This window comes from Hemicordylus capensis, chromosome 5, assembly GCF_027244095.1.
Source record: "Hemicordylus capensis ecotype Gifberg chromosome 5, rHemCap1.1.pri, whole genome shotgun sequence".
Taxonomy (NCBI): domain Eukaryota; kingdom Metazoa; phylum Chordata; class Lepidosauria; order Squamata; family Cordylidae; genus Hemicordylus; species Hemicordylus capensis.
Window position 1 is genome coordinate 26,379,931 of NC_069661.1, and position 1,105,426 is coordinate 27,485,356.

Below are 1,105,426 nucleotides of genomic sequence, written 5' to 3' on the forward strand. Positions count from 1 at the left end.
GGCTGGGCAAGGAAGCCGATCTGGAGAGTGGCACAGAGTACTGAACACAGCCTTGTGTGGTGACCTGCGGACAGTAAATTGCCCATAAAGCTGATGGTAATTCCAAGGTAGCTGGTGCATAGAGAGCACAAAGATCACAAGGAGCACACTGGATCATGTGAATGGGAGTTCTTATACCCAGATACATATCCTCAGGGCACATTCCGATTGGCCTTTTTTGTCAGATAGGTATGTTGGGTGGGACCAGCAAGGATCCTGTTGTTGTTGATCTTTCTTCCTGAGTGTAACAATATGGGAATTGCCGAGGTATGCCAAGGCTTTTGTTATGGAAGCAGAGTGTAAAGACATGAGAAGCAATATTTGCATAGATGAAAAAGTCTAGTAATTTGATCAGTATGTTTAATGGGTGTGTCTTTTAGGTCTGTAGGCTGGCTCAAACTCTTTTGTGAGGGGAGAGATTTACCTTATCTGTGTTCTTTCCTGTGAAACTAATTGTCACATTAGCTGCCTGCTATCCTTTTTGCAAAAGGTGGGGCAACTGACCCACTGTCACTAAGAGACCTGTCCTCATGTGCTATAAACAGAGATCTCACAATGCTGTGAGGCTCCTGAGCATATACAGAGTGAGATTGCCAAGCCTGGAGACTCAAACACAAACATGTGGGCTCCTGGGAGCCAACAGAAAAGCTTTGCTAGTAACAGGTCCTCCAGGGTTTTAAAACTATTTTTAAATTGTTTTAAATGGGTTTTTTTTTTAAAAATTGTTTTGGTTTTTTATTGTTTTGTAGGTTTTCTCACTAGGTTTACTGGTGCATACTAGCAACTAAATTTGTAATGATATACAGAGGTCATTCATATGACCAGGCGGCAGGCGGTGCATGGAGGCTTGTTTTACTCACTTTCCTTCCAGCTGACCAAGTTCATGTTTTGGGAGCGCAGACTGTGCTCCCATAAGAGCAGGTGCATGGTGCAATGTGCAGCTCCGGAGGCTAGTACAATGCCTCTGGGAATCCCACAATGCACCGTGCGGCACGTGTGATGTGTTGGGGGATTCCGCCAAGAGACAAGCACTCTAAGCACCTGTCTCTGTGTGCTGCCAGATTTGAAACAGTCCATGCTTGCACTTGAGCAGGTAGTCCCGGTGAAGGGAGCTCTCACTCCCTTAACCTTGGCTAACAGCCGGGCTAAAAAGCTGGGCTAGATGGTGCAGCCCTACTAAAATCAAGCCCAGTTCCGGAGGTTCTCACACGCTGCCTAACCCAGGCTGGGCTTCCCTAGCCTGGGTTAGGCTGCGCGGGAGAACAGCCTCACAGTGGAATAGCCAGAGGTGCTCTTACACCTGGATTTCAGGGCTGAAGTCCAGGGCCTCCACATCCCCTGGGGGCCCCCCAAATCCTCTTTAGTCTGACCTGAGTGGTGTGGTTTGTGCCCTCAAGAGCCCTCATGTTAAAAAATGATGCTTAACTTGCAGCAGGGGGGCCTCCAAAGGCTTTTTGGTCCAGGCTCCAAAATTACCTAGGTGCACCTCTGACAATAGCAGATGCATGACAACAGCAGTGGGTATTACTTTATTTCACGTCACAGTTCCATACATGAAGCTACACATTAAGTTTTCTTGCCTACAAGCCTTTCCCCTTCACATAAATAAAAGAAGCAGATCTGTGTCCTCGTTCCACTGCACTGTATTCCTTTGAACTGAATGGGACAGCCATGTGCACAAGAACACCAAGTATACACTGAGTTTCCAATGGGTTCTGGTTTGTGGGTGTTGCTTAATTAGAGCCAGATCTAAAATCCACTTAGCTAGGATGATGGGGTTTTAGGCATTCGATGTGTGGTTCAAGCTAGGAGCTGTTTCATTGTAGCTGAATGTCATAAATGTGAGAGAATAAGTAATTGGAGATCTGATCAATGGAGAGGGGAACAAGGAGGTTGAGAGCCAAGTCAAGAATATCAGAGTTCAGAGTTTGTGGACTTCAGAAAAAGATTACAGGCTCTACGACAGACTGAAAAGTGAGAGCAGTTCTATTTGGAAGTCACAAAAAGGGTAGCAGAGTTTCTAAAATTTGGCAGAGTTTTCCTCAAAATTCACATGCTGTGCAGCCCCTTTCCATATGGGGCTGGATATGCACATCAAAACAACAAGAAGGTTCAAACAGCTGCAAGTAAAACAACAAGAGGAATCAAACAGGTTCAATAAACATGCAGGAATGAAATTAAAAACAGATGGGGGGGGTCATTTCCTGAACACTGTTTGAAATTCTCTGAACATGGTGTTGCTCTTTAACAGGAAATTGCTCTCGCATGGCCTCTCACCTGAGCACCTATTATTTTTAGGATTAGAAAATGCAAAAGATACCATTAAACAACTGGTTTGGAAGCGAATTTCAAATATATATCGACCTCTCAGAGAAGCCTTAAGATCTTCTCCAGCAGCTTACTTATTTTCACTCACTTACTCCAAGTATTGATGGGCTTTTCCTAGGGCACGTAATCAATACCCTCCCCTCGGTGCTTCTGGAGGACAGATATTGCAAGATTCTGGTCTCTCCATGCGATTCAGGTGAGGTTGAGACAACTGCTCATGTTCTTTTACAATGTATGTTTTATTCCGATTCACGGTCAAGGTTGATTCAGCCCTTATTTTATTTTAGACAAATTTTATGTTCAGTGTTGGTTAGGTGATAAAGACTCTAATGTCACATATCAATTTGCAAAATTTTGTTTTAGAGCTACAAGGGCCCACCGTAGTCTTGCAACTCCTCCAAGATTTTGACCAAATTGGTCATGAGAAGTTAGACGTACTATGTATGTATTTCTTATTTTAGTATCTTACTACTGATATTGATTTTTCTGTTGATGTTGATATTTTGTTGACTGTAGAACTGCTTCATTATTCTGCTCTGTGACCGTAATAAAGTGTAAGTAAGTTCTTTAACAGGAATATGGTGCCAATAGAAATAAGGCAAAGACCAAATGAGAAGCTGACCATTTGGAGAAAGAATTCATCATAAAAGCTGTTCTATAGTTGTATAATTCCTCCCTTACTCTTGTGAAGGAAAAATCCTCACCAGTTTGTCACCTGTAGAATCTTCTGCAGCCAGCAGGTGGCACTTTAGTACTACTGCTTCATTATTTTCTATATATATATGTCTTAAAATTTATAATATTTTTATAGCTTTAGAATAGATCCAAATTTATTAACTTCTTTTTTTAAGGGTATAATTTAAAGCATATTCTCCTTAAATACAAACTCTTGAGATGCATTGCATCAGTTTTCTCTATATTAACTTGTTCTGTTTCTTTATAACAAATGGAGAGGATAGTTTGTATTTCTTTCATGTTTATAAGTCTTTCTTTAAAAAATAAATGGAAAAGAGGAAAAGAACACAACATCAGAAAGGACAAGAGGAAATAGAAAACAATTTTCACCTTAAAAGCAGATTGTTTTTAAAATTGCTACAATTAGGAACATAGGAAGCTGCCATATACTGAGTCAGACCCTTGGTCCATCTAGCTCAGTATTGTCTACACAGACTGGCAGTGACTTCTCCAAGGTTGCAGGCAGGAATCTCTCTCAGCCCTATCTTAGAGATGCCAGGGAGAGAACTTGGAACCTGGATGCTCTTTCCAGAGCGGCTCCATCCCCTGAGGGGAATATCTTACAGTGCTAGTCTCCCATTCATATGCAACCAGGGTGGACCCTGCTTAGCTAAGGGGACAAGTCATGCTTGCTACCACAAGACCAGCTCTCCTCTCCTGAGAGCTGATGCAATTTAATCTCTTACGGTGGACTTGACTCTTCACTTTCAGAGTTTATAAACTGCTTATAAACTAAGCAAGCAAATCAATGCTTAGTAATTAAAATATATAGCTATATATCTTTATATGCGGACTTTGCCACGGCCATGCAAGTGACATGAAGAAGTCCCTTGAGCAGCAGATTCCAGAGAGGAGTGTCATTCTTAGGAATGTAGGCAGCTGCCTTATGCTGAGTCAGACCATTGGTCCTTCTAGTTCAGTATTGTCTACACTGACTGGCAGCAGCTTCTCTGAGGTTTCAGGCAGGAGTCTCTCCCAGCCCTATCTTGAGATGCCAGGGACTGAACTTGGGAACTTCAGCATTCAGAGCAGATGCTCTACCACTGAGCTATAGGCTCCATGCCCCTCCATCGGCCTCCCACTTTCCTCTTCATAAGCCATTTTAACAATAATGGGCCCAGAGTACAAAGACTCATGATACAATATTTGTTTTATATTAGCTAGTTTTAAAAAAACCCTTGCCGGTTTAAGACCAGAGTTAAATCTATCTTATTTTGGCTCAAGCTCCACAAAGCCGGAAAACTGGCCCATAATCCAAAGACTGCTTCGAACACTGGTAATTCCTATCCTAAAATCAGTTTTAGAAATTGTGCTAGTTCTGTGTGAAACATATTGTAACATACCAAGATTCTACTGGTTCATAAATTGCTTTGTTGTGTGCAGTGTCCACACTCTGGAAATGCACAGCTAATTATTAAATCCTAAGGCACATGAACACGCAACATGGGAACATAGGGAACTGCCTTATACCAAGTCAGACCATTGGTCCATCTAGCTCAGTATTGTCTTCACAGACTGGCAGCGGCTTCTCCAAGGATGCAGGCAGGAATCTCTCTCAGCCCTATCTTGGAGATGCCAGAGAGGGAACTTGGGACCTTCTGCATGCAAGCATTCAGGTGCTCTTTCCAGAGCAGCCCTGCCCAATCCCCTGAGGGGAATATCTTATGGTGCTAACACATGCAGTCTCCCATTCAAATGCAAACCAGAGTGGACCCTGCTTAGGAAAGAGGGCAATTCATGCTTTGAATGTATTGTTGTGAGCCACCCCAAGCAGTAATTATAGTGTACTGGAGGGGAGGGGTATACATATTTTTAGATAGATAGATAGATAGATAGATAGATAGATAGATAGATAGATAGATAGATGCTTGCTACCACAAGACTAGCTTTAAAGGGAATTTTTGTGCAAAAGCACAATCACACAATTCTGCAAATCAATTATTAGTGCAACCGTGCAATTGACATATGCATTGGGTTGTTATACATCATGATCAACAGCCTCATTTGAATATATGAAGCTCCCCTATACAGAATCAGACCATTGGTCCATCTAGGTCAGTATAATCTATACTGATTGGCAGTGGCTCTGCAGGATTACAAAGAGGGATCTTACCCTACCTGGAGATGCCAGAGACTGAACCTTCTACATACAAAGCATGCACTAGCCTCTACCCTGCAATACATGCCCTCCCCGTGTTCTCAGCATCATGCAAAGTCTCATTTCCTTCACAGATCAGTGTGGCTTCCTGAAGCAGCATATCCAATGTTTATCCCAGGGGTGTAGCTACGGGAGAGGGGGCCCATGCTCATCCCTCTCTCTGGTGGCCCCCCAGAGTGAGGGAGGTAATGCAGAAAATAGGGAGGGATGGAGCTAGAGGGCCCTCAGGAGCTGGGGGGCGTGTTCTTTGAACCCTTTCGCTCAATTATAGCTACGTCCTTGGTTTATCTGGAAGGATGTGTGTCACTGAATTCAATAGGATTTGTTCCTAGGACTGCATAGGACTGCAGCCTTACAGTCAAATTTTCTGCAAAGAAACCCCAGTGGTTGACATCCTAATGTTGTGCACTAGGACACTGCACCAGCAAAAGGACATTGTACTAGCACAAGAATGTTGCACAGGTGAGGTCCACTAAATCTGGAGCTTCCATGCCATACTAGTATGGTGCTATCACAAATATGCTTGGGTTTACACAACAGCTGTACAACCTGAGGTATGACTTGTCTGTTTTAAAGCGAGTTTTTGTGCAGGAGCAAAACAGCACAATTCTGCATATCAGTTCTTAACACAACTATGCAATCTTCTTGTGCTATTGCGACTTTGTGAGTCAGGATAGGAGAGCTGATCTTGTGGTAGCAAGCATGACTTGTCCCCATAGCTAAGCAGGGTCTGCCCTGGTTGCATCTGAATGGGAGACTTGATGTGTGAGCGTTGTAAGATATTCTCCTTAGGGGATGAAGCTGCTCTGGGAAGAGCAGAAGGTTTCAAGTTCCCTCACTGGCTTCTCCAAGATAGGGCTGAGAGAGATTCCTGCCTGCAGCCTTGGAGAAGCCGCTGCCAGTCTGTGAAGACAATACTGAGCTAGATAGACCAATGGTCTGACTCAGTATGTGGCAGTTCCCTATGTTCCTATGATATCGGCCCTGGATTTCAATGGGTGACATCCAGACCAAGTTACTCGAAAGTACTACTCAGGAGCTGCTCTCAAGGATTACTTTTTTGCAACAGGACTTGATTTCCATTGAGTACTGGTTTAGTCAGAATGTCAGTCAGATACTATAAACATGGCTAACTGTACAGAATAGGGCTCTGTGAAAATGCCCACAGTGGGGTTTTTTTTTTCCCTTCAGAGAAGTCAGTCTAAGCACAGAATGATACTTAGAAAGTCCATTAAAATTAACAGGATTTAGATCCAAATAAATGTGTTTAGGACTGGGGTGACTAATCTCTTAAAAGCTTAAAGGCATGGCTGGTTTTTAAGCCTGGATGAAGCCATTTTCTTAAATTCCAATTTTAATATTTGTATTGTTTTAACTGTTTAACAGTTATGTACTGTCTTTACATTTATTGTAAACCACACTGAGATTATTTTGATGAAAGGTGATTATCTATCTATCTATCTATCTATCTATCTATCTATACAGCTTTAAAGGGAGATTAGACAAATTCATGGTGGATAGGTCTAGGGACATCTGTTCACCTATATTCACCTATTTGGAACCACCATGTTCAATTTACTCCATGTTCAATTTACTGAATACCAGCTGTTAGAGGGAAGAACAGTGGTAGATTGTCAAATCCTGTTTCTGGGCTTCCATGAGGCATTTGATTTGGACACTGGGGCCAAGAAATTGCTGGTTTGGATGGACCTGTGATTTGGTCCAGCAGGGCTCTGATAACCAGGAGATGTATATGAGGTTGTGATTATTTAAGGAGTGAAAAGCAGCCCACTACACATGCTCAGAGGCACCCTCCTTCTTCAAGCAAGAATTCAGGTCTGGGAAAAGGCGATCCATTTATTTCTTTGTTTTCAAATATACATGCCACCTTTCCACCAAAAAGGCTCTCAAGACATCAAGCAACAATAGTAAAATACTAAATATAACTCAGTTCAATCAGCAGCCATTCTAAATTCTAAATTTTACTTTTGTTTTTATCTGGTTGTGAACTGCCCAGAGACATAAGTTTGGGGGGGTATAGAAATACGTTAAATATATAAATAAATACATACATACATACATACAAACAAACTGAATTGCAATTCAAGAATAAAACAGCAGCGTAGCAGAGATCTGGCCCACAAAAGCAAGTAGCTTACAGTAATTTATCAGAGGTTCACTCAGGGCTTTTTAAAAAGTGCAACCAGACACAAAACATGCAGTTCTGTAAGGGACGGGGAGTATGGTGTGTAGTTCAAAGTTTTATTGTTGCATGATGTAAAAAGTGACTGATATGGGAAATGTAAAGTGAGTCATCCAGGCTTCTCTAGAACTCGGGCACTGATCAGGTGCACTCATTTCCCCTCCCTTGCCAATGACACTTCCCACAGGCTACACTGCTACTCCCAACAGAGTCTTCATCAATGAATATTTCTACAATGGTGCTATCAAATTCCCGGTTCAGAGGATTCCGCCCTGCCCCGCACTCTGTGTAGGCTTCTAAGTGTCATGGAATGTGACTCTCAGCAAAAAAGTATACATGCACAGACATGCACAGGTATGTGCTGTAGTGATGTGTGCTACACACATGAATTGCACTCACATAATGTTGTGCAGTTCTGAATTTTCCTTTTAAAAAGTCTCTGGTTCATTTAAGTCAAAGAAAGTGATCTTCTTCCCCACCTTCTTAAGGGTGAATAAGGATGAAGCCAAATGGGTATCAACAAAGAGGAAATTCGAAAACCTGGGTGCAGCTACTGAAAAGACCCTGTCTCAAGTATACACAAACTTCACCTCAGTTGGTGGGGGATCATGGATCAAGGCTTCCTCCAATGACCCCTGAGAACAGGCAGTAATATGGAGAGAGGCAGCCCTTCAGGTATCCTGAACCCAAACCACAAAGAACTCTAAAGATCACAGTCAGCACCTTGAATCAGGCTCAGAAGCAAATCAGTATGGGAGTGCACAGACCGTTTGGTGTGGTCTGGCCCGAATTTGGACCTAATTCAGACCAAACCACGGGTATGTGAACTGGTTCAGTAAGTTTGATGAAGCAGCTCGAACCAATTCGAAGTGGTTCACAACTGAACCGCTCAAACCAGCCTGGTTCATGGTGGTCCGGTTCACAATCAAACTAGTTCTGCACATCCCTAATCAGAAGTTAATACTGATCAAACAAGACTAGAATAATATGCTTTGAATAATGCATCCAATAGAGGCCTGGTACACAAGTGGTATTTGCAAATGTTGGTATTGCAAAGGGATGCTGTTTCGCAGCTCTGATAGTAAATAACGTCCTGGATAAAACTACTGAAAAAATTCTCAAGATGAAGATAGTTTGTCACGGGACAGGATCACATGACAAGCTTTTTAGTTTCTGCAGACAGTGAAATGAACTATTCAAAGCATAAAAATCAGAGGCTGAGGCAGCTTTGTGGGTTGCAGCAATGCAAGTTTTCTTTTTGTTCTACAATTTTCCTTTAAGGAAATAATTTTGAAAGCATGTTTACATGGGAAGCAAGTTCAATTGAAATCAGTGGGTTTACAAACAGGCATGTTGATAGAATTACTATCTTTTAAACTGCTAAATTATGGACAGACCAGTCATTCACAGTTTCAGTGGGGCACAACAGGCAGGACCTCAAAACATTTATTGTATCTCTGTCATTATTGTGGATATTGTAATTTTGTTTTAATTCAAAAATAACCCCTTGTTATCAATATTATTGCGACAGCTATCTTGAAGGCTGTGTGTTTTTAAAGCAGGATATAAAAAACTTAACACAAGTAAACAAATAAATAATCTACACTCAAATCTATTTTCAGGGCAGGCCTGCGTATTTCCTCAAAATAACCTAAAGTAGAAATAAATTTTAAACTGCTTAATTTGTTTTAATTGTATGAGATTGTTTCTGCTTTTTATTTTGTGAAATTTTAACTGTTTTATATTTGTTCTGTTTTAAATTTTGTACTAGAGATGCACATCTCAGGCCATATAAAAATATGATGGATAAATACATAAATAAAGCACATGCTGCCGTTCTTTGTTGCTTCTAAAGAAGCACATTTGTCTCAATCTTTTTTTAAAAAACCAAAAAACTTAAGGCCTGAATGACTGGTGTTTGTTCAGACACACATTTTATCATTTTTTAAAAAATCAAAAACAAAATGGACAAACTCCATCATGGTTTGTCTTCTTGTTAAGGTCAGAGCTCCTGAAATAAGAGCTGTCTGCGCCCATTGGATGGATAGGTGACCATCCTCTGCGGTTTATTTCGTACTCCATTATTCCCCCCCCCCCCCGTTTATTTACACTGTTCATTTTAGAGAGTAAGTCTGCAAGCAGGCTCTTGGCCTTGTTAATTCGTGTTTATACAGCGCTTTGTTTCCTAGAAGCTTAAGAAAGGAATAACTTTTATTCTTACTATTATTGTCAGTAAGGCTCCATATAGGCTACAAGCCTTAAGCATGTCTCTCTCTCTCTCTTGTCTCCCTCCCTCCCTCCTTCCCTCCCTCTCTCTCTCTCTCTCAAGTGCCAACTTGAGGTCCTTCTAGCATTGACAATGATACCCCTCCGCCGTCGCTGGTGGCTGCTCTCTTTCCCTCTCTCTTTCTGCCCGTCTCCCTCCGCGCGGGGTGATGATTTCCAGGGCGACCCGGCAAGTGCTGCTGCTATGCAGACTGCCTCGCGCTGGAAGCCAGCCCTGCGTCCCATGGTGCGCGCCCTTCTCCAAAGAGGAAGCCAAGCGTGGCGAATGGGACACAGACTGCCATTGTCCCCGCGACATTTTAATAACCTGCACCTACAATATTCAACCTGTTGTTTGCACAGGGGACAACCCTGCGACACAAAAACCCCACCCGAGGGGGCGGCAGGCAAAGCGCCTCGACAGAGACCCGGCGCTCCCAGGCGCCACCGCCCCGGCGCTTCTCCTCAGCCAAAGGGCTCCCGCGCGGCGTGGGCGAGCAGGAGGCGGCAGCAGCAGCAGTAGCTGCGGCCGGCTGAGAGGGAATGCGGCGCTTTCCCTCACCAAATGGCTGGGCGTTTTGCCCGGGAGAGCTCTCGAGGGCGCCTCCTGCCTCCACAACGCGTGGGAACAACCAGGGTCTCTTCCCTGCCATTCTTACAGGAAACAAACAACTATATTTGGGCCGAGGAACTTTTTGCAGGATTCATTGGATGGTTGGACCACAATGCAATGGGGCGCCTTGTTCGCCCCTCGTTGCTAGATTTTGCTCATGATCAAAATTCCATCCTCCGCCTGCATAAGAATTTCTTTGGTGCATCTTTGTCAGGACAAGAAATGACTCATCTCTGGGTCCGGTGGAGCCATTTGCTCCACGAAAATCAAGATCATCGGCGTTATGGTTAAGAATAGGCCATGTGTCTGATATGTCATGTTCACGTGTTTTTGCGGTATGTTTTATCTTTGAAGTTGATATTTGGCTAGGAATCGCATTTCCATTTACCATGTTCTAGCCAATATTAGCTTCTTTTATTTTACATGATGTAATATACTGCAATTTCTGTCATCTATAGAGAGGGACAGAGTGTGCGCACAAAATTTCCTTCTTGGTTTAATAGGAAGATTACAGGAATAAGAAGGCTAGGGTTGAATTAAAATACACACACACTGTGTAGACCAGGGATTCTTAACGCTGGGTCCCCAGATGTTACTGGGTTTCAACTCCCATAATCCTCAACCAAAGGCCACTGGGACTGGGGATTATGGGAGTTGAAGTCCAATAACTTATGGGGACCCAGTGTTGAGAATCCCTGGTGGAGACAGTGTTCTTTCTAACCGGGATTCCCAGATGTTGTTGACTACAACTCCCAGAATCCCCAGCTGCAATGGCTTTTGCTTGGGGATTATAGGAGTTGTAGTAACATCTGGGGATCCCTGTTCAAGGGAACACTGACTGTAGGTACAACATGCATACACAAGTGTGTACACACAGACACACACTATAGGCACAAGTGTCTAGTACAATCTTCACCATAGTTCAGGGCAGGGGCGTAACTACTATTAGGCAAGGGGAGGCGGCTGCATGGGGGCCCCCACGCCTTAAGGGGCCCCCCCAGAGGCAAGTCACATGTGAAGTGTGTGTGTGTGTGTATCAGTGAGGGGCCCATTTTAAAATTTTGTCTCTGGGCCCACTCCAGCCTTGTTACGCCCCTGGTTCAGGGGGTTCCTAGCCTTGGATCCTCAGGTGCTGTTGGACTACAGCTCCAGTCAAGGTCACTCTGGCCAGGGAATGATGGGAACTGTAGTCCAATAAGAGTTGGGAACCCCACCATAGTTCAACAGCTGCACACACCTGATCACCCAGATGTTACCGACTGGAAGTGAGAGGAGGAGGAGGAGATTTATATACCACATTTCGATAAAGGTTCTCAAAGTGGTTTACACAGTAATGTGAATATTAAATAAATAAGATGGTTTTCTGTCCAAAAAGGGCTCACAATCTAAAAAGAAACATAAGGTAGACTTCAGCAGCAACAACCACTGCAGGGATGCTGTGCTGGAACTGAATGGGGACAGTTGCTCTCCCTCTGCTAAATAGAAGAGGCTAAGCACTTTAAAAGGTGCCTCCTTGCTCAGCATGGGTTAGCAACTTGGAAATTGCCTCTTTGGGACTGAAGGAGGAAGCATAATGCAGTCTGGAAGTGGGGAGAAATCTATTATGCTCCATGGATTTTAGAGTCTACTTGAGATGTGTGAACGTAGGAAGCTGCCTACTACTATTGAGTCAGACCATTGGTCCATCTAGCTCAATACCTGTATTGTCTACACAGACTGGCAGCGGCTTCTCCAAGGATGCGGGCAGGAGTCTCTCTCAGTCCTCTGTGGAGATGCCTGGGAGGGAAATTTGAGCCTTCTACAGGCAAGTGTGCAGCTATTTTGAAACTGGCAAAATTAGGCTCTACTACCTGCTTGTTTCCAGAGAAATGTCATCCCTTAAAAAAAAAAACAACTTTCCCCCTGCCTTTCTACAAGGAGCTCAGGGAAGCATACATGGTCCTCTCCTTTATCCTCACAACAGTTCTATAAGGTAGGGTAAGAAACAGGGATTGGCCCAAGATCACCCAGTAAAAGTTATGGTTGAGTGGGGATTTGAATCTCAGTTTCCAAAGTCTACAGTAAATCCAACACACTAATCAGTGAGTATACCACACTATATCCAGGGGTGGGGACATCATTTCTTCCCCTCCTAACAAAATTTCTCTGAGACTACAACATTTCTCTGAGACTACAAACACTGGTCCGGCTTCTGGGCCAGGAGGTAATATGTGTAGCCCTATTTACATGTTATGTTCAACGCACATACAATTTGTGTGCAGCGTATGCCTATATAGAGCTATATACACAGATCTTCGCAAGTTACGTTGAATGCACATACAGCAGTACACTTCCTATCTGTAGCCTGCATTTGAGGGAACTGTACCCAGGTTTACTTTTAAAACAAGCACATGCACAGTCATTTACACATGTACATGTGTACAAACACCTGAATGCACATACAACATAATGTAGGACTGACATTTTCCACGATATAAACTCCTTGGTCATGTGTACTTCTCCTATTCCCTTACAAGCATGGATGACACAGGCCAACCCAAATGAAAAAACATGCTGGAATGAATAAACCAGTCCTCAAGGTACCACTCTTTGCTTTCATTTTTATTATATTCTAGTTCCTCTCTCTTTCTTCTCTACTGGAGGGGAGGCAATCATTAATTTCTTTTAAAAGTGCCAAGCGGGAGTGGGTGCACTCTGTTCTCTCTTAGTACCCATGGAGCTGCACACAGGAGACCAACAGAACACCAACAGGAGTAGCCTTTCTTAATACTGTATCTCTGCAGGGAAGTGCTGCTCCTATTGGATTTCTGCCTGGTGCTGTTAAAAGCATAGAAGCCCTGCCTGGGGAAAAATGTGGCAAACCTAGTGCAAGAATATGGCTGGCTAGCAACCAGCCACACTGTTTAACCTGAAAACCACACTTGCTAATTTCAAATGCAATTATTCTGACCCAGAGGCGTAACTAGGGAAAACGGCGCCCGGGGCAAGCACTGAAATTGCGCCCCCCACCACCGCTCCCCCAGCATACATCTGACTGTCAATACTGCCAATCTTTAGTTGCCAATGCACATTATTCTGTATGTAGTGGGGTAGGTTTAATGGGAAGTAACCTTTAGTGATGCTATAGGCTCAGGAACCAGAAAGTGATCTAGATACTGTTTTCAATAATTACCATTTAGGAATGTCTCTGAAGGCATTTGCTATTCACATGGAGGATTTCTCTTCCCTCCCCTAATCATTTCCTTACAATAGAGGGAGATGGAAGGGAAAGTGACTGCAGAATCAGGCCCCAAGTATCTGTATTCTGGCAAGAAGACACACAGCCAACCTTTCAGTTAATTCCATGCATAATGAAGGGTGGGGAGAGGAAGCCAAGGCAAGGTTTGGTTGTCTGACCTACTTTGTAGGGTTGAAATAATGGCTCACCTTCTGTGCAGCTTTTGTATGAAGGAACAGAGCAGCATGTCTGCAGAAATGTTACCGAGCAGGAAAACAAGCAGAGGGAGAGCAATTTTTGCTACTATGTCTTTGGCTTCAAAAATATATGCCTGAGGGTTGCACAGCTCTCAGGGACATATTTCTGAAGCCAAAAAGTACTTTTGGAGGAAGGAGAGAGCAGCAAAACTGCCTCCCACTCAGCAAGCACTGTCTGTTTGGCAGTGCTCTAGGCTGAGCTCCAAGACAGCATTTCTGCACACACATTCTTGCTTTACACCTCACTAATGCTCAGAATGTGACCTAATAAAAATGCAAAGTAAATTGAAAATGCTGGCTTTGACCTCTATTGATCAGAGTCCTACATGGCCTGAGATGTATCTGAAGGATTTCCTGCTGCCCTACTGTTAAGATCTTCATCAGAGGCCTGACTCTGGGTGTCCCACCTTCCACTGGGTAGTTGCTAGAGAGAGATGTGGAAGGAGTTGCATAAATGGGCACCACAACAGAGAAGCTGCATCATAAAGTCAGACCATTGGTCCATCTAGCTCATTATTGTCAACAGTGACTGGCAGTGACTTCTCCAAGGTTTTAGGCAGGAATCTCTCCCAGCCCTTCCTGGAGAAGTCAGGTAAGGCATCTTCTGGTACCTTCTGCATGCAAGCAGATGCTTTACAACTAAGCTATGGCCCCATCCCCTATAGGGAATGTCTTATAGCAGACAGCACTCATGGCCTAACCTACCTCACCAGGTTGTTGTGGGGCTAAACATAACCATGTACACTGCTGTGAGCTCCTCAGAGGAAAAGCGGGATATAAATGTAAAAATAAATAAATAAATGTCATCGCCCATTCAAATGCAAATCAGGATGAGCTCTGCTTAGCAACAGCAACATTTCATGCTTGCTATGGCAAGACCAGCTCTCCTGCCTGCAAGACCAGAGCTCTCCTCCCCTTCAAATGCCTATTTATGCAACTCAGGAGGGTGCAATTGAATACTTAGCTTTAATTTGTCTATTACTCATATCCTGCTCTTCTTAAATGGGTCTTCATTGCAGTCTCCCACCCGGGAAATTAGTGCCTTAGTTTAACAATGTAATAGCATGATCAACATAATCTTCCATCAGATCATTATCTAAAGAAATTTTACTTCCAAGAAAGGTGGGTTTACTTCCAAGAAAGGTTAGAGAAATTTCTAGATTATGTGTGTAAGATGACATTTAGCATATTTTAGCTAAACAGATGAAGGATAAAATTCTGTTAAATCAGTGTGATTTGATTTAGTCCATTCCTCTAAATTATTTATTTTATTTATCATATTTTAATACCACCTAATAAGTACATCTCTACATTAGATTAATAACTTTAATAGCCTTATTTCCAGAGTGGTAGTCCATGTCAGTCTGTAGCAGCAAAAACAACAAAAAGTGTTGTCCTAAACTTTAGGATTATTGAAAGTTTTTTCCTAACCAAGGAAAAAGACAAGTTCACATATTTAGGATCAGGTTGATCAACAAGTAACATTTCTATTTAATTTAAGAGCAGGAGCTGGATCCTGGCATGATTAAAAGGAACAGATTATATAAATAACATACAGTATGTTCATATCACTTGTTCTTAGCTTTTGCTAAGAGCTTTCAGTGCCGCGTTGATAATAAAGCTCTAACTTAATTTTTTTACTGCTGAAGTCCTAAATTCAATGCATGGAATAAATTGTTCCAGTATCATTAACCTTAATGCACTGAAATGGCTAAAATCTAACTGCTTAAATGCACTATGCATCAGACTACTGTGCTAATTTATCAAAAAGAAAAAACCACAACTGATAGAATTCATTCTAGCATTAATGTGGATCGTCAGGCTTGTTTGCTTTTCTCCAAACGTAATGCAACACCTCACTAATACTTCTCAACTATTTGCTTCTTTACAGCTTGATCCAGAATCTGATGATGCGAAACCATTTATTTAGATTTAGATAAATCAAAGTTCTGCTTCAGCCAGTGAGACAAGAATACAGTAGACAGGATCACAATTTACAACAGATAGAATCATGCCTGGATCCAGCCCCTGTCCTTAAATTCTTTAGAAACGTGCTTGCTGCTCACCCAAATCCCAAATATGTGAACTTGTCTCACAAGTAAACATGCTTAGGATAAGGATATACTAACAGTAAAGCAAAATCAACAGTTTAATTCATTGTGTCTTTTCTTTCTTTGACTCCTTTGTTAAGTCCTGATTCACTTTAATTCTGTGCAAAATATATCTTGAAGCTTTCAGACATTCTTGCTATTATACAGTGACTGTTCTTGAGTGGTGTGCTTATATTTCCGATTCCTGTGAACTTCTCTCTACAGCAGGGTGTACCCTGAATCACATCAAAAGAGCCAAGACCAACAAAAGAGAAAAGAAACTCAAGTAGGCTTGAACATACAAAGAGAGGGGGAAAGAGAAGAGAAAAGGCCCAGACAGTGTTGAATACCAAATGAATTCAGCCAACCCCAGGAGTTCTTCATCACTTACATTTATCTTGTTCTGTGAGAGCAGAGCTAAACCTGGCCCCAAAACGAGCCACCTACTGCCTTTGACTTTGACTTCTACAATGTATGTGCCGACAGAAAAGGATATATGTCTGTACGGATCAGGGCCAAATCCTATGTAGTCCAGCATCCTGTTTCATACAGTGACCCACCAGATGCCTCTGGGAAGCCCACAGGCAAGAGGTGAGGGCATGTCCTCTCTCTTTCTGTTGCTCCCCTGCAACTGGAATTTAGAGGCATCTTGCCTCTGAGGGTGGAGGTAGCCTTTAGCCACCAGGCTAGTAGCCATTGATAGATCTGTCCTCCATGGATTTGTCTAAGCCCCTTTTAAAGCCATCCAAACTAGTGACTACATCCTGTGGCAGAGAATTCCAGAGATTAATTATGTCCTGTGTGAAAAAGTACTTCCTTTAGTTGGTCCTAAATTTTGTGGCCTTCAGTTTCATGGGATGACCCCTGGTTCTAGTGTTGTGAGAGAAGGAGAAGAATGTCTCTCTGTCCATTCTCTCTAAAGTAAAGTTGTGCCCTTGAGTTGGTGTCAACTCCTGGCGACCACAGAGCCATGTGGTTTTCTTTGGCAGAATGCAGGATGGGTTTTCCATTGCTGATGCCATACATAATTTTATTAACCTCTATCATGACTTCCTGCAGTCTCCTCTTTTCCAATCTAATGAAGGTGCTCCTGAGCATCTTGGTTGCCCATTTCTGCACCTTTTCCAGCTCTACAATGACCTTCTTAAGATTTGGTGACCAGAACTGTATGCAGTATGTCAAATGTGGCCACATCATAGATTTGTTTAAGGGCATTATAATATCAGCCACCTAATGGCACTGCGAGGAAGCAACTTGCCTAGAGAGCAGGAGGCTGTTGGTTCGAATCCCTGCTGGTGTGTTTCCCAGAATATGGGAAATTCCTATATCGGGCAGCAGCAATATCGGAAGGTGCTGAAAGGCATCATCTCATACTGCATAGGAGAAGGCAATGGTAAACCCCTCCTGTAGTCTACCAAGAAAACCACATGGTTCTGTGGCAGCCAGGAGTCGACACCGACTCGATGGCACAACCAGGGCCATCCCTAAGTGGTTGCGGGGCTGGGGATGAGTCAGCATTTGTGGGGCCTCCTTAACATTTCATATGATTACAGAGTCATACTGACCGATGGCATGCAATGTAAATAGTGTGAGTGAGTGAGGTTTTTGGATATGTCCAAACAGCCTGGACACATAGTGCATTTCTAAGAAAAAAGTTCAAAGCACAACACATGCCCCTTGCTTCACAATTCTCACTCAGAACTTGGGAATTACAAACCTTCTGGACTGCAACATTGAGCACAGCACATTTACAAATGCATTCCTCCTCCTCCCTCTTTCTCTCATTCCCTCCCACCACCACCACCACCACCACCTTGCCCTGCCGCTACCTTTGAATCAGGGGCGTATCTAGGGTGGGGCAGGCAGGACACGTGCCCTGGGCGCCACTTGAAGGGGGGCGCCATTTTTTAAAATTAAAAAAAAAATTTAAAATGGCCACCAAAAACAAAATGGCCACCGTGCATGCTCAAATGGCCTCTGTGAGTCCCTAGGCCATGCCAGGCCTCGCAGAGGCCATTTGAGCATGAGTGGAGGCCATTTTGTTTTCAGCCATTTTTTAAAAAAAATATTTTTTTAAATGGCCACCGCACATGCTCAAATGGTCCCTGCGAGGCCCTAGAGGCCAGAGGGGGGAGGGGAACCTTTGCAGACCCCCTCATGGCCTTTAGGAAGCCCCTCGAAGGGGCTACAGGTGAATTGTGTGTTTTTTTAAATTAATATAATATAAGTCACTGTACACATATTCAGATTGGCACTATGTACAGAGAATCAGGGCTTGTGAATACTGAGCTGAAGCTTATGAGCTAGGATTGTATTCATTTGCTCTTACTTTGCTTCTTGTGATAAGTGAGTTAAATATGATGTCTTAATAATATGGCTATTAATGGTGAGTTTGTCTTTGAATCAGTGTGAAATCCTTAGTTTTAAGGCGCACTGGGAGTTTCTTGCTCTCTTTCCCTCATTTTAACTGTCTGAAATACTAGAATATATTCCAAGCAGTGACGCAGTTTACTCTGCATATCCTTTAATTATTTTCAGAGTATCTGGGAAAAGTCAAATTCTCCATTTATTTTTAAAACTTATGTAATAGTGATGCTACAGTGCATAGTAGAGAATTAGATAGGCACTTCTGTTTAGTTTTCCAAGTATAACTCCACATAGTATTTGGGTATTTCATGAACTCCAGCATACTGAAATTTGTAGTTTTCCAGCATTTTTTGGTCTGGCTATGTCCACTGCCATATAGTTTTTGAAATATTAAAAGATTAACAAGCTTGACTTGTATTTTTCAGCTGATATTATGGTAAATTTATCTGAAAGATGGGTGTCAGATGTTTGGACAGGGGGAGCAATTTCAGTGCTTGCCCTAGGCGCTATTGTCCCTAGATACGCCTCTGCTTTGAATGCACTACTTTTTGCACCAAAATACACGAAGGGAAAGATTTTATTTTATTTTATTTTATTTTTAAGAAGAAATTCTGAACATAGCTATGGATACCAGATTTTTCCTGGACAATTCTGCCACTCTTCCTTCTTCCTCTCTCCCTTGCCGAGGTGTTGCAAAAAGCATATGTAACTATAGTGTATGTCTATACACTACAGTGTGTAGTGCGTCTACACTACAGAAGGAAAAGCTACCAATTTGATTTCGAACAGGAGAGCAGAAAAAGATGCAGAAAAAGAAAGAAAGTTTTTTATATATGAGCAACTGTTACAAGCACAAAGCAAATAAAATAGTAAGTAGAAACATGTTGAGAAAAAAAAATCTTATATTTTGCTATTTAAGCCATTTTAAGAACTTTATTGTTAAAAATTACAAATATTTTAATAAGGGTGGGGGGACCACACTCACTGACCAGATTAGAGCGAAAAGCAACACAACAACCAGCACATGGTAAATCAAGGCAGGAACAAAAACCCATTTTGTTAGAGCATTTTCCCCCTCTCTTATTCTTTATAAAGTTTTTACTTTTGCACTGATTAATTTCCTCACAAGAAGGTATATTGTTGGGATGAGGAGGGTTTTTCTTACAAGTTTGTGCTATAACAATTTTGACTTGTACTTTGAAAATGATTTTTTGAAAAAAGTTAAAAATCTCTCTCTCTCTCTCTCTCTCTCTCTCTCTCTCTCTCTCTCTCTCTCTCTTCTCTCTCTCTCTCTCTCTCACACACACACGGACGGAAGAAACACATGCACACAAATTGAAATTTTCAGTGAGGCTGGAGCTTCTCTCACTAATGCACACATGGTGAATGGGGGAAATAAACACAGCAGCTTCACACACAAACAAAACAACCAGTCAGATTAGTGTTGGGTTTTTTAATGTTTTACTTTCCTGGAGGGAGACAAGACCAGCTACTTTCCTTCCACCTTCCCATTGCAGTTGAGCTCCTCAGTACATCTACAGCTGTAGCTGCCACGCCAGACGTCACACGGCTGCCTGGGCTGAGCGAGCGGAGAGGCAGGCTGCGTGCTCGCCACTTACTTCGAGACACACACGCACCAGTACAGTATGGCATGGTGGGGTTGCTGCGACTGCCATGCTGAGCGGCGCCACCACACAAGGCTGCCTGCTGCTGAGTGAGCACCGAGAGGCAGGCCGCTCGGAGTCCCCCACCCTACAGATCCGTAGCCAGCTGATGGCATGGTGTGCACCTGCCACACCAAAAAATCCTCTTTCCTCCCCAGCCTTACTGACTGTTTTCACTGCACATTTTATAACCTGCCTCCCTTGACTTCTGCAATCCTGCCCCCAAAATTTTGAAGCTGGCTACAGGCCTGCCACCCTCCCCGCCCAAGACAGAATACATCATGGTGAGGTGCTGATACTGTGTGAGGCTGCCTCGGCCATGCGGAGTGAGCGCCAGGAGGAGAGGGGAGCCCCCACCATCTCCAAATCAGTATCTCCACACCAGGAGATACCATCTCCAGACCAGGCGGCAGTGCATGAGGCTTACTGCTGAGCGAGCAAGCGGAGGAGAGGCAGGCTTGCCTCTTGCTCGGACACTGGTGTGCTGCAGTGCCGCCACTGCTGCTGCCCCTGCAGGGCCTGTCCAGGTGCAGGTCCCGGGGCAAGGGCCCCAGCTGCCCCGCCCTAAGGATGGGCATGGGCACAACCTTTCCTCAGCCACCTTATGGTGTAGTGGGGAAGCCATGCCCCAGCCATGCCCCCTGTGTCTGACATCAGATGCAGGGGGCATGGTTTCGCTCACAAATGGGGCACAAGCAAATTCTGGTCAGCGCCACATTCACAGCACAGCCGGGAGTGACTCTCCCTGCTTTAAAAGGCAGGGAGACACATTCTCAGCCAGGCCGGCAAACTGGCGCTTGCTAAGCTTCTCAAAAAATGGAGCCGTGCGGGAATTGGGGAAGGGAGAAGAAGGTGAGATTCTTGAGGTGAGAGAATTTAACCAGAGACCTTAATCAGTCTAACAAAGGGGGAGTAAAGTAAAGAAAGCATAGTCAGAGAGGGAATGCCCTTACTACTGGCTCTCTCTACCCCAATGACCTTAGTGGTCAATAACGGTACTGGTGCTAAGAGTCGATGACATGCAGGATCTGCATCTCCAACACCCCTTCTCATTGTCTCAGTTAGTGTCCCTGCTAACTGAGCAAAGATGCGCTTTTTTAAAGTGGTGATTCTCTTTATTTAGCAGGGGGAGAGCAACCGGGTATGGCCATATCCATCCCCAGCACAGCATCCCTCCAGTTGCTGTTACGGGTGTCTATCTTATGTTTCTTTTTAAGATTGTGAGCCCCTTGGGGACAGGTCATCATTTTATTTATCTATCTTTCTATCTATCTATCTATCTATCTATCTATCCATCCATCTATCTATTTATCTCTCTGTAAAAAGCTTTGGAAACTTTGGTTGAAGAGTGGTATATAAATATTCATCATATTTGTATTTATGCACCAATCTACAACTCCCATTTTCTCTCCAGGAATCTGGTAACGGCCTTTTGGTAGTGGCTTGGACAGCTACCATCTGCAGGGGCTTAGCCATCATTGGGTGACCGGATTCAAAGAGCCCTCAGGGGCCATGCCTCGCGGCCACAACACATACCCCGCATCTGATGTCAGATGCGGGGGGGGGCTGGTTTCGCTCCCGAATGGGGCCGTGCAGGCCCATTTTTGCTTTTCTCTGCCCTCCGCAGTGATCTTTCTGCCATATTCCAGGCTTATTGAGGTTTTTATAATTCAAATAAGGCTCAGTTATACAGGTTTTAAATCAGATGAAGGACAAAACTGGAATGGGGAAATTTACAATTACATTAAATTATATAAAATAACACATTTATAATAATAAATATATAAAAATTAACAGATTTTATTCATCTGTTCTTACGTGGACCAGTAAGTGGTGTGGGCCAGGATGGAAATATCTATTGCAGAACACTGTGCTTGAATTACTTATATTACCTAATAATAATAATAATAATAATAATAATAATAATAATTCAATTTCTATACCACCCTTCCAAAAATGGCTCAGGGCAGTTTACACAGAGAAATAATAAATACTAACGGGGATTTGAACTGACAACCTCTGGCTTGCTAATCAAGTCATTTCCCCACTGCGCCATCATTCATTCATTCAATTCATTCATTCAATTTCTATACCTCCTTTCCAAAAATGGCTCAGGGTGGTTTACACAGAGAAATAATAAATAAATAAGATGGATCCCTGTCCCCAAAGGGCTCACAATCTAAAAAAGAAACATAAGATAGATACCAGCAACAGTCACTGGAGAAACTGTGCTGGGGGTGGATAGGGCCAGTTACTCTCCCCTGCTAAATAAAGAGAATCACCACATTAAAAGGTGCCTCTTTGCCCAGTTAGCAGGGGATTGCTCAGTTAGCAGGGGAAGATATAGTTACCTATATCATTTTTTGTCATGGTAGAATGGGTTTTCGCCTCTTTAAATTACATAATTGTTGGATGATCAATTGGTTTAACATATTGAACTCTCCATGGACTTTTTAGGAGGTAACTAAGTTATATGGTGTAACGAGAAGGTAGCCAGCACTGAGAAGAGAGTCAATATGGAGCGATTATTGTGATCTGCCTAAGACCTTGCTGCATGGATTTGCCACAGAGCTCTATGTTTATTTTTTCTTTCCTCTTTTTCCATGTATTAGTTTAACACCACTAATGGAGTTTGCATTTATTGTTAATATTGCTAATAACGTTTAGCACTGAAACTCTGTACTTTTGTCCAATTCCTTCATCTGTTACTCACACTATGAAATTAATATTGGAGTGAGAGCTTTTTACTGGGGAAGCTTGAAGCAGAAGCTTTCTTATGTTCCTTCTTTATTAGAATAAATATCTTAAAGACACTGAATTTTGTCATTGTAGAATGGGTTCTCGTCTATTTGAATTACATAATGGTTGGAATATCAATCGGTTCAGGGGGAGTTTTCCTTGAAAGGTTTAAAATCCTTTACTGAAAGTTAGATTCAGGTTTAGACTTTCCAAGCCTGCTATTCTAATAATATATTAACAATATATATACAAATATATATAATATACAATTGCTATTATTGTTTCTTTCTTATGTATGTGGATCTTTTTTGCTGTTGTTGATGGATAAGATCTGTTTGTATGGTTTTGTGGGACTCTCAGAGATGTAGCCTTTTCTGTTTCTATAATACTAATAAAAGCATTTTTTAAAAAAAACAAAACAGTTACTTGCCTTCAATCAGATTTACAGTTGCCCCACTATCAACAATTCCCATAGATATTTTCAGCATCATTGTCAGCAGATTCAAAAGTTTCAAAAATTGCTCCAAACCCTTTTTCTGTTCTTTTCTTTGAATCCCTGTTAGCCCTGTTTTTCTGGTTTGGGGAGAATGACTTGTCCCCTCTGCTAAGCAGGGTTCACCTTGATTGATTATGAATGGGAAACTACATGTGTGAGCACTGTAAGATATTCCCCTTGTGGGATGGAGCTGCTCTGGGAAGAGCATCTAGGCAGAAGGTTCCAAGTTCCTTCCTCAGCATCTCCAAGATAGGGCTGAGAAATTTCTGCCTGCAACCTTGGAGAAGCTGCTGCCAGTCTGTATAAATAATACTGAGCTAGATTGACCAATGATCTGGCTTGGTATATGGCAGCTTCCTATGTTCCTATGGATGATGATATGTTCAAATTAATCCCTCTTGGAATTCCTTTCCCTGTTTTGGTTTTGTTTCCTAACCCGATCAATAGGGGGAAGAAAAGTAGAAGCCAATTATGTGAATTCAGTGCTGGAGGACCATGATATTTTGCTGTCTGGAAACCAAATAATGCCCTCTCTTTTTCATTTTGTGCCCACGTTCATGTGCCCACCATCTTGGATCGGGGTGTATGTCATCATTACCAACTGCACCATTGAAGTGTCCCTGTGTGTCACTCACTACAGCTGTTCCAAATTTGGTTCAAATCGGTTAGACAGTCCTCAAATTAGTGCACTTGTGCCTCAAAGGTTTATGCATCTGCCATCTTGGATTGGGGTGGGTGATATCATCACAAACTACACCATTGGGGCAGCCCTATGTGTCCATACAGCTGTAGCAAATTTGGTTCAAATTGGTTAGAATGTTAACAAGTTAGTGCACTTGTGCCTCCAAAGTTTGTGTGTCCACCATTTTGAACTGGGGTGGATGACATCATCACAATCTTTGCCTTTGAGGTGTCCCTATGTGTCCCTACAGCTGTTGCAAATTTGGTTCAAAATGGTTAAGCAGTTCACAAGTTAGCCCACTTGCACCTCAAAAGTTTACACATCCCCCATCTTGGTTTGGGGTGGATGACATCCTCACAAACTATGCTGTTGCGGTATCCCTATGTGTCACTCACTACAGCTGTACCAAATTTGGTTTAAATTAGTTAGACAGTCCACAAATTAGCCCACTTGGCCTCAGATGTTCATGCGGCCACCATCTTGAATTGGAGTGGATGACATCATCACACACCACACCCTTTGGGCATCCCTATGCGTCTCTACAGCTGTAGCAAATTTGCTTCAAATTGGTTAGGCGGTTAGTCCTCAAGTTAGCCCATTTGTGCCACAAATGTTTACGTATCCGCCATCTTGGATTGGAGTCGATGACATCATCACAAACTATGCCATTGAGGTGTCCCTATGTGTTCCTACAACTGTACCCAATTTGGTTCATATTGGTCCAGGCATTGTGAAGTTGATGGTGTGGGGACACACGGACACACACACAGAATGCTGGGTCATCTCATAAGCCTACTGGAAAGTAGGCTAACAAATAAAAAGATTAAAATCTTACAAATATTTAAAATTTAAAACAATGTTAAAACTATTAAAAACCATCAAACTATTAAAACAGTGAAGCTCTTCTCACAATCCTTGAGCAGAGCTTCTGTCAGGTCTGTGGGGAGAGTGGGCTTAGCCCGCTCTCCCCACAGATGAGCAGCCGTTTGTAGCTGGGCGGCCAGATTGGCCAACCACATGGCTGCCAGCTCCATCACGGAGCCAGCGGGGGCTGCGAGAATCAGAGGCTGCACAGCCCCTGGAAGTTCCACGATGCCCCAAGCAAGTGTCCAGAGAGACTCCTGAGCCCAGGAGCAGGGGTGTAGCTAGGGGCGAGGGGGTCCGTGTTCATCCCTCTCTCGGGCGGCCCCCCAGAGTGAGGGAGACAATGAAGAAAATAGGGAGGGATGGAACTGGAGGGCCCTCAGGAGATGGGGGCCCATGTTCTTTGAACCCTTTCATTCAATTATAGCTACGCCCCTGCCCAGGAGGCTGCTTGCAGGCCAAGAGTCTACTCACATGTCACCACACGCCATAGCAACACACAAGCAACCAAATGAGATTAACGGAGTGCCTGCTCCATTAACCTCATTTAACGGGAGGGGAGATTAGGCGGGCTAGTCACCTTGGGAGCCTGCAAGCCCAGTGGTTCCCACATTCCCTGGAAAGCGGGCTAACCTCCCTTAGCCCGCTTTCCAGTGATCTTGCGAATCGCCTCAGTATCTAATTACTGATACTGGTTCTTGACAAATAGCTATCCATCCTGTTCCCTTCTTTCCTTCAAATCTCTCCCCCTTTTGAATTGAAAAGGGAGGAAGGGGGTGAGAAATAGCAACATGGTGCCACTTCACCTTTCACCCTCAGCAAGGCCTTTGGAGGGTGGCGGTGCTGTGTGGGCTACTGGGCTACCCAGGAGCGTAGCTATAATAGGGCAAGGGGAGACAGTTGTCTGGGGGCCCACTGCCTTGGGGGGGGCCCCCAGAGGCAAGTCACATGACTGATTCCCCCCAGCTGCACACCCGCCCGGGCTTCCTTCAGTTGTATTCATCCTCCAAAATTGATGTGGGTGTTAAGACCTGGAGCTACCAGAACAGCATGTCTTTCTCTAGTACCATTAAATGACTTGCATCGTCCACAGTTTACAAAACCTTTTTTTAAATCCCCTGCTAACTTGGCAAAGAGGCACCTTTTACCATGGTGATCCTCTTTATTTAGCAGGGGGAGAGTAACTGGCCCTATCCACCCCCAGCACAGTACCTCCAGAGACTGTTGCTGGTGTCTATCTTGTGTTTCTTTTTAGAATGTGAGCCCTTTGGGGACAGGGAGCCATCTTCTTTATTTATTATTTCTCTGTGTAAACTTCCCTGAGCCATTTTTGGAAGGGCAGTATAGAAATTGAAATAATAATAATAATAATAATAATAATAATAATAATAATAATAATAATAGGCTGTGGCAGAAAAGGACCAAAATAATCCCAGTGGTAATTGGCACCCTGGGTGCAGTTCCAAAAGACCTTGAAGAGCACCTCAACACCATAGGGGCCACAGAAATCACCATCAGCCAATTACAAAAAGCAGCTTTACTGGGAACAGCCTATATTCTGCAACGATATCTATAACAACAGCAACAACATTGACAATAAAATTCAGCCATCCCAGGTCCTTGGGAAGGACTCGATGTCTGGATAAAACAAACCAGTCAATAACACCTGTCTGACTGGGTAAACAAGAAATAATTTACCGTAGGATAATGTTCTATTGTGGCACATGTGGGGGAGAGAGAGAGAGATTTTCAGCCTCATTTAAGATTTCTTTACTTCATGAGCTGAGCTTCAGTGGGGGGGGGGGGCATTTTAAAATCTTGTCTCTGGGCCCACTCCAACCTTGCTACGCCCCTGGGGCTACCCCTGAGAACTGGCTGACAGTCTGCCACCTGAAGTGGCCTGCTTCACCCTGCCTCATGGTAGAGCCAGCCAGCCTTGTGTGAATTGCACAGCCTGAACTGGTCCAGTGCCAGTTCCTGCCATCTGAGTAGGCTGATGGGATTATGCTTGGGAATGCTGTTCTTACATGCAGGATTGAATGTATGTTGCAATTCTGTGCAAATCCATACTTGAGCTGTTGTTTCTGGGAACCAAATCAAATGTTATTAGACTATTGTGGTCTACTATTGTTGTTTTTTCAAAGTTTCTTGTTTCAAAAATATGTTTAAGCAATACAGTGACACTGACTAGTGAAATCTCACAAATTTGTGTTGTGTTGCGTTTTGTTGAGTGTTTTCAATTTTTAACACAGGCTTTTTTGTAAGTCTATTCTCTATTCACCTCCCCACCACTACCGTGTCCCATACAAGAGCTCTAATTTTCCCACAACAGGTGTCTCTGAACCCCGCTTTCTATGAGACCCCTTTTTTTCCTATTCACTCCTCAAAATTATTTTTCTCTGCACCTCATAACAATGACTCTCTTCTCTTTATTTATTTCTGGGCCGCCACCAGTCTGTGTCCACCATTTGCTACTCCCATTTTGTTTCCCACCCAGAGGTAACCTTGCAGTACCATTTCTCTCTGCACCACACAGCATCTTGTTATTCCTCTACACTCCCATCTCTCAGCTACTCCCCTCGTTTCCCTCCCCACGTCTCTTTGCCACCCTCTTTCTCCTTCTGGGCCTCTCTGCGCCATCTCAGCTTCTCCCCTACTTTTTTGTTTTCCAGAACCTACAGTCCTCTCCGCATCCCAGTCTCTCCATTCTGCACTCTCACTAACTATTTCAGTATCTCTCTGGCTCTGTTGCTGGCCCCTCAACCTCATCCCACCTTCACTGAGTTCAGTAGTAGCCCACACAATAACTCTCCCAACACAGTGAGGGAGCCACAGTGCAGTGTGGCTGGACAGCTCCACAGTATGGTACAGTGTGACATCATGGTAGACAGGACAACTGAAAGGCATAGAATGTGGGGTGGTGGAAATCTCAGTTGGTGACTGTTGCAAGGAGAGAAGAAGCTGAAGAGACAACCTGAGGGAGAAGAGGAGTGAAAAAGGAGAAGGGGCAAATAGACCCGATACCAGAAGGTGAGAGCAGAAGCAAAGCAGCAACAGGAACCAAAAGACTGAAAGAACTGTAACAGAAATGGCTGACTAGCAACAGTTAATTGACATGAGGCAGTTGTCTGGGACCTCGTAGTGGTGGTATTTATTCATTGTTATCATTTTTAATTAACCATTCGTGTTAAATGATTTAAAGGTAAATAATTAAGGCAAGATATATTGTTCGTATTCAGTCAACTCAAGAGATTGCCAATCTGCTCCTCTTTACCCATAGCTGAGAACTGTGTGCCTTGCACATTTCCATTGTGGATGGGCTTAGGAGGGTGTTACATGAGTCCCACAAAATGCTCACCCCCAAAAACTGCATATTTGGAGTTCCTTCACAAGGCTCTAATAGCCCAGGAAGATGGTTGGAGTCCTTATATTATTATTGTGCTGTCCTTGCCTAGTACTTGCTGAGCTTATAGTGTGCAGGCTTTATATTGTACCAGTCTGATTCAGCACTCGCTGAATTTTAGGATCCTTGCAAACAGTGCTGGGCTGAGTGCAAACTGGGATGATCTGGGGAGATGCTGCTTCCTACTTTCTAAAGCAAGAATGCATATTCAGGATCATTTAACACACTGTTCCTTAACTGCTAAAGGGATCCCGAGTACACGCCCTTTATAAATGTATTTTTTTTAGTGGTGGGCCATGATAAGTGGTATTAAAAAGCAACAACTATACAAGACTGAAGTGAGTCCACAAAAGATCTGAAATAGGTTTTACAGTGGTGCCTGACTACCAAATACCAAATCTCTGGCTTGACCATTTGGATAAAAGCGCTATGACCCATTGTGCATTGTTATCAATGTTAAAAACAATTCCTTTGATTGCCAGGGAGTTGGATTGTGAGCAGAGTTCCCTGCGACAGATGTTGTTGACTACAACTCCAAATGTTGTTGACTACATCTCCCATAATCCCCAGCCAGAAAAGCCATTGCAGCTGGGGATGATGGAAGTCATGGTCAACAACATCTGGAAATCCCTTTTACAGGGAATATTGATTGTGACTAAAGGGTGGAATCCAGGATTAAAGGAGCAGAATCGGGACAGAAATCAGAAAGCCATGAGCTGAAGAAGTCTGCTGTTGAGCTGAAGTCATTGTGTGAACATGTAACTAGTTGTAGGAAGCTGTAAAATTAATGAAGAATAGAGCTATAGTAACGCCCTTCTTGCTATTTTTTCTGATAGCCACTTGCAAAGCTTTCAACAAGGATTTCATGGTCATACTTGCCAACACCATCCAAAATGGTGCATATCATTCCAATTTGATGGATGGCTATTATTTTTCACACATGCCCATTAAAATGGACCATTAAAATTGACCAAAATGGGGGCACCACTGGGAAATTCTGCACAAGTAACAGTCCCATTCTGGGCATGTTTACTCAGAACTACAGTCTATTGTGTTGAACAGGGCTTGCTTCCAGGTAAGTGAAGGCTTACAGGCTGCCGGCCTGTGAACTATCGACACAAGTCTGCAGAAGAAGAAAAGAGAAAGAAATGTGTTAATGGAGCGATTAAGTCAGGGTTTCTTAACCTTGGGTCCCCAGATGTTGTTGGACTACAATCTCCATCATCCCCAGCATGGCCTTTGTGACTGGGGATGATCAAAGTTGTTGTCCAACAACATCTGGGGACCCAGGGTTAAGAAACTCTGCACTAAGTAAAGTGGGGTGACTGTATGCTCCTTATATAACAAAGTGGTGTCATTATTGTAAGGAAATGAGGGTGTGCAGGGAAGACTTCTGTAGGATCTACAGCCCAGTCCTATGTGTCCTCACTCAGGAGTTAAATTCTATTTTGTGTTCAATTGGCTTACTCCTGAGTAAGCATTCATAGGCTTGTAAAAACATTGAAAGCCACACCCATAACCCAGCAGAGCAAAATACTACTACTACTACTAAAAGTAAAATTGTGCTGTCAAGTCGGTGTCGACTCCTGGTGACCACAGAGCCCTGTGGTTGTCTTAGGTAGAATACAGGAGGGGTTGACCATTGCCATCTCCCGTGCAGTATGAGATGATGCCTTTCAGCACCTTCCTATATCACTGCTGCCCGATATAGGTGTTTTCCATAGTCTGGGAAACATATCGGCGATGATTTGAACCAGCAACCTCTTGCTCACTAGGCAAGTTACTTCCCCACTGTGCCATTAGGTGGCTCACTACTACTACTACTACTACTACTACTACTACTTTTATATACTGCTTTTCAACAACAAGAACAGTTCTCAAACAGATTTACATAGAAAAAGATAATAATTAAACATTCCCTGTCCCCAAAGGGTCCACAGTCTAAAAGGAAACACAAAGTAGAAAACAGTAACAGCCCCTGCAGGGATATTGTGCAGAGGCTAAATAGGACAAGATTTTTTTATTGAACCAGCAAACTACCAAAGCATACAGTACGTTGCCAAAGCACAATTATATACAAAGTGGTTGTTTGTACATCATATATCTACAAAGATTTACACACAAGGATTTGGAAACCCACAAGGTTATGAGGTATATGCAGGTAGTACTGTAAGTCGGGGGTGGGGGATTACAAGGCACATCAGGTTACGGAGGGGGGTTTACGTCCAACGTCCATTTCCATAATTTGTCCCATTGCTGTTTAGAAGAGATACTCTTGACTTTTTGCACATAACCATACAAATAGGGCTAGTTGCTCTCCCTCTGCATAGTAAAAAGAGAATCACTACTTTGAAGAGTCCCTCTTTGCCCAGTCCGCTGGGAAAACCAGAATAATAAAAGATTTGAACTTCAAATTCTGGATGTATTTTATGGGGAGAAATCCTGCTGATCTCACGAGATCTCCTTTAGGAATTCAGGATCAGTTTGTCCCATTCGCTAAAACAATCAGTTAACATCACTCATGTTCCATTTTCCCTGTGCTGTAGGGTGGACATTCAAGATTCAGTATCTTTTCATGCTTGGCACATTCGTAAAAAGGGATGTGACTGCAATATGCTCAGATCTTCAAACATGGGCATTGGTTACCACTCTGAACAGGAGTGTAGGCGGACGACTAACAGTAGCAGAGCGTGGTCCTTTGACGGGCTTATTCAGAAGTAAGTCCCGTTGCCTTCAGGGGGACTACTAACAGCGAAAGCCACCTTAAGTGGTGCAGCAGGAAATGCTTGATTAACAAGCAGAAGGTTGCCGGTTGGAATCCCCGCTGGTATGTTTCCCAGACTATGGGAAACACCTATATCAGGCAGCAGCAATATAGGAAGATGCTGAAAGGCATCATCTCACACTGTGCGAGAGGAGGCAATGGTAAACCCCTTCTGCATTCTACCAAAAGACAACCACGGGGTTCTGTGGGCGCCAGGAGTCGAAGTCGACTTGATGGCACACTTTACCTTTACTAACAGTGCAGTCTAAGCACGTTCATCATTGTGCTCAGTGTCGTTTCTTCTGGCAGGATCCCCGCCCTAATAATAACCTTGTGCATGTTTGCTTGGCAGTGGCACAAACGGGGCTTATTCCCAGCGGAATAAGTCAGGGGACACTTCCTGGCCCTGTGCAGAAGCAACCAAGCCCGAGCTCTGTCAGGCGAACCTCAGTGGGGCTCATCCAGCATTCCGACGCCATCCCCAGGCAAGCAGGCAGGCAGGCAGGCAGCTATCTATGGGCTGCGTGCCCGAAGCGCCCCGTTGTCTTTGCCGCAGAACCAGCTCCATCTCTTGCCCAAACCAGCTGACCGGCCGGGAGGGACCCAGAGAGCTCGGTTTTCAGTCCCCGGAGGGCCCCTCACTTTCCCGCACGCGCCGCGGCTCCCTTTCCAACGCCCAGCCGGTCCAGAGGCGCACTCTCTACTCTCGCGCCCTGCCCAAGGAAGCACGCCGGAGAAAGCAAGCGCTGGCTGCTGCCGCTGCCGCTGCCGCCGCCTTTCAGCCTGACGGGACTTTCTGGCAAGAAGGGGAAGGCGAAGGGCAGCAGAGGAAAGAAGCCGGCTCCTTGAGTTCCGGATGAGGACTTTCTCTCAGGTGCTCCTTCAGAGACATCAAGCCAGCTGCCCAGCAGCAGTGGCACCTTAGGGCTTCACGCCACCACTCCGCTTGGTTTCGCCACGGCGCGCTTCATCTCCTCCCGTCAAGAGAAGAGCGGCAGGGGTTCCGTCAAGCCTAAGGCGGGGGCGGGGGCAGCTCCAGAATGGGTGGCAAGCAAGCGCCCCCCTCCTCTGAGAAGTTGCGCCCCCGGCCCCGACTCCCCCGGCCAATTTCCGTTCCAGAAGTCTAACCTGTGGGGCCCAGCTCGCCCACCCCACCCACAAATGCAATTTGCCTCTTCGGTCCCCCGCCCCTGGTGCCACCACTGGCCGAGCCACTGAAAGTTGTAAAGTGTCCGACCTCTCGCCACGGGGCGGGACGCTTGACGCACAGCAGACGCTCTGTGAAGCCAAGCCTCTTTGGGTCGAGATCAGGCGTCTCTCCGTCCGGTGGGACACCGACACTTTCGCTTTCACACACGCACGTCAAGATTTCAGGGCTGCTCTAAAGTTTCTCCGTCAAGCGTTCTGACCGAGACCACGTCCCACTTTGCTTAGGGGACCCTGGAGACTTGCGCGCGGACGGCTCCATTTCTATACACACGCGCACGCTCGTGCGCTTTTTCTTTCCTCACACAATTTGGCACACTTCTAACGCGTCGCACACCCTTCCTGGGGCGCTTCTTGCCTACAGGTATACATAACCTCCCCCATGTAAGTGAGACCCTGCCTACTACACAACCAACCAACCCCCCCACCGCCTTAAGTGAGTGGTATCCGAAGTATCTCGTCTTGAGATACTCCTCTGTTCCTGTTTTTTGTGTAAATTTCCTTTCCCTCCCCACTCCCACCACCACCGCCCCGCCGCTTTCTGTCTCCCCCACCCTCCGCTCGAGTACCGGCCAAAAGAAAAGCCCAAACAAACACCCAGCCTTCACTCTTTTGCCCATTGGCTCCCTGCACGCGACAAGCCCCGCGCGCTCCAATAGCTGAGCCGACACGCGACTGGCGCGAGGAGGGCGGGAGGTGGAGGGTGGGACGCAGGGGAGGGGTGTGTGTGGAGGAGGAGGCGGAAAGGGTGGGGGACCCCGGCGCGTGCCGCTTTTTAAAGGGGGCGCAGCGCCCTCCGCAACCGGAGAAGCCTGGTTGCAAGCGGGCCGTGTGTGAGAGTGCGTGGGTACAGAAATAGCTCTATAGGCATATTTTATGAGCGCGCGGAGGGGGGGTGGAATCAGCACCCGAACAGCAGTTATCAGGGATAGGGTGGGGCGAAAGGCGCGCGTGCAGCAGCAGTCCAGAGAGCGCCGTGGGCCGCTCCAGCAGACCTCGCTGCCACCATGAGCCACCTGCGCGCGATGACTGCGCCCAGCGAATGGAGCGAAGGCAGCAGGGATTTGGGTCCGCAGCAGCAGTTAGAGGAGAGCCTGCTGCTGGGACAGGAGCCGGCAGGTCGTCGCAGCGCTTTCTCCTCAGCCTGGCTGGGCATATGCTGCCCCGGCCGTGTCAACGCTTCCCCAAGGTACCTGCTCTCGGGAGCAGCCGAGGGGGATGAGGAGGAGGAAGAAGAAGAGGACGAGGACGAGGACGAGGACGAGGAGGAGGAGCTTTTGGAGGCAGGCGCAGCCGAGCACCTGGGCAGCGGCAGCAGCCGGAGCCCAAGCGGCGGGTCAGGGAAGCTGTGCGGGCTGCAGCAGCACCGCCACCGCCGCCACCACCACTTCCAGACCGGCGGCGTCCCTTGCGAGGCGCCGCAGCGGCCCCGCGCGTCCTGCCCCGGGGTCGGCAGCGGGGATCTGCTGCGCCCGGCGTCTCAGGTGAGCGGCGTGCAGAAGCAGAGGCGCCTGGCGGCCAACGCCCGCGAGCGGCGGCGAATGCACGGGCTGAACCATGCTTTCGACCAGCTGCGCAATGTTATCCCTTCGTTCAACAACGACAAGAAACTCTCCAAGTACGAGACGCTGCAGATGGCGCAGATCTACATCAGTGCCCTGGCCGAGCTGCTGCACAGCCCGCCACCTGCCGACAGCGCCCCCTGCGGCAAGGGCGCTCCCCAGCCAGCCAGTCAGAGCTACGACCGCGCGTCTTGTACCCCGCCTGTAGGGGGCACTCTACAGCAGCAGCCAAGAGCCCAGTCTTTAGGACACTGCAGGACGCGTTTTCCCCCAGAGCAGCCGGCGGGGGGCGGAGGGAGTTACTCGGTGCAACTGGACCCGCTGCATTTCCCCTCCTTCACGGAAGGCGCCCTCCTGGGACAGAAAGCCCCCTCCCCAGCTCAGCTCCTGCAGCCCTCAGGTCAGCAGCAGCACGAACGGAGGAAACCCTCCCCGCCCGCCCACCGCAGTGATGGAGAATTCTCGCCCCGATCCCACTACAGTGACTCTGATGAGGCCAGCTAGGCATATCACCTGGCAGAACAGAGGAGGGAGGGAGGGGTGGGAGCCGTGGCCCGTCAGACCTAAGCTTAGGTGGGCGGGGGGAGCTGCTTGTTGGCGAGCGGTGAAAGAAGCTATTTATGTGAACAGGGCGGAATCCCGGCCAAAGCCCAGTGGGGACCTGGACTTGTGGTGTTGCAGACCCCGATCAACGGACATCACCAGCGTTAAAAAGCCCGTCTTGGGTAGCCTGCTGGGGAAACTCCAGTTCACTTGAACACAGCTTCTCTCTCTATAAGTAGCCATGAAACTTCGCTGGTCTAGAACGGTAGAAAAAGCTTTGAATCCTGATTTCTCATGGACTCTTTGATTTAAAGCGCATCTCCTCGGAAGCAAGTCCCTTTACTCACAAAAGAACTTGTTTCCGATAGCGTGTGTTTAGAATTGTAGCATCTAAGGGACTCGCTAGAGAGCATCTTGGGAGCAAATCTAAACCTTATTCGTTTTTTTTCCTCTCTGCTCGAATCAGTTGCATTTCGATAACAATACAGGTGACTGTAAAATAGATCTCGGGTTACAGCCGCTGGAAAGGTAGGCGCAGATCCCGCCCAGGGCCCAAGTTAAGCACCACTGTAAAAGTGCTTAACTTTGCCTGGAGCGTTCCGCTAGATATACTGGGCGCTATTCCCACTGAGTTCAATCGGAAGTACGTATGCTTACTCAGGCGCCGAGAAAACTCCTAGCCTAGAGGACTCCTTTCCACAACGCTGCAGTTCTAGGGTTGCTTGCAATCCTTATGCACACTTACCTGCAAGAAAAGCCCCATCGGCCACAATGGAGCTCATTTCCGAATAAACATGCCTATGCCTACTACGGTGGGGCTGTAAGCGTGGTTGAGACCGTTACCACCACCCTACTTAGGAGTAAAATCTATTAAGATCTATTAAGGCAAATTTAGGTAGGGTCGAGTTTGCCAGAACTTGATCTTTAAACAGAAGCGTGTTAAACTCAGTCTCTCGGAAATAGATATTGTTGTTTTCGATAGATCTGCAGTGCCGTTCAGAAAAGTATGGTGGGCACTAAAAATCGTGTTACTGTCAGAGATCGGATAGAGTTTCACTTATTCATTCCTTCTCAGCATTTCACTGGAACTTAGTTGTAGACCAGAACTTGGTTGTAGACCAGGCCAGGCATAGATCACCTCATTTTGTGGGGATAATTTCAAGGCTGTAGTCCTCAAAATGCCTGTCCTGGGTTAATCCCATAACCTACACTGAAGCAATCTGGAAATAAGCAGCGCCGCTTGAGGACTGTGGCCTTAGATATGATGGTCAGAGTTCAGTCGTCGGTTTCGTTACATTCGTCCGACTTTCTGAACTGCGAGTCCTGAGTTCGTAGGTCTCTAGGTGGGTTTGTGCTCTTTTATCCTCATTACATTTACCGGCAGCAAAGCCCTCTTGAGAATGAACGTACTTCCAAGTAAGTGTGCTAAGGAGCGGTAGTTTTCCTTGGACTTCCATGGCCCTCATTTCTATTTCGCTGCCTCATTGACCTCCTAGTCCGTCAGCCAGAATCTATTCATAAGCGTGTTTGGCTCTGGCTAGGCGAAGAGTTTCCCTTAGAGCCCTGGGCATCATCTTCCGAAATGCCGATTTGCTATCCAAATTCAGGACATTGAAGCGACACGGGGAAGATGGGGAGAAGATTCTTTTACATGGTGATGCTTTTTCCGCCTCCCTGTGCTGTAAATAGGGGAAGGGGTTGTTTCTCCCCTCTTCACTTTCTTCCAAGTAGGCTTCTTTTTGTAGGTGGGATTGATTCGGCGCAAGCACTTTATAAGCCGCCTGTTGGGGACGGAGACGCGGCTCCAAAAGAGAAAAGCGCCACTCTGCCAATTGGATTATTATACCAATGTTGAACTCAGCCATGTCTATAATCTTTAGCATTAAACTCATTTGCAAACAGAGGGAGGGGGGATATTTTTGTTCTTTCTTGTCGTGTCAAACTTATGTCCGTTTCCTTTTCCTTTTGTGATGTTTTAGGTCAGGAGGGTTATTTATTATTGAGTGTTTGCTACTCGTTCTGCTTTTATCTTTTTAAAAATAACCTTTTTACACGAACCGTTTATTTTAGCAAAGCCAACTGCCATTGTTTATGTAACTTTTTTTTTGAGAGAGAGATCAAATAAAAAAGTTTTAAATTATAGGTTTTGTTGAATTAGTCCCTCTTTTAAACAAAACAAAACAAAACAACTACCGAAATGGGTTCAGGTAGAAGTCCCATGCACACGTGGGAGCGAACTTCAGGGAAAGGAGGAAGATTTGCTTTCGAGTAAACATTCATAAGGTCGGGCTACACAACGCTAATTAAAATGAATGATACTCTAACATGATCCCTTCGTGTATTAAATAATATATCCCCTACACGCCGATGAAGCAGTGTTACCAATTAGTATTGATGGAGAGGTGGGACAGTGTCTTGCAAATGTGCCGGTCGAAATGCTCTCGGGAAGGAATTCTGCGGACATCACAGGGATTTTTAGATTTCACAGACTGTGCTCCAGAACGATCGGGCCAGTTCGTTTTACTCCCGAGCAAGTGGCTCAGCGGTGCAGATTCGTCCAAAGTATTTGAGGAGTTCCCGCCTCTTTTTATTGGAAACAGCCCCGCAAACCTAATAACCCATATCTCCCCCACAAACGTGTATACCTCTCCACCCACTTTAAAAAACAACCACCACCCAAACACCAAAAGTGTGGAGTTGGTCCTCCAGCTTTCGCTCTCTCTGTGTGCATCCCTGAGCGGCTTCCGGGTCTTAGACACAAACTCATTCACCCGAGAGGCTCCTTTTCACCGCCCTGTTGTGAATCCAGAGACCTGCGAAACAGGCACGTTCTGTTTCCACCTCCTAAACTAACCACATTAATCTGCAAATGTGTTTCACTTTTGCCGACTTCCACAGACCGGACCTGTTGGCCCTCCTTTCTCCGCTGAAAAGCATTGTGTTTGGAGCGAGCGGGCTGATAGGAAAGGACGGTTTCATCTGTGACAGCAAATCCCCCTAGACATCCATGAGACGGGAATGGAGGGGCGGGAGAACGTCCCATAAATTCCCCTGCAACCGGAGTTCATTCATTTCTTAGGGACATAGCAAGCTGCTCCATACCGAGTCAGATCATTAGTCCCTCTAACTCATTAAGTATTATCTGCAGGGACTAGCAGCTAGTCTTTCTCAGCCCTACCTGGAGGGAAGTCAGGGAGGGACTGAACCGAGGACCTTCTGCGTGCAAAGCAGATGCTGTGCTCCTGAGTTAGGACCCCCATTGCGGAAACCCCGCGTGGGTCCTCTACTTGCTGATTAGAAAGAATACTAAGCGCTACGAACGTAGTCAGCAAGGTGTTTATACTGGACGCAAGTCCATATTTTCAACGATCGTGAAACGATTAGGTTTTTCCAAGAGGGAGTTGGTCCTTCTTAAGCAAACTTCCTGGAGATTGCATGAGAAACCCACCACAATCACCACCGCTTCGCTGGAAGCGTCATTCGCTGCAGTCTTCTCCAAAACTCACTAGTATTTACTCTCGTGGGAATATGAGAATCGAAAGGCTTGACGGCATCGGCTGAGATGATCACCGAGCTCCGTGTCTAACTACCCTGAATTTAAACACGCGCATTTATTATTGAAATCAGGGATTGGTTGACATGCCTTAAACTAACAGCTGTACAGCGTGATCCCCAGCGCCCGGCGCGTTTTCTGACACCGCCTTTGTCTAGTCTGCTGTGGGAAGGCTTGATATGACCCTCACAAGACCGAGCTTCGCCCTTTAGCCTGTTTTCCATGCCAGGGCTTCGCTCGGAACTTCGGAAGCCTGCAAAGTCATAACTGAGAGGAGTATCTCTGAGCATAAGCAGAGGTCATGCGTCATCATAAACCGCTCAGAGACGCAAGTTTGGGGCGGTATAGAAATATTTTACATAATAAAATAAAATAAAATAAAATATCATCACCGAGTAACCACAAACAAGGATGTGCACAATGAAATACCCTAAAATACTTCGGTAACCGGGTTTGGGGGAGCCTGTTGTCTTCCAGCGGTTACTGCCCAGTCCGCAAAAGAAAAGAAAAAAGAAAAGAAAAAGAATGAAAACCAGAGGGATGTTTGTATTTTCCATTAGGCCTCCTCAGAAGTTAGATTAGTATGCCATACACGTCCAAAGTAATTCTAACCTTATCCTGGCTCGGAAATCGACAATGAGCAACTTGACCTGCTCTGCCCAAAGTCAGCGGGGCTGACAGTAGGCAGCAGTCGAAGAGCATTCTCTGGTAAACCAGAGAATCTACACGCAAACTTTTATGAGTACATATATATTACTGGCATCTCACCATGCAATCCAACAGACCACCACTAAGTGCTTTGCCCTCCAGGCAGCAGGATTTATTGCGAGTCTGAAGTTTTCCAAAAAGAACCGAGGCAAAAGTGGATTCTTTTAAATCCCATATTAATCGAATGTACAATGAAAAACCCGAATCGTGTGTGAAGTGTGCCTTAGGGACTTTTACACACAGCAGGCTTTATCGCAAGTTTACTGCGAGGCTTTACTGCGAACTAGAAGTTGTCCCCAAAACTGACATAAATAGTGGATTTTTTTACCCCATATAAATCGGGCTACATTTTAACGCCAAGTGAAAAACCCAAATTGTGTGTGAACTGCTCCCCAATAACTCGCAGGGACTTGGGGTAAATCTGGCCGATATGTGAATCTCCCTTCATTCCGAGGAGATGCTTGTTAAGGCTCTAAAAGCCCCCTGTGAAAAAATTCAGGTGAAAAAAAGGGGAAATCACATTCTTCCCTTGTTTACTCCTCGTCTCTCCCCTTTCTCTCTTTTGTGTCGAATTTCAGAAGGGAAGTTTCTCGGGACAGGAGCATGCCTCTTTATACTTTGTGACGTGGCATGCACATTATGAAAAGAAAGTTCCCCCATTCCATCTGGTGTTACATCTCAGAAAGGACTTGGATGGAGCTCTCTGCCTCCACTGTTCTGTGAGGCAGGCAGCCGGTACTTTACATTTCTTAGGCTGGAGGAGTGAGGAGCACTGGCAACCCCGGTTAAACTGGAAAAGAAAAATCAAGTCACTGTTTTGGCGCTGTTTACTGTTCGACCCACAAACCTCAGAGACATGAAGCCGCGTTTCTTGTTGTAAAGTTGGCGCTATTAAAGCGGTACCCCAGTGTAACACCTTCACTTGGGAGCAAGTGATTTTTATTTTTTATTTTTTTTTAGCAAGCACGACTTGTCCCCTTAGCTAAGCAGGGTCCACCCTGGTTGCATATGAATGGGAGACTAGAAGTGTGAGCACTGTAAGATATTCTCCTTAGGGGATGGAGCTGGTCCGGGAAGAGCAGAAGGTTTCAAGTTCCCTCCCTGGCTTCTCCAAGATACAGCTGAGAGAGATTCCTGCCTGCAATCTTGGAGAAGCCGCCAACAGTGTGTGAAGACAATACTGAACTAGATAGACCAATGGTCTGACTCAGTATATAGCAGCTTCCTATATGTTCCTATGTTCCAAGTCCCATTCATTCAGTAGGACTTGCTTCCCAATAAAAGGGAATAGGCATGCGTGACAGCAATCTCAAACCAAGATGGTATAAAAACACTGTAAAGTCGCTTAAACCGGATTAAACCCATTTTAGGCTTCAGGCTCACCTATCCGTGTCGCTAAAGGGCGGATACTTAAGTTCCGGTGTAGGAGGACTTGTGACGGGTGTCCAGTGATGAGTACAGTTACCGGTACAGTGGGAATTTAGTCCTACTGCTGGCTGACATCCAGACTAAGTTACTAAATAAGCAGCTGCAGCATTGCTCAGGAGTTACTCTAAAACAGGGATCCCCAACCTTGGGTCCCCAGGTGTCGTTGGACTACAACTCCTATCACCCCCAGCCACAATGGTCAAGGATGATGGGAGCTGAAGTCCAACCACGTCTGGAGACCTCAGGCTCGGAGTCTCTGCGCCAAATGACGACTACATTTCACCCTGCAGGAGGAGGAGGAGTGTCCTCTCCGGAGCAGACACAGCTACCGTGTTTAATGGGATTGCCTGCCAGGGCAAAGTGAAAGGGATCGCCGCCTTCGGGTCACCCCCTCGCCTGCTCGACGTCTCTCCTTTCTTGGGCCGGTTTGCAAACCCCCCGGGGCAGGCTGGCAATCAAGCAAAGAGCCCGTCCAGGGGGGCTCGCTGCTCGCGCCTCCTGCTGCTGATAGGCGGCCGCCCCCGCCGCAGCCCGCGCAGGAACCGAGCAGGTGAGCGTGTCACTTTCCCGTCCCGAAACAAAGCACCTGCCCCCTTGATAACCTTTTGCCCCCGCCGGGTTTGCCGGGCCCGAGATAAACATCGGGCATCTTCGGGTTACTCGGAGCCCCCGCCGGAGCTGCCGGCTGCTTGCAGGCTGAGCCAAGCCACGCCACGCCACCCCACCGCGGGTTTGTTGACCGAGCTGCTGCGGGTGGGGACGCGGGTGAAAAGTTCAGCAGGACGGTCAGTTAGCACTGCAGGGCTGGCGCTGACTCGCTCTTGGGCCCAGACACCTGCCAGCCCAGCCTAAACACAGGGCCGGCTCAGGCTGCGATCCTTCACCAGCGACTGGGAAGGAAGCCTCAGGGGACGGTCGCTCTGGGTCGGCTTTCCTTCTCAGTCAACACGCAGAGGATCGACCTGCAAGGTCGCAATCCTGAGCGCTCTTGCCCGGGAGTAAGCTGCTCCGCCGTTGCGTCGGGGGACTGACATCCTTCGGAGACAACGCCATGCTGATATCCCCGGGGTACTCGGGAGGCTCTCTTTGGAAGGATCAGACATTTGCTTGAATACAGAGATTATTTGTTTTAGTCTTAGTCATTTAAAAAAAAATGCTAAGTGTGAGTGAAAAGTATGTCACTCTGGCAGGAAAAGCGCTGGGATAGGCTGCAGGTCGGTTGAATATGGAGGGCGTGAAAGAACCGAAAGGGCTAAAACTAGAGGGCTTGCAAGTGTGCTAGGCTTAGTTTAAGAGGGGCTATACAACGGATTTAATTTCGCCCCTGTTCCATGGTTTTAAAGATGCTGGATTTGTTCCTGCTCCGTCCAAACCTCCCCTGATGTTGAGAATCAGACAAGAGCAAGAATCTTTTTTTTAAAGCCCACCATTGCGACCAATGGTGTGGTTTTTATAAGGGGCGAAGGCAATCAGGATGTCCTATCCTAAATTCTCTATGAACATAACTCCTCTCTTTATCTCAGGAATACTTACTCAGAAGTAAATAAGCTATATTAATTTCAATGGAAGATAAATTTGAAATTCACTGCCATCGGTGGTGTTAAATCAAGAAGTGTTTGGTATAAGGGGATATTGCGGTGATTCTCTCTATCCTACCGAAATCAACATCTTTGCGCCTCCATAGTGGTTTGACAGTCTGGAACCTGAATCCATATCAAATTTGTTTGACGCTCATATAATTTCAGAGGAATTTATTCCACCACCACCCCTTGCTCACCCTTATGCTTGAAGATCCTTTGCTGGATACTTACAGGCTGCTGTCTCTAGCCACAGGTTATGTTCAACAGTGTACAGTCGCTTAGTGTTTTACGAAGGCTGCAGTGGTATACAAATTTACTTGGGAATAAATGCCACTGAATAACGTGAATATGTGTGGATATTAACGTGTGAGCATACCTTCCTATTTGTACCATGCATTTGAAGGACCTGTACCCAAGGTTCACTTTTAAAATCAACACAAGTACAGTATTTCACACAAAAACAAGTACAACTGTACGCTGCTACAGGACATGCACCATACTGTTATCTGAACAGGGCTTCGGTCTCTTCGACTCCTCATCAGCAGTCTGTACCAAGAACACAAATACAGCGCATCTGCTTTCATTGATCTCTGGATACCCTCTCTACATCCTCTTCTTAATGTGAAAACTGGGCGACACAACCAGAGAGTGTAACTATTGCATTGAAAGCAAAATTGTTTAACACTTCCTCTGTCTCAAATGGAAAGTGTGGTGCATGCCCATGCAGATGGGCACCCCAGCTAACTGAGCAAAGAGGCACCTTTTAAAAGTGGTGGTTCTCTTTATTGAGCAGGAGGAGAGCAATTGGCCCTATCCACCCCTCGCACAACATCCCTCCAGTGGCTGTTGCTGGTGTCTCTCTTACTTTAGATTGTGAGCCCTTTGGGGACAGGAAGCCACTTTTATTTATTTATATGTACACCCCTTTGTACATATACAAATGTATACACCTCTGTATACAGCGCCTTGAGACCTTTGTTGAAAAGCAGTATATAAATATTCATCATATTCTTATTGCATTTATGTCCAATGGGTCTTACTCCCGAATAAGTCTGCACAGGGGTGTAGCCTTAGAAGCGCTGACAATGGCTGGGCGCTTCCTTGCGTCGAGGTCGTAAGTCCCCTCTTGCAATTGATTGGAATGGCACGGGACTGCATTTTTATTGCGCTTGTAAACCTCCTCCTGAAGTTTATTGCCTGAAGGCTGGAAGGCTTAGATTGTCTAAGCCAATCTATCTATCAGTCCTCGGCACACTTGCCCGGGAGCAAGCCCCACCGAACATTGTGACACCTCACTTTGGAGCCAACATGCGTAAGGACTGCACAGTTACATTGTAAGCTCCTTGGTGGCAGGGACCTGGGGCTCTTGCTCCATTGGGTTGATAGCTTATACAAGTTGATGCTGGCGTGTTAGGGAGCTTGGATTAAGACGTCCAAGGTCCTGCTGCTGGTGCAGTTAGCATCCAGCCTTAACAGGCTGCACAATGTATGGTCGAGATCCGCAGCTGAGAAGGGACCCATACATTTGTCGTCCCCTCACCACCTCACCCCTTCTCTCAAAAGCCCGGAGCGGGAGAGAAAGCCCGGCCCATTTCCATCCTCAGGTTCTTCTGCTCCGGCGTTTGCATAACAACCGCTTGGCAGCCCCCCGCCCGCCCCCTTGCGCCCCATTAACAAGCTGTAACGCGGAGCTGCAGGTTGCTCTAATCTCATTAATATTTTGGAAACGTGAATACTGAGCGTTGGAGGCCGCTCATTCGCCATATGCCGGGCCACTCCCGCTATGCTGGCTGGTTCCTTTCTCTCCATTATTAGCAATTAGCTTCCACCTTCCCAAGTCAGCTCCAAGTATCCAAGAGACTGGGCGAAGGAATCAGTTATGTGCGTGCGCGAGCGAAGCATGCTTAATGGCTGCCCAGCCAAACAAAGAGAGGGCACCGCGCGGCTTTAATCAGTCATTGGCACCTCCTCCTCCCGAGCGCATCAGCTGGGAGGCAGCTCCCGGGAAATCAATGGGATGGGAAGCCCCTCCAAGGACCTCGCTGGGCTGGAGTGACATTTACCGGAGCTATTTGGCCGAGGGCTGCTCCAGGCACGACCCAGCCAAATGTACGGGCCCTTTGGCTCTTCAGTGGGAGAAAGTTAAGCACGTCCCCCAAACTTCTGTTTGTCGACTGAACGGCCGGCTTTTAATCACGCTGACACAAAGCAAGCCTCCTGTCTTTTCAGACAATTTACTTCCCAAAACGCACGTGCACGACTGAGGCCTTAACTGTACTGGAGCCGGGCCAGATCGTGCCTTTACTTCCCAAGTAACCGCTCAGCAACATGTATGTTTACTCTGCAATCAGTTCTACTGCCTTTAATTACTTGACTTTACGTTACTTCCCGGTAAATGTGCACAGGATCGCAATCTTAAGTAATGGAACTCAGAACAGCCTTCCTGGGAAGGAAGTTCTCCCTAAACCAATAGGACTAGGGCTGGATTCTTTGCACGCTTGCTTGGAAATCAGTGGGACTTACTCCACAGTAAGTACTGGATCGGATTGCAAATTGAATTATGACTCTGCCGGGGTGAGTCCAGAGGGCAAGCACTCTCGGTAAAAATAATTGCCCCCCCCAAGTGCCCACACGTCTTTTCCAGACAATCAACGCGGGTCACAACCCCCCCAGCACAAGGGGCACTTTGCCACTTCTGTGCCCCCCTCCTCGTTTTCTTTCTGGTGCCTTCACTTGGTTGCAGTGTTTTCCCGAGAACGGGGTTCAAGGCTTTCACGTGTGGCACTTCCACACAGAGGTGCATCTAGGTAATTTTGGAGCCGGGACCTAAAGGCCTTTGGAGACCCCCTCCCTCCCCTGCAAATTAAGCATCACCATGCTCACCCCGGCATAGACTAAAGGGGATCGGGCGGGCAGGGGCTGTGTAGGCCCCGGGCTTCAGACCGAAAGTCCAGGGGTAAGACTGCCTCTGCTTCGAGGTCCTGTCCGCGTTCTATCACTCCTGCACATTTGCAAATGGTGCCCGATTTCTAAATGTTGCCTTGCTTTTTAGACAAACAGATCGTGTTAACATTTTGGCCGAGAGGAACTGATGCATCGGAGTGTGAAATGAGGCAGGGAAGCTTTGTATTGGCGTATAACACACCGTGGTTTCATTGATCCGCACACGTTTCTGTGGTTGCAGCTAAGGGGAACATTTCTGGGGGTCTTTTTAGATCTTGGTGGGTGGGGGAAGTCAGTCTTTCATGGAGGAATTCTTCGGCGTTCATTCTATCCACTAAAAGTCCTGATCGTCAGCGTGATTCACAAGCTATTTAAGTCTGCACGAAATATTTTTACCTCTTTTTGCTCCATGATCTGATTCAAGCCTAAATCCAGTTAAATCGGATCGCGTGGTTTTTATTTTGTTTTACAGAAGCCATTTATTTGAAAGTTGTTTTGTCTGAATCAACTTTATTTCCAAGTCAGGCTGCAATTCTGTTGAAAACCTGCCTGGGAGCAAGCACCATTGAACACAATTGGATTTCTACTTCCAAATAGATATAAGTTGCGTCACAAAAAGGAGGGGTATTCATTCCAGGACATTGCTTGAACACCTTATAATGAGTCCTCTATCGCTATTTTAAGATCCTGGTAAACTGACTTGAGCTCATTTTCAATCTCACCCAAGTGCCAGTGCTCTGTTTAAAGGAGTTTCTCAGTCCATGTGGCTTTTTAAAAAAACCTGGATTGTGATGGGATCCAGACCACCTCCAACAGCCCTACTGGATTCCTACTGAGTTACTCCTTACACTGGAGCCCTATCCAGACATTATGTTGTGCCTGCCCTGTGTGCATGACTGTCCCATTTTAAAAGCGAGAGTGGGTATAGGCCCCTTCAAATGCAGGATCTGTATCTATTCTACAGATAGAAAGTGTACTTGTATTTAACATATCACGTGAATAACTCTAACTGCATACAGAGCTGCACCAGTGGTCCCTCTAATTTTTTTCTTCTCTGTGTGGAATGAGTTTTGTTCTGGGCAGCAGTATCAGGGCAGTGTGTGCACACATGCATTCAGAGCGGGGTCTTCCTAATCCAATCTGAGTGGGATCTAAAATTAACTAAGTGGAAATCAAAAAGCTTGTGAGTGCATGCAGGTGTGCATGCCTTAGAGGGAACAGTGATCTGTACCTGTGTACACTGTACACAGATTGCATGAACACAGGCGTGAATAGGGCTTAGACTGTAGAGAGAACTCTTAAGTGTGGATATACATGTCCTAGGCTTCCCAGAGGCATCTGGTTGGCCACTGTGGGAGACAAGACATTGGCCAACATGGACCTTTGATCTCATCCAGAAGGACTCTTGTGTTTTTAAATATGGATCAATTATTCCGCCTTTGCTACCTTTCCACTGACTCGGATGGGGCTATTCTGTTACAAGTTAAATTCATGGAGAACTGGTCCATCAGTGGCTACTAGTCTAATACTATAGGCCACGTCCAGTTGTAGGGGAGCAACAGCAGGAGAGAGGGCATAGGAACATAGAAAGCTGCCATATCCTGAGTCAGACCACAGGTCCATCTAGCTCAGTATTGTCTTCACAGACTGGCAGCGGCTTCTCCAAGGCTGCAGGCAGGAATCTCTCTCAGCCCAACCTCCTGCAAAAAAACCTGGGCCTCACTTTTCGCTCTGCATTGGCGCAAGTCAGCATGGGGCATAGCATGGTGGGGGAAAGGATATTTCAATGGTAATATCACACAAGTATTAAAAAGAGAACACCCGGACTACTTGAGAGATTTGTTATTCACACTTTAAAAATGGAAGGTTGAACCAGATCTATTTAAAGGATCCTCCTCAGTTAAGCAGCTAAGGAAAACAATTTATGGAGAGATTCTAGAAGTGGGTTTCTTAAAACCTGATTTAGAACGTTGATGCTACAAACACCACACTTCATAATACTTGTTGCAACCCGATCACCCTATCGATCACCCTATAGCTCTCTTTAAGGAGAAAAAAGTCCCTTTCCATTTATGGGAAACAAGGTGGCGCTTATACCATCAAGTACTACCACTTAAGGCGGCTAAGCCATGGCTCCCAGAGGACCAGCAAGAGTGCCCTAAAATTACTTGCAAACAGAAAGCTAGTGAGTAGGTAAAACATTCAGGGAAACCCATTCACATTTCTTAAAAGAGTGTGTGGTAGCCAAAAGAGTGTGGCAGGGAGTAAGCAAGCTGCTAGAGTGGCCTGATTTGGAAAAACAGACTTGGGAAGAACTAACCTCGGGTTTGAGCGATAGAACCTCCTTTCGAGGTCCCAGAAAGAAACCTTCAAGGAAACGGGACGGAACGGGTGCCCTCATACTAGGGAATTGGAACGTTCCCCTTCTCGTAATCAGATTAGTAAACCTGTATGTCATTTATGCAATGCTCCTGCATAGGAATAGGGAGGGAAGACACGACCAAGAGGTTCACGCAGATGAGACAGTAAATCTCTTCTGGAAAAGTTTGTATGGTTATGTGCAAAAAGACAAGAGTATCTCTTCTAAACAGCAATGGGACAAATTGTGGAAATGGACGTTGGACGTAAACCCCCCCCCCAGATTACCTGATGTGCCTTGAAATCCCCCACCCCCGAGTTACAGTACTACCTGCATATACTTCATAACCTTGTGGGTTTCCAAATCCTTGTGTGTAAATCTTTGTAGATATATCATGTACAAACAACCACTTTGTATATAATTGTGCTTTGGCAACGTACTGTATGCTTTGGTAGTTTGTTGGTTCAATTAAAAAAATCTTGTCCTATAAAAAAATAAAATCTTGTCCTATCTTGGAGAAGCCAGGGAGGGAACTTGAAACCTTCTGCTCTTCCCAGAGCGGCTCCATTCCCTGAGGGGAATATCCTACAGTGTTCACACATCAAGTCTCCCATTCACATGCAAGCAGGGTACACCCTGCTTAGCTAAGGGGACAAGTTGTGCTTGCTACCACAAGACGAGCTCTCCTCATCTTCATCCCCACAAGAGCCCTGTGAGGCAGTTTAGACTGAGAGAAAAGCATCTGGCCCAGAATCAGCTGGGAGCTTCATGGCTGGATGGGGATTTTAACTCGGGTCTCTGTGGCCCTAGTCCAACACACTAAGCACTCCACCATGCTGGCTGCAAGGGGAAAGAAGCCTCCATCATCAAACCATCTCTTTAAAAAACTATTGCCTGCCTCCATGTCTTCACAACCAATGGGGATCCATCACAAAATGTTGCAATGTATTCCCAGACCAAAGAGAAGCAGCCTCATCCAAGACCCCAAAAGAAGCAGACTCATCCCTCAGGCGCGCCCTCAGCTCTTGCCTGTGAGCTTCCCAGAGGTATCTGGTTGGCCACAGGATACTGGACTAGATGGGCCTTGGGCCTGATCTAGCAGGTAAGAAGATAATGTTTTGAAAAATGAATATCTACCCTCTCTTGGCAATGCCTTTTCCAGTCTTCTGGGGCCCCAGCAGAACCCGTTCTGGGAGGTAAAGTCATTTCCTCTCATCACAGATGTAGGGAGGTGTGTGTGTTCTTACAAGTATAGCTCCTTGTAAGAAACAATTTGTATATGTCCAGACACACATTCTTCTGCATCTCATCATGTATTCAGGGATGGGCCTTGGTTTAAATTTGCATCCAAATTTACTCAGAAGGAAGCTCTCCTGCCCCCTAATTAAATAGCACCCCCGCTAACTTGGCAAAGAGGCACCTTCCAATGTGGTGATTCTCTTTATTTAGCAGGGGGAGAGTAACTGGCCCTATCCAGCCCCAGCACAGCATCTCTCCAGTGGCTGTTTGCCGGTGTCTGTCTTATGTTTCTTTTAGATTGTGAGCCCTTTGAGGACAGAGAGCCATCTTATTTATTTATTATTTCTCTGTGTAAACCGCCCTAAGCCATTTTGAAAGGGCAGTATAAGAATCAAATAAATAAACAAACCTACCTACCTACATGGGATTGTTTGCAGCAAATTCATATTGAATTCAACCCTCCTCTCTAGTGTAACAGAATGAGGCCTTGGAATGCTGAGTGGACTGCACCATTTCGGACTACAGGTTGAGGGGGGAAATCACATTTTGAACATCTCCCCTCCATTAAAAACTCCCTGCAAGGAGAGAACCAGCACAGTTATCTCACTGGGTTAGAAACCCCCCACACACACCTGTTAGTTTTCTATTTGCAGGGAGGCTCTCCCCCACTTTAAAAACAGCAGGTATTCAAAAGCGGTCTCCACTTGCAGCCTAGTAAAACAAAAGTGTGCCATCAAGTCAATTTTGACTCCTGGCACACACAGAGCCTGTGGTTTTCTTTGGTAGAATACAGGAGCGGTTTACCATTGCCTCCTCTCACTCAATATGAGATGATGCCTTTCAGCATCTTCCTGTATCGGTGCTGCCCAATCATAGAGGTGTTTGCCATAGTCTGGGAAACATACCAGTGGGTATTCGAACTGGCAATTCTGTTTATTAGTCAAACCTAGTAGTACAGTAGTTCTCTGCAGTGATTCCAAACTCAATGGGCCTTTTCTGAGGAAACATACATAGGATCTGGCCACGAATCTTGTCCAGACACCACCATTCTAAACATATTTGCAACGAGCCTAAAAACGTTCACCATCCACTGCAGCATTTCAGCCCGCTCCTGTACAACCTAAACAGCAGTTCCAAATGAGTTTCGGACTAGTTTTCACGGGTCAATGAAATCCACATGCACAGGCACATTCCTCTGGATATTAAGCAGAGCCCAGGGTTCGAGATCGCTTTGCAATACGTCCTGCAATCCAGCGGCATCTGATGGGCCACTGTGTGAAACAGGATGCTGGACTGGACTAGATGGGCCTGACCCAGCAGGGCTGTTCTTGTGTTCCTTCCTATCCTGACCGTACTTACTCCGGTGTAACAATATGACCTTATTTCTGAGTAATTATGAACCAGATCAGGCTGCAGAATTTATTTAGGATTAGAACCACGTATCTTAACGGATCGGGAACGAGCCCCGCTAATTTCAGTAGAACTTGCTTCCAAAAAAAAGAATCGCAGCCTCAGTCTAGGTACTAATTAAAAGTTGGTATGCTACCTCGTTTTGAAAAGGCACCCGACTAATTAGCTTTGTGGGACACCCCTGAACAGCGACAAAAACAAATTTAAACATAAACGACAAAATGTCACCTCTCTTTCCGGATCCTGCCCCACCCTTGTCAATTCCGGCGAAGTTTCGCAACGTGTATGTGTGATTTTCATTTGCTTAGCTGGTCGGTTAAAAGCGCAATACTACTGAACACTTAAATACGGCTTTTTAAGGCTTCAATCCAACGCACGCGGATCTTTAATAAGCACCACACTGGACACAGTGGGACCATGTTGCAGCCCAGTAAACAAGGGAGGGGGCAGCCGCCCCCTCAGACAAGTAGTTTGTTTGCCCTTCATCAACCTCCCTATTATTCCCCCCCCCCCCCCATCTAATATGTTGGACACAGCGGGCCCATCCATAAATGCACTTTGTCCCTCCCCCCCCTTCAAATTTTTTCATGGTGCCGCCACAGCGAGTAGACATGCATAAGAAAGGGCTGCCAGGAGGCGGTGGGTGAATTTACCCCCAGCTAGTAAATTTTATTTGCTTTAGAAACCCGAAATGAAGTAGGTGCTACTGCCACCATTCCTGGATGGTCGCTTTTCCTCCAAGTCAGAGAGGAAAGGGTTAAGTCAGATTCAAGGGTTAAGGCGGCGGCTGGGGGGTGGGGAGGGTTCGCTGCTCTGCGCGAGCGCTTCTTAATTAGGGCTGCCCAGGTGACAATGGGTGCGCGCGCGCGCCTGGTCGCGCGAGGGGCGGCTTGGCAGCGGCTCCCGGCCGCCGAGGCTGGGCGTCTGGAGCGGAGCACGCGCTGTCAGCTGGTGAGCGGAGGGGCTATTCAGGCAGCCCCTCGGGGAGCGGCAGCGGCGCATTGAACGGCCTCCCCATCATCCTCTTCATCATCACCCACCCCCGCGGCCCAGCGGAGCACAACAGTCAGCATTAGTCAAGCCCTCCAGGAGCCCCACAGCAGCCAGGCGGAGGCTGGCCTCCTCCCAGGAACCGGCAGCACGCGAGGGCACCGGCAGCGCGCCCAGTGCTGAAGGGGGAAGTCGAAAACAAAGGAGGGGGGAGGAGGGGGGGAGGGAGAGGACCCTCTCGCACGCATAGTTTCCTCCGGGAGAAAGCGCAGGGAAAAGGTGCACGCGCGCCAATGTGCCTTGTTGGAGCTCGCCACTTAAAAGTTCTCTTCCGTGCCTCGGAATCGTGGCCTGGGATCAGTCCTGGATTTAGGCACCAGCTAAGCAAGCAACAGCTCAGGGCAGGGGCTGCACAACTCAAATGACCTGGTGGCCAGAACCATCCACAACTTGGTGTGCAGGGGCCCAAGGTCAATGTTTAAAGCATATTATTACATTAAAATTGAAATTTTATTAGTTACTTGTGGATCCATTCCCCCTGTCAATGGACCCATAGTTTTAACCAAGGATAGTGGCCAGAGAATAGGTCCTGTCCCTGTGCAATCAGTGGGGCTCCTGGAGTGCATGCCAGCCCCAAACAAATGCCAAGTCCTCTCCTCTCCCTAAATCGTTGTTGCTTTCAGGCTGCAATGCTAGGCATGCTTACATGGGAGTAGGCCTCACTGGGCATATTTCTGTGCATGGAGCATATTTCTGAGAAAGCATGCACAGGATGAGGCGATAAGGCAGTTTCCAGCACCTGTGTTGCTGCAGGATACCTGGGGGCCAGTAAAATAGTCCCTGCAGGCAGAATCCAGCCCCCGGGCCTTACGTTCGTTGTGCAGGCCTGGCTTAGGGCCTCACATGATGAGGGGCCTCTGAATAAAGAATAAACAAAAAAGACTAAATTTCTGTATTTTCATTGAAAGGTATTTCTAATGCATATACCCTTATTGTAAGATAAACTAATAACATTACAAAAACAGTTTTCATTGCATCTTTTTGAAGTTAAAAAAGAGAGGCTTATTTCTATTTTCATTGCCCTTTTTGTTAGTATAATATGTTTTTGTAATGCCATGGGGCCTTTTAAGCTTGACATAGTTTACGGCCTCAGCAAGTCATAATCCAGCCCTGCTTCGGATGGTAGAGCTCTGGACTGGACTATTTGAGAGAAGAGTGGGGAGTGCTTCTTGGTGACAAACAAATTATTATTATTACATTTATATCCCGCTCTTCCTCCAAGGAGCCCAGAGTGGTGTACTACATACTTCAGATCTCCTCACAACAACCCTGTGAAGCAGGTTAGGCTGAGAGAGAAGTGACTGCCCAGAGTCACCCAGCAAGTCTCATGGCTGAATGGGGATTTGAACTCAGGTCTCCCCAGTCCTAGTCCAGCACTCTAACCACCACACCACGCTGGCTCTCTCACTCAAATCACTCAGATGCCAGTCCCAAGACATACTGAACACACACACACACACACACACACACACACACACACACACACTTTTAACACAACCGACTACCTGCTGTGGTGGTGTTTTTAAATGCAGGGAGTTCTTTGGAGAGCGTTCAGAAACATGATTTCCCTCCTCCTTCACCTGCTGTCTGCTCCAGAATTCTGCAACACCAGTCTACCAAATAGTTATGTATAATAGGCAGAAGAGTTCAAAGGGAGGATGTTTCAAGGAGTGCGCCTGTGTTCGATCATTCTTGGGAAACAACCTAATAAATTATAACTTTTAGAATAGTTCATAAAGTGGTGTAGGGGTTCAATATTGAGGTTACACACATTTTCCAGTAAATGCTCAGGAAGAGGCTTGAGCAACCTTGGGTTACAAAAAACTGTTTGCTTCCACATTACAAAGGGTGGGGAAAGGAGGAGAGAAAGGTCTTTTCTCCAGCAAGCATGCAATCCAGATTTGGGGAGAAGACTGCAGATAAGGGAAGAAATGGTAAAGAAGAAATGGATGTGAGCCAAAGCATACTGGCAGCTTAAACAACGCTGTTCAGAAGAGAGTGCTACTGAATTTAATGGGACTCATTCCCAAGTAAGTGTGATAGACCTGCAATCTTAGGCTTATCAGTTGGGGGATGAAGACAAAAAGGTCATTCACACAATCGAAAACTGTGTTCTGCCTGGGTTGGGGAGCTGTCTGTGCTCCCAATTTTCGGTTGTGTGGAAGCAAGGTAGGAGGAAAACCTGGGCAGAAGTGATTGTGTGGAAGCAAGTTGGGAGGATAGGGTAGGTTTTGCTCCTACCTTGCTTCCACACAATCACTTTTACCCAGGTTTTTCTCCTATCACACAAACGAAAACTGGGAGCACACACACAGGCAGCTCCCAAACCCGGGTAGAACAATTTTCAATTGTGTGAATGACCTCAATGTGTAATAACAACTCAGGCCTAACTTCTTGGTTGCAAACCAGACAGCTATCACTATCGTTCCATTTCACAAGTTGAGGGAGGGGAGACATCCCTTGGCTACTGTTCAATTCCCCTAAACTGTTTAAAAGAAAGATGAAAGTGAAACAAATTAGTTTTCAAGCATCTTGTGTATGTGCCTGGCTTACCTGCCTTGGAGTGGAGTGGAAATGCTTATTTCCTGAAGGTGTGATGATCATCAATACAGTGGTGATCAATAATCCTACTGAAATGGACTGGAGAGGCACATTATTATGTGGTCCGGCTATCCTTGACTGCTCTAACTAGAAGGACTAGGCCCAAAGTGATAACGAATAAATTTGAGGCAGAAGCCCCCAAATTGTCCTGACATTCCACTAAGAAAAATCAACCTTGCAGTGGAGTCCATTTGTAAACTGTAATGCCAGAAATTCGCAGACGTGCCACCTTATTGCCCCAACTTTATCCTATGATGTTAGTAAAGTATTGGGGGGAAACAAGATTTCCCCAAGATCCCACTCAATGTTCCCTCTAACAGGGATTTCCAGATGTTGTTGGCTACAACACCCACAATCCCCACCTGAAATGGCTTTTGCTTGAGGATTATGGGAGTTGTAGTCAACAACATCTGGGAATCCCTGTTAGAAGGAACACTGATCCCACTGTATAGGCCAGGCCTGCTCAACTTTGGCCCTTATGCAGATGTTGGCCTACAGCTCCCATAATCCTTGGCTATTGGCTACTGTGGCAGGAGATTATGGGAGCTGTAGTCAGAAAAACAGCTGGGGCGGTCTAAGTTGAGCAGCCCTGATATAGGCCTTTGTTAGAGATGAGAGTGCAATGAATTAATTTATCCATTGACAGCTTGGCATTGGGTGGTTGAAACCAGATTTCAGTTACTATGTTTGGTTTTGGCAGCAGTAAGCTTATACTCTGTACATGGTCAAAGGCAGGGTCTCCTTTGGGTCTGAGCTTTAGCATTCAAAATAGGCTGCCACTCATCACTGGAAGGAAAACCATCTTTCTTTTCTTTTCTTTTCTTTTCTTTTCTTTTCTTTTCTTTTCTTTCCTTCCTTCCTTCCTTCCTTCCTTCCTTCCTTCCTTCCTTCCTTCCTTCCTTCTTTCTTTTATCATTTCAAGTTTCTTTAGAATTTTTATCTGTATTTTAAACTCTTTTAATTATGTTAATGTTTTAAATGTTGTGTTTTTAGATCGTGAACCACCCAGGGACTTGTGTATGAGACAGTATAAATATGTGTCAAATAAAAATAAATAATATAATGTAATATAATATATTAGTAATATAGTAATACATGCAGAGTACATTTTATTTCCCTCCTTGGAGTTACCACATCCTTCTTCTATATTTCTTTTGATTAGGATACACAGCAATGGCTCAAGGTCTCTGTGCACCAGTGGAAGGGTGACAAATGCCAGCTCCTTCCCCTCTTTCTCTTTTTTAAAGTAGGCAGAAGACATCTTGCCACCTTGCTGGTGCCCCAGTAATCTGTTCCCTGAGGCAATTGTCTTTCCTTGACTCATGAAAGGGCTGCCCCTGAGTATACAGGACTTCCAGTCAGAACTCATGGTTTATAGGTAGTTATAGTTATCTCAGCACCTTTCCCCCTGAGATATTAACAAGAACTCCAGGATTCTGTATGTAGTGGCAGGTGTGTGTGTGTGTGTGTGTGTGTGTGTGTGTATCTGCCTACTCTTGAGCTAATTTGTTGGCTTATTGGCTATAATAATTTATATACATATAGCACAAGGTCTGTAATAAGCTACATTTGCTTTCAGTTGTCAGATGCAGCAGAGCAGGTGAAACTCACAAACAAATATGCATGATTACCCAAAGAAGAAGTGTCTGAATATAGCAAAGTTGGGTGTAGAAACAGCCCAGATCTGTACCTTGTGTTCTTGCAATCACAAGCATGCTGGTTTAAAAGTTAACCATGATCAGTGAGCCCACGGAGCTGCTTGTGAGAATGCAGAATTTTGGGGCAAGTCTCATCAAACCACTCCAGTTAACCAGCATTTAGCTGAGATAGATAACTAGGACTGAGTCCTAGTTATATATCCTGGTTAAATGCTAGTTAATTGGAGCAGTTTGGCCAGGATTGCTCTGAAATTCAATGCTCACAATCAGCTCTTTGGGCTCACTGATCTTGATTAACTTTTTCACCAGGATCCTTGTGATTGTGAGAAGACTTAGACAAACATATTTGGATTAAAGACTGATGGTGGTTTCCCACAATTGACAGGTAAATGGGAAACTTGCAAATTCTGCATCCACAGTTCAAATATAAAACCTACACTCTGCAACAGTCTGCATTCAGTTTGTAAACAATTATCTTCTATTTTCTGTGTTGTGTTGACATTAACCAACAATGGATTCCCCTTGCTTGTGAAAACAGTCTACATTCCACATAAAACTAAATCACTTGAGTTTACCAGGTTAACCGGTTCTTATCCACTGGGTTGTGGACTGGCTTGGGTGACTGCTAATCATTCAGGTGTGTGTGTGCCTGTGTGTGCCACTGTGGGGGGGAGGCGTTAAGAGTTTTATTGGCCGGTTAATCTGCTGTAGATCAATGAAACTGTGCACCATCCCATCTGGCTGATCTATCTATATTCAAGAGGGGAGAACTTCTGTTTGAAGTCAAAATTCCTCCCCTAGAGATCATGCTGGGTAATTTAACCTCTTTGCAAACATACACACAGGAGGCACAATGGCTCTTAACGCTCATCTCAAGCATTATTATCCCGAAGCTAGCTAAAAGTTTAACAGTTCAACAGCGCTAATTCCTCTTCTGAAATAATAATTAGAAAAGGCTCTCCACTGTAATAGTACAAAATTCCTTTATAATAATTGTGAGAGATTGAAACAAAGAACAGTGAGAGCCACTGAAACTGAGTTTGCAACAAGCAGGTGCCCACTTGGGATTAATTCATCTAAGGTTTAAACTGTGTTTTCTGGTTCTGTGTAGTGGAGAGGAAGAAGAAGAAGAAAGAGGGAATTATATAAAATTTTAGTACAGTTGTTACATTCTAGCTCATAAAGAGCAGAAATTGCCAACAAAACAAATAAATGAATTAAATCTCTTGGTGGATAATAAAAATATAAATTATATATTTTTTATATTTACGCAGCTTCCAAATCAGGTGTGGAGCCAGCTGAACAGTGGCTCCACTCGGCAGCCCCTCTAGTTATGCCTTGTGCACATGACATCACGTGCATGGGGGCTTGGCTCAGGCTCCAGAAGAGCCCCAAGCGAACTCCCCCTGCCCATGCCTGGGCTTCGGAGAGCCCTGAGTGAGCTCTCCCCTGTCCTTTTCAGGCAGTGCTTGCTGCCTGACAGCATGTATTGCTGCCTGACAGCATGTAGGGAAATACATGCTGTCAGGCAGCAAGCACTGCCTGAAATGAAAAGGGGAGAACTTGCTCGGGCTCTCCGGAGCCTGAGCCACCCCCTGTGTGCATAACAAACGCAATGAGGTGAGGTGGGTGGTACTAGGCAGAGGGCCTTTTCAGCAGTGGCACACTGTTTATGGAATAGCCTCCCCAGTGAGGCTCACCTGGCACCGTCACTATGTTCTTTTAGACACCAGGTGGAGGACTTTTTGTTCACCAAGGCTTTAAAAAAATCTGTTATGTTTTTAGCTGTATTTTATTGTTGCTTCTGTGTGTTTTTAACGAGGCTGTGCACATGAGTAGCCCAACCCAGGCTAGGGCAGACCAACCTGAATTGAGGCTAATCCCGGCGCTGCCTCTGCTGCAAGCCTGACTTTCAACCCCAGCCCTTAACCGGGGTTAGAGGGTGCAAATGCACCCTCAGTCCAAGGGCTGGGGCTGTGTGTGTGCTCGGGCTGCATGTAGCCTGAGTGCACACAGAGTTGGGCACCTAGAGCGCTCGACTTGCGGGGGATTCCACCAATGCATCACATTCATTGTGTGATGCATTATGGGATATCTCGAGGCCAGGACGCTATTTCCGAGTCTCCAGAACTCCACACTGGCAGGCACAGCATTGATTGTGTGGGCGTGTGGGCGTCATGTCCCACACATGGACCTTGCTCATCTGGGGAGAAGGTAAGCTGGATCTTGCCTCCCCCCCACCCGCCGTGTCCTCCCCGTCTGCACACGATAGTCGTGTGCATGATCTTAATTCATTGTATAGTTTATTCTACAGTTGTTTTATTGTTTTACTCTGTGAGCTTCCCAGAGAACAATTGCTTTGGGATAGCTAAATAAAATAAGTTGTTATGTTAACAATATTTACTGTCGTTTATTTTAGTGATAAAATACTTTTGCATAATCTGCACTGCCCAGCCACTGGACACTAAATGAATCTTGTTCTGTGTGCTAATGCTGATAAAATCCTAGCTATTTCATATACCTTTGCCTTAAGTAAGGTGCCTCAGAGATGTTGCCTTTTAAGAAGGAAAGGTTTTGCCCAGGAGGATAGAAGAAGATAGACACCACTTCAGAACTGGTCACACTGCTTCTTTCAAGCACCAGGGGTATTAAATAATGACTAAATCTTCTAGATGTAATTTAGCAGCATATCACCATTAGCCAAATGTGAACCTGACAGTGGTAAGGAGCCAGCAATAATGTTCCAGTAGAAAACAACCCCATTATTGATAATATCCGGTGATACAAGTACTTACATGTTTTTCTCTGAAACTTGCATAACGTTTCACTAGTACAACTTATCTATATCTTCAGAGTTATTATCTGGGACAGACATTTGGGGTGTGTACCACTTAGATGGAATGCTTGAATGCTCTCTCTGTTGAAAAATTCAACAACCCTTACTGAATGACATAAAAGATTAGCATATTGGGGCATGGCCTAGACGATAACCTCTTCCCCTGATGTGCTGGGATGTATGCATGAGTGTACTCAAACATGCACAGTTCAAAAATGGTACAGTCTCAGATGCTTGTATCACCTTTATTATTAAAGTGTCATTAGACTCTAATGACCAATTTATATATTTAGAGGAATGAAGGTAAAGCTTTTCTTGAACTTTAGCATTTCAGGACGCAGCCGTGAAAATCTGCAACAGGTATGAATGAAAAATGTTTGAATTTTTTCTTTCTCTCTCCCTGCACATATAGACATATTAAGGAAAAAGACTAGGCTGAGCCTTCCATGATAGATTTGCACATGCAAGGAGATTTTTCAGCAGGGGAACATGCAAATGCCCTCTTCCATCTGCAGATTGAAACAGAAGAGTGCAGGAAAAGCTTCATCACTCGATTCTTCTGAATGTATAAACTGGCTTTCGGAATAGTGACCAACTTGAGTGGAATATATTTTAGCCCTCCAGACTATTTCCCCCTTCAGGTTCTCCCCTTCCTTATCCATGTTTTCATTCCTGTCCACTTTTAGCATTGGTGATAGTATAGCTAAGAGAACCTTCGCACACATGGTCTCCTAGCTGTCTGGTACTAAAGGTAAAGTGTGTCATCGAATTGGTGTCGACTCCTGGTGACCACAGAGCCTTGTGGTCGTCTTTGGTAGAAAACAGGAGGAGTTTACCATTGCCATCTCCCACACAGTATGAGATGATACCTTTCAGCATCTTCCTATATCGCTGCTGCCCGATACAGGTGCTTCCCATAGTCTGGGAAACATACCAGTGAGGATTCGAACCTGCAACTTCTGGCTTGCTAGTCAAGTCATTTCCCCGCTGTGCCATTAAGTGGCTACATCCTTCAAAATGCTGGAGTCTCTATACTCGCAACACAGTTTAAAATCTTGGCTCTGCTGGAATCAACAGGAAGACCAGCTCAGTTTTCCTGTTAATTAGAGTGGGGTGTGTGTGGATAGAGATATACTGTATAGAGATACAGCTATGGATAGAGATAAGCTGCTTCAAACTCTGCTTCTTTTGTTTTTCCCATTCCACCCTGCATTGACATTTATGGAAGCAAGCATGTATGGCTCCCGAAGGCCCAGTCACAAGCCTAGCCTATTAACTCCCACCCCACCACCGTCCTCCAAGATCTTATCTAGCGTCAATATTTTTACACTGCAGGATGAGGAACCGTGCTCACTTCCTGCTTCGAGGGAGGGAACATCATAAAGCAATTAGATAAGCCATGGTGAACAGACCTGATCACTGGGGATGGGGGCATTAACATATTCAATGGAAGGCCCAATGTGGGGCTAATGACAGATCATAATTAGCAGCACAGCAAAGTCTGAAAGAGAGAAAAAGCAGTTTCTACAGACCACCATCAAGAAGAAGAAGAATGTCTAAGAGAGAGACTAATTTCCATGGAGCAAAATGTTCAGAGGCAATTATAATTCCACAAAAAGAACAGAAACAGAGTTATTTAGATGATCCACACAGTCCCCTTAGCTTGATAGAGCTCTGCATGCAGTAGAGCAGGAGCAGTGCTAGAGCTAGTTATTCCTAGGCACACTGCAAAAATAAGGAATTTGCAAATGTGGACCCTGATACTTTTATCAGGTGATCTCCTGCTTGGTGATTATGGTTTAACTTCATTTGCCTGAATCTCCCGGAGGGTGTCTAGAACGCTGAATAAGGAAAATAAAATAGAAAGGTCAGAATTAGCTTGTGTAATTTTTTCTTTACTGTGTCAAAAGCCATATTTTGCTGACCAGTCACATACAAACAAAAAGGAAAAGATTTCACTGAAATATGTGGACTTCAGATCTATATGTTATTTGGTAGGATTCAAAGTAACCAGGATTTTTCATGTGGACAATACATATCAGGTGGTATAACGATATGATAGATAGACAGATAGATAGATAGATAGATAGATAGATAGATAGATAGATAGATAGATAGATAGATAGATTTCTTTGTCACTCTATACTACAATTATTTTAAACACACTGGTCCATTGTATGTCATACACATTTGTCCATTCTCATTTTGTGTCTTACTTAGAGACTGAAGTTGCAGACATGCAAACAAAAGAAGCATGTGTGCAGCAGCTGCTTGTGTACAGAGGGCAGCAATTTTTGCCAATCTCTCCTTCCCACAGAAGTGCTCGGTGCCACCTGAAATTATGTCCTTGAGGGCTGCATGATCCCCAGGGACATAATTTGAGTGGCACACAACTTCGTAGTCTGTAGCCTTAGAATATCTGCCAATGTCTGTTGATTCTTCCTAATTTTCCTTAAAAAAATTGTGAGGATCCAGATAATCCTAGCAACATAGGAAGCTGCCTAATGGGAGCTTCAGAACATTGGGCCACCTAGCTCAGTATTAGCTGTACAGACTGGCAGAGGCTTCTCCAAGGTTACAGGCAGGAGTCTCCCTCAGCCCTATCTTGGAGATGCCAGGGAGGAAACTTGGAACCTTTTGCATTCATTTCAGATGCTTTTTTCAGAGCAGCCCCATTCCCTAAGGGGAATGTCTTACAGTGCTCACACATGTAGTCTCCTATTCAAATGCAAACTAGGGTGGACACTGCTTAGCAAAGGGGACAATTTATACTTGCTACCACAAGACCAGCTCTCCACCCATAGACCAGCTCTCCTCCCATGCACATGGACCTAGAGAGCAATATTTTATATTGTTTTTATTTTATTTTTCAATCTGTATACTGCTTGGAGATTTCTAAATCTAAATTTCTATTTATAGAAATACAATAAATCATCACCATCTCTGGAACCTATGAGATTATCTCTCAAAAAGTTGTTCTTTAGACATATCTTGTCCAACTTTCAAATAATAGATGCTTGGCGAACATGAAAAACAAAAAAATTAAGAAGGCAGTCCTTTGGTGTTGCTACTGGAGTGTTCCAGCAATTAATTTGTGTTTTTAGCTTAACACACCCTGCCATAAATGTTTTATTTACATTTTATGGTTACTGAACCTCATAGCATTTACACTTACCTAATAATAATTCGTTAACCACACAGGGGCAGGTGTTCTCAAGGATGTGATGCATCAACAAGTGAAAATCTAAACTGATTTAGGAATTGTCATAAAAAAAACACATGAGGGTAGAACGGAGCTAATAAAACTGTTAGATTCGCACTCATTGAGCTGCCTGAATTTCTGGTTTGCCAAATTATACCTGGTGGGGCCATAAAAGGCAGGGCAAACAGTAACATTTAACTGAATTCTGCATCTGCAAAGGTATGGATTTAAAGCATAGATAATAAAGTCTGCTCATATTCATTCAGGCACATGAATGTTTTGTGCTGATGGTTTTCGTAACGAATTCTACATGTTGGGCTATATACTCACCTGCTTTTTCATGTTCTTAACTGGGGGAAGTTTCTCATAGGGGGGACGTGTTCCCCAATCTCCTGCTCCCACAGCAACCTTCTGTTGCATCCCACCCTGCTCCAGAAGGTCTCGCAACTCACAGAAATAGATTTTTGGAGGTTGTAGGGGGTTGCTGTGCGGGTAAAAGGGCAGGGAATTTCCCATGTGGGAACTCCCTTCTGCATGTACTAGGGCCAGGATACAATTTGCTCTTTCTAAGTGTTGGAGAATATTATATTACTAAACACGTATTAGTGAAAATAGTGTATGCAACAAGAGCAACTAATTAATAATATCTGGAAAGTCTTTTTGCTTTTTGTTTTGCATACTGCTGAACAGGGTTGAATTCAGTGGTAGATGTAGCTATTAGAAAAGAATGTTTAAATACTTGTGTCAAGGATCCCCTGATGGGCCACAGGCCGCCGCAAGAGATCCAGCTAGCACTCGGGAACCTACCCTCCCAGTGTGGCTGGTGCTGGTCCCTCCTGGCCATGATGCAGCCCTGGAGGTGGCTGCTTGCCCTGGCCAGGGAGCATCTGCCTGGCCCCCACAGGACAGCAGCACACTAGGGGAAGATGGTGAGTCATTGAAGGGGCGGGGGGGGGGAACCCATGCTAGATCTCAGCCTGAGTTCTCACAAGACTTGCCCCACCTGCCAAGGGTTATATAAACCAGAGCTGGCCAGTGATGAGGGGCCAGTCCAGGAGGAGAGCTGCTGGGAGAAGGCTCCCTTGGAGAGCTGGAGGCAAAAGTTCCTTGGGGCAGTCTGTGAAAGGAACAGATTGCCAGAAGGTGGAGTAGCACTCCCACAGTGGCCATAATTCTGAGGCTATCTAGAACCCTCTACACAGGAGGAGGTGGAACCTTACAACTTGGTTACTGGAATGAAACACTCAATAGATGACCGGTAGGGGGATCAAGCATATGTAATGCATATTGGGGCAAAAAAAACCCCAACTTTAATTTTAATTCCAAACCATCCTGAGCCATTTTGGAAGGCTAAAAATCCTGAGCCATTTTGGAAGGATAAAATCCTTTTGGAAGGATAAAATCCATCCTGAGCCATTTTGGAAGGATAAAAATCAAATAATAATTTAAAAAACCAAACAAACTTAAAATATACACTGATTGGGTCTGAGGTGTTGGTGACTGACCAGGAGAGGGATCTTGGGGTCATGGTGCACAGCTCATTGAACATGTCAACTCAATGTGTGGCAGTTGTGAAAAAGTCCAATTCCATGGTAGGGATAATTAGGAAGGAGACTGAAAATGTTAATATTATAATGCCCTTATACAAATCTATAGTGTGGCTACACTTAGAGTACTGAGTACAGTTCTGGTCACTGTATCTTAAGAAGAACATTGCAGAACTGGAAAAGGTGCAGAAGAGGGCAACTAAGATAATATTTAGTATTAGTTTTTCAGTGTTTTGAATTGTAAGCTGCTTGGAGGGTTTGGTACAGAAGGCAGAATGGTCTTCTGAATGAATTAATAATAAATTCTAAAAAGAAAACAAAGACTTTCCTGACTTTAAATCAATGGTAGTCAAATGGGAGGTCTCAAACTTGGGTCCAAAAGCCATTGTGTCTGGGGATAGTGGGAGATGTAGTCTAGCAATATCTGGGTACCCAAGTCTGAGAACCCCTCTGTTAAGACTTCAGTCCAACAATACACATACAGTAAAGACAAAGTGTGCTGTCAAGTTGGTGTTGACTCTATAGAAACATAGGAAGCTGCCTTTTACAAGGTCAGACCATTGGTCTATCTAACTCAGTATTAACTACACAGACTGGCAGCAGCTCCAAGTTTATATGCAGGAGTCTCTCCCTGCCTTATCTGGAGATGCCAGGGAGGCAACTTGGAACCTTCTGCATGCAAACATGCAGGTGCTCTTCCCAGAGCGGCCCTAGCCCTTGAGGGGAATATATTACAGTGCTCACATATGTAGATTCCCATTCACATGAAAACCAGGATGGATGCTTAGTAAAGGGGACAATTCATCCTTGCTAGCACAAGACCAGCTCTCCCCCCATGACCTACCTTTGAATAAGCTTCATTAAACACAATGGAATGAAATTCTAAGTAAACATAAAATTGAGCTGCATGTCCATTTAAATCCAAGTATTTGAACTACACCATCTGAAATCTGTATGTTTGGAATGTTGGTTCCTTTGGTTGAACTCTCTGAATCAGCTTTTTGACATAAAGTCTTCTAAAGGACACCTAAGTCCATATCCCCCCTGGGCTATTTCTACCCATATCATGCTTAATTTTGCAATGGGCTGCTCAAAGTTTTTACCTACAGCAGTAATGAAGAATTTCAGAAATGGATACAAATGGGTGGAAATATATTTCCAATTCATCAGCGTCAGAGTTCTGCATTTTGGTTCAATTTGAACTACAACTTGGTTCAATTTGAACTAAGTGTGGTTAGTTTATATTCCATGAAAACCATTCAGAGACTTTAGCAACATCCACTATAAAATTACAGTTACAGTTCTGGAGTATAATAAATAGGAAGCACACGACAGGGTGTGTGTGCTTTACTGCTTGTACAACACGCCTTGGTAGTTCAGCCCGAGATAAAGCCAGGTCCTGTTATAGCAATATAAAACACATCTGTAGCAAGTCACTAGTATTATAAAATGACTTTTAATGACTGCTGTAAAATATGTATACTGTCCTTTGGAAACTTGATTTGTGTGTCCTTAAACCCTATATGAGAGAATTTTAAAAACTTAAATAATTTAGTTGTCAAGATCGCAATACTGAAAGTTTGCTAAGTGTGCCAATATCATTTTTTGCATATATTAAGGGTTTGCTATGTATATGACAATGTGAGTTTAGCAAGAGGAACCAAAGCTAAAATTAATACATGAGAATCTAAAAGTTAAAGTGATAATTGGAACAAGCTTACCCAGGGAGGCAACAGATTTTAATTTTGTGGGATGTATGATCAAAATAGTACTTTTAAGAGCAAGAGTGATTTAAATCTGTACCTCAGATTATTGAAAATGCTCATTTTTCTCTGCTTCACCTTTACTCAAGGAAGGACGTTCTCTCAGTTCATCCAGCCTCTGTAAGCATCCACATATTAAATTCAATAATCATCATTTTCAAATTTGCATTTTCTCTACATCTCTCTTACTGTAAGGACTGGTTTGTCAATTATCTATAAGGCAAAAGCATTTTAAACATTTCATTATCTCTCCACATACCCTTGGCATTTTACAATACAGACAGGCGCTGCAGTTGCATTTACAAGTTAAATAAAAGTAGACGAACTTTAAGGGCACATCCTATTGACTTTTCTAAAACATCAACAAAACTGATTGTGAGTGTTCTTGATGGCTTGCTTCATAAAATCTTAGTGCTGCATGCTGTACGTGAGCAATGCCAGTCTTCAAGATCCTCCCTTTCACCCCTACATTGTTAATTCTGACCTATACGCTCTAAATCGAAGAAGAAGGCAGTCTATATCCAAATGAACTTTTGCTACCAATTCCTTTCCAATGTGTAAGTGATACTAGAACATGCCACGCAGCTACTGGAATGGGAGGAGGGGCAGGGGAGAGAGAAGCCTAGAAAATGGCATCGCAGGTGAGAGGAGATGGTGAACCTGGGATGGGCAGAGCTACAACTGCAAGTTATCAGTCATCCATTATTCATTCTGTAAACAATGAAAGGAGTGCAGAAGCAGCCAGACTTGCGTTAGTAGAGGATTAGGTGGTTGAATAATAAAGATGTGGAAAATGACATGAAACAAAATTGGACATTATTCAGAAATGGACAGAGGCTCTACTAAAATGGATAAAAAGGCAGTAATTATTCATCACTTTCATTAAGTTAATTGACTACTGTGCTTTGTGAAAGCTTTTTCCTGCAAGCCTGCCCAGCTAAGGAATTGACCACAGTAATTTTTTTTAATGAAGCTTTTTCAAGAAAACTACATAGCTCTGTGGTGGCCAAGAGTTGACACTGACTCAGTGGCACAATCTTTCATTTCCACACACACCCGCCTCCCCCAAGTTCTTCTGCTCAAGGCCAAGCATGTCCTTCACTGGAGGGGAGAGTGGAAGGATTTTCTTGTCCAATAGGATAAGAAATTAGGGAGGATTATTATTACTGGCAGGGGTTAGACTTGATGTCTCATAACATCCTTCCCAACATTATTGCCTGGTTCAGACACTTAGACAGATGCCTTCTTGTGGTGGAGCATACTCCCTCCTTTCTGCCATGCAAATTACATCACATACAACATGGATGTTCCACACAGACACTCAACTGGATGGTCTCTGCATCTGAGTGGTTCTCCCCTATTTTGTGTGTAGGTAGAATTGTGCCAGTTGAGTATCCTTGGGATTAGGCAGAGTGGCTGAATCATACATGATGCTATCGGCTTAGGGGAGGGGAAAGTTACAGTTACTCTTCCACTGCAAAATGACCACCAAAGTAGGTATCTGAAACTAGCCTAACTATTCTACAACTGGAAATCAAAGCATGTTTGTGTGCCGAGTGCTGTACTGGTTTTCAGAACACACATTTTCAATTGCTTTGGAGGGAAAGCTTGGTTTGAAGTTTATTGTCCCAGCTGCTGGCCATTTCAGAAGATGTCAACAAATACAAAACTATCACAATTGAAATAAAATATCACTTGTTCCAGTAGATCAATGAAGTAGCCAATCACACTCATTTCTAGAAACTGGCTTCAATCCTTGCCCCTTGGGGGCTGTTTTGATGGCAGCACTGCAACTTTCAAATGCCCCCTTCTTGGAGAAATGTGACAGGCTTCCTCCTTGCTCACTTTCAAGTGATGATTCAAAGCAGTGGGTGATATCCAAAGGCTATCAGGGAATATTTGGGTTATAAGGGAATATTTGGATGCATCTAACCCATTCTTATTTTGTAAAAAATTTCCTGCTGATATGTTATCAGTTGGCAATGGTGTTGCTTTAAATCAGGCCTGCTCAACTTGGGCCCTCCAGCTCTTTTTGGACTACAACTCCCAGAATCCCCAGCCACAGGGGCCAACAACCAGGGATTGTGGGAGTTGTAGGCCAACATCTGTAGGAGGGCTGAAGTTGAGCAGCCCTGCTTTAAATGCTGCTTTAAAAAACAAATGTATTCATCATTTATTTTAAAATTTTATTTTTGCAGTTGACTTGGATTTTCCCCAGGAAGGGCAGAATCTAAACCTCAAAACAAATAAACAAATAAAAATTAAACAAACTTTTCCTTACATGGTGGTATGAGGAGGTAAGGCCTGAGAATTTTCATGCACAGGGACTGGCTGTAGACATTTTGCTGCTCAGAGTGGAGTATCACGTGATGGTCCCTTCTGTCCCTTCCCTTTCTCTTTCTTTCAAATTCCTGTTTACTTCCTTCTTTCAAAGGTCTCCTCTTCCTTTCCCTTCCCTCCTCTTCCCTCCTCTTCCCATTAAATTGTTTTTCCATCCTTTTTATCTGCTTAGGGAAACAAACACAACGCTAAGGATTTCCATTTAATTTTCTATATATATATTTATAAGAATATGAAGCAATGTCACTGCCAAGTGAGTACATAAGCAAATGACAAATTTTTCAAAATCTGTTGCCAGAAGCAGTCTGCTTTAACCTTACTTCGTTGCAAGGCCTGTCATGCGCATAGAAGCTCACCATAAACCACGTAGGCCGAGCTGTATGTTTTGGTCTGATTCCTGGGTGCAGTGCACCTGCAGAGTCCCAGCATGCAGTGGTGCAGCCATGCCATGTGCATTCATGGCCTGATACACGGTGGCAGGGCTTCTTTGCCCCATTTTGCCCTATATCTAGTGTTCTGAGCTCTTGATCACCATCATTTACACCTGGACTACAGGCAAATATATAAGTGGTGCTGTTCCAAGGGCTGCAAACCATTGGCTCCCCAGTTGCATTGTTGGACACACTACTTGCTATGGTCCATTGGGATCTGCACCAGTGGCAGTACCAGAAAAAATACTAGGGCAGAAAAAAGGCAAATGCATTTCTGGAAGGGTCAAGTGTCTCATGTTAGATTTTGGAAAGAAAATAATGGTATATTTTTCATTGACACTCTCATACTAGGCATACTTTATCTGGAGAAGGTCCTATTGATCTTAATGGAGATTAAAATCCTCTTCTCCACCCCAATTCCAGCATCATCCGATGAAAGTGAGCCAATGGAGAAGTGTTCTTTATATATATTGAGAGATGATAAGAAATAAAAGTACTCTGAGTATGCAAAAAGTGCCTCTCCTTCAAGCAACGGCAGGGTTCCAGAAATGGGACAATGCAGGAGGTAAGCCACTTGTGATGGAGGCAGTCCTTTCAGATGGAGGCCAGATGGAGGCACAGATGGAGGCAAAGATGGAGGCAAGGTGAGGCAGTTGCCACAGGCTGCAAGTTATTGGGGCATCAGCAGGGCAGCAAGATGCCCTCTGCTGCCACTGGAGCAATTCTTTGGGACTGATCTGACCCTTGGAAATCTTGCAAGAAGTGCCTCTCCTCACACTCCTTGCAAAACTTGAAAGACACACCAGGAAAGAAAAGGTTGCTGTCAACCTCCCCACCCCCCTGCACCACTTTCAAAGCTTGCAAGGGTCCATTTTGAAAGGGGTCTACCCCCCACCATGGGTCATGGGGCAGGGCAGCATTTGGTGCCCTCACTTCAAGCATCACAATACCTTGAGCCATCCTTGACTTGTGGTACTTGCTCTCCGTTGCCTCCATGTGCTGCCTATGAGCTGGAGATCCTTTGATCAGCCCATGGTCCCTAGAACAGCACAACCTTCTTCTAGAAACTGTACCCTTCCCCACCAACATAGATGGCAGCATTAGATAGAAAGATGGTCTCTTCTTTCAACAGCAGCCAAGTCAACTCAAGCTACTTTCTGTGTGATGTACTTATGACTTCCACCAAGAAGTTCAGTGTTTTGATTACTAGGCCAGTAATCAGTCCTTGGTAAAATGGGCCAAAGTAATTGATTTCTAACCCTTTCATATAGTGGACAGTCCAACAAGTACTGGGTCAAGAAGTCTTCTCCAGGCTATAACCCTGCTTTCCATTTATATATGGGAATAAATGTACATCTTTCTATTGGCACCTCAGCCTACTTTCATGTTTATAGTTACTTCCTGCTGATAAATGATAATCATTCATGATGTTTTTGGTCCCGTTTCCAACTGGGCACAATTTCAAGAGCCATAAACACCATCTAGAAATGCCAGAACTAATGAGGAAAGACTGCTCTGCCCTAGACATATCTTATCTACATTTGTTGTGCAAATAAGCCATTCATATCTATTGTAGTTTTCAAAAGTACACAGAATGGAGTAGTTCTATGGGGTCAGCCAGTCTACTCTGAAACATGTTGGTTGAGGACAGCAGACATAAGTTATTAAGTCCTAATCTGGACATTGTTTAACAAAGGCAAAGGTATATTTGCTTGGAATATATAAAGTAATAACAGAGATGGACAATTTATGGCCAAGATAAAGTAGAGTAAAACCAAGACTAGTTCCTGGAAGAGTTGAAATCTAGCAAATGGTAGCTGACATGATGAGGAAAATTACTCAAAGTAGTCCCATTGACATTAAAAGGATAGCTTAAGTAGGCCCAGTGCAGACAGCTGTCTGTCTCAGGAGCAGAACACAGCTGGAAGGGGGCTGCCTCTCACCTGCAGCACACCACATGCTCGTGGGCAACCAGGTGCTAAATAATTCATTGACAACCTGATTCTGGGTCAGGGTTTTGTACATAGCAGAGCAGGTCCCCTGCTGGGATCTATTGAAAGTCAGCCCTCAATAGTATTGCCTCACTTTTCCTTTTAATTTCAATGGGATAACTTTGAATAATTTTCATCATCATGTCAGCCAACTGTTGACCTAATGGAACAGTAGGCTTTTTAATTCCTGTCTCATAAAACAAGTATTCAGGGCAACCCATTTAAACCAATTAACAGTAGGTTCAGAGTGACAATAGGAAGTATTTCTTCACACCATATGTAACTAACTTTATAGAATTCACTACCACAAGATAGTGTGATGCTACCACTAGTGTGATGCTAGCCACTAGCTTACAGTAGATTCTTTTTTTTAGGGATTCGAGAAATTAACAGAAAATAGAACTACCAACACATTAGTTTTGATAACCAAATGGAACCTTGGGTAAGGATTGAAGCTCAATCTGTTTTGAATACGGAAGGCCCCTGATGTCCCCAGTGAGGGCTGGGAAATACCCACCTGAACTCCTGGAAAACTGCTGCCAGGTAGTGTAGACAATAGTGAGCTGGTTGGACCAATGGACTGACCTGGTATAGGGCAGCATCCTACATGTACAGGCAGTGTGCTTGTGGATGTCAGTAATGGCCAACACAGAAGCATTTGCAACTTCATGCCCTGCTTTGTGTGTCCAGATGCATCTAGCTAGTCCCTGTTGTAAGAAAAGTGCAAGACTGTGGATCTTTGGTTTGATCCAGCAAAGTTATTCCTATATATTTTACCATTTATATCCTGCCTTTCCAACTCCAGACGTAAATGCTTGTGTCTATTTCTAATGTCACATTCTGTGCTTTTACACCATGGCCCTAACTAAGCCCCCTTAAGTCAATTCCAGTGAAATCAGATGTATTTACTATCAATAGATATGTTGAGGTTAAGAGTACCAAGGAGCCGTAACACAGTCATAGGAGAACCAGTAGCATAACAGAATGCTTTCCTTTAAATAGCCTTTAATTAGGCTCCAACTAACGTTGTTCTATGTGGTTGCTAACAGTCGACACCAACTCGACAGCACTCACTTACTCATTCACTCAATCAATATTGCCCAAAGGGTTCCGCAGCTCTCAGGGACATATTTTCAGATGGCACAGAGGGCTTCCTGGGAAAGGAGAGAGCATAAAAAATTGCTGCTTCCCCACTGCATTGATGCAGTTAATTAGGAACTTCTGTGTGTCCTTGCTCTGGAAATCAGCCACTTCTGCTAATAATAACAACAGTGATATGGCACTTATAGAGGCGAGTCTCATGATCAGTGAGACTCGACAGAAGGGGGTTTGTGGGGAGAGCGGAACAAAAGAGAACTGCAGTCCTGATTAAAGAATGGAAAAGCATATAGTTCCCCAGAACTATGCAATAACCTCTGTATTATAATGAAAAGTTATAGGTTGTGTTATATTGTAAATATACAGCTTATACAATGGATTACAAATGAGCTATGTAGCAAGTAAAACAAGCTACTTGGCTTAGCCCACACTCTCCCCGCAGACAATCAGAAGGCAGCCCTGGGTGGCCGGATTGGCTGCCCACACGACTGCCAGCTCCGTCACGGAGTCAGTGGGGGCTGAGGGGATCAGGGGCCACGCAGTGCCTGGAAGTTCCAGGATGCCCCGTGTGTGTATGGGCCATCCTGGAGAGACCCCTGAGCCCAGGAGGCTGCTTGCAGCCTCCCGGCTGGGGGTCTCCTCATGTGTCACCGCACGCCACAGCAACACATGAGCAAAAAGACGAGGCTGACGGAGTGCTCACTCTGTTAACCTCGGCTAAGGGGAGGGGTATTTAGAGCGGTTAGCTTCCGGGAGCCGCGGGGCACCCGTTGCAGCACACAATCTCCCCAAAGCCGGCTAGGCTCCCTTAGCCCGCTTTTGGGCAAACATGAGAATCGCCTCATAGCGTTTAACATGTTGCACATACATTATCTCAATAAGCCTTACAACAGTCCTGTCAGGTAGGCAAGTATTTGTTATTGCCACAGTACAGATAGGAGCTGAGTCTGAGCAAGAGTGGCTTGCCCAAGATAACTATAGTGAGTTCACAGCAGAAACAAGATTTGAAAAAGAGACTTCTTTGGTGATCTGTCCGTTAGCCACCATGAAGATGCACTAAAGTGAAGCTGGCTATTTTGAAGCCCTGATACATATGCATATTCTTAACACGTTGTAAAGTGAAAATACACAAGCAGAACATAGGGCGTGAGTTCGAAGCCTAATATAGCTATAATTTTGTTTGCAAGTGGTATGGATTTTTCTTACAGAGACACAGTCTTCGTCTTGCATTTTTTATTGCATTGCTGAATAGAGCTTGCTCAAAGTGAAGCCATTTACTGTCCCTCCCTTTATAATGAATCAATGTGAATTCATTCTCTCTGTCCCCCTGTTGGGATGAGTGCCCCCTGCCCCCCATTATCATCACAGGCTAACATTAGGGATAAATTTTGTTCCTTGAATCTTCATGCGGTGTGCATATAAAGGTTTTGCTGCAGGAGCTTTGTCAGCGCTCGCCGCTATCAGAAAGGGCGGCTGGATAACGTGACACACATTTTACTTTCACCAAGCTTGTTATAGCAGCTCTGAATTTTTCATGAGTGCTTCAGTAACCTGTAGCTGAAGCTCTGGGGGTTTCCACCACAAAGAGGTGGATCAGCTTAGCTCTCACTTCCCATCTGGCACCGGGTGACAGGGACAGTCAAGAGACTGCAGGAAACCTGAAGAGCAAGAAAAAGAAAGTTGATGTGGGACATCCATTGTGATGCATGAAAAGCTAAAAATGTGCTCTTGTATGGGCATGGATTCTGAGACACTTGTTTATGGCTGGCTTCAAGTTAATACTCATTTGACTTTAGAGTTGTCAGAGCAGCTGACACTTATGGAGATAATGCATCATATAAGCACTAGCCTCTGCTTCTGCCAAGCCCAGAGTCTCAGCTCAGGATTCACTTTGAAGTTAGTAATACCTGAAATTCGTCACCTCTCTGCTACTTAGAATAATGTTTGTTCAGCTGCTCGCTGTAACTGGGCTACTGGTGTGTACTTACAAACTGGAGTCACAGCATTGTGACTTTACAAGTATGCAACAGGAAGGGCAAAGATCGCATCAGCAAAGCCCTGTGCTGGGCCACTGCCCCCATTGGACCCTGGGACCCTGGGCCCTCTCTAACTTTATTGGGCAGCAATGAGTGTGTGGACTGCAGTAGCCCACCACCGTCAGAGAGTGAGAAGAAGAAGAGCTGCTGCCGCCAAGTCCTTCAGCTGCAATGTTCTCCTGTCCCAGTGGCCAATGGACATTCTCCCAAAGGTCCCTGCTGCTCCCTTCCCCATAGGCCAATCAGAGCACTCCCCAGACCTGTGATGACATCAGAGCCTCTGGGGGATGCTTCCATTAGAAGATAGGGGCCAACAATAATAGGGTGGTGGCATACAACCCCTGCTAACTTGGCAAAGAGGCACCTTTTAATGTGGCAATTCTCTTTATTTAGCAGGGGGAGAGTAATTGGCCCTATCCACCCCCAGCATAGTACTTCCAGTGACTGATGCTGGTGTCTGTCTTATGTTTCTTTTAGATTGTGAGCCCTTTGGGGACAGGGATCCATCTTATCTTATTTATTTATTATTTCTCTATGTAAACTGATAACAATACATCTATTGGCTGATTCACCACTGTCACCACAAAGGGGATGGCTGTGTGGATGGGCATGAGTCTTCAGGTCTATGCCTGACCTGGCCCACTTATGGCACCAGCCTGGAATGGTATGGTATGGTATGGTATGGTATGGTATGGTATTACATAATTATATTTTAATTGTAATTTGCTTTCTGATGTACATCCATTTAGATATCACTCATGGACCATGAACATGGTTCCAACCCTCCCCACTCCCGAAAGCTTCAAGTTTTGTGTTCGTTCAGGGTAGGCAACGTGTGGCCCTCCAGATGTGACTGAACTACAGCTGCCATCATCATCCAACATCTGGAGAGCGGCTCATTGCCTAATTCTGTAGGGATATTCAAAATTTTCAAGCATTCACATGTCTCCATTTTCAAGAATATCAAAGTTCAAATGTTTGTCATGAAACAATACTATACATTTATATTTTATAGAAGGAGAGCATCCTTAAGTGTATGGAGCTGATTTCTACTGTAATGTTTAGCACTGCAGCCTTTGGTCTTTTAACAGGTTAGCTGAAATGATTAACGTTCACTCAACAGATAAGTCCACGGAAAAGGCATTCCCAAATAATCAGATGAATTTTTAATGTTGATTTTGGAAATATATTACCGCAGATGGCAGGAACCATCTTAGAAAAGGTGGCCAGTTGCCTTCACTTTCACAGAGGAAGGAATACCTCCTCTGAGGCAGTACCTACTCTGATGTATACATGCATCATTTAAAGCAGAGGTGGCCATCCTGAGGTTCTTCTGTTGTGGTTGGACTATCTGCAACTCCCATAATCCCCAGTCACAACAGGTAAATGATGGCCATTGTAAATGATCATCTCCAGCAACATCTGGAGAGCCTGAGATTGCCCACATCTTCTTTAGATGGTGCACATATATATGTCACAGAAAATGCTGTCTCAGAAACAAGGGAAGAGTTTGTTTTTCTACAAAATACATGTTTTAGTCATATGCAGATTTATGCAGACTCATTTAATTAAGATAATATGATGCTTTTAATCAGGTGTCACCTCCTATATAGCTTTGAATTGCAGCTCTGACAATGAAAACTGGCACACCCCTCACCACTTAAAACTGACCCCTACCAATTAAACGACTAGAACTGTTTCAGTGACTTGTCCCTGTTCATCTGAGACCTCATGTTGTGCCTAAGTCAGTACAGCCTTGAGGGCATGACTAGAGCAATTCTTGCAGCAAAGAAGCCACAAGGGACAGCCACATCTTAAGGAGGTTAGTTTAATCAAATGTAATATCCCATTAGGGCAAGTAGAAACAAAACCCAACAGATGGCGTGCTAAAACCAGACAAGAACAGCCCTGAACATATGGATACTTGAAACTCTTCTCATCACTTGAGGGGAAAAAGCAGACATTCTGTCCAGGCAACCCAAGTTTGTTTCTGGAGATGAAATAATATTTCTCTGATTAAAGGTTTCAGGGAAATCCTGTTGTTTTATGCTCATACAAATCACATTCTCCCAGAGGTAGTGCACACCCAGAATAACTGGTCCTGGGGCGAGTGAGGCATGGATGCGAACCTGCAACATGTACATGCCAAATTCTCACGGCTGGTAAATTCTCCGATTCTCTCATATAGGCTGCTCCTGCTCAGACAATATTGAGTTTAAAAAGGCTTGCTGGCTGCTGGCATCCAGCATTGCATGACTCTGTGTGTTTTTTTTCCTTCCTTCCCCACCCCCCACTTCCTCCACTAGCAGCATTTAGTGGCTGAATGTGCTGCACTATGTTAGGATCAAGCCAAGTACAAGGTCAATGAGATGTTGCAACAGCACCTGGATTTTACCTGTCTTTCCTCCCAGCAGGGCTAACAGCAGTCTGGAGGACACTTTCCACTGGGGAAATCGTACAGGAAGAAATGATTAAATCCTACCCCCTAGTGTCAACCTACCCTGCTCCCCTTGTGGCTGTTTTTAAGCTCAGGAAAAGATGCTGGGAGATCCAACCATGGATCTTCCTTCCATCTTTTGTCCAACTGGCTCCAAATTTGCAATCCTGTGCAGACTTAACTGGAGTAAAGGGACTTGCTTCTGCAAAAATGGGATAGGCTGCAATTTTCTGTCGATTGGGACCAGATACTTTTACATAAAGAAACAATGCTGATTCTTTTCGAACAATCTTGATCTTTGTTACTGCCAGAACTCTTTTATTTTTAATAAGCAAATCTTAATAAATCTTCCCTTTAAAGAAAACTATAGCATGAGTCGTAAAAATAGCCAAGTCAAATAGTGGTATTCTGAAGGGCCAAATTAAAACCAAAAAAAGGGCACAAACCTGGAATGCAGCACACACACTATATGAGTTCAAGACATTTAATCACACAATCCTATTGTGTGATCTCTTTGCAGTTAGGTGTTAAGTTTAAATGGGCAAGGCCAAGTTCAGTCTTTGTCTTCTGAGGTCAGCAGACATCAATTGTTGGCCATAAATCCCTCTTTTATGGGGCAGCAGTTGATTTGCCCACACACACAGGGGATAGCTTCTGAACTTTGGCAACCCTAGATGGGAGGAGCTTTTCACAGCCCTAGCACATGGGAAGAAATGTACATACCTCCTCTTTCTTTAACATGTATGCATTGTTAACATAAGTATGCCCCATGTACATATCTGCATGGACTGTAGTACTAAGGATTAGTTTTTAGATTGTGAATGTCTTGAGGGCAGGCAATCGTTTTCTCATTCCTTCTGCTATGAGCACTGTTTCTGTTGAAAAATAATACATACATATTTTTATAACTACAACAAAAGAGCCAAACTAAATGTGGCATGGGAGACATATGATGATCTCCCAATATCCTTTTTGAAAGCAGCCATAAAGAGCCATTTGGATTACGGTCATGGCCCTGTGGGAAGGGCAGGTCAATCTTCCTTGCCATACCATTTCACCAACTTAAATCTTCCCTGAAGCTGCTACTGACCATGGACAGAGGAAAAGGTAGGCTCATGCCTTCCCCCCTTCTGCAGCAAATAGCAGTTTTTAATCAGGGCAATGGCAATTTTAAGTCGGGGAAACAGTACAGGAAGGAAAGGGTTAACCCCTCCTCCCCAAGTGCCTTGACTGCAGTCTAAACTGCCTCCTTCATGACTGCTTTTAGCCAACAAAAAATATATTGGGTGGATTCAGACAACTGCCGGAAAGGAAGTTTGGTTCCCGGGGAGCACACACTTTGGGCATGAGCAGCCACCTTTGATCATTTCCATGTCTTCCAAACCTGGAAATGTTGGGTGGCCAAGGAACACTTCCCACCATCACGCAACATCTGTAACCAGCATTTGAAGTTGGGAGGGTACAGAGATGTTGTGTTGGGTGCAGATGTGTTGGGTGCAGATGTTGGATGAAGATGTTAGGTACAGAGAGAAGTTCTGTTCAGTCAGCAACATTTCTGGGTTCAAATGGCACAGAAATGACGGAAGTAGCTGCTCACAACGAGGGCATGTGCTCCCTAGGAACCAGTGATTCCTGCCAACTTACTTCGTGTGGTCCTTTGAACCGGCCCACTGGGACATCTGGTCATCATGGATTTTCCTTGTCACATCTAATTTGGACCTGAAATTGATAAAATTTTAAGGTCATGATCCAGGCAAAGTTAAGCACCATTAAATCCCATTGATTCCAATTAGAGAAACTTAAGCACATGCTTATATCCCCCCATTAAAATCAATAGGACAAGACTGCTTAACTATGGTTCGATCATGCCCTAAACATTCATGTTTTATCTTAGAATCTGCTGAATCTGATTCCACACATAACTGTTTAAACTGGCATAGTAGACTTCAGGCTTCCCCATGAAATGTAACTGCCAAGATTTTTATTCAAGACTTGGGATTGGACTCCTAAACCATCAAACAAAAGTTAGCATTAAAAGTGCTGCTTTGTTAGGAGTTTCTTTGGTCATCTGTGGACTCAACATTTTGGACACAAAAATAGGATGCTCTACACACTCCTTGCAACTACTTCAGCTAATTACATTTTCTTCAGGGCTTTGCAAAGCTTTGGTGGCTGACTCAGTTCAAATGGAATTTGGTCTGTTTCAACCATCAAAGCTTCAATTCTCTCTCCTGCCCATGCCTGGTAAGTAACTACACGGCTGGGGAAGTATCTACAACAATATGCCTGAGTACCTACACGGCTGAAGAAGGATAGCATAGGAACATAGGAAAGTGCCTTTATACCAAGACAGACCATTGGTCCATCTAGCTCAGCATTGTCTACTCTACACAGTCTGGAACTGGCTTCTCCAAGGTTGCAGGCAGGAATCTCTCTCAGCCCTATTTGGAGATGCCAGGGAAGAAACTTGGAACCTTCTGCTCTTCCCAGAGCTGCCCCATCCCCTAAGGGGAATATCTTAAAGTGCTCACATGTCATTTCCAATTGAAATGCAAATCAGCATGGACCCTGCTTAGCAAAGAGAACAATTTATGCTTACTACCACAAGACCAGCTCTCCTCCCAATGTGAAGGACAAATGGAACAGGTTTGCTTCCAAATCTATTTGGCCAATTCAACCCCTCCTCTCACACCTTGCCATCCTTCCCCAACCATGCAGGCAGGCATGGGCAGGAGAGAGGATGGCTCTCTTTTCATCTTTCCCCCCAGGCAGCAAAGAGAGCAGCATTTTCCACAGCTTCACTTTTAAAATTAAGACTTTTGTTTTCTTTCCCTGCTGCGCAGAGAAAGAGCAGGATTCTTTGGGAAGTGTGGTCTTTTCCAGGGTTGCTGCAATGGGGGCAAAGTGAAGCAGAACCTGCCTGCCCCTGCCGAAGCAGCTGATCAAATCAACCCTGCCCACAAAGTGTCACAGTATCATCTGAATTTAAGCAGCACTGCTTTGCCCAGCCCTATTATAAATAATTCTCAAGAGCAAAAGGTAGCCATAGAGATGGTTCTACCTTGTGTAAGAACAGTTTGACACTGTCACATTCTAAACACTTGAATGAACTATGTAGCAACAATTTACTCCTATGCTTATTTCCAATCTAATCATCACAGTGCTTGCCCATTACTTTTTTGCTGCCTGAAGTGGGCCACCAAATGCTGCCCCCCCCCACTTTTCCTGTTAAAATCACACCCTCTACCTTTTCCCTTTCAAAGACTTCCCGCTTCCTTCCCTTTTCTGTTTGGAAGGAAAGGGACAGCAGTGTGGTGCCATTTCACCTTCCATCCTCTGTAGGCCATCCATGGGGCGTGTGGGTGGGTTCCTGATGCCCCCAAGGTCTGGCTCACATTTTTCTGCCTGAAGCAGACCACTGTCCCTGGCTTCATGGTAGGGCTGGCCCCGAATCAACAGTGATTATATGATTTTTCTAAAATCCTTAACATCAAATAATATTTAAAAAATCATCACTTTGAAATGTGCTTCTTTGTCTAATTAGTGGGAAAATTTAGGGAATTTACCAGGGTTATACATGGTGCTAGCACTGTACACTTTTTAAAGACCCCAAACCCCCTACACTCCTGTGGCTTCTGATCTGGTAAATCCACATCCCAATCTGCTCCAAATCATCTTACATAACCACAGGCAGAGAATAGATGCTTTCCTACAGAGTTGTTGCTAGCTGTCAGATACATATTTAATGTGGTTTCATTATATCCTATAAATGTTGGCATTAGAATAATCTCCCCAGGGGATTCTGTGAAAAAGAGAAGGAGAAAATGATGAACGCCCTTAGCACACATCCCCACAACTTCATGATAAAAGCCAGCATTTCCCCATACAACACCTGTTGCTGTAGCAGGGTTAATTACCTTTCATTGTCGTCAACTGCCTGAAATATTTATTACCCTGCCTGTTAATTTCCCCCAAATCTGAAAATGACACCCACAAAAACAACCCACTCTACTAGTTTCAGTTTTTCAGTTCCTGTTCTTAGTTTTAAGGTATGCGTCTCGGAGCATGTTTACCTTAACAACAGAAATTCAGCTGGGTTAGTTAAAATCGGTGGGAAATGTGTCTTTGCTGGAAAAGAGATCAATAACCTAACAGCAAAATGTTACAACACAGTTTTGCAGATATCCAGCCCTATTCTTTACTCAAAGCCATCTATCTATCTATCTATCTATCTATCTATCTATCTATCTATCTATCTATCTAAAAATATTTCTCTACCGCCCAAAACTTGCATCAATATATGCAGTTGCCTGTCTTGTGGTCGGACTGGGCTGCTGAGACCGTATTATCCTCATGCTGCAGATGCTGTACTGGCTTTCTGTTCACTTCTGGACCTTGTTCAAAGGATGGTGGACTGACCTTTAAAGTCTGCATGGTCTAAATGCAACTTACCTTGTCTGTATCCATATGAGCTCTCTCACCTATGCTCTGTATTCTTCATTAAAGGAAATGTGATCCATGGTAATTAGGAGAAGGCAGTACTTGCATTTTGTCTGTCCTGTTCAAGGAAGCTCATCTTGGTCCATCGCTGCAGCAGGGGTGTAGCTATAATTGAGCAGATGGGTTCAAAGAACCTGGGCCCCTGAGCTCTTGAGGGCCCCCCAGCTCCACCCCTTCCTATTTTCTTCATTATCTCGCTCACTCCAAGGGGCTACGGGGGACAGGGGCAAACATGGGCCCCCTCTCCCCTAACTGTGCCCTTGCACTTCAGGTCTTTTCAAGCCCGGCTAAAGATACCTTTGTTTAGAAGGGCATTTGCTCTTTGTTCAGTTTAATGAGAATTGTTCTGATCTTCTAAAATATTTATAAACTTATTGTTAGAGATCCACAAATCTAGACTTTGGTCACTAGCCAGCCATTATTTGTGGTCACCACCAGTCCCGGAGAGCTGGTCTTGTGGTAGCAAGCATGACGTGTCCTCTTAGCTAAGCAGGGTCCACCCTAGTTGCATATGAATGGGAGACTAGAAGTGTGAGCACTGTAAGATATTCCCCTCAGGGGATGGAGCCGCTCTGGGAAGAGCAGAAGGTTCCAAGTTCCCTCCCTGGTTTCTCCAAGATAGGGCTGAGAGAGATTCTTACCTGCAACCTTGGAGAAGCCGCTGCCAGTCTGCGAAGACAATACTGAGCTAGATGGACCAAGGGTCTGACTCAGTATATGGCAGCTTCCTGTGTTCCTATGTTCTTCCCTTGGAACCATTTCTGGTGCACCGGCCTAGGGTTTAGGAGAGAAGCAGGTCTTCTGTCATATGCTGATGGTAAGAAAGAGTGGAAGCCTTCTTCTACTCATCCAAAAGGATCCTTCCTGTTTCTTACCCACTCGAAATTAATAGTGGAAATGATACCTCTGCTGAAGAGATCTGTGCTGGATGTCCTGCTCGCCGGAGGGCTGGAGCACTTGCCATTGGCGAGCTGGCAAATGGATTGGCAATAAGATGCCTGCTTATTGTAGCAGCCACTAGCCATGTTAGAGATAGTATTTACTTATTTTATTTATTTATTTAACGTATTTGTATACTGCCCCAAACCAAGGTCTCAGGGCAGTTCACAACAAAGCAATAAACGAAACATTACAATCAATTAAATTCTAAAAACAATTTAAAACAATTAAATAAGTCAGTCTAAAATTTAAAAAGTTAAAAAGCCTGGGTAAAAAGATGTTAGTATTATATTCACATTTAGTATTATATTCTTATTTTGACCAGCTGAAGTGCCCATCAGAAATAATGGACAAGAAATACATTTCAGAACATTTTAGACTGTTTCAGTCTTCCCTATAGATCTGCTCTGGAGTAAGAGGCCTCGAGAGAAAGTGACTGCCCTCTCTCCTAGCCTAGCTCTACCCCAAGCCTCTACCCTGCTGCAGGACTGTGTCTCCCTCCCTCTGCTTTGCTGCAGGTAGCAGAGGCATATAGGTTACAAGAGTCCACTGCCCCGAGGTGGCTGCATGTCTCTTACCTACCTTTCCAGTAAGTTTATGAAATCACCCAGAATTCCACGTGTGACCGTCCATTTGCCCCCCGCCCATCAGCTTCGCAATGCCTGGACCAATATGAACCAAATTGGGTACAGTTGTAGGGACACATTGGAACACCTTAACAACATAGTTTGAGAAGATATCATCCACCCCAATTCAAGACGGCAGATGCTCAAAACTTTGAGGCTCAAGTGGGCTAACTTGTCAATCTCCTAACTGATTTGAACCAAATTTGGAACAGTTGTAGTGAGTGACACACAGGGCCACATCAATGGCACAGTTTGTGATGATGTCATCCACCCTGATTCAAGATGGTGGATGCATAAATGTTTGAGGAGCAAGTGGGCTAACTTGTGGACCATCTAAACAATTTGAACCAAATTTGCTACAGGTGTAGTGATACATAGGGACACCTCCAACCTATAGTTTGTGATGGTGTCATCCACCCCAATTCAAGATGGTGGACACAAGAATGCAAGTGGACTAACCTTTGAACTGCCTAACCAATTTTGGACCAAATTTAGTCCACTTGTAGGGATAGTGAAAGGCAGATTAATTCTTACTAGAAGAACTTGGTTTTCCCCCTTATGGATCGCAGAGGGGCTGTAGCTCAGCTATAGAGCATATGCCCTGCCGGCAGAAGGTCCCAGGTTCAGTCTTTGGTGTCTCCAGGTATGGCTGGCATCTCCAAACCTTGGAGAGCTACCAGTTGGTGTAGACAATGCTGAACCAGACGGGCCAATGATCTCCGGACTCAGTACAAGTTACGTTCAAATAAGCTGCCCCTGTGTTTACAGTTCATTGGACACAAGTTGTAGAGAACATTTTCAATAACTGGTACAAAGGGAAAAAATAATGCATTCACTTATTTTTTTTTAATTATTGCAAAGAGAACTCTCAAGGGCCTGTTAAATCACTGTTGAAACATCTTTTAGTAACGGCCAAAATCATAGTAGCTCATCATAGGAAAGTTGCATCCACCCCAGCAATCATGGAATGGTTAATTACAATATTACTTGAGATGGATAATTTGACAGATAAAGGCCAACAAAAGTGGTTTGTTCATCCAATATGTTTAGCTTAGGTGTTTGTGTGGAATTTATTGGAGTATAAGACTGAAAAGGCATATGTTTTGTTTGTTATGATAATAGAATACTTTTCATCAGAGTAAAGAAACAGAAAACACTCCAGTTTTTCCCTTGTTATCAGTGACACTATGTTAAAATAAAACGTTTGAGTGCATTATAAGTTTAAATTTTTGCTCAGATTGTAGGTAGTTGGATTTTCCAGTCTTTAAAAACAGAAGATGATTTCTTTTTTAAAAAAATATGAGATGTCAATCAGCTAGATGGTTATTCATGGATCTGTGTCATATCTATGTCTAATGAGAATCTGACTGACAGTAGAGTTTGTTACTGAGGGGGCAGGGGTCAGCATCTCACTGGCAGCTTAACAATAGATATTTTTTTAAGGCACACATACAGCAACATAAATGTATTGCGCAACTTTGAAATCAAGCAACACAAACCAAAGCAACATTTCAAGATGCAATTTTACATGAAACACCTTGCAGCTAAAAACCTCTCCGTTGTGTTAGTCCTTTTGTTGAACATATACTATGATGATGGCGATTAAAGTACTTTTGAGATTTGAGGTTACTTTTGAGATCAACACAATTAGGATCAGCTGGGTATGGTCTTACAATGTGGTTGTAGGCAAACTGCTTCCCCCCCCCGCCCCCTCAGTCTCTCCACAATATGAAGATAATAATATTTAGCTTACAAGTTTGTGGTAAGGATAATAAGGACATTCATTGAAATGAATAGACAGACAGACAGACAGACAGACAGATAGATAGATAGATAGATAGATAGATAGATAGATAGATAGTATTCATAGTGCTATATAAAGGCTAAGTACTGATACGAATATTTACATGCCACATTTCAACAAAAGTTCTCAAAGTGGTTTACATAGAAAAAGAAAGAAATGATCGCTAAATAAATAAATAAATAAATAAGATGGTCCCATGCTGAAAAAAGTTCACAATCTGAAAAGAAACATAAAGTAGACACCAGCAGCTACTGGAGGGATGCTGTGCTGGGTCTCAGAAGAGCCATTTGCTCTCCCCCTTCTAAATAAAAGAGAATCACCACTTTAAAAGGTGTATGACTGATTAGAATAAACAACCCAGGTTACAAGAATGAAAGCAAGGGCCAGTCCATCCATTGCTATTTCTCAGCCAGAAGCCAGGATACTCCTTTTTCCTGGCATGAATATGAAACCCTGTGTTAGAAGACGTAACACACAAAAATGCCCTGAGCAACCAAGAGAAGTCAACATGTTCTATCCTGCACCTTTTCTGAACCAACAGTTACCAGAGTCTGTGGGTTTGTTATGCTCATAGACAATTGAGCTAAAAGTGAATAAATAGACTGTGAGGGTCATAATACCACGAGGCTCCGTTAGAGCAGTAGGTAACATGAATTCCAGACTTGAGGGCTTCCTGCTGAGGAAGAATGCTCTAGTCCCAGCTTGTCCAAATTTAAATATGGGGTCTGTCGACAAGAGCAACTCTTCTTTTTGTTGTCAGTTTCACTGCATCCCCTGCCCCCTCCATCGATGTTGTGTGTGATCCTTCCCTGCCTCTCATTTTAATTCAGTGATGCTCAAGAGGCAAGGCCTATTGTGTGTCTGAGGCCTTCTTTTGCTTCAGGAAATGCATAACTAGCTACCTCCAGGGCTGCCATTGCTGCCATATCATCTAGTTCATTTCTTTTTAAACCCAAGTGCAATTTGATTTGCTAGAAGAATCTATATTTTTATAGTCAAACTTAGGTGAACTTGCTATGTATGGAGGCAGGACAATGGGAGAGTTCTCCAACTGAGGAAGACAATGAGGTTGTTCACACAAGCAGCCAAGCCTAGGCTGCCCATGTGAAGGCCTGGGATCGAGCCTGGTCCCAGCACTGCTTCGGCCCTGGGTTTTAATCTGGGTTTAAGTGTGTGAGTATGCCCTTAACCCCAGGTTCAGAGTCATGGTGATAAGTTAGCACTTAGCTAACTAAATATACTCAGAGAAATAACTTTACTCAAATAGCAACTACCCTTGCTAACTGAGTAAAAAGGCACCTTTAAAAGTGGTGAACCTCTTCCATTTATCATGGGGAGAGCAACTGGTCCTATCCAACCCCAGCACAGCACTCCTTCCAAGGCTGATGCTGGTGTTATCGTGCGTTTCTTTTTAGATTGTGAGGCCTTTGGGGACAGGGGAGCATCTTATTATTATTTATTTCTCTTTGAAAACCACTGTGAAGCTTTCTGTTGAAAATCCATATATAAATGTTTGGAGTCATAGAGAACAGCAAGCGAGAGGGAGACTGTGCATGAACCATTGTGCCAACATGCAAAGAGGCTGGCTTGGCAGCTAGCTGGCTGCCCTGCCTCAAGCCAAGAGGTGAAGTTGCTGGCCTGGCTGGGGAGCGCAGGCTGGGTGAGCCGTAGGGGAGGAGGCCTGTGTGTGTGGTAAACCTAACCAGGAGATGGATTTACGGTTTAGAAGCCAGGGCCTTGAGAACTCAGCACCTAGACAGCAGACTGAGCAGACATACAGCTCACCCGGTCATCAGCTTCATAGTGGTGAGCTGCATTTATTCTCAAATTCTCCAATTTTTAATCAAAATATGTGTTTATAATACCAATACACATATGCAAATTGGATGCAAAGTGGAGACTTTTTTTGGTGGAAAGCATCCTCCATTTCTACTTGTTTGATGATGGATATTGACTTTTTTCACCATATGGACCTGGCAGCCCTAGTGCCAACCCTCCAGTCTGCACGTGACTCTGGAAGCAATCCCAGAGATTTTAATGACTTGATATTGCAAAAAATATTGCAAAAGATATCCAGAAATAGCTTCAATTAGGGCCATTACCTCTACATACTATGTTCTCCTTTGTACACTGTTCTGCATGTGGGAATTTGCTGCCACCTGACCAGCTAACTAACTAACTAACTAACCAACTAACTCACAAACTCTCTCTCTCACACACACAGACACACAAGCTCACACACTCACACACCCTGTCTCAGATCAGGCCCTTAAATGATTTCACCTGTAAGATTATGTTTTGTTTTATCTATCACGATGGCATAAATGTTTACCGTTGGCCACTTAACAGAATCTTCTTCTTTTTTCCTTCAAAAAAGCTTATTTTAGTTTCTAAGTCACTCTGTTATTAATCTAAATCTCAGAATTTGAATCTTTGACTCATTTGTTCACCATGCAGGACGGGGGGAAATGTAAAAGGTTGCTGTACTATCATGTTTTCTTCCATCTTTCACTCATCTTTCAAAACTCTAACGTGAATGGGATTTTCCCCCTCCCAAAGCCTCTCTCGGTTTAAATGCTTGTTGTCTCTAATGCTGATCATGTTTCTGAGAAATTACTTTATGTAAAAGATTGAGCAAGATAAAGTTGCCACATTCCGTTTTATCTTTTTGGTTGAATTATTAGAGCTTAAAGTTGTGGTGACAAGATTGCTGCCCTCTAATAGGCCTTGTTGCCATGGAACCAGCCTTTCTAAAAAGAACAAGGCCTATGGCCACCAAGGTCCTTTTTAATATTATCTTCCTGCTTGGCCAACACACAAATCCTTAGTCAGAGATAGCAAAACTTAGCAGAGTATACATGGTAACACTTGCTGACAGTGCAGGCCTTTGAAAAAACAAAAGGCGAGGAAACTAATACGGCTGAACACCAAAGTGCATCACACAAATGACAAGTAAAGAGTCTTCTACACAAGAAGCGCTTTGTGACTATACTCCCAGTCTTGTCTCTTCTGAGGTTTGTGGAGAGCTGGGGAGAAAGAGAGAAAGACTATTTTCATGCAAAAGGGTAAGTACTGCAATTGAGAGTGTTGATTCTGTTAACACTCTTCCTTCTGCTAAGGAAGGGAAATCCTATTTAAACTAGGCAATGGAGTGCCTAATGCCTGCGGTTATATAACTGCATTAAAGTATGGGAAATTCATGTTGCCATGCCAGGCAAGTAGTATGTAATCAGGCTCTGCTCACAACCCACTCAAGAAGAGGGAGCTGGAATGATGCCAGTCTGGTGGTTCTCCACTGGGGCAAAACTGTGAAGGAAAGTTCTGCATTCACCGGAGTGTGTGAGAGAAGTCTCAGTCCTGAAGTTCATAAGGAGATTTAATATGATTTTACTTCACCCATGATCAGCTAGATTTTATGCTCCAACCATCCTTCCTTTTTACTATAATTTGGCCCCAAAAGCTCCACAAAGTTATTAAATATACTATACTATATAATAGGAGCTCCCAAAGCTCCACAAATATATTAAAATACATAACGTTGATTACAACATCAACAAAAGAAAAAGCTTCACTCAATCATGCAAACAAGAATTCCAGGGCCATATTTTCAGGTAACAGCCATAAAACAATTTACGGCAAAAAGCAGATATCAAAATCGCTAGGCCTACTTATTGTTTGTTTGTTTATTACGCTTCTGTACCACCCTTTCCAAAGGCTCTGAGCGGTGCACAAGTGAAATACAACATACACCATTTAAAACCAGTTAAAATAACATAAAAACACCAATTAAAATAAGTTAAAACAGTGTAAAAACCAATCTAAAACAGTTCAGAGCCATTTAAAAACCAATTTAAAATACTTAAAAATAATTTTAAAACCTCGGAGGACCAGGCCAAAGTAGGTTCTTAGGGCTCTCTTGAAGGCCAGCAGTGAGCTCAGCCTACGGATATCTTTCATATCTGCCGGGAGTGCATTCCACAGCCCAGGTGTAGCTACAGAGAAGGCCCGGCTCCGAGTTGCAGCCAGACGTACCGGTGGTAACTGGAGACGGAACTCTCTGGATGTCCTCAACGTGAGATGGGGTTCATACAGAAGAAGGAGCTATCTGAGGTAACCCGGACCTAAGCCATTTCGGGCTTCAAAGTGATAACCGGCACTTTATATTTTGCCCAGAAACATACAGGTGAAACTCGGAAAATTAGAATATTGTGCAAAAGTCCATTAATTTCAGTAATGCAAATTAAAAGGTGAAACTGATATATGAGACAGACGCATTACATGCAAAGTGAGATAAGTCAAGCCTTAATTTGTTATAATTGTGATGATCATGGCGTACAGCTCATGAAAACCCCAAATCCACAATCTCAGAAAATTAGAATATTACATGGAACCAAGAAGACAAGGACTGAAGAATAGAATAATATCGGACCTCTGAAAAGTATAAGCATGCATATGTATTCAGTACTTGGTTTGGGCCCCTTTTGCAGCAATTACTGCCTCAATGCGGCATGGCATGGATGCTATCAGCCTGTGGCACTGATGAGGTGTTATGGAAGACCAGGATGCTTCATTAGCGGCCTTCAGCAATTCTGCATTGTTTGGTCTCATGTCTCTCATCCTTCTCTTGGCAATGCCCCATAGATTCTCTATGGGGTCAGGTCAGGCGAGCTTGCTGGCCAATCAAGCACAGTACACTGTATACTTTTCAGAGGTCCGATATTGTTCTATTCTTCAATCCTTGTCTTCTTGGTTCCATGTAATATTCTAATTTTCTGAGACTGTGGATTTGGGGTTTTCATGAGCTGTACGCCATGATCATCACAATTATAACAAATTAAGGCTTGACTTATCTCGCTTTGCATGTAATGCGTCTGTCTCATATATCAGTTTCACCTTTTAATTTGCATTACTGAAATTAATGGACTTTTGCACGATATTCTAATTTTCCGAGTTTCACCTGTATTGGCAGCCAATGCAGCTGTTTGAGAACAGGTATAATATGGTCTCTCTGGGTTGCCCCAGTAGTCTGGCTGCCTCATTTTAAACTAACTGAAGTTTCAGGGGCAGAGCCACCATTGAGCAAACAGGTTCAAAGAACCCAGGCCACCTCATGCCCCAGCCACGTCCCCTGCATCTGACGTCAGACACAGTGATGTTTTTCTATTACACTTTTAATCAAATGGGAAAAATGCCTTTGTGGCCTTTACAGCAGTGGAAGACAGAAGGCCTGTTCACACAATAATCGACATCAGGCATTCTACCCTGGTTTTCATGGTTGTGTGAACTCACAAAAATCCCTCTAACCCAGGTTGCTCAAAGCAAGATAGCCCAGCTTTTCTACCCTGCTCTTAACCAAGATAGAAGGAGAAAAGAGCTCTCCTACCTGGCTTTCCTGGTCATTTTGATTCCCTTATGTTTTGTATTGAACCACTGGGACCCAGAAAGCCTGGAAACAATAGAAAGCTGTGGCTACAGGGGCTGCTGTCCATGGATGTGCCACTCTACAAAGCATACTTCATGGCAGGGGTGTAACTATAATAGAACAAGGGGAGACAGTTGTCTGGGGGGCATCCCCCCACTGCCTTGGGGGGCCCCCAGAGGCAAGTCACATGACTGACTCCTCCAGCCACACACCTGCCCAGGCTTCCTTCAGTTGTATTCATCCTCTGAAATTGATGTGAGTGTGAAGACCTGGAGCTACCAGGACAGCATGTCTTTCTCTGGTACCATTAAATGACTTGCATCACCAACAATTTACAAAACCTTTTAAAAAATAATTTAGGATGATGTTCTATTGTGGCACATAGGTTCAGACTCATTTAAGATTTCTTTACTTCATGAGCTGAGCTTCAGTGAGGAGGGGGCCCATTTTAAAATCTTGTCTCTGGGCCCACTCCAACCTTGCTACACCCCTGCTTCATGGTCTTATAACTGCAGTGGCTTCGGCATGGCTGCGTCCGCCTCCTGCTCCTTTGTGGCCAGTCAGATGGCAGCTGCTGGTGGAATAAGGCTTTCTAGTCTACTGGCAGTGCAAAGCATGCTGGAAATGCCAGCATTAAGGACATTTCATGCCTTTGGAGGACATTCTATGTGTTTATTTATTTATTTAATCAATCAAGTAATTAATTAATATGCCACCTGACCCCAAAGGCTCTAGGCGGTTCACAAAAAGAAATACAATAATAAGAAGAAAATAAAACAAACTATTAAAAACAGAAATTTAAAACACCCAGAGATTGCTAAAAGCCTGGCTGAAAAAAAAAAATTTCTTAAGGGTAGACACAGAGGAAGCCAGATTTTAGCTTCTGATTTCAGTAATGGACACCTCACTTGGCTTACTTGTGTGTTTCTTGTGTTTGCTGACTCAGAGGCTTGAGTCATCTGCTGCTACTGGAGTAGGAGAGCTCTCTAACCCTCCAGCCCATCCCCAAATGCTCATGTGAACAGGCCTAGTGTATGGCATAGTAGATAAATATAGCATACAGCCAGTGGTGAAGAGCCTTCTGCAATGTGTAACAATGGAGGTGGATGAGGGGCTCAGTAGTGAACTTTGGCATCAACATGGGAGTGTTACAAGCATGTACTGTTAAAGAGTACCATTAGAGAGTATGCCAGATTGTGCCATTTGAGAGAATGCCAGATTCTGCCAAGTTCTTGCCATAACGCATTTGTTATGATCCTGATTCTGACCTGCCTTAGAATTCTCACAAATAAAATTAAAACCATAGCAGGCCATTTGGATATATGTGCTCGTTAATGAGCAGATAACCACAAGGCAGTGGCAACACTTGGTGTGCAGAGGAGCTGAAGAACGATATGATGACTCTCCACATCTGTGGGTAGACAGTCAGTAGTCTCTGGCCATACTGCTGAGGCAGCAGTGGGGACATGCAAACACAAACTAAGCCAGCAAGCCATGCAGCAGTGGCAGGTGCATTCCTAGCTCAAGTGTGGGGAGGGAAGAAGAGGTATCCCTTAGTAGGGCAAGAGGGGGAAATGAACAGCATGTCCCAGAGCTGAGAAAGGGTGGTCACTGTTGACAATAGGATGGTGCCTGTGGTGATGAGGGCCCATCACTTGTGCAGAGAGCTCTGAAATGGCCCGGAAATGGCCCAACCTGTCATTTGGGTGGCAAGTGGGCTCAGGGAAGAAGCTCTTGCTGCCACCTCTACCTCCCCTGCCTTGGTCTCCCCTCACCTCCGCGAGTGCCCACATCCTGCTAGCTGCCCCCCGTCTCTGCTACCATCCCCACCACACAGCAGCAGTTGAAAAAAGTTTCTAAAAAAGATTTTAACTTGCTCCCGACCTCCCGAATTTGCTGCCTCTCATAATTTGCCACTATAGGCAAATGACTATCTTGCCTATGCATTAATCCGCCCGATCATGACATATAGGGAGGGAGAGGTTCACCCTTTTTCCTTGTACCATTTTCCCACTAAAAATCAACCCCTCAATGTTACTATTTACCCTCAAAGCTACTATTTACTAAGACATGGGGCAACAGGGAGAAAGGGTAAAATACAGGCCTCTGTTCCTGTTCACATTTGACCTTGACACAGATAGGTGTAGTTCCTCTACTCTGCATCTCCATGGGGCAATCTCTACTGGTTGCCATTCAAATGAAATTGGAAATAAGACATGTCAATCAAACTGCATTGGATCTTGGACCCCTTGCGCCTGACCCTTGCATACTCCTTTGTGTCCTAAGGAGGAAGTGTCTTTAAAACAGCAAGAGACAGTCACAGCAGTTTAAAAACTGATTTAAGGTTGTAGTATTGATATTCCTGGCTGTTGCATCTCTAGCAGATACACTTGCCTCAACTTTAGGATACAACCACACCAAAATGGGATCCCCAGTATGTAATCTCTAGCATGTTTATTTTTTTGTTATTTGCATGTGTATTCAACAAAATTAAATTACATATTGCATATTACATGGATGCTTTCATTGCTACTAATTCAGTCTACACAATGTACCCGGAATTAAGGATTCTGTAGCAGTCTGGACAAATATGTAGGGAGTTAAATGGCTTGCTTTTCTGTTTAATGGTGGGTCTTTTGGTCTTGCTGGGCTGCTCAACATGAGGCTGAGTTAGTCTGTCGCAGGATCTTCTTTCAAGATAAGGACAGAGCAATTTGTTTTCTTTCACTAGAATATCGGCTAAGACATTCCTTACCAGAATCAGATCCTACTGTGTTCTTTTGTTGACGGCATAAAAATTAGAGTCTGACAATTCTTGTCTTTTAAATGTATTTTAATCATAACAACAAATGAAGTTTGACCTGAGGTAAGATCTAAGAATCAGTGCTAACCACAGTTGTTAAAAACATCAAGAATAATAATAGTATAACTGGATACTAGTAAGTCTTCCCCCACCCCACCCCCAGCTGATGCAGAGATAAATCAGTTTATGAATGGAATGTTTCCAACTTTCCTTTGCCAGGCAACATCACTGAATGTTTCTTAAGTTACTTATGTCTGTAGTCCCCGTACCCCTATATTTTTGTTCCCAAAACAGGAGACCTCCCAGAACTCAGGAAGACATATAATTCTACAGTAAGAAAACTGCCAAACCGGGATACTGTTTTATAGCTGCTTCCCTCATACACACACGGAAATCTTATGTATATTTAACTCAAGGTTTATTGAGCAACAACTCAATTTTCTCCTTTTCCTTTCTCTCCCTTCCCCCCTTCACTCTCTATAGGATCCCACCCTGGGACAAATATACAAACAAACAAAGAAAACTGCAAAAATTATTGGATAGAATACAACAGATACCTTGTGATGTGCACTTGTGTGAGTAAGAACTAGGTAGTGTTGTGAGGAGCTAGTGCAATGAGAGAAGTTGTGTGCACTTTAGGAGTTTGTGGAGCTGCACTAAGTTGCAGTGCTTTGCGATGCTGGGCGATCGTGAGTGGATGTATTGCACAAGGCATTGGAAAAAGTGTTGTGCAACTTGTCAACATCTTCCACTAGAAGTTCTGATGTTCCTTTTCTTACACAAAGTCATTGAGCTATGTCCTTGCACAGCAGCGTCATGCCAGCTTGGCCATGTGAAGTCATGTGTCAGCTATCATACCTGCATGCAGTCTTCTAACCCACTTGTTAATGAGTGGAAGTATAGCTGTATCATCTCATACAGATACATCTCATGATAACTGACATCTCATACATCTCTTGATAACGGACATATGAATGTTATTGGAGTGTATACTTGGTCAACCGTTTTTGAATAGGAGATGCTTCCACTTCCATGCCAAAGGGATCTTTCGGGTGGCATGGGTGGGCTTCTTCTCATGCAACTGGACTTTGGACTGTACAGCTATGCAGTCTCTGTCAATAACATGTGGTCTGATTGTGATTTCTCCCAAAGGATTCTAGAACTTCAGCAGAATGGACAACATGGATCTACTGAAGCATACTGTAAGTGGTGGCCAAAGATTTGGACTATCGTACAATATTGTATTTGGACTATACAGAAGTTGCACACAGTTCTTAAGTGTGCAACTTCTCTCATTGCGCTAGAGCGATGGATGTCAGTGAGTATGGAAGTAAGTGAGTATCTCAGGAACTAGGCTAGATATGAGTCTTTCTCCTTGACATTCTGTGTTCAAGGACTTTTGTTTTAGTGGTGGAGCAGTCTTGTTACTTCCTACTTGAAGTATTGTTTACTTCTTCATCTGCTGTCTGTGAGAACTAGGCCTCAGTCAGACTCAGACACCCTTTAGATGTGCACTTACCAGCATGGTTGCTGCTGCTGCAGTCTCCATATCAATAAGAGAATGTCTAAAGGTTCATCAATCCACTTTGGTTGCTGTTAGGTAATCACCAGCAACCACCAAGCAACAAGGCCAGCTATAGATCAAATGGCACCCCAGATTAAGAGCAACTTTGGCTTCCCCTCCAACTTTTCAATATCTTATTTTTATTGCATGTGTTTCACAAAATGGATGCGTGCAAATTTATTGACTGACATGCTGACTAAATGATTCAACAAAAGTCCAATTTAAATGAATAGGATAAGTTAGTCATATCTAACACGTCCTATTCATTTCATTGGGACTTCTCTTGAGTAATTTAGTCAGCATGTCAGCTATTGTCATCCTTGATGGATAGCTCATGTGTGCAAACAAATAGCGCATCCATCATCGAGGGCAATACATCCATCTGGAAATCCAATGCATCCATCTGGAAATCTGTATGTATGCATACATAGGAACATAGGAAACTGCCTTCTACTGAGTCAGACCATTGGTCCACCTAGCTCAGTATTGTCTATAGAGACTGGCAGCAGCTTCTCCAAGATTGCAGGCAGGAGTCTCTCTCAGCCCTGTCTTGGACATGCCAGGGAGGGAACTTGGGACCTAGAAGCTCTTCCCAGAGCAGCCCCATCCCCAGAGGGAAATATCCTAGTACTCACATATCTCCCATTCAAATGCAAACCAGGGCAGACCCTGCTTATCAAAGTGGTCAATTCATGCTTGCTACCACAACCAGCTCTCCTCCCGTGTATAAGCAAATGTATACGCACATAAAAACAAAATTGTTTCCCCTAATCTTAAAGAAGCATTTACATCCTAAGAACAACTGAATGTCTGTTACCACCCCACAAACCTGATGTTCCAAGCAGTCACATCATTTGCCTAAACCTAGATCTGGTCTTGCCTGTCAACCTGCCTCCCAGGCACCGCTTGGGTAGGTCCTAACCCGTGTTCCCTGTAACAGGAATTCCCAGGTGTGGTTGACTATAGCTCCCATAATCTCCAGCTGCAATGACCTTTGGCTAAGGATTATGGGAGCTTAGTCAACAACATATGGGAATCACTGTTACAGGGAACACTGGCCCTAACCTAACAGCAGCCCCTGTGAGCAAATAGCTTTGGAAGTTCTCTTAGTGGCGTGGAAGTAGCCACAAGAACAGCAGCAGCGCTCACAAGTGAGCATTTATAGGGGGCATTACAGGTTCAGGGTCCTCATGTAAACACAATGTAAGAGCCAAACAGCTACACACGTCAGCCGAACAGTTACAGCCCCCACATGACACAACACAGCACCCTTGAGAATAATAGTTACCACTAACTGGTTTCACAGGTCTCCTGTGCAAGTCCATTTTCATGTGTTTCTACTCAGCTGCGGCAAACTAGGAAAAGGAACAATATCCCTCTATATAAAGTAGAGTATCCTGCCATTGTTCCATGCATAGCCTGCTGATAAACATGAGATGGCAAAGTCATCTTCATTAGACGGAATTTAATAGCGAATCAAAGTTCTAGAGAGAATGGACTGATCTAAACTTTAGCCTCCCTTGAGTCCTGCTGAAAGATTAGAGGGAAGGAGCAGGGTCCTGGTAAATTGAATGTCTCAGATTGTTTTTCCACGAATAGTTACTTTTGTTATAACCCCCGGAGTGCCACCCAGTTCTAAACCTTTGGGAAAAGAGGTTCAAATGGGGGCGGGGGAGAAACACCACACAGGTTAGTTAGCAGAAGAGTTCTGCCCAGTTTCTCAGTTCAAAAATCTCTATGAGAAACTGAGAAGTCTATTAGGATTAGATGATATTACAATTTATTTATTTCTACGCTGCTTTATAAGGGGGGAAATCCATTCAAAGTTGTTAACAAGCTGTAAATAAACAATTGTCAGTTTTAAAAAAAACCCATAAGCAATCAAAAGGAAAACAAAAACTTAGGGTTGGAGTCAAAGATTTTCTTTCTCCAGTAGAAGGAGGTTTCCTCCAAGTAAAGCTCCTTCTGTTGGAAGGAGGACATCTTTGGATCTGACCCATTATTTGAAATACACAATCTGCAGGTCACAGCTATCAACCCAAATACATTAGAATCAGAACTGTGCCTTCTGGAAGGAAATTCAGCACTTGTGCTGCTGCTGCTGCTGCTGCTGCAAATAATTGACCTGAGTCTCTCAGTTCAGAAAGATGACCAGATTGTATGTTTCATATATCTCCATCTTCTTCTCCTTCTTTTCCTTCTCCTCCTCCTCCTCCTCCTGTTATTATTATTATTGGTGGCTGACATACTGCAAATTGGCATTTTAGTGTAATGTTGTGTTTGTACAATTGTGCAACAGTGCTCTTGTACATAAAATTGTGCAAATGTAGTTAAGAACATAGGAACATAGGAAGCTGCCTTATACCAAGTCAGACCCTTGGTCCATCTAGCTCAGTATTGTCTACACAGACTGGCAGCGGCTTCTCCAAGGTTGCAGGCAGGAATCTCTTCCACACCCTACCTAGAGATAACAGATAAGGCATCTCCTGGGGCCTTCTGCATGCAAGCATGCAGGTGCTCTTCTCAGAGTGGCCCATCTTCCAGTGCTCACGTATACAGTCTCTCATTCAAATGCAAAATGAGGGTGGACCCTGCTTCGCAAAGGGGACAATTTGTGCTTGCTACCACAAGACCAATTTTGTAGATGCAAAATTGTACAGATGTAGCACCCATTGGAAATAATGGTAACTATTATATAACTATGTATGCACAATTCTAATATTTGTGAAAGAGTGCTCTTGCAGAATAGTACCAACACAATATTACACCATCATTCTAAATAGTATGCCAGCCACTATATCTATCTATCTATCTATCTATCTATCTATCTATCTATCTATCTATCTATTATATATATATATATATATATATATATATATATATATATATATATATATATATATATATCAGCTCTCGCTAGAGTTCTCCTGATTGGGCAGTGGGAATTTAATACGCAGATAGGGAAGAGAAGCCAGTGAGAGCAGAAGCACCACGGTGACTGGGCAGTGCAAATTCCATATGCATATAGGGAGTAGAAGCCTGTGATGGTTAAGGTCAGTTGGAATGCAGCTGTTACTGGCTGGAAGATGTTCTTGATTGTAGAGGAGAGGGATCTATATATATAAAAGGATAGGGGGCAGGGGTCTGCAAAGAGGGGGGTCGTGAGGGAGGAAAGAGCCCCTTCAGGAGAAGGAGACTGCCATTGTGTGAATTAGATAAGGAAAGAAGATCTGTTAACTCAGGAAGGGAGAGAGAGAGAGAGAAAAAGAGAGAGAGAGAAAACGAAAAAAAGAAGGGAAGGGAAGAAAGACTGAAGGGAAGAGCGAGTGGAGGAGAGAGAAAGAGAGAAATGGAGGGGATGAGAGAAAGAAGGAAGGCCTGAGCCTGTCAGTGGCCTGAGGGGAACGAGCAGCCACGGCAAGTACCTACTGGCAGCAAGAAAAAGCCCAGACTACCACTGCTGCTGTTTGGGCCTACCAAGGCCAATGGCGGAGGGAGGCAGGCAGGCAAGGGATGGGCCTGGGCCTGTCAGCGGCCTCAGGGGAACGAGCGGCAATGGCAGTGGCAGCAGCGAGGAAGGGCCCGGAGCGGGGCTTGGGTGAAGTGGGGAGATCTCTGGGGATAGGAGGCTGCAGCTTGGCTAATAGCCGCCACCAAGAGGGGTGAGCAGAGTGCAATCAAGGGATGGAGGAGTGACCAAGAGGGGAGACGGGGCGGAAGCAACGGGATGTAGGAGGAGGAGCAGGAGTGTGGTTCAGGTGAGGGTGGAGAAGAGATCTCTGAGGTGAGGGGGGCTCTGGCGGGGGGTAAGTAATGGGAGTAATCCAGTACTAGTGCACAGATGCTCTGTGTGAGTTAAGCTAGTTATTATTATTTATTCATTTCTTTATCTTCTGCTTTTTTAAAGTTCTCAAAGCAGTTTACATAGCAAAAGAAATGAGAAAATGATACCCTGTCCCAAGAAATGCAAGGATGATGCCAGCAACAGCCATTGGGAAGGATGCTTTACTGGGACTGACAGTTGCTGCCCCCCACCCCACTACTTAAAAGAGGCACCACTTTCAAATGTGCCTCTTTGCCCATTAGCAGCGATTTGTGTATATAGTCACAGAGTTCATCTGTACAGACTATCCCATTCTTTCAGTGGAAGGGGCCATTCCATAAAACATATGTATTAGAGTGGAAATATATTTTCCAGTGCTCTTGCTTACAGTCTTTCTATAACCTTCTGGGCATCATTCAAGGTGCTGATTTTGACACATAAAATCCTACTGCCTGCATACCTCAAGGTGTAGTGGTTAGAGTGCTGGACTAGGACCAGGGAGACCCGAGTTCAAACCCTCATTCAGCCATGATACTTGCTGGGTGACTCTGGGCCAGTCACTTCTCTCTCAGCCTAACTTACTTCACAAGGATGTTGTGAAGAGAAACTTAAGTATGTAGTGCACTGCTCTGGGCTCCTTGGAGGAAAAGCGGGATATAAATGTAATAAATAAATAAATCATAATAATACTCGCCATCATCTCAGAGATCATTCATCTCAGAGATCAGCCTCCACTGCTTTCATCAAAACGACACTACAGGCTATTTTGTTGATGAACCTGGTAACTCTGGCAGTTAGAGAGTGGTTAGAATGTGGTACTAGGAACAGGGAGGCAGAATTCAAGTTCCCACTCAGCTGTGATTTTGGGCCAGATCTCACAGCTTATTCTACCCCACAGGGTTGTTGTGAGGGGGGTGGGAAATAATACGTGCACACTGCCCCAAGCTCCTTGGAGAAAAGATGGGATTAAAATGTAATAAATACATGCACATCACCACTGTTCATAGGGAATGATGTGAGAATCAAGTAATATATATGATGTCCTGACCACCATGATACTTCTTCAGAAAAGTATCATGTCCACACATATGACCCAATCACATATTACTGTATGCTGTCAGATGAGCACAGCCCCACATCCCATCACATGTACAGAACTGCAAGAATCGCCACTATGTGAACTGACCAAAAGGATGCACAATGAGACATTTTCGGAGACTGTCTCCTCTGAAGATCCGACAAAGTCTGAACCTGAGCATCTTTTTCAGACTTTATGAGATCTTGCTTGTGACTGGAAGAACCTTATTTTCTCATACTGTCAGGCCAAAGCAATACTTTGTCTAACAAACTTTTTTTTTTTTTTTAAGTTAAAGCTGCTGACTGGAGTTTGTCATAATTCCTTGTTCTTAAAATGTTTTTAAAGGCTCTTTATTTTAGAAAGAAGAGCCTTCAACAGAAAAAGAAATCCCTTTCTGCTGCTAAAGTTAAAAGCTATAGCCGAAGAGGAGGAGTGTCTTTGGAGATTGTACTTGTCAGTACCTATACAGCAGCATCTGACACAGTTAACATACCTACAAAAGAAAAAACAAAATGTGTTAGATGATCTTTCTAATCTAGTGCTGTCTCCATACAGCGACCAACCATTTGCTGCTTGCCTTTTATTCCAGCCTGCACTGAATGAATTCGCCCATTGAAAAGAGATGATGGGAGCTCAGCATATCAAAGCCTTGTTATCACTATCAGCTGGGTTGTGCCGAGCATCTTTATTCTTTTGTTGATGCCTGAAAGTGTGTTATGCAGCCGTGATAAAATTGCTACAAAGAACCTTAAACATAAGCTGCATATGCCTTCTTTAGTGATGGGCGAGATCTCCCCATCTCAATTTGTAATTGGCTCGGTCTTTCTTAGCTTTCTCAGAGAACTCTTAGAGAAAGCTCCAGGGAGAGATCCGAGAGCTTTCCCCAAGTTTGCAGTGTTGGCATATGCACTCTGATGGTGCCTCATGTCTGTGCATTACGTGCACTGCCCTCTGGGATTTGTAGTTTGGGTTCTAGTTTGCTTTTGTGGGGTGCATGTACAGTCTCCCATGGATGAGGCAAATAAGTGATGTGAAAGAGGAAACAAGGAAGACAAGGTAAAAATAATAAGTTTGCAGTTGGAAGGGATCTTGGAGCTCTTCGTATCCAGCCCACCACTCAGTGAAATGGTCACACATCCCTGACAGATGGTTATCCAGAATATTATTTGGAAACCTCCAGAAAAGGAAAGCCAACCGCTTTATGAGGCAGACTCTTCGACTGTCAAACAGCCTAAATCTACTTGTCATTTCAACCCACTGGTTCCAGTCCTGTCATCAGCAACTTAGAACAAGTCCACTCTTCTTTTCTGTGTCAACCCTTCAGATATTGTAAACTGCTATCAGGTCAGCTGCTAGAATTCTTTTTTCCAGGTTAAACATACCCAGCATCTTCAACCATTCCTCATAAGAAAGAGAAGATCATCTTCCTTGGATTCTCCCCCTACACTAAAAATGTGCTTTCCTTTCTGAGATTTGTATGCCTCCTTCTCAGGTTATCTCTTAGAATTTCTTCATTTTTAAGGGGACATTTGGCACTGTTTCTCATATGCATTGGCACAAAACCTCAATCGGCTCAGTTATGGAACACCTTGCCTCAAGCAGCACATCACCCCTTCTCTCTCTTGGCTTTTCATCATTAGGCTAAAACCTTTCTTTTTAACCAGGCATTTGATCTCTAGAAAGCTACTTTCTCTGTTAGCAATGGCTTTAAAGCAATTTCATCTCTCACTCTCCTGTTTTATTGATGCTTGCTTAATTGTTTTAATGCAATTATGCATTTTTAACTATTGTATTGTTGCAAGCTGCCTTGAGCAATATGCTCGAAAGACAGAGTAGAACATTTCTTGGACAGTGCAGGGGTTGGACTAGAGGACCTCCAAGGTCCCTTCCAACCCTAACATCCAATGATTCAATGAAATCCTTAATTAATTAATAAAAACTGGGTGCCTGTGCATAAGGGTGATTCTCAAGGCCACTGTTGTTTGGCTGCTGTTTTGAAGGGCCCCCTAAAGCTGGCCGATGGCCATGTTCCTCCCCCTCGCCTGCTTTTACTCATCGTGCCAAGTTCCAGGATGAATTTAGTCAAAATGCCTTGCTAAAAAGGTCAAGGGATGGAGAGGAGATCATGTTATCGTAGACCAGGTTACATCTCACAAAAAGACCTTTAGCTTACAGAGAGTCAAAATGCAGTCACCTGGGAGAGACTCGAGCCAAACCTTTTGGAAGAAGAGGGCAGGCTGGGCACAATTGGAAGGAGAGCATCAGCACACAAAGTGAACTAGGAGGGACAATTGGGACAGGAGTAGGGCGAGAGTTCATAAACCGACCAATGACTCTGAATTCTGATCAAGAAGACCACTTGAAAGGCGGACTTGGGGAATTCACTAAACCCCTGCCTCATGATGACTAGTTTGAGCCCACTGGCTTCTCACACTACTTGGACTCTGGGCCAGCAACTTGTGTTTACTGACGTGTTTCAGATTAATTAATTAGTATTTGTTTCCTTAAGCATTTTGGCTGAAATTTTAACCTAGGATAAAGTATGCTCATGGGAAGCCAAATTCAGCAAGGCGCACAAACTGATAAAGCCCTAAGAGCCCCAAACTTAATGCTAATACATCTTAAACAAGCGGGTGCATATCTTATGAAGAGAAACATTGGTATACTGAAAATCATAGCATGATTCCAAGGCCCCTGATATACATGCAAACATCCCAACACACACACTCCATGGACGCAACCATGTATACCTGAGGACAGCCTCTGACCTGGGTATGCAATAGGGATGTGTACGGACTGCGGTTCGAATCATGGTTCAAGAACCTTTTGGGAAATTTGTTTGGAACTTTAAGAAAAAGGAGAGCAGGTCCTTACCCCGTTCAGCTTCCTGCTAGGGCAGCGCACATCCCAATAACCCTCCCCACCACAATCATGGAGCCAACACACATGGCATCCGCACATGCACAGGTGCCATTTGCATGGTCAGCATGGTTTCAGTCCTGACGCACATAAATTATCAGGGTTACCAGATGCATCCACGTGGTTGTTAAAGATGATGGAATGCCATCCACATTGCTGGGAAATGCCAGGATAACACCGGTGTATGCATGCAACTTAATAGCTGAGTAGGGATTTGAACCTGGGTTTTCCATATCAAAACCCAACCACACTAGTATATGTGCTCAGAACCCAAGTATTTGTGGGAGAGGGCCGGGCCCCTCTCATTTTGCTGGGCCCCAGGGTTCCTGTACAATGGCAAAATCTAATGTCTATCATTATTGTAAAAGAGTTAAGTATATATCTTGACTCGCTAGGTTCTGCCCTAACATTCAGAACACTCTTCATTGCAATCATCTCTATAGTTTGTGCAGTATGATATTGGCAAAACCTAGCATGTCTCAAAAAGTTTTGTCTGGTGGAGACTCAGAGGCAGGCCTTCTATGTAGCTGCTCCTGGGCTGTGGAATGCACTCCCAGCAGAAATCCGTAATCTGAGGCCATTATTGGCCTTCAGGAGAGAGCCCTATCAGTTTGGCCTGGCCTTCCAGGGTTTTAAAACTGTTTTAAAACCTTAAAGGTTTGGCCTGGTTTTCCAGGGTTTTACAAACTGTTTTAATTGTTTTAATAATGGTTTTATGTTGTTTTTACAGTTTTTGATTTTAATAGTTAATTGATTTTAGTTTGTTTTAATGTAAACTGCCCTGAACCATTTTTGGAAGGGTGTTATAGAAATCCAATCCAATCCAATCCAATCAATCAATCAATCAATCCTCATATGTTTTCTAATCAATGTCAAAACCTAGATAGCTATAAGGATTTTCTAGGTTTTGCCATTGCTTTTCTCATTTACTATGTTTTGACATCTGCAAACACAACAAACTGGTTTTTGACATAAATTAGTAAATAACATTTAATATTATTTTCATAAAACCAATTGTTTTAGCATATAATGTTACTGTTTGTTTTAACTTTGCTTTGGCTAAATTTGGTGACTTGGGTGTTCAGTAAGTGGTGCTCAGTTTGGTATTGATAACACATGGCAGGCTATTTAATTCTCTACTTGTTCTTTATGGGCATTTCTGTTTTTTTATAAAGTTTATAAGACTTTTATATAAGTATGACTAAAAAGTCAAATTGGGGATGAAAGAGTTAATATTAAAGGAAATTGTTGCATCCATTTATTCAATACTACTAAAACAATAAGAATAAAACCTAGCAACTCAGCTTGTTAGGTTTTTCCATTCTAACACAATGCATGCATCTTCAGCTATTCAATTATAAACCATGCCTTAATTTTAATAAAAAGTGACTGTTTAGCCCCAAAATCAATCAAGTATCAAATTGAGGTATTCATTTGAGGGCAATATGAGGGTTGCTCCTAGCTGAGCTTATTCTGACCAGCTCCCAGAAACCTCTCTGTTTACAGCTGCATCTCCAGGCTTGGATATTGCACTTTTATCTATGCTCAGGAGTTGCACTGCAATGTGAGCTCCCAGTTTATGTTATACATGGGGACAAGTCACTTAATTGGCAGTGAACTGGTTGCCCCTAGATTTGGGCTGCAAGTATCACAATGCAAAGGGGATTAGCTTCACACCCCCTCTCCCTATGTGGGGGGCCTGGCTAATCAGACTCTAGAACTAGCTATTGCGAATTATCTGGCATCCAAAGTCATTTTGGACTTAGGATGAACTCTAAGACTCCCCTCATCCTCTTCCCTGCAGGGAAGAGCCGCTCCTGGGCTGTGCTGCAAAGGCAGTGCCAGCCTTAGTTTAACTGCCAAAGGGGCCCCTTCAACAGTTAAACTTCAACTCCTGAATGGAGCCTCAAGGCTCCGTTCGGGAGCCAGACCACGCCAGACCAGGGGCGTGGCTTTCCTCTGCGTCTGACGTCAGTCGCGAGGGCGGGACTATCGGGATGCCCGCCACGGCCGCACACGGGCCGCCGGCGGGCTGGCTACGCCCCTGATTGGGGCACTACCACCTGACCCACTGTGGCATTCCTAGGAGGCACTCACAGGCAGAAATGGGCACTGACTGTCCCCATTGTGCCATAGGGTGGATGCAGCACACATCAACAACAACAGCAGAGCTTTGCAAAGAACAAGGTTTGCAACGGTCACGCACATCCATTGTGTCCCCCTGCCTAGAAATGCAATTGATCTACACACAACAGTGTGAAACAACAACAATGAAATGCACTGCCCCACGCACCCCCTCCAAATGCAGGGTAACAGCAGCAGCCAGCAACAAGCAAGCAAGCAAGTGTGATATCACAGTTGCTGCAGACTAGGGCCAACACCAGCATCAAATGTGCCCTGCCCTCCCTCTCCCAAGCATTTCATCAACACTTCACACACAATTTGGGTTTTTCATTGGGCATTAAGAGCATGGCCTGATTTATATCTGGGGTTTTAAAAATCCACTTTTTGCATCGGTTTTTTAAGGTAACTTTGAACTTGTACTAAAGCCTCGCAGAGTACCTGCAGTAAAGTCTGCTGTCTGGGAAAGCTCTAGGTAACATAAAGTCAGGTTTCACCTTGACCATGATGGCAAAAATAACAATAAAATAATGCCTGTGAGAGGGAGGAACACCCTTCCTCCCTCTCCATTTCAAGGCTCAGCCGGTTTTCCTCCCATCCCTTCAGCCCGTCTCCTTCATGAGGAGGTCGGCGGTCCTGTTTTCTCTGCCTGCTCGGCCACTCACAATGGCGCTGCCTCCATCCTCTTCCTCGACGTCCCTCCTCCCCGCCAGCTCTCATCCTCCTTGCAAGGAGCCCTGTGGCCCATTTCCACTGCCTGCTTGGCCATCTTCAGCAGCTCGCAATGGTGCTTCCTCCTCCTCCTCCGTCTCCCTCTCTCCCTCCTTGCCAGCTCTCACAACTCCTGGCAGCTGCTTGTGAACTCTCACGAGAGCTGCCACACACAGGATTAGCCACGGGTACGCCTTAGAGAATTATATATACAGATCATGATTTGTCTCAAAACTAGCTAGAAGAGAGTTATCAGGTGTTGCCATTGTATAGAAATCGGGTCCAGGGGAACCCAGTGCAGGCTGCACATCCATTTACAATTAGGGGGGAAATGGAGACAAAAAATGCTTGAGGCTGTTTATACAGGAAACTCCAGGATTTGTAGATTGAGAAACAATGTGGCACATTATACGATGTTGCAGTGATGGGAAGGATTTGAGGGAAGGCTAGGCCTCACTTAGACCAACCACTGGAAGGGTGGGCCTTTCCTATAAGGGGACAAGCCCAGGAAATTCAAAACAGAAGGACCAATACAGAGGACTGGTGGGAACTACACACATAGCCACCTACTGAACAAGAGAAAGCTTTATTCTGTTAGTTAGTTCTGTCCCAGGCATGCCCCGAGGAAGCAGCTGGCTGAGAGCTGCTGGGGAAATGGGAAGGCTGCAGCCTGTGAGTAATAAGTTAGGACCAGTTCAATTAAACGTGTGAGGGAAGTTATTTCCCGTTACTGTATTGCTTAAAATCTGAGTTGTCTGGTTAATGAAAATTCTTTCTCTTACAATCTGTGTTATGAAGAGAGAATTATTGTTATTGCATACTGTTGTTTTTCTTTTAATCTAATAACAGTTGGTGCTGTGTGCTACTCTTCATTATGGGTCTGCCTTAGTCACAAGCCTTGGGAGGCCTAGGACTGCTCAGCCCTTCTAGGGAGGGTTTTGCCACTTTAACCTCCCCCAAGAAACTAATGTGGAAAGAGTGGTTTGTTCCACAATAAAATAAAGTGGATGGTGGCAGCCTACTGTGAATCTCTTGCAGTCAAGGATTCACTCCAGTGAACTCCTGCCCTCCAGCTCTGTTAGGAGTCATGACAGATGTGCTCTCTAAAGAACTCCATGGCACTAATGTCTTCTATGAAGGCACATCTCACCAACATAGGAAGCTGCCATATAGTGACTCAGACCATTGCTCCATCTAGCTCAGTATTCTCTACACAGACTGGCAGCGGCTTCTCCAAGGTTGCAAACAGGAGTCTTTCTCAGCCTTGTCTTGGAGATGCCAGGGAGGGAACATGGAACTATCTGCATGCAAGCCCGCAGATGCTCTTCCCTGAGCAGGACCATCCCTTAAGGAGACCATCATACAGTACTCACTTGTCTCCCATTCATATGCAAACCAGGCCCAACCCTGCTTAGCAAAGCAGACAATTCGTGCTTGCTAATGCAAGACCATTTCTCTGTGTAAACTGCCCTGAGCCATTTTTGGAAGGGTGGTATAGAAATAAATAAATATGTTGAGTTTTGGCTGAGACGCGAGAGAGCCTTTTCTCCTTTCTCCTAAAGAAAGAGTAATGTCCTTAGTAGCGTGGTTCATTATGCACCCTCTCTGTTTGCTTTCCACAGCAGGGTAAAGACCTTTCTTTTTTAACTGGTAATTGACCGGCCAAGTGTATGGATCTTGCTCTGCAACATGACAACGGTACTGCCACCCTTTCCCTCCTCTCTTTAGCCTACTTTTCTTATGGGAACCTATTTGGACCAAATTTGGTACACATAGGAACATCTCAATGGCATAGTTTGTGAAGATGTCAACCACCCCAGTTCAAGATGGTGGACACATGAACATTTGAGGCTGAAGTGGGACAACTTGTGAGGATGTTAATTATTCACTATAATTAAGATTATTGTTAAAAAAAAGTAGGCAGGTTAGTTCTTACCGGAACAACTTGTTTATATTGTTTTTGCAATGTTACATTTTAATCCTACATTTTATTGTTAGCTGCCTTGAGCACTTTTTAATGGGAAGGTGGAGTTATCTATCTATCTACCTATCTATCTACATTCCTGCTGACATTTCCTGCATGTAGGCAGGAGGAGCCAACAGTCTATGGCAGCAACTGGCAGAAGAGGAAAAGGCAAGTATCACAAAAATAAGGAACTGAGAACCCAAGGAGCAGTGGGAACCAGCATTGCTGAAAGGATTTACAGACCCAGAACACTAGGGAGTAAATGTGTTAGGCCTCTGGTGTACAAAGTGCATGGGGAAACTGACATTAGGTACCATGGACAGAGAACAGAGTTACGAGGTCATTGGTCACACATGTGTAATTAATATGCATCCATGCCACATGCTGCCATATCGAATTAGAGATACGAATCAGGCAGCCATGAATCTCAGGTGCTTAAAGCGAATTAAAAGAAGTGAAAGGAGACTGATCAATCCTCCAGTTTTTCAAAGAAGTCACGGCCTACTTGTTAGGGCTGTGCTTTGGAGAGTCGGGAGCCACATGGCCCCTATCACCTCTTTGGAACCCGGTGAAGGAGGTCCACTCCCTGCATGCCTGCATTCCTGAACAGAGCTCCAAAGAGCTCGGGGGGGGGGGGACTGCCCCTCCCAGTGTTTCTCATGTGCACCTTCTGCCATGTGCCATCCAAGCTGTTGCAGGGGAAGTTGTGGGTTCTGCACCATGGGGAAACTTAACACTTGAGAAAACTACCAGCACACCCTGTGCACCTCTCCTGCTGCACCCCTTGCACCATCCCAGACATCATGGGGGCAATGCAGGTTCTGCTTCCTGCACAGGAAACCCCCACCAGACCAGAAGCATGCAATATTGTGAGAAGAGGGGCATGCAGGGAGCAACTGGCTGACATACTGCACAGCGAGCCACCCCTCCAAGAGTGATGCAGGCTTGCTGCTTCCATGCTAGCCAAGAGCCAGCTAATGATGCAGCTTCCAAAGCTTCCTCTGAAGCTGCATGTGGTCGCTGCTGCACAGTTGCTGCCATTGGGAATAAGAAGTTTTGGAAGTATGGAGCAGCCTCCACCTTTGGAAGCTGCATCACAGTGAGCCCACATCCTTCTTGGAGGGGTGGCTCACTGTGCAGTATGTCAGCCTCTGTTTCTATGTGCTTCCAAAGGGGTAGTATGGATTATTTGGCTTTGGACACATAAAAGCACAGCCCTACTTCTTATTCTTCTTTCAAGCCAGGTAAGGAATCGTAGAGGGGAACAAGCTATTTCAAGTTGGTTCTATAATCTGTGCCCAAAGAAACAACACCTTGGGCAGCACTTGTACTTCTGTTAAATCAAACTCCTGCTGGACTATGCTTGACCTGAACAAGAAACTTTTCTTTCTTTCTGTAACCCAGCTTAAGAAATAATATCACTGGGACCTTCTGGAATATAATAAACCCCACAATATATTAATTTTTAAAACACCAACCATGTTCAGAGGACAATTACCGGTGGCCCTGCTATGCTGCAAGAGTTCTCAGCTCAGGGAATGTGCATGTAAACATCCTCCGTTAGAGTTTCAGAACAAGAAATGAAAACCTAAAAGGGTAAAAATGAAAATTTGTCCTGTTTGCTGCAGTGAAACCAGGGAGTTATAAAGGACCCTCCAAACAATATTGAGTTTAGGGCAGCACAATCACATCACAAAAGATTTACCTTCACTCTGCAAATTCAATCTAAGGCAATAACAGTCTATTAGAAGTGGAGCAATACAACGTCAAAGGAATATTTAAAAGAACTAGACAGAACCTTTACATCAAAGCAATTGAGTTAGCCTTCCCCAAAGAAAGCACTCATGAGACAACTCCTGGTTTTTTCAAGAGTGACACTAATCGTACCAAAAGTTATACTTAATGCACATTTAAAATATATCTAGCCTACAGCAGTTTCACTTCTAGCCCCATTGAAATACATGGGAACAATGAGGTTTGCAGAGGACAAAACCATGGTGGATTGTGCTCTAAAATCACAGATGCTAGCTACAAATGGAATTCCAGGACAGCTCTTGCATGGGCACAATAATGTCAGTAAATGTGGAATATTCAAGTATGTATTTTGTGGAAATGTTTTTGAAACGTGACATTGAATAATTGAAACATACAGTCTCTTGCCTGGTTTGTTTAGCAACTTGTTTTAGAAAAACAAAAGAAATGGGAACAACCAAAGACATAAACGATTATGAGGACTTGGATGATAGAAGCTAATAAGCTTCTTCACACAATCTCCTTAAGAGTGTAGGACAAGCGTCTTACCTATCTTTGGGAGCTGCGCACATGCTCCCAGTTTTTGGCCCTGTGTGAGATACACGCTAGGTTAGAGGAAGAGGAAGTGATCATATGGGAGGCGGGCTCAGGCTCTAATGGCATCATGCAGCACTTTTACCCTGCATATTATCCATGTCTCTCTTTGTTCCCCACCAGAACCAGGGAGGGGCAGGCCTTTTGTGGCCCTGCAGGGGTCTTGCATGCTCTGTCAGGAGCCAGATCCCTGACCATCCTTTCCAGTTGACTGGTATCCAAAGGGAAGAAGATCAGGGGCGGATTAATCTTTTTGCCACCTGTAGGCAAAAAGGATTTGCCGCCCTGGCTGGAGGACTTGAGGTGCGGTTAGGGCAGGTTAAATCTTTTTAAAAAACGTTTTTCAACTGCTGTTGCATGGCAGGGATGGTAGCAGAGATGAGGGGGGCAGCCGGTGGGGTGTGGGCACTTGCGGAGGTGAGGGGAGACTGAGGGGGGGAGGGGGAGGCAAGAGCTTCTTCCCTGAGTCCGCCTGCCACCTAAATGACAGGTTGGGCCATTTCAGGGCTCTCTGTCGCCTCTCATAATTTGCTGCTGTAGGCAAGTGACTATCTTGCCTATGTGTTAATCTGCCCCTGAGGAAGAGACCCACATAATTTGCTCCATCTGTGTGGTTATGCATGCAACCATTGCAAACCCATCCACTGCAACCAAGTATTTTGCAGCAATTAGGTAAGTTTTGTGGATGCAGCAGACAGACTGCACAGCAGAGAAGAGCCTGTGGACGGGCTGCTTCCGGGCGTGCACTCATTTGACAGGGAGGAAGGGAGCTGGAAGGAGCTCTCCCTCGCTCCAATTCCTCCATGCAGCGGAAGCTGCCTGCCTTAAGGTAAAACAGGGAAACTTCCTCCCCCGCCCCTCTCAGTCACCCCATTCTGCCACGCAGGGGCATTTTAATGTAAAGTCCAAGGGGGGGGACTTGCCTCTCGTCTCCCGGCGCTTCCCACAGCCGTTGCTGTGAGGCCTTCACTGGTCTTTATTTCACCGCTGCGGCAGCATTTAGAAGTAAAAAGGGGGGCTTTGTCTTCACCATCCCTACCCTTCTTGCTGCAGCGGTGGGGCGGCAAGAGGCTTAATCTCCCAGCAGCGGCAGTTTTACAATTTTTTTTTAAAAAAAAGAATTAAAAGTTCAAAACAAAAGAAAAAACTTCTCCCCCCTCCCAAGATCTGCCGCTCCTCCAGGATTCGCCACCGTAGGCAATTGCCTCCATGGCCTCTGCCATAAGCCGCCATTGTATGTGGCTCTACCACTGAGCACTGGCCCCTCCCCTAAACTATAGAAAAACACTAATAATGGAAAAGATCACAAATAATGGATCACAAGTAATGGACAAGATCACCTTCAGGTTGTTATTTTCTTTTCTTTTTAAATGCAGCATGGCTGCTGCTTCATCCTTTCCATCTACTAGTCAACGGTCATCTGAAGAACTGATCTTCAATCAGATTTCGTCTGGAGAGAACTGACAGGCAACCTCTATCCCTTCAGACATAATAAACTCATAATTTCAGCATAACAGTATGGTTGTCCATTTAACAAAAGTACTTCCAAAAAGCATACATGCCCCAATATGCCAAGACAAAGATACCAAGATGCAGATATTTAGAAGAATGCACCATAAGGAAGACTTTAAAACCAACCAGCCATCCCAACACCCTCATCACATCACCCACTGCTTGCTGGCACATTTGCAGACTGGTGTAATTGTAGACGCCTTATGCCATTGTGAGGCCCAAGAGGAATTATTGCACACCCCCATTTCAGGTGAATTTGATGCCAAGTAATGGCATAGGCTGGCTTGGTAGCAAACTACCTTCAAATCAAAGGCAATGCAGTGCAGCCCATAGGATTGGGTTAACTGCAAAATGGCTCTTGCTGAAATCCCTAGGTGATACCTGACACATTCAAGCACTAACACTGCCCGACTCAGGTACAGAAGATAAGCAAAGAGTCACACAGTGGTTCCTTTGCCTTTGGCCCAAGAAGCAAGTTTAAAAGCACCAGGAGGCTGTCCTGCACCGCGGGTGGAATGCTTAAATGTCAGATCGGCATTGTTAAGACTCTCTCTGTATGCATAGCAACTATCATGTGTACAGCTGAGAATAGGGCATACTTCATGAAGAGAAGTAGGGAATAATAGGCAGTATCCTGTTTTACCCCATTCCCAGGTGGTGTTGTAAAAAAATCCTTTAGCAATTAAAATGTTATTGACATTTGCTGACCTAGGGATCGTATCGCTCCGAATCAAGAGTAAATATACAAAATGTTTGGGTGAAATAGCTAAATTTTCAGTACAAGTGCCGGGCAGTTAAAGTGTCTCACTCCTTCAAAATGAAGACCAAATACTCCTTCAGATTCAAAAGCAGTATTGAGGGAAGTACACATATTTTAAGTTTGATCTTCCATGATACTTTCTGTAGGACTGTGTGAACCATGCTTTGTCCCAGGCAAAGGGAACACGCCTGTGGAGGGCAGGTTGCCCCCTGAAGGTTGAAGTAGGCCCTGGGACAAGGAGTGAAGATGGGCCCCTGGGCTCGCTGCCTCTTCCTTCCCAGATTATCATCTTTTATCCACTTGGGTTGATAGGCCAGCTGTGATCTTATCCAGAGGGAGGTATCTTGGCCACAGTTACCCATGCTCTGGTAACCTCCTGTTTAGATTAATGCAATGTGTTGTATGTGGGGCTGCCTTTGAAAATGGTCTGAAAACGGTGTGGTGTTTTGATGAACCGCACCAGTGCTTCATCAGCTGCTCTGGCTCCCAATCCATTTCCAGGCCCAATTCAAAGTGCTGATTTAACCTTTAAAACCCTGAACATTTGGGGACTAGATTACCTGAGAGATTGCCTTGGACCATATATTCCTTCCAGGGCCTTGAGACCCTCTTCGAAGGCCATGCTCCAGGTGCCCCTGCCAAATGGGGTGAAGGGGATGGCCACCAGGTCTAGATGTTGAAAAAAGTCAATTTCCATCACCAAAAAGGTAGAAATAGAGGATGCTTTTCACACCAAAACCAAAAACAGCCACCATAATAAACTTTGCATAAAATCTGCATATGTGTATTGCTATTATATATGTATATTTTGATAAAAACTGGAGAATTTGAGAATAAATGCAGCTCACCACTGTGAAGCTGATGACCAGGTGAGCTGTATGTCTGCTCAGTCTGCTGTCTAGGTACTGAGTCCTCAAGGGCCCAGCTTCTTCACCGTAAATTCATCTCCTGGTAAGGTTTACCACACACATAGTCCTCCTCCTCCATGGGTCACCCAGCCAGCTCTCCCCAGCCAGGCCAGCAACTTCACCTCTTGGCTCGAGGCAGGGCAGCCAGCTAGCTGCCAAGCCAGCCTCTTTGCATGCTGGCACAGTGGGGCATGCACTGCATGGTCTCTCCCACTCGCTTGCTGTTCTCTACGACTACAAACATTTATATATGGCTTTTCAACAAAAGGCTTCACAGTTGTTTTGCAAAGAAAAATAAATAATAAGATGCTCCCTGTCCCCAAAGGGATCACAATCTAAAAAGAAATGCAAGGTAACACCAACATCAGCCTTTGAAGAGATGCTGTGCTGAGGTTGGATAAGGCCAGTTGCTCTCCCCATGAGAAAAAGGAGAGATTGACCACTTTAAATGGTACCTTTTTACTCAATTAGCAGGGGGAGCTACTTATTGAGTAAAGTTAGCTGACTGCAAATGTCTTCCTGCCACCATTGCCATCACATGAAGGAAGCAAGGTGCACCTGCCAGGCCCACCTGTATCATGTGGTTCTGCAACCTGCCACTGAAGCAGAACCTCCCCTTTTGGCTTCCCCATTGGATGGATGGTCAGTAGGAAGGGGAAGGAGACAGAAGACGAGAAGCTGTTCATGAAAGCAAAGTATTCTGAGCAAACAAAATGTTCCATCTGCTACCCAGAATGTCAGACACCACAACTCCAAAAAAGAAGAAAGAAAGAAAGAAAGAAAGAAAGAAAGAAAGAAAGAAAGAAAGAAAGAAAGAAAGAAAGAAAGAAAGAGAGGGTCATTTGGTCCCCCAAATAGTCACATGTTCTTTATAAATGCCTCTAGTTGGCAACCCTACCAGCGAGAGGGCCTTTTCAGTGGTGGCAGCTAATGGCACAGTGGGGAAATGGCTTGACTAGCAAGCCAGAAGTTGCTGGTTCGAATCCCCACTGGCATGTTTCCCAGACTAAGAGAAACACCTATATTAGGCAGCAGCGATAAAGGAAGATGCTGAAAGGCATCAGATCCTATGTATGTTTCTTTGAAAAAGGCCCACTGAGTCTGGAATCACTGCAGAGAACTACTGTACTACTAGGCTTGACTAACAAACAGAAGGCTGCCGGTTTGAATACCCACTGGTATGTTTCCCAGACTATGGCAAACACCTCTATGATTGGGCAGCAGCGATATAGGAAGATGCTGAAAGGCATCATCTCATACTGTGCACATAACCGCTCCTGTATTCTACCAAAGACAACCACAGGGCTCTGTGGGCGCCAGGACTCGACACTGACTTGATGGCACATTTTACCTTTACCCTATTTATGGATCAGCCTCCCCAGAGAGGCTCACCTGGCCTGTCCCATCGTTCTTTAGACACGAGGTGAAGACTTTTCTGTTCACCCAGGCCTTTTAAAATAGATTATTTTACAAGTTTTTTTAAAAAAAAATTGCATTTCCCCATATTTTTTTTCTAAATTTTGTTTTATCTTTTAAAATAGTATGTTTTATTGTTTTACTTTCTGAGCTGCCAAGAGAATAATTTGTTATGGGGCAGCTAACAAATAAAGTTGTTGTTGTTGTTGGTACTCTTCCCACCCCACGCCATTGCAGAAGAAACTATATGGACAGAGTGGAAAACAAAACGTTCTCGGCAAGCCCTTTCTCTCACTCCTATGCAGATAATAGCACACACTCTCCACACTCCATTCAGGAGCCAGCAACTTGCCAATGAGTCAGGGAGGTGGTGAGGAGGGGGGAATGAAAAGTGGACTGTTTCCTAGCCAGTGGGCACCGCTTCCCTTATGGGACCAGAAACCCACCACCACCACTTGCTCAGGTATAGCTACATCCCTGCCCCTGAAATCTGAAGCCAGCCCTGTTAGTTGATTTGCTATATTTTTTTAACTCTCCCTTAACTGTCACTTTCAGAGGGTTGCCCTTGTTTGCTACCTTTGTTTTGCATAATCCCACTCTGTCCCCATCCACCAAAGTCAGGAGGTGGCCATTTTGTGTCTGGTAAAACTCCCAGAGTCGAAATTGACTTGACGGCACCCTTTACCTTTAGAAGAGAAAGAGGAGGGAGTGCTGGTGGCCTGTGTCATGTAGCAGCTGCCTATTTGGATGCACACCTGAGCCCTATTCACATGTTTGGTTCAATACTCATATAACAAGTGTAGATAGTACAGCTCTGTACACTGGTACAGTTAATCACATCTTACATTGAATGCAGGTACGTCAAATTCCTATCTGTACCACATATTTGAGGGGCCAGCAACCAGGTTTACATTTAAAACGAATAGAGTTACAGTCATTCATACAAATACATGTAGAAGTGTACAAATCTCTACACTTGTATACAGTGCCGGCTCAAGGGGTTGTGGCGTCCCTGGCCAAAATACTCCCCCAACAGACTATTTCGCCAGGTGACCCCGAGTTCAAGTATTATGAGAAGGCGGCGGGGGGGATCTCTCTCGAGTCACTTTCTACATGCTGACTGCCTTTTCTACATTTTTTTTTTTTTTAAAAATCTCTTTTGAAATTGGGTGACCAGAACAATGCACAGCAGCTGAAATGCAACCACACCATAGATTAATATAAGGGCATTCCAATACTGGCCAACTTATTATCAACCCTTTTAAATGTGTGTGCAAAGTGTGCACGCCCACAAGCCCCGCCCCCTGCACTTGATGTCAGACGCAGGGGGCAGGGCCAGTACCGGGGGCAGGGCCCATCAGCTCCTCAGCGCTTCCCAGTCCGTGGTTTGTGGGATCACTGACTGCAGGCTACTTTCCCTGCCTCCCGAGGAGGTGGGCGGGTGGCGGGGGAGCAGCTCCTGGTCATCAATTCCATGAACAGCTGACTGGGAAGTGCTGAGGAGCTGGTAGGTCTTCAGCTGGTGGGTCCGATCAGATTCAGGTGCAGTGCCACTGCCCAGGAGAGGGTCCATTTGGTCGGACCCTCTCCCATCCCTCCTCAGTCAGCATTTCATTGAAACACTGGCTGGGGAGAAGAGGGGCATGCACTCCCACTCACAGCCTGCTGGGTGCAGGAGGGAGCAAATGGGCGTCCTGGCTGTGGGCATGCTGTGGATCTTTTTGGTGCCCATTGGCCAGGGCCATTTTGGCCACTGCCTGAAGCTGGCTCTTGCTTGTATAACATCATGTCTGAACAGCACTCTTCTGTGCGTTTGCATAGGCCAATGGTAGGAGAATGCTGGGCATCTTAATGTCCCAGTCCCCACCCCCCCCACCAGCTGCATTTGAATCAACTTTCCCCAGGGAGATAGTACAAAGCTAGCTGATTGCCCTCTGGGGTAAGCAGGATTCCCCCCCCCCAACCCAAATGGGCCTGGGGACATTGGGAGATTTCACCAGTTCTACATGGTTGGTGGTTGGGGGGAAGCATGTCAGGCCAAATCAACTCCTTTAATTTGAGACACAGTTTGGTCACAGCAGCAGAGTGGTGTGGTAACTGGGAGGTTTAGGGGAACTGGTAGGCATTCTGAGGCATCGGCTGGGAAAGGGGTTTTCCTAGACCAGCCTCTCAAGGCCGGTTGGTTTGAGGGGGAGGGACTGAGCCCCTTGACTGTCTGACTCATCTGCTTCTCAGGGTCCTAGAGTGGTGGTGGTGGTGAAGAGAGTGTGAATCCCTCAAGACACTTCAGCAGGTGTGGCTACGAAATATGGCAACCAGGACAGCTACTGATCCCAGGCACAGAACAAAGGTGGACTTGCCCTGAGAGTTGGACTATAGCATTGGATGTCCATTAATTATTTATACGACAACACATAGTAAGTAAGTATCTGCACCAGGCTGGGTTTAGTATAACTAGGTTAGTTATCTCATGGCAGATCTTTGGATATTAATTAATAAAGTTGTGGTCCTTATTGATTCCATACAAGTATCTTGGTATTTAATTTTTAATAATTATTTTAATACTTTGTTGATATTTTGTTAACTATTTGAATGCTGATAGCAGAAGGTGGTATATGATATAGAAGTATATGAATACATGAGAAAACATACAAATAATCGAGAAATTCATTTATCATACCCGAATATTTAAGAAATCCTATAGCATAGCACAGTCATTTATCAGTGCAGGGTAATAGGGATGGTAACTAGGAGTGTGCATGAATCAAATTCTATGTTTCTATTCAAAGTTGAATCAAACCGCAGAACCATATAATTGATTTGTTGAGAACAGCTAGCCCTGGCTGTCTCGATGAATCATCCTCAAATCACCCAAATCGATTTGAGTGATTCGAGTGCCATTTTTTAGGCCTATTTTGCTGGGGAAATGGGCCTCAAAATGATGCTTTCTTTCTGGGAAGAGCTGGTCTACCAACTGGGGTCAGCAGTTAGACCAGTCTTCTGAGGCAGACAGTCATGGGAAGTCCAGAGTGGAGGGCTGGTCTACCCACCGACCCCAATTGGTAGTCCAGCTCTCCCCAGAAAAACAGGAGAGCTGGTCTTTTGATTAGGATTGGCAGGTAGACAAGCCCTCTGCTCTGGACTTCACAAATCAACCCTCTTCAGAGGACACGTCTACCCGGACAGACCAGTCCTCCGGGGTGGGCAAGTATGCTAAGTCTGGAGCGGAGGGCTAATCTACCTGCTGACCCCAATCGGTAGACCAGCCCTTCCTGGGAAAAACAGGCTTAAATGGCACTGTTTTTCAGGGAGAGCTGGTCTATCAATTGGGGTTAGTGGGTAGACCATCCCTCTGCTCTAGACTTGGCACATCTCCCCACCTTGGAGGAGGGGTCTACCCACTGACCCCAATTTGTAGACCAGCTCTCTCTTGAAAAAAAGCACAATTCTGAGGCCCATTTTTCCAACAAAATGGACTCAAAATGGTGTTCAAAGCAGCCGAATCAATTATGGTCAAATTGGGGGTGATTCACTTTGACCCCAAATTGGGCCCTCTATTTTGAGGGAGATTCAATTCGAGGCTGAATCTGCAAGTTGTCCCCAATTTGACCTGATTGGATTCGACCTCGAATTGAATTGCACACCTCGCATTGCAGACCCACCTGCGTAGCTACAGGGATTTACACACTCAAGCTGCTGCAGAGGCAAATCAGAATAAAAGGTTCTGAATACAATACAACAGTCTGTTCTGTTCCTACTAACTCCTGTGCAATTGCAGGTTGAAGCAATATTTGCATTATTCTTGAAGTTTCATCACAACCTACAACTGCATAGGAGACAGTAGGAGTAGAACAGTCCCACCTCTGCAGCAATGTGGGCGTGCTTTTTAAACCCTGCAGCTGCACAGGCAGATCTGCTACCATCCTTGTTGCATATTATATGAGCCAATGCCAAATAAAGTCAATTTCTTTGAATTCCATCTGTAAGAGTGCCATGTTCCTTTGTTGCTCAGAACAGGAATTTGTTTATTAATGGGAGCATCAACCTTGTAGACTTCTCTTCTGTGAGAGACTTGTGGGACTCATCTTTTTGGAGGTCTGAGGAGACGCTTTGTTTTCCAACAATTTTTTGTGTGAATTTCTGTTCATCTGTCTTTTAGTTGATGTAGATTATGGATGTTAGTTCCTGGGCTCTGGAACTCTCTGCTGCCAGAGGCTCGTTTTCCCTTCTCTGATGATTTTTTGCCATCTCTTGAAGAACTTGCTTTTCCATCAGATACTTGACCTGCCACTTTGATTTTTTAAAAATCGATTCTCTGGATTTTAGTTTTATTATGAAACATCTGCTGTCTTTCACTTTAAATTGTTTTGCTATGCTGTTTTGTTTTGAAATATTGTAAGCTGCTTTGGGTGGTTGTTTTTTTTTTAAAGGAAAGGATAAATGTAGAGCTCTGCTGCTTTTCCATTGTTTTAAAAAAATGTTATTTTTAGATGTTTATCATTTTGATGGCATTTCTGTTGTGAGTTAATTAATTTTATTTATTTACTTTTTGTTAGATATTTATAGTGCCTTTCATTAAAGCAATCTCAAAGTGGTTTACAAAACCTTTTAAACTATAAAAGAGTTACAGAAAAAATATTAAATCGGAATATAAAAATACATGAAAATGAAAAGTTTTTTTAAAAACCATACACAATGAAACCATAAAATACAGAGCAGCAGTAACAAAAAAAACCCTCATATAAAAGCCTGGGTAAAAAGCCAAGATTTCACTTGCTTTCTAAAAACTGTGATGCCAAGTTGCCTTGGATGCAAAGTAAGAACGTAAAAGGAGTCCAACAGCATCATACCAAAGGTTTAACTAGCATTCTGTCATATTTATCTGAATAGAAGACTACTCTAAATTTAAGATGACCCCCTTAAAAATGTTATATTTGTATTTACCCCAAAGGAAGAAAACTCTGAAATCTGAAGACAACTCCTCTTACCTCCTTCCTCCAGTTTCTAACATCAAAGAATTTAGGAAAAAACCTAGTCTTGGATTCAGATAAATAGGGTATTTCTCACAATTACCAACCACACGTGTCAGAAGTGCAGAGGCAGGGCTTGAAGGGTACAGCTCTCCCTACTATTGCCCCCGGCAGCTGGTACTGACTGAACATGGAGGCTCCACATACTAATAACTAAAGGCCACTGGTGGACCTCTGTGAATATGTCAAATCCCCTTTTAAGGACATCTAAACAGGTGTCCATCACCACATCTTGTGGCACTGAGTTCCATGAATTAATTACGCATCATATAAAGAAGGTTTCCCTTTTGTCCATCCTGAATCTACTGACATTCATTCATTGCATGACCTTATGTTGTAGTATGATGAGAGAAGGAGAAATCCTCTCTACCTGCTTTGTCTATGAAGTGGAAATGCAGGTTATTTTCTAAATGTGCATGTGTGCATGCGTGCGTTTGCGCGTGTGAAATTCAGCTTCATGAAGTTTGATATTCAGTTCTGTTTATGGGTTTAAATTTGCTGTGCTTGTTTCTCTTTCTAAAGTGCTATGGAATAAAGCTATAGCTTCGGCTGATGGTTTGTGACATGCAGGTACGCATCTTGGGAACATAGATTGGAGCTGATAACGGGCAACTTTAGAGGGTCTTAAAAGCTCCTAAAGAAACTAGCAGGGCCCATTAGATTTTCTGTCATGCATATGATGAGAAAAATACACCAGCAGAAAATCTGTTTGATTGTCCTGCTGTGACAGCAGCGACTATTGTGCCGGGGAGCTTTTTGGATGGGAGCTCTACCTTGGTGTTTATGCTCTGCTGGCTACAAGTTTCAGGGACAGCATCCAGACAGAAAGGGCTTTGTGGTGGGCTGTTGCAGTACAACATGCACCTCAGCAGTTTGACAAGAAGGGAAAGCTTCAATAAAAGGAGTTTGACCTGGTCCCGTTTCTCATTTCAGCTCAAAGCATTCGCTGCCCCACACAAAGCTCAGCCCAAATGGCTGGTGGAGGAATGACATTTAAGCCTATCTGCAGCACCAGTGTGTGCTTCGGACAAAATTCAATTTGTGGGTGATTTCAACACTCAGCTGCACCTTAAGGCAGCCACATTTTCCTCTTTATCTTGGCTTAAGAAGAAGCAATGGCAGCTTCCTTCCCAGGACAAATGCCAACTTCAGAAGGCTGATTTTCTCTAGGACGATGGCATGATTAGATTATCTTCCTGCAACTGAAATCTTAAAAGTAGAGGGGAACTGTAAGTGTCAACCACCAAATTGGGAGTTCCTAGGGGCTCCTGACTGGGGTATTTTTATTTCGATCTTGCCACTAAACAAGATGGTGGCCAGTCAACCTATTACTACCACCAATTTTCAACTCAAATGTTTGCAGTCCGATACAGACTACATACACAGTCCATGGGAACATCTCCTAGGGAAGCCTGACAGGGGCATTTTAATTTTGAACCACCATCTTGAAACAAGATGATGGCCACTCAACATATTAGCACTACTCCTCATTATAGTTAAATCTAATCTAAACTGGTTATAGATGGAGACTCGTTCCACAACCTCTCTGTTGAACATTGTAACATTCATCATGTTGAAAGAAGTGTAAAGTAGGTTCTGTTAGTTCTTGTTTACATACATTTAATGGGTCTTTATAATGTCTTATTGTAGTTGAGTAATGCACCCCCAGAACTATCTGATGGAGGATATTACATAAGTAGAAATTATCACTGTTGTTGTTACTGTTGAGCTGATTTGAAAGCAAGCAGACAGCTTTTCCTTGGATAGAAGATGCCATTCTATGTTCATCTCAAAGGAGTAACTGCTGTCTTGAAACTCATATTGCATACAGATTATACAAAGAGCACCATTTTGTACAATGCTGATAGTCAGTTCCTTTTGGAGCAAGGGAGAGGAGGGCATGATACACCTGTTAAACATCACAAAACAACAACATCGCACCAGACTGAGTACAAGGAAGCAGCACAATATTGAATCCAACTGGAACAGCCGAGGAAACTTAAGCAGGTAAAATGGAATTACCTCAGCTGGAAGGTTGCCAAGACCCCAGGTTAATTGCAGCTCTAATCATTCCAAAGTGCAAGGGGATATGTAATAAGCAAATGTGGCCAAGTAGAGAGCAAAATAAAACTTTTCTTTAAAGGACTGAAACCAGGTTAAGCTCTTCTGTTTCAAGACTATGTTAGAAATGAATTCAGCCGAGAACTGCAAATTTGGAATGAATTTCTATCTCATAAGGCACTTCAAGCTGTCAAGCATCAAATACCAATAACATGCCAACTATCAAATACTATCAAATACTATTGCATGCCACTTATCCAGCACAGTCAAAATACTATAAATTATTGCATGTCAGCTTTGAAAACTGTCAAACAAAAAATACTATTGCATGCCATCTATCAAATATTTGTCAACTGGCATGCCAACAGTCAAATACTGGCAGGTATCAGCTCTCAAATACTGTTAGATATAATGCTGAAAGAAAATATCATCAGACATTAGATTCCAAACACAGACCCTGAATATTTAAATCTTGGAAATATATTACAACAAAATCTGCAAAGGAGAATTTTGAGGACTAATTTGGAAAGCAAGCTAGTTTGCATGCCTGAGGGGCTGCATGATCATCAGTCCTTGAAACAGTATGCTACTTCAACTAATTAATCAATTAATCAATTAATTGTTTGCTGTAATTCTGTGCTCTCCCTTATTCAGTAATATAGTCGGGGTGATTATAAATTGCAGTGTTTTTTCTTGTTAAGATAAACCCCTTCCAGAAATAATTAACTTAATGAAACATTGCATTGATTTATTACTTCTTAAAAATTGAGTTTACATGTCATTTCACAGTGGAGAGAACACCAAACAAGTTATGTTTTGAGTATCCAACTTTACCTTTTCAATGTATAGTTCAATGTACTGTTACATAATCCTCCTAATACCTTGTCTTAAAATCATTTGCCTGAAAGTACAAGAATTCTTATTTACTGCTAAGGAAAATGTGGAAACTGAGGGGAAGATGGTATCAGCGACTTTTCCCATTCTCAATGTGATTTACAGGCACGTTGAAACGAAAGCAATTCCACCCCCCCTGCAATATTATTTGTGCACAAGGGACTGGAAATAATATCCAGACCTCCAAACAGTGTAAGATCGGCTAGACGTACATTTCATTTGAAACTTTTCTCCCCTGCTTCGCCATGTCTGCTGTGAAACTGCTGTCTGTGTTGAAGAGCCCTTCCAGGGGGTGGTGACAGCTCTCTGTAGAAAACAGTATCTGAAAGGGCTACATGACAGGGGTTCTGTCTGACATGGACCTTAGCAGCATGGAATAGGCTGAGGGAATGGCTGAAAAAGAGAGTCTGACCAGGCAGGACAGAGCCAGTGAGCTGCTATTCTTCTCAGATCCATGACAGCAGTGTTGTTAGAAATGTGGGCTAACAAACAACTAATTTCTCTTTCCTGTCATCAGATTAGCTTATTATTCATTTGTCCATTTGTTTAGAGAGTGTCAGACATATACATGGCATTTTACAAAACATGAGGGGACAGCTCCTTGCCCTGAGGAGCCTGCAATCTCAGTATGGACACAGACAACAGAGGAAATGGAGTAAACAGGTAAGAAATTAATCTGCAGTTACATGCATTTGAGTCTATTACTTACTTAGTTACTGTATTTTCTCAGCGGTAGTTCCCCTATGAGCAGGGGTGTCGCTATAATTAAGCGGATGGGTTCAAAGAACCTGGGCCCCCAGCTCCAGAGGACCCCCATCTCCACCCACCATTATCTCCCTCACTCCATGGGGCCACTAGGGAGAGGGATGAACATGGGCCCCCTCTCCCCTAGTTATGCCCCTGCCTATGAGGCACAGTGAGGCGACGGCCTCAGGTGATGAGTATGCCATAGGACAGACAGTGAGACAGGCAGCCCTCCCCCCACTATTGGGGTGATCAGTCAACCTGCTGCTGTTGCCCTAGCCCAGGGATTCTCAACGTTGGGTCCCCAGAGGTTATTGGACTTCAATTCCCATAATCCCCAGCCCCAGTGGCCTTCAGTTGGGGATTATGGGAGTTGAAGTCCAATAACATCTGGGGACCCAACGTTGAGAATCCCTGCCCTAGCCTCACCCCCACTGGCTTAGCCCATTCTCCCCACAGACGAGCAGTCACTCGTAGCTGAGTGGCTGGATTGGCCACCCACATGGCTGCCGGCTCCGTCACGAAGCCAGCAGGGGCTGTGGGGATCGGGGGCCCGGGAGTCCCAGGATGCCCCGTGCAAGCACGTGGGGCATTTTTGAGAGATCCCCAAGCCCAGGAGGCTGCTTGCTGCCTCCTGGGGGGGGTCTCCTCATGTGTTGCCGCATTGCGGAGCCGTGCTACAGCAGCACACGAGCAACCAAACAAGGTTAGTGGAGCGCGAGCTCTGCTAACCTCATTTAAGGGGAGGGGTACTTTAGGTGGTCTGCTGCCGGTAGCTGAGCTGTGCAGCTCCCGTGGCGGCAGACAACCAGGAGAAATTGAGCTAGGCTCACTTAGCCTGATTTCTCCTGGTCGTGTGAATAGCTTCAAGATCTAGGGCATTACTGGGGGGCAGTGGCAGTCACCAGAAGGAGCTCTGCTGCTCTTCTTAAACTTAAGCATAGCTTTTTAAAGAGCATAGCTTCTAAAGAAGTCTGTCCGTGTTTCCAAGCACAGGATCATAGGTCATCAGTGCTGGCCTTAACAAATTGGGGAGAGCAGATTTGGAATCACCACCACTCCACTCTGCTGCTGTTGCTGGCACTTTTCTAGCCAGCCTAACTTTATGGGCGACACCACTGCTGCCCAACTCTGTGGGCAGAAATGCCTCTTCCCCTCCCCCTCTCCTCTTCCACTTCCTCTCACAGCTCCATGGCTGCTGCGGCTGGGCACGGGTGCGCTTTTACTTACCCTATACCTGGCAGGAAAGAGCAAAGACAGCATAGCAGGCATGGCCAGCTAAGGAGATCGGGATGAATGTGCATGTGGTGGGGGAGTCAGGGTGAAGTATCTGCACCCTGCTTCAGGCACCAAAAAAGTGTCTTGGATGGACCCTGCATTTCATCTCCAGCTTAAGTGAGAGACATGGCCGCATTTGCCCATAACGGGAAATGAGTGAACGGGGCAGAGGTTGGGTTTCATGTACGAATGCATGCAACCTTGGCCCCATTGAAAAAGTAACCTGAGGTTTCTCTCCCCAAACTCCTATTTGAACCTTCAATCTGTAGAGAGTTTCACTGCTCCTATGTGAGGCTTGCTTCCAGCTGTGGTACACCCAAATTATGAATTGCAGGCTGCACTTGCTGTAACTGAAGTTAATGGAGGAAGATTCTCTCTCTCTCCAGCTGAGAGTGATTGCCAGGACCAGAAGGAAGCCTGTGCAGCCAGTTCTTCCTCCTCTCTGCAGTCTCGCAGACTGCTGTTCGGATGCTGCCTGTTAACGTCTGAAGGGAGACAGGTCAGCCTGTGGGGGGTGGGAAGGGGAGAGCCATGGGTCCAATAGACCCGAGATTCTGTGTTACATATGAATGTGGCCAAAGAATCAGAAACCCTGAAATTAGCCTTACGGACTTGTCCAAACCCTTACTTACCTCAAAATTATAGTGGGACAACCCTATGGATATCTATTCAGTAGTGAGCCCATTGACGTCAGTGGAACTTATGTCCTGTGAACTGGGCATAGGATTGCCACCTTGCTGCCTGAGCCTATGCAGTATGCGGTGCACCAAAATTCTAGCACTTACATTTATATACCGCTTTATAGCCGGAGCTCTCTAAGCGGTTTACAATGATTTAGCATATTGCCCCCAACATTCTGGGTACCAAAATTCTACTGATTACTTTCCCCTTCATCAGTTATTGACACACAGCTGAACATGCGATTGGACTCAATTGAAAAGCAGCAGTGTGGTGGGTAGAGTTTTGGACTAGGACAAAGAGACCCAAATTCAAATCTCTCTAGTTGGTCATGAAACTCACTGGGTGCCTCTGGGCCAGTCACTCTCAGCCTAACCTACCTCCCAGGATTTTTGTGAGGATAAACATAAGCATGGACACTGCTCTGAGCTCCTTAGAGGAAGAGTGGGATATAAACGTAAAAAATAAAACAAAGTAAGTCTACCTGAAGGCCAGATCAGAGAATACCTCTTCGTGATCTGACCCATATGCATGGAAGGGTGCAAGAGCGTGCCTGCCCTTGCCATCCACTTAACATGCCTGCCCTGCTTCCAACACCCACAAATGTCCACATAGGGCTGTAATATCAAAATATGGCCTACACACATAATATCTAATTAGTGTAGGTCAATTTTGCATCATCGATTTCCTGCACTTTAATATGCATCAAGGGCTTTTATCTTCCTTTAACAACAATGCATTGCAGAATTATTAGATGAGTCAAATCTCAAAAGTATTCTCTGTGTGTGTGTGAGAGAGAGAGAGAGCAAGAGAGAGCACAAAAGAACATAGTTATAAAAACACCGTAATGGTTATAAACCCAGAACTAAATAAAAATTCAATGTGTGGGGAATGTGTGTGTCTTCACATACCATGGCAGTAAGTAGATCTAATAAAATGGTTACGTTTTATTGCAGAAGGCATGTCAAATGCCGTATACAATCCACAGCCAATAATTACATTTTCGTGTAAGTGGCTTTTAAGAGACAGACACAACAAATAATAAATGGTTTTATCTGAGAGGAAAAACAAGTATTTTTATCAAGCTGAAAGGGGTGCAATGAATTTAGGAGACCTCACATACACCGATAACACAATAAATTAGGAGGATTAATGGAATTGTGGCCTACAGTAGTAACCTGCAGTGATAGAATGCCTATTTTAGGGAAGCCGATAATACAGTTTATCATGGACTCCATGGGAATTCCCACAATATATTAGTTGTGGTGTAACAATAAAGCGTGCACAGTAAGGGGTATGTCTCTTTTGACACACATTCTCTTCCCACACTTATTTTACCAGGGAAACAACTCTGGTGCAGTTTAATTAAACTCCACTGCAATGAATTAGCCCGGGTCCTGGCCCTCTGACAGCAAGGAGTTTGGCAGTACCCCAGGGGGCTGTCCTTCGGTGACACTCTGGACTGCAGAAGACTAGGGGATGGGAATGAAGGGTCTCTTCAGTGACATTCACCATGCAAGCCCATAGCTGTCCATCACCAAGTCAAAGAAAGCTCCTAACCTAGTTTTCAGTCTACTTCATTTGCCTGCATTTACACATAACTTAGGAGGAGGAGGGGGGAAGAGGTATTTACATGACCTCATTTTCCAAGCAAGTCTCATTCTCATGCATCAGTGGTCTAATTACCTGATTTGTTAAACGGTAACTAGTTTGTATCGGTCTGGTTCAAAATCAGAATACTTGTGTGTCGTGGTTTTGAGACTTTGTGCTGAGTCATTTGTAGGTGAACTCCTCTTACTTGCTGCCGCTACACACCTCAGGCCTTTGTGTGCAGAAATAAAGGAGGCCAGCATAAAAATGCAATGATCTTTCATGGATAATAAGGGAGGGGATGGTGCTAGCAGGGGAGGTGATTGGACACAGAAGACTGGTATTCACCTTTGTTCAACCATCAATCACAACGCATGGCCTTGAAGAAGTCAGAGAGTGGCATCATTGGGCATTTGCTAAGGGGCACACCCTTGCAGAGGGCCCATTGCCAAACCCTGGAGCCCCTTGGCCCTGCTGGCCCTCCTCCTTGCTGTTGCTGCCTATCCACCTACTTTCCTTGCATGAGTGCACAGTGGAAGAAGGAGAACCAACCTCCACTCTCCTGTCTTCTCTCACTGGCTGATGGTGGAAATGGGCCCAAGAGAGTGGGCATTGCTAATAGTTGTAAGACATTGATGGGCCACTTGGCGGGGGCACTGAGGGCATCTTGCCCAGTGTCCAAAATCTGAGGTAGCACTGTGGCAAATCTCTGGCAGAGCTGGAGGACTGTTCAGGTGACACAATAAAAGCCAAACCTCTCATTCCCAGAGTTTGGTGGTGAGCTCAACTTCCAGTGGGGGGCGGGGGGGGGGGGGGCGGGGGCAGCGGTCAGCTGACTGTGGGTGAGCTTCCCCAGCCTTTTTTACAATTCCAGACCCAACATCTGTAACCAAGATCTGATATCAAGTACAGATGTTGGGTCTGAAACTATACATAGGGCTAGAGAAGCTGAGATTGGTGGCTTCAGACACCACAACCAGTGTTGGTTTATCCCAGACACACACCAGGTTGGCCTTGCCGCTGAACTGCAGAGAGATTTGGCTTTCATTTTGTCATCTGAATGCCCCTCCCCACTCTCTATCTCAGGTTTGCCAATGGAATATTGTTAGAAAGAACATAAAAAAATAAAAAACGAAGAGTACCTTGCATGTTGAAAAGAAACATAAAGAAATCATTCATTCATTCATTCATTCATTGTAAAAAAAAAAATAACCTGGTTTTTTAATTCTAACAAGGAATGCCAAAAGCATTCAATAAAAACTGAAATAGTGATACCACTTACCATCATGCAATAAAAAAAAAGCATAAACCACATAGAGATGACACAGCACAAAACTTAAAATACGAGCAGGTTAAAGATCTGCTGGAATACAAACATTTTCAGTGAATGATAGAACTCTGTAATAGATGCGACCAAACAGATCTCATGAAGGAAGGGGTTCCATGAATTATGAACAACAGAAAGAGGTTTCTGGGTAAGCCACTGTTTCTGTCCCTCTTTCCAAGCACAGGTAGGATGTGCACAAATCAATTTCTGCAATTTCATTCGAGGTTGAATTGAATTGCAGACCCTTTAACTGATTTGTCAAAAAGCCTCAATGAATCACCCCAATTCAACCTGGATTGGTTCAGGTGAATCAGGTGCCATTCTGAGGTCCATTTTGCTGAAAAAGTGGCCTCAAAATGTCAGGGAGAGCTGGTCTACCAATTGGGATCAGTGTAGACCAGCTCTCCAAGGTGGACTGACGCACTGTCGGGAGTGGAGGGTTGGTCTACCAATTTGGATTGGTAAGTAGACCAATCCTGTACTCTGGACTTAATGTGTCTGCCTGCCTCAGAGAACTGGTCTACAACTGCTCTCCCTGTCATTTTGAGGCCCATTTCCCCAGCAAAACAGGCCTCAAAATGGTGCCTGAATCAATTCATGTTGACTCGGGTGTGATTCTATTCCACCACAGATTTGGCCCCTTTTTTCAGGGTGATTTGATTCAGTCTGAATCATTGAATCATCCCCAATTTGACTTGAATCAATTCGTGGTCGAATCATTTTGCACATCCGTAAGTAGAGGACCACAATTAATCAAGGCTCTCCTTCATGTGTTGCTTCATGTGACAAATTGGCAGGTTTTGAACCACCATTCTCCCCCACACATTCACCTCCACTGCAGCCAGAAGCATCATAGTGCTGTTGGCACCACTCTAGCCAGTTCAGCTCTATGGGTGACACCACTCTAGCCAGCTATATGGGCAGAAATCCCTCCCCTCTGGACCTCTTCCACTTTCTCTCCCTCCTTCATTGCTGAGCATTGACGCCTATTTAAGAGCTTGGTCTTGAAGGAGCAGGTGCTGAAGCAACTTTGTTGTAAAGATTTCCTGTCTGCTACTGAGTTCTTGCCTTGACTCCCTAGTTCTTGACTGACCGCTTGTCTGAGTTCATCTTTGCCTGCTCTTGTATACTCTCTCTGGCTACTGACCCATTGCTTTTTTGGGTGTGGGCAAGAACATGCTTCTTGCCCACTCCTATTGGACTGCCTACCAGTACTGACCTTTGCTTGTTGCCTAATCCTACGGACTTCTTTCCAGCTTTGACCCTTGGCCTGATGACTACGATTTCACAGACCTGCGCTACCCTGATCGGCTCATCACTACTTACCAAACACGACAACCCGTCTGCACAGGGGCGTAGCAAGGTTGGAGTTGGCCCAAAGACAAAATCCCCCCCCCTCACTGAAGCTCAGCTCATGAAGTAAAGACATCTTAAATGAGGCTGAATAGTGGCAACCAAAAGCAAAAAAATTTTTTTAAGGTTTTGTAAACTGTGGACGACGCAAGTCATTTAATGGTACTAGAGAAAGGCATGCTGTTCTGGTAGCTCCAGGTCTTAACACCCACATCAATTTTGGAGGATGAATACAACTGAAGGAAGTCCGGGTGAGTGTGCGGCTGGGTGAATCAGTCATATGACTTGCCTCTGGGGGGGCCCCCCAAGGCAGTGGGCCCCCAGACAACTGTCTCCCCTTACTCTATTATAGTTACGCCCCTGTGTCTGCACTTTAAAACCCTGATGTGGCATGCCTAGAAGGTGAAGCAGAGCCATATGATGAGGAAAAGCAGTGTGCATGGGTGGATGAAGGCGGAGGTGGGGCTGGCCTGGTCCTCTGATGCTAGTGCAGGGTGGGACAGTAAGGCTTCACTGAATACAAGTGAGGCAGCACCTGCAGGTGGTGGAAGATGGGGGCAAGAAGCCTTCACTGGCTGTCCCCTGGTGCAGCCAGTGCTGCCTCACCTCGCCTCATAGGTGAGCTGCCCCTGTGTATATATGAATATAAAATCATTGGAGCGCTGGATAGATGGACAGTTTCATTTTCTATACAAATATAGTTTGATTAAAAGGCAAATGTGCATACTCCTGATATTAAAGTAATTCTTGAAAGACTGCTTAATTAAAGGGGGGGGGACATAATACATTTTAAAGGGTTTGTAACATATAACCCAGGATGCATGAATGACACGTATGCAAATATGAAGATAGATTTTCAAACAGACAATACACTCCCCTACTCCCCAGAGCAGAACCTTACAAAATGTTGCCAATAAAAACAGTAGCCTCTTCCATTATTTATAGATGTATCTATCTGATGCTTTTCATTAATTCATGAGAATGTGTAGGATGATCAAATGAGAATGTAAGGAAACAACTGCATTGCAGGCAACCAGCTGTTGCTATACTCAACAGACTACTGTCTGGAAAGCATACACACACACACACACACACACTCTTAATACATGCACAATATGAAACATCAAAGAAATAATTAGATAATAGCAATTAGATCTCCAATCATTTGGCCCTACTGGAAATAAGCCACGCATTGGAGATGCCAGACATGGTACCTTAGTGACTGGTAGGTTGTGTCGCCACATCCCCATCGGCCAACGGACCTGAAAAATGACAGACCCATTAGGTGTCATGTAAAGCATCTGACCTTGCTCTCCCAGCACTTGATCTCTGCACTTCAACTGGCCATTTGTCACTATCCTACAGAGACAGAACTCAGGTGGTTTAGTCTGAGTCGATGCAATCTTAGGCCAAGAACTGAGCCCTTACACACACAAAAACCAACCCTGAAATTTTCCTCCTCGTCTCAAAGGAGAGAATAAGGGATGAATTTGCCAATGGCCAGGTTAATGTAATCAGTGACTCCGACAGCAAAAGCCGGGGTGGAAGGGAGGGGGAGTAATTGCCTTTGAAATCAGAAAACTAGAAGGAACTGTAGCTGGATCCCAAAGGGCATGCTGGTCTATTCTAATTCAAATTCCCCATGTCTATAGCTGTCTTGAAAGTAAAGGGAGAATCTTGTGTCAATCTATTTCCACTGCTCTATTCTTCTTCTTACACAGGTAATGCAGAGGTCAAAGATTTTCAGGTGGAATAAACATATCAAGTGTCAGCAACCATAGCTACTGATCGACAAGTACAATGGTTCTCTCAGCTTCAGAAGAAAGAAGAAAACTGCTCTAACTGAGCAATGTATGCGAGGCAGAAGTTGAACTACTTTTTGTGGAGCAATGTAAAATATGTCCATAACAACAAATGTATATTCTCTCTCTCTCTCTCTCTCTCTCTCTCTCTCTCTCTCTCTCTCACACACACACACACACACACACACACACACACACACACACACACACATTGTGCTTGAAATTTGTTTCACTGTGATGCCAACAAAATAATGAGATCATTCACACCATCAAAAACTGTGTTCTACCCGGGTTTGGGAGCTGTGACTGCTCCCAATCTTCAGTTGTGTGGAAGCAAGGTAGGAGGGAAATTTGGGTAGCTTTTCCTCTTACCTTGCTTCCACATAATTACTTCTACCCAGGTTTTCCTCCTACCTTGTTTCCACACAACCAAAAATTGGGAGCACACACAGCTTCCAAACCTGGGTAAAAGGCAGGTTTCAATTGTGTGAATGACCTCAATGGCTACCATTAAAAACACAGGTTTTGCCTCTGTTTTACCCCCACAGTAATTCATAGGGAAGGCAACAGACTTGCCTATGTGTAAGTTGCCTATGTGTAACTGCAAACTTGCCTATGTGTAACTGCAAACAGGATTGCATCCTTGAGTTTTAGAACCATCTACAGATTTTTCAAGGAGACTATGGGGCTATTCTGATGATCAGCAAAAATCAGGCTAGCCTCCGCTAGCCCGATTTTTGCTGATCATGAGAACCAGCGGGCTCGCAGCCGAGCCCGGTGGTTCTGGAGCGGCTAACCCGCTCTGGAACCCCTGGTAAAAATAGGTTTGCGGAGCAAACGCTCCACAAACCTGCTTTTTACAATCACGAGTAGCCGCGGTGTGCCTTCGCGCCGTGCCTACTCATGAGTAGACACCCAGCCGGGAGGCAATAAGCTTGCGCAGGGCATACTGGGGGTTGCGCGGGCTGCGCGGCCCCCGAGCTCCCCAGGCCCCGTCGGCTCCATCTCGGAGCTGGCAGTCATGTGGGCAGCCGATCTGGCTGCCCAGGGCTCCCTCTCCGCTCGTTAGTGGGGAGAGCGGGCTTAGCCCGTTCTCCCCACTTACCCGAAGAAACCGGGTCTCACGGATCGTGAGACCCGGCTCGATGCCTTTTAGCATCTTCCTACATCGCTGCTGCCTGATATAGATGTTTCCCATAGTCTGGGAAACATACCAGTGGGGATTCGAACCAGCACCCTCTGGCTTGCTAGTGAAGTCATTTCCCCACTACGCCATTAGGTGGCTTAGTTTATTTAATTCACAGAGAAGGCATACATTGCAGTGCTGGAAAAAGTGAGTGCAGAGGAAACGGAGACCTGAAGGAAATAAAAGAGGGAAGGGAAAATGCATCACAGCATAGCAGGTTGTTTCTGCAGAGGGGAGAGCTAATCCTTGCAAATGTGTGCCCCTTTCTCTTCTTGAAAGGTGCATGTGTGGACTGCTGTGTTTGAAAATGCTAAGTGGGGGCACACTGCCCTTGTAAGCTATTTTACAAATTGAGGTATTTTTAAAGTTCACTAATCCTACTCATTCTTGTTTGGGAATATCTTTTTCCCCCAAGAAAGGATGCATAAGATTGTGCTGCAAATGGCCCAGGCCCAGGATTGTGTTATGTTGAAGAGTTATGTTGCTTGACAGTAGTGATGTCATGGATACTATCCAATAGGGGCCCATAACACTCGCACACTGTAGTGTATGCTGCACTAATTGCTGCCTTTGAGGCACTAGCATTTTCTAACAGTTTGAGTCCTGGGAAATGTGTGATTTCCCTCCAAGATAAATGCAGTCCATAATGACTAACATTTGATCAGTCCACCTGCAGCTGCTATTTGCCAAGCGTGGTGGGTGGGTGCAGGGGGAGAAGCTCCCTTTGGTATCAGTGGAAACTTTCTTTCTTTTTGTGAACGGCAGCTGAGGGCATGAAGTTGATCTGGATTGGGACTGCAAAGAGGAGAGGGTTAAAGCACCTTCTACCACAGTCCTGATCCACAGGGGCCCAATTCAAATACAAATCAGCAACCTTCATTATAAATGACACACTGATTATACTAGTCATGGTGGACTCACTGGAGAGATGATATACGGCTGTTCTTGATATCAATTTTTACATCCCTTTTATTATAGTGTGGCCATTGTGTTTGTCGCAGATCTGTATCTGAATGGAAAGTTTCCCAAATGCAGCAACTCAAGTTTATGGATTCAGCTGGTCTCAGTTGCACCAATGTGCATTGCCACCTATTAGAATCATTCACATGACCAAAAACTGGCTGTGCACACTCCCGATTTGTGGAGAGTGATCATGTGGTAGGGGGAGCTAAGTAGGATGGACCTACCCCCATTCTGTCCCCAGCATATTATTGAGGATGGACAGAAATCTTTTCTACCCAGGTCTGGACTCCCCCATGATCACTCTCCCCTTCTTCTACCTTGCTTTTTAAGTTCACATGACCGCAGATCAGGAGTGTGCGCAGGAATCCTGCCCTGCCTGCTGGCTTCTCCGACCCTGTTTCAGGCTATGCAAACAAGCCTATTGTTTCACTTCCCATGAGACATACATGTTCCTTTCCTCTCCAGCAGGAGCAGCCCTTCAATGTGTCACAGTGAGGCAACTGCCTCAAATTATTGGGGCACCAGGGAGAGGGCAAGATGCTCTCCTGCCCCTGCTTTAAAATAAAGAGGGGAGGAGGGTTCACATGGGGTCAACATTTAGCACCCTGGCTCAGATGCACAGAGATTTTGAGCTGCCACATATCCCTTTCTTGGAGGGTTTATTTACCAGGGCAGTCTCCACTAACTACAGTTGAAATCTTAACTAAAACTTATTTTGGTTTGAGGGTAAATGAGATGTGATTATTTTATTATTTATTTATTTATTTATTTATTTATTTATTTATTTATACAGTCAGACAGGTATTATTGACTGGTTTGTTTTATCCAGACATCAAGTCCTTCCCAAGGACCTGGGATGCCAGAATTTTATTGTCAATGTTGTTGCTGTTGTTATAGATATCGTTGCAGAATATAGGCTGTTCCCAGTAAAGCTGCTTTTTGTAATTGGCTGATGGTGATTTCTGTGGCCCCTATGGTGTTGAGGTGCTCTTCAAGGTGTTTTGGAACTGCACCCAGGGCGCCAATGACCACTGGGATTATTTGGGTCTTTTTCTGCCACAGCCTTTCAATTTCAATTTGTAGATCTTTGTATTTGGTGGTTTTTTTCTATTTCTTCTTCTTCTATTCTGCTATCCCCTGGTATTGCTATGTCAATTATTTTGACTTGTTGTTGTTGTTAAAAATATTTATACCCCACCCCTCCAGTGCACTACTGCTCAGCGCAGCTTACAAAAGCATTACTCTTGGCATTGCAGTAAACTCTTCTGGCCACTAGAGACATGATGAGATGTGAATAAGTCTGTCTTGGTCAGAGTAAGTTAAAACAGTTCAGTTTTTGTTGAAGGCTAGTGCCTGCAGTGCCCTGGGGAAAGGACGATTATCAAGCCAGAGGTTGCCGGTTCGAATCCCTGTTGGTATTTTTCCCAGACTATGGGAAACACCTATATAGGGTAGCAGCGTATAGGAAGGTGCTGAAAGGCGTCATCCCTCCTGTATTCTACCAAAGACGAACACAGAGTTCTGTGGTCGCCAGGAGTCAAAACTGACTCGACAGCACACATTTCCTTAGTGCCTGTCTAGGTATGTTGTTCAATGGCTCTCTCGGTTTATGTAGTTTCTTAATAAATATATATTGGTTTTTTGAACTCAACCTAATGTCTCCTCAAGTTAGTGCACTTGCGCCTCAAAAGTTCACATGTCCACCATCTTGGATTGGGGTGATGACATCATCACAATTTATGCCACTGAGGTGTCCCAATGTGTCCCTACAGCTGTTCAAATTGGTTAAGCAGTTCACAAGTTAGCCCACTTATGCCTCCAAAGGTTATGTGTCTGCCATCTTGAACTGGTGTGGATAACATCATAACAAACTATGGCATTGAGCTGTCTGTGTGTGTTACTCACTGCAATTGTACCTAATTTGGTTCATATGGGTTAGGCAGTCCAAACGTTAGCCCACCTGCACTTCAGATGTTCATGTGGCTGCCATTTTGAATTGGAGTGGATTACATCATCACACACCACGCCATTAGGGCATTCCTATGTGTCCCTACAGCTGTAGCAAATTTGGTTCAGATCGGTTAAGCGGTTCACAAGTTAGCCCACTAGTGCCTCAAACGTTTACAGGTCCACCATCTTGAATCGGTGTGGATGACATCACCACAAATTATGCCATTGAGGTGTCCCTGTGTGTCACTCACTCCAACTGTATATAATCTGGTTTAAATTGGTTAGACAGTCTTCAAAATAGTCCTCTTGTGCCTCAGATGTTTATGCGGCCACCATCTTGAATTGGAGTGGATGACCTCATCACATACCACACCATTTGGGCATCCCTATGTGTCCCTACAACTGTAGCAAATTTGGTTCAAATCGATTAGGTGGTTCACAAGTTAGCCTACTTGTGGTCTAATGTGTCCGTCATCTTGGATCAGGGTGGATGAAAAAATCATCACAAACTATGCCGTTGAGGTGCCCCTATGTGTCCCTACAACTGTACCCAATTTGGTTCATATTGGTCCAGGCATTGCGAAGTTGATATGGGGGACACACACACAGACACCCACACAAAATGCTGGGTGATCTCATAAGCCTACTGGAAAGTAGGCTAAAAAAATTAATAAAATTTAAGAAGTTAAAAGACCTGACTAAAACCACAATTATTTATTTGTTTATTTTTTGTTTGTTTGTTTATTCCATTCCTATACCACCCTTCCAAAAATGGCTCAGGGCGGTTTACACAGAGATATAATAAATAAATAAGATGGTTCCCTGTCCGCAAAGGGCTCACAATCTAAAAAGAAACATAAGATAGACACCAGCAACAGTCACTGGAGGTACTGTGCTGTGGGTGGATAGGGCCAGTTACTCTCCCCCTGCTAAATAAAGAGAATCACCATGTTAAAAGGTACCTCTTTGCCAAGTTAGCAGGGATGCTAAAATTAATAACTTTTAATTTCAATTTTAAAAAATATTGTCATCAATAAAAAGTGATGCACTATGCAACCTATCAAATATAAGCAGCAGATAAAATAGCAAAAAGCCTCTCTAAAAAGATGTGTCTTCAGTTGTTCTTTAAAAACACTCTTTGTTTAGTTATAACACTTAAATCTCCATTTTGCAATATCAATCATATTTTAATACCACCTGTTATGTAATGTACATCTCTAGGGAGTGTAGAAAATTTAAAACAATATAAAGCAGAGTAAATAAAGTAAAAACAATCTCATATAATAAAAACAAATTAAACCATTTAAAATTAAAATTACCCTCTTTGCATAAGAGGATAGCTTCTGGGTTGAGTCTTCAGTTTTACAAAAGTTCTCATTTATCATACTGAGAAGATGTAGAGGCAGAGGCTACTGCTTAGAGGTATTGAAGTCCAGAGGTGCACATGTAGAGGCAGAGGCTACTGCTTAGAGGTTACTGAAGTCCAGAGGTGCACCTAGGTAATTTTGGAGCCTGGACCTAAAGGTTTTTGGAGGCAGGGGCTCCCACCACCACCCACACATACAGTATTTGTAATATAATTACATCACCTGGGACAGACTAAAAAGGATTTGGGGGCCCCCAGGGGTGTGTGGAGGCCCTGGGCGGTCCAGGGGTATGAGCACCTCTGCTGAAGTCATCTGCTTTTATGACCAATGTGACATATACCCCTGCTAACTGGGCAAAGAGGCACCTTTTAATGTGGTGATTCTCTTTATTGAGCAGGGGGAGAGTAACTGGCCCCATCCACCCCCAGCACAGTACTTCCAGTGACTGTTGCTGGTGTCTATCTTGTCTTTCTTTTTAGATTGTGAGCCCTTTACGGACAGGGATTCATCTTATTTATTTATTATTTCTCTGTGTAAACTGCCCTGAGCCGTTTTTGAAGGGTGGTATAGAAATCAAATAAATTAATACTAATACTAATACTAATACTAATACTAATACTAATACACAGCACTTAGCTGCAGCTATTCCAGCTGTACTTTAGAGAGCTCTTACTTTGGAGAAAACAGACTTCACTGCAGATTGAATCATGCATGACATTTCTCATGCAAGCACCTTCGTGAGTTCAGTCTATCATCCAGGGGTGACATGTGAACCAGGTTAATACAATGTGCAAGTCCAGAATTCCAGTATTTGAACTGGGCTGCAAAAGGCAATTTGCCAGAGCCCTCTAAAGAAAGAAATCTGGTGCCTCTGTCGAAAGGACTGCAGAATAAATCACATTTATCTGCAAAGCATAGGAGGCACTCTCAGGTGAGACCTGCTGAAAAGGATGGAGAAAAGGTTCAAGGAAATCAACTGCATTAGGTTACCATTACCATGACAAAGTACCCAGAGATCTAAGGTTCGTTTAGACTGAACATTTTTGTGATGAGACAATAAAGACGTATACAGTTTCCAACTTCACTTTGCAAAATTATCTTTGGTCTTGTTTGTCTAACCCAAAACTAATCATGAACATATATGCGTCTTTCAAATTTCTTGTTTTACTGTGGTTTGCTGCTCCACAGAAAACATATAGCAGGCTAAATGAAACGTGTTTAAGCTTCTTAGGTTACAAACCTGTAACATGCAATGGGAATGCATGGCTTTAAACTGGTCTGATATGAGAATCCAACATTGAATTTTTGCAGCTCTCCAGTTTGCGGTTCAATGTAATATCTAACTGGCTAGAACAGGGGCTACACAACTTTGGGTCTACAGCTGTTGGACTACAATTCCCATCATCCCTTATTGACTGCTGTGGCTGGGGATGATAGGAGTTATAGTCCAACAACAGTTGGAGCCTCAGAGTTGTTCAGTCCTGGGCTAGAATGTACATTGTGTGTTTTCTAGCCTACCTAAATGACATACAGATGTGTACAAAAAGCACATGAGCTGTAAATGTGCTTTAGAGAGAGATTTGACACATTCATATATTTTTATTTTTATTTTTACATTTTATATCCTGCTCTTCCTCCAAGGAGCCCAGAGCGGTGTATTACATACTTAAGTTTCTCCTCACAACAACCCTGTGAAGTAGGTTAGGCTGAGAGAGAAGTGACTGGCCCAGAGTCACCCAGCAAGTATCATGGCTGAATGGGGATTTGAACTCAGGTCTCCCTGACCCTAGTCCAGCACTCTAACCACTACACCTTGCTGGCTCTACACCACATTTATAAAGGATAGGTCTGCCAAGCTATTAACCATAGCCATAGCTGAGCCTCCAGCATCAGAGGCACTATACCCCTGATAACTAGTTCCTGGAAAGCAACAGTCAGAGAGGGCTATTGTCTTCAAGTCTTGGTTGTGGACTAGAGGCACCTGGCAGTCTACTGTTGGAAGAAAGAAAGAAAAAAGAACTGACACAACCCTATCTGTAAACAGGGGTGCACCAAGGTAATTTGGGCTCCTGGATTGCCCAGCCGCAAGCCTCCCCCCCATGTGAGGCCCCCCCAAACCTCCTTGGGTGGCCCACCCTACCCCACCCAAGCTCCGCTTTAAAAACAAACAAACAAAAAAACCCTTTACGAGGGGTGGCTGCAGGGGGAAGTGGAGTAGTACTCTTCACCCCCTCCCCCAGCAGAAGAAATCATCACAAGCCCGTGATGTCATGGGCTCGTGACGATCTCCTCTGCACAGGTACGCCTTGCGGATGCAGGGTGGCTGCCGGAGGCTCCCCTAGATCTTGGAGGACCGGACTGGGTCCCCAAGGTCCAGGGGTTAGTGCGCCTCTGTCTGTAAATGATGAAAAAGATCTTCCAATTCAGAGAAGCAGCAGCTTCTTTTAATAGCAGGCACAATTTAAAATATATATCTTTCACATTTAAGCATTTTTATTGCTAAATTTGTAAACAAATGCCTTTCCTCCTGTGCATTTTGGGGACAGGGCAGCATAAGCAAAGCCACCTTGGGACTTGGGAGAGCACTCCCGGTCAAAATAAGTGCTTCCCCATCTCTGGCTACCTTCAAGAAAGCAGCAAGCTCTTAAGACACACCCGTTTCACCCGGCTTTTAGCTAAATTTTAAACTGTTTAAAACTGCTTTCATTGTATGGTTGGTTGTTTTAATTACCTGTTTTATTTAAAAGTTATATCAACGGCCTCTCTCTCTCTCTTTCTGGAGTAGCTGCAACTGAACAAGGAAGGGAGATGAATGTCCCTGAGCTTGTGTGGGATGGGCCCCCCACCCACTGGATGACAGTTTACATAGGAAGCTGCCATTTACTGAGTCAGACCACTGGTCCATCTAGCTCAGTATTGTCTACACAGACTGGCAGCGGCTTCTCCAAGGGTGCAGGCAGGAATCTCTCTCAGCCCTATCTTGGAGATGCCAGAGAGGGAACTTGGAACTTAGATGCTCTTCCCAGAGCGGCTTCATCCCCTGAGGGGAATATCTTGCAGTGCTCACACATCAAGTCTCCCATTCAGATGCAACCAGGGCAGACCCTGCTTAGCTATGGGGACAAGTCATGCTTGCTACCACAAGACCAGCTCTTTGCTCTTCCCTGCCCACCTCTCTGAAGAAGGCTGCCAACAGGGGGGCAGGCAGGAGGCAACCTTCACTTTTTGTCCCAGAGCCCACTCCAACCTTGCTACATCCCAGATACATAGATCTCTCTCCCTCCCTCCCTCCCTCCCTCTCTCATGGTATATAAATATGAAAAAAGTTATTTAAAAGTATATTTGTACCCTGTTTTAAAAAACCTGTTACATTACAAAGGACTTCTAAATCTATGAAGGGCTTTGGTAAGAGTTAGTCAGTATAGTTAGCTCTATACCTAGTGAGGTATGTCACACAGCTGTGGATATGGTTGTTGTTACTTAAACTACAGGCACAAATAAATACCTCTATTTCCCGAGAGACAAATCTGAAGACATGGACTCCTAATTACCTGTCACATCTGAAACAGGTAGGCTGCTGCAGCGTCAAATACTCTGTACGAGCTCTGGGGATTTGTTGGAGTGTGCTGGAAGTGTTTCCATGCTCCAGATCTTAAAGACATCTCTTTCCCACCTGCTTGGCTTGTTCCAGTTCTCCTCTGCTGGTGCTTTCTGCTCATGGCTGAATTAAGCAGGCCCAAATGTCAAGCTCAGTCCTTCTCAGTTAAGGTTTCACTTCACTAACATTCCGAGAGATTTCTGCTCCGGGCTGAATAACATGTCTTTTTTTTTTTTTTTAAAGAAAACTAGAGAATTGTACGCTGAAGTGTTAAAAGCCATGAAGCATTTGAACTAACCCCTACAATGATGAATAAAACAAACTGCTTTCTTGGTTTCATTTGTAGAAATAAACAGATAGATTGGCGTAGAATTTATTTTATTTTATTTTATTGTTACATTTATATACCGCCTTTCATTAAAAACAATCTCAAGGCGGTTTACAAAAGTTAAAAAACATACAATTAAAATGACAATAAGAATAATTAAGCTAAAAATATAAAACCAATCTAATTTAAAATCTATAAAATACAAACATAAAAACTATATGCAAGTAAAACACATAAAAGCAGCAATAAAACAATCATGTAAAGGCCTGGATAAAAAGTCAAGATTTAACAATCTTGGCAAAATAGTTGGCAAAAGAGTTGCCAACTTTTTAAATCAACCATGCTCTTGTGCATTGAACTGTGACTTCCATCAGGGGCAAACCGCACGCAACGTTAAGAATGTGCATAACACTGACATGCTTGTATTTTCCTAAGTGAAGAGCAGCTGAGTTGGGACCATGCTGTGAGCGAGGGTTGGCATCCTCAAGGGTGGGCAATCTGGGCGGATGCTCAGGGTGCCTACCTGAAGGGAATGCTGAGCTCAGCTGTTCACTTTGTTAAGTGTACTAGGGCAAGGTTTCTTAACATTGGGCCCCCAGATGTTGTTGGACTACAACTCCCAGAATCCTTAGCTGCAATGGCTTTTGCTTGGGGATTCTGGGAGTTGTAGTCCAAGAACATCTGGGGGCCCAAGGTTAAGAAACCCTGTACTAGGGGTGTAGCTATAATTGAGCAGATGGGTTCAAAGAACCCAGGCCCCCCAGCTCTTGAGGGCCCCCCCAGCTCCACATCTCCACATTTTCTTCATTATCTCCCTCACTCCAGGGAGAGGAGTGAACACGGACCCCCCTCTTCCCTAGCTACGCCCTTGAAGTATACTATCTTCAGTGAAGCTGCAGAAGGCCTGTGAGATTTCAATAGGATCCCAGAACTGGAGTAGGACAACACAGCCAGCAAGACAGCAAATTATTGAGAAGTAGCCGCCACTACTACTACTACTACTGAATATTTATATACTGCTTTTCAACCAAAGTTCTTAAAGCGGTTACATAGAAAAATAAATAATACATAAATAAGATAGTCCCTTGTCCCCAAAGGGCTCAAAACCTAAAGAGAAACATAAGGCAGATACCAGCCACAGCCAGTGGACGGATGCTGTGCTGGGGTTGGATAGGGCCACACACCCCGCCACCGCTAAATATAAGAGAATCTTTTAAAAGGTTCTTTTTTGCTCAGTTAGCAAGATTGCTCTGGGCCCTTTTCTTGGGCACTGGGCAAGCAAGCACAGCTTCCAAAGCTGGGTGGGACACTTGTCCTACCCAGTTGACCATTGTGAGAACCAGGCTTATGTGTTTCACATGGAAAGCATGTATTTGTAGGGGAAAGCATGAAACCTTTATGCAGATTATCAGTCTGACAACTGTGCACATGCAGATACTGTACTTATATGATGAGGTCAATAGATAGATGTACGCAAGCTGCAAAGCTGTGGTCAACCCCAGCTTCCCAAGAGATATATACATCTGCATGTGCCATTGTCAAGCATGCTATAGACATGTGGATATCTATACACCTGGAAATTATTTTCATATAGAAAAAGAGAATATATCAAGGTGTCCATAGGAACATTATGATTTAGGTTATGCACTAACTTGGATGTTATTTTAAAAGATAAAGTAAGACTCTTGTTTGAAAGCTAGCTTTTATGAAAAGTTCTGGAAGTAACAACATTGTTAGAAATTTCCCCCCAAAAAGTCCTAGCAAGACAGGGACTCCCTAGCAAGGGAAGCGTCCAGTGTGTAGCAATATCTGCAAAAGAACATAAGTCGAAAATTTTAAAAGTTAGATCATGTCTCATGTATGTGTTTCAGGAGAGGGAGGTTTGGTTTGGTTTTGAACACAGGGAGCATTCAAACATGTGATCCTCCCACCTGCATTCCAAAGTGGAATAGTCCTGGGATGGCTTTACCACATGTTTTTTCTGAGATTGCCTCTAAGCGGAATATATGGGAAAGCACAGCTGTGCTTGCTTACAGTGTCCAATCTTGCATCTCTTATCTCAGTAGCTGAAATCTTTGAGCACTATGCTGATTGGAAGCAATGTAGGTAGAAAGGGTTAGGGTGAGGGTTAATTAGTTTTCTTCTCCTGATCACTTATCATACCGAGCCCACCAGAACACACAGGCATGCATTTTTATCTCAACAGACTATGACCAATGGGTGGCCTATATGACTTCTTTGACTAGCCATTCCATGTTATGAAATCCTCTGTTATCTTAAGTATTGATCCAGAGTTCATTTTTACTTACTAACATCATGAAGATGTGTGAGAGAGAACCCAGGGGGAAACAGACACTGATTGACAGCCAGACTTACAAAGTGCTTGCCCAGATTGTATTTTCAAAGCACATACAACAGGATCTCTACTCACATTTCCAAAGAGTTCTGTCCTTGTGTTGGCATTTAAAGTGATCGTATGGGCAGTCATGAAAATCTGCACATGCTTACAGATGTGCAGAGAGGAGAGAGGAGAGCTGGTCTTGTGGTAGCAAGCATGACTTGCCCCCTTAGCTATGCAGGGTCAACCCTGGTTACATTTGAATGGGAGACTACATGTGAGCACTGTAAGATATTCCCCTTAGGGAATGGAGCTGCTCTGGAAAGAGCAGAAGGTTCTAAGTTCCCTCCCTGGCATCTCCAAGATAGGGCTGAGAGGGACTACTGCCTGCAACCTTGGTGAAGCTGCTGCCAGTCTGTGTAGACAATACTGAGCTAGATGGACCAGTGGTCTGACTCAGTATATGGCAGCTTCTTATGTTCCTAAAATATCTATATGTGTGTATATGTATGATCTATATATCTATATGTGTGATCTTCTGTGTGATCCCCACCGCACATTAAGGTCATCTGAGGAGGTTCGTCTCCAGTTACCACCAGCTCGTCTGGTGGCGACTCAGAGGCGGGCCTTCTCTATAGCTGCTCCGGGGCTGTGGAATGCACTCCCTGCGGAAATCTATAATTTGAATTCTCTATTAGCCTTCAGGAGAGCCCTTAAAACGTATTTGTTTGGCCTGGCTTTCCAGGATTTTTAAATTCTAACCCAATTTTGGGGCCTTTAATTACTGTAAATTGTTTAATTGCTGTTTTAAAATGTTTTTAAATTGTTAATTGTTGTTATATTGTTTTTAATTGTTTTTAGCTCTTTATTGTTTTAGTGGTTTGTTTTAATTGTAAACCGCCCTGAGCCATTTTGGAAGGGCGGTATATAAATCAAATAAATAGAATGAATAAATAAATATAACATATCATGTGAATAGCCCTTAATGTCAGATTTGTGAATCCTATGTATGGCCATAGTGCAGCTATAAGAACAAACCCGAGGCATAATTGTTGGCATTTGCTTTTGTCCAATTACGGAGCATGCCTTTGGCCACTGTAGTTGGAGATGATGGGAGCTGTAGTCCAAAAGGCATCTGGGAACCGCTGCTTTAACACACACATAGGACCTGCAGCAAGATCTTGAAGACCCTAAGAGGAACATTTCCATTCAAAGCTCAGGCCAGCTTGGAACAGAAGCTTTGTAGTCCTTTTCAGTCCTCAACAGGAAGGGAGAGAAGGAAATTTCAGGAGGGAGGGACACCTTTTTTCTTTCACCCTCCCTTGAGCCCTCCCGTGCTCAGCCCTACAGTGCTAGAGGATCAGGCCTGGGGGTGGTTGCCAGCTACAAACCTGAACATTTTATTGTTTATGTGGTGGGTAGGTTCTGTAGAGTAAGAAAGTGAAAAGGTGTTCTTTTTCCTTTCCTTCTTCCATGCTGCCCAATTAATTGATTTTCAACATTTTAAATAATTTAAATTGCAAATAGTATAAACACTCACTAACTGAACTTTTTATAGGTACTTGTTTTTAAAATTATTTGAAATTTTAAAAACTTGCTGCCCAGTTATTCACCTTTGCACAGTTGTTAGTCAATCTCAATATTTTAATTGATTACTCTGATTATTAGACTAAATGTTGCAGCCTTACTGGAAAGCCAGCCCAAACCCATCTTAAAACTCTTCCGCAGCATGACACTGCTACTACCATGTGTCTTACTACCTGAAAACTCTTAAATGTCTGAACTCTAGGCTTAAGAGTCTGTAATTAAGTTATCTTCCCTACCTTTATAATTATTATTTAAACATATGTATATGCCAGTTTTCAACAAAAGTTCTCAAAGTGGTTGATGTAGAAAAACATTAATAATGTGATTCCCTATTAACAGGGCAAAGACTCACATTTTTAACGTGGTGATTCTCTTTATTTAGCAGGGGGGGGAGTAACTGGCCCTACCCACCCCCGGCACAGCATCCCTCCAGTGACTGTTGCTGGTGTCTATCGTGTTTCTTTTTAGATTGTGAACCCTTTGAGGACAGGGATCCATCTTATTTATTTATTATTTCTCTATGTAAACTGCTTTGGGAACTTTTGTTGAAAAGTGGTATATAAATTGTTGTTGTTGTTGTTCCAACAGGGCTCACAGTCTAAAGAGAAACACATGACAGACATCAGCAGGAGCCACTGGAGGGATGCTATGCTGGGGATGGATGGGGACAGCTGCTCTCTCCCTGCTAAATATAAATGCCAGCATTTTAAAAGGTGAGTTTTTGCCCACTTAGTATGAGTTAGAGCATTAGAAAAGCCTCCTTTTCATATTAGAGTTAGTGAATTTAGCACCAAAGTCTAATAAAAGAAAGCTGTTATAAACAATAAAATGTCCAGAATTGTACACTCCTGTGTACTATCTTGAGAGTTTGGTTTGGAATAACTCATGCAGCTAAACAAACCCTAAGTACGAAAAACCCTTTGAACATCTGTGCTAGTTCACCATCAACTCTTACAGGAGATTTTTCTAAGGACCTAATGTTCTTGGTTAGCAGGGACATGCATCTCAGTTGCCTTTCCCATAATATATGTTAGGTTGAGTTTCCAAACGCATTCAACCATGTGATATTTAGCACTGGTTCATTTATATCAGATGAAGTGTGACTGGAAATACAGCTCCATCTTCTAAAAAGGACAGAGTCCTCTCTGATCTATATTCCAAAAGCAAAACAGACAGGCACATTATTTTTTAGTGCCTACATGTCATCACAGCCCTCCTTTTACTTCTGCTTCCTAAGGAAAGGCTAACGTAAGGACAATTGCTAAAGATGCAATCATAATATCCTTATACTAAGGAAATCCAGACTCACGGCTACTCGTAGGAGAAATACATGACAGATCCATTGTTCTCTAGTAGCAGGATATTGTCCTAGCATAAAAACACATACAAAGTTTGAAGGCTTTGAATATTTAAGGCAGGACACTAGTGGCTCATCCCAGTGGGAACCACCGAAAAGGGGAACCTGATTAAATTTAATGTCATTGTCACTTTTTTTCCCCATTGCTAAGAATTATATAGGTAGCCATAGCTACCGCACTGTTCAGACACCATGACCACAATATTCTCCCTCAGAGGTTGGCGTCAAGGTCTGAATTGTTCATTCAAAGAATGTAAATTCATTACGAGATGTTATTCTTATCAATTAAAAGATGTATCAGTATCTGATATTATATATTTATGGGTGGGGAAAAGAGGGTATCACTGTGCTTAAATCAGGAAACAAACTTGTTTTTTATAGTAGGAAGGCTTACTAAAACATTGTTTTCTTTTTGCAAAACATACAAGTAACTGTGTAAATGTTCTTTCAAGTCATGTTACCACTTCAAATCAAGCTGTTTGCTCTTATTTGCCTATCAACAGTGTCTTCTGTGAGCCAATAAACTTCAAAAATTCAAACATTATAATTCCACTTTGAACCAGCAACATATACAGCACCAGATCAAAATTAAAGTAGCAAGTTAGGTGGAAATTGTTATCCACTAATCTCAGCATTAAATAATTTCCTTGCAATTCCAATAATCAAAACATCTTAAACTAAATCCTAGCATTTCCATCCCAAAAACATTATTTGGTATGTGGGTAGGTAAAAATATCTCTATCGTAATACCTGATTATACATATTTGAAATCTTTTCCAAAGTTTTGAATTTGAAAAAATGTTGCTGTGTTTCTTACATATTTTCACTTCATAAAATATTTGCTATAAAACCAAGTGACTACAAAGGACATAACAATGGACATAACAGATCAGAGTAAATTCCCAGCTACAACAAAATTGCTCCATCTCAGAATACAACTATTCTTTAGATGGATAGACTAATAGACTAATTTCTATCCAAAACAACTTGGGCAAGCATGCCTCATTTACCACTTACTGAGACACATGAATAAAGAAATGTCTTTATTGTCCAAAGGTGGCACCATTGGAGAGGAAAACAGAGAACGAATGATGGCTCTGAGCATAAAACATCTCTGCTTTCCTCTCCAATAGCAACAAGTATAGAACTAGACATTAAATACCGATTCATACTTTATGTGACAGACAAAGCTGTCTTCCAACAGCCACATCGTCTCCTACTACATGTTTCCCAATGACACCCATTACATTTGAAAGGGAGACCTATGCCTGTAAATGTATAGCAGACATTTGCCAAGGATCTGCAGCAGTTCTGGTTCCCAGAGCACACATCCATCTTTGTCTGTTTACAGACATTTCTCATTTCCAGGTATTTTCAGACAATGGGTGGATTCTAATGAAGCTGGAGGAAGAGGAAAGCGTGGATTTGTGATGCACACATGCTCCAATGTCTGGGTCTTTAAGAAGTGGGAACATTCAGCAATGTTGGGCTGGCACTGTGCCAGCCTGACATTTAACAGAGATCAGCAGCCCTAGATCAAATCCTAGATTACTGATCTCCATTCATGTCAAATTGGAGCAGTGCTGAATTTCAGCGGTATCAGATTGGCATTGCACCAACCCAATATTTAGTGGAGATCCCCAGATGAAATCCAAGATTACTGATGCCTGTTGAATGTGAAGCTGGAGTCGTGCCAACCCAACATCGCCAAACATTTCCAGGTTCTTACAACCGGAAATTGGAAGCACGTACACCTTGCAAATCTCCCCTTTCCCATTCCTCTGGCATCTCATGATAGGTCATGAGAACCCACCTAATATGAGGTTTACTAGGAGATAAGTGATAATTTCTGCTGGTTAAAGTGAGGATAAGTGGCAATCCCTGCTTATTAAAGTGTGAACTGTCTTTTAGAAAACATAGGTGCTATTATATTTTTAATGTTTTATTAAATGTTAACAGTTCTGGCATTTTGGTAGATGTTTGTACATTTCAATGTGTTGTTATTATTGGCTTGGATCCAAAGTTGGATCCTTTCATGAATGGAAAAACAGCTGTGATCACAACAGACTTCTTCCACTCACAGAGGGACCCCTTCTGCAAATTCAGCTCTCCTGTTCATGGAAGAAGCCTTCACAAGCAGAGGGGCAAATTTGGATCCATTGCTATTATATCTTTTCAGCACACTTTCCCATAAAATTTTTGTATGTTTTGAAACAACCAACAATACAGCAAGAAGTGGCTATAAAGATGATTAAGCAGGTAAGACTAGAGCATTCTTCAGCATCAACAAATTCCTTGAGACTCGTTTAAAATCCCTCAAATCAGTGGGGCTGATGCCCAACAGAGAGAGCCACCCTTGGCAATATAGTGGATCTAAAGAATACACTATACATATCCATTATGAGAATAAGCATGGACAGATGAAAAGAAATAAAGATCTTGTTTTGAGCCACATCAAATGAGCCACATGATTGCACTGACTAATCACAGAAATGGCACCCTCTGTGCAAAACTTGAGTTGGTACCCACAACTTCTCCTTCACTTAGAAGGTAGTTGGTTCATACCCCAATTTTAAGCACAGATGCTTAGAACCAAATTCTGTTAATTTCAGTTATTATTATTAATTCGATTTCTATACCGACCTTCCAAAAATGGCTCAGGGCGGTTTACACAGAGAAATAATAAACAAATAAGATGGTTCCCTGTCCCCAAAGGGCTCACATTCTAAAAAAATCACAAGACAGACACCAGCAACAGTCACTGGGGGTACTGTGCTGGCGACGGTGGACAGGGGGTGGATAGTTGAATGTTCTACGTGGGTGTGTTTAGGATTGCTTAGTTCCATGGGCTTCAAAGGTCATTGACACCTTGGTCTCATCAGAAATTTACTTAAGAACATAAGAACAGCCCTGCTGGATCAGGCCCAAGGCCCATCTAGTTCAGCCTCCTATTTCACACAGTGACCCACCAGATGCCACTGAAAGCCACTGGCAGGAGTTGAGGGCATGCACTCTCTCCTGCTGTTACTCCCCTGCAACTGGTACTCAGAGGCATCCTGCCTTTGAGGTTGGAGGTGGCCTATAGCCCTCCGACTAGTAGCCATTGATAGACCTCTCCTCCATGAAGTTATCCAAACCCCTCTTAAAGCCTTCCAGGTCATTTGCTTATTTTATGTATGTACTTATTTTATGTATCTATTTCTTACATTTATACAGCAATCTCTAACTAGATGTGTTTGAACAAGTATTTGGAGTGTGTGTGGAGGAACTGTTCGGATGAAGAGCAGCCCAGCACAATAAAGGGACATGCTGGGAGTGCATTGCAATGGCCTCCTGGGTCACAATAGATGCACTTTCAGTGCCACCCCTTCCTAATCACGTGTGCTGGGCTCTGTGTCATCTGTACCAGCCATCTGATGTGCTGACTTTGGGAAACGTAGTTTCCTCCCTGTTGGAGTGGCTAAAAAGAAAAGAAAAGAAAAAAAGCAGCCATGCTATTTCCAGTGTGGAGGGAAGTATTCTGGTTTATTCTCTAATCCAGTCTTAACATGACTTAAGGGGAAGTTGTCCATCACAGATTAAGAGGCCTAATGGAAAAAGGAAGTGGTTTGGGGGACCCCTTCAACAGGGACCAAGGGGAGCCTTGGAGGAGGACCCTGTGGCCAGAAGAACCCCCACTGTAGAGCCACAGATTCCTCCCCTACTCCACCCCACCCCTTCACAGCGCAAGCGAATATCGGAAGACACTACACCTGGGGGAGACCATATTCTGGAGATCCTAGGCCCAGTCCCAGAAGGGGAACCACCATAATCTCTGCCAGAAATTTTATTTTTTATTTATTTTGTTTATTAGATTTATATACCACCCTTCCAAAATGGCTCAGGGCGGTTTACAACACGATAAAAACAATTAAAACAAGTTAACTGTTAAAATCAGACTATAAAAACAGAATAAAACCAATTAAATAATTCAAACAGCTAAAAACCCTGGAAAATCAGGGCAGCAATGTAAAACAATTTAAAACAGTTTGTCAGTCATTTAAAAACCCTGGAAGGCCAGGCCAAACATTACTGTCCTGAAGGACAGTAATGATCTCAAATTGCGGATTTCTGCCGGGAGTGCATTCCACAGCCCAGGAACAGCTACAGAGAAGGCCCGCCTCTGAATCGCCCTCAGGCAAACAGGTGGTAACTGGAGACAGACCTCCTTGGATGACCTTAATGTGCAGTGGGGATCATGCAGAAGGCACTCTCAAAGATAACTCAGACCTAAGCCATTCAGGGCTTTAAAGATAATAACCATCACTTTGTATTTGGCCTGGAAACATATCAGTAGCCAGTGTAACTGTTTCAAAATAGGCATAATATGGCCTCTGTGGGTTGCCCCAGAAACCAATCTGGCTGCCGCCTTTTGAACTAACTGAAGTTTCTGAACTACGTACAAAGGTAGCCCCACGTAGAGCGCATTGCAATAGTCGAGCCTGGAGGTCACCAGCTGATGCACCACTGTTTTGAGGTTATCCTCTTCAAGGAATGGGTGCAGTTGTCGCGAATCAGCCAAAGCTGATAGAAAGCACTCCTGGCCATAGCCTCCACTTGAGATACCAGAGTGAGGCCTGGGTCCAGGAGTACTCCCAAGCTGCGCACCTACGCCTTCTGGGGGAGTGTAAACCCATCCAGCACAGGAAGATCCAACTCACCCCTCAGATTCTGAGCCCCCACAATGAGCACCTCCGTCTTGCTTCGATTCAGCTTCAATTTGTTATCCCTCATCCAGCCCATTACTGCCTGTAGGCAGGCATTTAGGGAATGAGTGCCATTTCCTGAGAATGAAAAGGAGAAGTAGATTTGGGTGTCATCAGCATACTGATAACACCCAGCACCAAAACTCCTGATTACCTGACCCAGCGGTTTCATGTAGATGTTAAAAAGCATTGGTGACAGAATGGAGCCCTGAGGGACTCCATATAACAGCTCCCGTTTTGAGGAGCAACTGTCACCAAGCTCCACCATCTGGAATCTACCCGAGAGATAGGAACGGAACCACTGCAAAGCAGTGCCCCCATCCCCAACTCCCCCAGGCGATCCAGAAGGATATCATGGTCGATGGTATCGAACGCCACCAAGAGATCCAGAAGAACCAGCAGAGTCACACTCCCTCTGTCGATTCCCCGGTAAAGGTCATCCATCAGGCCGACCAAGGCTGTCTCAACCCCATAGTCGGCTCTAAAGCCAGTTTGAAATGGGTCTATTTAATCAGTTTCCTCCAAGACTGCCTGAAGCTGGTCAGCCACCACCCTCTCAATCACCTTGACCAACCAAGGGAGATTGGAGATTGGCCTGTAACTGTCCATCACTAAGGGGCTCATGGAAGGCTTCTTTAGGGGTGGTCTAACCAATGCCTCCTTCAGACAAGGGTGCACCCTACCCTCCCTCGGCGATGCATTTATGATATTAATTAGGCCATCTCCAACAATCTCCCTGCTAGATAGAAGCAACCAAATCGGGCAAGGATCCAGAGAACAGGTGGTAGGCCGCACCGCCCCAAGCAGTTTGTCCACATCCTCAGGAGTCACAGATTGAAACTGATCCAAGCTAATACTGCAAGAGGGATCGCTGGACACCTCTCCATAGACCCTGCAAAAATAGTGGAGTCCAAGTCAGCCCGAATACAGGAGATCTTGTTTGCAAAACAACTGTCTATCTCGGGTTTAGATGCAGCAGTGGCGTTTAGATGCAGTTTAGATGCAGTAGAGTGCTTGACCAGCAACCCTACAGACTGGTTCGGGAGGGGCCTCCTTGGTCTAGGGAAACAAGAGTACACACAGCTGTGGAGGATGAGACTGAGTAGCACCAGGAAGAGGGCAGAGGCCTTTCTCAACCCCATTTAAGCACCACAGTTGCAGCCAGCCATTGCTATTGCAACAGCCCTGTTGCACACTCTAGACCCATTTTGATACCGTCATGATTAAACTATGGGCTACAGCTGTCATGGCCTGCCATGGCATTCTCCCATGAGTGAGACAGTACAAAAGAAGACAAGTGTTAGGGCCAAGCAAGCTTCCGAGGGCATTCTACAACATTTGGGGCAATTATCCTGGCAGATCCTACTCTTGCATCCATAAAAGCTTGGGAGTGTTCCTGGATCCAAAACTCTCTCTGGTTTCTTAGGCTGAGGCAGTGGACAGGAGCACTTTTTATCAGCTTCCACTGATACGTCAGCGACACCCATTTCTGAAGGGTTTTTGTTGTTGTTGTTTTAAATTTATACCAACCAAAACTTACGTCTCTGGGTGGTTTACAATAAAACAAAATAGAAGACAACAGAAAAAGTTAACACATTCATTAAAATAAAATAAATAACAAAAAGTTAAAACATCACAATTTAAAATTTAAAATGACCTTAAGACAGTAGTACATATGTGAGTAACCTACAGGCTTGACTACTGTAATGTACTGTATGTGGGGCGGCCTTTGTACATAGTCTGGAAACTACAACTGGTACAGAATGTAGCAGCCGGGTTGGTCTCTGGGACAACCCGAAGGGATCATATAACACCAATTCTGAAAGAATTGCACTGGCTGCCAATACGTTTCCAAGCGAAATACAAAATGCTGGTCATCTCCTATAAAGCCTTTAATGGCTTAGGTCCAGGGTACTTAAGAGAACACCTTCTTTGTCATAAATCCTGCCAGTGTTCCCTCTAACAGGGACTTCCAGATGTTGTTGACTACAACTCCCATAAGCCCCAAGCAAAGGCCATTGCAGCTGGGGATTCTGGGAGTTTTCGTTAGCAATATCTGGGAATCCCTGTTAGAGGGAACACTGAACCCTGCCGCCTATTCAGATCATCTGGGGAGCTCCGGCTACAGTTGCTGCTGGGGCAGAGCCATCATTGGGCAAATGGGTTCAAAGAACCCGGGCCGCCATCGACTCCAGACATGTGGGCCCAGACACCCCCTGCATCTGACGTCTGCCCCCTGCATCTGCGTTCGAGTCTGGCGGGCGAGGCACAGCCCCAGATACACCCCCTGCATCTGACACCAGAGGCAGGGGGAGTTATTTCACTCCCAGATGGGGCCGCATGGACATTTGGAACCAAAATTGTCCCACGCTGCATTGGCAGCACAGCTGGAGTGACTCTCCCTGCCTTTTAAATATAGGGAGAGCCGCTCCTGGCCTCGCTGCCAATGCAGCAGGGCCTATCTCCCTCTCAAATGGGGCAACACATCTGATGTCAGACGTGGGGTGTGTGGCTAGCCGATCCCCTGCATCCGATGGCAGACATAGGGGGCTGGGCCAGGGGCCTGCAGCTCCAGCTGAACACAGGCCACCACCAGCCTCCCTTCACCACTGGTTGTTGCTGTCTCATCTGGTGGTGACTCAGGGCCAGGCCTTCTCTGTGACTGCCTATCAAAATAAGAGCTTCTCCATCTCTGATTGCTTTTTAAAAGACCCTTAAGAAACACCTGTTTCCCCAGGCTTTTAATTAAAATTAATTTTAATTTTAAGTTTGTTTCTGTGAAATTGTTTCATAAAAGTTTGCTATAAAACCAAGTGACTTTCTCTTCATAACAATGGACATAACAGATCAAATTCGCAGCCAGGGGAGTATCTAGGGTGGGGCAGGCAGGGTACGTGCCCTGGGCACCACTTGAAGGGGGCACCATTTTGTAAAATTAAAAAAAAAAGTTTTAAAGGCTGCCGAAAACAAAATGGACACCGCGTATGCTCAAATGGCCTCTGTGAGGCCCTAGGCCATGCCAGGCCTTGCAGAAGCCATTTTAGCATGCACGGTGGCAATTTTGTTTTCAGCTGCCTTTTTTAAAAAAAAAAGATTATTTTAAAAAATGGCCACCGCACATGCTCAAATGGTCCCTGCGAGGCCCTAGAGGCCAGCGGGGTGAGGGGGGACCTTTGCAAACACACCCCCATGGCATTTAGGAAGCCCCCCAAAGGGGCTACAGGTAAAACTTTTTTTTTAAAAAAAAAATTAATATAAGACACTGTACACATATTCAGTTTGGCACTATGTACAGAGAATCAGGGCTTGTGAATACTGAGCTCAAGTTTATGAGCTAGGGTTGTATTCATTTGCTCTTACTTTGCTTCTTGTGATAAGTGAGTTAAATGTGATGTCTTAATAATATGGCTATTAATGGTGAGTTTGTCTTTAAATCAGTGTGAAATCCTTAGTATTACGGCCCACTGGGAGTTTCTTGCTCTCTTTCTCTCATTTTAACTGTCTTTCTGAAAAACTAGAATATATATAGTTTATGGGAAAAGTCAAATTCTCCATTGATTTTTTAAAACTTATGTAATGGTGATGCTACAATGCATAGTAGAGAATTAGACAGGCACTTCTGTTTAGTTTTCCAAGTATACCTCCACATAGTATTTGGGTATTTCATGAGCCCCAGCATACTGAAATTTGAAATCAGGGGCAGGACCTGAGAGATCTTAACATTTGAATAAAAGAAGTTATTAGGGTTGGATGGAACCTTGATAATGCAGAAGCCTTTATATCAAAACAATTTACTCCACAGATAGATAGAGAATCTGGAACAAATATGAATCCCTGCAACTCTGTCTGGCTGCTTTACAGCTAGAAAATGTCAATCAGGAAGCTAGCTTGCTGAGTCAGAACATTGGACCATCCAGCCCATTACTATCTCTGAGGTTTCAGGCAGCAGTCTTTCCCAGCTCTACCTGGAAATGCCAGGAATCAAACCTGGAACCTTCTGCATGCAAAGCCAATGCTCTGCCACTGAGCTACAGCCAGTTCCTTGATGACTACAATAAAGCAACAAACATGATTAAGAAAATAAGCTTCAAGGGAGCTCTCAATGTAACCCTCACCTTAGCCAAGTCATGGGTCTAGCGTCCATTGGACAAGGGGGGACAGGTCTGGAGGGTCAGAGGGCCCACAAGGCTCAGGGTGTGCCCTGCCACTGACGCCCTTTCTGCGCTGGGCACTGGCACCCTGCAGCTAGGGCGCATGGAGCTTTGCACCCACGCAATGGGAAGAAGCACGCTGGGGTGTAATGACCCCGCAGCTCCGAAATCACTCCTTCCAGAGGGGAAGAGAGGGCCGATAGATGCAGTCAGACAGGAACAGAGATGAAACGTAGTCCAAACGTTGCACAAGGTCAGCACCGAGACTTCCACAGACGTCAGGATCTGGGTGGGACTCAGCTGTGTGCTGAGAGTCCTGCCCATCACAGCAGCTGTGCCTTGTCAGGGAGATGCAGCCAGGCCAGAGCTGGGACACCTGTTCCTTCTGGCCAGTCTCTCCAACCTGCGGCATTTCTCCCTTTGAGCCTGTACTCTGGCCACAAGTTGCTGCCAGGGATCTGGGGCAGGCACCTCAACTTCAGAGGCCTCAGAGACTTTATCAGGAGGAGGAAGGGAAGGAGACAGAAGGGCCTACAAGCCTGCCAACTCCGGCTCTGCTGAGTCAACCGGAGTTTCAACCTGCTGCCCTTGCTCTGGGTCTTCATCTGAGGAATCCTCCTCCACGAACCCCATTGGGGTCATCACATCGGGCTTCCTTTCTCCTTCCTCCATGCTTCCTGCTCCCAGCAGACCGCCCCCACCTCTTCTCCACCCCCTGGCTGCCATGCAGGAGGCACCGGAGGAGGGGCTGCCTGGCCCCGATCCACCACTGTCCTTGGTAGAGGACGGAGACTCCCAGCGGCCCCGCACCTGGCTCGGCTCCACACCATCGAACCGGTGCTGCTGCTGGCAACGGTAGCGGCCACCTTCCTGCACAGAAAAGCTCACCAAATGGTGAGTTCAAGAAGGTTTTTTGGGGGGGCTGGGGGTTAAGTTGCCCCACGCCTTGGGTCTGATGTCACACATGGGGCAGGCTTGGGGCTCTGGAGTGCGTGCTTGCTTTGTGTGTGTGATGGAGGCCCCCTGGCTGAACTTTGTCCCCTGGCCTCTGGGAACCCCGCTACGCCCCTGAGCCATGTATTCTGGGATGGGGGTGGATGCGAGCCACACTCTCTCAGCCTTACTCCTTCCAGGGTCTGCCATATGAGAATAAAAAAGCTGGCATATCTTGCAGGGGTGCTGTGAAAATTACTGAAATAATGTATGCAGAATTCTTGAGAAAACACATGTTATCAGTGCTAACTGTTATTATCCCATTGCCCATTGTGGCAAGAACACGGGTGCCAGTGCTCCTGGCAGTTTCATTCCCACTTGATGGGCATACTGGCATTCTAATCATAGGCAGCAGTGCCCAAGGGAATAAATCAGTAAACTGGCAAGCATTTCAAAGGAAGGGTTAAGAAGCACTCAGCATGGGTTTTTCAGGAACAAATCATGCCAAACTAGAAGATGAGGGAGCAGGTGCTATAAAGCGATGTGCCAGGGCCTATATAACAATAGAATGTGGAGTTGGAGGAGAGCTGGTCTTGTGGCAGCAAGTATGAATTGCCTCCTTAGCTCAGCAGGATCTGCCCTGGTTGCATTTGGATGGGAGACTAGAAGTGTGAGCGCTGTAAGAGATTCCCCTCAGGGGATGGAGCCGCTCTGGGAAAAGCAGAAGGTTCCACGTTCCCTCCCTGGCAGCATCTCCAAGATAGGGCTGAGAGAGATTCCTGCCTGCAACCTTGGAGAAGCCACTGCCAGTCTGTGTAGACAATGCTGAGCTAGAGAGACTAATGGCCTAACTCAGTATAAGGCAGCTTCCTAAGGAAGGGACCCAGGAGGTCCTCTAGTCCTGCTCAGTGCACGGAACTTACTTAAGAGCCAAAACTTCCGATATGCAGAATCTTCTTTATAATCCCAAGCACACAGAGTGACTAGCTGTAGTCACTCAGTCGTGAGGGGAATGCACTCAGTGCATGCTCAGCGGCATTGTTTATATTAGTCTGTATCTTCTAGGCAAGCATATTAGCATTCAAAACAGCTCCCAAGACTGAGTGCTGGTTCAAATCAATCTCTGGAAGGGACAAGTCTTGTCCACATGACCCTAATGAGGGTAGGAGAGCCAGGTGCACTCCCTAACAGTGGTCATGTAAATTCAAAGATGAAGCGGGGGGAGGAGGAGGGGGGGAGTGAATGTGTGGAAGCTGAATAGAATGGTGTTTTGCCCACCCTCCCTCCATAAAATGATCGGGGCAGAATGTGGGCTGGCCATGCCCATCCTATCTCCCTACCCACCTCCCACATGATTACTCTCCACTCCTCCTATCATGACCTTTGAATTCACATGACCACCTATCAGGAACATGGGCTGGGCCAGGGGCGTAGCTAGGGGAGAGGGGGCCTGTGTTCATCCCTCTCTCTGGCGGCTCCCCAGAGTGAGGGAGACAATGAAGGAAATAGGGAGGGATGGAGCTGGAGGGCCCTCAGGAGCTGGGGGGTCGTGTTCTTTGAACCCTTTTGCTCAATTATAGCTACGACCCTGGGCTGGGCACTCCTCCTACTTTGATTAGAATCGTGTGAACAAGCCTACAATGTTGGAGCTGACTTGATAGATGTATGTTTGTTTGTTTGTTTGTAATATTTCTGTACCTCCCAAAACTTGCGTCTCTGGGCGGTTTGCCATTAAAATAATTTAAAACACTGAAATTATTTAAAACCCAGTATTAAAATTTTAAAACTATAAATCTAATTAAAAGCCTGGGTGAATAAATGTGTTTTCAGTGCCTTTTTAAAAGTTGCCAGAGATGGGGAGGCTCTTATTTCAACAGGGAACACATTCCAGAGTCCAGGGGCAGGCAAGCAATGGGGAAGACCCATTCCCAAATAGCTGTAAGACGAGTTGGCGGCAACCACAGACGAACCTCTCCAGATGTTGAGATAGATGTTTACTACATCTCTATTTCATATGTAGAAATCTGCCTATGTCCTCAGACTGGTCTCTTCTGTCAATAGGAACATAGGAAACTGCCATATACTGAGTCAGACCATTGGTCTATCTAGCTCAGTATTGTCTTTACAGACTGGCAGTGGCTACTCCAAGGTGGCAGGCAGGAGTCTCTCTCAGCCCTATCTTGGAGATGCCAGACAGGGACTTGGGACCTTCTGTCCTTCCCAGAGCAGCCCTATCTCCTAAGGGGAATATCTTACAGTGTTCAGACATGTAGTCTCCCATTCATATGCAACCAGGGCAGACCCTGCTTAGCTAAGGGGACAAGTCATGCTTGCTACCACAAGACCAGCTCTCCTCTCCCAATGACATAGCAGCCGATACAACAGCCAGGACTTTCAGCCAGGCCCCAAAGTTATGGAATCCCCTCCTTGAGATTTCTCAGGCTCCCCGTCTTCCCACTTTGAGGCTGAAGCTTACCACTAGGCCTTAAAACTAGGCTGTACTCCCTATCCCCTCGCTGCTGAGTTTAAAGTGGGTGCTGGTTGACAGGGGAGGCTGCTTGCTGGCAGCTTGTTCCTGTAACCTCAAGCTGGAGCAAAAAGGAGGCTGCCAGCAAGCCACTGCACATCCATTTCTCCTTGCCTCCCCCCTCCTCCTTTCCCTTCTCTCCTTCCTCTGTCAACCCCCGAAGTTCCCCTACTCCCTTTTCTACCCCTCCACATCTCCTTGCCTGGTGGGAAGGACGGTGGTGGTCAGGGCCGGACGGGGGCATTGGGAGGGCAGTGGAATGTATGTGGGGAGGGCTCATTTGGAGCAGAATGGATAAATAAGGGTGGAGCACAGGGGCGCCCCGGGAATATGCCCTGTTGCCTTGTGGGCCAGTCCGAGCCTGGTGGTGGTAGCAGCCACCAATCCTCAGGGACATCCAGCCAGACGACCATATTTACCCAAACCCAAGAGAAAGTTTCCCCCCAGTTCTTTCCTATTAAATGGGGGGTGGGGGTCGTCTTAAACTCAGGATCCTCTTTCTTTTCCATAAATAACCTGTATTTCGCCTCTGTCTTTTAAGGCATCGTCAAAGAGTTGCCTTCTATTCAGGTGAATGTGGTATTAAGTGGTGTGTGCATCTGTGTATGTGTGGCTTTTGTTTGTTTTAAATTATTATGTACCGAAATACGTAATAAGCCACCTTGAGGATCACTCAGAATTAGGATTCCTGGGTATAGATTTTAATATTCTTTAGCATGAAACAAATACAGTCCTGGTTAGTAAGCTCCTCTCAAACTCTTTAAGATCACTGGAAACGATGCTTCTCTCTAAGCCAATACCTGCATAAAGTTCCCGAAAGCTTACATCGCTGCTCTTCTGTGCAAAGGAAGCCTGGCATCTAGTGGACATTTAGCAGCTGTGTCACAATCCTGCTCTTGCAGAAAACAACTGGAAAGCCACGCAGAGCAGGAGGAAAGCAACATCACTTAGGAATGCAAATGTTTCTAATGTGATTTCAAAAAGCATGCCGTTGAGCTTTCAGTGTGCTGTAAAGACCCCTGCCCTTGCTGGTATTAGGTCCTGCAGATCCTTCTGTTGTTCCATGGTAATCACAGGGCTGCTTGAAGAACTAGTGTGGTGCAACAGTGACAGAGAGAAAGTGACTGACCCAAGGACATCCAGTCAGCTTTATTGCTGAATGGGGCCACACTAACTGCCAACCATCCTGTTACACGTTGCTCCATTGAAAGCAGAGATAGATAACAACAGTTTCACATGATGAATTTGTTCCTGATCTATACCACTTCAAAGAGCAGGTGTGCGAATCATATGAATGCTCACTTCACAAACAAAGTCCTTCCTGCAAATACAAACCTACCTTGTCGGGGAGGAAAATAGGCCAGCAAAATGTGCAGAAAATATAATGTCATTTCTTAATCTCAACAAACTGTGCTATCATAATTGATCTGCCTGCATCTAAGAGTTTTTGCAAAATAAAAGAGACATCGCTAAATGGGAATTACACTGCATGGTTCTACAACAGAAATCTGAGTCACTAACTTTCTCCCCCTAGTGGGCATTAAAAAGTATATTTTCAAAGATAACTTGAAAACCCAGTTCTACTATACAAGGGATATACGAGGCAAGGTTTCCACTGACCCAGCAAGATTATTGGGCTCAAGATTTGTCAGAAAAATACCTTTTATATAAAATTTGGTGGGCAAAGCAAAGTTTAGGGAAATTATTAAAGAATAGGCCAAAGGGTACAGGAGTAGGTCAGCTCTCTTGCATGGTCACTAGTGACAGAGAACAAGCTTATCCCCACTCCAATGGTATTTTCAAGTGCATTTTTCCATTGTGTTCCATATAAGTGAATGGGTGCCATTTACTCCTATGGATAAAAGTAGAAATTATTGCCCTTGGGCATACTGATGTGAGCAAACCAAGACAGAACATAGCAGGGCAGGGTAGGAGCGGGGAGATGCACTGAAACCCACAGATTTCTTGCATAACACAAAGCCTTATTCCATATTGATAAGAACATTGCTATCGCAGCAACAATAAATGTCATCAGCTTGGAGAGGAACATGGGAAGCTGCCTTTTATGGAGTCAGACCATTGGTCCATCTAGCTCAGTACTGTTTACACTGACTGGCAGCAACTTCTCCAAGGTTGGAGGCAGGAATCTGTCTCAGCCCTATAAAAAAAAATCTTGTCCTATAAAAAAATCTTGTCCTATCTTGGAGAAGCCAGAGTGAGAACTTGAACCCTTCTGCTCTTCCCAGAGTGGCTCCATCCCCTGAGGGGAATATCTTACAGTGCTCACATGTAGTCTCCCATTCAAATGCAAACCCAGGTACTCTACCTGGAGATGCCAGTGATTGATCCAAGAACCTTCTACATGCAAAGCAGATGCTCTTCCACAGAGCTATGGCCCCATTCAAAACCACCCTTCTGCGAGAGCAGAGGTTCCCAACCTAGGGTCTTCAGATGCAGTTGGACTATAATTTGTCATTTCCCACCCGCTGTATTAGAGCAGGAGTTCCCAACTTGGGGTACTCCAGATGTTGCTACTGCTACTATGGATATTGATATCTCGCTCTTCAACCAAAGTTCTCAAAGTGGTTTACAACCCCTCCCCCCCACAAAAACATCAATAAGATGGCCACCTGTCCCCAAAGCGCTCACAATCTAAAAAGAAGCATAAGGCAGATACAAGCAACAGCCACTGGAGGGACACTGTGTTGGGGATGGATAGGGCCAGTTGCTCTCCCCCTGCTAATTATAAGAGATTGAATCACCACTTTAAAAGGTAGGTCTCTTTGCTCCGTTGCTGAACTACAACTCCCATCATCCCCAGCCACAATATGTTATAGCCAGGGATGATGGAAGTTGTAGTTCAGTAACATCTGGAGTACAACAGGTTGGGAACCCCTGTTCTAATACAGCCCCTGTACTAGAGGAAAGCCTTTTTTAATTTATAGAACAGCTGCTAGTGACTTAGATTTGTGTTGTCAGAAAAGTGACCTCAAATCCAGAGATTATTTTAAGTCTTTCAGAAGCTCTTTTCAAGATCTTTTTACAGTACAACAGAATTTATATGCCACACACAATGGCATTTACTTTACATTCTTCACAGTTTTTGGAATCAGTGTACATGACAGAAAGTTTCATGCAGGGCTGTCCTTAGGGCATGGCAAGCAGGGTGACCGCCCCGAGCCCCACTCTTTTAATTGATTTGCCCCGGGCCCCACATCCTGCCAGGGCTCTCCAAGGACAGCCCTGATTTCACGTACAAAGTTTCCTCCCAAACTTTGTCACTTTGAGTATACTTAGCAGCCATGGGATAAGGAGACAGGTTCATGTGTGGATCGGTAACTGGTTGAAGGAGAGGAAACAAAGGGTATGAATAAATGGACAGTTTTCACAACGGAGAGAAGTAAGAAGTGGGGTCCCCCAAGGATCTGTACTTGGACCAGTGCTCTTTAACTTGTTCATAAATGATCTAGAAGTTGGGTAAGCAGCAAAGTGACCACATTTGTAGATGACACTAAACTATTTAGGGTCATGAAATCCAAAAGAGATTGTGAGGAGCTCCAGAAGGATCTCTCCTAACTGGGAGAGTGGGCAACAAATGTCAAATGTGGTTCACATATACACTGATGGGGTCTGAACTGTTAGTGACAGACCAGGAGAGGGATCTTGGGGTCGTGGTGGACAGCTCATTGAAAGTGTCTACTCGGGATGCGGCAGGTGTGAAAAAGGCCAATTCCATGCTAGGGTTCATTAGGAAGGGGATTGAAAATAAAAATGCTAATATTATAATGCCCTTATACAAATCTATGATGCGGCCACATCTGGAGTACTATGTCACTGTATCTGGTCACCGTATCTTAATCAGTTCTGGTCACCATATCTTAAGAAGGAATCGTAGAACTGGAAAAGGTGCAGAAAAGGGCAATCAAGATTATCAGGAGCCTGGAGCACCTTCCTTATGAGGCAAGGGCAACTTTTTAGTTTGGAAAAGAGGTAACTACAGGGAGACATGATAGAGGTGTATAAAATTATGCATGGAGTAGAGAGAGTGGACACCAGAGAAATTTTTCTCCCTCTCTCACAACAATAGAACCAGGAGTCAGCCATGAAACTGAAGGCCAGGAAATGTAGGACCAACAAAAGGAAGTACCTTTTCACACAGCGCATAATTAATCTATGGAATTCTCTGCCATGGGATGTGGTGATGGCCACTAGCTTGGATGGCTTTAAAAGGGGCTCACACAAATTCATTGGTTAGGTCTATTAATGGCTACTAGTCTGGTGACTATAGGCCACCTCTGGCCTAAAATACCAGTTGCAGAGGAGCAATAGCAAGAGAGAGGGCATGCCCTCACCTCTTGCCTGTGGGCGTCTCATAGTTGTCAGGTGGGTCATTGTGGGAAAGAGGATGCTGGACTAGATAGACCTTCAGCCTGATCCAGCAGGGCTGTTCTTATGTTCTTAAGAGCTGCAGCTGTAAATTGTTATTTGAACTTGACCCTCCCCAGCTATAGTCCAATACTCTAAGGACTATACCATACTGTCTACTGTATGTATTCGGTTTCTTGTACTATAATACAACACTCAATACATTACGCAGAAGCACTCTCCATCCACACAGTTGTTTGAATCCACAACATTTTGAATATCTACAGCGCACACGTGCACAATATTTATTGATTGCACTTATATCCCGTCAAGGCTGTCTTTAGCTTCTGTGGAGCCCAGGGTGAGAACAGTATGTGTGGTTCCCCCAGGTGGATCAGTATTGTTCCAGCCCTGCCAGAACCAGGGCACCTTCCAGACTAGACCCTACAACAGGGTCAGGATGTATCTTGGAAGTGTGCTTCCACACTTCCTGCGTCATGACACTGCAGTCCCTACGCAGACAGCAGGGTGCCGTTCACATTTCCAATGCTTTGTTGCGAATTTAATCGCTGCAATGTAGAGCAAGGATGTCGTGCATCTGGCGTGAAAAAGTTGCTGGGTTTTTGGGTTGTTAGCTGCTGCGAGACTGCTCCCCCTGCTGTTTACATTCCAAATGCGAATTGCTGAACGGAGGCATTTTGCTGCTGTTCCAGCAACTAGTCTGGAAAGCGCTCAGTTTCTGTGGTTGGGCTGCAGCATTGGGGTGCATGGCCCTGGGCAACTTCCCCCCCCCCCAGCCTCCTTCTTCAGACAGGCCTCAGTTGTGCCCTGTGCAGTTACGCGATTAGCTGGAATTCCAGCAGATGTTTTGCCTGCTAAAAACACAGGCAAATTGAGGAACAGACCTGGAGATATTATTTTAATACCTCTGGCATGTTCCTCTGGCATGTTCTTCTGACTAAATGTGCATTATAACAAGATAAGCAGTTCATCAAAAACTTGAGGCTAGTTCAGGCTAGTAAACATTCATTTTGTAGAACATTAAGAATGAAAAGGGATGTTATTATATCACTAGGTGCGGTTCCTTGGGTGGATAAAAAGAAAGTGTTGGTCTTTGTTGGTACTACAAGCCACACAGGCAACTAGTCTAACTTAATGGAAAGCAGAAAAGTCTTATTCTGTTTACTGGACTGATTCCACCATTAAAGTCTGTATTATTCTTGCTACAAATTGCAAAATAATTTGAAGGCAGCCATTTAGGCAGTATCCTCACTAGATACTGGATAGTATCCAGTATGTCTGGGTTGGGCACTATAAGGTCCACACAGAAATAAGGAAACTGACCCTGGAAAATGCGGGAATGTTTTTGTCCCATAACATCCTGAAGAAGCTAACTTTGATATTGTGCAGCTTGCACTGATCTTGGCATGGTCATTCTCAGCTCTGGAAATCAATGGAAGATCAGCTCTGCCTGAAGCATATTGCAGGGATCAGATATGCTGAAACATAACCCATCTAATCCCTCAAATTAGATCTGTCTAAGGGCTTAGATTTGATCTGCTTAAGCACCACACATTACATTTTAAAGATATATGCCGAAGGCAGGGGTTCTCAAACGTGGGTCCCCAGATGTTGTTGGGCTAGATCTGACATCATCGCCAGCTACAATGACTGAAGGCCACAGTGGGGAGGAGTCATAGTCCAACAATATCTGGGGACATGTCTAAGGACCCCGGCCTAAGATTTTTAATGGGCACAAAATGGAAACATAAAGTGTGACTTGGACAAACAGTTGCAATAAGGGAGTTAAGATTGGCTGGGGTTCCCCACTGAGTAAATAATCATTGACAAACCTGGGTTTGTGGTTGTGTTACACATGAAATCAAAATGCATCTACATGTGTCCTTGGAAAGCACCACATCAGGTTGTTGTTGTTGTTGTTGTTTTGTTTACATTTCTATCCTGCTCTTCCTCCAAGAACTGCACCATACTATCCTTGGAGCCCAGAGCAGTGTGCATGGTTATCTTTCTCCTCACAACAACCCCGTGAGGTAGGTTAGGCTGAGAGAGATGTGACTGGCCCAGAGTCACCCAGTGAGTTTCATGGCTGAGTGGGGATTTGAACTCAGGTCTCCCCAGTCCTGGTCCAACACTCTAACCACTACACCACAGTGGCTCTAATCTAACACTGAATATATCGTTTCACCCTCCTTATTTCTCTGGGCAGAAGGATATTACAGGGCCGCCTTACTACACCACATTCCTCCTTGTGAGAAGCTAGGGGGACTTTAATAATGGTGTTCACCCTGATTTGCTTGTCTCTGCCACCTCTCGTTAGTAGGACATAAGGTGTGTGTGTGGGGGGGGGGACATTTGGATCAGGCCCATGGCACGGGGTAGGATTAAAGCCCCTTACCCCTACCAAACTTTAAATTACCTGCAAGGTTGCCAAGCTTACCTCTATGCTATTCTTTCTAACCAAAGGAGATTTCTGGTTATTGACAGAATGTGGTGATGGCCACTAGTCTGGTGGCACCTGTACCAGACTAATAGCCATCTATAGGGAACCTCCACCCTCAGAGGCAAGATACCACTAAATACCAGTTGCAGGGGAGCAAAGGCAGGAGAGGGGGCAAGCCCTCACCCCCTGACTGTGAGCTTCTTGGAGGCATCTGGTGGGCCACTGTGTGAAACAGAAGGCTGGACTAGATAGGCTTTGAGCCTGATCCAGCAGGGTTGTTCTTATGTGCTTATTTCCTTTTGTAAATCAAATAAATAAATAAATAAATAAATAATAGCAATTTTCCACAGGAAGCAAAAGGAACACTCTTGAAATTAAAAAGACAAGATGGAACTGGGGCGCGAATTCAACTTGAGGCCTCACTCTGCATTCATCAAGTGCTAACTTCAAAACACTGTGGAAGTTTATGATTAAGGTGAGGTGTGGTTGCTATAGCAACCTCATTCACAGTGCACAGAGTTGCTCACCACTTCGCCAACTACAGATGTGTGAACTAGTTTAAACATCTTTGTATTTTTTTTAAATTGGCAATCAAGTATGAGCCCATCTGCCACTGACAGCTTGTCTTGTTGCTCACAATTTATAGCGCTACAAATACCTCCCACCGATTCTATACAAGATTTGGAAGCAGGTCCTGACGTGTGCTTTGAGATTGGGTAGAAACCCCTGTGCTGCAGTTTACTACTCTCCCACACTAACTGGATTCAGAGCAGTTTCAAAACTCTCAAATAAGATGCTTCTTCTCATCTTAGACACAGGTGCGTCAAAACGTACTGCCTAACTCCACAGAAACACTATTAACAGGAGTGTAGCTTCCATTGGACAAGGGGAGATTATTGCACCTGGGCCCACAGGGTTTGAGAGGCCCCCAAGCATGGGCGTAGGGTCCATTGGACAAGGGTGCCCTGCAGCTGGGGCACGCACGCTATTTCTGAGTGTGATGGGAAGAGAACAAGTGCACTGAGGCTGGACTTCCTTTCTCCCCACGCTTCCTCCTCCCAGGCAGTGGACCGCCTCTCACTGCCCTCAACGCTCCTGGCCGCTGCAGCCATGCTGACCAGCCCCGATCCGCTGCCCCCGGCAGAGGATGGACACCCCTTGCGGCCCCATGCCTGTCCTGGCTGCTGGTCACCCTCCCACTGGTGGTGTTGCTGCTGGTCACCCTCCCACTCTGCACAGAAGGTGAGCCAGTGGAGGGGAAGGCTTGTGGTGGGAGGGTTAGGTTGCCCTGCCCCTTACATCTGATGTCAGATGCAGGGGGAGTGGCTTGGGCACTGGTAGACCCCATTGCTCTGATTTGTCCCCTGGCCACTAGAAACCTTGCGACACCCCTGACTATTAAACAAAGAAAGAAACAATATTTGGAAGAGTGTGTTACTATTATTATCATGGAGTGTGGACATGGTTTTCCTTTAGATTGGGGTTCCCAGCATTGGGTCCCCAGATGTTGCTGGACTACAACTCCCATCACCCCCAACCACAATGGTCAAAGGCTCGAAACCCCTGCTTTAGATCACCATACTGATCTCCAGGAAGACCCTTGTATTGTTGGGTCCCATCATAGGGTGCAGGCATAATGCAGTTGAAAACAGGTTAACAGCAACAGTTGAAGCCCGCTGATGTTCAGGTCTCTTTCACAAGCACTTATACCATGCTGCCCAAACTGAACTTGTATCTCCACTTGCAACGAACCACCAGTTTAAATTATTTGTAGAGTGCAACTTATATCAAATGAAGCACAGGTACAGGCCAGCCATTCTAGTCCAGGTAGGGTGACTAGAGGATAGGGCTCTGGTACCTTTAAAAGTTTGCAAAGCAGGAAAGTATGGTGGAAACAACTTTTCTTACCCAAGAGATATATTGGTTGATTAAGTGCCATCAAGTCGGTGTCGACTCTTAGTGACCACATAGATAGATTCTCTCCAGGATGATATGTCTTCAACTTGGCCTTTAAAGTCTCTCAGTGGTGCATTCATTGCTGTCATAATTGAGTCCATCCACCTTGCTGATGGTCATCCTCTTCTTCTCTTTCCTTTAACTTTTCCCAGCATTATGGACTTCTCAAGGGAACTGGGTTGTTTGAAGAATCTGTTAGCAATGAAGAGATCATTGGCTTGGCAGAAACTAAGAAGTCATTTTCCTGCTTCATTTCTGTTTCCTAGGCCATAGAGTCCAACTGTGTTTCCCCCTAACCATTTCCAACTTTGGCATTCCAGTCTACAACCACCATCAGCACATCTTGCTTCCATGTTCTGTCAATTTCAGACTGAACTTGAGCATAAAACCCATCAACTTCCTCTTCTTCTGCATCAGTTGTTGTGGCACAGACTTGAAAAACTGTCATGCTAAAGGGTTGTCCATGAAATCTGATTGATATTAGTCGGTAACTGACCGCATTGTACCCAAGTACTGTCATTGCTTTATCCTTCCTGACTATGAAAGCAACACCGTTCCTTCTTTGTTTTTCATGTCCTGGGTAGTAAACAGTATTATTTTCTGACTGAAAGTGTCCAATTCCAATCCATTTAATTCACTGATGCCCAAGATGTCAATCTGTAGTTGATTCATTTCATCTTTCACTGTGTCAAGCTTTCCCATATTCATGCTTCTTACATTGCACGTTCCCATTGTAATTCTGTCTTTGGAGCTTCAGATTTTCTTTTGCCGCATGGCAACATCATCTGCTAAATATCCAAAACGCTTTAATCTAACCGCGTCATAAACACCGTTGGTACTCTGAGAGATCATCAGCTCTTCCTCAGTAGCACGTTGAGTACCATCAGACCTGAGGGGCCCATCTTCCAGTACTACATCAACAATCATTCTATTTTGTCTATCCATATGGTTTTCTTGGTAAAATACAGGAGTGGTTTACCATTGCCTTCTCCCACACAGTATGAAAAGATGCCTTTGTCATTGTCACTGAAGTGATCATCCACCTCCAGCACCTTTTTATATCGCTGCTACCCAATATAGGTGCCTGCTTGCTTTAGCTGGGCAGCTGGGATGACCTTCGCACTTTGGGTGACCCTACTGGGAGTATACCTCCTGGTGTATTTCGCTCATCGATAACTTAACAGCCCATGTGATCAGAAATGGTGGGCATGTAGAGCAACCATTTGGATGAACAGCTCACCACCACCACAAAGAGATGTTCTGAGAGGGCATCAGGACATCAGCTCTTGGCACATTCCCTTTCTAATCACATGGGGCAGTAAGGTACCATCTGAACCAGCCCATATTGGATTTTGCAAGCTTAGAAGTCACTATGACAGCTTTTTAGAAGAAAGGCAGGGTAAACATTTCTTAAATAAACTAAATATGTTATATTGTCTGTCCACCGTAGGACCAAAGGACCAAGAGTTAAACTTGGAACTGTGAACTGAAATATTACCTTTGCCACAGATTCACCATAAGTCTTAGGGAAACATTTGGTTTCAGACTGTCATAAATCTGTTAGCTCGGCTAACCCAACAGGATTTACAACCCTCTTCAGCACTCCCCCGCCCCCTGTGAGTTAACAGAAAGTAGCAGCGAAGCTGCAAGAAGGAAAACAAAAGGCTTACAAAGAGAATAGTTGAATCAAGTCCCCTGAACTGAACTAGGTACCCTGCTCTAACAATAACTGAGTAATAACTGAAAAGAAAACACAGAGCAAGGAATGAAAAGAACGGACACCAGAACAAGGAATTAATGGAACAAAGCAGGAAAGCACAAACAAGGGCAAACTGGAACTTGGAAAAGTTGGGAATTCAAAATCGAACAGTCTGTGGTCAGCGAAAGTTGCTAACAGCATCTGAGCAATTGACAGACTGCTAAATATATAGGGCTCAAGAGAACCAGCAGCCAATCAGACTTCCCTGAGTCAGCACTTCTGCTTCCTCTCTTGTGATCTCCTGCGCCTGCGTGACTCCCACTGAGCTTTCCTCTTGAGATGTCTTCTCAAGACAGGTGAAATCCCAGCCTCCTCCTCCTCAGGATTCATGTCTGGCAGCTGTTCTGAACTAGGTGGCCAGATCTGACTTTAAAAAAGCCAAATTCTGGCTTACGGCCCATTTGACCTATGAGTATACCCCTTAGGTTCTGGCAACTCTGGTTCTGAATCCTCAGCTCCAGAGTCTGGTCTCCCTGCCAAATCCTGTTGCTGTGCCTCTGAGCCCTCACTAGCGGGCGAATCCTCCCGTTCTTGCTTTGACTCTTCTGAGTCAGAAGTCTGAGCCATGACACAGACTCTCATCTGAAAAATAAGAGCAACTAGCTTAACCTGAACTGAGCATCTGCACGCTAGTACCCTCAACCCCTGCCACAGCCCCCCTCACCTCAGAGATCTCTCCACCCTCACCTGAGCCGTACTCCTGTTCCTCCTCCTCCATCCCATTGCTTCCATCCCCCCTCAACCCTCTTGGTCACTCCTCCATCCCTTTACTCCACCCCTGACCTATTGGCCAAGCTGCAGCCCCCTATCCCCAGAGACCTCCCCACCCTCACCCAAGCTCTGCTCCTCCCAGCAGCAGCAGCAGCAGCAGATCCAGCCCTTCCCTCCCAGGCTGCCTGCCTCCCTCCGCCAATGGCTTTGGTAGCCCCAAACAGCAGCAGTGGTTGACTGGGTCCTTCATTGCTGCCAATAGGTGCTGCCATGGCTGCTCTTTCCCCTCAGGCTGCTGACAGGCTCGAGCCCGTCCCTCGCCCTTCCTTCTTTCTCTCTTCCGCTCCCTTCTTTTTCTCTCTCTCTCCTCCACTTGCTCTTCCCCTCTGTCTTTCTTTCCCTCCATTCTTTTTTCTTTCTTTCTCTTTTTCTCTCTCCCTTCCTGAGTCAACAGATCTTGTTCATCTTGTTTCCTCATCTAATCCACACAATGGCTGCCCCTGTTCACCTGCTTAACTTGTATGGATTTCAAAAGCACCCAGTCCATACAGGGTGGGGGATTGGATCCTAGCCACCTACAACCAGTGTGCTGGGAGGCCCCAGTTCAAATCCCCACTCAGCCATGAAACTCACTGGGTGACTCTGGGCCAGTTACTTATCTCTCAGCCTAAGGCACCTCACAGGGTTGTTGTGTGGATAAACAGAACCCTGTTCACCACTCTGGGCTCTTTGGAAGAAAAGTGGGATAAAAATGCAAAGAAAGAAAGTGCACTGGTTTTAGTGGTTTGTGGACTTCTTTGAGAAAATGGCAGTAACTGGTGCATCTTCCAGGATAATATGCCAAACATGTATGCTGATTTCTATGCTCCCTCCACCTTCCGATTTCCTTGCTCCCATTTTTAGGATATCCCTTCTACTCCTAGATATTGGATTTTCAACCATACAGCAGCAGCACTACCAGCAAAACTCTTAACCACCTCTCAGTTCTCTACAAAGTAAGCTTTTGGCTGGTACACCCTACTCCTCCAGTGGGTTCTCTGCCTGCTTTCTTTGCCAGGAAGTCATCTTAGATCATAATGTTTATAATACTAATAACTGCGAGCAATTAAACAGCCTTTACAAATTATAAACATTGTAAAAACACTAATCCATCAACCACAGCTTTTTCCAAACTTCCACTAAGAGTGTTGTCTTAATATCTAACGTGCTTTGCCTTGTTCATATTCCATATTTGTGTTTTCTTAGTTTAATCTTCCCATTTGTCCTGTTTTCCTCATTTTCTTCACCCTCTGCCTACTGTGTTCTGACATCCTGCCTCCTTTCTTCAGAGCTTCGGGCTCCTCTGGGTGGTACAGAATACTCAGGCTCTCTGCTTTTCCATCTGGTGGGAGAAGAACAATGTGGCAACTTGGCAGGAGCAACTGAAGGATTAACTTTCTCACCTCCTACTCTACACATCTTCTTCACCCATACTAGAACGCAATCAAAAGCTCAGTCCTCCATGATCTTGTAGGGCAACCCAGCCAGCCCCAGCCCCAAAGTGGAGTAAGGCCATGGCATGTGGGAGGGGGATCTAACCCTTCCTACCTGCCCCACATCCCTGATCCAAGTCACCCCATCCAAAACTGACATCAGCTGTGTATTGGTGTGTGAGTGGGTGGGCAGAGGTGAACCTGTGGGTGAGGGTGTGTGATTTAAACTGGGGAACCAGTTCTGAAGCAAAGGGTTAACCCCCTGTGCTGCAACCCCAGGACAAATTGTACCCTCTGCTGCTTTTTATATACGGGGGGGGGGGCGGGATTAGGAGTTCCAATCTTAGACCCCCTTCATGATGTCTACTTTGGCCCTTCCATGAGCAAACAAAACAATTTTGCTATGAGGTTCCCTGCTGCTGTAGTCTGCCATGCTGCTCCCCACACAACCTGTTACTAGCTCCATCCAGGTGCAAAAATATTTGAAGCCATAAACTGGAAACTTCCCTTATTCATTCATTTATTCGAGTTTTATACCACCTAACAAAAATTACAGTATCTCAGTGGTTTACAATAAATAAGCCATTCAATACCAAAGTTAAAGCAACCAATTCAAATAGCTGCACACAATTAAAACAATTAAAACAACATCAAAATGCCTTGAAGGACAGCAGAGAGGGCAAACCTCATATATTTGTATTTGTATATTCATATTCATATAACCATATTCCTAATATGTATTGGAAGGTGGAATGCTATATTGTGCTTTGTTCTCATGACAAATTATGATTTGTACATGGGCAGAGTTACCAGATGTACCACCTATGTACATAGGGCTTTACAAAATTTGTAAACAGATTCTGCGTTTCCATTACCTGCATTTTTATCCTGTGCTTCCTCCAAGGAGCTCAGGGTAGCATACGTGGCCCCTTCCTACCTCACAATAACGTTGAAAGCGAGGTTAGGCTGAGCTATTGCAACTGGCCAAGCACTCTTAATGACCGCCATGGGAGCGAAGAGCACTAGAATCTGGATCTATCCAATTTAAGTCCAATATCCACAGCATCCGAAGTCCGACTCTACATTACACGGGCATTTTCCAACCCTAGAGTTAATAACTGCTTCTTTCCCCACTTTCCTGTACTGCCTGCATTAAACTTCAACATATCCTATTTTGTTTTGTATTATGTTGTAGCTGTCACTTTTACCTAAGGAACAACATTAAAATATTTTCTTTTTCCAGTCCAAGGAATAGAAGACATGAGTCCCAGCATGCTTCTCTCTTTTTATGATCCATTCAGAATACATGTGCCTGCTTTATTTTAGAGAAAGGTGGTTGGTCAGAGACATTCTCACAGTTCACTTTTTCCCTACTGTCTCTGATGGAATCTCTGATTCATGAGTAAAAGACGTTACATTTGATCATGCGGAGCAGCCCTGAGTTCCTTTAGAACTGGAGATGCCAGGAACTGAACCAGAGACCAGCATTTGTACTTCTAGTTCTATCCTCCCCTCCCACAAACCTCCAAAAGTCCATCACTATTCTTAGATGGCAAATTTAGCTTTAAATGTGCTAGGGCAAGAAATCTGCATGGGTGGACACCAGTTCACCTCCCACTCTACACAAAGCTGGCTTGGGCATTTTATTATGGAAAGGAGCAATATACAAGAACAATGCTTTTTCAGAAGTTCATTGCCTCAAAATGTGGTGAGGGCCACTAGTTTAAATGGCCTGAAAAGGAGATTAGACCCATTCATGGAGGAAAGGTCTTCTATTGGTGGCTATTAGTCTTGATGGAACCTCCATGTTCAGTGGCAGGATACCACTGAATATCTGATGTTTGTTTGTTTGTTGTTTGATTGATTTCTATAATGCCCTTCCAAACATGACTCAAGGCGGTTTACACAGAGAAATAATAAATAAATAAGATGGATCCCTGTCCCCAAAGGGCTCACAATCTAAAAAGAAACATCAGATAGACACCAGCAACAGTCACTGGAGGTACTGTGCTGGGGGTGGATAGGGCTAGTTACTCTCCCCGCTAGTTACTCTCCCCCTGCTAAATAAAGCAAATCACCACATTAAAAGGTGCCTCTTTGCCAAGTTAGCAGGGATTAGTTAGCTGCTTGCATGGGGGGGGGCAACATCTGGAAAGGGCTGCCTTTATACCCTGTTAGAGGGCTTAGCAGAGGCATCTGGTTGGCCATTGTGAGAAGCAGGATGCTGGATTAAATGAATCATTGTTTTGATCCAGCACAGCTCTTCTTAGGTTCTTATTAGCCATAGTTAAGATGGAACAGCCATATTCAGTGGCAATCACTATTTTCTGTAAGAGTTATTCTCAGATGTCACTGACTACAACTCCCACCATCCCCAGCTGCAAAGGCTTTGGGGGATTATGGGAGTTGTAGTCAACATCTGGAAATCCCTCTTATAGGGAACACTGGTAGCATCTACCTTTGAATACCAGTCACTGGCTGGGAAGCAACAGCAGGAGGAGGGAGCTATTACCTTCAAGTACTGATTGTGGCCATTGAGTGAAGCAGGATGCTGGACCAGATGGAACTTTTGGCCTGACTCTTCCTACATTGGTGGCCATTATAGCTAAGTGGAATCTTCAGGACCAGAGGCAGTGTAGCTTTGAATATTCAAAGGTGGAACACAGACAGCAGGTGAGGGCAGTTGTTGGTGGGTTTCCCAGAGGCATCTGGCCTGTTGGAAACAACATACTGGACTAAATGGACTTTGGTCTGATCCTACAGGGTTCTTTTTAAGTTCTCATCAGCTGCAATAATTAAGAATGGCACCTCCATGTTCCTTTTAGTCTGAATCAGCAGACCTCATCCCACATTCTTAGCTGGCTTTAAAAGGGAATTAAGACAAATTCATGGAGGAAAGGTCTAGCGCTGGTTACTTGTTATGATGGCTATGTGGAACTTCCATGTTCAGAGGCAGTATACCTCTGAATATCAGTTGCTGAGGTGGCAACAGCAGAAGAAGGCTGGTTCGCCATGATGAGAAGCAGGATATATTGGGCTAGGAGGGCTTTTGGTCTGATCCCATAGGAACATAGGAAGCTGCCATATACTGAGTCAGACCATTGGTCTATCTAGCTCAGTATTGTCTTCACAGACTGGCAGCAGCTTCTCCAAGATTGCAGGCAGGAATCTCTCTCAGCCCTATCTGCCAGGGAGGGAACTTGGAACCTTCTTCTCTTCCCAGAGTGACTCCATCACCTAAGGGGAATATATTGCAGTGCTCACACTTCTAGTCTCCCATTCATATGCAACCAGGGTAGACCCTGCTTACTTAAGGCGACAAGTCATGCTTGCTACCACAAGACCAGCTTTCCTCCTCATAAAGGGCAGAGATGGCCCACTATGGCTCTCCAGCTACTGCTGGACTACAGTTCCCATAATCCTGAGCAGTGTGCCTGGGGATTATGGGAGTTGTTGTTCAACAACCGGAGCGCCCAGATTAGATATTTCTCTAGCAGGGCTTTTCTTCTCTATTCGCAGCAACAACCCTTGCCACTTAATAATGTCCACTGCTCAGAACATCCTGTCCACTCTCCCGTCCCATCCAAACCATTGAAAGGCCCATTTCAACCCCATCGGTTTCTTCCTTATGGGCTCCAGCGTGCCTTTAAAGACCCTGCCTCACAACAAATGTAGCATAATTAAATAATCTCTTCATCAGCGTTTTCGTTGCGGTACAATTGAGCTTGCTCCAACGCAAAAGCCCCACTACACCAGCCGGCAGGTCGCGCAGGCGCATTGCAGGCGCGTGGGGTTGGGGGGAAGAGCCTGAAGTCTTATCTGCTGTCCGCGAGCGCGGGCACGCGCACGTTGTGTTTGGCTGCACGCGCGCGCATATCCAAACCAGGCAGGAGGTGGGCAGCGGCTTAGTGTGTAGTAGAGGGAGGGCCAGGAAGGGGGTGGAGGGGAAAAAGCCGGGAAAAAGAGGATGCTGGGAGAAAAAAGCCAGTGAGGTCATCACTCGGCGCCCCCCTCTTTTGGTGCAAGCCGTCTCTGTGGCAATTGATTTCTTTTATTTTTTTACACACACCCCCGTTGCGCTTGGAGGGGCTGTGAGGCTGACGTCGCTTTTCTCTGCCGTCAGATCCCCCGCTCGGCCTGGCACACGCCCGGCTCTGCCGTCGCCGCTGGCCGGTGTCGGCGCTCTGAAGGCTCGCGCGCCTCCTCGGAGTGGGGGCGGGGTAAGGAAGGGAGGAAGAGGGGGGAGGGGAAAAAGCGGCGCCGGTTCCCCTCCCCCTCGCCCTCTTTGTCTCTCTCCGGCGCTTTGCTCTAGCCGCGGCGCAGGGGAGAGCGGACTGTGGTGGTCGAGGCCCATGTAGAAGAAGTTTTGTCGGGAGGGGGCGGGTGTGTGCGTGTGCGTGTGTGCGCGCGCGAGCGAGCGAGAAAAAGACGGACGGACGAAGGGTGGGGGTGGGATGGAAGAGGCAGGCCACAAGGTGATGGAGGACCAGGAAGTGAGGGAAGATGGTGGAAGGGAGATCTCGTGTGTGGAGGAGACTGAGGAGGTGGGGATTTGTGGGCATAGTGGGGAGGGGGTGTGTGGTGATGGGGGGGATGACTTGCCAGTAGGCTCCCCGAGGCGTGGTGATAATTGCGTGGCTAATGGAGAGAGGAGGAGGCACTGCGGGGGGGGGCGGACTTCACAGGGTGCGCGCGCGCGTGTGTGAGATAGATTGGGGGGCGCTATTTTTCTTTTCCTACACTGCTCCGTGTTCTCTCCAGTCTAGTTACTGGCAAGTTGTATGCAGGTTGTCGAAATGAGGTGGTTGTGGGGAAGAATATAATAGAAGAGACCTGCCCATACACTTGCTTGGCTTTATTTTATGCCGAATGTGTAGCTTGCCCCTTTCCAGCAGCTGCACCGGGCAACAATGCTACAACTTCCCTCTGATCAATAGTGGGAAATGCCTATTAAAATAAGTGCATTGAAGTTATTCCGTGGCTGCTGAAGTCCAGCAATTAAAAGGCAACTCAGACTAGAAGGTTCTACCGTTGTTGTTTTTGTTTTGCTGTTCCGCATTAGTGGGTCTGTTGGAGATATGGCTGTGGGGCAGTTGCCAAGAATGGCTGTATCCATATTGCAAGGACAGGTGCAAAAACTGTGTAGTCAAATGGATGCTGATCTTCAATATTTTGAAGTAACATAGTGGTGGAAATGATTGCTAAGAGGTGTAGTAGTGCAAGACATTTAAAGTTCCATCATTCACAACTAGCAGCTTCAATGAACAAAAACCATCATAGCCAATGAATATGCCATAGTGCTCTTCGTTCATGCTCCCACTCTGCATTATACACCATTGCACTGTGTTCTACACTAGTTGAAGCCTACAAAGTTATATTGGCAATCTTCTGTAGGATCTATTGCAATAATCTAGATATGACTTTACAGAAAGTCCCCCAAACGAATGTTGACTAGGTCTGTGGCTAAGGTAAAGTGTGCCATCAAGTCGATTTTTACTCCTGGCACCCACAGAGCCCTCTGGTTTTCTTTTGGTACAATACAGGAGGGGTTTACCATTGCCTCCAGTATGAGATGATGCCTTTCAGCGTATTTCTATATCGCTGCTGCCTAATATAGTACCAGTGGGGATTGGCTACTTCGTCAGAAATTGATGAAAAATAGGCCCTGCCACTACTGTAGCCTACAGTTCAAGAGGCATTGGCCAGATCTAGGAGATCCAAAACTGCATACCTGAGTGATATGGGAAAGTTTAGAGTGTATGGTGAAAAATCAAGGATTCCATAGCATTCTGTAGCATATATAAAAAATAGCACATTTCTGCTGAGCCAGAGCCTATTTCATCAGATGCATGAATTGTTTTCCTCAGTCAGGATACATATAAACTTACAAACATGCACACTGATATAGATAGAAGAAGGCTACATAGACATATAGTATTTGAAGAGGCTTCAAATTATTCCAGAAGTGGAATCCACTCCGTGTGGATGTGATAACGCTCAAGATATTGATATGCTGCATTACCTTTTTTAAATTGTTAGTTCCTGTCTGAGTACAGGGATAGATCTCTCTCTTTTATTTATGTACTAATAATATGTTCCCCGTATTATATCATAGTATTTTATCATTCCTGTAGCAGGATGACGATATATTTTTTTAAGTCACTCAGGTAGCTAAATTTGTTCATGCTGCTGAAAAGCTGACGAAAACTCTCATGGCTACCTGAAGAAAACTCTCCTGGCTACCTGACATTGATAACTTTGTAATCATTTTAATTGTTTTATATCAAATGAAGAACTTCATTTTTCGTTCTTGTAACTTTTTTAAATTGACAAATGATCATGCAATAAAGGTCATTCATTCATTCATACACATGTACAGGATATGTACACTTCTATCTATTCTAGTGTGTAATATATAATTTCCTGACTGAGGATAAGACTTTGTCAGGATTCTACAGAATCTCTTGCTGGGGATCATCCGTCCCTACTCTGGCAAGTAGAAGGAATAGTATAGTCAGTGAACTTATGATGAAGCTCAGTAGGCAGGCTTTAAAGTCTACTTAGATCTTTAGCACAAATACTAAAAATGCACAAATCTTGCCAAATCACTTTGAAGGAGCTTTTGAGGGGTGGGACCAGTTATCTTTGCTAATCGGAGCTAGCAGGGATTCTCTCAATCTCTTTGATGGAGCTTCTAGCTCAGAACTGAGTCTTTAGAAGAATAGCCTTTAGAAATGGTAGCGATTCTTTGCATGATCATTTAGCTCATTTGAAATTCAGGAGTTACATTACAGGTGATAAAAGAGCCTTGGTTAAGAAAATTTCTGTTAGTTTGACAGGCTGAGCCTATGCATGCTTGCTTAAAAGTAAGCCCCACTGATTTCAGTTAAAGTTACTTTCAGCTAAGTGTGCTGCTGTATTGCAATTTTAGAAGAATGTTATTTATTTATTTATTTATATTTGTATACCACACGCTACCGAAGTCTATAGGTAGTTTATAACAATAAAGGGGTCAAGGAGTCAAAAGAATCATAAGGAGTCAAAGTTGTTACAGTCAGAAGCAGTGGGAAGGATGGTTATAATCCCAGCTGCACAACTCTGGCCTTCCAGCTATTGCTGGACTACAACTTCCAGCATCCTGAACTGCTGGCCACTGTGATGCTTCACTGTGATGGGAGCTGGAGGGCTGAAGTTGTGCAGCCCTATTATAATTTATTCTCCTTTTTAAACATGGATCTTTACTTAGAAAAATAAAACAGAACTCTTTGTGCAATTCTGTGAATCCTAAATAAAAAATAAAGCCTTTGTTGGTAGAGAGTTCTAGTGTTCTAGCTTGCGGTGGGGGAGGGGGATGCCTGTTTCTAACAGACTCTAGCCTATGAGAATTCAAGCAACAGCAACAAAGTAGTTTCATCTTTAAGGTGCCATCTTGCTTTTTGAAATATTGCCAATTTTTTGGTAATAAAATATCTTGGGCACGAATCAAAATAAAATAAAATTTTATTTTTATTAGACAAAATCCACACTTCCCACCATCTTGGGTCTTGCACCAGAAAATCTAGATGGTGTATAAACTTTTAATAACATTATATAGATATATTTGTAGGTGTGGGGAGGAGCAACCTTATAAATTAGAAATGAAAAAAAAAACCCTGGCAAAAACTGAAATAACAGATTAGGAGAAACAGATTAGGAGGATGAGGTAGAACCTTGTATGACTTCACAAAGAAGGACTCAAAAATAGGATGAGCAGCCATCAAATCAAATATCTTTATTTCGGTCAGTGACCAGCATGATGAGCAGCCATCACTGCTGTCTCAGATGGCTCCCCTCAAGGACTGAAACTTGATATTGTTCTTTGCCTGACATGTGCCTCACCATCTTACAAGTCAGCTGTATCAAAGGCCAGAGAAATAAATAATGGGATTAATTTGTATAAATTACTTAGGAGTGATTGTCAAGCAAAGCTGCAAGCATTAGCCTATGCTAGCATTTATAAGGGTATAAATAGTAAATATCAAACAAGAGATGTGCTGACTGAGTACTGCAACTAGAAGTTCCTGAGATAAGGGCCTTCTTTCATAGTCTGTAATGGATCTTCAACTTTTACCCTGCTGCTTTCTTCCCAGATACTCTTGATTTATATGGTGCTATAACCACCTCCAAGGATTATAAAGCTGAATTCCATAAACTGTGAAGTGAAGGGCTGAAATCATGAGCTTGTTTAATCTGGACCGCTTTCGCTTTGAAAAAAAAGCCAATGAAGAGAAAGTTCCTTCTCCCAGCCTTCCTGCAGACCAAGAGGAGGCTACTGCTTCTGCTTATTTGGATGCTGTAGATCAAGTTCCTGCAGGTCCTTTGGTTTCAGAAGACCAAGCTGCTTCTGTTAGGGAAGATGACGAGCTTACTGATCATAGCAGCAGGCCTGCCACTCCAGCATCAGATGTTGCTACTGATCATAGCAGCAGGCCAGCCACTCCAGCATCTGATGTATCAGAGAAAACTGGTGAGTTGTTTTTTTGTTTTTTGTTTTAATAAGCAAGTAGAAAGTTGGTATACATCCAGCTTTGGTTTAGTTTTTATTGTCTGCATGCCTGTAATCTATAATAGCTTCCATAAGGATCTCTGGGCTTTTACATTTAAAAGTACTCTCTCTCTCTCTTTTTTTTTTGGCTATAGCAAAATCCTACTTGTAAATGTGTAAACATCATAAAATGGGGGGTGGGGGGAGCCTAAACAGTGAAACGTATTTTGTGGCTTTATGCAATGATGATAATTATTTAGGTTTGATTTGGCAATTGTATACAAAATTCTTGTCTGTGTGTTACAGCTCCAAGACATACAACTGTGTATTTTCCATTCTAATTGAATAGCTTGAGAGGTCTAGAAAGTAGGCTTGTGCTATTGGGTACTACTAGAGTGTCTGATATGCATTTCCTCCCTGCACCATGCAGAAGCGGATGCTCCCGCGCAACCTGTGCCAGGTAGTAGGTACTTGCAGCAGTACAGGGGGAGGATCTTCTTTAAGGGAAGCAGTACCTGCGTACAGGAGGCTAGGTGGAGGCTAGGAGGGTGCATGGGGAAGTTGGAAAGGTACCAGGGAGGCCAAGGAGTGTGAGAATGCCTGGGAATAGGGGAACCAGTTCTGTGCACACCCTGGAGGTGGGAGGGGGTCTTTTTAAGGCATGGGAAGGCTGTTCTTACCTCCCCCAACATGCTTCCCCATCGGGTGCTGCATTAAAAATCCACAACTTGGCGTGCAGGGCCAGAGTCAATTTTAGCACATTACATTAAAATTAAACATATAATTAGGTACTTGTGGATCTATTCCCCCTGTCAATGGACCCATAGTTTTAACCAAAAAATAGTGGCCAGAAAATAGGTCCTGTACCTGCTCAGTCATTGAGGTCCCTGGAGTGCAAGCCAGCCCAAAATAAATGCCAACGCCTCTCCTCTCCCTAAACAGTCATTGCTTTCAGGCTACAATCCTAGGCATGCTTTCCTGGGAGTAAGCCTTGCTAGGAACACCATGGAACATATTAATGAAAAAAACATGCACAGGATGGCACTTTAAGGCAGTTTCCAGCTCCTGTGTTGCTACAGGATACCTGGGAGCCAGTTAATTAGCCCCCGCGGGCCGAATCCGGCCCCCGGGCCTTATGTTGTGCAGGCCTGTTCTAGATGCAAAATGTATGATGCTAAAGACATTTTGGAAGACTGGACTGATTTAAGAATTTGAAAAATGCTTGTGGGTTGATGCTAATAAGTTATCTGCAAACAATTATTTTGAAAGTTCATTGTAATACTGTCTGCATTGTGATTTATTGAAACAATCAGACAGAAATGCAAGCCATTTAGCTTTTTTGATATTTTGTATGTTTAAGAATAAGCATCTAGTAGCTACCAAGTTGCCATTACTACACAGGGGTCCACAGTGATTGACTGAACTTGGTCACAAAAGGTAAAAAAAAAGTGGTCTCCTCTACTTCTCCAGGTGGCTCCACAAAGCAGGGGCCAAGGAAACCCCACTTCTCCCTTTTCCATAGGAAAGGGAGGTGCAGAGTTAGCCTGTCTGGTGCCTGCCCAGAGAAATCTCTCAGAGAAATCTCAGCAAGCAGGGGCCAAGGAAGCTCCCCTTCTGCAAAACAGGGAGATAGAAAGTTTGCCTGTGGTTTAGCTGAGGCATTCCAAGCACTGCAGCTGAGCCATGAATCCCACTCTGCCCTGCCTTCCACTCCCCAGCTAAAAAAGGATGCTGGGCATTGCTGACCTAACCTTGTGCTAGTGGGACACTCCAGATATTGTGGTGGCAAAGCGGCCAAAGACCCTGCCACACTCTTTGGCTCAGAAGCTGGAAGAAGTATGGGGGGCTTGCTGGCCTGCCTCTGCACCAATGAAGCACTCTGACCAAAGCTGTCTTGGCACTCCTTCCAGCTTTGGAGCTGGAAAGAATTCTGGAAGCTTTCTGAGCTGCCTCTGCACCAGTGAAGCTTGTCTGGAGTGTGTCAGCAGTGCAGTGGCCATGCCATTCTTAGCCAACATTTGGTCTGGGGAGGGGAGTCAGTGTACATTTGCAAGTTGATACCTGCCTACTTCTGCTGCTCCAAAGCTGGGAGGAAGACTGAAGTTTGCTTATCCGAGAAGGTAGCAATACACTTGCCTGGAAGAGGCAGTGAGCAGAAATGTGGACCCTGTTTTTTTGTACTCTTTGATTTTACATTTGTATCTAGGTTTGTGAGCCACTGTATTAGACCGTGAATAATGCAGTTTTCTTCCCCTGCAGACAGTGTTCCCTCTAACAGGGATCCCCAGATGTTGTTCACTACAACTCCCAGAATTCCCAGCTGCAGTGGCCTTTGGCTAGGGATTCTGCATGTTGTAGTCAACAATGTCTGGGAATCCCTGCTTGTCTAACCTAGTCATGCTCTAAGGAGAAAAATATGGAAAAACCTCTATAAAATATGGAAAACCTTTACCTGCATGGAATTACTATTAACATGAGAGAGCAAACCATTTCCTATTATCTCGGTGGATATATGTCCTTTTTGTAGATTAAAATATATGTCTACAAATTATAAAAATATGCAATGGAACTTTCTGAATGGCTGCTGAGAAATGGATTTAAAGCAGTTTCCATAGAAACTGTAAGATTTCTCTCTCTCTTTTGCCCAGCAACTAATCTCTTCTCAGCAGTTGTTTAAACAGACTACTCTGCTAACAGATGAGGGTTCTTCTGGTATGCTCTTGTTTAATAAATACTATGATGAGGGGAATAATACATTGTGAGACAATAGGTTGGTTGAAGAAGACCACCTTTTCTCCATAACCTAAGTGCTTTATTAGCTGCATTTGCTCATATTAATGCCTTATTTCTCTTGTCTATTGTCTCCCCACCATTACTAAAATCTAGACCTTGGATCGGGGCCCTGCTTTTTTGTCTATTCATGAACATTATTTTATTATTTCCACAGGGACCGATGGGTGTATGTAGCCTTTTGAATTTAAGATGATTCCAGAACTCTGACACTGGACTTACCTAAGTGTTCTCGTGGCTAGTGATTGCTCCATGGCTATGTATATCATAGTGCTTGTGATTTTGTTGTTTCTCTAGTGGAAAATTGCACCTCCCTTCTCAGAGTTCCCTGCCTCTCTTAAGAGAGTTCTCTCAGTGTTTGTCAGATCAGAGACTCTGTTGGACAGCTGACTTGGTGTCTTGGTTATAGAAATTGGGCAGAAATTGGGAGAATGTTGGGCAGCAGACTTGGATGGGTTCACACAACATGCCTACCAGGAGCGCGTACTGCCATTTCCAGACATCGCCACACCTTTACTGGGAGCAGATTGTGTGAAGCTGCACTATGTGTTGCAATCCATTCTGGGGTGTGTGTGTGTGTGTGTGTGTGTGTGTGTGACAAAGGAATCAAGTTAAAAATTCATCTAAAAAGGAATGAAAAGTACTGAACTTTACCTGCCATTTGGCTGGAGACAATAGCTTTTAAGAAAGCCGAAGGTGATAGGATAGAGTTGTCATTTAGTACAGTGTTCCACTCATTTTGTGACAGTTGTCACTGATCAAATGGGTTTTGCAAAACCTGTGAACAGATATAATAGTGATGCCTTTAATAAATCATATCATAGTGCCTTTAATAAAAGTAAAGTTTGTTTCTACCCTCAGATAACTGTCTCTACTTGCACTATGTATGTGCCAGTCAGATTGCACCAATCATTTGCCATAGTTAAGACTACCAAATCCACCTGTGCATCCAGTAGTGCAGTGGATGGCTGCTGAATGCATCAAAATGTGTCAGTTGATCTTCAGTGCTTTGCTAATCAATTCTGAACCAGTTTGCATGCTGGAAAGCAAATGTATGAAAGTGGCTGAGGAAGACATGATGCATATACTCACTTTTTTTTTCTTGCTCTAGGAGCAGTGTTCTCTTTTTTCCCCATCTGTGTGCAGAATGAGTTTTGTTCTGGGCAGGAGTATCAAGGCATTGTGTGCGCACATGTATTCAAAGTGGGAGCTTCCTGATTCAACCTGAGCGGGATCTAAAATTAACTGAGCAGACATCAAAAAACTTGTGAGTGCAGGCACATACGCATGCCTTAGAGGAAACACTGTCAAGGAGCCACCACCTCTAGTGTCCTTACTTTCCCTCAGACAGTATCTGTTGCACAGTGTGGGTGGGACTTCCTGCAGTACCCTAATTACATACAGGCTGTTATGGCAAGTCAGTGACTGTAAGGGCAAGGACTAAATTGTTCAGGGTTGCATTAAGAATAAAGAGTGCTTCAAAATAGGAAGAGTGACTGTTTAAAATAAGATGATTAAGTATGGAATATTGCAGTCTTTCAAGCAAAAGAAAGTGATCTTTATGATCTGTGTAGTCTTAAATATGAGAACCTATTTATTCAAATACCTTTGATAGGGGCACGTGAGATACCTTGCAATACACAACACAATTTATTGGAGAAGAGATCTTAGAGAGCGCCATAACTTGTAGTATTCAGATTAAATGTAGTTTGCTCTCTGGTATGTGCTTGGAAAACTGAATTTTGACTCGAGTTAGAAAGGTTATCTTTCTACTCTGGATACTTCAGCCTGTGAAATCTTCAGTATCTAGTGTCTACTCAAAAAGGGCACTCCAAAATCTGAGAGAATCCCTTTCTCCTCTATAAGAAGTTTGTTTGTTTTTTTAATTTTTGTTTTTTGAGTGTTGACTACTTGTTTGGCGATCTCCAGATAGTTTCTAAATGGCTCATAGAAAAGAATTGCAGCAGCGTGCTTTCCCATTCTGGATACAGCTAGATGACCCCCCCAAAAGTGCAAAAGATTTGGCTAGAATCATACAAGATGTTTTACATCTACTAGGCCTGTATAAAGGATTATGGCTTTGGCATGGGGCCAGCTGCTCTGACTGCTTATCTACATGCAAAGTGCTCTTCTGCACAGGCATGCTCTAGTGACATTGTGGAAAGCACCTAGGGTGCATTCTAAACCACCACCACACTTTCCACATAGAGCTCTAGGGGCCATGCAACTGATTGCAACCCCCTCCTACCTGCCTCCTACCTGTGGTTGGCGCTCTGTGTATAGTTTGGGAGCTGAAAGTTTGATAGGCCTAATTAATATAGCATCCCTCTGAATAACCAAAGTAGTCTTCATTTTCAAACACATGCATTTAGGGAGTTTGGATCTCTGGTGCAGTGTTTTTTATTATCGTTTTCTGCAAAGAATAGATTAGGGATGTGCTCGAAATGCGATTCTGTCTCCGAATCACGGAACAATCCCTTAAAATTGAAGGCTTACCCAGCCTCTTTAACGCAGAGGAGAACAGGTCCATCCCTGCTCTTCTTTTCACCACCACTCCCTCTAGTTATCAGTACATGTCGGCAGTGCTTTCCCCCAGCATCCTGCACATGACATTGGCACGCACATGGCTGCCATGTATGCGCAGATGCTATGTACGTGCTGGTGGCAAGCGCAGGTTGCTGGGGGAGAGCACCTCTGCGAGCACTGATAACTGGAGGGAGTGGTGGCGAGAGGAGGAGGAGCGGGGTGGACCTGCTCTCTGCATTAAAGGGGCTGGGCAAGACCTCAATTTTAAAGGGATTGTGCTGTGATTCGGAAACCCAATCACGTTTCGGCACATCTCTAGGATAGATGATCCAATTTAAAATGCCATAATAGTTATCTTGTATTGAATATTTTACAATTAAGCCAGAAAAATATAACCAAGCTCTAAATGTTGCTTTATTGCCAGTTAGACTTACATAGTTAATGGCTGCCATTTAAAATGTGGCTTTCTGTATTTTCTGCAAACATTGTAAAGGCTATTAGATGGATGTCAAAAGCCGGAATTTACAGTTGAATAGACAAACCATGTTTATATACAATATGTGTTTATGGCTTATCACTGTGGGAGTGATCTAGCACTAGAGTTGTGCACAAACCACAGTTCGAGCACAGTTCGGGATTGCAGTTTGGGAGCGTTAAGAAAGAGGTGAGCAGCTCCTTACCTGCTCTTTGCTGCCCTATGTAGCTTCCTGCTGGGACAGCGTGTGTCCCCAAAAGCCCCGCATGGCGCCAGCACACATGCCATCCACATATACATGGGCACACCATTTGCATGGTTAGCAATACCATGCTGACCACGCAAATGGCACCTGTGCATTCGCAGACACCATGTTCATGCTGGCACCGCACGGGGCTTTTGGGGACATGTACTGCACCAGCAGGAAGCTGCATGGGGCGGCGGAGAGCAAGTAAGGAGTTGCTCTCCTCTTTCTTAAAACTCCCCATATGCAATCCTGAAGTGTCCTCGAACTGTGGGTCAAACCGTGTTTTGTGCACAGCCCTATCTAGCACAGGATTATTTATTAATCTTCAGTCTAATGAGATTTTATCAATAGAAAGTTTGCTTTGGGTATTTATCCTGCTTTCAGTCAAAAAGACTGCAAGACTGGTGTTCAAAATTTTTTTAAATCGTGAAATGCAGAGATCAAATAAAAACAGATTGGTCAGAAAGTATTAAAGAGACACAGGAGTGCCCTTTTAGTTAAGGCAAGTAGCAAAAAAATTGTACTGCCTCAAAATTATTTTACTTGTAAATGTGACAGCTGTTGAGCTAATAACTTGAAACTTGGTACATGTGATCTATATGGTGCAGTCTACAAATGTGCCTAATTTCAAGATGATCTGATGATAAAATGCCACCGCTACAGCAAGTTACAAAATGCTGAAAATGAACACTTTGATCGTTTTTTGCCCAGGTGTATCATACATTTCTTTTGAATTTTGATGAAAATAACTGATGTAATCTGTTCAGCCTTGTCTAGGAAGACAATCCTTTGTGATTTGATTAGCAGCGGTTCAAGGTTTTCCTGCCACATTAAAGTCTGTGGCTAGCAAGGGCTGGCAAAGTTATACGGAGCCTGACAAAAAAGCCAAAGTTTAAAGTACTCTGGGACTGGCAGCAGGAGACATGTAATGGAGTCTATTGCAAGTGCAGTGCCTATTCTATTATTTATGGAAGGTGAACTCTCAGAGAAGGGTGGAAGGGGAGACATGGAAGACAGTTGGGGAAAGCCACGTAGGCTTTAGATTGCTTTAGTTAGAGCAATGTTGGGGAGAAGCAATGTGTGGGCTTGCTTCTGAATAAGCCTTCCCAGAATTGCTGCTTCCTTTTCTCCCTCCAGCCCCCCCGCCCGCCGTCTATCTGTCTGTCAGGTAGAGAGTGACTCCCTCTCACTTCTCTCAGTGGATAGAATCCTGTTGCCCATTCCCCACTGTCAGAATGCTGACAGGAAAACTGCATTTGATTTCTGCTATGGAGTGGGGCACTTTAATTACACCATTTTATAGAAAAACACCAAGGTAATGTGAGCTAAATTTAGCCTAGTTGCTGCCTATCTACAAAGCTCAATGTATCTCACAGTTCTCAGCTCACTCCTATCTCTCTCCTATCATCTAGACCTTGTTGGGCGTGTGGAATCTTTGTTTTTACAGTGAGGAAACTCCATAGGTCAGTGCACTATCTTTTAGGTGAGGGCCACTTTAGTCCTCTTTGCAAATGTCACATGATCACTAATGATGTGTGCAATGTCATAAATTGTACTTTCTTAAAATTGCCTTTGCACACACATGGACACCATGGGGCATCTTTGCTGGTGCCAGATACTCCATCTTCCCCATCTTCTTTTGGGAAGAGTCCCATATAGGTCTTTGTGGCTGCATGGAGGGCAAGTTTAAGCAAGCACAATTGCTGACATGACACAACATCATTACTGATCACATGACATGTCTGTTAAGGCATCATCTTAGTTTCCAATTTCCCGCTTTGTGGAGCTTAATCCAAAATGAGATTAAATAACTGCTAAGGAGCAGTTATGCCAAGCAGGAAGATATATACTCTCCCCATTACAGAAGAGATGAGTCAGTGATGTAGGCTCAGAGATGTACCCATTGAAACTATTGATAGGATTATTGGAGAGCCCGCCTCCACATGGATATTCTTTCATGCGCGTGCATACTATGATTATCACCACAAACAGCCTTACTTGCAAAAGGCACCCCCCCCCCCCCCATTGTCACACCCAGGAAGGAAGGATCAGAAACAATGCATTGCAAACAGGCCTGTCCCAGCCCTTCTACTCAGCAAAGCATGACAATAGGAATTGCCCCCAAGGCACGTTTTGGGATAAAAGTATCCCCAGTTGCATGACCCAGTGTGTTCCTTGTGCCTCTCACTTGGGACTCATTGCAACCTTCGTGCTCCCTTGTGCTTTACACTTGAGACTCCATCGGATGCTCCAGCCAATGCTACAAGTGCTCCTTTGGTCTTGCCACCTGGGACTCCACTGCAAACAGCACTTCCTTGTGCTTCGCTCGGGATTCTATCCAGCCCACCTTCATGTTCCTTCGTATGCTATGCTGGGGACCCCTCTGAGCATTCCATATGCTCTCTTGCAACCCACAAAAGCTTGCGGTCACTATTTGGATCGGTCCTTGTGCCAATCCACCCAGCTTGCCTCGCACCTATAGGAAGCTGGAACCACAGAGAAGCCATTCTCATGGGCATCCATCCTTATACTAATCCTTGCAACCCTTCTGCTTTCCACCTTGCTGTCCCCGAAGGATGTGAGTCTCCAGTTGCTCAAAGCCCTGTTGCCTAGAGACAGGTACAGTATAGCGGTTGTCCGGCTCTCAGGACCCTAATCTATAACTTATTTTCAAACTTTCCCTTTCTCCCTCTCTTAGCATCTTTCTCTTGCCTGCCTGGGGGATTTACACAATTAGACCTTTAAGCTAAAAGGCCTGTCAGTTTCATTAACACAGCAGTGGCACTTCCTTGGATGACAGACCAGGGCAGAGTTCCCTCTTGGGAGACACTTGCTAGAGCTAATCTACTGAGTGACCAAAGAAGTGCCATTGCTGTGCGCCCATGGTTTTGTGAACACTGGAGGATCCAGCTGGCTTTCAGCTCCTGTCCCCCATCTGCCTCCCCATGCCTCGGAGAAATCAGAGCAGTTCTCGACAGTCTCTCTTCTTTCTGAACTGTAGATTAGTGTGCAAGCTGACTACAAGGAATTAAACGAGAAAGCCATGACATGGCATCCTTTGCTTGATTCCCACTTATGTGAATGAGAGTGTTCAGCAGTTCTGCTACAAAGAGCAAATACTTAGTGAAAATAACTTGGATCCTGAAATTAGTCTCAAACACAAAACACAGGTTTGAAAAGTGAGCAAGCTCATCCTCATGTAAAAGGTAAATGTGCTTTATTTGTCTCTACATGATCTTGTCAATGGCTAACATCCTGACTAACACAGTGTGTGTGGGCTCCTAACATAAATGAAGCATCAGCCCCCTGCACTGGTCTACCATGCTTCCAACGCGTGGGCACGCTTCTACTCTTGTGCAAGAGTGTAAATACATTTTAGGAGCTTTCCTGTACTCCAGGAACACTGTGCTAGACTGGAAACATTTTGCTTGATCCTCAGCAACATTTTTCTGGTCTACACATCATAAGAAAGCCCTGCTGGAGCAGGTTCAATGCCTGTCTAGTCCAGCATCCTGTTTCACACAGTGGCCCACCAGATGACTCTGGGAAGCCCACAGGTGAGAGGTGAGGGCACACTCCCTCTTGTGCTGTTGCTCCCCTGCAGCTAGTATTTAGTGGCATCTTGCCTCTGAGGCTGGAGGTGGCCTAGAGCCACCAGACTAGTAGCTATTTCTAGACCTGTCCTCCATGAATTTGTCTAAGCCCCTTTTAAAGCCATCCTAGCTAGTGGCCATCACCACATCCATAGATTAATCATTCACTGTGTGAAAAAGTACTTCCGTTTGTTGGTCCTGAAATTCCTGGCCATCAGTTTCATGTAATGACCTCCGGTTCTGGTGTTGTAAAAGAGGGAGAATTCCCCCCCCCCCACTTCTCTTCTCCATGCATAATTTTATATACCTCTATCATGTCTCCCTGTAGTCACCTCTTTTCCAGACTAAAAAGCCTCAGATGCTGTGTCCTTGCCTCATAAGGGAGGTGTTCCAGGTCTCTGATCATCTTGGTTGCCCTCTTCTGCAGTTCTACAATATCCTTCTTAAAATACGGCAACCAGAACCATCATTAGTCAGGATGTCAGCCACAGTGTTCCCTCTAACAAGGATTCCCAGATGTTGTTTTCTACAACTCCCAGAATCCCCAGCTGCAATGGCTTTTGCTTGGGAATTATAGGAGTTGCAGTGAACAATAACTGGGGATCTCTATTAGAGGGAACAGTGTTCAGCCAGTAGTTTTAAACGTACGTGTGTGTGTGTCTGGCATTTAGTTTTATATATAATTTTAGGGGGTCACAGTATCAAAAGGTTTGAGAACCTCTGTTTTAAGTAGAGCAGATAGCTGTGTGCTAGCTGTATATTTCTAATTCAAAATCTACTCAATCCACTTAGCAAGTTCATTCTTGATTCTCATCCCCCTATTCCAATAAATCTGTCCTGTTGTATGCCCCTACTGTCATTTGGAGGTTTCGCTAACTCCAACTCAAGGGGCACGTTACCCCTCCGAGTTTCAAAGGTCACACTGTGTTGTAGTTTCCAGTGTCAGTAACTTGCTTGAGGTTATAAAGGCTCAAGATTTATTGAGGTTTCCATCAAACACCTCTTGAGTACTTTCTCATAAACTTCTGTCAAGCAGCAATCTCATTCTGCAGCTGCTTTTCTCCTGTGTGTGCTGCCATCTTTCCTATTCAGCTCTTATGCCTCCAGGGTTAGAATATTTCTGGTCGAGAAAGGGGTCATAGATTGTTCCTCATTTTGTTTTGGTTGTAAATTTTATTTATTTATTCGATTTTTATAGTGCCTTTCATCAAAACAGTCTCCAGGCAGTTTACAAAACATTTAAAACAATATAAAACTATTGAACAGTTACACAATAAAAATTAAATTGGAATATAAAAATATAAATTTAATTAAAAGTTTTTAAAAAACCATTCACATGAAACCATGAAATATAGAGCAGCAGCAACAAAAATAACTCTCATATAAAAGCCTGTGTAAAAAGCCCATATTTCACTTGCTTCCTAAAAACTATGATGGAGACTGAGGAGTGAATGCCCACCAGGAAAGAATTGCAAAGTCTGGGGGCAATAACTGAGAAGGCCCTATCTTGCCTGCATGACTGCTGAGCCTCCCTCATTGTTGGCACATGGAGTAGAGCCCTGTCCAACGACCTTGTCAAGTGGGCAGAAACCCTTGGGAGCAAGCAGTCCCTCGGATATCCAGAGTAGGAGTGTGCATGGTTCGGTCCGGGCACTATGTTAAGGACCGCCAGACCGGTTCAGAGGTCCGGCAGGGTGGGGGCATGTAGCTTTAAGGGGGTGGTGGTAGTACCACGCTGGTGCGTTTTAAAATCTTCCTGGGGCGGCAGAGTTCCTCCCTGCCGCCCCTGCCCCCGTCGTTGTTCTTCAAAGCTCTCAATGGAGTCCAGCTAGTGGCGCGCACGCGCCCTGCGCGGCGCGTGCGTGTCTCCGCTGCTGGCGTGCGTGCGTCGTGTGATGTCACGCAGGGCACATGCACGCCGCTAGCTGGACTCCGTTGAGAGCTTTGAAGAACAACGACGGGGGCAGGGGCGGCAGGGAGGAACTCTGCCACCCCAAGAAGATTTTTAATAGCACTAGCACCGGAGGGGGAAGAGCGGCGGGGGGGGGTAAGTACTATCACCACCCCCTTAAAGCTACATGCCCCTCAGTGCCGGACCACGCCTCCGTGGTTCCGTGCACATCCCTAATCCAGAGCCCAAACGGTTAAGGGCTTTAAAGGTCAAAACCAGCATCTTGAATTGGACCTGGCAACATTGGCAGCCATTGTAGTGCTTTCAAAATGGGTGTGATATGATCCCAGTGGACAGCTCTGGATAAAATCCTAGTTGCTGCATTTTGCACTAGCGGAAGTTTCCGAATATTTTTCAATGGCAGCCCCACATAGAGCACGTCACAATAATCCAGCTGTGTCATGACTAAGGTATGGGTAACTGTAGCCAGATCTGCCTTGTCGAGAAAGGGATGCAGCTGGTGCTAAAGTTGTGCAAGGGCATCCCTGGCCACTGCCTTCACCTGAGCTTCCAAAAGCAGAACCGAGTCCAGCAATTCCCCCAAGTTGCACACGTGCTATTTCAAGGGGAGTGCAACCCCATCCAGAACTAGTTGCAAGAAGCCCCAACTTCACGTGTACACTGATGGGGTCTGAGCTGTCAGTGACTGACCAGGATTGGGATCCTGGGGTTGTGGTGGACAGCTCGTTGAAAGTGTCGACTCAGTGTGTGGCGGCTGTGAAAAAGGCCCCCCAGTCTAATTTCTGAACCTACACATGGTTATGATTTCAGCCCATGCCTGCTCAAACTTTGCTCTGCAGTCATGGAGTTTAGAGACTTGAATTTGTTTAAGTAAGTTGGCATTTTTAAATGCTAGAATTCATACCAGGTTTTTAAATTTTTCAACCTTTGTGTATTACCTTTTATGCATATTTCAAAGGTGGTGTACGTACATTTAAACAATTTAAAAATTAAATACATTATGATATATTGGTTAATTGAGCAATTTAAAAGGAGAAAATGGCAGTAAAAGCAAACTTCCAATTAAATCCTGTGTACATCTTGAATGTATGGTTAAAGAGCCCTACTTGGAAGTTTCTTTCAGCACGGCCATTTCTGATGAAATGTCAGGTATAATAAGATGTGTATACTGTATGTGTAATATATTTCTTCTTTCTCCTTCAAAATGATTTTAAAGATGACTCCAGTGTCCCAGAAACCCCTGAAGCAAAGAGGACAACAAAAATTTCTTTTTCAAAATATCGGAAAGAAGTTATTGAATTGTCATCAGATAGTGAAGAGGAAGAAGTACCACCAAAATGCTCCCAAGAGAAGCAACCCACTGTTCCCACAAAGCAACCCACTGTTCCCACAAAGCAACCCACTGTTCCCCGAAAGGATGTAATTATAATGTAAGCCATTATAACTCCATAGTGGAGTGCATGCTTGTGTATAAATTTGACAGACTAGAATTCCTAGTTGTATCTGATGCTCAAAAGGCAATTATAAAGTAGGTGTTTCTGACCGTTTGTCTTACAAGGGTATATTGTGTTTGTCTTGTTTTTAAAGTATAAAAACCAACAAAGTGTTGTTGGCCAGTCGCATACAGTGCAGTGATGCATGGGTGGTCTGAAACTCTACTCCCTATGTTGTAGAACAAGGCTGATCTGGATCAAGATGTGTCGAGATCCATATGAATGGGTAATGCGCCTGCACAGGACCCACGCAATAACACTCTGCAGCTCGTCACGGAGACCAAGCCCCACCTTCGCACCTTCAGTGTGTTATTTAAAGGCGGGCTGGGTGCCATATTCTTCAGTTCTTTTCCGACCGCCGTTGTGTGCAGTCCTCAAGGTGTCGCTCCTCAGACTAGTTCTTCTTGTGAGTTTTATCTAAAACAAAAAAGGACTGATTATTGGCTTTGACTAGGAACCGAATTTTAATGACTACTCTGGTGTTATCTGTATATTGGAATGGCTTCCGGAATTTGCTGGCATTAATTGGACTATTTGGAACGGACTTTGACGACAATTTGGATCACATGGAGACGGCTGAGGAGAAACGGACCTGCCAAAGATGCACTGGCTGTAATGCCAAGCTCCCTTTGGAGGACCTGCATGACTTGTTTAATCCGTTTGGAAGAAAAACACAATGTCTCCTCCTGCAAGATTTGCCTGTAATTCTCGAAACAAATGAGAAAAAAACGGGCTTCGTACCACCATTTACTACGAGCTGCTAAATCCCTCTATGTTGGGAGAACCCCGCCCTTCAGCTTTGACATCAGCTGCAAAGGCATCTACATTGATCCAGAAACCTTAGACTCCGAGTGCATTAGCCTCATACTGAATCCCTAAACTTTTGTTGAAGACTACACGTTTGACATTGGAGGGATTGAAAACTAAATGACATTTGGAATTGGAGGATTCTCTGCCCTCCCATAGATCAAAAAAGCCTAAGACGGTGGACCTCACAAAAGAAAGGACACTGTCTCCCTCCTGTCTGCAAACACCCAGAAGCGTTCGCCAGCCTTCGACATCAAAGGGATTGGATCTAGCGACTACTGAATCTGTCAATGTCGAACGTGTAGACACCTAGACCACGGCATCTAGGACTTGATCTCTCTCACTGGCACCAATGCCGACAGATTCTCCGCCGACATCGACACTGGAACTACGACATTGAGAGGTTCATTCGCTACTGACACAAACTCCTACGGATCGATGTTGAGAGGTGCCGTTGATGTTGACACACGCCCCTTTGACTCCGATAGCTCAACCTCCCATTTCGACTCTGAATATACCTGTTTTGTCAGCTTCCAGACTGGTGACCCTCGATATCCTATCGACATACCGACCGTCGATATCGAAGAGGAGGATAGGGAGGTGGCCCTGGATACAACAACAGCTCATACTTTGCTGTCTATCTTAGACTCTACTACCACTCAGCGTCAAGTTTCAAGGGCTTTCCGCAGACATCGACAACAGGAACACCAAAGGAAACAGTCACACAGCAGCTGGCTTTGCTCACTCATCTGCAGCAGGGGATGCCCTCGCTTCCTCACCGTTGGGGACAGTATCCCCTGAATTACCTTACAATTTCCAAGAAAATCAGTCTTGGGGCCAGTCACAAGCTTCCATTCGTACAGTTCCATCGATACAGACACCCCTGACTTCTTCAAAGGCCACGCAAACAATTTCGGCTGTAGTCTCCCAAGAGTCAGCCACACAAACCGCATGTGACAGTGTGCATGTCTGGACTCAGACACCGATTCCATGGACTACCGAGACACAGACTGGTTTCTCCCTCTCAGTCTGTCAGATCGCCATGGATCTTCGGATTCGGAATCCAACCCTGATGACCCAGATAGTAGGGTGGACCCTCCTGTTGATGTGGCCCCATTGACGCACGTCTCCCCTAATGAGGAGATGAAAGTGTACCATTGGCATGTGCGTGATATGTCAAAAGCACTGGGTCTTGACCTTAAGTCAGAAATGTCTACCATCGATGACCCTGTGTGCAATTTCATGGTCAGGACAGAGGCTGCTGAACCTGTGGCCCTTCCTATGCTCCCAGTCATCACAAGAGCAGCTAAATGTGCATGGGAGGTGATCCACATGTCCACTCCCACTTCCAAAAGACTAGAAAGACGGTACAGGGTATAGACTAAGGACAATGAATATCTCCTGAAACACCCAGTACCCAATTCGTTCGTAATCGACTGTGCCACGTCCTATAGTTCAAAAAACTGGATACAGACACACAATCTTGGCAAATAAAGAGGGGAGGAAATTGGACATCCTCGGAAGAAAACTTTATTCCAGCTCTTGTTTGTTGGTCAAGATCGCAAATTATTCGGCCTTTACCGCAAAGTACACACATGGGCTGTGGGAGGACTTGTATAATTCCATAGACATCCTCTCCCCACAGGAACTCAAGAAAAGGTTTCAAGAAATCCTGGATAAGTCAAAGTCACTTACCAGGCAGCAGCTGAGTACGGCCAAACATTTGGCCGAATCTGAATTGTTCATTAACAGCAGCAATCTCATTGTGTCGGCATGCATCCTTGGACTAAGGACAATGAATATCTCCTGAAATATTCGTTCCGCTCCACTAATTGGCCTGGGGATATGAAGGAGAAAATAGCAGGTTTACCTTCTGATGGAAAAGATTTATTCAGTGAGACCACAGGCTCCACTATGGAGCAGATGAAAAAGTCTAAATTCACAGCCAAGACTTTTATCTCTACACCTGCCTCTTCCTATGGCTGCAAATACCACCAATATTCCAGACAGAAAACCACGTACAAAGAACGGCGAGATTTTAGGAGGCAATATCAGCCCTACAAATGCCCTTTCCAGGGCAAGGGGAAACAGATTCAAGGCCAGCATACTAAACAACCTGAGCCTCAGAAGCACCTTTGAGGCTCCAGACCACCCATTGCTTCACTCGGATCTTCCTTCTCTTCCACCATCAGGGGCCATAAGGATACAGGATACCTTCTGTATCCTGGTGATGCCATGGTGGCCAAGGCAACCATGGTTTCCAGAGGTACTCAGGCTGGAACCACTACCAAAGATTACCGCAGGTAGTGGATCTCTTAACTCTGGACAAAGGCAAGATACTGCACCCAGATGTTCTGTTGCTCTGCCTAACAGCATAGCGGATCGACTCCTGAACAAAATTCTTCTTAACCAGAAGAAATATTCTACCAGGTGCAATTACAGGAGCAGCAACTGGCTTCGTTTTAAAGGACACAAGGTTTCCAGCTTAACCATGCCACTATCAGGGATGTGCTTCTCTACCTTATAGATCTGGAGTCTCAAGGTTTGGCCAATGTGTCTCTCAAAGTGCATTTGGCTGCATTATCCTCAAGACATCCAGGTTACGAAGAGAAAACTCTTTTTTCGCACCCAAAAAGTAAGGCTTTCCTAAAGGGCTCTTTAAACCTGTACCCACTGGTTCACACACCTATTGAGCCCTGGAGTATATCTCTGGTCCTTACATCTTTGACTGAGGCCCCCTTTGAACCTATGAGCTCTGCCTCCATCAAGCTGGTGACTCTGAAAATGGCTTTCCTGTTGACTATCACTACAGCCAAACAAATAAGTGAATTAACAGCATAAAGGATAGATTTACCATACACGAGAATCTATCCGAACAAAGTCTTGATGTGTATGGACCCAGATTTTCTACCAAAATTAGTGTCCAACTTCCACCTCAACCAGGACATTGTCCTACCAACGTTCTTCAGAGATCCTTCAACTCCATTAGAATGTGCAATCCACTCCTTTGATGTACAAAGAGCACTGTTGTACTGCCTACTAAGGTTTTCAGTACTAAGGACTTCAGGTCCACCAAACGCCTATTTGTAGCATACAAAGTCTCTTTGAGTGGCTCCTGTATTTCTAGACAGAGATTGTCCAGTTGGCTGGTTGGTGGTACTCATCCTACTGACATACAACTAACAGAACATTCAGCCACCAGAAGCAATTAAGGCCCATTCTACTTGTGCCTACACTTCTTCAGCTGCAAACCTATCAGGGTAACCTTCATGGACATCTGTAAAGCAGCAGCTTGGCCCACTGAGTTACCTTTTGTCAAGCATTACACTATAGATGCATACTCTGCTACAGAGGCGAGCTTCAGGAGAAATGTTTTGAAGCAGGTGTTAACAATAGCTACTACTGCACCCTCCTCCTTTGGGCAGCTAGCTAAACACCCATTCTTATGGATCACAATAGATCTTGATCCAGATAAACAGGTTGCTCACCTGTAACTATTGATCTGGTAGAGATCCATCAATATCCATAAGATCCTCCCGGACCACCCCTCTGCAGTAATGCTGCGCTATGTGTTTTGAGTGTACAAGCTATTTTTCTTTGATGATAAACTCACCTGATTCCGGATGATTGTTTTCCATGGCGGTCATCCAAGAACAGAAGAACTTGGCGCCTAGCCCACCTTTGAATAGCACGCCGAAGGCGTGGAGGTGGGGCTTGGTCACTGCGATGAGCTGCGGCATGTTACCGAGTGGGTCCTGCGCAGGCACATTACCCATTCTTATGGATACCAACGGATCTCTACCAGATTAATAGTTACAGGTGAGCAACCTGTTTTTCCACTCTGACTTAAAATTGTCAACCACAGATGCGCAATGCTGCCATCATTCATGGAGGCAGTATCTCACAATTGTGGTTGTGCAATTTCAATTTAGAGTGGAACAATTCTGCTACACAACACAGTGGGTGGTCTGTTAGACACATGCAGTGACGTGGGCAGTTTTGAGCTGCCTGCCATTCACTGAGCTGTATTTGGGTGAGTAATACTGAGAGCCACTGAATTCAGTGTGGTACTTGGTCACATCCCTGCTCATCCATGTAGGCACTTGGTGATTATGGGTAGCTCCATCACGTTAGAATTTGCAACCTGTTTTTTAAAGTCCCCATTATTTGCAATCCTGTATGTGAAGCTCAATCCTATCCTTGCTCCATGAGTACAGTGCCACTCAAGATGCCCAAAATGGCAGATAACTGTTTCTGGTGCTTGATATATTCCCATTCCAGAAAAGGTGCACAAAGACTGCTATTGGTCAGTTTAGCTCACTACTGCCTACTCTGGCTATGGCTCTTCAAGCTTTCAGGTAGACATCTTGCCAAGGTTCTGATGCCTGAGAGCCTTTTAACTAGAGATCTGGTGATTTAATTCTTGGCCTAATAAGTGTAAAGCTTGTGTTACTAAGCTATAGTCTCTCCCCTTGTCTTTTTCCTTGCATGCAATGCTGCTTGCCTTTGACTCCAGGAAACTCCTGGGTAAAGCTGGCATGAATCTTATTCTGTGCACTCACTACTTCTCCCTCATCCCCAGAGAAGAAAGAACAAAGAACATTTCCTATAGCTATTTGGAATCTAGGAATGACAGCATCCTGAGAAAATACTGGCTGTAGCAAGGATTCACTGGAGAGGCAAGCACAATCAGTGCTCCTCACTGCTCCCTGTTTGGTTGTCCTGTGGTTCGGTGGATGCCAGGCATAAAGTTATTTTGAGGAATTCATGTACCACACTTCCTTGCATACACAAGTCAATGCTACCCACAAAAATGTGTTTGAGATAATGCTTTTTGGGTGTATCTTGTGCATTTTATGTCTTGCCCAGCCCTTCCAAATCCAGCCCATTCTTCTTGCTATATGCTCAATTTTGTCACCCCAAGATGTAGGCCATGAGCACAGAATGCTGGCAGAGTGACAGGACTATCAGTATTGGCGGGCGGGGGTATCATCATGTAAAGTTCTTAATTGCAGCAATATATTGCATCCCTCATAAACCTCATATGTTGAAAGCAAAGTGCTGAATGTAAGATACTGAAACTATTGTCAATCATCCATCTTAAAATCTTGCATAATTAGAGACGCACATATTCCCAGACCTTATTTTTTAAATGGCTACCTTGTTAGCTGCATAAAACCATTCTGGGGAGACGGGATCTTTAAATGATAAATCGAGCATCTTAACATTGTTTTCATAGAGCTTAATTTTGTGTGTGCTAATATATTTTATGTTCTTTAATTACCCAGCATCTTAAAAAAAAGAGATATTATAAATGCCAGCAATTTGGTAATTAGATGCGTATGTTGAAATGCCCTCAAGTAGTCAGTTTTATAACAGATAATGTCTTGTGAGTTAATTTTTTGGATAATGGAATGGATTTTAAAATTACATTTTATCTTTGCAATTAATGCAAGTATTTAATCCTTTTTTCCTAAGGCAAACTGACAAGGATTTAAATACCTTTTCTTAAACACCTCTCCCACATTTTGATGTGTCTTGTGTTTAGGTGTCACAAACGCAATGAATCTCTTGCTTAAACATGTAAACTATCTATTGTTGGGAGGGGACTGTTGTTCCTCTGTGTTGATAATTTTATTATAGGTTTAAGTGTCTTGTCTTAAATTTTTCTTTGTCATCTTAATGTATTTAGGATCTTTCCCCTTCTGAATAAGAGTCAGTTATCCTAGGCTTTGTAAATGACATTTATCTATGCTGGGCAAGAATTTCTTCCAGCTAGGGACTTTTTTGTAAATTGGATGAGAATTAGTTTCTTTTAACATTCTACGACTTGCTTGTATTGGTATATATTGAGAGATGAGCTCGTAATATTTGTGGATTTAATTTGCAGTGCTGAACAATTCCTAGTAAAATATAACCCTGTTCTGTTTTATTTCTGTTGGTTTATTGTGTTTATATTCCATAGCTACTAAGGGCCCGTTGCTGGGCTCCAAGTACTTCTCTACTGCCTCTTTGTGTGGTAGTAACGGAGCAACTCTCTCAGGAGCCAGCCATATAGGATAGCAGTTTGTGGAGAGCTGCCTGAAACAATAAGAAAACATGGGGATATTAATGATAGTCTTCTGGTCTCCTACTGTTAATCCAGGTCAACAGTACTGTTAATCCAGGTTCCATGCTGTGCCCTCCATAGGAGGGAACATAGGAAGCTGCCTTATACTGAGTCTGACCATTTGTCCATCTAGTCCCTCTAGTATTGTCTACACTGACTGACAGCGGCTCTCCAAGATTTCAGGCAGGAGTCTTTCCCAGCCCTACCTAGAGATGCCTGGGATCTTCTGCGTGCAAAGTAGATGCTCTACCACTGAGCTATGGTCCCATCTCCTAAAGGGAATATCTTACAGCAGACAGAACTCACATGTAGTCAGTCATCCAAATGCAAACCAAGATGAACCCAGCTTAGCAAAGGGGACTATTCATGCTTGCTACTGCAAGACTGGCTCTATAGTGCTAGACAGGACTCACATATATGTCCTCCTCCCCTCATATCTCTCTCTATAGATATAGATACAATAAATTAAATTTAGGAATTATTGTTGCTTTTGAGCTTCACAGATAATTAATATGGGCGGATTAGATCTCTGTAAAGTCAAGATGCTCTCCACATTATCTCATGCATAGTCAAGAGGGCTAGGATACACATTATTTAAAACCATTGGTCCAGAAAGGGCACAATACAACCACATCTTTCTATGTTTTGACAAAATGTTGGGGATCTCTTCGATTCAGTGTTTGCTAACGAGCATTGTCTGCAGACTTCCCCCTTTGCTCACATGGCCCTTTTTTATGGTGCAGTCGACAAGGAAGAGAGGCAGAAGATCACAAATGAAGACAATTGCTTGTCTTTTCAGTTTTTTAAAAATGCTGTTACATTCATCATCATTACATTCATCTACTTCTAGCATCTTTCATAGTGAGCAGTTGGGGTATGGGGGTACCACAATATAGATTCTGGCAGCTCCTCTAGAAACTACCTTGACTCGGAAAAGGCTGAAAACCAGGTTTCCCTAACTTAAAAGAAACTGTTATATCTGTCCAGCATACAATTCTAGAAAATAGTCAAAATAGGTTTCTCCAGGCATAGGGCATATCTCCTGCTAACTGAGCAAGGAGGTGCCTTTTAAAAGTGGTGATTCTCTTTGTTTAGCAGGGGGAGAGCAACTGGCCCTATCCATCCCCAGCACAGCATCCCTCCAGTGGCTGTTGCTGATGCCTATCTTATGTTTCTTTTTAAGGTTGTGAGCCCTTTGGGGTCAGGGAGCCATTTTGATTACTTACTTATTTATTTGTTTGTTTATATCTATGTAAACCGCTTTGAGAACTCGTTTTTTAAAAGCGGTATATAAATATTCATTGTATTCATAGCATATAAACTACTCCTATATCTGTTAAAAGTTTATGATAAAGATAAGAATTGAGAACCTTCTTCCCCAATATCTGAACAGTTGAAATGTCAGTTGGTTTCTATAAGTTATATTTTGTGCTACAACATTAAACTAAAATGGTCTTTATTTTTGTCTTCATTCATGACAGCTCAGAACCTTCTGATAGTGAACAGGATGAAGATGAACCATCAAAATCCAAACATAGAAATGGTTCAGCCCGGACATCAAATGCAGTAGTGGAAGAGGAAGAGGAGGAGGATGAGGAGGATGATCTAAATTATTGCAAACTCCAAACACTAAAGGAACTGTTTCCACAAAAAAGTGACCAAGAGTTGTTAAAAGTACAGTAATATAACTTTGGTTTACACTTGTTATTACATTTTAAGGGGGCATCTATATATATTATTATAATAATTATAATATGCATATGAACATTATTATTATTATTATTATTTCTTGTTTACACAGTCAGACAGTTGTTATTGACAGGTTTGTTTTATCCAGACATTGAGTCCTTCCCAAGGACCTCATTATGATGATGATGATGATGATGATGATGATGATGATGATGATTATATAAATATATGCATTTTGTACATTTGGAGACAAATCTCATTTACAAAAATATTGCAGTAGGTATGAAGTATGGTTTATTCAGTTTGCTCAAGCAACAAGTGACTTCTTGAAGTAGGCCACTAACAAAAGAACACACACTTTGTCACTAGCATAGCACAGCGGCTAAGACTGAGCAGTAAACCAAAAAGTCCCATGTTAAAATCTTGACCTTTGTTTGAACTCAAAGTGATCTTGGGAAAGCCACCTTCTTATCCCGATATTATTATTTATTATTTTATATTTTTTACACTTCTTTTCTGCTCTTCCTCTGAGGAGCTCAGAGTACATGGTTATTTTTATCCTCACAACAGCCCTGTGAGGTAGGTTAGGCTGAGAGATACATGACTGGCCCATATTCACACAGTGAGTTTCATGGTTGAATGGGGATTTGAACTCAGGTATTCCTGGTCCTAGTCCAACACTCTAATCACTACACTATGCTGGCTGAAGACTTACTGCCGACTTGCCTTATGTAGCTGTTGCCAGGATTGTTGAGGTAATTCATGTAGAGCTCATTGAATACTCAGAAATGAGAATATAGGTGCTAACTGTTGATTGTCAGGGCTGTTGGTAGGAAAAAGGCAGAGTACAGTATTAGGCACAGAAAGAAAGTATTGATTTTTTAAAAATAACATTTTTCTCTCAAGTCTGTGAAGTTATGCTTGAATATGTTAGGAACAGCACCTATTGATATTCCAGAATTCAGAGAGATAGGTGAATAAGACTTCCAGTAGTTGGAGGCTGAACTTCAATGCCTTGAACAGTTCCTTTCCCCTTCCCATATCTAGAAATCTTAATAAATCAAATAAATTTGCTTGTTTGTTTTTTAAATAATATATAAGGATTGCAAAATTCAGGTTTTCTTGGTGCAGAATTTGAACACAGTGAAAAATATATTTGCAAGTACTGAGGCATAGGATTACACTGTAAATTCTTCAAAGTAGTGTTAAAATTGTTCTAACAAATTCAATGACTACTACTTATTGGCTATCTTGTGTCTTCTCTGTCTCTCTAGCTGATAGAATCAACTGATACAATGGATGGAGCTATAGCTGCTGGCCTGAAGTTGTTTCAGGAAGGTATACAGTCAATTTCTATTAACTCTTCTATATTCACATTTTATTTTACCTTTGCTTTATGCAATTCTTTCTCGGACCCCTCTAGGCCTTCACAGAGTGCTTTGCTCCTTGGCTCTTTTTTGCCACAAATACACCCTAGAAATTAATTGTAGTAAAATCCTAGCTTTTGCAAAACGTCCAAAGACCTTGAATTGGTCTTTGAATGGGCATAAGTTGGAACAAGTTAAGACCTTTAAATACCTAGATGTTCCGGGCCTCTACAAGACATAGTGCACATCTGCAATATGTCACTCAAAATGCACGAAAATCGCCAGCAGCTATTCAATCCTGTTTTCATCAGGGGGGTGCTCAATTTGTCCCAGCAACACTTAAATTATTTTTAGCTAAATCCTGCCCTCAGATGTTGTATGGATCGCAGTTGGGTTCATATGCTAATTTTGCAGCTTTGGTGGTCATTCAGACAAAGTTTTTAAGATCTATTTTGCAGACCCCTAGATGCATCCCAAACGTGATCGTGAGGCTGGAAGTTGGTATTCCTAGAGTGGAGGCCTGGGTGTGGCTTTCCATTTACCCTTATGGGTAGTTTTAACTCTTGCTGGAAATCATCAATTTTTTGTAAACTAAGCCTTTATGGCTTTAGCTTAGATGTCCTGCTGAAGATGGGATTCATCCATGCAAGATTGGCACTAAAACAACGGATCTTTGATATGGAGGTGCAAATTGATCAGTCTTTAATCCCCAATGAAGTTTTTGGGGGGCTACAGCCCTATAACAATAAACCTGCAAATTATTTAGATAAACTTACAATTGCTAAATACCGCAGGATGTTCACGTTGGCCCGATTTAATGTATTACGTTCGGTTGATTTGGAGGGTAGGTTCAGAAGGATTCCTAAAGAACAGAGACTGTGCCTGAGTGATTCTGGAGATCGGAAATCGATTTTTCACGTTTTACTTTACTGTTCCCTTTACAGGGACTTTCGTCAACATTTTATTGCTTCACTATTGGTTGATTATCCAGAGCATACAGACATATTTTATGTTAATTACTTGCTTTCTGATCAAGAGGAAGTGATAACGACTAATGTCACAAAGTTCTGTGTGGTGGCTAGGAAAGTTAGGCATCAGATAGTAGACTAGCTCATGTAACTTGGAATTTCTTTGGGACAGTATACCAAACTACTGTAAGCACTGTTGGTTTTTATTCGTACATATGTTTTGAATTCTGGTCTTTGACAGTGCATTCTCTACTAAAGTCATATGTTCTAGGTTCGAACTCTGGCATCTCCGGGAAGGGCTGAGAGAGACACCTGCCTGAAACCTTGAAGAGCCGCCAGTATAGATAGTATTGAGCCAGATGGACCTATGGTCTGACTTGGTATTAGGCAGCTCTCTATGTTTATATGTTCCTAACATCCTCCCAAAAGATATTTGGCTAAACAGCACAATAGTAAAATGAAATACTAGGAACTGCCAGACCTCAATTTATTATAAGTGCTATATGGAACATGGGTATGTAAGTGCCCTAGGCTATCTTTCCTTATAAACGTTTTCTGAATAAATTCCCCATGTTCTGGCTTAAGATTTTGGCACAAGATTCTTTCCCACTCTTCTAGAAATGTCTTTTGTGTATGAAAAAGCAGAGCAACCCAAAAAGCTTGTGTCCATCCTTCCTGTGTTGTGCTATGATTGTAATAATAATGGAGAACTCTTATGGATTATTTTCTGTGTGTCCTCATTAATATAAGAAATTGAATTACAGAGAAAGTTATTTACTCTCGGGGCAGCTCACAACATTAACAAGTTTTTCTAGTAAGAACTAATCAGCCTACTTTCCTTTCACTGTCTCTACAACTAGACTAAATTTGGTTCAAATCAAGGTCCACAAGTTAGATTTCTTGCACCTCAAATGTCCATGCGTTTGCCATCTTGGGTCAGGGTGGATGACATCATCACAAACTACACCATTGGAACATCCCTATGTGTCCCTACAGCTGTAGCAAATTTGGTTCAAATCAGTTAGACTGTCCACAAGTTAGTGCATTTGTGCCTCAAAAGTTTACGTGTCTACCATATTGAATCAGTGTGGATGACACCATCACAAACTATGCCGTTGAGGTGTCCAGTGTGTGTCATTCACTGCAACTGACACAATTTGATTTAAATTATTAATAAAATATATACAATGTAAAATAAAAGACTAATAAAGTTAAACAAGTTAAAAGACCAAGCTAAGCCACATATAAATGACATTCTTAGCCTACTTTCCAGTAGGCTTATGAGATCTCGCAACATTGATTGATTGTGTGTGTGTCTGCCTGCCTGTCTCCCCCTGCCCCATCAACTTAGCAACACCTGGACCAATATGCACCAAATCTGGTACAGTTGTAGGGACACCTCAATGGTGTAGTTTGTTATGATGTCATCCACCCCAATCCAAGATGGCGAACATGTAAACTTTTGAGGCACAAGTGGGCTAACTTGTGAACCACCTAACCTGTTTGAACCAAATTTGCTACAGCTGTAGGAACACATATTGATGCCCAAATGGCGTGGTGTGTAATGATGTCATCCACTCTTAAGATGGCAGCTGCCTGAACATCTGAGGTGCAAGCAGGCTAATTTGTGGACAGTCCAACCCATTTAAACCAAATTGGGTACCGTTGCAGTGAGTGACACACAGGGACACCTCAACGGCGTAGTTTGTGATGTCATCCACTCCGATTCAAGATGGCGGACGCAAAAACTTTGGAGGCACAAGTGGGCAAACTTCTTAACCACTTAATTAATTTGAACCAAAATTGCTTCAGCTGTAGGGGCACATAGGGATACCTCATTGGTGTAGTTTGTGATGATGTCATCCACCTCAATCCAAGATGATGGTCACATGAATGAGGCGCAAGCTGGCTAATCTGTGGATTGTCTAACCCCTTTGAACCAAATTGGGTACAGTTTTAGTGAGTGACACACAGGGACACCTCAGTGTCCCTGTGTGTCACTCAATAGTTTGTGATGATTTCATCCACACTGATTCAAGATGGCAGACCCGTAAACTTTGGAGGCACAAGTGGGCTAATTGACCACCATCACCACTCCATTAGGTTTCGAAAGTGCCGTGTGTTTGGGGTTAGAGTGAGGTGGAAATTACTCTACCATAACAAACCAAATCCCCAAAGCATGGTGGTGCTGCAATCTCCAGTACTCAAAACAATGAGATCATGCAGTCAACTCCCTTGCATGTTGAACTTAAAACGTTCTTAACTTTAACTGGATTCCACTCTGAGTTTGCTGTTTGATCACTTAATCAAAACCATTATTTAAAAGGCCACTTTGATAAATTGCCAAAAATAAACTAAACTGCCTAAAATAATTTTGACATTATAGCTTCTAGTTGATTTTTAAATACCTCTTTTTTTAAAAGGTGAGTCTCGAAAGAGAAAACTTGAGGAAAGCAGCAGCAGTGGTCCTGAAGAAAATGATGACCAGAGTACAAAAAAGAAAAAACTTGATCCTGTAAGTAGCTGGTCATACTCTCCTTTCATACAAGAGTCCAACGGCTTTTCTTGAATAGATCCTTTGGGAGTTTATGGCTGTTCAGCTTCCATGTGAATTTTGTGAGACAGCTGGAGCAACTGTGGAAATCAAATATTTGGTAGTCTGGTCCTAAACACATCCTACCCTTTTATTCATTCAGTTTTGCAGCCATATCACCAAGTAAAGTGATAATTGAAATTTGGCAGCTCCAACTTTTTAAGCCTTTTTGCATCGCCTGACTGAACCTGCTAGAATATTGTTGTATTTGAAGACAGAGTTTCCAAACCTCAAGCGTCTTGACAAAATCTTGATGACATTAATATTTGAACTGCTAGCAAACTTTACTGGTATACTTTATACCGGAGATATTTTATAGGCAAATATTTTATTTATTTATTTTATTTTATTTTTACATTTCTATACCGCCTTTCGTTAAAAGAAAACCCCAAGGCGGTTTACAAAAATTAAAACATACAATAAAAAGCAATAAAAACATCAAGCAATAAAAACATAACACAAGCATAAAAACAATACAACAGATAAAAACACACAGAAGCAGCAGTAAAAAATGATTATGTAAAAGCCTGGGTAAAAAGCCAAGTCTTTAAAAGCTTTCTAAAAGCCGTGATGGAGTCTGAGGAACGAATGGCCACTGGGAGAGCATTCCAGAGTCTAGGAGCAGCAACAGAGAAGGCCCTGTCCCGAGTGCACGACAGCCGGGCCTCCCTCATTGTCGGCACCCGGAGCAGGGCCCCCTCAGATGTCCTCGTCAAGCAGGCAGCAACCCTTGGGAGCAGGCGGTCCCTCAAAAACCCCGGGCCCAAACCGTTTAGGGCTTTAAAGGTCAAAAACCAGCACCTTGAATTGGACCCGGAAACGAACCGGCAGCCAGTGCAGCTCTTTCAAAATGGGGGTGATATGGTCCCAACGGGCAGCTCCAGATAAAACCCTCGCTGCCGCGTTTTGCACTAGCTGCAGTTTCCAGATATTCTTCAAGGGCAGCCCCACGTAGAGCGCATTGCAGTAATCCAGCCGCGACGTGACTAAGGCGTGGGTAACCGTGGCCAGATCTGCCTTCTCGAGAAAGGGACGCAGCTGGCGCACCAGCCGAAGCCATGCAAAGGCACCCCTGGCCACCGCCTCCACCTGAGCTTCCAAAAGCAGAGCCGGGTCCAGTAGTATCCCCAAGCTGCGTACTTGCTCCTTCAAGGGGAGTGCAACCCCATCCAGAACCGGTAAAGTCTCCTCATCTCGATTGGCTTTCCTACTTACCAACAGTACCTCCGTCTTATCCGGATTCAATTTCAGTTTGTTAGCCCACATCCAACCCATCACGGCCTCCAGCCCCCGATTCAGGACATCCACCGCCTCCCTAGGATCAGATGACAAGGAGAGATAGAGCTGAGTGTCATCCACATATTGCTGACAACTCAGTCCAAGTCCCCGGATGACCTCTCCCAGCAGCTTCATGTAGATGTTAAACAGCATGGGGGACAAGACCAATCCCTGCGGGACCCCACAGGCCAACGGCCACGGGGCTGAGCAGTAGTCACCCAGCACCACCTTCTGGACCCTCCCCCCAAGAAAGGACCGGAACCACTGCAACGCAGTGCCTCCGATCCCCATACTCGAGAGGCGGCCCAGAAGGATACCATGGTCGATGGTATCGAACGCCGCCAAGAGGTCCAGCAGAACCAATAAGGACGCACTCCCCCTGTCTAGTTCCCGGCGTAGGTCATCCACTAGAGCGACCAAGGCAGTCTCAGTCCCATACCCGGGGCGGAAGCCAGATTGAAAAGGGTCCAGATAATCCGTATCATCCAAGACCCTCTGCAGCTGGGACGCCACCACACGCTCCATCACCTTGCCCAAAAAGGGAAGGTTAGACACAGGTCTATAATTATCCAGGTTGGAGGGATCAAGGGAGGGCTTTTTTAATAGTGGTCTTACCACCGCCTCCTTGAGGCACGATGGCATCCTGCCCTCCCTTAATGAAGCATTAACGATCACCTCCAGCCATCTGCCTGTCCCCTCCCTGGCAGCTTTTATTAGCCATGAAAGGCAAGGGTCAAGAGCGCACGAAGTCACCCGCACACTGCCCAGGATCTTGTCCACATCCTCAGGCCGCACCAACCGAAAAGAATCCAACACAACGGGACCAGATGGTACCAGAGGCACGTCTGCTGGAACTGCCAAAACTCTGGAGTCCAGGTCAGCACGGATGCAAGCAACTTTATCTGCAAAGCGACAGGCAAACCGATCACAAAGAGCTGTAGACGACTCCTCCCCCATTGTCTGGGGGGATGTGTGGAGTAAGGTTTTTACCACATGAAACAGCTCTGTTTGTCTGCACTGAGCAGACGCAATGGAGGCGGAGAAAAAGCATTTCTTCGCCGCCCCCACCACCACGGCATACTCCCTAAAATGGGCTCTAGCCCGTGTTCTGTCGGATTCGTGGCGACTCTTCCTCCAGCGTCGTTCTAGCCGTCGTCCGAGTTGCTTCATCGCCCTAAGCTCCGAGGAAAACCAAGGAGCAGATCAGGCTCCACCAAGCCGGAGAGGGCGTTTGGGGGCAACCGTGTTAACAGCCCGGGCCATCTCTCCATTCCAGAGACCAACCAAGGCCTCGACAGGTTCACCAGCTCTGGACACTGAAAACTCCTCGAGGGCCGTCTGAAATCCAAGCGGATCCATAAGCCTCCGGGGGCGGACCATCTTAATCGGCCCACCACCCCTGCAGAGGGCAGACGGAGCAGTCAAACTAAACCCCACCAGGTGATGATCTGTCCATGACAAAGGAGTGATCTTAAATTCCCCCACCTCCAGATCATTTATTTCCCGGTCTGCAAAAACCAGATCTAGAGTGTGTCCCGCCACGTGGGTAGGGCCCGTTACCAATTGAGACAGGCCCATGAGGCCATGAAATCCTGAGCTGCACCCACTAGGGGGGCCTCAGCGTGGACATTAAAATCCCCCCAAACAATAAGCCTGGGGGAACCCAAAGCCACCTCTGAGACCACCCCCGCCAGCTCAGGTAGGGAGACTGAAGTGCAGCGGGGTGGTCGGTACACCAGCAGAATCCCCAGCCTATCTCGGAGGCCCACCCTCAAGGACAAACACTCGAAATTCTGAGATGGCCTGACCGGGCACCTGGAAACGGGAAGAGTCTCTCGAAAGATGACTGCAACGCCTCCTCCCTGACCCTCAAGGCGGGGATGCTGCACGATCTGGAAACCTGGAGGGCAGAGCTGAGAGAGACCAACCCCGCCCAGCGCATCTAACCAGGTCTCCGTCACACATACCAGGTCAGCACGCTCATCCACAATCAAATTGTGGATGAGAGAGGTTTTAGCATTAACTGACCTGGCATTCAGCAGCAGCACCCTAATCCTCGAGGGAGTGTTCTCAGAGCTCCCTAGGGTCAGAGGGTTGGGAGAAGGGCCGGAAAAAGGAACAGGCCTCAATTGCCTGGACCGTTTTCCCCTGTAACGGCCTGCCCAACTCCCACTGCCATACCTCCCTCTGCCCGCTACACATGATATTACCACCCCCACTCCAGACCCACTTTTTTGCTCTCCCAGACACATCTCCCCAGACTAACCCACCACAGCTTCTTGGCTTAATAAAAACCCAAACCAGACTTGTACATCTCCTGCTAGCTTCTTAATTGCATGGAGAAGGATCCTCAGCGCAGAAGGGGAGAGATCTTCCGGGCCCTGGGCAGCTCGCCCCACGGCTGAGAGCCACAAGGACGAGAGCCCTTATGTTCTTGCCCTTCGGCTCGCGCCCTTGGGCCAGCCTGCCCTATAGAGCAGCAGAGCTCCAACACAGCAACAGCCCTGGAGATGTTACACACCTGGAGGAGAGGTGGGGCAGAAGCAAAAGGCAGCAAAGCAGTCAGTGCCCCACCCAAGCTGTTCCCTTTTTCCTTCTCCCCCCAAGCCCTTGGGCCAGCCTGCCCTATATAGCAGCAGAGCCCCAGCACAGCAACAGCCCTGGAGATGTTACTCACCTGGAGGAGAGGTGGGGCAGAAGCAAAAGACAGCAAAGCAGTCAGTGCCCCACCCAAGCTGTTCCCTTCTTCCTTCTTCTCCCCCAGGCAATTTTCTTCCCAGGCAATTTTCATTGCTGATCCAGGCAACTGCAGATTCCAAAACTTCCAAAGAAGAGTCATATCTAGGCTTTTGTCAGGATTTGTATAAATGATTGCAGAAGACCTTGCAATGGTAACATGAAGAGTAGTGGGAGGCATTATTGCTTCCCTCAGAGTTAAATTCTTTCATTTTGGATTTTACTCTGTGTACCAAAATTAAGTGGCTGACATCCTGACTAACAAAGTAGGCATTTCAGAGACTCGCCAGGAGCCCTCACACAAGTCCCTACCCCCACCCCGTATGCGCTCTGTTGTTCCAGAGTCCTTATTGTCCAGAGGCACCCTACAAGCTAATAAAAATATTGCTGACCCTCAGAGATGTGCTTCTGATCCTGCAGAGCACTTCCAGACTGCAGGAAGTGCACTGAACGCTACGAGCTCTGGTACAACAGCACACACATGGGGGACTGGGTGAGTTGTGTGAGGGCTCGCAACATGACCCTGCAATCCCCTGAAGCACTCCTACTTCATTAGTCAGGATTTCAGTCAGTCTTCCTAACTTCTTAATGGAATCTAAAATAGATATATATATCTTTTCTGAACCATAGTTGCAAAATCCTGAAAATCAGTGGGAAAAACGTGAACACCTGGTAAGCAAATTGCATCAAGAATTTCCCAGCTTGGATAAAGAGGTATGTTGTGTTTTTGTGTTAGCACAAAATATCTGTGATTTGTAATCATCACACAAAAACCAAAAGTAGTCTAAATCTAGCCACAATTACTAGTTTCCTCTCTCTTGAATAATAATTTTGGGTTTTCGAGTCTAGTGACTCGGTTTTACCACTTTAGGCACACAAACTGCCACCTTGATGAGGGATGCATAGCATGTATTCCTCTCCTGCCTTTGATCACTAGGCACCTGGGGAGAGATTAGAATGTAACCATACCATTGCCTTTTGATTTACTCACTTTGCTATGCTAAGTCAGCAATCCTATACATGCTTATTTGGGAATAAGCTCCATTGAACTCCATGGTTATCATCCTGACTAACACATAGGTACTGCATGCAAAGCACCTCTGTCACATTTAAATATGCCCTCAGGGACATATTTATGGGTGCTGAGCAGTGTTCCCTCTAACAGGGATTTCCAGATTTCCACAACTCCCAGAAAGCCCAGCTGCAATGGCTTTTGCTTGGGGATTCTGGTCAGCAACATCTGGCAATCCCTGTTAGAGGGACCACTGGTGCTGAGTGCTTTGGGGGAAGGAGAGATGAGGGAAAATCACCCCCACCTGTGCAGCAGGATTCTGGATTACTAAATGCTGTGGAGGCACTTTGTACATAGTACCTCCACGTGGTTAACGAGGATGTTGACCACCGGGATTTGTTTTCAAATATATGTGTAGATATGCTTTGTATGTTGCGTCCCATCATGTTAGACCTTTCTTCCTCTTGGGCTTCCATAACATTTTTATTAAGCTATATTAATAATGCAATAATTATTATTGTGTAGTTTGTTCAGTGGTAAGCTGTATTTGGAGGATGAATTGTTGAGAAAGCATCATGGCTTATATGTTCAGAACTGAAATATTTGAGCAGTCAAGTGGAAGATTCAATGAACTGTCATTCCATGTTACAAATTAGAACCAAAAACTATTGTCAAGATAAGCTATGTAAACAAGTGCAGTGTAGCATTCTGGAATTTGCAAGATCAGATTTTGCAAAGCACAATTTTTGGGGTCTGAAGTACTATCAGATTTATTTCTTTAGCTTTTTATAATTTTCAGTTTTAATTTGAATCTAATAATTGTGGCTTTTAATCTGACTTTTTAAATTTAGTTTTATTACTTTTATTGTATCTGTGTCTGTCTTATTGTTGTGAGCCGCCCCGAGCAGTAGTGCACTGGAGGGGTGGGGTATAAATATTTTAAATAAATGCATAATTTTTTTGATAGACGTTAAAGAGTAGTTTTGTATTGGGTAATTGTAGAGTGTGTGCGTGCGTGTGCATGCATGTGTATTCTCGGTGTAACTGTAAATATGAAGGTTCACAAAGTGTCTCTTTTTAATAAGCATAGATTACAGTTTGTATATCTTTTTGATAATATCCTGCCACTCTTAGGTTATGCATTCTGTGATTATATAGGATTTTTTTGTGAATTTTTCTCAATTAGGAACTGAGAGATGTGCTTCGGGAACACAACTGGATATTTCAGGAAGCTCTGGAGTCTCTAAAAGTATTTATGGAAGACCAAGAGGGTAAAGACAGACTTAGCATTATTTCATATTCTTTGACAGGCAGTTATAATTAACCTAAGAAGTGCAAATCTTTATTATCTGTCCTAATATGCTGCCTTCTGTCCTGGTCAATTGCATATTTTATTGCAAGCTATTTATGGAAATAGTTTCAAATGTGGAAAAACTGATTATATTAGATGTTAATGTGAAAATGTATATTTACCCTTAAACATCAGGGATTTTAAGGAAAGGATGATTAAAAACAGAGGCATTTTATTACTTATATTTCTATCCTGCCTTTCCTCCAAGGAGCTCAGGGTGGTGTACATAGATCTCCTCCCCACCCCCATTTTAACTTTACAATTACCCTGTGAATTGTTAGCCTGAAGAATAGAGATTGGCCCATGGTTGCCCAGTGAGATTCACGGTTAAGTGGGATTTGTACCTGGGTCTTCCCACTCCTAGTCCGACACTCTAACCACTAAATGAGAGCTGTATGTCTAATTTTGTCAGACTTTTGTAATACACTCTTTTACATGCAGTTCCTCACCTTTTCTATTATTGTCTGGAATCCAAAAACCCCTGTGGCTAATCCCTAACCCCTTGGAAGGAACCAGGATAGATTGTACCTCGTTTGAGGGGGGGAAAGAAACGATAACACTTTGTGTTTATGTTCTGCAACTCCAAGTTCCAGGTCAGGCTTAGTCTTAAGGAAATTGTGTCCTATAGTGTTTCATCCACTGCCCCCTTTGTAATTCTTCTTAATTCCACCACAATCCCAAGATACCTCTCTTGGTCAGTCACCGACAGCTCAGATCCCATCAGCGTATACTTGGGGTTTTTCTTCCCAATGTGCATCACTTTACACTTTCCAACACTGAACTGCATTTGCCATTTTGTCGCCACTCCCCCAGTTTGGAGAGATCCTTTTGGAGCTCCTCACAATCTCTTTTGGATTTCACTACCCTAAATAGTTTGGTATCATTTGGAAATTTGGCCACCTTGCTGCTTACCCCAACTTCTAGATCATTTTTATGAATGAATTAAAAAACACCAGTACGAGTACAGATCCCTGGGGGACCCCACTTCTTACTTCCCTCAATTGTGAAAACTCCATTTATCCTTACCCTCTGTTTCCTGTCCTTCAACCAGTTAGCTATCCACACATGTACTAGTCCCCTTATCTTTGCTAATGTAATCTTTATGTCTAAATGCGTGGACCAGAACCATTTCCTTCCATTTTTGTGGGAAAGGAGCATAAAGATGGATTACAGAATATCGTTTCCATATGTGTTATAGACCACTCACTTTTCTCAATATCTCTGCAAACAGTTTGTAGACTGTTTGTTGGGGTAAATAGTACTCCAAAAAAACTACAACTGTATTTGTCTGATTTTGGGTTAACAAGCATCCTGAGTTACCCACATTATTTAAAAACCTGAGAGTTTGCATTAAGCATGACACTAACTGCAGAGTTTAAAAAAAAAAAAAAACACCTTATTTGACTTCATCATGTTATAGGAAGGAGCAAAATAACAAAGAAGCTTCAGTATTAATGGAATTACTAGTACAATACTAGAAAAGATATTGTGTATTCAGCCAGTGTTCTCTCTAATTTTTTTTTCTGTGTGCGGTATGAGTCTTGTTCTGGGCAGCAGGATCAAGGCAATGTGAGCACACATGCATTCAGAGTGGGTCCTTCCTGATTCAATCTGAGCAGGATCTAAAATTAACTGAGCTGACATAAAAATCCGTATGAGCGTGCACACATGTGCATGCCTTAGCGGGAACACTGTCTTCAGCCTCTGTATTTTTTTCCTGCAAAGAATGTAAGGTACCTGTTCTGGTCTACACATTTATAGACATAAAGAGTTATTATATGATTAAAACAGAACTTGATTCTCCCCCCAACCCCCATGGGGTGTAATCCACCTAGTTCTTTCTGAGGATTAAAGCCCTTCTATGAAGGAGACTCACTAATTTTTGTTTCTTGCCTCACCAAAAACATGACCCTCACCAAAAACATGACCCTCAAAAGTGTTGTATAGGGTTGCTCTGAGATAGCACAAGAAATCCCTGTGCATGAGTGGAAGTACCCTTGCAGTGGTTTCTCTGGATCCCGTTCATTCTCTGTCTGTCTTTGTCTGTTCTTCGAGGAGATGTTAAAGACGATGCAGCAGTGTTAGGCATTATACATATCTGAACACGCTCCCTCCATCTATTAATGTATATTTATTTGTTTGTTCTATTTCGATACCGCCTTCCAAAAATAGCTCAGGGCAGTTTACATTAAAACAAAGCAATTAATAGGAATTAACAGTTAAAAACAGACTATAAAACACCATAAAGCAATTAACCTGGACCTAAGCCGTTCAGGGCTTTAAAGGTAATAACCAGCACTTTGTATTTTGCCCAGAGACATATCGGCAGCCAGTGCAATTGTTTCAAAACACGCATAATATGGTCTCTCCGGGTTGCCCCAGAAACCAGTCTGGCTGCTGCATTTTGAATTAACTGAAGTTTCCGAACTAAGTACAAAGGCAGCCCCACGTAGACTGCATTGCAGTAGTCAAGCCTGGAGGTTACCAGCTGATGCACCACTGTTTTGAGGTCGTCCTCTTCAAGGAACTGATGCAGCTGTCGAATCAGCCGAAGCTGATAGAAAGCACTCCTGGCCATAGCCTCCACCTGAGATATCAGGGTGAGGCTTGGGTCCAGGAGTACTCCCAAGCTACATACCTGCTCCTTCTGGGGGAGTTGTAACCCCATCTAGCACAGGAAGATCTAACTCACCCCTCAGATTCTGAACCCCTACAATGAGCACCTCTGTCTTGCTTGGATTCAGTTTCAATTTCTTATCCCTCATCCAGCCAGTTACTGCCCATAGGCAGGCATTTAGGGGATGAATATCATTTCCTTATGATGTAGATGAAAAGGAGAAGTTGATTTGGGTGTCGTCAGCATAGTGATAACACCAGGACCAAATCTCCTGATGACCTCACCCAGCGGTTTCATGTAGATATTAAAAAGCATTGGTGACAGAATGGAGCCCTAAGGGACTCCATATAACAACCCCTGTTTTGAGAAGCAACTGTCACCAAGCTCCACCATCTGGAGCTCCTTACAGAGAGATAGGAGCAGAACCATTGCAAAGCAGTGCCCCCTATCCCCAACTCCCTCAGGTGATCCAGAAGGAAATCATGGAAGGCTGTCTGAATCCCATAGCACGCTCTAAATCCAGTTTGAAATGGGTCTAGATAATCAATTTCCTCCAAAACTGCCTGGAGCTGGTTGGCCACCACCCTCTCAATCACCTTGCCCAACCAAGGGATATTGGAAATTGGCCTATAACTATCCATCGCTAAAGGGTCCAGGAAAGGCTTCTTGAGAAGCGGTCTAACCATTGCCTCCTTCAAACATGGAGGCACCGTACCCTACCTCAGTGATGCATTTATGATATTAACTAGGCCACCTCCAACAATCTCCCTGCTAGATAGAAGCAGCCAAGTCGGGCAATGATCCAGAGAACAATTGGTAGGTCATACCACCCCAAGCAGCTTGTCCATATCCTCAGGATGTTTGCAACTTTCTTGCTGTCACCATTCATTGCTACTGTTACTACAGCAAGAGTACTAGTACTGCTAAAATGTTTTAGATTGCAAACTTTTTTTGGCAGGAATCTTGTCTATTCTTAGTAAAGTGTTTCATATAGATTCAGGTGGTTAATACTGTGCTGCCAAAACAGATGCAAGACTATTCCTATCCTCCCTTTTTTGCTTGTTAATACCGTATTTACCTGAATCAAAGACTAGGTTTTGTCAAAGTTCTTTGATGATACGAATCGGGGTTTGTCTTAAATTCAGAGCCCTCTTCCTTTTGGGTGAATACAGTTATAACCTGTATGTAATAGTAGTCTTCTATCTGGGTAAATACAGGTAGGTACTTCTTTGGACAGATGCATTATTTTCTAAATACCTAGCTGAATCTTTATGTGAATTTTTGCGACCATTTAAGTAGTAAATTGCATGTCTTCTCTGCATAAACCACCATCAGCTTCTCTGTAACAGCAACAAAATTTTGCTTCCTTTGTTTTGTGTATTTAATTTTTTTTAGAAAATAAAACATCAATTGCTGGTGGGGCGTGGGGGCATAGATTCCAGCCTTGTTTTTTTAAATCCTGCATGTACTTTAAAATGACAAATCACCTGAGACATTTGGATTATTTTGTTTTCAGAGTTAAACATTACAAAAATGTTAATATGCTAGGAAGATTAAACATTGCGTGACATGCTGATTCTCTGTGCATTTTATGTGATTCCTACAAATAAATGTGTAGGCAGTTGCAACCCTAGGTTGTTACCTAAAGAGGGACATGCAGGGACTCTCAGAGGGGGCTCCTGAAGTTCCCCCAAGATTTTAGAAGCTGCTGCTTTCACAAAATCACTCTGAAGCCCTTTGGCTCACAGCCATTAGTGTTGCCTAGCTAAAATTGTTTGTAGTGGATAATAGCGTGCCTCCTGTTTTTCTCTATCTGTTAGTCCAGTTGCTAGCCTTTATGAAGCAGAACCTGTGTTTATTGGATGAATGTCTAAAGTGCAATAGGTAGAACTGGAAAAGGTGCTGAAGAGGGCAACCAAGATGAGTAGGGGCCTGGAGCACCTTCTTTACGAGGCAAGGCTACAAGATCTGGGACTTTTTGGTTTAGAAAAAAGGTGACTAAGGGGAGACATAATAAAGGTCTATAAAATTATGCATGGTGTGGACACACTGGATAGAGAGAGAGTCTTCCACCCACTCTCTTGCAACACTAGAATCAGAGGTCGTCCCATGAAACTGATTGCTGTGAAGTTTAGGATTGACAAAAGGAAGTACTTTTTCAGACAGCGCATAATCAATCTGTGGAATTCTCTGCTACGGCATGTGGTGATGGCCACCAACTTGTGTGGTGTTAAAAGGGGCTTAGACACATTCATGGAGGAGATGAATGAGTACTAGTCTTGGCCATCTCCAGGCTCAGAAACAGGATGCCAATGAATACCAATTGCAGGGCAGCAACAGCAGGACAGAGGGCATGCCTTCACCTCTTGCCCATAGGTTTCCATGAGGCATCCAGTGGGCCACTGTGTGAAACAGAATGCGGGACTGGATGGGCTTTGGGCCTGATTCAACAGGAGTGTTCTTATTTTCTCATGTTTCTAAGGGTACACTGACTGAGAAATGAGTGGACGGAGAACAGATTGTCTTGTATGTAAGTGGTTAAAAATTAACCACCTTCTGAAGCATTTATAACAAAATAAATTATCATTTGCTTCGTTAAATAGTGAGGCTGTTCATACAAGCAACCAGGCCCAGGCTTGGGCAACCCAGCCTGGGCTTGAATGCCCGTGTGAAGCACCGGGATCGAGTTTGGCCCCAAGCCCGGGAATTTACCCCTGGCTTTAAGGATGCAAGTGCACCCTTAACTCCAGGTTGGGGGGGGGTGCTTCAGGTGGTGCACGTGCACACACACACACACACACACACACACACACACAGCTTGGCAGCAAGAGTGCCCGATTGAGAAGATTCCTCAATGCACCGTGCTCCTGGTGCTGTGCTTTGAGGGATGCCAGAGGACTTTCTCCTCCAGTTCTTGCTCAGGCACTCGCCGTGGCACCACTCATGTGCTGCAGTGAGTGGCAGAGCAAATGGGAGGGAGACCATGTATGGGGAGGCTGGCTCTTGCCTGCCTCACCGCCAGGCTTCCCCCTACCCCGGTGGGGAATCTGCTTCCTCACAGTTGTCTTTCTAAAATGAAATACTTAGCACACCTAAATATTTAGGCCAAATAGCTGCTTAAGCACACAAATAAACTTAAATTAGATCAGCAGATCTTTTTTTGTGGTTTCTCTTTGAAAAACTGGCAACCCCCTGCCACCCCACCCCAATGCTATTTCACAAATTCCTGCCAGTTTTATAAGGAGTTTGTCATGTGGTATAGGAAGCTGGTGTCTGATAATCTAAATCCCTGTAGGCTTGGATCCTGTCCTTCATATTTTGTAGTATTAAGTACTGTTTCATCTGCAAATATGGAAACTCCATTAACATCTATTCCAAATATTGTTAGATTGATGTAGTTGCTGTAACACAGTGGTGGGCATGTCACAAATATGCATTACCTGTAGCAAAACTAACTTCCTGGACTGAGAGAAATGTGCAGTTACAGTCGTGCTAATATTCATTTACCTCTGCATTCCGTTTACCTCTGTAAAGAGTGTCTTTGATATCCACTCATTGTAACAATTCGTGAATTGCTAAGCTGATTTCCCTTGATATGGCTAAAATAAGAGCCATACTCTGAAAAGACATGTATTGTTCTACAATAGAGAGCTGAAAATAGAACACACATGAATAAGGTGTTCACTGACCTACTGAACGTTTCTCAATACTACAATGTCTTTAAAAAGTAGGAAGTGCTTTGATGACTTGTGCACAAAGATGTTGTACTGTTGCTGAACTGCTATGTGGTCATTGCATTAATACAGATTTAGGTATGAACATGCGAAATAACTTTTTATGATTAAATTGTACATGTCCTTGAAGACAAAACATTTAAAAAACTTAGTATTTAAAAAGCAAAGACTAATTAATGCTTCAGTTTAACTAGGTAAGACTTTTACAGGGGACATGGAGAGCAAATATCTTTTTCTGGTTTTGGAGCTTAAGTCCCATCCTTTTTATACTTTGAATAATCTTTAGCCTTTTAAGTGGGATTGCACAGTTTTCTATTTGTGATTATGTTTTGTGTATGTTCACAAAGAAATGGAAGTTTTTTTCCAGCAGATAGGCATCAGTACAGTTTTTCCCTACTCCTGACCTTCTGTTTGTAAGCTCTCCGTATCTTTTATGTTGTACACACAGATACACAATATCCTTCCAAAAGTGAAGTTTCAAATGGAAAAGGCGTCTCTGTAAATAACACCAGCTATCACCAGAATGACACTAATGTGAAGCTGAAACAGAAATCTTCCACAAAATCTCAGAACGGCTTCAGAAAAAAAGATAAAAAGAAAAAAATCTGGAGTACTAAAAAAGACTCGCAAGATTCAGAATTTGAGTCTGCTTCAGAAGCTGGTAGCTCCCTTGATGAGGACTACAGCAGTGGCAATGAAGTGATGGAGGATGGTTACAGGGCTAAAATACTGAGCTTCCTGCAAGATGCTTCCCTGGGTGAACTCACCTTGATCCCACAGTGTTCTCAGAAAAAGGCTCAGAGGATAATAGAACTCCGTCCTTTTAATAGTTGGGAAGCTCTGGTAAGTCTGCATTCATGATTTCTTTTTTAATATCCACAGCATATAATATAGTCAAGGATATCTTAAATCCAAGAAGGCATAGATGGGTGGCCTTTTCCTGATTAGGCTAAAACACTATGCTCCTTCTGAGCCAATAGCATTTCAAATAGTGTCAGATGACCTAATTTTGAATGAATTAAGGGGTGATTTTGCTGGAAAACCCAAGCTGATTGGCTGGCAATACTGTCACTCACTCTTGAGCACTGAAACTTGGTTCATTTCACTGCAGATAAAGAATTTAGAGCTTTCATTTGGGAAGCTGTTGTTTGCTAGCCTGTTCTGCTCTGCTGTAGCTGGAAAACCATGCAGAAGGCAGGAAAGTGGCAGAATTTTTTCTGCAACTACTTCATAGAATCAGCAATCGACTTTCAGGGTTGCTCCATGATTGAAGATGCCAGGATGGATATTTTAAGCGTCACCATTTGAAGAAACTGTTCTTTGATTTATTTTTGTTACTATGCCTTCTTCAAAGCATTCTACTCTGTGTTAACCCTGGTTTTGCTAACTAAGCACCGTGGCCATTTTATGGAGTGCTGTAGCTTTTTATTTTCAAAAGCAAAGCATTAGAAAGCCTTAAGATATGATTGGAAAGAGAGACCGTAGCTATTGGTGAGTACTTGGAGCATTGTCTCCAACTTCTGTGCTCTTTGTTTTTCAACTGTTTTCCATAATTGTGTGCTTCAAGCTATATGTGTACCAGAACAATGAAAAGCATCTAGATTAAGCACTGTGACTTTCTGATTAGAAATGGTAAAAAAGTATTTGAAGGGAAATTTATAGCGTTACAAGTTGTTTATACTGTTTACTTTTTTTGGTTTATGTGGTTTTAGAGAAATAGCAGGGGCCATTTAACTTTTATCCAGATAGCTATTGTGATGAGCATGTATTGCTAAAGTATTGTTTTTTTGAAAAACAAAACAAACAGTGGGAGGGAGGTTGCATTTCTTGCATTAATTCTTCTAAAAAATCAATTCTTTTTTTAAGAGAGCACTTTTGTACATTTTAATCATACTGTGCTACTTATGTATGTAGCCATTTCATCGTGTTATACCATAAGATGACTTGGTCAGGTTTTTGAAAGGAAAAAATATTATTTGTGTATATTTAAAAGAGTGTACGTGAAAAACGCCTGTACAGCTTTACAGGTACGCTGCTGTAGAGACGGTTTTGCCTGAAGCCTTTGACTTCGAACAGAACATCTGCCCCTTTCTGAACATGTTGAGCTTTGCCTGAACGAATTCTTTGCAAAAGTATTTGCTAAAGGGCTGCCATTCTCCGAAATGATTCCATAAAATTTAATTGTGTGGGCCTGTTTGGATTGAAAATCCCTTTCATAAAAGGCGCCTTTGTCAGCACCTAAAGATCTACATAGTTGCTGTAATTACATGTCCGCAGTATTAATAAAATGCTGCAAATCAGAGTGCTTGCGCTTCTAAATATGTGTGGCAGATTGTCCAGCAATCCAATGTTTTGCTACTATGTAGTAAGATGGCATTTTATGTTTTTTTAAAGTCTTATTTTGGTGAAAGAAATAAGGGTGCAGGGGGGTGGGGGAGTTCTAGTCTGTTTTCTATAAAAGGCATCTTAGAAAGCTTTGTTTTAACAGATTCTCATATATAGTAGAAGACTAAAAATAGCCAAAAGTTCAAGGAATCTTATAAACAGCCCCAAATGTTAAGAGGTCATGCATGCCAAACCAGGGTTGGAGGAGAGCTAATTTCATCCACCCAGGGCCACAATTCTGCGATCAATAGCTTTTCAGTATGAATAGTGAGTGCAGTTATATGATAAAAGCTGTCTACAAAACCTTCTGGGAAACAGGATCTCTAAAATTGGCTATAATGTCAAATATGTTAACTTATAGAAGCTGTTCATGCAGGTAGGCATATTTAATTTATTTCATATAGTTAATAGAAAATTGCCCCAGTGATTAACTACTTTAAAGTATTTTATGTTCATTTCCCTTGTGTTTTCTTTTGAGGGGAGGAAAAGCGTGACCAGAGATTTCTCAAGGGACATTGATGCTAAGGATAGAGCAGTTGGAGCCTTATATGAGCATAAAACTGGACCTAACCCTGACTAGGTTTACATAAATGCATGAAGGTCAAAGCAAAAGTGCCAACTATGAAATGTTAACAGTAGTTTAGTTATTACTTTCACCCTGTGTATCTGGGTAGGCCTTTTCAGAACTAACTGATAGAATGTTGAACATAATGCGCAGTGTAGCATGGGCAGTTCCACAATGCCCACACTGCTGCATGGGTCAAAAACACTGCTAGCAGTGTCACAGCTACCTCCTGCTGTGACTAAAACATTGTGCAATGCCCAATGAAAACAATGGACATTGCCCTGCGCAGCTATCCTGGTGGTGGTGGTGGTGTTTTTCTTGTTTACACAGTCAGACAGGTATTATTGACTGGTTTGTTTTACCCAGACATCGAGTCCTTCCCAAGGACTTGGGATGGCTGAATCAATGTTGTTGCTGTTATTATAGATATCGTCGCAGAATATAGGCTGTTCCCAGTAAGGTTGCTTTTTGTAATTGGCTGATGGTGATTTCTGTGGCCCCTATGGTGTTGAGGTACTCTTCAAGGTCTTTTGGAATTGCACCTAGGGCACCAATTACCACTAGGATTATTTTGGTCTTTTTCTGCCACAGCCTTTCAATTTGAATTTGTAGATCTTTGTATTTGGTGATTTTTTTCTATTTCTTTTTCTTCTATTCTGCTATCCCCTGGTATTGCTATGTCGATTATTTTAACTTGTTTTTCTTTCTTCTCGACTACAATTATATCTGTTGTATTATGTGGCAGATGTTTGTCTGTTCGTAGTTGGAAGTCCCATAATATTTTTGCATCTTCATTTTCTACAACTTTTTCAATTTTATGGTCCCACCAATTCTTGGTTCCAGGTAGCTTGTATTTTTTGCAGATGTTCCAGTGTATCATCCCTGCTACCTTGTCATGCCTTTGTTTGTAGTCAGTCTGTGCGATCTTCTTACAACAGCTGATTAGGTGGTCCATGGTTTCATCTACTTCTTTACAAAGGCGGCACTTTCTGTTTGTTGTTGATTTTTCTACTTTTGCTCTTATTGCATTTGTTCTTAGTGCCTGTTCTTGTGCAGCCAGTATTAAACCCTCTGTTTCTTTCTTCAAGTTGCCATTCTTGGTGAGCCATTTCCAGGTCTTGGTGATGTCTGATTTTCCACTTATATTGTGCCAATATTGACCATGCAGTGGCTTCTTTTTCCATTTTTCTGCTTGGTTCTTGACTTGTTCTTTCTTGTAGGCCTGCTTTCTTTCATTGGTGTTGAATAGTTTTGCGTTATTGACCATTTGAAGTGCATCTTCTTCACTGTCCTTGATATATTCTTCAAGGCCTCTCTTCTCCTCCTCTACTGTTTGATGGACTTGCAGCATTCCTCTTCCACCTGAGCTGCGAGGGAGGTATAGCCTATCGACATCACTGCGGGGGTGCAGAGCATGATTGATGGTCATGATTTTCCTGGTCTTACGATCTTGTGTCTCTAGCTCTGCCTGGGTCCAGTCTATTATTCCTGCAATGTGTCTGATAACAGGTATAGCCCAGGTGTTTATGGCTTGTATGGTGTTCCTGCCATTGAGTTTGGACTTTAGGATTTTTCTAACTCTCCTGATGTATATTCACTTCCAATTTTTCTTTTAACTTCAGGTGTGCAGTGTTATCAGCCTGGAGAATGCCCAAGTATTTGTAATGTTCTTTCTCTTCCAGGTTCTTGATCTTGCTTCCACTGGGCAGTTCTATTCAGATAGATAGATAGATAGATAGATAGATCTTTATTGTCATTGTCCTCTGCAGAACGAGATTGAAAAGAGATTCCTTCTGTTTTTGTTATTTTTCCTCTGTTCATTATTAATGCAGCACACTTGTCTAGTCCAAACTCCATTGCTATATCGCTACTGAATATACGGACAGTGTTTTTTTATTTTTTTTATTATTATTATTATTATTATTATTATTATTATTATTATTATTATTATACATTTTATATCCTGCTCTTCCTCCAAGGAGCCCAGAGCAGTGTACTACATAGTTAGGTTTCTCCTCACAACAACCCTGTGAAGTAGGTTAGGCTGAGAGAGAGGTGACTGACCCAGAGTCACCCAGCAAGTATCATGGCTGAATGGGGATTTGAACACGGGTCTCCCCAGTCCTAGTTCAGCACTCTAACCACTGCACCACGCTGGCTGGTAATGTTTAAGTCACAGTGGAACAGGGCTGTTCCATGTGTTTGCGCACAGTGCTATGGGCAGTGCTGAACCACCCACTTTACACTGCGCAGAATGTGAGCCACTATGTGATACCGTTTTTGTAAAGGAAGGCGCATGCAGGAGTCAACTTTTAATAGTTACCCAATGACCGCAGGGTAAAATAAAGGAATACATGAAGCTATTAAATTTTGAAAGAGTTCAAATCTGGTAGGACAAATGTAATTTGGTTAAGGTGAGGGTTTGCTCAACAGACTTCTGAAATACACATGGTTCAGTCTAGCTACAGTTGGGCAGGCTCTGCAACTGGCAGAGTACCTGCTTTGCATCACAAGATCCCGGGTTCAGTTTCCCGCCATTCCAATTACAGAAAGAAACTCTGATAGCAGACCTAGGAAAGGCCTTTGCCTCAGTCCTGTTGTCCTTTGGACTAAACAGTAATAGGCTAGATAGACCAGTAGATAGACTCGATATGAAGTAGCTTTATATGTTCATAGTTAAAACTCTCAGGCAAAGGGGTTTAAAAATGTCTCCATTTGGCTAGATAGCAGCCATACTTTATTGGATGGAACAACCAGTCTAAACCTGAACTGCTTATGTACAAACTAGGTATATCCTATTCGTGAGGCTCTGGTTAGAAAACAGCTGAAGGTACTTCTTGTTGCAACTTGGAAACAGACGTTAGCAATCTGACATGAAACAAAATGGGTGGTTTTTATAGCAGATGGCTGCACTTCAGGTGCATTATTTAAAGATTACAAGTTTTATCTTCATGCCAACCTGAGCTTTAGGCATTTAGAATAATTATTGGGATTTTCTAATCTCTTTGTGGTTTTAAAAGCCAACACATAGTGGTTAGTTCACTGTGGGTTAACATGAACATTACTTTGTAAACGTTTTGAGCTTTTCCTTAACCAAAACTACCGAGTCAAACCTATACCTAGTTCTTCTAATAAATATGATGAAATACATTCATTTTCCAATGTTGTGTGTTGCTTAATAATGAATTTTGCCTTGGTAAAGGAATTAGTCAACATTTTAACAGATTAAGTAGTATAAATCCCCATTATTGTCCCTCTCAGAGCAGGAAAAGGTCTTCAGTTAGGAAGCTACACATAGAACAGAGATTGTACTGTTGAGGAAATCATTTCTTCTTTTCAAGCCAGCATTGACATCACATGTCTGAACATTCCTTGATTCTTAAACTGTGGGCACATGCCATCAAACTGTATATGCAGACTGTCCTCCAATCTTGACCACATTTAAGGATTGCATTGGTACGAACTCAGTCACCATAGCTGTTGTTGCAGACCAGGTTTTGCTTTTAAAACCAGCTTGAAACCCTGGTTAAGAATGAACTGTTTCCCACATTAATTATAATTAATGTTGGTTCCAGTTATAATCCTGAAGTATTTGAAGATGGGGGAAGGGCCCATGCCTAACTTGTCCCTTTTAAATTGCATTAGGACTTATTTGAACAGTTTTCCTCATCATGGAGGCCAAAGTGAGATTAATGAAAAAGTAATAGCTTAAAACTGAATGTATGACCCTTCTATGAAAACATAAAATCCTACTTTCCTTTGTAAAGAGAAAATATATCCACCTTTTATGCTCTAATAGTTTATGTACTTGTATCATGACTTGATACCGGGTGTCAGGCAAAGATGGCAAATCAATACAGGTGTCCATCTGGGTAACCTATTTCATGTTTAGTAACGATCTGATCCCTGTAACTGGCTCAAAATCTGTGCTCAAAATCTGTACTCAAATTTGATTACTCATTACCAGTTAAAGACCATGGGTGTGTTTCTTCCATAATACAGAGAGCATTGATCTGCCTAGTAGTGATGTGTGTGGAGGCACATGCATGGCAGAGAAGTTAGATGACAAAGAAAAAGGGACAAATAAAAACTAAGGCTGGCTCAGATCCCGACTACCAAAGAGGAAATGGAATGGAGAGGGTTGTGCACAGTGAGGAGGGTAAATCTTGCAATTCCTACCTTGCCCTCAGATTGCCCTGTACGTGGTAGAAATATGTCTGAGGATCACACAGTCCTCAGGGAAGTAATTAATTAGGTGTGTCACAGAGTTCTTCCAGGGGAAGGAGCGATGAGAGGGTCAAATGTCACCCATCACCTCTTCCCGTGCAAACTCTCTGTGACACAGAAGTATGTCTTTGAGGGCTGGGTGACTCTCAGGGACATATTTCTACAGGGCAATCTGTACAGGGGAAGGTAGTAACTCCAAAATTTGCCATCTCCACTGTGTGCTGGGAAACACGGAACTGGGACCAGCCCTCCAAAGTAGTTGTACAGTTCATATTACATGCCTGCTTTGATAGTCTGGATCTGAGCAATTGCAAAGAAGCACCACCTTCTGGTGTTGATACCAACTTCAATCTGTGTACATACACCTTTCATGGCAAGACCCTACTTGGGAGTATTTTAAAGAAATCTCTTCTTTGGGTAATAAAGGAAAACGTGGCAAATGTCAAGTGCAGTTAGAATTAAAGAACATTATATCCTAGCTGTGTCTTCCACAAATGCAAGGCCCTTCTGTAGCCAGGGGCAATTTTCACTGATCCCCACTTATCTCTCCCCACTTGTGCTGTGTCTTTGGGGGGGGGGGATTCCCCAACCCTTTTAGGGGACTGGAGCATGACAGGGGGTGGGGAGAACTTGTTTGAATTTTCTTCCAATTGCAGAGATTAGAATACAATTTAGGTGTATGTTTAATTTAAATTGGCATCTCAGAATGTGATTCCCCCACCGACAACCTGACAAAGTTCAGTTCTGTCACCTCATTCTGTTGCATGTATAGACTAAGCCATGCTTTTCTTACAAAATAAAGTAATATTAAAGAAGAGTTCCTTTTTAACTTATGACAACTTTTCTGGGATGAACTTAATAAGCATTAAGCCAAGCCCTAATTGTGAAGTTACATCCTGGCAAAGTAAAGCAAAAGGCCTGTTAATCTCATGAATAGTATATAAAATAGTCTTCTATAGAAATCAAGTAATAGATGCTATCTCATGCCCATTTGCAATCGTGGGCCGAACAAAAGACTCTGACAGCCTTGGGATTAGAAAATTATTGCTTATTTTGAATTCTCTCTTGCCTGTCTTTGAATCACTTCCATGTTTAGACAAGTGAAGTGGGTGGTTCTTTGGTGCTGTAGGCAGTCTTAAAACTGCGGCCAGATTTCTGACAAGTATTGTCCATGTTGATTACCTTTGCTTTGAAAGGGCATCTCTCTCCCATTCATCCAATGTATGGAGGGCAAAAAACTTGAAGGTGCGCTGTCTGTCTTTGGAAATGATGGCTTAGCACAGTGTTCTTCCTTGTGAAGGCCAGGGGCCAGTGGCAGCTCCCAGCAGCCTTAATTGCAGCTCCCGGGCAAATTGTTTATTGGGCCTGTGTGACGCTTTGGACAAAACTGAACATTCTGCACAGTTCCCCTGGCACCATGCGGAGATGACCATTTCTTCGGCACAGTGCTGCACTTTGCCCAGTGCGCCTTCAAGAAAAACAAAGCCCTCTTGAGCCTCTGCACCCTCTTGGAAAGTGTGTGCAGAGTGCTGGGAACTGTAGCTGTTACCAGTGCTTTCTCCTAGAGCTCGAGAGAGAGGACCCCATCTCTTAAAGGGCCCTCCCAGTATTGAGAAAAGTGCAGTACTGTGCCGAGGTCAGTACCAAGTACCCAGTACCGAGGTCATTAAAGGTTCCCCCCCCCTCAAGTTATGCTTGCTTGAATAATAGTGAAGATCACTCATTTAGCAACTAGCAGCCTTCTGCCACAGTGCTACGCTGCCACCAGCACATCGGGAGTAATCCCCTAAGAATGATCTGTGGTTCCTGATTTTTCTGTATTTATTTATTTATTTATTTATTTAACATGTTTTTATACCGCCCAAAACTTAGGTCTCTGGGCTCATTTCACTGCTAACCGATGATGCAGTATTGAGTAGCTCTGAATATCTAGTAGTGCAATACAAAAGCTGTGTAGATTCAGAAATCAAGTATCCCTCTTCTTTAAATATGTAGGTCGAATGACATTTGTCTATTTCTTGTAACTGCTTAAGAATTTTATGCTTCTGTGTATAAAAATTATCACTTTGTTGCCTGCAGTTCATACATGCAAAATAGATAGAAGCCAATTATCTATATCTCTCAACTACCTGAACAAAATCCAGAATGTTTTCAACTCCAATAGTGCCCTCTGTTGTTAGAACATGACAGTTCATTTACCATGCAGTGACCCAGATACGGTATTTAAAAACTACATGGTGTCGAAAGAGTTATTATATGGTACTTGGTGTGAGTCTAGTTTACCCTAGGAAGGCATGTACACTTCCCTGACCAGCTTGTATATTTTGTGTGTGCCAGGATGCAGAGGCTATATACGATTACACTCATATTTGAATGAGGGGAAAACCAATCTGACACTCCCCACCACCACCACCCTTCTGTCTCCCCCTGCACCCCCCCCGTACTTTCCTCTCACATCTTCAAGCGGCCAAGATTTCAATCTTTTTGTGTTTGCTAATTTATGGAGGTGTTCAGTATAAGTAAGTTGCTTCCATTCACTCCTGTGATGAGAAAGTAAAGTCTGTACATGAACAACAAAATCTGAATTTCATGTATTGCAGCCTACATGAATTTGCACAATACACATGTATTGCTGCATACATGAATTTCATGTATTGCAGAGTGGTCCACCCTCGAACATAAGAACAGCCCTGCTGGATCAGGCCCAAGGCCCATCCATTCCAGTATCCTGCCTCACACAGTGGCCCACCAGATGCCTCCGAGAAGCCCAGAGGCAGGGGGCAAGGTCCTGCCCTCTCCCCTGCTGTTGCTACCCTGCAACTGGCATTCCCCTGCGACTGCTGATGAGGATCTCCTAGAGGTGGTGTCTCCAAGGATCACTTCCATATACAGAGGGTCACTTCATTCCTTTCCTTCAGGCATTTTGCTACAATGTAATCTTTTAACTGAATGTACTGAAAAGAAAAATAGAAGAATGACTTAGGAAGCTGAGGCACCAAGCTACATCTGTTTCCTTCAGGCTTGGTTGGATTTTTTCCTTCTTATATTCAGAGCTGGTAGCTAATTTTTTTCCTTTCCTCTTATAGTTCACAAAAATGTGCAAGACCAATGGTTTGTCAGAAGATATAATATGGAACTGCAAAATATTGCTGAGAGAGAGAGATGTGGTGCTAAAACTGATGAACAAATGTGAAGAGATTTCAAATAAACTGACAAAGCAAGTGACGAGGATCACCAAAGATGGTGAAGGTGGATGGAACATTGACCAACCCTCCATTCTGAATCAAAGGTTGGCAGAATTGCTCTTTAGGAGAGATATGTCCAGAAAAGGGTAGGGTTGAGTTCCGATAATGAACTAAACCATGGTTTTTATTATTATGAGCTCGCTGTGATGAGCTTTTGGCTTACACACTCGACCATCCCCCCTTGCTCCTTTGTATTTGAAGGAGGTGATTGAAAGTCCCCACTTCTTCCTTTGAATGGATTGCAGTTTTCCATTTTATGCAAACTCTGGTTTATTCTAACTGTGGCTAGTTCTAGAGTCAGCAAACATGGTTTATTTCATCCTGGTTTGTTTGTTAGCCACACTTAGAGCCAGTTCAGATGTCATGCAGGATCTTCGTTAAAGTGGAGCTCTTCACACTGTCTCTGAGTTTCAGGTGTGTGCTTCCCCCATCTCCACATGAGCATCTGCTTCCTGTCTAGGTTAAAATAAATCAAGATTGGTCTTGATGGCTGAACCAACCAATCTTGGTTTATTCTGGCTTACATTTCAAATCCAGGGCTCAAAGATCTCCACATATTTGAAGTAAGTAGGCTAGAATAAGCCGAGATTCGTCAGTTCAGATGTCACAGCTAATCTCAGTTTAGTTTAGCCTAGATAGAAAGTAGATGCTTATGTGGGTATGGGAGAGGGGAAGCACATGCCCAAGGTTGAGAAATGTTTTATGGAGCTTGGTTTTTACTCTGATTCCGTCTGATGTCTAAACTGGCCTTGAGAATCTCCTGAAATAAGCGAGTTCATACATATGGGGAAACTGCAAATTATTCAAAAGCAAAAATGAAATGCAGAGGAGGAGAGAGGAGTGGAGGAATGTGTGAGCCTGAAGCTTGCTATGGCTTATTCATGCTCAGACACTGGGCCATGGTGTATTAGTTGCTAGAAGCATAATTCCAAGTCCTAAATGAGGAAACTACCTTTTGAAAAGTGACTGCCACCCAGAAACATTGACGTGCCTGTTCCCAAGGGAAAACTCATGAGCAGCAAATCTTAGGTAGTGATTTAGGCTTGCATTCTTTTTCTTAGAAGTATTTATTTATATTGAAATTGAAATGTCTATCATTGCTTTTTGTTTGCCTTCAGAAATACTGAATTACATGCTATGCAGAATAATGCAGATGGTGCCAGCCCTGCCTACAGCTTTTGTGGGCTCTAAAACACACAATGATATTTCTGTGCAAGAGAGCAGTATAATAACTGTTGTGTCCTGTGTAATCTCATGTTGTGTGTGATTTCCTTTCTTCCCAATGGAAATTGTGTGTGACGTGCAGTTGCTCAAGAGGCAGCAGTCCCATTACAGCACTCTTGCACAGCAGCATCGCCGTGTGTTTTGAGACTCCTACACTGGCATGGGGAGGTCTAGCACCCACCTGCATTATGCTGCAGAGCATGTGAGCCACTACGTGGAGTTACTAGAGTCTTTAAGTAAACTTGCAGAAATCCATGTTTTATTAACCTCAAGCATATTCCAGAGAATGGCTTAGCAGCTAAAAAGCAATGCTACACATTCTGAATTAACACCCATGTTAATGTCATTGTTTTCTGCAGCAGACTCTTTTAAAGTTTAGAAATAATACATGCATATGCATGTACATGTGTCTTTAAATCACCAGGTGGAAACCTGATTAGCACAGGTTTCCCTGATGCATGTACATACATGCACTCCATATTTTATTTGTTTGCTACAGGAAGAAAGGGCAGTAACACTGGTGTTGCCCATGGCAATTGTAACATATAGCAGTGCCTAAGTATTGGTTGTCTGATAGATTTACAATGTCTGAAGTTTAAGATCCCAAACTTCCTTATGCTGTTCCCTCCTTTTCTCCAAAATGTGTGCATGGTGTGGTAAGAGCTTCTTATATTTATTTATTATTTCTCTGTGTAAACTGCCCTGAGCCATTTTTGGAAGGGCGGTATAGAAATTGAATGAATGAATAAATGAATGAACAAATAGGCTTAGTTGCTTGAATAGCTGTTTTTCCATTCAATTTAAAAGAGGTTTCTACTAATTGGACTGGTGAACATCAAAAAACATTTAGTTAGTTAGTTATTTAAAATATCTATACTCCACCGCTCCAGTGCACTGCTGCTCGGGGCAGCTCACAACAATAAGATAGACACAGATGTACACTTATTTAATGGCGTTGACAGGATTTGGAAGATGAGTTATTTCTGATTCTGCTGAATAATGGCTTGTGAAACAAAAATAAGTGGTGCTATATTTGGGGCTTTTAAAGCCATTCGTCAACCTCTTAAAGAAATGTTTGAGGGCTTGTCTTGCAATATATTCTTCAAGACTGAAATACCAGCATGCCTCAATACTTGAAATATGTCAAAAGAGACTCAGATGGTATTTCAGTCTTTTAAAGTAGATACATCCAGTGCTTCATCTTCCAGAATGAGGCTACAGATCTGCCTCTGGAATCAGTGCTATTGTCCACAGTTTTATCCAAATCAAACCCCTTTGAAACAAAACATACAATTTAAGTTGGTATCCTTGGAAAGAAAAACCACGAGCCCGATCTTAAAGAGCTACAGTGCAAAGCACAGTATTTAGGAGGAGGTATATGAGCAGCTAACATTATGTTGCAGAAACATTGTGATTGACATCCAGGCGAACCAAGTGCTGGTGTTGGTAATGCTGCATGTACACTACAGAAAATTAGCAATTTTCATTTATCTGCCCTTCCGTCTGAAGCCAACTGTGACTCCCAAATATATGTCCCAAAGGGTTGTGTGACCCACCCACCCCCAGCCCCCGGGATGTATTTTCAGAATTCACAGTTGGCTTCAGAGGCAAGGGCAGGTTGACGAAAACCACCCCTTCTGTGTAGTGTTCATAGTGTCACCCCCACTAGCACTTGGTTAGTAATAGCGACCAAATAGTTAATATTAAACTGCTTTTACTCTTAAACTGTAGAAATGTTGTGCCAGACTGTTGCCTTGTTCAAAAAGTCAAGCCAGTGATTTCTAAAGCTTGTTGCATTCCTAGCTGCCATGTACCAAAGCATTCAGATCAAAATTCAGTTCCTTCTTCTGCACTCTGATATTGAGAATGTTGAAGCTTTGCTAAGTTTGTATGTGCTAGGTGTCATTGATAGGTTTGCTGGTGAAAGCACAACTATTCAGGGCTCAACTTGATTGGTCCTGAGTAGTAATATTGACAAACACAACCTTGAAATGGACGAAGCCCAAACTCAGCAAGCCTCTTGGCTCCCAAGCAATTGCTCCCATTCTTCCATCATCCCATATGTTTAGTACAGCAGTGCCCAAATGTAGAAGGGACTTCAGTATTTATTCTGTTGTATGATAGTTGACACATCGGCATCAGAAATTTGCATTATACAGCAGAATAGATAATATAACTCTTAGAGCATAACAGCTTCCCATTTCTTAAATTACTTGGTCCTATGAAACGTGATTGTAATGTTTTTTTATATTGAGCTAGCATTGTACAAATGACTTACGACATAATGCAGCCAGAGTTGAGCAGAGTAGAATCCCATTGGCTTCAATGGGAAGTGCATTCTACAATCTCTTCCACTGAAAGCTTTAACACAGCACAACGTAAGTTTGTGGCTGAAGCTTTGTGATATGTTTGGCAAACTGCTGCTTACTAGTGGTGTGTGGAAATCAAAGGTTTTAAGAGTTGTCATATGTCTTAAAGGTGTACTCTTTTCTTCTGTTGTCAGCATGGAACTCAAGCCATATCAGAAGATTGGTTTGAATTGGCTAGCACTGTTACATAAGCATTCACTGAATGGTATTTTAGCTGATGAAATGGTAAGTTGAAATATTCTCTCTATGAACCAAACTGTAGGGAATCTTCAGCCTTCTGGCACAGTTTGCTCACTTTGCACCCCTCCCCCTGCCAGTATTTCAGGGACAGCAATTTGACTCAATAGCAGATGGGAAGACAGTTTCCTTCTAGTAGATTTTCATGTGTTTGTTTCCGCTACTCAGTAACGGAATGAGGTGTTTTGAAGAAATTTGCTAAGGGACCATTGTTCAGCTATTCATCAGTTCGAGTAACTGGGCCAGCAAAAATGAATGAGCAGGTGGTGATGGCAACAATCTTGCATCAGCAGGGCTAAGCTGAACTGGGCACCAGAGGAAGATCCTTCTGCTTCTCTAAATGGGAAGAGGGAGAAAATTCAGGGAACCCCAGCAGTGAATTGTATTTGAGCTTCCAAAATATTAAAGGGAGGGTGGCACGCAAGCAGGCATGAGTGAGTGAATAGCAGCTACCTGTCAAGGCTTGAGGACCAAGGCAGTGAGAGGGGATGGGGTAAGTCAGTAAGAACAGCTGGCTGATCAAACATTCTAGCTAAGGAGAAACATTATGCCAATAAGAAATGAAATGCCTTTCAGTGCCTGAAAGGGTATTAAGTATTCAAAGAATTGTAAGACTTTTGTAGTGCATTCTTTGCTGGTTGTAAAAAGGAAACTCCCCCTATACTGTTCATTTTTTTCAGTCTTAAAACCGGAAATAAGTTGACAAATAATCAGTGAAGTGTTAATTTAAAACATCATTATTGTTTAATAATTGAATTTTAAATTACTCAAATTTTCACCCAGGGCTTAGGAAAAACCATTCAAGCAATTGCATTTCTGGCGTATCTTTATCAACTGGGTGATGTAGGTCCACATTTGATTGTAGTGCCAGCTTCAACAATCGGTAAGGAACTTATTGCATAATTTTTTTTTTAAAAAAAAAATCTGGTTTGCTGTGTTGCATGTATATATTCCCCTTCCACAGAAAGGACTTGAGGCAGCACAGGTATACACATGGGACTTAACCCATTTTATCTTCTAAATCCCTGTGAGGCAAGTTAGATGAAGACATAATGGCCTACATTCAGACTAGTGCAGATGCTAGTGTAAGGATGTAGTGCAGTGACATTGCACAATGAAAGGAACCTCTATTCCAGACTTGTTCTTTCGCCCTTGGAAGTTGTTGAATGTTGTGCAGCAGATTGCACATATCCTGGAGAAGGTCTTCTGCTAATAATTGCATGACATCATGGAGCACTGCAACTAGAAGCAGTGATAGAAGCACACATGTCGGTCTGGATGTGGACCACTAACCAGCACTCACTAATTTTCATGGCTGAGCAGGATTTGAACTCATGTCTTCTCAGCCCAGAATTACTCTATCCACTGCACCAGACTTTCAAAATAATTTAGATTTGTAATTTAGTGAAAAGAGAATTGGACTAATAATTAATTCATCCCGGAGAGAATTGTTTAATTGGTTTTATTCTATTTTTATTGTTTTGATTTTAACTGTTAACTAGTTTTAATTGTTTTTACCTTGTAAACTGCCCTGAGCCACTTTGGATGGAAGGTATATAAATCGAATAAATAAATACATGTAAAGTGCTTCTATAACTTGAAATGCTTCTCTTTAATAGATAACTGGATAAGAGAAGTCAATCTGTGGTGTCCTGATCTCCAAGTCTTATTTTATTATGGTAAGTAATGTTCTGTTTTAGGATGAAACATTTATAGCTGGCATACACTTAATGTGCTTTTTAAAAAAAATGTAACCTAAATATTTTAAATTGTGAACTGCAGTAAAGTTAATGAGAACTTTATAAGAGTGTTCTAGAATTGCAGCAAAAAACTTTGCTGACCTTGTACTTCTTCTTAGGTTCTCAAGAAGATAGGAGGCATCTCAGAATGGATATCCATAATAAAATTGTAGATTTTAACGTGATCGTGACGACGTAAGTGCAAGTACTCTGACATTTAGCCGCCTCTTGTTCCCTAATAAGGCACTTTTTTCCAGCCCTCCCATCTGAAGTTGAATGTTTGTAATCAGTTGTGAACATTCTGTCATGCTCTAGTGCACACCTGCTCAACTTCAGCCCTCCTGCAGATGTTGACCTACAACTCCCATAATCCCTGGCAATTGGCCACTTTGTCTGGGGATTATGGGAGTTGATGTCCAAAAACAGATGGACGGGGGTGGGTGGGTGCAAATTAAACCCACCTCTAGCACTGATTACAGGTATGCAATTTTCTACTTGTGGGGGCTGGATCCAGTGGTGCCCTTCCTTCCATATGAATAAAATACCTTTTCATGGGAAGACTATTTCATAACCTGCTTCAGTGGTGTTGGGGGGTGGGGAGTGGAACTAAATCCACATTGTTCATCCATTTGCACAAGAGCTTGTGCAAGCATGAGAACTGCTATAAAACCTGCCTTTTACAGCATTAATCATACTTCCTCTTGCATAAGTATTTGCAGAACACCGCTAGAGATTATTTTTTCCTTCTGCTCTTTGTTCTTTTGAACCAGCCTAGGTTTAAGTAGCAGTACTAGTTGCACCTTAATAAGTATGAGGTGCAGGCCACCAGGGTGAAAAGTGTATCACTGTGTTATTAGAACTTTCTTTCCTGGCCCTTGTGGATGTTAGCATGTACTGTGTTTATAAGTAATATATGCTTTCTAATATATTTGATTTTGCATTGTGAGCCACCTTGGTCACCTCTGTGGAAAGGCAAGATAAATATAAAATACCATATAAATTTTTTAAAATGCTTACATTTTTCTCCTTTTATAGATATAACTGTGCAATTAGTAGTCCAGAAGATCGTAGTCTGTTTCGCCGGATGAAACTTAATTATGCAATCTTTGATGAAGGTCATATGTTAAAAAACATGGGTTCTGTGCGCTATCAACACCTGATGACAATTAATGTAAGACTTTGCCCCATTACTCTTGGCACTTTCTCTCAAAACTTTTTCCTCTTTTAATTAACTTATAGAATCTATCATTGCTTTAAATTGTTTTTGTTTTTCATCTGTTTTATTGTAAACCACCGAGAGACATGAGTTTTGGGTGGCATACAAATATGCTAAATAAAATAAATGTTTTAAAGTTTTTGTTAAAACACTTTGTCAAAATGAAATTGGTAATCATAAGTTGTATTCTGGTTCCGGTTTTATAAAAGAAGTTGAATTTGTATAGATGTAGCTGAAAACTTGTCTGTACAATCTAAAAGGAGTTGAGGATTGGTGTTTGCTTGGAAACAAGTTTGAAGTCTAAATTGGTTACTTGATCAACAGGTCACTCAGTCAGGCATTACTTTTACAACTGCATCTTTAACCTAAAACACAGGTAGCTTCAGGTGTGAGAACAGCAACAAGTTGAATTGTGTTTAATGCTTTGATCTCTCTTCTTCCTCGTCTCATTGAAAATGGAATAGAATGTCTCCTGGTAGAAAGATGTGGAAATTCTAGTTCAGAATATACAGAAAAGCCTTGAAGCTGCTACTGTCTTTTCTTCCTCTCTGAAGCAAATACTTGATTGCAATACAAGTACAGTGAGGGAAATAAGTATTTGATCCCCTGCTGATTTTGTCCGTTTGCCCTCTGACACAGAAATGACCAGGCTATAATTGGAATGGTAGGTTTATTGTAGCTGTGAGAGACAGAATAACAACAAACAAACCCTCAAAAGCCCAGTGCCCAAAAGTCAGCGATGGATTTGCATTGTAGTGAGGGAAATAAGTATTCGATCCCCTATCAACCAGCAAGATTTCAGGCTCCCAGGTGTCTTTTCACTATATGCAGGTAACGAGCTGAGATGAGGAACACCCTCTGTAAGGGAGTGCTCCTAATCCCAGCTTGTTACAGTACCTGTATAAAAGACACCTGTCCATAGAAGCAAGCAGTCACTCAGCTTCCAAACTCACCACCATGCCCAAGACCAAAGAGCTGTCGAAGGATGTCAGGGACAAGGTTGTAGACCTGCACAAGGCTGGACTGGGCTACAAGACTATCGCCAAGCAGCTTGGTGAGAAGGTGACTACAGTTGGCACGATAACTCGTAAATGGAAGAAACACAAAATAACTGTCAATCTCCCTCGGTCTGGGGTTCTATGCAAGATCTCACCTCGTGGAGTTGCAATGATCATGAGAACGGTGACAAAGCAGCCCAGAACTACACGGGGGGAACTTGTCAATGATCTCAGGGCAGCTGGAACCATAGTCACCAAGAAAACAATTGGTAACACACTACACCATGAAGGACTGAAATCTTGCAGTGCCCGCAAGGTCCCCCTGCTCAAGGCAGCACATGTACAGGCCCGTCTGCAGTTTGCCAATGCACATCTGAATGATCCAGAGGAGAACTGGGCGAAAGTGTTGTGGTCAGATGAGACCAAAATCGAGCTCTTTGGCATCAACTCAACTCGCCGTGTGTGGAGGAGGAGGAATGCTGCCTATGAGCCCAAGAACACCATCCCCGCCGTCAAACGTGGAGGTGGACACATTATGCTTTGGGGGTGTTTTTCTGCTAAGGGGACAGGACACCTTCACCGCATCGAAGGGACGATGGACGGGACCATGTACCGTCAGATCTTGGGTGAGCACCTCCTTCCCTCAGCCAGGGCATTGAGAATGGGTTGTGGATGGGTATTCCAGCATGACAATGACCCAAAACACACAGCCAAGGCAACAAAGGAGTGGCTCAAGAAGAAGCACATGAAGGTCCTGGAGTGGCCGAGCCAGTCTCCAGACCTTAATCCCATAGAAAATCTGTGGAGGGAGCTGAAGGTTCGGGTTGCCAAACATCAGCCTCGAAACCTTTCTGACTTGGAGAGGATCTGCAAAGAGGAGTGGGACAACATCCCTCCTGGGTTGTGTGCAAACCTGGTGGCCAACTACAAGAAACGTCTGACCTCTGTGATTGCCAACAAGGGTTTTGCCACCAAGTACTAAGACATCTTTTGTGAAGGGATCGAATACTTATTTCCCTCACTACAATGCAAATCCATCGCTGACTTTTGGGCACTGGGCTTTTGAGGGTTTGTTTGTTGTTATTCTGTCTCTCACAGCTACAATAAACCTACCATTCCAATTATAGCCTGGTCATTTCTGTGTCAGAGGGCAAATGGACAAAATCAGCAGAGGATCAAATACTTATTTCCCTCACTGTATACATAACAGCTGACATCCTCACTAATGAAGCACCAGAACAACAGGAGACGCACTGGTGCTTCTGAATAGTTCTGCTAACCCAGCTACACTGCTGGTTCAACAGTGAGGACAAATTTTGATAACCTCCCTTTCTCCAGGGAGTATTCTATGACAGCCAAAAATATGTTCCTGTGGGTCAGGCAGCCCTCAGAGACTTATATTTTTGGGTAACAGAGGGCTTCCAGGGAAAGGGGAGGTCACTGAAATCGCCCCCTCCCAATTCTAGCACCAGTGTAGCATTAGTTTGGAACTCCTCAGACGCACTGGTACTACTTAGGGTATGGAGGTTGCAGAGAAGCTAAATTAGTTCTTTGCATCCGTCTCCACAGCAGAGGTTATTGAGCACATACCTGTTCCTGAAACAGGCTTTTCGGGGATGGAGGCTAAAGAACAGAGTCGGATAGAAGTGACAAGAGATGATGTTCTAAACTGTCTGGAAAAACTGAAAACTAGCACATTGCCAGGGCCAGATGGCATCCATCCAAGAGTCCTCAAAGAACTCAAATGTGAAATTGCCAACCTCCTTGCTAAAATATAGAACTTATCCCTGCAATCAGGCTCTGTACTGGAGAACTGGAAAGCAGCAAATGTAACACCAATTTACAAAAAGGGATCCAGGGGTGATCCAGGAAATTACAGGCTGGTTAACTTAACATCCATTCCAGGCAAATGGATGGAAAGCATCCTCAAAGATAAAATTGTAAAGCACAAAGAACAGGCCCTGCTGGGAGAAAACCAGCATGGCTTCTGCAAAGGTAAATCTTGCCTCACATACCTTTTGGAGTTCTTTGAGAGAGTCAAAAAGTGTGTGGATAAGGGTGGTCCTGTTGACATAGTATACCTGAACTTCCAAAAAGCTTTCAACAAAGTTCCTCATCAAAGACTCCTGAGGAAAATTAGCAGTCATGGGATAAGGGGACAAGTCCATGTGTGGATTGCAAACTGGTTAAAAGACAGGAAACAGAGGGTAGGTATAAATGGAGAGTTTTCACAATGGAGGGAAGTAAGAAGTGGCATCCCCCAGGGATCTGTACTGGGACTGGTGCTTTTTAATTTATTCATAAATGGTCTAGAAGTAGGGGGAAGCAGCAAGGTGGCCACATTTGCAGATGATACCAAACTATTTAGGGTAGTGAAATCCAAAACAGATTGTGAGGAGCTCCAAAAGGATATCTCCAAACTGAGTGAGTGGGCGACAAAGTGGCAAATGCGGTTCAGTGTTGTGGCAAGTGATGCGCACTGGGATGAAAAACCCCAACTTCAGGTATACGCTGATGGGATCTGAGCTGTCGGTGACTGACCAGGAGAGGGATCTTGGGTCGTGGTGGACAGCTCATTGAAAGTGTCGACTCAGTTTGTGGCAGGCAGCTGTGGAAAAGGCCAGTTCCATTCTAGGGATCATTAGGTATGGGATTGAAAATAAAACTGCTAATATAAATAATTCCCTTGTACAAAACGGTGGTGTGGCCACACCTGGAGTACTGTGTACAATTCTGGTCACCACATCTAAAAAAGGACATTGTAGAACTCAAAAAGGTGCAGAAGAGGGCATCCAAGATGATCAGGGGCCTAGAACACCTTTCTTATGAGGCAAGGCTACAACACCTGGGGCTGTTTAGTTTAGAAAAAAGACTACTGTGGGGAGACATGATAGAGGTCTATAAAATCATGCATGGAGTGGAGAAAGTGGATAGAGAGAAATTCTTCTCCCTCTCACGTAACACTAGAACCAGGGGTCATCCCATTAAATTGATTGCTGGGAAACCTAGGACCAACAAACGGAAGTACTTTTTCACACAATGCATAATCAACTTGTGGAATTCTCTGCCACAAGATGTGACAGCCAACAACCTGGATGGCTTTAAGAGGGGTTTGGATAACTTCATGGAGGAGAGGTCTATCATCAGCTACTAAGTGGAGTGCTATAGGCCACCTCCAGCCTCAAAGGCAGGATGCCTCTGAGTACCAGTTGCAGGGGAGTAACAGCAGGAGAGGGCGTGACCTCAACTCCTCCTGCCTGTGGCTTCCAGCGGCATCTGGTGGGCCACTGTGTGAAACAGGATGCTGGACTAGATGGTCCGTGGGCCTAATCCAGCAGGGCTGTTCTTATGTACACTAGTTCATCATTAAGATCTAGCCACTGTCCTCCAGTAACATTAAAGGATTAAATTCCTTAGCAGTGAGAGGATTCTCCTGTTGCAGAATCAGTTTTGTTTAGTAACTGTGATGATCTAATTTTATTACAACTGATGGTTGTCATAACCTTTTGTTTTGTAATGAAAATAGGCAAGAAGTCGCTTGCTGCTAACAGGAACTCCGGTTCAAAACAATCTTTTAGAACTCATGTCTCTGTTGAATTTTGTCATGCCACATATGTTCAGTAGTAGCACCAGTGAAATTCGGAGGATGTTCTCTTCCAAAGCAGTGAGTATATTTTTTCAATAAACTTTTACTGCTCAGAAATGTAGATTAAATTTATGTCCTCACTACTTTCTTTTCTTTTAAACTTTTCAACGCTGGAAACTATTCTATATCTTTATCCTCTGACAACCCCAAGATTGCTTGACAAAAGTCACCACTAAGTCTTCAAATTTATAACTCCAGAATAGTCTCATGTTTGGGTAATGACACTATAGTATAGTAAATATTTTGGAAATCACAACTATTTAGCCCAGTATAGAGAATGTCTTGGGTTGGAACATTCAGACTGAGAACAATTCTCTTCCTTTGAAGTAAATGATAAAACTCTCTCTGATGTTCAGTCCAATTTGATTGTGTCCTCACTGTGAAACACATTATATGTTTAAAAATTTTCCTTCCTAGAAAGCCAGTGAAGAACATAGTATATATGAAAAGGAGAGAATTGCACATGCCAAGCAGATAATAAAACCATTCATTCTGAGAAGAGTAAAAGAAGAGGTATGTCCTCTTTTTTTATTGTAATCTGTACAACTTCTTCTAGAATGCACTATTAACTATAATAACTTAGAAACACTTCTCTTCAGTATTATTTGCTTCCAGGCAAGTTGTGTTAGAATCCAGGTGTAAGTTCATACTTGAAATCATTTGCAAATAATTTAAATTTAAATTTGGCCTACCAGGTCCTTAAACAGCTACCTCCCAAAAAGGATATTATTGAATGCTGTGAAATGACTGAGAAACAGGAACGACTCTACCAAGCTCTCTTCAGCTCCTTAAAGAAATCTATTGACAGTCAAGGTATGCAGGTGTTTTCCATTGTCCCCCAGTGTCTCATGTAGAAATACTGAGCTCCATTGGATTTGTAGATAAATCACTATAAAAACTAGTCCTGAAAACTCTTGCAGATAATAGTCTAATCCATGAGTAAGTTTCATGCTGTAACATTTCGTTTGATCTGTTTCTGGTCATAGAAAAGAATACAGAAATGGGAAATGTCATGATGCAGCTAAGAAAAATGGCCAATCATCCTCTTTTACATCGCCAGTATTATACATCTGAGAAACTTAAGGTGATGTCAAAACTCATGCTGAAGGTAAGAAGATTGATTTTTAAGAAGGCAGTTGCCTCTTGTTTACTTTAATGCTGTTTTGAATAAACTTGTAATTTCACAGTGTAGCAGCTCTTCAGCTGTGCCTCCCCAAAATTAAGTTAGTTATGACATTTAAAGTCTGCAACCATCTGTAAATGGATATGGCCTTTCTTTGGAAAAGATTATTGGAATTGTAAATAGATCATTGATTTGTGGAATGAAATAAGATAAAAGGCCTTCAAATCTGTGAAATGTGCACAGGTGGTATTAACTACAATGAATGAATGGGAATCCATGGAGAGTGATCACACAGAGCCACACAGATAAACATATTGTTTTATCTAGGTAAATTAAATAGAATATATATCACCACCCCGCAAAAATATGCAAGTACTAGCAACACTTAGACATCATTAACCAAAATGCAACCAAATGAAGCCTTTCTCACTTTCCCCCTCAGTCCCCATGAACTTTAATAAAACTATTAATAGACCTATTTAATCAAATCTTAAGATGTTTGCAAAGTGAGGCAATTATTCAGCCCTCTAAGATTGCAATCCTGTGCATACAGTACTTACTTGGGTGTGAGTCCCATTTGAACACAGTGATCCTTACTTCTCTGCTGCTGGATGAGGACATCTCCTGGTCAAGTCATTGGATCTTCAGGCACAAGGACTTAGAGTTCACACTGCAGACCCTTGACAATCACAGTTTCCTAGTAAACATGGCAAAAAGTCATCTTCATCCATCCTGGCAGCTTCTCCACCTGGGGGTCATCATAGACACCACTCTGGACCACCTCTTCCTCTCTCAGGAACATGTACTGAAGCTGCAATATGTTATTCAATCATTCCAACATTCAAAATAAATTTCCCTTCTATTCCTAATGCATTTACTAGGTCTGAAGGTAACATCATTGGACTCCATTCCTTGGGCCAGACTGTATCTAAAGCCCCTGCAAGTTTCTTTTTCCCAGGGTTGTAGCTAAAGGAGATCTAGCCCGTGTTTGCTCATCTTCCTGGTGGCCCGTCAGAGTGAGGGAGATAATGAAGAAAATAGGGAGGAGTGGAGCTGGGGGGCCCTCAGGAGCTGGGGAGCACTTTTTCTTTGAACCCACACTACACCCTGCTTTTCTCTTACCAGTCAGAGATAACTCAGAGGAGTGCTATGAAGGTCCAACTCACAGCCCAAGTTCTTCAGTCCCTTTCATGATGGACCTCTCCGACGACTCACCTCTCCAAGGGAGAGCCATTTCTGGATCCACCAAAAATCAACCTAACAATGGATGCCAGCAGCCCATTGTTTCCACCTCACAGCGTAAGCCAAGTGGTCCTCCCAAGAACACAACAGCATCAACTGGTTGGAGCTCAGAGCCATCCACTTAGCACTGCTGAACTTTCGACACATTATCCTATGCCAACATGTCCTCATACTCACCAACCATAACCTTAGCAAAGGCACATGTGAATCGCCAGGGTAGGACCCGATCCCAGTCACTTCACCCAGAAGTGGTTCTCCTAGCGCGGAAGCAGTAGGCACCCTTTCCTCACTCTGGCCTTGCAGACTCCTGTTCACCTTCCCACCAGTACTGCTAATCACTTGCCTACTCTGCGAAGTTCAACTATACAAGGCAGAAATCATTCTGGTAGCTCCCTATTGGCTGAGGATACACTGGTTCGCTGAAATTCTCAATCTAGCAACATCAAAACTCTGGTTCTCCGGCTCACTTCCAGATCAAGAGTTACAGATGAGCAACCTGTTTTTCCTCCCACTGTCCCCAGATCTCCTTCACCAAGGTCCTGTCTACCACGACAACTCAGACTGGTTAAAACTAGCCACCTGGAGACTGAGCTGGGTTACCTCCCAAGGTCCTTATCACCATGCTGGTATCCAGACATCCTTCCACCAACTGGATATACCAGTTTACCTGGAGACCATTTCTACATTGGTGCCATCTCCATGACATCCCTAAGGGCTCAGCCGACATTAAATTCTTGCGGTCCTTCAAGACAGCCTCGGCAAAGGATTGAAGGCCAACACTCTTAAATGTCAAGCAGCATCTCTAGTGGGTCTCATCTCAAGTATTTCCAAAACACACCTTACCCACCATTCACATCTTAAATGTTTCCTCAGGGGAGCCACTTTACTATCACCACCTACAGTGCACCACATTCCCTCTTGGAATCTTCACACAGTCTTGCATGTCCTTCATGCCACTTCAATTCAAAATTCCTTCAAAATTGCTTTTCTCATAGCGATAACCTCGGCGAGATGCATTTCTAAACTTCAAGCACTGTCAGTGAATAAAACACCTCTGTATTTTCTCACAGGACTCTCTCTGCCTCATTCCTGGCCCCTTATTTTGGCCTAAGGTTTGCTAAATTTTCTGTCAGTTGCAGGACGTTGTCCTTCCATCCTTCTGTCCACGTCCTGTCCACCCAGCTGAAAAAAGCATGGCACAAATTAGATGTCCGTAGATGCCTCAAGGTTTATATTCAATGTACTGCACATCACTATCTGTCGGAGGCATTATTGTGTCCTTTCTGCCTACTTCTGTGGGACAAAAAATTTCTGCTCCAACCATCACCAGATGGATTAAGGTGTGCATTTCCCTGGCCTATTCATTCCTTCATTCGATTTCTATACCACCCTTCCAAAAATGGCTCAGGGCGGTTTACACAGAGAAATAATAAATAAATAAGATGGATCTATGAGACACACAGTCTTTGACCTCCTACTCGTATTATGGCTCATTCCACTAGATCTGCAGCGATATCTGCTGCATTTCCCACCAACGCTCCCCTTCAACAAGTTATAAGTTTATTCGGTCATTGACCAGCAAACATTTACAATAAACCAGTACGTATTTTACAAATAATATAACAAAACTTGGCCATAATAGAAATAATATCAGTGTCCTCATTAATTAAAAGATAATTTAAATAAAATTCATCAGACCGGCCAGGCAAATTGTCTAACATAGGAGATAAAAGTCTTAAACCGGGTTCCCTATAAAAATCACAATAAAGAATAACGTGCGAGGTGGATTCTATAACCCCTTTGCCACATGGGCAAAGACATAAAAATAGCGGAACTCCCTTGAACCTGCCATCCAATACTGCTGTAGGAAGAACATTTAAACGTGCTAAAGTGAGGGCTTGTCTAAATTTAGGGACAAGCACCACATCAAAATATTTAGCTCGTTTAAGATTAATAGCTTGACTCCCTAAGTATAAACCCTGCTTGAGCCATGCACCTTCTTGTTGAACTTCTATATCCAGGACACGTTGCTTAACTAACTTCCTGGCTTGCTCAATTCCTACAGTATGCAAATTCTCTATGGAGAGGCCCAAAGAGGAAAATTTGCTCAACACAGCTTGTTTCCAGCTCGAATTAAAACCATCATTCATAGCCAAAGAGGCTAAACCTGCCTGTCCAAAACTCAATTTTAACCAAAATCGAAAAATACAGCACCAGTATAAGGATTCCACCCTAATAAGACCAACCTCTCTTCTGATGACAGCATTCGGAGCACAACATGGAACCTGCAAAATGGATCTAATAAACTTAGTCTGGATAGCCTCCCTTCCAAAAATGGCTCAGGGTGGTTTACACAGAGAAATAATAAATAAATAAGATGGATCTATGAGACACACAGTCTTTGACCTCCTACTCGTATTATGGCTCATTCCACTAGATCTGCAGCGATGTCTGCTGCATTTCCCACCAACGCTCCCCTTCATGAAATCTGCACTGCGGCCACTTGGAAATGACCCTCTATGTTCACTAGACATTACAAACCAGACTCCTACTTATCGACACAGGCAGCATTTGGCAAGCTAGTACTTCAGCAGGTACTTCCCCCTCAGTAGGCACAGGCCTCCCACCCAGGATAGTTGGTTTGGCATATCCCATATGATAGCAGCAGAGAAAGGAGAATTGGTTACTTACCATGAAGGCTTCTTGTTGCTCCTGGATTTGAGGACATCTCAGCCCACCCACTGGGCGCCTTGGCCTACTAAGTGACCTTCTACTCACCTGTATTGTCTTCTGGGCACTTCTTCCTCTTTCATTGTATAGGATCTCTTATAGTTGGCTCCTTGTCTCTTATGCTCTCCTATCCAGAACTGAGTGGGGTCTTCCTTTCCAGCCTCTTGGAGCTTTCAGCTAATTAACATAAGTCCTGCCTCCTGGTACACATGGGAAGGATAACCCACATGAGATGTTCTCAAATCCAGCAGCAAAAACACTTCATTGTAAGTAACCAATACTCCTTTCTGAATAAATATGCGTACGATTGCAATGCATGTCTCTAATATGAAAACCTCAGAAATGTTAACTTGTAGAATCAAATTAATTCTGCATGCTGCTCTCTGGATCATGATTAGTAAGTAAGTAATAATTTATTACGGTCCGTGACCAATCAACAATAACACCAATATACAAAGCAGCATAAAACAAAACAAAGGATCATTATTACTTTCAAGGCATAGCTGTGATATGGATGGCTAACAAAAGGTTTTAATATTGGGTTTTAGGAGCCTACACACTGTGAAGCCAACCCCGACCTCATATTTGAAGATATGTCTATGATGACGGACTATGAACTACATCTGCTTTGTAAACAGTACGCAAACATCCGTGACTTCATGCTTGAGATGGATCTGATTTTGGATTCTGGAAAATTTAGAATATTGGGACGCATTTTGTCTGACTTCAAAGAAAAGGTGTGCTCTACAAGTGTATTTTGAACATGCCACAATGTACCTGTCCTGTACCTAAATGAACTGATCTCAATCACAACCTTTTCTACTGCTTTGGAAATCAGTAAAAAGCCTAAACCCTGGGTGGGGGGGATGTGGGGTGTAGCCTGTGCAATTTGGAATTGACTTGCCAGGTGATGGACGAGAGTGCACACCCACACTTCTCCCTGACATGTTTAGGCAAATCTAGACTGGCCCACTGTGTCAGAGTTGAATATGGAGAACTGTAATTCAAATTGAATATGGAGAACTGTAATTCAAACTGTAATTCATAACTGCCTGGCTGTTAGTCATTGAATTATTTAAGCAAGTATAAAGTAATTTAGTCATGGTACATTTTGCTCTGTCTGTGTTATAATAGAAGCATCCTCAAATTGTCCCAGGTAGTATCTTGCCCCCGCCCCTATCTTATAAGTTACCACTAGCCATTACTTAGAAATAGGTTTGCAGCTAACGGAGGCAAGCACAGTGGTTGACATTTAGACTAATGATGCACTGGTGCTACAGAGAAGCACCAATGCTTTTGCAGAGTTCAGCTAACTCAGCATCAACACTCATCCAGTGGCAATCAATCTCCCCATTCCCCGGAAGTACTCTGTGCCACCCAAGAATATGTTCATAAGGGTTGTGTGGCCCTCAGGGACATAGTTTTTGGTGGTACAGAGTGTTTTGGGGGGGGAGGGGAAGTTGTCAGAATTCACCCCCTTCCTCTCTGTGGGTGGATACCAGTCCAGTGTTAGTCTGGAACTCTTCAGAAACACTGGTGCTATGCTGGAGCTTCTCCTTTAGCATTTGTACTTAATTAATTTAGATACCAGCCATTATCTTTTAATATAGTGAGGACACAACTGGATTATTCCCTGACATTGAGTGGGTTAGATCTGTTTGATATGTATATTAGAACCATAGCCAAGAACCATGGGTGACTTTTGTTCAAATTCCTTAGCTATCCATTTGATTGTCATTTATTCATGAACCAGAACTCATTTTTGTGTATATATGTTTCTGAAGCATGCTTTGGATTTTTATTTGAATGTTTTTCTTCCATTAGGGTGATAGAGTTGTACTGTTTAGCCAATTTACTATGATGTTGGACATTCTGGAGGTTCTTCTAAAACATCAGCAACACCGATACCTTAGGCTGGATGGAAAGACACAGATTTCTGACAGGTAGACAAGATTTTTATAATGACACAAGAACAATTTTATTAGGTCCAGCCAGTGGTGGTCCTCGCCCTTCTTTGAACCTGACTCTGGATATGTACTAGGGAGGATAGAAGGAAATATGACTGCTCAGGTTAATGAAACATTGTGTCAAAGAATTGTGTTTAAACTTCATGTTCTATGTATAATTGGGGAGATTTTTAAATAAGGGTCTCCTGCTGAGGAACTCTTTATTCTTTTTTTTAAAAGTGGAGTACTTAACTATATAATTTCCAAAAGCAATTTTTTCCTTTCGCATGATGTCTAGACTGAAAGGAACTATAGAAATAGCAATGAAAGAAGATCATAACACAATGCACAGTAGCACTGGAGATAAGAATATAAATAATCACAGAAACATAAGACTGGTTCATATATTTAAGCACAGCCCTTGATTTCTCTGTTTTATTACTGGAGACTTGATTGTATGAACTGACTGTTGAAAAGCATTGTGTTTCAAGTAATATGAAAGGAATGTCTACAATAAAGATGAATCTATGTATCTATAGGTGTCACCAAGTTGGCAGAGAAAAACTTGCATGCTGATGAATGCTTTGCTTTTTCCCCTCTTATTGGTAGGATACATCTGATAGATGAATTCAATTCAGATATGGGGATCTTTGTCTTCCTGCTTTCCACCAAAGCTGGGGGTCTGGGAATTAATCTCACCTCTGCCAATGTGGTTGTCCTTCATGACATTGATTGTAATCCTTACAATGATAAGCAGGCTGAAGACCGATGCCACAGAGTAGGTCAAACTCGGTAAGTGTGTCTGGGTGTTTAATTTATGAGGGCAAACACCAGTAGTTGTATGTGTGCAGATTTGTTTTGCTTTGCTTATAATTGCCTAGAGATGTATATATATTAGGCAGGATGGATGGAGACCATTGCTCTTTAAAACTGGTAGCTTGAAATGTGTGTGTCTAAGCAAACTGTATAAAACTAATTTATTTCCTGCTCCCTGGTTTGGTTTGGTTTTGTTGACACTGGCCATTGCTCCAAGGTATGTGAGTAAAAACCAGTCTATGTGCCATTTTTTGTTGTGGTTCACTTGTATAAGCTGACAGAGAAACTGATTTATCTGGGGAAGGGCCAGTTGTGTGTGTTCATCATATCACATGCATGGAATGATAGGGAGAAATGCCAATACTTTAACCCTTGTAGACTGAGGGCCACTGGCTTAAAATAACTCTTCACCCGATTGCATATCATTCAGTGACTCTCAGCTGAATATATGTGTTGACTTCAGTCATCCAAACTAGCCCTCTGTGATGCATGTGTGAACAAACCAGCACAGATTCAAGACATTTCTTGATATAATTGTGATCGAGTGACACACATGCATGTTGTCCCCAGAAGTGTAGGAACAAAGTCCCTTCACTAACATATTTTTCAAAGTGATGTGAGCACTTCACTTCTCCTCCTTGCTCCTAGTAATAATAATATACAAGTGCCACTGTATTTATAGAATAATGTGGTATTAAATGGAAATAATACATTCCCGTAACTAAATCAAGCATGTTGATTTACAGAAGTCTGGATAAACTCAATATTTTCCTTATATTTTCAGAGAAGTGAAAGTTATAAGACTCATAAGCAAAGGGACTATAGAGGAATCTATGCTCAGAATCAGTCAGCAGAAATTAAAACTAGAACAAGATATGACAGCAGCAGATGCAGGTAAGTTCTCACAGAATGCTTTTGAACAAACTAAGTGGTCAGAAGCAGATAGAAAAAAGTTCAAGAGTGTATGTATTTGGAATAAGTGTGACACTCCTTACTTATGCTTGTTGCTAATAAAAGCCCAGTTCTCATGGAGATGGTAAACCTGTGCCTGCTCTGTATCCCTTTAGATTGAAACTGAGGGTGCCTCATTGAAAAGCATTCCCACTAGCATGACAGCGGGGAGGCTAGGCTAGAAGTCTTCTCCTTAACATCTAGCTTTCTATTTGCAAAGAATGGTTTATATAGAGGCCCATTCAGTTACATGAGCCCCCACCTATCAGTGGCTACTAGTCTGAGGGCTACTCAGTGGCTACTAGTCTGAGGGCTGTAGACCACCTCCTACCTCAGAGGCAAGATGCCTCTAAATACAAGTTGCAGGGGAGCAGCAGCAGGAGAGAGGGCATGCCCTCACCGTTTGCCTGTGGGTTTCCCAGAAGCATCTGGTGGGTCAGTGTTGGAAACAGGATGCTGAGCTAGATGGGCCTGATCCAGCAGGGCTGTTCTTACCTGCAGTCTGAAATGGTACAGCCTAACCACAGGTTTACTACTACAGTGCAGAGTAGGCCAAAGTGACTTGCAAATCACGGGCAAGTGGACTTGGAGCACTGACAACCTTAAATGAACTCTCAGGGTGCTTCCAGATGCTGGCCTTCTCCAGCAACTGGCATACAGGCTGCCAGCTTGTATCCCCAGACACTCACAAGCCAGACAACTACTATGGTAGTCCCCATGTTGTGCAATGCATATGATGAGGAGGATATTTAGTTTATGCTTTTGTGTGGGTTTTTTAAGTTGCGTAGGCTATAAATAGTAGAGACTGCATGAAATGTTTCTCACAAGTGCAGCATTGATCTATTCCTTTTATTCTGCAGGAGAAGAAGGGGCCATTCCAGCAGATATAGCAACACTATTAAAAACATCATTAGGTCTCTAATAATAATGATACAAGGATGAGTGTTGTAGATATTTTTTTTTATTTGAGAAAAATAAAATGTGCTTTAAGAACTTTTTATGTTAAAATACATTTGTATGGACATTTATAACTTTTTGTAATTTCCTTGTTGTATTGCTCATGGCTTAGGTTTTTCTTTTCTTTTCCCACTATTGGTACCTGGAGACAAAATGTTGAGATGCCACAAAAATGTAGTGCATAAAATGCCACATAAGCTAAATTTGCAATTTTAAAATGGGGACCCTACTTTTAACTAAACTGCTAATGTTTGAAATTGTTCCATATTTTTGTAATTATTTCTACCTCCAAATATATATAAACTGTCTCTTTCACTGGATGTGTGGTTTTTTTACATGTGCCTTATTTGAAATGCCCATATTTGTTGTCTCTTTGCTTGTTTTATTTGAAGTACTGTAATGTTTTGTATCAAATAGTTCATTTAATAAAAATTGGACCTTAACAGTCTGTATTTTGCTGTGAACTGATGAGCTAAGTGTCATGGGTTGACTCATATGAGAAGGTAGCCCACTGGGACCAGACCACCCTTACTGTTTAGGGCTTTTAATATAAAAAAATTCAGCACTTTCAATTGGCCCTGGAAACCAACTGGAAGCTTGTGAAGCTGTTTCAAAATGGAATTTTATGCTCTGAGTGGCTTGTCCCCACTTAAACTGCATTCTGATAGCTTAATTCTGGACCAGTTGTTTCTGAGCACTCTTAGGAAGGAACCTAATGGTAGAGTGCATTACAGTCGACTCTACTCTGGATGTTGCCAAACTGTGAACAACCCTGACTAGATCCTTCCTGTCCAGGAAGGCATAGCTAATAAAAATATTTTAACTGATAAAAATTCTCCTAACCACAGTTGCCATTTGGGCATTCAGGAGCAATAGTAGTATTTAACAGGAAACAACACTGACATGAGGCTGAGGTGTGAGGCTGGACTGAAAGAATGCCAGAAAAGGGAGGAAGATGAGGTGGCTGTTAAGCTGGTCAGAGGTGTATCGAGGGTAGGACAGCCGCCACTTGAAGGGGGGCGGCAGTGCCATGCTGCTTCCCACCCCCTCCCCAGTTCACGGGGGGGAAATAATTTAAATTATTTTTTTTTTTACTTGTAGCCCCTTTGGGGGGCTTCCTTAAAGGCCACCAGAGGTCTACAAAGGTTCCCCCTCCCCCGACGGCCTCTTAATTTACCACCGCAGCCCGTCCCAGGCTGATTTTCATTTGGGCCTGCAAACATCAGTGCGGTGGCCATTTTGGAGGCCACCACACATGCTCAAATGGCCTCTGTGAGGCCTGGCAAGCCCTAGGGCCTCACAGGGACCATTTGAGCATGTGCAGTGGTCATTTTGTTTTTGGCAGCCACTCTGTTTAATTTTTTTAATTTAAAAAAAATGGCCACCGCACATGCTCAAATGGTCCCTGTGAGGCCCTAGGCCTTGCCGAGGCCATTTGAACATGTGTGGCTGCCTCCAAAATGGCCACTGTGCTGATCTTTGCAGGCCTGAACCGGCCCAAAGATCAGCCTGGGACAGGCTGTGGTGGTAAATTAAGAGGCCGGCGGGGGGAGGGGGAACCTTTGCAGACACATGCACACCCTGTGGCCTTTAGGAAGCCCCCCAAAGGGGCTACTGGTAAAAAGAATTTTTTAAAAAATTCAATATAATATAAGTCAGTGAGAGCCGCTGCCCGTCAGAGTAGGCAATGCAAAGCTAGAGTGTCTGACGCAGTATAAAGCAGCTTCCCATGTATCTAAGTTGCTTCTGTAAATCTTCAGGAAAGCCACCAAGCGTCAACATCCCAGTGTATAACTATCCAAAGTTTTGTTCAGCACTTTATGGCTTCTGAGTTTTCAGAAGGCAGCAACTGAGCAGCTCTTTTAATTCTTCTTTTCATTCCTTCTCCTCAGTGGGCCTACCTGTGTGAATAGGAGTGGCTGTCTAGTGCTAGGTTCAGTGGATGAGTGGGATTGGAATCAAACAGGAGTAAGGAAAAAGGGAGAGAGTAATCCTGCTAATACTCCCTTTGCCTTGATTCACAAGTAAAATATAACTACAGTCAGTGCTATAAAATAATGCAAAAGAGAACTCTGAGTATAATGGCTAGAAAAATGGTTTAATACAATGAATAGAAAAATATCTAAAAGCCAATACAGCCTACCAATTGGTGTAATATACCATAAAGAATAAAGAATGGGCAATGAAAGATAATATCATCCAAGCCACCATGTAGCACTAATAACTTCATGTTTTATTAATCTTCCTTGTGTACTTTAATTGGATATAAACACAACAAAAGAAATATTCTGTATACAGAGAACCAACAGTAGACTTTGAGTATGATGCTGCTGATAAATCCTTTGAACAATAAAAATCTGTTAATTTTTCATTGTCGGTTATTAATCTTTATGGTAAAGATAAAGTTGTGCTGTCAAGTCAATGTCAACTCCTTGTGACCATAGAGCCCTGTGGGTTTTTTGGTAGAATACAGGAGGGGTTTACCATTGCCATCTCCCAAGTAGTATGAGATGATGCTTTTCAGCATCTTCCTATATTGTTGCTGCCCGATGAACGGGCAACCTCTTGCTTGCTAGGCAAGTTATTTCCCTGCTGTGCCATTCGGTGGTATATTACACAAATTCAATTTGTATTGGCTTTTAAAGATTTTTCTTTTCTTTTCATTGTATTAAACCATTTTTCTGATCATTATACTTGGAGCTCTCTTTCACCTTATTTTACAGCACTTATTGTAGTTGTATTTTGTTTCTGTTCAGTGCTACCCTTGTTTAGCATTGATCTAGAGTTGTAATGCATAGCACTAGGATACATACAACTGCACAGAAAGATTTGTATATACAGTATTCACTAGTCAGCCACCATGTATCTTTGTCCCAGCAGCCCTGGGTGCATTCTGAAACCTGTCTTAAATATCTAGTGAGACTAATTCAGTTATGTCTATATCACTCTGTCTGCACGCTGTTTTTTGACACTTGTAAACTGCAAACTTTGGGGCTGTTCTACCATAGGCAGCCTTTTCTCCTCTTCTCTTCATCATTTAACATACAGCCTGATGAAAAGTTCTGGAGAACAAAAAAGCTCAATCACAAAGACCTTGTGTACTGTGCTTTATGCGAATGGCAGTATTACCACACTCTGGCTTTTGAATAATTTGTTTTCCCCACAAGATGGCAGCATTAGAACTGAAAAATGAAGATTAATGAGAGAAGGAAGTGGTAATTTTGTAAAGACAAGTTGTTCTAGTAAGAACTATTCAGCCTACTTTCCTTTCACTGTCTCTACAACTGGACTAAATTTGGTTCAAATAGAAGTTCATAGGTTAGATCTCTTGCACCTCAAATGTTTACGCGTCCGCCATCTTGGAGCAAGGTGGATGACATCCTCACAAACTATGCCAGTGAGGTGTCCCTACAACTGTACCTGATTTGGTTCATATTGGTCCAGGTGTTGTGAAGTTGTGGGGAGGGGGACCGCACACAATGGTAAGTAGCAGAAAAGCTCTGTTCTGCAGCCATGGGCATGTTTTTTAAACGCCTATGGTGGCATGGACTATTCAGAACCAACTGTGTTGTCTTGCACAATGTGTCAGCCAGGAAGTTGGTGGTTGTCCACTGGCTGTGGCATCACTTACCTAGTATGGAATGTACTTCTTGGTACCCAATACTGAATGCATCCATACTTGTTAAATGTGCTGATATTTTTACTTCTTTTTAGGCAGCTGGATTCTTCTAATGTAAGCAGTATCTCCCACACTGTTGTAAAAGAAAGTGGGAACAAGAGATTTAACTGGCTCATTTGAATGTCCATTTTAATTGTTCAGAGACAAGATAAAGTCCAATCCAAACCCCACTACTTTTGAACCTGGATTTTTTAAAATGATCATTTCAGTGCCCTGGTCTTCAGGCATTAATAGGACTAGAAAGAGCCACTCATTGTAGCCATAGGCACCTTTTCATCTGTTATCAATTTCATCATTCCCCAGTAATACAAGGACAGGTATTTAGATAGTTGACTTTTCCATAAGCTGCAAACAGTGCAGGCATTATACAAGAAGTTGGTAAGGACTCTTAAGTTTCATTCCACTCCTGAGACAACGGCAATGCTGAAAGAGGATATCCACATTAAGGTAGAAAATATGACTACATCAGATTATAACAGCCCTTCCTCAAACACTAAATGTACCAATTCCTGAAAAGCAGTTGAACTGATTAATTCATCATGTCTGTCTAACTATATTAAGCAGTCCATTTCTTGAAGAGTCTTCTGGAGCTATTTAACAATATGTAAGCTTTATGGTACTAATTTGGAAGTGCATTCAGAGCATTTTCAAAGAAATACATGGTCACTGATATTTGTTGTGTATCTCTGCGGCCCCTCCCTCCCTTCATGTGGTGGGGGGGGGGGCGTCTGACGTCAAAGGCTGGGAATCTGGTGGGATGGCTGGGAAGCATGGCAAAACAGAGCAAGGACCAACACAGCAGATATTTAGCTAAGGTTACTTTATTGGGGTACCAGTTAACAGTGGTTTCCTTACACCTTGCTCCCTCTCTGAACCTCTTCATGGGAAGGCATCGAAGTGGACAGCATTTGCATCCACCCATTGCCTTATACCAAGCCAGACCATTGGTCCATGTAGCTCAGTATTGTCTACACTGACTGGCAGTGGCTCTCCAAGGTTTCAGGCAGGACTCTTTCCCAAGGACTGAACCAGTAGAAGATGCTCTATCACTGAGCTACAGCCCCATCCCCAATCGTAGCCCAGCTGGGCTGTGCCTCCTCCTGACACGTAGTTTATTCCTTAACCTCCAAGCCTTGAGACATCCAGATTGCCTGACTGGTAGTCTCCTGTATTATTTCTCTTGTTCCCTGATGGGCCTCCTCCTGGTTCACAGTCCCCCTAGGAGTACTATTAATCACATTTTTAGCCTGTTGCTAACTTCCCCCCCTGCTAATCAAACAAAAGAGGCACCTTTTAAAAGTGGTGATTCTCTTTATTGAGCAGGGGGAGAGCAACTGGCCCTATCCATCCCCAGCACAGCATCCCTCCAGTGGCTGTTGCTGGTGTCTGTTTTATGTTTCTTTTTTTAGATTGTGAGCCCTTTGGGGACAAGGGGCCATTTTATTTATTTATATGTAAACCTGTTTTGGGAACCTTTGTTGAAAAGCATTAATATCTATAAATATTCATCATATTCATATTTGTATCCTGCCTTTCCTCTGAAGAGCTCAGAATTTTATCCTCACAAAAAAACCTGTGAGGTAGGTTAGGCTCAGAGTTGGTGATTGGCCCAAGCTTACCCACTGAGCTCCATAGCTTAATGTAGATTTAAGCCCCGTATAACAAATGTTTTTTAAAACTATTCTACAGCCAGATATGGCCCCAATATCTTCACCCTACTGTCTATAGGCAGACTTGTCTTGTTCATACTCACTGACTTTATTATGTCAGCCACCTAGCAGCTCTAGGGAAAGTGAGCTTAACAGAAAGAAGCAAGACTTTAAATTGATTTGTTAGTGGAAAAGATTTATATGTTGCCGTTACATATGAATTCATGGCAGCATACATTTTAAAAAAACACAATAAAACACAACAGCTGCTAATAAAAGTGCAGGATAAAAGACAACCATTAAAACAAGACAGGCAGAAATTAATATGTATTTCACTGGGAGAAGGCCTGCTGGAAAAAGAAAGCCTTCAATTTCATTTAAAATTAAACAGGGAGGGGGTAGGCCTAAGATCAAGGGGCAGAAGGTTCCAGAGGCCAGGGCCACCACTGAGAAGGCTCGCTCATGCATCACCAACAATCATGCTTCAAAAGGTGGCAAGATGCATAAAAGCACCTCTCTACATGATCTCATAGACCAGGATGAGCAATGGGAGTAGGCTGTACTCAAGCCCAAGGCACGCTGATATAAAGTGCTACGAGGTGGCTGAAATATCAGAATGTACAGCTTTTCAGGTGCATGTTTGATGTATATTAAATAGACTCAGTGGCCCACATGATGTGCAGTGGTGCATCTCCGTCATGTTCCACTCTGGGGCTGCAGACTCCAGGACTGCTCTGGACTCCTAAACAGTCCTGATGTTGCTCTGAACAAGTGGATGCGCAAGCAGTGCGGTTTGCTCGATTGCGGTGAATCCTCAAGGCAAGGCAAGGCAAAGCAAGAAGCACCCAGGCAGGCCGAAGAATGCACTTTGCGGCTGGATGGGCTGCATATCCAGGCCAGGCACCAGTAATATTGGGGCAGCCACTCTCACATCCTGTCCTGGGGGGCTTTCGCCTGCCTTCCTATGTCCCTGCCTCCTATTTATTTTTCAAAAAGGCTCTTCTGCTTCTGAGATGCATTTTGCTTGTCTGCTGCCTTCCTAGAGTAGCCTTTCAAAAAACACTAGCCAATAGGGTGGCTGGCTCAGGAAGGGCCCTGACCTGGTGCACTGGGTGCAGTTGCTGGGGAAAGGGTGAGGTAACAGTGCTTCCAGTGCCTGTTGCTGGTATCTGTCTTATGTTTCTTTTTAGATTGTGAGCCCTTCGGGGACAAGGATCCATCTTATTTGTTTATTTGTCATTTCTCTGTGTAAACCGCTTTGGAAACTTTTGTTGAAAAGCAGTCTATAAATATTTGTTGTTTGTTTGTTTGTAAGCTGGGCAGCCTTCCTGATTTTGGGGGGCAGTCAGATGTATAATGTCTCTTTTCTGCACAGTTAAGACAAGTAATCTCGCCCACTCTGGTTGCACTGAGTTGGGTCCTGGGGTTTTATAATCCAGAAATTGTGAGGTGAAATCATGCAACTGCCAAAAATAAAAAAAAATTTTTTTAAATCTGCTTCAACTATTTTGAGCAATAGTTGCCATTCCATTCAGTGAATCCAACTAAAAAGGAGTACCTCAAATCTCCATGTGCAGTCAGGCCATTGCTTTCCCCCTGGTTTTGATCCTCTGGTATGGAGGAGCTGTGTCATTTTGCATGTGTGGAATACCCTTACTGTCCCTGTTCCCTTGGGATAGCGTTCGAGTTACAAAATCAAGTAAACATATCCTCCTCCTCTTCCATTTTGAAACCCTCTAATTCAGGGGTGGGCAAACATGGCCCTCCAGCTGTTGTTGAACTACAACTCCCATCACCCCCAGCCATAATAAATTGTGGCTGGGCCTTATGGGAGTTGTAGTTAAACAATGGCTTAGGACCGGGTTACCTGGGAGAGTGCTGCCTTCTGCAGGAAGATTAGATTCCTCCAGCAGAAGATTAGAATCCCTGGCATCTCCATGTAGGGCTGGGGAAAGACTCCTGCCTGAAACCTTGGAGACAGGCTGTAAGTCAATGTTGACAATACTGAGCGAGATGGACCCATGGTCTGACTTGGCAAAAGGTCGCCTCCCATGTTTCTATGATTGTTTTAAGGGCGTAGAGCTGGTCTTGTGGTAGCAAGCACAACCTGTCCCCTTAGCTAAGCAGGGTCTGCCCTGGTTACATATGAATGGGAGACTTATTGTGTGAGCACTGTAAATTATTCCCCTCAGCGGATGGAGCCACTCTGGGAAGAGAAGAAGGTTCCAAATTCCCTCACTGGCATCTCCAGGATAGGGCTAAGAGAGATCCTGCCTGCAACCTTGGAGAAACCACTGTCAGTCTGTGTAGACAATAATGAGCTAGATGGACCTATGAGCTGACTCAGTATATGGCAGCTTCCTATGTTCCTATGATCTCCACCACACATTAAGATCACCAAGAGAGGTCCATTTTCTATGCTGCTGGACCGTCTGGAGGTGACTCAGGAAAGGCCTTCTCTGTAGTTGCTCCTGGGCTATGGAACGCACTCTCTATAGACATTTGTGGTTTAACATCTTTAAGTTAAGTTTTGCCCTCAAGTCCAGCCTTCTAAATAGCCCTTAAGACACATTTTTTTAGCCTGGCTTTTAGTAATCTTTGAATGTTTTAATTGCTGTTTTAACAGTTTGTTTTATTTTGTCTTTATTGTGTTGTTGTTTTTTAACTGCCTATAGCCTTTGGAATCAGGCGGTGTATACATTAAATAAATTAAGAATAGCAAACACTAGAGGGCCAAGTTTGCCCACCCTTGCTCTAAAATTCTATAGGACCACAGCTCTGAAAAGTATACGCTTTTCAGCTTGTTGACCTAAATTATAGATCCTTCCTATGTGCTTCTGCCTCCATCAGCATGTCTGGAGTTCTGACTGCCTGAACTAGACGGCTTTTCACAATTACAGGCATTTCTTTTCTTTCCCTGTTCCTTCCTCTTCCTTCCTCCTATTTCAAATTCCTTCACATCACCGGTTTCTTCCTCTTGTATGCATGTCCCAGTCTGCCAGCATGCCCCTCCCTTCCAACCTGCTCGTAATTTATGGCCTTTTGATCCTCCCATCCTCCTGACGTGGGTTGCTGTGCCCCCTATGCCACTTTTGTCTACATTAAAGATGTTTAATAGTGTGGGCAAAGGTTAAGCCAGCAGAGGTCAGCGGTAAAGCACTCACGTGGATCCAAAAGCCTCATTCACTCATGGTGCAATCGAAGCAGGCTAGCAAAGAAACAGTGAGGTTAAGAGTTGATGTATGAATGTCATGCTGGTTTCTCCTGTGCACATGCACAGGGCAACTGAAATGTCTATAGCTTCCCAGTGTAGATCAAGCCAAATGTTGAAAAACTAGTAGTTAGCTTTTGATGGATAGTTTGATTGTCACAAGTAACAACCTACAAATGGGGTTGACATTAATTCCTATTAGTAGTACTTTTACCACAGGAATTGTCTAATGTGAAGCAGTACTTTGATTACAAGCCAGACAAGTTTATATAATATTTTGAAATGATGCAGAATCCACAGGGACAAATGTGCAAATGATATATGTTTTCTGTGGAAATTTACAAACCAGTAGTAAAGTGCTTCTCTGTTTTTGTCAAAAAATATTTACGAACTCATGCCATAATGAAGGCCGGCTCCACCAAGTAGAATGTTGAGAACTGTCTCATCTGTCAGGTCTGGATATCATGAAAAAGTAACAAATGTTCTTCTATTAATTATTATTATTGTTATTATTTCTTGTTTACACAGTCAGAAAGGTGTTATTGACTAGTTTGTTTTATCCAGACATCCAGTCCTTTCCAAGGACCTGGGATGGCTGAATTTTATTATCAATTTGTTGTTGTTGTTGTTGTTATAGATATTGTCACAAAATATAGGCTGTTCCCAGTAAAGTTGCTTTTTGTAATTGGCTGATGGTGATTTCTGTGGCCCCAATGGGCCAATTACGAAAAGCAACTTCATTATTATTATTATTATTATTAACCATAGAGGTGGGGATGGATGCATGGAAATACAATTTAGATTTTCTTCTTCAGACAGCAAAATATCTTGAGCATCTGTTTCGAATTTACAATCCGTTAATTCAAAACCAGACTAATAATTTCAGTGAGACTGCTCTGGAGTAACAGAGTTGATAGTGGGAGCCTGAATTCACACAGATCAGTTAGTCTAAGGCAATTTCACTGATATTTTGGTGAAAAATTCTGACCCAAATTCTGATTTTTAAAGGGAACTGGGAAACTACAGGCTGTTTAGCTTAAATTCTATGCTGAGTAAATTGATGGAAAACATACTTAAGGACAAAATTATTAAACATATAGAAGAACAGGCCTTGCTGAAGGAGAATCAACATGGCTTCTTCAAGGGCAAGTCTTGCCTCACTAACTTTTTGGAGTTCTTTGGGAATGTCAACAGGCATGTGGATGAAGATGAACTGGTTGACAAAGTATACTTGGACTTCCAAAAAGCTTTTGACAAAGTTCCCACCAAAAGCTCTTGAGTAAACATAGCAGTCATGAGATAAGGGGACAGGTTCATGTATGGATTGGTAACTGGTTAAAGTACAGGAAACAGAGGATGAGAATAAATTGACAGTTTTAACAATGGAGGGAAGATGACACGAAACTATTTAGGGTAGTAAAATCCAAAAAAGATTGTGAGGAGCTCCAAAAGGATCTCTTCAAACTGGGGGAGTGGGTGATGAAATGGCAAATATGGTTCAGTGTGAGCAAGGATAAAGTGATACATATTGGGGCAAAAAACCCCAGCTTCACATATACACCAATGGGGGTCTGAGCTATCAGTGACTGACCAGGAGAGAGATCTTGGGGTTGTGGTGGACAGCTGGTTGAAAGTGTCGACTCAGTGTGCAGCCCTTATGAAAAAGGCCAATCCCATGTTAGGGGTAATTAGAAAGGGAACAGAAAATATGATAATACCCTTATATAAATCTATGGTGTGGCCACCTTTGGAGTACTGCATACAGTTCTGGTTTTAAGAAGGATATTGTAGAACTGGAAAAGGTTCAGAAGAGGGCAATCAAGACCATCAGGGGCCTGAAGCACCTTCCTTATGAGGCAAGGCTACAGCATCTGGGGCTTTTTAGTTGGAAAAGAAGCAATTACAGGAAAACATGATACATGTGTATAAAATTATGCATGGAGTAAAGAGAGTGGACAGAGAAAACCTTTTCTCCCTCTCTCACGTTAGAACCAGGGGTCATCCAATGAAACTGAAGGTCAGGAAATCTAGGCCAACTAAAGGAAGTACTTTTTCACACAGAGCATCATAAATCTACGGAATTTTCTGCCACAGGAAGTGGTGATATCCACTAGCTTGGATGGCTTTAAAAGGGGTTTGGACAATTTTGTGGAAGACAGGTCTGTCAATGGCTACGACTATAGGCCACCTCCAGCCTCAGAGGCAAGATGCCTCTCTCTACATACCAGTTGCCGGGGAGCAACAGCAAGAGAGAGGGCATGCCCTCACCTCTTGCTCTGGGCTTCCCAGGGGCATCTGGTGGGCCACTATGTGAAGCAGGATTCTGGACTAGATAAGCCTTGGGCCTGAGCCAGCACAGCTGTTCATGTGTTCTAATACATTAAATACATAATTCTCTCTACAGCATTTGATTTTTCTTTAGAAATAGCTACTTCCAGGGGTGGGAACTGGAGCATGGAGATAGGACCCTTTCTGGGGGTGGGGAACTGGAGCATGGAGATAGAACACAGCATGGAGATAGGACCCTTTCGGCCAAGTAGTTTCCTGCCAAAACTCCCACCCTCAAACTGCTGCTTTGCCCCAAAGTTGACATTGCAGCAAGCAGAATCGGGGTGGGGTTGACAACTTTAAGGGGGCAGTTTTCAGCAGTAAAATGGGAGTAGGGAAGGCATCTCTCTCTCTCTCTCTCTCTCTCTCTCTCTCTCTCTCTCTCTCTCTCTCTCTCTCACACACACACACACACACACACACACACACACACACACCTAATAGTAGACAGAAGGAAAAAATAAATGTAGTGAGAGAAAATAAGCTATTCAGGTGCAGGTTCTTACATAAGCCCTGCCCAGGTGTTTAGCCTGTGTCCAGGGAGACCATGCCACCTAGCCGCACTGCAGTGCCTGTTGTTGGGATTTTGCCACAAACTGTTCTTTGTGTGGGGCATGCTTGTCTATGTTTGAATTTGTCTATGTATTGCTTTGGGGGTAGAGTCACAACTTGTCTGTCTGCTCCTTACTTGTTGCTTTGGATTCAAACTGAGAGGTTCTCCTTCTCTCTCCTTCTCTCACTGTTAGCCTGTTTGTTGTTTTTTTAGCCTAATAAAAATCCAACTCTTGTTTCTCAGTTAAAGTTGCTTTCTGTACAGTTACTTGCAGAGGATAAGTCATTTCTCTGCAGCACCTGTGAGCACTCTATGGCCACAGCTCTGCTCTCTCTATGCCCCGTCATTGTCTGCAGAGGCATGCACTGAATCTGGGGAGTTGCTGCCCACATTCTAGAACCCAGGATGACCAGGATTCTAGAACATGGCAAGAAAATCTTCACAGACCCACTCAGCACTTGCCTCTGGAGACAAGTGCTGAGCATGGGAGAGCCAGGGTCATGGCCACCAAGCTGGCTGGTCTAGAGAGGGTGGCTAGCTGGCACCCTCCTGTTCAGGCTGAATGCCTAAACAGGGCTGAAATGTGACATAACTGTTATAACAACAGATTGGAGTGACCACTGGAGGAGACTGTTTTGGGAAGGGAGGAGCCAAATGGCAGCTGGTCCCAGCCAAAGTAGGGATGTGCACGAAATGCTATTCAGATGCCAAATCCCAACACATCCCAAATCGCAACACGGTTTAATTGAACATCCCCTTTAACGTGGAGGAGAGCAGGTCCATGCCAGCTCCTCCGCCACTCACCGCCACTTCCTTAATCACAGCACACACACACCCCAGCTATCATTGCGCACTGGTGGCGCTCTCCCCCAGCTGACCCTGTGCTACAGCAGTACGCACATGGCATCCACACATGCACGGAAGTCATTTGTATGGTCAGCAACCATGCTATGTAAATGCCCACCGTGCATGTGCAGAAGCCATGTGCATGCCAACGTTGCACAAGGGCATCTGGGAAAGAGCACCGCTGGCACGCAATGTTACCAGGGTGGGGGAGCGCACCACAATTAAGGAAATGGCGGTGAGCGCAGTGGAGCAGGTATGGACCTGCTCTCCTCTGTGTTAAAGGGGATGTGTAGCCCCTCTGTGTTAAAGGGTTCTGCTTCGATTCGGCATCCAGACCGCATTTTGTGCACATCCCTAAGCCAAACTAACAGATAGGCCTTGCTGTCTCATTTCTCCCTCTGATGCAGCCGAGTAGAATGGTTTGCCACTAAGCATGCAGATGGAGCTGCAGCCAGTCACAGCTCCCTATATGGCACACGGTTGCATATGGTTGTCATATGCACACTTTATAATTGTTTGTGTATCAGTCTAATGCCATTAGTGGCCCTTTGTCTTTTCCTCTAAATTCTAATCTACTTCAGATGTGTCGGAATCTGAGTTCAACAATAGGCTTTCAACCCTGGACAAGTTGGAGAGTGACAAGTTTGGTTCACCCCAATTATCTGTTTGTTTGTTTGCTTGTTTGTTTGTCATATTTATATACTAGGAACATAGGAACATATGAAACTGCCATACACTGAGTCAGACCATTGGTCTATCTAGCTCAGTATTGTCTTCACAGACTGGCAGCGGCTTCTCCAAGGTTGCAGGCAGGAATCTCTCTCAGCCCTATCTTGGAGAAGCCAGGGAGGGAACTTGAAACCTTCTGCTCTTTCCAGAGCGGCTTCATCCCCTGAGGGGAATATCTTCCAGCGCTCACACGTCAAGTCTCCCATTCAGATGCAACCAGGGCAGACCCTGCTTAGCTATGGGGAAAAGTCATGCTTGCTACCACAAGACCAGCTCTCCTCGCATGTGTGAGAAGAGCAAGCCCATTCAAGAGTCTCTTGAGACAAATGTTGGGGATGTTACATACTTGGATAGAAAAGCCTGTGTCCCTGAGCTATCTATCTTCATAGTGCAGAGCAGAGAGGGAGAGAAAGAAGCAACATAGCTAATGGAGAATGCAGGCAGAGCAAGAAGGAGGAAGTGAGAAGACCCCTCAGAGTATCAGTCTGCCAGTCAGAGAAAGCCGGAGCAGAGAGAGAGGCAATAAGAGGGCAGATAGAAAGGAAGACACTTCCTCACTATATCTTCTATCTATCTATATAATTCTCCCAGGTGTGCCTTCGAATGTGCATCCCTGCGCCCAGCTGATTGGCTGGGCAGTGGATGGGCCTGATTGGCTGAGGCGCACCCATGAGGATTGGTCGCCGCGACAGCGGCAGGCCTGGCCGCAGCGGCGGACCCAGCCCAGCTGCAGAGGCACGGCCCGGGGTGAGGGAGAAAGTGGGTGGGGGGAGAATTGGCAGTGGGGAGGAGAGGCAGCTGGGCCTGGAAGTGGAGACTGGGGCAGAAGGTGGGAGGGGAGAGAGGTAACCGCCGGCCCCAAAGAGCGCACAGATGCTCTCTGCGGGGTCGGCTAGTTACTCCTAATGCCCCAAGTGGTCACTAAGACAGAATAGTCTGTAAACAAGACTATTACTCATTTATTCATTCAAAAATAAATATACCCCACCCCTTCAGTGCACTATTGCTTGAGAAGACTTACAACATTAATAAAATAGATACAATATAGGATAAAACATTAAGTTAAAAGACCAGACTAAAACCACAATTAAAATAACAAGTTTTAAAACTGAAATTAAAAGTTATCGGTAAAAAGCTAAACACTAAGAAACCTGCCAGAGAAAAGCAAAAGATAAGATATAATCTAAAAAGATATGACTTCAGTTGTTTCTTAAAAACAATAAGGATTGGAGCATAGTGAAGCTCTTTTGGGAGGGCATACCAAAGTTGAGGGGCCACAACCAAAATAGGCCTCATCTCTACACTCATGCAGCTGGAGCCGAGTGAGTAAGTAAGTTTATTGTTTTAACCACAGGTCATAACACACATATTAAATGGAGCTGTATCTCCAAAAGTAAATGGTTCTCGCAAATACCTTTGTTTATGCAAAAATGTACAGCAAAGAATCTTTACATCATTGCAACAGATGATTTGTTGCTGTAGGGGTGATAGGGCTTTGTTGTTGTTTTTAAATTTAAATTTAAATGGGAAGGGGATGAGGGTTTCCTGAGGAAACCTGTTGTTTATTTATTTAGCCCGGTGTCAGATGCTTAAATCTCTGAAAATTTCCCTGTTTTTCATTACAGCAGAATGAATTATCATCACAGCAATCAACGCTCTCAGCAACTAACCCCTAGGCATATCAAACTCACTCATCATCCCTTCCACATTTCCCGAGAATGATTGGTAAGCATTTAAAGCAGGAGGATGATCCCACATAGACAAGGCCAGAAAAACAGTTCCCTGTCACACTTTCTAAAATGGGAGGTCTTAGAAATAAGGTCTGCCAGGAAGTCCGTTCTCTTTCTCTTCTGTGGTGTTCTAAAACATATACAAGCTAAGAGCTATGAATAGAAAACATGTGAAAGAAGACAATAACCTTCAAGTCCCCCAGCTCCTCTGAAGGGCTCCATATTGCTTTCTCTATGAAAAAGTTCTAACCATTTTCATTTCCCTGTTGACCACCCAGTACATAGCCTTCTTTATTTTATTCTGTCGCTGCTCCCTCTTGCTAATTCTACTGAACCTCAAAGGGCATTTCCTGTGTCTTCTTTTCTTTCCTCTTTCGTTCATTTTCAGGTTGTTCTCAGGTACACAGTGGGCCTCTGGGATCATACCGTTTTAAGAGCCACAATGTGTGAATACTAAACATTTTCACTATTGGCAATTTTATTGCCAAGGCAAATTGTAGTTGAAAACTTGAAACAACTTTCTCAACTTTTTCAGCCTATGAAGAACTCCAAGGCCTCTGTTTGTAGAGTGGCACTGGAAGGAAGGCACAGCTTATTTGTAAAAATACTGTAATAAACCAGGTATTTTCCACCGTCAAAGATGGCAAACATCAATATTATAAAACAGAACAAGTTAAAACAGTTTTCCTAAATAAACATAATTAAAAATCAATCTGAAACACGCTGATTAGAGATGATTTAGTAAAGACCAGCTTCAGAGGATATTTCTAAAAGGAAGTGTCCGAGGGGAAACCATAAAAAGAGCAAAGTCATGGCTGCCACCAAAGTCGAATGGGCAGTGAAAACTCTCTTGACTTGAAGGGCTTTTAACTGCTAGTTTTATCAGTCAAGTTTGTTTAAGCAGTTAACACAATTTCCTGCTTTGTGTTGTGATTTGTGTTTATGGTTTTTAATCTGATTATTAAAGTTGCCATAAAGAGCAGGATATAAATCTTTTAAATTCATAAACAATAAAAACAAACAAATAAGCCATGTGACCAGGCAGACTTCCCTCAAGACAATTTCTTAATTCTGGGTGCCACAACAGAAAAGGCCCTATTTCTCATGCCACCCCGCCATCTTACATTTAACAGCGGGGGTTGTTAAAAGAAGTCTGTGGGCTTCTCAGAGGCATCCGGTGGGTCACTGTGTGAAACAGGATATTGGTCTGGATGGGTCTTGGGCCTGATCCAGCAGGCCTGTTCATATATTCTTAGTGGTCCCTAAGGAGGACATCACACATCTCAATCTTTGGGCATATACGTATCTTTATTGTTTGAGCATATACACACATGGACAAACGTGTTGGTACCCCACCACAAAAAAAGAAGAACCCACAATTGTCTCTGAAATAACTTGAAACTGACAAAAGTAATTGGCACCCATCATTGTTTATTCCACATTTAACAAAATTCAGACATTGCTTTAGAGTTGTGATGCAACAGAATATTTCAAATAATAACCCAAATGAAAATGCATGGACAAAAATGATGGGACCCTTAACCTAATATTTTGTTGCACAACCTTTAGAGGCAATCACTGCAAACAAGCAATTATTGTAGTTTTCAATGAGACTACTGCACCTGTCAACAGGTAGTTTGACTCACTCTTCCTCAGCAAACTGCTCCAGCTCTGTCAGGTTTGAAGGGTGCCTTCTCCAGACTGCATGTTTCAGTTCTTTCCATAGATGTTCGATAGGATTCAAATCAGGGCTCATAGAAGGCCACTTCAGAATAGTCCAACGTTTTGTTCTTAGCCATTCTTGGGTGCTTTTAGCTGTGTGTTTGGGGTCATGATGCTGTTGGAGGATCCATGACCTGTGACTGAGACAGAGCTCTCTGACACTGGGCAGTATGTTTCACTCTAGAATGTCTTGATAGTCTTGAGATTTCATTGTTCCCTGCACACTCAAGGCACCCCGTGCCAGATGCAGCAAAGTAGCCCCAAAACATAACCAAGCCTCCTCCCTGTTTCACAGTAAGTATGGTGTTCTTTTCTTTGAAAGCTTCATTTTTTCGTCTGTGGACATAGAGCTGATGTGACTTGACAAAACATTCCAGTGTTGTCTCATCTGTCCAAAGGACATTCTCCTAGAAGCATTATGGCTTGTCAATATGTATTTTAGCAAATTCCAATCTGGCTTTTTAATGTTTTTCTTTCAACAGTGGAATCCTCCTGGGTCTTCCTCCATTTAGCCCACTGTCACTCAAAAAGCGACGGATGGTGCGATCAGACACTGATGGACTGGACCTTGGAGTTCAGTTTGCATCTCTTTGGAAGTTGTCCTTAGCTTTTTGTCTACCATTCTCATTATCCTGCCCATTCTGGAGTCGATTTTCTTCTTGCAGCCACGTCCAGGGAGGTTGGCTACAGTCCCATGGACTTGAACTTCTTAATAATATTTGCAACTGTTGTCACAGGAACATCAAACTGCTTGGAGATGGTTTATAGCCTTTTCCCTTAACATGCTTGTCTATAATTTTTGTTCTGATCTCCTCAGAGAACTCTCTCCTTTGCTTTCTCTGGGCCATGTTCATTGTGGGACACACGATGATACCAAACAGCAGAGTGACTACTTTTCTCCATTTCAATAGGCTGAATGACTGATTGCACGATTGGAAATATGTGTGATACTAATTAAAGAAAACAGCTAATTTGAAAAATCACTCTAATCCAGTTATTTATGATCTTTTCTAGGGGTACCAACAAATGTGTCCAGGCCACTTTGTAGAATAAGCAATACTTTATCTCTTTTCACACTTGCTTTGCTTTACTCGATGACATATCAAAGGCATGCAGGTATACATGGAACAATTGCTTTTCATTTAATTGCTTTTCAGGAGGCATAACACACTTTTAAAGTGAGCTGTACGGGTACCAACAAATTTGTCCACGTGTGTATGTATCCTTATTGCTGTTGGCACTTTCTGAGGCAACACAGTAGCTGTTGCATAATATTTAGGATTCTCCGTTAGTTAACAATCACCTACAATACAGCATGGTTTGCTAGAGGAAACAGAGGAGAAATCCCATCTGTGTACAAGTCAAAATTAGGATTTCTATCAAATGCTTGGTGTCCAGCATTTCATGCTCTAGTATTTTTTGCTCTTGTTAACATAAAAAATGGAAATGGTGGGTGATGGTAGTAGCAGCAGGTTTACTTCCCTCCCACAGTGGTAGCAGCAAATTTACCTCAGGAAATGACAGCTGCTATCACAGCCAAAGGTTGAAGTGAAGACCTACCAAGGTCTTGCCTTCCTCCAGAGCTACAAGTCACAGGGCCTACAGCCCTTTAGGCTTCTGCTATATATAATGTGTACTGCATTATCTTATTAATAACATTAAGTCTGTGTTTCAGACTTATTTCATAAGAATAAGTCTCAGTCCATCCCTTAAATAGCGTATAATCTTTTCTTCCAAATTTGATTCTAGTGTCCTGGCAATTTACTAATGATCTAGGTATGACTTTACTCGCCATGTCTAGCAAAAATTCCTGTGTGGGGTGGATCAGAGTGTGGAAAAAAACTGTTGAGAATATGTACCAATTGCTTTGGAAAAACCATTTTCTTAGAGGGTAGTGATCTTGGATATATAGAGAGACTAGAGTATATAAATTATGTGTCCATTAATGATCACCTAATCAATGGTATTGCTCTTGTATTTGCAAGAGATGTATTTTCACGTTGTAATACTGCAGGCCAAGAGAGAGCTTTTAATAAAACAAATAAAGGCTCATACATAAGTGATGTAGTTTAGATTGATACACATTTAGCAAAGTGGATTCAAAACTGTGTGTCTGGGATTGTTAGAAAGATAGGTCTTTGTGAATAAAAGAGGGTTTCGACTTCATAGGCTACAAATATAGAACTTATTTTATGTATTAATCACAGGAATCATACTCTCTCCTCAGATTATAGGGTTGCCAACTAGGGAGATAAATATTTACCTGCAGCGGTAAAAGCTTTTCAGCGAAAGGTGACATCTCAATTATTCTATGGTGCTCAAATCTGTATATGCCCAAATTTTAATTCTCTGGAGGCAGTACAGTCCAAGTTTCCTAGATCTATTCTTGGTGTTCCATGCTGCATATGATTTGCTTTACTGGGAATTGAAACCAGGCTAATCCCAACTGTAGACTGCATTTGGTTGCTTATTTTCAACTATTGGCTTAAATTAATTTACAACTCTTCTGGTTTGGCAACCCTTATCTTAATGGAAAGCTTCTGTGCTAGGTGGGAAAATGCAGTGAAGAAGAAACTTATATGTCATGGCCTCCCACTTTCAAATCTGGTTCGTATAGGCCTTCTTAAGGCCAAAGAATCAATTCATCAGCACCTTTAAGATACTGTGCTTCAAAAGGACAGAGCGTGAACTATATACTATGCGGTTGTAGGAAGTCCTAGACAAGACTTATCCCCGGCTTACAAACTTACTTTCCCTAAGTTCTGCCATGCTTTTACTCTGGCCCATTTAAATGTGTTACTTACAGCTATTTTGGAGGATAGATTCCGCCATGTACCGTATTCCCAATGGCTTTGCCCCTGCTGCTCAGGCATGAACAAGTCAGTGGAGCATGTATTACTCTATTGTGTATTTTATAGAGATATACGTTCTCTACTTACTGGTCCAATTTTTTTACATTAATCGGCAAGCTGGGTGACTTTTATGTAAATTTTCTCCTTTCTGACTCTGATGCCAAGATTACCTACTGTGTGGCCAAATTTTGCGTCACTGCTTGTAACATTAGAAAACAAATGGTTTCCTGAATCCAATCAAGATGGGGGTGCTCATTGTTGTGGGTTGTAATCTGCAAGATGGGATAGAACTTCCTGTTCTGGATGAGGTTGCACTCGCCCGGAAAGAACAGGTTCATAGCTTGGGAGTTGCTCTTGGACCCAGGTCTCACCATGGGGCCTCAGGTTAAGGCTGTGGCCAGGAGTGCTTTTTACCAGCTGCAACTGATTTGACAACTCCGCCCTTTTCTTGAGGAGAATGAACTGAAAACAGTAGGTCACCAGCTGGTAATCTCCAGGTTGGACTACTGCAATGCACTCTGTGTAGGGCTGCCTTTGTACGTAATTCAGAAACTTCAGTTAGTCCAAAATGCGGCAGCCAGATTAGTCTCGGGGGTATCCCAGAGAGACCACATTATGCTTGTTCTCAAACAGTTGCACTGGCTGCCTATATGTTTCTGGGCAAAGTACAAAGTGCTGGTTATTATCTTCAAAGCCCTGAATGGCTTAGGTCCGGGTTACCTAAGGGAATGCACATTGTCTGGAAATTTTAGACTGCCTCTTTGACTGTCATTGAAAGCTAGATTAAAAACTAGGTATAAAGTAGTGCTCGCTTCTCTTGTCCTCCAAGGAATGCTGGATTACCACCAGAATTAGATCAAGGCATTGGCTCATTTGCTGTGCAGCCCTCTGGCAATGGACGGAGGTCTGAAGGTCTGCAAGAAGCCTTCTGCGTCCCTGCATGGAAGGCTTTTTTGTGCAATGAATGGGCACAGAGTGGGAGGAAGAAGTAATTTTCACATCTCTCACCTCCTTCCAAAAGAGCTTTATGACCCTCAGGAACATATTTATACAGGTTCAAAGAGCTTTTGGAGGGAGGGGAGAAATGCAAAAATCACTGTCCATCCTGCACCTGGTCCTCATGGCAAAGATGCCTTCAGTATAGGGGCACTGAAGACTCCTTGTGAAGACTTCCTCCTGAAGACTCCTCCACCTTCCATCGCCGGAGGGCTGTGCATCATGTAAGCCAAATTTGCTCCTCAGGCAACTGTGGCTGACATCCTGATTAGCACTAGTGCCGGATTTTGGCACAAGCTAAGTAAGCTATAGCTTGGGGCCTCTGAATACCGCCCCCCCATTTCAAGTTTTACATAATGTATTTTCTTTTAAAGGTATTTATCATGTAAACAGGCTTATTGCAAGATGACAGTTATTGTTAGATTATTAGTTTTTTGTTGCATCTTTGCAAAGTAAAAATAAAGCTTTATTATTTATATTTCCATTGACCTTTTTAAAGAATAAAAATATTTTTTGTAATGCTATGGGGCCTTTTAAGTTTGACCTAGTTTAGGGCCTCAGCATGTCATAATATGGCCCTGCTAACAATACACATGCAGTGCTCGTCCCCATGCTTCCAGAGCATAGGCACTCTTGCACAAATACTTCCAAAGCTCTTCCTGTTCTCCAGACGTGCTCTGCTAATGCAGAAACATACCGCCAACACACACACACACACCCAAAAAATATTGTCCCAGTAAGTGACTTCCTTTTGCAATTTGACTGGTGCTGATTAAAACCTACAAGGCTTCTCACCAGCTTCTCAGGTCTATTCTCTCTATTCTGTAGTCCTCAGTTTGTTAGCACTGGCTTCATGGGTAGGGCCCTCTGATTGTAACTTGTTAACCTTCAAGGAATACCAGAAAATATTCATCAGCCCAGGGCATCAACCAAGACTCAGAAATGGAAGGGTGAATAGAGGCTGCATTTTTATTTTTATTTTTTTAAACCAAACTAAAAATAACACATTAATGAGATTCTTATTAATAACAGAAAACAAGATCTAAGATGACAACCAGCCTCTTCCTTAGGCTGTATAGAAAAGGTGGATGTGGCTGATTCAGCTTTTTCTGTTTGCTTCTGCACCGTCAAGAGTAGCCCTTTTGGTAAAAATGTCACCTTTAATTGCATTTCCCCGTTCTTGCAAATTAGCTTCTACGTACCATATTTATTTATGCTGCGGCCACCATTAGGAGCACGCATTTCCTAATTGTCAGAGAAACCAAAGAGCTCAGAGTTCATGACATTCAAAAGGTCATCGTTCTTGGGGAAAGGCAATGTTTATATCTTTTTTTAAAATTAAAACCTATATTCTATTCAATATAATTTCATTTGGCATTCCTAACTCTAGTTACAATTTTATTTCTTAGCATAAGGTCGTTGTTGTTGTTTAATGTGGAATTTAGCTATTCTGTGTTTCTCTCTTGATTGCTAAAACTTCATATTACAGTTGCTGCTGGTTGACCATTTCTTTTGTCAGGGGGGGAAATCGAGGTTTTTTTTCCATATATCTCAAACTGATGACAAAGAATGGAGCAAAATCATTCCTCTCTGAAGAAGATCCTGACCGTTTTGTTTACCCTGATAACAGCAATTTCTTCAAATTCCTCCCTTTCCCAGACATTTTTATTGGGCTTTCAGCAGACAATAGCTTTCTATTTTGATGGGTGATTTCTATTTCATTACTATATTTTGTTATTACAAATCTCTAGGCAGCTGAAACATTGCACTGCTGGGAACCACAAATCACAGCTGCACATTTGCCAAAGAGAGAAAAGCTGGACAAGTTTTCTTTTGCTCTTGCATTTGCAAAGCCAGTTTTTATCATTTCTTAAATGAAATATTGCAATTAAGGTTGCCAAGTCCAGATGGTGAAAAGAATCAACATCCATCACCAAAAAAGTAGAAATAGAGGATGCTTTTCACCAAAAGGTCTCCACTCTGCCAACCACCCCCATACCCACAAGCCCATGGGGTACTGGGTTTTGTTGTTTCTGAGGTGGTCTGAGTGTAGATTATCTGGTAGCAAATGAGAGTGGATTCATTTTCAATGACAAACAATGAATCCACTCTCATTTGCTACCAGAGAATCTACACTCAGAACCAACAAAACCCAGTACCCCATGGGCTTGTGGGTATGGGGGTGGTTGGCACCCTATGTGTGCTACACCACCACTCACTCTGGGCCACCCCAGTGCCCCCCAAATTAAGTTATGGGGCTGCTGAAATCCCCATTATTCGCTATGGGGGGGAAGCTTAAAGACGCACAAACTTCAGAAATTCTTTTAAAATCACCCCTTTACCCAATTCCTTTGGAATCTGGATAGTAACAGGCACCCATTGGGGCACTACCACCAAACCTCTCTTTTGCCCCTGAAGCCCCTTTTCTGCCCCGAAGCTGCCTCAAAGATGCGCAAAACTTTAGAAATTCTTCAAAAATCAACCCTTTGTCCAATCACTCTAAAACCTGTATGGTAGCAGGGACGCATTGAGGCACTATCACCCAACCCACTGTGGCACTCCTAGGAGGCACCCACAGGCAGAAATGGGCACTGTCTGTCCCCATTGTCCCATAGGGCGGATGCAGCACACATCAACAACAGCAGCAGAGCAATGCAAAGAACAAGGTTTCCAAAGGTCACACACATCCACTGTGTCACGCACTCACCACATCCATTGTGTCCCACCGTCCCCCCCAAATGCAACTGATCTACACACAACAGTGTGCAGCAACAACAATGAAATGCACTGCCCCATGCGCCCCCTCCCAACGCAGGGTAACAGCAGCAGCCAGCAACAAGCAAGCAAGCAAGCCAAACAAGCAAGCAAGTGTGTTATCACAGATGCAGCAGACTAGGGCAGCAGACTAGGGCCAACAACAGCATCAAATGTGCCCTGCCCTCTCTCTCCCAAGCATTTTTCATTCACAAGCAACAGACACAGCTACATTTGTGGCACCCAGCTATAAAAGTGGGTTAAGTAAGGATGCAAAACAACATTCTGCCAGTGGAACAGCGAGGTTTGACCCCCCCTCCCACCCACACAAGTAGAAGAGTGATGACGACAACAATTGCACACAATTTTTTGGCACTTTTTTTTTACATTTCTGCAACAGATTAGAGCCTGTGGCACCAGCACAACCTATTGTAGATGCAAGCAATCTAGTTTGAATAAAAATGATGATGATGCTAGAAGTCACAATATGACTCAATCTTCATTTTAAAGAAGTACACACACACACACACACACCCAACCTGTCCTGTGCACATCCATGAGGTCCCCACAATACAGGCACAACAAACCATCCAAGGCCTTTTAATTGAGATGTGTGTGTGTGTGTGTGTGTGTGTATACATATACACATACACATACACATATACATATACACTTACACACACACACTGCTAGACTTGAGATTATGTAGGGGGGAAGCATAGTATACCTGAGCGTGTGTGCTCTGCGAAAGGTTTCATGGGTTTAGGGTTCATTTTTGCCATGGCCTAAGAAAGCTGCAGTTGGGGGTGGGTGGCGGGTAAATGGGCTCAGGGAGGAGGCTAGAGTCTGTGCCTTCCTGCCCACTCAGAGCCTGGGTAGCCAAAAAGGACCCCTCCGCCGCCATTCCTGCTCCCGGGTGGTGAACAGGAAAGCCCCGCAGCCCGTTTCTCTCCCGCCCTGGCCTCCAATGGGCACCGGGGCTGCCCGCCACCCATTTCCCTCCAGTCCCAGGCTGCAACAGGTGTGGGGGCTTCACCCCACCGCCCATTCACCACTCAACTCCTCCGGTGCTGCCCAGGCCAGTGCCAGTCCATCCTACTGCCTCCCGTCTCCCCCCACCTGGCCCACTTCTCCCCCCCCACCGCAGTTTCTGGCCTGGCAACCCAGCTGCCTCCTCACCCTGGCAGCTGGGCCCACTTACTCGGGACGGCCAGGCCTTCTGTCCCCCCGCCACTGCCTCCCGCCCCCGGTGGACAGGCTGGGCTTTGCCGCCACTGCTGCCTTCCCATTACCTGGGACAGCCTGGCCTCCCACCTCCACTGGCCAGCCGAGACTTCCTCCTGAGGCCGTATTGCAGCCCACCGCCAGCATTCGCTGTCATTTTTTGTAAAACTCTCACCCAATGCCAAGAGCTCTTGCAAGAGTGCCGCCGCCAAATTCAGGACACACATGCCGGCTAAGCGTATTAAATATATAGATATTATGGGCACCAAGGGCTGGAGGACAGGCTTCAGTTTTTTAAAAATGCCCCCCTCCCCCAAAAAAATCTTTGGAGTGGGGAAAAAGACAGAATTGTTTTTTAAAACCACGAGGCTACACTACCCTTCTAACCACCTACTAGTACTAGCTAACAGGGATCCCTCCCACACAGAACCCCTGTTTAAACTTATTCTAAACTAAACAACACACAACTTTTAAAATTCAATTGCAACCCTAAACCTCCCTCTAAACAGGAAAAAACCCCAAGAACACAGAATTCCAGGTGTGTGTGTGTGTGTGTGTGTGTACACTCACTCAGTCTAGGGCTTCACCCACATTGTGTGTCCAGTTGTCCACTTCTGTGGTCTGGTCTCTGAGTCTACTCTTTCTTCTCCTTCAGTCTTCAGATTTGGGGGGGGGGCTGGGGCAAAAGCCTGGAAAATGTGGCTGGCCAGGTGGCCAGTGGCCATGGACACAGCAGGCACAGGCAGGGAGTGATTGTCTCAGCAGTGGGAAGGGGGTGAAAAAAGAATTCTCTTCTTCTCAGGAATAAAAAACAAGCAATGCAGCAGATATAATCCATTCCCAGGCTGGCATGCAGCAGCAGGGGCAGGCAGGCTGGACTCAGGCTGGCAAGGCAGAAGGCAATAGGCATGGCAAGGCAAGGCAAGGCAAGGCAAAGCAAAGCAAAGCAAAGCACGCTCTCTCTCCTCCCACGAGGCAGAAAGGCAGAATGGTGGCTGCTGTCTCTTTAAATCTAATTGAATATCCCTCCTTGAACTCCCCCCCACCCTTGCCCCTTCTTCGACCCTTCCCCTGGCCAATGTGGGGTCAGTCAGGAGTGGCAAGAGCCAAAAGAGCCAATCTGGAGCCAGGAGGGAATCATCAGCAGATGCTTTCGTTCACTGATCTGAAGCTTGCAAGGGCAGGAAATTCAAATAGACATCAAACACAAAACAGAGACTACACGGAGATCGCCACAAAATGGAGGTCCGAAACAACAAAACCTTTGGCTCCGAAATTCAGGCAATTTGTTCTGGAGCTGAATCTTTCAGGACTTACAGATGGGCAATTTGTTTTGTGCACAAATTGCCCGAATCAGGCAGATTTGGGTACAGATCATTCTGTACCTGAAACGTTTTGCACATCCCTAGTGAAGGGCACATAGCAATATATTATGTATCCAAAAAAAGACTCTTCAGTTCTGATATTTATATTAATATTTGCATAAATTGTCAACAAAAAAGAAAGAGCGAAGAAGTTTCATAGCCAAGTGCAAGGTGCCAAAATCCTCTCCTGAGTTTAGGTGGTGAAGCAATTCTTCAGCCAAGGTCATCTAAATGCTTGTTGACTTCCTTTAGGTTTTTTGTTTTGTTTTTTGCTGCTCCAGATAGAAACAAGACTCTGCACTACTCATCCTCCTGTTCTCCAAATTGATCGTCCATTTATTTTGAATATTTTTTCTGTAATGTTGCATTTATCCAGACTGCAGATACACGAGTTCTTTAAAAACTTTACATTCAAATAACATGATGTAATATTTAGAGGAATGGCCAGTGGGTGGGCAGGTGAGGTTACTGAAAGGGCTGTTATTTCCCCTCTCTTTAAAGTCCAGGAGGTCTCAGGCTGAGACAGGGCATGTGAGAGAACGGGAAGAAACAGTTTCACTTTTGCAGCAGAGATCTTTGTGAGTAGTTGATACTTTGTGATAGGCTGCCTTCAGACACAATGCGGAATTGTGGAACCAGTTCTGCGCCCCCTCCCCGACTCCCCCATCTGCATTTGAACATTCATGAGAACTGCCTCTCTGCTGTCAGTGAGACTGCAGAGAGGCGGGGTAACTGGCTGTGTGGGCTTCCTTTTTGACAGGACAGCCCACACAGCCAATCAGGCCAGAGTGAGGGAGGAGCAGAAACTGCGGTGCCAGCATTTGGATGTAACGGTGGCACCACAGAACAGGAATTAAGAACCGAAGGTTCAGAGTGGAGTTTGACAAGGCAAACCGTGGGTCCCCTTTTGCCCTTAACTCCGATTTCCTCATACAGCTTGGGAAACCGGAAGTGAATGGACCTCTGGTTTCCTATTACGTCCGAATTCGTCATTGTACCAGAACAGTCTGAGGCCCTGATTGAACAAACAATCTGTTTGATGTTCCTGCTATTTTTGTGAACTGCCCCAATGATATTGCAGCGGAGGCATGGGATATAAATAGTTTAAACAGATAGATAGTTGTGTTATTAGAAGTCTGATGTACACATAATAATAATAATAATAATAATAATAATAATAATAATAATAATGGTTAGGAATCAGAAAACAGGGGCTGTCCCTGGTTGGGGGGTAGGGGAGGGGGCACATGGAACATACCATTAATGGCCATGGAATGGCTTACCTGAAAGGGCTGTTCAGATGATTTCTCAGGTTTGGAAGAAAGGATCAGGCTACTCCCTCTTCCTAGGCAATGAACTAATCCAGTTGGAATCATTCCTCAGTCTTAGTTGAATCTTCTTAATTTATTTGAAGACAATAAAGTAAACAGACTGGATTTCTAAAACTGAAATGATTGATATTGCAAATTTAAATTCAATGCTGTTCATAATACAATAGACTGATTTCAGCTTTGATTCCTCTAATCATAGTTTCTTGCAGTTTCATTTCTTCCTCACATTTCAGCCTGAGGTAGATGGTGATATAGAATGAAAAGGAGACCGCTATGCTGTCTCATTCTATATGGGAAAGCCAGCTGTGTGTTTTAGAAAACATTAGAAATGCTCTTTTGATTTGCTTCTGGAGTCCTTGCAGCAATTTCTAACATTTCTCTGCCACCCTCAGAGCAGTGTTTTAGTCTCCCAACAACCTACATAGAAGGCGGCTTGGCTGAGAAACAGTGATTTGCTCAAGGGCACTCAGGAAGCTCGATAGCTAAGAACCAACTCATACTTTACCAGTGCTGGGACTAGTCATTTCCTCACTCATAGCAGATTCCCAGTTCTCTACTACCCTATAGCAACTGTGATCAAGAAAATAAAAAAAGGTACTGGTGCTCAAATTCAAAGTTTTATTTTTCAAATTCTTTATTTTATCCCGTTTTTTAAAAAGAAAATCACAAAGATACCCCATTGGACAATTATCTACTTTAAAAAACCTAATTTAATACAAGAATACTTGACATCATTAGCTATTGCTTTTAAATCTCAATATCACCAATACATATTCCAATGCTTATAGGTACATTTTCATCAGGATTAGTCTTGCTCCAATGCATGCCCAGAGAAGGTAAACAGCCCAGACAAGGAGGTTTTTCACACCTGGCTTTTAGTTCGCATCTCCTCCAGAATGGAGGTCTGCGTTCGCATACTAGTAGCCAAATTTACCCAGAAGTCCCTGCGAGCTATCGGGGAGCACTTCACACACAATTTGGGTTTTTCATTGTGCGTTAAGAGTGTAGCCCGATTTATATCTGGAATAAAAAAATCCACCTTTTGCATCATTTGATGGGGGGCAACTTCAAACTTACAGTAAAGCCTTGCAGAAAACCCGCCATAAAGCCTGCTGTCTGGGAAAGCTCAAGGGGAATGCAGCAAAGAAGTGGAGCTGTGTGGCTGGCCCAGCCCCTTGATGCTGGTGTATACATTAGGGGGCAAGGCCAGTGTAAGGGGCGTGGTCAGTGGTGGCATGGCACTGCCTCAGGCAGTGCCCGCTCTCAAGCTGGCCCTGGAGAAAGGGGAGGATGAATCACCTTCATTCTCGCATCAGCTTCTTCCATTTGGTGAAGGATACTCGGCTCTTGATTGCTTCCCTTCTCAGGGTGCTTCAGAGCCATTAACATCACATTCAGAAGCATCTTCTGTCCTCCTGGACTATTAACCAGTGATCTGCCTAACAGAACTTCATAACCATAAGCTTAAATTCACTACAATATTTTGGATCTCTCAGCAGTTTTCGGATCTCTCAGTGGCTTTCGATACCATCGACCATGGTATCCTTCTAGATTGCCTGCAGGGACTGGGTGTAGGGGGCACTGCTTTGCAGTGGTTCCACTCACACCTCTTGGGCAGATTTCAGAAGGTGTTACTTGGAGACTGCTGCTCTACAAAGCGAGAGCTTTTGTATGGCGTCCCTCAGGGCTCCATTTTGTCTCCAATGCTTTTTAACATCTACATGAAACTGCTGGGACAGATCATCAGGGGACTTGGTGCAAAGTGTTATCAGTAGGCTGATGACACCCAAATGGACTTCTCCATGTCAATTTAATCAGGTAATGGCATAAGTTCCCAAAATGTCTGCCTTCAGACAGTTATAGGTAGGGGTGTGCATTTCGGGTTTTCGGTGATTCGGCTCGGGACCCGAGCCGAATCACCTTTGTTCTGTTCTGTGTCCGAATTTTGCTGACCCGAATCACCCCCGATTCGTTTCGGATTCGGATTTAATCCGAATCCGAATCCGAATCGATTCGGATCAGCAAAAAGGACTCTGGAGCCAAAAGAGTGGGGTGGGGTGGTAGTGCCTAATGGGTGTAGGCTACCACCCAAATTTCAGGGGGATGGGACAAAGGGCTGATTTTTTGTGATTTTTTGAAGTTTTTGTGTCTTTGGGGCAGATTGGGGGCAGAAAGCGTATCTGCCCCAAAAGAGTGGGGTGGGGTGGTAGTGCCCAATGGGTTTAGGCTGCCACCCCAATTTCAGGGGGGTGGGACAGAGTGCTGATTTTTTGTGAATTTCTGAGGATTTTCTTGGGTGCAGCAGAGTGAGTGATTGATTCATTCATTCATGCAGCATATAGTACTCTCAACTCTAGATGACCCTAACACTCTCGCTTTCTCTCACTTTCTCCTTAATTACTATGACGAGTATGGGAATGAATCAATCTAGCACTCTGCTCTGCTGCACCCAAGAAAACCCTCAGAAATTCACAAAAAATCAGCCCTCTATCCCACCCCCCTGAAATTGGGGTGGCAGCCTACACCCATTAGGCACTACCACCCCACCCCACTCTTTTGGGGCAGATACACTTTCTGCCCCCCCATCTGCCCCAAAGACACAAAACCCTCAGAAATTCACAAAAAATCAGCCCTCTGTCCCACCCCCCTGAAATTGGGGTGGCAGCCTACACCCATTAGGCACTACCACCCCACCCCACTCTTTTGGGGCAGATACGCTTTCTGCCCCCAATCTGCCCCAAAGACACAAAAACTTCAAAAAATCACAAAAAATCAGCCCTTTGTCCCACCCCCCTGAAATTGGGGTGGCAGCCTACACCCATTAGGCACTACCACCCCACCCCACTCTTTTGGGGCAGATCCACTTTCTGTCCCCCCCATCTGCCCCAAAGACACAAAAACTTCAGTAATTCACCAAAAATCAGCCCTCTGTCCCTCCCACCCCCCTGAAATTGGGGTGGCAGCCTACACCCATTAGGCACTACCACCCCACCCCACTCTTTTGGGGCAGATCCACTTTCTGTCCCCCCCATCTGCCCCAAAGACACAAAAACTTCAGTAATTCACCAAAAATCAGCCCTCTGTCCCTCCCACCCCCCTGAAATTGGGGTGGCAGCCTACACCCATTAGGCACTACCACCCCACCCCACTCTTTTGGGGCAGATCCACTTTCTGTCCCCCCCATCTGCCCCAAAGACACAAAAACTTCAGTAATTCACCAAAAATCAGCCCTCTGTCCCTCCCACCCCCCTGAAATTGGGGTGGCAGCCTACACCCATTAGGCACTACCACCCCACCCCACCCCACTCTGCTGCCCCATATCCCACTCTAAGTCCAGCAACAGTGCCCTGCCCTGAACCTCACCTCATCCAAACTTCTTTCGCCCACTACAGTCAACAGACAGGCACAGCCAGGAGGGAACACACATAGGACGCACGCAAGACAACAACACTCCGCAAGTGGAGCAGCAAGTCTTGGCATGTTGTTGTTGCCCCCTCCTCGCCCACACAGCTTTGAAGAGTAACGGATGATGATGGCAGATAAGAAGAGAATGGCAGCACGCACGTGTCTCTGGACATTTCTTTTCCTGTCTGACTCTGTGGCATGAGATCGCCGCATCTATGTATCGGCAAGCACAATCTTCAAATAAAATGCTGTCAATCAACTCGCAAACATGACCCGATCTTCATTTGGAAACATAATGCAATGATGCATCTCCCCACACACATGCACAGGCACAGTGAATTGCACCTGTCCTGTCCTTTACCGGGCCCCACACGGACACACCACTCCACACCACATCACACAACAACACCACATACCACGAAGAGGTCTCTGCAACAAAGCAAGCTAGAATTTTTGCAGGCTTTTTCGGATTGCATCCCAATGCATGCCGCAGATACTGGGCAGAAAGACTGTGCAATCACATGATATGACATTACCACTAGTTCGGAGTCTAGAAGATGCCTTTATTCCCCTGTGTGTGTGCACTGTGCGGGTTTGCTGCTCAAGTCACTCACTCTCTGCAAGAGGGTTAGGGCTGAAAAGGGCTGTGTCGCCTCAGGTTGCAATGTGTGCTCTCTCTGTCTGCGTGAGACAGACATTTGTGTGAGGGCTGCACCAGCATCAAGCTCATCATTGGCAACACAGCTTTTCGGGGGGAGGGGAGGGGAGGGTGGGTGCATGTGTGTGTGTGTGTGTGCCGCTTCAGGCACAGCAGTAGTACTACTCCCATTGTGGCCAGAAAAAGCAGGCAGCAGCAGAGCAGACCATCTCACTCAGCGGCGGCGGCGACAACCTAATAGCTCAGTAGACCAAGGCAAACCACATATTTGGATTTGAACAGAGGAGAGCATGAAGAAAGAAGTAAACTAGACATCACCTGACAAGCAAGCCGAAATCAGAAATAATTACATCGCATTGAGAAAAGCAGCAGACAGACCTTTTTTAGATTACAGCTTCAATGCAATTGTTCATGGGAGGAAGCAATGATGACAGTTTTAGCAGGCAAGCAGGCTAGCAATTAGCGGCAAGCCCACTCAGTGACAGTGTGTGTGTGCCCCCCTCGCCAGGAGGCACAGGCCCATTGCACAGAGCCACTACTCTCCCCCAGGGATGTCCCTTCCAATCCTGACTGTGCCCCCCACACACGCACACGCAGCAGCCTGTCTCTGAGGTTGTGGATGGATGGTGCGCTGCCCTACGGCCCAGCCTTCAGCACTGGGCAAGTGGGTGCTCCCAGCATCAGGGGGGGGCCCACCACAGATTTCTTCTGCAGAGACAGCGACTACAGCTCCCATTGTCCCTAGTCTTGATGGTGGCCAGCCATCAGGACAGTGGGAAATGGGAGTTGTCGTCTCTCTCTGCCACATCTGTGGTAACCCCTCCCTCATGCTGGGAGCACTCACCTGGCAGTCCACCATCCCAGGCTGACAGTGCAGCGGTGCCTGTGTATGCATGCGTGTCTGGATGTGCCAGCAGCACGGGGCATGTTTTAGTGGCAGGGTGGGCTTAGAGGGATGGACTGTGACACATCTTCTGGCCGGGATGAACTGCCGTGGCGTGGGAGGCGCTACATAGGGGGGGTGACGCGAGTCACTCGCCCTCCACGGCCAGTTCGGGGTAGCCCAGCAGGGGGAGGTTGGCCTTCAAGAAGACGAGCTGCTCTACCAAATCAGCATCCAGGCGTGAGCGCAGAGGAGTCACCACGTCCCCGGCCATGGAGAACAACCTCTCGCTCGAGACGCTGGTTGGCGGGCAAGAGAGAAACCGGACAGCAACGGATGCCAAGTCCGGCCAGACTTTGCGACGCGTTGCCCAAAAGGGGAACGGCTCACTCTCCTCGTCTTCCGTCGCCTCCTCCAGGTACTGCAGAACAGTCTGCTCAGCACGGCTGGGGCGAGGGACAGGCTCCTCCCGTCTCCCAGGCATGAGACTAGCATAGCCCCTGAGCCACCGGGTGGTGGTTCGAGGTCGCACTGGCTGCTCTGCTGGTCCCAGTGCCGGAGAAACCACGCCGCTGGACTGGGAAGAAGTGGGGGTGGTGGCAGTGCTGCTGCTGCTGCTGCTGCTGCTGGGGGTGGGATGCGCAGTGCCAGCCTGCGACCAAGACCCCTCCTCCTGGTCGTCTGCTGCACCTATCCCTAGCCTCCTTTCCTCTTCACGCTTCACGTGTTCGACCAGGAGGCCCCTCCACCTGGGCAGCTCGCCAGGAGGCACAGCGCTGCCCTTCATCCTTGGGTCACAAATGCATGCCAGGACATGCCATGCAGATGCGGCCCATGGTGTCTTGAGCCGCTCAACTACCCCAGTCCTCAACCGACCTGCCAGGGCAATCGCAACCCCAGTGGTCAGAGTGGTCTGGAGATCGCTCATTGCCTTCTCCAGGAGAATAGCAGTGGGCAAAGCCAGGCTCAGCGTGGCGGTCTGAGTACACAAGTCGTTCGTTGCAGAATAGAACGGCTCTAGTACTAAGACCAGCTCGCGGATCACCGGCCAGTCATCATAGAGAGACTTGCACAGATCCAAGCAACCACGCGTCCCCAGGCTGTTGAGTGCTCCCTCTTGCTCATGCATGCGCCGGAGCAAGAGAAAGGTGGAGTTCCACTGGGTAGGAACATCCTGGGGGATTTGGTGTTCGGGCAAGCCCAGCTCGATCTGTCTGGCCTTGAGCTGGCGCCTTGCCTTTTCACTCCGGTGGAAGTGGCCCGCTACCTGGCGGCAACGCTCCACCAGGGCGGCCACGGGAGCAGCAGGATCCTGACCTAAACTACTGGAAGAGCCCCGAACACGCTGGTGCTCCTTGGCCTTCTTCGGCGCCTCCTTGAGGCCAAGCGCACCCTTCACTACGAGGTTCAAGGTGTGCGCAGCGCAAGCGATGTTCACACCGTAAACCCGCCTAGCAGCCTTGGTGATGTTGGCTGCGTTGTCTGTCACCATGAAGCCCCGGCGGAGGGTTGGCTCCCCGGCCAGCCACGCCCCCACCTGCCGCTCCATGACGGCAGCCAACTCATCTGAAGTGTGGTCTGTGTCCATCGCCTCCACATGCAACACTGCCCAAGAAGGCGTGCATGCATGGGAGGAGCTGGATACAGCACCAGCAGCGCCAGATGTCCCCTCACCCCCATGCCCCCACCAATGGGCTGTCAGGGACATGAAGGCAGTGTGCAGCCCACTGCGGCTAGTCCAGATATCCGCAGTGAAATGCACACTGGTGTTTGGCCCAGCTGCACGCAGCTTGGCCAACACGGCCCCCCTGCACGCACGGTACAGGGAGGGGACCACCCTCCTGCTGAAAGTGGTCCTTGAGGGGATCTTGTACTCCGGAGAAAGCAGCTGGAGCAGACGCCGGAAGCCGACATTGTCGACAATGGAGAACGGCTGGTCATCAAGAGCGATCATCTCACCAATGGCCCGAGTCACGAGATGAGGCTTTGGACGATCAGACCGCTTCCCAAGAGATTGCACCCACTGATGATCGGTCAGCTTTTCCTGCCTGTGGGCAGGAGCCGCTGGCCGCTTGCTACTGCTGCCACTACTACTGCTTCTGCTACCAGGTGAGGCACCGGGCCTACTGCCAGTGCCAGCAGAGGTCTCCACACCTGGGTGCCGCCGACGCATGTGCGACCACAGCCCCGAGGTTGTGAAGTGCATAGGGTCCTTGCCTCTGCTGACCAGTGCCTTGCAGTGGGTGCACACAGCATGGGTGGGATCACCAGGGCTAAGCTCAAAGTGATCCCAGACCACACTGCCAGACTCCCCAGCGACACGAGGTCGCTTTGTTGGTGGAACTTTTGCTGGTTCCTTCTCGGGCATACCACCACCAATGCCCTCAGCGCTGGCATGGGAAGGCCCAGGGGCAGGAGAAGATCTTCCCTCCTCCTGAGCCCCCTCAGATGCCAGACTGAGCCCCCCACCAACCCCCATAGTGACCGTTTGGGGGGTCCGCAAGGTGGATCTGGCTGGACTGCCAACCTCCTCCACCAGCACCACCTCCTCAGCTGCCACAGGAAGATCTTCTTCCCTGGCAATCTGGGAGGCCCCCCCCCCTAAATCCTGCCTGGACGCAGGCCCTGGCATAGGGCCAGGCTGACCCAAGAAGAAGTCAAGCCTGCGCGCCGAAGCAGGGCCGGGGGTGACTTGGGGAGTAGGCCCCTCTTGCCGCCCCCTGCCACGACCAGCTGTAGGGAAGACAAGCCTCCCACTTACTTGCGCCCTCCCTTTTCCTGCTGTCCTCCCAACCATTGCTTTTTAAAACTTTTTTAAAAATTTCAGAATGTGAAGAAGGGGTAGTTGTATCGAACGCACTCCACCACAGGGGAAAGTTACTCTCTCTGTGGTCTGAAAGTAGCACACAGTTACAAAAATGTTTCAAAAAATTATCTCTGTGTCAATTACACAGGCAAACAAGATGGAAAAGTAACTGTGGGCAGACTAGGCCCTTAAAAAATATTTCTGCAAAATACACAAAAGCAGCAACAGAAATATAAAGTTGCAGCACTACTAGGCCAGGCCACTCTTACAGTCTACTGCTACTCTACAGTTGGACCTCCTCCTAATAGCTAGCTACCGGGGAAGGTTACACACAATCCCTAGTTATTTAGAACCCTATTTATTTAAAACACTATTTAAAACCCAATCTTACAACTATCACAACACTTTAATACCCTATTTATTTGAAACACTATTTATTTAAAACCCAATCTTACAACTATCACAACACCTTGAAACCCTATTTATTTAAAACACTATTTATTTAAAACCCAATCTTACAACAACTATCACACAACACTTATAGAGAAAAGTGAAAACCCCAAAAACCTAAAAACAGGGAAAAATTAATAAACCCCAAGCGCACAGTTAAAGAATGGAACACTACAGATTAGAACGCCGTGCGTGACGTGCGTGTGTCTGTGTGTTGTGTGCGTGTGTAAAATATAAAATGGCTGGGCCAATCTCACTCAGGTGTAGGCTTCTCCAACGCCGGGTCTCTGGCGTCCACCTCTGAGGGTCTGGTCTGGTGGCTGGTCACACAGGTGGGCCTGGAGTGCAGGCAGGCAGGCAGGCAGCAGGCACAGGCAGCAGTGACTCTCCGCAGAAAAAAATTGCCCAAAAAAGTGGTTTGGCAAAAAATAGGGTGGGGGGATTCAAAAGGAGAAAAAACACCCTCCTTTCCCACCAAGGGCTGCAGGCTGGCAATGCTTGCAGGCAGTCAGATGTTTAAAAAAAAATCTAAAATCTATTCCTCTTCTTCTCTTCACAAAAAAGGATTAAAAAAATGGGAAGAGGAGGTTTGCTCTGCAAGGAAGAGGTTTCCTTCCAATCCTTTCCTTAAAAAAAATCTCCCCCTCTTCTAGCCCCAACAAGGATTAAAAAATGAGCAGAGGGTTTGCCTCTGCAAGGCAGAGGTTTCTTTTTTTTAAAAAAAATCTCACCCTCTTTTAATCCAAAAATGGATTAAAAATTGAAAAGTGGTTTGCCCCTGCAAGGAAGAGGTTTCCTTAGAAAAAAAAAAATTCTCCCCCTCTTCTAGCCCCAACAAGGATTTAAAAATGAGCAGTGGGAAACCTCTGCAAGGCAGAGGTTTCTTTAAAAAAAATTTCCACCCTCTTCTCTCTTTATTTTAAAAATTGCTTAAATAAAGCAGAAAACCAACCAACAAGGCAGAGCACTGGCGTCAATGCAGAAAAACAGCACCCACAAAAATCCAAAATCAAAATGGAGGCAAGACTTACTAAGCAAGGCAGCAGATCTCTCTCTTGTGTCTCTTCTCCCACGCAAGGCAGCAGAAAGGAAGAAAATGGCTACTGGTGGCCCCTTAAATACCCTCCTGCAAAGCCCTCCAAAAATCACCCCCACCCTTGACCCTACCTCCACCTGTACCTGGCCAATGGGAGGGTGTGATTTACTATCCAAACCTTATTTGGTCATTTTCCTCTGCAGGTAGGAACTTTTATTTTCAATGGAGGTGAATGGGAAAATTTTTCTGCATTGAAGTCAATGGAGAAAAAAGGCGGGAAATTCAAAGAGCTGTCAGAATTAAAATGGAGGGGGAAGAAGAAGGCAATTCTGCAGCCACAAAATGGAGGCTGCAGACATGCCCACGGAGGTCCGAATCACCCGAATTTTTTTTCACGAAATCGGGGTGATTCGGATCGGGCACAGAAATTTTCGGAGGTGCGCAGGGGTGATTCGGATCGGCTCCGAATCACCCGAAATTCGTTGTTTCGGGCACAGAACGATCTGTGCCTGAAACGAAATGCACATCCCTAGTTATAGGCTGGATGAGAGATAACTAACTGAGAATGAATCCAAACAAGATGGAGGTGCTCACTGTAGGAAGCAGAAGTTTGGGAAATGGAATAGACCTGCCTGTTCTGGATAAGGTTACACTCTCCCAAAAGGAACAGTTTCGCAGTTTGGGAGGACTTCTGGACCGTACCCTCTCTCTGATACATCAGGTGGAGGTGGTGGCTAACAATGCTTTCTATCAGCTTGGACTGGTTTGCCAATTGTGCCCTTTCCTGGAAGTGAGTGACCTTAAGACAGTGGTGCACATGCTGGTAACCTCCAGGCTTGCTTACTGCAATGCACTCTATGTGGGGCTGCCTTTGTACATATTCTGGAAGCTGCAAACTTGTGCAGAATGCTGCTGCCAGACTGATCTCTGCAACGTCCAGTAGAGGCCATATTACTCCAGTTCTAAAAGATCTACACTGGCTACCAGTAGGTTTCCAGGCAAAATAAAAAGTGCTGGTTGTTACCTATGAAGCCCTTAACAGCTTGGGCCCAGGGTATTTAAGAGAATGCCTTCTTTGTTATGAACCCTGCCTCCTATTAAGATCTTCAGGGGAAGTTCATCTGAGCGTGGGGGCTCAAAGGCAAGCTTTCTCTGGAGTTGCCCCAGGGCTGTGAAGTGTGAAACACGCTGCTGAAATTAGAGCTGCTCCATCCCTGGTGGCTTTCAGGAAACAACTAAAGACTCATCTCTTCAGGCAAATATTTTGTTGTTGTGTTTTTATGGTTATTTAAATTTGATCTTTTATATGTTTTAACCATTTAAAAGTATTGTTTTGTTTTATGTTGGAAACCACCTAGAGTATACAAATTTGCTAAATAATAGAGTATACAAATTTGTTAGATAGATAGATAGATAGATAGATAGATAGATAGATAGATAGATAGATAGATATCAATTGTCGGTTGTTATTAGTAGTGCGATCCATGAGTCTGACACATAACAAAGAATGAGAAGACAGCCCTGATTATGTTTAGGATGGAAGCAATAATGTGAAATGGAGTTATTTCCCTTCAGGCATCTCTGCTGGTTGATGACCAAAATAAAGTTTGATCTGAGTTTCAGACATTGGATGTGGGGCAAAACATGCCTCCTATGTGCTCCCCCAGTAATTTTTCTGGTGTCCCAGTATTTCTAGGAGTGCGTGAATCTCTTGTTATTCCCTTTTTAATTATGCCTTCACAAAACCAGAGCACGATGTATCATGGGTGCATTAATACATATTGGAGGGCTTCTGGTGTGGGGATGATTTTACTACAGTCTCTGCTGTTTTTCTTTTATGAATGAACAGGAAGGATACATTAAAGAAGATGAGAACATTAATTAAATGACATACTTTCTTGATGAATTCTGAGGCTCTCCTCTTTATTTGAAAGCACCAACTAAATCCAGGGGAAGTCAGATGGATTAAAATTAAATCCAAGATTTAGTTTGGCAGATGTCCGTTTTAGAGGGTTCATAGGCTATTATTGGCTCAGTAAATCATGGCACAGTTCTGTGCATCCCTCTTTCTCCATAGCCCTGTAAATATTGTTGAATCATTACCCTGACCCCACTCACCCTACTCTCTGCATTTCCCTATCCTCGCTCCAATATCAGTGGCCTAGCAGGGACAAGCCATATTATTCTTTACTGATCATCCCAGTGCTGTGTGTTTGAAACAGGCTTGATACAGTTTGTTCAGCTGCAAAAGAGGTTTAATGTGAAGTCTGTATTACATTAGAATATTTGCATGAGAAAAAGTAGACTAAGGGAGTGATTCTGCTCCACTGTAAGTATGGATTCAAAAAAATAAGCTCCCTCTCTATTGAGGGGTGGATTCTGGCAGTCACTTGCCAACATATGGAATCTGGTGATGCAAATAAATTCAACACACTTGTCAGGTTCCGCCTCCTCCTGTATAGAGGACTCCAGACAGTAGCAGAATTATGGCTACTGGGGAGCGATATTTCACCATTTGGCAATCTCTTCCCTTCACAGACTGCCCCAGAGAACTTCTACCTCCAGTTCTCCAAGGGAGTCACAGAGCTCCTCCTCCTGGCAGCTCTCCTCATGCACTGGCCCTTCATCACTAGCCAGCTCTGGTTTATATAGCCCTTGGCAGGTGGGGCAAGTCTCATGAGATATTGGCCTGAGATATCATGTGAGTTGCCCAGAGGCGTATCGAGGGGAAATAGTGCCTAGGGCAAGCACTGAAATTGTGCCTCCCTGTCCAAGCATCTGACACCCATCTTTCAGATAACTTTACCATAATATCAGCTGAAAAATACAAGTCAGGCTCGTTAATCTTTTAATATTTCAAAAACTATTTAGCAGTGGACTTAGCCAGACCAAAAAATGCTGGAAAACTACAAATTTCAGTATGCTGGGGCTCATGAAATACCCAAATACTATGTGGAGGTGTACTTGGAAAATTAACATAAGTGTCTGTCTAATTCTCTGCTAAACTGTGTCACTGCTTGGAATATATTCTAGTCTTTCAGAAAGACAGTCAAAATGAGAGAAAGAGAGCAAGAAACTCCCACTGGGCCTTAATATTAAGGATTTCACACTGATTGAAAGACAAACTCACCATTAATAGCCATATTAGCAAGACATCACATTAACTCACTTATCACAAGAAGCAAAGTAAGAGCAAATGAATACAATCCTAGGTCATAAGCGTCAGCTCAGTATTCACAAGCCCTGATTCTCTGTACATAGTGCCAATCTGAATATGTGTACAGTGTCTTATATTATATTAATTTTTCAAAAAATTTTTAACCTGTAGTCCCTTTGGGGGGGCTTCCTAAAGGCTTTGGGGGTGGTTGCAAAGGTTCCCCCTCCCACCACTGGCCTCTAGGGCCTCGCAGGTACCATTTGAGCATGTGCGGTGGCCATTTTAAAAAAAATCTTTTTTTTTTTTAAAAAGGCCACTGAAAACAAAATGGCCACCGCGCATGCTCAAATGGCCTCTGCAATGCCTGGCATGACCTAGGGCCTCACAGAGGCCATTTGAGCATGCACGGTGGCCATTTAGTTTTTGACAGCCATTTTTATTTTTTTTTTTAATTTTACAAAATGGCGCCCCCTTCAAGTGGCGCCCGGGGCACGTGCCCTGCCTGCCCTACCCTAGATATGCCCCTGGAGTTGCCCCTGATCCGGCGACAACTGATCCTGCAACAGCTCTTCAAGCAATGGTGTGCTGCTATCCTGTGGGGACTAGGCAGACGCTTGCTGGCCGGGGCAAGTAGGAACCTCCAGGACTGCATGGCTGGGAGGGACCAACACTGGCCGCACTGGGAGGGTAGGCTCCCGAGTGCCAGCCCGATCTCACAGAGGCCCGTAGCCTGTCAGGAGATCCATGACAACACTTTTGGCTGTGTGTCACCACTAAGCATATGCGTAGCAAGACTAAAATGTTGTCATGGCAGAGCCAGTGACTACATGTTGAATGTCTCACAAAACCAGTTACCACAAGGTGACTGCGAAACCTGCTTTTGGAGAGAGAACTCTTTAGCTTTGGGTGAGAATTCACCTAAAGACAGAACAGATGAACCCATATCACAGTAGAATGCTTCATTGACATCTGCTTAATACATGAGAACAAGCAGTTGTAACTAAAGTTACAAGAGAACACAGGAAGCTGCCTTATAACGAGTCAGACCTTTGGTCCATCTAGCTCAGTATTGTCTACACTGACTGGCAGTGATAAGGTTACAGGCAGGAGTCTCTCTCAGCCTTATGTTATGCCCGGGAGTGAGCCTGGGACCTCCTGCATGCAAGCATGCAAATGCTCTTCCACTGAGCTATGACCCCATCTGCTTACATGTCGTCTCCCATTCAAACACGAACGAAGGCAGACCCTGCTTAACAAAGGGGACCATTCATCCTCGCTAGCACAAGGCCAGCTCTTGGATGCTGACAGTGAGGCCGTTTACACCATTGAAAACTGGGTAGGACACGTGTCCTACCCAGGTTGGGGAGCTGTGCGTGCTCCCAGTTGCGTAGAATTGGGAGCAAATGACTAGGGGGGAGGAGGGAGAAGTGATGGTGTGTGAGTCAGGAGCTGGGAAGGACAGTACCACCCTGCCCAGCTTTCATTTTGCCAAGGTAGGAGGAATCGCTGCCCTACCCAGCTCAGGCCTCACACACAATCGCTCTCCGCTCCTCCTACCTAGTTGTTTGCACGCATACAATCAAAAAATTGGGAGTGCACACAGCTCCCAGACCTGGGTGGGGCACTTGCCCAACACAGTTTTCAATGGTGTGAATGGCCTCACTGTGTACTTATCAACAATACAATTTCCTTTACAATGAACAGTTGGATAGCTATGGCCATATCCAGGCTTAAAATGGGGGAAAAGGTGTTCCAGGTCCATTGGCTGATAACTCTGGGGTGTTGTTGTCTTTTCTTATTTTTCACTTTTCTAAGTCTGGAGCTTTTTACTCTGCAAACCTCTCTTTTTGCAATGCCTCTGCTTTCTCCTTACAGCCTACTCTAGCCTCAAGACTGCCCTTGCACATGCAACAGTCCCTTGCGTTGCTGGGGTATGAACATATATGCCTTAAAAATGGGGTGGGGGTGGGGGGGGGTCTTCCTGGCTTGAAAAGATGTATGGGCTTCAGGTGCATCTGCAGAGGTGGGGCTTGAGAAAGTTGTTTGACAGTCAATCCAAGTGTGTTAAGTCCTACTTGTTTCAGAGACGGTTTCTAATATTTTTCTGTAATCTCTTCGCTCCTCTTGAATTTCCAGAGGTCAAATGGTCTAGCCATTCATTTTAAAAGTGAGAAACCACATTAATGTAATGTGTTCTTAAGGGCCTTGTGTCCAGTGTGGGGGGAGAACTCTTAACATCAGTTCATAACCAGAAAAGCATCCATTAGAGTGCAACCAGGGAATTTACAGCTTGTTAAGAGAAAAAAGCACAGACTGGCAGACAGACTGTAACCTGGGAGCCTTTTAACCTTACACTTTCCATGTTCCCATCCTTTGTGTTCCCATCTTTTGGATTCTGCTACTCCCCCAGGTAGGTAATCACTAACCCAGGATCAGCACCTAATAAAAGGTGGCTTGCTGCCTGCCTCTTCTCTCCTCCCATCCTTTGTTCAGGTCTATTTCACACATTCCAATAGTGTTTTGGATGGCAGGTCTCAGACAAGCTCGGGGATGGGTCACAGGATCCAGGGCTGGCTGAAGGTCTGGTTCTGATGCAGCCAACCTGCTACTGGAGCCCCATTGGGTAGGGTGTCACAGAAGGCAGTGTGTGGCTTTCCCTTGGGGGTACTGAGTCCCCCATTTGTGCTGCAGGCTTTCACAGGTTCCTGCTCTTCCTTTTCTTCAGGGGACTTACATTACACATAAGGACATAAGAACAGCCCTGCTGCATCAGGCCAAAAGCCTATCTACTCCAGCATCCTGTTCCACACAGTGACTGTTGGAAGTGAAGGACTGTGCGCTGTCTCTTGTCTCAATGACATAGGAGAACAGACTAGTGAGTCAGAGGGCTAGAGGGTCAAGAGACATTGGTCATCCCTTCTCTACTTCTCTGACACTATCTGTTTGATATGTAGATTACTAATCTCAGGGACTTCCTTCTTACCTTCCTGCCACTTTTCCTTCCCTTCCCTTCCTTCTCCCTTGCAACATGCAAGCTCCTCTCTCTCTCTGCACCATGTGTGCAGAGATGCAGAATCTATCTGCATCCAGCTAGATAGATAGTTTAAAGATCCTATCTCCTCACTTTCCTATCTAGAATGGAGTTCTCTAATAAATACTCATATTGATTTGAAACTATGAACTGGCTCCAAGTTATTTTACTCTCAGCATACACGCATACCTAACCAAATTCCGCTGTGTTGTGCCTCTGTGCACTCTGCTATAATGAAAAAGGGTTTCTCTCTTACCAGAGAGAATTCCCAACAGTGACCCACCAGATGCCTCTGAGAAACCCACAGGCAAGAGCTGAGGGCATGCCCTCTCTCTTGCTGTTGGTCCCCTGCAACTGGTATTTAGAGACATCCTGCCTCTGAGGCTGGAGGTGGCCTTTAGACACCAGACTAGTAGCCATTGATAGACCTGTCCTCCATGGATTTGACTAAGCCTCTTTTAAAGCCATCCAAACTAGTGGCCATCACCACATCCCATGGCAGAGAATTCCATTGATTAATTATGCACAGTCTGAAAAAGTACTTCCTTTTGTCATTCCTAAATTTCTTGGTAATCAGTTTCAGGTATGACCCCTGGTTCTAGTATTGTGAAAGAGGAAGGAAAATTTCTCTCTGTCCACCCTCTCTACTCCATGCATAATTTTATACACCTCGATCATGTCCCCCTGTAGTTACCTCTTTTCCATAATAAAAAGCCCCAGATGCTGTAGCCCTTGCCTCATAAGGAAGATGCTCCAGGACCCTGAGCATCTTGGTTGGCCTCTTCTGCACCTTTTCCAGCAGTGCAATATCCTTCTTAAGATATGGTGACCAGAACTGCACTCCAAATGTAGCCGCCCCATAGATTTGTATACGGGCATGATAATAGTATTTTTATTTTCATTCTCCTTCCTAATGATCCCAAGCATAGGATTAGCCTTTTTCACAGCTGCCACGCACTGAGTTGACACTTTCAACGAGCTGTCCACCATGACCCCAAGATCCTTCTCCTGTTCTACCACTGACAGTTCAGACCCCATCAGTATATATGTGAAGTTGGGTTTTTTTGCCCCAATATGCATCACTTTACACTTAACATAACATAACATAAGAACCTAAGAATAGCCCTGCTGGATCAGGCCCAAGGTCCATCTAGTCCAGCATCCTGTTTTGCACAGTGGCCCACCAGATGCCTCTGGAAGCCACAGGCAGGAGTTGAGGGCATGCCCTCTCTCCTGCTGGTACTCCCCTGCTGGTACTCCCCTGCTGTTACTCACTTGCTTACATTGAACTGCATTTGCCATTTGTTGCCCACTCCCCCAGTTTGGAGGGATCATTCTGGAGCTCCTCACAATCTCTTTTGGATTTCACTACCCGAAATAGTTTAGTGTCATCTGCAAATGTGGCAACTTTGCAGCTTACCGCAACTTCTAGATCATTTATGAACAAGTTAAAGAGCACTGGTCCAAGTACAGATTCCTGGGGGACCCTACTTCTTCCGTCCTTCCATTGTAACTGTCCATTTTTCCCCTACCCTCTGTTTCCTGTCCTTCAATCAGTTACCATTAGATCTGAGGTCCAAGCAGCCGCAGGTCCTAACTTACAGATGCTTGAAGTGACAGAGTGCAGGGAAATAAGATCGGGGAGAATTCAGTTATGACGAATATGACAACAACGAATATGACAAAAATTTATATACCACTTTTCAACAAAGGTTTCCAGACCAGATATAATTATACATATATATAAAATAAATAAATAAATAGAATGGCTCTCTGTCCCCAAAGGACTCACAACCTAAAAATAAATAGAAGATAGATACCAGCAACAGCCACTGGAGGGATGCTGCGGATGGATAGGGCCAGTTACTCTCCCCCTGCTAAATAAAAAAGAATCACCACTTTAAAAACTCTTTGCTTTCTTAGCAGGGTGAGGTTAGCATCCCTTCACTTGCACACACATGTTCTAAAACGTCCACCTTTAGAGACATGAATGGCTGTAAAGGTGAACTTAAAAACTTGGCTGCCCGGTCCAGTTCAATCCACAAACATCCATATAATCATGTTGTCTCCTCGAATGAACTCTGAAATGGGAAATGACTTAATTTTTGTGCATGGCCCAGGGAAGGTGGACCTGGATGTGCTGTTTACAATTGTGTGTTGCTACTTTTTTTCTTTCAAAACTCAGTTGTCTGTGGGAGGGAGAATTTGCCTGGTCCTATATGGGTCAAACTAGATCAAGGACCTGATCCAGACCATGCTCTCACACACTATTAGACTTAGAGGGAAAGTTTCCATGGGCACCAATTGGATTTCCCCCACCCCCCATCCCAGGTCAAATAGCATACAAGGAACAATCCAGGTCAGGATCATGGCAGGGGCAAAGGTTTCAAACCTCTTCCCACTGTCATAGGCCTGATCTGGAGCAGGCCTTTGCCTGCACACTTCTTTACATAGAAGAAACAAGAATGCAGTTGCATAGCATGTGCTTAAAGTAGCATCTACTTTGACCTTTACCACCAAACACCAGGAAGAACAGACTTTCAATTTTTTCCAGCCTTTGCCAGGTCCTGCTGTTCCTGAACATTCCCATATATTGGTTTCTAAGTATGAGAGAGTTCTCAGTGGTAGCTACAACCATCATTTATTTTGCAAGATAAAAGATTTTGAAAAAGAAATTGTTTCCCCCCAGTTGTCTTCTAGTAGATTAGATCAGAATGCTTTCATCAAGACAGATGAAAACATGGATCCGTCCATTCTTGATTGTAGGGAAATGAAAAGGCAATTCACCATCATGTTTTCTCTATGGAACAGTTGGAAGAAGTCATGCTGATATCTGAAGATGGATTTAAGGTCCAGTTTGCCAATGTTCACATTGACATTTGGTCTTATTTTTGTCTCTGTCTGAGGTTTCTGTCACGCAGAGAGGCACATTCTCTCCCATATCACTAGGGTGAGCCGAATGTGGGTTTTTATTCTCTCTCTGCTTCAGCTGAATTCATTCATCCTCCCCACCAACCCAGGTGCTGTCGCATTTTAAATTACAAGAATGGCCCAGGATACATACATCTGTCTTATTTTTATTTTAAATATCTTTCTACCTCTGTTATTTTCTCTGCTTGACATAAGAACATAAGAACAGCCCTGCTGGATCAGGCCCAAGGCCCATCTAGTCCAGCATCCTGTTTCGCACAGTGGCCCACCAGATGCCGCTGGAAGCCACAGACAGGAGTTGAGGGTGTGCCCCTCTCTCCTACCATTACTTCCCTGCAACTGGTACTCAGAGGCACCCTGCCCTTGATGCTGGAGGTGGCCCACAGCCCTCCGACTAGTAGCCATTGATAGACCTCTCCTCCATGAAGTCATCCAAACCCCTCTAAAAGCCATCCAGGTTGTTGGCTGTCACCACGTCCTGTGGCAGAGAGTTCCACAATTGGATCACGCGTTGTGTGAAAAAGTACTTCCGTTTTTTGGTCCTAGACCTCCTGGCAATCAATTTCATGGAGTGACCCCTTGTTCTAGTGTTGTGTGAGAGGGAAAAGAATCTCTCTCTCTCCACTTTCTCCACACCATGCATGATTTTATAGACCTCTATCATGTCTCCCCGCAGTCGTCTTTTTTCTAAACTAAAAAGCCCCAGGTGTTGTAGTCTTGCCTCATAAGAAAGGTGCTCTAGGCCCCTGATCATCTTGGTTGCCCTGTTGTGCCTTGTTCTCAAAGGGCTGATGGAAATCAAAAGGCATTCAGTTCACCCTGTGAACGAGCTGTTACTTCCATATGCATCCTCCCAAAATGCAAGAAGCTGCTCTCTATAGACATAGGAACATAGGAAGCTGCCATATACTGAGTCAGACTGTAGGTCCATCTAGCTCAGTATTGTCTACACAGACTGGCAGTGGCTTCTCCAAGACTGCAGACAGGAATCTCTCTCAGCCCTATCTTGGAGATGCCAGGGAGCGAACCTGGAACCTAGATGCTCTTCACAGAGCGGCTCCATCCCCTGAGGGGAATATCTTCCAGTGCTCACACTTCTAGTCTCCCATTCATATGCAAGCAGGGTGGACCCTGCTTAGCTAAGGGGACAAGTCATGTTTGCTACCACAAGACCAGCTCTCCTCCTTATAAGGAGTCCTGAGGCAACTGAAATGTTTGCACCCCAGGAGGTTGCTTGGCTTGCTTCTGTGGTTGAGCTGTCTATCCTCACTACGCCAGTAAAAAGAGGAGTAATGGTTGTATAACCTCTTTTATTGCCAGGGTGCCACACCTTGGCTAAGTGCTGGGAAAGATGGCCATGAGATGGTCCGGTTGTGGACAGGTGAAGAGCAGTCAGATGGTTCAGGGTTGAGTTTCAGCAAGTGAGGCAATCAGAGAGCCAGAGGCAGAAGGCATGGATAGAGTCAGGCTTGCATTGAGTACCAACTACCAAGTGAGAAAGTCAAGCAGAGGGCCAGAGGTGAGGTATGCAGTCTCTGTCACTACTCCAACGAGTTGCTCAGACCGAAGGCTGGCTTGGAGGCAAAGGTTATAGAGTCCAGGAATCAGCCGAACACATCCAAACTGGGGTCAACTGACTGTGCGCAGCCTGGCATTGCACTCTAGAGGGAGCTCTTGCTCCATGAAGGTTTACTTGGCCTGGCTGGCTGAAGAGGTGGTGGTACAGGATGTCCCTTCTACCCTCTGGTGAAACTGGTTGTGGGGAAATATCTGTTTCAGGACCCACACACTGTCTTAGGGACAGCAGCAAATTGGCTCGGACAAGTTTTTACAAATGATTCAGATTTATGAAAGCAACTACTATAGACATTCCTTAGTTTCCATTTTCCTCCTACAGTCAGAATTGGCAGTAGACAATTCATCTATGTTTGCAGTACAGAAATCTCAATATTTGAATCAGTCTTCTCTCCTAGTACCAGATAATACTGGACTCGATCACCTCAACCTGTATTGGACTGGAACACCATTGGGCTGGAAAATGACACAATAATTCCATTTATGAGGTGCATATCATACCACTATTGTAGGTAGGGGTACACAATTTCAGCCCTCAAGCTGTTGTTGGACTACAACCCCTATCACCCCCAGCCACAGTGCCTGATAGTCAGGGATTATGGGAGTTGTAGTTCAACAGCAGCGGGAAGGCCAAAGTTGTGCAGCCCTTCCGGGCTCCTGAAATCATTTTCCTGCCTCTACAGTATTTGGGGCTGACCACCCATTGGACGTATCATTGTCTTTCGGAGAAGGTGATAAATAGCCGACTCCTAGGATCCTCCATCATGGCTGCCCAGCAGAACAATATATCGATTTGTTGCTAAGAAAATGCTGAATGTTCATTCTAATCCTGATTAGTAAGGGTGGGATTCAGCTGACCTTTCTGAAGTAAACTGAATATTTAAAATAATTGCAGGTCACCTTATGGTAAATGCTTTGGGGTCGGGGGGGGGGAGAGGCAACCGATAAAGCCCTAAAGCTCATCCTCTTTTAGAGGCAGAAAGTGAGCCATTAATATTATAAAGTGCCAAGCCCTTGACTGCATCCCTGCTCTACAATTTTATTCTAATGTTGGTATAATACCTTGCTGGGAAGTAAGCAGCAGAGGCTTTGAGCTTAGGCGTCTTTAGGCTCTCTAAAAGATGCCTAAGTTCAACAGCCTCTGCTGCTTTTCTTTCCCATCAGGATGCCATATTGATGATATTACCGTATTGTAGAACAGTGATGCAATGCCAGTTCGGACATGACTTAAAGGTGCCTTCTGTTCTGACATTCCTTTCTCTGTACAGGAGCTTTTGCCCAATGGCTCCTTCTTGAGCTGTGCAGGTGTGATGTCAGGATTCCCAGATTACATCAAGCAATCCAGGGTGGCCCAAGGCATTGTGGCATCCTTGGTGGGGGCCAAGCCTCTTTCAAATCCAACCCTTGCAAGCTCTGAACGTGCATGGAGAGTGGGGAGGAGGGAAAGTTGCTAGCAGCCTCCTCTTCTCATGCTTCTTGCAAGGATTGCAGGGAGAGGTGAGAGTCAGATCAGTTCCAAAGAGCTGCTTTGTTGGCAACAGCAGGCAGCATCTTGCCACCCTGCTGGCACCCTAATAATCTGCCACCTGAGGCAACTGCCTCACCTTGCCTCATTAAAGGACCACCCCTGAGAAAATCCCACATTGCCCCTCCTAGAAACTAGGGCAATGTTGCTGTAGGAAGGAACCACTGGATATTATTTTCATCATCAGCTTCATAAGGGAGGATCCACGGGGATTGTGGCAGGGAGTATTGTAAGATTCATCATGTCAAAATAAGCGGAAGACAGGCTACTTTAGCTCTACTTAGAACTTCTTCTTTGTGTTTTGACTATTTAGTGCAATACATTTTAAATAATGCATGATGTAAACACAGCAGACTGATGTTATAACAAACCATGAAATCAGACAAGTCCAATAGTTTTGTGTGAAAATGTCTGATCTAATTAAAATCAATGCCATGGACTGGTTGCTGGAGGAGTCTATCAGCTATTAGCAAATAAGTTGTTAGCTTTAATTTGGCTGCATTTACAACTCTTCCTTTTTAAACTTAGAAATAGCTACAGTTCAGTTTTGATTGAAAATATTTTCTGAGCTCCTTACTGTCATCCTCCTTCTGGAATCTTTAACTGAAGCAGGATGAAACATGAAAGATGCATATTTCTTATTCATAGAAGTATTTGGTGCATTTACTTCCATTTATCTATAAATGGTTCCAGCTTTGATCTTGATGTCTTTTCTGGGACATCCACAGACGCTGCTTAGGAGTTTCAGTTGCCATCCTCTGAACACTGCATCTACACCAGTCCTTTCCTCTGGAATGTGCCAACTTTTGTTCATTAACTGCTTATAGAGAATCTTGATGATGTCAAATTGTTGGAATTCAAGTGTTTCATGACCACTAAATTCTACAATTGACCCTACAAAACTGGCCCTAGGGATTAGATAGGCCTTGGGCCTGATGATCCAGCAGGGTCGTTCTTATGTCCCTATGCTATGTATCTGAGTAGGGTGAGGTTAAAGATGCTGTTCACAGAATACTACATAAAAAAGTGCACTCAACAAGTTAATTTCCCCCCCACTAAAGTATCCACTGTGATCTTCTGAAAGCAGTTGTGTTCATGTGAGCAGTTCTTTGTTTAGGTAAGCCTAAAAACCTGTCTGCTTTTCATCTTCTGCCCTGTTGGTTTGACTCGCCTCCTGATCCCAGATCCTTTCTGGCTACAGATGCACCATCTCTACTGGGGACACATTATATGATCTTAATTTAACCTCCATGTGCCCTTTTGCTACCAATACGAATATTTTCTTGATGCTTCAACAATTTGTGCCCTCACAAGATTTTGCAAAAGGATGCTTGATGTTCAACTCAAGAAGCTACCAGGCTTTATGCTCAACTACAGATGTTACGGGCATGAATCACAGCTGCAAATGTTGAAACACTTATTGTCCTTGACTTTTAAAAGCCTTTAGTTAAGAAGGGAAAGGTTCACACTACATCTAAGCCCTCTACTGGAAAATTGCAAGCACTCAAAAGTGTGCAACATAACTGTACTATAAAAGCAAGCTTTGCCTTTGATAGAAGTCCATTAATGATCCCTGCTGTATTCTCACTAATAAGCAAGTTTGGCCAATTGGACATAGCACCATTCCTCAACCAGGAAATCTCCTTACTCCACACACACATGGGGTTTTGCAGTTGTTGTTTTTTTGTTTGTTTGTTACATTTATATCCCACTCTTCCTCCAAGTAGCCCAGAGCGGTGTACTACATACTTAAGTTTCTCCTCACAACAACCCTGTGAAGTGGGTTAGGCTGAGAGAGAAGTGACTGGCCCAGAGTCACCCAGCAAGTATCATGGCTGAATGGAGATTTGAACTCGGGTCTCCCTGGTCCTAGTCCAGCACTCTAACCACTATACCACGTTGCAGGGATGGCTGCAGAAACGAGGCTTGTTGAGCTAGGCTGGGCACAAGCTGCACAGCCCTGATCCAATCAGAGATCTGATGTTAGTAGGACTTCAAGAATCTTGCCATTTCACATAATAAGGGTGCTCTGGGTATTTTCTCTCATTGACAGTTGTTCCTATTACTTACTTAATGACATTAATATACACTAAGGCAGTTCACACAATCATTAATTGGGTAGGACAAGCATCCTACCCAGCTTCGAGAGCTGTGTGGCTCTGGATGCAGGTTGAAAAACAAGAGCTGACTTTGGGTACAAGATCATTGCATCTCCTAGTCCTTTACTTTATTGCAGCAGCTCCGGGGGGGGGGGGATCAGTTCATTAAGGAAATGCAGGGGGAAAGCGTTAGTGCATTCTTGGGCCCAATTAAGATTAGGAGGGAGGGCCACAGCTGCTATTTCTTTCTTTATTTGTTTATCTATCTATTTATTTGTTTATTTGCTTTCTATACCGCCCTTCCAAAAATGGCTCAGGGCAGTTCACACAGGGAAATAATAAATAAATAAGATGGATCCCTGTCACCAAAGGGCTCACAATCTAAAAAGAAAAATAAGATAGACACCAGCAACAGTCACTGGAGATACTGTGCTGGGGGTGGATAGGGCCAGTTACTCTCCCCCTGCTAAATAAAAGAGAATCACCATGTTAAAAGGTGCCTCTTTGCCAAGTTAGCGGGCGGGGGCAGGGTGTTAAAGGGATGCTCTGTCAACATATCTAGTTTGGTTCTAATGGTTAACTTTAAAAAATGTCTATGGCCAAGTAGTAAAACATCCACGTGCCCCGAACAAAGTGAACATCTATCGTCACAGTTGCTTCACTTTGAGCACAAATTCCAAATATAGGCTCTCAAAATCAATTTCATTTTGTTCTCAGAGTCATTCGTCCTACTACAGTGGCTTAAGTGGGTTTGCCAATAAATAACATTAATGGAAGAAAAGCAGCCATTTTACCACCTTCTCAGAGAAGCAAAGTTAACAAATAAATTGCAGGGAAATAATGGTACTCAACAGTTGTATGAGCAACCTATATAGAAATAAGTTTCCTATTTGCTGCAGAGATCTTCATATCATTTAACAAAGGGAATGTTGTATGCTACAAGACAGAGCACACACAATTATTTTTTACTCTTTAGGGAATCTCTTCTGCCATATTGCCAGTGTAGGTAGGTAGGTAGGTAGGTAGGTAGATATTAATGGCTTGATGAAACTTGGCAGAGAAAATAAACTGGGGGAGCTAAGGAAAAGCCACAATGCATATCTACATTCTTGTGAATTATAGCCAAAGAATTTAGCTTCCTTGTCTTCTTCTGCTGCTATTTTTAAGATTTTTAAAATAATTCTTTCCCCTGCAATTCCCCCTTTTAAACTTACAGCCTTGTCGGATGCATTGGATCACGTAAATATTGAAGGAAAGTTGCACGACTGCTTAGAACATCTAGTTTGCTGCTTAATAAGCCAGGAAATTGAGGATTTTGGATCAGGCTGGGCTGAAACTGTAGGGGAAGAATGGCCTTCAGTCCCCAATAGCAGAGCAAAACCAGTTTGGTGAGAAAGCAGCGAAGCAAGAGGTCTTGAGACCGTTCTATAGTATTGAAGAACAACAAGGATTGATTTAAATAACTTACTTTTGGGGTTCATATTACATAATAACACTGGTTAATAACACTGGTTAATCCTTTTCAAAACTGTGCCTGGAAACTTATTGGTGTTCACAGTACACTCTGGTCATGCAGCTCACTGTTTGGATTGATCCTTGCACTACACCAAGCAAATCTTTTCAAAACGATAAATATTTGCTTGGTGTAGCATATTTTCCTCTCATTGGCTGCTTGCTTCACTGACTGTTCAATCAGGTTAGATGGATATGAAGATTTAACTGCTCTAAGATAACTGTTCACCAAATCTTAGTATTTATTTCAGTGGAAACCAACACTCTTTAACTTTCCCCTTACTTTTACCTATTTATTTAGAAATACGTTCTAGAGATTCCAAAATTCTATTACTTAGTTAAATTTGGCGGGGGGGGGGGTTAGTTGTACAGTTCAGCCTTGGGTTTACTTTAATGTAAGATGTAATCATAGTTTGTATCTTCATGGTTTTGTTCCCAATATCACTGCCAGATTTAGTCACAAGCTAAGTAAGCTACAGCTAGGGCCTCATGTTATGAAGGGCCTCTGAATTTTTTTAAAAAAATGACTATATTTCAAGTTTGGCATAACTGGTTGAAAAATAAAGGAGAATGGGGGAAAGAACTCTGAAACTAATATCATTCTGATAAGACAAAAATATACTTAAATTGCTATACATTTATTTATCATATATAGTTTATAAATCTGCACATTAGATTTAGTATACAGAACCTGTACATTAAACATTTTCATAAATGCTAATTAAGAAATCATAACATAGTTTTATTTAAAAGTATTTCTAATGCAAATAGGCTTATTGCAAGATAACTGTTTCTGTTAATTATTAGGTTTTTGTTGCATCTTTGCCAACTATATATTTAAAAATAAAGCTTTATTATTTATATTTTCCTTATCCTTTTTGTTAGAATAATAACTTTTGCCGGGGGTAATGCTATGGGGTAATGCTTTTAAGCTTGACATCGCTTAGGGCCTCAGCATGTCATAATCCAGCCCTGCCTAATATTCATGTTATACATACATTGTAACATTTTCTGATGTGCCTCGTTTCAAATTCAATACCTCCCACACTTTCTTCTTTTCCAACATCACCACATAGCTTGTAAGCAGATGTGACCATTCTATCCCATTAAGAATCATGCAAACATCCACTGCAATGCATTAAGAAAATAAAAATCTGTGAAGATAAAAGCCTGGGCCAGTATTTTACTGTAGCTTAAGAAGTTGTTTGTGTCTAAACACATTCATGCAAGAGAATACAATTTTCTGCACTGAAAATCTTTAAAGGAGAGGTGATAACAACTAGGGATAAGTGTGTATCTTTTAAAGCTTGGAGACACAAGATAGTATTGCTGGGTGGGGGGGGAGCTAGAAGTCTGCCTTGGATGCAGGCTCGACTTCAGGATGCTTTTTTTTTTAAATAGACAGCTAACTTCCTAAAGAAGCCTTTGGGAATAGCTAGGCAGCTGTTCAAGAACAAAAATATCTGGCCTTTGCAGTCGTCAGACTTTGTGACATTAGTCAGCTACAAAGTGGCTGATCCAGTTGCCAAACAACACTTATTTAGTTTCTAAATGAAAACCAAAGCAAAGAGTTAGAACAATGGTGATGCTCTGATAGATGCCTAAAAGACTTTCATATCATCTGTGGTTACACTATGGAGCCAAATACATTCACTCACTTGTTCAGTCACACATTTCAGTCACACATTTCCCAGCAAGAAATTCTCCTATAAATATCAGTTATTTTTGCTCATATGGCAGTATACACTTGCTGATATCCAGAGCAGCCTTCCCAGAGTAGCACACCAGGAAGCTGTGTTGATGCAACAAAGAGCTTCCACATTAATGCTGTGGTTGTGCAGCCTTAGCTGCTCATCAGGGAGGAGTGAATGTTGATGATTTATTTTGGCTCCAGAAGTGCCCATTGTCATCCAGAAATATGTCCCTGAGGGCTGCATGATTCTCAGGGACATATTTCTGAATGTCACACTACACTTCTGGAGCCAGAGCAAATAGTCAAAATTTGCTCCCCCCATTGGTGCATGTGGCCCCAGCATGCATGCACCATATGCACATGTTTTTTCTTGTGGGTGCTTCTTCCAGATGCACTACCAGTAGGCTACTCTGGCTATCAGCCACTGTCACTAGAGAGAGGCCACTAAGGGACAAGCTTGCTGAGAGTTATGTGATTTGAATGCTTGCTTACTTACTTATTAAGATTATATATGTAGTCTCCCATTTGAATGGGAGCACTGTGTGAGCACTGTAAGATATTTTCCTCAGGGGAATGCAGCTGCTCTGGAAAGAGCACCTGCATGCTTGCATGCAGAAGGTCCCAGATTTCCTACCTGGCAACTCCAAGAAAGGGCTGGGAGAGACTCCTGCCTGAAACCTTGGAGAAGCTGCTGCCAGTCTGTAGTCAATACTGAGCTAGATGGACCAATGGTCTGAACTTCTGAATGGAGCTGGGTTTTTTCCATAATGTCTATGGTAGTTTGAGCCTGATCATTTGTGCCTCGAGTGAAGATTCTGGATTGATTTATCCTATGATCCATTTGTTCCTGGCTGTCCATGGTATCCTCAAAAGTCTTCTCCAGCACCAAAGTTCAAAAGCGTCAATACTTTTTCTATCTTGCTTCTTCAAAGGGAAGAAGGGAAATACAGGCACTCATATAATATTGTGTCATATGCTTTCCTTTTCACGACTAAGACCAGCTTTGCAAGAGGACAATTTGCATCAGGGAATCAGCATGGAGCAAAGGCTTATCTACCTTTCCCTTTGCATTGTGGCCCAGATCCAAATTGCTGCCATTAGACTGCTTTTTTAAAAAAGAAAAAGACAATGGAAGCCACATTCATGGAACTATCAAGTTATGTCTCCTTTGGCTCTGATTTACCAACCTGCAGCTTGCAGAGCAAAACCTTGAGATTCAACCTGAGAACATCTTCATGATATGATGGGATTTAGTCATAACGAATATGTTGAACTATTTGTACTTCTGAAGATCTGAAAACCTTCAGAGATGATGACATCTGCAAGCATTGCCTTTATTTACTTCTGTTGCCTGGGAATATTTGTTTCATTGGTTCCCAAGTTTGATACCTAACTATACTTTTATGTCTCCAAATATTTATAATCTCAAGAATAGATTGAGTCTGCAATTTTTAAAAAAAGTTTTTATAGCTAGCGATAAAGTTACTGAACTTTCAGGATAGGGTTTTTTCCTCTCAAGATTTAGCTAAATTTCATTGGAAGAGGACTGTTTTTAAAAAATTTCTACATGTTGGCTATACATCTACTTCAATATAGCACTTAAGGTTAAAATAGATGTGACTTTAATCATTGAATTGGCCCCAGTGTGCTTTCACCCCTTTCAATAGCACACACAGTGGTGCAGAGTCTAGTACTTTGAATTATTCTTGTGTACTCTGGACCCACAAGGTACATCACACTTTGACAAAGGAAACATAGAAAGCTGCCTTATACTGAACCAGACCATTGGTCGTCCCAGCTCTGTATTGTCTACGCACTGACTGGCTATGGCTATCCAAGGTTTCAGGCAGAAGTCTTTCCCAGCTCTACCTGGAGATGCTGGGGATTGAACCTGGGACCTTCTGCATGCAAAGCAGATGCTCCATCACTGAGCTGTGGGCCCATACCCTAAGGGGAATATATTACAGCAAACCATACTAGCATGTAGTCACCCATTTAAGTGCAAACCAGGGTGGGCCCAGCTTAGGAAAGGGACTATTCATGCTTGCTGCCACAAGACCCAAACTCTTCTTTTTGTTCGTTGCCACTCTTGATGGTTCAAAGGCGGAGTACAAATCTGCATGGACAGTTTACAATTGCCTTTGATATAGTTCCAAATCCAGCAATACACATGCAGAGAGTTGCTTGACTGAACTGCTGCTGTTAATACAGAGCAATAAACAGGCCTTCTGGGGCACCAGGAGCAAATAACATGCTAAGGAGCACTTTGCACACCCCACCACACACACTCTTGATTGTGCCTGGTAACAATGTTTAACTTTGCCTACACTGTATACTATGTATTTACTGGAAGATATCTAGAACATTAATGTGCTGGTGTGCAAGAGTATTCTGTGTTGTGCACAAGGTGGGGGAAGTTTTGGCAATCCTTCCCTTTTATCATGTAGTTGCCTGTGCCTCCTGCATTTATGTCCCTGAGAGTCCCCAATCTTCAGGGACATATTTTTGGGAGGCACAGGTGGCTGCAGCAGGAAGGTGGTCACTAAAAATGCTGCCCCCCCCACCACCTGTGCAATGGAAAACTCTCTTCCACCAGCATATTGTTAGTTTGGCTATCAGCCAATGTGCTTGGATTTTCTCTCCAATTTGTAAATTATGGCTGCTCCCGATCTTTTCTTGCTCACAATGACCTGCCCAAAGCATGATAAACTTAATTCTGACACAAAAGTTAACCAATGTGGAGCTACAGATAACATGTAAATATGCAGTGTCCTAAGGTGAAGGCTCTACTTAATCGTGTCATAAGTGTTTTGGAAAGCAATGGGACTTAAGTGAGTCACACATAACTTGTTCTGATGATTTCACTGGACTTTAGCCATGACTTGCTTGCTTTATTACATATCTACACAGCCTCATCCAAAGGCTCTGGGCAGTGCACAACAAATTTAAAAAACATAGAAACAAACACCATTTAAAAATACACTGCTTAAAACACTATAAAAACCATTTAAAAACAATTCAAATCCATTTAAAACCAATCAAAATACTTAAGAACGTAAGAACAGCCCTGCTGGATCAGGCCCAAGGCCTACCTAGTCCAGCATCCTTTTTCACACAGTGGCCCACCAGATGCTTCTGGGGAGCCCACAGGCAAGAGATGAAGGCGTGCCCTCTCTCCTGCTGTTGCTCTCCTGCAACTGGTATTTAGAGGCATCTTGCCTCTGAGGCTGGAGGTGGCCTATAGCCTTCAGACTAGTAGCCATTAATAGACCTTTCCTCCATGAAGTTATCCAAACCCCTTCAGGTTGTTGGGTGTTGCTACATCTTGTGGCAGAAAATTCCACAAGCTGATTATTCATTGTGTGAAAAATTAGTTCTATTTGTTGGTCCTAAACTTCCTGGCAATCAATTTCATGGGATGGCCCCTGTTTCTAGTGTTATGTATGAGAGAGAAAAAGGTTATCTCTATCCACTTTCTCCACACCATGCATGATTTTCTAGACCTCTATCTTGTCTCCCCGCAGTCGTCTTTTTTCTAAACTAAAAAGCCCAGGTGTTGTAGCCTTGCCTCATAAGGAAGGTACTCTAGGCCCCTGATCATATTGGTTGCTCTCTTCTGCACCTTTTCCAGTTCTACAATGTCTTTCTTTAGATGTGGTGACCCGAATTGTACACAGTACTCCAAGTGTGGCCACACCATCATTTTGTATAAGGGCATTATAATATTAGCAGTTTTATTTTCAGTCCCCTTCCTAATGATCCCTAGCATGCAATTGGCCTTTTTCACAGCTGCCACACATTGAGTGTTACTCCCCTGGAGTAATGAATGAACACTTTCAACGAGCTGTACACCATGACCCCAAGATCCCTCTCCTGGTCAGTCACTGACAGCTCAGATCCCATCAGTGTATACTTGAAGGTGGGATTTTTTGTCCCAATGTGCATCCCTTTACACTTGCCAATACTGAACCACATTTATCATTTTGTTGCCCACTCACCCAGTTTGGAGAGATCCTTTTGGAGCTCCTCACAATCTCTTTTGGATTTCACTACCCAAAAGAGTTCGGTATCATCTGCAAATCTGGCCACCTCGCTGCTTACCCCAACTTCTAGATCATTTATGAATAAATTAAAAAGTAGGGATGTGCACGGAACTGGTCTGGGGCCATGTAAGAGGCCTCCGAACTGGTTCGGAATTGGGCCGGGCCGGCAGGCATGTGTGTGTGTCTAGCTTTAAGGGCGGAGGGGTAGTACTTACCCATCCTGCCACTTTTCCCCCTCCAGTTGTTGCCCAGAAAAAGCGGCAGTTACTTCCGCGCATGTGCCCATTGTGGCGTGCGCATCCATCGCCACCATGAGCACATGCGCCACACATGTCACATGCGGCATGCGCATGCAACATGTGATGTGTGCGGTGTGTGGCGGCGGACATGCCTGCGCCACAATGGGTGCATGCGCGGAAGTAACTGCCACTTTTTCTGGGCAATGACGGGGGCAGGGGTGGCAGAGAGGAACTCTGCCGCCCAAAAAACTTTGCTCCAAAGTGGAGCGCCTGAGGGAGAAAAGCAGTGGGAGGGATAAGTACTACCCCCCCGCCCTTAAAGCTGGACACCCCCCAGTGGCGGATAGCACCATGGTTACTTGCGCATCCCTATTAAAAAGCACCGGTCCCAGTACAGATCCCTGGGAGACCCCACTTCTTACTTCCGTCCATTGTGAAAACTCTCCATTTATCCCTACCCTCTGTTTCCTGTTCTTCAACTAGTTACCAATCCACACATGTACTTGCATACCAGGCATACTATGTCAACCGGATCACCTTTATCCACACACCTGTTGACACTCTCAAAGAATTCCAAAAGGTTTGTGAGGCAAGATTTACCTTTACAGAAGCCATACTGGTTCTCCCCCAGAAGGGCCTGTTCTTCTATGTGCTTTACAATTTTATCCTTGACAATGCCTTCCATCAATTTGTCTGGAACAGAAGTTAAGCTAACTGGCCTGTAATTTCCAGAATCGTCCCTGGATCCTTTTTTTGAAAATCGGTGTTACATTTGCTACTTTCCAGTCCTCTGCTACAGAGCCTGTTTGTAGAGATAAGTTATATATTTTGCAAGGAGGTAGGCAATTTCACAATAATTTAAAAACAATTTAAAAACCTTGGAAGGCCAAGCCAAACAGTTTTTAGGGCTCACTTAAAAACCAACAATGAGCCTAAATTACTGATATCTTCCGGGAGTGCATTCCATAGGCTAGGAGCAGATATAGAGAAGGCCCGGCTCCGAGTCGCCACCAGATGCACAGGGGGTAACTGGAGATGGACCTCTCCAGATGACCTCAACATGCAATGGGGATCATACAGAAGAAGGCACTCTCTAAGGTAGTAGTAGTAGTTGTTATTAATTATTATTATTATTATTATTATTAACATTTATATCCCACTCTTCCTCCAAGGAGCCCAGAGCGGTGTACTACATACTTGAGTTTCTCTTTCACAAAAACCCTGTGAAGTAGGTTAGGCTGAGAGAGAAGTGACTGGCCCAGAATCACCCAGCTAGTTTTATGGCTGAATGGGGATTTGAACTCGGGTCTCCCCAGTCCTAGTCCAGCACTCTAACCACTACACCACGCTGGCTCATAGTTGGATCAGGTCCATTGTATATAAATCTGCAGCACTAAAAATATAAACTTCAAAACAAATTCATAATTTCTGCTAGTTTTCAAAATGGGGTGTACAGTCTTCTAACCTTAACAGATATTGCAAACCTCAAATGAGCTCCAGACACCTTTTTTCTCAATAAAAAAAATACAATGACTTTAGTTACATTAATTGGGCAATATATTTATGTCTCCTTTTAGCAGTAGTATCTAAATAAGTGTCATCGTGTGATGAAGCAAGGAGAGTTCTCAACCCCATAATCCATAATTGGTGCTCTATCTATATTATTAATTCTCCAAGATGGGTCATGCGTGGTGATGTGGTAGAAAGGAGGTGATTGGCTGACAGAGGAGAAGAGGGTTCTGGAGCAGCAGGGAGTTTTGCGGGGGTGGCTGGTAAGCAGTTTGACAGTTGGTTTGGGGGCACTGTGAAGCAGCAGGGAGCTCAGAGGCTGGGGGCGGCTTCAGGAGCAGGACAGTTGGCTCTGGGGGCTGTGGGCGGCAGGCAGTTGGCTGACCGGCGCCGTGAAGTGGCAGGGAGCAGGGAGCTCGGAGGCTGTTAGGCGAGCGGGCGACAGTACCTGGCAGTGGCAGGGGGAAGCAAAGACTGAGAGACAGAGATAGAAAGACGGAGGACAGAGAGCGCGAGCAAGAGGGGAGAGAGTGTGGGGGGGAGATCGCCGGCGAGAGAGTTGCGGGGGGCGACAAGAGTGAGCGAGAGAGTTGTGGGGCAGCGAGAGAGGGTGAGAGAGTTGTGGAGGCAGCGAGAGTGAGCAAGAGAGTTGTGGGGGTGGTGAGAGAGAGAGCGAGCGTTGTGGGGCGGTGAGAGCATTGTGGGGGTGTGAGAGCGAGCGAGAGCATTGTGGGGGGCGGCAAGAGCGAGCAAGAGCGTCGTGGGGCGGCAAGAGCAAGCGAGAGAGTTTTGGGGGTGGTGAGAGCAAGCGAGAGAGTTGTGGGGGTTGCGAGAGCAAGCGAGTGTGTTGTGGGGCGGCAAGAGCGAGTGAGAGCATTGTGGGGGGTGGCAAGAGCACGTGAGAGCATTGTGGAGAGTGGCGAGAGCGAGCAAGAGAGTTGTGGGGGCGGCGAGAGCGGGCGAGAGAGTTGTGGGGGTGGCGAGAGCGAGTGAGATAGTTGTGGGAGTGGGGTGCCACAGGCTCAGTGCAAGACCGCATGGATGCTCTGTGCAGGGTCAGCTAGTTATATGTTTATAATATACAAAAACATCTGACTTTCTGGCATACTCATGGACATTTGCACTCCCAATCCTTTGGGTCTCTGTTCCTTATTCATCACTTTGCATGTTACATCAGAATTCCAAATGTCTATAATTAGCTGCTAAAATATTACACTCTATAATTGCTATTTAAAAAAAAAAATTCTGTTTGCGTGTGCCATATTATTAATTTGCGTTCTGCAAAACTAAGTACATATTTAAACGTGGTAGCATGTTTTAAAATGCAGTTTTAAATATGTCAGGCATCTAAGGCTCAGACACAGACAGCCTTCAGCTGAATGGAATACAACTGTATGATTAACATCCATCTGATTTGCCTTCAGGGCTGAAACAAAATCAATGCATGCCTGTTTGGTTGATGGGTTTTGGACAAGGAGATAATTTTTAAGGATCTTTACAATCAGATCTGTAACAAGGCATTTTAATCACCTTTTCAGAGAGACGATTACAAATTAAGAGCCTTCTATTAAACACACACACACACACACACACATTTTAAAAGCAGCCAGCCAGAACATGAACCATTGTTAGCGTTGGGTCTATTTGCACTTTTGACACAAAGCATCTCAGCTACTTGTCAAGGGAAAGCAGGAACTGTGACATCCTAGCTTCCCATAGCAGCGGCCATTCAATTGCATATTCTTCATGCTTTCAATCAAGTAATTGATTTTTTCCATCTTCTTCCTTCCTATTGCCTGAAACTGACATTGTCAGGCCTTGGTACCAACTTGGAAAACACTATGTGTCCATTGCTCTGTGTTGATCCAAGTTGAACGGAAGTACATGTAGTGCATGTGTGCATTACTGACATGTGGCTTATAACTCACAAATATTCAGTGGGGGCTCTGTGTATATTCTCTATGGGCATTTATGATGTACATTTGCAGTTGGTTGGGCAAGGAGAGATGGGTGAGAGAAGGACTGCAGATCAGTTGGAAGAGCATCTGCTTTGCATGCAGCAAGGCCTAGGCTCAATCCCTGGCATCTTCCACTGGGAAATGCCCATCTGAAGCCCCGAAGAACTGCTGCCAGTTAGTGTAGGCAGGCAATGAGCTAGATGGACCAATGGTCTAATTTAGAATGAGGCAACTGTAGTATATATGACCTGTCTCTTTAGGTGTGTGTCTATTTCGGTGGGATTTAGCGTTCTTGTTTTAAGTGCAAGCTGTCAAGAGCTTGTTGTAGACCAGTCTGTCCCGGGCATAGAGTTATTTGTATAATGTATATCTCCGCATAATGAAGGATTTTAAACCCACTTCTTCTCCTGCTCCTTCAGGCTCAAGGGCACTTTCCAGATTAAACCCCACACAACAGTGTCACTACGGATCTGCTAAGTGTGCTTCCATACTTCCTGTGTTGTGAAACCATAGTCCCAGCGCTGATAGCAAGGTGCTGTTCACATTTCCAGTGCCTTCTTTCAGATTTTATCCTTGCGTTATAGTGTTACAACATTGCAAATGTGTCGCAAAAATGTAGCTGTATTTTCCAGTTGTAGGAGTTTGAGATTCTGGGAATCGTTTTCAATACAATCCTGCCAAGCGGAAACATTTTACCCCCGTTGTAGTGTGTACTCTGGAAAATGCCCAGATCAGACTAACAGAGAGTGACCAGTTGTGAGTATACCTTACAACCTTACCTAAAGGAAGACATTACAGCAGCTACTTAGGAAACCCATGGGCAGTGTTAACTGCACATATTTATTTATTTGTACATTTATATCCCACTCTTTCTCCAAGGAGAAACATAGTTATGCTTCTCCTCATCACAACCCTGTGAGGTAGGTTAGGCTGAGAGAGACGTGACTGGCCCAGAGTCACCCAGCAAGTATCATGGCTGAATGGGGATTTGAACTCGGGTCTCCCCGGTCCTAGTCCAGCACTCCAACCACTACACCATGCTGGCTCAATACCAGGTTGATAGCTGCCATTTTAATGGACAGCTGTGAAGTCTTGATATTTTGATAGATGGAGAAATAAAAGAAAGAAGTATTAAACTAAAGGAGCAGTATATTGCATCTGAAAGGGGGGAAAGGTAAGAAAATAATAAATGAAGACAAAAGGAAATAAATTTATCTTGCAATCTCTGTATCTGGCTTTTCACCCTTTAGAAAAAAAACCAAAAACATCCTTCTGCTGAAAAAATAAAGGAGAATAACGATACATCTTCTAGACATATATAATTTGAGGAATGAGCCCACTGCCACATAATTTTTTTCAGATGGCACTAGCCCACTTGAGTTTGTTAGCATAGTTCAAGATTCGTCCAGCATGTTAAAGTAACAACTTGAAACAGAGAAAGCAGCTGCTGTTTTGAAGGATACACTGGGTGTCTCCATGCACAGTGATGTAATGCACTCCTGTTTTTTGTACTCAGGTATACAACTGGAATGCAGGGGGATCCCTGGAAATGGCTCATACATTTATTCCTCAGTCCTTACATAGCACTCAAAGCACAGAGAGCCACCTCTAGATGCTGTGTGACATATTGTGGGGACTAAGCACGATTTTTGTCTGAATCAGAGCTGTGTGCATAGGTGTCCACAGGACTTTTTGTCTGGGGGGAGGCAAAGCCAGCAATCCAATAACCCCTCCCTAGGAGTTTGCCCTATTTAATTCAATGGGAACTGGCTCAATTGGAGGAGAGGGAGGCAACTGCCCCCCCTTGCCCCTGCATGGATACCCATGCTCTGTTGATGCACCTTTAATGCAATGCCAATTAATGTGTGACACAGGGAGGAGAAATGCAGACCACAACCATATTCACAATGTGTTATCATCTTAGGGTAGTTTCACATGACTGTGGGCAAGTCCAGTTTCCCAGGAAAATGTTGGAAACTGGGAACATGCAACCCCAGTGGGTGTGTTTCCTGAATCCACCCAAGTCTGGTTCCAGAGCTGCCCTGCCCACACCCCACACCCCACCTGCTACTGACTTCCACTGCCCAGCTTCAAATCTTGGTCCCAAGCAGGCAGAGCAAGTCAGTAGAATATTGGCTGGTGGACTGCTCACGACAGGACCCAGACTTGGGCAGGGTCACATGATATGCCTGCCAGGACCACACACTCCTGGTTCCCAACATTTCCCCAGGCACCAGACTTTCCAGAAGTCATGTGAAGCCACCCCTAGGAAAACTCTTTGTGGCAGGTAGGTTTGTCTTATTCCTAGCACAACTCCTACATTTCAGTGTACTAACTTAACCGGGGCGGAGCCACCACTGAGCGAATGGGATCGAAGAACCCGGGCTGCTGTCTGTCAGGGGCCATCTAAAAGGCAGGGCGAGTCGCTCCTGGCCCTACTGTGAACCGGGAATTGTGCTCACAAACGGGGCTGTGCACTGTCCCATTTGCAAGCAAAGCTATGCCCCCTGAATCTGACATCAGATGCAGGGGGCATGGCTTAGCATCTGCCATCAGACACAGGGGGCAGGGCTAGGGGGCCATGGCGGTGGGCTGGACCCGGGCCATCGCTGGCCTCCCTCCGCCACTGAACCTAACCAAGGCGCTTACTCTACAGAATAAAAGGTATGTGATCAGATTCTATCTTAAAAGACAGACAGTGCTTAAAAGACATAAAAATTATAGTGGTTAAGCTCACCAATGAATACTAAAACCATTAGAAGATTATTTCATCAAATCAAGGGTACATCTAGTCCAGTGTCGTATTCTGAATTATGGCTAGCCAAATATTCCAAGAAACTCAGAAGCAAGGCAAGAAAGACAAATAATGGAAACATAGGAAGCTGCTTTATACCGATCCAGACCATTGGTCCATCTAGCTCAGTATTGTCTACACAGACAGGCAGCAGCTTCTCCAAGGTTGTAGGCAGGAATCTCTCGCAGCCCTATCTTGGATATGCCAGGAAGGGAACTTGGAGCCTTCTGCATGCAAGCATGCAGGTGCTGTTCCCAGAGTGGCCCCATCTCCTAAGGGGAATACCTTACAGTGCTCACACATGTAGTCTCCCATTCAAATGCTAACCAGGGCAGACCCTTCTTAGCAAAGGGGACAATTCATGCTTGCTACCACAAGACCATTTCTCCTCTTGCTTAAAAGACAAATGCTTAAAATACAGAAAAATTATAGTGGTTAAGCTCACCAATGAATAACAAGACCATAAGAAGACTGTTGTATCAAACCAGCAGTACATCTAGTCCAGCATTGTATTCAGATTAATGCCTAGCCAAATCTTCCAAGAAACTCAGAAGCAGGGCAGGAAAATGATGGCCTGGTGCTTGCCCCAAGTGCTTGTCATGGCTAACAATAGCAGAAAGATCTGTCCTCCGTGAATTTGTCTAATCCTCTTTTAAAGCCCTCTGGGCCAGTGGCTCCAATGGGAGCTTCCCTCCCCTCACCCACCCACCAGGGCATATGGGGAGAATCAGGGCTTCAGTGGTGGGGGGAAAGGGTTAAAGCCCACCTATCCTCACTGCAGTCTTGATCTGTATTGAGATCTGCCGCCACCCCTGCCACACTTGTGCTAGTTACAGAAAAAAGCAAGCATGCCATGGCCAATGAGGGCCTTCGCTGTGGCCGCCCCTATTCTTTGGAACACTCTGCCCCCCCCCCATTCATTCAGCCCCCTCCCTGGCTGCTTTTAAGGCCCTTCTTAAGACACACCTGTTTCGCCAGGTGTTTGCCCTTTAATAGTTTTTTTTAAAAAATTGATTGTTGTTGGTATTTCTGTTGTTCACTGCTTAGAGTCTTTGGAGGAGGCGGTATATAAGAAGTTTCAATAAATGAATGGATGAATAAATGAATGAATTCCTATATTTGCCCCCTTGTTGTCTAAACCAGAGTTTCTTAACCTTGGGCCCCCAGATGTTGATGGAGTACAACTCCCATCATCCCCAGCCACAATGTACATGGCTGGGGATGATGGGAGTTGTAGTCCATCAACATCTGGGGGCCCAAGGTTAGGAAACCCTAGTCTAAATGAAAAAGCCCTAAACATGTTCCTTTGTTTAGTTCATTCAATCATTGATCATTTCTGTTGCATCTCTTTCAAGCCCTACAGTATTCTTCCCTGAGATCAAGTGATTAGAAACATGTATCGTGGGCAGCATCCGGACTAGTTAGTCATGACTAAGCACCATTGAAATAAGACTTAATGCTGCCCACTATTCCAAATGCTGCTGTGCCATCATTTTAAATAAAGGCAATTTAAAATTCTCAGTCCTTCCCCAGTAATCCCTAGCACTGAATTTTCCTTTCCACGGTCACCACACACTGAACTGATGTTTACTAGAACTTAGGGATTTCCCCCCACATACATATCAGTGGGAAGCCAGCACCCCATGTTCATTTGGGTGCCGATGGGGGGCAGTATAATAATTATCCTTCTGCAGGCCATGGCCATATATTAAGACAAAGTCACTGGACATTGGCCTACTGATTAGAATTGCTGGTGCTTCCCAAATCAGTTAATGCCAGCTGCAAACACTCCAGCTGGATGTATGAGAAATCATTCATCACAGTACCTTAGCTATTGAGTCATCCCGCTGCTAAAGCTGCTGGACCAAGAAATTGTCTTGCTACTTGAAAAGTATACACCCCATTTGCAGCTGGCTCTGCTCCTATGTGGAAAATGCATATGTAAATACAACAGTGCAAACACACATCTGTAATCAGCACTGAGGAACCTATTTTCTTTATTATCAAGTCAGACAACAATAAAAAAGAATGCAATGGATCACTGAAATATTTAACAGGGGAGCTAATTTTAGTCTAGGAAGCACCACCATATTAACCTTTTGTTTCTATGTTTCTCATAAATGGAGAGCCCACTGCCTACGTCTGCTTCGAATCCTTCAGAGTTGTATAAGGGACCATAAGAAAACAGCATCATAGGAACGTAAGAAGCTGCCTTATGACAAATCAGACCATTGGTGTATCTCGCTCAGTATTGTCTACAAAGACTGGCAGTGGCTCTCCAAGGTTTCAGACAGTCTCTCCTAGCTAGGACCACACTCCTAGCCAGGGAGTGGATCTTGAGATGCCAGGGAGTGGCTCTGCAACTGAGCTATGGCTCCATCCCCTAAGGAAATATCTTACAGCAGGCGGCCCTCACGTATAGTCACCCATCCAAAAGCAAACCAGGGCAGATCCTGCTTAGGGAAGGGGACAATTCATGCTTGTTACTGCATGACCAGCTTTCCTCTCCAAATCATCTTAGCTTGGTTACATGGCCAAAAATAAGCAAACTAGCCCCAGCAACTTGGATTCTTACCAATTCTCAGCCGGATCTCAATAGGAGACAATCTTGTATTCAATATCACAATATTTGTGCTGTCAGCCTTATTTGCCTGTTTTTTCTGATATTAAGTGCTGGTGATATCCTGGACTCTCATTTTTGCCTCGTTCATTCTCTTCAAAATAACACCAGCCCTCACTTTACTTTTTCATTTTCTGTCAGCTTTTCTTTAACTCACCAATGGACAACGATGGTGTCAAACATGTAGGCTTTCAATGGATGACAATTTTCAGATGCCACAGTAGGATAATAACTGCCTTAGAGCTCCACACTATTACTATTTTTGTGCTGAACTGAGAACACCTACATTTTGCAGCCATCTTGGGCATAAAGTCTGTGACCTCTCTCTCTATAAGACGAACAGTAATACCACATAATACTTTAGTTATGCAAGGACAAGAGCAATGCAAATGTAGCTGCAAGGACCACAGGTGGCTTCTTAGAAATCCTGCAATGCTTTTTGCAAGATGAGGAGTGACAACTCAGAGTTCTGGTGAAATTCCAGTGGTGATATTTCGTCTACAGAGAGCCTCCTCTGTTTTCACTAGAAACTGTCATCTCTCTCCTGCCACAGTGCACCTCGACAGGGGACAGCTTCCAGTTGCCAATAAAACAACGTTCTCTGTAAGCTTACTAAATTTGCTAAAGTTTGCTAAGCACTTTGGATACCTTTTGGGATGAAAGGAACTATACCGGTGGATAATTCTTCCTAATTCGCTGAGCTCTCCATTCTAGAATTCAGTACTTAAACTGAATATAAAGATACTATTCCAGAGATCTAGTTACCCACACATACAGATGTGGGTTGGGTTGGTCAGTTCTACAAATTCTGGAAGCAGACCAAGTTGTGGTACACTTTTAGTTCATTTGTTGAAGCGTGTGACAGTAAAAGGGACCCAACAATATCCCTGGCGGTTGCTAAATTTTGTTACACATTGACCAAACTAAGAGAAGCTAGAGCACAGCAATTGGTTACTGTCAAAGATTCCCGATTTTATATATTTGATGACATTTTAGACTTTGTTTCCATTATTTTCTTTTTACTGTGTATATTCTGCGTATATTGATGTTTGATCTAAGATCGTAAATAAACAACAACTGACAGTAAAAGGATATGGGTTATACAACATTACAACATCCAGAACTCTTCCCCAGGACGATCTGTAAAGTGTTGCACTTTCAAACACTGTGAGGTTTTTTTAAAAAAACAACAACAAAACTCCACTCTTCCCATTCTAACTATTAATTCCATTTTAACTAAGGCTCTCTAGTCTTCCTTTGCTGCTTCCTCCATATGGATTGTTGCCCCAACTCCATCATGAGATTTAAAATTAGTGCCATGTGTGGTTTTATCTCCAGCAGCTAATTTAGGAGCCCTTTTCAAAACGTAAGAAAAAAGGTCAGTGTAGGTGGAGAGCCAGAGGTAGCATCAAGGGAATGGGGAGCAAGTGGTGGCATGAATGTTGGGAGAGGAAAAATCCAAAACACAGCTGCCATTCAGCCTCAACGACCCTCCTCTTAGAGAGGCTTTTTAGTGTTTTATCTGCAGCTTGTATCTGGTAGTTCTCGGTTTTTAGCGTCTTACTTATAACTTAAAATTTAAAACTTCTAAAATTTTCAACATTTAAATGTGGTTTTAGCTTGGTCTTTCAACTTTTTAACTTTTATTATTTTTAAAATGTTTTCTATCGTAGCTATTTTATTAATGTTATGAGCTGCCCCAGGCAGCAGTTTACTGGAGAGATGGGGTATAAATATTTTGGAAGGAAAGAAGGAAAGGGAAAGGGGAAAGAAAGAGAAAGAAAATAGGTTAAACAGCAAGCCCGAGGTTCAGCTGTGAGTGGGAAGAACTAACAATATTAGGTACATGTAATATCTTACTTAGATATTCATTCATTCATTCATTCATTTGATTTCTATATCGCCCTTCCAAAAATGACTCATGGCAGTTTACACAGAGAAATAATAAATAAATAAGATGGATCCCTGTCCCCAAAGGGCTCATAATCTAAAAAGAAACACAAGATAGGCACCAGCAACAGTCACTGGAGGTACTGTGCTGGGGGCGGATAGGGTTACTCTACACCTGCTAAATAAAGAGAATCGCCACATTAAAAGGTGCCTCTTTATGACCTTGTTTTGTTGGTTCTTCCCTATAGAACAATATTTCTGCCGTTCTCTTAATCTGTGGATACATGAACAGATTTAATTTCTTCAGGTGCCCTGTGCACGCATGATATGTGTACGTACAGGGCTAACATGAGCATGCTGACTAGTCCCACCCCTGGCACCAGCACATTTCATATCCATGCACATGCCCCCCTACTCTCCCCAAACACAGCATTTGTCAGCAGTGGCAAATGATGTAGCCAGAAAGTGTTTTCTTGCTATGATCAAGATTCAAAGATATGCAAAAGAAACTCTTCCTGGCAACAATGTTTGCAGTTGTAAAAAAAACAAAAACAAAATTAGGGAGAGCAGGGTGCATGGATCCTGAGTGTGCCAGCAGAGGGGGGCGGGGGGGAACCAGGTGAAGCACTCGTCTTACTACAACAACAAATACCACTACAAATATTTATATACCACTTTTCAACAAAAGTTTCCAAAGCAGTGTACATAGAGAAATAATAAATAAACAAATAAGATGGATCCCGGTCCCCAAAGGGCTCACAATCTGAAACGAAACATAAGATAGACACCAGCAGATGTCACTGGAGAGATACTGTGCTGGGTGTGGATGTTAGCCCTACTACATCACACTTGAGAAGGGCAATTAAGACATAAATCTGCTCATTTACCCTTAGAGCAGAAGGACTGCTCTGAAAGGAAGAGCTAACAAAGCAATTTGTTATGTTTTTTATTTTTTAAAAAATTTGATTTTAATGTTATTTTAACGTGGCTTTTATGGATTTTAGTGTTGTATTTTAAATTTTGTAAACCTCTTTGGGATAGATTTTTATGAACACAAACTATAAATTAAATTAAACTTTAAAATCTTGTCCAAGTACATATCTAGGTGCATGTGCCAGGTATTTCATGCCTGAGCCATTCACATGACTGGGCAGGCTGTGGAGTGGGCGGGCGGGAGGAAGGCTGCACAAAGCTTCCCTTCCCTCCAGATGATCCATTTATCATGGCTGGGAGCACAGGCCATACTCCCACACGATCCTCTGCTGCGCTAGCCAGCGTGGGGCTCTGGAGACTGGGACAATGTTTCCCGGCCTCTGGGTATCCCACAATGCACTGCATGAAGAACGCGGTGCATTAAGGGATTCCCTCAGGATATGGGTGCTCTAGGTGCCCGTCTCTGTGTTACTGTCTCCACAGGCTAATCAAAGCCCCAGGAGACACATGATCCTGGAGCCTGGGCTAATGGTGCGTTGGTGCCATTAACCCAGGCTAAAAGCGAGGCTAAAAAGCCGGGCTAGGTGGCACTGCCCCACCAGGATCAGGTCCGATCCCAGCGGTTCTTATGCACAGCCTAACCCAGGCTGGGCTTCCTTAGCTTGGGTTAGGTTGCACATGAGAACAGCCTCTTAGAGTTGTCTTCAAGTCTGCCCTCATACTTGTAGCTTTGTGTCATACTTTGGTTTCTCATTCTGGCTGACACTTGATTTATGGAGTATCTGTGTTATCCAAAGGGCTTAAAGCTGCTTATGTAATATAATTTATAAAATCACAATAAAACACAAATAGTACAAAAACTAGTAAAGTAAAGTAAAGTTGTGCTGTTGAGTTGGTGTCAACTCGTGGCAACCACAGAGCCCTGTGGTTTTCTTTGGTAGAATACAGGAAGGGTTTACCATTGCTATCTTCCACGCAGTATGACATGATGCCTTTCAGCATCTTCCTATATCACTGCTGCTCGATAAAGGTGTTTCCCATAGTCTGGGAAACATACCAGCAGAGATCTGAACTGGCAACCTCTTGCTTGCTAGGCAAGTTAGTTCCCCACTGAGCCATTAGGTTGTTCCATAAAAACTAGTAGCAATAACAAAATGCAACCCATTTCTCCAATGAAAACAAAAATAGTGTGGCATATTTGACCATAATGTACATCCAAATGTTCTCATTCTCACAAAGCTTTATTGGCATTTTAAACATCAGGGCATTCTTTATAAGCAGAACTTTCTGAAAGCTCGAAACAATGAAGAAAAACTCAGCCAAGATGGTAGTGCATTTAAAGCATGCATCTTTTCATCAAGCTGAGGAAAAAAAGACAACGAGGAGCTATTAGCAGCTCTGAAAAGCAAATATGTTGATCATCAGGATCAAGGAGACAGATGGAGCGAAGAGATGCCTGAAGCTTTAGGGAGATGCCAGTTAGCCAGAGAGAAAAAGAAGCTAATAACGAGACCTCATTTTGTAGAGCCTGCTGAAGATGGGAAAGGGGGAAACAATAGGACACCAAGTTCAACAGCACGTGGAAGGTGATGAGGATCAACAATCACAGCACATCTTTTAGTACTTTAATAACTCTAAAGATATGTGCAGTTATATAATACTGAAGCAGCAACACCCATTTGTGTGTGTGTTCCAAAATGCTGGCAACAAATATTGAACGTAATCCCTTATCAAATGCTTAGAATGTAGGCGAATGTAAGCCTATAATGTAGCATGTAGGGGTTCTTAAACATGCATCCCCAGATGTTGCACTACAATCCCATCAACCCCCATTGTGGCTGGGGATGATGGGAGTTGTAGTCCATTGTAATCTGGGGACCCAAGTTTGAAAACTCCTACTTAGTGACAGTGGCTGAATTGCCAGACTAAACTACTTCCAAGTAGTCTCATTGAAATTAAGTAGTCTTTTAGAGTAACTCCTGAGAAGAATTATTCAGTAACTTAATCTGGGGGCTAGCCATTATACCACACTAAATATAAATTGGCATTCTGCCTAGTGTTTTGTGTATTTAGATCAGGGGTTCCCAAGCTGTGGTACTCCAGATGTTGCTGAACTACAACTCCCACCAACCCCAGCCATAATAAATTGTAGCTGCAGATGGGAATTGTAGTTCAGCAACATCTGGAGTACCATAGGTTGGGAAATCCTGATTTAGATCACAACAGTTTATAACATAATCATCATAATCATTGGGTCTCATCCAGACTAATTAGTCGTGACTAAGCAGCATTAAAATCAAATGAGTCATGACTATCTTAGTCTGGAGGCTGCGACTGTTAAGAATATCTATAGACTGCTTTTCAGCACCCGCGACAAAATATTTTCAAAGAGCCTAGCAGAGCAAAAGGAATGAGAAGATGTCTCAGACAGACTTACAATTGGGATGGTCCTTCCGTGAGGAGAGGTGAGGTTGGTGGTCACTTTAGGCAGCAGAGGCTTATTCTTTATATATGCACAAATAATTTTTATGCAACTATCCTCAAGACACATGGTGCTGCCCATCTATTATTGTTATATGTATAGTGATTATAATAAAAGTATCATTTTAAACACTCAGTCGGATCAGTTCCCTAACTAAAAATAACTGGACAGCAAACTTTATAGGACACATGGGCAAAAGGGAGAGACAAGCTTCCGCGAATATGGTTGGTTTGTTCTCTCCTGAAACCCCTCTGTCCATGTTTCTGATAGGTCTGGCCAATATTTTTGTTCTTCAATCTCTTGGGGCTAGTTTATTTCCCTGATATTTTTGGTTCAGTTTTCTGACATTTCTTGCAGCTTGTCTCTCTCTTTTGCCCTTGTGTCCTATAAAGTTTGCTATTTTTAGTTAGGGAACTGATCCTACTGAGTGTTTCAATATTTTTGGTCTTCAATCTCTTGGGGCGTGTTGATTTTCCTGAGATTTTTGGTTCAATTTTCTGACATATCTTGCCAGGAAATAAGCTGTTGAAAATAACATAAATACTGGGATGAAATAACCAGCACTTTATACCATTGTTTTTATTATCTGAAAAACAAAAACAAAAACTTTCATATGATCTTAAATAGCAAAACAAAAACTTTCCATAGCATGACCAAGAACTACAATCAATAATTTCAGTTGCACTCTCCAGGTCTGCAGCAAGTGAGCATATTTGGACCTTGCATCTGTTAATTGGAATAAAATGAACCCAGAATTCTGGCAGCTCTGGTCAAATTTTTTGAACATTAAAGCAGTTTCAGCCAATGGTGAGGAAGAGATTGCAGACTAGCTGATAACAACTAGCTTGTGTTCCTTCCAGTTTTGTTATTTTTCAAGTTCCTGTGACTATTGGGCAAACTTAAACCTTTGTATCCTTTCCCCCCAGAACTCTGGTACTCTGCTTTTGACACCTCACTTATATCTCTAAGACCACAGTAAGCTCCCTAAAATGGTGTTCACCTTGGGTTGAGGATGGTGAGTATTATTCATATGCAAACTGTTATTTTACAGGTGCGATCTTTCTCTGTTGGCCTGGACCACTGAAGTGCAGATCATTTAAGAAAAATAATGGCTGAGGTTTATGTTCTACCAAGAAAACCACAGTACACTTCACTGAACAGTTTCTTGACCTCTGGTCATTTCTGCTGTGCAAGTTAGGTGCACATTTTTAGGTTGCTAATAAGAATGAAATGAGTCTTACTCAAGAGAATAAAACACTAGAAAATCAATAAGAATATCTGTGAAGTAATTAAAACAGTCATCCTCAGGGCTGTTGCTGCTAAATTAATGTATTTTGAAGATGTTCGACTGTGATTCTATTGACTAGACTATGCCATGAACAATTGTGGACATAGTCTAATTAAATTCTAGAGTGTCCGGAAATGAACATCCACTTTCCTCAGACCAAAAAAAACAGCAACAAAACAAAACCACCCAACATGCTGACGTGACCATTTTGCTATTCTATCGTAGGTCTATTTGATTCCTAAACACATTTACCTGGATGTATGTCTATATAGCCTTCCAAAATAGCTGTAATGGCAGAAACCAACGTTTGCACTGCCATGACTAAAGCGGATTAATAAGATCAGGCTGCCAGTTAACTATACGGCCCACCACAAATGTTATTTTCAAATCATAAGCTGCTTAGTCAATAATGTAAATAAGGATTATAAAAGGGAACATAATGACAACCATTCTGCATGTCTTCACTCCTTGATCAGTGTCACATTTGTGAATTGATAATGTACTCAGTGCTATATCGCCAAGAAGCACATTCTTGGATCCTCATTCTATAGTGTTCAGAAAGTGCATGTTGTTTGTCAACAGAACAGCTGATAATATGAGATGCTGACTGGATACATATTTGGAATTCAGAAGAGTCTCTTCTTCCATAGTTTTTTTGATATTGACAAAGGTGAGCACCAGTATGTCTGCAGAGCCAAGCAGAGGTGTGTGGAACTGGCTCGAGCTTGAACTAGACCAGGCCTCAAAAAGAGGGGCCGGTCTGAGGTCGAACTGAACTGGGCTTGATTGAACCGGTTCAATTGCCTTGCTTGTACAGGGGAATACAGCAAGGATGAGACAGCAGTGGGTCAGACAGCACTTTACTGGCTCTCGCAGTGACTGTGGCAGCCACTCCATGATGGCGGCCCCTCTCAGCCTGCCGGTGCTCCCACCGCCACACCATGGGCCAATGGGCAGCCCAGTTCCTGCCTCTGTGCATACATGGAGGCTGGAACCGGGCGATCCACCAGCCTGCAGGGGAGTGCCGACAAGGCTGAGAGGGGCCCCTGCCACTGCCATGGAGTGCCACTACAGCTGCCACTGCAAGAGCTGGTAAGGTGCCCTCTTGCCTGCCCCCCCAACCCATTTTTACATAGGCAATCTCCCTTTGATTGTAAGGGGGAATCGTTATCAGATTCCCCTTTAGAAGCAAGGCCATCGAACCAGTTCAAGCCAGTTTGTCATCTTGAACCAAACCGCTGCTGGTTCTAACAAGCCACACTGCCTGTGCTGGTTCCGTGCTCACTCCTAGACCCAAATATCAGTGAACACATGCTTCTGTGTTAGAAAGGCATTTCTAAAGTAGAGTAACTCTAAACTGAATTCTGTATCTGCATTTTAAAAGAATACTCACTGCAAAGGCTAGGATAGGCAAAGGCTCTCTCAGACAATCATAAATAAAGCACAGGCTATACTCAGTAGCTCTGAAGGCCTATACTGAGTAGCTAGGCTGCTTCCTGTTCTGGACCCTTTAATCTTTCAGATGCTGAAACAACATGATGACAGTTCATTCATCACCTGACAGTACAGAAGCATCCACATTCCTAGAGAAATGTAAAATACTGCAGTATTAAATACCATTCATTAGAAATAAGTTCCCTGGAGTCAATAGAACGGATTTAGGATTGGAGTGCAATTACATTTTGTGAGTAACGCACAGCTATTCAACTGAAGTTTCAGATACAGTATTTAACATTTTTTATGTGTAAGGACTGAATTAATGCTTTTAAAAAAATTAATGCTTTTTTAATGTGTAAGGACTGAATTAACGATCAATTCCAGAGAGAATGTGTGGTTTGGGCTCTAAAACAGTTTAAAAAACAAACAAACCCACAACCACTTCAAACTCTAAAGACTTATTATTTTTTCCATGTACTCTTAAGCAAGTCCACTGACCTTAGGCAGAAATCAATTAAACTGTTCTGGTGACCATAGTTAGAGGGCATAATGCATTCCAAAACTGCTTCAACAAAATAAGAGAAGGATGCTTAATTCCATATTTGCATGACATCTTTTGTACACCTATGTGATTGACTAGATGCATCATTAATCAGAGAAGTTTGGGGTCTCAGAATGCTGTTTGGCATATTATTATAATTATTATTAGTATTAAAAATATTTATACTCTGCACCTTCAGTGCTCAGGGTGGTGTACAACATTAATAAAATAGAAATTATATAGGATAAAAAATGAATAAGTTTAAAAAGTTAAAAGATCAGGCTAAAACCACAATTAAAATAACTAGTTTTAAAAACTGAAATTAAAAGTTATCAATAAAAGCTAAACACTAAGAAACCTACCACATAAAAACAGAGGATAAGATATTAAAAATCCTCTCTAAAAATGTGTCTTCAGTTGTTTCTTAAAAACATTGAGGGGAGGGAGCATGGCGAAGCTCCTCCAGGAGAGTGTTCCAAATTTGGAGGGCCACAACCGAAAAGGATCTGTCTCGAGTCCTCACCAACCAGAACTCTGTTAGTGGTGGAGCCATGAGCAAGATCTGAGGTGCTGAATAGAAGACCCTGGAAGGTTCATATAGCGGTCTTACACTGGTCATGGGAATATAGGTGGTGAAACTGTGTGTGTGGATTCTCTTGCAGATTATCTGAAAAGTCTTTTGTAGTTTTCCCATAGTGGTTTCAACCCAGTAGACTCAAACTGTGTGTGCATCCTTTGTTTGCTTGCAGGGAGGGAAATACACAGACTACATAAAGGCAAGGTACCTCCCATGCAGGTTAACTTGCAAACCCCACTGTGTGCAATGTAACTTCCTCAAATAAATGAATGGGTTTAAGGCAGAGGTAACACTACCTAAGAGTTAATGGCTGACATAGTGCATGACATAACATGCACATTGTAATGTAGCATTCACACAGTTGTGCAAGAGTACTCTTATGCAAGCGCACAAACACAATTTCACAATGGTATGGCCATTGTTTCCAGTGACCATACTGTTGCATAACTCCACTTGCACCGGATAGCACTGTGAATCTTCAATCTGCTTCTCTCGGAGTAGAATGGCAGAAACAAGCAATCCTTAAGGTAAGTGGTATCTGAACTCTGTAGAACTTTAAAGGTAATCGCTAACATTTTGAAATTTTGCTCATCTCTAGATACTCTTTGTAATGTTACAGGAACATAGAAAGCTGCTTTCACTCAGTTAGACTCAGGCTCAGAGAGGCCACTGGCCCATCTACCCAGACTGGCAGCGGCTTCTCCAAAGTTGCAGGCAGGAGTCTCCCTCAGGCCTATCTTGCGAGATGCCAGGGAGGGAACTTCCGGGCTGGAACCTTTTGCATGCGTTACAGATGCTTTTCCCAGAGCAGCCCCATCCCTGCCTTGAGGGGAATATCTCGCAGTGCTCCCACCTACAGTTCAAATGTTCCCCCATGCAAAACCGAAGGAAAGGAAAGATCCCTGCAACTTACAACGTCACCAGCCCAGCCGGGGAAAGGCTAGGCAGGGCTAGAACTTCGCACCCTGAGGTGCTGCTTTCCGTCGGCGAGAAGTTATGGATACAAACTAAGGAAGGGTACTCTGCAAAAGGCGACCTCCGCTGCCTGCCACCCACCCACTCTCAGAAGGAATGCAGCGCGCTCTCCACCACCTGACTATCCCGCTACCAGCTCATTCCGCTGCCTAGCTAGAGGCGGCCGGGGGTGGGCTGTGGGAGCAGCGCGAGACTGAGCACGTGATGCCTCACGGACACGGTGCCACCGCCTTGTCCTTCTGTCTCCCTCCTGCTGCTCGCCCTCCCTTCTCTCTCGCCCCCGCCCCGCAGCTGTAACGCTGCCCTCATTCGCTTTCCCGCCTGACGCGGGCACCCAAGGACTTGTAGGCGGGGAAAGCTCCTGCTGCCGCGCGCGCTTGGCGGTCTCATTTATGATGATGACCCGCGCACTGGCGGCGTTAAATAGTTGTTGCCGAGGCTCCAGGACTCCCTTTCCATCTCCGTCCTGCCCTCTCTCCTTCCCTGTCCTGGCGGGAAGTAACAGTGGCCAGCAGCAGAGCAGACACACGCTGCTGGCACAGCCAACCCTCCCCTGGGTTTGCCCTGGTCGGGCAGCTCAGGCAGGCAGCGGCAGCCGCCGGCGGCTTGCGCGAAGAAGAAGAAGAAGCCAGGAGCCGAGCCGAGCTGAGGGATGGAGTCGGAGGAAGAGTGAGGTGTCTTTTGTCCCTTCGGCGTCTGCGAGCGGGCGCTGCGCGGGATCCTTCGGGCGAGCAGCATGACAGAGGCGCACGAGCAGGTAGGAGAGGCACCGGCAGGCAAAGGGCGTTTGGGACGCAGAGTTTTCGGCGGCCCCTCTTCCTGCGGCTTCTGGGTGAAGCGGCGCTGGACCACCTGCAGGTCCCCAGTGAGAAGGAGGGAGATGCGGCTTGAAGGGTGCTCAAGCCGCTCTCATCCACACGCCACGCATATTAACTGTCTTTGTGCATATGACTCGTAAAGCCCCAAGACGTGTTCCTGAGGGGTCAGCCCTGTTGTTGCAAAAAGAGAGTTTTGCAGCGCTTAAAAAGACTTAACAGTTTTGATGTTGCACAAGCGTTCCTGGACTAGCGCTCTAATCCAGGATTCTCAAACTTGGGTCCTCAGATGTTGTTGGGACTACAACTCTCATCATCATCTCCAGGCCATTGGGGCTGGGGACGATGGGTGTTGTAGTCCAGCAAACATCTGGCGACCCAAGTTCTCTGTGTTAGAGCGCTTGGGACATAACGGAATGTATTTTCATTGATAGTGGACTTGTTTTGCAGTTTCATCTTTCTGGTTAGAAGTATTTTCAGAAAAGAGTCAGATCACAAACCAGAAGATTAGTTTTTGTCCAGTAGCTGGCATTATTAAATACATTTGTTGGGGCAAATGCGGATGTATTCTCTAAAGAGTTGATTGTATTTATGTTAACTGCTGCCAGAATGTCTATAGCCAAACATTCGAAAATCAAAACGACTTTAAACTCTTGGTATAAGAAATTATGGCATGTTGCGATTTCGGAAAAGTCGACTCCTGTCATTCCGTGCCGTTCGAGCCAGGTTATAAACAATGCCTTTTATGTTATATTGTCGGATGCTATTTTATATACTAATCTGGAAAATTATGGTTGTCTTCCACCTTGGTGATTAATGTGTGGATGAATTGATGAACTGGGGATATTAAGTAATTGAATAGGTTATTTTCTGCTGTTTGTTGTTGGGTATTTTGTTTTTTGCTGTATAAAGAATTAGTAATAAATAAAATCTGGGGACTCAAGTTTGAGAACCCCTGCAGTTGTAGAAAGATAGCCCTGTTGGTCTAGTGACAAGAAAAATCCCCAGTAGGGTCATCGTACCTCTGTTAGGATGTTAACAGAAATAGTACATATTAATGAACAAGATTTTGCGTTCTCCAGAACTTTTCCATCTGTTAAGCAAAATGGGGATGGAGGAATTCAACAAGAAGATGAAGCGCCAAAGCTCGCAGTTTATCTTTCAATCAATTTATTTTAGTCTTAAGTTTATAACACCTTATGGGTTATGCAGACATAGTTACATTAGCCTCACTGAGTGTTAGGCAGATTTCAGGACCAACCAAGGCAAAGAAGCAATTATGACCGCCATTCAACTTTATTCTTTCTTTCTTTCTTTCTTTCTTTCTTTCTTTCTTTCTTTCTTTCTTTCTTTCTTTCTTTCTATAATCTAGCAGTTTGTTTATCACTAACTGGAACACAAGGATCCCTTGTAAGTAGAGAGCCAGCAATGTGTAGTAGAGTGTTGGACTAGGTCCGGGGAGACCCAAGTTCAAATCCCCATTCAGCCTGAAATTCACTGGGTCAGTCATGTATCTCTCCGCCTAACCTACCTCACAGGATTGTTGTGAGGGTACATATAACCATGTACACCGCTCTGGGCTCCTTGGAGGAAGAGCAGGATAAAAATGTTAAATAAATAAATAAAGTAAAGTAAAGAGAAATGTAAGTTTTTATGTTAGCAAAGCCAAAGGACAATTTTAGATGATGTACTAAATTTAAAAAATTAAATTGGGCAGCCTGCCTTAGTGGTTGGAAGGCATGTAAAATTAAGTCCAAGATTCTTTGTATCTCACAAAATAATGTAACAGTAGTGAGGAGGCTAAAGGAATCGCATCCACTTGAGTACTTGCTGATGAAGCTGTTAACCATGTCTCTTTCTCTCTACAGTCAGCCAGTCGTCTTTATTACGGTCTTTGACCAGTATAACAACATCTAAAACAATATAAAATTTTAAAGATAGCCATATTAATAACATAACTGTACACTGGATCTAACCATTAGCGAGCAGAGTGTGACGAACTCATATTGCAGAACAACAGAATTTGCAATTGTGTGTGTGATAGATAAATTTGCATCTATTAGCAAATATTTGATGCAAAATTCATCCTGGCAGATTACATAAAAGAGGGTCAATTAACCTTTGCCTAAGATCACCCACCACGCCAGGCATCTTGCAACCTCTTAGTGGCTCTTCCTCCTTAAAGAGCCTTCAAAACTTTCTGGGATGGTGGTGAGGTGGAATAATAGGATCAGGCGTTTGCTGTGTAGGTTGATGCCACTGAGTGGATCCTTTAGGGCTGTCAGACTGTGGTGTCTATTTGAATAACAAGGAATTTGGTAAAACAAGCAAGAAAACTGAGAAGCAAGAATCTTTCACATATACAAAAAGCTTAAATTTTTTAAAGTGAATCCCAAATCCACTTCAAAGGAAATGAAATCAGTTTAAGTGACTGCACTACAGAAAGGAACAAGGGGAGACATTGGTGCAAGGTCAGCTATTTTTTGTTCAATTAGTGCAGACCACTGCAATTATAGATTTCAAGAGGTACCCCCAGAGTTAAAAATCTGGGTGTACATGAACCTCTTCCTATGCATCAGCAGCACTCAGCTATTTGTCTGCTACCTGTTCATCAGTCAGAATCTGGAACCATTATACTTTCTTGTGACCTTGTTGTGGTTAATAATGTTGATGGAAGGATATGAATATTTATAGAACCCTGGAGAATACTTTGCAGAATAATAAGCTGGGAGTTGCCTTAATTGAGCTGTTACAGAGCAACTATTAATAACTGTAGTGGCAAGGCTAAACAAAAAATATTGAAAACAAATATTGTTTAAATTACAATGAATAGTCTTACTTATGCTTTCCAGAATTTCATAACCTAGGGAGACAATTTCTGGGGTAGTTTATCAAATGATGCAAATTAATACTTACTACTAGACTTGTAAAAGAATATTCTTCTGCTTTATTTAGCATAGGAGAGAATATTTCAGAGAATTATTCTACCCATTTAGAACCTCATATGTTCTATTTAGAACCTCTGTGTTCAGAGCCATTATAGCTGCCACAAAATGGATATTTTGAAAATATTTTTTAAAATCCTATCAAGAACGTTTGGCTCCTGTGTAAGGGCTTCTTGATCCATGTGAATGGACCCTTGCATATGCATCCTTTTGTGGAGTAAAGAGAGGATGCCAATGCTTTGAGCATATATGGAAAACGTTTCCACTTCAGAAATGCCCAGAAAACCTGTATCACTGAGTAGGGCCACCTTTTGTTTCTTCTTAAAATGAAAGCAGCTTAAAAGTACACCTTGCTCCCCAATATGTTTGTTTTAGTTGGGCAGACACTAGGAAGGCAGCTCCATCCTGATGGTCATTAGGGTCCTGGCATCTGCATATTTTTTCAAATGGATAATTGTGAGATACAGGTGCCTGAATTAGTACGGATTGCATGATGCTGCCAGTAGCTCCCAATTCTCTACTACATATTCCTCCTGAAAATACACTTATCCACTTGCACTACATAGAGGTTTCCCGAGAGTGCTGGCATGACAACTCTAATGACTGTTGCTGTCCTCGTTTAGGGAATATGGCTGACTCCCAGCTCCAGAGCAAGGAGCTGCCCCATTGCCTGCTTTTTCTCATGAGTACCCGTGCCTCCAAAAAAGGAACAACATGCATTGGCTGTCTGTGTGTGAAGGGATCCCCATCTTGCACCACAGGTAGTTCATATTGCATTTTGCCATACAGTAGTGGCAAGCTCCTTTGCTAACTGACCAAAGAGGCACCTTTTAAGTGGTGATTCATTCTCTTTATTTAGCATGGGGAGAGAAACTGGCCCTATTCATCCCCAGCACAGCAACCCTAAATATTCTTCATAGTCATATTTGTAGTGCTCACAAATTACTGAGCTCCTCTTTTAAGGTGAAGACATTGTTAGCTTATAAGACTCTTACAGATTAACTATTCTAGCCTTGCAGAACAATTTTTTTAGCTTGTTATCAAGAACTGGTTCAGTTATGAAATCTTTCATTACTTTCCACTAAGTAAAAGTAATTCAGTTCCTTGAAGAACTTTGGTGGTGGTGAATTCTCCATTCTTGCTGGCTGCTGGCTTGTGACTGCCACAGTAGCCTGTAACTGGAGAAATAGTGAGGATCCTTGTATACCTAGAAATCCTCCATAATAAATTAAGGGTGCCTGCTTTGGCAGAACTTTCAGTTCTTGGATCTATGTGCAGTATTGGGGCAATAGTGAAAATCTACATATGTACTTAGATTCATCTCTCTACCCATGTATTGGTTCTTTTTCCAACTCATTCTCCTGTTTCTGAAAATACTTCATCCCACATTCTCTCTAAAATGATTGCTGACCAAGCAAATTGTTACATCAGATTGTCACCTCATTGCAATGACCAAAGATTGTCTGCCCTGGTTATACTGAGACAGTTAGGCGATTTTCTCTCTCTCAAGCTATTTTTCTTGAAAGACTCAGTGTAAAGTGGCCTTTTATGCTAATTTTGTTGACAAATAGACTTCTTAATGGGTAATGAGATCTTTAAAAATTTGAACCAAATGTAATGGCATAAGGCAAGGGGCTAATGGACTACTTAGTACTGTATTCAGATAAAAAGGATCACGATTACAGGAGTCACATTCCTTAATTTTTCATGTGTTCATAAGTCCCCTTTTAAGTTCATTAAAATATTCATCTAACACAAGAAAATGCTGTAAATATTTGTAACAACATTTTTTACCTGGCAAAAAACGGTTTTTGGGAACAAGTATAAAATACTTTTTATATATTTTGTCTTGTATATTTTGATAAGCAACAGTACCAGCTTTCATTTAAGCAGCTTGTGGCATTGGAGGATTCCATGTTGTTGAGATGACTTGATTCTTTTCAACTGCATCTTACTGGCTCAAACCATCTAATTCTGCTCCCATTACAAGTCAATATAAAATCAAATTTTTGCATTTTGGAAGATAAATACTTGAGGTTGTGGTTCCAGTGGAGTGGGCAGTTTACTTTCCCCCCTATTGAATTTAATGAAAGTATTATTTTAATGGGGAAATATAAAGCATTGCAAGAAAAGGGGAAAGAAATATTGATATCTTCAGAAGCACTACATTGTAACTTAACATCCTCATTTTAGCTTCAGCAATATTGATAGTACTTCTATTGGTCATATTCTTTATTAAATATGATGACAATAGATGAGAATAACTGTTTCTTTGTACAACATTTTCAATAAATGCAGCTTTATCATTCTCAGACATTTCATGAAAGGTTAGAGTAAATGGATTCTGATGAAATCAGTCTTGACTCATCCATAGTTGTGTATCATAGCCAACATTGCAGCTTGGTTGTGCACTTGAACTTTTAGTACAGACTGACAACTTTGTACTAAAATTTGACAATTTTATGAGGAATGCACGTTTAACAGTTTTACTGAGAAATAATGGGAAAAGGAGTAAAAATCCCTGCTGCTAATGTGCATGCAATTTACTGTTGAACAAAGTGGTTACATACTGTATGTAATAATTAATATAAGCAAACACTGCTGTTATCTGCAACCTAATTATAAATATTTGCCTACCAACCTACAATGCTGTAATAATATCTCTGTGGTGCCATTGCAGTACCACAGTTTGCGTGATGAAACTTGTTCAGATGATGGCATGCCCAGTTCTGAAAATACATTATTGCATTGTTTAGTTTACTTTATTTTAGTGGCTCTGGGTGTTACTCTTTTTACAGACGATTTCCATTGATAGCCCTTCCTTGTGCATTCACAATGGACTTATGATGATGAAACTGCTCTGGCTTAAATATTACAGATGTCAGATCTTCATGCAAGCATTCGTCTTCTTGAATTTCTTCTGGTACTAATTCTCTACTCATCTGTCTTTATTCAGTGCCTGTCTTTATATGGAAGGCAATCTTCCGGTACAGTTATCAGTCAGTGCACAGAACATAAGATAATTTTTAACATTTTGAAGAATACATTACAATAGGCAGCACAGTTTGTGACCCATCAAGCCAAACACAACCCGCCTTCCAGCTATGAAAGACCACCCGCCAGGGGCTCAATATATTCAAGTACTTGGCAGGCTTCTATGCATGGTTAGAAAGCTACATTCTTCATGGCAGGTCACTGGTTGTTTAAAGGTCTGCATTACAACTTGCTCTTATTGCAAAGATCTAGTAAAATAGGTGACGTATTGACCTCACACCTTCTGCCCTTTTACTAAGTCTGCCAACTTATTCCAGTTGACTTGCCTTGGAGACTTGAAAGTTTGTGTATGAAATAAAATAGCTGATGGAATCCTGACAAATAAAATAGCCACTGGAAACCGAACATGATTGGTTGGTTTCTTAAGTAAATAGTAATGAGATATTAAAATAAACTGGACTTTGATTGACCTAAGCTTGGTAATAATATCTGACTGATAAATTAGCATGAGTAGAAAAATTACATTTGGCATGACTCTGTAATAAGTACTGAAATGATTCTGGAGTATATAAAACTTCATCTGATTTGGTTTAGGGTCCTGTAATGTTCTTATAACATCAGACAGCTTTTACTTTCAAACTTGCAATGAGAAGTACAATCCAGTTAGGCTAAAGTGTGGTATTTTGAGTCTTGCTATTGGCAGTATTGGGACAATATTGACAAAGGGATGGCATTAAAAATTTCATTTCATGTGGATTGTAGTAGATCAGGCTGTATGAAAAGCTTTCCTGCTAGCATTTTACTGCAAATTCTAGATGGTGACTAAGTCAGCTAATGGAAGACTGGAAGATTGTCAGGATTGCCAGCAGATCTCCCTTTTAACTGAAAATGTGCAGTTAAAGAGAGGCACGTGTTTTGATTATTGCACTCTAAAGATGCACAAAAGAGTAGAATTATATGATTTATCAGTGTTATTAATAATAACTAGCTGGCCCTGCACAGAACATCTGCGCTAGGACTTTATTTCTCTCCTTAAAGTCCTGCCACAACCCCTGCTTTATTGCTCAGTGTCAGCCAACCCACTCACGGCCACCCCTTTTCATCCACTCCCCCACTCTCAGCCACCCTAACTCCCCCACTCACAGTCACCCCCTCTCCACTCGCCCGCTCTCAATTAAAATCTTGCAGAAATTTACATTTGTATTAAGTGTACTTCTTAAGCCCAAGCAAATTGTTGACTCTGGCTTTCTGCTTTTGAGTGTGTCCATCATCACTGACCAGAAATAAGTGGTTCCAGTGGCTATTTATCATATGTTCCTTTGTCGATTGTGAGTCCTTTGGGACAGGGAGCCATTTTAAAAAATATTATTATTATTATTTTATATCTAGGTAAACCGCTTTGGGAAGTTTTGTTGAAAAGCAGTATATAAATACTCATAGTAGTAGCTATGCTGGTTTCAGATTGGTTCAGATTTGCAACACAGTTGTGCTTTACTGCAATCCTCTACACATTTTACTGGAAAATAAGAGGCTTTTCTCACAACATGAATTGCCTGGGTTACTCCAGCATAAGCGCCAGTGTGGTGTAGTGGTTAGAGTGCTGGACTAGGACTGGGGAGACCTGAGTTCAAATCTCCATTCAGCCATGAGACTTGCTGGGTGACTCTGGGCAGTCACTTCTCTCTCAGCCTAACCTACTTCACAGGGTTGTTGTGAGGAGAAACCTAAGTATGTAGTACACTGCTCTGGGCTCCTTGGAGGAAGAGCGGGATATAAAATGTAAATAAAATATAATCTGCTCCTGGCTGCTCCAGACCTGTGGAGCCTGACTTCTCTACCTGGCTATTTACCAAGGTTGAATAAACCAATGATTCGTTCTACCTTGGCAGCCGATCGTGTGTGCCATCACTGCCGGGTAGCTGGGCTTCCCCGCGACCTGCCACCATTTTAGGCCGAGAGTCAGGAGGAAGAAGTGATCACACAGAGTGCCTGCTCTACTGAGAGCAGCTGCTCCACTGCACCCATGATGCACCCTGGGATGCGGGAGGACTTTCTCCTCCCAATCCCAGATCAGGGCTCCATTGCCATGCTGACCGTGTGGGCGCACAGCACAGCCCGACAGGGCAGCCGTTCATGGTGGGGGGGAAGGCAGGTAAGCGCCTGCCTTCTCCCCAGCTAAAGTCATGAGAATGATCTTTAAGTCTCGTTGAACTTGGTTGGACTTGCTTCTAAGTAACGGATTGGCTGCATTTTACTAACAGCTAAGCCCACAAGAGTTTAATCTAAATGTACCCCCTGAAATGAAGCTGAGTCACAAACTGGGTGTGAAAATAGTAGGAATTGTCAGCTTACAGTTTTCACCTAATACTGTATTTACTGAATACTGAATCCAAGACTAGGTTTTTTCCCAGGGTTTTTGATATTAGAAACCAGGTAAAAGGTAAAGTGTGCCGTCGAGTCGGTGTCGACTCCTGGCAACCACAGAACCCTGTGGTTGTCTTTAGTAGAATACAGGAGGGGTTTAGCATTGCCATCTTCCGCGCAGTATGAGATGATGAAACCAGGAGGTGATCAGAGTCCTAATCCTTTCGATTAAATGCTGGTTTAACCTGTATTTAACCTGTACTTTTTAAGGTAAAGTATGCTGTCGAGTCGGTGTCGACTCCTGGCAACCACAGAGCCCTGTGGTTGTCTTTGGTAGAATACATGGGGGATTTACCATTGCCTCTTCTCGCACAGTATGAGATGATGCCTTTCAGCATCTTCCTATATCGCTGCTGCCAAATATTGGTGTTCCCTATAGTCTGGGAAACATACCAGCAGGGATTTGAACCGGCAACCTCTGGCTTGCTAGTCAAGTCATTTACCCACTGCGCCATTAGGGGGTCATCTTAAATTCAGAGTCTTCAGTTCAGGTAAATATGGTATCTAGTAAGCTTTACCACCTGTTCTTATATGTATCCTAGTACTTTATCTGACATGTATATTTGGTACCACATTTTGCCATTTAATTTTTCATCTTTACCATTATTAAATAAATAGTGGTTGTTCTAACACTTTCCCCTGCTTTGATCAAAAGAGTCTTGGTCTCAAAAGAGATCAGTTACAGGCTCTCATCAGAGACTGCATCTGTCTTCAAAGGAAGCTGAGGCTTGCAGAGGCTTTCAATCAATGCAATGGAAATTAAAAATATCAGCCCTTAATTATTAAATTAAAATCTTGCAGAAATTTACATTTGTATTAAGTGTACTTCTTAAGCCCAAGCAAATTGTTGACTCTGGCTTTCTGCTTTTGAGTGTGTCCATCATCACTGTCCAGAAATAAAAAATGATGTGTATTTCCACATTTATACAGTGGTTACCTGGTGAGATTTGTATCTTTCTGGAGTAAACACAACTATCTGGCTTTCTGGTCATCATCTTGCCATTTGTTTGCTTGTTTCACTTATCACAAAATTTAGCATGGAAGCAGGGAAATACTAGACCATAAATACTAAGAATCTACCCCACAGGAGTATGCAGCTTCAGCAAGGAAAAGCCTGCTTAGTATCTTATTTTCTGCAGGCAGGTGACAAAGGAATAAAATTGCTTGCAAGATAGGGGTGGGGGGAGGGAATCCATCACATTAAAATGTCTCCACCCTCTGCTGCTCAGAGTTGAGCCCCCAACAAATAGGCAACACACGACTCCCAGTGCTGTCTTAGGGTGCTCAGTCTTGGACTTGCAGAAAAGGAGCACCATAATTCAGGGGCAGCTAGTAGAAAAACTGCTCTTTGAACCCATGCTTTCTCAAACTGATGGTTTCATTAAAAGGGTGCTCTCAGTAGATCTTAGAGATCACATGGAAGTACATAGGAGGAAGCATTCTCTAAGGGCCAAACTAGATGTTGTGTGTGAGATCTGTAATTGGATCTCCATGCAGTTGTCTACTTCTAAAAGCAGACACTGGGGTCCCCCAATTTAGATCAGTCAGGGCTATGGTGTAGAGTAAGCAAGGGTCTAATTCTTCCTACCATACTGACCCTCTGGTGCAGAGCTCCTGTATGTTTTCCTTTCTAATAGCAACTTCAGGGGGAATTTGAGGGGGCCTCAATAAGGGGGAGAGGGTAAGACTCTTCCTCTCCCCATGCATGCCCCAGTACAAATTGGAACCCCCACAGTTGCTTTTAGAAGAGTAAGACAATTGCATGCATAGATCCAGTCATGGCCCTAGTTTGATCATAAGGTATGTTGATGACTGTATGCAATATGGGACGTTACGGATTAAAACTAGCACCTTGAATTTTGTCCAGAAGAGATCAAGGAACCGATGAAGACACTGGAGAACTGGTATTAATGCCTTGTTTTCTGTATAAATATTTATACCCTACTGTCATGGAACCATGTGCCTCCTCATTTTGAAGCTAGACCATCACATCCACAGCATCTGCTGTACCTGCCATTCACCAGTCCCCTAATCCTGTCTTGCCTGGGAGAAATGGACACTTTGTGCCTCACCTATTCTGTAGAGATGGTAAGTGAAAACTGTTTGAACTACAGACAGGTGTCAGAACCACAATCGCCTCTACTCACATCTTCCCTCCTCATTGGCTGGGGAGCTGTCAACCTGAGCCCTCATGGCATACCTCTGCTTGGTGGAAGAGGCTTCCTGCCCTTCCCGGTGCTTTGCCTAAGGAACTCTTTAAAAGTTCTGTGTTGCTTTTGTTATTGGTCAGCTATTTTCCATCTATTTGTTGGTAGACTTTAGAATCTATTAGGAGTTAGAAGTGACTTTTTCTTTATTTTCCTAATGCCTACCTGCTCCCCTACTCACTTTAGCTTAACGAATTAATCTTTGAGAGAGAAAACAATCTTGTCTCCCATGTGTGTTGCTCAGAGTTGTGACTGGCTCCCCATGAGCTGACTGCTTGGTTAAGCTACTTAAAAGCGAAACTTACCCAAAGGGGTGAACTAAGCCCAGCTCCTGTTCTGCAGAAACAGAGTGAATTCTCCAAAGTTCGATTCTCCAAACTTGAGTTCTCTCTGGAAGCAGAGACTGGTGACAGTGACTACCAAACACTGCACTGGAGAAGGGGTGAGTAAATTAAACTGCTCAAACTCCACTGAGTTCCTTTACACCTACCTTTCCATTTGTTAAATGGAAGGGGTTTACAACATATATAGTCAAGTGAAACTAGTCAACAGGTTGGAAACCAACCTGAGGAGGAGGGCTACTCAGGAGTTCAGGAAGGGGTGAGATCCTTGCTAGCCATCAAGGCTTTCAGTCATAACCTGCTCCTTGCTGGTTCAACAGCTCCCATTAAGAGTTTATAGCCAAACCTAGACAGTAAAGACTAGGTAGGAATTAGTGATTTCCCTTCTCTAACATTTCAGCTCTGCAGCTGGAGATTCTAGGACATTATTTTGTCCCCTGATAATTTTCAGTACAGAAGACTTCTTCATGTACTGCTGATAACTATTTTTCATCTTCATCTCCACCTTCCTTATTCTGCCGCTTCAGAATAAATTTTGCCATTCATTTTACTCACAGTCAGTACCTGTTAAGCAGAGCTACGAACATAAGAACAGCCCTGCTGGATCAGGCCCAAGGTCCATCTAGTCCAGCATCCTGTTTCACACAGTGGCCCACCAGATGCCACTGGAAGCCTACAGCAGGAGTTGAGGGCATGCCCTCTCTCCTGCTGTTACTCCCCTGCAACTGGTACTCAGAGCCATCCTTTGAGGCTGGAGGTGGCCTTTAGCCCTCCAACTAGTAACCTATGATAGACCTCTCTTCCATGAAGTTATCCAAACCCCTCTTAAAGCCTTCCAGATTGTTGGCTGTCACCACATCTTGTGGCAGAGAATTCCACAAGTTGATTACACATTGTGTGAAAAAGTACTTCCGTTTGTTGGTCCTAGATTTCCTGGCAGTTAATTTCATGGGATGATCCCTGGTTCTAGTGTTATGTGAGAGGGAGAAAAATTTCTCTCTTTCCACTTTCTCCACACCATGCATGATTTTATCAACCTCTATCATGTCTCCCCGCAGTCATATCTTTTTCTAAACTAAATAGACCCAGGTGTTGCCTCATAAGGAAGGTGCTCTAGGCCCCTGATCATATTGGTTGCCCTCTTCTGCACCTCTTCCAGTTCTACAATGTTCTTGTTTAGATGTGGTGACCAGAATTGTACGCAGTACTCCAGTTGTGGCTGCACCATCGTTTTGTATAAGGGCATGATAATATTAGCAGTTTTATTTTTAATCCCCTTCCTAATGATCCCTAGCATGGAATTGACCTTTTTCACAGCTGCTGCACACTGAGTCGACACTTTCAACGAGCTGTCCACCACGACCCCAAGATCCCTCTCCTGGTCAGTCACCGGCAGCTCAGATCCCATCAGTGTATAATTGAAGTTGGGGTTTTTCGTCCCAATGTGCATCACTTTACACTTGCCAACATTGAACTGCATTTGCCACTTTGTCACCCACTCCCCCAGTTTGTAGAGATCCTTTTGGAGCTCCTCACAATCTGTTTGGGATTTCACTACCCAAAAGAGTTTGGTATCATCTGCAAATCTGGCCATCTCACTGCTTACCCCTACTTTTAGATCATTTATGAATAAATTGAAAAGCACCGGTCCCAGTACAGATCCCTGGGGGACGCCACTTCTTACTTACTTCCATTGTGGAAACTCTCCATTTATACCTACCCTCTGTTTCCTGTCTTTCAAACAGTTAGCAATCTACACATGGTCTTGTCTCCTTATCCCATGACTGCTAAGTTTTTTTTAGGAGTCTTTGATGAGGAGCTTTGTGGAAAGCTTTTTGGAAGTCCAGGTATACTATGTCAACTGGATCACCTTGATCCACGCACTTGTTGGCACTCTCAAAGAACTCCAAAAGGTATGTGAGGCAAGATTTCCCTTTGCAGAAGCCATGCTTGTTCTCTCCCAGCAGGGCCTGTTCTTCTATGTGCTTTACAATCTTATCTTTGAGGATGGTTTCTATTAATTTGCCTGGAACGGACGTTAAGCTAACCAGCCTGTAATTTCCCGGATCACCCCTTTATTCCTTTTTGAAAATTGGTGTTACATTTGCTACTTTCCAGTCTTCTGGTACAGAGCCTGATTGTAGGGATCTATCTATATTATTAATTCTCCAAGACGGCCATGTGTGGGGATGTGGCAGAAAGGATGTGATTGGCTGACAGAGGGGGAGAGAATTCCAGAGCAGCAGAGTGTTTTGTGGGGCATCTGGAAAGCAGTTTGACAGTTTGCTGGGGGGTGCTGTGAAGCAGCAGGAAGCTTGGAGGCTGGGGGCAGCTTCAGGAGCTGGACAGTTGGCTCTGGGGGCTGCGGGCGGCAGATGTTTGGCTGAGCTGCGCTGCGCTGTGAAGCGGCAGGGAGCAGGGAGCTCGGAGGCTGTCAGACGAGTGGGCGACAGTCCCTGGCAGTGGCAGGGGGAAGTACGGACTGTGAGACAGAGATAGAAAGATAAAGGATGGGGAGCTGTGGGGAGAGCGAGCAAGAGAGGGTGGGAGAGGGCGGGCGAGAGCCTTGCGGGGGCTGGGGAGGGCGGGTGAGAGCCTTGCGGGGGCTGGGGAGGGCGAGCGAGAGCCTTGCGGGGGCCGGGGAGGGCGAGGGCGGGCGAGAGCCTTGTGGGGGCCGGGGAGGGTGAGGGCGAGTGAGAGCCTTGTGGGGGCCGGGGAGGGTGAGGGCGAGTGAGAGCATTGCGGGGGCGGGGAGGATGAGGGCGAGCGAGAGCCTTGCGGTGGGGTGGGGAGGGCGTGTGAGAGCCTTGCAGGGGGCAGAGCGTTGTGGGGGTGGCAAGCGAATGAGCAAGTTGTGGGGGGCAGCGAGAGCGAGTGAGATTGTTGTGGGGGGGGGTGCCACAGGCTCAGTGCACAACTGCACACATGCTCTGTGCAGGGTCAGTTAGTAAGTTCTATATTTTAGCAACAGGGCAGAGCCACTATTGGGCCAATAGGTTCAATGAACCCGGGCCGCCGACCAATCAGGGGCCGCAAGTGCGGCCCCGACACGCCCCTCGTGTCTGACGTCAGACGCGGGGAGGCTAGTTTAGTTCCCGAGCGGTGGCCGCGTGGCCCCATCGGGAGCAAAGGCAGGGAAGAGCCGCTCCTGGTTGTGTGCTGCAAACGCAGCGCCAGCCTAAGTAGCTCCTGAAGGGGCAGCACGGCCCCTTCAGGAGTTAAAAGGCTGGAGCTGTGTTCGCAGTGCCAGCCAGGAGTGGTTCTTCCCTGCAAAGGCAGGGAAGAGCCGCTCCTGGCTGGTGCTGCAAACACAGCACCAGCCTTTCTTTAGCTCCCGAAGGGGCCCGGTGGACCCTTCGGCAGTTAAAGGGCAACTGAACTCTCTCCGGCTGAATGGAGCCTTGAGGCGTCAGACGTCAGATGCAGGGGCGGGGTCAGCGGGGCTGTGGCAGTGGCCGCACACAGGCCGGCGGCGGTCCCGTTCCGCCACCGTTTAGCAAGGAGAATTTTACATTTGAGTTCTTTGAGGACTCTTGGATGGATGTCATCTGGCCCTGGTAATTTGTTAGTTTTTGGTTTTTTCAGACAGTTTAGAACATCATCTCTTGTCACTTCTATCTGTCTCAGTTCTTTAGCCTCCATACCCTAAAAGCTTGGTTCAGGAACAGGTATATGCTCAGAATCCTCTGCTGTGAAGACGGACGCAAATAACTCATTTAGCTTCTCTGCAACTTCCATATCCTCTCTAATAATCCCTTTAACTCCCTTAATTTCTAATGGTCCAACCACCTCCCTGGCTGGTTTCCTACTTCTGATGTATTTTTAAAAGTTTTTCTTATGCCCCTTGATACTTTTATCTAAATGTTCCTCAAACTCTCTTTTTGCCTCCCGTATTGTCACCTTGCATTTTTCAGGAACAGTACTGTTTAAGCATTGCTAAAGAAACTTCCATGCATTGTATTCCAGTGCAGTTAGTATCAGTTTAAGTATGGAGGTGCCTCTCTTAGAATCAGAGTAGTACTGCAGGGGAAGTGTAAAGGACGTGATAATGGCTCTGGAGGAGGTATGAATTATGGAGTTTAAATGATTACAGTAATAAATGGGCTCTAATGACAGCTGCACAGACATTATATGGATAAGCAAAAACTCTGATGAGATCCTTGTAACTGCAATGAGCATTTAGCTGACGTGCCCTGGCAGAAAAAAAGGGAGGAAGGCAGAACTATAACTCATTCAAGACATGCACTAGATCTGACTATGCATGAATATATCCATAGTGTGCTGATCTCATGCTCATTATGTATGAAAGTATTATGATGTATTTTTTTAAAGACCAATAGCCTGATCCTGTGTATGTTTACTTTGAAGTAAGTCATAGGAACATAGGAAGCTGCCATATACAGAGTCAGACCTTTGATCTATCTAGCTCACTATTGTCTACAGACTGGCAGAGGCTTCTCCAAAGTTGCAGGCAGGAATCTCTCTCACCCCTATCTTGGAGATGCCAGAGAGGGAACTTGGAACCTAGATGCTCTTCCCAGAGTGGCTCCATCCCCTAGGGGGAATATCTCACATTGCTCACACATGTAGTCTCCCATTCATATGCCACCAGGGCAGACCCTGCTTAGCAAATGGTACAAGTCATGCTTGCTACCACCTCTCCTGGTAGTACTGATGAGTTCAACAGGACTTACTTCCAACTAAGTATGCACAGAATTACAGCCTATGGCCTTATGAGTCCATGCTGTGAGGAGGAGCTATAAATCAAGATTAACAGTTTTGAAAGTGGAGCCTGTATAACAACTTAATTGCCTTTATATTGTTTTCTGCAATTTGCATGAATCAGTCTCAGCATCTTTCTCAAAGTGGTGCCTTCCACATTTTTGTAAAGAACATGCAAACCTCTGTCTTAACTTACTCCTCCCAGCACTCAGTTACAGTACACCGTTTATTTTTATTCACTTGCTGTGGTAATTGCATTAGAAGAAAAGCTGGGTGCTGAGAAGTGGATTTTCCGTTTTACTGTGTGCTTTGTAAATCTGTGCTTTTTCTGGAAGGGAGCTTCAGAGTCAATGGCCTCCTGCCCTGGATGTTTTGCCTGCTGCTCACACACTCTGCCAATGCAGCAGAGAACGCCCTAATTCCCGTGCCATGCCCAAACACAACTAGCAGACCCCAGGCTGCATAAGACGTTTAACCCTAGTTCTGTTACACTTGCTCTTTATTTCATTGGCATTATAAAATACATATTACCTTGGAACTGGAAAAGTAGATTAATTCAGCTCTATTGGTGCTGGGAGAGCATTTAATAATACTCTTGTACTCCTTGCACTGGTGCAAGCCCGTAACATCCTGGTGTGTGTTTGGAGCATGAGCCCTGGAACTCGTATTTTGTGGTTGCACCATTGCACTGATTCAAGCCATGGTCCTGTTAATAATACTTGACATTTATATAGCAATTTAGATTATTTAAGGGCTCTGTGTATGTAAAAAAATCCTTATGATAACCCTGTGAGATAGGACAGTAACATCCTTAAGTTGCAGATTGGGGTGAAGCTAAAACTAACAGCTTGTCTAAAGGTACTTAGTAAATGCCCTAATTCATGATTAGGTACTTAGTAAATGCCCCAGAGACATGAGTTTTGGGTGATTTATTCGGCTAGTAAAGAAATAGTCAGTTCTTGAATGAGGTGAAATTGGAACCATGGACTTATCAGATCACACTTAAGACTCAAAACAGTAGCCAGGTGCCGCTGGCTGGAGGTGGATAGCAAGCAACAGTTGCTGGTGCTGTTACTTACCTCTTTTATTCTTACCTTTTCATTCAAGTGGATTGGTGGATTCATATGGGATGGGGCAATAGCTCAGTGGTAGAGCATCTGCTTTGTATGCAGAAGATCCCAGGTTCACTCCCTGGTGTCTCCAGGTAGGACTGAGAGAGACTCCCACTTTGGTGTAGACAATACTGAGTTAGATGGACCAGCAATTTGATTCAGTATAAGGCAGCTTCCTATGTTTCTGTGAGTGACCAGTAGCTGGTATGGATGTGCATGGAACCGCGGTGTGCAGTTCAATGCCAGTGGGGGTGCCACTTTAAGGGCAGTGGAGGGTGCACTTACCCCTCCTGCAGCTTTCCCCCCTCTGGCGCTCCTTGCCGGTAAAAACCTTCAGGGTGGCAGCGTACCTCCCTGCCTACCCTTCCCCCTCCTCGACCAGAAGTACCGTATGCTCCCGTTGCGTGCATGCACGTCAAACGGGCATGCATGTGACGGGCGCACGCACACCTGGTACTTCTGGCCACTTCCAGCCGAGGTTGGGGAAGGGGCAGCAGGGAGGTACACTGCTGCCCTGAAGGTTTTTACCGGCAAGGAGCCCCAGCAGCAGGAAAGCGGCAGGAGTGGTTAAGTGCACCCTCCCCCGCCCTTAAAGGGTGACGTTGGCACCCTTGCTGACGTCGAGCTTCGAACCAGCCCCGTGTTCGAACTTGTTTGGAGGTCCATAAAAGGCCTCCAAACAGGTTTGTGCACATCCCTAGTAGCTGGAGATCTACAAATTTAGGCTTAACTCACTAGCCAGCCATTATTTGTGGCCTCGTCTGATCCCCTCTCTTAGCAATAGCAATAGCACTTACATTTATATACCACTCTATAGCTGGAAGCTCTCTAAGCGGTTTACAATGATTTAGCATATTGCCCCCCAACATTCTGGGTACTCATTTTACCAACCTCGGAAGGATGGAAGGCTGAGTCAACCTTGAGCCCCTGGTCAGGATTGAACTTGTAACCTTCTGGTTACAGGGCGGCAGTTTTACCACTGCGCCACCAGGGGCTCTCTTGCCTCAGATCCTTTTCTGGCTCACAGGAGGAGATCTTAGGAGAGAAGTGGGCCTTCTTTCATTGAGATTTGGAGATGGTAAGAAACAGTGAGAGCCCTCTCCCACAGCTCAGAAAGGATCCCTGCTGTGTCTTTTGATTGCTTGCTTGCTTGATGTTAAGTTGGTGTCGACTCTTAGCAACCACATAGATAGATTCTCTTCAGGATGATGTGTCTTCCACATGGCAGTGGAAATGAGATCTCTGGTGAGGAAATCTGTGTGGTGATGCTGTGTGCCCTGCTCAGCAGAAGGGTGCAGAATGCTAACAAAGTGCTACATTCCAGGCCAGAATGCAATGATCCCTTTAGGAGACCAGTTCCTCACTGAGACTAAGGGGTGAGCCTGAGGCACACTTCGAGGCCTGAAGTTCTACAGAAGCTCAGTTCTACTCTGGAGGTTGGAACAAGCTGCCTGGGACCTCTCCACACAGTCCTGTTGATTGCCTGTGTCTGTTACCTGATTTCTTATTGTGACTGGCCTTTTGTTAAGCTATCACCATCTCATACAGTGGACCTCTGACCTACTTTTCACCTCAGCCTTTGGCTTCAGCCAGTCTCTATGGGCTTTACACTGATGTCTGCGGGTTTTGATTGGTCAAGTCAGGGCACTTAGCCAGCTCTTGCCAGCTGTTGACAGGGACAGCTTACATTGCCACTCTGCTGTCAATCTACAATGTATCTATCCCTCTTCTTGATCAACAACTGAGTTACATAAGGCTGTCCATGGTGCATCTGCACCCATGTCATTGGATGAATGCCTAGGTGTTTTTCTGTGCTCATGTTGGACTTGTGGTAGCAAGCATGAATTGTCCCCTTTGCTAAGCAGGGTCCTCCCTGGTTTGCATTTGAATGGGAGTGAACACTACATGTGTGAGCATGGTATGGTATTCCCCTTAGGATATGGGACCACTCTGGGAAGAGTATCTGCGTGCAGAAGGTTCCCGGTTCCCTCCCTGGCATCTCCAAGATAGGACTGAGAGAGACTCCTGCCTGCAACCTTGGAGAAGCTACTGTCAGTCAGTGTAGACAATCCTGAGCTAGATGGACCAATGGTCTGACTTGGTATTAGGCAGTTTCCTATGTTCCATGTTGTGCTGGTAGAAGAGCTCTTCTAGTTAATCTTACCATACCTTATCATTCATTATAGACTGTAGAATCAAGTTGTTAAGACTACAATCTCAGATGTATCACACCAAGTATTCTTATTAGGGTTTCTTCCAGTTGGGATGTTTAGTACAGGTTTGACGCACTTTGTTCAGTCACTCTTGGCACACAATATCATCATACCTTTCCATCATGTATTTCCCCCATGCTTAAATTATCACATTGGTTAATGGAATTTTTCTGAGTTGTTTTTTGGTGTTTTTTTTTTAAAGTGGTACAGCAGAACAATAACTACACATGTGGACTATTGTGAACCATAATGTTCCATCTTTTCCTGTAGGCTATAGCACTATAAATGTACTATAGACTTTTGGTATAGCACTATAAATGTGTGCGAAATAGTGATGCAATTCTGCCTGCAACTCAAAACAGAAAAGCAGTGACTGGGTGGTTCTGAAGGAGCACACCTGGATGTGCCCTAGGAAATTAAAACCCATTGAATTCAGTGGGACTTAGTTCTGAACAAACATATTCATTCTTGCACTGTAAAATACCTGCATGGAGTTTCTATAAGTGGCCTACATTGTAATCATTCATCCACAGAATATTTGATTTTGGTATATTCTGTATCTGAATAGGAAAGATCATGTGTTTGAGGTTTGTCAAGTTAGTTTTAATGTATTTCCAAAATGAGTTTTTAAAATGCATTAACTCAGTATTCCCAGACCATGCTTTGGGGAACAGGCAAATGGAAAACCAATGACCCTGACAAGCTGCAATGCATTTTTCTGAATACTTTGTTCGCATTCATAAAAATTTATGTATACACAAGTTATGTTAAAGTCATATTAGGAAGATTTGATTGACTGGAATCAGGAAATAAATGATTAAACAATGGACCTCCAAATGTTACCCTAGAATAAAGAAGTATAAATGGAATATATTGTTGATATAGATAGCATATTTATGAAATACTGCTGGAAGAGACCTTTAAGGTCATAGGCTAAAACAGGGACAATTTGCATACACTCTCACACCATTAATTTTCACTAGATTTTAAACAATCAACATGCAGTAATGTATACTAGAAAACCCCATCATTCTTAAAGATGGTGAAAACATTCAGTCCACACACGCCCACACTGCACTCCCGAAGCTTCCACTTTTGAAAGCCATCATTCAAATTACAACACAGTCAGCTTTTGGAAAAGGAGTGGGTAAATACTGTATGAACATGTTTAAGTTGAGCCATTGATGTAGAAATGATCTGGTGAGGCATATCAATTTTATATAAGCATGTGTTCAGAGGTTGCATTTTAAGATACATGTGCAGAACAGGCTAATGTCAGTCTTAAGACAGAAACTTTGATCATGATCAGAAAGATCAGGCACAAGTCTAACTCATGGAACTTGCAGGGTTTTGTAAATGCTGAATGTCAGATTCACAACTGACTGCTCACACCTGAAGAAGACTCGTGTCTTTGGGACTCTTTTTTAAAAAAACCCAATTTTGGGAAAGCAGACTTTCAAGAATCATAGAGGTGGAGGAAGAAAAGAGGTCGAAGTCTAGATCCAAGGACTTATTGTGTTTCAAAAGAGCCTATCAACTCTGTTTATGAATAGACTCTATTTGACCATCCATTTCTGGATGCAGGAACCATGTGGAAGAAGAAACCAGGGCTGAGAAAGTCACTTGAACAAAGGGAGGCAGGGAGTAGGTAGGATAGTCTAAAGACTCTGAGCAGGAAAGCCAAAAGTTAAATCTGGGAATCTGACAGTAACAGATTTTTGGTATTCAAGCAAACAGTCAGTCAAGACTCTTGGTATTTATATTTGTCATGGCCAGTTCCAAGACACTTCACTGACTGTCTGAGTCCTTTTGGCATCATGAATCTATGCTTCCTGTTGAGCTGCTAGAGCATTCTGGGTGCTAGATGTGTTGCTTTTGCAATTAAAAAAAAGCTGTAAGGCTTACTAGGTAATACTCCCCATTTCTTTCCCATGAGTGGCAAAGTTGCTTGTAGGGAGGCAGTTGTGAGCAGAAAAATGGCTAGAAGAGAGAGAGTTGAGCAGATTTTCTCCCCTGCCCTTCCTTTTCTTTGGAACTTTCAGCCTCCAAGGCTCCTTTCAGTTTAAAAAGTGAGATGTATAATGTGTAGTTTGGCTCTAATCCATAGGGACTGAACAAAGGTTAGAGAATGAACAAAGGTTTAGAGAACTTACTAAGAGCCAGGAGAGGGCTTTTAATAAGAGTTGTCTGAGCCTGTATGGCCAGGCTAAGAGGGAACCTGTGGGGGAGGAAGGGCTTACCAAACAGCCCTTACAGCTGGGACACCTATCCAGCAGCAGGAAGACCAAGGCATAATAATTACACAGGCCACAATGTGTCATAAAATTTAAATATTATAAACAAAATAAGGTGTTATGATGCTGAAGACAGCATTCCATTCCATGGGTGAAGAATGGATAGCATACTGACAGACCATACAGAGGTCAAAGCTACAGCCCTGAAGAACTAGGGTATAGCTCAGTGACAGAGAACATGCGAACATGCTTCGCATGCAGAAGTTCCCAGGTTCAATTTGTGGATATAGGAACATAGGAAGCTGCCATATACTGAGTCAGACCATTAGTCTATCTAGCTCAGTATTGTCTTCACAGACTGGCAGTGACTTCTCCAAGGTTGCAGGCAGGAATCTCTCTCAGCCCTATCTTGGAGAAGCCAGGGGTGGGGGGTGGGGGCTTTGAAACCTTCTGCTCTTCCCAGAGCAGCTCCATCCCCTGAGGGAAATATCTTTCAGTGCTCACACTTCTAGTCTCCCTTTCATATGCAACCAGGGCAGACCCTGCTTAGCTAAGGGGACAAGTCATGCTTGCTACCACAAGACCAGCTCTCCTCTCCTATATCCAGGTAGGGCTGGTAAAGACTCCTACCTGAAACCTTGGAGAACTGCACTATACTGAGCTAGAGGAACCAGTCTTCTGACTCAATATAAGACAGCCTCATAGGTTTATAAAGGTTTATTAATAATATCTACCCCATTCCAATGAGCAGACTTTGCAGCTACCATTAAGAGGAAAACTGAAAATGGAAAAGGTGAGGGAAAATATGAATCAACACTGTATGTATTATAATGTTGAGGAAAATTGTGACAGGAAGCTAGCTATTCACTATGTGTGTCACCTTTATCTGGATGATTACAAAATTGCACAGATTATAAGAGAGTATATTATTATAACATCTTTTCTCCTATCAAGAAGCTTAGGACAACCTCTAGAATATTTGCCTATTGCATAAAATGACTAATTCAGTTTTAAATATGTCAGTCCATATTAAACAAATACAAGCACATTGCAGAAAATCAGGCTTTTAAACCCACAATGAGTTTTTAAAAGAAATTTGGTTTCATATGTTGCTTAGTTCCTGGAACAGTAACAATGTGTTCATTAGCTTCAGCAGTGTGGGCTCAGTAGAAGACTACAGTGGTGATTTTCACAATATTTTTATGGAAATGACTCCATGGGATGACAGTATCCTAGAGCTTTCATGTGGTGAAGCAGTCTGGTAAATGCATTTTGCATTTGAGAAGCCAGTGTTTCCATGAATATGATAAATCTCAGTACATGAGGCCACAGGGTAAACTGCAATCTCACTACATGGGACATAAGCACAAGGTCAGGATGTGCACAAAACTAGTTTGCTCAGCTCGATTCGAGTCCAAACCAGTCCCCAACCAGACTGGGCATCTTTTTTGTCACCCCTAATGAAGGGTCTGGCTCAGCTCAAATTCGAGCCAGCTCAGGGGTTCTACAGTTGAGGGGTGGGGGAATATTTTTTTACTCACAACTGGGTTCAGTGGCCTCAGGGGATGCTGCCATAGCCACGGGTGGTGGTGGTGGTTGCTCCCCCTCCCCCTGCCGGCCTACCCATTGAGTCTCAGAAGGACCATTTCAGCCCATTTTCAGGCCTTCAGCTCATTTTCAGGCTATTCCTGCCATTTCTGAGGTGGCGGAGGCCATTTTAGAGGGCGCTGCACATGAGCCCTGGCCACTTGCATAGCCAGGTCATGACCCAGCCATGTAAATGGCCAGGGTGCATGCACAGCAACTTCTAAAATGACTTCTGCCACCTCAGAAAAGGAAGAAATGGCCTGAAAATGAGCCCAGGTGGCATTTCGGAGACCAGGTGGAGGCCAGTTGGGGAAGATGGAACCACTGGAGACACTGCCATGGCATCACCCCCCAAACCTGACTAAAAGAAAATTCAGCTATGGACCCCTTGAGTCAGCCCGGGGGGTGGGTTCAGCTTGACCTTGGCCATTCCTGCCCTTTTTGAGGTGGTGGAAGCCATTTTGGGGGCTGCTGCACATGCGCCCTGGCCATTTGCATAGCTAGGTCATGACCCGGGCATGCAAATAGCTAGGGTGCATGTGCAGCAGCCTCCAAAATGGCCACCACCACTTCAGAGAGGGCCAGAACAAAAAGGGGCAAAATGGCCTTTTGGAGACCAGTGGGAGGGCAGGGCAGCGGGGGGCGGGGGGGGGCTGCTGGAGACGCCACCACAGCAGCACCCCGTCAAACCTGACTTTAAAAAAAAACAGCTGTTGAACTCTTGAGCTGGCCCTGGGCTTAGTTTAAGTTGAATCGTAATTTATGCAGGGAATCCTTTTCTTGGCTTTCTTGTTAGTGGGCACCAGACCTTCTACCAACTCCTGATTTTGTTCTTTTCAAGGATGGAACTCTTCCCTTAGGCTAGATTCTATAGTGTCAGTGAAGCAGTGTGCCTCCTAGCAAGTAAAAACGGGTGGAGTATCTGTGCAGGGCATGAATATTTCAGGTTGGAAGGTTATAGTGTTGATTACTACACCCTACTGAGGGGTGGACTGTTGTCTTTCTATATTTGTACAGCAAAAATAGAAATAGCTTTGACTTGTAGTCTAAAAAGGGAGCAAAAACTTGTAGCATATGTGCTGACACAATGCCACAGTTTTCTTTTGTATGCATCGGTCTTATGCACAGAGTCCTCCTCCCCAGAAGCTTTTGAATCTCTGTGTCGGGATATCTTTACACATAAGAGAACTTCTATGGCAAAACATTAAGGCTCAAGAACCTTGCCAAGAAAAAAGTAGTAACTCCACATGGTGAGACTTTTCTGTGTTTGTAATTAGCTGCTGAGTACGGAAGGGTATCATATTTTTTAAAAAGTCAATTCCTGTAGTTTTATCACAGAAACAAGAGACACTATAACTCTTGCCAGCACAGTTCTTATTTAAGAAATGTATAGCATCATAAACATTAATGAGTTATGGGCAATGTTCTCTCTAAGGCAATCCCGTGTGTGTGCCTTCACAATTATTGATGTGCTCTTGGTTAATGTAATATCCTGCTCAGGTTGAATCAGGAAGGCCCAATTTTGAATGCACGTGCATGCGTGCACACTGCCTTGATACTGCTGTCCAGAACAAAACTCATTCCTCATAAAAATGAAAAAAAAATTTTTAGCAGGAACACTGCCCCAGAGGCAGCACTTGCATATTCAGGCAAGGCCATTTTAAAGTACAGAGCCCTCCTCAGGGCAATGGCCAGACTACTCTATCTGGGCAGCAGTCACATAAACCAGCAGCCAGCTCCCAAGCATCTGCTGAAGCAATGTCCATCTTACCTTGTTGTGTCCAGCTCTCTTGCTCAGAGTTATCTGACTCCTGGACGCTTTTCCTGCCATATTTTCCTTGTCCAAGGTCGGAGTCCCGCTTACAACCCCTACCAACATCTGAATCCCTGTCTTGGCGGAGACCCCAGCCTGGCTGCTGTCTGGAACAGGATCCCTTGTGGTGACATTTCCATTACATTAATTAAAAACTTCTAGGTCAGTGCTTTTATTTATTTGATTGATTGATTGATTGATTTGTATACCGCCCTTCCAAAATGGCTCAGGGCGATAGATAGATAGATAGATAGATAGATAGATAGATAGATAGATAGATAGAAGTAGCCCTCATCAGAACTTTCAGTAATGCAACATGTCCATAATATAATTGTCTAATTGTACACCAGTATGCTTCACTTTCATTATTACCAGTTTCGAGCTAGATAATAAAGTGAGAGCCCTGACATTGGCTCAGCTGGATGTGCTGCCCTCTGCAGTACTAAAGGGTAGGAATAGAAAAGTTCCTTATTTGGAGAGACTGTGCCCTTGTGGAAGTGGGAATATTGAGATGGTTGGCCATGTGCTTCTGTATTGTTCTTTCTGTTGCGAACTGCGTTCCAAATATATTGCTCCTCTCATTCTTAGATACCCTGACAATTCGGATGAATTTTATATAAACTTATTTCTTTTTGATAAACAAAATTATGTCTCACACTCAGCCAAATTCTGTACGGCTGTGATTAAAATTTGCTCATGGTGTGTCAGAAATGGTCAATTTTAATCGTCCCTCCTTTTTCTTTTTAATTTTTTTTATCCTTAAAAAAAATCCCAATCTTGTACGTAACTGATTTTTTGAGTGTATATGCATGTATGTGTTTATATTGATATCTACCCTTAGGGTAGATTTATTTGATCTGGATTGTGTATTTGATCAAAGATCGCAATAAACTGAACTGGACTGAACTGAACTTATAATAAAGTGGCATGCACTCCTTGTTGAGTAGCCTGAATCAAACCAAAAATATGTCACAAAAGGGAAGGAAATGGCTGGTTTGTGTGTAATTGTATAACTTCTATGTGTTTTTCATTGGCTAGAGCTGGACCAAACTAGTTGATACTTATATTGCAGTTATTGTGTAGTACAGGTGAAACTCGGAAAATTAGAATATCGTGCAAAAGTCCATTAATTTCAGTAATGCAGATTAAAAGGTGAAACTGATATATGAGACAGACGCATTACATGCAAAGCGAGATAAGTCAAGCCTTAATTTGTTATAATTGTGATGATCATGGCGTACAGCTCATGAAAACCCCAAATCCACAATCTCAGAAAATTAGAATATTACATGGAACCAATAAGACAAGGATTGAAGAATAGAACAATATCGGACCTCTGAAAAGTATAAGCATGCATATGTATTCAGTACTTGGTTTGGGCCCCTTTTGCAGCAATTACTGCCTCAATGCGGCGTGGCATGGATGCTATCAGCCTGTGGCACTGATGAGGTATTATGGAAGACCAGGATGCTTCATTAGCGGCCTTCAGCAATTCTGCATTGTTTGGTCTCATGTCTCTCATCCTTCTCTTGGCAATGCCCCATAGATTCTCTATGGGGTCAGGTCAGGCGAGTTTGCTGGCCAGTCAAGCACAGTACACTGTATACTTTTCAGAGGTCCGATAGTGTTCTATTCTTCAATCCTTGTCTTCTTGGTTCCATGTAATATTCTAATTTTCTGAGATTGTGGATTTGGGGTTTTCATGAGCTGTATGCCATGATCATCACAGTTATAACAAATTAAGGCTTGACTTATCTCGCTTTGCATGTAATGCATCTGTCTCATATATCAGTTTCACCTTTTAATTTGCATTACTGAAATTAATGGACTTTTGCATGATATTCTAATTTTCCGAGTTTCACCTGTATTCTTATTATGGAATTAAAAAATTATAAATTGGAAAAACCTTGAAACGCTCCTCTACTTGGAAACCAGGAGACCTGGTAAAACAATAGCGTTTGACTGCTTTGATTCCTTATCTCTGTTATATGTCATTCTTCTGCCACATGTGGGAAGTAAAGCTTTGCATTTGCAAGGTCTAGAAAAATTTTCATGCAGAGAGAAAGCTGGAGTTCTTCTAGGTCATGTTACAGCACCATTTTGACATGGATGTTGTCCAGGGTTGTGAGAGGGCTAGTGAGTGCCCCTACTCCCTTGAATCAGAATTTGGAAACATCTATTACCCGCTGTGATGTGCTTAATGATTTATTTGTAGATAAAATCTCTCATATTCGGGCCGATTTGGATTCAAACTCCACAATTACTTCAGTGTTTGAATTGGAGGTGTCCAGTGACTCCTCTTATGTGGTTAAACTGGATCAGTTTCAGTTTCTGACTCATGAGGATGTGGAAAAGCTGCTTGGAGTGATTCGGCCTGCCACCTGTTCTCTTGACCCTTGCCCGACGTGGCTAATACTGTCTGGCAGGGAGGTTGTTGTAGAAGGCCTGGTAGAGATCATAAATGCTTCTCTGAGGGAAGGCAGGATGCCACCTTGCCTTAAGGAGGCAATTATTAGACCACTTCAGGAGAGGCGTGCCCTGGATTCCTCAGAGTTGAGCAACTATAGGCCTGTCTCCAAGCTTCCGTGGCTGGGCAAGGTAATTGAGAGGGTGGTGGCCTCCCAACTCCAGGCAGTCTTGGATAAAACTGATTATCTAGACCCATTTCAGACTGGCTTTCGGGCAGGCTATGGGGTGGATACTGCCATGGTGGGCCTGATGGATGATCTCCAATTGGGAATTGACAGAGGAAGTGTAACTCTGTTGGACCTCTCGGCGGCTTTCGATATTATTGACCATAGTATCCTTCTGGAGCATCTGAGGGGGTTGGGGATGGGAGGCACTGCTTTACAGTGGTTCCACTCCAGGCAGATTCCAAATGGTGTCTCTCGGGGACTGTTGTTCTTCAAAAACTGAACTTCGGTATGGTGTCCCTCAGGGCTCTGTATTGTCTCCGATGTTGTTTAACATCTACATGAAACTGCTGGGAGAGATCATCAGGAGTCTTTTGGTACAGGGTGTTATCAGTTTGCTGATGACACCCAAATCTATTTCTCCATGTCAACGTCATCAGGAAGGCATAACCTCCCTAAATGCCTGCCTGGAGGCAGTGATGGACTGGATGAGAGGTAACAAACTGAGACTGAATCCAGATAAGACAGAGGTGCGTATTGTGCGGGGTTGGAACTTGGGAGATGATTTTGATCTGCCCGTTCTGGATGGGGTCACACTTTCCCAGAAGGAACAGCTATGCAGTCTGTGGGTTTCTTCTGGACACAAAACTCTCCCTGGTGTCCCAGGTTGAGGCAGTGGCCAGAGGTGCCCTTTATCAGCTTTGCCTGGTATGCCAGCTGCGTCCATTTCTTGAGACAAATGACCTCAGAACAGTAGTACATCTGCTAGTCACCTCCAGACCTGACTACTGCAATGCGCTCTATGTGGGTCTGCCTTTGTACATATTCTGGAAACTGCAGTTAGTCCAGTATGCGGCGTCCAAATTGGTCTCTGGGTCATCTCAGAGAGAACATATCACTCCTATCTTAAAAGATCTACACTGACTGCCGGTAAATTTCTGGGCAAAGTACAAGGTTTTGGTTATAACCTATAAAGCCCTCAACAGCTTGGGCCCTGGGTATCTAAGAGAACCTCTTCTCCGCTATGAACCACACTGCCCATTTAGATCATCTGGAGAGGTTTGTCTGCAGTTGCCATCAGCCCGTCTGGTGGCTACTCAGGGACGGGCCTTCTCCATTGCTACCCCAAGGCTTTGGAACACACTTCCTGCTGAAATAAGAGCCTCCCCATCTCTTACAACTTTTAAAAGGGCAGTCAAGACACATTTGTTCACCCGGGCTTTTAATTAGATACTGTTTTAATTGTGTTTTAATAGTTTTAACTTTTTAATTCTAATTTTTGGAATCTTTTAATCTTTTTTTAGCTGTTTTTATTGTTTTGTAAATTGCACAGAGAACTTGAATTTGGGGCAGTATAGAAATGCATTAAATAAACAAACAAATAAACAAATAAAATAAGTAAGCATGCTGTCATGCAGCTGTAGTAGTGGAGCTATTCTGCTTCTCCAAAAAGTCTGTTCCTATGCTGTCCGTTCAGCAGCTTTACAAGGAAAGGTCTTGAGCTAGTTAAATGTGGAAGCCATATAGATGCAGCCCATTTTCCATTTACCAGACATATGCGTTACAGAGGACAGGACTGTTCACGTGGCCCTTTAGGTTGTCGAATTGTAGGTTGTTGGCCTGGCCTCCTTCACTATTTCTACTCTGTCGCTTATCTGCCTCCCATACTGCTAGTTTTTTTTTAAAGATGACTGGCCGAGGGCTGGGCATGCTAGTGCATCAGAATATATTTGTACTATTGTGCCAGAGCTGGGAATTGAAGGCGGGTCCTACTAACAAGGGTTCCCCCCCGCCCACTTTCTACAGTGCTGGGCTTCTGCTGCAAGCACAGTGAGTTGCATGCAGTATTGTTGCTGATCTGTAACTTTTAACCCAGCTTGTATAGGCATACCAAGTGGACTGCTTACTAGACAAGGAGTTTCTTGTCTAAAATATTCTGCCATGATAGAAATATCTAGTTCTTTCATTTAGACTGAGAAAAATTGGGTTAAAAAGTAACTAGTGAAACATGAATCTACTTAATAATAAAATTAATCCCATTTACCATGGTTTATGCAGGTAATGTATTGGATAAATAAAATATTACAGATGCTTTCTAAAGAAGAAATGCACATTTGGAGAACTCTTTTCCTGAGTTTCTAAATAGAAAATGTGCATTCATTAAAGGAGGCACAAGAGAGAGAATGCAATAAATTGCAAAACCGTTGAAGCTTTGTCAGTAGGCAGTTTTTTTCATTTGTATCGATCCACTGCATGTGCTCTGATGCGAACCACATTTATAGCTGTCATGTTCTATTAACTATGAAACAACTGAGTTCAGAAACAAACCTACATGCACATTGATTCATGAGAGTCAATATACCAGGGATCTTGGGGTTACAGCTAGGTAATGTTGAGTATATAAATCAAACTGTTCACTTTGTGCAGTGCCAAGTAGAAATATAGCATAGTTCCTTAATTTGAATTATATACTTCCCCTAGGGATTTCACAGCCTTTACAGACAGGATATGCCCTTGTGGTAGATCACACCTATTCTCATGTGACAGACAGGGAACTGAGAGTATTCATTCATTCATTCATTCATTCATTCATTCATTCATTCATTCAAGCTCTGATTCTTTTTCTGCACCTTTCCCAAGCTCAAAATGGCTAACAAAAACCAGTGGCTGGCATCCAAATGAATGTTGCATTATTTATTTTATTTTACTTTTATTTTTACATTTTATATCCCGCTCTTCCTCCAAGGAGCCCAGAGCAGTGTGCTACATACTTAGGTTTCTCCTCACAACAACCCTGTGAAGTAGGTTAGGCTGAGAGAGAAGTGACTGGCCCAGAGTCACCCAGCAAGTATTTGGCTTAATGGGGATTTGAACTCAGGTCTCCCCGGTCCTAGTTCAGCACTCTAACCACTACACCACACTGGCTCCGTATATTTGAATTAGTGCAAATATACTAATTAGGGAGATTGCATTTCAGGGTAGTGTTTGATGATACAAAGCTATTCTCTATCCTTGATGTACAAGCACAATGCTGGAACAGGGGTGTGCACAAATTAGATTTTGCCATTCAATTCGATTCCGATTCGCAAAATCTCAAACTGAATAATCGAAGCAGCTGTTAATTTGAATTTTTCAAGGAGAGCTGGTCTACCCATTAAACACAATTGGTAGACAAGCTCTCCTGAGCAAACCAGTGTAATTGGAGGACTGAATGGGTAGACTAGTCCTCAGAGAAAACCAACTGGTAGACATGTTCTCCCCACATGGAAAGCTATCTGGGTGAGTAGGTCAATGACCTGAAATGACCCTGACTAACTTTTAAAAAACACTTGAAAATCGCCTGATTGCCTGATCACACTCTCTGTTGGGTGGTAGGGCATGATGAGTGCTACCCATCACCCAAACCCCAGAGCAATCAGGAAATCTGGTGATTTTTAATGGGTTTTTTAAAAAAAGCATGTGATGTGGGGAGAGCAAGTCTACCAATAAGTTTTCTGGGAGGACTGGTCTACCCATAAAACCCAGTTGGAAAACCAGCTCCTCCCAGAAGAACAGCAATTTTGGATACTGTTTTACTGGAGGGAGCTGGTCAACCAGTTGTGTTTGATGGGTAGACCAGTGCTCTGAGAGAATCTATTGGTAGAACAGCTCTCCACCATGGAGGCCTCACAGAGGCCATTTACGCATGTGCGGTGGCAGGCAAAATGGTGACGTGCGCAGTTACAGAGTTGTTTTACCCGGAAAGCCGAAAAGTTGTTTTGCCCGGCCACAGCAATGATTTCAGAGGCTGGCGGGGGAAGGGTGAACCTTTGTGGACCCCCACCCCCCTGCGGCCTACAGGAAGCCCCATGAAGGGGCTACAGGTACTTTTATTTTATTTTAATTTAAAAGGGGGGGGGGAACTGAAAAATTCACGGACTTCTCCAGAGGTTCGGTTCTGGTCCGGACAGAACCGGCGTGGGTTTGGCTTGATCCCAAACAGCCAAACCTCCAGACCGGTCCGCACATCCCTAGTAGAGCCAGTAGTAGAGCCTTGTAGTAGAGCCAGTGTGGTGTAGTGGTTAGAGTGCTGAACTAGGACTGGGAAGACTAGAGTTCAAATCCCCATTCAGCCATGAAACTAGTGGGTGACTCTGGGCCAGTCACTTCTCTCTCAGCCTAACCTACTTCACAGGGTTGTTGTGAAAGAGAAACTCAAGTATGTAGTACACTGCTCTGGGTTCCTTGGAGGAAGAGTGGGATATAAATGAAATAATAATAATGATGATGATAATAATAAACAGTGCTCAGTCAGCAAAACTTGGTATGGCCCAATGGCATGGGCAGACACCACTAAGGATGCTAAAAATCAAGTCATTAATCCAGTAAGCCACTTTAATGCTGGGTTTTACACTACAGTGCCTTGTGTCCATTGCAGGAAATGGGAGCTTGAAACTGAGGCAGAAGCTTTATCTGGGGCTTGAAAGACAGCAGGCAGATACTGCTGAAGTACATACTGCTCTCAGCTGGCAAAACTAGGCATAATCCAGTGGCATGGATGGACACCACTGATGGAGACCCATAGCCAACTAGGGTGGGTCTGGTCCTCAATTTTTCTCTGTCCCCCTGCTTTCTCAGCCCACTTTCTCTAAGGAAAGTTAGCTCATGAGATCACACAGGGGGTTTGTGTGTGTGTGTGTGTGTGTGTGTGTGTGTGTGTACATTTGTGTGTGTCCCTATAAATTTTGCAATGCATTGAGCAATTTGGACCAAATTTGATATAGTTGTAGGGCTGCATGAATATTTGAGGTGCAAGTGGGATAACTAGTGAACTGCTTAACCGATTGGGAGCAGATTTAGCACATTTGTAGGGACACATAGGGACACTCAACAGTGTAGTTTCCGCTGATGGGGGGTTCCTGAGGTGCAACTGGGCTAACTTGTGAAGATGGTAATTATCAATTGGGATTATAGTGAAAGGAAAGTAGGCAGATGAGTTCTTACCAGAACCTTTGTGCCCCTCCACTGCACTCTGAGGCTGGCAACAGGCTGTACCGTTTGCCCTGCTCAATATCTTTTACTTGGCCTATCAAGCTGTCCTTCCAGAACCTCAAGATCACTGAGGGGCGTGAGTAAAATTGTTTTCTCAGCCTCTGTTGCAACAATTCACTGGAAAATGCAGTTTACACCTTAATAACATAAGAACAGCCTTGCTGGATCAGGCCCATGGCCCATCTAGCCTAGTATCCTGTATTACACAGTAGCCCACCAGATGCAACTGGGAACCTACAGGCCCAAGCTGTTTAGGGCTTTATAGGTTACTAGTATTTTTAAGCCCGTTATGATAACGGGCGCTAGCTTTCTATCCCGTCTTTTCTGTCTCTCTCTCTCTTTCTGTCTCTTTTTTCCCCCTTGTCCCCAGTCTCTTTTTTTTTTTGTTGTTGTCTCTGTTTTTGTTCTTCCTTATTTTGCTTTTACTTTTTGGGGGTGTGTGTGTGTGGATGAATAACAGCCAAAATGGCCCATGAGAAGGTGGCCGCCCCCGCCTATCGCCCTCCCGCGCACCCAGCTGCTGGAGACCACCTTACCCGCTCCAGCCCGAAGGAGAAGAGAGGAACTCGGGAACAGAGCTACTCTCTGTGTTAAGCTGCTGCCCATACTGTCGCAATGGACGCAGTAGGCGTCCTTTGCGTCCATAGCGGCAGTTTGAGCAGTGACTTAGCACAGAGAGGAGCTCTGCTTGTGAGCTCCTCTCTTTTCCCTCGGGCTGGAGCGGGTAAGGTGGTCTTCGGCAGCTGGGTGGGTGGGAGGGTGATAGGCGGGGGCGGCGACCTTCTCATGGGCCATTTTGGCCCTTAATCTTTTTTGGGGGGGAGCGCGGAAGGTGATTTTGGGCAGCTGGGAGGGCGGGTGAGCAGGCGGGGGCGGCGGATGTGAGCGGGTGGGGGCCTCGTTGGCGGCTTCGCCGCCACCTCGCCCAGCTTCCCTGTCCCCCGTCTCGGTCTTCCCCCGCCACCATTGCCCTCGCCTTTTTCAGGGCGGCCGCTTCTGGTTGCCTCGGCCTCCTCTCGCCGTGCCTCGGCCACTTTCCCCCACCGCCACAAACCGGCTAATGGCCGCCTGTGGCTGTGGGACACTGGTGTCTGCGGTCCTGTGTCCCTTGGGCTCTTCTGGGCCTGCGCTTCGCGCAGGCCCAGAACAGCCCAGGGAGGCAGGGACGCAGATCCCCAACGTTCCAAAGCCATGGCCACTCACTTAGCCTTTTATTATATAGGATAACCAAAACCTTGTACTTTGTCCGGAAACTTACTGGCAGCCAGTGTAGATCTTTTAAGATAGGAGTGATATGATCTTTCTGAGATGACCCAGAGACCAACCTGGCTGCCACATTCTGGACTAACTGCAGTTTCCAGACTACGTACAAAGGCAGCCCCACATAGAGCGCATTGCATTAGTCAAGTCTGGAGATGACCAGCAGATGTACTACTGTTCTGAGGTCATTCTGAGGTCTGTTCTAAGCTGCCCAGAGACGCATGTTTGGGCAGGATATAAATAAAATAAATAAATAAATAAATAAATTATCTCAAGGAATGGATGCAGCTGGTGTATTAGGTGAAGCTGATAAAAGGCACCTCTGACCACTGCCTCAACCTGGGACACCAGGGAGAGTTTTGTGTCCAGAAGAAACCCACAGACTGCATAGCTGTTCCTTCAGGGAAAGTGTGACCCCATCCAGAACGGGCAGATCAAAATCTTCTCCCAAGTTCCAACCCCGCACAATATGCACCTCTGTCTTATCTGGATTCAGTCTCAGTTTGTTACCTCTCATCCAGTCCATCACTGCCTCCAGGCAGGCATTTAGGGAGGTTATGCCTTCTCCTGATGACGTTGACATGGAGAAATAGATTTGAGTGTCATCAGCAAACTGATAACACCCTGCACCAAATCTCCTGATGATCTCTCCCAGCAGTTTCATGTAGATGTTAAATGACATTGGAGGCAATATGGAGCCCCGAGGGACACCATACCGAAGTTCAGTTTTTGAAGAACAACAGTCCCCGAGAGACACCATCTGAAATCTGCACAAGAGAGATGAGTGGAACCACTGCAAAGCAGTGCCTCCCACCCACAACCCCCTCAGACGCTCCAGAAGGATACTATGGTCAATAATATCGAAAGTCGCCGAGAGGTCCAAAAGGACCAATAGAGTCTCACTTCCTCTGTCAATTCCTAATTGGAGATCATCCACCAAGGCAGTCTCCACCCCTTAACCTACCCGAAAGCCAGCCAGAAACGGGTCTAGATTACCAGTTTCATCCAAGACTGCCTGGAGTTGGGAGGCCACCACCCTCAATTACCTTGCCCAGCCACGGAAGCTTGGAGACAGGCCTATAGTTGCTCAACTCTGAGGAATCCAGGGCAGGCCTCTCCTGAAGTGGTCTAATAATTGCCTCCTTAAGGCAAGGTGGCATCCTGCCTTCCCTCAGAGAAGCATTTATGATCTCTACCAGGCCTTCTACAACAACCTCCCTGCCAGACAGTATTAGCCACGTCGGGCAAGGGTCAAGAGAACAGGTGGTAGGCTGCATTGCTCCAAATAGCTTTTCCACATCCTCATGAGTCAGAAACTGAAACTGATCCAGCCTAACCACATAAGAGGAGTCGCTGGACATCTCCAGTAATTGTGGAGTTTGAATCCAAATCGGTCTGAATATGAGAGATTTTATCCACAAATAAACCATCAAACATGTCACAGTGGGTAATAGATGTTTCCAAATTCTGATTCAAGGGAGTAGGGGCACTCACTAGCCCTCTCACAACTCTGGACAACTCCGCCAGACGTGAAGTTGCAGACACAATAAGGGCTGAAAAGAATAGCTTTCCCCCCCACCTGTATTGCCAGAGCATAGATCTTCAAATGTGCTCTATGTTGTAATCTGTCGAATTTGAGTTGAGTCTTTCTCCACTTGCACTCCAGTCATCTACCACACCATTTCAGCCCCCGTAGTTCTTCTGTATACCAAGGGGCCAATTTTGAAGCAGGTTGGAGAGGAGGCTTAGGTGTGATCATGTTTACTGCCCTGGTTAGCTTGCTGTTCCAGTTCTCCACCAGGGCATCAACAGGATCACCGGCAGAGCCAACACTAAATCTAAGACTTCTTAGAATCCTATTGGCTCCAATAACTTTCTTGGGTGGACCATTCTAAGGGGCCCCTTGCCCCTGTTAAGGTGGGGTGTGACTGTGAGTCCAACCTTAACCAGATGGTGGTCCATCCATGACAATGGGGAAATCACAGGAGTCCCCACTGACGGAACACCACCCTAATCAGAGTGAAAGACCAAATCAAGCGTGTGACCTGCAATGTGTGTCAGTCCCGAGAACCTTTGGGATAGGCCCATAGTTATCATGGCTGCTATGAACTCCTGAGCCGCCCCAGACAAATTGGTTCCAAAGCTTCAATTGGACATTGAAGCCCTCCCAGAACCACAAGCCTGGGAGACTCCAGCGCCAAACCCGAGATCAAGTCCCTCAGCTTAGTTAAAGACACCATTGGGCAGCGATTTGTTAATTTTTAGTTTTTCCAGACAGTTTAGAACATCATCTCTTGTCACTTCTATCTGAATCAATTCTTTAGCCTCCATCCCCGAAAAGCCTAGTTCAGGAACAGGTATATGCTCAGTATCCTCGGCCGTGAAGATGGACACAAAGAACTCATTTAGCTACTCTGCAATTTCCATATCGTCCTTAATAATCCCTTTCACTCCCTTATGGTCTAATGGTCCAACCACCTCTCTGCCAGGTTTCCAGCATCTGATGTATTTAAAGAAGTTTTTGTTACCCCCCTTGATGCTTTTAGCTAAATGTTCCTGAAACTCTCTTTTTGCCTCCCTTCTTGTCACCTTGCATTTCTTTTGCCATAGTTTGTGTTCCTTTTTGTTAAGAACATAAGAACTGCCCTGCTGGATCAGGCCCAAGGCCCATCTAGTCCAGCATCCTGTTTCTCACAGTGGCCCACCAGATGCTGCTGGAAGCCACAGGCAGGAGTTGAGGGCGTGTCCTCTCTCTTGCCATTACTCCTCTGCAACTGGTTCTCAGAGCCACCCTGCCTTTTGAGACTGGAGATGGCCCACAGCCCTCCGACTAGTAGCCATTGATGGACCTCTCCTCCATGAAGTTATCCAAACCCCTCTTAAAGCCATCCAGGTTGTTGGCTGTCACCACGTCCTATGGCAGATAGTTCCACAAGTGGATCACGCGTTGTGTGAAAAAGTACTTCTGTTTGTTGGTCCTAGACCTCCTGGCAATCAATTTCATGGAGTGACCCCTGGTTCTAGTGTTGTGTGAGAGGGAAAAGAATCTCTCTCTCTCCAAATTCTCCAAACCATGCATGATTTTATAGACCTCTATCAGGTCTCCCTGCGGTCGTCTTTTTTCTAAACTAAAAAGCCCCAGCTGTTGTAGTCTTCCCTCATAAGAAAGGTGCTCCAGGCCCCTGATCATCTTGGTTGCCCTCTTCTGCACCTTTTCCAGTTCAACAATGTCCTTTTTAAGATGTGGTGACCAGAATTGTACGTAGTACTCCAAGTGTGGTCGCACCATAGTTTTGTATAAGGGCAAATGTTGTTTTCATTTGGACAGGCCTTCCAATTCTGGAAGGAAGTCTTCTTCCCTTTTATGGCTACCTTGACGGTGCTTGTTAGCCATGCTGGCATCCTCCTGGACTTATGGGTACCTTTCCTCCTTTTGGGTATACAGTCTAATTGGGCTTCTAGTGGTTTTGAGTAAACTCCATGCTTTCTGGAGCTAAGTGACTCTCCTGATTTCCCACTTTCAGCTTTCTTTTCACCATACTCCTCATTTTGGAGAGGTTTCCTCTTCTAAAATTCAAAGTGTCTGTGTTAGACTTCCTTGGTGATTCTCTCCCCTCATGTATGCTGAATCTGATCTGACTAGGGTCATTGTCCCTAAAGGGTCGATGACACTGACATCATGCTCCAGATCCTGGGTGCCACTCAGGATTAATTCCAAGGTCACCTTCTCTCTGGTTGGTTCCAAAACCAACTGTTCTAGGGCACAGTCATTCAGTATATCTAGAAATTTGACCTCTTTGTCATTACTGGACTGTGAATTTACCTGGTCTATGTGTGGGTAACTGAAGTCACCCATTATTACTGCCCTGCTTCTCCTTGATGCTATCCTGATTTCCTCCTGCAACTCCCAGTCACTGTCTGCATTTTGATCTAGAAGTCGATAGCATGTCCCCAGTAGCACATTTCCTTCCATGCCTTTTATTGTCACCCACAGGGGTTCTGTGGAGGACTGATCCGCCTCGGTTTTCTACCTGATTAGATGCTATCTGTTCTAACATACAGTGCAACTCCACCTCCAAGGCACCCCTCCCTGTCCTTATCCAGGGATAACAGTGTCCTGCTGGTTCTCCCTGTTCCACCATGTTTCTGTTATGCCCACTATATCCATCAGCAAACAAGCACTCCTGCTCACACATCTTGGCTTGGAGGCTTACATTGCTTGCATCACCTGATTTCCTGGGATATCTGCACACCAGTTCATGTCATTCAAACTTCTGCCATGTGAAATACACAAAGCAAGTCTATGTTCCAAATCTCAGACTATGTATGGGGCCATCAGTTCAAGTATCTGACCGCTGAATCCCTTCAGCTCACATTTTGTGGTGCACACAAGGATATTACCATTAGCCCGTTTGTTCCTTGACCCTCTAGTGGTGAATGATAGTATGGCTTCTTTTGTTCTAAAGATAAGCCATACTCATTCCCATGGTAAGCAACTTTTCATTGCTTTGTTTAGTCTCCCCCTTTGAGGACTGAGTAGGGCTTGGCAGTGGGACTTGGCTGGGATTGGAAACTCCAGCTGCGTCCCAAATCCTCAAATTCTCACTGATTTCATCTATAAGATTACTCTCTTATTCTACAAATGGTTCAAATGCAGGTGCTGAACACAGATTTTTATTTGCGACACACATTTATTTTGATCATGATTCAGTGAGTACTTAACCCATATGCCCCATATTTGTTATCTGGAACCCCCTATCCTCAGATTTCTACCCATTTTTCCTACCCCCAATCATCCCCCTCCCCTCCACCAAGTGCCAGGAATGAGACCCAGGAGTGCTGAGAATTGGAAGTAAGTTTGGAAGTAGGAAGGTAGCTAAAGAATGAGACAATGTATTTGGGAATCTTATATTACTGACAACAATTCTTATCAAACTATCCCTTGCTTCTCCACTGGTGTTTCCTGTGGAGAGGGCAGAGAACGCCAACGTTGCCCAACTTTGGAAAGCAGTCTGAAGATTGGTAACTCTACCTAGAGAAGAAAAAGGGGATTATTTACATGATTATTTTATCAGGGCTTTTGCTTTAGGGAGTTATGATGTAAATGGGACCATCTTTTGACCAGGCACATGGAAACAACATTCTTGGGGAATATCAGCTGAAAAGACAGAACCAGTGAGGGTGGGGGATGTGTCAGGAAACAGCAGGAAGTGGAAGTTTTAAGCTCCTCCCCGCTCCTGGTGCTTTCCCACCTAAAATCACAGGCCATCCCACTTACATTGAAACATAGGAATACAGGAAGCTGCCATATACTGAGTTAGACCACTGGTTCATCTAGGTCAGTATTGTTTTCACAGACTGGCAGCGGCTTTTTCCAAGGTTGCAGGCAGGAATCTCTTTCAGCCCTATCTTGGAGATGTTACCAGAGAGGGAACTTGAAACTTTCTGCTCTTCCCAGAGTGGTGGCTCCATTCCCTCAGGGGAATAACTTACAGTGCTCACATGTGGTCTCCCATTCAAATACAACCAGAGCAGACCCTGCTTAGCTAGGGGGATCAATTCATGCTTGCTACCACAAGACCAGCTCTCCTCTCCCGCTTCTGCAGGTTACTGCTGTTCAGTGGTGATCTACACCAGGGTTTCTCAACGTGTGGGTCCCCAGATGTTATTGGACTTCAACTCCCATAATCCCCAGCCCCAGTGGCCTTTGGTTGGGAATTATGTTGAAATTATGTTGGAGTTGAAATCCAATTACATCTGGGGACCCGCACGTTGAGAATCCCTGACCTACACTTACATCCATGTCGAACTGCTGCTGTTATGCACATTTTCCAATTTCTGATATTAACATTCTGGTACCTGGTTCCATTCTGATTAGCAGCTGGTGTGCATGACACTGCATATTGACCCATACAACAATGCATACATGCATGCCTGCACATGGCTATACACACAATACATGTGCCCGCATTCGAAACAAACTCTGCTTTCCTAGTCAATTTGTAAATCTACTTACCTGATGTAATGAAGCCAGGAATTTACAAGCTTTGATTCCCATCAGCGGACTGGAACTGTCCCATAGTGCCAAGGAGTGCAAATGGCTTTGGTCTCTGCAAAAGTAACTCCGAAAGTCAGTCAGCATATGGTTCCATCACATTCTTGTACATCTAGTACTTTCTTGCCCTGCTTTTCTCTAGTTCAGAGGTTCCGACCCTGGAATACTAGTACCCCAAAGGATACTTGAAAGACTCTTCCATGGGGGTATTCAGAGCCCTCCTGTCTTCCTTTGCTGAAGCCTCATTATTTGTTCTCCCTAGATGGATTGCTGGTTTGAAGCAGTAGCGGTCGGTAGGGGTGCTGCCGGGGTGGTGGTCAGAGGCACATTTAAGTGTAACATAAATAGATGCTTATCTCTGCTACTACTGCACCTGAATGCTGCTTTGAGCATCAGGGCACCATCCAGCAGCCCCTATGGTGAGGAATTACCTCCACCACTGAACTGACCACCACCGGGGGATTGGCTCTGCGGAAGCCAGGTGAGTGGTGGAAGCGATCCCCCCGGCAGGGGGTGCTTGGCAGGGCCCTGCTGTTTGATGGTTTTCACAGGTTTTTAAGCCATCATTAAACCACTCTTTTCAAAGTATCAGTTTGGCAACAGCACTTACTGATGTCATGTGCTTTTCCCACAAGAGCTCATCAGACTTTGAACTGAAGGTGCCAGCTTTTGGGGACAGGGCATCCTGTTTCTGGAGAAATGCTCCTCTACTCCCACCCTCATCCCTGCAGTTCCTTAGGATATATTGGGCTCAGCACTCAACACCTACAGACTGCTATGGGGTGGGAGAGGAGTGAACGTGGGCCTGGTTCTCCACCTGCAGCCCTCCTCATCCCTCAGATCAGGGGTATGAAATCTTGGCTCTCCAGCTGGTGTTGAACGTTAACTCCCAACATCCTGAGCTACAATTTATGGTGTCTGGAGATGGTGGCAGTTGCAGTTCAACAGCAGCTGGCAAGCCAATGTTGCCTTTCTCTGCCTTAGAATGTGGAGGCAATTTGCCCCCCAAAATAATTGGCTGTGATATTATTATTATTATTAATAATAATAAAGAATGTACCAAATTTGGAAAGAGAAGCATCCAGATACAGAAATAACAAAACAAAGGCTAGCAGACCAGAGAAGATTCATAATAAGAAATAAAGTATTCACAGGAGTTGAGCTGGAAGAACTGCAAAGAGCAACACAGGCTCAAGATATGGAGGAAGAATTATCACCAATTGAAGTTGCTCAGGCGCAGGTAGAGAAGGTGTTGGAAATCCAAAGGAGGCCCCGCTCTAGGGTGGCCCTGATTATACTGGTTGAAAAATAGAAAGGGAAAAAACCCTCTCCCCCAATCCCTTCTCTGTAGTGTTCGCACCCCAGAGTAGATCACCACACTCCATGCTCCCCAGCCTGTTCATGCGCACGTTCACAATACAAAAGGGAGAACACATAAAATCAAGAAATCTTAATCAGAAAACCGTGTTAATAGAACACACAAATGCAGTGGAAAAATAGGTACACATAATAAATAGTGTAATCAATCCATATATTACTGTCATCTAATAAGGGCTAGTAAGAACAGCCATGTTATTTACATATATCATGAAGTGACAAATAGTCATAGGATATCACACAGTGTAGTTACAGACATGAGGCAGAAGAAATACATAATGTGCACAAAGGAGGAGCCAAGCTCCTATGTGGACCCAGAGAGTATAGTTTCTGATATTTCTTTGATGGTTTCCTTAATATCTTTGATAGTAAACCTCATGGGTCACTGAAGAAACGAAGAGTTATAGGTGCACTCATTCCAGATCCAGAAAGTAGAGCAGCTGACTAAGATGGATAGATTCCAAGTTCAAAACCTTGAGCAGCTGACTGAGGTGGATGTATTCAGATTTCCAGAATTGAAAACTGTCTAGGTACCAGGTTTTTTCACCATAACTTCCTCACGAAGGACTATGACAATAAAAACACAACACTGTCTGCTACAATATGGATAAACACCATGCTGCAATATCTTTAGAATGCACAATAACATGGTGCCTAATTAACAGTAAATTCCATATTCCCATGGTATAAAGCTAACTCTTACCTGAAGATAATGCTTCAAAATGTTCCTCAAGGTTGAAACCTTATTTTTACCAAGTGCTACTGCATAACCTTCTTATATACAGCTGCCCATAAGGGTTTAACCAGCTTAATATACACCAGGTGGGAGTATAACATACTAAATGGAGGAGCTATAAAGCTCTCAGCACTGAATCCATGCAAGCAAATGTTTAAAGAGAAATGGTTAAATGTTGTTTTCTCAAACGTGTCATGGGGTGTTAAGCCATAATTCTACTCAGGAGACATCATATGTGACCACAACCATCATCAAATTCAGATAAACCAAAAGCCAAAATGGCAAAGATTTTTGAAAATCAAGAGCATCACATATACCACCATCCATTTCCAAAGTACAGTCATAACATTGAATACAGAATACAATAGCTGACATAGATACCTACAAAGTATCTTATAAAAAGCAAGACAAATCCAATTGAGTGTTTAAACCACCCATTCCCATAGATTTAAATTTATATATGAATTCTGCTTCTTTTTGTAATAGGATTTTCCCTGCACCATCCCTTTTAGATGGTTCAGATCTGTATTTAAACAGAATGCAGACTTTAAGATCTTCTGGGCCCCAGAATCTGGGGAATGGCCCTTATTCATGAAGTGAGAAGTCAAGGGAGCTTCCAGAACGCAGTTTTTCAATCTAGATAAATACCCCAATATTCTGGTACTCAAAGGTCTGGTACTCATGCCAACATAAATGGCAGGGCAAGGACAAAGAATGAGATATACAATATTCCTAGTACTACAGTTACCAAAACATCCCAATGTGATGATTCTGTCTATGGTAGGAATAAACACCTGCTTGTCACAAATCATAAGGTTACATATCCTAAAATGACCCCAGGGATAAGATCCATGAGGATCATCTCTGCAAAATGTTCTCCTGTCTACATCAGCTCTTATTAGAATATTACTTAAGTTTTTAGCATTACGAAAAGCTATGCGGGGTGGTGAATCACAACCTGGGATATCTGCAACCAAGTGCCTGTGACGGCATATGATGTTCTTAATCTGGTATCCCAGAGTAGAAAACTCCAAGGACCAGATAAGACGTCGTCTTTCAGAGTGGGTAAATAGTTTGGATCTGTTCTTAAATCTAGCTTTCTGAATAGCTTTATGTAATATTCTACGTGGATATCCTCTGCGTTCAAATTGAGTCATCATGATATTAGCTTCCTTTTCAAATTCCATAGGATTTGTAGCAATACGTTTGATCCTAAGCAATTGGCTATATGGGATGCTGTCCTTCATTTGTCTGAGATGCCAGGAGGAATAGTGAATGTAACTTATCCTTTCAGTTGGTTTTTTATATACACCCAGAGAAAGAACCCTTACAGAGTTAACTAGAACTTTTGTATCCAAAAAGGTATTTCTTGTCGATGCAAGAAATGCGCACGAGCACAGTATGGGACAACAAGACAGCACATTCACTCTGATCTCAAAGTTCCTGGGTCCAGCCTGTCTGTGCACTAGATGCAGATGAGCGGAAACAGGGAATCATGGGAGAGGCCACTTTCCCCTACTCCCCCAGTCCTGGGGCAGCTGGGTCAACTGCAGGCGCCATTTGTGATGCCGCACCTGTCCACAGGAGCAGACGGCCAGGCAGGGGGCTGGTTGTTCCCCAGCCGCCGTTCCCGGGACCAGGAAAGAAGTCTGTGGGACACCCTGCCCACCGCTTCCAAACACACCCCTGCACACCACTTTTCAACCTCTTGCACTAATGGACTGTCACTCTCAGTGGGCGTAGTCTATGTGGCCATTTCGTCGCCACACTCATCTTCATATCTTGATGAGGAGTAACAAAGGCCTTGCTCATGAGTAACCAGGGGTTGTAAACCACCACCACCCCACCGGGGAAGTGCCTGGGCCCCACTTCCCCAACCTTTCTTTTTAAAAAATAAAATGCATCCCCCGCAAACCTCCCAACACACAGGTTCACAGAGGGCATCTAGATGCCCCCTTTCCCCTATTCCTTTGTTGAAAAGTGGTATATAAATATTAGTTGTTGATGTTAAAGTGACTTGAAGCAGTTCTGCAACTCCCTGCCCCCCTTTTGTCCCTTGGCTTCATTGGGAAATATGCAAGGGTTGGAAGTGGAAATGCAAACTCCATTGCCTTTTGAGAGATGCCTTTCTCTGGTAGGAAACTTGGGTGAGACCAGTTCATAATATGGTGCCTCTTCTCGACTCAACAGAACATGCCCACCAGTCTCACAAGTCTTAGGAACCAGTCGCAGGCTGGAGCTGTGGTCACCATAACCAAATCCAGGACATGAATGGGGGTTGGGCAATCTAGGTGTCCCATTGTCCATTGCTTGAATTGGGGGATGATGTGGAACTAGACACTTCATCTGGGGCTTGAAAGACAACAGGGAAGTACTGCGGAAGTACACAGTGCTCAGTCAGAAAAACTAGGTATGGCCCAACGGCATAGGCAGACACTACTAAGGACTCTAAGAATCAAGTCATTAATCCAGCAAACCATTTCAATGCTGCGTTTTACACTCCAGGGCCTTGTGTCCATTGCTGGAAATGGGAGCTTGAAACAGAGGCAGAAGCTTTATCTGGGGCTTGAAACACAGCAGGCAGATACTGCTAAAGTACATACTGCTCTCAGCTGGCAAAACTATTCATGGTCCAGTGGCATGGATGGACAGCACTGATGGAGACCAATAGCCAGAGACCAAGTAGGGTGGGTCTGGTCCTCAATTTTTCTCAGACCCCCTGTTTTCTCAGCCCACTTTCTCTAAGGAAAGTAAGCTTATGAGATCACCCAGAAGGGTGTGTGTGTCCGTATACATTTTGCAATGCATTGACCGATTTGGAACAAATTTTATACAGTTTAGGAATGTGCACAGACCGGTTCGGAGGCCATTCTAAAGGCCTCCAGACCGGTCCGGTCACGGGGTGGTTTTGGTTCGGAAGGGTAGTTTGAGGGGTTCCATTAAGGGCGGGGGGGGCTTTACTTACCCCTCCCGCGCTTTCCACACTCTGCCGCCGTATTTACTGTAAAAATTGCTCCTCCGATGGCTCCTCCTCCGATGGCTGCTCCGTTTAAAAAAAATGGCTGCCCCCTTGAAGCCCCGGCCCCCTGCTGCTGCTGCCCTCTTGAAGCCCCCTCCCGCCTCCTTAAATCTCGCCCGGGCCCCGAGATGACTCTTCAGAAGCGGGCGGCGGGGAGATGTCCTCCCGCCCCCTTCCCTGCCGGGCTCAGGCTGCAAAAGACTTTAGGAAGGCTTCTGCGCGCGCACGCGCAGAAGCCTTCCTAAAGACTTTTGCAGCCTGAGCCCGGCAGGGAAGGGAGCGGGAGGACATCTCCCCGCCGCCCGTTTCCCTGCCGGTCTGCCAAAGTACTTTTACTTTTGCAGACCGGCAGGGAAACGGGTGGGACGCCCGTTTCCCTGCCGGTCTGCAAAAGTAAAAGTACTTTGGCAGACCGGCAGGGAAACGGGCGGCGGGGAGATGTCCTCCCGCTCCCTTCCCTGCCGGGCTCAGGCTGCAAAAGTCTTTAGGAAGGCTTCTGCGCGTGCGCGCGCAGAAGCCTTCCTAAAATCTTTTGCAGCCTGAGCCCGGCAGGGAAGGGGGCGGGAGGACATCTCCCCGCCGCCCGCTTCTGAAGAGTCATCTCGGGGCCCGGGCGAGATTTAAGGAGGCGGGAGGGGGCTTCAAGAGGGCAGCAGCAGCAGGGGGCCGGGGCTTCAAGGGGGCAGCCATTTTTTTTAAACGGAGCAGCCATCGGAGGAGGAGCCATCGGAGGAGCAATTTTTACAGTAAATACGGCGGCAGAGTGTGGAAAGCGCGGGAGGGGTAAGTAAAGCCCCCCCGCCCTTAATGGACCCCACCACCTCCGTGCCGGACCGCAGCTCTGCGGTTCCGTGCACACCCCTAATACAGTTGTAGGGCTGCATGAACATTTGGGGTGCAAGTGGGATAACTAGTGAAGATGGTAATTATCAGTTAGGATTATAGTGAAAGGAAAGTAGGCAGATGAGTTCTTAACAGATCTTTTGTGCTCCCCACTGCACTCTGAGGCTGGCAACAGGCTGTACTGTTGACCCTGCTCTGTATTTTTTACTTGGCCTATCAAGCTGTCCTTCCAGAACCTCAAGCTCACTGAGGAGAATTGGAAAAATTATTTTCTCAGCCTCTGTTGCAAAAATTTACTGGAAAATGCAGTTTACACCTTAAGATCCGGCCCAAGGCTCATCTAGTACAGGATCCTGTTTCACACAACGGCCCACCAGATGCCACTGGGAGCCTACAGGCAGGAGTTGAGGGCATGCCTTCTCTCCTGCTGTTACTCCCCTGCCACTGGTTCTCAGAGGAATCCTTGTATTCAGTAAAGAATTGTATGCAGTACTCCAGGTGTGGACACAACATAGTTTTCTTTCAGGGCATAATAATATTAACAATTTTATTTTTAATCCCCTTCCTAATGATCCCTAGCATGGAATTGGCCTTTTTCACAGCTGCCACACATTGAGTGGACACTTTCAACCAGCTGTCCACCACGACCCCAAGATCCAGCGCTGTCATGGACTCATTTGACAGAAGACGCTGGCCAGAAATAGATGACACAATGGACAGTAGCTCAAGTTTCAGTTTTACTGCTAAATAATCAGGTTTAACAGTCTCACCAAGAATACAGAAATGAGGAGTGAGAATCCCAAATTCCAAAGTCACAGTCTCTCCAACAAAAGCTCCAAGCAGATTTTACATGTTTTTTCCAGCAGTTTGTTCAAGGCACAGGCTGCCCGATTTATAGTCAGCAGCCACGTGCACTTAATCAACACTCCACCCCCACCAGCTGCCATAGGTTCAATCTGGCTTCTGGCTTCTCGCCAGCCGACTAGTCCTTTGTCATTCCCTCACCTGCTGCCTTTACCTTTTCCCGTCTGCGTTCTCGAGGAGACAGTGGCCATTCAAACTCTGGCTCAGATCCTGACCCTTCTCTCCCAAGATCACCCGGCCCTGCTGGCCCCTCCTGTGCCAAACACTTGCCTGGCCTGTCTCAATTACCTCACCATTCACATTACCAGCCTGCTCCTCCTCAGGCACCTCCCCACTTTCTAGCAAGCCGCCTGCCCCTGCCTCCCACTCCTCTCCAATGTCCTCGAGTGTGGGCATGACACTCTCTTGGTCAGTCACCGTCAGCTCAGATCCCATCAACATATCCATGAACTTGGGGGTTTTCTTCCCAATGTGCATCGCTTTACACTTGCCAACATTGAACTGCATTTGCCATTTTGTTGCCCACTCACCCAGTTTGGAGAGACCCTTTTGGAGCTCCTCAGAATCCTTTTTTAATTTCACTACCCGAAAGAGTTTGGGATCATCTGCACATTTGGCCACCTTGCTGCTTGCTCCAACTTCTAGATCATTTATGAATAAATTAAAAAGCACCTAGAAGCTGGAGTAAGCAGCGAGGTCGCCAAATTTGCAGATCATACCAAACTCTTTCAGGTAGTGAAATCCAAAATGGATTGTGAGGAGCTCCAAAGGATCTCTCCAAACTGGGAGAGTGGGTGACAAAGTGGCAAATGTGGTCCAGTCTTGGCAAGTGTAAAGGGATGCACATTGGGACGAAAAACTTCTGCCATGTGAAATACACAAAGCAAGTCTGTGTTCCAAACGTCAGACTATGTATGGGGCCATCAGTTCAAGTACCTGACCGCTGAATCCCGTCAGCTCCCATTTTGAGGTGCACACAAGGATATTCCCATTAGCCCATAACAGGCTTATTCCTTGCCCCCCTAGTGGTGAATGATAGTATGGCTTCTCTTGTTCTAAAGATAAGCCATTCTCATGCCCATGGTAAGCAACGTTTCATTGCTTTGTTTAGTCTCCCCCTTTGAGGATTAGGGCTGGGCAGTGGGACTTGGCTGGGATTGGAAACTGCAGCTGCCCCCCCCCGCCACAAGCCTCAAATTCTCACTCATTTCATCTATAAAATTACTCTTTTACTCCACAAATGGCTCAAATGCAGGTGCTAAACACAGATTTTTATTTGTGACACACATTTATTTTGACCATGATTCAGTGAGTCATTAACCCATATGCCAATATTTATTTGGAACCCCCTAGCCTCAGATTTCTACCCCCTTTTGCCTGCCCCCAATCATCCCCTTCCCCTCCACCAAGTGCCAGGAATGAGACCCAGGAGTGCTGAGAATTGGAAGTAAGCCTGGAACTAGGAATGTAGCTAAAGAAAGAGTCCATGTAGTTGGGAATCTTATATCGCTGGCAACACCAATTCTCATCAAACTATCCCTTGTTTCTCCAATGGTGTTTCCCAAGGGGAGGGCAGAGAACCCCAACGTTGCGCAGCTTTGGAAAGCAGTCTGCAAATTGGTAATTCCACCCAGAGAAAGAAAAGAGGATTATTTACATAATTATTTTATCAGGGCTCTTGCTTCAGGGGGGTAGGCATGGAAACAACATTCTGGGGGAATAGCAGCTGAAAAGAAAGAAGTGGGGGGCGAGGGGCAGCAGGAAGTGGAAAGATTAAGCTCCCCCCAGCTCCTGGTCCGTTCCTGCTTAAAATCAGAGGCCATCCCACTTGTGCAGGTTACTGCTGTCCAGTGGTGACCTACACTTACATCCATATGGATCTGCTGCTGTTATGCACATTTTCCAAGTTCTGATGTTCTGGTACCAGATTCCATTCTGATTAGCAGCTGGTATGCATGACAAACACATTGACCCATGCATGCCTGCACATGGCTATACACACAACACATGTGCCAGCATTCGAGACAAACTCTGCTTTCGTAGTCAATTTGTAAATCTACTTACCTGATGTAATGAAGCCAGGAGTTTACATGCTTTGATTCCCATCAGCGGACTGGGACCTTCCTTTAGTGCCAGTGAATGCAAATTGTGATGATCTCTCTGCAAAAGTAACTCCAACAGTCAGTCGGCATAATGTTCCATCACATTCTTTCACATCCAGTACTTTCTTGCCCTCCTTTTCTCTAGTCCGGAGATTCCAACCCGGGAATACTAGTACCCCTTAGGATACTTGAAAGACTCTTCCACGGGGGTACTCAGAGCCCTCCTGACTTCCTTTGCTGAAGCCACACTATTTGTTCTCCCTATACAGATTGCTGGTTTGAAGCAGTGGCAGGCAGTGTAGGCACTGCCGGGGTGGTGGCCAGAGGCGCCTCTAAGTGCAGATTAATAGGTGCTTTCCTCTGCTACCCCTGCACCTGAATGCTGCTTTGAGCAACAGGGCACCATCCAGCAGCCCCTATGGTGAGGAATCGCCTCCACCACTCTATTGACCACCACCGGGGGATTGGCTCTGCGGAAGCCAGGTGAGTGGTGGAGTTGATCCCCCACCGCAGGGGTTGCTGGGCAGGCCCTGCTGTTCGAAGCAGCATTCAATTGAGGTGCAGGCGGAGGTAAGCAACTAAACCTTTACCCTTAAAGGTGCCTCTTGCCACCTCAGCAGCACCCGCACCGGGTTTGAAGCCAACATGTCCTCAGAGTGATGTGTTGTCGGAATAAGAGGGAGGAGGAGGAAGGTGAAAAACTACCATAACTTATAGAAGTGGGTGTTTTTTTTAAAAAAAATACAAATAATAAAGTGTATGTGTGTGTTTGAAATTTAAATGTTATGGATTATTCCAGTTACTAGCAAATCATTATTTCACCCCTTTATCCCCCTCCTGGTGGGGCGCCCTGACTGGAAGACAGCCCCTTTGAGGGGAAAATGTCTGAGAAGGGGCAGTTTGAGGAAGAAGAAGAGGGTTGGGAGAAAGATCCAGCTTCCCTCTAGTCATGCTGTGCTTAAAGCATCCCCCAGCCCAGTGCCATTTTATAGGGAATTCGAAGCACCCCTCAATGCTCTTCTCTCTTCCACATCTGCTTGCATCCTGAGGATCTCGTTAAGGGAGCAGACATTCCAGACAGGCTAAAGCTGAATTCTGTTTTCAGCCCTCGTCAGAGGAGGCTGGTGAAGGGATACAGCCTGTTTGTGCTGGAGCCAAGTTGTTTATGGTGTTCCATTGCTCTACATTCTACTATTTAAAACAACAACAACAATAACTGCAACAAACACAGACACACCCCTTAAATCCTGCCCTTCCAGTATAGAAGGCACCAAAAATCGATGTGTCTAAATTTGAGCCCCACTTTGAGTTGAAGAGAACTGGATGCTTGAGATGGAGCCAGATGCTTGAGGTGGGGCTTGAAGGGCAGCAGAAAATTCCACATCAATCAATTTATTATTGCGGCCGTAGGCCATACATAAAACATACAAAAATTAAAGAGAATTAAAAACAGAATATACCAGCAGTAGTATGGTACATAATAATGAACAATAGCTCCTAAAATTTGGATCTTAAACTGGATCTTAATCTAATAGCAGCATAGAAGAATTTTGCCACCACCTTGGTAATCTCATTGTCTTGATCTTCCAGACAGAAATTCAAATAAAAGGGGTCAGCTCTTCCTGGAAAATGCTCCAATAGAGGAAATATAAGTTCTTTTCTGGTATCAAAATACAGGGAGCAATAAAGCAGCACATGCAAAACAGTTTCAGGTAGGCCTACACCACAAGGGCATAGGCCATAATCTGAAGATCCCTTATGAAATCTTTTTTCTAGAAGGGCTGAAGGCAACACATTCATACGGGCCTTAGTAAAAGCTATCCTAAACTTGGGAAAGTGTAGGGAAGCTAAATACTTGGCACCTCTATTCCCCAAAGTGGGCATGATGCCGAAAAATAGGGGAGAACAGGTCCTGTTTCCCCTGGAGACAAGATTTTGGTGGTCAATATCACGAAGGCATTGTATAAGTGTAACCTTCGCCTTCTCAATTCCCATGAGTAGAATTTCAGAGGGAGATAGGCCCATTTGCATTATTTTGTTGTTAACATATGACAACCAAGGGCTAGGAAAGGAGTCTCTCCATAGAAACAAAAAATAGGAGCGCTCCTGGGTATCCAAGCAGAGTTTAATCCATCTGGTAAAAGTAAGCTCCCATGCTTTAAAGAGAATAGTAAAAAGTCCAGATTCCAAACACAATGCAGAGTAAGGTACACACCTGGGAACCCCAAAGATAGCCCTAAGAAATAATGATTGAACCGTTTCCATCTCTGATGTTACTCCCTGAATCCAAAGTGGGATGCCATAAAGTAACTGGGCTACAATCTTTGCTCGAAAAACTTGGAGGGCCATAGGCATATACTGGCCTCCTTTAGAATAGTAAAAACACAGAAAAGCGTTGAGGGTTTTACGGGCAATAGAGATAGAATACAATAGTTGAGATTTCCAGTTGAGATTATGTTGGAAATGAATACCAAGATATTTGAATTTATAAACCTGCTCGATATTTTCCTTATTAATCGCCCACTTATAAAGTTTCCTAGCTTTAGTAAAAACCAGGACCTTAGATTTCTCATAATTAATGGATAGATTGTTGTCATTGCAATATTGGGCAAAGGCTGACAGCAATCTAAGAAGACCAAGTCGAGTCTGGGATAAAAGCACCGCGTCATCCGTGTACAGCAACACTGGCACACGAGTGTCAGCCAGCTTTGGGGCATGTGAATCTACCTTTTCTAAGCACTGCGCTAGATCGTTGATGAAAATATTGAACAAGGTGGGGGCAGAACACAGCCCTGCCTAACCCCGCGAGTAACAGGGATTAAATCGGTTAATGCCCCATTGGAAGCATATCTGACTCGGATAGAAGAGTTAACATGGAGCTGCATAATCAGAAACAACAGTCTTTTGTCCATCAAAGATTTCCCAAGCTTAGACCATAATAAATCCTTGGGAATAAGGTCGAAAGCAGCTTTTAAGTCCATGAAAGCTGCAAAAAGTCTGCCCTTGGGTGCACTAGAATATTTACATGCAAGATGGTTCAGAATCATACAGTGGTCAAGTGTGGAGCGACCAGCTCTGAAGCCTGCCTGTTCAATCCCTAGGATCTGCTGATCGGTAATCCATGATTCAAGTTTGGATAGTAAGTAAAGGGCATATACTTTGCCCACTACCGAAAGCAGGCTAATGGGTCTATAATTAAACGGGTCAAGATGGGAACCCCGTTTAAAAATCGGAACCACTATTGCTATTCTCCACTTATCAGGGAAAATACCTGTACTGTTTATTGAGGTAAACAAATTAGCTAAAACAGGGGCCCACCATTCCACATTGGCCAGCAAAACCTCGGGGAGAATGGCATCAGGGCCTGGGGCTTTAGCAGTTTTGAGACGGCTGAACAAATCAACTATTTCATCTGGCATAACCGGGGGCCATAAAGGTAACTTCTCAAATGAGGGTGGCGCAGAAAGCTGCGTGGGTTGAGCATCATTATAAAGAGCAAAAAAATGGGATTCCCATGTTTCAGCTGGGATCCTACACAACATATTAGGATGGTTTGTCATCGAAACAATATTCCAAAAAGCACGACTGTCTTTTTGGTTTGTAGCCAATGTTAGCTTACCCCAGATATTTTTTAATGCCAGAGTCTTGGCAGATCTAAGGCTCCTTTTATAGGCCTTCTTTACCAGAAAATATGTTGGTGGGAGGTTGTGATCTAAACTCAATCTATAATCACGATAGATGCCTTTCAACTGATCACGCAGCCTTCTGCAATGCGAGTCATACCAGTTATTAAGTCGTTTTCCATTATGCACACAAGAAGGGCGTCGGTATCTAGAAGACGAAATCTTTTGAAACACCATACCTTCTAGGTCCTCATATGCAGTTATTGCTTGAGGACCCGGTTGATCTAATACTATTAAGTTGTACAAATTGCTTCCCTCGGGGGAATCATATAGGGTGTTCAGCACATCTTCAAGTTTCTTTGACCACTTGATTTTACAACCCAGCTTAGCTGATCTTTGCTCATACAGGCAAGGGAAAGGGGTATCCCCCCTAACCCGAGGTAGAGCTAAACAGGTGAGCATCGGAAGATGGTCACTAAAGGTTTGCTCGCCCACCTCAAAAGATATAACCAGAGGGAGCAGGGAGCAAGAAACCATAGCATAGTCAACTACACTACTCCCCCGCGAAGAAATGAATGTATATTCGCCTGGAATATCCGGCAAAATAGAGCCATTTAACAATACCAGCTCAAACATTCTAGCCAAGTGAATCAGTTGGACTCCAGACCTATTGATAACTTGATCTTTGGATTGCCGAGTTGGAACAGAAGATCCCTCAAAGCAATCGCCCTAGTTCCATAAGTGGGAAGCCATTAAGGCACTATCATCAGTACCGCATCTGGAATTGAAATCGCCCATAAGGACGACCGCAGCATGAGGGTACTTTAGTGTTGCTTCTAATATATAAAGATCTAATTGTTGCCAAATATTATTGGACAGGCTGATGGTTAAGCCAGGAGGGATATATACATTAAACAGCAAAATATCCCCGCTTAGACCCTTGAGGAGAATAGTCATAGCATACGGGGGAAGATCAGGCAAATGAATAGATTCGACATTGAGAGCTAACGAAACACAACATGCCAAACCCGCCTTAGACCTTCCCCTATTATTATCCGAATGAGCTTTTAATGCATGAACAGTATAACCACTAATGTTCAAATCTTATTTGGAGCAAGTCTCTTGAAACAATAAAATGTCCCATTGTTGCAAGAAAGCAATAAACTCCATATCAAACCATTTCCCAAGCCACCCAGCTATGTTCCAACTAAGAATTTTCCAATCAGATTGCCTGCAGTTTGCAATATGTTCCTCCAATTCAGCGCGGGGATATAAATCAGATGGAGTCTCTATAGGTGAAAATCTAGAGCCGCTTCCTAGCCTAGGTGTAGCCATCAGGGAATACACTGTTGAAAGACTGGACTCTCCACCAGCAAGTAGGGCAGAATCACTGTATAAATTGTAAAATCCCCGCTTAGAAGAACCTAGCAGATGATGTCACTGCTGCCACTGCTGCACAGGGGATTCCGGAAACTTTGACGGAGCTCCACTTGTATTTATAGAGGGGAAAAAGAAATTGGAGATTTTAGTCTGCCTAAAATGGAGGGAATCTGAAATAGGCAAGTTATTCAATTGATTAGAGGAAGCAACAGGGGCCTTCTCCATCAATACAAGTCTCCCATTAGCCTCCTCAGGCAACTTCTTTCTATGCTTACGATTTTCTGCTAAAATGTTCTCAAGAGAGATTAGCTTCCTGATATTAGCCCAAAGTCCATCCTTAAGAAGGGATCCGTCATTTATTTCAGAAATACTATCCTCAGCTCGGGATCCCAATGAGCTGGGTTTAGAAGAAATAAAAGGGGAGCAAAAGTTCTGAGACCCAAGAGTCATCTGAGGATCCCGAGAATTTAGACCATTCAAATCTTCTGGTTCAGAAGACTCTTCGTCCTCCAAAATCTGCAAAAAAATTAAAATCTACTGACAATGTTCCAACTTCCGAAATTGTTGTAAAAAATGGATCTTTGTATTCATCAGAAGGCGGGGAAGTCGGGCTAGATGTAACAAGGCCATCCAGGACAGAGTCTCTGGGCCAACCATCCTGAGGAGGGATCTGATGTCTCCCTATAACTCCCTTCTGGGGGATCTCATTCTGCATGTAATTCTACTCTGGCAAACTGGGATTCACAGCCTTATTGGGAAAGTTCTTCCGGTTCGCATCCACGTCCACGAACTCCTCAAAGACCCTTGTTGGAGAAATTTCCCACACAGCCAAACGATTCCTCATTCTAATCAATGATTGCGGGATCAAAGCATGGTCAAATGTGAGCAAGAGTTTAAGCATATGCGCTTTGGAAGGTCTTAGTTCTGAGAACGTCGTCAGATCGATGGCTTGTACAGGAAAAGCCAAAATTTGAGCAAGAGACCTACAGATTTGCTTTTTAGAATATCACCTCTGGCAGTTGGTTGAATTCAAGCAAATGTCCAGAATTAATTGTTTAGGTTGGTATACTGACCGAAGTGTTCTCACATTCCCCCCATAATTATGATATCCAGAATAAGCCGAAGAGGGGACCCACCTGCGAGTACTGGAACCAGCGTATAGTGGTGTTTGACTTGAGAGTGGGGGCTGAAATTCTGTCTGAACGCTAGCATCCACAGACTGATGGTTCTCCTTCGGATTTGTTGCTATAGGAGCCCTACATTTATCTTTTAAAATAAACTTGGATAGTTTCTTCGATTCCAAAGCCAGCTGTTCCATTTGTTCTGAAACTTTAGAAAGGCGTTGGAAAAGATATTTCAAAGTTTCCAGCACTAATAAAGCCAAATTAGAGGAGAAATCCTCACTAGAACCAGATAAGGACGCATTCCTGGGAGCAGAGGGAGGTAAATCAGCTGAGTCATTCAAGAATAGCAAGGAAGGCTCATCCGCTTCACTTGGATTGCTAACCGGGTTAGAAGATTTATAGCCTTCACACTTTGATTCTGAACAGCTCCCCACCATGCTGCTTCTCACTCCAACACCTAATTTATCAAAAGCGTGAGTACCCTCAAGAGTAGCTTCAATGCCTCTACAATTCAGCTTACTTTCATTCGGAGCTTGCTGCAGCTGTCCTGGTTGCTCATAAAGTAAGTTCTTCTCCGCTTGGAGTGTTTGATTTACTTGAGATGCAGTAACCTGTACTCCCAAGGATTCCCGAGCTGAAGGTCTCTCTTCTAATTGCTTATTCAACTTTGTAATTCGTTTGTTTAGCTTCCTTCTCATATTTCAGTTAGGATTTCAGCCACCTTATCAGCTTCAGCGCTGACAGTAGAGTGAAAATAAAAAAAACAAACTAAAACAAATAGTGACTAAGATAAGAAGCGGAGCAAAGAGAATCAGCGTCCTTCCCTCAGCGTCGTTAACCGGAAGTCCAGAAAATTCCACATGAAGTGCATAGTGATCAGGTGGCAAAACTAGGCATGGCTCACGGGAATGGACAGCTACCACTGATGACTCTGCTTTATATGTTTTAATTGGCTTTATTTGCTTGCTTGTTTACTGTGTGTGTGTGTGTGTGTGTGTGTGTGTGTGTGTGTGTGTGTGTGTACATGTCCACTTAGTTAATTTTGGAGCCTGGACTAAAATGCCTTTCAAGCCCCCCTCCCGCCCCTACAAATTAAGCATCATTATGCTCCACCAAGCGACTACACTACCCAGGACAGACTAAGGAGGATTTGTGGGGGCCCTGGACTTTGGCTCCAAAGTGCAGGGGTAAGAATGCCTCTGCACACACAAACATTCTGCACAAAACTCTAAAAATTTCCCTAAGCAGAAGTTATCCAGTGGGGCTCACATCCAGTTCTTGCACGCAGACCCCTTCAGACGTTTTCAAACAATCATTAAACCACTGTTTTTAAACCATCATTTTGGCACTAGCAGTTACTGATACCATGTGCTTTCCCCACAAACCTTTGACGTCAGGGCATCCTGTTTCTGGAGAAATTTCCTCTGCTCCCACTCTCATCCCTGCAGCTCCTTAGGATATGTTGGGCTCACCACTCAACACCTACACACTGCTATGGGGTGGGAGTGGAGTGAACGTGGGCCTGGTTCTCCACCTGCAGCCCTCCTCATCCCTCAGATCAGGGGTATGGAATCTTGGCTCTCCAGCTGGTGTTGAACTATAACTCCCAACACCCTGAGCTACAATTTATGGTGTCTGGAGATGGTGGCAGTTGCAGTTCAACAGCAGCTGGCGAGCCAAGATTGCCTTTCTCTGCCTTAGAGGGTGGAGGCAATTTGGCCTCCGCTGATTATCCTGATGGTTGCTTTGTTGGTCAGAAATAATTGGCTGGGATTTAAAAACACACACACATAGACACACAAACACACACATGTACGTGAAATACAATCATCTATTGAAATAATAACCATCCTTTGGACAAGAATGAAGGAAAAATCTTGGCCCAATAATACTTCATTTGTGGGCTAGTGCTAAATCCTGATAACTCAATTTTTCTTACGCTCAGAGATAGACATAGGCGATTCTAGAAAATGGGAGATACATACTTGATTTATTGCACAGATCAGTATGACAGCAGGAAATTCCAAAACCAGCAAGTCCTGAATACCGTTGTCCATGACAATCCTCAGATTTAACACATGCCTTGTTAAAGAACACATCTTGACCTGTAAAAGAAAAAGAAATAAAACATCTAAGCATAAGGGTGGGGGGGGGGATCAATAGAATTACCTCCGAACCTGAAAAAGTGTGGGCCTTCCCAATAGGTATATTTGTTATTTCAGGTTATATAAATAATTATTGGAAGTACTGAGTGCTACATGAAGTTATTGCTTTAAAAATACAACCTATCCTTAGCATTACATTATGTGGTTTGAATTTAGATTTTGATGCACTTATTTTTAAATTATCCAGATCTTTCTTTTAGGTTCAGCAACCGCTATCTGTTGAAAGTCTGGGTTTCACAATTTTGAGGGTACACTTCTTGAACATGGTATCCTTCTGCCCCTTGTTGTACACACAGACAACTGAGAAAAGAATCACATTTCAAAGTGGTGATTCTTTTATATTTAGCAGCAATGGGAGAGCAACTGGCCATATCCATCCCCAACACAGCATCCCTCCAGTGACTGCTCCTGGTGTCTATCTTATGTTTCTTTTTAGTGTGTGAGCCCTTTGGAGATAGGGATCCATCTTATTCATTTATTATTGGTTTGTAAACTGCTTTGGGTACTTTTGTCAAAAGGTGGTATATAAATATTTGTTTGTTGGTCCTCCCACCTTCAGCTTCGACCTCTCCCCCCTTGCACTGCTGCCGGTGGAACTTTTCTGGGTCTAGCTAGTCCACATTGACAGAGCAATGACTCCGACAACTCTATGAATAGGGAAGAGAAGCGATGAAGAAAGATTCCCATTTGAATTTTATCCAGGGGTGTAGAGCTGACTGTCATTCTAGTGCAAATATACAGCTTTATGACTTGATTTTTCAACCCATAATTCCTCAACACTTGCTGACTTTGGTGAGGTTTTCAAAGGTCTCTATTGACAGGGATTATATTTCTTGACTAGAGGAGGTCAAAGTTCTGTGGTGAAGCCTCATTTCAGCAAGGATGTCATCCCTTGATAATACAGTGTCCACGAAAAGAGCATATGCATTACATGAAGGAAAGTGAAAATCCTCTTACCACGAGGCATGAATTCAGTTTTGCAAGTATCTTCATCAGGTTCACACTCCTTGATGTATTTTTTGCAAGATAGGAGTTTCCCTGGCTCCTCACAAACTTGACATCTTAAAGATGCCGGTGGAGAAAAGAGAAAGGATTGCAAAAGCTCAGGGCTACACATATTTATTTTATATAAAATAAATAAAATATATTAAAAAAATTTAGCCCTGCAATCATTGATCCTTGGGTGTTTAAAATAAACTGCCTGCATCTGAAATGTGTATGTTATAAATCAGTGAATAAATAAGAGCTGGTCTTGTGGTAGCCAAAATGAATTGTCTCCTTTGCTAAGCAGGGTCTGCTCTGGTTTGCATTTGAATGGGAGACTACATATGTGAGCACTGTCAGATATTCCTCTTTGGGAATGGGACCACTCTGGGAAGAACAGAAGGTTCCAAGTTCCCTCCCTGCCTTCCCCAAGATAGGCTCAGAGAGACTCATGCCTAAATTCTTGGAAAAATAACTGCCAGTTTGTGTCGGCAATACAGAGCTAGATGGATCCAGGGTCTGACTCAGTAAAAGGCAGCTTCCTATTTCCCGATATTCCTTGGCTTCCCCAAGATAGGGCTCAGAGAGACTCATGCCAACATTCTTGGCAAAATTACTGCCAGTCTGTGTCGTCAATGCTGAGCTAGATGGACCAATGGTCTGACTAAGTAGAAGGCAGCTTCCTATATCCCTATGTTCCTAAGTTCTTCTGTGTAAGAAGTAATTAGAATAAAATAAAAGCTAATTTATTTATTTATTGCGTCATTATAGCAGCTCATTCCACTGGCAGCTTGGAGATGTCCCAGGAGAAATCAAACCTGCTCTTTGGGGCAGCAGTAACTGTGTATCAGTTAGCAACCCACATGGAAAACAGGCTGATCCCCAATAGAGCAGCTGGCCCAGGAAAGGTGGCACAGCCAAAGATGTACCTGCACTGCAGCAAAAATGTTCACGGCAGCTGGACACCTACTTGAACACACACGTACATCTTTTGCTGTGCCACCCTTCCTGGACCAGCCACCCATCAGCATCTCATAAAAGTGTTGCTAAGAACAGCTCTGTCTCATCCACACATGGATTCTGTGTGTGTGTCCATCACTTGAGGGATCAGCCATCTGGAAGCAGCCTGCCCCTTTTTGCCCCAGTTCACTTCCAGCCCTCTCTCTCCTCGCCCACTGCTTCTTCCCTTCCCGCATAAGGGGGAAGAGAAATACGAGCCCAGGATGACTGACTGCCACTCACCTGCAGAGAGCAGGGCCAGGAGGAGGCCTGTGATCAGGAGAATCTTCATAGCCCTGGACAGATCAGGAGTCTGGAGGGATTCAGAGCAGAGCTGTACCCACCAAGGCAACTGAGGTATCCAGGGTTTGGCTTGGAAGAATTTATAGGCTAAGGGCAGGAGCCCCAGGGCAGTCCCTGGAAGAACCAATTCCATTGGTGTGAGCAGTGATGGAAATGGAGCCCACATGATTTCTGAGAAGTCCCATCATGTGAGATGGGAATTCTGTGCTGAAATCAGGACGTGTCTTTCTGGAACTCCATGCAGTTATGCCAGGTCCAGCTGCCAGTTGTTCCTATTTCACCACCATAGATGCAGGAAAACACTCACCCAGACCCCCAAAGAGGGATCACTTTGTACATCTCACAGTCATCTTTTCACAGCAATCCAGTACCTTTGTGAGTTGTCTGCAGCCCTGAGCCATGTTGTTTATGTTCCATTGCACTGTGCTTCACCTTAAAACAAACAAACAAAAAAAGACCTGAAATCTTGCCCTTCAGCATAATTAACACATATCCATGACCCAAATGTCTAGCACTTTTATTCCGTTTATTTACCCAGTGGCCCGGCCCCTGCTTGCTCCAATCCTGATGGTTGGAGCAAAATGATTCTGTTCTCTATAAAACGGTTTAAATGAAAAGCAAACACCGATATCTGATTTTTATCTGTCAGCCCCCTTATTTTGATCATGATTCAGGAAGAAATTAATCCATGCACCAGGGGCGTAGGGGACTTGCCTTCCACTCCCTGGGCTTTACCAGCTTGTGCTCCTGGAAGTGCTGACTGGGAGCTCCTTTCCCTGCCCTCTTGATGAGGTGAGGAGAGGAGCTCCCTTTCAGGGATTCCACGGACCCTCAACTGGGGAAGGGAAGCTCTGCCAGGGCTGAAGGACTCTGCTCTCAGCATCCCCCCACCCCTGCTGCATCTGATGTCAGATTCAGGGAAGGGGCCAATACCTGGGAGATTTGGGCCCTCTCCCATCCCTCCCCAGTCAGCGTTCCATTCAAATGGGTGCATTGGGCTTCTCCCCCGCCCCCCCCCCGGCACAGCCAGCATTTCGGTGAAACACTGGCTGGAGAGGAAAGGTTCATGCCTCCGCCCCCCGCCCCACAGTTGGTGAGCACTGAATTCGTAATGTGGGGGCAGGGTGGGGGGGTCAAGGGGGCCCTCTGCTCCATGGTACCCACACCACTGCCATACATCGTTAGGGTCTCCAAATTTTATTTACGTTTATTTGCCCACCCTGTATCCCATTATCTTCCACCAACTGCCAAGGTTTAGACTCAGGAATGTGGAGCTAGACCCTCTCTGCTCTAACTGCCAGGCTTTCGGTTTTATGACTCCCTCCCATTAATGTGGGAATGATAAATAGCTGGGTACGGTAGTGTGGTGCTTGGGTGAGCCTAACATTTGCAAAGACATTTTTGCTTCTGTTGTTGCATTTCTTGTTGTGGAGATACAGAAATCTCAGTGTTGCCCAGCTTTGAAATGTACTTTCTAGATGCATAAGCCCACCTGGGGAATGGGAGGTCCACATGAGTGTGTGTGTGTGGGGGGTGTATGTGGTGTGGTGTGGTGCAGGGAATTGGTGGCTTTCCTCTTAACCGCTGACTCTGTTAAACAAGGAGAATGCAAGTCCAATCCTCCCTTCTTTGTCATTTCTCCGTGGTAGAGCTAACGTCTCCTGCTTTGCCAGAACAGAAGGGAAAGTGTGCCGGGAGCCAGATGCTTTAGCTGCTTCCTGAAGAACAGCAGATACAAACTGCTGAATAAAAACATAGGAAGCTGCTGTATACTGAGTTACACCATTGGTCTATCTAGCTCAGTATGGTCTTCACAGATTGGCAGCAGCTTCTCCACGGGTGCAGGCAGGAGTCTCTCTCAGCGGTATCTTGGAGAAGCCAGGTAGGGAACTTGGAACCTTCTTCTCTTCCCGGAGTGCCTCCATCCCCTGAGGGAAATATCTTCCAGTGCTCACATGTGTTCTCCCATTCAAATGCAACCAGGGCAGACCCTGCTTAGCTAGGTGGACAAGTCATGCTTGCTACCACAAGACCAGCTCTCCTCTCTATGATGTGATGCAGTGTTGGCAGCACTCGGCTAGGCCCAGGGACACGGCCAGATGCCACCGATGACTCTGCTCTGCCTGTTTGACTCACCCCTTCATATTATCCCATTAGGGGAGGCCTGTGGTGTTGCAGTGATTGAGGTGAGGTGCTAAATGCTGCATCCCACAATCCTAGTGGGGGCCAACAACCTTTCAGAACTGGCCCTTGCAAGCTTGGAAATCTGTGCAGGGAGCATCTGGCCTTTGCCTCCCCCCACGGTGGCAACTCCAGGTCAGTTGGGCTGGGGAGATGGCTGGGAACAGAGTGGCAAGAAACGCCAGGAGACAATCCACTGTACTAGGCCTTTAGCTTTAACCTAGTCACAAAGATACTCTTCTTTCTGAATCTCTGCCTTCTGGGGTGGTTACTTCACCCTCAGCTGCCAGAGCCTAGTCTTGCCTCACATCAACCTCTCCTCCCAAAGGTAAAACGCTTTCCTAAGATAGATCCCCACCGCATCTCCTCCTCTCCCTTCGCTCTTCCGCCTTTCCCCTTCAAGACAGTTGCTCTTTCATTATCTATTGCCAGCCTCACTTCCAAGGGACATCAATCGGACTAAGCGCCAAAGTGCAGTGAGAAACCCCAATCCTGTATGGAGTGCTCCCCGACATAAATCTGGGCGATATGTGAATGCACACCTGCCCTTCCGTGGGGAAGCAAAGTAAAATTGCCATTTCACAATCTGGGGATGCCCTAGGTGTTGTCAGGTGCCTGTTGAGTAGAGCTGCAGACTGCTTTCTCTCTTCACCCATTTCTCTATACACTGAGGGCTTATGGCCACCGAGCGGGGGGGGAGGGAAAGCTGAGAACAGACTCCTCTTCTCTTCTTGTGTTTCCTGCAAGTTTTTCAAGGTGTATAGAAGAAACTTCTTGCAAAGCTGGCAGAGGCAGGGTGAATCCACCATTGTGCAGAAGGGTGCAAAGAACCCAGCTGCCACTCCCTGTGGTGCTGCCACCTCCCCGTTGGTGAGACACTTCAGCCAGCGCTGAGTTCCCAGCCTGGTTGGAATATATATCTCTACCTTTTGAGGCAAGGAAAGGTGTTTCCAGAGTGCCTTGTGAATGGGGCATGGCCCCCTTTCCGCATAAGGTAGCACTCTCTTGGTGGACATCAGAAGCAGGGTGCCTGTGCTATGGTTCCTCTGGGCTGCCACCACCAGCGGCGTCCTATGTACATATGCAGGGCTCTGATCTCTCCCCAAGAGCTGCTCGGATGGCAGATGTGGAGAGCTTCCTGCCACCTTCTGGTGCCCCAGTGATCTGCTCCATGAGGTGACCACCTCCCTTTGCCTCATGAAAGAGCCATCCCTGCTCGAAGACTGAAGCTAGCCTCGTGCGTTGTGGTGAGAACAAGTTTCATGCCTGTTGGTTACATGGGCCAGAGCCAGAAGTCCAAAATCTCAATTTAAATCATCAAAGCAGCTGTTAATTTGAGTTTTTCAAGGAGAGCTGGTCTACCCATTAAACAGAATTGGTAGACAAGCTCTCCCAAGTAAACCAGTGCAATTGGAGGACTGTTTTTCTGGGGAGAGCTGGTCTTCCAACTGAATTTTATGGGTAGACCAGTCTTCCCAGTAAACCTATTAGTAGAACTGTTCTCCCCACATCACATGATTTTTTAAAAAAAGATTAAAAACCACCTGATTTCCCAATTGTTCTGGGGGTTGGGTAGTGGGTAGCATCATGTCCCAGCACCATCATGTCCATCATGTCCCACCACCATCATGTCCCACCACGCAACACAGAGTGTATTCAGGCAATCCGGTGATTTTCAAGTGTTTTTTAAATGTTTGTCAGGGTCATTTCACATCATTGACCTACTCACCCAGATAACTTTCCATGTGGGGACATCAGTTCTACCAGTTGGTTTTCTCTGAGGACTGGTCTACCCATTCAACCCAATGGGTAGACCAGCTCTCTCCACCAGAACGGCAATTTTGGAGACTGTTTTTCTGGCGGGAGCTGGTCAACCAATTGGGTTTGATGGGTAGACCAGTTCTCCAAGAACCAGAAAATTAAACCTTCCTGGAGAAGAACTCCAGTGGCATGTATCCATGTGTGCAGATAAAAGTGTACCATGGCCTCAGATTTACTGACAGCCTTCCTGGCTAACACACGTCAGGGCAACAATCCATCTCATCATTGGTCATGGTTGGATCATGGTCATGATTCGAACCCTAGAATCACCAGAGATGTCAATAGTGATTCGATTCAAGGTTGAATAGAGCCGATTTGAATTGTATCAATTTGGCATAGGAAGCCACCGTATACCAAGTCAGACCATTGTTCCATCTAGCTCAGTATTCTCTACACACACTGGCAGCAGCTTTTCCAAGGTTACAAGCAGGAGTCTATCTCTCCACTTTACTATCTAGAATGGAGTTCTCCAATAAAGACTCCTTATATTGATTTGAAACTATGAACTGGCTCCATGTTTCTTTTACTCTCAGCATACACACATGCCTAGGCAGACTCCACTATGTTGTGCCTCAGTGCACTCTGCTGTAATAAAAGGGTATCTCTTACCAAAGAGAATTCCCAACAAGTTATGGGCCAGAATCTTCTGCATGCAATCATGCAGATGCTCTTCCCAGAACAGCCCCATCCCTTAAGGGGAATATCTTACAGTGCTCACATATGTCTGTATAGTCAGCAGCAGCAGCAGATCAGTGACTTTGCTAAGGCCATCTGATGAATTCTGAACTTTTGACACAGATCACATTAAGCACTTCTTTCACTGGACAACCATGACTCTCAGTGAAAACATGGCCCAGTTCACACATACAAACTAACTGTGTTTAGCATTAGAATAACTGTATTTAGCACTAACTGGAGTTAAAAATCCTAACTCCAAATTGTGCTGCAGACGTGCCACTAACTGTGGTTAGCAGAGGGAGCGAGGAGTCCCTCAGTGCCTCCCAGCACAATTCCAGCCCACTCCATGGCCAGACTGTGGGCAAAGTGTCACCAGGTCAACCGATCGGCCGCAATTGGACATGATCTCCAGCGGGGGGATTGGGTGCGCGATGCGGGGGAATGTAATCCCACTTTCTCTGCAGGTTGGGAGGGGAACCCACATACACCAGAATGAGATATGCAGTTGGAGCAGGCAAAGGATGCTGGGGGTCCTGCCCCACCATGACCTGGGAAGATGTCACGAGGGTTGAGCTTGGCAGAGCACTCCACATAGACGCATAACTAAACCGCCAAAAGCAGCTTGCAGCTCGGTAAGCTCTCACTCTCATGAGAGGGCCAGTCTTTTAGGGAGATCCCTGTTCCGGCTACAGCATGATCTCCAATCGTGGACTGCGTGGTCACGAGATGAGCCAGCCACTTACCCGCCAAGGAATCCAAAGGGGGACCCACTCTAGTGGGCCTCCTGACTGTACTTGTTGAAAAATAGAAGGTGGAAAAAACCCTCTCCCCCAATCGCTCCTCTGCAGTATTTGCACCCCGGAGGACATCACTACACCTCATGCTCCATAACCTGGCTGCAGGCATACATCCAGAGGGTGGGCCAACCAGGCAACACATTCACTCTGATCTCAAAGTTCCTGGGTTCAGCCCGTTTGTGCACCGGATGCAGATAAGCGGGCGCGGGGAATCGTGGGTTAGGCCACTTTCCCCTACTCCACCAGTCCCAGGGCAACTGGGTCAACTGCAGACACCTTTTGTGATGCCGCACCTGTCCACAGGAGCAGACGTCCAGGGAGGGGGTGGGTTTTTCCCAGGCCACCGTCCCCAGGACTAGGAAAGCAGTCTCTGGGACACCCCTGCCCACCGGTTCCAAACACACCGCTGCCCACCACTTCTCAACCTCTTGCCCCCATGGACTGCCATTCTCAGTGTGCGTAGTCCGTGTGGCCATTTCGTTGCCACACTCATCATCATATCTTGATGAGGAGTAACAAAGGCCTTGTTCATGAGTAACCAGGGGTTGTAAACCACCACCACCCCACCACCGAGGAAGTGCCTGGGACTCACTTCCACAACCTTTCTTATTGAAATATATAATGGATCCCCACAAAACCTCCCAACATGCAAGTTAACAGAGAGCATCTAGATGCCCCCTTTCCCCTATTCCTTTTGTTGAAAAGTGGTATATAAATATTGGTGGTTGTTGTTAATGTGACTTGAAGCAATTCTTTCCCCCCGCCCCCGTTTTGTCGCTTGGCTTCATTGGGAGATATGCAACGGTTGGAAATGGAAATGCAAACTCCTTTGCCTTTAAGAGTCTGAATTAAGAGACAACTTTAAGAGTCTAAATTTCTTTTGCTATATCTTGCTCTAGATATTTTTTCTTTATTTTCTGTTGTAATTAATTAGAAAGATGAGGTTTTTCATCATGAAAAATGATTGGTTTTATATTGTCTTTATGGTGATTTGTTTCCGTCTACTTTGGTTTACTTTTTATAAAAACTCTTATTAAAAAAAGAAATGAATGAATAAAAGAAATGCTAGCTGTCTTGTGGGGTGAGGAAGCCCAGCACACCCATGTCTGAAAGGAACGCTGAATGGGGAGGGATGGGAGAGGGCCCAAATCTCCCAGGTATTGGCCCCGCCCCTGAACATGACCTCAGATGAAGCCGGGGGGGGGGGGATGCTGAGATCAGAGCCCTTCAGCCCTGGCAGAGCTTCCCTTCCCCAGTTGGGGGTCCGTGGAATCCCTGAAAGGGAGCTCCTCTCCTCACCTCCTCCAGAGGGCAGGGAAAGGAGCTCCCAGTCAGCACTTCCAGGAGCACATGCTGGTAAAGCCCAGGGAATGGCAGCCAAGAACCCTACGCCCCTGGTGCATGGATTAATTTCTTCCTGAATAATGATCAGAACAAGACGGCGTGACAAATAAAAACCTGCTCTCTGTGTTTGGTGTAAAATTTTATAGAGAACAGAATCATTTTTGCTCCAACCGTCAGGGTTGGAGCAAGCACAGGCCAGGCCACTGGGTAAATAAACAAAACTGGAAAAAAATTGCTAGACATTTGGAGCATGGATATGAGCTAATTATACTGAAGGGCAGGATTTCAGGTATTCTTTTTTTAAGGGGGAACACAGAGAAATGAAACAAACAACTTGGCTCAGGGCTGCAAAAAACTCACGAAGGTACTGGATGGCTGTGAAAAGATGACCGTGTGATGTACAAAGTGATCCCTCTTTTGTGGTCTAGGTGAGTGTTTTCCTGCATCTATGGTGGTGAAATAGGAACAACTGGCAGCTGAACCTGGCATAACTGCATGGAGTTCCAGAAAGACACGTCCTGATTTCAGCACAGAATTCCCATCTCACATGATGGGACTTCTCAGAAATCATGTGGGCTCCATTTCCATCACTTCTCACACCAATGGAACTGGTTCTTCCAGGGACTGCCTTGGGGCTCCTGCCCAGGGGTGCAGCTATAATTGGGCGAACAGGTTCAAAGAACCCGAGCCGCGCCCAATAATGAGCCGCAATTAGCGGCTCTGACACGTCCCCCACGTCTGACATCAAATGCAGGGGCGGGAGTTTAGCTCCAGAGCAGGGGCCGCGCGGACCCTTCGAGAGCTAAACAAAGGCTGGTGCTGAGAATGCAGCACCAGCCTAACTAGCTCCTGAAGGGGCCGCCCAGCCCCTTCAGGAGCTAAGACTGGTGCTGCGTTCGCAACGCAGCCCAGAAGCGGCTCTCCCCTGCAGGGAAGAGCCTCTTGTGGGCTTTGCTGCGAACGCAGCACCAGCCTTTGTTTAACTGCTGAAGGGGCCACATGGCCCCTTCGGCAGTTAAGCTGCTCCTCCCGAACGGAGCCTCAAGGCTCCGTTCGGGAGCCAGACCACGCCCCCCGTGTCTGACGGCAGACACGGGGGCGTGGCTATCCCCTGCGTATGATGTCAGATGATGGGGCGGGGCTATCGGGGCGCCTGCCGCGGCTGCACACAGGCCGCCGGCGGGCTAGCTACGCCCCTGCTCCTGCCCTTAGCCTATAAATTCTTCCAAGCCAAACCCTGGATGCCTCAGTTGCCTTGGTTGGTGCAGCTCTGCTCTGATTCCCTCCAGCCTCCTCAAGTGATGGTCACACACACAGAATCTATGTGTGGATGAGACTGAGCTGTTCTTAGCAACCCTTATATGAGTTGCTGATATGTGGCTGACATGCCAAACCCACATGGAAAACAGGCTGATCCCCAATAGAGCAGCTGGCCCAGGAAGGGTGGTACAGCAAATGATGTACCTGCACCACAGCACAAATGTTCACGGAAGCTGGACACTTGCTTTAACACACAAGTACACTGTGCTTTTCCATGTGGACTTGGCATGTCATCCACCCATCAGCAACTCGTAAAAGGGTTGCTAAGAACAGCTCAGTCTCAGGCATCCAAGTGCCGTCCCTTCCCTTGCTTCAGTCCTTCCAACAGAATGCCAACTGATACACAGTTACTGCTGCCCCAAAGAGAAGGTTTGATTTCTCCTGGGACATCTCCAAGCTTCCAGTGAGATGAGCTGCTGTAATGATGCAATAAATAAATAAATTAGCTTTTATTTTATTCTAATTACTTCTTACACAGAAGAATTTAGGAATATTGGGATATAGGAAGCTGCCTTCTACTGAGTCAGACCGTAGATCCGTCTAGCTCAGTATTGCCGACACAGATTGGCAGTTATTTTTCCAAGAATTTAGGCATGAGTCTCTCTGATCCTATCTTGGGGAAGCTAGGGAGGGAACTTGGAACCTTCTGTTCTTCCCAGAGTGGCCCCATTCTCAAAGAGGAATATCATACAGTGCTCACACATGTAGTCTCCCATTCAGATGCAAACCAGAGCAGAACCTGTTTAGCAAGGAGACTATTCATCCTGGCTACCACAAGATCAGCTCTTATTTATTCATTGATTTATAACCTACACATTTCAGATGCAGGCAGTTTATTTTAACATTCAAGGATGACTGATTCAAGGGCTATATAAATATATTTTTAATATTGTAATGTTATGTCTGAGAACAGACCTTATATGTGTAGCCCTGAGCTTTTGCAATCTTTCTCCTGTTTGCAGTGGCATCTTTAAGATGTCAAGTGTGTGAGAAGCCAGGGGTGCTCTTTTGCAAAACATGCATCAAGGAGTGTGAACCCGATGAAGATACTTGCAAAACTGAATTCATGCCACGTGGTAAGAGAATTTTCACTGGTGGTTGTTGTTAATGTGACTTGAAGCAGTTCTGCAACTCCCCCCGCCCTTTTGTCCCTTGGCTTCATTGAGAGATATGCAATAGTTGGAAATGGAAATGCAAACTCCTTTTCCTTTTGAGAGATGCCTTTCTCTGGTAGGAAACTTGGGTGAGACCAGTTCATAATATGGTACCTCTTCTCGGCTCAACAAAACGTGCCCTCCAGTCTCACAAATCTTAGGAACCAGTCGCAGGCTGGGGGCTGTGGTCACCATAACCAAGTCCAGAGCTTGAATGGGGGTTGGGTTATCCAGGGCCATATTGTCCATTGCTTGAATTGAATTGAAGGGGGGTGATGTGGAACTAGATACTTCATCTGGGTTTTGAAGTACAACAGGGAAGTATTGCGGAAGTACCCAGTGCTCAGTCAGAAAAACTAGGTATAGCCCAACAGCATGGGCAGACACCACTAAGGATTCTAGAAAACCAGACATTTATCCAGTAAACCATTTCAGTGCTGGGATTTACACTCCAAGGCCTTGTGTCCATTGCTGGAAATGGGAGCTTGAAACTGAGGCAGAAGCTTCATCTGCAGCTTGAACGATAGCAGGCAGATACTGCTAAAGTACATACTGCTCTCAATTGGCAAAATTATTCATGGTCCAGTGACATGGATGGACATCACTGATGGAGACCAATACCCAGAGACCAACTAGGGTGGGTCTGGTCCTCAATTTTTCTCTGTCCCCCTGTTTTCTCAGCCCATTTTCTCTAAGGAAAGTAAGCTCATGAGATCACCCAGAAAGATGTTTGTCTGTATACATTTTGCAATGCATTGACTGATTTGGAGAGGAGAGCTGGTCTTGTGGGAGCAAGCATGACTTGTCCCCATAGCTAAGCAGGGTCTGCCCTAGTTGCATATGAATGGGAGACCTGATGTGTGAGCACTGCAAGATATTCGCCTCAGGGGATCAAGCCACTCTGGGAAGAGCAGAATGTTTCAAGTTCCCTCCCTGGCTTCTCCAAGATAGGGCTGAGAGAGATACCTGCCTGCAACCTTGGAGAAGCCGCTGCCAGTCTGTGAAGACAATACTGAACTACATAGACCAATGGTCTGACTCAGTATATGGCAGTTTCCTATGCCCCTATGACTAAATTTGATACAGTTGTAGGGCTGCATGAACATTTTAGGTGCAAGTGAACTGCCTAACCAATTGGGACAAGATTTTGCACATTTGTAGGGACACTCACCAGTGTAGTTTGTGCTGATGTCATCCTCCCCAGTTCAAGATGGAGGGTGCCTGAGGTGCAAGTTGGCTAACTTGTGAAGATGGTAATTATCAGTTAGGATTATAGTCAAAGGAAAGTAAGCAGATGAGTTCTTACCAGAACTTTTGTTCTCCCCACTGCACTCTGAGGCTCGCAACAGGCTGTACTGTTGACCCTGCTCTGTATGTTTTACTTGGCTTATCAAGCTGTCCTTCCAGAACCTCAAGCTAACTGAGGAGAATTGGAAAAATTATTTTCTCAGCCTCTGTTGCACCAATTCACTGGGAAATGCAGATCACACTTGAATAACATAAGAACATCCCTGCTAGACCAGGCCCAAGGCCCATCTAGTCCAGCATCCTGTTTCACACAGTGGACCACCAGATGCCACTGGAAGCCACAGGCAGGAGTTGAGGGCATGCTCTCTCTCCTGCTGTTACTCCCCTGCAACTGGTACTCAGAGGCATCCTGCCTTTGAGGCTGGAAATGGCCTGTAGCCCTCCGACTAGTAGCCAATGATAGACCTCTCCTCCATGAAGTTATCCAAACCCCTCTTAAAGCCATCCAGGTTGTTGGCTGTCACCACATCTATTAATTAATTAATTAATTAATTAATTAGCATATTTTAACCAATAAAGATAAACATATTAAATAGTTTTAATTTTAATAGTTTTAATAGTTTTAACTTTTAATAGCTTTTTAATAGTTTAACTTTTAATAGCTTTTTAATAGTTTTAACTTTTAGTAGTTTAACTTTTAATAGCTTTTTAATAGTTTTAACTTTTAACTTTTAAAAACTTCTAAATTTTAGTAGTTTTCAACTTTTTATTAAATTATAAAAAGTTAAAACTATTAAAATGCAATTAAAACAGAATTAAAACACATTTAAAACATATCTAATTAAAAACCTGGGTGAACAAATGCGTCTTGACTACCCTTTTAAATGTTGTAAGAGATGGGGAGGCTCTTATTTCAGCAGGAAGTGTGTTCCAAAACCTCGGGGCAGCAATGAAGAAGGCCCGTCCGGATTACCTACCAGATGAGTCGGTTGCAACTGCAGACAAACCTTTCCAGATTATCTCAATGAGCGGTGCCGTTTATAGCAAAGAAGACATTCTCTTAAATATCCATGGCCCAGGCTATTTAGGGCTTTGTGGGTTATAACCGAAACCTTTTACTCTGCCTGGAAATGTATCGGCAGCCAGTGTAGATGTTTTAAGATAGGAGTGACATGGTCTCTCGGAGATGACCCAGAGACCAACCTGGCTGCCACATTCTAGTTGCAGAGAATTCCACAAGTTGATTATGCATTGTGTGAAAAAGTACCTCCTTTTGCTGGTCCTAAATTTCCTGGCAATCCATTTCATGGGATGACCCCCTGGTTCTAGTGTTATGTGAGAGGGAGAAGAATGTCTCTCTATCAATTTCTTCACACCATGCATAATTTTATAGACCTCTTATCATTTCTCCCCGCAGTCATCTTTTTAATAAACTCAGTAGCCCCAGGTGTTGTAGCCTTGCCTCATAAGAAAGGTGTTCTAGGCCCCTGATCATCGGGGTTGCCCTCCTCTGCAGTTCTACAATGACCTTTTTTAGATGTGGTGACCAGAATTGTATGCAGTGCTCAAGGTGTGGCCATACCATAGTTTTGTATAAGGGCATGATGATATTAGCAGTTTTATTTTCAATTCCCTTCTTAATGACCCCTAGCATGGAATGGGCCTTTTTCACAGCTCCCGCATATTGAGTCGACATTTTCAACGAGCTGTCCAGTGAGGATTGGGAAGCCCAAATTCCAAAGTCACAATCTCTCCATCAAAAGCGCCAAGCAGATTTGATGTGTTGTTTCCAGCAGTTTGTTCAAGGCACAGACTGCCCGATTTATAGTCAGCAGCCAGGTGCACTTAATCAAGACTCCACCCCCACCAGCTGCCATAGGTTCAATCCAGCTTCTGCCTTCCCGCCAGCTGACTAGTCCTTTGTAATTCCCTCACCTGCTGCTGACATTTTCCCCGTCTGCGTTCTCAAGGAGATAGTGGCCATTGAAACTCTGGCTCAGATCCTAACCCTTCTCTTCAAAGATCACCCAGCCCTGCTAGGCCCTCCTGTGCCAAACACTCGCCCCAACCTGTCTCAGTTACTCTCCCATTCATGTTACCGGCCTGCTCCTCCTCCTCAGGTGCCTCCCTACTTTCTAGTAAGTCACCTGCCTCCCACTCCTCTCCAATGTCCTCAGGTAGGGGCATGACAGTCTCTTGGTCAATCACTGACAGCTCTGATCCCATCAACATATACTTGAAGTTGGGGTTTTTCGTCCCAACGTGCATCTCTTGACACTTGCTAACACTGAACCGCATTTGCCATTTTTCCACCACTCACCCAGTTTGTAGAGATCCCTTGGAAGCTCCTCACAATCAGTTTTGGATTTCACTACGCTAAAAAAATTGGTATCATCTGCAAATTTGGCCACCTCACTGCTTACTCCTGCTTCTAGATCATTTATGAATAAATTAAAAAGCACCAGTCCCAATACAGATCCTTGGGGGACCCCACTTCTTACTTTCCTCCATTGTGAAAAATCTCCATTTATTCCTACCCTCTGTTTCTTGCCTTTCAACCAGTTAGCAATCCACACATGGAGGAGGGTCTCACGATTGGTGAGACCCGCCTCCAGAGGGTTTGTGGGGAGAGCGGGCTTAGATGATCATGAAGCCCTCCCCGGGTGGCCAGATTGGCCGCCCACATGACTGCCGTCTCCATCATGGAGCCTGCAGGGGCTGCGGGGATCGTTGGCAACGCCGCCCCCGGAAGTTCCAGCATCCTCTGCGTGAGTGCATAGAGCATACAGGAGAGACCCTCGAGCCGGGAGGCTGCTTTTTAGCCTACCAATCGAGGGTCTCCTCTTGAGTTGCTACACCATGGAGCCAGCCACGGCAACACACGAAAGTAGAGCCCAGGTTCGCGGAGTGCTCGCTTTGCAAACCTGGGCTTAGGCGAGGGCTCCATAAGTGGGTAACCCGCTGGAGAGCAACCCAGTGGATCTCACGGTCGCCAGAAAGCGGGCTAGGCTCCCTTAGCCTGCTATTTGGCGAACATGAAAATCACCTCATGGTCATTGATGAGGAGCTTTGTCGAAAGCTTTTTGGAAGTCCAGGTATACTATCCTGTGCCATGAAGACTGACACAAAGAACTCATTTAGCTTCTCTGCAACCTCCATATCCTCCTTCATAATCCCTTTCACTCCCTCATTGTCTAATGGTCCAACTGCCTGCCTGGCAGTTTTCCGCATCTGATGAATTTAATAAGTTTTTGTTATTCCCCTTGCTGCTTTTAGCTAAATGTTCCTCAAACTCTCTTTTCACCTTCCTTATTGTCACCTTGCATTTCTATTGCCAGCGTTTGTGTTCCTTTTTGTTCTCTTCATTTGGACAGGCCTTGCAATTTTGGAAGGAAGTCTTCTTCCCTTTTATGGTTCCTTGATGGTACCTGTTAGCTGTGCTGGCATCCTCCTGGAATTAGTGGTACCTTTCCTCCTTTTGGGTATTCAATCTAACTGGGCTTCTAGTATTGTGGTTTTGAGTAAACTACATGCATTTTGGAGTGAAGTGACTCTCCTGATTTCCCCTTTCAGCTTTCTTATCAGCATACAGCTAATTTTGGAGAAGTTTCCTCTTCTAAAATTCAAAGTGTCTGTGTCAGATTTCCTTGGTGATTCCCTCCCTGCATGGATGCTGAAATTGATCTCACTATGGTCACTCTTCCCTAAGGGTGGATGACACTGACATCAAGCACCAGGTCCTGGGTGCCACTCAGGATTAATTCCAAGGTCACCTTCTCTCTGGTTGGTTCCAAGACCAACTGCTCTAGGGCACAGTCATTCAGTATATCTAGAAATTTGACCTCTTTGTCATTACCGGATTGTGAATTTACAGTCTATATGCCATACTCATGCCCATGGTAAGCAACATTTCATTGCTTTGTTTAGTCTTCCCCTTTGAGGACTGAGTAGGGCTGGGCAGTGGGACTTGGCTGGGACTGGAAACTGCAGCGGCCCCCACTAAGCCTCAAATTCTCACTAATTTCATCTATAAAATTACTCTCTTACTCCACAAATGGTTCAAATGCAGGTGCTAAACACAGATTTTTATTTGTGACACACATTTACTTTGATCATGATTCAGTGAGTACTTAACCCATATGCCCCATATTTTTTATCCAGAACCCCCTACCTTACCTCCTTTTCTACCTTCCCTCAATCACTCCTTTCCCCTCCACCAAGTGCCAAGAATGAGACCCAGGAGTGCTGAGAATTGGAAGTAACTTTGGAAGTAGGAATGTAACTAAAGAAAGAGACCATGTAGTTGGGAATCTTGTGTCGCTGGCAACACCAATTCTTTGCAGTCTGCAAATTGGTAACGCCACCTAGAGAAGAAAAAGGGGGTTATTTACATGATGATTTTATCAGGGCTTTTGCTTTAGAGAGGTTATGATGTGAATGGGAACATCTTTTGACCAGGCACACGTAAACAATATTCTGGGAGAATAGCAGCTGAAAAGACAGAACCGGGGGTGGGAGTTGTCAGGAAACAGCAGGTAGTGGAAGGGTTAAGCTCCTCCCCACTCCTGGTGCTTTCCCATTTAAAACTACAGGCCATCCCGCTTCTGCAGGCTACTGCTGTTCAGCGATGACCTGCACTTACATCCATATGGATCTGCTGCTGTGATGCACATTTTCCAAGTTGTGACGTTAACATTCCGGTACCTGGTTCCATTCTGATTAGCAGCTAGTATGCATGACACAGTACGTTGACCCATATTCTCATGTATGCATGCCTGCACATGGCTATACACACAATACATGTGCCAGCATTTGCAACAAATTCTTCTTTCCTAGTCAATATGTAAATCCACTTACCTGATGGAATGAAGCCAGGAATTTACAAGCTTTGATTGCCATCAGCGGACTGGAACCTTCCTTTAGTGCCAATGAATGCAAATTGACTTGTTTTGTCTGCAAAAGTGACTCCAATAGTCAGTCAGCATATGGTTCCATCACATTCTTTCACATCTAGTACTTTCTTGCCCTGCTTTTCTCTAGTCTGAAGATTCTGACCCTGGAATACTAGTACCCCAAAGGATACTTGAAAGACTTCTACGGGAGTACTCAGAGGTGCTCAGAGGCCTCCTGTCTTCCTTTGCTGAAGCCATACTATTTGTTCTCCCTAGACGGATTGCTGGTTTGAAGCAGTAGCGGTCGGTTTGGGCGCTGCCGGGGTGGTGGCCAGAGGCACCTTTAAGTGTAAATTAATAAGTGCTTTTCTCTGCTACCGGTGCACCTGAGTGCTGCTTTGAGCAACAGGGCACCATCCAGCAGCCCCTATGGTGAGGAATTGCCTCCACCACTCAACTGGGTTAGGGCAGTATAGAAATGTGCTAAGTAAATAAATAAATAAATAAACAGACCACCACCGGGGGATTGGCTCTGCAGAAGCCAGGTGAGTGGTGGAGTTGATCCCCCACTGCAGGGGGTGCTGGGTGGGGCCCTGCTGTTTGAAGCAGCATTCAGGTGAGGTGGTAGCGGAGGTTTGAAGCCAACATCTCCACAGTGATGTGTTGTCGGAATAAGGGAGAGAAGGAAGGTGAAAACCTAATCATAACACTTATACTGCCCTTCCAGTAAAGAAGGCACCAAAAATCAATGTGTCTAAATTTGAGCCCCACTCCCCCCCATACCCTGTACCCTGTCTTCGCACCTAGGGTGACTGGGATGTTTCCAATTTGAGTTGAAGAGGGCTGGATGCTTGAGGTGGGGCTTGAAGGACAGCAGCGTATTCCCTATGAAGTGCATAGTGATCACTTGGCAAAACTAAGCATGGGTCAGGGGAATGGACATCTACCCCTAATGATTCTGTTCCATATGATTTAGTTGGCATTGTTTGCTTGCTTGTTTACTCTGTGTGTGTGTGTGTGTGTGTGTGTGCGCGGGCGCACACACACACACACACACACACACACGCACGTGCGTGCACTTAGGTAATTTTGGAGCCTGAACCTAAAGCTATTACGGATTAACATAGTAGCAAATGTAGCATTTGCCACGGGCCCCACATTTTTGAGGGCCCCGCACACCCAGCTTCCAATAAATATCCCTTTTCTGCTAAATGTGACTTGTAAGAGAAGGCCCAGCACAGCATCTGTCCAGTGGCTGTTGCTGGTGCCTACCACATTTTCCATTTTAGAGTGTGAGCCCTTTGGAAACAGAGAATCAGCTATCCACTCTTTATTTTTTATGTAAACCACTTTGATAATTTTGATCGAAAAACAGTAAATAAACGTTCACTGTTGTAGTAAGTGTGAGTTTGTGGCTTGGTCTCCCATACTCCAAAATATAGCAAATGAAAAAATTGAATTACTTTACTATGCAAGTAAATAATTTATGTTTTAATATTTATGTGCATTTTTTTAAATTAAAGGCCCCTTTATAACATATGCTACAGGCCCCGCACTAGCTTAATCTGGCCCTGACCTAAAGCCCACCTCCCCTGCAAATTAAGCATCATCATTCTTCACCAGGTGACCACACCACCCAGGGCTGACAAAAGAGGATTTGTGGGCGCCCAGGGGCTATGTGGGCCCTGGACTTTAGCCAGGACTTTTTGTTATGCTCAGAGATAAAGGCATCGGAGATTCTAGAAAATGGGAGATACGTACTTTTTAGATTGCACAGATCCTCATGACAGCAGTCAGTTCCAAAAAAAGGCAGTCCTACAATCCGTGTTCTTTTACAATCCTTAGATTCAACACATGCCTTGTTAAAGACCGCTTTTGGACCTGTAAAAAGAAAAGAAATAAAACATCTAAGCATAACGGGGGTAATCAATAGAATTATCTCCCAACCTGAAAAATTGTGGCCTTTCCCAATATGTATATTTGTTACTTCAGGGTCATTAAAAATAATTATTGGAAGTACTGAGTGTTAGATGAAGTTATTGCTTTTAAAAATAAAATCCATGCTTAGCATTACATTATCTTAAAGTATGTTTTGAAATTTTGGTTTGAATTTAGATGTTGCACTTATTTTTAATTATCCGGGTCTTTTCCCCCAGTTCAGCATACGCTCTCTGTTGAAAGTCTGGGTTTCACAATATTGGGGTTGCACTTCTTGAACATGGTCTCCTTCTGTCCCTTGTACACACAGACTACCTGCTTCCTGCTAACTGAGAAAAGAGTCACCTTTTAAAGTGGTAATTCTCCTATATTAAGCAGAGGGAGAGCAACTGGCCATATCCAGCCCCAACACAGCAGCCCTGCAGTGACTGCAGCTGGTGTCTACCTTATGTTTCTTTTTAGACTGTGAGCCCTTTGGAGATAGGGATCCATCTTATTAATTTATTATTGGTTCGTAAACTGCTTTGGGAACTTGTGTCAAAACACAGTATATAAATATTTGTTTGTTGTTCCTTGCACGTACAGCTTCGACCTCTCTCCCCTTGCACTGCTGCCGGTGGAACCTTTCTGGGTCTAGCTAGTCCACACTGACAGAGCTATGACTCTGACAACTCTATGAATGGGGAAGAGAATCAATGAAGAAAGAGTCCCATTTGAATTTTATTCAGGGGTGTAGGATGACTAGGACTGTCATCCTAGTGCAAATATATACAGGTTTATGACTTGATTTTTCAACCCATAATTCCTCAACACTTGCTGATTTTGGTGGAGTTTTGAAAGGTTTCCATTGACAGGGATTATATTTCTTGACTGGAGGAGATCAAAGTTCTGTGGTGAAGCCCCATTTTAGCCAGGATGTCATCCCTTGATAATACAGTGTCCAGGAAAAGAGCATGTGCATTACATGAAGGGAAGTGAAAATCCTCTTACCGCCAGGCAGTAATTGAGTTTTGCAAGTATCTTCATCAGGTTCACACTCCTTGATGTGTGTTTTGCAAAAAAGCTTCCCTGGCTTCGCTGGCTTCTTACACACTTCACATCTTAAAGATGCCACTGCAGATAGGAGAAAGGATCGCAACAGCTCAGGGCTACACGTATAAGGTCTCTCCCTAGTCATTAAATTGGAGTGGAGGGAATTAAGCCCTGCAATCAGTGATCCTTGGGGGTTTAAAATAAACTGCCTGCATCTGAAATGTGTATGTTATAAATCAGTGAATAAATAAGAGCTGGTCTTTTGGTAGCCAGGATGAATTGTCTCCTTTGCTAAGCAGGGTCTGCTCTGGTTTGCATTTGAATGGGAGACTACATGTGTGAGCACTGTCAGATATTCCTCTATGGGAATGGGGCCACTCTGGGAAGAACAGAAGGTTCCAAGTTCCTTCCTTGGCTTCCCCAAGATAGGGCTCAGAGAGACTCATGCCTACATTCTTTGAAAAATCACAGTGCAGACAATACTGAGCTACCCATCCGCAACTCATAAAAGTGTGAACAGCTCAGTCTCGTCCACACACAGATTCTGTGTGTGTGTCCATCACTTGAGGGATCTGCCATCTGGAAGCAGCCTGCCTCTTTTTGCCCCCGTTCACTTCCAGCCCTCTCCCTCCTACCCCACTGCTTCTTCCCTTCCCGCATAAGGGGGAAGAGAAATACGAGCCCAGGATGACTGACTGCCACTCACCTGCAGAGAGCAGGGCCAGGAGGAGGCCTGTGATCAGGAGAGTCTTCATCGCGCTGGACAGATCAGGAGGCTGGAGGGATTCAGAGCAGAGCTGTACCCACCAAGGCAACTGAGGCATCCAGGGTTTGGCTTGGAAGAATTTATAGGCTAAGGGCAGGAGCCCCAGGCAGTCCCTGGAAGAACCAGTTCCATTGGTGTGAGCAGTGATGGAAATGGAGCCCACATGATTTCTGAGAAGTCCCATCATGTGAGATGGGAATTCTGTGCTGAAATCAGGACATGTCTTTCTGGAACTCCATGCAGTTATGCCAGGTCCAGCTGCCAGGTGGTCCTATTTCACCACCGTAGATGCAGGAAAACACTCACCCAGACCACCAAAGAGGGATCACTTTGTACATCACACGCTCACCTTTTCATAGCAATGCAGTAGCTTTGTAAGCTGTCTGCAGCCCTGAACCAAGTTGTTTATGTTCCATTGCATATGAATTTAAATGCTTCCCTTCAGCATAATTAGCACATATCCATGTCCCAAATGTCTAGCAATTTTATTTCAGTACTGTTTGTTTATCCAGTGGCCCGGCCCCTGTTTGGATGGTTGGAGCAAAATGATTCTGCTCTCTATAAAATTGTAAACCAAATACACTGAGAGCAGGTTTTTATTTGTAGTGCCCCCTTATTTTGATCATGATTCAGGAAGAAATTAATCCATACACGTAGGGGGCTTTGCCGCCACTCCCTGGGCTTTACCAGCATGCGCTCCTGGAACTGCTGACAGGGAGATCCTTTCCCTGCCCTCTCAAGGAGGTGAGGAGAGGAGCTCCCTTTCACGGATTCCAGGAACCCGCTGACTGGAGAAGGGAATCTCTGCCAGGGCTGAAGGGCTCTGCTTTCAGCACCCCCCCCTTCATCTGATGTCAGATTCAGGGGCGGAGCCAGTACCTGGGAGATTTGGGCCCTCTTCCATCCCTCCCCTGCCAGAGTTTCATTCGAACATGGGTGCACTGGGCTCCCCCACCCCCAGCACAGACAGCATTTCAGTGAAACACTGACTGGAGAGGAGAGGTGCATTCCTTGCACCCCCAGCCTGTGAGAGATTCATTCATCAAGTGGGGATGGGGTGGGGCAAGCAGACTCTCTTGCTCTAGGGTCCCCACACCTCTTCCATGCACCGTTAGGGTCCCCCAATTTTATTTATGTTTATTTGCTCAGCCTGTATTGGGGGAAAAGATCCTCTGGAACCTTGCCCTCTTGTTTGATTCAACTCCTTCCATTCATCCTTCCATCAATTTTGACAGACAATGAGGCATCTTGCCGAACCAAAGAAGATTAGACCAGGTCCCCGCAATTGACTTGTTGCTTGACTGAATGAAGTTGAATGCAACAAGGGTGCAGTGCTCAAATAAGTTTTTATTTTGTGATCACAAAAGGCAGAGTACAAGTCAAATGAGGTCTGACTGGTACTGCGCACTGAAGGAGCACAGTTGGCCAGTTTATATAGAATAGAAGCAAGCAAGCATATCAGTAATGGAATTAATACATGTCATTGGTTATTAAACATACACATTCCCAAGGTGCCACTTAGAGCCTTGGAAAATGAGCTACTACTTGGCCTTTCTAGACGCTCACTCCTCATCGGTATCTGGTGCCTGGGATGTTTCTTTTTGCTGAGTGAGGGATTTGGCTAATGGACTAGTTACATATTTATGTTATCTATCTCCTGACAGGTTTTGGCATTTGTTATTTCTTGGTTGATGGGCCTTCTATCTCACATTCTTGAGAGGGGCCCCACATTCCTAATTTGAACACTTTTCCTGACTTGAACAATTTTCTTTGTTACAGGCCTAGTGGCTCTTAGTGCTGCTTAGTAGTCTCAACCAAAATTTGAATTAAATTCCTATACACTTATTTGTAGGCCTGGGTTCAACAATTCCATAAGACCTGCATCCCATTTTCCTCCACCAACAGCTAAGGTTTAGATTCGGAAATGTGGTGGTAGACTCTCTCTGCTCTAACTGCTAGGCCCTCCATTTTATCCCTTCCTCCGATTAATGTTGGAATGATATATAGCTGGGTACGGTAGCGTGGTGCTTGAGTGACCCTGAGAGTTGCCAAGCCATTTCTTGCTTCCCTTGTTGCATTTCATGTTGTGGAGATACAGAAATCTCAGTGTTGCCCAGCTTTGAAATGCACTTTCCAAATGCATAAGCTCACCAGGGGTTGGGAGGTCGACATGAGTGTGTGAGTTAATAGCTACTCTGTTAAACAAGGAGATTGCAAGTCTAAGCCTCCCTCCTTTGCTAGTTCTTCATGTTAGAGCTAACGCCTCCTGTTTTGCCCTAACAGAAGGGAAAGTGTGCTGGTTTTAAAAACAAAAACTATCTAAAAAGGCCTATAAGTGGCTTGTTTCATGGCAGAAAATTACAAAAACTTCTGGAACAAATATGTTTTTATTATTTATTTTCATTCATTCATGCACTTATGTTCAAGTTGTTTTGCGACCCAGAAGGTCTGAGTGAGAACTGTGAAGCATGTGTTGTGCTTTTATTTTATTTTATTTTATTTTTATTTTGTGTGAAGGGCTCTCCAATAATTTGCAGGGACCTCAGGGTGCATCTGGCCAACATGTGAATGCAGCACCTCCATTCCAGAGGAGATGTGTGTTAAAGGGCTTTAAAAGCCTCCTGTGAAAAACCTCCCGGAATCAAACTTGACTGAATTTGTTCAGAATTCTGAAAAAACAAACATAGGCTCACCCTGCATGGTTGAAAGTCTCCTTTGCTAATCTGCAGCGAGGGGGCCATTTTAATAATTAGCGTTGCTACACTGTGGTCTAGGCATTAAAAGTAGCACAAATACATAGTACTCAATGTATATCACTATATACTGTGAAGTGTGTGTGTGTGTGTGTGTATTCAGTGAAATGTATTTCCAGGCAGCATACTTATTTTGAAATATCAGATGTAAATCCTTAGGGGCCTGGGGTGTGTGGCGGCCCTGGACTTTGAGGGGCTGGGGGCCCATTTAAAATTATCATCTTGGCCCATTCCAACCTTGCTATGCCCCTGGTGGTCACTACACATGGGTTTCTGCACAACACTTGCACAGAAGAAACTTCCATGTAGAAAATGTGTCTCTTGTAAATTGACCCTGAATTTTCCATCCATGACTGGGATATCTGAGAGTCAGAGTCAATAATAAAAGAATAGCACACTTCTTGTGTTGTGACAGGAAGGGGCAAATTACAAATTATTATGATTTCTTAGTCTGGCAGGGGCTGTTTTTGGCCCTGGTAGAATTTGGCTGTCTGCTCCTGTTGCAAATTTCTCTGTCTAGTGATGCAAACTAATGTATCCTCCTCCCTCCTGGTGTCAAAGTAATCACTAGTGTGGTGAATGCACATATACCCCTTCATGAGGCAACAGTCATCATGACAAAGGCTGGTAGGAATCATTCTCTGGTTTATAGGCCCCCCACACACACCACCACCACCACCTTCTTTCCCCCCTATTTTGCTAGTGGCTATTTGGGCAGGTGATCCTCTAGGACAAAGTCATGTTTTTTTAAAAAAGAATGAGATGAGACAGAGAAAATGACACTTGGAATCCTCGCATAACTCCTGACTGTTGTTCTAAGTCTTTTATAGAGATGGCTCCTGTTTTCAGGTTTTGATCAGCAACCATGTCTAGATGGTACAGTGTTCCTTTTAACAGAGATTTCCAGATATGGTTGACTACAAGTCCCATTATTCCTGTTTGGACAGGGGTGCAATTTCAGTGCTTGCCCTAGGCACTATTTTCCCTAGTTACGCCTCTGACTGGGAACCTTCTGCTCTTCCCAGAGCAGCTCCATCGCCTGAGGGGAATATCTTCCAGTGCTCACATGTGTTCTCCCATTCAAATGCAACCAGGGCAGACCCTGCTTAGCTAGGGGTACAAGTCATGCTTGCTACCAGAAGACCAGTTCTCCTCTCTATTACGTGATGCAGTGTTGGCAGAACTTTTCTTGGCCCGGGGACATGGCGATGACTCTGCTCTGCCTGTTTGACTCACTCCTTCATATTATCTCATTAGGGGAGGCCTGTGGTATTGTAGTTATTGAGGCGAGGTGCTAAATCCTGCATCCCACAACCCTAGTGGGAGCCAACTCCCTTTCAGATCCCGCCCTTGCAAGCTTGAAATCTGTGCAGGGAGCATCTAACCTTTACTTCCCCCAACGGTGGCAACATCATGTGGTATAGGGTGGGGATACGGCTGGGCACAGAGTGGCAAGGTATGCCAGGAGACAATGCACTAGGCCTTTAGCTTGAACGTAGTCACAAAGATACTCTTCTTTCTGAATCTCTTGCTTCCAGGGTAGTTACTTCACCCTCAGCTGCCAGAGCCCAGTCTTGCCTCACATCAGCCTCTCCTCCCAAAGGTAATACGGTATCCTCAGATAGATCCTCACTGCATCTCCTCCTCTCCTTTTGCTCTTCCACCTTTCCCCTTCCAGGCTGTTGCTATTTCATTGTCTATGGCAAGCCACTGATGGCCACTGTGGAGAACATCCAGCCACCCTTCTGGTGCCCCAGTAATCTGCTCTATGAAGTCACCACCTCCCTTTGCCTTATTAAAGAGCCATCCCTCCTCTAGGATGTAAGCTAACACTACATGTGTGATGTGGTGAGAACATGTTTTATGCCAGTTGGTTACATGGCCCAGAACCAGAGCTCACAAATCTCAAATTGAATCATCGAAGCCACTGTTAATTTGAGTTTTTCAAGGACAGCTGGTATACCCATTAAACACAATTAGTAGACAAGCTCTCCCGAGAAAACCAGTGTAATTGGAGGAGTGTTTTTCTGGGTAAAGCTGGTCTTCCAACTGGGATTTATGGGTAGAGCAGTTCTCCCAGAAAACCGGTTGGTAGACTTGCTCTCCCCACATCACATGCATTTTTTAAAAAAATAAAATAAAAATTGCCTGATTGGCCTGGGGGTTATGTAGTGGGTAGCACCCCTCATGCCCCACCACCCAACACAGAGTCGCTTTTCAAGTGTTTTTTAAATGTTTGTCAGAGTCATTTCACGTCATTGACCTACTAACCCCAATAACTTTCCATGTGGGGAGAACAATTCTACCAGTTGGTTTTCTCAGCGGACTGGTCTACCCATTCAACCCAATGGGTAGACGAACTCTCAGTTTTTCTGTGGGGAGCTGGTCAACCAATTGGGTTTGATGGGTAGACCAATCCTCCGAGAACATCAATTGGTAGACCAGCTAAAGATAAAGAGGAGAGAGGAGACCCTAACTATCTATCGCTACTCCCAATGCCCCAAGTGGTCATTAGGGTTACTGGTGCAAAAGGTTGATGTCATCGGGAACTGGATCTCCAACAAAATTACATTGACAAAAATGTTTAAAACCTGGAACCTTCTGCTCTTCCCGGAGTGGCTCCATCCCCTGAGGGAAATATCTTTGAGTGCTCACATGTGTTCTCCCATTCAAATGCAACCAGGGCACACCCTGCATAGCTAGGGGGACAACTCATGCTTGCTAGCACAAGAACAACTCTCCTCTCTATTACGTGATGCAGTGTTGGCAGCACTCGGCTTGGCCCAGGGACATGGCCAGATGCCACCGATGATTCTGTTCTGCCTGTTTGACTCATCCCTTCATACTATCCCATTAGGGGAAGCCTGTGGTATTGTAGTGGTTGAGGTGAGGTACTAAGTGCTGTCTCCGACAACCCTAGTGGGGGCCAACTCCCTTTCAGAATCGGCCCTTGCAAGCTTGGAAATCTGTGCTGGGAGCATCTGGCCTTGCCTCCCCCCATGGTGGCAACTCCAGTTTGTTTGGGCCGGGGAGACAGCTGGGCACAGAGTGGCAAGAAACGGCAAGAGAAAATCCACTGTACTATGCCTTTAGCTTGAACGTAGTCAAAGATACTTTTCTTTCTGAATCTCTTCCTTCTGGGATGGTTACTTCACCCTTGCTCCCAGAGCTTCGCCTTGCCTCACATCAACCTCTACTCCCAAAGGTAATACACTTTCCTCAGATAGATCCCCACCGCATCTCCTCCTCTCCCTTTGCTCTTCAGCCTTTCCCCTTCCAGGCTGTTGCTATTTCATTGTCTATGTCAAGCCACTGATGGCAGATGTGGAGAACATCCAAGGGACATCAATCGGACTAAGCGCCAAAGTGCAGTGAGAAACCCCAATCCTGTATGGAGTGCTCCATGACATAAATCTGGGCGATATGTGAATGCACACCTGCCCTTTCATGGGGAAGCAAAGTAAAATCGCCATTTCATGGTCTGGGGATGCCCCAGGTGTTCTCAGATGCCTGTTGAGTAGAGCTGCAGACTGCTTTCTCTCTTCAGACTGCTTATGGCCCCCCAAGAAGTTAGAAGGGAAAGCTGCCAGCAGCCTCCTCTTCTCTTTTTGTGTTTCCTGCAAGCTTTTCACAGGGTATGGAAGAGACTTCTTGCAAAGCTGCCAGAGGCAGGGGTGAATCCACCATTGTGCAGATGGGTGTGAAGAACCCACCCGCCAGTCCCTGTGGTGCTGACACGTCCTCGTTGGTCGGACGCTTCAGCAAGCACTGAGCTCCAAGCCTGACTGGAATGCATCTCTCTGCCCTTCGAGGCAGGGAAAGGCACTCCCGGTGTGCCTTGCGAATGGGGCATATGGCCCAATTTCCGCATAAGACAGTGCTCTCTTGGCTGACATCAGATGCAGGGTGCCTATGCTAAGGTGCCTCTGGGCTGCCACCACCAGTGGCTTTCTATGTACCTGTGCAGGGGTCAGATCTCTCCCGAAGAGCTTCTCTGATGGTAGATGTGGAGAGCATCTGGCCACCCTGCTGTCGTAAATCTGTTAGCTCGGCTAACCCAACAGGATTTGCAACACCCTTCTGCTCTCCCCGGTGAGATAACAGAAAAGCGGCAGTAGAACTGCACGCGTGAAAAATAAAAGGCTCACAAGAAAACAGTAAATAAATTAAGTCCCCCTAAACTGAACTAAGTAACTCCCTCTCACAATAACTGAGTAATAAGTGGAAAAGAGAACACAGATCAAGGAATAAAATTAGTGAAGGACGACAGAAGCAAGGAATTAACAGAACAAGAAGGAAACATAAACAAGGCAAACTGGAACTCGGACAAAGTTTAGGAATTCAATTAGCACACTATCTGCAGCCAGCGAGACGTTGCAAATAGCCTGGAACGATTGAGAGAGTACCAAATATATAGGGGTCAAGAGAACCAGCAGCCAATCAGGCTCCCCTTAGTCAACACTTCGGCTTCCTCTCTAGTGATCTCCTGTGCCTGCGTGACTTCCACTGAGCCTGCCTCTTGAGCTGTCTTCTCAAGATAGGTGAAATCTCAGGCTCCTCCCTATCAGAATTCATGTCTGGCAGCTGTTGTGAAACTTCAGCTATAGAGTCTGGGCTCCCTGCCAAGTCCTGTTGTTGTGCCTCTGAGCCCTCACCAGCAGGCGACTCTTCCCATTCCTGCCCTGACTCCTCTGAGTCTGAAGTCTCAGGCATGACACCTGCTCGTGCCCCAAGTCTCAGGCATGACACCTACTCATGCCCCGCTCCATGGCCAGACTGTGGGCAAAGTGTCTCCAGGTCTGCTGGATGGGTCTGGAGAACCCACATACATCAGAATGATATATGCAGTTGGAGCATGGCAAAGGATACTGGGGGGCCTACCCTAGCATGACCTGGGAAGTTGTCACGAGGGGAGAGCCCAGCAGAGCTCCACACAGACCAATTGCTAAACTGCCTGAAGCAGCTTGCACCCCAGTAGGCTCTCACTCTCATGAGAGGGCCAGTCTATTGGGGTGATGCCTGTGCCTGGTACGTCATGATCCCCAACTGTGGACTTTGTTCTCACGAGATGAGCCAGCTACTTAACCACCAAGCAATCCAAAAGGGCCCACTCTAGTGGGCCCCCTGATTGTACTTGTTGAAAAATAGAAGGGGGAAAAAATCTCTCCCCCAATCCCTCCTCTGCAGTGTTCACACCCCTGAGGACATCGCCACACCCCATGCTCCACAGTCTGGCCATGCTCACGAGCATAGCGTGGGCCAACCAGACAGCACATTCACTCTGATCTCAAAGTTCCTGGGTCCAGCCCTTCTGTGCGCCAGATGCAGATGAGCAGGTACGGGGAATTCGTGAGAGAGCCCACTTTCCCTTGCTCCCCCAGTCCCAGGTCAGCTGGGTCAACTGTAGGAGCCCTTTGGGATATCGCAGCTGTCCACAGGTGCCGATGGCCAGACAGGGGGCTGTCTTTACCCCTGCCACTGTCCCTGGGACCATGAAAGCAGTCTCTGGGACACCCCTGCCCACCGCTTCCAAACATACCCCTGCCCACTGCTTTTCAGCTTCTTGCACCCATGGACTGCCACTCTCAGTGGGCGTAGTCTGTGTGGCCATTTCGTCGCCACACTCATTATCATACCTTGATTAGGAGTAACAAAGGCCTTGCTCATGAGTAACCAGGGGTTGTAAACCACCACCAGCCCATTGGGGAAGTACCTGGGCCCCATTCCCCCAACCTTTCTTGTTAAAAAATAAAATATTTCCCTCAAAAACCTCCCAAAACTCAAGTACCCAGAGGACATCTAGATGATTTCCCCTATTCCTTTTGTTGAAAAGTGGTATTTAAATATTGGTAGTGGTTGTTAATGTGACTCGAAGCAGTTCTGTATCTTTTTTTCCTTTGTCCCATAGCTTAGTTGGGAAATATAGAACAGTTGGAAATGGAAATGCAAACTCCATTGCCTTTTGAGAGATTCCTTTCTCTGGTAGCAGGCAGATACTGCTAAAGTATATACTGCTCTCAGTTGGCCAAATTAGGCATGGTCCAGTGGCATGGATGGACATCACTGATGGAGACCAATAGCTGGAGACCAACTAGGTTGGGTCAGGTCCTTAATTTTTCTCTGTTTGCATTGACCAGTTTGGACCAATTTTGATATAGTTGTAGGGCTGCATGAAGATTTGAGGTGCAAGTGGGATAACTAGTGAACTGCCTAACCAATTGGGACAAGATTTAGCACACTTGTAGGGACACTCACCAGTGTAGTTTGTGCTGATGTCATCCTCCCCAGTTCAAGATGGTGGTTGCCTGAGGTGCAAGTGGGCTAACTTGTGAAGATGGTAATTATCAATTAGGATTATAGTGAAAGGAAAGTAGGCAGATGAGTTCTTACCAGAACCTTTGTGCCCCTCCACTGCTCTCTGAGGCTGGCAACAGGCTTTATTGTTGAGCCTGCTCTGTATGTTTTACTTGGCCTATCAAGCTGTCCTTCCAGAACCTCAAGCTCACTGAGAGGTGTGAGTAAAATTGTTCTCTGTTGCAACAATTTACTGGAAAATGCATTTTACACCTTAATAACATAAGAACAGCCATGCAGGATCCGGCCCAAGGCCCATCTAGTCCAGCATCCTGTTTCACACAGTGGCCCACCAGTTGTCTACAGGATGGATTTGAGGGCATGCGCTCTCTCCTGCTATTATTCCCCTGCAACTGGTTCTCAGAGCCATCCTGTCTTTGAGGCTGGAGGTGACCTATAGACCTCTCCTCCATGAAGTTATCCAAACCCCTCTTAAAGCCATCCAGATTGTTGGCTGTCACCACATCTAGTGGCAGAGAATTCCACAAGTTGATTATGTGTTGTTTGGAAAAGTACATCTTTTGCTGGTCCTAAATTTCCTGGCAATCAATTTCATGGGATGACTGCTGGTTCTAGTCTTATGTGAGAGCAAGAAGAATTTCTGTCCACTTTCTCCACACCATGCATGACTTTATAGACCTCTTTCATGTCTCCCCGCATTCACCTTTTTTCTAAACTAAATAGCCTCTGGTGTTATTGTTGGAGATGAATTTCCAGTGCATCGACCTTTTGCACCAACTGTCCTAATGACCACTAGGGGCATTGGGAATAGAGACAGTGAGTCAGGGTCTCCCTGTCTGTCCCTACTCTATGACCCCTGAACTGACTGCTGCACTTCCTGTGCTGAGTCACAATCCTTCCTTTCCTCCTAGAGAGCAGATGGAAACATCTCTCTCTCCTTACTCTCTCTCCTTACATACTATACTATTTAGTCCTTTAGATTAGAGATAGGTCTTTCCTATCTAAGTGTATTTAACCAATAAATATTTAGTGTTTAGTGATACAAGGATCTCCATGTGTTTTCTCTAAACAGCTGCAATATTCAAACCATCCTCTGCTACCTACTCTGTAACTGGAGTGTGTGCTCATTCCTTAGTGCTCTTCTGTTTTACCTATTGTGGGTAAAAATCAACAACCTCTAACAGGGTTATGGGCCCAGCAGGAGCAACAGGCTTCTAGGCACAAGCAGAGTTTATTTCATTTTTCATTTTGAAAGTACAGCTGAGTTAGTTAGGAACTGCAGCATGGATCCTGTGACTACAGCCTACTCAGGAATGGCTCCTTCTTTTCCCAAACTGGATGGCAATAACTACAAAACCTGGGCTCTCAAGATGAAAGTGATCTTCATGACAAAAGGAATCTTTGAAGTGCTCACTGAGGGATGGCCTGCCCAAGTTGAAGCTGCTCAAGCCTCGTGGGACAAGAAAAACCAACACGCGTATGGCCTTTTAATTTTGAGTATAAGCGATGATTTATTGATATATGTGGGGGATACTGATTTAGCCTCAGAAGTGTGGGATAGACTGAAAAAGCAATGTGGCCAAGTCTCTGCAAACGCAGCTCTTCTCCTGTATAAAAGGCTATGTGAAAGCAAACTGCAGGAAGGGGGAGACTTTGAATCCCACATAGCAAATATCTTAGAAATTAACAGGCTTTTGAAGAGTAACCAATGCGAATTGAATGAAATTATTCTAATTGGGGCAATCCTACAATCCCTGCCTAATAGTTTTGAACCCCTAATTGTCGCTCTTGAACTGTCTCACTGTGAACTGAAGGTTGATTCAGTCGTGTCCAGTCTGAGAAATTTTAATATATAGTTGCAGAAGGAGAAACTTGAAAGCGATGGCACTCTGGCACATTTCAGCAGGCAAAGTAATTCCAGCATTAGCAAGCGAAGTAGCCTCAGTGACTCATCAGCATATAATTCAAAGAGTGGAAACTCAGAGGGCACAGACCTGGTCACCATGGCAATGAAGTAAACACAGGGATGAGTCATGGCGACAAACAAAGAGGGGAGGAGGAGAAGCACGGACAAGGTGGCTTATCTGGAATGGAGAGCAATGCCAAAAGCTACATTACCTTAAAAGAGCCAACAAAGGGTCACACTTTCATCCTGGACTCAGGTGCATCCCAGAATATAATCTGTGATCGCAATCTATTTATCGAACTCGATAAAAGTCACAGATCTGTTGTGATCTTAGCAGATTCAAGGAAGCTAAGTGTGGCTGGCAAGGGGACAGCAAAGATACGTTGTGGCTCTGCTGCTGAAGCTTATGAGGTTAAGATAACTGATGCACTTTTCATGCCAGAGATACAAGTCAACTTGATTTCAATTGGGCATGGACTCAAGAAGGGTGTAAAGCAATTTTTGAAAATGAAGCATGCTACATCTCTAAAGGTGATGAGTTAATCATGACTGCCCACATGCGGGATGATGGACTTTTTGAAGTAGACTGTGCTACTGCACAAGCAAACATGGCAAGTAGTTGCCAACACAAAAATTGTGATTTCTCATGGCACAGAAAATTGGGCCACCGAAGCCTAAACTTTGAAACTGACTCCCAAATGAGGGAACTAACCGAGAAATCAGTGCCAGATTCAGAAGGGGCTGGACAACCAGAACCCAAACTGAGGCACTCACAGAGGCATAACAAAGGGGTTCCACCTAACAGACTCTCACTCATGGCTTAAGGAGGAGAGATACAAGAACCCACTACATGGCAAGATATAGAATGGTTGCCAGCTGATGAAGCTGAGAAGTGGAGAAAAGCAGCAACGGAAGAAATTGATTCCTTGCACGAAAATGAGACTTGGAGACTTGTGGAACTACCCACTGGAAGAAAGACTGTGGGATGCAAATGGGTCTTCAAAGTCAAGCAGGATGCAAAAGGGGATGTACAGCGCTACAAAGCCAGACTAGTAGCCAAAGGATACTCCCAAATATATGGTCAGGACTATGATGAGATTTTTGCAACAGTCGTGAAACACACATCAATTAGAACATTGCTCAGCGTGGCAGCAGCCAAAGGGATGCAAGTTGAACACTTGGATATAAAGACTGCCTTCCTACATGGGGAAATCGAGGAAGACATCTACATGCAACAACCATCAGGCTTTGAGGAACCTGGAAAGAAGGGGCTAGTGTGCAAACTGCAAAAGAGCATCTATGGCTTAAAGCAGGCAGCCAGAGCATGGAATGAGAAACTGAATCAATTACTACTTAAGGAGGGGTTCACGCAAGGAAAAGCTGACCCCTGCCTATATTCTAGACTCAGAGACAATAGATGGACTTACATTCTGACTTACGTTGATGATTTGATTCTTGCACACGAGGAAAGGAAAGGCATTCATGAAATTGTTCAACACCTGAACAAGGAAATAGAGGTGAAGGAACTCGGAAGCATCTCATATTACCTTGGCATCCAAATAGAAAGAGAAGAGAATGGAACGTTCCTTCTCAACCAAAAGCAGAAGATAAAAGATCTTCTAGAATGCCTGGGACTGACAGATGCCAATGAAGTCAGCACGCCAATGGATGCTGATTTCTGGAAGCAAGATGAGGACAGCCAGCCTCTACCAGCCAACAATCAATACAGAAAAGCAATGGGGAAACTTTTGTACATAGCCACAGTGACAAAGCCAGACATTGCCTCAGCAGTAGGAATCCTGAGCAGAAAAGTGAGTGTCCCAACAAACAAGGACTGGATAGCGGTCAAAAGACTGCGAAGGTACCTGAAAGGCACTGCACATTATGTATTGGAGATTCCAGCAAACAGCAATCCCAAACTCGTGGGATATGTGGATGCAGACTGGGGCGAGGACAGAACAGACCGCAAGTCCACAAGTGGACACCTGTTCCTGTATGGAGGTGGAGACATAACTTGGAGTAGCTGCAAGCAGTCACTCGTTGGGCAATCATCCACAGAAGCGGAGTACATTTCAGCAAGTGAAGCGTGCAGGGAAGCAGTATGGATACACCAACTACTATTGGACTTTGACATCGAGGAACCAAAGCCCACAGTGATGTTTGAGGACAACCAAAGTCGTATCCAGATTTTCCAAATAGAGAAGATGAAATCTGGAACTAAGCATATTCCCATAAAGTACCACTGTGTTCAGGACTTACAAGAAAATGGGGTGGTCCAGCTGAGGTACTGACCCACAGAAGAGATGCTGGCAGATGGATTAACTAAGCCATTATCCAAAGACAGATTCCAGATGCTTCGTGAGAAGATGGGAGTCATGACCAGGTGCGACAGGCGATGAGAAGGGATGTTGGAGATGAACTTCCAGTGCATCGACCTTTTGCACCAACTGTCCTAATAACCACTAGGGGCATTGGGAGTAGAGACAGTGAGTCAGGGTCTCCCTATCTGTCCCTACTCTATGACCCTGAACTGACTCTGCTGCACTTCCTGTGCTGAGTCACAATCCTTCCTTTCCTCCTAGAGAGCAGATGGAAAAATCTCTCTCTCCTTACCTAACCACTATGTAGTCCTTTAGATTAGAGATAGGTCTTTCCTATCTAAGTGTATTTAACCAATAAATATTTAGTGTTTAATGATACAAGGATCTCCATGTGTTTTTCTCTAAACTTCTGCAATATCCAAACCATCCTCTGCTACCTACTCTGTAACTGGAGTGTGTGCTCATTCCTTAGTGCTCTGCTGTTTTACCTATTGTGGGTAAAAATCAACAACCTCTAACAGAACGGCCCCATCCCTTAAGGGGAATATCTTACAGTGCTCACACATGTCAGCATAGTTGTCAGCTTCAGCAGATCATTGACTTTGTTACGGCCATCTGATGAATTTTAAGCGTTTGACACAGATCAGGTTAAGCACTTCCTTCACTGGACTACAATGACTCTCAGTGTAGAAGTGAAAACATGGCCTGGTCCACACGTACAAACTAACTGTATTTAGCCCTAACTGGAGTTAAAAATCCTAACTGCAAATCATGCTGCAGACATGTAACTAACTGTGGTTAGCAGAGGAAGCCAGCAGTCCCTCCCTGCCACTTGGCCTCCCAGCCCAATCCCAGCCCACTCCACGGCCAGACTGTGAGCAAAGTGTCACCAAGTCAGCCGCTCGGCCGCCTTTGCACACAATCTCCAGCGGGTGTGCCAAGGGCATTTCTGGAGCACTCCAGCCACCTTGGACAAGGGAAGCACACATCAAAGCCCTTTAAATGCCCTGCCCGGCCCTGCCAGTGCCGCTTCTGCCAGCCATGGTGATGTATCTATGGTGGGTCAGGCAGAGCACATGCCCCGGGTGCCATGTGAAGGGGGGCGCTATTTTTAAAAATTAAAAATGGCCACTGAAAACAAAATGGCCACTGTGCATGCGCAGATGGCCTCTGTGAGGTTCCAGGCCATGCCAGGCCTCACAGAAGCCATTTGAGCATGCATGGCAGCCATTTTGTTTTCAGTGGCCATTTTATATATATAGCCACCACACATGCTCAAATGTTCCCTGCAAAGCTCTAGAGGCCAGCAAGGTAAGGGGGATCCTTTGCAGACCCACCCCACAGCCTTTAGGAAGCCCCTGAAGGGGCTACAGGTACTTTTAAAATTTAATATAATATGTCACTGTACACATATTCAGTTTGGCACTATGTATAGAGAATCAGGGCTTGTGAATAATGAGCTGAAACTTATGAGTTAGGATTGTATTCATTCGCTCTTACTTTGCTTCTTGTGATAAGTGAGTGAAATGTGAGGTCTTAACAATATGGCTATTTAATGGTGAGTTTGTCTTTGAGTCAGTGTGAAGTCCTTAGTATTAAGGTCCACTGGGAGTTTCTTGCTCTCTTTTTCTCATTTTAACTGTCTTTCTGAAATACTAGAATATATTCCAAGCAGTGACACAGTTTACTCTGCATATCCTTTCATTATTTTCAGAGTATCTGGAAAAAGTCGAATTCTCAATTTATTTTTAAAACTTATGTAATAGTGATGCTACGATGCATAGTAGAGAATTAGACATTAGTTTTCCAAGTACACCTCCACATAGTATTTGGGTATTTCATGAGCTCCAGCATACTGAAATGTGTAGTTTTCCAGCATGTTTTGGTCTGGCTACGTCCACTGCTAAATAGTTTTTGAAATATTAAGAGATTAACAAGCTTGACTTGTATTTTTGAGCTATTATGGTAAAGTTAGCTGAAAGATGGGTGTCAGATGTTTGGACAGGGGGTGCAATTTCAGTGCTTGCCCTAGGTGCTATTTCCCCCTAGATACACCTCTGCATGGCACCACTGCCCCCAAGTAGCCACACACCACCAAAGCACCATACAAACGCCTATCCCCAGAGCGGATTGGGGGCCCGGGAGGGGGGGATGGAATCTCTTTCTCTGTGGGATGGGAGGGGAGACATACACCAGACCAAGATTTGCAATTGAAGCACGGTGAAGGATGCTGGGGGGCCTTCCCCACCCTGACCTGGGAAGATGTCATGAGGGGAGAGCCAGGCAGAGCTCCACCCAGACTCATCGCTAAACCACCTCAAGCAGCTTGCAGCCTGGTGGGCTCTCTCTCATGAGAGGGCCAGTCTATTGAAGATATGGCTGTGCCCACTACAGCATGATCCCCAACTGTGGACTGCGTGCTCACGTGATGGGCCAGCCACTTAACCACCAAGGAATCCAAAGGGGGCCTCACTGTAGGGGGGGCCCTGATTATACTGGTTGAAAAATAGAAGGGGAAAAAACCCTCTCCCCCAATCCCTTCTTTGTAGTGTTCACACCCCGGAGTAGATCACCACACTCCATGCTCATCAGCCTGTTCATGCGCACGTTCACAATACAAAAGGGAGAACACATAAAATCAAGAAATCTTAATCAGAAAACCGTGTTAATAGAACACACAAATGCAGTGGAAAAATAGGTACACATAATAAATAGTGTAATCAATCCATATATTACTGTCATCTAATAAGGGCTAGTAAGAACAGCCATGTTATTTACATATATCATGAAGTGACAAATAGTCATAGGATATCACACAGTGTAGTTACAGACATGAGGCAGAAGAAATACATAATGTGCACAAAGGAGGAGCCAAGCTCCTATGTGGACCCAGAGAGTATAGTTTCTGATATTTCTTTGATGGTTTCCTTAATATCTTTGATAGTAAACCTCATGGGTCACTGAAGAAACGAAGAGTTATAGGTGCACTCATTCCAGATCCAGAAAGTAGAGCAGCTGACTAAGATGGATAGATTCCAAGTTCAAAACCTTGAGCAGCTGACTGAGGTGGATGTATTCAGATTTCCAGAATTGAAAACTGTCTAGGTACCAGGTTTTTTCACCATAACTTCCTCACGAAGGACTATGACAATAAAAACACAACACTGTCTGCTACAATATGGATAAACACCATGCTGCAATATCTTTAGAATGCACAATAACATGGTGCCTAATTAACAGTAAATTCCATATTCCCATGGTATAAAGCTAACTCTTACCTGAAGATAATGCTTCAAAATGTTCCTCAAGGTTGAAACCTTATTTTTACCAAGTGCTACTGCATAACCTTCTTATATACAGCTGCCCATAAGGGTTTAACCAGCTTAATATACACCAGGTGGGAGTATAACATACTAAATGGAGGAGCTATAAAGCTCTCAGCACTGAATCCATGCAAGCAAATGTTTAAAGAGAAATGGTTAAATGTTGTTTTCTCAAACGTGTCATGGGCTGTTAAGCCATAATTCTACTCAGGGGACATCATATGTGACCACAACCATGATCAAATTCAGATAAACCAAAAGCCAAAATGGCAAAGATTTTTGAAAATCAAGAGCATCACATATACCACCATCCATTTCCAAAGTACAGTCATAACATTGAATACAGAATACAATAGCTGACATAGATACCTACAAAGTATCTTATAAAAAGCAAGACAAATCCAATTGAGTGTTTAAACCAAACATTCCCATAGATTTAAACTTATATATGAATTCTGCTTCTTTTTGTAATAGGATTTTCCCTGCACCATCCCTTTTAGATGGTTCAGATCTGTATTTAAACAGAATGCAGACTTTAAGATCTTCTGGGGAATGGCCCTTATTCATGAAGTGAGAAGTCAAGGGAGCTTCCAGAACGCAGTTTTTCAATCTAGATAAATACCCCAATATTCTGGTACGCAAAGGTCTGGTACTCATGCCAACATAAATGGCAGGGCAAGGACAAAGAATGAGATATACAATATTCCTAGTACTACAATTACCAAAACATCCCAATGTGATGATTCTGTCTATGGTAGGAATAAACACCTGCTTGTCACAAATCATAAGGTTACATATCCTAAAATGACCCCAGGGATAAGATCCATGAGGATCATCTCTGCAAAATGTTCTCCTGTCTACATCAGCTCTTATTAGAATATTACTTAAGTTTTTAGCATTACGAAAAGCTATGCGGGGGGTGGTGAATCACAACCTGGGATATCTGCAACCAAGTGCCTGTGACGGCGTATGATGTTCTTAATCTGGTATCCCAGAGTAGAAAACTCCAAGGACCAGATAAGACGTCGTCTTTCAGAGTGGGTAAATAGTTTGGATCTGTTCTTAAATCTAGCTTTCTGAATAGCTTTATGTAATATTCTACGTGGATATCCTCTGCATTCAAATTGAGTCATCATGATATTAGCTTCCTTTTCAAATTCCATAGGATTTGTAGCAATACGTTTGATCCTAAGCAATTGGCTATATGGGATGCTGTCCTTCATTTGTCTGAGATGCCAGGAGGAATAGTGAATGTAACGTATCCTGTCAGTTGGTTTTTTATATACACCCAGAGAAAGAACCCCTACAGAGTTAACTAGAACTTTTGTATCCAAAAAGGTATTTCTTGTCGATGCAAGAAATGCGCACGAGCACAGTATGGGACAACAAGACAGCACATTCACTCTGATCTCAAAGTTCCTGGGTCCAGCCTGTCTGTGCACTAGATGCAGATGAGCGGACACAGGGAATCATGGGAGAGGCCACTTTCCCCTACTCCCCCAGTCCTGGGGCAGCTGGGTCAACTGCAGGCGCCATTTGTGATGCCGCACCTGTCCACAGGAGCAGACGGCCAGGCAGGGGGCTGGTTGTTCCCCAGCCGCCGTTCCCGGGACCAGGAAAGAAGTCTGTGGGACCCCTGCCCACCGCTTCCAAACACACCCCTGCACACCACTTTTCAACCTCTTGCACTAATGGAATGTCACTCTCAGTGGGCGTAGTCTATGTGGCCATTTCGTCGCCACACTCATCTTCATATCTTGATGAGGAGTAACTAAGGCCTTGCTCATGAGTAACCAGGGGTTGTAAACCACCACCACCCCACCGGGGAAGTGCCTGGGCCCCACTTCCCCAACCTTTCTTTTTAAAAAATAAAATGCATCCCCGCCAAACCTCCCAACACACAGGTTCACAGAGGGCATCTAGATGCCCCCTTTCCCCTATTCCTTTGTTGAAAAGTGGTATATAAATATTGGTTGTTGATGTTAAAGTGACTTGAAGCAGTTCTGCAACTCCCTGCCCCCCCCCCCGCCGCCTTTTGTCCCTTGGCTTCATTGGGAAATATGCAAGGGTTGGAAATGGAAATGCAAACTCCATTGCCTTTTGAGAGATGCCTTTCTCTGGTAGGAAACTTGGGTGAGACCAGTTCATAATATGGTGCCTCTTCTCGGCTCAACAGAACATGCCCTCCAGTCTCACAAGTCTTAGGAACCAGTTGCAGGCTAGGGCTGTGGTCACCATAACCAAATCCAGAACATGAATGGGGGTTGGGCAATCTAGGTGTCCCATTGACACTTCATCTGGGGCTTGAAAGACAACAGGGAAGTACTGCGGAAGTACACAGTGCTCAGTCAGAAAAACTAGGTATGGCCCAACGGCATAGGCAGACACCACTAAGGACTCTAAAAATCAAGTCATTAATCCAGCAAACCATTTCAATGCTGGGTTTTACACTCCAGGGCCTTGTGTCCATTGCTGGAAATGGGAGCTTGAAACAGAGGCAGAAGCTTTATCTGGGGCTTGAAAGACAGCAGGCAGATACTGCTAAAGTACATACTGTTCTCAGTTGGCAAAACTATTCATGGTCCAGTGGCATGGATGGACACTACTGATGGAGACCAATAGCCAGAGACCAAGTAGGGTGGGTCTGGTCCTCAATTTTTCTCAGACCCCCTGTTTTCTCAGCCCACTTTCTCTAAGGAAAGTAAGTTTATGAGATCACCCAGAAGGGTGTTTGTGTCCGTATACATTTTGCAATGCGTTGACCGATTTTGACCAAAATTGATACAGTTGTAGGGCTGCATGAACATTTGAGGTGCAAGTGGGATGGATAACTAGTGAACTGCATAACCGATTGAGTCCAGATTTTGCAGATTTGTAGGGTCGCACAACAGTGTAGTTTGTGCTGATGTCATCCTCCCCAGTTCAAGATGAGGGGATTATAGTGAAAGGAAAGTAGGCAGATGAGTTCTTAACAGATCTTTTGTGCTCCCCACTGCACTCTGAGGCTGGTAACAGGCTGTATTGTTGACCCTGCTCTGTATTTTTTACTTGGCCTATCAAGCTGTCCTTCCAGAACCTCAAGCTCACTGAGGAGAATTGGAAAAATTATTTTCTCAGCCTCTGTTGCAACAATTTACTGGAAAATGCAGATTACACCTTAAGATCCAGCCCAAGGCTCATCTAGTACAGCATCCTGTTTCACACTATGGCCCACCAGATGCCACTGGGAGCCTACAGGCAGGAGTTGAGGGCATGCCTTCTCTCCTGCTGTTACTCCCCTGCCACTGGTTCTCAGAGGAATCCTTGTATTCAGTAAAGAATTGTATGCAGTACTCCAGGTGTGGCCACAACATAGTTTTCTCTCAGGGCATAATAATATTAACAATTTTATTTTCAAACCCCTTCGTAATGATCCCTAGCATGGAATTGGCCTTTTTCACAGCTGCCACACATTGAGTGGACACTTTCAACGAGCAGTCCACCACGACCCCAAGATCCAGCGCTGTCATGGACTCATTTGACGGAAGACGCTGGCCAGAAATAGATGACACAATGGACAGTAGCTCAAGTTTCAGTTTTACTGCTAAATAGTCAGGTTTAACAGTCTCACCAAGAATACAGAAGTGAGGAGTGAGAAGCCCAAATTCCAAAGTCACAATCTCTCCAACAAAAGCTCCAAGCAGATTTTACATGTTTTTTCCAGTAGTTTGTTCAAGGCACAGGCTGCCCGATTTATAGTCAGCAGCCACGTGCACTTAATGAACACTCCACCCCCACCAGCTGCCATAGGTTCAATGTGGCTTCTCGCCAGCCGACTACTCCTTCATAATTCCATCACCTGCTGCCTTTACCTTTTCCCATTTGCGTTCTTGAGGAGACAGTGGCCGTTCCACCTCTGGCTCAGATCCTGACCCTTCTCTCCCAAGATCATCCGGCCCTGCTGGCCCCTCCTGTGCCAAACACTTGCCTGGCCTGTCTCAATTACCTCACCATTCACATTACCAGCCTGCTCCTCCTCAGGCACCTCCCCACTTTCTAGCAAGCCGCCTGTCCCTGCCTCCCACTCCTCTCCAATGTCCTCGAGTGTGGGCATGACACTCTCTTGGTCAGTCACCGTCAGCTCAGATCCCATCAACATATCCATGAACTTGGGGGTTTTCTTCCCAATGTGCATCACTTTATACTTGCCAACACTGAACCGCATTTGCCATTTTGTTGCCCACTCACCCAGTTTGGAGAGACCCTTTTGGAGCTCCTCAGAATCCTTTTTTAATTTCACTACCCAAAAGAATTTGGTATCATCTGCAAATTTGGCCACCTCGCTGCTTGCTCCAACTTCTAGATCATTTATGAATAAATTAAAAAGCACCTAGAAGCTGGAGTAAGCAGTGAGGTCGCCAAATTTGTAGATGATACCAAACTCTTTCAGGTAGTGAAATCCAAAATGGATTTTGAGGAGCTCCAAAGGATCTCTCCAAACTGGGAGAGTGGGTGACAAAGTGGCAAATGCGGTTGAGTCTTGGCAAGTGTAAAGGGATGCACATTAGGAAGAAAAGCCCCAAGTTCAAGTATACGCTGATGGGATCTGAGCTGTCAGTGACTGAGCAGAAGAAGGATCTCGGGGTCGTGGAGGACAGCTCATTGAAAGTGTCAACTCAATGTGCGGGAGCTGTGAAAAAGGCCAATTCCATGCTAGGGATCATTAGGAAGGGGATTGAAAATAAAACTGCTAATATTATCTGGCCTTTTACAAAATAATGGACACACCTCGAGGACTGCACACAGTTCTGGTCACCACATCTAAAAAAGGACATTGTAGAATTAGAAAAGGTACAGAAGATGGCAACCCAGATGATCAGGGGCCTAGAACACCTTTCTAATGAGGCAAGGCTACAACACCTGTTCTATTCAGTTTAGAAAAAAAGACGACTGCGGGGAGACATGATAGAGGTCTATACCAGGCATCCCCAAACAGCGGCCCTCCAAATGTTGCTGAACTACAACTCCCAGCATCCCTAGACACCAATTTTTGTGGCTGGGTATGCTGGGAGTTGTAGTTCAGCAACATCTGGAGGGCCGCAGTTTGGGGATGCCTGGTCTATACAATCATGCATGGTGTGGAGAAAGTGGATAGAGAGAAATTCTTCTCCCTCTCACATCACACTAGAACCAGTGGGTCATCCCATGAAATTGATGGCCAGGAAATTGAGGACCAAACAATGGAAGCACTTTTTCACGCAATGTGTAATCAACTTGTGGAATTCTCTGCCACAAGATTTGGTGACAGCCAACAACCTGGAAGGCTGTAAGAGGGGTTTGGATAACTTCATGGATGAGAGGTCTATCAATGGCTACTAGTTGGAGGGCTATAGGCCACCTCCTGCCTCAAAGGTAGGATGCTTCTGAGTACCAGTTGCAGGGGAGTAACAGCAGGAGAGCGGGCATGCCCCTTTCAACTCTGGCCTGTAGGCTTTCAGCGGCATCTAGTGGGCAACTGTGTGAAACAGGATGCTGGACTAGATGGGCCTTGGGCCTGATCCAGCAGGGCTGTTCTTATGTTCTTATTTCTATAGAGTTTATATCCAGAAATAACAGTGTCCGGCTGGTTCTCACTGTTCCACCATGTTTCTGTTATGCCCACTATATCGATTTCTTCGTCAGCAACCAAGCACTCCAGCTCACCCATCTTGGCCTGGAGGCTTACCTTGCTCGCATCACCTGATTTACTTGGAGATCTTCCTTGGAGACGCTGGTCCACGTCATTCAGACTTGTGCCATGAGAAATACACAAAGCAAGTCTTTGTTCCAAATTTCAGTCTATGTATGGGGCCATCAGTTCAAGTACCTGACCTCTGAATCCCTTCAGCTCCCATTTTGAGGTGCACACAAGGATATTCCCATTAGCCCATAACAGGCTTATTCCTTGACCCCCTAGTGGTGAATGCTAGTATGGCTTCTCTTGTTCTAAAGATAAGACCCACACACATGCCATGGTAAGCAGCATTTCATTGCTTTGTTTAGTCTTCCCCTTTGAGGACTGAGTAGGGCTGGGCAGTGGGACTTGGCTGGGATTGGAAACTGCAGCTGCCCCCCACAAGCCTCAAATTCTCACTCATTTCATCTATAAAATTACTCTTTTACTCCACAAATGGCTCAAATGCAGGTACTAAAAACAAATTTTTATTTGTGACACACATTTATTTTAACCATGATTCAGTGAGTCCTTATCCCATATGCCCAATATTTATTTGGAACCCCCTATCCTCAGTTTTCTACCCCCTTTTTCTTTCACCAGTCATCCCCTTCCCCTCCACCAAGTACCAAGAAAGAAACCCAGGAGTGCTGAGAATTGGAAGTAAGCCTGGAACTAGGAATGTAGCTAAAGAAAGAGACTATGTAGTTGGGAATCTTATATCGCTGGCAACACCAATTCTCATCAAACTATCCCTTGCTTCTCCAGTGGTGTTTCCCAAGGGGAGGGTATAGAACCCCAACGTTGCCCAGCTTTGGAAAGCAGTCTGCAAATTGGTAATTCCACCTAGAAGAAGAAAGAGGATTATTTACATGATTATTTTGTTAGGGCTCTTGCTTCGGGGGGTAGGCACATGGAAACAACATTCTGGGGGAATAGCAGCTGAAAAGAAAGAACCGGGGGGCGGGGGGCAGCAGGAAGTGGAAAGATTAAGCTCCCCCCAGCTCCTGGTCCGTTCCTGCTTTAAATCAGAGGCCATCCCACTTCTGCAGGTTACTGCTGTCCAGTGGTGACCTACACTTACATCCATATGGATCTGCTGCTGTTATGCACATTTTCCAAGTTCTGATGTTCTGGTACCAGATTCCATTCTGATTAGCAGCTAGTATGCATGACACTGCACATTGACCCATGCATGCCTGCACATGGCTATACACACAACACATGTGCCATCATTCGAGACAAACTCTGCTTTCCTAGTCAATTTGTAAATCTACTTACCTGATGTAATGAAGCCATGAATTTACAAGCTTTGATTCCCATCAGCGGACTGGGACCTTCCTTTAGTGCCAGTGAATGCAAATTGTGATGATCTCTCTGCAAAAGTAACTCCGACAGTCAGTCGGCATAATGTTCCATCACATTCTTTCACATCTAGTATTTTCTTGCCTTGCTTTTCTCTAGTTGGAGATTCCAACCCGGGAATACTAGTACCCCAAACGATACTTGAAAGACTCTTCCACGCGGGTACTTAGAGCCCTCCTGACTTCCTTTGCTGAAGCCACACTATTTTTCCTCCCTATACAGATTGCTGGTTTGAAGCAATGGCGGGCAGTGTAGGCACTGCTGGGGTGGTGGCCAGAGGCACCTTTAAAGGTAAATTAATGGGTGCTTTTCTCTGCTACCCCTGCACCTTAGTGCTGCTTTGAGCAACAGGGCACCATCCAGCAGCCCCTATGGTGAGGAATCGCCTCCACCACTCAACTGACCACCACCGGGGGATTGGCTCTGCGGAAGCCAGGTGAGTGGTGGAGGCGATCCCCCACCACGGGGGCTGCTGGGTGGGGCCCTGCTGTTCGAAGCAGCATTCAGTTGAGGTGGATGCGGAGGTAAGCAACTAAACCTTTACCCTTAAAGGTGCCTCTTGCCACCTCAGCAGCACCCACACCGGGTTTGAAGCCAACATGTCCTCAGAGTGATGTGTTGTCGGAATAAGAGGGAGGAGGAGGAAGGTGAAAAACTACCCATAACACTTATAGAAGTGGGTGTTTTTTTTTTTTAAATACAAATAATAAAGTGTATGTGTGTGTTTGAAATTTAAATGTTATGGATTATTCCAATCACTAGCTAATCGTTATTTCACCCCTTTATCCCCCTCCTGTTGGGGCGCCCTGACTGGAAGACAGCCGTTTTGAGGGGGAAATGTCTGAGAAGGGACAGTTTGAGGAAGAAGAGGGTTGGGGAAAAGATCCAGCTTCCCTCTAGCCATGCTGTGCATAAAGTATCCCCCAGCCCAGTGCCATTTTATAGGGAATTCGAAGCACCCCTCAATGCTCTTCTCTCTTCCACATCTGCTTGCATCCTGAGGATCTCGTTAAGGGAGCAGACATTCCAGACAGGCTAAAGCTGAATCCTGTTTTCAGCCCTCGTCTGAGGAGGCTGGTGAAGGGATACAGCCTGTTTGTGCTGGAGCCAAGTTGTTTATGGTATTCCTTTGCTCAACATTCTACTATTTAACACAACAACAACTGCAACACACACAGACACACCCCTTAAATCCTGCCCTTCCAGTATAGAAGGCACCAAAAATGGATGTGTCTAAATTTGAGCCCCACTTTGAGTTGAAGAGAACTGGATGCTTGAGGTGGAGCCAGATGCTTGAGGTGGGGCTTGAAGGGCAGCAGAACATTCCCCATGAAGTGCATAGTGATCAGGTGGCAAAACTAGGCATCGCTCAGGGGAATGGACAGCTACCACTGATGACTCTGCTCTATATGTTTTCCTTGGCTTTATTTGCTTGCTTGTTTACTCTGTGTGTGTGTGTGTGTGTGTGTGTGTGTATATATACATGTCCACTTAGTTAATTTTGGAGCCTGGACTAAAATGCCTTTCGAGCCCCCCCTCCCGCCCCTGCAAATTAACCATCATCATGCTCCACCAAGCGACTACAGTACCCAGGACAGACTAAGGAGGATTTGTGGGGGCCCTGGACTTTGGCTCCAAAGTGCAGGGGTAAGAATGCCTCTGCACACACAAACATTCTGCACAAAACTCTAAAAATTTCCCTAAGCAGAAGTTATCCAGTGGGGCTCACATCCAGTTCTTGCACGCAGACCCCTTCAGACGTTTTCAAACAATCATTAAACCACTGTTTTTAAACCATCATTTTGGCACTAGCAGTTACTGATACCATGTGCTTTCCCCACAAACCTTTGACGTCAGGGCATCCTGTTTCTGGAGAAGTGTTCCTCTGCTCCCACTCTCATCCCTGCAGCTCCTTAGGATATGTTGGGCTCGCCACTCAACACCTACAGACTGCTATGGGGTGGGAGAGGAGTGAAAGTGGGCCTGGTTCTCCACCTGCAGCCCTCCTCATCCCTCAGATCAGGGGTATGGAATCTTGGCTCTCCAGCTGGTGTTGAACTATAACTCCCAACACCCTGAGCTACAATTTATGGTGTCTGGAGATGGTGGCAGTTGCAGTTCAACAGCAGCTGGAGAGCCAAGGTTGCCTTTCTCTGCCTTAGAGGGTGGAGGCAATTTGGCCTCCGCTGATTATCCTGATGGTTGCTTTGTTGGTCAGAAATAATTGGCTGGGATTTAAAAACACACACACATAGACACACAAACACACACATGTACGTGAAATACAATCATCTATTGAAATAATAACCATCCTTTGGACAAGAATGAAGGAAAAATCTTGGCCCAATAATACTTCATTTGTGGGCTAGTGCTAAATCCTGATAACTCAATTTTTCTTACGCTCAGAGATAAAGACATAGGAGATTCTAGATTTATTGCATAGATCGGTATAACAGCAGGAAATTCCAAAACCAGCAAGTCCTGAATACCGTTGTCCATGACAATCCTCATGTTTAACACATGCCTTGTTAAAGAACACTTTTCGACCTGTAAAAGGAAAGGAAATAAAACATCTAAGCATAAGGGTGGGGGGGGGGATCAATAGAATTACCTCCGAACCTGAAAAAGTGTGGCCCTTCCCAATAGGTATATTTGTTATTTCAGGTTATATAAATAATTATTGGAAGTACTGAGTGCTACATGAAGTTATTGCTTTAAAAATACAATCCATGCTTAGCATTACATTATGTGGTTTGAATTTTGATTTTGATGCACTTATTTTTAAAATATCCGGAACTTTCTTTTAGGTTCAGCAACCACTATCTGTTGGAAGTCTGGGTTTCACAATTTTGAGGGTGCACTTCTTGAACATGGTCCCCTTCTGCCCCTTGTTGTACACACAGACTACCTGCTAAATGAGCTAAGAGGCACCTTTGAAAGTGGTGATTCTCTTATATTTAGCAGCAATGGGAGAGCAACTGGCCATATCCAGCCCCAACACAGCATCCCTCCAGTGACTGCTCCTGGTGTCTATCTTATGTTTCTTTTTAGTGTGTGAGCCCTTTGGAGATAGGGATCCATCTTATTCATTTATTATTGGTTTGTAAACTGCTTTGGGAACTTTTGTCAAAACGTGGTATATAAATATTTTTTGTTGTTCCTCGCACCTTCAGCTTCTACCTCTCCCCCCTTGCACTGCTGCCAGTGGAACCTTTCTGGATCTAGCTAGTCCACACTGACAGAGCTATGACACCGACAACTCTATGAATGGGGAAGAGAAGCGATGAAGAAAGATTCCCATTTGAATTTTATTCAGGGGTGTAGAGCTGACTGTCATTCTAGTGCAAATATACAGCTTTATGACTTGATATTTCAACACTTGCTGACTTTGGTGAGGTTTTGAAAGCTCTCCATTGACAGGGGTTATATTTCTTGACTAGAGGAGATCAAGGTTCTGTGGTGAAGCCCCATTTCAGCAAGGATGTCATCCCTTGATAATACAGTGTCCACGAAAAGAGTATATGCATTACATGAAGGAAAGTGAAAATCATCTTACGCTGAAACGTTAATTCAGTTTTGCATGTATCTTCATCGGGTTCACACTCCTTGATGTATGGTTTGCAAGATAGGATTTTCCCTGGCTCCTCACAAACTTGACATCTTAAAGATGCCGCTGGAGAAAAGAGAAAGGATTGCAAAAGCGCAGGGCTACACATATTTATTTTATATAAAATAAATAAAATATATAAAAAAAATTTAGCCCTGCAATCAGTGATCCTTGGGTGTTTAAAATAAACTGCCTGCATCTGAAATGTGTATGTTATAAATCAGTGAATAACTAAGAGCTGGTCTTGTGGTTGCCAAAATGAATTGTCTCCTTTACTAAGCAGGGTCTGCTCTGGTTTGCATATGAATGGGAGACTACATGTGTGAGCACTGTCAGATATTCCTCTTTAGGAATGGGACCACTCTGGGAAGAACAGAAGGTTCCAGGTTCCCTCCTTGGCTTCCCCAAGATAGGGCTCAGAGAGACTCATGCCAACATTCTTGGCAAAATTACTGCCAGTCTGTGTCGACAATGCTGAGCTAGATGGACCAATGGTCTGACTAAGTAGAAGGCAGCTTCCTATATCCCTATGTTCCTAAGTTCTTCTGTTTGAGAAGTAATTAGAATAAAATAAAAGCTAATTTATTTATTTTTTGCTTCATTATAGCAGCTCATCTCACTGGCAGCTTGGAGATGTCCCAGGAGAAATCAAACCTGCTCTTTGGGACAGCAGTAACTGTGTATCAGTTGGCATTCTGTGGGAAGGACAAAAGGAAAGGGCAGTTCATGGATGCCCGAGACTGAGCTGTTCTTAGCAACCCTTTTACGAGCTGATGGGTGGCTGACATGCCAAACCCACATGGAAAACAGTCTGATCCCAACAGAGCATCTGTCCCAGGAAGGGTGGCACAGCAAAAGATGTACCTGCACCGCAGCACAAATGTTCACGGCAGCTGGACACTTGCTTGAACACACAGGTATATCTTTTGCTGTGCCACCCTTCCTGGGCCAGCCACACGTCAGCAACTCCTGAAAGGGTTGCTAAGAACAGCTCAGTCTTGTCCACACCCAAATTCTGTGTGTGTGCATCACTTGAGGGATCAGCCACCTGGAAGCAGCCTGCCTCTATTTGCCCCAATTCAGTTCGTGTCTTTCTGGAACTCCATGCAGTTATGCCGGGTCCAGCTGCCAGTTGTTCCTATTTCACCACCATAGATGCAGGAAAACACTCACCCAGACCACCACAGAGGGATCACTTTGTACATCACACAGTCATCTTTTCACAGCAATCCAGTACCTTTGCAAGTTGTCTGCATCCCTGAGCCAAGTTATTTATGTTCCATTGCACTGTGCTTCACCTTAAAAAAACGAAAAAAAGACCTGAAATCCTGCCCTTCAGCATTATTAACACATATCCATGTCCCATATGTCTAGCACTTTTATTCCGTTTATTTACCCAGTGGTCCGGCCCCTGCTTGCTCCAATCCTGATGGTTGGAGGAAAATGATTCTGTTCTCTATAAAACGGTTTAAATGAAAACCAAACACAGAGAGCACGCCCTCTTGTTCTGATCATGATTCAGGAAGAAATTAATCCATATACCAGGGGCGTAGGGGCTTTGCCGCCACTCCCTGGGCTTTACCATCATGTGCTCCTGGAAGTGCTCACTGGGAGCTCCTTTCCCTGTCCTCTCGAGTAAGTGAGGAAATGAGCTCCCTTTCAGCGATTCCAGGAACCCACTGACTGGAGAAGGGAAGCTCTGCCAGGGCTGAAGTGCTCTGCTCTCAGCATCCCCACCCCTGCTGCATCTAACATCAGATTCAAAGGCATTGCCAATACCTGGGAGATTTGGGCCCTCTCCCATCCCTCCCCAGTCAGCGTTGCATTCAAACTCAGGTGCATTGGGCTTTCCCCCCTAGCACAGACAGCATTTCAGTGAAACACTGGCTGGAGAGGAGAGGTGCATGCCTCCCTCCTCCAGCTGGTGAGCGCTTAATTCGCCAAGTGGGGGCGGGTGGGGGGCAAAGGGGCCCTTTTGTTCCAGGGTCCTCACACCCCTGCCATACACCATTAGGGTCCCCAGATTTTATTATTATTATTATTAATAATAATAATAATAATGATGATGATGATAAAGTCCCAGTCAGAAATTGAATCACTGCTAAACACTGTCCGTATATTCAGTAGCTATATAGCAATGGAGTTTGGACTAGACAAGTGTGCTGCATTAATAATGAACAGAGGGAAAATAACAAAAACAGAAGGAATAGAGCTGCCCAATGGAAGCAAGCTCAAGAATCTGGAAGAGATAGAACATAACAAATACTTGGGCATTCTCCAGGCTGATAACATCGCACACACTGAAGTTAAAAGAAAAATTGGAAGTGAATACATCAGGAGAGTTAGAAAAATCCTCAAGTTCAAACTCAATGGCGGGAATATCATACAAGCCATAAACACCTGGGCTATATAAACAAACCAGTCAATAGCACCTGTCTGACTGTGTAAACAAGATATAACAACAACAACAACAACCCCCCCCCCCCAGTGAGGCACTACCTTGACGTGGTTGTGGGGCTTTTGTGCTCTGATGAAGGTGAGAGCTATGCCAGAGGTCCAACCATACTGGACAGGTCTCACCAGAGGAGCCAGACAAAGAGTGCCTCTCCCATCAACAATATGGTGAGACGTAACTTTAATAAATCTATATCAGATCGGTTGTCGCCTGGGTCAACAAGGACTGCGCCAGGTGCTATAGTCCCTGGACATCTGGTGGCAAGTGGGCTACAGGACTCAGGATCTTCAGTTGAGCAACCAGGGCTGGAGACAGCAAAGCTACTGGAAGAAACGTCGCTTAACCGGAAAAAAATACAAAAAATGCCAACAAGGAAATAATGATCTGCTATTACAAGTCTGGTCCAACTAGAAGAGGTTATTTAAAAAGAATGTACCAAATTTGGAAAGAGAAGCATCTAGACACAGAAATAACAGAACAAAGGCTAGCAAACCAGAGAAGATTCATAATAAGAAATAAAGTATTTACAGGAGTTGAGCTGGAAGAACTGCAAGGAGCAACACAGGCTCAAGATATGGAAGAAGAATTACCACCAACTGAAGCAGTTGCTCAGGCGCAGATGGAGGAGGTGTTGGAAATAGAGGATATCACCGTTGCTGAACTGTTTCAAAATCAAAACCAGGCAACCTCCCCTTTGCCTTCACCTCAAAAACCCAAATGCCGTTTAACAGAAAAGCAACAAGAACTAAAGCAAAAAATAACTGAGCACATGAACCAAACAACCACCAGGGTTCGACTTCCAGCTCTAAAAACAGTTGCCAAAAAACAACTTGCTCAGGCATTAAAAGTCAATGCTGCACTTGCAGAAATAACAACCAATAATTTGCAAGAAACAAACCAACTAATGTACAGTGCAGCAACAATAACAACAACACAAGAGCTCGGATATAAGATCAGTGGACCTGTAAAAAAAGAAAGCAGTACATCACCTAAATGGAAGATTCGATTAGAAAATAAAATCTCCAGGCTTAGATCAGATGCTAGTAAATTGAAAGATATGAAAGACAAGAAGCTGAAGAATGAAAACACCAAACAGTATCTGATCCACAAATACTACCTAGATTCAAGGAAAATTAGAGAAGTCCTGGAAATAATAAAGCAGCAAATAACAGCAGTGTCAAAGAAGATTAGCAGATATGAAGCCAGAATTACACAACACAGGCAGAATCTCTAATTCCAGTCGAATCAGAGATGTTTCTACCAAAGCATAGAAGGAGAAACTGCAAGAAACGTAGAAACACCAAATAAAGAAGAAACAGTGCAGTTCTGGGGGAAATTATGGGACAATCCAATAGATTATAATAAAAAAGCAGGCTGGATGAAAGAGGTCAAAAAATGTAACCAACAAATGCAAGATCTAATAATAACACCAGAATTAATAAGTGAAAGAGCAAAGAAAATTAAAAATTGGACTGCTCCAGGCGACGATGAACTGCATGGCTTTTGGCTTAAACACCTAACAAGCCTTCATAAACAACTATCAAAACAGTTCAATCACATTTTGCAAGGAGGTGATATTGAACAATGGCTAACAACTGGGAAAACTCACCTCATAATGAAAGACCCAGCAAAAGGTGCAGTTCCAAGTAATTATAGACCGATAACTTGCCTGCCAACCATGTTCAAATTATTAACTGGAATAATAGCAGATGAAGTGATGCAACACTTATTCACTAACAAACAGCTTCCAGTTGAACAGAAAGGAAATTGCCTGAACACCAGAGGCACAAAAGACCAGCTGCTGATTGACAAAATTATTTTAGAAAACTGCAAGAGAAGAAAAACAAATCTAAGTGTTGCATGGATTGACTACAAGAAAACCTTCGATTCATTGCCTCACACATGGATACTAAAATGCTTAGAAACACCTGGTGTCAGCAAAAACATTCAGATATTTATTAAAAAAGCAATGAGCATGTGGAGTACACAGTTAACAATCAATGGTGAGACCCTTGGACAGGTTAGCATTAGAAGAGGCATTTTCCAAGGGGACTCACTATCCCCTCTAATGTTTGTAATCGCCATGACCCCACTTTCACAAATACTAAACAAAACAAACCTCGGATACCAAACATCTAAAACATCCAGTAAAATCAACCATCTGCTGTACATGGACGATCTGAAGTTGTATGGAAAGTCCCAGTCAGAAATCGAATCACTGCTAAACACTGTCCGCATATTCAGTAGCGATATAGCAATGGAGTTTGGACTAGACAAGTGTGCTGCATTAATAATGAACAGAGGGAAAATAACAAAAACAGAAGGAATAGAACTGCCCAATGGAAGCAACATCAAGAACCTGGAAGAGAAAGAACCTTACAAATACTTGGGCATTCTCCAGGCTGATAACATCGCACACACTGAAGTTAAAAGAAAAATTGGAAGTGAATACATCAGGAGAGTCAGAAAAATCCTCAAGTCCAAACTCAATGGCGGGAACATCATACAAGCCATAAACACCTGGGCTATACCTGTTATTAGATACACTGCAGGAATAATAGACTGGACCCAGGCAGAGCTAGAGACGCTAGATCGTAAGACCAGGAAAATCATGACCATCAATCATGCTCTGCACCCCTGCAGTGATGTCGATAAGCTCTACCTCCCTCGCAGGTCAGGTGGAAGAGGAATGCTGCAAGTCCATCAAACAGTAGAGGAAGAGAAAAGAGGCCTTGAAGAATATATCAAAGACAGTGAAGAAGATGCACTTCAAATGGTCAAGAACGCGAAACTATTCAACACCAATGAAACAAAGCAGGCCTACAAGAAAGAACAAGTCAAGAACCGAGCAGAAAAATGGAGAAATAAGCCCCTGCATGGTCAATATTTACACAATATAAGTGGAAAATCAGACATCACCAAGACCTAGCAATGGCTTAAGAATGGCAACTTGAAGAAAGAAACAGAGGTTTTAATACTGGCTGCACAAGAACAGGCACAAAGAATAAATGCAATAAGAGCAAAAGTAGAAAAATCCACCACAAACAGCAAGTGCCGCCTTTGTAAAGAAGTAGTTGAAACCGTGGACCACCTGATCAGCTGTTGTAAGAAGATCGCACAGACTGACTACAAACAAAGGCATGACAAGGTAGCAGGGATGATACACTGGAACATCTGCAAAAAATACAAGCTACCTGTAGCCAAGAATTGGTGGGACCATAAAATTGAAAAAGTTGAAGAAAATGAAGATGTAAAAATATTATGGGACTTCCGACTACAAACAGACAAACATCTGCCACACAATACACCAGATATCACTGTAGTTGAGAAGAAAGAAAAACAAGTCAAAATAATCGACATAGCAATACCAGGGGATAGCAGAATAGAAGAAAAAGAAATAGAAAAAATCACCAAATACAAAGATCTACAAATTGAAATGGAAAGGCTGTGGCAGAAGAAGACCAAAATAATCCCAGTGGTAATTGGCGCCCTGGGTGCAGTTCCAAAAGACCTTGAAGAGCACCTCAACACCATAGGGGCCACAGAAATCACCATCAGACAAATTCAAAAAGCAGCTTTACTGGGAACAGCCTATATTCTGCGACGATATCTATAACCATTGACAATAAAATTCAGCCATCTCAGGTCCTTGGGAAGGACTCGATGTCTGGATAAAACAAACCAGTCGATGGCACCTGTCTGACTGTGTAAACAAGAAATAATAATAATAATAATAATAATAATAATAATAATAATAATTCTATTTCTATACCGCCCTTCCAAAAATGGCTTAGAGCGGTTTACAAAGAGAAATAACAAACAAATAAGATGGCTCCCTGTCCCCAAAGGGCTCACATTGTAAAAAGAAACTTAAGACACACACCAGCAACAATCACTGGAAGTACTGTGCTGGGGGTGAATAGGGCCAGTTACTCTCCCCCTGCTAAATAAAGAGAATCACCACGGTAAAAGGTGCCTCCCTGCATCCCATTTTCCTCCACCAACTTCCAAGGTTTAGATTCAGGAATGTGGTGCTAGACTCTCTCTGCTCTAACTGTCAGGCCCTCAGTTTTATGCCTCCCTCCCATTAAGGTGGGCATGATATATAGCTGGGTACGGCATTGTGGTGCTTGGGTGAACCTAACATTTGCCAAGACATTTCTTGCTTCTGTTGTTGCATTTCTTGTTGTGGAGATACAGAAATCACAATGTTGCCCAGCTGTGAAATACACTTTCTAGATGCATAAACACACCTGCAGTTGGGAGGTCCACATGAGTGTGTATGTGGTGTGGTGCAGGGAATCGGTGGATTTCCTCTCAACCGCAGACTCTGTTAAACAAGGAGAATGCAAGTCCAAGCCTCCCTCCTTTGCCATTTCTCCATGGTAGAGCTAACGTCTTTTGCTTTGCCAGAATAGAAGGGGAAATGTGCAGGGAGCCAGATGCTTTAGCTGCATCCTGAAGAACAGCAGATACAGACTGCTGAATAGGCATATAGGAAGCAGGGTGGATTTGATTTAAATCAAACTGATTTAAATCACGATTTAAATCACGATTTAAATCACGATTTAAATCACTAGCAGGGTGGATAAAAATAAAAAAAATCCGATTTAAATTAAAAAAAATCCGATTTTTTTTATTTAAATCGGATTTTTTTTATTTAAATCGGATTTTTTTATATTTTTATCCACCCTGCTAGTGATTTAAATCGTGATTTAAATCAGTTTGATTTAAATCAAATCCACCCTGATAGGAAGCTGCTTATACTCAGTTAAACTGAGTTATACTCAGTTATATTGAGCCTTTTGGAAGGGCGGTATAAAAGTTTTAATAATAAATAAAAATAAACGATTGGTCAATCTAGTTCAGTATTGGCTTCACAGACTTCTATAAGGGTGAAGGCAGGAACTTCTCTCAGCTCCCTCTTGGAGAAGCCAGGGAGGGAATTTGAAAACTTCTGCTCTTCCCTGAGCAGCTCCATCCCCTGAGGGGAATATCTTTGAGTGCTCACATGTGGTCTCCCATTCAAATACAACCAGGGCAGAGCCTGCTTAGCTAGGGGGACACGTCATGCTTGCTACCACAAGACCAGCTCTCCTCTCTGTTATGTGATGCAGTGTTAGCAACACTTGGCTTGGCCCAGGGACATGGCCAGATTCCACCGATGACTCTTCTCTGCCTGTTTGACTTGCCCGTTCATAGTATCGCATTAGGGGAGGCCTGTGGTATTGCAGGCTGAGGCGAGTTGCTAAATTCTGTATCCCACAACCCTAGTGGGAGCCAACTCCCTTTCAGAACTGGCCCTTGCAAGCTTGGAAATCTGTGCAGGGAGCCTCTGGCCTTTGCCTCCCCCCCACGGTGGAAATTCGACATCGTATAAGCTGGGGAGATGGCTGGGCACAGAGTGGCAAGAAATGCCAGGAGACAATCCAATGTACTAGGCCTTTAGCTTAGATACTGTTCTTTATTAATCTCTTCCTTCTGGGGTGATTACTTCACCCTCAGCTGCCAGAGCCTAGTGTAGCCTCACATCAGCCTCTCCTCCCAAATGTAATATGGTATCCTCAGATAGATCCCCACCGCATCTCCTCCTCTCCCTTCGCTCTTCCGCCTTTCCCCTTCCAGGCTTTTGCTATTTCATTATATGGCAAGTCTCTGATGGCAGATGTGGAGAGCATCCAGCCACCCTGCTGGTGCCCCAGTGATCTGCTCTATGAGGTGACCACATCCCCTTGCCTCATGAAGGAGCCATTCCTGCTCGAGGACTGAAGCTAGCACTACATGTGAGGTGTGGTGAGAACATGTTTCATGCCTGTTGGATACATGGCCCAGAACCAGAACGTCAAACTCTCAAAGTGAATCATCGAAGCAGCTGTTAATTTGAGTTTTTCAAGGAGAGCTGGTCTACCCATTAAACACAATTGGTAGACAAGCTCTCCCAAGAAAACCAGTGCAATTGGAGGTCTGTTTTTCTAGGGAGAGCTGGTCTTCCAACTCGGTTTTATGGGACCAGTCCTCCCAGGAAACCTATTAGTAGACCTGCTCTCACCACATCACATGAATTAAAAAAAAAACATTAAAAATTGCCTGATTGCCCGATTGCTCTGGGGGTTGTGTGGCGGGTAGCATCCATCATGCCCCAGCACCCAACACAGAGTGTGATCAGGCAATCAGGCTATTTCCAAGTGGTTTTTAAATGTTTGTCAGGGTCATTTCAGGTCATTGACCTACTGACCCTGATAACTTTCCATGTGGGGAGAACAGGTCTACCAGTTGGTTTTCTCGGAGGACTGGTCTACCCATTCAACCCAATGAATTTTCTCTCCAGAAGAACGGCAATTCTGAAGACTGTTTTTCTGGCAGGAGCTGATCAACCAATTGTGTTTGATGGGTAGACCAGTGCTCCGAGAACATCCTTTGGTAGACCAGCTAAAGATAAACAGGAAAGAGAAGAAGACCCTATCTATCTCTACTTCCAATGTCCCTATTGGCCATTAGGGTTACTGGTGCAAAAGGTAGATGCCATCTGGAGCTGGATCTCCAACCAAAAAAATTTTAAAATAATTCAAAATTGCCTGATTATTATTTGGGTTCTTCAGAGGTTTACTGAGCAGACCAGAGCAGTGAGTGAAGCACAAGTTAGTCTTAAAGTCAAGGCTCTCAGACATGGAGCTCAACATAAATCACCAAGAAATATTATACAGGCTGCCACTGTCCATTTCTCTCCACAACACCTTTTCACAAACAGAGCACCAAACCACAGCCCTAGAAAGGCAAGCAGGCAGGCACCCACGTTCTGTCTTTGACAGTCTGAGATCTTTCAAAACCAGATAATTAAAGCAGCAAGCAGCAGCACAACATTACATTCAGTACAGACAAAATCAAGCCTCCGTGCCTCTCTTGATGTAGAGAGAGACACCCAAGCACAGCAAGGGGAAGAAAACCAAACCTTCCTGTAGAAGAACTCCAGTGGCATGTATCCGTTTGTGTGGATAAAAATGTACCATGGCCTCAGATTGGCTGGACCCTGACTGACAGCCTTCCTGGCTAACACATGTCAAGGCACCAATCCATCTCATCATTGGTCATCACCCAGCATCTGATCGTGCTTATGATTCGACCCCTAGAATAACCATAGATGTCAATGGTGATTCGATTGCAGGTTGAATAGTGCCGATTAGAATCGTATGAATTTGCCACTAAATCAGAATGCACATTGCTAAGGTGGAGAGTACAACCGTCTACCCGCTTTTGCAGTTGTGCAACATTGGGCACTTAACTACATGATCTTCGCGTGTGTGTGCGCGCATCTTTGTTTGTACTAGTGTAGCATTACTCTAGGAACATAGGAAGCCACCATATTTCTAGTCAGACCATTGTTCCATCTAGCTCAGCATTGTCTACACACACTGCTAGAAGCCTTTCCAAGGTTACAAGCAGGAGTCTGTCTCAGCCCTATCTTGGAGATGCTGCCAGGGAGGAACTTGGAACCTTCTGCGTGCAAGCATGCAGGTGTTCTTCCCAGAACAGCCCCATCCCTTAAGGGGAATATCTTACAGTGCTCACACATGTCAGCATAGTTGTCAGCTGCAGCAGATCATTGATTCAGCTAAGGACATCTGATGAATTTTGAGCTTTTGACACAGATCAGGTTAAGCACTTCCTTCACTGGACTACCATGACTCTCAGTGTAGAAGAGAAAACATGGCCTGGTTCACAGTTACAAACTAACTGTATTTAGCCCTCAATGGAGTTAAAAAACCTAACTGCAAATCATTCTGCAGACGTGCAACTAACTGTGCTTAGAGAGGGAGCTAGCAGTCCCTCCCTGCCACTCGGCCTCCCAGCCCAATCCCAGCCTGCTCCACGGCCAGACTGTGGGCAAAGTGTCACCAGGTCGTCCGCCTTTGGACACAATCTCCAGCGGGTGTGCCGAGGGCATTTCTGGAGCACTCCAGCCACCTTGGACAAGGGAAGCACACATCAAAGCCCTTTAAATGCCCTGCCCTGCCATGCCAGTTCCGCTTCTGCCAGCCATGGGGATGTATCTATGGTGGGGCAGGCGGAGCAACGTGAGGGGGGCGCAATTAAAAAAAAATTTTTTTAATGGCCACCAAAAACAAAATGGGCACTGTGCATGCTCAGATGGACTCTGTGAGGTTCCAGGCCATGCCAGGCCTCGCAGAGGCCATTTGAGCATGCATGGCGGCCATTATATATAGCCACCACACATGTTCAAATGTTCCCTGCAAAGCCCTAGAGTCCAGCAAGGGAAGGGGGAGCCTTTCAGACCCACCGCACAGCCTTTAGGAAGCCCCCGAAGGGGCTACAGGTACTTTTAAAATTTAATATAATATAAGTCACTGTACACATATTCAGTTTGGCACTATGTACAGAGAATCAGGGCTTGTGAATAATGAGCTGAAACTTATGAGTTAGGATTGCATTCATTTGCTCTTACTTTGCTTCTTGTGATAAGTGAGTTAAATGTGATGTCTTAACAATCTGGCTATTTAATGGTGAGTTTGTCTTTGAATCAGTGTGAAGTCCTTAGTATTAAAGCCCACTGGGAGTTTCTTGCTCTCTTTCTCTCATTTTAACTGTCTTTCTGAAATACTAGAAGATATTCCAAGCAATGACACAGTTTACTCTGCATATCCTTTAATTATTTTCAGAGTTCATGGGAAAAGTCAAATTCTCCATTTATTTTTAAAACTTATGTAATAGTGATGCTACGATGCATAGTAGAGAATTAGACATTAGTTTTCCAAGTACACCTCCACATAGTATTTGGGTATTTCATGAGCCCCAGCATACTGAAATTTGTAGTTTTCCAGCATGTTTTGGTCTGGCTACGTCCACTGCTAAATAGTTTTTGAAATATTAAGAGATTAACAAGCTTGACTTGTATTTTTGAGCTATTATGGTAAAGTTAGCTGAAAGATGGGTGTCAGATGTTTGGACAGGGGATGCAATATCAGTGCTTGCCCTAGGCGCTATTTCCCCTAGATACACCTCTGCATGGCACCACTGCCCCCAAGTAGCCACACACCACCAAAGCACCATACAAACGCCTATCCCCAGAGCGGATTGGGGGCCCGGGAGAGAGGGATGGAATCTCTTTCTCTGTGGGATGGGAGGGGAGACATACACCAGACCAAGATTTGCAATTGGAGCACGGTAAGGATGCTGGGGGGCCTTCCCCACCCTGACCTGGGAAGATGTCTTGAGGGGAAAGCCAGGCAGAGCTCCACCCAGACTCATCGCTAAACCACCTCAAGCAGCTTGCAGCCTGGTGGGCATTCTCTCTCATGAGAGGGCCAGTCTATTGAAGATATGGATGTGCCCACTACAGCATGATCCCCAACTGTGGACTGCGTGCTCACGTGATGGGCCAGCCACTTAACCACCAAGGAATCCAAAGGGGGCCCCGCTCTAGGGGGGGCCCTGATTATACTGGTTGAAAAATAGAAGGGGAAAAAACCCTCTCCCCCAATCCCTTCTCTGTAGTGTTCGCACCCCAGAGTAGATCACCACACTCCATGCTCATCAGCCTGTTCATGCACACATTCACAATACAAAAGGGAGAACACATAAAATCAAGAAATCTCAGTCAGAAAACCGTGTTAATAGAACACACAAATGCAGTGGAAAAATAGATACACATACTTAATAAATAGTGTAATCAATCCATATATTCTTATATTACTGTCATCTAATAAGAGCTAGTAAGAACAGCCATGTTATTTACATATATCATGAAGTGACAAATAGTCATAGGATATCACACAGTGTAGTTACAGACATGAAGCAGAAGAAATACATAATGTGCACAAAGGAGGAGCCAAGCTCCTATGTGGACCCAGAGAGTATAGTTAAGGGTTGCTAAGAACAGCTCAGTCTTGTCCACACCCAAATTCTGTGTGTGTGACCATAACTTCAGTGATCCGCCATCTGGAAGCAGCCTGCCTCCTTTTTGCCCCAATTCACTTCCAGCCCTCTCCCTCCTCACCCACTGCTTCTTCCCTTCCCGCATAAGGGGGAAGAAACATAGGAGCCCAGGATGACTGACTGCCACTCACCTGCAGAGAGCAGGGCCAGGAAGAGGCCTGTGATCAGGAGAGTCTACATCGCGCTGGACAGATCAGGAGGCTGGAGGGATTCAGAGCAGAGCTGCACCCACCAAGGCAACTGAGGCATCCAGGGTTTGGCTTGGAAGAATTTATAGGCTAAGGGCAGGAGCCCCAGGGCAGTCCCTGGAAGAACCAGTTCCATTGGTGTGAGCAGTGATGGAAATGGAGCCCACATGATTTCTGAGGAGTCCCATCATGTGAGTTGGGAATTCTGTGCTGAAATCAGGATGTGTCTTTCTGGAACTCCATGCAGTTATGCCAGGTCCAGCTGCCAGTTGTTCCTATTTCACTACCGTAGATGCAGGAAAACATTCACCCAGACCACCAAAGAGGGAACACTTTGTACATCTCACAGTCATCTTTTCACAGCAATCCAGTACCTTTGCGAGTTGTCTTCACCCCTGAGCCAAGTTGTTTATGTTCCACTAGTGTTTTCAGGCCCGTTGTAATAACGGGCGCTAGTAGGGGAGAGTTTTCCCCACCTGCCCCACTCCCTCTGGCCTTTGCCCCCCCCCCAGCTGCCCGAGACCTCCTTACCCGAAGCAGCCCGCGACAGTCGGGCAAACTAAAAGCAGTTTTTGCGAAGAAGAGAGGAGCTCCCGAACAGAGCTCCTCTCTGTGCTAAGCCTATGCCCAAACTGCTGCTATGGACGCAAAGGACGCAATAGGCGTCCTTTGCGCCCAAAGCACCAGTTCGGGAAGAGGCTTAGCACAGAGAGGAGCTCTGTTCGGGAGCTCCTCTCTTCTTCGCAAAAACTGCTTTTAGTTCGCCCGACTGTCGCGGGCTGCTTCGGGTAAGGAGGTCTCGGGCAGCTGGGAGGGCGGTTGGCGGCCGTGGCAGCGGCCGCGGAGGCATTCTCCTGGGCCATTTTGGCCCTTAATCATTTGGGGGGGGAGTGGGGAAGGAGAATTTGGGCAGCTGGGAGGGCGGGAGAGCAGGCGGTAGCGGCGGCGGCTGGGCGGACTCTGGGGGCGCCGCTGCCGGTCCAGTCCGGGCCGCCCCCGCCTCACATTCCCGGCCGGTCTCCACGGCCGGGCAAGGGCCCCAAGGACTCCCAGCTGCCCGGCTGCGGTGGTGGCACCAGGCCGCGGCGGCGGCTCCGCCGCCTCCTCCCCCCGCCCGGCTTCAGCAGCGGGGCCAGGCCGCGGCCATGGCTCCGCCGCGCCTTGGCCGCGCCGCGTCCTCTGGCCAAGGTGGCGGCTTTGCTGCCGCCTCGGCCAGTGTCCCCCTCCTCCGCAGTCCCGGCTTCTTCAGGGCGGCCGTTTCTGGCCGCCCAAGATGGCTGCCGGGTCCTGCCTGTCATGCCTGCCATGCTCTGTTCTGGGCATGTGCTCCGCGCATGCCCAGAACAGGCGAGGCACAAACGCACGCTTGGTGTCCGTCCACGGACGGACACCAAGCGTTTTATTAGAGAGGATTGCTCAGTGTTCCCCCTTAAAAAAAAAAAAAAAAAAAAGACCTGAAATCCTGCTCTTCAGGATAATTGACACATATCCATGTCCCAAATGTCTAGCATTTTTATTCCAGATTTGTTTATTTAACCAATGATCCGGCCCCTGCTTGCTCCAATCCTGATGGTTGGAGGAAAATGATTCTGTTCTCTATAAAATTGTAAACCATGCACCGATATCTGATTTTTATGTGTCAGCCCCCTTATTTTGATCATGATTCAGGAAGAAATTAGTCCATGCACCAGGGGCGTAGGGGACTTGGCCGCCACCCCCTGGGCTTTACCAGCATGCGCTCGCGGAACTGGTGACTGGGAGCCCTCGTTTCCATTCTTTTCAAGGAGGTGAGGGGTGGAGCTCCCTTTCAGGGATTCCACGGACCCTCAACTGGTGAAGGGAAGCTCTGCCAGGGCTGAAGGGCTCTGCTCTCAGCATCCCCCCCACCCCCGGATTCATCTGAGGTCAGATTCAGGGGCGGGGCCAATACCTGGGAGATTTGGGCCCTCTCCCATCCCTCCCCAATCCCATCCCTCCCCAAGGGAATTTGTGGATTTCCTCTTAACCGCTGACTCTGTTAAACAAGGAGAATGCAAGTCCAAGCCTCCCTCCTTTGTGATTTCTCTGTGGTAGAGCTAACGTCTCCTGCTTTGCCAGAACAGAAGGGAAAGTGTGCCGGGAGCCAGATGCTTTAGCTGCATCCTGAAGAACAGCAGATACAAACTGCTGAATAAAAACATAGGAAGCTGCTGTATACTGAGTTACACCATTGGTCTATCTAACTCAGTATGGTCTTCACAGATTGGCGGCAGCTTCTCCACGGGTGCAGGCAGGAGTCTCTCTCAGCCATATCTTGGAGAAACCAGGTAGGGAACTTGGAACCTCCTTCTCTTCCCGGAGCGGTTCCGTCCCCTGAGGGAAATATATTCCAGTGCTCACATGTGTTCTCCCATTCAAATGTAACCAGGGCAGACCCTGCTTAGTTAGGGAGACAAGTCATGCTTGCTACCACAAGACCAGCTCTCCTCTCTATTACGTGATGCAGTGTTGGCAGCACTCAGCTTGGCCCAGGGACATGGCCAGATGCCACCAATGACTCTGCTCTGCCTGTTTGACTCATCCCTTCATACTATCCCATTAGGGGAGGCCTGTGGTATTGCAGTGGCTGAGGCGAGGTGCTAAATGCTGCATCCCACAACCCTAGTGGGGGCCAACTCCCTTTCAGTACCGGACCTTGCAAGCTTGGAAATCTGTGCAGGGAGCATCTGGCCTTGCCTCCCCCCACGGTCGTTTGGGCTGGGGAGATGGCTGGGCACCGAGTGGCAAGAAATGGCAAGAGAAAATCCACTTTACTAGGCCTTTAGCTTGAACGTAGTCACAAAGAGACTCTTCTTTCTGAATCTCTTCCTTCTGGGCTGGTTACTTCACCCCCAGCTGCCAGAGCCTCGCCTTGCCTCACATCAACCTCTCCTCCTAAAGGTAATATGGTTTCCTCAGATAGATCCCCACCGCATCTCCTCCTCTCCCTTGGCTCTTCCGCCTTTCCCCTTCCAAGCTGTTGCTATTTCATTATCTATGGCCAGCCTCACTTCCAAGGGACATCAATCGGACTAAGCGCCAAAGTGCAGTGAGAAACCCCAATCCTGTATGGAGTGCTCCCGGACAGAAATCTGGGCGATATGTGAATGCACACCTGCCCTTCCATGGGGAAGCAAAATAAAATCGCCATTTCACGATCTCGGTGTTGCCCAGGTGTTCTCAGGTGCCTGTTGAGTAGAGCTGCAGACTACTTTCTCTCTTCACCCATTTCTCTATCAACTGAGGGCTTATGGCCAGCGAAAGCTGCCAGCAGCCTTCTCCTCTCTTCTTGTGTTTCCTGCCAGCTTTTTAAGGAGTATAGAAGAAACTTCTTGTAAAGCTGGCAGAAGCAGGGAGAATCCACCATTGTGCAGATGGGTGCAAAGAACTCTCTATGTTTTGAGGGAAGGAAAGGTGCTCCCAGAGTGCCTTGTGAATGGGGCATGGCCCCCTTTCCGCATAAGGTAGCGCTCTCTTGGTGGACATCAGAAGCAGGGTGCCTGTGCTATGGTGCCTCTGGGCTGCCACCACCAGCTTCTTCCTATGTACCTGTGCAGGGCTCGGATCTCTCCCCAAGAGCTGCTCGGATGGCAGATGTGGAGAGCATCCAGCCACCCTGCTGGTGCCCCAGTGATCTGCTCCATGAGGTGACCACTTCCCTTTGCCTCATGAAAGAGCCATTCCTGCTCGAGGACTGAAGCTAGCACTACATGTGAGATGTGGTGAGAATAAGTTTCATGCCTGTTGGTTACATTGCCCATAGCCAGAAGTCCAAAATCTCAAATTAAATCATCAAAGCAGCTGTTAATTTGAGTTTTTCAAGGAGAGGTGGTCTACCCATTGAACACAATTGGTAGACAAGCTCTCCCAAGTAAACCAGTGCAATTGGAGGACTGTTTTTCTGGGGAGAGCTGGTCTTCCAACTGAGTTTTATGGGTAGACCAGTCTTCCCAGGAAACCTATTAGTAGAACTGTTCTCCCCACATCACATGATTTTTTAAAAAAAGATTAAAAACCACATGATTTCCCAATTGTTCTGGGGGTTGGGTAGTGGGTAGCATCATGTCCCACCACCCAACACAGAGTGTATTCAGGCAATCCGGCGATTTTCAAGTGTTTTTTAAATGTTTGTCAGGGTCATTTCACATCATTGACCTACTCACCCAGATAACTTTCCATGTGGGGACATCAATTCTACCAGTTGGTTTTCTCTGAGGACTGGTCTACCCATTCAGCCCAATGGGTAGACCAGCTCTCTCCAGCAGAATGGCAATTTTGGAGACTGTTTTTCTGGCGGGAGCTGGTCAACTATGGGCGTAACGATAGGGGGGCAGGGGGGGCACGTGCCCTGGGCGCCACTCTGTTTGATCACGTGGGGTTGCCAAAAATTGCCCCCGCCAAACCCCTGCCTTTCCGGGAAAAAATTTTTTTTGAGTACAAAAAAATTTTTTTTGGTGCCCCCTCCCCCGGTCCCAGCGCCGCCCCCGCCCCCCCCCCCATTGCTCGGCTCCGGCGCGTTTGTTTCCAGTGCCTGCCTGTGCTTGCTGCTTCGGCGTCATCGTCAGCAACCAACAACGGAAATTCGTCGTCTACTCTACCCTTCCGGGAGTGCTGCGCCCCTCCTGCACTGAAAGCCCAGAGCACTTGCTATTTATTTCAAGCAGCGTTTGCAGCCTGAAGGCGTCTATTCCCCTTTCTCTCCCTCCAGAGAGGGAGAGAAAGGAAGAATAGATGCTTTCAGGCAGCAACCCTGCCTGAAATGAAAGACTCAAAAGCTTGCTCCGGCTCTTTGGAGCTCGAAGCCACGCCCCCTTTGTGCGATCACGTGTAAAGGGGGCGTGGCCTCAAGCTCCAAAGACCCGGAGTGAGCTCTTCCACATGTTGGTGCTTTGGAGGACTGCAACTGAACTGAGGAGGACACTGCCAGGACTGGTGAGAGACATGGAGGAGCCCTCAGTCTGAAATAATCCCATCCTGGTGCCTCCTTCTGCACTCCCCCACCCACCCTTTGCTGGGAAGCTCCAGCACAGCCAGCCCTGCTGGAATAGTCAGTGCCTCCCCCCACCAGCTGCACCTTGATGCCTTCCCCATACATTCCCTACTCAGAACGGAACAGTTCAAGCTCCTCTTGAACTTAGGCAAAGCGGAGCCCCAACGTTCTCTCCTCCCTCCCTTTTTCTTCTGCCTTCCGTCTGCTGCTCAGGGATGGGTGGGTGGGTTTCTTTTGCGTTTCTTAGGTGGCGAGATAAGCAGGCAGGCTGTGCATTTATTTGCATGAAGTGGTGACTTGCCTAGGAGATAAACCGCTGCTGCTGGCTATTGTGATTTGGAGGGGGACCAACGATTAGCTGTTTGTTTGCATAAATGAAGCAAAGGGATTCTCAAAGTGATGACTTGCCTAGGAGCTAAACTGCTGGTGGTGCCTATTGTGCTTTTGGAGAAGAGCCTTGTTGGGGAGGGGGATGATAGTTTGTTTGTTTGTTTGTTTGCATGAATGAATGAAGCTGAGGAATTCTCAAAGTTGTGATTAGGAGCTAAACTTTGCTGCTATTTGCTTTTGGTTGCTGTCAGCTGTTTGCAAATGTCCCCACTCTGCTTTTTGGTACTGTCTGCTTGCCACTTTTTAAATCAGCTCTGCTCCTGCACCTTTAATAGCAGCCCAACTCCCAGTAATGAAGCAGGTGACACTTCCATTCCATTCCCAACTCCCAGTAATGAAGCAGGTGACACTTCCCGTGCATTTTCATTCTAGGAAAAGCTTCAATTGCTAACTTTCTGTTTCTCACAGACTGCTGTTCAAGTCACAGGAACAAGACTGGTTAAAAAAGGTGGCAACCCTATAGACTGTGTTGTGTATATTGTTCTTAGTTGCTGCTATTTGCTTTTGAATGCTGCCAGTGGTTTGCTAATGCTTTTTGATACTGTATGCTTGCCATCTTTTTTAATCAGCTCTGCTCCTGCACCCCTAATAGCAGCCCAAGTAATGAAGCAGGTGAAACTTCCACCCCCTGCATTTTCATACTAGGAAAGGCTTCAGTTGCCATCTTTCTGTTTCTCACAGACTGCTGTTTAAGGCACAGGAACACTGGTTAAAAAAAGTTGGCAACCCTATAGACTGTTGTGTGTATTGTTCTTCATTTCTCTGCTTCTGGAATCAGAGTCAGGATTCATTAAATAGAAGGGTAGGCTGCTTCTAGGTTGCACTTATTTGTGAAATGGGAAAGAAAATGCCTTGTGTTCTGGCCTCCTGCTACATACATTAATTACTGTGTGGGGTTACCAACCATCAAAGAAATAATGGTCTGCTGCTCTGTCAGATGTTTGGACAGGGGTGCAATTTCAGTGCTTGCCCTAGGTGCTGTTTTCCCTAGATACGCCTCTGTAGTGGCTCACTTGCTCAGCTGTTCTCGTTTTGGTTGGTTCTAATCTTTGCACACAGTAAAAATTGCATGTTGCTTCTGGACAATCAGGCTTGCCCCTTTCTGGCTTGAAACTCTGACGACTAACAGCAAACAGCAAAAAGTGCAAAGGGTTTGCTTTTTAAAAGTAATACTTGTTGCTTCCCCACCCCACTCTGGTTCGCTCTCAAACAAAATCCTGCAAGTGTGGTGTTTAAATGGTTTAAAGAGTACCTTCAATTGGTAGTAGCTCTAGGTGCTAAACATTCAAGATTATAATGCTATGCACACTTGGGAATAAGTCCCTTTGAACTGAATAGGACTGACTTCAGTTAAACACAGAACTGGGCATTGCCCTTCTACCACCATTCAATGCAAATCATAAAATTAGAACTGGAGAAGATATCAAATTGTCCTTATACATGCAAGACTCCACAGGTAGAAATAGCAATGCTCACTAAAACTAGTATCCAAGCCAAGATTGAAAAGACATTTTTGAATAGAAGTTGTATCATCATTGCATCATAATTCTGATGTTTGAGATACAAGCCAACTTCACAGGGTTGTTGTGAGGAAAAAACACATGTGTGTCAGTCAGATGTATGTTGGGGCGGCGGCGGGGGGGGGGGGCGCAATTTCAGTGCTTGCCCCGGGCGCCATTTTCCCTAGTTACGCCTCTGTGGTCAACCAGTTGAGTTTGATGGGTAGACCAGTCCTCCAAGAACCAGAAAATTAAACCTTCCAGCAGAAGAACTCCAGTGGCATGTATCCGTGTGTGCGGATAAAAGTGTACCATGGCCTCAGATTTACTGACAGCCTTCCTGGCTAACACACGTCAGGACAACAATCCATCTCATCATTGGTCATGGTTGGATCATGGTCATGATTCGAACCCTAGAATCACCATAGATGTCAATGGTGATTCGATTCAAGGTTGAATAGAGCCAATTTGAATCGTATCAATTTGGCATAGGAAGCCACCGTATACCAAGTCAGACCATTGTTCCATCTAGCTCAGTATTCTCTACACACACTGGCAGCAGCTTTTCCAAGGTTACAAGCAGGAGTCTATCTCTCCACGTTACTGTCTAGAATGGAGTTCTCCAATAAAGACTCCTTATATTGATTTGAAACTATGAACTGGCTCCATGTTTCTTTTACTCTCAGCATACACGCATGCCTAGGCGGACTCTGCTGTGTTGTGCCTCAGTGCACTCTGCTGTAATAAAAGGGTATCTCTTACCAGAGAGAATTCCCAACAAGTTATGGGCCAGAACCTTCTGCATGGAATCATGCAGACGCTCTTCCCAGAACAGCCCCATCCCTTAAGGGGAATATCTTACAGTGCTCAAATATGTCAGCATAGTCAGCAGCAGCAACAGCAGCAGATCAGTGACTTTGCTAAGGTCATCTGATGAATTCTGAGCTTTTGACACAGATCACATTAAGCACTTCCTTCACTGGACAACCATGACTCTCAGTGAAAACATGGCCCAGTTCACACATACATATTAACTGTGTTTAGCATTAGAATAACTGTACTTAGCACTATCTGGCGTTAAAAATCCTAACTCCAAATTGTGCTGCAGACGTGGCACTAACTGTGGTTAGCAGAGGGAGCCAGCAGTCCCTCAATGCCTCCCAGCACAATTCCAGCCCACTCCATGGCCAGACTGTGGGCAAAGTGTCACCAGGTCAGCCGCTCGGCCGCAATGGGACACGATCTCCAGCGGGGGGATTGGGTGCGCGGGGGTGTGTGTGTGTAATCCCACTACCTCTGCAGGTTGGGAGGGGAGAACCCACCTACACCAGAATGAGATATGCATTTGGAGCAGGCAAAGGATGCTGGGGGGCCTGCCTCACCATGACCGGGGAAGATGTCACGAGGGGAGAGCCCGGCAGAGCACTCCACATAGACGCATCACTAAACCGCCAAAAAGCAGCTTGCAGCTCGGTAAGCTCTCACTCTCATGAGAGGGCCAGTCTTTTAGGGAGATCCCTGTTCCGGCTACAGCATGATCCCCAACCATGGACTGTGTGGTCCCGAAATGAGCCAGTTACTTAACCGCCAAGGAATCCAAAGTGGGACCCACTCTAGTGGGCCTCCTGACTGTACTTGTTGAAAAATAGAAGGCGGAAAAAACCCTCTCCCCCAATCGCTCCACTGCAGTATTTGCACCCTGGAAGACATCACTACACCTCATGCTCCATAAATTGGACGCAGGCATACATCCATAGGGTGGGCCGACCAGACAACACATTCACTCTGATCTCAGAGTTCCTGGGTCCAGCCCGTTTGTGCAGTGGATGCAGATAAGTGGGCGCGGGGAATCGTGGGAGAGGCCACTTTCCCCTGCTCCCCCAGTCCCAGGGCAACTGGGTCAACTGCAGACACTTTTTGTCATGCCGCACCTGTCCACAGGAGCAGACGGCCAGGGACGGGGTGAGTTTTTCCCAGGCCACCATCCCCAGGACTAGCAAAGCAGTCTCTGGGACACCCCTGCCCACCGGTTCCAAACACACCGCTGCCCACTGCTTTTCAACCTCTTGACACCATGGACTGCCATTCCCAGTGTGTGTAGTCCATGTGGCCATTTCGTCACCACACTCATCATCATATCTTGATGAGGAGTAACAATGGCCTTGCTCATGAGTAACCAGGAGTTGTAAACCACCACCACCCCACCGAGGAAGTGCCTGGGCCCCACTTCCACAACCTTTCTTGTTGAAAAATATAATGGATCCCCACAAAACCTCCCAACACGCAAGTTCACAGAGAGCATCTAGATGCCCCTTTTCTCCTATTCCTTTTGTTGAAAAGTGGTATATAAATATTGCTGGTTGTTGTTAAAGTGATTTGAAGCAATTCTGTTTCCCCCCCACTTTTGTCCCTTGGTTTCATTGGGAGATATGCAACGGTTGGAAATGGAAATGCAAACTCCTTTGCCTACAGTACAAGCTTTATTTCGATCAGTGACCAGAACAAACACAAGCAAAAAGGAAAAAGAGAATAAAACATCATAAAATAGTAGTACGCAACTTACATGCAACGTAACAAAACTTGGCCACAGAGTTAGTACTCATACTATCAAATTTAGTCAATAATAAATCAAGATAAAAGTCATCTGAGCGGCCAGGAAAAGTCTTCAACAAGGGTGAGATAAAATCTAAACGGGCATCCCTGTAGAGGTCACAGTAAAGAATAAAATGTGCAGTCGACTCAATAGCACCTGAGCCACAAGGGCAGAGGCACAAAACATAAGTAATCCCCTTGAACCTTCCCTTAAGCACAGATGTTGGAAGAACATTAAGACGTGCAAGGGTCAAGGCACGCCTAAATTTAGGAAAAGTTATGTTACTTAGGTAATCAGCAGGCTTAAGATTGTAGAGCTGGTTACCTATATACAAACCTCTAGATATTTTGGAGGCTTCAACCTGTAGGTCAGTATCAATTATTTGCTGTTTACTAACCTTCGTAGCTGTAATAGAGCCCATCCTAACAAGTTCTTCAAGTGGGATCCCATAAAGTTGAGATTTTATTTTAAGCGACCGTTTCCATCTCGAATCAAAGGAGTCGGTCATAATAAGAGGGACTAATCCCACTTGTGAGAACTTCAATTTTAACCAGAATAGGAAAATACATTTCCAATAAACCGATTCCAAAGTATAAAGGCCTGCCTCCCGTCTAATAGCGGCATTTGAGACACTATTTGGGACCTGGAAGATGGATCTAAGAAATTTTGACTGTATGGCCTCCAGCGGTGAAAAATTGCAGAAAGGGCCCAATTGTGCGCCATATGTAAGCTGTGGGTGTACTTTAGCTGCAAAGAGTTTAATAGCAGCAGGTATATATGCAGCGCCCTTCGTGAAATAAAAAGATCTAATTAAGTTGGCCGAAAGCTGGGCTTTCTGTATGGTATAGTTCAGGTGGGCCTGACGGCCTCCCGAAGCATGGAAGACTATGCCAAGGTATTTAAATATTTTAACTTGTTCAATTAATTGGCCATTTATTTTCCATACATGGGGCTTGGGGCGTTTGGCAAATACCAGTACTTTAGTTTTCTGGTAGTTTACCTCAATGGCCTCCTCTGCACAAAAAGAGCTAAGTGATGCAAGTGCCCGCCTTAGGCCGACTGGAGTCAGTGACAGGAGAAGCATGTCATCGGCATACAGCAGAATTGATATATGTTTATGAGCCAGTTTGGGCGGATGAATAGAAGGAGCATTCATATGAGTTACTATGGAGTTAATATAGATGTTAAACAAAAAAGGGGCTAAAATACACCCTTGTCTGACTCCTCTATGTGTGGGGATTTCAGCAGATAAGTGACCCCGTACACTACAACGAACTCTTAAGGATGTATTTTCATGTAGCTTATAAATTAGTAATAGGAGACGCTTATCTATGGATAAATCCCTCAACTTAGCCCAAAGGCGGCCCCTAGAGATGGAATCAAAGGCAGATTTCAAGTCAATAAACGCCGCATAGAGGGCAGAGCCAGGTTTACAAGTATATTTCTCAGCCAGATGTTGGAGTATAAAGGCCTGCTCAATGGTCGATCGGCCTTCACGAAATCCGGCTTGTTCAGGAGCCAGGATGTTATAGGCATCAATCCAGTCAGCCAGTTTTATCAGGAGATGTTTCGCATATAATTTAGAGATAATGCTCAAGAGGCTAATTGGGCGGTAATTTGCGGGATCTTGTCTGCTTCCTTTTTTATAGATAGGGATAATTAAAGCAACCCCCCAATCCTGAGGAATTTTCGCAGTGTTATCGATAAATGAGAATAATGACGCAAGAACAGGGGCCCACCATTCTAAGTTGGTGCGTATAATCTCAATAACGATGTGGTCGATCCCGGGAGCTTTACCGGGTTTAGTTTGTTTGACAAGGGCCTCAATTTCTGAGCATGTAACTGGGTTCCAATAGGAAAGGTCAGAGGTATTTAATTCTAGCTTAGCTACTATAGGATCAGTTTGACTGTAGAGTTTGTGGAAATGACGCTCCCATGATTCCGCGGGAACAATAAAGGTCGGCAAGGAGGGAGCTCTCATGTGAGGAGAAGAGATCAGTCGCCAAAACCTTGTTTGATTCCTTGATTTAGCCACATCAATTAGTTCAGACCATTTTTCTTTAGTAAATTGAAATTTCTTAGATTTCAACAATTTCTTATATTGATGCCTCAGATTAAGTAAATCCTGCGAACTGAATACAGAGGTACCTTCAGCATGGGATTTAAAGGCCTGAATGAGGGCCCTCTTGGCAGCGCGACACTCAGAATCAAACCATGGACGGGAGGGGGTTTTATGGCGCTGACTTGCTGGTGGACAGGAGTTGGTGAGCATGGGTGAAAGGAGACTAATTAGGCTATCATAAAGATCTAAGATAGCTGGAGAGGAAATCTGTAATCCTTTCCCAACTAGGGCATCTCTCAGAGAGATGGCATCCTGAGAATTTAGGAACAAGCTTACTTGGTTAAGCAAGAAAGGAGACCATCTCACTCGCTGGTGTATAGGTCCATCATTCCTGCAAAGATCTTGTCTGCAGTCTAACCTAACAAGGCCTTTCCAACCAATATTCAGAAGCAGGGGGAAATGATCGCTCTCTGGTCGATTAACAACTTGAAAGTTCCTAACAGCTGAGGCCAAACCACGAGAAATAGCCACATAGTCAATTAAGGAAGGTCTAGCTCCCGCCCAGTGCGTAAACTCTGCGGGAAAATCAGTGTGAACCGCTCCATTAAGACAGTGCAAATCCAACTTATTGAATGACTGAAGTAAAGTTAAACCGGAAGCATTAGCTCTAGAGTCTTTAGAGTGTCTAACGATTAAAGGGAATGGAGGTTCTACAGTTGGAGGGTAACAGTGAAATTTGGAATAAAGAGCTCAATCATCCAACCCAGTACGGGCATTGAAGTCTCCCGCCAGTACATAATGTGAATTATGCTGTGAGATCTGGATATCAGTAATAAATGCTTCTAAATTTAGCCATATCCCCCTAACACAAGAGTGTGAACCTAAAGGTGGGATATAGATGTTTATCAGCACTAAATTGAAAACCCCAGAAGTAAGTAGAACAGCTAATGCATAAGGGTCAAGGGAGCCAAGGTAAGTCAATTTGCATTGCAGAGATGTAGATACAAGGACCGCAAGACTACCCTTCGGTCTACCCCTGTAGGGGTGTGCAAGGTTCGGAGTCCCCCCCGGTCCGGAAGGGGGGGGGACTGTGACTTTAATCGGGGGGGTGGTAGTGCTTACCCACCCCCGCCGCGCTTCCCCCTCCGGCGCTGTTCCTTGTTAAAATCTTCTTGGGGCGACAGAGCTCCGCTCTGCCGCCCCTGCCCCCGTCGTCGCTTGCAAGGCTTTCATCAAGACGAGCGCTAGTGGTGCGCATGCGTGCCACTAGCGCTCGTCTTGCTGAAAGCCTTGCAAGCGACGACGGGGGCAGGGGCGGCAGAGCGGAGCTCTGTCGCCCCAAGAAGATTTTAACAAGGAACAGCGCCGGAGGGGGAAGCGCGGCGGGGGTGGGTAAGTACTACCACCCCCCCCCACTTAAAGTCACAGTCCCCCCCCCTTCCGGACCGGGGGGGACTCCGAACCTCCAGACCGGTCCGGCGGTCTGGCCAATGAGGCCGGACCAAAACCGTGCACACTTCTATACCCCTGCCCCCCTCAGCCTTGGCAGCTAGTAGAAAAGGTGTATAACCAGGGAGAAAAAGGTCTCCTGTTAGCCAAGTTTCTTGGATCATCAAAATGTCAAAGTGGGAAACAAAAGTTGAAAAGTCCGGGTCACGACGTTTGCTGTTCCAACCGCCGACATTCCAGGCTAAGATCGATATCTGTTCTGGCCCAGCCAAAAGTCAATCAGTTGGAATCTGGGTAGCCGCGGGAGTAGAGTTAGTTTCAGGTTCACATAGAGTGGCATCAGTGGCCAGGGGTTCTGGCAACAAAGAGCAGTTGGGGATATTGGTTGGTGCAGATAATCTGGAAGTAGAGGTAGGATCATCTTGAGGAGATGGAGTAGTTGAAATGCAAATCAGGCTTGTGTCATCATCAGATGAGAGAACAATAGGGTCTTCTGTAATTCTTGGAGTAGCAGAAGAAGGGGAAGGTGAGGCACTTGCAATATCAACAGCGTTAGCGGTAGCATCCTTGTAAGTTGGAAATGAGGGACCATTATCGTTGTCATCCGGGAGAGGCCTAGCACCAGTCTTTTTTAAAGCTTTAGCAGGAGAAGAGTGCTGTTTAGAATCTAGCAAGGAAAAAATTGCACAGAAATGGGGGTCGTTTGCCAAGCCCGCCCAATGGTCTTCCTCAATTTGGCCATTTTCTTGTAATGCCATGTGTACCAATTTCAACGTATCCACATCCACTGGAACGTCAGCAGATAGATGGTTAACAGGAGAGGAATTCCCAGCTATGGAGAGAGAAGCAGCTTGACTTTGTTTACTCAGTTCAGCCAAATCGTCGGCTACCTCAAGCAGGGACTTTATAGTATCCGGTAGGGGAAGTATATCAGCATAGTCCTGTAATGCAGAAGTAAGCTTTGGAGCAACATAAGAGTTTGAAGTTTCTGCCTCAGCTCCTTTCTCTTGGGAGGGAGTCTTAATTGAAAGTACACAGGGATGCTGACCTTGAGGTATGGAATGCGATGTTGTCTTAGGCCTGGATGTTTTACTGCTTAGCTTAGTTCTCTCAAGGCTGCGAGGCCGAGGGCGAGGCGCAGAGAGTGGCGGATTTATCTCCCTCATAGCTAGAGGTTTAACAATTGCATTTACAAAACATCTCTGGGTTGAAATATTGAATCTGGCCAGATACTCTCTTGATCGAAGAAATAACTCTGGGAAACTGGAATTCCTGAATGTGAGTAGAATCCTCTGATTATGATTCACATCTGGTAAATGTTCATATTTAATAAGGTCATAGCTTGAGATAGAACGGGCAGTTAAGGAGCTTAATGAGCGAAGAATAGCAGATTTGTGGATCCAGTTATAACGGTTGCATGACTGACGAGGAACAGAGAGCATAACACAATTAGGTTGAAGTCTGAGGTCAGCTTTGTTGTCAGGTGCAGGGAACGATATACGATTTAATAGCCCATTAACCGGTGAGGCTATCTTTGTTTTAGTATTGCCTTCATGATGGAAACAGGAGCAAGACTGGCTTTGGGTTAAAACAAGCTTCATGATCTCACTTGTTTTAGATTCCAGTCTCTTTAATGTTTGTAGAATATATTGAGCCCCTGGTGGCGCAGTGGTAAAACTGCTGCCCTGTAACCAGAAGGTTACAAGTTCGATCCTGACCAGGGGCTCAAGGTTGACTCAGCCTTCCATCCTTCCGAGGTCGGTAAAATGAGTACCCAGAATGTTGGGGGCAATATGCTAAATCATTGTAAACCGCTTAGAGAGCTTTGGCTATAGAGCGGTATATAAATGTAAGTGCTATTGCTATTGCTATTGCTATATTGCAGCGTATCTGCAGTTAAATTGCAGAATTGAGATAGAAGAACGTTTTATCAATGCTACGCTGCGTCTCCTGTGAAGAGCCATTCGGGGGGGGGGGTCGACAAAATCATCCCCAGCAGCAGCTTCTGTGAAGGCACAAATATCCTCTAACGGGGCAAATCGGTTTTGTAGTAAAATAGGAGTCGAGGCACTCACCGAAGGCGAAAAAGAGTCCAACTTCAGCTGCTTGGTGCGTCTCTTTGACGCTGGGACTGAGGCAGGGAGACCAGCTCCTGTGCAATTCCTGCTGCCCATCCTGGAGGGCTAAAAATAATCTCCCAGGTGATAAAAAGTAGAATAAAAAATATAAAATAATAAAATAGCAAAGAATAATCCAGAAAGAGAGGCCTCTACAGGGAAAAAAGACAAATTGCTGGGGGAGCTGAGAGGAATCAAAACTCACCTTTGCCTTTAAGAGTCTGAATTTCTTTTGCTTTATCTTGCTCTAGATATTTTTTCTTTAATAATATAATTAATTAGAAAAATGAGGTTTTTCATCATGAAAAATGATTGGTTTTATATTGTCTTTATGGTGATTTGTTTCTGTGTCCTTTGGTTTACTTTTTATAAAAACTCTTATTAAAAAAAGAAATGAATGAATAAAAGAAATGCTGGCTGTGTTGGGGGGTGAGGAAGCCCAGCGCACCCGTGTCTGAATGGAACGCTGACTGGGGAGGGATGGGAGAGGGCCCAAATCTCCCAGGTATTGGCCCCGTCCCTGAATCTGACCTCAGATGAAGCCGGGGGTGGGGGGGATGCTGAGAGCAGAGCCCTTCAGCCCTGGCAGAGCTTCCCTTCCCCAGTTGAGGGTCCGTGAAATCCCTGAAAGGGAGCTCCTCTCCTCACCTCCTCGAGAAGGGAGGGAATGGAGCTCCCAGTCAGCACTTCCAGGAGCGCATGCTAGTAAAGCCTAGGGGGTGGAAGGCAAGTCCCCTACGCCCCTGGTGCATGGATTAATTTCTTCCTAATCATGATCAGAACAAGAGGGTGTGACAAATAAAATCCTGCTCTCTGTGTTTGGTTTTCATTTAAACCATTTTATAGAGAACAGAAATATTTTCCTCCAACCATCAGGACTGGAGCAAGCTGGGCGCAGACCACAGGGTAAATAAACAGAATTGAAATAAAATTGCTAGACATTTGGGACATGGATATGTGCTAATTATCCTGAAGAGCAGGATTTCGGGAACACAGAGCAATGGAACATAAACAGCTTGGCTTAGGGGTGCAGACAACTTGCAAAGGTACTGGATTGCTATGAAAAGGTGACCGTGTGATGTACAAAGTGATCCCTCTTTGGTGGTCTGGGTGAGTGTTTTCCTGCATCTACAGTGGTGAAATAGGAACAACTGGCAGCTGGATCTGGCATAACTGCATGGAGTTCCAGAAAGACACGTCCTGATTTCAGCAGAGAATTCGCATCTCACATGATGGGACTTCTCAGAAATCGTGTGGGCTCCATTTCCATCACTTCTCACACCAATGGACTGCCCTGGGGCTCCTGCCCTTAGCCTATAAATTCTTCCAAGCCAAACCCTGGATGCCTCGGTTGCCTTGGTGGGTGCAGCTCTGCTCTGAATCCCTCCAGCCTCCTGATCTGTCCAGCGCGATGAAGACTCTCCTGATCACTGGCCTTCTCTTGGCCCTGCTCTCTGCAGGTGAGTGGCAGTCGGTCATCCTGGGCTCCTATGCTTCTTCCCCCTTATGCGGGAAGGGAAGAAGCAGTGGGCGAGGAGGGAGAGGGCTGGAAGTGAAATGGGGCAAAAAGGGGCAGGCTGCTTCCAGATGGCTGATCCCTCAAGTGATGGACACACACACAGAATCTGTGTGTGGACGAGACTGAGCTGTTCTTAGCAACCCTTTTAGGAGTTGCTGATGGGTGGCTGACAAGCCAAACCCACATGGAAAACAGGCTGATCCCCAATAGAGCAGCTGGCCCAGGAAGGGTGGCACAGCCAAAGATGTACCTGCACCACAGCAAAAATGTTCATGGCAGCTGGACAACTTCTTCAACATATAAGTACACTGTCCTTTTCCAAGTGGACTTGGCATGTCAGCCACCCATCAGCAACTCATAAAAGGGTTGCTAAGAACAGCTCAGTCTTGGGCATCTATGAACTGCCCTTTCCCTTGCTTCAGTCCTTCCAAACGAATGGCAACTGATACACAGTTACTGCTGCCCCAAAGAGAAGGTTTGATTTCTCCTGGGACATCTCCAAGCTGCCAGTTAGAAGAGCTGATATAATGACGCAAAAAATAAATAAATTAGCTTTTATTTTATTCTAATTACTTCTTACACAGAAGAACTTAGGAATATCGGGATATAGGAAGCTGCCTTTTACTGAGTCAGACCATCTTGCTCAGTATTGCCAACACAGGCTGGCAGTTATTTTTCCAAGAATTTAGGCATGAGTCTCTCTGAGCCTATCTTGGGGAAGCCGGGGAGGGAACTTGGAACCTTCTGTTCTTCCCAGAGTGGCCCCATTCCCAGAGAGGAATATCTTACAGTGCTCACACATGTAGTCTCCCATTCAAATGCAAATCAGAGCAGAACCTGCTTAGCAAGGAGACAATTCACCCTGGCTACCACAAGACCAGCTCTTATCTATTCATTGATTTATAACATACACATTTCAGATGCAGGCAGTTTATTTTAAACATCCAAGGATGACTGATTGCAGGGCTATAGAAATATATTTTTTATTTTGTAATGTTATGGCTGAGAACAGGCCTTATATGTGTAGCCCTGAGCTTTTGCAATCTTTCTCCTGTCTGCAATGGCATCTTTAAGATGTCAAGTGTGTGAGAAGCCAGGGATGTTCTTTTGCAAAACATACATCAAGGAGTGTGAACCCGATGATGATACATGCAAAACTGAATTAACACTTCAGCTTAAGATGATTTTCACTTTCCTTCATGTAATGCATATGCTCTTTTCTTGGACACTGTATTATCAAGGGGCAACGTCCTTGCTGAAATGGGGCTTCACCACAGAACCTTGATCTCGTCTAGTCAAGAAATATAATCCCTGTCAATAGAGACCTTTACTTTTGTTTAAAAGTGGTATATAAATATTGGTGTTTGTTGTTAATGTGACTTGAAGTAATTCTGGGTCTCCCCCCCCCGCCATTTTGTCCCTTGGCTTCATTGGGAGATATGCAACAGTTGGAAATGGAAATGCAAACTCCTTTGCCTTTTGAGAGATGTCTTTATCTGGTAGGAAACTTGGGTGAGACCACTTCATAGTATGGTACCTCTTCTCGGCTCAACAGAATGTGCCCTCCAGTCTCACAAATCTTAGGAACCAGTCGCAGGCTGGGGCTGTGTTCACCATAACCAAATCCAGAGCTTGAATGGGGTTGGGTAATCTAGGGAACCTATTGTCCGTTGCTTGAATTGAGGGGTGATGTGGATCTAGACACTTCTTCTGAGTCTTGAAGGACAACAGGGAAGCACTGCGGAAGTACCCAGTGCTCAGTCAGAAAAACTAGGTATGGCCCAACAGCATGGGCAGACAACACTAAGGACTCTAAAAATCCAGACATTAATCCAGTAAACCATTTCAGTGCTGGGTTTTACACTCCAGGGCCTTGTGTCCATTGCTGGAAATGGGAGCTTGAAACTGAGGCTGAAGCTTCATCTGGGGCTTGAAATATAACAGGCAGATCCTGCTAAAGTACATACTGCTCTCAGCTGGCAACACTATTCATGGTCCAGTGGCATGGATGGACATCACTGATGGAGACCAATAGCCAGAGACCAACTAGGGTGGGTCTGGTCCTCAATTTTTCTCTGTCCCCCTGTTTACTCAGCCCATTTTCTCTAAGGAAAGTAAGCTAGTGAGATCACCCAGAAGGGTGTGTGTGTCTGTATACATTTTGCAATGCATTGACTGATTTGGAGAGGAGAGCTGGTCTTGTGGTAGCAAGCATGATTTGTCCCCATAGCTAAGCAGGGTCTGCCCTGGTTGCATATTGTCAAGATATATTAACTGTGAGGGTTGTGTGTACAGCTTTAAATGCAAAGCGCAAGTCACTGTTACAGCAGGTGGTGTAACTGGCAACATGTGAAGCCTATCAACAAGTAATCAGGTTCTGAGTGATGACCTGAGGTGATTGGTCATTGCCTGTATAAGAGTAAAGCTCAAACCAGAGCAACTTGTCCACAGTGGTAAATTCTGCACCACTGTGGTCCACCCGGCTGCTGTTGTATATATGCTGTATCTATGTGCCTTACATATGTGAATGACTACGTGTAACTGGACTTACTGAGGCTATGTATCATGTAAGTGACCTCAACTTCAATATATTCGTTTGTTGCACTTTTACCTGTGTGTGGAGTGTTCTTACTCAACCAAGTGGGACACAGGTGATTTACTTTGCAACAAGGGCACAGCACCCAACAGGTTATGGGCCCAGCATGCTTCCGCTGTGCCACATAAACGAATGTGAAGAGGGAGAAGAAACAAGAAGTATCCCTAGTGGCATCGAGTTTGAAGTAAGGACAATGGCTAGCGGACAAAACCTCCATATCCCGGTGAGCAAGCTGAACGGGACCAATTATCTGGCTTGGAGCCTAAAAATGGAGATGTAACTAAGGAGGAAGGGTTTGTGGAGTGCAATTAACGACCCCACTGACCAGCCAGATGCAGATGAGCAAAGGCTGGACGAGAAAGCGTTGGCCAGCATCGTGTTATGCTTGGAAGATAAATTGCTGGTTCACGTGAGAGGCCTCGATACAGCTTTGGAATGTGTTAAAAGGGCTGTTTGTGAGAAAGACAGCAGGTTCCAAGGTCACGCTGACCAGGAAACTGTATAGAAAACAGCTGAGAGCCGGGGAATCGTTGGCAGCACACTCTGAGTTCATGCTTGGCACGTTTGCTGAGTTATCTGAGCGAGGGATGGACTTTACAGAGAGCCACAAGGCGTACGTGCTTCTGTCCTCCCTAGACGAATCATGGGACACGCTTGTTATGTCCTTGAAGGCTTTGGATGAAAAAGAGTTAACTGTGGATTTGCTGTATGGCCGGTTGCTGGAGGAGAAAAAGAGAAGAGAAGAAAAAGCGTTATGTCATCAGGACAGCAGGAAAGCTTCAGGTCGTGAGGAGACTGAAAACGTCCAAGCCGTGAGGAAGTGCTATATGTGTGGATCCAGCAAGCACTTACAAAGGAACTGTAAGCAGCGGTTGCGTGCCGAACGTAAAGGAACCCCACAACGGAGGGGTAGCCGTCAAGTGAACTTGATTAATGAGGAGGACAAGGTGAAAAGCTATGAATGGCTTATAGACAGTGGGTGTTCACAACATATATTTGCAGACCCTGAACTGAGGCCAGCTAGAGGAAAACGCGTCAGCATGGCCAATGGAAGGTGTTCGAACATTAAGGGGGAAGGAACAGTATGTATTCCTGGGTTATGTGACAATGCAAATGCTTTGTATGTCCGAAGCATCAGGCAGAACATAGTCAGTGTTCCTCGCCTAGATATTGCTGGATATATGAGGTGTGTTTCAGCAATAAGGAATGCAGGATAGCTAAAAATGGCAATATAGTGGCAAGAGGCACGTTGCGTAACCACATGTATTATATAGAGCAAAAGGAAGCAGCCTCAGCTGTACAGGTGAACATATCTTTATATGATGGGTGTGCTCACTTATTACACAGAAGGCTAGGGCATGCATGTTTTGCCACAATACAGAAAATGCCTGAATATGCAGAGGGCTGTGTTACTAAGAAGTGTACTAAATACCTTGACTGCGCTGTGTGCAAACAGGCTAAAAGCAAGGTATATCCCGTGAGTAAAAGAAGCAAGAGGGCTACTACACGGCCGTTTGAATTAGTACACGCTGACCTCATAGGGCCACTGGTTCAAACCAAAGGAGGGGCCAAGTATGCTATGGTTATTGTGGATGATTATTCTAGATTTGGGTTCTGTTATCTGCTAAAAGATAAGAAAGAGGTGTTTGCCAGGTTTAAAGAATGGTTAACCTATGTTGAGAGGAAGTTTGAAACATCTGTAGCGGAGATTCAAACCGATAGGGGAACTGAGTTTCTCTCTCAACAATTCCAAACATGGTTAAAGAGTATAGGAGTATCTCACAGGAAGACAAATCCGTACACTCCTGCTGAGAATGGGGTGGCAGAGAGACGAAATGGGTTGCTACAGGTTATGAAGGATTCCCTACTCCTAGATGCAAAACTCGAGAGGGTGCTCTGGGGAGAGGCAATATTGACAGCAAACTATCTAGTGAATAGGTTGTGGAGTTCTGTAATTCAGCAGACCCCCTATTACATGTTATACAGTAGGAAGCCGTCTGTAAGGCATCTGCGAGTTTTTGGGTGTTATGCCTATGTGCATATACCTAAACAGCTGAGGAGAAAGAACCAAAATAAAACAAGGAAACTTAGATTAGTTGGATATGAGCCAACTACCAAAGGATATCACTTCTTAGATAAAGACAGGATCATCATTTCCAGATCAGCTAAGTTTGCTGAGCAATGCAATTGGGAGCGTATCCATGACAATTCAGAGGTTCTTCTGCCTATCAGAGAACCAACACACAAAACAGTGAAACCTGATACTCGTAAGGAGGAAAGAATAGCAGACAGCGATCTCTCTGAGTCTGAGTCTGAGACGGAGACAGATGGTGAGATAAAGACAGAGCCAGAAACAGAAGATGAGTCAGAGGTAGAGCCTAGGAGATCGGAAAGGGAGACCAAAGGCATACCTCCAGTGAGATTCAAAATAAACAATGTGCAGGAGGAGCCTACGACCTACCAAGAAGTGCCAAGTCTGCCTATTAGCGAGAAACAGGAATGACAGAAAGCCATGGATAAAGAAATGGAAGCAATGGACAGACTAAAAGTGTTTACTCCTACAAAACTGCCTAAAGGAGAGGTAGCTGTAGGGTGTAAGTGGGTATACAAGAGAAAAGTCACACAGAACGGAGGTGTGATTTATCGAGCGAGGCTCGTGGCACAAGGGTTTACCCAGCGACCGTTTGTGCACTATGATGAAACGTATGCTCCCACTGTTAGAGGAGACTCAGTGAGAATGTGTTTGGCCTTAGCCAAGCAACGAGGTTTTAAAGTGTACCACTATGATATTGAAACCGCTTACCTGAACGCAGAGTTAGAGGAAACACTCTATATGAGAGAAGCACCAGGCTATGAGAGTAAGGAGCCTAACACCGTGTACAAACTAGAAAAGGCCATTTATGGGTTAAAACAGTCAGCCCACAATTGGAATCGATGTCTTGATAAGGAGTTAAGACATCTGGGTTACAAAAAGAGTGTTGCTGATCCCTGTATGTATATCCGTGGGTCAGGAACCAATAGAACCATGATCCTGGTCTATGTTGATGATCTTTTAGTGCTAGTGCAAAGTGAACAACAAAGGAGAAAGATTGAAGTGGAACTAGGAAAAGTGTTTACCCTGAAAAGCTTAGGTATAATTCAGACCTACATATAGAGCACACAGAAAAAGGGTATATACTGATACAGGACAGTAAAATAACACAAATGTTAAAAGAGTGTAACCTAGAGCAATGCAAGACAGTCGAGACGCCTATGGTGGCTAACTTCCTGAATGAAGAAAGTTGTGACAGTGAGCCATTTGAGAATGTGGAGTTATATCAGTCTATTATTGGGAAATTGTTGTATCTATCACAGTGGTCAAGGCCTGATATCTCGATTGCAGTAAACATACTAAGCAGATTTTCCTCCAAACCCACAAAGAGACATTGGGTTGGGGTGAAAAGAATACTGAGATACCTGAAAGGTACCATAGAGAAAAGGCTGTTCCTAGAACCTGATTAGAGTCTTAAGCTAGAGGCCTATGTAGACAGCGATTGGGCTGGTGATATACATGATAGAAAACCCACATCTGGATACATAATATTAATTGGTGGATGTCTGGTCGGGTGGAAAACGCGGAAGCAAAATAATATAGCGACCTCCACAGCTGAAGCAGAGTATGCATCTTTGTCAGATCTGTGTACCGAGTTGATCTGGTACGAACAAATCATGAGTGACCTGAATGAACATGTGGAATATCCTATAACTGTATATGAAGACAACCAGACTCATATACAGATAGCTGAAAGTGTAAAAGTAAAAAACAGGAGTAAGCATATTGACATCAAGTTTCAGAATGTAAAACAAGCAGTAGAGAACAAAGTGATTGAACTGCAGTATTGTACTTCTGAGAACAACCTTGCAGACATAATGACTAAACCCCTGTGTGCTATGAAGCACAATAACATATGTGGAAGACTAGGGTTGCACACCACCTCAAAGTGAATAGGAGGGGTGTCAAGATATATTAACTGTGAGGGTGTACAGCTTTAAATGCAAAGCACAAGTCACTGTGTTAAAGCAGGTGGTGTAACTGGCAACATGTGAAGCCTATCAACAAGTAATCAGGTTCTGAGTGATGACCTGAGGTGATTGGTCATTGCCTGTATAAGAGTAAAGCTCAAACCAGAGCAACTTGTCCACAGTGGTAAATGCTGCACCACTGTGGTCCACCCGGCTGCTGTTGTATATATGCTGTATCTATGTGCCTTACATATGTGAATGACTACGTGTAACTGGACTTACTGAGGCTATATATCATGTAAGTGACCTCAACGTCAGTATATTCTTCTGTTGCACTTTTACCTGTGTGTGGAGTGTTCTTACTCAACCAAGTGGGACACAGGTGATTTACTTTGCAACAAGGGCACAGCACCAAACACATATGAATGGGAGACTAGAAGTGTGAGCACTGCAAGATATTTCCCTCAGGGGATGCAGCTGCTCTGGGAAGAGCAGAAGGTTTCAAGTTCCTTCCCTGGCTTGTCCAAGATAGGGCTGAGAGAGATACCTGCCTGCAACCTTGGATAAGCTGCTGCCAGTCTGTGAAGACAATACTGAACTAGATAGACCAATGGTCTGACTCAGTATATGGCAGTTTCCTATGTCCCTATGAGTAAATTTGATACAGTTGTAGGGCTGCATGAACATTTGAGGTGCAAGTGGGATAACTAGTGAACTGCCTAACCAACTAGGACAAGATTTTGCACATTTGTAGGGACACATTGGGACACTCACCAGTGTAGTTTGTGCTGATGTCATCCTCCCCAGTTCAAGATGGGGGGTGCCTGAGGTGCAAGTGGGCTAACTTGTGAAGATGGTAATTATCAATTAGGATAATAGTGAAGGGAAAGTAGGCAGATGAGTTCTTACCAGAACTTCTGTGCTCCCCACTGCACTCTGAGGCTGGCAACAGGCTGTACTGTTGACCCTGCTCTGTATGTTTTACTTGGCCTATCAAGCTGTCCTTCCAGAACCTCAAGCTCACTGAGGGGAATTGCAAAAATTATTTTCTCAGTCTCTGTTGCAAAAATTTACTAGAAAATGCAGATTATACCTTAAGAACATAAGAACAGCCCTGCTGGATAAGTAAGTTTATGAGGTCACCCGCTGAGTTGAATTGAATTTGAGATCACTCGCTGTCACGAACTCACTCGACGGAAGACGCTGGCCAGTAATAGATGACACAATAGCCAGTAGCTCAAGTTTCAGTTTTACTGCTAAATAGTCAGGTTTAACAGTCTTACCAAGAATACCTTAGTGAAAAGCCCAAATTCCAAAGTCACAATCTCTCCGACACAAGCTCCAAGCAGATTTGATGTGTTGTTTCCAGCAGTTTGTTCAAGGCACAGGCTGTCCAATTTGTCGTCAGCCGCCATGTGCACTTAATCAACACTCCACCCCCACCAGCTGCCATAGATTCAATCCAGCTTCTGTCTTCTCCCCAGCCCACTACTCCTTCATAATTCCCTCATGTGCTGCCGAAGTTTTTCCCGTCTGCGTTCTCAAGGAGACAGTGGCCATTCAAACTCTGGCTCAGATCCTGACCCTTCTCTCCCAAGATCACCCGGCTCTTCTGGCCCCTCCTGCTCCAAACACTTGCCTGGCCTGTCTCAATTACTTCACCATTCACATTACCAGCCTGCTCCTCCTCAGGCACCTCCCCACTTTCTAGCAAGCCGCCTGTTGCCTCCCACTCCTCTCCAATGTCCTCGAGTGTGGGCATGACACTCTCTTGGTCAGTCACCGTCAGCTCAGATCCCATCAACATATCCATGAAGTTGGGGGTTATTTTCCCAATGTGCATCACTTTATACTTGCCAACATTGAACCGCATTTGCCATTTTGTTGCCCACTCACCCAGTTTGGAGAGACCCTTTTGGAGCTCCTCAGAATCCTTTTTTAATTTCACTACCTGAAAGAGTTTGGTATCATCTGCAAATCTGGCCACCTCGCCGCTTGCTCCAACTTCTAGATCATTTATGAATAAATTAAAAAGCACCTAGAAGCTGGAGTAAGCAGTGAGGTCGCCAGATTTGCAGATGATACCAAACTCTTTCAGGTAGTGAAATCCAAAATGGATTGTGAGGAGCTCCAACAGCTCTCTCCAAACTGGGTGAGTGGGCGATAAAGTGGCAAACGCGATTCAATGTTGGCAAGTGTAAAGGGTGTAAAGTGTAGCACATTGGGAAGAAAAACCCCAAGTTCAAGTATATGCTGATGGGATCTGAGCTGTCAGTGACTGAAGGTTCTCGGGGTCGTGGAGGAAAGCTCGTTGAAAGTGTCGACTCAATGTGCGGGAGCTGTGAAAAAGGCCAATTCCATGCTAGGGATCATTAGGAAGGGGATTGAAAATAGAACTGCTAATATTATCATGCCCTTTATAGAAAATAATTATGCGGCCACACCTGGAGGACTGCACACAATTTTGGTCACCACATCTAAAAAAGGACATTGTAGAACTAGAAAAGGTACAGAAGATGGCAACCCAGATGATCAGGGGCTTAGAGCACCTTTTTTATGAGTCAAGGCTACAACACCTGTTCTATTCAGTTTAGAAAAAAGACGACTGCGGGGAGGCGTGATAGAGGTTTATACAATCATGCATGGTGTGGAGAAAGTGGATAGAGAGAAATTCTTCTCCCTCTCTCATCACACTAGAACCAGGGGGTCATCCCATGAAATTGATGGCCAGAAAACTGAGTACCAACAAACGGAAGTACTTATTCACACAACGCATAATCAACTTGTGGAATTCTCTGCCACAAGATTTGGTGACAGCCAACAACCTGGAAGGCTATACGAGTGGTTTGGATAACTTCATGGAGGAGAGGTCCATCAATGGCTACTAGTTGGAGGGCTAATAGCCACTTCCTGCCTCAAAGGCAGGATGCTTCTGAGTACCAATTGCAGGGGAGTAACAGCAGGAGAGCGGGCATGCCCCTTTCAACTCTGGCCTGTAGGCTTTGAGCGGCATCTAGTGGTCCACTGTGTGAAGCAGGATGCTGGACTAGACGGGCCTTGGGCTTGTTCCAGCAGGGCTGTTCTTATGTTCTTATTTCTATAGAGTATATATGCAGGAATAATAGTGTCCTGCTGGTTCTCACTCTTCCACCATGTTTTTGTTATGCCCACTATATTGATTTTTTCATCAGCAACCAAGCATTCCAGCTCGCCCATCTTGGCCTGGAGGCTTACCTTGCTCGCATCACCCGATTTCCCTGGAGATCTGCACGCTAGTCCAGGTCATTCAGACTTCTGCCATGTGAAATACACAAAGCAGGTCTGTGTTCCCAATCTCAGAATATGTATGGGGCCATCAGTTTAAGTACCTGACTGCTGAATCCCATCAGCTCCCATTTTGAGGTGCACACAAGGATATTCCCATTAGCCCATAAGAGGTTTATTCCTTGCCCCCCTAGTGGTGAATGCTAGTATGGCTTCTCTTGTTCTAAAGTTAAGCCATACTCATGCCCATGGTAAGCAACTTTTCATTGCTTTATTTAGTCTTCCCCTTTGAGGACTGAGTAGGGCTGGGCAGTGGGACTTGGCTGGGATTGGAAAGTGCAGCTGCATCCCAAAGCCTCAAATTCTCACTTGCAGGTGCTAAACACAGATTTTTATTTGCAACACATCTTTATTTTGAGCATGATTCAGTGAGTCCTTAACCCATATCTCCCATATTGGTGTTCTGGAACCCCCTAGCCTCAGATTTCTACCCCCTTTTGCCTGCCCCCAATCATCCCCTTTTCCTCCACCAAGTGCCAAGAATGAGACCTAGGAGTGTTGAGAATTGGAAGTAAGTGTGGGAGTTGGAATGTAGCTAAAGAAAGAGACCATGTAGTTGGGAAACTTATACTTTATACCACTGGAAACACAAATTCTTATCAAGCTGTCCCTTGCTTCTCCACTGGTGTTTCCCATGTCGAGGGCAGAGAACCCCAACGTTGTCCAGCTTTGGAGAGCAGTCTGCAAATGGGTAATTCCACCTAGAGAAGAAAAGGGGGATTATTTTCATGATTATTTTATCAGGGCTTTTGCTTCAGGGGGGTAGGCACATGGAAACAACATTCTGGGGGAATAGCAACTGAAAAGACAGAACTGGGGGGGGGGGGTAGCAGGAAGTGTAAAGATTAAGCTGCTCCCCACGCCTGGTGCTTTCCCACTTAAAATGAGAGGCTATCCCAGTTGTGCAGGTTACTGCTGTCCTGTGGTGACCTGCACTTACATCCATATGGATCTGCTGCTGTTATGCACATTTTCCAAGTTCTGATGTTCTGGTACCTGGTTCCATTCTGATTAGCAGCCAGTGTGCATGGCACAACACGTAGAGGCAGAGTCTCATGCATGCATGCCTGCACATGGCTATACACACAACACATGTGCCAGCATTCGAGACAAACTCTGCTTTCCTAGTCAATTTGTAAATCTACTTACCTGATGTAATGAAGCCAGGAATTTACAAGCTTTGATTCCCATCAGCTGACTGGAACCTTCCTTTAGTGCCAATGAATGCTAATGGCCTTGGTGTCCCTGCAAAAGTGACTCCAATAGTCAGTCAGCATATGGTTCCATCACATTCTTTCACATCTAGTACTTTCTTGCCCTGCTTTTCTCTAGTTCAGAGGTTCCGACCCGGGAATACTAGTACCCCAAAGGATACTTGAAAGACTCTTCCACGGGGGTAATCAGAGCCCTCCCGTCTTCCTTTGCTGAAGCTGCACTATTTGTTCTCGCTAGACGGATTGCTGGTTTGAAGCAGTAGCGGTTGGTGTGGGCGCTGCCGGGATGGTGGTCAGAGGCACCTTTAAGTGCAGATTAATAGGTGCTTTTCTCTGCTACCGCTGCACCTGAATGCTGCTTTGAGCATCAAGGCACCATCCAGCAGCCCCTGTGGTGAGGAATCGCCTCCACCACTCAACTGACCACCACCAGGGGATTGGCTCTGCGGAAGCCAGGTGAGTGGTGGAGGTGATCCCCCACCGCAGGGGGTGCTTGGCGAGGCCCTTCTGTTTCAAGAAGCATTCAGGTGAGGTGGAGGCAGAGGTAGGCACCTAAACATTTACACTTAAAGGTTCCTCTTGCCACCCCTGCCGCCCCTAGCAGCACCCGCACTGGCTGCTAGGGGTTTGAAGCCAACATGTCCTCTGATTGATGTGTTGTCAGAATAAGGGGGTGGAGGAAGGTGAAAACCTAACCATAACACCATATGAAGTGTTTTTTAAAAATATAAATAAATATGTATGAAATTTAAATATTATGGACTATTCCAATCACTAGCTAATCTTTATTTCCCCCCTTTATTCTCTTCCTTGTGGGGAACCATGACTGGAAGACAGCTCTTGTGAGGTGAAAATGTTTGAGAAGGGGCAGTTTGAGGAAGAAGAAGAGGGTTGGGAGAAAGATCCAGCTTCCCTCTAGCCATGCTGTGCTTAAAGCGTCCTCCAGCCCAGTGCCATTTTATAGGGAATTCGAGGCACCCCTCAGTGCTCTTCTCTCTTCCACATCTGCTTGCATCCTGGGGGTCTCGTTAAGGGAGCAGACATTCCAGACAGGCTAAAGCTGAAACCTGTTTTCAACCCTCATCAGAGGAGGCTGGTGAAGGGATACAGCCCGTTTGTGATGGAGCCAAGTTTTTTATGGAGTTCCATTGCTCTATGTTCTACTATTTTAAAGAAACAGCCACACCACACCACACACACACACACACACACACACACACACACACACACACACACACCTTAAATCCTGCCCTTTCAGTATAGAAGGTACCAAAAATCGATGTGTCTAAATTTGAGTCCCACTTTGAGTTGAAGAGAACTGGATGCTTGAGGTGGAGCCAGATGCTTGATGTGGGGCTTGAAGGGCTGCAGAAAATTCCCAATGCAGTGCATAGTGCTCAGGTGGGAAAACTAGGCATGGCTCAGGGGAATGGACAGCTACCACTGATGACTCCGCTCTATACTGTATGTCTTACTTGGCTTTATTTGCTTGGTGTGTGTGTGTGTGTGTGTGTGTGTGTGTGTGTGTGTGTACACACACACACAAACACACACAGAGGTGCACTTAGGTAATTTTGGAGCCAGGACTTAAAGACCTTTTGGCACACACACACACACCCCGTCAAATTAAGCATCATCATGCTCCACCAAGTGACTACACCACCCAGGAAAGACTCAAGAGGATTTGTGGGGTTCCAGGGACTGTGGAGGGCCTGGACTTTGCCCCAAAAGTCCAGGGGTAAATGCGCCTCTGCCCACACACACACTCTGCACAAAACTCTAAAAATTTCCCTAAGCGGAAGTTATCCAATGGGGCTCCCATCCAGTTCTTGCACACAGACCCCTTCATAGGTTTTTAAGCCATCATTAAACCACTGTTTTCAAAGAATCAGTTTGGCACCAGCACTTACTCACACCATGTGCTTTTTCCAGCAGAGCTCATCAGACTTTGAACTGAAGGTGCCAGCGTTTGGGGACAGGGCATCCTGTTTCTGGAGAAATGCTCCTCTGCTCCCACTCTCATCCCTGCAGCTCCTTCGGATATGTTGGGCTCGCTAGGGATGTGCAAAAAATTTTGGGCACAGATTGATCTGTGCCCGAAACGAGCAATTTCGGGTGATTTGGGGCCGAACCGAATCACCCCCTATGCCCCCTGATATTTTTTGGGGCCGAGCCGAATCACCCGAATTTCGTGGCTGAAAAATTTGGGTGATTCGGCTCATGACCGATTTTTGGGGAATTTTTGAACTTTTAGTGACTTTGGGGCAGTTCGGGGGCATAGCATGGGATCTGGGCAAAAAGAGTGGGGTGGGGTGGTAGTGCCTAATGGGTGCAGGCTAACACCCCAATTTCAGGGGGATTGGGCAAAGGGCTGATTTTGGGGGAATTTCTGAAGTTTTCGTGTCTTTGGGGCAGATTGGGGCAGAAAGTGGGGCCCGGGGCAGATTTCAGAGTGATTGGGCAGCGGGCTGAATTTTGGTGAATTTCTGAGGTTTTTCTTCATAAGGTGCAGTGTGCTAGATTGAATCATTCATCATATTCATAGTAAATGAGAGTGTGAAAAAGTGAAAGTGGGGTCATGAGAGTTTAATTGAAAAAAATCTCATTTGCTATCATAAAATGAGAATTCACACCTCAGAAAATAAGGGAATAACATCCCTTCAGAAAAACTTCTGAGGGGATGGGTGAAATTGGGGATGGGTGGTAGCCTCCACCCATTAGGCACTATCTACCAGCCCACCCCACTCTTTTGGGGCAGATCCACTTTCTGCCCCCAATCTGCCCCAAAGACACCAAAAATTCAAAAATTCCCAAAAAATCAGCCCTCTGCCCAATCCCCCTGAAATTGGGGTGGTAGCCTCCACCCAATAGGCAGTACCATCCCACCCCACTCTTTTGGGGCAGATCCACTTTCTGCCCCCAAACTGCCCCAAAGACACAAAAACTTCAAAAATTCCCAAAAAATCAGCCCTTTGTCCAATCCCCCTGAAATTGGGGTGGTAGCCTCCACCCATTAGGCACTACCACCCCACCCTACTCTTTTTGCCCAGATCTGCCCCAAAGTCACTAAAACTTCAAAAATTCCCCAAAAATCAGCCCTTTGTCCAATCACTCTGAAATTGGGGTGGTAGCTTCCACCCATTGGGCACTACCACCCCACCCCAATATTTTGCCCCTGGGCCCCTTTCCCCCCGAATCGATTCGGATTCGGATTAAATCCGAATCCGAACCGAATCAAGGGTGATTCGGGTGGCCCATATTCGGGCACAAAACAGAACAGGGGTGATTCGGTTCGGGTCCCGAACCGAATCACCGAAAATCCGAATTGCACACCCCTTGGGCTCGCCACTCAACACCTACAGACTGCTATGGGGTGGGTGAGGAGTGCTTCCATGCAACATGGTTTATTTATTTAGCACATTTTTATACCGCCCTAACCCAAGGTCTCAGGGCAGTTCACAACAAACAAATACTAAAAACAATTTAAAACAAATAATAAACAATCAAAAGTTTAAAAAATTAAAAGCTAAAAAGCTAAAAGTTAAATAGCTAAAAAGCTTGGGTAAAAAGATAAGTCTTTAGACCCCCTTTAAAAGCCTTTTTAGACCCCTTTTAAAGATTTGTTTTGAATAAGATTTGTTTTGAATATTTTGGAGCCTGTCTGGAGATCGGGAGATTGGAGAGTGTGTCCATTGGTCTTGGTGCGGCAATCCCAGTAGTGGTGGGGAATAGAAGAAGTTACGTTGGTAGGTCAGCAGGCCGTTGCAGGGGAAGGGAAATCAGAAACTTAATAGCTGTTTCCCCTTCTGGCTGCCCTGCCAGCTCTTTGACCTTGGGGAGTAGTGCCAACAACCCGCAGAACCTTACCTTGCTCCTTTGTAACGCCAGGTCAGTCCAAAACAAATCTGAAGTAATCCATGAATTGTTCAGGGATGAAGGGGCTGACCTGGTGTGTATCACAGAGACTTGGTTAGGGGAGGCTGGGGGCCCAGCTTGGCCCAGCTTCTCCCTCCAGGGTACTCTGTAGAGGAGCAGGTAAGGGAATGTGAGCAGGGAGGTGGAGTAGCTGTGGTCTTTAAGGATAATATCTCCCTTACCAGGATCCCTATCATAGTGTCTGATCATATTGAATGTGTGTACGTACGTTTGGGGACCAGGGATAGATTGGGACTTCTGTTGGTGTACCGATCACCCTGCTGCCCAACAGAGTCCCTAACTGAGCTCGCGGACTTGGTCTCGGGTCTGGTGTTGGAGTCCCCCAGGCTTATGGTGCTGGGGGACTTCAATATCTACTTTGGGACTGGGTTGTCTGGTGCAGCTCAGGAGTTCATAGCGGCCATGACAACTATGGGCCTATCCCAAGTGGTCTCTGGACCGACACATGTTGCTGGTCATACTCTTGATTTGATCTTTCATTTTGATCAGGGTGGTGTTCCGTGGGTGGGGACTCCTGTGATCTCCCCATTGTTGTGGACTGATCACCATCTGGTTAAGGTCGGACTCACAGTTGCGTCCCACCTCTGCAGGGGTGAGGGACCTATTAGAATGGTCCGTCCAAAAAGGTTATTGGATCCAATAGGATTCCAAGAAGCCTTGGAAAGATTTAATGTTGGCCCTGCCGGCGACCCGGTTGATGCCCTGGTGGAGAATTGGAATAATCAGCTTACCAGGGCAGTAGACATGATCGCTCCTAAGCGTCCTCTCCGACCAGCTTCAAAAATGGCTCCTTGGTATACGGAAGATCTACGGGAGCTGAAGCGGCAAGGTAGACGACTGGAGCGCAAGTGGAGGAAGACTCGACTCGAATCCGACAGATTACGACATAGAGCACATTTAAAGATCTATGCTCTGGCTATACGTTCAGCAAAGAAATGTTTCTTTTCTGCCCATATTGCTTCTGCAGGCTCTTGTCCAGCGGAGCTATTCACGGTTGTGAGGTGTCTAGTAGGGCCCCCTACTCCCCTGAATCTGAATTTGGAACCATCAGTTGCCCGCTGTGATGCTTTTAATGATTTTTTTTGTGGACAAAGTCTCTCGTATTCGGGTCGATCTAGATCTAGATTTAGCCTCCACAGTTATCGCAGTGTCAGATGCAGAGGTATCCAGCAACTCCTCTTGTGTGGTTAGACTGGATCAATTTCTGTTTGTGACTCCTGAGGATGTGGACAAGCTGCTTGGAATGGTGCGTCCTACCACCTGTCTGCTTGATCCTTGCCCAACGTGGCTTATACTATCTGGCAAGGGGGTTGTTGTGGAGAGCCTGGTGGCAATTATAAATACCTCTCTGAGGGAGGGCAGGATGCCTCCTTGTTTAAAGGAGGCAATTATTAGACCTATTCTTAAGAAGCTTGCCTTGGACCCCTCAGAGTTTAATAGCTACAGGCCTATCTCCAACCTCCCATGGTTGGGCAAGGTGATTGAGAGGGTGGTGGCCTCCCAGCTCCAGGCAGTCTTGGAGGAAACTGATTATCTAGACCCATTTCAAACTGGTTTTTGGGCGGGCTGTGGGGTGGAGACTGCCTTGGTTGGCCTGATGGATGATCTCCAATTGGGAATGGACAGAGGAAGTGTGACTCTGTTGGTCCTTTTGGATCTCTCGGCGGCTTTCGATACTATCGACCATAGTATCCTTCTGGAACGTCTGAGAGTGTTGGGGGTGGAAGGCACTGTTTTGCAGTGGTTCCACTCCTACCTTTCTGGCAGATTCCAGATGGTGTCGCTTGGAGACTGCTGCTCTTCAAAATCTGAGCTTTTATATGGGGTCTCTCAGGGCTCCATACTGTCTCCAATGCTTTTTAATATCTACATGAAGCCGTTGGGAGAGATCATCCAGAGATTTGGTGCTGGGTGTTATCAGTATGCTGATGACACCCAAATCTATTTCTCCATGTCAACATCATCAGGAGAAGGCATATCCTCCCTGAATGCCTGCTTGGAAGCAGTAATGGGATGGATGAGGGATAACAAACTGAGACTGAATCCAGACAAGACGGAGATACTTATTGTGCACGGTCATCACTCGGGAAGCGATATTGATCTACCTGTTCTAGATGGGGTCACACTTCCTCAGAAGGAACAGGTACGCAGTCTGGGAGTGCTTCTGGATCCACACCTCTCCCTGGTTCCCCAGGTTGAGGCAGTGGCCAGAAGCGCTTTCTATCAGCTTCGGTTGATACGCCAGCTGCGTCCGTTTCTTGAAGTTCATGATCTCAAAACAGTAGTACACTTGCTGGTAACCTCCAGACTTGATTACTGCAATGTGCTCTATGTGGGGCTGCCTTTGTACGTAGTCCGGAAACTACAATTAGTACAAAATGCGGCAGCCAGGTTGCTCTCTAAGTCATCTCGAAGAGACCATATTACTCCTATATTACAGGAGTTGCGCTGGCTGCCGATAGGTTTCCAGGCAAAATACAAAGTGCTGGTTATAACCTATAAAGCCCTAAACAGCTTAGGCCCACGGTACTTAAGAGAGCGTCTTCTTCTGCATGATCCCCATCATCCACTACGTTCATCAGGAGAGGCTTGTCTGTGGCTACCTTCATGTCGTTTGGTGGCCACCCAGGGACGGACCTTCTCTGTTGTCGCCCCGAGACTTTGGAACGCACTTCCCGTGGGAATAAGAGTCCCATGTTAATAATAACATGGTTACTTTATTGGTCAAAAATAATTGGCTGTGATTTAAAAAACACACACAGACATAGGTGAAATACAATCATCTATTGAAATAATAATCATCCTTTGGACAAGAATGAACGAAAAATCTTGGCCCAATAGTACTTCATTTGTTTGCTAGTGCTAAATCCTGAAAACTCAATTTTTCTTATGCTCAGAGCTAAAGGCATAGGAGATTCTAGAAAATGGGAAATACCTACTTGGTTTATTGCACAGATCAGTATAACAGCAGAAAATACCCAAACCAGGATGTTCTGAATACCGTTGTCCATGACAATCCTCAGATTTAACACATGCCTTGTTGAAGACAAATGTATGACCTGTAAAAGGAAAGGAAATAAAACAGCTAAACATAAGTGGGGGGAATCAATAGAATTACCTCCCAACCTGAAAAACTGTGGCCCTTCCCAATATGTATATTTGTTAGTTCAGGGTCATATTAATAATAATACTTGGAAGTACTGAGTGCTACATGAAGTTATTGCTTTAAAAAATACAATCCATGCTTAGCATTACATAATCTTAAAGTATGTTATGAAATTTTGGTTTCAATTGCGATTTTGATGGACCTATGCTTAAATTATCCAGATCTTTTTTTTAGTTTCAGCATACGCTATCTGTTGAAAGTCTGGGTTTTACTATTTTGGAGGCGCACTTCTTAAACATGGTCTCCTTCTGCCCCTTGTTGTACACACAGACTACCTGCTAAATGAGAAAAGAGGCACCTTTGAAAGTGGTGATTCTCTTATATTTAGCAGCAATGGGAGAGCAACTGGCCATATCCAGCCCCAACACAGCATCCCTCCAGTGGATGCTGCTGGTGTCTACCTTATATTTCTTATTAGACTGTGAGCCCTTTGAAGATAGGACTCCATCTTATTGATTTATTATTGGTTTGTAAACTGCTTTGGGAACTTTTGTCAAAATATGGTATATAAATATTTGTTTGTTGTTCCTCGCACCTTCAGCTTCTACCTCTCCCCCCTTGCACTGCTGCCGGTGGAACTTTTCTGGGTCTAGCTAGTCCACAATGTTAGAGCTATGACACTGCCAACTCTATGAATGGGGAAGAGAATCAATGAAGAAAGATTCCCATTTGAATTTTATTCAGGGGTGTAGAGCTGACTGTCATTCTAGTGCAAATATACAGCTTTATGACTTGATTTTTCAGCACTTGCTGACTTTGGTGAAGTTTTGAAAGGTCTCCATTGACAGGGATTATATTTCTTGACTAGAGGAGGTCAAAGTTCTGTGGTGAAGCCCCATTTCAGCAAGGATGTCATCCCTTGATAATACAGTGTCCAAGAAAAGAGCATGTGCATTACATGAAGGAAAGTGAAAATCCTCTTACCACGAGGCATGAATTCAGTTTTGCAAGTATCTTCATCAGGTTCACACTCCTTGATGTATTTTTTGCAAGATAGGAGTTTCCCTGGCTCCTCACAAACTTCACATCTTAAAGTTGCCACTGCAGACTGGAGAAAGGATCACAAAAGTGCAGGGCTACACATATAATGTCTCTTCCCAGTCATAACATTGCCAAAAATAATAATAATAATTAAGCCCGGCAATCAGTCATCCTTGGATGTAAAAATAAACTGCCTGCATCTGAAATGTGTATATTATAAATCAGTGAATACATAAGAGCTGGTCATGTGGTAGCCAGGATGAATTGACTCCATTGTTAAGCAGGTTCTGCTCTGGTTTGCATTTGAATGGGAGACTATATGTCTGAGCATTGTAAGATATTCCTCTTTGAGAATGAGACCACTCTGAAAAGAACAGAAGGTTCCAAGTTCCCTCCCTGGCTTCCCCAAGATAAGGCTCAGAGAGACTCATGCCTGCAACCTTGGAGAAGCCGCTGACAGTCTGTGTCGACAATACTGAGCTAGATGGACCAATGGTCTGGCTCAGTAGAAGGCAGCTTCCTATCAGCCTGTTTTCCATGTGGGTTTGGCATGTCAGCCACCCATCAGCAACTCATAAAAGGGTTGCTAAGAACAGCTCCGTCTCATCCACACATAGATTCTGTGTGCGTGTCCATATCTTGAGGGATTAGCCATCTGGAAGCAGCCTCTTCTTCTTCCCTTCCCGCATAAGGGGGAAAGAAAAATACCAGCCGAGCCCAGGATGACTGACTGCCACTCACCTGCAGAGAGCAGGGCCAAGAGGAGGCCTGTGATCAGGAGAGTCTTCATTGCGCTGGAAAGATCAGGAGGCTGGAGGGATTCAGAGCAGAGCTGCACCCACCAAGGCAACTGAGGCATCCAGGGTTTGGCTTGAAAGAATTTATAGGCTAAGGGCAGGAGCCCCAGGCAGTCATTGGAAGAACCAGTTCCATTGGTGTGAGAAGTGATGGAAATGGAGCCCACATGATTTCTGAGAAGTCCCATCATGTGAGATGGGACTTCTGTGCTGAAATCCTGACGTGTCTTTCTGGAACTCCATGCAGTTATGCCAGGTCCAGGTTGGACCTGGCTCAGCTTGGACCTGGCATTTGTTCCTATTTCTTATAGGCCAGTTGTTCCGATTTCACCAGACTACATTCACCCAGACCACCAAAGAGGGATCACTTTGTACATCACACGGTCATCTTTTCATAGCAATCCAGTACATTTGTGAGCTGTCTGCAGTCCTGAGCCAAGTTGTTTATGTTGCATTGTTCATATATATAGATAGATATAGATATAGATATGAATTTACATCCTGCCATTCAGCATAATTAGCACATATCCATGTTCCAAATTTCTAGCAATTTTATTTCAGATTTGTTTATTTACCCAGTGGTCCGGCCCCTGCTTGCTCCAATCCTGATGGTTGGAGGAAAATGATTATGTTCTCTATAAAACGGTTTAAATGAAAAGCAAACACAGAGAGCAGGTTTTTATTTGTCACGCCCTCTTGTTTTGATCATGATTAGGAAGAAATGAATCCATGCACCAGGGGCGTAGGGGATTTGCCCGCCACCCCCTGGGCTTTACCAGCATGCGCTTCTGGAAGTGCTGACTGGGAGCTCCTTTTCCTGCCTTCTCGAGGAGGTGAGGAGAGAAGCTCCCTTTCAGGGATTCCAGGAACCCGCTGACTGGGGAAGGGAAGCTCTGCCAGGGCTGAAGGGCTCTGCACTCAGCATCCCCCCACCCCATCAGATATCAGATTTAGAGGCAGGGCCAAAACCTGGGAGATTTGGGGGAGGGCCCAATAAAATAAAAACATAGGAAGCTGCTGTATACTGAGTTACACCATTGGTCTATCTAGCTAAGTATGGCCTTCACAGATTGGCGGCAGCTTATCCACGGGTGCAGGCAGGAGTCTCTCCCAGCCGTATCTTGGAGAAGCTAGGTAGGGAACTTGGAACCTTCTTCTCTTCCCGGAGTGGCTCCATCCCCTGAGGGAAATATCTTTGAGTGCTCAGATGTGTTCTCCCATTCAAATGCAACCAGGGCAGACCCTGCTTAGCTAGGGGGACACGTCATGCTTGCTACCACAAGACCAGCTCTCCTCTCTATTACGTGATGCAGTGTTGGCAGCACTCAGCTTTTCCCAGGGACATGGCAAGATGCCACTGATGACTCTGCTCTGCCTGTTTGACTCATCCTTTCATACTATTCCATTTGGGGAGGCCTGTGGTTTTGCAGTGATTGAGGCGAGGAGCGAAATGCTGCATCCTTTTCGGATCCCGCCCTTGCAAGCTTGAAATCTGTGCAGGGAGCATCTAACCTTTACCTCCCCCAACTGTGGCAACACCATGTTGTATAGGCTGGGGATATGGCTGGGCACAGAGTGGCAAGAAACGGCAAGAGAAAATCCACTGTACTAGGCCTTTAGCTTGAACGTAGTCACAAAGATTCTCTTCTTTCTGAATCTCTTCCTTTTGGGCTGTTTACTGCACCCTCAGCTGCCAAAGCCTAGTCTTGCCTCACATCAACCTCTCCTCCCGAAGGTAATACGCTTTCCTCAGATAGATCCCCACCGCATCTCCTCCTCTCCCTTCGCTCTTCCGCCTTTCCCCTTTCAGGCTGTTGCTATTTCATTATCTATGGCCAGCCTCACTTCCAAGCGACATTAATCGGACTAAGCGCCAAAGTGCAGTGAGAAACCCCAATCCTGTAAGGAGTGCTCCGCGACATAAATCTTGGCGATATGTGAATGCACACCTGCCCTTCTGTGGGGAAACAAAGTGTAATAGCCATTTCACAATCTGGGGATGGCCCAGGTGTTGTCAGGTGCCTGTTGAGTAGAGCTGCAGACTGCTTTCTCTCTTCACCCATTTCTCTGTCAACTGAGGGCTTATGGCTAACGAGCGGGGGGAGGTAAAGCTGACAACAGACTCCTCTTCTCTTTCCTGCAAGCTTCAAGGCATTTAGAAGAAACTTCTTGCAAAGCTGGCAGAAGCAGGGCGAATCCACCATTGTGCAGATGGGTGCAAAGAACCCAGCTGCCACTCCCTGTGGTGCTGCCACGTCCCCGTTGGTGAGACACTTCAGCCAGCACTGAGTTCCCAGCCTGGCTAGAATATCTCTCTCTACCTTTTGAGGCAAGGAAACGTGCTCCCAGAGTGCCCTGTGAATGGGGCATGGCCCCCTTTCCGCATAAGGTAGCGCTCTCTTGGTGGACATGAGATGCCGGGTGCCTGTGCTAGGGTGCCTCTGGGCTACCACCACCAGCTTCTTCCTATGTACCTGTGCAGGGGTCGGATCTCTTCCCAAGAGCTGCTCTGATGCCAGATGTGGAGAGCATCCAGCCACCCTGCTGGTGCCCAAGTAATCTGTTCCGTTAGCTGACCACCACCCTTTGCCCCATGAAAAAGCCATCCCTGCTTGAGGACTGAAGCTAGCACTACATGTGAGATGTATTGAGAACAAGTTTCATGCCTGGTGGATACATGGCCCAGAGCCAGACGTCCAAAATCTCAAATTGAATCATCAAAGCAGCTGTTAATTTGAGTTTTTCAAGGAGAGCTGGTCTACCCATTAAACACAATTGGTAGACAAGCTCTCCCAAGTAAACCAGTGCAATTGGAGGACTGTTTTTCTGGGGAGAGCTGGTCTTCCAACTGAGTTTTATGGGTAGACCAGTCTTCCCAGGAAACCTATTAGTAGAACTGTTCTCCCCACATCACATGATTTTTTTAAAAAAAAGATTAAAAATCACCCGATTGCCCGATTGTTCTGGCCGTTGGGTGGTGGGTAGCACCCATCATGCCCCACCACCCAACACAGAGTGTATTCAGGCAATCCGGCGATTTTCAAGTGTTTTTTAAATGTTTGTCAGGGTCATTTCAGGTCATTGACCTACTGACCCTGATGACATTCCATGTGGGGAAACCAGGTCTACCAGTTGGTTTTCTCAGAGGATTGGTCTACCCATTCAACTCCCCAGAAGAAAGGCAGTTTTGGAGACTGTTTTTCTGGCAGGAGCTGGTCAACCAATTGGGTTTGATGGGTAGACCAGTCCTCCAAGAACCAGAAAATTAAACCTTCCTGGATAAGAACTCCAGGGGCATGTATCCGTGTGTGCGGATAAAAGTGTACCATGGCCTCAGATTTACTGACAGCCTTCCTGGCTAACACACGTCAGGGCAACAATCCATCTCATCATTGGTCATGGTTGGATCATGGTCATGATTCGAACCCTAGAATCACCATAGATGTCAATGGTACTTCGATTCGAGGTTGAAGAGAGCCAATTTGAATCGTATCAGTTTGGCATAGGAAGCCACCATATACCAAGTTCCATCTAGCTCAGTATTGTCTACACACACTGGCAACAGCTTTTCCAAGGTTACAAGCAGGAGTCTATCTCTCCAGTATACTATCTAGAATGGAGTTCTCCAATAAAGACTCCTTATATTGCTTTGAAACTATGAACTGACTCCATGTGCACTCTGCTGTAATAAAAGAGAATTTCCCAAAGAGAATTCCCAACAAGTTATGGGCCAGAACCTTCTGCATGCAATCATGCAGACGCTTTTCCCAGAAAGCCCAATCCCTTAAGGGGAATATCTTACAGTGCTCAAATATGTTAGCATAGTCAGCAGCAGCAGCAGCAGCAGCAGCAGCAGCAGCAGATCAGTGACTTTGCTAAGGCCATCTGATGAATTCTGAGCTTTTGACACAGATCACGTTAAGCACTTCCTTCACTGGACAACCATGACTTTCAGTGAAAACATGGCCCAGTTCACACATACAAACTAACTGTGTTTAGCATTAGAATAACTGTATTTAGCATTAACTGGAGTTAAAAATCCTAACTCCAAATTGTGCTGCAGACGTGCTACTAACTCTGGTTAGCAGAGCGAGCGAGGAGTCCCTCCATGCCTCCCAGCACAATTCCAGCCCACTCCATGGCCAGACTGTGGGCAAAGTGTCACCATGTCAGCCGCTCGGCCGCAATTGGACACGATCTCCAGCGGGGGGATTGGGTGCGTTGGGGGGGATGTAATCCCGCTTTCTTTGCAGGTTGGGAGGGGAGAACCCACGTACACCATAATGAGATATGCATTTGGAGCAGGCAAAGGATGCTGGGGGTCCTGCCTCACCATGACCGGGGAAGATGTCACAATGGGAGAGCCCGGCAGAGCACTCCACATAGATGCATCACTAAACCGCCAAAAAGCAGCTTGCAGCTCGGTAAGCTCTCACTCTCATGAGAGGGCCAGTCTTTTAGGGAGATCCCTGTGCCGGCTACAGCATGATCCCCAACCGTGGACTGCGTGGTCCCAAGATGAGCCAGTCACTTAACCGCCAAGGAATGCAAAGGGCGACCCACTCTAGTGGGCCTCCTGACTGTACTTGTTGAAAAATAGAAGGCGGAAAAAACCCTCTCCCCCAATCGCTCCTCTGCAGTATTTGCACCCCGGAGGACATTGCTACACCCCATGCTCCTTAACCTGGACGCAGGCATACATCCATAGGGTGAGCCGACCAGACAACACATTCACTCTGATCTCAAAGTTCCTGGGTCCAGCCCGTTTGTGCACTGGATGCAGATAAGCGGGCGCGGGGAATCGTGGGAGAGGCCACTTTCCCCTACTCCACCAGTCCCAGGGCAACTGGGTCAACTGCAGACACTTTTTGTCATGCCGCACCTGTCCACAGGAGCAGACGGCCAGGGAGGGGGTGAGTTTTTCCCAGGTCGCCATCCCCAGGACTAGCAAAGCAGTCTCTGGGACACCCCTGCCCACCGGTTCCAAACACACCGCTGCCCACTGCTTTTCAACCTCTTGACCCCATGGACTGCCATTCTCAGTGGGCATAGTCTGTGTTGCCATTTCGTCACCACACTCATTATCATACCTTGATGAGGAGTAACAAAGGTCTTGCTCATGAGTAACCAGGGGTTGTAAACCACCACCACCCCACTGAGGAAGTGCCTGGGCCCCACTTCCCCAACTTTTCTTGTTGAAAAATATAATGGATCCCCACAAAACCTCCCAACACGCAAGTTCACAGAGCGCATCTAGATGCCCCTTTTCCCCTATTCCTTTTGTTGAAAAGTGGTATATAAATATTGGTTGTTGTTGTTAAAGTGACTTGAAGCAATTCAGCCCCCCCCCCCCTTTTGTCCCTTGGCTTCATTGGGAGAAATGCAAGGATTGGGAATGGATATCCAAACTCCTTTGCCTTTAAGAGTCTGAATTAAGAGACAACTTTAAGAGTCTGAATTTCTTTTGCTTTATCTTGCTCTAGATATTTTTTCTTTATTTACTGATGTAATTAATTAGAAAAATGAGGTATTTCATCATGAAAAATGATTGGTTTTATATTGTCTTTATGGTGATTTGTTTCTTTCTCCTTTGCTTTACTTTTTATAAAAACTCTTATTTAAAAAAAGAAATAAATGAATAAAAGAAATGCTGGCTGTGTTGGGGGGTGAGGAACCCAGCGCATCTGTGTCTGAATGGGGGAGTAATGGCAGGAGAGAGGGCACGCCCCCACACTGAGAGAGGGCACGCCCCCACACTGAGGCCACTGTGCGAAACAGGATGCTGGACTCGATGGGCCTTGGGCCTGATCCAGCAGGGCTGTTCTTATGTTCTTAACGCTGACTGGGGAGGGATGGGAGAGGGACCAAATCTCCCAGGTATTGGCCCCGCCCATGAATCTGATGTCAGATGATGTGGGGGGGGGATGCTGAGAGCAGAGCCCTTCAGCCCTGGCAGAGCTTCCCTTCCCCAGTCAGCAAGTTCGTGGAATCCCTGAAAGGGAGCTCCTTTCCTCACCTCCTCAAGAGGGCAGGGAAAAGAACTCCCAGACAGCACTTCTAGGAGCACATGCTGGTAAAGCCCAGGGAGTGGAGGCCAAGCTCCCAACGCCCCTGGTGCATGGATTAATTTCTTCCTGAATCATGATCAAAACAAGAGGGCGTGAGAAATAAAAACCTGCTCTCTGTGTTTGGTTTACAATTTTATAGAGAACAGAATCATTTTTGCTCCAACCATCAGGATTGGAGAAAGCAGGGGCCAGGCCACTGGGTAAATAAAAAGATCTGAAATAAAATAGCTAGACATTTGGAGCATGGATATGTACTAATTATGCTGAAGGGCAGGATTTCAGGTGTCTTTAGTTTTAAGGGGAACACACAGCAATGGAACATAAATAACTTGGCTCAGGGGTGAAGAGAGCTCGCAAAGGTACTGGATGGCTGTGAAAAGATGACCGTGTGATGTACAAAGTGATCCCTCTTTGTTGGGCTGGGTGAGTGTTTTCCTGCATCTGTGGTGGTGAAATAGGAACAACTGGCAGCCGGACCTGCCATAACTGCATGGAGTTCCAGAAAGACACGTCCTGATTTCAGCACAGAATTCCCATCTCACATGATGGGACTTCTCAGAAATCATGTGGGCTCCATTTCCACCACTGCTCACACCAATGGAACTGGTTCTTCCAGGGACTGCCCTGGGGCTCCTGCCCTTAGCCTATAAATTCTTCCAAGCCAAACCCTGGATGCCTCAGTTGCCTTGGTGGGTGCAGCTCTGCTCTGAATCCCTCCAGGCTCCTGATCTTTCCAGCGCCATGAAGACTCTCCTGATCACTGGCCTCCTCCTGGCCCTGCTCTCTGCAGGTGAGTGGCAGTCAGTCATCCTGGGTTCGTATTTCTCTTCCCCCTTATGCGGGAATGGAAGCAACAGTGGGCGAGGAGAGAGAGGGCTGGAAGTGAATTGGGGCAAAAAGAGACAGGCTGCTTCCAGATGGCTGATCCCTCAAGTGATGGACACACACACAGAATCTGTGTGTGGACGAGAATCAGCTGTTCTTAGCAAGCCTTTTATGAGTTGCTGATGGGTGGCTGACATGCCAAGTCCACATGGAAAAGCACTGTGCACTTGTGTGTTAACGCAAGTGTCCAGCTGCCTTGAACATTTGTGCTGCGGGGCAGGTACGTCTTTTGCTGTGCCACCCATCCTGGGCCAGCTGCTCTGTTGGGATCAGCCTGTTTTCCATGGGGGTTTGGCATGTCAGCCACGCATCAGCAACTCATAAAAGGGTTGCTAAGAACAGCTGATTCTCGTCCACACACAGATTCTGTGTGTGTGTCCATCACTCAGTCTCAGGCATCTATGAACTGCCCTTTCCCTTGCTTCAGTCCTTCCCACAGAATGCCAACTGATACACAGTTACTGCTGCCCCAAAGAGAAGGTTTGATTTCTCCTGGGACATCTCCAAGCTGCCAGTGAGAAGAGCTGCTATAATGATGCAAAAAAATAAATAAATTAGCTTTTATTTTATTCTAATTACTTCTTACACAGAAGAACTTACGAACATCGGGATATAGGAAGCTGCCTTCTACTGAGTCAGACCATTGGTGCATCTAGCTCAGTATTGTTGACACAGACTGTCAGCGGCTTCTCTAAGGTTGCAGGCATGAGTCTCTCTGAGCCTATCTTGGGGAAGCCAGGGAGGGAACTTGGAACCTTCTGTTCTTCCCAGAGTGGCCCCATTCCCAAAGAGGAATATCTTACAGTGCTCACACATGTAGTCTCCCATTCAAATGCAAACCAGAGCAGAACCTGCTTAGCAAGGAGACAATTCATCCTGGCTACCACAAGACCAGCTCTTATTTATTCATTGATTTATAACATACACATTTCAGATGCAGGCAGTTTATTTTAACATTCAAGGCTGACTGATTCAAGGGCTATATAAATATATTTTTAATTTTGTAATGTTATGGCTGAGAACAGGCCTTATATGTGTAGCCCTGAGCTTTTGCAATCTTTCTCCTGTCTGCAGTGGCATCTTTAAGATGTCAACTGTGTGAGAAGCCAGGGGTGTTCTTTTGCAAAACAAAACATTTCCCTTTCGAATGCGATACCTACATACAGGGGCATGAGGCAGGGCTGCATTTTAGCTCCCTTATTATTTAATCTATATATTAACTCGGTGTTCTCCTTTGTATCTACACCTTCCACACATCCTCCCAAAATAGCAAATAAGCATGTATCTATCCTTTTATATGCAGATGATATGGCAATCATGTCCCAAACCCCAATTTGTTTGAGACGTGCTTTAGGTCTCCTTTCAAAATTTTGCTCCCAAGAGTCCATCGAGATAAATTATGGAAAAACTAAATTCCTAGACTTTGCAAAACGACCTAGGCAATATTGTTGGTCCATCAATGGTCATAGGATTGCACAGGTCAACTCTTTCAAATATCTAGGAGTGGTTTTTCATTCATCAGGCTCACGCAATGCCCACCTCAAATCCACATTGTTGACCGCACAGTTAACTACGAACCTTATTACATCTTTTCATTTCTCGAGGGGGGCTTCTTATATTCCCGCTGCAGTTAAACTATTTGTATCTAAAGTCCACTCTCAAGTGCTGTACGGAGCCCAAATAGGACCTGTCAGCAACTTTACGGCTTTAGAAGCCCTGCAATCTAAATTTCTGAGATCTATATTGTTAGTCCCCCGATGCGTGCCCAATGTTGCGCTAAGACGAGAGGTGAGTATGATTAGATTGGAGACTTGTTATTGGAGGAATATCATATTATTCTGGTTAAGATTTGTCTTCTCTTGTGTAGGATTGGCCTCCCTTATTAAGACTGATTGTTTCCGATTTAAGTGGAAGACCCAAATTGTTGACAAATTGGCTCACTATGGTTTCTCTCAGGACGAGATTATAAAATTGGGATATGATCGAGCCAGGATTGAGATCAAACAACGTATTATGGACATGGAACTGCAGGAAGAAGTCGTTTCCTTGCCTAAGAATATCTTTCTGGGGGATCAAATGTTTAACACTAAACCAGTTAGCTATTTGAGTCTAATTACCATTCCCAAATTTAGACGTGCTTTGACGCTCGCCCGTCTTAATGCGCTTCCATCTGCTGTTATGGAGGGAAGATTTAAAGGTACCCTTTTTCTGCTCGACTTTGCCCTTGCGGGTCTGGTCAAGTGGAGACAGCTGCGCATGCCATTTTATACTGTAACTTCTATAGGGACACCCGCTTTAGATTAGTGTCCCCTTTGTTGCAACGTTTTCCTGGGCATTTGGATGACTTCTATTTGAAGTATTTACTGTCTAGTCTTGATGACAACCTAATCAGCAAATGGCAAGGTACTGTTATATCATTTGCACCATCCGCTTAGGTTTTTAATAATGTTCTGCTTTTTTTTCTGTGATTCCTGTTTTATGATTGTAATGGAGGGTGCTCTGCTCAGTAAGGTTTTCAGTAAGATCTATCTGGAGATCACCACAACTGCCTTAATTTTAACCTGTCAGTATTGTATTATAATCTGTCTGTTTTATTATGTTGAGTTTCTTTGTAAGTATGTATGTTTTAACTATGTACTGGTCTATGACCGCAATAAAGGACTGACTGACTGACTGACATCAAGGAGTGTGAACCCAAAGAAGATACTTGCAAAACTCAATTCATGCCTCGTGGTAAGAGGATTTTCACTTTCCTTCACATATGCACATGCTCTTTTCTTGGACACTGTATTATCAAGGAGCAACGTCCTTGCTGAAATGGGGCTTCACCACAGAACCTTGATCTCCTCTAGTCAAGAAATATAATCCCTGTCAATGGAGACCTTTCCTTTTGTTCAAAAGTGGTATATAAATATTGGTGGTGGTTGTTAATGTGACTTGAAGCAATTCTGTTTCCCCCCCCCCTTTTTTTCCCTTTTGTCCCTTGGCTTCATTGGGAGGTATGCAACGGTTGGAAATGGAAATGCAAACTCCTTTTCCTTTTGAGAGATGCCTTTCTCTGATAGGAAACTTGGGTGAGATCAGTTCATAATATGGTGCCTCTTCTCGGCTCAACAGAACGTGCCATCCAGTCTCACAACTCTTAGGAACCAGTCGCAGGCTGGGGCTGTGGTCACCATAACCAAATCCAGAGCATGAATGGGGGTTGGGTAATCCAGGGCCGTATTGTCCATTGCTTGAATTGAGGGGTGATGTGGAACTAGACACTTCTTCTGGGTCGTGAAGGACAAAAGGGAAGCACTGCGGAAGTACACAGTGCTCAGTCAGAAAAACTAGGTATGGCCCAACGGCATGGTCAGACACCACTAAGGACTCTAAAAATCCAGATATTAATCTAGTAAACCATTTCAGTACTGGGTTTTACACTGTGTCCATTGCTGGAAATGGGAGCTTGAAACTGAGGCAGAAGCTTCATCTGGGGCTTGAAAGACAGCAGGCAGATACTGCTAAAGTACATACTGCTCTCAGCTGGCAGAACTATTCATGGTCCAGTGGCATGGATGGACAGCACTGATGGAGACCAATACCCAGAGACCAAGTAGGGTGGGTCTGGTCCTCAATTTTTCTCTGTCCCCCTCTTTTCTAAGCTCATTTTCTCTAAGGAAAGTAAGCTCATCAGATCGCCCAGAAGGGTGTGTGTGTCCGTATACATTTTGCAATGCATTGACTGATTTGGAGAGGAGAGCTGGTCTTGTGGTAGCAAGCATGACTTGTCCCCATAGCTAAACAGGGTCTGCCCTGGTTGCATATCTATGGGAGCCTTGATGTGTGAGCACTGCAGGATATTCCCCTCTGGGGATCAAGCCACTCTGGGAAGAGCAGAAGGTTTCAAGTTCCCTCCCTGGCTTGTCCAAGATAGGGCTGAGAGAGATACCTGCCTGCAACCTTGGAGAAGCCGCTGCCAGTCTGTGAAGACAATACTGAACTAGATAGACCAATGGTCTGACTCAGTATATGGCAGTTTCCTATGTCCCTATGACTAAATTTGATACAGTTGTAGGGCTGCATGAAAATTTGAGGTGCAAGTGGGATAACTAGAGAACTGCCTAACCAATTGGGACAAGATTTTGCACATTTGTAGGGACACTCACCAGTGTAGTTTGTGCTGATGTCATCCTCCCCAGTTCAAGATGGTGGGTACCTGAGGCGCAAGTGGGCTAACTTGTGAAGATGGTAATTATCAATTAGGATTATAGTGAAGGGAAAGTAGGCAGATGAGTTCTTACCAGAACTTTTGTGCCCCCCACTGCACTCTGAGGCTGGCAACAGGCTGTATTGTTGAGCCTGCTCTGTATGTCTTACTTGGCCTATCAAGCTGTCCTTCCAGAACCTCAAGCTCACTGAGGAAGCCCAAATTACAAAGTCACAATCTCTCCAACAAAAGCTCCAAGCAGATTTTACATGTTTTTTTCAGTATTTTTTTCAAGGCACAGACTGCCCGATTTATAGTCAGCAGCCACGTGCACTTAATCAACACTCCACCCCCACCAGCTGCCATAGATTCATTCTAGCTTCTCGCCAGCCAACTTGTCCTTTGCCATTCCCTCACCTGCTGCCTTTACCTTTTCCCGTCTGCGTTCTCGAGGAGACAGTGGACATTCAAACTCTGGCTCAGATCCTGACCCTTCTCTCCCAAGATCACCCGGCCTTGCTGGCCCCTCCTGCTCCAAACACTTGCCTGGCCTGTCTCAATTACTTCACCATTTACATTACCAGCCTGCTCCTCCTCAGGCATCTCCCCACTTTCTAGCAAGCCGCCTGCCCCTGCCTCCCACTCCTCTCCAATGTCCTCGAGTGTGGGCATGACACTCTCTTGGTCAGTCACCGTCAGCTCAGATCCCATCAACATATCCATGAACTTGGGGGTTTTCTTCCCAATGTGCATCACTTTACACTTGCCAACATTGAACCGCATTTGCCATTTTGTTGCCCACTCACCCAGTTTGGAGAGACCCTTTTGGAGCTCCTCAGAATCCTTTTTTAATTTCACTGCCCGAAAGAAATTGGTATCATCTGCAAATTTGGTCACTTCGCGCTTGCTCCAACTTCTAGATCATTTATGAATAAATTTAAAAGCACCTAGTAGCTGGAGTAAGCAGCGAGGTCGCCAGATTTGCAGATGATACCAAACTCTTTCAGGTAGTGAAATCCAAAATGGATTGTGAGGAGCTCCAACAGCTCTCTCCAAACTGGGTGAGTGGGCGATAAAGTGGCAAACGCGATTCAATGTTAGGAAGTGTAAAGGGTGTAAAGTGTAGCACATTGGAAAGAAAAACCCCAAGTTCAAGTATACGCTGATGGGAGCTGAGATGTCAGTGACTGACCAGAAGAAGGATCTCGGGGTCGTGGAGGAAAGCTCGTTGAAAGTGTCGACTCAATGTGCGGGAGCTGTGAAAAAGGCCAATTCCATGCTAGGGATCATTAGGAAGGGGATTGAAAATAAAACTGCTAATATTATCATGCCCTGATACAAAATAATGGTGTGGCCATACCTGGAGGACTGCACACAGTTCTGGTCACCACATCTAAAAAAGGACATTGTAGAACAAGAAAAGGTACAGAAGATGGCAACCCAGATGATCAGGGGCCTAGAGCACCTTTTTATGAGGCAAGGCTACAACACCTGTTCTATTCAGTTTAGAAAAAAGACGAATGCTGGGAGGCGTGATAGAGGTCTATACAATCATGCATGGTGTGGAGAAAGTGGATAGAGAGAAATTCTTCTCCCTCTCACATCACACTAGATGGAGGGGTCATCCCATGAAATTGATGGCCAGAAAACTGAGGACCAACAAACGGAAGTACTTATTCACACAACGCATAATCAACTTGTGGAATTATCTGCCACAAGATTTGGTGACAGCCAACAACCTGGAAGTCTATAAGAGGGGTTTGGATAACTTCATGGAGGAGACGTCTATCAATGGCTACTAGTTGGAGGGCTATAGGCCACCTTCTTCCTCAAAGGCAGGATGCTTCTGAGTACCAATTGCAGGGGAGTAACAGCAGGAGAGTGGGCATGCCCCTTTCAACTCTGGCCTGTAGGCTTTGAGCGGCATCTAGTGGGCCACTGTGTGAAGCGGGATGCTGGACTAGATGGGCCTTGGGCTTGATCCAGCAGGGCTGTTCTTATGTTCTTATTTCTATAGAGTATATATCCAGGAATAATAGTGTACTGCTGGTTCTCACTGTTCCACCATGTTTTTGTTATGCCCACTCTATTGATTTTTTCATCAGCAACCAAGCATTCCAGCTCGCCCATCTTGGCCTGGAGGCTTACCTTGCTCGCATCACCCAATTTCCTTGGAGATCTGCACGCTGGTCCAGGTCATTCAGACTTCTGCCATGTGAAATACACAAAGCAAGTCTGTGTTCCAAATCTCAGAATATGTATGGGGCCATCAGTTTAAGTACCTGACTGCTGAATCCCGTCAGCTCACATTTTGTGGTGCACACAAGGATATTCCCATTAGCCCATAAGAGGTTTATTCCTTGCCCCCCTAGTGGTGAATGCTAGTATGGCTTCTCTTGTTCTAAAGATAAGCCATACTCATGCCCATGGTAAGCAACATTTCATTGCTTTGTTTAGTCTCCCCCTTTGAGGACTGATTAGGGCTGGGCAGTGGGACCTGGCTGGGATTGGAAAGTGCAGCTGCATCCCCAAAGCCTCAAATTCTCACTTGCAGGTGCTAAACACAGATTTTTATTTGCAACACATCTTTATTTTGAGCATGATTCAGTGAGTCCTTAACCCATATCTCCCATATTGGTGTTCTGGAACCCCCTAGCCTCAGATTTCTACCCCCTTTTGCCTGCCCCCAATCATCCCCTTTTCCTCCACCAAGTGCCAAGAATGAGACCTAGGAGTGTTGAGAATTGGAAGTAAGTGTGGGAGTTGGAATGTAGCTAAAGAAAGAGACCATGTAGTTGGGAAACTTATACTTTATACCACTGGAAACACAAATTCTTATCAAGCTGTCCCTTGCTTCTCCACTGGTGTTTCCCATGTCGAGGGCAGAGAACCCCAACGTTGTCCAGCTTTGGAGAGCAGTCTGCAAATGGGTAATTCCACCTAGAGAAGAAAAGGGGGATTATTTTCATGATTATTTTATCAGGGCTTTTGCTTCAGGGGGGTAGGCACATGGAAGCAACATTCTGGGGGAATAGCAACTGAAAAGACAGAACTGGGGGGGGGGGTAGCAGGAAGTGTAAAGATTAAGCTGCTCCCCATGCCTGGTGCTTTCCCACTTAAAATGAGAGGCCATCCCACTTCTGCAGGTTACTGCTGTCCTGTGGTGACCTGCACTTACATCCATATGGATCTGCTGCTGTTATGCACATTTTCCAAGTTCTGATGTTCTGGTACCTGGTTCCATTCTGATTAGCAGCTAGTATGCATGACACAGCACGTTGAGGCAGAGTCTCATGCATACATGCCTGCACATGGCTATACACACAACACATGTGCCAGCATTCGAGACAAACTCTGCTTTCCTAGTCAATTTGTAAATCTACTTACCTGATGTAATGAAGCCAGGAATTTACAAGCTTTGATTCCCATCAGCTGACTGGAACCTTCCTTTAGTGCCAATGAATGCAAATGGCCTTCGTCTCTCTGCAAAAGTGACTCCAATAGTCAGTCAGCATATGGTTCCATCACTTTCTTTCACATCCAGTACTTTCTTGCCCTGCTTTTCTCTAGTTTGGAGATTCCGACCCGGGAATACGAGTACCCAAAAGGATACTTGAAAGACTCTTTCAGGGGGTACTCAGAGGTCTCCTGTCTCCCTTTGCTGAAGCCACACTATTTCTTCTCGCTAGACGGATTGCTGGTTCCAAGCAGTAGCGGTTGGTGTAGGCACTGCCGGTGTGGTGGACAGAGGCACCTTTAAGGGTAAATTAATAGGTGCTTTTCTCTGCTATCGCTGCACCTGAATGCTGCTTTTAGCATCAAGGCACTGCACAGCAGCCCCTGGGGTGAGAGATCGCCTCCACCACTCAACTGACCACCACCGGGGGATTGGATCTGCGGAAGCCAGGTGAGTGGTGGAGGCAACCCCCCATTGCAGGGACTGCTGGGTGGCCCCTGCTGTTTGAAGCAGCATTCAGGTGAGGTGGTAGCAGAGGTAGGCACCTACCCATTTACCCTTAAAGGTGCCTCTTGCCTCCTCAGCAGCACCCGCCCTGGGTTTGAAGCCAACATGTCTTCAGTGATGTGTTGTCAGAATAAGAGGGAGGAGGAAGGTGAAAAACTACCCATAACACTTATAGAAGTGTTTGTGGTTTTTTTTGTGTTTTTTAAAAATCAAAATAAATAACTGTGTTTGAAATTTAAATGTTATGGACTATTCCAATCACTAGCTAATCTTTATTTCACCCCTTTATTCTCCTCCTTGTGGGGAAGCATGACGGGAAGACAATTCATATGACAGAAAAATGTATGAGAAGGAACAGTTTGAGGAAGAAGAAGAGGGTTGGGAGAAAGATCCAGCTTCCCTCTAGCCATGCTGTGCTTAAAGCATCCTTCAGCCCAGTGCCATTTTATAGGGAATATGAAGCAGCCCTCATCAGAGGAGGCTGGTGAAGGGATACAGCCTGTTTGTGCTGGAGCCAAGTTGTTTATGGTGTTCCTTTGCTCAACATTCTACTATTTAAAACAACAACAACAATAACTGCAACAAACACATATACATCCCTTAAATCCTGCCCTTCCAGTATAGAAGGTACCAAATATCAATGTGTCTAAATTTGAGCCCCACTTTGAGTTGAAGAGAACTGGATGCTTGAGGTGGAGCCAGGTGCTTCAGGTGGGGCTTGTAGGGCAGCAGAAAATGAAATGCATAGTGCTCAGGTGGCAAAACTAGGCATGTCTCAGGGGAATGGACAGCTACCACTGATGACTCTGCTCTATATGTCTTACTTGGCTTTATTTGCTTGCTTTCTTACTGTGTGTGTGTGTGTGTGTGTGTGTGCGTGTGTGTGTGTGTGTACACACACAAAAAAACACACACAGAGGTGCACTTAAGTAATTTTGGAGCCTGGACTTAAAAGCCTTTGGAGGCCACCCTCCCCTGCAAATTAAGTATCATCATGCTCCACCGAGCGACTACACCACCCAGTCAAGACTCAAGAGGATTTGTGGGGTCCCAGGGACTGTGTAGGCCCTGGACTTTGGCCCCAAAGTCCAGGAGTAAGAGTGCCTTTGCACACACACACACTCTGCACAAAACTCTAAAAATTTCCCTAAGGGGAAGTTATCCAATGGGGCTCACATCCAGTTCTTGCACACAGACTCCTTCACAGGTTTTTAAAGCATCATTAAACCACTGTTTTCAAAGCATAGGTTTGGCACCAGCACTTACTCACACCATGTGCTTTTTCCACCAGAGCTCATAAGACTTTGAACTGAAGGTGCCAGCGTTTGGGGACAGGGCATCCTGTTTCTGGAGAAATGCTCCTCTGCTCCCACTCTCATCCCTGCAGCTCCTTAGGATATGTTGGGCTTGCCACTCAACACCTACAGACTGCTATGGGGTGGGAGAGGAGTGAACGTGGGCCTGGTTCTCCACCTGCAGCCCTCCTCATCCCTCAGATCAGGGGTATGGAATCTTGGCTCTCCAGCTGGTGTTGAACTTTAACTCCCAACATCCTGAGCTACAATTTATGGTGTCTGGGGATGGTGGCAGTTGCAGTTCAACAGCAGCTGGAGAGCCAAGGTTGCCTTTCTCTGCCTTAGAGGGGGGAGGCTGTTTGGCTTCCCCCTCGGCTGATTATCCTGATGGTTGCTTTGTTGGTCAGAAATAATTGGCTGTGATTTAAACACACACACACACACACACACACACACACACACACACACACACTAAAATCATCTATTGAAATAATAACCATCCTTTGGACAAGAATGAAGGAAAAATCTTGGCCCAATAATACTTCATTTGTGAGCTAGTGCTAAATACTGAAAACCCAATTTTTCTTATGCTCAGAGATAAAGGCATAGGAGATTCTAGAAAATGGGAGATACGTACTTGATTTATTGCACAGATCAGTATGACAGCAGGCAATTCCGAAAAGAACAAGTGTGAACCGTTTTTCATGACACTCCTCAGATTTAACACATTCCTGGTTAAAGAACATGTTTTTACCTGTAAAAGAAAAGGAAATAAAACATCTAAACATCAGGGGGAAATCAATAGAATTACCTCCCAACCTGAAAAACTCTGGCCGTTCCCAATATGTATATTTGTTAGTTCAGGGTCATATTAATAATAATACTTGGAAGTACTGAGTGCTACATAAAGTGATTGCTTTAAAAAATACAATCCATGCTTAGCATTGCATTATCTTAAAATATGTTTTGAAATTTTGGTTTGAATTTATATTTTGATGTACTTATGCTTAAATTAACCAGATCTTTTTTTTAGGTTCAGCATATGCTATCTGTTGAAAGTCTGGGTTTCACAAATCTGGGGGCACACTTCTTGAACATGATCCCCTTCTGCCCCTTGTATACACAGACTACCTGCCGCCTGCTAACTGAGAAAAGAGTCACCTTTTAAAGTGATGATTCTCTTATATTTAGCAGCAGTGGGAGAGCAACTGGCCGTATCCAATCCCAACACAGCATCCCTCCAGTGACTGCTGCTGGTGTCTACCTTATGTTTCTTTTTAGACTGTGAGCCCTTTGGAGATAGGGATCCATCTTATTAATTTATTATTGGTTTGTAAACTGCTTTGGGAACTTTTGTCAGAATGTGGTATATAAATATTTGTTATTTGTTGTTCCTCGTACCTTCAGCTTCGACCTCTCCCCCCTTGCACTGCTGCCAGTGGAACTTTTCTGGGTCTAGCTAGTCCACACTGACAGAGTTATGACACCGACAACTCTGTGAATGGGGAAGAGAAACGACGAAGAAAGATTCCCATTTGAATTTTATTCAGGGGTGTAGAGCTGACTGTCATCCTAGTGCAGATATACAGCTTTATGACTTGGTTTTTCAACACTTGCTGACTTTGGTGAAGTTTTGAAATGTCTCCATTGACAGGGATTATATTTCTTGACTAGAGGAGATCAAAATACTGTGGTGAAGCCCCATTTCAGCAAGGATGTCATCCCTTGATAATACAGTGTCCAAGAAAAGAGCATTTGCATTACATGAAGGAAAGTGAAACTCCTCTTACCGTGAGGCATTAATTCAGTTTTGCAAGTATCTTCATCGGGTTCACACTCCTTGATGTATGGTTTGCAAGATAGGATATGCCCTGGCTCCTCACAAACTTCACATCTTAAAGTTGCCACTTCAGACAGGAGAAAGGATCACAAAAGCGCAGGGCTACACATATAATGTCTCTTCCCAGTCATAACATTGCCCCCCCGCCCAAAAAAAAATTGAGCCCGGCAATCCTTGGATGTTTAAAATAAACTGCCTGCATCTGAAATGTGTATGTTATGAATCAGTCATGTGGTAGCCAGGATGAACTGTGTCCTTTGCTAAGCAGGGTCTGCTCTGGTTTGCATTTGAATGGGAGACTACATGTGTGAGCACGGTCAGATATTCCTCTTTGGGAATGGGGCCACTCTGGGAAGAACAGAAAGTTCCAAGTTCCCTCCCTGGCATCCCCCAGACAGGTCTTATAGAGACTCATGCCTGCAACCTTGGAGGAGCCGCTGACAGTCTGTGTTGACAATACTGAGCTAGATGGACCAATGGTCTGACTCAGTAGAACGCAGCTTCCTATATCCCCATGTTCTTAAGTTCTTCTGTGTAAGAAGTAATTAGAATAAAATAAAAGCTAAACTTATTTATTTTTTGCATCTTTATAGCAGCTCATCCCACTGGCAGCTTGGAGATGGCCCAGGAGAAATCAAACCTGCTCTTTGGGACAGCAGTAACTGTGTATCAGTTGGCATTCTGTTGTAAGGACTGAAAGAAGGGAAAGGATGGCTTTTGGATGCCCGAGACTGAGCTCTGCTTAGGGGAAGCAGTGGCGTAGGAGGGAGAGGGCTGGAAGTGAATTGGGGCAAAAAGAGGCAGGCTGCTTCCAGATGAGAGATCCCTCAAGTGATGGTCACACACAGAGAATCTGTGTATGGACGAGACTGAGCTGTTCTTAGAAACACTTTGCTGATGTGTGGCTGACATGCCAAAACCACATGGAAAACAGGCTGATCCCAATAGAGCAGCTTGCCCAGGAAGGGTAGCACAGCAAAAGATGTACCTGCACCGTAGCACAAATGTTCATAGCAGCTGGACACTTACTTGAACACACATGTTCACTGTGCTGCGGTGCAGGTCCATCTTATTCTGTGCCACCGTTCCTGGGCAAATACGAGCCCAGGATGACTAACTGCCACTCACCTGCAGAGAACAGGGCCAAGAGGAGGCCAGTGATCAGGAGAGTCTTCATCGCGCTGGACAGATCAGGAGCCTGGAGGGATTCAGAGCAGAGCTGCACCCACCAAGGCAACTGAGGCATCCAGGGTTTGGCTTGGAAGAATTTATAGGCTAAAGGCAGGAGCCCCAGGGCAGTCCCTGGAAGAACCAGTTCCATTGGTGTGAGCAGTGATGGGAATGGAGCCCACATGATTTCTGAGAAGTCCCATCATGTGAGATGGGACTTCTGTGCTGAAATCAGGACGTGTCTTTCTGGAACTCCATGCAGTTATGCCAGGTCCGGCTGCCAGTTGTTCCTATTTCACCACCATAGATGCAGGAAAACACTCACACAGACCCCCAAAGAGGGATCACTTTGTACATCTCACGGCCCTCTTTTCAAAGCAATCCAGTAGCTTTTTAAGCTGTCTGCAGCCCTGAGCCAAGTTGTTTATGTTCCATTGCATATGAATTTAAATGCTGCCCTTCAGCATAATTAGCATATATCCATGTCCCAAATTTCCGTACTGTGTCTTTACCCAGTGGTCCGGCCACTGTTTAGATGGTTGGAGCAAAATGATTCTGTTCTCTATAAAATTGTAAACCAAACACACCGAGAGCAGGTTTTTATTTGTAGCGCCCCCTTATTTTGATCATGATTCAGGAAGAATTGAGCCAAGTTATTGAGCCCTGAGCCAAGTTATTTATATTCCATTGCTCTGTGTTCCCCCTTTAAATAAAAAAAGACCTGAAATCCTGCCCTTCAGCATAATCAGCACATATCCATATCCCAAATGTCTAGCATTTTTATTCCAGATTTGTTTATTTACCCAGTGATCCGGGCCTTGCTTGCTCCAATCCTGATGGTTGAAGGAAAATGATTCTGTTCTCTATAAATTTGTAAACCAAGCACCGATATCCGATTTTTATCTGTCATGCCCCCTTATTTTGATCATGATTCAGGAAGAAATTAATCCATGCACCAAGGCTGTAGAAGAAATTAATCCATGCACCAGGGGTGTAGGGGACTTGCCTTCCACTCCCTGGGCTTTACCAGCATGTGCTCCTGGAAGTGCTTACTTGGAGCTCCTTTCCCTGCCTTCTCGAGGAGGTGAGAAGAGGAGCTCCCTTTCAGCGATTCCAGGAACCCGCAACCGGAGAAGGGAAGCTCTGCCAGGGCTTAAGGGCTCTGCTCTCATCAGTCCCACCTACCCCCGACATCTGACATCAGATTCAGGGGCGGGGCCAATACCTGGGAGATTTGGACCCTCTCCCATCCCTCCCCAGTCAGCGTTGCATTCAAACGGGTGCACTGGGCTTCTCCCCCGCCCCCCCACCCAGGCACAGCCAGCATTTCAGTGAAACACTGGCTGGAGAGGAAAGGTTCATGCCTCCGCCCCACCCCCAGTTGGTGAGCACTGAATTCGCAATGTGGGGTTGGGGGTCAAGGGGGCCCTCTGCTCCAGGGTCCCCACACCGCTGCCATACACCGTTAGGGTCCTCAAATTTTATTTACGTTTATTTGCCCACCCTGCATCCCATTTTCTTCCACCAACTGCCAAGGTTTAGACTCAGGAATGTGGAGCTAGACCCTCTCTGCTCTAACTGCCAGGCTCTCGGTTTTATGACTCCCTCCCATTAATGTGGGAATGATATATAGCTGGGTGCGGTAGTGTGGTGCTTTGGTGAGCCTAACAGTTGCCAAGCCAATTCTTCCTTCCCTTGTTGCATTTCTTGTTGTGGCGATACAGAAATCTCAGTGTTGGCCAGCTTTGAAATGTACTTTCTAGATGCATAAGCCCACCTGCGGAGTGGGTGGTCCGCATGAGTGTGTGTGGGTGTGGGTGTGTATGTGGTGTGGTGCAGGGAATTGGTGGCTTTCCTCTTAACCGCTGACTCTGTTAAACAAGGAGAATGCAAGTCCAAGCCTCCCTCCTTTGTCATTTCTCCATGGTACTGCTAATGTCTCCTGCTTTTCCAGAATAGAAGGGGAAATGTACAGGGAGCCTAATGCTTTAGCTGCGTCCTGAAAAACAGCAGATACAGACTGCTGAACAGGAACATAGGAAGCTGTCATATACTGAGTCACACCATTGGTCTATCTAGCTCAGTATGGTCTTCACAGATTGGCGTCAGCTTCTCCACGGGTGCAAGCAGGAGTCTCTCCCAGCCATATCTTGGAGAAGCCAGGTAGGGAACTTGGAACCTTCTTCCCTTCCTGGAGCGGCTCCATCCCCTGAGGGAAATATCTTTGAGTGCTCACATGTGTTCTCCCATTCAAATGCAACCAGGGCAGACCCTGCTTAGCTAGGGGGATACGTCATGCTTGCTAGCACAAGACCAGCCCTCCTCTCTGTTATGTGATGCAGTGTTGGCAGCACTCAGCTTGGCCCAGGGACATGACCAGATGCCACCGATGATTCTGCTCTGCCTGTTTGACTCATCCCTTCATACTGTTCCATTAGGGGAGGCCTGTGGTGTTTCAGTGGTTGAGGCAAGCTGCTAAATGCTGCATCCCACAACCCTAGTGGGGGCAAACTCCCTTTCAGAACCGGCCCTTGCAAGCTTGGAAATCTGTGCAGGGAGCCTCTGGCCTTTGCCTCCCCCCATGGTGGCAACTCCAAGTTGTATGGGCTGGGTACAGTGTGGCAGGAAACGCCAAGAGACAATCCACTGTACTAGGCCTTTAGCTTGAACGTAGTCACAAAGATACTCTTCTTTCTGAATCGCTTCCTTCTGGGGTGGTTACTTCACCCTCAGCTGCCAGAGCCCAGTCTTGCTTCACATCAACCTCTCCTCCCAAAGATAATATGGTATCCTCAGAAGCGTTGGGTAGTGGGTAGCACTAGTTGGGTAGTAGATTTTCAAGTGTTTTTTAAATGTTTGTCAGGGGCATTTCAGGTCATTGACCTACTCACCTGATAATATTCCATGTGGGGAAACCAGGTCTACCAGTTGGTTTTCTCAGAGGATTGGTCTACCCATTCAACTCCCCAGAAGAACGGCAGTTTAGGAGACTGTTTTTCTGGTGGGAGCAGGTCAACCAATTGGGTTTGATGGGTAGACCAGTCCTCCAAGAACCAGAAAATTAAACCTTCCTGGAGAAGAACTCCAGTGGCATGTATCCGTGTGTGTGGATAAACGTGTACCATGGCATCAGATTTACTGACAGCCTTCCTGGCTAACACACATCAGGGCAACAATCCATCTCATCATTGGTCATGGTTGGATCATGGTCATGATTCGAACCCTAGAATCACCATAGATGTCAATAGTGATTCGATTCAAGGTTGAATAGAGCCGATTTAAAAACGTATCAATTTGGCATAGGAAGCCACCATATACCAAGTCAGACCATTGTTCCATCTAGCTCAGTATTCTCTACACACACTGGTAGCAGCTTTTCCAAGGTTACAAGCAGGACTCTATCTCTCCAGTATACTATCTAGAATGGAGTTCTCCAATAAAGACTCCTTATATTGCTTTGAAACTATGAACTGACTCCATGTTTCCTTTACTCTCAGCATACACACATGCCTAGGTAGACTCCGCTGTGTTGTGCCTCAGTGCACTCTGCTGTAATAAAAGAGAATTTCCCAAAGAGAATTCCCAACAAGTTATGGGCCAGAACCTTCTGCATGCAATCATGCAGACGCTTTTCCCAGAACAGCCCCATCCCTTAAGGGGAATATCTTACAGTGCTCACATATGTCAGCATAGTCAGCAGCAGCAGCAGCAACAGCAGCAGATCAATGACTTTGCTAAGGCCATCTGATGAATTCTGAGCTTTTGACACAGATCACATTAAGCACTTCCTTCACTGGACAAGCATGACTCTCAGTGAAAACATGGCCCAGTTCACACATACAAACTAACTGTGTTTAGCATTAGAATAACTGTATTTAGCACTATCTGGCGTTAAAAATCCTAACTCCAAATTGTGCTGCAGACGTGCCACTAACTCTGGTTAGCAGAGCGAGCGAGGAGTCCCTCCATGCCTCCCAGCACAATTCCAGCCCACTCCATGGCCAGACTGTGGGCAAAGTGTCACCAGGTCAGCCGCTCGGCCGCAATGGGACACGATCTCCAGCGGGGGGTTTGGGTGCGTTGGGGGGGATGTAATCCCGCTTTCTTTGCAGGTTGGGAGGGGAGAACCCACGTACACCATAATGAGATATGCATTTGGAACAGGCAAACGATGCTGGGGGCCTGCCTCACCATGACCGGGGAAGATGTCACGATGGGAGAGCCCGGCAGAGCACTCCACATAGACGCATCACTAAACCGCCAAAAAGCAGCTTGCAGCTCAGTAAGCTCTCACTCTCATGAGAGGGCTAGTCTTTTAGGGGGATCCCTGTGCCGGCTACAGCATGATCCCCAACCGTGGACTGCGTGGTCATGAGATGAGCCAGCCACTTAACCGCCAAGGAATCCAAAGGGGGACCCACTCTAGTGGGCCTCCTGACTGTACTTGTTGAAAAATAGAAGGCGGGGAAAACCCTCTCCCCCAATCGCTCCTCTGCAGTATTTGCACCCCGGAGGACATCACTACACCTCATGCTCCATAAACTGGCTGCAGGCATACATCCAGAGGGTGGGCCGACCATGCAACAAATTCACTCTGATCTCAAAGTTCCTGGGTTCAGCCCGTTTGTGTACTGGATGCAGATAAGCGGGCGCGGGGAATCGTGGGTTAGGCCACTTTCCCCTACTCCACCAGTCCCAGGGCAACTGGGTCAACTGCAGACACCTTTTGTGATGCCGCACCTGTCCACAGGAGCAGACGGCCAGGGAGGGGGTGGGTTTTTCCCAGGCCGCCGTCCCCAGGACTAGGAAAGCAGTCTCTGGGACACCCCTGCCCACCGATTCCAAACACACCCCTGCCCACCACTCCTCAACCTCTTGCCCCCATGGACTGCCATTCTCAGTGTGCGTAGTCCGTGTGGCCATTTCGTTGCCACACTGATCATCATATCTTGATGAGGAGTAACAAAGGCCTTGTTCATGAGTAACCAGGGGTTGTAAACCACCACCACCCCACCGGGGAAGTGCCTGGGCCCCACTGCCACAACCTTTCTTGTTGAAAAATATAATGGATCCCCACAAAACCTCCCAACACGCAAGTTCACAGAGAACATCTAGATGCCCCCTTTCCCCTATTCCTTATGTTGAAAAGTGGTATATAAATATTGGTGGTTGTTGTTAAAGTGATTTGAAGCAATTCTGTTCCCCCCCGCCCCGTCCCTTGGCTTCATTGGGAGATATGCAACGGTTGGAAATGGAAATGCAAACTCCTTTGCCTTTAAGAGTCTGAATTAAGAGACAACTTTAAGAGTCTGAATTTCTTTTGCTTTATCTTGCTCTAGATATTTTTTCTTTATTTAATGATGTAATTAATTAGAAAAATGAGGTTTTTCATCATGAAAAATGATTGGTTTTATATTGTCTTTATGGTGATTTGTTTCTGTCTCCTTTGGTTTAGTTTTTAGAAGAACTCTTATTAAGAAAAGAAATGATTGAATAAAAGAAATGCTGGCTGTGTTGGGGGGTGAGGAAGCCCAGCGCACCCGTGTCTGAATGGAACGCTGACTGGGGAGGGATGGGAGAGGGCCCAAATCTCCCAGGTATTGGCCCCGCCCATGAATCTGATCTCAGATGAAGTGGGGGGGGGGGCTGCTGAGAGCAGAGCCCTTAAGCCCTGGCAGAGCTTCCCTTCCCCAGTCAGCAAGTTCGTGGAATCCCTGAAAGGGAGCTCCTCTCCTCACCTCCTCAAGAGGGCAGGGAAAAGAACTCCCAGTCAGCACTTCCAGGAGCACATGCTGGTAAAGCCCAGGGAGTGGAGGCCAAGCCCCCTACGTCCCTGGTGCATGGATTAATTTCTTCCTGAATCATGATCAAAACAAGAGGGCGTGAGAAATAAAAACCGGCTCTCTGTGTTTGGCTAACAATTTTATAGAGAACAGAATCATTTTTGCTCCAACCGTCAGGGTTGGAGCAAGCACAGGCCAGGCCACTGGGTAAATAAAAAGAACTGAAATAAAATAGCTATCCATTTGGAGCATGGATATGTGCTAGTTATGCTGAAGGGCAGGATTTCAGGTCTTTTTAGTTTTAAGGGGGAACAGACAGCAATGGAACATAAATAACTTGGCTCAGGGGTGAAGAGAGCTCGCAAAGGTACTGGATTGCTGTGATAAGATGACCGTGTGATGTACAAAGTGATCCCTCTTTGGTGGTCTGGGTGAGTGTTTTCCTGCATCTACGGTGGTGAAAGAGGAACAACTGGCAGCCGGACCTGGCATAACTGCATGGAGTTCCAGAAAGACACGTCCTGATTTCAGCACAGAATTCCCATCTCACATGATGGGACTCCTCAGAAATCATGTGGGGTCCATTTCCATCACTGCTCACACCAATGGAACTGGTTCTTCCAGGGACTGCCCTGGGGCTCCTGCCCTTAGCCTATAAATTCTTCCAAGCCAAGCCCTGGATGCCTCAGTTGCCTTGGTGGGTGTAGCTCTGCTCTGAATCCCTCTAGGCTCCTGATCTGTCCAGTGCAATGAAGACTCTCCTGATCACAGGCCTCCTCCTGGCCCTGCTCTCTGCAGTTGAGTGGCAGTCAGTCATCCTGGGCTCGTATTTCTCTTCCCCCTTATGCGGGAAGGGAAGCAACAGTGGGTGAGGAGGGAGAGGGCTGGAAGTGAATGGGGACAAAAAGAGGGAGGCTGCTTCCAGACTGCTGATCCCTCAAGTGATGGTCACACACACAGAATCTATGTGTGGATGAGACTGAGATCTTCTTAGCAACCGTTTTATGAGTTGCTGATGGGTGGCTGACATGCCAAACCCACATGGAAAACAGGCTGATCCCAACAGAGCAGCTGGCCCAGGAAGGGTGGCACAGCAAAAGACGTACCTGCCCCGCAGCACAAATGTTCAAGGCAGCTGGACACTTGCGTTAACACACAAGTGCACAGTGCTTTTCCATGTGGACTTGGCATGTCAGCCACCCATCAGCATCTCATAAAAGGCTTGCTAAGAACAGCTCAGTCTCAGGCATCCATGCACTGCCCTTTCCCTTTTGTCCTTCCAACCGAATGCCAACTGATACACAGTTACTGCTGCCCCAAAGAGAAGGTTTGATTCCTCCTGGGACATCTCCAAGCTGCCAGTGGGATGAGCTGCTATAATGATGCAAAAAATAAATAAATTAGCTTTTATTTTATTCTAATTACTTCTTACACAGAAGAACTTAGGAATATCGGGATATAGGAAGCTGCCTTTTACTGAGTCAGACCCTGGATCCATCTAGCTCTGTATTGCCGACACAGACTGGCAGTTATTTTTCCAAGAATTTAGGCATGAGTCTCTCTGAGCCTATCTTGGGGAAGCCAGGGAGGGAACTTGGAACCTTCTGTTCTTCCCAGAGTGGCCCCATTCCCAAAGAGGAATATCTGACAGTGCTCACACATGTAGTCTCCCATTCAAATGCAAACCAGAGCAGAACCTGCTTAGCAAGGAGACAAATCATCCTGGCTACCACAAGACCAGCTCTTATTTATTCATTGATTTATAACATACACATTTCAGATGCAGGCAGTTTATTTTAACATTCAAGGCTGACTGATTCAAGGGCTATATAAATATATTTTTAATTTTGTAATGTTATGGCTGAGAACAGGCCTTATATGTGTAGCCCTGAGCTTTTGCAATCTTTCTCCTGTTTGCAGTGGCATCTTTAAGATGTCAACTGTGTGAGAAGCCAGGGGTGTTCTTTTGCAAAACATACATCAAGGAGTGTGAACCTGATGAAGATACTTGCAAAACTCAATTCATGCCTCGTGGTAAGAGGATTTTCACTTTCCTCCACATAATGCACATGCTCTTTTCTTGGACACTGTATTATCAAGGAGCAACGTCCTTGCTGAAATGGGGCTTCACCACAGAACCTTGATCTCCTCTAGTCAAGAAATTTAATTCCTGTCAATGGAGACCTTTCCTTTTGTTCAAAAGTGGTATATAAATATTGGTGGTTGTTGTTAATGTGACTGGAAGCAGTTCTGTGTCTTTTTTTTCTTTTTTCTCTTTTGTCCCTTGGCTTCATTGGGAGATATGCAACGGTTGGAAATGGAAATGCAAACTCTTTCCCCTTTTGAGAGATGCCTTTCTCTGGTAGGAAACTTGGGTGAGATCAGTTCATAATATGGTGCCTCTTCTCGGCTCAACAGAACGTGCCATCCAGTCTCACAACTCTTAGGAACCAGTCGCAGGCTGGGGCTGTGGTCACCATAACCAAATCCAGAGCATGAATGGGGGTTGGGTAATCCAGGGCCGTATTGTCCATTGCTTGAATTGAGGGGTGATGTGGAACTAGACACTTCTTCTGGGTCGTGAAGGACAAAAGGGAAGCACTGCGGAAGTACACAGTGCTCAGTCAGAAAAACTAGGTATGGCCGAACGGCATCGGCAGACCACTAAGGACTCTAAAAATCCAGATATTAATCTAGTAAACCATTTCAGTGCTGGGTTTTACACTGCAGGGCCTTGAGTCCATTGCTGGAAATGCTGGAAGCTTCATCTGGGGCTTGAAAGATATCAGGCAGATACTGCTAAAGTACATACTGCTCTCAATTGGCAAAATTATTCATGGTCCAGTGGCATGGATGAACAGCACTGATGGAGACCAATAGCCGGAGACCAACTAGAGTGGGTCTGGTCCTCAATTTTTCTCTATCCCCCTGTTTTCTCAGCCCATTTTCTCTAAAGAAAGTAAGGTCATGAGATCACCCAGAAGGGTGTGTGTGTCTGTATACATTTTGCAATGCATTGACTGATTTGGAGAGGAGAGCTGGTCTTGTGGTAGCAAGCATGACTTGTCCCCATAGCTAAACAGGGTCTGCCCTGGTTGCATATGTATGGGAGACTTGATGTGTGAGCACTGCAGGATATTCCCCTCTGGGGATCAAGCCGCTCTGGGAAGAGCAGAAGGTTTCAAGTTCCCTCCCTGGCTTGTCTAAGATAGGTCTGAGAGAAATACCTGCCTGCAACCTTGGAGAAGCCGCTGCCAGTCTGTGAAGACAATACTGAACTAGATAGACCAATGGTCTGACTCAGTATATGGCAGTTTCCTATGTCCCTATGACTAAATTTGATACAGTTGTAGGGCTGCATGAACATTTGATGTGCAAGTGGGATAACAAGTGAACTGCCTAACCAATTGGGACCAGATTTTGCACATTTGTAGGGACACTCACCAGTGTAGTTTGTGCTGATGTCATCCTCCCCAGTTCAAGATGGTGGTTGCCTGAGGTGCAAGTGGACTAACTTGTGAAGATGGTAATTATCAATTAGGATAATAGTGAAGGGAAAGTAGGCAGATGAGTTCTTACCAGAACTTCTGTGCTCCCCAATGCACTCTGAGGCTGGCAACAGGCTGTACTGTTGACCCTGCTCTGTATGTTTTACTTGGCCTATCAAGCTGTCCTTCCAGAACCTCAAGCTCACTGAGGAGAATTGGAAAAATTATTTTCTCAGCCTCTGTTGCAAAAATTTATTAGAAAATGCAGATTATACCTTAAGAACATAAGAACAGCCCTGCTGGATAAGTAAGTTTATGAGATCACCCGCTGAGATCACTTGCTGTCACGAACTCACTCGACGTAAGACGCTGGCCAGTAATAGATGCCACAATAGCCAGTAGCTCAAGTTTCAGTTTTACTGCTAAATAGTCAGGTTTAACAGTCTTACCAAGAATACATTAGTGAAAAGCCCAAATTCCAAAGTCACAATCTCTCCGACACAAGCTCCAAGCAGATTTGATGTGTTGTTTCCAGCAGTTTGTTCAAGGCACAGGCTGTCCAGTTTGTTGTCAGCCGCCATGTGCACTTAATCAACACTCCACCCCCACCAGCTGCCATAGATTCAATCCAGCTTCTGTCTTCTCCCCAGCCCACTACTCCTTCATAATTCCCTCATGTGCTGCCGAAGTTTTTCCCGTCTGCGTTCTCAAGGAGACAGTGGCCATTCAAACTCTGGCTCAGATCCTGACCCTTCTCTCCCAAGATCACCCGGCTCTTCTGGCCCCTCCTGCGCCAAACACTTGCCTGGCCTGTCTCAATTACCTCACCATTCACATTACCAGCCTGCTCCTCCTCAGGCACCTCCCCACTTTCTAGCAAGCCGCCTGCCCCTGCCTCCCACTCCTCTCCAATGTCCTCAAGTGTGGGCATGACACTCTCTTGGTCAGTCACTGTCAGCTCAGATCCCATCAACATATCCATGAACTTGGGGGTTTTCTTCCCAATGTGCATCGCTTTACACTTGCCAACATTGAACCACATTTGCCATTTTGTTGCCCACTCACTCCGTTTAGAGAGACCCTTTTGGAGCTCCTCAGAATCCTTTTTTAATTTCACTACCTGAAAGAGTTTGGGATCATCTGCAAATTTGGCCACCTTGCTGCTTGCTCCAACTTCTAGATCATTTATGAATAAATTAAAAAGCACCTAGAAGCTGGAGTAAGCAGCGAGGTCACCAGATTTGCAGATGATACCAAACTCTTTCAGGTAGTGAAATCCAAAATGGATTGTGAGAAGCTCCAAAATCTCTCTCCAAACTGGGTGAGTGGGCGATAATGTGGCAAATGCGGTTCAATGTTAGCAAGTGTAAAGGGTGTAAAGTGTAAAGTGTAGCACATTGGGAAGAAAAACCCCAAGTTCAAGTATACGCTGATGGGAGCTGAGCTGTCAGTGACTGACCAGAAGAAGGAGCTCGAGGTCGTGGAGGAAAGCTCGTTGAAAGTGTCGACTCAATGTGCGGGAGCTGTGAAAAAGGCCAATTCCATGCTAGGGATCATTAGGAAGGGGATTGAAAATAAAACTGCTAATATTATCATGCCCTTTATAGAAAATAATGGTGCGGCCACACCTGGAGGACTGCACACAGTTCTGGTCACCACATCTAAAAAAGGACATTGTAGAACTAGAAAAGGTACAGAAGATGGCAACCCAGATGATCAGGGGCCTAGAGCACCTTTTTTATGAGGCAAGGCTACAACACCTGTTCTATTCTGTTTAGAAAAAAGACGCCTGTCGGTAGGTGTGATAGAGGCCTATACAATCATGCATGGTGTGGAGAAAGTGGATAGAGACAAATTCTACTCCCTCTCACATCACACTAGAACCAGGGGGTCATCCCATGAAATTGATGGCCAGAAAACTGAGGACCAACAAACGGAAGTACTTTTTCACACAACGCATAATCAACTTGTGGAATTCTCTGCCACAAGATTTGATGACAGCCAACAACCTAGAAGGCTTTAAGAGGGGTTTGGATAACTTCATGGAGGAGAGGTCTATCAATGGCTACTAGTTGGAAGGCTATAGGCCACCTCCTGCCTCAAAGGCAGGATGCTTCTGAGTACCAGTTGCAGGGGAGTAACAGCAGGAGAGCGGGCATGCCCCTTTCAGCTCTGGCCTGTAGGCTTTGAGCGGCATCTAGTGGGGCACTGTGTGAAGCAGGATGCTGGACTAGATGGGCCTTGGGCCTGATCCAGCAGGGCTGTTCTTATGTTCTTATTTCTATAGAGTATATATGCAGGAATAATAGTGTATTATATTGATTTTTTTCATCAGCAACCAAGCACTCCAGCTCACCCATCTTGACCTGGAGGCTTACCTTGCTCGCATCACCTGATTTCCTTGGAGATCTTCCTTGGAGACGCTGGACCACGTCATTCAGACTTGTGCCATGTGAAATACACAAAGCAAGTCTATGTTCCAAATTTCAGTCTATGTATGGGGCCATCAGTTCAAGTACCTGACTGCTAAATCCCGTCAGCTCCCATTTTGAGGTGCACACAAGGATATTCCCATTAGCCCATAAGAGGTTTATTCCTTGCCCCCCTAGTGGTGAATGCTAGTATGGCTTCTCTTGTTCTAAAAATAAGCCATATTCATGCCCATGGTAAGCAACCTTTCATTGCTTTGTTTAGTCCTCCCCTTTGAGGACTCAGTAGGGCTTGGCAGTGGGACCTGGCTGGGATTGGAAACTGTAGCTGCATCCCCAAAGCCTCAAATTCTCACTTGCAGGTGCTAAACACAGATTTTTATTTGTGACACACATTTATTTTGACCATGATTCAGTGAGTCCTTAACCCATATGCCCGATATTTGTTATCTGGAACCCCCTATCCTCAGATTTCTACCCCTTTTGCCTGCCCCCAATCATCCCCTTTTCCTCCACCAAATGCCAAGAATGAGACCCAGGAGTGTTGAGAATTGAAAGTAAGTGTGGGAGATGGAATGTAGCTAAAGAAAGAGACCATGTAGTTGGGAAACTTATACTTTATACCACTGGAAACACAAATTCTTATCAAGCTGTCCCTTGCTTCTCCACTGGTGTTTCCCATGTCGAGGGCAGAGAACCCCAACGTTGTCCAGCTTTGGAAAGCAGTCTGCAAATGGGTAATTCCACCTAGAGAAGAAAAGGGGGATTATTTTCATGATTATTTTATCAGGGCTTTTGCTTCAGGGGGGTAGGCACATGGAAACAACATTCTGGGGGAATAGCAACTGAAAAGACAGAACTGGGGGGGGGGGGTAGCAGGAAGTGTAAAGATTATGCTCTTCCCCGCGCCTGGTGCTTTCCCACTTAAAATGAGAGGCCATCCCACTTCTGCAGGTTACTGCTGTCCTGTGGTGACCTGCACTTACATTCAGATGCATCTGCTGCTGTTATACACATTTTCCAAGTTCTGATGTTCTGGCACCTGGTTCCATTCTGATTAGCAGCTAGTATGCATGACACAGCCCGTTGAGGCACAGTCTCATGCATGCATGCCTGCACATGGCTATACACACAACACATGTGCCAGCATTCAAGACAAACTCTGTTTTCCTATTCAAATTGTAAATCTACTTACCTGATGTAATGAAGCCAGGAATTTACAAGCTTTGATTCCCATCAGCTGACTGGAACCTTCCTTTAGTGCCAATGAATTCAAATCGCCTTGGTCTCTCTGCAAAAGTGACTCCAATAGTCAGTCAGCATATGGTTCCATCACATTCTTTCACATCCAGGACTTTCTTGCCCTGCTTTTCTCTAGTCTGGAGATTCCCACCCGGGAATACAAGTACCCAAAAGGATACTTGAAAGCAGGGCCGGATTAAGCTAGTGTTGGGCCTGTAGCATATATTATGAAGGGTCCCCAAATTAAAAAAATGCACATAAATATTGAAACATAAATTATTTACTTGCATAGTAAAGCAATTCAATTTTTTCATTTGCCTAGTGCGCCCCCACCAACCGCCCCATGCCTCCACTCAGCTGAGCCAGCCACTCAACAAATTTTGCAACCCCCCCCCCCGCACACACACACACACTTTTGTGACTCCTGACCGTGGGTTCTCCTTTGGAGTTGTTTTCACAAAAAGAAAGGGGGTGGGGAACAAAACTCTGAATGTTTAAATTAAAAGGTTCTCAGAAATTCTGTACTTTGATAAATCTGAACCTATTAGCAATTTTGGCACACAACAGTGGATGTTTGATTCCAATGTGTGCAAAACATATTGGATCCCAGCAGCCATCACATTTAAAGGGCCATTTGACAATATTAAGAATATATGTTTAACCTCTTGTGCAAGCCTGACAGGAAAGCAGATGTTTATTTAAAATAGTTGATGCATTGCAAATGAATGTGATTATGATGAGGTGCATTAGCAACTTCCATGAAAACAGAAGTATCCAAAAGACAATCTTTTGGCAGGAGGCACAGCCTCTTTCAATCTAAATTACACTAACATGCTTAATATTAAAAGGAGGAAATGCACAAATCATTCAGTGCAACCCTAAGCATGTTTACTCAGAAGTAAGTCCCACTGAACTCAGTGAGCCTTACTCTCTATTAAGTGTGTTTAGGTTTGCAGCCTTCGTTTATCTTTGGACAATTTCAACGGGCATCCCAATGTAAAGCTAATGAAGTTGGCAACGCAGCAGTAGGTATTTCAGTTCTAGAGGAGAGGAAAGGAGTTCACCTTAAATTTGGCAGTTCCTTGAAAAGCAATGATCACAAATTCCCTCCCAACAGCACTAGATACTAAAAGGAGGATATAAGTGACCTTACCCAACAAGACCATAATATAATCTCCCTCCAAGCTCCCCTCACTTGATCCACTAAACTTTGAGACTTCCGGCTTTCTTTTTCCTCTTAAAGGTACACGTTCTCATTGTTTATCTTTACCCTCTCCCAGTCAGTCAGAAAACGCTGGCAACATTCAACTAGCATCTTCTCTAGCTTCCTTTCTTCCGCCCAGCATTAATAGTTAGGTTTTTAAAAAAATCTAAACTGCTTTTATTTCTTTTACTCTCTTTGTGTATGTTTTTAAAAACTTTTACAGTTTAAACAAATAAGGACCAACTCCCTGGCTATTAAGTTATCTTTGAGACCCCTTTGCAAGCTATCTGTTCCTATTGTTGTTCTTACTACTCCCTCCCGTGCTGCTTAACATAATAGATAACCCAATCAACACCATGGTGCCAGGAAGACCTTGCTTAAATGAGGTGAGCGAATGGGCAGCAGCAGACAATGAGGAGAGTCAGCAGAGAGCACCAAATAGAGAGCAAAAGAAGGAGCAGACGTTCTAGCCAGGCATGCGGGGCCCGTAGCAAATGCTACATTTGCTACTATGTTAATTTGGCCCTGCTCTTCCATGGGGTACTCAGAGGCCTCCTGTCTTCCTTTGCTGAAGCCACACTATTTGTTCTCCCTAGATGGATTGCTGGTTTCAAGCAGCAGTGGTTGGTGTAGGCACTGCCGGTGTGGTGGACAGAGGCACCTTTAAGGGTAAATTAATAAGTGCTTTTCTCTGCTACCGCTGCACCTGAATGCTGCTTTGAGAATCAAGGCACTGCACAGCAGCCCCTGTGGTGAGAGATCACCTCCACCACTCAACTGACCACCACCAGGGGATTGGATCTGCGGAGTCCAGGCTGAGTAGTGTAGGTGATTCCTCACCACTGGGGGTGCTTGGCGGGGTCCTGCTGTTTGAAGCAGAATTCAGGTGAGGTGGAGGCAGAGGTAGGCACCTAAACATTTACCCTTAAAGGTGCCTCTTGCCCCCTCAGCAGCACCCGCCCTGGGTTTGAAGCCAACATGTCTTCAGTGATGTGTTGTCAGAATAAGAGGGAGGAGGAAGGTGAAAAACTACCCATAACACTTCTAGAAGTGGGTTTTAAAAAAAATCTAAATAAATAACTGTGTTTGAAATTTAAATGTTATGGACTATTCCAATCACTAGCTAATCTTTATTTCAGCCCTTTATTCTCCTCCTGGTGGGGCACCATGACGGGAAGACAATTCTTATGACAGGAAAATGTATGAGAAGGAACAGTTTGAGGAAGAAGAAGAGGGTTGGGAGAAAGATCCAGCTTCCCTCTAGCCATGCTGTGCTTAAAGCATTCTCCAGCCCAGTGCCATTTTATAGGGAATACGAAGCACCCCTCAATCCTCTTCTCTCTTCCACATCTGCTTGTATCCTGAGGGTCTCGTTAAGGGAGCATACATTCTTGACAGGCTAAAGCTGAATCCTGTTTTCAGCCCTCATCAGAGGAGGCTGGTGAATGGATACAGTCTGCTTGTGCTGCAGCCAAGTTGTTTATGGTGTTCCATTGCTCTACGTTTTACTATTTTAAAAAAATACACAAAACACAACCACACCTCCCCCCTTAAATCCTGCCCTTCCAGTATAGAAGGCACCAAAAATCGATGTGTCTAAATTTGAGCCCCACTTTGAGTTGAAGAGAACTGGATGCTTGAGGTGGAGCCAGATGCTTGAAGTGGAGCCTGATGCTTGAAGTGGGGCTTGAAGGGCAGCAGAAAATTCCCAATGAAATGCATAGTGATCAGGTGGCAAAACTTGGCATGGCCCAGGGGAATGGACAGCTACCACTGATGACTCTGCTCTATATGTTTTACTTGACTTTATTTGCTTGCTTGCTTGCTTGCTTAGTGTGTGTGTGTACACACAAAAACACACACAGAGGTGCACTTAGGTAATTTTGGAGCATGGACTTAAAAGCCTTTGGAGGCCACCCTCCCCTGCAAATTAAGCATCATCATGCTCCACTGAGCAACTACACCACCCAGTCAAGACTCGAGAGGATTTGTGAGGTCCCAGGGATTGTGTAGGCCCTGGACTTTGGCTCCAAAGTCCAGGAGTAAGAGTGCCATTGCACTATTTTCAAAGCATAAGTTTGGCACCAGCACTTACTGACACCATGTGCTTTTTTCAAAAGAGCTCATTAGACTTTGAACTGAAGGTGCCAGCATTTGGGGACAGGGCATCCTGTTTCTGGAGAAATGCTCCTCTGCTCCCACTCTCATCCCTGCAGCTCCTTAGGATATGTTGGGCTCGCCACTCAACACCTACAGACTGCTATGGGGTGGGAGCGGAGTGAACGTGGGCCTGGTTCTTCACCTGAGCCCTCCTCATCCCTCAGATCAGGGGTATGGAATCTTGGCTCTCCAGCTGGTGTTGAACTTTAACTCCCAACACCCTGAGCTACAATTTATGGTGTCTGGGGATGGTGGCAGTTGCAGTTCAACAGCAGCTGGAGAGCCAAGGTTGCCTTTCTCTGCCTTAGAGGGTGGAGGCTGTTTGGCTTCCCCCTCGGCTGATTATACTGATGGTTGCTTTGTTGGTCAGAAATAATTGGCTGTGATTTAAAAACACACATGCGCGCACACACACACACACACACACACACACACACGCACACACGTGAAATACAATCATCTATTGAAATAATAACCATCCTTTGGACAAGAATGAAGGAAAAATCTTGGCCCAATAATACTTCATTTGTGGGCTAGTGCTAAATCCTGATAACTCAATTTTTCTTATGGTCAGAGATAAAGACATAGGAGATTCTAGAAAATGGGAGATACGTACTTGGTGTATTGCACATATCAGTATGACAGCAGGAAATTCCCAAAAGAAAATCTGGGTACACTTTTTCACGACAATCCTCAGATTTAACACATTCCTTGTTATAGAAAAAATTTTTACCTGTAAAAGAAAAGGAAATAAAACATCTAAACATCAGGGGGGAATCAATAGAATTACCTCCCAACCTGAAAAACTCTGGCCGTTCCCAATATGTATACTTGTTAGTTCAGGGTCATATAAATAATTATTGGAAGTACTGAGTGCTACATAAAGTTATTGCTCTAAAAAATACATTCTATGCTTAGCATTACATTATCTTAAAGTATGTTTTGAAATTTTGGTTTGAATTTAGATTTTGATGTTCTTATGCTTAAATTATCCAGATCTTTTTTTTAGGTTCAGCTTATGCTATCTGTTGAAAGTCTGGGTTTCACAAATCTGGGGGCACACTTCTTGAACATGGTCCCCTTCTGCCCCTTGTATACACAGACTACCTGCCTCCTGCTAACTGAGAAAAGAGTCACTTTTTAAAAGTGAAGATTCTCTTATATTTAGCAGCAGTGGGAGAGCAACTGGCCGTATCCGACCCCAACACAGCATCCCTCCAGTGACTGCTGCTGGTGTCTATTTTATGTTTCTTATTAGATTGTGAGCCCTTTGGAGATAGGGATCCATCTTACTGATATATTATTGGTTTGTAAACTGCTTTGCGTACTTTTGTCAAAAGGTGGTATATAAACATTTGTTAGTTGTTCTTCCTTGCACCTCCCCAGTCAGCGTTGCATTCAAACAGGTGCACTGGGCTTCTCACCCGCCCCCCAGACACAGCCAGGATTTCAGTGAAACACTGGCTGTAGAGGAAAGGTTCATGCCTCCGCCCCGCCCCCAGTTGGTGAGCACTGAATTTGCAATGTGGGGGCGGGGTGGGGGGCAAATGGGCCCTCTTGCTCCAGGGTCCCCACACCCCTGCCATACACCATTAGGGTCCCCAAATTTTATTTACCTTTATTTGCCCACCCTGCATCCCATTTTCTTCCACCAACTGCCAAGGTTTAGAGTCAGGAATGTGGAGCTAGACCCTCTCTGCTCTAACTGCCAGGCTCTCGGTTTTATGACTCCCTCCCATTAATGTGGGAATAATATACAGCTGGGTGCGGTAGTGTGGTGCTTTGGTGAGCCTAACAGTTGCCAAGCCATTTCTTCCTTCCCTTTTTGCATTTCTTGTTGTGGCGATACAGAAATCTCAGTGTTGGCCAGCTTTGAAATGTACTTTCTAGATGCATAAGCCCACCTGGGGAGTGGGTGGTCCGCATGAGTGTGTGTGGGTGTGGGTGTGTATGTGGTGTGATGCAGGGAATTGGTGGCTTTCCTCTTAACCGCTGACTCTGTTAAACAAGGAGAATGCAAGTCCAAGCCTCCCTCCTTTGCCATTTCTCCATGGTACTGCTAATGTCTCCTGCTTTTCCAGAATAGAAGGGGAAATGTACAGGGAGCCTAATGCTTTAGCTGCGTCCTGAAAAACAGCAGATACAGACTGCTGAACAGGAACATAGGAAGCTGCTGTATACTGAGTCACACCATTGGTCTATCTAGCTCAGTATGGTCTTCACAGATTGGCAGCAGCTTCTCCACGGGTGCAGGCAGGAGTCTCTCTCAGCCATATCTTGGAGAAGCCAGGTAGGGAACTTGAAACCCTCTTCTCTTCCCGGAGTGGCTCCATCCCCTGAGGGAAATATCTTTGAGTGCTCACATGTGTTCTCCCATTCAAATGCAACCAGGGCAGACCCTGCTTAGCTAGGTGGACAAGTCATGCTTGCTACCAGAAGAACAGCTCTCCTCTCTGTTATGTGATGCAGTGTTGGCAGCACTTGGCTTGGCCCAGGGACTTGGCCAGATGCCACTGATGACTCTGCTCTGCCTCTTATCCCTTCATACTGTTCCATTAGGGGAGGCCTGTGGTGTTTCAGTGGTTGAGGCAAGGTGCTAAATGCAGTATCCCACAACCCTAGTGGGGGCCAACTCCCTTTCAGAACCGGCCCTTGCAAGCTTGGAAATCTGTGCAGGGAGCATTTGGCTTTTGCCTCCCCCCACGTTGGCAACTCCAGGTCTTATGGGCTGGGAAGACGGCTGGGAAGAGAGTAGCAGGAAACGCCAAGAGACAATGCACTGTACTAGGCCTTTAGCTTGAACGTAGTCACAAAGATACTCTTCTTTCTGAATCTCTTCCTTCTGGGGTGGTTACTTCACCCCCAGCTGCCAGAGCCTAGTCTTGCCTCACATCAACCTTTCCTCCCAAAGGTAATACGCTTTCCTCGGATAGATCCCCACCGCATCTCCTCCTCTCCCTTCGCTCTTCCGCCTTTCCCCTTCCAGGCTGTTGCCATTTCATTATCTATGGCCAGCCTCACTTCCAAGGGACATCAATCGGACTAAGCGCCAAAGTGCAGTGAGAAACCCCAATCCTGTAAGGAGTGTTCCCCGACATAAATCTGGGCGATATGTGAATGCACACCTGCCCTTCTGTGGGGAAGCAAAGTAAATTCGCTATTTCACGATCTCGGTGTGGCCCAGGTGTTCTCAGGTGCCTGTTGAGTAGAGCTGCAGACTGCTTTCTCTCTTCACCCATTTCTCTATCAACTGAGGGCTTATGGCCACAGAACAGGGAGTGGGGAAAGCTGCCAGCAGCCTTCTCCTCTCTTCTTGTGTTTCCTGACAGATTTTCAAGGAGTATAGAAGAGACTTCTTGCAAAGCTGGCAGAGGCAGGGGCGAATCCACCATTGTGCCGACAGGCCCAAAGAACCCAGCCGCCATTCCCTGTGGTGCTGCCACGTCCCCGTTGGTGAGACGCTTCAGCCAGCGCTGAGTTCCCAGCTTAGCTGGAATGCATCTCTCTGCCTTCTGAGGCAGGGAATTGCGGTCCCGGAGTGCCATGCGAATGGAGCGCATGGCCCCCTTTCCGCATAAGGCAGCACTCTCTTGATGAAGGGTTCCTGTGCTTGGGTGCCTCTGGGCTGCCACCACCAGCGGCGTCCTATGTACATATGCAGGGGTCAGATCTCTCCCCAAGAGCTGCTCGGATGGTAAATGTGGAGAGCTTCCTGCCACCTTCTGGTGCCCCAGTGATCTGCTCCATGAGGTGACCACCACCTCCCTTTGCCTCATGAAAGAGCCATCCCTGCTCGAAGACTGAAGCTAGCCTCGTGCGTTGTGGTGAGAACAAGTTCCATGCCTGTTGGTTATATGGCCCAGAGCCATAAGTCCAAAATCTCAAATTAAATCATCAAAGCAGCTGTTAATTTGAGTTTTTCAAGGAGAGCTGGTCTACCAATTAAACACAATTGGTAGACAAGCTCTCCCAAGTAAACCAGTGCAATTGGAGGACTGTTTTTATGGGGAGAGCTCTTCTTCCAACTGAGTTTTATGGGTAGACCACTCTTCCCAGGAAACCTATTAGTAGAACTGTTCTCCCCACATCACATGATTTTTTTTAAAAAAAAGATTAAAAACCAACTGCTTTCGCAGTGGTTCTGGGGGTTGGGTAGTGGGTAGCATCATGCCCCAACACCCAACACACAGTGTATTCAGGCAATCCGGTGATTTTCAAGTGTTTTTTAAATGTTTGTCACGGTCATTTCACATCATTGACCTACTCACCCAGATAACATTCCATGTGGGGACATCAATTCTACCAGTTGGTTTTCTCTGAGGACTGGTCTACCCATTCAACCCAATGGGTAGACCAGCTCTCTCCAGCAGAATGGCAATTTTGGAGACTGTTTTTCTGGCGGGAGCTGGTCAACCAATTGGGTTTGATGGGTAGACCAGTTCTCCAAGAACCAGAAAATTAAACCTTCCTGAAGAAGAACTCCAGTGGCATGTATCCGTGTGTGCGGATAAAAGTGTACCATGGCCTCAGATTTACAGACAGCCTTCCTGGCTAACCCACATCAGGGCAACAATCCATCGCATCATTGGTCATGGTTGGATCATGGTCATGATTCGAACCCTAGAATCACCATAGATGTCAATGGTGATTCGATTCAAGGTTGAATAGAGCCAATTTGAATCGTATCAATTTGGCATAAGAAGCCACCATATACCAAGTCAGACCATTGTTCCATCTAGCTCAGTATTCTCTACACACACTGGCAGCAGCTTTCCCAAGGTTACAAGCAGGAGTCCATCTCTCCACTTTACTGTCTAGAATGGAGTTCTCCAATAAAGACTCCTTATATTGATTTGAAACTATGAACTGGCTCCATGTTTCTTTTACTCTCAGCATACACGCATGCCTAGGCGGACTCTGCTGTGTTGTGCCTCAGTGCACTCTGCTGTAATAAAAGGGTATCTCTTACCAAAGAGAATTCCCAACAAGTTATGGGCCAGAATCTTCTGCATGCAATCATGCAGATGCTGTTCCCGGAACAGCCCCATCCCTTAAGGGGAATATCTTACAGTGCTCAAATATGTCAGCATAGTCAGCAGTAGCAGCAGCAGCAGATCAATGACTTTGCTAAGGCCATCTGATGAATTCTGAGCTTTTGACACAGATCACGTTAAGCACTTCCTTCACTGGACAAGCATGACTCTCAGTGAAAACATGGCCCAGTTCACACATACAAACTAACTGTGTTTAGCATTAGAATAACTGTATTTAGCACTAATTGGAGTTACAAATCCTAACTCCAAATTGTGCTGCAGACGTGCCACTAACTGTGGTTAGCAGAGGGAGCCAGCAGTCCCTCCATGCCTCCCAGCACAATTCCAGCCCACTCCATGGCCAGACTGTGGGCAAAGTGTCACCAGGTCAGCCGCTCGGCCGCAATTGGACACGATCTCCAGCGGGGGGATCGGGTGCGTGGAGGGGATGGAATCCCGCTTTCTCTGCAGGTTTCCCGGCAAAGCTCCACATAGACCCATCGCTACACCATCACAAGCAGCTTGCAGCCCGGTAGGCTATCACTCTCATGAGAGGTCCAGCCTATTGGGGAGATCCCTGTGCCGGCTACAGCATGATCCCCAACTGTGGACTGCATGGTCACGAGATGAGCCAGCCACTTAACCGCCAAGGAATCCAAAGGGGAACCCACTCTAGTGGCCTCCTGACTGTACTTGTTGAAAAATAGAAGGCGGAAAAAACCCTCTTTCCCCAATTGCTCCTCTGCACTATTTGCACCCCGGAGGACATCACTACACCTCATGCTCCATAACCTGGCTGCAGGTGTACATCCAGAGGGTGGGCCGACCAGACAACACATTCACTCTGATCTCAAAAGTACCTCGGTCCAGCCCGTTTATGCAGCGGATGCAGATAAGCGGGCGCAAGGAATCGTGGGAGAGGCCACTTTCCCCTGCTCCCCCAGTCCCAGGGTAACTGCAGACACCTTTTGTGATGCCACACCTGTCCACAGGAGCAGATGGCCAGGGAGGGGGTGGGTTTTTCCCAGGCTGCCGTCCCCAGTACTAGGAAAGTAGTCTCTGGGACACCCCTGCCCACCGCTTCCAAACATACCCCTGCCCACCGCTTTTCAATCTCTGGCCCCATGGACTGCTATTCTCAGTGGGCGTAGTCCGTGAGGCCATTTTGTCACCACACTCATTATCATACCTTGATTAGGAGTAACAAAGGCCTTGCTCATGAGTAACCAGGGGTTGTAAACCACCACCACCCCACCGGGGAAGTGCCTGGGCCCCACTGCCACAACCTTTCTTGTTGAAAAATATAATGGATCCCCACAAAACCTCCCAACACGCATGTTCACAGAGAGCATCTAGATGCCCCTTTTCCCCTATTCCTTTTGTTGAAAAGTGGTATATAAATATTGGTGGTTGTTGTTAAAGTGACTTGAAGCAATTCTGGTCCCCGCCCCCCTTTTGTCCCTTTGCTTCATTGGGAGATATGCAACGGTTGTAAATGGAAATGCAAACTCCTTTGCCTTTTGAGAGATGCCTTTCTCTGGTAGGAAACTTGGGTGAGACCAGTTCATAATATGGTGCCTCTTCTCGGCTCAACAGAACGTGCCCTCCAGTCTCACAAATCTTAGGAACCAGTCGCAGGCTGGGGCTGTGGTCACCATAACCAAGTCCAGAGCTTGAATGGGGGTTGGGTAATCTCGAGGTTCTATTGTCATTTGCTTGAATTGAGGGGTGATGTGGAACTAGACACTTCATCTGGGTCGTGAAGGACAAAAGGGAAGCACTGCAGAAGTACCCAGTGCTCAGTCAGAAAAACTAGGTATGGCCCAACGGCATGGGCAGACACCACTAAGGACTCTTAAAATCCAGATATTAATCTAGTAAACCACTTCAATGCTGGCTTTTACACTCCAGGGCCTTGTGTCCATTGCTGGAAATGGGAGCTCGAAACTGAGGCAGAAGTTTCATCTGGGGCTTGAAAGACAGCAGGCAGATACTGCTAAAGTACATACTGCTCTCAGCTGGCAGAACTATTCATGGTCCAGTGGCATGGATGGACAGCACTGATGGAGACCAGTAGCCAGTGACCAAGTAGGGTGGGTCTGGTCCTCAATTTTTCTCTGTCCCCCTGTTTTCTCAGCCCATTTTCTCTAAGGAAAGTAAGCTCGTGAGATCACCCAGAAGGGTGTGTGTGTCTGTATACATTTTGCAATGCATTGACTGATTTGGAGAGGAGAGCTGGTCTTGTGGTAGCAAGCATGACTTGTCCCCATAGCTACGCAGGGTCTGCCCTCGTTGCATATGAATGGGAGACTTGATATGTGAGCACTGCAGGATATTCCCCTCTGGGGATCAAGCCACTCCGGGAAGAGCAGAAGGTTTCAAGTTCCCTCCCTGGCTTGTCCAAGATAGGGCTGAGAGAGATTCCTGCCTGCAACCTTGGAGAAACCGCTGCCAGTCTGTGAAGACAATACTGAACTAGATAGACCAATGGTCTGACTCAGTATATGGCAGTTTCCTATGTCCCTATGACTAAAGTTGATACAGTTGTAGGGCTGCATGAACATTTGAGGTGCAAGTGGGATAACAAGTGAACTGCCTAACCAATTGGGACCAGATTTTGCACATTTGTAGGGACACTCACCAGTGTAGTTTGTGCTGATGTCATCCTCCCCAGTTCAAGATGGTAGGTGCCAGAGGTGCAAGTGGGCTAACTTGTGAAGATGGTAATTATCAATTAGGATAATAGTGAAGGGAAAGTAGGCAGATGAGTTCTTACCAGAACCTTTGTGCTCCCCACTGCACTCTGAGGCTGGTAACGGGCTGTACTGTTGACCCTGTTCTGTATGTTTTACTTGGCCTATCAAGCTGTCCTTCCAGAAACTCAAGCTCCCTGAGGGGAATTGCAAAAATTATTTTCTCAGCATCTGTTGCAACAATTCACTGGGAAATGCAGATTACACCTTAACAAAATAAGAACAGCCCTGCTGGGTCAGGCCCATGGCCCATCTAGTCCAGCATCCTGTTTCACACAGTGGCCCACCAGATGCCACTGGAAGCCTACAGGCAGAAGTTGAGGGCATGCTCTCTCTCCTGCTGTTACTCCCCTGCAACTGGTACTCAGAGGCATCCTGCTTTTGAGGCTGGAGGTCGCCTATAGCCCTCCGACTAATAACCAATGATACACCTCTCCTCCATGAAGTTATTCAAGCGCCTCTTATGGCCATCCAGGTTTTTGGCTGTCACCACATCTATTTACTAATTATTTATTTAGCATATTTTTATACTGTCCAAAACACAAGCTCTCTGGGCCGTTTACAAAACAATAAAAACAACCAATAAAGATAAACTTATTTCAACAATTAAAATATAAAAAGTTAAAACTATTAAAATGCAATTAAAACAGAATTAAAACACATTTAAAACATATCTAATTAAAAACCTGGGTGAACAAATGCGTCTTGACTACCCTTTTAAATGTTGTAAGAGACGGGGAGGCTCTTATTTCAGCAGGAAGTGTGTTCCAAAACCTCGGGGCAACAATGGAAAAGGCCCGTCCAGAGTAGCTACCAGATGAGCCGGTGGCAACTGCAGACGAACCTCTCCAGATGATCTCAATGAGCGGTGCCGTTTATAGCAAAGAAGACATTCTCTTAAATATCCAGGGTCCAAGCTATTTAGGGCTTTATGGGTTATAACCCAAACCTTTTACTCTGCCTGGAAATGTATCGGCAGCAAGTGTAGATGTTTTAAGATAGGAGTGATATGGTCTCTTGGAGATGACCCAGAGACCAACCTGGCTGCCACATTCTAGTTGCAGAGAATTCCACAAGTTGATTATGCATTGTGTGAAAAAGTACCTCCTTTTGCTGGTCCTAAATTTCCTGGCAATCCATTTTATGGGATGACCCCCTGGTTCTAGTGTTATGTGAGAGGGAGAATAATTTCTCTCTATCAATTTCTTCACACCATGCATAATTTTATAGACCTCCTATCATTTCTTTCCACAGTCATCTTTTTAATAAACTCAATAGCCCTAGCTGTTGTAGCCTTGCCTCATAAGAAAGGTGTTCTAGGCCCCTGATCATCGGGGTTGCCCTCCTCTGCACTATTTCCAGTTCTACAATGACCTTTTTTAGATGTGGTGACCAGAATTGTATGCAGTGCTCAAGGTGTGGCCATACCATAGTTTTGTATAAGGGCATGATAATATTAGCAGTTTTATTTTCAATCCCCTTCTTAATGACCCCTAGCATGGAATGGGCCTTTTTCACAGCTCCCGCATATTGAGTCGACATTTTCAACGAGCTGTCCAGTGAGGATTGGGAAGCCCAAATTCCAAAGTCACAATCTCTCCATCAAAAGCGCCAAGCAGATTTGATGTGTTGTTTCCAGCAGTTTGTTCAAGGCACAGACTGCCCGATTTATAGTCAGCAGCCAGGTGCACTTAATCAAGACTCCACCCCCACCAGCTGCCATAGGTTCAAACCGGCTTCTGCCTTCCCGCCAGCTGACTAGTCCTTCGTAATTCCCTCACATGCTGCTGATGTTTTTACCATCTGCGTTCTCGAGGAGATAGTGGCCATTGAAACTCTGGCTCAGATCCTGAACCTTCTCTTCAAAGATCACCCGGCCCTCTGGGCCCTCCTGTGCCAAACACTCGCCCCAGCCTGTCTCAGTTACTCTCCCATTCATGTTACCGGCCTGCTCCTCCTCCTCAGGTGCCTCCCTACTTTCTAGTAAGTCACCTGCCTCCCACTCCTCTCCAATGTCCTCAGGTAGGGGCATGACATTCCCTTGGTCAATCACCGACAGCTCAGATCCCATCAACATATACTTGAAGTTGGGGTTTTTCATCCCAGTGTGCATCTCTTGTCACTTGCCAACACTGAAACGCATTTGCCATTTTGTTGCCCACTCACCCAGTTTGGAGAGATCCTTTTGGAGCTCCTCACAATCTGTCTTGGATTATACTTCCCTAAACTATTTGATATCATCTGCAAAATTGGCCACCTCACTGCTTACTCCTGCTTCTAGATCATTTATGAATAAATTAAAAAGCACCAGTCCCAATACAGATCCCTGGGGGACCCCACTTCTTACTTTCCTCCATTGTGAAAAACCTCCATTTATCCCTACCCACTGTTTCCTGCCTTTCAACCAGTTAGCAATCCACACATGGAGGAGGGTCTCACGATTGGTGAGACCCACCTCCAGAGGGTTTGTGGGGAGAGCGGGCTTAGACGATCATGAAGCCCTCCCCGGGCGGCCAGATCGGCCACCCACACGACTGCCATCTCCATCATGGAGCCTGCAGGGGCTGCAGGGTTCGGGGGCAACACCACCCCCGGAAGTTCCAGCATCCTCTGCATGAGTGCGTAGAGCATACAGGAGAGACCCTCGAGCCGGGAGGCTTCTTTTTAACCTACCAATCGAGGGTCTCCTCTTAAGTTGCCACAACACGGAGCCATGCCACAGCAACACACGAAAGTAGAGCCCAGGTTCGGGGAGTGCTCGTTCTGCAAATCTGGGCTTAGGCGAGGGCTCCGTAAGTGGGTAACCCACTGGAGAGCAGCCTGGTGGTTCTCACAGTCTCCAGAAAGCGGGCTAGGCTCCCTTAGCCTGCTATTTGACGATCGTGAGAATCGCCTCATGGTCTTTGATGAGGAGCTTTGTCGAAAGCTTTTTGGAAGTCCGGGTATACTATCCTGTGCCGTGAAGACCGACACAAAGAACTCATTTAGCTTCTCTGCAACCTCCATATCCTCCTTGATAATCCCTTTCACTCCCTCATTGTCTAATGGTCCAACCGCCTCCCTGGCAGTTTTCCGCATCTGATGTATTTAAAGAAGTTTTTGTTATTCCCCTTGCTGCTTTTAGCTAAATGTTCCTAAAACTCTCTTTTTGCCTCCCTTCTTGTCACCTTGCATTTCTATTGCCAGTGTTTGTGTTCCTTTTTGTTCTCTTCATTTGGACAGGCCTTCCAATTTTGGAAGGAAGTCTTCTTCCCTTTTATGGTTCCTTGATGGTACCTGTTAGCTGTGCTGGCATCCTCCTGGAATTAGTGGTACCTTTCCTCCTTTGGGGTATTCAATCTAATTGGGCTTCTAGTATTGTGGTTTTGAGTAAACTACAGGTGAAACTCGGAAAATTAGAATATCATGCAAAACTCCATTAATTTCAGTAATGCAAATTAAAAGGTGAAACTAATATATGAGACAGACGCATTACATGCAAAGCGAGATAAGTCAAGCCTTAATTTGTTATAATTGTGATGATCATGGCGTACAGCTCATGAAAACCCCAAATCCACAATCCCAGAAAATTAGAATATTACATGGAACCAATAAGACAAGGATTGAAGAATAGAACAATATCAGACCTCTGGAAAGTATAAGCATGCATATGTATTCAGTACTTGTTTTGGGCCCCTTTTGCAGCAATTACTGCCTCAATGCGGCGTGGCATGGATGCTGTCAGCCTGTGGCACTGATGAGGTTTTATGCAAGACCAGGATGCTTCATTAGCGGCCTTTACCTCTTCTGCATTGTTTGGTCTCATGTCTCTCATTCTTCTCTTGGCAATGCCCCATAGATTCTCTATGGGGTCAGGTCAGGCGAGTTTGCTGCCCAATCAAGCACAGTACACAGTATACTTTTCAGAGGTCCGATATTGTTCTATTCTTCAATCCTTGTCTTCTTGGTTCCATGTAATATTCTAATTTTCTGGGATTGTGGATTTGGGGTTTTCATGAGCTGTACGCCATGATCATCACAATTATAACAAATTAAGGCTTGACTTATCTCGCTTTGCATGTAATGCGTCTGTCTCATATATCAGTTTCACCTTTTAATTTGCATTACTGAAATTAATGGACTTTTGCACAATATTCTAATTTTCCGAGTTTCACCTGTACATGCATTTTGGAGTGAAGTGACTCTCCTGATTTTCCCTTTTAGCTTTCTTTTCAGCATACACCTCATTTTGGAGAAGTTTCCTCTTCTAAAATTCAAAGTGTCTGTGTCAGATTTCCTTGGTGATTCCCTCCCTGCATGGATGCTGAAATTGATCTCACTATGGTCACTCTTCCCTAAGGGTGGATGACACTGACATCAAGCACCAGGTCCTGGGTGCCACTCAGGATTAATTCCAAGGTCACCTTCTCTCTGGTTGGTTCCAAGACCAACTGTTCTAGGGCACAGTCATTCAGTATATCTAGAAATTTGACCTCTTTGTCATTACCGGACTGTGAATTTACAGTCTATATGCCATACTCATGCCCATGGTAAGCAACATTTCATTGCTTTGTTTAGTCTCCCCCTTTGAGGACTGAGTAGGGCTGGGCAGTGGGACTTGGCTGGGATTGGAAACTGCAGCTGCCTCCCCTAAGCCTCAAATTCTCACTCATTTCATCTATAAAATTACTCTCTTACTCCACAAATGGTTCAAACGCAGGTGCTAAACATAGATTTTTATTTGTGACACACATTTACTTTGATCATGATTCAGTGAGTACTTAACCCATATGCCCCATATTTGTTATCCAGAACCCCCTACCTAACCTCCTTTTCAACCTTCCATCAATCACTCCCTTCCCCTCCACCAAGTGCCAAGAATGAGACCCAGGAGTGCTGAGAATTGGAAGTAAGTTTGGAAGTAGGAATGTAGCTAAAGAAAGAGACCATGTAGTTGGGAATCTTGTGTCGCTGGCAACACCAATTCTTTGCAGTCTGCAAATTGGTAACTCCACCTAGAGAAGAAAAAGGGGGTTATTTACATGATGATTTTATCAGGGCTTTTGCTTTAGAGAGGTTATGATGTGAATGGGAACATCTTTTGACCAGGCACACGTAAACAATATTCTGGGGGAATAGCAGCTGAAAAGACAGAACCGGGGGTGGGAGTTGTCAGGAAACAACAGGTAGTGGAAGGGTTAAGCTCCTCCCCACTCCTGGTGCTTTCCCATTTAAAATTACAGGCCATCCCACTTCTACAGGTTACTGCTGTTCAGTGATGACCTACACTTACATCCATATGGATCAGCTGCTATGATGCACATTTTCCAAGATCTGATGTTAACATTCCGGTACCTGGTACCATTCTGATTAGCAGCTAGTATGCATGACAGCACATTGACCCATATTCTCATGTATGCATGCCTGCACATGGCTATACACACAACACATGTGCCAGCATTCGAAACAAACTCTGCTTTCCTAGACAATTTGTAAATCTACTTACCTGATGTAATGAAGCCAGGAATTTACAAGCTTTGATTCCCATCAGCGGACTGGGACCTTCCTTTAGTGCCAATGAATGGAGATGGCCCTGGGATCCCTGCAAAAGTAACTCCGACAGTCAGTCAGCATAATGTTCCATCACATTCTTTCACATCCAGTACTTTCTTGCCCTGCTTTTCTCTTGTCCGTAGATTCCGACCCGGGAATACTAGTACCCCTTAGGTTACTTGAAAGACTCTTCCTCGGGGGTACTCAGAGCCCCTCTTGTCTTCCTTTGCTGAAGCCACACTATTTATTCTCCCTAGACGGATTGCTGGTTTGAAGGAGTGGCGGGCAGTGTGGGCACTGCCGGGGTGGTGGCCAGAGGCACCTCTAAGTGTAGATTAATAGGTGCTTTTCTCTGCTACCCCTGCACCTGAGTGCTGCTTTGAGTAGCAGGGCACCGCCCAGCAACCCATGGGGTGAGGGATCGCCTCCACCGCTCAACTGACCACCACCAGAGGATTGGATCTGCAGAAGCCATGTGAGTGGTGGAGTTGATCCCCCACTGCAGGAGTTGCTGGGCGGGCCCTGCTGTTCGAAGCAGCATTCAATTGAGGTGCAGGAGGAGGTAAGCAACTAAACTTTTACCCTTAAAGGTGCCTCTTGCCACCTCAGCAGCACCTGCACCGGCTGCTACAGGTTTGAAGCCAACATGTCCTCTGATTGATGTGTTGTCAGAATAAGGGGGAGGAGGAAGGTGAAAACCTAACCATAACACCATAAGAAGTGTTTTTTAAAAATATAAATAAATAAGTATGTTTGAAATTTAAAAATTATGGACTATTCCAATCACTAGCTAATCTTTATTTTCCCCCTTTATTCTCCTCCTGGTGGGGCTCCATGACTGGAAGACTTCTCTTGTGAGGGGAAAATGTCTGAGAAGGGGCAGTTTGAGGAAGAAGAAGAGGGTTGGGAGAAAGATCCAGCTTCCCTCTAGCCATGCTGTGCTTAAAGCATTCTCCAGCCCAGTGCCATTTTATAGCCCCTGGTGGCGCAGTGGTAAAACTGCTGCCCTGTAACCAGAAGGTTACAAGTTCGATCCTGACCAGGGGCTCAAGGTTGACTCAGCCTTCCATCCTTCCGAGGTCGGTAAAATGAGTACCCAGAATGTTGGGGGCAATATGCTAAATCATTGTAAACCGCTTAGAGAGCTTCAGCTATAGAGCGGTATATAAATGTAAGTGCTAAGTGCTATAGGGAATTCGAAGCACCCCTCAATGCTCTTCTCTCTAGCACATATGCTTGTATCCTGAGGGTTTCCTTAAGGGAGCATACATTCTTGACAGGCTAAAGCTAAATCCTGTTTTCAGCCATCGTCAGAGGAGGCTGGTGAATGGATACAGCCTGTTTGTGCTGGAGCCAAGTTGTTTATGGAGTTCCATTGCTCTACGTTCTACTATTTTAAAGAAACAACAACCACACACACACACACACACACACACAACTTAAATCTTGCCCTTCCAGTATAGAAGGTACCAAAAATCGATGTGTCTAAATTTGAGCCCCACTTTGAGTTGAAGAGAACTGGATGCTTGAGGTGGAGCCAGATGCTTGAGGTGGGTCTTGAAGGACAGCAGAAAATTCCCAATGCAGTGCATAGTGCTCAGGTGGCAAAACTAGGCATGGCTCAGGGGAATGGACAGCTACCACTGATGACTCTGCTCTGTGTGTCTTACTTGGCTTTATTTGCTTGCTTGTTTTTTTTTGTTTTTTGTTTTGTCTCTCTGTGGACTTAAAGGCCTTTTGGCACCCACCCACCCACCTCCGCAAATTAAGCATCCTCATGCTCCACCGAGCGACTACACCACACAGGAAAGATTCAAGAGGATTTGTGGGGTTCCAGGGACTGTGGAGGGCCTGGACTTTGGCCCCAAAGTCCAGGGGTAAGAGCGCCTCTGCCCACACACACATTCTGCACAAAACTCTAAAAATTTCCCTAAGCGCAAGTTATCCAGTGGGGCTCACATCCAGTTCTTGCACGCAGACCCCTTCAGACGTTTTCAAACAATCATTAAAACACTGTTTTTAAACCATCATTTTGGCACTAGCAGTTACTGATACCATGTGCATTCCCCACAAACCTTTGACGTCAGGGCATCCTGTTTCTGGAGAAATGCTCCTCTGCTCCCACTCTCATCCCTGCAGCTCCTTAGGATATGTTGGGCTCACCACTCAACACCTACACACTGCTATGGGGTGGGAGCGTACTGAACGTGGGCCTGGTTCTCCACCTGCAGCCGTACTCATCCCTCAGATCAGGGGTATGGAATCTTGGCTCTCCAGCTGGTGTTGAACTTTAACTCCCAACACCCTGAGCTACAATTTATGGTGTCTGGAGATGGTGGCAGTTGCAGTTCAACAGCAGCTGGCGAGCCAAGATTGCCTTTCTCTGCCTTAGAGGGTGGAGGCAATTTGGCCTCCGCTGATTATCCTGATGGTTGCTTTATTGGCCAGAAATAATTGGCTGTGATTTAAAACACACACACATAGACACACAAACACACACCTGTACGTGAAATACAATCATCTATTGAAATAATAACCATCCTTTGGACAAGAATGAAGGAAAAATCTTGGCCCAATAATACTTCATTTGTGGGCTACTCCTAAATCCTTGTGGGCTAGTGCTAAATTGATAACTAAATTGATAATTTGTGGGCTAGTGCTAAATTGGTAACTCAATTTTTCTTATGCTCAGAGATAAAGACATAGGAGATTCTAGAAAATGGGAGATACGTACTTGATTTATTGCACAGATCAGTATGACAGCAGAAAATTCCAAAACCAGGAAGTTCTGAATACCGTTGTCCATGACAATCCTCAGATTTAACACATGCCTTGTTATGGAACACTTTTTGAGCTGTAAAAGAAAAGGAAATAAAACATCTAAGCATAAGGGGGGGGGGTCAATAGAATTACCTCCGAACCTGAAAAAGTGTGGCCCTTCCCAATAGGTATATTTGTTAGTTCAGGTTATATAAATAATTATTGGAAGTACTGAGTGTTACATGAAGTTATTGCTTTAAAAATACAATCCATGCTTAGCATTACATTATGTGGTTTGAATTTTGATTTTGATGAACTTATTTTTAAATTATCCGGATCTTTCTTATAGGTTCAGCAACCGCTATCTGTTGAAAGTCTGGCTTTCACAATTTGGGGGGTACACTTCTTGAACATGGTTGCCTTCTTCCCTTTGTTGTACACACAGACAACTGAGAAAAGAATCACATTTAAGTGGTGATTATTTTATATTTAGCAGCAATGGGAGAGCAACTGGCCATATCCATCCCCAACACAGCATCCCTCCAGTGACTGTTCCTGGTGTCTATCTTATGTTTCTTTTTAGTGTGTGAGCCCTTTGGAGATAGGGATCCATCTTATTGATATATTATTGGTTTGTAAACTGCTTTGGGAACTTTTGTCAAAACGTGGTATATAAATATTTGTTGTTCCTCGTACCTTCAGCTTTGACCTCTCCCCCCTTGCACTGCTGCCGGTGGAACTTTTCTGGGTCTAGCTAGTCCACAATGTTAGAGCTATGACACCGACAACTCTATGAATGGGGAAGAGAAGCGATGAAGAAAGATTCCCATTTGAATTTTATTCAGGGGTGTAGAGCTGACTGTCATCCTAGTGCAAATATACAGCTTTATGACTTGATTTTTCAACCCATAATTCCTCAAGGATTATTAATTTGAGGTTTTCAAATGTCTCCATTGACAGGGTTATATTTCTTGACTAGAGGAGATCAAGGTTCTGTGGTGAAGCCCCATTTCAGCAAGGATGTCATCCCTTAATAATACAGTGTCCACGAAAAGAGCATGTGCATTACATGAAGGAAAGTGAAAATCATCTTACGCTGAAACGTTAATTCAGTTTTGCAAGTATCTTCATCGTGTTCACACTCCTTGATGTATGGTTTGCAAAATCGGATTTCCCCTGGCTCCTAGACATCTTAAAGATGCCGCTGAAGAAAGGAGAAAGGATTGCAAAAGCTCAGGGCTACACATATTTATTTTATATGAAATAAATAAATAATATTAAAAAAATTTAGCCCTGCAATCAGTGATCCTTGGGTGTTTAAAATAAACTGCCTGCATCTGAAATGTGTATGTTATAAATAATTGAATAAATAAGAGCTGGTCTTGTGGTAGCCAAGATGAATTGTCTCCTTTGCTAAGCAGGGTCTTCTCTAGTTTGCATTTGAATGGGAGATTACACATGTGAACACTGTAAGATATTCCTCTTTGGGAATGGGGCCACTCTGAGAAGAACAAAAGGTTCCAAGTTCCCTCCCTGGCTTCCCCAAGATAGGGCTCAGAGAGACTCATGCCAACATTCCTGGAGAAATCACTGCCAGTCTGTGTCGACAATACTGAGCTAGATGGACCAATGGTCTGACTCAGTAGAAGGCAGCTTCCTATATCCCAATGTTCCTAAGTTCTTCTGTGTAAGAAGTAATTAGAATAAAATAAAAGCTAATTTATTTATTTATTGCGTCATTATAGCAGCTCATCCCACTGGCAGCTTGGAGATGTCCCAGGAGAAATCAAACCTGCTCTTTGGGACAGCAGTAACTGTGTATAAGTTAGCAATCTGTTGGAAGGACAAAAGGAAAGGGCAGTTCATGGATGCCTGAGACTGAGCTGTTCTTAGCAACCCTTTTACGAGCTGATGTGTGGCTGACATGCCAAACCCACATGGAAAACAGCCTGATCCCAATAGAGCAGCTTGCCCAGGAAGGGTGGCACAACAAAAGATGTACCTGCACCGCATCACAAAAGTTCACGGCAGCTGGAAACTTACTTGAACACACACGTACATCTTTGTACGTGCCACCTTTCCTGGACCAGCCACCCGTCAGCAACTCCTAAAAGGGTTGCTAAGAACAGCTCAGTCTTGTCCACACCCAAATTCTGTGTGTGTGACCATCCTTTGAGGGTTCTGCCATCTGGAAGCAGCCTGCCTCCTTTCCCCCCCAGTTCACTTCCAGCCTTCTCCCTCCTCGGCCACTGCATCTTCCCTTCCCGCATAAGGGGGAAGAAAAATAAAAGCCCAGGATGACTGACTGCCACTCACCTGCAGAGAGCAGGGCCAGGAGGAGGCCTGTGATCAGGAGAGTCTTCATGGCGCTGGAAAGATCAGGAGGCTGGAGGGATTCAGAGCAGAGCTGCACCCACCAAGGCAACTGAGGCATCCAGGGTTTGGCTTGGAAGAATTTATAGGCTAAGGGGAGGAGCCCCAGGCAGTCCCTGGAAGAACCAGTTCCATTGGTGTGAGCAGTGATGGAAATGGAGCCCACATGATTTCTGAGAAGTCCCATGATGTGAGATGGGACTTCTGTTCTGAAATCCTGACGTGTCTTTCTGGAACTCCATGCAGTTATGCCAGGTCCAGCTGCCAGTTGTTCCTATTTCACCACCGTAGATGCAGGAAAACACTCACCCAGACCCCCAAAGAGGAATCACTTTGTACATCACACAGTCCTCTTTTCACAGCAATCCAGTACCTTTGCGAGTTGTCTTCACCCCTGAGCCATGTTGTTTATGTTCCATTGCACTGTGCTTCACCTTAAAAAAACAAACAAACAAAAAAAGACCTGAAATCCTGCCCTTCAACATAATTAACACATATCCATGTCCCAAATGTCTAGCACTTTTATTCCGTTTATTTACCCAGTGGCCCGGCCCCTGCTTGCTCCATTCCTGATGGTTGGAGCAAAATGATTCTGTTCTCTATAAAACGGTTTAAATGAAAAGCAAACACAGAGAGCAGGTTTTTATTTGTCATGCCCTCTTCTTTTGACCATGATTCATGAAAAAATTAATCCATGCACTAGGGGCGGTGGGGGCTTGACTGCCAACCCCTAGGCTTTACCAGCATGTGCTCCTGGAACTGCTGACTGGGATTTCCTTTCCCTGCCCTCTCGAGGAGGTGAGGAAATGAGCTCCCTTTCAGCGATTCTAAGAACCCACTGACTGGAGAAGGAAATCTCTGCCAGGGCTGAAGGGCTCTGCACTCAGCATCCCCCCCCCCGCTTAATCTGAGGTCAGATTCAGGGGCGGTGCCAATACCTGGAAGATTTGGGCCCTCTCTCATCCCTCCCCAGTCAGCGTTGCATTCAAACTCAGGTGCACTGGGCTTCCCACTCCCCCCAGCACAGACAGCATTTCAGTGAAACACTGGCTGGAGAGGAGAGGTTCATGCCTCCCTCCCCCAGCTGGTGAGTGCTTAATTCGCCAAGTGGGGGCGGGTGGGGGACAAAGAGGCCCTGTAGCTCCAGGGTCCCCACACCCCTGCCATACACCATTTGGGTCCCCAGATATTATTATTATTATTATTATTATTATTATTAATAATAATAGGAACAGCCTATATTCTGTGACGATATCTATAACAATTGACAATAAAATTCTGGCATCCCAGGTCCTTGGGAAGGACTTGATGTCTGGATAAAACAAACCTGTCAATAACACCTGTCTGACTGTGTAAACAAGAAATAATAATAATAAATTTCCTTGTTGGTATTTTTTGTATATTTTTTTCACTTAAGTGATGTTTCTTCCAGTAACCCTGCAGTCTGCAGCCCTGGTTGCTCAACTGAAGATCCTGAGTCCTGTTGCCCACTTGCCACCAGATGTCCAGGGACTATAGCACCTGGCGCGGTCCTTGTTGACCCGGGCGATGACCGATCCGATATAGATTTATTAAAGTTACGTCTCACCATATTGTTGATGGGAGAGGCACTCTTTGTCTGGCTCCTCTGGTGAGACCTGTCCAGTATGGTTGGACCTCTGGCATAGCTCTCACCTTCCTCAGAGCACACAAGCCCCACAACCACACCAAGGTAGTGCCTCACTGGGGGCCAAGGTAGTGCTTCACTGGGGGCCAAGGTAGTGCCTCACTGGGGAATAATAGACTGGGAAATAATAGACTCACTGGGGAGAGCTAGAGGTGCTGGATCGTAAGACCAGGAAAATCATGACCATCAATCATGCTCTGCACCCCCGCAGTGATGTAGATAGGCTATACCTCCCTCGCAGCTCAGGTGGAAGAGGAATGCTGCAAGTCCATCAAACAGTAGAGGAGGAGAAAAGAGGCCTTGAAGAAGATATCAAGGACAGTGAAGAAGATGCACTTCAAATGGTCAATAACGCGAAACTATTCCACACCAATGAAAGAAAGCAGGCCTACAAGAAAGAACAAGTCACGAACCGAGCAGAAAAATGGAGAAATAAGCCCCTGCATGGTCAATATTTGCACAATGTAAGTGGAAAATCAGACATCACCAAGACCTAGCAATGGCTTAAGAATGGCAACTTGAAGAAAGAAACAGAGGGTTTAATACTGGCTGCGCAAGAACAGGCACAAAGAATAAATGCAATAAGAGCAAAAGTGGAAAAATCCACAACAAACAGCAAGTGCCGCCTTTGTAAAGAAGCAGATGAAACAGTGGACCACCTAATCAGCTGTTGAAAAAAGATCGCACAGACTGACTACAAACAAAGGCATGACAAGGTAGCAGGGATGATACACTGGAACATCTGCAAAAAATACAAGCTACCTGTAGCCAAGAATTGGTGGGACCATAACATTGAAAAAGTTGAAGAAAATGAAGATGTAAAAATATTATGGGACTTCTGACTACAAACAGACAAACATCTGCCACACAATACACCAGATATAACTGTATTCGAGAAGAAAGAAAAACAAGTCAAAATAATCGACATAGCAATACCAGGGGATTAGCAGAATAGAAGAAAAAGAAATAGAAAAAATCACCAAATACAAAGATCTACAAATTGAAATGGAAAGGTTGTGGCAGAAAAAGACCAAAATAATCCCAGTGGTAATTGGCGCCCTGGGTGCAGTTCCAAAAGACCTTGAAGAGCACCTCAACACCATAGGGGCCACAGAAATCACCATCAGCCAATTACAAAAAGCAGCTTTACTGGGAACAGCCTATATTCTGCGACGATATCTATAACCATTGACAATAAAATTCTGGCATCCCAGGTCCTTGGGAAGGACTTGATGTCTGGATAAAACAAACCAGTCAATAACATCTGTCTGACTGTGTAAACAAGAAAAAATAATAATAATAATTCTGTTTCTATACCGCCCTTCCAAAAATGGCTCAGGGCGGATTACAAAGAGAAATAACAAACAAATAAGATGGCTCCCTGTCCCCAAAGGGCTCACATTCTAAAAAGAAACTTAAGACACACACCAGCAACAGTCACTGGAAGTACTGTGCAGGAGGTGAATAGGGCCAGTTACTCTCCCCCTGCTAAATAAAGAGAATCACCACGGTAAAAGATGCCTCCCTGCATCCCATTTTCCTCCACCAACTGCCAAGGTTTAGATTCAGGAATGTGGTGCTAGACTCTCTCTGCTCTTAACTGCTAGGCCCTCAATTTTATGACTCCCTCCCATTAAGGTGGGAATGATATATAGCTGGGTACGGCATTGTGGTGCTTGGGTGAGCCTAACATTTGCCAAGACATTGCTTGCTTCTGTTGTTGCATTGCTTGTTGTGGAGATACAAAAATCACAATGTTGCCCAGCTTTGAAATGCAATTTCTAGATGCATAAACACACCTGCAGTTGGGAGGTCCACATGAGTGTGTGTGTGTGTGTGTGTGTGTGTGTGTGTGTGTGTGTGTGTGTGTGGTGCAGGGAATTGGTGGATTTCCTCTCAACCGCTGACTCTGTTAAACAAGGAGAATGCAAGTCCAAGCCTCCCTCCTTTGCCATTTCTCCGTGGTAGAGCTAATGTGTCCTGCTTTGCCAGAATAGAATGGGAAATGTGCAGGGAGCTAGATGCTTTAGCTGTGTCTTGAAGAACAGCAGATACAGACTGCTGAATAGGAATATAGGAAGCTGCTTATACTCAGTCAGACGATTGGTCAACCTAGCTCAGTATTGGCTTCACAGACTTCTCCAAGGGTGAAGGCAGGAATCTCTCTCAGCTCTCTCTTGGAGAAACCAGGGAGGGAACATGAAACCTTCTGCTCTTCCCAGAGCATCTCCATCCCCTGAGGGAAATATCTTTGAGTGCTCACATGTGGTCTCCCATTCAAATGCAACCAGGGCACACCCTGCTTACCTAGGGGGACAACTCATGCTTGCTATCACAAGACCAGCTCTCCTCTCTATTATGTCATGCAGTGTTGGCAGCACTCGGCTTGGCCTAGGGACATAGCCAGATGCCACCGATGACTCTGCTCTGCCTGTTTGACTCACTCCTTCATAGTATCCCATTAGGGGAGGCCTGTGGTGTTGCAGTGGCTGAGGCGAGGTGCTAAATGCTGCATCCCAAAACCCTAGTGGGGGGCCAACTCCCTTTCAGAACAGGCCTTTGCAAGCTTGGAAATCTGTGCAGGGAGCATGGTGGCAACTCCAGGTCGTTAAGGCTGGGGAGACGACTGGGCACCAAGTGGCAAGAAACGCCAGGAGACAATCCACTGTACTTGGCCTTTAGCTTGAACGTAGTCACAAAGATACTCTTCTTTCTGAATCTCTTCCTTCTGGGCTGTTTACTTCACCCTCAGCTGCCAGAGCCTAGTCTTGCCTCACATCAGCCTCTCCTCCCAAAGGTAAAACGCTTTCCTCGGATAGATCCCCACTGCATCTCCTCCTCTCCCTTCGCTCTTCTGCCTTTCCTCTTCCAGGCTGTTGCTATTTCATTATTTATGGCAAGTCTCTGATGGCAGATGGTCTGCTCCATGAGGTGACCACATCCCAATGCCTCATGAAGGAGCCATTCCTGCTCGAGGACTGAAGCTAGCACTACATGTGAGGTGTGGTGAGATCATGTTTCATGCCTGTTGGATACATGGCCCAGAACCAGAACGTCAAACTCTCAAAGTGAATCATCGAAGCAGCGTTAATTTGAGTTTTTCAAGGAGAGCTGGTCTACCCATTAAACACAATTGGTAGACAAGCTCTCCCAAGAAAACCAGTGCAATTGGAGGTCTGTTTTTCTTGGGAGAGCTGGTCTTCCAACTCGGTTTTATGATTAGACCAGTCTTCCCAGGAAACCTATTAGTAGACCTGCTCTCCCCACATCACATGAATTAAAAAAAAAACATTAAAAATTGCCTGATTGCCCGATTGCTCTGGGGGTTGTGTGGCGGGTAGCACCCATCATGCCCCAGCACCCAACACAGAGTGTGATCAGGCAATCAGGCTATTTCCAAGTGGTTTTTAAATGTTTGTCAGAGTCAATTCAGGTCATTGACCTACTGACCCTGATAACATTCCATGTGGGGAGAACAGGTCTACCAGTTGGTTTTCTCAGAGGACTGGTCTACTCATTCAACCCAATGGAAAGCTATCTACCCATTCAACCCAGTGGGTAGAGCAGCTCTGTCCAGAAGAACGGCAATTTTGGAGACTGTTTTTCTGAAGAGAAAAAATTCTGGATTTCCCCCCCAAAATTATTCAAAATTGCCTGATTGCCTCATTGCTATGTGGGTTTTTCAGTGGTTTACAGAGCAGACCAGAGCAGTGAGTGAAGCACAAGTTAGTTTTAAAATCAAGGCTCTCATTCATGGAGCTCAACAGCAGTCACCAAGATATATTATACAGGCCGCCATTGTCCATTTCTTTCCACAACACCTTTTCACAAACAGAGCACCAAACCACAACCCTAGAATGGCAGGCAGGCACCCACGTTCTGCTTTTGTCAGTCTGAGATCCTGCAAAACCAGATACTGAAAGCAGCAAGCACTAGCACAACATTACACCCAGCGCAGACAAAAACAAGCCTCCTTGCCTCTCTTGATGCAGGGAGAGACACCCAAGCACAGCAAGGGGAAGAAAACAAAAAAACCAAACCTTCCTGGAGAAGAACTCCAGTGGCATGTATCCGTGTGTGTGGATAAAAATGTACCATGGCCTCAGATTGGCTGGACCCTGACTGACAGCCTTCATGGCTAACACATGTCAGGGCACCAATCCATCTCATCATTGGTCATGTTTGGATCCTGGTCATGATTCGACCCCTAGAATTACCACAGATAGCAATAGCAATAGCACTTACATTTATATACCGCTCTATAGCTGGAGCTCTCTAAGTGGTTTACAATGATTTAGCATATTAGCACTTACATTTATATATACCGCTCTATAGCCGGAGCTCTCTAAGCGGTTTACAATGATTCAGCATATTGCCCCCCAACATTCTGGGTACTCATTTTACCGACCTCGGAAGGATGGAAGGCTGAGTCAACCTTGAGCCCCTGGTCAGGATCGAACTTGTAACCTTCTGATTACAGGGCGGCAGTTTTACCACTGCGCCACCAGGGGCTCATGGCTCATTGATGTCAATGCTGATTTGATTCCAGGTTGAATAGAGCCGATTAGAATCGAATCTATTTGCCAGCAAATCAGAATGCACATCCCTAAGGTGGAGAGTACAACCCTCTATCCACTTTTGTGCAACTTTGAGCACTCACCTACATGATCTGCGTGTGTGTGTGTGTGCATCTTTGTTTGTACTAGTGTAGCATTACTCTAGGAACATAGGAAGCCACCATATTTCAAGTCAGATCATTGTTCCATCTAGCTCAGTATTGTCTACACACACTGGCAGCAGTTATTCCAAGGTTACAAGCAGGAGTCCTATCTTGGAGATGCTGCCAGAGAGGGAAATTGGAACCTTCTGCATGCAAGCATGCAGATGCTGTTCCCAGAATGGCCCCATGCCTTAAGGGGAATATCTTTTTTTTTTTTTAATAAGAATTTTTATTGAGAAGTAAACCGAAGGAGACAGAGGCAAATCACGATAAAGACAGTATAAAACCAATCATTTTTCTCAATAAAAAACCTCATTTTTCTAATTAATAAAGTAAAGAAAAATATCTAGAACAGGACAAAGCAAAATAAATTCAGACTCTTAAAGAGTTATAAAATCTAATCAGCTTCTTGTAAATAACATATCGAAAAAACACTATTAATCAAATCCAGAAAATGAGAACAGAGTTTGACCATAACAGATATTATAATCTATAAAGAGTTCCCAGACAACCATGAATGATTCAGTAGATATAGCATGTACATAAACCGAGAGTTTCAAAATTGAAGCGTAATCCCACACTTTCAAAAACCAATCATTTAAGGAGGGGATTCCTAAAATATGCCAATTAGAAGCTTATATAATCCTGGCTGCTATAATCATATATAAACACAATTCGTTAAATTTGGCTGGAATATGAGGCTTTATCATACTTAAAAGAAAAATTTCTGGGAGAAAGGGAATCTTAACTTCTAAGATTTGTTCAGTTTTCCTATGAATTTGTTTCCAAAACTGTTGAGCTTTACCACAACTCCACCACATATGGTAAAATGAACCTATATGTGAGCTACATTTCCAACATTTCTTAGAAAAGGAATCATCTATTTTGTTAATAGTCAAAGGAGTTATATGCCATCTAAAAAAATCTTATACCAGTTTTGCCTTAGATTGGTAAACAAAGTAAATTTCACGTTCTTTTTCCTTTGGTATTCCCAATCAGATATATCAATCAATCTGTTAAAGTTCTGCATCCATTTTATCATACATTCTTTTATCTGTTTGGTCTCCGTATCATACTTCAGTAATAGCTTATAAATTCTACCTAGCAAATGATCAGTGTTTGGGGTGATTAATTCTTCAAAGTCAGTCAAATCTCTAAGTTTCCCACCCTAGAACTATAACTCTTTCCAAACAATTGAGCTGATCCAAACTTGTTGGAACCAGGATGGTTGTTGAGTTGATTGCCCAAAGGAAACAGATTTGTCCAAATCTAAATATTGGTCCAAACTTTGTAAAGAGTATATACTGTCTCTCCAAAAATTGTACTTAGAAGAAAATTCTTCTTCATGGAAATAAACATTCAGTATTGAGGTCAAGAGTGATAATCTAGGACTTATTCTTTTCTCATATTTATCCCAAACATTAAAAAGACTATGTCGGATAGTATGTTGTTGTATCTCCAAATCTTTCCTCGAACCAGAAATCCATAAGTAATTGTGCAATCCTCTAGTAAGACCAAATTCCGACATTCAAGTAAAACTTCCGTACGGGGATAAAATCCAATTCGAGAACCAAGTCAAGCTGCTCACGTGATAATAAAGCTTCAGGTTAGGGACTCCAAGACCACCTCTTTCTTTGGAATCTTGCATCACCTTAAATCGAATCCTAGGTTTTTTATAAATCCAGATGAATGAATTGAGCTGACTCTTCCATTTATTCAATTTCTTGTCGTCTCTCTTTATAGGAATCATTTGAAAAAGAAAGTTCATCTTAGGTAATTCTTTCATTTTTACTGCAGAGATTCTTCCAAGCCAAGACAGAGTCAGCCTCTTCCATCTATCCAGATCAGCCATAATTGATTTCCAACTTGGAACATAGTTATTCTTAAACAAATCTTTATTGCTCCTCGTAAGATTAATCCCCAAATATTTTTTGGCTTCTTTGATACTTGTAATCTTAAAACTTTAGAGAAGTATTCTATTTCTTCTTCAGAAAGATTTCATGTCATAATCTGAGTTTTATCTCTATTAATCTTATAGCCAGAAACTGAACCATACTGATGTATCTGTGTCATTAATGAATCCAGGGAGTCTTTGACTTGCATAACAGTAAGCAATACATCATCAGCATATAGTTTTATTTTATGTTCACAATCACCTATTTTGATACCTTGAATCCGCTGCTCTTGTCTAATTTTAGCTGCCAAAGGTTCAAGAGCAAGTATAAACAGCAATGGAGAAAGCAGACATCCTTGTCTAGTACCTTTATTGATGATACATTTTGAGGACAAGGACCCATTGGCAATTGTTTTTGCCAATTGCTGTTGATATATACTGCGAATCCAAGATAAAAAATGAGGGCCACAGTTCATTTTCAACACTGAGAACAGGAAAGTCCATTCCAAATTTTCAAAGGTTTTTTTGGCGTCTAGAAAGATCATAGCCGCTATTGTACGTGTCATGGTTATTTTATCAATTGCATTCAATACATATCTTATATTATCTTTCATAAGTCTTTCAGGATAAAACCAGATTGGTCAGTGTGGACTATTTCAGACAAGAAATTTCTTAATTTTACCGCCAAGATTGAAGTAAAAATGTTGTAATCCACATTTAAAAGGGATGTACGTCTATATGATTCTGGTCGTATTGGATCTTTCCCTTCTTTATGGATTAATGAAATGAATGTTTCTTGCCAAGAAACTGGTAAAGTGTAATGAGATAATATCGCATTCATTACTTCTGTTAAAGGCCCAATTAATTTGTCCTGAAACGTTTTGTAGTACAATCAAGATAATCCATCTGAGCCCGGTGAATTATTTTAAAGATTTTTTATTGCCGCCCTGGTTTCATCCCTCGAGATCGGTTTATTTAAACAGCTCCTCTGTTCTTTTGAGAATGACTTCAGTTATGTTTCCTCTAAAAATTGTTTGATGCTATCAGCCTGTGGCACTGATGAGGTATTATGGAAGACCAGGATGCTTCATTAGCGGCCTTCAGCTCTTCTGCATTGTTTGGTCTCATGTCTCTCATCCTTCTCTTGGCAATGCCCCATAGATTCTCTATGGGGTCAGGTCAGGCAAGTTTGCTGGTTAATCAAGCACAGTACACTGTATACTTTTCAGAGGTCCGATATTGTTCTATTCTACAATCCTTGTCTTCTTGGTTCCATGTAATATTCTAATTTTCTGGGATTGTGGATTTGGGGTTTTCATGAGCTGTACGCCATGATCATCACAATTATAACAAATTAAGGCTTGACTTATCTCGCTTTGCATGTAATGCATCTGTCTCATATATCAGTTTCACCTTTTAATTTGCATTACTGAAATTAATGGACTTTTGCACAATAGTCTAATTTTCCGAGTTTCACCTGTATAGTTTAGTGTAATACTGTACAAATTGTTCAGACATTTCATGATTTGACATAACAGATTCATTGCCATTCCCAGAACAGCCCCATCCCTTTAGGGGAATATCTTACATTGCTCACACATGTCAGCACAGTCATCAGCTGCAGCAGATCAGTGACTATGCTAAAGCCATCTGATGAATTCTGAGCTTTTGACACAGATCAGGTTAAGCACTTCCTTCACTGGACTACCTCCCCAGTCCTGCTTTCACACTGCTGCTGAACCCACAGTCATTCTATTCTGATTCCGTTTTATCTTATGATTGGTCTTGTACCATAAATAAATTCAACTCTAACTCACTGGACTACCATGACTCTCAGTGTAGAAGTGAAAACATGGCCTGGTTCACACATACAAAGTAACTGTATTTAGCCCTAACTGGAGTTAAAAATCCTAACTCCAAATCGTGCTGCAGACATGCAACTAACTGTGCTTAGCAGAGGGAGCCAGCAGTCCCTCCCTGCCGCTCGGCCTCCCAGCCCAATCCCAGCCCAGTCCATGGCCAGACTGTGGGCAAAGTGTCACCAGGTCAGCTGCTAAGCCGTCTTTGGACACGATCTCCAGCAGGTATGCCGAGGACATTTCTGGAGCACTGCAGCCACCTTGGACAAGGGAAGTGCACATCGAAAGCCCTTTAAATGCCCTGCCCTGCCATGCCACTACCGCTTCTGCCAGCCATGGCACCGCTGCCCCAAAGTAGCCACACACCACCAAAGCACCATACAAATGCCTATCTCCGGAGTGGATTGGGCGCCCGGGGGGTGGGGATGGAATCCCATTTTCTCTGCAAGATGAGAGGGGAGAACCCACATACATCAGAACGAGACATGCAATTGGAGCATGGCAAAGGATGTTGGGGGGCCTGCCCCACCATGACCTGAGAAGGTGTCGTAAGGGGAGAGCCCGGCAGAGCTCCACCCAGACCCATCGCTAAACTGTCTTAAGCAGCTTGCAGCCTGGTGGGCTCTCACTCTCATGAGAGGGCCAGTCGATTGGGAGATGCCTGTGCCTGCTACATCAAGATCCCCAACTGTGGACTGCGTGCTCGCGAGATGAGCCAGCCACTTAACCACCAAGGAATCCAAAGGGGGCTCCGCTCTAGTGGGCCCCCTGATTGTACTTGTTGAAAAATAGAAGGGGGAAAATCCCTCTCCCCCAATCCCTTCTCTGCAGTGTTCACACCCCAGAGGACATCACCACACTCCATGCTCCACAGCCTGTTCATGCGCACGAGCATAGTGTGGGCCAACCAGACAACACATTCACTCTGATCTCACTCCACAGTTATAGCAGTGTCAGATGCAGAGGTATCCAGCAACTCCTCTTGTGTGGTTAGACTGGATCAATTTCTGTTTGTGACTCCTGAGGATGTGGACAAGCTGCTCAGTATGGTGTGTCCTACCACCTGTCTGCTTGATCCTTGCCCAACGTGGCTTATACTATCTGGCAAGGGGGTTGTTGTGGAGAGCCTGGTGGCAATTATAAATACCTCTCTGAGGGAGGGCAGGATGCCTCCTTGTTTAAAGGAGGCAATTATTAGACTTATTCTTAAGAAGCCTGCCTTGGACCCCTCAGAGTTTAATAGCTACAGGCCTATCTCCAACCTCCCATGGTTGGGCAAGGTGATTGAGAGGGTGGTGGCCTCCCAGCTCCAGGCGGTTTTGGAGAAAACTGAGTATCTAGACCCATTTCAAACTGGTTTTCGGATGGGCTATGGGGTGGAGACTGCCTTGGTCGGCTGCATGGATGATCTCCAATTGGGACTTGACAGAGGAAGTGTGACCCTGTTGGTCCTTTTGGATCTCTCGGCGGCTTTCTATACTATCAACCATAGTATCCTTCTGGAACGTCTGAGAGTGTTGGGGGTGGAAGGCACTGTTTTGCAGTGGTTCCGCTCCTACCTTTCTGACAGATTCTAGCTGGTGTCACTTGGAGACTGTTGCTCTTCAAAATCTGAGCTTTTATATGGGGTCCCTCAGGGCTCCATACTGTCTCCAATGCTTTTTAATATCTACATGAAATCTTTGGGAGAGATCATCAGGAGATTTGATGCTGGGTGTTATCAGTATGCTGATGACACCCAAATCTATTTCTCCATGTCAACATCATAAGGAGAAGGCATATGCTCCCTGAATGCCTGCTTGGAAGCAGTAATGGGTTGGATGAGGGATAACAAACTGAGACTGAATCCAGACAAGACGGAGGTACTTATTGTGTGTGGTTTTCACTCGGAGATCACTTGCTGTCACGAACTCGCTCGACGAAAGACGCTGGCCAGTAATAGATGCCACAATAGCCAGTAGCTCAAGTTTCAGTTTTACTGCTAAATAGCCAGGTTTAACAGTCTTACCAAGACAGAGGTGTAACTAGGGAAAACGGCGCCCGGGGCAAGCACTGAAATGGCCCCCCCGCCCCCCCCCCACATACTACATTATACTTAGGTTTTTCCTCACAAGTGCCCGCTGCCGCCGCCGCCAAGCCAGGCCACTGACTGGCCGCCAGGCGCCAGCAAAGCAATGGGGGGGGGCGTGGGCGGCACGGAAGGGACCACTCGTGGGGGAGGGGGCGCCGACGCGCTCCCTTGACTGTTGCAGCGCTGTTGCACTGAGCAGGAAACATTTGTATTAACAAAAAAAAAATTTTAAAAATTTTTTTTGTCATGGCGGCGCCCCCCACATGACCAGAAAAGATGGCACCCGGGGCACGTGCCCCCCCTGCCCCCCTATAGTTACGCCTCTGTACCAAGAATACATTAGTGAAAAGCCCAAGTTCCAAAGTCACAATCTCTCCAACAAAAGCTCCAAGCAGACTTGATGTGTTGTTTCCAGCAGTTTGTTCAAGGCACAGGCTGCCCAATTTGTCGTCAGCCGCCATGTGCACTTAATCAACACTCCACCCCCACCAGTTCCCAAAGATTCAATCCAGCTTCTGTCTTCTCGCCAGCCGACTAATCCTTCGTAATTCCCTCATGTGCTGCCGGCGTTTTCCCCGTCTGCGTTCTCGAGGAGACAGTGGCCATTCAAACACTGGCTCAGATCCTGACCCTTCTCTCCCAAGATCACCTGGCCCTGCTGGCCCCTCCTGTGCCAAACACCTGCCTGGACTGTCTCAATTACCTCACCATTCACATTACCAGCCTGCTCCTCCTCAGGCACCTCCCCACTTTCTAGCAAGCCGCCTGCCCCTGCCTCCCATTCCTCTCCAGTGTCCTCAAGTGTGGGCATGACACTCTCTTGGTCAGTCACCGTCAGCTCAGATCCCATCAACATATCTATGAAGTTGGGGGTTTTCTTCCCAATGTGCATCACTTTACACTTGCCAACATTGAACCACATTTGCCATTTTGTTGCCCCCTCACCCAGTTTGGAGAGACCTTTTTGGAGCTCCTCAGAATCCTTTTTTAATTTCACTACCCGAAAGAGTTTGGGATCATCTGCACATTTGGCCACCTTGCTGCTTGCTCCAACTTCTAGATCATTTATGAATAAATTAAAAAGCACCTAGAAGCTGGAGTAAGCAGCGAGGTCGCCAGATTTGTAGATGATACCAAACTCTTTAAGGTAGTGAAATACAAAATGGATTGTGAGGAGCTCCAAAGGATCTCTCCAAACTGGGTGAGTGGGTGACAAAGTGGCAAATGCGGTTCAGTCTTGGCAAGTGTAAAGGGATGCACATTAGGAAGAAAAACCCCAAGTTCAAGTATACGCTGATGGGATCTGAGCTGTCAGTGACTGAGCAGAAGAAGGATCTCCGGGTCGTGGAGGAAAGCTCGTTGAAAGTGTCGACTCATTGTGCGGGAGCTGTGAAAAAGGCCAGTCCCATGCTAGGGATCATGAAAAAGGGGGTTGAAAATAGAACTGCTAATATTATCATGCCCTTTATAGAAAATAATGGTGCTGCCACACCTGAGACTGCACACAATTCTAGTCACCACATCTAAAAAAGGACATTGTAGAACTAGAAAAGGTACAGAAGATGGCAACCCAGATGATCAGGGGCCTAGAGCACCTTTCTAATGATGCAAGGCTACAACACCTGTTCTATTCAGTTTAGAAAAAAGACGATGACGGGGAGGTGTGATAGAGGTCTATACAATCATGCATGGTGTGGAGAAAGTGGAAAGAGAGAAATTCTTCTCCCTCTCACATCACACTAGATGGAGGGATCATCCCATGAAATTGATGGCCAGAAAATTGAGTACCAACAAACGGAAGTAATTTTTCACACAACGTATAATCAACTTGTGGAATTCTCTGCCACAAGATTTGGTAACAGCCAACAACCTGGAAGGCTTTAAGAGGGGTTTGGATAACTTCATGGAGGAGAGGTCTATCAATGGCTACTAGTTGGAGGGCTATAGGCCACCTCCTGCCTCAAAGGCAGGATGCTTCTGAGTACCAGTTGCAGGGGAATAACAGCAGGAGAGTGGGCATGCCCCTTTCAACTCTGGCCTATAGGCTTTGAGCGGCATCTAGTGGGCCACTGTGTGAAGCAGGATGCTGGACTAGATGGGCCTTGGGCCTGATCCAGCAGGGCTATTCTCATGTTCTTATTTCTATAGAGTATATATGCAGGAATAATAGTGTCCTACTGGTTCTCACTGTTCCACCATGTTTCTGTTATGCCCACTATATTGATTTTTTTCATCAGCATCCAAGCATTCCAGCTCACCCATCTTGGCCTGGAGGCTTACCTTGCTCACATCACTCGATTTCCTTGGAGATCTTCCTTGGAGACACTGGTCCATGTCATTCAGACTTGTGCCATGTGAAATACACAAAGCAAGTCTATGTTCCAAATTTCAGACTATGTATGGGGCCATAAGTTCAAATACCTGACCGCTGAATCCCGTCAGCTCACATTTTGAGGTGCACACAAGGATATTGCCATTAGCCCATAAGAGGTTTATTCCTTGCCCCCCTAGTGGTGAATGCTAGTATGGCTTCTCTTGTTCTAAAAATAAGCCATATTCATGCCCATGGTAAGCAACCTTTCATTGCTTTGTTTAGTCTTCTCTTTTGAGAATTGAGAAGCGCTTGGCAGTGGGACCTGGCTGGGATTGGAAACTGCAGCTGCCTCCCCAAAGCCTCAAATTCTCACTTGCAGGTGCTAAACACAGATTTTTATTTACATTTATTTTGACCATGATTCAGTGACTACTTAACACATATCTCCCATATTTGTTATCTGGAACCCCCTATCCTCAGATTTCTACCCCTTTTACCTGCCCCCAATCATCCCCTTTTCCTCCACCAAGTGCCAAGAATGAGACCCAGGAGTGTTGAGAATTGGAAGTAAGTGTGGAAGTTGGAATGTAGCTAAAGAAAGAGACCATGTAGTTGGGAATCTTATATCGCTGGCAACACCAATTCTTATCAAGCTGTCCCTTGCTTCTCCACTGGTGTTTCCCATGTCGAGGGCAGAGAACCCCAACGTTGCCAGCTTTGGAAAGCAGTCTGCAAATGGGTAATTCCACCTAGAGAAGAAAAGGGGGATTATTTTCATGATTATTTTATCAGAGCGTTTGCTTCAGCGGGGTAGGCACATGGAAACAACATTCTGGGGGAATAGCAACTGAAAAGACAGAACTGGGGGGGGGGTAGCAGGAAGTGTAAAGATTACGCTCCTCCCGGCTCCTGGTGCTTTCCCACTTAAAATGAGAGGCCATCCCACTTCTGAAGGTTACTGCTGTCCTGTGGTGACCTGCACTTACATTCAGATGCATCTGCTGCTGTTATACACATTTTCCAAGTTCTGATGTTCTGGTACCTGGTTCCATTCTGATTAGCAGCTAGTATGCATGACACAGCACGTTGAGGCACAGTCTCATGCATGCATGCCTGCACATGGCTATACACACAACACATGTGCCAGCATTCGAGACAAACTCTGCTTTCCTAGTCAATTTGTAAATCTACTTACCTGATGTAATGAAGCCAGGAATTTACAAGCTTTGATTCCCATCAGCTGAGTGGAACCTTCCTTTAGTGCCAATGAATGCTAATGGCCTTGGTGTCCCTGCAAAAGTGACTCCAATAGTCAGTCAGCATATGGTTCCATCACATTCTTTCACATCCAGTACTTTCTTGCCCTGCTTTTCTCTAGTCTGGAGATTCCAACCCGGGAATACTAGTACCCCTTAGGATACTTGAAAGACTCTTCCATCGGTGTACTCAGAGCCCTCCTGTCTTCCTTTCCTGAAGCCACACAATTTGTTCTCCCTAGACGGATTGCTGGTTTCAAGCAGTAGCAGTTGGTGTAGGCACTGCCGGTGTGGTGGACAGAGGCACCTCTAAGTGTAGATTAATAGGTGCTTTTCTCTGCTACCCCTGCACCTGAATGCTGCTTTGAGCATAAGGGCACTGCACAGCAGCCCCTGGGGTGAGAGATTGCCTCCACCACTCAACTGACCACCACCAGGGGATTGGATCTGCGGAAGCCAGGTTGAGTAGTGTAGGTGATCCCCCAGCACTGGGGGTGCTTGACGGGGCCCTGCTGTTTGAAGAAGCATTTAGGTGAGGTGGAGGCAGAGGTAGGCACCTAAACATTTACACTTAAAGGTGCCTCTTGCCCCCTCAGCAGCACCCGCCCCGGATTTGAAGCCAACATGTCGGAATAAGAGGGAGGAGGAAGGTGAAAAACTACCCATAACACTTATAGAAGCATGTGTGTGTGTTTTTTTTAAAAAAATCTAAATAAATAACTGTGTTTGAAATTTAAATGTTATGGACTATTCCAATCACTAGCTAATCTTTATTTCCCCCTTTTATCCCCCTCCTGGTGGGGCGCCATGAGTGGAAGACAGCCCTTTTGAGGGGAAAATGTCTGCGAAGGAACAGTTTGAGGAAGAAGAAGAGGGTTGGGAGAAAGATCCAGCTTCCCTCTAGCCATGCTGTGCTTAAAGCATCCTCCAGCCCAGTGCCATTTTATAGGGAATATGAAGCAGCCCTCGTCAGAGGAGGGTGGTGAAGGGACACAGCCTGTTTGTGCTGGAGCCAAGCTGTTTATGGTGTTCCTTTGCTCAACATTCTACTATTTAAAACAACAACAACAATAACTGCAACACATACATACACATCCCTTAAATCCTGCCCTTCTGATAATACTGTGTCCACGAAAAGAGCATGTGCATTACATGAAGGAAAGTTAAAATCCGCTTACGGTGAAGTGTTAATTCATTTTTGTAAGTATCTTCATCGGGTTCACACTCCTTGATGTATGGTTTGCAAGATAGGAGTTTCCCTGGCTTCTCACACACTTCACATCTTAAAGATGCCACTGCAGACAGGAGTAAGAATTGCAAAAGCTCAGGGATACAGATATAAGGTCAAAACATTACCCCCCAAAAATTTTTTAAGCCCTGCAATCAGTCATTCTTGGGTATTTAAAATAAACAGCCTGCATCTGAAATGTGTATGTTATAAATCAGTGAATAAATAAGAGCTGGACTTGTGGTAGCCAAAATGAATTGTCTCCTTTGAGAAGCAGGTTCTGCTCTGGTTTGCATTTGAATGAGAGACTACATGTGTGAGCACTGTAAGATATTCCTTTTTGGGAATGGGGCCACTCTGGGAAGAACACAAGGTTCCAAGTTCCCTCTCTGGCTTCCCCAAGACAGGGCTCAGAGAGACTCATGCCTACATTCTTAGAAAAATCACTGTCAGTCTGTGTCGACAATATTGAGCTAGATGGACTCATGGTCTGACTCAGTATAAGGCAGCTTCCTATATCCCGATGTTCCTAAGTTCTTGTGTGTAAGAAGTAATTAGAATGAAATAAAAGCTAATTTATTTATTTTTGCATCATTATAGCAGCTCATCCCACTGGCAGTTTGGAGATGTCCCAGGAGAAATCAAACCTTCTCTTTGGGTCAGCAGTAACTGTGTATCAGTTGGCATTCGGTTGGAAGGACTGAAACAAGGGAAAGGACAGCTCTTGGATGCCCACGATTGACTTGTTCTTAGCAACTTTTTAATTACTTACTGATGGGTGGCTGACATGCCAAACCCACATGGAAAACAAGCTGATCCCCAATAGAGCAGCTGGCCCAGGAAGGGTGGCACAGCAAAAGATGTACCTGCACCGCAGCACAAATGTTCACAGCAGCTGGACACTTACTTGAACACACATGTATATCTTTTGCTGTGCCACCCTTCCTGAGGCTGCTGCTCTATTGGGATCAGGCTGTTTTCCAGGCTTTACCAGCATGCACTCCTGGAAGTGCTGACTGTGAGCTCCTCTCCCTGCCCTCTTGACGAGGTGAGGAAAGGAGCTCCCTTTCTCTGGAGGACTGTTTTGCTGGGGAGAGCTGGTCTTCCAACTGAGTTTTATGGGCAGACCAGTCCTCCCAGGGAACCTGTTAGTAGACCTGCTCTCCCCACATGACATGAATAAAAAACAACAACCACACATTAATAATCGCCTGATTGACCGATTGCTCTGGGGGTTGTGTGGCGGGTAGCACCCATCATGCCCCAGCACCCAACACAGAGTGTGATCAGGCAATCAGGCGATTTTCAAGTGTCAGCCTTGGCTTTTCCAAGGTTACAAGCAGGAGTCTCTCTCAGCCCTCTCTTGGAGATGCTGACAGGGAGGGAAATTGGAACTTTCTGCATGCAAGCATGCAGATGCTCTTCCCAGAACGGCCCCATACCTTAAAGGAAATTTTTTACAGTGCTCACACATGTCAGCATAGTCGTCAGCTGCAGCAGATCATTGACTCTGCTAAGCCCATCTGATGAATTCTGAGCTTTTGATACAGATCAGGTTAAGCACTTCCTTCACTGGACTACCGTGACTCTCAGTGTAGAAGTGAAAACACGGCCTGGTTCACACATACAAACTAGCTGTGTTTAGCACTAAGAGGAGTTAAAAACCCTAACTCCAAATCATGCTGCAAACATGCAACTAACTGTGCTTAGCAGAGGGAGCCAGCAGTCCCTCCCTGCCACTCGTCCTCCCAGCCCAATCCCAGCCTGCTCCACGGCCAGACTGAGGGCAAAGTGTCACCAGGTCAGTTGCCCGGCTACAATTGGACACGGTCTTCATCTGGGTGTGCCGAGGGCATTTCTGGAGCACTGCAGCCGCCTTGGGCAAGGGAAGCGCACATCGAAAGCCCTTTAAATGCCCTGCCCTGCCACGCCAGTGCCGCTTCTGCCAGCCATGGCACCGCTGCTCCCAAGTAGCCACACACCACCAAAGCACCATACAAATGTCTATCCCCAGGACGGATTGGGGGCCTGGTGATGGGGATGGAATCCCGCTTTCTCTGTGGGATGGGACTGGAGAACCAACATACACCAGACCAAGATATGCAGTTGGAGCACGGCAAAGGATGGGGGGGGGCTTTCCCACCATGACCTGAGAAGGTGTTGTAAGGGGAGAGCCCAGCAGAGCTCCACTCAGACCCATCGCTAAACAACCTCAAGCAGCTTGCATCCCCTTGAGCTCTCACTTTCATAAGAGGGCCAGTCAATTGGGGGGATGCCTGTGCCTGCTACATCATGATCCCCAACCATGGACTGTGTGCTCACATGATGGGCCAGCCACTTAACCACCAAGCAATCCAAAGGGGCCCCCGCTCTAGTGGACCCCCTGATTGTACTGGTTGAAAAATAGAAGGGGGGAAAAACCCACAACCTGCTCCACAACCTGTTCATGCACACATGTTCCTGGGTCCAGCCTGTCTGTGCGCTAGATGCAGATGAGCGGACACAGGGAATCATGGGAGAGGCCACTTTCCCCTACTCCCCCAGTCCTGGGGCTGCTGGGTCAACTGCAGGTGCCATTTGTGATGCCGCACCTGTCCACAGGAGCAGACGGCCAGGAAGGGGGCTGGTTTTCCTCTGGCCACCATCCCCGGGACCAGGAAAGCAGTCTGTGGGACAACCCTGCCCACCACTTCCAAACACACTCCTGCCCTATGCTTTTCAACCTCTTGCACCAATGGACTGTCACTCTCAGTGGGCATATGCTGTGTGGGCATTTGATCACCACATTCATCATCATACCTTTTTTTTAAATTAAATTTTTATTAATTTTAACAATATCTTAACATTCACAACATATTGAACAAATATGGGCTGTGCAGTACAGTACAGTACATCAGTATATGATGGTGCACAGCCCACCGGGGTGGAGCCAACATGGCTGACGTATAGTTTGATTCCTCTCAGCTCCCCCAGTTCTTTGTCTTTTTTCCCTGTAGAGGCCTCTCTTTCTGGATTATTCTTTGCTATTTTATTATTTTATATTTTTTATTCTACTTTTTATCACTTGGGAGATTATTTTTAGTCCTCCAGGATGGGCAGAAGGAATTACATAGGACCTGGTCTCCCTGCCTCAGTCCCAGCGTCAAAGAGACGCACCAAGCAGCTGAAGTTGGACTCTTTCTTGCCTTTGGTGAGTGCCTCGACTCCTATTTTACTACAAAACCGATTTGCCCCGTTAGAGGATATTTGTGCCTTCACAGAAGCTGCTGCTGGGGATGATTTTGTCGACCCCCCCCCCCCGAATGGCTCTTCACAGGAGACGCAGCGTAGCATTGATCAAAACGTTCTTTTATCTCAATTCTGCAATTTAACTGCAGATACGCTGCAATATATTCTACAAACATTAAAGAGACTGGAATCTAAAACAAGTGAGATCATGAAGCTTGATTTAACCCAAAGCCAGTCTTGCTCCTGTTTCCATCGTGAAGGCAATACTAAAACAAAGATAGCCTCACCGGTTAATGGGCTATCGGTTAATGGGCTATTAAATCGTATATCGTTCCCTTCACCTGACAACAAAGCTAACCTCAGACTTCAACTTAATTGTGTTATGCTCTCTGTTCCTCGTCAGTCATGCAACCGTTATAACTGGATCCACAAATCTGCTATTCTTCGCTCATTAAGCTCCTTAACTGCTCGTTCTATCTCAAGCTATGACCTTATTAAATATGAACATTTACCAGATGTGAATCATAATCAGAGGATTCTACTCACATTCAGGAATTCCAGTTTCCCAGAGTTATTTCTTCGATCAAGAGAGTATCTGGCCAGATTCAATATTTCAACCCAGAGATGTTTTGTAAATGCAACTGTTAAACCTCTAGCTATGAGGGAGATAAATCCGCCACTCTCTGCGCCTCGCCCTCGGCCTCGCAGCCTTGAGAGAACTAAGCTAAGCAGTAAAACATCCAGGCCTAAGACAACATCGCATTCCATACCTCAAGGTCAGCATCCCTGTGTACTTTCAATTAACACTCCCTCCCAAGAGAAAGGAGCTGAGGCAGAAACTTTAAACTCTTATGCTGCTCCAAAGCTTACTTCTGCATTACAGGACTATGCTGATATACTTCCCCTACCGGATACTATAAAGTCCTTGCATGAGGTAGCCGACGATTTGGCTGAACTGAGTAAACAAAGTCAAGCTGCTTCTCTCTCCATAACTGGGAATTCCTCTCCAGTTAACCATCTATCTGCTGACGTTCCAGTGGATGTGGATACGTTGAAATTGGTACACATGGCATTACAAGAAAATGGCCAAATTGAGGAAGACCATTGGGCGGGCTTGGCAAACGACCCCCATTTCTGTGCAATTTTTTCCTTGCTAGATTCTAAACAGCACTCTTCTCCTGCTAAAGCTTTAAAAAAGACTGGTGCTAGGCCTCTCCCGGATGACAACGATAATGGTCCCTCATTTCCAACTTATAAGGATGCTACCGCTAACGCTGTTGATACTGCAAGTGCCTCACTTTCCCCTTCTTTTGCTACTCCAAGAATTACAGAAGACCCTATTGTTCTCTCATCTGATGATGACACAAGCCTGATTTGCATTTCAACTACTCCATCTCCTCAAGATGATCCTACCTCTACTTCCAGATTATCTGCACCAACCAATATCCCCAACTGCTCTTTGTTGCCAGAACCCCTGGCCACTGATGCCAATCTATGTGAACCTGAAACTAACTCTACTCCCGCGGCTACCCAGATTCCAACTGATTGACTTTTGGCTGGGCCAGAACAGATATCGATCTTAGCCTGGAATGTCGGCGGTTGGAACAGCAAATGTCGTGACCCGGACTTTTCAACTTTTGTTTCCCACTTTGACATTTTGATGATCCAAGAAACTTGGCTAACAGGAGACCTTTTTCTCCCTGGTTATACACCTTTTCTACTAGCTGCCAAGGCTGAGGGGGGCAGGGGTAGACCGAAGGGTGGTCTTGCGGTCCTTGTATCTACATCTCTGCAATGCAAATTGACTTACCTTGGCTCCCTTGACCCTTATGCATTAGCTGTTCTACTTACTTCTGGGGTTTTCAGTTTAGTGCTGATAAACATCTATACCCCACCTTTAGGTTCACACTCTTGTGTTAGGGGGATATGGCTAAATTTAGAAGCATTTATTACTGATATTCAGATCTCACAGCATAATTCACATTATGTACTGGCGGGAGACTTCAATGCCCGTACTGGTTTGGATGATCTAGCTCTTTATTCCAAATTTCACTGTTACCCTCCAACTGTAGAACCTCCATTCCCTTTAATCGTTAGACGCTCTAAAGACTCTAGAGCTAATGCTTCCGGTTTAACTTTACTTCAGTCATTTAATAAGTTGGATTTGCACTGTCTTAATGGAGCGGTTCACACTGATTTTCCCGCAGAGTTTACTCACTGGGCGGGAGCTAGACCTTCCTTAATTGACTATGTGGCTATTTCTCGTGGTTTGGCCTCAGCTGTTAGGAACTTTCAAGTTGTTAATTGACCAGAGAGTGATCATTTCCCCCTGCTTCTGAATATTGGTTGGAAAGGCCTTGTTAGGTTAGACTGCAGACAAGATCTTTGCAGGAATGATGGACCTATACACCAGCGAGTGAGATGGTCTCCTTTCTTGCTTAATCAAGTAAGCTTGTTCCTAAATTCTCAGGATGCCATCTCTCTGCGAGATGCCCTAGTTGGGAAAGGATTACAGATTTCCTCTCCATCTATCTTAGATCTTTATGATAGCCTAATTAGTCTCCTTTTACCCATGCTCACCAACTCCTGTCCACCAGCTAGTCAGCGCCATAAAACCCCCTCCTGTCCATGGTTTGATTCTGAGTGTCGCGCTGCCAAGAGGGCCCTCATTCAGGCCTTTAAATCCCATGCTGAAGTACTCTGTATTCAGTTCGCAGGATTTACTTAATCTGAGGCATCAATATTAGAAATTGTTGAAATCTAAGAAATTTCAATTTACTAAAGAAAAATGGTCTGAACTAATTGACGCGGCTAAATCAAGGAATCAAACAAGGTTTTGGCGACTGATCTCTTCTCCTCACGTGAGAGCTCCCTCCTCGCCGACCTTTATTGTTCCCGCGGAATCATGGGAGCGTCATTTCCACAAACTCTACAGTCAAACTGATCCTACAGAAGCTAAGCTAGAATTAAATACCTCTGACCTTTCCTATTGGAACCCAGTTACATGCTCAGAAATTGAGGCCCTTGTCAAACAAACTAAACCCGGTAAAGCTTCCGGGATCGACCACATCGTTATTGAGATTATACGCACCAACTTAGAATGGTGGGCCCCTGTTCTTGCGTCATTATTCTCATTTATCGATAACACTGCGAAAATTCCTCAGGATTGGGGGGTTGCTTTAATTATCCCTATCTATAAAAAAGAAAGCAGACAAGATCCCGCAAATTACCGCCCAATTAGCCTCTTGAGCATTATCTCTAAATTATATGCGAAACATCTCCTGATAAAACTGGCTGACTGGATTGATGCCTATAACATCCTGGCTCCTGAACAAGCCGGATTTCGTGAAGGCCGATCGACCATTGAGCAGGCCTTTATACTCCAACATCTGGCTGAGAAATATACTTGTAAACCTGGCTCTGCCCTCTATGCGGCATTTATTGACTTAAAATCTGCCTTTGATTCCATCTCTAGGGGCCGCCTTTGGGCTAAGTTGAGGGATTCATCCATAGATAAGCGTCTCCTATTACTAATTTATAAGCTACATGAAAATACATCCTTAAGAGTTCGTTGTAGTGTACGGGGTCACTTATCTGCTGAAATCCCCACACATAGAGGAGTCAGACAAGGGTGTATTTTAGCCCCTTTTTTGTTTAACATCTATATTAACTCCATAGTAACTCATATGAATGCTCCTTCTATTCATCCGCCCAAACTGGCTCATAAACATATATCAATTCTGCTGTATGCCGATGACATGCTTCTCCTGTCACTGACTCCAGTCGGCCTAAGGCGGGCACTTGCATCACTTAGCTCTTTTTGTGCAGAGGAGGCCATTGAGGTAAACTACCAGAAAACTAAAGTACTGGTATTTGCCAAACGCCCCAAGCCCCATGTATGGAAAATAAATGGCCAATTAATTGAACAAGTTAAAATATTTAAATACCTTGGCATAGTCTTCCATGCTTCGGGAGGCCATCAGGCCCACCTGAACTATACCATACAGAAAGCCCAGCTTTCGGCCAACTTAATTAGATCTTTTTATTTCACGAAGGGCGCTACATATATACCTGCTGCTATTAAACTCTTTGCAGCTAAAGTACACCCACAGCTTACATATGGTGCACAATTGGGCCCTTTCTGCAATTTTTCACCGCTGGAGGCCATACAGACAAAATTTCTTAGATCCATCTTCCAGGTCCCAAATGGTGTCTCAAATGCTGCTATTAGACGGGAGGCAGGCCTCTATACTTTGAAATCGGTTTTTTGGAAATGTATTTTCCTATTCTGGTTAAAATTGAAGTTCTCACAAGTGGGATTAGTCCCTCTTATTATGACCGACTCCTTTGATTCGAGATGGAAACGGTCACTTAAAATAAAATCTCAACTTTATGGGATCCCACTTGAAGAACTTGTTAGGATGGGCTCTATTACAGCTACGAAGGTTATTAAACAGCGAATAATTGATACTGACCTACAGGTTGAAGCCTCCAAAATATCTAGAGATTTGTATATAGGTAACCAGCTCTGCAATCTTAAGCCTGCTGATTACCTAAGTAACATAACTTTTCCTAAATTTAGGCGTGCCTTGACCCTTGCACGTCTTAATGTTCTTCCAACATCTGTGCTTAAGGGAAGGTTCAAGGGGATTCCTTATGTTTTGCGCCTCTGCCCTTGTGGCTCAGGTGCTATTGAGTCGACTGCACATTTTATTCTTTACTGTGACCTCTACAGGGATGCCCGTTTAGATTTTATCTCACCCTTGTTGAAGTCTTTTCCTGGCCGCTCAGATGACTTTTATCTTGATTTTTTACTGACTAAATTTGATAGTATGAGTACTAACTCTGTGGCCAAGTTTTGTTACGTTGCATGTAAGTTGCGTACTACTATTTTATGATGTTTTATTCTCTTTTTCCTTTTGCTTGTGTTTGTTCTGGTCACTGATCGAAATAAATATGGACTTCGCGCTCACACCTCCTCATGAATCATCAACTATAGGATTAACCCTTGCTATAATAATAATTCAAAACATAGATCTAAACCTTACAAACACGATTGTGATCTACGCAACCTGCTAATATTACTAGATTTCAAACCCTGTTGTAAAATCAATATTAGGAAAATAGTTCTTTAAATATAATAAGAATGGTTTCCAATCTTCTTTAAAGCATTCTAAATTTTGGTCTCTTATCAGTACTGTAAGTTTTGCCATCTCCGCGTATTCCAAAATTTTTATCAGCCAATCTTCTTTTGAAGGCAGTTCATTACACTTCCATTTCTGTGCATACAGGTGAAACTTGGAAAATTAGAATATCGTGCAAAACTCCATTAATTTCAGTAATGCAAATTAAAAGGTGAAACTGATATATGAGACAGACGCATCACATGCAAAGCGAGATAAGTCAAGCCTTAATTTGTTATAATTGTGATGATCATGGCGTACAGCTCATGAAAACCCCAAATCCACAATCCCAGAAAATTAGAATATTACATGGAACCAAGAAGACAAGGATTGTAGAATAGAACAATATCAGACCTCTGAAAAGTATACAGTGTGCTGTGCTTGATTGGCCAGCAAACCCACCTGACCTGACCCCATAGAGAATCTATGGGGCATTGCCAAGAGAAGGATGAGAGACATGAGACCAAACAATGCAGAAGAGCTGAAAGCCGCTAATGAAGCATCCTGGTCTTCCATAATACCTCATCAGTGCCACCGGCTGATAACATCCATGCCACGCCGCATTGAGGCAGTAATTGCTGCAAAAGGGGCCCAAACCAAGTACTGAATACATATGCATGCTTATACTTTTCAGAGGTCTGATATTGTTCTATTCTACAATCCTTGTCTTCTTGGTTCCATGTAATATTCTAATTTTCTGGGATTGTGGATTTGGGGTTTTCATGAGCTTTACGCCATGATCATCACAATTATAACAAATTAAGGCTTGACTTATCTCGCTTTGCATGTAATGTGTCTGTCTCATATATCAGTTTCACCTTTTAATTTGCGTTACTGAAATTAATGGAGTTTTGCACGATATTCTAATTTTCCGAGTTTCACCTGTACCCAGTGCTCATTCAGAAAAACTAGGTATGGCGCAACAGCATGGGCAGACACCACTAAGGACTCTAAATCCAGACATTAATCTAGCAAACCATTTCAATGCTGGGTTTTACACTCCAGGGCCTTGTTTCCATTGCTGGAAATGGGAGCTTGAAACTGATGCAAGAGCTTTATCTGGGGCTTGAAATATAACAGGCAGATACTGCTAAAGTACATACTGCTCTCAGCTGGCAAAACTATTCATGGTCCTGTGGCATGGATGGACACCACTGATGGAGACCAATAGCCAGAGACCAACTAGGGTGTGTCTGGTCCTCAATTCTTCTCTGTCCCCCTGTTTTCTCAGCCCACTTTCTCTAAGGAAAGTAAGCTTATGAGATCACCCAGGCGTGTGTGTGTCCGTATACATTTTGCAATGCATTGACCAATTTGGAACAAATTTGATACAGTTGTAGGGCTGCATGAACATTTGGGGTGCAAGTGGGATAACTAGTGAACTGCCTAACCTATTGGAACCAGATTTAGCACATTTGTAGGGACACTCAACAGTGTCGTTTGTGCTGATGTCATCCTCCCCAGTGCAAGATGAGGGGATTATAGTGAAAGGAAAGTAGGCAGATGAGTTCTTACCAGAACTTTTGTGCCCCCCACTGCACTCTGAGGCTGGCAACAGGCTGTATTGTTGAGCCTGCTCTGTATTTTTTACTTGGCCTATCAAGCTGTCCTTCTAGAACCTCAAGCTCACTGAGGAGAATTGGAAAAATTATTTTCTCAGTCTCTGTTGCAAAAATTTACTGGAAAATGCAGATTACACCTTAAGATGAGGCCCAAGGCTCATCTAGTCCAGCATCCTGTTTCACACAGTGGCCCACCAGATGTCACTGGGAGCCTACAGGCAGGAGTTGAGGGCATGCCCTCTCTCCTGCTGTTACTCCCCTGCAACTGATATTCAGAGGAATCCTTGTATGCAGTAAAGAATTGTGTGTAGGACTCCAGGTGTGGCCACAACATAGTTTTGTTTAAGGGCATAATATTATTAACAATTCTGTTTTTAATCCCCTTCCTAATGATCCCTTGCATTGAACTGGCCTTTTTCACAGCTGCCACACATTGAGTGGACACTTTCAATGAGCTGTCCACCACGACCCCAAGTTCCATCGCTGTCACGAACTCACTCAATGGAAGACTCTGGCCAGAAATAGATGACACAATAGCCAGTAGCTCAAGTTTCAGTTTTACTGCTAAATAGTCAGGATTAACAGTCTCACCAAGAATACAGAAGGGAGAAGTAAGAAACCCAAATTCCAAAGTCACAATCTCTCCGACAAAAGCTCCAAGCAGATTTGACGTGTTGTTTCCAGCAGTTTGTTCAAGGCACAGGCTGCCCGATTTATGGTCAGCAGCCACGTGCACTTAATCAACACTCCACCCTGACCAGTTCCCATAGATTCAATCCGGCTTCTGGCTTCTCGCCAGCCGACTACTCCTTCGTAATTCCCTCACCTTCTGCTGACGTATTCCCCATCTGCGTTCTCGAGGAGACAGTGGCCATTCAAACTATGGCTCGAATCCTGAACCTTCTCTCCAAAGACCACCTGGCCCTTCTGGCCCCTCTTGTGCCTGGCCTGTCTCAATTATCTCACCATTCACATTACCAGCCTGCTCCTCCTAAGCACCTCCCCACTTTCTAGTAAGTCGCCTGCCCCTGCCTCCACTCCTCTCCAATGTCCCTGAGTGGCGGCATGACTCTCTCTTGGTCAGTCACCGACGGCTAAGATCCCATCAACATATACGTGAAGTTGGAGTTTTTTGTCCAAATGTGCATCTCTTGTCACTTGCCAAAATTGAACCGCATTTGCCATTTTGTTACCCACTTACCCAGTTTGGAGAGACCCTTTTGAAGCTCTTCAGAATCCTTTTTTTATTTCATTACCCGAAAGAGTTTGGTATCATCTGCAAATTTGGCCACCTTGCTGCTTGCTCCAACTTCTAGATCATTTATGAATAAATTAAAAAGCACCTAGAAGCTGGAGTAAGCAGCGAGGTCGCCAAATTTGCAGATCATACCAAACTCTTTCAGGTAGTGAAATCCAGGAGTCATGCCATGAAATTGATGGACAGGAAATTGATGGCATGCCCCTTTCAAATCCTGCCTGTGGCTTTCAGGAGCATCTAGTGGGCCACTGTGTGAAACAGGATGCTGGACTAGATAGGCCTTGGGCCTGATCCAGCAGGGCTGTTCTTATGTTCTTATTTCTATAGAGTTTATATCCAGGAATAACAGTGTCCCGCTGGTTCTCCCTGTTCCACCATGTTTCTGTTATGCCCACTATATCGATTTCTTCGTCAGCAACCAAGCACTCCAGCTCACCCATCTTGGCCTGGAGGCTTACCTTGCTCGCATCACCTGATTCCCTTGGAGATCTGCACACCAGTCCACGTCATTCAGACTTCTGCCATGTGAAATACACAAAGCAAGTCTGTGTTCCAAATGTCAGACTATGGGGGCCATCAGTTCAAGTACCTGACCACTGAATCCCGTCAGCTCATATGTTGAGGTGTCCACAAGCTTATTACCATCAGCCCATGACAGGTTTATTCCTTGCCCCCCTAGTGGTGAATGATAGTATGGCTTCTCTTGTTCTAAAGATAAGCCATATTCATGCCCATGGTAAGCAACTTTTCGAGCTTAGTTTAGTCTTCCCCTTTGAAGACTGAGTAGGGCTGGGCAGTGAGACCTGGCTGGGATTGGATACTGCAGCTGCCTCCCCAAAGCCTCAAATTCTCACTCATTTCATCTGTAAAATTACTCTCTTACTCCACAAATGGCTCAAATGCAGTTGCTAAACACAGATTTTTATTTGCGACACACCTTTATTTTGACCATGATTCAGTGAGTACTTAACACATATCTCCCATATTTGTTTTCTGGAACCCCCTATCCTCAGATTTCTACCCCCTTTTGCCTGCCCCCAATCATCCCCTTTTCCTCCACCAAGTGCCAAGAATGAGACCCAGGAGTGTTGAGAATTGGAAGTAAGTGTGGAAGTTGGAATGTAGCTAAAGAAAGAGACCATGTAGTTGGGAAACCTATATCACTGGAAACACATGTGGGACCTTTATTTACTCTAAGTCCTTTAGCACTGCACCGCCCAACAACAAGGCAGCCCCAAGAAAACGGACACAGACACCAGCTGGTTTTACTCAATCAAGGATCCATGTTTATTATAGCCAATAAAACAGCAAGCTAACTTCTAACTCATACACACACACATACACACACACACATACTCACCTAGCCCCACTCCAAAGGTGATCATTCTTTGAAAGCGGTGTTGGAAGAAGCGTATAGGCCTCGCTTGGGATGTTGGTGCTTCTCAGGGGTCTTCTGGTTTCCTGCCTGACTTATAAAGGGAAGTTTCCAGTCCAGTTCCGGTTGGTACATTTGCAGTCCACTTTCATCTCTGTGATTACAAGACGTATCCATCCTGTCTCCTTCAGCTATTTCTTCCCTTGCAACGTCACTGGCAGTCCTCCCTGGTTCTCTTCAGGCCTTGGCGTCTTTCCAAACATTGTCTGTGTTAGAGAGGGAGTGGGGACTAGGGGCGCTCTTCATGTTGCTCACTCATGCGTTCCTCCATACATACCGTTCGTAAGTACTACCTAAGCATTCCAATTTCTCAAGATCACATGGCTCATTGGGTTACAGAAGTGAGCTAGTACAATTGATACATTGCTTCTTATCTTTAGATTAAGAGCTTGCAGTTCAGCTAGTTATTTCTAGGTTAAACATTAATGCATTGCTTATTGTTAATATATTCCTGCATCTTTATTACTTGCAAGTTAGCCAAGTACATTATATATCACTACTATTACAAAGCTAGCATAATTCTACACACAAATTCTTATCAAGCAGTCCCTTGCTTCTCCACTGATGTTTCCCGTGGAGAGGGCAGAGAACCCAAATATTGCTCAGCTTTGGAAAGCAGTCTGCAAATGGGTAATTCCACCTAGAGAAGAAAAGGGGGATTATTTTCATGATTATTTTATCAGGGCTTTTGCTTCAGGGGGAACAACATTCTGGGGGAATAGCAACTGAAAAGACAGAACTGGGGGGGGGGGAGTAGCACGAAGTGTAAAGATTAAGCTCCTCCCGGCTCTTGGTGCTTTCCCACTTAAAATGAGAGGCCATCCCACTTCTGAAGGTTACTGCTGTCCTGTGGTGACCTGCACTTACATTCATATGCATCTGCTGCTGTTATACACATTTTCCAAGTTCTGATGTTCTGGTACCTGGTTCCATTCTGATTAGCAGCTAGTATGCATGACACAGTACGTTGACCCATATTCTCATGTATGCATGCATGCACATGGCTATACACACAATACATGTGCCAGCATTCGAGACAAACTCTGCTTTCCTAGTCAATTTGTAAATCTACTTACCTGATGTAATGAAGCCAGGAATTTACAAGCTTTGATTCCCATCAGCGGACTGGGACCTTCCTTTAGTGCCAATGAATGCAAATGGCCCTGGGATCTCTGCAAAAGTAACTCCGACAGTCAGTCAGCATATGGTTCCATCACATTCTTTCACATCTAGCACTTTCTTGCCCTGCTTTTCTTTAGTCTGGAGATTCCAACCCGTGAATACTAGTACCCCAAAGGATACTTGAAAGACTCTTCCATGGGTGTACTCAGAGCCCTCCTGTCTTCCTTTGCTGAAGCCAAACTATTTGTTCTTCCTAGACAGATTGCTGGTTTGAAGCAGTAGTGGTCGGTGTGGGCGCTGCCGGGGTGGTGGACAGATGCACCTTTAAGAGTAAATTAATAGGTGCTTTTCTCTGCTACTATTGCACCTGAATGCTGCTTTGAGAAACAGGGCACCATCCAGCAGCCTCTGTTGTGAGGAATTGCCTCCACCACTCAACTGACCACCACTAAGGGATTGGCTCTGCAGAAGCCAGGTGAGTGGCAGAGGCGACCCCCCACCACAGAGGGTGCTTGGCGGGGCCCTGCTGTTTGAAGCAGCATTCAGGTGAGGTGGATGCGGAGGTAAGCAACTAAACATTTACACTTAAAGGTTCCTCTTGCCACCCCTGCCACCCCTAGCAGCACCTGCACCGCCTGCTAGGGGTTTGAAGCCAACATGTCCTCTGAGTGATGTGTTGTCAGAATAAGGGGGAGGAGGAAGGTGAAAACATAACCATAACACCATAAGAAGTGTTTTTAAAAATATATAAATAAATAAGTATATATGAAATTTTAATATTATGGACTATTCCAATCACTAGCTAATCTTTATTTTTCCCCTTTATTCTCCTCCTGGTGTGGAACCATGACTGGAAGACAGCTCTTGTGAGGGGAAAATGTCTGAGAAGGGGCAGTTTGAGGAAGAAGAAGAGGGTTGGGAGGAATATCCAGCTTCCCTCTAGCCATGCTGTGCTTAAAGCATCCTCCAGCCCAGAGCCATTTTATAGGGAATACGAAGCACCCCTCAATCCTCTTCTCTCTTCCACATCTGCTTGCATCCTGAGGGTCTCATTAAGGGAGCAGACATTCCAGACAGGCTAAAGCTGAAACCTGTTTTCAGCCTTCGTCAGAGGAGGCTGGTGAATGGATACCGCTGCAGCCTGTTTGTGCTGGAGCCAAGTTGTTTATGGAGTTCCATTGCTCTACGTTCTACTATTTTAAAGAAACAACAACCACCACCCCCCCCACACACACACCTTAAATCCTGCCCTTCCAGTATAGAAGTTACCAAAAATCAATGTGTCTAAATTTGAGCCCCACTTTGAGTTGAAGAGAACTGGATGCTTGAGGTGGAGCCAGATGCTTGAGGTGGGGCTTGAAGGAAAGCAGAAAATTCCCAATGCAGTGCATAGTGCTGAGGTGGCAAAACTAAGCATGGCTCAGAGGAATGGACAGCTCCCACTGATGACTCTGCTCTATATGTTTTACTTGGCTTTATTTGCTTGCTTGTTGTGTGTGTGTGTTGTGTGTGTACACACACAAACACAGACAGAGGTGCACTTAGGCGCGCCCCCTCCCCTACAAATTAAGCATCATCATGCTCCACCGAGCAACTACACCACCCAGGAAAGACTCAAAAGGATTTGTGGGGTTCCAGGGACTGTGGAGGGCCTGGACTTTGGCCCCAAAGTCCCGGGGTAAGAGCGCCTCTGCCCACACACACACTCTGCACAAAACTCTAAAATCTTCCCTAAGCGGAAGTTATCTAATCGGGCTCACATACAGTTCTTGCACACAGACCCCTTTACAGGTTTTTAAACCATCATTAAACCACTGTTTTTAAACCACCAGTTTGGCACCAGCACTTACTGACACCATGTGCTTTTTCCACCACAGCTCATCAGACTTTGAACTGAAGGTGCCAGCGTTTGGGGACAGGGCAGCCTGTTTCTGGAGAAATGCTCCTCTGCTCCCACTCTCATCCCTGCAGCTCCTTATGGATATGTTGGGCTCGCCACTCAACCCCTACAGACTGCTATGGGGTGGGTGAGGAGTGCTTCCATGCAACATGGTTGCTTTATTGGTCAGAAATAATTGGCTGTGATTTAAAAAACACAGAGAGACATAGGTGAAATACAGTCATCTATTGAAATAATAACCATCCTTTGGACAAGAATGAAGGAAAAATCTTGGCCCAATAGTACTTCATTTGTTTGCTAGTGCTAAATCCTGAAAACTCAGTTTTTCTTATGCTCAGAGATAAAGGCATAGGAGATTCTAGAAAATGGGAAATACCTACTTGGTTTATTGCACAGATCAGTATGACAGCAATAAACTCCCAAAGGAAATCCTGAAGACCGCGTATCACGACAATCCTCAGATTTAACACATGCCTTTTTATAGAACAATTTTTTACCTGTAAAAGGAAAGTAAATAAAACATCTAAACATCAGGGGGGAATCAATAGAATTACCTCCCAACCTGAAAAACTCTGGCCGTTCCCAATATGTATATTTGTTAGTTCAGGGTCATATTAATAATTAATGGAAGTACTGAGTGCTACATGAAGTTATTGCTTTAAAAAATACAATTCATGCTTAGCATTACATTATCCTAAAGTATGTTTTGAAATTTTGGTTTCAATTTAGATTTTGATGGACTTATGCTTAAATTATCCGGGTCTTTTTTTTTAGTTTCAGCATACGCTATCTTTTGAAAGTCTGGGTTTTACTATTTTGGAGGTGCACTTCTTAAACGTGGTCTACTTCTGCCCCTTGTTGTACACACAGACTACCTGCTAAATGAGAAAAGAGGCACCTTTGAAAGTGGTGATTCTCTTATATTTAGCAGCAATGGGAGAGCAACTGGCCATATCCAGCCCCAACACAGCATCCCTCCAGTGGATGCTGCTGGTGTCTACCTTATATTTCTTATTAGACTGTGAGCCCTTTGAAGATAGGACTCCATCTTACTGATATATTATTGGTTTGTAAACTGCTTTGGGAACTTTTGTCAAAATGCAGTATATAAATGTTTGTTTGTTGTTCCTCGCACCTTCAGCTTCTACCTCTCCCCACTTGCACTGCTGCCGGTGAAACCTTTCTGGGTCTAGCTAGTCCACACTGACAGAGCTATGACACTGCCAGCTCTATGAATGGGGAAGAGAATCAATGAAGAAAGATTCCCATTTGAATTTTATTCAGGGGTGTAGAGCTGACTGTCATCCTAGTGCAAATATACAGCTTTATGACTTGATTTTTCAACACTTGCTGACTTTGGTGAAGTTTTGAAAGGTCTCCATTGACAGGGATTATATTTCTTGACTAGAAGAGGTCAAAGTTCTGTGGTGAAGCCCCATTTCAGCAAGGATGTCATCCCTTGATAATACAGTGTCCAAGCAAAGAGCATTTGCCTTTTTGTGAAGGAAAGTGAAAATCCTCTTACTATAACGTGTTAATTCAATTTTGCAAGTATCTTCATCAGGTTCACACTCCTTGATGTATGATTCGCAAGATAGGATTTTCCCTGGCTTCTCACACACTTCACATCTTAAAGATGCCACTGCAGACAGGAGTAAGAATTGTAAAAGCTCAGGGATACAGATATAAGGTCATAACGTTACAAATTTTTTTTTCAGCCCTGCAATCAGTCATCCTTCGGTGTTTAAAATAAACTGCCTGCATCTGAAATGGGTATGTTATAAATCAGTGAATAAATAAGAGCTGGTCTTGTGGTAGCCAAAATGAATTGTCTCCTTTGAGAAGCAGGTTCTGCTCTGGTTTGTATTTGAATGAGAGACTACATGTGTGAGCACTGTAAGATATTCCTTTTTGGGAATGGGGCCACTCTGGGAAGAACACAAGGTTCCAAGTTCCCTCTCTGGCTTCCCCAAGACAGGGCTCAGAGAGACTCATGCCTACATTCTTAGAAAAATCACTGTCAGTCTGTGTCAACAATATTGAGCTAGATGGACTCATGGTCTGACTCAGTATAAGCCAGCTTCCTATATCCCGATGTTCCTAGGTTCTTCTGTGTAAGAAGTAATTAGAATGAAATAAAAGCTAATTTATTTATTTTTGCATCATTATAGCAGCTCATCCCACTGGCAGTTGGGAGATGTCCCAGGAGAAATCAAACCTTCTCTTTGGGTCAGCAGTAACTGTGTATCAGTTGGCATTCGGTTGGAAGGACTGAAACAAGGGAAAGGACAGCTCTTGGATGCCCGCGATTGACCTCTTCTTAGCAACTTTTTTATTACTTATTGACAGGTGGCTGACATGCCAAACCCACATGGAAAACAAGCTGATCCCCAATAGAGCAGCTGGCCCAGGAAGGGTGGCACAGCAAAAGATGTACCTGCACCGCAGCACAAACGTTCACGGCAGCTGGACACTTACTTGAACACACATGTACATCTTTTGCTGTGCCACCCTTCCTGAGGCTGCTGCTCTATTGGGATCAGGCTGTTTTCCAGGCTTTACCAGCATGCACTCCTGGAAGTGCTGACTGTGAGCTCCTCTCCCTGCCCTCTTGACGAGGTGAGGAAAGGAGCTCCCTTTCTCTGGAGGACTGTTTTTCTGGGGAGAGCTGGTCTTCCAACTGAGTTTTATGGGCAGACCAGTCCTCCCAGGGAACCTACTGTATTAGTAGACCTGCTCTCCCCACATGACATGAATAAAAAACAACAACCACACATTAATAATCGCCTGATTGACCGATTGCTCTGGGGGTTGTGTGGCGGGTAGCACCCATCATGCCCCAGCACCCAACACAGAGTGTGATCAGGCAATCAGGCGATTTTCAAGTGTCAGCCTTGGCTTTTCCAAGGTTACAAGCAGGAGTCTCTCTCAGCCCTCTCTTGGAGATGCTGACAGGGAGGGAAATTGGAACTTTCTGCATGCAAGCATGCAGATGCTCTTCCCAGAACGGCCCCATCCCTTAAAGGGAATTTTTTACAGTGCTCACACATGTCAGCATAGTCGTCAGCTGCAGCAGATCATTGACTCTGCTAAGCCCATCTGATGAATTCTGAGCTTTTGATACAGATCAGGTTAAGCACTTCCTTCACTGGACTACCGTGACTCTCAGTGTAGAAGTGAAAACACGGCCTGGTTCACACGTACAAACTAGCTGTGTTTAGCACTAAGAGGAGTTAAAAACCCTAACTCCAAATCATGCTGCAAACATGCAACTAACTGTGCTTAGCAGAGGGAGCCAGCAGTCCCTCCCTGCCGCTCGTCCTCCCAGCCCAATCCCAGCCTGCTCCACGGCCAGACTGAGGGCAAAGTGTCACCAGGTCAGTTGCCCGGCTGCAATTGGACACGGTCTTCATCTGGTTGTGCCGAGGGCATTTCTGGAGCACTGCAGCCGCCTTGGGCAAGGGAAGCGCACATCGAAAGCCCTTTAAATGCCCTGCCCTGCCACGCCAGTGCCGCTTCTGCCAGCCATGGCACCGCTGCTCCCAAGTAGCCACACACCACCAAAGCACCATACAAATGTCTATCCCCAGGACGGATTGGGGGCCTGGTGATGGGGATGGAATCCCGCTTTCTCTGTGGGATGGGACTGGAGAACCAACATACACCAGACCAAGATATGCAGTTGGAGCACGGCAAAGGATGGGGGGGGGCTTTCCCACCATGACCTGAGAAGGTGTTGTAAGGGGAGAGCCCAGCAGAGCTCCACTCAGACCCATCGCTAAACAACCTCAAGCAGCTTGCATCCCCTTGAGCTCTCACTTTCATAAGAGGGCCAGTCAATTGGGGGGATGCCTGTGCCTGCTACATCATGATCCCCAACCATGGACTGTGTGCTCACATGATAGGCCAGCCACTTAACCACCAAGCAATCCAAAGGGGGCCCCGCTCTAGTGGACCCCCTGATTGTACTGGTTGAAAAATAGAAGGGGGAAAAAACCCTCTCCCCCAATCCCTTCTCTGCAGTGTTCGCACCTCGGAGGACATCACCACACTCCATGCTCCACAACCTGTTCATGCACACATGTTCCTGGGTCCAGCCTGTCTGTGCGCTAGATGCAGATGAGCGGACACAGGGAATCATGGGAGAGGCCACTTTCCCCTACTCCCCCAGTCCTGGGGCAGCTGGGTCAACTGCAGGCGCCATTTGTGATGCCGCACCTGTCCACAGGAGCAGACGGCCAGGCAGGGGGCTGGTTTTTCCCCAGCCGCCGTTCCCAGGACCAGGAAAGCAGTCTGTGGGACACCCTGCCCACCATTTCCAAACACACCCCTGCACACCGCTTTTCAACCTCTTGCACTAATGGACTGTCACTCTCAGTGGGCATAGTCCATGTAGCCATTTCGTCGCTACACTCATCATCATATCTTGATGAGGAGTAACAAAGGCCTTGCTCATGAGTAACCAGGGGTTGTAAACCACCACCACCCCAACGGGGAAGTGCCTGGGCCCCACTTCCCCTACCTTTCTTGTTAAAAAATAAAATGCATCCCCCCGCAAACCTCCCAACACGCAAGTTCACGGAGGGCATCTAGATGCCCCCTTTCCCCTATTCTTTTTGTTGAAAAGCGGTATATAAATAATTGTTGTTGTTGTTAAAGTGACTTGAAGCAGTTCTGTATCTTTTTTCCTTTTGTCCCTTGGCTTCATTGGGAAATATGCATATGGGTATGGCCCAACGGCATGGGCAGACAACACTAAGGACTCTAAAAATCCAGACATTAATCCAGTAAACCATTTCAGTGCTGGCTTTTACACTCCAGGGCCTTGTGTCCATTGCTGGAAATGGGAGCTTGAAACTGAGGCAGAAGCTTCTTCGCTCTTCCGCCTTTCCCCTTCCAGACGGTTGCTCTTTCATAATCTATGGCCAGCCTCACTTCCAAGGGACATCAATCGGACTAAGTGCCAAAGTGCAGTGAGAAACCCCAATCCTGTAAGGAGTGCTCCCCGACAAAAATCTGGGTGATATGTGAATGCACACCTGCCCTTCCGTGGGCAAGCAAAGTAAAATCGCCATTTCACGGTCTAGGGATGCCCCAGGTTTTTTCAGCTGCCTGTTGGGTAGAGCTGCAGACTGCTTTCTCTCTTCACCCATTTCTCATTAAACTCAGGGCTTATGGCCACCGAGCAGGGAGGAGGGAAAGCTGCCAGCAGCCTTCTCCTCTTTTCTTGTGTTTCCTACCTGCTTTTCTAGGAGTATAGAAGAGACTTCTTGCAAAGCTGGCAGAAGCAGGGCAAATCCATCATTGTGCAGACGGGTGCAAGGAACCCAGCCACCACTCCCTGTGGTGCTGCCACATCCCCGTTGATGAGACGCTTCAGCCAGCTCTGAGTTCCCAGCCTGGCTGGAATGCATCTCTTTGCCTTTCGAGCCAGGGAAAGGCGCTCTTGGAGTGCCTTGCGAATGGGGCGCATGGCCCCATTTTGGAATAAGGCAGTGCTCTCTTGGTGGACATCAGATGCCGGGTGCCTGTGCTAGGGTGCCTCTGGGCTGCCACCACCAGCGGCGTCCTATGTACCTGTGCAGGGGTCAGATCTCTCCCCAAGAGCTGCTCTAATGGCAGATGTGGAGAGCATCCAGCCACCCTGCTGGTGCCCCAGTAATCTGCTCCATGAGGTGACCACCTCCCTTTGCCTCATGAAAGAGCCATTCCTGCTTGAGGACTGAAGCTAGCACTACATGTGAGATGTGGTGAGAACAGGTTTCATGCCTTTTGTTTACATGGCCCGGAACCAGAACTTCAAACTCAAGTGAATCATTGACGCCGCTGTTAATTTGAGTTTTTCAAGGAGAGCTGGTCTACCCATTAAATACAATTGGTAGACACACTCTCCCGAGTAAACCAGTGCAATTGGAGGACTGTTTTTCAGGGGAGAGCTAGTCTTCCAACTGAGTTTTATGGGTAGACCAGTCCTCCCAGGAAACCTATTAGTAGACCAGCTCTCCCCACATCACATGAATTTAAAAAAAAAATTAAAAATTGCCTGATTGACCGATTGCTCTGGGGGTTGTGTGGTGGCTAGCACCCAACACAGAGTGTGATCAGGCAATGAGGCTATTTCCAAGTGGTTTTTAAATGTTTGTCAGGGTCCTTTCCGGTCATTGACCTACTGACCCTGATAACTTTCCATGTGGGGAGAACAGGTCTACCAGTTGGTTTTCTCGGAGGACTGGTCTACCCATTCAACCCAATGGGTAGAGCAGCTCTCTCCAGAAGAACGGCAATTCTGGAGACTGTTTTTCTGGTGGGAGCTGGTCAACCAATTGGGTTTGATGGGTAGACCAGTGCTCTGAGAACATCCATTGGTACACCAACTAAAGATAAACAGGAAAGAGAAGGAGACCCTAACTATCTATCTCTACTTCCAATGTCCCTATTGGCCATTAGGGTTACTGGTGCAAAAGGTAGATGCCATTTGGCGCTGGATTGCCAACAATTTTTTTTTTAATTATTCAAAATTGCCTGATTGCCTGATTGCTATTTGGGTTCTTCAGTGGTTTACTGAGCAGACCAGAGCAGTGAGTGAAGCACAAGTTAGTCTTAAAGTCAAGGCTCTCATTCATGGAGTTCAACAATCACCAAGAAATATTATACAGGCTGCCACTATTAATTCTCTCCACAACACCTTTTCACAAACAGAGCATCAAACCACAGCCATAGAAAGGCAGGCAGGCAGGCACCCACGTTCTGTCTTTGTCAGTCTGAGATCTTGCAAAACCAGTTAATTAAAGCAGCAAGCACTAGCACAACATTATATTCAGTGCACACAAAATCAAGCCTCCTCGCCTCTCTTGATGTAGGGAGAGACACCCAAGCACAGCAAGGGAAAGAAAACCAAACCTTCCTGGAGAAGAACTCCAGTGGCATGTATCCGTGTGTGTGGATAAAAATGTACCATGGCCTCAGATTGGCTGGACCCTTACTGACAGCCTTCCTGGCTAACACGTCAGGGCACAATCCATCTCATCACTGGTCATCACCCAACATCTGATCGTGCTTATGATTCAACCCCTAGAATCACCATAGATGTCAATGGTGATTCGATTGCAGGTTGAATAGAGCCGATTAGAATTGAATCAATTTGGCAGCAAATCAGAATGCACATCGCTAAGGTGGAGAGTACAACCCTCTACTCGCTTTTGCAGTTGTGCAACCTTGAGCACTCCCCTACATGATCTTCGCGCGCCCGTGTGTGTGTGCGCATCTTTGTTTGTACTAGTGTAGCATTACTCTAGGAACATAGGAAGCCACCATATTTCTTGTCAGACCATTGTTCCATCTAGCTCAGCATTGTCTACACACACTGCTAGAAGCCTTTCCAAGGTTACAAGCAGGAGTCTGTCTCAGCCCTATCTTGGAGATGCTGCCAGGGAGGAACTTGGAACCTTCTGCATGCAAGCGTGCAGATGTTCTTCCCAGAACGGCCCCATCCCTTAAAGGGAATTTTTTACAGTGCTCACACATGTCAGCATAGTTGTCAGCTGCAGCAGATCATTGACTCTGCTAAGCCCATCTGATGAATTCTGAGCTTTTGATACAGATCAGGTTAAGCACTTCCTTCACTGCACTACTGTGACTCTCAGTGTAGAAGTGAAAACACGGCCTGGTTCACAAGTACAAACTAGCTGTGTTTAGCACTAAGAGGAGTTAAAAACCCTAACTCCAAATCATGCTGCAAACATGCAACTAACTGTGCTTAGCAGAGGGAGCCATCAGTCCTGCCCTGCCGCTCGTCCTCCTAGCCCAATCCCAGCCCGCTCCACAGCCAGACTGTGGGCAAAGTGTCACCAGACCAGCCGCTCGGCCACCTTTGGACACCGTCTTCATCTGGGTGTGCCAAGGGCATTTCTGGAGCACTCCAGCCGCTTTGGACAAGGGAAGCACACCTCGAAAGCCCTTTAAATGCCCTGCCCTGCCACGCCAGTGCCGCTTCTGCCAGCCATGGCACCACTGCCCTCAAGTAGCCACACACCACCGAAGCACCATACAAACGCCTATTGCCGGAGCAGATTGGGGGCCTGGTGATGGGGATGGAATCCCGCTTTCTCTGTGGGATGGGACTAGAGAACCCACATACACCATACCAAGATATGCAGTTGGAGCATGGTAAAGGATGTGGGGGGGGGGCTGCCCCACCATGACCTGGGAAGATGGCTCTTTGGGTCAGCAGTAACTGTGTATCAGTTGGCATTCAGTTGGAAGGACAAAAGGGAAAGGGCCAGGGGCGTAGCTATAATTGGGGGAACGGGTTCAAAGAATCCGAGCCATGCCCAATCAGGAGCCACCATTAGTGGCCCTGACACGCCCCCCGTGTCTGATGTCAGACGCGGGGGCAGGAATTTAGCTCTCGAGCGGGGGCCGCACGGCCCCTGCGAGAGGTAAACAAAGGCATGCGCTGCGTTCACAGCACTAGCCAGGAGCGGCTCTTCCCTGCAAAGGCAGGGAAGAGTTGCTCCTGGCTGGTGCTGCAAACGCAACCCCAGCCTAACTAGCTCCTGAAGGGGCCGGGCGGCCCCTTCAGGAGCTAAGACTGGTGCTGCGTTCGCAACGCAGCCCAGAAGTGGCTCTTCCCTGCAGGGAAGAGCCGCTCCTGGGCTGCGCTGCGAACACGGCACCACATGGCCCCTTCGGCAGTTAAGCTGCTTCTCCCGAACTGAGCTTCAAGGCTCTGTTCGGGAGCCAGACCACGCCCCCCGCCTCTGACGTCAGATGAGGGGGTGTGACTATCCCCTGCGTCTGACATCAGACGCAGGGGGTGGGGCTATCAGGTCACCCACCGCAGCCGCACACGGGCCGCCGGCGAGCTAGCTATGCCGCTGGAAAGGGCAGTTCATGGATGCACAAGACTGAGCTTTTCTTAGCAACTTTTTTATGAGCTGCTGATGGGTGGCTGACATGCCAAGTCCACATGGAAAACAGGCTGATCCCCAATAGAGCAGCTGGCCCAGGAAGGGTGGCACAGCAAAGGATGTACCTGCACGGCAGCGCAGTGAACGGGTGTGTTCAAGTAAGTGTCCAGCTGCCGTGAACATTTGTGCTTCACTGCAGGTACATCTTTTGCTGTGCCACCCTTCCTGCGCCAGCTGCTCTATTGGGATCAGGCCAGGGGCGTAACAAGGCTGGAGTGGGCCCAGAGACAAAATTTTAAAATGGGCACCTTGCTGATACACACACACTCACACTTCACAATATACAGTCATGTGACTTGCCTCTGGGGGGCCCCTCGAGGTGTGGGGGCCCCCAGGCAGCCGCCTCCCCTTGCCTAATAGTAGTTACGCCCCTGGATCAGGCTGTTTTCCATGTGGGTTTGGCATGTCAGCCACCCATCAGCAACTCATAAAAGGGTTGCTAAGAACAGGCGCGTAACAACGATCGGGCAAGGGGAGACAGTTGTCTGGGGGCCCCACTGCCTGGAGGGGCACCCCAGAGGCACCTCACATGACTCCCCATTGCCCCCTGCCCAGCCCCAAGGCCCCTCAGCCACTTGCCCTGTTCGTCCTCTCTCCTGCTTGTTCTCCTGGCCGGCAATCGAGGGAGCAGACAAGCTGCAAAGAGCTCCTTTTCTCCCGCTTCTCAGCTGATCGGTGGGGGGGCGGGGCTTCCACGGAGGCCTCCGTGTAGGCCGCAGTGAAGCCTGAACTCGAGTAGGGCCCAAGCCAGCCAGGAAGGAGGAGGCAGCCAGAGTGGCTACCACTGTTCTCTGCAGCAGACACCTTGCTGCCCTGCCCAACCCAGCATTTGCCAGGTAGAGTGTGAACTCCTTTTTGTGGTTACCTTTCCTGCCCCCCCCCCCGGATATATAGGGATCTGCTTGCCATAGGACTTTGATATCGGGGGGAGGGACTGAGAAGTCTGGATATTTATTTTAAAACAGCTTGGAAAATTTGCTGGCTTAAAAAAAAACCTTCTAAAAAGTCCTATAAGTGGCTTTTTCATGGCAGAAAATTACAAAAACTATTGGAACAAACAGTATTATAGTTATTTTATTCATTCATTCATTCATTTATAAATACACTTATGTTCAAGTTGTTTTGCAACCCAGAAGATCTGAGTGAGAACTGTGAAGCATGTGTGGTGCTTTTATTTTATTTTTCTTGTGTGTGAACTGCTCCCCAATAACTCGCAGGGACTTCAGGGTAAATCTGGCCAACATGTGAATGCAGCACCTCCATTCCAGAGGAGATGTGTGTTAAAGGGCTTTAAAAGCCTCCTGTGAAAAACCTCCTGCAATCGAACTTGACTGAATTTGTTCAGAATTCTGAGAAAACAAACATAGGCTCACCCTGCATGGTTGAAAGTCTCCTTTGCTAATCTGCAGCGAGGGGCCCATTTTAATAATTCATCTTACTAGTGTGTTCTAGGTATTAAAAGTAATACAAATGTATAGTATATATACATTTATAGTATATATAGTATATAAATGTATATATCACTATATATTGTGACCTGTGCGTGTGTGTATTCAGTGAAATGTATTTCCAGGCAGCATACTTATTTTGAAATATCAGACTTAAATCCTAGGGGCCTGGGGTGTGCGGAGGCCCTGGACTTTGAGGGGGGGGGCCATTTTAAAATCTCGTCTCTGGGCCCACTCCAACCTTGCTACGCCCCTGCATGCTAGCTTCCAAACTCCAGTCCCCCAAATTCCTTATACCCTGCCTCAAGAACCTCTTCCATTCTCATTTAATAAAGCAGTGGCAAAAGCAGTATTGGAGCCAATACTAATTCTAGATGCTAGGTGGTCCATCAAACTAAAGAACTTTACAAACGAAATGCCAGCTAGGAAGGAGTGGGAGAAGAGCTGTGCAGCCCCCTTCTGTAGGGAGGGGAGGGGCTGGCAGTGGCAGCCTGTCCCCAGGCCGCCAACAAGCTGTCTATGCCCCTCTTGTGTTCTTATTGCTTCTTGCCACTGCTTCTCCCTTTCTAGTGCTGGACTGTGCATTTGATATAGACACAATGCCCTGTGGTGGAAGCTGGGATATGGCATGAGCACTCTGGAATGATTGATTGATTAAGTGCCATCAAGTTGACTCTTAGCGACCACACAGATAGATTCTCTCCAGGATGATCTGTCTTCAACTTGGCCTTTAAGGTCTCTCAGTGGTGCATTCATTGCTGTCGTAATCAAGTCCCTCCACCTTACTGCTGGTCATCCTCTTCTTCTCTTTCCTTCAACTTTCCCCAGTATTATGGACTTCTCAAGGGAGCTGGATCTTCACATAATGTGTCCGAAGTATGATAGTTTGAGCCTAGTCATTTGTGCCTTGAGTGAAAATTCTGGATTGATTTGTTCTATGACCTGTTTGTTTGTTTTCCTGGCTGTCCATAGTATCCTCAAAAGTCTTCTCCAGCACCAAAGTTCAAAAGCGTCAATACTTTTTCTTTCTTGTTTCTTCAAAGTCCAGCTTTTGCATCCATAGTGTGTCATGGAAAAAAATCATTGTTCAAACTGTTCTGATCTTTGTAGGTATAGACACATCACAGCATCTAAATATCCTTTCCAAGGCTTTCATTGCAACCCTACCAAGTGCTAGTCTGCAGTGTATTTCTTGGATCCTTGCTGGATCCTTTACTGTTGATGGTTGATCCTAAAAGGCAGAAGCTATCCACCACTTCAAAAGTCTTCGTTATCACTTCCGAGGCTGGTTGCTGTACCAGTTGTCATTAGTTCAGTCTTCTTTCCATTTAGTTGTTGTCCCATTTTTTCACTGTACTCCTTGACTTTTATTACTAGAGCTTGCAGATCATCTGCATTCTCAGCTAACAGAGTGGTGTCATTAAGCTGATGTTGGAAAATAGGGCCTCAATATCCCAAGGTGAAACATAGTCTTGGGGCCCTCCCCACCAAATGCCGACAGTAGTAAATCACAGCTGTAGTATGTTGGGGCCCCTCAGCATTGTGGACTCCTAGGGAAGTGTGCCCCCTTTGCCTCCCCTGAACTCCATTTGAAATGTGGGCATTGATGGACTAGAGATCTAGCCACCACCATCACCACCACAGGCTTTCTTGAGAATGGTTCCACTGTTACTCTGTCACCATAAAGGTGTATCCCAGATGTGGTTCCAAGGGGTAGGGTTATAGCCCTATGTTTTGGTCTCAGTCAGCAAGCCAACTGATGTAAGGATGATCTTTGTTTAACATTTTCACTTTGGCCTCACTGTATTTTATGCACAGGCACTCACTAAAATGCTCAGCAAGTTATGCATTTCTTGAGAAATGCACAGTAGTGTCCTTATCAGTTATATCACATGTAATTTAAGAATGGCTTTGGAAAAGCTCAAAAGAAGAGAATCCATTAGACTCCAATTTTGTTCCTGAATAACAGTAAAGCTATTCAAAGCTGTTGGACCCTTGCAGAAACTCTGGGAAATAATTTATGGTATATGTTACGGTCCAGCACTTACACTATCTGTCCTGTTGGGAGGAAAGTGATGCATATGAATGGAAATGTTTGACCAACAGAGGACCACACCCTGCCAAAATCAAAACAATGACATTAAGTAACTTTTTACTACAAAAGGCTAAGTTAGCATTCCCTGCTAACTTGGCAAAGAGGCACCTTTTGACGTGGTGATTCTCTTTATTTAGCAGGGGGAGAGTAACTAGCCCTATCCAGCCACACAGCACAGTACCTCCAGTGATTGTTGCTGGTGTCTACCTTTAGATTGTGAGCCCTTTGGGGACAGGGAGCCATCTTATGTATTTGTTATTTCTTTGTGTAAACCGCCCTGAGCCATTTTTGGAAGGGCGGTATAGAAATCGAATTAATAATAATAATAATAATAAATCACGAACCATAGTTAATGTGACCCATTCCATTGGCTTCCATGGGATAGTTTATGAGTTTCTAATTATTTTAAGGAAAGGCATTTTGTGTGAATAACAGTTTGTACAATGGGCCTGAAAATGTTGCACAGCATTAATGTCAAGTCCATAAACTGTATTTCCATGCTTGGAGCACTGGACAACACACAAAACAAGACAGCACCATTACACCCAACAGAGCATTGGTGTTACAAGCACCCTGCTGCTGTGCTTTGCACTAAAGAATGGGTACCAAACAGAAGAAGCAATTTTCATCAATCTCCCCTGCCCCCAGAAGTGTTCCCTGGGGGCTGAAGGTAAGTCCCTAGTGGTTGTGCAGTCCTCAGGGATCAACTTCCAGGTCACAGGGACACTTCCAGGGGCAGGGAAGATCAGTGAACATTGCCATCCCCACTTTGTGAATAACCTAGATCAGTCAAGGTTGCAGCTCACAGAATCACTATTGAATACGCGTACAGGGTCCCCCCTTTCAGACAAACATGCCCCAACATGTCTGTGTTTTTTGGGAACGAGGGGGTGATTGATAGCGGGGCAGTAGGACATCATCCGTGCTTTCATTCTTGTATTCATGATTGCCTGCAGCACTGATAATGTCTGAAGAGGACTTTCAGCAGCAGCAGCAGCAGCAGCAGCAGCAGCAGCAGCAACAAGCTTCTGGGGATGGCCGCTACCTGCCATGTCTCATTTGCTGCTACTGGCTGAACATGAAAGAAAAAGAAAAGGAGAGGAGAGCTGATTTAAGGAGAGGAGAGCTGGTCTTGTGGTAGCAAGCATGACTTGTCCCCTTAGCTAAGCAGGGTCTGCCATGGTTGCATATGAATGGGAGACTAGAAGAGTGAGCACTGTAAGATATTCCCCTCGGAGGATGCAGCTGCTCTGGGAAGAGCAAAAATTTTCAAGTTCCCTCCCTGGCTTCTCCAAGATAGGGCTGAGAGAGATTCCTGCCTGCAACCTTGGAGAAGCTGCTGCCAGTCTGTGAAGACAATACTGAGCTTGATAGACCAATGGTCTGACTCAGTATATAGCAGCTTCCTATGTTCCTATGTAAACCCACATCTACTGCCATAGTAAGGGGAAGTGGCCTGCCCAAGAGGCAGCTGCCAGTTATGGCTGAGTCCAATCCATTCCAGAGGGTCAGGGCCAATACCAGCTATGTGCTCCCAAGGGTGTGTTGTGCTGACTAGCATACTTTAAAGTGATAGTGGTTACTCTTGGAAAAGCCTGGACAACATGATCAGCTTGTATTGGCACCGGTGCCCAGCCAGTGTCCAACAGCTTCTGGGAGCCAGAGTTGCCAGAACCTAAGGGGTATACTCATGGGTCAAATGGGCCATAAGCCAGAATTTGGCTTTTTTAAAGCCAAATCTGGCTGCCTAGTCTGGAACTCGAAGACAATAAGCTCACACCAGGGCAAATGCCATATATGTTTTATTTGGTAGTTGGATAACACCTAAAGAGAATTACAGAACAAAGGATGTACCATACATCCCTTCTGCTCATCAGGAACCCGAAATGATAGCGGACAGACCCCCTGAAGCTGGCTGCTGCTGTGTAGCACCTTCCTAGGACCTCCAGGTCTATGCCGAGGTTCAAATTACGGAGGTGTCCTGCTGCCTTTTTATACTTTTACAGAACTCATAAACACCACCTGGAGATGTTCTGGTGTTACACCTTATCAGTATTTGGGTGAGACCCAAACACTTGAACAACTGCCAAAGACATTCTAATTAAGATACCGTCCTTGGTGCACACCTCATCTATCCTCCCTTCTGCAGGTGGTCAATTAGGGAGTATGTTTTTTAGAATCTTTTATCTCTGCCTTGCTGTACTAATTGGTACAAAGATATATGAAGTTCAAACATGAATACGAAATGAAAAACATGATTACAAGCATGCAGGTGGTTATAAGGTCTTCAGTGAAAAACAAGACTACGAAGTTACATAAGTTTAAACTGGAACCTTTTCTGCGTATAAGTATATGAAATCTACAAAGTCTTATATGTGTGGAGGGAAAAAGTGGACCACACCACTAAACCTCCTCACCATATCTTCCTCGGTGCCACTACACAGCTCAAAGTGGTCTTGGAGGAAACTGATTATCTAAAAGCATTTCAGACTGGCTTTAGGGTGGGCTATGGAGTTGAGATGGCCTTGGTTGGCCTGACAGATGACCTTCTTGAAAGGGAATTGGGAATTGACAGAGGTGTGACTCTGTTGGTGCTTTTGGATCACCGCAGTTTTCAATACAGTCGACCATGGTATTGTTCTGGATCACCTGAGGGATTTGGGGATAGGAGGCATTGTTTTACAGCGGTTCTGCTCCTACAACTCAGGAAGGTGTCAGATGGTTGCACTGGGTGACATTGTTCTTCAAAACTGGAACTGCTATATGGAGTCCCTCGGGGCTCCATTCTGTCAGCAATGCTTTTAAACATCTACATGAAACTGCTGGGTGAGGTCATCAGGGCATTTGGTGCTGGGTGCTATCAATATGATGACACCCAAATCGATTTCTCCTTGTCATCTATATCAGGAAATGGCATTAGCCCCTATGCATTAATGGGCTGGATGAGGGATAATAAACTGAAGCTGAATTCAAGCAAGAAAGATGTGCTCATTGTTGAGGGTAGTAACAAGAAAGAACAGGTTCGTAGCTTGGGAGTGCTCTTGGACCCAGGTCACGCACTAGTGCCTCCAGTTGAGGCTGTGGCCAGGGGCGCTTTTTACCCACTGCAATTGATTAGACAACTCTTCCCATTCCTTGAGGAGAATAGCCTGAAAACCAGCTGCTAACCTCCAGGGTGGACTACTGCAATGCACTCTATGTAGGGCTGCCTTAGTACTCACCGGATTCCCATTTACAAGTATATCCCCCAAACTGGTTCAGCCAGGTTAGATGGCTGAATTGGCCCAGACCTGGTTCAGCCAGACCCGGAACCAGGCCCGGCTAGTTTGAATCTGGTTCGGATTCGGACCGAACCAGCCAAACTGGATCCGTACACACCTCGATGCATAAGACCAGTTCAGAAAGTACTTTTCCAGTGAACACGATTAAAAGGGGGGTGTACAATGAGCATGCCCCTCTTGGCTTTTCTTCATGCCCATCCTGATGTCCTCCTGTCCCAGCGCACTCCTTTATTGCATGGTAGTGGACCAATTGCTGCTCTGCATATGACCCAAAGCTGATCGTTGGGCTCTATGTAGGGTGATGTTTCAGATGGACCAGCGCTCCTGTGTAATAAAGGACTGTACTTTTAAGACATCAGGAGGGGTGCCATCTTGATGCATCCTCCTTTTAATTGTGTGGGCCTGAAAAGTATCATCTGAGTTGACTCATATTTTTCTCTTCCACCAAGAGATTACTTTTGAAGGCACCTTGCGGTGGTGGTCCACTTTTGATATATTTTTATGGCCCCATCAGCCAGAAGGTGGGGTAACTTAAGGAGGATTCCCAGGAAATAAGATTCCTACGGCATGGAAAACAAGGAAGCACATGCTTTCCCCATTTGTGGTAGCAGTTTCCTTCTTGGGTTTGCTCTTCACATCTCTAAAAAGAACTCTGTGAAGGAGGGGAAGTGGAGCGGGGTGGCTCTTCTCCGTGTGTGTACGAGTAGATAATGTAAAATCAGCAATGTGACACCTGGATAAATATGTTCTGCCACCCTTGCTCTATATATTAAATGCAGATTAGATTTGATTTCATCGCAGACCCAAGCACATGTCCTTGGAAGTAATTCCCATTGACTTCAATAGGATTTACTTCCAAGCAAGTGTGACGAGGATCACAGCCTAAGGAAAATTTTCCTTTCCTTTCCTTCTCTCTGTTTGAAGCCATTTTCTATGTATTTTTCTTTTATGAGCTACCAAATTACATATGACCAAATGTACCTATTTAGTGAAAATGGGTTCCATTAGTTTGTAACTTTAGCCAAACATTGTTTTCTTTTGAAGGAAGATAATGGAGAACACGTGGGGATGTTTAGCATCAGGCTGCTGTTTCTAGAATTACATATCTTCTGGGAGTTACCAGCAATCTCTGAAAGCTGTCAGGAGGACTCGGGAACAAGTATGATCCAGATCACATTCCATACATAAAAAGCCTTTTTGAAAATTTAAGTAGGTGAGACAGGAGAAAACTAGCTGGCTGGCAAAAGGATTTTAAAGTGTCCTTGTTAAAGGTCAGAACTTCCTTCTGTGTCCCACATTAACTCCAACTGGCCTGTAGTTCTGCAGAAGTAGCATGCCATTCTTAACAGCTTTTCAAAGACATACTCAAAGCACTTGCATTCTTCCGGTTTGAATTCTGAAATGTTCACAACATTTACACTGTTCACTGTTCCTTTCTCCAAAAGGAACGAAGAGAAGTCTGGTCCAAGGAGCTGCATGCTCACCTTGAATGCTTACTTTTAAAAGATTTATCAGGCTCAAGAGCAGCTTCATTCATATGGTTCAAACGAAAGATAAAAATAAATTATGAAGAAAAGCACATGTGCCATAGCCTCCTTTTGTACAAACAATGCCTATGCTTCAGTTCAAACATGATATAGTAAGAATCTTTTGGCATGATCCAGCCAAACCTATTATGATCTGCAACCAAATACTTTAGTTGATTATTTCAAATCAATGTGTGAACAACCTTCATTGTGATGTTTTTCCTGGGCACACAAACTTCCCCTATCTGCCCATTCTCTCTGCCACTTTTCCTTCTTCCATCTGGCCTTGTCTACCCAATTTCACTTGACCACACCTTCCTCGAACATACTTAGCCTGCTTTTTCAGAACCCTTCCTGAGCCTTTCCTCTGCCTTTGTTTTCCCTGCTCCTCTCTAGGATCTGAGCAGGGGTGTAACTATAATAGGGCAAGGGGAGACAGTTGTCTGGGGGCCCACTGTCTTGGGGGCCCCCCAGAGGCAAGTCACATGACTGACTCCCCCAGCTGCGCACCCGCCCAGGCTTCCTTCAGTTGTATTCATCCTCCAAATTGATGTGAGTGTTAAGACCTGGAGCTACCAGAACAGCATGTCTTTCTCTAGTACCATTAAATGTCTTGCATCATCCATAATGTACAAAACCTTTTAAAAAATGGGGGGGGGGTTTAAATCTTGTCTCTGGGCCCACACCAACTTTGCTACGCCCCTGCACAGGTGACAAAACTGAGAGAACTTTGAGGAATTTGGGAGGTGAGGGTGCACAGTTTTGTGGAAGATAGGGGCATAACTACCATTAGGCAAGGGGAGACGGCTGCCTGGGGGCCCCCATGATACGAGGCCCCCCCCAGAGGCAAGTCACATGTGAAGTGAGTGTGTGTGTATCAGCGAGGGGCCCATTTTAAAATTTTGTCCCTGGGCCCACTCCAGCCTCGTTACGCCCCTGGCTAAGAACAGCTCAGTCTCGTGCACACACAGATTCTGTGTGTGTGTCCATCTCTTGAGGGATCAGCAGTCTGGAAGCAGCCTGCCTCTTTTTGCCCCAATTCACTTCAAGCCCTCTCCCTCCTACCCCACTGCTTCTTCCCTTCCCGCATAAGGGAGAAGAAACATAGGATCCCAGGATGACTGACTGCTACTCACCTGCAGAGAGCAGGGCCAAGAAGAGGCCTGTGATCAAGAGAGTCTTCATCGCGCTGGAAAGATCAGGAGGCTGGAGGGATTCAGAGCAGAGCTGCACCCACCAAGGCAACTGAGGCATCCAGGGTTTGGCTGGGAAGAATTTATAGGCTAAGGGCAGGAGCCCCAGGGCAGTCCCTGGAAGAACCAGTTCCATTGGTGTGAGCAGTGATGGAAATGGAGCCCACATGATTTCTGAGAAGTCCCATCATGTGAGATGGGACTTCTGTGCTGAAATCAGGACGTCTCTTTCTGGAACTCCATGCAGTTATGCCAGGTCCAGCTGCCAGTTGTTCCTATTTCACCAGCGTAGATGCAGGAAAACATTCACCCAGCCCACCAAAGAGGGATCACTTTGTACATCACATGGTCGTCTTTTCATAGCAATGCAGTACCTTTGCGAGCTGTCTGCAGTCCTGAGCCAAGTTATGTTCCATTGTTCATATATAGATATAGATATAGATATGAATTTACATCCTGCCATTCAGCATAATTAGCACATATCCATGTCCCAAATGTCTAGCAATTTTATTTCAGATTTGTTTATTTGCCCAGTGGTCCGGCCCCTGCTTACTCCAATCCTGATGGTTGGAGGAAAATGATTCTGTTCTCTATAAAACGGTTTAAATGAAAACCAAACACAGAGAGTAGGATTTTATTTCTCACGCCATCTTGTTCTGATCATGATTAGGAAGAAATTAATCCATGCACCAGGAGCGTAGGGGACTTGCCCGCCACCCCCTAGGCTTTACCAGCATGCGCTCCTGGAAGTGCTGACTGGGAGCTCCTTTCCCTGCCTTTTCGAGAAGAGAAGGTCTGCCAGGGCTGAAGGGCTCTGCTCTCAGCATTCCCCCCCCCCCCATCGAATATCAGATTTAGAGGCAGGGCCAAAACCTGGGAGATTTGGTCCCTCTCCCATCCTTCCCCAGTCAGCATTGCATTCAAACTCAGGTGCACTGGGCTTCCCCCCCACCCTGCACAGACAGCATTTCAGTGAAACACTGGCTGGAGAGGAGAGGTTCATGCCTCCCCCACCCCAGCTGGTGAGCGCTTCATTCGCCAAGTGTGTTTGTACATTTGTTTGCCCACCCTGCATCCCATTTCCCTCTAAGACCTACCAAGGTTTAGATTCAGGAATGTGGAGCTAGACCCTCTCTTCTCTAACTGGCAGGCCCTCAGTTTTATCCCTCCCTCCCATTAATGGTGGGAATAATATATAGCTGGGTGCTGTAATGTGGTGCTCGGGTGAGCCTAACAGTTACCAAGCCATTTCTTGCTTCCCTTGTTGCATTTCTTGTTGGGGTGATAAGAAATCTCAGTGTTGCCCAGCTTTCTAGATGCATAAACACTTTCTTTCTAGATGCATAAACACACCTGGGGGTGGGAGGTCCACATGAGTGTGTGTGTGTGTGTGTGTGTGTTTGTATGTGGAGTGGTGTGGTGGATTTCCTGTTAACAGCTGACAACAAGGAGAATGCAAGTCCAAGCCTCCCTCCTTTGCCATTTCTCCATGGTACTGCTAACATCTCCTGCTTTGCCAGAATAGAAAGGAAAGTGTGCAGGGAGCCAGGTGCTTTTGCTGCAAGCAGATACAGACTGCTGAAAAGGAATATAGGAAGCTGCTGAATACTGATTCAGACCCTTGGTCTATCTAGCTCAGTATGGTCATCACAGACTGGCAGCAGCTTCTCCAACGGTGCAGGCAGGAGTCTCTCTCAGCCCTATCTTGGAGAACCAAGGAGGGAACATGAAACCTTCTGCTCTTCCCAGAGCATCTCCATCCCCTGAGGGAAATATCTTCCAGTGCTCATTCAAATGCAACCAGGGCACACCCTGCTCAACTAGGGGGACAAGTCATGCTTGCTATCACAAGACCAGCTCTCCTCTCTATTACGTGATGCAGTGTTGGGCAGCACTCAGCTTGGCCCAGGGACATGGCCAGATGCCACAGATGACTTTGCTCCGCCTGTTTGACTCATCCCTTCATACTGTTCCATTAGGGGAGGCCTGTGATGTTGCAGTGGCTGAGGCGAGGTGCTAAATGCTGCATCCCACAACCCTAGTGGGGGCCAACTCCCTTTCAGAACCGGCCCTTGCAAGCTTGGAAATCTGTGCAGGGAGCATCTAACCTTTACCTCCCCCAACTGTGGCAACACCATGTTGTATAGGCTGGGGAGACGGCGGGGGAACAGAGTGGCATGGTATGCCAGGAGACAATCCACTGTACTAGGCCTTTAGCTTTAACCTAGTCACAAAGATACTCTTCTTTCTGAATCTCTTCCTTCTGGGGTGGAGTGAATCTCTTCCTCCTGGAGTGCCTTGCGAATGGGGCGCATGACCCCATTTCTGCATAAGGCAGCACTCTCTTGATGAAGGGTGCCTGTGCTTGGGTACTTCTGGGCTGCCACCACCAGCGACATCCTATGTACCTGTGCAGGGCTCAGATCTCTCCCCAGGAGCTGCTCGGATGGCAGATGTGGAGAGCATCCGTCCACCCTGCTGGTGCCCCAGTAATCTGCTCCATGAGGTGACCACCTCCCTTTGCCTCATGAAAGAGCCATCCCTGCTCGAGGATGTAAGCTAGCACTACATGTGAGATGTGGTGAGAACAAGTTTCCTGCCTGTTGGTTACATGGCCCAGAGCCAGAAGTCCAAAATCCCAAATTGAATCACTGAAGCAGCCAAATTGAATCATCGAAGCAAGCCCTGAAGGGGCCCATGTTCAAGAATTGAAGATGGGCCCCTCCCCGCTTTTTTTTTTTGGTGGCTCCATATAAAGAGAGAGAAAGGAGGTTAGAGGGAAAAGAAGCTTTAGCCTCCTCCTGCTATAGTGGCAAGAGGCAGCAAGCATCTGTCTGACAGATAATATGGGTATCCAGGCAGTAGCAAAGAAGTTTAAGAATATGCTAAAAGGCAAACACAACTTTAATTATAATAAATAACAAATAATACAAGTTCAAACTCAAGGAGTTTGGTTTCTGCTCCTTCTACTTCCAAACAGTCCCCGGGGTTGCTCTGCTGTCAGGCCTTTAATGGGTTCATTGCGTATAAGATCTCCTGTATTCGAGCTGACTTATCTGTGCATTTGAAGGACCTGTTAACTTTTAATTAGATTTGTATTTTTATATTCCATTTCAATATTTTTATTGTGTAATTTTTCATAGTCTTATATTTGAAATGTCTGGTAAACCGCCTTGGGATTGTTGTAATGAAAGGCAGTAAAAAAATGTAATAAATAAACAAAATAAGAAAAAACCTTCAAAGAACTGCTATTGGGAACATGGATTGGACGTTTTTGGAGAAGCAAACTTTCCTCCTCCCCAAACACACAGAGCCACCTTTTGGAGTGCAGAACACAAAGACAAGAGACTGACTTTGGGAGGGACTCCTTCCCCCATCCAAAAATAAATATAGATATAGCTGGCTAAGTTGTTCTCCTCCAGGGGGGGCGGAACCTGTCACACGGCACCCTGATTGTGCCGTGTGCTGAAAACTCCAAAAGTTTTGCTGGTTTTTGTTTTGTTTTTTTTAACCACACCACAGGAAATGATTGGACTGAACTGTTTCTCTTGCTTTTTGTGACAATTTTGTCCCTATAATTGTTTGAGAGAGACTCATTTTTACAACCATAGAGTTTTTTCCTCCTATCTGATTATCACTTTAGGGAGAGAGAAGAATGTCCAATCAAGGGTCGGAGTCTTCCGACGTTTTTCATTGAGGCTTACCTCCCTTGATTTTTCCTTTCCCTTACAGACCGGTTTTCTCTAGCCCAGCCTTCGTCAGCAGGGTCTAGGGTCAGGGTGAGTCTCACTGTGTAAACGCCCCCCCCCCCCCGCAAAGATTGCGCCCACGCCAATTCCTTGCGTTCTCTCTCTAGTCTCCTCGCAGACTCGCTTGCTTGCTCGCTCGCTCACACGTGCCTGCCAGTGCCGGCTGGCCAGCCGGATTCTGCTGCTTCATGTGGAAAGGGAAAGGCTCCTTGTGGGGGGGGGGACGGGAAGGGAAGGCGCCCCTTCAGCCAAATGCTTCTTCCTTCCCCGGTCGCCTCTCTAAGAACCTGGAGGAGTTCTCCAGGAGGACTCAGTTCAAGAAGTGTTGGGGACTGGGCAGGCAGTCAAGTTGCCGGAATCGGATTTCTGACCATCCCGCAGTTAATGCCGGAACTGCAGGTGGTCAGGTGATCGTCATCGGTGGGATGGGATGGGGTGGGGTGGCAGCGGCGTCCCTGTGGGCGCGGAGACCAAGAGTGGAGAGTGGATGATGTTTAAGTGCCTGCTGCCTTTGAAGTGTGTGTCGGGGGGGGGAGCAGCAGCGGCTGCAGCTTCTTGGGGGCAGCAGCCTGGGTTCTTTGAACCCTTTTGCACAATGGTAGCTCCGCCCCTGGAAGCAGCTGTTAATCTGAGTTTTTTTAAGGAGGGCTGGTCTACCCATTAAAAACAATTTCCTGAGAAAACCAGTGCAATTTGGAGAGGAGACCTGGTCTTGTGGTAGCAAGCATGACTTGTCCCCATAGCTAAGGAGGGTCTGCCCTGTTTGCATCTGAATGGGAGACTTGATGTGTGAGCACTGCAAGATATTCCCCTCAGGGGATGGAGCTGCTCTGGGAAGAGCAAAAGGTTTCAAGTTCCCTCTCTGGTTTCTCAAAGATAGGGCTGAGAGAGATTCCTGCCTGCAACCTTGGAGAAGCTGCTGCCAGTCTGTGAAGACAATACTGAGCTAGATAGATCAATGGTCTGACTCAGTATATGGCAGTTTCCGATGTTTCTATGTTCCTAAGAGGACTGTTTTTCTGTGGAGAGCTGGTCTTCCAACTGGATTTTATGGGTAGACCAGTCCTCCCAGGAAACCTCTGGGGGTTGTGTGGTAGGTAGCACCCATCATGTCCCAGCACCCAACACAGAGTGTGATCAGGCGAATTTCAAGTGTTTTTAAAATGTTGGTAAGGGTCATTTCAGGTCATTAACCTACTGACCCTGATAACTTTCCATGTGGGGAGAACAGGTCTACCAGTTGGTTTTCCCGGAGGACTGGTCTACCCATTCAACCCAAAGGGTAGACTAGCTCTCTCCAGAAGAACGGCAGTTTTGGAGACTGTTTTTCTGGAGGGAGCTGGTCACCAGCGGTAGACCAGCTAAAGATAAACAGGAAAGAGAAGGAGTCTCTGGGGCTATTCTCACGATCTGCAAAAATCGGGCTAGGAGAGCCTAGTCTGATTTTTGCAGATCGTAAGAACCACCGGTCTCGGCTGTGAGCCCGGTGGTTCTTACGATCTGCAAAAATCAGACTAGGCTCTCCTAGCCCGATTTTTGCAGATCGTGAGAATAGCCCCAGAGACTCCTTCTCTTTCCTGTTTATCTTTAACAGGGTAACACACTCAAGAACCCCTGCCCTAAAATCCAGGTTTGCGGAACGAGTGCTCCGCAAACCTGCTTTTCTAGATTGTGTGTAGTTGTGGTGCAGCTTTGTGCTGCACCTACACACAAGGAGACCCCCGGAGGGGAGGTGAAAAGCCGCCTCCCGGCTCCAGGGGTCTTGCCAGCATGCCCTGTACGCTTACGCAGGTCATGCTGGAGTTTGCAGGGGCTGATCGGACCCCGCTCTCCCCAGCCCCCGCCGGCTCCGTCACAGAGCTGGCAATCGTGTGGGTGGCCGATCCAGTCGCCCAGGGCTCCCTCTTTGCTCGTAAGCGGGGAGAGCGGGCTTAGCCCGTTCTCCCCTCTCACTGCCCCAAACCGGGTCTCACTGAAAGTGAGACCCGGCTCTCTAACTATCTTTCTCTACTACCAATGTCCCTATGGTCATTAGGGTTACTGGTGCAAAAGTTTGATGCCATCTGGAGCTGGATCTCCAACAAAAAACATTGATAATCATTCAAAACTGCCTGATTGCTATGTGGGTTCTTCGGTGGTTTACAGAGCAGACCAGAACAGTGAGTGAAGCATGAGTTAGTCTTAAAATCAAGGCTCTCAGACATGGAGCTCAACCGCAATCAGCAAGAAATATTACACAGGCTGCCACTGTCTATTTCTCACCACAACACCTTTTCACAAACAGACCACCAAAGGACAGCTCTAGAAAGGCAAGCAGGCACCCAAGTTCTGCCTTTGTCAGTCTGAAATCCGTGCAGGGGCCTCTCCCTGGCGCCGCTCCCCACTTGATTGGATATATACTGTATATATTGACATATGAAGTTTGCATTTATCTACAATGGCATGTGGAGGCTGAGTCTGAGATTTATGGAACTTACATTCTACTGAGGCAATGCTCACAGCTAGACTCATTTTTGGAACTTGCATTTTTTAACCCTTGCACGGATATTATTGAGATTATGCCATTTACAATATAATCTGGCAGCTGTGCTCAGACATTACTTTCCTCTTGTTCATCAGTACTGGCTGTTACTGGTTTCAATTGTTCTTTGCATCTCCTTGGCAACTGGTTTATGGTTCATGTTTAGATTTTTGATCCTTTCTGGTTTTTGGCTTTTTGAGTTTTGTAGATGTTCACAGGTTTGAGGCTATTTACCCCATTTTTCTAGTTTTTGAGCTCTTCATGTATTTCCTGGTTTTTCTTCAGCTATTTTGTTTGTTTGTTTTGTTAGCCAGTTAGGGACAGTCAGCTTAAAGCCCTGCCTACCTCATTCAGTTATTTAGCAGCCCCACATTTGCCTTGTTTAGGAGTATCTCTACTAGATGGTTTTGACCATTATTATTCATGTTTGATTATGAGTTGTCTTTTATGGTTTAGTTATTAATTTTCTTACCTATGTCTCATTGGTCATTAGTATATATTTTCACTTGTACATTCTTGCTTTAGTCACGGGTGGGTTCTTTCCCCTCTCTTTTGCTTAGTTGTATCCCCGTGACCGCCCTCGCTTCTGTCCTTGTAGGCTTCTAGCAGCATCTGGTGGGCCACAGTGTGAAACAGGATGCTGGACTAGATGGGCTTTGGGCCTGATCCAGCAGGGCTGTTCTTATGTTCTTATTACTATAGAGTTTATATCCAGGGATAACAGTGTCCCGCTGGTTCTCCCTGTTCCACCATGTTTCTATTATGCCCAGTACAAGCACTCCAGTTCACCCATCTTGGCTTGGAGGCTTACCTTGCTCGCATCACCTTATTTCCTTGGAGATCTGCACACCAGTCCACGTCATTCAGACTTCTGCCATGTGAAATACACAAAGCAAGTCTGTGTTCCAAATCTCAGACTATGTATGGGACCATCAGTTCAAGTACCTGACCTCTGAATCCCTTCAGCTCACATTTTGAGGTGTACGCAAGGTTATTACCATTAGCCCATAACAGGTTTATTCCTTGCCCCTCTAGTGGTGAATGATAGTATGGCTTCTCTTCTAAAAATAAGCCATACTCATGCCCATGGTAGCCACCCTTCATTGCTTTGTTTAGTCCTCCCCTTTGAGGACTGAGTAGGGCTGGGCAGTGGGACTTGGCAGGGATTGGAAACTGCAGCTGCCTCCCAAAAGCCTCAAATTCTCACTCTTTTCATCTATAAAATTACTCACTTCACAAATGTTTCAAATGCAGCTGCTAAACACAGATTTTTATTTGCAACACATCTTTATTTTGATCATGATTCAGTGAGTACTTAGCCCATATGCCCCATATTTGTTATCTGGGACCCCCTAGCCTCAGATTTCTACCCGCTTTCGCCTGCCCCCAATCATCCCCTTTTCCTCCACCAAGTGCCAAGAATGAGACCCAGGAGTGCTGAGAATTGGAAGTAAGTTTGGAAGTAGGAATGTAGCTAAAGAAAGAGACCATGTAGTTAGGGGTGTGCACGGAACCGCAGAGCTGCGGTCCGGCACTGTGGGGTGGGTTCCTTTAAGGGCGGGGAGGGTTTACTTACCCCCCCGCCACTTGCCCCCGTCCAGCGCGCGTATTTAATGTAATAATTGGGGCAGCAGGATACTTCCCTGCTGCCCCTTGTCCCTCTGCAATGCCGCCAGCTTTGACTCACAGTTTTGAAAATAAATTACTGCTGCCCAGTGCCAATAATGAAGTTGAAGAAGAAGCCGGCCTCCACTTTGGCGCCTCTCCACCCGGCGGCTCCCCCAGGAGCCGCCGCCGCCTCCCAGCAGCCACTGAGAGCGGCTCTGCCATGGAGGACGCGCCGCGGCGCCACGGCAACCCTCACTTCCGGCTACCATGCGACTTTCCCCCACATACAGAGTGGCTGCATTCTGCCACTCTGTATGCGGGGGAAGTCGCATGGAAGCCGGAAGTGAGGGTTGCATCACTTCCGGCTTCCATGCGACTTCCCCCGCATACAGAGTGGCAGAATGCAGCCACTCTGTATGTGGGGGAAAGTCGCATGGTAGCCGGAAGTGAGGGTTGCCGCGGCACGTCCTCCATGGCAGAGCCGCTCTCAGTGGCTGCTGGGAGGCGGCGGCGGCTCCTGGGGGAGCCGCCGGGCGGAGAGGCGCCGAGGTGGAGGCCGGCTTCTTCTTCAACTTCATTATTGGCACTGGGCAGCAGTAATTTATTTTCAAAACTGTGAGTCAAAGCTGGCGGCATTGCAGAGGGACAAGGGGCAGCAGGGAAGTATCCTGCTGCCCCAATTATTACATTAAATACGCGCGCTGGACGGGGGCAAGTGGCGGGGGGGTAAGTAAACCCTCCCCGCCCTTAAAGGAACCCCCCCACCCGGACCCGGACCAGCCAGATCCGAACCGGTCTGGAAAGTCCGGAGGCCTTTACAATGGCTTCCAGACCGGTTCGGACACACCCCTACATGTAGTTGGGAATCTTATATCGCTGGCAACACCAATTCTTATCAAACTGTCCATTGCTTCTCCAGCTTTGGAAAGCAGTCTTCAAATGGGTAATTCCACCTAGAGAAGAAAAGGGGGATTATTTTATCAGGTTTTTAGCATTAGGGAGGTTATGATGTGAATGGGAACATCTTTTGATCAGGCACATGGAAACAACATTCTGGGGGAATAGCAGCTGAAAAGACAGAACTGGGTGTGTGTGTGTCAGGAAACAGCAGGAAGTTGAAGGGTTATGCTCCTTTCTGCTCCTGGTGATTTCCCGCTTAAAATCACAGGCCATCCTGCTTCTGCAAGTTACTGCTGTCCAGTGGTGACCTGCAGTTACATTCATATGGATCTGCTGCTCTTATGCACATTTTCCAAGTTCTGATGTTAACATTCTGGTACGTGGTACCATTCTGATTAGCAGCTAGTATGCATGACACAGCACATTGACCTATACTCTCGTGCATACATGCATGAATGCCTGCACATGGCTATATACACAACAAATGTGCCAGTATTCGAGACAATCTCTGCTTTCCTTGTCAATTTGTAAATCTCCTTACCTGATGGAATGATGCCAGGAATTTACAAGCTTTGATTCCCATCAGCAGACTGGAACCCTCGTTTAGTGTTAGTGAATGCAAATGACAATGTTCCGTCTGCAAAAGTAACTCTGACAGTCAGTCAGCATATGGTTCCATCACATTCTTTCACATCTAGTAATTTCTTGCCCTGCTTTTCTGTAGTTCAGAGGTTCCAACCCGGGAATACTAGTACCCCAAAGGATACTTGAAAGACTCTTCCACGGGGGTACTCAGAGGTGCTCAGGGGCCTCGTCTTCCTTTGCTGAAGCCACACTATTTGTTCTCCCTAGACGGATTGCTGGTTTGAAGCAGTAGCGGTCGGTTTGGGCGCTGCTGGGTTGGTGGTCAGAGGCACCTCTAAGTGTAAATTAATAGGTGCTTATCTCTGCTACCCCTGCACCTGAATGCTGCTTTGAGCAACAGGGCACCATCCAGCAGCCCCTGGGGTGAGAGATTGCCTCCGCCACTCAACTGACCACCATCAGGGGATTGGCTCTGCGGAAGCCAGGTGAGTGGTGGAGGCGATCCCCCACCATAGAGGGTGCTTGGCGGGGCCCTGCTGTTTGAAGAAGCATTCAGGTGAGGTGGAGGCAGAGATAGGCACCTAAATATTTACACTTAAAGGTTCCTCTTGCCACCCCTGCCATCCCCAGCAGCACCCGCACCAGCACCCGCACCGGGTTTGAAGCCAACATCTCCTCAGTGATCTGTTGTCGGAATAAGGGGGAGGAGGAAGGTGAAAAACTAACCATAACACTTATAGAAGTGTTTTTTAAATTTTAAATAAATAAGTGTGTTTCAAATTTAAATATTATGGACTATTCCAATCACTAGCTAATCTTTATTTCCCCCCTTTATTCTCCTCCTGGTGGGGCACGATCAGAGGCGTATCTAGGTGAAATTGCACCTAGGGCAAGTGCTGAAATTGCACCCCTGTCCAAACATCTGACACCCTTCTTTCAGATAACTTTACCATAATATCAGCTCAAAAATGCATGTTCAGACCCTTTCAGGAGAAACAGTGTAAGCAACGCACACATGTGGCACATATGTGTCAGTCGCCTTCCCAAGGAAACAAATGGACAAAATATCCCTTAAAAAGACAGTGTTGGTTTAATACCTTGCAACCTGGCACCCTTCAGTTTTGCCAGCTTGCAAGGTATTAAACCAACACTGTCTTTTTAAGGGATATTTTGTCCACTTACTTTTGTGCCATTTATATCTGTTTTTTAATTGCTCGGGTCCCTTGCCAACAACTTTGCATTCTTCTGACTCCCTAGATCAGGGGAAAATCTAGACTTGGTTCCTGCAGAGGCCATTTGAGCATGTGCGGTGGCCATTTTTGTTTTCAGCAGCCTTAAATTTTTTTTTTTAAAAAAATGGCCACTGCACATGCTCAAATGGTCCCTGCAAGGTCCTATGCCTTGACAGGCCTCGCAGAGGCTTTTTGAGCATGTGCAGCAACCTCTAAAATGGCTGCCGCACTGATCTTTGTAGGCCCAAACAGGCCTGAAAATTAGCCCGAGACAGGCTGTGGCAGTGATCAGAGAGGCTGGCAGGGGAGGGGGAACCTTTGCAGACCCCACCCCTCCTGCGACCCTTAGGAAACCCCCCCGAAGGGGCTACAGGTTAAATTTTTTTTTTAAATTTAAAAATATATCCGCGAATTGGGGAGGGGATGGGGGGCTGCATGGCACTGGTGCCCCCTAGTGCCGCCATGGGCATGTGCCGTGGCTGCCCCGCCCCCCGTAGTTTCACCTATGGGCACATTGACTGGAAGACAGCCCTTGTGAGGGTCTCGTTAAGGGAGCAGACATTCCAGACAGGCTAAAGCTGGGACCTGTTTTGAGCCCTCATCAGAGGAGGCTGGTGAAGGGATACAGCCTGTTTGTGCTGGAGCCAAGTTGTTTATGGAGTTCCATTGCTCTACGTTCTACTATTTAAAACAACAACAACAATAACAGCAACAGAGAGAGAGAGAGAGAGAACTTAAATCCTGCCGTTCCAGTATAGTAGGCATCAAAAATCGATGTGTCTAAATTTGAGCCCCACTTTGAGTTGAAGAGAACTGGATGCTTGAAGTGGAGCCAGATGCTTGAGGTGGGGCTTGAAGGGCAGCAAAAAATTCCCGATGAAGTGCGTAGTGATCAGGTGGCAAAACTAGGCATGGCTCGGGGAATGGACAGCTACCACTGATGACTCTGCTCTTTATGATTTACTTGGCTTTATTTGCTTGCGTGTTTACTCTGTGTGTGTGTGTGTATACACACAAACACAAACAGAGGTGCACTTAGGTAATTTTGGATCCTGGTCCTAAAGTCCTTTGGAAATTAAGCATCATCATGCTCCACCAGGAGACCACACCATCCAGGGCAGACTAAAGAGGATTTGTGGGGACAAAGGGGCTGTGGAGGCCCTGGACTTCAGCACCAAAGTCCAGGGGTAAGAGCACTTTTGCACAAACACACGCACACACTGCAGAAAACAATTTCCCTAAGCGGAAGTTATCCAATGGGGCTCACTTCCAGTTCTTGCACACAGACCCCATCACAGTTTTTTAAACCATCATTTTGACACCAGCAGTAACTGACACCATGTGGTGTTTCCACAAGAGCTCATCAGACTTTGAACTGAAGGTGCCAGCTTTTGGGGACAGGGCATCCTGTTTCTGGAGAAATGCTCCTCTGCTCCCACTCTCATCCCTGCAGCTCCTTAGGAGATGTTGGGCTCACCAGTCAACACCTACAGACTAGGTGCTATGGGGTGGGTGAGGAGTGAAAGTGGGCCTGGTTCTCCACCTGCAGCCCTACTCATCCCTCAGATCAAGGGTATGAAATCCTGGCTCTCCAGCTTGTGTTGAACTTTAACTCCCAACACACCTAGCTACAATTTATGGTGTCTGGAGATGATGGCAGTTGCCATTCAAGAGCAGCTGGCAAGCCAAGATTGCCTTTCTCTGCCTTAGAGGGTGGAGGCAATTTGGCTCCCACATCTGCTGATTATCCTGATGGTTGCTTTATTGGTCAGAAATAATTGGCTCTGAATTAAAAAACAACAACAAGTGAAATACGATCATCTATTGAAATATTAACCAATCTTTGGACAACAATGAAGGAAAGATCTTCACCCAATAATACGTGATTTGTGGGCTAGTGCTAAATCCTGAAAACTCATTTTTTCTTATGCTCAGAGATAAAGGCATAGGAGATTCTAGGAAATGCGAGATACGTACTTGGTTTATTGCAAAGATCAGTATAACAGCAGAATCTTCCATAAAATCCCACTGAAGACCTTCCTTCTACACAATCCTCAGATTTAGCACATGATTTGTTATAGAAGAAGAGTTGTGTTTTGTTACCTGTAAAAGGAAAGGAAATTAAACATCTAAGTAGGGGTGTGCAATTCGGGATTTCGGGTGATTCGGCTCGGACCCGAACCGAATCACCCCTGTTCTGTTTTGTGCCCGAATCTGGGTCACCCGAATCACCCTTGATTCGGTTCGGATTCGGATTTAATCTGAATCTGAATCGATTCGGGGGGGGTAAAAAGGGGCCCAGGGGCAAAATTTTGGGCTGGGGTGGTAGTGCCCAATGGGTAGAGTCTACCACCCCAATTTCAGGGGGATTGGGCAAAATCCTGATTTTTGGTGAATTTTTAAAGTTTTAGTGACTTTGGGGCAGTTCGGGGGCATAGCATGGGATCTGGACAAAAGGAGTGGGGTGTGTGGTAGTACCTAATGGGTGCAGGCTACCACCCCAATTTCAGGGGGATTGGGCAAAGGGCTGATTTTTGGTAAATTTCTGAAAATTTCATGTCTTTTGGGCAGATTGGGGCATATTGGGGCAGAAAGTGGGGCCTGGGGCAGAATAGTGGGGTGGGGTGGTAGTGCCTAATGGGTGGAGGCTACCACCCCAATTTCAGGGGTTTTGGACAAAGGGCTGATTTTTTGAGAATTTTTGAAGTTTTAGTGACTTTGGGGCAGTTTGGGGGCAGAAAGTGGATCTGCCCCAAAATAGTGGGGTGGGGTGGTAGTGCCTAATGGGTGGAGGCTACCACCCCAATTTCAGGGGGATTGGGCAGAGGGCTGATTTTTTGAGAATTTTTGAAGTTTGGGTGTCTTTGGGGCAGATTGGGGGCAGAAAGTGGATCTGCCCCAAAGGAGTGGGGTGGGCTGGTAGATAGTGCCTAATGGGTGGAGGCTACCACCCATCCCCAATTTAAGAGTGATTGGGCAGAGGGGTGAATTATGGTGAATTTATTTGTATGAGGTTTGTCTTCATAAGGTGAAGTGTGCTAAATTGATTACTTCCTCATATTATTCATAGTAAAGGAAAGTGTGAAAAAGTGAAAGTGGGGTCATGAGAGTTGTTTAATTGAAAAAAATCTCATTTGCTATGACAGAATGAGAATTCACACCTCAGAAGTTTTTTCTGAGGTGTGAATTCTCATTCTATCATAGCAAATGAGATTTTTTTCAATTAAACAACTCTCATGACCCCACTTTCACTTTTTCACACTTTCCTTTACTATGAATAATATGAGGAAGTAATCAATTTAGCACACTTCACCTTATGAAGACAACCTCATAAAAATAAAATCACCAAAATTCACCCCTCTGCCCAATCACTCTTAAATTGGGGATGGGTGGTAGCCTCCACCCATTAGGCACTATCTACCAGCCCACCCCACTCCTTTGGGGCAGATCTACTTTCTGCCCCCAATCTGCCCCAAAGACACCCAAACTTCAAAAATTCTCAAAAAATCACCCCTCTGCCCAATCCCCCTGAAATTGGGGTGGTAGCCTCCACCCATTAGGCACTACCACCCCACCGCACTATTTTGGGGCAGATCCACTTTCTGCCCCCAAACTGCCCCAAAGTCACTAAAACTTCAAAAATTCTCAAAAAATCAGCCCTTTGTCCAAACCCTCTGAAATTGGGGTGGTAGCCTCCACCCATTAGGCACTACCACCCCACCCCACTATTCTGCCCCAGGCCCCACTTTCTGCCCCAATATGCCCCAATCTGCCCCAAAGACATGAAATTTTCAGAAATTTACCAAAAATCAGCCCTTTGCCCAATCCCCCTGAAATTGGGGTGGTAGCCTGCACCCATTAGGCACTACCACCCCACCCCACTCCTTTTGCCCAGATCCCATACTATGCCCCCGAACTGCCCCAAAGTCACTAAAACTTTAAAAAATCGCCAAAAATCAACCGTGAACCCAATCACCCGAATTTTTCATGCCTGAAATTCGGGTGATTCGGCTCGTGCCCGAAAAATATCGGGGGACATCGGGGGTGATTCAGTTCAGCCCCGAATCACCCGAAATTGTTCATTTCGGGCACAGATCGTTCTGTGCCCGAAATTTTTTGCACATCCCTACATCTAAGCATAAGTAGGGGAGGGGAGATCACTAGAATTACCGCCCAGCCTGAAAAACTGTGGCCCTTCCCAATATGTATATTTTTTGTTAGTTCAAGCTCATAGAAATGATTATTGGAAGTACTGAGTGTTACATGAAGTTATTGCTTTAAAAAATACAGTTCATGCTTAGCATTACATTACCTTAATGTTTTGAAATTTTGGTTTGAATTTAGATGTTGCACTTATTTTTAAATTATCCGGGTCTTTTTTTTTTTGGTTCAGAATACACTATCTGTTGAAAGTCTGGGTTTTACAATATTGGGGGTGCACTTCTTGAACATGGTCTCCTTCTGTCCCTTGTACACACAGACTACGTGCTTCCTGCTAACTGAGAAAAGAATAACCTTTTAAAGTGGCGATTCTCTTATATTTATCAGCAATGGGAGAGCAACTGGCCATATCCATCCCCAACACAGCATCCCTCCAGTGATTGCTGCTGGTGTCTACCTTGTGTTTCTTTTTAGACTGTGAGCCCTTTGGAGATAGGGATCCATATTCTTAATTATTATTGGTTTGTAAACTGCTTTGGAAACTTTTGTCAAAATGTGGTGTATAAATATTAGTTTGTTGTTCTTCCTCGCACCTTCAGCTTCCACCTCTCCCCCCTTGCACTGCTGCCAGTGGAACATTTCTGGGTCTAGCTAGTCCACAATGTTAGAGCTATGACACTTCCAACTCTATGAATGGGGAAGAGAATCGATGAAGATTCCAATTTGAATTTTATTCAGGGGTGTAGAGCTGACTGTCATCCTAGTGCAAATATACAGCTTTATGACTTGTCTTTCAACCCATAATTCCTCAACACATGCTGACTTTGGTGAATCTTTGAAAGGTCTCCATTGACAAGGATAATATTTCTTGACTAGAGGCGATCAAAGTTGTATGCTTAAGCCCCATTTCAGCAAGGATATCATCCCTTGATAATACATTGTCCAAGAAAAGAGCATGTGCATTATGTGAAGGAAAGTGAAAATCCTCTTACGGGGAGGCAAGAATTCAGTTTTGCAAGTATCTTCATCCGGTTCACACTCCTTGATGTGTGATTTGCAAAGAAGCTTCCCTGGCTCGTAACACACGTCACATCTTATAGATGCCACTGCAGACAGGAGAGAGGATCTCAGAAGCTCAGGGCTACACATATAAGGTCTCTTCCCAGTCATAACATTGCAAAACTATATAGATATAGATATAGATATACTGTATCCTTCAATCAGTCATCATTAGGTGTTAAAATAAACTGCCAGCATCTGAAATGTATATGTTATAAATCAGTGAATAAATAAGAGCTGGTTTTGTGGTAGTCAGGATGAATTGTCCTTTGCTAAGTAGGGTCTTAAGTAGGGTCTAAGTAGAGCAACGGGTCCAGGAAGGGTGGCACACCAAAAGATGTACCTGCATCGCAGCACAGTGAACGTGTACGTTAAAGCAAGTTTGCAGCTGCCGTGAACATTTGTGCTGTGGTGCAGGTACATCATTTGCTGTGCCACCCTTCCTGGGCCAGCTGCTCTACTGGGGATCAGCCTGTTTTCCATGTGGCCTTGGCTTGTCAGCCACCCATCAGCAACTCATAAAAGGGTTGCTAAGAACAGCTCCGTCTCATCCACACATAGATTCTGTGTGTGTGTCCATCACTTGAGGGATCCGCCATCTGGAAGCAGCCTGCCTCTTTTTGCCCCAGTTCACTTCCAGCCCTCTCCCTCCTCACCGACTGCTTCTTCCCTTCCCACATAAGGGGGAAGAGAAATACGAGCCCAGGATGACTGACTGCCACTCACCTGCAGAGAGCAGGGCCAGGAGGAGGCCTGTGATCAGGAGAGTCTTCATAGCCCTGGACAGATCAGGAGGCTGGAGGGATTTAGAGCAGAGCTGCACCCACCAAGGCAACTGAGGCATCAAGGGTTTGGCTTGGAAGAATTTATAGGCTAAAGGCAGGAGCCCCAGGGCAGTCCCTGGAAGAACCAGTTCCACTGGTGTGAGCAGTGATGGAAATGGAGCCCACATGATTTCTGAGAAGTCCCATCATGTAAGATGGGAATTCTGTGCTGAAATCAGGACGTGTCTTTCTGGAACTCCCTGCAGTTATGCCAGGTCCGGCTGCCAGTTGTTCTTATTTCACCACCATAGATGCAGGAAAACACTCACCCAGACCACCAAAGAGGGATCGCTTTGTACATCAAACAGTCATCTTTTCACAGCAATCCACTACCTTTGTGAGTTGTCTGAAGCCCTGAGCCAAGTTGTTTATGTTCCATTGCTCTCTATCTCTGTGTGTGTGTGTGTGTGTGTGTGTGTGTGTGTGTGTGTGTGTGTGTATGCCCTTGTGGATCTGGTAATGCTGAAAAAACTGCTCATGTTCTTCTGTACTCTGATTATTACAGTGACATAAGACGCCAACTAATTGCCACACTTTTGATTAATTTTCCCAGTCGTGGAGATGATTTTTATTTAAACTATTTGTTCACTAATCCTAATTTGGATGTTATTCATATTGTGGCCAAATATTGTTATATAATTTGCCAAATGCGTATGAATATAGTCTGATTTTATAGTATTATTATTATTTTCTTATTTGTTTTTTATTGTTGTATTGCTGGTCTACGACCGAAATAAAGTTTATATATATACTAGCTGACCCCGCACAGAGCATCTGTGCAGTTGTGTACTGAGTCTGTGACATCCCCCCACAGCTCTCTCGCTCGCTCTCCCCCCTGCAGCTCGCTCTCCCCCCCGCAGCTCGCTCTCCCCCCCGCAGCTCACTTGCTCTCCCCCCGCAGCTCGCTCGCTCGCTCTCCCCCCGCAGCTCGCTCGCTCGCACTCCCCCCACGCAGCTCTCTCGCTCTCCCCCCTCACAGCTCACTCACTCGCTCTCCCCCCACAGCTCACTCGCTCGCTCTCCCCCCCCACAGCTCGCTCGCTCTTCGCCCCGCAGCTCGCTCACTCGCTTTCCCCTCCCACAGCTCGCTCGCTCGCTCTTCCCCCGCAGCTCTCCCCATTGGGTGGGCCAGGGCCAGGCCATCCCACCACCACCTCCCACCTTCTCCTCCCGGCTGGTAGGGCTTTGCCCGCCGTCTGCCCACCTCCTCACCACTGCCATCATTTCTCCCCGCCACCGCCTCCTCTTCCTGGCCAGCGGGGCTTTGCCCGCCGTCCACCCACCTCTTTTGGCTGGAGGGGCTTCACCTGCCCGCCCTCCACCTCTGCATCCTGACCACTGCCATTATTTCTGGAGGGGCTTCACCTGCCCGCCCTCCACCTCTCCATCCTGACCACTGCCATTATTTCTTCAATGCTGGAACTCTTGCATGCTCTAGAGCATCTCCGCGTTAGTACTTGATTGCTCCCCTCACCTCAGAGATCTTCCCATCCTCACCTGAGCTGCACTCCTGTTCCTTCTCCATCCCGTTGCTTCCATCCTCCTCACCCTTCTTGGTCGTGGCTGCAGCATTGCTGCCGCCTATTTGCCAAGCTGCAGCTCCCTATCCCTAGAGACCTCCCCACCCTCACCCGAGCCCCGATCCTGTTCCTCCCCCCAGGAGGAGCAGCAGTGGTTGACTGGCCGTTCCTCTCTGCCGCCACCACCATGGCTGCTCATTTCCCTCAGGCCGCTGACAGGCCCGGGCCCATCCCCTGCCTGACTGCCTCCCTCTGACTATGGTCTCGGTAGCCCCAAACAGCAGCAGTGGTTGACTGGGCCCTTCCTTGCTGCTAGTGCTGCCATGGCCGCTCATTTCCCTCAGGCTGCTGACAGGCTCAGGCCTGTCCCTTGCCCTTCCTTCTGTCTCTCTTCCCCCTCCCTTCTTTTTCTCTTTCTCTCTCCTCCACTTGCTCTTCTCCACTCTTTCTTCCCCCTCCCTTCATGTTTTTTCTCTCCCTCCCTTTGTCCCTGAGTTATTTAATTCACACAATGGCATCCTCCTTCTCCCGAAGGGGCTCTTTCCTCCCTCACGACTTGTCTTTTTGCAGACCCCTGCCTGCTATCCTTTTATATCAAGAACATCTTCCGACCAGTAACAGCTGCATTCCAACTGACCGTAACCATCACAGGCCCCTCCTCCTTATCTGCATAGGTAATCCCCACTGCCCAATCACCATGGTGCTTCTGCTCTCACAAGTTCCTTCTCCCTATCTGCATATGGAATCCCCACTGCCCAGTCAGGTGCTCTGCTTGCAAACTATGCATATGGAATCCCCACTGCCCAATCAGGTGCTTCTGCTTGCAAACTCAGCCAATCACCTCCTTCCTACCACGTCACCACGCATGGCCCGTCTCCTTCCTACCACGTCGCCACGCATAGCCCGTCTTAGAGAAATAATAATATAGATATATATATCCTGCCCTTAAGCATAATTAGAACATATCCATGTTCCAAATGCCAAGCAATTTTATTCAGCCCCTGCTTGCTCCAATCCTGATGGTTGGAGGAAAATGATTCTGTTCTCTATAAAATGGATTAAATGAAAAGCAAATACGGAGAGCAGGTTTTTACTTGTCACACCTTCTTGTTCTGATCATGATTCAGGAAGAAATTAATCCATGCACCAGGGGCGTAGGGGGCTTGCCCGCCATCTCCTAGGCTTTACCAGCATGCGCTCCTGGAAGTGCTGACTGGGAGCTCCTTTCCCTGCCTTCTCAGGGAGTTGGGGAAAGGAACTCCCTTTCAGTGATTCCATGAACCCGCTGACTGGAGAAGGGAAGCTCTGCCGGGGCTGAAGGGCTCTGTTCTCAGCATTTCCACACACCCACCCACATGCATCTGATGTCAGATTCGGGGGGGGGGGGGCAATCCCTGGGAGATTTGGGCCCTCTCCCATCCCTCCCCAGTCTGTGTTTCATTCAAACACGGTTGCGCTGGGCTTCCCCCCAGCACAGCCGGCATTTCAGTGAAAAAGTAGCTGGAGAGGAAAGGTGCATTCCTTGCACCCTCAGCTGGTGAGTGATTCATTCATCAAGTGGGAGTGGAGTGGGGCAAGGGGACCCTCTTACTCCAGGGTCCCCACACCTCTTCCATACACTGTTAGGGCCCCCAAATTTTATTTACATTTATTTGCCCACCCTGTGTTGCGGAAAAAGGTCCTCTGGAACCTTGCCATCTTGTTTGATTCAACCCCTTGCGTTCATCCTTCCATCAAGTTTGACAGAGAATGGGGCATCTTGCTGAACCAAAGAAGATTAGACCAGGTTGTTGCAATTGACTTGTTCCCTGACTGAATGAAGTTCAATGCAACAAAGGTGTAGTGCTCAAATAAGTTTTTATTTTTTGATCACAAAAGGCAGAGTACAAGTCAAATAAAGTCTGATAGGTACTGCGCACTGAAGGAGCACAGTTGGCCAGTTTATGTAGAGAAGAAGCAAGCAAGCATATCAGTAAAGCAATTAATACATGTCATTGGTTATTAAACATACACATTCCACAGCTGCCATTTAGAGTCTTGGAAGATGAGTTTCTACTTGGCCTTTCTGAGACGCTCACTCCTCATCAGTATCTGGTGCCTGGGATGTTTCTTTTTGCTGAGTGAGGGATTTGGCTCATGTACTAGTTGTATACCTATGTTATCTATCTCTTGTCTGGCATTTGTTATTTCTTGGTTGATGGGCCTTCTATCTCACATTCTTGAGAGGGGCCCCACATTCCTAGTTTAAACACTTTTTCTGACTTGAACAATTTTCTTTGTTGTAGGCCTAGTGGCTCTTAGTGCTGTTTAGTGGTCTCAACCAAACTTTGAATCAATCTCCTATACACTTATTTGTAGGCCTGGATTAAAAAATTCCTTAACACCCGTATCCCATTAGCCTCCACCAACTGCCAAGGTTTAGATTCAAACATATATATAAGGGGAGAGTGGTACTAACTCAAGATATCAAAGAAAAAAATACCACCCAATGAATAAAGCGTAAATAAATACAAAAAACAATGTTGACCCTTATACAAATCAATTATCACATCATTAATAACTTCATTTTTGACAAGGTTTCGCAATATATCCTCGTTTCACAATTCGCTTCATCAGAAGTACACGAACAATTATGTAATACAATCGTGATAAACTTTACAGCTACTAAATATAAATCACTTCTCCCTGGTGTATGGAATATTCATTACTTCCTCCAAGTGCATTTCTCCAATTCCTCCAAAGGAGTGTGAATTATTTCCAAAAGTTCTTAAATTCCTCCAGGGGAATTTGAAAAAGTCCTTGTAGATGTGAATTGCTACAAAGCACAAACCACACATTAAAGAAAACATTTAACATTTAACCACACATTAAAGAAAACCAATGGCCAATATTTGAGAACCACTTTTTAAATTTTATTACTTAATGAAGAATAATTGAGTCCCCATGTGATCCTGTGTTGTGTTGACTTTTCTTTAATCTGAAATTAACATCTTCTCTGCATACTGTCTGCACGTTGTCTCGCTCTCTTAATAATATGCCATGGATAATCCCTATTCAACAGTTGTACCTCAAGCATCCTGGCAGATTTCTTATAATCAGAGTCCAGGATGTTATTTCTTTTTAATCTTAAGAACTGTCCATAAGGTAAATTATCCTTTAAATGAGGTGGATGAAATGACCTATAATGTAAATACGTGTTACGATCAGTCTCCTTAGTGTAAAGAGATACAAAAATACGATGATCTGATCCAATGTGTACATAAACATCCAAAAAGGAAACTCTGGATAGGCTTATATGACTCTCAAATTTAATCGTTTCATGAATGAGATTAATCCATTCAATAAACGCCTGAACCTTCTGTCTATCAGAAAAAATAATAATAATGTCATCAATAAACCACTTATACACAAACAAATTATTAAAAAATGGGTTATTATGCTTATTGCAGATGATATGGGATTCCAGTCTTCCCATAAAGAGATTAGCCAAAGATGGGGCAATAGGACTACCCATCGCCACACACTGAATCTGCATTAAAAATTGCTGATTGAATCTAAAGTAATTCTTCTCCAAAACTATATCCAATAACTGTAACAAAAACCATGTTGTACGATTCTTAACATGTCTTGAATCAAAAGTATCTTCTGCTACTAACCTAACCTCATCATGAGGTATATCCTCTCTAATAAAACGCTTGGTGTCCGTCCGTGGACGGACACCAAGTGTGTGTCCGTGCCTCCCTGCCCTGTTCTGCGCCTGCGCGAAGCGCAGGCCCAGAACAGGGCAAGGGAGACAAGCTCGCCGGCACCCGACAGCCATCTTGGGCGGCCAGAAGCTGCCGCCCCGAAGAAGCCGGAGAGGAGGCGGCGGGAAAGTGACCGAGGCGGCGGCTCTGCTGCCGCCTCGGCCAAAATAGATGGAGGCCGGGGCCGGAGCGGAGGCCATGTAAATTTTTTAAAAAAATTTACTCCCGCGGCCGACGCCGCCGACCGCCCACCCTCCCTCCCAGCTGCCGAGTCCCCCTTACCCTGGCCGACTGCTGTCGGCCGTAGACAGCCCTAAATTTAAGACGCAGAGAGGAGCTCGCAAGCAGAGCTCCTCTCTGTGCAAAGCCTCTTGCCGAACTGCCGCTTTGGGCACTTGCCCAAACTAATAAAGTCTGTAGTATCTCTAATATATGAAGGAATCTGTTTAACAAAAGTTCAGAGTATATTATCCAAATATTGAGCTAATGGTTCAAGCAACGGGTTGTTCACAGATATTATGGGCTGTCCTGGTGGAGCAAAGCTTATCTTATGTATTTTAGGCAGAATATAAAAAACGGGCACCCTAGGATAATCATTTAGTAAATATCTAAACAGGTTTATATCTATATGTCCCATATTCAACCCCTCCTGTAAAGTTATTTTAATGATATTACCAATATGGTTTGTTGGATCATGGGTTATCTACAGATATGCTACATGATCTGACAATAGCATATGAACCTCCTGCAAATAGTTTTTTACATTCATAATGACCAGAGCCCCACTTTTATCTGCCTTTTCAAAAATTAATGTTCTATCTTCCATCAATTCTTTAAGCAGGCCCCATTGTTTCTTGGTGAAATTATAATACTATGCCTGCCATGCTCTTTCCAATTGTGCTACTTCTCTAAGCACCATCTGACTAAAGACATTAATAGATGGTATATCAATATTGGGACTAAATTTAGATTTAGATTTGAACAATGAATCTTCTCTATGGCTCTGTGAATTACCAAAAAAGGCTTTAAGTTTGATCATTCTTATCAATTTAAATATATCAATTCTAGTTTGAAAAGACTCATATTTAGCCATAGGTACATAACCTATGCCATAATTAAGCACTTCTAAATGTTCCTGAGACAAATGTCTATTTGTTAAGTTAATCACTAAACTTTTCTCCTTCCCCTTTAGGATTGCCACTGAAAATCCTGTGTTGTACTTCTTTTCACTGCTCTATCTAATCTACCCCTTCCTCGAGACTCATCCCCTAAAGTAGCTGCCGATTCCTCAGTGGAATCATACTCGGATGTACTAGGGGTCTGATCCTGCCAGGACATTGATTTCCTATACGGTCAGGATCTTTCATTGTTCCTATTGTTGACCGTCCATTTATAAAAATACCCACTAGAATAATCTTGAGCATCCCTGGAAATTTTCTTCTTCTTTAGTTCCTTTAATTGTCCTATATACTGTTTTAATTCTGTGTCAATATCCTTAATTCGTATATCAAAATCATCCTTAACCATCTCTTCCTCCAACTGATTGACCATATTAACTATTGTGTTGTCAATTGATGCCACTCCTTCCCTAGATTTCTCTGTTATTAACAAAACATCAAATCTAGTGAACATTTATTTAATATGGAGACCAATTTGCTACGAAATTCATCATTATCAACAAATAAAGCTGGAGGTTTTTGAATTCTTAAGCTTTTGCTGGATTTACAATAATCATTCAAAAGCATTGCATGCAACTGATATTTTGTTCTTTTCTTCCTTAAATTGATTAACCTAACCCATTTCTCATTAGAACCATCTTTTTCAGTATCCAAAGATTCCAAATTGGCAAGAATACTCTCTCTGTCTTCATCAGTGAAAGCAAAGACATTGCTAAAAGTAGTCATGTTCCCCAACAGAACAACAGAAAAATGATATATAGCTGGGTACGGTATGGTACGGTAGTGTGGTGCTTGAGTGACCCTAACAGTTGCCAAGCCATTTCTTGCTTCCCTTGTTGCATTTCTTGTTGGGGAGATACAGAAATCTCAATGTTGCCCCGCTTTGAAATGCACTTTCTAAACCTGTGGGTGGGAGGCCCGAGAGAGAGAGAGAGAGAGAGAGAGAGAGAGAGAGAGAGAGAGAGAGAGAGAGAGAGAGAGAGAGTTGTGAGGAATTGGTGGATTTCCTCTTAACAGCTGACTCTGTTAAACAAGGAGAATGCAAGTCCAAGCCTACCTCCTTTGCCATTTCTCCATGGTACTGCTAACGTCTCCTGCTTTGCCAGAATAGAAGGGGAAATGTGCAGGGAGCCAAATGCTTTAGCTGCTTCGTGAAGAACAGCAGATACAGACTGCTGAATAGGAACATAGGAAACTGCCATATACTGAGTCAGAGCATTGGTTTATCTAACTCAGTATTGTCTTCACAGATTGGCAGCGGCTTCTCCACGGTTGCAGGCAGGAATACCTCTCTCTGTCGTATCTTGGAGAAGCCAGGGAGGGAACTTGAAACCTTCTGCTTTTCACAGAGTGGTTCCATCCCCTGAGTGGAATATCTTCCAGTGCTCTCATGTGGTCTCCCATTCAAACGCAACCAGGGCAGACCCTGCTTTGTTAGGGGGACAAGTCATGCTTGCTACCACAAGACCAGCTCTCCTCTCCTCATCATGAAGTGTTAGCAGCACTCGGCTTGGCCCGGGGACATGGCCAGATGCCACCGATGACTTTTCTCTGCCTGTTTAACTCACCCCTTCATACTATCCCATTAGGAGAGGCCTGTGGTGTTGCAGTGGTTGAGGCGAGGTGCTAAATGCTGTATCCCACAACCCTAGTGGGAGCCAACTCCCTTTCAGAACTGGCCCTTGCAAGCTTGGAAATCTATGCAGGGAGCCTCTGGCCTTTGCCTCCCCTCACGGTGGCAACACCATGTTGTATAGGCTGGGGATATGGCTGGGCACAGAGTGGCAAGAAATGCCAGGAGACAATCCACTGTACTAGGCCTTTAGCTTGAACGTAGTCACAAAGATTCTCTTCTTTCTGAATCTCTGCCTTCTGGGGTGGTTACTTCACCCTCAGCTGCCAGAGCCTCACCTTGCCTCACATCAACCTTTCCTCCCAAAGGTAAAACGCTTTCCTCAGATAGATCCCCACCGCATCTCTTCCTCTCCCTTCGCTCTTCCGCCTTTCCCCTTCCAGGCTGTTGCTATTTCATTATCTATGGCAAGCCTCACTTCCAAGGGACATCAGTCAGACTAAGCGCCAAAGTGCAGTGAGAAACCCCAATCCTGTAAGGAGTGCTCCCCAACATAAGAGCCCCTGGTGGCGCAGTGGTAAAACTGCCGCCCTGTAACCAGAAGGTTGCAAGTTCGATCCTGACCAGGGGCTCAAGGTTGACTCAGCCTTCCATCCTTCCGAGGTCGGTAAAATGAGTACCCAGAAATGTTGGGGGCAATATGCTACATCATTGTAAACCGCTTAGAGAGCTCCGGCTATAGAGCGGTATATAAATGTAAGTGCTATTGTTATTGCTATTGCTATAAATCTGGGCGATATGTGAATGCACACCTGCCCTTCTGTGGGGAAGCAAAGTAAAATTGCCATTTCACCATATGGGAACAGCCCAGGTGTCCTCAGGTGCCTCTTGAGTAGAGCTGCAGACTATTTTCTCTCTTCACCCATTTCTCTATCAACTGAGGGCTTATGGCCACAGAGCAGGGAGCGGGGAAAGCTGCCAGCAGACTCTTCTCTTCTCGTGTTTCCTGCCAGCTTTTCTCAAGGAGGTTTGGAAGACACTTCTTGCTAAGCTGGCAGAGGCAGGGGCGAATCCACCATTGTGCAGACTGGCCCAAAGAACCCAGCCGCCGGCCACTCCCTGCAGTGCTTCCACGTCCCCATTGGCGAGACACTTCAGCCAGCCTGGCTGGAACGCATCTCTCTGCCTTTCGAGGCAGGGAAAGGCGCTCACAGAGTGCCTTGCGAATGGGGCACATGGCCCCATTTCCGCTAAGACAGCCCTCTCTTGGCAGACATCAGATGCCGGGTGCCTGTGCTAGGGTGCCTCTGGGCTGCCACCACCAGCTTCTTCCTATGTACCTGTCCAGGGGTCAGATCTCTCCCGAAGAGCTGCTCTGATGGCAGATGTGGAGAGCTTCCGGCCACTCTGCTGGTGCCCCACTAATCTGCTCCATCAGGTGTCCACCTCCCTTGGCCTCATGAAAAAGCCACCCCTGCTTGAGGACTGAAGCTAGCACTACATGTGAGATGTGGTGAGAACAGGTTTCATGCCTGTTGGTTACATGAACCAGAACCAGAACTTCCAACTCTCAAAGTGAATCAATCATTGAAGCGGCTGTTAATTTGAGTTATTAAAGGAGAGCTGGTCTAACCATTAAACACAATTGGTAGACAAGGTCTCCCAAGAAAACCAGTGCAATTGGAGGACTGTTTTTCTAGGGAGGTCTGGTCTTCCAACTTAGATTTATGGGTAGACCAGTCCTCCAAGGAAACCTATTAGTAGACCTGCTCTCCCCACATCACATGGTTTTATTTTATTTTATTTTATTTTAAAAAATATTAAATATTTAAAAATATGAAAAATCGCCTGATTGACCTATTGCTCTGGGGGTTGTGTGATGGGTAGCACCCATCATGCCCCAGCACCGAGCACAGAGTGTGATCAGGCAATCAGGCGATTTTCAAGTGTATTTTAAATGTTGGTCAGGGTCATTTCTGGTCATTGACCTACTGACCCTGATAACTTTCTATGTGGGGAGAACAGGTCTACCAGTTGGTTTTCTCGGAGGACTGGTCTACCCATTCAACCCAATGGGTAGACCAGCTTTCTCCAGAAGAACAGCAATTTTGGAGACTGTTTTTCTGGTGGGAGCTGGTCAACCGATTGGGTTTGATGGGTTGACCAGTCCTCCGAGAACATCTGCTGGTCAACCAGCTAAAGATAAACAGGAAAGAGAAGGAGACCCTAACTATTGCCTGATTGCTATGTGGATTATTTGGTGGTTTACAGAGCAGAGCAGAGCAGAGCAGAGGAGAGCAGTGAGTGAAGCACAAGTTAGTTTTAAAGTCCAGGCTCTCAGACATGGAGCTCAACAGCAATCACCAAGAAATATTACACAGGCTGCCACTGTCCATTTCTCTCCGCAACACCTTTTCACAAACAGACCACCAAACCACAGCTCTAGAAAGGCAGGCAGGCACCCAAGTTCTACCTTTGTCAGTCTGAGATCCTGCAAAACCAGATACTGAAAGCAGCAAGCACTAGCACAACATTACACCCAGTGTAGACAAAATCAAGCCTCCTTGCCTCTCCTAATGTAGGGAGAGACACACAAGCACCAAAACCCAAACCTTCCTGGAGAAGAACTCCAGTGGCATGTATCCGTGTGTGCGGATAAAAATGTACTATGGCCTCAGATTGGCTGGGCCTTGACTAACAGCCTTCCTGGCTAACAGATGACCGGGCACCAATCCATCACATCATTGGTCATGGTTGGACCATGGTCATGATTTGACCCCTAGAATCACCATAGATGTCAATGGTGATTCGATTCCAGGTTGAATAGAGCTTATTTGAATCGAATCAATTTGACAGCAAATCAGAATGCACATCCCAAAGGTAGAAAGTACAGCCCTCTATCCACTTTTGCAGTTTTGCAACTTTGAGCACTCACCCACATGATTTTCTTGTGTGTGTGCATCTTTGTTTGCACTAGTGTAGCATTACTCTAGGACCATAGGAACATAGGAAGCCACCATATACCAAGACAGAACGTTGGTCCATCTAGCTCAGTATTGTCTACACACACTGGCAACATCTTTTCCAAGGTTACAAGCAGGAGTCTCCCTCAGTCCTATCTTGGAGATGTTGCCAGGGAGGGAGCTTGGAACCTTCTGCATGCAAGCATGCAGATGCTCTTCCCAGAACGGCCCCATCCCTTAAAGGGAATTTTTTACAGTGCTCACACATGTCAGCATAGTCGTCAGCTGCAGCAGATCATTGCCTCTGCTAAGCGCATCTGATGAATTCTGAGCTTTTGATACAGATCAGGTTAAGCACTTCCTTCACTGGACTACCATGACTCTCAGTGTAGAAGTGAAAACATGGCCTGGTTCACACGTACAAATAGCTGTGTTTAGCACTAAGAGGAGTTAAAAACCCTAACTCCAAATCGTGCTGCAGACATACAACTAACTGTGCTTAGCAGAGGGAGGGAGCAGTCCCGCCCTGCCGCTCGTCATCCCAGCCCAATCCCAGCCCGCTCCACAGCCAGACTGTGGGCAAAGTGTCACCAGACCAGCCACTCGGCCACCTTTGGACACCGTCTTCATCTAGGTGTGCCGAGGGCATTTCTGGAGCACTCCAGCCGCCTTGGGCAAGGGAAGCGCACATCAAAAGCCCTTTAAATGCCCTGCCCTGCCACACCAGTGCCGCTTCTGCCAGCTATGGCACCGCTGCCCTCAAGTAGCCACACACCACCAAAGCACCATACAAACGCCTATTGCCGGAGCAGATTGGGGTCCTGGTGATGGGGATGGAATCCCGCTTTCTCTGCGGGATGGGACTGGAGAACCCACATATACCAGACCAAGATATGCAGTTGGAGCATGGCAAAGGATTTGGGGGGGGGGCTGCCCCACCATGACCTGGGAAGATGTCGTGTGGGGAGAGCCAGGCAGAGCTCCACCCAGACCCATTGCTAAACCACCTCAAGCAGCTTGCAGCCCAGTGGGCTCTCACTTTCATAAGAGGGCCAGTCAATTGGGGGGATGCCTGTGCCTGCTACATCATGATCCCCAACCGTGGACTGTGTGCTCACATCATGGGCCAGCCACTTAACCACCAAGCAATCCAAAGGGGCCCCCGCTCAAGTGGACCCCCTGATTGTACTGGTTGAAAAATAGAAGGGGGGGAACCCCCTCCCCCAATCCCTACTCTGCAGTGTTCGCACCTTGGAGGACATCACCGCACTCCATGCTCCACAGCCTGTTCATGCACACGAGCACAGTATGGGCCAACAAGACAGCACATTCACTCTGATCTCAAAGATCCTGGGTCCAGCCTGTCTGTGCGCTAGATGCAGATGAGCGGACACAGGGAATCATGGGAGAGGCCGCTTTCCCCTACTCCCCCAGTCATAGGGCTGCTGGGTCAAGTGCAGGCGCCGTTTGTGATGCCGCACATGTCCACAGGAGCAGACGGCCAGGGAGGGGGCTGGTTTTCCTCTGGCCACCATCCCCGGGACCAGGAAAGCAGTCTGTGGGACAACCCTGCCCACCACTTCCAAACACACCCCTGCCCACTGCTTTTCAACCTCTTGCACCAATGGACTGTCACTCTCAGTGGGCATATTCTGTGTGGGCATTTGATCACCACACTAATCATCATATCTTGATGAGGAGTAACAATTGTTGTGGTCCAGGCCTGATTTATATACTAAATATGCTCATTAGCCAGCACACAAAATTAGGCCTGTCTCATAGTGTCACCAAGTGACCAAGTTCTTTTATATAGTGACCATGTAGGATCTGGGTGCAAGGAAGAAAGAAGATCAAACCAATCCTAAATGATTCAATGGGCTTTATTGAGTATAAAAGAATAACAACATCAATCTAACTGAGCAGAAAGCAGAACATTCTATCAATATTACTATTTCAACTTTAGCCAGCACCAATATTCACCCAGTGTTCCTAACTAACATATGTGTGTGTATTAAATCTTCCTAGAGCCTAATACAATTCAGATATAGATGGAAAAAGGGGGGGGTAAGGAAGGTTGAGGACTGGCATGCGTTGGGGATATCAGGAATTAGTGGGGGGGGTGGGGAGGAGAAGGAAGGGAAAGGATGGAGGGAGCCAAGGCTTGTAGATGGAGCATATTACCCGGATCAGAGGCTTGAGAACGGTGGAGCTTTCAGCTGAAGGAGAGAAGCTTTTGGCTGGAGACAGGAGCTTTTAGATCAAGCATGCAGTTTGCTCAGAGCACGGCTGAGAGTCAGAGCACCATGGCTGGGGAAGTCTTGACTTCTCACTTCGCAGCAGAAGTCACAAACAATCCCTTCTCCCATGGCAAGAGTTTCTGCCTCTAGCCCCACAGCTTGGGCAGCAAACCCTTGGATTGCTCATGAGCAGATCTTGCTTGTACGCACAAGATTGCTTGTAAGCACAATACTGCTAGTTCTCTGTCCAGCAGGGGCGTAACTACTATTAGGCAAGGGGAGGCGGCTGCCTGGGGGCCCCCACGCCTCGAGGGGCCCCCCAGAGGCATGTCACATGATGATATATTGTGAAGTGTGTGTGTGTATCAGCGAGGGGCCCATTTTAAAATTTTGTCTCCGGGCCCACTCCAGCCTTGTTACACACCTGCTGTCCAGTAAGCTATTCTTTATGGTTGTATCTTCCTTTGATCTCCCATCATCTTTCCTGGGTCCCAAAAGGTGACAACTTGCTGTTACCTTCTGGATAATGTCTTTTTAATTATTCAGGCAGTCCAGGGAGATCTTAATCCCATCTTCTGTTAGCTGCTATCTTGGGGAGGAGACCAAAGCAAATCTGCATCTCTGAGCTGCAAATGGGCCTCTTCTCTTGTCCCTAGATTTGCCAGCCTGGTCCCAGAAGGTGTTAGTAAAAGGACTAAATCTACAGGTGTTCTTCTAGGGTGGAATTTCTATAGACAGCAACTGAGTAATCCCCTTTGGGCATAGCAGAGCAATCACTGACAAAGATTAACATAGACTTCTTGCAAAAGGAAAGGGGAGATCAGCCCCTGGCCTCTTTCACAGACATTTTCTGATAGTGAGTTACATTTTAGCATATTGATTAGCTCAGGCCTAGCCCTTGTGTTTCTGTGAGTGCCCATTTCACAATACAATGCTGGATTGCCTCCTCCTTCACAGAGCAATACATGAGGCAGGCAAGAGACCTAGGTGTCAGTTCACCTTGAGTTCAGGCATTTAATTGAACTCTAATAAAATGGAGTCAGACCCAGGCCTGAATTCCATATAATTCTGGGTTGGTATCTCTGGGTCTAAACGTTGGTGGGGGGCGGGCGTCCAACACAATGGCCTTGCTCATGAGTAAACAGGGGTTGTAAACCACCACCACCCCACCGGGGAAGTGCCTAGGCCCCACTTCCACAACCTTTCTTGTTAACAAATATAATGAATCCCCCTAAAACCTCGCAACACTCAAGTACACAGAGGGCATCTAGATGCCCCCTTTCCCCTATTCCTTTTGTTGGAAAGCAATATATAAATATTGGTGGTTGTTGTTAAAGTGACTTGAAGCAGTTCTGCAACTCCCTGCCCCCCTTTTGTCCCTTGGCTTCATTGGGAAATATGCAAGGGTTGGAAATGGAAATGCAAACTCCATTGCCTTTTGAGAGATGCCTTTCTCTGGTAGGAAACTTGGGTGAGACCAGTTCATAATATGGTGCCTCTTCTCTGCTCAGAACATGCCCTCCTGTTTCACAAATCTCAGATCTTAGGAACCAGTCACAGACTGGGGCTGTGGTCACCAGAACCAAATCCAGAACTTGAATGGGGGTTGGGTAATCTTGAGGTTCTATTGTCCATTGCTTGAATTGGGGGATGATGTGGAACTAGACACTTCATCAGGGGCTTGAAAGACAACAGGGAAGTACTGCGGAAGTACCCAGTGCTCAGTCAGAAAAACTAGGTATGGCCCAACGGCATCGGCAGACACCACTAAGGACTCTGAAAATCCAGACATTAATCTAGCAAATCATTTCAATGCTGGGTTTTACACTCCAGGGCCTTGTGTCCATTGCTGGAAATGGGAGCTTGAAACTGAGGCAGAAGCTTTATCTGGGGCTTGAAAGATACCAGGCAGATACTGCTAAAGTACATACAGCTCTCGGGCAAAACTATTCATGGTCCAGTAGCATAGATGGACACCACTGATGGAGTCCAATAGCCAGAGACCAACTAGGGTGGGTCTGGTCCTCAATTTTTCTCTGTCCCCCTGTTTTCTCAGCCCACTTTCTCTAAGGAAAGTAAGCTTATGAGATCACCCAGGGGGTTTGTGTGTGTCCGTATACATTTTGCAATGCATTGACCAATTTGGACCAAAACCGATACAGTTGTAGGGCTGCATGAACATTTGAGGTGCAAGTGGGATAACTAGTGAACTGCATAACCGAATGGGTCCAAATTTCGCACATTTGTAGGGACGCTCAACAGTGTAATTTGTGCTGATGTCATCCTCCCCACTTCAAGATGGGGGGGTGCCTGAGGTGCAAGTGGGCTAACTTGTGAAGATGGTAATTATCAATTAGGATTATAGTGAAAGGAAAGTAGGCAGATGAGTTCTTAACAGATCTTTTGTGCTCCCCACAGCACTCTGAAGCCGGCAATAGGCTGTATTGTTGAGCCTTCTCTGTATGTTTTACTTGGCCTATCAAGCTGTCCTTCCAGAACCTCAAGCTCACTGAGGGAAATTGGAAAAATTATTTTCTCAGCCTCTGTTGCAAAAATTCACTGGAAAATGCAGATTACACCTTAAGGTCAGGCCCAAGGCTCATCTAGTCCAGCATCCTATTTCACACAGCAGCCCACCAGATGTCACAGGTTGCCTACAGGCAGGAGTTGAGGGCATGCCCTCTCTCCTGCTGTTACTCCCCTGCAACTGGTATTCAGAGGAATCATTGTGTGCAGGATTCCAGGTGTGGCCACAACATAGTTTTGTTTAAGGGCATAATATTATTAACAATTCTGTTTTTAATCCCCTTCCTAATGATCCCTTGCATTGAATTGGCCTTTTTCACAGCTGCCACACATTGAGTGGACACTTTCAACAAGCTGTCCACCACGACCCCAAGTTCCATCGCTGTCATGAACTCACTCGACGGAAGACTCTCGCCAGAAATAGAATGACACAATAGCCAGTAGCTCAAGTTTCAGTTTTACTGCTAAATAGTCAGGTTTAACAGTCTCACCAAGAATACAGAAGTGAGGAGTGAAAAGCCCAAATTCCAAAGTCACAATCTCTCCGAAAAAAGCTCTGAGCAGATTTGATGTGTCGTTTCCAGCAGTTTGTTCAAGGCACAGGCTGCCCAATTTATAGTCATCAGCGGCGTGCACTTAATCAACACTCCACCCTGACCAGTTCCCATAGATTCAATCCAGCTTCGGGCTTCTCGCCAGCCGACTACTCCTTCGTTATTCCCTCACCTGCTGCTGACGTTTTTCCCATCTGCGTTCTCGAGGAGACAGTGGCCATTCCAACTATGGCTTGGATCCTGAGCCTTCTCTCGAAAGACCACCTGGCCGTGCTGGCCCCTCTTGCGCCAAACACTTGCCTGGCCTGTCTCAGTTACCTCACAATTCACATTACCAGCCTGCTCCTCCTAAGCACCTCCCCTCTTTCAAGTAAGTCGCCTGCCCCTGCCCCCCACTCCTCTCCAATGTCCTCGAGTGTGGGCATGACACTCTCTTGGTCAGTCACCGACAGCTAGGATCCCATCAACATATACGTGAAGTTGGGGTTTTTTGTCCAAATGTGCATCTCTTGTCACTTGCCAACATTGAACCGCATTTGCCATTTTGTTACCCACTTACCCAGTTTGGAGAGACCCTTTTGAAACTCTACAGAATCCTTTTTTTTAAATTTCATCTCCCGATAGAGTTTGGTATCACCTGCAAATTTGGCCACCTTGCTGCTTGCTCCAACTTCCAGTTCTGCTCTAGGTGCTATTATGCTCAGAGATAAAGGCATAGGAGATACTAGAAAATGGGAGATACGTACGTGATTTATTGCACAGATCAGTATAACAGCAGAAAATTCTCCATTGAAGATGTAAATACCGTATATCACGACAATCCTCAAATTTAACACATGCCTTGTTATAGAACAATTGATTACCTGTAAAAGGAAAGGAAATCAAACATCTAAACATCAGGGGGGAATCAATAGAATTACCTCCCAAACTGAAAAACTCTGACCGTTCCCAATGTATATTTGTTAGTTCAGGGTCACATTAATAATTATTGGAAGTACTGAGTGCTACATGAAGTTATTGCTTTAAAAGATACAATCCATGTTTAGCATTACATTATCTTAAAGTATGTTTTGAAATTTTGGTTTGAATTGCGATTTTGATGGACTTATGCTTAAATTAACCGGATCTTTTTTTTAGTTTCAGCATACGCTATCTGTTGAAAGTCTGGGTTTTACTATTTTGGAGGCACACTTCTTAAACATGGTCTCCTTCTGCCCCTTGTTGTACACACAGACTACCTGCTAACTGAGAAAAGAGGCACCTTTGAAAGTGGTGATTCTCTTATATTTAGCAGCAATGGGAGAGCAACTGGCCATATCCAGCCCCAACACAGCATCCCTCCAGTGGATGCTGCTGGTGTCTACCTTATATTTCTTATTAGACTGTGAGCCCTTTGAAGATAGGAATCCATCTTATTGATTTATTATTGGTATGTAAACTGCTTTAGGAACTTTTGTCAAAATATGGAATATAAATATTTGTTTGTTGTTCCTCACACCTTCAGCTTCTACCTCTCCCCACTTGCACTGCTGCCGGTGAAACTTTTCTGGGTCTAGCTAGTCCACACTGACAGAGCTATGACACTGCCAGCTCTATGAATGGGGAAGAGAATCAATGAAGAAAGATTCCCATTTGAATTTTATTCAGGGGTGTAGAGCTGACTGTCATTCTAGTGCAAATATACAGCTTTATGACTTGATTTTTCAACACTTGCTGACTTTGGTGAAGTTTTGAAAGGTCTCCATTGACAGGGATTTTATTTCTTGACTAGAGGAGGTCAAAGTTCTGTGGTGAAGCCCCATTTCAGCAAGGATGTCATCCCCTGATAATACAGTGTCCAAGAAAAGAGCATTTGCATTACATGAAGGAAAGTTAAAATCCACTTACCGTGAGGCATGAATTCAGTTTTGCAAGTATCTTCATCGGGCTCACACTCCTTGATGTATGGTTTGCAAGATAGGATATGCCCTGGCTCCTCACAAACTTCACATCTTAAAGTTGCCACTACAGACAGGAGAAAGGATCACAAAAGCGCAGGGCTACACATATAATGTCTCTTCCCAGTCATAACATTGCCCCCCCCAAAAACAAAATTAAGCCCAGCAATCAGTCATCCTTGGATGTAAAAATAAACTGCCTGCATCTGAAATGTGTATATTATAAATCAGTGAATACATAAGAATTGGTCATGTGGTAGCCAGGATGAATTGTCTCCATTGTTAAGCCAGGTCGGCTCTGGTTTGCATTTCAATGGGAGACTACATGTGTGAGCATTGTAAGATATTCCTCTTTGGGAAAGGGGCCACTCTGGGAAGAACACAAGGTTCCAAGTTCCCTCCCTGGCTTCTCCAAGATAGGGCTCAGAGAGACTCATGCCTGCAACCTTGGAGAAGCCGCTGACAGTCTGTGTCGACAATACTGAGCTAGATGGACCAATGGTCTGACTCAGTAGAAGGCAACTTCCTGTATCCCCAAGTTCCTAAGTTCTTCTGTGTAAGAAGTAATTAGATTAAAATAAAAGCTAAACTTATTTATTTTTTGCATCTTTATAGCAGCTCATCCCACTGGCAGCTTGGAGATGTCCCAGGAGAAATCAAACCCGCTCTTTGGGACAGCAGTAACTGTGTATCAGTTGGCATTCTGTTGGAAGGACTGAAGCAAGGGAAAGGGCAGTTCATGGATGCCCGAGACTGAGCCGTTCTTAGCAGGTTTTTAATGAGCTGCTGATGGGTGGCTGACATGCCAAGCCCACATGGAAAACAGGCTGATCCCCAATAGAGCAGCTGGCCCAGGAAGGGTGGCACAGCAAAGGATGTACCTGCACCGCAGCGCAGTGAACGGGTGTGTGCAAGTAAGTGTCCAGCTGCCGTGAACATTTGTGCTTCACTGCAGGTACATCTTTTGCTGTGCCACCATTCCTGGACCAGCTGCTCTATTGGAATCAGGCTGTTTTCCATGTAGGTTTGGTATGTCAGCCACCCATCAGCAACTCATAAAAGGGTTGCTAAGAACAGCTCCGTCTCGTCCACACACAGATTCTCTGTGTGTGACCATCTCTTGAGGGATCAGCCATCTGGAAGCAGCCTGCCTCTTTTTGCCCCAATTCACTTCCAGCCCTCTCCCTCCTACCCCACTGTTCTTCCCTTTCCGCATAAGGGGGAAAGAAAAATACCAGCTGAGCCTAGGATGACTGATTGCCACTCACCTACAGAGAGCAGGGCCAAGAGGAGGCCTGTGTTCAGGAGAGTATTCATAGCGCTGGAAAGATCAGGAGCCTGGAAGGATTCAGAGCAGAGCTGCACCCACCAAGGCAACTGAGGCATCCAGGGTTTGGCTGGGAAGAATTTATAGGCTAAGCGCAGGAGCCCCAGAGCAGTCCCTGGAAGAACCAGTTCCATTGGTGTGAGCAGTGATGGAAATGGAGCCCACATGATTTCTGAGAAGTCCCATCATGTGAGATGGGACTTCTGTACTGAAATCAGGACGTGTCTTTCTGGAACTCCATGCAGTTATGCCAGGTCCACCTGCCAGTTGTTCCTATTTCACCACCATAGATGCAGGAAAACACTCACCCAGACCCCCAAAGAGGGATCACTTTGTACATCACACGGTCATCTTTTCATAGCAATCCAGTACCTTTGCGAGCTCTCTTCACCCCTGAGCCAAGTTATTTATGTTCCATTGTTCATATAGATAGATAGATATAGCTATAGATATGAATTTACATCCTGCTATTCAGCATAATTAGCACATATCCATGTTCCAAATTTCTAGCAATTTTATTTCAGATTTGTTTATTTACCCAGTGATCCGGCCCCTGCTTGCTACAATCCTGATGGTTGGAGGAAAATGATTCTGTTCTCTATAAAACGGTTTAAATGAAAAGCAAATACGGAGAGCAGGTTTTTATTTGTCACGCCCTCTTGTTCTGATCATGATTCAGGAAGAAATTAATCCATGCACCAGGGGCGTAGGGGACTTGGCCTCCACTCCCTGGGGTTTTAACAGCATGCGCTCCTGGAAATGCTGACTGGAAGCTCCTTTCCCTGCCTTTTCGAGGAGGTGAGGAGAGGAGCTCCCTTTCAGGGATTCCAGGAACCCGCTGACTGGGGAAGGGAAGCTCTGCCAGGGCTGAAGGGCTCTGCACTCAGCATGCCCACCCCCATCAGATATCAGATTTAGAGGCAGGGCCAAAACCTGGGAGATTTGGGCCCTCTCCCATCCCTCCCCAGTCAGCGTTGCATTCAAACTCAGGTGCACTGGGCTCCCCCCCCCCTGCACAGACAGCATTTCAGTGAAACACTGGCTGGGGAGGAGAGGTGCATGCCTCCCCCACCGCAGCTGGTGAGCGCTTCATTCGCCAAGTGTGTTTGTACATTTGTTTGCCCACCCTGCATCCCATTTCCCTCTAAGACCTACCAAGGTTTAGATTCAGGAATGTGGAGCTAGACCCTCTCTGCTGTAACTGCCAGGTTCTCAGTTTTATGCCCCCCTCCTATTAAGGTGGGAATTATATATAGCTGGGTGCTGTAATGTGGTGCTCGGGTGAGCCTAACAGTTACCAAGCCATTTCTTGCCTCCCTTGTTGCATTTCTTGTTGGGGTGATAAGAAATCTCAGTGTTGCTCATCTTTGAAAAGTACTTTCTAGATGCATAAACACACCTGGGGGTGGGAGGTCCACATGAGTGTGTGTGTGTGTGTGTGGTGTGGTGTGGTGTGGTGTGGTGTGGTTTGGTGGATTTCTTGTTAACAGCTGACAACAAGGAGAATGCAAGTCCAAGCCTCCCTCCTTTGCCATTTCTCCATGGTACTGCTAACGTCTCCTGCTTTGCCAGAATAGAAAGCAGAGTGTGCAGGGAGCCAGGTGCTTTAGCTGCAATCAGATACAGACTGCTGAATATAAATATAGGAAGCTGCCGTATACTGAGTCAGACCCTTGGTCTAACTAGCTCAGAGGCGTAACTAGGGAAAACGGCGCCCGGGGCAAGCATTGAAATGGCGCCCCCCCGCACCCCCAACATACTACATTATACTTAGGTTTTTCCTCACAAGCGCCCGCCGCCGCCGCCAAGTGAGGCCACTGACTGGCCGCCAGGCGCCAGCAAAGCAATGGGGGGGGCGCGAGCGGCGCGGAAGGGACTGCTCGTGGGGGAGGGGGCACTGACGCGCTCCCTTGACTGCTGCAGCGCTGCTGCACTGAGCAGGAAACATTTGTATTAACAAAAAAATTTTAAAAAAATTAAAAAATAAATTTGTCATGGGGGCGCCCCTCATGTGACCAAAAAAGATGGCGCCCGGGGCACATGCCCCCCCTGCCCCCCCTATAGTTACGCCTCTGAACTAGCGCAGTATGGTCATCGCAAACTGGCAGCAGCTTCAACAGTGCAGGCAGGAGTCTCTCTCAGCCCTATCTTGGAGAACCAAGGAGGGAACTTGAAACCTTCTGCTCTTCCCAGAGCATCTCCATCCCCTGTGGGAAATATCTTCCAGTGCTCACATGTAGTCTCCCATTCAAATGCAACCAGGGCAGACCCTGCTTAGCCAGGGGGACAAGTCATGGTTGCTACCACAAGACCAGCTCTCCTCTCTATTATGCTCAGGTGCTAAAGCACCTAGAAGCTGGAGTAAGCAGCGAGGTCGCCAGATTTGCAGATCATGCCAAGCTCTTTCAGGTAGTGAAATCCAGGGGTCATCCCATGAAACTGATGGCCAGGAAATTGATGACATGCCCCTTTCAAATCCTGCCTGTGGCTTTCAGGAGCATCTAGTGGGCCACTGTGTGAAACAAGATGCTGGACTAGTTGGGCCTTGGGCCTGATCCAGCAGGGCTGTTCTTATGTTCTTATTACTATAGAGTTTATATCCAGGAATAACAGTGTCCCGCTGGTTCTCCCTGTTCCACCATGTTTCTATTATGCCCACTATATCAATTTCTTCGTCAGCAACCAAGCACTCCAGCTCACCCATCTTGGCCTGGAGGCTTACCTTGCTCGCATCACCTGATTCCCTTGGAGATCTGCACACAAGTCCACGTCATTCAGACTTCTGCCATGTGAAATACACAAAGCAAGTCTGTGTTCCAAATTTCAGACTATGGGGGCCATCAGTTCAAGTACCTGACCTCTGAATCCCTTCAGCTCATATTTTGAGGTGTCCACAAGCTTACCATCAGCCCGTGACACTTTTATTCCTTGCCCCACTAGTGGTGAATGATAGTGTGTCTTCTCTTGTTCTAAAGTTAAGCCATATTCATGCCCATGGTAAGCAACATTTCATTGCTTTGTTTAGTCTTCCCCTTTGAGAACTGATTAGGGCTCGGCGGTGGGACCTGGCTGGGATTGGAAACTGCAGCTGCCTCCCCAAAGCCTCAAATTCTCACTCATTTCATCTATAAAATTACTCTCTTACTCCACAAATGGCTCAAATGCAGGTGCTAAACAACAGATTTTTATTTGCGACACACATTTATTTTGAGCATGATTCAGTGAGTCCTTAACCCATATCTCCCGTATTTGTTTTCTGGAACCCCCTATCCTCAGATTTCTACCCCCTTTTGCCTGCCCCCAATCATCCCCTTTTCCTCCACCAAGTGCCAAGAATGAGACCCAGGAGTGTTGAGTATTGGAAGTAAGTGTGGAAGTTGGAATGTAGCTAAAGAAAGAGACCATGTAGTTGGGAAACTTATACTTTATACCACTGGAAACACAAATTCTTATCAAGCTGTCCCTTGCTTCTCCACTGGTGTTTCCCATGTTGAGGGCAGAGAACCCCAACGTTGTCCAGCTTTGGAAAGCAGTCTGCAATGGGTAATTCCACCTAGAGAAGAAAAGGGGGATTATTTTCATGATTATTTTATCAGGGCTTTTGCTTCAGGGGGGTAGGCACATGGAAACAACATTCTGGGGGAATAGCAACTGAAAAGACAGAAATGGGTGTGGGAGTAGCAGGAAGTGTAAAGATTACGCTCCTCCCCGCTCCTGGTGCTTTCCCACTTAAAATGAGAGGCCATCCCACTTCTGCAGGTTACTGCTGTCCTGTGGTGACCTGCACTTACATTCATATGCATCCGCTGCTGTTATACACATTTTACAAGTTCTGATGTTCTGGTACCTGGTTCCATTCTGATTAGCAGCTAGTATGCATGACACAGCCCGTTGAGGCAGAGTCTCATGCATGCATGCCTGCACATGGCTATACACACAATACATGTGCCAGCATTCAAGACAAACTCTGTTTTCCTATTCAAATTGTAAATCTACTTACCTGATGTAATGAAGCCAGGAATTTACAAGCTTTGATTGCCATCAGCGGACTGGAACCATCCCTTAGTGCCAATGAATGCAAATGGGCTTGGTCTCTCTGCAAAAGTAACTCCGACAGTCAGTCAGCATATGGTTCCATCACATTCTTTCATATCTAGTACTTTCTTGCCCTGCTTTTCTCTAGTTCGGAGATTCCGACCTGGGAATACTAGTACGCCAAAGTATACTTGAAAGACTCTTCCATGGGGATATTCAGAGCCCTCTTGTCTTCCTTTGCTGAAGCCACACTATTTCTTCTCCCTAGACGGATTGCTGGTTTGAAGCAGTACCGGTCGGTGTGGGCGCTAGCAGGGTGGTGGTCAGAGGCACCTTTAAGTGTAGATTAATAGGTGCTTATCTCTGCTACTGCTGCACCTGAATGCTGCTTTGAGCAACAGGGCAACATCCAGCAGCCCCTATGGTGAGGAATTGCCTCCACCACTCAATTGACTAGCACCAGGGGATTGGATCTGCGGAAGCCAAGTGAGTGTTGGAGTTGATCCCCCACCACATGGGGTGCTTGGCGGGGCCCTGCTGTTCGAAGCAGCATTCAGGTGAGGTGGTAGCAGAGGTAAGCCCCTAAAAATTTACACTTAAAGGTCCCTCTTGCCACCCCTGCCGCCCCTAGCAACACCTGCACCGGCTGCTACTGGTTCGAAGCCAACATGTCTGTCCTCTGAGTGATGCGTTGTCAGAATAAGGGGGAGGAGGAAGGTGAAAACCTACCATAACACCATAAGAAGTGTTTTTAAAAAATATAAATAAATATGTATGAAGTTTAAATATTATGGACTATTCCAATCACTAGCTAATCTTTATTTCCCCCCTGTATTCTCCTCCTGGTGGGGAACCATGACTGGAAGACAGCTCTTGTGAGGGGAAAATGTCTGAGAAAGGGCAGTTTGAGGAAGAAGCAGAGGGCTGGGAGAAAGATCCAGCTTCCCTCTAGCCATGCTGTGCTTAAAGCATCCTTCAGCCAACTGCCATTTTATAGGGAATACGATGCATCCCTCAATGCTCTGCTCTCTACCACATCTGAAATCCTGAGGGTCTCATTAAGGAAGCAGACATTCCAGACAGGCTAAAGCTGAAACCTGTTTTCAGCCCTCGTCAGAGGAGGCTGGTGAATGGATACAACCTGTTTGTGCTGGAGCCAAGTTGTTTATGGAGTTCCATTGCTCTACGTTCTACTATTTTAAAGAAACAACAACCACACACACACACACACACACACACACGCAGAACTTAAATCGTTCCCTTCCAGTATAGAAGTTACCAAAAATCAATGTGTTTAAATTTGAGCACCACTTTGAGTTGAAGAGAACTGGATGCTTGAGGTGGAGCCAGATGCTTGAGGTGAGGCTTGAGGGACAGCAGAACATTCCCAATGCAGTGTATAGTGATCAGGTGGCAAAACTAGGCCTGGCTCAGGGAAATGGACAGCTCCCACTGATGACTCTGCTCTATATGTCTTACTTGGATTTATTTGCTTGCTTGTTTACTCTGTGTGTCTGTGTGTGTACACACACAAAAACACACGCAGAGGTGCACTTAGGTAATTTTGGAGCCTGGACATAAAAGCCTTTTGAGCCCCCTCCCCCTCCCCTGCAAATTAAGCATCATCATGCTCCACTGAGCGACTACACCACCCAGGAAAGACTCAAGAGGATTTGTGGAGGGACAGGTACTGTGTAGGCCCTGGACTTTGGCCCCAAAGTCCAGGGGTAAGAGCACCTCTGCCCACACACAGACTCTGCACAAAACTCTAAGAATTTCCCTAAGCAGAAGTTATCCAATGGGGCTCACATCCAGTTCTCGCACATAGACCCCTTCACAGGTTTTAAAACCATCATTAAACCACTGTTTTCAAAGCATCAGTTTGGCACCAGCACTTGTTGACCCCATGTGCTTTTCCCACCAGAGCTCATCAGACTTTGAACTGAAGGTGCCAGCTTTTGAGGACAGGGCATCCTGTTTCTGGAGAAATGCTCCTCTGCTCCCACTCTCATCCCTGCAGTTCCTTAGGATATGTTGGGCTCGCCACTCAACACCTACAGACTGCTATGGGGTGGGTGAGGAGTGCTTCCATGCAACATGGTTGCTTTATTGGTCAGAAATAATTGGCTGTGATTTTAAAAACACAGAGAGACATAGGTGAAATACAGTCATCTATTGAGATAATAACCATCCTTTGGACAAGAATGAACGAAAAATCTTTGCCCAATAGTACTTCATTTGTTTGCTAGTGCTAAACTCCTTTGCCTTTTGAGAGATGCCTTTCTCTGGTAATAAACTTGGGGGAGACCAGTTCATAATATGGTGCCTCTTCTCGGCTCAACGGAAAATGCCCTCCAGTCCCACAAATCTTAGGAACCAGTCGCAGGCTGGGGCTGTGGTCACCATAACCAAATCCAGAACTTGAATGGGGGTTGGGTACTCTCGCGGCCCTATTGTCCATTGCTTGAATTGGGGGGGGGGGGGTGATGTGGAACTAGACACTTCATCTGGGGCCTGAAGGACAACAGGGAAGTACTGCGGAAGCACACAGTGCTCAGTCAGCAATACTAGGTATGGGCCAATGGCATGGGCAGACACCACTAAGGACTCCAAAAATCCAGATATTTATCCAGTAAACCAGTTCCATGCTGGGTTTTGCACTCCAGGGCCTTGTGTCCATTGCTGGAAATGGGAGCGTGAAACTGAGCCAGAAACTTTATCTGGGGCTTGAATGATAGGATACTGCTAAAGTACATACTGCTCACAGTTGGCAAAACTTTTTAATAAAGATTTTATAATGCATTTATTGTTAGTATAAGTAAAAACAGAAAAGGTTACATCTCTGAGAGCATACATAATTACACACAGGAGCATGTCCATCATAAAAAAAACCTCCTTTATATGCAAGATACAGATAGTAAGTAAGTAAGTGTGTGTGTGTGTGTGTGTGTGTGTGTGTGTGTGTGTGTGTGTGTGTGTGTAAAAAGTTAACATAAAAAAGTTAACATAAAAAAGTTAACATAGGACTTAGTCTTACCATCAGTGAAATTACAAATCTAGCAGTTAAACAAAATAAAGAGGGGAGAGCCAAAATGAACAACAACAACAAAAGAGAAAAAAAGCAACATATACATGAATATTATGATTAATTCAGGCACAAAGCAAAACTTCCACAACAAGGGTCCCATCCCATACCCACAAGCTCAAAAATATTAATAAACATATTATTAATTAATATTATGTCAATAAAAGCTGATGATTAGCCAGGAGGGGAAAAAGAAGAAAAATTCAAACCCAGTAGAAAATAGAACCTTCATGAATGTAACTCACTGAAATCTATAAATTCAATGACTATGATTTCCCTGCATAAATATCATCCTTCTTTTAATTCAATAACCTATATAAAAATCATCCAGAAGCTTTCTCAAAATAAGGTTCTAAATACACAAGTCTCTTTCTGATCTTTTCCATCCCAGTTCTTCTGTTTAACACATAAAGATATTGATAAAATGATTCCAAATAAATGACTAGATAATACCATTTATATCACTGCTAAATGGATACAATCTAAAATCTATAAGAAAACCAAAACATTTTTTTAAAATCCTTTCAAGAACCTTCCCTACTGATACAAGAACAATAGACAACTTCTCCTATAAAGAACTGTAAATTCAATAGGCCTATGATGTCGAATAAAACGGTATGGGAGGAAAATTCCTGGACTGGATTTCAGTGTTTTATTATATAAACAAAAAATGAAGGGACAATTGGTTATTACCTAACTTGTAAAAGCTATTAGTTCTATATAGATATCTAAAAGCCATGAGTTCTTGAGAGGAACTCCAAAATAATAATATAAAAATAATAATATTTTTATAACAATATGAAAATATAATTTTTATATCTCCTACAAAGTACTTAGAGGGGTCCCTCAAAGCAGAGCAAAATGTCAAAATGTGAAGCTCAGCGCCAAATCATACAACAAAATCCTCACATATATCTATTATCATTTCGTTTTTGGCTCTCCTCCCTGCATAACACTACACCACAAGGAAATCTATGACATTGCAATGAAGATACAGAAAATGCAAAGAAAACATTTGAACTCTTAACTGTAAAGATCTCATTAAAACCAAAAGATCAAAATAGGTCTAGAGTCTAGTATTATATATATATATATATATATATATATATATATATATATATATATCTGTCTAGTATATAAGAGGATTGGGGAAATTATTTTTGAACCTCTCCTCTAACTCCCCGAAATATCTAAATATTAAAATGATAAAGAGAAGATTGCTCTTAGAGAGAGAAGATGCCGACCTCACGAAAACATAAAATGTAAATGTAGATTTTTCTTCTTAATAGCACAGAGCCATGATGGAGTTCCCAGCCCTTACACGCCAATTCCCAGCCCTCACACATGACAATTTAACATATATTCATGACTGGTATCCAAAGCCTGTTATACAAAAACAAAACAAAACAGGGGGAAAAATGAAAGGTAGTTAATAAAGAGGGGAGAAATGACTATTAAAATGAAATAACTGGCTGGGGACTCTCTCATCATTTTAAAGACCAACTAAGATTTTCTTGATCACAATCTTGTAAAATACCATCCAATCTTATTTCCAATTTTACCCACTATATATATATATATATATATATATATATATATATATATATATATATATATATAAAATGGAGCTTTTAGTTTGAAGATTTCCCTCTTCACAAAATTTTTGATAAAAGCAGCTACATAATAGGGAATATAAAAACAATTCTTCAATTAGCAGAAACAAATTACATATTCAGGACAACATTGCAACAGCAGTCATGATATATAAGAATGTTGGCCTGTAAAAATGTTTCAACTAGTTTCCCTAACCTCTATTTTTGATAAAAGCAGCTACATAATAGGGAATATAAAAACAATTCTTCAATTAGCAGAAACAAATTACATATTCAGGACAACATTGCAACAGCAGTCATGATATATATGAATGTTGGCCTGTAAAAATGTTTCAACTAGTTTCCCTAACCTCTATTATATTTTTTGGGAAAACACCACAGGGAATACAGTGGGGAAAAGTAAAGAAAAAATCCATATAGTTTCAACCTGGTTACTTCAATACATTTTTATCTTGAAGCAAATCAAAGGAAATCAGGGATCTCATCATCATCATCATCATGATTATTTTACTATTATTTATTCGATTTCTATACCGCCCTTCCAAAAATGTCTCAGGATGGTTTACACAGAGAAATAATAAATAAATAAGATGGCTCCCTGTCCCCAAAGGGCTCACAATCTAAAAAGAAACATAAGATGCACACCATCAGCAGTCACTGGAAGTACTGTGCTGGGGGTGGATAGGGCCAGTTACTCCCCCCCTACTAAATAAGGAGAATCACCATGTTAAAAAGTGCCTCTTTGCCAAGTTATTATATTTGAAAAAGAAAAAGAAAGGAGTTTTGTTTTTTTTTACTCCGGATATAAATCAGGCTACACTCTTAACAGGCAGTGAAAAACCTGAATTGTGTGTGACTGCTCCCCAATAACATGCAGGGACTTCAGGGTAAATCTGGCCAACACGTGAATGCAGCACCTCCATTCCAGAGGATATGTGTGTTAAAAGGCTTTAAAAGCCCCGTGGGAAAAACCTCCTGGAATCAAACTTGACTGAATTTTTTCAGAATTCTAAGAAAACATACATAGGCTCAAACTGCATGGTTGAAAGTCTCCTTTGCTAATCTGCAGCGAGGGGGCCATTTTAATAATTAGTGTTTCTAGTGTGTTCTAGGCATTAAAAGTAGAACAAATATATAGAATTCAGGGTATATCACTATATATTGTGAAGTGTCCATGTGTGTATTCAGTGAAATGTATTTCCAGGTAGCATACTTATTTTGAAATATCAGACTTAAATCCTTGGGGGCCTTAGGTGTGCGAAGGCCCTGGACTTTGAGGGGGGGGCATTTTAAAATCTTGTCTCTGGGCCCAATCCAACCTTGCTACGCCCCTAGATAGACTTCTCCTCCATGAAGTTATCCAAACTCCTCTTAAAGCCATCCAGGTTATTGGCTGTCATCACAGCTAGTGGCAGAGAATTCCACAAGTTGATTATGCATTGTGTGAAAACGTAGCTCTGTTTGTTGGTCCTCAATTTCCTGGCAATCAGTTTCATAGGATGACCGCTGGTTCTAACATGATGTGAGAGGGAGAAGAATTTCTTTCTATCCACTTTCTCCACAGCATGCATGATTTTATTGTCTCCCTGCAGTCTTCGTTTTTCTAAAATAAATAGTCCCAGGTGTTGTAGCCTTGCCTCTTAGGAAATTGCTCGAGGCCCCTGTTCATCTTGGTTGCTTTTTTCTGCACCTTTTCCAGTTCTACAACGTCCTTTTTTAGATGTTGTGACTAGAATTATACACACTACTCTAGGTGTGGCCACAAAACAGTTCTATATAAGGGCATTATAATATTAGCATTTTTATTTTTCACCCCCTTCCCTAGCCAGGAATTGGCCTTTTGCACAGCTGACGCACATTGAGTCGACACTTTCAACGAGCTGTCCACCATGACCCCAAGATCCAACGCTGTCACGAGCTCACTCAATGGAAGACGCTGGCCAGAAATACATGACACAATAGCCAGAAGCTCAAGTTTCAGTTTTACTGCTAAATAGTCAGATTTAACTGTCTCACCAAGAATACAGAAGGGAGGAGTGAGAAACCCAAATTCCAAAGTCACAATCTCTCCGACAAAAGCTCCAAGCAGATTTGACGTGTTGTTTCCAGCAGTTTGTTCAAGGCACAGGCTGCCCGATTTATAGTCAGCAGCCGGGTGCACTTAATCAACACTCTACCCCCGCAGCTGCCATAGATGCAATCTGGCTTCTAGCTTCTCGCCAGCCGACTACTCCTTCGTAATTCCCTCACCTGCTGCTGACGTTTTTCCCATCTGCGTTTTCGAGGAGATAGTGGCTGTTCAAACTCTGGCTCAGATCCTGACCCTTTTCTCCAAAGACTACCCGGCCCTGCTGGCCCCTCCTGAGCCAAACACTTGACCCAGCCTGTCTCAGGTACCTTCTCATTCACGTTACCGCCCTGCTCCTTCTCAGGCGCCTCCCCACTTTCTAGTAAGTCGCCTGCCTCCCACTCCTCTCCAATATCCTCGAGTGGGGGCATGATACTATCTTGGTCAGTCACCAAGAACTCAGATCCCATCAACATACAGGTGAAGGTGGGGGTATTCATCCCAATATGCATCACTTGACACTCTTCACAATCCATTTTGGATTTCACTATCCAAAAGAGTTTGGTTTCATCTGCGAATTTGGCCACCTCGCTGCTTACTCCAACTTCTGGACCATTTATTAATAGATTAAAAAGCACAAGTTCCAGTACAGATCCTTGGGCGCCCCCAATTCTTACTTCCCTCCATTGTGAAAACCCTCAATTTATCCCTACCCTCCCATTCCTGTCTTTCAACCAGTAAGCAATCCACACATGGACCTGTCACTTTATCCCATGACAGACTCTTAGGAGTCTTTGATGAGGAACTGTGTCGAAAGCTTTTTGGAAGTCCAGGTATACTATGTCAAATGGATCACCTTGATCCACATACTTGTTGACACTCTCACAGAACTTCAAAAGATATGTGAGGCAAGACTGACCTTTGCAGAAACCATGCTGGTTCTATCCCAGCAGGTCCTGTTCTTCTATGTGCTTGACAATTTTATCCTCGAGGATGCTTTCCATCAATTTGTCCGGAATGGACATTAAGCTAACCAGGATATAATTTCCCAGATCACCCCTGGATCCCTATATCGGACCTCTGAAAAGTATAAGCATGCATATGTATTCAGTACTTGGTTTGGGCCCCTTTTTGCAGCAATTACTGCCTCAATGTGGCGGGGCATGGATGCTATCAGCCTGTGGCACTGATGAGGTATTATGGAAGACCAGGATGCTTCATTAGCGGCCTTCAGCAATTCTGCATTGTTTGGTCTCATGTCTCTCATCCTTCTCTTGGAAATGCCCCATAGATTCTCTATGGGGTCAGGTCAGGCGGGTTTGCTGGCCAATCAAGCACAGTACACTGTATACTTTTCAGAGGTCCGATATTGTTCTATTCTTCAATCCTTGTCTTCTTGGTTCCATGTAATATTCTAATTTTCTGAGATTGTGGATTTGGGGTTTTCATGAGCTGTACGCCATGATCATCACAATTATAACAAATTAAGGCTTGACTTATCTCGCTTTGCATGTAATGCGTCTGTCTCATATATCAGTTTCACCTTTTAATTTGCATTACTGAAATTAATGGACTTTTGCACAATATTCTAATTTTCCAAGTATCACCTGTATATGTCTTACTTGGCTTTATTTGCTTGCTTGGTTCTTTTGTGGGGGTTTTTTTGGACTGCGTGTGTGTGTGTGTGTGTGTGTGTGTGTGTGTGTGTGTGTGTACACACAAACACACACAGAGTTGCACTTAGGTAATTTTGGAGCCGGGATTTAAAGGCCTTTTGGCACCCACCCACCCACCTACCCCCGCAAATTAAGCATCATCATGCTTCACCGAGCGACCACACCACCCAGGAAAGACTCAAGAGGATTTGTGGGGTTCCAGTCACACACTATGCACAAAACTCTAAGAATTTCCCTAAGCGGAAGTTATCCAATTGGGCTCACATACAGTTCTTGCACACAGACCCCTTCACAGGTTTTTAAACCTTCATTAAACCACTGTTTTCAAAGCATCAGTTTGGCACCAGCACTTGTTGACCCCATGTGCTTTTCCCACCAGAGCTCATCAGACTTTCAACTGAGGGTACCAGCATTTGGGGACAGGGCATCCTGTTTTTGGAGAAATGCTCCTCTGCTCCCACTCTCATCCCTGCAGCTCCTTATGGATCTGTTGGCCTCGCCACTCAACACCTACAGACTGCTATGGGGTGGGTGAGGAGTGCTTCCATGCAACATGGTTTCTTTATTGGTCAGAAATAATTGGCTGTGATTTTAAAAACACACACAGACATAGGTGAAATACAATCATCTATTGAAATAATAACCATCCTTTCTACAAGAATGAACGAAAAATCTTGGCCCAATAGTACTTCATTTGTTTGCTAGTGCTAAATCCTGAAAACTCAATTTTTCTTATGCTCAGAGATAAAGGCATCGGAGATACTAGAAAATGGGAGATACGTACTTGATTTATTGCACAGATCAATATGACAGCAATAAATTCCCAAAGGAAATCCTGAAGACCGCATATCACGACAATCCTCAGATTTAACACATGACTTGTTAAAGAAGAATGTGTCACCTGTAAAAGGAAAGTAAATAAAACATCTAAACATCAGGGGGGAATCAATAGAATTACCTCCCAAACTGAAAAACTCTGACCGTTCCCAATATGTATATTTGTTAGTTCAGGGTCATATTAATAATTAATGGAAGTACTGAGTGCTACATGAAGTTATTGCTTTAAAAAATACAATTCATGCTTAGGATTACATTATCCTAAAGTATGTTTTGAAATTTTGGTTTGAATTGCGATTTTGATGGACTTATGCTTAAATTATCCGGATCTTTTTTTTTAGTTTCACCATATGCTATCAGTTGAAAGTCTGGGTTTCACTATTTTGGAGGCGCATGGTCTCCTTCTGCCCCTTGTTGTACACACAGACTACCTGCTAAATGAGATAAGAGGCACCTTTGAAAGTGGTGATTCTCATATATTTAGCAGCAATGGGAGAGCAACTGGCCATATCCAGCCCAAACACAGCATCCCTCCAGTGGATGCTGCTGGTGTCTACCTTATATTTCTTATTAGACTGTGAGCCCTTTGAAGATAGGGATCCATCTTATTGATTTATTATTGGTTTGTAAACTGCTTTGGGAACTTTTGTCAAAATATGGTATATAAATATTTGTTTGTTGTTCCTCGCACCTGCAGCTTCTACCTCTCCCCCCTTGCACTGCGGCCGGTGATACTTTTCTGGGTCTAGCTAGTCCACACTGACAGAGCTATGACACCAACAACTCTATGAATGGAGAAGAGAATCGATGAAGAAAGATTCCCATTTGAATTTTATTCAGGGGTGTAGAGCTGACTGTCATTCTAGTGCAAATATACAACTTTATGACTTGATTTTTCAACACTTGCTGACTTTGGTGAAGTTTTGAAATGTCTCCATTGACAGGGATTATATTTCTTGACTAGATGAGATCAAAGTTCTATGGTGAAGCCCCATTTCAGCAAGGACGTTGCCCCTTGATAATACAGTGTCCAAGAAAAGAGCATGTGCATTATGTGAAGGAAGGTGAAAATCCTCTTACGCTGAAGCGTTAATTCAGTTTTCAAGTATCTTCATCGGGTTCACACTCCTTGATGTATGGTTTGCAATGGAACTTCTCTGGCTCCTCACACACTTCACATTTTAAAGATTCCACAGCAGAAAAGAGAAAGGATTGCAAAAGCTCAGAGCACACATATAAGGCTATAACATTACCAAAAAAAAAAAAAAAAATTAAGCCCAGCAATCAGTCATCCTTGGATGTAAAAATAAACTGCCTGCATCTAAAATGTGTATATTATAAATCAGTGAATAAATAAGAGCTGGTCATGTGGTAGCCGGGATGAATTGACTCCATTGTTAAGCTGGGTCGGCTCTGGTTTGCATTTCAATGGGAGACTACATGTGTGAGCATTGTAAGATATTCCTCTTTGGGAATGAGGCCACTCTGGGAAGAACAGAAGGTTCCAAGTTCCCTCCCTGGCTTCCCCAAGATCGGGCTCAGAGAGACTCATGCCTGCAACCTTAGAGAAGCCGCTGACAGTCTGTGTCGACAATACTGAGCTAGATGGACCAATGGTCTGACTCAGTAGAAGGCAGCTTCCTATATCCCCATGTTCTTAAGGTCTTCTGTGGAAGAAGTAATTAGAATAAAATAATAACTAAACTTATTTATTTTCTGCATCTTTATAGCAGCTCATCCCACTGGCAGCTTGGAGATGTCCCAGGAGAAATCAAACCTGCTCTTTGGGACAGCAGTAACTGTATTCGGTTGGAAGGACAAAAGGGAAAGGGCAGTTCATGGATGCCGGAGACTGAGCTGTTCTTAGCAACCCTTTTATGAGTTGCTGATGGGTGGCTGACATGCCAAACCCACATGGAAAACAGGCTGATCCCCAATAGAGCAGCTGGCCCAGGAAGGGTGGCACAGCAAAGGATGTACCTGCACGGCAGCGCAGTGAACAGGTGTGTTCAAGTAAGTGTCCAGCTGCCGTGAACATTTGTGCTTCACTGCAGATACATCTTTTGCTGTGCCACCCTTCCTGGGCCAGCTGCTCTATTGGGGATCAGCCTGTTTTCCATTTGGCCTTGGCATGTCAGCCACCCATCAGCAACTCATAAAAGGGTTGCTAAGAACAGCTCAGTCTCGTCCACACACAGATTCTGTGTGTGTGACCATCATTTGAGGGATCAGCCATCAGAAAGCAGCCTGCCTCCTTTCCCCCCAATTCACTTCCAGCCCTCTCCCTCCTACACCACTGCTTCTTCCCTTCCCGCATAAGGGGGAAGAAAAATACCAGCCCAGGATGACTGACTGCCAGTCACCTGCAGAGAGCAGGGCCAAGAGGAGGCCAGTGATCAAGAGAATCTTCATCGCACTTGAAAGTTCAAGAGGCTGGAGGGATTCAGAGCAGAGCTGCACCCACCAAGGCAACTGAGGCATCCAGGGGTTGGCTTGGAAGAATTTATAGGCTAAGGACAGGAGCCCCAGGGCAGTCCCTGGAAGAACCGGTTCCATTGGTGTGAGCAGTGATGGAAATGGAGCCCACATGATTTCTGAGAAGTCCCATCATGTGAGATGGGACTTCTGTGCTGAAAACAGGACGTGTCTTTCTGGAACTCCATGCAGTTATGCCAGGACCAGCTGCCAGGTGTTCCTATTTCACCACCATAGATGCAGGAAAACACTCACCCAGACCACCAAACAGGGATCACTTTGTACATCTCATGGTCATCTTTTCACAGCAATCCAGTACCTTTGAAAGCTGTCTGCAGCCCTGAACCAAGTTGTTTATGTTCCATTGCACTGTGCTTCACCTTAAAAAAAAAAAAAAAAGACCTGAAATCCTGCCCTTCAACATAATTAGCACATATCCATGTCCCAAATGTCTAGTGGAGGAAAATGATTCTGTTCTCTATAAAATGGTTTAAATGAAAACCAAACACAGAATTTTATTTGTCACGCCCCCTTATTTTGATCATGATTCAGGAAGAAATTAATCCATGCACCAGGGGCGTAGGGGACTTGCCTGCCCCCCCCCAGGCTTTACCAGCATGCGCTCCTGGAAGTGCTGACTGGGAGCTCCTTTCCCTGCCCTCTCGAGGAGGTGAGGAGAGGATCTCCCTTTCAGGGATTCCAGGAACCCGCAACTGGGGAAGGGAAGCTCTGCCAGGGCTGAAGGGCTCTGCTCTCGGCATCCCCCCCCCCATCAGATATCAGATTTAGAGGCAGGGCCAAAACCTGGGAGATTTGGGCCCTCTCCCATCCCTCCCCAGTCAGCATTCCATTCAGACACGGGTGCGCTGTGCTTCCTCACCCCCCAACACAGCCAGCATTTCTTTTATTCATTCATTTCTTTTTTTTTAATAAGAGTTTTTATAAAAAGTAAACCAAAGGAGACAGAAACAAATCACCATAAAGACAATATAAAATCAATCATTTTTCATGATGAAAAACCTCATTTTTCTAATTAATTACATCAGTAAATAAAGAAAAAATATCTGCAGCAAGATAAGGCAAAATAAATTCAGACTCTTAAAGTTGTAAAATCTGATCAGCTTCTTGTAAGGTACATATCGAGAACACTATAAGTCAAATCCAGAAAATGGGAACAAAGTTTAACCATAACGGATATTATAATTTATAAAGGGTTCCCAAACAGACATGAATGATTCAGGAGACATACCGTGTACATAAGCCGAGATTTTCGAAATTGAAGCATAGTCCCACACTTTCAAAAACCAATCATTTAAGGAAGGGATTTCCAAAACACGCCGATTAGATGCATATATAATCCTAGCCGCTGTAATCATATATAAACACTATTCATTTGATTTGGCAGGAATATAAGGTTTTATCATACTTAAAAGAAAAATTTCTGGAAGGAAGGGAATCTTAACTTCTAAGATTTGTTCAGTTTTCCTATGAATTTGTTTCCAAAACTGTTGAGCTTTACCACAACTCCACCACACATGGTAGAATGAGCCTAAATGTGAGTTACATTTCCAACATTTCTTAGAAAAGGAATCATCTATTTTATTAATAGTCATAGGAGTTATATACCATCTGAAAAACATCTTATACAAATTTCCCCTTAGATTGGTACCCAATGAAAATTTCACATTCAGTGAAACACTGGCTGGAGAGGAGAGGTGCATGCTTCCCCGCCCCCAGCTGGTGGGGGCTGAATTTGCCAAGTGGGGGCAGGGCAGTGGGCCGGGGGCCCTCTTGCTGCCGGGTCCCCGCACCCCTGCCATACACTGTTAGGCTCCCCCAATTTTATTGACGTTTATTTGCCCACCCTGCATCCCATTTTCCTCCACCAACAGCCAAGGTTTAGACTCAGGAATGTGGAGCTAGACTCTCTCTGCTCTAACTGGCAGGTGCACAGTTTTATGCCCCCCTCCCATTAATGGTGGGAATAATATATAGCTGGGTGCTGTAATGTGGTGATCGGGTGAGCCTAACAGTTGCCAAGCCATTTCTTGCTTCCCTTGTTCCATTTCTTGTTGTGTAGATACAGAAATTTCAGTGTGCCCAGCTTTGAAATGCACTTTCTAGATGCATAAGCCCACCTAGGGGTTGGAGGTCCACATGAGTGTGTGTGTGTGTGTGTGTGTGTGTGTGTGTGTGTACGGGTGTGGAGTGGTGTGGTGTGGGGAATTGGTGGATTTCCTCTTAACAGCTGACTCTGTTAAACAAGGAGAATGCAAGTCCAAGCCTCCCTCCTTTGCCATTTCTCCGTGGTAGAGCTAAACTCTCCTGCTTTGCCAGAACAGAAGGGAAAGTGTGCCGGGAGCCAGATGCTTTAGCTGCATCCTGAAGAACAGCAGATACAGACTGCTGAATAGGAACACAGGAAGCTGCCCTATACTGTCATACTATTGGTCTATCTAGTTCATTATTGTCTACACCAGTGGTCCCCAACCAGGGTTCCTCCAAATCTTGCTGAACTACAACTCCCAGCATCCCCAGCCAGGAACCCTGGTTGGGGACCAGTGGTCTACACAAACCGGCAGCAGCTTCTCCAAGTTTGCAGGCAGGAGTATCTCTCAGCTTTCTCTTGGAGAAGCCAGGGAGGGAACTTGAAACCTTCTGCTCTTCCCTGAGAGGCTCCATCCCCTGAGGGAAATATCTTCCAGTGCTCACATGTGGTGTCCCATTCAAATGCAACCAGAGCAGATCCTGCAAAGCTAGGGGGACAAGTCATGCTTGCTATCACAAGACCAGCTCTCCTCTCTATTATGTGATGCAGTGTTAGCAGCACTTGGCTTGGCCCAGGGACATGGCCAGATGCCACCGACGACTCTGCTCTGCCTGTTTGAATAACCCCTTCATACTATCCCGTTAGGGGAGGCCTGTGGTGTTGCAGTGGTTGAGGCGAGGTGCTAAATGCTGCATACCACAACCCTAGTGGGGGCCAACTCCCTCTCAGAACCGGCTCTTGCAAGCTTGGAAATCTATGCAGGGAGCATCTAGCCTTTGCCTCCCGCCACAGTGGCAACACCGTGTTGTATAGGCTGGGGATATGGCTGGGCACAGAGTGGCAAGAAACGGCAAGATAAAATCCACTGTATAGCTTGCACGTAGTCACAAAGATACTCTTCTTTCTGAATCTCTTCCTTCTGGGGTGGTTACTTCACCCCCAGCTGCCAGAGCCTAGTCTTGCCTCACATCAACCTCTCCTCCCAAAGATAATACACTTTCCTCAGATAGATCCCAACCGCATCTCCTCCTCTCCCTTCGTTCTTCCGCCTTTCCCCTTCCAGGCTGTTGCCATTTCATTATCTATGGCCAGCCTCACTTCCAAGGGACATCAATCGGACTAAGCGCCAAAGTGCAGTGAGAAACCCCAATCCTGTATGGAGTGCTCCCCGACATAAATCTGGGCGATATGTGAATGCACACCTGCCCTTCTGTGGGGAAGCAAAGTAAAATCGCCATTTCACGGTCTGGGGATGGCCCAGGTGTTGTCAGGTGCCTGTTGAGTAGAGCTGCAGACTGCTTTCTCTCTTCACCCATTTCTCTATCAACTGAGGGCTTATGGCCACCGAGCGGGGAGGAGGGAAAACTGCCAGTAGCCTTCTCCTCTCTTCTTGTGTTGCCTGCGAGCTTTTCAAGGAGTATAGAAGAGATTTCTTGCAAAGCTACCAGCGGCAGGGGTGAATCCACCATTGTGCAGACGGGTGCGAGGAACCCAGCCACCACTCCCTGTGGTGCTGCCACGCCCCTGTTGGTGAGACGCTTCAGCCAGCTCTGATTTCCCAGCCTGGCTGGAACGCATCTCTTTGCCATTCGAGGCAGGGAAAGGCGTTCCTGGAGTGCCTTGTGAATGGGGCGCATGACCCCATTTCTGCATAAGGCAGTGCTCTCTTGGTGGACATCAGATGCCGGATGCCTGTGCTAGGGTGCCTCTGGGCTGCCACCACCAGCGGCGTCCTATGTACCTGTGCAGGGGTCAGATCTCTCCCCAAGAGCTGCTCTAATGGCAGATGTGGAGAGCATCCAGCCACCCTGCTGGTGCCCCACTAATCTGCTCCATGAGGTGACCACCTCCGTTTGCCTCATGAAAGAGCCATTCCTGCTCTAGGACTGAAGCTAGCACTACACTGTACATGTGAGATGTGTTTAGAACAAGTTTCCTGCCTTTTGTTTACATGGCCCGGAACCAGAACTTCAAATTCTCAAAGTGAATCATTGACGCCGCTGTTAATTTGAGTTTTTCAAGGAGAACTGGTCCACCCATTAAACACAATTGGTAGACACACTCTCCCGAGTAAACCAGTACAATTGGAGGACTGTTTTTCTGGGGAGAGCTGGTCTTCCAACCGAGTTTTATGGGTAGACCACTCCTCCCAGGAAACCTATTAGTAGACCTGCTCTCCCCACATCACATGAATTTTAAAAAAACATTAAAATTGCCTGATTGCCCGATTGCTCTGGGGGTTGTGTGGCAGGTAGCACACATCATGCCCCAGCACCCAACACAGAGTGTGATCAGGCAATGAGGCTATTTCCAAGTGGTTTTTAAATGTTTGTCAGGGTCATTTCAGGTCATTGGCCTACTGACCCTGATAACTTTCCATGTGTGGAGAACAGGTCCACCAGTTGGGTTTCTCGGAGGACTGGTCTACCCATTCAACCCAATGGGTAGAGAAGCTCTCTCCAGAAGAACGGCAATTCTGGAGACTGTTTTTCTGGCGGGGGCTGGTCACCCAATTGGGTTTGATAGGTAGACCAGTGCTCCGAGAACATCCACTGGTAGACCAGCTAAAGATAAACAGGAAAGAGAAGAAGACCCTAACTATCTATCTCTACTTCCAATGTCCCTATTGGCCATTAGGGTTACTGGTGCAAAAGGTAGATGACATCTGGAGCTGGATCTCCAACAATTTTTTTAAAAAATCATTCAAAATTGCTTGATTGCTATTTGGGTTCTTCAGTGGTTTACTGAACAGACCAGAGCAGTGTGTGAAGCACAAGTTAGTTTTAAAGTCAAGGCTCTCAGACATGGAGCTATACATCAATCACCAAGAAATATTATAGAGGCTGCCATTGTCCATTTCTCTCCACAACACCTTTTCACAAACAGAGCACCAAGCCACAGCCCTAGAAAGGCAGGCACCCACGTTCTGTCTTTGTCAGTCTGAGATCTTGCAAAACCAGATAATTAAAGCAGCAAGCAAACACTAGCACAACATTATATTCAGTGCACACAAAATCAAGCCTCCTTGCCTCTCTTGATGTAGGGAGAGACACCCAAGCACAGCAAGGGGAAGAAAACCAAACCTTCCTGTAGAAGAACTCCAGTGGCATGTATCTGTTTGTGTGGATAAAAATGTACCATGGCCTCAGATTGGCTGGACCCTGACTGACAGCCTTCCTGGCTAACACATGTCAGGGCACCAATCCATCTCATCATTGGTCATCACCCAGCATCTGATCGTGCATATGATTCGACCCCTAGAATCACCATAGATGTCAATGGTGATTCAATTGCAGGTTGTATAGAGCCGATTAGAATTGAATCAATTTGGCAGCAAATCAGAATGCACATTGCTAAGGTGGAGAGTACAACCCTCTACTTGCTTTTGCAGTTGTGCAACCTTGAGCACTCCCCTACATGATCTTCGCACGTGTGTGTGTGCGCATCTTTGTTTGTACTAGTGTAGCATTACTCTAGGAACATAGGAAGCCACCATATTTCAAGTCAGACCATTGTTCCATCCAGCTCAGCATTGTCTACTCTACACACACTGCTAGAAGCCTTTCCAAGGTTACAAGCAGGAGTCTGTCTCAGCCCTAGCTTGGAGATGCTGCCAGGGAGGAACTTGGAACCTTCTGCATGCAAGCATGCAGATGTTCTTCCCAGAACGGCCCCATCCCTTTAGGGGAATATCTTACAGTGCTCACACATGTCAGCATAGTTGTCAGCTGCAGCAGATCATTGACTCTGCTAAGGCCAGCTGATGAATTTTGAGCTTTTGACACAGATCAGGATAAGCACTTCCTTCACTGGACTACCATGACTCTCAGTGTAGAAGTGAAAACATGGCCTGGTTCACACATACAAACTAACTGTATTTAGCACTAACAGGAGTTAAAAATCCTAACTCCAAATCGTGCTGCAGACGTGCAACTAACTGTGCTTAGCAGAGGGAGCCAGCCAGGGGCATAGCAAGGTTGGAGTGGGCCCAGAGACAAGATTTTAAAATGCCCCCCCCCCCAAAGTCCAGGGCCTCCGCACACCCCAGGCCCCCAAGGATTTAAGTCTGATATTCCAAAATAAGTATGCTGCCTGCAAATACATTTCACTGAATACACACACAAACGTCACAATATATAGTGATATACATTGAGTACTATACATTTGTATTACTTTTAATGCCTAGAACACACTAGAAAGATGAATTATTAAAATGGGCCCCTCGCTGCAGATTAACAAAGGAGACTTTCAACCATGCAGGGTGAACCTATGTTTGTTTTCCCAGAATTCTGAACAAATTCAGTCAAGTTTGATTGCAGGAGGTTTTTCACAGGAGGCTTTTAAAGCCCTTTAAGACACATCTCCTCTGGAATGGAGGTGCTGCATTCACATGTTGGCCAGATTTACCCTGAAGTCCCTGCATGTTATTGGGGAGCAGTTCACACACAAGAAAAATAAAATAAAAGCACCACACATGCTTCACAGTTCTCACTCAGACCTTCTGGGTTGCAAAACAACTTGAACATAAGTGCATTTATAAATGAATGAATGAATAAATAAAATTAATAAAATACTGTTCCAGAAGTTTTTGCAATTTTCTGCCATGAAACAAGCCACTTATAGGACTTTTTAGATAGTTTTTTTTAAGTCAGCAAATTTTCCAAGCTGTTTCAAAATAAATATTCAGAGACTTCTCGGTCCCTCCCCCCCCCATATCCAAGCCCTATGGCAAGCAGATCCCTATATATGGGGGGGGGGGTGCGGGAAAGGTAACCACAAAAAGGAGTTCACACTCTACCTGGCAAATGCTGGTCTGGGTTAAGCAGGGCAGCAAGGGGTCTTCTGCTGCAGAGAACACTCTGGCTGCCTCCTCCTTCCTGGCTTGCTTGGGCCCTACTCGAGTTCAGGCTTCACTGTGGCCTACACGGAGGCCTCCCTGGAAGCCCCGCCCACCCGCCGATCAGCTGAGAGGCGGGAGAAAAGGAGCTCTTTGCAGCTTGCCTGCTGCTTCCATTGCGGGCCAGCAAAACAAGCAGGAGAGACGGCCAAGAGGGCAAGTGGCTGAGAGGCTATGGGGCTGGGCAGGGGGCAATGGGGAGTCACATGAGGTGCCCCTGGGGTGCCCCTCCAGGCAGTGGAGCCCCCAGACAACTGTCTCCCCTTGCCCTATCATTGTTACGCGCCTGGAGCCAGCAGTCCCTCCCTGCCGCTCGTCCTCCCAATCCAATCCCAGCCTGCTCCACGGCCAGACTGTGAGCAAAGTGTCACCAGGTCAGCTGCTCAGCCGCCTTTGGACACAATCTCCAGCGGGTGTGCCGAGGGCATTTCTGGAGCACTCCAGCCACCTTGGACAAGGGAAGCGCATATCAAAGCCCTTTAAATGCCCTGCCCTGCCATGCCAGTTCCGCTTCTGCCAGCCATGGGGACGTATCTATGCTGGGGCAGGCAGAGCAACATGAGGGGGGCGCAATTTTTAAATTTTTTTAAAATGGGCACCATTTTGTTTTCAGCGGCTATATATATATATATATATATATATATATATATATATATAGCCACCGCACATGCTCGGATGTTCTCTGCAAAGCCCTAGAGGCCAGCAAGGGAAGGGGGATCCTTTGCAGACCCACCCCACAGCCTTTAGGAAGCCCCCTAAAGGGGCTACAGGTACTTTTAAAATTTAATATAATATAAGTCACTGTACACATATTCAGTTTGGCACTATGTACAGAGAATCAGGGCTTGTGAATAATGAGCTGAAACTTATGAGTTAGGATCATATTCATTTGCTCTTACTTTGCTTCTTGTGATAAGTGAGTTAAATGTGATGTCTTAACATTATGGCTATTTAATGGTGAGTTTGTCTTTGAATCAGTGTGAAGTCCTTAGTATTAAAGCCCACTGGGAGTTTCTTGCTCTCTTTCTCTCATTTTAACTGTCTTTCTGAAATACTAGAAGATATTCCAAGCAATGACACAGTTTACTCTGCATATCCTTTAATTATTTTCAGAGTTTATGGGAAAAGTCAAATTCTCCATTTATTTTTAAAACGTATGTAATAGTGATGCTACGATGCATAGTAGAGAATTAGACATTAGTTTTCCAAGTACACCTCCACATAGTATTTGGGTATTTCATGAGCCCCAGCATACTGAAATTTGTAGTTTTCCAGCATGTTTTGGTCTGGCTACGTCCACTGCTAAATAGTTTTTGAAATATTAAGAGATTAACAAGCTTGACTTGTATTTTTGAGCTATTATGGTAAAGTTAGCTGAAAGATGGGTGTCAGATGTTTGGACAGGGGATGCAATATCAGTGCTTGCCCTAGACACTATTTTCCCTAGATACGCCTCTGCATGGCACCACTGCCCCCAAGTAGCCACACACCACCAAAGCACCATACAAACGCCTACCCCCAGAGCGGATTGGGGGCCCAGGAGGGAGGGATGGAATCTCTTTCTCTGCGGGATGGGAGGGGAGACATACACCAGACCAAAAATTGCATAGGAACACAGTGAAGGATGCTGGGGGGCCTTCCCCACCCTGACCTGGGAAGATGTCATGAGGGGAGAGCCAGGCAGAGCTCCACCCAGACTCATCGCTAAACCGTCTCAAGCAGCTTGCAGCCCGGTGGGCTCTCACTCTCATGAGAGGGCCAGTCTATTGAAGATATGGCTGTGCCCACTACAGCATGATCCCCAACTGTGGACTGCGTGCTCACGTGATGGGCCAGCCACTTAACCACCAAGGAATCCAAAGGGGGCCCCACTCTAGGGGGGGCCCTGATTATACTGGTTGAAAAATAGAAGGGGGAAAAACCCTCTCCCCCAATCCCTTCTCTGTAGTGTTCGCACCCCAGAGTAGATCACCACACTCCATGCTCCACAGCCTGTTCATGCGCACGTTCACAATACAAAAGGGAGAACACATAAAATCAAGAAATCTTAATCAGAAAACCGTGTTAATAGAACACACAAATGCAGTGGAAAAATAGATACACATACTTAATAAATAGTGTAATCAATCCATATATTCATATCTGTCATCTAATAAGGGCTAGTAAGAACAGCCATGTTATTTACATATATCATGAAGTGACAAATAGTCATAGGATATCACACAGTGTAGTTACAGACATGAGGCAGAAGAAATACATAATGTGCACAAAGGAGGAGCCAAGCTCCTATGTGGACCCAGAGAGTATAGTTTCTGATATTTCTTTGATGGTTTCCTTAATATCTTTGATAGTAAACCTCATGGGTCACTGAAGAAACGAAGAGTTATAGGTGCACTCATTCCAGATCCAGAAAGTAGAGCAGTTGACTAAGATGGATAGATTCCAAGTTCAAAACCTTGAGCAGCTGACTGAGGTGGATGTATTCAGATTTCCAGAATGCCTAAGAGTAGTCCTTGAAAGCTACCTTTCAGGTTTTTTTTCACCATAGCTTCCTCATGAAGGACTATGAAAAAAATTTTTTCACCGTAGTTTTTTTTCACCATAGCTTCCTCACGAAGGACTATGAAAATAAAAACACAACACTGTCTGCTACAATATGGATAAACACCATGCTATGGGACTATTTGCCCCATGGGCAGAAGTCATGGGTGTGTGCGCGGTGCAAGGAGCTCCAGGCTCTCAGGGAACAAATCCGTTCCCTCGAGATCAAGGTGGCGGATCTGGAGAAGCTCAGAGAGACAGAGAGGCATGTGGATGAGACCTTCATGGATGTGATAGAGGCATTCCACTCCAGGGCTGGTAGCTCCTCTGCTGTCAGGGAGAATGAATAGCAAGGAGGACATCGGTCTGAGGAAGAGGGAAATGCTCCTTTAGAAGGGACCCCTTCTGTGGATGATGAGCCCATATCCTCTCGCACAGGGGATACTCCTCTGGGGGGTGGGGGCCTCCTTGTAGTTGGTGATTCGATCATTAGAGGGATAAAGAGATGGGTTTGTGACCCGTGTATTGACCGCACGGTGACTTGCCTGCCTTTTCTATAGAGTTTATACCCAGGGATAACAGTGTCCCACTGGTTCTCACTGTTCCACCATGTTTCTGTTATGCCCACTATATCTATTTCTGCATTAGCAACCAAGCACTCCAGCTCACCCATCTTGGCTCGGAGGCTTCTGGCATTGGCATATAAGCACCTATATGCTGAATCTCTCCCCTGATGTATGCTATTCTTTTGACTCTTTGACCTGCTGGCACAGGCTCTCGTCTTCTCTTTATGCGGTTCTGCTCTGTCCCCTTCTGTTTTATCTGAATTCTTTGCAGCCGCACACTTTAAAGGATGGATTTTGCCAAATGGGATACTGCCCAGCTCCCATCGGCTGTTACCCAGGTGTCATTTTAAAAGCTGCTCTGAAACCTTTTTTATTTCCCAGTCCTTTCTATAGAGTTTATATCCAGGAATAACAGTGTCCTGCTGGTTCTCCCTGTTCCACCATGTTTCTGTTATGCCCACTATATCGATTTCTTCCTCAGCAAACAAGCACTCCAGCTCACCCATCTTGGCCCAGCGGCTTACCTTGCACACATCACCTGATTTCCTTGGAGATCTGCACGCTAGTCCATGTCATTCAGATTTTTGCCATGTGAAATACACAAAGCAGGTCTGTGTTCCCAATCTCAGACTATGTATGGAGCCATCAGTTCAAGTACCTGACCTCTGAATCCCTTCAGCTCACATTTTGAGGTGTACGCAAGGATATTACCATTAGCCCATAACAGGTTTATTCCTTGCCCCTCTAGTGGTGAATGATAGTATGGCTTCTCTTGTTCTAAAGATAAGACCCACACTCATGCCATGGTAAGCAACCTTTCATTGTTTTGTTTAGTCTTCCCCTTTGAGGACTGAGTAGGGCTGGGCAGTGGGACTTGGCTGGGATTGGAAACTGCAGCTGCCTCCCCTAAGCCTCAAATTCTCACTCATTTCATCTATAAAATTAGTCTCTTACTTCACAGGTGATTCAAATGCAGGTGCTAAACACAGATTTTTATTTGTGACACATATTTACTTTGATCATGATTCAGTGAGTACTTAGCCCATTTGCCTCATATTTGTTATATGGAACCCCCTATTCTCAGATTTCTACCCCCTTTTGCCTGCCCCAAATCATCCCCTTCACCTCCACCACGTGCCAAGAATGAGGCCCAGGAGTGCTGAGAATTAGAAGTAAGTTTGGAAGTAGGAACGTAGCTAAAGAGTGAGGCCATGTAGTTGGGAATCTTATATCACTGGAAACACCTATTCTTATCAGGCTGTCCCTTGCTTCTCCGCTGGTGTTTCCTGTGGAGAAGGCAGAGATCCCAAAGTTGCCCAGCTTTAGAAAGCAGTCTGCCAATGGGTAATTCCACCTAGGGAAGAAAAGGGGTTATTTGCATGGTTATTTTATCATGGCTTTTGCTTTAGGGAGATTATGGTGTGAATGGGACCATCTTTTGAGCAGGCACATGGAAACAACATTCTGCGGGAATAGCAGTTGAAAAGACAGAACTGGGCGGAGGGGGCGGGGGGTGGGGCTGTCAGCAAGAACTGGAAAGATTAAGTTCCTCCCTGCTCCTGGTGCTTTCCCACTTAAAAACAGAGGCCATCCAGCTTCTGCAGGTTACTGCTGTCCAGTGGTGACCTACACTTACATCCATATGGAACTGCTGCTGTTATGCATGTTTTCCAAGTTCTGATGTTAACATTCTGGTACCTGGTACCATTCTGATTAGCAGCTAGTATGCATGACACAGCACATTGAGCCATACTCTCACACATACATGCATGCATGCATGCCTGCACATGGCTATGCACACAACACATGTGCCAGCATTCGAAACAAACTCTGCTTTCCTAGTCAATTTGTCAATCTACTTACCTAATGTAATGAAACCAGGAATTTACAAGCTTTGATTCCCATCAGCTGACTGGAACCTTCCTTTAGTGCCAATGAATGCAAATGGCCTTGGCAACTCTGCAAAAGTAACTCCGACAGTCAGTCAGCATATGGTTCCATCACATTCTTTAATATCTAGTACTTTCTTGCCTTGCTTTTCTCTAGTCTGGAGATTCCAACCTGGGAATACTAGTACCCCTTAGGATACTTGAAAGACTCTTCCATGGGGATATTCAGAGCCCTCTTGTCTTCCTTTGCTGAAGCCGCACTATTTCTTCTCCCTAGACAGATTGCTGGTTTGAAGCATTAGCAGTCGGTGTGAGCGCTGCCGGGGTGGTGGTCAGAGGCACCTCTAAGTGTAAATTAATAGGTGCTTATCTCTGCTACCCCTGCACCTGAATGCTGCTTTGAGCAGCAGGGCACCGCCCAGCAGCCCCTGGGGTGAAGGATCGCCTCCGCTACTCAACTGACCACCACCAGGGGATTGGCTCTGCGGAAGCCAGGTGAGTGGTGGAAGCGATCCCCCACCACTGGGGGTGCTTGGCAGGGCCCTGCAGTTTGAAGCAGCATTCAGGTGAGGTGGAGGCAGAGGTAGGCACCTAAATATTTACACTTAAAGGTGCCACCCCTGCCACCCCCAAAAGCACCTGCCCCGGGTTTGAAGCCAACAGGTCCTCAATGTTGTGTTGTCAGAATAACGGGGAGGAGGAAAGTGAAATACTACCCATAACACTTATAGAAGTGTTTTTAAAAATATATAAAGTGTGTGTGTGTTTCAAATATTATGGACTATTCCAATCACTAGCAAATCTTTATTTCCCCCCTTTATTCCCCTTCTGGTGCGGCACTATGACTGGAAGACGGCCCTGGATTAACCATAAGGCAAAACAAGCACGTGCTTAGGGCATCAAGCAAAGGGGGGCACCACAGAGTTTCCCCCCGAAGTATCATGCCCTTAACTTTTTCACTGAACGTAAGAACATAAGAACAGCCCTGCTGGATCAGGCCCAAGGCCCATCTAGTTCAGCATCCTGTTTCACTCAGTGGCCCACCAGATGCCACTGGAAGCCTACAGGCAGGAGTTGAGGGCATGCCCCCTCTCCTGCTGTTACTTCCCTGCAACTACCTTAAAAAATCTAGAAGAAAACTTAAAAAAAAAATTAAGGTATAAGTAAATAATTTGCTTGAGTCTTCATGTTAATGTATTGTCAGCTAAGCAATGGAGGAGGCCGAGGGGGGGCACCATTGATGGGCTGTGCTTAGGGCATCAGTTGCCCTTAATCCGGCCCTGCTGGAAGACAGCTCTTGTGAGGGGGAAATGTCTGAGAAGGAACAGTTTGAGGAAGAAGAAGAGGGTTGGGAGAATGATCCAGCTTCCCTCTAGCCATGCTGTGCTTAAAGTATCCTCCAGCCCAGTGCCATTTTATAGGGACTTCGAGGCACTCCTCAATGCTCTTCTCTCTTCCACATCTGCTTGCATCCTGAGGGTCTCGTTTAGGGAGCAGACATTCCAGACAGGCTAAAGCTGAATCCTCTTTTCAGCACTCGTCAGAGGAGGCTGGTGAATGGATACAGCCTGTTTGTGCTGGAGCCAAGTTGTTTATGGTGTTCCATTGCTATTATAATAGTTGTTCTACTATTTAAACAACTATTTAAAATAACACTCATGCGCAGAGAATTTAAATCCTGCCCTTCCAGTATAGAAGGCACTAAAAATCGATGTGTGTAAATCTGAACCCCACTTTTTCCCCCTGTACCCTATCTTCGCACCTAGGGGGACTGGGAGGTTTCCAATTTGAGTTGAAGAGAACTGGATGCTTGAAGTGGAGCCAGATTCTTGTGGTGGGGCTTGAAGGACAGCAGAACATTACAGATGAAGTGTATAGTGATCAGGTGGCAAAACTAGGCATGGCTCAGGGAATGGACAGCTACCCCTAATTACTCTGTTCTATATGATTTAATTGGCTATATTTGCTTGCTTGTTTACTCTGTGTGAGTGTGTTTGTGTGTGTATACTTACACACAGAGGTGCATTTAGGTAATTTTGGAGCCTAGACTCCCCCCTCCTCGGCAAATTAAGCATCATCATTCTCCACCAGGTGACCACACCACCCAGGGCAGACAAAAGAGGATTTGTGGGCGCTCAGGGGCTGTAGAGGCCCTGGACTTCAGCCCCAAAGTCCAGGGGTAAGAGCACCTCTGCGCACAGGCGCACACACACACTGCACAAATCTCTGAAAATTTCCCTAAGCGGAAGTTATCCAATCAGGCTCACTTCCAGTTCTTGCACACAGACCCCTTCACAGGTTTTTAAACCATCACTGTTTTTAAACCATCAGTTTGGCACCAGCACTTACTGATGCCATGTGCTTTTTCCACAAGAGCTCATCAGACTTTGAATTGAAGGTGCCAGCTTTTGGGGACAGGGCATCCTGTTTCTGGAGAAATGCTCCTCTGCTCCCGCTCTCATCCCTGCAGCTCCTTAGGATATGCTGGGCTCACCACTCAGCACCTACAGACTGCTATCTGGTGGGTGAGGAGTGAAAGTGGGCCTGGCTCTCCACCTTAGCCCTACCTGCAAGATCAGTGTCATTGCTACTCATTTGAGGAATTTTTCACTATTGCAAGATTTTCTTTCATTTATTTTTGATACAGATTTATTCTCCACATGGACTAGAACAATATTTTTCACATATTTATGTTGTTTTTTGCAATATCTACATGTTTGGGTTTGAATGTGCATTTACCCTTTGTTATGACTTTTGATTTATTCATTGAGATGCAATATTTTGGTCATATGCATGTGCAGATACTATCTGCAAGATAATTGCTATTGTTATCTAGCTATTCTAGATGACTAATTGTTATTGTTATCTATTTACTCTAGACAATTAATATAGCATCTTTAGGATTGATAAATGGATACATGTGTCCTGTTCATTTCCTCCACATAGATCTCTGGATCTTTAAATGCAGCACAATTTGTGTTTTTGCAATTATTGGCATCTTTTTCATGGCCCGTCTCCACACTTTGCACGGTTTCTTTTTCATTTTTTCCTCCTGATTCGGCGTGCATCCCATGTTTTTCTGCAGATCTGTATAACAGCAGAAAGTTCCAAGAAAAACATTTCCTGTAAACCGTTTTTCGTGACAATCCTTAGATTGAGCACATGCCTTGATATGGACCAATTTTCCACATGTAAAAGGAAAGGAAATAAAACATCTAAGCATAATGGGGGTAATCAATAGAATTATCTCCCAACCTGAAAAACTGTGTCCCTTCCCAATATGTATATTTGTTAGTTCAGGGATATATAAATAATTATTGCAAGTACTGAGCGTTACATGAAGTTATTGCTTTGAAAAATACAATCCATGCTTAGCATTACATTATCTTAACGTATGTTTAAGATAGCATTACATTATCTTAAAGTATGTTTTGAAATTTTGGTTTTAATTTAGATATTGATGCACTTCTTTTTAAATTACCTGGGTCTTTTTTTCCGGTTCAGCATACGCTATCTGTTGAAAGTCTAGGTTTCACAATATTGGGGGCGCACTTCTTGAACATTATGTTTAACATTATATCTACTTTATGTTTCTTTTTAGACTGTGGATCCCTATCCCTTTGGAGATAGGGTTCCATCTTATTAATTTATTATTGGTTTGTAAACTGCTTTGGGAACTTTTGTCAAAACATGGTATGAAAATATTAGTTTGTTGTTTTTCCTCCCAACTTCAGCTTCTACCTCTCCCCCCTTGCTCTGCTGGTGGTGGAACTTTTCTGGGTCTAGATAGTCCACATTGACAGAGCTATGACACCGACAACTCTATGAATGGAAAAGAGAATCGATGAAGAAAGATTTCAATTTGCATTTTATTCAGGGGTGTAGAGCTGCCCATAATTCCTCAACACTTGCTGACTTTGGTGAAGTTCTGAAAGGTCTTCATTGACAGGGATTATATTTTTTGACTAGAGGAGATCAAAGTTCTATGGTGAAGCCCCATTTCAGCAAGGATGTCATCCCTTGATAATACAGTGTCCAAGAAAAGAGCATGTGCATTACATGAAAGAAAGTGAAAATCTTCTTACCGTGAGGCCATAATTCAGTTTTGCAAGTATCTTAATCTGGTTCACACTCCTTGAGGTATGTTTTGCAAAAAGTCTTCCCTGGCTCCTTACACACGTCACATCTTAAAGATGCCACTGCAGACAAGAGAAAGGATCGCAGAAACTCAGGGCTACACATATAAGGTCTCTTCCCAGTCATAACATGGTGGGGGGGGAGGGGGAATTTAATGTAAATGTAAAATAATAATAATAATTAAGCCTGGCAAGCAGTCATCCTTGGGTGTTAAAATAAACTGCCTGCATCTGAAATGTGTATGTTATAAATAAGATAATAAATAAGAGTTGGTCTTGTGGTAGTCAGGATGAATTGTCTCCTTTGCTAAGTAGGGTCTAAGTAGAGCTGCTGGCCTAGGAAGGGTGGCACAGCAAAATATGTACCTTCACCGCAGCACAGTGAACGTGTGTGTTCAAGTAAGTGTCCAGCTGCTATGAACATTTGTGCTGCTGGGCAGGTACATCTTTTGCTGTGCCACCCTTCCTGGGCAAGCTGCTCTATTGGGGATCAGCCTGTTTTCCATGTGGCCTTGGCTTGTCAGCCACCCATCAGCAACTCATAAAAGTGTTGCTAAGAAGAGCTCAGTTTTGTCCACACACAGATTCTGTGTGTGTGACCATCACTTGAGGGATCAGCCATCTGGAAGCAGCCTGCCTCCTTTTCCCCCATTTCACTTCCAGCCCTCTCCCTCCTCGCCCACTGCTTCTTCCCTTCCCGCATAAGGGGGAAGAAAAATACGAGCCCAGGATGACTGACTGCCACTCACCTGCAGAGAGCAGGGCCAGGAGGAGGCCAGTGATCAGGAGAGTCTTCATAGCCCTAGACAGATCAGGAGGCTGGAGGGATTCAGAGCAGAGCTGCACCCACCAAGGCAACAGAGGCATCCAGGGTTTGGCTTGGAAGAATTTATAGGCTAAGGGCAGGAGCCCCAGGGCAGTTGGGGAGGTTGACCTTAAGGAAGACCAACTGCTCCACCAGACCAATGCCCATCCGGGACCGAGAGGGTGTCACCACGTCCCCGGCACGTGAGAACATCCGCTCGCTCTGGACACCGGTAGACGGGCACAGCAACCACCGCCAGGTCCGGCCAGCTTGGCGGCGGGTCACCCAGAACTGTGCGTGGTCCATCGAGCTGTCATCCTCTACAGGCTCCTCCAAGTACTGGGCAACGCATTGCTCAGCACTGGAGGGCCTGGCAGGTCAAGCCTCCTGAACACCAGGCATGGCGCCATGGCACACCTGCTGAAACCACTGGGCAGATTTCGCGGCGGGAGCAAGTGCCTGTTGTGTTGGTGCTGCTGCCAGGGATACCACATTGCTGGACTGGGAAGGGGAAGCTGACGCCACCTGGCCACCCACACTGCTGCTGGTGGCTGCGGGTCGCTTGGAGGTGTGTGCACCCGCAACACTGCCACCTTCCTGGTCTCTCCTGGCCCTAGCGACCTCCTCCTCCCTAACTTTCTGGACCGGGAGGTCCCTCCACCCAGGCAAGTTGCCGGCACTCACAACATTGCCCTTGATGGCCAGGTCGCAGAGACAAGCGAGGACATACTCCTCCCTGCTTCCCAACTCACCAACAAGCCACTTGGCCACCCCAGACTTCAGCCTTCCAGCCAGAGCACGACCCTCTGGCATGGTTGAGAAGTCTGGAGTTTGCCCATCAGCTTCTCCAGACCCAGAGCTGTCGGCAGTGTGGTGTCGCCACACAAGCCCTTCTTGGCAAGATGTCCGACACAGCCTTGGACATCTGCTTCCACTCTGCATTAGAGAGGTCGCAGACAGCCAAGGACAGTCGCGGATAGCCATGGTGGAGTTCCACCGCATCTCTACATCCGTAGGGATGAGATGGCGAGGAAGCCCGAGGTCATCCTGCTTCTTGTGAAGCAGGTGCCTGGACTTCTCACTGCGGTGGAAATGGCTGGCCAGCTTGCGAGCCTTCTCGACAAGCGTGGCCGTGGCAGCAACAGCACCTTGAAGGGGGCGGACCTGAGATGCCTTCAGCTCCTTAAGGCCGAGGGCATCCCTGACAGCCAGATGGAGCATGTGTGCCATACACCGTATGTTCACACAGCCCATGACTGTCTCGACAGCGGCGGTAACGTTGGACCCATTGTCAGTGACAATGAAGCCCTGGGAGAGGTGTGGACACCCGCCAATCAACTCCTCTATCTGGCGGTCGAGTACGGACGCCACCTCCTTCATGGTGTGCCTCGTGTCCATCATCTCCACAGGCAGAATAGCCCAACTGTGATGTAGTGCAGCAGGAGACACACTGGACCCAGAGGCAGCACCCATGGAGGTCCCCTCTCTCTCCAGGCCCCACCAGTGGGCAGTGAGGGCCAGGAAAGCAGCTTGCATCCCACTGACTCTGGTCCAGAGGTCAGTCGTGAAATATACGCTGGTGCCAACCAGAGCAACACGCAGCCTGGCTGACACAAGCTCCCTGCACTGGCGGTACAGGTAGGGGACCACGTTCCCACTGAACGTGGTCCTTGAGGGGATGATGTAGTCTGGAGCGAGTACTGGAGAATCTGGCGCAAGCCGGAGTTCTCGTCCACCTGAAACAGCTGGTCATCGGTGGAAATCATCTCCCCTATGAGGCGAATGAGGTGATGATGGTCCACACGAACGGTACGCTTGCTGCCCAACACCTGTGTCCACCGCTGGACTGGCAGTGTAGCCTGCTTTTTGGATGGTGCAGCCGCAGGCACACTGCACTTGTCCGCCCTAGTGTCAGGAGCACCAGGCGCACTAGCGCTGCCAGCGGGGCCAAGGAGAGCTGGGTGATGACGATCCAGTTGTCTCCACATGGGCGTCGTACCCAGGTGCTTGGGATCCTTGCCCTGACTGACCTGCATCCTGCTGTGGACACAGCGGGCATGGTTCAGGGCATTTCCAGGGACCTCAAAATGCCGCCAGACACCACTGCCCTTGGCCTCCTGCGCCCTGGGTGCTGTCTTAGGACTCTTGCTTCTGGGTGGCTGCAGTCCTGGGGGGGGAGCTGCCTCTGCCTGCCTACTGCTGCCACCCAACCCCCTTCCGCCCTGCGTGGAAGAGGAAGATCCCGGCTCCACTGGCAGAGGAGAGGCAGGCCTCTCCACTACCTCAGCAGACCCTTCCTCATTGGAGCCAGGCTGGTGGGACCCAGCACCACTGGACACTGCTACGACTGCCTGGGCTTCATGCGGGGGGGCCCACTAAGTGGCAAAATGATAAAGGGAAGGGCCCCAAGAGGGAGAGAGAACCTGGCTCCATCGCTGCCAGCCCTAACATCCTCCCTGCCTGCTCCCTCACACCAGCAGTCTCCTCCACCACCACTGGCGGTGCCCCAGCAGCACCTGGCGCCGAGGGACCCACCACAGCCCTAGTGCCTCTGCCTCGGCCGGTACTGGCAGCAGGCTGGGGGAAGTCTAGCCTGCTCACTAACTCATCAGCTGGGGCAAAGAATTCTGCAATGGGGAGGACTGGGGTATCGTTAGGCTCCTCCCCGTGTCCTCTCCCTCTCTGCCCCACAGCCGCAGGCACAGCCCGCCCCTGGCCTCACCCACTTCTGCCTGCCAACCTTCTGCGAGGCCTGGCCTGAACACGGTGCTCGCGTTGCTCAGACATAGTAAAGGTGGGAGACTGTAGGAGAAATGCTGGAAAGGGGCAAAAAAATAGTTTGGAAGAGGGGAAGGGGCAAAAAAGGCCAATTAATTTGGAGGTGGGAGGGAATTTTTTGGGGAAAAAACAATTGGGGGGAAGGGAAGACTTTTAGAAGGGTGGAGAAGGCCAATTGAGGGGAGGGGAGGGAAACCTTTTGGTTTAGGTAGAAAAGGCCAATTGGGGAGGGTGTGTTAAAATTTAAATACAGGGGGGAACCCTAGGTGAGTGTCACAGGCAGTTAGGTGTGGTAGTTGTGTGTGGGGGTGTTTTTTTATTATGGAGAAAATAGAATGGGGGTGGGGGTGGAATTAGGACACAGCACCTACCAGGGAGGGACGGAGTCAAAGCATGGGGAACCTGAAAATCAAATGAAACCCTTCTTTAGTGAGAAGTGTAGTTTAAGATTTCGCGGGTGGGGGGATTTAATTGCTAAACCTACCTAGTCTATTTTAAAAGACCCCTTTAACAAAACCCACCCACTCCACCCAAAGCAAGCAAGCAATACATACAATAGCAAGCATCAACATAATAATAACAATAGCCGGGGGGGGGGACCTGCGAAAAAAGAAACAACCTGCACAATAAGTAACAATTTCTTCAAGCAAACAACAACACAACAGTACATCTCAAAATATCCCTCCCCACACCCAAATGCATTGCAAAATACAGGAGTCGCTATTTAAAACCACCAACTAGGGAAGGGGACAACAAAAGGTGCACACGTGCACACTCACCCCTCTTCTTCCGGTCCTTCTCCTGCCGCACACTGCTGCTGGTCAGACGTGCAAACCAGCCACCCCTCGGCTGGTACACAGACAGGGCGGCACAGGCAGCCGGGTTGGTCAAGGTTGAGAGGGGCAGAATGAGGAGCCACTATTTGTGACTCACCCACCCCCAAGCAGCAACAAATAAAATGGAATACTCTTTTTAAAAATATATAAACCGATGGCAGGTGCTGTGGGCTGCAGCTGTGGGAATGAAAGAAGGAAAGGAGACAGGAAGAGAGACTAGAGCAGACAGAGTCAGAGAGTAAAGGAGGAGAGAGCAGGAGAGAGAGAGAGAGAGAGAGCAGCACAGAGAGGGGGGTGCGTGGGGGTAATATAGCTGAGAGGGGGGTGTTAGGAGGAAGGGGACAGCAGCAGCAGCAGCAGGCCCAAGAGGGCAGAGAGGGGTGGTGAGTAGGGGTAATGCAGCAGGGAGTGGGGGTGTTGGGAGGAAGGGGGCAGCAGGCCAAAGGGGGCAGAGGGGGTGAGTGGGGGTAATGTAGCAGGGAGGGAGGATGGCAGGAGGAAGGGAGCAGCAGGCCCAAAGGGGCAGAAAGAGGGGGGTGAGAGGAGTGAACCTAGCTGGGAGGGGGGTTTCAGGAGGAAGGGGGAAGCAGGCCCAAGGGCCACACAGAGAGGGGGGATGAATGGGGGAGAATGTGGATGGGAGGGGGAGATGGCAGCAGGAGGAGCAGGAGCGGCGTGGGGGGGGGCACCAGGCCCCAAGGGGCACAAAATCAACCACAACAAAAACCAGGAATGAACAAGAGCAAAGTGCAAAAATCAATGAACAACAACAGAGCACAACTCTTCAATAATATTAATAAGAAATCAATCAAATCAGAGCGCGCACACATAGCAGAAATTAATTTTTTTAAAAAAAAAAAACAACCACAAAATTATTCAAAACCAAGCTCAGGCATGCAGGCACAGACTAGGAGGGAGGGTGTGTGTGGGGGGAATCTGGATGGGAGGGGGGATGGCAGGAGGAAGGGGGCAGCAGGCCCAGAAGGGACACACAAAAATCAATAATTAAATCCACACAGCAATGAATATAAAACAGCAAGCAATAATCAGGAGTCAACAATAATCAATAAAAATAAACCCAGCAGAAGAAAAATCAATCAAAGGCAAAGCACAAACAAAGAGGGAGGGGGTTCCAGAGGGGCAGATGGCACAGGAGGAGGTCAGGGGAGACCAGGCCAGGCTGCAGGGCCTAGGCCCCGGGTCAGCCAGGGACTGGCCTGGGATGGGATCCAGGCAGGGAATGGGATGGCAGGGAGGGAGGCAAGAACAACAAGAATTTAAAAAGAGCACACTAAACAAAGAACAAAATCAAAGCAAAAATAAATCAGCAGGAAAAGAGATGAAGAAGAAGAGAGGCAGGGTAAAATTAATGAAATCAATGCAGATGGATTGGGGCGGGGGAAGGGCCAAGGCCTAGGGCCCTGGCCAAATAATGAATGAGAGAGAGAGAGAGAGAGAGAGAGAGAGAGAGAGAGAGAGAGAGAACAACAATAATAGATGGAAAAAGAAGCTGTAAAGTAACATAGACGCAGGGCAGAGATAAGAATGAATGCACAAAAGAAAGAACAGGAGGACAGACACAGTCAAGGACTCACACAGACACCAGCTAGTCAGGAGCACAGCACGGTCCAGAGGATCCCACAACTGCAGCCAAAGAGAATTTTCCAGGCCAGAGGCTTGGCTTAAATAGATTTGAAACTCCCTCCTTTGGGAGCCCTGACCTTTGCACTCCACCCCCCACCCGGCCAACAGGGTGCCAGCTCTCAAACAGTGGCACAGTCAACAGTCTTCCAGAGTGCAAGACTCATTCTGGCCAAGCAAACAATCAATACCCCAGCCAATGCAAAGTCTGAAAAATAGGCTCACAAAATGGAGGCCAGGAGCAAAAGTGAACAATGATCCGCAAAATGGAGGACAGACACACACAAACACTAAACAGAACCTAGGCACTCCATGGCACATCTGAACCGGTTCGAATCGAACCAGTTCAGATTCGGTTCGAACTCGGACCAGAAGGGCAAAACCAGAGCCCTGTCTGGGCTGGGTTCGAACCGTCGAACCAGTTCGAACTTGGACTGGTTCGCACATTCCTATGTGCAAGTGGGTTAACATGTGAAGATTAGTTCTTACCAGAACTTTTGTGCGCCTGACTGCACTCTTAGGCTGGCAACAGGCTGTACTGTTGACCCTGCTCTGTATGTTTTACTTGGCCTATCAAGCTGTCCTTCCAGAACCTCAAGTTCATTGAGGAGAATTGGTAAAATTGCTTTCTGTTGCAACAATTCATTGGAAAATGCATATTACACCATAATAACGCCCAGAGACGTAAGTTTTGGGCAGCATAAAAATATGTTAAATTAATAAACAACATTAACATAACATAAACATAACATAACATAAGAACAGCCGTGCTGAATCAGGCCCATGGCCCATCTGGTCCAGCACCCTGTTTCAAACAGTGGCCCACCAGATGCCAATGCGAGCCTACAGACAGGAGGTGAGGGCAGTCCCTCTTTCCTTCTGTTACTCCCCTGCAACTGCTACTCAGAGGCTTCCTGCCTATGAAGCTGGAGGTGGCCTATAGCCCTCCGACTAGTAGCCATTTATAGACCTCAACAATTCAAGATGGTTTGGATAACTTCATTATCTTTGGATAATTAAGTTATCCAAACCCCTCTTAAAGCAATCCAGATGGTTGGCTGTCACCACATCTAGTGGCAGAGAATTCCACAAGTTGACTATGCATTGTGAGAAAAAGTACCCCTGAATGGTGGTCTTAAATTTCCTGATAATCAAATTTATGGGATGAGCTCTGGTTCTAGTGTTATGGGAGAGGGAGAAGAATTTCTCTCTATCCACTTTCTCCACACCATGCATGATTTTATAGACCTCTTTCATGTCTCCCCTCAGTCGTATTTTTCTAAACTAAAATAGCCCCAGGTGTTGTAGCTCTTCCTCATAGGAAATGTGCTCTAGGCCCCTGATCATCTTGGTTGCCCTCCTCTGCACCTTCCATAGTTCTACAATGTCCTTTTTAGATGTGGTGACCAGAATTGTACGCAGTACTCCAGGTGTGGCCACAACATAGTTTTGTATAAGGGCATTAAAATATTAGCAGTTTTATTTTCAGTCCCCTTCCTAATGATCCCTACCATGGAATTGGCCTTTTTCACAGCTGCCGCACATTGAGTCAACATTTTCAACGAGCTGTCCACCACAACCCCAAGATCACTCACTGTCACGAGTTCACTCGACGGAAGACGCTGGCCAGAAATAGACAACACAAGCTTTATTTCGATCAGTGACCAGAACAAACAGAAGCAAAAGGAAAAAAAGAATAAAACATCATAAAATAGTACTTCTTCCAGTCGATGCCAAGGCGAGGCGAGGACAGCTCTCTGAGCTGTTTGGTTGTGTTTTTTTTAAGTTGTTTTACTTTGTTTGCCTATCTCAAACTTGGCAAATCTCTATTGAGGAATGCTCTCAGTTCGCAGCTTATATGCTGGTCGTATAGTCCTTGTTTTATTTATTATTTAGTCAATTTACACAGCTGGCCTTTATCTTATCACCTTGGCGTCTGCTTAAGCAATACCAGGAGAATTCATCGTGCCGGGACATAACATGGATAAGAACCGTAAGAACTGTAAGAAGTGCTTTAGGGGGAGGTTCCGTGGAGATGGTGGACCTGCAGTGGATAAGCTTCCCCCCCCAAAAAAATTGGCTAAGATACAAGCTAAATTACCAGCTAAGCTGCCTTCTAAAGTACAAACCAAACTGGCCCCTGGATCCACCCAGACCAAGATTGATTGTTTTCTTACCTCCCCCAATATGGATAGAGGAGTCGGTGAAAGAACTGAGTCCAAGCCTAATTTTTCTACCTACCTGAGCCTAATGTTTCTACCATAGAGGAAGCTGAAGTTTGCTCAATCGACCTAGGTTGCTCCGTAGACAATGCTATAGAGAGTTTTTAAGATTCCTATACACTTGGCATCCACCCCTCTCCTTCTCCCAGGCAAAGAGGTGTGACTGTGGATAACTCTCCTCAGCCAGAAGCGGCCTCCTCCGTGTATATTGATACATGTTCTAATGTTGGTCTTCATTCCAGGACCTCTTTTTCGAAAGATGTGGCAGCAGAGCCAAACTTGAGTGTGAAAACTTTGGCTTTATTATCAGAAACTTTAATCCATCTACTTCAGAAGTCCTCTACTAGTTTGACGAAATTAGAGAATATACTTGAACGGGTTACCATTCTCCAGAATAGCTTTTGTAATAAAACTCCCCCCCCCCCAGGTATTCAGGAATCCAGCACTCAAACCATGCAGATGGACTTGGTGGATCTTAACCCCTCCAACACTTCTTCAAATGACTTCGTTTTAAGCTTAGATCAAGAGGGGGGACTTCAGTTATTCCCTTGTCAATGCGAGCTCACCATCCTGCTTAAGCAGTCTAATCAGCATCGCTGGGACACTATCTCTGCTATTAAAAAGTCTCTAGCTCAGCTATTGGCTTTTGAGGAGGAAACAGTGGATCTAAAGGCTTTTAAGAAGCGGTCTTCAGGAGACCCATATGTTCTGAGACTGCTGTTAATTTTTGAACATAAACTAGTCCCAGCTTCACTGGTCAGAATGAGGCGCCTTTTGAGCAGGTGGAATATTTATCCTAAGAGGGTCTTCTCTAGTTACTCAGCTGAATCTCCAGCGGATAGATATCTGCGACGGATTAAGAGGGGCATGAGTCTCTGGAGGGCTAAGTCTATGAAATCTCCCCCATGCGATGGCCATTGCCCTTATTCTTATATCAAAGATGGGTCTCTTGGTGAGGAGGTGGGGAGTTTCGTGCAGCGCCAGATACCCTGGACTGATTCTACCTGGGTCACTCGGTCGCTGGCTGAGTGTTCACAGGCGAGTGTGATGCTCTCTTCTACAGGGCGGAAGGCCGTACCTGACCATGGAGAAAGTTCCTCTCGATTTAGCTTAGATTCCAGCTTGTTGTGCGGAGGAGGGGCTGTGGTCTGCCAACCCCCTGGGGACTCAGGGCAGTCGCCTGTGATGTCAGAGGACCCCCCGTGGATCACACGATCCTACGTTGAGTGTGCCTCAGTGTGTTCAGTGTACTCGGATGATGCTGGGATGCACACTCGCTCTCCTGCCTCTTCTTGCTTCCCGGGAATCCCTTGTGCTAGAGGTCAGGGTGCTGCTTCATCGGGATTGTGTATGGAGATGAAAGGGAGTAGGTATATGACAGGGGTGTCATCAACAAAGATGATTAAACCGGGAGTAATGGAAGACCTCCCCACTAGTGCACACTGTCTTCGGTCTCAGTCGAAGCGATACCCCCCAAAAAAACTCTAGGTCAGGTGGGAGTAAGCAACCCCCCTCTGTTAATCGGTTGAACAGAGGGACCTTGGCTGTTGATCAGAATATAATTGCTCTTACTAGGCTGGCGCTTACGGAGAATAACCAAATCCAATCTAACAATCTCCAGGGTTTTTTGACAGACCCCCACTTTACCTCAGCAGCCAGTCTCCTTGTTAACAACGATTCAAGGCTGGTTTCTTGTGCAGAGGATGTACCCCCCTTCAGCCATTGACAGTGACTAGATTTTCAAGAACTACTTTGCTGCACGTGGAATGTGGCCGGCTGTTTTTCTAAGTCAGATGACAGCGCTGTGATCCAATTCATCTCCAGTTTGGACATCCTCCTCTTACAGGAGACCTGGACAACAGGGGATATTGTCCTGGAAGGTTTTCGTGTTTTCGGGTAGTCCAGCCACCCCGAGTGTAAAAGGGGGACAGGCGAAAGGAGGTTTGGCCGTTCTGGTAGCCTCCTCCTTACATGTTACACTGACCCCCCCCCCACCCTCTCCTGTCCCTTGGGCATTGGCGGTTCTCCTGCAGTTTGTGCCTTTTCAGGTATTGCTATTCAATGTTTATTCTCCCTCTCAGCAGAGATACTCACATACAAGATCTATCTGGCATAACCTGCATATGTACATAGAGGCTTGCGCTGAAATGTATCCCAGAGCCTCCTTACTTTTGGGAGGTGGTTTTAATGCTAGGCTGGGCCAAGATGACATTACGTTGTATCATCATTTTAAGCCGGTCTAGCCAGAGGAATGTGGGCCATCTATGCTTCCCCCGCGACTTGCTAAGGATAAGGTTTGTAACCTGGCCGGTCTATGCCTTGTCCAGCTGGCAACCTGCTTTGATTTAAACATTTTGAATGGTGCAGTTCCTGGCGATCGTCGTGCAGAATTTACTTTTGGGGCAGGCCGGGGTCTCTCCACCATTGACTATTGGCTTTCTTCCCGTGATTTGGTACCATATGTGGAGCAGTTATCAGTACTTCCATACCCCGACTGTGATCATTTTCTTGTTTTGTTAAGGATTAAGATCCCTTCTAGGAGCATTCAATCTTGGGAGTGTCCCCGCACCAATTGTACTCCAACTCTGGGCTGGATTCGGGTGAACTGGAATTCTAGATGGGCTGCTTCGACTCATATCCTATTAAATTCAAAGGAGATAAGGTGTAGCCGGGAAAAGCTTTTAGATGAAGCCGGAGGCTCTGGAGTTTTAGATAATTATCACCATCGGATACAACGTATCCAGGAGCATTTTTGTCAGGGCAGCTTAGGGAGCTCTCTTAAACCCAGGTCCAGAGAGTGGTTCGACCATGATTGCCAAGTGGCTAGAAAGGACCTGGTTGCAGCTTTTAGAGCTGCTCAGCAGGATGTTAGGATGACATCAAAGGCCAACTTGCTGGCTGAGAAGAGCAAGTATAAAGGACTTCTAAAGGAAAAGAAAGCACTGGCCCTACGATCTCAGTGGAAGGACCTCTTTGAGGCAGCTAAAGGTGCCAATGATTCTAAGTTTTGGTGCTTAGTGAATGCACAGTGGCGCACCCACTCTCTCAATGCCAGCTGTGCAGTACCTATTAATGATTGGGTGGTAAGGTGGTAAGGTGGTAATGACTGGTAAGGCCCCAGGATTTGATGGTATTAACCCTGAGGCTGAGTAGTATACAGTGTACTGTGCTTGATTGGCCAGCAAACTCGCCTGACCTGACCCCATAGAGAATCTATGGGGAATTGCCAAGAGAAGGATGAGAGACATGAGACCAAACGAATGCAGAAGAGCTGAAGGCCGCTAATGAAGCATCCTGGTCTTCCATAATACCTCATCAGTGCCACAGGCTGATAGCATCCATGCCACGCCGCATTGAGGCAGTAATTGCTGCAAAAGGGGCCCAAACCAAGTACTGAATACATATGCATGCTTATACTTTTCAGAAGTCCAATATTGTTCTGTTCTACAATCCTTGTCTTCTTGGTTCCATGTAATATTCTAATTTTCTGGGATTGTGGATTTGGGGTTTTCATGAGCTGTACGCCATGATCATCACAATTATAACAAATTAAGGCTTGACTTATCTCACTTTGCATGTAATGCGTTTGTCTCATATATCAGTTTCACCTTTTAATTTGCATTACTGAAATTAATGGACTTTTGCACGATATTCTAATTTTCCGAGTTTTACCTGTCCTCTTACTGCACGGAGAAGTTCTCTCGCTATCCGGAGATTTTTCTATTCTAAAGGAGGTGAGATCATTTCGGCCACCTTGAAATTATTTGCGGCCAAAGTTAGGAACCAGGTAATATATGGGGCGCAACCTGGTCCTTTTCCTTCATACAAGTCTATGGATGTGGTTCAAAATGACTTCCTTAGGGCTCTACTTAGAGTACCTAGATGTGTTCCCAATGCTTTATTAAGGTTCGAGTTGGGTGTTTTGAAGATCGAGGTCTGGGCCTGGTTGTCTATTTTGACCTATTGGCTTAAAGTCAGATTTTCCCCCCGAGGATGGATTTCCTGAATCCCTGATTGTACTAAAAGGAGGCTGGGTTTGAGCAGTTCTAGTTGGAGCCCTGCTGCTTATTTGAATGCTTTGAGCTTAACATGCTATCAGAGGGCCTTTTTTAGAGCAAGACTTGATACGTTACCTTCAGCGGTGCTCTCAAGGAGGTTTCTGGGGATTCCTAGAGAGGATAGATTATGCCCATGTGGTATGGGGGAAGTCAAATCCATCCAACATGTTTTGTTGCTCTGTCCATTATATAGAAATTTAAGATGTTCCTTAGTTACTCCTCTTCTGACACCCTTCCCAGGTTGCTCTAGATATTTTTATTTTTCCTATCTTCTTGCAGATAGAACTTTAGATGTCACCTTTAAGGTGGCTAAATTCTGTTCTATTGCAGTACTGTTGCGGCAGCGAGTTTTTCCTTGATTAATTTTAAAATTTTATTGATCATTTGTTTGTGGATATTCATCTATATATTTAAATATTTCATTTCCTTATTGTATTTTTCTATGCTATGAGATGTTTTGTTTATGTTATGTTATGCTTACCTTGGGTCGCAAATAAAGAACTTTGACTTTGGTATTATCTGCAAATTTGGCCACCTTGCTGCTGACTCCAACTTTGAGACCATTTATGAATAAATTAAAAAGCACCGGTCCCAGAACAAATCCCTGGGGGACCACACTTCTTACTTCCCTCCATTGTGAAAACTCTCCATTTATACCTGCCCTCTGTTTCCTGTCTTTCAACCAGTTAGCAATCCACACATGGACTTGTCCCCCTATCCCATGACTGCTAAGCTTCTTCGGGATTCTTTGATTAGGACCTTTGTCGAATGTTTTTGGAAGTCCAGGTATACAACTCGATCACCTTGATCCACACACTTGTAGACACTCTCAAAGAACTCCAAAAGGTATGTGAGGCAAGATTTCCCTTTGCAAAAGCCATGCTGGTTCTCTGCCAGCTGGACCTGTTCTTCTATATGCCTGACAATTTTATCCTTCAGGGTGCTTTCCATCAATTTGCCTGGAACGGACATTAAGCTAACCAGCCTGTAATTTCCTGGATCGCCCCTGGATCCCTTTTTGAAAAGGGTTGTTATATTTGCTACTTTCCAGTCCTCCAGTACAGAGCCTGATTGCAGGGATAAGTTCTATATTTTAGCACAGAGGTCAGCAATTTCACATTTGAGTTCTTTGAGGACTCTTGGATGGATGCTCTGGCAGACTGTGAAATTAACCAGTCAATGTGTGGGTAATTAAGTCACCCATTATTAGTGCCCTGCCTCTCCTTGACGTGTCCCAGATTTCCTCGTGCAGCTCCCAGTCACTGTCAGTGTTTTCATCCGGAGGGCGATAGCACATCCCCAGTAGCACATTTCCTTTCCAGTCTTGTATTGTCACCCACAGGGTTTCTGTGGAGGACGCGGGTCCTCCTAGGTTTACTACCTGGTTAGATTCTATCCCTTTTTTTTAACATACAATGCTACTCCACCTCCAAGGCACCCCTCCCTGTCCTTTCTATAGAGTTTACATCCAGGGATAACAGTGTCCCACTGGTTCTCACTCTTGCACCGTGTTTCTGTTATGCCCACTATATCGATTTCTTCCTCAGCAACCAAGCACTCCAGCTCACCCATCTGGGCCCAGAGACTTACGTTGCTCCCATTACCTGATTTCCTTGGAGATCTGCACACCAATCCACGTCATTCAGACTTTTGCCATGTGAAATACACAAAGCAAGTCTGTGTTCCAAATCTCAGCCTATGTATGAGGCCATCAGTTCAAGTACCTGACCTCTGAATCACTTAAGCTCATATTTTGAGGTGTACACAAGGTTATTACCAACAGCCCATAACAAGTTTATTCCTTGCCCCCCCCCCCCAGTGCTGAATTCTAGTATGGCTTCTCTTGTTCTAAAGATAAGACCCACACTCATGCCATGGTAAGCAACATTTCATTGCTTTGTTTAGTCTCCCCCTTTGAGGATTGAGTATGCCTGGGGAGTGGGACTTGGCTGGGACTGGAAACGCAGCTGCCTCCCCAAATCCTCAAATTCTAACTCATTTCATCTATGAAATTACTCTCTTACTTACTCCACAAATGGTTCAAATGCAGGTGCTAAACACAGGTTTTTATTTGCGACACACATTTACTTTGATCATGATTCAGTGAGTACTTAGCCCAAATGCCCCCTATTTGTTATCTGGACCCCCTAGCCTCAGATTTCTACCCCCTTTTGCCTACCCCCAATCATCCCCTTTTCCTCCACCAAGTGCCAAGAATGAGACCCAGGAGTGCTGAGAATTAGAAGTAAGTTTGGAAGTAGGAATGTAGCTAAAGAAAGAGACCATGTAGTTTGGAAACTTATATCGCTGGAAACACCCATTCTGATCAAGCTGTCCCTTGTTTCTCCACTGCTGTTTCCCGTGGAGAGGGCAGAGAACCCCAACATTGTCCAGCTTTGGAAAGCAGTCTGCAAATGGGTAAATCCACCTAGAGAAGAAAAGGGGCATTATTTACATGATTATTTTATCAGGGCTTTTGCTTTAGGGAGGTTATTATGTGAATGGGGCCATCTTTTGAGCCGGCACATGGAAACAACATTCTGGGCCAATAGGAGCTGAAAAGACAGAACAAGGGGTGGGGGCTGTTAACTAGCAACAGGAAGTGGAAGAGTTAAGCTCCTCCCCGCTCCTGTCGGTTTCCCACCTCAAATCACAGTCCATCCCGCTTTGGCAGGTGACTGCTGTCCAGTGTTGCCCTGCACTTACATCTATATGTATCTGCTGCTGAGTATGCACATTTTCCAAGTTTTTATGTTAACATTCTGGTACCTGGTACCATTCTGATTAGCAGCTAGTATGCATGACACTGCACATTGACGCATACTCTCATGCATACATGCATGCATGCCTGCACATGGCTATACACACAACACAAGTGCCGGCATTCCAGACAAACTCTGTTTTCCTATTCAATTTGTAAATCTACTTACCTGATGTAATGAAGCCAGGAATTTACAAACTCTGATTGCCATCAGCGGACTGGGACCTTCCTTTAGTGCCAATGAGTGCAAATTGCCTTGGGATCTCTGCAAAAGTAACTCCGACAGTCAATCCAGCTATGGTTCCCTCACATTCTTTCTCAGCTAGTACGCTCTTGCCCTGCTTTTTTCTAGTATGGAGATTACGACCCGGGAATACTAGTACCCCAAAAGGATACTTGAAAGACTTCCACGGGGGTACTCATAGCCCTCCTGTCTTTGTTTTCTGAAGCCACACTATTTGTTCTTGCTAGGGATGTGTGGACCGGTCCGGCGGTTTGGTCCAGGGGTTTGGGGCTTCGTGGTCAAACCAAACCACCACCACCCCCGGTTTCATTGGAATGGGACCGGACTGCCGGGTCTGGTCCAGCAGGTACGCAAACTTAAAGAAAACAAATGAACGGAAGGAGTCCCATTGGGGGATTTGCTGAAGCCGTGGGGGGGATGTCCGAGCGGGTTCTCTCTCCACCCACTGGCCTTCCTCATCTCTGCCACGGCCGGGCATGCGCAAATGCCCTTTGCAGGGCCATGGCCTCGCAGAAGGCATTTGCACATGCGTGGCAGCCAACAAAATGGCGGCCACTCACTCTTACAGGGGCCTGAAAGGGCCAAAAATGATTCACTTACCCACCCGCGGTGGTGATGCGGAAGGCCGGGGGGAGACAGAACCCACGCGGACCCCCCACATGGCTTCAGCAACCTTCAGTACTTCCTTCACTTCTGTACTTCCTTCACTTTTAATTTTTTTTTAAAAAAAAAGTTTGGTGGGGTTCGTTGGGGAGCTGGACCGAACTGGCCCTGTTCCGTTCTAGGCCGGTCTGGTTCCATGCACACCCCTAGTTCTCCCTAGATGGATTGCTGGTTTGAAGCAGTAGCCTGGACCTAAAGGCCTTTGGAGTTCACAACTCAACACCTACAGACTGCTATGGGGTGGGTGAGGAGTGAAAGTGGGCCTGGTTCTCCACCTGCAGCCCTCCTCATCCCTCAGATAAGGGGTATGAAATCTTGGCTCTCCAGCTGGTGTTGAACATTAACTCCCAACATCCTAAGCTACAATTTATGGTCGCTGGAGATGATGGCAATTGCAATTCAACAGCAGCTGGAGAGCCAAGGTTGACTTTCTCTGCCTTAGAGGTGGAGGCTATTTGGCTTCCCGCTCCACTGGTTATCTTCATTGGTCAGAAATATTTGGCTGTGATTTAAAACACACACGCACAGACACACACACACACAGGTGAAATACAATCATCTATTGAAATAATAACCATCCTTTGGACAAGAATGAAGGAAAAATCTTGGCCCAATAATACTTCATTTGTGGGCTAGCGCTAAATCCTGATAACTCAATTTTTCTTATGCTCAGAGATAAAGACATAGGAGATTCTAGAAAATGGGTGATACGTACTTGCATAATTGCACAGATCAGTATGACAGCAGGAAATTCCAAATCCAAAAGGTCCATTATACTGTTCTCCAACACAATCCTCAGATTTAACACATTTCTTGTTAAAGAACACTTTAAAATCTATAAAAGGAAAGGAAATAAAACATCTAAGCATAAGTGCAGGAGGGAGATCAATAGAATTACCTCCCAACCTGAAAAACTCTGGCCCTTCCCAATATGTATATTTGTTAGTTCAGGTCCTAAAAATAATTATTTGAAGTACTGAGTGTTACATGAAGTAATTGCTTTAAAAAATACAATCCATGCTTAGCATTACATTGTCTTAAAGTATGTTTCGAAATTTTGGTTTGAATTGCGATTTTGATGGACTTATTTTTAAATTATCCGGGTATTATTTTTTTTAGGTTCAGCATACGCTAACTGTTGAAAGTCTGGGTTTCACCATTTTGGGGGCGCACTTCTTGAACATGGTCTCCTTCTGCCCCTTGTACACAAAGACCACATGGTAACTGAGAAAAGAGGCACCTTTGAAAGTGTTGATTCTTTTATATTTAGCAGCAGGGGGAGTGCAACTGGCCATATCCAGCCCCAACACAGCATCCATCCAGTGACTGCTGCTGGTGTCTATCCTATGTTTCTTTTTAGTCTGTGAGCCCTTTGGAGATAAGGAGCCATCTTATTGATTTATTATTGGTTTGTAAACTGCTTTGGGAACTTTTGTCAAAACACGGTATATAAATATGTGTTTGTTGTTGTTCCTCCCACCTTCAGCTTCTGCCTCTCCCCCCTTGCACTGCTGCCGGTGGAACCTTTCTGGGTCTAGCTAGTCCACACTGACAGAGCTATGACACCGACAACTCTATGAATGGGGAGGAGAATCAACGAAGAAAGATTCCCATTTGAATTTTATTCAGGGGTGTAGAGCTGACTGTCATCCTAGTGCAAATATACAGGTTTTTGACTTGATTTTTCAACCCATAATTCCTCAACACTTGCAGACTTTGGTCAACTTTCCCTTGATAATACAGTGTCCATGAAAAGAGCATGTGCATTACATGAAGGAAAGTGAAAATCCTCTTACCACGAGGCACGAATTCACTTTTGCAAGTATCTTCATCGGGTTCACACTCCTTGATGTAGGTTTCGCAAAAGAACCTCCCTGGCTTCACACACACTTGACATCTTAAAGATGCCACTGCAGACAGGAGAAAGAATTGCAAAAGCTCAGAGCTACACATATAAGGTCTGTTCCCAGTCATAACATTACCAAAAAAAAAATTTAGCCCTCCAGTCAGTCAACCTTGGGTGTTAAAATAATCTGCCTGCATCTGAAATGTGTATGTTACAAATCAGTGAATAAATAAGAGCTGGTCTTGTGGTAGCCAAGATGAATAGTCTCCTTTGCTAAGCAGGGTCTTCTCTGGTTTGCATTTGAATGGGAGATTACATGTGTGAACACTTTGGGAATGGGGCCACTCTGAGAAGAACACAAGGTTCCAAGTTACCTCCCTAGCTTCCCCAAGATAGGACTCAGAAAGACTTATGCCTACATTCTTCAAAAAACCACTCCAGTCTGTGTCGACTATACTGAGCTAGATGGACTAATGGTCTGACTCAACAGAAGGCAGCTTCCTATATCCCGAAGTTCCTTTCTTCTGTGTAAGAAGTAATTAGAATTAAATAAAAGCTAATTTATTTATTTTATTTTATTTGCATCATTACAGCAGCTCATCCCACTGGCAGCTTGGAGATGTCCCAGGAGAAATCAAACCTCCTCTTTGGGACAGCAGTAACTGTGTTTCAGCTGGCATTCTGTTGGAAGGACTAAAGGAAGGGAAAGGACGGCGCTTGGATGCCCGAGACTGAGCTCTTCTTAGGGGAAGCCGTGGGTTAGGAGGGAGAGGGCTGGAGGTGAATTGGGGCAAAAAGAGGCAGGCTGCTTCCAGATGAGAGATCCCTAAGGTGATGGCCACACAAAGAGAATCTGTGTGTGGACGAGACTGAGCTGTTCTTAGCAACCCTTTTATGAGTTGCTGATGTGTGGCTGACATGCCAAGCCTACATGGAAAACAGGCTGATCCCCAATAGAGCAGCTTGCCCAGGAAGGGTGGCACAGCCAAAGATGTACCTGCACCGCAGAGCAGTGTATCTGTGTGTTAACGCAAGTGTCCAGCTGCCATGAACATTTGTGCTGCAGTGCAGGTACATCTTTTGCTGTGCCACCCTTCCTGGGCAAAGCTGCTCTATTCGATGGAGATCAGCCTGTTTTCCATGTGGACTTGGCATGTCAGCCATCCATCAGCAACTCATAAAAGGGTTGCTAAGAACAGCTCAGTCTCATCCACACAGAGATTCTGTGTGTGTGACCATCATTTGAGGGATCAGCCGTCTGGAAGCAGCCTGCCTCCTTTCCCCCCCAATTCATTTCCAGCCCTCTCCCTCCTCGCCCACTGTTTCTTCCCTTCCCGCAAAAGGGGGAGGAATAATAGGAGCCCAGGATGACGGATTGCCACTCACCTGCAGAGAGCAGGGCCAAGAGGAGGCCTGTGATCAGAAGAGTCTTCATAGCTGGACAGATCAGGAGCCTGGAGGGATTCAGAGCAGAGCTGCACCCACCAAGGCAACTGAGGCATCCAGGGTTTGGCTTGGAAGAATTTATAGGCTAAGGGCAGGAGCCCCAGGGCAGTCCCTGGAAAAACCAGTTCCATTGGTGTGAGCAGTGATGGAAATGGAGCCCACATGATTTCTGAGAAGTCCCATCATGTGAGATGGGACTTCTGTGCTGAAATCAGGACGTGTCTTTCTGGAACTCCATGTAGTTATGCCAGGTCCGGCTGCAAGTTGTTCTTATTTCACCACCATAGATGCAGGAAAACACTCACCCAGACCCCCAAAGAGGGATCACTTTGTACATCTCACGGTCATCTTTTCACAGCAATCCAATACCTTTGCAACTTTTCTGCATCCCTGAACCAAGTTGTTTATGTTCCATTGCACAGTGCTTCACCTTAAAAAAAAAAGAAGAAGACCTGAAATCCTGCCCTTCAGCATAATTAACACATATCCATGTCCCAAATGTCTAGCAATTTTATTTCAGTTCTTTTTATTTACCCAGTGGCCTGGCCCCTGCTTGCTCCAATTCTGATGGTTAGAGAGAAATGATTCTGTTCTCTATAAAATGGTTTAAATGAAAAGCAAACACAGAGAGCAGGTTTTTATTTGTCACGCCCTCTTGTTCTGATCATGATTCTGGAAGAAATTAATCCATGCACCAGGGGCGTAGGGGACTTGGCCGCCACCCCCTGGGCTTTACCAGCATGCGCTCCTGGAAGTGCTGACTGGGAGCTCCGTTTCCTGCCTTCTCGAGGAGGTGAGGAAAGGAATTCCCTTTCAGCAGAGGCGTAACTAGGGAAAATGGCGCCCGGGGCATGCATTGAAATTGCGCCCCCCCCCACCGCCCCCCCCAGCATACATCTGACTGACACACATGTTTCAGAAAAATTTTATTTTAAAAATTTAAAAAATTACAAAAATTACCAACAATTTCAAAATGCGATAAATAACTCATCAAGAATTCTGTGGGTTTTTTTTAAAGAACAAACTAGGATTTGTAAAGGGATTTAAAAACCTAACTAATTAACATCTGAAGCATCATTTACTGCTTTTTTTTTCTGCATAGGCTTTATTTAAAGATATTATTTTACAAATTAAGGAGAATATATATATCTCATATATATCTCATGCCAACCTTTAGTTAAAGAAATTAGACCATGCTTTAGCATCATGGGCATGTGGGAACCAATCTGGCAAGGTACTAAAAAGCCCCTGTGAGGTACAAGCATCCTCACTCCTACATAATATACAAGGTACAAATTGTCTTGATGACTAAAAGGTGTTCCTCAGCTTCTTATTGGTTTGTTGGTTTTAGTTGTTTGGCGGCAAAAAAAAAACCACCCTCTCCTATGTGAATGTATTATTTGTACATTTCTCTGTCTAGATAAACTATTTGTATAAGCAATATACAGAAGGACATTCTCTCCTGGCAATGCAGAAATGTGGCAGCATTTTCTCCTTACACAACCTAGTGTTTTAATGTATCATTGAGAAAAACACACACACGAGACCAACACATGCACAAATTATATTATTCCCACTGTAGTTTGAACCCAGATTATCCTTGTTATCTCTCTCTCCCATCCTGCAAAAAATAGGTATGACACCTCTAATCACAACACTGTCAATCATCCCCATGCAGTGCATACCTGGAGAAATCACTCTAATGTTTTGCAATGGAGCATAATTAAAGCATCCATCAAACACTTTTGAAGTACTACAGAAATTATACATTGTAATAACAGGCTATCTGAATGATGACAATTTAATGTTGAGCTTCACCACTGAAACAAACCCCAGTGATAACAGCAAGGCCTCCTTTCAGTTTTGAACTGTAGCAAAGTTACATACTAGATAATTTCAAGTATGTTTGTGATGCTAACATAAGCCAAATGGTGAGCAAAATTAGGTAACTTTAAAAAAGAAAAAAAGAAATCCAGCTCCTTAAAATATTGGGACTCAGCTCTCTATTTTAGAGCTGTAATAAGCACTTTTATCAATTTGAGAAACTTAAGAAAAAGCAGGTGAAATGTGCTTTTCAGAAGGGGCCTTGCAGGATGGAATCCATGAAATGCCTGGTGGTAGATTAGCAAGACACATGAACATATGAGATACAAAAAGCATGTGGCTCCATGTAAATTTGTTTACAAGCAATGAAATTAATTTTACAACTTGTCAGACTGTCGAGGTTATAGAAACCAAAAAAGAGGCTCTCAATTTTTAATGTAATAGTTGTATGGCTGTATTGCACGTATCCTCCCCTTAACTTCGTAGAGCATTTGTTGAACAAATGACAGATCCACATTTGCATGTGTACAGACTCATCCTCTATGCACACGTCTTCGAATGCAGCCTACAAAACTGTATCTTTGCAGACGTGCATTACAGACAATGAAATGCACATATTTGCCTTTCAACACCTAACTAGAACAGAACACTTGACAACCTTCTTGCAATTGTTCTCTTAATTGCACCAGTCGGTCCTTTTTCACTTCAATGCAGATGAATGGCTATTAATGGAATGCGATGTCTCCCCAACTTAAAACAAACAAACAAACAAGCATCTTGCAACGTGGGTAGAGAGAAGAGAGGAGAGCAATTGCACAAAGTTGCCAACTTGCAAGTTGCTGGTCAGGTCGAGAACGAACCTAAACATTCAGCCGCTGCCGCCGCGCCTCCCCATGGGGTGGGTGTTTGGGTGAGCCGCGGGTGAGCAGGGGCCAGGGCAGGGGTCCTCGTCCTCCTTCCAGCCGCCGCGGTGGGCGGCGGCAGCGGCTTCGTCCTCCTTCCACCCGCCCCGGCAGCGGCGGGCGGCGGCTACGTCTGGAGCGACGCCGAGGCATACTGCCGGGGCGGGTGGAAGGAGGACGAAGCCGCCGCCGCCGCCCACCGTGGCGGCTGGAAGGAGGACGAGGACCCCTGCCCTGGCCCCTGCTCACCCGCGGCTCACCCAAACACCCACCCCACCGTAGCGAAGGGCAGCAGGGGGGACAGGGGCGAGTGAGTGGAGGCCCGCGGCGGCGGCTGAATGTTTAGGTTCATTCGACCAGGCAGCAATTGGGGGGCAGGGGAAGAGGGAGAGGCCGCAGCCGCGCCGCTCTCTGTCCGCAGTGGCAGCATGGTGGGCCCATGATGATGCCGCGGCCCCGCGCCACGCCGCTTTTTTTTACTCGGAGGCCGCCCTCCCCGCACCCGTGCCACCCACTCTCCAGCTGCCCAGCCACCCCCGCAAGCCCAAGACACCCCCGGCGGCCCCAACAAGTACTTTAAGATGCAATAATTAAAGACAAAAGAGAGACGTCATTGTAGTAAAAGTAATTTAAAAAGTTTAAAAACACACACACACCTGATCCTCCTGTCCTGTTAAAACTTTATTGATGGTGCTGGTGGTGATGTTGTGTGCTGGAGCAGATCCTCCTTCCCCACACTTGGAGCAGCTGCGTTAGTCGTCCTCCTCTAGTCCTCGTGGCTTCTCAACAGCACGTGTGTGCTATGCTAATCAACTGGAGGAGCGAGCATGTGCGTGAGTCAGAGACTCACAGTGGTGGGCGGGGGACTAGGGAGGAGGAGGACTACGTCCAATGCATGCAGTTCAGAGTTGACCAACGAACAATGCCGGCTCGCCGGCCGCACTACCAGGCAGCAGTGAAAACGCCCAGCCAGCCTGCCGCTGGAGCCAGCCCAGGTGGGGGAGGGGGGCGCCGCGCTGGTGCGACTGCTTGTCGGGTCGATTTGTAACAGTCTAACAGAAGTCATGGGCAGTGAGGCGGCCAGCCCGAGCTCGCGCGGGGGAGGAGGAGGCGCCGCGTCGGTGCGGTTGCTTGAAGTTAATGACTTTGAAATTTATACATTCATTGAGTGGGTGGGGGGCGCCGGCGGGGGGGGGGGGCATGGCACCTTTGTGGCGCCCTCTCCCAAAGTGGCGCCCAGGGCACGTGCCCTGCCTGCCCCCCCTATCGTTACGCCCCTGCCTTTCAGGGATTCCAGGAACCCGCAACTGGGGAAGGGAAGCTTTGCCAGGGCTGAATGGCTCTGCTCTCATCATTACCTCCCCCCCAACTTCTGACATCAGATTCATGGGTGGGGCAAATACTTGGGAGATTTGGGCCCTCTCTCATCCCTCCCCAGTCAGCGTTTCATTCAAACACGGATGCGCTGGGCTTGCCCCCTCCCCCAGCACAGTCAGCATTTCAGTGAAACACTGGCTGGAGAGGAAAAGTGCATGCCTCCTCTACTCCCAGTTGGTGAGCAATTCATTCGCCAAATGCAGGTGGTGCGGGGCAAGGGGGCCCTTCTGCTACAGGGTCCCCACACCCCTGCCATACCCTGCTAGGGTCCCCCAATTTTATTGACGTTTATTTGCCCACCCTGCATCCCATTTTCCTCCACCAACTGTCAAGGTTTAGACTCAGGAATGTGGAACTAGACCCTCTCTGCTCTATCTGCCAGGCCCTCAGTTTTATGCCTCCCTCCCATTAATGGTGGGAATAATATATAGCTGGGTGTCGTAATGTGGTGCTCGGGTGAGCCTAACAGTTGCCAAGCCATTTCTTGCTTTCATTTTTGCATTTCTTGTTGTGAAGATACAGAAATCTCAATGTTGCCCCGCTTTGAAATGCACTTTCTAAATACATAAACCCTCCTGGGGGTGAGAGGTCCACCTCAGTGTGTGTGTGTGTGTGGGTGTGGTGTGGTGTGGGGAACTGGTGGCTTTCCTCTTAACCGCTCCCTCTGTTAAACAAGGAGAATGCAAGTCCAAGCCTCCCTCCTTTGCCATTTCTCCGTGGTAGAGCTAATGTCTCCTGCTTTGCCAGAATAGAAGGGGAAATGTGCAGGGAGCCAGATGCTTTAGCTGCATCCTGAAGAACAGCAGATACAGATTGCTGAATAGGAACATAGGAAGCTGCCGTATACTGAGTCAGACCTTTGGTCTATCTAGCTCATTATTGTGTACACGAGCGGTCCCCAACCAGGGTTCCTCCATATCTTGCTGAACTACAATTCCCAGCATCCCCAGCCACAATAAATTATTGTTGGGAATTCTGGGAGTTGTAGTTCAGCAACATCTGGAGGAACCCTAGTTGGGGACCACTGGTCTACACAGACCGGCAGCACCTTTTCCAAGTGTTCAGGCAAGAATCTCTGTCAACCCTATCTTGGAGAAGCCAGGGAGAGAACTTGAAAACTTCTGCTCTGCCCAGAGCAGCTCCATCCCCTGAGGGAAATATCTTCCAGTGCTCACATGTGGTCTCCCATTCAAATGCAACCAGGGCAGATCCTGCTTAGATAGGCAAACAAGTCATGCTTGCTACCACAAGACCAGCTCTCCTCTCTATAATATGATGCAGTGTTGGCAGCACTCAGCTTGGCCCAGGGACATGGCCAGATGCCACCGATGACTCTGCTCTGCCTATTTGACTCATCCCTTCATAGTATCCCATTAGGGGAGGCCTGTTGTATTGCAGTGGTTGAAGCTGTTGTGGATTCTCTCTGCTAAGAGAAACCCTTTTTCATTATAGCAGAGTGCACAGAGGCACAACACAGTGGAATTTGGTTAGGCATTCGTGAATGCTGAGAGTAAAATTACTTGGAGCCAGTTCAAAGTTTCTAATCAATATAAGGAGTGTTTATTAGAGAACTCCATTCTAGATACGAAAGTGAAGGGATAAGATCTCTGATCTATCTATCTGGATGCAGGTGGGTTCTGCATCTCTGCACACATGGTGCAGGGAAAGAGGAGCTTGCATGTTGCAAGGGAGAAGGAAGGGAGGGGAGGGGAAGAGGAAGTGGCAGCAAGGAAGGAAGTCCGTGAGATTAGCAATCTACATATCAAAGAGATAGAGTAGCAGAGAAGGGATAACCAATGTCTTGACCCTCTAGCCCTCTGACTCACTAGTCTGTCCTCCTATGTCACTGAGACAAGAAACAGCGCATAGTCCTTCACTTCCAACACCCCCTCTCGATGTCTTGTCGCTCAGTTCACAAGATTCATTTTCTCTCTCAATTTTTCAAAGCAGCGTCTTGGTAGTGGCTTAGTGAGTAGATCTCCAAGCATTTCATTTGTTGGGCAGTAGATCAGCTTGATTAGTCCATCCTTTTGCAGACTTCTCACTACATGGTACTTCACATCAATATGCTTGGTATGCCTCTTTACATCTTCTTGTTTGGATAGTTGAATGCAGCTTTGGTTGTCTTCATACAATGGTATGGGCTGTGGTGCATCTAAACCTAGATCTTTCAGTAGTTCACACAGCCATTGTATCTCATGACAGCCCTGTGCAGCTGATACGTATTCTGCTTCAGTGGCTGATGCTGCTGTTATGTCTTGCTTGGTGCTTGACCAGCTTATGACTCCATCTCCATAGAAAATTATGTGACTGATGGTGGATTTCCTTTCTGTTAGGTCTCCACCCCAGTCTGCATCTACGTATGCTTCTAGTTTTGGTTCACTGTTAGCTGGTAGCTTGAGCTTAAAGTGTGCAGTACCCTTTAGGTACTTAACAAGTCTCTTAATTGCATTCCAGTCCTTGACTGTTGGTGATGCAGTCTTTCTGCAAAGTAAGCCAACTGCTGTACTAATATCTGACCTAGTGAGTGTACTAATGTATAGAAGCTTACCCAATGCTTCACGATATCTATGGTTGTCGGATAGTGGCTCAGTTTGATCTTCTTGCTTTATGTAGTTCACTTCCTTTGGAGTTGGTGACGGATTCACATCTTCCAGTCTGAGCAGGTTTATCAGGTCCTTAATTTTCTGTTCTTGGTTGATGAGGGAACTTCCATCTTTCTCTCTTTGTACTTGAATGCCCAAGTAGTGTGCAATGTTGCCAAGTCGCTTGACTTCCACATTTCTGTTCAGATGATGCATTTTTTCTTTGCTGTCATCTGGATTCTCATAGGCAAGAATCAAATCATCAACATAAGCCAAAATGTAAGTCCATTTGCCATCTCTGCATTTTGTGTACAGGCAGGGATCAGCTTCACTTCTTTTGAAGTTTGCTTGAAGCAGCATATCATTTAGTTTTGTGTTCCATGCTCTGGCAGCCTGTTTTAAACCATAAATACTCTTTTGCAGTTTGCATACAAAGTCCTCTTTGCCTTTCTCTAAGAAACCTGGTGGTTGTTGCATGTAAATGTCCTCTTCTAGTTCGCCATGCAAGAATGCAGTTTTCACATCTAGGTGTTCAACATGCATTCCTTTGCTAGTAGCAATACTTAACAGACTCCTTACTGTAGTGTGTTTGACTACTGGTGCAAATGTTTCATCGTAGTCCTCTCCATATTTTTGTGAATATCCTTTCACTACTAATCTAGCTTTGTAGCGCTGAATCTCACCATCAGCATCATGTTTGAGTTTGAAAACACATTTGCAACCTATAACTTTCCTTCCTTGAGGTAACTTAGTAAGAGTCCAGGTTTTGTTTTTCTGTAGAGCCTCAGGCTCTTCAATTGCAGCTTGTTTCCACTTCTGGGCTTCTGGTTGTGGTAGCTGGGATATTTCCTCCTATGATGAGGGTTCTGGTTCTTCCACCATTCTTGCAAGGTAGGACAGTCCGGGGCTGGAACACCTCTGGTTGAGCACGTTGAGCGCCTCACCTCACACTGTGGTCTCTTCAACTATCTCAGGTGTGTCTGGTGGATCACTGGAGGTCTCTGTGTCGAGTGTGGTTGGATCTGGATAGTGTCAGAGCAGCAGAGAAGGGATGACCAATGTCTTGACCCTCTCGCCCTCTGACTTACTAGTCTGTCCTCCTATGTCACCAAGACAAGAGACAGTGCATAGTCCTTCACTTCCAACAGAGACGAGGTGCTAAATGCTGTATCCCACATCCTTAGTGGGGGCCATCTCCCTTTCAGAACCGGCCCTTGCAAGCTTGGAAATCTGTGCAGGGAGCATCTGGCCTTTGCCTCCCCCCACAGTGGCAACTCCATGTTGTATGGGCTGGGGAGATGGCTAGGCACCGAGTGGCAAGAAACGCCAAGAGAAAATCCACTGTACTAGGCCTTTAGCTTGCACGTAGTCATAAAGATACTCTTCTTTCTGAATCTCTTCCTTCTGGGGTGGTTACTTCACCCTCAGCTGCCAGAGCCTAGTCTTGCCTCACATCAACCTCTCCTTCCAAAGGTAATATGGTTTTGTCAGATAGATCCCCACCGCATATGAAAAACCCCCAATCCTGTATGGAGTACTCCCCGACATAAATCTGGGCGATATGTGAATGCACACCTGCCCTTCTGTGGGGAAGCAAAGTAAAATTGCCATTTCACCATATGGGAACAGCCCAGGTGTCCTCAGGTGCCTCTTGAGTAGAGCTGCAGACTATTTTCTCTCTTCACCCATTTCTCTATCAACTGAGGGCTTATGGCCACAGAGCAGGGAGCGGGGAAAGCTGCCAGCAGACTCTTCTCTTCTCGTGTTTCCTGCCAGCTTTTCTCAAGGAGGTTTGGAAGACACTTCTTGCTAAGCTGGCAGAGGCAGGGGCGAATCCACCATTGTGCAGACTGGCCCAAAGAACCCAGCCGCCGGCCACTCCCTGCGGTGCTTCCACGTCCCCATTGGCGAGACACTTCAGCCAGCCTGGCTGGAACGCATCTCTCTGCCTTTCGAGGCAGGGAAAGGCGCTCACAGAGTGCCTTGCGAATGGGGCACATGGCCCCATTTCCGCTAAGACAGCCCTCTCTTGGCAGACATCAGATGCCGGGTGCCTGTGCTAGGGTGCCTCTGGGCTGCCACCACCAGCTTCTTCCTATGTACCTGTCCAGGGGTCAGATCTCTCCCGAAGAGCTGCTCTGATGGCAGATGTGGAGAGCTTCCGGCCACCCTGCTGGTACCCCAGTAATCTGCTCCATGAGGTAACCACCTCCCTTTGCCTCATGAAAAAGCCACCCCTGCTTGAGGACTGAAGCTAGCACTACATGTGAGATGTGGTGAGAACAGGTTTCATGCCTGTTGGTTACAGGGCCCAGAACCAGAACTTCCAACTCTCAAAGTGAATCACTCATTGAAGCGGCTGTTAATTTGAGTTATTCAAGGAGAGCTGGTCTAACCATTAAACACAATTGGTAGACAAGGTCTCCCAGTGCAATTGGAGGACTGTTTTTCTAGAAAGAGCTGGGCTTCCAACTGAGATTTATGGGTAGACCAGTCATCCAAGGAAGCCTATTAGTAGATCTGCTCTCCCCACATCACAAGATTTTTTAAATATATATTTTAAAAATGGCCTAATTGACTGATTGCTCTGGGGGTTGTGTGGTGGGTAGAATGCATCATGCCACAGCACCCAGAACAGAGCATGATCAGGCAATCAGGCGATTTTCAAGTGTTTTTTAAATGTTGGTCAGGGTCATTTCAGGTCATTGACCTACTGACCCTGATACCTTTCTATGTGGGGAGAACAGGTCTACCAGTTGGTTTTCTCGGAAGACTGGTCTACCCATTCAACCCAATGGGTAGACCAGCTTTCTCCCGAAGAACAGCAGTTTTGGAGACTGTTTTTCTGGTGGGAGCTGGTCAAACGATTGGGTTTGATGGGTAGATCAGTCCTCCAAGAACATCCACTGGTCAACCAGCTAAAGATAAACAGGAAAGAGAAGGAGACCCTAACTATCTATCTCTACTCCCAATGTCCCTATTGGTCATTAGTGTTACTAGTGCAAAAGGTAGATGCCATTTGGATCTGGATCTCCAATAACAACAAAAAACTAAAAATCATTCAAAATTGCGTGATTGCCTGATTGCTATGTGGGTTAATTGGTGGTTTACAGAGCAGAGCAGAGCAGTGAGTGAAGCACAAGTTAGTTTTAAAGTCAAGGCTCTCAGACATGGAGCTCAACAGCAATCACCAAGAAATATTACACAGGCTGCCACTGTCCATTTCTCTCCGCAACACCTTTTCACAAACAGACCACCAAACCACAGCTCTAGAAAGGCAGGCAGGCACCCAAGTTCTACCTTTGTCAGTCTGAGATCCTGCAAAACCAGATACTGAAAGCAGCAAGCACTAGCACAACATTACACCCAGTGTAGACAAAATCAAGCCTCCTTGCCTCTCCTAATGTAGGGAGAGACACACAAGCACCAAAACCCAAACCTTCCTGGAGAAGAACTCCAGTGGCATGTATCCGTGTGTGCGGATAAAAATGTACCATGGCCTCAGATTGGCTGCGCCTTGACTAACAGCCTTCCTGGCTAACAGGGCACCAATCCATCACATCACTGGTCATGGTTAGACCATGGTCATGATTCAACCCCTAGAATCACTATAGATGTCAATGGTGATTCGATTCCAGGTTGAATAGAGCTTATTTGAATTGAATCAATTTGACAGCAAATCAGAATGCACATCCCAAAGGTAGAAAGTACAGCCCTCTATCCACTTTTGCAGTTTTGCAACTTTGAGCACTCACCTACATGATTTTCTTGTGTGTGTACATCTTTGTTTGCACTAGTGTAGCATTACTCTAGGACCATAGGAACATAGGAAGCCACCATATACCAAGACAGAACGTTGGTCCATCTAGCTCAGTATTGTCTACACACACTGGCAACATCTTTTCCAAGGTTACAAGCAGGAGTCTCCCTCAGTCCTATCTTGGAGATGCTGCCAGGGAGGGAGCTTGGAACCTTCTGCATGCAAGCATGCAGATGCTTTTCCCAGAACGGCCCCATCCCTTAAAGGGAATATCTTACAGTGCTCACACATGTCAGCATAGTCAGCAGCAGCAGCAGCAGCAGCAGATCATTGCCTCTGCTAAGCCCATCTGATGAATTCTGAGCTTTTGATACAGATCAGGTTAAGCACTTCCTTCACTGGACTACCATGACTCTCAGAGTAGAAGTGAAAACATGGCCTGGTTCACACGTACAAACTAACTGTGTTTAGCACTAACAGGAGTTAAAAATCCTAACTCCAAATTGTGCTGCAGACGTGCAACTAACTGTGCTTAGCAGAGGGAGCGAGGAGTCCCTCCCTGCCGCTAGTCCTCCCAACCCAATCCCAGCCTGCTCCACGGCCAGACTGTGGGCAAAGTGTCAGCAAGTCAGCCGCTCGGCCGCCTTTGGACACGGTCTTCATCTGGGTGTGCCGAGGGCATTTCTAGAGCACTGCAGCCACCTTGGGCAAGGCAAGCGCACCTCGAAAGCCCTTTAAATGCCCTGCCCTGCCACGCCAGTGCCGCTTCTGCCAGCCATGGCACCGCTACCCCCAAGTAGCCACACACCACCGAAGCACCATACAAATGCCTATCCCCAGGGTGGATTGGAGTCCCGGGGGGGATTGGGGGCCCGGGGGGATGGAATCCCGCTTTCTCTGCCGGATGGGAGAGGAGAACCCACGTACACCAGAATGAGATAGCACGGTGAGGGATGCTGGGGGCCTGCCCCACCATGTCCTGGGAAGATGTCATGAGGGGAGAGCCTGACAGAGCTCCACCCAGACCCATCGCTAAACTAGCTTAAGCAGCTTGCAGCCGGTCCATTGGGGATATGCCTGTGCCTGCTACATCATGATCCCCAACCGTGGACTGCGTGCTCACGTGATGAGCCAGCCACTTAACCACCAAGGAATCCAAAGGGGGCCCCTCTCTAGAGGCCCCCTGACTGTACTTGTTAAAAAATAGAAGGGGAAAATACCCTCTCCCCCAATCCCTCCTCTGCAGTGTTCGCACCCCGGATGACATTGCCACACTCCATGCTCCGCAGCCTGGCCACACGCACGCCCCTAGCGTGGGCCGACCCGACAGCACATTCACTCTGATCTCAAAGTTGCTGGCTGAGACCAGTTCATGATTTGGTGCCTCTTCTCGGTTCAATAGAACATGCCCTCCAGTCTCACAAGTCTTAGGAACCAGTCACAGGCTGGGGCTGTGGTCACCATAACCAAATCCAGAGCCTGAATGGGGGTTGGGTTATCTCGGGGCCCTATTGTCCATTGCTTGAATTGGGGGATGATGTGGAACTAGACACTTCATCTGGGGCTTGAAGGACAAGAGGGAAGTTCTGCGGAAGCACACAGTGCTCAGTCAGCAAAACTAGGTATGGCCCAACAGTATCGGCAGACACCACTAAGGACTCTAAAAATCCAGACATTAATCTAGCAAACCATTTCAGTGCTGGGTTTTACACTGCAGGGCCTTGTGTCCATTGCTGGAAAAGGGAACCTGAAACTAAGGCAGAAGCTTTATCTGGGGCTTGAAAGATAGCAGGCAGATACTGTTAAAATACACCTGCTGATGATGTTTTCCCCATCTGCGTTCTAGAGGAGATAGTGGCCGTTCAAACTCTGGCACAGATCCTGTCCCTTCTCTCCAAAGATCACACGGCCCTGCTGGCCCCTCCTGTGCCAATTTCAATGACCTTCACATTCGCCTCCTCATGCACCTCCCCACTTTCTAGAAAAGTTGCCTGCCTCCCACTCCTCTCCAATATCCTCGAGTGGGGGCATGATACTAGCTTGGTCAGTAACCAACAGCTCAGATGCCATTGACATATAGATGGTTGGGTTTTTTCATCCCAATGTGCATCACTTGACATTCCTCACAATCTGTTTTGGATTTCACTACCCTTAAGAGTTTGGTATCATCTGCAATTCTGGACACTTAGCTGCTTACTCCAACTTCAGGATCATTTATGAATAAATTAAAAATTAAGAACCATGCTGGTTCTTTCCAAGCTGGGCCTGTTCTTCTATGTCCTTTACAATTTTATCCTTGAGGATGCTTTCCATCAATTTGCCTGGAACGGTCATTAAGGTAACCGGCCTGTAATTTCCTGGGTCACCCCTGGATCTCTTTTTGAAAAGGTGTGTTACATTTTCTACTTTCCAGTCCTCTGGTATAGAGCATGATTGCAGAGATAAGTTCTATATTTTAGCAAGGAGGACAGCAATTTCACATTTCAGTTCTTTGAGGACTCTTGGATGGATGCCATCCGGCCCTGGAGGACTGACTATGAAATTACCCCATCTGTATGTGGGTAATTGATGTCACCCATTATTACTTCCCTGCCTTTCCTTGACGCCTCCCCGATTTCCTCCTGCAACTCCCAGTCACGGTCAGTGTTTTGATCAGGAGGGCGATAGCACGTCCCCAGTAGCACGTTCCCTTTCAGGCCTTGTATTGTCACCAACACAGTTTCTGTGGAGGACTCTGGTCCTCCTAGGTTTTCTACCTGGTTAGATTCTATCCCTTCTTTAACATACAATGCTACTCCACCTCCAAGGGGTCTCTCCCTGTCCTTTCTATAGAGTTTATATCTAGGAATAACAGTGTCCCACTGGTTCTCACTTTTCCACCATGTTTCTGTAATGCCCACTATACCGAATTCTTCGTCAGCAACCAAGCACTCCAGCTCACCCATCTTGGCTTGGAGGCTCACCTTGCTCGCATCACCTGATTCCCTTGGAGATCAGCACACGTCATTCAGACTTCTGCCATGTGAAATACACAAAGTAAGTGTGTTCCAAATTTCAGACTATGTATGGGACCATCAGTTCAAGTACCTGACCTCTGAATCCCTTCAGCTCACCTTTTGAGGTGTACACAAGGTTATTACCATTAGCCCATAAGAGGTTTATTCCTTGCCCCCTAGTGGTGAATGATAGTATGGCTCCTCTTGTTCTAAAGATAAGCCATATTCATGCCGATGATAAGCAACTTTTCATTGCTTTGTTTAGTCTTCCCCTTTGAGGACTGAGTAGGGTTGGGCAGTGGGACTTGGCTGGGATTGGAAACTGCAGCTGCCTCCCCAAAGACTCAAATTCTCGCTCTTTTCAACTATAAAATTACTCGCTTAATTCACAGATGATTCAAATGCAGGTGCTAAACAGAGATTTTTATTTGTGACACACATTTACTTTGATCATGATTCAGTGAGTACTTAGCCCAAATGCCCCATATTTGTTATCTGAAACCCCCTAGCCTCAGATTTCTACCCCCATTGGCCTACCTCCAATCATCCCCTTTTCCTCCACCAAGTGCCAAGAATGAGACCAAGGAGTGCTGAGAATTAGAAGTAAGTTTGGAAGTAGGAATGTAGCTAAAGAAAGAGACCATGTAGTTGGGAATCTTATATCGCAGGCAACACCAAGTCTTATCAAAGTGTCCCTTGCTTCTCCACTGCTGTTTCTCGTAGAGAGGGCAGAAAACCTCAACATTGCTCACCTCAGCAAATTGGTAACTCCACGTAGAGAAGAAAAGGGGGATTATTTTCATGATTATTTTATCAGGGCTTTTGCTTTAGGGAGATTATGATGTGAATGGGAACATCTTTTGACCAGGCACATGGAAACAACATTCTGGGGGAATAGCAGCTGAAAAGAGAGAACCGGGGTGGGTGGGGGCGGGGTGCTGTCAGCAAGAAGTGGAAAGATTAAGTTCCTCCCTGCTCCTGGTACTTTCCCACTTAAAATCACAGGCCATCCCGCTTCTGCAGCTTACTGCTGTCCATTGGTGACCTACACTTACATCCATATGGAACTGCTGCTGTTATGCATGTTTTCCAAGTTCTGATATTAACATTCTGGTACCTGGTACCATTCTGATTAGCAGCTACAATGCATGACACAGCACATTGATGTATACTCTCATGCATACATGCATGCATGCATGCACATGGCTATACACACAACACATAGCCAGCATTCGAAACAAACTCTGCTTGAAGTCATCCATTATTACTGCCCTCCCTCTCCTTGATGCCTCCCTGTCAATTTGTAAATCTGCTTACCTGATGTAATGAAGTCAGGAATTTACAAGCTTTGATTCCCATCTGCAGACTGGAACCTTCCTTTAGTGCCAATGAATGCAAATTCGCTTGGTTTCTCTGCAAAGTAACTCCGACAGTCAGTCAGCATATGGTTTCATCACATTCTTTCACATCTAGTACTTTCTTGCCCTGCTTTTCTCTAGTCCGGAGACTCCGACCCGGGAATATTAGTACCCCAAAGGATACTTGAAAGACTCTTCCAGTTGGTACACAGAGAACTCCTTTCTTCACAATTTGGGGGGCGCACTTCTTAAACATGGTCTCCTTCTGCCCCTTGTTGTACACACAGACCACCTGGTAACTGAGAAAAGAGGCACCTTTGAAAGTGGTGATTCACTTATATTTAGCAGCAGGGGGAGAGCAACTGGCCATATCCAGCCCCAACATACCAACCCTCCAGTGACTGCTGCTGTTCTCTACCTTATGTTTCTTTTTAGTGTGTGAGCCCTTTGGAGAGAGGGAACCATCTTATTGATTTATTATTGGTTTGTAAACTGCTTTGGGAACTTTTGTCAAAATGCAGTATATAAATATGTGTTTGTTGTTGTTCCTCCCACCTTCAGCTTCGACCTCTCTCCCCTTGCACTGCTGCCGGTGGAACTTTTCTGGGTCTAGCTAGTCCACACTGACAGAGCTATGACACCGACAACTCTATGAATGGGGAAGAGAAGCGATGAAGAAAGATTCCCATTTGAATTTTATTCAGGGGTGTAGAGCTGACTGTCAATCAATCAAAGGCAAAGCACAAACAGAGAGGGAGGGGGTTCCAGAGGGGCAGATGGCACAGGAGGAGGTCAGGGGAGACCAGGCCAGGCTGCAGGGCCTAGGCCCCGGGTCAGCCAGGGACTGGCCTGGGATGGGATCCAGGCAGGGAATGGGATGGCAGGGAGGGAGGCAAGAACAACAAGAATTTAAAAAGAGCACACTAAACAAAGAACAAAATCAATCAGCAGGAAAAGAGATGAAGAAGAAGAGAGGCAGGATAAATTAATGAAATCAATGCAGATGGATTGGGGCGGGGGGAAGGGCCAAGGGCTAGGGCCCTGGCCAAATAATGAATGAGAGAGAGAGAGAGAGAGAGAGAGAGAGAGAGGACAACAATAATAGATGGAAAAAGAAGCTGTAAAGTAACATAGACGCAGGGCAGAGATAAGAATGAATGCACAAAAGAAAGAACAGGAGGACAGACACAGTCAAGGACTCACACAGACACCAGCTAGTCAGGAGCACAGCACGGTCCAGAGGATCCCACAACTGCAGCCAAAGAGAATTTTCCAGGCCAGCGGCTTGGCTTAAATAGATTTGAAACTCCCTCCTTTGGGAGCCCTGACCTTTGCACTCCACCCCCCACCCGGCCAACAGGGTGCCAGCTCTCAAACAGTGGCACAGTCAACAGTCTTCCAGAGTGCAAGTCTCATTCTGTCCAATCTTAGGCTGGGAATAAGCTGTACTGTTGACCCTGCTCTGTATGTTTTACTAGGCCTATCAAACTGTTCTTCCAGAACCTCAAGATCATTGAGGAGAATTGGTAAAATTGCTTTCTGTTGAAACAATTCACTGGAAAATGCATATTACTCCATAATAACTCCCAGAGACGTAAGTTTTGGGCGGCATAAAAATATGTTAAATTAATAAATAACATAAACATAACATTAAGATAACATAAACATAACATAACATAACATGAGAACAGCCTTTCTGGATCAGGCCCATGGCCCATCTGGTCCAGCATCCTGTTTCAAACAGTGTCCCACCAGATGCCAATGGGAGCCTACAGACAGGATGTGAGGGCATTCCCTCTTTCCTTCTGTTACTCCCCTGCAACTGCTACTCAGAGTCTTCCTGCCTATGAAGCTGGAGGTAGCCTATAGCCCTCGGACTAGTAGCCATTTATAGACCTCATCAATTCAAGATGGTTTGGATAACTTCATTATCTTTGGATAATGAAGTTATCCAAACCCCTCTTAAAGCAATCCAGATGGTTGGCTGTCACCACATCTAGTGGCAGAGAATTCCACAAGTTGATTATGCATTGTGAGAAAAAGTATCCCCGTATGGTGGTCTTAAATTTCCTGATAATCAATTTTATGGGATGAGCTCTGGTTCTAGTGTTATGGGAGAGGAAGAAGAATTTCTCTCTATCCACTTTCTCCACACCATGCATGATTTTATAGACCTGTTTCATGTCTCCCCGCAGTCGTCTTTTTTCTAAACTCAATAGCCCCAGGTGTTGTAGCTCTTCCTCATAGGAAATGTGATCTAGGCCCCTGATCATCTTGGTTGCCCTCCTCTGCACCTTCCATAGTTCTACAATGTCCTTTTTAGATGTGGTGACCAGAATTGTACGCAATACTCCATGTGTGGCCACAACATAGTTTTATATAAGGTCATTAAAATAGTAGCAGTTTTATTTTCAGTCCCCTTCCTAATGATCGCTAGCATGGAATTGGCCTTTTTCACAGCTGCTGCACATTGAGTCAACATTTTCAACGAGCTGTCCACCACAACCCCAAGATCATTCACTGTCACGAGTTCACTCCACGGAAGACGCTGGCCAGAAATAGATGACACAATAGACAGTAGCTCAAGTTTCAGTTTTACTGCTAAATAGTCAGGTTTAACAGTCTCACCAAGAATACAGGAGTGAGAAGCCCAAATTCCAAAGTCACAATCTCTCCGACAAAAGCTCCAAGCAGATTTGACATGTTGTTTCCAGCAGTTTGTTCAAGGCACAGGCTGCCCGATTTATAGTCAGCAGACATGTGCACTTAATCAACACTCCACCCCCACCGGCTGCAATAGATTCAATCCGGCTTCTGTCTTCTCGCCAGCCGACTAGTACTTAGTAATTCCCTCACCTGCTGCTGACGTTTCCCCGTCTGCATTGTCGAGGAGAAAGTGGCCATTCAAACTCTGGCTCAGATCCTGACCCATCTCTACAAAGATCACCCGGCCCTTCTGGCCCCTCCTGCGCCAATTTCATTCACCTCCCCATTCACATTCGCCTCCTCAGGCGCCTCCCCACTTTCTAGTAAGTTGCCTGCCTCCTATTCCTCCCCAATGTCCTTGTGTGGGGTGATGACACTCTCTCGGCCAGTCACCGACCGCTCAGATGCCATCAACATATACGTGAAGTTGCAGTTTTTCATTCCAATGTGCATCACTTGAAACTTGCCAACATTGAACCGCATTTGCCGGTTTGTCGCCCACTAACCCAGCTTGGAGAGATCCTTCTGGAGCTTCTCACAATCTGTTTTGGATTTCACTACCCGAAAGAGTTTGGTATTATCTGCAAATTTGGCCACATTGCTGCTTACTCCAACTTCAAGATCATTTATGAATAAATTAAAAAACACCAGTATGAAAGGCTTCTTCCAGTCGATGCCAAGGCGAGGCGAGGACAGCTCTCTGAGCTGTTTGGTTTTTTAAAAAAAGTTGTTTTACTTTGTTTGCCTATCTCAAACTTGGCAAATCTCTATTGAGGAATGCTCTCAGTTCGCAGCTTATATGCTGGTCGTATAGTCCTTGTTTTATTTATTATTTAGTCAATTTACACAGCTGGCCTTTATCTTATCACCTTGGCGTCTGCTTAAGCAATACCAGGAGAATTCATCATGCCGGGACATAACATGGATAAGAACTGTGAGGACTGTAAGAAGTGCTTTAGGGGGAGGTTCCGTGGAGATGGTGGACCTGCAGTGGATAAGCTTCCCAAAAGAAAATTGGCTAAGGTACAAGCTAAATTACCAGCTAAGCTGCCTTCTAAAGTACAAACCAAACTGGCCCCTGGATCCACCCAGACCAAGATTGGTTGTTTTTTTACCTCCTCCAATATGGATAGAGGAGTCGGTGAAAGAATTGAGTTCAAGGGGTGTTTTGAAGATCCTGAGCCTAATGTTTCTACCATAGAGGAAGCTGAAGTTTGCTCAATCGACCTAGGTTGCTCCATAGACAATGCTATAGAGAGTTTTTAAGATTCCTATACACTTGGCATCCACCCCTCTCCTTCTCCCAGGCAAAGAGGTGTGACTGTGGATAACTCTCCTCAGCTACTACGTTGAGTGTGCCTCAATGTGTTCAGTGTACTTGGATGATGCTGAGATGCACACTCGCTTTCCTGACTCTTTTGCTTCCCGGGAATCCTTGTTCAGTGGTCTCGGATGATGCTGGGATGCACACTCACTCTCCTGCCTCTTCTTGCTTCCCGGGATTCCCTTGTGCTAGAGGTCAGGGTGCTGCTTCATCGGGATTGTGTATGGAGGTGACAAGGAGTAGGTATATGACAGGGGTGTCATCAACAAAGATTATTAAACCGGGAGTAGTGGAAGACCTCCCCACTAGTGCACACTGTCTTCAGTCTCCGTCGAAGCGATACCCCTCCCCCCGAAAATTTGGTCAGGTGGGAGTAAGCAACCCCCCCTCTATTAACTGGTTGAACAGAGGGACCTTGGCTGTTGATCAGAATATAATTGCTCTTACTAGGCTTGCGCTTATGGAGAATAACCAAATCCAATCTAACAATCTCCAGGGTTTTTTGACAGACCCCCACTTTACCTCAGCAGCCAGTCTCCTTGTTAACAACGATTCAAGGCAGGTTTCTTATGCAGAGAATGTACCCCCCTTCAGCCATTGACAGTGACTAGATTTTCAAGAACTACTTTGCTGCATGTGGAATGTGGCCGGCTGTTTTTCTAAGTCAGATGACAGCGCTGTGGTCCAATTCATCTCCAGTTTGGACATCCTCCTCTTACAGGAGACCTGGACAACGGGGGATATTGTCCTGGAAGGTTTTCAGGTAGTTTGTAATCCAGCCACCCCGAGTGTAAAAGGGGGACGGGCGAAAGGAGGTTTGGCAGTTCTGGTAGCCTCCTCCTTACATGTTACACTGACCCCCCCCTACCCTCTCCTGTCCCTTGGGCATTGGCGGTTCTCCTGCCATTTGGGCCTTTTCAGGTATTGCTATTCAATGTTTATTCTCCCTCTCAGCAGAGATACTCACATACAAGATCTGTCTGGCATAACCTGCATATGTACATAGAGGCTTGCGCTGAAATGTATCCCAGGGCCTCCTTACTTTTGGGAGGTGGTTTTAATGCTAGGCTGGGCCAAGATGACATTACGTTGTATCATCATTTTAAGCCGGTCCAGCCAGAGGAATGTGGGCCATCTATGCTTCCCCCGCGACTTGCTAAGGATAGGGTTTGTAACCTGGCCGGTCTATGCCTTGTCCAGCTGGCAACCTGCTTTGATTTAAACATTTTGAATGGTGCAGTTCCTGGCGATCGTCGTGCAGAATTTACTTTTGGGGCAGGCCGGGGTCTCTCCACCATTGACTATTGGCTTTCTTCCCGTGATTTGGTACCATATGTGGAGCAGTTATCAGTACTTCCATACCCCGACTGTGATCATTTTCCTGTTTTGTTAAGGATTAAGATCCCTTCTAGGAGCATTCAATCTTGGGAGTGTCCCCGCACCAATTGTACTCCAACTCTGGGCTGGATTCGGGTGAACTGGAATTCTAGATGGGCTGCTTCGACTCATATCCTATTAAATTCAAAGGAGATAAGGTGTAGCCGGGAAAAGCTTTTAGATGAAGCTGGAGGCTCTGGAGTTTTAGATAATTATCACCATCTGATACAACGTATCCAGGAGCATTTTCGTCAGGGCAGCTTAGGGAGCTCTCTTAAACACAGGTCCAGAGAGTGGTTCGACCATGATTGCCGAGTGGCTAGAAAGGACCTGGTTGCAGCTTTTAGAGCTGCTCCGCAGGATCTTAGGATGACATCAAAGGCCAGCTTGCTGGCTGAGAAGAGCAAGTATATAAAGGCCTTCTAAAGGAAAAGAAAGCACTGGCCCTACGATCTCTGTGGAAGGACCTCTTTGAGGCAGGTAAAGGTGCCAATGTTGGACTTTAGTTCTGTTCAGGGATGTTCACCAGTTACGGTACTGGAGGTGGAAAAATTAATAGGTGAAATGAAAACTGGTAAGGCCCCAGGATTTGATAGTATTAACTCTGAGGCTATCCAATTGGATATTGAATGGTGGGCCCCTGTGCTGGCCAGGCTCTTCACCTATATAGACTCCACTGGACAAATTCCGAAAGAGTGGAGTACCACTGTTATAGTGCCAATTTATAAGAAAGGCGAAAGAAATCTCCCCTCGAATTATCGGCCTATTTCACTGTTAAGTGTAGTCAGCAAGCTATATGCCAGGCACCTTTTAGCCAAACTTCATGCCTGGATGGAGGACGAGAGTGTTTGGGGGGATGAGCAGGCCAGGTTTAGAACTGGACGATCTACCATTGATCAGGTCTTTATCCTCCATCATTTGATTGGGAAATATGGAGATAAGCCTGGGTCAGCTTTGTACGTGGCTTTCATTGATTTGAAATTGGCATTCGACTCTATATCTAGAGGACTGCTTTGGGAGAAGCTAGCTCAAATGAACATCGACAAGCAGCTTCTTTTTTAATGCAACAGCTTTATGCAGGCTCGATCATCAGAGTTAGACGTCATCCTAAAGGGGAACTCTCACAACCTATACCAACCTATAAAGGAGTGAGCCAGGGATGTATCCTTGCCCCCTCACTTTTCAATTTATATCTCAATGACTTGGCCCCTTGTTTAACTGACCCCAGCCTACATTTGCCATCTGCAGCAGGTGTGTGTATTCCTCTACTTCTTTATGAAGACGATGTTGCTATTTTAGCTAGGACCGCAGTGGGCCTGAGGCGAGCATTGAAAAGATTAGCCTTCTACTGTAGAGTGATTGATCTTTTGATCAATCACTCAAAATCCAAAGTCATTATTTTTTCAAGGAGGCACAGGCTGTTAAGATGGTCGATTGAGGATCAACAGTTAGAACAGGTCTATACATATAGATATTTAGGTGTGACCCTGCAAGCAAGGGGTTCATGGAAGGCGCATACAGATCAACTTACTCTTACTGCATGGAGAAGTTCTCTGGCTATCCGGTGATTTTTCTATTCTAAAGGAGGCAAGATCATTTCGGCCGCCTTGAAATTATTTGCGGCCAAAGTTAGGAGCCAGCTATTATATGGGGCGCAACTTGGTCCTTTTCCTTCATACAAGTCTATGGATGTGGTTCAAAATGATTTCCTTAGGGCTCTACTTAGAGTACCTAGATGTGTCCCCAATGCATTATTAAGATTCGAGTTGGGTGTTTTGAAGATCGAGGTCTGGGCCTGGTTGTCTATTTTGACCTATTGGCTTAAAGTCAGATCCCCCCCCCCCGAGGATGGATTTCTCTTATCTTGGCTGATGTATTCCAGCTCACTTGGGACCAGGCTATCCAGGACAAAATTGTGACCTTGGGTCTGTCTATGGACTACCCGGTCCTGTTAAGTCATGACCAGGCTAGGCAGATCCTGAAACAAAGACTCTTGGACTTTGAAATCCAACAAGAACTCTCCAGAATCCCTGATTGTACTAAAAGGAGGCTGGGTTTGAACAGTTCTAGTTGGGGCCCTGCTGCTTATTTGAATGCTTTGAGCTTAACATGCTATCAGAGGGCCTTTTTTAGAGCAAGACTTGATAAGTTACCTTCAGCGGTGCTCTCAGGGAGGTTTCTGGGGATTCCTAGAGAGGATAGATTATGCCCATGTGGTATGGGGGAAGTCAAATCCATCCAACATGTTTTGTTGCTCTGTCCATTATATAGAAATTTAAGATGTTCCTTAGTTACTCCTCTTCTGACACCCTTCCCAGGTGGCTCTGGAGATTTTTTATGTTTCCTATCTTCTTGCGGATAGAACTTTAGAGAACCAGCAATGCTGGTTCTCTCCCAGCAGGTCCTGTTCTTCTATGTGCTTGACAATTTTATCCTTCAGGGTGCTTTCCATCAATTTGCCTGGAACGGACATTAAGCTAACCAGCCTGTAATTTCCCGGATCGCCCCTGGATCCCTTTTTGAAAAGCAGTGTTACATTTGCTACTTTCCAGGCCTCCAGTACAGAGCCTGATTGCAGGGATAAGTTCTATATTTTAGCACAGAGGTCAGCAATTTCACATTTGAGTTCTTTGAGGACTCTTGTATGGATGCCATCCGGCTTTGGCAGACTGTGAAATTACCCAATCAATGTGTGGGTAATTTAAGTCACCCATTATTACTGCCCTTCCTCTCCTTGATGCGCCCCTGATTTCCTCATGCAGCTCCCAGTCACTGTCAGTGTTTTCATCCGGAGGGCGATAGCACATCCCGAGTAGAGCAGCTGAGCATGTGCGGTAGCCATTTTTTAAAATAATCTTTTTTTTTTTAAGGCCACTGAAAACAAAATGGCCACTGTGCATGCTCAAATGGCCTCTGCAAGGCCTGGCATGACCTAGGGACTCACAGAGGCCATTTGAGCATGCACGGTGGCCATTTTGTTTTCAGCAGCCATTTTTTATTTTTATTTTATTTTACAAAATGGCGCCCCACTTCAAGTGGCACCCGGGGCACATGCCCAGCCTCCCCTACCCCTAGATACGCCCCTGCTCTAATCTATCTATCTAGCTGGATACACATGGATTCTGCATCTCTGCCCACATGGTGCAGGGAAAGAGGAGCTTGCATGTTGCAAGGGAGAAGGAAGGGAGGGGAAGGGAAGAGGAAGTGGCAGGCAGGAAGGAAGGAAGTCCCTGAGATTAGCAATCTATATATCAAAGAGATAGTGTCAGAGTAGCAGAGAAGGGATAACCAATGTCTTGACCCTCTAGCCCTCTGACTCAATAGTCTGTCATTGAGACAAGAAACAGCGCATAGTCCTTCACTTCCAACACTCCCTCTCGATGTCTCGTGACTCAGTTCACAAGATTCATTTTCTCTCTCAATTTTTCAAAGCAGCGTCTTGGTAGTGGCTTAGTGAGTAGATCAAGCATTTCGTTTGTTGGGCAGTAGATCAGCTTGATTAGTCCATCCTTTTGCAGACTTCTCACTACATGGTACTTCACATCAATATGCTTGGTATGCCTCTTTACATCTTCTTGTTTGGATAGTTGAATGCAGCTTTGGTTGTCTTCATACAATGGTATGGTCAGTGGTGCATCTATACCTAGATCTTTCAGTAGTTGACACAGCCATTGTATCTCATGACAGCCCTGTGCAGCTGATACATATTCTGCTTCAGTGGTTGATGCTGCTGTTATGTCTTGCTTGGTGCTTGACCACCTTATGGCTCCATCTCCATAGAAAATTATGTGACCGCTGGTGGATTTCCTTTCTGTTAGGTCTCCACCCCAGTCTGCATCTACGTATGCTTCTAGTTTTGGTTCACTGTTAGCTGGTAGCTTGAGCTTAAAGTGTGCAGTACCCTTTAGGTACTTAACAAGTCTCTTAATTGCATTCCAGTCCTTGACTGTTGGTGATGCAGTCTTTCTGCCTATATTTTGCGACGATATCTACAATAACCAACAGTATTGATGATAAAATCCAGCCATCCCAGGTCCTTGGGAAGGACTCGATGTCTGGATAAAACAAACCAGTCAATAACACCTGTCTGACTGTGTAAACAAGAAATAGTAATAATAATTCGATTTCTATACCGCCCTTCCAAAAATGGCTCAGGGCGGTTTACAAAGAGAAATAACAAACAAATAAGATGGATCCCTGTCCCCAAAGGGCTCACATTCTAAAAAGAAACTTAAGACACACACCAGCAACAGTCACTGGAAGTACTGTGCTGGGGGTGAATAGGGCCAGTTACTCTCCCCCTGCTAAATAAAGAGAATCACCACAGTAAAAGGTGCCTCCCTGCATCCCATTTTCCTCCACCAACTGCCAAGGTTTAGACTCAGGAATGTGGAGCTAGACCCTCTCTGCTCTAACTGCCAGGCTCTCGGTTTTATGACTCCCTCCCATTAATGTTGGAATGATATATAGCTGGGTACAGCATTGTGGTGCTTGGGTGAGCCTAACATTTGCCAAGACATTTCTTGCTTCTGTTGTTGCATTTCTTGTTGTGGAGATACAGAAATCACAATGTTGCCCAGCTGTGGAATACACTTTCTAGATGCATAAACACACCTGCAGTTGGGAGGTCCACATGAGTGTGTATGTGGCGTGGTGCAGGGAATTGGTGGATTTCCTCTCAACCGCTGACTCTGGTAAACAAGGAGAATGCAAGTCCAAGCCTCCCTCCTTTGCCCTTTCTCCGTGGTAGATCTAAAATCTCCTGCTTTGCCAGAATAGAAGGGGAAATGTGCAGGGAGCCAGATGCTTTAGCTGCATCCTGAAGAACAGCAGATACAGACTGCTGAATAGGAATATAGGAAGCTGCTTATACTCAGTTAAACTGAGTTATACTCAGTTATACTGAGCCTTTTGGAAGGGCGGTATAAAAGTTTTAATAATAAATAAACAAATAAAAATAAACGATTGGTCAATCTAGTTCAGTATTGGCTTCACAGACTTCTCCAAGGGTGAAGGCAGGAATCTCTCTCAGCTCTCTCTTGGAGAAGCCAGGGAGGGAACCTGAAACCTTCTGCTCTTCCCAGAGGGGCTCCATCCCCTGAGGGAAATATCTTACATGCTCACATGTGGTCTCCCATTCAAATGCAACCAGCAGCTCCATCTCCTGAGGGAAATATTTTACAGTGATCACATGTGGTCTCCCATTCAAATGCAACCAGGGCAGACCCTGCTTAGCTAGGGGAATAAGTCATGCTTGCTACCACAAGACCAGCTCTCCTCTCTATTACATCATGCAGTGTTGGCAGCACTCAGCTTGGCCCGGGGTCATGGCCAGATGCCACCGATGACTCTGCTCTTCCTGTTTGACTCACCCCTTCATACTATCCCATTAGGGGAGGCCTGTGGTGTTGCAGTGGTTGAGGTGAGGTGCTAAATGCTGCATCCCACATCCCTAGTGGGGGCCAACTCCCTTTCAGAACCAGCCCTTGCAAGCTCTGTGCAGGGAGCCTCTGGCCTTTGAATCTCCCCACGGTGGCAACTCCAGGTCGTTTGGGCTGGGAAGATGGCTGGGTACAGTGTGGCAGGAAACGCCAAGAGACAATCCACTGTACTAGGCCTTTAGGTTGCACGTAGTCACAAAGATTCTCTTCTTTCTGAATCTCTTCCTTCTGGGGTGGTTACTTCACCAACTGGCCCTATCCCTCAATGGCTGTTGCTGATGTCTATCTTATGTATCTTTTTTTAGGTTGTGAGCTCTTTGGGGACAGTGATCCATCTTTATTTATTTTTATTTACTTATATCTGTTGGCTCCAATCCCCACTTGAGTGTTTCCCAGAATAGATAGTCCCAGATAGTCTAGTATTTTTATGGGGCTGTGCTACTTTTAGTTGTGTGTGTGCCGTGCCCACGCCAGGTCCCTGAATGCTGACAGGTGGAGATAAGGGCTTGTGGTCGGCATTGGGTTTCTTTTTACCTGGGCATGGGCACTGTATAAACGTTTGGCCAGTCACAGCACTAGTTGTAGTGTGGACACTGCACACTGCGACTTGGCTGGCACGGCTCAGCATCTGGCACGTCAGCTCAGCTGGAGGTGGAAGGGGGGAGGGGAGGGATGAGCAGAGGATGAGCCAGGCAGGTGAACAACCATGGGGCAACCACAGTAATCACACACCCAGCTCAACCTCCAGCTCGGGGTAGCCCAACAAGGGGAGGGTGACCTTAAGGAAGACCAACTGCTCCACCAGACCAGCGCCCAACCGGGACCGAGAGGGTGTCACCACGTCCCCAGCACGTGAGAACACCCTCTTGCTCTGGACACTGGTTGGCGGGCAGGAGAGGAAGTGCACAGCAACCACCGCCAGGTCTGCCCAGACTTGGCAGCGGGTAACCCAGAACTGTGCGCCGTCCATCAAGCTGTCTTCCTCCACAGGCTCCTCCAAGTACTGGGCAACACATTGCTCAGCACTGGAGGGCCTGGCAGGTCAAGCCTCCCGCACACCAGGCAAAGCTCCAAGGCACATCCACTGAAACCACTGGGCGGATTTCGCGGTGTGAGCAAGTGCCTGCTGTGTTGGTGCTGCTGCCTGGGATGCCATGCTGCTGGACTGGGAAAAGGAAGGGGGGAGGAAGCTGACACCTCCTGCCCACCCACATTGCTGCTGGTGGATGTGGGTCGCTCGGAAGGTGCACCCGCACCACTGCCCCCCTCCTGATCTCTCCCGGTCCTAGCGACCTCCTCCTCCCTAACTTTCTGGACTGGGAGGTCCCTCCACCCGGGCAAGTCGCTGGCACTCACATTGCCCTTGATGGCCGGGTTGCAGAGACAAGCGAGGACATACTCCTCCCTGCTTCCCAACTCACCAACAAGCCGCTTGACCAACCCAGACTTCAGCCTTCCAGCCAGAGCACAACCCTCTGGCATGGTCAGAGAAGTCTGGAGTTCGCCCATCAGCATCTCCAGACCCAGAGTTGTGGGAAGCGCCTGGCTCAAGGGAGTAGTGTTGCCTCACAAGCCCTTCGTGGCAAGTTGGAAGGGCTTGAGTGCCAACACTGCCTCGGACATCTGCTTCCACTCTGCATTAGAGAAGTCGCAGACAGCCGAGGACTCTTCCTCGCCAGGGCGCCAAGGGCTCTCTCCTGCTCCTGCAAGCTCTGGAAAAGGAGGAACCTGGAGTTCCACTGCGTCTCTACATCCGTAGGGATGAGATGGCGAGGAAGCCCAAGGTCATCCTGCTTCTTGCGAAGCAGACACCTGGACTTCTCGCTGCCAGCTTGGAAATGGCTGGCCAGCTTGCGAGCCTTCTCGACAAGTGTGGCTGTGGCAGCAACAGCACCTTGAAGTGGGCAGACCTGAGATGCCTTCAGCTCCTTAAGGCCGAGGGCATCCCTGACAGCCAGATGGAGCATGTGTGCCATACACCATATGTTCACACAGCCCATGACTGTCTCAACAGCGGCGGTAACGTTGGACCCATTGTCAGTGACAATGAAGCCCCGGGAGATGTGTGGACACCCGCCAATCATCTCCTCTATCTGGCGGTCGAGTATGGCCGCCACCTCCTCCATGGTGTGCCCCGTGTCCATCGTCTCCACATGTAGAACGGCACACCTGTGCCATAGTGCAGCAGGATATGCACTGGACCCAGAGGCAGCACCCACGGAGGTCCCCTCTCTCTCCGGTCCCCACCAGTGGGCAGTGAGGGCCAGGAAAGCAGCGTGCATCCCACTGACACTGGTCCAGAGGTCAGTCATGAAATGCACACTGGTGCCAGCTGGAGCTCCACACAGCCGGTACAGGGAGGGGAACACGTTCTGGCTGAACGGAGTCTGAGTTCTCAACCACCTGAAATGGCTGGTCATCGGTGGAAATATTCTCCCCTATGAGTCGGGTGAGGAGATGATGGTCCACACAAACAGTATGCTTGCTGCCCGACATCTGTGTCCACCATTGGACTGGCAGTGTAGCCTGCTTTTTGGATGGCACAGCCGCAGGCACACTGCCCTTGTCCGCCCTAGTGGCAGGAGCAACAGGTGCACTAGCGCTGCCAGCTGGGCCAAGGAGAGCTGGGTGATGACGATCCATGTATCGCCACATGGGCGTCGTACCCAGGTGCTTGGGATCCTTGCTCCAACTGACCTGCATCCTGCAGTGGACACAGTGGGCATGGTTCGGGGCATTTTCAGGGACCTCAAAATGCTGCCAGACACCACTGCCCTTGGCCTCCTGCTCCCTGGATGCTGTCTTAGGCCTCTTGCTTCGGGATGGCTGTATTCGAGGGGGGGGGCAGCCGCTGCTGCCTGCCTACTGCTGCCACCCAACCCCCTTCCACCCTGTATGGAAGAGGAAGGGCCCAGCTCCACTGGCAGAGGAGAGGCAGGCCTCTCCACTACCTCAGCAGAACCTTCCTCATCGGAGCCAGAGTAGTGGGACCCACCACCGCTGGACACTGCTACGACTGCCTGGGCTTCATGAGGGGGGGCCCACTGAGTGGCAAAATGATAGGGGGAAGGGCCGCAAGAGGGAGGGAGAACCTGGCTCCATCACTGCCAGCCGTAACATCCTCCCTGCCCTCTGCCTGCTCCCTCGCACCAGCAGTCTCCTCCACCACCACTGGCGGTGCCCCAGCAGCACCTGGCACCAAGGGACCCACCACAGCCCTAGTGCCTCTGCCTCGGCCAGCACTGGTAGCAGGCTGGGGGAAGTCCAGCCTGCTCACTAACCCCTCAGCTGGGGCAAAGAGTTCTGCAATGGGGAGGACTGGGGTATCGTCAGGATCCTCCCCGTGTCCTCTCCCTCTCTGCCCCACAGCCGCAGGCACAGCCCGCCCCCGGCCTCACCTACTTCTGCCTGCCAACCTTCTGCGAGGCCTGGCCTGAACACGGTGCTCGCGTTGCTCAGACATAGTAAAGGTGGGAGACTGTAGGAGAAATGCTGGAAAGGGGCAAAAAAATAGTTTGGAAGAGGGGAAGGGGCAAAAAAGGCCAATTAATTTTGAGGCGGGAGGGAAATTTTTGTGGGGAAAGCCAATTGCGGGAAAGGGAAGACTTTTAACAGGGGGGAGGCCAGTTGAGGTGAGGGAAGGGGAACCTTTTGGTTTAGGTTGCCAAAGCCAATTGGGGAGGGGGTGTTAAAATTTAAATAAAGGGGGGAACCCTAGGTGACTGGCACAGGCAGTTATATGCAGTACTCCTGGTGTGGCCACAACATAGTTTTGTATAAAGTTATTAAAATATTAGCAGTTTTATTTTCAGTCCCCTTCCTAATGATCCCTAGCATGGAATTGGCCTTTTTCACAGCTGCCGCACATTGAGTCAACATTTTCAATGAGCTGTCCACCACAACCCCAAGATCACTCACTGTCACGAGCTGACACGACAGAAGACGCTGGCCAGAAATAGATGACACAATAGCCAGTAGCTCAAGTTTCAGTTTTGCTGCTAAATAGTCAGGTTTAACAGTCTCACCAAGAATGCAGGAGTGAGAAGCCCAAATTCCAAAGTCACAATCTCTTCAACAAAAGCTCCAAGCAGATTTGACGTGTTGTTTCCAGCAGTTTGTTCAAGGCACAGGCTGCCCGATTTACAGGTATAGTCAGCAGGCAGGCACGTGCACTTAATCAACACTCCACCCCCACCGGCTGCCATTGATTCAATCCGACTTCTGTCTTCTCCCCAGCCAATTACTCCTTCGTAATTCCCTCACCTGCTGATGATGTTTTCCCCATCTGCGTTCTCGAGGAGATAGTGGCCGTTCATACTCTGGCACAGATCCTGACCCTTCTCTACCAAGCTCACCCGGCCCTGCTGGACCCTCCTGCGTCAATTTCAATTACCTCCCCATTCATATTAGCCTCCTCAGGCGCCTCCCCACTTTCTAGTAAGTCGCCTGCCTCCTGTTCCTCTCCAATGTCCTCGTGTTGGGCGATAGTCAGTCACAGACAGCTCAGACCCCATCAACATATACGTGAAGTTGGAGTTTTTCATTCCAATGTGCATCACTTGAAACTTGCCAACATTGAACCACATTTGCCAGTTTGTTGCCCACTCACCCAGTTCAGAGAGATCCTTTTGGAGCTTCGCACAATCCATTTTGGATTTCACTACCCAAAAGAGTTTGGTATCATCTGCAAATTTGGCCACCTTGCTGCTGACTCCAACTTCGAGATCATTTATGAATAAATTAAAAGGCACCAGTCCCAGAACAAATCCCTGGGGGACCACACTTCTTACTTCCCTCCATTGTGAAAACTCTCCATTTATCCCTACCCTCTATTTTCTGTCTTTCAACCGGTTAGCAATCCACACATGGACTTGTCCCCTTATCCCATGACCGCTAGGTTTCCTCAGGAGTCTTTGATTAGGACCTTTGTCGACTGTTTTTGGAAGTCCAGGTATACTATGTCAACTCGATCACCTTGATCCACACACATGTTGACACTCTCAAAGAACTCCAAAAGGTATGTGAGGCAAGATTTCTCTTTCCAGAAGCCATGCTGGTTCTCTCCCAGCAGGGCCTGTTCTTCTATGTGCCTGACAATTTTATCCTTCAGGGTGCTTTCCATCAATTTGCCTGGAACGGACATTAAGCTAACCGGCCTGTAATTTCCCGGATCACCCCTGGATCCCTTTTTGAAAAGGGGTGTTACATTTGCTACTTTCCAGTCCTCCAGTACAGAGCCTGATAGCAGAGATAAGTTCTATATTTTAGGAAGGAGGTCAGCAATTTCACATTTGAGTTCTTTGAGCACTCTTGGATGGATGCCATCCAGACGTGGCAGACTGTGATTTTACCCAGTCTATGTGTGGGTAATTGAGGTCACCCATTATTACAGCCCTGCCTCTCCTTGATGCCTCCCTGATTTCCTTTCATGCCTTGTATTGTCACCCACACAGATTCTGTGGAGGACTCTGGTCCTCCTAGGTTTTCTACCTGGTTAGATTCTATCCCTTCTTTAACTTACAGTGCTACTCCACCTCCAAGCGCCCCTCCCTGTCCTTTCTATAGAGTTTACATCCAGGGATAACTGTGTCCCACTGTTTCTCACTCTTCCACCATGTTTCTCTTATGCCCACTATATCAATTTCTTCGTCAGCAACCAAGCACTCCAGCTCACCCATCTTGGCCTGGAGGCTTACGTTGCTCGCATCACCTGATTTCCTTGGAGATCTGCACACCAGTTCACATCATTCAGATTTCTGCCATGTGAAATACACAAAGCAAGTCTGTGTTCCCAATCTCAGACTATTTATGGGGCCATTAGTTCAAATACCAGACCTCTGAATCCCTTCAGCTCATATTTTGAGGTGTACACAAGGGTATTCCCATTAGCTCATAACAGGTTTATTCCTTGCCCCCCTAGTGGTGAATACTAGTATGGCTTCTCTTGTTCTAAAGGTAAGCCATACTCATGCCCATGGTAAGCAACATTTCATTGCTTTGTTTAGTCTTCCCTTTTGAAAATTGAGTAGTGCTGGGCAGTGGGACTTGGCTGGGATTGCAAACTGCAGCTGAATCCCCAAAGACTCAAATTATCACTCATTTCATCTATAAAATTACTCTCTTACTCCACAAATGGTTCAAATGCAGGTACTAAACACAGATTTTTATTTGTGACACACATTTATTTTGACCATGATTCAGTGTGTACTTAACCCATATGCCCCATATTTGTTATCTGGAACTCCCTATCCTCAGATTTCTACTCCCTTTTGGCTGCCCCCAATCATACCCTTCCCCTCCACCAAGTGCCAAGAATGAGACACAGGAGTGCTGAGAATTGGAAGTAAGTTTGGAAGTAGGAATGTAGCTAAAGAAAGAGACCATGTGGTTGGGAATCTTATGTCGCTGGCAACAACAATTCTTATCAAACTATCCCTTGCTTCTCCAGTGGTGTTTCCCAAGGGGAGGGCAGAGAGCCCCAACGTTGCCCAGGTTTGGAAAGCAGTCTTCAAATGGGTAACTTCCACCTAGAGAAGGAAAAGGGGATTGTTTACATGATTATTTTATCAGGGCTTTTGTTTTAGGGAGGTCATGATGTGAATGGGAACATCTTATGACCATACACATGTAAATGACATTCTGGGGAAATAGCAGCTGAAAAGACAGAACAGGGGGTGGGGGCTGTCAGGAAACAGCAGGAAGTGGATTTATTAAGCTCCTCCCCGCTCCTGTCGGTTTCCCACCTCAAATCACAGGCCATCCTGCTTTGGCAGGTGGCAGCTGCCCCATGGTGACCTGTACTTACATCCATATGGATCTGCTGCTGTTATGATGCACATTTTCCAATTTCTGATGCTAACATTCTGGTACCTGGTTCCATTCTGATTAGCAGCTAGTATGCATGACACTGCACATTGACCCATACTCTCATGTATACATGCATGCATGCCTGCACATGGCTATACACACAACACATGTGCCATCATTCGGGACAACTCTGCTTTCCTAGTCAATTTGTAAACCTACTTACCTGATATAATGAAGCCAGGAATTTACAAGCGTTGATTCCCATCAGCGGACTGGGACCTTCCTTTAGTGCCAATGAATGCAAATGACCTTGGGAGCTCTGCAAAAGTAACTCCGACAGTCAATCCGGCTATGGTTCCCTCACATTCTTTCTCAGCTAGTACGCTCTTGCCCTGCTTTTTTCTAGTCTGGAGATTACGACTCGGGAATACTAGTGCCTCAAAAGGATACTTGAAAGATTTTTCCAGTGGGGACTCAGAGCCCTCCTGTCTTCCTTTGCTGAATCTACACTATTTCTTCTCCCAGAGGTTCGGTCCAGGGGGTTGGGGGTTTGTGGTCGAACCTCTGTTCCGCGAACTTTTTTTTTTTAAGTGAAGGAAGTAACTGTAGGCCTTTTGGGGGGCTTGTTGAAGCCGCGGCGGGGGGGGTCAGCGCAGGTTCCCTCTCCCCCCGCCGGCCTTCCTCATCACCGCCACGGCCGGATAAGTGAAGCCCTTTTGGCCCTTTTGGTCCTTTTGGCCCTCCGTAAAAGCGAGCGGCTGCCATTTTGGCAGCCGCCACGCATGTGCAAATGCCCTCTACGAGGCCGTGGCTGTGGCCTGGGTGAAATACAATCATCTATTGAAATAATAACCATCTTTTGGACAAGAATGAAGGAAAAATCTTGGCCCAATAATACTTCATTTGTGGGCTAGTGCAAAATCCTGATAACTCAATTTTCCTTATGCTCAGAAATAAAGGCATTGGAGATTCAACAAAAAATGGGAGATACGTACTTATTTCGTTGCACAGATCAGTATGACAGCAGGAAGTTCTAAATCCCCAAAATCCTCCATACCGTTTTTCGTGACAATCCTCAGATTTAACACATGCCTTGTTATAGACCACTTTGAAACCTGTAAAAGGAAAGGAAATAAAACATCTAAACATAAGGGGGGGGGAGCGGGGAATCACTAGAATTACCTCCCAACCTGAAAAACTGTGGCCCTTCCCAATATGTATTTTTGTTAGTTCAGGTCATATAAATAATTATTGGAAGTACTGAGTGTTACATGAAGTTATTGCTTTAAAAAATACAATCCATGCTTAGCATTACATTGTCTTAAAGTATGTTTTGAAATTTTGGTTTGATTTAGATTTCGATGCACTTATTTTAAAATATCCGGGTATTGTTTTTTTTAGGTTCGGCATGCACTATCTGTTGAAAGTGTGGGTTTCACCATTTGGGGGGCGCACTTCTTGAACATGGTCCCCTTCTGCCCCTTGTTGTACACATAGACTACCTGCTTCCTGCTAACTGAGAAAAGAGGCACCTTTTAGAGTGGTGATTCTTTTATATTTAGCAACAGGGGGAGAGCAACTGGCTGTATCCAGCCGCAAAACAGCATCCCTCCAGTGACTGCTATTGGTGTCTATCATATGTTTCTTTTTAGTCTGGGAGCCCTTTGGAGATAGGGATCCATCCTGTTGATTTATTATTGGTTTGTAAACTGCTTTGGGAACTTTTGTCAAAACATGGTACGGTATATAAATATTTGTTTGTTGTTGTTCCTCGCACCTTCAGCTTCTACCGCTCCCACTGCTGCCAGTGGAACCTTTCTGGGTCTAGCTAGTCCACACTGACAGAGCTATGACACCGACAACTCTATGAATGGGGAAGAGAAGCGATAAAGAAAGATTCCCATTTGAATTTTATTCAGGGGTGTAGAGCTGACTGTCATCCTAGTGCAAATATACAGCTTTATGACTTGATTTTTCAACACTTGCTGACTTTGGTGAAGTTTTGAAAGGTCTCAATTGACATGGATTATATTTCTTGACTAGAGGAGATCAAAATACTGTGGTGAAGCCCCATTTCAGCAAGGATGTCATCCCTTGATAATACAGTGTTCACGAAAAGAGCATGTGCATTACATGAAGAGAAGTGAAAATCCTCTTACCGTGAGGCAGGAATTCTGATTTGCAAGTATCTTCATCGGGTTCACACTCCTTGATGTATGTTTTGCAAAAGAAATCCCCTGGCTCCTCACACACTTGACATCTTATAGATTCCACTGCAGATAGGAGAAAGGATTGCAAAAGCTCAGAGCTACACATATACGGTCTATTCCCAGTCATAGCATTACCAAACAAAAATTTAGCCCTGCAATCAGTCAGCCTTGGGTGTTTAAAATAATCTGCCTGCATCTGAAATGTGTATGTTATAAATTAGTTATAAGAGCTGTTATAAGAGCATGTTATAAGAGCTGGTCTTGTGGTAGCCAAGATGAATTGTCTCCTTTGCTAAGCAGGGTCTTCTCTGGTTTGCATTTGAATGGGAGATTACATGTGTGAGCAATGTAAGATATTCCTCTTTGGGAATGGGGCCACTCTGAGAAGAGCATCTAGGTTCCAAGTTCCGTCCCTAGCATCTCCAAGATAGGGCTCAGAGAGAATCATGCCTGCAACCTTGGAGAAGCCACTGCCAGTCTGTGTTGACAATTTTGAGCTTGATGGATCAATGGTCTGACTCAGTATAAGGCAGCTTCCTATATCCCGATGTTCCTAAGTTCTTCTGTGTAAGAAGTAATTAGAATAAAATGAAAGCATCTTTATAGCAGCTCATCCCACTGGCAGTTTGGAGATGTCCCAGGAGAAATCAAACCTGCTCTTTGGGGCAGCAGTAACTGTGTATCAGTTGCCATTCGGTTGAAAGGACTGAAGCAAGGGAACGGAGAGCTCTTGGATGCCTGCGACTGAGCAGTTCTTAGCAATGCTTTTATGAGTTGCTGATGTGTGGCTGACATGCCAAGTCCACATGGAAAACAGGCTGATCCCCAATAGAGCAGCTGGCCCAGGAAGGGTGGCACAGCCAAAGATGTACCTGCACCGCAGCAAAAATGTTCAAGGCAGCTGGACAACTTCTTGAACACACACGTTCACTGTGCTTCACTGCAGGTACATCTTTTGCTGTGCCACCCTTCCTGGGCCAGCTGCTCTATTGGGCATCAGCCTGTTTTCCATGTGGGCTTGGCATGTCAGCCACCCATCAGCAACTCATAAAAGCATTGCTAAGAACAGCTCCGTCTCGTCCACACACAGATTTTGTGTGAGTGACCATCACTTGAGGGATTAGCCATCTGGAAGCAGCCTGCCTCTTTTTGCCCCAATTCACTTCCAGCCCTTTCCCTCCTAGCCCACTGCTTCTTCCCTTCCCGCATAAGGGGGAAGAAACATAGGAGCCCAGGATGACTGCCTGCCAGTCACCTGCAGAGAGCAGGGCCAAGAGGAGGCCTGTGATCAGGAGAGTCTTCATAGCGCTGGATAGATCAGGAGGCTGGAGGGATTCAGAGCAGAGCTGCACCCACCAAGGCAACTGAGGCATCCAGGGTTTGGCTGGGAAGAATTTATAGGCTAAGGGCAGGAGTCCCAGGGCAGTCCTTGGAAGAACCAGTTCCATTGGTGTGAGCAGTGATGGAAATGGAGCCCACATGATTTCTGAGAAGTCCCATCATGTGAGATGGGACTTCTGTACTGAAATCAGGACGTGTCTTTCTGGAACTCCATGCAGTTATGCCAGGTCCGGCTGCCAGGTGTTCCTATTTCACCACCGTAGATGCAGGAAAACACTCACCCAGCCCAACAAAGAGGGATCACTTTGTACATCTCACAGTCATCTTTTCACAGCAATCCAGTACCTTTGCAACTTTTCTGCAGCCCTGAGCCAAGTTGTTTATGTTCCATTGCTCTGTGTTCCCCCTTAAAACTAAAAAGACCTGAAATCCTGGCCTTCAGCATAATTAGCACATATCCATGCTCCAAATGTCTAGCAATTTTATTTCAGTTTTATTTACCCAGTGGCCTGGCCCGTGCTTGCTCCAATCCTGATGGTTGGAGCAAAAATGATTCTGTTCTCTATAAAATTGTAAACCAAACACAGAGAGCAGGTTTTTATTTGTCATGCCCTCTTCTTTTGATCATGATTCAAGAAGAAATTAATCCATGCACCAGGGGCATAGGGGACTTGCCTTCCACCCCCTGGGCTTTACCAGCATGCGCTCCTGGAAGTGCTGACTGGGAGCTCCTTTCCCTGCCCTCTTGAGGAGGTGAGGAGAGGAGCTCCCTTTCAGGGATTCCAGGGACCCTCAACTGGGGAAGGGAAGCTCTGCCAGGGCTGAAGGGCTCTGCTCTCAGCATCCCCACCCCCGGCTTCATCTGAGATCAGATTCAGGGGCGGTGCCAATACCTGGGAGATTTGGGCCCTCTCCCATCCCTCCCCAGTCAGCGTTACATACCAACACGGGTGTGCTGGCCATACCCCCAACCCCCCAACACAACCAGCATTTCTTCTATACATTTATTTATTTATTTATTTTTAATAAGAAGTAAACCAAAGGAGACAGAAACAAATCACCATAGTGACAATATAAAACCTATCATTTTTAATGATGAAAATCCTCATTTTTCTAATTAATTACATCAGTAAAGAAAAAAATATCTATTGCAAGATAAAGCAAAAGAAATTCAGACTCTTAAAGTTGTAAGATCTGATCCGATCAGCTTCTTGTAAGGTATATATCGAGAACACTATAAGTCAAATCCAGAAGATGGGAACAAATTTTGACCATAATGGATATTATAATTTATAAAGGGTTCCCAAAAAGGCATGAACGATTCAGTAGACATACCGTGTACATAAGCCGAGATTTTCGAAATTGAAGCATAGTCCCACACTTTAAAAAACCAATCATTTAAGGAAGGGATTTCCAAAACACACCAATTAGATGCATATATAATCCTAGCCGCTGTAATCATATATAAACACTATTCATTTGATTTGGCAGGAATATAAGGTTTTATCATACTTAAAAGAAAAATTTCTGGAAGGAAGGGAATCTTAACTTCTAAGATTTGTTCAATTTTCCTATGAATTGTTTCCAAAACTGTTGAGCTTTACCACAACTCCACCACATATGGTAGAATGAGCCTAAATGTGAGTTACATTTCCAATATTTATTTGAGGAAGAATCATCTATTTTATTAATAGTCAAAGGAGTTATATGCCATCTAAAAAACATCTTATACCAATTTTGCCTTAGATTGGTACACAAAGTAAATTTCATGTTCTTTTTCCATTGGTATTCCCAATCAGAGATATCAATCGATCTATTAAGGTTCTGCATCCATTTTATCATACATTCTTTTATCTGTTTGGTCTCCGTATCATGCTTCAGTAATAGCTTATAAATTATACCTAGCAAATGATCAGTGTTTTGGGTGATTAATTCCTCAAAGTCAGTCAAATCTCTAAGTTTCTCACCCTGTATCTCTTTCCGAACAATTGAGCTGATCCAAACTTGTTGGAACCAGGATGGTTGTTGAGTTGATTGCCCAAAGGAAACAGATTTGTCCAACGCTAAATATTGGGCCAAACTTTGTAAAGAGTATAGACTGTTTCTCCAAAAATTGTACTTAGGAGAAAATACTTCTTCATGGAAAGAAACATTCAGTATTGAGGCCAAGGGTGATAATCTAGGACTTATTCTTTTCTCATATTTATCCCAAACATTAAAAAGACTATGTCGGATAGTATGTTGTTGTATCTCCAAATCTTTCCTTGAACCAGAAATCCATAAGAAATCATGCAATCCTCTAGTAAGACCAAATTCGTCCATTCGAGTAAAACTTCCATAAGGGGATAAAATCCAGTTCGAAATCCAAGTCAAGCTGCTCGCGTGATAATAAAGCTTCAGGTTAGGGACTCCAAGACCACATCTTTCTTTGGAATGGTGCATCACCTTAAATCAAATCCTAGGTTTTTTATAAATCCAGATGAATGAATTGAGCTGACTCTGCCATTTATTCAATATCTTGTCATCTATCTTTATAGGGATCATTTGAAAAAGAAAGTTCATCTTAGGTAATACGTTCATTTTTACTGCAGAGATTCTTCCAAGCCAACATAGAGTCAGCCTCTTCCATCTATCCAGATCAGCCATAACTGATTTCCAAATTGGAACATAGTTATTCTTAAAGAAATCTTTATTGCTCCTCGTAAGAATAATCCATAAATATTTATTGGCTTTTTCATTACTTGTAATCTTAAAACTTTAGAGAAGTATTCTGTTTCTTCTTCTGAAAGATTCCATGTCATGATCTGAGTTTTGTCTCTATTAATCTTATAGCCAGAAACTGAACCATACTGATGTATCTGTGTCATTAATGTATCCAGGGAGTCTTTGACTTGCGTAACAGTAAGCAATACATCATCCGCATATAGTTTTATTTTATGTTCACAATCACCTATTTTGATACCTTGAATCCACTGCTCTTGTCTAATTTTAGCTGCCAAAGGTTCAAGAGCAAGTATAAACAGCAATGGAGAAAGCAGACATCCTTGTCTAGTACCTTTATTGATGATACATTTTGAGGACAAGGACCCATTGGCAATTATTTTTGCCGATTGCTGTTGATATATACTGCGAATCCAGGATAAAAAATGAGGGCCACAGTTCATTTTTTCCAACACTGAGAACAGGAAAGGCCATTCCAAATTGTCAAAGGCTTTTTCGGCGTCTAGGAAGATCATAGCCGCTTTTGTACGTATCATGATTACTTTATCAAATACATTCAATACATATCTTATATTATCTTTCATAAGTGTTTGGGATAAAACCAGATTGAGTCAGTATGGACTATTGCAGACAAGAAATTTCTTAATCTCGCCGCCAAGATTGAAGTACAAATGTTGTGATCCACATTTTAAAGGGATATAGGTCTATATGATTCTGGTCGTGTTGGGTCTTTCCCTTCTTTATGGATTAATGAAATGAATGCTTCTTGTCAAGAAACCAGTAAAGTGTAATGAGATAATATGGCATTCATTACTTCTGTTAAAGGCCCAATTAATTTGTCCTGAAACGTTTTGTAGTACAATGAAGATAATCCATCTGAGCCAAGTGAATTATTTTAAAGATTTTTTATTGCCGCCCTGGTTTCATCCCTCGAGATAGGTTTATCTAAACAGCTCCTCTGTTCTTCTGAAAATGACTTCAATTGTATTTCCTCTAAAAATTGTTTGATTTTCTCAGGATCTTTCTTGTCGTTTTTATATAGTTTAGAGTAATACTGTACAATTTGTTCAGACATTTCATGATTTGACATAACAAATTCATTACCATTCCCAGAACAGCCCCATCCCTTAAGAGGAAAATCTTACAGTGCTCACACATGTCAGCATAGTCGTCAGCTGCAGCAGATCAGTGACTATGCTAAGGCCATCTGATGAATTCTGAGCTTTTGACACAGATCAAGTTAAGCTTCACTGGACTACCATGACTCTCAGCGTAGAAGTGAAAACATGGCCTGGTTCACATGTACAAACTAACTGTATCTAGCCCTCAATGGAGTTAAAAACCCTAACTCCAAATCATGCTACAAACATGCAACTAACTGCTTAGCAGATGGAGCCAGCAGTCCCTCCCTGCCTCTCGGGCTCCCAGCCCAATCCCGGCCTGTTCCATGGCCAGACTGTGGGCAAAGTGTCACCAGGTCAGCCGCTCGGCGGCCTTTGGACACAATCTCCAGCGGGTGTGCCAAAGGCATTTCTGGAGCACTCCAGCCGCCTTGGGCAAGGGAAGCACACATCAAAAGCCCTTTAAATGCCCTGCCCTGCCATGCCAGTGCCGCTTCTGCCAGCCATGGCACCTCTGCCCCCAAGTAGCCACACACCACCAAAGCACCATACAAACGCCTATCCCCGGAGCGGATTGGAGGCCCGAGGGGTGAGGGGATAGAATCCAGCTTTCTCTGCATGACGGGAGGGGAGAACCCACATACACCAGATTGAGATATGCAATTGGAGCATGGCAAAGGATGTTGGGGGGCCTGTCCCACCATCATCTAGGAAGATGTCGTGTGGGGAGAGCGCGGCAGAGCTCCACCCAGACCCATCGCTAAACCGCCACAAGCAGCTTGCAGCCCAGTGGGCTCTCACTCTCATGAGAGTGCCAGTCGATTGGGGAGATGCCTATGCCTGCTACGTCATGATCCCCAGCTGTCGACTGCATGCTCACGAGATGATCCAGCCACTTAACCACCAAGGAATCCAAAGGAGGGACCGCTCTGGTGGGCCCCCTGATCGTTCTGGTTGAAAAAAAGAAGGGGAAGAAACCCTATCCCCCAATCCCTTCTCTGCAGTGTTCGCACCCCGGAGGACATCACCACACTCCATGCCCCACAGCCTGTTCATGCGCACAAGAATAGTGTGGGCCAACAAGAAAGCACATTCACTATGATCTCAAAGTGCCTGGATCCAGCCCGTCTGCGCGCTAGATGCAGATGAGCAGGCACAGGGAATCATGGGAGAGACCTCTTTCTGCTGCTCCCCCAGTCCCAGGGCAGCTGGGTAAACTGCAGGCATCGTTTGTGATTCTGCACCTGTCCACAGGTGCAGATGGCCAGGCAGGTGGCTGGTTTTTCCCCTGCCACTGTTCCTGGGGCCAGGAAAGTAGTCTCTGGGACACCCTTGCCCACCGCTTCCAAACACACCCCTGCCCACTGCTTTTCAACCTCCTTCACCCAAGGACTGCCACTCTCAGTGGGCATAGTCAATGTGGCCATTTGGTCGCCACACTCATCATCATGTCTTGATGAGGAGTAACAAAGGCCTTGCTCATGAGTAACCAGGGGTTGTAAACCTCCACCAGCCCACTGGGGAAGTGCCTGGGGCCCCCTCCCCCAAAATTTCTTGTCAAAAAATAACATGGATCCTCCCAACACCTCCCAACACTCAAGTACCCAGAGGGCATCTAGACACCCCATTTCCCCTATTCCTTTTGTTGAAAAGCGGTATATAAATATTGGTGGTTGTTGTTAAAGTGACTTGAAGCAGTTCTTTATCTTTTTTCCCCCTTTTGTCCCTTGGCTTCATTGAGAAATATGCAAGGGTTGGAAATGGAAATGCAAACTCCATTGCCTTTTGAGAGATGCCTTTCTCTGGTAGGAAACTTGGGAGAAACCAGTTCATAATATGGTGCCTCTTCTCCGCTCAATGGATCATGCCCTCCAGTCTCACAAATCTTAGGAACCAGTCGCAGGCTGGGGCTGTGGTCACCATAACCAAATCCAGAGCTTGAATGGAGGTTGTGCAATCTAGGTGTCCCATTGTCCATTGCTTGAATTGGGCGATAATGTGGAACTAGACACTTCATCTGGGGCTTGAAGGACAACAGGGAAGTACTGCGGAAGTACACAGTGCTCAGTCAGAAAAACTAGGTATGGCCCAACGGCATAGGCAGACACCACTAAGGACTCTAAAAATCAAGTCGTTATTCCAGCAAACCATTTCAATGCTGGGTTTTACACTCCGGGGCCTTGTGTCCATTGCTGGAAATGGGAGCTTGAAACTGAGGTAGAAGCTTTATCTGGGGCTTGAAAGACAGCAGGCAGATCCTGCTAAAGTACATACTGCTCTCAGTTGGCAAAACTATTCATGGTCCAGTGGCATGGATGGATTGGACACCACTGATGGAGTCCAATAGCCAGAGACCAACTAGGGTGGGTCTGGTCCTCAATTTTTCCCTGTCCCCCTGTTTTCTCAGCACACTTTCTTTAAGGAAAGTAAGCTTATGAGGTCACCCAGAGGGGTGTGTGTGTTCGTATACATTTTGCAATGCATTGACCGATTTGGACCAAAATTGATACAGTTGTAGGGCTGCATGAACATTTGAGGTGCAAGTGGGATAACTAGTGAACTGCCTGACCAATTGGGACCAGATTTAGCACACTTGTAGGGACACTCACCAGTGTAGTTTGTGCTGATGTCATCCTCTCCAATTCAAGATGGTGGTTGCCTGAGGTGCAAGTGTGCTAACTTGTGAAGATGGCAATTATCAATTAGGATTATAGTGAAAGGAAAGTAGGCAGATGAGTTCTTATCAGAACCTTTGTGCCCCTCCACTGCACTCTGAGGCTGGCAACAGGCTGTACTGTTGACCCTGCTCTGTATGTTTTACTTGGCCTATCAAGCTGTCCTTCCAGAACCTCAAGCTCACTGAGGAGAATTGGAAAAAGTGTATTCTCAGCCTCTGTTGCAACAGTTCAATGGAAAATGCAGATTACACCTTAAGAACACAAGAACAGCCCTGCTTCATCAGGCCCATAGCCGTAGCCGATCAAGTCCAGCATCCTGTTTCACACAGTGGCCCACCAGATGCCGCTGGAAGCCTACAGGCCTGAGTTGAAAGGGGCATGCCTTCTCTCCTGCTGTTACTCCCCTGCAACTGGTACTCAGAAGCATCCTGCCTTTGAGGCTGGAGGTGGCCTATAGCCCTCCGACTAGTAGCTGTTGATAGACCCATGGTTGTAACTATTATTAGACAAGGGGAGACATTTGCCTGGGAGCCCCACTGCCTGGAGGGCCCCACAGAGACATGTCACATGACTCCCCATTGCTCACTTGCCCAGCCCCAAGGCCCCTCGGCCACTCACCCCTTTTCCCCTCTCTCCTGCTTGCGCTCCTGGCCGGCAATCTAAGCAGTCTGCAAGCTGCTAGAGCAGCTTCTCTAGCCGTCTCTCAGCTGATCGGTGGGTGGGCGGGGCTTCCAGAGAGTCCTCCGTGCAGGCCTCCCTTCAGCAAGGAAGGAGGCAGGCAGAGTGACCAGCACTGGCTGCCCTTACCCACCACAGTCCTCTGAAGACCCTCTGCCTGGCCCAGCCAGCCCAACCTTTGCCAGTAATGGAGGTAAAATGTGGATTACTTTTTGTGGTTAACCCCGCCCCCCCCCCCCCATATATAGGGATCTGCTTGCTTGCTGTAGGGTTTTGATGGGATGGGGAGACTGAGAAGTCTCTGAATATTTAATTTGAAACAGATTGGAAATTTGCTGGCTTTTTAAAAAAAAACTATCTAAAAAAATTCTATAAGTGGCTTGTGTCACAGCAGAAAATTACAAAAACTGCTGGAACAAACAATATTATATTATATTATATTATATTATATTATATTATATTATATTATATTATATTATATTATATTATTCATTCATAAATGCACTTATGTTGAAGTTGTTTTGCAACTCAGAAGGTCTGAGTGAGAACTGTGAAGCATGTGTTGTGCTTTTATTTTATTTTATTTTTCTTTAGAAATGCCAAGCTTGTTGGACATGTTCAAAAACCTCGCATTGTATGTCATCAGGCAGTATGATTTTGTAATGATACGAAATGTTAAGGAGGCCCTGCATATGCTGATTTGCCCCCCAACCCTGCACCCCACTAGGGATGACCCTGCTTCTGAGCACCTGCAGAGAGTGGTTTTTATCTCAGAACAGTGAGAGACCACAACCAGCCCTACTTTCACATTTGGGAGCAGGGAGAATGACTTTTAGGACAGAGAGTATAACTCCAGGAGCTCCTTGAGCCCTGGCATGTCAGCCCTGGCAGATTCCTCATTCTCCCCACCCCACTTTCTCCTGAGGAATGGTGCTAATTCTTGCTCTTTTCTCTGTTTCTCCCCACGTCTCTTCCTTGCTTCAGTGGGTCTTACTGGTCTCCTATAGGGAGCAAAATATGCTGGGAGAACAAATTAGTTTGGTTTGGTCTACATCCCTGAGCATGTTCAATCCTAGATGTACTTACCAGGGAACGATATCAGACAGTTGAATGCAATGGAGTTTATTTTTAAGTAGACATGCTCTCCTTGCTAGTAAGTCCTTTAGGGTTCAATGAAATGTACTTCCAGCTAAATGTGGTTAGATTTGCTCCCTGAGGCTGCAATTCTCCACACACTTACCTGTGACTTTTATACACAGCAAGTTTACTGGGAGGCTTTACTGCGAAATTGAAGTTGTCCCAAAGAACCAACTCAAAATAGTGGGTTGTTGTTGTTTTTTACTCTGGATGTAAATCAGGCTAGACTCTAACGAGCAGTGAAAAACCTGAATTGCATGTGAACTGCTCCCCAATAACTCGCAGGGACTTCTGGGTAAATCTGGGCAACATGTGAATGTAGCACCTCCATTCCAGGGGAGAAGTGTGCTAAAGGGCTTTAAAAGTCCTGTGTGAAAAACCTCCTGGAACCAAACTTGACTGAATCTGTTCAGAATTCTAAGAAAACATACATAGGCTCAAACTGCATGGTTGAAAGTCTCCCTTGCTAATCTGCAGCGAGGGGCCCATTTTAATAATTAGTGTCTCTAGTGTGTTCTAGGCATTAAAAGTAGCACAAATATATAGTATTCAGTGTATATCACTATATATTGTGAAGTGTGCGTGTGTGTATTTATTTCCAGGCAGCATACTTATTTTGAAATATCAGACATAAATCCTTGGGGGCCTAGGGTGTGTGGAGGCCCTGGACTTTGTGGGGGGGGGCATTTTAAAATCTTGTCTCTGAGCCAAATCCAACCTTGCTATGCCCCTGGATAGACCTCTTCCATGAAGTTATCCAAACCCCTCTTAAAGCAATCCAGGTTGTTGGCTGTCACCACATCTTGTGGCAGAGAATTCCACAAGTTGATTATTCATTGTGTCAAAACCTACCTCCGTTTGCTGGTCCTCAATTTCCTGGCAATCAGTCTCATGGGATGACCCCTGGTTCTAGTGTTATGTGAGAGGTAGAAGAATTTCTATCCACTTCTCCACACCATGCATGATTTTTCAGACCTCTATCATGTCTCCCCGCAGTCATCTTTTTTCTAAACTCAATAGTCCCAGGTGGTGGTGACTAGAATTCTACACAGTACTCCAGGTGATGCCACAAAAGAGTTCTGTATAAGGGCATGATAATATTAGCAGTTTTATTTTCAATCCTCTTCCTAATGATCCCTAGCAAGGAATTGGCCTTTTTCACTTTCAACGAGCTGTCCACCACAACCCCATGATCCCTCGCTGTCATGAGTTCACACAATGGAAGACGCTGGCCAGAAATAGATGGCACAAAAGCCAGTAGTTCAAGTTTCAGTTTTACTGCTAAATAGTCAGGTTTAACAGTCTCAAACTTCTGCCATGTGAAATACACAAAGCAAGTCTGTGTTCCAAATCTCAGACTTTGTATGGGGCCATCAGTTCAGGTACCTGACCTCTGAATCCCTTCAGCTCACATTTTGAGGTGTACAAAATGTTATTACCATTAGCCCATAAGAGGTTTATTCCTTGCCCCCCTAGTGGTGAATGATAGTATGGCTCCTCTTGTTCTAAGGATAAGCCATACTCATGTCCATAGTATGCAATCTTTCTTTGCTTTGTTTAGTCTTCCCCTTTGAGTAGGCCTGGGCGCTGGGATTGGAAACTGCAGCTGCCTCCCCAGAGCCTCAAATTCTCACTCATAACATCTATAAAATTACTCTCTTACTCCACAAATGGTTCAAATGCAGCTGCTAAACAAAGATTTTTATTTGCGACACACATTTACTTTGATCATGAGCCCATATGCCCAAAATGTATCTGGAACCCCCTATCCTCAGATGTCTACCCCCTTTAGCCTGCCCCCAATTATCACCTTCACCTCCACCAAGAGCCAATAATGAGTCTCAGGAGTGCTGAGAATTAGAAGAAAGTTTGGAAGTAGGAATGTAGCTAAAGAAAGAGACCATGTAGTTGGGAATCTTATATTGCTGGCAACACAATTCTTCTCAAACTATCCCTTGCTTTTCCACTGGTGTTTCCCATGTCGAGGGCAGAGAACACCAACATTGCTCAGCTTTGGAAAGCAGTCTGCCATTGGGTAATTCCACCTAGAGAAGAAAAGAGGGAGGGGGTTATTTTCATGATTATTTTATCAGGGCTTTTGCTTTAGGGAGATTATGATGTGAATGGGGACATCTTTTGACCAGGCACATGGAATCAACATTCTGGGGAAATAGCAGCTGAAAAGACAGAAGAGGGGGGCGGGGGCTGTCAGCAAGAAGTGGAAAGATTAAGCTCCTCCCTGCACTTGGTGCTTTCCCACTTATAATCACAGGCCATCCCACTTCTACAGGTTCCTGCTGTCCAGTGGTGACCTGCACTTACATCCATATGGATCTGCTGCTGCTGTTATGCACATTTTCCAAGTTCTGATGTTAACGTTCTGGTGCCTGGTACCATTCTGATTAGCAGCTAGTATGCATGACACAGCACATTGACCCATGCATGCCTGCACATGGCTATACACACAACACATGTGCCATCATTCGAGACAAACTCTGCTTTTCTAGTCAATTTGTCAATCTACTTACCTGATGGAATGAAGCCAGGAATTTACAAGCTTTGATTCCCATCAGCAGACTGGGACCTTTCTTTAGTGCCAATGAATGCAAATGCCCTTCGTCTCCCTGCAAAAGTAACTCCGACAGTCACTCAGCATAATGTTCCATCACATTCTTTCACATCTAGTATTTCCTTGCTCTGCTTTTCTCTAGTCTGGAGATTCTGACCCAGGAATACTAGTACCCCAAAGGACACTTCAAGGACTCTTCCACGGGGGTACTCAGAGTCTTCCTGTCTTCCTTTGCTGAAGCCACACTATTTGTTCTCCCTAGACAGATTGCTGGTTTGAAGCAGTAGCAGCCGGTGGGGGAGCTGTCGGTGTGGTGGTCAGAGGCACATTTAAGTGTAACATAAATAGGTGCTTATTTCTGCCACCACTGCACCTGAATTCTGCTTTGAGCATCAGGGCACCACCCAGCACGGCCTGTGGTGAAGGATCGCCTCCGCCACTCAACTGACCACCACCGGGGGATTGGCTCTGCGGAAGCCAGGTGAGTGGTGGAGGTCATCCCCCACCGCAGGGGATGCTTGGCGGAGCCCTGCTGTTTGAAGCAGCATTTAGGTGAGGTGGAGGCGGAGATAAGCACTATAAATTTACTTTTAATGGTACCTCTTGCCACCCCTCCCGCCCCCAGCAGCCAACATGTCCTCAGTTATGTGTTGTCGGAATAAGGGGAAGGAACAAGGTGAAAAACTAACCATAACATTTATAGAAGTGTTTTATTAAATATAAGGGTGTGTGTGTGTGTGTGTTTGTGTGTTTGTTTGTTTGAAATTTAAATGTTATGGACTATTCCAATCACAAGCGAATCTTTATTTCCCCCCTTTATTCCCCTCCTGGTGGGGCGCCATGACTGGAAGACAGCCCTTGTGAGGGGAAAATGTCTGAGAAGGAACAATTTGAGGAAGAAGAAGAGGGTTGGGAGGAATATCCCGCTTCCCTCTAGCCATGCTGTGCTTAAAGCATCCTCCAGCCCAGTGCCATTTTATAGGGAATTCGAAGCACCCCTCAATGAGGAACTTCTCTCTTCCACATCTGCTTGCATCCTGAGGGTCTTGTTAAGGGAGCAGACATTCCAGATAGGCTAAAGTTGAATCCTGTTTTCAGTCCTCGTCAGAGGAGGCTGGTGAATGGATAAGCCTGTTTGTGGCTGGAGCCAAGTTGTTTATGACATTCCATTGCTCTATGTTCTACTGTTTAAAACAATAACACACATACAGACAGAACTTAAATCTTGCCCTTCCTTTATAGAAGACACCAAAAATCAATGTGTCTAAATTGAGCCCCACATTGAGCTGAAAAGAACTGGATGCTTGAGGTGGGGCTTGAAGGGCAGCAGAACATTCCAGATGGAAGTGCATAGTGATCAGGAGGCAAAACTAGGCATGGCTCAGGGGAATGGACAGCTACCAGTGATGACTCTGCTCTATATGATTTACTTGGCTTTATTTACTTGCTTGTTTACCATGTGTGTATGTGTACACACACACACACACACACACACACGTGCACTTAGGTAATTTTGGAGCCTGGACCTAAAGGCCTTTGGAGACCCCCCCCTCCCTTGCAAATTAAGCACCATCATGCTCCACCGGGTGACCACACCACCTCAGACAGTCTAAAGAGGATTTGTGGTGGCCCAGGGGCTGTGGAGGCCCTGGACCTTTGCCCCAAAGTCCAGGGGTAAGGGCACCTCTGCAAACACACACACACACACACACTGCACAAAACTCTGAAAATTTCCCTAAGCAGAAGTTATCCAATGGGGCTCACTTCCAGTTCTTCCACACAGACCCCTTCACAGGTCTTTAAGCCATCATTATATCACTCTTTTCAAAGCATCAGTTTGGCACCAGCCTTTACTGACCCTATGTGCTTTTTCCACCAGAGTTCATCAGACTTTGAACTGAAGTTACCAGCTTTTGGGGACCGGGCATCCTGTTTCTGGAAAAATGCTCCTCAGCTCCCACTCTCATCCCTGCAGCTCCTTAGGAGATGTTGGGCTCGCCACTCAACACCTACAGACTGCTATGGGGTGGGAGAGGAGTGAACGTGGGCCTGGTTCTCCACCTGCAGCCCTCCTCATCCCTCAGATCAGGGGTATGGAATCTTGGCTCTCCAGCTGGTGGCTGGAGATGGTGGCAATTGCAGTGCAACAGCAGCTGGTGAGCCAAGGTTGCCTTTCTCTGCCTTAGAGGGTGGAGGCTATTTGGCTCCCCCCTCCATTGATTTTCTTGATGGTTGCTTTATCGGCCAGAAATATTTGGCTGTGATTAAAACAAAAACAAAAGCATAAAGCAGGTGGAATACAATCATCTATTGATATAATACCCATCCTTTGGACAAGAATGAAGGAAAAACTTGGTCTAATCATACTTCATTTGTAGGCTAGTGCTAAATCCTGAAAACTCAATTTTTCTTATGCTCAGAGATAAAGGCATAGGAGATTATAGAAAATGGTAGATACGTACGTGGTGTATTGCACAGATCGTAGTTACAGCAGAAAATTGCAAATCCCAAAGGTGAAGCAAACTTTTCTCTTCGACAATCCTTATATTTATAACATTCCTTGTTAATGACCGCTTTGGAACCTGTAAAAGGAAAGGAAATAAAACATCTAAGCATAAGTGGTGGGGGAGGGATCAATAGAATTACCTCCCAACCTGAAAAACTGTGGCCCTTCCCAATATGTATATTTGTTAGTTCAGGGTCATATAAATAATTATTCGAAGTACTGAGTGTTACATGAAGTTATTGCTTTTAAAAATACAATCCATGCTTAGCCTTACATTATCTTAAAGTATGTTTTGAAATCTTGGCTTTCATTTCGATTTAGATGCACTTATTTTTAAATTATCCAGGTCTTTTTTTTAGGTTCAGCATACACTATCTGTTGAAAGTCTGGGTTTCACAATTTGGGGGGCTCACTTCTTTAACATTGTCATTGAGTAGAGAAGGTCAAAGTGCTGTGGTGGAGCCCCATTTCAGCAAGGATGTCATCCCTTGATAATACAGTGTCCAAGAAAAGAGCATTTGCATTACATGAAGGAAAGTGAAAATCCTCTTACCGAGAGGCTTTAATTCAGATTTGCAAGCATCTTCATCGGGTTCACACTCCTTGATGTAAGATTCGCAATGTGGCTCCCCTGGCACCCGACACACTACACATCTCATACATGCCACTGCAGACAGGAAAAGGGATCACAGAAGCTCAGGGCTGCACATATAAGGTCTGTTCCCAGTTATAACAATACAGAAATAAAAATTTAGCCCCGCAATCCGTCATCCTTGGGTGTTAAAATAAACTGCCTGCATCTGAAATAAGTATGTTATAAATAAGTGAATACATGAGAGCTGGTCTTCTGGTAGCCAGGATGGATTGTCTACTTTGCTAAGCAGGGTCTGCTCTGGTTTGCATTTGAATGGTAGACTACATGTGTGAGCACTGCCAGATATTCCTCTCTGGGAATGGGGCCACTCTGAGAAGAACGGAAGGTTCCATGTTCCTTCCTTGGCTTCCTCAAGATAGGGCTTAGAGAGACTCATGCCTACATTCTTGGAAAAATCACTGCCAGTCTGTGCAGACAATACTGAGCAACCCATCCGCAACTTATAAAAGAGTTACTAAGAACAGCTCAGTCTGTTCCACACACAGATTCTGTGTGCTCTGTGTCTCCATCTGTGTGCTTCTGTGTCTCCATCACTTGAGGGATCCACCATCTGGAAGCAGCCTGCCTCCTTTTTGCCCCATTTCACTTCCAGCCCTCTCCCTCCTATCCCACTGCTTCTTCCCTTCCCGCATAAGGGGGAAGAAACATAGGAGCCCAGGATGACTGACTGCCACTCACCTGCAGAGAGCAGGGCCAAGAGGAGGCCTGTGATCAGGAGAGTCTTCATAGCCCTGGACAGATCAGGAGGCTGGAGGGATTCAGAGCAGAGCTGCACCCACCAAGGCAACTGAGGCATCCAGGGTTTGGCTGGGAAGAATTTATAGGCTAAGGGCAGGAGCCCCAGGGCAGTCCCTGGAAGAACCAGTTCCATTGGTGTGAGCAGTGATGGAAATGGAGCCCACATGATTTCTGAGAAGTCCCATCATGTGAGATGGGACTTCTGTGCTGAAATCAGGACGTGTCTTTCTGGAACTCCATGCAGTTATGCCAGGTCCAGCTGCCAGGTGTTCCTATTTCACCACCGTAGATGCAGGAAAACACTCACCCAGCCCAACAAAGAGGGATCACTTTGTACATCACACGGTCATCTTTTCACAGCAATCCAGTAGCTTTGTAAGCTGTCTGCAGCCCTGAGCCAAGTTGTTTATGTTCCATTGCATATGAATTTAAATGCTGCCCTTCAGCATAATTAGCACATATCCATGTCCCAAATGTCTAGCAATTTTATTTCAGTGCTGTTTATTTACCCAGTGGCCCGGCCACTGTTTGGAATCAAAATGATTCTGTTCTCTATAAAATTGTAAACCAAACACAGAGAGCAGGTTTTTATTTCTCACGCCCTCTTGTTTTGATCATGATTCAGGAAGAAATTAATCCATACACCAGGGGCGTAGGGGACTTGCCCGCCACCCCCTGGGCTTTACCAGCATGCGCTCCTGGAAGTGCTGACAGGGAGTTCCTTTCCCTGCCCTCTCGAGGAGGTGAGGAAATGAGCTCCCTTTCAGCGATTCCAGTAACCCTCTGACTGGAGAAGGGAATCTCTGCCAGGGCTGAAGGGTGTACTTGATTTATTGCACAGATCAGTGTGACAGCAGTTACGTCCATAAAAAGTACCTGAAGGCTGTATTTTGCGACAATCCTTAGATTGAACATGTGCCTTGTTTAAGTTCAAATTTTAACCTGTAAAAGGAAAGGAAATAAAACATCTCAGCATAAGGAGGGGGAATCAGTAAATTACTTCCCAACCTAAAAAACTGTGGCTGTTCCCAATATGTATATTGGTTAGTTCGGGGTCATATAAATAATTATTGGAAGTACTGAGAGCTACATGAAGTTATTGCTTTAAAAAATACAATCCATGCTTAGCATTACATTATCTTTAAGTATGTTTTGAAATTTTGGTTTCAATTTAGATTTTGATGCACTTATTTTTTAAAAAATTATCGGGAAGTTGTTGTTTTTTAGGTTCAGCATACGCTATCTGTTGAAAGTCTGGGTTTCACAAATCTGGGGGCACACTTCTTGAAGATGGTCCCCTTCTGCCCCTTGTTCACACAGACTACTTGCTTCCTGCTAACCGAGATGAGAAGCAACATTTATAGTGGTAATTCTCTTATATTTAGCAGCAGGGGGAGAGCAACTGGCCATATCCAGCCCCAACACAGCATCCCTCCAGTGACTGCTGCTGGTGTCTACCTTATGTTTCTTTTTAGACTGTGAGCCCTTTGGAGATACGGATCCATCTTATTAATTTATTATTGGTTTGTAAACTGCTTTGGGAACTTTTGTGAAAACGCGGTATATAAATATTTGTTTGTTGTTGTTCCTCCCACCTTCAGCTTCTACCTCTCTCCGCTTGCACTGCTGCCGGTGGAACTGATGTGAATGGGGCTTGGTCCTGGATCCGCTTAGCCAATCAGTCAGACACAAGGTCTGGGAATTATTAATTAAGGTTTATTGCTACTGCAGTCAGCAATAGGTAATCAATAGGCTAACGCTCTCAAACCAGTTACAGTTTGGTTACAGGTACATCTTACATTTATACAGAAAATATAATGATGCTGACACCCTAGACACAGTATACGTGGCAATAAAATGGTGGTCTAAGTATCTAGTACGCATGCGAATGAGTCATTGTTCATCTGGTGATTACTCCTTATTTGGTTATATCCTATTTTCTGGCCTGGGAAGCATAGCTGTCTTAGCAAATTTCATAGATACATTTTAGCTGGAGAGAGATAATGACGCCAGTCATGAAAGGCAGTGATGTCCCTGAGCTGGGCCAGGTTCCTTTAAGTTAGAATGAGGTATTCTGGGCAAACATGGAGTTCCTTTGGTTTTCTAAACACATCAGAACCTTTCTGGATCTAGCTAGTCCACACTGACAGAGCTATGACACCGACAACTCTATGAATGGGGAAGAGAAGTGATGAAGAAAGATTCCCATTTGAATTTTATTCAGGGGTGTAGAGCTGACTGTCATTCTAGTGCAAATATACAGCTTTATGACTTGATTTTTCAACCCATAATTCCTCAACACTTGCTGACTTTGGTGAGGTTTTGAAAGGTCTCCATTGACAGGGATTATATTTCTGGACTAGAGGAGATCAAGTTTCTGTGGTGAAGCCCCATTTCAGCAAGGATGTCATCCCTTGATAATATAGTGTCCAAGAAAAGAGCATGTGCCTTATGTGAAGGAAAGTGAAAATCCTCTTACCGTGAGGCATTATTTCAGTTTTGCAAATATCTTCATCGGGTTCACACTCCTTGATGTAAGTTTTGCAACGTAGCTCCCCTGGCTCCACACACACCTCATATCTTAAAGATGCCACTACAGACAGGAGAAAGGAAAAAAGTGCAGGGCTACACATATAATGTCTCTTCCCAGTCATAACCTTGCCCCCCTGCCCCCCCCCCCCCCAATTAAGCCTGGCAATCAGTCATCCTTGGATGTAAAAATAAACTGTCTGCAACTGAAATGTGTATGTTATAAATCAGTGAATAAATAAGAGCTGGTCTTGTGGTAGCCAGGATGGATTGTCTCCATTGCTAAGCAGGGTCTGCTCTGGTTTGCATTTGAATGGGAGACAACATGTTTGAGCACTTTAAGATATTCCTTTTTGGGAAAGGGGTCACTCTGGGAAGAACAGAAGGTTCCAAGTTCACTCCCTGGCTTCCCCAAGATAGGGCTCATAAAGACTCATGCCTACATTCTTGGAAAAATCACTGCCAGTCTATGTCAACAATACTGAGCTAGATGGACTCATGGTCTGACTTAGTATAAGGCAGCTTCCTATATCCTGATGTTCCTAAGTTCTTCTGTGTAAGAAGTTATTAGAATAAAATAAAAGCTAATTTCAATCATGTGAGATGGGACTTCGGTGCTGAAATCAGGACGTGTCTTTCTGGAACTCCATGCAGTTATGCCACGTCCAGCTGCCAGTTGTTCCTATTTCACCACCGTAGATGCAGGAAAACACTCACCCAGACCACCAAAGAGGGATCACTTTGTACATCACAAGGTCATCTTTTCATAGCAATCCAGTTCCTTTGCAAGTTTTCTGCAATCCTGAGCCAAGTTGTTTATGTTCCATTGCTCTGTGTTCCCCCTAAAAAACAACAACAACAAAAAACCCAACCTGAAATCCTGCCCTTCGACATAATTAGCACATATCCATGTCCCAAATGTCTAGCAATTATATTTCAGTTCTGTTTATTTACCCTGTGGCCCGGCCCCTGCTTGCTTCAATCCAGATCGTTGGAGGAAAATGATTCTGTTCTCTATAAAACGGTTTAAATGAAAACCAAACACAGAGAGCAGGCTTTTATTTGTCACGCCTTCTTGTTCTGATCATGATTCAGGAAGAAATTAATCCATGCACCAGGGGCGTAGGGGGCTTGGCCTCCACTCCCTGGGGTTTTAACAGCATGCGCTCCTGGAAGTGTTGACTGGGAGCTCCTTTCCCTGCCTTTTCGAGGAGGTGAGGAGAGGAGCTCACTTTCAGGGATTCCAGGAACCCGCTGACTGGGGAAGGGAAGCTCTGCCAGGGCTGAAGGGCTCTGCTCTCAGCATTCCCCCCCCCCCCATCGAATATCAGATTTAGAGGCAGGGCCAAAACCTGGGAGATTTGGTCCCTCTCCCATCCTTCCCCAGTCAGCGTTGCATTCAAACTCAGATGCACTGTTGGAAATTCTCTGTGGTGAGAGAATCTCTTTCTCATTATAGCAGAGTGCACAGAGGCACAACACAGCGGTAGTTTAGTTAGGCATGCGTGTATGCTGAAAGTAAAGTAACTTGGAGCCAATTCATAGTTTCAAATCAATATAAAAGGCATTTATTAAGGAACTCCATTCTAGATAGGAAAGTGAGGAGTTAGGATCTCTAATCTATCTATCTAGCTGGATGCAGATGGATTCTGCATCTTCTCTGCACACATGGTGCAGGGAAAGAGGCTTGCCATGTTGCAAGGTAGGGAAGAGAGAGAGAGGAAGGAACTTGAATCCCTGAGATTAGCAATCTACATTTCAAAGGGATAGCTTCAGAGCAGTGGAGAAGGGATGACAAATGTCTTGACCCTCTAGCCCTCTGATTTACTAGTCTGTCCTCCACTGTCTGAGACAAAGAGACAGGCAAAGTCCTTTAACTTCCAACACATTGGGCTTTCCCCCCCAGCACAGCCAGCACTTTAGTGAAACACTGGCTGGAGAGGAGAGGTTCATGTCTCCAACCCCCCCCCAGCTGGTGAGCGCTTCATTTGCCAAGTGCAGGCGGGTGGGGGGCAAATGGGCTCTCTTGCTCCAGGGTCCTCACACCCCTGCCATACACTGTTAGGGTCCCCAGATTTTATTTACATTTATTTGCCCACCCTGCATCCCTTTTCCCTCCACCAACTGCCAAGGTTTAGATTCAGGAATGTTGCTTATTTTTACTTATTTGTAGGTCTGGATTCAACAATTCCATATGACCTGCATCCCATTTGCCTCCAAACAATGCCAAGGTTTAGATTTGGGAATGTAGAGCTAGACCCTCTCTGCTCTAACTGCCAGGCCCTCAGTTTTATCCCTCCCTCCCATTAATGGTGGGAATTATATATAGCTGGGTGCGGTAGTGTGGTGCTCTTGTGACCTTAACAGTTGCCAAGTCATTTCTTGCTTCTCTTGTTGCATTTCCTGTTGTGGAGATACAGAAATCTCAGTGTTGCCCACCTTTGAAATGCACTTTCTAGATGCATAAGCCTACCTGGGGGTGGGTGCTCCACATGAGTGTGTGTGTGTGTGTGTGTGTGTGTGTGTGTGTGTGTGTGTAATTGGTGAATTTCATCTTAACAGCTGACTCTGTTAAACAAGGAGAATGCAAGTCCAAGCCTCACTCCTTTGCCATTTCTCTATGGTAGAGCTAAAATCTCCTGCTTTGCCAGAATAGAAGGGGAAATGTGCAGGGAGCCAAATGCTTTAGCTGCATCCTGAAAAACAGCAGATACCGACTGCTGAATGGGAATATAGGAAGCTGCCATATACTCAGTCACACCATTGGTCTATCTAGCTCAGTATTGTCTACACCAGTGGTCCGCAACCAGGGTTCCTCCAGGTGTTGCTGAACTACAACTCTCAGCATCCCCAGGCACAATAAATTATTGCTGGGGATTATGGGCATTGTAGTTGCTGAACTACAACTCCCAGCATCCCCAGCCACAATAAAATATTGCTGGGGGTTATGGGAGTAGTAGTTCAGCAACATCTGGAGGAACCCTGTTTGGGGACCACTGGTCTACATAGACTGGCAGCAGCTTCTCCAAAGTTGGCAGACACACTTGGCAGTTGGCAGACACAGCCACGTTGTTTTTGAGAATTTGTCCTCAAAATGGTTGCTAGAAATTGTTGTTGATTAGTGTGCCACGCTGTGTTTGAATTCATTGGCATGATGCAAGTAAGAATCTGGCCTGAGTTTAGGAATCCATCAACAGGTGAGTAGTGTGTGGTGAGGGGCGCATAAGGCCATTAGGTCCAGGTGGTAAAATTGCCTGCCTGCACCACTGTTAACATAGATCCTGTGCATGTGTGCAGTTCTGAACACTGAAGCAGTTAGATTTTTTTACAGTGAATCACACATGGAGGAGATTTCAAACTAGTATCTCCTACCTTCAGCCGAAAGTGCTACAGCCCTTTGACCACTCTAGGACTGGACCGCTTCATTCCATTGTCTGTGTTGAATGGGCCTAATTCTGTCAGTAGAATCATAGTTGTGCTACATGAAATGCTTAGAAATTGAATTGCAAACTCCATGGGCTTTTGGGAGATCCCTTCCTCTGGTGAGTATTGTGGCAAGAGCAGGGAATGATCATTCATAATATCATGCCTCTCCTCAGGACTCAGTAGAATTTGCCCTCAAGTCCCACAAAGGCTAAGAGGCTTGCTGTCATTGTCAAGTTGGGGCTGTAGTCAACATAACAAAACCCTGACCAGGCATCTGTGTTTTGCAAGCCAGGGGCCCTGATCAGGGTGGCCCTGTTGTCCATAGCTGGAATTTGGATTTTGTGCAGCAGCCAGATGCCTCAGCTGGGGTTGAAGGCTGAAGGACAGCAGGCATTAGCTCTTGCCTGTGGGCTTCCCAAAGGCATCTGGTGGGCCACAGGATGCTGCACTAGATAGGCCTTGGGCCAGATCCAGCAGGGCTGTTCTTATGTTCTTATAGCATACCTTTGCTGAAGTACATAGTGCTAGGCATGGCCCAGGGGCTTGGAAACATGCCACTGATGACTCTGCTCTGCCTATTTTACTTGGACACTCGTTTTGCTGTCATGGAACCTCAATGCAGAGAACTGGTGAAATGGTCTTCCAGAACTCTGCCACTCTTTGTTCTAATACAACCCAATTGCACCAGTACTCCAGTGTGCACAGCTTGCTCACACCTCCTGAGCTCTGCAAGGATGTGCACATCTCCTGGCCGCTTTCCAGATTACCTGCTCAACAGCAGCAAAATGCTTCAGTTTGGGCAAATCACATTCAAAACATAAATAGCAAAGCTACCAGTAGGTGGAGCAGTCACATGAAAACTAACAACCAGAAAATACAGCAACCTTCTTACGCCAGACATATAACATTATAGCAATAAATCGCAGTGATTAAACTTGAAACAAGGCATCCAAAATGCAAATGGCACTCTGCTGACAGCATAGGGACTGTGGTGTCACAACACAGGAAGTGCAGAATCATACTTCGGAGATACGTCATGACCCAGTTGCAGGGTCTAATCTGGAAAGTGCCCTGGACTTCTTCTAAGTGAAACACACAAGGCAAGTCTGAGTTCCAAATCTCAGACCTTGAGATTGATGCCCCCCAGAATCTGTTCAGCTCACACATTGATGTCTAGGCAATGATATGACCAGAGGCCCATAACATTTGTGTGTCTTGGCCCCTTGTGCTGGGTGATGGCTCCAAAGATAGACAAAACCTAAGCCCCAGAGTTTGCAGCATTTCACTGCTCTGTTTAGTCTTCCCCTCTGAGGACAAAGTAGAGTTGGGCAGTTGAAAGTACAGGGCACTGCAGCTGCATGTCAAAATCTTAAATTCCCATTCATTCCACCTATGAAAACACCATTCTCTTATTCCACAAATGATTCAAACACAGGTACCAACACAGATGTTATTTGCAGTACAATTTATTTTGATCATGATTGTGAGAACTTAACCCACACTCCAGGTTGCCTTTAGCTGATTCCCCAATCCTAAAATTTCTACCCTCTTTGCCTGCCCCCATGCATCCCCTTAACCTCCACCAACTTCCAAGAATTCGACCCAGAATGCTGAGACCCAAATGGTCCATCCTCCAACCTATGGGCCCTCCAACTCCCGCCCTCCCAACATCCCCGTGAATGTTCAGAATTGAGAGTGTAACTAGAAAATAAGAGCATGGAGTCTGGAATATTATCATTGTGCTGGGGCAACAGTGATGGTTAGTCCGTAAGTTGTTCCTTGCTTCTTCATTTGTGTTTCCTGTTGAAAAGGCAGAGTTGCCAATTTATAGAAAGCAGTCTGCAAACGGAAAAGAAAAAGAGGATTGGTCACAAGAGTATGTCACCAAGGCTTCGGAGTGAGGAGGTTGGGGTGAACTAGAGTATCCTTTGACCAAGCACATAAAACTAAAATTCTGGTGAAATATCAGCTGGAAAGGGAGGGTAGGGAAGAAAAGCAGGAGGCAAAGAAAGCATTTCATCCCACCTGGTGTTTTCCCACTTCAAATCACTTTCCATCTGACTTCTGCACTTTATTGCTGTTCAGTGGTGAGCAACAAGTGGCAAGAAAAACCAAGAAACAAACCACTGTAGTAAGTCTTTATGTAGGCGTAAAGACATTCTTCTTTCTGAATCTCTTCCTTCTGGAGTGGTTACTTCACCATTGCTGTCAGAGCCTGGCGTTGCCTCACATCAACCTCTCCTTCCCAGAGTAATACGGTTTCCTCAGGTAGATCCCTCCACTCCCTTCTCTCTTCTGTCTTTTCTCTTCCAGGCTATTGCTATTTCGTTATCTAAAACAAGCCTCACTTCAGGGCATTTTATTATATTACTTTATCTCTTTAACAGGAATAGTAAGAGGCCAATATCATTTATATTTTGTTAATCAACAAGGTTAACTAACAAACAGGTTAGTTAGTTATTACCCTGACCATATAGCAAATTCTTCCCAGGAGACCTGAGAAAAGTTACATCTTACATTCAGTCCACATTTGATTTAATATTATGGAGTGCATTATATCGGCCCTATGACTTTTCACAGTAAAACAACAATGACAGCACAGGAATGACTGTCAAGGGCTGAAAAACAGTAGCTGACATCCAGACTAACAGAGTGGGTACAAAAACAATGGCTATGGGGATGTAGTGGGGCTGTCCCCATTGCTCCATCTGGCTCCATTATGTGCACATTTTTCAGCAACAGAGCAAGTGGATACTTCTTCTGGAAAACTCTTCTGTGCTCCCAAGGCCCTCTATCACAGTGGAAACTAGGCCTATGCACCAGAAAAAATATCATATCAGATCTAACATTGATACATTGACCAACATTGACCAAAATTGATACAGTTGTAGGGCTGCATGAACATTTGAGGTGCAAGTGGGATAACTACTGAACTGCCTGACCAATTGGGACCAGATTTAGCACACTTGTAGGGACACTCACCAGTGTAGTTTGTGCTGATGTCATCCTCCCCAATTCAAGATGGTGGTTGCCTGAGGTGCAAGTGGGCTAACTTGTGAAGATGGCAATTATCAATTAGGATTATAGTGAAAGGAAAGTAGGCAGATGAGTTCTTACCAGAACCTTTGTGCCCCTCCACTGCACTCTGAGGCTGGCAACAGGCTGTACTGTTGACCCTGCTCTGTATGTTTTACTTGGCCTATCAAGCTGTCCTTCCAGAACCTCAAGCTCACTGAGGAGAATTGGAAAAAGTGTATTCTCAGCCTCTGTTGCAACAGTTCAATGGAAAATGCAGATTACACCTTAAGAACACAAGAACAGCCCTGCTTCATCAGGCCCATAGCCGTAGCCGATCAAGTCCAGCATCCTGTTTCACACAGTGGCCCACCAGATGCCGCTGGAAGCCTACAGGCCTGAGTTGAAAGGGGCATGCCTTCTCTCCTGCTGTTACTCCCCTGCAACTGGTACTCAGAGGCATCCTGCCTTTGAGGCTGGAGGTGGCCTATAGCCCTCCGACTAGTAGCTGTTGATAGACCCATGGTTGCAACTATTATTAGACAAGGGGAGACAGTTGCCTGGGAGCCCCACTGCCTGGAGGGCCCCACAGAGACATGTCACATGACTCCCCATTGCTCACTTGCCCAGCCCCAAGGCCCCTCGGCCACTCACCCCTTTTCCCCTCTCTCCTGCTTGCGCTCCTGGCCGGCAATCTAAGCAGTCTGCAAGCTGCTAGAGCAGCTTCTCTAGCCGCCTCTCAGCTGATCGGTGGGTGGGCAGGGCTTCCAGAGAGTCCTCCATGCAGGCCTCCCTTCAGCAAGGAAGGAGGCAGGCAGAGTGACCAGCACTGGCTGCCCTTACCCACCACAGTCCTCTGAAGACCCTCTGCCTGGCCCAGCCAGCCCAACCTTTGCCAGTAATGGAGGTAAAATGTGGATTACTTTTTGTGGTTAACCCCGCACCCCCCCCCCATATATAGGGATCTGCTTGCTTGCTGTAGGGTTTTGATGGGGGGGGGAGACTGAGAAGTCTCTGAATATTTAATTTGAAACAGATTGGAAATTTGCTGGCTTTTAAAAAAAAACTATCTAAAAAATTCTATAAGTGGCTTGTGTCACAGCAGAAAATTACAAAAACTGCTGGAACAAACAATATTATATTATATTATATTATATTATATTATATTATATTATATTATATTATATTATTCATAAATGCACTTATGTTCAAGTTGTTTTGCAACTCAGAAGGTCTGAGTGAGAACTGTGAAGCATGTGTTGTGCTTTTATTTTATTTTATTTTTCTTTAGAAATGCCAAGCTTGATGGACATGTTCAAAAACCTCGCATTGTATGTCATCAGGCAGTATGATTTTGTAATGATACGAAATGTTAAGGAGGCCCTGCATATGCTGATTTGCCCCCCAACCCTGCACCCCACTGGGGATGACCCTGCTTCTGAGCACCTGCAGAGAGTGGTTTTTATCTCAGAACAGTGAGAGACCACAACCAGCCCTACTTTCACATTTGGGAGCAGGGAGAATGACTTTTAGGACAGAGAGTATAACTCCAGGAGCTCCTTGAGCCCTGGCATGTCAGCCCTGGCAGATTCCTCATTCTCCCCACCCCACTTTCTCCTGAGGAATGGTGCTAATTCTTGCTCTTTTCTCTGTTTCTCCCCACGTCTCTTCCTTGCTTCATTGGGACTTACTGGTTCCTATAGGGAGCAAAATATGCTGGGAGAACAAATTAGTTTGGTTTGGTCTACATTCCTGAGCATGTGCAATCCTAGATGTACTTACCAGGGAACGATATCAGACAGTTGAATGCAATGGAGTTTATTTTTAAGTAGACATGCTCTCCTTGCTAGTAAGTCCTTTAGGGTTCAATGAAATGTACTTCCAGCTAAATGTGGTTAGAGTTGCTCCCTGAGGCTGCAATTCTCCACACACTTACCTGTGACTTTTACACACAGCAAGTTTACTGGGAGGCTTTACTGCGAAATTGAAGTTGTCCCAAAGAACCAACTCAAAATAGTGGGTTGTTGTTGTTTTTTTACTCTGGATGTAAATCAGGCTAGACTCTAACGAGCAGTGAAAAACCTGAATTGCATGTGAACTGCTCCCCAATAACTCACAGGGACTTTGGGGTAAATCTGGCCAACATGTGAATGCAGCACCTCCATTCCAGGGGAGAAGCATGCTAAAGGGCTTTAAAAGTCCTGTGTGAAAAGCCTCCTGGAATCAAACTTGACTGAATCTGTTCAGAATTCTAAGAAAACATACATAGGCTCAAACTGCATGATTGAAAGTCTCCCTTGCTAATCTGCAGAGAGGGGCCCATTTTAATAATTAGTGTCTCTAGTGTGTTCTAGGCATTAAAAGTAGCACAAATATATAGTATTCAGTGTATATCACTATATATTGTGAAGTGTGCGTGTGTGTATTTATTTCCAGGCAGCATACTTATTTTGAAATATCAGACATAAATCCTTGGGGGCCTAGGGTGTGTGGAGGCCCTGGACTTTGAGAGGGGGGCATTTTAAAATCTTGTCTCTGGGCCAAATCCAACCTTGCTATGCCCCTGGATAGACCTCTCCTCCATGAAGTTACCCAAACCCCTCTTAAAGCAATCCAGGTTGTTGGCTGTCACCACATCTTGTGGCAGAGAATTCCACAAGTTGATTATTCATTGTGTCAAAACCTACCTCCGTTTGCTGGTCCTCAATTTCCTGGCAATCAGTCTCATGGGATGACCCCTGGTTCTAGTGTTATGTGAGAGGTAGAAGAATTTCTATCCACTTCTCCACACCATGCATGATTTTTCAGACCTCTATCATGTCTCCCCGCAGTCGTCTTTTTTCTAAACTCAATAGTCCCAGGTGGTGGTGACTAGAATTCTACACAGTACTCCAGGTGATGCCACAAAAGAGTTCTGTATAAGGGCATGATAATATTAGCAGTTTTATTTTCAATCCTCTTCCTAATGATCCCTAGCAAGGAATTGGCCTTTTTCACTTTCAACGAGCTGTCCACCACAACCCCATGATCCCTCGCTGTCATGAGTTCACACAATGGAAGACGCTGGCCAGAAATAGATGACACAAAAGCCAGTAGTTCAAGTTTCAGTTTTACTGCTAAATAGTCAGGTTTAACAGTCTCACCAAGAGAAGTGAGGAGTGAGAAGCCCAAATTCCAAAGTCACAATCTCTCCGACAAAAGCTACAAGCAGATTTGACGTGTTGTTTCCAGCAGTTTGTTCAAGGCACAGGCTGCCCAATTTATAGTCAGCAGCCACATGCACTTAATCAACACTCCACCCCTAGCAGCTGCCATAGATTCAATCCGGCTTCTGTCTTCTCGACAGGCGACTACTCCTTCGTAATTCTCTCACCTGCTGCTGATGTTTTTCCTTCTGCGTTCTCGAGGAGATAGTGGCCATTCAATGGCACAGATCCTGACCCTTCTCCTGGCCCTGCTGGCCCCTCCTGTGCCAAACATCTTCCCCGGCCTGTCTCAGTTACCTTCGCATTTACGTTACCGGCCTGCTGCTCCTCAGGTGCCTCCCCACTTTCTAGTAAGTCACCTGCCTCCCATTCCTCTCCAATATCCTCTAGTGGGGGCATGACACTCTCTTGGTCAGTCACCGACAGCTCAGATCCTATCAACATATAGGTGAAGGTGAGGTTTTTCATCCCAATGTGCATCACTTGACACTCCTCACATTCCGTTTTGGATTTCACTACCCAAAGGAGTTTGGTATCATCTGCAAATCTGAACACCTCGCTGCTTACTCCAACTTCTAGATCATTTATGAGTAAATTAAAAAGCACCGGTCCCAGTACAGATCCCTGGGGGACCCCACTTCTTACTTCCCTCCATTGTGAAAACCCTCCATTTATCCCTACCATGTTTCCTGTCTTTCAACCAGTTAGCAATCCACACATGTACTTGTCCCCTTATCCCATGACCGCTAAGTTTCCTCAGGAGTCTTTGATGAGGAGCTTTGTCGAAAGCTTTTTGGAAGTCCAGGTATACTATGCCAACTGGATCACCTTGATCCACACACTTGTTGAAACTCTCCAAGAACTCCAAAAGGTTTGTGAGGCAAGATTTACCTTTGCAGAAGCCATGCTGGTTCTCTCCCAGCAGGGCCTGTTCTTTTATGTGCTTTACAATTTTATCCTTGAGGATGCTTTCCATCAATTTGCCTGGAACGGACATTAAGCTAACCAGCCTGTAATTTCCGGGATCGCCCCTGGATCCCTTTTTGAAAAGGAGTGTTACATTTGCTACTTTCCAGTCCTCCGGTACAGAGCATGATTGCAGAGATAAGTTCTATATTTTAGCAAGGAGGACAGCAATTTCACATTTGAGTTCTTTGAGGACTTTTGGATGGATGCCATCCTGCCCTGGCGGACTGACTATGAAATTACCCCATCTATGTGTGGGTAATTGATGTCACCCATTATTACTGCCCTGCCTTTCCTTGACGCCTCCCCGATTTCCTCCTGCAACTCCCAGTCACGGTCAGCGTTTTGATCAGGAGGGTAATAGCACATCCCCAGTAGCACATTTCCTTTCCGGCCTTGTATTGTCACCCAGGGTTTCTGTGGAGGACTCCGGTCCTCCTAGGTTTTCTACCTGGTTAGATTCTATCCCTTCTTTAACATACAGTGCAACTCCACCTCCAAGGTGCCCCTCCCAGTCCTTTCTCTAGTGTTTATATCCAGGAATAACAGTGTCCCACTGGTTCTCACTTATCCACCATGTTTCTGCAATGTCCACTATACCGAATTCTTCGTCAGCAACCAAGCACTCATAAGAACATAAGAACAGCCCTGCTGGATCAGGCCCAAGGCCCATCTAGTCCAGCATCCTGTTTCGCACAGTGGCCCACCAGATGCCATTGGGAGCCTACTGTCAGGAGTTGAGGGCATGCCCTCTCACCTGCCATTACTCCCCTGCAACTGGTACTCAGAGGCACCCTGCCCTTGAGGCAGGAGGTGGCCTACAGCCCTCCAACTAGTAGCCATTGATAGACCTCTGCTCCATGAAGTCATCCAAACCCCTCTTAAAGCCATCCAGGTTGTTGGCTGTCACCACATCCTGAGGCAGAGCGTTCCACAAGTGGATCACGCGTTGTGTGAAAAAGTACTTCCGTTTGTTGGTCCTGGACCTTCTGGCAATCAATTTCATGGAGTGACCCCTGGTTCTAGTGTTGTGTGAGAGGGAAAAGAATCTCTCTCTCTCCACTTTCTCCACACCATGCATGATTTTATAGACCTCTATCATGTCTCCCCGCAGTCGTCTTTTTTCTAAACTAAAAAGCCCCAGGTGTTGTAGTCTTGCCAGCTCACCCATCTTGGCTCGGAGGCTTACCTTGCTCGCATCACCTGATTCCCTTGGAGATTTGCACGCCAGTCCATGTCATTCAAACTTCTGCCATGTGAAATACACAAAGTAAGTCTGTGTTCCAAATCTCAGACTATGTATGGGGCCATCAGTTCAAGTACCTGACCTCTGAATCTCTTCAGCTCACATTTTGAGGAGTACAAAAGGTTATTACCATTAGCCCAGAAGAGGTTTATTCCTTGCCCCCCTAGTGGTGAATGATAGTATGGCTTCTCTTGTTCTAAAGCTAAGCAACTTTTTCATTGCTTAGGTTGGTCTTCCCCTTTGAGGACTGAGTAGGGCTGGGCAGTGGGACTTGGCTGGGATTGGAAACTGCAGCTGCCTCCCCAGAGCCTCAAAATCTCACTCATAAAATCTATAAAATTACTCTCTTACTCCACAAATGGTTCAAATGCAGCTGCTATACACAGATTTTTATTTGCGACACACATTTACTTTGATCATGATTCAGTGAGTATTTAGCCCATATGCCCAAAATTTATCTGGAACCCCCTATCCTCAGATGTCTACCCCCTTTTGCCTGACCCCAATTATTCCCTTCACCTCCACCAAGTGCCAAGAATGAGACTCAGGAGTGCTGAGAATTAGAAGAAAGTTTGGAAGTAGGAATGTAGCTAAAGAAAGAGATCATGTAGCTGGGAATCTTATATCGCAGGCAACAACAATTCTTATCAAGCTATCCCTTGCTTCTCCAATGGTGTTTCCCAAGGGGAGGGCAGAGAACCCCAATGTTGTCCAGCTTTGGAAAGCAGTCTACAAATGGGTAATTCCACCTAGAGAAGAAAAGAGGGATTGTTTTCATGATTATTTTATCAGGGCTTTTGCTTGAGGGAGGTCATGATGTGAATGGGAACATCTTTTGACCAGGCACGTGTAAACAACATTCTGGGGAAATAGCAGCTGAAAAGACAGAAGGTGGGGGGGGGGCTGTCAGCAGGAAGTGGAAGGGTTAAGCTCCTCCCCACTCCTGGTGCTTTCCCACTTAAAATCACAGGTCATCCCACTTCTGCAGGTTACTGCTGTCCAATGGTGACCTGCACTTACATCCATATGGATCTGCTGCTTCTGTTATGCACATTTTCCAAGTTCTGATGTTAACATTCTGCTGCCTGGTACCATACTGATTAGCAGCTAGTATGCATGACACAGCACATTGACCCATGCATGCCTATACACACAACACATGTGCCATCATTCGAGACAAACTCTGCTTTCCTAGTCAACTTGTAAATCTACTTACCTGATGGAATGGAGCCAGGAATTTACAAGCTTTGATTCCCATCAGCAGACTGGGACCTTTCTTTAGTGCCAATGAATGCAAATGGCCTTGGGAAATCTGCAAAAGTAACTCCGACAGTCAGTCAGTATATGGTTCCATCACATTCTTTCACATCTAGTACTTCCTTGCTCTGCTTTTTTCTAGTCTGGAGATTCTGACCCAGGAATACTAGTACCCCAAAGGACACTTCAATGACTCTTCCACGGGGGTACTCAGAGCCCTCCCGTCTTCCTTTGCTGAAGCCACACTATTTGTTCTCCCTAGACAGATTGCTGGTTTGAAGCAGTAGCGGCCGGTGGGGGAGCTGTCGGGGTGGTGGTCAGAGGCACATTTAAGTGTAACATAAATAGGTGCTTATTTCTGCTACCGCTGCACCTGAATGCTGCTTTGAGCATCAGGGCACCGCCTAGCACCCCCTGTGGTGAAGGATCACTTCCGCCACTCAACTGACCACCACCGGGGGATTGGCTCTGCGGAAGCCAGGTGAGTGGTAGAGGTGATCCCTCACTTCAGGGGATGCTTGGCGGGGCCGTGCTGTTTGAAGCAGCATTCAGGTGAGGTGGAGGTAAGCACCTATAAATTTACTTTTAATGGTACCTCTTGCCACCCCTCCCGCCCCCAGCAGCCAACATGTCCTCAGTTATGTGTTGTCGGAATAAGGGGAAGGAACAAGGTGAAAAACTAGCCATAACATTTATAGAAGTGTTTTATTAAATATAAATAAGTGTGTGTGTGTGTGTGTGTGTGTGTGTGTGTGTGTGTGTGTGTGTTTGAAATTTAAATGTTATGGACTATTCCAATCACTAGTGGATCTTTATTTCCCCCCTTTATTCCCCTCCTGGTGGGACACCATGACTGGAAGACAGTCCTTGTGAGGGGAAAATGTCTGAGAAGTAACAGTTTGAGGAAGAAGAGGGTTGGGAGAAAGATCCAGCTTCCCTCTAGCCATGCTGTGCTTAAAGCATCCTCCAGCCCAGTGCCATTTTATAGGGAATTCGAAGCACCCCTCAATGCTCTTCTTTCTTCCACATCTGCTTGCATCCTGAGGGTCTCGTTATGGGAGCAGACATTCCAGACAGGCTAAAGCTGAATCGTGTTTTCAGCCCTCGTCAGAGGAGGCTGGTGAATGGATAAGCCTGTTTGTGGCTGGAGCCAAGTTGTTTATGAGGTTCCATTGCTCTACGTTCTACTGTTTAAAACAATAACACACATACACACAGAACTTTAATCTTGCCCTTCCTTTATAGAAGACACCAAAAATCAATGTGTCTAAATTGAGCCCCACATTGAGTTGAAGAGAACTGGATGCTTGAGGTGGAGCCAGATGCTTGAGTTGGGGCTTGAAGGACAGCAAACTTTCCAGATGAAGTGCATAGTGATCAGGTGGCAAAACTAGGCATGGCTAGGACACTGCTCTGTATATTTTATTTGGCTTTATTTGCTTGCTTGTTTACCATGTGTGTATGTGTACACACACACACACACACACACACACACACACACACACACACATGCACTTAGGTAATTTTAGAGCCTGCCCTGGACCTAAAGGCCTTTGGAGACCCCCCCTCCCTTGCAAATTAAACACCATCATGCTCCACTGGGTGACCACACCACCTCGGACAGTCTAAAGAGGATTTGTGGTGGCCCAGGGGCTGTGGAGGCCCTGGACCTTTCCCCAAAGTCCAGGTGTAAGGGCACCTCTGCAAACACACACACACACACACACACACACACTGCACAAAACGCTGAAAATTTCCCTAAGCGGAAGTTATCCAATGGGGCTCACTTCCAGTTCTTGCACACAGACCCCTTCACAGGTCTTTAAGCCATCATTATACCACTCTTTTCAAAGCATCAGTTTGGCACCAGCCTTTACTGACCCCATGTGCTTTTTCCACCAGAGTTCATCAGACTTTGAACTGAAGGTACCAGCTTTTGGGGACCGGGCATCCTGTTTCTGGAAAAATGCTCCTCTGCTCCCACTCTCATCCCTGCAGCTCCTATGTAGGGCTCACAACTCAACACCTACAGACTGCTATGGGGCGGGAGAGGAGTGAAAGTGGGCCTGGTTCTCCACCTGCAGCCCTCCTCATCCCTCAGATCAGGGGTATGGAATCTTGGCTCTCCAGCTGGTGGCTGGAGATGGTGGCAATTGCAGTGCAACAGCAGCTGGTGAGCCAAGGTTGCCTTTCTCTGCCTTAGAGGGTGGAGGCTATTTGGCTCCCCCCTAGACTGATTTTCTTGATGGTTGCTTTATCGGCCAGAAATATTTGGCTGTGATTAAAACAAAAGCATAAAGCAGGTGAAATACAATCATCTATTGATATAATACCCATCCTTTGGACAAGAATGAAGGAAAAACCTGGTCCAATCATACTTCATTTGTAGGCTAGTGCTAAATTCTGAAAACTCAATTTTTCTTATGCTCAGAGATAAAGGCATAGGAGATTATAGAAAATGGGAGATACGTACATGATTCATTGCACAGATCAGTGTGACAGCAGAAAATTCCAATACCCAAACCTACTTCATCTTGTTTTTCGTGACAATCCTCAGATTTAACACATGCCTGGTTAAAGACCAATTTTTGACCTGTAAAAGGAAAGGAAATGAAACATCTAAGCATAAGTGGTGGGGGAGGGATCAATAGAATTACCTCCCAACCTGAAAAACTGTGGCCCTTCCCAATATGTATATTTGTTAGTTCAGGTCATAAAAATAATTATTTGAAGTCGTGAGTGTTACATGAAGTTATTGCTTTAAAAAATACAATCCATGCTTAGCCTTACATTATCTTAAAGTATGTTTTGAGATCTTGGCTTTCATTTCTATTTTGATGCACTTATTTTTAAATTATGAAGATCATTTTTTTAGGTTCAGCATACGCTATCTGTTGAAAGTCAGGGTTTCACAATTTGGGGGGCTCACTTCTTTAACATTGTCATTGAGTAGCGAAGGTCAAAGTTCTGTGGTGGAGCCCCATTTCAGCAAGGATGTCATCCCTTGATAATACAGTGTCCACGAAAAGAGCATGTACATTATGAAAAGGAAAGTGAACATCCTCTTACGCCGAGGCATTCGCCGAGGCATTATTTCGGTTTTGCAAGTGTCTTCATCAGGTTCGCACTCCTTGATGTATCGTTTGCAAGAGAAGTTTTGCCCTGGCTTCTCACACACTTCACATCTTAAAGACACCACTGCAGAAAGGAGAAAGGATTGAAGAAGCTCAGGGCTGCACATATAAGGTCTGTTCCCAGTTATAACATTACAAAAATAAAAATTTAGCCCTGCAATCCGTCATCCTTGGGTGTTAAAATAAACTGCCTGCATCTGAAATGTGTATGTTATAAATAAGTGAATAAATAAGAGCTGTTCTTGTGGTAGCCAGGATGAATTGTCTCCTTTGCTAAGCAGGGTCTGCTCTGGTTTGCATTTGAATGGGAGACTACATGTGTGAATACTGCCAGATATTCCTCTCTGGGAATGGGGCTACTCTGAGAAGAACGGAAGGTTCCATGTTCCTTCCTTGGCTTCCTCAAGATAGGGCTCAGAGAGACTCATGCCTACATTCTTGGAAAAATCACTGCCACTCTGTGCAGACAATACTGAGCTACCCCTCAGCAACTCATAAAAGGGTTATTAAGAACAGCTCAGTCTGTTCCACACACAGATTCTGTGTGTGTGTCCATCACTTGAGGGATCCGCCATCTGGAAGCAGCCTGTCTCTTTTTGCCCCAATTCACTTCCAGCCCTCTCCCTCCTCGCCCACTGCTTCTTCCCTTCCCGCATAAGGGGGAAGAGAAATCCCAGCCCAGGATGACTGACTGCCACTCACCTGCAGAGAGCAGGGCCAAGACGAGTCCTGTGATCAGGAGAGTCTTCATCGCGCTGGAAAGATCAGGAGGCTGGAGGGATTCAGAGCAGAGCTGCACCCACCAAGGCAACTGAGGCATCCAGGGTTTGGCTGGGAAGAATTTATAGGTTAAGGGCAGGAGCCCCAGGCAGTCCCTGGAAGAACCAGTTCCATTGGTGTGAGAAGTGATGGAAATGGAGCCCACATGATTTCTGAGAAGTCCCATCATGTGAGATGGGAATTCTGTGCTGAAATCAGGACGTGTCTTTCTGGAACTCCATGCAGTTATGCCAGGTCCAGCTGCCAGTTGTTCCTATTTCACCACCGTAGATGCAGGAAAACACTCACCCAGCCCAACAAAGAGGGATCACTTTGTACATCTCACGGCCCTCTTTTCACAGCAATCCAATACCTTTGTGAGCTGTCTGCAGCCCTGAGCCAAGTCGTTTATGTTCCATTGCTCTGTGTTCCCTTTTTTTCTTTAAAAAAAGACCTGAAATCCTGCTCTTCAGGATAATTGACACATATCCATGTCCCAAATGTCTAGCAATTTTATTTCAACTCTGTTTATTTACCCAGTGGTCCAGGCCTGGCTTGCTCCAGTCCTGATGGCTGGAGGAAAATGATTCTGTTCTCTATTAAATGGTTTAAATGAAAACCAAACACAGAGAGCAGGATTTTATTTGTCACACCCTCTTGTTCTGATCATGATTAGGAAGAAATTAATCCATGCACCAGGGGCGTAGGGGACTTGGCCGCCACCCCCCTGGGCCTTACCAGCATGCGCTCCTGGAAGTGCTGACTGGGAGCTCCTTTCCCTGCCTTCTTGAGAAGGGAAGCTCTGCCAGGGCTGAAGGGCTCTGCTCTCAGCATCCCTGACCCCCCCCACTTCATCTGACGTCAGATTCAGGGGCAGGGCCAATACCTGGGAGATTTGGGCCCTCTCCCATCCCTCCCCAGTCAGCATTTCATTCAAACACAGGTGCGCTGGGCTTCCCTCTCCAAGCACAGCCAGTATTTCATTCATTCATTCATTCATTCATTCATGTATGTTCTTGGCTTCCCCCCACCCCCAGCACAGACAGCATTTCAGTGAAACACTGGCTGGAGAGGAGAGGTGCATGCCTCCCCCCCAACTAGTGAGCCCTTCATTCGCCAAATGCGGGCTGGGCGGGGCAAGGGGGCCCTCTTGCTCCAGGGTCCCCACACCCCAGCCATACACCATTAGGGTCCAAAAATGTTATCTACATTTATTTGCCCACCCTGCATCCCATTTTCCTCCACCAACTGTCAAAGTTAAGACTCAGGAATGTGGTGCTAGACCCTCTCTGCTCTAACTGCCAGGCCCTCAGTTTTATCCCTCCCTCCCATTAATGGTGGGAATGATATATAACTGGGTGCTGTAATGTGGTGCTCGGGTGAGCCTAACAGTTGCCAAGCTATTTCTTGCTTCCCTTGTTGCATTTCCTGTTGTGGAGATACAGAAATCTCAATGTTGCCCAGCTTTGAAATGCACTTTCTAAATGCATAAACCCACCTGGGGGTGGGTGCTCCACATGAGTGTATGTGTGTGTTGTGTGCGGAATTGGTGAATTTCATCTTAACAGCTGACTCTGTTAAACAAGGAGAATGCAATTCCAAGCCTCCCTCCTTTGCCATTTCTCCATGCTAGAGCTAACGTCTCTTGCTTTGCCAGAATAGAAGGGGAAATGTGCAGGGAGCCAAATGCTTTAGCTGCGTCCTGAAGAACCAAGGGGGAAAAGGGAGGGGGGATCCACGGCACCACAAGGAGAAAAGCAAAAACAACTGTGAACAAAATGAAAACCGATCTAATAGGTAATTAAACAGAAATAGAAATTAAATAGAAATAGAATTTAATCAAATAATGTACTAAACATAATATAAGATATACCAAAAACCAGTATGTATGCAGAAAGCGTATGACTGAAATATACTATACTAAAAACCAGCCAAGTGGACATCTACAGACAGCACATATGAATAACTGAATACAATACACATAAACAAATGGTAAATAGTAAACTCCCATTAGGAGCCCAGAGTCTAGCAGAAACAAAAAAAACCCTAACAACCAAAAGTTGGCATCACTATGTGGCTCCGAATTTGCTCACGTTCCCAATAGCAGCTCTTTTAGTTCTCCCGGTGTAAATACATGCATCCAGTTTGTTCATAAAACATAAGAGCGATGATAAGGGATGGTTGGGAGCGAAGTAATCTGTTGTACTCAAGGTCTCAGAGGAAACAATACATGCTGTGTAGTCTGCTGGATGACGACTGAGGAGACTAGAAAAGGCACAACAACTGCCCCAGGATAAATAGCTGTTTCACTGGATGCTTCTTCAGGAGCACATTTCATCAGTCTCAATTGCTATATTAACAATAATACAATCAAAATTATCACATAGATAGTAATTACTATACATCAAAAGAAAAGCTGGTCAGTATTGTAAATATACTCATGCATACACCCACCTGGGGGTAGGAGGCCCACATGAGTGTGCGTGGGTGTGGGTGTGTATGTGGTGTGATGCAGGGAATTGGTGGCTTTCCTCTTAACCGCTGACTCTGTTAAACAAGAAGAATGCAAGTCCTCCCTCCTTTGCCATTTCTCCGTGGTAGAGCTAACGTCTCCTGCTTTGCCAGAATAGAAGGGGAAATGTGCAGGGAGCCAGATGCTTTAGCTGCATCCTGAAGAACAGCAGATACAGATTGCTGAATAGGAACATAGGAAGCTGCCGTATACTCAGTCACACCATTGGTCTATCTAGCTCAGTACTGTCTACACCAGTGGTCCGCAACCAGGGTTCCTCCAGGTGTTGCTGAACTACAACTCTCAGCATCCTCAAGCACAATAAATTATTGCTGGGGATTATGGGCATTTTAGTTGCTGAACTACAACTCCCAGCATCCCCAGGCACAATAAATTATTGCTGGGGATTATGGGCATTTTAGTTGCTGAACTACAACTCCCAGCATCCCCAGGCACAATAAATTATTTCTGGGGATTGTGGGAGTTGTAGTTGCTGAACTACAACTCCCAGCATCCCCAGGCACAATAAATTATTGCTGGGGATTGTGGGAGTTGTAGTTCAGCAACATCTGGAGGAACCCTGGTTGGGGACCACTGGTCTACACAGACTGGCAGCAGCTTCTCCAAGGTTGCAGGCAGGAATCTCTCTCAGCCCTATATTGCAGAAGCCAGGGAGGGAACTTGAAACCTTCTGCTCGTCCCAGAGCGGCTCCATCCCCTGAGGGAAATATCTTCCCATGCTCACATGTGGTTTCTCATTCAAATGCAACCAGGGCAGACCCTGTTTAGCTAGGGGAACAAGTCATGCTTGCTACCACAAGACCAGCTCTCCTCTCTCTTACATGATGTAGTGTTGGCAGCACTCAGCTTGGCCCAGGGACATGGCAAGATGCCACCGATGACTCTGCTCTGCCTGTTTAACAGGCAGAGTATACTATCCCATTAGGGGAGGCCTCTCCCTTCATACTATCCCATTAGGAGAGGCCTGTGGTGTTGCAGTGGTTGAGGCGAGGTGCTAAATGCTGCATCCCACAACCCTAGTGGGGGCCAACTCCCTTTCAGAACCAGCCCTTGCAAGCTTGGAAATCTGTGCAGGGAGCCTCTGGCCTTTGCCTCCCCTCATGGTGGCAACTCCAGGTCGTTTGGGCTGGGGAGATGGCTGGGCACCAAGTGGCAAGAAATGCCAGAAGACAATCCACTGTACTAGGCCTTTAGCTTGAACGTAGTCACAAAGATACTCTTCTTTCTGAATCTCTTCCTTCCGGGGTGGTTACTTCACCAACTGGCCCGATCCATCCACAGTACAACATCCCTCAAATGGCTGTTGCTGACGTCTATCTTATGTATCTCTTTTTAGGTTGTGAGCCCTTTGGGGACAGTGATCCATCTTTGTTTATTTTTATATCTGTTGGCTCCAATCCCCGCTTGTGTGTTTCCCAGAATATGGGAAACTCCTATATCGGACAGCAGCAATATAGGAAGGTGCTGAAAGGCATCATCTCATACTGCACAGAGAAGGCAATGATAAACCACTCCTGTACTCTACCAAGAAAACCACATGGCTCTGTGTTCACCAGGAGTCGACACTGACTCAGCAGCACAACCTTAACCCACTTTGGGAACCTTTTGTTGAGAAGGGGTATATAAATATTTGTTGTGTTCATTCCAAAAGCTACTTGGTCATGAAGATTAGGCAGGCAGCTTTAGGAAGGCTCCTGTCGCTATCCTAGCTCAGGGGTTTGTTGTGAGGACAATATCAAGCAGGTGTCACCCTGATCATGTTGGAGGATGCATGGGATGCACATGAAATGTCTATGCCAGGCCTTAGAATATTGGCTGACTACCAAGTAATCTAGTGACAAATCTAACACGGTTCAGAAGAAAAAAAGAGTATGCCTTTAATATCCATTTGAATAGGGTTGGCATTGTAATCTAACAGAAAATGAAATTTTCTGCCAACCCACCACTTCCACCACTACCGCCTTTTTTCTTGCCCACTTCCTGAGCCTCTGAACTGATATGAGCCTCTGAAATAGCCCTTGCCATGGCCAGAACAGGAAGATTGGCTCTCTCATGCAAGCGCATTCTCCTGCTGGCCCCAGCAAGAAGCTACTGAAAATGGTCACAGGTGCCCTGATTGTAAACAGGAGCGTGTGCACATGCACACCCATCACTCTTTCCAGTAGGTTTTTGCCATGGCGAGAGTGGGAGAATTGGTTATCTCCCTTGTGCAGGAGAGCCGATTCTCCCGCTTTGGCCGCAGCAAGTGGAAAGCTAGGAAGGAGGAGGAAGGACAGCAGAGAGGGACCCCATGTCTCTTCCAAAGTAAATGGGGCAGGTGGTGTTTACTTTGACTGGCAGTGATTCTACAAGGTTTCTTTCTTGCGTAAACGTAAGGCATGGGGGCTGGAGGCTTTCTTCTACATTTCCCCCATGATCTCCCTTGGTTTCTGAATGGTCAAGAAGCTATAAACTAGAAACCTGAGGACTAGTCATAGAACCAGAAACATGGGAAGTTACTGTGCAAGTGAAGCACAGGGAGAACTCCTTTCTGAGTATGAGGCAAAAGTACCTTGAAGGTGGATAACAGCATAACGAGGGGCTACAGATAGAAGGGAATAGAAAGTTCTTGCTTATCCCCAGCTTGCATGACTACATACATCATTGATTGCTATTGTTTTATGTACTTATATAATAATTATAAGGTGCTCCAAAGATAATGTAGCTGGTGGAAAAGCAGGAAACCTATGATGCAGGGTTTCAGTTGGCAGACACAGCCACGTTGTTTTTGAAAATTTGTCCTCAAAATGGTTGCTAGAAATTGTTGTTGATTAGTGTGCCACGCTGTGTTTGAATTCATTGGCATGATGCAAGTAAGAATCTGGCCTGAGTTTAGGAATCCATCAACAGGTGAGTAGTGTGTGGTGAGGGGCGCATAAGGCCATTAGGTCCAGGTGGTAAAATTGCCTGCCTGCACCACTGTTAACATAGATCCCGTGCATGTGTGCAGTTCTGAACACTGAAGCAGTTAGATTTTTTTACAGTGAATCACACATGGAGGAGATTTCAAACTAGTATCTCCTACCTTCAGCCGAAAGTGCTACAGCCCTTTGACCACTTTAGGACTGGACCGCTTCATTCCATTGTCTGTGTTGAATGGGCCTAATTCTGTCAGTAGAATCATAGTTGTGCTACATGAAATGCTTAGAAATTGAATTGCAAACTCCATGGGCTTTTGAGAGATCCCTTCCTCTGGTGAGTATTGTGGCAAGAGCAGGGAATGATCATTCATAATATTATGCCTCTCCTCAGGACTCAGTAGAATTTGCCCTCAAGTCCCACAAAGGCTAAGAGGCTTGCTGTCATTGTCAAGTTGGGGCTGTAGTCAACATAACAAAACCCTGTGTTTTGCAAGCCAGGGGCCCTGATCAGGGTGGCCCTGTTGTCCATAGCTGGAATTTGGATTTTGTGCAGCAGCCAGATGCTTCAGCTGGGATTGAAGGCTGAAGAACAGCAGGCATCAGCTCTTGCCTGTGGGCTTCCCAAAGGCATCTGGTGGGCCACAGGATGCTGCACTAGATAGGCCTTGGGCCGGATCCAGCAGGGCTGTTCTTATGTTCTTATAGCATACGTTTGCTGAAGTACATAGTGCTAGGCATGGCCCAGGGGCTTGGAAACAAGCATAGGGACTGTGGTATCACAACACAGGAAGTGCAGAATCATACTTCGGAGATACGTCATGACCCAGTTGCAGGGTCTAATCTGGAAAGTGCCCTGGACTTCTTCTAAGTGAAACACACAAGGCAAGTCTGAGTTCCAAATCTCAGACCTTGAGATTGATGACCCCCAGAATCTGTTCAGCTCACACATTGATGTCTAGGCAATGATATGACCAGAGGCCCATAACATTTGTGTGTCTTGGCCCCTTGTGCTGGGTGATGGCTCCAAAGATAGACAAAACCTAAGCCCCAGAGTTTGCAGCATTTCACTGCTCTGTTTAGTCTTCCCCTCTGAGGACAAAGTAGAGTTGGGCAGTTGAAAGTACAGGGCACTGCAGCTGCATGTCAAAATCTTAAATTCCCATTCATTCCACCTATAAAAACACCATTCTCTTGCTCCACAAATGATTCAAACATAGGTACCAACACAGATATTATTTGCAGTACAATTTATTTTGATCATGATTAAGTGAGAACTTAACCCACACTCCAGGTTGCCTTTAGCTGATTCCCCAATCCTAAAATTTCTACCCTCTTTGCCTGCCCCCATGCATCCCCTTAACCGTCACCAACTTCCAAGAATTCGACCCAGAGTGCTGAGACCCAAATGGTCCATCCTCCAACCTATGGGCCCTCCAACTCCCGCCCTCCCAACATCCCCATGAATGTTCAAAATTGAGAGTGTAACTAGAAAATAAGAGCATGGAGTCTGGAATATTATCATTGTGCTGGGGCAACAGTGATGGTTAGTCCGTAAGTTGTTCCTTGCTTCTTCATTTGTGTTTCCTGTTGAAAAGGCAGAGTTGCCAATTTATAGAAAGCAGTCTGCAAATGGAAAAGAAAAAGAGGATTGGTCACAAGAGTATGTCACCAAGGCTTCGGAGTGAGGAGGTTGGGGTGAACTGGAGTATCCTTTGACCAAGCACATAAAACTAAAATTCTGGTGAAATATCAGCTGGAAAGGGAGGGTAGGGAAGAAAAGCAGGAGGCAAAGAAAGCATTTCATCCCACCTGGTGTTTTCCCACTTCAAATCACTCTCCATCTGACTTCTGCACTTTATTGCTGTTCAGTGGTGAGCAACAAGTGGCAAGAAAAACCAAGAATAAAACCACTGTAGTAAGTCTTTATGTAGGCGTAAAGACATTCTTCTTTCTGAATCTCTTCCTTCTAGAGTGGTTACTTCACCATTGCTGTCAGAGCCTGGCGTTACCCAGGGGCGTATCTAGGGGTGGGGCAGGCAGGGCACGTGCCCCGGGCGCCACTTAAAGGGGGGCGCCATTTTTTAAAATTAATTTTTTAAAAATAAAATGGCCACCAAAAACAAAATGACCACCACACATGCTCAAATGGCCTCTGTGAGGCCTTAGGCCATGGCCATTTTGTTTTTGGTGGCTATATATATATATATATATATATATATATATATATATATATGTATATGTATATATAAAAGGAGACACACTATGGCTTATTTTCAGGGGATGTCTTATTTTTATTAAGTGTGGTACAACAATCTACATTTATTCAATTATAGTTAAGTCATCTTCTTCTGGAACATCATCATAACTCCAGGCTCGGACTGGCCCATAGGTCAACAGGGCATATTCCCGGTGCGCCCTACCCATGCGGTGCCCCTGCGCCCCAACTCTCACCCTTAATTACCTATTCTGCTCAAAACCTGGCGCCCTCCCCACATACATTCCGGCGCCCTCTCGGTGCCCCCAGTCCGGCCCTGCATAACTCTCATATGATCCATATAAGACCCACAGACTGTTGCTGGTCAGTGTTGGGGAGCAGCAGCTTTACAGTGTTGGCGGCGTCGCTTCCCGGCATACTCTTGCCACCTCCCGCACCACCGCGCCAGGAGGAGGGGAGATTGAGGAGGAGATTTTCTGAGGAGATTTTTTACCGTACTTCCCTCTACCGTATGCCTCAGCTTGCAGCCTGCCACCCCTACCGGTATCGTTACGCCCCTGTCTGTGGGTCTCTCTCACCCCATACACACACACCAGGGGGATAGGGGAAAAGCTTCAGCAAGCAGCCTACTACTGAGCCAGGAGAGATCACCACTATGTCTTATTTTCGGGGTATGGGTATATATATTTAAAAATGGCCACCGTACATGTTCAAATGGTCCCTGTGAGGCCGTAGACCTTGCCAGGCCTCAAAGAGGCCATTTGAGCATGCCTGGAAGCCTCCAAAATGGCCAGCACACCGATCTTTGCTGGCCCAAGCAGGTCCAAAAATCAGCCTGGGACCTTTTCAGACACCCCCCCCCATAGCCTTTAGGAAGCCCCCCAAAGGGGCTATAGGTAATTTTTTTTATTTAACATAATATGTCAGTGTACACATATTCAGTTTGGCACTATGTACAGAGAATCAGAGCTTGTGAATACTGAGCTGAAGCTTATGAGCTAGGATTGTATTCATTTGCTCTTTGCTTGTGATAAGTGAGTTAAATGTGATGTCTTAATAATATGGCTATTAATGGTGAGCTTGTCTTTGAATCAGTGTGATATCCTTAATATTAAGGCCATTGGGAGTTTCTTGCTCTCTTTCTCTCATTTTAACTGTCTTTCTGAAATACTAGACTATATTCCAAGCAGTGACACAGTTTACTCTGCATATCCTTTAAGTATTTTCAGAGTATCTGGGAAAAGTCAAATCCTCCATTTATTTTTAAAACTTATGTAATAGTGATGCTACAATGCATAGTAGAGAATTAGACAGGCACTTCTGTTTAGTTTTCTAAGTACACCTCCACACAGTATTTGGGTGTTTCATGAGCCCCAGCATACTGACATTTGTAGTTTTCCAGCATTTTTTGGTCTGGCTATGTCCACTTCTAAATAGTTTTTGAAATATTAAAAGATTAACGAGCTTGACTTGTATTTTTCAGCTGATATTATGGTAAAATTATCTGAAAGATGGGTGTCGGATGTTTGGACGGGGGCGCAATTTCAGTGCTTGCCCTAGGCACTATTTTCCCTAGATCCGCCTCTGGCATTACCTCACATCAATCTCTCCTTCCAAAAGTAATACGGTTTCCTCAGATAGATCCCTGCTGCATTTCCTCCACTCCCTTCCCTCTTCTGCCTTTTCTCTTCCAGGCTATTGCTATTTCATTATCTAAGGCAAACCTCACTTCTAAGAGATATGAGCCTCAAACCTCACCTCACCTCACCTCCCCCTCCCTCTTTTTGTCTCTGCTCACACCAAGGCAGCCTCCTTTCTCTTCTGGGGAGCCTATTTAAGGCCAGTGAGTGTGGCCTTTCTAGCCAATCAAGACCCAACTTACCCTTCCATAGCTTCTCATTCACTTGAGGCAACTCCTGGTGTTCTTAGGTGCTCTATGAGTACAACTGCAAATCTGTAGCTTCCTTTCCTTATCCATTTCTATATAAACTGAGTGCACCTTTAAAAGTGAGGAGAGCAGGTCCATACCTCCTCCGCCGCCGCCCCACCCCCACCCCTCACATGGCGGTGGGTTTTTCAGTTTCCTTGCATGACAGTCAGCCGCACTTTTAAAGGTGCCCGATCTGAACTTCAAATCAGTGCATGAATCTCAATTTGGCACATCCCTAATATGAACAGCCCTGCTGCATCAGGCCCAAGGCCTATATAGTCCAGCATCCTGTTTCACACAGTGGCTCACCATATGCTTGTGGAAAGCCCAAAAGCAGGAGATGAAGGCATGTCTCCTCTTCTGCTTTTTCTTCCCTGAAACTTGTATTCAGAGGCATCCGTAAATAAATTATGCACTGTGTGAAAAGGTACTTCCTTTTGTTGGTCTCAAATTCCCTGGCAATCAGTTTCATGGGATGAGCTCTAGTTCTAGTGTTGTGTGTGAGAGAGAAATTCTCTCTATCCACTCTCTCTACATCATACATAATTTTATAGACCTCTATCATGTATTCTCTTAGTTGCCTTTTTTTCTGAACTAAAAAGCTCCAGATATTGTAGCTTGTCTCACAAGGAAGGTTTTTCTGTCTGATCCCTACTGCAGTTTGTTTTCAGTCCCTGCTATTAATGTTATAGAGAGTGAAGTGTTTCTATGCAGTCTAGCAATTGCCTTCACAAATGAAGTTTTGACAAGCTAGTTTCAAAGCATGCAATTTCCTGCAACCTGGAAATCTCATTTTTGTTTAGATGGCCCAGAGCAGTGTATTTTGCAAGTGTATACACTCACTTCCAAACCAGTTAATACAAAATTTAATTGAAATATGTTTTCAGGACATTTTATTCTATTACTTTATCTCTTTAACAGGAATAGTAAGAGGCCAACATCATTTGTATTTTGTTAATCAACAAGTTTAACCAACAAATAGGTTAGTTAGTTATTACCCTGACCGTATAGCAAATTCTTCCCAGGAGACCTGAGAGAAGTTACATCTTACATTCAGTCCACATTTGATTTAATATTATGGAGTGCATTATATCGGCCCTATGACTTTTCACAGTAAAACAACAATGACAGCACAGGAATGACTGTCAAGGGCTGAAAAACAGTAGCTGACATCCAGACTAACAGAGTGGGTACAAAAACAATGGCTATGGGGATGTAGTGGGGCTGTCCCCATTGCTCCATCTGGCTCCATTATGTGCACATTTTTCGGCAACAGAGCAAGTGGATACTTCTTCTGGAAAACTCTTCTGTGCTCCCAAGGCCCTCTATCACAGTGGAAACTAGGCCTATGAACCAGAAAAAATATCATATCAGATCCAACATGACACGATTCAACATAAAAATTGTCGGAATCAGATTAGCACCCATTTTTAATGTCATATAGTTGGGATTTCAGTCAGAAATTCAGACTTAAACTGGATTTTTTCTCTATAGATATCAATGGGAAATGGAAAAAATAATAAATCCAGCATGGCTGGACAGAAAGCTTTAAAATGTGTTAAATAAATGTGTTACATAAATAAATAAAAATTACACACAGTAATTGATGATGGCAGCACTATGTGTTTTGAATTTGAAGGTGATCATACCATCTGATGTTGAAGAATTTTTGAAAAAGTTTTTAAAACTTTTAAAAAGTGCTATAAACTGCTTGTTTCATGACAAGTTCAAAAAAAAAAAAGTGCAGTAATTGAAACCCCCGCTGATTATAATTCTAGGTGGCCTTCTTTGGAGGAGACTGCTCCTTGCCATCATATAAAAAGATTAGTAACGCCCCTTTTTACACCCCCATGTTATAATTCTGGAATAGGTTGGCAGAAAGTTCTCAAAATTCATATGGGTGTAGCACATGATGGTAGTATTACATGTGTGGACTTTCAAGGAAATCAGTCCCCCTGTTGATTTTTAATGAATTTTTAAAAGGTTTCATGGTAGAAACAACTACAAAATGTTCAGTAAAAGAATCCACTCTGACAATTCCAACAGAGCTGACACAACAGAGAACTAATTCTGATGTTTCTGGCACAACAGAGCTCAATGAAAATCATATTGGAATTAATTCTGACAGTTCCGACAGTGACTCTGTCAGATTTAATAGTACCGATGGAACTATCCAACAGCTCAGCCCTAGTGAAAACATATCACTGAGGACAGCAACATTTCTGCTGTGACAGGGCTTTGGGAGCACACAAGAGCACTCTGGAAGACATGCCCACTTGCTCCATTGTGGAACCACACATTAAATTGAGACAGATGGAGCAGTGGGGGCATTCCCATTGCATCCCCTTACCTACTGCTTATGTGCCTGCTTCATTAGTCAGGATTCAGTCACTGTTTTTGCAGTAGCTTCTGAGAATTGACTGCCAGCCTGTGACCTATCAATTGGACATGAAACTAATCACATTTCAATATTTGATTTACATAGGACTTTGGGTATCTGATTAACCAACCTCCAGAAAGTGACTGGGGATGGTCAGAAGGGAAGTGTTCTTCACTCTATATTGTTGGATAGGAGACAAGTTATTCAGAAGGTTATGGGCATCAGGTTTGCAATCTTTTTCCTCAATTATCTCCCAATCATCTCACTGCATATAAAAGGTAATGTCCAAATTAGGGGATCCAGATGTGTGGCCACCATTGAGCACGGGAGAATAAGTATCTCCTAGCTGCTGCAACTCTGAGCACTTCCAGGTCGCCAGAAGCTTTCCCCTGCTGTTCCTCACACCTTTGGGAGGTCACCAGAGTCACTTGTCCTTCCCCGCACTGAGTGTGCTACACTGGACTTTGTTCATGGGCCATTGGCTTTCGGTCCACAATGGCATGTGAACGAGACGTCAGTGCATCAGGTAGATGGGTATTTTACCCATCTTTCTGCTGGTGGCCATGTCCCCTTGCGTATATGTCATACGCAGGGGGTGTGGCTGGCGCACGCACATTAGCACGGGGCAGGGGGGGTCACCATTGAGCTTGTCCCACAGCCACCGGTGAGCTCCCTATACCTCTGAGGGGGGTTCTACATTTATCTGAACATGGGTTTTTCTTAGTGTTGCACCCGTGTCCTATCCTGGGTAAGGAAACTGAGGGTCGTCGTGGAATCTCCCTTCTGTGCATGGTGAGAGGAAAAGAAGAAGGGAATAGAGGAAGGGCAGAGAAGATGCATGTAAGCCCCAAGGCTTACGCTTGGTGTGTGTGTGTGTGTGTGTGTGTGTGTGTGTGTGTGTGTGTGTGTGTCCCCAAAGAGGCTTAAGAGACCCTTGTATTTCCCTTATTATGAGGGAGATGGAGACTCCCTTGAAATGTGGTCATGCAAGTGTGTTGTTGTCTGGGGTCAATGCCAATCTTTCTGTTGGAGCAATTCAATTCTCCTTTTCATCTTAAAGGAGAGGAACGTTGCCTTTCATGATTTAATCATTCCCTTCAGTGAAAGTACACTATGCTAAAAGTTTGTTTCTGTGCTGTTTTTCTTCCAGGCACAGAATATGGGGACTCAGCACCGAACAAAAGTGGATGTACCTGATCATGTTCTTTACACTGTAGGCTCCAGTGTTCTTGTAATAGGTTGTGTTGGAATTACAGGAAACCTCCTAGTCCTCTATGCATTTTACAGGTACAGTTTTTTCCATATTGGGGATTAAGCTTAAGGATGTTTTTGCCTTTGTACTCTTTTTTGAAAAGGAGGGAGAAAACCAATAACTTGTGGGGTGGTCAGTCAATACATTCCTCTGTGCGTGATGAGGTCAAGAGCAGATGTCTGGTTCAGTATCCTGGATCAGAGGAGATCTCACATTCAAAAACTCTGGTTCAGGGAAGTGTCTGATTGCACCATACATTGAGATAATTAATGTGTTCTTTTATCCTTTCCCATACATCTTTGTCCAGTGTGCTTCAATGCCTGATGTTTGACCTACAAACTTCATCCATTTTATATTGCCTCTTAAGACATGAATAAATGGCTTGATGGCATGAAAAGCTGTATGCTTTTGTGACAGATTGCGTATTTTAATAAACTAAAGGAATGGGAGAGAGCCAGCACATTTCTTCTACTTATTAAGCTTATAACGGTATGATTTAGTACCCAATTGCTTGGCAAGAGATCAGTACAAGTAGTAGTTTGTTTTAAAGGGTTCTTAATGTATTGGGTTTTAGCTGCTTTATTGTATTTTCTTAAAAATAATTGTTTTCGATCTTTGATTGATTTTAACTGTTTTGTGGTATTTGTGAACCACCCTGAGCTATTTTGTAAGGGCGGTCTAGAAATCAAACAAATAAATAATAAATAAATATTAAATACTACAGTGTAAGATGAATAACTAAACATTTGCTATGACATTCTTCCAGAGATTAATAGGACCACACAACCTGAAACATGGAAGTCTAATGTTGCCTGTGATAGCCAGCTAACTATTCCTGATCAGGGGAAGCAATGAGGTAGTGTCACAACTGAGGGGGAAAGTAACCTGCAGATGTAGGGATACAGGAAAGGAGATAGAGAGTGCTACAACCAGCATTGGGCAAGCACATAGTTGCTGCCTGGACAGTTTCTCTTGGGCATTTTCCAGATTACATGCTGCCACGTGTCCCATAAGTGCCCCTCCGTCTTGCCAGTGTTTTGACATCGCACTTGCTGCGCTGTCAGCAAGGTGCTGTCCATTTTTCTGATGCCTTGTTTCAAATTTTAATGATGTGTTATTGCCCTATAATGTGGTAATAGTGTTGCAGGAAAGTAGCTATATTTTTCTGTGGTAGGGCAGCCTGCAACAGAGTTTATGAATTGCAGTATGGACAGTTCTCCCCGCCCCCACCTGCCCGTGCTGTGGGGAGAGAAACAGGCAGGGAGAAATCTCGGCTTTCCCTTCCTTTCCTCTCCATAGACCCCAAACCCCACAGCTCTGTCCTCCTCCATTTGCTCCCAATATAACTCGAGCTTGTCAACATAGGAGGAGAGGGGATATGGAGGGAGAGGGAGGAGATTGGAGGGGTATTATTATTATTATTATTATTATTATTATTATTATTATTATTTTCCCACCAGGGTTCTTTTGTGCAGTCCTGTTTTAATTTGCTACTTTGGCCAGAGACTCATACTAGTGCAGCTGAGCAGATTTCTGATCCAACCCTTTACTGAAGAGGAAGCCCATTAAACTAAATCATTTACTTCTGTGCAATCCCACTTGCTTCCTACACGGCAAAGGGCAGGGAGAGAGAACAGTCACTTACTTAAAAAGAAAGCTCATTGAACTGAATCAGGATTCATTTACTTCTGTATAATCCCACAATCCTCACTGGAGGAGCCCTCACCTCCCTTCTGCTGCCTCCCTCCTATTTATTTATTTATTCATTCATTTATTTCTCTGGTGGCACGCTAGTTCCTGTCTTTCCTCCTTCCTGGCTCACCAAAGTTAGATTTTTGTATTGGAACAGCACTTCTCCCTGCTGGCGGATTTGCACAAGGCAGCCAAGAAGTTACAAAAAATAATTCACATCACCCACACCCCACCCCACCCCCCGGCACAACTCCATTGGCCGAAATGGAGCAGGAGGAGGGGCAGATAAACATGTTTCAAGGAGAATATGGACAGTCCTGCCTTGAAAACACGTTGCAATGGGCAGAAAATATGAATGGCCAGCAGCCTACAATGAAGCATTGAATAAAGCTTTAAGCTCAGTTTTAAACCGTTTCACTATTCTGTCACACTTTGCAACGCTTTACCCATTGCAAATCTCATAATCTGGAAAACACCCTAGTGACTTTAGCAGTCCACACTATAGCAAGCTCTCCAGTCAGCAACCTCTCTCACAACACTAGAACCAGGGGTTACCCCATGAAACTGAAGACTGGGAAATTTAGGACCAGCAAAAGGAAGTACTTTTTCACACAGTGCATAATTAATCTATGGAATTCCCTGCCACAGGATGTGGTGATGGCGACCAGCTTGGGTGGCTTTAAAAGGGGCTTAGATAAATCCATGGAGGACAAGTCTATCAATGGCTACCAGTCTGATGGCTATAGTCCATCTCCAGCTCAGAGGCAAGATGCCTCTAAATACCAGTTGCAGGGGAACAACAGCAGGAGAGAGGGCATGCCTTCACCTCTTGCCTGGGGGCTTCTCAGAGGCATCTGGTGGGCCACTGTGTGAATGAAGCAGGATGCTGAACTAGAGAGGCCTTGGGCCTGATCCAGCAGGGCTGTTCTTATGTAGATATTCTCAGATTTGATGGAAGTGGTTTGACCATACATTCACTGCATTTGTTTTCAGGGCAAAGAATGTGGATGCAGACTCTTTCCAGCACACTTAGGAAGTATACCTTTCTTCACCTCTCTTATATATAAGTCGATGTTCTTTCATTGTGGCATCTTTATATTGGCCCTTTTAAATACGTTTTCTCTTTTGCCAATACTGCCAAGATGTTACATCTGGAAGGGCAGCATGGAGTTTTTAAACTGAGAAGTGAACTGTGTGCTATAAATACTGTTTGTGAATCCAGAAAGATGACAGGAGCCTGTCAAATTTTGATGAGGAAATTATTATCCTTTGTATTTGTTGAAACGGGCCGTTTTGAGTTTCTTGAGCTCAGAACAGCAAATATCCATAATTATCCATAGATATCGAGCTGGCAGATATCTGTAATTCAGGCTCGTTGTTGGCCTATAAGAGAGCCCTAAAAACTTACTTGTTTGGCCTGGGCTTCCAAGGTTTTAAAATTGTTTTTAAGTATTTTAATTGGTTTATAAATGGATTGTTTTTAAATTGTTTTATGTTGTTTTAAGCAGTGTTCTTAAATCATTGGGTTTTTTTATTTGTTGGGCACTGCCCAAAGCCTTTGGCTGGGGCGGTCTATAAATGCAATACATACATACATACATACATTAAAAAGCCCTTTAAATAAAAGGCCTGTTTAGAGTTCAGAACAAAAAAAACCCCACCAATTTATATTTGAAACATTTCAATGTTTTGAACACTATTTTGGAGGCCTGTTTTCTCCCTTGCTGGTTGATTTTCTTGACACTGGCTTCTGATTTGCTTGTGATCCCCCTGCTGGGCTAACCCACACTAGCCATGGAGGGTGAGAAACCGTAGTAACCCCCACCCACTGCAACACCACTAGCAGTTCGTCCCACCATGGCCAACCCCCAAACCAGATGCGTCACAGTCTGCCTGGGAGTGCTGCCGACAAACGCAGACACACATGCACGCCACCGCCAGGGCCAATGATGAGCCAGGGCCCAGCACCAATCTGAGGCCATGGTGTTATCCAGACATAGGTAGGCAGGCAGCACTGTCATGGGATATACGCTGGAGAAGAAGAAAAGAAACAAGAGTTCTCATGGTAAGAGTCTAGAAGCTTTGTTTCTTGTTAGACCATTTGTCCATCTGGCTCAAAACTGTCTACAGTCCGACTGGGAAAAGTTCGACTTTTCCCAGGTTACAGGCAAGAGTCTCTCCATCTCAGCCCTACATCTGGAGATGCTAGGGAGGAAACCTGGAACCTTCTGCAAGCCCGCAAGCATGCAGATGCTCTTCCCAGAGTGGCCCCATCCACCAGGGGGAATATCTTAGAGTGCTGTTCATATTTCTTCCTGCTCCTTCCATCCTGTTTAGAGTCTTCAGACAGCTGAGCTCAGAGCTGAGCTGCCCAGGCCATGACTGTTGTGTCTTCCTGTCTCTCTGTGGCAGGCAGGATGGAAGGAAGGGAGGTTTGATTTTGTGATTTTCTCAGCACTGAGTATAATATGCTGTGTTATTGCTGCTATAACTACCTGGTTTTGCTGGATCTCAGACTGACAAAGGCAAAACTTGGGTGCCTGTCTTCCTTGAGTTGTGGTTTGGTTTGTGAGAGAGTGTTGTGGCAAGAAATGGACAGCGGCAGCTCTGTGTCTGTATGTGTAATATTTCTTGGTATTTTTCAAGGCAGGGTTGCAAAATGGATTGCAAATTGCATTGCCAAACCTATGTGTACTCTGTGAGTGCACCTTGTTCTGGCCATAGAGAACAATGGGGAAACTTGAAGCATCCCATTGTTCTCCACGGGTAGTTCCTAGGGACACCAAAGTGAGTTGGGTGGTAGGGCATGATGGGTGCTACCTACCACCCAACTCACAAAATAAATGGGCAAGTGGGCAATTTTAAACAAATTTTTACTCCTATGGGGGTTTGGAGGAAAGGTTAAAAATTTGTTTGAAATCGAGGTGTGTTTCATCGAACCGCTGCTTCGATGAAACATTTCAGCCTTCTGCATTTTGTTTTGAGATAAAAACAAAATGCAAAATCCATTTCGTGCACATTCCTAATACTGTTCCTCACCTGGGAACATGTGAGCCCTTCTAAAGGTGTGTTCAGACAGTAGTCTTAGATAGGGACTGATGTGCATTCAGTGAACATCTGTCTATATGATATGTCCATATAAGATTTTGTGTAAACATAATCTTATATGTTTAAGATGATATGTTCTTATATGTTCTTAAGGGAAGAGCTGCAGTTTAGTGGTAGAGCTTGCATACAGAAGATCCGAGGTTTGATTCCTGGCATCTACAGGTAGGGGGAATGGCCCATTTCTGAAACCTTGAACTCCACTACTGGTCAAGGATACAGAATACTGAGCTAGGTGGACCAATGGTCTTGCTAGTAGAAGGCAGCTTCATATATAATATTGACAGCCATCCATTTCACCTTTACTGCCCACGGCAGTGGCCATCCACAATGCACATGAGGTGACTGCAGCATGAGCAGGTCACTCCATCAGGGGCGTATCTAGGGTGGGGCAGGCAGGGCAAGTGCCCCGGGCACCACTTGAAGGGGGCGCCATTTTCTAAAATTAATTTTTTTTTAAAAGGCTCCTGAAAACAAAATGGCCACTGCGCACACTCAAATGGCCTCTGTGAGGCCCCAGGCCATGCCAGGACACGCAGAGGCCATTTGAGCATACACATGGCCATTTTGTTTTCAGCGGCCATTTTTTAAAAAAAAATTTAAAAATGGCCACTGCACATGCTCGAATGGTCCCTGTGAGGCCCTAGAGGCCAGCAGGGGGAGGAACCTTTGCAGACCCCCCCCCCTCAGCCTTTAGGAAGCCCCCCAAAGGGGCTACAGGTAAAAAAATGAATTTAATATAATATAAGTCACTGTACACATATTTAGTTTGGCAATATGTACAGAGAATCAGGGCTTGTGAATACTGAGCTGAAACATATGAACTAGGATTGTATCTGAGAGCTAGGATTTGCTCTTACTTTGCTTCTTGTGATAAGTGAGTTAAATGTGATTTCTTAATAATATGGCTATTAATGGTGAGTTTGTCTTTGAATCAGTGTGAAATCCTTAGTATTAAGGCCCACTGGGAGTTTCTTGCTCTCTTTCTCTCATTTAACTGTCTTTCTGAAATACTAGAATATATTCCAAGCAGTGACACAGTTTACTCTGCATATCCTTTAATTATTTTCAGAGTATCTGGAAAAGTCAAATTCTCCATTTATTTTTAAAACTTATGTAATAGTGATGCTACAATGCATAGTAGAGAATTAGACAGACACTTCTGTTTAGTTTTCCAAGTATACCTCCACATAGTTTTGGGGTATTTCATCAGCCCCAGCATACTGAAATTTGTAGTTTCCCAGTATTTTTTAGACTGGCTACGTCCACTGCTAAATAGTTTTTGAAATATTAAAAGATTAACGAGCTTGACTTGTATTTTTCAGCTGTTATTATAGTAAAGTTATCTGAAAGATGGGTGTCAGATGTTTGGACAGGGGGCACAATTTCAGTGCTTGCCCTAGGTGCTATTTTCTCTAGATACGCCTCTGCACTCCATATGGCCAGAGTAGAGGAATAATAGTGAAAATAATGGTATCTGCATTCGTTCTGTGAGTTGTGATCCCACTTCTCATTCCTCAGCTGCATGTAATGAGAAAAGAAGATAATTATCTTGCAAGCAAGTGCCCAAAGTATGTTCAGTTTCTCCCTGTGTGGATTCCTAAGTTTTAATCCCCTCAGTGTAGTAGAGGAAGTGAAGTACTGGGGAAACAGTGAGAAGGGAAGGCATTACAAGCTCCCCTCTCAGCCAACTTGAGGCAAGTTCTTTGTCACTCTAATAAACGCTGGAGGTACATAAGGAATTCTGCAGCTCCCGTGTCAGCTCTGAGTTGTGGCAATCGAGCTGAAACACCAGACTCAGCAGAATAGGGAACAAAGACTGGATCAGATCCATAGGAGGGCCAAGGCAAAGGTAGTTGCAAGCTAAGGTCTGGAAGAGGGTAACTTAAAGAATCCAACTGAGACAACAACAAGCCTAGGGAGAACAGGAGCTGGGCTCAGGAGGTTGTCATCAGGTAGTCTGCCAGTTTCAGGGGGAAATCAGTGTTTACGAGCACCGGGATCAGGAACTGAGAAGCAAGGAACACTGGCTGGGAGATGCAAAGCAGATCAAGACTAAATGCACTATCTAGGCCCAGACCTGATTTGGATGTATTTCTAGCCAGTAGGGGTGTGCACAAAATGAATTTTGCTATTCGTTTTGAGCTCTAAATGAATAGTAAAATCCTCAAATTGATTCATCAAAACTACAGCCAAAGCCAGCTGTTTCAAATCAACTGTGAATCATTCAAATTGATTCAAATGATTTGTCCATAGCAAACAATAGGGAACTCGAAACACCCCATTGTTCCCCTTGGGTAGGTCTTATGAACACCAAGTGAGTTGGGTAGTAGGGCATTGTGGGTGCTACAACCCACAAAAGAAATGGGCAAGTGAACAATTTTTTAAAAAATGTTTAAACCCCACCCCACCCCCCAAAAAAACCCAATTTTAGGATCCTATAGGTGGTTTTTGTTTTTGTTTTTACATTTACAAAAAAAAATGTAATTGCCCACTTTCACATTTCTTTTGTGGGTTGGGTGGTATGTAGCACACATCATATCGTACCACCCAACCTACTTTGGTGTCCCTAGAACCTATCCATGGGGAACAATGGGGTGTTTCAAGTTCCCATTGTTCCCTATGGGTGAAACAAACTTCACTCACAGAGTACACACACAAGTTTGACATTGCAATTCGCAATGCATTTTGCATCTCTGCCTTGAAAAACACTGTAGATTAGAAGCACACAGTAAAAGGCATATGTCCCTCCCAACACAGAACAGTCTTTTTTTAAAAAAATGCAGTTCAAAAATAGCCAAAAAATAATCACTGAACCAAAATCCACTGCCGGCCACAGTGCCTGAGCTGCAGTAACATCATCAGCACAAGTTGCTCTCTCACACACAATTATGACTGCATCCTAACTTTCCAGCATTGCAACAGTTGCCACAGCAGCACCCTTAGCAGCAAGCATAGCTATACGCTCAACTGCAGCAATGTCTTCAGCCACATTTCAACTGAGTGATTATACCTTTCCGGGCAGAATGCAGATTGCAGAGCAGACCAGAGCAGTGAGTGAAGACAAGGAGGTTAGTCCAGACATGCTGCTCATGTCACAGCAAGCACCTAGAATATTACATACAAAGAGAGAGAGAGAGAGAGAGAGAGAGAGAGAGAGAGAGCTGAGCGGACACTGTCCAGTTCTCACCACAACACTATCTCACGAACAAAGCAAACCACAACTTAAAGAAGGAGGGCCCTCAAGTTCTGTCTTCGTCAATACGAAGTCCAGGAAAACCAGCTAGTTATAGCAGCAATAGCACAGCATATTATACTCATTGCTGAGAGAAGAAAAGAAAATCATGGGGCAATGGTCTGACAAGAAACAAAGCTTAATCTAGGTTCTTACCATGAAAAGAATTCTTTTTGCTTCTCTTCTTCTTCAGTGTACATTTCTGCCTGTGTGTCTGCTGGCCTACCTATGTCTGGATAACACCATGGCCTCAGATTGGTGCTGGCCCCCGACTGACAGCCTGACCGGTCAGGGTCACCAGTCCATCTTCTTATCATTGGCCATGGTGGTGGTGGGGGGTGTGTGTGTGTGAGTGAGCAGCACTAATGGGAAGACTGTGACATATCTGGTTTTGGGGTTGGCCAGGGTAGGGCGAACTGCCAGTGGTGGGGAGAATTGCCAGTGGTGTTACAGTGGGTGGGGGTGACTATGAGTCACTCATTTTCCATGGATAGATCAGGATAGCCAAGCAGGGGGAGGTTGGCCTTCAGGAAGACCAGCTGCTCCACCAAGTCATCATCCAAATGTGTGTGATGGGATGTCACCACATCCCCAGCCACTGAGAACACCCTCTCGCTCTGGACGCTGGTTGGTGGGCACAAGAGGAACCCTCCAGCAACTGCTGCCAAATCCAGCCAGACTTGGCAATGCATTGCCCAAAACTGCATTGGCTCCAAAACTTCAGCTCCTGCTTGTGCTAAAGAACACACTGTTCAGCACGACAGTGACAATGACAAATATTTATATCCTGCTTTTCAACAAAAAGTTTCCAAAGCAATTAACATAGAGAAATAAAAATAAATAAATAAAGATGGATCCCTGTCCCCAAAGGTCTCAGTATTGTCTACACTGACCGGCAGCAGCTCTCCAAGGTTTCAGACAGGAGTCTTTTCCAGTCCTACCTGGAGATGCCAGGGATTGAACCTGGGACCTTTGGCTTGCAAGCAATCACTGATCGGTGGTCAATCCCTGAGGGGAATATCTTGCAGCACACAGTGCTCACATGTAGTCACCCATCCAAATTCAAACCAGGGCAGACCCAGCTTCACAAAGGGGACAATTTGTGCTCACGACCTCAAGATCAACTCTACTCCCCGGAAGAGCACCCTTGTCCGGATAACTGATCTGTATTGCTGATTAATGTTGCTATTAGAAGTTCAGTTTTGAAATTTGCTCCCATGCTTTTTGACAGTCAGCTTTTATACACCCCTTCTCTCATTCCGTGTCAGCATTTGCTTCTTCTGCCCTTATGATTTTCTCATTTTTTAAAAAGTATTATTCTGTGAAACAGACCTCTCATTCTCCTCTGCCATTGCTCAGAGGCACCCCACTGAAACTGGCAGTATGTTTTGCACTTTACAGTATATGTTTCTATGTGATGGGGCTGTAGCTCATTGATAGAACCCACCTTTGCATGCTGAAGGTCCCAGATTCAGTTCTCAGCATAACCATGGAGGGCTGAGAAAAATCCCTGCCTGAAGCCCCAAGTTGCTGCTGCCAGTCCATGTAGACAATACTGATCTAGATGGACCAATGGTCTAGATGGACTAATAGCAACTTCCTATATTCCCATGTACTATTGCATTGCAACATCAATTACAATTCTGGTTTTCCTGTGTCATTATATTGCAACTGCATGATTCCAATATAAGGAAGATTAACTTAATTGCATGTTTAAGAAGTGTACTTAAAAGCAAAAGCATCTCTTCTTTCATTTTAAATAATAAAGAAGCCATAGCAGACCCTACTCTTATTGAAACTACAGTGTGGGGGGAGGGGAAGGTGAGCAATCTTCTCTCCTAAAATTTCCCCATCAAAATTTCTCCCGACTATCCAGAGCAGCTATTTGCTGCAAATAGGTCGAGGCAGCAAGAACTTCTTTAGCCCCATTTTTTTTATTCTGCCAGCCCTGGCTGCCAGCCTAGGTCAATGAAGTTAGTTTGTGATAGAACTTGGGTAACAAAAGAAGTACAGGTGGGCCTCTTTATCTGTGGGGGTTCCGTTCCTGCTGATTTCCACAGGTAACAAAACCGTGGATAGCGAGGCATTGAGTCTATGGTAACTGGAGTAGGGTTAGGGTCCTGGAGGGCAAAAGAAGTCAGGAAAATGGCGGAAATAATTGAAGTAAAGTGCTGTAATGCTCCACAGCTGTCTGACAATACCGCCCCCCGCCCACTGCCAATTCTGCCAATTTTCCATGAAAAACTGCAGGGGGGAATTCTTCTTCTTCTTCTTCTTTTTAACAGAAGAGCCACAAAAGAGCTCCTTTCAATAAAACGATGGACGGAAATGACTCAGAGGCCACCCTGAAAACATAGCTCCATAAAATTTCACCCTTTAAAAATACCTTTTTCTCCTCATATACCAAGGTCGGGTGTCAATAGCCAGACCATGGATATGCGGAACTGCAGAAGTCGGGGCTGCATATAACAAGATTTGCCTGTAGTCACTGAGGAAAATGTCGCAACCTCTGACTTTTAATTTGCTTATGGATGGGTTGCTTTTTTGACATGAAAGAGTTCAGACTCTGTGCTCTGATATTCTGATGAACTTTCCCTGAACATTGCTAGCAGTGGTTGTGAGTTCTAGGTGAAATGAAATCACTGAGTAATTCCACATGGATCACTGGGCAGCTGTCAGATGATAATGACTAATGCTAAACATGGATAGGTTTGACCTAGTGACCCCAAGAGGCAGTCCTAGATGCCATACTTCTGTTGCTTGTCTCATGAAAGGATGGTTGGCACAGATTGCTGTGCAAAGAATATATGTAGGCAACAACATCATAGTGGGCCAAACATTCATTCATTCATTTACAACCATACTTCTCTGGGGTCCCTTAGTTTTTATGATAGGGACCTTTAGAATTCTATAGGGCAGTGTTCTTCATTTTAAGGCCCTGGAGTGGTATTAAGTGGTAACTCCCATCAACCTTCAGTGCGGATCCCTGACGAATTGTTTATTAGGACTGTGCAAAGCTGAATATTCTGCACAGTCCCCCTGGCATCGTGTGGACATGATCATTCTCACTGTCCTTTGCTGTAATTTGCTCAGCATCAGGGTGGGCTCTTTTAAGGGAAACTGAGCCCTCTTGACCCCCTGCACCCTCTTGGAAAGCATACACAGCATACTGGGGAGGGTGGGCCTTCCCAATGCTTTCCCACAATGCTCTTAAGAGAGGGTTCCTCCTGTCTTAAAGGGCCCTTCCAGCACTGAGAAAAGTGCAGTACTCTCCAGATGTCAGCGCAGTGGAAATGACTCTTACACTGAAGATTCTCTGCCAACGTGGCCCCCTGCTCAAAAAAATAGTGAAATCACTGTTATAGGGACACTAATGTGAAGCCATCAAAAGGTTGAATGGTGATTTAATGCTCAATAACTAGTTTTGGTAGTCACAGTTGTAGTCATGAGGATTTCAATACACTAATTCTACAGTTGTATTTCAGAATGCAAAAGTTTGGAACATACTGAAGTCAATGAATTTTTCCTGTTTCTCTGTAAGCATGTTATTCCCCACTATACAAACAGGCACACATGATTTTCATTGGCGTGATCTCTCCACGCCTGTTACTACACTGACTTGTAGTAACAGGCACAGAAAGATCACATCAATGAAAAGCAACCACAGGACTGCATTTTTTAATAACGTGTGTGTGTGTGTTTCCAAAGAAACAGGAAATATCATGGACATGAGTATGTTCCAGGCATGTGTGAAACCATCTTTTACATGCTCTAACACACACATCTCCCTAGATATGTGGTGGGAGATAGCCCAGCTAGGGATAAAAATAGGACTATGATGTGGTTTTGTGGTAAGTGAATATGTGAGTCAACCCTAAACTGAAACCAGAAAAAATGGTTCCAGTGGTGCTTTCTGAACTTTAAATCAGAAGTAGGGAATAGATTATGTAGTATCATTGTCAAAGCACTTCACTTTTATGAAGTGTAGTATCATTGTCAAAGCACTTCTATGATGTCATGTGGATAGTCTCTTCCAGGCATCCACAGGAGGGCACCCATTATACATATGAGTTCATTTATAATAACTCATTTTGACACAGGATTGTAGGTTCCACTGACCATCTGTGCAAGTATTTCACCATGAGAGAGGGTGGGAGGCATATGATTAAAAATAAACTCAGAAGGATTTCTGAGGTGGTGATGTTGCCCTTTAACAACCATTCATATAAACCTACTTTCAGTCAGCAGTTCTCAAGCTGCGGTCTTTGGGCTGATGTTATTTATTTATATTGATGATGTATTTATATTTATATACCGCCTGAAATCTGCATCTCTAGTATTCAACAAAAACAATGCCAATTAAACAAAATTTAAAATGATTAAAATTATTTAAAACCCAACATTAAAACTATAACTCCAATTAAAAACCTGGGTGAACAAATGTGTCTTCAGTATATCCTGAGGATTCTGCATGTTAGTGGCCATGGGGTTTATCATTTCTTCCCAATACTGCCTTCGGGAACCTGCTTTTCAGTTAAGACTAGAACCACCGTAACAAAATGCCATTCAGCCCCACCTTGGCCAAGAGATCCAAAATGATGTCATAGCTGGTGGTATAAAAGGCCACTCAGAAGCTCAGAGAACCAACAATGTAACACTCCCCCTCTCTGGTTCCCAGTGCCAGGTCCTCCACCAGGACAAGCGTTCAGTCTTAAAACCAGGATGGAGCCTATCTTGAAAAGAATCCATATCAGTTTTATCCAGGAATCCTTGAAGTTGTATCACCATTCTCTTATTAACCAAATAAAGAGGACTGGGAAGCAGCCTGATAGTTTTAGACCCACAATGCCACAACTTGTAAAATGAGGAGAAAGTGCTCACTTTATCTTCACCTTGACAACTGTCATTCTGAAAGGGTTATGTATGTCATTTGGTCAGATTAATGTCTGGCAAAAGCTAAACATTTTAAATAAATAGTTTGTTTAATTTCCAAACTGAATTTTAATGCAAGAGAACCTAACTGGATGCTCTCTCTCTCTCTCTCTCTCTCCTCTGTTCATGCGCTGGTGATGATTGTTAAGCAACAAGAGACTGAGGACACCACCAAACTATTTTATAATGAATTTAGCAGTAAGTGATTTCCTGATGTCTGCAACTCAGGCTCCAATCTGCTTTCTCAACAGCATGCACAAGGAATGGATACTTGGAAATATAGGTACTTTCTCAGCACTGTCCTCTCCCCATTGCAGGGACTTTGTCTTAAGCATGATGTTATCTGATGTTATCTGTTCGTGGCATGGCAAGGTTGATATCAGCCAACAGGTCTTGGGCAGAGTTGCTGCATATCCCATCCAGGTTGCAAGATCCTTGCCATGCCACAAGTGTAAGGAGTATACATGAATGACCCCTGTACCTGCCCCTCATCATTCTGGTGCAGCATTCAAAGGAGAACCTGCATATCTTTCCCTGATGTACAGTTCATGAATCTCTTGGGTTCCTCCTTTGGAAATTATGCTGAGGTGGCCAAAGACTAATGAGAAATACCTTGGCTAAATGTTAAAGTTGCTCACTCAGAATTTAGAGTGATATTTCTATGGAAACCGAATTCTGCCCAGAATTAGGAGGAGAGTTTGGCAAATTATACTCCTGGAAAGTTCATAAGTGGCTGTAATAAATAACATATGTACCAAATCATTCAAAGTCCTTGCTGTTTCTGGTATACCACATTCATATATGCTAATACATAGACTTTTGAGAAACAACTTGCTGTCTCTTATGCGTTTTAGGCCAAGTAATATAAATTGCCTGTCTTCTGGATTGGAAAATAAGCAGTACTAGCCACTATCTGTCTTCATAAGTTTTAAAACTGTCAAGGAATGCAACAATCTCGATATCTCTATTATTCCCAGCCTTTAGGAAGAACGTGAAGACTGCTCTATTTATTCAGGGTTTTGGCCAATGAGCTATCCCTTGCTCTTTTTTAAATTTCTTAGTTACATTTGTCCTGTTTTTATTGAATTGTTTTTATCATGCTTTTAACCACCCTAGGGTCTTAGGATGAAGGGCAGTATATAAAAATTAATTATTAATTCCAAAAATATCAAAGTTGAGTTTAGGATTATTCTTCTCTGCCTGACATCCTGATGAATGAAGCACCAGTACTACCTGAAAAGCACCAATGCTGCTCTTTGCCGTAGAAAAATATGTCCCCTGAGAGCTGCACAACACTCAGGGGCATACTCTCAGGTGGAACAGAGAACTTCCCAGAAAAGGAGAGGTGGGTCAAAATTCCTCCTCCCCACACCAGTGCCAGTATTGTGTCAGTTGAACCCATTAGCAACACCACTGGTTTGTTAGGATGCCGGCCTCTGTCTTCTGGACAATAAATGCATTTGTTTTAGAACAATTAAGGTCATTACACTTGGCAACATTCCAGGAAAATGTAACTTTAATTGTATTGGATTTTCTTTGAGGCAGTTTTCCATTAATAAAATGAGTCACAGGCTGAGTGAAATAAGTTGGTTGACGGTTGTTTAAAGTATATATTTAATCCTTTTAAATATTCTCTAGGGAAGGTATAAGTGCTGGGTGATTTTACTCACAGTGCTAGATACCACCATAAAGGCTAATGGCCCACCATGCTAATATGCAGAGAAGCTCCTGCCATAACATGTTTTGCTCATGTTGTTTTCCTCATTGAAAATCTTACACTCCCCCTTTTCTGCTTTAGGTTGTAACCTGTATGCTTTTTGTGGGGCACTCTTTGGAATAACCTCGATGATGACTCTATTAGCTATTTCCATCGATCGCTACTGTGTGATTACTAAGCCTCTGCAGTCCATAAAGAGGACTTCAAAGAAACGCACATGCGTGATCATCTTCTTTGTCTGGCTCTACTCACTGGGATGGAGTGTGTGTCCGCTGTTTGGGTGGAGTATGTTGTTTACTCTCTTTCCCCACCCTCTCTTCCGATATGCAATATTGCATTATGGTCTTTGCTAATGGCGCAGTGGGAAAATGACTTGATTAGCAAGCCAGAAGTTGCTGGTTTGAATCCCCACTGGTATGTTTCCCAGACTATGGGAAACACCTATATCGGGCAGCAGCGATATAGGAAGATGCTGAAAGGCATCATCTCTATACTGCGCAGGAGGAGGCTATGGTAAACCCCTGCTGTATTCTACCAAAGACAACCACAGGGCTCTGTGGTCGCCAGGAGTCAACACCGACTCAACAGCACACTTTACTTGTATTGGTTACATGTGGAAAAGCCTGCTTTGAAGTTTTGAGGAGATTGATTGATATTCAATGCAGACTACTGTGGGCACTTATGAACTGTCCCCTGCTGTGGACACCTAAAGCAATACCCTGTGGCATTGCGCATGAGCACTCTTGCACTAATATTTAAAATTGTGCAATCACAGTGACGTGACACTACATCCATTATTTCCAATAATGTGATTGCACAGTTTTAAGTATCAGCTCAAAAGCACTCTTACACAATACTGGATGGGTCACTTTACACACCCACAACAGCATGGACAATTCAGAATTGTCCATGTTCATCTGCGCCAAATGTCAGTCATGATTGACAATGACATCTATATCTATTGCAGTTCAGATATTCCCATCTAAACTAAACATCAACTTGTGGGTTGTTAGTTTTATCACAGGGCCAAACTTCCCTGTAAATGTTAATCACTTCATTACTCCTAACATGTTTTATTTTTCTGGTGTAAATAGCATGCATGGATGCAATCCATTTGGGACCATGACAGTAGCAGAAGGCTTTAACTTTGTTCCCCTGCTGTGATCCTCATCTGGTTTGTGCCCTTGTAGACAAATCTAAGGTGGTAATATCATTTTATGTGAAAAGGAAGTCAATAGATAAGTACAGTGCTCCAGTTCATAGTCTATACACACTAAAAGTGCATTGATGGAAAAGTCTGTATTCTTACGAGAATGACAGGGGAGCTGTCTACTTACTGCTAGAAATTCCTTGCACTGGGGTGTGGGGAGCCTTTAGTATTCAGACACACTAAGCAAACATCTCTCTCCAATCCTTTATACATTTACATTTAGAGTAATATTAATTTCCAGTGAATCTGTTCCAAATTTAATTGAAGTCTAATGGGTTCCTTGCAGCAGATTTTGAAACAGTTTCTGATTCCCACCCCCCACCTTGTCTTACAATTAGCTTTATCTTTGGAAGATGCCAGCCTATCATTCTTCTTAGAATTCCCACTCCATTCTTCAGCACATGTCAGACAGCGGATCTATAGAGAATGAGGTAGCAGATTGTTATTGACTGTACCACTCCTTTCAGATTGCTTTGCTCAAAACCGCTTTTCCCTATAGATTTCTTAGATTTCCCCATAGATTTATCTGCAGAGTGGCAGACTAGAGGTAGTGTGGGGTTGCCTGTACCACTGCCTCCACCTCTCAGCCAGTGCCTCACTATCTTGCCACTGTCATTCAGGGACCTACTCCTCTCCCTAGCTGGTTTTTAATTTACCTGCTTCCCTGCCAGTCAGGGTGTGAGAAATGAAACAACAGGAAGTGGGCGGGGGAAAGCTCTGGCTTTCAATTGGGAGGGGGGAAATTTAGGAGAAGGGAACAGTCAGCTGGGCTGGGAGGCAAGAAGGGGAGGAGAAGAGGAAATATGAGGTTTAGGTTGGGGCAAGGAGAGAAGTTGATCCTTGGCACACACTGGGTGCCAAGGACAAAAGAAAAGTTAGCGGGACTTTGGGGTGGGGGGAGGTTTGCAGCCATTGGGAGAAGGAGCTGCTTGGCCCATCTTGGCACCGATTGGGCGTGGCTTGGGCCTGCAACCTTGAAAGCTGTCTGCAAACTTTCTAGTTCTTTCGCACATGCTCTCAAACCACTTTGTTTTTCATCTCCACTGGGACAGGTATGTGTGGCTTGCATTCCAGTCTAATCTTTTAGATGCCACTAATGACCATACCAGTCCATGCCCATGAAAGCACAATACAACAGCACAACAAAACAGCAGGGCTCATATAAATGGCTTTAAATTTTTTTTCCTGATAAGCAGTATAGCATGCATCTGCCTTCCAATGTGGAATCTTATAAGAAGAATCTCTCTATTCTCGTTGCACCCCATGTGGCCACTCTTTGACATGGTTGAGTCAGTATGGGTCCCTCTAATTTGACCAATCTGGCACATATCATGGCTACAACATCCTTAGCTGCTAACCATGTTCCAAATAAATAACTTCTCTATATTGCTCATTAGATACGAGCTGGTGTATAATGTGGTGCCCAATGCACCCATGGGATTAAGATATGGTATGTTCTGTGCAAAACATTCACTTCTGCAAAACAAACATTCACTTTATATCTGAGGTGATGTTCCATATCAGGGATTCTCAACGTTGGGTCCCCAGAGGTTATTGGACTTCAATTCTCATAATCCCCAACCAAAAGCCACTGGAGCTGGGGGTTATGGGAGTTGAAGTCCAATGACATCTGGGGACCCTACACTGAGGATCCCTGTTCTATATTACTGTGTGCTGCATTTAGTACACATGCCAGTAACTATGTAACTCTAGTTAACTCTATGACACACAGAGGCTATTCACATGACCTTCTGGATGGGCGGGGAGAAGGTTTCACAAAACTTGCCTTCCCTTGAGATGAGCATTCAGAGACTGGTGGGAGCACGCACCGCGCTCCCACATGATCCCCACAGCTCCATGCAACGTGGAGCAGGGAGGATTGCTCTGAGGCAATTATCCCGGCCTCCAGGTATCCCACAGTGCACTGCGCGCTGAGCACAGTGAACTGGAGAATTCCCCCAGGGGATGGGCACTCCAGGCCCCCATCTCTGTGCCAGCATGAGCTGCAAGCAGCTCACACTGACACACGATTCTGGGAGCCAGGCTTTGGCACTGGGTTTGGCACCACAGTAGCTCAGGGTCTGTGCAGATCCTGGTAGTTCTCATGGGTAGCCAAGTCCAGGCTTGGCTGCCTAAGCTGGTAATTCTCTAGAGCAAGGGTAGGCAACCTGGATTCTCCAATGTTATTGTGGCTGGGGTTAATAGGAGCTCCATAACAGCTGGAGTGCCAAGGTTGCCTCAGTCTGTCCTCGAGTTACATAAACCAACAGAAAGACTAACCCTATTGGCATGGCTTGCTGCTAACATGCTTACTGAACCTATGATGCTGTTGAGGCAGCATATTTACACACTGAGTGAGTTTAGGAAGAAATTTATCCTTAGAAGTTGTTTCTTTCGCAATTTCTTTCGCCTGAGGATGTGGACAAGATCCTGGGCAGTGTGCGGGCGACTTCGTGCGCTCTTGACCCTTGCCCTTCATGGCTAATAAAAGCTGCCAGGGAGGGGACAGGTAGATGGCTGGAGGTGATCGTTAATGCTTCGTTAAGGGAGGGCAGGATGCCATCGTGCCTCAAGGAGGCGGTGGTAAGACCTCTATTAAAAAAGCCCTCCCTTGATCCCTCCAACCTGGACAACTATAGACCTGTGTCTAACCTCCCCTTTTTGGGCAAGGTGATGGAGCGTGTGGTGGCGTCCCAGCTGCAGAGGGTCTTGGATGATACGGATTATCTGGACCCTTTTCAATCTGGCTTCCGCCCCGGGTATGGGACTGAGACTGCCTTGGTCGCTCTAGTGGATGACCTACGCCGGGAACTAGACAGGGGGAGTGCGTCCCTGTTGGTTCTGCTGGACCTCTCGGCGGCGTTCGATACCATCGACCATGGTATCCTTCTGGGCTGCCTCTCGAGTATGGGAATCGGAGGCACTGCGTTGCAGTGGTTCCGGTCCTTTCTTGAGGGTAGGGTTCAGAAGGTGGTGCTGGGGGACTACTGCTCGGCCCCGTGGCCGTTGGCCTGTGGGGTCCCGCAGGGATCGGTCTTGTCCCCCATGCTGTTTAACATCTACATGAAGCCGCTGGGAGAGGTCATCCGGAGATTTGGACTGAGTTGTCAGCAATATGCGGATGACACTCAGCTCTATCTCTCCTTGTCATCTGATCCTAGGGAGGCGGTGGATGTCCTGAATCGCGGGTTGGAGGCCGTGATGGGTTGGATGTGGGCTAACAAACTGAAACTGAATCCAGATAAGACGGAGGTACTGTTGGTCAGTAGGAGAGCCAATCGGGATGAGGAGATTTTACCGGTTCTGGATGGGGTTGCACTCCCCTTGAAGGAGCAAGTACGCAGCTTGGGGGTACTACTGGACCCGGCTCTGCTTTTGGAGGCTCAGGTGGAGGCGGTGGCCAGGGGTGCCTTTGCACGGCTTCGGCTGGTGCGCCAGCTGCGTCCCTTTCTCGAGAAGGCAGATCTGGCCACGGTTACCCATGCCTTAGTCACGTCGCGGCTGGATTACTGTAACGCACTCTACGTGGGGCTGCCCTTGAAGAATATCCGGAAACTGCAGCTAGTGCAAAACGCGGCAGCGAGGGTTTTATCCAGAGCTGCCCGTTGGGAACATATCACCCCCATTTTGAAAGAGCTGCACTGGCTGCCGGTTCATTTCCGGGTCCAATTCAAGGTGCTGGTTTTGACCTTTAAAGCCCTAAACGGTTTGGGCCCAGGGTATTTGAGGGACCGCCTGCTCCCAAGGGTTGCTGCCCGCTGGACGAGGACATCTGAGGGGGCCCTGCTCCGGGTGCCGACAATGAGGGAGGCCCGGTTGTCGTGCACTCGGGACAGGGCCTTCTCTGTTGCTGCCCCCAGACTCTGGAATGCTCTCCCAGTGGCCATTCGTTCCTCGGACTCCATCACGGCTTTTAGAAAGCTTTTAAAGACTTGGCTTTTTACCCAGGCTTTTACATGATTGTTTTCTACTGCGGCTTCTCTGTGTTCCTATTTGTTGTATTTGTTGTGTTGTTTTTATGCCTGTTTTTATATGTTTTTGTACTTTTAACATGATGTTTTTATTGTGTTTTTATTGTATGTTTTTAACTTTTGTAAACCGCCTTGGGGTTATCTTTTTAATGAAAGGCGGTATATAAATGCAAAAATAAATAAATAAATAAATAAATAAATAAATAAATAAATAAATAAATAAACATTAAAAGTTTAACTCAATAATCTCCAGTCTTTTCAGATTCGGGATCCACAGTGGGCCATTGTGGCTAGGGATCATGGGAATTGTAGTCCAACAACATTTGGGGACCCAAGTTTGAGAATCCCTGTGTTAGAGAGCACTGCCAGCCAGTGTAGACTGTACTGCACTAGTTGGACTAATCAGCTGTTTCATGTGGGTGAAATTTCATCCCCCAGTACTCTGTAGTGCTTTGCCAGTACTCTTTGCCTGTCTTTTCCTTCCTGTTTCAAGGGCTATCTGTTGCATTTGGTCATGACATCCCATTTATGCAGGTTCTGCAGACGTGTCTGTGGCTTCGTATGCAACCCTCTTTGCATCCTTCTGAAACTCCATGCTTTCCTCTTCTTTCTTTGCTGTGGTTTTCCAACCACCCCTTTCCCTTGAGGCCTCATTAAAATGCTATTCTTGAGGTAAACCGTTTTCAAATCTGGCCAGGCAATGGAATCCTACTACCTTCTGTTTAAAGCAATACAGCAGGTCTTCAGCACACAAGAAGGGCGGGGGGAGGGGACCATTGAATGTATCTTTTGCTGAGCTGAACCTTTTCAGGTGGATAATAAAATGTTTGGAATTCCCACTGCCACCACTACATAAAACACTCCCTACATGTACAAAACTAGCATACCAGGAAGAAAGTTCTAGTGTAACCTTTTTCTTGACATAGGGCCAATTCGGATGATATACTCTGACCAGCCCTGTTCCCATGTGGTTAAGATTCAAGCATGCTGATTTCCCCCACCATGTGTGTCATTCCTTAATCGTGTGGAAGCATGGTTTATCCAAACTACCCCCATATGCAATCCAAATATTACTTTAAAAGTGACCCCCTGTAGACCCAAAAGAGGCACCTTTTCAACTTGTGATGATTCTTTTATATTTAGCAGTGGCAGAGCAACTATCCCTATTCAACCCCAGCACAGGATCCCTCCAGTGGCTGTTGCTAGTGTCTACCTTATATTTCTTTTTAGAGTGTGAGCCCTTTGGGGATAAAGAGCCCTCTTTAGTTATTATTATTTTTCTATGTAAATCACTTTTGGAACTTTTGTTGAAAAACGGTATATAAATATTTGTCATAATAGTAGTATTCTCAGTGCATGTAAAGGTGGTAAGCAGGGTCATAGCTAGGGAAGAGGGGGCCCATGTTCACCCTTCTCCCCGGTGGCCTCTCACAGTGAGGGAGATAATGAAGACAACAGGGAGGGGTGGATCTGGGAGGCCCTCAAGAGCTGGGTTCTTTGAACCCATCCGCTCTTTGAGCCCACCCGTTCAATTATAGCTACACTCCTGGTGGTAAGGGTTTGATATGGGTCAGTTCCTCTGCATTCTGTCCATTACACACCTGTTTCTCCATTCCATTTTGTGGTTCCACTTGCTGAAGTTACACTGGCAGTACAGATATACCCACTGGAGCATTCTTCTGGTTTATTGGCACAATTACCCAGAAGTAGCAGAGACAGTAGAAGTGTATTTCAGGTTCTGCCAGCAGCTAGTCTGTTCTGTTTCAACTGGTCTTTTAAAGGTATAAGATTGCATCCTTAATTAAGCTTGTAGGATCCTTTTCTGGCTTGTCTTCAGAAAAAAAACAGAAATTTTTTATCCTTGGCGTGTTGTAAATTCTGTTGCGGTAAGTATATGCATGTTAATTGAATTGCTTTCATCAAGCAGAGATTTTATGACATTAAAAGATCTAGGTATCTCATTTCATATGCAATAAAAATGAAGATCTTAGAACTATACTTAGTGTCTTTAGATTATTATCCTCTCTGTTGGATAATAATTAGATTATCATCCTCTTTGTTGATCTATATTTCTCCTAATTAGTAATAGTTGCCTTTTTTCTAAGCTGGGTTTATTTTTCCAGTGTTCAGTTCCTTGTGTTACTAGAGGCTAATATATTGTCATCATGGTATCCATAATATTACTAAGCACTGATGAGATAAGAAATGTCATTCGGGTGGTCTTGTGAGGAATTTAATAACTAAGGCCTTGTTCTGAATGCAGACTCTCATCAGTGGACTGGTGAGTTTATGCAGTAACTCATGAGTGCTGTCCCTTTTTCATTATGAAAACATTAAGTGCTGTGTTAAAGGAAGGGATTTTCTGCAGGGGCTGACAAAAATTAGTGACTGACATCCCTGCACAAAGCACTTTCATGGCATTTAGTAATCCAGAGTTGTGCTGCATGTGGAGGAAATTATTTCTCTCAATCCCTCCTCCCCAAGTGTTTCAATGTACATTTATTTATTTATTTATTTATTTATTTGTTTGTTTGTTTGTTTATTATATCTGTATACTGCCCAAAACCCAAGTCTCTGGGCAGTTTACAACAAAACAATAAAAACAACAAGTAAAATGGTTAAAACATTACAACAATGTAAAACTTAAAACAATGTTAAAAATATTAAAAATCATCAAACTATTGAAACAGTATCTTATTAAAAGCCTGGGTGAACAGCTGTGTCTTGACTGCCTTTTTAAAAGTTGAAAGAGGTGGGAAGGCTCTTATTTCAGCAGTCAGCATTTTCCAAAGCCTCGGGGCAGAAATGGAGAAGGCCCGTCCCCGAGTAGCCACCAGACGAACCGGTGGCAACTGCAGACAGACCTCTCCTGATTATCTCAATGGATGATGTGGTTCATAGAGAAGAAGGCATTCTCTTAAATACCCAGGACCCAAACTGTTTAGGGATTTATACGTTATAACCCAAACCTTGCATTTTGCCTGGATACTTATCGGCAACCAGTGTAGATCCTCCAAGATAGGAGTGACATGGTCTCTCTGAGATGACCCAGGGACCAACCTGGCTGCTGCATTCTGGTCCAACTGCAGTTTCTGGACTATGTACAAAGGCAGCCCCACATAGAGCACATTGCAGTAGTCAAGTCTGGAGGTGACCAGCGGATGTACTACTGTTCTGAGGTCATTTATCTCAAGAAAAGGAAACAGCTGGCATATCAGCCAAAGGTGATAAAAGGCACCTCTGGCCACTGCCTCAACCTGGGATACCAGGGAGAGGTTTGTGTCCAGAAGCACCCCCAGACTGTGTACCTGTTCCTTCTAGGGAAGTGTGACCCCATCCAGAACTGGCAGATCAAAATCATTTCCTGAATTCTGACCCCACACAATAGGTACCTCCATCTTATCAGGATTCAGTCTCAGTTTGTTATCTCTCATCCAGCCCATCACCGACTCCAGGCAGACATTTAGGAAGGTTATGCCTTCTCCTAATGATGTTGACATGGAAAAAAGATTTGGGTGTCATTAGCATACTGATTACACCCTGCACCAAATCTCCTGATGATCACTCCCAGTGGTTTCATGTAGATGTTAAACAACATCAGAGACAATAAGGAGCCCTGAGGGACACCATAGCAAAGATCAGATTTTGAAGAACAATGGTCTCCAAGAAACATAATTGGAATCTGCCTGAGTGGAACCACTGCAAAGCAGTGCCTTCCACTCTCAACCCCCTCAGACTCTCTATAAGGATACTATGGTCGATAGTACTGAAAGCCACCGAAAGGTCCAAAAGAACCAACAGAGTCACACTTCCTCCATCAATTCCCAACTGGAGATCATCCAATAGGCCCACCAAGGCAGTTTCCACCCCATAGCCTACCCAAAAGCCAGTCTGAAATGGGTCTATATAATCATACATACATAATATTTATTCGGTCCTTGACCAGCAGTTTTACAAATGCAGACATTACAAACATAAACTGAACATTAGCACGTGTTTTGCAAAGAATATAACAGTATTTAGCCACAGTTCTAATTTTATCTCCATCACATAAAGAAAATAAAAACCTCAATAAGACATCATCTGCTCTTCCATTAAAATTTATCAGGAGAGGGGAAAGTAGCTTTCCTCTGGCTTCATCATAAAAACTACAATGTAAAAAGGCATGTGCTATTGTTTCATCACATAGCAAAGTAAAAAGGCATGTGCTGTGTTTCAACACAGCCCTTATCACAAGGACATACACGATTCGCCAAAGGAATTCCTGCATATCTGCCAAACAGAACTGCAGACGGAAGAATATCTAACCTGGCCAGTGTCATGGCTCGTCTATATTCAGGAATCGTGACTACCTGGAGAGAGAGGGCCAAATTAAATCCACTCAGTTGGTCACCTAAAAACAATCTTTTAGATATCTGGGAAATTTCATGTTGCAACTCAATATCCATTAGGTGTTGAATAATTTGAATACGAGCTCTGTCATTACCAAGCTCCTGTATGGCCTCTAGAGTATCCACAGTGGGCCAGGTTATCAATGGCCTCAGTATGCCATCTAAATTTAAAGGAGTCCTGTATTATGAAAGCAACCAGACCCTCCAAGACTGCCTGGAGTTGGGAGGCCACTACCCTCTCAATTACTTTGCCCAGCCATGGGAAGTTGGAGACAGACCTATAGTTGCTTAATTCTGAGGGATCCAATGCAGGCTTCTTCAAAAGAGGTCTAATAATTGCCTGCGATCCTGGTCAGGGAGAGGTTATTTTTATAGACCACAGCCACTCCACCTCCCCTCACCTGCTCTTCAACAGAGTACCCTGGAGGGAGAAGCTGGGACCAGACTGGGCCACCAGCCTCCCCCAACCAAGTCTCTGTAATACATATCAGGTCTACCCCTTCATCCAGAATCAAATCATGGATGGTTTCAGACTTATTCTAGACAGACAGAATTTTTTCATTTAAGTGAACAAATGAGTAGATCATGTTTTTTTATTATTTTAAAGGGAACAGCCGCTCTAAGCAAGTGGGGAGGGGCAATACAGACTGCTGAATCTGTGTTCGATTTGCTGGTTACTGTTATCTGTCAAATGGGTTTCGCATTCATAGGCTGGTAGAAGTCAGGTTCAGCTGAAGGAGAAAAACAGAAAGGGGTCCTGATATACCCAGAGTTGGACACATCCCTGCAACTGCTGCCTTATGAGTTTCTGCAAGAATGAGCAAGTTTACCACAAAAATATTTAATGTGCTTTGCAATCTTAATGTTGCTGTGAGGATAGGACTGTAGCTCAGAATGTCTGCTGTGCATGCAGAAGGTCCCAGGTTCGGTCCCTGCATCTCCGGGTAGGTCTGAGAAAGACTTTTGCCTGAAAGCTTGGAGAAGCCACTGCCAATCAGTGTGCAGACAATACTAAACTAATGGACAAAGGGTCTGACTCAGTAGAAGGCAGCTTCCTGTGCTCTCCTTCCAATAAAACTATGAGGTAGGTTGAATAATCATTCCCAGTTTACAGAAGCAGATATGAAGCTGAGATTCAGGAAGACCACAGCTAAGTAAAGGCTTGAATAAAAGTGTCCTGGATCAATGTCCACTGAACTAAACATGTGTATATGGGTGTGTTTGTATCTGTGAAAATTGGAACATAGGAAGCTGCCGTATACTGAGTGAGACCATTGGTCTATCTAGCTCAGTATTGTCTGCACAGACTGGAAGCGGCTTCTCCAAGGTTGGAGGCAGGAATCTCTCTCAGCCCTATCTTGGAGGAGCCAGAGAGGGAACTTGAAACCTTCTGCTCTTCCCAAAGCAACTTCATCCCCTGTGGGGAATATCTTTGAGTGCTCAGATGTGGTCTCCCATTCAAATGCAATCAGGGTGGACCCTGCTTAGCTAGGGGGGAAAGTCATGCCTGCTACCACAAGACTGACTCTCCTCTCCTCAACATTGCTTCTACAATCTTTCTGGAGTTCTTGAGTGTTAATAGAATTTGAAATGATGATTTATGATTCTGTATAGAACAAGTGTCCCTTCTAGAGAAGCCTTGAAAGACCCATAATGAAAAGGACATTAGCAACTGCACCATGCAGATAAGCCTTGTTAATAAAGGTCACCACATTTGTTTGACGAAAGGGAGCTGCCCATCTCTGCTAGTTCCCAGCATTGCCTTTAGATGATTTATTGCTTCTGAGGAAGACTTCAGCATGGCCATGCCAAGAACTTAAATGGTTGCTCATCAAAGACTGTCAGTTTTCTGATTACTTGAGCATAATACATTTATTCCTAATAAGGTCGGTCCACCGACCTTATATATATGCTAGGACAGCAGAATTCATAATTGCATGTTATAGGATAGACTTGAGTTGTTCAGCAATTGAGTCTGCAGTCCTTAGCTAGTTCTCTCACAGAAGTGGGAAATCTGTACCACTTTAGATTGCAGGTGAGATCTCACATTGAATGTTCCTCCACATTTAAAAAATGAAAATCTCAGCACATAGAGATCTAGATGCCAGGGAGAAGAGTTACTGCCTAGCCTTGTCTCCTGAAATCTTATTTACAGTGTGATGAATTGTTTTGTTTGTACGGAGGAGCAGAAGTTATGCAACCCATCCCTTGCAGTCTGGAGTGGTACATGCCACACACAGGTTTTCCATCTCAGTGAGAATTAGGAGAAGACCAAGCATGAATTGTCCCCTTTGCTAAGCAGGGCCTGCCCTGGTTGCATTTGAATGGGAGACTACATGTGTGAGCACGGTGAGATATTCACCTTGGGGGATGGGGCCCCTCTGGGAAGATCACCTGCATGCAGAGGGTTCCAGGTTCCCTCCCTGGCATCTCTGGATAGGGCTGAGAGAGACTCCTGCCTGCAACCTTGGAGAGGCCGCTGCCAGTCTGTGTATTATTATTATTATTATTATTATTATTATTATTATTATTATTATTATTATATATTTCTCCTGGGTGTGCCCAGGAGAAATGCGTCCCGGCAGCCCAGCTGATTGGTTGGGCTGCTGGGGCGCCTGATTGGTCCTGGCGCACCCAGGAGAACGGCGGCGGCGGCCATGGCCGGGGAGCCAGGCGGGCCCGGCCGCGGAGCCGAGGCGGCGGGCCTGGCTGGGCCTGGCGGCGGCGGCACTCCTGGGCCCGGCCATGGCGATGGGCCCGGCGGCGGCAGCAGCACCCTCGGGCCCGGCGGCCGCGGCGGCGGCACCCTCGGGCCCGGCGGCCGCAGAGGTAAGGCAGCACCCTCGGGCCCGGCGGCCGCGGAGGTAAGGCGGCACCCTCGGCCCCGGCAGCCGCGGAGGTAAGGCGGCACCCTCGGGCCCGGCGGCCGCGGAGGTAAGGCGGCGGGCCCGGCCGCACTAGAGGCACAGATGCTCTGTGCCCGGGCCCACTAGTTATTATTATTACCATTATTATTAATTTGATTTCTATACCGCCCTTCCAAAAATGGCTCAGGGCAGTTTACACAGAGATAAATAAATAAATAAGAAAGGAAGGAAGGAAGGAAGGAAGGAAGAAGGATTCCTGTCCCCAAAGGGCTCAAAGTCTAAAAGTACAGTACTGAGCTAGATGGCCCAATGGTCTTCCTATGTTCCTGTAAACACACTTTCTTGGAATTAACTTCTAAGTAAATATGCATCAGATCAGGCTCAATCTAAAGCAAACTATAAGTACAGTTGTGCCATTCAGTGTGGGCTCCAGCACACAAAGAACGTGGAGCCCTTTCTCACAATCCGTGAGAAAGGGCTTCAAGGGGCAGGGGAGGAAGCCTCGAAAGGTTTACCTCCTTCACAGACTATCTCCATCACTTAGCGCCTGCCCAGAGGAGTGCCAGCTGCTGCCAGCAGCAGGGAGGTTTTGGAGCTGGGAGGCCCTCACCGCGCAAGTGCATGGTGCATTGTGGAGGTTCCCCCAATGCCGGCCAGGAGCCCTGCAATCTCCCAGCCCCGGGTGCAAATAGTCACTTCTCCCTCCTCCTGCAATCACTTCTCCCTCCTCCTACCTAGTTGTTTGCGCCCACACAATCAAAAATTGGGAGTATGCACAACTCCCAAACCTGGGCAGGACGCTTGTATTACCCAGTTTTCAGATGTTTGTGTGTGTTGTTGTTGTTGTTGTTTATTCAATTTCTATACCACCCTTCCAAAAATGGGTCAGGGTGCTTTACACAGAGAAATAATAATTATTATTATAATTATTATTATTATTATTATTATTTAAATAAGAATTATCATTATTATCATTATTATTATTATTTACGTTTTCTATCCCGCTCTTCCTCCAAGGAGCCCAGAGTGGTGTACTACATACTTAAGTTTCTCCTCACAACAACCCTGTGAAGTAGGTTAGGCTGAGAGAGAAGTGACTGGCCCAGAGTCACCCAGCAAGTATTATGGCTGAATGGGGATTTGAACTCAGGTCTCCCTGGTTCTAGTCCAGCACTCTAACCACTACACCACGCTGGCTCTTAAATAAATAAGATAGATCTCTGTCCCCAAAGGGCTCACAATCTAAAAGAAACATAAGATAGGCACCAGCAACAGTCACTGGAGGTATTGTGCTGGGGGTGAATGATCTTGCATTACAATAAATTGATTAGTCTCTAACCTGACACAGGACTCCTTGTTGTTTTTGTTGTAACAGACTAACTCCTCTGCTATAAGCACAATATTGCTGTTTCCTTAACTGGCAAGTGCCTACTTATTTAAGCACTGTGCAATATGTTGTGTTCTTAGGTTCCTATATACCTGAAGGTTTGATGATATCCTGTACATGGGACTATGTAACCTATTCTCCAGCAAACCGAAGTTATACCATGATGTTATGTTGCTGTGTGTTCTTCATCCCCTTGATGATAATCTTCCATTGCTATATATTCATGTTTCTGGCCATCAGAAGTACCGGCAGGTAAGCAAAGCACTATTTCTTTATTTTGATCACTTACATTATAAGCAGCGAGCAATGTCTATTTGTGATGCATCTAAGAAACCCACAGATTTGTATTTCTTGTGATTCTTTTTTTTTTTTTAACCTTTCCTTTGGTTATCAGAAACATGTGGCTCTTATAGGAAGAACTGAAGATGATTCAGTGCTCCATCAGTAGTGGCAATATATTGAGGTCATTCATATGATCAAAAACTGTGTCCGGGTATGGGAGCTGTGTGTGCTCCCAATTTTTGGTTGTGTGTAAGCAAGGTAGGAGGAAAACCTGGGTAGAAGTGATTGTGTGGAAACAAGGTAGGAGGAAATAAGAAGTGATTGTGTGGAAACCAGGGGACCCAGGCTTTCCTCCTACTTTGAATCCACACAGTCACTTCTACCCAGGTAGAACACAGTCTTTGATTGTGTGAGTGATCTCATTGTGTGGCCATAGATATGCAGAACAACAGCTAAATAAGACCATCCATTAAAGCAGGGGCAGGAGCCACCTAATGGTACAGTGGGGAAATGGCTTGACTACCAAGCCAGAGGTTGCCGGTTCGAATCCCCGCTGGTATGTTTCCCATACTAGTCTAGTTTCCCAGACTATGGAAAAAACCTATATCAGGCAGCAGCGATATAGAAAGAAGCTGAAAGGCATCATCTCATACTGCATGGGAGGAGGCAATGGTAAACCCCTCCTGTATTCTACCCAAGACAACCACAGGGCTCTGTGGTCGCCAGGAGTCGACACCAACTTGACAGTACAACTTTCTCTTTACTTTAGGCAAGCTCGGCTCTCCAGCTGTTGCTGAACTACAATTCCCATCATCCTAGCCACAGATGGCTGAGGATGATGGGAGCAGGGGCGTAGCTATAATTGGGTGAAAGGGTTCAAAGAACACGGGCCCCCAGCTTCTGAGGGCCCTCCAGCTCCATCCCTCCCTATTTTCTCCATTGTCTCCCTCATTCTGAGGGGCCGCCAGAGAGAAGGATGAACACGGGCCCCCTCTCCCCTAGCTACGGGAGAGGAGAGCTGGTCTTGTGGTAGCAAGCATGACTTGTCCCCATAGCTAAGCAGGGTCTGCCCTGGTTGCATATGAATGGGAGACTTGATGTGTGAGCACTGCAAGATATTCCCCTCAGGGGAAGAAGCCACTCTGGGAAGAGCAGAAGGTTTCAAGTTCCCTCCCTGGCTTCTCCAAGATAGGGCTGAGAGAGATTCCTGCCTGCAACCTTGGAGAAGCCTCTGCCAGTCTGTGAAGACAATACTGAGCTAGATAGACCAATGGTCTGACTCAGTATATAGCAGTTTCCTATGTTCCTATGTACGCCCCTGGATGGAAGTGGTAGTTCAGCAACAGCTGGAGAGCCAGGGTAGCTTACCCCTGCATCAAGGTATATTTTAACCTCTGAATCCATCAAGATAGGGTAGGGAAGAAATATAAAAAACGGCAAATCAGAGCATGCATGCACGTCCAGCCTCTCTCTCCCCACCTCCCCACCCAAAGATTCCAGAGCATTGTATTATGGAAAATATGTCCCATTAATGCCAGTCTTGCTGCTCCGAATCCATTCTTCCTTCTTGCAACACCTCTTGCTCCTTCTCTCATAGGAATGTCCAGAAGTTAGGCTCAACCTATGGCCGGAAATCCTCTGTCTCACATTCCATCAAGAGTGAATGGAAGCTGGCCAAAATCGCTTTTGTGGCCATTGTGGTGTTTGTCATCTCCTGGTCTCCGTATGCTTGTGTTACTCTTATTGCGTGGGCAGGGTAAGTGGCAAGCCACCCGTGAAGCTAGCTCAGTCGGGAGTAGATGAAGGTGTAAAGCAGGGAGACGGAATCTAGCTTGAAACTTCCATTCCCTTGAGAGATGTTAAAACATTTTTTTCTCTTGCATGCTTTGTGAAAGATACTGAACTGTAATAATGCTGTCATATATAAGCAGTAACATCTTAAAATAAACACCAGCTTAGAGGTGTTTTTCCCCCTTGGAATATTCCAGTGAAGAAAACAGAACCTGCTTAGCTATTCTACTTCATTGTTCACATGAATAATGTACTGCTCTTTGCTGCCTGTCGTCTTAGAACAAATTTTCCCATTCTGTTTGCATTTGTGGATAACATCTTCAAAACCAGAATATTATGAATAAGTGCAAAATGTCAACCAACTTTTATTTGATGCTTACTGTATATGATGTGCAGTTTAGAATAACAGAAGGCACCTAAAATATGTGCATTACTTCGAGAACAACAATTTATTCATTTTATTTGTACCACCCTTCCTAAAGTGCACAATTAATTTTTAAAAAACCCAAAAAAAACCCATTTAAACAGATTAAAATTTAAACTAGATATCATTAAAGCCAGCATAAAAAGATGGGTCTTTAAGGCTCTCCTGAAGGCCTCCAAGGAAGATAATCCTTTTATATCAATGGGGAGCACCTTCCACAATCCTGGGGTGACAACTGCAAGGGCCCTATCCCAGGTTGCCATCAGATGAACTGGTGGCACCCAAAGACAGACTCCTCCTGATTATCTTAGTGAGTGGTAGATCTTGTAGAGAAAGGCGCCTTCTCAGGTAACCCGGACCTAAGCCATTCAGCGTTCCAGGGGCAAAGTTAGGGGAGAGGGGGCCTGTGTTCATCCCTATCCCCAGCGGCCCTTCGGAGTGAGGGAGATAATGAAGAAAATAGGGAGGGGTGGAACTAGGGGCTCTCAAGGGCTGGCGGCCCGGGTTCTTTGAACCCCTCTGCTCAATTATAGCTACACCCCGGCCTCTAAGCCTTCAGTGCTCCTGTAGCCTTCATGTTTCTTGCTGCTTCCATCAGGGCATACAGGTACACTCACTCCCTCTCATTCTCAGCCTCCCCGGCCCCAGGAATGGCTAGCCAACAGGGTGGGGAAGGCTAGCAAGGTGGCTCCAGAGGAAGGAGCCCACAGGTTCTTGGAACCCATATGCTCAATTATAGCCCCGCCCCTTCTCCAACCAGAAATCAGTCTTTCATCAGGCATCCTGAGGGTTAATCTCAGCAAAATATATTTAATAGGTTTGACTTCTTCCCCCTAGATAGGCTTCTCATTGCATTGCACACTTGCCAGGTCAACCAGGAAAAATTTAAACTGTTATGATTAGTTGGTGGGAGATTTATAAAATACTTTCTGCTTCTTCTGTTTAGTCATGCCAGCACCTTAACTCCGTACTCTAAATCTGTGCCAGCTGTTATTGCCAAAGCTTCTGCGATCTACAATCCCATAATCTATGCAATCATTCATCCAAGATACAGGTATAGTGAATGTGCACTATTGATAGCAGTTGTATACAGATGTATGTATAACTTTAAATGCATTTTCTCTTGGATGCAAAGAGAACATATTTACTTATATAGCTGCATTGTGATTTTTTCCCTCCCAATTGGGTTCATGTGTCCATATCAGTTTGACTGGAATCCACATTCTTACAAATAAATAGAGATGACCTAGAGGTCTCTTTACTTCCTGTACCCCAGCCCACTTTGCTTCCCTGTGGAGACATCCAGGTAATGGGGATCAGTTTTCATCATAAGGACCTAAAGGCTCTAAGGCCCTGGAGGCTTCTGTACATTTCAGGTCACACAGCATTATTGCATCTGTAGTTTCCATGAGCAGAAAAGAAAATGTCTAACTGAGAGTTCCTCCACAATTAATCAACATTTTAAATCAGAAATTCTCTCTTACAGATAGCAGGGTTGCACAGAATGTCACCATCACTGGACTCATGCTCTTGATTCTATTTGGATTGTGTCCAATACATTTTAATTAGGGGTGTGCAATTCAATTCAACCTCAAATCAATTTGGGTTGAATCGGGGGTAATTCAAAAATTTGATTCTGAATCGAATTGCCCTCAGAATAGAGGGTCTGATTCGGGGTCAAGGAGAATAACCCCCAATTTGACTCGAATCAATTCAGATGATTGGAATTCCATCCTTTTTTGCTGGGAAAATGAGCCTCAAATGGCACTTTCTTATGGGGAGAGCTGGTCTACTGATTGGGATGGGAGGGTAGACCAGCCCTCCACCCCGGACCTGGTGTGTCAGCCCCCTTTGGAGGACTGGTCTACTCGGGTGGTGGATGGTGGACCATTCCCCCACCTCCCAAAAAACAGGTCTCCAACTGGCAGTCGATCACTCGAATCTATTTGAGTGATTCGTTGAGGCAATACTGAGCTAGTATTATACAGGGCTATTTTCTGTACAGTGCTTTTGACAAATCAGTTTGAGTTTGATTCTGTACAGTGTTTTCAGCTAATTAATTTGAGCTTTTGCAATTCAATTCACGCTCAAATCAAATCGCAAAAATTGATTTGTGCACACTCCTAGTTCTAACTCTCCATAGTTTTGCTTAACAAAATGCTGTACTTAAAGCAGAGGTAGGGAACCTTGGCCCTCCAGCTGTTTTTGAACTACAACTCCCACCAGTTCAAAAACAGCTGGAGGGCCAAGGTTCCCCACCCCTGACTTAAAGAGTTATAGATGTACTGCATCACCACTAGATGGCAGTATAAACCACCAGTGTGTAACAACACAATGTGTTTACGACCACCTTGCATGTGAAATGGTTAGGAAATGGCTAAAAGTTTATTTCTCCCCAGGGGCTATCTTCCTTTCTTTGAAGGATGGTAGCCCCTATGGAGGCATATCGATATTATATTGTACTAACAGCATTGATAGATTTCATATATTGCAATTATTTTCTTTCATTTTTTTGTGAAAACATTAGTGAATTTCGCACTGCAAAGTGTTTTTAATTTAGGTGAAACCATTTACAGCACAGTCCTGTATCCCACCTCACGTATGTTAGCTGTAGGATGCTGATAAAATTCCCCTGTGTTGGTAGAGAGCAAATACAGCAGTCTCTGCTGTTCTGCACTGGCATATTACCAGGGTTATACCTGGCAACTCCATCAAACTGCCCAAAAGTCATCATTCATGGAGTATTTGTACTGAAGCGTTTTACAGCTTTACCACCACCACCACCACCACCACCGTTTTCTGGTTCTGTTCTGTAGTTGAATTTCAGACCCATGTCAATTTCATTATGTTCAAGTATATATTATATTAATATTTTATGTTTGAATTGTGATAACTTGATATTTCCTAAATATCTTGTCTACTTCTGTATTACAGATGCACAACTTTTGCCCTCCTGCAGATATTGGACTACAATTCCCATCATCCCTGACTATTGTCCACTGTGGCTGAGGATGATGGGAACCGTAGTCCTGGAAGGCTGAAGTTGTGCAGTTCCGTTCTATATTGATTGATGTATGATTATATGTTTAAAATATGCTTGGTGTATGGTTACATGTTTAAAATATGCGTAGTCTGCTTTTTGCTTAAGCTTCTCTGCAATGTTAATTAAAAGTTTCCTGCTGGTCAGTTCAGCCCATTGTATTGTTTTCCATTCAGTGTGGCTGCCAGACAAGTGTATTCACGAGTGTCTAATTCACACCCAGTTGCATTATCCATGGATACAAAGGGGTTAAAACCCACATATCTGCGGTTCATAGAGGGCCGGAAGTGACCACAGAGGTCATTTCCGGCTGCCATTTTGTCTGTGAGAGTCACTTTGTGGCCATTTCATTGGGAAAAAAAAATATTTTTTTTTAAATCCACAATTTTGGGGACCATTTGGGGTATTGCAGGGGGGAGCATTGTTGGATGCCAAGAGACCCATGGAGCATGGTAGGACACTCTATTTGGCCTGTTTCTGTGTTTTGGGGGTGTTTGGGGGTAGTTTTTTCTGAGTCTTGGAACCTAACCCCTGCATTTCCATAGACTCATTATCCGCAGTTTCGTTATCTGTGGTAATATGCGTGAACAGAACCCCCGCGGATAATGAGGTCCACCTGTATGCATTATTTGTTTGCTTGCTGCCTTTCAGGAGAACCATCCGGAGTGCTGTTCCTTGCTTGAGATTTTTAATACGAATATCAAAAAGTGATCTTTCAACCAGTTCCATAAGCGAGTCGTCCTTCCGGGCATCTGTATCCAGCCGTCACTCTTTTGCTGCCAGGAACAAGAGCGGTTGTGTTTCTTCCATTTCTGCTGCAGAAACAGTAAGTCATGTTTCTGTGGAACATTTTATGAACATTTTAATGAACTTTTTTTTAATTGTTGGGCAGGCGGGTGCCTGACTGGTGCCCACTTCCCCTCCCCCAGCAGTGGACCTCCCCCCACCACTTCCCCTGCCCTCAAGAGTGCCTCCAAGAGCAACACCTGGCAGAGTCCAGCCGAAGACGCCGGAAGATGAGAGAGATTCCTGCCGCCTTGGTCAGGTTCAGTTCTTTAAATTCCTGCCACCTTGGTCAGGTTCATTTCTAGTTTGGGGAAGGGAGGGATTTGGTGGCAGGACTGTAGGACAGGAGGAGTGGGTTAGAGAGAGGTGATAGTATTCCCCTGCCCTTCTTTGCCTTGCCTTCCCATTGACTTGCCCCACTGTTGCTTGACCCCCTCCAAAAACAGCCCGCCCCCCCGGAATAAATCCTGCTTCCTTATTTGGGGGGATTTAATTTTTCTAGCTTCTGTGTATGCACTGCAGTGCTATAGACAGCACTGTGTGTGGCACACAGAGCATAAATATACACCCTCCTGACTCAGGGTTAGGGCTTAAATTTTCAAAAATGTCTGAGAGGGTGCAAAGCAGAGCCACAAGCAGAGTGGTAAGCAGAGGGAGGGGAGAACCTGGTCATTGTGGACAATGGACAGAGGGGCCTACTACCCGAGTCGTCCCCACTGATGTGGTTTGCACAAGCTCTCCTATCCAGAGGAGCCTGGCCCCGCAGCACAGCTGCCTGTGGGAGCTGAAGTAGAAGTAGGGGAAAGGTTCTCCCCTGTCAGGGAAGATCTTCTTTCCATGGCAGCGGAAGAGGAGGTGTCGTTGGCTGCTAGCCCAGCCAGATCACTCTCTCCATCCTCCCCAGTTCCTGTTGGCAGTGTGACCCCCCCATCTGAGGAAGAGCAGACAGAAGTCACTCCGGTTGTTCCTGGACCTTCTTGGCCCTGCACAGAGGGTGGCTGAACCAACACCGGCAGTAGCACCACCACCAAAAGCAGCATGGTGTGGGACTACTTTGAGCTCCACCATTGTGACCCACACCATGCTGTCTGCATCCACTGCAGGACCTAGGTCAGCAGGACCATAAGTCTCTTGGGTCAAGGGGGATGCTGCAGCACCTGCGACTGCATCACCCAGGGGTCCCTGCTCCTGCTTGAAGGTGAAGCCATAGGCCTGGTGTGTTTTTGCGATTCGATTTGAGGCTGAATCGAATCACAAAAACGATTCGTGCACATCTCTAGTATTCAGTCATTACTAATGAAAGATGGAGAAAAATGTAATTTAAACTAAACATTGCTTATCGTTTTGGGGACTGACTCAGCTATGACAAGCTAGCTGTCTTTAGTTACCTGCTGTATTCATCATAGGGTGCAGAAGCTCAAGTTCTGAAAGTTTAGTCAGTTCTAACCATATAGCCCTTTATAAATCACAGTACTAAGCTGTTCTCAGACTAAAGTAGGTTTTCATCTCTTGACATCTCTGGTTATTTAATTAGTTGGCACCTTTTTAAAGCCAATCTATTTTTATTTTATTTTTTTATTTAATGACTTTATGATTGCCACAGGAGCACAGCCAACTTCTGATGGAAACAGGAAACAATTTCTCCTGAGCTTGATTCTCTGAGTAGGTTGTATGTATAGCCAAAAAGTGTGGCTATGCAGATCTGTAGGGAGCTTACCACTTAAGCCACATACATCTGTATGCAGCCTTAAAAGTGCTTCAAACGTCAAAATATATTTTCCTCAGAAATTGCTAAAGTGGGGAGCTTCTTAAAAATAAAATAATTCATGCAAGTAATTGATTGGTGAACTCGACTAGTGAACTTATAGTTTATGGGTTCCCCTAGTTGTGGTTCTCCCCCCCCCCCCGTAGATTGAATGAAGGTTACTTTCGGGCAAAAATTGTTTTAAGCTACTCAATTTGAAAACTATGCTCAAATCTGTATAGGGTCTTGAGTCAGTCACTGGTCATATATTGTGAACCACCCAGGGACCTTTTGTATAGGACAGTATATAAATGTATAAATAAACAAACAAATAAATTTAGATAGATAGATATTGCAAGATGCGATGTTTTTAAGGGGGAAGGGCCAGATTATTAAATGGCTATTATTTTAGAAGTATGTGATGGACATAAAATACCCCCATCCAGTTCTTTCTTCATCAAGCAAAATCGACTGTATCCAAATGGCACTTTGAGGAATATCAGCCCACATGTTCTACAAACCTCGGGAACAAATATAGAGCAGGAGGCAATTGCATTTGAGTGCCGAGTGCTTCTTAAAGGGACCACCTAGTCACTCAGGCTGCCCCTCCTGCAGGCACCTGCCCTGCAGGGGCGTAACTATAATAGGGCAAGGGAAGACAGTTGTCTGGGGGCCCACTGCCTTGGGTGGGGGGAGCTCCAGAGGCAATTCACATGACTGACTCCCCCAGCTACGCACCCGCCCAGGCTTTCTTCAGTTGTATTCATCCTCTGAAACTGATGTGTGTGTGAAGACCTGGAGCTACCAGAACAGCATGTCTTTCTCTAGTACCATTAAATGACTTGCATCGTCCACAATTTACAAAACCTTAAAAAAATAATTTAGGATGATGTTTTATTGTGGCATATATATATATCCATCCTATGTGCATATATATAACTATGCTTTTTGTTAACACTATTCAGCCTCATTTAAGATTTCTTTACTTCGTGAGCTAAGCTTCGGGGGGGTGCATTTTAAAATCTTGTCTCTGGGCCCACTCCAACCTTGCTATGCCCCTGGTGTCCTGCCCTCCACCCCACCAGTCCCAGTGCACCCCAGCCACTACTGACTTCATCAGGTTGATTGGAGAATCACTAAGAGATGGATTGCCGAGCACTTTATGCTGGAAGTTCCCTGCAGTAATTCTTATGGAGGATTAGAAAGCAGTAGAAGAGGAAACATCCCTGTACCTGGATGATTTGCCTTCTTTCTATCTTATAATTCCTCAGTTGGCTTCTTATAGTCTTTCCACAAAGACTTTTGTAGGTCACTAAGCATCCAAAGAGATCCGAAGGTGTTATTCAGTAATGCTATACTACCTGTGGCTTATTCATGCTCAATCTTTTTGGAACATATTCCCTTTCATGACAAAGGATAATGTTTTTTAATGGTCTCAGCCACCATTCCCTCTAAGGTGTGTGGCTGCGCACGCGTGTACACCCGCAAAGCCTCCTGTGCAGCGAGCCCTAACTGCTGCTCACTTCCTCTGTGGCTGCTCTTCTCCCCACCGCCTTTCTCCATCGCCTCCGCCTCCCCCGCCTGCCAGGCTCTTGTGAAGGAGGGAATCATCTTCCCCCGAGTCCCATTTACTGCCACTGCCATGTGGGATTGAATGACAGGTGGGGAGAGGCAGAGGGAGTGGATGAAAAGGGAGGCATTCTCCAGGACAGAAGCACCCTGTGGAACCTCACCGGGAAAAGGGGTGAAGTTCTGTGCTCTCCATAGTTTCTCTCTCTCTCTTTCTCTCCTCCCAGTCCCACCTCCAGGATCATTGTGCGGCTGCTGCTCCCACCACCACCTCCCCCCCCTTCACCTCTTCTTCCCACCCACCCCCTCTGCCTCTCCTCGCCCACTGCTCAATTTTACGTGGCGGCGGCAGCAAAAAGGACTTGGAGGGAGACGATTCCCTCCTTTACAGGAGCCCGAGCAGTGGGCAGGAGGAGAGGCAGAAGCGAGGGATCTTGCCCAGATGCTCAAATCTTGCCCAGAAGAGCCTGCTCAGGCTCTTGTGAAGGAGGGTATCGTCTCCATCTGAGTCCTGTTCACTGGTGCCACCACGTCGGATCGGTTTCTCCTAGAGCTCGGAAAGGAAGAATGCGGGCAGGGCATGGGAGGAGCTGGAGTTTTCGGAATTGCTACAACCAAAGGGCCCCTCTTCGCACAGCCTTGGTGTCCCTGGCATCTGAGCAAAGCAAACATCAGTTTATTTAACAATCCCCAAGTATAAAATGCTCCAGTCATAGAGGAGAGTTGTAGTGGGGATATGACTGAGCCACTATGCGCTCAGGGCCACTAGCAGAAGAGGGTATTTCCTCTTTCCCCAACAATTGGGGTACCTAAAAGCAGAATACTGTGTGTTCTGTGACCGGTTCTTTTGATTGCTTTAAGGTAAACCTGAGTTACCAAAATGAGCTCATATTCTCTTGGAAACAGTATTTTTCCTGATTTAGTTCTTAAATGAATATCTTAAACTTTGTAGAAATGTTATTGTTCTCTAAGATATCCAGAGATCAGATGTACATAGTTAGCTCCCAATTAGCCTGGGGGCAGGAGGAGATTAAAAAATATATTATTTCCTTGTGTGTCTGTGTGTATCTGTGTGAGAGAGTTATGTGCGCACACTGCCTTGGTACTGCCACCCAGAACAACACTCTTCCCACAACACTTATAAAAATTAGAGGGAACACTGGTCTCAGCCATATCTAATCCTTGCTTACAGACCTCCAGTAAGACTTACTGCTGTGATTGCAATGATACCGTGATGAACTGGCAATGCCAACAGCAATCCTATCAGCGAGTGAAAGGAAACAATGGTTTTCTAATATCCCAGTTCAGCGTAGCTGCATAGATGCCAGCTGTAATCACAGCTGTCATAATCACAGCAAAGCATTACTCGTACTTCTTACATGCTGTATGGCAGTAAGAGCTGGCAAAATGTTTTGAAAGGCGTTGCACTTTAAGGCACAAGCTGATAAAAGCTGTGCAGTAAAACACATATAAGTGCTTCTATAATCTATCGTGCTGTTTTTTAAAGTTAACTTTTCACACACACACATAACCTTGTATTTCTAATTAATTTTAGCAAGCAGAACATATTTATTGAAAGACCTGAAAGCACATTTAAACAATAATGTTTGTAGGACTTACTTTAAGCTAAGAGATTAAAGTATATGTACACAGCCCTGGCCAGACAAGGCTGAGAATACTAAACTAAACTAACTAAAATACATATGGGAATTAAAACAAAATTCCTACAAGTTTTACAGAGAAATCTTACTCCAAGATGATAATTCCATGTCATGCGTCCACAGTTACTAGCTCATGGGTGCTTTGTTTTAGCTCAGTGCAAAAACAATTTGTAATGGGGCTGTGCACATTTGCATATGTCAAGATCAGGTCAGACCCAATCCCGCAAATGTTGGTTTGGGGTCCTTTAAACATGTTTAAAATGTTTTGGGTTTTTTAGTAACCAGAAAATATTCACTGTGAAACTGGGAAGAAAAGTAACGTAACATCAGAGAATCTCAGGGGAAGTAATGTAACATTAGAAAATCTCAGAGGGACATGGAAACTGGCCACTTTGGGCTAAACACTTTAAAGAAAAGAGAGAAATGCAGAGGCAAGTGGACAGAAGATGGGGGGGGGGTTGGTTTACCAGCCGTAAACATGGGAGTGAAAGCAGACTCTCTCCCACTGCCATTTGGAAATTTGGAATGCTCCAATTTTCCCTGAATGGGACCAGAGAAGTCCAATCCAAAATGGGCTTCCCAAGTTCAGATCAGGAACATCTCCCATGTTGGACCATTTCTGACATTCCCGAAGGCATTGCACAAACCTAGTTTTTAATACCAGTGTATGAAAAACAACATGACTGCCTTTTGATTGTTCTCTCTACAAGCCATCTCAATTTATCTTTAGGCTTGGAGTGATGTGGAGCTTGACCCTGTGGAGCCAGTCCATAAGAAACTGCAACCTCGTCGAAGCAACTCTCTTTCGGCAAAACCAGAAGAAAAGTGTGAATTGCTCCTGAAGACCCACAGCTACAGTGCAGCAGCTGACAAAAAGGTTAAAACTGTGGCCATTTTGAATGCTCTCTGTCATAAAGTGTCTTCAGTGACAGATCCTCTTTGGTACACACATACAGAGGTGCAGTGCACCTAGGTAATTTAGGAGCCTGGACCTAAAGACCTTTGGAGGCCCCCATTCCCCTGAAAATTAAGCATCATCATGCTTTTCTGGGCAACCACAACACCCAGGACAAACTAAAGAGGAGTTGGGGGGCCCCAGGGGCTGTGGAAGCCCTGGACTTCAGCCCCGAAGTCCAGGGGTAAGAACACCTCTGCAAGCAAACAACCTAGAATCCTTGCATATGCTCAGTGTGTATTTCATCAATTCTAGCTCCATATATGCTGTGCTGAAATTAGTTTCTGCTAATCCCTTTCACTTTGGGTTTTGTCTTCTTCTTCTCAGTAGAACAAGACAAACATCTTATCTAAAATTCATATGAAGTACTGACACAACTCAGGCTAGAACAATAATTAGATTCTTGGACCTAGTTATTGTCTCTCCGTGTTTTTCTCTTCTCCATTTCTATTATCCCTAGTTGACAGTACTGTCCCCCAATAGTTATGTTTCCTCCATCTCCTTCAAATCCCACTTTCAGAACTGATACAAAATGGTGGGACCCACTTTAAAAAAATGTCTTGTCTTTGAGGGGGAAGATGAAAAAGAAACTTCTGTTTCTCACTGAGAGTGGGAGGCTCTGGCCACTGCCACCTTCGTGAAACGGAAGATGGTGAGTAACTGAGGGCATCATTTGCTGATGCAAAAGAGAACTGCTGGCCAGTTGGCCACAGTTCAAAGTCATTCTCAGAAGGCTTCCTTTCCATACATGGAAACTTCAGACCATGACATGGTGGCATGTGTGCAACACTATGAATCTAGTTGGAATAGTGCTTACATAGGAACATAGAAAGCTGCCTTATACCGAGTCAGACCACTGGTCCATCTCACTCAGTATTGTCTGCACTCACTGGCAGTGGCCCTCCAAGATTTCAGGCAGGAATCTCTCCCAGCCCTGCCTGGAAATGCTAGAGTTTGAATCTGAGGACTTCTGCAGCAAGCAGATGCTCTACCACTGAGCTGGCTCCATGCCTAAGGCAGTGGTTCCCAACCTGCAGGCCTCTAGATGTTGCTGAACTACAACTCTCATCATCCTCAGCCACAATAAATTGCCTGGGGCTGATGGGAGTTGTTGTTGTTCAGCAACATCTGGAGGCCCCCAGGTTGGGAACCATTGCCTTAAGCGGAATATCTTGCAATAATCAGTGCTCACATGTAGTCACCCATCCAAATGCAATCCAAGGTGAACCCTGCTCAGCAAAGGGGGCAATTCATGTTTACAAAACCAGCTCTCCACCTCATGAACGTTGTATAACATTCACTAAGTGTTCAGTGAGGCTTAGTGAATGTTATACAATCTCTGCCATTTGTGAGACCACTGGTAGTCCTCTGCACTTCCAGAGGCCACAGTGTGAGGGCTAATGGCAGTCTGCATTGTCTGAAAATGTCTGGCATGTTAAAAAAAAAAATGTGACCACTGTGCTTGGAACATGCTGGCTGGGAAAGACATGAGGGAAATCAAGTTAAGGAATGTTGATTTTTCTATTTTGTAGGTTGCACTGTCATCCCTCAGCCTGGAGGAACCGCTTCAGAGATCCCTAGGAGAGAACTCCTCAGAACTCCTGCTCAGAAGCAGTTCTTTGAGAACGGCTTCTCTTCCATTTGGCTTGAGTTGTAGCAGCATGGGGGAAAGCACAGACACTTCTCCCACAGAAGTTGAAGAAAACCAAATGAATGGAGGCCTAGACTCATTCACGAGCCCTATCCTTCCACAAATTGTTATCATTCCTACCTCAGAGACCACCCACTCTGAAGGGGAAACTGAGCAAGACAATGGGCAAGAAGGAAATAGAGATGTATTATTATCTCAAAGAAATAATCACCTGTTGGACATCGGAAGGCTTAACTCCTCCACCGACCTCCTTGAAGCAATTGAGAAGCTTCTCATCAATTAGAAGAGAAAGAGAAAACTATCTGGTCTATGTTTCCCTGGCTGCTTCTTTGCATTATTATACCAAAAATGGGAGCTTTGTAGAAGACTTTTTGTATTTTTTTAAATGCAATTTTTAGGCCATTCCTGGATTTTATGCACTTTCTAGAAACAAAGCTAGATGTTAAGGGCCCGAAGCATCCATAGCTTAGATAGCAAGTGGTTGCCGGCCAGAACAACTAGGAAGTATTTTTCTCTGTGTGTCTTTGGGATAGATTTTTATGCTTCAATGCTTTTCCAAGCACTGTCATCTCTGGAAGGCTGCTCATCGATACAGGCCCAGAAAGGAAGCCCAACTGTATTGGCCAAAATCATTCTGACAAGAAGAGTGTTTTCCATCATGTTGAGGGAGGGGCAGTTTGTCTGTATCCTCCGAAAATCCCACAACTCTCAGAGACATATCTTTGGGAAACACAGGTAGCAAGGGTGCACAACTCAAATACTCTGATGGTTGGAACCAACCATGACATGGTGTATAGGGGCTGAGGTAAATCTTCAGACTATTAATTACTACATTTAAATTAACTATTACAAGTATTAATGAAAGCAATCACTACTCATTAAAAATATTAATGAAAGCAATTATTAGTTACCCGCAGCAACCGTTCCTCCTCAAAGGAACATAGCAGGGATGTGCATTAATCAATTTTTTTTATTCGATTTGTGCCTGAATCAAATCGTTCCTGATTTGTTTTGTGTCTGAGTCTGTCCCCCCAAATCACCCCAGATTCTATTTTGATTTGATCCAGATTTGGATTGATTTAGACCACGTAAAAAGGTCCTGGGGGCACCAAACCTGGATCGTGAGAAGGTCCCCATTGGCATCACCTACTACCCAAATTTCAAGGCAGTGGGACACTTGGTTGATTTTTAATTATTTTATTTTAGTTTTTACTGATTTTGTATATTTTTGCCATAGGAAATAATGGGGATTTGAAGTTGCCCTATCCTAACCCTAACATGGATCCCCAGCTTTAATCTTTTTATTTTAAAAAAGCTAATCTCTAGCCCTTGTAGAAATGGAATTATGGAGCAAAATGTACGGCCACTATTTTTCAAGTTTTTGGATTCTTTGGTGTATAATAACGTTTCCTCATAATGAATCCCTATGAGGATTCATTGCACACCTTCATTTCTTCTGTTCATTTGGACTGTCATTGGACAGTGCCAACTGTCAACTGCCATGTGTCAACTATACCACCACACACACACACGCACTGGTTTATTGAGGAATTTTTGAAGTGTTTGGATTCTTTGGGGTCTTCATTACACACCTTCATTTCTTCTGCTCATTTTGACCCCACTGCTGTGGGGGTGGGGAATTAGTGTCATCCTATGTGCCAACTACCCCCCTGGGTAGGAATTTTTGAAGTGTTTAGATTCTGTGCTGTGTAATGAATCCTCATAGGGATTCATTATGAGGAAAGGTTATTTCCTGCCTTGCGGGTGGGAGGGGGGTGTAGTTGGCACATGGCAGTTGACACTGGGCACTGTCCAAAGACAAGTCAAAATGAATAGAAGAAATGAAGGTGTGTAATGAATCTTCATAGGGATTCATTGAGTGAAAGTTATTATACAACGAAGAATCCAAACACTTGAAAAATAGTGATCACACATTTTGCTCCATAACTCCACTTCTACAAGGGCTAGAGCTTCGCTTTTTTCCCTTTTATTTAAATGAAAGCTGGGAAGCTGGGGGAAATAATAGGAGGAATCCAAATCTTGAAGCGATTTGGATCGAATGTGGTGCAATTCGATTTGGACCCAAATCTAGCCAATGGACTACAAGGGTGATTTGTTCTGTCTCTAGATCACCCAAATCAGCTAGATTTGGGTATAAATCCATTTGTACCTAAATCGATTCCTCTTTCTTTCTTTCAAAAAAAAGCACTGCTTTGCACCACCTCTGGGGCCAGCAAAAATGTCCTTGCAGGCCAGCTCCAGCTCCTGGGCCTTTACTTGTGCAGGCCTGCTGTAGAGGGGAGGGGAGAGATGTTTCTGCCAGCACAAGGTCAGTCTGGATGTCAGCCACAGAAAGGTCTAGGATTGTATTTAGTTGTTCATCGACTCAATACACCATCTCTATGAATTAGTTTTGTCTAGCCCCAGCTGAAAGATGCTGAATCAAGTAGAGATGATTGACAAGCAAATGATGTTGCTGGACAGCATTTTGTTTGTATTTTGTCCTGATTTTGCAAACTGGCTAGTTTGTCATTGTAGAATCCAAGGGAAAGAGCTCTGGTACGCAAGGAGAAGGCAGTGGAGTGCAATCAGGAATATTAATAGTTTAATGAAATAGATACTACTAGCTGGCCTGGGCACAGAGGATCTGCACCTCTAGTTCTCCCTCGTTCTCGGCCCCCTCCCTTTTTCCTTCCCACCAGCCTAGCCACCACTTTCTCTCCCCCACCCGCCGCCAGCTGGCCTGGCCACCGCTTTCTCTTCCTGCCCACCGGCCAACCTGGCCTCTGCTCTCTCTCCCCGCCCGCCGACCAGCCTGGCTGCCGCTTTCTCTCCCTGGCTGTTCGCCTTATCTTCTCCGCTATCACTTTCCTCTCCCCCTCCCCTCGCTCGCAAACTCTCACGAGAGCTGCCACACATGGGATTAGTGATGGGTATGTCTAAGATAATTAGATAGATAGATAGATAGATAGATAGATAGATAGATAGATAGATAGATAGATAGATAGGCAAGTGCAGACTGCTTTTCCGTGCTCTTGCTGCTGGCTGTTTGTTAGCCTCACCTCTACTCCAGGACTGGAATACAAGTAACTAAAGCCCCATTCAAAAGCTGGCCTGGATCAAGGAATGGATTGACCAAAAACACCACAGTCATCTCTATAGAGATCTCCTCAGGTGGGCATGGCCTGCTTAGGAGCAGCTTCCCATTCGTTAGCCAGATACTCAGCTCATCTTGAAAGTACTGCCCTCAGAAATGATAATGCCAAAAAGATGCACTGGCAATATAATATAACTGTTGAATTTAGATGAAATGCTACCGATCCTTACTAGTCAAATGCCTCCTTTGTGCAGCCCTCTTGGTAGAAGCTGAATTAAGTAACAAAGCAAAAGAAGACTAACGCAATCGCCTCTGTCTTATCCCTATAGAATTCTAGCAGACGGAAAAACCATCTTAGATTGTGGTTAACGGTATATGTCAATAGTACTGAACTTGCTGTTGAATGCTCACAATAGGCTTCAAGACTCACTAATGAGAATAAAAGCACTTTTAACTGCTGTGGTATAGTCGTCTTTTTGGGCCCAATTGCTTTTCATGTTTCCCTTAGATGGTTAAAAATAAAGATAATGTGCATGTTTTGTTTTAAGGGAAGAAGGTGAGGCAGCATTGTCTACATAGCACTTTGCAGCTACCTAAGAAAGATGGAGCACAATACTGATGTTAGCTACAATTCTCGAATTTTGAACCTGGGCGCTTTCCAGTTAGCCGCTCAACAGCGGCAAAATGCTTCCATTCAGGCAAACCGTATTCAAAACGTAAATAGCAAAGTGCTCAGCAGGGGGAGCAGTGTCGCAAAAACTAAATACCTGAAAAAAACAGCAACCTTTTTACACCTGATATATGATGTTATAGCACTATATTGCAGTGATTAAATTTGAAACAAGGCATTGGAAATACGAACGGCACCCTGCTGGCAGTGTAGGGACTGCGGTGTCACGACCGAGGAAGTGTGGGAGCACACTTCAGAGATATCTTGTGACCCCGTTGCAGGGTCTAATCTGGAAAGCGCTCAGGTGTGGGAATTTATATTGTGCAGGTGCTTAGAATACTGTGAAGCATCTGTAAGTTCTGAAGCAATATCTGTTCCTTTTGGTCAGAAATTCTCAGACTATAGTATCCATAGAATTAGGAGGCTGCCTTATACTGAGTCAGACAATTGGTCCATCTAGCTCAGTATTGTCTACACAGGCTGGCAGCGGCTTCTCCAGGGTTGTAAGCAGGAGTCTCTCTCAGCCCGCCCTATCTTGGAAATGCTGCCAGGGAGGGAACTGGAACCCTCTGAACGCAAGCATGCAGGTGCTCTTGTACATTAATAAATACAAGAGTAGTAATTACATTACTCATGTACTTATTGCCAGTTACATGAAAAAATTTACATGAAAAACTGACAAGCCATGGATGGCCTTCCTATCACTCTCTCTGGAGGATAATCCCCACACACACTGATTCTTCCACATCAGACATTTATAGCAGAGAATATTCTTGCCTTAAATATTCAGCAGAACAAGCATGCACCTCAGCTTTCCTCTCCTAAGCCTTATTAATATATGCAAGCTGCTTCAGATGCAACCACATGGATGCAGTCTTGCATGACACATGGAAAGAAAACAATGCATACATACTGTATGTAGGGTACATTCCGTGAAAACATTCTCAGATGGCAGTCTCATTCATCAGGGGAGGAAAATTGTGTGCAGGACCTATCCCACCTGTTTTGTTATGGAGGAAAATGCTTAAGTTCAATCCTACAGATGTGTTCTGAACATAGGAACATAGGAACTTAGGAAGCTATGCCAGCATGGCATAGTGGTTAGAGCGATGGACTAGGACCGGGAAGACCCGAGTTCAAATCCCCATTCATCCATGAAGCTCACTGGGTGACAGTGGGCCAGACACTTATCTCACAGCCTAACCTACCTCACAGGGTTGTTGTAAGGATAAACATAACCATGTACACCACTCTGGGCTCCTTGGAGGAAGAGCGGGATATAAATGTAAATAAAAATAAATACTGAGTCAGATCATTTGGTCCATCTAGCTCCATATTGTCTACATAGACTGGCAGTGGCTTCTCCAAGGTTGCAGGCAAGTCTCTCTCAGCCCTGTCTTGGAGATGCCAGGAAGGGAAACTTTGAAGCATACAGGTGCTCTTCCCAGAGCGGCCCAATCACCTGAAGGCTCACATGTAGTCTCCCATTCAAATGCCGGCCAGGGTGGACCCTGCTTAGCAAAAGGGACAATTCTACTTTTAGTAGAATTACTTTTACTCAGCCCTCGTACCGGCCAACCCTTGACGAAGGTAGGGTCCCTCTCTTGGTCCTTTTAGATCTCTCAGCGGCTTTTGACACTATCGATCATACTATCCTTCTTGGCCACCTGCGTGGGTTGGGTATCGGGGGCACTGTATATTGCCATCTCAGACCATTCTGGGGATGCTGTTTCTGTGCTTACTCGATGCCTGGAAGCTGTTCAGGTCTGGATGAATCAAAATAAGCTCAGACTGAATCCCACTAAGACTGAACTACTTTTGCTCAGCCCTCGTACCGGCCAACAGCTGGATGTGAACCTTGTTCTAGATGGGGTGGCGCTGCAGCCAGGCTCCCCAACAAGGTGATTTGGGGGTCCTTTTGGACTCACACCTCCTGCTTGAACAGCAGGTGGAGGCTGCAGCCAGAAGTGCTTTTGCCCAGCTTCATCTGGTTTGCCAATTACACCCTTACCTTGACTGGCAAGCATTAATGACAGTGACGCATGCCCTTGTTATCTCCCGCTTAGATTATTGTAACGCTCTCTGTCTAGGGCTACCTTTGAGGACAATTGGGAAGCTACAACAGGTCCAGAATGCAGCGGCTCACCTACTCGTGGGTGCCAGAAAATATGACAGGGTAACACCTCTCCTGCAGTCATTGCACTGGTTGCCTATTCGCTTCTGAGTTCAAGTTAAGGTCTGGGTTTTGACCTTCAAAGCCTTGCAGGGTTTGGCGCCTGTCTACCTACAGACCCGCCTCTCCCATCCAGTTACATCCCTTCTGGTCAGATCTTCTCAGATGGCCCTTCTGTCGGTCCCTGGTTTCAGAGAGGTTTGGGGCTCTAGGACCCGTGAAAGGGCCTTTTCGGTTACTGCCCCACTTCTCTGGAACTCTCTTCCCCTTCAGATTTGTTTAGCTCCTTCCTTATTGATTTCTAAATCTCTGTTGAAGACTTTTCTTTTTCGCCAGGCTTTTGCCCTGTAGTTTACCTATTTGGTTTTTTCTTTTTTGTTAGTTACTTTAGTTTTTAATTTAGAATGTAATTTTAATGCTGTCTTGCTTTGTATGTTTTTGTACACCGCCCAGAGTCTTCAGAGTGGGTGGTATATTCAATGTTTCTAATAAATAAATAAATAAATAAAATTCATGCTTGCTACCACAAGAACAGTTCTCCCCTGGTCTAGGATGCAAGAGACACACACATAACCAGTCCCCCTTCTCTCTATGCCTACAGTTAATTACCATTGTAAGACAAACATTAATGGAAACATTTGGGATATCTTTTTAAACAGCATTATTTATCTGTTGATAATAAATGCCAACATATGAAAAGGTACATATTTAGAATGTAAATAAAATCCTGACAGGCATTTTAGAAATGCTGCTTTGCAAACCTGCTGGGGTTTTCCTGCTAATCCACATTTATAATCCCAATACATTCAGTCCTAAATTGTAAGATAATTATCTTTTATGCTGTACTTTCTTCTAATACCATTTTACGATGACCCAGCTCTATTCCACTGTCAGTAGAATACACCAGTTACAAAGCCTAATTTAATTTCCTTCCTCAGTGCTCAGGAGGAAATCCTTCCTAAAGAGTGCCCTGGAGGTTGCAACTGATTGTATCATCCCTTGTAAGTAAGGATCAGATGGAGGGAGATTAATTAAAAGGAAACTGATCAGTGGATAATCTTGGACAGCTGATTGGGATTTACTCTTGATGATGTTCCATCAGACTAATGTAATTCCGCTGCATGTTTCAGACCTTTGGCTGCATCTCTATATTATGAAGTCGTCTCACAAAAGTTAGATTAATATACCTTGATGTCATCCTTCTGATTGATGTGGAGGCAGCCATGGTACAATCCTTGCCAAAATCTGGCACAACCTTAACCCTACCCAGAAAAAGGAGAACTCGGATAATATTGATGGTGTGCCCTAGAAAGCAGAAGGTGGTCAGTCAAATGCAAAGAACTGTCTATTTATTCTGATGTATTATTCAGTTCAACTGAGCTTGCTTTCAAATAAACTGAAGTCCCACTGAACGGTGAGTTTTGATAGGTTCCATCACAGGCAGAGTAACTATCAAACAGTTAAGAAATCGATTCTGAGTAAGCCCCCACCCCCGTATCGTGCTTCATTATCCACCCAGCTTGCAACCCAACCCACAGTCATGATGCCTCTGCAAGTTGCTGATGCTGGATTCAACAGTGCCAGTTACACAATTACTTCGTCTCATGCCAGCCTCCCACAGCCATTCACAATGCTTTCTCAGCATGTTGGTGCAGTTATGTGAACCAACCTTGATATGCAGTAAAGCTGGAAGAACCTGTCCCTCTTACATAACTTGCTACCTTGTGCCAGGGTAGCTTCTGTTGATGCTCAGACTTCTGTGCAACATTGCAACTAAGCACACCTTTGGGATCAAAGTGCCTCTACAAAGTGCTTTAAGTGGTTATCTTGTTTGTTCTTGCAAGAATCCTGCAATAATACAGCCATGCTTTGTCTCATTTTACAGATGAGCGGGGAAATGACTTGACTAACAAGCAGAAGGTTGCCAGTTTGGCAATTACTGTGGATTTTATCCTCCGTCAAAGCTAAGCACCATTACAATCAATGAGACAAGTTGGTTGTAACTTAATTCCATGGCATTAGGGAATCCCACTTTTCATTGTAGCCACCTAATGGCACAGTGGGAAATGACTTGCCTAGCAAGCCAAAGGTTGCCAGTTCGAATCCCTGCTGGTATGTTTCCCAGACTATGGGAAACACCTATATCGGGCAGCAGCGATATAGGAAGATTCTGAAAAGCATAATCTCATATTGCATGGGAGATGGCAATGGTAAACCCCTCCTGTACTCTACCAAAGACAGCCACAGGGCTCTGGGGTTGCCAGGAGTCGACACCGACTCGATGGCACAACTTTACCTTTACTTCAAGCAGAAAGGTTTCCCTGATGAACTGTTTTTCCATGGGCAGGCACTTTCAGGGCTGGTGCAGAGTAGTACTTAAGTATGTGAGCGTGGAAGCCCATGGTTCAAATCTCATCTCCTCCATGAATGTGCAAGTCCCTCTAAGCCGCCAGTTGTCTCTTAGCCTCAGACCTCTCCTCACCACCCATAGCATGGGGATAACGCTGAACTACTTTACAAGATGGTTGCCAGAATTAATAAGGCGGGGTATGCGAACACTCAATAGTGCTATATTTAATAAGTACTATTAGTCGTCATTATTGCACATGCATGCAAAAACAATTGGATTGCCAGAAGAAATACTTGAACAACTGTCCCAATGCTATACAAGTCAAAGCCAATCTAAAACATTCTGCAGAAGGTGTTCTGTAAGTAAAAGGAGTGGTGGTCGAGGAACATAGGAAGCTGCCTTCTACCAAGCCAGACCATTGGTCCATCTAGCTCAGGATTGTCTATACAGACTGGCAGTGGCTTCTCCAAGGTTACAGGCTGCAGCCTCTTTCAGCTCTATCTGGAGATGCCAGGGAAGGAACCTGGAACTTTCTGCATGCAGATGCTCCTCCCAAAGCAATCCCATCCCCTATGGGGGATATCTTACAGTGCTCACATGTACTGTCTCCCATCCAATAGCAAACCAGGGCATACCCTGCTTAGCAAAATAGTTTATTCATACTTGCTACCACAAGACCAGCTACCTAATGGCACACTGGGGAAGTAACTTGCCTAGGGAGCAAGAGGTTGCAAGAGGTTTCAAATCCCCACTGGTATGATTCCCAGGCTATGGGAAACACCTATATCAGGCAACAGCGATATAGGAAGATGCTGAAAGACATCATCTCATACTGCACGGGAGATGGCAATGGTAAACCCCTGCTGTATTCTACCAAAGACAACCACAGGGCTCTGTGGGTGCCAGGAGTTGACACCAACTCAACAGCACAACTTTACCTTTACCACGAGACCAGCTCTCTTCCCCGATATCAGAATTAAAGAGGGACACGACGGTGGGGAACAAAAGGTGCTTATAATTTCTAAATTGTCTATCAACAACCACCACCACCCCTGCTGCATTCTATTCCTTTTAATGATCAAGCATTGCTGAGAACCCTATGAACGTCTAGGTTCTGGCCATTCATCTAGCAGAGTAGCTGTGCTACAAGACTGCCACTGTGCTTCTTTTTGGGATCAGGACACCTGTTCAATGTGTGCCTTGTGTTCGCTAAAAATATAGCCACTCCTCTTCCCATTTTATAGATGAAGACCAAAGCAAAATAACTTAGTGTCCCCTGTCCCTTTAAAGTCTGGAATGTATTTCAGCAGGCGCTTCTGAAGGCAAGAGTCATCTCCATCAGTTGTACCTGCTGGCACAATACATGAAGAATCCATTTCAAGTCAAAACTGGGCAGATGGATCTCATTAGCCTACAGATGGATGGGCCACATGGTATTGTCATTGGTAACCATGAGTGGGTACTGGAGGAATTGTAAAGCTCACACTGGATGTGATGGCAGTAGATCTGTGTATCAGTCTGGATCTGCCAAAATCATACTGAAGGCGAGGGTCCAGTTTTAAGAGAAAACAGGCACATGGTCGGGGAAGGTTAACTCTCTTTCTCCTTCCTCCCAGCATCCTTCCTCCCAGCATCCTTCCAGCATCTAGCATCCTTCCTCCCATATCCTTCCTGCCCAGGCATTTTCGTTCCAGGCAGCTGGCTTCTATTAGCTTCAGGAGGAGGAGGAGTTTGGGTGCTGGACTGTAGGAGGTAGGCCACAGGAGGATGGAGGGTTTAGCAGCCCCTGACTGACCATTATGCCGTTTAAATTGGACCTTCATCATCCCGGCTTTCACTATGATCGTGGCAGATCCAGATTTAAACACTTTGGTCTGCTGTTCTCACATCTAGTTGAGAAATGCACACAAACCAAGGTTTGTGCACCAGTTTGAAGCCCAACTGGTTCAGGTTGCCACAGAACTGGTTCGGCCATTTGAGTGGGGCGCCCGAGGGGCGGGGCGGGTTACAGTAGGTCCTCATTGAGTACAGTAGGTCCTCACCTGCTCACTTGCTGCTCCATGCTGCTTCCTCTGCTGCGGCACTCTCCCCAACAGCCCACATGTGTCACCAGCACACACATGGCTTCCATGCATGCACCGAAGTGTTACAGGCCAGGCCTGATCTATATACTAAATATGCTCATTAGCTAGTATATAAAATAGGTCTGGACCAAGTTCTTTTATATTATTGACCACGTTTGATCTGGATGCAAGCGAGAAAGGAGATCAAACCACTCAAAGATTCAATGGGCTTTATTGAGTATAAAAGACTTAATCTAGCAAGGCAAAAAGCAGAACCCTCTATCAATATTAGCAACAGTAATTAAACAGAACATCCTAACCAGTACCAATATTCACCGTGTGCCTAACTAACTTATGTGTGGGTAATTAAATCTTCCTAGATTCTAATACATTTCAGATACAGGCAGAAAAGAGGGGGGTGGGTTTGAGAGAGGCTGAGGGCTGGCATGGTTTGGAGTTAGTATAGGAAAGGAAGGGGAGAAGGAGGAGGGAGCAGTAAAAGGATGGAGGAGATTCCAAGCTCGTAGGAGCAGCATATTTACCAGGAACGGAGGCTTGAGAGAGAAGAATCACTTCAGCTGAAGGGGTGAGGTGCTTGGCGGAGACAGGAGTTGTTGCAGTGCCCAGATCATGGCTGATAGCCGGAGCCTATGGCTTGGGGAGTCTTGACTTTCTCACTGCTCAGTAGAAGTCACAGACAGCCTCTGACCATGGCAGAGTTCCTGCTTTGCCCCGCGGCTTAGCAGCAAAACCCTGGGATTCTCGTGAGCAGCTTTTGCTGTAGCAAAAGATTGCTAAACTCTCTGTCTCAAAAGCCTCATTCTTATAGTGTTTTTCTCTTTGATCCTTGAATAGAATCTATTAAAAATCTCCTCTTTTCCTGGGTGTCCAAGAGGTGACAACTAGCTGCTACCTTCTGAACAAAGTTTTAATTATTCAGGATATCGGCTAGTCCAGAGAGATCTCTGAATCTCATCTTCTGTGAACTCTGTGCGCTCAGGAAGGGGGGTGGATCTGCATCTAAGATGCTGCAAATTGCATCTTTCCCCAAAAGGTGTTAAGAAGTCAAGAGTTAGTGAGAAAATTAGTTGTGAGACAGTAATTACGTTATTTCTTGTGTACTTCTTCCTAGTGTTTCTCTTGTAATTGAAACAAGAGAATATTTACAGTAACATGCATGTGCGAGACATTCAATACATTTTGACTAGGACAGGAGCATCAGTGAGGTAGAAAATAAAGTCCACAGGCATTTTCTCTGTATCCATTTGGCTATGTTGAACTTCCATGGAGAACAATACAGTTAATCACTGATAAGGATTCAACACTAACAAGAAGGGGGGGAATCAGCCCCCTGGCTCCTTCCACAGACACTTGGTAGTCAGTGGTATTCGCATATGGATTACAGCATTCAGCATTCAGACCTGGCTTCATTGTGTTTCCTTGCATATCCATTTTAACAACACAATGCTGGATTCCTCCTGCTCCAGAGAGCAGTTTGACCTGGGTGCCAGTTCACCTCGAGTTCAGGTATCATTTCTTAATAAACTGAAATCAGACACAGGCCTATATTTCACCATACTTCTGAGTTGGTACCTCTGGTTCTGATAAGTTATAGACCGTTCATAACAGAAGCCACCCATGTGCAGGCCAGCACCGTGCGCGAGCTGCTTAGGAAAGTGCCACAGCAGCAAGAAGCTGCATGGAGTGGTGAGTGAGCAGGTGAGGACCTGCTCTACTCACTTCTAAAAGTCCTGCTTGCCATTCCCCAACCCCCCACACCCCAGCATTGCACTCAAACGGCCATAATGGTCTGATGGCAACCTTAATCATTTTGGCTTTGAACCATGGCACCAACCTTGGTTCATGCAGATCTCTAATCCAGTTTGTCCCTAAAGCAATGTACTCTTAGTAGTTATAGTCACAGTGGCTGACATCCTAAATTATTCAACACTATTATTCAGGAGTTACTCTAGGACTACTAAATTTCAAAAGGTCTTTCTAATAATATTTATATACCACTCTTCAACAAATTTTCCAAAGCTGTTTACATGGATGGGTGGATGGGTGGAGGATGGATACAATTGTTCCCTGTCACCAAAAGACTCACAATCTAAAAAGAAACATTAAATACAGGGGTGTAACTATAATAGGGCAAGGGGAGACAGTTGTCTGGGGGCCCACTGCCTGGGGTGGCAGAGGCAAGTCACATGACTGAATCCCCCAGCCACACACCCGCCCAGGCTTCCTTCAGTTGTATTCATCCTCCGAAACTGATGTGAATGTTAAGATCTGGAGCTATCAGAACAACATGTCTTTCTCGAGTACCATTAAATGACTTGCATCGCCCACAATTTACAAAACCTTTTAGACACCCACAACCACCACTGGAAAGATGCAGTGCTGGGGCTGGATAGGCCAGTTGTTCTCCCCATGATAAACAGAAGAGAATCATTACTTTTAAAGGCACTTCTGCTCAGTTAGCAGGGATTTCCTCTAATAAATTTAGTCAGGATGTCAGTTATTATTCTGCCTTTCAAACCAAGAAGGTTCACAAGGCAGCTTGTCCCACATATCAGTGCTTCAAAAGTAAAGGATACAGCTTTTCCTCCTGATATTTTTATAGGCCAGGATTTATTAGGGAAACTTAAAGATTTTGCAAATTTATAGTGTGATACATAGATGTATTGTGACACAAAAAATTGTTGTTTTGCACATTTTCATATAGTTTCCACAGGTTGCCCCTATTAAGTTTATTATCTAAATTTATAATCTTTAAGTTTAGATAAAGTTAAATTATTAACTTAATAATTTAAATTATTAAATTATTTACTTAAATTATTAACTATTAAAGTTTCAATTATTAAAGTTTAGATAAAGTTATTATTAAAGAATAGTAAAGTTTATTATCTAAACTTATAATCTTTATAAATGGTTGCCTTAGACCTGGTTAAAACTAAAAAAATAGCAAGAACAAGGCGAAAAATCCCTCTTCAATCAATACACTGAAAAGTAATATGCCAAGGCCAATGAGTGTGTTAAATGCTTGAGCAAGCCACTAGGTGGCGCCAGTGGTGAGGTTATTTTCAAAGTAGTCTCTGGATGTTGAGCTTACTGTACCAACTTTGCTGGAATTGATGAGTTCTTCTAACTGGCCAGCTTAAGTGATGCCCTTGAGTCGGTGTCAAGTGCTGGCAACCACAGAGCCCTGTGGTTGTCTTTGGTAGAATACAGGAGGGGTTTACCATTGCCTCCTCCCTCGCAGTGTGAGATGATGCCTTTCAGCACCTTCCTATATCGCTGCTGCCTGATATAGATGTTTCTAATAGTCTGGGAAACATACCAGCGGGGATTCGAACCGGCAACCTCTTGCTTGCTAGGCAAGTCATTTCCCCGCTGCACCATTAGGTGGCCTCCTCTAACTGGAGCAAGTAGCAAAATGAGGTCCCGTTCAATGTTACCCTAGTCAAGCAAGAGCTGCTCACACTGCAGAAGTGCTACACACAGCTAAGATAAGGTTTGAAAAGCCCCTAATATGGCAGCATTCTGAGCGGTCTAAAAGGACTGTTCTACTTCAAGCTGCAGGTGAGGGATTTTTGAATGCTCCACTAGGAGAGGACAACCTAAAAATAGAAAAATAGGACAATAGAGTGGGAAATTGGACTAGGTTCTTTTCTCCTTAAATAGGTGGGTTGTTGTTTTTCTGGGTTGTTTTACTATTTTTACTTCAAAGCCAGTATTCCTTCACCTGCTACTTGAAATGGCACACTCCATGCTACCACCTCAAGATTCTAGATGAGGCACTAGAATCTTGAGGGGGTAGCATGGAGTGTGCCATTTCAAGTAGCAGGTGAAGTTGGCCTCATCTTCCTTTCACTATTTTCATTTGAATAATCACAATCATGGAGGAAGGATCCAGACTGGGTCAGTGGGAGCTTCCCCTCGGCCTTGTCAAACATCAACCCTGGACTTGAGGTGATCCATATGAGGACCATAGAGAGGGGCAGAGGCCCCCGCCCTCATATCCCAAATACTCCCCAGGACTGCTTTGTTTTTTGTTTTTTAAGTTAGCCATCAACTCTAATTGCAGACTTAACATAACTTCCGGTTTGACACAAAGAGCCGCTTGGCTGCCTGTCTGGAATTCTGCTCCCTGCCCCACTGAAACAATTCAATAGGGCATGCCAAAGTGATTCAGCACATTCATATTGGATACACCGTATCGATTTGTGCACATCCCTAGCCATTTTGCACACAGGGGAGGAGGTGCTGCTGGCTATGTTTCTCCATCAGTTCTTTTATCTCACTCCTTAGCAGGGGAGGCAGGTGGTTAGGGTCCCCTCCTTCCCTTTATTGAGCAATTATAATTTCTCTCCAATTTTCTTTGCCTGTAAGCATTATATGGCAGCGTTCAGCATTCTTAACAGGCATTGTGGCAGGAATTATCTGCCATGAGATGTGGTGACAGCCAACAACCTGGATGGCTTTAAGAAGGGCTTGGTTAACTTCATGGAGGAGAGGTCTATCAATGGCTACTAGTTGGAGGGCTGTAGGCCACTTCCAGCCTCAAAGGCAGGATGTCTCTGAATACCAGTTGCAGGGGAGTGACAGCAGGAGAGAGGGCATGCCCTCAACTCCTGCCTGTAAACTTCCAGAGGCATCTGGTGGGCCACTGTGTCAAACAGGTTGCTGGATTAGATGGGCCAGGGCTGTTCTTATGCATGGCTAGTAATATTTATATACTGCTTTTCAATGAAAAAGTTCTCAGAGCAGTTTACACAGAAAAATAATCCTATGTTATGTTCAACACCCAAATAAGTGTACAATGAACAGACGTACAGTCAATTGCATGGTATGCTGAATGCAGGTAGAGAAGTACACTTCCTATTTGTATCATGCATTTGAAGGGCCTGTATTCAGGTCCACTTTTAAAATTAACAGAGGTACAGTCATTCACACAAACATGTACTAGTAGACAGAAATCTGTATAGGTGGACCTCACTATTCATGGTTCCCTGTATCCGCAGTGACCTAATTGCCACCCAGCCTCCATATCTGCACATGCAAAAGTGTTAAAACCCATGTATCCATAGTTTGGAGATGGCTTGAAATGATCTTGGAGGTCATTTCCAGCAGCCATTTTGTGAAAAGAAACCAACCAAGCTCATAATGAAGGAATTTGGACTTCTGGGGTATATTGCTGGACACTGGAGCCCTACGGAGCACTATAGGGCACTTCACTTTCCCCCACCACCATTTTTGAACCGAATCCCCGCAGATAATGGGGTTCACTTGTTCACTTGTACAGCTTAAAGTCTGGGCTAAGAAATGTAACAGAATCTATTACGTTTATTTTCAAATAGAAGAACCAATAGCAAGGCCAGCTCTGATTACCTGGAGTTTTTGATCTGTTGAGATTAGGCTGGAATTTGTATTTTGAGGTTCTACCGATCTTATTTTTAGAGTTCTTATATTTTGCTTCCCTGAGTCTTTGGGATAAGGTAGAACAGCAATTCCTTTTATTCCTAAAGGAATAAAAATAGCTGCCATTGACACATCATATAGCAAAACCTAATGGCTAACATCATGATGAGGTAGGAAATGCTTCTCTTGCCCTTTTGATTTAAATGGAACTACTTTTAATAAGGTTTCTCAACATGTCAGCCAGTTTTGCCCTGAGGGGGAAGTAAACAAGCACAGTAGCGCCTGCGTAATGAAATGTAAAAACTGCATTCCACCACTACAAACAAATCCTGAATATTCTATCAGTCATACAGTCTAAACCAAATCTCAGCCACCCATCCAATCTGTTTGAACTTTAGCACGAAGCAGCTAGATGCCAAGTGCCACTACCTTTCCAAACTTCATGCAGATATATTGCAAAATTATGCCACAGTTTGAATATCAGCCCCTAAGGAGCTCTCTTTCACATGTAAGCAATCAAAAGTAACCTACTTTTTTCTTCTTATCCTATTTACATGTGTTGATAAATTCAGGTCCACAGAGCACTTTGTTTTCGTTGCTTGTGGGGGGCGGGGGAGCCCTATAAAGTAATTCTCAAGTTTCTAGTCTTTGAAGTCCCATCAATAACATCGTACTCATCACAGGACATGTCAAATGGCCTGATCGCTACTGGGAAGAAACAGTCTTTCCCCCCCAGCAAATATGGCTGCCAGTGCCACCTGCTTTTTAACTAACTGAGCCACCATAGCAAGCTGCCGAATCTGGCCAGAGCAGAAATTGCTGGCTTGCTGAACTTCTCTTGTGTCAGCAGCTGCTGCCTTTGAATGTTTATTCCAAAATAAGTCCTACTGTTTAGAGTGTGGAAAATATACCACATTGCAAAAATATACCACATTGGTTTTCATTGGTTTCCCATTTATGTATTGTTAAATTGATATACTTATTTATTGTTAAATTTATATACCGCCTTTCATTAATACAATCCCATGAATGAAAAACCGAAATGAATATATATATACTAGCTTAACAGGCACAGAGCATCTGTGCCCTAGTACTTTTTTGCTCTCCTTCCTCCCATCGCAGCCTCTGCTTTCTCTCCCCCTCCCTTTGTTTACCTCTTCCCCTCCCTTCTCTCTCTCTCCTCCTTTCTCTTTTTCTATCCATTTTTTCTTTCCCATCACACACCCCACCCTGGACCCTCTGCTCCGGCTGCCCCCACCCCCGATGCAACACAAGTCAAGAGACACCCCACCAAATCCTCCCGGCAGTCACGCAACTGGAGGCCATGAGGACCGCCTGAGCAGCTCCGTCACATGGGGTGTGTCATTTACGGCTACCGAGGAGGGCAGGAGGAGGAGACGTCTCCTGGTCGTGGCTCAGCCAATCTGGCCGCCCAACCCCACTGTGCCACCATTCCTTCAGGCTGATCTGATAGGCGATTTGGCTAGGATGGCCAGCAGCACACCCAGCCCACAGATGACCATAGGAACATCAGAAGCTGCCATATGGTCTAGATAGACCAGTCAGACCACTGGTCTATCTAGCTCAGTATTGTCTTCACAGACTGGCAGCGGCTTCTCCAAGGTTACAGTTAGGAGCCTCTCTCAGCCCTATCTTGGAGATGTCAGGGAGGGAACTTGAAACCTTCTGCTCATCCCAGAGCGGCTCCATCCCCTCAGGGGAATATTTTACAGTGCTCACATGTGGTTTCCCATTCAAATGCAACCAGGGTGGACCCTGATTAGCTAATGATGGTGGCGGGCCTCCCCCACTTCCTCTCCCCACCAGCCCAGGTGGGCCTCCAGCCCTCTGGAGAGGCTGCAGGGAGTCTGGGGGTGAGACACATCCTGCACTGGCGATCGTCCCTCTGGGGGCGCCGAGGACCCGATTCCTGTCCAGGGACCATCCTGTCCCCCGGTCATTCACAGCAGATCTTGCCAGCACTGCCTCGCTGCTCCTCTATGTCCACGAAAGCAGCACCACTTCCTGCCTAGGCCTGCAAGTGGTGGCAGCACTCGGAGCTGAGGGCGGAAGCAGAGGCATCGCTGTGGCAGCCAACTGCTGGCCTCTCACATCGCTTGACCCTTCTCTGCCCGCAGGCCTAGGTGGGAAGGGGCGCTGCTTCTGCGTACAGACTGCCGGGAGAATGAGGGGAGGCACTGGCTGAGGCAGGAGGTGGCAGATTGCAGGGCGGCTGGGTGGGCTGTCTGGCTATGAGGTGAATGAGGTGAATGAGGGGCAGCTTGGAGTGAGGCTCCCCTTGCTGTGCTCTGCTGTGTTCTGCCCTGCCAGGAAATCTCACGAGATGTGCCACGTATCACAGGATTTGCTACATACGTAAGAAGATGATATGATAAGCAGTCATGGGAGACAGAAATTGGGCCTGGTGAACTGGCGGGGGAGACGGGCCCAATCATCCCAAACTGATTTTTCTCCTCACAGGGAACACACGAGATCTCTATTGGTAGAACAGTAGCTGCCCACCACCAGTCATCCATTCAGGCTTTCAGCTTTTGAAACTTACACACACATACACACATACATATATACACCATTGGGAGTGAGAATCTCAGAACTGCCTCGAAGGGACCAGGGTGGGGGTGTCTCAAACTCACAGTGGTGAGGCCCTAGTGTCTTACCTCCTTCACCACCAAGGCTTGTGGTTTCCACTTCATGGGCAGCAGACTCAGCCCACTGTTTTCAAGATACAATCTTGGTGGCAGTACTAGCCTGCTGCAGCATCAGTAGTGACCTCAAAGGTTGATACCTTTCCTCCAAGCCCTACACACCCGACCCTCTGTCATAACGTAGAATTACCTCTAGAGGCACTGATCCTTAGAGTTCACTGTATGTTCGTTTTGTTGTTAGGCTTTCCTCAGTTTGTTCCGAAAAGTAACTCCCTACTGTGAGACAGCCCTTTGTCTTTTACGTTGTGCTTGGTGGATGAAGTATGTTCTGTGGAATGTTACTCGTATGGATGTCTGAATCGATTTAGGTACAAATCGATTTGTACCCGAATCTAGCTGATTCGGGCAATCTGGAGACAGAACAAATCGCCCCTGTGGACCATTGGCTAGATTCAGGTACAAATCGAATAGCACCAGATTTGATTCAAATTGATTCGTGATTTGGATTACTCCTATAAATTTCCCCCATAAGTGGAGTTATGGAGCAAAATGTGTGGTCTCCAATTTGATTGGATTGGATTCTTTGGTTATAATCACTTTTCCTCAATGAATCCCTATGAGGGTTCATCATACTTCATTTCTTCTATTCATTTTGTCTGTCTTTGGTCAGTGCCCACTGTCAACTGCCATGTGTGAACTACTTCCCTCCCACCCACAAGGCAGTGGGGTACTACTCAGTTTATGTTCTAGGATTTTTTTTTTAAGTGTTTAGACTCTTTGGTGTCTAATAACCTTTCCTCATAATGAATCCCTATGAAGATTCATTACACACCAAAGAGTCTAAACACCTCAAAAACTCTTAGAATATAAACTGAGTACACAGTGGCTTGCGGGTTGGGGGGTAGTAGGCACATGGGATGCCACTAATTCCCCACCCCGCACAAAGCAGTGAGATCAAAATGAACAGAAGAAATGAAGGTGTGTAATGAAAACACTAAAGAATACAAACACTACAAAAATTCCTAAAAAATAAACTGACTATCCCAGTGTGTGGTGGTGGTGGTGGTGGTGGTGGTGTAGTTGACATAGCAGTTGACAGTTGGCACTGTCCAATGACTGTCAAAATGAACAGAAGAAATGAAGGTGTGCAATGAATTCTCATAGGGATTCATGGTGAGGAAAAGTTATTATACACCAAAGAATCCAAACACTTTAAAAAAGTGACCACACATTTTGCTCCATAACTCAATTTCTACAAGGGCTAGAGCTTAGTTTTTTGGTTTTTTAAAATGAATGCTGGGGATCCATGTTAGGGTTAGGACAGGGCAACTTCGAATCCTCATTATTTCCTATGGTGGAAATATACATCAGTAAAAACCAAAATAAAATCATTAAAAATCAACCAAGTGCCCCACTGCCTTGAAATTTGGGTGGTAGGTGGTACCCCGGGAAACCTACCTACCACCCAAATTTGGTTCCCCAGGACCTTTATAACTGGTCTAAATAAATCTGAATCCTAATCAAATTGAATCTAATCCAAATCAAATCTGGGCAGATTTGGACACAAAACAAATCAGGGGTGATTCGATTTGTGCACAAATCAAATCAAAAAAATCAGTCGGTGCACATCCCTAGTTACTTTCAATCTTCTTTGCAAAGACATTACATATGGTGATGAGGGATATTTTAGCCCATAGATTCCTCTGCAGCTCCTGAGCAAGATAGATCAGTGGTCTCTGTGAGTATTTGGAGAGAGAGGGAGGGAGGGGGAGGAGGCAGAAGTAAATGGCAGCCTCTCTGGGAGGAGTACTGTGAAATATTTACTCGTTCTTTTAATGCCAATAGGATAATAGAGAAAGATAAGAAGCCATTCTTGCTCAGTAGTGCTGGGAATCAATATTACACCCTCACAGCTTGCATGAGTAATTTGTTGTTTGTGGAAAGTGGCTGCCTAAATACTTATTCCCTTTCCCTGATGGTTGCCTTGGATCTTGACTTTTAGACTGTGCTTCTAGCCCACTTACATTGTTAACCAGATCCCTGGGGCCAAGTGCCTGAAGCTTGACCCTTGCTAAGATGTGACATCACATACTTGGCCCCAAGTGAACATGCAGAGGATCAGGCTTAAGGGGTGATCAAAGTAATTAAATAAATAAACTATAAGGGAGTGTAGTAGTCACAGAGGAGACTGATGCCCATCTTTTGTTTCTTTCCTCTCCTGTCTCCAGTTTATCTCCACATATTTTATCTCCAGTAGTAAATAATAACTTTGGTTCCCTGTATTACTCTCCGGCAAGACATGACTGATTTCTATATTTGAAATGCTAACCATGGGAGTGTCCCATTTGTTTGTTTGTGTTTTGAGACTCGAATCACTAAGGGCTCTCTTCATCCTGAATTAAAATTCTCTGTGTGGGTGTGAGTGGCACAGGCACCAGGGAGTCCTTGGCTTGGCACCCATAATGTCAAGTCTTTATAAAGGTTTAGGATTCTACTGTCTCAGGTTCCTTATGAGACAGGACACCAGGGAGTGGCATAGCCTTAGGCCACATGTGCAGAGGGAACATGTCTTGAATGGTGTCATCATCAAAATGAAAGCCAAATGTTTTAATACAGGCTGAGAACACAGGAAGATAAGAACAGTTTTGCTGGATCAGACTTGAGGCCCAGGGGTGTAGTGGAGGGGGGTCTCACACAGGGACGGAGTACCAGTATTTCTTGGCTTCTCTGGCTCTTGGGGTGGTCATGGCCATGGGGGCTGTCACGGAGAGGGCCTGCACTTCTGAATTTTCAACTACATCACTGTTAAGACCTATCTAGTCCACCACCCTGTTTCACACACCGACCCACCACAAGGTTGACCCCCCCACCTTTGGTTCAGTTCAAGAGGGTTCATGGATAAAATGTTTAAAAATATATATTTTAGTTACTTACCCCCTCTGAGGGTTGCTACTTACTCCCTCTGAGGGTTACGTACCCCCTCTGGAGGTGCCTCCTCCAGCTGCCTGCCTCCAAAATTGCCCCTTTTACTCAGTTTGGGCACTTTTCAGCCCATTCTGGGCCTCTCCCCCATTGCAATGGCCATTTTGAAGGCCGCCACACTTGCATAATAGGCCTTAGTTTTTTAAAATTTTATTTGTGAACCCCCTGAACGGCCGGGGGTATTTGGTCCAGTGCCAGACCGTCAAACCTGTTTGACCTTGAACCTATTTGTACACCCCTAACTCTCAGGACTGACTTTTTGCAGTGCACAATTTGCTGCACTGGTGAGGAAGGAGCAGCAAAGACCCATTTCACTCATGGTTTGTAAGATCCATTACATTTTTAGAGCATTTGTTGTGGTAACATAGAAAGTTGCTTTGCACTGAGTCAGACCATTGGTATATCTAGCTCAGTACAGACTAAGCTGACTGGCAGCAACTTTTCCAAGGTTTCAGGCAGGAGTCTTTCACAGCTCTACCTGAAGATGCCAAGTCCAGATGTTGAAAAAAGTCTATATCCATTACCAAAAAAAGTAGAAATAGAGGATGCTTTTCACCAAAAGAGCCACCAAAAAGTATCCACTTTACATAAAATTTGCATACGTTTATTGGTATTATATATGCATATTTTGATAAAGATTGGATAATCCTCTCTAATAAAACGCTTGGTGTCCGTCCGTGGACGGACACCAAGCGTGTGTCCGTGCCTCCCTGCCCTGTTCTGCGCCTGCGCGAAGCGCAGGCGCAGAACAGGGCAAGGGAGACACGCTCGCCGGCACCAGGCAGCCATCTTGGGCGGCCAGAAGCGGCCGCCCCGAAGAAGCCGGAGAGGAGGCGGCGGGAAAGTGACCGAGGCGGCAGCGGAGCCGCCGCCTCGGCCAAAATAGATGGAGGCCGGGGGCGGAGCGGAGGCCATGTAACCTTAAAAAAAAATTTACTCCCGTGGCCGCCGCCGCCGACCGCCCACCCTCCCTCCCAGCTGCCGAGTCCCCCTTACCCTGGCCGACTGCTGTCGGCCGAAGACAGCCCATAATTTAAGAGGCAGAGAGGAGCTCGCAAGCAGAGCTCCTCTCTGTGCAAAGCCTCTTGCCGAACTGCCGCTTTGGGCGCAAGGGACGCAAGCGCCCAAAACGGCAGTTCAGCAAGAGGCTTTGCACAGAGAGGAGCTCTGCTTGCGAGCTCCTCTCTGCCTCTTAAATTATGGGCTGTCTTCGGCCGACAGCAGTCGGCCAGGGTAAGGGGGACTCGGCAGCTGGGAGGGAGGGTGGGCGGTCGGCGGCGGCGGCCACGGGAGTAATTTTTTTTTTTAAAGTTACATGGCCTCCGCTCCGCCCCCGGTCTCCGTCTCCCCGGCCTGGCGGGGGCAAGTGCCTGGGCCGATTTGGCCCTTAAAGGTAGGGGGGGAACGGCGGCGGGGGGCCAGGAGCACCGTTACTAGCGCCCGTTATTCAACGGGCCAAAATTCACTTGTTTGAGAATAAATACAGCTCACCACTATGAAGCTGATGACCAGGTGACCAGGTGAGCTGTATGTCTGCTCAGTCTGCTGTCTAGGTAAAGAGTTTTCAAGGCCCTTATTTCTTAACTGTAAATTCATCTCCTGGTAAGGTTTACCACACACACAGTCCTCCTCCTCCATGGGTCACCCAGCCAGGCCAGCAACTTCACCTCTTGGCTAGAGGTAGGTCAGCCAGCTAGCTGCTAAGCTAACCTCTTTGCATTCTGTGGGTACATGCACAGTCTCCCACTCATTTGCTGTCATCTATGACTACAAACATTTATATACTAGGGATGTGCACAAATCACGATTTGTGCACTGATTCAAAAGATGAGGTGGGCATGTCCGTGCATGCTGCTCCACCACTCACCGCAGCTTCATACAGTGGCCTCGCATTGCCCAGTACACCTAAGGTCATGAAGTGGTGGTGGAACACACATGACCTCAGGCCATTTGTGGGTCAGCATGGTTGCTGACCAAACAAATGGTCTCTGTGCATGCGCTGAGGTCCTATGCAAGCTGCCGTTCCACTGCCGGAATGAAAAGAAAGAAAGGAAGGGAGTTTATTTATTCACTTCCTCCATGGAACTGAATTTTTGGAAGCCAGCAACCCAGAGAGTTGGAACATCTGAACTTGACCAAAGTCTAAACATGACAGAATGGAGGTTAGGTTGTGAGCAAGGGTGCATTTGTGGGTATTTAGGTCCTGTCCCTATAGCTGGAGTGAGGAATTAAAAAAAAAAAAAGATGTTCTAGTAAGAGCTTATCTGCCTAATTTCCTTTCACTATCCCTACATCTGGACTAAATTTGGTTCAAATTGGTTAGGTGGTCCACAAGTTAGCCCACTTGGGCCTCAAACGTCTATGCAGCCACCATCTTTAATTGGGGTGGATGGTGATGACAGTGTCACAAACTACACTGTTGAGGTGTCCTTTTGTGTCCCTGCATCTGTACCCGATTTGATTCATCTTGGTCCAGGCATTGCGAAGTTGATAGAGGGGGACACACACGGGCACACAGAATGTCGGGTGATCTCATAAGCCTACTGGAAAGTAGGCTAAAAAACAAGGTTGTATTCGATTGGATAACAAGAGAAGGAGAGCTCAGGAAACCAATGGGGCTGGCTGCAGTATGCCAATCATTCTAAAAATTCTTTCCAAGTTAACAAAGCCACCATAAAACTATCAAGTAAATAAATAATACAGCTCATGAGTCAGTTATTCATGACCCCCCTCTTTCCACACAGAAGCTCTGTCCATCATCAGGATTGGCCCCCAAAGCTTATAATCCTGGTACAATAAAACTTCTTTTGCCGCTTGTCGTTTCAAGCAATCCTTTTGTGTTAGTGGAGGCAATCTAGAGTTCCAGTCTCTGTAATTAAGCTTCACATGGGGAAAGGTCAGCAGCGGAAGGACATGTCTTCTGTTTTGTTTGTAGTTAATGAAAGGCCTATATCGGAGGGCCTGCCATCCCCTAACAATTCATCAGTTATATTTTAACTGTGTCCATGCAGATTCAACCTTTTAAAACAACACCACCAACAACATACTAACCTGGCAAAGCACATTAGCCCAAAGGAATTTTATGGCATTCCTCGACTTCAGAAAATGGATCTGAATATGAAAATAGAGCTATTTCAATAAACACAATTAAATGAATGCTTCCATACAAGAAATGTTGTGGTGAAAGATCTAAAGAGAACAGATAGTTATGGCAAAAAAGCCAGAACAGGAATAAAGGTGGCCTGATACATCCACAGTTATGTAATCATATTCAATGTTATTATTATTTTTAAAATAAGGGCCAAGAGCTTTTCAGTTTTCCCAGTGATTTGCACATAAAGTGGGAGGATGGGAGGCTATTTAACTTTTACTGAGTATTTGGTAGAATATATCCTATGTTCCATGACATCCTATGCTCCAAATGACAGCATGAATAAGTTACTCATGAGTAGTCCCATTAAATTAATGGGACAAGTTAATCATAACTAACTTGCCCCATTAGTTTCAATGGAACTATTCATGAGTAACTTATTCTCATCGGCCACTATCTCTGTTTAATTATTTTTTTACTCATTCCTGATAAATTACTGTCCCTATTTTTGCCCATTAACATTTTATTAGCATGTATCACTAATGAAAAGGGGGCAAATGGAAAGGTGGGTTGCTTAGCCCTTTCTGTACCAACCACTCTCATGTGCATTTTTTTCCATGTGAATGAAATGTGAGCACCGTATATTTAAGCATCCCCTCATCACTTGCACAGAAGTCCATGTAACATGTAGTTTGGCCCAATGTAGAAGGTAGGGGGGGAGAGAGAGAGAGAGAGAGAGAGAGGTGTGACTCAATTCTACCTCTCTAGAGTACTGGCTGGAAATTTTATTATGTGTGTTGGGAATTCTCTCTGGTAGGAGAAACTGTTTTTCATTATAGCAGAGTGCACAGAGGCACAACACAGCGGAATTTAGTTAAGGCATGCGTAAAGTAACTTGGAGAGTAAAGTAACTTGGAGCCAGTTCATAGTTTCAAATCAATATATATGGCATTTATTAGAGAACTCCATTCTGGATAGGAAAGTGAGGAGCTAGGATCTCTAATCTATCTAGCTAGCTGGGTGCAGATGGATTCTGCATCTCTGCACACATGGTGCAGGGAAGAGGAGCTTGCCATGTTGCAAAGTAGAAGGAACAGGAAGAGAAAGGGGAAGAGGAAGTGGAAGGAAGGAAGGAACTCCCTAAGATTAGCAATCTACATTCCAAAGGGATAGTGTCAGAGCAGCAGAGAAGGGATGACCAATGTCTTGACCCTCTAGCCCTCTGACTCACTAGTCTGTCCTCCACTGTCTTTGAGACAAGAGACAGCACAAAGTCCTTCACTTCCAACAATGTGCAAACTTTGTTAATTAGACTGTGCAAATAGTGATCATTCTGACTGTAAAAACGAGACCATTCACACATTCATTATAAAAGATTCCTGTCAACTTTAGTAAAGAATGCAAGGACTTAATAAATGCTCTTTTAGTCCCAGAATTCCCCCCCTTAAATCAGGGTTGGGACTCGGTCATAAAAATGTATTGCCCCATCCATGAAGTACAGGTGTTGATAATGGAAATTCTTGTTGCATTGTCTATCTCAAGACTCCGTAGATGCAACCTTAGGCGACCCCTTTCAGAGATGTATGCAGAACATTTATTGTATTTATGCTCAGTATCTGCTGGAGTATAATGCAGGCAGCTGAACTGCAAAAATAATTTTGAAAAGTTTACAAATCCAAATGGTCCAAATCTAGATAGAGGTCATTTGCTGAATGTACAATCTTTACATACAATTTTTTATTAATCTCTTCTGAATAAAATGTGCCAAATAAATTCTGCTCCAGCAACATGATCTTCCAGGAAGGCAAGTCAAAAATGCATCAGGAGGCTCCTGAGGGAGAGGATTATGAACTTTTAATATCTCTGTGTGCGTGCAAATGCAGGGTTACAGAAATATATTTCTGTATTTCTAACGTTACGTATTTGTACCCTGCTAACATAAATGCCACCATCAGTCTAAGAGTTAAACTGGATATTGCAGAGGAGTTCTGTGAATGGAACTCCCTATATTTTCAGAGAAAAATTGATCCCAATTTGGATCAGAGTCTCAGTGTTGTGAGAAGCTTTCTAACACTTTACCTTAAATCCCCATAACTTAAATCCCCCCTAAATTTGCCTTTAGCTGCAGAGGGGTAAACATATGGACAAAACATACCACACAAAGGTACGTCAGCCCAGTGACGCAGCATGTACTCTAGTTATGCAAACTACAGAAATACAAAAATGGCACAAATGATGTTACACAAGAGTAAGCCCATTGGAAAAACTATAACCGCCGAGCCCCAGGAACAGAAGCAAGGGCTGAGCTATAGCTCCAGTGAACATATTGACAGTGAACATAGTAACATAGGATGCTGCCATATACTGAGTCAGACCATTGGTCCATCTAGCTCAGTATTGTCCACACCAGGGATTCTCAACGTTGGGTGCCTAGATGTTATTGGACTTCAGCTCCCATAATCCCCAGCCCCAGTGGCTTTTGGTTGGAGATTATGGGAATTGAAGTCCAATAACATCTGGGGACCCACCGTTGAGAACCCCTGGTCCACACTGACTGGAAGCCACTCTCCAAGGTGACAGGCAGGAGTCTCTCCCATCCCTACCTGGAGATGCTGGGGAATGAACGTGGGACCTTCTGCAGCCAAGCATGCAAATGCTCTTCCATTGAGCAAATGCCCCATCCCCTAAGGGGAATATCTGACATGTGGTCTCCCATCCAAAGGCAGATCCTACTTAGCAAAGGGGACAATCCATGCTTTCTACCTCAAGACCAGCTCTCCTCCTGGCCTGGCTTGCTCAGACTAGTTCTCTTGGACCTGTGCTTGCCTGGCTGATTAGGGGCATCCCTCCTGATGGGCCTACTGAGGAGGAGGGAGAGGCCAGCTCTAGCACCTTCTCTGCAGCAGGGCTGTCCTCAAGATCCAATAAAGGGCAGGACTCTTGCTGTCTGGAGTGCGAGAGGCACCTGAAGCAGATCTGCTGTTTGCAGTTTTATCTCTTTCTCTACAACATCATGTCTTCCACCTGCAGTGACTACAAAGGTGGGCAAAGCTTCAGGCCATCATCCAGAACTTGAGAAGTTTGGACATGAGGAATGGTGTTTACTTTTCTTTGTTTTCTTCAGCGGGCACCAGCCTTTTGCTGCTTCAACAGCTCCCTTTGTGAGCGTGTGGCTCCAGCTACCTTGCAACCTCACCTGACCTAGGTACAGACAGGCAAATGCCACAGTTTGTGTTTTAAAGCTTTTCCAGCAAGGGGATGAAGTTTTTATTACTTCTTTTCCTTACTTGATGCATCATGTGAATTGATGCATCCTGTAATTGCATGAATAAAATGATGTAATCTAATGATTAAATAATGAAATGAAAAATGAAATGGTTTGCCATCAAGCAGAATTTACCTCAGATATGTAATAAACAAACAGGCTGGAGGTTATGCACCATCTGCTAAGTCTCCCAAATACATTCATTTCCTTGGGTTTCAAACAGTTTAAACCATAGGCCCATTAACACATTATGTTAAATACTCACACAATGAATGTACTGCGTACTCTGGTACAGATCTGTACACAGATACACTCATTCACATGTTATGCGGATTGCAGGTACAGAAGTACATTTCCTCTCTGTTACATGCATTTGTAGGGCCTCCAGGTTCACTTTAAAAATTAGCACAGGTACAGTTATTGACATGAGTGTACAGAGATCTGTACACTTGTACAGCATAATGTCTGAATCAGGCTCCTGCTTCATTTTTTGTTAATGAACGTTCTGATGTGTGTAAGGGCTTCCTGTTGAGCTCAGGCTGTGCCTCGGCAGCAGCTGTCTCTTGGCTCTGTCTCCTGAATTCTGGCTTTTCCTTTGGCCACTGCCATATAAATTGGTCAGGACCATCAATTGGTCCTTTTAAAAGGGAATGTCTGTCTAGGACTGAAATCCTAGGCACACCGACTCGGGTGTTAGGCTCATTGACTTCTGTGTATACATCCCAGGACTGTGCTGCATGAATCGCTTTCAGAAACCTAGATTCAGTCTTGTTTGGGCTTAGCTGATATTGCAAGGAATCTTGGGACTTTCCCAGGGATCCTTGGAGAAAACACAGCACAACCACAAGGAGATAGCCAAAGGGGTTGAGCTGGTCCTGTTTATACCAAGCCTCTTTTGCATCTGATACACATGATAAGAGCAGAATCAGAATCATTTTATTTACGGCCATAAGCCAAACAAAATTAAAACTTTAGAATGTTACCAGGCATAAATATAAAACATGAAATAACTAAAAGATACACAATCGACCTCATAGAACTCCATGATGAGAGGTCAGTTTCATAGCCCCATATAAAAGTTTAGCAACCAGTTTAGTAATACCCACATTAACATCAGCAAGACATAAATTAAGATAAAATGAGTCAGGCCTGCCTGGAAACTGATCAAATAAAGGGGTCAATAATTCTTTCCTTGAGTCGCGGAACAGAGGGCAGTACAGAAGCACATGAGCAACTGTTTCATGATAAGAGCATGTAGAAGTGTAGTGTCGTTAGCAATGTAATTCTAGGACTATGGAGATCCAAGTTCAGCTATCAAGTTCATTAGAAGACCTTGGAACAATCACCTTTTCTCAGTCTAACCTACCTCACAGGGTTGTTGTGGGATAAAAATCACAGGAAGAGAGAATGACCACTTATTATGCCCTGTGCTCCCTGGAGGAAGGGTGGACTAAAGGTGAAATAAGTATTTGAAACTTCTTTCCTATGGATATTCCCTAAAGCTTAAACCTGCTAATCTTCTAGAAGTAATGTCAAAGTTTTTCATTCGGGTGGCATGGGGAAAAATTGCGGGCTTTTATATTATGTCTGCCTGCATTTAATTATTTTACATTTTAAAATATTATGTTAACAAATTAACCACTGCTGGTGCTCTTCTGAGCCAGAGTGATAGAGGAGATTATAAATTTAAATACATATTTTAATTAGTACCCACATTGAAAGTCGTGAGGCATTTACATATGATAGGAATCACATAGAAACAATCTGTCCTTGATTAATGTCTGGAAGAATGTTATGAAGGAGTCCAAATGGATGTGTCCCCATGTGCTTTTGTAGTTGCGCCTCTCAAAGAAAGCCTCCAGCTCAGGAGGGGTTAATATAGATCTCTTTGTGGCTCCTGCACACACTAATGTCTGTTCTTTAGAGAGTATTGTCTAAATGGATGTTGTGCAGGGCTGTGTTGACAGCAGAGCGCCATGAGAACCAAAGCAGAAAGATGTCAAAGAGGAAGATGGGGCCAAAGGGGGCATTAAGGAAGGGGTTCCACCTAATAGCACAGTGGGGAAGTAACCTGCCTAGGGAGCAAGTGGTTGCTGGTTCAAATCTCCATCGGTTATGAAGGAGTCCAAATGGATGTGTCCCCATGTGCTTTTGTAGTTGCGCCTCTCAAAGAAAGCCTCCAGCTCAGGAGGGGTTAATATAGATCTCTTTGTGGCTCCTGCACACACTAATGTCTGTTCTTTAGAGAGTATTGTCTAAATGGATGTTGTGCAGGGCTGTGTTGACAGCAGAGCGCCATGAGAACCAAAGCAGAAAGATGTCAAAGAGGAAGATGGGGCCAAAGGGGGCATTAAGGAAGGGGTTCCACCTAATAGCACAGTGGGGAAGTAACCTGCCTAGGGAGCAAGTGGTTGCTGGTTCAAATCTCCATCGGTATGTTTCCCAGACTATGGGAAACACCTATATTGGGCATCATCTCATACTGCGTGGGAGATGGCAATGGTAAACCCCTCCTGTATTCTACCAAAGCAACCTGCTCTGTGGTCGCCAGGAGTCGACATTGACTCGATGGCACAACTTTACTTCACTCTTGATTTGAAACTCTTTTCCTCTGGAGGTTAACTGAAGAGCAAATCTACTGATTGTCAGCAAGTAATGTTGCTAGTTGCTAGTATAAGGAAGAATATAGCCAGCTTCAGAAATCTTTCTTCCCATCTGAAGCTCCCACAACCTTTTCCCACGACACATCTAGGAGAGGTAGTAAAAACAAAAACAAAAACTTGGCTTAGCATGGCCCAATCTTGTTCCTATTTAGAACTAGGCAGCTTTGAGTCAGTCACAAAGGCCTCACAATTCTCACAATAGCTCTAATGTGGGTTCAGCGGGAATGTAGAGATCTTCATGGTGCACACGTTCCCATACAGCAATCATCAGCATTGCTTATTCCTGCAGGGCACACATTGATTGTGAGAATCGTCCTAAAGTATTTTGTTCTTTCCTTTATTAGACTGACAAAAAGATCAGATTACTCTGAGCTAGTATAGAGGATAATTTCAGTTGTCCTTTCAGGGCCATATTTAGGTGTGAGCAAACTGTGCAGTTGTCCAGGGCACCTACCTGAACAGGGTTCCAAGCTGAGCTTGCACAAGCCACACAACTTAGCAACACTGATAAACTAATCTGTGTATGTGTGTGCGTACGTGCGTGTACCAAAGGCACTCTTGGCCCAAGGTGCTATTTATCCTAGGGCCAGCCTGATGTTCTTTGAATGGATTAAACCTGTTGCCTCTGAGGAAAAAAGTTGCATGTTTTGAAAAGTGCATGTTTGGGGGTGTCTTCTTCATTCTTATAATGGTGCCCTTTCTTTCCTGCCTCAGAAAAAGCTGATGGCCAGAGAATGAAAACAAATTGTTCTAGTAAAAACTAATCTGCCTACATTCCTTTCACTATTTCTACAACTGGACTAAATTTGGTTCAAATCGAGGTCCACAAATTAGATCACTTGCACCTCAAATGTTCACGCGTCCACCATCTTAGATCAGAGTGGATGACATCAACACAAACTACACCACTGAGGTGTCCCTGTGTGTCACTCACTATAACTGCACCAAATTTGGTTCAAACCGATATGACAGTCCCCAAGTTAGTGCACTTGCACCTCAAAAGTTCACACATCTACCATCTTGAATCTGGGATGACATCATCACAAACTACATCACTGGGGCATCCCTTTGTCCATAGAACTATAGCAAATTTTGTTCAAATCAGTTGACCGGTTCATAAGTTAACCAAACTTGCATCTCAAATGTTTACACGTCCACCATCTTGAATTGGAGTGGATGACATCATCACAAACTATGCCATTGAGGTGCCCCTGTGTATTATTCACTACAACTGTACCTAATTTGGTTCAAATCAGTTAGACAGCCCACAAGCTAGCCCACTAGCACCTCAAACATTCATGCATCTACCATCTTGGATTGAGGTAGATGACATCATCACACACTATGCCATTGAGGTTTCCCCATGTACACTTACAGCTGTAGGTGATTTGGTTCAAATCGGTTAGGCAGTTCACAAGTTAGTGCACTTGCGCCTCAAATGTTTATGTGTCCACCATCTTGAATTGGGGTGGATGACATCATCACAAACTACACCAATGAGGTGTCCCTGTGTGTCACTCACTACAACTGTACCTAATTTGGTTCAAATCAGACAGTCCACAAGTTAGCCCACTTGCACCTCAAACATTCATGCATCCGCCATCTTGAATTTGGGTGAATGACATCATCACATACTATGCCATTGAGGCAGCCTTATGTATCCCTAAAGCTGTAGGAAATTTGGTTCAAATCAGTTAGGCAGTTCACAAGTTAGCCCACTTGTGCCTCAAAGGTTTATGTGTCCACCATCTTGGATCGGGGTGGATGACATCATCACAGACTATGCCGTTGAGGTGTCCCTATGTGTCCCTACAACTGTACCCAATTTGGTTCATATTGGTCCAGGCATTGTGAAGTTGATCTTGGGGGACACACACACACGGACACAAGGAATGTCAGGTGATCTCATAAGCCTACTGGAAAGTAGGCTAAAAAGAAAGCAATGGGGCATACCCTCTCCCTTCCTCCACATCTTACATCCTCAGAGAAGGATCCAATGATTTATTTTGCTTCTGTTGCCATCACTGAGCACATGATATCTGGAGGCCAAGACGCATCATCCCGGCCTCCGACGCTCCGGACTGCACCATGAAGTGAGGATTGTTGCAGCCACATTTCAGCAATTGTCTGGGGGAAGCTGAGTTGGGCCAGCTTTCGCCTGCCCGCCCAGCCCCCTGCCCACTCGGTTGTGTGAATGGCCCCAACATGTGAATAACTACACCTGTGTACACATCTCTGCTACCTCTGTGCACTATTCATAGATAGTACAGTGTTGGCTATAATGACTGAACACAGCTATGTTCTCAGACCCAGAAGCACTTGTGTAGCATGTGAAGAGATTGTTAGGCAACTGTTATGAGCTTACTTCTCCCGTCCCCCAGTACCAAGTGAAGCAGTTAATGGCTGAAGTCCTTGACCTGTGCTGCTGAATCAACAGCGGCAGCTGCGCCCTCCCAAAATCAGGACTCTTTAACCCAAACTCAGGACAGTGGAAGTGAAACTAGGTTAGCCCTGCCCCGTCCTACTCAAGAGAGTGGAGAGAGCAAAAAACATACACTTAAGCATTAATAAATCTGTTTTCATGTAGTGGTATCTTGCAAATTCTTGATGAAACCATATCTAAACTGGAAATAGATGTTAAGAATAAACCACACTGCTTTGTAAACCACAAACCTTGCAATCTGTTATTGATTTTATATATGTGGAGCTGGTTTTCCTTGCCTGTTTGAGGATTTTAAGAAGTATCTCATTCCTTTTTAGTGTCATGAAAGGAGAAAATAAAACCTCAGCAGAAGAGCCAGTATGTTCCATGGAACCCAAGTACTGGGTATATTAATAGAACACACCGTCCTCCTCTTTAGGAGGCTGTTAGAGTGCCTCTCATTCCAGAGATCGTTGGCTCGTCTTTTATCGAAAGAGTGACATCATTCTTGCTATCAGGTTGGCTGATTTCATGTTGGAAACAGGTAATGCCATAATTCCCATTCTCCTTGAATTAGCTACCTAGTTTCAAAAGGCAAACAAACAGACCTTTAACGACTCCCAAAATTTAACCGGATTCAGCCAGCCCCAGATTGTTTCTGTAACAAGCATCCACTGGAATAGAGAAGGATGACAAATGTTCTTCAGATAGATGTACATAAGCAATTGCTACTGGAGGTATCAAACTACAGGGCTGAGGGCGGCTGAGTGTGAGTGCAGGAGAGGAGAGAGTGCCAACTTCAAACTTAGAGTTTAAAGGTTCAGGAGACACATTCCCAAAAATTCTTCAAAGCCTCTGAGCCAGTTCCTTCCAATCTCAGATTATTCCTATTAGTTTCTGAAAAACCTAGTAGGTGTCCAGGACACCAACCCTGGGTTCATGACTGAAATAATGAGGGGCAGCAGATTATATATTTATCATATCTCTACACCACCTGATATAGACATCTCTAGGTGGTGTACAAAGTTAAAACGGAACAAATGTGAAAACAGTATAAAACACTTAGCATTCATTAAAACAGACATAGGAACATAGGAAGCTGCCATACTGAGTCAGACCATAGGTCCATTTAGCTCAGTATTTAGTAACTACACAGACTGGCAAACTGACAAAATCAATCTCAGTAGATAAACACATTAAAATTAAAATTTCAGTTAAAAACTTGGGAAAACAGGAACGTCTTGAGGGTCTTTCTAAAAGCATGCAGAGAAGGAGATAACAGGGAGTGTATTCCAGAGTCCCGGGCTCTGGAATACACATATGTGTACATATAGATGTACACATGCACAGAGGCGTATCTAGGGAAAATAGCACCTAGGGCAAGCACTGAAATTGCGCCCCCTGTCCAAACATCTGACACCCATCTTTCAGATAACTTTACCATAATATCAGCTGAAAAATGCAAGTCAAGCTTGTTAATCTTTTAATATTTCAAAAACTATTTAGCAATGGACGTAGCCAGACCAAAACATGCTGGAAAACTACAAATTTCAGTATGCTGGGGCTCATGAAATACCCAAATACTATGTGGAGGTGTACTTGGAAAACTAAACAGAAATACCTGTTCTAATTTTCTACTATGCATCGTAGCATCACTATTACATAAGTTTTAAAAATAAATGGAAAATTTGGCTTTTCCCAGATACTCTGAAAATAATTAAAGGATATGCAGAGTAAACTGTGTCACAGCTTGTAATATATTCTAGTACTTCAGAGAGACAGTTAAAATGAGAGAAAGAGCAAGGAACTCCCAGTGGGTCTTAATACTAAGGATTTCACACTGATTCAAAGACAAACTCACCATTAATAGCCATATTAGCAAGACATCACATTTAACTCACTTATCACAAGAAGCAAAGTAAGAGCAAATGAATACAATCCTAGCTCATAAGCTTCAGTTCAGTATTCACAAGCCCTGATTCTCTGTACCTAGTTCCAAACTAAATATGTGTACAGTGACTTATATTATATTATTATTATTTTACTTGTAGCCCTTTGGGGTGCTTCCTAAAGGCTGGGGGGGTTGCAAAGGTTCCCCCTCCCCACGCTGGCCTCTAGGGCCTCGCAGGGACCATTTGAGCATGTGTTGTGGCCATTGTTTAATTTTTTTTTAAAAATGGCCACTAAAAACAGAGGCCATTTGAGCATGTGCAGTGGCTATTTTGTTTTCGGCGACCATTTTTAATTTTTTAAAAAAAATAAATAAATTAGAGAATGGCACCCCTCTTCAAGTGGCACCCGGGGCACATGCCCTGCCTGCCCTACCCTAGATACACCCCTGCACATGCATAAATATGTATATGTATAGCCAGGACTTTCCTCTAATGCCCAGCAGGGCAGGGCACTCACCCAACCGGGCGGTGAGCAGCTCAACAGTCAGGGGTTGCCTGACCACACACGAAGCCGACAGCCTTGGGAGACCCTGGCAAGACCTGGGGCTTCCCAGGGAGAGGAAATGGAGGGAGAGGCCATGCAGAGAGAGGAAATTGAGTCCTGTAAGGTGGCCCCTTTAGGAGGGTAGGGATGGAAAGCAGGGGAGGGGTTAAGAGGGGTGGCTGCTGACCCTGTGAACATATAAAAGAGGTTTGAAGCTAGTCATGAGGAGGCCAGTGGAGATGGAGGGTGCCTGCCTGTATGGGCTCCCGGGAAGGAGCAAGGCATTCCCCCTCACTGACAGATGGACAGGGTGCTTAGAGCCCTCTCCCCATCCTTCTGAGGCCTTTATGCCCAGGTGGGTGTTAGATACAAAAGCGGGGTGGGTGTTAGACAGGCAGGGGTGCTTACCACCCAAAAAATCCCAAGGCAATTGGACACTCCTCTGATTATTGGTGAATTGTTAAAGTATTTTTGAATTCCTCATAGAGAATAATGAGGATTGCAGCAAATGTATAGCTTCACGTCGGGGGGAAAGGGGTGTCGTAGAGTGGAGTGTGGTGGGTGGTAGTTCCTAGGGTGGGCAAGGAAGCTACCTGAATTATTTGAAAGGAATTGGGCAAAGGGGTGATTTTTAAGTGATTTTTAAAGTTTACACGTCTTTTTCTCCATAAAGAAGCATGGAGGTGTCAGCAAATGTATAGCTTCACGTCGGGGGGAAAGGGGTGGCCTAGAGCGGTGTGGGGTTGGTGGTAGTGCTGGTTAGGGGCAGGGAAGCTACCTGAATTTTTTCAAAGGATTTGGGCAGAGGGCTGATTTTTGGTTAATTGTTGAAGTTTACGTGTCTTTAAGGTTTTTCCTCATAATAAGTTATAATGGAGCTTTCAGCAGCCCCATAAGCGCACTTGGGGGGTGCTGGGGTGGCCCAGAGCGAGTGGTGGTGTAGTGCACATAGGGTGCCAACCACCCCCATGGGTTTCTAAGCCATGGGGTACGGGGTTCTCTTGTTTCTGAGGTATTGAGTGTGGATTCTATGATAGCAAATGAGATTTTCAATGAGACACCATGAATCCACTCTAATATGCTATCATAGAATCCACACTCAATACCTCAGAAACAACAGAACCAAGTACCCCATGGGTTAGAAACCCATGGGGGTGGTTGGCACCCTATGTGCACTACACCACCACTCGCTCTGGGCCACCCCAGCACCCCCCAAGTGCGCTTATGGGGCTGCTGAAAGCTCCATTATAACTTATTATGAGGAAAAACCTTAAAGACACGTAAACTTCAACAATTAACCAAAAATCAGCCCTCTGCCCAAATCCTTTGAAAAAATTCAGGTAGCTTCCCTGCCCCTAACCAGCACTACCACCAACCCCACACCGCTCTAGGCCACCCCTTTCCCCCCGACGTGAAGCTATACATTTGCTGACACCTCCATGCTTCTTTATGGAGAAAAAGACGTGTAAACTTTAAAAATCACTTAAAAATCACCCCTTTGCCCAATTCCTTTCAAATAATTCAGGTAGCTTCCTTGCCCACCCTAGGAACTACCACCCACCACACTCCACTCTACGACACCCCTTTCCCCCCGACGTGAAGCTATACATTTGCTGCAATCCTCATTATTCTCTATGAGGAATTCAAAAATACTTTAACAATTCACCAATAATCAGAGGAGTGTCCAATTGCCTTGGGATTTTTTGGGTGGTAGGCACCCCTGCCTGTCTAACACCCACCCCGCTTTTGTGTCCCTAGGTGCTCGACAATAGGGGATATGGACTGATTTGTGTCCCATTATAGTCTATGAGAAAAATAATTAAAAATATTTCAAATATTCATAAAAAATCATAGGGGTGTCTGATTGCTTCAGGGTTTGCATGGTTGTTGGCACCCAAGGGTGCTCCACAATAAGGAATAATGGCCTGGTTCGAGTCCCATTATATCCTATGAGGAAAAAAATAAAAATATTTTTCAAAAATTCATAAAAAATTGTACGAGTGTCCAATTGCTTTGGGGTTTGGGTGACAGGTACCCCTGGGTGCCAGCTACCATCCTAGCTACTTTTTGAGATATGAACCAGTTCAGATCCGAACCGAACCAGGGGGTGGTTCGGACAAAACCAAAACCGAACCACCCCCTCCTGGTTCGGACCCGGTTCGGATCCGAACCGGACGAACCGGTTTTGTGCACATCCCTACTTTTGGGACAGGGAATCATCTTATTATTTGTTTATCTTTCTGTGTAAACCGCTTTGCAAACTTTTGTTGAAAAGCGGTTTATAAGTAGTAGTAGTAGTAGTAGTAGTAGTAGTAGTAGTAGTAGAAGTAGTAAAGAAACATGACTAGACTGTTGCTACACAGGTTGGCAAATTTGTGGCCAGTTGGAGAAGCAGGTATGGAGCTCCCAGGAGACAGAAGGAGTGAGGGAAGAGGAAGGGAAACATATCCAAGGACTGAAATTAGAATGGCCATATCTGAACCTTGAAGTGTTTTTGTTTTTATTTTCTTTCTTTCTTTTTTATCCTTAAAGTGGGTTGGGGGGGATCCTTAAAGCCCCTTCAAGGGGTTCCCCCTACCTTGAGCCAAGATGGCTTACAACTTTATGGTTCTGCTTTGGTCTAAAACAGACAACCCTGCTGTTGAACTTGAGGCTCCAGCATATTGTGAGGCCTCACAGGCAGAGGCATGGCTTGGTACTTAACAGATCTGGGCCTACAGGGTTTGGCTCAGGTCCATGTGGTGTTTTTGGCTAATCCATTCCTTGATCCAGGCCAGCTTTTGAAGGGGGCTTTAGTTACTTGTATCCCAGTCCTGGAGTAGAGGTGGGGCTAACAAACAGCCAGCAGCAAAAGCATAGAAAAAGCAGTCTGCACTTGCCTCTCTGTACACAATATCTATTTCATTAAACTACTAATATTCCTGATTCCTTGTTCTTGCATACCACAACTCTTTCCCTTGGATCCAATAGTCCACAGCCTTCCCCACTCCCACATTTTGAACATTATGTTGGAAGTGAAGGACTATGCGCTGTCTCTTGTCTCAATGACATAGGAGGACAGACTAGTGAGTCAGAGGGCTAGAGAGGTCAAGACATTGGTCATCCTTTCTCTACTGCTCTGACACTATCCCTTTGGAATGTAGATTGCTACTCTCAGGGACTGACTTCCTTCCTGCCTGCCTGTCACTTTCTCTTCCCTTTTTTTTTCTTCCCTTCCTTCTACCTTGCAGCATGCAAGCTCCTCTCCCCTGCACCATGTGTGCAGAGATGCAGAATCCATCTGCATCCAGCTAGAATAGATAGATTAGAAATTCTATCTCCTCACTTTCCTATCTAATGGAGTTATCTAATAAATAATACTTATATTGATTTGAAACTATGAACTGGCTCCAAGTTATTTTACTCTCGGCATACACGCATGCCTAACCAATTTCCGCTGTGTTGTGCCTCTGCTATAATGAAAAAGGTTTCTCTTACCAGAGAGAATTCCCAACACATTAACCTTTTTCACGCTCTGTGAAGAAATCCAAAAATCACTTCCATTTTAAAAACCATTAATCACCAGGATATCCATGTTACAGCTGACGTGGTTTGGCCCACAGTACTCGCTTTATTTTCAGATTTTCCTCCCTTTTGAAAACACTTTTGGTGGCCGCCTTGTGACTCACAAAATTTGGGAGGTGGAGCATTGGTGGAGGAAGCCAGCCGACGGCCCGTGTTCCTCCCTCTTGCGTCCCCCCCCCACACACACATGCCCTGCTGTGTCTGACATCAGACAATACAGATGTATTATAGGGGGCGTGGCTTCACTTCCAAATAGGGCCGCGTGGTCCTGTTTGAGAGCAAATACCGGCCAGTGCTGCATTCGCAGTGCAGCTGGGAGCTGCTCTCCCTGCCTTTAAAGCAGGGCCACATGGCACCATTTGGGAGTGAAGCCACACCCCCTGCGTCTGATGTCAGATGCAGGGTGTGTGGCTGGGGCGCCAGACGCGTCCCCTGATTGACGGCTGCTTGGGTTCTTTTAACCCGTCCACTCAATGATGGCTCCACCCCTAAGGTGGAGGTTTACTGCACATTAGTATCTCACCCCTCAGCCTTTTTTTTTTTTTTCTTTGCAATGGGTTTGCCACCATGCCATTTTAAAAAACATGGTTTTAAATCTGGGGTGCCCAGTCAAACAATGGGGAGCATGTGCCCCTTGTGCTCAGTGCCAACAACTTTACTATTCCCAGGTACTCACAGGCACTAGATCCATGTCATGCATGTAGGGACAGTGAAGCTCCAGGGACACAAAGTCCCTGAGCCTGGCGGGGGCTGCCAAAGTACCCCACGACACCCTCCCAAGCCTCCTGCTTCATTATCCTTCCCCCACACCATAATTCACCCCACACACACACACAAACCTCTCCAAGGGGTGTTAATGCTGCAGCTTTAACCAGATAATGAAATAAGTTACTTAGCACCTTCAGCATTGCCAGTTTGCTGCCTGGGAACTAGTTTCTTTCCAGGTTGCATGTGGAAATGCAGACTGACCAGTTCCTTGCTTATTATCTTATTTTTCTGTGTAGGGTTTAGGGATGCTATTTTCACTCGTCTTCTACATTGTAACAAGAACATGTTACTTAAGACTACCCTACTACGCTAAATACACCCGATCTCATCTGATCTCGAAAGCTAAACAAAGTCAGGCCTGGTTAGTACTTGGATGGGTGACCGCCTGGGAATACCTGGTGCTGTAGGCTTTATCTGAGGAGCTGGTCTTGTGAATGCATAAATTGTCCCCTTTGCTAAGCAGGGCCTGCCTTGGTTTGCATTTGAATGGGAGACTAAGTATGAGCACTGTAAGATATTCCCCTTAGGGGATGGGGCCGCTCTGGGAATTGCACCTGCATGCTTGCATGCAGAAGGTTCCATATTCCCTCCCTGGTAGCATCTCCAAGATAGGGGTGAGAGATACTCCTTCCTGTGACCATGGAGAAGCCGCTGCCAGTGTGTGTAGACAATACTGAGCTAGATGGACCAATGGTCTGACTCAGTATAAGGTAGTTTCCTATGTTCCTATGTTCCATTAACTCTGCTATCTGATATGTGTCAGATATGTGATATGAGTGGGGCTAAGCAAAGAAAGAAAACCCATAAGGACTTTCAGTGGCAATCCTGCATCTGCTTCTGATGTGATTCTCTGTAGCTAGTCTGGACATAACCACAGCCTAGCGTGTGGGAGCACAGTCTGATTTCCCCAGCCTTTTACAGATGTGTTCCAGGATTATTGTGTTTTCAACAGCATCCACTCTCTTGCACAGGTGGCCCTCATTAATATCCTTGGTTTCAGCAAGTGCAGTTTTGCATATCCACGGATGGGTCTTAGAGACCCAGTTTCATTATCTGCAGTATTAAAAATAGGCTATTTTCACCTATCCATAGTTGACCCACACACCGGCAGTGATTTCCAGGGGCATTGCAGGTGGCATTTCCTGCCTGGAGACAGCACAGAGCCATCTTGTGCCCAAAAAAGCCTGCAAAAATCTGCAAAAAATTGGCTCATTTGAAGGTTGGGAGAGGCATTGCTGGAGAGCTGGAAAGTAAGGTACTATACTGTAAAGGTAAAGGTAAAGGTAAAGTGTGTCGTCGAGTCGGTGTCGGCTCCTGGCGACCACAGAGCTCTATGGTTATCTTTGGTAGAAGACAAGAAGGGTTTACCATTGCTGTCTCCCATGCAGTATGAGATGATGCCGCCTTTCATCATTTTCCTATATTGCTGCTGCCCAATATAGGTGTTTCTCATAGTCTGGGAAACATGCCAGCAGGGATTCGAACTGGCAACCTCTGGCTTGCTAATCAAGTCATTTCCCCACTGCGCCACTATACTGTAATACTTTTATTTCCACTTCCCTCTCAAGTGAGGGGTTTGTTGTTGTTGTTTTGGTGATGTTTGGCCAAATAAAATTGTGCAGGAACCTAACCCTCAGATTCTCATAGAGTTAAGGTGTCATTGTTTGTGGTTTCTATATTCATGATGGTAGGCGACAACGGCACCCCCGCAAATGACGAGGGCCTCCTGGTATTTGCATGTGACCCTCATATTTTGCTTCTGTATTTGCCTTTATTTTCATATGATTTTCATCCTTCACTATGGGAGACCTATGTCTGTGGGAGACCTATGGAAGGACCTAGATATGGTGCCAAAGAATCAGATGTATAATGTCATCCTTTTGGCAGTACTGCATCTTCTTTTAATCCCAAAGCAGTATGTTGCATCAATGTTGGGGCCCAGGAAGGGGGCATTTCAAACAGGTACATGCAGATATACCTTTAAATGGGACTTGCTGTGTTTCCCCTCCTATGGAGTGAGCCTGGCTTCCATGTGTTCCCAATGTGTTTAAGAGATGCATTTATCAGTGATTGGAATGCTGATATCATCAGTTATCTATCTTTTGCCTTCCCACAATACTGAGGTGGGTTGTCTGCTTAATTTTTTAAAGTGCAACATGAAAATTTATTCATTTAAACATCCCTTTGTTGCTTAATGTTTTGAAAGGAAATTTTATTTCAAAATTGGCCAAATCATTTCCAGATGGAGTGGAGGGGTAATAGGTTGGTGAAGCCACAAAGTTCATTGGGTTTCCCCAGTCCAAGATAAATACTCTGTTCATTATACCACACTGGCTCGTCAAACCCTTAAAACGTCTTTCCATGTCCACAAGAATCATGTGATGAATCCATTTATTTATTTATTTATTTATTTATTTATTTATTTATTTAACATACTTCTATACCACCCAAAACTCACGTCTCTGGGCAACAAACAACAAAACAAACAAACAAACAAAAAACTTAAAACAGTAATTAAAACAAAATAAATGACATAGTAAAAGTTGAAACATTACAACAATTTAAGTTTTTAAAACAACATTTTAAAACAATGATAAAACTGTTAAAACAATATTTAATTAAAAGCCTGGGTGAATAGGTGCATCTTTAAAGACTTTTTAAAAGTTGTCAGAGATGGAGAGACTCTTATTTCAGGAGGGAGCGTCTTGCAAAGCTCTGGGGCAGCAGCGGAGAAGGCCCATCCCAGAGTAGCCACTAGATGAGCCGGTAACAACTGCATACAGCCCTCTCCTGATGATCTCAATGGGCGGTGGGGTTCATAACGAAGAAGATGTTCTCTTAAATACCCAGGGCCCAAGCCTTTTGGGGATTTATAGGTTATAAACAGCACCTTGTATTTTGCCCGGAAACTTTTCGGCAGCCAGTGTAGATCTTTCAATATGGGAGTAATATGGCCTCTCCTAGATGACCCAGAGACCATCCTGGCTGCCACATTCTGAACCAGCTGTAGTTTCCGGACTACGCACAACGGCAGCCCCACATAGAACACGTTGCATAATCCAGTCTGGAGTTTACCAACATATGTACCACTGTTCTGAGGTTGTTTATCTCAAGAAATGGACGCAGCTGGTGTATCAGCCGAAGCTGACAGAAGGCACTTCTGGCCATCGCCTCAACCTGGCACACCAGGGAGAGGCTCGGATTCAGAAGCACCCCAGACTGTGTACCTGTTCTTTCCGGGTAAGTGTGACCCCATACAGAACAGGCAGATCAAATTCATCTCCCAAGTTCCGACCCCGCACAATAACTACCTCCGTCTTATCTGGATTCAGTCTCAGTTTGTTATCCCTCATCCACCTCATCACCGACTTCAGGCAGGCATTTAGGGAATTTATGCCCCCTCCTGATGATGTTGACGTGGAGAAGTAGATTTGGGTATCATCAGCATATTGATAGCACCCTGCATCAAATCTCCTGATGATCTCTCCCAGCAGTTTCATGTAGATGTTAAACAACATAGGAGGCAATATGGAGCCCTGAGAGACACCATGCAAAAGTTCAGATTTTGAAGAACAGCAGTCTCCAAGGGACACCAGCTGGAGTCTGCCTGAGAGGTAGGAGCAGAACCACTGCAAAGCCATACCTCCAACTCCCAACCCCCTCAGATGCTCCAGAAGTATGGTCGATAGTATTGAAAGCTGCCAAGAGGTCCAGAAGGACCAACAGAGTCACACTTCCTCTGTCAATTCTCAATTGGAGATCATCCAACAGGCCGACCAAGGCAGTCTCCATCCCATAGCCTGCCCAAACGCCAGTTTGAAATGAGTCTGGCTCCCCCCGCCTCCCCTCGCTCCCCCCCCCCGCTGTGTCCTGATTTTGGCCAACATAATGTTGGCAATCTTAATGGACATGCAGCTAGTTCTCAGATTCTCTGGCTGTTGAGGTGGGCATGGCCATGGGGGCTGTCATGATGAGTGCCTGCACTTCTGAATTTTCAACTACATCACTGGAGGGGAAGCAAAACTGGGGGAAAGGAGGACTGGGAGGATACAGCCTGCATGTAGGCTCTTTCCTCCCCTTTTTGGTCTGCAGATATGTGACGGTTGGTGGTGAGTCCTGTGTGAGTAACTGCTCATTTTAGCGGGTTTTGTGGATTGTTGGTATTTAGCAGCAGGGCAACTGGTATTCATGTTGTTTAGTTCACATTTTCGATTTGCCATAAAAAGACTGCAAGGGTGGAAGATCCCAGGACCTGTCAATGGGAATATGATTAGGCTTACTGTTTTACCCTTTCCACACACTGTCCATACCTTCCCCGCTCAAGATATCATTGCAACCCTGGGTTGCTGCACTGGAGCAACATTTCTGGTTATACTGCTGAATCTGTGCAACACCGCATGGTTTTGTCTGTGAAGCATTAGCACAGTATATGAAGACAGAACAGGGTGAGCTAAAAACTTGAAATGAATAAATATGTTTTAGAGGGGATCATGTCCACAAGAAGAAACAGCATTCCTTGCAGACTGTACTGGTTAAAGCTTTCTCATTACCCGCTTCTCAAAATTCTAATGCAAATTGTTCTCTGTTTTCATTTTACTTGGATCTCTCTGTGGAATTTGACACTGTATGACTGCAGCTAGCCTCCACTAGACTGTGCTTGCAACCATTCTGACTGCTTTTCAGATTCAGAAAAGTAACCTCTTGTGTCCGGGTGCATGATGTTTGTCGTCACTTTTGTGTAGTCTATTAAAATAAAAACCTTTTTCCTGGCATGACTAGACATTCACCCTACCTGGATGCAATCAAATCCTCTTGCTAGTAGCTCTTAGGTTCTTCCAAGGTTCTATTTCAGTCTCTGCTGTTATCCATTAGTTTCATCCCCTGCCTTTGAGCTCACAGTGATGCAGGTTTCGTTTTTCTGCTGACATTGCACAGATCAATTTTACTGTAAACACAGTATTGGGGCATCAAGGCAATGAGTGTTCTGATTAATAGTCGAGCTGGGGAAACTGATCTAATCTAGGTGTTTATGTTCTGTTCAAGTCTGGAGCGCTGAAGCAGCCTAACAATGTGAAACACTCAGCACATAAAATGTATTCCATTTCTCTTTCCAGCTCCTCTTGTCAGTTGAACTGTTATTTACTGTGAGAATGTAGATTTTGGCCCTTCTGGTCTCTCTCATGAATTCAACAGCCGCAAGTGTTGTAACTGTAGTGGGGGTGGGATGTGTAATCAGCTCAGAACATTCATCCTTAGGCCACAACTGGTTTCAGGAGAGTAGGCACATTCATAGCAGCACACGGCGTGCCTTGCTAAGAGATTCCCTGCAGAGCAGTGGTCTTGACTGTTTCGCTTCAGGGTCTGGAGGCAGTTTCAATCTGAGTGAGGGTGAACGATCTGAAAATCCATCCCACAGCCGGCTCCAGGATTGAGGGGGGAGCTGGGCAAAGCTTCCCAGTGGGTGCCCTCCAACCAGAGGCGGCGCCACCATTGAACATATGGATTCAAAGTACCCAGGCCGCTGCCAATCAGATGCACGGAGCGTGGCTTTGCTCCCAAACGGGGCCACATGGCCCCATTTGAGATCAAATACCAGCCAGCGCTGCATTCACAGCGTGGCCGGGAGTTGTTCCTGGCCATGCTGTGAATGCAGCACTGGTTGGTACTTGCTCCCAAACGAGGCCACACAGCCCTGTTTGGGAGTGAAGCCACGCCCCCTGCATCTGATGTCAGATGCAGGAGGTGTGGCAGGGGGACCACCGGCAGGAGGAACACGGGCTGCCGGCTGGCTTCCTCTGCCAGTGCCTCTGACACTGGTAGGCCCAACCCTGCCTTATTAGGCTTGCCAAGCTATGGCAAGTGGAAGAGGTGGACAGGATTAGGGGTGGCCCTTTCATGAGGCAAGATGAGGCAATCACCTCAGGTGGCAGGTTACTGGGGTGCTAGCAGGGTGGCAAGATGCTCCCCATGGTTGCTATCAGGGCAGCTCCTTGGGACCGATCTGACCCTTCCAAGCATTGCAAGGAGTGCCTCTGCGAATCCTCACACTCCTTGCAAAACTTGCAAGGAGCACAAGGAGAGAAGAGGAGGCTGCTAGCAACTTTTCCTCCTCCCCCCCATGCACTTTCAGAGCAAACCTGACCTTAGTGATCTATGGGCTGGTTACATCCAGGCTAGATTATTGCAATGTTCTTTACATTGGGCTGCCTTCTTGCCATTTGCATACTTATATTACACATTTGAGCTGCTTTGAATTCTGTTTCGATGTGGTTTAACTATCACAGTTTAGCCAAAACAGTCCCGGGAACTGTAGTTTTGTGAAGTTGCTTAGAATGGACTGTTCTGAAAGGTCTAACCTCTTACTCATAGAACTACAGTTCCCTGCTTGAGAGCCATAGCAGTTAAGCAGACTTGAAACGGATGTTAAGTGATAATTCCAGGCAGCACAACAGAGAGATTATTCTCACGATGGGGAAGAACTGGGTGGGTGGGTGGAAGAACCACCTGGCTCACAGTTCAATGGCGTCTAGCCCGAAAAAGTAGCCCTCCTCTAAAATGAGGTTAGTAGAGCGTGCGCTCTGCTAACCCCGTTTTTTTTACCATGAGACGCAGTGGCGTGGCTCCGTGCCACGGCGACTCATAAGTAGAACCCCAACTGGGAGGCTGCAGCAAGCCTCCCGGCATCGGGAGTTCCCCCAGAATACCCAGTGCACTCGCATGGGGGATGCTGGGACTTGCGGGGCCCAGACGGCCCCCAATCCCCACCGTCCCTACTGGCTCCATGATGGAGCTGGTAATCGTGTGGGCGGCTGATCTGGCAGCCCAGGGAAGGCTTGATGCTTGTGTGCTGCTCGTGTGGAGAGCTTCAGTGAGAGAGAGCACTGGAGGTTTATGCAGTCTTGCAAAATCAGTCTGTTTACAAACATAGAAGTGTAGCATAATGGAAGCAAACAGACTATCTAAAACGGGTAGCACGATTGTTGATCTTTCATCAGGATTCCACAGAGCAAGTACTTCTGCCAACTCCATTTTTTAAAAAAAACAAACCCTCACAGCTCCCTTGATCTCTGCCCAAATCCATATTGCAACTCCTTTATGCTCTCACATGTAACCTGCAGAGCTCTGATCTCAGATCCACTCTGCAGACAGGTTGCCCATTCAGACAAAGATCTCCAGTTATTAATTCCCACTGGGAAAACATGAACCAAGCATATCTGACCACTGGCAAGCAATCAAAGGATAGTCACGTAGCATTGCAACATTATTGTAGATACCGTGAGGCTATTCACACATGCATGCAAAACTGGGCTAAGGAAGCCCAGACCAGTTTCGCACATACATGTGAACCACCAGGATTGGGCCCAACCCCCGGAGCTACTGGCAGGAGCCAGTGCTTGCCTGGGTAGACGATCCACCCAACCAAGGAAAGGGTACTAGGAGATTGTCTGCGGGGAGGGTAAGTATAGCCCGCTGTCCCCGCAGACCACACCAGAGCTCTTCTCACTGATTGTGAGAAGAACTCCTGTGTCTCAAGAATTTTGCTGTGGAAATGGTGGTAAAATTCATCCACGGAGAACACATGAAATGTTCCAAAACTATTCAACAATTTATGGAAAAAACCAGGAAGCATAAGAAGAAGTGAATGTGCAAGGAGAGAACCAATAGTCATTCTAGTGCTCTTCCTTGAGCCTACTTCCCCTCCCACTCCTTGAAACTTGGCATTGTTGTCTTGCCAATGCAAGGGTGGGTATGAACCAGGAAATGCCCTGTTCAGATCTTAATCCTGCTATGAAGTCACTTGCTGGCCTTTAGGCAATTCACTAGGCTGGTTCTTCTTGTAAGTATTAGTTCCTTTCCCAGTTTCAGGAACTGTGTGTGCTCCCAATTTTGAATGTACAGAAGAAAACTCAGCTTGGAGGAGAGGGAAGTGATCAGGGTGGGTAGGGCAGCTTTTCCTCCTTTGTTGTTAAACAGCTGGGTAGGACACTGCCATTCTACTCAGCGTGTGGCTCCCACATGATCACTACCCCACCACCCCTGCTTACTTGGCAGAGGCACCTTTTTAATGTGGTGATGCTCTTTATTTAGCAGGGGGAGAGTAACTGGCCCTATCCACCCCCAGCATAGGACCTCCAGTGACTGTTGCTGGTGTCTATCTTATGTTTCTTTTTAGATTGTGAGCCCTTTGGGGACAAGGATCCATCTTATTTGTTGGTTATTTCTCTGTGTAAACCGCACTGAGCCATTTTTGGAAGGGCGGTATAGAAATCGAATAAATAAATAAATCAGCATCATCATCTCCTATCTAGGTTTACTTGCACACAATCAAAAACCAGGAGTGCACACAGCTCCCGAAGCTGGTTAAGATGCTTGTCCTATCCCTGTTTATGGTTGTGAGAATAAGCAAACTGAGCCTCAGTCTGCCCCCCACCTCACCCCCTGCACCATACTGCACTATGGGGTTAATAATGCTTTAAAAATACACCTACCTCACAGGGCTGCTGTAAGGATTATTTCAATAATATATAAACCTACTGAAATGCTCTGGATAGTCTAAAGTGGAGGTTCCCTACCTGTGCTACTCCAGATGTTGATGAACTACTACTCCCATCATCTCCAGCCACAACTGTAGCTGGGGATGATGGAAGTTGTAGTTAAGCAATATCTGAAGTACCACAGGTTGAAAACTACTGGTCCAGAGTTTTTATAAATGCATATTAACATTATGGCTGAAGGCCATGTCAAATTCTTTTGTAAAGAAGATTACATTAATCCACTTTCACTAGAGGTGAAGTACACTATGGACAGAGATAACTCTTCCTGGCAGCTTTATTGCAGTAGGGGAGAAATTCATTAAAAATCACAGGATTGACCAATTTCCTTGAATAAAAATACACAGGCATCTTGGACTACATGTCTGCTCAGTTTCAGAACCTATGCTCAGCCATTCTGGAAATGTAAAGGGTTGGGGAAAGCGGAGGCAAGTTGCACTTTTTAATGAAGGCAGAGGTTGTATTCTTTCACATGGGAGTGGAATGATGGTCTGGGGGCACGGGGGTGGGGTAGGGGCTTCAGTTCCAGAAGGTTTTTTTTTTTAATTTTCTGCCATGAAATAAGCCACTTATTGGTCTTTGACTTTTTGGACATGTTTTTAAAAATTAAAAAAACAAAAAACAACAGATTGACCAATCCATATGATATATTATATATCATATTTTGATTTTTTTTTTAATGGATAATTTGAGAATAAGTAAAGCTCACCACTGTGAAGTTGATGACCAGGTGGGCTGCATGTCTGCTCAGTCTGCTGGCTAGGTGCAGAGTTCTCAAGGCCCTGGATTCTTCACAGTAAAGTCATCTCCTGGTTAGGTTTACCACACACACAGGCCTCCTCCCCTACGGGTCACCCAGCCTGCTCTCCCCAGCCAGGCCAGCAACTTCACCTCTTGGCTCGAGGCAGGGCAGCCAGCTAGCTACCAAGCCATCCTCTTTGCATGCTGGCACAGTGCTGCATGCACGATCTCTCACTCACTTGTTTTTATCTATGCTGCGAACATATACAGTATAGGCTCCACAGTGGTTTTCAAAGAAAAATAAATGCTAAGAAGATGCTCCCCTGTCCCCAAAGGGCTCACAATGTAAAAAGAAACGAAAGGTAACACCAGCATCAGCCTTTGACAGAATGCTCCTATGCTGGGGTTGGATCCCATTTGCTCTCCTCTTGATAAACAGAAGACGTTCACCACTTTAAAGGTGCCTTTTTAGGTGCCTTTTTCCAGTTAGCAGGCATAGCTGCTCACTGAGTAAAGTTAGTTAGCTAACTGCTAACTTCTTGCTGCCGCCACCACCGCTGCCACATGAAGGAAGGAAGCTGCACCTGCAGGGCCCACCTATTCATGTTCCTGCATGACGCGGCTCTGCAACCTGCCACTGAAGCAGAACCTCCCCTCTGGCTTCCCCATTGGATGGATGGTCAGTTGGAAGGGGAAGGAGACAGAGGAAGAGAAGCTGCTCATGGGAGTAAACCGCCCAGAGACGAAAGTTTGGGGCGGTATACAAATTTGATAAATAAAATAAAATAAAATAAATAAACTGTTCTAAGGAGTGAGAAAAAAGTTCCTGCCACTCCCCAGAACTTCGGACACAACACATGCAAAAGAGGTTTTTTGGTCTCCCAAATAGTCTCTATTCCTCCTAACATATATTTTAAAAGTAATTTGGTCCCCGATATAGTCGTATGTCCTCTATAAAAGTCCCTAATTGGTAGCCCTACACACTGCTGGAAACTGGATTCCAGCCATTTACATTCAGGTGAACTAGAGACATAATGCATCCACTCCCCTTCTCGGAGATTTAACTTCTAGAGATTCTGGGGAGGGAGCTGAATCCTTAAGAATGACAAGTTACTACTCTAGCAACTCTTGTGAAAAAAACTAAACACACCATCCCCAAGAGGCAAAATAGAGACAGTGATTTACTGGAGTCAGATTCCAGAAAATAAAGATCGTCCCTGGTAAACAGGGTTACTTCAAGTCTTTGTGGTCAGTATTCCTTAGTGATCAGTAGATATTCCTTTGTTTTATTATTAACCATTTTATTGAACGGCATATGGTTTTCAAACATTTCCCCCCAGTATCCCCCTCCCCACCCTGCCTATCCTGAGCCAGCCTCCCGACCACAAGCCCAGTAGATATTTCTTAAGGAGAATCTCAGGGTACAGAAACCTTTCTGGAATGCCGAACACCACCAGAATTTAGAAGAGGTGATGGCCTCCAAGCTTAAAGGAGGAAATGATGTAAGGTGTGGGTATAAAGAAGAAGCAGTTTGCATTTTTTGAGACAGATTGAGAGAGAGGGAGAGACCTGAGACCTAGAAGTGCTTCTTTGTGGAGTGCAGAGCCTCTTTCTGGAGAACCAGTGTGAGATACAGAGGCAGAGCAGCTGCCTAGCAGGCAAGGCTAGAGCATCTGGATTTTTAGCCTACTTTCCAGTAGGCTTATGAGATCACCCAGCATTCTGTATGTGTGTCCATCCGTTTGTCCGTCCATCTGTATATCTGCATGTGTGTGTCCCCAATCAACTTTGCAATGTCTGAACCAATATGAACCAAATCAGGTACAGCTGTAGGGACACTTAGGGACACTCAATGGCATAGCTTGTGATGATGTCATCCACCCTGATCCAAGATGGTGGACAAATAAACTTTTGAGGCACAAGTGAGCTAACTTGTGAACCGTTTAACCAATTTGAACCCAATTTGCTACAGCTGTAGGGACACAGAGGGATGCCCTCATGGCATGTTGTGTGATGATGTCATCCACTCCAATTCAAGATGGTGACCGCATGAACATCTGAGGTGTAATTGGGCTAATTTGTGGGCTGTCTAACCAATTTGCACCAAATTAGGTACGGTTGCAGTGTGTGACACACAGAGACACCTCAATGGCATAGTTTGTGATTATGTCATCTAACCCAATCCAAGCTAGCAGATGCGTGAACATTTGAGGCACAAGCTGTGGACTGTCTAACTGATTTGAACCAAATTATGTACAGTTATAGTGAGTGACACACAGGGACACCTCAGTTGTGTAGTTTGCGATGATGTCATCCACCCTGATTCAAGATGGCGGAACCATAAACCTTTGAGGCACAAGTGAACTAACTTGTGGACAGTCTAACCAATTTGAACCAAATTTGCTACAGCTATATGGACACATAGGGATGCTCCAATGGTGTGGTTTCTGATGATGTCATCTACCCCAATACAAGATGGCGGAACCATAAACCTTTGAGGCACAAGTGAGCTAACTTGTGAACTGCTTAACCGATTTGAACCAAATTTGCTACAGCTATAGGGAAATATAGGTAACCTCAAAGGCAGAGATTGTGACAATGTCATCCGCCCCAATTCAAGATGGCAGTTACGTAAACCTTTGAGGTGTGAGTGCACTAACTTGTGGACAGTCTAACTGATTTGAACCAAATTTGCTATAGCTGTATGGACACACAGGGATTCCCCAATGGTGTGGTTTCTAATGATGTCATCCACCCCAATCCAAGATGGTGGACGTGTGAACTTTTGAAGCACAAATGCACTAACTTGAGCACTGCCTAACCGATTTGAACCAAATTTGGTACTGTTGTAGTGAGTGACACACAAGGACACCTCAGTGGTGTTGTTTGTGTTGATGTCATCCACCCTGATCCAGATGGCAGATGCATGAACATTTGAGGTGCAAGAGATCTAACTTGTGGACTTCAATTTGAACCAAATATCGTCCACTTGTAGAGACAGTGAAAGGAAAATAGGCTGATTAGTTCTTACTAGAACAACTTGTTTTAGTTTGGAAAAGAGGCTTCTATGGGGAGATCTGGTAGAGATTTGTAAAATTATGCATGGAGTAGAGAGAGTGGATGGAGAGAGAAAAATTTTCCTCTCTCACAACACTAGAATCAGGGGTCATCCCATTAAACTGATGGCCAGGAAATGTAGGTCCAAGAAAAGGAACTATTTTTTTACACAGCACATAATTAATCTATGGAATTCTCTGCCACAGGATGTGCTAATGGTCACTAGCATGGATGGCTTTAAAAGGGGATTAGGAAAATTAATGGAGGATAGGTCTATCATTGACTACCATTCTGGTGGCTATAAGCTACCTCCAGCCTCAGAGGCAAGATGCCTCTACAGTGTTGTATTCTATTTAGTTATCTCTTGTGTTTTATTTATTTATTTATTTATTTATTTATTTATTGTTAAATGTATATACCGCCTTTCATTAAAGCAATTCCAAGGCGGTTTACAGCAAAAAATTTAAACACAAGATGGTAAAAAAGACAAAATTAAAATATTAAGTGAAAAAAATATTAAACAAATCTGATTAAAAATTTAAAACAAAGGCATAAAAGCAGTACAGACAATAAAGAGCAGCAGCAGAGAATCAGCAGAGAATGTTTTGTTGTTTGGATGTTTGTCTCAGTGGGGATCCTGTAGAAAGTGTAAGGGGTGGGATATGAAAAGAAAAGGGAGGGAAAGGAGAAGGAGAAAATTTAGTTGTTGCCGGATAAAACTCTAGTTAATTCAATCTCATTTTCTTGGTGTGTATGAGGGAAGCAGCTATAAAACAACCAGCTGCGGGGCAGCAACAGCAGGAGAGAAGGCATGCCTTCGTCTCTTGCCTGTGGGCTTCCCAGAGGCAGCTGGTGGGCCACTGTGTGAAACAGGATGCTGGACTAGCTAGGCCTTGGGCCTGATCTAGCAGGGCTGCTTGTATATTGGGAGAGCATATGCTTCTTGTCTCCAATGGACACTCAACTTGTATATCTGCAAATAAACCAAATATTACAATGACACTTAAGTCTCCAGGGATCTCTCCTCCAAAAGAAGCCAAGCCCTGGAGATGCTGCCCCTGAAATTTCTCGCAGCTCAGGCATTATCAAATGCCACATGGCATTATCAAATGTATTAAACCAACATATTCACTGGGATTTCATGCTGGAGTATGAGCAGAGGTACACTTAGGTAATTTTGGAGCCTGGACCTAAAGGCCTTTGGAGCACTCTCCCCCCCACCACACACATTGCAAATTAAGCATCATCATGCTTGGACAGATAACTACACCACCTGGGAAAGACTAAAGGCAATTTGGGGGCCCCCAGGGGCTGTGGAGGCCGTGGACTTCGGCCCCAAAGTCCAGGGCTAAGAGCGCCACTGAGTATGAGTCTAACAGCCCTAAACTGCTGATTCTTCTATTTAAAATCTAGCACTACCTTTAGCCTTAGGTTTGTACTGAGATGGGCTGCATGTTGCATTAATCTTCCAAGACGCATTGAACTATGATACAGCTGCAAAAATAACTACTAATATTAATAGCTGAAAATTGCTGCCAGATTTCAACCAGGATGTATCTTTCCCCTGTGGAAGACATTTATTGTAGCTGTCGGCTCTTGTGGTCTACACCATTATATTCACTAGTTGCCAAGCTAAGTGATTTTCATGCTATAGCTTATTAATTTATTTCACATCCCAAGGCAGACCATTATATAAAGAACCAGGAGTAATTTTTTCTTCTTTGCTGCACTAGAATAGAATAGAATAGAATAGAATGGAATGGAATGGAATGGAATGGAATGGAATGGAAAAATAAGCATAGTACCTTGCTCTCTGGCTCTCCTGCGATGTCCCCCAAACCCTACAATCCTCCGATTTTTGCCTTTTTAAAAAATAGAAAAGAGCTACAAAATGGCTCCATGATACAAAATGGCAGCTGGAAATAATGTCAAAAGTAATTCCTGCCACTCAGGAACCATGGATAGGCAAAAATAGCCCTCTTTTTGTCCTGTGTTTAAAGAAACTGAGTCTCTGTGACCTCACTGTGGATACACGAAACCACGGATGGAGAACCCGTGAATAACTAGGATCTCCTGTTATGTAATATATCTGCTTGGGCCTCACTCACTCACTGACATGAAACTCCCAGACCAAACCATAAAAGAGAAACATACTGTTTTCACAGGTAAGTTCCAGACCTCACCCAGACTACAAGAAAGAAAGAAAGAAAGAAAGAAAGAAAGAAAGAAAGAAAGAAAGAAAGAAAGAAAGAAAGAAGTGTTCCCTCTAACAGAGATTCCCAAATGTTGTTGACTACAACTCTCATAATCCCCAAGCAAAAGCCACTGCAGCTGGGAATTCTGGGAGATGTAGTCAACTACATCTGGGAATCCCCTGTTAGAGGGAACACTGTCAGGGGAAATTAATTATGTTACTGGAAAATGCAGATAAACTCTCCCATTGGAAAGCATGGGGAATGATCATACGACGTAGAGCTAGAAACTGACCAGAGTCACAGACGGACTGACAACAATTTGTGCAGGGCGGGGGGAGGCTGCTGGCATCCAGAGTCCTTCAGGAATCCCAGGAGGATGACTATGCATCTTGTGGGGAGCTCATCTGCCCCTGCTGCTCAGCTGTGCTCCTTGCATGTATGGCAGCCATTTGAGTACTCAGCAGGCACTATGCTGTGCTGACCACTCAAATAGCCACCACACATGTGCAGAAGCCAGCTGAGCAGTGGGGGTGGGACAGCTTCCTCCTGGGATCCTACGTCAGTCTCCCAGGCTTCCTGCAAGATGCTGGGTGCCAGTGGCAGCAATATTCAACACATTAAACAGGTATTTCCCCCTACCCTCATTGCCTGCCTGGAACCACTGTCATGGGACCCATGCTTGCATACTGCAAACCGTTTTACGAGTATATAATAAAACATACTTTTAAAGAACCAACCTGAAGATTTTGACATTGATTTATAAAGATTGCCATGGTATGCACACTTGTGTATAGTGTCAGGAACATGCTGTACCAGACCGTTCCTCCTTAACTGGGGTGACTAGTACCTGCCCTTTAAAAAGAAAGCAGTACTTTGAGTACAACCACTCCCTGTTGTCAAGGCAATGGAATTAAACAAAGACACTTGGCTTTAGTTTTAGAAAGAGGATGGTCGATTGATGCACACACTCTCTTATTGCATGCAAGGCCTTGTGAATTATAAGAGTTTAACCAGGTTTAGGTTAGAACGCACAAGACAGACTTCATGAAGCAAAACCATCAAAACAATATTCCTGATTTCTGTAAATAATAATATGGGGCAGAATCCAGACTAAGTCCTGTTGAAATTAATCAGACATATGTTAGGCATGTCTCATTGATTTCAATGGTGCTTAGCATACTTGCCAACACGTTGTGACTTGTCTGTCGTGCAGAACTATTTCCCATCCAGGTGAATGGGGGAAAAGGAACACATTGGCAGGGATATCTTAGTTGTAACTAACTTAGTATGGATCCTGCCATTTGTGTGTGTGTGTGTGTGTGTGTGTGTGTGTGTGTGTGTGACATCACCACACAGGTTCCCCACCCCCACCTTTGTGCACTTAATTATAAGTGCCTTGCTTCCATCCTTCTAACTCTGCTTTGTATATGAAATCTAGTAAATTTGGGCAGCCACATCCAATCACTCATAAGCTCATTGGTTTCAAGAAGAGAAACTGAAACAGAGTGGCTCCCATCCTGTGCAATGCAAAGCAGGCAATTGGAGCAACATCCACACCGCTGCACATTTGAAAACAATGTTGATGGAGTTGTGCACCAGGAGGCTTTACAGACAGGGCTTCTGCCCCGAATCTTCTTTGGGAAAGAGTGTGTGCATTCACACATCGGCCAAACTTACTCCGAAGTACATACGAGATCCTTGGACTCACTCCACACACAAGTTGGGCTTTGTGTTGCGAATTCTAGCTTATCTCAAGGTATTTCCGGATTTTTAAAATGCTAGTTTTAAGTTACTTTTTCTGAAAACGCCAGAGCAAACAGGAAGAGGCGCTGATGTAGAATCATTAGCATGATAAGAGACATGGTCTCTTCAGAAATGCAGATCTGTCTCTGCAGGGAACTCTCCTCCCCAGTCCCAATGGCTAGAAGGAAAACACAAATGGGAGCGTGCCATGTGGAGCATGCCATATGGACTTGTTTCAAAAGAAAACCGAGAGACAAGGGGAGGGGCTGCTTCACTCAGTGCCGCAAGTGTACTTCGAAGTGGCTTTGCTCAACATTTACCCCGAAGCCTGAAGCCAAGTGTGAATAACTCCCAGGGCAGCTCTGCTCTGGCATAAAGTTGCAGAAACGCAGTTGTTGCTCAACAGGATGGCCATTAGAAATAATGGATGTCCTGGGTGCGCAAATCCATCAACAGTGCATACACATGGACAGCAGTGTATAGGGTGAACCAGCCACCTGTGTTATATTGTATGGCATGTTAGCCACTGGCTGGCATCCTGACTAAATTACTCAGTGGAAATCTCATTGAAATTAACATCACAGTTCTGACGCTTGCCTCTTCAGTCAAATGCAGAATTCATCAGTGAATTCAGAAGAGTGAAGAAGGTGGCAAAGGTGTGAGTGATGCACCAGGATGGAACTTCCAGGCCTGCTTTTAATCCTGTAACTGTACATGTTACAGTACAGCATATTTAAAAGTACAGCATATTTTTTGTATGTATATAAAGGTACAGCATATTTTTTGACAACATCCAAATAGGGCTATGGAGTTCCTGACCCTGTGTTTGCATTGCAGTGTTAATGTGTGGGGGCATTAGGAACAGGAACATAGGAAGCTGCCATATACTCAGTTAGACCGTAGATCCATCTAGCTCAGTATTGTCTACACAGACTGGCAGCAGCTTCTCCAAGGTTGCGGGCAGGAATCTCTCTCAGCCCTATCTTGAAGATGCCAGGGAGGGAACTTGGAACCTTCTGCTCTTCCCAGAGTGGCTCCATCCCCTGAGAGAAATATCTTACAGTGCTCACATATCAAGTCTCCCATTCATATGCAACCAGGGCAGACCCTGCTTAGCTAAGGGGACATGCTTGCTACCACAAGACCAGCTCTCCTCTCTGAGGGGAGAAATTATTATTAAGAGAGAAATTCATGAACAGGAAGAAGTTGTTCCTTGTGCCTCAGCTATTCCACCCCACCACCCCCAGCCATACCATCAATACACATTTTAGTTGATTTCTCCTCAGCTGGATTCAAATACCAAAACCAGACCTTTTTTAGTGGGAAATTGCTGGCGGGGCAAGGGCATTTTCAAAAGAGAATCAATGGGCATGGGGAAGTCTAAACGCTACCCCTATACCCACTGATTCTTTCATACTAATTTTCTCCTGCCTCCAGATTTGTGTTCCTGCCAGATTTGGGTTACACAGGCCTTTTAGTGCTACGGCCCCATGGAGGGATGTGGCCACGGCTCAGTGGTAGAGCATCTGTTTTGCATGCAGAAGGTTCCAGGTTCAACCTCTGGCGTCTCTAGGTAGAACTGTGAAAGACTCCTGCCTGAAGGCTTGCAGAGCTGCTGCCAGTCAGAGTAGACCATACTGAGCTAGGCAGAACAAGGGTCTGACTCGGTATCAAGCAGCTTCCTGTGTTCCTAGGATGCATGGTACTGATGGAGCTACAGCTGGGGTCCACATGCCAGGGAGAACAGGAAAGGATGGATATCCATAATATTAATTGGGGAGGACTTGCAGATTGAAAAAAGAGAGGAAGTTGAATTGGCATGGCGGAGACTGGGAGTCCTGCATGGTAGACAGTTCACAACACAGAGAGAGCAGCTTTTATAGGGCTGAATTCAAAGTGGCCATTAAGCAATTTTTTGGCTGCACTAAGTAAGCCCTTAAAAAGGCATGTCCAGATAGTAGTGTCCTGAGATCTTAACTAGGTTTTGAAGGCCATTACTAGGGATGTTGGATGTATCCCACAAGGGGAAAGCAAATATCTTGTTCCCCCTCACTGTGAGACCAGATATGCAGTCTGCACAGCACACCCTGAGCCTGTGTTGGTCTGTACTCTCTGCAAGTCATAGAGACTAGCAATGGGCCCAGAAGTATGGTCTGAAGCAGAGGCAACGTGCTTACAACAGACTTGTAATGAATTCCAGTCATTCAGCCAGAAGGTGATGAATACCTACGTCACTGTGGGTGGTAATTAAAGGCTGACATGACCTGGCATGCTGGTAACAAAAGCTATTTTTCCAGGCGGGCGATCTAGTCTGCGGCAAAGTCAAAGACGTCAGCGGGCAGATTCAGGACCAGGCTTGCATCTAGAACGTTGTAATGGGCAGGAGGTCTAGGAGGCAGAGACAACTGCACTCAAACACACTTGGTTGATCAAAACCAAGTCCTTTGTATTCAACACAGTATGTGACCATTTGCAACCATATAGCAGTATACGGCCGGTCGGGAGAGCACCCCTACATTATGCTCTCGTCCCATCCCAAACTATTTAGTTTGGGTCTACAAATGCAGCAGAATGAGGTGGTACTGGTACAATGCTGGGACTTGTAAGGTGCTGCACTATACTGCAGTCTTGGGTGATTTGTGGTTTTTGAACTACAATGGCCAGGGATCTACATCATCCAGTGGCCAGGGATAATGAGAGTTGTAGTCCAAAAACCATAAATTACCCAAGACCATAGAGATATAAATTTTTAATACCCACTGCTGCCAAAAAAAAACCCAACTCAAAACAAAACTCCATAGAAATAGAAAAATTGTATGTTGAGGATAAGTATTCTGACTTTGCTTTACTTTCTGTGTGGAGCTTTTAATGGAAGAGGGCATTTAATAAAGCAATCCCCAACTTCCAGTAGCACTGTTCCTTCTAGCACATCAGTGCATTCTGTTCCTTCATTCTGCATAATGCATAGCTCAGGCCTCAGTTCAGGCCCAAGAGAGTCTCAATTTTCATTTAACAGCTATTTAGGAAAAATAAATAAAGCACATACATCATTTGCAGCCTGAGTTAAACTAGCAGTGATTTCATTCAAATGAACCGCTGAGGTGAACCTATGAGGATATAGATATAGATATAGATATAGATATAGATATAGATATAGATATAGATATAATCAATCACACACCCATAAATAAGTGAATGTCAAAATCTAGATAACTTAAAAATGTTTTTAGTCAAGGTGTTTTAGCTTCTGCCTTCCTCAGTAACACAGAGTTATCATTTAAATGAACACTGTGTGAGAACTAAAGTAACAGGTTAAGAGAAAGCTGGCTGAGGGTGGTAAAATTCTCAGCAAAGTGGCATGAGCAAAAGAATTAATTACACACATACGGCCAGTTCAGAAGATACCTTACTGACACACATTATTAGGAGGGGGACACAGCAAGAGCATACCCGTCGGGACATCTCCACAGACATTCTGACATCCCCCAGGTATGCCCCTTTATTGCATGGGGGAGCACTGTTCATTCTTGCTTGGTGGCACAGTCTGAGAGTGCACACATGCCACCATCATTACCTTGGCAGCATGGCTTGGGGATGACAATGACCAATATGCCTATACCGCTTTTTGACAAAAAGTTCGGACACTGAGCACCAGCCTGCAGATGGGGGGTAAGTCATATTGTCCTTCACTTCAGGCAGCACCATGACTTCGGCTGCCCCGGATTTCCCTTCAACTATAAGAATTCAATAATAATTTAATTCAATAATAATAATTCAACTTGCATGTTGTGGGTACACAGATAAAGTTGCCAGCTTTTCAACTGGCTTCTGTGGTTGTGAATTGAGGTGCATGATCAGCTGATTATGTTTACTCTCCAACATTTCACAGATTAAATAAAAAATGGGGGTGCACAACACTAAGAACAGGGGCTGTAACATGTGTTTTGTCCTTATGTTTTAATTTAATCTGTGTAATGGGGCGGAGCTATTATTGAGCACACAGGTTCCAAGAACCTGTGGGTTCCTGCCTCTGGGGCCATCTCACTCACCTCCCCCACCAGTGTTCCCTCTCAGAGGGATTCCCCGCTGGTGGCCAGAACCTAAGGGGTATACTTGTGAGTCAAATGGGCCGTAACCCAAAATTTGCCTTTAAAAAAGCCAAATTTGGCAACAGAGATTTCCCAGATGTTGTTGACTACAACTCCCAGAATCCCAGAATGGCAAAAGCCATTGCAGCTGGGAATTCTGGGAGTTGTGGTCAACAACATCAGGAAATTCTTCTTAAAAGGAACACTGCCCCCCTGCCCCGCTGGCTAGCCATTCCTGGGGCTTGGAGGCTAAGAGAGAGAGTGCCCCCACACACCCTGAAATGTTGAAAGCCACAGGAGCGCTGAAGGTTCCAGCAGTGCTGTGGGGAGCTGGGAGGGGGAGTTGTTGCCATCACCGAGGCAGGGGGAGTTGCTGTGGGGAGTAGCCGCTGCAGCCATGGGGGAGACGCCATGGCCTGTGCCCTGTGTGAACACAGGCCGCCTATGCCCTCCCTATGCTACTACTACTTGGGGAATTCTCTGCCACAAGATGTGGTGAATGTGGTGACAGCCAACAACCTGGATGGCTTTAAGAGGAGCTTGGATAACTCATGGAGGAGAGGTGTATCATCGGCTATTAGTCAGAGGGCTATAATCCACCTCCAGCCTCAGAGGCAGGATGCCTCTGAGTACCAGTTGCAGGGGAGTTACAGCAGGGTAGAGAGGGCATGCCCTCAACTCCTGCTGTAGGTTTCCAGTGGCATCTGGTGGGCCACTGTGTGAAACAGGATGCCTGACTAGATGGGTCTTGGGCCCGATCCAGCAGGGCTGTTCTTATGTTCTTATGTACTTGCCTAGGTACACCCCCACACCCTGCAAATCACACATTGCTGAAGAATCTCCTCTGTCTGCTCCTTCTGCATTAATGTATCCTGAAGCAGCTTGCCCTGTAGTAGCTTCTGAAGCATGTGGTAAACTGACCACAACTATTTTTAAAGACTCAAGGTTTTTACTCTCACACTGGATCTAGTTGTATACACTGTTGAATTGGTGTGTAACTCAAACAAACCAACATCGACTATTTGGCTAAGCAGTCGTGTATGGTGAAAGGAAATGTATTACACTCTATTACATATAGCTAGCCACCTAATGGTGCAGTGGGGAAGTAACTTGCCTAGAGAGCAAGAGGTTGTTGGTTTGAATCCCCACTGGTATGTTTCCCAGACTATATGGAAAACACCTATATCGGGCAGCAGCGATATAGGTAGATGCTGAAAGGCATCATCTCATATTATGCAGGAGATGGCGATGGCAAAACCCTCCCGTATTCTACCAAAGAAAATCACATGGCTCTGTGGTCACCACCAGGAGTCTACACTGACTTGACAGCACAGTATAGACTTTACTAAATATAGACCATTTTGATTTACAGCATACCAATATTTATCCTCTGAAGGGAAAACTTCAGATTTGTGATTTACCAGGAAATGAGGGCTAATTCTGACAAAGAGCGGACAACTGGAGTGTATGGGACTGTGAAAAGATCATTTCTGAAGATTAAGCTGCTGCTTGAGGCACAGCACAGGAGTAGATAAGGCTGGTTTTTTAAATGGTCAGTTGGTCAGAGATTGTCCTGGGTCTTTATTTCTGAACATCTATGGGTGCTAAAAACAAATGCAGAATTTCCACAGCTTTGATACTGTGATATTGATATCCGTGTTTTAAAATATGTTGAATGTTGATCTACTGTTGTATATTGTATATTGATCACCTTAGGATCAATTGATGCAATGGTCATTAACCAGCCAGTGCTAAGGACCATTATTTATTTTATTTTTATTTTATTTTATTAAGTCCTGTTGAATTCAGTAGAAGGAAAGTTGCCTCCTATACCTTCTTAATTGGCTAGGGTAGCTCCAAAGGGAGCAAGCACTCCCTCGGAAAAGTAGCTGTCCTTCCATCTCAGTTTCAGAAATCTAATATGGGACACTCCAGAAACATATTTTATTTGCTTTTGTGTGCCTCCCTTACCCTCGCCCCCCGTTACTTGGATTAAAGTCCCACTGAGTTTAATGGGGCTTGTTGCTTGTTCCCAAATAATTGTACACAGAATCACAGCCACACACAGTCTGATATCATGCTCCATTAATTTCAACGGGACCTACTCTCAAATAAAAGTATAACCTTTAAGGTCCTGCTTAACTCTCTCAGTTCAATCAAGAGAGGGCATTAATGTGCTACACTTTAGATGGCTCGTGCCCAAAGGTAGGTGTAGGTGTGTGTGTTCAACTGTATTTTGAAATTGTAACCTTATGCGCACGCACTTACTAGGGAGTGAGTCCCATGAAATTCAGTGGGTTTTAGTTCTAGGTAAACACAAAAGGTGAGAGAGCTGTAAATCTCCAGCTCTCCCGGAGCTCGGCCTTCTGGGCTCGGGAGATATCTCGCACTCTCCCGCCTGCCCAGCCACTCAGCAACTGTATCGCGCAGGTTCCCTCCTCTCAGCTGGAACGCGCTCCCCAGTCCCTCCTGAGCCGGAGAGGGGCGGAGCAAAGGGAAAGGGGCGGAAGTGCAAACAAGACCCGAAGGACAGAGCTTCGGCTTGGAGTTTGCTCTCGCGAGCTACTGGGAGCGCCTGCACGTCCTTGGTGCCGTGCGCTCGGAACCAGCGCGCCTCGGAGGTGAGTGGAGTGGAAGGGCTGGGTGCGCGGGAGGCCGGCGCGAGAGGAGGAGTGTCAGAGATTGGGGCTCCTCTAGAGCAGGAGGCGCAGGGAAGCGCCTCGCCCGCTGCAGGGCTGCGCGTGAACGTGTCTGGGCAACCCTTTGCGTACCCAGTCTTGGAACGCGAGCCCTGAGCGTTGCCGCTGTCTGGCAGGCGCGCAGAGGGGAGGTTCGGTCGCGCTGAAGAACGTGCCCGCAGGCGCAGTGCCTTGTAGAACCTGGGGTCGGTCGTCTTTTCCCCGAGAGACCCCGGCGGCTGCATATTGTTCTTGAGTCTAAGGGCAGGAGGAGGGTTCAAGAAGCCAGGAGAGCCCTTCGCACTGGGGAGGGGTGTCTGTGTGTACACACACAGACGTACATATCATAAAGTGCGTGGCTCCGGCTGGCTCTCGGGGAAGGCAGCGAAAGCGCTTTGCAGAGTTCCGAAGAAGGAACCAGCCCAGGATCAACAGGCAGCAGCTCAAGTCCTCAGAGAATTAAACCCCTTCTTAGTTTTGTGGTGGGTTCTTTGCCTTGTTGCCCTCCTCCCCCACGCCCCAGGCTGGCCCTTTGCCTTTAAGAGAGAAAGTGCAAGCGCTGGTATTGCCAACACTAGTGTCTGTTTCTCTCGTCCCCTCCCCTCCCCTCCCCGTCCTTAAAGACCTGTGATCAAGGAGCAGGAAGGTAGGAGCTAGCAACCGGCGTTAACTTGCTTGGGTGTCAATCAGAATGCTGGCTCTTTCTTTCTCTTGTCTCACAATTTTTAAAAAATTAAACTTTTAAAAAGAGATATATTTTTAATAGATTTAACATTTGTGCTTTGTTGTAATTACATTGTAAAACCGCTTTGGGTTTTTTTTTACAAATGAAAAGTGGTAGAGAAGGGACAGTAAATAAATACATAATTCAACACCCACCTGCCCCCCATCACCAGCATAATTGTTTACCAGGTTGTTTGTGGGACCTGCTTGCAGCCGTTGTATCAGCAGCTGGAGGAGGAAAAGCAGGTTGCAGGGGAGGCTCATAGCAGAGCAGGGTATGTTGAAGGCTGTGGGACTGGATTGTTTGGTAGCCCAGTTTCTTCCTCTTCTTCCTCCTCCTCCTCAGGACTCTTATAATTGGGCAGTAGCCAAAGGGAAGAGTGGAAATTTGCATGAACATTGGTTATTAAGAGTGTGGCTTTTGTTTTAAGGATTTCTCCTCCCCCCTGCCCTGCAGCTAAGACTTGCAGAAGTACATGAAATCCAGTTCTAAATTGTACATATTATGACACTGTGTCTTATCTAGCAACTATATAAACTCTGTGGAGACATCTTGGCATCTGGTCCTCAACCTTTTCTTGGTGTTTATAAAAGTTGTGTAGAAAACTGCCTTATACTGAATCATGCCATTGCTCAGAGATTCCCATCCTTGAGTTCTCAGATGTCATTGGATGACAACTCCCATCACTCTCAGCTGCTATGGCTGACCTGGGGATGATGGGAGCTGTAGTCCAACATCATCTGGGGACCCAGTGTTGGGAACCCCTGCAGTGTTCACTGTAAGAGGGATTCTCAGATGTTGTTGACTACAACTCCCACAATCCCCACTGCAGTTGGGAATGCTGGGAGTCCTTCTGGGAATCCTTCTTACAGGGAACACTGGACCCCTGGTCTAGTTCATATTGACTAGCAGAGGCAATCCAAGGTTTTAGGATGGGTATTTCCTAGCCCTACCTGGAGAGGCCAGGGATTGAATTTGGGACCTTCTGCATGCAAAGCAGATGCTCTACCACTGAGCTATACTGTAGTCCCTCTTCACATCTGATATATTAGATCCTGCCTAATGAGATTTAGGTTTTACAACTGTACTGTGTTATGCATTTTATTACTCCTTTTAAAGGCTCACAACTGTGATGAAGAATTTCATCACAAATGGGAATTTTGTGTTGATTTTGTCTATAAGAGCAAATTGGCAGTTCTTATATATTCCTTCATCAAAATCCTGATTTCTTTTTTCATTATAAATACTCTTTATGTCTGTTCTTCCTTGTGCGTTTCTGAATGGGGGCAGGGAGAAAGTTGTTGGAATCTGCCCATAAGGCAGCCCAGTTGATTGAGTATTGGACTTGAGATACAAGGATCAAAACACAGCTTGACTGATTTGTCTGAAGGTGTCAGTTGCCAAACTTCATCACAATGAACATCTCAAACTGGGAGGAGGGAATTATTCCATCTTCCAAGGAACACTACGAGTAGATTATGGCAGTGTTCAAGGTCTTATTCTGAATTAATCCATGCCAAATACAAGCATAACTGCCATCCTTGGCTTAAAGCAATCACAAATACATATTGCAGAATTTCCAAAAACATAGAGCCTTAATTTATTATATGTATAAGAACATAGGAAGCTGCCATATACTGAGTCAGACCATAGGTCCATCTAGCTCAGTACTGTCTACACAGACTGGCAGCGGCTTCTCTAAGGTTGCAGCCAGAACTCTCTCTCAGTCCTATCTTGGAGATGCCAGGGAGGGAACTTGGAACCTTCTGCTCTTCCCAGAGTGGCTCCATCTCCTAAGCGGAATATCTTATAGTGCTCACACGTCAAGTCTCCCATTCATATTCAACCAGGGTGGACCCTGCTTAGCTAAGGGGACAGTCACGCTTGCTACCACAAGACCAGCTCTCCTCTCCTAAAATATTCCAATATCTTAATCCAGTAGCTTCTAGAATGGGAGGCGAGCATCTCCTGTTTGAGTTTGAGCAGTTGCTAGTGGAAATTGAAGATACTTGCTAACCTCTGCAATTCTGGGCACTGTACTGCTGCCAGGATGTGCCCCTCTGGCTTCTTCCTGTGGCTGCTAGTGAAATGGAAAGTGTCTTTCAGTCTGAGATCCATTAGGATGCTGTGTGTGTGTATAAGCAGTTTGTACCTGGAAATCTTGGTCTTAGGGAAAGTGGATGTGTTTTTTTTCCTTCTGGAAAACTTGCCATGACAAAGTTTGAGAAACCATGCTTTAACTGCTAATATAACTGATTCATTTTGACTTTACAGACAATGCCAAACACAATTAAAAACATTATCTGTTATGGCTTTGTAGAGCTGTAGGCACATACATGTAAATCTGCTTGCAAAAAATAGGAATTCTTTTAGCACTCCCAAAACTTGAAATGCAAAATAACTTGTTGGACCAAAGTTCCACCTTAAATATTAAGTAATTTTGGGAGCTTTCCATACCATGCTTTGGTTTCATTTTACAATCTGTGCAGTCTGTGTCTTCCCAAACCTATAAAAATAGAAAACAGCTTCTACCTTAGATATTGTAATATCTTCTATCTGAGGTGACACTGATACAGTTTTCTTGGAGACTAAACAACAAAGAGAAGACAAACAACACAAAGTTGATTGAGAGGAAAAAATTATTTTGAGTTTTAAAAATGCTCCTTAGGATTCATATGGAAATATTTTATCTGCAGATTGACTTGTGTATCTTTTACTACCAACTGGAGAACTTAAATTCATCATTGTTCTTAGGGAAGAGCTGCTTAACTACAACTTCAATCAACTTTTTTTTTTTAGGAGAAAAGACAGTTATCGTTCCAAAAAGTATGGATTTCTTTATCACTTATATGACTTTAAAAGGGTACTGCTTTTTGAAAGGGTGTCTTAAATATTGATTGCATTCATATGGCTAGAGCTATATTTAGGAATCCAGAAGAGCTGCTGAAATCCAACAATATTTTAAGCACGAAGGAAGGCAGTGGTTAAGCACACATGGTTGTTACTATCACTTGTGTGTGAAAGGTTTCAATACTATCTTTTACTATCTCAATACAGGTGTGAATACTACCTTATTATCTTAATCCTTACTCTTATAATTTCAGTTTAGATTAAGGGCAACCATTGATAGTAAAAATATGCAATGCTTATATAACACACATTATTAGATTTTATATATACCGCCTGATTCCAAAGGAGCAACAGCAGAGAGAGGGCATGCCTTTGGGCTTCCCAGAGGCATCTGGTGGACCACCTTGTGAACAGGATGCTGGACTAGATGGGCCTTGGCCCTGATCCAGCAGGGCTGTTTTTATGTACATTGAACAATCCAACAGAGATTTGTGTGGAGCAAGTCTGCTAGGGGTCCCATCTGGAAGACTTCCTGGCTGTTGCTGAGACTTGGAAAATGGCACAGGGTTCTGAATCAGAGATGTCCATGTAGAGTATTTGATGTTCCTTTATAACAGGATTCTGCTTCTTTCAAGTATGAGCTTGACCGTCCCTCTTGGTAACTAAGCAGTGTTAAAGCTCTTAATAGTAGTCTGTATCTTTATAGTGATTATCTTTTCTTCTTCAACTTTCTTTTACAGACTCTTATTTTCTGGAATTAGACAGTCCCCAACGGCCATGAACAACTACAGTGTTTCCTTGGTTGGTCCGGCCCCTTGGGGTTTCAGGCTCCAAGGTGGCAAAGACTTCAACATGCCTCTGACTATCTCTCGGGTAAGCATGCTTTAACTTCACTCAGAAATCTGCAGCATCATGTGCTACCAACACCAGTGAAAAGGAAAATTTCTGTAACGTGATCTACTTGTTGCATGCAAAGAGGTACATGCATGGAGGGATAGACATCTTGTTTTAAAGGAAGGATCAGTGTTCCATCTTTCAGAAACTTAACATTTAAGATGGGACAAATTTTAAAATTAAATACTGTAGACTCTAGGAAAGGGCTGCTCAAATTGGGCCCTCCTGCAGATGTTGGCCTACAACTCCCATAATTGGGAGGCCACTGGAGATTATGGGAGTTGTAGTCCAAAAACAGCTGGGGTGCCTAAGTTGAGCAGGCCTGCTCTAGGACTTCTGCATCATACCCAAATGTTGAGTCTCAACCCTACTCACTATCTATTTTGCTTTCTATGCCATCGAAAACAGAGTTCTAGAAAACTTAGTGATGTTTTAGTTGGGCTTTACTCAACTTTTATCATTTGAATATTTTTTTCCTAATGAGCCAATATAGCCTCCAACAGTGTGTGTGTTCATGAAAATTTGTACAAGTTTCATTGGTGTGCTTGTTTTTGGTTGATGCACACCTGAATTATGGGACAGAAGACTTGATTTTAGTCTATGCCTTGTGGAAGAGGCTCTTGTCCTTGTAGTGTAAGGATCAATTATAGTGGATCTTGGGCTAAATCAAGCTCTTGAGTAGTGATGCAAGGCTGGAAGAAAAGGACTTGCAATCTGATTTGTTGGGTATGGGCATAGGCCTGCCACCTGGGCTCCCCTTTGAAATTGGCTTGCTAGCAAAACTAGTTACTGGCTTGGGAAATGCTATGTTACTTGAGATAAAGGAATGTGGATTTATTTTGTAAAAGAGGAGCCCTGTGGCCTCTTATCCAAACAAACAAACCAGTTTCCTGTTACTATTTCAATATAGAACCCTGCTTTTTGAGAAGGTCGTTGCATACAATAAAAGAGGGGTTACATGACAATATTCATAAAGATCACTTGCTAACAGTCCTGTTTTGTGTGGTGGTGTTTGCCCTTCTTGATCTTATAAGGAGGATGGATAGCATAGACAAAATACCAGATCATTGTGTATTATGGCAAAAAGTAAATGAAGAGCAATACCAAATTCAACACTTAGCTCTTACAGTCTTATTACAGGTGGCTTTACTTTTATTTATATACTAACAGAGAATTAATCAGAGTGTAGAGTCAACCAACTATCGATGAATGCATATCTATTGGTTCAAAAATTAATTCTGTCCTTGGTGGTCACTAGGGATGTGCCTGAAATGGTTTGGCAGCTCCTTAGAGAAGCGCCAAACTGGGTTGGGTCCCCTTAGCCGAACCGGTTCGGCAGGGTGGGTCCTTTAAAAATGAGATAAGCAGGTCCTTACCGGCTTCTCAGCTGCCCCTCCGGTTTTCCAGGGATGGCTCTCACATTTCAGAAGGCTGTGTGTAGCTACAGCACTGCTCCCAGCAGCCTGTGTGTGGCGTCAGCACACACATGGCTTCCATGTGCAGGATGCTGGGAGCAGCATTGCAGCTGTGCGCAGCATTTTAAAAAGTGAGCGCTGCACCCAGAAAAGCGGTGGGGTGGCAGAGGAGCAGGTAAGGATCTGCTTATCGTGTTTTTAAAGGACCTGATTCCCACCCCGCCGTCGGCTGCTCAAGCCTGAATACAATAAGAGAATATCTCCATATTCTTCTAGGACTAGAGCTTTTTGTTTCCAGAATTATTTGGATATGTTTATTAATATTTGCATTATAACAACTTTGAGTCTTTATACTGACTTGTAAAAAATGTTTGAAAACCCTTCAAAAGACTTCTGACCCAATCCTAGGATACTGAAAGTTGCAGAAATCTGTGTTCTTCCTGGCAGCTCTAGACAAGGGCTTCAGAGTCATTTTTGGGTACATGCGAAACTGAATAGTCCAATGCTCCTTCCAGGGGCGTAGCAAGATTGAAGTGGGCCCAGAGACAAGATTTTAAAATCCCCCCCCCCCGAAGCTCAGCTTATGAAGTAAAGAAATCTTAAATGAGGCTGAATAGCAATAGCACTAGCAATAGCACTTACATTTATATACCGCTTTATAGCCGGAGCTCTCTAAGCGGTTTACAATGATTTAGCATATTGCCCCCAACATTCTGGGTACTCATTTTACCAACCTCGGAAGGATGGAAGGCTGAGTCAACCTTGAGCCCCTGGTCAGGATCGAACTTGTAACCTTCTGGTTACAGGGCGGCAGTTTTACCACTGCACCACCAGGGGCTCATTAGTAGTAACAAAAAGCATATGTGTGTATCTATCTACGTATCTCCTATGTGCCACGATAGAACATCATCCTAAATTATTTTTTAAAATGTTTTGTAAATTGTGGACGATGCAAGTCATTTAATGGTACTAGAGAAAGACATGCTGTTCTGGTAGCTCCAGGTCTTAACATTCACATCAGTTTCGGAGGATGAATACAACTGAAGGAAGCCCGGGTGGGTGCGTGGCTGGGCGGGTCAGTCATGTGACAAGGCAGTGGGCCCCCAGACAACTGTCTCCCCTTGCCCTATTATAGTTATGCCCCGAGTCCTTCATTTCTTTCCCCTTTAGTAACTCCCTGTGTCTCCTGAAAGAGACTCCCTCCTAACTGAGCAAAGAGGCTCCTTTTAAAAGTGGCAATTCTCTTTATTGAGCAGGGGAGAGCAACTGGCCCTATCCATCCCCAGCACAGCATCCCTCCAGTGGCTGTTGCTGGTGTATTATGTTTCTTTTTTAGATTGCGAGCCCTTTGGGGACAGGAAGCCATTTTGTTTGCTTTGGGAACTTTAGTTGGAAAGCGATATATAAATATTTGTCGTATTTAGCACTTCTAAGAACTGTAGGGCTAAAATGTACCTTAGTTATTTCCCCCCCCCCAATCCTGTTCTCAAGAAGCAACAGACCTAAGAAACACTGCAGTATCCATTTTAAATAAATGTGATTTGTACTTTACAGGATTGCACTTGAACGGTAGAGTCCATAGTTGTCCTAAATAAGGAATAGAAGCTAGAACTCCTGTTTCAGACTAAGAACAATTGTGGATACTGCCCATGGTTCAAGTCTGATCTTTACATTGTTAATCACACACCCATTTCCTCACAAACTTGGACGTTACTGTATAGTGTTAGTTTCTCCTTTGTATGGCATGCTTTTTAGCCTGGAATTAGTGTACTTCATTCTGGTATGCTGACCAATTGCTTCTCTGATAATAGAAGGGTACTATGTTGTGTAGCTGATACATTAGAACAATGTGTACAACCAGCACTCTTCTCTTCCCCGTATAGTCAGAAGTGCTAGCTAATTAAACCCTGATAAAGAAATGCATGAACAAAGGAGCAGAGCTGTTTACGTGCCCTTTACAAAGGTCCTGCTGTCTGTTGTGACCTTCTTGGGTCTGAGGCAGTCATGCATGCAATTCATTCTAGGCTGTGAGGGTGAGTTATTTTTATGGCCTTTGTATCAGGAGCTGGCATCGCAATACTGTTGCACACAAAGTAGGTTTAAAAATACTCTCGGACCGCGGTTTAAAACAATTACTGGATAGAAATTAGTTTCTAATAGATTAATACTTAGAGCATCCATACAAGTAAATGCATTCCTTTCTAAAGTTTCCTCTCCAAGGTCTGTCTGGGTTGCTCTGTCTAGCAGCTTTGTAGAATTGAAGTGGAAAGAATGATTTCAGCTTTTAGAAAGGGTCTAGTAAGCTTGGATGAGTGGGGTGTTGCATTTGAAGGCAGACAGAGAGAGAGAGATACTTTGATCTTTGCTAATTGCAAGTTATGCAACTTTATGAAAATACTTGCCATTTTTGATCTCATGGCTGCCGTAACAAGCCTGCAATTTTCTACCCAGTTTATGGTGCAGGAGATCATGGACTGGGGTGAGTAGATCTGAGACTGAGATTCACAGGATCAGATTTGCTTAAGTAAATGACTGCTGGAGTAGAAGTGTGGTACGGGGGAGTGGTGGGGGGAGCTTGCAGTTTATAGGTGAGCACTGAGAGGGGTGGGTGGGCTTGGGAACTCTGTCTGAACTAAACAGTAATAAGAAACACAATGGTTAACAGGTACATGATTCAGGTTACTCTGATATTAAAGTGAAACCATAGGCTCTTATCTAATGCATAGTGTCTCTAGAGTAGACATGTCTAAAATATAAATGTAAGGAGACATAGGTAGCCATTGTGAAGGCTTTTAGGAACAGAAAAAGCCTATAAATATAACAATTAAAAAGATGCTAGGAGTGCCATCACTTCCCCTGACTTTCATCCCCTGAGAGAGTGTTTCTGAATATTACGTAGGAACATAGGAAACTGCCATATACTGAGTCAGTCCATAGGCCCATCTAGCTCAGTATCGTCTACACAGACTGGCAGCAGCTTCTTCAAGATTGCAGGCAGGAATCTCTTTCAACCCTGTCTTGGAGATGCCAGGGATGGAACTTGGAACTTTCTACTCTTCCCAGAGCAGCTCCGTCTCCTAAGGGGGAATATCTTACAGTGCTCACACATCAAGTCTCCCATTCATATGCAACCAGAGCGGACCCTGCTTTCCTAAGGGGACAAGTCTTGCTTGCCACCGCTAGACCAGCTCTCCACTTAGTTTTGGTGTTTCTCACTCATTGCAGTGAAGAGAGTGTGTTTGGTTTAAAACAGGAGTTCCCAGCCCTCAGATGTTCGACTACAGCTTCAGCCACAATGGGAATTGTAGTCTAACCATATCTAAGAACACAAGTTTGGGAACCCCTGGCATTTCAGGGAATACAAATCATAGATCATAATAACAAGTTTCAGGGTAATTTTGGGGCATTTGATGAAGGATTCTGCTTGATGGTTCTAGAGTTCTCTCTCCCTTTTCCATGGGCACCATCAGCGTGAGTTCCTCTTTATATACTTAAGAAATATCCCTGATCACTGCTTGATTCCACTTCTGGAAATATAAGGGCCTATGTGTCCAAAGTACTGAATATAATAGTGGGAGATAAGAAGATACGTTGTTATGCTTTGCAGACCTAACTAAACTAATCTTGTCTGGTGCATGGTGGCAGCAATAACGTTATGTTATGAAGAACTTGCCATTTTGGCCCTCATGCTAAAAATGAAAAGACCCTCCATTAGTACAGTGCAAAGACTTCAAAAATAAATGTACATTTTGCAGGGTGGTTTTTTTTTTTTTTACCATCAAGTATTGTTTTAATTCTGTACTGTAGTGATGCTTGATCTTGAATAAGAAGAAAGAATTCACACTTAAGCAGCACATAATAAAGCTCCATAGTGGGGACTCTAATATCTCCCCCATTTCCCCCCTGTGACTTGGGAGACAAATACGTGGATGTCCCTTGTTTCATTGACTGAACATTTCTTGTCTAATGGGAAAGAATTGGAAGTCCTTTGTAGACTTCTGTGAGTATATGAACAACAAAAACTCCTGCTTTTATGCACCACAGTAACTGAATTTGGACCAAACTATGCAGACATAGACGAAACAGTTGAAGTGTGTGTTTCTTTTTCAGCTTGATTCTCAAGTAGTCTGTGAATCCTGACATTAAAGTGTAAGAAATATTCAGTTAAATGTAAAATTTAAAGCAGATGTTAAATTATTGAACATAAATATTACTATATATGATGGGTATCTGGATTTGCATGGACTCAATAAAAAAAAAATCTGAATTTCCCCCCCAAAGAAATAGATACCTCTGGCACATTCTGTCTTTGGATCCTGGTTCTAGTGCCTTATTTCCATCAACTGCACATTTTAGTATTAGTAGTACTGCAGTGGTCGCCGGAGTCAACACCAACTCGATGGCACACTTTACCTTTAGTTTGCTTTTTGCCAATTTCTACAAGTGGTTTATATAACACAAGAAATGAAGATGGTGAATTCCTTTGGGACAGGGAATAAATGCACAGGATACCCCAACAACAGCTGGTAGAAGGGATGCTGTGCAGGTTTGAATAAGCTACCCTTAGTTGATAAATTAGGCAGGGGTACAAGAAGAGCTAATAGAAACAAGTGAGGCAGTGCTGAATAGCAGAAGGTTGGGTAGGGAAGAGGAAGAATGCAGAAGGGCTGGCCAGATCAGATGTTGGTGTGAAAAGGATCACTCTGAATATTACACTAAGATGACCAAATAGACCAGTTGATCTTCACTATTTTTCAAGCAGAGTCCATGTTGGTAAAATACCTTCAGTGTTGGAGCCATTTTCCATTGCACTAACCTCTGCTCAGTACTGTGCTTTACCCAGCACAAAGTGTGTGTGAGTGTGGAAGGTGCGCATAGAGTGCTGGGAAGTGTATTCTTTTCCAGGGCTTTCTCCATAGAATTCAATGGGGAAAGCTCTGGGAAGACTACAATTCCCAACCCTCCATGCCTCCAGTGCTGGGCACAGCGCAGCACTATACAGTGGGAATGGTTGCCTTCTCATGGTGCTAGGGAGACTTTGTAGAATATTGGCTATGGCCAAAGCTTCCCACAGCTCTAATAAATAGTTAGGGAGTCACACTTGGGTTGATGGGAGCTGCCACTGGATCTCAAGCTTTGCAGTGAAGATCCCTGGAATAGATCTGTTCCCTTTCTTGGAGTAGGGGATCTTCTTTCATTTGTGCTGAAATCTAAAATATTTCTTTTCTAGACAAGATTGTTTTCTTTCCATTAATAACATGGCCTGGTTTCAGTTGTGTCTAAATATGGGAAACTTTGCATTTCTTCTACAGTTCTCGGTTATTTGCTAGGTCAGTGACTGCTTCAAATTCCAGAATGTATCTGAGGTTAAGAGTATACACTATTGGTCATTTTAGAACAAAGGTGGGGGGGAGTTGCAAAATGCTTCTCCCCCGCCCCTTTTGTGAGAGAGAATGGCCTCTTATTTGTATTATGTAAATGGCCATTCTGTTTTAATTTGCTTAAAACACATTGCTGTAAAGCTTTTTGGCAGGTTGTAGGGACTGAAAGTTCAGTCATATTGTCAGTAGAAGAAACATTATTTGATACTTAAGCTAAGAGCAGCAGAGCTTGGAAGGCAACCATGTAGAAATCTGGTTTTGTAAAGAAGAGGTGTGTAATTATGGGCTGAAATCCTGACTAACAAAGCACTTGTAGAAGGACGTTGTGCAGTGCAAAGCTGTTGCACTAGCTACTTGTGCCAAGTCTGGAGATTGCATTCCAGACTAGTTTCACACTACTGCAAGCATGCTTGTGCAATAGTGTGCAACTGCGGCATGTCTCATTTGTTTTAAATTGAATTGCACAACTGTGCATCTGTGCAAATCTCCAGTGTGCTTTTAGCACAACTATGTGATCTTCTTGAACTTACACCACTGTGCTGGTTACACAAGTGCTTTGTGATGTCAACCACTCCTCTTAATGTGCCTGATTAATTGTCCTGCCATCTTCATCTGTGGAAAGAACTGGAACTAGAACACCTGTCCCAGGGCAAGTAATTATCTCTCAGCTTTTGCAGATTGTTCTTAAAGGTAAAGTTGTGCCGTTGAGTTGATGTCGACTCCTGATAACCACAGAGCTATATGGTTGTCTTTGAAAGAATACAGGAGGGGTTTACCATTTCCATCTCTCATGCAGTATGAGATGATGCCTTTCAGCATCTTGCTATATTGCTGTTGCCTGATATAGGTGTTTTGGGATTCGAACTGGCAACCTCTTGCTCCCTAGGCAAGTTACTTCCCTGATGCGCCATTAGGTGGCTGTAGATTGTTCTTAGGCACCGGCATAAGATGAGGTGTTTTTTTAGGAGTCAGGATGATAAATATCAAATTAAGAGATGTCATTCTTACATTATTATTATTATTATTATTATTATTATTATTATTATTATTCCTTGTTTACACAGTCAGACAGGTGTTATTGACTGGTTTGTTTTATCCAGACATCAAGTCCTTCCCAAGGACCTGGGATGCCAGAATTTTATTGTCAATGGTTATAGATATCGTCGCAGAATATAGGCTGTTCCCAGTAAAGCTGCTTTTTGTAATTGGCTGATGGTGATTTCCGTGGCCCCTATGGTGTTGAGGTGCTCTTCAAGGTCTTTTGGAACTGCACCCAGGGCGCCAATTACCACTGGGATTATTTTGGTCCTCTTCTGCCACAGCCTTTCAATTTCAATTTGTAGATCTTTGTATTTGGTGATTTTTTTCTATTTCTTTTTCTTCTATTCTGCTATCCCCTGGTATTGCTATGTCGATTATTTTGACTTGTTTTTCTTTCTTCTCGACTACAGTTATATCTGGTGTATTGTGTGGCAGATGTTTGTCTGTTTGTAGTCGGAAGTCCCATAATATTTTTACATCTTCATTTTCTTCAACTTTTTCAATTTGATGGTCCCACCAATTCTTGGCTACAGGTAGCTTGTATTTTTGGAAGATGTTCCAGTGTATCATCCCTGCTACCTTGTCATGCCTTTGTTTGTAGTCAGTCTGTGCGATCTTCTTACAACAGCTGATCAGGTGGTCCACTGTTTCATCTGCTTCTTTACAAAGGCGGCACTTGCTGTTTGTTGTGGATTTTTCTACTTTTGTTCTTATTGCATTTGTTCTTAGTGCCTGTTCTTGTGCAGCCAGTATTAAACCCTCTGTTTCTTTCTTCAAGTTGCCATTCTTAAGCCATTGCCAGGTCTTGGTGATGTCTGATTTTCCACTTATATTGTGTAAATATTGACCATGCAGGGGCTTGTTTCTCCATTTTTCTGCTCGGTTCTTGACTTGTTCTTTCTTGTAGGCCTGCTTTGTTTCATTGGTGTTGAATAGTTTCGCGTTCTTGACCATTTGAAGTGCATCTTCTTCACTGTCCCTTATATATTCTTCAAGGCCTCTTTTCTCCTCCTCTACTGTTTGATGGACTTGCAGCATTCCTCTTCCACCTGAGCTGAGAGGGAGGTAGAGGTCATGATTTTCCTGGTCTTACGATCTAGCGTCTCTAGCTCTGCCTGGGTCCAGTCTATTATTCCTGCAGTGTATCTAATAACAGGTATAGCCCAGGTGTTTATGGCTTGTATGATGTTCCCGCCATTGAGTTTGGACTTGAGGATTTTTCTGACTCTCCTGATGTATTCACTTCCAATTTTTCTTTTAACTTCAGTGTGTGCGATGTTATCAGCCTGGAGAATGCCCAAGTATTTGTAAGGTTCTTTCTCTTCCAGGTTCTTGATGTTGCTTCCATTGGGCAGTTCTATTCCTTCTGTTTTTGTTATTTTCCCTCTGTTCATTATTAATGCAGCACACTTGTCTAGTCCAAACTCCATTGCTATATCGCTACTGAATATACGGCCAGTGTTTAGCAGTGATTCGATTTCTGACTGGAACTTTCCATACAACTTCAAATCGTCCATGCACAGCAGATGGTTGATTTTACTGGATTTTTTAGATGTTTTGTATCCGAGGCTTGTTTTGTTTAGTATTTGTGAAAGTGGGGTCATGGCGATTACAAACAATAGAGGGGATAGTGAGTCCCCTTGGAAAATGCTTCTTCTAATGCTAACCTGTCCAAGTGCCTCGCCATTGATTGTTAACTGTGTACTCCACATGCTCATTGCTTTTTAAATAAATATCTGAATATTTTTGCTGACACCAGTTGTTTCTAAACATTTCAGTATCCATGTGTGAGGCAATGAATCGAAGGCTTTCTTGTAGTCAATCCATGCCAATCCAATTATGTAGTCAATCCTATTATTATTATTATTATTATTATTATTATTATTATTATTATTATTATTATTAATTTGATTTCTATACCACCCTTCCAAAAATGGCTCAGGGTGGTTTAAACAAAGAAATAATAAATAAATAAGATGGCTCCCTGTCTCCAAAGAGCTCACAATCTAAAAAGAAACATAAGATAGACACCAGCAACAGCCACTGGAGGTACTGTGCAGGGGATGGATAGGGCCAGTTCCTCCCCCACTGCTAAATAAAGAGAATCACCAGGTTAAAAGGTGCCTCTTTGCCAAGTTAGCACCACATATGCTGTCATGAGCACTTAAAATGTCTGTCACATACTAGAAGTGTTGCATTAGAGCATGATAGAGAAACAGAAGTTGGAGAACTAGGTTTGGGAGGGGATTTGCTCCCCCTTCTCCCCCCACCCCACCCCAGTCCATTCTTGGGAGAAGACAAGTTGTAGGTAAGGTTCACTTCTCATGCCTCATCTTGTACTCTGGGATCTGTATTGAAAGCATCTCATCTGGTATGAAAGCTACTTGTGTGTAATAATTAATTTCCCTTTTAACATGCAAGGAAGGAGGTGCTTGATTTGGGGAGGGTCCGTGGCTCAGTGCTAGAGTATTTGCTTTGCATACAGAAGGATCCAGGTTTATTCCTTGGTCTCTGTAGTGCCAGGGCTTGGAAAGATGCCTGCTTGAGACCCTGGGGAGCTGCTGCCAGCTGGAGGAGGCTGGATGATCTGTCTCGGTATAAGGCAGCTTCCTATGTTTCTAATCTCGTCCTGACTGCAGCTCCCATAATCTTTTAAGGGAAGAGCAGTGCCGTTCATACATCCTCTCTTCTTCATCATCATACCTTTTGGTCACAGCTGGTACCCCTTGCATTTCATCGCACTTTGCTGCCACATTCTCCACCCCCTTCTTTCTTTCCTATGTGTGCACCGACTGGGGATGCCGCTTCATGCATCTGATGGAGAAGGGGCATCCTTGGAGAAGCCGCTGCCAGTCTGTGAAGACAGTACTGAGCTAGATAGACCAATGGTCTGACTCAGTATATGGCAGCTTCCTATGTTCCTATGTCCCACAAAAGCTTATGCTTTATGCTTCTAGTATTTAAATTGTGTTTGCCACAGCAGACTGACACAGCTACTCCTCTGGAAGTTGGTGTACATTTTCTTATTTGTCATCAGGGATAGGTAGAGCATCTGCTATGCATGCAGATAGTCCCAGGTTCAATTCCTGGCATCTCCAGGTAGGGCTGGGAAAGACTCTTCTTGAAACCCTGAAGAGCCTCTGCCAGTCTGTGTTACAATACTGAGCTAGATCGACCAATGGTCTGATTTGGTATACGGAAGCATCCTATGTTCCTTTCTGTAATACAAGATGTAGCAAGCATGAGAACTGTCCTTATTGAATATAGTTCCAACTGCATAATATAAAACTCTTCCATCTTGCAACTCTCTTTAAAAAGTAGATGGCTAGTTGTGAGAGATCTAAAATAAGCTTTTGGGCAAAGTCCATACAACAGAACATTCTATTTAACATAAACAAAGAAGAATGAGACATGTTTTTCTTTCTCTCATTTCAGACCCAGAGGGCTTGACTACCCCGTCAATGTCCCTAACCATTTTAATGAGCTATTTTTAGCGAAACTGCTTTTCTCATTATTCACTTGCTGATGGTTATCTTTAAGGGCATTGTGAGAAGAGACATGGCGTTGAATGGTTTATTTGTTTTTCTTGGAAGAGAGCCAGGAGATATCATGAGTTTTAATTTTGTTCTTAAGAAAAAAACTCTTCATGTTATCCTACTGTCCATATAAGGAAAGGCATGATAGAAGATTATCTTTTTTGCTGAAAATAATGGGAAAACTGGTATTTGCTTGACCAAAAATTTTTGTTCATAGTTGGCTTCTGAACTTCGGAAGTGTAGCAAACCCTTATTTGGTTTAGGCCTTAAATGGGTGCATGCAGTTAGTTTACATTATTTTGTCTGGTGTCTGAACATTTTTTTTCTTTTTTTAGTAGCTTGCTGCATATGAACTTCATCTGATTTCTTGGGAATTTCCATTCTTGGCCAGTTGTCTGCCTTACCTCATATGGATGATGTATAATATCAATACACTTGGCTACTGGTCAGGAGTGGGTTACACCCATGATGACTGGGACTTGCATTGGATGCTGAATTAATTTGTGTTCTCTTAGTACTATGACACACCCTACCGTTATCTCTTTCACTGCATTATCTTTAGGCTTCCCTTTTTTCTTCTTCCTCTCTTTGTACTCCGAATACAACAGCAATAACCACTGTGTTGGGGTTGAATGAGAACAGTTACTCCCTCTCTGTTAAAAATAGTTATTAGAAAGTACTATTAACTTCTGCTAACCAAGATAAGAGACAGTTTTTTAAAAAGTGGGGGCTCGTATATTTAACAGTATTACAATTATGGTCATAACACTTGAATTTCCCTGGTTCCTTTTTATTTTGATGATTTTACTACATTTATATTCTACTTTCCTTCCATCATGGAAGTTGCCGTGGCATATAAAGGTGGTCTCCCACCCAGGCACTTGTTAGTCCTAGACCTGCTTCAGCGAGGTTACGGCATTATATGCTTCTGTGCTTTCCCATCCCAGTTTCATCACATTACACCAATTCTAGAGACAATCCACAGTGAGCCCCCAGCTGGAATTACTGGCCAAGATGTGCAGTGCAATGTTTGCCTCTAACCAAAGGTTAAGGCAGGGACCTGTCCTCTCATTCTTTGTTCAGCACCATATACATGAATGGTGCTATAATAGTAATTGACCGTTTTGTAACTCTCTCTCTCTCAAGGTCTTTTGAATGTCTCACCATCATTGTTAGGTTTGGCTACCTTGAGTAATTTTTATGTCCAGTAGTAGTACAGATTTTGCACCTGGCCTGCCTGTTGTTCCATGAATGTGAACTTAAGCTCAGCAAGAGCTCGTGACTTTTTTTTCTTACATAGCACTCCACACATGTTATGCTTAACTGCTAAAACAAACACTCTTACATGCAAACCAAATATCTTTTAAACATATATTTTTTTGCTTGCATGACTTCTTTGTTCTCTGTCATTTACAGATGGGGTTGAGGGAATTAGTCTTTCCCATTTTCTCTCATATGTTTGGCAGCTCTTTTACAGTATACACAAAATTCTTAAAATTCATCAGTAGTTCATGGTAGTGAATGTCCAAGGTAACATTTTGCCTGCAAATATTAGTAGAATAAATGCAATTCAAGCCTTAAGTCCTTTGAGAGTCGCTTCTATAGGAGGCCATGATGACCATATAGTATGACAGGGTTGTTTAAAAAGCATAGGCGTTCACAGAGGTTTAGAAAACAATGCAAAATGCCAACAGAAGTCTCTTGTTCTTACACTTTTTGTTCTGTGCTTTCTTTCAAAGAGTTCAGAGCCATGTGCATAGTACCCCCCTTATCCTCACAACAGCCCTGTGAGGTGTATTCTTTAAATATTTCTGTAGTGCTTTCCCACAAGTCCCAAGCAATTTTCATCAAAATAGATCCAAGAAACAGCTCCTGAAATGCCAAAATAGCAGCAAAACTTGAGTTAAGCACATTTCACATCATCTCCTTCCCCAGGCCTTTAAGTCTTATGGTGCCTCCGAAAGGATAGAAAGAAGCTTTCCTAACTCCTTCCAAGCATAATAAAAAGAAGTGTACTTATTTGGGGTCTAGAAAAGTCCGGCCTCTTAATTGTCCGGTCATCCAAACCTAGATAGCACAGACAACAAAGCCTGCTTTCTTGATCTCATTTGACAGGTGGGCTTATATGGGGAGATACAGTCCCTAAGGTGAGTCAGGCTGAGTGATAGTCACAGGACCCAAATCACCAAGTAAACTTTGTGGCTGAGTGGGAATTTAAAACTGAGTCTCTTCTTCCTAAGGCCGACACTTAAATGACTACACTGCACTGGTTATCTTAGGGCATGCGAGGCTGGCCCAAGACTGTTTTCTGCTGTAACTTCACTGCAAAGCAAGGGAGATGCACCCTAGAATTACTTGCACCGGCACAGAGGATGCTGTGGATGTAACAGTTCAGTCATGTGTGGCTGCAAGAGATCCAGAAATTGGGCTCCAGGACCCCCTGGATTGCCTCGGTTGTTGGGGCGCATCTCTTGAATGCCATGCTGCTTAGCTGACTCCCTGAAAATATTACTCCCCAAGCAGTGACTTTCTACTTGTGCTGTTGGGGCAGCCCAGCACATTGCTGTTCTCTTTGGCCTTTCAGTTAGTGCAGTATGCATTCTTTTTTGACTGCAGATTCTGAGATAGAAATTTCAGGCTTTGTGTTCTATTAAAGCACCCTAGCGAGCTTTGCGGTAATCATTTCCAGCTCTGTCAGTGTGGTACAAAAAAGTCTAGTGGCAATTTTTTCCTCTTGTGGTATGTACATATTCCTGAAACTTGCTAAGTGGCAGACTGGTATCTAACCAGGAGACAAATTTCCTTTTTTGGTGTTTTGCAAAATGTCTCCTCACTGAACTTGAGAGAGAAATTGTAGTGGTCTGCATTTTTTGTTTTTTGGATAAGAATCTGGGGGAAAGAGTTTGAGGAGAATAGGATATTAGGTTTTTGGAATAGTTGTGCTTTTCCACCCCAGAAAGTTCACTTTATGGCTGCATCTTAAAATATACTGTGCTAAGTGTTTTGTAATGCATACTTTGACTGCTGCGTTGGTATAAAGTCACAGGTTGTGATATTGCAGTAGTATTTCATAGTATACTGGAGCAGATTGTTTTAGTCAGAGAAAGTGTTGTTAATTATTTAATCTGTGATAAAACAAACTAAGGTCATTCAAAGAGGTTCTTAAAAACCAAACTTTTAAGTGGTATTCTCTCTTTTGTAACATGGAATAAGATCCCTTTCTAGTACCTCTGGCCTTTTGGACTGTCCACAGGAGTATTCCCTCCTTGAACTTTTAAAGAAAATGCTGATGATTGAAAGATTGAGTGTCATGAACTCAGTTTTGATATCTGACCTGGTGAGACTGTTCCTACCAGGAGTACTTAGTGAATAGCCTAGGTCAGCACTATAATTCTTAACAGAATTAAGTGGCTGCCTGTCAGAGGTGTTGCATTTGATCTGTAAATATAAGATTCTATAACTTATTTAGGCAAATGTGACTATGTGAATCAGTTCCTGCTCATGATTCCTTGTGAGTACAGTAAAGTAAATAGATACACAAGATTTTTGTAAATGGGCATGGCATATCTATATGGTTTTCTTGTGTGTGAGAATGAATAGTAGCGCTTTTTATGTTTGGATTTCTTAATGGATGTTTGTAAGTTCTCAAAATGAGTATCTTTTCACACACCTGCTTTATGCAGACTTTCTGCCCTTCTTGGTTTCTGCACATGGGTGCACACACAGTGCTGAAAACACTTGGAATTTCAGGACAGATTGAAGTGATAGTAGTGCTGCCAGCATTATCATGTATGGCAGTGTGGCATTTTTTGATAGCTGTTGCTGACAGTGACCTCTTAAAGCTCTTATGGTGTACCTCTTGCTTATTCCTGTTGATGTCTAGTCCAGAAATTTATCAGATCCCTTTACTTTTCTGGACAAATGTCTTAGGTCTACCACTACCTGTAGTGACAACAGACCAGTGTCTCCAAACATGGGTGGGTCTGCCCTAATTGCATCTAAAGCACAAGTGTGTGATTTTAAGTGTGTGATTTTAAAGTGCCAAAAGAATGCCTATGTGGAAAATAGTGGCAAGTGAGGAGAGGGTTTAGCATCTGTTTGGCACTTTAAACCTCACCTTTGTCCCATTTAAGACAGAGGGGCAGTGTAGGGGCATCCTTTCACTTGAAGACTTGCATCTGTAGCCAACATGGCATAGTGTGGGCCTTACTCAGAACTCCATTTCCTTTACCCGCAGGTTCTGCTTCAGGGCTGACTTGTGAACAGGAGGGGGAATATTTGCTAAAGCTAACATATTAACTTAGACGCGTGTGTGTGTGTGGTTGTGTGTATGTGTGTGTATTTATTTTATTTTATTTTATTTTTTACTGATTCACAATGAGTGAGTCAAAGATATCAAAAAGCCTGCTAAAACAGATAGGTCTTATGTGCCTATTGAACAGCAGAAGAGAGAAAGACGGGCAGATCTCTCGAGTGAGGAGGTGCCACAGCTGATCAAGCACTTGCAAATAAGGTCTCTCAGGGAATGCTGGGAAGGACGTTTGCATGAAAACAGAAAGAACTGTGTTACCGGACTTCATCTCAAAGAGTTGCATTGACTATCTTTTAGCTGTGTCAGTACAATATGCATTTATTTATATAGGCTACCAAGAAAGTCCTGATTCAAGAATAAAGTGCAGAGGCATGGTTTAGACTCTATTGAAAATCTGATGTGATGCCCTCCCATAGAACCACTATCTGGTTTTAGAGTGTTACCATTGGGACTGCCTTGTGAGTTGATGTTCTTAGGGCACACTAATTATAGCTGATAGACACAGGGTGCACTGAACACTATGGGGAAAATATAATCTAGGTAATAAACTTGATTGGTTAAGCAGACTGTCCTGCAGTGATGGAGGTCTAGATTCATTTTACACCTTTCCACAATATGGGGATTTGGGAAAAAGAATACTTTGAATTAAAAGCAAGGTCTATTTCCCTAAGCAACCTCCTATGGACCTTCTTTGCAAGGATCCTAACCTGAGTTTTGTTCCATTTTTAATTCTTGTGAGCAGTGTTCTCTCTAATTTTTTTTTCATCAATGCACGGAATGAATTTTGTTCTGGGTGGCAGTATCAAGGCAGTGTGCGCACACGTATATTCAGAGTGGGACCTTCTTGATTCAATCTAAGCAGGATCTAAAATTAACTGAATGGACATTTTTTTAAAAGTGTGTGCGCATGCATGCGCGTGCCTTGAGGGAACACTGCTCGTGAGCGAATGTTCCGTTGCATCATAATTGACCAAAAAAAGATAATAATTCCCCTCTGTGCAGGAATAGATATGGAAAAACATCAACAGGATGCAAAATTCATTTGTGTTCCTCTGTTGACAAAAATTCTGGTGGGATTTGCCCATGGCTATGCAAATGTTTGTTTTTGTGTGAATAGTAAGTGTTAACAGATGAGCAGGGCCTACTGCACTTGTTTGACCAGAGATGACTATGAGACAAAAGAAATGAAGGTGCTAGGGACAGCAGTGTTTACAACATATATCTTAAATTCTGTTTATCTTCTAACATCAGTATCTAGCAATCATAGAAGTCCCTTGGCCTGGAAACTTATGAATGTCTGTAAGCTTTTCAGAAACAGGATCATAGCTTCTTTCCTCTTCAAATTGCCTTTTGCAAGAGGGAGCTAAATTGGCAAGTGGGATTTAGACTTTGTTTAAATTCTGGAAGGGCTCTTCACCTGTGGCATGGAAGACAGGAAGAACTATAGGCATAGCAGTAGGATCACCGCTCCATCTGTGGTTTTTTGTTTCTCTTGTGGAGTCAGTGCCTGATCTTACAGCACCTTTTGTTTCATTTTGTCTGTAAATGCTGTAGAAGGAGGGTGACATAGTGGTGAGACTGATGGAGTGATAACAATGTGTCTGAGGGCAGAAATGGGGGCCACAAAATTGAGGTTGTCCTTGGCAGGGGGCAATATAGCAGTGGAAGTCCGACTTGCAAGGTGAGGGGAGGGTGTGTAGGCTGTGCAAAAGCTCTTGCTCCTTCCAGTCTTTCCTCCACCCACAAGAATGCTAGTAGCAATCTCAGCAGACCTTCTTGAAGTTGTGCTGTTGAATGCCAGGTCAGCAATGGGAAGACAAGTTGGCAATCCAAGGGGATTGTGCTGGATGAGCAAACTGACCTGGCATGTATCACAGAGACCTGTTTGGAGGAAGGAGATGGTGTAACCCGTGGCCAGTTGTGCCCACTGGTACAACTGCCAGAGCGGGATGGGCTTTACATTTTGCAGAGAATGTAGTCACCCATCCAAATGCAAACCAAGGTGAACCTAGCTTAGCAAAGGGGACAATTCATGCTTGCTACCACAAGACCAGCTCCCTCTCTCCTCTTTTCATATTTTGTATGCTCCATTTGCTTGTAAGTCGCTTTATATGTATATGTGTGTGTCTGTGTGATGCTTAGAAGCAGAATTACAATCTAAAACAGGAAACTAAAAATTCACATTAAAATAGTCATAGTTTTAACATAATTTTCTAGAAATGCAGTATTTTTAAAAATGGAAAAAAATCTACTAACATATGAAGCTCTAAATCCATAGTCCTGTTTCAGGTTTTCTTGGGTAATGGAGAACTGCATACTGTCTTGAGTTTCTTTTTGAAAAAGCAGCCATGACAATGGTAGCTGCCAATCTGATAAGATGATGGTCAGCATCTTGCTTAAAATAAAATGTTTTCTGAAGCAGCAAATGTGCACACGCACAGAAACCCACACTAAAAATAATTCAGTGTGGTGGAATTTGACCTTGTCAAAAAAACCCAGATAGGGTTAAGCTTCCGTCTGTTAACCGCTTTCACTTTCCCATGGTTATAATAAAGGAGTCAAAACATATATGGGGTGTGTGTGTAAATACACACACACACACACACACACACACACACACACACACACATATATATAAATAAATAAAATGACTAATAGGGATTTGAGTGCTCTACTTTTGTGACTTGCATCTAGGGGAAAAGAACAGAACTCCATTGTCCTCACAATCATTGCAGAAAAATTACCTTGCATCAATATGTCTTCAAGGAAAAACTTTTTTGCCACTCATTTGCACACAACTGCAGTTTGGTTTTATATAGCCATCAGAGTTGCACTCCTTATGTATGTAAAATGTTAGCATCTATATAGGATTTTGTCTTCCTAAATAACTACCTTCCTCAGTGCCAGAAGTTAGATGTTCATGACAGCAGCAATCTCATCAGGTCAGATACATATATGTAAGCAACAGTTGGAGCAGCCGAAAAGGCTTTGCAGATTTCATCACAGATATTTATCTTTGTGTGTTTGGTCATGTAGAACTTTTGTGTCTTCAGATAAAGTAATACCGTATTTCAAATTGAAAAGTTGCACATTTTTTAATAGCAGACATCTGCAGGAATATGTTGTTTGGAAAACTAAGAGATGTGCTCAGATCTTTAGGAGCATGGAGGTGCTGGAATATTCATTGCTTCTTACACTGCAGTAGTGATGTATTTTAATATAGCAACATGTAGAGAAACAGAGTGTCAACTGGACACTCAAGCAGCAAGTTCTTGGGACATTTTAACTGTAGGAAGGTATAATTGGTTGCATTAAGATGAATATGCTTCAGGTACCATGAAATATTTGTACTTAATGGCCTTCTAAAGCAAAAATTGGACGGTTATTGTTAGAGATGTGAAGGCCTAGGGGGAAACTGGGTCTCTGTGTGTGTGTGTGTGTGTGTGTGTGTTCTGGTCCCCCCCAAACTTTAACATCTCTCATTATTGTACAAGTATGACTAGGACCACTAGTTTGGTTACTGACACCGTGCTGCCTGCCTGTTCCCCCAAAGTGCAAGTTAGCAATTATGCAGCTGCATTTGTATGAAAAGCTGTGAAGGGACATGTCTGTTCCTCATAGTACCTCTTGTCTGCCTGCCTCTCTTTTAACAGCCTGGAAAAAATTCTAACATTTGCTATATCTTTCACCACTTCCCCTCTGCCTTTGGCTTCCCCAGTGTGTAACTTACTATAGCACATCCTGTACTGTACGCTTGTACCCATATGCCAAACTAATGATATGCTCCACATCTTTTTATTGCAGAAATCCATCCCGATGCTAACTAACTCCAGACAGTTCCCATGAAACCCCCATTACAGACCAAGATTATTTTCCCAGTTTGGTTTGGTTATGTACATACAGTATTTCAGGCATGGAAGGCATCATTCATTGCATCCTTGCTGCCTCCCTCTCCCCTTCCTGCAAAAAGTATTTAATTTACATTGCAGACTGAAACTGTACCATGGATTGACCAAGCTTTATTATGATAGGTAACAATATTTTGAGAAATGCAGTTTGGAAAGCATGCATCTAAGCTGCCCTGTGCTGTGTTTGGTGACTGCAAGCCTATTTACTACTATGCATGCATGAAAAATGCAATGGGCTGATCCGACAGCAGACATATATGGAAGCAGGCTTCTGTGGGCGGATCAGCTGCAAAGGGGATGTTTCAGAATGCTGACTAATGGTGGAAGGGTTAACATCCCTGCTTACAGCAGCTTCCCTGCGTATCAAGAAGGGACGTGAAAGCAGGCAGTTGGTAAATCTCTAGTATTGCAAAAAAGAGGTTGCACGCCCTGCCCCGCCTTCTCCTTTTGTGGCCTCTAGTTGCTTCCTGTCAGTTGTCTATGTGACTGACATTGTTCATTATGCTATCTTTTACAAAGAAAAATAAATAAATTCCAGATTCTTAACCACTCCACCCCCCACCCCTATTTACAAAAAAAATATCTGCAGATTTGTACATCTGTGGGTGGGCCTTGCCCAGTAACCCTGGCTAGAGAGGGTAGTGGTGGCTGAGAGACCTTGCAAGCAAATTTGGGTGCTGGGGGAACCCTGGAGATAGACTGTCACCTCAGTTGTGGCAACCTTGGATATGGAAGTGGAGGGGGTGGGGTTAAACATCCTCCTGCCCCTTTCCTTCTTTGGAGCAGCTTCATCATCTGCTTCCCTCCTACTTCTGAAGCTGATACAGCAAGCTGCACACTCTCACTCAGAGGCTCTCCTAGTTGTTGTGAGACACCCAGATACCATGATGAGTTTCGGTGTGGTTCTGTAGCCATGGCAACGGGAGTATGCTCAGCTTTCATGGCTGATGGATTGGCAGGCGATGACCCATATTGAACTCCTTGGACTTCCTTCACTGCTCTCTTGGAGGCTTCTTTCTCTGGTTTCCATCAAGCCAGAAGGCTGTGTGACATAGACAACTAACCGGCAATGTGAAACCTGGACAATCTGTTCGCATAACTTACTCTGAATAAGTGTCCTGGAACAGGGACCTGTAACTTTTGTTTGTTTGGATGGTGTAACATAAATAAGAAAACCTACATTGAATATAATTGGTAGTCTATGCGTCCAAGAGTAATGCTAAAATACCTCATTTACCAGTTCTTATGTCTCACCTTTCTTCAATAGAATGAAAGACAGCATACCACTTGTGAATTATGTGTCTCCCTTTTGGGCACTGACCAGACCCAGAACTGCTTAACTGTAGCAAGATGTCTTCAGACAATAGCCAGGGTCCCTCACCATTGGCTGGCTTTTTAAAGAGCTAAGCACTGTCTAAATAGTGCCCTGCATAAAATGTGCGTTGCTCTAAGTTGCATATAACCTTCTAGCACAATTTGAGTGCGGAACTGGGTACTTTCTTTGCACAGAGAAATGCATGAACTTCAAACTTAGTGCTGCTGCTTGTTTCTTTGAAATGTTACCAAGTGCTGAAACGAGCAGAGGATGTTTTTGAAAGTTCAGAGGTTTGTGCTGTGTTGCTCCTTTCATTCTACGCACAGATTTGGATATGCACACTGGCCTACAACAGAACACAATGTCCCCAATTCAAGCAGCTTCCTTGTATGACATATATGATCAATGTACATTGGTCTGAAATCTAGATCCAAAGTCTGCATAGGAATGCTGCAGTCAGTAGTATGTAGAATCTGAATGTGCTACTTTAGGTGTCTGGTTTCTCTTAGCACTGAAGTACCACACATTTGTCCATCAAGCACTGCAGTAGGAATTGATGTCACACAAATGCACTTGCACTCTCTCTTGTGGGCTTTGTGGACTCTAGGAGTTAAAGCTAAATCTAAAGGTTCATTATATGGCTGTGCTGAAACATAATACATTAAGGCAGTGTGTAAAAGTGACATGCCAGTGCAGTGTGCCAGGCTCTAAATAGCTTTTGCCCTCCCCAGAGCATGAATGTTGAGCTTTTCCTGTAAGTTATTACTGAAAGTGAAGCTCATGGCTTGGTACAGAAATTGTTGAGAGCTGTCAGACTGTGCAAAACCTCCTGTCTTAATTTTGCACAGATCCCAAAAAGGAACTTGGCTGACCTATGACTAAGGCTTTTAAAAAGAGGTAAAGTGTTAGCATTAGTGCACTGCATAACTGTGAAGGATTAATCTTCTCCAAGAGTACACTCAAAAGAGACTCAACGTCTTCAGAGATGTGGATGTTATCTAGGGAGTTGTTTAGGTAATGTGTATCTGATATTAACAGATGGGACAAACCTCTTTAGGAAAGCATTTTTTTCTGAACCAAGCTAGCCCCTGTGTCAGCAGAGGTAGAAATTTTTCTAAACATTCCCTAATGCATATCCATGTTCTAATTTTCTTTAAATGGGATTCTGAAGAAAAATGGAGCTGTGAAAGCCCTTATGACACCACCCTGTCTCCTCAGGTCATCTTGGTAGAGGAACTCTGCAAGTTCATGGGTCCATATGAGCTTTTATTTTTCAGTTCAAAATTCCGCCAAGACCCTCAAGGTAACTAATCCTTGAAGAGGATTCACATTGGCTGTGCTGAATATAGATACTCAAATGCCTTTGCTGGAGCAACAGCCAGTATCTAAAGAACCATGCAACTAGTTGTACAACTAATGGGGCATTGGACTTGGATTTAGCATACAGCAAAATTGCTTGGTCTATGACAAACCACTTTTGAGACTGGGAGGTGTTTCAAAAGCAGTTTGCAATACGGCATCAAGCAGGGCTGTACTCTTCAGCCATCCTGCAGATGTTGGACTACAAATTGCATCATCCCTTACTATTGGCCACTGAGGCTTGGGAACATGAGAGTTGTAGTCCCAAAATAGGTGGAGGGCCAAAGTAGTGCAGTTCAGATATAGTGTCTGCTTTTAGGAGGGAAATGTGTGAAGATCCCGCCGGGTATTACAAAGCCTTTGGGTGCATGTGAGATGCCCAGTCTCTGACATTATAATCAGCTCACATGCAAACCTTTTTAACATCCAGAAAGGTCCTATATTTTCTTCGGGAAATGCTCTCTCGGCACTACTGGCCCATACTCATAAAACAAGGTAGCAGGAAGAAGGCTGAGTCACATGGGCCCATTTTGTGCCCGAAGGTACTTTATTTGTCCACAGCCCGGGAAGCTCATCCTCTATTGTATGAGTTGTGTACTGAGCATGCTCTGAAGACAGGACCAAAACTGAACTGTAGATATGACTAGCTTCGTGCCTGCAAGGCATCAAACCTGGTTCCGGTCCTGTCTTGCTCCCAAATAAAAGGGCTGTGAAGGATCTCCTACAATCCTTCGTGTTTGTTCAAATTTCCTCTCCCTTAGTATTGTGCCAGGGTGGGAAGGAAGTCGTATTAATTTTCTCTAAAAATTTATCTAAATTCTCCTTTTATTTCATTCAGTCTCATTGGCTTGTACTTTCTTTTCCCATTGCCATTATGCAGCGTTCTCACACTGGAGCCCCTCTAGAGGGCTCCCTCCTGTAGGGTCCATTATTGGAGGCCAGAGGATGGCCTCATAAAAAAAGAGTTCCCTTCAGGGACAACTCGCCCCTTCTCTGCCTCACCTAGCTGGGAGCGTGTTGCACACAATCCCCTGGCTGCCCACGGTGACGCTGTGGAGGCCTCTAGAAAGGCTCTTTAAAAGGTAAAAAAGAAGTTGAGGCATTTTGGAGGAAAGCAATCAAGGCAGCAAACAAAAGAAACATCCTGCACCCTCATCGGCCGTTCAGCTAAGCAAGCAGCTGCTTCTCCAACCGGTTTGTGAAGAGCCTGCTCCATGCTACTTGCCGGCTACAGAGGAAGAACTGGCGCTCCCGCTTGAGTCCAGGCCCCCGATCTTGCCCTCTAAGGAGGCACTGGCTGAAAATATTGAGAAGGCTCCTACCATGCCACCCCCCCCCCTCCGTTGAACAGACAGTGGAAACACCTCACCAGCCCTCCAAAAAACCCGAGCTCCTGGCACAGCCGGAGCACCCCTTGGAGGAGCCCCCTGAGTTGCCACCACGAGCAGCAGTCGTTCCTTGGAAACCGCCGTCTCCAGAGCGCCCACAGTCACCATTGCTGCCGCCAATCATGCCAGTGCCGGTCAAGCAGGCTGCCCTGCCGCCAGGGCAGAGTCATCTGACTGAAGGGGACGTGAGTAAGGTCCCCTTGCCTTTCAAGTATCGCTCCCCCTGCAATGCTTCCACTTGGCTGGGGGATTTTATTTCCAGGCAGTGTGCCTTGTTAATCAAAGCACAGTTAACTCCTCCTGACAAGCCTGCCTTTCCTCCTCCTGCTGCTGCTGCTCCTCCTCCTCCTGCTGCTGCTGCTCCTCCTCCTGCTCCTTGGATTCCTGTTCTCCCTCCTGTATTGCCCACTCAGCCACGCCCTGTTGCCCTGCCAGACGTAGACCTACTGTGCGTCCTCTCTTTCCTCTTCCCCCGATTCCAGCCCTTCTAGGCATGCTATTCATCCCAGCGATTGGGGATGCTTACGAGCCTCCTCAGCCCAAACGCCCAGCTATCCCCCTCCTCCTGTTAACCCTGTTCCAAAGCCTTCCGAGCCAGCCTTTCCCTTTGGAACCCTGGCTCGTACTCTGGGTATTACTCACACAGCCATTACTGTTTCTGACCAGAGTAATGACACTCTTTCTGGTAAAGAAGGGGAGCTTTCAGATGAGGCAGTGCCTGCTACCATTCTAGCTTCCACGCACCTCTTTGCTTCTGCTGACTTCGAGGTCATGCTTTCTAAGGCTAGATATTGCTCCCATGGATGCGTCTTCTGTGGCTTCTTCTCTTGATCAAAATGTTCTTCCCTCTGCCTCTGCCAATCTAGCTACTGTACCCTTTCCGCCACTTTTTTGAGCTGTTATGTTAGCAGAATGGGCTTCGCCCACTTCCACTGAACCCATTGGGGTTTTACCTAAGAAACACTACACCCAGCCCCAGGATGTAGATTCTCTTATTGCTGTTCCCATGGTAGATCCGCCTGTTGTGGTTAGTATCTGCCTTAGTTGTGGCTAAAGAAGGGCATGAGCAACTCAAAACCCCCAAAGACCGCAAATGTGGACTTCTTTTACTCAAGTCTCGTACAGTTACTGCTACTGTCATCAAAGCAGCTTCCATCAATTCCATTTTTCCCAGAGTTTCTAATCTTTGGATCAAAGAGCTAGCTGACCTAGTCCCCTCCCCCCCCAGACAATCCCAAATTATGCCAGGGACTCAATAAATTGGCCAAAGCCTCTGCCCTTATGGCAGAGTCCAGTCTGGACTGCATCCAACATGCAGCCAGGGCCTATGGCCTCAGGGGTAGCAGTGCGAAGGTCTCTATGGCTGAAACACTGGAATGTGGATTCTAGGTCCAGAATTAACTGGTCCACCACACCCTTCAAGAGTGCACGCCTTTTTGGGGAGGCCCTTGACCTGATCCTTGTTGAAACAAAGGATCAAAAGAAGGCACTCCCATCCTCTCACGAGGATTTTCATAAACCCTTTCATTTTTACAACCAGTCCTTTCGCTCATACAGGAACTTCTCCAGACAGCAATCCGCCCCTGCCAGAGACAATCGTGATGCTCCTTACAGACCTGCCTGCCAAAACCAGTGGCAACACCGTGGAAGAGGCAATTTCAGGGGACGATTTCCCCCAACCCCCCCCCCCAGAACCACTCTGCCCAGAAACAATGACTCCTTACTGGTAGGGGGCACTTTCCCCACCGGTAGGGAAGCCACCACCCAGGACCGCTGGGTGTTGTCAACCATTGTCCATAGTTACACCTTGGATTTTATCTCTCCCCATCCTCCAGATCATCTCTTCGTGCCTCCCAGATCCAAGGATCCAACCAAACGCCTGAGGATGAAGCAGGCCATCCTTCATCTGATTCTGATTCAGGACATCGAACCCATGCCATCGACTAAGTTATGGCAAGGTGTTTATTTTCTATTATTCCTAGTGCCAAAGAAGGATGGATCCTGAAGAGCTGTTCTAGATCTAAAACACCTCACCCGCTTCACCCGCAAATGGAAATTCTGTATGGAATCTCTTCGAACCATCAAGGAAGCTATTGCTCCATGGGACTTCCTGGCATTCATTAACCTAGCCGAGGCATACCTCCATATCCCAATTCTCCCAGACCACTGCCACTTGCTGAGATTCTGCTATGACATTCCCTCTACAGGGCCCTTCCCTTTGGCCTCTCCTCAGCCCTGAGGGTTTTCACGAAAGTGATGGTGGCACACCTCAGGATGGGCGGAATTCACATTTTACCCATTTTTTGATGATCTTTTGATCAAAGCCTCATCTAGCTCAGCAAGCGGTCCATTGTATGCTTCAGTCTCTCAAGTCGCACAGCTTTCTGATAAACAAATTGAAAAGTCACCTAATTCCTTCTCAAATGCTTCAGCTTCTGGGGGCGGTGTTCAATACTACCCAAGCAATCGTCTCTCTTCCAGTGGAAAGGAGCCAAAAACTGAAACTTCTGATCCGCCCTCTCCTACTCAGCACGTCAGTGGACTTGTCTCTCTCAGCGCAACTTCTGGGGTCCATGATTGCGTGCATAGAATGCACCTTGGGCCAGATGGCACTCCCGCCCCCTCCAGTGACTGCTTCTGCCCTTCCAGGAAGACGACATGGCTTGCTCTCACAAGAAGGTTTACCTACCACTGTCCATCCAACAGTCTTTTCAGTGGTGGTTTTCCTCAGCCATGTCCCAGGACCTTCCCTGAAAGTTCCAGACCATGTAGTCCTCACCACAGATGCGAGTCTGCTGGGATGGGGAGCTCATTGCAATGTTCTATTTGCACAGGGCACGTGAACTCCTTGTGAACAACACAACATAAACTGGTTAGAGCTTTGTGCTGTCCGTCTAGCCCTCATTCACTTTCTTCTTCATATCCAGCTCACCAACATTCTAGTCCACATGGACAACATCACAACGAAGTCCCACATCAATCGCCAGAGCTGCACCAAGTCCCAGGCTCTCATGGCGGAGTCCAACCGGATATTCCAGTGGACAGAGTGGCACCTCATGTGAATCTCGGCAAAACACCTACAGGGAATTGCCAACACACAGGCCGATTGGCTCAGCCGTCGAATAATAGACCTGGCAAAGTGGTCCCTCCACCCAGAAGTATTCTCCCAAATCATACACGGTTTCAGGGAGCCAGTAGTAGACCTGTTTGTGTCGACCCACAACAACCTCCTGCCACGGTCCTTCTCCTGCTTCTTCAAACCATGGGCAGAAGCAACAGATGCCCTGAACACCACCTGGCCATCCAGCCTTCTGTACACTTCCCCTCCCCCCCCCGACAGCGATATAGGAAGCTGCCATATACTGAGTCAGACCATAGGTTCATCTAGCTCAGCATTTTCTACACAGACTGGCAGCAGCTTCTCCAAGGTTTCAGGCAGTAATCTCTCTCAGCCCTGTCTTGGAGATGCCAGGCAGGGAACTTGGAACCTAGATGGTCTTACCAGAATGGCTCCATCCCCTATGGGGAATATCTTACAATGCTCACACTTCTAGTCTCCCTTTCATATGCAACCATGGTGGACCCTGCTTAGCTAAGGGGACAAGTCATGCTTGCTACCACAAGACCAGCTCTCCTTCCTATCTGCAGATTCCTCAAAAGATTCCACAACGTAGGTCAGAACTTCTGCTCGTAGCCCTCTTTTTGGCCTCGGAGACCCTAGTTCTCCAAGCTGCAAACCCCATTGGTCATTCCCTACAGGTGTCTTCCTCCTTGCCCGGACCTCGCCCAGGGGCCCATTCTTCACCCAGAACCCCAGTGGCTCCAACTCTCCATCTGGAAATTGAGCTAAGCTTCCTAGCCCATAAGGATTATTCCAAAATACCATTCTGGCTTCCATGACTCCTACAAATTGAATCTTCCAGGCGTCCTGGGCGGCATTTTCAAGATGGGCACGTAGAAAATGGCTTAATCCTCTGTGTTCCGGGATTCCCGAGGTGCTGGCATTCCTACAGAAGAGTCTAGACACTTATCTCCGTCCTAGCACCTTGAGACATCAAGTCTCAGCGCTCTCTTCAGTTCTTCATCTGAATTCATCGAATGGCTCATCCCTACATCCCCACCTTCACTGTTTCCTCTGGGGGGCTACTAACTTATTCCCTCCCACGATTAACAAATTATCTTCCTGGAACCTGAATAAAGTACTCAGTACTCCATTGGCGGACATCTCTTTGAAGCTTCTCTCCCTCATAGTGCTGTTTTTGGTTGCCATAACTTCTGCCTGTAGGGTCTCGGAACTTAGGGCCCATTCAGTCTGTAAAGAACTTTGACTTTTTCAACCTGATGCCATCATCCTCAAACCTGACCCTACCTTTGTGCCTAAGGTCAACTCCGCCTTTCACCCCTCCCAAGATATAGTACTTCCCTCCTTTTCGCCGTCCCCAGTTCACCCAAAGAATGCTCACTCCAAATGAGCATTGCACATCTACATCTGGAGAACTTGGGTGATCATTCAGACTCCCTTTTTGTCTCCTTCCAACAGTCTTCTCCAAGGTCTCGAAGAATACCCTCGCTAACTAGATCAAATCTTGTATCTCCTTGGCTTATGAAGCCCTCAACCTATATGTATCGAGAGGCACCATGGCACGTTCCACTCACAGTGCCACTACTTCGGCTGCCTTCTGTTCCAATGCTCCCCTCACAGAAATCTGCAAGGCAGCTATGTGGTCTTCTATCACACTGTTTAGCAAACACAACAAAATTTTCTCTTTTTACTCTGCTCAAGCCACCCTGGGAAGAACTGTTCTCCAACAAGTAGTGTAATTCGCATCTCTCCCTCCCTAAATTCTCCTTTTTAGCTTGGGTATGTCTTATACAATGCAGGATGAGCTCCTGGGGCTGCGGAAAAAGAAGCATTGGCCTTACCATGAAAGGTTCTTTTTCACAGCCAAGGAGCTCATCTGACCCACCTAGTGATGCTCATTGCTGTCATTCCTACATGAGTGACCACTTGAGGTTCAAGATGTTCCTTTTCTGGAAGGTGGATCGACTTTCAGGGTAACTTTGCAGGCTTTATATTATCCTCTGCTGCACTCTGATGCCTTGTGTGTTTTTTAATGTCTTTCACTTGTTTTCTTCATTGTATCCTGTGTTATGTGCGCTGCAGTCCCGGAACTGGGGTTTGGCACCTTCCAGTCAGGAAGCTAGCCATGCCTACAGTTCAGTTTTGGTTCTGTTTTCAGAGCATGCTGAGTGCACAACCCATACAATGGAGGATATGCTCCTCGGCTGTGAAAAAGAACCTTTCACAGTAAGGCCAATTATTTTTTCTGCTCCTTTTAGTGGGACCTTTGTTCTAAAACAGTTACTTCCCCTGGAACCATCTACTCTTCTCTCCTTGTATTTACACTCCCTTGTTCTGCATAAATTGCTATTGTCGCTTCAGCTATATTTAATGAATGGTGCTGCTCTTTCTGTAAGCAAAACTTCTAAAAACAAATGCTTTGAAGTTCTTACATTGTCACTACTCTCTTTAGAACTCAAAACTCATCTTTGTCTTTTTGAAGCAAATTGTGACTGGGATGAGGAATTTGTATTGTCAATGAGAAGTAAAGTTCTTCAAAACACGGGAAGGAATATAAAAGCCAGAGCAGATCCAAGACACATTCATCACCTGGAATGTTAACACACAGTGTGTATTTTCAAGCTACTGTGTGCATTATCAGTATTGTGTCCTGTACTTTGTTTTGCTAATTTTTTTCCTGTAGTAAATCATGTTTCTCAAGTGATCTTTCTGGTCTTTTTAGAGGTAGCTTTAATTAAAAGGAAAGTTTTAATGTCTTCATCTCAGCGTAACACTTGTCTCTGTAACTGAACATGTTCTTGCAGTTTAGGAGTTCGTCACACAAAAACAATCTAATCTAGCTGAAATTAAAACAAAAATAAATGCAAGTGAAAATTTCTGTGTTCAACATGCTTCACTGTCTGTAGTGTTGAACTTGGTCCTGGTACATTTGAATTAAACTCTTATTTAAAATAAATTGTTAACTTGATGCATCACCTTGTGAAAGTGAAGATTTAGCAGCTTAGTTTTCCTGTTTATGAAATAAGCAATTTGGCTTTGAAGGTAAAGAATGGAAGGATGTAAAAATTGTGTAATGAGGTTGCAGTCCTATGTACTGTTGCTTGGAAAGAACTCGCATTCCATTTAGTGGGATTGCCTGGATATTATTATTATTATTTTTACATAGGACTGTGCTACACAAGCAAGAGAGTGAATATATACAAAGATAGGTAGGTGTGAAGAACCTCAAAGATAGGTAGGTGTGAAGAACCTCAGCTAGGCTTCTTGGTATTTTGTGTGAATGTGCAGTAAGAAGATGATGGCATTGGGCTGCATTCCAACTGGTAGCACTTGAGATGAAAGGTGCTGTAGGTTTCATAGAGACAATGTTTCCTATAAACCTTTTGCTTCATGGTTTTTTCTTTCGGCAAAATACTTAAAGGATTCAGTGATTAACCTTCAGCTATCTCTGTGGTATGTTTTACTCTGTATATTAGCAGTGGCGCTGTAAAGAACTACAGTGTGTAAAACTGCTTGGCTCTTCTCTTGTACTCCTCCTTTCCTTATTTGGGCATTGTTTTCTCTCTCTCCTCCCTCCTCTTGGAAGAAAAATAGACCAACCTCTTGTTAGAACATGTACCTGATTGTCCTTTTTGGCTTCACTGTAGTCAATGTTATCTTGAAGTGTAGTTCTTTCCTTTTGCCTAGCTTTTTTAAAAAATTGTGTCTACTGAAAGTACAATCAGTGGTTGGTATTGTTAGTTTTAATGTTCAATACACAATGTTTGTCCAGGGTGTTGTGCTGCAAGGTGAACTCCTTTTACCTCTCCCTTGACAGTCTTCTGTAACCTAACAAGCTGCTTTTTGGCTCAGGAGTTCTAAAATTGATGGTACAAAACAATGGTGAACTCCCCCTCCCCGCCCCCCACAGTTTAAAAAAAAGACAACAATCTGAGGGAATGCATCTTGAGTTGCAAGTAGGGTTGCCATATTCTGGCTTTCCAAATCTGGGTGCCTAATTTGCATATTATACTGCTGCTGCTTTGTATTTTGTACAGTTTTTATGCTTGTATTTCAAATCTTTTTAGTCAGATTTGTTTTATATTTTAGCTTAATATTTTAATTGTGCCACTTTTATAGTCCTGTTTTTAATTTTTGTGTAAACCACCTTGGGATTGTTTTAATGAAAGGCAGTATACAAATTTATCAATCAATCAATTATGTAAATTGACTTGAATGTAATTTTTGAGCAGAATAGTGCCTGCACATTTTGCTCCATAACTCCACTTCTACAAAGGCTAGAGCTTAGTTTAAAAAAAAAAATGCTGAAATCTGGGTGGGATGTCTAAAATCTGGGTGAAACCTGGAATTTTGAAGGGCATGGCAATTCTAGTTGCAAGTGAAATCTTATATATTTTAGGTTTTGACTGATGTGTTTCACCATTTTTAATGGGCAATCCTGTGTTCAACCACTCTGAAGTATTCTAGGAAGTGTAAGTAAGGGGCAGGGGGCAAGCTCAAGGCCATCCAGTTGATTTTCATGGTTGAGTGGAGGATTAGAATCCAAGTCTTCCTGGTTCAAATCGAGCACTCCACTCGCTTTCACATTGCTTCTTTTCCTGCTTTTCTGTAAAGGTACAGTGTATTTCTGCATCAACCTAATGCAGGGAGGAAGAAAACTAGAAACTTACTTAGTTTTCTTTTTCTGCTCCAGCATATGCTGGATATTAGTTACCATTCATGAAAAATGTGGTGGGACATAGTTGTGCAAATCAGCCTTGTTTTTATTTCAGAGAGCACTGATGCTGTTGCATTGTTGAAGCGAAACAGATTTAGATCTGGTCAGTGCCCTGATGGGCATTTGATGGATGTACTCTGGGGGACCACTCTGCACGTTAGTGAACACATCATTAAGAGATGTACTTAAACCCAGAGAATGGTCTCTTACTTAACACAAAGTAGCCATATTCCAGGATTGGTGGCATGGCAGCTTTGCAGTATGTCACTTTGGGGGCATACTGCAGCTTTTGGGGGGCTGTTTGGCAGCAAAATGACCTAGGTGAGGCGGTAAATCCCACCCTCATGCACCTCCTGATGGTTGTTTTTAGTTAGGAGAAGCTTTCAGGTTTAAGTGCATCTCTTGAAGCATTCATTGTAATTTGGTCCTGGAATCTATCTATCTATATAATTCTTTAAGGCTAATGGCTAATCCCGTGTGTGGCAGCTCTTGTGAGAGTTCATGAGCAGAAGCACTGTGATGGTTGGGCAATGGGGATTCCATATTTAGATAGGGAGGAGCAGCCTGTGGCACCACAGTAATTGGGCAGTGGGGATTTCATATGGAGATAGGGAGGAGGAGCCTGTGATGGTTAAGGTCAGTTGGAATGTAGCTGTTACTGGTCGGAAGATGTTCTGGATTGTAGAGGAGAGGTATCCTATCTATCTATCTAAAGGATAGTGGACAGGGGTCTGCGAAGAGAGGGGTCATGAGGGAGGAAAGAGCCCCTTCAGGAGAAAGAGGCTGTCATTGTGTGTATTAGATGAGGAAACAAGATGAACAAGATCTATTGACTCAGGAAGGAAGAGAGAAAGAAAGACGGGGAAGAGTGGAGAAAAAGAAGGAAGGGCAAGAGACGGGCCTCAGCCTGTCAGCAGCCTGAGGAGAATGAGCAGCCATGGCAGTGAGGAAGGGCCTGGTCAGCCGCTGCTGCTGCTCCTGTTGAGAGGAGCAGGAGTGGGGCTTGGGTGAGGCTGGCGAGGTCCTTGGGGATAGGAGGCTGCAGCTGGGCCAATAGATGCCATGACGAAGAGCGGTGAGGGGGGAATGGAGGAGTGACCAAGAGGGGTGAGGGGGATGGAAGCAATGGAATGGAGGAGCAAGAGCAGGATTGCAGCTCAGGTGAGGGTGGAGAGATCTCTGAGGTGAGGGGGGCTGTGGCAAGGGGTGAAGGGGGCAATCAAGTATTAGCGTGCAGATGATCTGCATGGGTTAAGCTAGTCTTATGTAAACTGCTATGAACTTCCAAAAAGGAGAGCAAAATGGCATTTTAATCTACTTGCTCTTTCGAATATTCCTAGCTTGGAAGAGTGTCGCTGTACTGGAAGGGGAAGATTGCATAAATGCAGCCCTTTCCAACCAGGTATACTGTATTCATAGAGGCTTCTCCGATGTGAACTAAGAGATTCCATATTCTTCCAGCCCTTATACAGTGGTCCCTCGACTTACAAACTACTCGACATATGTATTTTTCGAGTTACAAACGGCAGTTTTAGATCCGGTTTTAGATGTGGTTTTTTCGACTTACAAATTTTTAGATGGGGTTTCCTCGACTTACGAATTTTACATGCGGTTTCCTTGACTTGCCTGCCTGTTTACTGCCTGTTTATTCTTGAAAAGAAATGTTCCTGTGCAGTTTGCAAGCCTTACTGGGGGTCTGGGTCTTTTTTCTAGGCTCCGGAACGCATTAATCCGTTCCCAATGCATTCCTATGGGAAACCGCTTTTCGACTTACGAATTTTTCGACTTACAAATGTGCATTCGGAACGGATTAATTTCGTAAGTAGAGGGACCACTGTATCTTCATTTGTATTAGTGTCCAAACAAGAAGATGAAGGGTATTGTGCTTGCCTTTCTTTTCCTGTTCCTTCACAATGTTATCCAAAAGGTATCCATTAAACATGTTGCACTGGACACAAATAATGTCTGTTCCAGTGTTTGACCAATTGGTAGTAATGTTCCTTATTTTTTGCAAGCTTTTGGATTTCACTTGAAAGTCTTAGTGGAAGAAGTGTGAAAAGCTCACTTCGTTTTATATTCTCTCCCTTTTAGCACTGGATTCCTCATGAACTTTGGAAGAGAATGCTGAGAACTATACATTTTCTTTGTTTAGCTTGATGAGGGATTCATTTGATCTTTTTGCAGTTGTCTTTTAATCGACACAGTATTCCTAGTAATGTGAATTATCTAGTATGCAGCTGACTAAGGAGGTGGGAGGGGCACCATGAGTCTGGCCAACCTTGATTTTGAGAATTACTACACATCTGGAGTTGTGTTTGAAACTGTGTCAGGAGGAAGGAAAGGAAACATTGGCAAAAAGTCATCTCCATAAAGTGGGCGGGGGGGGGGGAGGGATAGCTTTTTTTTAAACTGATGCATAATTTTAAACTTGGGATTTGGGGAGACTAAAACTTTTCATTGTATTTATTTCCACTTGGGATCTGGGGAGGCTGTCTGACCAAATCCAAGATCCCCTGATCCAACAGTGTGTTTTAACTGTCTGCATAGAAACTTGCATACAGATGGTGCAATATTGAGAGCTTACACAGCCTGAGAACAGAACGTCAATTGTGCAATGTCCCTTTGATGCATCAAACAGTATCTCAAATGAAACTACCATGCATGTTCTGCTTATGACCTGCCAGACAAAGCCAAATGAAATTTTAATCCTAAACTGCAAAGTATGTGAAAAATGTGGGGTGTGTGTGTGATAAGAGTGTCTGTGAAAGGATGGGGTGCATGGGGGGAAGGACCATATTCTTTGGGGATAGGCTTTGTTATGTTTTCCAACGCTAAGATTACAAAACTCCTATTTTAATAAATAAAATCCATTCTTTTGCAGTTGATTCTTGTAGAATCAAATACAACACTACTCTCAAAATATATACAGAACTGGGTTTTCTGCATTTTCACACTACTACTACTAGTAGTAAATATTTATATTCCGCTTTTCAACAAACATTTGCAAAGTGGTTTACATAGTGAAATAAGATTATTCTCTGTACCAAAAGGCTCACAATCTAAAAAGAAACATAAGGTAGACAGTGGTCCCTCTAATTTTTTTTAATCTCCGTGTGGCATGAGTTTTGTTCTGAGTGGCAGTATCGTGGCACTGTGTGCACACATGCATTCAGAGTGGGGCTTTCCTAATTCAACCTGAGGAGGATCTAAAATTAACTGAGCAGACATCAGAAAACTTGTGAGTCCGCACACACGCCTTAGAGGGAACAATGAAGGTAGACACCAACAGCAGCCACTGGAGGGATGCTGTGCTAGGGTTGGAGAGAGCTGGTTGCTCTCCCCCTGCTAAATAGGAGAATCGCCACTTTGAAAGGTGCCTCTTTGCTCAGTTAGCAGGGTCCTGCTTGAACTTGGTATTGTGAATCTCACTGTTATTATTAGCATATTTAGTGCTGCATCAGTGTAGTTTATTTAGTGCTGCGTAAAAACCTGCTGGAGCCCGGAGCCCATCATGAACATGTACATGACATTTGTTGCTACTGTAAATGTCATTGGACACATACCATGCTGCAGTATGTCAGTCCTCCAGTAATGAGAGTTTCGGAATACCTTTCATGCATTCTAATTGCCTGGCTGTGTAAGAAGATAATTTTATAATAGGGTAATATTATCTAGAAAGTTTAGTTTCCTGTGATATGTATCTCTGAGAGGTCACATTAGCGGACTCCTCTTTATTGTACTTGAGACTGCAGTGAAATGGATGTAGTAATGTACTGTGAAATGCAAGGTAATTAACCTATACTGAGAGATTTTGTAGCATGTTCATGTTCCACTGAATCCAAGGGAAATGGAGTGTTAAACTCGGTATCTGGCTGTCAGAAATACAGGTAGAAGTTTCTACAGAATATTGGTGGCTTCCTCCAGCCATACCAGTGTAAGCATCAGTTACGATCATCTTCAGGAACTGTTAAGTATATAGATCAGCTTGTGTACACTGTCATTTTTGGTGGGTTAAGGGGAGAAGAAAAGATATATTCGTTTGCTTGTAATATTCCATCCATACTAGCTGTCTCATCCCTTCCTTCCATCCGCTCTCACATTTATTTTACTGTGGTCTCTAAAACAATAAAAGGAAGTACATTAATGTGACCTCTCATGGATGCATGCTACAGGAAGCTAAACTTTCTAGGTAATTGGGCATCTACCCACCACTTGCCTGTAGAGCAGGACACCCAGCACTACACAGACCCCACCCCACCCCGCCCGAGGTCTCCTTTCCACTGCTGTTTTTTAGAAAGTAAGAAATAGCAAGAATCCTTTCTGACCTGTAGGAAAGGCTTCCATTGTTACTTACCATCTCCATATCACAGTGCAAATGACAGAAGGCCCACTTCTCTCCTAAGATCTCTGCCTATGTGCCAGAAAAGTAGTAGTAGAAAAGGGCCTGAGGCAAGAGCAGGGATCGGTGGAGGCCACAAATAATGGCTGGCTAGTGGGTTAAGCCTAAATTTGTGGATCTCTGGCTACTGGTCACTCACCGGAACATAAGAAGTTGCCTTATACTGAGTCCTATCACTGATCCATGAAGCTCAATATTGCCTGCACTGAAGCAGGAGTCAGCCTAGATTTTTGGTCCCTCTAGGTCATATCCCCCATTATAAAATATCTTCTTGCTGCCAAGCAGTTAGAATGCATGAAGGATATTCCGAAATCCTCATTACTGGAGGACTGACATACTGTTGCGTGGTATGTGTCTAGTGACATCTCTGGTGCCAACAAATGTCATGTACAGCCATTCTATGAACAAGATTGTCTCATCTTAGTCTTCTGTGATATGCTTGCATACCACTTTAATCGGCGTACTGCAAGAAAAGAGAAAGAATTGATGGCTAGAATTAGGGTAAGGATGAGAACTAATTGTTGTGGTAGTTGGTGGTGGAGAGGACAGCTGCAGAGAGAAATGCTTTTAAGAAACATTTGGATTTTGGAGACAGTGGATGGAGAGAAAGGAAACGATTCACATTTTTCCTTGTCAGAAGTCCTGGTTGTTTTTGTGTGTTTTTAAAAAAAATCTCTCTTTTGCTATTACATGCCGGGGCAAATGCTCGACTCTTCCTGATTAATTGTGAACTTGGAACCTACATGTGGATCACATATTCACAACTGAACTAGATCAATTACCACTTTCTTGTTCAGTTTGTGGAAATCTTGTATTTATGGGGAATGCTAAGAAACACTTTTTAAATAGCTAGATGTGTCAGCATTTCCACCATGAATGGTATTTTGTAGTGCAGCTGTGTAAGTTTGATTTGGATTTCAATTGTCCCATAAATCCTGGTTTGGAAGTGAGTACTGAGGAAGATGCTGGCAGTGAAGTTTTCTGGCTTTGCCCATAATGCTGGTGTTGAAAGTCTGTGAATAATTATAGCACACTCATCTCCCCAGTGGCACCTGGAGGCAAAAAAACTTCTGTAGAAAAGGTCAGATATTTAGAGTTGAACAGCAGAAAGCGTCTTTGCAACCAGTTGAGTGGCTTTGGTTCTGCCCATCATGGACCAAAGCTAGGATGTTGTAACCTCCACCCTGTTTTTAAAACAAAAATCTTTGCCTTGCTGCTGATTTTGTGACATTACTCTAAGCAACATTTCCTGTTTCTGTATTCTACATAATGTATCTTGCTCCTACTAGCTATGGAGAGAGCCATGGATATAAATTATTTTGTGCCACTCTCCATGGCGAGCAGGATAATTACTTATTTTGCATAATGGAGTACCATTCTCTGACCACCCAAACATCTGCTTTTAATCCTTCTCTAGCACAGCAGGGAAATGCTTGACTAACAAGCAGAAAGTTGCCTGTTCGAATCCCCGCTGGTACCTATATCAGGCCGCTGCAAAATAGGAAGATGCTGAAAGGCATCATCTCACACTGCACGTGAGGAGGCAGTGGTAAACCCCTCCTGTATTCTACCAAAGAAAACCACAGGGCTCTGTGGGCGCCAGGAGTCGAAATTGACTCGAAGGCACACTTACCTTAGTTTGAGAACTAGGCATTGCCACACAATTTTAACCTGATCTACAAAGTCAAAAGGGCTAGAGAATGTTGTTTAAACATTGTCAGGGTGGGATTAGATGGTGTGAGCAAACACGGCAGGTCCCAATACTGTGTTTCCTTATAATGCTTCTGCAGAAGGGAAGAGGGAGCACTTGTAGGGAATGAGGGGCACCATTTCTCCCACCCCATGTTTTCCCTCAATGCTACTTCAAGGGTGAGGGAGAAATCACAGAATGTGGAGAAATCTGCAGAAAAGAAGAGATGCCTAAGCTTCCCATAACCACTTAACATGCTCCCAAATGGTATTACACTGTAGTTTTTCTAGCCAGGCAATGACTTCAGGGGGCATTTGCACGAGAAGTTAAGCATCTCTACAATCTCTTCTACTGGTTGATATTTTCTTTTAGATGCCTTCTCAGCAAATGCAGGGTTGGGATCATATGTTTGCTGGTAGAATATTTTGCTCTGTTCTCAGAATGCTGAATTATATATCCTATACAGACTTCTGCATGTTCTGCGATTAGCTGCCGCACGTAGGCAACCAGAACATGCCTTCTTGTGGAACTTCCACACAGTGATGTGCAGTGGGAAATTTTCCATTTTTAAAATTTCTACTTGGCTACTTGAAAAATTCTAGAGAGATAGTGAGGGAAAATTAGTATGGTGGAAATGTTTTTGGTTTGGTTCTTTTTACTTTACAAATATGTCAAATGACATGCCAAATTGGATCGCAATCTATTTAGGGCATCAGGAAAATTTGTTTACTGTATTTTAAAAAGAAAAATAATGCAAATTTTATGCAAATGAGTGGGACATTTTTCTGGAAAAAATTTTCTGGAAAAAGTTCAAAATTTTCTGGAATACCCACATCTCTGCTCCCACATAATTTGTTGTGCGCAAGTTCTGTTTGCCCCTTCCTACCTCAAGTCTGCAAACTAAAATAGCTGAGACATCTATTACTAACTAATCTAGCCTTAGTAAGTATTACTGGTGCTGTTGATCAGTTTAGCACAATATACTAGATAATTGACAATATAATGTACAATATACAACTGCCCCAAAGAGTGTTTCGTCTCCTGTAAGATTGATAGGAAAGTCACCTTAAGTGGTACAGCAGGAAAATGCTTGACTAACAAGCAGAAGGTTGCCGGTTCGAATCCCTGCTGGTACTATATCGGGCAGCAGCGATATAGGAAGATGCTGAAGGGCATCATCTCATAATGCGCAGGAGGAGGCAATAGTAAACTCCTCCTGTATTCTACCAAAGAAAACCAAGGGCTCTGTGGGCACTAGGAGTCCAAATCGACTTGACGGCACAATTTACCTTTTAAGACTGATAGGCCAGGCTGGCTGGGAGAGGTCACAGATGGACAAATGGATCTTTCTGCCTCCATTACCACCCTTGCCAAATCTTGCCGAGGAACAGACTGAGAGCTGAAACAAGTGAGCAGAAGGTCTACATGATGTTTTCTGTTTTAGCTGGAATGTTTCAGACTGAAGATCTGGAGGTAGCATATTTGAAAGCTTCCCAGCCATAAATGCAAAACTTAAGATGCCACAAAGCAGATTCTATGCTAGACTTTTCTTTGGATGTCAGTTTGGTCTTGGCAAAGAGCTCTTTCATGTGGGCAGCGCTGAGATGTGTGATCCTTCACCTTCCATTTGAAATGGTTCAGCTTGGCAAGATATTCCTCTTACAGCGCTTATGTGTGTCAGCCCTGATCTGTGCATGAAGGCCATGGGTAAAGCCCTTATGCATAATGGCATTCCATGCATGCATGGTCACATTTTAAATGCCCTCTTGTGTGCTGGCCCATTTATATATAAAGCTTGCATGCCAGCGGTGTACTAACATTGGGTGTACTAACATTGCTTGCAAATGAGGCAGTGCACATAAGTACACTTACATTTGAATGCTTGTACATTCAAGTGCTTTACCCATGGCTCACTAATCTGGCCTTAGTTCTGAGCCCTGGCACAATCACATTGGTTTAAACTCTTTGAAAGTAACAGCATGAGAACTTGGATTAAGTATGAAGGAAATTGAAAGAAACAGCATTCATCTGTAATGCTAAATAAGGAAATAAAATGAAGGGAATTAAAACATAGCAATATGAAATAAAAATAGACTAATTCAAATGCATTGTCAGGCATAGAAACAAGCATAATTTATCATATGGTGAGTGAGTTGTAGCTAATAACTAGAAGTAATGGATGGAAATGTGAGCAATGGAAACATCCCCCCCCCTTTCCCTAAGACTGAATGCACTTGGTGTGACGGGTGGGTTTAACTAATTTCCCAACAGTGAGGCCTATGTAGCAATATGCTGGTGTAATAAATTCTTAGAGAAAGCTATGGAAGCCCCATGCTGGGAGACACTTGAAACTAGACAGAACAGAAGCATTCAAGAACGTACAGTAGGGAATAATCCCATGTTGGCAAGCTGACTGGAAAGGATAACCTGTTCTTTCCATCTCTGTAGTCTTAAGATTTTATACATATTCCCAGTGGCCATGCCATTCATTCACTCACTGCTGAATAGTTATTGTACTATTTTTCATTCTCCTCAAGTAAGAGATGCTCGTCTGATTCTGACCTTGCTTGCATATTTGGTCTAGACGTTTAAATATCAAATAGCTCAGTTGAAAGCTGTGGGGGCAACTTCCACAGTTCATGCAGAGGTGTGCTCTGACTTTTTATTTCTGTTTAGTATGTTAGCAGTGGTTATACATTTTAGTGATTCTTTCTAAAATAAGTCTGAAAAGTAAGCGTTTGGGGTGTGGAACTATCTCTTTTAAGGATTCTCGCCTTGCATTGAAATGCTTATGCATATTGGTACGGCAGGAAATGCACTTTAACCCAAAGCCATTCCAGATGCTGAAGGAAAATAAGGTGGCAGATATGAAAGGTTGATGGGTATCTTCCCACAGTTCTTAATACCGGTGTCTTCCAATCTACTAAATTGAGTTTTCCATACTGTCTGGAGTTTTTAAGTCTTAAGTGGTTGGAAAACTTCTTTTTATTTCTCACACCTTTCTTGTAGTTGTAATGCTTATTTTGTGTAAAGAACTAGTGAAAAATGTGGTAGAGTTGTGACTTAGTAGAAGCTTTTGCTGACAATATAAATAGAAAAATGAGATTAACTCAAGACTGAAGAAGTAGTTATACCTGGACATATTTTAATTTATTTTTATTATTTTATTGTTTCACAGTTTAAGTTTACTTTCCATAGCTGTTGGATTTAGTGTTTTCTAGAAATGTAAATTAAGCATACAGAGAAAAGCAAAACAAAACACCCTACCTATGTATATTAAGAACAGCCCTGCTGGATCAGACCCATCTAGTGCAGCATCCTGTTTTCCACAGTGGCCCACCAGATGTCTCTCATAAGGCCACAGGCAAGAGCTGTTGCTCCCCCGGTATTTAGGGCATCTTGCCTCTGAGCTTGGATGTGGCCTATAGCCGTGAGACTAGTAGACATCGATAGACTTGTCCTCTCTGAATTTGTCTAAGCCCATTTTTTAAGCCATCCAAGCTACAGGCCATCACCACATCCTGTGGCAGAGAATTTAATAGATTGATTGGACTGAATGGATGAATTCCATAGATTAATTGGATTAGTTGGGCTGTTATAGGGCACTTTGAGTCCTCTTTTTTAAAAAATAAATAAATACACAATTTGTATCCCTTACAAGTCTTCTGTAATGTGCCTCATAAAAATGCTGGGCTGGACTAACTCTCATTGAAATTAATGGGACAAGTTAGTAGTTACTAACTCTCCAAGGATATAGCCCACTATCTACAACTTCATGAAGTCTTAGTTGGGCTTTCATGAACTTGATTAACACAGAGATCCTGCGGAGATGATTAGGTGTGGCAGTGTACCACCTGCTGACTTGACTAGAGCTTTGACTGTATTTCTGCATCAATTTATTCCTTTTTGTGATGCTATTTTCTTCCATTGTAACTAATGAATACCTGTGCCACCTTGCATAAAGCATGATTTAGAACTCTAGATCCAGCATTCTCAGAACATGAGAATGGCCTCTTTAAAGTACTACTGAAAGTTGCTGTAGCTGTATAAGCAGCTGTCTTCCCTTGTGCATGTATGGACATGTACCCTAATTGCTCTGGAGGAGGAGACTGTCAACCCACCCTTTTCTCATCTGTGTGCCTCCTGACAACTCTTTGGAGTGTTTTTCCAACCCACAGAAAGTTGGAGTGGGAATACTGATTTTTGTGTTGTTTTTAGTTTGTATCCTGCTAAATCTCCCCAAAGGAGCTCAAGGCAGCTAACAATGATCACAGATTAAAAATATTATTATTATTATTATTAATTATCTATACCGCCCTTCCAAAAATGGCTCAGGGTGGTTTACAAAGAGAAATAATAAATACATTAGATTGATCTCTGTACCCAAAGGGCTCACAATCTAAAAAGAAACATAAGATAGACACCAGCAACAGTCACTGGAGGTACTATGCTGGTGGTGGATAGGACCAGTTACTCTCCCCCTGCTAAATAAAGAGAATCGCCACATTAAAAGGTGCCTCTTTGCCAAGTTAGCAGGGGTTTACATGATTAAATAACAAAACAATATCCAGAGCAGCAAGACAAAAACTGGACTTGAAAAAGATGGTGTGCAACTTAAAATACAGTGGTGGAACCAGATGTACCTCCCAGGGAATATAATCCACAACATGGGGACAACCACAGAAAAGTGGTTAACTTTTCTGTATTACTCTGTTTTCTGTAGTATGTGCTTAACTCCTATACTACTTTTAAATTTGTATTTCTTTGTTGCCATTCTAGGCCAAAAGTGCAAAAGACATGAATTAACTTTTTTTAAATTGTGCTTGTAACCAGTGTTCCCTCTAAGAGGGATTCCCAGATGTTGTTGACTACAACTCCCATAATCCTCAAGCAAAGGCTGTTTCAGTTGCGGATGCTGGGAATTGTAGTCAACATCTGGGAATCCCTCTTAGTGGGAACACTACTTGTAACCTTGGGCCTCAAAGCTGGATAGGCGCATATTGGTGTTGGTTCTGAATCAATCAATCCCATCAGCACACAGTTGCCATCAGAAAACACCAAGCCTGTGCAACATACTGGTGCAAGCACATGGGAGATATGTCTGCTGCTGCTGTCATCTGCTGAATATTGTATGGTTTTGGCATGCCACCACCCAAATGGTGAAAGCTGGTCTCTGCCAAGTTCAGTGAGCATTGCCAGCAATCACAGAAACCTGCCGCCTACCCTATTGCGTGCTGCTGGAATTTGCGTATGGACTTAATGTTTTCTGGTGGTTGCCATGCATGATGGTGCCGTATGACTTGGCCCTTGGTGTGGAGTGCTGGTCTTGTGGTAGTGAGCATGAATTGCTAAGCAAGGTTTGCCTTGGTTTGCGTTTTGAAGATGATGATGAATATGTGTGTACTGCTTCTCAATAAAAGCCCCCAAAGTGGTTTAGATAGTTATAAATAAATCAAATAAATAAAAAATAGTTCCCTGTCCCCATAGGGCTCACAATCTAAAAAAAGTAACGTAAGATAACAGCCGCCACTGAAAGGATGCTGTGCTGAGGATGGATAGGGCCAGTTGCTCTCCCTCTGCTCAGTAAAGTGAATCACCACTTTAAAAAGGTGCCTCTTGGCTCAGTTCGCAGGGTTTGAGTGGGTGATTACATGTGAACTCCGTAAGAGATTCGTCTTCAGGGATGGGACCATAGCTCAGTTCAAGAGCTTTGTATGCAGAAGGTCCCAGGTTCAATCCTAGCATTTCCAAGTAGGGTTGGGAAATATTCCTCCCTGAATCGGAGAAGCTGCTACCAGTTGGTGTATTCAGTACTGGAGCTAGATGGACCAGTGATCTAACTAGGTTTAAGGTAGCTTCCTATGTAAAGATAATGACAATTTGTAAGAGTTTGGAGCCCCTGGTCTAATTCTACTTAAACTTTACCAAGTCCTGTGCTCTTTGTAGATAATTGTATGTGACTACTGCTTACCTTCTTACATTTATCATCTTGCAGTTGAGTGATGGAGGCAAAGCAGCGAACGCAAATGTGGGAATAGGTGATGTGGTTCTCAGTATTGATGGGATAAGTGCTGATGGCATGACTCACCTGGAAGCACAAAACAAGATCAAGACCTGTTCAGGCAAACTGACTATGAATCTGCAAAGGTAGGACCTTCTTTAAAACTACTCAAACTCTTTGTGTGTGTTGGAATGCTTGTAATTCTTCCTCTGCCTGATAGAACCCTTTGGTTTTTGTGATGTGATGGTAATGAGAAGTGTGTTGCTCTAAGAGGCACCATCAATTTTACTTTTTAGTAAAATGGCTGAGCAGTTGTACTCTTCCTTTCCCAAGCTGTTGTCAGACATAATCCATAGACGGAAATAATTCCTAAGCTTTTAGCTTTGCTAATACAGACCTAAACTGTTGGCTAACGTAGTGCTGTTCATAACATACCCTCCTTAGAATGTGTCTCTATAAATTACATATTCTGTCTTATGTCAGATTAAGGAAATGAGAATAGTATAACCAGTCCTGCTTTTAAAAAACCAGAAAAACAATTCTATTTCTGTGTCAGAAATTTGTGACACCAGAGAAGAAAGTGTCATTAGAATTGTCTTATCTGAGTTAAAAGCCCTAGTGTACAATGAGATCTGTGCCCCGGAAAACCTGGTTTGGGGAAGGGGATGCATGGTACCAACCAGGGTTTAAGGTTAAGCTTGGGAGACCAGTTCTTGTGAACCCAAGGGTAAAACTTTGGGACATGTAAAGTACCAATAAATAAGCCTGACTATATTTCGCTCAACACGGAGTTGGCTAAAGCTCAACCCAATACATCTTGTATGACCTCCACTGAAACTTGCAAGATAAATCAATTTTCTCACGAAAGCCTGATTTTTGAGGTGTTGGAAAACAGTGTAACAGTAATGGCTTATGCTGAATGTGAATGGTTTATACAGAGCGAACTGGAGAGAAGCAATGGTGCTGCCTTTTAGCCTTTATTTGGTGCATAGTTTGGAAGATCCTTGAAGCTTTCTGTTCAGTTCTGATAGCAAATGAGTCAGTGTTTCAGCCCCCATATAGGATATGAGTCACTGGTGTCTGCTACCTGACAGCTGGAGGCAGAGTCGGCTTATCACAGGATTAGGCAAGCAAAGATGAAATAAACTGTCCTTTGGTTCCAGACCTGGCATCTTAGCATTGTTTTAAGGGGGAATGCTGTCTTGTGGGTCAGTGCCAGTTTCCAATTCTATATTCTCCCATCTGTCTCTAATCCTCTTTGGGTCCCAGAAGCATTAGATAGAGTTCTTTCAGTACCGGTCCCTATGAGACACTTTCCTACTACCGTGTTTAGTAGAAATTCTCACTTTAAAAGAGGACAGATCCCTAGCCACTAAATCTTTAAAATATTATTGGTAGGAGAAATGATATCTGAAACAAATAAAAAATAGAAAGAGTGCAAGTGATAGGCTATGTAGTTACCAATGCAGCTCAGCTTCATCTGCTCTGTTTACTGATGGCAACAAAGGCCTTTTTCTTCCCTAGTCTCTTTAAGGGTCATCTAAATGAAGCTGGGGATGAAGAGGGCTGCCACACATGTGTACTCATGTCTCTGCCTGCTTTTGTATAGAGCAGGGAGTCAATATCTTGAAAGAAATGAGCTGAAAGTATTCACACCTTGCTTCAGTGAACCAGTGGAGTAGCCTAGAAGTATTACTGCAGCTTTAAAGTATTGATAACCTTGTAAATAATGTTAGGTTTGTCCTAAGTCTGCAAAATTGGCATTTAATTATTTAAAACCTTGAATATCTGTGTATCACCCAAAAGGATATGTCTTTTTCAAAATGTTTGTTCTAATTATAGTTGTAATTCTTTATTTCTATTGTTATGAATAACCTGAATAAACTATTGATCTAGAAATAGCTCTGCTGTTTTTATTCATAACAATGTTTGTCCAATGTAATGTGCATAAGACCCCTGGGGGACCAGAGTGTAAGGCTGTCTATCCAGCATCCTGTTTCCCGCTGGGACTAAGCAGATGGCTCTTAGAAGCCAACAAGCAAGAGATGAAGGTAATAGCCCTCCCTTGCCATTACTTCCTTGCAACTGGTATTCAGAGTCATACTGCCTCTGAACCTGCAGGCAGCCATTGATATTCTTGTCCTCCATGCATTTGTCTAATCTCCTTTAAGTTGTCTGAGCTAGTGACTGGCTGTTGCCACATCTTGTGGCAGCTGATTTCATGCATTAAATTATGCACTGTGTTAGTGCTTCCCTCCAAAAATGGCTTAGGGTGGTTTACACAGAGAAATAACAAACAAATAAGATGGATCTCTGTCCCCAAAGGGCTCACAATCTAAAAAGAAACAGGAGAGACACCAGCAACAGTCACTGGAAGTACTGTGCTGGGGTTGGATAGGGCCAGTTACTCTCCCTCTGCTAAATAAAGAGAATCGCCACTTTAAAAGGTGCCTCTTTGCCAAGTTAGCAGAGGTTATTTGTTGTTGGCCCCGTTTTGTTGGCCCTGTTTCTCCTACCACTCAGTTTCTTGGGTTGACCCTTTATTCTAGTGTTGAAACAGAGATAGAAAGCCATCTCTGTCCATTTTCTCTACACCATGCAGGATTTTCATAGCCCTGCTGAACTAACCTCCCCCCCGCCCCCGTCTGCAAGTTGTAGCCTTTTTTGTAAGGATACTGCTGCAGTCCCCTGTTCACTTTGTTGCCCTCTCTTTGCACTTCACCCAGTATCATAATATCCTGCCGAAAGCTCATGGGAGAGAAAAGTGTAATTGGGGACAACACATCCATCAAAAGGATTGTATTAGTGTTAACACTCATAAGAGGCTCCCTCTGTGTGTCAGATATGTTCTAGCACCTACCCATTTTAATTTAATGTGCATTATTTTAAACATTTTGGTCTTTCATTAATGGCACTTTAAGCATAAAGGTACATATACTGACGTGTTTTCAGCAGCTACTGATACTACCATTATTAGCATTCATTTAGCATCAGGTGTGCGCCAGGTATTGAACAGGAGATAGAAGTGACACATTCCCTGTCTGAATGCCTTGTATATGTCAGACTGATAAGATGCAAATAGGATTGAGAGGCCAGGGACTCTCAATGAGGTTTGAAAGGTCAAGTTTTAGGGAAGTGGGAGAAGTAGCATTTTTCTTGTAAGCACTTCTTGCTAAATTCACTTACCTCCATTCTACATTTGCTTTTGTCTCTGCTGCATTGGTCCCCCCGTCCCCACATTTTTCTTAGACATATGTAATCTATTTAAGGTTGTGAACATGTCTGTAATCATCTTTCACAATAATCCTACCTTTCCAGTGTCTTTGTAGGACTTCTGCTCCCCACTATTTTGATTCTTCTTTTTTAGCCAAAGAATGCACTTGTTTCCCATGAGAACAGATGGAAACCAGATGCTTGCTTTTTGGACAAACTTCAACTTCAGTCATTTCACACACACTTAAATAAATTATTTTGTACGCTACTGAAAATGGAATAGTATGTCTATTTCAAATTGGTTTGAATGGGGGTACAGCTACAGCTTTATTTTCCATTAAATACTTAATTTACCTGAATCAAAGGCTAGTTTTTCTCAAAGTTATCTGATGTTAGAAATTGATTTAGGGTCGTCTTCCTTTTGGGTAAACAACCTATTTTTAACTCATTTTTTAAGGGAGTCATCTTCTATTCAGGTAAATAGTACAAGTTTTCGGGTAAAACAGTACAAGTTTTTAGTTGAAGCAGCTATTCATGATATTTGAAAATAGTGACCAACATCCATGCCAACTCTGTGCTGATGTGCCAGGGTTTTCCATTGTATGTGGGGAATGCAGTTTTCAGTGGACTCTATTCCCTCTGCAGGTACCTGTGCGACCTGAAACTCTCTGAGAGTCCCCCAAATCTCAGGGGTATAGTTTGAGAAGACACAAGTGGTTGCAGAAAAAAGGTGGTTATTGCTCAAAATCACCCTCTTGCGTGATGTAAAACCCTGGTACATTAGTGCAGGATTAGTCTAGACCAGGCCTGCTCAACTTAGCACCCCCCTCCCCCTGTGTTTGGGCTACAATTCCCGTAATCCACAGCCACAGTGGCCAATAGCCAGAGATTATGGACGTTTTAGGCCAACATCTGCAAGAGGGCCAGAGTTGAGCAGCCCTGGTCTAGACTTTGGCCACTATCTTTTAACTTTAGAAGTGTATTATGTTGGACAATACAGCATGTCTTGATCACAATTGTTCTTTTTTGGTAGATATAATGAGAAACAACTCTTGTTCCTGACAAGACTTTCTCTGAATAGACCTTTCGACCAGTTCGTAGAGAGAACTCTGTTCCTACTTCTGAATCCTTCCAAATTATTATTACTATAGTGTCCTTCTCATACTTTTCTTCTACCAAACCACAGTTATATGTTCAAGCAAAAGAACCAGTGAAAAGAAATGAGACTAATTGCTTAGTTACTCCCCAGTCTTCATCAACCGTTTGTTCTTTCAAACTGTGGTATAGCTGTAGTACTTTAAATAAATTTAACCTGAATTAAATATTAATTTTAGCATCACTGCAATGCACTTAAGGATGCTTCCTTCCCACCCAATTTAGGTGTTTTCTGTTCAGATCAGAAGTATGAGATTAGGATGGTATTTTGTGATGGATCAATTTCTTAAGGCAATACATAGGTTGTTTCAGATGTTTGGAACTAGACCTAAATTTACTTTATCCACAATTTGTTGCTAGCTGTTAGTTTGGTTTATTCGTTTGTTTTAAAGACTATTATGTAATGTCAAAAACAGTATTGGGAATGTTTGTTGTAAGAAATATTCCTAGCCTGGGAACATTTTATATTAAAACAACAACTAGCTGACATACTTGGGAAATAAACTCTTGCAGATGGAAACTATTTAAATCCCATTATTAAATGCTCATACTGCTTGGTTTGCATATAGCTTTGTGTGTGTCCTTTTTAAGAGAGAAACAAATTAGGATGTTTCCTTAAGGGTCATCATTAAAAGGAAGTAAAAGCAGGAGGGGCTACCCCTGATAAGAATGTGGCTGGCAAACTAGTTTTTGTCTGGCTTTAGTATAGAGTTCTTTTTTTTAACTGCAGAATTGTTGTGCACAGAAATGTCCCAAAGGTCAAGAGTCCTAAATGGTTTTATGAAAATCCTTTAGAAGACTGAATCAGTGACCTCTTATTTAAAGGACACATTCGTCTTCTGTTTTTCTTCTACACTTTTATATCTTTGGTTCCTGTTTCGTAGAGGAGTTCCTCTTGTTTGAGGATGTTCTTCCTTTGCTGTTTTGCCTGCTTTCACCTACATTAAGAACTAAGAAAAATAAACAAATCTTGTGGCTATATAGTACTTAATGTCTGTATGATTTTCTATAATACCTGTGTTTTAGTGCTCTCCCTATGCCTGCCAGAGCTGTAAACATCAACTACATAAATTACATCTGTGCAAGACTTATATGCCCTTCGGGGTTGTGGCATGTTAAGAAAATGTTCTGAAATTTCGCTTCTGCAAAGAAGTTAGTAATTATTAGTGCAGTGGTTTTCATTGCGTGATTGTGGAACCTCTCTAACACTTGGTTCATGTGAAGTCTTGGCCATGTGTCACATGTCTGTTCAGGCTGTACCCCATGGGGTTTCACATTACAGCAAAAGATCAGTAGTGGAGGGCAAGCTCAGCTATCTTCTAGGGATGCTTCTGTTTGAGAAGTCCCTGATACACTTCTAATGAACCCCAGTGTTCCCCAGGGCACAGTTTGGGAATTTCTGCCATAATGAAATGAAAGGATGGAGAGTTGAACTTAATTCATTGCTATGTCAATTCATCTCTTACCCTAAGGAAAAAAGGGTACATGGGGAAATGGTTCCTGTCTTGGTACAGTGCCTGGCTGGATAGGAAATCCCTAGGTATGTTACTCAGACTTGATCTCTCTGTATCCAGTGTGTTGGTTTACATTACAGTGCTGAATAGACATGAGTACTGTGAGCCTTGATTCTTTGGAAGTATGGTGAGGGGAGACAGAGGTCAACTCATGCTTCCTTTCTCTGACCAGGGCAGAGAAGGAGGAGTAGGAAAGTTGGAACCTAGATTTAGGCTTCCTGCCATTTAATGCATGTGATCACCATTGCAACTGGCAGCACTGATGCTCTGTTGAATAAACAGGATAATTCAATAGCTCATGGACTGCCTTACAGTGGCACACATATATGTCTCTCCCATGTGGTCAGGGCCTTAGTGATTTAAGAGATTCTGAATATCTAAAGTTCAGACAATGAGATTCCTCCTGTTGCATGAAATTTCTTGACTTGCCACACGAAGGGATGCTTTAATCCTATATTTGGAAGCAAGCCCCATTGCTGTCAGGGGAACTTGCTCTGAAATACTTTATCTCATGATTTAATCAACTGCAGGTTTCTACCACTAGGTTTCTTTTAAAAGATTCTTTCTGTATTGTATGTAAAGCTGTGTGTGTGATTCATAAATGCGATCTGTATCTATTTCATCTGACTTTCTGTGAACAAATTTGGCAATGCTGTGTTTTGGGGCAGAATTAACTAAAAGGGGCAGAATTCTCGGTTCCACCCGAGTTTAACTTTTCTCCTGCTTGGCAAATAGTTTTTTGCACTCCACTAGCAATTTTCAAAACCTCAAATTATGCTGATGTGAGATTCATTTGACACAGCTAAGACCACCTGCAGTGGAGTTCCACCTTGATCCAACCCATCTGCTTTTGAAGAGATTGAAAGCTAGAAAAGGAAATTGAAAGGTCAGCAATTTTGATAGGACATGGCAACCAACTAAGATGACTAATAAACTTTATATAGCATTAATGTGCAAAGCTGAAGAAACTTGCCAACATATTGTGGAAGCTGTTACTCTCTGAGAATTGTTGTATATAACAAGGATACACCATACAGAACATTTGAAGAACATTAAATAACTTTTATAAAATAAAAACTTTCAGTTTGCTCTTGGTTTGTATCAGTGGTTCCTGATTTCCTTATACCATAATTTCCCTTGAAAATAAAATCTGGTGAACCCCTCAGAACTTGGAATTCCACACACATACACTAACAATCACTAGTTTCTTTTCCAATATAACTCAATTTCTTATATTCATAGCAACTGCTAATGCAGTCCCCTGATTTGGAGGCCCTGAATTTTCCAGCCTCACATCTTTGTTTTCATTTTTATTGGTAAAGTGGATAAACACATTTTGAAGCATGAACTTAGGGGAACGGACCATAGCTCAGTGGTCGATCATATGTGTTGCATGCAGAAGATCCCATATTCAGTTTCTGGTAGGGCTGGAGGATACCCCAGTCTGGAAACAGTGGGACACTGCTGCCAGTCGATGTAGACAAGGGTTGGACAACTTTTACTTTCCAGCTGTGTTTGGACTCACAGCACCTATCATCCCCAGCCACATTGGCCAGTAGTCAGGCATCTGGTGGGCCATTGGCAAATGGGATGCTGGACTAGATGGGTCTTGAGCCTGATCCAGCAGGGCTGCTCTTATGTTCAGGAGGCTCAAGTCAACTCCAGCCCAGAATATGTTACACACCTGTCCTGGAAGCTCCTCTTCTTTTGTATCTCTTTAATTGATGTTGTAAACAAAATATTTCAAGGGAATGTTTAGCTTCTCTGAAGACAGTCCACAAATGAGCATTTTTGGTTTATTTGAAACACATTGTATGTCAATTAAAAGAGACTTACCAACAAAGTCCTGAACTCTTTCATAAATGTTCACATATGCTGCTCTTTGTTGAATTCTGCAGTGACACTCTACAATTCCAAAGAAACTTTCTGTTTGGAAATGTTAGGCGGCTGACATATCGCAAATGTGTTGTGATAACCTAAAAATATATGCACATACAGTCTTCTGAAGCTGAAAGTTTGGGGCTTGTTGGAGGAGTAAAGGGGTAGAATGTGATCAGATGCTTATCAATGCTGGTTCTCCCGTCCCCCACCTCACCCTCAAAGAACCATTTATTAATGTAACTTGTTGAATCTGCCAAGTGATGGAGGAAATACAAGTGTGAGGTTTTGAGCATGTAGTAATAGCATAGTCGTTATGTTGGAAGACGAATAAGCACTACATCCCCAATCCTGTTCTGCTTTTTTTAGAAGGGGAATAAAAAACAACTCCAGAGCTGTAATCCTCTCTCATCAATGTAGGGTGTTGTCTGTTTGTTCTGGAAAAACTTCTGAAAACCAGGGAGATTTAACAGTTCTGAATATCTGTTGTAACCTTACAGAGCATAGTACTGTATGCTGAGGGTAACAGGATAGAGTGACTGTGTACTTAATTTTTTAAAATTGTTTTAAAGCTTTTTGTATATGTTTTAAAACTGGTTTTATGCTATTGTTAACCGCCCAGAGACTAAAGTTTGGGGTGGTGTACAAATTTGATAGATAAATAGATAAATAAATATTGGGTTTTAAACACCAGCTGCCTTCATAATTTTGTGAGAGGATATTTTTTGGAGTTCTAAATACAGAATTGGGGACATTACTGAGTGGGCATCTGACACATTGAACATGGGTGTATATTGCTAGTAGAAGAATTGACAATTTCAAGATTTTTTTTTCATCAAGATTGCCATAAGCTTAGTTATTAATTCTGAAGTTAGTGTCTCCAAAGCTGTGGTCATTTTTTTTGTTTTCATGTGTATTGTTTCAAGTTATGACTTGACTTCTTAACCATTTACAATTTCCCATATCAAATACCATTAAGAAACTTAGTATTTATTTTTTTTAAATGAAAAAAATGGAACATGGTTGAATGTGCCAGTTACTAAGGGCACCCAATGAGTGCACAAAGCATTCTTATTTCTGAAATGCCAAGCCGCTGTCGTGCAAGCAAACCTCTCAATATGCAACATCCTTATTAAGTCCCTTAGAATTGAAACTGCTGACCCATGGCAACCATGCAGCAATGTCCCAATTCTCTTTCACAGTCAGGCGAGACTACTTCCTATTATGAAGCGAAAGTATCTTTTCTCGAGTAACTGTGGAATGCTGGATTAGCCATTCCAAAGCTGTGTTGTTCCCGTATTTAGCCACCAGACTTGCTGTTATGACGTAAAGGCTGATTCACCTGACATCCTAAAACAGTAGCTGCCTTTATTCCCTGATGATTGACGTTCAGTCAGCTGGAATGCACTTTTTAAAAAGGCTATAGCAGCTGAAGTGGGGCGTCGGCTGCTGCTGTCATAAGACTTTTGTTATCTCTCCCCACTCTTTGAAAGTGTCAGCAAGAGTCTGATGGGCAATGCAGAAAACGTTATTCTGTTCCTGAAGGCATGTGTGCATACGTTTTCAGATGATGTAAATTGTCATTCCAGTGATTTTTATCTCCTCTAATAAACTCACAATATGTTGGAAATCAAGATTAGAGAGATGGGGTGGGAGACCTCTCAGCTGTGAGAATACCAAATGGAGCTAATGTAACTTTTAAAAAAAGATTACATTTATATCCCACACTTTCATCAAGGAGCTCAGAGCATTATACATGCTTATGTTTATCTTCACAACAAACCTTTGGGGTAGGTTAAGTTGGCCCAAAGTCACCCAGTGAGTTTCATGGCTGAATAAGCATTTGAACTCAGATCTCCCCAGTTCTAGGCCGTCTCTAAACCCTACACCATACTGGCTCTTGACTTGGTCTTCCTGAAATGAATTTAGTTTCAAGGAGGTGAAAAGATTGCAGCTGATGAACATCCAGTGACAAAATCCCCAAAGCTATAAACCAGCTTTGTAAATTTTCCCAAAACCTCCCAGTGTGCAAGCTGCTGCTGCTTGCTGCTCCTTGCACTGCAACACATAACACAATCTACTCATTGGGGCAAATGCCTCTGGCAGAAGCAACACTCGTATCCTCTCTCTGGAGCTCTCACTTGTATCTTGGTTTGGAGGAGGTAGGAGAGAGCAGGAGTTTGTTTTCTCAGTGCAAATGACAAAAGACCCTGCTTTTCTCTGCATGTGCCAACAAGCTCTGAGAGGCAGGGCCTTCTCTCACTTGCACAGTAGTCTGGAGAAAGTAAGAAAAAGGATGGGAACCGCTTGCTGGATGTTGTGCAGTCTGTGACCTAGTTCAAATGGGAGAAATTCCTTCTGCCTCTTCTCCACCCCACCAAGCCTTCAGTTTGTGCCAAGGTTTGTGATAAGCACAACTGGAAGCTTGGTTGGTAATCCAAGCCATACACCTATATATCTCTTTAATGCCACATTGGCAGCTATTTCCAAAAGTTTCCCTGCCAATGTCTTATTGCTTCTTTGCATATATATGCTTAAATAACTGCTTTAGTAAGCTGTCCTGTTTCATATGCTTTGTATAACAATCTTTTTTTAAGTGTCAAGTACATGGCTGGCATCCTAATTAAATTAGTACTGCTTGATATGCTGAGTAAAATACTACTCAAGAGTTATTCTAAAGGATGGCTAACTTTCAATAGACTTCCTCTTGTAAACTTAGTCAGGATGCAAACTTGCGTTCTCAGTGGTATCCCATTTAGAGCACAACTACTTAACCCTGACATAATTGCACCAGCATCTGATGCACAACTGCTTAATGTTAGTGTGTTTTAGAAGAAACATAGTTATTGCCAAAAGTGCTACTGCTGTGCTGGAGTAAAACTAAGCACTATGTCAGAAACTGATTTAGGTGAGTCTTAAGATAAATCCCTGTGCAAGCCATTCTGTGCTAGGAGATACCACCTCCTTTGTAAGCAGGCACGACTATTAGTGAAGATGGCATTAGTTGCTGCTTCTTTCTCCTCTTACCTGGCAAGCTCTATTGGTGTTTACCTCAGGCAATTGAAATTCCTTTAAGATTCCATTCTAAAGGGTGGTTTTGACATTATAGTTACTAAATGGCCAGATACAAACTCATGCCATCAGTTCCTGGAGAGACCATGAATGGTCTGAGAGAGTTCTCGAGCCAGCCCCTCCACCACCTTTCCAGGGGTTTCTCAAAGATCTGTGTGCCCTGAGGGGAAGGTAGACGAGAAGTCCAGGCAAGGGAGCTCTAGTGATCAGTGATCAATCCAAGATGCGAGAGAACTAGCTAAAAGTGGCTCAACCCACTTTCTCAGGGATTGACAGCCTTTCGACAGTGGTGTGCCAAGTCTTCCAGGGCAGCTTGATGAGGGAGAGTGAAACTGGCATCCCTGCCTCAATAGCCCTGACCCACCCTCTGCTTCAGCCGGTCCATGATCCCGTGTCACTGGCCACACCCCTGCCTGCCCTACTCGCCACCAGGCTAGAAGCGCTGCACTAATCACCCCCTCTCTTCGTCACAGCAGTGTTCAACGCTGTTCTCCAGCCGGAGTGAGCATTGCCAGCTGGTCTGTCTCTCCTTCAGCAAACTCTTGTTAAAGAACAATGCTCCTCCATTTTGGGAGCAACTGGCGATGCTTAATGCTGACTGGAGAACAGCGCTGAATGCTGCTGGGAGGAAGAAAGGCGGCAATCAACATGAGTCTTCCACCTGATGACATGTTCATTTTTTCAGAGTACGTACATTCAAGAAGGAGGCATCACAGCTAGAGAGATCTCCACTGTCAATCCTGGATGTTCGCGGCCTGCTACAGCAAGCAGCGACATACCAGCCGGACGGAGGCAGAGGGCATGGTCTTCCTAGCACTGAGAGTGCCACTGAATCACTTTGTGTACTTATTTTGGCACATGTGCCGTACGTTCCTGACCATTGTCCCATGTTGCAGGGATTTCCAGATGATGTTGACCACAACTACCATATTTCACAGCCAAAGGCCATTGCAGCTGGAGATGCTGGAAGTTGTAGTTTCCTGTTTCAGGGAGCACTGCTGCTGATCCCTGGTCTTTTCAAAGAACTGCTTTCTCTAAGGGAAGGCAGGAGATGAGAAGGCCAGGCCAGGCAGCTCATGTAACCAGCTCCTGAAGTGGCCAGCATGGCCTGTGATGACTTCGTATTTTATAAAACTGGAGGGGAGAATTTTACAGCATCAAGTTGTAAACAGCGGTGGGTGCCTTGGCTAAAAAGCAATGAAGAATCATAGAGTTGGGAGTCTTTTGACCCCTGCTTAGTGCAGGAATCTGCAACAGCATCATGAGGCCATCCAGCCTCTGTATAATTGCAATAAAATTAATACAAGTATGACACTTGCATAGTACAGAGCTACTTCTGGAGTCCTGTACATGTTTTAAAGTAGCACATTGTGACATTTTCAGAACTTACTTCACTATTGTTTAGTATGTGTTGCTAATGTCTTCTGTCTGTTGCAATTTTAACTTGTGTTAATCTTTGCAAATTTAGATAAACCTTCAGGCTGCAGTAGATTTTATAAACATTGCCCCATTGGAGAAATAGCCCTCTTGGGGTTTTTTTTTCTGCTTTAGTGAACTTTACCATTATGGAAAGCAGTTTTACAACTTGAGTTACATGAGTGCATTTTTAACCTACTTTCCTTAAGGAACGTAGGTTTGAGATCACCCAGTGTAGAGTGAGCATCTGTGTTTGTCTCCCCTATCAATTTCGCAATGCCTGGACCAATATGAACCAAATTGGATACAGTTGAAGGGACACACATGGACAGCAAAATGGTGTAGTTTGTGATGACGACTTCTACCCTGATTCAAGATGTCAAATGCATGAACATTTGAGGTGCAAGTGGGCTAACTTTTAGCATGGTAATTACCAATTACAATTACAGTGAATGGAAAGTAGACAGACTAGTTCTTACCAGAACAACTTATTTACTTCTGTAGAGCCAATTACAATAGTAACTAATAGTTACAATAGTAAGTAATCTACAGGAAGGTATGATTTGTCCATGGCTCTCTTGAAAGAAGCTTATGTCTTCCAGTTCACCCACAGTTGTGTAGACATTATCTACTTAAACCCTGCCACATCGTTTTTGGATTACCTGTGTTAAAAATTTATGTTCACAGTCCCAAAAGCACATGGTCTCAATTAAATAAAGCTGCCTTTTGGCTCTCATCCAAGAAGATTCTCTTCCTTCTTACAACTCAGCACTTCTTCTTGCCCTTATGTACATTCCAGGATCTTCCATGTGCAGGTTCTATTATTGATGATGGGTGAAAGATGGGTGAAGAGCCAGCGTGGTGTAATGGTTAGAGTGCTGGACCAGGACCAGGGAGACCCGAGTTCAAATCCCCATTCAGCCATGATACTAGCTGGGTGACTCTGGGCCAGTCACTTCTCTCTCAGCCTAACCTACTTCACAGGGTTGTTGTGAAAGAGAAACTTAAGTATGTAGTACACTGCTCTGGGCTCCTTGGAGGAAGAGTGGGATATAAATGTAAAATAATAATAATAATAATAATTAATAATAGATCTTGTAAGCACAAGTGGGAAGAGAAAGAACCCCATCTGCCCTTGCAAACATTGCTCTGATTGGCTGGAATGGAAGTATTGTATGCGAATATATTAAATCATACAAAATGTGCTCCTGTTCTCTCCAACCCCTTGTTCCCACTTTGGAGATATTATTCAACAACAAAGGCCTTCCACCCAATGAATAGTTCCTTCTGTGCAAACATATGCTCAGCTGACATTGGAATTTGCTCGGGAGCATTTAAAACGTGGCACTATTGTCCTTGTACATTTATTTTAAGCTTTGTCCATTTGGCAATGGCAAAGATGACAAAAGGAAACAATGTCAGTTTGGCCCGCATTTATCATAACTTCTTAAAATAATACAGATACTTTGGGCGGTGGCATGATCCCTGGTGACATTTAGTTTCGTTGGCACTCTTTTTAAATAGCTGTTTGGTGCCACACCAAGCATTGCAGTTAGACTGAAGGCCCGTTGTCAAGCTAGGAAATGTTGCGTTGTGATTTTAATTAACATGCATATATTAGTTCATGGCTGCAGTTTAATTGCTGGATGTAGAAGAACTCCCACCTCAAGACATAGTTATGCAGTTGAAGCTCATGTCTATTGAACTCATGAAATAAAATAATTTCACGTAACTGCATTAGATCTGGAATTTGGAATACTGGTTGGTCATAAAGCACAGAGCTCTGGAAGTTTTCCCTGACCAAATCAAGGCATAGCCAAAAAGCAAGTTATGATTCTGGTATGGAAATGGAATGTGATGGCCCTGAAGATTAGAAGGCACTAGAGCTGTATTCGCAGCTGTAGAGCTGTATTACAGTACATTCAGTACGCATACAACGAATGTACAGTATACGCAGGCAATGGCAGATTAGGCACAAACTAAGTAAGCTACAACTTAAGGCCTTGCATTGAGGGTCCTCTGAATTAAAATAAAGTATTTGTATTTACCTAAATCCAAGACTAGGTTTTTTCGAGTTACTTGATGCTGAAACTCAAGGCGTCATCTTAAATTCAGAGTCTTCTTCTTTTGGGTAAATTTGTGTATAACCTGTATTTAACCTCTGTTTTTTAAAGGGACTCATCTTAAGATTAGTGTAGTATTGTATTTGGGTAAATATGGCAACAATTTCAATTTTAACACTGTGTAGTTTCACTTAAAGATATTTCTAATGTAGCTAGTCTTATTGCAAGATAACTGTTTCTGTCTGGTTATTTTTTCATTGCATCTTTGCAAAGTAAAACTAAATCTTTATTTCTATGTTCATTGCCCTTTTTGTTAGAATTGGAGGTTGTTGTTTTTAATGTTGTGGGGCCTTTTAAGCTTAACATAGCCACGGCATGTCATTATCTGACCATGTACAGAGGTAGTGTTATTCACACATTATGTTGAACACAGAGCAGCAAACTTCCTATCTGTACTGTGCATTGAGGGGTTTGTTTTCAGGCTCGTTTTAAAATAAATGCTGGTATATTCAAACAAAAACTTGTCTGTACAGTCATACAACATAAAGTCTGAATAGGGCTTAAGAAGTCAGGAATAGAATCAATTATTCAGTGGAACAAATTGCCCAAGTGTTGGAGCTAACATGGTGGTCACAACAAGGAAATCATAAGTAGGTGGTCCATGCCTTCCTCACAATTACAGTAGTAATGTGTACAGACTAGTTTTACTAACCCTAGGAAGACTGTGTAATCCTTGCTTTCTATTCTTAAAGGGATGACATTGCCCGTATCCTGGCTAAGAAATGGGCTTTACTAGATTATCTCTTTCTATTTTGATTTTCTTCTCAGAAGAAAATCAAATATGGTGGTACTTATGTTAGTACAGTCCTCTTACATCATTGTGCCTTCTCAGGATGCAGCTGGGCATGTGTAAGCTTTTTATGTGAAAGCAGGAAACTTTTCAACAGCCCTGACAATAAACCTTTCCACTTGGAAGGGAGGTACTGACATTGCAACTTCTTCCAAATTGTCTCTCTTCAATTTGTATTCTTAGGATTCTGCTTCTGGAGTACTTGCCTCTGATTTTATATAATAGGCACTACCTAATAGTGAAGCTTGGAATTCTAGATATAAAATTCTAGACTCTTAGTTTTCTATTTGGTAGAGTGTGAGAAATAATCCTATGTTTTCATGTGAAGGGCAGTAGCCCCAATTAGAGTGCATGTTTTGCCTGCAGAAGAGCCTAGGTTCAATCCTGATACCTCCCAGGTCGGAAGCAAAAGACTCCTGCCTGAAACCATGGAGAGCTGCCACCAATCAGCATTGAGCTAAATTGACCTATGGTCTGAATCTGTTATATGGCAGCTTCCTATGTTGCTAACTCTGTGAGGGATGATATGTAATGCTTTCTACACCATGGTATAAAAATAGCTCAGATCAGTGAGTGCTTGACATGTTAGAGGTGATCCCTTCTGGCTGCTTATAAGACATGGATACAGTAACTTGTACTTGCACATCTAGTGCAAATATAACGAAATATCTCCAGGCAGTTTTGATGCACTAGTAACCAATTTGCGAGTCTTCCTGATTAGTGGATCCACTATGCTTACACTTTGACTTCAGAAAATTTTATTGTATAAAGTGTCTTTTTAAACTACCGTTACCAGAGTTTATTAGCTCTTAAAGCATGTTGCTTTAAGAAGATCTAAATAGAGTGACAAAGCCTACACTGAAACACACAGCAGCTGGCAAGAATAATAAAGGAAGGAAGGCTACCTCTCCAGATAGGATTCCCCATGCATACTGCCCAAGGGAATGTGTTGGCATATTTCCCTGAACTCGGTAACATAACCTTTGGAAGAGACATGTTAACTAGGTTAGGAGCATGTCTGAAAATGGAAGGGAATTAATTTCAGTCAAAAGAACTTCCATATCCCTAAATATATTTGGGTGAATGCTATTCGTATGTTCACTGTTGCCTTGCTCAAGTGGCTCTCATATCCTGACTTAGGATATCTTCAATTTGAAATGAGTGGCTCTTAGATCTTCTTCTCTTTTTTTTTGGTATAGTCAGCTGATGTAGCACTTCAAAGAAATCTCTTAAGTGGAGGAGGGGATTGCTGCTTGGGTGTGTGGAAAGTAGCCCTATTCAAACATTATGCTTTTATGTGAATGACCGTGCCTGCATTCATTTTGAACATGAACCTGTGTACAGGTGCCTCCAATGCATGGTATGAATATGAAGTGTACTGCTGTACCTGTGCGCAACATAACGTGCAAATAGTTGTACCTGTGTGCACTGTACGCTCTGTGTACAATTGTTCAACATAATGTCTTAACAGGGTGTGCTGTTACTCAGCTTCTCCATTTCAGTTTCCCCTTGCAATCAAGGGAGCTAGGAGGAGTTGGGGTGGGAGGAGAGATGATTTACTCACCTGTAGATGGCATAAGAAAAAGAATAATCAGCTCACCAGGGCAATAGACATGATTGCTCCTGTGCGTCCTCTCCAACCCGCTTAAAAATGGCTTCTTGGTATATGGAAGATCTGCAGGAGCTGAAGCAGCAAGGTAGACGACTGGAGGAAGTGGAGGAAGACTTGACTCGAATCCGACAGATTGCAACACAGAGCACATTTAAAGATCTATGCTCTGGCTATACATGCAGCAAAGAAGTGTTTCTTTTCTGCCCGTATTGCTTCCGCAGACTCTCGTCCAGCGGAGCTATTCAGGGTTGTGAGGGGGCTAGTAGGGCCCCCTGCTCACCTGAATTTGGAACCATCAGTTGCTCGCTGTGATGCTTTTAATGAGTTTTTTGTGGGCAAAGTCTCTCGTATTCGGGTCGATCTAGATTTAGACTCCACATTTCTCAGTGTCAGATGCACAGGTATCCAGCAGCTCCTCTTGTGTGGTTAAGGTCCTATAACCTACATGGCGCCTCCTATAACCTACATGGCCAATCAGGCTAGTCAGGATAAATCTTGGGGTTCCCTGGGCTTTAAAAACCTGGTGGCATTTAGAAATTTCAGTGTTTATCAGCTGAGTACAAGACTGACTGTTAGGAAACTGAAGTATTTTTTCAGTTATTTCATCAGGGGATTTTGCTTTCTTCTGCCACACTTGTTTGCATCTGTTCTGCTGTGATCATTTGGTTGCCATAGGAAACACCAGTGTTTTCTGATTGTGTTGAGATGGTTAACCAGTGGCAAAATATTTGCTCTTCTCTCCCAACTGCTGAAGAAGCAAAATAATCACCAGGGCTTTGAAGTATGACAAAGGATTCTTTTGAAAGAGTAGACCACATTGATTCTGTCCATGTGAGTACAGTGTGTGCACTTTATGGGGAAGGAGAACCATTTTAATTAGTGGAACCACTGAAGCTTCTATCCAGGGCCCATAAAAACCAGATACAGTGCCTGCACAGTAATACTCTTGAGGTGCTGTGAATCTGTTAACACAAGCAGAGTTGAATATGTAAAAACACATCGTGTTCAGTTTTGGTTTTTTAAAAACTGCTGATGATTAAGGTTTTTGTTGGTTTTTTGAAGGGGTTATCTTCTGGTTTAGCTAAAATAATGCTGCCTCCATGAGTCATAGTCTGGGAATATTCAGCCCAGCTCTCATAGTGCTTTTGCGCTCTCCCCTATATACAAGGACTGGGTGGTTGTCATTTTCTGGTGAACAGCTTCAAAGCTGCTCATCAAATCTGTACCAACAGTGCCCTTCAAAAGGCAGTGGTGCACTTTCAGTCAGAGAAGGTTTAGCTTGCTAAAACTGACGTTCAAGTCCCATATATTCTAAGGTCCGCAAGCAATCCTCTAAATACTTGGTGTCAGGCTACTTAAGCCCACTGTGACATTGGAGCCTATCAGCCAAAGCCTTCAATAGAGATGGACAGGCAGGCAGAGGTCAGGGTCCAAGGAGAAGACTGCAATAGTGAAGAGATCAGAGAATGAGGAGGGAAAGGAGCTGCCTCAGGAAGACGACTATCGCAGCCTGTCATACTAATGTTTTACCCCTTTGTTTGCATAGCGGCTTCTCAGAGTGCTAATCATGGGTTTTCCTGTGTGCTGTCTTCTTAAGTGACTTCTTTTAAGCTTTTGTTTTCCCAATTTAGTGTAAACAGAAAAGAGCTGTGACCACTCCTGTGTTACATTGAGCCATATAACAACTGATGACAGAGGCTTTCTGCTGCAAGCATTCTTTGGTCCAAAGAACAATATGCAATATTCTGCCAAAGAAAAGTTTTCCTTCTAAATACACTTCAAAGAGGTTACTCAGTTTGCAAACACACTATACTGGAACAAAAGTAACTGAGTAAGTAGCAATTACCATGATATGTCCTTAGCTACTTGCATACTGTTACCTTGGGGGTGGAGGGGTGGGGAGTAATGTAGGTCTACTCTGTGTTATGTCTAGATCAATACAAATATTAAAAAATTAGGCAGATACCAAATGCCAGATTCTTGGGCTATCTTACACATGATTTTCCCCCAAGTGAATATTCACTTCCCTGAAGGAAAATTATGTATACACACTATAACATATGATGCAACTACATACTTTTTCTTTCATAGTGTGTACAATTGCATGCTGCAGTTGGAAGATGAAATATACAGGATGTGCGTGCACGCACACTCTTATAATGCCCATATGGTGTGGCCACACTTGGAGTACTGTATGCAGCTCTGGTCTCTGTATCTTCAGGAGGACATTGTACAACTGGAAGAGTTGCAGAAGAGGGCAACCAAGATGATCAGGGGCCTGGAGCACTTTCCTTATGAGACAAGGCTACAGCATCTGGGGCTTTTAGTTTGGAAAAGAGGTGACTACAGGGAGACATGATCGAAGTGTATAAAATTATGCATGCAGTAGAGAGAGGGTAGACAGAGAAATTTTTCTCCCTTTCTCACAATGCTAGAACCAGACGTCATCCCATGAAACTGAGGACTGGGAAATTTAGGACCAACAAGAAGTACTTTTTCACACAGCACATAATTAATCTATGGAATTCTCTGCCATGGGATGTGGTGATGGGCAACTAGCTTGGATGGCTTTAAAATGGACTTAGACAAATTCATGGAGGCCAGGTCTCTCAATGGCTACTAGTCTGGTGGCTCTAGCCACCTCCAGCCTCAGAGGCAAGATGCCTCTAATTACCAGTTGCAGGGGAGCAACAGCAGGAAAGAGGGCATGCCCTCATGTCTTGCCTGTGGGCTTCTCGGAGACATTTGGTGGGCCACTGTGTGAAATAGGATGCTGGAGCAGATAGCCCTTGGGCCTGATCCAGCAGGGCTGCTGTTACGTACGTTCGTTCGTTCCTTCATATATCTATATATTCTCTCTCTCTCACTCACTCTATGGTGTACAATCTATATCTATAGAAGTTATATCCATATTGGAAATCATTTTGTGTGAAGTTACTCTTAGTTAGTCTTAAACTGTTAATTTTTAAATGATTAGGGATCATTTATTTAGGTAATTCTGAGTTAAGGGAATTGTGTGGACTCTTTTGTGACAAGTCACTGGGCCAGATAATGTCTTGACCCATGAATGTTGTGGATCAGGTGTGGATTTCCTGTTCCCTCTGCCTCCAGATTTACTGTACAGAGGGCAGAACTGCAGCACCAAGTGGAAGCAGTGTCACTACAGTCCTAAATGCTTCTGGCCTATGGACAGTGTTCCCTCTAACATGAACTTCCACTGGCATAGGCAGAGGAGGCATTTGCCTTTGGTGGCAAAATTTGAGGAGCAGCAGTAGCTGCGGGGAGGGGGAAGTTCCCCCCTTTGTCCCCTGAAGTTTGCCACTGGCGGCAGTGGTGGCTGGCTGCAGGGAGACGGAGGGGGCAAGGAGGGGACAGTGCCCGTTTCTTAACCTGAAAAAGCCCACTGATGTTAAGTGGGTGGCGGGATAGCAGAACATGGGTTCTGCTGTCCATAGCCCATTTCAGTCTGAAATGAACTACGGAGGAGGAGGGAGGAGCTCGTTGCCGCCTCCGAGCCTATAGGCAGATTAACCTGTTTGCTGCCCATAGGCAAAACGTTTTAAAAGATAAAGTGTACCGTCAAGTTGGTGTCGACTCCCAGATATTGTTGACTATAAATCCCAGAATCCCCAGCTGCAGTGGCTTTTGCTTGGGAGTTGTAGGGGTTGTAGTGAACAACATCTGGGAATCGCTGTTAGAGGGAACACTGCCTAGGGAATCAGATGACACTAGGGAGCCAATCCTGTGCTGCTGCTTGCATATAAAGTTGTTCTCCCCCAGTCTGGCAAGGTGCAAAGTGATTGCCTGGTGATCCTCCTTGGTCACAAGTGGCACAGGCTACCTCACCACCTGCTGACATTGCTGTCTGCTACCCGCCTGCGAATCTGCTGCTGGCTTTTCCGCTCCAGACACTTGACAACCTTTGGACTCAAGAATAATGTGCCTACAGTGAAATTAGGTGCTGTGTGTGTGATAACTAGAGAGGGGTGTGCAGACTTAAGGCTTTTAGGAGCTGCTTTTTGCCAGAGCCTTGGGAGCTACCAGCGCAAACTAGTGGTTTGGGAAGGTAGAGCCAGTCACAAAATGGCAGCTTATACAAAAACTTACATCAGCAGAATAAGAGATTCTAATATCATAAACTGAATTCCTGGATAATTTTGCTGCAAGAGAGGTTGCTTTGTGGGGGAGAAAGTTGGAGGAAAATAAATGGGAGAGGACGTAAAAGCAACCCTGTCATGAGAGCCAGCGTGGTATAGTGGTTAGAGTGCTGGACTAGGACCGGGGAGACCCGAGTTCAAATCCCCATTCAGCCATGAAACTAGCTGGGTGACTCTGGGCCAGTCACTTCTCTCTCAGCCTAACCTACTTTACAGGGTTGTTGTGAAAGAGAAACTCAAGTATGTAGTACACCGCTCTGGGCTCCTTGGAGGAAGAGCAGGATATAAATGTAGTAGTAGTAGTAGTAGTAGTAGTAGTAGTAATAATAATAATAATAATAATAATAATAATAATAATAATAATAATAATAATAAATAATAAACCCTGAGTACCTGAAGAGAACAAGATTAAAAATGGCACAGCCATGTCCTCACTCAGCTAGCCAATCGGATTTGCAGTATTTGCTGGAAGGGAGGAAGTAAACGCAAACACCTGGAGATGTGGGTACTTCTCTTCCTAGGTGGGCACCTAGGAGCTACCTAGTGCCCACTCCTGATAAGACAGCTGAAATACTTGCCAGAAGTTTGATACAGCTGCAGTAAATTGTCTGATGTAGACCATTAGGCTTGGGAACTGCAGCTGGACCACTTGGAATTGGGTTGAGTACATGCAGGTGGGCAAGAATAAGCCAGCTGGCTGGCTAACCATATATAAATATAAAACAGTAGGGGACAGAGCAGAACTACATAAAGAGCAGACAGAAGGCTGTGCCAGCTGGTCAAAGAGGAAAAAAAAAAGATAGCATACACCAGGTAAGAGATTCAGCGTATAGGTGCTTATATGCCAATGCCAGAAGCCTCCGAGCCAAGATGGGTGAGCTAGAGTGCTTGGTTGCTAACGCAGAAATAGACATTTTGGGCATAACAGAAACATGGTGGAACAGTGAGAACCAGTGGGACACTGTTATCCCTGGATATAAGAACTATAGAAAGGACAGGGAGGGGTGCCTTGGAGGTGGAGTAGCACTGTAAGTTAAAGAAGGGATAGAATCTAACAAGCTAGAAAACCTAGGTAGACTGTAGTCCTCCACAGAAACCCTGTGGGTGACAATACAAAGCCCGAAAAGAAACATGCTACTGGGGACGTGCTATCGCCCTCCGGATCAAAATGCTGACAATGACTGGGAGTTGCAGGAGGAAATCAGGGAGGCATCAAGGAGAGGGAGGGCTGTAATAATGGGTGACTTCAATTACCCACACATAGACTGGGTAAATTCAGTCAGGTAATGACAGAGAGGTCAAATTTCTAGATACGCTGAATGTACCTTAGAGCAGTTGGCCTTGGAACCAACCAGAGAGAAGGTGACCTTGAACTTAATCCTGAGTGGCACCCAGGACTTGGTGCATGATGTCACTGTCATTGACCCTTTAGGGAACAGTGACCATAGTGCAGTCAAATTCATCATATGTGCGGGGAGAGAATCACCAAGGAAGTCTAACACAGAAACTTTGAATTTCAGAAGAGGAAACTTCTCCAAAATGAGGAGTATGGTTAAAAGAAAGCTGAAAGGGAAAATCAGGAGAGTCACTTCTCTCCAGAATGCATGGAGTTTACTCAAAACCACAATACTAGAAGCCCAGTTAGATTGTATACCCAAAAGGAGAAAAGGTACCATCAAGTTCAAGAGGATACCAGCCTGGCTAACAGGTACCGTGAAGGAAGCCATAGAAGGGGAAAAGACTTCATTCCGAAATTGGAAAGCCTGTCCAAATGAAGAGAACAGAAAGGAACACAAACTCTGGCAAAAGAAATGCAAGGTGACAATAAGGGAGATAAAAAGAGAGTTTGAGGAACATTTAGCTAAAAGTATCAAGGGGAATAACAAAAACTTCTTTAAATACATCAGAAGCAGCAAACCTGCCAGGGAGGCAGTTGGACCCTTAGACAATGAGGGAGTGAAAGGGATTATTAAGGAGGATATGGAGGTTGCAGAGAAGCTAAATGAGTTCTTTGTGTCCGTCTTCACGGCAGAGGATACTGAGCATATACCTGTTCCTGAACCAGGCTTTTTGTGGATGGAGGCTAAAGAACTGAGTCAGATAGAAGTGACAAGAGAAGATGTTCTAAACTATCTGGAAAAAGTTAAAACTAGAAAATCGCCAGAGCTGGATGGCATCCATCCAGGAGTCCTCAAAGATCTCAAATGTGAAATTGCCAACCTCCTTGCTAAAATATAGAACTTATCCCTGCAATCGGGCTCTGTACCAGAGGACTGGAAAGTAGCAAATGTAACACCAATTTTAAAAAAGGGATGCGGGGTGATCCGGGAAATTACAGGCCAGTTAGCCTAACGTCTGTTCCAGGCAAATTGATGGAAAGCATCCTCAAGGATAATGTAAAGCACATATAAGAACAGGCCCTGCTGGGAGAGAACCAACATGGCTTCTGCAAAGGTAAATCTTGCCTCATAAATCTTTTGGAGTTCTTTGAGTGTGTCAACAAGTGTGTGGATCAAGGTGATCCCATTGACATAATATACCTGGACTTCCAAAAAGCTTTCGACAAAGTTTCTCATCAAAGACTCCTGAGGAAACTTATCAGTCATGGGATAAGGGGACAGGTATGTGTGTGGATTGCTAAATGGTTGAAAGACAGGAAACAGAGGGCAGGTGTAAATGGAGGGTTTTCACAATGGAAGTAAGAAAGAAGTGGGGTCCCCCAGGGATCTGTACTGGAATCAGTGCTTTTAAATTTATTCATAAATGATCTCAAAGTAAGGGTAAGCGGAGAGATGGCCAGATTTGCAGATGATACCAAACTCTTTCGGGTGATGAAATCCAAAACGGATTGTCAGGAGCTCCAAAAGGATCTCTCCCAACTGGGTGAGTGGGCGACAAAGTGGCAAATGCGGTTCAGTGTTGGCAAGTATAAGGTGATGCACACTGGGTCAAAAAACCCCAACTTCAAGCATGCACTGATGGGATCTGAGCTGTCGGTGACTGACCAGGAGAGGGATCTTGGGGCCGTGGTGAACAGCTTGTTGAAAGTGTCGACTCAATGTGCGGGAGCTGTGAAAAAGGCCTATTCCATGCTAGGGATCATTAGGAAGGGGATTGGAAATAAAATGGTTAATATTATAATGCCCTTATAGAAAATGATGGTGCGGCCACACCAGGAGTACTGCGTACAATTCTGGTCACCACATCTAAAGAAGGGCATTGTAGAACTGGAAAAGGTGCAGAAGAGGGCAACTAGAGCGCCTTTCTTATGAGGCAAGACTACAACACCTGGGGCTATTTAGTTTAGAAAAAAGATGGCTGTGGGGAGACATGATAGAAGTCTATAAAATCATGCATGGTGTGGAGAAAGTTGATAAAGAGACATTCTTCTCCCTCTTACATAACTCTAGAACCTGTGTTCATCCCATGAAATTGTTTGCCAGAAAATCTAGGACCAACAAACGGAAGTACTTTTTCTCACAATGCACAATCAACTGAATTCTCTGCCACGAGATGTGGTGTCAGCCAACAACCTGGATGGCTTTAAGAGGGGTTTGGATAACTTCATGGGGGAGAGGTCTATCATCGGCTACTAGTTGGAGGCCTTTAGGCCACTTCCAGCCTCAAAGGCAGGATGCCTCTGAGTACCAGTTGCAGGGCAGTAACAGCTGGAGAGAGGTTATGCCCTTAACTCCTGCCTGTGGATTCCAGCAGCATCTTGTGGGCCACTGAGAAACAGGATGCTGAACTAGATGGGCCTCAGACCTGATCCAGCAGGGCTGGTCTTATGTTCTTAAACAGAAACCGGCAGAGGGTGAGTGGGTGGGAGAAGAAGCCAGCTGGCCCGCCAGAAACGAGCGGGGTGGGGGGGGGGGAGAGAAGCCGGAAAATCAGTTGGGAGTGGGGAGAAAAAGGCGGTGGGTGGGCTGGCGGGGGGAGAATGCGGTGGTGGGTGGGCCGGCCGGCCGGCAGCACAGATGCTCTGCATCTGGCCCAGCTAGTAAACATTATTTTTCAGAACATATTTAGAATGTCAATGGGTTAGGAAAGCAGAGTGGGCAGACGAGGTTGAATCTGTTTTCAGTTTCTGCTAAAATAATTATTTTTTTGAATTCTTTTGGTAAAGGGAGAGGGGATGCTCTCTTTATTTTTAGCTTTTGGTGTTGGTCTGATATTCTGCCACAAATGCTAGTTGCCCCCTGGATTGGTTCTTTGTCTTTAAAGCTTTGCCATGAGTTTATTCCACAATTGTTTCAAGCAGATTAATTAGAATGAACTTATTATAACTTGTTGCAGAATAAATTGGGTGAGGATGGAGTTTGTTCTCTGAGAAGAAACATGTATTTAATTCTCCTTGGGGAAAACAGTGAATTAAATTGTGTACATCTTTATTACTGTACTGCACATATTTATTACTGTAATTAAAGCTGTAAAAAGCAATTCATTCCAAGTGCTGGGAAACTTTACCTAGGATGGAAGGGATTGGTGGCTTCCATTTAATAGCTGTGATGTCTTCATAACGTCGTCTTTAATTTTAGTACTTGAGAAAGAACTATACAAATAAGTAGTAATCATTCTAATACAAGGTTGATACTTAAACTATTCATTATCAAAATATCCCATTTAGAGATCATATTGTGGCTATTAAACAAGTACATTTGTTAATAATTGTCACTAATTAACTCTGTTTCCAAAGATTCTCTGCTTGAGCCCTGTGTTGCAACATGGCACGCTAATATTTATCTCCTGCTAGTTTCCTAAGTTTAGCACAATGACTAAAATACTTCTACCATACTAAGCTTTTGCACTGGGATTATTGTCCATTTGCTGAAATAAAACAATCATCAACCTTTTTGGCTTTGGTAAACCTTTTATAATGAAACATCTGCTGATGATCACTTGTTAGTCTTGCATATTCATTTCCCCCTCCCTTTAACTCTATTGATAGTCATTGCATTTAATAGTATGTTTTTTAAAATGCTATTGGAAACTGCTGATTGTGATGAAAGCAATGAGGTACTCAAAGCAGATAAGTAAAACACTATGCCTATTGGCTGACATTCTGCACAGTGTAATGCAGGTGGTTTTTCATTGCAGGTGTCTAAATTCTGCCTACACTGTTGCGCAAGAGCACTCCTGAACTGTGTAAACTTGTGCAGTCACCCATTATTTCCAACAGATATGACACTATGCAGTTTCATAACTTCAGATATTAGTTCAAGACCTCTCTTGTGCAACAGTGTGGACGGTACAGAACTATCCATATTACACTGTGCAGAATTTCAGCAATTGATAAACATATTTTAGTGAATAGTCTTAAATCTGTTTAGTAGGGTTGTCACAATACAAATGAAATGTGCCGTTGAAAGCACCACCATTTTCTCCATAGGTGGGAGAATTGTAACAAAGCTAATAGGGGTTTTTGAAGCTTTGAAATGTGAGTGTCACTCACATGGTTGCAAAAGCTTTGAGTTTCTTTAATGTTCCAGTTTCTGAAAGTAGTATGTTCTATTGATTATTTTATAGATAAAATGAAAAGGTTGGCATTGTTTACCATATTGGTTTGTAAATTATTATACAATTTAAAAATTGTATAATTTTTAAAGTAATATACCTTCTTTTAGGAATTATGAAAGTGAAGAGAGTTCATTACAGGGAAAGCCTGGTCCTGTTCATCCGGATCTGGAAGATGGAGACAATTTCTTTTAAAGAACTCATCAGTTTAAGCTGCTGAAGAGGACCATTTATGGTCAAAATGTTTGGCAAATTTTGGCTTTTAATTTTAATGTCTAATGACACCGTGTTAGCTCTGTAGAGTATGATTATCTGTTTGGAAGCGCTTTCTCCAATAACGTGTGTTATCAGTTAAACACTTTTGAGAGTATAACTAGAATTGCTTATATATATATTTTTTCAGTTTACTAATAAACTGCTTGTAGTGTGTAAAAAATAAATAAATTCATAGTTCTTTCAACCTAACTACTGTTTATACACAAGCAGATTGCCATGTCGGCTACAGATTAGGAATAGTTACATCTGCTTGATTTTACCTAATACAGAAATCTAGAGATGGAATAATATTGTGTATGTGTGTGCGTGTGCAGCACATAATGGGAAGAAGTAGGGTTGGCATGCTGGTCAGCTGACCAGTCAAATAATGTCAGTACTGTATAATCGTAAAAAGCGACGCATCACATGGGCAGAATTGTTCAGGGCATTATTCATGTTTATAGGAGCCTTGTGTACCATTATCAAACATAGTTCATTACAATTTTAAACAGTTAATTCCATTTGTTTTACAGTTAGTTAACTAATTTGTTGTAATGAGCAGAAGTATCAAAGAAATTGATTTTGTACAATTGAGATATTGTACAAAAGAGATTTTATTAAAGTTAACGTTTTAAAAATATTTGACCATTTTTTCATATTTGACTGATCACATGCATGTCTCTCTCTTTTGCCCTATGCTCAGAGGAAGTATGAAGGTGTATTACATATCAGCTCTCACATTCTGTATGTAGACATTATAAACTAGAGGCTGAACACCACAATTGCAACCCATTGGGCGGGCAGGAGACGCTGGGCTTCTGAAAGGGGAAGTTCAGACCTAAATTACTTTGTCTCCTCACAGTTCTTAGCTGCTATAGCAATTGTGCTTCTCCTAAGGCCGGCTTTGGCCAATCTTCTTTGGATCTAAATTGCCCAAAAATTTAGGAGCCGGACAGTCGACACTTGACAAAATTAGCGGACTTAGTGATGGACATTGTAGAGGGGAATGATGAATTAACTTTTTATCCCCCTTTAAAAGTAACATGCTTCGAACAGAAACGGGGCTGCCTGGAATAAATAAAGATTATATTAAATAAAATATGTTCTTGAATATCCCAGCCTAAAAGCTGCAGTTAAATTTCTAGGCACCATGACTCCCTATACCTGGGATTTTTCAAGCCCTGTCCTAAGGCAGACTTCCCACTGCAGTTGTGGCAGGATGGTATGGTGAGGTGAAGCTCACTCTCACTCCTGTTATCAAACTTTCCTGTACTCCATTTAGAAACCTGATTCAGCCCAAGGTTTGCCTTCCCAGTGGCTGAATCCCTTCCACTGCTTCTTGGGGCTTACAGCCCTCTTGGGGCTTTTGGACCTTTTGCTTGCTAATACTGTAGCATTGTGAAGACTGAAAAAGCCACTTATGGCAGAATTTTCTCTCTTACATGAAGACATGTAAGACATGAGACGTCTTACATGACGTCTCTTGGCATGCAGATCTGTCAGACTGATCCCTCTTTCTAGCTCCCTTGCCCAGTGTAAACTAATACTTTATACTGATCTGAAGAAAAACAAAAAAAATCTTTATTGCTCCTTCTGATTAATAGAGCAAACACTTCTGATCACTGGTATTGTGATTCATTAGGCAACTGTTTAAAATGATGATTATTGTCATGGTTGCAATGGCCTCTAGTAATTAGTTTTTTGTTAATGGACAACATAAATCAGTTAAATAAGGAACACAAACTTTGGGTTTGACTTGAATTTAGTCTGTTGGGTTCTAGTCCACAAAACTTTGTTCCACAAAAGATCTGTTGATCTCTAAATAATGCTGCTACCAGTTTCGGATTGTAACTTTTGTTTTTGTGTGCAGAAGATCTCCAGAAACTATGATATATCTTGGTGAATGTTAGACTGCCTCAGGTTCAAGTATTATATCCTCTGCCTTCTCTGAAAAACAATATCAATATTCACTCTTTTTGAATTTCCATCATTGTGGTGAGAGATTCCTGCTTTGAAAAAGGCAAAATTGTGCAACTATTTGTACAACAAACTTTGTTCTTCTGTCACAAATGAAATGACATTCACAACACTAGTATACTTGGTTGGCTGTTAATCTGCAAGAGGTGGATTGCTTTCTAGAAGTAGTACTCTTCCTCAGTAGGATGCATATTTCTGAGGACCTCAGGGTCCCGTGGGATTGTCAAACTTCATTCTTGCAATGAACTGATGAAATATGTTAAGGAGAGAGAGAGAGAGAAGCCCTTTTTGGACATACAGGGTAGCAATGTACAGGGTAAGTGGGAATATGCTGGCTATCCTCGCCCTCTGCATTGGCACACTCCTTAGCCATGGCCCCTGGCTCTCCCTCGGTACAGCGTTTGTAGAGGCAAATGCTATACCCAGGAAACATTTCTGTCTGTGATTCAAAATCACAGGAAGAAACTCCTCCAGAAACAACAGTAAAGTAAGCTGGCAGACACATCAGTTTCCAGCAAATGAGTGCTCACGAAACCAGCAGCTACTTCTTCCCATTTGGGTGTTGTCTGAACCTGCCAATGTTAGGGGATCCTAAGCTACACTTCATTCCGGAAACCCAATATCAGTCCCCCAGCTTCAGATGAAAGTTATGTATGTCTAGTTCCTGGAGGGAAGTCTGGCCGAGGAACCCAACTTTGTTGGGCGTGGATGACACAGAAATGGGTGGAAGTAGCTGCTCGTGCCAGGAGCATGCACTCACTGGGCATTAGTGGTTCCCGCCAACTTGCTTTCTGGTGGTCATGTGAAACCACCCACTATTCCTAGGGAGAGCTGTAGCTAAGAAGCCTGCCAGGGTGACACTAGCTGACCCTTCTCCCATTCACAATGTGCACAGTTTGAAGAATGTTCAAACATGGCATGTGGCCTAAGCCTACTTATTGCCCATGAGCTCCATCCATGCCAGACTTCTAAACAGGTTCCCCTGGGCCGAGTGGAGCCCTCTAGCTACTATGCCGTGCTGTCTTTTTCATTGCTTTCCTTCCCCATTTTTCATATTGCAATGCAAGTTATAGTAACAACTTGAAATAAGACAGTCTTTGGCATGACACACAAATTTCCAGATCTCTGGATAATGGTTGCCAGACTTCTTCGTGTTATGCTAACCTATTTTCATGTCTGAAATAAGCAGGAAAAGGTGAATAAAACAAGAATGTAAAGAACGAAGAGCTTGCTGCCCACATTTCCTGTAGCAAGGAGCACATTGTTCCATTTGTCTGATATGATTGTGCTGGAATAGTTCAAAGTGACTTTATCTCATCTTCTCTTTGTCCATCACACAGGAATAGAATGTGTGCCTTTGGCAAAGATAGTAAGGAATACCTTGTTGTGGCATAAGCAGTCACATGAATACATGTAGCACTTCTTTGGTGGTTGGTCAACTGTTATCCTTCCTTACTAGAGAGAAATGGTGTGACATTTTAAACAATGTTGACTTGTTTTAAATTTGTAATTGAATTTTTAGATCTTAGCCAAGGTAGTTAAAATACACAAATAGATAAACAGTGCTCTTAAGTACAAAATTACTCAAGTGCATATTAATACACTTAGTTAATTATAATAAAACATATGAAAAACCCCTGATGTTTGTGCTTTTCTTTTCTAGTAATTATTAATAAAGGGTAAAGAGTAATTGATTCTTTTTAAAGATTTTCAGTCTCTGGCCTTTTAAGCATCATGTTCCCATTCTCTTACCAAGGTTAAAAGATCTGAAGCACATTCACAAATCTCTCTCTTCTCCATTCTTGCACAAATACCATCCCCATTTCTTTACTCTTTTTTGGGGGGGGGGTGAAGCATTGTGTGCACTGACATTTATGCTAACCATGGTTGGCATAACTGTGGAATTGTGAACTGGGTTTGCATACTCTTGTTAAAGCTAGCTAACTGTGCTTTGTTATAGTAGCTGTCTTAATCCTTATATCATGCTTAGTTTCAAAAAGAGAAGTGAGGACATGTAGGACCTTACTACCCAGTCAACATGACCAGAAGTCAGAGCAATGAACAGGTGGGAAGGGCCCATATCAGTAGCCTTATCCATATGGTTCTTTATTCAGATGCTTAACACAGCAATATAGGACCTCATGATGGGAAACTGCTTCCATGCCATTAACTTAAAATGTGAATGGACCCATGGAGTGAACACTTACAGCTGTAACACCAACTGAGAATCCACACTCAAAGGTAGCATGGATGGATATATGTGTGCCAAAGCTCTGCAAATATTTTGTTTGGGTTTTCCTCTCTATTTTTTCATAACCACAGAAATTTTCTCATTCATATTTTGATGGCCCCACTTGTTTTTAAATAAAGGTTCTGTCCTTCATCTTACACAACAGCCTGAATTGAGTAATAACAGAGCATTTTAGGAATCTCATGGCAGATATTTATTTGGGGGAAAATATGGTAACTGTTTGAAAGCAATTGCATCAGCTCAAAATTTATGAGACTTTAAAGCATTTAATTTTCCCCTAATTGCACAGAACTTGTTCATTGTGGTTTTCTTCCTGCACAAATGTAACATTTTATTTTCAACTGCAGAGCCATAAAATCTTCCTTTCTTTCCTTAAGGAAAGTCAGCTTATGAGATCACCCAGCATTCTGTGTCTGTCTGTCTTCCTGTCTGCCCCCCCCTCCCGCCCCACTCATCAACTTTGCAATGCCTGGACCAATATGAACCAAATTTGGTATAGTTGTAGGGGTGCACAGGGATACCTCAACGGCATGGTTTTTGATGTCATCCACTCTGAATCAAAATGGCAGATGTTTGAACATTTGAGGTGCAAGTGGGCTAGCTTGTGGATTGCCTGACTGATTTGGACCAAATCTGATGCAGCTGTAGTAAGTGACACAAAGGGACACCTCAACGATATAGTTTGTGATGATGTCATCCATCCCAATTCAATATGGTGGGCACATGAACATTTGAGGCATGAGGGGTAACTTGGGAACCACCTAACCAATTTGAACCATATTTGCTACAGCTGTAGGGACACATAGGAACACGTCAGTGGCATAGTTTGTGATGCCATCCACCCCAGTTCAAGATGGTGAACATGTGAACGGTTGATTCTGAAGTGGGCTAACTTGTGAACATGGTAATTATCAATTAAGATTATCGTGAAAGTAAAGTAGGCAGATTAATTCTTACCAGAACAACCAGTTATTCTGTATAATTTTGGAATGTAAAAACAGTAGGGAAAAGCTGTTAGGAAGCAAGTGTGTGGTGGGGTGGGGAGATAGTTTTTTTATACTGTTTCTCCCTCTGCGGTTCCTTACAAATTTCAAATGTATACTAGAGAAAAGAGACACAGTTTCATAAATTATAGATATTTCCCTCTGCATATCCCATGTTAGGAGATGTGGCCAGTAGCAGGGCATGTGCCACCTGTCAGTATTGCCCAGTTTGCAATTTGCTATCTCTTTGTGGTTTGCAGTTTGCTATCTGCCTGGATGGGTCCTTTTTATCTCTTTCTCACTCTGAGCAAGCAAGGGAGGAAACTATCCAGATGGATAATGAGTCACTCGCGAGCCAGGAAATGCAGGTCGGACAGCACTGGTGGAGGGTGGGGCACAAACAGGGGAGGTGGTGGCAGTGAGCAGCAAGGTGAAGCAACATCTACCTTGCCACTCAAGGTGGTGGTGGGATGCAGTGAGATGTCTGCATTCACGACCCCCTGGCACAAGCCCCATCTGAGTCTGTCACCTCACCTTGTCTCGTTAATGGGCTGCATCTACATAGGAGACAGGCATCCTCTATCATCTTCTTCATCACGACCACTACCACGACCAATTCAGTAAAGATGTGCAAAAAGCACTCTGACAAATGTGAAAGATCTTAGAAAAACATTTTGGTTTCTGTCAGTTCAAGTGTCTTGTCCATTCAGAAACCTGCACATTCACTTTGGTATTGTTTTATGTGTAATTCCTTGTGTAAATACTAATCTAAGAAAAGCAAAACTTGTTGACTACTTGAGATATATAACTTTTCCTTGTCTCCCTCATCTTCTTTTAAATTGCAAGCTGTTATCTGTGTGGTTTCCATTAGTTGTTAAACTGTTGGTGTGTAGTGTTGGGTCATAATGGCTTCTGCATGAAACAGTTCAGCTGCAAATCTGTTCAACATATTCTGGAGTGCTTCTTTTTCTCTCTTTATTTCTGGAGTGCAGATGTCTTGCTATTCAAATGCTAAGTAAAGCTTTTGGCTTCTTGAAGTTGGAGTAAGATTTTGGAACTGAAGAAAACTAATAACCTAATGTGAAACTATATGACCGCCATAACCAATTTAAAAAAAATTGATTTAGAGAGGTGCGTTAAGCATGCACTTAAATTAATGGGTCCTCAAACTCCTTATTTTTGTCTGGATTGTGCCTTTAGAAGACTCTAATGTGACTTAGAGGATAGATGGTGTATGTCTGTGCTTAATTCACCTGCCCTATATATGTATTTTTTCTTTTTCAGAGCACCTGCAGCACCAAAACCTGACCCAGTCCCTGTGCAGCAGGTATGTTGTTCCTTAAAATCCAGGCCAGTATAGCTGCAGCCAGTTAACTTCCTCACGTCTCTGAAATCCTCCTCCTGTCATTGAAGGGCTCTTCTAGTATTTCCTGCTCAATTTGGTGCATCAAGATGTTTGTTTGGGCTCTGTCTGGCTTTGGTCCCACATCTAAAGCTATCTCCTTCTTTGCTAACCTTTTGAGATTATTGTCTGAGTGTTCCATCCTGGCCATAACTACCTGCATGTCAGGATTACAAGTGTTTGCAATTGGATAACAGCACAAAAGCAAAAATACCTATGAAATTTCTGTTGTAATCAGTAACAAGCCATATGGTTAAAACTCCATCTATTCCTCTCATTCGCTTGTGTTAAACCAGGTGCAACACACAATTCTTTAGTTGTGAGAGAAAAGTCCTCTCCAAAATTCTCAGGGAAAAGAAGTAAATCTTCCCTTGTGACATAAACAGTGTACACATCTGTTTAAGAGGACATTCTTCTTGGATCTTTAAAATTACATTACAAAATATGAGCAGTTGTAATCCAAGATAGATGGGGGCCCCTAGAAATTAAATCACAGTGCAACTTATGATTGCAAACGCAGAGAAAATGCTTCTTTTGGATAGGCAATCTTTTAATATGCTTGTTGTATGCCTTTGTCGCACTCAATAGCTAGATCATGGTGGTGCAGATGTTTCTCTGCATCTAATTTTAGAAGATTCCCTTAGAGCTGAGTCTTGTGAATTCGGTCAGTAAAGCAAAAAGGAACAGAAATAATGTCAAAATGAGAGGTGTTTCACACCTCATTTTGAGCTTTCCTTTTTCAAATCTTAGTTCAGGTACTAGTCAGAGCTGTGAAATCAGGAATTCCTGACTTCTTGCTAGTGATTTTTCATGGTGTAAATGAAGTTTAGGATCCAACGAGTTATTTTAGATGCATCCAAGCCTTGGCACCAGAACTTATTTTTTTTTCTTCTTGAACAGCAAAACCTCCTGCCCCATTGCAGAATACGTCTAGAAACTCACCGTGGTTTTAAGAAACTGGCCATTCTGGACCTTTCGTTGTATAAAAGCAAGTCTAGAACTGCCTTGGGCACATGGTTCTCTGAATCCAGCCCCCAAAGTAAAAAACGTATTAAGGATATTTATTCCTTCTGCTAATTATTTCTGTTCCTTGCACTGGGTGAGTCTCACTTTCTCCCTCTCAAGTCCAATTTGAGTATGAAATACTCTGGCCAAGATAAGCTCTTAAGATTATTGTGCACGTTCAACTCTTTTCCTCCTCAATGCATGCAATTCAGAGCTAGTTCTGAAGTTTGTTCTGGGTGAAGTTGTGTTACTGCAACCAATCATTGTCATCCGTCTGTATTTCAAATGAAATGGCTGCAGATGACAGTGGTATTCTGCATGCCATTTTTGTGTGCGCACTCGTGTGGCTTTCTTGTGTGTTTTTGTTTTTGTTTCACATAGGTAGAGCCTAAGGAACTAGTTAAGCCTGTGCCCATTGCATCTGCAGTCGCGCCCAAAGTTTCACCCACAGCCAACATGGCCTTCAATAAAGCCCCAAGGCCATTTGGGGCTATGTCATCCTCCAAGGTCACTTCCATTCCATCACCATCGTCTGCCTTCACTCCAGCCCATGCAAGTTTTTCATCACGTGCTTCCCCTCCACCACTGGCTACTGTCACGCCTCCCCCATTCACTGCCTCCGGACTGCATGCAAATGCCAAATCTAATACTGACCAGCGTTCACCTGTGCAGAGTGCTGCTAAGCCTGCAGTTAATATCCCGTGGCAGCCCACATACAGTACATCCTCGAACAGCCCTTTCAACGAAAATGCCCAAGAGGTTGCAGAGGGGCAGCGAAGAGGATTCAGAGAGAACCAGGGTGACAATGAGCAGCAAAATGGGTAGGTGGTTTCAGGGAACTTCTCTCCCCCCCCCTCACTTTCAGGGTAACTCTTAGGCAATTTTTTAATCAATCTTTCTACATTCAGGAATAACAGAGTCATCTTGGGGATTGCTGGAGTTTGTTTGTTGGGCACATCTACATAGGAAGCTGGTTTTGTACTAATTTAACTGTCATGATATTTCTCAAAGAACCCTGAGGATAGTAGTTGGATGAAAGTGCTGAAGATTCTCTTAAGAGATTCTAACCATTCCCCCTTATACAAATGCATGGAGGACAGGTCTGTCAGTGGCTACTAGTCTTGATGGCTATAAGCTACCTTCATGATCAGAGTCAGGATGCTTCTAAATACCAGGGGAACATCAGCAGGATGGAGGGCAGCAGCAGGGGAGCATCAGCAGGAAGGAAGGCATGCCTTTATCTCTTGCCTGTGGGCTTCCCAGAAGCATCTGGAGAGCCACTGTGGGAAACAGGATGCTGGACTAGATAGGCCTTGGGCCTAATCCAGCAAGGCTATTCTTGTGTCCGCATTACCTAGCTGCAACTTCCCTAGCTCCTTGGGGAGATGGAATTTAAGTTTGTGGAGTAGATATGCTCTTTTGTGAACAAGTTTATTTTGTTTTATATGCACTTGAGAGTGTGTTCTTTAAAAAAAAATTACTAAAAAAAAAGATATAATAGAATATGGAATCTATTGCAGGTTTAATCACAGTGACTCTGAACTGGACTATTGAAGTGGGTGCATAATGGAGAATTGCACATCTCCTGTGGCAGCCTTCCTCACTATCTGTGCCCAGTGCAAAATGGGAAGGGGGAATTATGGGGTTCCTACCTGCCTCTCATATTACCCTGTACCTATTTGTACGGTGCCTGGACCTGTACAAACATGTCCCTGATGGTTATACAGCCCTCAGGAACAGACTTCTGTGTTTTTTACAAAGTGCTTCAAGGGAAAGGAATGGTGAGGGGGCTAGATGTTGCCCATCTCTACTTTTCTTGGAAACGCTATGCAACACACAGATTCATGTCCCTGAGCACTGCATGACCTTTGGGGGGCATATTTCTACCAGCTACAGGGTGATCTAAGGAGAAGGTAGGAACTCTGAAATTCACCATCCCCACTGAGTGATGAGCAATGTCTGTGTGTTCATCAGAACTCATCACAATCTTTGGTCCTCCAAAGCAGGATTACAACTAGCATTATGTTCCTGCTTTGAAAGTCTGAATCTGAGTCAGTGTCTTCAGTTAGTCATCTTTTCTCTTTAAAGTAAAAAAGACTTGGTGGTTCATTGTTCTGAAGCCTGGGAACATTACATGTACATTTGAAGCCTGGGAACATTACATGTATTTATAGTATGATGTGTGTCTCAGTTTTGTAAGGAGATAAATAGGCATCCAATAATAGAAAGTGTTTTGGTGAAGGTTCCTCTGGAATTGTGAAAAAATTTCAGCTAGTAACAGGACACTGAAGAAGAAATAACGTTGACTGTGGGTAGTTGCATACTGAGAGATTTAACACTTCATCCTGAGCAAATAAATATCAGCTAAAGAGCTTGTTCTATAGACACACATTTGAACTGGTTCTAGTTTCTTTTGTAGTAAAACTGTTTTTTCTGTTACAAATTCCTCCATAGTTGATGATAAACACGTTAAATTAGCTCTAACTCTTTAAATTACATTTGACAGTTAATATTTATCAAATATTTTTTAAGAGCTTGATTGTCAAGTGTGAGAGTCCAAGACTATTTGTAGGATCACAGATCCCATGCAAGCACTTAGCCCATAAACTAGATTGTCCCAGAGGAACATGGAAGGAGGGCCAAGTGCAGCAGTCAAGGCCACAATTGGTAGAAGCCAAGAAGACTGTTCATTCATAGTAATGGCCATAGAGGGGCACAAGTCAGAGTTGGGTGGAACTAAAATCCCAGTTGGGTTATCTGTTCAGGCAAACTTGGACCTTGGGATGAAGTAATAAATAGAAGTGGACTAAATGTTGCAGCCAAGGCTGCCAGTAAGAGATGCCCATTCCAATTCCAGTCCCAGGCTGCAATTAATAAAATGCTGGTTTTAAAATGTCAGCATGCTGGATAAATTGCCTTGTAGAGCAAATAGTTCATAGAGTTTTATAAAGTTGTACAGTTGTCAGTATATTCTTGAAATGAGCAATTCTGCAAAGAGAAATTGCTATTAATACCAGGCAGTTTTACATGTTGTGTTGGGAGTGGGGAGGAAGAGGGGGGGAGAGAGAGAAATTGTGTGAACACTGAAGCCTGCAATTGTACACTTCCATGGGATGCTATTGTAAACAAACCCTCCACAGACTATTAATATGTTAATTTTTAATGGTGCATAGATGAGTACAACACAGAAGGGGCTTCCAACATTAATGTAGCTAGTGTTGGGGTTACCTTAAGATATTCCAGGAATAATGAAAATGACATCTTTTTAAGAGGTGTTGTTTCACAGACAGAGATAGAAAAACAGGAACGCACAAAATTCATATCTAAAATCACAGAAATACTTATAGCTTACCTGTGCAGGTGAGTGCAGAAATACGAATATGATGAATATTTATATACCACTTTTCAACAAAAGTTCCCAAAGCGGTTTACATAGATATAAATAAATATGGCTCCCTGTCCCTAAAGGGCTCACAATCTAAAAAGAAGCATAAGAAACACCAGCAATAGCCACTGGAGGGATGTTGCGCTGGGGATGGATAGGGCCAGTTGCTCTCCTCTTGGTAAATAAAGAGAATTATGACGTTTGAAAATGTGCCTCTTTGCTCAGTTAGCAGGGGATCTGTCCCATTAAACTCAGCAGGTGGCATTCATGTTTTCTTTTACTCTAGAGCAAAGACTCCTTGTTCTGGAATACAGGAAACTTTTGGGGAAACACCCCCCCACACACACACACCATGCAATAGCATTGCAGCCTTACACTGGTGAAAACTTAGGAAGAAAAATATTTGACCTGTTGTGTCTAGAATATATTTTTTCCTTCTCATAGTGGGTTTACCTCAACAGAATTCCTACAATACTAGCCATTTGCGTTTTTTATGTTTTACAGATGGTATGGCAATTGTTACTAGCCTTAGGAACACATATTGTGAAGTGATAATCAAAAATAGAGACGAGTTGCTGACAATTCACTGTAAACAGACGAGACATAAATATATCTTGACAACCCTTTGCAAGCCTTCCAGGAAAGCTGGCTTTTGCAAATATAAAACATGGAACTGCCATTCAGCTGCAGTAATTAGCATTTTAAAAGAACAGAATTTATAGCAACTAAAATTACTTTGTGCTGTCAAAACTCTGACTGCCTTTCCCCCACTTAGGATCTGGTAGTCCAGGCAAAGAATTCCTTTCTACCTTCTCGTTTTAACAACCACTGCAAATCCTGACTCACTCAGTATTCTAGATTGCTTATTTGAATGTTCAAAGTTCTTCACATACATCAGCTCAGAACTGAGGTTCTGAAGTTGGGAAGGGTGACTTCCTTATGGCCACCTAGTAAATATAGGGCTACAGTAAGATTTGAACCGGGGCTTACTTGTTTAGGGTCCCTATGCTACACTGGCTTCCAACTTTATTTTATAATAAATATGGTAGGATTAAATAACTACAGTAACCTAGGAAGCTGCCTTCTACATAGAAAGCTCCCTTCTACTGACTCAGACCATTGGTCCGCCTAACTTAGTATTATTTACACTGACTAACAGCAGCTTTCCAAAGTTTCAGCCGGGGTCTTTCCCAGCACTACTTAGAGATGCCAGGGATTGAACCTGAGACCTTCTGCATGCAAAGCAGATGCTCTACCACTGAGCTGTGACCCCATCTCTTACTAATGTATATACTGCTCTTCAACCAAAGTTCTCAAAGTGGTTTACACAGAAAAATAAACAATACATAAATAGGATGGCACTTTGTCCCCAAAGGACTCACAATCTTACACACACAGCAGATACCAGCAACAGCCAATGGAGGGATGCTTTGTTGAGGTTGGGTAAGGCCAGTTGCTCTCCCGCTGCTAGATATAAAAGAATTACCACTTTAAAAGGTGCCTCTGCTCAGTTAGCAGGGGTAAATCTACAACTTAAGAACAGTTGCCCTCAAAACAGCAACCTATACATTCAGACTTTTTCAGAATTACTGCTACTACTACCATATCTCTGTAATAGATATGTTGGTCAAACTATGTACATCGATGTTATCTAATTTTTAAGCTTGTCTCAGTGCAGTGCTGCATAAGTGCAGTTTTTCTTCACTGCAAAGATCAGTGGGTTAAGTTTTGTGAAACAAAATCTGCCCATGCCATTAAACTGGCATTTTTAAGACTCTGCTCCTTGTCCTGCCTTTTTACTAATGCCCTTTTGGCAGGTGTCAGGAACTTCTTGAAGGAAGCAAGGCAACTTTGGAACTCTTTCCTCATATTTAGGTGGTGACTGAAGACATTTCTGTTCTGCAAGGCCTTTAAATTCTGTAACAAATGGGGATCTTCTTGTGTTATGTTCTGTTTTTTTACAGACTAGTTATATTGACTGCTTAACACTGTTTTGTTTGTTGTCCTACTTCCACTTTAGGAGGAGGGATAAGATATAAGTATCTTAAATAAATAAAACAGATACCAGAAACACAAGTGCAATTTGAATATTTATTCAGCCAACCAAGTTTACATTATTCCTACTGATGCCTAATTCTTTTTTGCATGTATTCAGTGATGTTATCTGGCAAAGTAAAGAAGCTGTAGAGCGACCGGGCTTAGCTGTACTGAAAATATTATGGTTTCAAATGATGCTCCAGCAGTTATTAGTGTGACAAGAATTTGCTTACGTATGGAAGATCTCTTGCTGATTAAACAGCAAGATGTTGCACTGCCCTTTTTACAAATATATTTAGACCTCAGTAATACAATCTGTTTACTGAAGAACTTCATAGTCAGTAGCATGTCACATCTATACATGCAATGTACTTTGAGATTAAGTAGACGAAACTAATACTGCTTGCCTTTGTGCCCTAAGGGCATAGTACAAGTACAATTGCTTGCAAAATTGGAAACTGATCCAGGTAAATGAGTGGACAAATGTTCAATGTATAAAACAAGAGCAAGGGTATCCCTCATTTGTTTAAGCCCAATATGCAATTGTTCTCATCTATTTGAAAATTCTAATTCAATGCCCAAACCAGAAATTTGTAAATTGAAGTAACATTTATTCACAGATTTTTAAAACTGAAATTGAGATCTTGTTAGCCATAACATCACGTGTGTGCTGCCAATTGTGACACATGCTTTATTTATTTAAAATATTTATGTCCCGCCCCACTAGTGCACTACTACTTGGGCGGCTCACAAGATTAATAAAATAGATACAATGTAAAATAAAAGACTAATAAAACTGAGCAAGTTAAGTTGAACAAGTTGAAAGACCAGGCTAACACAACACTTAAAATTAGATTTTTTTTAAAAAAATAATTCAATTTAAGTTATTTAAAAAGCTAAAAATTTAGAAATATAAAAACTAAAGAACCTATCGGATATAAGCAGCAGATAAACATTAAAAAACCTCTTTAAAAAGATGACTGATTGTTTTTTAAAAACATGGAGGGAGGGAACATGGTGAAGCTCTTCTCAGAGGGTGTCCAAAGCCGAGGGGTCACAACCGAAAAGACCCTGTGTCTAGTCACTGCAAGTGAAGTTTGTTAGTGGCGGGGCCATGAGCAGTGCCTGAGATGATGAGCAGAGGGCCCTGGCAGGTTCATATGGATGAATGCAGTCCAACAGGTACCCTGGCCCCAAGCAAAGTGTACTCCCTGCTGTAAGCTGATTTAAAAGATAGGTAGAGCTGGGTGACATCAGCATATTGTAAACCGCACTGAGCCTTTCCGGAAGGGCAGTATAAAAATTGAATGAATGAATGAATATTGATTGAACTGCAGCCCACCCACGGATGACCTCTCCCAGAGGTTTTATGTAGATGTTAAACAGCATAGGGGACATAATAGATCCCTGAGGCACTGCATAGGCCAAAGGCTAAGGGGTGGAGCAGACATCCCCTAGCACCACTTTCTGAGTACAACCCTCCAAGTAGGAGCAGAGCCACACAGTGTTCTCTCTAATTTTTTTCGTCTGTGTGTGGGATGAGTTGTGTGCTGAGCGGCAGTATCAAGACAGTGTGAATGCACATGCATTGAGAGTGGGAACTTCCTAATAAAACCTGAGCAGGTTCTAAAATTAACTGAGCAGACATCAAAAAACGTGTCCACCATGCACACTCCTTAGAGGGAACACTGGAGCCACCATATAACCGTGCCCCTAAGTCCCAACCCAGAGAGATGACACAAAAGGATACCATGGTCAATGGTATCAAAAGCTGCTGAAAGATCCAGGAGAATCAACAGTCACACTCCCTCTGTCTGTCTCCCAGCGTAAGTCATCCACCAGGACAGCCAAGGCAGTTTCTGTCCCATATCTAGGTTGGAAGCCAGGCTGGAAAGGATCTAAATAATCAGATTCATCCAGGGCTTCCTGGAGCTGAAATGCCACCATGCTCTCCAACACCTTGCCCAAGAAATGTGATATTCCTTCAGGCTCAGTGTTTCACATAGACCATTTCTGCCATTCTTACAACTCTAGCCCTTTAAAATAGGTTTGCTATTCTATATGGCTTCTTACCTATATGGCTTCCTCTTCCGTGAGAAGGATCATAGGAACATAGGAAGCTGCCATATACTGAGTCAGACCATTGGTCTGTCTAGCTCAGTATTATCTTCACAGACTGGCAGCAGCTTCTCCAAGGTTGCAAGAAGGAATCTCTCACAGCCCTATATTGGAAAAGCCAGGGAGGGAACTTGAAACCTTCTGCTCTTCCCAGAGCGGCTCCATCCCCTGAGAGGAATATCTTCGTGCTCACACATCAAGTCTCCCATTCATATGCAGCCAGGGTGGACCCTGCTTAGCTAAGTCATGCTTGCTCCCACAAGACCAGCTCTCCGCCTTTTTGATCAGGACTGACCTGGGTTTCAAAGGCAGTGGGGGTTGCGGAGGGGGAGGGGAGACTCGAGCGTTCTTACTCATTTTGCCTATTTTAAATGTCTGATTAAATATAATATATGATGTCAATTTACTATTAATATTAGATAGTAAAAAACTTCTGCCAGTCTAAGACCAGAGCAAGGCTATCTCATTTAGAGGGTGAGGAATTTATTTTATTTATTTATTTTACATGTTATATCCCGCTCTTCCTCCAAAGAGCCCAGAGCGGTGTACTACAGACTTAGGTTTCTCCTCACAACAACCCTGTGAAGTAGGTTAGGCTGAGAGAGAAGTGACTGGCCCAGAGTCACCCAGCTAGTATCATGGCTGAATGGGGATTTGAGACAGAGAGGGAAGAGGGAGTGTTGGAGTTATTTGCATGGGAGTAGGAGGTGTTTTGGGCTGAGGGTTGAGAGATGGTTGGTGTATTTTGAACAAGAGAGATTGTTCGGGGGCTGTGTGGAACTTAGGAGCATAGGAAACTGCCATATACTGAGTCAGACCATTGGTCCATGTAGCTCAGTATTATCTACATAGACTAGCAGTGGCTTCTCCAAGGTTACAGGTAGGATTATCTCTCAGCCCTATTTTGGAAATGATCGGGAGGGAATTTGGAACCTACATGTTCTTCCCAGTGCGGCTCCGTCCCCTAAGGGGGATATCTTACAATGCTCACACATGTAGTTTCCCATTCATATGCAATCAGGGCAGCTCCTGTGTAGCCAAGCCAAGTCAAGTCATGCTTGCCACCACAAGACCACCTCCCCTTTTCACTTGAAGGGTGAATGTGTGGAGGCTGTGAAACCAGAAGTGTACTGGGCAGCTCCTAGTAACAGACAAGAAGGTCTTGAAGAATTCACTAAGTTTACAAACCCAGTTTTAATTACCTCTGTTCCAGTTATCTCACCCCGCCCCCATGTTACATTTTGTCCAGATGAAAATAAACACTCAAAGTTGGATGTACCTAGTAATTTGGTAGAGAAGCTTGTGTGCCCTGCTTTGCAGAGATCTTTTATTGTACTCGGTAAATAATAAACCTATTCTTGCTTTCTTTTTATGCTTCGTTTTGTTTCATTTTATATCCTGAACATATATGCCTATCCTGCGCTTGCAAGGCTACACAGCCAAAGGTGTTGAGTACCGAGAGCAGGGTAACAAGAATGTATGTGGTGGCAGCGAGGGAAAGTAAAAACTGAATGAATTCCCAGAACCTGGAAACTAAACTGTCGTATAGAATAATAAAAACAAATCACCTCCCTGGAATTGAGAGGGGCGTCAGGGAGGGACCCGGACAGATTGGTGGCAAGCGGTTGGTGGGATTAGAATTCAATAGGATGAGTCAGGGTATTTAATGAGACGAAGGTGAACAGTGAAATCCTGAGGTAAAAGTTGCTTGATAGAAGTAAAACATCAGCTGGAAGGTAACAGAACTACAATATAAGCACTCTTGTGAAGAGAAAAGTTGTAGATATGGCTACTAGAAATATATCTATTAACAAGGCAGCTCTGATCAAGGAATGTAAAGAGCTAGGATTGATTGGAGTATGGTGGTGCAAGTGTGGAAGAGTTGAAAGTGCTCTTAATAACTTACGATACAAGTCAAGAAAAGTCTGGTAGAACCAAGTATACTCAAATCACCAAGTGATAAACACTTGGAATATTTAAAAGAAAAAATTGCTATGGAATAAGAAAGGTTGAGAGCTGAATTAAGAGATAAGGAGGCCCAGAGAGTTTTTGAGGAGAAACAGAATGGCACAGAGACAGTTTGAGGAAGAACAGGGATGCTGAGAGAGAACTTGAGGAAAGAAGGCTTCAGTTGGAGGAAGCAAGGCTTAAGCATGACAGAGAAGTGGCTCAATTTAAGGCACAACATCAGAATAAAACAACGCCAAAAGATTTTGTCATGTATTCTTCAGGAGAAGATGCCTATATATTTCTCTTAAATTTTGAAAGAGCAGCTAAAAGATGGCAGGTGGTAGAGGAAGATTTCATGAAATATATATACCCATTCTTGTCAGGGGCACCTGGCAGTGATCTGTAATGGTTTACTGAGGAAATGGCAAGTTCTTATGAAACCTCTAAACAGGCGGTGTATAAGAGATTCTGTTTGGGACCCAAATTTTTCAGAAAGAGGTTCAGAACTTTACAACCTAAACCTGGAAAATCCTACCTTGAGTTTGCCTCATAATTATTACAGTTCATAAGGAAATGGGTTGAAGAGGCGAAAACTGATTCAGTTCAGAAGGTTATGGAGCTGATGGGTTTAGAGCAGTTCTATTATCAGTTACCAAGAGAGATCAAAATTAAAGTGAAAGACTTGGCCCCAGAAAATGTTACGAAAGTGGCAGATATTACTGATTAACTTTTATTACTGGTTTTAAATAGAGAAGAGTCCCCCTTTTTGGACCAAACCTGAGGTAAATAGAAGACCCAATTACCCAACATACACTACAGAACCAATGAATAAAAGTAATGAATCTCCTACATGGGAGAAAAAAGAGGTTAAAAAACCATATTATTTAAAACACACACACACAGAGCCATAACAGAGGGAGGTGCTCTGCTATGGTTGTGGTAGAAGGGGACATCAAGGCTGAATGTCACTATAGAAAACAGCCACAAGAGAAGAAACCTGAAACCTGGTATGAAAATTCCCCTACAGTTAAAGCACAGGCAGAAGGCCACAAATGTGGATTCTTTATCCCTAATTGTGATGAGATGAATAATTTCATCAGAGAGTGAGTATTAGTGGAGCAACAGCAAATTCTTGCAATTCTTGATACAGGGGCCACAATTTTGTTGATTTGATCTGAATACCTTCCATTGGAATACCTTCCAGACAGATCTGTATTAGTAAAGGGCTTGGGTAGCAAGAAGCTAGTTTCTATGCCCCATGACCCAAGTATAAGTAAAATGGAGAGGCGAAAGTGGGGTTGTTTGAAGTTGGAGTCATGGATGACCAATTTGCACGTTTTATACTTGAAAGAGATATCATGGGACCGGAGAGTCAGTTATGCTCTCCAAGTCAAAAGGATAAAGTCCAAAATAAAATGTTTACGGAGCCAGAGGAACTTCCTACCACTGCAATTAACTTTGTGAATGTTTTAGAAACAGAAAATATGAGTGAGCAGGAGGAAGATATATTGGAGAGTTAAGAACAAGAGTATAACACCACTCTCAGGGAAATAGAAACCCCAAGTGCATTAGCTATTTATTCCAGACATCTGTGACACCATGGAATTTAAAAATGAGATAAAAGTTGATGAAACATTAAAAATAATTAAAAGAACTGGCAAGAGTAGAAAACACTTCAGAAGACCAGACAAGGAATTCACAAACATTTCTTTTGGCCTGATGTTTCCCAAGATGTGTAAAACTGTTCTCAGCAATGTCTAGTATGTCGAAAAGTGGAGGGAAGTAAGCAGAAAACGAAAGCACCTTTGAAACCTCTACCAATTATTGGCCAACACTTTTTTAGAGCGGGTGTGGATATAGTTGGACCATTTAAAAAAAAAAAAGATCAGAAAAGGGAAAATATATATTGACGGTAGTAGACCATGCCACAAGGTATCCAAAGGCAGTGGCTCTACCCAGTATTGAGTCCAGCAAAGTAGCAGAGGCTTTGCTTAGCATATTTTTTAGGTTAGGTTTTCCACGAGAGATTCTCTCTGACAGAAGCACAAACTTCCTATCAGATGTCATGCAACAGTTATGGAAGTGTTGTGGAATCTCCCATTTAAAAACTACAACACATCACCCTCAAACGAATGGGTTGATGGAAAGATACAGTGGAACCTTGAAAAATATGATAAGAACCTACACCCAAGATCATCCTAATGACTGGCATGAGAAGTTGCCATGCTTCCTTTTTTACTTAACAGGGAAGTACCACAAACCTCAACAGGGTTCTCTCCATTTGAACTCATGTTTGGCAGGAAAGTTGTGGATCCATTGGCACTTCTAAAGGAAAACTGGGAAGGAAAGTTAGCTGAGCAAAAAACAATCAGTGGTTCTTTAAATACTTTAAAATACAAAAAGACATGGCAGAGATGATGAAGTTAGTGTAACGTAACTTGTCCAATGCATAGCAACAGAAATCAGGTATGATCACAATGCCAGACAAAAAGAATTTCAGATTAGGAAAGAAGTTCTGGTGTTCTTACCCCTAAAGACAGACAAGTTAAAGGCTTCCTGGGAAGGACCTTATATTGTTCGGGATAGGTTGGAGGAGTATACCTATGCGGTCTGAGTACTGGCAAACTTTAGATTTGTTATCAAACCAGACAGGCTGTTTGCAACTTTGCAAGCACTTGCTAGCCATAGACTTTAATGGGGCAGGAAAACCATGAACCACTGCTCCAAACTTCATAAAACCAACAAAGGATTGCCTTCCTAGACAAGTCTGAATAGATTATATCAGTCATTTTCATCAAATTTGTAAGTAATATATAGATGGTCCTCAATATTCATGGGGGTTCCGTTCCTGGCTGCAGCCGCAGTTATAGAAACTGTGAATATTGGGGCTATGGGATCATGGGGCTTAAGTTCCCAGTCAGCCGATTTTCAGGGGGAAACACTGGGGGAAATTCCTTAGCTTGCTTTGCTTCTCCCCCCCAAGTCGTACTGTGTCTCAGAATGCCCTGAAATTGGCGAGAACTACCTATTTTTTTCTTTTTAAAAACTTAAATGGAGTCATTTCGTGGTTCTGATGAACAAAATGACATCCAGAAATGGCCTCTGCAGTCGTTTCCGGCCACCCCCAACCCACGGATACACAAGGTCAACATGTTTTTTAATCTCCCTCCTCCCCCGCATATGCCGAGATTGGGTGTCTTTTACCCAACCATCGATAACAAATCTGCGGATAATGAGGTTCTCTTGTATGATACGCATGGTTAAAACTTGGGCCCAAAGGTCAATTTTAAGCACTTTTTAACTTGCTGTAGCTGTGGCAATTTGTTTCAGATCTTCTTGAAGTTAGGCATGTTTGTAGACCTCATCAAGTAGGTCATGCATAGCAAGTTTCAAAATATTAGCTCAACAGTTGTCAAGTTTGTAAACAATAGACATTTGTGGCTAATGACAGGACCTTTTTTGCTACGTGCCTTAACTGAAGGGGCACTCCTATGCCCCCTTAATATGTTGACAGTTTGTAGAACATGGTTTTCAGTGTGGTTTTAAATTCCTGAAAATATTATGGGTTCAGATCATACCAGCTTTGGTGTGCTCATTGAAAATAGACATACAATTGTGTGCTTACATCTGTTTTCTTATCCATTTCAGCTAGATTTAATCATGCTTAGGTGCACTGGTGTGAGCAGGAATGGTTTTTTCGTTGCACCATTCTTTAGTCAACAAGTGAAGTAGAGGTTTAGACTTGTCCCATTGCTTATAAGCCACCACCATTTCTTCCTGCTCTGTATTATTAAGTTGGTGTTCTTAGTTCTCAGGGTACGGTGGCCCCAAGGATACCTTATAAAAGAGGCTTAGACTTCTAGTCATTGTACCTTCAACACAGTAGTTTGATGTATAGGGAGGGTGGGACAAGATGTGGCTTTGCATCAGTGCTGATTTGGAAAGGCTGTATTCAGCTCTGTGGCTGTGTGCAGGGTTTTTTGTTTTGCTTGACACTGTCTTGTCAACCAATGCATGAAAATTGTATTGCATAAAACTGAAAAAGATTGCTTTGGAGTCTTCACATTTAACACTTTACTGGATAACTTTTCTTACAAGGTTGCTGACATATTTCAGATCAAAACATGAGGAAAAACTTGGGCAGTGGTGATCCTGGAACATACTGGGGTGGTTTAGGAGGAATGCTATTATAATAAATGCATTAAATGCTTTTTTACTTTGCAGGTAACAACGGTGACAAAGTTAGTATCAGTGGCACTGGAGTGGTGTTATTTTTTTATGTTTTTTAATAACTGGCATGTATGACTTAAGTTTGAAAACTATGATTTTTCAAGATAGCTGTAAAGTAATCTTTTTTGAATTTACCTTTGGTATGGTGTGTATTTATTGCAATATTAAATATTGTCGTATTTTGCATGGCTTTCATTAGTAGCAAACAAACTATTAATAACAAAGATCATTGTTTTCATGTCTAACCATTTACAATCTAGATTTTCTTTTAAAATGTTTGAAACTGTTGCAGTAGAGGTAATGATTCTCTTTAGGAGATTAAATTTTTTGCATATTCAGCAATACTAAACATATTTCAGCAAATTACAATTACTAAAGATTTCTTTCTGCACTAAATAGTTCTTTCTGCATTAAATAAATGCTCGTTTTCTTCCTACCTGCCTCCCATTCCTTATTCTTCTGGCATGACTGAAGTAAAAACATTAGTATATAAATTGACTTCTGGAAGAAACAAGTCATGTCATAACTTTCTTTGCCTGTGACACCATCTTGCTACCAGACTTGGTAACTGCTAAAGAATAGCCTGTAATGAGAAATTATACTGTACTTGCAAGCAAAAAATTAGTCTCATAGATCTTAACTAACAAGTTTGTGTGTGAGAGATTTAAATGAGCATGCTATTTTAAAAAATCTTATTTACTCCTTTTTCTACACAGCTTTAATTTTCCAATTAATTTTCTATTAACTTTCTTTTGTTGCTTCACTCTTATGGTATTTCCCATCTATACTCCATCATCTGGGAATCTCCTCCGTTGTTTGTCTTTTGTTCTGTCCTTCCCTCCTTGAGTAACCCTGATGAGTTGTAAGTACTTAACTAATATTTGTCTCTTAATATTTAAGCAACAGTTGCCTCACAATAATAATTCAATATTGTCTAATAAAATATATAATAAATGAATGCTGTAATCTCTAGCTGTTGACTAACTCCTGGGTCCAGTTGCAGTTCCTGCTTCCTCAGTTATAGCTGATCATTTAAACAACGATTTTTAACAGAGTGAAATTATGGTTTGTAAGAGAATATGTTGCACAAAATTTTCACCTCAAATGATTTATAGTAATACTCTAAGCCATCTGTTTGGAAGATGATTTTCACCCTTTTTTGTAATATTGAGCAGCTTCTAGACTAAGTCATTACTAAATCCCATTGAAATTAACTATTTCAGTCACTGGGATTAAATTGTGTCTCTGATTTAAATGGTGTTTAATCATGACTAACTAGTCTGGATCCTGCCCATTATTTATGGAAACTAAATGTATGTTGCTCAAGGGAGATTATTATAGATACATCACATTTAAGGCTTGAAAGATTCAGAGCAGGCTTTGAAAATTGACTCTGCCCAATTGAAAGCAATTGTCATAAATACTTTAAGATTGTGGGCCGTATTATAAAAATAAAAACAGAGAAGAAGAAACTTTGACAGCTTATTAAGGCCCAGTGTATTTTGATGTAGATGCCTCTTCTTCAGGGGCAACTGAATCAGTTTCACCAAGAGAGCTAAAGCAACGCTACAAGTTGTGCAAAAATAATCCGGGGCAATGCATCCACAAAATCCTGTATGTGCATTTATAAGACATTGCACAGGTGATATTGGATGTGTTCTTGCTTAAAAAAAAACAAATAAACAGTAAGCAGTGCTACTCATCCATCTCATCTCACCATTCATGCTGGCTATATCCAAGTGCAGAAATCCAGAGAACTTCCTTGGATTTGGCTGTTGGACACTGTTACCTGTAACAGGGATTTCCATATGTGGTTGGCTAAAACGCCAATAATCCCTGTATGCATTGGCCTTTGGCTATTTGATTATGGGAGTTTTAGTCAACCACATCTGGGAATCCCTGTTACAGGCAACACTTCTGGTGGGTACTATATTTTAGTGACACATGGTACCAACCATTTCCTTACCCGAATGTATTCTCCATGTAGAAGTTTATCATCTGCTTGCCTTAAAAGATCCTAGAATTAAATAAATACTTTATAGGTGATTTAATGAAAGCTTTTTCAACCTTTCGTATTTCTTACTTTTAATTCCTTTCTCTTCTTTTCTGCTCCTGCTTATGCTGGATTCTTTTTATTCTGCTGCCTTGTCCTTTCAAATGTACAAAAGGAAAAACCCACCCAAACGGTAATTGCCAGAAAAGTGCATCTAGTCTGTGTGTTGGGTCTATAGTGCAGCACTGTGCATCTTACAGATGGAGGAATCTCATAGAGTGTATTAGTTCTTGTCACACATACAACTTAGTTCTGTATATGCATAAACAGTTTCAGTAAAATCAGCGAAAGGCAAATCTTATGGTTCCCATAGGTCTGGAATTCACTCTCTGCTTATACTGGCCTCTAGGACAAGGAAGGAAGGCACAACACAGTACTATATTGTCCAATACAGAACAAAGCACATACAGACCAGAAGAACAATCCCAAAGATGACCTGGACTTTACCTTGAGCAGCAGCTCCAAAAAGACTCTCCAAACTCCTCCCAAGACACACTTTCCAACCTCCACCACCAACTCCTCAATAACCACAAAGCTCCTCCCTCAAACCACGCCAATATAAGGCACATGCTAAAAGCAAACCTAAAAATCACACCCACAAAAATCGCGAATAGCTACAACTCTATACTGTAGATAACGAGACCTGGTATATGTTTGTCAGCGGTGAATAAGTGAAACTGTGTAAAACAAACCCGCAGAAAAGGGCCACCTGTATCATACTTAGACAGAAACAGGCTGCCTTGAACAAATAAAGATGTTATTAAATAACTATCACCGAATGTCCTAGTCTAGAACTACATTTCTAGGTGCCATGGCTCCCTGGTGCCTGAGATTTTTACACCCACTATGTGCTGCAATTTTAGCTGATTTGAATGCATGCCCTGATGTGGAAATTGATCGTAACTGACATCATATACAAATGGGGGGGGATGTTGTAATAATTCAGTGTCTTATGCCTTAATTCTGAATGCCTTTACTTGTAGGAACGGACCATATATGTCTATAAACATTTTTGAAAAATAGGAGTTTAGAATTTCTAATCTCATTTAGATTAACTAACTAATGCTACTTTCCAATGAAAATGTCACTTATTACCTTTATGTCTTTTCTTTATTGTATCAGTCCACCACGGAAGCATGTTGTGTATACAAATACGGAATTCTACCATCCACCCACTCACAGCAACCACAGCAAGAAACGGTTGATTGAAGATACTGAGGATTGGCACCCAAGGACAGGAACTACTCAGTCTCGTTCTTTCCGTATTCTTGCACAGATCACTGGCACTGAACACAGTGAGTAATTGATTGGACCTTACAATTAAAAATCAAGGCTCATAAAATTGTCTTCATAGATTTTTATACTTGGTTTTTGCACAAAATGTTTTGTATGCATCATGAGGATTTTTTTGGCCTACATTTGTTCTTTAAACCACAAATTTTATAATGCCAGTATTAATAGGGGATTAGGAACAGGGAAGGATGTACGCTGGAATTTATTCTTAAAGGAATAAAACACAGAGGCAACTATTCCCATTGTACAGCGCTGTGCTTTGCTCAGTGCTGATGGAGCTTCTTTAAAGGAAATGGAGCCCCCTCAAACCCCATCACTGCCATAAATCATTTTAAAAATATTGAATAATGTTTTTAGCAGTTACTTTGAAATTAATGTAGTTCATTTCATTTGCAGTGAAAGAGCCAGAACCTGAGAATGTAAAGAAGACAAAGTAAGTAAATGGCTTGAATTTTTGGAGACATTTGATATATTGCATGGTTTAATTGATGATGTGAAATTGGAGAGAGTGTGTGTGTAAGTAAAACCCTTTAAAAACTCTGCCGTTTTGCATGTTTTGTGGACAGTAGATATTGGAATTCCTGTATATGAATCTAAAACCCTTTGAAACAGTTTTTTAAAACTAGGCCAACTTGCAGGATTTTTCAGTATGTTTGTAGAAATGAAGGGATATGATCAGGGAGAAACATAAATCCTATTTAATGTAAAGTATCAATCCCCTAAATATAGGAAGGGTCTAACCAGAAATGAAGGGAAAACTGCCTATGCATAATCAGGTTGTCTTCATAACTGTGTGGTGAAAAGCACAATCCCTTGGGATTCTACAGTAGCTCATTTTGGTCACACAAAAAAGAAGTGATAGGAGTACATTAGTAAGAACAGCTGTGAACCTGAAGCTTGCTTTGGAAGTCTGCTATAGTTCCCAAGATGCACAGTACATGTATGGGGAAGCTCTTAAGGACAATTTTGGAACCTTTACTCCTTTTGCCCTAGATAGGACGCTCACAGACCTTGTATCCTCCACTTCAATCAGGATACAAACTGCTGGTGTTGGGAAGAGTCTTGACCAGGTTGGGTAGGACACAAGCTGCAGGGAGGCCTCCAATCCTCTTGCATTCCTAATGATATCATTTTGAATATGCCAAAGTAGAATGTCCTCACTGATCCCAAATTGGTCATGTGTGCACGTGTGCCATTTTAAATAGGGGTGCAGAACTGGTCTGACCAGTTCAAACTCAAACCAGACTGCCTAAAAAAAAGGTGCCTAGTCCAAGGCTGCTCGGATACGGACTGGTTGGGTGAAGATTCCCCTTTACAAGCAAAGGGGTGGTGGAACCCTTTAAAAGTGCTCTAAGGGTGGCCGAGAGGCAGGTGGCGAGAGGGTACCTTACTAGTTTTGTTGTTGTTAGCGGACATCCCCCGGGGAACAGAGCCGATAAGGTACCCCCTCATGGTGCCTGCAACCACCTTTAGAACACTTGTAAAGGGTTTTCCCACCCCTTTGCCTGTAAGATTCACCAGATCCCCACTTACAAGCATAGCTGTTGAATCAGTTTAACCAAATGGACCGGACTGCTGGCCGGCGGTTCATACTAGCGGATCAGTTCGAATTCGAACCGAACAGTCTGGACCGTTTCCGTGCACACCCATACTTTTAAAGGGTCATCCCACCAATGGAATGGGATTTGGACATCCCACCAATATTATCTAAACTTTTGTCTTATGATCCAGTTCTGAACTGGATGTGATGAGTCTACTCATTGCTAGATTGTAACAGAACAGATTTTATTATATGATCAGTGGAAATCCAGAATATAAGTACTTGAATTTGATATTGATCTAGCGCTAGATCACATAGGATGATGCTCTACTGATATGACAATAACATTTGTGCTGGATTGATAGCAGAAATGTTTATGAACAATGTTTCGCAACTATATGGATATCTGTGTGGTGTTGAAACTAAAACACACCAATTCACCAAGACAACTAAATTCTTTGATTATATTAAAAAGTGTGCAATTTAAGTAAATGCATAATTTTACTTTGCATAATTGTTGTTTAGCTAGTCATGGGAAGGGCAAGCATACAAAAACCTTGCCCTCAACCACTGAAAATTTTCAGCCCTCTTCTGTGATTTTTTTCAAGGTGTTGTCCATGTATGTTCTAGGATATCTTCTCAACTATAAGGTCTAGAAACTTCCTGTTTCTAAAAAGGAAAGTGTGTTTCACAAAGCTGAATGTAGCTCTCTTGGGAAAAACAAGGATGTTCGTAGAAACGGGCCATAGTATTCCTTCTAGAGATTTAAATATCAGGCGGTATAAAAATACGATAAATAAGTAAAGATCTTTGTAATGCTGGGGTAGGAACAAATATGAGTAAGAGGATTATTGTGTAAAGAGAAGAAGAATAAAAAACCAAGGGAAGGAAAAGTGTAAAAGCAGAACTATTTATGGGACAAAGATGTGGTCTGGTTTTTCCATTTGTCTTGCACCATTCATATACTGCTTGTCTTCCTGTCTTGTGGATTATGATATTATAGTTTCTTGGTGTATTTGATGTATTTCATGTGCTTCATACTTTTGAGGGTGGACCATCTTCCAAATCTACGCTATTATGTCAAGACCTTTTCTGTTGAAAAGTAGCGTATAAATATTTTAGTAATAATGATGCTGTCCACCTTTCTTCTTAACAGAAACAACAGAAACAACAAATATTTATATACCGCTTTTGAACAAAAGTTTCCAAAGCAGTTTACATAGAGAAATAATGAATAAATGAATAAGATGGATCCCTGTCCACACAGGGCTCACAATCTAAAAAGAAACATAAGATAGACACCAGCAACAGTCACTGGAGGTACTGTGCTGGGGTGGATAGGGCCAGTTACTCTCCCCCTGCTAAATAAAGAGAATCACCATGTTAAAAACGGGTTAAAAGCTAAATAAAGGGAATCACCCCATTAAAAACTAACTGGCCTCTTTGCCCAGTTAGCAGGAGATAGGGTTTTGGGAGGGCAGCCTTGTTGGGAGGAAGGTTACTACAGATATTCAGATATCTTTGTTTTTAATTGAATCCTTGTGAATCTATTCTGCTGGATCGCTGGACTCTTCAAAGTTTAACCAAGTTTTCATACCAAGTCTTCATTGGAGTATAACAGTAGGCTAAACACACACAGTTGCAATTAGTGTGTGCATTTTGCATGTCTCGGTTTGTGCATGTAATGGATTGAGATGCAAACGTCTTTCCTTTCTTATCTATCTTTTCTATCCCTTCTTTCTGCAGGGAAAAGGTTCCCCTCCACATCATAGGCCCCAGATATACAAAATTACGTGACTGGCACCATGGAGTCTCAGCACGTGTCCTTAACGTCCAGTGACTTGCCAAGTTGCAAAAAACAAAGTGCACACCCCTTTCTTCCTCTTTCTCTTCCAAAAGCTTTGCAAACAAATATATTAGCTTTAGCTACAAGAGGAAACCTAGCCTTTTCTATTCTTTTTCTAACAATTTCCTACTGATATGTAAAGAATGAGATGAAGATGTTCCGTTTTAATTCAGTATCTAATTAGACAATCAGTGCTAGAGTATTCATAAATGCCTTGAAGAACTATTAGGTTCCTTTTTCTTCCCAGGGGAGTGGCTCTTAGTTGGAGAAAGTAAATTCTTGTGTATTGCTGGAATGCAAAGAAAGACATAGATTGCAGAAATGCTGAGCTTGAAAAAAGGGACAGTAAACATTCATTTAAAAGCCAATTTACTTTTCCTATATGGCTTTATTTGAATTCGTAGAAACCCGGTGGAGATATTCTAGAGCGCGGGATGTAAATGTTTTAAAAGCAGTAGAGGAAGAGGCAGCTTTTGGGGGGTTCCAGTAAAGGAATTTTAGCAGTATTAGCACAATTCAACTCTGCTTTACCTGAGCGAAAATGTCACTGTGTTACCTGAGAGGTAGTTTCCAGTCTCTCCCTGGGGATACACCCAAGGGGAAATAACATCAGGACATGGCTATGTAAAAACAACAAATGAAAATAATTTGAGATAGTGAACACGGGGCAGTTTGTTTATTGCCGGGTGAATGTTTTGACCTTAATAAAAATTTCAGTGATGCATATTACTCTGTAATATAATGTATTATAGCAACCGCGTATTCATTAATTTATGCTTTGTGAAGATTGAAGAGTATTTAATAAATTTTACCTTTTAAGTTACTTTATCCCCATGCCTTTTTCTTTGATGGCTTTGGACTCATGTATATAGATCTTAAACACACACACACACACACACACAGTTGATAGTACTGTAAAGATATGTATGCAGCTTTATGTAAAAAAAGAAATAATTACCTGTTTTAGCAAATTTGATTTAGATATTTGATTTTTGCATCTTTTCCTTGCAGTCATGTTTTTAAAAGAAAAATTTAATTGTATCCTACCTCTTGCAGACAAATTACTCCAAGAAAAATATTTTATTTAAATTTCTACTTTTTGCAGACGAAAAGAGTCTTGAGTTGAAGTGTTCCTGGTTTCAAAGTTTTCTTCAGTGTTATTTTATTTCTGGGAATACATGTTTCCATAGTATAGTCTGTAATGATATTTGCAGCTCACTATTTGTTATCTCTAGGGAATGTCAAACAGAAAATGGAGAGCTGAGGTAATTGTTCAGTTGTTCAACATTAATAGCCACGTGTGCAGAAAAATAGAAACTAATAGAAGCGGAACTAATAAGATGAGCTAGTGCTTTCTCATTACACAGCAGAATAAATAAAAACACAGTTCATTCTCCTTATAACAAACATTTTGATTATTTGCAATCAAATTCAGTTTAAATCTTGTGCACACAACTGTTCTTTGATTTGAATGAACACGTTTATATTGGATTTTTTAACGAATAACTCTTACCTCATTTTTAAAATAACTTGAATTGCCACACTGTAATAAAACTTCACACTATCTTTAATGCATGCACACTGCAATTTAAACATTGGTCTATTATAAGTAAGTTAAATGTTCAAAAATACAATTGTGTATTCTGGTTTTTTGTTTGTTTTTTTGCTTTGCTAAATTAGTGATTTAAATGTAATTATATAAGATGATTATGGCTTTTGTTCACTGCTTGTTATGATTTTTTTAAATTAAAGAACATTGTATAGTATTTTCCCCCAATTTTGCAGATGTTGTAAAATACGTTTCTCTGAACTTTTACCTCTATTTTGGATTTGTGCTGAAAGTTGTGTATGAAGCTTGTATTTGTCATCATAGCCTTAATTTAACTTTTAGTGTTATAGTAGTGTCTGTTTTCACTAACTTGCTTCACAATCAGAGGAATACAGTACACTGTTCTAGATGTCTTCTGAAATTGGCTTCAGGATTTTGGAGGAGGAGGGTGATGACAGGCCAGCCTTTTGTGCTTGGGTTTCTCAGCTTTTCTGTAATGCCTGAAATGAAACTTTTACACTTATCCCTGCATAAAAATGCAGAAGTTGGAAGAAGATGTTATTGTTCACCTTCAGGAGTTAAAGAGAAGTACTGAAAATCTTCACACGTCTCCCTATATATAAGCTGCTCTGAGACAATTGGGTGTTAAAAATCAGTAGCCGCTTGAACAGTGAATAGATACCATCCACCAAAACACATTTTCCACTGAAGGCCGATTGAAATGAATAGGAGCTGTACAGCACAAGAACCAAATTGTTCTGAACGAATTGTTCTCAATTTGTCACATCACTTTAAATAATTGGGAAAATGAATTAAAATTATATATTTGTCTCCTACAGTATTGAACCTAATCTTTACATGAAAAATGCTAGCATCTATTCTCAATTGGAGCTGTATGTGAGAGCCGTCTGGTGGCCATTTCTATATTTGCAGTTTGTTGAACATAACTGAATCACAGTTATGTTGTGTTGTGAACTGAACATTATGTACAACACACATCACCTTGTGGACCACTTTCACATTATTGCTAAATCGAGAAGGCCATGTTACTATGTTACAGGAAAGCATTTTTTTAAAACCATTGTAACAGAAACAGTCATTGTAACAGAAACAGTTGTTTCTGTTTATTTCATTTTTTGTTAATTGCCTTTTTCTCTCTGTGTACTATAGCTTATGGGTACAGAGAGAAAACTCCTCAACTTTGGCTTACCAGCTGTTGTTGGACTACAGCTCTCATAATCCCCAGCCACAGTGGCGAATAGGGATGATGAGACTTGTAGTCCAACAGCAGCAGCTTGTTGGACTACAAGCTGCGAAAGTTGTGCAGCCCTGCCATAACTATTTCTCTCTGATCTGCTACAGGTCTCTCTCTCGCTGCTGATTCCCCTTCCTTTTCTGTCTGCTCTCTCTAGCACATGCCTGCTCTCTGTACATGTCTGCACGTAGTACTCCTCTCTTTACCCACGTTTCTCAACTATCCCCCTTTAAGCTGCAGCCACAGCATCAAAATGCAAATTCTAAGTGCACTTGAAATCTATATCGCATTAGACAATGGTGCATGCTGGCCTCCACTAGGCTCCACATTTGCCACAATTTAGGCTTCTTTGAAGAAAGAGAAAGCCACTCAGTTGCTTCCAAGCTCATAACTCTCTCATCGGTTTTTTTGTAGTCCAAGAACAGAAACTTTTTCCTGGCACGAGCATTCAGTTTACCTGGATGCAATCACCCCTTCTGCTTGAAAACTTGGAAGTTCTTAATAGCTGCCAGATTCTGTTTCTGTCTCGGCTGTTATCAATCAATTACATATAGCTTTTGAGCTAGAAATACTAGTCTGTTGCAAGCTTTATTTGGTTTTTTCCCCTGCTGATGGGGTACCAGACCATTTTATTACAACATGCTGTTTTATCCTTCAGGGCAGTGTTATTCCCCTTTTTGCCAGCTGATTGTTTTCTGCAGTTTACCTTTCAAGTAGCCTCCTCTTTCTTTCCCCACCCCGCAGGGTTCCCCTCCTATTCTCTTCTCCCATTTCTTCCTTTGGTTTTAATTTTTGTTGTTTCCTTTCATTGCCTTCTCTGTTCTCTGCCCTCACCAAGTCCAGGGGCAACATTTATTTATTTTATTTATTTTTGCATTTTTATACCGCCTTTCATTAAAAAATAACCCCAAGGCGGTTTACAACATACAATAAAATAAAATAAAAACATACAATAAAAACACAATAAAAACATCATGCTAAAAGTATAAAAAAATATAAAAACAGGCATAAAACAATACAACAGATAAAAACACCCACAGCAGCAGTAAAAACGATTATGTAAAAGCCTGGGTAAAAAGCCAAGTCTTTACAAGCTTTCTAAAAGCCGTGATGGAGTCTGAGGAACGAATGGCCACTGGGAGAGCATTCCAGAGTCTGGGGGCAGCAACAGAGAAGGCCCTGTTCCGAGTGCACGACAGCCGGGCCTCTCTCATTGTCGGCACCCGGAGCAGGGCCCGCTCAGATGTCCTTGTCAAGCGGGCAGCAACCCTTGGGAGCAGGCGGTCCCTCAAATACCCCGGGCCCAAACCAAACATAAAAGACCATAAGTCTTTTACACTCCCAGCGAAGGAATCTCAGACACAGGTGGGCTGTGCAATGTAGACTGCCTGTAACAAACTGGAAAAACTGGCATGTCATTCACCAAGCACTTCTGAATTCAGGGAGATGTATTGCATCTCCATTCCCACTTTAGATGGGCTTGAGTTGTTTGTCCTTGGATATGCCAAAGGGCCAAAAACAATAAGGATTTCGAGTTGGGAACACAAATACACAGGGAAGGGCAGTGGTTTGCTTGTGGGCCATATGGTGTGCTTGCCTGGTATAGAAGATTATTGCACTGTTAGTCCCCAACACTAAGAAATGTTTAATAGATACAAGAAATGACAATGTATAGATTATAAAGACATTTTATTCTCTATACATATAGATACAATACTTCATCAAGACACTGAAAAGGAAGCTAATTTTCAGCTGTAAAACTGAAATACAGAGTTAGATGGGCATAAGCCCTTGAAAACCTAGAGCGCCGCTGGAGGAATACTAAGACAGAAGCAGACCGAGCACGGTTGCTTGCCCTTGTTCGGGAGTATATAGTGGTGAAAAGGATGGCTAAATCTACCCATTTCTCCATGCTTATTGCGTCAGTGGATTCCTTTCTGGTGGCCCTTTTTGGAATCACCCCAGTTCTTTGCTTGGAAGGGTTGATTCTGGTGGTCTTCCATCTGGCTGCTGTGACATGTTTGCTAGGCTTTTCGCTGATAAGGTTGCTCACCTTCGGTCGGAGTTGGATTCCAATTGCTCAGTATCCATTGAGGTAATAGTATCACAAGACCCAGCCTCTATCTGGGATACCATTGAACTTGTTGAGGTTGATGATGCGGACATGATTCTCGCCAACGTGGGCACAGCGACCTCTAGCCTGGACACTTAACACTCCTGGCTTGTTGGGGCTGCGAGGGGGAATGTTCCCTCCTGGCTTTGGGAGATGGTTAATTCCTCTCTTCAGGAGGGGATTGTTTCATCTGCCCTAAAAGAGGTGGTGGTCTACCCTCTTCTGGAGGAGACTTCTCTCGACCCTGATAATCTGGATAACTATCGTCCGATTTCCAATCTTCCTTTTCTTGGTAAGATTTTGGAGAAGGTGGTTTGTGCTCAGTTGATGAGAGTCCTGGAGGAAAATGATTTTCAGAACCCTTTCCAGTCAGGTTTTAGGCCGCAGCACAGCACTGACATTGGTCGCTCTGATGGATGACCTGTATCCTAACCTTGATGTGGGAAGCGCACCTCTCTTGGTTCTCCTTGATCTCTCAGCAGCCTTCGATACCATCAACCATGCTATATCATTTTGGAATGCTTAAGTGGACTGGCCTTGGGGGCACAGTTCTTCAGTTGTTCCGGTCCTATGTTAGTGGGCGAGTCCAGTTGGTGTTGATTGGGGGTGAGTGTTCTATGCCTTGGTCCCTTTCTTGTGGGGTTCCACAGGGTTTGGTCCTTACTCCCATTCTTTTTAACATCTACATAAAGTCACTGGGCCTGGTCATCCATTGGTTTGGGGTAAGTTTTCATCAATATGCTGATGATACTCGGCTTTATATCTCTATCCCTGAACAAACAGGTGATGCCGTCCATGTGCTGGCTCAGTGCCTGGAGGCTGTCAAGAGCTGGGTGCACCAAAACAAGCTCAGGCTTAATCCCTCCAAGACCGAGTTGCTCTTGTTCAGTTTGTGATCTGGCCAATTGCTATGTGTGAGTTTATCTCTTGATGGGGTTGCACTTCCTTTGAGAGAGATGGTTTGTGATCTGGGGGTCCTTCTGGACTTGCAGCTCCTTCTTGAAAAGCAGGTAGAGGCCATGGCCAGGGGTGCCTTTGACCAGCTTCGGCTGGTTTGCCAGTTACAGCCTTTTCTCAACCAGCCGGCCCTGGCAACAGTAACTCATGCCTTTGTTACCTCTCATTTGGATTCGCCTCCTCCAAAGACTGTAGGCGGTAAACAATACCAATAACAATTTATTATTATTATTATTATTATTTCTTGTTTACACAGTCAGACAGGTGTTATTGACTGGTTTGTTTTATCCAGACATCGAGTCCTTCCCAAGGACCTGGGATGCCAGAATTTTATTGTCAATGTTTATAGATACTGTCGTCGCAGAATATAGGCTGTTCCCAGTAAAGCTGCTTTTTGTAATTGGCTGATGGTGATTTCTGTGGCCCCTGTGGTGTTGAGGTGCTCTTCAAGGTCTTTTGGAACTGCACCCAGGGCGCCAATTACCACTGGGATTATTTTGGTCTTTTTCTGCCACAGCCTTTCCATTTCAATTTGTAGATCTTTGTATTTGGTGATTTTTTTCTATTTCTTTTTCTTCTATTCTGCTATCCCCTGGTATTGCTATGTCGATGATTTTGACTTGTTTTTCTTTCTTCTCAACTACAGTGATATCTGGTGTATTGTGTGGCAGATGTTTGTCTGTTTGTAGTCGGAAGTCCCATAATATTTTTACATCTTCATTTTCTTCAACTTTTTCAATTTTATGGTCCCACCCATTTTTGGCTACAGGTAGCTTGTATTTTTTGCAGATGTTCCAGTGTATCATCCCTGCTACCTTGTCATGCCTTTGTTTGTAGTCAGTCTGTGCGATCTTCTTACAACAGCTGATCAGGTGGTCCACTGTTTCATCTGCTTCTTTACAAAGGCGGCACTTGCTGTTTGTTGTGGATTTTTCTACTTTTGCTCTTATTGCATTTGTTCTTAGTGCCTGTTCTTGTGCAGCCAGTATTAAACCCTCTGTTTCTTTCTTCAAGTTGCCATTCTTAAGCCATTGCCATGTCTTGGTGATGTCTGATTTTCCACTTATATTGTGTAAATATTGACCATGCAGGGGTTTATTTCTCCATTTTTCTGCTCGGTTCTTGACTTGTTCTTTCTTGCAGGCCTGTTTTGTTTCATTGGTGTTGAATAGTTTCGCGTTCTTGACCATTTGAAGTGCATCTTCTTCACTGTCCCTTATATATTCTTCAAGGCCTCTTTTCTCCTCCTCTACTGTTTGATGGACTTGCAGCATTCCTCTTCCACCTGAGCTGCGAGGGAGGTAGAGCATGATTGATGGTCATGATTTTCCTGGTCTTACGATCTAGCGTCTCTAGCTCTGCCTGGGTCCAGTCTATTATTCCAGCAGTGTATCTAATAACAGGTATAGCCCAGGTGTTTATGGCTTGTATGATGTTCCCGCCATTGAGTTTGGACTTGAGGATTTTTCTGACTCTCCTGATGTATTCACTTCCAATTTTTCTTTTAACTTCAGTGTGTGCGATGTTATCAGCCTGGAGAATGCCCAAGTATTTGTAAGGTGCTTTCTCTTCCAGGTTCTTGATCTTGCTTCCATTGGGCAGTTCTGTTCCTTCTGTTTTTGTTATTTTCCCTCTGTTCATTATTAATGCAGCACACTTGTCTAGTCCAAACTCCATTGCTATATCGCTACTGAATATACGGACCGTGTTTAGCAGTGATTCGATTTCTGACTGGGACTTTCCATACAACTTCAGATCATCCATGTACAGCAGATGGTTGATTTTACTGGATGTTGTTGTTGTTGTTGTTGTTGTTGTTGTTGTTGTTGTTGTTGTTGTTGTTGTTATTATTAAAGGGCAAATGCCTGGCTAAACAGGTGGGTCTTAAGAAGGGCCTTAAAAGCAGCCAGGGAAGGGGCTGAATGAATCTGGGGGGGAGAGTGTTCCAAAGAAGAGGGGCGGCCATTGAGAAGGTCATCCTATGGGCCCAGGCACCATGCACTACACCAGGGCCTGGGACACTAAGGAGGGCCAGCTGAGAAGACCTCACAGGTTAGGATACAATTGGCCAAGAGAGGCAGTCCCAGAGATATACAGGTGCTAAGCCCATAAGGGTTTTATAGGTGAGAACCAGCACTTTGAATTGGACCCAGAAGCGAGCAGGCAACCAGTGCAGCTTTATTTAAATGAATGAATGAATGAATGAACGAATGAATAAGCAAGCAAGCCTGTTGATTTAAATAGTAAGATCAGGCTGCAGAAACATAGTGGCATTTTTGTGGCCCCTGTAATAATGTGTAAACTCAAGTTAGTAGTAATTTTTAATGGCTTGTTGTGCACCGCCCAGAGCCTTTGGATAGGGCGGTATAGAAGTGTAATAAATAAAATAATAAATAAATGTAGGAGAAAGTTTGAATGGGAAACTATAGGTGTACTGGACTTGGACTTCTAGATAACTGAACAGGAATCTTTGGCTAGCTGTTAAAAGGAGAGCTATAATTTGAAAAGGAAAGTTGATTTAATATACCATATATGAATACAAGGGGCAAAAATCTTATCATTTAACCATATATGAATATTAATTGCTTCCATTGTTGCAACTTCACCATTATCGCTGGTGGTTTCAGAGCCCTTGAATGTTAAAATATGCTAATAGAAATAAGCATTTGTGTCTTTGTAGGTAATCAGTTTTTTGTGTGCTCAGAATTCATCTTTCTGACCTAAAGCTCTTTAAAAATAAAAATAAAAACCAGTCATCTTATTTAATTCAAACAGCTAAACTTATTACTGCAGTTTTGAACACACCTATGTGGGTATTTCCTAGGGACTTCAGATTAGCAACTTCTTGTCTCTTTGAGAATATAAGCATAAATGTTGTTTAGCCTCAGAATGTAGCCTAGTAGTATAAACTGTGTCTGTTCTGTATCTATAAAGCATATCTACAGATCTCACTAATGGATTGGAGGCCCAGCATTCCCATTCAGTAGCTACTCAAACTTGTGTGATACCTGATGTGTCGGAACAGCCATCATTATTATCAGCTCAGAGGTCTGATTCTTGTTCCATCGATTAATGGCTCACAAGCATGACTAAACCTTATTATGGAAACTAATTATTTCAAAGAACATATTTATCACAACTTACTTTAAAGTATTACAAACCATTCTTAAGTAGTTTAATTTCAATTGCTTCACATTGGGTAAGGTGTTACTTGTGTCATAACTTGCACCATCTAGTACTACTGCTTATTGTTGGACCATGAGATGGGATTGTGATTGGTTTTCTTTTTATTGTAGAAAAGGATTAAGCCCAGTCCAGTCTCTTCCTGGACACAGCCCTCATGTGAGAGTAGTTCTGTGCATGGGAAGCTACTGACTGGTAGGAAGGTTGGTTGTAGAAGACTCCATTTTATCTTTAAGCAATTTATTTAAAACAAAGCAGATTTAGCACCAATGTGAAGCTGCATAATTTTTGTCCCCTGAAATATATCTTAGGAATGTGTGTTTAATTGGTGTGTGTGTGTTAAAGTGATTTCTGTAGTGGGCTATGATTCACTCTGATTGCTGTGCCATTGGTACTAAAATTGTTTCAAAGGCACCTTCAAACTAAGGGGTAGAACTTAGTTATGATGGTTATTTTGTAGGTGCCGTACAGTATATTAAAAATATGACACAGGTCTGTCCCTTAGGCTTACAAATTAATACACAAGGAGAAAGGGACAGTGAGGGGAAGAGCAAATGAGCAAATCCAGGTTCTATACATTGATGACAAGGTGCTATGACCCCTGTGGAGACAAGTACTGGGAAGGGAGTGGCCCAGAGGCATAACTAGGGAAAACGGCGCCCGGGGCAAACACTGAAATGGCGCCCCCCCCCACCATGCCCCCCGCCCCCCCCAACATACTACATTATACTTAGGTTTTTCCTCACAAGTGCCCGCCACCGCCGCCAAGCCAGGCCACTGACTGGCCGCCAGGCGCCAGCAAAGCAATGGGGGGGGGGCCGCAGGCGGCGCGGAAGGGACTGCTTGTGGGGAAGGGGGCACCGACGCGCTCCCTTGACTGCTGCAGCGCTGCTGCACTGAGCAGGAAACATTTGTATTAACCAAATTTTTTTAAAAAAATTAAAAAATTTGGTCATGGCGGCGCCCCCCACGTGACCAGAAAAGATGGCGCCTGGGGCACGTGCCCCCCCTGCCCCCCCTATAGTTACGTCTCTGGAGTGGCCAAATGGCATATGGTCTCCCCTGAACTGGTAGAGTGGGCCAATCTACAAGATGCAGCAGCCAGACTGTGTTTTGCAATGGTACTGCTCTGGCATGGTGAAAGACTGGCCACTCTTGCACTAATCTTGCTGTCCATCCAAAGAGTTGTTAATTTTGTGAACAAATGTAATTTCTGCTGAATCACATTTGGGTGCAGATAGTAATTTTTTTTGTAAACATGACTTTCTCTCTGACTCTGGAAATGGAATTGAAACAAACTGCCATCTATCAGGGCAGAAGCTACTTCAGCTAGTTCCACGATAACAGATCCAACTCTTCTTGTCACTATTTCATCTGCCAGACTTTCTGGACCTGATCTCTCTGCTTCATCTCACAGGAGGTAAATTACTGCCTCATGCTTGCTTTATTATAATTTTGAAAGCTCTTCATTCACCACATTTATCTTTCTGTCACTGAAATTTTTTTATCCCAGTTGGATTAGCAGCTTCACTTATATATTTCCAATAGAATTAAACAGGAGCAACTGTGTTTACTTATCGGAATGTGCTCCATTGTGTTCTGTTTTTACTTTCTCAAAAACAAGAATGCCAGACCAAAAGTTCTCAAATATGGCATTCCTGAGTCAGGAAGACTAGGTTGAATACTGGGCATTTACCAAGTCTGGTAAGTGGAACCAGGCTGGGAACCTAACATTTTTAATGTCTAAAAGTGAGTATATGTATGAGCCTGAAATGTAGGGAGACAATGACCCCTTGCAGAAGGTTGTATTTCCCTGTTCACTTCTTTTTATGGGCTTTGCATGGTGGCTAGCAAAGAAACAGTTGTTACACTGTTGATTAATAGCTATATCAATTAATACACCTCTATAACTACTAGTTATTGAATTGGAATGGATCAGAATATTCCATTCTGGCCCAATTAAAAACACATACTATGGTCTTTGGAGGAGGAGTTAGAGATAAACGCGAACTTTTTCACCAGCTCTCCAAATCTTTCAGGAGGCATGCTCTATATTTTGGGAACCAAGTACTCCCTTGAAATTGATTTTTCAAAATGTCTATGGAAACACCAAGTTATCCTGAAAGGGAATTTAATGCTGTAAAGGTACATCCACATTTGGAAGAACTGAACTATGCAAACTACCAGTAATAACACTAGCAAACCCTATCACCAGTTTTCCATTCACTGGAATGTCGTAAGGCCCCAGAAGATTGCCAAGAATATTTGAAAAGGTATTGCAATATAAAAGACAGGCAATATAAACAGGCAGTCTAGATCAGGGTTAGGTCTAGATCAAACCAAATGTACGTATAGACTGGAGTTCCATTTCCAGCACTGACCAGACAGATATCTGGGGAAATTCGTAAGCAGAGCATGGTTGGAGGTAGTGTTACCCTTGTTTACTTTAGCAGAGTAGCAGTTTTCTTTTGTCAAAACCCCCTTAGTGTGATCTAGTTTAAACGAAAGCATACTTGAAAATTTAGATACATATTAAGAGTAAATTTCAACTTGTGTTATCCATGCTCCAAATATATTTAATTATTGAGAGGGATTTTAAAAGAATGACTGGCGTTAGAAATCTTAGACTGTATCTTGACAATTTTCTTACTCTTCAGAAAACTTTTTTTCAACAACCCACTGGAAGCCTTACCCAAGTGTGCACCTCATCCACCTGCTGCAGTCCATGTTTTAAGTCTTAGCAGCCAGGTAGCTACTGTGTCCAAAACAGCATCTACTTACCTGAGGTAGTTTGTTTTTTAAACTTATTGATCACATTCTGTTCAAAACTCATCATAAACTAGAATCACCTCAGTCAAAATGTTTGTCAGGTTTGTCTGAGTAGTGCTGAGAACACTAGTTCAAGGTGTCAAACTGCACCCCCTCCAGCTGATGTTGGCCTACAACTCCCATCAGCTCCAATTCCAATGGCTAGTAGCATTGGATGATGGGAGTTGTAGGCCAAAAACTCCTAGGGGGCTGCAGTTTCACATCCCTACTCTCGCTCTCTTCCTCTCATTTCCACCCTCCTTCCTGTCTCCTCTACCTTATCCATACTCCAGCCTCATTCCTCCCAGCAGAGCACCTGGGTCTCTGGGACTTTGAGCATACTCTGTCTAAAATGGGTTAGGATAGAGGGGGGAGGATATTATCCCCTCCCAGAAACTCAGTGCACTTAAGAGACAGATATGTTCTTTAGTACCTATTTACATATGATCCATCTTGGCTCTGGGCAAGATTAAGGCTCTGCTGAAAGCAAGTGCCATTTACAGATAATAGTTTTTTGCTTTTGTTGTGACTTCAGTTAAAAAGAGTTCATCAAAAATAACTCCTAAACTATTTGGGGGCTGATACCAAGCCTTTTCACTGTTCAAAAGTTGACTGTTAGCAGTTCACGTGCTTCAGTTTGGCAAGTTCAAGAGACTTCCTTCTGGAGTCTCTTGTGGGAGTTAGTTGGTATTGCTTATGTTGCAGTCTAGTCCACAAGATGGCAGCAGCACTTAGTAACAGCAGTACCTACAGATTTTTATTGGAAGCATAGTGTAGGTCTCTGTTTGCAGTTGCTTTGCAGGGGAGACTGGAATAAAAATGCTAGTTCTTATACAGAGATCCAGTGTTTAGTGACACAACTACATTACATTATGGTTTCTTTCACACAGACATCAGTCTTTGTATAGGAAAAAGTGTGTTCTGTGACAGTTGACGTGACACTGCATGTAAAATGATTGAATAGCAGTACATTTGCTAGTTGGCAAAATGCTTGTACCACACTGGAAGCCCTTTACAGGGTGTACTCTGATATTCCTACTTAGAGACGGCTAGTTGAGAAGGGAACTGTAATGTTTCAGGTGACCCTGACTCACTATAGTGTGTTATGCTCCCTTCTAACCACCAGTCAAGTTCTTGTATTATGATGGTTAACATCTGGTTTCAAAAAGTGAAGGTGGGGTTGGAATTTTTGGCCAGTATTGAGCTGGAAGAACACAGTCTCCAGGGGTGAAAATGCATTTGCATTTCTCCACCCAAAGTAGACTTCCCGGCAAGATGAAAAATTTAGAACACTTGAAAAACCTAAACTTTCTAGATTCCTCTATAACACAAGTCCTCTGACAAGCTGTATTTAAGCAAAAAATAAAGATCTCCCCAGTGCTATTACTTCTGCTTTATTAGGCAACATTTATTATTTATTTAACACTTAAAATTTAACATTATTCTGCTTTATTAGGCATCATCAAGAATAGTAATATCAGTGTATTTAATGTCTCATAATTCATATTGAATTAAGGTCCAGTCAGATCAAAACTGGTTCTCTACAACTGAGTGTTCCAGCTGCTGCAAAGTTATGGGTAAATGAAGCTGATAATAAAAAGATCACACCTAAGATGAAGTCAATGACAACTCAAACGTCTGAGCCACTTGTGTTCCCAGTTACACCAATGGAACCTATGTTGACAGTCCAGCCTGCAAAATCCATATCGGTGGCCTCACTTCCTGGAAGGTACACAAATCCTAGCTCTAGTAAGAATAGAACAAAATAAAATAAAGCCTACATATGTGTGTGATACTTGTGCGAGACTATGATAAGCAGGTATCAGTTGCAATGCTATCGATCAGGCTTAAATTCCAAAAGCAAATGCTTTGCTTTCCAGATGTCAGAACATGTAGATAACATTTTCCAACAAAAACACACTTAAAAACAAACAAACCACTAAATGTGGGTAGAGTTAGTTTTTCAATGGCAGTATGTTTTGAGCCAGGTGAATTGGTCATAAGGAAACTCTTTGAAGCTTAATGTTAAGCTATAACAGTGACCTCGCCACACCTATTGATTTTTTTTTCCCTGGGAGGACCAATAACTTTAAAAATATATTCAGTGTAGCAACTTCCTAATACTAGTGTTGCTCAAAATAAGCTCTTGCATATTTCCTCTATTACTGTTTTTATGAGAGGGCAGCTACTTTTAACATCTGAAATGAGTTATTCATTACTTTAAGCTCTTTGTCTGGATGTGGAACATAATACTCCTTGCTAAGCCCATAGAAGACTATCAGATTAATATGATATGAAATATTCTGGAATGTATAGTTTATCATATAGAAAACCACCATGCTCACTTGAAGTTTTTACCCCTTGTCCTGTAACTTATTTGAGAGGGTGTGTGTGTGTGTGTGTGTGTGTGTGTGTATAAATAAAAGTCACTATTCTGGTCCTCTGTGAAAACCCTAAATCTCTTAAGGCACAATGATATTCTTTTGGAGGAGCAGCTGGAAATCTGTGCATCCAGTCTTGTAAATCATAGCAATCTCCCAGTGCTAAAGCAATCAGTTAGACCATGTTGGCCCTTACAGACTGGCTCAGTGCAGGCTGAGGTGCACCTTTGTAAATAGTTGTTGTTCCACCCATCACATATATTGAATGTCTTTGCTCTCTGATATTGGGGAATCATGCAATTCACCTGCCAAATAGATTGGATACTTTTTTAAAATTATATAATGCTGTACACCTTCCTCCCTTTATATTAAATATAGCAGTGCAACATTATTAAGACCAGACATGGTTGAGTTTGCAGGACAAATGTGAGATGTTTTAAGGTTGCAATCCTAAGTATATTCATTTGGATGTAAATCATATTGAATTAACTGGATCTGTTTCTGAATATAATGCTTCAGAATGTAAAAGCACTGTGGTATCAGAGGAAGAGTCCATGTTGTCCAGCATGTTATCTATAATGGTCAACCAGATGCCTTCAGGAAGCCCAGAAGCAGGATATGAAGGCAACACAGCTCCTGTGACGTCTAGACTCAAAATGAACAATTCCAGGAAGAACTGTACATAGTCAAAATCTAAGGAGTAGAGTTATTTTTCCCTGTTGAGGAACAGATATTCAAGTGTATTGAAACTATTGATACTATTAATATAATTGTGTGCTGGTTGGACCCAAAACTTTGAAATGATGATTGAAATTATTTGCATAAAGTGTGACTTTTGCGTAATACTTTTTCTCTTTCTTCCTCTCCTCCCACCCTTGAATAAAACTTGAGTTTTATTGTTTTCCTCTTCATTTGGACCAAAGCTTCAACACTAGGAAAGTGCCGCTGGAAAATCCATTGAAAAGTTTTCCCAGAGTTCCTCCTACCCCCTCTATTTTACATCCTGAGGTGGCATTTCTACAAGCTAGGAGTAGTGCTGCTGCTGCTGTGTCCACTGCTGTCGCTATACGGGCCAGGTAGACCTTCATTTGGAATCTTTGAACATCGATGAACCTGTTCAGGAAAAATCTGTTAATCTGCAAATATGTGAAACTGAGGATAGCTAGTTTTTTCCAGAGCTAACTTTTGATGCTTTTATAAAGCAACAAAGATTCCTGTGCAGTCTCTTCTGGAACATCTGTGTCTCAGCCCCAGAAAATCCACTCTCCATTTTTTGTTGAGTGAATTAAATATTTGGACCTGCAGCACAGGGAAAAATAGACTCCACTTATGAATATACCCAGTATAACCTACAGTAACATGAATGATAGAGATGTATGTAGCTCTGGACACTCCTTGGATTGGACACACATTACATGCAAACTCAGGATCCGTTAGCTCGGGGTTATGTGAGTTTTAGAAGCAGGTTATATCAACCCATATAGTTATCAAAACCAGTCCTAAGATGCTGGTTTAGATATACTTGCCAGTTTCTATTAATGACTTCTTTAACAATTGCTGAGATCAACCTCCTTATGTTTGTAGCATGTGTAGTTAACTTTTGCGTTATTGTGGTAATTGGTTTACTTACAGGTTCTCTTTAAATGCTCACTAGACTCTCCAATCATAGTACCTATCGTGCGCTCTTGGATGCCCTTCTCATTACTCCTATTATTAAACCACCTCCTTTGGAAAACATAAGGCCATCAAGGAAATCAACAAGTTCTTTGGAGATGCAAAGGAATCTGAGGTAGTCAAAGTGTGGTAGCAAAGGTTCTAGTAAAAGACACGTGTGTTTTTCTTCCTTTCACTACCCTAATTTGAACCTTGTAACTTATTTTATATTATGGATTGTCTTGGATTAAATCCCTCTAATCTCTCTTTGGCACACAAACACTACTATCCAGTGCTTTGTTTTTTCCCAGCTTAAGCTCACACATTTCTTTTAGTGCTTTGTTGGCACTAGTGCTAACCAACCACTACTAGTACAATATCCTGTCCTCACTTAATGGAAAGGCAGAGGGATCTTGTTGCATGGAGAATAGTTACTTCCTGTTCTCCACCCTAAAAGCAAAAAAATCAAGGGGAAAGACACACCTTCAGTGTTGGAGAAGGTGAGCACACAGCTTTTTAAAAAGCAAATATTTCATAAAATGGGAGGGCACGGTTGCATGAAATTGATGGTTTTCAGTTAGAGGATATGTGAATAGAATACTCCTGTGTTTAGAATTGTATAAGATATAACTGGGGATTACTCACCCTCTAAAGAAAGTGAATTAAATTTAAAAAATTTAAAAAGGATACTTTCACAAAATGGCATAGGCAAGTAAAGGAGTTGTGGTGTTTACTACTGATTTCCAACAGCTACCCATGACACTGAAGGAACTATACTGAACACAGTGCTTGCAATCAGAACAGATACAGTAGCTGGGGGAACCATAGAATTTTGTAAGTGCTTTTTTTTTTTAGTTTGCGCACTGAGTAAAGGACAATATCTTAGAACAGAAGTACTACCTGACACACAAGTCTCATGAAACAAGTGTGTAACTAATATGCCTTTATTGTACAAAAAGTGATAATATGTAAAGTATCTCATTTTAAATCTGGTGTGTGTGTGCGTGTGTGTGACATGTTAAAAACTGCTAAAAGAAGAAAACTTGAACTTTATTACTTCTGTGTAATATAAATTTGCACAATACATTTCAGAGCAAACGCAGGTACCATATTTTCCATAGGTATTTGTTGCAATTTGTTGAAACAATGTGTCTCACATTTAATTACTATGAACATACGTTTTAGTCCCTAATTGTGATGCTGAGTTGGGGTAAACAGGTGCCAAGTTTCTAAATAATTATCTGCTTTTTAAAAAAAGCCTAATTCCTTTGCCACATTATTTTCTTGGCTGGGTCATATCTGAAGATAGCAGTTTCAACAAAAGAATGTTGTAAAAGCAAGTCATGTCCACCATTAGTAACATTGTCATATAGCATATTACATTGAAATACACCTAAAATATGCAGGTGGGTTTTGACTTTCTGACTCCTGTTGTATTTCTGATGTGGCTCATGGCACTGAACCATGCCCTATCCTGATTTGTAGAGGTATAACCTTTTCGTTAACTCCAAGCTGGGAAATATGACTATAATGGAATCAGAAGTTTTGAATGAGGTACTGGCAACACCCTTAAGTGAGGAAACCACATGTAAGCTCTAAAGGCGTATTTTTGGAACAGAGAGTTTCTATTTCTCAAATATTCACTCGTTTAGTATTGTGAGGCTCTGTTACTGGTGGTAAATGGGGCAGCAAATAAATGATTTCACACACCTTTGCCAGCTTACTCCATAAATTACTTCATGTTTCCTGGTGTGGTGGGACGTTTTGTTCTGTGTCATACTTCCTGACCACAACTATGGTAACATTAGACCTAACTTTCCTTGGAAGCCTTATTTAACCTGCAAAGCAGACGTCTGTGTTTTGATGGCTTAGATGCAACTGGCTCATTTCTTGTGTCCAGCAAAGTAGTGAGGCCCTCGTGGGCAATCATTGTTTAATGTGTCTCATGGGTAGGCATCACTAAAATGTCATTCTATAAGGAAGAGTTTGTTCGGTTGTGTTGCAAGTTTTGCATATATGCATGCAGTGAATGTCTGCCTCACAATGAAATTACGTCTGTGCTCTCTCTCTCGCTCTCTCTTTGTGACACTTTTTGTACTCCTCAAAATTGTTGTCTTCTCCTCCCTTTGTTGGTGTGGTCATTGCCAGTCCTAGGCCAATTTTGTAATACACAAGTACTACCATATAACTTTCACAATAGTAAGGATCAGGAAAGACTGTGAAAAGGCAGAATTAAAACCAAAGGCATAGGAGAAAATGCTATGAAAGTACAAAAATATAGGTTTCAGATTTCATTTCAACACAGTGAACTAAAAGCAGTCATTCTTTGCGGGCTGCACTTTTTATTAAGCTGCGCGGTGTTATGTCTGCACCAGTGTATACATTCATGTTGCACACACTCCTAGTGTGCTTTCACATATTCAGCAATTGCAATATGCATCCGTTCCCTGTGGTTTGTCTTTGAACTGAGCTGACCTGTGGAATCTTCAGCTGGCCCACAATGCACCTACAAGAGAGAGTCCTAACTGGATCAAGACACTTAGACCATATAACACTGGTCCTACATGGGCTGCACTGACTTCTGATATGTTTCCAGTTGTGATTCAGGGTGCTAGTGATTGCCTTTAAAGCCCTACATGATTTGGGGCCAAGGCATCTGAAGGATAATCTTTTCCCTTGTGGATCTGCCCAGCCTAAAGGTCTGACAGAGAGGGTATACACTACATGTGATCCATCACCAGATAATCTGGTGACCATATGGGATAGGACATTCTCTGTGGTGGCTCCTCCCCCACCCAAAAGTCAGGTGGTCACCACTCTCCCTTTTTCAATGTCTCTTAGAGATGTATTGATCAGACTGACATTCCCCACTATGGATTAGCAATGCTGTTAACATTGTTCTTATCTCCTGTAACGTTTTTATAGTACAGCTTTTGTAGTTTTTATGGTATCAGATTTTTTTAAAATTTCAAGCTACCTTGGGGAATGCAACCATAGGTCAGTGGTAGAGCATCTGCTTTGCATGTAGAAGGGCCCAGGATTAATCCCTGGCATCTCAACACGGGACTGGGAAAGACTCCTCCCTCAAACCTTGGAAAGCTGCTGCCAGTCATTGTAAACAATATTGGGATGGTCGATGGTCTGAGTTTGTATAAGCCAGCTTCCTGTGTTCTTATGATCGGTATGAAAGGCGAGATATAATTTTTTAATTAACAAAACTGATCTTTTAGAAAACTGGTGTGCACAGATTATTTCATATTTAGAGCACATGGTTGCTACCATTTGAGGAATTCTTTATTCCACTTTGGAATGCAACTTGTCTTGCTCAAATGATCCATTTCAGGGCCGTAACTATTATAGGGCAAGGGGAGACAGTTGTCTGGGGGCCCACTGCCTTGGGGGGGAACCCCAGAGGCATTTCACATGACTTGACTCCCCCAGCCGCACACCCGCCTGGGTTTCCTTCAGTTGTATTCATCCTCTGAAACTGATGTGAATGTTAAGACCAGGAGCTACCAGAACAGCATGTCTTTCTCTAGTACGATTAAATGACTTGCATCGTCCACAATTTACAAAACCTTTTTAAAAATAATTTAGGATGATCTTCTATTGTGGCACATAGGGTAGAGAGAGAGAGAGAGAGAGATTTTACTATGCATTTTGTTACCACTATTCAGACTCATTTAAGATTTCTTTACTTAATGAGCTGAGCTTCAGTGAGGAGGGGCATATTAAAATCTTGCCTCTGGGCCCACTCCAACCTTGCTACACCCCTGATCCATTGGAGCTGTTTTTAGTGAGAGTTATAACTCCTGGGCTGACTGGCCATACCCCTTTGGATCCACAGGAATTGCCTGTTTTCATCTGTGAAAAGGTACTTTTACATTTACTATTGTACATTCAGCTTCCATCTAAGAGTGATGCTTTAAATACTGAATAAGAAGAAAAAGAAGAAGAAGCTGCTGCTGCTGCTTTAAAGAGCTTGGTATCTAATGCATATAGAAACAGGTTATTTGAGTAAAATGAATGCCTAAAGTCCTTGAAATCCAGTAATGTTTTTAATCTATTTACTTGGACAACAATTTGGAACTACTTTTTAAAAAATAGTTACAAAAGCAGTTTCATTCTTTAAAACTAAAATGTACTTTAAACTACTACCCTATTTACTTGAATCCAAGATTAGGTTTTTCCAAAGTTCTTTGATGATAGGAATTAAAGGATCATCTTAAATTCAGAGTCCTCTTCCTCTTGGCTAAATATAGGTACAACCTGTATTTAACCTGTATTTTTTAAAGGTGGTCATCTTAAATTGAGGTCATCTTAAATGCTGCCCTGCCTATCCATGGTTTGCAAATAGGGAACTGACCTCAAGTATATGTGTTTCCATTCCCTTTCTGTGCAGAATGAGAAAACAATCCATTAGTCTGCTTTCTCCCACCACACCATAGTTAACACTGCCTGTGGATTTTTTGTAGACTGGAACTGAAACCATGGTTTATAGACTAATGTAAAAACCTGGCTAATGTAAAACTTGGTTAGTGTTGGTAAGGATAAACCAAAATTGCTGGGGCACCACAAGTCCTTGTGATTTCTGAGGCAAGGTGCAAAATATTGACAGCTATCCCCCCCCGCCCCAGTGAGGGGTCATACCCTTTCAAAATTAACCCTTGCAAACTTTGAAAATGTATGGGGGACAGGGAAGATTGCTAGTAGTCCCCTATTCTCTGCTTGTGCTTCTTGCAGGCTTTATAGGGAGTGTAAGGAGAGGCACTCATTGCAAAGTTTGCAAGAGTCAGATCAGTTCCAGAGAGGCAACTGCTTCACCCTGCCTTGTGAAAGGACCACCCCTGCAAAGCTGACACTGTCCACAAATTTGTAAGTCCAAAGGTAGGCACCTAGGATAGTTCTGCATGGTGGCCAAGCAGGTAGATGTCCTGTGGGAGGTGCAGGTGTTGTCTAGTAGCCTGCTACTTGTTGCAGACAAATGGACTCGAAACAAGTGGTTTCAAGCTGGAAACAGAATACCCTTTAAATAAAGGGACTGTTTCGAGCTCAGAGCAGAACAACCCCCTTTTGATTGCCATTTTGGAGGCCTGTTCTTCCCTTGCTGATTAATTTTCTGGCACTGGCTTCTGATTGGCTTGCAATCTCCTTGCTGCTTGGTTGGTTTGTTATGATACAAATCAAGAGTTGTGATGGGCAACTGTGCCCCCATTGGCTGGGAGGAGGGAGGGAGAACATTAAAGGAGGGAATTTCAAATTCAAAATGTATTCAAAGGGACTGGGAAGCAGAGAGCCCTTATACTGTGCCTCTCTTGAAGAGGATACATCAAGAGAAGAGGAGAAAGGAATCAAGGAAGGTTTGGTCTTGGGCCTTTCTTTGCTCAGTAATAAGTATTATATGCTGTGCTATTGCTGCTATAACTATCTGGTTTTGCTGCATCTCAGATTGACAAAGGCAATTGGGTGCATGCCTTGCTTGAGTTGTGGTTTGTTTTGTTTGTGAGATAGTGTGGCAAGAAAGGGACAGTGGCAGCACAGCTGTGTGTTTAATATTTCTTGGTGATTGCTGCGATGAGCTGCATGTCTGGCCTTTAGACTAACTTGTGCTTCACTCATTGCTCTGGTCTGCTCTGCAATCTGTATTGCAAGGTGTACTCAGTCAAAATATGACTGAAGTTGCTCTAGTTGAGCTTATGGATATGCTTGCTGCTAGGTAAGAGTGCTGCTGTGACAACTGTTGCAATTGAGTCATAATTGTGTGTGAGAGAGCAACTTGTGCCAGTGAAGTTACTGAAGCACAGGGACTGTGGCTGGCAGTGGATTCTGGGTCATTTATTCATTTTTGGCTATTTTTTGGACTGTGTCAGAAATGTGTGTTCTGTGTTGGTAGGGACAGATTCCCTTTTACTGTGTGCTTCTGCAGTGTTTTTCAAGGCAGGGTTGCAAAATGCATTTTAAATTGCAATGCAAAATGTGTGTGTGCACTCAGTGACTGCAGCTTGTTCTAGCCATTGGGAACAATGGGGAAACTTGAAACACCCCATTGTTCCCTATGGTTAGTAGTATGTTTATTGCGGTCACAGACCAGATTAACAAACAATAACAATTAATAGCATTAATAAGAAAATTCAAGAAGTTCAAAAGTTTAAAAAATCACAAACTGTTCAAATTACTAATACAGTCTTTACGGAGCTTCGACACCACAAAACAGAACTTTGCCACATTACCTGAAATTACAGGTTTAAAATTGGCCAGGATAATTTCCAAAGTTCCCCATGGGTAGCTCCTGAGGACACCAAAGTAGGTTGAGTGTTAGGGCATGTTGGGTGCTACTTACCACCCAACCAACAAAAGAAATGGGCAAGCCGATGATTTTTAACACATTTTAATCCCCCCCCCCAATCTCCATAGGATCCTTTGGGAGTTTGGGGAAAAGGTTAAAAATTTGTTTACAATTGCCCACTTGCCCATTTATTTTGTAGGTCAGGTGGTAAGTAGCACCCATCATACCCTACCACCCCACTCCAGTTTGGTTTACCCATGGGGAACAATGGGGTGTTTCAAATTTCCCCATTGTTCCCTATGGCTGGAACACTTGAAACATTGCAGGTTTTGTTCCCTTGAAACAACCGGTCGGACCAGTTGTTTTGACGGAATGTTTTGCCCATTTGCATTTGGTTTTGGGCTTGAAACAGAATGCAAAATAGGTTTTGTGCACATCCCTTCACACAATCAGTGTATATGTATACGCGTACACGTGTGCCCTTGTAACAGAATCCAGTGTGGAAAGAACTTGATCAATGCACTACAACTCCTTATTTCTTTGTAATGCTGGCGGTGCCTTCTTTTTCTATATAAGCCAATGGAACATTGTTATCTTTAGCAACATAAACATTTATATTTGTAGTCTGCAGTGAAAATGTGTGTTTTTTTAAAATTTTGTTTGTTTTCCCAAACATAATAGGATTATGGGGTGAAAAGTGTAAAAAAATTCACTTTTTTATGATCCTGGCACTATTTTTTATCTTGCATTGGGCAGGGAATTCCCCAATATTTATTTTATGTCTCCAAATGTTGTAAGTTGACAAGTTTATTTTTGCATATCTTAATTTTTCCTTTGTGTTAATCTGTAGTCTGTGGAATGTTGAGTTCATGTTTTTAATATGGTTGCAAAATGGAGTGGATTTTTAAAAAGAAAATCAGATTGCTTATTTCATTAAAGCTTGCGATTGGCTCTTGAAAATGGGAGAAACATGGCCAAATGTTGCAAACAGCAATGAAAAGAGAGAAGCTGTGATCAGTTTATTTTATTTATACTAAGGTGTCTTCTGCAGTCTCTTAAAATATCTTACTGAAGCTGGTTTACAATTTTAAGAAATCAAATCATAATAAAATAGAATAATATTAACAGCAAAAGGCCACTAAATTTCAAGCATTAAAATGAAGCAGAGACAGGACCCAGACTTCGTCTTGAATAAGTCCTATGAAAATTAATGGGACTTGTTGGTCGAGACTAACTTGACTCATTTATTTCAACAGTATTTAATAACTATCATTAAACCAGCCTGGCCAGTGACTTTGACCCTGAAGAGGCAGGATTAGACCCTGATATTGGGCCAGAGCCTGAGAAAGCCCCAGAGATGGAGCCCCTTGAGACAGCACCTATGGACCCTGAATCCACTAAAGCAACACCCTCAGAACTTGAGCCTTGGAGGAGCTGGCTCCTCTTACATTGCTCTCCCTGATACCTGCACATCAGTGCCAGCCACAGGCAAGCCAGGATCAGCTGGCGAAGAGAAGTGTCAGACTCTAGGGCTGTCCCTTTAAAACTGCTGCTCTCAGTCAGGGAGATGGAGCCCAGCAGGGGCAGATTGAGTTCAGCGGTGTTTAAGAGCTCAGTCTGTCTCTGGTGGTTGTTTGGTCATGGACAGTCCTAGGGCTCTGTCCATGGTGCTACCTATCCCTGACTGCCCTGCTGCTAGACCTTGTGGGCTTTGTGCTGTGGGACAGAACTGGACACTGCACATTAAGTTCCTAAACTTAAGACAATATTAACAGAAGTGTATTTGTTTAGTTCTGCTGTCCTGATGTGCACAAAAAGCTCTATGTGAGCAGTAATGGCAACATGATCATACATCAGTGTGACTGAATGGCTCCTTTAATTCTTTATTTTTAACTAAATTGTTTCATGTACCGTATTTTATGGACTATAAGACTCACTTTTTTCCTCGAAAAATATCCGCCAAAATTCAGGAGCGTCTTATATGTTTTAACAGTTTAATATGTTAAAACTCTGAAAAACTGGATTAAAATTAAGGTGCGTCTTATAGTCCGTAGCGTCTTATAGTCCGTAAAATACGGTATTCATTTTTCTCTAGAATGTGTTGCCTTTGCCAGACAGTGTAGCTTATAAACAAAATCTCCATCAAGCTGCCCTTCAGTTTGCAATAGCCTGTGTTACCTGGATAGTATTTGGATCTGGATTTGGGCCTGGATAATAGAAAGATGTGTTAGACAGCAGCAGAACAGAAATCGGCAGGAGAAACTGGGAGGTAGTCTACGAACAAGCCATATTTCAACCCTCCGAAAAAGGCTTCAGGTGCATTCATCCATATAACAGAAGTGTGTAGAATGTAGTTCAGTGAGGAGCCCTTTAGGTGTCCTCCCAGCTATGTGGCAGCCATTGAGTGGCTCTTGCACAGTGCAAATTCCAGAGGAAAAGCCCCACGTGATCAGCTTTGCCTATGTGACTGGGTCAGTTAAGTGCTCTCCTAGCCTCACAGGACATGTGCACTAGAGATGTGCATGAATGGCTCATGCATGGGCGGGCAGGAGCAGTTCTCTTAAGAAGTCAGTAAGCATGTCCTTACCTGCTCATCCCTGCCCCGCTGCTTTTCCACCAGCAGCACTAGCTCTAGCAACAGCCCCGCAGGGCTGTGGCACTGTTCCCTGTGGCCTCTGCACAGCGTTGGCACACACATGGCCGACATGCGCATAGGCGGCTCCTGCTAGGGCAAGTGCCGCCAGCAGAAAAGCAGCAGGGCGGAGACAAGCAGCTAAGGACCTGTTTACCGGCTCCTTAAGGGAACCGCTCTCTGCCTCATCAAGCCGGTTCAAATGCTGACACCCGGCCTAGTTTGGCGCTTCCCAGAGGAGGCACCAAACCAGCTCTTGCACATCCCTAAGGTTCACAGACTCTGCTTTTGTGTGCCTAGGAGAATATCTAATGGACATTCTGTAGAATTTGGGGGGGGGGGTGTAATATAGTGTTTTATTACTTATTACTTTATTACTTTTACTTAAAATGCTTTTCAAAGCAGTGGGACAGAAAATAGATACTACTGGTTGCTGTTTCTTACATCTGTACAGTAGACTATTTTAAGAAGCCCTGCCTAGTTGTATTCATTGGTCTGATGCTTGGAACAGAAGCTTAAAAATCTTTGAGAGCACTGGATTCCCACCACCTAGAACTTTCTTATGGTGCTGCACTGTGAAAAAAGCAGCATGGAGACCTCTCTTTCCTGCTTTTGTCTTCCTTCTTTTTTCCATGTCCTACCATGTGTGTTCCCCACCTGAAAAATGTTAATTGAACGTTGCAACATGATTCTTCCTTCTCTTCTCTCTCTCTAGTTTAAGATGGAACCAATGATAGCTTTGTAACACAAGTTGTTAGACTGGACTTCATGGGCTAATTTAAAATCCTGGTCAGTCATGGACTATGCAATATTTCTCAGTCTCTGTTTCCCATCCTCACAGGTTGTTGTAAAATATATATTTCAGAATGCCAATTTGCAAACTTCTCATAAATATTTATTCTATTCATTTATTGTCCAATTATACAACTTTTCATAAAATTCATTCCAAGGCAGTTTACAATACAACACAATAAAGCTCAATAAAAACCACATTGACATATTAAAGTCTTTTAAAAATATTAAGAACCATAAAAACACTAAAAAGCAGCAACCATAAAGAAAGACTAAGTTGGAAATTGCATAGCCTGCTATATTTAATTTCCTACACAAAGGGAATCACTGGGATTGCAAGAGTTTTGTGTCTCTTGCCCTTTAAAAGTGCCAAAGGGACAGTTCTTTGTTCTTAAAAAATGCAAAATAAAGTAGATGGATTGGAACAAATTTTATATATACAGATCAGCTCTACAAAATGAATACTGTCCTAGAAGATGCAGGAAGCAGGTGTTTTGCACAATTCAGCTTTGTGTATCTCATTAAATTTTACTTAAGTAGCTCACTTGCTTTAATTTGTTTACTACAACCAATTTAACTTTTGCTAAATTTCATTAGTGTGACTTTTCTATATATCCATATTATCTCCAGATGTAACTGTTCTGTAGTTAGTGAGTCTGATTTGATCTCAGAAGACTTGAAACAGACTTCTAAATCTCAAGACTGCTAGCAAAATGCCCTTATATGGAATCTTAGATGTCAGAAATGGAAAGTATCTGATTTTGGGCAAATTGCTGTTTATTGAAATAAAATGAGAAAACAATTCCCTTAGAACTTCAGTCCAGGGCAGACATGGGGGTCATTCTGTCTCACTTTAGGATCAAACTGGATATGAACTTGAACATGTCATTTAGCCTGCATATTTGGCTGGGATAAATAGCCGGGGGAATCCTGATCTGGATTGGAACCATGGCACTGGGAGGATATAACCCTTTGCCCTCAACTAGGATTGGTTGATGGGGAGCCAGTGGACATCAGTGGCAGCTCGTCTCCCAGATGTGACATGTAATTTGGCTCTGCGCATTTGAGTTTTCAGGGAAGGAAGTTAAATTGCTGTGGGGTTCCAGATCTAGATCAGGACTGTGTTGGGAGCAAAGGGGTTAAACCTCCCCTCTCCTCCCTACCCCCAAATACCACAAAGTCTTGTGGTATTTATAATATACAGTTTGAACAATCTGAACTTACAATTTACAATACTGAAAATAAAAGATTTTAGCATCAGTCACACTGATTGATGTATGATCCTATTGCCATTCCTGCTCACGTAGAGCTTTTTGTGCACATCAGGACTGCAGAACTAAACAAATGATCTGGATAAGCCCCTTCTCTGCAACTGCTGTTTACAAACACACATGTACACCCTACTCCACAACTAAACAACGTCTTTAAAGTGATACCTTGTTTGTTCCTCTTAGCTCTGAGGAACAGAATGTAGAATGAAGCTATGCATACTGAAACATGTGTTATTCTTAATTTCTAAGGACATGAAACTTGCTTAGTCCCAGCTTTAAAGGTGCCCTAGTCGACACTGATTCGATGGCACACTTTACTAAAAAACCTTTGTTTTCTCGTACGGAAGCAGCTGCTATTGATTCATATGAAGAAAAGTACTTAGGGCCCAACAGGATGGGACTAGGGCATCCATGTTTATCTGTCCTCCCCATTCATGTAAAAAGGAGAGGGTCTAATTTTACCATTAAAAAGAAGCAGAAGCTAGATCCTCCCTGTCCCCCATCCCCCCACCCCGCCCCCAATCCAACACAACTAGTGGAAGCAAACTGAGTTAGAGCAAAGTACCTGATGACAACACTGACCCTTGTGTCCCCTTTTGATCCTTCACCCCTACTTTATGCATGTACAGGGCAAACCTCTGCCCCATCATGTCTAGTTCAGCCTTTATGAAACTAGGGGTTGGAGGGGGAGACGGCAATGTGGTAGACCAAGGAGAGAAAAAGATAACCAAGGTAGTGAGGGAGGGTTGGGGGGAAGAAGGGAAAACCAGGAGAATAGTAGTTACTTTGATAAAGTGTAGTTTAGTGGTTCAGCCTATATCTGTACAGTCTGAAATCTGGTTCCTACTTCATCAAAATAAAGCTGTTAAGGTTAAGCAAATAAACTATAGAACGCATTGATCAAATATATTCTGGCCTGTTTTTCTTCTTTTAAAATGACAAAAAGCCCTTAAGAACTTTTGGGATGAGCGCGTGCACACACACACACTTACCAGTATCTGTATATAAAATGCACATGTGTGTGTAAATCAATGCAGTGTAAGTTATATATAAAATTTGCACTACATCTAGGTCTGAAGATCAGGGCAAATGCATCTTTTCACAGAAGACCTGTCAGGCACCATGAGACCTTGAAGGCAATGGGAAGGAGGAAGTCTTTGTTTTCTTAACTTCTGTAAATAGTGGAAGACAGACTCCCTTGACTAACATCTCCAGTGCCATGGGGCCTTTATTCTCGAGCCTCTTTGCTGAATATGCTAAATGAACTTGGCAGATAAGCGACTCTGTGTTAGGTTTTTTCAGTATTAATGTGGGATTTTTCCTTCCCTTTCAAACACTGTCCCATTAATCAGTCTCTTGACTGATACATGTAATTATGTTAGAAAGTCAATTGCTATGAAAATTAGCCCTTTTTAAATGGGCACCTTGCGTGCTGACAGCAACATATTTACATGAGTTTTGAATGTGATATAAAGAGTATTATTGGAAGAAACCCCAGAGGGAATACAGCAGCAGGAAAGAAAAATGTTCTCTAAGTTGGTGAAGTTACAAAGTTGGTGAAATACACCCAATGTTACTGGTGTACTAGAGTTGCTGCAGATGTTGATAGTCAGCCCCCTACTAAGCTTAAAGGACTTTGGAAGATGCCATTTATTAAAAGGAAATCCACTGTTCAACTAGACTTCACCAGTTTAAAAGACTCTTTCTAGTGCAGCAATAAGAGTGAGCAAGTGTCCGTGTGTGTGTACTATACAGTTTATATGATTCTGCACACATTTGTTTTTTGCCTGGCATAGGCTAAGCATCCTTTCTTTTTCCCAGAGTACCCCATCCCCTGGGGCACAGTGTGGAATCTAGCAGGTGGGAAGGGGGCAGCAAGTACTTGCAGAGGCTTCCACAGTGACAGGAAGCCTTGACCAGTATATTAGGAGCTATGAGAGCTTCTAAAACTGATGTGATCCAACTATATCCACTGGGAGCCATCTTAAAATATACAACTGTTATAAATAAAAATATTTCAATTTAAAACAAAATAACCATGTAGCATATAAAACTAAAATTGACTTCAGCACTATTAATATCAAAAAGGACAAACAAAATTTCCACATCATTTTAAACTTAAAACATTTCACATAATATATATCATCTTAACCACCCTGGTTTAGTGTAAGTGGACTTAAAATTGTCAATAAAATTTAGAGAAAGAAATCCAACTTTCTAAAAAAAAAACCAACAACTTTTATAACTCACATTCAAAGATGCTCTAATTTGTAATGATAATTAGTCCTGTATTAAGTTTTCCCATATTTTTAAATATGGTGGTCTTTTTCTCCAGTTAGTGACAATATCTAATTTTGCTGAGGTTAATGAAATTAATTCCTTCTGCAAATTTGAAGCTGTGATTTATCTGAAATCATTAAGTAAAACTATCTCCATTTTTATATGGCACAACATGTAATGATAAAAATATTCAATATCCCCAGCTGCTGAAGACTGTCCTAATACTGGAGTTTTGCATTGCTTCCTGAAGATAACCAGGCTCAAACTTTGACTGACTCCCAGTAGGAAGGTTGTTCACGCTTTTAGTGAGTGTGTAAGAAGGACCATAGTCTGCAAAATGGCTGAGTTCATTGACTACTCCACAGAGTTGTGTTATAGCAGTAAGGCAGGAAATTCCATCCTCAGTACCTATCCCTGAGGTGGATGATATGCTGTTGACCCCATCTACTTTTCTCTTATTATAGTCAGTCTATAGTAAAAATACTGTATTTTCCAGCAGAAATGCCACTATGCTTCTGTTCTTAAAAATTATTTTAAGGCGCCTGCAGCGTTAATGTCAATGCGGTCTTTACACCCAAATTAAGAGGCAATGGAAGGAGGTGCAGTGACCACACAGCAGGACCCTTTGACCAACAATAGGCTCCATGTTGTCAAGAGGGCCTGGAAGGAATGGAGGACAGTGCAGCTGAGCCTTCCTGGCCCCAAGTTTGCATGCCCCCCTCCATTTCCCATGGAACGCTGTTTGTGCACCAGGTGGGGGCATTTCAGCCACTTGTTCTCTCCCCCACAAAGATGTTTGCTTGGGTGGGGGTGGCCAGGTTGGGCCTATGGTGAGGCCATGGCCATAATTAATGGCCAGTAGGGGGGGCAGCAGGAGCCACCTTTTAAGTGTAGATTAGAAGGTGCTTACATCCCAGTATCACCGGCCCTGAAAGCTCTTCCCAGCAGTGGCGAGTATAGGCTGCAATCCCAGAATACCACCCAATATAACCCTTACTTAATCAAACGGAAGCTTCAGGCTGCTCAGATGAGCAAAATGTTTCATTCTCTATTCTTAGACCAAATCAACCATGTCTGTCTGTCTGTCTTTATTTATTTATTACATTTATAGACCACTCCATCCTAAAGGCTCTGGGCAATGCACAACAAGTTCAAAGAGACATAAAAACAAATACCATTTAAAACACACTTCTTAAAACAATGTTAAAACATTTAAAAAAAAAACAATTCAAAACCATTTAAAACCAATTAAAATACTTTAAAAAAATTTTAAAACCTTGGAAGGCCAGGCCAAACAATTAAGTTTTGAGGGCTCTCTTAAAGGCCAGCAGCGAGCCTAAACTGCGGATATCTGCCAGGAGTGCATTTCATAGGCCAGAAACAGCTACAAAAAGGCTCAGTTCCAAGTCGCCACCAGACGTACCAGTGGTAACTGGAGACGGACCTCTCCAGATGACCTCAACATGCAATGGGGATCATACAGAAGAAGGCACTCTTAAGGTAGCCTGGATCCAAGCCATTCAAGGGCTTTAAGGGTAATAACCAGCACTTCATATTTTGCCCAGAAAGATATTGGCAACCAGTGCAACTGTTTAAGACAGGCATAATATGGTCTCTCTGGGTTACCCCAGAGACCAATCTGGCTGCCACATTTGGAACTAACTGAAGTTTCCAAACTACGTGCAAAGGCAGCCTCAGGTAGAGCGCATTGCAATAGTAGAGCCTGGGGGTTACCAGCTGATGCACCATTGTTTTGAGATCGTTCTCTTTAGGGAATGGACACATCTGTCGAATCAGCCAAAGTTGATGGAAAGCGCTCCTGGCCATAGCCTCCACCTGAGACACCAGGGTGAGGCCTGGATCCAGGAGTACCCCCAAGCTGCGTACCTGTTCATTCCAGGGGAATGTAACCCCGTCCAGCACAGGAAGATCTAACTCATTCCTCAAATTCTGAGCTCCTACAATGAGCACCTCTGTCTTGCTTGGATTCAGTTTCAATTTGTTATCCTCATCCAGCCCATTACTGCCCATAGGCAAGTATTTAGGGAGTCAATGCCATTTCCAGATGATGATGATAAGGAGAAATAGATTTGGGTATCATCAGCATACTGATAACACCTTGCACCAAATCTCCTGATGACCTCACCCAGCAGTTTCATGTAGATGTTAAAAAGCATTGGTGACAGAATGGAGCCCTGAGGGACTCGATATAATAGTTCCCATTTAGAACAGCAACCATCACCAAGCTCTACCATCTGGAATTTGACTGAGAGATACGAGCGGAAGCACTGCAAAGCAGTGCCTTCTATCCCCAACTCCCCCAGGCGATCCAGAAGGATACCATGGTTGATGGTATCGAACTCCACCAAGAGATCCAAAAGAACCAACAGAATCACACTCCCTCTGTCGATTCCTTGGTAAAGGTCATCCATCAGGCTGACCAAGGCAGACTCAACACCAAAGCCTGCTCTAAAGCCGGTTTGGAATGGTATGAATGTAGATTTGCATTATTGCAGAAATTGTCTGAAAAGGGCATTCATATTCTCTCCCTTCTCATCTACTTACCTGTGCTTAATGTAGAGAAATAATTTGACTTTTCAATTGATCACGTTTTTGGTGATTGTGTAGTGCTATAATTAGAGTACATCCACTTATAGCAGATGTTCTCTTAAATTACATATGAAGCTGCCCTATCTATCTATCTATCTATCTATCTATCTATCTATCTATCTATCTATCTAATTTCTATACCACCAATATAGAAATCTCCAGGTGGTGTACAAGTTAAAACATAAAATAAAAACAATATAAAACAGTTAAAATTCATAAAACAGATAAAAACAGTCTCAGTAAGTTAGAACATATTAAAATTAAAATTTCAGTTAAAACATACCTGGGAAAACAGGTACATCTTGAGGTTCTTCCTAAAAGCAAACAAAGAAGGAGATGCTCTTATTTCAGCAGGGAGCATATTCCAGAGCAGGGGCAGCCACAAAAAAGGCTTGGTCCTGAGTCACCACCAAACAAGCTGGTGGCAACTGTAACCGTATCTCTCTAGATGATCTTAATAGGTGATGGGGTTCATGACAGAGAAGACACTCTCTTAAGTGGCCTGGGCCCAAGCCATTAAAGGTTTTATAGGTAATAACCAGCACTTTGTATTTCATTTGGAAACATATCGACAGCCAGTGCAATTCTTTCAAAATCAGTGTTATGTGGTCCCTTTAAGTTGACCCAGAGACCAATCTGGCTGCTGCATTCTGTACCAGTTGTAGTTTCCAAACTACATACAAAGGCAACCCCACATAGCGTGCATTACAGTAGTCAAGCATATTGACCATATTGGTTACCAGCATATGTACCACTGTTTTAAGGTCATTTACCTCCAGAAATTGACACATATGGCATATCAGCTGGAGCTGATAAAAAGTACTCCTGGCCACTGCCTCTACCTGAGAGACCAGAGTGAGTCTGGGATCCAGGAATGCTCCTAGACTACGTACCTGATCTTTCAGGCAGAGTGTAACTACATCCAGAACAGGCAGATCTAAACCATCTCTCAGGTCCCAACCCCCTACAGATAGTACCTACATGTTGTTTAGATTCAATGTCAGCTTGTTATCCCTCATCCAGCCCATTATCACCTCCAGGCAGGCATTTAGCGGGGTCGTGCCAGTTCCTGATGATGTTGGTATGGAGAAATAGATCTGGGTGTCATCAGCATATGGATAACACCCTAGACCATACCTCCTGATCTCTACCAGCAGTTTCGTGTAGATGTTAAAAAGCATTGGAGACAGTATGGAGTCTTGTGGGACTCCACACTTTAGCTCACGCTAAAGTGCAGCTAGATGCAGCTAATGTGCATCTTATGCACCTAGATCACTGGTCTGTCTCATCCTGTACTGTTGGAAGCAGCTCTTCAAGTTCTTAAGTATCAGCATAAATACTAGCACCTGCTACCTGGAATGCTTTTAAGTGGTGATGCCAGAGATTGAACCTAGGGATTGAATCCGGGATCTTCTACATACAAAAGCATGTGTTCTGTCACTGATATGGCTTGTGTGGGGGAGAGTTGGGGAGCCAGTATAGCACATAACTACACAGACTGCTCTAACATGGACAGAAGATATACATGTTACTTGAGCAATGTTAGAGCTACAGCCCCACACTTCAACGGTAATATGTAGCCTCTGCAAATTGTGCCTCTGTATTCATGTCAATGTAAGAAACAGTGCTATAAGGGAATTGGAATGCATGCCTACAGCTGTTCTTGAGTCTGAAACAACTGGGATATCAGAAAGACTGAATGGATCAAGGCCAACATTTTGATCAAGAAAATATTTGGCTTCCATTGGTAACTTTAAACTCAATACAGATTTAGATGTAGTTGTAAGGGAAAATGCCTCTTGTTTAAGTCTTTGAGTCTTGTATAGAGCTGCCATTTGGGTGATCAGACCCACTCCCCACCTAGTGTAATAAAGGGATGTGCCCGAGGGTCATCAGGATGTCTGTGGAAGATGTCACCTCAGCTGCATACTTGAGGCATCATCCCCTTACTAATCACATGGGCAGAGAATATTTCGTCTGAACAAGCCCTGCATTGATTTGAATTTGAGTAGTTTAGAAGCACCGGATTTTAGCAGTTTTTTCCAGGTAAGAAACTGGCATAATTCACAATACTGTTGCCATCTCAATGTGAGCTTAGTTTTTAAAATGTTGAATATGGGATCTCTCTTGAATATGGGATCTCTGTCTTGCTCAAGTCTCAGTTCTTACAGGACAAATAGTAGATATTCATTGCATGCTGAAAGCATAAATACATTCCCAACTGTTCCTGAATATTCTTTCTTTCCCAGTCTGAGGCTGGTTCAAGTGTGTGAAGGCAAAGTCGCACACTTTTTAATTCAGTTGTATGTGAGGCTTGATTTGCTTGCTGAAGTCCTCTCCGCTGTTATAAGGATGAGTTTGCATTGCACAGTTCTTCTGTTCAAAATACAATGCCCTGTGTTCAGATATTGCTTTCTAAGTGTTTCAAAAGTGCCACAATACTTTTGATTGCCTCATTAGTAAATGAGTTAGGCAGTGAGGGGGGGTGTATGTGTGTTGTATGCATGCATATATATTACACATATATTTAATACATAAACAAAATGAATATTTCAGAATAGGGTGTTGTATATTCAGCCAGAGTTGTTGCTAGTAGTGCTAATTTGACAGAGAAACAATTGCATCTTCACTTAAGAATCAATGAGATTGTTCTGTGATGGTTCTAAAGTAAGGTTTTGTCTCTGAATAGTGATTCTCCGGAGCCAGCACAATTTACTGCTTATACTGCTGCCACAGTAAGGAGCATGCCTGAAAGCCCAGAAAATGGTGCAAATAAACCTGTGTCTGCCAGTACTACATCTGCTCCAGCCTTCAAGCCAACAGGACCTCAGTATGCTATCAAAACCTTGGGCTGGCAGCCTTCTAATCAACCAGGTAAATCTACCAACTATCTTTTATATTGTAAGTGCAACTTACATAAAACAAGTAAACGTATCTCTTTTTAAACTCTTGTGTCTGTTGATTTACTTTGCTCATGTGCTTTTTAAAAAGCGTTTTTGCTGATTTCCAGTTGCTTCCAATACCACTCATCTAAAAAAGGACATTGTAGAACTGGAAAAGGTGCAGAAGAAGGTAACCAAGATGATCAGCGGCCCAGAGCACCTTTCTTATGAGGCAAGACTACAACACCTGGGGCTTTTTAGTTTAGAGAAAAGACGACTGCGGGGAGACCTGATAGAGGTCTACAAAATCATGCATGGTGTGGAGAAAGTGGATAGAGAGACATTTTTCTTCCTCTCCCTTAACACTAGAACCAGGGGTCATCCCATGAAATTGATTGCCGGGAAATCTAGGACCAACAAACGGAAGTACTTTTTCACACAACGCATAATCCACTTGTGGAATTCTCTGCCACAAGATGTGGAGACAGCCAACAACCTGGATGGCTTTAAGAAGGGTTTGGATAACTTCATGGAGGAGAGGTCTATCATCGGCTACTAGTCGGAGGGCTGTGGGCCACCTCCAGCCTCACAGGCAGGATGCTTTTGAGTACCAGTTGCAGGGGATTAACAGCAGGAGAGAGGGCATGCCCTCGACTCCTGCCTGTGGCTTCCAGCAGCATCTGGTGGGCCACTGTGTGAGGCAGGAAGCTGGACTAGATGGGCCTCCTTGGGCCTGACACAGCAGGGCTGTTCTTATGTTCTTAAAAAATCAATCTGTGAGCAAAAGTTTCTTATACCAGGGCAATGTTAGTCTGGATGCTGTCCATTAAAATCATCTTTCTGAAGCGTGTCAGAAATCCATTCTTCCCCATGGAGTAGGCTTGCAGTAGTAAAACCGTTTTCATGACTAGTATTCCTCCCAAATAATCCGCCTTATTACAGTCGTGTTCTTTTGGAGCAGATTCATGTGTTGTCAGAGAGTGTTGGTCATGTGCACAGGTGAGCTTTTGAGTGCACCATCCCCCATTGCATGCAAACTTTAAAGTAAATTAGAGTCTACGTACATGGGACCCATAAAGAGAAAAAAGCGGGGGGGGGGGGAGGTGAAGGAGAGACATTAAGATTGCCTATGCATGTTCTCATTGAAGGTTTATAAGTTTATGTATGTGATATGGGTGAGAGATGAGCCCATGTCCAAAGGCTGCACACTTTTACATGTAAAGTCAGTTAGTACACACTGTGTGTGTGTCCTGGCTCTTATTTTAATGAAACTTTTGTTTGTCTTATGCTAGCATAAGGATGTAATGCATAGTCATTACATGAAGAAATTCACCTCTGTTCCAGGCTCGTTCTTGCACTAACACGAGTTGTGCATCCCATATGTCTGTGAATGGAGAATGTCTTGCAAAAACGTGCATTTGGGTAGATCCTCTTTCACTAGCAGTAGTCTAACCATGTAGATAGCTGCAAAAGGTCAATCTGCAAACACCTTATGAATGCCACTATTAGTGATTTTTTCCATAATTGCAAATCCCAGAGTTTCCTTAGTGACTGGTCCGCATTTGATACATTTGAATGTTTCCATAACACTCGATCCATAGGAACATAGGAAGCTGCCATATACTGAGTCAGACCATTGGTCTATCTAGCTCAGTATTGTCTTCACAGACTGGCAGTAGCTTCTCCAAGGTTGCAGGCAGGAATCTCTCTCAGCCCTATTTTGGAGAAGTCAGGGAGGGAACTTGGAACCTTCTGCTCTTCCCAGAGCGGCTCCATCCCTTGAAGAGAATATCTTACACTACTAGTCTTACTTTAGCAATGACAATCCAAAATGTCATTGCTTTAAAGTAAGTATCACACAAGGTTATAATCTTCTTTCTTCACTGTGTCCCATAATTATTTATATTGGTATTCATAAATGCACTTCTGCATCTACTCTGCCTCTAAGCTGTTTCAGTTGGATTTTGTATGTTATTAAGTTATTAATCAAGGGTTTATAGTTTCTGTATCCTTTCTAATTTGTTCTTGTTTCAAAAGATGATCCCACAGTATAAAACTTTGTAGTCTGCATAGTTTATACAATTCCTGCAAGAACTATTTGAAAAATTAATATATCCAATTTCATCCTCCTCTTGCAGTGACATATTTTTCATTGATGGGAAATGTGTTTGTTCTATGTTCTTATAAAGTAATGAAGCAGAATGAGATGTGTATTCTCTTAGTCTTTCTCGGGAACATATACTATGTGAAAATTGTCTAAAAATTGATTTCCTAGTAGAACCATTCTACTAGGAAGATCAGGTTAAGATCTCCTGAGGTCCTTCTCTTGAGTGCTCCTGCGTGTTGAAGTAGGCAGGTAGAAGCTGGGGATACAGAGATACGGCCTCTTCAGTTGCAGCACCCAATGGAAAATAAATTAAAGATCACCTTCTCCTGTATGATATTCTGCCCAATATTAAGGTCTTCAGCAGTGCCATCGCTCTGAGTGTTACCTCTCTTGAAGGCATAATGGGCAGTGACATAGGACAGGGTCTTTTTGGTAGTAGCACCTTGATTGTCAAATTGCCTCCCCCCAGAAGCTCATATGGCCCTCTCACTGACAGTATTTGCTGCGTGACCAAAACTTGTTTTAGACAGCCATCTGTTGAGCAAGCTATACTGAATGCAACTACATTCATCTTTATAATTTGTAAATTGACTTCTGATCCTGGGCCCTTTTAGAGATCTGATGCACTAATAAGGCAGCTACTACGGTCCATAGCTACAGGAGGTTTGGACACCAAGGGTCCAACAATGACAGCTCTAGGTCCAAGATGAGGTACTGAATCTGTGCAGCTGGATTTTCCAGAGAGACTTTGGTTCTCAATGCACGTAGTTCTGTGCTACAGTGTTGAATGAGAAGTTGAAGCAGCTGTCCTATACAGTCATGCTTAAACTCATAACACCTCACTAGCCAATAGTGTTGCACATTTGTTTATTTTAATTAACTGGGGAACCATCTGAAATTAATATTCTATGAAGAAATAGCCTGATCATCGACATTTAATAAGGGAGTAATAAGGGAGTAACTTCAACTTTTGTACAAGAAGAAAAGAGTTTTCTCCTCACCCACATCCAGCAAGGTGTAAATTGTAAAGCAGTATTTTCTGCCACACTATAAAGGAATTTTCCCTCATAGAAAAATGTGCTTACAAGCTAGAAAAGGGAGGAAAAAATCGTCGAAAAGGTGTTTTTTTGGGGGAAGTATGGTGTTTAACGTGGTATATATTCTTTATAATGTGGCCTTTGGAACATATGGCTGAATTACAATGTTTTAATAAAATGTGTCATCCTGGGTTTGGGGGTGTGGAACTTCAAAGTATCCTCAAGGTGGCGATAAATCACTACATCCATGCCCTGTTCAAGTGACACTTTTCTTACTGCAGCAGAATGGGACAGATGAAGTTCAGGATGATTTTAGACCAAAGCTTATGTTCTGAGTGCATTGTGTCCTTTTCAGATATGTTGCATTTAATCAAACATTTCCTTTTATGTTAAATCATCAAATTATTCCATATGGTAGCTGAAAATGATAATGTTTTAAGTGGATGAAAAATGGATTCATTTGGTCTTCTAGAGGTTGCTAGTTCTTGTTCTGTGGAAATATTTTCAGAAGCTCATCCCACTGCTTTGTAGCTCTGATAGTACCACCTTCATTACCATTATGTACTGTTCAACATCCATTAAGTGCTGCCCTGAACCATTTTTGGAAGGGCGGTATAGAAAGCAAGCAAGCAAGCAAATAAATAAATAAATAGTGCCAGCATCTCGTTATTCAGTCCATGCCTAGAGACCTTAAGTGAAAACCTACCTTCACAGTTGAGACTGCAACAGGTATCTGTTGCTGGATTGTACAATTTCAGACAGCAGCAGGTGCAGGATTCAATGTTTGCATATTCTCCCATACTTTAAAAGAAATGCACATATCAAACAGTTTAAATGTTAAATGTCACACTGTTTCATTTAAAAAATATCCACAGGGTGGTTAATGATGATGACATTTCCAAATCCTTTTCAGAAATAGATCATTGTAGAGGTGTTTATGTAGTGTGTGATAAAGGAGGATAGTATCAACAGGACAAAAGTTGAAGGGACAGGAATACAGGGGTGGTGGAAGGAGCAGGAGGGAATTAAGCAGTAGTAGAAAGTGGTGCTTGCTTTGTGCATGCATGTGTGTTGAAATCTCTTGACTTTATTTTGTGAGTTGGCTTGAGGGCATCCCAAATGACAAGATACAAACCTAATTTTTAAAAAATGAAAAGCTAAGAGATGCAGAAAAAGATGCTGCTTTTGCAGACATGTAAACAGTTGCTTGCCTAGAATCTTGGCTGAGGAAGAAACACTTGAGGTGATCATGCCAAGGTCAGGAGTCAGGAGGTGACCTTTAAATTTAGAATTGGGAGCCCTATGTTGATGCAGAAAGGGATGCGTTAATGCCAGGAGATAAGCAGAAGTATGACATCAGCAGTAATGGGAGAGGGCTGATTTGACAGATCTTTGTGAATTGTCTGAAGGGTGAATGGGTGTGGCAAATGGGAGGAGAATATGCCTTTGGCACTGTCTTAAAAATGGGGGAAATGTAGTGTAATGATTCTACTTATTTGGAAATAGCAGTAGTGGGATGTTTTGTGTCTAATGGCTGGCATTCATGCAGGAAAAGAATGATCCATGAATACCAAGGTGGGGGGAAATACAACTTATCAAATATTTTATTACTTTGGCATATGTAACCAGCAGAACTGTACATTCATAAACTTGCTTTCAAAAGATAAGCTGGATTTCTTGGTGAGGAACACCAACTATAGAGAATGAAAGGGATTATATAATGGTAGATGAACACGTCTAAATAATAAATATTCTGTGGAAAGTTGAACTCAGTTGGAATTATTTCACAGCTATATCTTGCCAGATATCAAAAGCTGGATAGTCTGAAATTTTTATGGAAATCTGAGCCAGGTTTATGCAGGAGGTACAGACTACCCAGTATTCATTTTGGTTCCTTCTAGCATGTAATGTTGTTCTCATGAAGCTGCAACTACTGTGTTAAATATTTAAGTGCTTTGGTCCATGTAGCTGCTGCAAAAAAATCCAAATACACAGTGCCAGTTTCACAAACTGTGGCTTTCAGTGAGATGGGAAGGGAAAGTAGATATAGTTCTGTTACGATGTTCTGCTTTTAAACATCTGCATATTTCTGTACATATTTAAATGTTGAACTTACTGGAAGCTCTTAGGAATATTATTTAATGGTAGTGAAATTTCATTAGTGTGTGTGTTCCTCTTCTATGAACAATTAAGTATGCTTATAATTAGAGTTAATGAATTAAAGCTTCTATGAGGATAGTCCATAGCACTCAGATTTCTTCATCTTTTCCGCTTGCTGTTTTAATGAGATCAGGGTAGATCAATCATTCTGTCCTACAGTCATTTGAGTCTTTGTCTTCAGTCTAAGCCAAGAGCCAATTTGCAATAACAAATTGGAAAAGAGAGAGAGAGAAATTATGCAACTGCAGTCCAGCACAGACATGATTCTTGGTCATTGTCACAGGCTTTGCAGACTTATTCCACATAAATGCCCTTCTGCTGAATTCCATGGTGCTTTAACCTACACTGACAGTTGAGAGCAGCCAGGTTTTCCTTCCTAACAGGAGTTTGAAATCAAAGTTTGAGAATCTGATTAGTATTAAACAATGGATGATGATGATGACGACGATGATGCATATGTAATAGTGATCTTGGCAAAGTCTACAAATAACAGGCTTGTAATGCAGCTTTTTACTTTTCGTAGAACTCTTTTCAGTACTTTAGTAAGTCAAGATACCCTTACTGAAACTCTTATCCATTCATAATTAAACAGTTTGAGCTGGTCTTGTGGTAGCAAGCATAACTTGTCCCCTTAGCTAAGAAGTGTCCGCCGGAGCGTTGGCAGGGGGAGGGTTAAGTGTACCCCCCGGCTTCAAACTTCAAACACGCCCCCCCCGGTGTTCGAACCCCCCTGCCAGCGCTCGTTTTCCATAAAAGCCTTCATGGCGGCAGTGTACCTCCCTGCTGCCCCTTCCCCTCTTCAGCTAGAAGTGGCCGAAAGTACCAGGTGCGCATGCATGTGCCCTGCACACGACATGCTCATGTGCGCCCGGTACTTCCGGCCACAGAGGGGGAAGGGGTGGCAGGGAGGTACACTGCTGCCACGAAGGCTTTTATGGAAAACGAGCGTTGGCCGGGTGAGGGTTAAGTGCACCCTCAGCTTCAAACTTCAAACCCACCCACCCCCCGGTATTTGGGTTCGTGCACACCCCATGTGTGTGATATCAGGCAGTATATAGCCAGCAATCCTTTATTTTGCCTACTTGTGACTACCAGGACTATCAGTCTACTACTACTAATAGTTATATACCATTTTTCAACAATAGTTTCCAAATCAGTTTATGTAGAAAAATAATAAATAACTGAGGCAACAACATGGGACAACAATGTTGCAAAACAATGGTTAAATCAGGCATTGCACTGAGATTCTGTTCATGCCTTGGAGAAAAAGGTAATCGCGATTATTTAGGATCTTGGTGAAATGTATGTTTTACTGAAATCAGAATAACTGTCTTTTCATTTTAGGCATTAGGAACATAGAAAATTGCCATATATTGAATCAGACCACTGGTCTATCTAGCTCAGTATTGTCTTCACAGACTGGCAGCAGGAATCTCTCTCAGCCCTGTCTTGGAGAAGCCAGGGAGGGGACTTGAAACCTTCTGCTCTTCCCAGAGCGGCTCCATCCCCTGAGGGGAATATCGTACAGTGCTCAGACTTCTAGTCTCCCATTCATATGCAGACCCTGCTTAGCTAAGGGGACAAGTCGTGCTTGCTACCACAAGACCTGCTCTCCTCTCCATTCTATAGAACAGTTAAGACACACAAATCTGACATCGTATTTCAAATTGTTGATATAAGATATGTGGTGGACTGTATTGCATGCATTTCTCTAGAAGTCCTTTTGAAAAATACAGGTCCTGCAGTTTAAAAATTATCTAAGCACAATTACATCCGCAATTGTGTTGAAATTTCTTTCTCTCTCTTTCCCCTACTCCATACATATTTATTTATGCTTCTCCTTAATTTGCATCTATGGTGCTAAAGGCACTTTATAACGTATCTTAAGCCATCAACAAAACAAGTGTATATTTCACAAAATGGAAACCTTAAAATTCCTTTCTCCTGAGACTGAATTAAAAGCAAAGCACCCTTCCATGCCAATGGAAACTGCTCAGTAAGTCAGTGCTTGGATCAAAGTAAACCAAGCATTCCGAACTGAACAAATAGCCATGGAGCCCATTCAAGATGTATGTTTGCATTCAGACACTGGTTCCACTTCCTGGTTCAGTTCAGTGGGCCTTAGGCTCTAGACCCTTGATAAGTATATATAGATATAGATATTTCCCCAGTACTTCAAAACCTCACCAATCACACCTGTGGATTTACTCCCCAGCTGAGTCACCTTAAAAACAAAGCTTTTTTAAAAATTAAGGAAACTTTCAGTGTGGAAATTTAAAGGTTGACTCAAATCTGAACCAAAGCCTATTTATAGATGCATTTCAAATGGGACTCTTAAGCCAGGGCTGGATGGGTCTCATGGTACAATCTGAAAGCACAAAATGCAGCTGTCATGTTGAAGTTAAGCAAGTCCAGAACAGTTCTGTGGGAGACTGCCTTGGAACCTTATGTATGCTGCCTCAAGTTCCATGGTAGGAGTAAAACAGGATATGAATACAAATATAAATAAAATTAATTTACAAGACAAATAATGAGCACCTGGTTTACTAAAGACAGTTTTACATACATAAGTTATCCACATTTGTAGAGGAATAATAAGTAGGAGTCTTGTTCTAAATTGTTTGCTTATGTTCATGTTAAACTGCTTTAACTGTTTAAAATAAGATAATATGTGTAAAGCACTACTTTGAGGGCAGGGAACACTATGCAGACAATAGAAGACTACTGTATTGTTTGAATTGTGTAAACCATCTTGAAAGTTTTAAAACTTGAAAGGCAGGGTAGATATGTTTTTAATAGTGTGATTCACCAACTTCAGTACATAATCTCTCCTACTCAGATGTAAATCCCATGTATTTTCATAGTACTCTTAGACTGATTAGCTTGTCACATCTGCTTGATGGATGGTGTGGCAGTGTTTCCACGCCTGCATGCTCTACCATCTGCAGTGTGTGAAGGTGAAACATCTAAAAAGTGTGGGGGGGGGGTTTAATATATGTCTGATCTTTACTACCCCTTTTGAATACTATGAATTGGACATATTCATAAAGGAATCAATATATATCACAGTTGTTAAATCCAGTTATGTGTTCTGTCCTACCTTTCTTCAATGATAGCAATGCAGGATTCCAGCTGATCTCCCATTCATGCATGGACAAGACCCAGACCTCCTTAGTTTCAACAAGGTGGCTGTGTGTTGTGCCTTCAGATCATGTCCTGGGTTCAAATGTGTTGCTTCAGAGGTGGGAGATGACAATTTGGTAGTATTGAAGCAATTATACAAATATGTAAAAAGATCTTCTGTTTTTCATGCCCTTTGGTTCCTGGGAATTATACGAACACAGTATTGACTTCATATTCTACTTTATTTTAAACCATGTTATCTGTAGTGGACCTCTGGAACTGAGCAGGATTTAAAATTTAAATAAATGCCTGAGTCTCTTTTGTTGCCCATAAGTGTTGTACAACTGAGGGTTCAGTAGCAACATCAGAGGAGTTTGATTCTGGCAAGTGGATGGTGTGGTATTAATAATTCTAAATTGTCTTTCTGTCACAAGGCGGCATACCACAAGCTTTCGCAAGTTAACTAATGTGAATTCCACCTTAGCCAAGCAACGTCTATTGTGAAACCACAGCAAAGCTATTCATAAATGTCATCAGTTTAAGCTGGGGTATTTACTTGTAATGTGAAATGTTAATCTTTTGAAATCACACTGTGGAAATAGAATATATTTAGAGTGTTTTAGCAGTATGTGGTTATAAATTAAAATAGGCTAAAATATGCAACTCTCCCACTATCAAAAAGAGGAGGTGGAGGCAACCTAATTTTTACTCTTTAATGTTTGTTGCAAAGCACTGTTGAAACAAAAACATATATATAATGTCTTAGTGAGAGAGCCAGATTTGAAACTCTTGTGCTGAAGCTGCATTTTTCTGATTGTTTTTGTTTGCTGTGATATCCATCTAATATTGACTAATATTGCTAATGATCAAGTATGTGATTCCTTACAACTTTGCAGTTGCTTTCATTTAGCATTAGTGCTGGTTTAAATCTTTAAGGCCATGATTTGATCACAAATTATAAGTGATGCACTTTAAAACTTGAGGAAATATCTCAGCTTTATTATTATTATTTTTTAAACTGGAATTGACTATTGAGCATATTAATACGAATACAATGAATATTTCTATACCGCTTTTCAACAAAACATTCCCAAAGCGGTTTACAAATGATTAAATAAACTAAAGACATATATAAGATGGCTCCCTGTCCCCAAAGGGCTCACAATCTAAAAAGGAAAAACAAGATCAACATCAGCAGCAGCTGCTGGGGATGGATAGGGCCAGTTGCTCTCCCTCTGCTAAATAGAAGATAATTACCATTTTTAAAAGGTGCCTTTTTACTCATCAGGGGATGAATCAATCACTACTCAACAAATACTAAATAAATGCAAAAGGATGATGGGGAAATAATCTGCTACTTCACACATAGAGCAAACAATAGAAGGAATAGCAGTAAGTGAAGCCACCTGGAGTGATTGTCTAAATGGGGGAGAATAATATATTGTGTGTGTGCGCGGGCACACACATGTGCTCCCAAGATGTGAATTAATTCTGCCTTTAGGAAGCAGTTGCAGTGCTGCAGGAGATACAGATATGCCAGTGTTAATGACAGATGGAAGGAAATGTGTGTAAATCATCCAGAGCATATTCAGACAGCTATCTAAAAACAAAAAGTTGACAATCTCCCTGCTAACCCCATGGCAAGGGGTAATAGGAAAAGGCTGTTAAGAGTTGATTAGTTAATTGGCAAGATTCTCCACTGTAATATATACCTCTACAAAGGAGGTGCTATCAGATCAAAACAGTAACATTTGACACCGACTTCGCATGGGTGGCTATGATTAGACTGGATGCTGGCAGTTCAAAATCAGCTCAGGTGTTAGTACAGTGCTTTGGAAAGGGGGAGGAGAAACAGACAAAGATGAGTCTTGTAGCAAATGAAGTTCTGTGGAGCGGAGAGAACACAAAGATACACAAGGGATGATGAAAAAGGAGATACAGGTGGTAGTGGCTAGAAAAATATAAAATGAGTAAGATCCCAATTCTTAATTCCCTTTCCCCATTCTCTAGGCTCTCATTTGAAGGAATCCCTTACCTTTCTCAGCCGCCTCCTTGCTCCCTCAAGTTTGCATAAACTCTGGAGTCTGCCATTCTATCTTAACATGTTGCTTGTGCAATATCTTCTCATACTCATGCCTAGCAGTTCTGCCCTCCATTTTATCCCCACACAGCTAGTAGCTGATTCAGCACACACACACCCTTTTTTTTTACTACACAGATCCTTCCTATAAGTTAATTTATTATGAATTGGCTGCTGTTCCTCCCAAATTAATTGAGAACACAGTACACATATATGCTGCTTTAGGGAGGAGAATTGTCTTCTCATTCTTTATCTTTTTTTCGTTGCTTTTGCTGTGTGAATCACTTTGAAATTTTTGTTGAAAAAAAGTGGGGTATGGATATTAATAAGATACTGTATGCAGCACTTAAAATGCATTTATATAAAACCTTTTGGCTTTATCTTGGTCTCCTATTTCTCCTTTATACTACATATGCAGGTAGTCATCAAATCATGTTGCTTTTCCCATTACAGTATTTCAAGAATATGACTGTGCTGGACTGAGAGCCCGCGTGGTGCAGTGGTTAGAGTGCTGGACTAGGACCGGGGAGACCCGAGTTCAAATACCCATTCAGCCATGAAACTAGCTGGGTGACTCTGGGCCAGTCACTTCTCTCTCAGCCTAACCTACTTCACAGGGTTGTTGTGAAAGAGAAACTCAAGTATGTAGTACACCGCTCTGGGCTTCTTGGAGGAAGAGCGGGATATAAATGTTAACAATAATAATAATAATAATAATAATTAATGACTGTCCTTCTCTGCCTTCTTGGCAAAGACTCTAGATCACACTTGAGTCTATCATTTCTTGCCTCGACTACTGCAGTCTTTTCTGGTTTGTTGGCTTATCTCTGTCCCCTCACCTCCACCCAGCACTATGCTGCCAAAATAATTCACCTCTCGCAACACTCCAGCCATGTCTCTCCCCTCCTTAAAACCCCTTCACTGGCTTCCTGTCCACTTCCATATCCAACACAAGTTCCTTGTTCTTACCTTCAAAGCTCTCCATGGCCTGGCCCTTCCTTACCTTTCAGCTCTGCTGTATTATAGTCCTGCCTCTGATCTTCATGTACCACCCTCAACTGTCCAAAGATTTCCTGCTTCTTCAGATGTTGCTACACTTTCCTCCTTACTGCCCCTTATGCTTGCCTTTCTTCCTCACTGCTGCCCTGGAACACGTTCATGATGCTTCTTCCTCTCTTCTTAAAAAGCACCTTTCCCATAAAGTCTTGGGCACCACACCCTCTTCCCCATTACCTACACTAACTAGGCTTAAATACTTATAAGTGGAAAAAATAGAATATTCTTCCCCTTTTTAACCCTGCCTCTGCTCCCCTTCCCTTCCTCTTTTTGACCCCCTTGTTTCAGTATCTAGATTGTAAGCCCTTTCAGGGCAGACATGTAGCTTCATTCCTTTTAAAGCACCATGTGCACAGATGGTGCTCTATAAATAATACATTCAGATTGCATGGGTATCTTCCCCTAAGACCTTCCAAGGCAGCTTACAGTTGAACTAATATGGGTTGTAGCCAAAGGTTTCCTTCCTCCAAGGGTTGGATACAACCCTATATAATTCTATATAATAGTAATATATAATTAATGTATTAATAAAAATGCACTTGAAGCAGTGTAATAATTGTGGAAAATAAAATCACAACATCTCCTTGATGTCATTCTTACACTTTCAAAGGCTGGTGGAACAGAAATGTCTTTGCCTTATAGACAATCTAGTTGTATTCCCTGCTCGATGCAGAAAACTTAGAGCATCTCTGGGTAACTAGTTCCCAATAGCATCCCGTGAGCACTGCTCTGGGAGGGCAGTGGAGATGTGGTGTGAGGAGAACAACTTTAAAGGGTGGCAAAACCACCCTCACTGCCTGCCTTGGAGTGGCATACACTGGCTGCTACTTCTGGTTCCATTGCTGAACTGCTCTTACCATTAAGAAGTGTCTCTTAATGCTTAACTGAAAATATCTCCTCTTGGAACTTAAGCCCATTGGATCTCATGCTACCCTCTTGGGCAGCAGAGAACAGGTTTTTGCCCTCTTCTGTGTGACAGTCCTTCTATGTCACCATGATATTGTGCTATTGTCTCCCTTTTCAGTTTTCTCCAGGCTAAACGTACCAGTACTTTCAACTTTTTCTCATAGGGCTTGTTCTCCAGAATCCTACCATCTTTGCTCTCCTTCTGAATGTGTTCCAGTTTATCTACACCCTTGAAGTGCAGCAGTATCCAGTACTAATCTCATACAAAAGCTAGTAGGAAAGGTCTCTTTAGAGCAGAAATTGCATAATGAAGGGGCTGGCAAAAGAGCACTCCTCCTTGTAGCCACCAGCCTTACCTTTGAGAGCGAAAGTATTCACAGCAAGCCCACAGCCTAAGACCTGAACATATGGGGTGCATATGTGTGTGAAACACTAGTAGTAGGAGAACATTCCCTGAAATGACCGGACTTGGGATTTGGGGCTTTAAAACCCCAAATCAGCAGTTTCTGTTGACCTGGAACCTGTAAACTATTTTTGTTTTGTCTGTTTCAGAACTAGAAAAGGGTACAGGGAGACCCAGGCAATACTAAAGATAAACAGATGCTTTAGACTAGTGATTCTCAACGTTGGGTCCCCAGATGTCATTGGACTTCAACTCCCATAATCCCCATCCAAAGGCCACTGGGGCTGGGGATTATGGGAGTTGAAGTCCAATAACATCTGGTGACCCACTGTTGAGAATCCCTGCTTTAGACTAATGGCTATGTTAAGGACAGCACATTTTGTAAAGACAAATATGCTAAGCCTTTACACTTTTAAAGGTAGATTTCCATGATCCCCCCCCCTTGCTATAGGTGAACACACTTGCTTCAACTTGAAACACAGTTAAATACCTCCTTCAATTTGGCTGTGTCAAAACACTAGTCAGTGTTTTGACTAACATTGCACTAGCAGAAAAGCATTTTCCATTACCCAAGGGGAGAGGGGCAATTTTTACTGATCCCTCTTCTCACTGCAGCCCTCTATACCTGCTGAAAATATATATCCCAGAGGGTTGGGACTCTTGGGGACCTATTTTTGGGAGAGACTGGTGGCTACAGAGAAAGGGAAAGGTCAACTAAAAATTGCCCTCCCCCTCTCCGAATGCTTTTCTGCGCATGTCCCCTGCTAACTGAGCAAAGAGGCACCTTTTAAAAGTGGTGCTTCTCTTTATTTAGCAGGGGGAGAGTAACTGGCCATATTCATCCCCAACACAGCATCCCTCCAGTGACTGTTGTTGGTGTCTCTCTTATGTTTTTGTTTTTAGAATGCAAGCCCTTTGGGGACAGGAAGCCATTTTATTTATTTATATCTATAAACTGCTTTGGGAGTTTTTGTTGAAAAGTGGTATATAAATATTTGTTGTATTCATAGTCTGGATGTTTGCCACTATCTAGTCCATTGCCTCAGCAAGACACAAATGCATGCTTTGTAACTCTACATGTTGCACATCAAGTTTAACTAAAATAAGAATGTGGATGTAGAGATGAATCTTTTGATATAAATTGCCTGTTGATATTTTAACCTGCCAGTTACAGCCCACTTCCACAACCTGTTTTCACAGAAAAAGAGAGAGATTTGGATTTTGCTGAATTTTCGGTGTGCGTGATGCTGCAGATGAGAAGATGACCTGACCCAAGCCAACCCAGAATATTCATTTTAATTAAGGAACTTCACAGCCCATTTAATCTGAGTTCTTTAGAGATGAAAGGCTAGCTGCTACAGCAGGAAACTAACCCTCTGAAGCTGTAACTGGGCCTCTTAATGCACCTGTTCTGATTTTTCATGGTGCACATTCTGGCTTTCTCAGTCGCTTTAAGAAATGATAACAGTATAATCCTTCCAGTTCTGCCTTTCATCATGGGAAGATTTAAAGCTTTAATTATATTCCACACATTCATCAAATAATTTTTAAAAATTGTGGCTATAGAAAGCCTTTGCCTGCTCCCTCTTCCTTGCCTAAGCCCATGCTTTTTAAAGGATCTTAAGGGACTAAAGTATCTCATGCATTTAGCATAATTATTTTTTATTTCAGGCATTATAGTTTGATAGATTCCCCTAGCATCCATGTGGGCTGGAAATAAAGAGCTGGAGGAGTTCTGTAAAAGTGTATTAAGTCATAATTGTTCCCGAGAACCTTCATACTCTCCATTTATTGTACAGTGGTTTGATAGAGTTATATAAATCACTAGATTACAGCACTTCAAAATGAAATTTTGGCACTTGTATGCATTGAAGTAGCTTTGTTATTTATAGACATTACATGACGCCTGATCTTATGTTTAAGTGAGCGTTAAACTGTTCACTCTGTTGTATTGTTGCTATGGGCAAGAGAACATCTATCAGAATATGTTTGGCTCACGTTGCAGACATTTACCCTCTTGTTCTAGTAAAACTTCAATAGCATTTTGAATCATTCTTTGTGGTCACAGTATTAGGGCATTCCATTCTTAATAAAATCTAGGGCTGCACTATAAATATTCTTATTTTGCTATTTTTAGCCTGAGAGTAAAGATATACAAAATAGAAATATCTCCTGGAAACCATTTTTGTTTGTAATTAAACAAACATGCTTTCTGCACAGTTGCCTCAAAAGTGTTTGGAGAACTTCTGCTGATGCAGAACACAGCAGCAAAGAATTCTGACTGAAACTGGTTTCTTGGAGCGTGGAACTCTATATTGTTGCTCAAACCACATTGACTTGCAAGCGGTTTGCGGGCCCAATTTAAAGTGCTGGTTAAGTCCTATATGATTTAGGATTTGAGTACTTAAGGGACAGGCTTATCCCACATAAACATACCCATCCACTTTGATCATTGGAGGATTCCTTTTCTGTGTGCCACCCCCAACAGACTAACTTGGTGGTGATACAGAAGACAGCCTTCTTCAGACATTATGAAACTCCCTACCTTGGGAGATTTGCTTGGGTCAGAAGCTGCCTCAGACCATTGGTCCATCTAGCTCAGTATTATCTACACTGATTGGCAGTGGCTCTCCAAGGTTTCTGGCAGGAATATTTTACAGCCTTGTCAGGAAATGCCAGGGAATGAACCTGTGACTTTCTGGGCCCAATCCCCTAAGAGGAATATCTTACAGCACAATCAGTCACCCATCCAAAGTTCAAACCATGGCAGACCCTGCTTAGCAAAGGGACAATTCATGCTCTCTACCACAAGACAGCTCCAACCTTGGCAGTGTAGATGCTATTGGAAAACATTACTGTGGCCCAACAAAATATAATCTTGTCATCATCCAGTTTTATTTCTTTTATCTGTAAACTGCTTTGGGCATCTCATAAATAAAATGTAAAAGTGAAGTATAAACAGTTTTAAAATCAATAAATACATTGAGGTGTTGTTGTTTTTTAACCTTGTTAGGAAACAATAACATAAATCTGATTCCTTTTCCTCCTGGTTACTGCCTCTGTCTTTTTCTTGAAACTTTTCCTTAGTTACATGAGTGATCCCAAGCAGTCGGGTATTATGTGGCTAAGATGATGTCAATGCACTAATCCAGTCAGATTTGACTAGAATCTAGATCAGGCCTGTTCAACTTCGGCCCTCCTGCAGATGTGGGCCTACATCTCCCATAATCCCTGGCTATTGACCACTGTGGCTGGGGATTATGGAATTTGTAGTCCAAAAACAGCTGGGGGCCCAAAATTGAGCAGGCATGGTGTAGCGGATTTAACCCAGCCTTTGTCCTAAGACAAGTTCACGTGAGGGGAAGAAAAAATGTTGAATCATCCCCTCTCTATGCTTTCACCCACAAAGGCTGTTCTTTTAAACCTTCCTGTTTCTTTAGCAGCTGATTCTCTGCCACTGCCACCACCCAATTAGTACAGAATTTAAACCCACCTACCCACCCACCCCGGATTTGGGTGGAATTCCATGGAGACTCTCCTTTCTATTGGAGAAATACAAAAACTTTCTATGTGTAAGCTTACACGTAGTGAGAAACCTTGGTAGCTGAATGATCAAATTGAGGCGTGTTTGCACCAGAGTAAACCCCTTTCCAGCCCTGCTTTCCTGAGTTAAAAATCCACTCAAAGAGGCTGGTTAAAATTTGCAAAGAACAAAAAGAAAAATAAACTTTATTCAAAATACCACAGACAGTTTCAGTCTGAGGCTTTCTCAGCTTTTAGTTACAGGTAAAATTACTCAGTTGATTACAAGGTTCCTTCCAAAAATCACTCCAGCTGAAAGTAGCACACTTTAAAAATCATGGTTACCCAGTTGCAAAGAATATGGATGTAAGAAAATACAAAAGCACCTTAAAAGTTTACATAGACTCTTTCAACCCCCTAGCTGGATGGATGGGTGCAGACTATTGCTTTCTTAGATTAGTTATGTTCTAGGCAAAACAACAATAGACCAGTTGCAGGGATATCCAAGGCACACAAAAGGAAAATAAGTCTTAACACAAACTAACAAACAATTCCCTAGGTTAAACTTTTCCCGAAGCCAAAACCCTGACTTCCTTCTTGAACTCAACAAAACTATGGTAGAGGGTCCAAGCCCTTGTAGTCCTTATCTTCCAAGATTTGCAGTCCTGCCTGTTGCAGCCATTGGCCTGGCCACATGTCCGGCTGCCAACCCAGCCTAGCTTCAACTGCACAAAGCAAAGTTTCTCTTCCTGCCTCATGGCCCTCTAAGTCCCACCTAACATGTGCTGAGTGGCTGGTCCCTAGAGCAGCACCTGTTAGGACAGGGTACACTTCCGGTTCACTCTCCAGGAAAGGAGGGGCTGTTAAGTGACTGATCACTACACATGATCTAGACAATGTCATGACAGTCGTGAGAATAAGCAAACACAACTAGATAGCGAAAACAATGTAAATGAATAGGTGAACAATTTTGCAAAGACTGCCAAAAATCATAGCATTTCTGCCTGTCGTTATTCCCACAAGGGAAAAACAAAATCATATGTGATCGGGCCTTTATGTCATCATTTATTGTTTAAAAATATGTGGAGATTTTTGGGCCTTAGGCAAAGTATTAAAATGACATCTCCTCCATGCCAGATGTTGATAAAATCTTGCATTTGTAATTAGGTGGGTACTGCCTTGTCACCCTGCTTCAGTGGCACGTTTAGGCAAGGACCATGGGGTGGGGGTCCGTGGCCTCCTGGGGCATCTAGGGTGTGTGTGCAATAGGAGTATGGAGTGTCACATCCTGTGACATCATGGGATGCAACATTTCATATTCCCAACTGTGCACATGTGCAGGCCAAGGAGGCTGGTCTGCGCAGGCCAAGGAGGCCCACCTGCACCCGCCATTGTCAGGGGGGTGGCCTGCTCCGCTCACCCACCCACCCCGGCAGTGAAGAGGGGAAGATAGCAGCAGCAAGGGGGAAATGGCAGTGCTCACAACGTGGGCTGAGCAGTGGTGGTGGCGGATCAGCTGTGGGGCTAGCCACCCACCCAACAAGTATTTTTAAACATTTAGGGGGGCTCGCAGCAGGGGGGCCCTCACAGTGGTGGGGGGGCCTCCAAAGCACTTCAGCCTCAGGTCTGGGTGCCAAAATACCTAGTTGCACCCCTGCCCTGCTTACCTTAATGATAAATACTTCAGGATGAGTCACAAAAGCATCGATATATCATGCTTTGTTTGCAGATCATATATACAAATGCGTATGTGCTTTAGCAATCTCCAGAGAGTATCTGTTCCTGTGAGCTGGTATCTAAAAATAGAGAGGTAAACTGCACAAGATAGGGCTGAAAAGTGTAATTTAAAAAACACAACTTTCTTTGGCCAAATGTTTTCCTCCCACCTTTGTTATCTACGCTTATTTGTAGAATTCATGAGCATTTACAGTGCAGAATAAACTACAAGAGAGTAATCTTTTAGTCATGGTGAACTGCTTCAAAGATATGAAGTAGCACTTTGCAAACAATGTTGAATTTCCTGAGGATCAGCAATTCCATGGGTGGTGGTTGTTTTTTTAGGTCACTTCCTCCCCATCACCCCAAAAGAAATAGTCATCTGTTCTGCTTTTGTTCCTATGTGTGTGATGGATATCTATACACAGTGGCACTTGGATGAACTGGAAAACTTTCAAGAGGGTGTCAACCTTATCTCTAAATTGACTTGACTTCCATCCCTTTGTCAAACCTTGCAGTTAATTAGACAGAAAATGTGTGTGACTAAATAAGCCTTTTAATGGGATAGGTGAAATGAAAGTAGATAAAAATAAGTACACTTTAATGGGTTTGACCACAAGAAGAATTAACACTCAAGCAACTGTGACAAGAAAAAGTTATTGCTGTATTGGTCCCACAGGGAGAAAAATGCTAAATAAATATTTAACATGACTTCATTTGGTTTCAAAACGAATGAGGCCTGATTTAGGTGCTGCTGTATGGAAGCAGCCAAAAAGCTCTTATCTACGGTAGTGCCCCATGCAAAAAAGCACCCTTTAGATACATTGTGACAAAATTAGAATGTCCTGTTGAAACCCTCTCAGTGTTCACATTTAGAGCCCTTCACCTCTTTGGGCTCCTCTTGCCATTCTGTTTTAAGTTCATTTGTTCTACATTAGAGACCCAAAACCATCTGTGTGTGGTCTGCTAATTGACCAGTTTCCAAAAATACAATGGCAAGTGCCCGCCTAGGCACAGAATAGTCCTTGCTCACTGAGCATGACCTGCCTTGATACATCTCTGGATTAACTTGAAAGCATTTTAACTTTAACTGCAACATTTAGCATCAAAGCGAAGCCGGTGCATTAGTTAAAATACTATTTTATATTCAAGATACACCTGATGTTTTGCAGCTTTTCTAGAGTGTGGTGTCCAAATCGGTTTCATTCCCCACACCACCACCATGCTCCAGGCAAGCTCATTTCAAGAAGATTTTATGGAGTCTGGATCCACTCAAAAAGATTTTCCCTTCCAAACTTCAGTTGACGGTCAGAAACGCTTTTAAGATCTCAAAAGCACCCTGAAATTTGGAGGATGGACCATATTTATTTTGATTCTGCCTTATTTATTTGATTCTGCCATATTTATTTGATTCATTACTTCCATTTTTTTTCTATGATAAAGTAAGGAGCCTTTACTGTGTTTCTCCCTGCATAAAGCACCTTGTCTTCCTGTTTTTATTTTTTTTAATTTTATTTATGTATTTATTTATTTATTTAAAATAATTATACCCTGCCCCTCCAATGCACTACTGCTCAGGGCGGCTCACAACAATAAGATAGACACAAGATACAATAAAAGTAATAAAATTAACTAAATTAAACAAAAAAGTTGTCAGATTAAAAACCACAATTATTATTAGGTTCAAATTGAAGGTTATAACAAAAAAAAAAGGAGTATTAAAAAGTCTCCTTAAAAAGGTGCATTTTAAGATGTTTCTTAAAAATACTGTGGGAGGGAGCATGGCAAAGCTCTTCGGGGAAGGTCTTCCAAAGCTAAGGGGCCACAACCGAAAAGGCCTTGTCTCTAGTCCTGCCAACCAGATCTCTGTTAGTGGCGGGGTCATGAGCAGGGCCTGAGATGATAAGCGGTGGGCCCTGGCAGATTCATATGGGTGAATGTGGTCCAACAGGAACCCCGGCCCCAAGCCGTGTAGGGCTTTAAAGGTCAATACCAGCACCTTGAATCTAGCCTGGAAGCAGACTGGTAGCCAATGAAGCTGACGCAGGATGGGTGTAATACCCGTGAACCGATTTGCACCCACAAGCATCCTTGCAGCATTCTGAACACGCTGAAGCTTCCGAACAGTCTTCAAGGGCAGCCCCACGTAGAGTGGATTGCAGTAGTCCAATCTGGATGTTACCAACGCATGAATGACTGAGGTCAGATCTGACTTCTCCAAGTAGGGTCGCAGCTGGTATACCCGCCGTAGTTGATCAAAGATGTTTCTGCACACTGCCGCCACCTGAGCCTCCAAGGACAGCGTTGGGTCCAGAAGCACCCCCAAAGTCCAGAAGCGCACTTTGTCTTTCAGAGGGAGCCGTCGAAGACTAGATTTACCTCATTACTCAGATGATCAGTTTTACCAACCCAGAGCACTTCCGTCGTATCTGGAGTACATTTCAGCTTGTTTGCCCCCATCCAGTCCAGAACAGCCTCCAAGCCCCAGTTCAGAGCATCCACTGCCTCCCTGGTGTCTGCTGACTTAAAAGATAGGTAAAGTTGGGTGTCATCAACATATTGATGGCACCACAGCCCACACCTACAGATGACCTCTTCCAGGGGCTTCATGTAAATGCTAAACAGCATGGGGGACAGAATGGATCCTTGTGGCACCCCATAGGCCAAAGGCCAAGGGCTGGAGCAGGCATCCCCCAGCACCACCTTCTGAGTACAACCCACTAGGTAGGAGCAGAGCTGCCATATAACTGTGTCCCCAAGTCCCAGCCCAGAGAGATGTCCCAGAAGGATACCATGGTCAATGGTATCGAAAGCAGCTGAGAGATCCGGAGCTGCCTAGAGCTGAGGATCAACAGAGTCACACTCCCTCTGTCTCTCTTCTGGCATAGGTCATCCACCAGGGCGACCAAGGCAGTTTCAGTCCCATATCCAGGTTGGAAGCCAGACTGGAAAGGATCTAAGTAATCAGATTCATCCAGGGTTGCCTGGAGCTGAGATGCCACAACACTCTCCAACACCTTTCCCAAGAGGGGGAGGTTTGAAATTGGCCGAAAGTTAAGTCATCAATGAGGGCTTTTTAAGGAGGGACCTCCTTCAGGCAAGGTGGGACCACCCCCTGCTCTAAAGAGGCATTCACCACCCCCGCCACTAGGGCAGCATAACCTTTTTGATGTCCCAGACACTTTGGCTTCTGAAGCCCCCAGAATTATGCAACATTACACAATGCACTTCAGGTCCACTTTCTCAAATGGGAAAAATACCTCTTATACATGGCCTGATTTTTTGGCAATGGCTAACAAAAAGAAGGAAATCTATATTCTTAATGTATTTCCATTAATGCCCTAGCACTCCTTGGCATGCTTAATGAATGCTTTTGTCTCTTGTAGTTTTTGCAGACTTGTGTTTTGTATCACTTTGGCAAGCGTGTTTGGAAAGTAGCATATCATTCTCCCCGGGTTGGTTGGTTTGAATTGTACATTTTGATATTTTGCTACTGAGTCATGCTGTGCTAATGTTCAATGATTTAGCAGCACAGTTGCTGTCACATAGATTGTTTTTCGATATGTGTTTGGGGCAATATCAAAATAGTTTTAGAATACTTACAATCCTGCAACTAGTAATATTAGACCCATAGCCATAATGTCATCTGCATCACATTTAAGTTGGTAATCAACCTGCAATAGATTTAAGTAATGGATTGTACCACTGTATTTAAGCTGAATGTTGGGTTGCCCAATAATAACTGTTGGTTGCTCAGTAATTTAGTTAAATATTGGATTGCTCAAATTTGGGTTTTTTAAAAACTTGTGCATAATTGTGCTATTTTCTAAGTTCTGGTTTCCCAGTTTTTGTCTATGTGGTTGTGACTGATGAACCCTAGTGCTTTGACCAATAATTTATACTCTCCTTTAAATGTGTGTGCTTATAAATAAGCAGCCACAGTGCCCCTACGTTCCTGACTTGGAACAACCTGTACTGTATAACGCTAATAGTAGACCCCAGGGGTGCATCTGTCACTGGGTGTTCATGTTCAGAGAACACAGGCCAATGGGGCCAGGACCAGGGGACCATATGCTGCCTGCCTCTACAACCACCAAACTGCCTTCCTCTCTCCCCATCACTTGAGAAAAGGCAGGCAGATGGCTGCAGAGGGAGGAAAGCAGCAGGCAGAGGCTAGCAGCAAATGGCAGTAGCCGTGGGAGAAGCCACAAGATAATGTAGCCGTAAGCTGCCTCTCATGTCACTACACTAGTGGATTAATGTACTGGGAACATGCCTGTTACAATTGTCACCTGTTTGCCATTGGAGAGGCTCAGATGTCATGTGGAATCTGTTAACTTTGAGCCCCCTTAGCCTTGAGAGTATGTCTCTTCCCATCCCCATGCTTTTCCTTTCTAAGGAAAAGCTGAGATTGGTCATGACATCCAAATCCAACAGTTTCTGCTTATTCTAACTTACTTGCTTCAGAGAACCTGAGATCTGAACCCAAGGGTTGAAGTGAATTTCAGATCTTGCTTCGGAAAACTGGAGATCCCTCAGTCTCGAGGGTGAGGGATATTGCGCAGTGCTAGTTTTTAACAGAAGCTCCCTGTGATGCGTGGACGTGAACCTATGAACCGATTCATATTTCTCATATGCCTCCACAGTTTTTTAGGTATGGCTTCTAAATTTTCCTTTCACTTTATGTTTTATAGCTGGTGGAAGTGGATGGACAGCAAACAGTAGTGCAAGACCTGGAGCAGCAGTGCCAAGTGAAAAATCTACAGTGGCACCTCTAACAGATGAAAACACTTTGGTTCAGAGAGCAGAGCATATTCCAGCAGGAAAAAGAACTCCAATGTGTGCTCAATGCAATCAAGTAATTAGGTTTGTGCTTTTGTTCCTTCCTCTCTATATTTTTGTCCTGCATTATATATCCTGCATAACATGGGTTGTTAGGTAAATTGATAATCCATGGGATTCATGCATTTAAATTTTAGCCCATAGACTGAGGCTTATCCAGGCCTACTCTTGAGATAGTGTACTTTGAGTTGCAAGCCTTTATTTTGTGACTTTAAAACCTTAGAATTGTTATTTTAAGACTTGTACAGAGAACAACCAAATACAATGAAGGTGATCAGCAGAGAAAAATAAAACCAGTAAAACTAACAAAAACATAACAGGCAAACTAATCCTCTGCTCCACCCCAAAAGGCTTTGGGAATCAGTGTTTATAGAATTCCACTTCAGGTAACAATAGCTTGTGTGGTATATCTTTCTCATGTTAATATTTGTCTGTGTATAATTCAAATTAGAAACTAATTAGAAGTAGGAGACTTTATTAAATTATACTCTGCATTCAAATAGAAGAGAACTTGCATATGCATACATTTAAACCATATTTTGAACAATAATACATGCAGCTTTTGACACTTTGAAACTGTTTTACTGAAAATTGATATGGTGGATTGTGCACACCTGAAATGAAACTTAAGAAAATATGTCAATATTGGCCTCGGTCTAGTATTCATTGCAATCAGACCCAGAAGATAAACAATTTGAAAGGCAAATAGTTGCTGATATGGAAATGAAACAAGGAATCGGCAGTAGCAAATATTGCTTTGGAGGCCAGAACTGTTAAAGAAGAACAAAACAATACCAGCCATGTCAGGCTTAGGTGGCAATAAATAAAAGTTTAATCATTGCTAGAACTGTGCTTACACAAGCTTGTAAGAAGGTAGGCTGCTGTGTGGTGAAGCTGGAGAGTCTTTAAATGCAGCCCAACCTGCTGGCTGTCCAAGTATGATGTTTGACCGCAATCTAGGCAAGAGGCAACAATGATAAGTTGTCGCCAGATCAACATCTGACAGAAAGAATCATGACCATTCCTCACAGATGGCGGAAAGTTTAGCATGCAAAAGAAACTAAAAGGAGATATAATTGTCTTAACATATCTGAAGCACTGGCACATAGAAAAAGAAGCAGGCTTGTTCTCTGTTGATCCTGAAGGCAGGGAAAGAACCAATGAAATTACAGTGGAACAGCCTGCCTTGTGCAGTGGTGGGCTTTCCTTTGCTGGTGGCTTTCAGAGGACACCCATACGTCAGAGATGCTATAGAAGGTTCTGGTACTAAGCAGGGGACAGAACTAGAAGAGCCCCTTGTAACTCGACATTCCTGTGAGTTGATGAAAGAGGCCCTTCGTTCCTGCTGTAACTACTGAGAGATATCCAGGGCTTGGCTCCAGGTTTCAGGGGTCCCTATGGCAAATCCATAGGCTCCTAGCTGGGTGGGTCCTAAGAAAGTCACTCTGTCAGTACCATCTGAAGAGCAATGGTTGGACACTGACTGTTTCATTTGTTTAAAAGTATAAGCCATTTTTCACATAGGAGAGGGACCTCAAAGCAGCTTATAACCAAATCTATATATTTTTTAAAACCAATAAAACAACAATAACACTAAAAACATAATAAATTAACCCTGTTTTTAAAAAATGAGCAGCATAAAAAGATAAATGTAACTGCAGGACTAACTGCATAAAAAGTAGTAGTACAGCTATAGTTCATCATCAGGCAGAAGCCACCTAAAGCTGCTCATTCAGATGATTTAGCTCAGCAACCCAATGCATGTCAAACAGAATGGGTGGATGGATGGATGGAGCTCTCAGTGATTGTACCAGAAAGATCAATGAGCAATTGTCCTCTGCCATTCTTCAGGAATTCTGTGCCAAGAACAGGAACAAGGATTCTGCAGCTGCCACTAGCTCTTCATGACACAGCTCTGCCAGAAAGATTTAGTAGGGCGAACAAGGTGTAATTGCCGCTAACAGTTTTAGCCTACTGATTATATAGGTATAGATATCTGCAGTAAGATTACCCCAGCACTTTTATACAGGAAATGAAAGGTAGATGAAAACTTCAAATGATAAGGATGTGTGTTGAAGCCACCTGACAGTACTTCAATCAATATATCATAATCTCCTTTATAGTCTTGCACTACAGTGGTTTTGGAAGCTTGTGATAGCCTTCAGGGTTGAGGTTTTAGCGTAATTACAGTTCATGCCCTTTGAGGCAGTATTACCTATGAAAAGGTAAAAGCTGGATCAAGTGACATTCCACTGCACACCTGCTTTGCAGCCAAACTGCATTGTAGACCCGGTTACTTTATACTAAGGCATAAAATAACCATGACATGCAAGCCCAAAAGATTTAAAAGAGACCATCTTATAACTACTTAATGTATATGCTTAGTTGTTGATATATTTATCATCTACAGGTCATTTTTCAGAGCCTTATTTAAATCAAAACCTGAGACAAACTTGGTATTCCCGTGTATTACATGTCTATAAATATTTGTAATGACTATCACATGGAGTGTTAACTGAAAGCATCCAAAGACTCCGTAGCCTGACGTGTCTTAACTGACTGTTACTTTTGAATTTACAATTTCATTCTCAGGGTTTTTGTTGTCATCTCTCAGATATGTTGAAGAAAAAGTTTCTTCATAACGTTGCTTAAACTCTTTTTTCAGTTTTCCTATGTTAAAAAGTTAACGTTGTAAAATCTTTTACTTACTAACAAAGAGAATCCTCCTCCCCCAAATAAATCGCAGCGATGTTGATAGAATAAGGCACAAGAAGTGGAAAAGCAAAACAGTATACAAGGGAGAACACTCTGATTTTTTTGTTACGAATACTGTATTAAGCATATATTTCCATAATTTAGCATTGAAGAAAAGAGCAATAATACACACCCACATCCTCCCAACTATTAAACTCTAATCAAATATACAATTTATGCCCACATCCAACACACAAATAAGTAACCCAAATATCAATACTATTCAAAAAAATAACTAAAAGAGAAAGAAAAGAAAATAGGTCTAATTGCAGTGCCAGAGTATGCCAATCTCCACAATCATTACAAGGCATATAATTCTAATAAATCCTTCCAAATATTCTGGAATACTTCATCACTTCCTCTCTTAAAAAATCTATTATATTAATTCTCCTGGGTGTGCCTTAGAATGTGCGTCCCGGCACCCAGCTGATTGGCTGGGTGGCGGAGGCACCTGATTGGCTAAGGTGCACCCAGGCAAGCGACGGTGGCAGGCCGGCCGTGGAGGCCAGCGGCGGGGCCCAGCCAGCAGCGGCGGGCCTGACCATGGAGGCCAGTGGCGGGTCTGGCCGCAGAGGCCGGCAGGCCCGGCCGTGGAGCAAGAGGTGGCAGCGGGTCTTGGCGGCCAGGTGAAATCATGGACCCGCCAGCCAGAGCCACTGGACCCGGCAGTGATGAGGCGGAGAGGCTGTGTCACAGCCGCAGCAAGGAAAGGCTGGGCCCGGGCCAGCCCAAGGAAGAGCCCATGGGAAGAGTGCAGAGAGAGAGAGGGAGGGGGTCGGGAGAGGGAGCAAGTAGGGGGAAATGTGACGCTGGAGACATTTGACAGGTGCGCAGCAAAAGGCAGCAGTTAAACAACAGTTGGCCGCTCACTGTATCTGCCACAGTACCTTCACCATAGAGATGGAGACTGAGGGACTTGATGTAAAGATTGAAAAAGAAAAAAGAACCATGGTAGAGTAACAGGTGGGTGGGGGGACTGAAGGGTTTGGGGTGTGTGGAGAGCCAGACTGTGAGGGGGGAAATCATGACTCCCCCCTACCCCCCCAAAAAAAAGTACTGAGGGGGGAAGGGACCAACAGTAGCTGTACTCAACAGGACTTCTAGGGCCAACACTGGGGCAAGAGGTGGGAAGGATGGGAGGGGTAGGTGGTGAAACAATGGGGCAAGAGAGAGGGGTGGAAGGTGAGCCAATGGGGCAAGGGGGGGGGAAGTACTGTGTCATTCCCCAGCAGCTGACCTGCCCACCAATAATAAAACTCCAAAAAAGTAAGTAAACTACCGCACAGATGCTCTGTGTGGGTTCAGCTAGTATAATTTATTCACAAACTGCCAACATCAGCAAGTCAGTTATCCACTGCTAACTTGTTTTAGAATTCCTTCTGCAAGAAATCAGGCCAGAATTCTTGACACACCTTGCTGTCATATACCTGTGGAAACAGTGGAAACTCTGAACTAACAGCCTTTCAGCCTCTGTGCAAACATATTTTTATATCAATGTCCTTTCAGTTGTAGCAATCAAATATTCCAAATCCATTTGTTCAAGGCAGTGTTCTCTTCTCCATAGATACAGGAACATCTCTTTTCCCTATATGAAAGCACTCCCATATCTGACAACTCTAATATTAAAACTGCCCCTCAGTGTATCCTAGACATTGTAAAAAGAGAAAGCAGTTTCATTATAAGAAAATGTACAAGGTAAATGTAAAATCTGCATCCAAACAATTTTCCTTCATGAATAAGCAAAGATTGTAGAAGAATTTCTCCCTATGACACTTCCCCCCCATCCCCGCCACAAAAAGGAATAGTTGAAAGCCGGATCCTGAGCAAGTTTACTTGGATGCAAGCCCTTTTGATACAGGCAGACTCGATATTCGTAGGGGTTCCATTCCGGCTGCAGTCGTGGATACTGAAACCATGAATATTGGGACATTGGAAGCTATGGAATTGCGGACATTAAGTTCCCGGTCAGCTCAAAAATGTCTAAAAATTGCCAAGAATCAGCCATATTTCAGGGGGGAACACAGGGGAGCTCCTTACCATGCTTTGCTGCTCCCTCCGAGTCGCACTGTGCCCCGGAATGTGACCAAATCAGGTGAAAATTGCCATTTGTTCTCCCCGTTAAACGGAGCCATTTTGAGGCTCCGAGAAACAAAATGGCAGCTAGAAATGATCTCTGGTCATTTCCAGCCACCCCCAACCCATGGATACATGTGGTCGATGTGTCCCCCCCCTTTTTTTTCCTGTGTATGCCAAGTTCAAGTGTCGTTTTCCTGACTGTGGATACACTAATCCACAGATAATGAAGTTTCCCTGTACTTCAAAAGTGTGATGAGGTTGGCAGCCTTAGCTTCACTCTGTTTCTATTGACTCCCAAAGAAATTCAGTGCATTGACTGACATCCAGTTCTTACCTTACATTTTATTGGTTCATGTTGCAATTTTAATTACATTATACACAATACAAGTATTAAACTTAAAGTTAATACAAGTTATAAGTCATGTAACTGCAGAATTCATAAATATGCTGTAAATATAGGAAGATATAGGAAGATATTGGAAGAAACCATTTTATCTGAACCAAGATTTCAATACTGAAATGTCAAAACTGTAAAATGGCAAAAAACTAAACATAACAGGATATATTTTTTGAAAAATCTTGTTATAAGTTGTATAAAAATACCACCCCCACCCCCACATACGCTTCTTTGTACATTGGTATCCATGACTATCGTTTTAGAGCAGACAATTGGAAACTTGATTCTGCCTGGGGCCAGTAAAAACTCTTCAGTATCGGCCCTTTCCTAATGAGTCTGGTAAATTAGCCTGTGCTGACACAGTGAGAAGAAAGCACTTTGTTGTACATAAGGACTTGTATTGTTTGATCGCTACATAACCGAAAGGGCATTGATGTAAAAAGGTGCTCTTACAGAGGTTGGAGGGTATCAACTTAGGTCAGTGTTTGCACTGTTCAGGTAACTACATGGCATCAGAGGTGTGTCTAGAATTCTGGATTCCCTTCTTAAAGGAGCATGGAGAAATTCTACTTTTATTTTCATTTTACAAATGATGATAATTCTCTTTTTAAGCTGATTATCATGTCATATAACCATTTCATAAATATTTAGAATATAGGTTACTTCTGCAGTGGCTTGACTAATTTTTGGGATTTCTGGGTTATCCATTCATTCTCAGAATTATTTTCCTTATCTTGCCTCTGTTGCTTGCTATACAAAATAACACCCTCACATTTTCTGCATATAATTTCTTCACCACGTTTACCAGATGCAGATATCCATTGAATCCTTGTTTCTTGAAAAACTGATCATATCGAGGCAGGCATTTTCAGTGAAGTAAATCTTTGGAAGATTCCTTTTTTAAGCCCCCCCAAAAGTGTAATTAAATTGCATTAGCCTTTTTTCTTCTCTCAGTATAGCAACTAATTTTGCTTTGATAGCACTGTATCGGTAGATACTTAACCTGTGTAGGATTATTTGCCTTTCCCCTTTTCTAATTACATAGCATTTGTCCATTTTTGGACAAATGTTAACTTTGACCATTTGTCTGTGTGTAAAACAGAGGACCTTTTCTGGTGGCCTTGGGGAAGTCTTGGCACCCGGAGGAATTTAATTGTGCCCATTGCAAAACCTCTATGGCTTACATTGGCTTCGTGGAAGAGAAAGGAGCTCTTTACTGTGAGGGCTGCTATGAGAAGTTCTTTGCCCCTGATTGCGCCCGATGCCAGAGGAAGGTACTTGGGGTAAGTAATAAGTCAGCATGATAATAAAGCTGCATACTGGATGTCAGGAACCTGAATGCTAGATCCTTAAGTTTGCCTAAACAGATTTTAGCTGGTGCAGACATAGCAAAAAGAGGCTTCTTTTAAACTGTGGGGTTGTGTACTCCATCTCCCAAGCCTTTTGTGCTCTGAAGTTATTTATCCTTTCCTACCTGAACTCAGTATTTCACTGGCAGTGTGAAATGCTACCTAGGGTTCCACTTCACGAGAACTGGAAGACAGGGGTTTTAATCTGGAAGTCTGATTAGCAGTGTTTCTGCTTTGTACCCAGTTTCAGGTGGAAAGGGGAATTCATTCAAAGGAAGGAAAGAAATACATGATCCCACAGCCTGCTTCCTTGATCTCTGTCTAATCTTTTGAAGGCATTGGGAGCAGTATTCCCTCTTAAGACGTGTGCATGTGCACACGCTCACACATTTTTTGATGCCCGCTCAGCTCCCGCTCAAGTTGAATCAGGAAGGTCCCACTCTGAATGCACATGTGTGCACACTGCCTTGATACTGCCACCCGGAACAAAACGTATTCCACACACAGATGGAAAAAATCAGAGAGAACATTGATTGGGAGGCCCCTTTTAAATGTCTGCGCTAAACCTTAAGGAGTAACTAATTCGAATTTGTGGTACTGATGAACTCTGAGAGGGGATGAGCTCCCAAGAGAGCTGAAAAACGAGACTCCAGTAACAAGCCTCAAACGTTCAGGTGCCAGACCTGACCAAAACTTCCACATTCTTAATCACAGTCATGAGTTGTTTGGGATTCCATTCATGAGGCAACAACACTTCTTTCAGGTCCTACTTACTGTGTGACAGCTTTTAGCTTGTATGGAGCAGTATGAGCAGATGCAAATGGTTCCAGTTTCAAACCTGTATTCCTAACATTAATGTGTTTGTCTTGCTCTTTTTAAAAAAAAAAATGTGTAGAAGTTTTGTAAATATGCAGCAGGTTCCTTAATGTACAAAAAGAATAACAAATCTTACCTCTGTCTTGGAATCAGATAATGACCTCCATGTCTTTCTGTGTATCTTTCCCCACAACAACCAGGAAGTGATAAATGCCTTGAAACAAACCTGGCATGTTTCCTGCTTTGTGTGTGTGGCCTGCCACAAGCCTATTCGCAACAATGTTTTCCATTTGGAAGATGGTGATCCCTACTGTGAGACCGGTAAGCAATATCATGGGTGCAAGCAGGAGAAATCTTGAAAAATGTTGGTTGATTTCTTTCTCACAGTGTACATTTGTATCTGGGCTTATATGTTTCCTGCTACTTCTGTTGATTTGTTTTTAGTTATATCAGCTTTTAAAATAAGATGCATCATGCTTTTGGCAGGAACTTTGAGGACTGGGGAAATGGAGTTTCCCCTATTAAGTCAATTTATAGTTTTGATCCTGATTTCATAGAAAACTTGCAGGCAACTTGGTATCTTGTTGACCTCTGATATTATTTTCAGTTAGCCATATGTAGGGAATGGGACTGTCGCTCAGTGACAGAGCATCTGCTTTGCATGCAGAAGATCCCTGGTTCAATCCTTGACATCATCAGGTAGGACTGGGGAAGACTCCTACCTGAAATCTTGGAGAACCGCTGGCAGCCAATGTTGACGATACTGAGCTAGATGACCAAGAGTGAAATGACTGCTGCATGCCAGCTTTGCAGATTTTTCCGTTAGTTGTGCACTGAAGTCAGTATTTCATTAGCCAGCACTTAAACTGTGCCATCGAGTTGGTGTGGACTCCTGGCAACCTCAGAGCCCTGTGGTTGTCTTTGGTACTGTAGAATACAGGAGAAGTTTACCATTGTCATCTCCTGCACAGTATGAAATGATGCCTTTCAGCATCTTCCTCTATTGCTGCTGCCCGATATAGGTGTTTACCATAGTCTGGGAAACATACCAGCAGGGATTCCAACTGGCAACCTCTGGCTTGCTAGTCAAGTCATTTCTCCACTTTGCCAGCACTTAGTGATGCATTAAGCTACTACCTGTGTTTTTAGGCTGGACTTTTAACTTGTTTACTTAATTTGGTTAGTTTTATTAGTTTTATTTTACATTGTATCTATTAAATAAATAAATAAATAAATAAATAAATAAATAAATAAATAAATAGGTGAGACTTCTGAAACACTGACTATGACTGATGTGTCCAAAATGGGGATTTGTGTTGCAGGATATACTTCTAGTGTTGAATAATGTCATTGATTTTGTGTGTTTTGGTGTGTGAGTACACACATTCTAGTTTTGTATTAATCTTTCCATACTGCTCTTATTTTTGTCATAAACTGTACAAAAGTACAATAAAATTTGCTTTTTATTTATGTGTGATTGTAGGATTGTTCAGTTGTAAAAAAAATCTTGACAGTTGATAAGGGGTATTTTCCCCCTCAGAGACTGGGTTGGCAAAGTCAAGGAACAGCCTTTTTGGCAAAGGATAACACATTGCTGTGTAAACTCGCAGTATGCCTCAAGTTTGGCAATATTTTATAGACAAAAAGGCAGTGCAAAACGTGGAAATCAACCTCCCAGTGTTGAGAGAAAGCTCTAAAGCTTCAGTGTAGAGGAGCATTTTAGATACCTAAATTCGGCCTGTGTTTCACCCAGTAAAGCCTTCACAATTAGTTTCTGTTCAGCTTAATTTCAGGGGGCATCTGTGAAATCGGAGATTGCAAATTTGATGTCCAGGATTGAAAACAGCACATTTCTGACTTTTTGTAAAATTTCTGTGCTCTCGTTCGTTCAGGCTGCTGTTACCATGGTTAATGTAACAGGAGAAAAACCTTAGACTACGTTGTCTGGAGTTGAAAGGGAAAGAAAGCAGAAGCTTTTCCGTCTGGCCTGGCTACTGTTTTCTGTCTTTTTAGAAAAGCTTGTAAACCTCTTGAAACGGTAAACTGCAGCCAAGTTAAATAGGCATACACCCATTCACAATATGATACTGTGAAATGGAGATAAGAGGACTTTGTCAGGTTTGAAACAAATATATTTGATGTGACATCATTACTCAGAGTTAACTCTGTTAAGTTCTTTGAGTTGTGAAACTTGCTGTCTGACTATCAGGGACTGAACAGCTGAGGGTATATAATGATTTATGGAAATAATAGGTTTTGTGTGGACACACGAGCATACACTGATGTTTGCACTGATTTTGATGTACAGCATGCATACATTGGATGTTTTTATGTAGCAAAAACACAATTTAGTAATCCTCCAGTTACATCCCCCCACCCTCAAATTCTCCATAGAACCAGAGATTGTTCATCTCTGCCATATGACAGGTGTGCTGGCATTATTAAACCACAAGTGGACAGCAAAAAAACATTACTGGTGTGATATACTCATATCCTTGCTTCTATCTCTTCAAATGGAGAGCGCCTTTTAGCAAATCTCTGTACTGATATTATTATTATTATTATTATTATTATCATCATCATCATTATCATTATTATCATTATTATCATTATTACATTTATATCCCGCTCTTCCTCCAAGGAGCCCAGAGCGGTGTACTACATACTTGAGTTTCTCTTTCACAACAGCCCTGTGAAGTAGGCTAGGCTGAGAGAGAAGTGACTGGCCCAGAGTCACCCAGCTAGTGTCATGGTATATAATCTGAAGACTAGTTCAGTAAACTGATATATGTGTATATATCCTTTAATTACTATGCCCAGACCCAGTTCATCTGCAGCAGCATAAGCATGCACACCTACCTGGTAATAACTGCAGTCAACGGCAAAATAAATACTCTGACATTAAATTCTCTTCAGCTTAAATGTTTAAAAACAGGAGAACAACTGAAAAGCAGTAAAGTTGACAGAGTGAAGAAGCATGGAAAGTCTGTGTGTGTGCATGTGGAGATGGGGAAATATTCTTATTGCCTCTTTACTAATCACATCTCGATAATGTCTTGTCTGCGCTATGTCAGTCCAGCACTATGTGCTGATGATGAAATTATTATTTTTTGGTTCCTTTTTTTTCCTTTTTGGATATTTTTATTTTATTGTTTGGAATAAAAAATGTAATTTTGGGGGTTAAGCATCCATGTTTGTGTTATGCAGATTACTATGCCCTTTTTGGTACAATGTGTCATGGCTGTGAATTCCCCATCGAAGCGGGAGACAGGTTCCTGGAAGCCTTGGGCCACACATGGCATGATACCTGCTTTGTGTGCTCGGTAAGTATCTCCATTGTTACTGCTGTTATTACTGTTGTGATCAATAGTGGCCAACATCCTGTGCAGCAGTGTGCTGGCGTTAGGGACCCACCAGGGCTGCACAATATGAAAGGCAGCCCCAACAGTGCTGAACAACTGCTGTTTTACATCTTTCCATGGCTGCTCAATTGCAAAGCATCGTTGGAGCTGCCTTCCACATTGTGCAGCCACCTGAGTTCCTAACTTCAGTGTACTGCTGCGCAGAATGTGGACCACCATTTATATACCACTTTTCAAAAATAATCTCAAAGCGGTTTACGTAGCAAAAGTAACGAGCAGATGCTTCTCTCTGCCATTGGGGCTAACAACCTGAAAAGAAATGCCTCGTCTACTGGGAGGGATGTTGTTCTGCCATAAATGGCAGTGGCTCCGTCTAAATATGAGAGAGCCACCACTTTAGAGAGTGCCCCCCTCTCTTTATTTATATACATAAATTTTAAGCATATCCATGACAGTGGGCCTTGTGCTAACCTGAGTAAGATGGGAGGGACTTAAGGAAATGTGTTTTCATTGGCATCCCATGCACAAGAAAGCACTTCTCATAGCTGTTTGGACAGCATGTTACTAATGTAGGTGTGTGTGATTGGCGACTCCTTCAAAGATTTATTTGGCATGAATCACGACAGTGTGTTGTGAACATTCCTTAATTGTCCGTGCTTTTGAAGACTCCACATTTCTGCTTTGTTTTACTTTGGTGGTTAAACACAGAGGTTTACAGCCTGCTGTTCTGTTGAAGCAGGAACTCAGAATTGCGAAAGCCAGTATAATTTAATTGGTCAAACATAGCCTTATTCACTCTGTTGGTTGCTTTTTTCCTCTTATCAGATCAGCCAAGCCCAGAAGTACTTTGCCATTTGCCTGTGGTAGGTAGCAGTTGCCCAGTGGGTTAGCACAGAAATTAGGACTGGCCTGTCCATTAGGTAGGCAGGCAAAGCTGGTTGCCTCAGGTGGTAAATTAGCAAGGGTTTCCAGGGCTAGTTGTCTGCAGCTACCTCTGCCTGCTTCTGCAATGTAATGCCATGTTTCTCCTCCTCCCCCTTGGCATGCCTCAGGTGCAGGCTTATCTTGGGCCAGCCCTGATCCGAATGGCAATTGCACAAGCCCCTTCCTCTGCATCACCCCTGCAGCACTGTGTCTGCTGCTTTCCCTGTCGTAGCCCTATCCATCCCCAGCACAGCATTCCACCAGTGGCTGTTGTCTTTTCCTTTTTTAGATTGTGAGCCCTCTGGGGCAGGGAGCCATTTTATTTTATTATTTATTTATTTTTATATCTATGTAAACCACTTTGGGAACTTCTGTTGAAAAGCGGTAATATGTGTCCTATTCGTACTGGTAACCTGCTGCCCGTCCCTCCTGGTCTTCAGGAACCTAGAGGCTATGGGTGGCTTCAGATGTTCACCCAAAACAGGAATACAGGAAGCATTACAGACTTGTGTTTCTTCTGTTAACACTTTCATATTTACTGTGAAGAGTATGTGTAGATTCCTAGGCCATGGCTCATGTTATTGTAGAGAATAATTGTCAGTGTTTGGAGTAGGAAGCTATTACTTGGTTTTTTTCTTTTCAGGTATGCTGTGAGAGCTTGGAAGGCCAGACTTTCTTCTCCAAGAAGGACAAACCCTTGTGCAAGAAACATGCCCACTCTGTGAACATCTGAAGCACTGAAAGTTACTAAAACAAACATGATGACAGGAAAATAAAGTTGTTGGGTGTTTGGTTTTCCGTAGGCATGCTAAAGTATTTATGTAGAGTTTTTCAATTGTAGAAGTGGAGATATGCAGGCGGGGGAGCATAGGGCTTTTCATGTAATAAAACAAGGAATATTTAGAGTGACCTATAGTAGTACTGTCAGATAAAGGAAGGTGGACAATTATCTTTTCATAAGAGAGAACCTCTGTGATTGTGTTTTCCCCCCAAATGGTGGTAATTATCTCAGTTGCACAAATTATAGCTGAATTTGTATTTAATACTACAGTTGGTGGTATTGACACTTAATTTTGTTGCCTCTTCTCAGGTAGAGGAGAAATAAAGGAGGATTCCACCATGAATAATTAATCAATCTAACTTATGTGTATTATGCTTTTCAAAAATATAAGTGCTGCAATGTGAAGCAATTATTTGGCATAAAAGCAAGTATTCATGTTATAAGTGATTAGGGAATTTGAAATAGAGCAGTATTTAATTCTGTTAACCCACATTTATGTAGAGATTTGCCTTTTTGCATTCAATTTTTTGTTCTCAAACAATGCAGAGAAAAGAAACCACAATTGTATACATCCGGAAAAGAGATAATCGTGCACACAAACACACACAAAAACTTGTGCAAGCATTCAGAAAGAACAGACAAGTTAACTACTCCTGAAATTTACCAACTAGAGCTGTGATAAATCTGAGGGATATAGAGAGGAACCCAACCCAGATTTTTTTTTTTTGTGTGTGTGTGTGTGTGTGTACTTCTTTGTGCATAATTTAGCACTTCACTTTGGTGTGAGGGAGACAAAAGGGAAGGGTAGGGGACAAAACAAGGTTGGCTTCCTTGAATGAAAAAGCCACACTGCATTATTGCACAGTAGAGCAAGAAGATACAAGGAAGATCATTTTTCCTCCACTGTGGTTTTACAGTTAGCTGCTTTTATTGGGTTGTAATCAAACCTTGCCCCTTACACTATCTAGTGGTTGCACAATGGGAAGATGGAATTTTACCAATTCTAACTTTTCTAGCCTCTTGTGCCCATGCACGCACACATACACCAAACCTTCTTCTGAGAGGCTCCCAACAAGAGGATCCAAGTCTCAGGGGCTAGGTAAGGGGAAAGAGAGAACAGGAAATAAGTGAAGATTACACGCACACGCACCCCTTGCACAAGCTTTGATAGCACAAGCTCATGCTAAGCAACACTTAATACAGCTCTGTTATATATAACCATTGTGAATGATTTTGTTTTGCCATTTTAATACACAGTGCCTGCCTGCCTTATTCTGTATATATGTATTAGTTTTATTTCTTCATATCAATCTCTGTTTCAGTAGAGATAGGAAGATTATATGGTTAGAGAATGAAAAGTACGTAAGGGACTGCTCACTTTGAGAGAGGAGAGAAGGGGAAACGATACTGTTAATATTTCTTCTATAAATCTTTCTTTTAAAAACAGTATTCCATCCTAAGATAAAATTAAGAATCCCCATATGGGCAAACAAGTAACACAATCTAAGCAAGAGTCCAAAGTGCATGCATTTTATATGATCTATAGGTGGAGTAAATGTGACTCAGTGGAATCTATGCTGGAGACAAGGCAGCTGTGACCATTCACAAAATGCTTAACTAAAACAATCCTTCCCAGGTGAGAGTGCTGTAACACTGACAGGTGCCTACCCATTGCTGTGGGGATCCCCACAATGCACCACGCAGTGCATTGTTGGACTTCTGGGGCTGGGACCCCAACGTCCTGGCCTCCAAACCTCTGTGCTGCCTGGGGCGGCTGGTGACCATCTGGGCGCGCAATGAACATGCACAGAAAGGACTCAGGAATTGTCTGCAGGGAGGATAGGTTTAAGCAGCCTTTCCCGCTGCCCGCCCACTTGCTTGCCCTGAGAACGAGCTTGTTGTGTCAAATAGTGATGACCTCCGAGACACGAGACTGAAGGTTATGAAATATTCAGTTTTCCAGTGCATACACTCCATTGAAGTGTATATAAAGTATATGTACTCCAGCCTTCAAACTTCAGAAGCATGAAATTTATGTTGTGTTTACAATATAGCACTTAACAGATTTGGCCACCGTTGACTTGCAAATGGCCCTATGCCATTTCATATCTGTACACTTGGCATCCACTTCCCCAGAAAACCTTGATGTCAGGAGATTCTCTAAGCCAGAGGTAGGCAGCCTTGGCTCTCCAGCTGTTGTTGAAGTACAACTCCCCATCATTCTGAGCTACAATAAATTGTGGCTTTGAATGATGGAAGTTGTAGTTCAACAACAGCTGGAGAGCCAGTGTTGGCTACCCTTGTACTGCTCTAAGCTGTATGATACGCCATGTTTCCTACAGCTCTGCCTGCTTCTCATGACAAACCCCACTCATTATCCTAGTCCAGTGGTTCCCAACCTGGGGGCATCCAGATGTTGCTAACTGTAACTCCCACCAGCCCCAGCTGCAATTTATTGTGGCTGGGGATGATGGGAGTTGTAGTTTAGCAACAGTGTAGCTATCTGTGATGGTGAGAATTTTTACCCATAGCCTAGGCTTTGATACAGGTATGAAATTGTGGAAAAATTCTCCTTGCAACTTGGCAGGAAAAAGTAGATGACCAACTTGCCAACTGGCTGCATACATACTTGCCACTGGCTTTTTAGGGGAAAGTTGCCACCTAGTAAATGGTTGACTCTGTTCACCTGAATTCTGTTGTAAATGAATAAAGACCAAAAGCATAGCATGTACAACCATTTACTCTATTAATCTGATACATGTAGTGAATTCTGCAAAGCAAGTACAGTCATCCCAGAAACTCATCTAAAGTTGGAATTTTGTAGTGGTCTTTGGTATCTAAAGTTGGGATTTCATAGTAGTTTTTGGTAGAGTTAAAATACTATACCATGCATCTTTTAGAGTTGGCCAAGACCTTCGCAGGACACTCTAATGCAACGTTGTATATTTCATGGAATATTTATTTTGGGATGCTAGGAAGAATATTCCTCATTTCAATACACCTGGAATTAAAATGGACATTTTATTTTCTTGATGTTTCATGTACTTGGAAAGCAATAGCAGGAAAAGCACTTTTAAAAGCTAGCCACCCAAAATCTATCTGATGGTCCAGGGGCGGGAGAATTTATTTTTTCAGTTCTTAGTTTATTTACTTCTAGACTCTTTTAGATGTGTTGTTTTCATTACCTACTAGGGATGTGCATGGGACTGGCAACTTCCAGTTCAAAGGGGGGGGGGATAGCTCTGAGGACTGGGGAGGGTGCTCTTACCCACCCATCCCTGCCACAGACAATTCCCCCACCGGTGCTTTGTGCAAAATTGGCCCCGTGGGGCTGCAGTATACCTCCTTGCCACCCCGGTGCGTCGCAGACTGGAAGTGCTCGGTGCGCGTATGCACATTGCGGCATTGCAGGGGTGGGGGTAAGAGCACCCTCCCCAGTCCCTAAAGTTACCCCCACTTCAAATTGGCAGTTGCCAGTTCCATACACACCTCTAGTAGGTTAAAGGGCCTCCAAACCAGTTCCATGCACATCCCGATTACCTACACTACAGTATAGTAAAAAAAAACCACTCACCAATAGTTCACCGGGAAATTTACAACATGCAAAAAATAATGTTCAAAGTGAGTTTGACCTTAGTAGGCAACACTTACAATTTAAACGGTATTCGCAAATATCCTAGCAGTACTTATAAAGAACAGCAAGTAAGATACCTGGGAGAATTGTGTGTGCATGTGTGTGTTTGGAACAGTTTGCTTAGCAAATTGGCTGCTTGTGTAAGAACGCAGAGTTGAAATCAAACTGGGCAGCAGGCATTTTTGAAGGTGTGAAATCAAGCTGTGTTGATAAATTTTTGCATGTTAAATGTCTACATCATTCTTTGTAAATATAATATTTAAAGTTTCATTGGTACAAGACCTAAAGCACAAACTGGAAATTGCTGCACTTCTGCATTTTTCTCTTTAGTATTTTTAAAGAATGATGTGATGGCATTCAGAAGCAAGAGGAAAGGCCTCTGACGAACCCAAATAATGGTTTTGAACCTTGTTTCACTTCAGTCAACCGATTATGGGAATTCGTATGCTTGCTTTGATTTTCTTCTTGGCCTCCACATTGCGTTTTTCTTTCTCCTTTTGCCTGTTGTTTAAATACACAACTGTTCTTCTGTTGTCAGTCTTGGCTCTGGATCCAGTTGTTACAAAAGCACAATCAGCAACCTGATATGATGTATGCATAAATAAAAAATGCCTGTGGAATTGCAACATTTTTCTTAACCAGTTTTTGTGCGTGGTTCGTGTCTGTTTTCATTTGACCAGAAAGTGGCTAAATGCTTGTTGGGAACAAATGCCCTGTGCCATGGCCTATTTCTCTGTTTGATCATTCATTCTTGAATTTCCAAATCCTGGCCAGAAAGCAGAATATATGACCAAGTTGTGTGCAAGAATGTCTGATGTTCTCTCTAAATTGGAGACAGTAAATAGGAACTGCAATTCTATCTCCTCTGACGAGGTTTATCTGATACTGTATTTAGTCTTGGCACAAAGCATTCTCTGATTTCACCTTAGGATACTTAACCATCTATAGTAACATGGTCAATTACTTCATGATAACAGTAGCCTCATAAGATTCTCATGAGCTGGATGTCTTTTGACTAGGAGAATGAGCTGCTGTTTTCTGCCTTGCTTGTACAAGGAAAGGGGAACACTGCACATGAATCTATAAAAAGCTAGAGCCAGCTTTACAGGAATCCTGCCTCTGCTTCAAATGTTTAGGCTACAATTAAAGACAAATGCAAGTCTATTTGCAAACAGTATATTAAACTCCAGAAGCCAAACTTTTAAAGGCATCAAGGTTGTGTTTGACATTTTAACAGTGGAGGGTTGGTTTCTGTCAACCCACAATATCATTTAACATTAAAATGCACCAAGAAACAAAAATAAGAGATCTGTCATTCATTCATTAAGAAACTGTAATCTAGTGTAATATTTATAGTCTTAAAACTCAACAGTATGTTTTCACAATAAATCTCCTTTCACTGCTTAGCCCAGAACAAATCCTTCAGTCAAAACATTTGCTGGTTGAAATGTCCTGTGTTAAAGAGCCTTAAAACCTTTCTTACAGAACTGCACATAAATCCTTTTAACCAGCCAAAGCTTAATTTAGGCTGGAGTTTTACTTTCTGGGGGACATTAATATCTTGTGCTCAGACAAGATCTTGGTTATATCAGAAACACATAAAGCCTAATTTATTATTAGCAGCCTGGTGTTAATTAGGGGGAGTTACCAGAAATAGTTTTTTTGATGGAAATTTATTAGGAAATCACACTTTACTGATGGCAAAATAGGAGTCACTGAAAAAGCGCAACCCCCCACTCAAAACCAACTAATTAACAGGGTGTCAAAATTCCTCTGAGGAGGACTTAGTTCTAATCATGGCACCCTCCCAAAGCAACTGACTCCTCTGTTCTATTTAAATTTTTCAAGAAGGGAGTGGCTGGGAGAACCTCTACTCAGCCAAAGCTTCCAAAATGGCAAGATGTTTAAATTCTAAATGAAATCATTGAGATTTCAAGCTCATTAGAGAATATGGTCTCCTCTTTTGCAGACAAAAAGCATCTGTACATTTACACATTTCCTTGGCGTTAAGGTTTTTATGCCCCCACAGAACAGCCATGACTTGTTCTTAATTTCAAACTGTAATTATTTTCAAAAATGATCTTGTTTTGTGATCTATGTTTCCTTCTTTTTCTTTTAAGATGGAAGGACTTGCAGAGCAAACATTAGCTGGTTTGTATTAAGGGATTTTTCAGGAGAGCTTTTTGTTGTTGTTCTGCACTCTTCATTTACATGTTTCATGCCTGTGTTATACATTACACATGTTGCAGCAACTGTGAGATTCATGCCAGTTTAGCTACTATTCTATTTTTGCAAGCCTATATACTGCCCTTCAATAGAATGTTGCAAGGGTGGTTAACAAAGGTAGCAGAAACAACAAAAGCATAAACATCAAATAAAATGATACAAAATTAGTGCAGGGAGGTGCCTAATTTATTATTCCCCTGCTAACTGAGCAAAGAAGCACCTTTTTAAACTAGTGATTATCTTTATTTAGCAAGGGGAGAGCAACTGGCCCTATCCATCCCCAGCACAGCGTCCCTCCAGTGGCTGTTGCTGGTGTCTATCTTAACGTTTCTTTTTTAGAGTGTGTGCCCTTTGGGGACAGGGAGCCATTTTATTTATTTATATCTGTGTAAACCTCTTTGGGAACTTTTGTTGAAAAGCAATATATAAATATTTGTCGTATGTGTAGTATCTGATGCTTCTGTGGCCCTTAGCCAATCGTATATGAAGGGGCAGTGTTCTTGGGGGCAGTGGCAGCCTCTATCAAGACAGAGCACACCCTCCTAATTGTTCGTTGGGCCTATGTGAAGCTTCGACCTAAACGGAATACTCTGTATAATTCCCCTGATATGATGCCGAGATGACCATTTCCATGGTGCAGTGCTGTGCCCAGCGCTCGGTGGGGGAGGGAGAGGAAGCCGTCTTGAACCCCTGCACCATCTTGGAAGGTGTACACAGAGTGCTGAGAAGTGTAGTCCTTGCCAGAGTTTTCCTCCTTGAGCTCTCTCCCAGCACTGAGGAAAAAACTCTGGAGGTCAGCACAGTGGGAAATGGTGCTCACATTGGAGGCTTTCTGCCAGAGTGACCTCCGCTTCAAAACTAGCGGAGATCACTGTAACAGGCCTTTTAAGACAAAGTGCTGCAGTTTGTCTGACCTAGCACACTATTACTTTGGGTCCTAATCTTTCAAAATGAAAGTGGCGTTTTTATAAGCCAACACTGTCAACCCTTGCTGTTTAACACACCCAGATCAATGCAAACAAGACAATATTTTCGGGCTATAAGTTAATGGTCAGAGATGGTCGATGGAACTCCAGTCATGGTGAGTCAGCATGGGTAGCCCGGCTGGTAGTCAACTAGGGCTAGATGTAAGCTCTTGAGCTGCCAGTTGCTGACAACGATCCTAGATTCTCAAGTAATGGGACTTTCATCTCGTTGCTGAGGTTAGTTTAAAAAGCATATTGACTAGGGGAAAGGAAGGAGAGAATATATGGTAGGTTAGAGGGCAATTTTTCACCCCTCTTTATTTAGGGGGGAAATGCAGAAAGGTCAAATGTTCCAGTTCAGCAGCTGTCAAAGTCACAAATGGTGCTCTGCTGAGGGAAGAAAGCAAGCAAAACCTCTCCCACCGCCACCCGGCCAGGGGAACTTTTTCCCAAACTTGGCCCACTGCAGAAACACCTATGAGCATTACCAGTTTATGGAAGATAAGCTACATGACCCCATAACACCTCAAGAAGTAATGTGTTGGGTCAGGAGTTCCCAACCTGTGGCCCTTCAGATGTTGTTCAACTACAGCTCCCATCTGATTTCTACATATGCTACTTTTTATGATTTCTACATATGTTACCTTTTATCAGATCATGATTACAAGATCTCTTATGCAGTTCCCAGGTTCTGCCTAATTGCCAAAATGTGTAAGAATTTGTAAGACCATGCTATGTAGCTGAACAATCAAGTCTCACTTTCTACCGAAGATAGCTGTCTTGAGCTGTCTTGGTTTTTCTCTTCTTGCCTTCCTACAAATGATATTGGTGCCCCCTCCCAATATGTTTAAATGTTTCTAGGGATTTTTAGGAATTTTGTGTATTTTTATTCTTCCCCTTTTATTTATTTGCTGGCCAGTGACCAAAATAAACATTACTACTACAGCTCCCATCATCCCCCCACCACAGTTTATTGGGAGATTATGGATGGCGCAGCGGGAAAGTGACTTGTCTTGCAAGCATGAGGTTGCCGGTTTGAATCCCTGCTGGTATGTTTCCCAGACTAGGGGAAACAACTATATTAGGAAGATGCTGAAAGGCATCATTTCATACTGTGCAGGAGGAGGCAATGGTAAACTCCTCTTGTATTCGACCATAGAAAACCACAGGGCTCTGTGGTTAGCAGGAGTCGACACTGACTCAACGGCACACTTTACCTTTAATAGTTCAGCAACATCTGGAGGGCTAGAGGTTGGGAACCTCTGTGCTAGGTCAATCATTACCTGCAGCCATTCTCACTTTTAAAGTGTTGGCTCTTGTACTGAGCAGGGGGATAGCAACTGGCCCCACTCAACCCAGCATCATGTCCCTCCTAGTGACTGTTGCTGGTGTATGTCTTGTGTTCCTTTTTGGATTAGGTGCCCCTAAGAAAGGGAATTTGTCTTTTTATTCCTTTTGCTATGTAAAGTGTGTGTCTGTGTATACACACATTCATACACACACACACACACCCCTTTGGGGAAAGTCTATATATTTGGAAAAGTCTATATATTGTAAATAATTAGTTGCCTTAATCTGTAATAAACTGTATCCTGGAAAATAAATGTCCCTGATAATACTTTTTGACTTGTTCCCATTTCTGGGCATATATTAAAAAGTGTCCTTAATACAAGGGGGTCCATCACTTCTAGTCTGAATGGAACATTGGTTGACCTTTCACTATATATGACCTAGGGGTAGTAGCTTTGCATGTTGAGCAGGAAATGCAAGCACAGGAGCCGAGTTCTTGAGGCATGAGAGTTTGGTGCTGCTGCTCTGGAAGATGGAGTAATCCTAAAGGTTAGTTGCCATGGTTCACCACTGAACAAATCCCTCTGTGTGTTTGTGGTATCCAAATTATGTGTTTCATCTGTGATACTGCACTGGATACATTTGGTAGACTACCTTATGGCATTCCCCAGAGGAATAAATGCGCCAACTTATCTCCACCCCTAATCTCTGATTTGATACACTGCTTTGTCAAGCGATGCAGGTTCAGAACTCATTTGGAATTCCTCTCCATCTGGAATAGTTCTCAGTGTGATGTTGTAATATGGAAGGCAGCCAATATGTTCTACTGCATTCTCTCTGTCTCTATCCCCAGTGGTGTTCTTAAAGTCTTCCTGTGGGCACATATGTTTTGGCAGCACCTGAATTAAACCTCAGAGAAATACAGATTTACATAGAACTCTGTGAAATGCCTCTGGCTTCTTGTTTTGTGGAATGTGCAGAATAATTACAAGCCGGAGGAAGGGTGATAGCCCTTGGAGTGAGCTTACATCATTGGGGATAAACCATTAATCTTTAAACTTAACATTTCATAACTGTCTTTCATTTTCATGGTGTAGTCATTTTCTTCCATAATGCCTTCAGACCAAATAAATCCCAAGCTTGGAGGACTAATAATAGGACACATTATTTTGGAAGGGATGGCTGATCTGGGAATTAATTCTTAATTACGATCACAAAATGTTAATGAATAATAGTTTTGTCTTCTGGTTATATCACGAACTATGATAAACAAGTTTATAATTCTGTGGGAAAGAAATAACTGAACATGTAATACATCTGCTGAACATAAATGGCAAAACGTGGCACAGAATTAGTCAAGGATTACTTTTCTTTACAAAATTGACATATTTGACTTGTAGAAAAAAGTAAGGATTTGGAGTAATGCATCATCATGCAAACTGTAGAGATGCAGCTAGGTAATTGCAGACTCTGGACCTAATGGCCTTTGTTATGGGAGCCCCCTTGCTCCTTGTTATGAACGGTCGCTTAAGAGTAGGCCCTTATCGATAAAATATCTCAAAGCAGTTTACATAGAAAAATAAATAATAAATAAGATAAGCGTGAGTAAGGGGTTGTCTGGCCAGCTAAACTCAAGGTTGTGGCTTAGTGTGAATCTTCCATCATGTTCAATAATGACCACCCCACCCTGGATATGTGCCCTAACCTGTATCTTGCCATTTGCAATAACGGTTATAAGAAAGCTCTGCAGCAGCTTTTTGGTAGACCCAGACCTTCAAGGCACCAAAAGGGAGCCTAGGAGTTGTAGTTCAGACTGTCTGCGGGGTGAGAACCTGGCACAGCCTCTAACCTGTAGTTCAGCCAGTGAACCACTGGCTGGTGCCTTGCAGCCTGAACAGATTCTCAGGCAAGGAGAGGGAGAGGGGTGGAAGAACTCAGCTCTGTGGCTCAGGGTGGGGACTTAATCAGAAGCTCTCTGTCCTCCTCCAGAGACAAGCCGGGTAGGGATGTGCAGAACAATTTCAGAACCTGAGAAATTTTGAGTGTTTCCAAGCTTCAAACAACACCATTTAAACAGGGTCTCTTTCGAGTTCGGACCAGAACAACCCCATTTTGAACGAAACATTTCAACATGTTGAGCGCCATTTTGGAGGCCTATTTTCCCCTTTCTGGTTGGTTTTCTGGCATTGGCTTGCAATCTCCTTGCTTCTTGGTTGGTTTCTTCTATTACAAATCAATTGTTGACATTAGCAACTGTGCCCCCATTGGCTAGGAGGGAGGAGGGGGGAATTTCAGAATGTATTCAAAGGGACTGGGAGGCAGAGTGTGCCCTTGTAGTGTGCCTCTCTTGGAGAAGAGGATAAATCAGGAGAAGAGAAAGGTAGGTTTGATATTATTGATTGATTGATTGATTGATTGATTGATTGTGGTTTTATGTTTATTATTTATTTATTATTTATTTAGCGCATTTTTATACCGCCCCAACCCGAGGTCTCAGGGCAGTTCACAGCAAACAAAAACAAAACATTGAAATCAATTAAATACTAAAAACAGTTTAAAACAAATCAATAAATAATCCAAAAGTTAAAAAGTTAAAAAGCTAAAAGGCCTGGGTAAAAAGATAAGTCAGCGTTTGTCAGCACGGAGTATGATATGCTGTACTATTGCTACTATAACTATCTGGCTTTTCTGGATCTCAGATTGACAAAGGCAGAACTTGGGTGCCTGTCTTCCTTGAGTTGTGAGATAGTGTTTTGGCAAGAAATAGAGTGTGTGTGTGAGATAATTTTGGTGATTGCTGTGATGAGCTCCATGTCCGGCCTTGAGACTAACTTGCGTGCTTCCCTCACTGCTCTGGTCTGCTCTGCAATCTGCATTGCAAAGTGTACTCAGTCAAAATGTGGCTGAAGTTGCTCTAGTTGAGTTTATGGTGATGCTTGCTGCTAAGTAAGGGTGCTGCTGTGGAAGCTGTTGCAATGCTAAGAAGTAAGGAGTCATAATTGTGTGTGAGATAGCAACTTCTGCCGATGATGTTATTGCAGTGCAGGCACTGTGGCTGTCAGTGGATTCTAGGTCCATGATTATTTTTTGGACATTTTTGGACTGTTTGGTGTGTTCTGTATTGGGAAGGACAGATTCCTTTTTACTGTGTACTTCCTCAGTATTTTTCAAGGCAGGGTTGCAAAATGCATTGCAAATTGCAATGCAAAACTTGTGTGTGCACTCTGAGTGAAGCTTGTTCCAGCCATAGGGGACAATGGGGAAACTAAAAGAACCAAACCCATTGTTCCCCATGGGTAGCTCCTAGGGCATGCATCCCCAAACTGTGGCCCTCCAGATGTTGTTGAACTACAACTTCCAGGATACCCAGCCACAAAAAATTGTCTTTAGGGATGCTGGGAGTTGTAGTTCAGCAACATCTGGAGGGCCGCAGTTTGGGGATGCCTGTCCTAGGGACACCAAAGTCGGTTGGGTGTTAGGGCAAGATGGGTGCTACCTACCACCCAACCCACAAAAGAAATGGGTAAGCAAGTGATCTGTTTAAACAAATTCTTCACTTTTCCCCAAAGCCCCCATAGGAGTTGGCATTACATGGTTGAGGATTTGACTCGCCTGCTCCTTCTTCCTTCCCTTGTATGCAGCCACTGATATCTTCTGAGCCTGGTTCAAAGCAATAAATAGTTCGTGTTTTTTGTCCAAGCAGACCAGCTGTGGCTATGCTTGCCTGTAAATCAAGATCAAGCCCTAGACAAAGCAACTAATTATGGTTTACAGCAAACTAGAATCAGAAGTGACTAATTGGGGTGAAGCACATGAGGCTGAGACTCCTCATGGCTCTTGTAATGTCAAACAAGATTTTATGTTTCTCTGAATTGGCTCAGGGTGTTGGATACAAATTTGAGACATTATCCTAGTTTTCTCAAGGACTGGGAGTCTGTATTCTGAGGAATTTTTAAACATAGTAGTATTGGTTCTAATAAACTTGGTTTATCAGGAAAATCTTTTGGACTATATGAAGCCATAGCTGAGCAGTTAGCTGCTATTCCTGGAACTTTTTCAATCAAAACAGTTATTTCGAACCCAGCTACAGATAATGTCACTCATTGATGTCATGGAATGAAGTAGTCGCCACTACCAGGCCACCTTCTTAGACGACATAAATGTTAAACATCCATTGTGAAAATTATACTGTAAAATTTCCTGTAGTTTTACAACAGAGCTTTGGTCACACAAAGTATACAAAAGATCAGTAAAAAAATGAAGAGTTTAAAAAAAGTTAAATGGAAAGTAACTCTGAGAGAGACTATACAGAGAAGTAGAATGCTGGCTCCTGGCTGTCTTGAGGCAAAATCTATAAAAGAGTGTATCTGGATATTTGTGAGAAAATAGAACTGCTTAGTAGTAGTAGTACAGCATGCTTGGCTTAATCTGTACAGGTTCGTATGCTGTGCAAAGGAATATGTAAGAATCGTCCTCACAGCTCCCCAGTGAGACTTCCGCATGGGGATTTCAGTGTGCAAGGAAGAATTCTAGCTTTGTCTGGCCCACCTTGGATTCAAGTTGAAAGATCTCACACTGGTAATCAGACTCATGTCAATAAAGCAGAAGATGGAATCAAGTGGGAGAAAATAAAGCCCTACTTTCCTTCATCTAGAGCAGTGATAGACAATGTGTGGCTCTCCAGATGTTGCTGAACTACAACTCCCATCACCCCCAACTAGGGCTGGTCCAGTTCAGTTCGTGTCTGAACTGGACCCAAACTGGACTGGGCCAGTTCAGTCCGGCACCCTCCTCAAACGCCATCCAGGCGGGGGAGGGGGGTCGTTATTTTTTTTAATTTGTTTTTACACTTATCCTCTCCATGGGAATTGTTTAGGGGGGGTCTGAAGAGTTTCCCCCTCCCCCCTCTGGCCTCTGCATGACCTGGCATGACCCTAGTCATGCAGAGGCCTATTGTGTAGGCGCGGCAGCCTCCAAAAAGGCTGCCGTGCCAAGGGGGGAAGGCAAAAAAACGGCTGAAGAGTGGCTGAGCGGCTGATTTCAGGAATAAGTGAGGCCAATGGCGGGGGGGGGGACCTCTGCGGAGCCTCCCTCCACTTCTGACAACTCCTCCTGGAGGGGGTAAGTGTAAGAAAACTTTTTTTAATTAAAAAAAATGCATGAACCACATTGGGGTTCAACGCTGAACCTGTTTGCACATTCCTATCCCCAACTCTTACCCCCCCGCCACGTATCCCCCACTGGCGATGTTCTTTAAAACAATCCCACAAGTTGTAAGCGAACCTCCTTGCCACCCCAGTGTGTGGCGGACTGGAAGTACTTGGTGACATGCATAACAGTGTGCACATGCGCACCTCCAGTTACTTCTGGTCCGCTACGCTATACAGGTGCAGAAAAGGGCAACCAAGATGATCAGGGGCCTAGAGCACCTTTCTTATGAAACAAAGCTACAACACCTGGGGCTATTGAGTTTAGAAAAAAAGATGACTGCGGAGAGACATAATAGAGGTCTATGAAATCATGCATGGTGTGGAGAACGTAGATAGAGAGAAATTCTTCTCCCTCTCTCATAACACTAGAATTTCATGGGTCATCCCATGAAATTGATTGCCGGGGAATTTAGGACCAACAAATGAAAGTACTTTTTCACACAACGCATAATCAACTTGTGGAATTCTCTGCCTCAAGATGTGGTGACAGCCAACAATCTGGATGGCTTTAAGAAGGGTTTAGATAACTTCATGGAGGAGAAGTCTATCATCGGCTACTAGTTGGAGGGCTATAGGCCACCTCCAGCCTCAAAGGCAGGATGCCTCTGAGTACCAGTTGCAGGGGAGTAATAGCAGGAGTGAGGGTAATAGCAGGAGGGAGGGAGTCGTCCTCCATAACATTTAGAAGCCTACACAGAGTAGCAGAAAATCCTCAGAACTGCGAATTTGACACCCCTTTTGAAGAAGAGTTGGTGAAGACTTGTAGGTAGAGTACAGCAGTAGAATCTGTGGGAAGTGCCCCTGGCAGAGGGAGAAGAAATGGGTACACTTGATCATAGTCTACGGACTGTTCTCATTGTTACTAGTCACCTTTTATATCATCTAGTTTAATACAAATTCTGCATGACTGGGATTTTGGAACTGCACAAATGCTCTTTTGGGGCTGCCCATTGTCTTTTTTGGAACTGCTTGTTGTGTGTCTGGTTGCACATTTTAAAAAAAAGCCCTGGCATGGAAATCAGCTCATAGTGGTGACTACACCCAAGTGGCATGGCAAGGGGTGAAGTGGCTAGAAGGCACTGGGAGCGACACTATTTCTGTGGCTGCCACATATTGGAATGGATATGAGTATCAGCCCAGTTCATACATTACTGTGGTGCATCTCTCAGCCTCTAACAAATGCAAATGACAACGAAGTAGGTGCCGGGATCATGTGTTGCTTTCTGCTGCCAGTACTAGCAGCTCCAAAGCATGCACCAGGCTGTAAGAAATCTGTTCTGCATGTCTCAGACAAATGCCATGTTCTCTCCCCCTCTAGTTCTTGACATTCTGATCAAACTCTATTTCACATCCACACTCTGTGGGCAAAATGTATTCCCTACTAGGTAGCTCTGCAAGAATGTTTGTGGGCATCTCACTGCTGCTCACCCTTCTCAGTTCAAGGACAAGCTTGCTGCTAATACTCATTTACTTGCAGCATATAAATGCTGTACCTGTGAATGAGCCATGCCACCTCTTGGGACAAGAACAAGTGTCAAGTGTGCATGACAGGCTTCATCGCGGTGCAAAACCAGCACCATTCAGCTCTTTGCAGCTTCGGTGCGTGACTGTTTTCCTTTTTATCCTTTTAAAAAAATGTTTGCTTAAAGCACTGCTCCTGTAGACTAAACAAATGAAGTGGCAGGGAGACTAGGTTACAGGTAGAAGTGCCAAAATATATGAGAGCGCGCTCTAGCAGGGCAGGAAGGTTATGCCAACAGTTGGGTGGGGTGGGGGAAATCATATTGCCTGTTTTCTGCAGCAACTAATGTTATTTAACATTTATTTGAAATGACGTACGAATGCTCTTTATCCACTTTGAGCCTAGGAGCTGTGAGAACTGCCTTCAAATGCCTGAAGGGCTGTTGTATTGGGCTGGGGAGTTGATGTTGCTCTGGTGAGTTTAAATGACAAGGAAGCAGATTTAGGCTAGACATTATTTATGTATTTTTACATTTATATTCTGCTGTCCCTGCAAGGAGCCCAGAGCAGTGCACATGGTTATATTTATCCTCACAACAACCCTGTGACGTAGGATAGGCTGAGAAAGAAGCAGCTGGCCCAGAGTCAGCGCGTGAGTTTCATGGCTGAATGGGGATTTGAACTCGGGTCTTCCTGGTCATAGTCCAACACTCTAACCACTATGCCATGCTGGCTCTCATTAGGAAGAAGCCCCCAACTGTAAGAGCTGCTCTCTTGCAATCTCCATTATGCAATGGGGGGCTCCCCCTTGCTGGAGGTTTCCAAACCGAGGCTGGACAGCCATCTATCCAGGATGCTACAGTCATTTCCTGCACTGCACAGCGGGTGGACTAGAAGACCTCCCAAGTCCCTTCCAGTTCTAACATTTGATGAGTCTTGGTGGCATTGGGTAGGGGGGCATTTCCCCACCATCTCTGAATCAAGGCTACCACCACATGCAGCATTAAGTGTAGACAATACTGAGCTAGAAGGAACAAAGAATTGATTCTGTAGCTTTTGAGCTTCCTCTTCTTTCAATGGCACATTGTGCAGGAAAACGAGGGACAGGGGGCCAACAGCAGCTTACTACTGGAGAGACTTGGAGCAAGAGGATTTTCAGCAGTGGGCTGGTGTTTGTCTCTTGTTTACACAGTCAGACAGGTGTTATTGACTGGTTTGTTTTTATCCAGACATCGAGTCCTTCCCAAGGACCTGGGAAGGCTGAATTTTATCATCAATACTGTTGGTTATTATAGATATTGTCGCAAAATATAGGCTGTTCCCAGTAAAGTTGCTTTTTGTAATTGGCTGATGGTGATTTCTGTGGCCCCTATGGTGTTGAGGTGCTCTTCAAGGTCTTTTGGAACTGCACCCAGGGGGCCAATTACCACTGGGATTATTTTGGTCTTCTTCTGCCACAGCCTTTCCATTTCAATTTGTAGATCTTTGTATTTGGTGATTTTTTCTATTTCTTTTTCTTCTATTCTGCTATCCCCTGGTATTGCTATGTTGATTATTTTAACTTGTTTTTCTTTCTTCTCGACTACAATTATATCTGTTGTATTGTGTGGCAGATGTTTGTCTGTTTGTAGTCGGAAGTCCCATAATATTTTTACATCTTCATTTTCTACACCTTTTTCAATTTTATGGTCCCACCAATTCTTGGCTACAGGTAACTTGTATTTTTTGCAGATGTTCCAGTGTATCATCCCTGCTACCTTGTCATGCCTTTGTAGTCAATCTGTGCGATCTTTTTACAACAGCTAATTAGGTGGTCCACTGTTTCATCTGCTTCTTTACAAAGGCGGCACTTGCTGTTTGTTGTTGACTTTTCTACTTTTGCTCTTATTGCATTTGTTCTTAGTGCCTGTTCTTGTGCAGCCAGTATTAAACCCTCTGTTTCTTTCTTCAAGTTGCCATTCTTAAGCCATTGCCAGGTCTTGGTGATGTCTGATTTTCCACTTATATTGTGCAAGTATTGACCATGCAGTGGCTTATTTTTTCCATTTTTGTGCTCAGTTCTTGACTTGTTCTTTCTTGTAGGCCTGCTTTGTTTCATTGGTGTTGAATAGTTTCGCATTATTGACCATTTGAAGTGCATCTTCTTAACTGTCCTTGATATCTTCTTCTGGGCCTCTTTTCTACTCCTCTACTGTTTGATGGACTTGCAGCATTCCTCTTCCACCTGAGCTGCGAGGGAGGTATAGCCTATCTACAACACTGTGGGGGTGCAGAGCATGATGGATGGTCATGATTTTCCTGGTCTTACGATCTAGCATCTCTAGCTCTGCCTGGATCCAGTCTATTATTCTTGCAGTGTATCTGAGAACAGGTATAGCCCAGGTGTTTATGGCTTGTATGGTGTTCCCGCCATTGAGTTTGGACTTGAGGATTTTTCTAACTCTCCTGATGTATTCACTTCCAATTTTTCTTTTAACTTCAGTGTGTGCAATGTTATCAGCCTGGAGAATGCCCAAGTATTTGTAATGTTCTTTCTCTTCCAGGTTCTTGATGTTGCTTCCATTGAGTAGTTCTATTCCTTCTGTTTTTGTTATTTTCCCTCTGTTCATTATTAATGCAGCACACTTGTCTAGTCCAAACTCCATTGCTATTTCACTACTGATTATACGGACAGTGTTTAGCAGTGATTCGATTTCTGACTGGGACTTTCCTTCAGATTGTACACAGATTGTACACGTACAGCAGATGGTTGATTTTACTTGATGTTTTAGATGTTTGGTATCCGAGGCCTGTTTTGTTTAGTATTTGTGAAAGTGGAGTCATGGTGATTACAAACAACAGAGGGGATAGTGAGTCCTCTTGGAAAATACCTCTTCTAATGCTAACCTGTCCAAGGGTCTCACCATTGATTGTTAACTGTGTATTCCACATGCTCATTGCTTTTTAAATAAATATCTGAATGTTTTTGCTGACACCAGTTATTTCTAAACATTTTAATATCCATGTGTGAGGCAATGAGTCGAAGGCCTTCTTGTAGTCAATCCATGCAACACTTAGATTTGTTTTTTTTCTCTTGCAATTTTCTAAAATCATTTTGTCAATCAGCAGCTGGTCTTCTGTGCCTCTGGTGTTTGGACAATTTCCTTTCTGTTCAACTGAAAGCTGTTTGTTAGTTAATAAGTGTTGCATCACTTCATCTGCTATTATTCCAGTTAATAATTTGAACATGGTTGGCAGGCAGGTTATCGGTCTCTAATTACTGGGAACTGCACTTTTTGCTGGGTCTTCCATGATGAGATGAGTTTTCCCAGTTGTTAGCCATTGTTCAATATCACCTCCTTGCAAAATGTGATTGAACTGTTTTGATAGTTGTTTATGAAGGCTTGTTAGGTGTTTAGGCCAAAAGCCATGCACTTCATCGTCACCTGGTACAGTCCAATTTTTAATTTTCTTTGCTCTTTCACTTATTAATTCTGGTGTTATTATTAGATCTTGCATTTGTTGGTTACATTTTTCGACCTCTTTCACCCAGCCTGCTTTTTTTATTATAATCTATTGGATTGTCCCACAATTTTCCCCAGAATTGCACTGTTTCTTCTTTATTTGGTGTTTCTATGTTTCTTGCAGTTTCTCCTATGCTTTGGTAGAAACGTCTCTGATTCGACTGGAATTGGAGATTCTGCCTGTCTTGTGTAATTCTAGCTTCATATCTGCTAATCTATTTTTACACTGCTGTTATTTGCTGCTTTATTATTTCCAGGGCTTCTCTAATTTTCCTTGAATCTAGGTGGTATTTTTGGATCAGATACTGTTAGGTGTTTTCATTCTTCAGCTTCTTGTCTTTCATATCTTTCAATTTACTAGCATCTGATCTAAGCCTGGAGATTTTATTTTCTAATCTAATCTTCCATTTAGGTGATGTACTACTTTCTTTTTTTACAGGTCCACTGATCTTATATCCGAGCTCTTGTGTTGTTGTCGTTGCACTATAAATTAGTTGGTTTGTTTTTTGCAAATTTTTGGTTGTTATTTCTGCAAGTGCAGCATTGACATCTTTTAATGCCTGATCAAGTTGTTTTTTAGCAACTGTTTTTAGCGCTGGAAGTCGAACCCTGGTGGTTGTTTGGTTAATGTGCTCAGTTATTTTTTGCTTTAGTTCTTGTTGCTTTTCTGTTAAATGGCATTTGGGTTTTTGAAGTGAAGGCAATGGGGAGGTTGCCTGGTTTTGATTTTGAAACAGTTCAGTAACAGTGGCATCCTATATTTCCAACACCTCCTCCACCTTATCATCATCATCACCATCATCATCATTAATTCAATTTCTATACCGCCTTTCCAAAAATGGCTCAGGGCAGTTTACACAGAGAAATAATAAATAAGATGGATCCCTGTCACCAAAGGGCTCACAATCTAAAAGAAACATGACACCAGCAACAGTCACTGGAGGTATTGTGCTGGGGGTGGATAGGGCCAGTTACACTCCTGCTAAATAAAGAGAATCACCACATTAAAAAGTGCTGCTTTTCCAAGTTAGCAGGGGTAACTTACACTCATTATAATTATGAATTACACTCATATACCATTCTGCAGTACTGAATTTTTCTTTTAAAAAGCCCTGTTAACTATCTGCCACCTAATGGCGCAGTGAGGAAATGATTTGACTAGCAAGCCAGAGGTTGCCATTTCAAATCCCTGCTAGTATGTTTTCCAGACTATGGGACAGCACAATCTTAACTTATTTCTATGAATATACCACTTCTCAACAACAAAAGCAAAAAAAGGAATATACCACTTCTCAACAACAAAGCAATGTACATAGCAAAGAGATTAAGATTATCTATTTCAAAGGGGCTCACAATCTAAAAAGAAACACAAGCACTGAAAAACACACTATGCTGGGATTAATAGGGACAGTTGCTCTCCCTAATGCTAAATATGAGAGTTACTGCTTTAAAAGGTGCCTCTTTGCTCAGTTGCTTTGTTCATGGCATGTAGGTACTGCTTTCCAGGTAAACTTTCCAAACTGATTTACATCAAAGCACCCATTCTTTTTAACATCTACATGAAACCGCTGGGGCAGGTCATCTGTGGTTTGGGGTGAGATTCCATCAATATGCTGATGATACTCAGTTGTATATTGCCACCCCAGGCCACTCCAGAGATGCCATCTCTGTGCTTGCCCAGTGTCTGGAGGCTGTCAGGGGCTGGATGGGCCAGAACAAGCTCAGACTTAATCCCTCCAAGACTGAGTTGCTTTTGCTTACTCCTCGATCTGGCCATTTGCTGAGTCTCTCCCTGGACAGGGTTGCGCTGCCCCTAAAGGAGAGAGTCCGCGACTTGGGGGTCATCTTGGACTTGCAGCTCCTGCTCGAACAGCAGGTGGAGGCCATGGCCAGAGGTGTCTTTGCCCAGCTACAGCTATTCTGCCATTTGCGGCCCTATCTTGATTGGCAGGCCCTGGCAACGGTAACTCATGCCCTGGATATCTCTCGTCTGGATTACTCTAATGCACTCTACCTGGAGATGCCTTGGAAGACAATGCAGAAGCTTCAGTTGGTCCAGAATGCGGTGGCCCACCTGCTTATGGGTGCTAGGAGATATGATAGTGTGACACCTCTTGCGGATGCTGCACTGGTTACCTATTTGCTTCCAGGTGCATTTCAAAGTGCTGGTTCTTACCTTTAAAACCCTTCAAGGCTTAGCACCTGCATATCTGCAGGACCACTTCTCCTGGCCAGTCCTGTCCCATCCTGTGAGATCCTCTCTGGTTGCCCTTCTTTCGATCCCTGGTCTCAGATAAGGCCCTAGTACTAGGGCTTTCTCTGTTGCTTCCCCTTCACTTTGGAATTCTTCCCCCCACCCACAGATTCGGTCTGCCTCCTTCCTTTCAGCCTTTAAAACCTTCTTGAAGTCATTTCTTTTCCGCCAGGCGTTTGCCCTTTAATGTTTTATTTTTTATTTTTGTCTTTTTGTTTTTAAATTTTCGGATGCTGTTCTTGGTTGTACATCGCCCTGAGTCTGTGGATTGGGTGATATGTTAAATCTCTTAATAAATAAACAAATGAATAAAAATAAAAGCACGGAAAGGGTAAGGCATCAATTGAAAAGAAAAAAATAGAGCAAGCAACCAGATGCTTTTTAAGAACTAGATTTCTATCTGTTGTGCTCTTTAGGCTTCCTCTTTTTCTCTCATCCTCTCTCAGAGCAAGATGGCTCCTAGGTAGCTCTGCAGTTGCAGTTGGGGGAGGGAGGGGCCAGCTGAGCTAGAAGAGCTGGTGGATGATAGAGTTGGATTGTGGCAACTCCTCAAGCGGCATCTGTCTCCTCTCTTCTCTTCAGAGCAATACATTAGCTTTGTCAAGTGCCAGATTATATGGGTGTTATATGAGAGAGAGAGAGAAACATTCTCTCTGCCCACTTGCTCCCGTCACCGTTTTTTCCAGCCTTATAAGCAGCCTGCATAAGAGACTGCTTGGAAACCATATGTAAGTCATACAAAATGCTGGCTATTACCTATAAAGCCCTTCATGGCTTGGGACCAGGCTATTTGAGAGAGCACCTCCTCTGTCATAATCCCTGCCGCCTGTTACAATCTTCTGGAGAGGTCCAGTTACGGTTGCCACCAGCTCGTTTGGTGGCGACCCAGGACTGGGCTCTCTGTGTAGCTGCCCCAGGGCTTTGGAAAAAGATTCCTGCTGACATAAGAGCATCTCCTTCTCTGTCTGTTGAACCTCAAGACCCTCCTGTTTTCTCAGGCTTTTAATTAGAATTAATTTTAATTTAAAAAAAAACTTATTTTAATAACTTTTATTCTATTGTTTTTATTGTGACTTTTCTATTGTATTGTGACTATTGTCTTTTAATTTGTGACCTTTAAATATTTTAAGTTTTGTACACTGCCTAGAGATATACATATCAGGCGGTATAGAAATATGATAAATAAATAAATATTTCTGAGAAACAGAGTGGGTTACACACGTAGTACAATTCTGGCACACCATAAGCCCCCCTAAATGTGGGGCATCACTCATGTGCCAAATGGTGTAATGCAGTACATGGTGTCAGGTGCACACAAGCAGCTTTGGCATAGGCCAGGAAAGGTTGTGACTTGGCACAGGGATCATCGGTGTGGCTGCCACAAGCTGAAATGGTCCAGAGAATAGACCATTAGTTGTCACGCTGGAAGCTCTTGCATTTGTTAACATTTCTTTTTTCCTTGTGAAATCCTTGATACTATTTGGCGGTGGTTCTGAGATTCACAGAATACTCTTTAATGGGTCTAAGGCATTTTATGAGCCTTTAAAAGATGTAACAGAGTAAGTGTCTAATTTCTTAATGTGTTCCTATTTGTTTCCTTTTAGTTATTTTTGGTACCAAGTTGTAACATGGTGGTGTTGGATTTTATGGCCTTGGCACAGTCACAGTCCCCTGTAGCTGTGACTGTGTCAAAACTTCCATTATAAGCCATTCAGTTGAATCTCTACATACGTATTGTCATTCTGGGTGCTGTTGATCATGTATGTTCAAAATTAACATAATTTTAAAAAGGTTCTGCCTACTTTTTAAATCAAGATGACATCTGATTTCAGGTCCCTTTGTGTGCTTTTCTAAGTGTAATTAATCACATTTTCTGTAAAGCAAGAGTTCTGAGCCTCCGTTCTTTGTATGCCTTCACAAGAACAGCCCTTCTCTTGACTTCCGCAAATGTATTGACTGAGTAAGTACTGTGGGATGAAACTCAAGAACTGGCAGTCACTTAGCAAATAGTGTGATTTCATTGCCATTAACATCTTGTAAAAAAATTTAAATGGACAGGATATTAAACATTGAAAAGTGGCTGCAATTACCTTTTCAGTTAAATTTTACAACTTTTTCCCTTAAATTTTCCAAGCTGTTTAGTAATGAAAACCATAATGAAGGAAATCATCTGAATTACTGAAAAATAAACTATATTGCTGACCTCCCAACATTAGATAAAATCAACGGCAAGGGAGATGCAGTGATGAACTTGCGTTAATTTTGTGCACATACCACCAAAATCTAAACTGACCCTATTCAGTGTAGTCAACCTTTGGAAGACTTGTTTTATTTTATTTACTTAAAATATGTCTATCCTAATATTTATTAAGGGACACTAAAAAAACTGAGAGAGTATAAAAACAATATGCCATCTATAATAAGAATAAGAATAACCCAGGCTTTTAATTAGATTAATTAGATTTATGGTTCTAAATTTTCAGTGTTGGTTTTAAATTATTTTAATTGCTTAATTGATTTAGTTTTGATTGTAATTGTTTCATTTTTATTTTGCTGTAAACCGCCCTGAGCCATTTTTGGAAGGGTGGTATATAAATCAAATAAATAATGAATAAACTTTTTTTTAAAAAAGATACAGTTATCAGCTGACAAATCCAGAGGCCATGAAGGCCCAGCACAAAAAACCCTCACAACTGAAAATCAAGGCAAAACAAAGGTCTTAACCACCTGTCTAGAGGAGTCCAGTTGGACTTCAGCCTCAGAAGTTGAATGCAATGTAACATAAAGGGTTTGTGTTAAATCAAATAAAACAATACAAGCAAAATTAAGTTGTTGAAAGGAGAGGAGCTGAGAAGGTGTAAGCCATATGGAGATCCAACAGACAGCTGCCTCTGAGAGCAGGTAATTCTGCTGCATCTTTGCATTGGGAACAACTGGATGCTGTATAGATAGATAAACTTTATGACAGTCTTTGACCAGTACAGAAAGGTGCTGTATCTGGTAGATATAGAAGGGGCAGAATTAAACTTCCTCTAGCAGAGGCTGGCTGGAAGGATGCCAGCCGCCCAGAGACACAGCAGGCCAGCCAGGTGGGTGAGTCCTTTGATCTCACCAGAGGTGTATCTAGGGAAAATAGCGCCTAGGGCAAACACTGAAATTGCGCCCCCTGTCCAAGCATCTGACACCCATCTTTCAGATAACTTTACCATAATATCAGCTGAAAAATACAAGTCAGGCTCGTTAATCTTTTAATATTTCAAAAACTATTTTAGCAGTGGACTTAGCCACACCAAAAAATGCTGGAAAACGACACATTTCAGTGTGCTGGGGCTCATGAAATACCCAAATACTATGTGGAGGTGTACTTGGAAAACTAAACAGAAGTGCCTGTCTAATTCTCTACTATGTATTGCAGCATCACCGTTACATAAGTTTTAAAAATAAATGGAGAATTTGACTTTTCCCAGATACTCTGTAAATAATTAAAGGATATGCAGAGTAAACTGTGTCACTGCTTGGAATATATTCTAGTCTTTCAGAAAGACAGTTAAAATGAGAGAAAGAGAGCAAGAAACTCCCAGTGGGCCTTAATATTAAGGATTTCACACTGATTCAAAGACAAATTCGCCATTAATAGCCATATTAGCAAGACATCACATTTAACTCACTTATCACAAGAAGCAAAGTAAGAGCAAATGAATACAATCCTAGCTCATAAGCATCAGCTCAGTATTCACAAGCCCTGATTCTCTGTACATAGTGCCAATCTGAATATGTGTACAGTGACTTATATTATATATTATTATTATTTTACCTGTAGCCCCTTCGGGGGGCTTCCTAAAGGCTGGGGGGTTTGCAAAGGTTCCTCCTCCCCCCACTGGCCTCTAGGGCCTCGCAGGGACCATTTGAGTATGTGCAGTTGCCATTTTTTAAAATCTTTTTTTTTAATGGCCACTGAAAACAAAATGGCCACTGCACATGCTCAAATGGCCTCTGCAAGGCCTGGCATGACCTAGGGCCTCACAGAGGCCATTTGAGCATGCATGGTGGCCATTTTGTTTTTGGCAGCCATTTAAAAAATAATAATAATAATTTTACCAAATGGCGCCCCCCTTCAAGTGGCGCCCAGAGCACGTGCCCTGCCTGCCCTACCCCTAGGTATGCCCCTGGATCTCACAGGAAGCTTTCATGATTGGATTGCTTGATTGATTTGCTTGCAACCCACAGCACAGAGTTCAGGAACTGCAGCCCTAGAGTAACACAATCTGGAACAAATAGCAAAAGTTGGATCATCAGGCAAAAGGTTCTGCAGTGCAAAATCTCGTAAAAGCTTTAGACCTAGCTAATGAAATGCAGTATTGTGTCATAAGCCTTTAAAACGTGTTCATGTTGGCTAGAAATTAAAATTCTGGACATGGACAAGCTTTTCCAATTGCATTTGGAACAGGTGTCTACAGCAAAGCTGCAGAAAGAGAAAAGTAAGCACCAGGGATTCCCAGGCCTTGAAAGAAATGTGAAGAAATGGAGCACAGGGCATTCAGACGCAGACATTTGTATGGGATATGTAATTAGTTGATATGATAGTGAATGGATATATGCAACTTTCCAAAAATGCAATCACCAATAACAGATTTCTGCTCCCTTCCCTTTTTAGAAGTTTCAGAACAGTAATGCTGCTCTACAGAATTTGGAAGATCAGTAAAATATAAAACTTTATGAAATATAAAACTGATAAAACTTTGACGCTGAAGGCCAAAGAAAACAGATTTTCTGTATCAAGGCAATGCCAATTTGATACAGCTAAACTATGCAAAATTAACAAAAGTGCATGCATTACCTTTACATAATTTTATTTTTTCAACATATTTCGAAATAATAGACCAGGGAATGGAAGTCGAGGCAACATCGTCTGGACATCATTCTAAGAATACCCATGGCTGAAAAAGTGCTGTGATAGCTTGTAGTAGTTTGAAATTTCTTCATTAGATCATGGCTATTTGGCCAATTGTTTTTTTACTTAGGATGTTTGGCCCTGCAGGTAGTCATGTGGTGGTGGATAGTTGTCCAAAACTGTACAGTCACTTATTCGAACTTCTTAGTTTGCACTGAAGTCTATATATGGAGAAAAGGGTTGCAATGTCCAGATGGTGAAAAGAGTTGATATCCATCACTAAAAAAGTAGAAATAGAGGATGCTTTTAACCCAAAGAGTCTCCACTTTGCATAATATTTGCATATGTTTATTGGTTTTGGATAAAAATTTGATAATTTGAGAATAAATACTGCTCACTGCTATGAAGCTGATGACCCAGATTGCTATGTCTGCTCAGTCTGCTGTCTAGGTGCTGAGTTCTCAAGGCCCTGGCTTCTTATCCATAAATTCATCTCCTGATTAGGTTTACCAGCACACAGTTCTCTTCCCTCACGGGCCACCCAGCTTGCTCTCCCCAACCAGGCCAGCAATTTCACCGCTTGGCTTGAGCCAGCTAGCTGCCGAGCCAGCCTCTTTGCATGCTGGCACAGTGGTGCATGCATGGTCTCCCTCTCGCTTGCTGTTCTCTGTGATTACAAACATGTGTATATGGCTTTTCAACAGAAGGTTTCACAGTGGTTTTCAAAGATAAATAAATAATAAGATGCTCCCCTGTCCCCAAAGGGCTCACAATCTAAAAATAAATGCAAGGTAATACCAGCATCAGCCACTGAAAGGATGTTGTGCTGTGGCTGGATAGGGCCAGTTGCTCTCCCCATGATAAATAGAAGAGACTGACCACTTTAAAAGGTGTCTTTTTACTCAGTTAACAGGGGTAGGTGCTAATTGAGTAAAGTTAGTTAGCTAACTGCAAACTGCTCCCTGCCACCACCACATGAAGGATGCAAGCTGCACCTGCCGGGCTCACCTATCCATGCTCCTGTATCATGTGGCTCTGCAATCTACCCACTGAAGCAGAACCTCTCCTCTGGCTTCTCCATTGGATGGATGGTCAATAGGTAGGGCAAGGAGACAGAGGAAGAGAAGCTGCTCATGGGAGCAAAGTGTTCTGAGTGAACAAAATGTTGCAGTTGCTCCACAAAACTTTGGACACCAGCACACATGGAAAAAAACTTGGTTTGGTCCCCCAAATAGTCCCTGTTCCTCCAATGCAAAACCAGCCATTTGGTCCCCAAAATAGTAGCATGTCCTCTATTAAAGTCCCTTGTTGGCATAGGTTACCCCAACGTAATATGGTCAAATATGGCCAAAGCAAGCCCTATCAGCAGATATTGCACTGGAATAATGAGCTCTGGGTAAGTAGCTCAAGAAGTGGAAACTGCATTCATCTAGGGTACAAATGTACCCCAGGTAGTTGCCATCCACAGAGACCAAAACATGTAACTACCTGTTCTTTTAAGGTTCTGTGTTCAAAGTTCTTAAACAAAAAAAAACCCACCGTATAATTCTTCATCATGTAATTGAGGCATACTCATATCTCAAATAAGAATGTAAGAACAGCCCTGCTGGATCAGGCACAAGGCCCATCTAGTCCAGCATCCTGTTTCACACAGTGGCTCACCAGATGCCTCTGGAGAGACCACAGGAAAGAGGTATGTGCATGCCCGCTCTCCTGCTGTTGCTCCCCTGCAACTGGTATGGCATCATGTCTCTGAAGCTGGAGATGGCCCACAGCCATTAGACTAATAGCCATTGATAGCTCTGTTCTCCATGAATCTGTCTAAGCCACTTTTAAGCCATCCAAGCTGGTGGCCATCACATCATCACATGGCAAGGAATTCCATAGATTAATTATGCGCTGTGTGAAAAAGTACTTCTGCTTGTCGGTCCTAAATTTCCCAAACTTCAGTTTCATGGGTTGACCCCTGGTTCTAGTGTTGTGAGAGAGAGAAATTTCTCTCTGTCTGCCCTCTCCACTCTATGCATAATTTTATACACTTTGAGCATGTCTCTCCTTAATCACTTCTGTTCCAAGGTAAAGAGCCCCAGATACTGTAGCATAGCCTTGTAAGGAAGGTGCTCTAGGCCCCTGATCATTTTGGTTGCCTTCTTCTGTACCTTATCCAGTTCTACAATGTCCTTCTTTAGATATCGTGACTAAAGCTGTATGCAGTTCTCCAGATGTGGCCACACCATAGATTTGTATAAGGGCATTATAATATTAGCATTTTTATTTTCAAGCCCCCTTCTAATGATTCCTAGCATGGAATTAGCTTTTTTCACAGCTGCCGCGCACTGAGATGACACTTTCAATGAGCTGTCCACCACGACCCCAAGATCTCTCTCCTGGTCAGTCGCTGACAGCTGAGATCCCATCAGCATACATGTGAAGTTGGTGTTTTTTGCCCCAATGTGCATCAATTTACACTTGCTTACACTGAACCGCATTTGCCATTTTGTCACCCAGTTTGGAAAGATCTTTTTGGAGTTCCTCACAATCCGTTGTGGATTTTACTACCCTAAATAGTTTAGTGTCATCTGCAAATTTGGCCACTTCACTGGTACCCCAACTTCTAGATCATTTATGAAGAGCACTGGTCCCAATACCGATCCCTGGGGGACCCAATTTCCTACCTACCTCCATTGTAAAAATTGTCCATTTATTCCTACTCTCTGTTTCCTGTCCTTCAACCAGTTACTGATCCACACATGAACCTGTCCCCTTATTCTATGACTGCTAAGTTCCCCACCAAAGGCTTTTGAGTGAACTTTATGAAAAGCTTTTTGGAAGTCCAAGTATACTATGTCAACTGGATCACTTTTATTCATATGCCTGTTGAGACACTCAAAGAGCTCCAAAAAGTTAGTGAGGCAATACTTTCCCTTGCAGAAGCCGTGCTGGTTCTCCTTCAACAAGGCCTGTTCTTCTATATGTTTAACAATTTTGTCCTTACGTATACTTTCCATCAATTTACCTGGTACCGAAGTTAAGCTGACCAGCCTGTAATTTCCTGGATCCCTTCTTGAAAATTGGAGTCACATTGGCTACTTTCCAGTCCTCTGGTACAGAGCCTGATTGTAGAGACGAGTTATGTATTTTTGCTAAGAGATTGACAATTTCACGCTTGAGTCCCTTCAGAAATCTCGGGTGGATGCCATCTGGCCCTGGCAATTTGTTAATTTTTAGTTTTTCAAGACAGTTTAGAGCATCTTCCCTTGTCACCTCAAATTCACCCAGTTCCTCAGCCACTAAACCTGAAAAACTCAGTTCTGGAGAGCATAGGCGGAACTACCATTAGGCAAGGGGAGACAGTTGTCTGGGGGCCCCCTGCCTTGGGGGGCCCCCAGGGACACCTCACATGACTCCCCATTGCCCCCTGCCCAGCCCCAAGTCTCCTCAGCCGCTTGCCCTGTTTGCCTTCTCTCCTGCTCATCCTCCTGGCCAGCAATTGAAGCAGCAGACAAGCTGCAAGGAGCTCCTTTTCTCCCCGCCTCTCAGCTGATCAGCGGGTGGGCGGGGCTTCCAGGGAGGCCTCCGTGTAGGCCTCAGTGAAGCCTGAACTGGAGTAGGCTAGGCTTGCAGGGAAGCCCCAAGGAAGGAAGGAGGCAGGCAGGCAGGCAGGGTGGCCCCCACAGCTCTCTGCAGCAGACCATCTGCCCAGCCCAGCATTTGCCAGGTAGAATGTGAACTCCTTTTTGTGGTCACCCCCCGCCCCGATATATAGGGATTTGCTTGCCATAGGGCTTTGATAGAGGGGGGAGAGACTGAGAAGTCTCTGAATATTTAATTTAAAACAGCTTGGAAAATTTGCTGGCTTAAAAAACTATCTAAAAAGTCCTATAAGTGGCTTGTTTCATGGCAGAAAGTTACAAAAAAACTTCTGGAACAAACAGTATTATATTTATTTTATTCATTCATTCATTCATTCATTTATAAATACACTTATGTTCAAGTTGTTTTGCAACCCAGAAGGTCTGAGTGAGAACGGTGAAGCATGTGCTTTTATTTTATTTTTCTTGTGTGTGAACTGCTCCCCAATAACTCGCAGGGACTTCAGAGTAAATCTGGCCAACACGTGAATGCAGCACCTCCATTCCAGAGGAGATATGTGTTAAAGAGCTTTAAAAGCCTCCTGTGAAAAACCTCCTGCAATCAAACTTTACTGAATTTGTTCAAAATTCTGAGAAAACATACATAGGCTTACACAGCATGGTTGAAAGTCTCCTTTGCTAATCTGCAGTGAGGTTCCCATTTTAATAATTAGTGTTTCTAGTGTGTTCTAGGCATTAAAAGTAGCACAAATATATAGTACTCACTATATATTGTGAAGTGTGTGTATTCAGTGAAATGTATTTCTAGGCAGCATACTTGTTTTGAAATATCAGACTTAAATCCTTGGGGGCCTGGGGTGTGCGGAGGCCCTGGACTTTGGGGGGGGCATTTTAAAATCTCGTCTCTGGGCCCACTCCAACCTTGCTACGCCCCTGCTGGAGAGGGTATATGGTCAGTATCCTCCGCCATGAAGACAGATGCAAAGAATTCATTCAGCCTCTCTGTAATCACCTTATCCTCCTTAATTATCCCTTTACACCCTAAGGTATAATCTTAGGCCCAACCACTTTCCTGGCAGGTTTTCTACTTCTGATATATTTTTAAAAGTTTTTGTTATTCCCCTTGACACTTCTAGCTAGATGCTACTCAAACTCTCTCTTTGCATCCCTTATTGTATCCTTGCATTTCTTTTGCCAGAGTTTATGTTCCTTCCTGTTTTCTTCATTTGGGCAGGACTTCCATTTTCTGAAAGAAGTCTTCTTCCGTTTTATAGCTTCCCTGACTCTACTTGTTAGCCATGCTGACATCCTCCTGAACTTGGTGGTACCTTTCCTCCTTCTTGGTATAAATTCCAACTGTGCTTCTAGTACTGTGGTTTTAAATAAGTTCCACGCTTTCTGGAGTGATTTGACCCTCCTGACTTTCCCTTTCAACTTCCTTCTTACCAGTTCCCTCATTTTTGAGAAGTTTCCTCTTCTGAAGTCCAACACATCTGTGTTGGACTTCCTTGACAATTCTCCACTCGCATATATGCTGAGTTGGATCACACTATGGTCACTGCTACCCAATGGTTCTGAAACTCTGACATCTCACACCAGGCCCTGGGCATCACACAAGATTAAATCCAAAGTAACCATCTCTTTGGTTGGCTCTGTGACTAACTGTTCTAAGGCACAGCCATTTAGCACATCTAGTAATTTGGGCTCTCTTTCATTACCTGAATGTGAATGTCTGTGTGTGGGTAGTTGAAGTCGCCCATTATTACTGCCCTATCTCTCTCTGACGCCTCTCTTACTTGTTTCTCCAACTCCAGGTCACTCTCTGCACTTTGATCTGGAGGACCATTTAGACCATCCCTCAGTTCTAAATTGAAGGATCTTATTAACACCTAATAATATTAACACATATTAACAATATTATTAATATTACATTTGAACTACCCATGAGCAGGATGAGTGGCCTAGCTACTTTTTTATACACATAAAATATGACAGTAAGATGTTCACAAATGATAGTGAAGCAATACTGTTATTCTCAGAATATTTAAAACCTCATAGTTATAAAATAATCAGCCTTTTAGAGCTTGAGGAATTTTATGTTAGACTGGGGGAGGGCGAAAGCACTGATGGTATTTTGGATATATTGTGGGTAGAAATGACAGCATTTGAAAGCAGGCAGACACATTATTCTGGAGTAGTCAAAAGAACAGAATGTACAGTGAGGACCGGTATAAATATTCGTACTCATTTTACATAAGACAGATTCCAAGTGTTGAATTAAAGAAGGTATGGAATTCATGGCCTAAATCTGTGGCTTATCAAATTGGTTTTCCCAAGGAACAAAGTAGGGGATGAAGACTAAAAGCTGTGATTTCACTGGAGCCAAATGTTTATTTTTAAACTGCTTTATCTTTCACAGTGTCATTCCCAGGTGCATCACAAATAAATTGACAGGTCAAGGTCAGTTGATTAGTGATAACTGTAAGGTTCTACTGTTAACAAACATCTTTGGCATGAAGGTTTGCAAATAATCTGTTTGTAACTCCAAAGCCGGCCACTTCCTCTGTCTCCAGTCAATAGTTTCTAAGTCTCCACACTCTTCAGGTCTGAAGTATTTCTCACCCTAAAGATGTGTGTTTAGTATTAACTTAGCTGCCAGCATCTTTTTCTCCTTTACTTGCATGACATTTTTTGCTGAGGAAACCAAAAGGTTAACTTCCAGTCTCCTTTCAGTGACAATTAGGAGCCTCTTCTTCTTCTTCTTCTTCTTCTTCTTATTATTATTATTATTATTTTGCATTTATATCCCGCTCTTCCTCCAAGGAGCCCAGAGCGGTGTACTACATACTTCAGTTTCTCCTCACAACAACCCTGTGAAGTAGGTTAGGCTGAGAGAGAAGTGACTGGCCCAGAGTCACCCAGCTAGTATAATGGCTGAATGGGGATTTGAACTCGGGTCTCCCCGGTCCTAGTCCAGCACTCTAACCACTATACCACGCTGGCTAGAGGGCGGTCTGCAGGGAAGGGGGGTCAAGCTTACCTCCCCCACAGACAATCGACTGAGTGATGCTGGGCATGTTCCCTGTGCGACGAGGCAGCGTGGGGAGGATCGGGGGCTGGGATGTGTCACGAATGTGCGGTGCATCCTGGAGATCCCCCTTCCCCTCCCCTCCCCACCCGGGCTCCCCATGGTGTGGCAGCCATAGCTGCCATACAAGCGAAAAAATCACTTGCTCCCTTAACCTCATTTTAGAGGGTGGCTTCACAGGCAGGTTTGCTGCCGGGATCAGGCCAAATACTGCTGGGTCACATGTGCATGTAAAACCAGGCTGGGCTCCCTCAGCCCAGTTTTGCACGTGTGTATGAATTGCTGCATTGAGTGTGTTCCATTGGTGAATCAGAATATATTGTGGGAGATCTATGCAGGGGTTCCCAACCTGTGGTCCTTCAGATGTTGCTGAGCTACAACTCGCATCTCAATAAATTGTGGCTGGAGATGATGTAATTCAGTAACATCTGGAGAACCACAGGTTGGGAACCCCTGATCTATAGTACTGCTGTGCTGACACTGACAGGGGCTGTCACCGTACTCCATGTTCCTATCCTGATCTTTCTGAAAATGCAGTCTCTTCTCATGGAAAGTGATATTAATCTCAGTGACTAGACGACAGCAACTTTTCCTTGGAGGTCTGCCGCACTTTCACACAACAAAACTTGGGGTGGGGGAGAACATCTGCCAGTTCAAATGCTGCCTTCCCTGTGCATTTCCTGGGTAATCTTAGGCAAAACACTGAAGCTCTTCTCACGATCAGTGAGAAGAGCTTTGGGGCTAACTGCAGGGAGAGCAGGCTTAACTTGCTCTCCCCGCAGATGAGCAGCTCTCATAGCTGGGCGGCCGGATCGACTGCCCACACGACTGCCAGCTCCGTCATGGAACCGGCAGGGGCGGCGGGGATCAGGGGCTGCATGGCCCCCGGAAGTTCCATGAGTGCGTGGGGCATTCTGGAGAGACCTCTGAGCCCGGGAGGCTGCTTGCAGCCTCCCAGTCGGGGGTCTACTTGTGGGTCGCTGTACACCGTGGCAACACACAAGCAAAAAGATGAGGTGAATGGAGTGCTCGCTCTGTCAACCTCGTCTTAGGGGAGGGGTAGTTAGGTGGGCTAGGGGAGGGATAGTTAGGTGGGCTAGCCATCTTGGGAGCACCGGGCTTGCTGAGCCCGGTGGTTCCCACGATCCCTGGAAAGTGGGCTAAGCTCCCTTAGCCTGCTGTCCAGTGATCGTGAGAATAGCTTCACTGTTTCTAAGCCACAGTCTCCCCATTGGAGCATGAGTATAATGCTAACCTTCTGCACAGGCTTACTGGGACAATGTATGTGAAGAGCTTTGAAGAGTTAACTCTTGCTAACTGAACAAAGAGGCATCTTTTGAAAGTGATGATTCTCTTTGTTTAGCAGGGGGAGAGCAACTGGCCCTATCCAACCCCAGCACAGCATCCCTCCAGTCGCTGTTGCTGGTGTCAACCTTATGTTTCTTTTTAGATTGTGAGCCCTTTGAGGACAGGGGACCATCTTATTTTATGTATTGTTTATTTTTCTATGTAAACTGCTTTGAGAACTTTGGTTGAAGGGCGGTATATAAATATCCGTAGTAGTAGTAGTAGTAGTAGTAGTAGTAGTAGTAGCTACAGGGAGGGTATGTAGCTCAGTGGCAGAACACACGCTTTGCTGTTGAAGGGCCGCAGTTCAAACCCTGACAACTCCAGAGCAGTGTTCCAAGGCTCACACATTTTCTGATGTCTGCTCAGTTAATTTTAGATCCCGCTCAGGTTGAATCAGGAAGGCCCCACTCTGAATGCATGTGTGCACACACTGCCTTGATGCTGCCGTCCAGAACAAAACTCATTCCGCACTCAGATGAAAAAAATGAGAGAGAACACTGCTCCAGGGGTGGCTAGGAAAGATGGCTGTCTAAAAATAATGAGCAAGAAATTGTCTACTCAATCAGGGCAGCCATCAGGGGTTGGCCAAATTGGCTGAGGGCTCAAGGCCTCTCAATGGCTACTAGTCTGGTGCCTGTGGGCCACCTCCAGCCTCAGAGGCATGATGCCTCTCAATAGCAGTTTGCAGGGAAGCAACAGCAGGAGAGAGGGCATGCACATATCTCTTGCCTGTGGGCTCCCCAGAGGCATCTCTTGGGCCACTGTGTGAAACAGGATGCTGGACTAGATGGGCCTTGGGCCTGATCCAGCAGAACTGTTCTTATGGCCATCAAACAGCCTGTAGCTCATCTCTGAGGTCCTGCTGGGGGAAAAGTGGTAGCTGACAAAAAGCACTCCAAGCTGCCGCCGCCAGATAAGTTATATACTAATGTCATATGCCACTATGGGCTCCTTGGAGGAAGAGCAGGATATACATGTGGTACATAAATAAATGACTAATGGGAGATTCATTCATTCATTCATTTATTCATTCATTGTATTTCTATACCGCCCATAGGACACGGGTTCTCAATCTTGGGTGGTTGTTGGATTATAACTCCAATCATCGCCTTGGCCATTGTGGCTAGGAATGAAGGGAGCCGTAGTCCAGCAACATCTGGGGACCCATGGTAGGGAATGCCTGTCTTATTGCATTTATTGCAATAAATAATAATATTGTTAACTGCCCAGGGACAAAAGTTTGGGGCAGTGTACAAATTTGATAAACAAACAAACAAACATTTATTTATTTATTTATTTATTTATTTGCCGTATTTATATCCTGCTCTTCCTCCAAAGAGTCTCTTCTTCTTCCTCCAAGGAGTCCAGAGTGGCATACATGGTTATGTTTCTCCTCACAACAACTCTGTGAGGTAGCTTAGGCTGAGAGAGAAATGACTGGCCCAAGGGCATTCAGTGAGTTTCATAGCTGAACAGGGATTTGAACTTGGATCTCCAACATTTTGCAGGGAGATTACTTCTCCTTTATAAGTAATTGAACAGGAAGCCAACTTTAAATGAGAAAGAAAAGTTTGAAATTTATTTCTTACTAAACATAGGCTAGAAAACAAGAATAAACAGGCTAACAGTCTCTTATGCAGTTAAAAAACTTCTCAGGCTTGAATTTAGGACAGTAAGTGAGGAGGAGACAACTACTACAGTGACTACACATGCACACTACACACACACACACACACACACACACGCGCGCCCCAAGCCAGTGGACAGACACATTAAAATTAAAGAAAGATGTGCCATACAAATAGCTGAGACAATGTCTATGGAAAAATCCCAATGCAACATTCTAAGCACTACACCACTCGACATTTCATTTACTTTTTAGGACTTCACGTGGAATTTTCAGTGCTGGCTTTACTCTGTTACTTGAGATTGCAACAATAGCAAAAGATGTGGAAACAGAAGGAAGTTCCAGGTTTGCAAGCCTTAAAATTTGGACTTGGGGGTATTATACTGTTGCCAGCAATATACTGGTACATGATGTTATTTTGAGCAAATGTATTTTCTGATCCAGGGTGGTTCTATATGGAAAATGCCATGGAATTTGTCAGAAAAGGTCATAAATGAGTCATGCATGCTTTAAGATATTCATTGTTAATCTGCTTGCTGAAAAGCAACATACTTGATACAGCCCATAACTTAATCCTCCTGTAATGTGGGAAAAACTGTAAAATTTCAAGATGCTAATTGATTAACGAAGATTCCTGTTTGCTCCAAACCAGCACAGATGGCAAAGTCAGTACTGAGAGCCAAAAAGAGCTCAACGAAGCAGCACCCATTTTGTTGCTGAGCTTTTTTTGAGTCCATCTCATAACCTCAAGATCAGGACTACTTTGATAATTGACTGCTGCACCCATATTTGAATCCAAAAAGCTAGTTCCCAAAACCCCATCACACGACTGCCACCGAGAAACAAAACTCAAGATGCGGTATGCAGATGAAGGGGTAGGGCTAAGTTTTGGGTTTACCAGGGCGTTTTTCACACAGGGCTTTTAGCGTGCATCTGCTCCAGATTAACATATGTGCATTCAAATATTGGCCAGATGTACCCCGAAGTCCCTGCAAGCACTTCACACACAATTTGGGTTTCTCATTGCACATTAGAGTGTAGCCTGATTTATATCCAGGATTTTTTAAAAAAATCAAATGTTTGCACCGGGGTTTGGGGGGCAACTTCAAACTCGCAGTAAACCCACGGTCAAGCCTGCTGTGTGGAAACCGCTCAGGTGGGGGCAGGGTTAGCTCAGGGAAATGGTGTGATGGCTTTTAAATTAGGGTGACGTGGCTGTATGTAATTCCAATGTGTAACATTTGATGGTACAGAGACTAAGTTGTACTATCCTAATTGTTGTAATCTGCTGCCCGTGATGAGCAAGCAATATGTTTTGCTCAAAATGCATTACGCATGCAAAGGCAATAGCAGTGCTTCTGCAGAGCACACAGGCTGTTTTCATGATGATTACTGGGATAGGGGAAGCCTCCTACCCTAGTTCGGGAGCTGTGTTTGCCACCAATTGGCTGTCATGAGAATTCTGCAAGCAAAGTAGGAGTGGGGGGGGGAACAGTTGCCTGCGAGCAGGGGCGTAACGATGGGGGGGCAGGCAGGGCACGTGCCCTGGGCGCCACCCCGGCGGGTCACGTGGGGGGGGCACCAAAAAGTGGCTTCCCCCTGCCCCCCCTGGATCGCCCGCCGAGTGTGGCGGCGGGCATGCAACGGCAATTTGGCGGTGGCGGCGGGTCGCCCGCCGAGTGCGGCGGTGGCTGGTGGCGAGCTGTAGCGCGTCCTGAGCGGCGGCGGCAGATCGCCCGCTGAGGAGTGCAGGCAGAGCGACGCCGAGCCTGCCTTCTGGCCCGGCGTCGTGCAGTTGGGAAGCGACGCCGGGCCAGAAGGCAGGCTCGGCGTCACTCTGCCTGCACTCCTCGGCGGGCGATCCGCTGCTGCCGCTCGGGCCACGCTACAGCTCACCGCCAGCCGCCAGCCACTGCCGCACTTGGTGGGCGACCGGCTGCTGCCGCCACCCGCCACCGCCAGATCACCGCCGCACGCACGCCGCACTCAGCGGGCGACCCGCCACCGCCGAATCGCCGCCACTGCCAGCGATCTGCTGCCTGGGGGGCACCGCCGCGCCCTCACAGGTATGTGGGGGCCAGGGGGTGGGGGGGCACCATTTCAGGGCCAGAGCTTGCCCTGGGCGCCGTTTCCCCCCGATACGCCACTGCCTGCGAGCTGGGTATGGAGGTGAGAGGTGCGGGGTGTAGCTTCACCCCACCTTCACTCTGAAGCTACATACAAGTTCTAGGCTTGCCGCTGCCTCCTGTTTCTGTACTCAAGTTTGCAGATGACCGTTTCTCCCTCTGACATTAAGAACATAAGAACAGCTCTGCTGGATCAGACCCAAGGCCCATCTAGTCCAGCATCCTGTTTCACACAGTTGCCCACCAGATGCCACTGGAAGCCACAGGCAGGAGTTGAGGGCATGCCCTCTCTCCTGCTGTTACTCCCCTGCAACTGGTACTCAGAGGCATCCTGCCTTTGAGGCTGCAGGTGGCCCATAGCCCTCCGACTAGTAGCCGATGATAGACCTCTCCTCCATGAAGTTATCCAAACCCTTAAAGCCATCCAGGTTGTTGGCTATCACCACATCTTGAGGCAGAGAATTCCACAAGTTGATTATGCGTTGTGTGAAAAAGTACTTCCATTTGTTGGTCCTAGATTTCCTGGCAATCAATTTCCCTGGTTCTAGTGTTATGAGAGAGGGAGAAGAATTTATTTCTATCCACTTTCTCCACACCCTGCATGATTTTATAGACCTCTATCATGTCTCCCCACAGTTGTATTTTTTCTAAACGAAAAAGCCTCAGGTGTTGTAGCCTTGCCTCATAAGAAAGGTGCTCTAGGCCCCTGACGTTAGCTGAATTCTCATGGTGGCCAACTGGCAGCACATACAGCTCTCAAACTAGAGTAGGGGGCTTCTCCTACCCTAGTAATCATTGTGAGACCAGCCTCAAACAAAATTTCTGAGCATCTGAGGTTCACCTTGGGGTTTTTTGTTTTTGTTAGCTCCCCAGCCCCCTGTGCACCCCTTTACTTTCTCCCAGATAAGTAATTGATTGCCATTCACTCCCACGGGCAATAATAAAACACCATTAGGGGAAGCAGCAATGTGAACAAAAGCTGTTTCCCATCCCTCATGCAGGGTAGCCTGACTTCCCTCTGCTGACCAGAATTCCACACTGAGGTGCAAGTGCACCCCACCAAGTATCCTCTCAAAATGGGAGTGATTATCACACACTTGGTTAGTTGTTAATTTCCATGTAGAGTATAAAAGTTAGGTATGCTGCTCAGTGTGTGTGATTTACCTCCACCGCAATGGTATACTCAAGTGCAGTCCTTTTAGTTTCTCCTGTATACATGAGCAGCTGCCATTTGTTCCTATGAAGAAACATACAAGACAGTGACTTTTGGGTGATGCTGCAAAACACCAAGAGGGCATGCACACAAGCAGAGCTACTTGGGCTTGCACAGCCCTGTCCAGGTAGGGATGCTCGTGTGCAGCGTCAGAATCGGGACCGATCCCGGAACTGCCATTATTCGGAGTTTTACTAAAGTAGAAGGCCATGAATTTGTCTTTCTACATCATTTCCTAGTTATGTGGCTGCTTGGACTCCCTGCATTCTGAGCAGCCATAGAGCCAGGTGCCTAGGGAGCCTGGCAGTGGGGAAATCCCCAATCACTGCACTTCTCATGTGGTGCATTGTGGGATTTCAGGAGGCCGGGCTATGTTTCCCCGGCCTCCAGATGGTCACGCCACTTGCAGCAGAGCAGCTTGTGTGGGCACATGAGCGACGTGGCCGAAGAGGATGGCCAGATCATCTGGGGATAAGGTAGGTGTGATCCTGCCTTCCCCTCCCTGCCTGGGTAATAAGGTCATGTGAACGACCTTCCTGTCTTGTATTTTAATGACTATCCTCTGCCATTTGCTTTGATGGCTTTTCATTAGATACTGTTTTAATTGTGCTTTAATTGTGTTTTAATAGTTTTGACTTTTTAATATTAATTGTTGCAATTTTTTAATCTTTTATTGGCTGTTTTGATTGTTTTGTAAACTGCCCAGAGAACTTGCATTTTGGGTGGTACAGAAATGTGTTAAATAAATAAATAAAATAAATAAATAAAAATTGTCTGTGTCCAACACAGAACACATGTGACATTCACTTTTGCTTGTTTTCTGTCTTGGGAAGACAAAGGTGCATTTTCTGTCCTTTTCATTACAATTGTACATTTTCCATTACCTGAAGAGTTCCCACTATGTTACCACACCAAACAATATGATTAGTGAGACCCACAAGATTTGAAAATAAACTACTGACACATTAATTTCCAGAAAGACAGATCGATCTTTGCAAATATAAAGCTTTGGTGAACTGCTGAATTGCACAGACACCTGTTATACTCCTTAGATTTTTAACTTAGGACTTCCAAAGAAAATGGTATGTATATTTGCCAGACAGATTGATACCACCATCACTACCAGAGCTCAGAAATTTGAGAGAATTCCTGAAGAAATGTGACTTTCAAACATTCCTGAAAACACAATTGCTTTTCCATTATGATAGAAGATTGATTTTCCAGGTCCCCCAAAAAATTTAATTATATTAATATGCCTGGAGTTATATGCTCAAGGAAAAACCCTTGTTTGGGGAAAAATGGACTTAAAAAGAAAGAAAGAGCTGAAATCTCAATTGCCTGTCAGCTCATTCAAAAAGAATGTCAATGGGTTATGTGAGTTGAGGATTTAGCCATAGCTGACTGTCTCCCAATGATACATTCAAACAGGATTCCAGACACTAGTTTATATTTTATAGCTAGGATTGTCCAGATGGGTCATTGCAGAAGGTTGGATAGGTTTATTTTTCTAGCTCTGAGAAGTCTTTCAGAACACAAAGACATTTTTTATTTTATTAATTTGGAAACAAAAGGATGTAAGGAGCCAAATATAAAATATTTTAGATTAATAAGGTCATGTCTAAGTAATGTGTCACCACCTTTTAAAGGGATTCTTGACAGTGTTGCTGTAATCCTATGATCACAACATCTGGGGGCCTGATACTTCTTTTGAAATAAGGTCTTTAAACTATAGGCCAAACCAGGAAAGAGATTTTTCTTTCTTTCCCAAATAACAATTGATTATTTATTTCCAGGACTCGATGCAACAAAGTTAAATAATTCTAGCCAAGAGGTTTATACAGTGGAGAACTATCTCTAGATTTACAACCCCTGTGTGCTTGTGTGCTTGTTGGAATGTGCAGAGTTTGATGTAAAAGAGAGGGAGTGAGGCTGAACACCAAAACAGTGCTTTCCAAAATGAGCTATGAAAATTTTGTTGTGCCAACCAAGCAAGACTGACAACATTATAGTGTGTCATATGGTACATAGCAGAAATTATACTTCCTCTCCAGCCTATACCAGCATAGGCTGCTGGAAGAAAAGAGGTCATTTTTATTAGAGTACCTTCCTGATTTTTATGCTTTTGCCACACAAGTACTGTATGTAAGTTTTTCACAGCTAGCCAGCTCACAGGGAAGGAAATGCTAAATCAGCAGGAAAACATAGCTTGTCTGGGGGGGGGGTGTCTGGGGTAATATTGGTGCTGGTGCTAGATGAAATTAATACCTTGGCAAAGATATTTGCAAAGTCCCACCATTTACCATGTTTAAATCTTTTAAAAGCAGATCCTCTCCAACTTTGGTTTCCCAGATGTTGTTCAACTGCAATTTCCATCATTCCTAGACACAGTGGCCAAAGGCCGGGCAGGGGCGTAACTATAATAGGGCAAGGGGAGACAGTTGTCTGGGAGCCCACTGCCTTGGGGGGGTCCCCCAGAGGCAAGTCACATGACTGACTCCCCCAGTGTTGTGAACTATACCTGGTTTCGCACTCTGTACATGCTCAGAGGGAAAGAGGCAAAGTCACATCATACACAAACTGAATTGGTTCTTGGAGATGGTGACCATGTAGGATCTGGGCGCGCAAACAGAGATAGAGAGAGACACACTCAGAAAGTTCAATGGGCTTTATTATAAAAAGTTGCTCATCAGGATAAAATAATCCACATTAAAAACATGTTTCCGATTCAAGGTGTAGTGTAATGTGCCTAACTAACATATGTTTGTGCAATCAGTAATTACAGATATCTAATAATCTAACAAATCCTAAATAAAACATTTAGAGAGAAGCAGATTAAGAAGGGGGGGGGGCTCAAGAAGGGTGTAACAGTGATTAGTAAGGAGGAGGAAAGTAGGGATCCAAGGCTTGTGGAGTGGCATATTACCAGGATCAGAGGCTTGAGAATGGTGGATCTTTCAGCTGAAGGAGAGAGGCTTTTGGCTGAGGACAGGAGCTTTTAGATCAAGCATGCAGTTTGCTCAGAGCACGGCTGAGAGTCAGAGCACCATGGCTGGGGGAGTCTTGACTTCTTACTGCGCAGTGGAAGTCACAGACAGTTCCTGTCCATGGACAGAGTTCCTGCCTCTAGCCCCACGGCTTGGGCAGCAAACTCTTGGATTACTCATGAGCAAGTCTTGCTTGTAGGCACAAGACTGCCTATCTGCCATGTCCAGAGACTCCTTCTTATAGTGGTTCCATCCTTTGATGTTCATTTGAGTCTTCTGGATCACAAAAGGCGACTATTCCTGTTATCCTCTGAATATTGTCTTTTAATTACCAAAATTAGCTCAGGATATTTGGTCAGTCCAGGGTAAACAGGGTCTCTCCTGTTAACAGAGTATTGTTCTATTGTCATTCCCCAAAATAAATCTACATCTTCTCCTGCCTTGTCCCAAGAATGTTAAAAGTCAGGAGTTAGTGAAAGAGTTAGTTCTATTTGTGTGAGACAGCGATTAAATTATTTCTTGTGTACCTCTATCTAGTGTGTAATTATAACAAGAGAATATTTAAAGTAACATAAAAAGGGGTGCATGTGTAATCAATACATTTGACTGAGACAGAAGCATCCTGTCAGTGAGGAAAAGGGATAATTTCAGCAGTGTGAGACTGGTAATTAAGCCTGACCCATTGTGTCTCTTGTGAGTTCCACAAACACTGATAACCAATGCTAGATTACCCCTGCCTCTACAAATCATTTACCAGGCATTACCCAGGCAGATCTGGGTGTCAATTCACCCTGAGTCCAGGCATTTAATTGAACTCTTAATATAAAATGAAATCAGACACAGGCCTGAATTCCATATACTTCTGGGTTGGTACCTCTGAGTCTAATATGTTGTGGTGCCCAACACCAGCTGCTTTTAAAAAATAATTTAGGATGATGTTCTATTGTGGCTCATATATACATTTTAAAATCTTGTCTCTGGGCCCACTACAACCTTGCTACACCTCTGAGGCTGGGGGTGATGGGGGTTGTTGTTGGACAACATCTGAGGACCCGAGGTTGAGAACCCGTGTTATAAGAGTGTTCTAGACAACCCACAACTTCCATTGTGATTCTTGAGGATAATTGTTTACTCAGTCATAAGGGCAATTTACACAGAAGCTTGCCTGCAACCTTGGAGAAGCCGCTGCCCGTCTTTGCAGACAATGCTGAGCTAGAAAAATCAATGGTCTGACTCGGTATATGGCAGCTTCCTATGTTCCTAAGCCTAAAGAAGCTGAACTTTACTAGTCTTCAAGAGATCCCTTTGAGATGTACTTTTTTGGTCTTGCCTGCCAGGGCTTTTAAACTGTTTTAAAACTGTTTCATATTGTTTCAGGTTCTGATTGTTTTGCTAGTTTTAATTGAGAATGGACCAGTTCAGATGCTACTTTTAAATGTGCATTTAGTATTATCTGTGTTTTTTATCCCCATTTGGAAAACAGATTCAGATCAACAGGTTCAGATAGTAGAGTGTATTCTTCCAAACACATGTTTAGACTCTTACTGTACCTTCCTTTCTCAGATTACTTCCTTCTCTCTATGGTTCCCAGACTTCCTTTGTTGTATTTCCTGCTTCAAATACAGCACCTTACCATTTCCAAGCTCACAACCCCAGATTTCTGCTGGAGCATGAAAAGATACAGTTTTGCAGCTGTAAGTGAGGTGCTGGAAGGTGGGGGACAGAAGGCAAGGGACCAAGTGTGAACCCTGTGCCTTAAAGGGATTGTCTGTGGCCTGGCTTCCCCAACCCTACCTTGGGCTTACTCCTCTTGCAGCCTCTCTGTGTCAATCCATCACCCACAACCTGACTGGGATCTCCCTGGGCAAAACGCTATGTCAGATCCCAGCAGGGAGAAATGCTGGGGAGGGGAATTACTAAAGAGGCTGTAAATGGAACTCTGGAATGTGGAATAAATGCTGCTTACAAGACAATTATGCTGTTTACAAGTTTCTAGTCTTGAGCCTGAAACATTTCAGAGATAATTATAGAAGCCTCCAAAATGTTTTGGCCACCAGGGCCATTTTGGCTTTTGGAGGCAATGAGGTTGCTCCCTTAAGGGTGGGGGAGGGTGCACTTACCCCACCCGGTGCATTTCCCCTGCTGGTGCTTTGTTGTATCAAAAACCCCTTGGGGCGGCAGCGTACCTCCCTAGAGCCTCGTTGCTGTCCTTGGCTGGAAGTGGCCAGAAGTACCAGGCGAACAAAATGTTCCAGCTGCTTCCCAGAATATTGGACAGCACCACGTGCAAAAAAAGTTATTTGGTCCCCCTAATAGTCTCTATTCCTCCTAAAGGGGGGAGTATTTAGATCCCCCAAATAGTCTCATGTCCTCTATAACAGTCCCTAGCTGGCAACCCTAGCTGCCAGTTTACATATAATAACTACTTCATAAGAACTGTAAGGAGAATCCTGCTGGCTGGAGCAGACCAAGGGCCTATCTAGATCAGCAACCTGTTTTCAACTGTTTTCATAAGCAAGGCTTCCTGGTGTTCCCTAGCAAATGGTGTGTATTTGGTTTGGTGGTTTGCTTTTGTTTGTTAAATTCCTATACTGCCTCATACCAATGTCTCATGGTGGTTTAATGCCCTTGAAGATGAAAACTTAATGAAAAGACCATTGTTCTTTTTGCATACCTTTTTATTTTTAACCAAGTAATAAGTAATTGTTGCCGAACTGTGCAACTCTTCAATTTGGGTCTGCCGTTGGAGGCCTAGAACTGCTCAGCTCTTCTAAGTTTGTTTTATTTTTTATTTAGATATTAAAATTTTATACCGCCCTTCCAAAAAGGCTCCAAATAGTTAACAATTAAAACTTCATAAAATAGCAATTAAACAAGCAGAACGATTTAAAAACCCTGAAAACCAGGTGGCCTCTTCATTTTGGGTCTGCCTTTGGAGGCCTAGAACTGCTCAGCTCTTCTAAGTTTGTTTTATTTTTTATTTAGATATTAAAATTTTATACCGCCCTTCCAAAAAGGCTCCAAATAGTTAACAATTAAAACTTCATAAAATAGCAATTAAACAATCAGAACGATTTAAAAACCCTGAAAACCAGGTGGCCTCTTTTTGCCTCTTTACCACCCACCCCCAGGAATCTTATGTGGAATGAGTAGTTTGTCCCACATTAAAATAAAGTGGATGCTGGCAGCCTACTTCAAATCCCTTACAGTCAAGGATTCAACCCAGTGACCTTCTCACTGCTGCTCTGGCTCTGGTAGGAGCTATGACATTCTGGAATGTGCTACAGAGCTGAGTCATGGTTGTCTCATTTACCTGGTTTAGGCTTTCACCAAAAAAGTATAATATAGCTCACTTTGGAGAGCCAATACGCTAGTTACAAAACTCTGGAAGAAAAGTATAGGAAGTTCTTATACCAGAAGAAGACTCTCACATATATATTTCTAGTCAATCAGGAATTATGGGAGGACATGCTACTGTGACTTATCTAAACAAAATTTAGTAAGTTTTAATCTTACTATTTGCTTACAGGCATCAGTAATAAAAGCAAAATAATCTGGAGGATTATAGGAACATAGGAAGCTGCCATATGCGGAGTCGGACCATAGGTCCATCTAGCTCAGTATTGTCTACACAGACTGGCAGTGGCTTCTCTAAGGTTGCACGCAGGAATCTCTCTCAGCCTTATCTTGGAGATGCTAGGAACCTTCTGCTCTTCCCAGAGCGGCTCCATCCCCTCAGGGGAATATCTTGCAGTGCTCACACATCAAGTCTCCCATTCATATGCAACCAGGGTGGACCCTGCTAAACTAAGGAGACAAGTCATGCTTGCTACCACAAGGCCAGCACTCCTCTGGTTACCTGGAGGAGGTCCTTGTTCAACAATGGTCTTGTTCTTCCTTATAATTCACAGGTATTATCTTAATGATCAATATATCTATTGATCAATAGTTATATCAATATAATACAGTACATCAATACAATCAATCTATTGTATTGATCTAGATGTGATCAATACATCTATTAGTTCTCACAATTTTAGCATGCGTTTAGCAACTGGTGAAAGTTGCAAGGGAACCAGCTTTTTGATCTGCAGATCACAGAAATGTGCATATATAACAGATCTGCACCTGGGCAATCAAAATAAGATCAATTTTTTATTTTTTTGGCAGAGGTTGGCCTTGACAGCACTTGGGCTGTCTTCTATCTAATAGCCAGTTCATAATGATAAAAGAATAGGACAGTGTTTTACAAATACAAATATGACGGTTATATAGCGCTCTTCAACTAAAGTTCCCAAAGCAGTTTACATAGATATAAACAAACAAATAAATAAATAAATAAATAAATAAAATGGCCCCTGTCCCCAAAGGACTCACAAACAAAAAATGAAACATAGCATAGACTCCAGCAACAGCCACTGGAGGGATGCTGTGCTGGGGATGGATAGGGCCAGTTGTTCTCCCCCTGCTCAATAACGAGAATCACCACTTTTAAAAGGCGCCTCTTTGTTAAATAAGCAGGGGTAGAATGGTTTATTAGTGATGGAAATAGAATTATCTCTAAATTTTAAATTTCCCCATTACCTTTAACACCAAGAGCTTAAATCCCAAAGCTGGTGATCTCAAATTGTCTCTTTGGCTACCATCCATCTCAGAGTTAAGGTGCACCTATCCATTCTGAAACAAACAGACTGCAGCACACCTAGATTTCTTCACCATAACCTTACTGTTTACATCATAGAGTTTATATATTTTGTGCCTCAAAGCCATGGCAATCTGTTCACTATACTGCTAAAATTTGTTCACATTCAGATCTGTTACATATATTTACATTATTAGAAAACTATTTTTCTGCTCTAATGCACGCTTCCCATAGAACTGGGAATAGTTATCAGAATAAAGGCAATTAGAATAAATTGTAAATAAAAGAATAAATGAGAATAATTCATCTTTGAGAATAATTTATCTTTGGAACCATGATGCAAGGAGAGGTTGTCAATAAAGCCAAAGGATGTAATGAGTGAGACAGAGAGAGACATAGGAGAATCATTCAACAATACACAGTTTTCATAGGTGGGTTGGGAGATGGGAAGGGTGCAGTGGTCCCTCTAATTATTTTCATCTCTGTGTGGAATTAGTTTTGTTCTGGGTGGCAGTATCAAAGCAGTGTGTGCGCATGAGCATTCAGAATGGGGCCTTCCTGATTCAACCTGAGTAGGATCAAAAATGAACTGAGCAGACATCCAAAAACTTGTGAGCATGCACATGTGCGCACCTTAGAGGGAACAGTGGAAAGGTGTAACAATTTGTTAGGAAAAACTAATATTTGACAGGTGCAGTTTTTACTATACAGCTTTTCTGTTATTTGCTAGGAGAATGGGAAAATAAATTAAAATTACAGAAACGTATTTTGCAATTTGGCAATCAGTTTGCAGTGATGTGGTCTGTTAATTAAAGACAATAAAGGATTCTTGAGCAAAAAAAAAAAAGGTTTGAATCTGTATGCTCAAACAAAAATGGAAGACTAACTTCTGAGTTGCTTTGTTAACTTAATTTGCTAAAGAAACAAAGAAGAATAAATCCCAGATTATGAAAAAACTGTTTGTTTGGGATAAGAAGATTAACTCTGTATTCTCAGTTCTTCATCCCTTGATCTGGTTGTGAGTTAAACTTGTGAGTACAGTTAATTAAATAAAGAGCAAAATTTTCAGGATGAGCAAAGGAAGGTCAATGGGTTTAATTGATTCTGGGAAACTGTGTCCCAAGAAATTATTTTAATTTAACCCTCTAGCAAACATTAAGGCTGTTCACATGAGCAGCTCTATCCAGGGTTGTGCAATTGCACCAGGGTAGGGCTGCTTGTGTGAAGTGCCAGGATCAGGTTTCTTCCATGGGCTTTTACCCAGGCCGAAGGGCACGAGCACACCCTTCTCCCTGGTTGTGTGTGTGTGTGTGCTTGGCCTGCCTGCAGTTGCAGCAAACACAGAGCCGGGAGGCTAAAGCACCCAGCTGAAGGAGAATCCCTCAATGCACAATACTACTGGTGTGGTGCATTGAGGGTTTCTAGAGGACATTCTCCTCCATCTCCCTGCTCTCCTGTCCCTGGCGGTGCTGCTTGTGTGCTGCGGTGAGCGGCAGAGCAAGCTAGGGAGAGTGATTGTGTGTGACTTGCCTCTCCACCCTTCTTACCCTGGCATCTCCAAGATGGGGCTGAGAGAGATTCCTGCCTACAACCTTGGAGAAGCCGCTGCCAGTCTGTGAAGACAATACTGAGCTCGATGGACCTATGGTCTGACTCCGTATATGGCAGCTTCCTATGTTCCTCCCCAGAGAGGTCGTGTCACAATCTCATTGGCTGATATCCAGAGCAAGGAAGTGCTGGTGCAGCAAGAGAAGCAGAATTACAGCATTTCCAAATTAAGTGTACTGCTGCACTGGCACTAACTGCACTGGGGAAGGGGCAGTTTTTGACAACCCCCCATTCCCCAAGAAGCCCTCTGTGCCTCCTAGAAATATGTCCCTGAGGGCTGTGCCTCCTTCCTTGCTGCAGTCAGTGTGCAAGTGCTGTTATTCTGCAGTTCTCACTGTGCTTCCTTGCTCGGGATGTTAGCCATTTTTCTGTTGATCCAAGCTATTTAGTTTCTGTACCTTTCTCAAGTTTCAGCCTCATTTTCATTTTAACTTCATGTCTCAAATGCCCAAGAAATTACTCTTCCTGCCTGTAGGGCAGCCCATTGACCCCATGGGATAATTGTCCTTGGTGCTGATTTGTTCTTGGGAACACCAAGCAGCCCGGTTACATTTTTGTTGTTCCCTTTGCGCTGTCACCGGTTAGCAGCTTCAATCTACCTCCTGGGCTATGGTTGGCTGCTGCATAGAATGAAGAAGTTAGGGGGGTTGTTGGAAGAAGGATTAATAGTGGTACTGTACTGGGAGCAGTGGCGAGGAGGAGGGAGCATAGCTTCCATCAGCCTTGGCAACCCTCCCTAGGGCCAGCTCTGCCCTTCTGAGATTCTGCCAGGACAATGACTAAGGAATGCCTTTGTTGGTTTAGGTAAGTGCTCCTATACAAAACAGTCTCTTTTCTGTCTACTCTGGGATGACTACCTTGTTGGACCAGCCCTGGAAATGGCTGTCAGTATGTATATAAATTGTCATTTAAAAAATTACATGAAAGGTCTATAGCCTCTTTGTTGAGAGAAAGACTGTACAGTCTACCAAACACACACATAAGCAATTGCTTTTGTTTATTTTCTTTAGGAGTTGCTCAGAATCAAATGAACTTTCTGTTCTTTCATCTGTGAAGATATTTTCTTCCTTCTCCTGCTCACCTGTCAGGTAGGGATTTGCAGGATTTAAAGGCTTGTCATAATACATCGTAGGCGCTTTCCAGAGGTTAATGGCTAAATAAGGGGAGTTGAGCCTTGAGCCTTCTGCGATGCACTATGTTCTGACTTGGAAGCCCCCGCTTTTAATCCCAGATGTGTCAAGGCGGATTGCACTTACTCAGTCATTAGTGACGAAAGGGCTCTTTGCACAAGTTGAGAGGCACTCCCCTGTACGTGCTGAACTACATATATACTACAAAGTTGACTCTTGGGATTAATGAAAGTTTCTGTGGACCGCGATTCAGCCCTGATTCATATGAATCCTTGTTTCCAGGAAATATTTCCATTAAAACATTCTCAGGTCCTGTATGTTTTATCTGTTGAATTTTGATTATTGGATTCAGGCTTCACACTGGCATTGATAACATAAATGGTTTATTAAAAGGACTTTATACAGTTCCCTGGCAGGGTCCAAATACAGGCCTGCAACATGTGTCCCCCTAGTCCACGGAGAGAAAACAAGGGTCTGTATACTGGGTTTTACTTATAGTGCTTCTTGCTTGGATGTTGTGTTTGCATTTTCACTGCTTGCCAGTAGATGGAGCTGGCTCTTGGTCTTTTTTCTACATTTCTATATAAAGCCATTTCCTCCCTCTGAAGGTGTTCAGTGGGATTCATTGCCCTCAAATGAAGTAATTACTATATTTAGTCACTACCCAAATTGCATATTTAGTGCCTCGGCACCAATCAGGACGTACCTTTATTTTTTCCCTCCACAGGGTGGTAAGTGGCTAGCCCCGCCCTTAACCAATCTGAAATCAGAATAGCTTACAGGCACTTATTCTGACCAATAGCCAGCAAACAAAGCCAGCCCAGTAATCTGATTTCCCAGAGTCCTTCTAGGCAGGCTGAACAGATATCTTGGAGATCTTTGTGCAAAATGGGAGCACCCAATCTAACCAAATGGAGTTCAGAACAGGTAGGAGCCCTGGCTACCTTACTCCAGCATCCCCTTCTCTAGAGGGAAGCCAGCCCTTTCCTCTTCACTCAGCACCCTGACCAAGCTCTCAGGAGGCACTGGATTTCTCCAGTATTTGCTTGGAGCTCTTTCCATTTCCTTTCCTTTTAAAAAATCCCACTAGCCGGTCTTGGCAAAATTCAGAAATATAAGGAATGAGGGGGAAAGTGGGGGATATGGTGGACTGGCACTTCCTTTACTAACAAGCAAACAGTCCCTCTCCTTCCTTCTTTTGGAGAAACAGGCTTTAAGCAAAGCCTCCCGCTTCTTTCTTTTACTCTCTCACCTTTCTTAAGGGTGAAATAGAGGGAGAGGGGCTATAACTTTCAAATAAAACAAGGCATTTTAACTGGAATTACTAATTGGACAAATTCAAACCTGTCCTGTTTGAAATGTGTGTATCTTTCATGCAGAAATATTTGTTTATTTTTTTAAGATTCCTGAAATTAGTGCCTTCTTTTCATGGGCAACCTAACAAGCACAGCTTGGAAGCCAGTCCAGTCCAAAATAGTAAAGTAACTCCACCACTCTATAGTCCTTATGCCAGTTTTTGTTTGCTGTTTGCTTATTTTGTGTTAACCTTTTTTTTTTTGGTGGGGGACAGGGTGAGTGGTAGTAGTATTGAAAGGGGAAGTTTTCAGCATAAGTTATTTGAACAGGTTTATGATTGATATGGCTTAATTTTCAAATCTGATAAAGGATTCTCTCAAGTACATGTTGCATAGAACTGGAGCCAATTCTATATAGTTTATGGACAGGGCTTACTCCTAAGTACCTGCTGTGAGCATAGGATTGCAGCCCAATATTGTGAGAGAGGGAGAAATAATGCTTGCTTTTTTTAAAAAAAAGTATAACAATGTCCATATGTGTGAGAAGGAAGGAAACAAGTGGGCTCTGTGTGTGGCCAAATACATGGTGGTATTTTCAAGCAGTGTGAAATGTGTAAGCGGGTGCTGCCTATAAATAGGCATTCACAATTTAAACACACACACACCCAAGTTCATCTGTTGGAGGAGATGGCTGAGATTGCAAGGGGGGAGGTGAAGTGGAAGTGTCACTGATAGAAGAAGGGATGGAGCTACTGAGGGAAAGAAGAAGCATGGGGACTTAGAGGGGGAGAGGGCATTGCTACTTTCCGCACTGACACCCACTGTGAACCACTCAAAGGGCAGGAATCCTTTACTTACAGCCAACCAAGGGGTTAATTTAACACCAAGTTACCACTAAATAGCCAGCTGCCAAGTGCTGGTGTGAAAGATGGAGATTTTGGTTGAGACAAGTAAACAACTTTACAGATGGAGAAACCATGGGCTGGTTCTTTCTCTCTTAGGGTTGGACCTGTCTACAATTAGCCCCACCTATGGTTACCCTGGCTCCATTCCCTCCGCGGCCCCCACCCCAAACCACCACTGCTGTGGGTGGAGAAACATATCCCAATATTGACTGTTACCAATGTTCATGTAGTTAGTTCTGCTGCATCCCTCCTCATTTCCATTGCAAGTGTGTGGAGGAGAGAGGTTGGAGACTCAATGATGGAAAAGGCAGTGATGACGGTGGAATTGTGAATTACAGCCAAGTGTGTGCCCCTTACCACCACCACCTCCTGCTTCATCCAAGTAAAGTCATTGATGGGGAGCTTGGAGACAGGAAGGAAAAAAGGTCTGGATACTCAGCCAAACATTAGGGGCACATGCCCCTTGTGCCCAGAGCCGATGACCGAATGCATGGATCCTGGCCATGGTGACTATGTGCCTATTTGTTGTTCTTTATTACAGGAACCATACGTTATCCCTGTTACAGGATCTATACACACCCCTAGTTTGGTTTACTAGTTTGGTTTACCCCTTGGAGTAAACCATGGTTTGGCATGGTTGACATGTGTCTATGAGGAAATAGTCCTGGAATAAGCAGTGTTATAGCACTGGAGTTTGGAATACCCTAGGAAGCCCTAAAGAGGGAGAAGCACGGCAAATGCTTTTTGCTCCCAGGAGAGTCCAATACAGTCTCTCTGATCCAGTAAAATCAGGCTGACCACATGGTTCATTCCTAACAGCCTGAGACTTGCATCAGATGTAGTCTCCATTGCTTGGATCCTCCAGATCAAATTAGCAACATTTCTGACATTCCTGCATTCAAGGATCTAAGCAGTCCAGTCTTCTCTTAGATCCATTCTATTGCCCCAGGGAGATTGGCTCTTTTGTCAAACTCCACCTCCTGCATGGGTTTTCTAGCACCTTCTGAAAGCTCAGCCAGGTATTAGGAGCATCCAGCCAGTTGGTACCCTGGAATGAAGTGAACCTCTTCACCCATCCCAGAGGTACATGCCCAGCCATTGAGAGAAAAAACTTAATATTGGGAGACAGCCAGCAGGTCTGTCACTTGCCAGCCCCCTCTCCCCTCTGGTTAGTTCCAACAAGCAGGACTCGGCCCGAATCCAGTCCCAACTCTGGTGGCGAATGCTTGGAACATTGGGAGTTAACACCCCTAGATGAGTAGGACAAGGAGGTCCTGTGGAAGGCATTATGGTGTGCTAGGTTTCTCAGGGGAGAGACACCCCAACTTGCTCCACAGAGTTCCACTTCACTCACTGCAGTGCAGGGAAATGCCCCACCGCTGCAGGACCTGGTCTTCCTCTTTTAGAGAAACCCAGAGTCTCCTTGGCTCACTCCCCCGACCTACTTTTTAAAGATTGTGCTCCTTTCCCTCCAAGCAGCAGGAGAGACCACATCTTTAGACAACCATGGAGAACCAGAGAAATCACCAAAAACGTCCCACATCTGATCTTTATGATTGGCTTTAAAGTCAGCCAGGAAGAAGACCCAATTCACTCAGTAGAAAGTACATGATTTTGGAATGACCTTATGTTACAAAGAGTCCCCTCAAACCTTTTTTCTCAGCTCCCATGTGTGTGTGTGCACGTGTTTGCTCAGAGGGCAGTGTACTAGTAGAATGGCTTCGCAACCCATTCCACCCAAGATTCTGAGTAAATATCCCTGGTGTGAAGCAAGGTTGTGTGTAAAATAAAATAGAAAGAGTGATGTGTAATTAGTGATTGGGATATTTGAAAGTTGTGAACCCTTACTTGTGTAAGAAGATGTCCAAATATGGCTTCTGAGTTTTGTGGTTTCTAAAATGAGAGAAATCTGTACAATGAACAGGAAAGTCCCTATGGAAAGGTTTAAGACCCAGCCGGAGTACTCTGCTGTCTGGGCCATTGACCCCAGAGAGGTAATGTTCAGAGAGATGCCCCTTGCCCTTTCAGGTCAACCATGGCTACACCCAAGAATTTGGAAGTTAGCACAGATCAATTGGCAGTGGAGCCACACCAAGCATTAGAATTAGAGGAATGGGTGATCCACCTTGGGGACAACCCTTGGGGATCACACTATTTTGATTGGAAAGATCCCTTCAGGTGCTGTTTGATGGGCTTGAGGCCTGTTGCAAGAAATAAGAGCCAAGTAGTGGCTGCAAGGAGGCTGCTGCCACCTGGAGTTTATTGCTTGTGGCCAGGAAAGTTATTCATGAACAACTTGAGGGCCAGCTTGCCCAAGAGCAGGAAGAATCAAGGAAGACCTATGATCAGGTTCATGAATTAGAAACAGTTAAAAGAGGCTAAGCAGGAACTGGCTTTACAAAAGCAGGAAATTCAAATCTTAAGAGAAACCCATGGGAAGTATAGAGCAGGAAAGGAAATAGAGGATGCTGCTGATCAGCGATGGTGGGCTTTCCAGCTTCAGGAGGTCCTCATCGCTGCAAAGGAATGGCAGACACAGTAGATGGAGGGAGTAGACCTCTGGGTACTGTTAGCCCAAGTAACAAACTCCATCCAACATATCCTGGCTTTGTAATGTGCCTTTATTGTTCAGACTTGTATGCAATATATGTCAAAGATTAAGGGAAGGCAGGATATAAATGTTTTGAATGAATTAATGGCCATAATTTGGGTATGTATGTATTTATCATATTTCTATACTGCCTGATATGTACATCTCTAGGCGGTGTACAAAATTTAAAATATGTTAAAGTTACAAATTAAAAAATTAAGATGTGTCATGAAAAATCATGTAGTTCTACCCACACACGTGGAACTCACCAATTGTTGGGGGAACAGCAGTGAAAGCACTCACTAGTTCAGCTATTGGGTTGAAAAAGGTTTGGATATAAAGATACACATTCTTGAAAATGTTAGTGAAGAATTCATTCCACAGGACTGTATTTTTAATTGGAACCCAGCTATTGGTTCCAGTCCCAGAGCGAAATTATTGACCATGTCCAAACTATTTGGAATTCATGATGCAGAGAGTGTGAATAATCCACCATGAACTCTCTTGCACATGCTCTACTAAAATAAAATGTGTGTGCTAGGGCAGAGTTGTGCTTTCACATAATTCCTATTCATGTTGTCATGCTTCCATAAGAATAGTTCATGGTGGATTGTTCCTGTCATGGATTCCCAAATAGATTGCAAATGATAGATTGCACAGATACAAATTTTTTGATTTAGGAGAATCAAGGAGCTCACTATCTCCCCTGCCTTTAGTAGGAGGGGTGAATTGCATACCATGACCCTTTTATTGGGCCTTGGCAGAATAATTCTGAACTGTGAGCTTTTTTGTTTGCTGGATCAAAAGAAATCTGATTCCTTAGGAGCTTAATTGGACCAAAATAGACAATGTTCAGTGCTGGAAATGCTCACTGCCTCCCTGGGGTAAAAGAACGGGTCCAGCAGATTGTGTAACATGGCAGCTCTGGAAAAAGCAGCATATGAAAGTATTGGAGACTACTTTATAACCATCATGTCACTGGGTTCTTATTTTTAGAATTAGTTAAGTGACAGATAGCTATGGGGTGAGGCTATTCATTGGGAGATGTAGTGAAAAAGCACAGAATGCATTCAGGCTTCTCTGCTATATGATGAAATTCCCTGGCTGTGTGTAGCATTTCTTCTGCCCGGCAGATCACACTCTGCACGATACCTTACTTTCATTTCCCATGGTTTCCCACTTCTTTGCTTTGAAATATTCTTCTTTTTAATATTTTATTTCTATTAAGCATTATATTAGGATAATCTGAAAGAGGGTATTATGTTGCTATGTATACATATCTTTATATTTTAGATTCTTATTTATTTATTACATTTCTGTACTGCCCAAAAATAGTCTCATGGTAGTTTACATAACAATTAAAACCACTAATACAATTACAATTGAGGCACCACAGCCTTTATTATAAAGAGATATTTATAGCTATCAAAAACAAAAGGCTCAGACCCAATCCTAAATGCACTTGAAGGTAAAGTTGTGCCATCAAGTTGATGACCACAGAGCCATGTGGTTTTCTTTGGTAGAATACAGGAGGAGTTTACCATTGCCATCTCCCGCACAGTATGAGATGATCCCTTTCAGCATCTTCCTATATCACAGCTGTGCATGAATTGTCCCCTTAGCAAATCAGGGCCTGCCCTGGTTTGCATTTGAATGGGAGACCACAAGTGATTACTGTAAGATATTCCTCTTAGGGGATGGGGCCACTCTGGGAAGGGTGATTTTCTTTTCTTTTTAATGTCTGGAGGATGTATAATTTTAAAGACCTATGGGGGAGCAAATTCTGTGCAAATGTGGCCTAGGTTGGAATGCACCCAGTCAAAAAGAAATTGTGTGTTCTTGCTTGCATGTGCCAGTGCAAATGAAATATAACTGATATGTTTTCTAAGTTTATATGCACAGAAACCTATTTAGATGTTAAAAAGGCAAGTGGTGGGTAGGGGGGAGCTCCAAATGATAAACATGAGTAAGCCCTGAGTGAAATTTTTACCATAGAGAGGCAGGATATAAACAATAAAATGAAAAGAAATATGTGTCATTTGAATCATATCCACCACAGGTTCTTGCACTCAGGAATATCTCTCTATCTATCTTGATAGCAGTATTGGGCTGGATGAGAGATAACAAGCTGAAGTTTGAATCTTAACAAGGTGGAAGTACTGTCTATAGGGGGTCGGGATCTGAGAGATGGTTTAGATCTGTCTGTTCTGGATGGGGTTACACTCCCCCTAAAAGATCAGGTCTGTAGTCTGGGAGTGCTCCTGGATCCCAGACTCTTCCTGGTTTCTCAGGTCAAGGCTGTGGCCAGGAGTGCTTTTTATCAGCTTCGGCTGATATACCAGTCACATCCGTTTCTGGAGACAAATGACCTTAAAATGGTGGTACATTTGCTGGTAACCTCTAGGTTTGACTACTGTAATGCACTCTATGTGGGGCTGTCTTTGTACGTAGTTCAAAAACAATTGGTACAGAATGCGGCAGCCAGATTGGTCTCTGGGTTTACCTGAAGGGATCATATAATACCTATTCTAAAAGAACTGCACTGGCTGCCGATACGTTTCTGAACGAAATACAAAGTGCTGGTTATTACCTGTAAGGCCCTTCATGGCTTAGGGCCAGAGTACTTAAGAGCACGCCTTCTCTGTCGTGAACCCTGTCACCTATTAAGATCTGGAGAGGTCCGGCTATGGTTGCCGCCAACTCATTTGGTGACAACTCGGGACTGGGCCTTCTCTGTGGCTGCCCCAGGGCTTTGGAACGCTCTCCCTGCTGATATAAGAGCATCTCCTTCTCTGTTTGCTTTTAGGGGGACCTTGAAGATGTACCTGTTTCCCCAGGCTTTTAAATGAAATTTAAATTTTTAAATTTTAATGTGTGTTTTTATCTATTGTGATTTTAATCCGTTTTTTATGAATTTTAAATGTGTTTCGTTTTATATTTTTTAATCTGTACACCGCCTAGAGATTTCTATATTAGGCGGTATAGAAATGCAATAAAATAAATAAATTATATATATATATATATTTTTCATACCACCCTTCCTCTGAAAGGCTGCAGGTTGATTAATAACAAGAAAAACAATAATAAAACTTCAATAAAAACAAACACAGGTATAGTAAAAAGAGAACCAGGGGCTACTCGCAGGCCAGATGGCTGTTTTAAAAGTGTGTTCTTCAGATTCCTCCAAGAGGCTGGGGGAGAGCCATGAGGATCTCAACCGTGAGTGAGTTCCATACCCAAACATACCTATTTATGGAGGAGAGACCTTGCTTTCTGGTCCCTCTCCTTGAAAAAAGCACTGTCCTTTTTACTGTAAACATTTTACTCTGGTCTTCAATGGCTTGCAGAACCTTAATATTCGCAATACACAATTAAAACAGTAAAAGAGTTATTTGCCCTTTAAACAGTCTATTGAAAGAGTTGGTGATTTTGACACCACTTCTGGCTGCTTCCTCTTCCTCCTCCTCCTCCTTGCAGGGCATCTAGTGGATCCATAAGCCTGAATGAGGGGAGCGGGGCACACTAGTCCCAGCTGGAGAAGCAGCAACAGATGGAGATGGTAATGAAGGCCTTCCATCTCACTGGTTTCTTCTCCTCTTCCTGTCCCTGTCTTTGCCTGTTGGATGCCTTAGTAACATGTTTGTGTGAGTTGTCATTCTTAAGGGTTCCGCTCCTTTCCCAGGGAGGGACTCTGTAGGCTGGTTCTCAAAACTGGCAGCTGGGTAAGAAGATTGTGCAGCATAGCTCCAAGCCCCACATGTACTACTGAGAAACAGTCATGAGTCAGCAAAAATCAAGGTAGGAGGAGGGGGAAGTAATTGTGTGATAGCTGCAATCTGGGTAGGATAATGGCAGCCTGCCCACATTGTGTACCCAGCACTGTATCGAAGGTAGATCAAAAGCACGTCATGTGCCACCTACCCAGTTCGTGGTTAGCACACGATCACTTCTCCCTCTTCCTACCTCGATTTTTGCTGACACATGACTATTGCACAGGATGTGCATGGGACTTGGAGCCTGGCTGGAAGCTTCTCCTAACCAGCTGTTCGTCATGAGCTCTAAGAATGGAGAATCTCTAGCATGCAGTGTATAAGTATGAACACAAAGGTACCATTCAGTGCCTAGTATGCCACGTTCACACCCAGCAGCTACTGAGATATATTTTGAACTGTTGGTAAGACACTGTCAGTGTATTTTCAGTATATTCCACCAGTCATACAGCATATGAAGGAATTCTCTTTTGACAGCTTTATATACTAGTACTGTTTTACATTGCATATGTTTTTCTAAAGTTATATCTCTCTGTTTTATCTGTGCTCTTTGCTCTCCATTTTTCTATATAAAATGTTAAAAATAGAGTGTTTAAAACACAGTTATGTTGAATTATAAATGGATCATCAAAGAGTTCATCATTGCATATTACTACAGTAGAAAAGAACAAATACATTGGGGATAACTCGAGTATTGTATTGAAACCTGACCAAAGAGTCAGCATTCCTAAATAAAGCCCGTTAGATTAAAGCAATTAAAGCCACAGAACATGAAACTAAAAATGGGATTAGTCTACATTATTCAAGTAATAAGTGGTTTGAAGAACAAAAAGAAATCAAATACAGCCCCAGGAAAACTGGATGAAGACAAATGATCTTGGAAACATTTAGACAATGTTAATAACTTTACTCATGTGAGTAATGCCATTGAGCTCACATGTGTTACACTCTTAGTAAATCAGCTTGTGGGCATAAGTGCTTGCAGAACGAACACTGTTAATTGTGGCATGTTTCCTTGTACAGTAGCAGACAGAGATCAGGCTATTTTTAACCTAAGTGTTTTATTTGTGTGACGGTCTATCACCATGGAAGCGGTCACTATTTGTTTTTATTTTTATTAGTCTGAACTTGCTTGAAGGTTTCTGCATGGTAATAAAATCACCAGAATTGACAATCTAACACACACACCACCTCCATGAAACCATTGAGAAGACAACATGATAGCCTACTGGATTGCCTTGCTGAGTAAGAAGGAGAAGTAACACAAAAAGCCCATCTCCTCCGGCTGTAATGTTGTTCTGTTTATAAAAATATACACCAAGTATCACAAACATATGCAGTACTGAAGGCATGAGAGGATAAGATGGAAGAAATGTTTAATGGTTTTTGTGGAAGCTCCAGAGGGTCTGCCACCATATGTTTGGGAGGATGATTCTATGTAAATGGAAACCCCCGAGTATATTGGCCTAATATCGTCCATACATTTCCTGTCCTTGTGATTAGAAAGGGATGCTCTGAGGTGGAGATGCTCTTATTTATGTATTATTCAATGTTTATACCACCTTTTATAGAGCATCCCAAGATGGTTTACAAAAGTTAAAATACAATCAAACGGCATAAAAATCACATATAAAACCTTAAAACCAGTTAAACAATAAAAACCATAAAACACCAAGAAACCACCATCATAAAAAAGACAAACAGGAGAAGTGAGAGACCTGGCAGCCCCTAAGGGGTAAAAGCCTGAACAAATAAAAAGGTCTTTAGTTTTCTTAAAAGCAGCTGCAGATGTCAATGAACAGACATTCACTGGGAGAGCATTCCAGAGCCTAGGGGCAACAAAAGAGAAGGTCCTGTCCCGCATGCAGGACAATTTAGCTTGTAACATATAGGAAGGTGCTGAAAGGCATTATCTCATACTGTGCGGGAGAAGGCAGTGGTAAACCACTCCTGTATTCTACCAAGAAAACCACATGGCTCTGTGGTAGCCAGGAGTTGACACTGACCCCATGGCACAACCTTTCCTTTCCTTGTCTTCTGAAAGTGATGACAGAAGAAGAGAGATCACACAGTATTCTGCCTTCCCTCCATCTCTGCAATGGCCTATTTACCAGTGATTACAGAGGCTTGTCTTACACTGACATACAGGGCATCCAAAGGAACGAAAGAAGGATCAGTGTGCCGTTCACCATTCTGAGGTCAGGGAGGTGAAATTATGCAGAGAACTTTGCCAGAGAGCTTGAACATTTTTGTGGTTTTTCTATGTTTGCTTTGGAAGTAATATCAGATTGAGACAATTACTTACCCACTGGTGTTGCAGCTGACAACTCCAAGCAGCATCTTGTCAGAGAATTCTCTTTCCTTTGAAACAGTACTGGTAGGAGGCGAGGAGCCAAGAATTTTTATAAGTGCTGCTAAAAAACCCCACACACAAATGTGTTTAGCTCTGAGTAACTGGTATCCAGTGAATTGTGAATGAAGTGGTCTCCTAAGGGGGGGGGATTAGAAGAGCAGGAGGAAACTTCTGAATTGAGCCCTTATGGATGTGCAGTTGTCATCATTCAGAATCCTATGTGGACAGAGGTTTCCCCTCTGAAAAATAAATTGCAACCATGGAAGTAAGGCATTGCACACACTGGTCACTTTTCTATCAAAGAAAAGCACAGATGCACATCAAGACAGCCACTTCTTATGCTCTCTCTTTGGCGTTCTAATGCAGGGACCTCAGAAAGGGCTTAGAACAAACCCAGCAGACAGTTGTGAACTGCACAGTGCATGGATGCTGATGCATGGGCAGGTGTGGTTGAGCAGACTACCAGCACGGGATGAAGTCACATACAAATTGTAGGGTTTGAGTATTTATTTCATGTCCATTGGTCCTCTTATATTGTTATGGCCAACAGCCTGTGCAAATAAAAATGACATCAATGAGTCCTTCAATCATGTGCTTTAAAAGTCACAATGCATATGTGATTCTAAAGAGAAGCCTACATCATAACCTGACAGTTTCCCATATTATAGCTTATGTATACCTTGTGTATTTTTCCTGAATGTTATTCTGTTCCTTTGTAGTATGCAGAACCAGCCTATGCCCCCATGATACTTGAGTTGGTGTGGTGAGATGCCGCCACCCACTTCTGCACTGTGCACCATCCACCCTGATCCCCTGCTCTCACCTGTAGTGTGTAGAGAGCATCATATGCCAGTTATCTTCATTTACTCCTGCATGTTCTCCACCTCCCATCTTCCCTTCTGTGTTGGCAGCCATCGCTGCCTCTCTTCCTTTCCCCGCAACTGCTCATGCCACTCTCCCTGCTTTCTGAAGCACGTGTGTGCAGAGTGGAAGGATGTGTGTGGAAGATGCTTGCAAGGAGAGTGCAACAAGCAATTGTGGAAGGAATAGCACTGGTTCAGTTGTGGTAGGGGCACTACCCATGATGGTAAAGGTAGCCTCTGGTGTACTTTCTAAGGGGCAGGCAGTGAGGCAGGCAGCCAGAGGTGACGGACTTACACATGTAGCGAACCTGCCACCTTCATCAATCTACCACCTGAGGTGATGGCCTCATCATGCCTCATTAGTGGGCCAGCTCTGATCATACACACCATTTTATGTTCTAAGATGTTTTGAGTGCAAATCTTGACGTGGCAGGTATAAACTAATGGAAATGAATGAATGAATGAATGAATGAATAAGTAATGTAAAGAAAAACTGCCAAAGACCAAGAAACAGAGAAAAGCAAAATGGATGTCAGAACAGATGGTGGAAATTGCCAAGAAGAGGAGAGAAGCCAAAGTCAAGAAAGATAAAGACCTCAGGAAGGAACTTAATAGGGAATTTCAGAAAGCTGTTAGACAAGGAGCAGTACTACAATGACATCTGTAAAGACCTTGAGGATGGAAATAGACATGGAAAAACAAGAAATTTTTTCCAAAAGATCTCTGAACTCAGAGGGAGGTTCCAACTTCGAATTGGTATGTTGAGGAATGCCAAAGGACAGATAGTAACTGATTCAGAGAAGATCAAAGAGTATACTGAAAATCTGTACAGCAAGGACATCAGCATCAGCATCCAAGATACTCAAGAACATAGGTTCTCAACCTTGGGTCCCCAGATGTTGTTGGACTTCAACTCCCATAATCCCCAAACAAAGTTCACTGGTGCAGGGGATTATGGGAGATGAAGTCCGGTAACATCTGGAGACCCAAGGCTGAGAATCCCTGCTCTAGAAGATATTTCCTACTTGCAAGAACCTCTAGTATGGGAAGATGAAGTTAGATCAACACTCTGGTCATTACCAGAGGTGGAGACGAGTGTGCGCGGCAAAGGGCGCATGCGCGCCACCAGCTCTGCCTACTTTTAAGCTAGCAAGGACAACGACGGGGGCAGGGGCGGCAGGGAGGAACTCTGCCGCCCCAATAACGTTTTGAAAACCGCCAGCGCCGGAGGGGGAAGAGCGGCGGCAGTGGGGGGGGGTAAGTACCACCACCACCCCCTTAAAGAGAAACTCTCCCGCGTGCCGGACTGTGGGAATTCCGGACCATGCACACCCCTATAAGTAAGACTAAACTAATGACAATGGGCACAGCAGCCAGCCTCAGAACTGACAATGAAGATATTGAAGCGGTGGATAGCTTCTGCCTTTTAGGATCAACTGCCAACAGTAAAAGTCAGGAAATATGTCACAGACTAACACTTGGTAGGGTTGTAATGAAGGCCTTGGAAAGGATATTTAGATGCCATGACATGTCTACACCTACAAAGATTATAATCGTCTGGACAATGGCTTTTCCCGTGACATTCTATGGATGCGAAAGATGGACTTTGGAGAAGCAAGATAGAAAAAGCATTGATGCTTTTGAACTTTGGTGCTGGAAAAGTCTTCTGAGGACATGGACAGCCAGGAAAACAAACACATGGATCATAGAACAAATCAATCCAGAATTTTCCCTCAAGGCAAAAATAACCAGGCTTAAACTATCATACTTCAGACCCATTACGCGAAGATCCAGCTCCCTTGAGAAGTCCATAATGCTGGGGAAAGTTGAGGGAAAGAGAAGAGAAGAAGAGGGCGACCAGCAGCAAGGTGGATGGACTCAATTACAACAGCACTGAGAGACTTTAAAGGCCAAGTTGAAGACAGATCATCCTGGAGAGAATCTATCTATGTGGTTGCTAGGAGTTGACACTGACTTGATGGCACTTAATCAATCAATCAAATTAAAATGGAAGGGACATTTGAACAAGAGGCAGCAAAGTATTTGATAGGCAGTGGGAATTTGCAAGCCTGCATTAAAGGATCTCTCGGTGCTTTAGGCAGGAACATTGCCAAATGAGTGTTAGAGATTTTGAATGTGTGAGGATAACCTAAGAACATGGATTTTGCTAACACAGGCCACCAAAACCAAACAAGAGCAATCTTTCTTGTAAGGCTTTCCGAATTTCCGCTTCCAGGCTTAGTCAGTCCTAAACCTCTCTCGCATGCTTTGAGGAGTTCTGGCTTGTGTCCCAGGCAGGCCTACAAGTGCAAAGGTGCATGAAAGGAAAAAGGCAAACAAGGTTTCACCCAACATGACAAGAACTTAATCAAAGGTTCAGTCCTAGAAGTGGGTGACAGGTCAGGTGGAGGAACTTTTGTTTCTGCATGTTTGCTTTTGAACTGGTTTGCACACTCCTGGGTGTGTTCTGGTGTCCCAAAATCTTGAGTCGGCTTTGCTTACTTCTCTAGTTTTCCCCTCACATACACACAGAAATGTTTTGACCAAGGTGTATGTGCCTCAGAAGCACATGAATCGGGCTACAGAGCATGGCTTAGGGCAAGGCTTACCACAAAACATATCTGACCCATTTGAAATACCTTGGTAGCTGGAGAGTCTGAACTGTGAGGAAAAGATGAGAAAGTAGGCAGAGTATTTTTTAGGACAAGGTAGAGTGGAGACTCAGGAGCAGTGTTCCCTGTAACAGGGAATCCCAGATGTTGTTGAGTACAGCTCCCAGCATCCTCAGCTGCAATGGCCTTTGGCTGCGGATGCTGGGAGTTGTAGCCAACATCATCTTGGATTCCCAGGAAGGAGTGTCCAGCCTGTGTGAGTTGTCTCCTGACTTCTTGATAGTTTGTAGGGGGCAGGCTAGATATATAGGCTGTGGGGTAAGAGGGAAGCATGGCTGTCTGAAGAGGGGCTGGGTTAACTGCCCAGACGGTGTGCCTAAATGTGTTTGTGTGAGGGGTGGAATGGGAGGCTCTGTGCTGCACCACAGCAACAGATATGATACTCTTTCTGGCAGGGGCAGAAAAATATTGATTCAACATGGGGCTCCCCCTGCAAACTATTTCCCTCCCTGGGCCCTGCAAAATTCCTGGAGGGAAGAGCTTATGTTTAAGGCTGTGTGGCTACAAGCACATCTCTGCACTCTCCTCCTGAAAATATTTCATTTTGTTGCCTGTGTGAGGATTTACACAAACATATGAAGTAGCTGAGCCAGACCATTGGTCCATCTAGCCCCATCTATTGTCTGTGTCTGGCAATGGAGTATTTTTCAACACCTATAACCAAAGATTCTTACCTAATTGGAAATGCCAGGAATTGAGCCTAGGGAACATTCTGCATGCAAAGCATGTGCTCTGGCCCTGAGCGATGGCCCCTCCCAGGGCCTGGGAAGATAAGAGGGGATGGGACTGTAGCTCAGTGGCAGAGCATCTGCCTTGCATGCCGAAGGTCCCAGGTTCAATTCCTGGCATCTCCAGGTAGGGCTGGGAAAGACTCCTACCTGAAACTTTGGAGAGCTGCTGCCAGTTGGTGCAGACTAGGGGTTCCCAACTTGTGGTGCTCTAGATGTTGCTGAACTATAACTTCCATCAGCCCCAGTGTGGTGTTTTTGGTTAATCCGTTCTTTCATCCTGGCCAGCTCGGGCTTTAGTTACTTGTATCCCAGTCCTGGAGTAGAGGCGAGACTAACAAACAGCCAGCAGCAAGAGCACGCAAAAGCCATCTGCACTTGCCTCTCTGTAAAGTGTGCCGTCGAGTCAGTGTCGACTCCTGGTGACCACAGAGCCCTGTGGTTGTCTTTGGTAGAATACAGGAGGGGGGTTACTATTGTCTCCTCCCCCACAGTATGAGATGATGCCTTTCAGCATCTTCCTATATCACTGCTGCCCGATATCAGCAGGGATTCGAACCGGCAACCTCTGGCTTGCTGGTAAAGTTATTTTCCCACTGTGCCCTTAGGTGGCTTGCCTCTCTGTACATAATATCTATTCCATTAAACTATTAACATTAACGAGCCGCTCTTGATACCGCCAACTTTTTCCTTGGATTTAGCAGTGGGGACTACCCGCAAGGTGTCCACGGTGAAGCTTAAAATTCCTAAAGCAACAGGACTGCAAGGTGCAGACCCTACCAAGAAAAAGAAGAAGAGGGAGAAGCCTGCAGATCCTCCAATTGTGCCCCCAGTGGTGCCAGCAGGAGGACATTTGCCTAAGATACCCAAGAAGAAGCAAGCGCATGGGGATACTCCAATGGTTCCAGCATGTACAGGGATGGTTCCAACTGAACCTACAAACCCTGCACTCAATCCTGATGATGCTCCACATTTGCCATGGCAAACCCCTGGAAATTCTCCTGACCACAAGCTGGATCTATAAGATCCTGAACCCAATGACTCTGATTCCTATGAGCCAGATCCATACGACCCCAAGCCTTATGAGCCTGAACTGTATTACCCTTGGTATCGATCTTTTAGAGAAGGTTAGTGGGACCCATATGATAACCTGTGGCACGATGCTCAAGACTGCAACTGTGGTACCTATCCTAGGTACCGTCCTTTACGGACCACTGCCACTGGTGTCTCTGTAAATCTCCTCTGGCTTTCCACCCCAGCAGGGATCGCAGCCCTAGGCGTCACTTCCATGACTGGGCCCGCACCAGGTCTAGGTTTTGATCTCCTAGACCATGTCAGCCCTAGCTGCCCAGACCTGTGGATACAGGAGATGACCAGATTATTCCAACACCCAGGGGTCCCCCAGCGCAGCCGCCATCTCAACCAGCACAGCCAGCATGACCATGCTTCTGTCTCTACTGACTCAGCCAACCCAACCGTTGCTACCCTCTCAGCCTACAGCTCCAGCTCAGCCTACCACACTGCCTAATTCGGTAGTCCCGCCTCTGGATTCGGACTCTGAATCAGATTCGGGGAGCTCCCTGTCCAGTGTACATACCTCTCCAATTGGAGATTTCCTGGATCCAGCACCTGAATCTCCAGATGATGATCTCTGCTTCTCCTCTGAACAAGTCTTGCACATGGTGACTTCCTTGGGCCTACAGGTGAAACCAGTTAACTAAACCAGAGGCTGATCCAATATTTGGGGTGATCAATGCGGAGGCTCACACCCCAGTTGCTCTTCCTATGTTTAAGACTCTCTTGGATGTAACGAAGGAGACCTGGACCAAACCTACTTCTAATCAAGCTACTTCCAAAAGGATTGAATGGCTGTATAGTGTCTAGTATGACGATTACTCTTTTCTGCAGCGTCGCCCTGTACAAAATTCCATCGTGGTGGAGCCGGCTCAATCCAGGGCCAAGCACAAGACACACTCTGCCCCAGCTGATAGAGAGGGGAGAAAACTAGACTCGATTGGCCAATGGGTCTACTCAACCACAACTCTGCAGTTTAAGATCACCAATTATCAGGCATGTATGGGCAGGTACAACTTGTTTCTGTGGGAGAAGTTAGGCCCATATCTAGATATGTTGCCAGTTGAACAATGTGACCTGGCCTAGGTGATTCACAATAAAGGCTCCTACCTGGCAAAGCAACAGCTCCATTCATCTAGACATTAAGTGGACTGCGTGGTGAGATACATGGTCTCATCAGTGGCCCTTCGTAGGCATGCTTGGCTGAGGTCATCTGGGCTGATTCCTGAGGCGAGATCTAGGATAGAGAGCCTCCCTCTTGACAGGGATGCCTTGTTTGGATCAAGTACCAATGATACTCTTAAGAAGGTGCAAAAGCTTAGGAACACCATGCGTTCCATGAGTCTGCAGTCTTTGACTTCGAGAAGCCAAAAGCAGTATCTTTGGCATTGTCCATCGACTTCTAGGACCTCTTCTTTTTTTCAACACTCTAATTTGTCTTTCTTTTTGTGGTCAATGTCAGAGATCCCTCAGAAGGCCGCATCAACCGTCCCAGTCCGAGAAACAGGGCTCGACTAAACATAAATCTGGGACCTTCACCAAAGAGGGCTGACTTGCACAACCCTTGAACTGGCACCCGTCTGTGCCCTTTCCTGCCACGCTGGGAGGAAATAATCTCCATCCAGTGGGCTCTCATCATAGTTTGGGTGGGCTATGCATTAGAGTTCCAAGATGTACCTTCTCTACCGTTCTGTGTTCCACTGACAAGCGCCCCCCCTCCGACTGAAGAGGTACAAGCTCTCCTAGTGAAAGATGCCTTAGAAGCAGTGATGTCTGCTTCCACATCCAGTTTCTACTCCCCCTTCTTTACGATCCTAAAGCACTACGGCAGATTGCGTCCAATTTTGGATCTCAGGGACCTCAACACCAATCTCCACAGAAGGAAGTTCAGGATGCTTACCGTGAAGGATGTCCTAGCCCTACTCCAACTCGACACGTGGTTTGTCTCTATTGACCAAAAAGACACACATTATCACTTGATGATTTGGCCACAGCACAGAAAATTGTTTTGTTTCCAGATAGGTACAGACAGTTTCCAGTTCAAAGCCCTTCCCTTTGGGCTCGCTTCAGCCCCCAGAGCCTTTACAAAGTGTATGGCTGCAGTGGTGGGACATCTCCAAGAACGTCGTGTCCAAGTTCCACCATACTTGGATGACTGGTTGTTGACTGCAGACTCCAGGGAGCTTCTGTTAGACAACCTCTCTATGACTCTGCGTTTGTTGACCGACCTTGACCTGCAGATAAACCACAAGAAGTTCACTTTGGTCCCCCCGAAAACCATTCACTTCATATGTATCACACTCAACTCTATCAGAGGCTTGGCTTCTCTACATCCAGATCGAGTGGTCAACATCACTTCACTGGCAGATTGCATGTCCCACTCCTGTTGCCACCCGGCAAAGAGGGTGCAACGCATGCTTGGGCTTATGGCGTCAGTGACGTTTGTGTTACCAAATGCCCATCTATCTGCACATGCACATTTTGCAATGCTGGTTTCTGGACAATTTCAGACTGCTTCACGGTCGCCAATCAAAGAAACTCGGTATCCCATCTTCAGTTCACCACAGCCTCCTTTGGTGGATCTCCCCAAGGACCCTAAGCGTGGGCACTTCCCTCTTCCCAGCCGCACTATATTACATTGTCACAACAGACATCTCAGAGATGAGGTGGGGAGCCCACTGTGGTACTACGACTCTCCACGGTCTCTGGAATTCAGAAGAAGCCCATCACCACTTAAACTACCTGGAGTTGCTCGTGGTTTTCAAGGCTCTAAAAGGGTTCCTGCCAATTGTGGGTCAGTCCATTCAAATAAAGACAGACAGTGCCACAACCAAGTCTTATATCAAGGCAGGGTGGGACAGGTTCGAAGTTTCTTCTGCGTCTCACGTTGCAACTTTGGGAATGGGTCCTCTTGCAGGATATGGAGATCTCGGCAATCCATATTCAAGGGAAGGAGAATGGTCTCACGGATTCTCCAGGGTGTCCGCAACCAACAAACAAAGGTACTTCTAATTGCACCTTGGTGGCTCATGAGACCGTGGTTCCCACATCTGAAACTCCTTGCCACAGGGGATGGATGCACTTACTTCACTTGCCCAACCTTCTGACACTTCAAGATGACCTCATTCTACATCCTGATACTCTGCACCTTCGTTTCACGGCGTGGTTGATTCTGCCATCACAGACCTAGCCCTAGTAGAAGTTCTAAAAGCTTCCAGAAAGCCTGTGACAATAAAATATTACAGTCATAAATGGAAACACTTCTCTGTACAGATGCACTCCATGGGAGTGGATCCATCAAACCCATCCCTTTCTGCCTTGTTGACTTATCTATCGAAGCTCAAATCATCTGGACTCTTGTTGTCCTCGGTCAAGATACATTTGGCTGCTGTGACTTCATACAGTAGCCAGGCCAGACCAGCGGGGGCCCGTGTCCAGCTGCCGCCACCCCACTCACCCCACCCTCTACATCTGATGTCAGATGCGGGAGTTAGCCATGCCCCCGTATCTGACGTCAGACATGGGGGGCGTGGTCTGGCTACTGAACAGGGCCACGTGTCCGCATTCAGTAGTTAGATTCAGGCCACCGTTGTGTTCACAGCACGGCCAGGAGCCTCTCTTGGCAGTTTGCGGCCCCGTTTAGGATCTAGATCAAGGCCAGAGCTGCATTTGCAGCTTGGCCAGAAGCAGCTCTCCCTGCCTTTAAGGCAGGGAAGCTCCGCTCCTGGCCACAATGCAAACGCAGTGATGGCCATTTAACTCCTGAATAGGGCAGCACGGACCCGCTTGGGAGCTAATCCAGCCCCCCCGCATCTGATGTCAGATGCGAGGGGGGTGTTTCTGAGGCCATGAGGCACAGCCCCTGAGGGGCAGCGGCCCGGGTTCTTTGAACCCGGTCGCCCAATAGTGGCTACGCCCCTGACTTAATACTTGACAGAACTGGGTCGCCCCTCTCCCTTCCAGGACCCAACTCTCAAGCTCTTCCTTAAGGAACTGATACTTAAGTAACTGGATACACCAAGGATGACCCCTTCCTCGGACCTTCCCTTGGTGCTGACTTAACTGATGGGTGCCCCGTTTGAACCTCTAGCCTCTTGTGACTTGAGACTCCTGAAGTGGAAGACCATGTTTCTAGTGGCTATCATGTTTGCCCACAGAGTAAGCAAACTGAGTGACCTTTGAGTGGATCTACCCTACTTTATTTTTCATGAAGACAAGGTCCAACTTTGGCTAGATATTTCATTTTCCCTAAGATAGTTTCTACCCACAACACTTTCCTCATACTCAAGATATCTCCTTGCTGGTGTTCTTCCAGAACCCTACCTCAGACTCAGAATGTAGGCTTCATTCTTTGGATGTTTGTAGGGCATTTACTTTCTATGCCCAGTGGACCAAGGACATTCTTAAAGGACCTCACCTTTTTGTATCTTATGCTGAACATTCCCTGGGTGCTCAGCTGTTTGCTCAAGGCCTGTCCAGGTGGACAGTGGAGGCCATTCGCCTGGCATATCAACTGGTGAAGAGACCCTTGCTGGGCCCAGTTTGTGCACATTTGCCATGGGCTGTGGCGATGTCAATGGCCTTTGATGCTAACTTTTCTCTGGATACCATTTGTCAGGCTGCCACATGGGCATCGCCTTACACGTCCGTGTCTCATTATGCGCTTGATGTGCATTCCAGACAGGATGTGATTTTTGGAAGGACAATGCTCTGCTCTATTTTCCAGTGACTGCCTGCCAGTCTCCTATTCAGGTAAGCTTGTGATGCTCCCATGTTTGATGGACAGAGACCACAACAAAGAACAACAGGTTGCTTACCTGTAACTGAGGTTTGTCTAGTGGTTATCTGTCCATTCACACACTCGCCTGTCCTTCCCCACTGCAGTCTCTGGTTTTTCTTTTCTACTCTGTAGATCAGCGGACTCCAGAACTGACTGTGAGGAGAATCTGGAAGGGGCAGAGCTACCGCCAAAAATCAGAGAGCTTGAGGGATTCCATGGTAGTCCCTGCGCAGGTGCAGACCCCCATGTGTGAATGGCCAGATGACCACTAGAAGAACCTCGGTTACAAGTAAGCAACCTGTTGTCTTCTACTCCAGCCCAAGTTAAGAAAGATAAGTTTGATTTAAACTCTTGTGAGAGGCAACATTGTTGGTGAATGGACACAAACAGCATAATGTGCATACTCATTGCATTACGTGCAGTGCAATTTTAAAGAAGAATTGCTTAGTAAAGTGCTATGTTTGAGATTCTCCCCCTGGCAAGATAAGTGGAGAGGCGGAGTTGGAAATGACAGCTACGTCACATAGTGAACAATTGGTATAAATGGCGGGCAAGGGTGTAACACCAATCCCGAATTAAAAATATCTTTATCCCACTGTTTTAAATTTATTTTTTAAACATCCAGCCTGAGAAAGAGTTTAATGAAGTTTAAAAGCTTGCATGCATCTTTGTAGTAATTGGTTGGGCCTAATGAAGACATTATTTGACCCTGTGCACTTCAGGCAGGAGTGCAATTCAGGGATATGCTGGTGTATGAGGCATTTACATGTACATGTTTGAGTTCTCTCAAATTGCATCACAAAAATGGGACATAACCCATTGAATAATGATGTTAAGTGCAGAGAACCAGCATGCCTCCGTGTTTTCATGAGCATGCACACACAGGTACAAACACTTTTTAACTCTGTTGTACTTGGAACTAAGTGAAAAATGGACGACCCTGTTA

At 44.4% G+C, this 1,105,426-nt stretch overlaps 4 protein-coding genes, 5 long non-coding RNA genes, 1 other non-coding gene and 1 pseudogene across 36 annotated transcripts; 7 read left to right on the forward strand and 4 right to left on the reverse strand.

Annotated features, from left to right (window-relative positions):
- Positions 1-33,115: 33,115 nt before the first annotated feature.
- Positions 33,116-34,156, forward strand: ATOH1 (atonal bHLH transcription factor 1). The gene has a single exon (XM_053253272.1). The coding sequence runs from the start codon at positions 33,116-33,118 to the stop codon at positions 34,154-34,156; it is 1,041 nt and encodes a 346-aa protein (XP_053109247.1).
- A 137,767-nt stretch (positions 34,157-171,923) lies between these two features.
- SMARCAD1 (SWI/SNF-related, matrix-associated actin-dependent regulator of chromatin, subfamily a, containing DEAD/H box 1) lies at positions 171,924-248,019 on the forward strand. 6 transcript variants are annotated; one of them, XM_053255122.1, is made up of 24 exons: positions 171,924-172,027; positions 176,264-176,640; positions 189,418-189,631; positions 198,092-198,284; positions 199,574-199,637; positions 203,058-203,149; positions 207,872-207,955; positions 209,440-209,524; positions 216,404-216,798; positions 226,219-226,421; positions 230,105-230,195; positions 230,991-231,090; positions 231,827-231,886; positions 232,066-232,141; positions 232,982-233,117; positions 237,687-237,824; positions 238,224-238,319; positions 238,502-238,619; positions 238,793-238,914; positions 243,450-243,638; positions 244,726-244,844; positions 245,457-245,639; positions 246,448-246,557; positions 247,475-248,019. In XM_053255122.1, exons 2-24 carry the CDS (start codon positions 176,349-176,351, stop codon positions 247,534-247,536), a joined length of 3,222 nt encoding a protein of 1,073 aa, XP_053111097.1. In that variant the 5' UTR covers positions 171,924-172,027; positions 176,264-176,348; the 3' UTR covers positions 247,537-248,019. The 6 variants fall into 6 exon arrangements, with proteins under 6 accessions (XP_053111097.1, XP_053111095.1, XP_053111096.1 ...); XM_053255120.1 differs by lacking the exon at positions 171,924-172,027 and adding an exon at positions 172,060-172,354; XM_053255121.1 differs by lacking the exon at positions 171,924-172,027 and adding an exon at positions 172,378-172,517.
- A 13,301-nt stretch (positions 248,020-261,320) lies between these two features.
- On the forward strand, positions 261,321-264,998 carry LOC128325841 (uncharacterized). Its single transcript, XR_008307673.1, has 3 exons — positions 261,321-261,892; positions 262,192-262,291; positions 264,501-264,998. It is a non-coding gene; the product is annotated as an uncharacterized LOC128325841 (long non-coding RNA).
- A 60,216-nt stretch (positions 264,999-325,214) lies between these two features.
- On the forward strand, positions 325,215-799,543 carry LOC128328119 (melanopsin-like). Its single transcript, XM_053257751.1, has 10 exons — positions 325,215-325,343; positions 756,615-756,751; positions 769,830-769,963; positions 771,479-771,682; positions 785,304-785,475; positions 787,103-787,261; positions 788,667-788,774; positions 791,412-791,586; positions 797,251-797,397; positions 799,008-799,543. The coding sequence occupies exons 1-10, from the start codon at positions 325,323-325,325 to the stop codon at positions 799,407-799,409; spliced, it is 1,659 nt and encodes a 552-aa protein (XP_053113726.1). The 5' UTR covers positions 325,215-325,322; the 3' UTR covers positions 799,410-799,543.
- TRNAT-UGU (transfer RNA threonine (anticodon UGU)) lies at positions 342,169-342,237 on the forward strand. Its single transcript has one exon. It is a non-coding gene; the product is annotated as a tRNA-Thr (tRNA).
- On the reverse strand, positions 363,609-370,208 carry LOC128328121 (uncharacterized). 2 transcript variants are annotated; one of them, XR_008309035.1, is made up of 3 exons: positions 370,051-370,208; positions 364,934-366,916; positions 363,609-363,949 (listed from the first exon to the last, which is right to left on the reverse strand). It is a non-coding gene; the product is annotated as an uncharacterized LOC128328121 (long non-coding RNA). The 2 variants fall into 2 exon arrangements; XR_008309036.1 differs by lacking the exon at positions 370,051-370,208 and adding an exon at positions 367,053-367,084 and having other exon boundaries at positions 363,618-363,949; positions 364,934-365,027.
- On the reverse strand, positions 399,105-420,285 carry LOC128328120 (uncharacterized). 2 transcript variants are annotated; one of them, XR_008309033.1, is made up of 6 exons: positions 420,236-420,285; positions 403,603-403,672; positions 402,855-402,977; positions 401,688-401,807; positions 399,892-399,987; positions 399,105-399,398 (listed from the first exon to the last, which is right to left on the reverse strand). It is a non-coding gene; the product is annotated as an uncharacterized LOC128328120 (long non-coding RNA). The 2 variants fall into 2 exon arrangements; XR_008309034.1 differs by having other exon boundaries at positions 403,603-403,775; positions 420,236-420,266.
- On the reverse strand, positions 563,887-569,201 carry LOC128328122 (uncharacterized). The gene is made up of 4 exons (XR_008309037.1): positions 568,584-569,201; positions 567,439-567,555; positions 565,113-565,208; positions 563,887-564,676 (listed from the first exon to the last, which is right to left on the reverse strand). It is a non-coding gene; the product is annotated as an uncharacterized LOC128328122 (long non-coding RNA).
- A 39,508-nt stretch (positions 799,544-839,051) lies between the features above and the next one.
- On the forward strand, positions 839,052-839,167 carry LOC128328587 (uncharacterized; annotated as a pseudogene).
- A 3,608-nt stretch (positions 839,168-842,775) lies between these two features.
- Positions 842,776-1,038,915, forward strand: PDLIM5 (PDZ and LIM domain 5). Of its 20 annotated transcripts, none has more exons than XM_053257572.1 (23): positions 861,449-861,754; positions 866,126-866,258; positions 909,818-909,969; positions 941,994-942,101; positions 943,018-943,060; positions 944,813-944,961; positions 958,708-958,722; positions 960,029-960,046; positions 961,036-961,208; positions 961,603-961,639; positions 965,828-965,857; positions 973,401-973,514; positions 974,962-975,069; positions 976,307-976,435; positions 977,974-978,186; positions 979,762-979,914; positions 980,493-980,627; positions 999,052-999,236; positions 1,022,049-1,022,220; positions 1,028,526-1,028,706; positions 1,029,789-1,029,909; positions 1,032,796-1,032,911; positions 1,034,518-1,038,915. In XM_053257572.1, exons 2-23 carry the CDS (start codon positions 866,163-866,165, stop codon positions 1,034,605-1,034,607), a joined length of 2,538 nt encoding a protein of 845 aa, XP_053113547.1. In that variant the 5' UTR covers positions 861,449-861,754; positions 866,126-866,162; the 3' UTR covers positions 1,034,608-1,038,915. The 20 variants fall into 20 exon arrangements, with proteins under 20 accessions (XP_053113544.1, XP_053113553.1, XP_053113557.1 ...); XM_053257574.1 differs by lacking the exon at positions 944,813-944,961 and adding an exon at positions 957,855-957,871 and having other exon boundaries at positions 861,452-861,754; XM_053257569.1 differs by lacking the exons at positions 861,449-861,754; positions 941,994-942,101 and adding an exon at positions 842,776-842,877 and having other exon boundaries at positions 944,522-944,961.
- Positions 1,038,916-1,069,565: 30,650 nt separating this feature from the next.
- On the reverse strand, positions 1,069,566-1,094,359 carry LOC128326719 (uncharacterized). Its single transcript, XR_008308217.1, has 3 exons — positions 1,094,316-1,094,359; positions 1,073,038-1,073,110; positions 1,069,566-1,069,670 (listed from the first exon to the last, which is right to left on the reverse strand). It is a non-coding gene; the product is annotated as an uncharacterized LOC128326719 (long non-coding RNA).
- Positions 1,094,360-1,105,426: the final 11,067 nt, after the last annotated feature.

Bases quoted from the DNA above. Each gene is read 5' to 3' on its own strand.
- SMARCAD1 (XM_053255122.1), top strand. From the start codon at position 176,349: ATGAGCTTGTTTAATCTGGACCGCTTTCGCTTTGAAAAAAAAGCCAAT. The intron at 176,641-189,417 runs GTGAGTTGTTTT...ATGATTTTAAAG, and splicing joins TGATGTATCAGAGAAAACTG to ATGACTCCAGTGTCCCAGAA. The intron at 199,638-203,057 runs GTATACAGTCAA...TTTTTTTAAAAG, and splicing joins CCTGAAGTTGTTTCAGGAAG to GTGAGTCTCGAAAGAGAAAA.
- LOC128328119 (XM_053257751.1), top strand. From the start codon at position 325,323: ATGACAGAGGCGCACGAGCAG. The intron at 769,964-771,478 runs GTACTTTCTCAG...TTTCTGCTTTAG, and splicing joins ATGGATACTTGGAAATATAG to GTTGTAACCTGTATGCTTTT. The intron at 797,398-799,007 runs GTTAAAACTGTG...TCTATTTTGTAG, and splicing joins GTGCAGCAGCTGACAAAAAG to GTTGCACTGTCATCCCTCAG.
- ATOH1 (XM_053253272.1), top strand. From the start codon at position 33,116: ATGACTGCGCCCAGCGAATGGAGCGAAGGCAGCAGGGATTTGGGTCCG.
- PDLIM5 (XM_053257569.1), top strand. From the start codon at position 866,163: ATGAACAACTACAGTGTTTCCTTGGTTGGTCCGGCCCCTTGGGGTTTC. The intron at 943,061-944,521 runs GTATGTTGTTCC...TGTTTCACATAG, and splicing joins ACCCAGTCCCTGTGCAGCAG to GTAGAGCCTAAGGAACTAGT. The intron at 999,237-1,022,048 runs GTAAATCTACCA...TATGTTTTATAG, and splicing joins GCAGCCTTCTAATCAACCAG to CTGGTGGAAGTGGATGGACA.